Source organism: Giraffa tippelskirchi, chromosome 13 (assembly GCF_054371585.1).
Source record: "Giraffa tippelskirchi isolate mGirTip1 chromosome 13, T2T-mGirTip1v1.2.pri, whole genome shotgun sequence".
Taxonomy (NCBI): Eukaryota; Metazoa; Chordata; class Mammalia; order Artiodactyla; family Giraffidae; genus Giraffa; species Giraffa tippelskirchi.
Genome location: NC_137287.1, coordinates 96854302 through 97991254, shown reverse-complemented (window position 1 = coordinate 97991254; position 1136953 = coordinate 96854302). Strand labels below are relative to the sequence as shown.

At 51.9% G+C, this 1136953-nt stretch overlaps 17 protein-coding genes and 12 long non-coding RNA genes across 54 annotated transcripts; 13 read left to right on the top strand and 16 right to left on the bottom strand.

Moving 5' to 3' along the window:
• The first annotated feature begins 122815 nt into the window (after positions 1–122815).
• LOC145533554 (uncharacterized) lies at positions 122816–156815 on the top strand. Of its 2 annotated transcripts, XR_014074157.1 has the most exons (4): positions 122816–123056; positions 123839–124042; positions 146199–146237; positions 154949–156815. It is a non-coding gene; the product is annotated as an uncharacterized LOC145533554 (long non-coding RNA). The 2 variants fall into 2 exon arrangements; XR_014074156.1 differs by lacking the exon at positions 154949–156815 and having other exon boundaries at positions 146199–149369.
• A 7623-nt stretch (positions 156816–164438) lies between these two features.
• Positions 164439–641365, top strand: CDH4 (cadherin 4). The gene is made up of 17 exons (XM_081561133.1): positions 164439–164735; positions 166963–167074; positions 509491–509717; positions 532440–532613; positions 583487–583642; positions 588116–588260; positions 605133–605305; positions 619930–620067; positions 629036–629221; positions 633351–633604; positions 634118–634260; positions 634688–634921; positions 635782–636015; positions 636196–636335; positions 637009–637173; positions 637757–637949; positions 641182–641365. Exons 1-17 carry the CDS (start codon positions 164679–164681, stop codon positions 641226–641228), a joined length of 2778 nt encoding a protein of 925 aa, XP_081417259.1. The 5' UTR covers positions 164439–164678; the 3' UTR covers positions 641229–641365.
• On the top strand, positions 351561–358512 carry LOC145533551 (uncharacterized). The gene is made up of 2 exons (XR_014074153.1): positions 351561–351671; positions 356386–358512. It is a non-coding gene; the product is annotated as an uncharacterized LOC145533551 (long non-coding RNA).
• Positions 368267–370045, bottom strand: LOC145533553 (uncharacterized). Its single transcript, XR_014074155.1, has 2 exons — positions 369273–370045; positions 368267–368804 (listed from the first exon to the last, which is right to left on the bottom strand). It is a non-coding gene; the product is annotated as an uncharacterized LOC145533553 (long non-coding RNA).
• LOC145533552 (uncharacterized) lies at positions 455637–459200 on the bottom strand. The gene is made up of 2 exons (XR_014074154.1): positions 458963–459200; positions 455637–456532 (listed from the first exon to the last, which is right to left on the bottom strand). It is a non-coding gene; the product is annotated as an uncharacterized LOC145533552 (long non-coding RNA).
• Positions 624472–654018, bottom strand: LOC145533550 (uncharacterized). Its single transcript, XR_014074152.1, has 5 exons — positions 653964–654018; positions 653808–653862; positions 645626–645716; positions 626113–626209; positions 624472–624870 (listed from the first exon to the last, which is right to left on the bottom strand). It is a non-coding gene; the product is annotated as an uncharacterized LOC145533550 (long non-coding RNA).
• A 511-nt stretch (positions 654019–654529) lies between these two features.
• TAF4 (TATA-box binding protein associated factor 4) lies at positions 654530–714981 on the bottom strand. Of its 2 annotated transcripts, XM_081561132.1 has the most exons (16): positions 714686–714981; positions 713645–714604; positions 680419–680585; positions 679407–679526; positions 677313–677432; positions 676437–676559; positions 674694–674783; positions 673932–674174; positions 671384–671531; positions 670905–671019; positions 669708–669877; positions 669278–669408; positions 668322–668447; positions 667713–667769; positions 667148–667267; positions 654530–656015 (listed from the first exon to the last, which is right to left on the bottom strand). In XM_081561132.1, the coding sequence occupies exons 1-16, from the start codon at positions 714930–714932 to the stop codon at positions 655848–655850; spliced, it is 3105 nt and encodes a 1034-aa protein (XP_081417258.1). In that variant the 5' UTR covers positions 714933–714981; the 3' UTR covers positions 654530–655847. The 2 variants fall into 2 exon arrangements, with proteins under 2 accessions (XP_081417258.1, XP_081417256.1); XM_081561130.1 differs by having other exon boundaries at positions 713645–714981.
• A 24181-nt stretch (positions 714982–739162) lies between these two features.
• LSM14B (LSM family member 14B) lies at positions 739163–749711 on the top strand. Of its 3 annotated transcripts, none has more exons than XM_081561120.1 (10): positions 739163–739438; positions 741369–741532; positions 742650–742785; positions 743524–743640; positions 745717–745884; positions 746123–746200; positions 746397–746558; positions 746909–747059; positions 747931–748110; positions 748583–749711. In XM_081561120.1, exons 1-9 carry the CDS (start codon positions 739312–739314, stop codon positions 748094–748096), a joined length of 1269 nt encoding a protein of 422 aa, XP_081417246.1. In that variant the 5' UTR covers positions 739163–739311; the 3' UTR covers positions 748097–748110; positions 748583–749711. The 3 variants fall into 3 exon arrangements, with proteins under 3 accessions (XP_081417246.1, XP_081417245.1, XP_081417247.1); XM_081561119.1 differs by having other exon boundaries at positions 747925–748110; XM_081561121.1 differs by lacking the exon at positions 743524–743640 and having other exon boundaries at positions 747925–748110.
• Positions 749712–751439: 1728 nt separating this feature from the next.
• On the bottom strand, positions 751440–757033 carry PSMA7 (proteasome 20S subunit alpha 7). 3 transcript variants are annotated; one of them, XM_081561126.1, is made up of 7 exons: positions 756857–757033; positions 754720–754846; positions 753940–754091; positions 753194–753316; positions 752663–752782; positions 751962–752024; positions 751440–751668 (listed from the first exon to the last, which is right to left on the bottom strand). In XM_081561126.1, the coding sequence occupies exons 1-7, from the start codon at positions 756950–756952 to the stop codon at positions 751576–751578; spliced, it is 774 nt and encodes a 257-aa protein (XP_081417252.1). In that variant the 5' UTR covers positions 756953–757033; the 3' UTR covers positions 751440–751575. The 3 variants fall into 3 exon arrangements, with proteins under 3 accessions (XP_081417252.1, XP_081417253.1, XP_081417254.1); XM_081561127.1 differs by having other exon boundaries at positions 753940–754064; XM_081561128.1 differs by lacking the exon at positions 754720–754846 and having other exon boundaries at positions 753940–754089.
• Positions 757034–757392: 359 nt separating this feature from the next.
• On the top strand, positions 757393–788053 carry SS18L1 (SS18L1 subunit of BAF chromatin remodeling complex). 3 transcript variants are annotated; one of them, XM_081561123.1, is made up of 11 exons: positions 757393–757517; positions 774371–774447; positions 774950–775034; positions 775628–775772; positions 776199–776396; positions 777160–777321; positions 777506–777610; positions 778401–778493; positions 782663–782782; positions 784235–784362; positions 785444–788053. In XM_081561123.1, exons 1-11 carry the CDS (start codon positions 757449–757451, stop codon positions 785468–785470), a joined length of 1209 nt encoding a protein of 402 aa, XP_081417249.1. In that variant the 5' UTR covers positions 757393–757448; the 3' UTR covers positions 785471–788053. The 3 variants fall into 3 exon arrangements, with proteins under 3 accessions (XP_081417249.1, XP_081417250.1, XP_081417251.1); XM_081561124.1 differs by lacking the exon at positions 757393–757517 and adding an exon at positions 771566–771762; XM_081561125.1 differs by lacking the exon at positions 757393–757517 and adding an exon at positions 772363–772457.
• Positions 771721–772323, top strand: LOC145533547 (telomeric repeat-binding factor 2-interacting protein 1-like). Its single transcript, XM_081561129.1, has 2 exons — positions 771721–772059; positions 772235–772323. Exons 1-2 carry the CDS (start codon positions 771783–771785, stop codon positions 772240–772242), a joined length of 285 nt encoding a protein of 94 aa, XP_081417255.1. The 5' UTR covers positions 771721–771782; the 3' UTR covers positions 772243–772323.
• A 250-nt stretch (positions 788054–788303) lies between the features above and the next one.
• MTG2 (mitochondrial ribosome associated GTPase 2) lies at positions 788304–795703 on the top strand. 2 transcript variants are annotated; one of them, XM_081561117.1, is made up of 7 exons: positions 788304–789171; positions 789648–789872; positions 791594–791741; positions 792374–792489; positions 792938–793156; positions 793320–793458; positions 794187–795703. In XM_081561117.1, exons 2-7 carry the CDS (start codon positions 789669–789671, stop codon positions 794579–794581), a joined length of 1221 nt encoding a protein of 406 aa, XP_081417243.1. In that variant the 5' UTR covers positions 788304–789171; positions 789648–789668; the 3' UTR covers positions 794582–795703. The 2 variants fall into 2 exon arrangements, with proteins under 2 accessions (XP_081417243.1, XP_081417244.1); XM_081561118.1 differs by lacking the exon at positions 791594–791741.
• A 9528-nt stretch (positions 795704–805231) lies between these two features.
• On the bottom strand, positions 805232–808600 carry HRH3 (histamine receptor H3). The gene is made up of 3 exons (XM_081560345.1): positions 808348–808600; positions 807161–807327; positions 805232–806161 (listed from the first exon to the last, which is right to left on the bottom strand). The coding sequence occupies exons 1-3, from the start codon at positions 808598–808600 to the stop codon at positions 805232–805234; spliced, it is 1350 nt and encodes a 449-aa protein (XP_081416471.1).
• A 15852-nt stretch (positions 808601–824452) lies between these two features.
• On the top strand, positions 824453–860503 carry OSBPL2 (oxysterol binding protein like 2). Of its 6 annotated transcripts, none has more exons than XM_081561106.1 (14): positions 824453–824499; positions 842505–842675; positions 846267–846375; positions 848061–848136; positions 848291–848425; positions 849025–849122; positions 851442–851624; positions 853181–853288; positions 854048–854137; positions 855514–855637; positions 856891–857019; positions 858258–858381; positions 858945–859035; positions 859281–860503. In XM_081561106.1, the coding sequence occupies exons 2-14, from the start codon at positions 842639–842641 to the stop codon at positions 859381–859383; spliced, it is 1407 nt and encodes a 468-aa protein (XP_081417232.1). In that variant the 5' UTR covers positions 824453–824499; positions 842505–842638; the 3' UTR covers positions 859384–860503. The 6 variants fall into 6 exon arrangements, with proteins under 6 accessions (XP_081417232.1, XP_081417229.1, XP_081417233.1 ...); XM_081561103.1 differs by having other exon boundaries at positions 846231–846375; XM_081561107.1 differs by lacking the exon at positions 858945–859035.
• Positions 845188–851138, bottom strand: LOC145533542 (uncharacterized). The gene is made up of 2 exons (XR_014074151.1): positions 851020–851138; positions 845188–850321 (listed from the first exon to the last, which is right to left on the bottom strand). It is a non-coding gene; the product is annotated as an uncharacterized LOC145533542 (long non-coding RNA).
• LOC145533541 (uncharacterized) lies at positions 857699–871115 on the bottom strand. Its single transcript, XR_014074150.1, has 3 exons — positions 870875–871115; positions 870245–870383; positions 857699–858199 (listed from the first exon to the last, which is right to left on the bottom strand). It is a non-coding gene; the product is annotated as an uncharacterized LOC145533541 (long non-coding RNA).
• Positions 871116–871377: 262 nt separating this feature from the next.
• On the top strand, positions 871378–876998 carry ADRM1 (ADRM1 26S proteasome ubiquitin receptor). 4 transcript variants are annotated; one of them, XM_081561110.1, is made up of 10 exons: positions 871378–871438; positions 872135–872348; positions 872962–873078; positions 874402–874525; positions 874863–874949; positions 875471–875552; positions 875784–876016; positions 876161–876318; positions 876464–876566; positions 876767–876998. In XM_081561110.1, the coding sequence occupies exons 2-10, from the start codon at positions 872136–872138 to the stop codon at positions 876871–876873; spliced, it is 1224 nt and encodes a 407-aa protein (XP_081417236.1). In that variant the 5' UTR covers positions 871378–871438; position 872135; the 3' UTR covers positions 876874–876998. The 4 variants fall into 4 exon arrangements, with proteins under 4 accessions (XP_081417236.1, XP_081417237.1, XP_081417238.1 ...); XM_081561111.1 differs by having other exon boundaries at positions 871378–871843; XM_081561112.1 differs by lacking the exon at positions 872962–873078.
• Positions 876999–877155: 157 nt separating this feature from the next.
• On the bottom strand, positions 877156–927724 carry LAMA5 (laminin subunit alpha 5). 2 transcript variants are annotated; one of them, XM_081561098.1, is made up of 80 exons: positions 927363–927724; positions 922744–922896; positions 914072–914189; positions 913167–913285; positions 912911–913081; positions 912595–912692; positions 909089–909204; positions 908615–908733; positions 908418–908508; positions 908066–908200; positions 907822–907884; positions 901983–902123; positions 901764–901901; positions 901543–901677; positions 901325–901459; positions 901093–901230; positions 900661–900713; positions 900353–900458; positions 900158–900210; positions 899962–900067; positions 899451–899550; positions 899160–899316; positions 898897–899035; positions 898593–898735; positions 898410–898516; positions 898162–898315; positions 897478–897638; positions 897260–897368; positions 895396–895493; positions 895114–895315; positions 894907–895033; positions 894254–894393; positions 893655–893770; positions 893353–893564; positions 892832–893036; positions 892464–892608; positions 892123–892263; positions 891878–892039; positions 891569–891670; positions 891387–891470; positions 890662–890892; positions 890007–890120; positions 889676–889803; positions 889356–889436; positions 889040–889254; positions 888516–888616; positions 888115–888295; positions 887870–888019; positions 887360–887511; positions 887163–887273; positions 886826–886937; positions 886029–886199; positions 885679–885875; positions 885392–885508; positions 885126–885280; positions 884711–884852; positions 884493–884595; positions 883766–883876; positions 882830–883009; positions 882587–882735; positions 882339–882509; positions 882105–882241; positions 881868–882021; positions 881616–881749; positions 881379–881541; positions 881056–881181; positions 880815–880963; positions 880590–880722; positions 880363–880509; positions 880134–880264; positions 879858–880022; positions 879624–879762; positions 879389–879534; positions 879116–879308; positions 878865–879029; positions 878598–878760; positions 878337–878470; positions 878168–878261; positions 877819–877953; positions 877156–877693 (listed from the first exon to the last, which is right to left on the bottom strand). In XM_081561098.1, exons 1-80 carry the CDS (start codon positions 927639–927641, stop codon positions 877566–877568), a joined length of 11079 nt encoding a protein of 3692 aa, XP_081417224.1. In that variant the 5' UTR covers positions 927642–927724; the 3' UTR covers positions 877156–877565. The 2 variants fall into 2 exon arrangements, with proteins under 2 accessions (XP_081417224.1, XP_081417223.1); XM_081561097.1 differs by having other exon boundaries at positions 877834–877953.
• A 7512-nt stretch (positions 927725–935236) lies between these two features.
• Positions 935237–944984, bottom strand: LOC145533540 (uncharacterized). The gene is made up of 4 exons (XM_081561116.1): positions 944846–944984; positions 940819–940933; positions 937800–937887; positions 935237–935662 (listed from the first exon to the last, which is right to left on the bottom strand). The coding sequence occupies exons 2-4, from the start codon at positions 940823–940825 to the stop codon at positions 935389–935391; spliced, it is 369 nt and encodes a 122-aa protein (XP_081417242.1). The 5' UTR covers positions 940826–940933; positions 944846–944984; the 3' UTR covers positions 935237–935388.
• On the top strand, positions 944846–946418 carry RPS21 (ribosomal protein S21). The gene is made up of 6 exons (XM_081561115.1): positions 944846–945195; positions 945441–945503; positions 945578–945641; positions 945780–945851; positions 946220–946275; positions 946355–946418. Exons 1-6 carry the CDS (start codon positions 945008–945010, stop codon positions 946362–946364), a joined length of 453 nt encoding a protein of 150 aa, XP_081417241.1. The 5' UTR covers positions 944846–945007; the 3' UTR covers positions 946365–946418.
• A 90-nt stretch (positions 946419–946508) lies between these two features.
• CABLES2 (Cdk5 and Abl enzyme substrate 2) lies at positions 946509–957292 on the bottom strand. 4 transcript variants are annotated; one of them, XM_081561099.1, is made up of 10 exons: positions 956876–957292; positions 952409–952480; positions 952230–952322; positions 951030–951107; positions 950717–950825; positions 950165–950330; positions 949712–949815; positions 949487–949593; positions 948683–948887; positions 946509–948585 (listed from the first exon to the last, which is right to left on the bottom strand). In XM_081561099.1, the coding sequence occupies exons 1-10, from the start codon at positions 957265–957267 to the stop codon at positions 948445–948447; spliced, it is 1467 nt and encodes a 488-aa protein (XP_081417225.1). In that variant the 5' UTR covers positions 957268–957292; the 3' UTR covers positions 946509–948444. The 4 variants fall into 4 exon arrangements, with proteins under 4 accessions (XP_081417225.1, XP_081417226.1, XP_081417227.1 ...); XM_081561100.1 differs by having other exon boundaries at positions 952409–952477; XM_081561101.1 differs by lacking the exons at positions 949712–949815; positions 950165–950330.
• Positions 957293–959449: 2157 nt separating this feature from the next.
• On the bottom strand, positions 959450–967361 carry RBBP8NL (RBBP8 N-terminal like). Its single transcript, XM_081552298.1, has 13 exons — positions 967301–967361; positions 966216–966258; positions 965581–965676; positions 965162–965274; positions 964528–964594; positions 964053–964220; positions 963857–963935; positions 963426–963592; positions 962126–962861; positions 961772–961898; positions 961273–961343; positions 961053–961179; positions 959450–959469 (listed from the first exon to the last, which is right to left on the bottom strand). Exons 1-13 carry the CDS (start codon positions 967359–967361, stop codon positions 959450–959452), a joined length of 1875 nt encoding a protein of 624 aa, XP_081408424.1.
• Positions 967362–1000989: 33628 nt separating this feature from the next.
• Positions 1000990–1010883, bottom strand: GATA5 (GATA binding protein 5). Its single transcript, XM_081556239.1, has 7 exons — positions 1010724–1010883; positions 1009974–1010532; positions 1008545–1008720; positions 1003097–1003222; positions 1002529–1002616; positions 1002101–1002219; positions 1000990–1001765 (listed from the first exon to the last, which is right to left on the bottom strand). The coding sequence occupies exons 2-7, from the start codon at positions 1010509–1010511 to the stop codon at positions 1001610–1001612; spliced, it is 1203 nt and encodes a 400-aa protein (XP_081412365.1). The 5' UTR covers positions 1010512–1010532; positions 1010724–1010883; the 3' UTR covers positions 1000990–1001609.
• A 7868-nt stretch (positions 1010884–1018751) lies between these two features.
• On the bottom strand, positions 1018752–1021691 carry LOC145531577 (uncharacterized). Its single transcript, XR_014072545.1, has 2 exons — positions 1021568–1021691; positions 1018752–1020065 (listed from the first exon to the last, which is right to left on the bottom strand). It is a non-coding gene; the product is annotated as an uncharacterized LOC145531577 (long non-coding RNA).
• A 30331-nt stretch (positions 1021692–1052022) lies between these two features.
• On the bottom strand, positions 1052023–1061789 carry LOC145533533 (uncharacterized). 2 transcript variants are annotated; one of them, XR_014074146.1, is made up of 5 exons: positions 1061517–1061789; positions 1056477–1057407; positions 1055560–1055710; positions 1055313–1055407; positions 1052023–1052449 (listed from the first exon to the last, which is right to left on the bottom strand). It is a non-coding gene; the product is annotated as an uncharacterized LOC145533533 (long non-coding RNA). The 2 variants fall into 2 exon arrangements; XR_014074147.1 differs by lacking the exons at positions 1052023–1052449; positions 1055313–1055407; positions 1055560–1055710; positions 1061517–1061789 and adding an exon at positions 1060492–1061422 and having other exon boundaries at positions 1056679–1057407.
• On the top strand, positions 1061342–1076599 carry LOC145533534 (uncharacterized). 2 transcript variants are annotated; one of them, XR_014074148.1, is made up of 3 exons: positions 1061342–1062236; positions 1064211–1064414; positions 1075135–1075480. It is a non-coding gene; the product is annotated as an uncharacterized LOC145533534 (long non-coding RNA). The 2 variants fall into 2 exon arrangements; XR_014074149.1 differs by having other exon boundaries at positions 1061350–1061967; positions 1075135–1076599.
• A 23463-nt stretch (positions 1076600–1100062) lies between these two features.
• On the top strand, positions 1100063–1104548 carry LOC145531172 (uncharacterized). The gene is made up of 4 exons (XR_014072248.1): positions 1100063–1100290; positions 1101692–1102135; positions 1102914–1103138; positions 1104089–1104548. It is a non-coding gene; the product is annotated as an uncharacterized LOC145531172 (long non-coding RNA).
• Positions 1104531–1112859, bottom strand: LOC145531173 (uncharacterized). Its single transcript, XR_014072249.1, has 2 exons — positions 1108267–1112859; positions 1104531–1107423 (listed from the first exon to the last, which is right to left on the bottom strand). It is a non-coding gene; the product is annotated as an uncharacterized LOC145531173 (long non-coding RNA).
• SLCO4A1 (solute carrier organic anion transporter family member 4A1) lies at positions 1112637–1136608 on the top strand. 3 transcript variants are annotated; one of them, XM_081552938.1, is made up of 12 exons: positions 1112637–1113121; positions 1123457–1124286; positions 1125204–1125294; positions 1125902–1126023; positions 1126399–1126510; positions 1129576–1129730; positions 1131150–1131345; positions 1131891–1132056; positions 1132159–1132331; positions 1132593–1132657; positions 1133261–1133409; positions 1135389–1136608. In XM_081552938.1, the coding sequence occupies exons 1-12, from the start codon at positions 1113051–1113053 to the stop codon at positions 1135551–1135553; spliced, it is 2295 nt and encodes a 764-aa protein (XP_081409064.1). In that variant the 5' UTR covers positions 1112637–1113050; the 3' UTR covers positions 1135554–1136608. The 3 variants fall into 3 exon arrangements, with proteins under 3 accessions (XP_081409064.1, XP_081409063.1, XP_081409062.1); XM_081552937.1 differs by lacking the exon at positions 1135389–1136608 and having other exon boundaries at positions 1133261–1134082; XM_081552936.1 differs by lacking the exon at positions 1135389–1136608 and having other exon boundaries at positions 1131891–1132331; positions 1133261–1134082.
• The last annotated feature ends 345 nt before the right edge of the window (positions 1136609–1136953 follow it).

Here is a 1136953-nt window from a genome sequence, read left to right as displayed (position 1 = left end):
GAAGCTGGCTGTCAGGGGACATGACCATCTGACCGCACCCCTTGGGACAGCTAGGTTGACAGCTGAGTGCACAGGAGGCTCCAGTGTGACAGTGGCAGAGAGTGAGGGCCAGCGGTGGACAGTTTGCAGAAGCGGTCCCACTTGGTGCTGTCAGGACACTCTCTCCGGGAACTTGGCTGCCCCTACAGTGGAGATAAGGAGCCTGTATTCTCAGCCCTTGAGAGTAGACTGAAACTGTGGCTGGCTGGGCCAAGAGGGGTTACACTTGGAAGCCTCGGAAGCCTTGAGAGACTCTGCTCTATCTTCTGGAAACTGGCCTGGCCAACAGAGCAAGCCTGTTTGGTTTACCAGAGGAGAAGAGATTGCATGAAGAAGATCCCAGGTACCACAGCGGGTACCAGACACACAAGAGAAGGGGTTGCCTAGGCAACCGCAGTGGACCTCAGAGAGAAGAGAGAGCCCAGCTGAGAACACGTGAATCACCTAACTCAGCCCAGCCCCACAGCGGAGCCTCAAAATCAAGAGTTAAATATTACTTTTATGCTTTGAGGCAATTATTTTAAGTCACTAATTTCTAGAATGGTTTGTTATACAGGAGGAATTGACCAGTGCAGACCCAGTGATACCCACCTCTCTCTGCATCTCCCTCTCATCTCTCTGCCTCAGTCTCTCTTATCCCCCATCTCTCTCATCTGTATCTCTCCATCAGCATCTCCATCTCCATCTCTCTCCACAGTCTTCTAAAGCCACTGCTGTACCTCCAGGACAGAGGAGGTGTCTGATCTGGGCAAGAGATTGGAGGACACAATTTAGATCTTGTTTGTCAACCATTATAGTCTATGGAACGGTTTTTCCCCTTAGAAATGAGCAAAAATACCCAAACTCTTCAGCTTGTCTATATGTATTTACCATATAAGAAATTAAGGCTGTTTGTTGTTGTTCAGTTGCTCAGTAGTGTCTGACTTTTTGCAACCCCATGGACTGCAGCACACTAGGCTTTCCTGTCCTTTACTATCTCCTGCAGTTTGCTCAAATTCATATCCATTGAGTCAATGATACCATCCAACCGTCTCATCTTCTTCTCCCCCTGCCTTCAATCTTTCTCAGCATCAGGGTCTTTTTCAAATTAAAGCTGAGAAGATTTTTAAAACTCCAGCTCTTTTCCAAAGTAAAGCTGAGAAGATTTTAAAACTCCAGAAAAAGCAATCACCCCTTAGCCAACAGATGACATCACTCTAGTTGTTGTGTACCCCCAAACCTCACTGTTCACTTAAAAAAAAACCTAGAGTAAGGGAGACAAATAACATTTAGTGTTGTTATGAAAATAAGGCTTTCTTCACAGATTCTGGAGAACCTCTGAGCTAAACTAAAATAAAAGGATCAGCGAGACCATCCTCAAGGACATTCCCAAAATGTCACACTGCTTCCCAATTCTGTCTGCAGGATTGTGCTTGTGAAGATAATAATCAGAATATAAACATGAAAAGACTTGCTCATTAGAAAGCTCAGACATTTACTACACAATGGTAAATGCATATGGTTAATAAGCATTCATATAGGGTAAACACTCTAAAATTATTATAATCATGGCATCTCCATGGCAATATTTATTTATAATGAATTATATGCTTACAGGGGAATTTATTGAGCTAAGTGGAGAACTAATTATGGGAAGCACATTTAGATCTTAAATAAAGTAGCTCTTGCTTGTTCTAAATGACAATTGTTTGAAGATCATCTGCTATTTTTTTAAGTTAAGGTTGACACCCAGGTGTCTTCCTTGGGAAATGCCATGTAGTTCCTTTCCTGTTCATCTTGTACTTGGTACCTCCCTGTCGTCTATCATTCACACCCCCACCGTCAGCACCCTCTCAAGTCCAGGTCACATCCGCACTGCACTTCCACTATTGTAAGCACTTTTGTGTAGGTCATCACCTTGAGTTTCACTCAATTTGTGATTCAGACATTGTCCTCTCAGTTGTACAGATGAGGAAACTGGTGGTCAAGGTCATTGAACAACATTCGCAAAGTCATGCAATTAGAAAAAAAAGAGAAAGAAGACGTGTTTCATTAATTTATTCAAATATCCCTTCACTGATCAAAAATGTTTTGTTTACTTGTTCTTTCAGGCACAGTGCTAATAAGTAGGAGTATAGAGATGAATTAATTATCTGCAAAGCCTGAAACTGCTTATAGCCTGGGGCTTCCCAGGTAGCCAACCAACCTGCCAATGCAGGAGACATAAGAGACATAGGTTCAATCCCTGTGTGGAGAAGATTTTTTGGAGGAGGACATGGAAACCCACCACAGTATTCTCGACTTCCCTTGTGGCTCAGACAGTAAAGAATTTGCCTGCAGTACAGGAGACCTGGGTTCAACCCCTGGGTTGGGAAGATACCCTGGAGAAGGGAATGGCTACCCACTCCAGTGTTCTTGCCTGGAGAAGTCCATGAACAGAGGAGTCTGGAGGGTTACAGCCCCTTGGGCTGCAAAGAGTTGGACATGACTGAGTGACTAACACTTTCAGTTTCCATAGCCTGGGAGAAGGAGCAAGGCAGGGTGAGATATCAATACAGAGAGATGATTTCATTGGTATGTGGTGGATGCCATACAAAGACACGGATGGGTCTCCTGGAGCCCCAAGAAGGTGCCGTACCTGGTTGTGGGAATGAACTTCCTGGAAGAGTGAGGCAGATAGTGCCTTCCATAAATGGCTGCAGTAATAGCTCCACGCATTTTTCTCTAAGAGAATTTGGGGCAGGGGCGGGGGGGGGGGCTTTATTTGTTTAAAGGTTAATGTTTGAACAATGGTCATATGTGTAAATGAGTTAAAATTATCTTTGAAAATACATTTTAAAATTCTTGAATTTAAAATTCAAGATAATATTTGAAACCAAGCCATTTCATAAAGTTCATCATAATAGATAATCTTCATCATGAAACTATTTGTAAAGTGATTCAAACAGTAATATATTGTCTTTGTTTCTGTAAAGTGAAAGTCATTCAGTCATATCCAACTCTGTGACCCCATGGACTACACAGTCCATAGAATTCTCCAGGCCAGAACACTGGAGTGGGTAACTTTTCCCTTCTCCAGTGGATCTTCCCAACCCAGTAATCAAACTGGGGTCTCCTCCATTGCAGGCAGATTCTTTACCAACTGAGCCATCAGAGAAGCCCTTGGTTTCCATAACTCAGAGTCAATAGAACTGTAGCTTTATGCTTGGAAAATTGTTTAGCCCAGGGCTGAGATGAGTGTCTTGTACAAACTGCCCACAAACCACCCCACCCTGTAGAATTGCTTTTCTTAAAGTCTTCCTTTGCAAGATAACCTCTATTTACCATGGACAGAGGAACCTGGCAGACTACAGTCTACAGGGTCACAAAGAGTCAAACACGATTGAGCAACTAACACTTTCACTTTTTTTTCACCATTAAAAATATCTCCATTAAACTTATTACAAGATTATTCTAGATGGCATGGACCACATTTGTCTTTTAAGTTATCTGACTTCTGGCAATGATTCATGGAAGTCCTTTGTATACGTTGAGTATGTGACCCTTGTTTGTTAAATATATCGTACACATCTTTTCTGTCTCTGTCATCTCACATGCTAGTAAAGTAATGCTCAAAATTCTCCAAGCCAGGCTTCAGCAATACGTGAACCATGAACTTCCAGATGTTCAAGCTGGTTTTAGAAAAGGCAGAGGAACCAGAGATCAAATTGCCAATAACCGCTGGATCATCGAAAAAGCAAGAGAGTTCCAGAAAAACATCTATTTCTGCTTTATTGACTATGCCAAAGCCTTTGACTGTGTGGATCACAATAAACTGTGGAAAATTCTGAAAGAGATGGGAATACCAGACCACTTGACCTGCCTTTAGAGAAACCTGTATCCAGGTCAGGAAGCAACAGTTAGAACTGGACATGGAACAACAGACTGGTTCCAAATAGGAAAAGGAGTACGTCAAGGCTGTATATTGTCACCCTGCTTATTTAACTTATATGCAGAGTACATCATGAGAAACGCTGGGCTGGAAGAAACACAAGCTGGAATCAAGATTGCCGGGAGAAATATCAATAACCTCAGATATGCGGATGACACCACCCTTATGGCAGAAAGTGAAGAAGAACTAAAGAGCCTCTTGATGAAGGTGAAAGAGGAGAGTGAAAAAGTTGGCTTAAAGCTCAACGTTCAGAAAACTAAGATCATGGCATCTGGCCCCATCACTCCATGGGAAATAGATGGGGAAACAGTGGAAACAGTGTCAGACTTTACTTTTTTGGGCTCCAGAATCACTGCTGATGGTGACTGCAGCCATGAAATTAAAAGACGCTTACTCCTTGGAAGGAAGGTTATGGCCAACCTAGATAGCATGTTTAAAAGCAGAGACATTACTTTGCCCACAAAAGTCCGTCTAGTCAAGGCTATGGTTTTTCCAGTGGTCATGTATGGATGTGAGAGTTGGACGGTGAAGAAAGCTGAGCACCAAAGAATTAATGCTTTTGAACTGTGGTGTTGGAGAAGACTCTTGAGAGTCCCTTGGACTGCAAGGAGATCCAATCAATCCATCCTAAAAGAGATCAATCCTGGGTGTTCATTGGAAGGTCTGATGTTGAAGCTGAAACTCCAATACTTTGGCCACCTCATGCGAAGGGTTGACTCATTGGAAAAGACCCTAATGCTGGGTAGGATTGGGGGCGGGAGGAGAAGGGGACGACAGAGGATGAGATGGTTGGATGGCATCACCGACTCGATGAACATGGGTTTGGGTAGACTCCGGGAGTTGGTGATGGACAGAGAGGCCTGGCGTGCTGCAATTCATGGGGTCGCAGAGAGTCGGACACGACTGAGCGACTGAACTGAACTGAACTGAGCTTGCCCTTGCAGGGTTTTAGACTTGCATTTTGATGAAGATACTCTCTTAATTTTAATATTTGTTTTATCAAGCTAATGAGATTTTAAGGCTCCTCCCCACAAGTAGAAGGGTCTATGTTTCTTCCGTTTGAATCTGGGCAGACAGGTAGCAACAAAGAAGGAATGTTCTGTGAAGTCAGAACCCAGCCTCAGAGGTAGCTTCCACCCTGTCCTCTGGAGAGGCCTTCCCTGAGCCCAGCTGCCATGCTGTCAGGAAGCCCAAGTTGTCCACTGGAGGGCCCAGAGGTAAGACGCCTAGACTGGGAATTTCACTTAATAATCTTGAGCCAATTTGTGTTTAAATTACATTAATAGAATAGAGGCAAATGCTGAAATGATTAAAAACTAAGATGCATGTGTTGAATGGACTTTGTTTGCATTGTGGCATTGCCATTACCACCGAGGACCTTGAAAATTATTGAACATCACTCTGCCTCCTTATGTTCCACCATGCAGCGGTTCTGTTATTATTCAAGATTCCTTAAGGAGATTTCTAAGTGAGTAGTGAGCCTTCAATAAAGATAGACAATCATCTTCATCATTGTCATCTACATTTTACTCCTGAGAAAACATATTGTATACTTAGGATTATGTTCACCGAGAGAAAGCATTGTTTTCAAAATAATAGGAACTGAGTGACCCTTGCTCATTCTCTGTCCCCAAGACACTGCTGACATTAACGACTTCACTAAGACAACAAATTTGGGTGCTAACCGTTACTGTGAAGGGTATCTATTTTCATGGCGGTTCTATACCCAGGATGCAAGTTTCCACTGTTCATTTAATTAGAGCCCTAAATAATTTGGATGTTAGAAATCCATTTGTACCGTTAGCTTTTACGGCGGATTTTTATTTTTTTCCCCTAGTCCCCATTTCAATTAAGAAATTTCAAGTTTTACAATAGATCAATGGGTGGGTCCCACATCATTAATTTAACGGGCAAGTTTATGTGAGCTTGCAATTTCTTTGCCAATTCCCTTTCCTTTAATTTGTAAAATTATTAGGGAAAAAAATAAAACTCAAATAGAGATATAACATTGAAAATATAAAGAATAAAACTCTGGAGAATTAAACACACACACAGCGAAGTGAGTACAGGTAAAACTAGAGAAGTCAGGTGAGGTTAGTGGATTATATATATCCTTGTTGATGTCCTGGCTGTGATCTCCTGCTTGAGTTTTGCAAAATGTTACCATCAGGGAAAGTTGGTGAAGGGCATATGGGATCTCTCTGTGGTATTTCTTATAATTGCTTATGAAGATACACATATGTATATATAGGAATAAAAGTGTGTTAGCCACTCAGTCATGTCCAACTCTTCGAGACTCCATGGACTATAGCGTGCCAGGCTCCTCTGTCCATGGGATTTTCCAGGCAAGAATATTGGAGTGGATTGCCCTGCTCTCCTCCAGGGGATCTTCCCCACCCAGGGATTGAACCCCAGCCTCTTATGTATCCTGCATTGAGAGGTGGGTTCTTTAAAACCTGTGCAGGCTGGGAAGCCCTTATCCCCTCACCCTGTTCTTAAGAAGAGAATCTTCACCAAAATCCTGGATGGTCACAGGCATCTGTTCTCTCTCCAAACACTGAAACATCCCTGGATGAGACTTCAGACTTGCCCTCACCACCTCTCCGAATTAAGGTCTAGCCTTCCTTCATGTCTCAGTACAAAGGTTGTTTGTTCAGGGAACAGAGGACCAGATTCCTCTGCTACAAGCTTCCAGGGTCATAGAACTTCCCTGCAGAATCCCACATACACACCTTTATCTATGTGACTGTCGTTTTAATTGGGGTATAAATTATGGGCATTAAAATGCACAAATCTTCAGTGTCCATTCAATACATCTGACAATTATACACACCCATCAATTGTATATGCCTTCCCAGGTAGCCCTAGTGGTAAAGAATCTGCCTGCCAATGCAGCAGATGCATGCAACGCAGGTTCAATCCCTAGGTTGCGAAGATCCCTTGGAGTAGGAAAAGGCAACCCACTCCAGGATTCTTGTCTGGAAAATCTCATGAACAGAGAGCCTGGTGAGCTACAGGCCATGGGGTCACAAAGAACAGGACACTACTGAGCAACTGAGGACATAACAACACATCAACTGTGTATACCATCCCAAACCAGATGGAACACATCAGTCACTCAAAAAGTTCCTCCCTTCCTCTTTTCAGGAGGCAAGCACCACCCTTAGAAGCAATGGTTCTCCGGATTTCCATGGATGAGTCCGTGGATGAGTTTCATCTAGTCTCAAATTTCACGCAAGTGGAACCACTCAGCCTACATTCCTTTGTGTCTGGCTTTATCAATGCTGTTGCCTGTACCAGCAGATTCTTTCTCTTGAGAACAGCATTCATCTATACAATACAGCAGAATTCAGGTTTCCACCCTCCAACTGATGAACATTCAGATGCCCCTAGTTCCTGGTTTTTATAAATAAGCCTGCTATAGAAATTGTTGTAAAAGTCATTTTGTGGACATAGGTTTTCATTCCTCTTGGGTAAATATCTAAAAGTAGAATTGCTGGGTCATAAGGATGACATATATTTAACTTTACAAGAAACTGACAAACTCTTCTCCAAGGGACTGTGTTATTTTGCACGCCTGCCAGCTATGTAGAAGAATTCTGTTCACCCCACATATTCTCCAACATTTGGCACTTTTTAAAAATTTTTTTACACTTTAACCATTCTGATGAGCAGTATCTCATTGTGCCTTTCATTTGCATTTTCCTGATGGCTGATGACGTTGGGCACCCTTTTCTCTGCTTACCACCCATGTGTACAGCTTCGTCTATGAAGTGGATGTTAAATTGTCTTTCCCATTTTTATCGGGTTGATTCTCTTTTGATTGTTGATTTGTAAGAATTCTGTAGGTAGTCTGGATATGAGTCCTTTGTCAGCTGGATATGTTGCAAATGTTTGTTTTTCTATCTTTGTGAATTACCTATTTAATCTGTTAAAATTGTTTTTCTTTACTGAAGTATAGCTGACTTACAATATCCTGTTAGTTTCTGGTGTACCGGAATATATATAAGAATATATATATATTCCTTTTCAAATTCTTTTCCTTTATAGGTTATTACAAAATACTGAGTATAGTTCCCTTGGCCATATAGTAGATCTGTCTATTTATTCGCTTAAGAATGCTTTTTGATAGGCAAATGTTATCATTTTGATGACATTGTTTTAAATCAAGCTTCTCTTTAGTGGCCAGTGCTCTTCGTGTCCTGCATCCACCCGATGCCCCAGAGCTATTCTCCCATATTTTCTTCTAGAATCGTGCTGCCCAACATGACAGCCACTGGGCACATGTGGCACCAGTGCCCAAAACCTGGTGACTTAACCCAAGCATTGCACTTCATTGACGCTTTTGTAAACCACAGATTGAGGAAGGGCTTCACCCTTGCTGATCTACCAGGTGTCAGCTCAGACCCCCTTGCTCATCTGGCCCTTGAGGGCTCCTGGGCTCCCTTCCCTCCTCTATCTCTCCTTCCACAATATCTCGTCCTCCATTTAGCATCTCCATGGGCTTTTCAGAGCATGGTGGCCTCGGAGTATGTGGATATTTCACGTGGTGGCTGGACATCTCCCCTGAGAAAGGGTTCTTCTTATAACCTGGCCCCAAATTGTCATGTCCATGTCATCTTACTGGTCAACCAAATCATGAACCCCCCGCAACATTCAAGGGATGGAGAGTCCAGACTTGACCCCTCAATGGAGCCATGTCATACACATGGTGGGGGGGGGGCAGAAATGGATGGAGTCATCTCAGAATGTCCCCACCTCAACCTTGCATCCCGGGACCATGTGAAATTCACTTATTAGTTCTAGTCGTCATTATTGTAGACACTGTATTTTTTGAATGTGCACAATGACATCAACTGCTAACAGCAACAGTTGTGTTTATTTTCACTCTGTGTGTGGCAGTTTTTGTTTGTTTTTCTTCCCTTGCTTTACTGGCCAGGACTTTCAGAGCAATGTTGGATGGACGTGGTGGTGAGGGACATGCCATAGCCCAGTTCCCATCCAAGAGGGAGAATGTGTAGTGTTTCACCATTTGTGTGACTATCTGATTCAGGATCAACTCCATTAGGCTAAAAACCTCAGAACTATGAAAGAAAGTGAAAGTATTAGTTGCTCAGTCATGTCAACTCTTTGTCATCCTATAGATTGTAACCTGCCAGGCTCTTTTGTCCACGAGATTCTCCAGGAAAGAATACTGGAGTGGGCAGCCTTCTCCAGGGGATCTTCCTGACCCAGGGATTGAACTCGGGTCTCCTGCATTGCAGGCTGATTCTTTACCAACTGAGCCACCTGGGAACCTCATGACTATGAGAACCATGCCAATTCTGGCCCACCTGCACATCTCCAGAGCTTAGCCCAATGCTTGGCCACAGTAAGCCCTCAAAAAAAGAAAACCTACTAAAAAGTAATAATAAAATTAAAAAGAATCATAAATGAAAAAGAAACATGTGCTGAATAAACAGTCTTGATGTTAATCTAGTCTATTGTTGAATGCTTTTTAAGCTATTTAACTATCAATTTGAGGTTTTGGGGGCTTTTTTCTATAAACCAGGGGCTTTGATAGCCTGCATTTCTAAGGCACAAAATAACAAAGAAATACACCCATATTCCAAATGTTTTGTTTTTTTCCACTTGAAAAGAGACATCTAGGAAGATTTTGCATGCTCTGGCCTACCGCTGAGGACAGACACTGCTTCCAGTCCCTGCTATGTCTAAACACCGACCCCAGAGAAAGTATCCCCAGAGAAGGTCTCCCACTGTGAAGATAAATGTCTTTATACCTGGGCCTTGTTGAGGCAGGCGCTCGTCTTAACGGGTAGCCATTGCAGGAAATGAGATGGCTCCCAGCTCACTTGAGCCCAGTAGCCACATCAAATGAGGTTTGAAAGGATGATGGAGTATAATGCCTTTTCTCATCACTTTTTTTTTGATGTATTGAGATTTGAAAGTTATAAACCTGGTTGTAGACCCTAAGATGTCTATCAGGTGGGCACAAAACCCTCTTGCCCAGGCAGCCTTGGACATCTGGACTTCATCCTCAGGAAGCACATCAGGAGAGAGGCATGAGCTGTCTTCCTAAAGGAGAAGGAGACGGCAGAAGATGAGACGGTTGGATAGAATCACCAACTCAATGGACGAGTTTGAGCACACTCCTGGAGACAATGAAGGGCAGCCTGGCATGCTGCAGTCCATGGGGTCACAAAGAGTTGGACACAACTGAGTGACTGAACAGCAACAACAACAATCTTGTTACTTCATGCAAGTTGACAAACCTTTTTGAGCCTCCAGGTCCTTACCTTAAAATAAGGACATTTAGTCCTGCCTAGGTGGATTTTTGTAGGGATTCAATGGCATCACCTTTGTTAAAAAACAAGCAAACAAACAAAATTCCAGCAATCACATAGCACATGTAGCAGGTACTCAATTTTGCTCTCATTGTCATTATCAATATTAATTACTACTAAGTTGACCTCGAAGTCTCCTGCTAGGATTACATTTTTTTCTTCTTTCAATATCTCTTTGATGTGGAGATATTGGAAATCTGTGCTTTGAAATAGTCATGAGCCCAATTACCTTGGCTTCCCAGGTGGCTCAGTGTAAAGAACCCACCTGCCAATGCAAGAGATGTGGGTTCCACCCCTGTTTTGGCAAGATACCCTGGAGGAGGAAATGGCAACCCACCCCAGAATCCTTGCCTGAAAAATTCTATGGACAAAGGAGACTAGTGGGTTTCAGTCCACGGGGTCACAAAGAATTGGACACAACTGAGTGACTTACACACACATGTACACAGAGTATTGAGTAGAGTTCCTTGTGCTGTACAGTAAGTCCTTGTTGATAATCTATTTTATATATAGCAGTGCGTATATGTTAATCCCAATTAAATCTCCTCATTTATCCCTCCTCCTCCTCAACAGTCCTCATCTTTATGGGCCATTGTTTCTCAGTCTTTTGTCTTTTGAGGTGATAATTGACTAATTATTCCATGTAAGCTCTGGAAATGTGGCCAGCAGCTTTCAAGTCAAGTGCTGAATGTATTCCCTTGCCCCTCACCCTCTCTCAAGCACCCACTCTATTCTCGGGGAAGAATGTTCAGTCTCACAGGCCTCCTGGCTGGCATTGAAATATAAAGCAAATGCAAGTCCTCATCCAAGTCCTGGCAGCCAAGGGTGGCGGGAGAAGAGGGGGACCACCTTCCCTGCAAAATCAGGGCTCGATGCCAGACAGGCAGTTGGGGAAGTTCTGTCAATACCTCTGTGGAACATGCCCACTTTTCCCCTGCAATGCCCATTGACACCTCCACTATCTGCATCACCCGCAAGGCTGATGCCCAGCAGCAACCCCCTCACCCTGAGCACCTTTGTGAGAGAAGCAGGTGCAATTCCCAAAGAAGAGATCTCTCATGAATCCTGAATGCTGTTAACACAGGAACCTGGCACCAAGCCCGGACATGTCCCCACGTGATCACAGGCCATGAGGCTTACTGCAGCTCCAGTCACCACCCTGGAGCCCTCCGAAGTCCAACTCCATGACCCCATAGTGCCCCAAGGTGCCAGACCCCCGTGTTTCTCCCAGGTCAGCTGAGCAGGAAGCAGAGCTTCTCAAGACTGAGTCATTTCTAGGAAGGGTTACTGATTTGTGTCTTCCCTTAGCTATGTTCCTGGGCAGAGAGATCACCTGGAATCATACCTGCCTCTTAAATACTTTACGATCCTGACAGCCACCCAGTCAGACCCCCGCAGACATCCCTGCCAGCCTCTGTGCCCACAGGTCGCTGGCAGACACTGCCCTGAAAAGATTTGTCTTGAGATGTGTCTCTGTCACAGGGGGTTATTTATCAGCCACCGAGCAGCTGTCAAGACAGCCCAAATGGTCACTTGTGAGACCAATATTCTTTTGAGGTTATAACCTATTTATGCCCCAGTCTATCATCTAGAGGGTGGGCATCTCTGGCTCTGTGGGAATGTCAGGAGGTGTGGGGGACCAGGGACATCTCTTTTAAAAAGTGGCAAACACTTCTCCCCAACTGACCCCTGCTTCTCAGGTGTCAGAAGGTGAGGGTGGGACGTTCTGGGAGAATAGCATTGAAACATGTATATTATCGTATGTGAAACAGAACACCATTCCATGTTCGATGCATGAGACAAGGGCTCAGGGCCGGCGCAATGGGATGACGCAGAGGGATGGGATGGGGAGGGAGGTGGGTGGGGGGTCCAGGAAGGGGAACACATGTAAACCCATGGCTGATTCATGTCAATGTATGGCAAAAACTATTACAATATTGTAAAGTAATTAGCCCCCAACTAAAATAAATAAATTTATTAAAAAATAAATAAATTTAAAAAAAATTAAAAATAAATAAATAAATAAATAAATAATAAATAAAAAGTGGCAAACACTTCTCCCCAACTGACCCCTGCTTCTCAGAGCCCCACTCAAGGCTTGTGGAGTCAGCCTTGCCAGCAACTTAATGAACAGGACACCCAGCTCAGTCTGACTTTTCAAGTGAATAGCAGAGACTTTTTCAGTGACTGTAGGACCCAACTGCAGGACTCCTGAAGCACAGACCTACAGATCCTCCATCAAAACCTAGAGGGTCCTCGAGACCATGCCTGACACACCCCACTCCCTCCTCCTTCATTATTTCTTCTTAGTGTACAAAGGTACGTGTGACAAATAGGTACAGCTTAAATAATAATGAGCAATAATATGACCCCTGGGCTTACCTGGTAGCTCAGATAGTAAAGAATCCACCTGCAATGCAAGAGACCCCAGTTTGATTCCTGGGTTGGGAAGGTTCCCTGGAGAAAGGATAGGCTACCCACTCCAGTATTCGTGGGCTTCCCTGTGGCTCAGACAATAAAGAATCCACCTGCAATGCAGGAGACATGGGTTCAATTCCTGGGTAGGGAAGATCCACTGGAAGAGGGCATGGCAGCCCACTCCAGTATTCTTGCCTAGAGAATTTCATGGACAGAGGAGCCTGGCGGGCTACAGTCCATGGGGTTGCAAAGAGTCGGACACAACTGAGCAACTAAGCACAGCATAATATGACACCCATAGCAACTCCTCCAATCATGAGAGAGCCAGCCTGCTCACAACCACCCACAGGCCCCTCTGGTCTCGGGTCCCTCCTCCCAGAAGAATCCACCAACCTAAGATGCGATTCTCAGGAGCACCTCTCTGTTTAGGAGATGAGACGCTGCCCCATTCATGCAGCACTCAATTAAGACAACTAGATTTTCAATTTAAAAATAGCAATAAACATAACAGTTAAATAAGAAAAATAAAAATTAAATAAAGCCAATTAGATCTTCCAAGTTAAAAAATAATAATAATAAATTAAATTAGATGTGTATTTCTCATTCTCTTCTGTTTTTAGCCTTGCTATGTCTGGATGGATCCCTTGGTGTTCACATGACCTTGTATGCTGTTGAACTTTCTACTAAAAAGCACACATCATTTCTTCTGTGACTTATTGATGTCTCCCTTTGGGGGCTGCCATGTTGGGGGTCCCCTGTGGGTCACACCATTTATCTGTTCATTTTGCTGCTGATGAACATCACCCCAGTGTTCCTGTTGTCACTGATGCCCCAGAACATCTGCCAAGTTCATCAAGGTCACTGTGCCCCTCCTGTCACACGTGAGCAGGTGTTTGTTCCCTCCATCCAGGAGGGAACTGGGGACTCGGGGGGGGGGTGCCTCTACCCAGAAGCACCCAGCTGTCTGCACAGCAGTCAGTCCCTTCCTGCTCTGAGCACAGCCTGGCCAACCTCACAGTCACCATCCTCGTCAGCCACTGGGGAAGAGGATGTGAAATTAGATCTCACGGCCCCAGTCTTACTCTTCATTCCTTTTGATTTTTCAGTAATTGATATTTTTCTAGGCATTTGCCCATGATTTAAGATTCCAAGAAATATAAAAATGTTTTAAACTTTGTTCCATGAAAAGACAATGCAAGCTTGGTAAAGAACGACAAAATATAATAAAGTCATTGATAGCATTAAGAATTGAACAGGAGACAGAACTTGAACCACAATATAAGTTTAAAAGAAAAGAAGAAAATAATGCAATGATTCCCCCAACACTGCTGAGCCCAGATGGGCTTAATGACACAGCTGTGGTCCAGACGCCCAGGGTCCTCTTCCTCATGTTCCCTCCCTGCAGTTCTAGAGCCCGGATGGCAGCTCTTTATCTCCCCTTGTTGTCTCCCCAGCAAAGTCAGTCTTCTTCATTTCATCTCTGAGGATGAGGTCTTTCAGGGTCCAGCTGGAGGTTAGTCTCTAAGGTGCCATCTCCCATGTCTGTGCACCCAAATTACAAAACTCAGATACACACACACACACACACACACACACACACACACACACACACACACACACAATCTTCTCTACCATCAAACTCACTTGACCTGTGTCTTCCTTTAACTTTAACTTGACTGATATCATTTAATCCTCAAAACAATGCTCTAAGGATCTATTACATTTACAAACAGGAAGATAGGAAGAAAATAACTCAGACAAAAGATTGGTGAAAAGCAAAACAGTCACTTAGGGGAGAGTGGACAGCCTGGTTCATCCAGCTTCCTGAAGATCAGCTCTTCCAGACACACAGGTGCAGCTACAGGTGGCCTGGAATCAATCCAGCCAGTGGGAAAGAAAGGAGGAGATATAAGACAAAATCGGGAACTCTCTCAGCAAAGAGACAGAGCTCAGGTTTTAACAGAAGAGTGGCTTGAGCAGGGTTTTCTCTGTTCTCAGGTCAGACCAAATGTACAGGAGCCAGTAGCTACAGTGAAGTGAAACTGCCATACAGTGTGGATCCTGGAGACAATGGGTGGGAAGGTGGCATCTCGGGCATGGGACCCAAGGATGCAGCAAGTTTAGGACTGGGTGGCAGGCAGGCCCACAGGAGAGAGATGAAACCCAAAGCTTTGAAACCCTCCTCTTATCTGCTCTCTGTGGCCGGTGGGCATGAGCCACGTGGCCAGTAAAGATGGACTGTGAGCTCCAGGTGAGGATTGACGTTTGGCATCTCTCTCTGCTTTATCCTGTTCTCTGAGGGCATCCCTGGCTTTGCCAGGTTTTCATTGCTCTGGTACCTATGGCCCACACACCAAAGAGGGATGTTTCATGGGCAGATTCCCTGGAATTTCATATCCTAGGCCAAGTGTAAGGTCAAAACCTCCATGTTTAACCCAAATGCTCTTCCTGGTTTTGTTTAAAACCAAGCAAATGCCACAACACATGACAGCCACTTTTCTCAGAAGCAGTGGTTTTATTTACTGGTGAACCTTGCAACATCTATTTCTTTCTTTCCTGTCCTTTTCCATTTTTAACATCTAACGTTTTTTAACCTTGTTCTCTTGATGTCCTCAGAAAATCCCATAACGAAGAATTGCAGCTGTATTTCATCCTTTTATCTGCAAGTAAGTGCTTTTGATCTGTTACCTCGGAGGGGCTATTTATCCACCACGAAGCCTCCTTGCGGGAGAAACATTCCAAGGAAGTGGACTGTACCTTCTGGAAGGAGCCTGGCTCTTACCTGACTCCCTGAACAATTTGTGTGTTCTTTACCCTTCAGTTTCAGTTCAGTTCAGTCGCTCAGTCGTGTCCGACTCTTTGCGACCCCATGAATCGCAGCACGCCAGGCCTCTCTGTCCATCACCAACTCCCAGAGTCTACCCAAACCCATGTCCATCGAGTCGGTTATGCCATCCAACCATCTCATCCTCTGTTGTCCCCTTCTCCTCCCGCTCCCAATCCTACCCAGCATTAAGGTCTTTTCCAATGAGTCAACCCTTAGCATGAGGTGGCCAAAGTATTGGAGTTTCAGCTTCAACATCAGACCTTCCAATGAACACCCAGGAATGATCTCTTTTAGGATGGATTGATTGGATCTCCTTGCAGTCCAAGGGACTCTCAAGAGTCTTCTCCAACACCACAGTTCAAAAGCATTAATTCTTTGGCGCTCAGCTTTCTTCACCGTCCAACTCTCACATCCATACATGACCACTGGAAAAACCATAGCCTTGACTAGACGGACTTTTGTTGGCAAAGTAATGTCTCTGCTTTTAAATATGCTATCTAGGTTGGCCATAACCTTCCTTCCAAGGAGTAAGCATCTTTTAATTTCATGGCTGCAATCACCATCAGCAGTGATTCTGGAGCCCAAAAAAATAAAGTCTGACACTGTTTCCACTGTTTCCCCATCTATTTCCCATGAAGTGATGGGACCAGATGCCATGATCTTAGTTTTCTGAACATTGAGCTTTAAGCCAACTTTTCCACTCTCCACTTTCACCTTCATCAAGAGGCTCTTTAGTTCTTCTTCACTTTCTGCCATAAGGGTGGTGTCATCCGCATATCTGAGGTTATTGATATTTCTCCCGGCAATCTTGATTCCAGCTTGTGTTTCTTCCAGCCCAGCATTTCTCATGATGCACTCTGCATACTCTGCAGCAAAAGGCTATTTCCTTCAAATGTTAGCACGTTTTATCTCAAGAGAATATTTATCTTCAGGACTTCTGGGTACCTCTGCTCCCTGGCTTTGGTTTTAAGAATGCACAGGATGTAACTCCTTTCCTGGTGACAATAGGGATACCTACTACCTCCAGGAGATGAAGGGCACAAGGTAAAGGTCTTGTTCTTGGGCCCATCCCTGTTCTTCAAGCTACCACAGCAAGTCTACGGTGAAGCCGAAACCAGGATCAGCAGCAGCCCCCTCTCAGGGCATCTGACGGACATAGTGCCAGGGTCAGCTGGTCAATGAATCCGATTGAGAGACTCTGGCCTGAGCACCTCCCACCACCTCCACAACAGACACTTCTCTGGTCTCTTTATCTCACTAAAGGGATTCTTTTCTCCCTTGAAGTTACTAAAGTATCAATCGTAAATTGTCACGAGTGTCTTTTGGGAATCTAGCCCTGGAGAGAGTTGCATGTGTCCAAAATGTGGAAACCTCATACTCATCAACACAAATTTTGGGGGGTCATGCCTTGCTGGGTGGGGTTGGACCACAGCTCAGTGATGGCCGGTGGGGTTGGACCACAGGCAGTGGTTGGCTAAAATAGGTTGGGATCCTGAGGCCTCTGCCTGCTGGCTGTGAAATGCTTCTGGGGGGACATCATCTCCCTGTACTTCGATTTCTGCATCTGCGGAATGGGTATCATGGTGGGACCTGCCCCAGTGCTTCTATAAAGAAGATGCAATGGGATAGGGCTGGCCCCAGCACACCTCACAGCCTCGCAGCACAGTGGGGTTGGAAAGGAAGGGGGTTCAAAGTCACGGGGTCCCGAGAACTTCCTGGATGACTTACAGCAGGCTGTGGGAGTCACCCTTAGGAACAGGTAGAGAAAAGATGCGGGTACACGCTGAAAGTCTGGGAGCCCTTCACAGGCTCCAGGAAGCCCAGGGTGCTAAAGGGGTTGTGCACCCCAACAACCTCAGAGAGGGGACCATTGCTGAGTTTCCTCTGCCAGGGCTGGAAGGAGCCCACCCAGGAGAGGACACCTCCTGCCACAGCCTCAGCTGGTAGCTGCCAGATAAGGTGTGCAGTTAGGGAAACTTGAGTAGTTAGGGAACGTGCTTCCTCATTTCCATCTATCTGATCTCCTGTACCATTCACATCCTATCCCTTAGGGTAGTGCCTGATTGCTAATTAGCACTCAGGTGAGTAGCTTCTGTTCTTGTGATGGATTCCAGGGGCCCCTTGTGAACTTCCTAGCTCAGCAGAAAATCAAAGACTAAGATATCCACCCTTCCAATATAAGGACTTCCCTGGTGGCTCAGTGGTAAACAATCTGCTTGTGATACAGGAGACAAGGGTTTGATCCCTGTGTCAGGACGATCCCCTGGAGAAGGGGATGGCAACCCACTCCAGTATTCTTGCCTGGAGAAACCCATGGACAGAGGAGCCTGGCGGGCTACAGTCGATGTGGTCACAAAGAGTCAGACAGACTGAGCAACTAACCAGCAACAACACCCCAATATAAAGCTCCAAGAACGGATTATTTCACACTACAGCTTTTGTTTGTTTTTGTGGTAGCAAACTCAAATGCTTTAAAAAATTCTCTTAAAAAAAGAGTTTATTCTAGGTCATTGCTTTTACAAGAATTTAAAAGAAAAGTGACACCTTCATGTATTTATTTATTTGGTTTGACTTTTTATGAAAGACTACCCAGTACGACCCAATAACAGCACTGATGGCTGGAGTTCTGTTTCTTTCCTCAGGACAACTGGTTCCCATGAAGAAAAACATGCTTTCCCTGCTGGGTGTTCTGGGTTTGGGCGCCTGTCTGGCAGGTTAAACACACCTTGTACCTGAGTCCAGCACACCTGAGGAGTGTTGTCCTCTCAAAACCCTGGAGCAAGATGGACTGACATCCTCTTAGACTCAGAGCTGAGCATCTGGTCAACCTGATCGAATGTCAAAAGTTTCAAATAGTTTATTGCATGTAACCTGTCTGATTTCTTGCATCATTAAACACATTATAGTCAGACATTGTGCTATTTTGCTATTTTGGTTACTGCTGGAATGTCTTATACCTCGAATAGTAAAAGGCTGAGGTTTTTCACTACCTTCATCATTTGTCTCTTGATGAAAATTTCTGGACTTTATCTCCTTCTCAAAGGAACATAATTTAAATATGAATAATGAAAAGTACTTTCAGAAACATAAATCCAATAATGTTTTCTGAGGTGCAAACTGCTTAATGTGAAACTCAGATGCAACACAAAAGAACTGAATGTTAGCAAATTATGCTTTCTAACTCTTCCTGGCATGAAATTCTCCATGGGCCTGGCATCTGGTGCCAGGAGGGTAGGTGCGAACAGAGGAGGCATGTTTTCAGGCTACAGATGAGGCTAAGCACAGGCAAATTTTTCTGGCCAGACTTGGAGTTAAAAATGGCAATTCTAGGTACCTTTTAATGACAATGTACCTTTTAATATCTTTAATATTAATATTGGGCTTCCCTGGTGACTCAGATGGTAAAGAATCTGCCTGCAATGCAGGAGACCTGGGTTCGATCCCAGGGTCAGGAATATCCTTTGGAGAAGGGAATGGCAACTCACTCCAGCATCCTTGCCTGGAGAATTCCATGGAGTAGAGGAGCCTGGCAGGCTACAGTCCATGGGGTCTCAAAGAGTCGGACACAAAAGAGCAGCTAACACTTTCACTTTTCACTTTAATATTACACTTGTGGAGATTAATTTTCAGAGAGAATGAATGTGTTAAAAAGTTGAAGTGTAAATTTATTCCTTTGCCATTAAAAAAAACTTCACTTGCATATGAGTTTTTATGGAGAAATAAGGAATTCTGGGAGAAGGCAATGGCACCCCACTCCAGTACTCTTGCCTGGAAAATCCCATGGACGGAGAAGCCTGGTAGGCTGCAGTCCATGGGGTCACAAAGAGTCAGACAGGAACTGAGTGACTTCACTTTCACTTTTCCCTTTCATGCACTGGAGAAGGAAATGGCAACCCACTCCAGCATTCTTGCCTGGAGAATCCCAGGGACGACGGAGCCTGGTGGGCTGCCGTCTTTGGGGTCGCACAGAGTCAGACACGACTGAAGCGACTTAGCAGCAGCAGCAGCAAGGAATTCTGATGTAAGTAAAGCATTTGGGTCTCAGCTGGCATCTCTCTCTCTTATCCTCAAAAATAATAAACACACTTGTGCTTTTCAAGCACACTATTTAATTCTACATAGAATGGAGGAAGTGGACTCCTTTATAAGATCTTTTGCTTTTCAAGTTTCTAGTGTTATAAGACATTCCTGATAGAAAATTTTCAGGTCTTTTGCAGCTTGGCCGTGAACCCAACCACACATGGTATGTGGGACATCCCTCAGGTGCTATGACATCCCCAGATTCCTGGGTCATTTCTCCTTTTTACACTAAAGGCAGAATAAGCTTAGACTGAACCCTAGTAAGTCCACGAATCAAAATATGTGTGCCATCACCGTCTTCTGAATTCAAGAAAGAGAAGAAAATCCATGCTCCAAATATGAAACTGCCTGGCCTAAGTAGACTTAAGTGGCTGAGCAGAAGCTGTTAGGGCTTTATCTTAACAAATCTGCACCATCCTTCAGGCTCTTTGTCTGTCCCTGGTTATATTCAATCCCACTGTTTACATAACAATTACTGCTAGAGGGTTTGTTTAGTGCTAAGTGTTTCACACCTTGGGTAAAGCAGTTAATGTTCAAATTCTATTTTGGGCTTTATTCATGAATTTGCAGCTTTCAAAGGGTTTGGCTAGGAGAGTAAGCTGTGGGCCTTTTTTTAAAGAGGCAAGCCTCTTGTTGACTAGAAAGGTTTACTGGGCTCACACTGACTGTTTTCACTTCGTGTTAAGCAGCACAACTAACCACACTGCAGATGTACAATTCCTGCTCCTAGCCACTCACACATGTTTTCAGCTGGTGCAAAATGTTTGCTCAGAACATGGATTAATTGTGAGACTTAAAGACTGAGTCAAAACAGTTTCAACAAGTTGGGAAAAGAGTTCAAACTTTCCCAGCACAGAGTCAGGGTTTCTGTTCTGAAAGGTGGCAGCTACATGGATGACTGGTTCTGTCACCTATTCGAGCTGCTCCAAGAGGTGCCACTTGGAGGGGAGTCACACTTAGAAGCTGCAAACTCGGATATGTACGAAGCTCAGCTGTTTTGTGCCCTCTTGCCAATCCCCAGGATCCTTTGAAGATCACAGGGATCCTAAGTGAAGCACAGAAACTGGAGAGACCGCCTGGCTTCAGTCTTTGCTGGCTATGGCTGGCATGCTCTCTGTCCAAGCCAGGAGATGAAATCCTGGGTACCACTACTTCTGTGCATCAAAGGGGACACTGGCATTGGACCAGGATGACAGCTCACACACACACACCCCCCCCCAGAGGTCCAGCAGTCAGTACTGCCCATGAGCTACAGCCCAGGGCCCTTGGTCTGTGCTCCTCCCCGTGGTAAGGTGGCTTTGTCTCTCTCTCTCCCCCTCCAGCTTAGCTCTCTCCCCTTGTGTATCTCTCTCTAACCTCCTCCTCCCTTTCTTTCTTCTCCTCTTTGCTCATCACTGGGCCACCCTCAAGCCTGATTGAGATCCTCCGACTTTGATGCTGCAACACAAGCTGATTTGTCCTCAAATTCCCTCTGCTTTTGGCCGGGCTCATGCCCCTGGGTGAGGGGACTAATGGGCCAGCTCTCTTCCGGGTCTGGGGATGTGCTGTCCCAGTCATGTCCACAGAGGAACGTGCTGGCTTGTCACCTGCTACAGTAAGGGACATCGCACACCCAGGGGTCCATACCCCCTAAGGAAGTGGAGTCTCACTCTGGATTAGGGGCAGTCAGAAAGGGGCGGTTCTGTGATGGGGGTGGGGGAGTGGTCTCAGGTGGTTATCTCTACGGGAGGATAGTCCAGGGCAAGGATGAAGCTGTGCGTGGAGAGTGGCAGTCGCCCCTCAGCCACAAGGCCTCTGCCCTGTCACCTTCTGCAGAGTGTCCATGCCCACGCCTGTGTTTATGTCTATGGCCATGCCCATGATCACACCCGTGTTCACTTCCACCTGCTATTTCCCTTTTCCAGACTCAGGAAGAGAAAATTCCAGAAACCAACACACACATTAACATCCCACTAAGAATTCCTGCTTTTACCTCTAGTAACCACTTTGCATGTTGAAGGTGAGCAACCTTCAACAACCTTCTTAAATCTCCTTGGCTGGTTTTTATGCAGCCAGAAAAAGGCCCAGGAACTTCCAGAAAAGGCCCATGCTGATATGATTAACCTGATCCATCTTTGGTTCTCTTTTCATCATAAGGATGAACAATGATAACTATTGTAGTAACATGTAATGATTTATAGTTACTATTGTAATAATATATAGTTACTATTGTAGTAGTACGTAGTTACTATTGTAATCATTTAGGATGAGATGGTTGGATGGCATCACTGACTCAATGGACATGAGTTTGAGCAAAGGGGAGATAGTGAAGGACAGGGAAGCCTATCATACTGCAGTCCACAGGGTCACGAAGAGTCAGACACAACTTAGTGACTCAGCAACAGCGACAGCATTGTAATAATTTACTTGAATAACATGGCTTGATGTCCCCACTCACAGAGGCCACAGTGGGCACCAATGGCATTTGATGAATATTGAAGGAGTTAAAAGTTGTGGCTGATACTTATAGAAAATATTTTGGTTTCAGGATAATATATGGACACTTCCTTTGTTTCTCTGTTGCTTTATCCATGTGAAAATAGAAAGACAAATGTGCCTGAGACCCACTGTGTTAGGTTAGAGTGGATGAGTTTTGAGAATGTGCAGCTGATTTTGATTTTCGGTCTCACATCCTTAGACTATTATTTTGATGCCTCTTTAGGTCTTTATTCCCAACTTTACATGTTTTTGTTCCTGACTTAAATCTCTTCCATTCTTGTGCTTCCCAAATGTGGTTAGATATAAGTATTTTCTGTCCTGAGTGAAAGCACACATTCCCTGGCCCAGCCCAGACCCACCACAGAGCTAGGGTTTTTCCTGGGTAATGTTCTGTGTGGCTCTCACGTTCCTGGTGTTCACTCCAGGACCCTGGCCACTGCCTCCAGCATATGGACAGGCTGCCATTTTCCCAGGACCCCAGCCACCTCAGTGAGTGTGGCCCCTGCCCCAGCCGAGGCTGAAGTGTGTAGACAAGCACTGTGACCCCCACTACTCAGGGACAATCCCTACTATTCTTCGGTGGCTTTAAATCCTCCTCCCATCAGAGAAAATAGCAGATTTTTACTCAGACTCATGTCCATTGAGTCAATGATACCATCCAACCATCTCATCCTCTGTCATCCCCTTCACCTCCTGTCATCTTTCCCAGCATCAGAGTCTTTTCCAATGACTCAGTTCTTAGCATCAGATGGCCAAAGTATTGGAGCTTCAGCTTTAGCATTAGTTCTTCCAATGAATATTCAGAGTTGATTGCCTTTAGGAGTGACTGGTTGGATCTCCTTGCTGTCCAAGGGACTCTCAAGAGCCTTCTCCAGCACCACATTTCGAAGGCATCAATTCTTCAGTGCTCAGCCTTTTTTATTATCTAGCTCTCCCATCCGTACACAGCTACTGGAAAAACCATAGCTTTGACTATATGGACATTTGTCGGCAAAACGATATCCCTGAGTACATCTTTTAAAAATTTATTTGGCTGTACTGGATCTTACTTGGGGCATGCAGGATCTAGTTTCCTGACAAGGGATCAAACCTGGGCCCCCTACATTGGGAGCACAGAGCCTCAACCACAGGACCATCAGGTAAGTCCCTCCCTTTTTTATTAGACAGTGCATTTTTCACATGATAATCATTCTTTGCTTTTCTTTAAAAAGGTAGAATGAAGGGTTCCCACCCTGAGGGGCCAGGAGGACACAGGCCTGAGGCTCTGGTCTTCCCTCAGGTCCTCACCACACCCAGAATCCCCCGTTTCAGACTCTACCTCCTACCCCCATGGCTCCCAGGGTAAACCAGCCCCTTGCCTAAGAGCCCCTATCTCCACACAGACCCCGAATCCCACCAGGGAGGCACCTCCAATTCCCTGTGAGTTCTGGGACCACTGTCCTTTCCCAGCAGTGACATGAGAGGTCCAGACTCGAGTGTCATCCTCCATAGTGGTACCCTAGGCTTCTTCAGGACAGCACGGCCGACGCCCAGGGCAGCGAGCATCCACCTAGTGTCAGAGTGGAGTCATCTGTCGAAAATAGTGGGACTGAACTGTGAGGTTGTTTGTTTAAACCTGGCTGGGAAGAAGGCCAGATCAGAGTGGATTTATTCCCCGACAACCAGACACTGCGTGCAGCTGGCAAATTTGTATGTACATATTCTTCCCTGCTTGGCCAGCTCTAAGTCAATAAAGCAAACCTGGTATCTGAAAAGAACATGTATATACAGTCATGTAAGGAGGAAGAGGCTGAACCTACAGAGCTTGGCTCTGTCTGAGTTTATCCCACCAGGCTGAGCAGCTGGTCTCGCATCTCGTGTTTCAGACATCCCTACAAAGCCCATCATAGTGCCAGGTGGAGATGCAGGCTTTTCTCACCCTGGAAAGGGCCCTGTGCATCCTCACAGCCCCCAGCCAGGCTGCAGCCTCCTGTGTGGGACCCGCCAGCAGCCCAGACCCACAGTGTGGCAGAAGGTCATATGGGCTGGAGTTGGGGATGGGGCAACACATTCCAGAGTGGCAGAGCCCACCCCAGTTCAGGGGGCTGTCTCTCTTGGAGGACTGGAAGCCAAGAGGCAGAGGGAGGAGTGGGAAGGGGCCCTAATGCTGGAAACTGGATGAGCCCCCTTGACATGTATTATTATATGTCTCACACATCTGAGCCTTACAAGAGTGAGTTACAGCTTCACTCTGACACCGCTCTGTGTGTGACCAAGGACAAGGACACCCGTACATGCACACACCAGAGTCCCATCACCCGTATCTGGACCAACCTTGGAGTGTTGGTTGCAGGGCTGGATTTGTGATTCATCTGCTCCCCCCACATCCACCGGCTGAAGTCTGCCCCGCAGTAGCACTGGGGGTGACTGTGTTTGGAGCTAGGGTTTTCAGACAGGAAACTGGAGTAAAAAGAGGTCTCTAGGGTAGGTCATCACCTCTCTGACTGGTGTCCTCATAGGAAGAGGGGACAAAGACTCAGAGAGCAATGAGGGATGCTGGGGCCTGAGGACGCAGTGAGAGGACAGCTGCCTGCGAGCTGGGGAGAGAGGCCTCAGGAGGACTTGACCCTCAGACACCTTGATCTGGGATGTCCAGCCTCTGGAGTGTGAGTAGTAAACGTCTGATGTCTCAGCTGCCCAGTCTGTGGCATGTTGTTGTAGCACCTGGCAGGAATGCAGGTACTTAGAACATGCCTCAGAGCCTAATCCAGAACCTTTCTCTTAGCATACCCCAGCAGTCAGTGTTCTGCTGTGGTTATAACCATCCACCATGGACAAGGTCACACCGTCCATTCTCAAAATCATGAACTGACCCTCTGCAGTAATGGGTGCATTCCTTTCATTCATCGTTTCTGAGTACCTAGCAACTGCCCGGCAGTGTCCCAGACCGCAGGATGCCCACTGCTGAGTAGACACTGGCAAATTGAAGACAGAAGGGACAAGCTCGGCTGGACAGTCCATGCAGATGCTCTGGGCTAATTTCTGATATCGACCTGTCGGGGCCCTGGCTTTCCAGCCCCGGATGATCCTGCACAAACAGAAGAAGCCCTTCTTTCTGAGTTTGGCTCCTGGAATACTTGGTCTCCACAAAGACTTTTCTCTCATCTGAAAACAAAACTACCCTGCAGCTGCCGAGAATCTTAGCAGCGCTGCTTCTCTAAAGAGGGTGGTCTGTTTGGCTCCTGTGCCCCTGAGTCCACTCCCACGCCCACCCCCTGGGTTCTATGTGCCATCTTTTTTCACTTTGGCTCTTCTACTCTTGTGTGTCTGCCCAGCAGACCATCAGGTACAGAGGGCGTGTGCAAATGTAGTTGAGAAAAGAGCCTCTAGTGAATGACGGCCCTGGGGACACACTGCACACACAGCCCACCTCACCTGGAAGATTAGCGATGCTCGTGTTGGCTTGAGAAACATTCTGAGAAGTCCTATAGGACTTCTGCTTGTAAACCAGCAAGCAGAGCTGGTTTACACTTAGTTTATACCAAATACATTCGACCAAAAGGTTGTTATTAAGACAGAAGCCTCTCCTTCTGCCTCACAGGCTGGTGGTGATGGCAGTGTCCACTTGGAATGTGGTGTTTGCAGCGACTGAGTGTGATGCTGGAACCAGGAGGTGAGAATCAGGATGCTCTTCCTTCCCAGAGTCCAGCCACCACCCTGGGTACCAGGCCCATCTGTGGCAAAGTGCTGCCTCTCAGCCTCCTGGGGATCTGCATCCAATAACCACATCTCTTTCCTGACCAACAGTAAACCGTATGAGGTCAGCAAGCTCAGCTTACCCTCCAGCCCAAAGCTGAGTGTAAAAATAAAAGAAAATTGTTTAAGAAAGAACAGAAAAGTGGGGGGATAGGAGGCACCCTCCCTAAGAGGCTGCAATAGCATCAGTTCTCGCGATGCTGATTATTCGGAATAGGGTCCCTGGGAATTACATCAACGAGATTTCCACACAGTAGAATATGCTGGAGAAGAGGTTTCATCGGCAGAGGGGGCAGGCTCTTTCTGAATGTTTTTCAACAGAGCGCTGGTTTTCTGTCCCGGGAGACCTCGGCTATTTAAAGAGGCAATTGCTTCTCGGGCTCACCCTGCAAAATTGGAACTAATAGAGCCGCCGTCTCCATCAAAGTTGCTCTTGGGAACTGGATACAATCCAAGAAAGACTTATTCTGGACAACATCAATATTTGTCCCATTAAAAAGTGTGGTATAAAAATCAGTTACATTGTTGACAAGCTGTTCGGGTCCTCCTGGGCTAAGCCCATTATGAAAGCTGGTCCCTCACTCTGGCAAAGTGAACTGCAGGGAGGTTTTTGAAAACCCGTGCCTTGGCCTGTGGTCCTCTTCCAGGGCTTCATGTAGAAGTCCCGAAATGACAACGTCTCGGACTGACCTCATTTCAGCATTTTCTCCCCCCGCAGCATCATTAAGTCTTCCCAGCACACTCGCCAATGCAAATCATCCACTTATGTTCTCACACAAAATCCAATTGCCAATTTGTCTTTTTATTCTTACACTTAAAGTGATTTGCCTTCAAATAATCTACGATGAATTGTTCATTTTACTACCGCAGGAAGCGATTGGTTCATCCAGGGAGCCACTAAGATTGCAATCATCACCAAAGAACTTGTACTTTTCCCGCATAACTATGCAGCAGCCAAGAGACACCTGTGGGGGCTGCAGGACCAGTTACTGCTGTGGTTCCCCATTTGCTGCCCTGCATCCACCACAAGGTCCAGACCCAGCCAGATCCACCCTGGCCTCCAGGTGGGGCCGAAGACAAGAGTCTGAGCTGGCTTTGAAGGTACTGTGGAGACACCGAATGCTCTCCAGGAAGTCATTAATTAGCTCTAATTGCTTTGCGGGCACTGGCATTTGGCCATAATGGAGATGGATTTGGACTTCATAATCCCTGGTGGGACTAGACATGAATGAGACCCAGAGGGAGGGCGGTAGTTTAGGAAACACAAGCCATCAAATGCAGGTTGGAATACTCCTCCCCCATTGGGATCCAGTCCACCCATCACCAGTCCACCTCCACCCCTGCTTCTCTGGGAAACTCTCACCAACTTTTGCGTGGATCCAGGGTAGGACCTTGGGCAGACCCTCACTCCCAGGGGTCACCCTGCCAGACCTCAGGAACCAATGCTTCTCCCTTTGCAAGAGATTCCTACCTTGCTTCTTCACACCCCCACAAGCAGAGAATCTCAAAGCTTCAGAAATCAAGAGAAATCCTGGGTTCAGCCGGAGGTGGGGCTGGTGAGGCACTGGTAGGAAAGAACCCTCCTTCTCGGGGGAGCGTGTCCTCCATGGGCTCAGCCATCACTTGTCTTCCTAGAAAACTTGTGGCACTTCCAACAACCATAGCTTTCCCTCCTGGGGGGACGTCAGGCAGAGGATGAAGGTCAGAATAGTGTGAAAACTTCTGGTCAAGGCGTGGGGCTGCTCTTTCCCCGGATGACAGAGGTCCTTCAGCTGAGAAGATATTGTATAAAAAAGCAAGCGGCAGAATTTAATTGCCAATTAGAGATGGTGGTTTCCAGCTGGCCATGGCTCATCTTTCAAAAAGAGAAAATTGATCCTAACTCTGGAAGCCGGTGACTTGTGGGGGGACAGGACCTGCTGGGAACATGAAGCCGGAGATGGCTCGGACCTCATGTGGACTCAGGAAGGCTCAGAAAGCCCAATGCATTATTTATTGTCATAAAACGCAAGTCTGAAGTTTTATCATAAAACGTATGTCTGCATAAAAGAAACTGACATGGCAAATCAATAAACAAGAGGATTGCTTGCCTGGAATGGCCTTTTTTATTGTTTTTGTTTTTTAATCAGCATCAAGATAACAAAAGAAACAATGACCCCCTAGAAGGCAGGTTGGGGAAGGTGGCCAACTGTGCTAAAAAGGGAGAGAAGGTGGGCGTGACTGGCCAAAATTAAAAAATATAAACTAAGTGTTCCACTCTCCCTTTAGGGAGAGAGCAAGGGCAGGGGGACTCGCTTCCTTTCGGCCTTGGTGGGCGCTGCCAGAGGGTTTATGCAGACTGAGGATATACAGCAGACAAGTACCCACACCCACAGGAGATTTGCAAAACAGAAAACCATCAAACAGAGCAAAGCACACACACACTCTCTCTTAAGCAACCACCCTGGGCTGGTCCTTGGCTTGGTTCCTGGAATTTTCACATACTCATTGCTTCATTGACACTTCACAGAAATTCCAGGAGGCAATGGCCTGACACCCATTTGACAAATAGGAGCTGAGACCACATGACTGCAGGAAACCACCCCCCCCCCACCACTACTCCTCTGGTCTGTGGAAGCCAATTTTGCTTCCTCCCTAGAACATCATGGAACACAGCAGTTTTAATGGAGAAACCTGAACCCAACCTGGCAGTGGCCTTGAGCACGGACTTCAGAATCAGCCGCCTTGCTTCAGGACCAGGTCTTCTCTGATGGCCAGCTGAGTTTCTGCCTCCACCCTAGACTTGATTCCTGATTTAGAGAAAGGGGAGACACTGGGTCAGCAAGAGCATGAGATAAAGAGCCTCATGGTACAGGCACTTAGTAACCGCTAAATAAACCATGGGTCAAGTGTGTTCTGGAGAAGGCAATGGCACCCCACTCCAGTACTCTTGCCTGGAAAATCCCATGGACGGAGGAGCCTGGTAGGCTGCAGTCCATGAGGTTGCTAAAGAGTCGGACACGACTGAGCCACTTCATTTTCACTTTTCATTTTCATGCATTGGAGAAGGAAATGGCCAGCCACTCTAGTGTTCTTGCCTGGAGAATCCCAGGGACGGGGGAGCCTGGTGGGCTGCCATCTATGGGGTCGCACAGAGTCGGACATGACTGAAGCGACTTAGCAGCAGCAGCAGCAGCAAGTGTGTTCCCAGCATCCTTGAGCCTGGACTGGTCCACTGCTCAGACTAGGTCTTCACTAACCCCCCAGGGGCTCCTGTGACGCTTTTCACAGATATATTTGTTTTCCACTGTTCATTGTCTATCACCCCATTTGACCACAAATTTTGTGAATGGAGGAAACTGATACAGCAATAACAGATTTGTTCAATAGCATTTGTTGAATGAATGAGTGAATAAATGCATGAAGATGGGCCTTCTGTCTGACCACATGCTGCTGACACATCTGGAAGGGAAACACCTAAGCCTGTACATGTGGGGTTGCATGACAAAAAGGAACTGTAAGGTCTGATCAAGTGCATGTGGGAAGGGGCTGGAGGGAGCCGGCCTTGGGGCTCAGGACCTGGAAATGGACTTTGAGAAGCAGCAGGAAGATCGGCGAGGAAGGGTGGCCTCTGCTGTAGGGGGTGGCAACTTCACCAGGGCTGTTCTGCAGGAGTGACAGGATGGCTCTAACATCTTTACCTGAATATAAACGGGCTTCCCAGGTGGCTCAGTGGAAGAGAGTCTGCCTGCCATTGCAGGAGACACAGGAGACGTCGGTTCGATCCCTGAATCAGGAAGATCCCCTGGAGGAAGAAATGGTAACTCACTCCAGTACTCTTGCCTGGGAAATCCCATGGACAGAGGAGCCTGGTGGGCTACAGTCCCTGGAGTTGCAAAGAATTGGATATAGCTAAGCAACTGAGCATGCACAAATATTGCCATCAGATCAGTGGGGATATTTCAAGTGCCTCCCCATCACTCCAGTCTTGATCAACAAGGACCTCAGTACCTCTGAGTGAATCCAGAAACAATGCAAAGGAGCACAGGACCCCTGTGCCAGGCATTTTGACAGTCTAGCAACGTCTTCAGCCCAAAGAGGCACCAGCCAGAAGCCTCAGTGGCCTGTCACTAATGATCATTGAATATGTTTGATATCTGCTGTGTGTATACACACTCCCAGAGCAAATTGCATGTGGGTGTTTACATTGAAAGAGACTTTCTATGTTATAATTGATAGAACTTTAATTTCCGTGTGGTTTCAACAGTAGACACGCGAATGGCTCTTTTCAGTATTACCGAGCCTTAGTTATTTTTAGGGAAGCGAAATGTTTTCCTTTGACCACCCTGGTCTGAAGTGGAGGGAGAAGCAAATCAGATGGAACCAGGACTGGAGAAGCCGTGATACAGGAGCAGCTGATCGCACCTCCCTGCATCCCGCCTGCTCCCACGGCCAAGGCTGAAAGGGGGAGACCATGCTGACCCTGCCGTGTGTCTTGTGTAAGTGTGAGTGCCTGTGAACTCAGCTGCATGTCTGACACTTTGTGACCCCCTGGACTGTAGCCCTCCAGGTTCTTCTGTCCATGGGATTTCACAGGCAAGAATACTGGAGTGGGTTGCCATTTCTTTCTCCAGGGGATCTTCTCAACCCAGAGATTGAATGTGTGTTTCTTGATTGGCAGGTGGATTCTTTACCGCTGAGCCACCAGGGAAGCTGATAAGTGTGAGTGCTCTGTGCTAAATGTGGGATCACTTCCTGGGAGATGCTAAGGTTTGTGTCTATAGCGGGAATCAGGAGGAAGAGGACAGAAGAGGAGGCAGAGGTCTTCCAATCCCCTTGAACTTGCCCAGCAGTGGGGCGTGGGGTGGCATGAGACACAGCTCTGTGTGTGGGCCTGAACCCTTAGCCCTGAACTCTGGGCCACGTGATCACCCTCCTTAGACCCGGCTCTGGAAAGCAGGGGATTGGACCTCCCACAGGACTGTGGGAAGAAAATGATGTGTGGAGACCATCCAGACCAGTACTCCTCCAGGGGGCAGATGGAGGCCTGGGATCCCCACCAAAGGGCATGAAGACCGGCTTGGCAGCAGCTGGTACTGTTCACCCAAGGGCCAGTCATGACCTTAAAATTATCCAAAAGCCCCAGCTAGCTCCGGACAGGGGAGCCAGAATCTTGGACTCTAGAAATGGGGCCTGAGTCTCAGAAATGTCTGCTTCTCTCCACTGTTGGCCTCATTTCCCACCCGCCAGGAGAACGACCCCATGACCCATGTCCTCATCCTTGAATGACTACAAGAGGCACTGAATGAGCTGGCTGGGCAGCTCTAATTCACAAAGGGCCACAGAGGCCTCTGAACGAAGCTACCCGAGGCCAGACCCAAATTCTCTGCGCATGTCCACTCCCAGAACAAGACAGTGACCAAAGGGATCCTGAGAAATTCTGGGAGACATGAATCCCTGAAGATCTTACACAGACAGCTGACATGGCAGCCCTCTCTTGTCAGCTTGAAAAAGAGAGAAGAAAAAAGAAAAGATGAAGGCGATGGCTGTCACTTACCTGCAGGCAGGTAGAAGGAGGTGATCAAATTTATCCCTCTCACTCCCTGCCAAGAGCTCAGGATTCATGAGGAGTGTGTGCAAAATACAGATAAGCTGTGCTGATCAGTAAAGCTGTTTTAAACATCAATTTTTTAGAAACAAAAATAATCAGGCTTGGGGTCATGCATGCTATGTCGCTTCAAAAGAATCAGGCTTGGGGTCAGACAGGCCTAAATCCAGCCTCTTGATGACTCTAAGATCTTAGAGCTCTTTCATCTCCAAAGTCTCCACATTTTCATCTGTGCAAGGGGATTAACAACGCTGATAGAACCTGGCAGCTGCACAAAAGCTGATCCTTTCTCTTCATGGAATGGTCAACCCCTCACCTCCACCCAAAAAGCCGAGGGTTGTGGATGGTGGTGTCAGTTAAGGCAGGTGCATGCAGATGGAGTAGGGAATGACAACCCAGTCCAGTGTTCTTGCCTGGAGAATCTCATGGACAGAGGGATCTGGTGGGTTACAGTCCATGGAGTAGAAAGAGTTGGACAAGACTGAGGAACTGAGCACACACACATACAGATGGGGCTGTATGTCCTGTTTTGTTGTTTTGCAAAGCCTGTGCACAGGAGAACAGAGTGGTCCAGAAGACATGTCCAAGGGGACAGCTGAGCCTCCATCTCACTGCAAAATGGAGCATTTCCCAGACTGATGGAAGGAGGTGAGCTAGGGAAGCATGGGGGAGTTTGGTGGGACTGCAGTGCAATGAGAAACTTTTGCAGTAGCCACATCAAAACAGGTAAAAAGAAACAGGCAGTACTAATTTTAATAACGCATTTCATCTAACCCAATATATCCCAATGCTATTACTTCAAAATGTAATCAACATGAAACATCTTCATGAGACATCTTGCAGGCTTTTTTTTTTTTGCACTAAGTCTTCAAAATATGGTGTGTGCTTTGCTCTCACAGCACCTCTCATTCCAGATGAGTCACATCTCAAGGGCTCCATAGTCATCCATGGCTATTGGCCACCAGACAGGACAGCTCAGGGGTGCCCAAGCCCTGGATCTGTTGCCTGCAAGTCAGGAAGGACCTGGGCTGAGCTTGGGGGTGGGCCAGCCAAGGCCGAAGCGACTGGATCTCCTTGGAGTCTATTTCTGCCATGATGACCTCATGGACGTCCTTGGGGTCCCACCACTGCTGGACTCTGCATTTGATTTCAGTTTGAGGTGATGTTGTAGGGGTCTGATGCCCGTGTTCCACACGGCAGAAGTCACATAAAGTGGTTTAAAATTTCTGTAGCACAGTTAACATTTTTAACATATCTGTAGTGAACCTTAATGGGATTCCCATAAAAATTGAACAGACCTCCTAACTAGCTGGAATAGTCAGTGAATGACCTTTTTAATTAAATCCAAAGTGAAATTTAAGAACTTGAGAGTTTTATGTGGCCGTCTACGTGAGATGGGACCAGGGAATGAATAGACCTCTCTACCTGCCCATCTGACACTGGGTTGATTCAGATTAGCTCATTCCCAGGTGTGGAGTCAAGTGATTACTCAGTGTGTGATGCCTGATAGCTCAAAAGTTTTCCAGAATGGCAGGAAGGACTTCTCCTGGATAATCAACTCCCACTCAACCTTCTGCCTTCACCTACAAGATGTTTTCTTGTTTGTGCGGTGAAGGCGACATACATATTACTATAATAATTTGTTAAATCAGGTGCTTCCTGTGGAATGGTGAGCCTAGGTGAACTAGTGATGTATGTGTTCTGGGGTGAGAAGGAGGATGAATGATAAGCATAAGGACCAGTGGGAGCGGGTTGTCAATCAAATTTGTGAGTGGTCTATTTAAGGCAGAACACAATCTGGTTTATAAAAGGACACAACCTGATTCTTTCTTATAGTAAATCTATCTCATCATCTCCCTCCATCCCAAGAAATATCCAGAACTCTCCCACATTCATTCAACGGAGGTTAATCAGAACAACTGTGTACAAACCAAATGTGGCTCGCACCCCAACCCCTAAGAAGCCTCCCTCCACCCCCAGGCAGGGATGTGCTCTTAGTTCTTTGAAGCTACAAGTCATTGCTTCCCAATTTTTTCTAACCACTTATCACAAATATAATGCATCATGATTCTAAGTGTGCTTGTATTATCTCCCTGATGGATGAGAAGATTTTTAAACACAAGATCTGGTTCATTTTCTTCCTGTCTCCCGGAAGTGCCCAGCACAGGATTCACCCATGTACTTGACTGCCCATCACTCCTGGTGTTCCCCCACCCCCCGCCACCCACCACCAGCCCTCTATCTCTTGGGTCTAGTTCTGTCAGACTATGTCATCTTTCTCTCTCACATTCCTTTTCCTTCTTTTCCTGCTTGTCAAACAGCACCATGGAAGGCCTCAATTAACTGCTGGGCTGGGGCAAGATGTTCTCTTTAACTAAATGAATGAATGATTAAAGTTAACTGAAGAGTCATCGCCAAACATTTTCTGGTTGCCATTGAAAATGGTTGCCAATGAAAATCCTCATTGTTGAACATATTTCTAAATATGGAAGTGCCCATCTGTCTTAGGAGCAGCCGCATAAAACGTAACAGAACTTCTTGATGGTTGAAGATCATTATTTGATCATCACTTCTCATGATGAGTCCTTTCCCAGAGTGCCCTCACCACCCTCAATGCCCCCTCACCTCCTACAAATTCTTCCCCCAAAGGATCATACAGCTGTCAGATGCCTCTTATCCTGAATCTAAGGCAACAGTCACCTTCTTATTTTAATCCAACATGCTATGAAGATGTGGAGTAGTGTGTCCCAAATTAAAGGACAAAATAATTCTATGAGATTTACTTTGTAAAATTCAGAAAAGAAGTTGGCAGATACCTCTGACCCAAACCTGCCTCCTTGCTTAGAGAAAAAAACATCTGTTTTATTCCTGCATAAGATGACTATTAATTTAGAGACATTGGGGACCATGCTCCAGCCCAGTGGGGTGGGGTGGTTAAATCTTGATTAGTTAAACCATTCCTCTGTACAGTGATCAGTTTAAGAGTTCCTATAACAATTGGTCTGTGACCACAGGGATTGAGATTGAGGCATGAAGGACAGTCTGCTGAGGGACTCCTAGAGAAGCTATTCTACCTCTTAAAAGGAGGCACAGGACTTTCATCTCTTCCTGCCCTGGGGTGATGTTTTATGAGAATGAGAAGCTGGGTGATACTGCAGCCACATTGTGACCATGTGGGGCAGGTCCAGGCATGAATGCCAACACAATGGCAGAGCAGAAAGGTGAAAAATTCTTGTCCTTAAGTACACCAACAGTCACCAGATCAGCCATCCTGGAAGCTCCAGAATTTCCCATTTTGGTTTAAGATATTGAGTTAGTCTTTTGTGTCTCAGTGCTACAACTGTAACTGATGTGTACAGCTCTTACCTTCTAGTCTTCAAGCAGAGGGTGGTGGAAAATAAGAGAAAAAATGAGAAATGCACAATCTGAATAATTAAAGTATTCTAACTGGCCTGGTTCTGGTTAGTTATCATTTATTTATATTTTTAATATTTTTTATTTTTTAGGGGGGCTTGCAGCCATGGATTCTTACCTGCAAGAAGTCTCCTGTACCTCCACAGGCATCTGCTTGGCTCTGCATTTTCTTAGCCTATTTTCTTCATCCCTAGACCTCTGATCTGAAAGCTTCTTCTCAGAGGCTCACACCTGGATCCTGAACAAGCACATCTGTCTGCCCAGATCTCCACTCTCATCACAAGGTGGTAATTCCATGCTGACTGTAAACATCCGAACAATCTCAGAGCCAGAAAGACAGCCTTGCAGGACGGTTACAGCTGTGCGTGAGGAGGCTGCTCCCCAAGTGTGGACGTCTCTACCAGTCACTCTGCTTAAACAGAAGGAGTTGGAAGTCCAACCAATCATAAGAAATATTTCCTTCCCCTTTGTTCTTCAGTTTATTTTTTTTTTAATTTGCATGCAGTAAAATTCACCTTTCTGTGTCAGATTCAATGAGCTTTTCCACGTGCATTACCTGTTAGTCAGGACACAGGCAAATCCATCACCCTCAGCTCCTGTTGGTCCTTGGGACCTCCTCCTCCTAATCTATGGCACCTCTTCATTCCTACAGTTTCACCATAAGAGTGATGTTATATAGGATGAAACCTTGGCGTCTGGCCTCTTTCATTAACTACAATGCATCTGAGGTTCACCCCTGTTGTTGTGAGTATCAGTTCAATCCTTTTTGTTGCTGAGTAATATTCCACAATTTGGATGTACTACAGTGTGTTCATCCGCCCACTCCCTCAGTGAAGGCCATCTGGACTATCTCTAGTTTAGGGTAATCACTGCTATAAACATTCATGTACGAGTTTTACATGAACATTCATTCTGATTTGTCCAGAGTGACACCAAGAAATAGGAGTCCTGGATCAGTGGTCATTGGGTGTGTAACTTTTTGATGAAACCGCCAATCAGCTCTCCAGCATGGCTGTTCCATTCTGTGTTCCCACCAGCAATGAATGGTGCCCCTGTGGCCCCAGATTCTTGGCAACACATTATTTCATCAGTGGTTTTCACTGTGTCCATCTGAATAGGTATTATTAACGCTATTTCATCAAGGACTTAAAGGGTGTTTAACACAGGAGGTTGAAGGGAGGGATGGTTGTAGAGAACAGAGGGCCCTGGGCACTTCCCCATGATGATGGCACCATGATTGGTGGTGTCCCCTCAGAACCTTTGACCAGAATCTTCTGGGTCCTCTGCTTGCCCCCAGGTCCTTCTGGGAGACACACACATGCACACGCACACACTCCCAGGGCCACACCCCCAAGCCATGCTTCCCTCTGAACGCAGAGGAGACCTCATTTCTCTGCACCTTCCATGCTCTCGCAGACGGGCATGATTTATGGTGTGTGCCAGCACAGTCTCTCTGTGCATGGCTGGAGGAAACCGAATTGATGACAGAACTGTCAGAAATGATTCCACACGTGTTGTGGGGTGGATTTTAAAGGCAGATCAAATGGGAAAGAAGCATTTCTCAGAAATAAAATGTTCTCCCATTGTGATGTGTAATATTTCCCTCAGAAATAATCTCCCTAATTTTTCCAAATGAGATTTTGGAAATAAATGTTAGTTAGGTGACCAGGCAGTTCTAGGTAAGTAAGATATATCAAGAAGATGAGTTTCTAATGTCCGAGGATAAGAATGTGGTGTGAGAGCTCAAGGGAGGGCAGGTCCCCAGCAGACGGGCATTCCAGTTTTCAGAAAGCAGATGGGTTTGTAAGGGACTCCATCAGGCACTGAGGGGTTGATATGATGAAGGGACTGGGGCGGGTATACTGTGGACCCGTTGCCTGGATGTTTACCCATTCCCGGTGCCTGATGACACAGTAGAGGTCTGGTGGGTGCACAATCTGATGGTTAGAGGACGTGTCAGGTGTCTCCCTGGCCGCCTCCACCCTGGGGTCTGGTTCAGCAAAGTGGCTCCATCTCTTAGGGGACAGCAGGCAGAGCTGGCTTCCCTGGGGGGAGGGAGGGTTCACCCAGGCGAGCAGAGCCCTCTGGCTACTTCAAAGCTCCACCAAACATGCCAGCATCTACCTTCCAGAAGCCACTGGGTCCACTCGGAAACCCACCTTCCTGATGCGGTGATGGGGCTGGTGAAGCAGGATCTCTGGGTCTTGGGGAAGGACTCTTTTCACAGGCACATGGTAATGGAGTGCTTTGAGAGTGTGGCTAATCCATGAATATTAAAAATAAAAAATGTCCAATCAATAAGAACTTTGTTTGCAGCAGGAGAGTGCTGGGTTCAGCCAGACCAACTCTCACAGCTTAATTACCATCATCAGAGCTTGTTTCACGAAGGAGCAGGAGGTTTTGACATCATTGATCTGCCATCAAGGTCCGAGACTTTCAGAGACAAGTACCCTCCCATCGCCTTTCAGGGCTGTATTGGGAACACGTCAGTGCCACTTCGTATTGATACTCAGGGGAGATAAAAATGCCCGTGATGGTGCGATTGATCATCGCATATTAACCAAGGTTATTAGAAAAGGAAAATACAATGCTTCCCTCATCTCCTCGTGGTGCTCTATCTGACAGTCTATCTTCTTCCTGTCCCTGGGTCTCTGTTCTCTCTGGGCATGTTTTCTTCTCTTTTCTTTTCCTTTATTTTCATCCTCAATGAATTTCAGTCAATTAGATGATGAACAAAATGACCTTCCCAGGGTCTTACAGGACACCTCCCCTTGGGGAGAGCTGTTCCAAAGAAAACCACAGCAGATTCACTCAGAAAAATCTCAGAGAACTAGCAGAGGATCCAGAGATGCCCCGGCCCCTTCCCAGGGGGTTCAGACTCTCACCCATTCCCGTGTTTGGACAAGGGTGTCCTTCACCTCCACTTGGTTTTAGCGAAGACAGGTCTTAAAACAGATCCCATCTTCTGAATATTTCTCTTGGTTTCTGGGATGGAGTTTGCTGGGCCCTGGAGGAAGGACAGGAGAAAACTCTTCACCCGCAGGGCAGACAGAGGACAAGAAGCCTGAGTGTAATTACTAGAGTTCCTGCCTTGCTAGCCTTGCTGTGTACAGCGTGTTCAGCTTCCCTGAGACATAGCACTGTCCTGTGTCCTAGGAAGGCTCCCCTGAAACAAAATAAAACAACTCCACCGACACCTCATGTAGGACTCATTCTTTCCTGTGGTGAGCATTTAGTGAGCACCTACTGTGTGCACAGGGCTGCAGGAGGGGCTGTGGGAATCTATCCCCCACCCTCCCCCCATCAAAGCAGTGGATGCAGGCTTGGGCGCTGGAAGGAGATGTACTGCCCTGGGCCTCAGGTTCCTCCCTGTCACGTGAGGACAGGGACATCCAAGCCCCTCATGGGTGTGCACTTGATAAGAGACTCTGCACATAGAAACCCAGCAATTGCCTTGGCCCCGACAGTGATCTGGCCATTGAACTGACAAAACAGATGATCAGTAAGGTGTCAGCTTGGTTTCTGCCATCTGGACACCCTGCCACATGCCTTGGGGGCCAGGTGTTCTCAGGTGAGCATCCTTGGACCCTGCCTCTCTCTTTGTGGCCAGATCTCAGGACACCTGCAAGGCCAAAATTGTCTGGAAGCAAAGCCTACTCATGTGTGTATTCTTGGGCTGCAGTAACCAAGGGCCACAAGCTAGGGGCTTACACAGCAGAAATGAATTCCCCCATCCTTCTGGAGAATGAACATCTGAAATCAGGGTATGGGCAGAGCCGAGCTCTCAGGTTGAGGGGCTTCCTGCCTCTTGCAGCCTCTTACGGTTGCGTCTTCATGGGGCCTTACTTTCTTCTCTGTCTCTCCTCTGCAAAGGCGTAAAGACAGCTATGACTGGTGGCCCCCCAACTTGAGAGAGAGAAACACTTGTTCCAAGTTCTGGGTTTGGTGAAGGTTCGTTACTTGAGACTAGTGTAGCAGGTGCTGATGGATACACATGAGTCAAAGCCTCGGTAGACTCATTCACTCAATGGATACGAGTTTGAGCAAACTCTGGGAGATAGTGAAGGACAGTGCTGCAGTCCATGGGGTCGCCAAGAGTCAGATGCGAATGAGAGACTGAGCAACTACAAGCCTGGGTAGTTCACAGGTATGGAATATACCTCAAAAATAGCATTGATGGGGTGTTCTCTGATCTAGAAAGAGAGTGCAGAGTGAAATTGAAATTCAAGCTAGGTGACACCATGCTGACCAGAAACCAGCTCCTAAGCTGGCTCTTTATAATATGCAGGGAGATCTGAATTTGAGACAGGACAGAAGGCAGAACAGTCTTCTGATGAAGTCTTTTGAATGAAATACCAGGATGCCTATAAACACATTTACTTCTCAACTTAACTTTTGAAAGATTTTTGCTTACACCTAATGCTTAACTGACATTCTATTGTTCATATCAATTCATAATCTGATAGGGTTATTGAAGAATATTCATCTTACATGTAAATCAATTGACCAAATGGGGTCCTTCCATCCACATGTGTTTTCACCAAAAACTATCTTCCCAAATTTAGCTCAAATTCATGGATTAATTTTATGAGTGACAGCTCATCTGCTTTCTCTTTGTAATAAAATAATTAAATTACTTTTGCTCCCCTTCAGTTGTATTTTTTCAGAGTAATCCTTTCATTAAAAGCCATTTAATGTTTTTGTTCTGTTATCTGCTATATTTCAACTTTTGTATTTTCTCTGCTCTCCTGTCATGTTTCTCATTAATTTCCCCCCTTTCATTCTCTTGTTGTGATGGCTTGTAAAAGAATTTCCCCCCTAACACAAGCTTTGAGCTTAAAAACCTGAAAACCATGTTATTTGGAATAAAAGAATCTGGAGTGTCACACATTTGCTAGGTAATGTGTTACTCCTTATGTTTTGTTTTAATTTTCAGACCAATTGTTTATGAACAAGGTCTTTTGTTTCTTCGAGGTTGGTCTGGTTCTCCGGACTCATCCTTCACAGGAAATGATAATCCTCTGACAACATAATCATCACCATGGCAACTGGAGGCGATGTCTCCTACAGGATTATGACTTCAAGGGCCTGGATTTGCATTTTTACCCACTTCTGGAGCGGCAGGCATGCACCTCTGCTGGCCCCACTCCACAGCATGGTGTATGAGAGGCTCCAGAGGGCTGAAGGACAGGTTCCCACGCTGAGAACAGGCAGTCGGGAAAAATCATTGTAGATTCAGAACCTGCTGCTGCTCCATCAGCATCAGACCCACTCACCAGGCAAAACAAACAGCTTTTCAATTTTTTTAAATCTGTGTTTTGCTGTGTTATGCTGCCTTTTCCCACCACTCCCACTGAGGAGTGATATTTCAAAGCACAGATGAGCAATCCTTGGGTGATGGGCAGGTAGCAGCTCAGTTCCTAGAGCCACCAGCACCCTCTTCTAACTCATAGTTAGCCGATCAATCTACACTTAGGGGAGAACTGATAGACAAACTGATGCCATTCTAAGGTGAGAAAAGGATAGCCTTGCCCCCCCCCTCCAGCTGAGCAGTCAATGACATAGGGCTGACCATATGCATTAAGAGCCCAAACTCTTGCATTAGACCAAGTGGGTTCCAACTTCTGTTTTTGAACTGTTTAAGTTACTTAACTGAGTATTGTTCAATCACTAAGTTGTGTTCAACTCTTTGTAACCCCACGGACTGCAGCACACAAGGCTCTCCTGTCCTTCACCATCTCCCAGAGTTTGCTCAAACTCATGTCCATTGAGTCAGTGATGCCATCCAACCAACTCACTTTCTGTTGTCCCCTTCTCCTCCTGACTTCAATCTTTCTCAGCATCAGGGTCTTTTACAATGAGTCGGCTCTTCACATCAGATGACCAAAGTATTGGAGCTTTAGCTTCATCATCAGTCTTTCCAATGAATATTCAGGGTTGATTTACTATAGGACTGACTAGTTTGATCTCCTTGCTGTCCAAGGGACTCTCAGAAGTCTTCTCCAATTTCACAGTTTGAAAGCATCAATTCTTCAGCCTCAGTTTTGGCCACTGTTTAAAAAAGAAATTGAGCTATCCAGCACATTCAAGAGGCCAGCAAAGGAAGCCCAGAGCTTGCACCAGGGTCCAATAGGCATAAGTGCTCAGGAGGTCCACAGACATGGTCCACCTTCTCAGAAGCCCTGTCTTGGTTTTCCAGGTGTTGCTAGCAGGTGAGGCAACTTCCCATTTCACAGATGTTGAACCTGAGGCTTAAGGAGTTTCCATGGAGCTCCAGGTCAGAGAGCAAAAAGCAGTAGGTAATGGCTTAAACATAGATTCTTCCACTCAAGCACTGGCCATGGCCAGAGACTCAGCAGACCCTGCAGGGCCACGAAACTGCAGGGCACAGGACCTGATTATCCTGGAGAGCTGGTTGGCTGAGTGAAAGTAGGCACAAAGGAGATAATTCCCTGCTTCCCACCCCTTGGGGGCACTTAGCTCCCCCTCTGCCCCCACCTCCATCTTTATTCTTTTTTCCTGGGACCATTGTGACACCGATGGGGCTGCCAGGTGCGGGGGCCTTTGCATCACCCAGAAAGATAGCCAGGGACTAACACACTCCACTCTGCACAGAATCCAAGAACTATAATTGGTAATCCTCACATGCAAAATAAAAATAATCACTCCATCAGCATTTCATGATGCATGTGTAATTTTTTTTTATTTAAACATTTAGTGTCATAAAACAAGCCTGGCATGCAGAGGAAACTGTTGATTTCATCCAAAGAAATCATTCCCTTTTAAGTGAAAGTAAATATGAGTTAGGGCATCCCAGGAGAGGAAGTCAAGGTTTGGGAGGCTGGTCCCCAGTTGGCTAAACCCAGCGATGATGCTCTCAAAGTCAACAGTAGAGGAGAGTTCCTTCAAGGGATAAGGGAGACTGATTTGTGGGCAAAAAGTCAACACGTTGTCCCCCCAAGCCATCCACAGGTTAGTGACTTTCTGGGAAGAAAGAGGGAAGCTTGGGGTCCAGAGAAGCTCTGAGAAGGACCCCCCCTTTTCTCAGGATCCTCCTCTTTTTAGGGGTTTGTCCATCACCCACAAGAACCACTCAGCCTTTGTTCCTCAATTAGCCTTTCAGCCCTGGGAGGGGGGCTGCCCAGGAAGATGCACTCTTTAGACTCTGAAATGAAGCAATTAACATGTTGGCAGTGGGCAGCATTAATCATTTGTGACCATTTTTTTTGAACTTCTCCCCTAAACACAAGATGGAAAGACATTTATTAGTTCACACAAAAGGCATCTCTGAACAGCAAATTCTCAATTATTTCAATGTTTACTGTTGAGAAAACTGCAGAAGAAAAATGTACATTCAACAGACGCATTCTGAAAGGTCTTATATAAAGGAGGCTTTCCTGCCATTTCTAAAGCACATTCTATCATTTTGCTTGTTTTTGAGTCATTGCAGCCTTCTGGACTCCATAGTCTATTCCGGTTTCCACCTCTTCAGGTTCGCCTCATCATCATGGTCTTCTGGTTACATTCATCAACTGCATGACTTGCATCTGCACCCTTTCATCAAACTGGTTATCACAGAACCTCAGATCAGGATAAGGAGAAAGGACATGAAATTTGTAGAATATCTCCCAGTTCCAAGTTTTTCTCCCACAAACTCCATGACCATGTGGTTGCCTCCATGGCCCTAAAGTGGCTGCCTGTGCACCATCCCGTACTCTGTCCCAGGACTGTTCCTTCCTGTGAATGCTGGGCTCAGTCAGGTGACCTTTGGTCAATAGGATGTTAGCATCAGTGACTCAAGCAGAGACTGGAAAAGTTACCTGGGCATCTCCCTTCATGGTTTGACACATGCTACTCCTTAGGGAACATATTCGGGGTAACTTGTCAGAAAAAAACGTGAGTGGAGACTGGTCAACCTGCTCCCAGCCACCTGCAGCTGACTTCAGAACAAGCCAACTCCAGTGAATCCACTGAGCCTGACTCGTATCAGCAGAGCAGGCCAGTCAACCTGTACCTCGGTGGAAAAAGACTGTACGGCAGTTCCCTGGAGCTGTTACTGTTGTGATGGTTAGTTACACAGCATTGAGGCAGTAGGTAGCTGATACAAGCCCAGCATGTTTACAGTTCATTAAGCACCTCTTGTGCATCAGCTGTGGCACCTGGTACCAGGCTCAGCTCTGGTCTGACTGTGATGCCAAGATGTAGTTGTCAGAATTCTTATTGGTGCAGATTAGGGTGTGTGCCTTACATGGGAGAGTCTATAAGCAGGACAAACTGGGTTTGAACCCAGAGCCATCTGCCTCCAGTCCTTCCTCTTCCCCCAAGCCATCTGTCCCCATAGTGCCAGGTGCTCCCTCCAAGCATGAATAGGCTGGTCAGCCTCCATCCATTTGATTCCACAGGCTTTGCAATATGCCTCTAAATTGTCAGTGCATTGTGCCGTGTCCCCTGGAAATTTACTAGGAATGAAATGAATCTGAGTGTCTAAAAGAAAAAACACAGGCTGGCTTTCTATTTGCAGCTGCCCATTCAGGTCTTATCATCCTGGCTCATCTTCCCATTAGGCTGTATAATGGGATCACCAAAAACCCAACGTGTGGGAGGCTTAACCCACCATGCCTCCTTCGGAATTACCAGGTTCCCACTACAGGCAGTGACTACCATTCTCCGTTGCATGATTCCCCAGCTGAAATCTCTCACCTTGTGGCCCAAATGGAACATACCTGCCCTGAACCAAAATCATCCAGCTCTTCCCATTCTCAGTAGCCTCCTCAGCAAATGCCAGCCCCTTCTGGATGTATATGAAGGTGTCTAGATCTGCCCTGTTCCTCGATGAGCCACTGGCCTGATGGTCTTCTCTGTCACCATACGGAGCATGGTAATAAATAGGAGGAGTAAATATTTACGAATGAGTGAATAAAAAATTGTACACACAGGGAGATTTTCGAGTACAAGCTTATTTGTGTGTACCAGGGCTTCTCAACTTGGACTAAGTATTAGAATCACTCACGGTGTTCTGAAAAATACAAACTATAGGGCCCCACCCTGGACCAATTAAACAGAGGTCCTGCAAGATGCCTGGGCCAGGTTCTTGTTTTAATACTCTCTGGGTGAATTGAATGTGCACCCCAACCCCCGCCCATACACACACACATACACATTTTATTATAAACACAAAGATTCAAACAACTCTAACACTGGTGATGTCATCCCCCCAGGGGGCTCTTGCAGAGTGTCCCCAGAAGAGAGTCCAGTGAAATGTTCTGTGAGTGGACATAACAGTTCCTCCCATCCTCCATCCTGCCCAGAGTGACCTTCAGGGTCACCAGGAAGCTGGAACCACTAGATGTGAATTGAGGGACAGGATTCCTGCTCACCTCTTAGCTGGGAATATCCCCTTAGGGTTGTACACTGACTTGGCTTCTCACTGGCCTCGAAGGCCATCTCAAGATGCTGGATTGTCACCTCCAAGCTCAAGGGCTGCCACCCTTGCCTGCCATCTGTTCATCCTTCTGCTAGTCTCAGAGTGCAGCCATGGCCAGTGGAATTTATCTGCCTATGACAGCATGTTGGTGATAGATATTGTCCCTTTCAGCCTAGTTAATGAAGGATCCGAGTCACTCCAGCTTTTATCTGTCAGAGAAACACCAGCAAGCAGGATACAGAGACCAAATCAAACCCCGTTTGGAACCATGAACTTCAAGTAAATCACGAAAAAAGTATTGTTGGGTTTCTCTAGTGCAGACTCATCACAGGAAACCAGCTGACCCTCTGCCTGTGTTTCAAGGATCTTAGTTTCAGATCCAGGGCCACTGGGGGCAGAGGTCAAGGCATGGGTATTTCCTTGATCAAGGAGCCAGAGACTTCTGTGAACACTAGACATCCAGCCATACATGTGCCCAGGTAATCAGGCTGTAGAGGGGAGCGTGTCTCCTCTAACTCATTGACATGCAGTGATTTTAAAGCACTAAAACCCAGTCTTATATGTTCCAACCTAAACAGGGGAAAAGACTGTCTATTTTATTAGAAACATCTCTCCTGAAGATGATGGAAAAACGGTTGCAGGATTGGCTTTTGGACTCACCGTCACCACTAACTCACCAGCAGCAGGACCATTCAGCTACTGAAAATCTTTGAAGTCATGTTAGCCCTCTGGCCCAGTCTCCGCATCTGGGGAAAGAGGGCATCTGGCTGAAAAATAAAAATAGCTAATGTTTTCTGAGTATTTACCATGCTTTGGAAAATGTGCTAAGTGCTCAATTATTTTAAAATGTTAATAATTCTATGGTTATCAGCTCTTCACCACACTGGGAGGTACAGACCATCATAATCCCATTTATCAGATCAGGATCCTGGGGCCAGAGAGATGAGTGATGTCCAGATGGGACTCCAGGACTGGACAGAGGGGCTGAGGGTTGCTGCTGTATTATTGACTCTAATATACTGTCTTCTTCTGTGAGCAGAAGGCTCCTTCCAGCTATAGGATGTGACCTTGCTTCATTGACCTGGCTCATCTGTAGGGGCATTTGTAGACAGTAGCCTCTGAGCCACTGCTCAACCTGAAAATACCTACTAGTCACCAGACAGGCACGTAGGGAAGGCCATTTGCCAGATTAGATCCACTGAAGGTCTTCCTTGTTGTGCTGGGTGTTGTTTAATTTCCTCCTGCCTACTGATACAGTCAGTTAGAACTTGGTATCCATTCACACTTCCTTCTTGAGTGCTTCCTGTCCTGCCGATGTTGATCAGCCAAAAGCTGTATTTTCCAGAGTCCCTTCTTCAGTAAGCTGACACTCAGGTGGCCCTAACAATCCCTTGAGGGTGGCCTCCAGCCTGCAAGAAGCCAAGGCCTCAGTCCAACAGCCCTGGAGGAATGGACTTGGCCAGCAGTTAAGTGAGCTTGAAAGCAGGTCCTTCCTCAGTAAAGCTTTCAGATGAGACCCCAGTCCTGGCCAGCACGTTCTTTGCAGCCTCTAAGAAACTCCAAGGCAGAGAACCAACCCAAGCCCCCTCACCCACAGAACCTACGAGATAATTAACATGTGCTAGATTTATGATAACCTGTTAAACAGCCACAGGTGACAAGTGTTTAATTATTCCTATCAGACCTTCTCCTTGGGATATAGAACATGGAAGGGAAGCATCTTCTTGCTCCTTCTGTCTGGTTTCAACCAGTCTGTGTGAGGTCACCAGCCTGCATTCCAGGAAGTGGTGGCCAGGATGAAGCCTGAGATCTTGGTGGTTATGATCGCAGCCTAGCACCCAGATGGGGAGATCACAGTCCCACATGTCATCAATAGATCAGTGGAAGTCTCCCAATTTCCCACTTTCCCAAAGGTAGGCGAGGTGGTAGCCCCCTGGCAGGTCATTTCTGCAGGACATGTGGTCTGTGTTGGCTGGCTGGTCTGTGCATCACTAGCATTGACTTCCCTACCTGTCCAGCCAGTTCATGAATACCTGACTCCTCATATTAAGTCCCTGTCTCCTTCTATCCCCTCAAGTTGTCTTTATTTCCTGCTCTGAGCCCTAGCAGATCCACCTGGCTCCCATATTGTTTCCTGGAAAGTAAGGAGAGCCCTTAAATTTTCTCACCATGCTCCTGAGTGCTTTTTCTCTGTGCAAATTCAAGATGCTCGGAATCTTGGCCAAACATGAATTAGACAACATAATCCTACCTCAAGTACATATGGGACATAGAAGTTTAGCAAGCAGCGCTATAGAAATCATGGCCTTTGTCTCTCAGAACAGCTCTCTGAAGTGGGTGTGCATCCCCCCACCTGTTTTATAAACAAGGAAACCAAGACTAGGGAGGAGTAAACATGTGGCCAAAGTGAGCAGGGGTGGAGCCAGGACCCCACCAGGTCCCATGGCAGTTGTGGTCCCTGCCTCCCCAGGGTGGCACTTCCCATGACTTCTTGTTCTCCTGACCTCCTCATCTTTCAGGTTCTACAAACATGAACCCCAAGGTGAAAATGGCCATTAGATGCTATGTCCTCATGTGCATCCCTGTGATGCTTGCTTATCCAATAAGTGTCCATCCCTGTTGTGTGCGAACCAGCTCTTCCACTTGTTAATTTCTAGAATATGAGTTCCTGCTCTTGGCAAGATCATGGCATCATCCAAAGACCCTGACCATCAGGGTGAACAGGGGTTGAATTTCCCCATGTCCTTGGTCTCCTTCTTGCTTGGCACAGAAATGTCTTTAGCTCAGCCAGATGCCTACAGGTACCTCCCAGAGAAAGTGCCTCTGCTTAGCTCACCCACCTGGATGGATGCTTTTCCCTTGGCACAAAGCCACTGTATTGGCTGGTGAGCCCCTGTCCAAGCAGGGTACACAGGTATGAACAGAATCTTTGGAGGACCTAGGCATGTGTGACCAGCAACAGGAAGGCATCTCAAGGTCACAGATGTCCCTTCAAGCACTTGAAATGCTCCCACTCTGTAGAGTTTCTTCCCAGACTGTCTGTTGTAGAGAACAGAGTTAAGAGCAATGAACAGAAATGTCTGGGAGAGAGAGGTGAGGATGTCTGACAGTTCAGGGACTCTGAAAAGATCCTTCTTACATTAATAGGAGCCATGTCTCTGAAGGTGGTGACCTTGGTAGGAAGTGGGGTCTTAGCAAGCAATGTCATGGGAATTCCCATGGATCCCTCTTCTTTGACCCCTAAGATCACCTTTCAGTGAAGTTTGTGGCTGTTGGATGGTGAAATCTTTCTAAGAAAACCCTCCTCATCTTCACCATCTTCCCTTTTGTTAAATGCATAACCCAAGCTGCCAAAGCAGAACCCTGGGCTCCCCACTCTGTGGCTGACCTGTGATAGGATACAGGGTGGTCAGGAGATATTTTTGTCTTTTGTCTATCTGTTGTTCAGTTCCTCAGTCATGTCTGACTCTGTGACTCCATGGATTGCAGCACACCAGGTTTCCTGCCCTTCACTGTCTCCCAGAGTTTGCTCAAACTCATGTTCATTAAATCAGTGATGCCATCCAACCATCTCATCCTCTGTTGCCCCCTTCTCCTCCTGCCCTCAATGTTTCCCAGCATCAGGGTCTTTCCCAATGAGTCGGCTCTTCGCATCAGGTGGCCAAAGTGTTGGAGCGTCAGCTTTTAAGTCCTTATAAGCAGGTAAATGTTGAACAGAAAAGATAGGGAAGAGATTCATTGTTAAAGCTAATGGCAAGAAGCCTCGTTAGAACATATTCTGAGTGTTTTGGAAGCTCCTGGAATGTAATTGGGTTTTCTAAACACCATACCATTTGATTCAGGCTTAGGAGAGGTGACACAAAGTGGACTTGAAGTAAAAATCGTCGATTATGTCCTGCAGCTCAAGCCCAGTGCCGGCAAAGAAGCCTAATTACCTGCTGAAGCTAATTGCTCCCATTTGAGCCAGCTGCTAGGACTCTGCACAAAGGACTTGGAAATGAGATGGATCAGAGAGTTGCAGGCCAGAGCCAGGAGCCCAGGAAAGCAGGCCACGCTCACGGAAGCAGTACACAGGCGAGAAAGCTTTCAAAGACACTTCTCTTTGAGCTGCTCCATATGAGCCAGCCAGAGCGAGAGCACTGCTTCCTCTGAAGGTGCCCGGAACGACTCGGAAATCTCGTTGAAAGTGGCAGGGGGGAGACAGGCTTCGGGATAACAGGATGCACACACACGCTTTGATCTCCATCAAGCGCTCCGCAAGGAGAGTCCTGGTGTCAGGGCTCCGAGGAGCTGACACAAGGGAAGACAGCCCTCTTCAGAAAGGAAGCCCCTCCCCGCCCCTGCCCACCCCCTCCCCACAGATGCTGCAGAAGGCTGTTGTCAAAGGGACCATGTCTGCACTCAGGAGCCTCCAGGCGTCACGGCATGCATCCCTCAGGGATGCACTCTATGATGACAGCTCCTCTTAGAGACCAAAGCCAGCTTCCCCATGGACACACCCACCTGCTCTTCTGCTTGGTCCTGGTTGTCCTGGAGATTGTCCTCATCTGAGGAGGAGCTACACTCACCAGAGTTTGGAATCTCGGAGGCCAACATGCTCTTGACACTGGGCAAGAGGAAATGGATGTCTCCTGCAGAACAAGACCCCATGTCAGCACTGACTCTCCCCCCTTCCCACCCCACCTCCTGCGGATCATCTAATCTGGCCAGAATTATCTGAGAGACACATATAGACTCTGAACACTTCTCATTTTCACTATCACTGCTCGGGTCCAGGCCACCATCAACTTAGCCAGGCCAAGAGCAGTCAGGGACGCAGTAAAATTTCACAGGCCCTAATTGATCAGTTTTGCCTCTATGGTCCATTCTTCCATTATATCTATCTACAGAGGATGACATGGTTGGATGGCATCACTGACTCGATGGACATGAATTTGAGCAAACTCCAGGAGACAGTGAAGGACAGGGAAGCCTGGCATGCTTCAGTCCATGGGGTGGCAGAGTCTGACACAACTGAGCAACAGAACATCAACAATCCATCCATCTATCATCTATCAATCATCTATCTGTCATCTATCTAACTATGGCCTATCTATCTACAGTTGAATCTTTAATAATGTGGGTTCGAACTGTGCAGGTCCACTTATACTGAGCTTTTTTTTCAATGAATACATTTATTCCTACAGGATCTATGGCTGGTTGAATCCACAGATGCAGAGAATCCAATACAGAGGCCCCATGATGGGACATGAGCATCTATCTTGGGTCTTGTGTCTGTGGCAGGTTCTGGAACTACATCCCTAGGTTGGAGAGATCTCTAGAAAGTTCTGCCCCCTTGTCTCCCCGAAGGTAGCAAACTAGTCCCAGCCCAGAAGGGAGAATATCTGATTTTGCCAAGGGCCAAAACTAAATTATTCTATTTTAGGCAAGGGACTTTGGGTCTCCATTTTTTTTAAACTGAGGGACAACTTACCAGGAGAGAGTCCAGAGCACCTAAGAGTCGAAAGGGTCCCAAAACCTCACTGGTGTAATCACCCCCCACCCCCAGCCCCCAGGTGTAGACAGAGCATTTCCAGCACTCTTCATGTTCCTCTGTGCTCTGGGTGGTCAGCCCCCCAATCCTAACCTGTTTTTGAACTTCCCATCCACAGAATCACATAGGATGTGCGCTTTCACGTCTGGCTTCTTTTGCTCCATGTTCATCATCCAGGAGTGACCGTGTGTTGTACACTTAAAGTTCACTCTCTATTCTTGTATGGTTTGCCTTGCTTATTTTATATCTGTCTGTCTGCATTTCTAGAAAGTGAACTGCTGTGTCTTGAAGTAGAACAAGCTGTGGTAGGTGGACGTGATGGAAGCCACAAAGGCAGTGGATGAGTCATTCAAGTTGAAGGAAAAAATTGTTCTCGGGAAAGGCAGCCAGTGACCAAGAATCAGGCTAGGAAGTCCCCAAATGAGGGCAGAATCTCCAGCTGGAGGGAATTACATCTGAGAAACAATGGAGAACTTCCCTCAGATGCCCCCAAACAAGCACAACCAGTGCTGCACGGGAGCTGGGTCAGCCTCCAAGGATTTCCAAGCACAAAGACAGCCAGGTCAGAGCGGGGACTCAGAGGGGACAAGGTGATGCTGATGGGAACTGACCAATCCACTTTCCAGGTACCGTTGAGGGAGGCTCAGTGGGTCCAGGCCCCTGGTGGTCAGTTCACTGCTGTGCTTGGCCTGGGGCTTCAGGTCCACCCTGTTCTCAGGTCTACATGGAGTCCTGAGACAGGACTTCCCTTCAGCTTCCAATGGCCAAGGCTGAACTGGACACAACTGTCCCCACAAAGAGATGCACACCCACACTTTGATGCCACCATTTTGCAGCAAAAAAAAATCAGACCATACAGAGCTGCTCTGTGGTGTGTGAAAATACACTTGTTCATTTATTTATAATACTTTTAACCTCATGCCCTGTGTCCCCAACCCACAGTCCCATCCTGAACATCAGGCAGGCCCCACCCCAGCCAGAGCCTGGGTGTCACTCAGCGGCCACTGGCTGGAAGGTCTCTGTGTCCATCACTCCTGAATTCGCACCACTGCAGACCTTCTTTGTTGCTTGGTAACAATTTTCACGGGCGCATGAAAAGGAGAGTTCTGAAAAGAGGCTTGCTTAAAGTCTGACAGCAATTACAGGCAAAGCAGTCCACGTCTTTCATTTCAGAAACCAATACACAAATGGATCTTCCCACTCAGTTAGTGTTTTATTATTATTTAAACAGCCTCATCACTCCACTAGAAGCCGGCTCTATGTCAACATTGATTCCACACCCCTCACTTCTGAGCCTCTTCAGTCACTAAAGAGAGAAGGTTCTTTTTCGCAGGCGTTTGACTTCCTCTTGGCTTCAGAGTTTGTGGTGAACAATAAGGAGCATCTCACACTCAGGTCGCAGCCCCAAGAGGAGGAGAGGTCTTATGTCTCCTGCCTGGGCCCAAAACCATGCCCATAGCCACTTCTCCTTCTCCATCTCCTTACAAACAAGCCACCGCTGAACTGCTGATTAACTGGCTCATGCATGAACATAGTGGGCTAATCTGAGACTCCTAAGGGCAACAACCAAGTGTGAGCTGGTATTTTTTTTCTCCAGGAAGCCTAAGGGAATCCTAGGTAAAGAATTCTGAATAAATGCTTCCCCTCTTTCATGATCCATTGGTTCTTATACACAGAGGTGGTTGCAACCTTGGTTGATTTCAACCTGTCCAAAGGGAGGTTTTGATGACATCATCAAACTCACAGAAAGACTTGGGCAGGCTCAGTTTGATATTAAAAAGTTCCCCACCCTGTCCCCATTTTTTTATTATTCAATTAAATGAACTCAGGCTTCCCTGGTGGCTCAACTGGTAAAGAATCTGCCTGCCATGCAGGAGACCTGGGTTGGATCCCTGTGTCGGAAAAATCCCCTGGAGAAGGAAACGGCTACCCACTCCAGTATTCTGGCCTGGAGAACTCCATGGACTACCTATGGGGTTGCAAAGAGTCAGACACGACTCAACGACTTTCACTCACTTCACGAACTGAACTTATTGAGTCTAATAGAACTATGTTCAAGCCCATGTCTTACTTTTTAAAAAATATATTTATTTTATTTTTTTATTTATGGCTGTGCTGGGTCTTCATTGCCATTCTTCATGGCTTTTCTGTAGCTGAAGTACACAGACTTCTCATTGCAGTGGCTTCTCTGGTAGGGAAGCACTGGCTCTAGGGTGCACGATCTTCAGTAGCTGTGGTACATCAGCTAAGTAGTTGCAGCTCCCAGGCTCCAGGGCACAGACTCAGCAGTTGTGGCTCCCAGGCTTAGTTGCTCTGAGGCATGTGGGATCTCCCCAGACCAGGGATGGAACCTGTATCTGCTGCACTGGCAGACAGGTTCTTTACCACTGAGCCACCAGGAAAGCCCGGAATATCCATTTTTGATCAAGACCAAACTACTTTCGGCAAGTCATTCCATTTCTCTGCCCCCAAGATGGTGATCTTCACCTTCTGTGGCGACTCTCGTGACCCCTGGACCTGCCGAAATGCCCCATATCAACGGCGGTTGTTAACCTTCTCAGCATATATCAACCACTGAAAATGCACTCTTTAACTTTTCTTCCAGGGTGAAGTCATCTGGACCAGTCATCAGAAACCCCATTCCTCTGGCCAACTTCCTGAGAAGAGGGGACACAAACACATCACATCTGGGGGCCCTCCCATCTGTCCCATAACCATCTCCCCTAAGCTGAACAGGCTCCAAATGTCATCTCTGCTGCAGTCTTATCTTCCTCTCTGTCCACTATATAGCATCGTTCTTTTCTATTTCAGATAATTAATTATCAGAAATTGCCAGAAATAGCTTCAAATCTCACAGCAGTTACCCCTACCCATTAGCGAGCAAGTGGTTGCAGTCTCTCTCTCTCTCTGGGATTATTTGTGCTAAGAGGTCAAAGATGGCAAGAGAAATGAAAAGCCATTTGCTTTAGCACCATTAGTACACTTTGTAGATAATTATATAATTTTTCAAGTATTCCTGGGTATTCACTTCAGCTGCCCACTCTTCTGAGTGAACTTTGACAAGAGAAAATTGCAGGTAATTTCTGTTTGTTTGGGTACTGTTTCTATAGTAATAAGGATAATTATTAATAAAGGAAGAAAGTTGTATTCGATTTCAGTCAATAAATAATCTGAATTTTTCCCTTTTAAAAAAATGCTCACAATACAGAGCTAAAGCAGAGAGAAACAAGGACATCTCCTAGTTTTGCTCGTTTCCTCTTTTTTTTTTTTTTTTGGCTTATCTTGGAGGTGAGATATCATTCTCAATTTAATTAAAGTCAGAGGAATAATGGCTACAGGGCTGTGTTTCTAGCAGGGATCCCAAATGCCAAGGAGCTTGTGAATTTCTCTAACAAGAGAAGGGTCAAGATCACCCATGTATTTTAAAGACAAGTGTCCACCTCTCCACCCCACCTGCCCCCACCAGTTTGTAAGTTCCATGAAAAGCTTAGAACATCACCCTCAGTCATAAAGGAAGAGAAAGTATTAAATAACAGTGCCTTCAGCAACAACTGTCCATTCTTCCTCTAATAGGCAAACAATTGGGCACAAGTAGGCCCCAAACCAGGGGGCTCCACAGGCCAGCCAGCATACTTCGATTCTCTGGTTGGCTAAAGAGCAAAACAAGCACATGTGCTTCCTTCACTGGCACTGACTGAAGCTGAGCCACATGCCCAGGAAGGATGCTCTGGACCAGGGATACAGCAGCCAGCCTGGAAGGGGCTCGCCCCTGGTGAGCTCAGAGCAGGGACCACAGCAGATTGATGAGGGACCCTGCCTTCATTTAGGCTCTCCCAGAGGCAGAGCCTGAGCAAAGATTCAAGGGTCAGATGTTTATTTTGGAGGGAGACCCAGGAAGAAGGGAGTCAATCAAGGTGTGCCATTAAGGCAGCTGCCACTGTGGGGACCTGGGATAGTCTCACTGGAGACCAGCACCTTAGAGTCATCTGTCCTGAGGGTGGAGGGAGCTGGAGGATTTTCTGACAGTCTCCCAAAATAGATCGCTGGAGAGCCGCTCCCGGGCAACTCTAGTTATTTGGCACTTGGCCTGCTGGACACAGAAGTGGGGACTGTGCAGGACCAGGAGGGCCCTAGACAGAGAAGCACAGGCTGGCAGAGATGGGTCAGGATACAGACAAGGAGGAGGTGTGGCTGTGGTGCCAACACGGTCCATGTCGGTCACCAAGGTGAATGAGGGGTTGGGGCACCATGGAGACAGAGCAGCAGCTCCTTCACTGGCCATTGGGCCAGGGGAACGCTTCCTGGTAAAGGGAAGGGATGTCGGAAGTGAACCTAAAAGATAGGCGGGAGCTCCCCTGGGGAATGATGGCGGGATGCAGCATTGAACAGACCAGGAGGCGTATGAAGACGGTGATGTCAGGACCCGCCCCTGGGGCCTAGGTTGAGAGAGGAGAGAAAGAAGGTGATGCCAGGGAGAGGGGGGCTACCCAGGGCAGGCAATGAGAGATGCCTGGGACCACCAGGGGACCCCCGGAGGAGTTCAGGAAAGGAAGTGACAGTACCCAAGTTCATGCTTTGAAGGAGCCATCTGCCCATGATCTGAAGGGCAGTGTGGCATCAAGGAGGCCTGAGGAGCAGCTTGGCAGCAGCTTGGGGGTGAACAGGTAGGGATCTTGGGCTGGTAGTGGGCAGGAGGGAATTGATCAACTCCAGCTGCAGTGCTGTTGACAAGGTTGGGGACACACGGGCTTAGCCATTTCAAAGACAGGTGCCCAGCACAGTTTGGGAAATGAGGGATAAGACCAGCCCATGCAGGTAATAGGTTGGACTGTAACATCAAGAAAACCGAATGCACCTGTCTTCTCAGGCCCTACCCTGTTCCCTGAGAGGAAGACACTGCAAACATCACAAGAGGCAGGGAGGCGTCCCTAAAAATAGCCATCAGATGCTGAGGCTCAGCTGCTAACCCTTCTTCCCTGCATGTTCTTGACTCCCGAAGCCACCTGCTCAATCTCAGCCAAACGCACCTCCCAGACACTAGTTTTATGTTTAAAGAGATGGTTGGAGTCACTGGAAATCCAGCCAGTGACCCTGCTCTGAACATCACATCACCTCCTTTCTCCATGCTCTGCTGCAGAAGTTCAAACTACCCTTCATCCTCCGACACAGCCTAACTAGACTCTTCACTACCCCTCCCTATGCTCTGTTAGAGAACTATCCTGATGCATTTCCTTGAAGTGCTTTGACCAGACACACTGTATACTAGTTGTTTGCAAGCTGCATGAAATGGTCCTTTAACTGGCTTATGGGAAACAAAAGACATCCCCATTCCTACCGGTTTTACCATCTCTCAGGCAATCCCTGTGAAATGCCAGCGGCCCACTTGTCACAGCAGTCACACTGCGGTGTTCTTTTCCTACCACCGATCCTTGTGGTGTGAATACCTCTGCTATCAACATGACAAGGCAAGTGGCATCCTCTGCACTCCCTGGGGGGCGTGAGGGAGCCGGACAGCACATCTTTGGCCTCACTCTTCTGTTAGCCCGCGTCAGAAGTCGCTCTGGTAGACTTGGTGGGTTCCTCCCACCTCCCATTAGAACTACCTGTTGCCTCTGGAGACACACCTGAGCCGAGGAACCAGCTCCTTCATGAGCCAGGTGTCATGACTGGAAAAACCCAACAGAGAGAAAGCCACCTCCGTATGGGGTTCTGAGACACACGGTTCCGTCAGGGGCAGACTCCGGGCCCAGAGAGCGCTGACGACTCCCTCTGCCCCATTGTTTTGGGGACCTTATCAGCTGCTCTTCTGGGCTGCACTCTAATTCTCTTATTCTCTGCAGACTTGGAAAGAGCAAACATTAAGAAGTCATTTTCCCATCCATACTTTACACGCATGCAGCTCTGCTCAGCTGCAGCTTCTCTGTCTTTGGACATCTTGTTTCCCATCTCACCTGTTCCTAGGAGTCAAGAACATGCTAGGAAGAGAGGTTAGCAGCTCAGCCATTTTAGGTGCCAGCATCATTATGGCTGCACCCAGGTCACTGGGCATCCATCTCCAGGTGTCGTGACTCCCAGAATTTCTGGGGGGAGTGGAGCATAGTCATCTCCCTGCAGCTCATTACAAATAAGAACCAGGAGCAGGTAATGGACCCGTTGATTTTCATTTTTTTAAGGAATAATAATACCTGATAGGATATGAATTACGTTGTTCTTTTTTTCCTTCTACAATCTGCATTTGCAGCATTTTTCATCAATTCGAAGCATTCAAATAAAGATCATCTAGCATGCCTGGGATAATTACGTCTATCAAAGAACACTCATGGGTGCACAAAGCCTGGGAAATGCTACGCCAACGATTTTTTTGAAGTGCAACCCAAGGAGAGGTGTATCTATAGTAACCGCAGGCAGGTATTCAAATACCACTGAATTTCCTGATAATGGGTCCATTAATGAAATAGCAGTTTGATTTTCAATCGCACTTAATGATACCTTTTGTGTAACCAACATCCCTATGTGCTGACATGTTCAAACGGGCTGGTGCAAGTGGAGGGACAAAGTCAGGGAGGGGGAGAGGGGCTGGGGGACAATATTTTAGGCTCAATCGGAAGAGGAGCGGCGCCGTCTCAGTTGGAGCTGTAAGGAGCTGGCCGCCGACCCTCGGATCAGTCCTGGTAGTTTGGAAACCCTAGGACCGCCTGTGTCTGCACCTTCCACTCTTGCTGTAGACATTTGAGAAGAGTGGACATGGGTACTAGTCAATCAAGGTCAGCACATCTCAGGTTCCTTGAAGACTCCTGGCATCATGCCATCCAGACTTTGAGGGCATAAAAGTCCAAAGAGATTAGAGGAGCTGGAGGAGTCAGCCCTACAGTTCTGGCCAAAGGGACAGAAGCACAGATGGTCACCCAGCCCAGACAGAGCCTGTCAGTGGTCCCTGTGGGACACATCATTGAGGCAGAAAGAGAGCTGTCCAGGCCTGCCAGCAGCTCAGTGCAATGGCAGGTAGAGAAGAGAATGCTAAGGAAGCCATGTTCAGCCCCACACACTCAGAGAAGCAGAAGAAAGCAGCGGGGAACAGGAAGGAGAAGCAGAGACCCCAGGTTCCCTCAGGATCTTCTCCTGGTTACGATCCCCTGTGGGACTCTGGCATTTTCAGATTCTTAGATTCCCTAACATCTCCTTCAGTCCTGATCCTAAGTTCACCTTTATTCTGAGCCACTTGCAACGGACCCCAAACAGAGGGATGGGTCCTCATGACATCAGCCACTTCTCATCAGACCATCTGTTCCTGGGGAAGCATCATTTAAACAACCTTCCAGAAGAGACACCAGTTCTACCAAGATCCTCTGCCTGAGAGCTTTGGGGTCATGTTCTGCCAAGTATTTCCCTCATCGGACCTCAAGCGGTTCCTCCGGCAGGTGGAGCCACTGGCCTGGAGCTGGGCTTACACGGGGACCACCCTGAGAGGCTCCGTCTTCCTAGGGGACTTGGAGTGATTCTGCTGTGATTGTTCTGAAACCCCTCCAAGTCTAATCAGCCGGACACAGCACGAAACTGGAGAAGAAAACACTGATATTTGGAATGATGAGGGTTTTACTTTGGATCAATTTTTTTCCTTTCAGTTAGAAATTGACGTGCCACTCCTAACCTGTTCTCTCTCTCTCTTTTCACATCTCTGAAAAAGCTCCTATTCATCTGGAAGCCAGCACCACATCCACCCTGTTGTGATTGTCTGGAACCAAAGGCAGCGTAAGCCATTTACAACCCCCTTCTTTCTAACCAGCCTCATTTGTGGGCTCAGCATGGGCTCAACCCCCAACTGGCAGAGAGCCCCCACTTAAATGGAGGGTCAGGATCTGTCTAAGCTGGGCATAATCACGTTTCCCAGTGTCCAGTCTCTGAGACCAGAGTGACAGTCAGTATCGCTCCATTAGAAACATCACTGATTTACCAAGAGGACATAGCCAGAGCCTTAGGTACAAGGATGGGCACTGCAACAAAATTAAATAAAAATTTCATACAGCTGCAATGCCCTACAAGAAGAGACCAGTTGTAAAAAAAAAAAAAAATGATGCAACGGCCACATGATGAAATATGACACAATTCACCAATTCATCCTCAGAAAATATTTTGAGAATACGGAAAATGCTTATGCTTTTATATGAACAGAAGGGAAAAAGCAAGCAACAGATTTGTGAATAAAAGATCGGTTAAGTTTTGCGTTGTACACACACACACACACACACACACACACGCCTATAACCCAAATACTGGCAGGAGATATTGAAAGGAGGCAAACAGGAATGCTAGAATGACTGGAGACTTTAATTTTCTTCTTAATAATTTCCTATATTTTCCCAAATGTACATACAAATGTGAATTTCTTTTTTAATTAGAAAATGTCATATTTATAAAAGTGCATAAAACACTGCAAATGCAGTACCACAGACTATGCAATCCAGAGATTAGCAACAAGCTGAAGAGTGGCTGTGAAGAGCTCAGAGCAGACACCTTCTTTGGCCCCAGGGTACCAGACCACATCTTGGAAATCCATATGCATAAAGAACAGGTTTCAAACTCAAATAAAACCTTTGTTCACTGATCACTCCCCAGATGCGCTTCTCACTTTCCCACTTATGTGGTTTCCAGTCTCAGGGGCCATCTTCCCTGTCCCCCACCCTGGGGACAGGGCCGTCCATCCATCCATCCACCCAAGGGTGGGCTCCAGGTCCCCCTACTGCCCCTGGAGGAGGAACCAGGGTGGCCAGTGTCTCTCCACCCGCCCCCAGGTGGAGTCAGAGTCTAGAGAACACACTAAAATGACCCACAGAGTGAAGAGACTCATAGCACATCCTCTGCCCCGAGCCCTCAGTCCCACCCTGGGGAATGAGAGTCTCCACCCAGTGGATGGAAGGAAAGAGCAGAGGGTCAGAGATGCTCTGAGCTTCTGACAACACATAAACGTGGCTTCTGCCGTTTTCCTCCTGTCTGCGGTATTTCCTCATTATGACAAACTGACAATATAAAGGAAATCAAAAAGGGGGTGAATGTGGAGAAACATTTAGGAACATGTAATCATGGCACAATTTAAAATGTTTCTCTGACTCCAACTTAAGGGATACACCTATGGTTTTTTTCTCTTATGCATTCAGGTAACTTTCTAATGGAGCCACCGTCTCACACAAAATTGGGTTCTCCTTGGATTAATATCTCTGAAAATTAAGTTGATTTATAACCAATTTTCTCCTCATTTAAACAGCGACCTGCAAGGGCTCCTCTGGGGAGCCCGTGGGATCCGAGAAATGATGGGTTGCCAGGAAAGCTCAGTGAAGCAGAATCTCTGGAAACACGTTCATCTGGAGGTGAGTGCTCAAGGGAGCAAAATGATGCATTTCTGTGTTTTACATCCCTAAGCCAACTCTGGAGTCAGATGTGCACTTCCTGGGGACAAGGAAGCACTAACTAGATAATTATAAAACAACCTCGTCTGAATTATGACGGTCAAAACACAGTGGTCAAAAGGGACCATTGTGTTTACCTCCACTGGGTCCTCAGCCCACACCAGCCAGTTTTCACATGGGTCAGCATCTTCAGAACATTGGGGAGATGTCCCCCAACACAGGGACCCTGAGGCAGGTCAGCCCCTCCTGAAGCTTTGGAATGACACAAGGAGGTCCATCTCCTGTAGCCAAGATGGAAAGGCCAGATGTATTTAGAATGGTCCACCAGTTGTTGCTGTTCTGTTGCTAAATCACATCCAACTCTGTGACTCCATGGACTGCAGCATGCCAGACTCCTCCATCCTTCACTATCTCCCAGAGTTTGTACAAATTCATGAGCAAACTCTGGGAGACAGTGAAGGACCCACCAGATGCACCCACAAAATGAGCAGACTTGGTTGGTCAGAGGGTGTGCCCATCTCTGCTGCTGAGAAAACACCATGCTTTGTTATATTTACGATTATTCTGAGTAAAATGCATCACTTATGTGCGTGCACATGTGTCTTTGTGGCAGCGACAGAAAGTGGGTGAGATGACTGTCCCTGCAAGGGGTTAATAACCAGCTATGAGTGTGAGCACCCACTGTGTGCTGGGCATGTGTCATCCCCACCACCCTTCACTGGACTCCACCAGGCTGTCACTCCATCAGCCCTTCATCCGCGAATAAGGAAACAGGTGACCTCTGTAAGGATGTCCCAGTGGAGGGCATAGCGTAGCCACTTGGCATTCCTTTCCATAGAAGCACAGCTTCTCATGCAGCATCCAACATGCTCTGTATTTCACCATTCACTCTGCTCACTGTCCATAAGTCCTGCTAAGGCAAGTGAATTGCCTTACTGTTCTCTGAGTGTTGAAGGCCCTGGAGAGAGAAATGCTCAGTAAATATTTGCTTGATAGAAAGAGGCATGCATGCTCTTAGCCATCTTCTTCTACCTGATCTAGTTGGCTCTGGCTCCTGGAACTCTTCCCAAACCAACAAACAACTTTCCAGAAGTATTTCAATCCTGGCTGCCAATATTCCACTGTTTTCAGAGGTTGGTTATGCTGCCCTTAGATTTTCTGCCCTTTCAGGGGCTCCCCTGAGCCCACCCACATTCACGGAGCCTGAGACAGGAGCGGGCAGGTCAGGAATTCATGCTTCTCTTCCGTCTGTTTCTTCTGCTAATGTTCCTGATGACATGGATGTGGATCGCTTTTTAATGAGGGGAAAAAAGAAATCAAGAAAGTCACAGCCTTTTTTTTTTTTTTTTTTGTCTGTTTTAAAATTCTGGTCACAGTGCATGACATAGGGAATCTTAGTTCCCTGACCAGGAATTGAACCCACACCCCCTGCATTAGAAGGTGAATTCTTAACCTCTGGACCACCAGGGAAGTCCCACAACTGTCTTCTGAAAACTTAAAAGTGATGCCTCTGCACTTACAGCCCTGGGGTTCCATTGTCTCAGGTGAGGAGGGCAGGGCAGACCCCCCACCAGCCCTGCCCCAAGCCTGGGACTTTCCTTTCCTGCCAGACAGCAGAAACCCGTAAAGGCTAACAAAATCCTAGGCATGTGATATTGTAAAAAGTAGAGAAATGACTCATGATGCTAAGAGTTCTGGTCCCACTGTGCCCCTTCGTGTTATTCCCAAGGGGACTGGGCTGATTAAAGGCTAATTGTGTTGTTATGGAGGCAAAATTGGGAAGGTTATTCTGCACTCAGAAGACACTGACTAGAGCCATGGGTTATCCCTTAGTTGAATGCTTCTATGGACCTTGAACCCACTGCCTAACAGGGTGAGACTGTCTCATCTGGCAATCTCTTCTTTGTGTTAAGTTTTTGTTGTTCAGTCACTAAGTTGTGTCTGACTCTGTGATCCCGTGGACTGCAACATGGCAGCTTCCTTGTCCTCCATTATCTCCCAGAGTTTTCTCAAATTCACATCCATTGAGTCGAAGATGCTATCCAATCATCTCATCCTTTGTGGCCCCCTTCTCCTCCTGCCTTTGATCTTTCCCAACTACAGGGTCTTTTCCAATGAGTGAGCTCTTTGCATCAGGTGGCCAAAGTACTGGAGCTTCAGCTTCAGCGTCAGTCCTTCCAGTGAGTATTCAAGGTTGATTTCCTTTAGGACTAACTGGTGTTAAGTTTACATCTGCTAAGGCAAAGACATAGGTGAGGTTGGGAATCTTGATTCTAGCAACAGCCTGTGGGGGCAAACTGCAGCCAGCCACTTACTAGCTGGACTCTGGAAAAGACACTTGACCTCTCCTCACTGTAGAGTAGAGAAGCTGATGCTGCAAACACCACATCATTCAAGATACTTTAAAAGGGGTGGAACAAAAGCAAGGTCTTAGCTCAAAGCAGGTGAGTTTCAGATCTGGTCTGATCCAGGACAGACATGATGCAATGTCATCACCCCCTGGGCATGTCACCACCGTCTCCTGAAGCACAGCACGGGCCCACCAACTCACCCTGTGTGATAGCCCTGGATGATTCCAAAAGGCTGAATTCTCTCTGAGTGCCTGAAATGGTTTGAATTGTATGCAGGGCCACAGCGATTCCGCAGGAGCTCAGGTGCTAACCGTAGTAATTCACTCCGAGCAGCCTGGCACTTGCTGCCCAGGGTGATAATGCATACCTTAAAGAATGCCCTTAATGAAAATGTTTAGGATATCAGATTCAGCCAGGACTCCCACAGGAAGGCGACTCCCCCAGATGAGCAAGTCCTGCTGTCCTGGGCCGCAGGAGGAAAACACAGGGTGAGAAGGGGGCAGGTGGGAGCCTGGCTGCCCATGGTGGAGGCACACTGGCACTGCTTAAATGCATTCATTTTATTTCTTTTTGATCTGGATGCAAGCAAATTGCTGACCCGATATGGCCAAGAGTCTGGGTCTAGCAGGATGCCTTCACTCCACCAACAAATACCTACTATATGTCCGCATGTGTGCTTTGGTGGAGGTGTTGAGGGGGGATGGGTGGGTAGTGGCCTGCAAAAACAGACCAAGCGTTTGCTCTCACTGACCTTCCACACCTCTGGGAAACACACAGCCCAGCCCCAAATGTCTAGCTTGTCACCTGGATGAATGTGCGACTAAGAGAAGGAAGCCGGTGGGAATAAAGAAGAATGCTCTTGGCCATGTGTGTCAATGCCTCCTGCCCTCTGCCTTCCTGCCCTCAGCCCTTAGCTGGTCCCAACGTATTTTTGGAGGGAAGAGCAGAGAGGACTGGAGGGAAAGGTGTGTAGTACACACCGAACTCCAGCATCTATTTCCTGCGCTGCTGTAAGAAATTACAACGAACCTCATTAGAGCAACACAGACATATCCGCTCCCAGTTCTGGAGGTCAGAAGCCCAGGAACAAGGTGTGAGCAGGAAGAACAGTATCCTGCTCCAGACTCCAGGCTCCAGGCTCCAGGGGAGAATCCTTTTCTGTGCCTTTTCCAGCTTCCAGGGGCCATTCACATTCCTGGACTCATGGACTTATCATTTTCAAAGCCAGCACGTAGCATCTCCCCATCTCTCCCTCTGACTCTGACCCTCCTGCTTCCCTCTTATAAAGATCCTATGATTACATCAAGGCCAGCAGATAATCCAGGATCCACTCCCATATCCAGGTCCTTAACATGAGCACATCTACAAAGACCCTTCGCCAAGTCAGGTGACACAACCGCAGGTTCTGTGAAATTGGACATGGACACCTTTGGGGGACCATTATTTAGTGGACCACCATGACCAGAGAGAATCCTCTGTCCTGTCGCTGGTTAGCTGAGATTCCACCTCTGAAAACATTGCTGTCCCCCACATCCCATGGTAGGGAGAAACACATCATTCAGGGAATTTATCGTTTTCCTTGCTAAAAAGTTTTTTTTGTGTGTGTGTTTTTAATACAATGATTTAGTGTTGCTTTGTCTTAACAGCAAAGAGAATGAATATATTGAAGCGGTTGCACTGTTTTTTGTTTTATCAGAGGTTGGAGAATCTTTTGGGCTTTAGAATGTCCTCGAGTCTTCTCTCCAGCAAGGTTTCTGGAACAGAAACTCCTGTTACTAAGATGCTTAGGATGACCAATGGGCTGGGAAAGGATGGATGAGAGATTACTCTGTGAGTCTTGCTGCCTCACTGCTTCGTCCTGGAGCCTCACCACCCCCCAGATGTCACTGATGGGAGTGACCACTGGGAAAGTCACTTTGTTTACACCATCTCCATGGGAACGACTTGTGTGATGGCGGCTTTGAATCTCCGGAATATGAAACATTTTCATAAAGCATCACTAAGCTGCTCACAATTTGATGTGCTGCCATGAGAGGGGAAATGGGAAACGGGCAGCTGCGAGTTGAAGGGATGGGAGGAGGGAGGCAGGGAAATTTGGGGTGCGAGAGGCCACCATTTCCTCTGGATCCTGCTGGGAAGGGCCTCCAGGGCATGTCACTTGCCCAGGTGTCCCAAGTGACAAGCTTTGAAAGCCAGAGGAGGCCACAAGGACCAGAGTGGTGCCCCATCGGTCCAGTGCCCTTGTCAGAGTGGCCGTCCTTCTCTCTCCGGTGCGTGCTGGGCTGAGCTTGAGCAGGACTCTGGCTTCAAAGACCTTGGGGAACCTGCAGTGGTTGCGGCAACAGCGCTCACCTCCAGGCTGCAGAGACACTTGGCTGACCCCCCTGGCCCTGGGGACAGGGATGGCTGGCAGGACCATGGAGAAGCTGAACTCCCTGTCTCTTGCTTGTCAGCCAGGAGACTCGAGCTGAGATGCAGGCAACCCAAGAGGCTGCACCCGCTGCTCTGACCTCTGGCCCAAGGCATCAGAAAACAGTACCCAGGCCTCCCCACCCCTCTTTACTCCCACTGGCTTCCCCTCCTCCCTAGCCTTCTTGCCCTGAATCCTCAAAATCCTCTCTGAGCTGGAGGCAGTCAGGCTCTTCCTGTACTTTGGGAAGGAAGATGCCCTGAACTTTGGGAAGGAAGGCTAGACAGACAGGCATCACCAGCTAAAATAAAAATACATCCCAAGACTCGATAATCAGCCTGGCAGAGTCCAGAGGATGGGTTGAGTGAGGGCTTGGCTGTGGGTCTGTGTTTCTCTTTGATCACCAGGCGCTCAGGGAGATGGCTTCTCTCGCCCTCCCATCACCTCTGGTCCCACAGCCTCCTGGGGTGACCTATGTCTGCCTCCTGGGGTCTCTCTTCTCATTCTCTCAGCCTCTGACCCAGACTCTCCTCTGTGGGTCACATGGAAGGGTTTCAGTCCCCAGTGGGTGCAGTGCAGAGAGCGGGGTATGCAGGGACCCTCCAGAAACACACTAAGTCATGGCTCCATGTGGCTCAGGGCTTGGCTTCTCCACTGTAGCATCCTGAGACTTGCTGGATTCCTCAGAGCTTCCCCAGGAAGGAAGGAGAGACTCCCCATGGGGTTCCAGGTGGGGGGCCCTTCAGGATCAGAAGGAAGAGGGTAATGCTGGAAGACACCACTGCCAGAATGTGCAGTGACTCGAGGCGCATGCAGGATTGCCTCTTCTGAGTGCCGTGAGGGAACATGTGTGCCAGGCCTCTCCCCACTTCCCGCTGCTTTATTGGCATCTTTGCTGTTCTTCAACTTGTACCTGCATCTCCTGGGTCTCCCCTCCATGTTCGCAGAGTGTCCTCTTGCTGTGCCTGCACGTGTGCTCGACTCTTTGTGACCCCATGGGCTGGACACCCGCCAGGTTCCTCTGTCCATGGAGTTTCCCAGGCAAGAATACTGGAGTGGGTTGCTATTTCCTCCTCCAGGGGATCTTCCTGACCCAGGGATCCAACCTACATCTCTTGTGTCTCTTGCATTGGCAGGCAGATTCTTTACCACTACCTGGGAAGGCCCCCTGTGTACCTACCTCTGCCTAAACTCTCTCTCTTTTGATAAGGACACGTTGTTTTAGAATCTACCCTTGTGACCCCACTTTAACTCAGTTACCTCTATAAGGACCCTCTCTCCAAATATAGGCACATTCTCTGGTCCTGGAGGCCAGGACCCCAACATTTGGCTGGGATGGGAATGACTCAGTTCAACTGACATTAGTAGACCAGTAGACCACCTCCTTTTATCCCCAAGGCCAGAGAGTATTATTTTCCTCCATAAATAGATGCAGAATGTGAGGCTTAGAAAGGTGAGATAATGGGCGCAGTGCCGTAAGCCTTGAGGATAATGGAGCCAGGACGCAGACCTCAGCAAGTTCCAAGCCTAACTACTCTCCCGCAGTTGACTCCCCTTCACACAGGACACTCTGAGTTATCACCAACCTGCATTTCTGAAGACAGCTGGCGTCCCTTCTGCAGAGAGACAGTGATTCATGTCACCTAGGGCTCTGGAGATGAGGCCAAGGCAGGTGTACCAGGGAAGGAGAAATAGAAGGAGATTAACCAGGATTTCAGAGAACCCTGAGGGGCTGTGGCATTGAGTCCAGGATTTAAGACTCAGAATGCTTGAAAACCAGAGACTCACACATCCGTATCTCCAGGGAGAACACTGATGATGACAGTGTGTTTCTGAGCATGCTCCAATAGCAGGTGGAGATTAATTAGGTTTTTTTGGTTGCAAGAAATAGAAAACCTCTTGAGCTTGCCTAAGCCAGGAGAGGTAGAACTCAGGACAAGGATCCCCATGCCTCACGGGACCCAGGGGTGCAGGGTGCAGGCTGAGTGGAAGCAGCCCCTCCATTTGCCTCTCTGGGCTTCTGCACACCTAGGTTCGCTCCCACCCTCCACCTGATTCCCAGCCAGCAGCCGTATGCACGGTCACCCCTGACACCCAGTCCTGTCTGTTTGTGTTGGAGAGACACCCACATGACAGTCTCTCGGGTCCAGGTCCAAATTCACAGGGCACAGAATCTGACTGTCCCAACTCAGGTCAAGTGTCCACACCAGGGCCTGCAGGTCTAGTCTGGGAAGTGAGGGAAGGATGGAGTGGACCACAGTGCCCACTGAGCAAAGACCCTCCCATCCCCCAGTGCTTCCTTCCTCCGACATGAGCAGGTCCAGGCTTGGCCTTCGTTCTTTTGGGACTGAGTGTAGAAATGAGGGGACCATGCAAAGGAGTCAGAGGAAACTTCTTTGTTTAAAAAATGCTCTGGTGGTTAGAGGGATAGAGCTGTGTTCTCTACAAACCCAGCGAGTCAAACCCCATGGTGAGTGGCATTTCCATGGTCTCCTCTGAACAGGCCTGCTGCTTCTGCATCGTCTCTTAGCAACTAAATACCTGACTAATATTCAATTTTTTTCCCAAGCCTTTAAGAGCTGCAAGATATTAATTCCAAACAAGACATCTAAATTGTTACTCTGGAAACTTGCGTACATTCCCCTCCATAGATTAGATGATAAAATGCCACATTAAAAATAGCCCTGATTATTTCACCCTAGCTTCCCAGAAGCAGGATCAGAAGCCCTGTTCTCAGGCCTATATTGCTGGCTGCTGGCAGCTGTGAGCACCCCTCACCCCTACAGCAGCCCCTCCAGGAAAGCAGGCAGCTGGGCCCATAGAGCGCCTGGCTTGGACTCCAGATGACCGCTTGCTGCCCAGGTGACTCTGAGGGGCCTGTGACCTCTCTGAAGCTTACTTTGCTCCCCTGGAAGTTGGGAACCTTAGTGCACTCACAAGGTGAGGCCCACGGATGACTAAGGATGTTTCATGTGATACAAAGAGCAGAGGAAGCCTGAAGGTTGTGGGGAAGGGTCGGAGAGTGGGAATGGTCACTCTCAATGAATAGTAACGGACAGAGGGAACACGGTCTGCCAGCTGGGCCACTAGGATCTGTTCTAGTGATGCTCAGAGACAAAGGTACAGATTTACAGGCATTTATCAGGGAAAAATATTTACCAACAAAGAACTGGCCAGATTCCAGTTCTACATGGAAGGAGCTTGGGAGTCACCACTTCATACTAACAAGTGAAAAGCTGAACACACTGAAAAATCAACAATTCTTGGCTCTTAAAAAGGGAGACACAGGCAAATGCTGCCACCAAAGTTGAAGAGACGCACAAATACAGGAAGTCCCAGAATCTCCAGGGCAGCAGGCAGTGCAGGGGCAGGAGATCCTGAACTGAAATTCATAAACCGTGGGGTGGTGGGCCCAGCATGAATGACTCTGAGAGTAGAAACCCCAAGGGACCCGGTCATAGGTGCCCCACCATATTGTGAGAGGCACCTCCAAGAACTTGACCATCCTCTTGTAACAAATATCAGAGAAAAATCCCCTCAGGCTTCCCGCAAGGTGAGGGGGAAAGGAACCATTTTTGACTGCTCCAAAGAACTCTGTTCTTCTTAACAGTATTTGACCTCAAGGGAAACTAGTTAACCAGAACCTAACCTGCGGAGTTCCCAGGTGGTGCTAGTGGTAAAGAGCCCGCCTGCCAATGCAGGAGACATTAGAGACTTGGATTCTATCCCTGGGTCAGGAAGATCCCCTAGAGGGGACCATGGCAACCCACTCCAGTATTCTCGCCTGGAAAATCCCATGGACAGAGGAGCCTGAAGGTCTACAGTCCATGGGATCACAAAGAGTTGGACACGACTGAGCATATAAACACACACATGGCTGGAGAAAGGAAGTACCCACTCCAGTCTCCTCCTGTCACCCTGCCCCTTTGTCCCTAACAAGGGAGAGAAAAAAATGAGAACCCTGGAGGAGTTCACTGTCTAGAGACAGAAGCTCATGAAAGACAGAGATCTAACCACAGGCTATACGACCCTACCCCTCTCCCACTCCTCACCACCATGTGAAGAAAAGAAAGTGCTAGTTGCTCAGTCATGGCTGTCTCTTTGCAATGCTATGGATTGTAGCCCACCAGGCTCCTCTTTCCATGAGATTCTCCAGGCAAGAATACCACAGTGGGTAGCCATACTCTCATCCAGGGGATATTCCCGACCCTGGGATAGAACCCGCATCTTCTGTGTCTCCTGTATTGCAGGCAGATTCTTTACTGCTGAGCCACCTTGAAAGCCCCTATCAAGTTAGTATCAGACAGCAAATCTCAAACTCAGGAAGTTCAGAGAACACCAAGCATTATAAACACTGGGAAAAACTACATATGGAACCTCACCATCAAACTACAGAAAATCAAAAATGAAGAAAAAACCCTGAAGGAGCCAGAGGGGAGAACACCTCACCCATGGAGGATTAAAGATAAGAATTACATCCGACTTCTCCACAGAAACAATTCAATCAAGGAGAGAGTGGAATGAAATATTTAAAGTGTAGGGAGAAAAAATCCCCACCAGACTAGAATTCAACCTGTGAAATTATTCTTCAAAAGTGAAGGAGAAAGAATGACTTTCTCAGTCAAACAAAAATTGAGGGCATTTGGGCTGGTAGACCTGCCTTGTAAGAAATATTAAAGCCATTCCTCAGAGATAAGGAAAATAATATAGGTCAGAAACTCAAATCTACATAAAGAAAGAAGAACACTGAAGAGAGGATAAGTGAAGGTAAAAGAAAAATGTATTTTTCCAATTCTTCTTTGATCTAAGAGATAAGAGTTGCCCAAAATGATAATGGCAAAATGTATTTGATTTATGTTTGCTTATATATATATATATATTTGTAACTGCTAAGTCACTTCAGTCATGTCTGACTCTCTGCAACCCTGTGGATTATAACCCACCAGGCTCCTCTGTTTATGGGATTTTTCAGGCAAGAATACTGGAGTGGGGTGCCCTTTCCTCCTCCAGGGGATCTTGCTGACTCAGGGACTGAACTCATGTCTTTTATCTCTCCTGCATTGGCAGGCAGGTTCTTTACCACTAGCACCACCTGGAAAGCCTATACATATATATATATGTATATATATATATATATATATATATATACACATACATATATATGCTTATGTGTATATATATATATATATATAAGTGATGAATAGCAGCATAATATTAGGGATAAGAGAAAGGAATTAGAAATATTTTGTTATTATAAGGTGCTCACACCGTTCGTGAAGAGGTGCAGTATTCTTTGAAAGTGTACTTTGGTTAGTGGTAAGTGTATATTGAAAACTCTAGGGCAAATACACAAAAGTTTTTTTTTTTTTTAATGTATAACTGATATGCTAAGAAATGAGAGAAAATGGAATGATACTTAATGCTCGATTAACATCACGAAAGGCATAAAAAGAGTAGAAGCAAAAACAGACTAATAACCAGCACAACGAATAGGAAACAGTAGTGAATACAGAGCATGTGCGCATGCTAATTCTCTTCAGTCATGTCCGACTCTTTGCGACACTACGGGCTGTAGCTTGCCACTCTCCTCTGTCCATAGGATTCTCCAGGCAGGAATACTGACGTGGGTAGCCATTCCCTTCTCCAGGGAATCTTCCCGACCCAGGGATTGAACTCACATCTCTTGTGTCTCCTGCATTGGTGAGTGGGTTTTTTACCACTAGCACCACCTGGGATTGAAACCAGGTCTCCTGCATTGCAGGTGAATTCTTCGCCATCTGAACCACCAGGAAAGCCCTGATGAATATGGTAGCTAAATATTAATCCAGTTATGTCAATAATCACTTTGAATGTTAATGACATAAATGCATCAATTAAAGACAGAGATTGTCAGAGTACACCAGTAAACAAGATCCAACTACATGCTGTTTGTAAGAAACCCACTTTACATGTAAAGACATATACATATTAAAAGCAAATGGATGGAGAAAAACCTACCAACTCTAACACAGAAAAGCAGGAGTCACTACATAATTGCAGACAAAGCAGACTCCAGAGCAAGGAGAGTCATCAGGGATAAAGAAGGGCTTTACACGATGATAAAGGAGTCAGTTTCCTGAGAAACATAACAGTTTTTAACAAGTATGGGCCTAACGACAGAGCATCAAACTAACTGATAGAACTGTAAGGAGAAACAGACAAACCCACCATCATAATTGACAACTTCAACATCCCCCTCTTGGAAATGGACAGAGCCAACAGGCAGAAAATCAGAAAGGACACAGCTGAACTCAACTGGATGTAATTGCCATATAGAGACAACTTCATCCAACAATAAAAGGATGCACATTTTTCTCCAGCTCCCATGAACATTCACCAAGATAGACCACAGTCTGGGCTATGACACACTCCTTAACAAATCTAAAAGAATAGAAATGACACTATGTCTGCTTCCAGACCACAGCACGCTAAACTCAAAATCCATTAACAGAAAGATAACTGGGAAATGTCAGAGGGTGTGGAAATTAAACAATGCACTTTTAAACAGCACATGAGCCAAAGAAGAAAACTTAAGAGAGATTTAAAAATATTCTTAACTAAAGGAAAATGTAAATGCAACTAACCAAAATTTGTGGAAGGCAGTGAAAGCAGTGCTTATGACATTGATTGCATGTAATAGAAAAGAAGAAAGACCTAAAATCAAGAATCAAAGTTTCCACTTTAGGAAACTAGAAGCAAAGAAAAAATTAAATCCAAAGTAAGCAGCAGCAGAAGAAATAAGAATAATTAATGCAGAAACCAATGAAGTTGAAAATAAGAAATCAATAGAGGAAAATCAGTGAAAACAAAAGCTGATACTTTGAAAAGATCAAAAAAATCAATAAGCCTCTAGCCAGACTAAGAAAAAGAGAGAGGACACAGATTACTAATATCAGAAAAAAGAGAACATCCCTGAAGATACCACGGACATTGTAAGGCTAATCAAGGAATATTATCAACAACTCTGTGCCCACAAATTGGAGAACGTAGATGAAATGAACCAATACCTTGAAAGGTGCAACTGGTCAAAACTCACATAAGAAGAAATAGATTATATGAAAAGGCATATATATATATATATACATATACACACACATGTTCAATTGCTCAGTCGTGTCTGACTCTATGCGACCCCATGGACTGTAGCCTGCCAGGCTTCCTGTGCCCATGGTCTTTCCCACACAAGAATACTGGAGTGGGTTGCCATTTCCTTCTCTGGACGGGATCTTCCTGACCCAGGAATTGAACCAGCATCTCCTGTATCTCCTGCATTGGCAGGTGGAGTCTTTACTGTTGTGCCACCTGCTGCTGCTAAGTCGCTTCAGTTGTGTCCAACTCTGTGCGACCCCATAGACGGCAGCCCACCAGGCTCCCCCATCCCTGGGATTCTCCAGGTAAGAACACTGGAGTGGGTTGCCATTTCCTTCTCCAATGTGTGAAAGTGAAAAGTGAAAGTGAAGTTGCTCAGTCGTGTCTGACTCTTAGCGACCCCATGGACTGCAGCCTACCAGGCTCCTCCGTCCATGGGATTTTCCAGGCAAGAGTACTGGAGTGGGGAATGCCAATATCTAAAGAAATAAGTAATGACCTTTCAAAAAACAGAAAGGACCTAGCTGAGATGGGCTCACTGGTGAATTCTGGTGAAAACCCAAAAGATGTCACAAAATTAGTGACTGGAAAAGAAAAGAAATAATAAACTAGAAAAGCACAAGTTGGAGTTCATCGACACAATCACGACCTTTTGGGGGGGGGCGTCCATGCTCCAAACCACCCTATCCCTCCCTCCATCTACCCCTCCATCTTGGATGCTGCTCGAACTCCCAAACCCCCAGCAAATACAGCTGTTCAGGCACCTCAGACCCTTCCCCACCATCATGGATGCTTTCCTCAGCCTGTGCCCACTCAGAACTACAACTTTCTTCTAGTCTCAGTTCCTGGCGGGGGTGGGGGTCAGGGAGAGGCTCTGCCCTGGAAGAAATCCTGAAAAGAAATAATAAATGAGAAACACAAAGGATAGAATTGCTCTACAAAATCACAAGATGTTTGTCTTTAAAAAGCAAAAAAAGAAAACAAGCCTTGGGACTTCCCTGGCGGTCCAGTGGTTAAGACACTGTGCTTCCATCGAGGGAGTCGAGGGTTTGATCTCTGGCTTGTCAGGGAATTAAGATCTCTCATGCCAAAAGATGAGGCCAAAAAAAAGAGAAAGATACAAGCCTTGAAAACCAGAAGCAGGATGTATTGAAATAAAAGAACTCTATTTACAACTCAGGACCTTGGCCATTAGAACTCCAGACCAGCCAGGGTGCTCTCTCACCCCTTGGTCCTTGCTGGGGATTGGCCTGAGGAGCATCCCAGGGGTGTGGAGCTGAGAGGTCAGTCACACAGGAGGGTCCAGGACCCAAGATCAGGAAACTAGCAGTTGGAGGCTCAAGTGCTACAGACATTGGTCCACACTGGCCTCACTCACTCAGCGTTGACTTAACATAGGACACGTTTGAGTCCCAGCAGGCCTGGAGGGCAGAGCCCCCAAGAGCCAACTTGCTTCCCGCTGGAGAAACCTCACAGAGAGCCAAGGACATGGAGCCTCCCTCCCCAAGCCCATCAGAGCATTGGGAAGTGCCTGACTTCTACCTGCTGGGTCTTAAACAAGTCATCCCCACAAGGCCCTTCCTGAAGCCTCAGTCTTCTCATCTGTAAAGTGGAGTGGTATCTATACAGTGGGAACAATAATAAAATCATTCTTATATTATTATAATATATATTATTATATAGTGTGGGGAAAAATAATAAGCCATCAGAATAGCTCACTGTGTATGTTATGCAGACATTAGCAAATGTTACTACAGGATCTTTTTTTCATTGGAGTATAATTGCTTTATAATATTGTGTTAGTTTCTGCTATACAACATCAAGAATCAGCTGTATTTATACATATATTCCCTCTCTCTTGAGCCTCCCTCCCTCCTCACCCCCATCCCTCCCCTCTAGGTCGTTACAGAGCACCAAGCGATCTGTTTTACATGTTGCTATGTATACGTCAATACTATTCTCCAGTTTGTCCCACCCTCCCCTTCCCTTACAGTGTCCACAAGTCCGTTCTCTATGTCTGTGCTTCTGTTCCTGCCTTGCAAATACGTTCATCTACACCATGTTTCTAGATTTCGTATGTATGTGTTAATATATGATATTTGATAATATACGATATTTGTTTTTCTTTTTCTGACTTGCTTCACTCTGTATGCACTCACAGCAACCTTTGTTCGGTGGAGCTGTCATCATTACACTTACTCACAGGTGAAGAAGCTGAGTCCTAGGGAAGGTGGGGGTTTGCACCCAGCAAAGTCTGTGACCAGCCCTCAGCTGGACTTGTCTAAAGTTCTTGCAGAAAACAACACATAGCGTAACAGGCCTTTCCAAGTGGCCCCACATTGTGTATGATAAAGCCGTTCAATCTGGCATTCTATTAGCTGGAAATCCTTATTAACCGGCGATTCTACCATACAGTAATAATTGATATTCATAAGGAACTTAATTGAAATTAAGTTTAAAATAGCTTTAGTGTTAAGTGCGTTTTATTCTAATTCCTTGAAAATTGGTCATCTGTGTACCGTAGACAGGGCTTCTTCAGTGGCTCAGCGATAAAGAATCCACCTGCAATGCAGGAGACACAGGTTCAATCCCTGGGTGGGGAAGATCCCCTAGAGAAGGGGATGGCAACCCACTCCAGTATTCTTGCCTGGAGAATCCCATGGACAGAGGAGCCTGAAGGGCTACAGTCCATGGGGTCGCAAAGAGTCAGACACAGCTGAGTAACTGAGCATGCATACACACATGTCCAGTAGATAAGGTAACAAGAAAACATGCCTAAAAAAAGCATTCAACCTGGAGCTCCCCAGATGCTGAAGCCCCTGTGAGAGAAGAGGGGTCAGTAGGGGCGGATCAGCTTCTATGTGCAGACCCCACAGCCACTGCACATGCCCAGGAAGCTGAACCACTCACTTCCCAGACTTTCCTCTACAGCCCCTAAGACAAGAGAATGCTGACCCCTTGAGGGCACCACATCACCCCACAACCTCCAGGCCCACCCAGTTTAGGAGCCTAGTGTGGTGGTGGTGGTGGTTTAGCCACTAAGTTGTGTCCAACTCTTTGTGACCCCATGGACTCTAACCACCAGACACCTCTGTCCATAGTTTCTCCAGGCAAGAATACTGGAGTGGGTTGCCATGCCCTCCTCCAGGGGATCTGCCTCACCCAGGAATCAAACCCATGGACCCAGGTCTCCTGCATTGCCAGGCAGATTCTTTACCACTGAGCCACCAGGGAAACCCTTAGGAGCCTATGGTGAATCCCCAAATTACACCTAAGTCCTAATACCCAAAACCTGCAAATGTGACCCTCTCTGGAAATAGGGATTTTGCACATGCAATCAGGTCAAGCATCTTAAGATGCAGTTGCTCTGGACTTAGGATCGCCGTAAACCCAGTGACACATGAGGAATAGGAAGCAGTGTGGATCACAGAAAGATACTCAGAAGGGGGAAGCCCTGTGAGGACAGAGGCTCCAGGTAAGGGTGCTTCTTGCCTAAAACTCAAAATACCCAGGATGTATTTTTATCCTCCCAGACTGTTTGGAAATATCCGCAAAAGCTGTTGAAACCAGTAGCAACTGGAATCGCTACAAATTTTATTAGCAGTTCATGCAGACACATTTAGCACCTAGGTAATGCACCCAATTGATAAATTTGCAAACTGAATTCAGTGAGGTGAACTATGTAAGATTTCAGGGATTTGGTCTTGCAGCAGAGTCTTCATTTGGGGAATGGACTGACCACGAGGTAGTCCTGCCAACCAGTGTTTCGGGTGCAAAGCTTTCTCTCCCTCAGCCGCAGACCCCCTCGACCCCGTTGACCTTCTCCAAGGAGCTTGTCCTCTGCTGTCTGCAGATACATTTAGGCTCCACTCAGAGCCCTATTTCTTTGGTTCAACTTTTCCAACCTGTGGGCTGAGCATGTGAATAACTCTGCTAAGCGTTGTTTCTAACACCTCAGGGTTAGAGAAATGAGGTCAAGGAGCTGGTTCCTCCTACTGAAATGTGAAATGGGTGCTTCTTCCCCAGACCACAGTGAGATCCACCATCAGACATCATTATGCATGCAGCATTGTATAAACTCGGATCAGCGTTTGCCTGTTGACAGATGCTTTCTGCCAGAGTTCACAGCCCATCCACCCGCCATCCCCATACAGATGTGACTTAGACATCAAGAATCAATCACCACTTTTGGAATATCAGCTAGCAGATGTCCTCTTTAGAGAGTCTAATGCAGACTGTGAGCCCACAGATTTCAGTGCCTTTATTTTAAGAAGTGCCATTTGTCTGTAAAGATGCCAAATGGCCTGAATGTTATTTGGACACTGGGCTTATGGACAGATCTTCCCTGGACTAAATAAATGCATCTCGTGAGCAAACATGGGTAGGAGCAGGTGTGCCCTGGCAGAGTGCAATGCTACAGACTGCAGCTTGAACCAGGGATGTCATCCGGCAGCAAACAGACATACTGCAGAGCATCTGAAATTAATCGCTGCTGCTGGCACTTTAATAAACAGCTGCATCTGAAAGCATTTTGGAATGAACACAATCCTGACCACCAAATCTTGTTGAAAGAAGACAAGCAAGGGTTATATAAAGGGTTATAAAAACTGCTGGTTGGGGAAGTAAAGAGAGAACAAACTTGAAAGTCACTCTTAACCAGACTCCTTCAGGAATGAGTACCTGACACGTGACCCTAAGCAACCTGTCACAAGATCAGACCCTGCAAAGTGTGTAGTCATCTAACCCAGGCCTGCACTGATTCACCCTGCGGTCTGAGGGGTGTCTCACCTCCTCTTCAATAAAGTGGAGATGTGACAGCTCCCTGTCTGGGCCTCTGCAAACATCTGATGAGATGATGGGCATGACCATTCTTTGAGCAGATAAAGAAGCCCCCAGTGCAAGTTAGTGCAAGCCGTCACCACTCACATCCTCCAAAATAAAGAGAATTCTAGTAAAAGTCAAACCCATATTTCTCTGCCTGGTTTCCTAGGACAGCAGTCCACAACATTTTGGGGCACTGGGGGGATGGTTTCAGGATGATTCAAGCACATTACATTTATTGTTTACTTTTTTTCTGTTATTATTGCATCAGCTCCACCTCAGATCATCAGGCACTAGATCCTGGAGGTTGGGGACCTCTGTCCCAGGATAAGACTCTCGGCTGTCTTTGCCAAACTCTCGCAGCAATAAAATCGAAGGTTGGAAATGATTCAAAACAACAGAAAGATCAAATGGTTTGCCTTCCAAGGACATCCTCTGGTTGGGAAGGTCCAAGAATGGACAGACAAGAGCCAAGCCCTGTAGAGCAGGAACCTAACCCACCGCCCTCCAACCACTGCACCTCCTCACTCTAGAAATCTGTTTCTATTCCTCAAAGCTGACATGCCCCCCAGAGACAGGAAATAAAAAACAGTTGCTATCACTGTCAAATCTGGGCAGTAGATATTGGGAGATCTTTGTACCATTCTCTCTACTTTTGTATACGTTAGAAATGTTCAGTAATTAATGGCTCTTTAAAAAAAATCTATATAAGTACCACACTCTTAGATTTTGATGTTTCTAAAAGTTAAGTGTTAAAAACCAATTTAGAACCAACCTTGATTGTCACTGATTCTAACCATGTGGTTGACCCAGTGCTGGAGGGAGGCAGCTGGCTTTCCAAACTCACTGCCAGCACAAGCGTCCTGGAAAGACTACATCAGGCCCCCAGGAGCCCCTGGGACATTGTGGCCTCTTGCCCTTCCCCACCACCACCCTGAAAGAGGCCTAGAATCCTGCAGCCTTGCCACTTGAGTGGGGCAGGCCCCTCTCTCAAGTTTTAAGAATAGACACAATCAGTCAGCCTGAACCCATCAGACTCAGGTCATGTGTGGTCACAGTGGGTGCAGGGCTAGGGCACACATCCTGGGGACAGAGGCTGGAGGGACCCGACCACCGACGTACACAGGACAATCTCCTCGTTCCAGGCAGACTGAGCCATCTGGGGACCTCACCTGTGATTCAAGCAGCCCCAAGCAAGGAGGATCTCAGGACCTTGATACAAGCCCTTCTGGGTGTGAATAGGAGAGGGTCCAGTGCCATGGTATCCATCTGGCTTCCACGGGGACCAGACAGAGCAGGAGCCCAGAGAAGTCACCAGAGGACCATTCACATCTTGACTGAATCCCACCCACTCCATGTATCTTCTAGATATGCCGGCCAACATTCTCTTTCTTTCCAAGCATCTGTGGCTGTGTCTCAGCTCCCTGCCCCTGATATGACCCGAGGTTGGCTGCCCAAAGAGAGGCATCAGAGATCTGCCCCAGTGCTTTACCTCCTGAGCAATGCAGGTCAGCTTTCTCACGATGCTCTGGCTGGTCTGCCCCGTGAGTACCACTTTGTTCCTTAAGGGCCCAGGCTCTGAGGTCAGCTGCTGCCCTTCAGTGTGGTCTCTTTATCCTCAAGGCTTCCCAACACTGGTGAATCATTCTGCTTGCCTGCCAGCTCAAGGTAGAGCCCTGGATGGAGCCCTTGGGCCCCTGCGATGAGGTCCAGTGCCTCTCGATGTCAGGAACCAGAGCCTACTCTAAGGATTTTGTTTCCAAAGACACATAATTATAATCAGGGGACTTTGATAAGGTGTATGCATGAATGCTAAGTCGCTTTAGTTGTATCTGACTCTCTGTGACCCTATGGACCCAATCCAGGGATCAAACCCACGTCTTTTATGTCTCCTGAACTGGCAGGTGGGTTCTTTACCACTAGTGCCTCCTGGGAAGCCCTTTGATAACACATTTCTGATTAAAAACATACAGAATCTCATCAACTTGTGAATGAGAAAGGCTCTCTCATCCTCCTGGTCATGATGCTCTGGGCTACATCCTGCAGAATGTGGCGCTGGCAGCATGGCCGTGGAGACCTGTGTGTGCTTGAGGATCTCGACATGGGACACGCAAGGCTGGCCACCCATCATCACCACCCATATGGCTTCTCTTCTGGCTGCTTGATGTCAATTCTTGGATCATCCTCCCTCCCTCCCTCACTTCTTTTCTCTCTCTAACTTCACCTGGGTCTGGATGCTTTAAACCTGGTGACTCTCACAGAGGGCGTCTTTGAGTCTACAGCTACAGTGAGACCACAGCATGTGTCTGTCAAGGAGCCAGAGTGGCTAGTTCCATGGCACCCCCAGACACTCACAGCCTGCAGGGTCTCCAGGGACATAGTCATACTTAGAGGGATCATGGCTGTTTATTTCACTTCTCTCCTCTTCCAAACTGTCCCCACCAAGGGTGTTAAAAGTGAGGCCACACTCACCACCTAACTGGTATTACATAGCACTCCACAGATGGATGGCTGAGCTGGGGAGCGGGGTTACTCACCCCAAGACAGCCTCTGAGTTGCCAGAGCATTGAGCTCCATGCACATCTGCTTCTCTCCAAGATGCTCCTCTTGTCCGGGCACTTCTGCAGCTTCGCTGTCCCTATTTCAAAAGCACCAACAGCCACTTTGTTACACTCAGACATTATACCCAATAATAGAGCCAAGCTGCACAATGAACAGCGTGGGTGCCCACATGGGCCCGATTATTAACACAGCCAACAGGGCCCTCAAAGGTGTGATTAAGGCCGCCTTGGATGAAAAGAAATTTCAAAGGCAGCTTTCTCTCCCTGGCTCTTTTGAATCTGCCTGAAAAAAAAGAAAAAAAAAATCAGAACTTGATTCGAAGCTTGTTCTGGGGGATGGCAAATTAATGAACTGTCCTCTTGTCACTAAAGACTTAGCTCAGAACTTGTGTTACCTGGTGGATCAGTCTTTATTAGTCGCCTTACTCTGGGCTCTTTGCAGTTCCAGCTTTTATTTTGGCTGCAGAAGGAGTTGTATGAGGCTGATGAGTGTTTGCCATGCGGAGCTGAAGGAGAAGCAGAGATTAAGTGGCGTCTTCTCCCCACCCTACTCTCCTTTTTCCTGAGTCAAAAGAAACAGGAAGGCAGAATTCAAGTGAAAACTAATCGGTGCATAATTCTCGAAAGCGATCGTTAAATGCCCATAATAAGTACAACAGCTATTAGACCGGTGCTTTTTCACAAAGGTTCAGTTGCTTTGTCTTGCTTTTGAAAGGATCAGGTCCTTGAAATCTGACTTCAGGGGGATTCAATCCCCATGAATATCTCCAAGCTACTTTCCCCGTGAGATAGCTGTCGGCTCTTTGGAGCAAATCAAGCCGTTTACAATGTGTTTACGCAGGGGTCCACGTGGAAACAGCTTGAATGCCTTCATTGTGGGCCCTTCAAAGTGGAGTGATGAGGAATCAGAAGACATTTTATGAAAAGGGAAGAAGGCAATTTGGCTTCCTGTGACACCATTCACACTCAAAGGATCCCAACAGTGAAAAACTGACAAGGGAGAAAGTGCTTCTGCTTTGTAAGTGAGATGGCGCCATCGCAGCAACAGGGCTGGAAACGAAAAGAAAAAAAAAACCAAACTGGGCATGAGTTAACCCAGACTTTAGGTGGGTCTCTGGGTACTTGGGAGCCCAGGACAAGGTGGGTAGAATGCAAACATTTTAAGTGGCCGCAAGCAAGCCCTTCCAGAACTAATGTGGGCAGAGAGAACTCTGCTGTCGAGTGCTTATTGGGGGCACCAGGGCCAGATTTGTCATGTGTTCTATTTGCTCGTGGGGTCATCATCTCTCTCCTTTACTTATATTTTCATGAATTTTTATTGGAATACAGTTGCTTTACAAAGTTTCCTTCGTTTTTGCTGTACAGTACAGTGAATCAGTTGTTCATATACATATATCCCCTCTTTTTTGGATTTCCTTTCCATTTAGGTTACCATGGAGCACTGAGTCGGGTTCCCTGTGCTCTACAGCAGGTTCTCATTAGTTATCTATTTTATACATGCACGCTCAGTTGCACAGTCGTGTTGGATTCTTCACAATCCCACACACGGTAGCCCACCAAGCTTCTTTGTCCATGAGATTTCCCAGGGAGGAATACTGGAGTGGGTTGCCATTTTCTCCTCTGGTCAGGATCTTCCCGACCCAGGGGTCAAACCCGTGTTTCCTGCGTCTCCTGCATTGGCAGGTGGGTTCTTTACCACTGAGCCGGCTGGGAATCTCTATTTATTTTAATACATAGCATCAGTGGTATATATACATCAATCCCAATCTCCCAATTTGTCCCCCTCTTGGTATCCATAAGTTTGTTCTTTATATCTATCTCTATATATGCTTTGCAAATAGGTTTATCTGTACCATTTTCTAGGTTCCACATATAAATGATATTATACAATATTTGTTTTTCTCTTTCTTACTTACTTCATTCTATTTGGCAGTCTCTAGGTCCATCCACATCTCTGCAAATGACACTGTTTCATTCCTTTTTATGGCTGAGCAATAGTCCATTTCATATGCATACCATAACTTTTTTATCCATTCCACTGTTGATGGACATTAAAGTTGCTTCTGCATCCTGGCTATTATAGATAACCCTTTATTTATTAAAGTGAATAATTTAAACAAAATTAAGATGACATTCATCTGTTCTTTTCATTTTTGCTCACTGACATAATGTTGCTGCTTCCATCCCCTCTGAGATCCCTCTTGGTCCTGACGTATAAGGATGAACCATTACACACAGTCACATTCCTGGGTCAAACTTTGCATCACCACACCCACTACCACTATAATCTGGGGAGTATGGTAGGCTCTGAGGGGATGTGTATTGTGCTCAGGTCTTCTGGCCCCCACAGGGAGAACCCATATCAGGGGCTGGTTCCTAACTGTCATTAGTCCTACAACTTCTTCCTTGGAATAGGTTCCTGGGAGCTAAGTGTCTGGTATCTAAGCCTGCTGATATTGTTATGTTTATTTTTATCTATCATCAAGCTATTTTCCCAAGGAACTAGACCAATTTATGGTGCCATCAGAAATCTATGATTGTAGCACACGATGTCCCCAATAGTATTAAAGATGACAGGTTTTTAAATATGTTAATTTGATAGATTATTCTGCAGTTCTCATTATTATTTTGCGCTACATCAGGGAGGTTGAACACTGCTCCCTCGTTGCCAACACTAAGGCAGCACATGGACCGTCCAGCTGGGGATCCTACCGAGCCTCCCCTCAGGCCTCCCTTATCAAATGTCTGTCAACTGCATTCATGATGCAAGGACCCTGTTGTTTCTTTAATAATTTCACCTACAATGCATGTACTGTCTCTGCTTTTCCCTCCAGAGCACACCTGGGAGGGAAAGTTAAGCGTATTTTTCAACATGGCGTGTCTGGGAAGGTCAGTCTGATCTTAACAGCCCCCCTGGCTTGTACTGGAAAGTTGCCAGGGAAGCAGTTCTCCCAGGAACTGGAGGCTTGGGGCCAGGCTTGCTTCCCTGCATCATGGGCATGTCAGGTCCCTCTGCTCTCAGCAAGTCAAGGTACCTCACAGCCCCTGTCCCACCCTGCCTCAGCCGGACGGAACCTGGTTCCCTGCCCAGTCTCAAAGGACCCACAGGGCCAGAAGTGCCCAGGGGTTGAAGGTAGAGGTCATGGCAGTAAGCCCAGGAATAGGGGGCACTGTGCACTGTCTTGCCCTCACCCCACCCAATACGCCAGCTGGAAACCTGTGACTCACCCATCTTTTCCACAAGTGTGCTGTCTGCACGAGGGCCAAGTGCTCTTTCTCACAGCACAAGTACAACTTCAGCTTGCCCTTGGTTCAGTGACACAAAATCAGCATGATATAATGATTCTCAGTTAAGTTCAGTCACTCAGTCATGTCTGACTCTTTTGGACCCCATGAGCTACAGCATGCCAGCCTTCCCTGTACATCACCAACTCCCGGAGATTGCTCAATCTCTTGTCCATCAAGTCAGTGATGCCATTCAAGCATTTCTTCCCCTTTCGTCCCCTTCTCCTCCTGTCTTCAATCTTTCCCAACATCAAGGTCTTTTCTAAGGAGTCAGTTCTTCACATTAGGTGGCCAAAGTATTGGAGTTTTAGCTTTAGCATCATTCCTTCCAATGAATATTCAGGACTGATTTCCTTTAGGATTGACTGGTTTGATCTCCTTGCTGTCGAAGGGACTCTCAAGAGTCTTCTGCAACACCACAGTTCACCATCAGTTCTTCAGTGTTCAGCTTTCTTTATGGTCCAACTCTCACATCCATATATGGCTACTAGAAAAACCATAGCTTCTAGAGGACCAGATAAAAATATTTGTAAAGATCTATCTCCTTTGCTTGGGTGCAGATGTAAAACAGACTGAGATGCTGGCTCTTCCTTGTTGAATAGGTTTATGCGTGTGTGTCATTCTTAGCCTACATTTTAAAGAATCACCTTCCAATGCTAGAATAAAGTTTTATTATCCTGAACAAGGCCAACCTTCCCAGGATGCACTTTTTCAGATGGCTCTGGAAATCCTGGGCCAGGGAGTCAGCTCCTAGGAGAGAGTAGACCTAAGGGAGCCAAGAACCCTTGGATTCTACTGGTGGGAACGTGTCTCCCAGCTCCATAAATGGGCCCTCTGTGATCCCAAGGTACAGGTCTGGACACCACTGGACTTGTGCTCAGCACCTCTTTAGAGGGGAACAATCACCCTTCAGAAGACAGGAGACCCACAGGCTCCAGGACTGCTTAAGAACCCAAGAGGTTCTTAGGGCTTGACCTCCCCTGCCCCCTGGGAGCATCTCAGAGCACAGTCACCCCCAGGGATATTGACACTGTCCTGCCACGTGCCAGAACCAGGCTTGGCAAGGCAGATGCAGGGATGGTGGGCACACCACAGCCAAGGGTCCGGGACATTCCACTAAGCGCCTGGCAATCTTGCTGCATATCTAGAACCCAGGGAGCAGTGAAAATTTTCAAGGGTTCAATTTGGTCATGTGTGTCTTTGAACAGGCTACTGTGTGAGCAGATGAGGAGCAGGGTGTGGGCACAGAGCCTGTTGCAATCGTCCGGATGAGAAATGGTGGCAGAGGTGATGCTAGATGTGCATGAAGTCTGTGCACATCAGGTGTCAGTGTGCAGGGCACGACCAGAGGAACAAACCAAGATGGAGACACATCTGTCCACACATCATATGGTCTAGTCACATGGCCCCCTGTTCCCCTTGGACTCTACGCTAAAGGTGATGGGAATCCATGATCGGATCTTAAAGAAGACAGCTGACATGATCAGAGTTAAGGCTTAGAAACTTCACCCTCTGGGCCAGCAGGGGTGGAGGAACTGGGAGGGGAAGGTTTCTCGTGACTTCTGTAAAAATGAATGTGTCAAATCAGTTTCTTCATCTTTAAAATGATGTTAAAAATAACTCATCTGGGGCTTGGGGAGCATATGAAATATCCATCGTCAGATCCATCATTCAGAGTTTGCTTAGGCATCACGCCAAAGGCTTCACCTACAAAATCCCAGTTAATTTAATCTCCAAAACAATCTGCAAGATAGATGCAACGGCCTGACTTTCACAGACGAGAATACTAACTGTCCGAGAGTTTGCACATTTGCCTAAGATGGTACAGCTCTTAGGGCAGAGGGAGGTTTTGAAATCACAATGGTGGAACTGCAGACATCAGCATCTTAAACATCTCAAGTCCAGTGCTGCATGTGGACAACATCTCTGGAGTGTGAGCAGGACCTGTTCATATTTCACAGGTGAGGACAGAGGCTCGGGAAAACTCTACAATCTGGCCAGCCCCAGAAGAGCTCGTTCCAGCACCATACTTGTGTAAACCAGAAGGTAAGACACAGACGGCATGTGCGGCTTCATCACTTACTCAGATCCTGGCCTCATCACCTGCTCACATCCCAGATCCAATGAGTGTCTTCAGATTCACACTTTCACGTAAGCAAAACCTGGTGCGATTTGGAAGAGGGTGAAACATTTTTATTGTAGAACAAGAGGAAGACTCTGGTCACAGAATTCCATCAGAGAAGTCGAGTGCCAAGTCAGAGTGAGAGACTGGGCAGGTGTAGGAGAGCTGGGAACAGCGGGGCAGGAAGGATAGTGAGCAAGGTGGGGTGACCAGCTCCTGGCAAGTGACCAGATCGCCACATTCCAGGACGGCCCTGTGTGAGTCCTCCCTGGTGCTAGTGAAGCCTTTCTGTCTTCAGTGATGAGGAGTGAGTGACCCTGGAGGTGGCCACTCCTCCTGGCACAAGGACCAGACAGACCCATGGCCCTTAGAAGTGAATCTTCCCAGTTTCCCTTCTGTAAGCCTCCTTGTTCTTGGGATGAAGCTATTTTATACAATTGCTCCTAACGTCCGTATTTCTAGAGAACTCAAAGCAATTTATTTGGGAGACCAACTCAAGCCCTTGAACACATTGCACAGAAAATTGTGACCAAGACTAAAACTCAAGAAATGAAATGGCCAGTGGCATTTTCTAAGTCTGGGACTCTTTAAGAGTCCAGTTGGCCAGGTGAGTGGGTTCCAACAATTGAAATCAGACCCCCTGCATCCTAATCCCATCACCTTCTCCCCATCTTTTACAGAGTAGGGTCCTGGTCCTGCCAAAAAAATGAGATCCGGGTTACTTAACCCTCATTTCACTTGAAGGACTGGCTCTAGTCATTGCAAATGACAGCCCTACTGGTCAGAAGTCATTATAAAAGTGCTTTACAACAATTTTGTTAAAGCATTGAGGTGAAAAAAAAAACTGTTTCATTCTCCCTCTACTCCTTGACACCACGAATTGGCAACCACACACTGTAAATTCAAAACAACTTTCTGGGAGGGAGAGAGCACGATACTGACTGCACTCTTATTTTTATGACACAGCCTAACTTCTGTAAAATACAAAAAATGAAAATATCAATTTTTGAATTGAATCGTAAAGAATTTGCCTAAAAGTGCATTGCTTCTATGTTTTCCATTAACACCTTGGTGAAATCTTTAAAGAACCTCAAAGCTTTTCCTTGAATTTTACCTTAATTTAACTTCCCAAAAAATGTTTAGATGGTTGGAGACAATGAGAGTGGGACACCTCTGTTTCACATATGACTTGGAGCAGGTGAGCATCTCTCTGAAAGTTACCCACAGCCAGAGCAGAACTGGAATCCAAGGATCCAGGACCTGCGTGGGCTGCCCTTCTCTCTACTCACTCCCTATTTGCAGTTTCCTTGCATGACCACCACACCCTAAAAGATTAGGAAACCCACACCAAGGCAATGACCTCAGGTACAGGCTCAGAAAATATGAGCTATAGGTACATGGGTTTCTTATGGCTGTTATAACAAATGAGCACAAAATAAAAGTCATAAAACAATACAGATATGGGAGGTGCCCAGTAAAAGGGAACCAACACCCAACACCCCAGCAGAGGCCAACATCACCCCAACTGTCTTCTGACACAAGACATCCACCCTTCCCACAGCTGCCCCGAATAACCTCCGAGGGACCCCAAGCCTTTGTCTCTCTACCAGGCTTCCACATTCTGGGCAGAAGTATCTCACTGGTTTTGCTCCAGCTCTGAGCATGTTTCTGGCTCATTCAGCCAGGAGTGGGAGGAGACTTCCCCTCCCTCTGGCTAACCCTCTGAAGGGGTGAAAATCCTGCCTCCCACCTGTGTGGAATTACAAAAGTCCCAAGACAGTAAGAGCATCTATGTGCTTTGAAGCCAAAATGGTAGCTAGATTCCAGTTGACACTTCCTCATGGCATGAAATATTTTTCTAAAATGTAATTTTTTTATAAATTCTTAGGTACAGATTGAACATTTAGATTATTTCCCTTTTTTGTTATGTTAAACAACACTGCAATGAACATCTGTCCAGTTAGTCTTTGGGGGTATCCATGATTATTTCTTTAGGATGAAATTCTCAGAATTAAATTTCTATATCAATAGTGCTATATAACCAAAGAGCTTTTGTCCTAGTTTGCAAACCCTGTATTGTTGACCTGGAGACGGAAGCCAACTTTCTTATAACCAACATACATTCATTCATATGAGAAATGTGCATTTTCAATTGTGCTACAGTAGCAAAAGTTTAAAAACATTACTTATTAAACATCATGTTTCGCATGACTTCATCTGAGGTTCTGTGTTCCTTTTTCACTTTGGAGACATCAGTGCAGGAAATTAAAACAATTTCACACTGTGGCATTGCTATCAAGAAAGGTTATTATTTCAGTGATACATACTAAATGTTAAAACATTTCTTTTGTGTAGCAAATGTATTTGCTTGCCCTTTAACAGTGCTTAGAGTCAGTATTGAAAACATGTGGTCCAAGGATGATTTGTCACATTTCTTGTTAGCTTTCCAGTGTGGATAGTACAGTCTCAATGCTCTCCTTCACACACATACACACACACACACACACACGTATGTATGTATGAATAGTTTCAAGCCGAGCTATTTCAAATCCTAGAAGGTGATGCTGTTAAAATGTTGCACTCAATATGCCAGTAAATTTGGTAAACTCAGCAGTGACCACAGGACTGGAAAAGGCCAGCTTTCATTCCAATCCCAAAGAAAGGCAATACCAAAGAACATTCACACTACCATACAATTCAAGTTCCAACTGTCCCCATTCCCGGTTAGAAGATTTCGGATCAAGAATGAGATGTGAGACAGACAGAAGTCCTAGGCCCACCTATAGATGTTGAAAGTGGGCAAGTGTCCACATAATCACTTTACTATAAAAATATTCTTTTTCTTTGGTCCTTACATATATATTACCATTGTTTACAGACAACCCTTCTATTCTTTTCGCCTGACTTTTCAACCCTTACCCAGTGGTTTTCTAGTTAATACAAGGGTGAAGTGCAATACAGCCAATGTGCAGGGACCTTGGAGGGGAGGTTTTGTAATCGATGAAAAAACTCAAACTGAATTAGTATTAGAGTTTTCCTTATGTTTAATTAAGTCTAATTAAACAATGCCGACATCTTCCTGGCACCTGTGGTGCGATTATGTTAAATATTTAATGCTTGTGAAGGATTAGGCTGCACTTCTAATCTATAGCTAACAATCTGCTCCCTCTCTGGAGTATTTTTTATTTAGTTCTGCTTCTGTATAATGAGTTACATTTCAAAGGAAGTGGTGAAGCACTAGAGAGAGACGCATCTCACCCACGTGACTTATGAGCGTGGCCTCTGGCCTTGCTGGACCATAGCAAGAAGAGAGAAAGGAGAAAGCAAGAAGCATCAGGGAGGCCTCTGAGGGTTTTCCCAGATCCTTCCGGATGCTACCTGGCTCATTAGGTAAAGAATCTACCTGCCAATGCAGGAGACATAGGAGACCTAGTTTCGATCCCCGGGTCAGGAAGATCCCCTGGAGGAGAACATGGCCACCCACTTCAGTATTCTTGCCTGGAGAATCCCATGAACAGAGGAACCTGGTAGGCAACAGTCCATGAGGTCACAAGAGTCAGACATGACTTAGTGACTAAGCACGCAGCTCACATCGCTGCCACTGATTAAGGGCTTGGAGTGCCAGAACGCCAAGTTCACATTTCAAACGCCCTGGACGTTCTCGTCTGTTTCACAACCGCACTGCCTCCATCTCCCATTTCTCCAAGGGTGTCAGCTGTCTAGTGAGAAAATACACGTGTGCGTTTTTACCCCTCCACACTCCCCAGGACCCACACATCCTCCATCTCCTCGGAAATAAAGCTGCCCTACAAACCTGAGCTCCTCTTTCAAAGAACTCACTTCCAAGAAAAGGCCATGGTTATTTCTGGAAGCCAAACTACAAATGCTGAGTAAGGGTGTTTGTAGAATGCCATGCTTCTCCTCCAAAGGAGAACCAGTCCTCATTATTCATCTTGGCCTGAAATGCTTCTCAGAAAAGAAGTTCAGTGTTTTCTCTGCATATGTAACACTCAGCACAGAGACTCGGAACTTGCAGCTTTGTTTCATTCCTCTAACGATTCCTAATATTTTTAACATATTTGGGAAAGAAAGACAGATTTCTGTAATGAGGTTCCAATTGGCAGAGTCTATATAATCAGTTTCTCAGGGTTTTTAAAGGTTTTCCTCCTCAGCAGAGCATGGTGGCAAGTAGGTTCTCCTTACTGACAAGTCGGAGAGAAGTGCAGGAGCCCCACTTGTTAAAGCAAACGAACTTTTAAAAATTGAACGAGCAAAGCTGATGTGTGTTCTGGTAGTGGATGAACTACCTTCGGTGTTTCGGGCAGAGATGAAGATCAGCTTGGATCCTCCCTATTAAACTCCAAGGCTCCTGAAAGAGACCCAAAGTTCCACAGATTCACACCCTGAAACCTGCAGTTCCTACCACTGTTCCCACCCCCAAGAATCCCTCCTGAGGCTGAGTGAGAGGGAGGGATGGAGCAGGAAGCCAAGAGTGTACTCAGAGAGCAAGCTTTATCCTGAGATGCTCAGAGAGTGGCAGAACCACGGGAGCCTTTGCAAGCTACAGCTCAGCCTCAGCTCTGTACTTCTGGGATGCTGAGATGGCATTCTGCTCCAGAGCGGGCAGGCATGGGTGAGTTTGAAAAGTGGCGCTAGTGGTAAAGAACCCATCTGCCAGTGCAAGAGACATGAGAGACATGGGTTTGATCCCTGGGTTGAGAAGATCCCTTGGAGAAGGAAATGGCAACCCACTCGTTTTCTTGCCAGGGAAATGCCATGGACAGAGGAGCCTGGTCGGCTACAGTCCATGGAATCACAGAGTCGGACACGACTGAAGCAACTTAGCACGCATGCAATACTCCTGGGGAAGTGCCCTCCCTCTTGTAAGCATGCACGCCAAGTGAAAACAGGGTGGTGCCCTGTTCACAGGGAAAAAAATGAAGGAACAGCTGCTTGCCAACTGTTGAGAAGGCCAAGTCATGTGTATTCAGAACTGTCACTGGATTTTCAAAAGTAACTTTGCACTTATGTAAAATTAATAGGGTGTTCATTATAAAACTCGTGCAGCATCTTATTAAATGCTTCCTGTCATTGGAAGCAGAGGTAGAGGCTCCTGAAGCTGGAGTTGTGTTGCCCTCTAGTGAAAGAGGTCAGCATTATGCATGCAAAATTATTTTGATCACTGCATAATTAATACTTACGGAGGAAGGGAGAAAAGATTCAAGCCCTAGTGTGTTCAGGAGGGCTAAGTGTTTACATACACATACATACATATATATACATGTATGTGCATGTGTCCCCATCCCCCTAGACAACCCCTTACGCCTCCCATTAACTTGACTTAGCATATGGAAGCCATTTCTTCTTCCCTGTCACTTTTATGTCTTGGCATGCAAGTTTCGTTTTATATGGCTATCAACAGGCAAAGATCCAAGCATAAAGCATAAATCAGCAGCGCTGATCAGAGACACAGAGCTTTAATGCATAAGTATATATTTAATGTGTCTGCTGAAAGAATGTCTAATTACCCTGTCATTGAACAAAGCACATGTTCAACTGTGATAAATTATGCCATCCTTTACTTCTGCAAAACATATTGAGATTTAGGAAAGCTGGAGAAAACCACAAAGCCATCTACCCAGTGGAACAAGCCAGCGCCCAGACCATCTCAAGAGGCGAGGACAGACAGAGGAGGAACAAGGGCAGGTGACGCCCCAAGGGCTTCACTGCAAACCCAGGCTGCCACGTGTAGTGAGAAGCAAGTCCTCCTTGAGTGGCATCTCCCTGAACCCATACTGATCCTTTCGTAGACTTTTATTGGGTCTGTATTCTGCCCTTTTATTGGGAATTTTATTGAGTTTGTAGCCTGTCCTTATGAATTCCACATTGCCACAGGCTGGATTTCAGTACCCCAACCAGTGTACATTTCAGAAAAAGGGAAGGGGAGGGCCACAGTCTTACTTGTAGTCATGACTCTTTCTGAAGGAGGCTGCAAGATCCAGACTCGGGGTGCTGAGTCACCACGAACATAGCCCCCCACGGGTAATGGATATAAGACAGCAGCATGCTTCACTGAACCATGCTGGGGAGATTCATTTGGGGAGGGGATCAAGTGAGGTGAGTGTGGGTTATAAGAGACCAAGTACAGCTCACCGATGTACCTAGACCAGCGTGGCTGGTCTGGTAACATTGAGGGATGCTCTAGAAGCTGGGGACCCAGGGGCTGTTCCAAAAGTGGAAGCCAAGCAGGTGCCTCCTGTTAATATCTGTCCAACACAGATTCATTTCACCAAGCTCCCTCCCTTATGCACGCCTACCTCTGTCACTCCCATCCTCCTCCTTGGCTTAGTCTTGGTTCTGACCTTTCCTCCCCTAGACACAGGCCATCACAAGTCCCCAGACTCTTTGAAAGCCCTAGAGGGTGCATTGGCTGAGAGTCCCAGAACTCGGCATGTTTATTCTGCAGCATCAGAGCAGGAACCATGCTGTGCTCTGTGATTTGTGCGATGCTCAGTCCCATGGACACAGAAGCACTAGGTTTCTATTTATGTCAGCAAGAGACATAGCAAACCAGGGAGAGAAAATACAAATTCATCCTGCCTTGGTATCTATGCCTTTCCTGAGAGCCTGCCCAGAGCGGCAGTCTGTTTCCTCAATGGCGATTATATTTCTTATTTCTTTGATTACCTCTTGTAATAGTATTCTTTTATTTACCGACATATAAGAGAAGGCTTTACCATGATGTCTTCATCATGTGTAAAATACAGACCCCAGAACATCAGTCCTTTTATTTGCTTTACTGAATTGTGATCTATAGACTGAAGGGCACATGAAAAATAGAGATAAAAAATCTATTTCTGATACCATATTGGCTCTGAAATGTCAAAGTCTTCTTTATTGCTTTAGGAGATTTGTATCCTTATTTATCTTTCTCAGTTTATTTTCAAAGCCTGCTGACTCCACGCTGTTTGACGGGCTGCTGTCTCCCTGTATCACCAGGGCCCTCGCTGCTTCTCGGGATCTCATCAAGGCCACTGAAGCCCACTGAGAAAGAAAATCCAGGGGACTCAGGACAGCTGGAAACAGGTCAATGGCACAGACATGTCACATGGGCAGCCTTGGGCCACGTGCACACAGGTTAAGCTCTTTTTAGTTATTTATTGAGGACTCGAGAGGCACTCCTAGTCTTTGAGTATTGAGAAATTGATAGACACACTCACCACTGTACCTTTTCTTTAAATTAATTAATTTATTTTAATTGGAGGCTAATTACTTTACAATATTGTGGTGGTTTTTGCCATACATTGACATGAATCAGCCACAGGTGTACACGTGTCCCGAACCCCCCTTCCACCTGCCTCCCCATCCCATCCCTCTGGGTTGTCCCAGTGCATTGGCTTTGAGTGCGCTGTTTCGTGCATTGAACTTGGACTGGTCATCTATTTCACATAAGGTAATACACATATTTCAATGCTATTCTCTCAAATCATCCCACCCTCGCCTCCTCCCACAGAGTCAAAAGTCTGTTCTTTATATCTGTGTCTCTTTCGTAATCTCAAATATAGAGTCATCGTTACCATCTTTCTAAATTCCATATATATGTGTTAATATGCTGCTGTATTGGTATTTTTCTTTCTGACTTACTTCACTCTGTATAATAGGCTCCAGTTTCATCCATCTCATTAGAACTGACTCAAATACATTCTTTTTTATAGTTGAGTAATATTCCATTGTGTATATGTACCATAACTTTCTTATCCATTCGTCTGCCAGTGGACATCTAGGTTGCTTCCGTGTCCTGGCTATTATAAACAGTGCTGCGATGAACATTGGGGTACACGTGTCTCTTTCAATTCTGGTTTCCTCAGTACATATGCCCAGCAGTGGGATTGCTGTGTCATATGGCAGTTCTATTTTCAGTTTTTTAAGGAAGCTCCCCACTGCTCTCCATAGTGGTCCCATCAACAGTGTAAGAGAGTTCCCTTTTCTCCACACTGTCTAGGAGCCATTCTAACTGGCGTGAGATGGTACCTCATTGTGGCTTTGATTTGCATTTCTCTGATAATGAGTGATATTGAGCATCTTTTCATATGTTTGTTAGCCATCTGTGTATCTTCTTTGGAGAAATGTCTGTTTAGGTCTTTGGCCCATTGTTTGATTGGGTCATTTATTTTTCTAGAATTGAGCTGCAGGAGCTACTTGTATATTTTTGAGATTAATTGTTTGTCCGTTGCTTCATTTGCTATTATTTTCTCCCATTCTGAAGGCTGTCTTTTTACCTTGCTTATAGTATCCTTCATTGTGCAAAAGCTTTTAAGTTTAATTAGGCCCCATTTGTTTATTTTTGCTTTTATGTCCATTACTCTGAAAGGTGGGTCATAGAGGATCTTGCTGTGATTTATGTCAGAGAGTGTTCTGCCTATGTTTTCCTCTAGGAGTTTTACAGTTTTTGTTCTTACATTTAGATCTTTAATCCATTTTGAGTTTATGTTTGTGTATGGTGTTAGAAAGTGTTCTACTTTCATCCTTTTACAGGTGGTTGACCAGTTTTCCCAGCACCACTTGTTAAAGAGATTGTCTTGTCTCCATGTATATTTTTGCCTCCTTTGTCGAAGATAAGGTGTCCTTAAGTGTGAGGATTTATCTCTGGGCTTTCTATTTTGTTCCATTGATCTATATTTCTGTCTTTGTGCCAGTACCATACTGTCTTGATGACTGTTGCTTTGTAGTATAGTCTGAAGTCAGGCAGGTTGATTCCTCCAGTTCCATTCTTCTTTCTCAGGATTGCTTTGGCTATTTGAGCTTTTTTGTGCTTCTGTACAAATTGTGAAATTATTTGTTCTAGTTCTGTGAAAATTACCATTGGCAGCTTGATAGGGATTGCACTGAATCTATAGATTGTTTTGGGTAGTATACTTATTTTCACTATATTGATTCTTCTGATCCATGAACATGGTATATTTCTCCATCTATTTGTGTCATCCTTGATTTCTTTCTTCAGTGTTTTATAGTTTTCTATATATAGGTCTTTTGTTTCTTAAGGTAAATTTATTCCTAAGTATTATATTCTTTTTGCTGCAATGGTAAATGGGACTGTTTCCTTAATTTCTCTTTCTGTTTTCTCATTGTTAGTGTATAGGAATGCAAGGGATTTATGTATATTAATTTTATATCCTGTAACTTTACTATATTCCTTGATTAGCTCTAGTAATTTTCTGGTTCACCACTGTACTTTTAAAGGAACGTTTAGAGTCTAGGTGGCATCCCAGGTGGCGCAGTTGGCAAGGAACCTGCCTGCCAATTCAGGAGCTATGGGTTCAGTCCCTGGGTTGGGAAGATCCCCTGGAGAAGGGAATGGCAACCCACTCCATTATTATTGCCTGGAAAATTCCATGGACAGAGGAGCCTGATGAGCTGCAGTCCATGGGGTCACAAAAGAGTCAGACATGACTGAGCAGGCACTTGATTTTGAGTCTAGAGTGATTCAGCCAGAATTGAATGGCCCACACTGGGCTCCATGGTTGTTTGTAATGGAAATGCTTTGAGTTAGACAAAATTCCTCTGCTCTGGAAAACAAAATGTACCTCCAGAATGAGGCTCCAGGATAAGGGGCTAAACGGAGAATGTGATTAAGCAGTACTTGAAACAAAGCAGGGCATTTGGACCAGAGACACACACTCTCGTTCCTAACTTCTAGAGTCTGAAACCCTCAAGCAGTCTCAGCCTCACTAAGGAAGGAAAGGGAAGACCTCCCACCCTGAAGCCTGCAGGGGAACCAGAGCCCCTACCTGTCAGATGTGAAACTGTGCTCCCTTCTGGGGAACTCAGAAGTCAAACCAGGGCCTCCTGGATTGCAGGCAGATTCTTTACCAACTGAGCTACCAGGGAAGCCCCTGAGGAATTCACTTCTTTTTTTTTATTTCAATTTTGTACAGTGTTTAAAGGCTGTTGCTGTTGATGTTTAGTCGCTAAGTCAAGTCTAATTCTTTGTGATCCCATGGACTATAGCCCACCAGACTCCTCTGTCCATGGAATTTCCCAGGCAAGAATACTGGAGTGGGTTGCCATTTCCTTCTCCAGGAGATCTTTCCAACCCAGGGATCAAACCTGTGTCTCCTACATTGCCAGGCTGAGCCACCTGGGAAGCCTCTTATTTAATCTTTACTCTTGTGCAAAATGCACCAATTCTGGTCAGCTTATCTAGACAATTTCATGATAATTCCCTGACAGAGTGGATACTGCTGCTGCTGCCCAGTTTTCACATCAGACCCAGGGGCCACCAGCCCAGCGGGGAGAGTGACCCCATGTATCCAGCAGTATTAGCCTAAGGAAACGCAGGTAAACCACCATTATCACTGAGCTTGGGTGGGTGCTCAACATTTTGTTATACTCTGCACTACCTTAGCTAACATCGTCCAGCAAAACCTTTCAGCTGGGAAATCACAGCCCTCCTGTTGGCAGTCACATACAGCCCATTCTGCTCCTCTCATCTCTGCCAGGAGACAGGATAAAATGTCCAGTGTTCTTCAAGAGAAGGATGCCACCTAAATTTCCTAGCAACCGGACTATTGATAGAACAACTGGACAGAGTTTTTAGCCTAGAATAATCACAGTAAACTACCCTTGGCATTTTTCACTCACTGAGTAATATTCATAGAATCGCATTTACATTTTCTGGGTAATAAATCAAAGGCAAGATACCATTGTTTCTAATTTATCTTGTAGACTGCGCTAGTGATATCTTGCCGCTGTGAATATTTCTAATATTTCTTTAAAATCCTGAGATAAATGGATCCTGAATGTTGAATGTGGCGGATATCTTCATCCCCTAAAACTTTATTTCAGGAAAGGTTCTTTCTTTTTCTTTCAGTTTCTAAAGGGAGTATTATACAAATTATGTCAAGCAAGCATTAGCTATCAACATTAAAATATTGACGTTGCTCAAACCCTGTCTTACAAAGAGAAAACACTAACAATTGAGACCATCAGAAGACCTAGTGTACCAACCATATGAATTATAAATCAAAAGATAAAATGTGTTTTTTCCTCTTTTCTGCAACAGACATGGAACAGGATATTATAAGCCTAAGGCAAAATAAGTGTTTGTGCTCTTGACATATTTTACCTGTTTATTCAGCAAAATGAATGCACCTCCATTTGTTCTTTCTCCAAATATGTAGGACACAAAACCCAGGCAGCCAGGAGTAACTGATTGGGTCCCTGATAACAACTCTAAACGAAGGAAATTGTCGCTAATGTGGACTCTGCTACTAAAGAATTTGTGATGCAGGCAAGCTTTGGCTTAAAACATTTCTTTATAATCTTTAGGAGGAAAATTAGATTTAGTGGACAAACCTTGGTACAAATGTAATTACCAGGGACAGGCATTACCTGCTTAAGGACACACACTGATTTCAAGCGGGTAGGGGACATGCGTTTCCCTATAAATTCTTACTATGTACTAATTATGAACCGCATTAACTTGCATTCAAGTTTTATCATGAAATCATATAGCTTCTTATAGTAAAAAAATAGTTCCAAACCATAGAAATAAAACGTGAAATTCCCTTTGACCACACTTCTCTGCTGGGAGAAGATGGCTCACTGCTCTCCCTACCTGTTTTTAGTAAGTGGATCCCTGTGGGTGCTTTCCCGTGGGCTGAGTTCAAGGTGAGGTCAACTTGGGAGTAACTGTAATTCTTTTAAAAGAACAGTCACTGACTCGGAGCTTCCAGTGAAAGTAGAGGCCAGGCAGCCATCCAAACTGTGCTCTCTGTGCAAACTGTGTGATGTCACGGGCATCTCACACTCCTGTAAAAGGATGAAATTTGGAGGACTTGGTGTTTTTGTCTTCTCTCTGAGAATGCACGTGTGCCCTTGTCCCAAAGGCAGGGCCTCATGGAGAGGCTGCCTGGAGAACACAGGATTGAGGAGAGCTTAGATCCACTGAGGAGTCCCAGAGGGGATGAGGAAGAGCTTGTGCCTTTGAACAGGATGGAGACATTTGCATACAGGCAAAAGTATTGGAGTGGGTTGCCATTCCTCCTCCAGGGGATCTTCCCGACCCAGAGATTGAACCAGCATCCCCTGTGTCTCCTGTGTTGGCAGGTGGATACTTCACAGAGCCACCTGGGAATACCAGGAACAGTTGGTGCCTTTGAACATGAGGAAGCAGAGGCAACCAGAAGATGAAGATGAAGATGGAGATGAGTCCTGAGTGGTCAGGGAGCTTCATGTCCCACCCTCACATGAGATGTGGCCCCAGGGGTGCTCCTTAGGGATCTGAAGTCCAGGGAGGTTGAACTGAGCTTGCAATGGAAGCTTCATAGAGCCCCCTTCAGGGGACTATGGTCCCTGGACAAGAATGTATGTAAAATGACCAATGAGCCCCAGGTCAGAAGGTGGATCGCCAGGTTTGGAGCCCTATAACCCCCACTCTATGCCCACTTTATCATGGATCTGGTGTGGGCGTGGAGTCTCTGCAGTGCTGCCATCGGATGGCCCACCCTGGAGGCTTGTGTTCATCAGGGTTCCCCAAGAAACAGACCAACGGGGTGTTTAGAGAGAGAAAGAGATTTACTGTTGAGAATTGGCTCCCATGATTATGGAGGTTGGGAAATCCCCAGATCTGCCATCAACAAGCTGGAGAAGCTGAAGTTTCAGCTCAAGCCTGAAGTCAGGAGAGGACCAGTGTCCCAGCCCAGCAGTCAAACAAAGGAGTTCCTCTTACTCAGCCTTTTGTTTAACTCATGCCTTCAACTGACTAGACATGACCCACCTACACTGGGGAGGGCAATCTGCTGTCCTCAGTTCATTCAGTGCATCTCATCCAGAAACACCCTTGCAGATGCCTAGAATAATATTTGACCAAATATCTGGGCATCACCACTGCAAAGCCCACTAATGCATCCGCACATCTCAAATGATGGCACGTGTTTTATGTGTCTTACCAGCCCTTGTTTGCAGAGTGGGATTAGCCTTTTTAAAGCAGCAAATGGGTGTTGCATTCCTCACATGTCATTGGATGTGGAAGTTGTGTCATCCTGCCTCTTCAGCCTCCTTCTCCTCCCATCTGTCCTTTGTGGAATCAGCTCGCTGGGAACTGCTTTACTGTCTCCAGTGCAAAGTGTAGCAGAAACAGCCCTCTCTTTGCAAATCACCAAGCCAAAGATACTATGGGAGCATGTAGCCCACGGCTAGATGAAACACCAACAGTAAATCACATGCTCTTTCTAAGAGTCATAAACATAAAATGAGTCAGAATGGCCTGCCCCAAGTTCTAGATCACTGCCTATTGATGACTGTAATTGGCCGGATGCCAAGCAGCCTATGACTGTCCAGAGGCTCCTCTTTCAGTTTTGGATGCTCTCTGCTGGACACAGGACCAACCTAGGAAGGAGGAATGTGTGCCTCATGCACTGCTGCCCAGTAACTAAATCCCTCACTTGCTCAGTAACTGTTCACTCATAGACCTGCTCTTGGATGCTCCTGATGAGTTGGAGAGAAGCAAAAACGTCTTTGCCCGTGGTACCTAAATGATGGCAGACCCCAGAGTTCCCTCCTCCCATATGCCCCCCAATACAGCAGGAGCCCCTCCAAGCCCAGATGGCGGAGTCCAGTCCTGCCTCCCTGCAACATCTACCGGGGTCCCTCCCCAGCTCATCTGAGAGGCCCTAGGATCTGGCTTGTGTCCACAGGACTCATGTGGAGTTGAAGGAGCAAAGACCCTTCATGGTGCCCTCAGGGCTGACATTGCTCCCTGCAAAGGGGTGGAGTCCTGGTTCACAGTCAGAAATCCAGGCAACTGGAAGAAACAGTTGGGGTTTGTGCTTGCTTCCAGCACCAAAGGGGACTGCCATGTCACCACTTGCATGACCCCAGAGCTGCCTGGGCTTCTCAAAGCTTTGCCTACTGCATCTAGCCATGGAAAGGCGGTACTGCCCAGGCCTCCATAGCACAGATGATGTCCAAGGTACACGCCTGCAGCCAGAATGGCCTGGTAATAGCAAGTCCTGACTGTCAGGCACCCCTGCCCCCTGGTCTACCCAACTCACTTCGAGGGAGTGACCACTGGCCTTTCTGCCCTCTGAGGCTTCCATCAGAAGGGCCTCACCATCCTGGCAGGAGACTGGCCCTGGGTCAATGCACATGACCCCTTCCAGTAACCGGGCACCTCGGAGATGACTCTGGGGTCAACGTCCCAGCAGGCACACAGGACGCTTGTTTCTCAAGATAGAGGCTCCACCAAAGCTGAGGCTGTGGGCATCCTGATAACCGCTGCCCACCACTCCCTCTGCCCTGGAAGCCCCAGAGCACGCAGCGGGCAGGCCTGCATCAAGCAGCAGGCTGATCACATCCCTCAGGTGCCAAGTGCCTGGGGATGCTTTAAATGCATCCACTTATGCAAGAAACACCCACATTCAGGGCTCTTCTGCTGAAAGCCAGCTCAGCTTATCTGCAAAACTGTCAGGAATAAGGTTTTCGAGAAGGATGAGGTAAAAACAGAAGCAGGCCACCTCTAAATATTCACTTTTCCCCCAAGGTATTGCATCCATGACACAAGCTCGGACCAGGGCCCCACTTACTGCCCTGCCTGGTGACAGACACACCAGTGCTGGGGAGGAGGTGCATATGTTTTCCCAGCTGGCCAAGAGCACAGGCCAAAGACCAGAGCTCGAATGAGTCTGACCGTCAACCAGATACATGCAATCAGAGGTTACCCCCCCGGCTGTTGAGTGAACCCATGGCTTGCAGGAGGAGCCCCCATGTCTTCCTAGGATGCTCTTCCTCCCAGCTCAAAGCCCCACATCCACTGAGAGGGAAGAATGAAGTTATCTCCTTCGCAAACATTGTTTCCTCTGTCATTAAAATGAAGAAGCGTCCTGGCTGCTGTCAGAGCAGGTCTAATCACCGCGCCAAGGCGAAGCCCCTGAAGAGCTGATAAATCACCACACTGGTGATGATTACCCTGATTAACAAAGAGGGATCCTAATTAAAGCCTGCACTGTGGCTGGACCCACGTCCAAAGTGTCTTCAAATACCCTGCATCTTAGTGACAGAGAGGTTCTCATTCAGCAGGCTATAGGTGAGCGAGGCCCTGCTTCTGGGACTGAGGAAATCAGCTCTGGGGTCTCAAGTTCAAATCCTGGAGACAAGGTCCTCTGGGAGCGAGGCAGTCCTCCTGGAAGGGGAATCCCCAGAGTTGTACAGCCCTGAGGGCCATGAGGTCATTCTCCTGACCCCATCTCTATGGGGCCGGGTCTGCAGGGCCACCTGCCTCCCTCCAGCACGGTGGCACCTGGTCTTCCTTTGGGAAGCCACCCTCCCCCCCTTTCAATCCACGTGGTTCAGCTGTGCCCGCCAACCACTAGCTCCGCCCTATATGCTCGCACACAGATGTACACACTTACACATTCATGCACACACATGTTCTTCCACACAAGCCCACACACTCCACATACTTCATCACCTTGGGCTGAGCTCCACATTTGGCCTGACGGGGAAGCCTCCCAGGCAACTGCAGCAGATGGTGAGCCCTGAGTCCTGGGAGTGAGGGGGTAGGGTGCTGGAGAGAGTGGGAGAGCCAGGTCCCAGAGCCACCCTCACAGATGAGTCTGGGCATCGTGAGACCTTGACTGTGTCATCCCCACTCACCTGTGGACCTTCCTCTCTGCATGTACCTGCCTGAGCTGGGTTCTCATCAGTTCCTTCTCCAAAGGCCTGAGGATTCGCGCAGACACTCCAGAGAGGAGGGCAGGGTCCCTCGGCAGCTGTTTCCAGCAGCTGACCCACAAGCAACTTCCCTCATATTTCCGGGCTCTGTCCATTCCCTTGGGGCTCCAGCACTGCCCATCTCCATGCTCCGAGCCCCTGCAGGTGTTCCCAGCCCCCCGAGTGGGAGAGGGGCCAGAAACATCTGAGACCAGACCTAGCAGCTGCAGGCCCTGGAGGGCAAGGTCGCCTTGCTTTAAAAAGCGTTAACTCTGCAATGCACAAACAGAGGGGAGGTGCCAGGAATTACCTCTGGGCCCTCCTGAGTGTGTGCAGAAGTGACCCATGTGCGGCAAGGTCCACCCTCCTCCCTTCCCCAATCAGCCGCTTGGCTGGAAAACAAAAGGAAGCCGAGGAGAGAGATTATGATGACAATGATGATTATTACTACTTCTGCTGATACAACAAGCGCCAGCTGTTGATTCTCAAGTCTGCAGACCCTCATACACTAAAGAGGGGTGTCCCTCCCCCACGGAGCCCGGCGGCCACTGCCCGGTGGCAGTGGCCACCTCCTTCTGTAAAGAGCTGAGAGCAGTCCTCCCCAAACAGCGTCGTCGGACGCATCTCACAATGTGTGCTTAGTTGCTCAATTGTGTCTGACTCTTTGCAACTCTTTCAACTGTAGTCCACCAGGCTCCTCTGTCCATGGGATTTTCCAGGCAAGAATACTTGAGTGGGTTGCCATTTTCCTCCTCCAGGATATCTTCTTGACCCAGGGATCAAAACTGCTTCTCCGGCATCTCCTGCATTGCAGGTGGATTCTTTACCCACTGAGCCATCAGAGAAGACCAGATCTCACGATGGAGCTGGTCTAATATTTCCTCTCAAGCGCTTCACTTTCTCCCACCCCAGAAGGACCACACATTTTTTGTCCCTGGTGCTGTAGGTTTTTGGTTGTTTGTGTTTATTACAAAATAATCCAGGTCAGCTGTAATAAATGCAGAGCACAGTCATATATAAAGTGAAAGCCCCACCCAAACGCAAAGCTATCTATGGAGTGACAACAGAAGACTGATGCAGGCAGGAGTGGTCGCCCAGACACTCCGTGAGGCATGAGTGCACACATGAGCACACACCTAAACTCATGTACTCACATGCAAGCACAGAAAGATGCACTTGCACATACATCCACACATGTACACACAGACAGCGTACACTCAGACATGCACACAATGCACCTATACATGCATGTGCACACATATGTACATGTGAACACATGTACACACTTGTACATATTTGCAGGCAGAAAAAGAAATACACACTCCCACACACAGGAAACTTGGGTTTCCTACAATCTTTTTAACGAAACTAGGATTCAGCAATGCACATCAACCTACAATTTGCTTTCACACAACAACATACTAGGACCCTTCCCACATCAGTACACGGGATCGTCCCACCGTCTCATGACTCCATCGTACTCCATTATGAATGCACCACAATGCACTCACCTGTTCCCCCACTCCTGCACTGTGAGATGGTGACTCACGATCCCCCAACACAAACAGTGTCACGCTGAACATTGTTTGTAGCACAACCCCTTGCACACTCGTGCTGGTATTGCTGTGGAATAGAAGTGACCCGTGAACTTAAGGAACAGACTGCCTGGGTAAGGATGAGCTTCAGAAAATGAAGCCACAGGAGAAACAAAGCATTCTCTTTGCTCTAAATTAAATTCTTCTAAAGAAATGGGCACGGATGTCAGCGCAGCCATCTGCATGAGTCTCATTGGAATGCCAGCCCTCAGAACGTTCTCCATACCTGAAGGATTCCCGTCGGCTGTCTGCGTTAATCAGCCACCACGGATAATAGTCTGACGAGATACATGTTGTCATGATATCTTCCATACTTTGGGAGGAAGTGACATAATATTGTGACAATGTACTGATGAACACTTATGAAATCTTAATAACCAATGCACGCCAAAGGTCATGAATTCCCATCCAAGCCCAGGCCCCATGCACTGCGGCATCTCTGCCAGAGACAGATAGCCTGTGCTCTGGAGGGACTGCGGTTGTGAAGGTGACACTGAGTCATGGCACTTCTCACTGCATTTCATCTGTGAACAGGATATGACATGTCTCACTTTGGAAGTATCCAATAGAAACAGAGAAAGAGGGGGTGTTTCTCTCTCTATAGGTGGCTCAGTGGTAAAGAATATGCCTGCCGATGCAGGAGACAGAGGTTCGATCCCTGGTCTGGGAAGATCCCATATGCCACAGATCAGTTGAGCACGTGCACCACAACTACTGAGCCTGTGCTCTAGAGCCCAGGAGCCACAACTACTGAGCCCATGTGCCACAACTACAGAAGCCTTCTCACCCTAGAGCCCGTGCTTCCCAAGAGAAGCCACCACAATGATAAAGCACGCACGCCACAACTAAAGAGTAGCCCCCACTCATGCAACTACAGAAACGTCCATACAGGAACAAAGACCCAGCACAGCCAAAAACAAATAAATAAAATTAGTTTTTAAAAGAGGAGATATAGAAAGAAGGGGATTGAAGCGGGATCTCCCCAACTCTACATGTTTCTCCTCTCTTAGAAGAATAAAATATTCCAGTTAAAACTTGGTAACTAAATAGTATTGCCTAAGGAGCCACATATAAAGTCAAAATGTTCTCTTGCTCACCCCTGACAACAACAAAATGTACTTTTAACCTTAGTGATGAGAATCGTGGTGACTCTCTGACAAATACGGGGTTGCATGTTTTTTCCTTCCAGCTCACAAGACCCGGACGCATACATAGGAAACTTGATTTATTTTACAAAGTGAGTGCTATTCAGAGCCTAAAGTGTTTAACAATCAGTCATTCCATCTAATTAGATCTCTCAGCAGCTCTGAAAGTTAACTTCACACCCATCATGACACTAATGAGCTCTGTGATGCTGGGTGTGCTGGAGAGAACCCGCTGTGCAGTCACCGAGAGATCTGGGCATTTGGGTGGGTTTTGGGGGGCACATACAGCTTTGTCTCAACCTCATTTTTGTGACTTAATTCAGGATCCGGGAGCCTCTTTTAACAAGACCATATGGATCTGAGGACTCTGGTTATTTAGCGTGTTCCATTTGGGGAGGAAAAGGGAAAAAATACAGCACCATCCATGACTTAACAGAACTGACATGCCATTTATTCCACTTTTTTCAAAACCCTGTGTTTGCAGCATCGACTTCATTAAAGAGCCTCTAAGCAGGATGAGGAGCTGGGTCCTGTATATATTAATAAAATCATTGATTTTCACTGAGCCAACTCTTTGCCGGCACCTGGAAACCTAACAACACGGTGTGGAAACATTGCTCATGTCAATTTCCACTGTATACTGTTAATATCCAATTTTGAGAGCACATCTTTTATTTGTAAAAGCAAATTGCTAGGAAAAGCAATTGCCACTGGCATTCTGTTTCTAGCTCCAGCATGTATCCTCATTGAAAATTTATAGGAAAGAGTTTCTAAGTTTCTCCATATCCCCAATAAGCCTGGTGTTTATCATACTTTTGGGTACACATGTGACTTGGTAATTTTTTAAATGATGACCCATATGAATTCAAAATGAGATTACTTTCAAATACATACATTAAATAGTTTTGCCTTGAAGGATTAAAAATAAGAGGCAGAAAGAGAAGATGCTATAGACCTACTGAGAAACACAAGCTTCAAGGATCTTTAGCATTTTGTATGGGTCCTTTTCAGCCAACAGCCAAGAGCCACAAAGCTGTTAACCTCACTAGACTGGGGAGTTAATACGAATGACTCTGGGAATTAAAGCAAGGAAATTAAGGACATTTGTGGGAAAGTTCAGGGATACCAATTGTTCTCTGGAATTATTGATTGAATGGTAAGTCAAGAAATGTTAGCATCAAGCTGAGAGTGTGGACCAGAGCAGTAAATAAAAGAACGATACATTTTAAATGCAGTTGTTGTAAAGGGCACTAAGCGATCACTATGTTAAATGAATTGCTCGGTGCTGAACACATTGGAAGCCCCCAATATGTCTTTGTGCATGTATAAAATACAGCAAAACAGGGGGGAAAATTGAGTAGAATAATAATGCGAACAGAACTGAGAAAACCTGTCAAATCCAGCTGCTGATAATAATAATTTGGGTGACAACGGGTCGTGAGGCAGAGCTGTAAAGTGGGGAACTAGAAGTATTAAAAAAAACAAGGTAGGAACGTGTGAGTATAAAAGCCACAATGTCCAGGACAGACGCTCAGAATAATTAGCCTGTCGAGGATGAGATTCAGGGAGATGCTCAGATCCAACCTGACCTCAGAATGGAGCAGGAACACAGGCTGCAGGGCGCCGGCATTCGTGGCCCGCTGGTCTGCTCTGCTTGGCTTGTGCGATGCTTTGCCTTTTGCTTTTTTAATGACCTGCCAATAGCTAAGGTGATTTCACACAAAGTATCTGGATTCCTGGCTTTTCCTGGGAAATGAAGATCTGACAGCACGGTGCCCCCTTCCCATGTGACGGGAAGATGCTAGAGCTACAGTGGGGGTGGGGGAGGAGTTCCTCTCTCTCCTCTTCACACCAAGTGTGTTTTACTTATGTATATTCCCTGCCCGACCACAGCGGCATTTGATTTTGAGGACTCTTGATCAAGTGTACACGTGATATCAGCTGCATCTTCTTCCCTAAGGGCTTCCCTGGTGGCTCAGATGGTAAAGAATCTGCCTGCAATGTAGGAGACCTGAGTTCGATCCCTGGGTCCAGAAGATCCCATGAAGAAGGGAATGGGTACCCACTCCAGTATTCTTGCCTGGAGAATACCATGGACAGAGGAGCCTGGCAGGCTCCAGTCCATAGTGTTGCGAAGAGTCAGACACAACTAAGCGACTAACACCAAATCCTTCCTTAATGGACCAAGGAGAAAACTCAGTATCATTTGGTCCATGAGCTGGGAGAAACAGGTTGCCCTGGCCATCATAGGTTTATATACTGTGGCAGCCTTCTTTATAGACCACTGTAAAGATTATATCAAGATTACAAGAGCTTGTGAGCTCCATGTTGTACAGAGAGAAGATAAATGTCTCATTTTTCTAAAAAGCTCACAATGCAACTGGAATTCCACCTGAACCAAGTAAACAAAATTGTCATCTAACTTAAATGGGGGAAAGAAGTGTTAGAAAAGTCTTTATCATTCTATTTTCAACTCTCTTATTATTAAGTTTGACTGATATTTCCAGGAACAGGATTGTTACAGGGCGATTTTAAAATGAACCCAGCAGAAACCACTCTTCAGGGTTTATAATAGAAACATTTTAAAATTTAAATCACCAGTGAAAGATTGAAGCCATGCAGTTTGGAAGCTGTGATTTTTTTTTTTTTTTGGCCATTTATTTTCCATGCAAACTGCAGCCTGACACAGAGCCTGCTGCTCAGCCTGGGTCTAACTGAACGACTGGTGACAACATCGAGAAATGAGCGAGTGACCTTGAACTTGACAACGTCATGGGAACAGACTGCCTCTCTCCAGGATGTAGAACTGAGGTACCACACTGAAGATGTTGCTGAGAAGGGGGAGAATCTCTTTACATTTGAAGGTAAGGATAGTGTGCCAAGGGGCTTGGAGCCTGTCTCTGTTATGAGAGCCCCTCAGAGGGTTTGTCTACTCGGTGGGGAAAAGCGAACTTCAGAAACCATCCTCTCAGCAGTGATCTCTCCTGGATGCTGACATGACTTATTGATCAGCAACAATTCCTGAGCACCCAGGGAGCAGTGACTGCACACATAACACGCTTAACACAGTGCCTGACACTCGGAACGTGGTAGGGAAGCTGCTGTCCAAGTTAACAATTCAAGTGCAAGGTGTGCAAATCCTGGACCCCTAGTCATTTTCTGGGAAAGTTATTTTATTTCTAGGCTTCATCTCTAACATTAAAGTAATAACTCCTGCTTTTAAGAATTCCACAAGGTAACGTGAAAATGCAGCTCAGGATAGGCAAATAGACATTATGATTATTATTACTATGTATGGTCTGTTTTTCCCAGGACTTTCAGGACTTGATTGAATGTGGCACAATAAACTGGATGGCTATTGGCTCTTGCATCGAAAACTCAGGACAATTTTTCTCAAACAATGATTTAGGAAAATAGAGGTTTCCGTGATAGTTTTCATGACCTGTCCACTTTGGGAACTGATTCAAAATGTGCACATGGGCGTGCCTGCCAGAGGGACAGGAAACCCAAGTCTAGACCCAGTGGGCCCCCGCCACCTGTTAGGAGACAAAGGCTCACTGAACAGTCTGAGTTGCTGTGCTGTTTGCTCCCAGCATCTGAAGCATTTCATGATTCACAAACTATGTAAACTTTTACTTTCTTTCGTGGACTTGGTTATTATCACTATTCCCACTCTTGAGGAAGGAAATATGGATTTAACTAAGTTAATAAACCACATGGAGCTACTGCCCCCACAACCCAGAGGGGCACCAGGACTCGATTAAGGAGGTATTTATTTTCTTGGTTTCCCATCCTGACCCTCTGTTGCCGTAGCTTTGAAGAGCTCCTACCTCACGAGGTTAATGTGGGCTTGCAGGACACTTGGCCCAGCCAGTGACCTCAGTGGAACTGCTAGTAGAGCTGGTGGGATCTCCTTTGGAACAAACTACAGGGCATTCAAAGAAATAACAAGCACACTAGATAATCAGAATGTACAGGGCATCACTTTGCTGACAAAGGTCTGCACAGTCAAAGCTATGGTTTTTCCAGTAGTCATGTACAGAGGTGAGAACTGGGCCATTAAGAAGGCTGAATACTGGAGAATTGGTGCTTTCAAATTATGGTGTTGGAGAAGACTCATAAGAGTCCCTTGGACTGCAAGGAGATCAAACCAGTCAATCCTAAAGGAAATCAACCCTGAATATTCACTGGAAGGACTGAAGCTAAAGCTGAAGATGAATCTCCAATAGTTTGGCCACCTGATGTGAAGAGCCAACTCATTGAAAAGACCCTGATGCTGGGAAAGATTGAAGGTAAAAGGAGAAGGGGTCAGGAGAGAATGAGATGATTAGATAGCATCTCTTACTCAATGGACATGAATTTGAGCAAACTCCAGGAGATAGTAGAGATCAGAGGAGCCTGGCTGCTGCAGTCTGTGGGGTTACAAAGAATCAGACACAACTTAGTGACTGAACAGCAACAACAAGGGGATGCTCAGTGGGGCACCAATACCTGGAGGGGAAGCTCAACCTTGCTTGGGCAAAAGCTTGGGGCTCATGGTTGACCCTGGAGAGGAGGAGGGGTTGTGGGTTCCTGTCTGGGATTCACAGTCTTTGCCCTCCAGCAGGAATCTGAGTGCATCTCTTGTTAAATAGCACACATGTGTCTTTGAATGCCAGACTCGCCACCCACATGTCCAGGAAAGAGCCACCTACTCAAGCTCAGCATCAACCACGGATGGCATCTCTTCCTCTTGGTCTCTCACCTTCTTAGCCAGGATCAAGACTCCTCTGGTCGTTTGAGATGATGAGATTTTGTCCAGTTTTCCAGCTGGCAACCTCATTCTTCAAGAGGAAGCACCCACAGCTTGAGCTTCTCTGAATGGTGCCTGAGTGGAAAGTGAGAACCTACATGTTACAGCAACAAAAGCCCATGTCATGAGTTATCACTTCCTCAGTGTATTCCAGGGAAATAACCTTTCATCTGAACTCAGAATTTTCTCTGGATCAGCAAAGGGTTTCAGGCTTCTAGGTGGGTGGCATTCTGCTAACAGGAGCCTCTGAGACCCACTCCCCTTTGCTCTCTTCGCCTGATCCTTATTTTTACAGACACACCATCTGCTTCCTGATGCTCCAAAGGGTTCGTACATGTCTTATGGGGTATTTATCATACGTTAGCCATTTCTGTGGGTGCAGAACATTTTGAAAACTGCCAAGTCTACATGTATGAAAAATGCATTGAGGTTGCTGTTTGTCTAGGGACTGCAAGCATTTCTTACCATTTGTCTCAATTCACGCTCTGATTTCAACACCCAGCTCAGAAATCCACAGCGATGTTCTGAGCCCTGCACTCATCCCCTTTCCTCTCAAAACCGAACTGTCCACCATTTATTTTCTAAGCACAGAAAAAGATGTCACTGCATGTGATTCTCAGTCTATAGAAATAAATGGTAACTTGTAGGAGCGGAGCCTAATTTTTACCAACATATCTCACACTCTAGCTGTAATCTCAAATGGATAAAATGCAGTCTGCCATTCATGATTCTCTTCATGTCTTCAGAATCTGCATTTGGACGTGTATGCAAGTTTTAACCCTGAGTGTGAATGTTTGTCCCAATAAAGGATCTGAATATTCACATTACACTCTGATTATGCAGCAGAGGGAGAAATTGAATAGTTGCTTGAAGTATTCATTGGGTGGGGCTTTTCCTGGTGGTGCAGCATTAGAGAATCCACCTGCAATACAGATTGCAGGAGACTTGGGTTTCAATCCCTGGGTCGAGAAGATCCCCTGGAGGAGGGCATGGCAAACCACTCCAGTGTTCTTGCCTGGAGAATCCCATGGACTGAGGAGCCTGGTGGGCTACAGGCCTTAGAGTCACAAAGGGTCAGACACGACCGAAGTGACTGAAGCACAGCGCACAGCACATTCACTGGATGTAGACAGCCAAACCCCAAATCCACGTGTTTTTCCTTTTTTCTCTTTAGTAGTCTGGGGTTTTTTAAACCATGAATATTTTTCATTTGGTTTCTAATTGGCTAGAAAATTCTGCCTTCAGGTCCACAATAATTGCCTGAAATCTACCTTTTTTTGGCAGACAGCAACCAAGAATTTAGCTGCAACAAGGCAGGTGTTGAAACAGCTTCTTCCCAAATAGCTGAAAGTCTCCTTGTCACCGAAATCTCAAACTCTATCACGGTGAAAAGTAAAATAAAAAGGGAACTGGGGTATCCATTTCCATCTGTTTTATCCTTTCGTTATACCTTATTATTTAAAGGGAACATGATCAAGCCACATGACTTGTGCCTGACAGTAATACTGCATGAGTGAAGTCCCACCAGAGAAGTTGAACAAAGAAGATTATTCCTATTAACGTATCAAATTGCACCAATAAACCTGCATGGCTCTCAGGTGTCACTAACAGAATTAAATGAGAGTTTAACGGGTTAAGCGGGATCCAGTGGCCTCTGTCAACCATTGAAAGGGAACCAGGGGCGTAGGAGGGGCACTGCCCTCCCAGGTCAGGCCACCCCTGTCTGTCAGGCAAATACAATAGGAATTACTTAATTTAACACCATTTCGATTCTAATTGAATTCTATTTTCTAAATCCTGAATAAATACATTACAACTGCCGCTTCGGTCAAATGGAGAGAAAGAGCCATCTTTTAATGACTCCCCTGTGGATTTAATGCCTATTCTATCTGTGAGAATAATGATTCCAACATCCCTGGAATTCATTGATGGGATGATGGTTATTTAAACGCACTAAGTCTTTACAGAGCAGATAAGTACTTGAATTTGCATTTATGAAAATCACAAGGGGAGCTGGGGAAACAGGTGTCAGGCTGTGACTTCCCAAGCCCTGGGAACCGTGGAGTTTAGGATCAGGATGTGAGGAGTGGGGAGCTATCCTTTCCAGGACTTTCCACCGGCCTGTCTGTCCTCCCACAACATCCCTGCCAGTAGACTTTAACACAGCACCTCTGAAGGCCCACCTGCCTGGTTTACACCCTCAGTGCTCCCTGTCACCCGAAGACCTAGCCTGGGTGCCATGGCCAGCTCAGCCCTCAGGCCTCTTCACCACCACAGCCTGGTCATTCTGTCCATTCCTGCCGGGACAGGTTCACTTGCACCCCAGGACATTTGCACGTGTTCCTTTCTGTCTGTAAAGCTCACACATGCTACAATTTGCGATCACCTAATTGTTGATGTCATCATTAGATTCTTTCTTATCTTTCCCAACAGGCAGTAAACTAGGGCCGTCATCTAATCTGTTCAATTGCAGCTCCAGCACATTTTGCCCAGCACGCAGTGTACTCTCCATAAGCTTCTGATTGAATCAATGAGTCATCAATCAATCAATGCTCTACTTTACAAATTGTGTTGAGCCTAAAAATAAATAAGCCATTTCATCAAGCTCTTTCTTGATTATTCCTGTAATTCAATATTTCTCATATTCAGAATGACTACATGTTCATTAGCATCCATGATCTCCCCTCTAATCTCCCTTTATTCCACTCCTATTTTCAGAGGGGTTGTGCGTTAGTCACTCAGTCATGTCCAAGTCTTTGCAGTCCCCTGCACTGTAGCCCACCAGGATCCTCTGCCCATGGAATTTCCCGAGAATCCTGGAATGGGTTGCCATTCCTTTCTCCAGGGGATCCTCCCAACCCAGAAATTGAACCTGCACCTCTTGAATTGGCAGATAGAATCTTTACCACTGAGCCACCAGGGAAGCCCCTTCAGAAGGGATAACCCACTATGATTTACCCGCCAGGCTTTGGCGTTCTCTAAGCCCCTCCATGTTCTGCTCCTGTGTCTTCTCCCTAGGCTGCTTCCAGTGCATTGCAGCTGCTGCGTGTCCCTCCCAAGATCTAGGTGCAGCACATCCCAAAGGAGGGGCTTCCTGAGATGCAACCCACATGGGGCTCCTTCCTCCCCTGAGGCCCCCTCCTGATAGGTCTGCGACCACCTAAGCTCTTTGCAAACGTGACCCTGGGTGTTACCCCCCTGTCCAAGCTCCAAGGGATGCCCAGGGAGATGACCCAAACTGTAGAGACACACTGCTCCTTGCCAACAGTAGTCAGCTGCATGGGTCGGGGGGGGGGGCGGGGGGATGGGGCCAGGGGAGACGTTGGGGACAGAGAGAGCCCTTGGGCAGGAGTGGCCAACCGGTGTCAATACCCAGCTTTCAGGAGAGAGGTCAGGAAGCTCTGATCTTCAGGGTTCACCAATTTCCACCATGTAAACACTCTCTCTGTGGTCAGTGGTGACTCTGGGATAGGGCATCCCAAGCTTGAAGGGGGACAAGGTGAGCACAGTCAACTGTCATGGGCCCCAGGACCTCTGGGACATCCCGGGGATAGCAGGGTTCATGGGGGAGGGTCAAGGAGCTGCCAGAGCTCCGTCCTTTCTGCCCAGCTTGGTCCTGACCCCACACCCACCCCGTGTCACATCCTTCAGGGAGCTGACCCCACTCCTAGAGCTATGTCTTGGTTTCCCGGCAGGCTGGTCAGCATCCCTGGGGTGTGGTGGACACTCAGAGGAGTAGAGGTCTTGCTTGTCCTCCTCTGGGGAAGCCCCTGCCATCACCCAGCTCCAGGTTTGCTCATCATGTCTGTCTCGATTTCCTCCTGGAACAGAAGATGCATTCCCACCTCCGGCTATCAGAACCTGCAAGAAGAAGCAAGACGCAGTCTCATTTCTAAGTGCTCCTGAGCTATTTTCTTCCCCGAGGTCTTTCTGAGTGTTTGGAATTGCACCCCTAAGTACCTAATGAAATGGATTTTAAAAGCCTGCACACCTAATTCAGATATTTCATGGAAGACATCGCCACTGCTCTAAAAACTTCCCTTCAAAACATAAGCAGCATTCTATAATATCAGGATGAAAATGACTTCCTCAAAATAAGAATAATGGTAAAGTGGGCAAATGTAGACTAGGGGTCAAAACACATGAGAAACATGGAATCTCAACTTTCCTTTACCTTTGTCAGAACCCAGGAAACGCATCCCCTTAGCCTGTTGTTCAGTTGTTCAGTCGTGTCTGACTCTTTGCGACCCCATAGACTACAGCGCTCCAGGCTTCCCAGTCCTTCACCATCTCAAACTCATGTTCATTTTGTCAGTGACATCATCCAATCAGCTCATCCTCTGCCATCCCCTTCACCTCCTGCCTTCAATCTTTCCCAATGGGGTCTCTTCCAATGAGTCAGCTCTTCGCATCATATTTCAAGTTCCAACATCTTCTACTGGTCCTACCTCCTTCTGGCAGCTCAGGAGATATGTCTTTTCAAATAAAAACTCACTTACATCCTGTGAAACAGCCTTTGAAATCAGACTCCAGAGCCCGAGGCCTCAGCAAATCCTGACAGCCCTACCTGGAAGCCCCAGAGCCAGATCCTCCATCTGCCTTGAAGAGCAGACGGAAAAGATTTGTGGACAGTGGAAGGAGAGGATCCTAGGCTTGCAAAGTCCACCAGGAAGTGACTTTGTTTTGTGTTGGTGGTGAGAAGAGGAGGGGTGCATGTCAGAGAGGGAGGCAGAGAGAGAGGCTCCTAGTGAGGGAAGGGGAAGAGCCGCCCCTTTGCTGATGAGCTGTAATCCACACAGCGAGGCTGGAAACCCAGCTGCTTATGCAAATCTGCATCTCAGAAATCTGAGCCATAGGTCAAGTACAGGCAGCAGAATCACGCTGGACACAGATGCAAACAGCCCCCCTGCCAAGAGCCGACCTCTGGGCAATGGGCAGTGGAGGAAGGGCTCTTTCTGCATGGACAGCTGAGGGTCTCCATCTGCCATCGCCTCTGACACTGGGCACAGGAGCCCGGCCTGTGTAATGGTGCAGTTTGGTGGTGCCCCTGCCCGACCTCAGGAGCAATTGTCTGAAAATAGAGCTCGTCTTGACAGTGGTAATTCCTACTTGTCCCTTTACGAATTGAGCTACTTTTTAAAGGCATGATATCGCCACCTCTCCTATTCATGGGTCCCCGCGGGACCTGCCCCCATGGCAGCGTGCCCCAGCTACGCCCCTGCCCTTTCCAGCCTGGGGTCAGCCACCCTATCATCTTTAAAGGAAATAGCGGGGTTGTCAGCCGTATTATTTGAATGCCGTGCTGCTTAGGGTTGTGGGAAAGAGTAAATCTGTGCACGAGAGAGTAAATCCACAGAACATCTTTACACTGCAATTTGTTTCCTTTGGTTTCTTTTCTTTCTTTCTTTTTTTAACTTCGCAGGGCAGTTAGACCATATCTCTTAGAAATTAAAGCATGCATCTCCTTTGACCCAATTCCATTTCCAATTCTAGCTGTAGAAATAATTGCCTAAATGAACAAAGACACACACACATGAATAATCACAGAAGACTGGAAACAACCTAAACACTTATCAAAAGCAGTCTGTTTAATTTGACGGACTACTCCAGGTGATACTAGTGGTAAAGAATCTACCTGTCAATGCAAAGATGCTTGTTCGATCCTTGGGCCAGGAAGATCCCCTGGAGAAGGGAATGACAACCCGCTCCAATATTCTTGCCTGGAGAATACCATGGACAGAGGAGCCTGGTGGGCCATAGTCCATGGGGGTCGCAAAGTCGGACTTGACTGAGCAACTAAACACAGCACACTGTATTGCAGATTGCAGATTGAAATAAAATGAGGGAAAGAAGCCCACCAAGGATGTTTTAAATCGGTCTTACTGAGATATAATTGACCTTTAATATGATGCACACATTAAAAGTGTGTGATGTGTTACATTTTGACACAGGACACACTTGTGAAACCACCCCGGATCTATTTATGTATGTTGGACCACATCCCCATCTGGGGCCCCCTCCTGCCCATCTGCATGCCTTCCTCTCCGCTCCCGCTTCTCTGCCCAGGCAACCACTGACCTGCTCTCTGTCACTGTAGATTAATTTCCATTTTCCAGAATTTTATGTAAGCGCAAGCACACAGGGTATATTCAGTGCTGTCTGGCTTCTTTCACTCTCATAATTGCTTTCACCTTCATCCACATTGCTGCTGGACCCGTGGGCTCATCCCTTTTTATTGTCAGGAGTTTCCATTATATGGATGCCTGGCAGTTTATCAGTTCTTCTGTTGATGGACATTTGGGTTATTTTCATTTGGGGGCTAATACCAGTAAAATGGGGCCTTCCCAGGTGGCGCTAGTGGGTAAAGAACCCACTTGCCAACACAGGAGACCCGGGTTCGATCCCTGGGTCAGGAAGATCCCCTGGAGGAGGGCATGACTCCACTCCAGGAGTCTTGCCTGGAGAATCCCATGGACAAAGGAACCTGGCAGGCTGCAGTCCGTGGGGTCAAAAAGAGTCAGACATGACTTAGTGACTGAAAAGCAACAACAGATAAAATACCTACAACCAGTCATCTATGTGTTTTTGTACAGACATATGCTTTCTTTTCTATAAATACCTAGGAATGGAAAGTCTAGATCATATGCTAGTTGTAGGCTTAACCTTTTTTAAATGAGGTATAATTGACATATAACACTAATCAGTTTCAAGCGTACAATATAGTAATTTTAGATTTGTATAAGGTTTAGCTTTTTAAGAAACTGCCAAACTGCTTTCCAAGGTAGTTGCCATGTGTATATGCAGATATATATTTATACACTTATATATATATATTTGTTTACATGTGCATAAGTTCAGTTCAGTTCAGTCACTCAGTCATGTCCAACTCTTTGCAACCCCCTGAACCGCAGCACACCAGGCCTCCCTGTCCGTCACCAACTCCCGGAGTCCACCCAAACCCATGTCCACTGAGTTGATGATGCCATCCAACCATCTCATCCTCTGTCGTCCCCTTCTCCTCCTGCCCTCAATCTTTTCCAGCATCAGGGTCTTTCCAAATGAGTCAGCTCTTCACATCAGGTGGCTAAAGTATTGGAGTTTCAGCTTCAGCATCAGTCCTTCCAATGAACACCCAGGACTGATCTCCTTTAGGATGGACTGGTTGGATCTTCTTGCAGTCCAAGGGACTCTCAAGAGTCTTCCTCAACACCACAGTTCAAAAGCATCAATTCTTCGGCGCTCAGCTTTTTTTATAGTCCAACTCTCACATCCATGCATGACCACTGGAAAAACCATAGCCTTGACTAGACAGAACTTTGTTGACAAAGTAATGTCTCTGCTTTTTAATATCCTGTCTAGGTTGGTCATAACTTCCCTTCTAAGGAGTAAGCGTATACATGTGCATAAAACACCATGTAAATTTGTATATGAGTGTATGTCAGGGGTGTGTGTGTGTGTTTGCATCCTCATCATGTCTGAGAATTCACATCAAACTCTCAACCACAGTTACTTCCACAAGGAAAGATGTTAGGTTGCAACTGTGTTTTGGACAACAGCTTCAGAGCACCACTCGTAAACGTATCAGCTCCCTTCTCTCATGTGTGCTAAGTCACTCAGTCATGTCTGACTCTTTGTGACCCCATGGACTGTAGCTCACCAGGCTCCTCTGTCCATGGGACTTTCCAGACAAGAATACTAAGTGGGCTGCCATGTCCTCCTCCAGGGGATCTTCTCAACCCCAGGGACTGAGCCCACATTTCTTACATCTCCTACAGGTGGATTCTTTACCACTAGTGCCACCTGGGAAACCCTTTCCTTCTCTTGAACTAACCTAAAATTCTGTATTTTTGAAAGATCAAATTAAAAAAAAAAATGCCTTGGGGAAAGCTTAACAAACACCACAGGCAAAGGTTCTGAGCTGCACCTCTGCTGAGGGCCACACCCCAGCTCCCAGCATACCACGTGGCTTACTGATTGGGATGCATGGAGGCGAGGTGACACTCAAGGGGAGTAGGAGGGGTCACAGCCTTTGTGCACAGGGAAAGACAGGCCAGGGCTCCTTCCAACCCGAACAAATTCCAAGTCTGGGTACCTGTGTTGGGATTCATCACTGCTCTCAGGAAAGAAATGCCCCTCTAAGGATCAGGACCCTGATGGGGGAGAGATCAGACACTCTTGTCTCAGAAGACATTGGTTATAGTCATGGTTCTGCACACTTGGCTGGAGCATTGAAGGGTTACCAGAATGATCTTTGGGCTTTTTCACGCATTGAGTTAAATATTAATGCTTCAGCATAGAATTGAATTAAGTTAGTGTTTAATTAGTACTGTTTTCTAATTTTTAATAATTACTTGTCCCCATTTGTAATATAAAATCAAACAATCAGTTTTGTATATTTCTATAAATAGACACACAACTTACTTTACAACTTTTGTAAATTAGTAGGCATCTCTAGGTCTCAATTTTCTCATCTATAAAACAAAAATAATAGCACCTGCCTTGCAGGTTTGGCATGTGTTAAATTACTTAATTAAAGCGGTACTGAGCACATGATAAGGGCTACAGCAGTGTTGACTATAAGAGTTCCTATTATTTCTTTCTAAATTTGGATCCCTTCTTCTGCAACATAAGACTCCTGTTATTACTCATTCATTCATTCATTCATTGTTCATTTGTTCATTCATTTACATGACCAATATTTATTCAGTGCCTCCTATAAACTGGTGGTGAGGTCTCAGCTAGTTGTGGTAAACAAAACAGAACTAAAAATCAGGGTCCAGGAGCCACAGAACACATTAAGGGGAACCACCAGGAACAATGGTGGGAACTCAAAGGATGGAAATCAGCACGGGCTTGGCGTGGAACCAGGATTCCCTTTAAGAAAGAACCCTTGGCAGAGGAGCAGGGGACACTGCAGAGAAGACCATTCAGGGGAAGTTTCAGTCCTGATGGAAGGATGACAGTGGTTTTGGAACCAAGGCTAGTAAATGCAGGAGACTCAGGGAGATGAGGTTTGATGATGGATTAAATATGGATGGATTCATATGGATGAATGGAGTGAAGCTTTAGGAATGGTTCCTAGATTCTGAACTTCAGTATCAGGGTAAATGAAGGGGGTGTTCACTGGAATGGAGCACATTGTCCAAGAAGCAGTTCTGTCCATGGAGAGGGCTGCAGGGAACGAAGACACAGCTCTTCTGGAATTGAAAAGGATTGAATGCTTCACTGGCATCTACCTAAGACTCTTTCCAAAAAAACAAAAAAACTGGACTTGATGCTTCTATGGTGTTATTCAAATATGGATTATCCTACAGGAGTAACTCTACAAGACAAAACCAAATGGTTGCTGCCTCTGTTGTCACTTATGTGAAAGGAATAATGTGTAATTACACATAATCTCTCCTCCCAGGAAGACCTAGAGGGAGTAAGAAAATTGACTTTGTCATTCAAGGAAAAATGGTAGAACAGGAATTTGAACCCAGATCTGGCTGATTCCAGGCTTTTTGCCATTCTAAGGGCACCTTGAAGAATCCACAAGACTTCTTTTATGGAGGTGAAAAGAATGAAATCTTGGAAGTAATAGGTGAGATAGCATCCTGCAGATTCTAGTGTGAGATACAGTTGGTAGGTACTCAGGAGCCTTGGCAGTTACGCTGACAGTTTCTTAGAAGATGCACCAGTCAGGTAGCCAGATAAGATTAAGTTTCTGTAATGGAATTTTTGTTCACTGAGAAATAGTGAAATACAATTCAAGCAAAGTGGAGTCAAAGACTCCAGATTTTACTTCAGTGATGGAGAGACCTGGGGCAGATTATTGCTTCCATCTTTATAACAAATAAAGGACCAGGCAAACTGCAAGCCACTGACTTTTCTTGAACCCATCAAAGAACCTAGACTTCAGAGCAAACAAAAAAATCAAAACCTGGAGAGAGACAGCTTGCAGGGAAAAAGAAGTTCCACACATTTACTTATGCAGAGCAGATGTCACCTGATATCTTGTATATATTGTAATAAAATTCATATATATTGTAATAAGCATATATATTGTAATAAAATTCAGCTTTAAACTATGACCAACCTAGACAGCACATTATAAAGCAGAGACATTACTTTGCCAACAAAGGTCTGTCTAGTCAAAGCTATGGCTTTTCCAGTAGTCATGTACGGATGTGAGAGTTGGACTATAAAGAAAGCTGAGCGCCAAAGAATTGATGCTTTTGAACTGTGGTGTTGGAGAAGACTCTTGAGAGTCCCTTGGACTGCAAGAAGATCCAACCAGTCCATCCTAAAGGAAATCAGTCCTGAATATTCATTGGAAGGACTGATGCTGAAGCTGAAACTCCAATCCTTTGGTCACCTGATGCGAAGAACTGACTCATTGGAGAAGACCCTGATGATGGTAAAGATTGAGGGCAAGAGGAGAATGGGGCAATAGAGGACAAGATGGTTGGATGGCATCAGTGACTCGATGGATATGAGTTTGAGCAAGCTCTAGGAGTTGGTGATGGACAAGGAAGCCTGGCATGCTGCAGTCCATGGGGTCGCAAAGAGTCAGACACGACTGAGTGACTGAACTGAACTGAACTAAAACTGTTAACTAATTGATAAAAGGCAAGCATGGGTGAGCAGGAGCATGGAGAGCGTGTGGTGACTACAGACATGGGTGAGGGCTTGCATCGTCTTACAAACACACCAAGTATCACATGTTTGTATGTAAAGGTGAAACATATGACAGGGATGACACAAAGGATGGGAGGGAAAAATTAGGAACATATTTCTGTAAGTCTCTCACTACATATGAAGTGGGCATCATATTTCTTGAAAGTGAACTTAGATTTCTTTTAAAGTCAATTGTAACTATTAAGGCAAACATTAAAAAATTGAGATGTATAAATACACAGTAGAAAAAATAAAATGTAATCATAGAATCATTAGTTAAATCTAGAGAAGGCAGAAAGAGGGAGAAAGAGTTTTAAAAAGTGAAATAAACAGAAAACAACAAACAAAATGGTACGTTTTCATCCAGTGTTGTCAATGATCTTTTAAACACAAAAGGTCTAAATGAAAGATAGTTGAAAGACAGAGACTGTCAGGTTGGATTTAAAAAAGAGGAAGACTCAAACATATGCTGTCTAGAAGAAATTCATTTAAAATATAAAGACATTAATATTAAGTTGTTTAATACTTTCATTAAAATAAAAAAGGAGACATAAAAAAGAATGAATCACAAACTATCAATATCAAAATTGAAAGAAGGATCGTTTTTACTAATCCCCCAGATATTAAGAAAAGGAAGAAAATATTACAAATAAAGTTATGATGATAAATTCAACAACTTAAATGAGATATACCAATCTCTTGAAAGACACAAAAACAACCAAAACTTAGAAAGAAATAGATAATCTAAATAGACCTATATACTTTAAAGAAATTAAATTAGTAGTGAAAAATCTTTTAAAAAAATAGATCCAGATAGCTTCACTGGCATATTCAATCAAATATTTAAGACAGAAATATTACCAAATTGGGATATATTTCCCAAAATTTTTTTTTTTAAAAAAAGAGAGCACTACTCAAGTTATTTTATGATGCCAGGTTTACCCTAATTCCAATACCAGACAAAGATATTACCAAGAAGGAGGAGGGGGAGAGAGAAACAAATGCATATTCTAAGTTTTTAAATATATAGAAGACATAAAATATTAAAATTCTAGAAGAAAACATCTTCTAGAGATTTTCTAGGGAGAAAAATCTACCTGAACTGAGTTTGACAATGAGTTTATAGCTATGACACACCTTAAAAGGAAACAAAAGAAAGATAAATTGGACTTTTTAAAAACAAAAGGTTTTACTTTGTGAAAGACACTGTTAAGAGAATGAAAAAACATGCTACACACCTGGAAAAATATTTTCAAATTACATATCTAATAAAAGACATATGTTTTGTATATGTAAGATCTCTTAAACTCAACAACCCAATTAAAAGTGGGCAAAGATCTGAACAGACACCTCACCAGATAGTATACGAATAGCAAGCAAACAGAGATTCCTAGATCTCATAGGAATCTCAGCATCATAGATACTCAACATCATTAGTCATTAGGGAGACACACGCTAAAACTGCCCTCCTCCTTGGCAATCATAAGTCTATTCTTTATGTCTACAAGTCTATTTATAAGCTTTATTCTTAACTGCCCCAAATCAGAAACAATTCACATACACATTAACAGGTGAATGGATTATCAAACAGTGGTGTATCTGTGAAAAGGAATAATACTCCATTGGGCTTCCCTGTTAACTCAGATGGTAAAGAATCCACCTGCAATGCAAGGAGACCCTGAGTTGATTCCTGGGTCAGGAAGATCCACTGGAGAAGGGAAAGTCTACCCACTTCAGTATTCTTGGCCTTCCCTGGTGGCTCAACTGATAAAAGAATCCGCCTGCAATTCAGGAGACCTGGGTTCGATCCCTGGGTCAGGAAGATCCTCTGGAGAAGGAAAAGGCTACCCACTCCAGTATTTTGGCCTGGAGAATTCCATGGACTCTATAGTCCATGGAGTAGCAAAGAGTCAGACACGACTGAGTGACTTTCACTTACTCATATAAAGGAATGAGTGATCAATTCACACAATAGTATGGATGACTCACATACATTTTGCTAAGCGGAAATAGTCCAAGTCAAGAGGCAATATACTGTATGACTCCATTTATGCAACATTTTGTTTTTGTTTTTCTTGTTTTGTTTTTAATTTTTACTGGAGTATAGTTTGATTTAAAATTTTGTGTTAGTTGCTACTACACAGCAAATTGAATTGGTTATACATATACATATAGCCACCCTTTTTAAAAATTTTTTCCTGTATAGGTCATTACGGAGTATTGAGCAGAGTTCCCTGTGCTATACAGTAAGTTCTTATTGGTTATAGGATCATGCCATTTATGGGTTTCCCAACTGGCTTAGTGGTAAAGAATCTGCTTGCCAATGCAGGAGACACAGGAGACTTGGGTTCGATCCCTGGGTCAGGAAGATCCCCTAGAGGAGGAAATGGCAACCCACTCCAGTATTCTTGCTGAAGAATCCCATGGACAGAGGAGCCCAATGGACTACAGTTCATGGGGTTTCAAAGAGTCGAACATGACTTAGCAACTGAGCATACACACACACGCAGTGTGCTATTTATATAACACTTTGGAAAAGTAAAAGCGCAGAGTGGAAAAGAAACCAGTGATGGCTCAGATTTGGGGCTGGGGTAGGAATTAAGTCCAAGAGAATAGGGCATTAGCATAGCCTCAAGTACCTCTCCCCAAAGTGTTTATTAATTCCTGGAGTGGGTTGGACATATGTCCACACTTTCTTTAATATTCCTCCTTCCAGGAGATGGAACTTAATTCTCTCCCTTGAGGATGGGCTGGTTTCAGCAATTCACTTCTAATGAATAAAGCTTAGAAATGAAAAAACAATCACTTTTATAGCTGAGAAGTATGGGAGACCATGTTACAAGTGATCAAGGTTCCCATTACTCATAACAAGTCGTGCCAATAGCAAGTATCCCTGCGTGGTGTGAGGCAACCCACCTCTGGAACTGCCTTCTCTCAAATCCATAACCTGGATGCAAACAAGAGAAAACATCAGACAAATGCAAATCAAGGGACATTCTAGGAAGCATCTGGCTGATACTGGCCAGGATTCTTGGCCTTCCCCTATCAATAGAAATTGATTAGAGGCAAGGCAGGAAATTCAGGTAAGGCTTTATCAGAGCCCCTGCTGCAGCAGTGGGGAGTGAGAACAAGTAACAAGGCCCCTTGCTTGCTCGTTCCCCGAGCAGGGAGGGTGGTGAATTGGTTCCTTACATGGGGTGAAGGTAGGGGTGTATCCTGGGGTTAGGCTGGAGGGGAGCTTAGTGGTTTGCCCACCCTTTAGGTGGTGTTGAGTGCAGAGGGCTTGCATAGCATCCAGTTTTTCTCCTGACTCTTCAAAAGTGGCAACTGGCAGGGGGGTCAGGGGGTCTTGATCTTTGTACCTTGTCTATAATGTGTCCCAACTGTGCACACATATGATTATTTTCATTCCTTTATAACTTTTTTGCCTTTTGTTGCTCAATGAGACATTTGTCCAGATGCAAGCTCTGCAGCATAGAGTCCCAGGTCCCAGCCTGTATCATGACCACTGCTCTTCAAACATTTCTAGGTCAAGAGAGACAAAGAAAGATTGAGAGGTTGTCACAGATCAGAGGGGACATGGGGACCTGGGAGACTAAACACCATGCTTGGTTCTGGATCTGACCAGGAAGAGAGGGTACTGGGTGATGTCTGGAATTGAGTTATCCGTATGGCACTAATGGCTCTCATTTCTTTGTTTTGATAAATGCCTGTGGTTTTGTAAGAGATCTCTGTTAAGTGATGCTAGCTGACAGATGGGGTGGGAGGTGGGGGGCTCTCTGGACTCTCTTTGCAACTCTTCCACAAATCTAAATTATCCCAAAATAAATCCTTCAAAAACTTACAAAAACTGGACTCAGCACAGTAAAGCAGGCTGGGCGTTTTCCATTTACCATGTGGGATATTGAGCAGGCTGGGGCAATGGAGGAGAGGAGATCAGGCAGAAGTTTCCAGTCCTCACAAAAGTCAGCATTTGCATGAACTGGGGACTCCCACCCAAGACCTTCAGACACCATCCACTGTCAGCACACAGGCAGCCCAGATGCAGAAAGGCCATCATCTTGGGCAGTGTGGCAAGCTAGAAACTTCTGCATGAGGAGGTAGACATGTTGCTTCTCAGAGTGTGGTCCAGGGGCCAGCACCCTGAGCATCACCTGAGAGCATGTTGGAAATGCAGGGCCCCAGGCCCTGCCCTAAGCCTACTACACCAGGGTGTGAATTTCAACAAGACCCCCAGCTCCTCCTCTGCCCCTCCATGGGGGTGTCTACTCCTCCTGCCCTTCATCAGGCCCTCCCCTGGGGTTGTCCTTTGTCCTGGATCACGGTCTTCCAGCCATACTTAGTCTATTTTATTCCTTACAAGACCAAGCTTTTTCTGGCTGGGTCACTTGGACCAGAAATAGTACTCAGACACACGGTTACAAACACACACAGACTTATAGTCATGCACATGTGGATTCAGGCTACTCACACACAGACACACACACACACACACACACACACACACACACACACACACACACACATTCCCTCACTCACATCCTACATGCACCCTCAGCTTTATCTCTTGCTGGCTTGTTCGTATGTCTGCTGCCTGTGGCCGTCACTGTGGTCCCAGCTCTGGGAGGGACCTTTGGCTCCATGTCTGTCACCATCTGTTTGCCCGGCACCCAGCATAGAGTCTGGCATGATACAGAGGCTCAGTAAATGTTTGTGTCTGAAGAGGAAAGAGAGAGCGAACCCAGGTTCAAGCGAAAGGGCAGGACACAGAGGGAAGAGAAGACTGCAGATGAGAAAAGGTCGGTCTTTGCTGACCATGCAAGTCATCTCTGCATCCTGATACTCTTCTCTCACGCATGGGCCCACAGGTCCCCTGCAGCCAGCCTTATTAGATGAAACTCTGCAGCTCTGATTTAAGACACAGAACATGCACCTGCCTTCCTACAAGTTACGGACTCGGTAACCAGCCGACCCGGGTTCTGCTCACGAGTTAAGAATGTGTTTCCATGGTGACCCTCTGGTAATTAACTCCTTGGAAGGTATCCAAGGCAGACCAGCATTCTCCAGAATTGGGCACCACTGGGGGTCCATCCCACCCAGGGCTACTCGTGGTGGAAAATTAACCTGCATGTTCAGGTTCGGGGAGGGACATTTGTTCCCAGACGAATGTCATCAACACTTCCGCCTGTATTTTGCAGAAGAACCAGCTGGTCCAATGGTCCCCGGGAGCTTTATCAATGGATTCAGGTCTACTGTGAAACCCTGGAGACACACCCAGAGAAAAGGGTGGGATGAGCCATTTCTAAACTTTCATCACTGTTGGAATGATTTGATGATGACCAGCAGTTTCTTCTGCTTCCCGGGTAGCTCAGTGGTAAAGAACCTGCCTGCCAATGCAGGAGACATGTGTTTAATTCCTGGGTCGGGAAGATCCCCTGGAGAAGGAAATGACAACCCGCTCCAGTATTCTTGCCTGGAGAATTTCGTGGACAGAGGAGCCTGGCAGGCTACATACAGTCCATGGGATCACATAGAGTCAGACACGACTGAGCACCCGAGCACGCACGTACACACACACACACACACACACACACACACACACACACACACACACACAGCAACTCCTTCTAACAGGCTGTTGAAAAAAGTGGGAGAGCTGGGTAGAGGACTGAAGACCAACATTTTTGTATCATGTGTTGTTGGATGGGTGTTTCTTGCCAACATTTTGAAATTCATTGTTTAGCTTCTTTATGCTCAAGGCAAAACACAAGAGACAATGATAGCGCATCATTGAAACAATGGTGATAAATCCTAAATAGCTATAATTACCCTGTGGCTTGAAAAGAGACTTGCACACAATTAATATTGAAATTTGGCAAGTGCGAGATCTAAAGAAACATATAATTTATCAAGTAGGAAATTTTAGGGTGGGCCATCACGTAGCCTGGGCCATCAGTTAGTCTTCAGAAAGGAAGTAGAACCCCACTGCAAAGGAGATCCATGGAGCAAGGATTTTAAGCAGTGGTGCCCGCAGCTCACATTGCCTTTTCCCACCTTTCTAACCCCAGCCCCAGTGCCACGCTGAAAAGAATTCTGAAGCATCGGCTGGGAATGCGTGTGCTCGAGGAAACAGACCTGCTTGCAGCACAGACTGTCAAGCTGTTGCTGTCACATGCACCATGAGACAAGAAGATTCAGTTCTCCCCAAGATCTGGTACAGACCGTTTTGATCTGGAGGGAAATTTCGGCTGCATTCCAGCACGTTGAGCAAGGTAACAGACACAGAGGGAGCAGCGGGCAGAATCCGGGACTCTGACATCGGTATGAGCCACATTTACCTGCTCTGCACTCTTCAGGGGGCACCTGGGAGTTAGAGATGTGGCTTCGATTAGACCATCTCCTCCATCCTTCCATGCTTCCACTGATTTGCTTTGATTCTTAAGTTTTGTGAACTTTCTGAGCCCTGATCTTCTCATCCCTGTAACACCTGCCTCCTGGGGTTGAAGATAAAATGAGGTTAGCAAAGCTCCCAGCACACAGTAGGCACTCAATAAAAACTGGCTCTGATTCTCTGCAGAGCCGCTGGGCGCCTGGATCCCAGATCCCATCAGGCATTCAGGTCCTTCTGGGTGAAGCATAAATAAAAGCAACAGTTCATCCTGAACCCACATGGTAAGCATTCAACAGGACTTGAGTTTCCATCACCAAATTAGAGAATGCCCTAGCCATTCAAACCACCTGGGATCCTGTTCCTGAGATTAGCATGCAAACAGGACACAAGAGTACCCAGGTACACACACACTTGTACTTACATACCTTTAGGAAAATTAATTTCACTGAGTTTGTTATTTCATCAGAAGGATGGAGAGCGAAGTCCCAGCTGGGCATTTCTAAGGCCTTCCCCCAGGTCAGGCTGTCCAGGATTCTCCCCTGGGGCAGACTGTCTGGGGCCCTCCCTGGGTCACAGTGTCTGGAGTCCTGACTCTGTCCTCTGTGTCTGCAGCACCTGGTGACCCAGCTCATCCTGCTCCTCTCTGGTCCTCTCTCTCCTTGATACAAGTTATTCCAGTAGGAAACAACACCCTCTCCCCCCATTAAAAGCAGCTGTTTTATTTCTGATTGACTCTCTTTTGAGCAAATCCTCCAGAATCAAGTTGCTTGAAGGGTAATTGTTCCCAACAAATATCGTTTTTTCCTCTGTGCAGCTGTGGTTATTCAATCTGTTTCACCATTTATTGACGGGCGTATTTATTGCTTGACTTTTTCCCCCTCCATTTATTGTGGTTCTGTGTTGTTTTCTTAGTTTTGGGGGATTATGTTCTATAGGTTTTAGATGGGGAATTACTGTAATCCTAGTATGTGTATGTACCTGCATGCTCAGTTCTGTCTGACTCTGCGACCCCATGGACTATAGCCTGCCAGGCTCTTCTGTCCATGGGATTCTCCAGGCAAAAATACTGGAGTGGGTTGCCATCAGCCCCTCCAGGGGATCTTTCTGGCTTAGGGATCGAATCTGTGTTCCTGTGTCTCCTGCACTGCAGGCAGATCCTTTACCACTGAACCACCAGGGAAGCTGGCAGAGTATAAGAAATGTTCATTTTTTAATTAAACTACTTTAAAGTTAAGTATCTCAATACAACATTCTAAAATTTTGACATAAGTTCATTAACCAGCAACATCTATGTTTCAAGGGATAAGAGGCTTATGGAAGCTGGGATGGGAGATACTGACTGTGGGGGAAACTGGGTCTTGTTCTGATGGGCGGGGCCACGCTCAGTAATCTTTAATCCAATTTTCTGTTGATTGGGCACGACTGTGTTCCCTCCCTGTTGTTTGACCTGAGATCAAACTATGGAGATCAAACCAGTCAATCCTAAAGGAAGTCAGTCCTGAATATTCAGTGGAAGGACTGATGCTGAAGCTCCAACACTTTGGCCACCTGTTGCGAAGAACTGACTCATTGGAAAAGACCCTGATGCTGAGAAAGATTGAAGGCAGGAGGAGAAGGGGATGACAGAGGATGAGATGGTTGGATGACATCACCGACTCAATGGACACGAGTTTGAGCAAGCTCTAGGAGTTGATGATGGACAGGGAAGTCTCATGTGCTGCAGTCCATGGGGTCCCAAAGAGTGGGACACAACTGAGCAACTGAACTGAATGTTTCAGGAGAAACTAACCAGTCTCGGATATTCAAAAATCACCTTTACAAATTCTGGAAATGTGTTAATCGGTTACATGGAATCCCCCATAAGGATTAGATTTCATACACACACGCATATTTTATCCATCACAAAAATGTCCAGGAAGTAGCCATTGGCCTCCTGAAACTGTTCAGGACAGGAGTCCCATAATCTCACCTGAGTGGTAACAACTCCTGGGGTTTCCCCGGGCCCTCGACTTCTGGAGCATCCTTGTAGCAGAACAGCATCCCCTGAAGGGAAGAGTTCACCACAAGGAGCCAGGCCACGTGTCCTGGAATCAGGACTGGATTCCAGGGATAGGGTGGAAAGTGGGCCCAGATGGGAAAGCATTGACAGTCTTCCTGAGCACCTAGACTGCAGACCCCATGTCCCCAGCAGGGATGTTTTGGACGTACCAAACCATCAGCTCCCTCACTACAGTCCTGTCTAGGAGAATCCGCCACCACTCAACCCCAAAAGGCCACCCACACAACACGGAACCCTAACTCCCACCACTGGTGACAGGACCAGGAAGGAGTCAGAAGGCAGTGCTTGGTGGGTAAGGGGGTGCTGAATGGCCAGAGAGACAGGGGTCAGGATAGGGTCACAGAATCAAGCAAAGAGAAGAAGAGGAGGCAGAAGAGAAAGGAAAGATGATGTACCCTTGAGAGACAGAGGAAGTGGCCACATGTCCTGACCTCCCAAGTTCTGCCTCAAGCCTGGGCCCAGCTTCACGTCACTTACTTGGTTCTCGTGGTTCACCACAAGCACTTGTGTGTATGTCTTCCTCTGAGTCAGCAAAGCTCAAGGTCCAACACCCGTGTCTTGTGCCCAGGATACAGCTCCAGGCCTGGCACCAAGGGGCTCCCAGAATAAACAAATGATGAGCTTTGGGTCCAGAAAGAAGTGGCAGGTCAACTAGGAACCCACAGCATGATGGTCAGTGCACAGGTAAGAATTACTGCTGCAATTACAGTGGAACGTAGGTAAACATATCAGAGGCAAAAATTCCTTTCTTTAATCTTAGAATAAAAAGTGTTTGATAGTGTTAGTGCTGTGATTATTAAATTGTGAATTCATGTTTTAAACAATAAGTACCTTCCCCCTGGGATTTACGTGGGACACTGTGATCTGCCCAGGTTTTGATCCAGATACTAGTCTTCTGTAAGAGGAATAGAGCTCTTCAAAGAGCCATTGATCTGATGTCCTGCAGGAGAATAAAGTCAAGATGGTCCTTCTTGCCCAAGAGCAAGAATTCTTTCCAAAATGTTTGGGGAAAGTACTAAAATGACAAAGGAAGCTAGTCCAACAATCTCCTAATAGACACACTGTCACAATAGGACCATGCAAAAGAAGGATAATGATGAAGAACTAAGTCAATTCAGTGAAAAGCTAGGGGTCCATTTGTTGTAGTTTAGTGTTGGCTCTTTGCAGTCCCACAGACTGTAGCTTTCCAGGCTCTTCTGTCCATGGGATTTCCCAGGCAAGAATACTAGAGTGGGTTGCTATTTCCTTCTCCAGGGGATTTTACTGACCCAGGGATCGAATCGATATCTCCTGCATTGGAAGGCAGATTCTTTACCACTGAGCCACCAAGGAAGCTCCATGGGTCCATACTGACACCCAAAATGGTGCAAGTTAGTATAAAGTTTGCAAAACTGTCCAGAAAAGGTTGATGGGGGTTAGATATGTGTCAGTGCCACATTGTAACCCTACAGGTTCAGTTCAGTTTGGTTGCTCAGTCGTATCCGACTCTTTGGGACCCCATGGAATGCAGCACGCCAGACTTCCCTGTCCATCACCAACTCCCGCAGCTTGCTCAAACTCATGTCCATTGAGTCAGTGAAGCCATCCAATCATCTTATCCTCTGTTGTCCCCTTCTCATCCTGCCTTCAATCTTTCCCCACAGGTTACTTGCTGGTTAATAGAGGAAAATATAAATACAAAATGGAGGGATCTGGAAGCCCCCTCTTTATGCCAACAATGAAACTTACTGTCACTCATGATAAAGCAGCCCAAAATGTATGTGTCCCCAAGACCTAACATGAAGTACGAACAAATCTGCAGTAAGTCTGTCCCCCACTCAGACTTCTCAGTTATACGAGCCGATACTTTCCCTGAATGGTTTGCACCAGTTTGAGTTGGATTTTTAGTACAGATCAGATAAGAAGCAATAAGTAACCTAGAGCCGAAGGCACAATTTGGGGAGTCCTTGGGAAAGCTGCTCCTCCCTTCCTCCTGGTTAAGGAAGAGAACTCGGAGATCCTGAGTGTCCTGGTATTGTGCCTACAACCCGCCTGACGGAGTTAGAGCGTCCGTGCCTTTATGAATCACCGAGAAGCTTCCCTCTGCCGCCTCTGCCCCACTCAGCTTCACCCACAAAGAGTAGAAAGCCAGGTTGGAGTGCAGTGTTGTGGTCTGGCAGGACTGCACAGGAAGGCACGCTGTTCACCGCTGGGTCTTCCTTCTATTCAGACTGAGCTTCCAGATAGATTTCTCATTCTCTGAAACCTTTCTGGGTACCTCGGGGATCTCAGGGTCTAAATTCTAAAGACATTTCTTTCTAACTCCCATTAACTCAGCTTCTCAGGGTGTCCCTTCACCTCCTAGATCTTAAAACTGCTGGCAGAAAGCAATGCCTCCTTTGGAATGGAATGGTTTTGCAGGGCCAGTAATATCTATAATTATCCTGACCGCATCTGTGATGAATTTCACTGGCCTTCCATGGGAATCGTTAGTGGAAATCATAGTATCACATTTCTCAGCAATGAAAAGGTTTTCTCTCTATGAGGGACTTAGGAGGTGGCAGTCTTCTCATTATTTCATCAACCTCTCGAAATATGTCCGGGCATGTGATACTGAACTTGGTGTGACAGGTCAGGTGAGCTGGCACTGAGGCTTTGCTGCCTTGGTTTCTCCTCACACCTTTTTTTTTTGTTTTTTTATTCTGATGCTGAAGCTCCATTCTCAGTATTCCTCAAAAGCCGAGTTTTTAACAAAGACTTCTTTCCACAGTTTACACGGTATTCAAGGAATCGAGACATACATGTCAAATATTTTAAGTCATTTACAAAAGTATTGAGGTTTCCTAACGTTAAATGAGCAGAGTGAGGCCGTGGATGGCAAAATTACCAGTTGCCGGCAGTAATTCAGCGGTTGTCTATCACCCATTCAAGACACAGTGGAGAGGAGGCCTGGCTGATTTAGCGAATCAGTGGATGCATCCAAAAACACCACTTAGAACTTAGTATTTATTTTCCATAGAAAAGAATAACAGCACTGTTTCCTGCTGGGAAATTTACTACGCCTCTCTTCTGTTTAACCAATAATACCTTATGGGCGCTGGAAAATTATATTCACTTAAAGATCAAACAGTCGTTTTCACTTGTCCTGACAGAAAAGTGTAAATTGCAATTGGGTCTACAGAGCCCAGGTTCAGTCAGGGTTTTGTTAGAACAACCACAGCCACCACCAAACCCACTTTTGCTCAAACTCACCCGGCACCTGCCTGGTGCTAACGCTCTGCTCAGGCCACGCCCCTCGCTGGGAAGCCACTCCTGGCCAAACCCTCCTTTTCCCTGGAGGTCCAATTTTAGTTCTCTCTTTCCATGAATTTCTTTCCCGACATGTCTGCACTGACGTGGACCCCCATGGTAGGTGGATTAATCTCAAAAATCCATACCCTTGTTTTGTAGCTTTCTAGGTTTGCAAACTGGAGATGCTTTAAAAAATATGCTTACTCCTTGGAAGAAAAGATATGACAAATCTAGACAGCGTATTAGAAAGTAGAGACATCACTTTGCTGACAAAGGTCCATATAGTCAAAACTATGGTTTTTCCAGTATTCATGTGCAAATGTGAGAGTTGGACTATAAAGAAAGCTGAGCACTAAAGAATTGATGCTTTTAAACTGTGGTGTTGGAGAAGACTCTTGAGAGTCCCTTGGACTGCAAGGAGATCAAACTAGTCAATCCTAAAAGAAATCAACCCTGAATATTCATTGGAAGGACTGATGCTGAAGTTGAAACCAGTACTTTGGCCACCTGATGCAAAGAGCTGACTCATTAGAAAAGACCTTGATGCTGGGAAAGATTGAGGGCAAGAGGAGAATGGGGCAATAGAGGATGAGGTGGTTGGATGGCATCGTCCACTCAATGGACATGAGTTTGAGCAAACTCAGGGAGATGGTAAAGGATAGAGAAGCCTGGCATGTTTAGCTCCGCACAATCCCTTCACCCTGTGTCTGCAGCTAATTTACCCTGTGAGAAGACACTCAGAGAGGGAAAGGGCTCCTATGGTCCTTAATGTCTCCATCATCCCAAACTCTGCATCTTCCCAAGGATTCTCTTCTTGTCTGAAGGTAGGAAAGTCTGTTCGTTTTTTGTTCCCAAACCTGTCGATTATTCCCCAATTTTTTTTTTTTTTTTTTTTACCTAGGGACCTAGACTTTTGAAATATAAAAGCCAGGAACAGACTCAGTGTTTCTGTACATTCTGTACTACAGTAATAAGTGCTTGCTGATTTTGAGGCAAGATAACATTTTGGAGAGGGATGAAAGAAGAAGTATGTGTTTGTTTATTTGTTCGCAGAGCTTATTATTTGGCTCAACAACAATAACATAACAATTAAAAAGCAGCTAATTAGTTTAATTAGACAAATTTCACTGACACTAATCTCCCAATCTCAAATGGAGACTTTTATTGAGTTGTTGTGTTGTTGGTTTTTTTGCCACGGTTTTAGTAGAAGTCTCTGTAATACAATTGGTGTTTGGTTTGTTGCTTTGTTTCGCTTGTCCATCTCAAAGTCATTCAACAATGACAACAGAGCTCTTGACAGGTAAATCTTCAGTTCATTGAAAGTTAAAGAAGGGAGAAAATGCAGTGATGCAGAGCAAGGAGAAGAGCAGGCCATCTCTGCGTGACCATTTTTGATCCACTCAGCCTGGGTTATGTTATCAGCCTTGGCTTCACTTCAGAATAAACTGAGGAAATTCACAAAAAGAGGATTTTGGAGGGTTCCCAATTGGGAGTTCCCCTTGAATACTGAGTACTGTAATAACATACAGGTAAGGGACTTACCTGTGGCTAAAGAGAGAACTACCTGGAAGGATGGAGGGAACCTTCGCAGGTGTCCACCTGGGGCCAAGAAGAATACCTCTGTTCCCCAGCCAAGATGAAGAAACTCAGAATTCACTGGATGTTTAACAAAGTGTTCAGAAACCTTTGCATCAATAGAAGTAAAAAAATTAGCCCTAGACTGAGAACAGCTCTGAAGCTATCTTAGACATCATTAAAGATTCAAAAGGACTAAACTGTCTCCAAGTAACTTAATTGCACTATAAGAAAAAAATACTTAAAAATATTAATAAGAGGCTATGGAGACATTCCCAGGCTAGATCTTGCTGGTCCCGGGTCATTCTTCTGGACAGGAATTAGCCCCTTCTCTGGTCCCGACCTCCCCAGGTGGGGTTTGAAGCAATTACATCAGCTATGGCCGGGATGGCCCATTCATCAGAAATGTTCCAACCCTCCCAGGAATCTCCTTGGCACAAGCACAAGGTTCTAGCTAATTTTAAATGTAATTAAAAGATTTTTTTCCCTTAAAAATAAAATAGATTTTTTAAAAAAAATATAAAAATATGCAGCTCTCAGAAAGATAAAAACACACAAGTGTGACATGTAAACAAAGATTAACAGACTCGCAAAAAGGCAGCAAAACATTACTCATAATGAGAATAATACATTAAAACCAATTCATTAAAATCAACTGATGTTGCTGCTGCTAAATCACTTCAGTCGTGTCCGACTCTGTGCGACCTCATAGATGGCAGCTCACCAGGCTCCCCCGTCCCTGGGATTCTCCAGGCAAGAACACTGGAGTGGGTTGCCATTTCCTTCTCCAATGCACGAAAGTGGAAAGTGAAAAGTGAAAGTGAAGTCACTCAGTCATGTCCGACTCTTCAGGACCCCATGGACTGGAGCCTACTAGGCTCCTCCATCCACGAGATTTTCCAGGCAAGAGTACTGGAGTAGGGTGCCATTGCCTTCTCTGCAACTGATGTTATAATTAGCAAAAAAAAAAAAAAAAGACGGACATCAGTATGTTTATTATAACTATATTCCATAGGATCAAAACATTATAGAGAGACATGTAAAATGTAAAGAGACCTGAGAAGCTTTTGAAAATACTACCCCCACACAATTAAATCAAAATATCCAGGAATAAGTGTATGAGAGTATTTTTTTAAAGCCACTCAGGTGAGTTGAGTTGAGAAACACTGCACCGACAAAAATCTAACAGGACCAAAAGGCTACTAGCTTTGAAGAACTTCTTATTTGCCTTCAAGAAGCCACAGAACACTTCCCAGTCACTAATCACTGAGGACATTTCCTCTAAAAGAGACAGGAAGCCTCATGGCCTGTGTGTATCCTCCCCACAAAGCCCCCAGCACATCATAAGAAGAATACTTCCTACAACGACATTTTCCTACCACAGCAAAATTAAACATAAAACCAAAGAACAAATCACAGGTTCTGGGAAAATGTGTGCAATGGCTGTGACCTGTTTCTGTAATGCCCGTACGTTTAGCAATTTCTGTAACACCTGACATAATTCTTCAGGTTTCAAAACATCCATAGGGTCAGTCTCTCTTCATTTCTTGCTCACTCCAGAGCACGTAGTGGACTCAGAGCTGTGTTTCTACCAGACACTAAAGAAACACTTGCTGGGGACTTCCCTGGCAGTCCAGTGGTTAAGCATCCACCTTTCAAAGCAAGGGACGTGGGTTCAATCCCTGGTCAGGGAACTAAGATCTCACATGCAATGGGGCAACTAAGCCTGAGAGCTACAACTACTGAGCCCAAGCCCTCCTATCACAACTAGAGAAGCCTGCACACCACAACAAAAAGCCCATGGGCTGCAACTAATAACTGATGCAGCCAAATGAATAATAAATAAAAAATAAATATGTTTTAAAAAGAAAGGAACACTTGCTGAATTGATTTAAATGGGGTCCTGTAATACGTGGAGAATTTTCTTGTAAACTGAGCTATCCTCAATTACCACCATGTATACACACAAAATTACAGGCTGTGATGGGTGTTTAGACAATCTGTACTCTGTGTAGAACTCTGCCTGGGAATGGGCTCCATGTGGGTAGTTTTTAGAAACACCTCACATGGTTTCAGGAAGCCGCTGAAGTTGCGCAAGAGGGAGCATGTGGGTGAATTTTGGTACTGCAGTTATGGATGCTGAATTACACTGAATGCATTCATTCCTTTGACAACTCAGGCAGAAAGCTTCAGTTTAGTATTAGTAAGTCTTAAAGGTGAAGGTGTGAGCTGATGAGTTGTGTCCAGCTCTTTGCGACCCCATAGACTGTAGCCCGCCAGGCTCCCCTGTCCATGGGATTCTCCAGGCAAGAATACTGGAGTGGTTGTCATTCTTTCTCCAGGGGATCTTCCTGACCCAGGGATTGAACTCCCAACTCCTACAATGCAGGCAGATTCTGTGCCAATTCTTTACCATCTGAGCCTTATTGTTGTTTTAATTGAAACATATTTGACATATAATGCTGTGTACATGTAAGGTGTCCATGTTAATTTGATCACATGCATTGTATTATAATTGTCATTGTAGTGATAATTAACTCCTCTATCAAGTCTCATAATTATCATCTGTTTAGGGGTTGGAATAATTAAGGTCTAAGTTTGATGATTCTAACACAATATTGTTGTCTGTATTCACTATATTGTGCCTTGGATCTCTAGGACTGGTTTACCACTCCTTTCAAGTTTGTGCCCTGAGACAAAATCTATCCTATCACTCATCTTGTCCCTAGTAGCTACCACTTTACTCTGTTTTTATGAGTTTGGCTTTTTCAGATTCCACTTTAAGTGATGTCATACAGTATTTGTCTTTTTCTGTCTGACTTGTGTCCAAGTTTCACCCATATTACAGCATATTGCAGGATGTTCTTCTTTCTCATGACTGAGTAATATTCCTCTGTGTGTGTGTGTATTACATCTCCTTTATCCACTCATCTGTTGATGGACACAGGACATCTCTATATTTTGGCTATTGTAAATAAGGCAGCAATTAAAGAACCTGCCTGACAATGCTGGAGTCCCCAGAGATGTGGGTTCAGTCCCCGGATCAGGAAGATCCCGTGGAGTAAGACGGCAACTCACTTCAATATTCTTGCCTGGAAAATCCCATGAACAGAGGAGCCTGGTGGGGGGCAGTCCATGGGGTTGCAAAGAGTCAGACATGACTGATCACGCACACACACACACACACACAAACATCAGAGTGCATGTATCTTTTTGATATCCTATTTTCATTTTTTTTTTTGGATATATACCCTGAAGTAGGATTGATAGAATATATGGTAGTTCTATTTTTAATTTCTAAGGAAACCCCATGCTATTTTCCACAGTGGCTGAACCAATTTACTTTCCTACCCACAGTGCACAAGGGTCCCCTTTTCTCTGCTTTCTCACCAACTCTCATTATATTTTGTATTCTTAACTCTTGTTAATGTGTTCTTTTGACATACAGATCTCCAACCAGGAGCCTGGGAAGACAGTGGTATATTTTCCAATTCAATAATGGTTTTCTGGTTCACTCAGATTCCTAGTGCCTTAAAAGAGGCTGAGCTAAGATTCAAGTCTTGCCCCGTCTGGCATCAAAGATACGATTCTACACAGTTTTTAAAGATGTAAAAAGTGATACAATGACATAACTTGCGTAACTTATGGGTTATATACTGTGCAGCCTGAAGAATTAAAGGATTAATTGATTTCTTCAAAGAAGGGAAATTATAAAGGAAACATATTTGAGGTAAATCTTGATGATGGAGTCTTTCTGGGTGCAAGGGACATATATTTCAAGCAGAAAGATCAGGAAGCAAAATTTCAAGGATGTTTTAAGAAAAACTTGGTGGGAAGGAATCCAGAGTAGAGATAGATAAGTGATGGAGCTTTCAACAAATGATGACAAGCAATTGGCTTCTCCTGCAGAAAAAAATTACACCTCTAACTCATATCATATGCAAAACCAATTCAATGTGGATTAAAGGAATGCATGCAAAAGACAATTCTTTCTGTATATTGTAGGAAACTGTCAAGAAGAATTTGTATAGTCACGATTGACAAGCCAATCACTTGCCTATTAATTGTCATAAATCTATGAGCAATCTGTCTTTTCTCTCTAGTTGCTTAAAGACTGTATCTCGTCTTTCAGTTCAGTTCAGTTCAGTCGCTCAGTTGTGTCCGACCCTTTGCGACCCCATGGACTGCAGCATGCCAGGCTCCCCTGTCCATCACCAACTCCCAGAGCTTGCTCAAACTCATGTCCATTAAGTCGGTGATGCCATCCAACCATCTCATCCTCTGTCATCCCCTTCTCCTCCTGCCTTCAATCTTTCCCAGCATCAGGGTTTCTTCTAATAGGTCAGTTCTTCACACCAGGTGGCCAAAGTAATGGAGCTTCAGCTTCAACATCAGTCAGTCATTCCAATGAATATTTAGGACAGATTTCCTTTAGAATTGACTGGTTTGATCTCGTCTTTAGTTTTCAACAGTTTCCCTAAAGTGTGCTTGGAATTGTGGGGGCTTTTTAAATGTGTTTATCCTGATGATGATTAATTGCATTTACTGAATCTGTGAATTGGTGTCTTTCATCAGTTCTGGAAAATTCTATCCATTGTAATTATTGTCCCCACAATTTTACTTCTTTCCTCTGATTTGGAACTCTGAGTACATATGTATTGGTTTTGGCCATTCATGTTTCATGTCAGTTTTTCTCTCATATTTTCCATCTCTCTGTCTAGCTGGGCTAGACATTTTGGATAATGTTTTCAGATACATATTTCAACAAACTAATTATCTTTTTATCTTTGTGTAATCCACTGTTAAACCCATCTGCTGAGTTTTTGCTTTCATCCTTTCTCCTTTTTCACATTTGTAACTGGTTGCTTTCTAAATGTGTCTGGCCATTTTATATTCTCTCACTTTCCCCATATTTGCAATCCTTTCATTTATTTCCATAAACTAACTAAATGGACTCACTGGATATTCTATACCTGGTAGTGTTAATATCTAAAATTTACATAGTTATTACACTGTCTGTTGTTTTGTTGGTCCTTGTTCATGGAGCCTGGTGTCCCTGTGAAAGTACAATTTTTTAATGAGTTCGTATTTATTTAGGACTTTATTGATGGCAGTTCCTTGAGCTCAGTGTTGAAGGTGACATGACTTCCTTTTGCTTCTGTAGATTTTTGAGAACACTGTCAACCAGGACTACATTAAAGTACACTCTCTGTTTGAGATTTTACAGATTAGGTATTAATGTAAATTCAGACCGCAATGCTGAATTCTGAAGTTAGCAATTTCAAGATAGATTTTCTTTTCTCATATCTACCTTGAGGTTTGAGAGGACAGAGGCCTTGCAGCCCCCAAGGATTTGTTTCCACTGCCCCTTATATTGGATGCAGGCTTTTGGGGGCCCAGGTTCACATGGAAGGAACCCTTGGCTGGCTTAGCACCTTGGACAGAGCCCGAGCTTTGCTGTCTCTTCCTTCCCGGAGGCTCTGTGAAGCTCAAATGTGCTTGGTTGTCAGATGCCCTCCAGGTAGAACCAGCTCCCTGCTCTTATCGCCTCTCTGGGTTCCCCATAATAATCAGTCCCTGGCCTCCAAGTGTAATTTACTTTCTTGACTGCACATCATGCATTTTAAAGGGTTGCTTTTTTTTTTCCCTCTAATCCAGTACTTATGGTCGGTTTCTGTGGAATTTGTCATATCTAGCCCACCATTCTGCCAGAAGGCAGTCTTTGTAATAGCTGCATAAAATTCCATATTATAAATGTCCCACTTTTTAATCTTTGATGGATGGATAGCCAGTTTGTTTCTGGATTGTTTTGTTTGTTTTTGACCCAAAAAGAGTCCTTACGAGTTCTTATGATTGCATGCTCTCATCTCTGAAGGACTGGTTCAGAATATCAGAATGCCTGTATCCACCAGAGTGTTGTGTTTGTAGACACACAGATTCACACACATACCTGCAATATCTCACATGTGCACATTTATCTCTTCTTTTGTCCCAAATTTTCAGATTGAAAAATAAACAGTTGCAAAACTAGTACAAGGAGCATAGTGCACACACACAGACAGTGATCTGTGTTCTTACAGTGTATGTTGTTTTATTGAACCATTGGAATCATACAGCTGTCAGGACACTACTACTAAATATATCAACATGCATTTTTAAAAAACAACCACATAACTACAACTTTGTTATCACACACAGGAAATGCAATGTTAATATCATCCTAGTATCTAAAATGCTGTCCATATTCAAATTTCTCAAGTTGTCCCTTTTATAGATGTTATAACACCTTTTATAGATGTTTTATACTTTAATCCAGGATCAATTGAGGATCACAAATTGTCTTTAGTTGCAAAATTCCCTTAATCCCTTTTTAATCTGAAACAGTTCCCTTGGCTTTATTTTTATTTTTGTCTCTCAAGGCATTGATCTTTTGATAAATCCAAGATAGTTATTTTTCAGAATATCCCTCAAATGTATTTATTTGATTATTTCCTTGTGATTTGATTCAAGATCATCATTTTTGGTCAGAATCTCTCGTAGGAAATGTTTCCTTCACTGGGCATATGGGCAATTACTGTTTCTTGTGATTTACCACGTTAAGTTTGAGCATTTGGCTAGGACAGTGTCCCCCAGTTTCTCTCCTATCAATTTATCCTTTTCCCATTGTAATGAATAAGTGATTTATGACACAAAACTTTGAGCCTGTGGATACCCTGTTCACTAATGATCTTCCATCCAGTGATTTTAGCATCCATTGATGATTCTTACCCAAATCAGTAGTTATTATGGTGGCTGTGAAGTGGTAATTTCCTATTTCTTTGATTCCTCTGCATTTAGTCACTAATATTTTTCTGTAAAGAAAGCATTCCCACATACCCCAACTTTTAAAATGTTTGTTTATTCATTCATTCGTTTGTGTACATATGGACCCATGGAATCTTTCAGTTTTCTTCTTACTTGATATGTTATAACCCATTTCCCAGACCTGGCCATGGCGTTCTTTTCTGTTTTCTGTCTCTAACAACTTTTGAGCACTTGTTCAATTTGAGCACAAGAAGATGTTCCCATTTCATCATATTCTTTCTGTCCCCAGACCCATATCCATCAGGTCTCACTGGCCTTGGCTCCTTTTGGAGGGAAGACTATTTAGAAGCCTGCATCTCGCCCTTAGTTTCTGACACTCTCCCTGCCGTTGACATTTACCACTCACTTCCTCAGCCCCTGCCACTTCTGGGCCTGTTTTGTGGACTTGTCTTACATGCATCTCTCTGGCATTGGTCCTTTCCATGACACCAACACAATGTTCTTTTGGTCTCTCCTTGGATGACTTCCCCCATTCCCAGGGTTTAACAATAATTTATATGCTGCTGATTCCAAAGCTGCCATCTCCCATTCTAGCCTATCCACTATTTACAACTAAATCCTCAACTGCCACCCCAGTGCCCTGCAGACATTCCCAGCTCACTCACCTCACTTTCAATTAAAGGCATCACCACCCTCCCCATCTTCCAGTCTTAAGTATGTCACCTCCTTTCTCTGTCACCCAATCTCTCTATTTAGTAACCAGATTCTGCCAGGTCTACCCCAGAAACGTCTTATGCATTACATTTTCCTCTCCAACCTCAGTACTATGTAAATATCAACTCTCACTGGAATGACTGTCTCTCGTTCTGCAATCCTTGTGACTTGTCTGACTTCTATGTCAGAATTACCTCCTCCAGGATAAATGAGATGACATGTGTGGTATGCATTCCTCAGCCATACCCTGTTCCTTTTTAGGAAAAAACCCTGATGTTGATCGACACACATAGACACCTAAACACCTGGCCATGTTCTCTCTAATGAGACACAAGCAAGAGCATGATGTGGGACTTAATGAAGGACACCCCTTCTTCCCTCTCTTCTTTCTTCCAGCCCACAGCTCAGAAGGCTGCTACTCCAGCAGTCATCTCTGCCCATCAGCTGATCTGGAAGATGAACTCCATGTGCTGAGCTGATGGGCAGGAAGATAAAACCCCAGAACCCAGGATGACACCATGAAACTGTTTTCTACTGTATCCTGGATGCCTTCCTCCAAGCTTTTTCCTGCAAGCTATCAACTTTGATCTTTTATAAGCCATTGCTTTGGGCTGGAGGAGACTATTTCTCTTATGAGCAGCTACCCTAATTCCAGCCTACATCAAGTGGTATAGTGGTGCCACACATCAACTTGGGAATTAGACAACACTTCCCTGAGAACTGGGCTTCCCAGGTGGCTCAGTGGTAAAGAATCTGGCACTTTGTTCCTGTCTCTGACCTTTGACCCCTTACTTACTTACCTATAGCTTACAGGTCTTCCACATTGGCCAATGAAGTTCTGCATGCCCAGGACCATCCACACCAGGGTACATACACAAAGCTCTCAGCAAATATTCATAAACACACTGCTGAATTGAAATTCTTTATGCACAATGTATACCGTGTATGTGGAGCCTTTGAGAAATGACTTCCACATGCCTGATTCCAAATGCATGAAATCATGCTTCCTTTATTTAGTCTGAGACAATTTTCTTTACATTGCACAAAAATACCTCCTGAATTTGGGAATTGGGATTTGGAAAACAAACTCTCCTCCCTCCCTTCATCCTTCACAAAGAGAACACATTCCATCCACACACTCTGACCTTTCCATCTGGGGAGTGATGCATCCTCTGGGCCTGTTTTGTGGGGAAGCCAAGGTCTCTATTCCATCTCCTTGGGGATGCCTGGGGGATGCCCCGAGCCTCTCCAACCGGCACCCAGGTGGTGCCCAGCTGCAGAGACCACTACCTTCCTGAACACCTGGATGAGAAAGAAGACAAAGCCTCAGTGTGGAAAAGAGAGAAGTGTATTGAACTTATGTAATGATCTTAGTGGGCTTCCCTGATGGCTCAACGGTAAAGACTCCGCCTGCAAGGCAGGAGCCACAGAAGATGTAGGTTCAATCCCTGGGTCAGGAAGATCCCCTGGAGGGGGGCATGGCAACCCACTCCAGTATTCTTGCCTGGAGAATCCCATGGACAGAGGAGCCTGGCGGGCCACAGTATATGGAGTCACAAAAAGTCAGACACGACTGAAGTGACTGAGCACACACAGCTGCCAACCGAGGAGTAAACCATCTTGTTAAAACACATCATCGCCAGACTGAGCCCCCAGAAAGCGAGGAGTCCTACCTAGTCCCAAGATTTACCTTCCCGAGTGTGAAAGTCAATAAAAACTAATTAGATGTTTACCTCATTTCCTTGGTAATGACCCTTAAACGCCGCTGATTGTCAAACTGAATCTATGTTGAGGCACTGCCTCTCCCTGGGTCAGGGCTACTTCTGCATACACAAAGAAACATCGCCACGGTTATTTATTTATTCCTGGGCCCAAGATGTTCTGTGCAGATGCTGGTGAGCTCATTTCCATAGGAGGAGGGGCTGGAGGCAAGATTTGAGTGCACTGAACAGGGAATTAGGTATGCAGCAACCATTAACAATAATGAGAGTTATGCACCTAATTCCCCAGCATCATTTTAAAATTTGTTTTATTAAATAATGCTGTAATGTTATGTTAAGTAATGCAATGTTAAGTAACATTGACTTCAGCCTCATTAAATAATCTCCTTAACTATCATACTGGAAAACTAGTATCATTAAACAAAGGTGATTTGTCATCAGCCATGATGTAATTGTTACAGAAGGTTCCAGGCTAAGGAATTAATTAATAAAGGTACCACATGTATAATGCCATCAATGTACAGAAGGGAGAGTGGGCAGATCTGAAACATACCTTAGTAGAGAGAGAGAATTCATAACCTTCCTTGATCATTAGCTCAGAAAAAGGAGAACACCCTAACCACCCACTTCGGTCTTGCTTCTTCGTGCCTGGCAAAAGGACCAGCATCTGGGGGAGGCATTATCGTGATGTGTTTCTGAGGAAGAAAAGAAACATGACTCAGTGGGTTCATTTGTCAACCTTCCTCCCTATTAGTAAGAAACTGGAAAAACACAATGGGATACATCTCAACCTTTTTATGTCAGGATGGTCCATTTTCCAATTAAAGCTGCTGCTGCCGCTGCTGCTAAGTAGCTTCAGTCGTGTCCGACTCTGTGCAACCCCATAGACGGCAGCCCACCAGGCTCCCCCGTCCCTGGGATTCTCCAGGCAAGAACAGTGGAGTGGATTGCCATTGCCTTCTCCACCAATTAAAGCTATGACACTGTAAAGTGCAACACTTTAGAGATTTTTGCTTGTCTTTTACTGCCCCCTTAGAATAATGTCACCCCCCAAAGACATTATCAGAATAATGTAACCTCCCCCCAAGATGTACACATTCTAATCTCCCAATCCCGTGAATATGTTAGGGTGCAGGGCAGAGAAAAATTAAGGGTACAAATGAAGTTAAGATTGCTAATCTGGGGACCTTAAGAGAAGGGGAGGGTCCTGGGTTATCTGAGTGGCCTCAGTGTAATCACCACAGCCCTTAGTAGTGGGAGAGGGAGATGGGGCCAGAGAAAGAGACACGGAGAGGGAGATGGGGCCAGAGAAAGAGACATGCCAATGCCAATAACAGAAGCAGGGCCTGAGCCACACAATGGGAGGGCTCAGCCCGCACCGACAGCTTTGAAGATGGAGGAAGGGGCCCCGTGCCAAGGAATGCAGGTGGCTTCTGGAAACTGGAAAAGGCAAGAAAATCAATCTTCACCAAGAGCCTTCAGAGAGAAAGGCAGCCCTTTCCACACCCAGGTTTTAGACTCACGAGACCCAAGTCAGGCTTCTGACCTGCAGAACTACACAACGATAAATGGGCTTTTTAAGTATGAGCTTCCCAGGTCCTCAGCAGTAAAAAATCAGCTTGCCAAAGCGAGAGCTGCTGGAGATGTAAAGTTCAACCCCTGGGTCAGGAAGGTCCCCTGGAGGCGGGCATGGCAACCCACCGCAGCATTCTTGCCTAGAGAATCCCATGGACAGAGGGGCCTGGCAGGCTACAGCCCATGGGGTCACAAAGACTTGGACACGGCTGAGCACGCATGCACCCCAGTTTGGTAATGCATTAGAGCAGCAGGAGAGATCAAATGCATCCACTACCTGGAACAACTTCCTGCACTTCCCAGAGGCACTTGGGCAGATAACACACCACCAGGGAGATGCCCCCCACCCAGGAGCCAGCTCCCTCAGTGGCTGCTGAGACCCAGCTGCCTCATCATAGACATTTCAACATCAAAAGAGAAAGAGTTTCACGAGAGCCAGACAGGCTGACAGACAAATGGCCTGCATCCATCAGAGCACAGGGCACAAGGAGAGACCAATACCCCAGGGGCTGAGCCATCCCCAGGCACTCTTTCCACCCGCTGCCTCTTCTCACCCAGACTTGATTATAAGGGAGGACACGCTTGACTTCGGATCTGAGCAAATAGATATTTAGCTGGTTCAACCAAAGTTCACAGGTCTTCACAGTATGAATCTCAAGAGCATGGCTTGAATCTCTTGAGTTTCAGCTCCCGAAGCCAACCTGCCCGCTGCCCTGTGATGTCCATGGTACCGGTGATCTCCAATCAGCTCCTCTCAGAGAGAGGAGACTGCAAGGTCAGTGTTCTGTGTGGGAAACATATACTCTCAATGTTGGTCTGCTTCTTGCCTTGTCCCTGTGTAGGGACCTTACAAAAGGACCTTGAATTTACCTCAAATTCTCTGGGACAGAAGCATAAACATGAGAGCACTTTATCACCCCGCCAGGCGCACAGCTGTACGGGTTAATATGACAGAATGCTGATGGGGGTGCTTGGCTACTAAAGCAGCCTTTAACATGCAAACAGAAGTACAATTCACCAACTGCCCACCGGCCAGTAACCATTAGCTCACAGGGTGGGCAGGGGGGCTGGTCTTTGGCCAGAATTTGTGCACACATAAAAGCATCATTGGCAATTGCCCATTTTATTACAGTCATGGAAAATAAAAGTGCAGAGATTCAAAGAGACAATAAAAAGACATGATTGGGAGTGCTGACCCTTTCTGTCCAATAGAACTTGGCCATGCTTGAATGTCCTATTCATGATCCATCCAATATGGCGGCCTCTGGTGACAAGCAGCTGGTGCATTGAGACCAAGGAAGATAAAAGTTAGGTTCGTTTCAGGTAATTTAAACTTAAGTAACCGTCTCTGACTCTTGTACTGGACAGCATAGAATTGAAGAAACATGTGTGAACCTAAAGTGTGTCCATGACATTGGCCTTGGAGTTGACCACTGGCTATTGACCTTGGGGTGGTCAGCCTTATGCTCAGGCTCATCCCAGTCTCCAGGACCTAGAGGTATAATCCTTCCATGAAAACATGTGCTCGACTATCCATCATCCTGTCATCTAAAAAAAATCTTCAGTCTGTATGCCCTGTATCTATTTCTTTGGCTACCGTACCTGTCAATTTGCATTACACATTGTACCTCAGCTGAAATGCATACCCCAGGGTGGCCCACATGTGGTTCCTTTTTGTTGCACATGTGGAATTACTACAAGGGCTAATGACAGCCATCAATTAAAATGTTGCTCATAATAAGAAAGACCACTGAACTTTTTGGAGTTAACAAATCCACACGTTGACAGATGTCTGTTGAGAAGGGAGGGTCCTAGGTGCAGCTCCCCAGGTTCTTCTCCCTGGAGGAGGTGATTTTTCTCTCATCCTGGAATCCCGTGATGAGCCTCGTAGCCACTGTCACTTTGGCACGATAAAGACCATTCCAGGCTCACATTTTTCAACTCCACTCTAGCAGTCACAGACATCTCCCGATGCGTCAGAGCACCCAGACCATAATCCAGAGTGAATGACATTTTTAAACGAGGTTTATAGATTTATTTGCCAGTGTCAGCATTTTGATCCTCATAGTAAGAATCCTACATTTGACAAGTGTTATTTAGGATGCTGTCTGATTGGGCTTCCCAGGAAAAGGACCACCTGAGAGTCTCTGGCCCAGCTACTGGATGGCCAGAATTAGTTGCACTCGCCCCACGTCCCATCAAACTCAATGGAAGGATGTTGTCTTTGCTCCTTGAACACTCACATCCTAGTCCTCACACTTGCTATGAAGTTATTGAATTGATTGCAGGGGATCGGCAATCCTACTGATAAGTGATCTCTCGGAGCCAGGCATGTGCCAGCGAGGTGTGAAGCTCTTAAATATTTGCTCAGCTAAGGCTGAGGCTGCTCATAAGCCAGAGAAAGGGCAGCGGGTAAACACCGCGAGCTGGCCACATGCTCTCCCAGGCAATGAGAACATCATCTGGGGCAGCTGCACGGGGAAGGGGGATAGCGCTCTGTGAATTTCAGCAGGAAGTCAACACTCATCACTCCTAAGGGAAAATGAAGAGACAGCCAGCCTCCTACATGTAGGTAAATACCAATTCCCAATGCGTGTTCCTGGGCACACTGCTATAATCCTCAGGGTTCTTCCAAGTCAAGAGATTGATTCCAACCACCTTAAGGGGAAGAGAAGGGATTTATTTTGGGAGCAATTGTCTCAACTCTGGCTATATATTAGATCATCTGAGATGATTTTTAAACACCAATACCCAGATCACAAGAGTCAGTTGTTAAATAATACTTTTTGTGGAGGTGGGGTTGTGGGAATTAGTACTTTTTAAAAACATTACCAGGAAATTTTAAGGTGCAGTAAAATCCCTGGTGGTCTGGTGGTTAAGAATATGTCTTACAATGCAGGGAATGCAGGTTCAATCCCTGGTCCGAAAAACTAAGATCCCACGTGCCATGGAGCAACTAAGCCCACAGGCCACAACCAGAGCTAACGAAGATCCCAGGTGCTGCAACTGATACCCGATGAAGCCACATGAATAAATAAAAACTCATTAAAACAAAAAGACGTAGTCGGGTTGGACTACCAGGGACTGAGGGGTCCGGAACATTCCCAGCAGGAAGGCAGCTAGAGAAGCAGACTTGGGAAGCTCCTGAAAGTCTTGAGGAGGGTCCAACAGGCGGGGCCCTCCATCCCTGCCGTCCTCAAGCCACGGACTCAAAGGCCAGAATTCTCAGAGCAAGTGGTTGGACTCAGATGTGGCCAGGCCCTCCGATGGCCCAGGGTGGAGGGAGAAGGCAGTCGCCCTGTCCCTCTGGCCTCCTGGGTAGGAGGTGGGCACTGGATCTGCTCCTGCCAGAGCCCTACATGACGAGGGCAAGGACAACTCCCCAGAAGGAAGCTGGAGTAAGGCCAGGAGGGGAGTGGATGCTGGGCCCCCAGGTGACTCCTACAGCTTTCGTCTCTGTCATCAGTAGTTCTGTATTATGGGGCGAAAATCACACGTATTAGTCTGTAGGTTAAAAAAAATTATACAACCTCTTTAAATGCAAGAATAGTCTATTCCACATTTTTTCCAAGATATTTTTAATAACCACAGAGCCCTTCTCCCCATCGTATGTTTGAAATTTACTATTTCGATCATTTTAAAGACAGTGTAGTGGCATCAAGTGGAAAAACCCCTCTATGAAGTTCTAGAGCTGGTTCACTTGATTGTCGTTTGTAGAGTGTCTGGGGTAGGCCAAGCCCTTCACAAGACACCAGGAGCCCAAGAAGGTGGATCCCTGGGGGGTGGGGGGATGGGCAGGATGCATCTTAGAGCATCGGTTCAATTTCCAGGGCGGCAGGCAGGACAACGATTCTGCCTGACCCGGGCTCCTGTGTCTCTTGGGGTTGGCGGGTGATCCTGTCTAACTTTAGAAGTTACAGCTTCCTATGTGGGGCAAAGCTGAGGTCAGTGTAGCTTGTGGGGCATGCATGTGTGCCCTGCCCAGCAATGAGCTTGTAGGGGGCCAGGAGGGGTAAGTCTGGCTGCCTGAGTGAGTGCTATTCACTCACACACCTACTGTTTGACTGTGGCCACACCAGTCCCCCAGGCTCATGTGTCTCACGGAAGAGACGGGGGTGCTTCCCACCTCACGGGCTGCCTGGCAGGTTAATTACATTAACAGACTCGCAGGGTGTTAGCAGGTGAGCACATGTGTCCATTTTGATTACGATACATCCTTCATCCTAACATGAGGTAGGCAAGTATATGAGAGCAGTTTGTGTGCCAAGTCCATTCTGTTACTGCAAGGGATTGATTTATTCTTTGGCTTTATTTTGCAGGAGTTTAAGCTGTTAAACCAAAACAATTTATGAATGAGGGTAAGTGTTTGTGTGTCTGCGTGTGTGTGTCTGCGTGTGTCCATTCTTGTGTCTGTGTTTGTGTCTCTCTGGGTGTCTGTGTCTCTGTGCAGGGATACAGGACTCATACTGTGTGCATGCATGTCCTTGTGTATGTGTGAGCAAGAATGAAAGGGGACCCAGAGAGCATCACTCTGGGCATTTTCTTTGCATGTCTCTCGTGGCAGGATTGATCTTTCCTGAAACCTTTTCACGTTTATACCTCCAGAACCTAGTGTGCTCGTGGTAAAAATTCGTACCAGGTAGCCACAGGTGGAATTCACCATCCTCAAGTTGCAGGAGAGTGAGCGAGAATAAATACACCTAAAAGAGATGGAGCTGAAGGCTATAAAAAAGGATAAAATACTGTCATTTGCAGCAACATGCATGGACCTAGGGATTATCACACTGACTGAAGTAAGTCAGAGAAAGACAAACACCATCTAACCTCACGTATAGGTGGAATCTAACACATGCTGCAAATGAACGTATCTATGAAACAGAACGGAGAAGGCAATGGCACCCCACTCCAGTACTCTTGCCTGGAAAATCCCATGGACGGAGGAGCCTGGTAGGCTACAGACCATGGGGTCGCTAAGAGTCGGACACGACTGAGTGACTTCACTTTCACTTTTCCCTTTCATGCACTGGAGAAGGAACTGGCAACCCACTCCAGTATTCTTGCCTGGAGAATCCCAGGGACGGCGGAGCCTGGTGGGCTGCCGTCTATGGGGTCGCACAGAGTCGGACACGACTGAAGCGACTTAGCAGCAGCAGCAGCAGCATGAAACAGAAACAGACTCACAGACACATAGAACAGACTTGTGGTTGCCAGGGGCGTGGAGGGTTGAGGGAGGGATGGAGTGGGAGTTTGGGTTTAGCAGATGCAAGCTAGTATATATAGAACAGATAAACAACATGGTCCTACTGTACAGCTCAGGGAAATATAATCAATATCCTGTGATAAACCATAAAGGGAGAGAATATTAAAAAGAATGTATGAGCATAACTGAGTCACTTTGCTGTACAGCAGAAATTAATACAAACTTGTAAATTAACCATACTTCAATAAAATAAGTTTTAAAAAAAAGATAGAGCTGAAGGCTATGTAGTTTCCCCACATGTAAGAATCCCCTGGGCTTCACGTCGGCCAGAACCCACACTTCCTGCGTAGAGGCCCAGGAATCTGTGTCTGCTTCCCACTTGGGGCAATGCAGTCCTGCTCCTGAGCTCCGGCCAGGCTGCCTGCACTCGGTCCTGCCCAAGCTGTCTCTGGCCCACCGTGTCGGCTCCTTCTCTCCATGTCAGCATTTCATACAGTCTCCACCCGCCAAGGGAAACAGCAAGACTCACCTGAAGGAGGGTGCATGTTCGTTCAGATCACCATCGACCCTCTGTCCACCAGGCTTAGGCTCTCGCTGCTCACTGCTCAGAACACGCTCAGGGTCCATGCATCAATTTCAGTTTAAAGATCCATCTCACACACTTTCTGAGCAAATTACATCAGATCAGGCAGTAACTGCCTTAAAAGGAGTTAATACTCTGGCTAAAGTTCCTGCATAAAGTAACCACACTAGCCAGGCTGGCTGCACTGAACCAATTTTCTGGGTCAGACAAGTGAGCACGTCAGCAGTGGGGCGTCTTTTTCAGAACTGGTCCTGGGAAGCCCTCTCACCTTGGAGCTCTGGATTTTGATTTATGGCAGAGGTAAGCTGTCCAGTGGTGGATGGTGAGGGGCTCTGATTGGGTGTGTGTCTGTTCAGAATGTGGAAAACATTGTTTGGGGAGTATTTATCATGTAAGCAACAATTTTTACAGCTAGAAATTGGAAAATTCTCAAAAGCCAATGGGATGGGGTAGAGAGGCAGATTAAGAGAAGTGAAACAGAAGTGAACTCGCCATCAGAAATGATGGCTGTAAGGCTTGTGCAGACGACTCCAGGCAGCTGTGGGCACCTGCGTGCAGCAGAATACTGTCCCCCAAAATATGCCCACATCTGAATACTCCACACTTATATGAGTTTGCCTTCCATGGCAAAAAGCGGCTTTGCAGCTATGATTAAGACTGTGAACCTTGGGGCTTCCCTGGTGGCTCAGTAGTGAAGAATCTGCCTATTGATGCAGGCGATACAGGTTCCATCCCTGTTCCTGGAAGATCCCACATGCCGAGGAGCAGCTGAGCTTGTGCACCACAACTATGGAGCCTGTGTTCTAGAGCCTGAGCTCTGCAACAGGAGAAGCCACAGCAACGAGAAGCTTTCACACAGCAACTAGAGAGTAGCCCATGCACAGAAACGAAGACCCAGCACAGCCAAAAATAAATAAAATTATTTTTTTAAAACGATTGCAAACCTTGAGCTGGGAGATGATCCTGATTACATGGGTGAACCCAAGGTCATGGTTCTTTGAGAGCAGAGCACCAGTCTTCACTGTGGTCACAGAAAGAGAGATGTGGTTGGTGATAGAGGGAGTGACAGAGAGACAATGTAGAAAGACTTGATCCACAGCTGCTGGATGTGAAGTTGGAGAAGGGGACTAGGAACCAAGGAATGCAGGTGCCTTGAGGAGACGGAAAAGGCCAGGAAGTGGACTCTCCCCCGGAGTCTCCAGGAGGACACAGCTATGTGGACACCTTGATCTTAGCCCCATGAGAACAATTTCAGACTCTGACCTCCAGACTGTGAGATAACACATCTCACTGTCTAAAAAAGCATTAGTCGCTCATTTGTGTCCGACTCTTTGTGACCCCATGGACTGTAGCCTGCCAGGCTCCTCTGTTCATGGAATTCTCCAGGCAAGAATACTGGAATAGGTTGCCATTTCCTCCTCCAGGTGATCATTCCCACTCAGGGATAGAACCCGGATCTCCTACACTGTAGGCAGATTACCATCTGAGCCACCAGGGGAGCATTTGTGGTAATTTTCTCCAGGATCCGGAGGAAAACTACCACAGCTCTACCATTGGGCTGCCCCAGTAGTTTAGACCACCCACATTCACTCCTGCAAAGTGGAGGCCGTGGGCATGTCTACACTGCAGGACTGGAGAGCTACATGAGATATTGCATGAGAAGTGTTTGCTCCAGTGAGTACTCCCTGTGAGCTAAGCTACAATTTAGAAAGGAAGTTTAAAAAAAGGAAAAAAATTTTAAAGGACAGAAAAAACAAAGGGTCTGTATGCCTCAAAATACACAATGTAGAATTCGTGATACTAGGAAGGCCTTCAGTCCTGATCGTGGAGACAGCAGGCTTATTGCAGATTTCTGTGTAACAGTTACAGATTTGCGGGTCAGTTATTCTCTGTGAGTGGAGCCGATGAGAACTTTCTGCCTCAGCCTCTGCACCCCTGGCTTCACTGTAGGTCCTGGGCTCCACCCTGGCTGGACTCTGTGCAGACACGGCCTCACTGACCTCCATGCAGTACCCGGGGCCTCAGATGATGGAACAGACACAAAATATACAGAGCAACCAAGTGAGAAAACAGCCTCGGCCCCAATCTGAGGTCAGCCCTCTGCCATCTCTTGACAATGCTGGAAGCAGCGGCATTGTTCCCGCACGAGAAGGAAAGATGTCTCATTTCCACGCACCTGAGCTTTGAGAAATGTGAACTGTTCTGTTTTCTTCTCACTTCCTGGAGATAAAAACCAAAGGCCTTGTATTGGGGCCTCACCATTTCTACACTTTAATTGTCCTTCGCCGCTTTTTGCAAGTAAATTCCTGCCTCTGCATAGTTTCCCTGCAACCTGCGCCCTTGTGCATCTCATGCGTCTTCATTTCCTTTGAGAACTTCCTCCTGCCGCCTTCCGTCTGGCCTGACTGGGACCATCTCTGCTGGTTGATGATGATGCCCAAACCTCTAACCCCCTGCCAGGCCAGGCAGCCCCTCCAGACCCAGTCGAGCTGCACATAGCTCCACTTAGTGGCTGAGAGCCCCAGGCGCACCCTGCTGCCCAGTCTGGCGAGGTTCCAGGACTCGGGGAGGATGCTTTCATTGAGGTCCTGTGTGGCAACCCCAGGGGCTGGGATGAGCCACATCCAGGCTGAATGGACCAGGTCTGGACTGAAGTTATCCCTCTGATGCTGAGTGATTGTGATGCTGTCACTGACTGAATAGGGTCTCTGGTGAGTGAGGGGTTAGAGCTCAGATCCTGACTCACCAACAGCCTGCTTCTCACCGCATCACAGGGCAGCATGAACCGAGATTCACAGTAGTGAGCAGTGGGGTGAGTGTGTGCACGTCCCGGCTGTCCCGACAGTGAGAAACTCATCACTCATCACTTCCGAGGCAAGTGCCAGGAGGCCCCAACTGAGGTGTAGCAAGCTAGGCCCTCTAGCATTTGCCCCCCGGCATGCAGGTCCCCCGGGCTGCCTGCACTTTCAGAGCCCGGAAATGAGGGCTGCTACACATCTGCAACCTGGGCACCTCCCTGGTCTCACCTGGTCCCAGTCCCGGCTCTCAGTGTTGGACTCATGGCCCCCGGATTCATATTCATCCCAACTGCCCGGGATGAGCCCCTGGCATCTCCCACACCCAACCCAAAAGCTCTCCTGGGTGCATTCAGAGAAGGTGAAACACCCGGTCCAAGAAGCCTCAAAGGAGGGACCTCCCTCGTGCTGCGTGGCCACGACTCCATGCCCTCAATGCAGGGGGCCTGAGTTCGACCCCTAATCAGGGAAACTAGATCCCGTAACTCAGACCTGGCGTAGCCAAACAAATAAACACATTTTTTTAAAGAAGCCTCAAGGGAGGCTGGACTTGGAGGGAGTGAATGGTCAAACTCAGGCCAAATCCAGGTCAGCTCAGGTCAGTGCAGGCCACACCAGGTCAGTTCACTCTGAGTGGCCTTCGGCAACTCTGTCACCAAGTGAGTAGGTCACTGAGTTCCAAAGACAGGGGAAACTGAGGGTGCAGCCCAATTCTATCCTGTCTGAGGATCTCTGACTGCTCATAAAGAGTACATCTTCCCCAACTAAATGCTGCCTGCTGAAGGGTCCGACAGAGATGGGCGCCCAGTAAGCGCCAAAACAAAGGCCCTGCCAGGTCCTCACACTCAGCGCAGCTGTTTGACAGCATGTCTGCCGCAGCATCATTACGCTGCCAGCAACTTGACATCACTTTCAAACCACGGCTTTATTTCAATAATTATAAAGTGTTCTGGCCTTTGACAAATAAATGGGAGGCCTTCCCGCATGCCAGCAGAGCGGGGAGAGGCAGTGTTATTAGGGCTGGGCCGTGCCCTACCACCCGCTTTCTGTTCGTCCTAATTTGTGTTTGCCCAGAACCACGGGAAACCCAGAGACTGGCAGACTCGTTACTCACTTTTCACCCCCATCAATCTCGGGGAGGTTTGACATGATTGGATATGAGTTTGGGGTGAAATATTCAGATTTCATATTCTGATGAATGGGGAAAAAATTGCCCAGAGAGAATACAGAATGATGTGCATTTGCACGTTTCAGGAAAACAAACATCACCTTCGCCAATCCCTATTTCTACCTGCTGTAAGAATTTTCTGCAAATCTTCAGTGTTTGGCAAGCAAAGATCACTGGATGTGTAGGACTCCTCTCTGTCCCAAGCTCACAGGGAGAGATTTGTCCGTTTCTGAGCATCATCTGCCTCCTCAGTAGTAAAGAATACACCTGCCAACACAGGAGACGCAGGTTTGATCCATAGATCAGGAAGATTCCCTGGAGGGCATGGCAACCCACTCCAGTAATCTAGCCTGAAGATCCTACAGACAGAAGAGCCTGGCAGGAACTACAGTCCATGGGGTCACAAAAGAATCAGATACAACCAAGCATGCATGCACGCCCTGAACTGTGGGAAGGTTATTTACAACGTGTACCCTCAAGGACCCAGGCAGACAATCCGCCTGGTGGCGGGGCAGGAGCCTCCCCCAGCACTGTAAGTGTAACAAGGTCTTGATGCTGAATGAGACTGGAGAGCTCCTCAAATCTCACAAAGCTCAAATGTAGCTGTGGACAAGCGTCAGACCCCTGAGGGCTGCTAGAAGCACAGCTGTATGGTTATTCTCACGTGACAGCTCAGGATCACCAGCCCCTCAAGCTGTCACTTCTGAGAGATGGGAGCTGTGCCCATGGATGCCGTGCCTAAGTTTTTCCATCCGTAAATGAGGGGCAGCCTCATGGTTTCATGTCAGCCTCCTTGGCTGGAAGATGGGATGGAGAGATGCAATTTTGTCTGATAACTTCCCCTCCTGGAAGCATTGACTCAAACTAACCACCTGCAGAGACACCCTCTCCTCTTCCTAGCCAGGTAGCGCCAGGGCGTTGGGGTCAATTGGCGATACATCGCAGTTGTTAGAAATCTCTGTCTCCTGAAAACTAATCTCTGGTCTCCAAGCTTAGCCAGCTTCAGCTATGTGCTATACTACACCTCCTCAACCTCGCATTATTAATTTCATTTATAGCAGAACCGATAACTCACACATTCAAGGCAGTTTGTCATGCATACCTGTAAATAGATTGAAAGTCTACTGAAGCATGCTGGGTAAACACGAAGCCAGTCTGCTCGTCTCCTGGCCCCGCGCCAAGTGCTTTAGAGCCAGGCGATATTTTCTGTAATGTGTGTGAATTTATGCCACCCCCGGGCCCCCACCTCCGTCACCCCTGAAATTCCATTTAGTCTTGGCGTTACTGCTCGCGCCGCTCTGTTGGAGCCGCACCCCGTGAAGGTGAAAAGTCTCACACGTCATCTTCCTGTTGATTTAGAAGAGACACCTCCACGCCGCTCTGTTCTCTCAGCTGGTCGCTGCTCAGTGATCTAAGCTGAAAGCTCTCTGCCCTGTAGGAGGGGCGCGCATGCTGCTGGGCTGCCTGGGCAGAGGGGCTGGTGCAGCAGGAGTCGCAGAGCTCGAAGGAGGTTGGGGTGCACCCTTCCACGCTGCCCCACAGCGGCCTGGAGTCATTGTCACAAGGAGGGTCCTCGATGCAGCAGTCTGAATACTTAAACTGGTTCTGGCCAGAAATGCAAGCTGCTTGCTTAAAGCAAGTCTTTTATTTTTTCCTTTTAGGGCTGCAACTAAACAGAGCAAAATGGACCTCTAGGTATTTTACAAATATATGGACCTTTTAACCCCTTGAGCCTGTACCCCGACATTTACCCCATAGATATACTCGTATATACACTCACAGAGGACACACCTATGTGGTAAGGGCTGCCTTGGCTTGTGAGGGAAGGACTCTAGGCCCAGGCCTGAGCACTTGGGCTCAGAGCTACTGTTCTGTGGGTGTCTGAGTCCCCTGTTTCCAGCATCTACCCCTCTTCTCCTGGTAACAGACTCGCAGTGTTCACTGGAGGTAATCTTCCCATCAGTGAAGTTCAGATGCCCCTGCCTCCATGTGGTCATGTGACCCGGACCTGGCCAATCAGAGCATTGAGTCACCCTGGCACAATGACTAGTTCAGGGAGCTAAGATCACCAGCTTGGTCCAATGTAGTTCATTGTAGGATTCTTGCTGCTGTGTTACTGGAAAGGCAGGGCATACACATTGAGCTGCTAATATAAACAGTAAACATCTTGCTACTAGAAGGAGAAAACTTCTTTCAGAATGAAGTTGTATGTACAATACAGAAGGGGACAAAGCCCAATGGTCAAGTAAAGTCTATCCAGCACCTGGATCCAGCCATACCTGAAGCCATTTATGTCTTGGCTTATGGGTTACCTGAGCCAACACATATTTTTCTTAAACATAAGTCAGTAGGACTTGGGATTCACTCTCTTTTGATCAAAAAACTATACTCTGATAATACAGCTTAGAACCCAATCACCAAGCACCAGAATTTCCCCAACCCTTTGCAATTGTTTTAATTTTCTTGCAACCACGAGAGTCTGATTCAAAATTCTTACAGTTTTAGGATCTCTTTAAGTGCTATTGTTTGTAAATCCAACCTCTCAGGCAGTCAGAGTGAAAAAGGATCAGTATATATGAAAGAAATGCATTATTTTAAAATGAAAAGGGGAAGGAGGTTTTCTCCATGGTCTTTTCTTTGCAGCTGTGATCACCTATTCCTCTCTTATCCCCAACCCACTTTCTCTTGCTTTAGAGGTAACCCAACACTCCAAAAGCCTCTGAAAAGAGTGAAAGTGTTGGCTTCTCACTTGCCTCTGACTCTTTGCGACCTCATGGACTGCAGCCTGCCAGGCTCCTCTGTCCATGGGATTCCCTAGGCAAGAATATTAGAGTGGGTTGCCATTTCTTTCTCCATGGTATGGGATCAAATCTGGGTTTCCTGCATTGCAGGCAGATTCTTTACCACTTGAGTCACCAGGGAAGCCCATCCTAGCCTGTAGATTTTATTTCCAACTCTCCCAGCTCCTGACCTTGGATTCGGAGAAATGGGCAGATGACTGAACTCTCAGCCCAGCGGGCTGCCACTGGTCCCATTCTCCCAACAGAGGAAGCATGTATGAATACCATGCGTGAATACACTTGACTTAAGTTGAACTACTAATGTTACTCTTTTTTACATAGCTGGAGTCCATGACATTTTGAACACAACAGGAAAATCTATATAAATGAGCACACATAATTACACAGAAGGCCACACAAACACACCCCTAGACCTGGCAGGTTTGTCTCAAATCTTGTGACACAGGTGGCCCCAGTCCTGACTCTGTTCTAACATCAGGAAATCAGCCGGAGCTCAGAAAATATTTGGGTTTCTCATTACAGTGAAAAACGCCAGCTGGGCTGAAGGTACGTGTCTACCGATGAATGGAAGATTTCCCTGATTGAGATGAGCCTAGAAGGTAAGAGGCCCAATGTCAGATGTGTATGTGTGTGTGTGCATGTGTGTGTGTGTGTGTGCATGTGTGTGCACTCAGTTGCTCAGTCATGTCCAACTCTTTGCCACCCCACAGACTGTACCCACCAGCCTCCTCTGTCCATGGGATTTCCCAGGCAAGAATACTGGAGTGGGTTGCCATTTCCTACTTCAGGGCACCTTCTTGACCCAGGGATCAGACCTGCACCTCCTGCATCTTCTGCATTGGCAGGCGAATTCTTTACCACTGAGCCATGTGGGAAGCCACAATGTCAACTGAGTCGTTAGTAAACCTGGATTTGGACTCTTAACTTATATAAATGTGGCTTAAACTTTCTGTTTGCCTCTGCCACACTTTTAGTGAGTTTCAGTGCAGCCAGCAACATGGTTTTGCAGAGTCTATTGCTGTCGTTGTGGAAGACACAGGGCCAGTCTCTCCTGATGCAGGGATGCCCCTGGGGAGGAGGTCCCACTGAACATCCATGTGGACTAGGTCTTGTGTCCTCTAGTCTTAGCTGGATTCCCTGAAAGCAGTGCCTGAGACAGAAACTAAGGGGCAGACAGTTAATTTAAAGATGCTCTCTACTTATTTCTGCATGTTGTGTTTTTTTTAACCCTGCAAGTTTACTGAATTATTCATTCTAACATGGTTTGTGTGTGTGTGGAGTCTTCACAGTTTTCTACAGGTAAAATCATGTTATGTACAGACAGAGATAACTCTACTTATTCCTCTCCCATTTGGATGGCTTTTCTTTCTTTTTCTTGCCCAGTGGCTCTAGCCAGGACTTCCAGTGCTATGTTGAATGGAAGTGATGAGAGTGGGCATCCTTGCCTTGTTTGTGATTGTGAAGGAAAAGTTTCAGTTTTTCACCCTTGAGTATGATGTTAGCTGTGTGCTTGTCATATATGGCCTTTATTATGTTGAGGGTTTCTTTTTATTCCTAGTTCCTAGGAATTGTTATCATAAGAGGATCTTGAATTTTGTCAATCACTTTCTCCAAATCTACAGATAATAATTATGTGATTTTTTTTACCCTTACTTCTGCTAATGTGGTTTTTTGTTGTTGTTCAGTCCCTAAGTCATGTCTGACTCTTTGCAGCCCCATGGACTGCAGTGCACCAGGCTTCCCTGTCCTTCACTGTCTCCCATGAGTTTGTTCAAACTCATGTACATTGAGTTGGTGATGCCATCCAACCATCTAATCCTCTGTCACCCCCTTCTTCTCCTGCCCTCAATTTTTCCCAACATCAGGGTCTTTCCAGTAAGTTGGCTCTTTGCATCAGGTGGCCAAAGTATTGGAGCTTCAGCTTCATCATCAGTCCTTCCAATGAATATTCAGGGTTGATTTCCTTTAGGATTGAGTGGTTTGATCTCCTTGCTGTCCAAGGGACTCAAGAGTCTTCTCCAGCACCACAGTTTGAAAGCATCAGTTCTTTGGCGCTCAGCCCTCTTTATGGTCCAACTCTCACATATGTATATGACTACTTGAAAAACCCATAGTTTTGACTATAGCTTGTACAGGCAGCTCTTGGGACAAACCACCTCCACAAAGTCACATTTGGAAGGTTTCCTTCCTCAACTGTGCGACTGGACTATTGGGTAGCCCAGCCTCCCAGAGGTCACCTCTTCAATCAAAGGTCACTCCGCAGGGGCTGGGGCCAGTGTCATGGGGTCTAGCCTCTGATGTTGGGGAAGCAGGAAGTTTCAGAAGGATAGAAACACATCCCTGGCTTGGTTCCTACATAGAGACTCTTTATACCCCACTTTTCCCAACAGATTTTCCTCTCTGGAGCACATGTCTATGCACGGAGCAGTAACCAGCAACGAATGTCCCCAGTTGCCTCTGTGCTTGCTTCAGACCCCAAGGGGCCTCATCCCAGGCCACTCAGGACAGAATCCCAAGGACGGACATGTAGCCAGTATTTATTCTCTTGAAACGTGCTGTTTCACTCTTTTTATTGGTCTTTCCCCACTTCCTCCCTGTCTCCTTCTGGGGTTGGAGAAGACGTGAGCTGAGATGCACAACTCCCATTTTGCTTCCCCTGCAAACAAGAGTGTGATCACAATAACACCTTCCATATGTGAAGGGCAGGCGTGAAAGGGCTGGCATGCCGAGCTGAGGCCTCCTGGGAACGGCCACTTCCTTCCAGCTGCACAAGGAACACAGACCTCATTAGGGGCACAGTCAGACGTCCAGGGTCCAAGTCTTGTGATTACGGCTGAGTGGGTGAGAGGCCGGGCTGACTTGGCTGTCTTGGACTGGCTGTCCTCTGCGGGCATGGGAAGAACAGCCCCTTCTCCCTCCCAAACAGCATCACAGGGTGGCACAGCCTGCAAGCTCACTTGCGTCACAAACCATGGAAGTGTGAGTGTGTCTCACCCAGAGCAGCTAAGTGAGCAGTTGGGGTGGATCTGAGGCTCCCTGCCTCCGCAGCAGGTGTGTAACAGTTAGCTAAGCACCACTGAGTAACAAATCACCCATGGCTCAGTGTCTTAAATCATCCACCTCAGATTGTACCTCACAGTTTCGCGGGTCAGAAATTCAAACAGGAATTCTGCTCCATGTGACGTCAGCAAAGGTCCTTCAGCCATGCGATAGAGTGTTGCATGCTCAGTCACTCAGTTGTGTCTGACTCTTTTGTGACCCCATGGACTGTAGCCCATCAGGCTCCTCTGTCCGTGGGATTTTCCAGACAAGAACACTGGAGTGGGTTGCCATTTCTTCCTCCAGAGGATCTTCCCAACCCAGGGGTCAAACTCACATCTCCACATTGGCAGGCAGATTCTTTACCCCTGAGCCACCTGGGAAGCCCTAATTTGGTGATAAAAAGACATGGGGGAAACGTGAATGTGAATGCATGTTGCCAACTGAAAGAAGCCAGTTGGAAAGACTACATCCTATCTGATTCCAGTGCCACCTCCACCAATCCAGCCAGCACCTGCCTCTTCCATGAACAGCCGGTGAACAGTCCCAGGAGCCTTTTTCCTATGGATCAAGTCTACAGAGTTTAGCTTTAGAGCTGGGTTGCCTGCTGAGTAGACTAGTGACCATGCCAGTACTATCCCGCCCTTTCTTTTCAGGGCTCTTCCCATTGCACACACAGAGCCCAGCAGGCCTGAGACCCTCCCAGTCATTCCGAGAATCCCCTGTCACACCCCACCTGAACAGATGACCTCCCTGCCGCCTCTGGACCCTTGGCCACATTTCCCTCCCTCAAATCAGGCATTCGTTTGGCCAACCCATGGGAACCAAATGAAGTCACGGTAGGTAAATCGTTCAAGATGGAAACATTCGGAAGTGGTCTCATGCCTTACCTAGCTGGGGAAATGGCGAGAAGAGTACCTGATATTCACTAAAAGGGAATTTTCAGGGCTGGCTGGGGTCCACCCACAACCCATATTTTAAGATGCTTGTCAGGAGGTTCGGTGGCTTACCTAAAGTGTGAGAATCCAGCCTTATCCCAAAGAAGTACATCTCTAATGGAGGTCATGTTTTTTGGGGGCAGGTGGTTCGTCCATCTGCCTCTGCAGCCTCCTCTCCATCAGAGCTTCAGACACAGACCCAGAAGGAAAGGCGAATGGAGGGCTGGCTTCCTGAGGATAGGACAGCATCCCTGGTCCCCCCGCACTCAGCAGGGTATCCATGGGAGGGGGGGCTCCAAGGCACATCTCCCTGCATCTGCGCAGAGTTGACCAGGGCTGTCACCATCCCCACAAGAAATCCAGGCACCTTTTGACAGCCTTGCTCGTATTCCAGAGAAAGTGATCAGTGGTAACCCCTCAAAGTTCAATAATAAAACCAGGTTAAATATAGCTTGAAAGGATCTGACCAGTGACTGTAGGTGGAAGCCAGTCCCCCCGAGAGCCCAGACAGGCTGAAGCCAACAGGACACCCTCCAGTTCAGAGAGGCTCATAATTCCACGCAGATGTTTTAACTTGTAAAGCCATTTCCCATTTCCTTTCCATTTTCTTGGTCTCTCGTGTTTTATTGCCACTCTCAGTCTACTCATATTTCCAACATCTCCCCTGTTTTCTCCTTCCCCTTGAATCTCATACTATCTATTTTACCATTTAATTGGTTTCCTCTCCTCGGACATTTGTTTCTATCATCCTCCCTGCAGCCCCTCTCCCACCCACCCTCCAGACTCCTTGCTGCCTGCACCTTCCTGCTGGACCACCTCCTCTGGCCCCAATTATCCTTCTTCTGCCTGGAGTTTATGGAATGAAGGAAGAGAAATCACCTGTGTTCATATTACCAGGGGTGGGTTGAGGGTTCAGGCGCAGCATCACGGGAGCCTCCCCTCTCCTCCAAGGTTGCCCAGGAGATGCTCCATCCCTCCCAGATTTCCCATCATCCACTGAGACATTCGTTTGTTCAGAAATTTCCTGAAGCTGGTCCAGGGCTGGGGAGAGCCAAGGGTCAGGTAGAGGTGCCCCCACCCCATTGCAGACATGAGAGAAACTGAGAATCAGGTGCGAAAGGTCCTGGCTAAGTGGGAGGTGGTTCAAGCCCTCTGCTTGCTCCAGGCCTCAGTTTTCCTCTCCGTCTAATGGGGGCATGTAGGAAGGAGCCCAGGGGCTCAGGAGAGCGGCTGATTCAAGCCAATTGTCATCACTGCTTCATTCATCCAGGCCCTGGGGACAGGACCTTGGGTGACATGAGGAGGGGTGACTACATTGGGCCCATGCCCTCAGGGTCTCAGAGTGTCCTGTGAGCCGGGAGGCACACAGAAAACAGCTGCATGACAGTGAGACAGCGTGAGGTGTATGTGAAGTCAGAGGGAAGCCAAAGCCAGCCCCTCGCCCCTGAAGAAAGTCTGATTGAGATAGAGAGAGGAATCACCTCCCACACAAAGGCTGATGGGGTCCAGACAGAGGGCGTGGTGGGGACACAGGCCCAGGAGCTTGGAAGCATGCCTGAGCTCCTGGTGGGACCAGAGATCGGGTTGCTGGGGGGGAGGGGGCAGGCGGTATTGGGGGGAGGTGGCATGACTGAGGCCAAGGCTGGAAAAAAAAGAAGATGGGGTGAGGCTGGAAAGGGACAAAGGGACCTGTGCACCTTTCCTCCTGGGGTTCCTGCCCCGAGAGCCGCCAGGTCGCCTCACTGACTTCTGTCCACTGCCTGAAGTGGAACTGCAGCCTGGCCACCCCACCCCCACCCCGAGTGTGACCCTGGACAGGCTCGCCCACATCTTTGACAGGTGGGAAAGACCATCTTCTCCATTGGTGAGGATTACAGAAGATAAAGTTTGAAAGCCCCCATGTGGGCCACTTGGCCCACCCTGAATATCAACAAATGTTAAGGGAGAGAGATGACATCAGTGAAAACAAAAGCAGTAATAACAGGGGCTTTCTTCTTTCTTCCCAGTCAGCAGGCTCCAGGGTTAACCTCCGTGGACTTGAAGGTGGAGATTCCTTATGCTGGCCTGTCTGTCTCTTGCTTTTTCCTTTACAATTGTTCTGGCTTCCATGCAGGGAGATTTCCTCGAGCAGGTGGCAGGCTGATCGCACTGGTTTCTGTAGTGCCCAAACATCTTCAGTCCTCCGCAAAGATCCTGCTTTATTCTGGGGACCCGCCTTTTGCTAACTTCTCCCTGCTTTCTTTACAAAACAGCTTTTTGTCTAACACTGAAGTGTCTATAAGGATAAACGGAGGAAAAACAAATTAACATCGGACTACAAGGCAGGGAAACAGTCCCCACGCAAGCATTCAGTTGGCTTCCAAAGCTGACCTTTCCCCAAGCATCCTCAACAAGTGGGAGAGAGGCGTCTGCACAAACATCCACAGCCCCATCACAGTCAAGAGGGGACCATCACTCACAAGCTACTCTCCCCAGGGAATTCTCGTAATCTCTCTTAGAAACAAAAGCACGCTCTTCTCCAGGGTTCTTTACCCAGCAGTCTGAGGGCATAGCTCCTCCTCCAGGCGGGCTCAGCCAGCTGGCCATAGTGGGGCTGGCTGGAGTTCCCCCTCTGGGCGAGCTGTGTCTCCAGCCCCCCCCCGCACCCCCCTTCCCCCCGCTCTGTCCTGTGACACCCAGATTCAGTAGGTCCAGTGTGCAGTCCAGAGTGGAGCATTTATACGAGCTTCCAGGAGATGCATATGGCGCGCAGGATACATGAGGGTTTCTAAACACTAGAGCTCAAGAACAGTAATCCAAGAGGCTGTTAAAAGGCCAGGTCCCCATCCCAGTGGTCCAGTGGTTAAGAATCCAGCTGCCAATGCAGGGGACATGGGTTTAATCCCTGGTCCAGGAAGATCCCACATGGGGCAGAAACTAAGCCCATGCACCTACTACTACTACTGAAGCCCACATGCCCTAGAGCCTGTGCTCTGCAACAAGTAAGAAGCCACTGCAATGAGAAGCCCTGGCACCACAACTAGAGGGTAGCCTCTGCTCGTTGCAACTAGAGAAAACCTGTGGAACAACGAAGACCCAGCACAGTCAACAACAACAACAACAACAACAACAAAAAAGCCAGGCCCCAGACCCCATTACCCAAAGTTCCAAGTCATCAGTCTCAGGTGGAGACTGGTGGTGGTTTAGTTGCTAAGTCGTGTCCAATTCTTGCGACCCCATGGTCTGTAGCCCGCAAGGCTCCTCTGCCCTAGGATTCTCTAGGCAAGAACACTGGAGTAGCTTGCCATTTCCTTCTCTAGTGGATCTTCCCGACTCACAGGATCAAACCCAGGTCTTCTGTACTGCAGGCACATTCTTTGCTGACTGAGCCACCAGGGAAGCCCAAGGTGGAGCCTAGGAATCATCATTTTCCATGAGCCTTGCTAGGATGCTGAACCAGATCATCCGAGGACAGGACGGGTGAAAGGAGGTTTGGTTCCCCTGCAGACTCCCACTCGATCGTCTGGGGTGTGGCTCGAGGGTCTTTAATTCCCACAAGCCCCCACAGGGAGTCGATGCTGCTGGTTCAAGGATCGTCACCTGGAATTCACTGCTCTGTGCTTCAGACCATCTTTTCCTCCCTCTCAGTGGATCCTCTCTGCTTTGCTCACAGCAAGTCTGATAAACCAATGCTCTCTGCTGGACCTGCTTCAGCTACTGCAGTGTTTCTGAAACCATATTCCTAAACATGTGAGTTCCCATAAGACATCATATGTTGTGTACCAGGGCTCCTCCAGCAAATGAGTTTGGGGGAAAAATGCTGTCCAGGCCAGGTATGCAGGGCTGGGATAAGAACACTGGGTCCTGCCGCCTCCATCTGGCCTCCTCCCACCTCCCCCTGCCTGGGGGAACAACCAGCAGGGATGACAGCAGACTCCACACTGGAGTCAGGATGGCTCTGTCGAGTTAATCCACACAGAGCTCCCTGATGTGTGCCTCCCTCAAGGCTGGTTAGAGGCAGGAAGGACCTGCTGGGTCTGTGAGTCATCACACCCTTCAGCAGACTCAAGACTGAAATACTCGGCAGTAGGCGATGGGGAGGTGTTTCCTCCCGTGTTTGGGCATCAGGACCCCCCCAACCCCTGCCAACATCACTTTCTTTTTCAATTCAAGTTGGCACTCGTGTTGGCACTGAGCAGTTTCGGGAAGCACAGCAGAGCAATTGCTGGGTTCTGGACCCCTTTTCTGAGAACGATCTGCATCACACTGCGACCTTCTGAAGACAAAGGCGGGTCCTAGGGACGGACATTTCAGAACAATAGCGAGGGCTGCAGCTGGCCTCTGTGAACCACCTGTAGTGATGAAGCACCCTGAGTAAGGGGGGAATCGGAGGGGTCTTTGAGAGGTGTGAGTACAGGGCTGAGGGTGGATCTGTCCATGAAACCTCACTGGCAACAAAGGATTTGTGCAGAGTCTGAGCATAAAGATGAGTTGGACACACTCGACACACCCAGAGGTACCCTGGTCCTGTCCCAAGAGGCTGGGGACAGAGTCGGCTCAGGCCAGATGTGGCAGGCCGGTACTGATGTGGTGTCCCCTTTAACTGCCACACACGTCCTGGGTAAGAAGCCACAAGTTGACCGGTACTCTCAGATATAGAACTTGCCTGCCCCTCTCAAGTTGCCTAGAATCTGACTTCCTTTAGTTTAAAGCAGCAAGCTAACTAGCAGGCTGCCCAGCCCAGGTGCCAAGGTCCAGGAAAGGGGGAGAGCTGTGCGACCGCTCTGCTGCCCAAGTTGGCTCTGACCTTGGAGCTCAACTGTGTGCTCTTCTTAGTCGTTCAGTCGTGTACAACTCTGTGACCCCATGAATTACAGCCTGACAGGCTCCTCTGTCCATGGGGATTGTCCAGGAAAGATTACTGGAGAGGGTGGCCATGCCCTCCTCCAGGGGATCTTCCCAACCTAGGGATCAAACCCAGGTTTCCCGCATTGCAAGCAGATTCTTGACCCACTGAGCCACCATGGAAGCCCCAACAGTTCACTCCATCTTCTTCCGTCTCCTTGGCAGTGTATTTCTTAAACCAGAACTAATGTATTCTGGACACAGAGCCCTCCAAACCAAGACAAAGAACATTTCCAATATCTGAGCAAACAAAACCACTTTTCTTAAAATCTCCAAACTGAAAGGGAATGTGCAGAAACATTTACTCACTTTTCAAGCTGTACCTGTTGTTTACTTGATGAGCCCTTAAAGAAAGGTCCCCTCAGTTCCTAAATCACCCAAGCCAGTCTGGCTGATGGTCCTAACAGCTCTCTGTGTGGGAATTTCCGCCTTACCTTCTCAAGTTCTCAGTGTCTTTCTTGGCTTCTCAGGCCTATCCAGGTATTTTGATGCACACACAGGCCCCTTCCTCGGTCCTGATGGGTATATCTATCACACAGCCAGGGCCCCGGACCTGGAGCTTTTCCTCACCCTGGGGGTCTATGCAGCCTGGAGCCCCTCCCTCTGTGCTCTTCAAATCCACTTGGGTCTCAAGGCTAACTCCTGAGAGGCCAAAGGCTTTGCAAGGCCAGGAGGTGGGTCTGGGTTAGCCTTAGCGTTAGCCGGAAGACATCCGAAATGTACAAGACTGATGGGCGTTCCCAGCCCCCTGTGGGCTCAGGCCTCAAGCTGGATGAAGGCAGCAGGGGGTCCCCGTGCAGATCCAGAAAGCTTTCCCGTGGTTTGAGAGCTGGGACAACCCTGCCTTGTTCAGACCTCAGCAGCCTCCCCCGCCCCCACCTTTTTCCCTGTAGACTTTATGTCCTCGGCCCATTCGGCTAACCCGGGCTCCTAATACGCTGACCGGGGCTCCTGATGCATTGTGCGAGCTAGGTGGTACCTTGGGGCAGGCGGCTGGGGCGGGAGCATGAGGGGCGCGGGTGAGGCGCTGGGGGCGCGGCGCCTTTAAGGCCCGCGTCAGGCCGAGTGAGCGAGCGCAGGGGCCGGGCGGCGGGGCGGGGCCTCGGCGGGGCTGCCGCGCGGCTTCACCAGCAGTTCCGAGCGCGCGGAACAGAGGCGCGGGCGGCTGCGAGGCCGGCGGACGCACCGGCCCGAGGCAGCGCGCCGCCCGCCGGACTTGGCCTCGCTCCCGGAGCCGGGCGGCGGTCGCGGCGGCGCAGCCTGGCCGGAGGCGCCGGGCCCGCTCGAGCGGCGGCGGCGGCGATCAGAGCAGCGTGATCTGGAAGGCTGCGGGGAGCGGGCTCCGGGCGCCGGGCATCGGGCGGGCGCCGGGGCGCGGCGCGGCGGGGAAGATGACCGCGGGCTCGGGCGTGCTCCTCGTGCTGCTCTCGCTCTCCAGCGCGCTCCGGGTAAGTTGCCGCCTCCCGTCCCGGCCGCCCGGAAGCCCAGGCAGCGCGGGGCCGCTCCCGGAGCCGGCGGGGCTCTCACTCGCCCGGCGGGGCTCTCCCGGGCTTCCCCGGCCCGCACCGGGCTCCCCTGCCGCGCGCACCGCTGTATCCAGCCGGCTCCCGCGCTCCGCGAAGCCGCCTGCGGTCGGCAGGAGCGCAGAGCCGCCGGTGCAGCGGGGAGCGGCGGTGCGGAGCGAGGTGGGAGTATGGGTGAGCAAGGGACGCAGAGAGCTCTGTCCGAATCGGGACCCGCCGGGCATCCCTCCGCCACCCCAGGTCCGCGGCCGCTGCCCCGGAGCTCGGCTCGCCCGCGCCGGGGCAGGCTGCCCGCTGGCGGAGCCGGCGCGCCCTCCATCGCCGGCTCGCCGCGCTCCTCCGGAGTTGGCGAGCCCAGCCCCGGCCGGGGCTGCGGACGAGAGGGGGCTGGCGGCAGCCGGCCGGACATCAGGGTGCTGAGGACACCCGGTCTGGCCGCCCCTGCTGGTGGCTGGGTGCTCGAGACGCGGCGCCGTCCCCGTCCTCGTCCTCTGACCGCTGGCAGGGACCATCGATGCGGATGGGCAACGGATGTGGACCGCGGGGCACCCTCACCCCGGACTCCCGGCCGCGCCGGCCGCAACCAGTGTCCGGCGAGGCCCTCGCCGCTCGGAGCGGGGTCGAGGAGCCAGGGGCCAGGCAGGAGTAGGGTGAGGTGTACCGGGAGAGCGGTCCCCGCGCCTGCCTTCCTCCTGCGGAGCCCGCGAGCTCTGTCCCCAGCCCAGCTCCGCGTCCGCTGGGTGCAGAGCCAGGGGGGCGCCGCTCGGGGAAGGCAGCGGGGCCGCGAGAGTTGCAGGAACCCCCTCTCGTGGCCGATCGGCCTCGCTGCTCCTCCCGGGCCGCGCTGTTGTAACCTCGGAAATAAACAAGTGCCCGAGGCCGGAGGCCCGCTCTGAGGTTCGGGGCGCTCGGGTGCACTCGACCCACGCTTGCTCGGGCGGGTGGAAACTTTCCTGGGCGAGTTAGCTTCCCCTCGTCCCCCCTCCCCGCTTTAGGTCCTATTTGGACCTCGCTTGCCAGGCACGGGGCCGCAGTTTGGAGCATAACGCGAGGAGTGATCCCGCGCCCTGCTCTTCCTCCCCTCGGTGATTTTCCGTAGGGGTGCCAGGTCCAGGCCCACGTCAGAGTGCCTGGAGCTCTGAGTCGGGGCGGCCTCCGGAGCCAAGGACTGGCGGGCGGCTGCGTGCCGAGCTGGAGGAGGCGGGCGGCGGGGAGGCGCGTTCCGCTCGGCGGCACCGGGAAGGCGCGACTGTGGGGTGGGTGCGGGCTGCGCCCCTGCTCCTCGCGCTCCAGGGAGACGGCGCTGTGGTGCTCCTTCTGTCGCAGGGCTGGCTTCCCTGTTGCACACGCAGTCTCTCCCTCCATTCCCCACCCCTACAGCTGACCTCGCTGCCACTCCCCGCAGCCTGGGAGGGGCCCTTCTCCCACCCTGCCTTCCAGGCGCCCAGAGTTCTGGACCTCCCACTGGGCAGGATACCCCAGAGTGCTGGGGTGGGAGGACAGGACAAGAGGACACCCACCATTTTTCGGTCAATTACGGGAGCTCTCTAGCCTGGTTAGGCTGGAGATGGGGGCTCCAAGAGTGGACCAGCCTCCAGGAAGTGGGGGGAGAGGCCTGAATGGTAGAAACCTCCCCCACCTCCCTGCAGTCTCCCTGAGAGCCAAACTCAGAGCTGAGTCTCTGAGAATCTGCTTTCACCCCTGCCCCTCTCCCTCCTCTGCGGCACCACAGGGAAGAGACAGCCTGCTCCACCTCAGGCAAAGCCTGAGCACTGGAGTGGGAGGGGACATGGCCCTGGCAGAGGCCTGCTCCCTTGGCCTCCCCTCCTCCATGTCTTCACTGGCTAACTCCTGGCTCTCTTGCCTCCTTATGATGGACAGTCCTCAGACCTTCCCTTCTGCCACTTGCTGGTGAGGCTCCATCAGGCCCTCCACCCTGCCATCCGCCAGCCTGGCCTCCCTGTTGCATGCCCCTGTCGCCAGCTAACATGGTGACCACAGGGGCAGACCCTGGGTTATGTCTGAGTGGAGACTCTGGTGGACCAAGGCTTGTCATAATGGAGCCCTTCAACGCAGCAGGCCCTACTAAACTTGGGTTGGATGCAGTTTCTATGAACCTGTTTTTTCTAACTTCACTTATTTCCATTCTCAGGCCCACAATGGGGATCTTACAGCCAGGGAGACCTGCAAGGCTGGATTCTCTGAAGAAGATTACACAGCATTAATCTCCCAGAATATTCTGGAAGGAGAGAAGGTCCTCAAAGGTAAGGCGGGTGTGGAAATATATTTGCATACCGCACTCTGGACTAGGGAGACATTGCCACCTGCAGAACAAGAGGCAGGACTGGCTTTGAGCCAGGCTCTACGCGAAGCGAAGGTGGAGAAGTCAGTGGACGTGCAGATCAGTCGACCTAAATGGCCTTTTGCGTCACAGGTGAATGATTCAGAGTCCCTGTCATTTTTGAGTAAGGTGAATCATTTCCTGGGCAACAAATTGGAATTCGGATATAGTGTCACCCAAATAATGTGCAGAGAGAGACTTTCTTACCAAGTATTTTTGTGTATGAAATTCTGGATTCTTAAATTATCCCTGCTTTGCAATGCATGATAAAGCAGACGATGTTGTTGGGGATGCGGTAAATAAGCCCACAGACGTTCTGTTCACAGACGTGGCGTGCGTTCTCATTACTGTCCCACTGACAACACGGAAACACACATGCAGGAGGGAGCTGCCAGTTAGCTTCATTGTCACTGCAGGGTGATACCCACACTTGTGACGGGGAAGTCAGAGGCAGCTTCTGAACTCCAGTGACAATAGATCCTCCTGCATAGCGATCTGCTTCCCTCTCAAGACAAGCTAGTTAAACTTCTTATTCACATGGGAGGGGAAATAAATCAATTCTTTCTTCCTTGAGTTTTTAAAGTGACACGGCGAATACCTCAACCCTTTGCCTCCCCTCCCTGCATCAGTTTCCCAGAAGCAGATTTCAGCCAGTTTCAAAGTGATGGAGGGAACGAACTTTAGCAGAAGCATCAAAGCTGAGTTTCAGTATCCGTGGCTAAAACACGGTCGGGCTGCTGACTTTGTCCTCAGTTTTCCGTTTCAGGGAATACAGTTGCCGCCCACCCCCCAGCACTGACAGCAGACCCTTTGTTGGGAGGGACTCTCACAGAGTGGGGGAATTCTTCAGATCCTCTCTGTGGGGACAGCTCGTTGACTTACAGGGTGTGCCTGGTTATATGCATCAGGATCTTATTTTGCACTCAGTCCAGCTTTGCTAACTTATTTGTTGTCATCTGAGTTGGCTGTCAAAATAGGGGATGTGATACTATTGCTTCTTTCATTGATTATCAAACAACAAAAAACAAAACAAAACAAATAACAAAAAAACCCAGCTTCTTGGCTGTGGGCCTAGAAGCAGGATGGGTATACTGCAGGAGTGGGCGTCTATGGGAAGAGTTCTCAAGAGCTGCTCTGTTAATTGCACGGTGCGTGTCATTTTAGAAAGTGTGGACTGCCTTTCAGGATCTGTGCGTTTATGAGAATCCCTGTGTGTGTACGGAGAAGACCCAGAAGGTTCTCCCACACAGTGCATTGTACTGTAGGCAAAACAGCAGCAGTTCACTGTGGTCCTGCTGTTTGCGTGTCCGGAGGCTGGCATACTTGCCACCTCCCCCATACGGAGCTAACCTTGATAAGATTCTACAGTATCAGTTTTACTCAAGAATATAAGAAAAAGTGCCTCTGTCTCTGTAACAGCAGGTGCTACCACCTGCCATGGAAGAGAATGACACATTCTCATGCTTTTCAAAATAAAATGTGAGATTTCCAGCTAGCATCATCCCTCTCTCCTAGTGGACTGCGCAGGTCCAGGCTGACTTGCCCTCTGCCCTTGGCCCCTGTGGTAGGGAAGCCTTGGTTGCTGGCTGGATGCTGGCCTGCCCCAGAGTCTATCATGGTAGGTGAACTTGGACCAGCTCATGGGCTTCGTGGATACACAACTCATAGTCCAAGCACTTACCCCTGGGATGAGTGTCCCGACCCAACCCTGGTTGGGGTAAAATCACAGAGCATCTCCTTCACCTGCGAGTGCCACCTCCTCTCTCTGCTCAGGGACAGAGAGGTTTTATATCTTAGAAATAATTTTACACACGTGGAAGCAAAAGTTATCATTGCATGCACTCGAGATAGGGCAGATAAAAATTTGTTTACATAGAAAATTTGGTGAACAATGAGACCACATTGAAGATGCATGTGTTGAAAATAAGTGGCACAATATTTCTGTTATCCTGGTAGGAATCACGCTAAACAGATAATGACTACTTATAATTGAGTTATTCCAATGGAGAGAGCTTAACCTTGATTTGACAAGCGAAGCTTCACAGAGTCACCATTTTATTCTAAATGCACCGTAAGCCGTTAACAACTGCCTCGAGGCTCCTTCTCTCTGCCCCAGTCAGCTCACCAGCAGCCCTGAACATCCACATTCCAGAAGGAGAGATTTGTTACACGGTAATTAACTTGTTTATGATAAATGGATGGAAGAAATGTCGTGGCATTTTGTTTTATGTCTAAATGAAAAGTATTTGCATTTGAGAAATTTCATGCTAATTAGGCTTAAAATAGTTTTCCCCAATAGGGTAGCAAATACTATAGAATTGAGAACCTTTTGAATGGTGGGCTGAGCGCTCCATGTGGCACACGGGGCATTTGTTTAGCTGCTGTGTAATTCCTGGATCCACTCCACCTCATGGTTCTGGTCTGTGCCCTTTCTGGCGAGCACGCAGGTATCACTGCATACACTCTTACTCTGTAGATTCGTCTCCAGGATCGTTCACTGGTGGCTATGATCAAGGGTGCACAGTTGTATCTAAAATAGGATTGTTAAGCCCTTTCCTTTTGGCTTCAAGGAAGTGTTCTCCATGCCATAGTTTAGCATGGGGTCGAAGCTAAGTGGGTGTCTTTTTCTCAGCTTTGTTAATAATGAATGGTCAGCCGGGCTCGAGGCTGCAGCTGATGCACTGACCTGCATCGCTCTCTCATGGCGGGCAGAGTTCTGCGAAAACCCAGACCCCCTTTGAAGCAAAATCCCACAAGGATGGGAGAGTAAGGGGTGGCTTAGTGGGAACCCAGCACATGTGGGTCATATCTCTCTTTGCTCCTGGAGAAGAGGGCCACATGTGAGTGAAAACGCTGTCTGCTAGGTCAGAGGAGGGGGATCTGAAAACTATCCCATGAATTCAGATAATATAGAAAGAAGAGCTTTGTTTCTGGTGACTTCATTTAATGCGACTAGCTTAGAAAAGCCTTCCCTCTCCCATATCCAGGTCAGTTCATGACCATCTTGTGCCTTTAATCATACTCTGCTTCCTTATTAGGGAACATATATTATCTGAATTTATATTTTCTCTCTTACTTAAATTGTAAGGCTCATGAGGGCAGCAACCCTGTCACTCTGGTTTAACACTTAGAATGTTCTGAGGCAACATTAGGATAAAACCCAATTAACAGAATCTTGAATGGAGGTTAATTTTTCTCACATAACCATGAAGAGATAGGTAGTCAAAGAATGACCAGATCAATAGCACCAATCTCATGCCTAATGTTTATTCTTATCATTCTACCATCTTAGTAATAGTTTCTCAGTGTATTGCCTCATCATTGCAAACTGGCTGCTGTGGCTCAAGGCATTGCATTTGAGTTTGTAGCAAGCAAGAAAAAAGAAAGAGCAGCAGCACCATCTATATCTCTTCCCTGTATAAGGAAAGTACACACTTTCTCAGAACCCTTGCAGAAGTTCTGACTGGGGACAACTACGTCATAGGCCACTCCCCGTGGAAAGAGGTAGGGAGGCTGGGAAGCAGAGAACTGCATGGTCTGACTTAGACCTATTATGTCCATCACCTGGTAGATGAGTAAGTTGCTACCTGGAGCATAACTGGGAGTCTTAGGAAGAAAGAAAGGAGAAATGTGTGCCGAGGAGGCAAGTGTCAGTGTCTGCCACATAAGGTTTCTCTGGCCTCCCTGCACCTTCCTTGAAGCAGAGTGACAAGTAATGCATTGTCAAATGATTGACTCATTTGAGTACCAAGGCACACAGTGGGAGGGATGGTGGAGAAGGGACCAGATGCATGCAGGAGTCTGGAATGGGTATATAAGAACTCACTATGATGTAATTAATGTGGCCAGATGTACTGCTATCTTATCTTCACAAGTATGTTGTATCCTCCTCTGTGAAGACGGGTAACTCTTGCAGGGTGAAAGGCATCACAAGATGTGTGGACCAGATGCTGAGCAAATCTGACTGGGCACCCATCACCCAGTGCCATGCCTGCCTTGTGGGGTGGTGGGTGTGCAACCAGCATTGTCAAATGAAGTCATGAATGAGCCAGAAAATGCTGACACTGCAATGTTTCTGAGTCCCCTCCATCAACTCAAGACAAGCAGGAGCTGCTCTGAATGTTTAAATAAATGGCACAAATGACAAACCAACTATGTGTGCTGAGCATCACTGGACACTGCGAGTTGCCTGTCCGATACCCATTCTCTCCCTCTTCCTCACTAACAAAACCTCTTCTCTCCTTGTCCATTTGGCCCACACTGAGACCTGTTTAAAATATTCACACCTCCAGTAAACTCTTAAACCAAAGTGGCAATACGGCCTTTCTCTGGTCAGCAGAATCTACCTATATTATTCTGTTAGATGAGATAAGTGAGAAAGCTGGGTTTTTTCTTGATGAAGAGGAACAGACCTCACTGGCCATACCTTCTGCCTTTTGCCCTTACCTTTTTCTCCTTCCTGGAATATGGACATAATGTCTAGGGCAGAGCAGCCATCTTGTGACTATGAGGATGGTGGAGTAGGAACCACATCTCAGGTGGCATCCTTGAACAGTTGCAGACCTCTGGACTCATCATGTGCCCTGAGAGATGAGAAAAATGAGTGAGATGCCACAGTTGAGTTTCTTGTGGCATGCAGCCAAATGCAGTCCCTGCCTTGGGGAGAACAAAAGAGCTATGCATGCTAGCAAGGGCCTGTCTTTCACTCTGGAAGCTCAGAGCTTGTTTCATACTCTGCCTTGAGCCTCTCCTCATTCTGTGTTCCTTGGGCCTTGTCCTTACTCCTGCTCTAGTGGCCCTTTGTTCCTTTGTAAGTTAGTGTCCAGACCCAGCACAGTGGATTGCAGAGAGCATGTCTGGGCACTCGTTAAATATGTAACAGGTGAAGTCAAGAATCACAGCTTCAAACTCTCTCTTTGGCCAGGATATGACTGAATCATTAAATATATTAAGCTAGGGCTGTCTATCCAATCCGTCCATCACAGAATGTGAACTCTCTCCTGACTCTCTAGCCTCCATCTTTCATGAAGCCAGGAGATTATGCCCTGGGAATCTTGGTCTCAACAAAGATGTGGAGAGGGGAGGTGAAACAGGACTAAACCCCAGTGGCTGACCTCCCCTGGCTCTTGGCCAGGACATTCCTTGCTCTTGAAGCCAGAGGAGGCTTGTCTGAGCACCCAGCCCTCACTGCCTTCTGTCAGCGATGCCTCTGGGTTGAGAACCACCTCCAGAGCTGGTTGTGGAGATGCTCTGGCTGTCTTTGGGGCCGGCCTTGCCTTTTCAAGGGCCCAGTTGTCGGAGTTTCTCAGCAGCCTTTCCCTGCCTGGTCGCAGAGTTAAGGGATTTAGAAAGGGAAGTTTAGAAAGTGGCTTCTATCAGATAAGAGGGAAGACCAGCACAGTGATAAAGCATGGAAAGTCTGCTTTATGCACTGCCCACAGGCCAGAGCTCGTGCAGATGGAGGGCCCTGATAGCCGTGTTTAAAACCAGAAGGAGGCCAAGGTCTGTGGCCCCTGCCCTTGGCTGCCACACCGCGTGCAGACCTAGCTCTGCTTCCATTGCTCCCCCTGCAGCCAGGAGGGAGGTGTCCATGCCTGGCCTTCCACTCTAGGTCCAGAAGGCCATAGATCAAGAGCATCCCTGCCCCTTTCACCCCACCCCCTCACCCCTGACCCTCTCCTCTCACCCCCCATTAAATAAAAATCTTCATTGCAGAGGTGCCCGCACCAGTCAGACGTGAGGATGATTGCCTCAGCCACACTGCAGTTTAAAGATTAAGAGTTTTGCATTTCAGAAATATGTATTTTAATGGAGTCTTAAGATGAGGGAATGTGAACCTTGATGTAATTATAATCCTGAGTCCCAGCTGAATCTGTGACTGGGTGATTCTGCATAGTCTTGTGGAATTCTCACAAAAGCCTGTCGGAGAGATGGAGTTATTCCCATTGTGTGGATCAGAAATCGAAAATCGGAGATTGAGAGATTGCCCCAAAGGCATGCAACTTGTCTGTCTTCCCTCTTTGTCCAGACCCACGCTCTCAGCTCATTTACATCTCCCTCTGATGTGAATGGGTTGGTGTCTGGAGCATTTGATTTATAGGCAGACAAGAGAACACCCCAGATGTTCTGGGCACCGTGGTAAAATCAGCAATTATCAGGCATTCAGACGTGCTAATTGTTTCTCATCTTGGACGTTTGGAACAGAGGGCTAGTGCACCCAGAAGTGCTTGATCGCGGCTGCTGATGTGTGAGGGTCCATCTGAAGTGGGTCCAAACTCAGTGGACACCTTGGGTTTACACAGCTGGCCCTGGGATTACAAGAGCCAGGGTTCTGCAATGCCAGCAGGAGTTTTTGATTCCAGGCATGTAGCAAACAGTCCCTGAGCTGCACTGTCACTCGGCTTCCAGACTCTGCCCGTGTCCGGAACACGGCAGAGAGCCGCGAGGAACCAGGAACCAGGAGCTGAGCTGAGGCTCAGGACTGGCTGCATAAGCCACTCCTGCTGCTTGTCGGAGCCTGGGAAACATGGATGGGCCTCCTGAGAAGCACTGAGGACTCTGGTCTGAAGGAGCCATCCACCTGCACCAGCTGATCTCCTGGGGGTTGTGCCCTCCATCTGCAAGTGGTCCTTTTTGCCTAGGTCTGGGGTTCTGGGTGTTTGCAGGGGCCTCCAATTCCAGGTTCCTCCCTCCCTACCTGCTTTCTTCTTTCTTTCCGTCTCTTTTTTGGAGCATGGTTAAGTAGATGCCAGAACTAACCACAAACTGCTAGTAAGCGAGGAAACCAGCACTCATCTTTTTAGAGAATGTTTCTGTTATTCCGACTGTCTGAAGGAGCACTTCTTACTCTGAGTGAATTCCACTATACAAAATAACCATAAGCTGCGTGACTTTCTTTCCATCAAGGCTGGTAAATTTCTCCCCAGTGTGCTCTTGTAAAACCTCTTGGCACTGCCTTTTTCTTTTCATCTTCAGAGGGAGCTGTGCTATATTGTGAGATGGGCTGGTAAAGAGTGCTTTTTATTTAAAGACTGGGAATTTTGGTAACTTATTGCCCAGATTCTAGGCTGCCCTCTTCTGGTGGCTTCCAGTCCTTAGTCCATCCACCCCTGTTTTTAAACAAAACAGAACAAAACAGAACAAGATCCTACTTCTCTTTGACTAGTGTATGCTACCAAAGGCCCTTTCCCTTCCAGCCTCCATCAGGGCTGGTGTTTATTGAGGACTTACCCTATGCTGATGTGGACTCATATTTCATACCTTAGAGATACCTGTGGGCTCCGCCAGAGGCCACACCCCAGATCACCAGGTGTCTGGTTCACCTGACTTTCCACTCCCATGTTGCCTTCCGCAGGGAGAAATTTGCTTAGTTTGTGGATTGTAATAGTTTCTTAGCGTGGTGCAAAAATGTAGCAGCTTAAAAGACACAAATTTATCGGCTTGCTCTTCTGGACATGAGACTCCAACATGGGTCCCCTAGACTAACATCCAGTGTGGGCAGGCTGGATCCCCCTGGAGGCTCCAGGGAGCGGGTTGGGGAGGAATCCATTTCCTGCCTTTTCACCTTCCAGAGGCCCCCCTGCTTTCCCTGGCTCTCGGCCCCCTCCTCCTCCATACCAGCACCTGGCCAGCATGGACACCCGGACAGCTCCCCACACCTCTTCCTCCCCTATCACATCACCTTTCCTGACTACTGCATCTTCTGCTCACAAGGCCCCTGTGACAACCTTGCCCCCCACCCCCCAGATAGTCCAGCATCGCCTCCCATCTCAGGTGCTGGACTTGACCGCATCTGCAGAGGCCCTTTTGCCATGAAACTGACAAGCTCGCAGGTCCTTGTGCTGAGGACCTGCTGAGTCTCTGGCATCGTGCATCTTCTTCACTCAGCTCCTATGGACCCTCGGTTGTTCTCAGGGAGTAAACTGAGGCCCAGAGTGATTCAGTGACCCAGCAGAAGTCCTGGGTTAGGGAGGCTGTTTGCACACAAAGCTGCATCCCTGAGCCCTGGCTTGTGTGGCCCTCCTCCCATCCTGCCTCGTCCAGAAGCTCCTGCCTGCGATACCCAATACCCGTATCTGTAACTAGGACCCTGGCTGGCAGCTTCTTCCTGGGTCCTGAGATGGAGATTGGCCACTTTGAAGACTGGAAGGGGAAACGGTGACTGCAGAGCCTGCAGCAGCTTCCGATCTGGTGCTTTCACTGCGCCTCGTTCGGCTTCAGTGTGTTTTCTTGCTGACAGCGCATGGGGATTTAGGAAGGATTAAGGTAAGCCTTCAGTGACAGATAAATACACACAGGGTGGGAGATGGCCACCCCCTGCCTTGCCGATAGGAGAAGGGTCCCCTGGACGTGGGAGCTCACCTGCCCAGGGAAAGGCTTCAGGAGAAGCTGCAGGCTCTCCTGGCCTGGGACAGGTGCACTTTCTGTTTGGAACAGCTTAATTCCAGCTGCCAGGATGGGCGTGCAGACTCCATGTCTGTCCAGGAAGGAGACCTCTCTCTCTGGTCTTTGAGCCAGATGCAAAGGAAGGCTCACAGGGCAGACCATGTTCCCCTTCAGGTGTGTGCACCCAAACTTGTACGTCTGACTTGGAGAAATGAAGGAGTCTCATTGAGTTTTGCTGCCCAAATGTGAGTTTGAACTCTGTCGATCTGCCTGAATCAACAAACACAATTTGATCTGCCTGGAAAGCTGAGAGGGTCCCTTGGTGTGTACTTGTGCTAAGCCAGGGACAGGAAGGGGTAAGGAGTGCAGGCTGAGCAGAACAACAGGGTAGGGGGTGTTCCTGGGAGAGGAGTGAAATTCATAGGGGGAGCAGAGGGGAGCATCCTTCTCTGGGCCTCTTGTTTCCTGACCTGCAGTGAGGCAGGATGTCTAGGCATCATGCATATTCTTCACTCAGCTCCAAGTGTAGCATAGGAACTGCCTGCCTGGGGAACATGGTTAAACCCTGTAGGCTCCTGGTCCCCTCTCACACCTACTCCAGCTGCTTGGACAGTGGCACAGAAGATATACCAACCCAGACCTGTGACCGTGACCATGTTTGGAGAGAGGGTCTTTGCAGGTTCAATTAAATTAGGGATCTCGAGATGGGATCATCCTGGATTATCCAGGGCCCCACATCAATGACAGGTGTCTTTTTAAGAGACAGAAGAGGAGATGCAGACACTGGGGAGAAGCCATGTGATGATGGAGGCAGAGGGATGTGGCCACAAGCCAAGGATAACTGGGAGACCAGAAGAGGGAAGAGGTAGGGCAGACCCTCCCCTGGAGCCTGTGGAGGGGGTGTAGCCCTGCAACCTGGATTTCAGATGTCTGGCCTCCAGAACTTCAAGAGAATAAGTTTTTTTATTATTATTTTAAGTCTGTGGCCACTTGTTACAGCAGCCCCAGGGAACTCACACATGCTAAGTCACTTCAGTTATGTCCAACTCTTTGCGACCCAGTGGACCCCAGGTCCGACTCTTTGCAACCCCCTGGAGTGGGTTTGTCTCGCCCTCCTCCAGGGGATCTGCCTAACCCAGGGATCAAACCCATATCTCTTATGTCTCCTGCATTGGCAGGTGGGTTCTTTACCACTACTGCCACCTGGGAGGCACTAAATCAGAAATCCTGGGGCTGTGGCCTGAGATTCTGCCTGCTTAATTCATCTCCCAGGGAAGCTGATGTTCCTTAAAGCCCAAGGGCTTCCAGTCTAGAAGATTTTTAGCTTCTGAATTCCAGTGGTCAGCATCCCTCAAGGGAAAGTGTGTTTCCCATGATGGCATCTGCCAACAGGTAACCTGTGTCTTACAGTGCTGCTCAGGTCAGCAATGGGAAGGATGCTGTGGTTCCGTCTCCCCAAAATGGTAAATGGGGCACTTCGATACAGAAATGTAGGCTCTTGTATTATGAAGCCTGACACAGAACAGTTTCATTGAAATTAAATTCATTGAAATTAAAATGTATGTGAACATTTGTTCTCCTCCCATTATCTTTCCTGGTCAAATGGAATCTTAACAAGGATTATAGCTCAGATAATATCTCATAGATACACTGTAAATATTTTGTTAATCTGAAGGTCCAAGTTTGGGAGTGGATCGTTTAACTGCCGCTGCTGTGATGTGGAGGCACCTGAGAAGGAGCAGGCATGCTCCAGCAGGAAAGCATTTATAGAACATGCCTCTTCTCTCCCCAAAACTGCTTTACTCTGCAAATGCAAAAAGACATTATTTCTGGCTCCCAGCATCTCATTTCTGTGTTTCAAGCAGCCACGTTTTTGCTGCCTGGCCTCTGAGCTCTCCTGCAAGGTGGGCAGGTTTTCCCCAGGAAGCAGAGGAAGGCAGCTGCTCAGCTCAGGTTCCAGGGCGCTCCTCCCCCTGGGGGCCCTCTGCACACCACACCCCCCGCACTGGCTCCCTCCCCTGGCCCTGGACCTCTGGGGCTATGTTGCAAGTGGCCTCCTGCATGGCTGGCACTAAACTGTTGCAAACCACCCTGCCTGCTGGGTCTGTGTTGAGGGGGAGGCCCTGGCACCCCAGGGGGCTCCAGGTCTTACTGGGAGTGAGTGGCTGCGGCCATCTTGTCTTTCTGGGTTGGGATGCACAACCAACCCAAAGGCCAGTGACTAGCATGGAAATGGCCCTGGCCCTTCCAGAGCTTGACCACTGCCGCTGAGCACCAGGATTCTCAGGCCCCTGCACTGTTTCAGCTGGCCCCTTGGGCGACACAGGACATGAGAACCTCAGGACGGCCAGAGCAGAGTGGGAGGGGCCCTGAGGTTGGAGCATTCTGGATCAACTGCAGTCGCTTTCTCCTGATGCTCGGTCTGTTTGTGCTGCTATGGTTATGGAAGCTGTAAATGGGGTGAGCTGCCTCATACAACCCCTGCAGCGAGCCCCAGGCCCCCACAGGTGCCCCGTCGCATGTCTGCGTCTGGCCCCATTTGAGGAGCTGGTCAGACAGGTGTTTTGTTTTCCAGTCTGTGGGTCAAACCTTCATCTGGCACTGTACCCAGCACCTCGTTGGTGCCAACAACCACCTTCTAAGGTTGGCACATAGTTAACCCTCTTTTATGAAGCAGGGGACGCTGACAGAAGATGGAAGATGACATAGGGACACCTGTTTAATGGGGTAGTCTGCCTCCTGAGGCCCTCCCTTGCTGCATCTTGTTCATCACCTCAGCCCTGATTCCCCCCCAGGGAGACCCAGCACCCCAAGGTGCAGGGTCTGAAAGCTTCTGGAGTGCAGGGGCAAAGTCCCCATCATCAGCTCTGTGGCACTAGACATGTGCCTTGGCCAGTGTGACCTCTGAGGCTGCATCCCCAGGGGGAGAAGACAGTTCACTGCCCAGGCTGTTCTTGAGGGCCCAGTAGGATGGACATGTGGCTTTGGGGAAGCCAAGTCTGGCCGGTGGAAAGCAACCCACTGCCGGCCTGCACCCTGGTCACTGGTCTTTTTAGCGGATAACCCAGACTCTCCTCTCCCTGGGCCCTTCCCCCGAGATGTGATGAGCTGGCCTTTCCAGGAGTGATTTTTCCATTAGACAGCAACTTGATTGGATATTCTTTATGGTTTTCTTTGGGGACTTTTTCCCTTCTTGACCTTTATATTCTTATGTGTAGCCAGAGACCTTTTGGCAAAAGACATGTTTTTAGAATTGAATAAATAAATGATGGAGAGGCTTATTTAAAGCTTCATAGGCTCGTGGGGGAGGGAGGCCACCCATGGACATAATTTCACTACCATCGTTTATTAATAGGATTGGGTATGATTGGATTATGTCTTATCACATTTAATAATGTGGCATGATGAGCTGCTGGAGTCATTGGGCAGTGAGTGTCTGAAGGTAGCCTTCACCATGCTGCAAGGCTCCTTACTGTTTAAAGCTTTATGTTCATCTTATCTTATTCTTTCCCACCTTCCCTCAGATACAAAGAAGGGATTATACCACTTGTCTTATGTAGTTCTTACTAGTTTAAGATAAAAATTAGAGACCAGCAAAGGGTTGAAGGCGATAAAATTGTGATCAGAAGTCCATAAAATTATAGAACTGTGTTTTCTTAAGAACAGAGAGGCTTCACAAGCACTTTTTTTTTTTTTTAAGAAATTGGACCCCTTAAGGATTTATCCGTGGAGAAGTGTAAGATATATTTCCATGTAAGGGAAAAAATACGTTACATGCTTGAAAGGTTAATGACTGGTAAACGTCAATTTTCTACCATCGTGGCTAAAAAAATAGCTTGTAAGACATAAGATGTCACGCTGCCAAAATCACAGCGGCCTCTGAAATCCACTCTGAAGCCTGGGATCCCGTGGGAGTGCCAAGGGCAGGGGGACAGGCTGAACGCCAGGTGCCTCTCCCTCTCGCTGAGCCGCAGCACCTCTCCTGGAAGGGAGAGTGTCTCACAACTGGTGGGAGTGGTTCTCCAGGGTATTTTTGGTTTAAACACTTAACAAACGCTCTGGATTCCTAGTCCTGGAAACTGCAGATGCTCAACAGCAGATCTGTCCCCCTTGATAAACCTGTATTTGTGGGTCTGTGATATGGGCGTCCTGGGAATTTGCGTTTGAAATACTATAAACATGTTGTTGTTCAATCACTCAGTCGTGTCCGACTCTTTGTGACTCCATGGACTGCAGCACGCCAGGTTCCTCTGCCCTTCACCATCTCCCCAAGTTTGTACAAACTCATGTCCACTGAGTCGGTGCTGCCATCCATCTCATCCTCTGTCACCCACTTCTCCTCCTGCCTTCAATCTTTTCCAGCATCAGGGTCTTTTCCGATGAGTCAGTTCTTCGAATCAGGTGGCCAAAATATTGGAGCTTCAGCATCAGCATCAGTCCTTCCAATGAGTATTCAGAGGTGATCTCCTCTAGGATTGACTGGTTTGATCTCCTTGCAGTCCAAGGGACTCTCAAGAGTCTTTTCTACCACTATAGCTCAAAATCATAAATTATTAAATTCTTAGGTTCTCAGCTTTCTTTATGGTCCAACTGTCACATCTGTGACAGCCGGAAAAACCATGGTTTTGACTGTACAGACCTTTGTCAGCAAAGTGATGTAATTTTAAATATGATGACATCAATGGGACTTCCCTGTGGTCCAGTGGCTAAGACTCTGCGCTCCCGATGCAGATGGGCCCAGGTTCAATCCCTGGTCAGGGAACTAGATCCCACATGCCTCAGCTAAAGATCCCACATGCTGCAGTAAAGACCCGGCACAGACAAATGTATAAATAATTAAAAAATAAAATACTTTTCTCCTGTAACATTTTGAAAAAAAAAAAAATACAGTGTCTGTGACGGGCTTGTGTTGCAGCCCCTGGGGTTAGAATGGGGTTGTTAACACATTTTGGGATTCCAGCACTCAGAGATTCTGGAATTTTCTAGAGTTTCACAGGGACAGACTGAGGGATGGGAGGGGAAAACCCTCTGAACTGTGCCCCTCCACCTCTCTCCAGGCGTTCTGCGCTGTGTTTGGGAGGCAGGTTTGCGACAGCAGAGCAGATGCCCTGCAGTTAGAGGAAACAAGTAAGGAACCATCCCTTGTGTGCTAATTTCCCAATGTCCTCTGGGTCCAGCATCTTCTTCTGGATGAAATGCAGCCCTTGATAAGGGTTCTCCTTTGTCCTAAGTGAGGGAAGACAACCATCACGTCCAGCCTGGCTGACTCAGCACAAGGGAGGGGCCAAGGGCTGCCTTTCTGATTTCTCTTCGAGCAGGATTGAGTTCCCCATGAGCTGGCGTGAAGCCATAGGCCTGCTCCAGCATCTTGCATTCTGAGACTCCAGCCTGGAGGGTCACGTGTCTGTGTTTAAATCCTGAGAATCCCCCGTGCTCACCTGATACAGCATCGGTAGTGCTCACCTGTCAGCCTCACGCAGTGGGCGAGGTCTCCTGAACCTAAAATAGGAATTTGATTTTCCAGCACCATCAGCCTGGAGGTTGTGCCTTTCCGCAAGATGGTTCCGTCATGGCATGAGGGAGTCTTGGTTTTGCCTTTTCCCAATTGAAAGATGAAATTGAAGGGTGACAGATCTCGCCTCGATGTGCCCAGGTTTGGTTTAGAAGCAGGTTGGGGTTTGGGAGGCTGTGTTTAAATCAGGCAGCTGATTGGGGGCAGGGATGGGAAGGGGTGCCAGGCAGAGGGAGAGGGACCAGAAGAGAAGGGACATGGGAGTGGACTTGAGGACTTGGTGGCTTCCTTCTTCAGTTAAAACTGTGTCCTGAGTGGCCTTTCCTCTCCTTACAAAAGAAGTGCCAAGAAGAGAGCTCTTTTCAAGCTGGGCCTCCATCCTCCTGGCAGCCCCGGCTGGCACTGTGGACTGTAGGAGACATGCTCCATTGTTGGGTTCTAAGAGGCTTCTGGAAAGATAGTATTCTGTGCTGTGCACAGACAAAGTCCCCCAGTGGTCTGAGGTTTCAGCTTCAAGGAGACACTAATTAATCACTTCCTCCAGCCCCAAGGGAGCAGAGGGGCTGCTCCCTCGATAAGGAGCTAGCTGCTTCTAGCTGCTTCTCTGAGTGGGCAGAAAATGGCATTGTTTTCTCACTTTGAAAGGCGGTTATTCTATCAGAAAGGTATCTCTCCTGCAGTTATCTAAGCATTGTCTTGGTGCATTTCTCTCTCATCAGTTTTGAAATCTTATTTCCTTCTTGCTTAAATACCACGCATGCAAGTGGACACTTGTGTTGCTGGGAAGGAGCATTGTGGGTTAGAGTGCTGTTTTTCCTAGAAGTTCCTGGCCTCTCTCCTGGATGGCGGATCCTGACGAGGAGACCATGTATGACTCCGGACACTCACTTGCCCATGCTTTTTCTGAAGGAGCCCTGAGTTCTGAGTATTAGCCAGCAGCTGAGGAGGCAAACGCTTATCTGTTTATTTCCTACCATGTTGTGCTGTGAATCTCAACTCGCCGTCTCCCAGTGGAATGACCCCTGGTGTGACTATAGCCTCTCCCGGGAAGTTATTTGATTTTTGATGTAAGGAAAAGGATTAATGCAGTTGGGTTTTGATAAGGCTGGCCGTCTAGTGTGGCACAGACGTGCTTGTCCCGGCCATATCGCTGACAGCCGGATGGTTACGCAGGAGCACTGCAGAGCCATGATATGGGCGTGCGGAGATAATTGTAGTTTTGCTATTTAAAAAATAAGTCTAGTGCTTTACAATGTTACAGTGATAACCTGTTTAGGGAAACTCACAGTGCTGGGCTTTTGGCACAGAAAAACCTCTTCTAGCAGCTTGACTTGGATCCTATTAATCTATTTTTATTTTTATAAGCATAAAGTCTCATTGCTGACTGAACTCATAAGCTCAGTTCAATTCAGTCCAGTTGATCAGTAGTGTCCAACTCTTTGTGACCCCATGGACTGCAGCATGCCAGGCCTCCCTGTCCATCACCAACTCCCGGAGCTTACTCAAACTCATGCCCATTGAGTCGGTGATACCATCCAGCCATCTCATCCTCTGTTGTCCCCTTCTCCTCCTGCCTTCAATCTTTCCCAGCATCAGGGTCTTCTCCAGTGAGTCAGTGCTTTGCATCAGGTGGCCAAAGTATTGGAGTTTCAGCTTCAGCATCAGTCCTTCCAATGAATATTCAGGATGATTTCCTTTAGGATTGACTGGTTTGATCTCCTTGCAGTCCAAGGGACTCTCAAGAGTCTTCTCCAACACCACAGTTCAAAAGCATCAATACTTTGGTGCTCAGCTTTCTTTATGGCCCAACTCTCACATCCATACATGACTACCGGAAAAGCCATAGCTTTGACTAGCCGGACCTTTGTCAGCAAGGTAATGTCTCTGCTTTTTAATATGCTGTCTAGGTTCATAGCTTTTCTTCCAAGGAGCAAGTGTCTTTTAATTTCATGGCTGCAGTCACCATCTGCAGTGATTTTGAAGCCCCAAAAATAATATCTGTCACTGTTTCCATTATTTCCCCATCTATTTGCCATGAAGTAATGGGACCAGATGCCATGATCTTAGTTTTTTGAATGTTGAGTTTTAAGCCAGCTTTTTCATTCTCCTCTTTCACTTTCATCAAGAGGCTCTTTACTTCCTCTTCGCTTTCTGCCATAAGGGTGGTGTCATCTGCATATTTGAGGTTATTGATATTTCTCCCTGAAATCTTGATTCCAGCTTGTGTTTCATCCAGTCCAGCATTTTGCATGATGTACTCTGCATAAAAGTTAAATAAGCAAGGTGACAATATAACAGCCCTGATGTATTCCTTTCCCAGTTTGGAACGAGTCCATTGTCCCATGTCTGGTTCTAACTGTTGCTTCCTGACCTGCATACAGATTTCTCAGGAGGCTGGTAAGGTGGTCTGGTGTTCCCATCACTTTCAGAATTTTTCAGTTTTTTGTGATCCACACAGTCAAAGGCTTTAGCATAGTCAATGAAACAGAAATAGATGTTTTTCTAGAATTCTCTTGCTTTTTCTATGATCCAACGGATGTTGGCAATTTGATCTCTGGTTCCTCTGCCTTTTCTAAATGCTGCTTGAATGTCTAGAAGTTCTCAGTTCATGTACTGTTGAAGCCTAGTTTGGAGAATTTTAAGCATTACTTTGCTAGTGTGTAAGATAAGTACAATTGTGCAATGGTTTGAACATTCCTTGGCATTGCCTTTCTTTGAGTCTGGAATGAAAACTGACCTTTTCCAGTCCTGTAGCTACTGCTGAGTTTTCCAAACTTGCTAGCATATTGAGTGCAGCACTTGAACAACGTCATCTTTTAGGATCTGAAATAGCTCAGCTGGAATTCCAAGCATAAATTAAAGTCTCATTGATGATTGAACTCATAAACTAGTGTTAACTTAAAAAATAGTCACAACCTAAAAGTTGAGAGTTATGTTTTATTTCACATAAATTTTTAGGACTTAAGCCCAGGAGAGAGTATGTCAAGTGACCCTGAGAGAACACCTCTGAGGAGAGGGAAGGGTCGGGTTATATAGAAATTTTGCAACAAAGGGCAGGTAGTCTGAACATCAAAAGATTATTGTTAATTAAAGAAAACCAGACATCCCAAGTTAAGGAATTTAGTGCTTTTCTATGTATGGGAAGATATAAGAGTCTGGGCTCAATGAAATCATTCCTTTCATATGAATCTCAGCTATCTGGGGCCAGTGTCCTGTGTTTTTCACATCCTGAGTTGCTCAATGCTCACCATAGGGAGTGGCTACAGCCCAGTGGCAGCCACATCACGCAGATTTTCTTCTCCTTCCTGGGTGCCCTTAGGGCTCAAAAGTTCACATTTGGAGGCCTGGAGTCGCTGATGACTGCGACTTCCTTGTTTACTGGTAAGGCAGGAAATGCTCCATTTCTCACTAGAATGAGGACCAGGAGTATGTATCTCCAGTTTCTAACTAAATATCACTCCATAGATTTTGTATCTGTGATGTGTTTATGCTTTTGCTTTTAAATGATCCTGAAGGGTTGAGATTAGATGCGCTTGGTTAGATTGGTGAATACCTTGATCTATGGGGTGATCTTGATCCAGGTGCCAATTCGGTGTTGTACCTGGGGTTTGTGGGGAGAGAGGATTAGCAGCCACAGTGGAGCAGTGGAGCAGCATGACCCCATGTTTCTGCCATTTTCCTGTCCCTACCAGGAAAGTGACAAAGCTGTGCCCGTGCTCCCGATGCTCTTGTGCTCAGTTCAGATGTTTTGATGATGATGGGGACATCTGTCCATCCCAGGACGATGGACCTGCTAATCTATCACAGTGGCTCTAGGAAGGCCACAGGGTCAGGAGACCAGTGAGGTGCCCACTTGTCACTATGACATTGTGTTGTTCATTTTGCTATTGGTGGTAGGGATTTACTTCATACACACTGTGGGTCTCTGGATTCCTAGATTTCAAAGTGACTGTAGCCATCTTTGACCCATTATCAGTAGATCCTAGAGAGTCTTAGGCCCTCCATGCCATGCTCCCCATGGCTCTTCCCTTCTCCCCTACAGCACCCACCCTGCCAGGCACCAGCATTGTCTCACCTGCCCACATAGCACAAACCTGCCATCCCTTCCTTCCCTGCTCTGTCCCTTTGTCCTGGCTTCCTCCCTTCCCATCTTGCCCCTGCATCTGGGGGAATCTTCCAGGGCCTCCTGATCCAAATGTCATCTCTCCACTGGGCTCTCTTTGGCTGTCATCTCCCTCCCCTTCTGCCTGAGCTAAGTGAAATTAATTCCTTCCGCCTCCCTTGTCTCACAGTTTTATTAAAATGTGCAATGACATAATAATGTTTATCATCCTCTCCTCCATGGCTGCCCCAATTGTGGTCTTACTCTGAGTGTGTTTTTTGGGTAACAGAGAAGTGAGCAGAGGGTGTGTGTTGGGGGCTGGAGAAAGAAGAAGGTGGCCCAGCACACACCCAGGGAGGGATCTTTGCAGGAGGAAGGAGATGAGCTCTGCCCACCTCTTGGAGGAGGCAGAGGCTGGAGCTGACAAGCAAGGAAATATGAAAGCGAGATAATTAGAGAAGGAGGGGCATAAAATGGAAAAGCCAAAGTATTTTTCATTTTGCACCTCGGTGTTAGGGCTCACTCAGTTTATTTATTAAGCCGTTATCAAAGTAAAGTGAGACAAGTGGGTCTCAGTCTAATGAAATTGCCCCTCTGTGGGCCGTGTGAGCTTCAGGTATCCTGAGCATAATTGGATAACAATGACAATTATTGCACCGGGAGTTTTAGTGCTAGCTAGCCTCTCCCTTTGTGCTTTTCCTGCACAGCAGCTCACAGGCCTTTTGATGAAGCCGGGGCAGGGCTGACCACTCCAGCTGCAGTCCCCACTGAGAACTGCACACTGGGTGCCCATCAGGCCCACAGACCTTCACATTTCAGCTCCTGGTGCTCTTCTCCATGTTGGAACCTGGATGAAAAGCCCCTCTGCTGTCATCTGGTGAACTACTGAGTGGGCTGCTCTGCTGGTCTGGGCACCTGCAAGATTGGCAGTTCCTTGCCTGGGGGTCAGGGTGCCAAGGATGCCCACCAAAGACTTCTGCTTTGTTTTCAAAATTATTTGACCTGTGCCCCATCCCTACACCTCCATCCCTCCCAGGTAAGTCTGTATCATTGCAGTGCTGAGAAGGGGGCACCTCTGTAAAACTGTATTGAACTATGCCCCCTCCCTGCCCCTTCTACCCCTCCCAGATAGGCCTCTCTGACAGTATCTTGCACTGCTGAGAAGGGGGCATCTCTGTAAAATTGTATTGACCTGAGGGGATCAAGCTTCGAGGTGCTTGTGTGCTTAAATGTGCAGGAATCAAACTGCTCGGCTGATAACACGGCATCGATTCATCTCCTTCCCCTGCTTGCTGAGCCAGAGGCCTCCCCAGATGAGGCCGTGATGTTTGGGGTTGTAGTCATACAGGGAAGTTCTCATTCTCAGTGCCAGAATGGTGTTTCAGTGGGCTGAGGACTGGGTCTTCATCACGGCTCAGCTGGCAGAGACTCCAGCAGCAGTCCACCTGGCTGGAGGTGTCGGGAGAGGTGGAGAGGAGGGAGCTTGGAGAACCGGAGACTCTATCCTGGGGTTCAACCCCCGAAAAGCAGGTCAGGGCTTGCAGTTACTGTTCCAGGAGGAGAATGTTCAAAGTGCAAGAGAAACAGAGGCAATTCGGGAGGAAGGGAGTGTGGGAGGGGCTGCAGGGTTTCTCCAGGAGTGTTCTGTGTCCTCCATGAGCCGGGAGTCAGAACTTTGCTAGGTCACCGCTCACTGCTCTGGATGGTAGCCTGTGCAATGCCTGAGGTTCTGAGGGAGAAGGTGCACCTGGGGCCTCACCTGCATGCTCACTGATGCTGTGATCTGGAAGGTGTGAATCTGACCAGCTTCACTTCCTAAGTGGGGGCTGACTTGAGGTCCTGACAGCAAGGATCCTTCCATGTGGAGGGTGAGCACTGACCTGCGATCTCTGCTACCTATGGCAGTAGGTGCTGTGGGAGCCTCTGGAGGAGATCAAGGGGTGGTAAGCTTGCTGGGAGCTGCGGGTCCAGGGTGGCTGCCCCACCTCTCTCATCTGAGCGCCGCCCATGGTCCTATATTTCTAGGGATGAGAAGCACATGGCCATGACCACCCTTCCTCGAGCTGCCCTCCAGGTCTCCACCACAGCCGGGAAGCACGGAATGCACGTCCGGGAACACTTTCTGGGTTGGGTGGGCGGGGGGGCCCAAGCACCTGGTCTTCCCGCCCAGCTGATGGCTCAGCCCTCACCCAGACCTGGCTGTGTCTCGGTGCTTGCTTTCAAATGCACCCTTTGCCAGAATGCCAGAAGGAGCTGGGGAGGCAGAGCCACAGCCGCCCCGAGACCACGTGCCCGCCTCGTCCTGTCCCCTCCCAAGCTCCTGACTAAGCCACGTGCCTACTGCTCCTGGTCCTCCTCTTCACACTTGTCTAAGGGCCTCTGCTGGGACCCTCCACCTCTGCTCTCACTGTGCTTCCTGCCCCGGGCCCTTGGCTCTTGTCCCCTCCCTGGGGGCATCCCTGCCGGCTGTTGCCCTCCTGGCCTTCCTGCTCCATCTGCCTCAGAGGAGCAGCAGAGCTGCCCAGAGCCCCTCTCTGTTATCCTCTCACCCGTCACACCTGCCCCCGCTGCATCGCAGTTCCAGGAGCACCTGGGCCCTGGGGCCTGAGCTGGCCAGGCTCAGAGGGACACTGAGGGCCGGTCACCAAGCAGGTCATGTCCCCACTCTACTCTGATCCCCCCCACACTGATGTCACCCACAGCTCCCCCTCCCCCCAAGCAGGTTCTCATGACTGTCACCCTCCTTCTCATCCCCTAGTGCAGCTCCCACCCCTGTAGCTGGAATTCCTTGGCCCTTCCTCCCTCTCCTCTCTTTTCCCGGGAAGTTCCTATGTCTTGTCACCTCAGGCAGCGAGTCCTATTGGAGGCTCCCTGCCCTTCCCTGGGGTCTGGCCCCCTACCTCTCCCCTGACCCTTGGCAGGCACTGCTTCAGGGGCCATCATGTGACTCAGCCCAAGGAGCTCAGCCAGTGTGGATCTCCCATCCCCCCAGTGCACCTGCTGGGGCCAATCACCCACGGGTGCTGTCCTCCTGGGCAGAGAAGGATCCTGCCCCCAATGCTGGAAGCTGGGTGCTCTCAAAGCCCCCAGGGGCCGGTGCAGGGGGGGACAGTAAGGGGCATAGAAGTCTGGGCATCTCTGAGGGCAGTGCACTTGTCTGAGTCCCGGGGGACACAGACTCAGCCTTGTTTCCAGTTCAGACATGTGGCCATTTTGGACGCTGGTGAGAAAATTCCCAATGGTGTAACCTTCCAGGAGCCAAACACAGCAGAACTCTGGGCTGCATCTCAGGCCAACAGTCCATGCTACAGGTCTGACTCTGCTGTACATCACACAGCCATGCATGGAGGCTGCACTCAGGTGAGCCTGTGAAACCTCTAGAAGCTGGGTCACTGGAGAGGAGGGGACCCCTGAACCAGGGCCTGATGGCTGCAAGGAAGAAAACCTCCTTGAGAGGGTGGAGACAGCCCGGCCTGGCATCTTTGGAACAGGGATCCACGCTGACTGGAGGCCAGAGGAGGGCAGAGTGGACAGCAGTGCTCAGGGCCACCAACCCTCACCTGGCCCTGAGCCTTGGCTGCTGGGGCTGGGTGGGGAGGGATGTATGGTCTCTGAGGCCAAGCGCTCAGGGCTGGGCGCGGTCCAGGAAGGAGCAGGGTGGTGCAGGTAAGCAGTGCAAGTGAGGACAGCTTGTTTTGACCAGAAACTCCCACCAAAGTGGATTTTAACTGCACTTTGTTCAGACTCTGTGGGTCTGTCAGAGCCCACAGACCCCCAGAGCGTCAGCTCCCCAATGCCCCCCACATGCAGGTCTGTGTTGCAGCCAGAAGAACCCTCGGTTTCCTCCTCACTCACTCAGAGGGACACTGAGGGCCGGTTGCCGAGCAGGTCATGTCCCCACTCTGCTCTGATTCCACCCCCCACCCCTGACCGACATCACCTACAGGCCCCATGAGCAGGTTCTCGTGACTGTCACCCTCCTTCCCACCCTCTAGCCAGCTCCCCACCCTTCTCACCCCCTCCGTGGCTGGAATTCCTTGGCCCTTCATCTCTCTCCTCTCTTTCCCCGGGAAGGTCCTATGTCTTGTCACCTCAGGGAGAGTGAGTCCCGGAAAAGCAACCTTTGCATTCTCTTCCAGCATCAAGGTCTCAGGTGGGAGCCGGCAGGTCCTTATTCTAGAGAATCTCGCTTTTTCACTGAGGGAGCTAGCACCAGGCTTGGAGCAAGAGTTTAATGGCATTATTTTGTGTTTAGTGTGCTTATTTACAAGCGAGATACTAGCCAGCGATACAAATTTCCCTTTTAAAGGCAGGAGCTTCCATAAAATCACAGAGTCCATTAAAACAAAAGCCTTGGGGTGCCTGCAACTGGGTGACTCCATGGCATCCATATGTGCAGTGTGCCCTCACCACATTGATGAGGACTTGCGGATGGGACATCCTTGGCTGCTGTCCAGTTGTGCTGTGCCCTGTAGGAGGGCAGCTACGTCCAGGTAAGATCTCATAGCATCGCATCTTCCAAAGTTTTGACAGTTGCTTCTCTTTGTAGCAACTTTGTGGGGTTTCCCCAATGGCTCAAATGATAAAGAATCTGCCTGCAGTGTAGGAGACATGGGTTTGATTCCTGGGTCAGGAAGATCCCCTGGAGGAGGGCATGACAACCCACTCCAGCTTTCTTGCCTGGAAAATCCCATAGACAGAAGAGCTTGGCGGGCTACAGTCCGTGGAGTCACAAAGAGTCGGACATGACTGAGTGACTAACACTTACACTTTATTTTCTCTTTGTGGTAAGTGCTCCCAGTTTTCCATTTTCCCTGCCAATGAAATGTTTTCCGTGGAAGTGATGAATATTTTTAGAAAAATGGGAAGCAAGACGGTAAGATTGTCCACAGACGGGGCCAAGAGCCTGGGCTGGGCCAGCTGTGGATAGAGCTGCACTGAAGTCCAGGACAGCCAAGCAAGTGGTCGGGCCTCTCCTCCCCGCCAGCTCCAACACCAGCTCCAACACCAGTCTGAGGGCTGGCGCAGACCCCAGCAACCCCCACATATACCAGACACCCTGGTGGGAGTCCACACAGCCAGCACTGCAGCCCATCAGGGACAGAGCACAGGATGTGCCTCTGTGCTGAGGGGACCCAGTCATCTCCTTGTCCACAGGCCTGGTTACTACCATTAAACACAAATAAAACACCAGAACCTGCAGAATGAGTGAGCTCTGGCCCCATCTGGGTCTATCTGGGTGTTTCATTGAAAATTCCAACTGCTGTGGAGGTAGCCCACGCAGAGGAGAAAGACAAAACTGAGGAAGAGGCTGATCAGAAGCCGAGTTATGAGGACATGAAGCAAGACTTAACCACTGGGGGCCTTGTCTCCCTCCCAAGCAACCACCTTTAATCAATTGGTGTGTGTGTGCATGTGTGTAACCATGGTACGTTATCATATGGGAACACACTTGTATGACTTCCCTGGTGGTTCAGATGGTAAAGAATCTGCCTGCAACGCGGGAGACCTGGGTTCAATCCCTGGGTTGGGAAGATCCCCTGGAGAAGGAAATGGCAACCCACTCCAGTATTCTTGCCTGGAGAATCCCATGGACAGAGGAGCCTGGAGGGCTATAGTCCATGGGGTCACAAAGAGACACAAGTGAGCGGCTTTCACTTCACCACACCTGTGCACAAACATGCAAGTGACTAGTGTGATATGAGCAGGCTGAAGCATGTGCTCATATGTGCACGCATGTGCTGGGTGAGAGTGGTGCTTACATGCATATAAGCACGTGAGTGGTGTGTGCATATGTACAGACATGGATGTTTATGCATGTGTGTGGTGTGCACATGCGTGCATGTATGTGGCTGGTGTGCATATCCGGTAAGTGTGGTGTGCCTGTCCGGTGGAGGGACAGAAGAACGAGTCCAGTTCTTGGCTGCTGAAACAGTGGATGCCATAAAGAAAATCTGTGTAAACCTGTCTCAGGGATCATCTCACATTATTTCTTTGTGATGACTCACTAGAGGCAGAATTCAGAGTTTCCGTTTCCTTACATGGGCCTGGATCTATGCACCTGAAGGATATTTCAGGCAAGTGGTGGCGGTTTGTGTCCCAGCCAGGACTTAGGAGACCCCCTGTTCCCAGCCTCCTCACCCCAAGGCCTGTCACATGGCCAATGTTTAGAAGTGTTTTGCAGCCTGACAGGTGTAAGACGCTGTCATTTAATCTTGCATTCATTTAATTGGTGATTAGTAGAGCAGTAGGGAACTTTTTAAAAATCTACTTTTCCTTCCTCTTTCTTGCTTTTGCAAATAGTGTCCGTGTTTGTCAGATGTTCTCTCAGGGGTGATTGGAGTGTCCCCTACAAACACAGAGATTCATTTACAAGAAATCCGACATCTGTCTTCAACCTGTAAGCCTGTAAGCCACTGAGATCCCTGAGGAAAGTTCTGTAGATTCTTCCAAGTAGTTCTGGTATCTTCCTAGACTTTGTCCCCGAGTGTAACACGTGTGGATGTGCGAGCAGTGTGTCTGCAGGGTGGAGGTGCTGCTGACATGCACTTGATGGAACCCAGTCTAACCAAGGACCATTATTTACCTGAATAAGTAAGGCAAGTCCATGCAGTCTGGCGGAAACCCAGCACGGATTCTTTGCAAGGCAGAGGGGCTTTCTGAGAGCCTGGAGTCCAGGTTTGAAACCTAAGGCTGCCAGGACAAGGCTGGCAAGCTTTCTCTGTAAGGGGCCAGATATTAGTTATTTCAGGCTCTGCAGGCTGGGGCAGGCGGGATCTGCCCATCTCTGCTTCTATAGTACAGGTGCAGCTGTGGACAGTTCACTGTGAGTGGGGGCTGTGTGCAGGTGAGCTTTATTTATAGCATCTGGCACTGGACACCTGTGGCCTCCTGAGGCGCTCCTGCTGCCCGGTCTCCTACACTTCCGGTTCTGCACACTCCATCCAGGTCAGGGGTCAGGGGGTGGGTCCAGGCTGGGTCACCTGTAAGAGCACAGGGCGACATTTTAAGCTGAGGAGGCGTTCCTGTGGCTAAGTCAGAACGTCCCTGCCCGTCTCCACCAGGCGCAGAGACACTGGAAGAGACCTCAGGTGTTTGGATAGGGGGCAAGTTGACCGCAAGGCATCTTATCGCCTTCCTTCCAACGCTCCTGTCAGGCGGGAAGCTGGGACCCTGGGGTCCCCTCAGACCAGTAAGCGACCCAGCCTCACCTGTGGCCACTCGGTGCCTGCAGTGCAAGCCGGGAGGCACTGACTGGGTGCCCTGCACCACGGATCCCGAAGGTACGGCTGCTTTCTGAACGTGGCTCTGAGTGAAGCCGCCTGCCCACCATCCAGATTGAGTGACCTGTCCACCACCAGGCCGGCAGGTTCTGTTCCTCAGTCACCACAGGGCCTGGTCACTCATCCACAGGCAACGTCGGCATCGCACCTGCTGCTCGAGAGCTCACGTCCTCCCCGGGGTGAACTGGACTCTGTGAGGGATGCTCACCCAAGTTTAAAGTCAAGTGGGCGGAAGACTTAAAGCCAGAAAAGCAACCTGCGGCATTGAAATTCATCTGACGTCGGTTTTCCCCGTGGTGCCTCCTGAGCTGTTGGGTTGGCGGCTTTTCATGTTTAGGGGGGACCTGGAACCAGAAAATGAACCTGCAAGTCGGCAGGCCCCATGCCGGCGCCCTCTGCACCTCAGTCTTCTTGTCTGAGAATTGGGTAAGAGTCGCGGCTGCTCCCTAACCCACGTCCTAAAGGGTGAGGCGGGCATGCATGGCCAGTGACCTTGCAGGCAGCTGGCAGATGAGGGTTGCTCAGCCCACGGTGGCTCTTGGGGGAAATAAGCTCAGTGGAGGGCACCTGTGGGGTGCGGGAGCCCAGGTCACTTCCCACCTCAGCAAGGAGATCCTCCCAGCCCTTCCCGAGGCTCCCAAGTGGGTCGGAGCCTGAGTCGGGGGGACAGTCGGGGACGCGATACCTAGCAGCTCCAGGGCCCTCCTCATCTGCACAGCCTCCCTGCTCTCACGGGTGGTGGTGGGGAGGCTGCTGGAGGATGTGCTGGGGAACTGGCCTCCCTCTGGGTGAGCATCCTAGCATCCAGCTGGCTCCTGGGCCGTTGAGGCTGTTGGTCAAACCCCCACGCGTGGCATCCCATGTGGGGGGCACAACCGTGACATGGGCCCTGGCTTCTATGGGGAAAGACGGTCCAAGCCCAGATGTCCGATGGTCACTGTGCCACCGACCTGTGTCTCCTGGGAAGTAAGGCTTTGCTGCACCTCCAGGGAGGGCGCGAGTCCATTTGGGGGTAAAGTGTTGTCAATGATGTGGAGTTTCACACGATGAAACACAATTACACCAATAGGATTCTGAGGACACTGATCAGCCTTTAATTTTATTTATCCAAGTCCACTTGATGAGGGAAGTCACTGGGCTACTTCTATCCTCATGGTGTTATTTTTCTCGAATATTCTTCTGTGGAGTTCTAGTACATGTTTCCCTGGAAATTCTCCTTTCTTGCGATGGCCGTACTTCCTGGCTGATCCATAAAAATGGGATTTTCCTGTCTTTGGTTCAGGCCCCTAGTGCTGGACTGTGTAACCTATTTTAGCTGAAAAAATCGCATTTGTCACTCTTTTTTTTTTTTCCCTCGCATTTGTCACTCGACTGATAGCCAAACACCCTCGCTCCCAGCATTCGCAGGGTGGTTCAACCACCTGTGGGGACAGTGGGGGCCTCTCCTTGGGGCTGGGGTCTGAATGGGAGAACAGGCAGGAGCTTGCCTCTTAATCACATGATCTGCTCCTGCTGTCATGAGACCCAGGAGGGGAGTGGACCCCAAGCAGTCTCTGAGGAACGAGCCTGCATGTCCAGCAGCCCTGGGGCCCAGGCTGTGGTGAGTAGGTGGAGCTTTGGTCAGCTGCCAGGGCCCTGGCAACCACTGCTGTGGGCGAGGAGACACCACCAGTGATGGTTCCTGAGACCCCAGCTCTCCCCTAGCCCAAGTGGGCTCTGCAGGGGCTGCTGCACAGAGACAGGTGGCCCTGCAAAGAAAATATAAGCAGTTTCAGCTTTTCTCTATGCCTGAGGGTCAAGGTATTCATCGTCTTCAGCAGTAATAAAATCATCATGTTCCGAGGTGAAAGTCACAGACTCAGGCTCCTGGCAAGTAAACTGGGGCTTAAAGGAAAGTGGCTTTTAGAGATCCTATTAGGAAAGGACAAAAAACATTTAAAAAGCTGGGAATTCATTCTCTCTCTCCAGCCATTATAGTGGGAAAGTGGTTTATGCATCGCACACCTGCTTCAGAACAGAGCAGTTGCTTTTGCTCCCAGGCCAAGTGATAAATTCAGAGATACTCCCATGTGCATTTCTGGGGAGATGGGGGTCCAGGGAAGGGGTGACTCCACTGCACCCCACCCTAGTTGGTGGGCCGGCTGTTCTCAGGGCCTCGTCCCCAGCTGCCCCACCATGTGCGTACCCAGGCTCAGGGTCACAGTGACCAGCAAGGAAGGACCCTCTGGCTCTGCCCCCTGCAGCCACCTATCCTCCAGGACAGGTCAACCATGAACTCTGCCTGCTTTGGCTCCCTTGCCTTCCCATGTGGGAGCTGAGCCCCACCAGCTAGCAGCAGTTGGGAGGCGCCTCCTTGGTATGGGTTGAGGCAGGGGGTGCCTGGCGAGGACAGCCACACCAGCAGCATTCCAGCCTTTGCACGAAACAGGCTCAGTGATCTCATGTGGAACAGACAGTGACACCAGAATACCCCCAAAGCCAGCAGGGCTCCATGAATTTAAGTACCACAGAAACGCATCTCAATGGATGTAGTCACTGTGACAGGGACAGTGCTGTGCGTTGACCATGTCCTCTGGTCCTCTCATGGGCACAGGTGCAGAGGGGAGATGGCAGATAGGAACTGGGGAGGGGGGAGGCTCCTCTAGGCCAATGGAGAGGTGACAGAGTTGCAGATGGACACAGTGCGGTCCCTGCATCACAGAAGGGAGAAGACCCAGCAGCTCATGTGGGCCGGGGAGTGGGCTGAAGGAAGATGCTCTGTTTTTTGAGATGCAGTTAAATCGGTCCCCTGCTTTGTGGAAAGAGTCTTAAGTTTGCTTAGATTGGGGCATGTTTATCGATGTTTTAATACATGTTTTTCACAGAGACCAGGAGTTGTAAATCCCCCCATGGGGCTCAGGAGTCCTACAGCCTGGAGGCACACTGATTAAGTCTGTGGCCTCAGATGGGGCTCCAGGCCTGTCGTCTGCACAGGAGGGTCATGGTATTCGTCCCCATCCCCTGTAGACTGTTGCGATGATAAGATGCTGTCGTAAATGCAGATATGTTTGCAGACCCGGAAACCTTCCCTGAAGGTTACAGAGTGGCCCTAACAGCAATAGTCAGAGAGTCCCTTTGGCTTTTGGAGTCTGTGATTTTTATGCTTGAGCTCACAGGACATCAATACTAATTGTAGGAAGTTGCAGATTCTCGTGTGGCCTTGGGCACCTTCTGGGGCACTTCTGTTTACATAGATGAACAGCATGTGGCCAAGAATAAGGAGACGGTGGTCCAGAAGGCCCTTCACCCTCAATCTAGCCCCTCAGGCTGGGGTCACCATACCTGACATCTACTTGCCCACTCCTCAGAGCTGCAAGCAGTGGTCCTGTGGCCCCTCATGGGACGGGGAGGGAGGCTGACTCCTTTTATCTTTAACCTCAGTTTTTGTCCCAACCACCATGTCTGGATTCCCCACCCCTACCCCAGCTCTTGTTCTTGCTTCAAGCACAACATCTGCCTATCTTGTACACAGCCCTATGGTCACCTTTGCACTAGCATTGGGCTGGACTCAGAAAATAAAGCAATAAGCACAGTACCTGCCCTCCAAGTCCAAAGGGAGCAGACAAACCAAAGGGCAGCTGTCAAGTGAGAAAGGGCTGTGAGACTGAATGAGTAGGGGCAGTGGGAATTTGTGGGAGGGGAATTTGTCTACACCAGGACACAGGAGGTGGTGGTTGGGTGGGTTCAGGAGGATGATGGCTACACTGAGTCTAAGGAATAAACCAGAGTCTGAGAGGAGGAGAGAGGAATATGGGCAGCAGGTCTACCTGCCACAGTTCCCAGTTCTGGAGCAGTTGGAGATAACAAAGCGAAAAGGTTCCTACATTCATGAAATATACAGTTCAGATGAGGGACAGGTTCTCAAAGCTTTTTGACCATGACTTATAGAAAACAATGACTTTTAAAATGTAAGGCAGTAAACAGCTCCCCCATACACACATAAATAAAATCTCATAGAATAGTATTTGCCTTCCTAGCAGAGATACAATTGCCATATAATTACCAGAATGGATATTTTCCATTCTGTTGTATTTTGTTTTAGAAGCTTCCTCATGCTCACTAGGTTGTTGGCCACAGTTTGTAAAGCACATTTTTAAAGTATAGTCAGGCATTTATTTATTTGGCCGCACCACAAGGCTTGCGGGATCTTAGTTCCCCAGCCAGGGATTGAACTTGTGCCTCCTGACACAGAAGCATGGAGTCCTAACCACTGGACTGCCAGGGAATTCCCTGTAGAGCAAATGTCAGAGCGCAATGTCTGGGTGGGTATGTGGACAGCATTTAGGAAAGAATAGGTTTGGCTGAAGATCCCTAAACTGGATATTTCAGGCCAAATCAGATGAAAGGATAAGTGGATGGATGGATACATAGATTCATAGATGGATAGATTGCTGGATGGATGGGTGGATAGATACATTCATACATGGATGGATAGATTGATAAGTAGATGAAGGATAGGTATATTCATAGATGGAGGGATGGAGGATGGATGGGTGGGTGGGTGGGTGTGAGGATGGGTAAAGGGAAGGATGGACGGATTGAGTTTCTTCATAATGGTTATTACTCAGCAGATTTTTTTCTGGAGCTGTGGGGTGTTTTTGGCAGGACTTGGGGGCTGAGTTAAGTGAGCAGGACCTGTCTACCTACAGTATATTATGGTATTCCCAATGTGTGGCCTTGTCATGCAAAGAGCATCTGTGTTTCGTATAAAGCAGGGCCATGGGTGGAGATCTTGCTCACCATAAACATCCATAGAAGGTGACTTTTGGTGATCAGCTGGTGCCTTTGAGTTCATGCACGTCAATCCACTGACAGGCCAGCTCTGCCGGGGTCGGTCTGCCTCAGTCACTGCTCTTCCCAGGGCCAAGGACAGCACGTGGTGCACAGCAGACGCTTGCCTACTTGTCCACTGAATGGAGATTAGTGTCTTCCTGCCTCACTGCAAAGGCCGTGAGCACGTTCTCCACTCTCCAGGTCTCGTGTGTGATAGAGACATTAGCACATGTCAGACCCTTTAGCGGGTTTCCTGTTGTTTTAGTGTGTTCCTTTAATCTAATAAATATGTGCCCTTGGCTGAACTTCCCTGAGTCTGTGGAGAGACCAGAGGGAAGGCAGGATGATGGTGTGGTTTGAATGGCAATCAGGAGGCGCTTCTTGTGCCAGAGGAGGCCCCATCACTGTTGGAAACTGCTGCACTTTCTTCTGGGTTTAGGGATTCGGACTGGCTCTGGGGGAACACTGTTCTGCTTCAGGGAACCCAAGACAGCTTTGGCTCTCACGGGTGGCGATTTCAATAATCCTGCCATTCAGGGAGCTCTCTTGGTGGGGCTTGGAGAAATGGGAGAAGGTGATGCCATCGAGGTGACCTGTCCAAGAGCGGGGCTCCTGGCCGGTGTTTGACGGCTGCCTGACCTTGGACACCACAGAGTATCTCGGTCCTAGGCCACCCGCGTTCCTCTTGGCCACAGGCTCTGAACTGGCAAGAGATTAATGAAGTCGTGTGTGTTTACATTTGCTGGGATTATATTGAAGTCCATGTACTTCAGTGATCAATCATCCTAGACAATCGAGTCCCCTCTGAGCACCAAGTACCCGCAGCCTGGCGAGGCCTGGCTCAGTCTCTCCCTCACCCCTTCCTCTCGGCTTCCCCGCCTTCCTCTCTCCCGGGTTGTGTTTCTGGAACCTTCTCACCAGCCAGTCCTCTTTGGTCCTCCGAGTATTGCAGGACAATGGGCTGGCGTTCATTGCCACAGACCATCAGAGGATCCGGTCCTGGTGTTGACCTGTCAACACCACTTCTCCTTTGAGAAATAACAGTTTACTTGTGGCAGACCCTCAAAGCCTTCTGGCACCCACAGGACCCTGAAATTCTACTACAATCATCACCATCTTCTCTTGCCAAAAAAATAATAAATTTAAAAGAACATGTACTAAAGAAAATCGTTTCCAAATTGGGCTGCAGAGGAGTCTGAAATTCATAGCTGCTGAGTCCCCCTTGCTCATGGGAAAGGCAGAAATAAGAGCAGGTCTTTGTGTGTGGTGAACATGGTGCTTGTCTAAATTCAGGACCTAGAGATGCTCTAAAAAAACAGAGTTGTTGTCTGAAGACCATGAATTTGCAGCCCCAGTGGCAGCATTTTGGATATCACTGAATATTCGGGGTTGACTTGTGTGCCCTACAAATATATGTTGAGGTTCTAACTGCTTGGTACTTTGAGTATGGCTTTATTTGCGGGGGGAGGGAGAAGGTCTTATCAGATGTAATCAAGGTAAGTCGAGGTCATACTGAATTAGGGTGTCCTTCGACTGGTGTCCTTGTAGGGAGGAAGAAGACCTTTAATCCAGTTTTGGGTAAAGACCCACGAAGGTGGGATGGACAGTGCAGGCAGAGAGGGGTGATGTGTCTGCAGGCAAGGATGGCCTGGGAGGGTAGGAGCCACCCTCCCCACATGCTCCAGAGGGAGCCTGGCCCTGTCCACACCCACAGAGTGACCTCAGTCCTCCAGGCTGTGAGAGAGTCAAGTCTGTTATCTGAAGCCCCCCAGTTGGTGGTCCTTTGTTACGGGAGCCCCAGGACTGGAATACGCTGGGGATACTGCAGTTGTGCAAGGCCACGAGGAAACCACAGTGGAATGAAAATGTTGGTTCAGCTGCGTGCTGGTAACTTACCTTCTTGATGACACCCAGGAGTGACTTTTAGGGAGGAACTTGAGCTCTGGGTGAGTTTCCTTTTCCCGGCTCCGTTGATGATGCATCAGTGGCATCACTCCAGACACGCAGGGTTGGTGTCCAGAGTCCGGGTGTCATTTTCCTGTCATCCCAGTGGTGTGTGATTCTCTCCTGAAACCCCTCAGACATTCGCAGCCACCCACCCGCCCTCTCTACATCCTGCCTTGTGAGAGTTCAGTAGAACCACATTCTATATGCAGACGATGAGGCCTAAAGCCAAAGAAAGGCAGCCTATAAAAGTGCTAGGGGCTCTTTGAAATCAGCCATAAAACTCAGCCCACGTCTTCTCTTTGGGGTGGGTGCTTGCAGCAAGCATCCCAGGCTGCTGTTTTGCTGGTGTGACCATTTGAGATGAAGCTTTAGAAGGAGGATCAGGTTTGGGACCAGTTCATATAAAGGAATATTATTAAAAATAGCATTTTATGGAAGCATGTGTGTCTTAATTTGTTCAGCAAACAAGCATGGCCTGTTTTGGATTCTGAACCCCGAGCCTGCCTGTCTCTGTAGTTGTTCCCATAACTGCCTCCCTCCAGGTCACTGTTTTACAGATGTAGGGGTTGGGGAGCAGTCCGTGTGCATTTTCAAGGGCGCCTATGTCAACACACTTCAAGTACATTGACCGCCCCACTTGGGAAAACAGCCCCAGGGCCCAGAATCAAATTTGGTTTAATTGAATTGAGGTCTGCCCATGCTGGCTGCCTGGAGGGGGCGGAGGATGTCTGTCACCAATGTTGAGGGCAGACCAGGTCTGCTGAGTCCATGCTGTTCCCCCCACCCCATGCAGACCCCCTCAAGGGAGTTCTCCTTCTCTGCTAGTTTCCAGAAATGATTCTCAGGCAATAAACTTCGTCTCTAAAAATAGGGCACATCAAGGCCTTGATGTTTTTTCTAATTAATGTAAGAATTTATTGAATATACATCATACGTGTAGATCACAATATTATTAAAGTTACTATTAAGACTTTACACATCAAAATATTCCAGGCAGTTGGGGACACAGGAACCCCGATGCTCCCTGAGAACTGTATCTGCATTAGCAAGATAAAGGACAATTTAGGACGATTACAAAGGCGATGATTTAGAGTACAACATAAAACTCTGCTGAGAACTAATTCGTAATGCCAGCTGCTGCTAAGCTTCTTAATCTTTATCTAGTTCAATTAAAATCTGAATGTTTGGGATTTCATTAACAACTGGGAGTTTGGAAACTACATGCCCTCTTACACTGTGTTCCGTTGCTGACGTACAATACTGGAACTTTCCCAGAACGTCTTCAGGTAGACTTAGGTATAATTAAAACTTAAGTACTTAAAGGATAACTCAGAGGAAAGAAAAGATTAGTGTAGTTTTTCAGTCAGATCCAAGTGACAAGAGTAAGAAATCCCGTCAAAAGCTTTGCAACTTTTGTTGGGGAGAGAAGGGTATCAGAGCCTGACTGAGTTGCCATCTGAGCCCCTTGGCTGCAGGATGCTTCAGTGTAAGGACTGGGAGCTGGTCTGGGTGACTTTGACCGTGTGGGTGGGGGACCGTGCCAAGTTTCTGCTCCTGCATCTTGTACCAGGCCCACACTCTGCTGCAGATGGGTTTGCTGTCTGTCAATTCATTATGCAGTTTCCGGACCTTTACAAGCAGGTCTTTGTAAAGTCAAACGAGCCAAAGTGATGAGCCAGCCTGATGTGTAACTTCAGATTGACAACTAAAGCAGAAGGAATGTTTGATGTATGTGTTTTCTCTTGACCTCAGTGTCAAGTCTGTTGTCATGAACCTTATTCTCCTAAGATCGATAGGGTCCCTTTGCCCTCCTGCAGAGGTTCTGACTGAGGTCAGGGGATCTGCATTATTAAATGCCCCCCCCCACCATGTCATCATGAGGCAGGTGGTTCCCTCACCAGGCCCTGCACACCCCTGATGGAGAGTTTAAGGTTTGGGACACACCTGCTTTCTAGACTCAACCTGGATATCTGTGTGTAAGGGGCTGAATGATGGCCCCAAACTTGTCCAAGTCCCAATCCCCAGGACCTGCAAATATGTCACCTTACATAACAAAAAAGGACTTTGTAGGTGGGATCTGGTTAAGGACACGGAGGTGGGAGATGATCCCCGGAGGACCCCTTCTGACTGCAAGGAGAAGGACAGAGTTAGTAGTGGGTGTGACAGTGGAAGCAGAGGTTGAAGTGATAAGAGGAAGGGGCCGTGGGCCAAGGAGTGTGGGTGCCTCTAGGAAGGGGCAGACCCTCCCACCCCCACAGAGTTCTTAACTCTCCTGCCTCCTCCCCTCCTCCAGCTTCCCAGGTATCGATGGACACAAGTTTGCACTTGCTCAGGAGCCTGGCTTTTTGCTCCCTGCAGTGGAGTGGCTGCTCAGCATGTCAAGATGAGAATGAGCTGCCACGATCCGGTGCTTATCATGTCCACTTGTATAGAAGAAGCAGGTGAAGGATGCCTCCACGTCCCACATGGATTCAGCCAGTGTCTCACGTGGTGCATGAGCTCAGAGCTCAGGATAACTGGCAGGATGGTGTGTGTCTATACACCTGGATTCCAACGAGAAAATCAGAGCCTCAGATGGATCCTATGGAGCCATAAATATCTATGGCCTATACTGCTCTTGAACTTGATAAGCCTTCTGAAGGCACCCTTACTGTTTTCACTCTAGGCCCTTCAATGTTTTGATGAACAGCGGCCACACTAGCACAGCTCAGGGAGAGGCCCTGTCTACTCAGTTCCCAGCTGTCCCCCATGAAAAGCTCCCTTTGTTACGGAGGATTTTAATTTCATCTGTTGACTTTAAGGGTCTTTCCAAAGTTGTTGGGAAGAATGATGATTGAGAATCTCGACTCAGCAAGTTGCTTTAGAATATCACAGGCAAAACATCCCAGGTTCCTTCAAAACTTCCATTTACACTCCAGGACGTGGTTGATTGCCTATGTTGCTGCAGTGCCATTAGGTTTTTTAAAAACTTTTTATTGACCTAAAACCACATGCAGAAAAATCATATCAGTTGTGAGCATTCAGATGGCAAAACTTTTTAAATGAAACACATGGTGCCCCAGCACCAGACTTATTACCAAGGGACTGAGTGGAACCCACACTCTGGGGCCTTTCCTAGTTGTCACTCCTTCCAAAGGGGTTGGCTGCATGTCCTGTTTTGCCTGATTTTGGACTTCAGGTCAGTGGAATCCTGTAGCATCTTTCTTCGTGCTTCTGGCTACTTTGGTTAAGCTCTAAGTCATCGGATATTGGCTTCCCCGTGGCATTCCTTTCTACCTCCATTGCGGCAGAGCTCTTCTTCCTGTGCGTGTCCATATTTTATCTGTCCAGTCTACACTGATAAGCACTTGGGTTTTTCTAATGGTGCCACGCCAGACGGTGTCACATAGGGCCCACCACACAGCCGTGTGCTGAGCTTCTGCAGTAAACTTCTGAAGCACAGCCGTCCTTGTGTTAATATGAGGACAGGAATTCTCATTTACAATGAAAGATGGAAACGATGGAATGTGTCAGGTCTGAACTCAGCACCCAGATTGTTGTTCAGTTGCTCAGTTGTGTCTGGCACTTTGCAATTCCATGGACTGCAGCACACGAGACTTTCCTATCCTTCACTGTCTCCCAGAGTTTGCTCAAATTCATATTCATTGAGTCAGTGATGTCATCCAGTCATCTCATCCTCCCTCACCCGCTTCTCTTCCTGCCCTCAATCTTCCCCAGCCTCAGGGTCTTTTCCAGTGAGTCAGTTCTACACATTAGGTGGCCAAAGTATTGGAGCTTCAGCTTCGGCCTCAGTCCTTCCAATGAATATTCAGGACTGATTTCCTGTATGATTGACTGGTTTGATGTCCTTGCTGTCCAAGGGACTCTTGAGAGTCTTCTCCATAACCACAGTTCAAAAGCATCAGTTCTTTGGTGCTCAGTCTTCTTTATGGTCCAACTCTCACATCTGTACATGACTACTGGAAAAACCTTAGCTTTGATTATACAGAACTTTGTCAGCAAAATGATGTCTCTGCTTTTTAATACACTGTCTAGGATCATCATAGATTTCTTCCAAGGAGCAACTAACTGTCTTTTAATTTCGTGGCTGCAGTCACAATCTGCAGTGATTTTGGAACCCAAGAAAATAAAGTTTGTTACTGTTTCCATTTTTTCCCCCCATCTATTTGCCATGATGTGATGGGACCAGAAGTCATGATCTTAGTTTTTTGAATGTTGAGTTTTAAGCCAGCTTTTTCACTCTCTTCTCAGCACCTGGCGGGAAAATGCAAATATTCCTGTATCGTTTAGTCCATTCCTAGTGAGCCTAGGTTCTAAGTGTACCTAACGTGTTTTCACACAAGTTTGCACTGCCAGGGGCAACGTGATATTCCAGGACTCTGCAGATGAGTGTTTTGATATTAAACACTGTGTGCTTGCACACTTACCCAAAGCTGTCACAGAACTGCCTTGAGCCGTGGGGCTGAGTGGAACTGGTTTTGTGCAGATGGAACTGGTAGGATCCAGTGTCTTTTGTGGGGACAGGGAGGCAGGGAGCTGTGAAGTCCGGTGGCACCCTCCTTCAAGCTGCATTGTGCAAGAAAGCTTTGCAGACAATTAATCTTTGTCCACCTGCAAATCCTGGCAGAAGTCAGACACACCAGCAGCCTCTGAGATTTTTTTCTGCTGAAACGGCTGCTGCTTTTGTTCATCGAAATAATTGCCTATGCTGGGGGCTGGAGGAAGGCGGGGAGCTGGGCTTACCATTTGGCACAAGCCAGACAAAATGTGAGGTGCCTCCAGTTCTCCAGTGTGCATGGTTTCCCTCTGCTGATGGGGTCTGTTCAGGTACGCCGAGGTCTTGCCTCTGATGATTTCAGGTAAGGAGATTGGGCACCCAGATTCTGGAGCTTAGATTTTGCTGCCAGAAACCTGTCTTGGTACCTGAAATAGCCTTTTCCTGTGCATCTGAAGTTGCTCAGAACACGTTCAAAGGCTGGCCGTGGGAGCAGGGTTTGCAGCCCACAGTTGGCAGGAGGATGGATTCCTGGTGATCTGGATCCCAGCAGGTGAGCCTGTGCCCAGACTGCTCTGCTCGCACCTGGGTCGGAGCCAGGCTGACTGCAGATTTGCAAGGCCTAGTACGTGATGAAAGTGTGGGGCCCCTCGTGCAAAAATTGTGAAGAGATTCAAAGCAGTGGCAGCAGAGCACTGAGCCAAGCATGAGCCCTTCCCAACGCCGGCCGCCTTGTAACTGTGAGGGTTGCACACCCCGAGGCCAGCCCTGCTCCAGGGGCAGCTGTGCCGAAAGATCCTGTGACCTCCTTGGAGCCTATCCTGAGATCAGCTGAGTGCTGGGGTGGGAGGCCAGGGGGTTCCCCAGCCTTGGCAACTCAGGCGAGCCCCTCTCCTGAACCCCCTGCAGTAGGGGAGGGGCTCTCAGAAGGGACCACTCATGCAGAGCTGTCCTCTTCCCTTTCAGCTGCCTTGGCGTGGACACTGCCTTCTCTGCTCTGGACATTTATTTGAGGTAGTTTGTGTCAGGTTGGGTGGGTGTTGTAAGCAGACAGCAAAGTAACAAAAGGAAAAACCAACACAGATAAACAGGAAGAAAGAGAAACGGTTGAGATGTCATAAAGCTTCCAGAACCATTTCCCCAAATCGTTTTTCATGCCTCTATTGGAAGGAAGCACATGACCTTAATTATAATATTTAGTAGAAGATTTGAGCAGTGGAAGGATTGATTTGTGTACATTCAAATATTTCTTGACTGTGTACTGAGTGCCAGGGCCTGGATGTAGCAGCGAACAGAACAAAGTCCAAGAAAGATTAAGGGAATTTAGACATGGTGAATGTCTTCTATGAGGATCTTGGAGTTGAATGTGGCTTCCCTGTGTCGGAAAGATACCCTGGTGAAGGAAATAGCACCCACTCAAGTACTCTTGCCTGGAGAATGCCATGGGACAGAGGAGCCTGGTGACTACAGTCCATGGGGTCGCAAAGAGTCGAATATGACTGAGCAACTAACACTTTCACTTTCGTCCAGATCAGTTTTGAAAAGTCCTATGTCTGTGGTGGGGGTGGGGTGCCTTCCTCCTGATCACAGAGATAGCACAAACATCATCCAGGCTCGTGCCTGTGGGTTGGCTCAGGTCACCTGCCCTCCTCTGCTGACCCCCACCTTTGCCAGCACAGGGCCATCTACAGCTGTCTTGGTCTCAAATCAGCCAGGCCCAGGTGATGGACAGACCCCATGCTCCAGCCACCAGGGGCTTCTCACTCCAGTGGGCGGGTCCTCTCCCACCAGCCAGATCAGGAGTCTTCCTGTATCCATCTGCTCCGGCCATCCGGCTCATGATAACGAAGGACCACAGACCCAATGAGTTTAAACCACAGAAATGTATTTCTCTCAGTTCTGGAAGCTGAAAGTTCAAGACCAGGTGCTCAGCAGTGTTGATTCCTCCTGAGGCCTCTCTCCTGGGTGTGTAGATGGCCATCTTCCTGTATCCTCACCTGGTGGTCCCTCTGGGCCCTGTGTCCTAATCTCCTCCTCTTAACACACACCAGTCCTCTTTTATCAGGACTAATGACCTTATTTTACCTAAACTACTTCAAAGGCCCCTTCTCCAAATGCAGTCACATTCTAAGGTAATGGGGTTGGGACTTCAACAGATGAATTGGGATGGGAGGTACACTTCATCCCAAGGTGCTGCCACTGGGCTTGGAGAGAGACACATACCGCGAGCCACCCCCCCCCCGGCCCCCGCCCTCTCCCCACCCCCGCCCTGGTCAGAGCTGGGCCAGACACACAAAGGAGGAGGGGGAGGGGGAGGGCCGGCCTCCAGAGGCTTAGGGTCTGACCTGGGTGACCTGAAGAGCTAGTTGAATCCCAGATGGGTGGGCAGATACTTAAAGTTAGCCCATTAAAAGACAAAAACTAAATAAAAATGTGAAAGAGTGAGTGTTTATCTGAGCTCTGAATAGCAATGGGAACATGCTTGCTGAACACAAAAGCAGGAGGTGAAATCAGAAAGGAAAAGATGGCTGGATCTGAAAAAAAATAAAGATTAAAAAAAAAAAAAACTTTCACAATAAAAGCCAGATAGGGAAGAATCACTTTGATAAATAGGACACAGAATTTCTCACCTTTAAATATAAAGAGATAATATAGATTGGTGAGAACAATCCAAATTAGAAAAGCAGACCAAACCTTAAAGAGAAAAATTACACAACAGCAGATATTTAATAAACATAGTGAAAAGTGTTCAGTTTCACGAGTAACCAAGGAAATGATCTGAAAACAGTATTTTGCCACTGTTGTCCAACCAATTCTACAAAGTTTTCTTTTTCTTTTAAGCGATATTACTGAAAACTGGCCCAAATCTGTTGAGTTAGCATTTTTTACACTACATCCAGAAATGTTAAATTGAAATAGAAAAGAAATTGACAAAACATGCCAAGAGCCAGAGAAATGGTTTTGTGCTTTTATTCAGTGATTCCAGACCTAGTTAATACAAAAAAAAAGAGGAGAAATCCATGGGTGTAGGACCAGCTCCCTGAGCAGGGTGGGGAGCCTGCAGGCAGCCGAGCGCTCTTTGCTCCGCCCCAGCCCACAGGGTCAGGAAAAGTCACTGTCCCCCGGCTGCACAGTGACTCTTCCGACCTTGGCCTTTTCTCCCTTGTTCTCAGGGCTTCCCTGATAGCTCAGTTGGTAAAGAATCTGCCTGCAATGCAGGTTCGATTCCTGGGTTGGGAAGATCCACTGGAGAAGGGATAGGTTAACCACTCTGGTATTCTGGCCTGGAGAATTCCATGGACTGTATAGTCCATGCTGTCACAAAGAGTTGAACATGACTGAGCGACTTACACTTTCCTTGTTCTCACATCTCCCCTTCCACCTACCCTGTGATCTGGGAACCCTGGAGGCAGGGCCACGTCCCTTGGTCCTGTGCTTCCCATCGCACACAGCAGACACTTGGAGGGATGGGCCAAGGCGGGCAGCATGAGGCCGTCTTCCAGAGTGGACCTCAAACCCCTGTACTGATGGAACACATGGGGTGGCCGGCACCCCCGGCCCATCTCCTGTCCTTTCTCTCAACCCAGCAGTTCCTACCCTTATCCTCTGCCTGCTGTTGACCTCCCCAGTGCAGAGAAAGAACTTAACCCCCAGGCTACTTGGGAGCTGACCAGGCCAGCACTGCCCTCCCTCCTTCAATATTCAATTGGCCGCCCTCCCCCGACATACACACGGCCTCATTCCCCCTGGGAGTTGGGGTAAGCATGATATTCTCCTGCTGAGCCCCCACCCCTCCACACTACCCAGGCTAGTGCCCACCCCCCGGGCCTTCCAGAGATGAGATGCCAGTTCCTGCACAGTGGACACCAGGCCGACAACACAGGGAGGGAGTTCTTACTACAGGCTGGCCCTAATCCAGTGTGACTTTCATGTTGTGGCTTATCAGGGCCTAGTCGTGTCTAGAATCTGCTTATTCCTTCCTCCCTAATCCCATGTAATACACCAGCCTGGTTTAGCCAAGAGGGGGGATAACAGTCGTTGCTGCTGTTCTGTGGTGACTTTTCCCTCCACCCTCAGGCCCAGGGCACCAGCTTGTGGGGAGAGACCAGGGCCAAAGACCAGGGGCCAGCAGGGAAGTGGGTTTAAGGGGGTGCCCTGGTGAACACGGCGTGAACACGGCTGAATTTCCTAATGGAGGATGCACATTTCTCTGGATTCTCAGCTCCTACTGGGTTGCCCTTGGCACCTTTGTTTTAGTGTAGACAGGCCTGCTGGGGAGCCAGCAGTCACTTCTCACGGTGTGTGGACCATGGGTAAATATGTTTTTAGAACCAAGGGGAGGGAGCTGTTAATTTCACGTGGGAATGGAGGCCCCCTTGTCTCAGCCTGTGTGAGAGGAGTTAGGACTGTCCCCCTGCTGAGGCCTGGGCACGTCCCAGAAGTGGTTTGTCTCTGTAGATGAGCCTCTTTCCTTCCAGGTAGATCATAGCACAGAAGCTGATCACTTGTGTGAGGGAAGGGCCCTCCATAATGGGGACTCCCCAGACCTTCTTCCAAGCACAGTGGTCACCCTGTCATCTCTGCTGATCTGAAGGGCAACCTCAGAAGGAGGAATTAACAGTTACCAATGCTTGGGGTCAGGGGCCTCAGGAGGCTGTGCCCTGGGTGTGTAGTGAACTCATCCCTTGGACCTCAGGGGTGTGAAACGGCCTGGGCAGCAGAGGGATCTGGTTTGTCTATCTGTCCATCCCTCACACATTCAGGGATCTTTGGTAATAGAACCTTCATTCGTGTCTCGTGTCTGAGAAAACTCTTGTGTGCTCTGCAGAGTGTCCTCCCAGACTTAGGGTACGTGGGGGCCATGGGGACCCAGCCTCATCGGCAGCACCATTCTTACCTGGGTCCACAGTGATGATGTGGGGGTGGGCTTGGATCAGACAGGGCCAGTGAAACGTTCGTGGCTTTCTGGGTTCCTGGGCAAGAGGAACTCTTCCTGGATGCCCTGGAGGAGTCTGGTGTCTGAAAGGAGAGGTAGTGCTTCCAGGGAGCATAGAGCTCAGAGTGTAGGGAGGAAGATGTCCCTGGGGACAGTGACCCCACCAATGAGAATATGGTCAGACTCCAGCTGCAAAATCATACAAGTCCCACTTTGACTTAAGCTACTCGGAGTCAGTTTTCCATCTCCTGCTGCAGAAAGAGAAGTAACAGGAACAAGGGCTTGAAAAGGAATGATTCTAAGAACTGCCGGAGCCAGGCAGCAGGGGCAGAATGAGGGGAGAGTGCACTGGACCTGGTCCTTAGGACATCACTCTCTGTCCTCCAGGTGGGTTAGCAGGGAGCAGGTCCAGGAAAAGATGGGCTTCCTGAGGCCTGGGAAGGTGGCCTTGGCATGCAGGTCATCTCGGGGGAGGGAGAGTCTAGGCACTTCCTCACCTGCATGCCCACACCCAGGTCTTCTGGCCTCCCCACTGCTGGCTCATTTCTTTGGGTTGGATCTGCCCATTTCTGGGAAACCTGTGACATTGGAAATAGAAGCTCATTTTCCAAAGGGAAGGGTGTTTTCAGAGGGGCTTTTTTGATGGATCTGCGTTTCTCAAAATCCATTCCATCGGGAGAAGTTAAGAAAAGAAAAATCTAATTTTCTGGAACATCGGAGATGGAAGAGGCCCCACTCCTCGCAGATGGAGACCAGGCTTAACTAAGTTTATAATTTGAAGGCTCTAACAAGGTTGAAAAAGTCCCCTTTCTCCTTAAATCAGGTTCAGATGGCAAAACTGATGTGTTATTCCAGCGGAGGTAGAATAAACCTTTGGCTGGAAGGGAGAATAAAGCCGTCTACTCCCTCTTATCAGGTTTCTGCCACTTGCCTCTGCCCGTCCACCATATGCCACATTCTCTGAGCAGGATCGTTTTGCCCATTACAGGACAAGTGGTTGCTTTTCAGCACAATTAATTTAGTAGGACACAAATGCTGCTGACGGCTGGGAGTAAGGTTTGATCAAACAGATTGGCTAATTGGTAGCAAAGAAGTGTTAACCGTGTAAAAGAGGATGAAAGCGAAGTTGGACTCCACTGTGGTTAGGGTGGCCTTGCCCCACATAGTTTGCGGAGGCTGGTGTGGGTCTCTGAGTGGATGCCCAGAGCTAGAAACCGTCCATCTCTTGTTTTATAATCATTTGTTCAGGATGACAGGGCTGAGGTGCAGGCCATGTGGAGAGGTGCACCAGGTGGGCATGGCCACCTCACCTCTTCTGGCAGGGCAGTCTTCAGAGCACACATCTCATTGTGGGACTGTAAGTCTACCACACTCTCCATTATTTCTGAAACCCAATAAATGAAGGTGCCGGAACAGCCCGGCCTCCAGGCGCCTGCTCTGTAATTCTGTGGAATCAAGCTTGAATTGAAGTGTTTATTAGCAAGTCCTGGCCACACAACCTGGTGGAGGCAGGAAGGCTGCAGCTGTAGGGCATCCCACTGAGGTCCCGTGCGGAGCCAGGGCCTCCTCTGTTTTTGCTCTAGATCAGGTGCTGGGTACCCGACTTGGGCACTACTGGATGGTTCTCTGTTTTAGGGTCTGTGCCATGCACTGTCTGATGTCCAGCAGCATCCTTGGCCTCCACCCACCCATGCCAGTAGCACCCAACCAAAAGTGCCCCCAGATCATGCCAGTGTCTCCTGGGGGCAGAATCCCCCTGTTCGAGAACCACAGCTCTACACAGAGGGCTGAAGTTGATTCAAAAACTGATCCCGCACACAGAGGGCCAGGAACAACCTGAGAAGGGGGCAGCCACTCCACATGGATGAGTGACAGGTTCGACAAGCAGAGAACTTACATATGAGGCTTGGCCTGGTGCCACAAGTCAAGTAGATCTCCTTCCCACCCACCAGAATCTTAAAGTTTATGTAGCAGACTTGACTTGGTTCAGTGAGTCCACTGTTCACAGGGTCTCAACCGTGTCATCATATAGGATACAGCTTTGCCTTGGGTTTTTTTTTTAAATATGTGTGTGTTACTTGCTCAGTTGTGTCTGACTCTTGCAACCCTAAGGACTGTAGACTGCCAGGCTCCTCTGTCCGTGGTATTCTCCAGGCAAGAATACTGCAGTGGGTTGCCATTTCCTTCTTCAGGGGATCTTCCCAACCCAGGGATCAAACCCACATCTCATGTCTCCTGAGTTGGCAGGTTCTTTACCACTGGCACTGCCTGGGAAACCCTTTTTTAAAAATATAGCTGTATTTATTTTTATTTGTTTGGCCGTGCCGAATCTTAGTTGTGGCATGCAAGATCTTTAGTTTGCCTTGTGCTTGATTTCATCTAGGACCTACTGCTTTGCATGATAAAAACCTAAGAATGTAAAAATTTCTGAAAACAATGCTCTTTTTCCCTTCCCTTTTACCCATTTGTTTGCTCAACATGTTCAGTCATGTCTGACTCTTTGCAACCCACCAGGCTCCTCTGTCCATGGGATTCTCCAGGCAGGAATACTGGGGTGGGTTGCCATGCCCTCCTCCAAGGGATCTTCTTGATTCAGGGATCAAATCTGCATTTCATGTCTCCTGCATTGGTGGGCTCTTTACCATTAGCACCTCCTGGGTAGCCCACCTGTTGGTTTATCTCTTAGCATTAATATTGACTCTCTCTTAAGGAAGCCTTGTCCACTCAGCTTCATTCATAAACCATGAATCAGGACATTTAGGGGGCTGTGATGTGGGTGCATCCTCTACCAGGCACAGTGAGACAAAGGATTTGGGGTGATTCGCTCACCCCAGCTTACACGCTCAGCTCAGAGCATTGCCCCTGATGAGAAAACTGTAAGCTCCATGCGGTCAAGAAGTGTGTCCTGTTTGGCTGGCCTTTGGCATAGAGAAGGAACATTGCATAGTCATTGATTGAACCGATGAGGTAATCTGCTCCTTGCGCTGTGTTATGTTTCTTATCTGTTCATTCACTCAACAAACATGCTCGTATTCCATGTGCCTGCCACTTGCCCAGGCTCTAGGCTGCTGCTGCTGCTGCTGAGTCACTTCAGTCATGTCTGACTCTGTGCAACCCCATGGACTGCAGCCCACCAGGCTCCTCTGTCCATGGGATTTTCCAGGCAAGAGTACTGGAGTGGCGTGCCATTGCCTTCTCCTCCAGGCTCTAGGGGTGGAGAGCTAAGCAGAAGACCCCTCCCCAGCCTCCAACCAGTGTCTTTGGCCATGGCTGGTTCTGTATACAGGTGTGGCCATGGGTGCAGGGTCAACAGGATATGTTGACATTTCTGATACTTTCCAGATTGGAGAATTCAGCTGTCAAAAATTTCCTTCTTTATTGTACCAAGAGGTAGGACTAGCTTGCATTTTCACTATTGCAGATATTAAATTGCCTGTATCCATTCATCCATCCGTGGATACATGGGTTGTTTCCGCCTCTTGGCTGTTGTGAACAGGGCTACATGGACGTGGGGGTGCAGATGTCTCTTTGAGAGGCTGATTTCAGGTCTGTTGGGTACATACCCAGCAGTGGGCTAACTAGAGCATGTGGTAGGTGGTTGCCGGGCTGGGACAATGGAATGGGGATGAAGTGTCAGTTGTGCAAGGTGAGCATCTCCTAGAACTAGCTGTCTACCATACATAGACAGGTGCCGCCACAGTTTGTTCAGTGAGAAGATCTTCAGTTAAATGCTCTTATTGGTTCAGTGTCTCTGGGGCAGGGCTCATGCCTGGATTAAACGCTCTTATTGGTTCAGGGTCTCTGGGGCAGGGCTCATGGCTGGATTGCTCTGGGGCCCCTGTGTTGCTGGTATAGCAGCACCTAAGGGTGTCCAGGCAGTCCCAGAGCAAGTCTCTTCCTGAGTATCTCAGGTGCAGACTTGTGTGTGTTCTTCTGGTTCCCTATTTCCTGTTTTTGTCGTGGTCATTCTTTCATTCAGCCAACATTTGGGGGCATCTACCAGAGGCCAACTGTGTTTGGCACAGGAACTAATTTTCTGGTTCTTGACCCCAGTGGGCCAGTCGAGAACTCCAATCCGTGACCTTGGAGAAGAAGGCAAGAGCAGTGGTGGAGGCCAGGGGAGCTGGGGTGGATAGGGAAGGACCTCTGCCATGTGGGGTGGTCTCCGGCTAGGGCTCATCTGCCCCTGTGAACCTGGAAACCCTGGAGACTTTTACATTCACCACAACTAGAGGAGGGGATGCTGTTCACATCTGACGGGTAGAGGCCAGTGATACTGATAACCTCCTGCAGTTTTCAAGGTGACCCCTTCAGGACAGAGGATTATCCAGCCAGAATGTTCCTACTGCTAGGAAAACCTGGCTTTAGCTGAGATCTGAGCAGTGAGCAAGAGCCAAGAAGACAAAAGAAGGAAGAAGGTAGGGCAGGAGGAGCAAGGGTGAAGAGGAGCTGGGAGAGGCCAGGGCCACGGGGCTGGCAGGACAGGGATGGAGAGGGGTGCTGGGGTTGGACATTGGCCAGGGCCTGGCTCCCTCCATGGGGCAGGGCAGGCATTGTCTTACTGCCCAGCATGGGGAAGTGGCCTACGGTCTATCTCCAGCCCCTGAACCACCAGCTGCTCCAGGCTCTCCACACTTAGATCCTCCTTGGAGCAATGTTGACCTGGCTAGTCTGGCCTTTGGCCAGTGATCAAAAAAAAGAAACCAGCCCCACTGCACATTCCCAGGGAGGCAGGGGCTCCGTGGGTCTCATTAGTAGTCGATTGAGGTCAGAGGGCTCTGGCGGTTATCTAACTCTGCCGATTAGACCAGTTAATTGCCTGGGAAGTGAGTGCATGGTCTCATTGATCTGGGAAAGGAGGGATTCACCTTAGGAAAGTGGGGGAGGGGAGGTAGTCACCTCTTATGGATTCTGAAGGTGAGGTCACCTTTCAACCAAAACCCATGATCCACCTTGCTTTTTGTTTTTGTCTTTTTCCTATGTCTTCTAAAATGAGAGCCTTGGAATGCTAAGGCTAAGACTTTTTCTTAAAAAAAATGAGAAGTTACATATGCATGTGTATGTAGCTCAGTGTGTCCTCCTTTGTATCTCGGCATGTGTGAGTGTGTGTGCATGTATGTGTGTGCATGAGTGAGTGCATGTGGGGAGCAGGCTGTGCGGGACAGAGTTCAAGTTCCTGGAGTAAAGGTAAAGCCAAGAGCCCTGGTCTAAGTGGAAGGTTTGACAGTATGCTCTGTCCTCAGGTATGTTGTGGGTTTCTCTCTGTAAAGGGCTCCATGGCTGTGAGCTTTGGAGGGCAGCCCCCAATGACATCGGTCATTTTTTTCCCTTGGACCCTTCCAGTTGGCCTCGTCAGCACACGCACCCTGTTCCCACACCTCTCAATATCGCTTATTCCACACTCATCAGGAGATGAGAATTCACCATTCCTAATACAGATCATCTTCAACTTACATGGGATTATGTCCTGACAGATCCATTGTAAACAGAAAATATTTTAAGTGAAATATGCATTTAATGCACCTGACCTACCCACCTGCCTCACCCACCTTAAATGTGCTCAGAACGCTGACATCAGCCTGTGGTTGGACCAGATCATCTAACTCAAAACCTGTTTTATAGTTGTTGTTCAGTCACTCAGTTGTGTCTCTTTTCGATCCCATGGACTGCAGCATGCCAGGCTTCCCTGTCCTTCACTGTCTCCCAAAGTTTACTCAAACTCATGTCCACTCGGTCTTATAGTAAAATGTTGTGTATCTCATGTTGAATGAATGCTGTACTGAAAGTGAAGGACAGTGGTTGTCTGGGGTCAGAGTGAGTATAAGTGTGTTCCTTATACACCCTCCTGGTCACGGGACTGTGACATACCGCCAGCCCGGGAGGTCACAATTCAAAAGCCTCTGGTTTCTACTGAACATGCATCCCTTAGTACCATCCTAAAGTCAAAACATCATAAATTGAACCATTATTAAGTCAGGGGCCATCTGTACACAAGCCGATCCCAGAGAGATACAAAGTTGATTGGAACTATGTTTTCCCTTCTGATTTCAGACACTAACTTCAGGTGACAAATATAGTGAAGGAATGAGGTGATTTTTTTTGAGTTTCCCTCATGGAATCTTTATTTAGGCAGGTAATTCATAGTTACTCTCCACAGACTTCTCCACTTAAGTGACTTGTTTTAAGAAGAGTTTAGCCCAGAGTGGAGTTCACGGTAGGTTTCTGTGAATATATATCAAATGAACAAATGAATGAGTGACATGTTTTGAACTATATTCGCTCACGGCTGCAAAATTGCATTCATAACAGGAAGCTTGCTTAGGGGGAAGAAAAGGAGTTATTCTTATGAAATACACGATTTTCTCCCCAATGTGCAATGGGAATCTCCTGGAAATGCACAGCACATGTGATGTCTGGCCAGCACAGAGGAGTAGAATTTTGACTACTCAGATGGGGTGGGGCTCTGAGTGTGTTACTGTATACACAGTAGATGACCGGTTTTCAGAGACTGAGTATAAGACAGTATTGTAGCATTAATATTACACTACTTCATGCATTTCAGTTCCTCCTTGACCCAGAAGACTCACACGCATTGTGCAGGGGTCACTGGGACCCCATGTCCTGCATGCCAGAGGGGCTGATTGGCTGCCCAAGAGCACTGGGGGTGAGATTCTACAATCCAGAGGCTTTTCTCTTTTTTCAAACTTTTTGTTTTGTTTTAACAGTGTTGTGATAGTTTCAGGTGGACAGTAAAGGGACTCAGCCGTACATATACATGTACCCATTCTCCCCCAAACCCCCCCCCCATCAGACTGGCATGTAACATTGAGCAGAGTTTCCTGTGCTATACAGTAGGTTCTTATTGGTTATCCATTTTAAATATAGCAGTGTGTACAGGCAACCATAAGTTCGTTCTCTAAGTCTGTGAACAGAGGCTTTTATCTCTCAGGTCACATCCATCAGGAGCACAAAATGAGTTGTTTTTCATTCTCTTAGAGAAAAAATTTATTTGGTTTTCTGTGAAATGAGGGCACAGGTAAATACAAGACATGTTCCTTCTTATGACTTTTCATCTCAGTAATCCTGAAGCATCTGAAGAACCAAGATATTACAGCCGTGGAGTTAGTGAGATACATGAAATAACCACTTCTGGTGTAGCCTTCCTGAATGTCGTTTTCAAATAACTTGTTTGCCGGGTGCATTTTCACTGGCTGTGAGGTTTAAAAGCTACCCCCACGAGCAGGATTAGGGCATCCTCCTCATCCTCATTCCCAGAGCAGTCCTATAGCAGAGGAGGGGGAGGGGGAGCCCTGGGATTCTGTGAACATCACCTGAAGTGGTATATGCTGGAAGCAAATAATTGCTTTGAAGTTTCATACTTTATCTGAAAAATTCATGTGCCCAGAAGCCATATAAAAAAAGACAGCCATGTTTAACCATATAAAAATTAAAGTTCCTAACTGTTAAAGACATACCATTTAAATTTTATAGGAAAAAAATAGAGTCCTAAGGAAAATGGTTTTATGTATTTGACAGCTTTCCTTAATAAATAAAGAGCTCTTTAAAATCAATGAGACAAAGAGCTCAAATTGGTGGGGAAGGGAGGCAGGGGTGTTGAACTAAATTATGTGATTTTATAGCTATATTATGTGAACAAGCAGTTATGGGGGAGAAAGGATTTTAGATGATTGAGAAACATTTTGAAGGCACTTGCTCACTTTCATGTAAATGCAAAATAAAATTCTGACCTACGATTTCACCGCTCAGATTGGCAAAGATTAAACAACTGGTGCACAGCGCTGGGAGGCTGGGAGGACTCCGGCCACCGGTGAGGATGGGAGATGTGTATTCAGTGTTATGGGTGGTCACTTGACCACATCCATCAGACGTAAGGTGGGCACACTACTGATGCAACAATTTCACTTCCAGATACTTATTCTGTATCTATACAGCCAGGTGCACAGGTGCATTTACTGAAAGGTTGTTTTTTATAGGAAACTAGAAACAACACTATCTTTATCAGTCAAGAACTGTCTCTAGTACAGAACAGAAAATCAGCCAGCCTTTATCAAAGATGAGGTATAATTCTATGAATGGCCATGGAACTTTGGTTGATAACTGACCTTATGTGATAAACAGCAAATGTTCAAGATGATGCATTCGTTAGGACCCTGTGTGTGAAAAGTAGGGGACTCTGTTTGACATTTGTGCTTATGTTTTAGAATATCCATAGAACATTTTTGGAAGGGTTGATAGAAAGATAACATGTTCCTCTGGGAAGGCCGAGGGCAAGAGGGAGGGGCTTTTGCTTCCTGTTGTGGATTGTTCATAGTGGACTTGGTTTGGTTTTTAATAGAATTGCTAATTTAAACAACAGTTTGCTCATGGAGGAAGCTTACATTTTCTATTAGGTGTTGATAGTGATCCCATTTCCCATTATATGTTAAAGTAATACAAATATGCACAAGCACTTTGTATTCTAATTCTCAGTGCAAATTGTGACCTGAGTGTACGTACAGGAGGGTGCTGGTCTTGCTCCTGTGTTAATAGTCTTGCATGGTCTCCTGCCTTTGGATATGTGCTCACCTCCTTGAAATTATCCCCTCCCACCCCACAGACCCTGGACCATCAATTTAACTGTTTGATTGTCAGCAGAGTGGCCAGTGCTTTGGCTCAACAAGGTTCAAGCTGTTGTTGCTGGTCCTTCAAGAACACCTGGTGTCGGGAATTCCCCAGCGGTCCAGTGGTTAAGACTTCTTGCTTCCACTGCAGGGGACATGGGTTCCTTCCCTGGTCAGGGAACAAGGGCTCCACGTGCCACATGGTGTGGTCAGAAAAAAAGGTCAAGAACGCCCCATGTCTTAGCCTCAGCTGCCTGCCTTCTGGGCAGCAGCACCTGCTACCTGTGGTGGGACCCTGCAGGTGTCCTCAGCCCTGCCCACCACTGCACAATCCCCTGTATTTAGGATGCTGTACTTGTTGGCCTGAAAAGGTCTTTCCTGACAGACAGAGGTCAATCCTGGACAGAAGCACAGATGCATATGGAATCATGCCCTCCACACTGAACAGAGCAGGCGCTGCCCTCACAATTATCTCCATCACAGCAGAGCTAGTTGGGATGTAGGTTGTCTCGGTGGCTCTTTGGAGAGAACCTAGAACATGTAAATCTGTGTCAGAGTGGTGATGCGGAAAGAGCCCAGAGTTCCTGGGCATAACGGTTTCCATCATGGTTATGGGTTCAGGGCCAGCCAGGTCTGGCTTCAGCCCTGAAGAATCCAGGGCACCTCCTGGGATGCAATGCTGGTGTTCAGTTCACAGTCCTTCCTTAGAGATGTACTCCCCACCCACACCGCCCCCAACAAGTGCAGGAGCTCAGAGGCCCCAGGCCACCCACATGGGGCCAGACATTCCTGATGCCCTGGGAAGAGCGCTTTCCTGGCCCTGGGGTCTCCTTCCTGTTCTCACTGGCCCTGGGGGATGCTTGGTGTGTCCCATTGTCCTGTGTGTGTCAGAACTTCTCCAGCCCTGGCTCAGACCCTTTCCTAGGTGGAGGGAATGCTATGGGTTTCCCTCTGCCCTGGGTTGAGGGTGGTGATCCAGGGCTCTTCTGCCTGCATACAGTCCTGCTCTGGGCTAACTCAGAGACTGGCTTTCCATGGTCCCTTCCCTGGCTGCGAGCACCCTTGATTACACTCTTGGCTCTTACCTGGCATCTCAAGGTAAAAGATCCGCCTTCTTCGCAGATGCTGCCCGTCCTGCTCACAAGGCCCCGGCCCCTCCTGGGCCCCACCCTGTTCCCCACCCTGTTCCCAGCTATTTTGGGACTAGGCTGCTGCCTTAGTTCTTGTCCCATGGTGGCTTCTCCTCTGCCCCATGGGGGTCTGGGCCCCTCCCATCCCAGACGCAGGTCACCTTAGAACCTTTGCTGGAATAAAGCCTCAGCTACGCCTGCCCTGACCTGGAGTCTTTATTTTTGGACCAAGCTGGACTCTGTTTTTGTTTGTGAAGGGAGGGGCTCTTCCCCTCTGAAGAAGCTACCTGGGTGTCCACTGCCAGCTTGGCCTTTTGAGAGCAAGGAATTATTTTTAGATGCATTTCAGCAACTCTTGTAAAGAAAAGAGGCAGAAGTAGGTGTAACAGATGCTTCAATCACACACATACCTCGACCAGGCTGTGGGGTGGGGTGGTGAGGTTCTCTTTCCTGGGCATTTGGCAAATCCCAAGCTGGCCTCCTCCATTTGGATGTCGCAGGGGCATGGGCTCTAAGGAAGGCTCATGCTCTGGCTTACCGAGACCCTGCAGGTGCTGTGTACCACACAGGTCACCAGGTGGCCAGGCTCTGAGAAGTATTCAGTGCAGGGGCCACGCCAGTGACCAGCATGTGTCCAGGTGGTGGAGGGTGGAGGAGGTCCAGGGCCCCAAGGGCCGTGCTGTAGAAGGGGAGCACAAGGCTGCTCTGGGTGAAGCGGTGAGCAGAGCCGTCTTCCTTCTGTTTCCACACGCCTGTGCCCAAGTCCCAGGTTGCCATTTCAGGCCAGTAATAGAGAATTTATGGTGCCTGTGGCAGAGTGGCTCGAAATCCAGCTCTGGGCTGTCTGGGAGACCTGCTGTGAGGGCATGTTACATGTAGCTCCAGTGACACCACTCAGAACACAGAGCTTCTGAGGCCCAAAGAGGCTGGGTAATCAGGGGAGGGGGGAGGAGGCAAGTGTAGAAGACACTGGATTCCTGAGTCGTTGCATGGAAAAGCCCACACAACTCCCACTAATAAACTTTTATGCAGTGTGTGTGTATAAACTATTTTTTTGCTGTATTGGATTAAATAAAACATATTAGGGAAATCAATTTCACCTCTATTTTTACTTTTCTAACATGGCACTAGAGGTTTAAGATTGCATTCTCTTCCTACTGGATGGAGCCCCCTTCCAATTCTTTTCTCCTGAGTAGCTGGGACTTGGGGTCCCTTTTTGTGTGGCCAGTTCCATGGTGGGATAGAACTGCCCACGGGCCACTCCATTTGTGAACGTGACTGTGGATTCCTCAGGTGGGAGGGACTTGCCTCACTGGTTATGAGGGTGAAATTCCAACCTGCAGATGGGTGAACTGCCTGAGCCCCTTTCTCGGTCTCTCCCCTTGGGACGCCCACACACTTTTGCGCCCTCTCTGTCCTCCCTGCCCAGCACCCAGCACTGTATTCCCTCAGCCTGTGTCTGCAACCCTGTGTCTCAGTCTAAATGTCCTAAAAGTCTTGGGCTATTTAGGAAAAGGCTCAGCCGACTCAAGAGTCGATAGCTCCATCACCCAGCAGGTCACGGGGGCAGAGGTGGCTCCTGAGACTCGGGGACATCTCATGGCCCCAGAGCATCAGTTTCCTGTCTCCACGCAGCCCTCCCCCACTACGCTACCTGTCCTGCCCTTCCTGACCGCCCCCATCCCCCACAGTGAGTCCCCACACTCTAGCAATTCTGCAGGTCCCCGTGTGCCCAGGCTCATTCACCTCTCAGGCCTGCAGTGCCCTCTCCTGACCTCCCATGTCCCCAGTATGTACCTGTGGTCTGAAGCAGGTGGTCCTCAGCCCCTTACTCATTCCCGCTTTCTCTGTGCTGTGCTCTTCCTGCGTCTTCACAGCACTCACAGGCTCTGAACCCACTGCTCCTCTTCGTTTGTTTGTTGTCTGTTTTCCTCCATGAGACAAGATGCTCTGTGGTCAAGAGGCATCCTTTTGCTCTGTGCCCATGCCTGGCACATAGTAAGTGCTCAGACCTCCCTGGATGAGCAGGTGCTGAGTGGAAGCCTCATCGCTGGAGTTCCCTGTCTGGTCTTATCAGGGGCTCTGAAACCCCAAATGGTTATGGGATGAAGGCCACCCACTGGGGCTTACCCCATGGGATGGGAGTGAGACTCACTTTCTGGGTGAAGGACCAGACAGTGTGCAACTTCCAACAAAGAACCCTAGAAAGAGAGCGAGGACATTCCTTCTCACTTGCCAAGACTAAGCCCCCAGACCCCTCCCTGGTGGAAGCTACTGCAAATAACTGGAGGAGCTTCAGTCACCGTTCAGATTTCAGTGTCCCCTCAACAGATGTGAGAGGCATTGTGCATCTTATTAATAAGCACGATGGCAGCTCTAATGGTGCTACAGGACGCTGATGAGAGAAGACATGTGACACCTCCTGATAACGTGGTGGCTCTGTTGGGTGTCAGACAGGCAGCCCTGCAGAGGCGGGTGTGGGGGCCTGGACAAATGTCCAGTGTCTGCACTGATTCTGTCCTTCCTTGCCCAGCCCAAGAGGATGCAGGAGCTGGGTCCAGAGCAGCGGTTTCCTCTTCCATGTAATGACGTCACAGTGTTTGTGGTCCAAGGGACATCAGAGGTAATTATATTCACTTTGTTCAAATATTTAGGAATGAGCCACACATGAAGCTTTTAGAGATTCGGGACACGTGAATCTGCTATTTAAAGCATCTAATTGCACCTTTTTGTGATGCGCAAAGTGTGATTATTTCGCTGTGGATACTGCACACCTGGTGTGGACACCCGCTTTCTGGTTACTCAGCCAGGCGAGGGGGTCTGTCTGCCCAGGGGTGGTCCTGGCAGAACCCTAATTACACCAATGATTGTTCCTGATAAGACAGTGAAGCTCACTGAATATCCAGGATTCAGACACCTGTGAGAGAATCTGCATAAAATTCACACGGAGATGGGGTCCACATGTTGTATATGAGTACATGCATGCTAAGTCACTTCAGTCATGTCCAACTCTTTCCAGCCCAATGGACTGTAGCCCCCTAGGCTCCTTTGTACATGGAATTCTCCAGGCAAGAATACTGGAGTGGGTTGCCATTTCCTCCTCCAGGGGATCCTCCCGACCCAGGGATCGACCCTGTGTCTCTTGCATCTGCTGCATTGGCAGGCGGGTTCTTTACCACTAGCTCAACCTGGGCAGACTCCAAGAGCTCCCTGCATGGAGAGCATCCAAGTGGAGACCACAGCAGATCTCACGGGAGTACTGCCCTGACCCGGAGCTACAGAGCAGGGTGTCCCGGCGGCGTCTGGGGAGTGAGCTGTACAGGGCTGTTACCTTCTGCCCCAGCTGCCAGGGATGTTTAAAAAGTGACTGTGCTAAGAGCTGCTCACTCAGCCTTGGTTTTCTCATCTGTACATTGGGGTAAGAGCAGCCCTGCCTCACTCAAGGGTCATTTCAAGGATGAAGTCAGACGGTGTATGTAAACATGGCACATAGTGAGGATGTTAACTCTTCCTCCATCAGTAGCGTCTCTGCGGTTCAGAGTGTTTCAGTGATTCTCCCATCCTGTTGCCTCCTAGGACCTGGTCCCCAGCACACTGCCCAGTCTTCTCTCCATTCCTTTTTTTTCTCTTCGAGAAAGGCCTTTTGTGGGCCCCTTTCATTCTCCCTTGCACGTGTTGTGCTAAGTTGCTCCAGTTATGTCTGACTCTTTGCAACCCTATGGACTGTAGCCCGCCAGGCTCCTCTGTCCATGGGATTCTCCAGGCAAGAATACTGGAGTGGGTTGTCATGCCCTCCTCCAGGGGATCGTCTCGACCCAGGGATCGAACCTGCAACTCTTTAAGTCTCCTGAATTGGCAGGTGGGCTCTTTAGCACTGTACCTCCTGGGAAGCCCTTAGTTCTCCTTTGGTCAATGCCAATCCTGTGCCCACAGTAGGTCCTCACTACGTGTTTGTTGGAAGTAAGCCAGTACCTTCCACATCCTGCCTACTGTGTGTGTAGGGACCAGCTTCTTTTTAACTGGAATGGAGCAGGTTGTTACTTAGAATTTCCAGTCCTTGCTGCAGAGGGCAGGTGGCCCAAGTCCTTGAGAATCAGACGGGAGCCCCTGTGGGCCTGGGGCATTTCTGCCTGCCCTCCTCCCCGCACTGGACCTTCCAGGGATGGGTCTCTCTTCCTTCCCAGGCTCTCTTCATGGAAACAACACTCAGTATGGAAACACATCCCCTCACACAGAGCAGTGAGGACAGGCCCTCTGGGTGGCAGTTAGATTTCAGCCTCAGTCTGGCTGATTGGGACACACCATGGTCCCTCTTCCCACGAGGTTTGCGGCAAGAGCTCGAGGAAAACAGGCCAAGGCTGGAATCCTGACTCTGTGTTTCTTGGCCCCTTGGCCCAGACATTACTCCTTCTCTCTGAGTGACAGGGGCTTTACTATAAAGTTTATATTCTTGAATGTGGCTGGCAGAGTACATTGTCAGGTGATGATGACAATGATGCAGGTAGTGATGAGGAAGAAGAAGATGATGATGGTGGTGAAGATGATGGGGATGATAGTGTTGATGAAGAAAATGATGATGAAGATGAAGAAAATAATGGCAGTGAGATGATGAAGTTGACGATGATGATAGTAATGATGGTGGTGATAATGATGCAAAGGGTGATGAGATAAAGAAGCTGATGAAGCTGATGATGGACATAATAATAGTAGAGGTACTGATGTTAATAATGATGCTGCTGATAATAAGAAGGATAAAGATTATGATGATGATGATGATAAGGAAGAGAGGATGACAGTGATACTGGTGATGATGGCCCTGGGCAGATACACCCTGGGTCAAGTCCTAAAAGTTCTTCAATGTTCACATTCAGGAATCTAGGTGATTTGTTTTCAAAGCCTTCTCCCTGAGGATGTCCACTTGCACACTCACACCACTTGCACACTCACACTACTTGCACACTCACACCACTCACACACCCACACCCTGGCTGCCTTGTCCTCCCCGTCTGGAGGTTTGACCTCCCATTCTGTGACCTTTGTCGTCTTGGAGCCGAGGTTTTTTTCTTTACTGTGCCTGCTTTTCTTCTTCCATAATGGTGCCACACTACCGAGTCGCACTGGTATGAAGATAGAAATGGTGCTTCCTTCCTTCCTTCTCCTGGTAATTTTGAAATGTGTGAATTTCTGCCCCGGAGTTTTTAGTTTTCTCAAACAGCAGGGGGTTAATTAGTTTGGTTATTTCATGATAGCATGTACAGTCTTCTTATTAACTGGGCAGATACCCAAGGACTCTTTCTCCTCACTGGGGTCTCTGATGAGGTTCTAGTCCCAGGGCTGGGCAGCAGGGCCCTGGGCTTACAGAGAAGCCAGGGAGGGGCAGAGATTCGAAGTTTTTGAATCACCTCTAGCTGTTCCCAGAGAATCATCTCTAGCTGTTCCCATAGCATCACACCTAGCCATTCCCAAGAAAATCGTGAGGCTGGGTTTGCCTTTTTGGTCTGACCCAGGAGAGAAATGTCAGCCATTTTGCTGACCCTAGCTCAACTGTTCCTTTTCTACAGATGTCGCTTCAAAGCACTTGAAGAAGCTCGTTATCAAATACTTTAAGAAGGGAGATGGGGGAAATGCTGAGGAGAAGAAAACCAGGGGTTTAGAACCAGCAAAAAGGCTTTTCCTGCAACTAAACATTTCAAAGGAGAACATTCTGTCTTGGCAGATTGAGCAATTGTAAATAAGGCTTGGGCGAGAATGGGGGTGGGAGGATGAGGCAGGCTGGTTTTCTCACCATGAAGACGTGTTCCCTGGAGAAGCGGAATCAGAGAACCAGCAGGCAGGCAGCTGGGCTCTAGGACGGAGTTGTCACCATTTCTTTTACCCAAACCCTTGCCCCTCCTCCCTCTGTCTGGCCCTCTGACCCAGGATCAACTGCCCTGTTCTCCAGGAGTAGACCTGACCCTTTATCCTCAATGACCCCTGATCAACTTTATTCTTTAATTTCAAAAATAATGTCAAGCACTTGCCCAATGCTAAGACTTAAGATGGAATTGATAGGGACTTTGTCATTATACTAATGTCTCTCTGAAAAGTGTTTATTTTTCAATTGTTTAACAATTCTCAGGACCAAGATAGCATCATCTTAGAACATTTTAGAGAAAATCCTGTCCTTCATTTTATGTTTGTGGATGTCCTAAAGTGAATTTACTGTCTCTATATATATCCCCCAGGCACATTCTTGAACATGTCCCCAAGGAAAATGCACAAGAACATTGCTGTCAAAACATTCATAATGGCAAAAACAAAGCCAAAAAGTCCGATGATAGGAGAATAAATGTGGCGTATTCAGTGTAATTCTGTGATGAACTATTTCTCTATATATTTATCCCCATGGATAAATAACATAATGTACACAAAAATTGCAGTGATATTGAGTAAATGGTATCATTAACGTGATGTTTCAGACTGCTCTCAAATACTATATTTTCATATGGAATGAAAGCGTAAACATGAAGAAAGCTAACACACCAACAAAATTTCAAACAGTGGTAACTGATATGAAGGTGGAGACAGGATGCAAGAGGGAGGGCAGTGAGGGCTTCCATTGTAACATGTGAATGTCCCAAAGATTAAAAGCCAATGTGGTCGGGACTTCCCTAGCTGTCCAGTGGTTAGGACTCCATGTTTCCACTGCAGGAGGCAGGTTTAGATCCTTGGTTGAGGAACTAGCATCCCACATGTGGTGCAGCCAATTTTTTTTTTAAATAGCCAATGTGAGTGTTATTATTTGTTAAATTTAGGTGGGGTGTGTATGTGATTATTTTTAGTAGGCTATGAGATCTTTCATAGTTAAATAAACACTGTTGGTCATGTTGTGGACTTGAAGGGATTCTACATAATTGTTTTAGAACATCAGAACCTCAGAAGAGGTAGAATTCTTGGGTCTAGTTGAAAACTGGGGTGTGCTGAGTGCACAAAAGACATTACAGGACTTTGCAGAGGATTTCGAGACAGGTCGTGACACACATTTTCTGCCTGCTCCTTGCCTTTCCAAGACCTGTGACATGGACACTCTGGTATTCCTGCAGCTCCTTTCCCTCCCAGGCACAGCTGGACATCAGATACCTTGCATGGATTCATTATCTCTGAGAATTTGAGAAGGGACCCTCCCCAGGCTCATATCAGAGCAGTGAATTCAGAACCCCATATAGAGCAACCAATTTAGAATGTTTGAAGGGAAAAGCCCTCTGAATTAGTCACTCTCTTAAAGAGTTAGTTACTTGTACATTCTAAATGTCATCTCGTTGCTTCCGAGTTCATTTTAAGAATATAAAGAGTATTCCGAGTTTAAGAAGATGAGTTAATTAAGAAATCATAATTCCCAGAAAGCCTCTTTGACATAATTTAAAAACCCAGGTAAGTGTAATCCCATCATTTAAAACCTTAAATCAAATGAGAGAGTAGAAAATACCATTTAAGTATACAGGTAATCCCAACAAGAGGGTCCAGGGGTAGGGAAGGAATGAAGGTCGGCCATTCGGAGACTACAGGTGGGTGAGGAAGGACACTCGTTCTGATCCCGAGGTTATGAAGCCAGTGGGGCATCGAGGAGACGGTGTCCATGAACATATGAATGTGTTACCCGTGGCTGGAGCCTCCAGTAGTGGCCGCCAACCAGCATCCCTCTGCTTGCTGCATAAGGGAGGCGCCACCTTGGGTGGATAAACACAGGCGAAGCCTCCATCTGTCAGGGATCTTGCCAAAGGGAGGGTGTTTTGAATTTTCTAGATCAGATTCTACGATGACTTGTATTAGAGTTATTCCTCCTAAAGTAATCTCCAGGTCAAGAATTTAGAGCATGCTGTTAAAACAAATGGTCATTTCTCAGCCCTTTGGGTCTGCGTTTGATTTTGTTTCCCTGCAAAGCTCCAAATATCGTGGCACTGACCGTCACATGGGGCATTTGCCCAGCACAGAGCCTATTGGCTGGACACATGATCACAATTTTAGAATTCAAACTCTAAGATGCACCCTTGTGTCCCCTGTGGAGCTGAGAGTAACCCTTCCATTGAAGAGGTGGGGCCTGATTCCCTCCTACGTGAGGGTGAAACCCCAGACCTTACCTCAACAGGCACAATCCTGGGTGCCGCAGTTAGCCGCTGGCCGGCTTAGAGCGCTGGACGATGAGCACCAGGCAGGTGCATCCCAGTGTGTGCCTCTGTTGCTGTTCTGTGCACCTTCCACTATTTCCAAGGTAGAAATCACGTGGTGGAAGTATTGCCCTTGGCTGTGCTTCAAACAGAGGTGAAGTGAGTGCTCAACACAAAATTCAGTCCATGGCTTGATCTCAATAAATGTTAGTCATTGTTGTTGCTGCTATGGAACTTTTGATTCAGCTATATAAACTCAGGGGGAGAATAAAGGACTCCAGTGACAAAGAAAACTATGTGGCCAGCAGTGACCAAATCTGGGAATTGTGAAGCAGCCCATACATGGCATTCCCTTGGTTTGATCGAAATGTCTGGAAAAGATTACATAGGTTCATTCACTTGATGTGTGTACATCTTTAAAACAAGCTGGAATTGAGGAAGGAGATAGGGGTCTCGAATCTTAGCCATCTTGGAAACTAGCAGTGAGAAGATGGGTAAATAACGTGATTCCTCAGCCAGAGCTCCTTCTTCTAAGATGGTAAACACGTTTGTTGGTTAATTGCCACATGCTATGAATAGGAAGCTGCATCAATGGAAGTGACTGATGAAGGGTCTTGTAGACGCATCTGTTTGTCACATTTTTATGACCCATTTCAGTGCATAAGGATTAGTGGACGGCGGGGAGATGCTGAAGCCTGGGGGTTTAATCCAAGGTCTAGAGCTCATAAAACTCTTTAGAAATGCACAGGACACTGTCTAGAGGCCTGCTGGCTCAAGTGACACTGTGACAGGATCATGCATCTCTGTCAGTTGGTCTGAAGAATGGAGAGATTGAACTTCCTGGAAGAGCACAGGTTGTAAAGACCCAGCTGCATAATTGAGACCGTCTGTTCTGTAATGGCGGAGGAAGATGGACAGCGAAGGTGGACACCCCCTGCATGACCACTTCCCTGGTTATCTTACTGACTCAGCAGTGGCTTCCCACATATCACCGAGGCTGCAGGAGCCGGATTAGGGACACCAGATGGAGTCACAAATGGAAAGTGCTCTATTTTAAAATTCTGCATGGCAATTCTGGCCACATGTAAAGGTGGCATCTCAAATGAAATTCACCCAACTGTACCATTTAGCCTTAAAAAAAAAAAAAAAAAGTAACACAAAGAAGTTGAAGAATCCTAAATATTTGAAGTCAACCAACCATGGCCTGTCAATAGTACCTTTCCTCTGACCCTCACAAATGACCTCACCATTAGGAAAAGGCTGCTCTGCCTGACTTCTGGAGGTGTTTCCGTGATTATCCATCCACAGGACATTGAGTGCCTCTGAACTCAAAGATGTCATCTCCGAACTCCACTTGCTGGGGAAGGTGGAGGGTGCTCTTTGTGCTGTAGCCTAGGAAGCGGGCATCTGCTCTTACCTCTCGTGGAATTTGTTATGTTCCTGAAGAGTTTTTCACTCAGCCAACGTCACGTCGACCTGAGTAGATGAATATCTGTTCTGGGCCAGAAAATGAGAGGCGAAATGATTATGAATTAAGGTAAAAGGAACTTCAGGTTCATAGTTCTTGCCAAAAAATAATTTCCATTCAGATTATGTCAGAAGGTTGGCTGGGAGCCAAGAACATAAAAAGAACAATATTTAGCTAGAATTTTTGAATGTTTCTGTAGGGATATATGTGTGCAGGCGTGTGTATATATTGTGTCTCCATGTGGGAACCCAGACAGATCTCAACCCGCAGTTGGGATATGTTTAGAGGACTAGGTCTGTGTCTGTGGATAAGAGTCCAGCAAGAACTCATGTAATTGTTCCCCTGTCAGCTTGTTCCTCCCTCCCCTGTGTTCCAGCAGAAAAACCTTCCATGTTTCTGGAATCAGTCAGCATCGGTAAGTTATGACTGCAGTAACAAATGACCACAGGCTCTAAGTGACTTCTGGAAAGGTCTTGCTCAAAAAACACTATTGTGGGTTGGCTTAGTGACTTCTTTATTCTGGAATCCTGGCTGAGGATGTTCGTTGCTCTTTAGGCACCTGTGCTTTTCTTCAAGGCAGTTTTCAAAGCTCATGTTATAAATGGATGGAACTTTTGATGCATAACTGTCAGACTCTCAGGTCCAAGGCGGTGTGGTCCACTGTGTCAGCACCACAGAGCAGAGTGTGCATCACAGTGATGACATCCAGTCACGTCTGCTGGACACTATTGTTGTTCAGTCGCCAAGTCGTGTCTGACTCTTTGCGACCCTATGGACTGCAGCATGCCAGGCCTCCCTGTCTCTCACCATCTCTCGGAGTTTGCCCAAGTTCATGTCCATTGAATCAGTGATGCCATCCAACCATCTCCTCTTCTGTCACCCTCATCTTCTTCTGCCTTGAATCTTTCCCAACATCAGGGTCTTTTCCAATGAGTCAGCTGTTTGCATGAGGTGGCTAAAGTATTGGAGCTTCAGCTTTAGCATCAGTCCTTCCAGTAAGTATTCAAGGTTGATTTCCTTTAGGATTAACTGGTTTGATCTCCTTGTTTTCCAAGGGACTCTCAAGAATCTTTTCCAGCACCACAGTTCAAAAGCATCAACTCTTCAGCATTCTGCCTTCTTTATGGTCCAACTCTCAATCTGTAAGATGGACACAGTAGGGCAGAGATAAAAAGCAAATAAACAGTGAGAGACTCCCTGAGAAGTTGACTTGACTTAGACCTGAAGGACTGTATCTCAGTGAAGGATGAAGAAGGCACATTCCAGAGGAAGGAGAATTCTGGACAAACCTTAGAGACATGACAGATCTTGACACGTACCGAGGTCTTCCTGGAAGTTTCCTGGGAGTGTTCAGTGTGAGGCATAGCTGTACCCAATGGGGAGAAGGAGGCGGGTCATGCTGCCTCGTGGGGTCAGAGGACAGTGCTAGCCAGTGCTGATATGGACACCTCCCTCTTGGTATACATTTTTCTGCTTTTCTTGGAAGGGACCTGCTCTAAGACTTCTCTCCCACCAGGATCACATGAGCAAGAGTATTCATATGCCCTCAGTTCGTGTGTTTTGAAATTGCTTAGCTACTCTGTTGGGTTTTCCATATTTACTTGTTTGTCTTTATTCTGTTTATCCACATTTAAAAGGGATTTGAGGTAATGTTCAATAAAATACTGTATACACTAAGTGGTAAGATGGAAACAGCGAGAGGTAACTCATTGAAACATTTGTTCCTTTCTTATGGACACCCTCAAGTAACTTTGTTTTCTAGATTTGCCGTTTTTCCCGGTAACAAGATAGCCAGAGGTTGACCTACCTATTTCTTAAGAAGCAAGGAGTTGCTTTTCCCTGGTAATTACTAATTTACAAAATTCTATTCATTTTGACATTTCTTGCATTAATTTTTCCTTATAAATTTTAGCTCAGTCCTTATTTTTCAGTGTCTTCTATTCAGCTTTAATATTTTAATTTTTGATGAGAACTATAATGCCAGAAAAAATTCATAGACACACACTCAAAATAAGACTTTCCTAAGTTTAAAGTTGACTATATGAAACCACCCTATAAAGGAACAAAAATCAGCAGAATTATATAACAATGAATCCCTAGATTCTGAGGTACTGGGTATATCTCCTTTGAAACAAAGTAATTTCATGTTCTCACCAGTTGTCTGTAGGATTGGTGTCCAGGACCCATTATGATAGTCCATTCTGTGGTGTGATGAGTAGAATTGTAGCAAGGATCTAAGGTAAGAATCCTTATGCTCTGATAATGTTAGGGGCAAAAATGCTTTCATTTGATTCCTAGCTGTCCCTTCTGGTAAATGATTGAATTCTACCAAGAGCATTCTCCTAATGAGAAACATGAGTAGATTGGTATGAGCATTTCGTGCCAGTTCTAGTTTGTTTCCCTCATCGTTGACATATTCGTTAGATACGTTCATCTATAATAGTGCTGTTTCTCCCACAGTGAAATGGAGATGGATAGCATGTCATTTCTTCCATAATTCCTTACCTGGAGTAGCTCTGAAACTTCACGTGACACCCCCAAGCAATTATTAGCACAGTGAAATCCAAACCCTCCTGTTCTTAAAAGCAGTGTTAGTCCCTGTAATTAACTAGCCAAGTTTCATTGGGAATATAATGTTTCATTGAACAGTCAGCGTTTAATTTTTACTCAGCTTAATATAGCGTGGGCTAAAAGAAGCCCGCATTGATGAAGGAGCCGTGCCTCTGTGGGATGCCTGGGTGTCGAATCTATAATAACCACAGAAGGCAGCCTAACTGGGACACTGCTAATCACTTATTCATCTTATCCAACTGAGCAAGTGTGGAGTAAACTGTCAGGTTCACTGTCACCTTTAACTGCAGTTGGGAGAAGAGAGAGTTTGGTAGATGTCCATGTGCTCAGCACCTAAGTGGAAGCAGGAAAGAATGTTTAAGGACCATCTACTACCCAGTCCTCAGGAGGAGACCCTGTGCTTTGAGTCACAGGCTCTGTGCTGGGCAAATGGATGCCCTGCTTGCCTGAAGGACAGGAACTGTGTGCAGCGCTGTCCGGGGTGCTGTCCAAGGTACTGTTTCCATCCAGTACATTTTCAGGCACCTACTCTGGACCCATTACTTCCCTGGGCATTTCAGCTCTAAATTCTCCTTCCCTCGTGGGGATCATGCTCTCAGGGAAGAGGCAAAAAACACAACAGGAAGTATCTGAGTAAGGTGATTTCATGCAGGAGGGCATGATGAAGGAAGCAGGGCAGGTGGTGTGACTGAAACTGCCTGCTGCCTCAGATTGAGTGCTTGCTTTGGGCTCTTGGGGCGGGAGTGGGTGTGGATCCGGTCAAGCCGCGGGGCTCTTTCTGGCAGAGGGGGCAGCAAGAGCAGAGGAACTAAGACAGGGATGGTGGGAAATCCTAAATGGACAAAAAGGTCCTGTGTCTGGGGCATAGTGGGTCGGGGAAGGAGACAGTTTGTGGATGGAGAGGTTGGGACCATGGTGAGAAGCCTGGGTTCCATTCTAAGCAAGCAGGAAGGCTTTGGAGGGTCTTTACCAGGGGCTATGTGTGGACAGTGGGTTATGGGAGCAGAAGTGGAGTAGGGGTCAGGGGGAACCAGTATTGCCGCTATGCATACTGCACAGGAGAGGCTGTGGGGGGTGCCTCAGGAAAGGATGCAAGTTCTTCCGGTTCTGTATCCAGGTAGTGGTCTGTCTGTCCCCTCATCCCCAACACACACCCACAGACAGGGCAGTCCACCTGCTTTTCCTGTTCCCTACTGATTGGCACATGCACCTAATCAGCCACACGTCACATGATCCTTTACCTTGGTTTCCTCTGTCCCCTCATCAGCCTGTGGGTTCTTCCTCTCCAGGACCCTGTGTAGATTCTGACCTCACAGCACCCCCAACTCGTCTGGTTATTAGAACTTGACTTTCATGAGGTCAGCCTTGTGCTTCATCCCCTGTGTAGCCAAGACTTTACCTTTAATTTAAAAGAACCGTTTCCCACCTGTGCTTGACCTGGCAAGCACCAAGCAAGAATGCTCCGTGGACGTGTCCTGTTAGTTCCTTGTGATCTGTGTATGGTAGCTGACCTTCGTTTAGCACCAAGCCTGTGATCAGTTTAGAAGAACCTTTTGTTTTAGATTGTTCTAAATGTTCTTACTTGGATTTTGCTTAAAGGGAAAAAAAAGTCAACACATTTTGCCTACTTCATACTTTACCAAAGGGAAAAAAAAAGTAGCAGGATATGGACCTCCCACGGTTCTTCCTGTGATGACTAAATATAAATATCTATGACAAATCACAGAAGGAATCATTAATGGCAGCTGTCCATGTTATTTAAAATGAATTAGACCTTTTGGTTTCCCCTGTAATGAACGCCAAGAGATACTCTGAAGGTTGTTGCCATTCATCACACACCTGGATATACTCCATTCAGCTAAGTCAGGAATCACAGACACTTAACAAAGCAAAATACACCCAGCTTGAGTGCTTGTGAAATGTCAGCTCAATTCTCTTTGTCTTGGATAGACGGTCTTTGTCTTGAGTGGGTAGGCTTTGCTTTCTTGGTTTGCATCAAGACATCAGGCTCCCCAGATCCAGCTTACGTGGCCGACCGGAGTTTGTCTTGGGGTTGATATCTTGGGGTATGTGAAGGTGAACACTGGAATTACTGACTTTATCCTGGGACTGCCAAGTCTTTCCCATCAGAGTGAATAGCAATTTTGTAAAATTAGGGATAGCCCTTTCCATGACTGAAGAAAATTTCAGAAACCCACGATTGTGTTTATCAGAGAAAACTTTCTTCTGTGTAGTACAAGTGAGCCCGTTGTACAAGTAACATGATGATGTCCACTGGGCTGTTTTCTCATTGTAATAGTAAAAATGTCCACATTTAAAGTGGCAGAGTAAGGAGACAGGAGGACATCATTTGCCCCTCAGACCAATTGAACAATAGCCCCCTTGAACAATTCTCTTTAGCAAAAACAAGTAAGACTGATTTCTGCCCCAACTTTCTCTAACCTTAAAATTGAATTTCCAATGAGAGCATCATCTTTATTCTGTTGAATTTTCTTTTTCTTCCCTTGGTTAAGTAATCCAGAATCAGTTTACAGTTGGTGGTCTCTTCTTTTGACGATTTGGCCGAATATCTCCAAATGCCTTGGAGGTTATGGCTGCCCAGCAGGACTGACAGGTGTGAAGTGAAAATAAGACTTCTGGAAATATGATTTGTCATTTCAGAAGTTACTTTCTTCCTGGCTTTGAAATAAGCAATCCCATGACAGCTAATAACTGCTCCTCATTTCCTATAAGGAAGAGAAAACTGTTTGGATTTTTTAATATAATTAACACAGGGTTTCTAGAAACTCCTAGTTTTTGCTTTTTGTTTTCCAACTATAATTTTTATTGGAATTTAGTTGATTTACAATGTTGTATTAGTTTCAGGTGTATAGCATTTTTGTCTCTATATATTATATATTTATACATATATATTTATACATATGTATATATATAATATTCTTTTTTTGGATTCTTTTCCATTACAGGTTATTAAAAATATTGAATACAGTTCCTGTGCTATACAGTAGGTCCTTGTTGTTTATCTATTTTATATATAATAGTGTGTATGTTAATTCCAAACTCCTAATTTATCTCTCCTCCCCCCTCTTTTCCCTTTGTTAACCATAAGTTTGTTTTCTCTGTCTGTGGGTCTGTTTCTATTCTGTATATAAGTTCATTTGTATCATGTTTTTTAGATGCCACATGTAAGCAATATCATAAGTCTTTGTCTTTCTCTTTCTGACTTACTTAGTCTGATCATCTCTAGGTCCATTCATGTTGCTGCAAATGGCATTATTTCATTCTTTTTTCTGGAATGAATATGATATTCCTTTGTATATATGTACCGCATCTTCTTTATCCAGTCCTCTGTCAATGGACATTTAGGTTGCTTCCGTGTCTTAGCTATTGTAAATAGTGCTGCTATGAACGTTAGGATGGATGTATCTTTTCTAATTATGGTTTTCTCCAGGTATATGCCCAGGAGTGGGATTGCTGGATCATATGGTAGCTCTGTTTTGAGTGTTTTAAGGCAACTACATTTTTTTTTTTATAAAAAGCCCAAAGATGCCTCATAAGCCTCCACCTCTGTGAAGGATGCAGCCTGGGTCCTTTCTTGGCTGTCCAGGGCTTCTCTGTCTGATGAGAGGGGAAGGGTGACCTTGCTTTGTCTGATCACTCTGTAATGTATTGTGCTTCCTGTCTTGTTTTATGCTGTGTAGCCATGGTGTCCAGGACTTTGTGCTGGGAACTCACCTTCTGTTGTGGTTTGAGTGCTTCTCTAGGTACTCTAGAGACAGGTCATAGACCTGATCTCTGGAACCAGCCTGGGATCTAGAGGACAGGTCATCATCATCACGAGCGGCTGGTGGGGGACCTGCTGGTCTCCGAGAGCACCCTGCCCACTCTGACCAGTGGTTGCTTTGTACCAGGAGGGGTTGGTGGTTTGAGGTGGAAAGCAGAATGTAACCTGGGTTCGCCCCCATCCCCTCTGTGGGTGAGATGTGCTGTATCTGCTCTGGGAGTTACCCTCTGGAGCACCAGCTCATGTTTACTGTGAACTGAATCCTGGGGAAAAAACAGCCCCTTGAAGTGTGAGCCAGTTAATTTACAAGGTCGGTGAGGAAAAACCTTCCAAGCAACCTTGAGTGGGGACAAGCAGAGTGGTTTTCCACCATCTTCTACCTCTTCTGTCAGCTGAGCATGGTTGCTAGGCTAGGGGCAGGTGCAACCACACTCTGGTTGGGGGGCTGGTGGGGTCAGCAACTCCCAGAGCCCCTTTCCATTTCAGGAGCTCAGGGGTGAGCCCCGGTTGTTTTGAAGATTAGTGACAGTTACATCTATAAACAGCTTATAGGGAAAGTCTTACCCATCTGTCTACAATAGAGACCCTCTCGGAAATTAAGCATGAGCTGAAAAGAGGGAGACCAGGCACTTACTCCAGGAGACCAACGGCAGCCAGGTTGGGGTCATCTGCCCAGCACCCAGCCCCTCTAAGCCCAGAGCAGGCGGCACTGCGCTCCAAATGGGCAGCCTGGCAACAAGCACACCCCAGTGTTGTGAGCCAGAGAAACCCCTGGCCAGATCTCAACTCTGCCCAGTTTGGGGACAGTCATGTAGGAGAGGGAAGGGACCTGATCCCACCCACCAGTGCAGCCAGGAGCCTATGGCGGGATTAGACTTCTGACCCTGAACAGCTGTGGTCTGTTCTTCCTACTCCTCTACTCCTGAGGTTGGTGGAGACCCCGGCCGGGTGCATGAGTCGGGTGTTACGGTTGATGCATCTCTGCCCTCCACTCTGGAGCCGTCCCCTGCATGTGGCCTCAAGGGAGAGGCTCAGTTTTAGGGAAGTAAACCTTGTGGTCTCATAAGAAAGTTATGGAATTGGAAGCCCAAGCTTCCCTTGGAATTACTATTCCATGAGCATGTTGCTTTTCTTTATTTTCGAGAGATAATGTTGAAAGGAAACGTTGTACAAATCGGAGACTGAATCATGAAAGACTCAGAATCTGCCCCAGGCTGAGCAGATCTGAAGTGAGACCAGGGACCCACTGTGACCCTGAGTGCAGACCCACCGCTGTGGGAGGAGTCATGAGCCCTGCGACTGTCCCCACCTGTGTCACAACAAGGAAGCATGCTTTCCAGGAGGGGCAACGATTTCTCCCAGGTTCCAGCCCAAAGGGGCTCAGGTCCCAGAGGAAAGCAATGCTGTGTGGGCCATGGGTGGGACTTCCTGCCAGCCAACACTCACTTTGGTGTGAAATACACTGAATTCTAAATGTGGCTGAAGCAGCCTCAGTGTTGCTTGAGTGTCTCTCTGAGGCAGAGAAAGCAAATGCTGAATGAAGTCTGTGCTATTCCACAAAGTCCCTTTCCATCCACCATCTTAAATTTTTAAAATTATTGCATCATAATTTTACCCGTTCTCCACCCCACAAATCATTCGTGACATGTTGTCATTGTCACAGACAATGAGGTGAGTAACCAGCAAACCCTAAGGGCCCCTGTTCACCCCTCCTCTCTCACTCTGCTTGGCAGAGATGACCAGGGGCCACTTTCCAATGCATTTACATATATAGATGAACGTGTATACATCCTACTCTAGGATAAATGGAACTTACTATATATAGATTTCTGCAACTTGCTTTTTAAGCTTCATTTTTATTGGAATACTTACCTTTAGAACATATAGTTTTCCCAATTTAAAAAAAGAATTTCAGCACATCCCATGAGTTGGTCCCATTAATTTACCTATTATTGATGACATTTAGATTGTTGCTGTGTTGTCCCTTATTACAACCAATGTCCTTCTACATGGTGGACAACACATCTAAAGATGTGAGAAACTCTGATAATTCCTCTTTAAAAGTGACTCCCCCTGTTCACATGCCCTCTAAGAATGCAGTGTGCTCTTTCTGGATGACCCCCCAGTGCTTGTCTTCTCAGCCCTCTGAATTTCTGGCCATCTGGTAATTAATGCATTGTATTCTGTTTTAGTTTTTATTTCTCTGATAACCAGTAGGGTTGAACGTTTCATGTCTTATATTGACCATTTATGTTATTACTTGACTATATTCAGGGGAAGAGCTTTTTCTTATTGATTCACAGGAACTCTTTATATATGCTATATGCTAATTCCCTATCTGTCACACATTATCTGTTCACTTTCTGGCAGGCCATTACCTGCCTTTTTCTGCTCTTCTGAGTTCTTCTGAACAACACAGCACGTAACCTGACACCCTCTGAAGGGGTGAGACACTCAGAAGGTGAGAAATGGGGCAAATTTTCCATCCTCACCTGGCACAGAAGGTCAGAGGACTCAAGAAACCTTGAAATCTTAAAGCACAACAGGCACAATCAGTTTATTCTGCCCAAGTCCTGCTGAACTGAGGGCCTCGGCTGGACTCAGGCCTTGGGGGAAGTGACAGCTGGCTTTCCTGCTCCCCTACCACTTTGGGGACAGAAGCCTGCTTTTCCTCAGTTCCAACTTGAAATAAGGAAGAACCAAGTTCTTTGCTCCCCTGGTTTCTGACCCCTGATGGGGTGGCCTCACCTGCCTGAGTAACCCCCTACTTTTCTTGCCCCACATACCCCAGTTCCTGAGTTTGATTTGATACTGCACAGATTCTGGGCAGGTTTGATCCTTCCTCTACAAAAGTCAAGCTTGGTTAGAAGGTGGGGGGATCTCAAGGGTGGTGCAAAGGCACCAGGGCCTGGGACCTCAGGCCACTGTGCATCTCCAAGGCAGCCTGACTCCCAACTAACAGTCACCTCTTCCATTAAAATTAACGTCAGAGTCTCTGGCGAGATGCCAAGTCATGGATATTGCATAATGCCTGCAGTTCTGGCCTGTAAATTCACTTCACCACCATTATCTAACCATTTCCCTTGTAAACCATCATAATGTACTGATGATCCACGGGACACAGTCTTCACAGGAAGCCAGATTTTATTCCACAGCCTTGAGAGTGGATAGAGTTCAAATTAATCACTCCCCTTGTAGCCTGGCTTTTAATTCTGGTTAATTCTGCCTCTTTGCCTTGTTCTTTTTTTTTTTTTTCTCTTGGCCTGTGAAAGTTGATGAGAGTGCAATATTTATGATCTGTCCTAGTTCACCTTCCAACGGACGAGTCAGAGCCTGGGATGTGCCACTTTAGGAACATCTAAACATGAAAACTGCTCTTTCACTTGGCTACATTAATGAAATTTATCTTTGGGCAAAATGGAGAATGATGGATTTTCATCTTGCCTTGGGTTTAGAGGACTTATTTCCTGTGTCAGTGTTGGAAGTCTTTGTTTTCCTGTTTCGAGGTGTGGGGAGTAAGTAATTTACAGCATGGGCGGTGATTCTGAAGATTCTATGGTCCCAGTTTTCAGCTGGGGTGATTTTGCTCTCAAATGCCTGGGGATGTTGTTGGTTGTCATGACAGCAAGGATGTGAGTAGCGGCCAGGGGTGCTGCTCAACAGCCTCCAGTGCCCGGGAAACCTCAGACCACCAACGAGGACCCCAGTGTCCACAGCGCCGAGGCTGAGACTCAAGACTCCATGCCCCACAGTCTCCATGCCAGTGAGAAGAACACAGTTTTGCCAGCAGACATTCTACTGGGCTGGGGTCCCCTACTTGTTGTGTTCCAAGCCTCATCTCTTATTAGCAACTTACCTTCTCTGAACCCCAGCTTCCTGATATGTTCACTAGAGATGGCTACCCACTCTGATAGTGAGCCCTTATGAAGATCTGTCAACAGGACAGTTCATACTTAGAGCTTAGCAAAATACCTACAAATGACAGATTTCCAGATGGTACTTGCTGCTGGTTCTTTGATATAAATCACTGTCCCAAATTTGATGACTGCATTCCTGGTCAAACTATTGAGTCTGTGAAACTACCCAGGGCTACATTGGATGGGGAGGATAGCAGAGCCCAGAGCTCCTGCCTGGCTGTGTTCAGGCAGCTCCCACACCTAAGGACGCCCTGTTAATTAGGAGCTATGCATTAACATTTTATAGGCCATTTGGCCATAAAGAAAAGCAAAGCCAACTTAATTCTTGCTGGCTTTGAGGTTTCAGCTTCACACTCAGCACATCCAAGGCAGCCGCCGCAGGAATAAAATTCCTGAAATGTGGCCGTGTTCAGTGAGCAGGGAGGAAGGCACTCCATTGTGGTCCCCTTGGCAGGGACCCCAAACCCTTTAATGTCCAGACGGTACACACTGAACAGGCAGTAAATTCTCCCCTGGAGAACTGCAGACCCTGGAGAAGCAAGAAAGCAGAATGTGAGGAAGACTTGGGCAGAGGACTCTTCTCCTTTTCTGCCTTTGCCACGTAGGAAAGCGTGTAGTGAGGCACGGCCATACAAAGAGCTTCAGACATCCGCAGGGCTCTGAAGGAGGGACTTCGGCAGGGCTAAGGGGGTGGTGGGGAGGGGATGCAGGTCAATCTTCCTCTTGTGGGGACTTTCGGATATAAGAGAAACACTAAAAATGAAGCAGAGGCCACTTGCACCCAAAATGGAAACCTCAGAGTCTATCAGAGCGTGTGGGAACCTCATCTAGAGACTATTCTGCTATAGCCACATAAAGCCGTCTGGTCTCCTGGTTTCAGGCAAGAAACATAGGGCTACAGACACACACTGGGAAATAGGAGCTGATGGTTAAGATACAGGGAAACATGTAGAGATGCATACATCTATGTGTGGGTGTGTACACGATCTACATGTTATATCTGGAGAAGGGAGTGGTAAGCCACTCCAGTATTCTTGCCTGGAGAATTCCTTAGACAGAGGAACCTGGTGGTCTATAGTGCATGCAGTCACAGAGTCAAACACGACTGGGTGACTAACAAACACATGTGTGTTTTATGTATATATATACATATATAAATATACATATACATATATATGTTTGTGTATCTATTTATCTAACCTTTATCTATCAATCTGTCTGTAGAGGATGAGATAGTTAAATGGCATCACCAACTCAATGGACATGAGTTTGAGCAAACTCCAAGAGATAGTGAAGGACAGAGAAGCCTGGCATACTGCAGTCCATGCTGCAGTCCATGGAGTCGCAAAGAGTCAGACATGCCTTAGTGACTGATTAACATTTATCAGCACACACATACACATGCAAACACACAGCCATCACAAGAACTGAAAAGCATTAGGAAATTTGGAAAATCCCTCCCTTCTTCACAGCCCATAGGGTGGGAACCAGATGCTGATAGATTGTTCTGGAAATGATCAGCTTGTTGGGAGAGCATCCCAGGGTTTCAGAAGGCACGAACCTTATCATGCAATTGCTATAAGTTTGTTTCCAGCAAGGTTAAATTATTTTTCTTGCTATTTTTCATTTCAGGGATTTGACTTTGTTGATCAGGGTGTTCCACTGAGGTGGAATGAGCAGATATAGCAGTGACATTTATGGAGCATTTATGGTATGCCCAGTGGGGCATTGGGACACGCCGTCTCTCACCGGGGACTGTCATTATTCCCACCAAATAGATGGGGAGCCCATCTGTGTAGAGGGTCCAGCCTCTTGCCCAGGGTCCTGCATCTGGAAGCTGGCTCAACTGGTCTCTCACCAAGTCTGTTCCCTGATGGTGCCCACCCTCTCCCACCAGGCAGCATGGCCATTCCTGAGTTAAGAGCTACTGTTTCCTGGGAGATCCTGGGCAAATGAGGTCTTCTGTGTGAACCCCACCCGTTCCAGCCAAGAGCCCCAAGAGGCTTTATGCCCAATTGTTTATGAGTTAAGCCAAGCGGAGAAATGCCACAGCCCGGACTTGCATTAATCCCCTCACCATTAATTGTCTGATTACATTTTCTTCAAGAGGCAACAAAGAGTGAAAGCCATGCAGTTGCTTTTCTGTTTAGCTGGTTGTAAATATTCAGCCAGAATTTGATTGGCAGTGCAATATTATGCTCCCCAAAGCTTGTGCCGTATGTGAATATTTTAATTAGGATTGTAACAAGCTATTGAGAAAGTTTGAGCTAAATTGGTTCAGCTGTTTTTGCATTAGTGAAGCATGAAAAGGAATTTTTTTCCATCTATTAGAAAATATCCCTTTAAAAAATTAAGCCAAAGCAACTTAAAATCAGCCAGTTTTTGGAACACTTATGTAAAGTCAGGAAGTTGGATCGAAGCTGGGATTCACTGGACAGATTTTTAAAATGTAAAATGAAATTCAAAGAGGTTATTCCAATTCAACCTCTTCTTTGGCAGCTGCTTGGGAGGAAGAGGTGGTTCTTTCAAGGACCCAGTGTTCTAAGAAAGGAAGGGTCTGTTGGCCGGTTAGCTCAGATGGTTAGAGTGTGGTGCTAATAAAAGAAAGCCACTAGCAGGTTTGGAGTCCTCAGGGTATCATCCACAGAGGAGGTCTGCTCCCCATGGAGTCCTGCGCTGGGTGCTCGCTCAGCACACAACCCCCACCTTCACCAGATGCCCCCTCCAGGTAGCACACCTCCAGCAGTGAGGCAGGGCCAGCCCCACCACTGTGAAATCCTGTCCTGCTGGGTGGAAACCTGCCTTCTTGTTCTTGCCTCTCCTTGGACTTTGAACATCACTTTTGGCTTTGGGAGAGGTTGGGTGAGACAGGAAGAGAAGGGCATGGCTGGCCAGTATCTCATGAGAATCCCAGACATTGCCACTTACTTGTGCTATTGGGCAGCATTTCGGCTTCTCTCCCTGCCCACCCCCCAACCAGAAGCCATCCCACCCTCTCTCAGGTCTCAGGTATGAGGAGTTGTCCTCCATGCTGGTGGTGGTCACCTCTTCTCACCATCATGGTCCCATGTTCCCATTTCTGCAGTGACCAGACAGTGCCCTCGGGAGAACCACAGATATGGGGCAACCCACGACCCACCCTACGCTCACTCACAGAAGCCCTGAACATGGACCCAGCATGGATGACCTGTTCTTCACACTTTTCAGAAGACAGAAATCTGGAATTAAATGTGAAATATCTCATCAAATATTGGCAACTAATTCACCTGTTTTTGGAACACTGTGCAGTCAGTCAGTCAGTTCAGTCACTCAGTCATGTCCGACTCTTTGTGACCCGATGGAGTGCAACATGTCAGGCTCCCTTGTCCATCACGAGCTCCCAGAGGGTGCTCAAACTCATGTCCATCGAGTTGGTGATGCCGTCCAACCAGCTCATCCTCTGTCATGCAGAACACTGTGCAGGCCCCACGAAACAGACCCCCCTCCAGCAAGGACTACAGGCCAGTTCATTCTTTCCTGTCTTAATGCGACGACACCTGAGAGCAAGAACCATGGTTCTGTTTTGTTTTTTTCCTTGATGCTCCCTACAGCACCTATGTAACTGAACACTTGGTGGTAGTTAATAATTTTTTAAAAAAAGCTTTTTATGTGCAACATTTAGAACAGTTTTGCTGACACTTTGCTGACAAAGTCCATATAAGCTATGGTTTTTCCAGTAGTCATGTACAGATGTGAGAGTTGGACCATTAGAAGGCTGAGCACCAAAAAACTGGTGCTTTCAAACTATGGTGCTGGAGAAGACTCTTGAGAGTCCCTTGGACAGTAAGAGATCAAACCAGTCAATCCTAAAGGAAATCAACCCTGAACGTTCATTGGAAGGACTGATGCTGAAGCTGAAGCCCCAATTGTTTGGCCACCTGATGCAAAGAGCCAACTCACTGGAAAAGACCCTGATGCTGGGAACAAATGAAGGCAGAAGGAGAAGGGGATAACAGAGGATGAGATGGCTGGATGGCATCACTGAATCAATGGACATGAGTTTGAGCAAACTCTGGGAGATAGTGAAGGACAAGGAAGACTGGCATGCTGCAGTCCATGGGGTCTCAGAGTCGGACACGACTTAGTGACTGAACAACAAGTGTTTGTAGATACTAGCTTTGTAACCGTTAGTTCCAGTAAGATATGTTCATGCTAATAAACAAGAATCACCCCCATCATCCTCTGCTTGGATACACACATTCTGAGAGGTTCCCACGAGCTAAGCGGCAAACCTGGCTCCGGCACTCAGGCTCACACCCCTGGCCCGAATCTCTCCTTGGGCTGTTAGTTTGACAGTGGTGCTGTCTGCCTCTCCCACCACCCACCAAACTGTGAGCTCAGCGGGGTCATCATCCTGCTGCCCTCCCGGTTGCAGACTCACACAGACATTGTCTGGGGAACGCGCTCACTTATGTTCTTAAGGGCTGGGTGCAGAGGCTGAAGGCAACGGTGAGCCTGGCCTCAGGCCGAAGACAATAATTCTTACCACTGGGAACAATCCCATTAATGCAGGAGCCGAAGGAGAAGAAACCATATAAAACCTTGCGCCCCACAAGGAGCTGTCCTGCCAAATTTGCTCTGTAAATTTCAGCCAGGGGTGGGATAGAAGGCCTGCTCCTTGTGTACCCGGCCTCAGTGTACCCCCACATAGGACATGGCAGGGGATGGGCCTCTATTCAGAGGGTCCACCACAGTGACATCCTTAACCTGTCAAAGTCAGGAGGGGCAGCTGGGGTGCAGAGAGCAGGCAGAGGTGCCCAGAGAGTAGCCAGCAAAGAATCAGGCCCATATTTCTCTCCCTGGCAGCCTGAGTTCATTAATTCCAAGGGAAGTTTCTGGGTCAGTGACTTATCTTGGCTTTCTTTTCGTAAAGAAACAATGAGCTCACACACTACCACCACAGGAAAGGCCCTCTTAAACCCGATGAGTTATTTACTCTGTGTCCTGGGCTCACTTTCCTAGGCAATGAAAGAGGGCTTATTATGAGGGTCACTCTGCACATCCCCCGGAAATTATGTGTATCCCTGTGTGTCTCTTATGTCTTTCTGTGCACATGTGCATGTGTGTCTGTGTGCAGGTGTGTGCCTGTGCTTGTGTGTGTATGTGTGCCCATGTGTATCCTTGTGTGCACATGTACGTCTATGTGCCTATGCTTGTGTGTATGTGTATTCATGTGTGCACATGTGCATGTGTGTGTATGTGTGTCTGTACTTGTGTGTGTGCTCATGTGCGCGTGTGTCCATATATGTGCATGTGTCCGTGTTTGTGTCTATGTACATGTGTGTATCCATGTGTATGCATCCATGTGTGTCCATGCCTGTGCTTATATGTATGTGCCCATGTGTGCATATCCTTGTGTGTCCATGTGCATGTATATATGCCTGTGCTTATGTGTGTGTATGTGTGCCCATGTGTGTCCACGTATGTGTGCTCCCTTTCCATTTCCCTGGGAAAACCTGCAATAAAGTGCGTAGGGGTCCAAGTGCCAGGTTCACTCGAGAAACATGTGCCTTTAAAATTCCCGAGTTCCCAGCGCTCAGCTGGCCTGGGTGATGAGCCTGGCTTGTTCTCACCGCCCCCCACAGGGTGGGTTTGAAGGGCTCCGGAGGGCTGGGCCGCAGCCTTTGTTCTGCCCACAAAGTGGTAAGTGAAGCATGCGGCCCGAGGCCCTGGCACTGGCAGACCCTTGGTGCCTTTCTTTGGGGGGTGATGGATTTGGAGCCATTGTCTCCTTTCCCACATGCTTCGTTTTCAGCATTGGTGAGAAAGGCAGAGGGAAAGAGGAAACCTAACGGCTTCGTTTTGCACTAACTGCTCCCACCAGAGTCTGTGGCGGGTCCTGATGAAAGCGCTTGTGATGCAGGGAAATCAAAAGAGGAAGACAGCACTTCCACCCTGCGAGATGGCACTTTAGAGGGAAGGCCTGGGAAAGAAGTTCTTTATAGAGCAATTAGCCATAATAAGCTGCAATGAGACAACAGATCAAACACATCCTCTGGAAGGAATGTGAACAGAGACGATGATTTTCTGGAAGGAACAACAAATAACATCCAAAAGCTTAAATGTGGAACTGTTGGCAAGATTCTGGTTCTGAAGAGAAGTAAACTTGCACACACGGTTTTCTCTTCCCATCGAGCCCAAATTATAACCAGAGGCGTTCAGATTGGAGCGAGGCCACCTTGGAGACAGTGTCTGTGTGTTTAGTGTCTTGGGGGACTGAGACTCTGGATTTGTTGGGAAGAGCAGAGGACACTGACCGTGCCCCGTGGGTGCGGCATGACCAGAATTGTCAGACAGTGAAAGAATGAGCTCCTCATCCTCAAGAACCTTTCAGGGGGATGAGGGGTACAAGGAGGAGGTGAGAAGGAACCTTCAGTGGGAGAAAGCAGAAAAGATGCCATTGGGGCTGGCGTGTGCTGTGGAGGGTCTGCTGGAGGGAGCCACAGCCAGGATCTTTGGGTCTTTTCCTGGTTGAATCCCTCCTTCCATTATTCACTCATTCCTTGATGGTTCCCATTTATTTGTTTGCTGTGAGCTAGCCTCAGGGCTCTGCCCAGGGTTGCAGAGATAAGACCCTCCCTGTCCTGGAGCTCGGGGTCTAGGGCGCCATAGTCAAAGCAGACTGTGATGAACACTGTGATGAAGGTTCATTTGAGTCGTCCCAAGACCAGAAAGAGGCTACCTGGGGAAGGAGTCCAGGAAGAGGTGAGCCAGAAGAACTAAGATATTCGTTAGGGCTCAGTTCTGGACCAGATACTGAGGCTTGTGAGTCATGGGGCTTTCTGCATTTGACAGAGAATAGAAAAAAAAATCTTGACACAATCTATTTAAAAGCAGCCAGAACAATCAAAGGCATATAGATCAACTTTGGGAAGAAGGTTTTGATAAATAAGACCTGTACACCAGTGAACTGGTGATTGTAAACCTGCTGCCCAAGGAGAAGGTAACCTGGATGTTCCCACCTCCACAGAGTTTTATCAGAAGGAGGGGAGTTAAAATGCAGCAAAACGAACTTTCCTCGTGGTCCAGTGGTTAAGAATCCATCTTGCTGGTAATGATAACCCTATATGCGAGATAGAATAAGAGACACAGATGCATAGAACAGTCTTATGGACTCTGAGGGAGAAGGTGAGGGTGGGACGTTCTGAGAGAATAGCATTGAAACGTGTATATTATCATATGTGAAACAGAATGCCATTCCAGGTTTGATGCATGAGACAAATGCTCAGGGCTGGGGCAATGGGATGACCCAGAGGGATGGGATGGGGAGGGAGGTGGGAGGGGGGGTTCAGGATGGGGAACACATGTAAACCCATGGCTGATTCATATCAATGTATGGCAAAAACCACTACAATATTGTAAAGTAATTAGCCCCCAACTAAAATAAATAAATTAATTTAAAAAAAAAAGAATCCATCTTGCAGTGCAAGGGACACTGGTTCAATCCCTGGTCCCAGGAAGATTGCACATTCCATAAAGCAACTAAGCCCGTGCAGCTACCACAGCCCATGTGCCTAGAACCCATGCTCTGCAACAAGAGAAGCCGCTGCAATGAGAAGCCCTCATACTGCAACTAAAGAGTAGCCCCCACTCGCCACAACTAGAGAAAGCCCGCTTGCAGCAATTAAGACACACCACAGCCAAAATATAAATTAAATAAATAAATCATTTTTTAAAAAGGCAGCCAGAGGAATTCTGAGCAAGGTATTAGAGAATTTAGATTCCAGTAGAGTGGGCAACCTGTGAGCTCTGGTCTAGCCTCAGGAGATGAGAGGCTCAGGGAACGTGGGCAAGAGGGTGACCAGCGTCATAGAGTTTAGGGGCATCAATGTTGAGGCTGAAACTCTGCCTGGGGGTCTGGGGGTGTTTGTCAGGCTGAGATTTGGAGAGAAGAGGCTACCGAAAGCTTCCTCTCCATCGGCATGGAGCATGGGGCTCTCCTGATGCTCTGGAGCCCCTTCCAGCCCCTTCTAGACTTGTGAACATACAAGCTCATGAGTGGGTTGGGGAAGGGAAAGGAGGAGGAAAAATCACGTCTTAGCTTTCATGACTGTATGTGTCAAAAAGAGAAGAGTGAACTTGAGGAACTGGGAGATAAGACAGAGTCTTGGCGCCTTGCGTTGTGAGTATTTGTAAGTCCCTCCAGGGTGTGGTTTTCCAGGGGGAGGTGGGAACAGCACTGGTGATCAAAGCAGATGAATCCCAGACACATTGCTGGGACCTCCTCCTCCTAATCTGTGGGACATCTGTCTGACGACTTTTGGAAAAGAAACGCTCCCATCCTAACTTGGTTTCTGGTGACTGCCTGTGAAGGAGGCTGGCCCAATTCCTCCATGAGTGGATACCTGCTCAACAGCAGGTGCCAGACCCACAGGAGCACAGGGGCCGAGGCGAAAGAACCAGTGTCCAGCCAGGAAATGGTGCAGGTGCAAAGTGAGGAGAGAAGGGGCTTTGCATCCGCCCGCTCTTCTGTGTGTCCAGCTCCAAGCCCCCAGTGTTCAGGGCAGTGTCCAGGGCATCTGGAATTGGTGCTGAGGGACCAGGGGTGTCTGTCTGTGGGTGGGGACAAGGCGGCAGGATCCTCAAAGCCCCCTGCCCTCCATCTACTGATGCCTCCGAGGGCTCTCCCGCCTTCAGATCCAGCATTGCTGAAGCCCCAGGAGCCTTGTAGCCTGGGTGGGAGGGGCTCCTCCAGCTGCTTCTGCAGGGCTCAGCCTGGGCTTGTCTCTGTTCTACAGTCAGGACAGTGCTTCCAAGGGGACCATGGGGCCCAGTCAGCCAGCTCATAACTCACCATCTTCCTGGACTAAAGGCTTCTGTGGGCCTTCCCGTGGTGTACGTGCTGTCCACAAACAATGCAGGAATGTGCACACATTACTGCTGCTTTAGAATCTGAGGATGAAGACCTGACCTACGCCTTGCTTCCACCGAGTGGACTTTGAAAAAAGAGAAACTTCTCTGGTTCAAACCTGAGCGATGTTGAGGCTGTTTCCAGAGATAATGAGGAGCACAGAGGCTCATATGATTCCCAGCAGTTTTCCAAGTGTGGTCCCCAGACCAGTAGCATCAGCATCACCTGTTAGGAACTCAGGTTCTCAGCGGACCTACTGACTCTGACTCTAGGTGTGGGGACCTGTGTGGTGTTTTAACAAGACCTCCAGGGGTTCTGATGCAGGGTGAGGTTGAGGACCCACTGCCCTGGGCCCACACACAGACCTGCCCCATCACAGTCGTCAGCTAGGATGCCTGTAAATACATCTTCCAGGCTGGATCAGGGGCCAGGCTGGAGAGCTTCTCTCCTTTGATTTCATCTGTGTGGTTGTTTTTACTTTAGCTTTTTTTCCCCTGCAATGGCTCCTGAACATGATATGAAATATTTAATGCCAACAAAAGTTTATGAGTATGTTTTAAAGAATAGAAAACTAAGCTCCCAACATAAAGCCATGGTTTTTCCAGTAGTCATGTACGAATGTGAGAGTTGAACCATAAAGAAGGCTGAGTACTGAAGAACTGATGCTTTCAAATTGAGGTGCTGAAGAAGACTCTTGAGAGCCGTTTGGACTGCAAGGAGATCAAACCAGTCAGTCCTAAAGGAAATCAACTCTGAATATTCATTGGAAGGACTGATGCTGAAGCTGAGGCTCCAATACTTTGGTCACCTGATGCAAACACCCAACTCACTAGAAAAGACCCTGATGCTGGGACGGATTAGGGGCAGAGGAAGGTGGCAACAGAGGATGACATGATTGGACGGCATCACTGACTCATTGGACATGAGTTTGAGCAAACTCCAGGAGATAGTGAAGAACAGGAGAGTCTGGTGTACTGCGGTCCATGGGGTCTCAAAATGTCAGACACTGCTTAGCAACTGAACAACAACAATAAAAACAGACAGTTACCCGCCCAATAGATCCCCTGCCTGCCTATGAATGTTCTTCTGTTCATCATTTCCCATAACACTCATTGTTTTGTTTTGCTTCTTGATTGAGCTTTATAAAAATGGAAAATCGTACCAAATGCTCTCTGATTTGGCTTTTTTTCATTCAGTGCTGAGAACCAGCCTAGAAAACGATTAACCGTGTGGACTCTGGAGCTGGCCACTGAGTTCACGTCCCAGGGCAGCTTCTGTGGTCTGGAGCAAGCCCACCAGATCCTTGGACCTCCACTTTCTCATCTGGAAAACATAATTCTGATGTTTTTACAAAGGGCAGTTGTATGCATCTGGTTGTGCCTACAGTTTTTTAAACTAAAAAAATACATGTTTTATGTGACTCCCTCATGTTGTAGCTCCAAGTTATTCATTGTTATAAAAGCCACAGTTTGTATGAATTCAGTGTAACATATTCATCTGCCTGTTGATGGTCAGTTGGTTTGTTTCCAGTTTTTTTCCTCTTATGAATGATACTTCTCTGAACTTTCTTATTTCATGCTCTAGTGTCGACATGTAAGAATTCTCTAGTTAACAGACCCACGATGGAACTGCTGGCTTGTCAACTAAGACCAGCTCACTTTCAACTTTAATAGAAAACATCCCATTGTTTTCCAAAGAGATTGGGAAAAGGGATATTCACTCCCACCAGCAGTGTATTAGAATTCCTGTTGCTGCAAATACTTTTCAGAGTTTTTGGTCAGATGTTTAAAAGACATTTGTTTTTCCCATTTCCAAAATTTGTAATGAGGCTGAGCATCTTGTTCTATGTTTGTTTGACATTTTTATTTCTGATGTTAAACTTTAGCTTGGGTCTTTTACTCATTTTTCTGCTATCATTTTATTGCAGATCTATAGTTGTTTTTAATATACTCTAGATGCATGCACGCTAAGTCACTTCAGTCGTGTCCGACTGTTTGCAACACAACAGGTTGGGGCCCACCAGGCTCCTCTGTCCATGGGATTCTCTGGACAAGAATACTGGAATGGGTTGCCATGTCCTCCAGGGAATCTTCCTGACCCAGGACTCTAATCCTTGTCTCCTGTGTCTCCTGCACTGGCAGACGGGTTCTTTACCACTAGTGCCACCTGGGAAGCCCATACTGTAGATGCTAGTTCTTTATTATTAGGTTTGTTTGGGGAACTATTTTCTCCCTATCCATGCCCTGTCCTTCAACTGTCTTTACAGTGTCCTTTGGTAAACACAAGTTCTTACTTGGGTGCTGGGGACGTTATCAGTAGTCTTCTGTATATATTGATAAGTTTATGTGTGTGTATCCTACTTAGGAAATTCTTCCAAGGTCGTATAAATACTCTGCTGCATTTGCTTCTAAGGTTTCTCCAAAAGTTCATGCTTAAGTTCTTCAACCTTTGGAAACTGGTTTTGTGAGCCATGTGAGACAGAAATACAATTTTCCTTCATTCTTTGTGGAAGTTGATTGTTCCAGACTGTGGATTGGGAAACTGTTCATTTCCCTTCTAATTTTCAATACAAGTTCTTTATGTGGAAACTTTTCATACACGCATGGATGTGTTTCTGGGTTTTTTATTTGTTGAAACCCACACCAGTGCCCCCCGCCTACATTAACAAGGCCTTATTCTGAGTCTCAGAGTTCTGTGGACACACTCCCACTTCATCCCACCCAGACTGTCCTGCTTGTTCTCCATCCTTTGCTCCTCCATAGAAATCTGGAACCCCCTCTACAAACAATTCTGAAATTCTGATTAGCATTTCTTTGAAGCCAAAGGCCAATAAAATGCAAACTGACATATTTACTCTAGAGATTTACTTCTACATTATGCAAATATTCTATTTTTTTTCTGTAATACTGTATAATTTTCTCCCTAAAGTCCTTGTACATTTCTTCTTAGAGATGTTCATAGTTACTTCATGTTCTTCATGCGGTTAGAAACACCATCTCTTATTAAATTAAACGTTCTACCTGTTCTATAGTACTGAAAAGCAATGAACATTTGTAAAAGTGTATTTAGCAATCTGTTCAGTTTCTTATTTCTAAAAAATTGTAGATTAATTGGGGTTCTTCTATGTCATTAATCATATCATCTATGAATAATGCAATTTTTAATTATTTCTGTCCCATCTTTGTACCTTTGCTTGTCCTTTCGTGTCGATCCGTCAGTGTTAACTGCAGACATGAATAACTTTGTAATTTGGTCTTGCTCCTCATTTAAAGGCTCAGAGGACTCATCATTAGATGGTGTTTGCTGTTGGTTTAGAAGATATTCTTTATGAGGCTTAAGGAAGTTCTCTTTCAATCCCAGTTTGCTATAACCTTTTATTGGAATTTTTTCCTTCCGCTGAAATAATCTTGTAATTTTTCTCTTTAATCTGTTCACATAGAAAATTGCATTAATAAACACATTTGCATCACAGAGATAAACTCTGCTTGGCCACGAGAAACAATTTGCTGTATTTAATTTACTAAGCTTCACATCTTTATTGAAGAAGAAGATTAACTGAATTTTTCCTTGTACTTTTCTGGCTTGATTTGGGTATAAAGGTTATGATAGTTCTGTGAAATGAAATGGGGAATACTCCCCCTTTTTCTACTCTGTAGAAAAATTGCATAAAATTAAAATTCTCCTTTGATTGTTTGGTAAAACTTAACTGTAAACCCCCCAGGCCATGTTTGTGTGTGTGCACTCACATGTGTGAATGTGTGTGCATGAAGATGTACACATGCGTGTGTACCTGTGAGCATGAACACTGTTGGTGACCAGCTTGTTTTCCTCAGCAATTAGAGGACCAGCAGGTCCAACGTGTTACCCTGCTGACTGCTGAGCTCCTGCCTCGAGTTCATCTCCAGCAAGAGTCATGTCTGCAGCTTTGGGGGTCATCTCAAGATGAGGTTCCTGTCTTGGCTTAGAATCCCCTACAAGTAGAGCCTGCCACAAGGATGGAGTGCAGGTAGCTTATTCGGGGAGTGAGGCCAGGAAGCTTAGGGAGGGGTGACCAAGCAAGGAGGAAAACCAACAGAGGGCATATTAATGGGGATCACGGCCTTGGGCAGCTACGGTTCAGTCCCTCTGGGCACCCTCTAAGAAGCCACATAAAACTCCCTGCAAGGGGGCTTCCCTGGTGATCCAGTGGTTAAGAATCTGCCTTCCAATTTGGGGGACAGAAGTTTGATCACTGGTCCAGGAAGACCCCATGTGCTGCAGAAACTCAGCTGTGCACCACAACTACTGAAGCCCACGTGCCTAAGGCCGGTGCTCTGCAAAAAGAGAAGCCACTGCCATGAGAAGCCTGCGCAGCAACAAAGATCCAATGTGGCCAAAAAATTTATAAAAATTAATTAATAAAAAAAGAACCGCTGCAAGGAAGGAGGCCAGCTTTCACTCAACACCCCACTCTTTCGTCACTGGCTGAGGTGTCCACCCAGCAGGCCCAGTCTGCCCAGACACTGACTCACACGTGTGCAAGCATCAGACTGCCCATCACAGCACCTGTCACATGGGGAGCCAGGGTTAGTTACAGACAGGGCTCCTGAAGTTTCGCTAAGATTTCTATGAACACCTGCTCCCTCAAGCTCGCTGGATCTAAACAGATCTGATACTTGTCTCTGGTTAACTGCTCTTTCTGCTCCAGACAGTGAAACAGTCAGTAAATAAGAAGGCAGCATTCCAGCTATGTCTAAGGGAGCTGATTAAGGGGAACAATGTGTACAACAGAGGGTGTGGTAAAGAGACACAGGACCAGCCTCAAGGGGCTCCTGCTGGTCCCTTCTAGGATATTTGAGAATCTGAAATAAATGATGACAATAGTGGGTCAGAGCCTTTAGAAGAAAGTAAGAATCCTGGAGTCCAAAATGACAAACAAAAGTGGTGGGGAGGGTCAGAGCCTCCTTACAGCAGAACGGCACCTAATGAGTGAGGAGTGAGTGAAGGAACCAGAAAATCACCGTTTGACAAGCGCATAATGACAGTTGATTCAGAGAGAAAGAACCAGTAGATGCTAAATCTAGTTGATGAAAGTCAGGGAACAACAGGTTGTGTATATAATGCCTCCCTGAAGTTGCTGTTTATAAAATCAATAGTGAGTTTACATGAGAGAAACCTGGCTGACCCTGACTCGTGAAGTGATTGAAGTTAACATCAGCGGAAACGGAACAAATGGAGACCACTTGCCTCCTGAAATGGGGCACTGAGAAGGACACAGCATCATTCTGTGATGTCCTTAAACATACTGAACTTATTCCTGGGGAAGCATCACACAAGCTCAAACTGAGGAACATTCTACAGTAACTGGCCTGTGCCCTTCAAAAATGTGCAAGTCATGAAATGCAAAAACTGATTACGTGGCCAGGTTAAAGAAAATGTGAGGGAAGGCAACAGAGTTCAGTGCCTGATCTGGGATTTTTTCTTTTTTTCTCTTGTGTTTTCTTTTTGTTTTTACTAAAGGACATCCTTGGGACAGCTGATGACATTGGGTAAGATCTGTAGACTAGACTATAATATTGAGTCAACATTATCATCCATATCTTGATATCTAAACTAGGATGTGTAAGAGGATATCCTTGGTTCTAGAAAACATACATTAGAGTTGTTAGAGGTAAAGCAAATGGGGTTAAGGAAATCTATGTGAAGGGAATACAGGAATTATTTTGTCATATTCTTGTAACTTTTCTGTAAGTCAGAAATTATATTGAAATAAGAGTTTAAGAAAGTATGTGAGCAATGTCAGATTGAGAGAGATGGGCTCCAGGGAGCCCTTTAGATCAGATGGTCAGAGAGGACCCGTGCAGAGGTGCTGTTTGGGTTGAGACATAAGGAGGTGAAGGTATCAGCCACAGCCACGCATATCAGAGACAGAAGAGGTACAATTGGCCACAGCGGGAAGCTTTTCAGAGTCCTGGGGACAGCAAGGGGCTACGCTTTATCTCAGGCTGGGGGACCATGGGGAGGGGCAGGATTCAGAGCTCAGGTAGGATGTGGAGTCTGTCCTGAGTGTCAGGGAACCTGGGGGAGGGTTCCAGACAGCACAGCGCCACAGCCACCTGGATCTGGAGCATCAGTTGTCTGCTGCTGATGGGAGAACTGATCGGGGATCAGGTGGGCACTTCCAGCCGGGAAGGCCATTCTGCCATCCAGATGGGGCTGCCGTCCATGCTGCAGGCCCACACTTGGCAGAGCGAGGGGCAGGGGGGACATGAAGAGGAGTGGATGGTTCAGATATACTCTGGAGATGGAGCTGGGGGATCCAGGGAGAAAGGAAGCTCAGAGATGACCCTGTCCTTTCATCCTGAGCACCTGGGTGGAGAGCTGAGATGGACCCCGAGTCTTCAAGAAGCTCCTGGCTCCAAGATGAATGAGAGGGTGGCATCTGTGATGCCCTCAGGATGGGAGGGACTAGTGGTGGGTTCCAGGGAGCAGAGGGGCATTCCCCAAGGCCAGGCCATCCAGAGGCCTTTGCACCTCCCATAACCATGCCTTCTCCCACTGACTGGCAGGCCTCTGCCCTGACGTGGGTCACTGTTTGCACCAAGGCCGGGAATTTCATCCTCAAAGGTCAGAGACTATCCTTCATTGGTTCTAAAGTCCTGGAGAAGGAGTTAGATGATGCCAACCCAGGCTTGAGACATGACCACGTTAGGATAAGACAGGTCATTCCAGCAAGCTGTTTAAATATTGATCACATCTCTTACTTTGTAAATAGCTCAATGGTAAATTTTTACAATTTTGTTTTTACAGAAACTTAATGAGAAAGCAGTTCCCCCCACCTCCCCCGTCGCCTGAATATTAAGCCCTTTAATGAGAATACACAAAATGACCCCATAAAACTTGGGTTGGAGTGGGCTGCAGTGGGGCTCAATGCTGTGCCCAAGTCGTGAGGGGTCTGGGAACCGAAGGTGACCCTCCTGTCCGAGCCAGGGATAACAGAGTGCCCGCTGCCCCCTCTCTCTGCTCCTCGCCCCGCCTGCACCCCAAGGATGCCAGCTGTGCGGGTGGTGGTCACTTCCTGGGAAAGAGTGGAAGTGCACAGCTTGGGGGTTTAATTTGGGAGCCTGCCTGCTTTTTAATTGGCCTTGGTGTTAATGAATGGCTCCGTTCTGTGTGCAGCGTGCAGGGCTGGGCACCGGAGCGTGTAATCTGATTGCAGCCTGGTGCTCAGAGCACTGCACAAGCCTCTGGCAGCGATGGTGCAGTGTGTGTTGGGGAGGCGGGGGGTCAGAGGAGGTGCTCTCAGTACCAGCGGGCCTCTGCACTGAGTTTCGAAGTCTGGGAGCACTTTTGTCACCTTGTGCCATCTCCCAGAGACCACCTCAGGGCTTGTTGTCCTGAGAAGGTGGCAGAGAGACGGAGACTCTTCTTGGGACACCCCCCACACCAGCATCCAGGAGGCATCAATAAATTCACTGCTTCCCACTCCGGAACTGGGGCACATGGGGACATACTTCATCCTGCCAGGCCTCCGTCCGCCAGGAAATGCCGTCCAGCTAGTGTGGTGCAGACCAGCCACCTGGTTGCCCTCCAGACTCCTCTTCTCTCTTTGGGGCGTCTGAGCTTTTTGGCCCATTCTGCACTTGAACAACACCCTGGCCCCTTCAGGGCCTGGGAGGCCTTTGTTGCAGGGCCCACCCCTAGCCCCATTGGAATGTGTGTCCCTCCAGCTTGGTCATTGGAACCTGGCCCTGAGAGTGGGGGCTGTGCATTCCCAGGGGACCCAGGGCCATGCCCAGATCTGCTTTGTGGGAGCCCAGCCGAGCCTCCTTGCAGGAAACAGGCTTCACGCAGAGTTGGGCACATCTTGGAGGCAGGTTTGGAGTCTGAGCTTGTCCCCTGCCGTGACGTGGCTCAGTCTTCCACCTCTCACCTCTGCCGAGGTTCATCTGGGGACACACACGGGCCGGTCTTGTGAAGATGACTCACAGTGGGGTTTGATCCAGTGACAGGCTGGCAGCTTGTGTTTGTAAACACACTATCCAGTTCAGGTTAAAGAAATCTCTCTACATGAATGCACATCTGAATTCAGTGCTTTTGCTCCACATCTGGGTTCTTGTTTCCACCTCACACTTCTTACTGGCCAGGCATTTTGGCCCAAAAAGAAGCATGTGACCAGCTTGGCTGCCCTATCACCCCTGGGAGCCAAACGCCACATCCTCCCAGGCCCCGAGCCTCGTGTCTGGCTCAGCCCCATCCTGCAGTCACACGGCCACAGCGTGCCCCAAGTCACACTCAGCTGTGTCAGGACCCAACACCCCAGCCCTTCCTGCCCCCATGATCACATCCAAAGAAAACCAGCAAGGCCGGCACTCAGCCACAGACTCTGTCTGTCAGTCAAGGCGGCCTTGCTGGGTGCTGTGCCCTGAAGGCGCTATGCTCCACAGGCGCTGTGCTCCCTGCAGTTTCACAAAATCTACCTGCAGATGCAGTGGCTTGCCCTGGATCAGGGATGGCAGGTGCCTGTCTCAATAAAGTAAGAGCAACCAGGAGCAGCTCCCAAACTGGCTGGGCCTCTGGCATCTTGGGGAGTCCCATGGGCCTGGAGAGATCTTGGTCACCTTGGCATCACATCTGCAGGATGCCCAGGCTAGCCCTCTGCACCTCCCACCCCCACCACATTGCCTCAGATGAGGAGGAAATACCTTGTCCACCAGACCTTTACCGGGTAGAAGGAGGGCCAGCTCCTTAGCAGTAGGGTGGTCACTAGGTTAGAATATGACACTGCCCATCTGGAGTGAGGCCAGGAGTGCCCTACGTTCCTGGAAACAAGATGAAAAGTGCTAACCCTGCAGCATGAAGGAGCAGTAGGGCCAGATCTGCATTTTCTATGTGCCTTGTACTTCAGATTTTTGTTTCTTCATCAGATGTCAATACTTAATCATATTTTTCATAAAAAATCATGATTTCTGCCTTGTTCTCTAACACAGTGGAGGCTTTGGCTGTAGGGCTTGTTCCTGCTGGCAGGAGTGGCCCGGGGTGGGGCAGTGGTGGCCCTTGGTTGGGTGGGTTCCCTGTGTTGTCACTGCTCCCACCCAGTCCTGTGGCCCAAGATAAAGTCATGTGCCTTTGTGCATGTGACACTCAACATCACCCAAGTCTGGGACCCAGGACAGTCACAACTCCGAGGGGACGGCTGGCAAAGATCGATGAACAGTAAGGCCGGCTGCACTCTTGTGCACCAGACGAGTGAAGCGGGCTGTGCCCTTTAACTGCCCATTCTGAATTCCTGGAGACCCGTTCAAAAGCTCCTTTTATTGTTCTAAAAACAGCAATGATATTCTTTGTTCTTCGTAGATAATGCAGCAGAGTCTCTCCTATTACATTTCTCATAATGGATGTCGTCCTGGGCCTCTCAGGACCACTTGGACTTAATGGAGAAAAAGCAGCAGATAAAACTATAGCAATCCCATACCACCTCTGGCCTCCCTGCTAAACAGGATTAGAAACCAGACACCAGGGCCATGGGTTCTCATGCCAGGCTCACACCTGAATTGCCAAGTGACCTTGGCCAGCTGTGTAGGGGTATATCTGGGGCTGTTTTGTCAACTGTGACATCACACTCACAGTTCTCTTTTGGGTGCTATTGAAAACATGGAGGGCAACATGAGTGCTCAGTGTAAGTTAGGCAAATGCGTGGTGGCATGAAAAGGTGGAAATATGTGTGTGGCTGTGTAAACTCTCTGGACTCACATTAACCATGTGGGACACACAGGCCTCTGCAGAAACAGGTGTGGAGACTGCTACACTTGGAGCAGGGGGTTCCCTGGGTGTGCCTGCGGGCGTGTGGGGCTGGGGTGCACGGGGGGGTTTGGGAGAGCCTACAGCTATAAAGATCATGGCACCCCTGACTGTAGGGAGTCAGCCAACGTTGACAGTTCAGCCCTTCTGAGTTTTTAAACATTCATCAAACACCTGCTGTGGACCAGGAATGGAGCACGGTGCTGGTCGTCTGACAGTAGGGTGGCTGGTCCTTCCTGAGGGGCTCACGGGTTGACGGGGGAGAAAGATTTAGAAGAAGAGCACAGCCCCATGCACTACAGAGGAGAGGTGCAACCCCGCCAAGCACAGGGTCGAGGGAGGCTGCTCGGAGGAGATGATGGCCAAGGTGGGGACAGGGAGAGGATGAGCTATGGGACCACCAAACAGAGGGGCAGGTCTAGACATGGCTAGGGCGTTTCCCAGGGAGTCCTGAATGGGGTGGGGGCACTTGGGGTTGGGGTTAAGAGTGCTGACTTGAGTCAGACTGTCCTGGCTCAACCACTTACTTCCCCTGTGGCCTTGGGTGAGTGACTTAAGTTGTCTGGGCCTCTATTTTCTGAGCTGCAAAATGGAATAAAAATACCCACTTCACAGCGTTTTCATAAGGTTGGCACTGGGTTAGCCGAAAAGTTCATTTGTTTTTCTGTAAAATGCTAAGGAAAAACCCAAAGGAGTTTTTTGGCCAACCCTATGATTAAAAGCATTGGCTTCCCTGGTGGCTCAGATGGTAAAGAATCTGCCTGCAATGCAGGAGACCTGGGTTCAACCCCTGGGTCAGGAAGATCCCCTGGAGAAGGAAATGGCAACCCACTCCAGTATTTGTACCTGGAGATCCCATGGACAGAGGAGCCTGGTAGGCTACAGTCCAAGGGATCGCACAGTCAGACATGACTGAGTGACTAATGCATATGATTAAAAGCATACGCTTCATGTCTATTTAGTGCCCGGTAAAGTTAGATGTTGATGGTGGTGGTGGTGGTGGTCATTGTGATAGAGATGATGCTAGGTAATGGTGATGACCATTATGCTGGTGGTGGTCGTGCTGGTGGTGATGGAGGTGATGGAAGTCATGATGACCACAGTATTAGTTGGGATGGTGGCGGTGATTGTAGTTCATAGTGGAGGTGATGGAAGTGGTGATGACCATAATATTAGTGGTGACAGAACCGGTTTGGGGATGGTATGGTGGTCATAGTTCATAGTGGAGGTGATGGTGGTGATGGTGGTAGAGATGGGATTGGTGATGGTGGTGGCTGGGTGATGTTATTGATATTAAAGACTGTGGTCCAGGTGGTGACTATAGTTGTGTGTTGGTGGTAAATATGGTAGAGAGGCTGTTGATGCTCTGTTGTCTGCATCCCCATGGGGTTGGTGAAATGAGCATAGAATCCATGAGAAAGTGGCCACAAAGAAGAACTGCCCTGGGATTCTGTGGTGTGGGATTCCGTGGCGCGGAACATGAGTGCTATTAGAAAAGGTCTCCAAAGAGGAAAGGCCATAGCAGGGGTCAACCTCCTCTAGGGTGTGAGGCTCAGACCAGGCCTGGAGAGGGAGGCCAACTCTCCAAGTCAGAGAAGCAGCCCCAGTGCAGGGGTGGAGCCAGGACAAGACTGGGGTCCTAAGACAGAGACAGCGGGAGCAGGCGGATCAGGTGGAGGCGTGGACTTGGGCTTGATAATCCTGGAAGATACCTACCGGGGACAGAGTTCAGATCAGTCATGGGGGAGGGGCTGGTGTTGGAACAGCCACGTCCTATGTGTTCTTCCCCGTGTGGCTGGTGTGGGCCCTCCTTTCTACATGACCAGCAGAGACTTTCAAGTGAGCCCTGGGGCAAGGGTGCTGAGGCTTCCACATCAAGAATGTGACAAAACTTTTCCAAGTCTCCCATCTTCATGCTCCCAAGTCAGGGCTGCAGGCAGCATGGGACACCCCCAACACCACCTGTCCTTCCAGAAGTTTCCATGTCTTCCCAGAAGACATCCTTGCAGGGTGTCTGAGTCCCACTGGCTTCCTGGATGGTCCCCATGAACGGGCGTGCTTCCCCTCCCTGTAGGGCTGTCTCATCTCCTTCAGCCCTACCGTGAGCACCAGTCAGGCGAGCTTGGAGCAGTAGGACGCTCAAAATGCTCGTATGCACCCACCACCAGTACGTGACGGGCGGCTGCTGTCACTCACTCTGTGTTGCCAAGGCAACTGGGGATTTGGAGGGGACGCTGGTGACATATTTTGCAAGCAGCGCTCTGCAATTACTGAAGACTTTGTGGCTTGATCTAAAACTGAGGAAGAAGTGTGAGGAGCATGGTCGTCTCTCGTGGCCTGCTCTCTGCTTCTGCTTTCCCACTCCCTCTAAAAAATGCTGCTGGTGGGGGCTCCTGGGCTTCAGCACGTCCCCAGGGTCTGGCCCCGTGTGTTGCAGTCAGTGGCTGAGCTGTCAGGTGGCCTCTGCCCTTCTGTCCCCTCCTCTGCCACTTCATCCCTGGCCTCAGTGCAAACTCCTCTGGCACCAAGACTTTGTCAAGTGACACTTCAATGAGAAGTGATGGTTAAGGTGACCTTGAAGTGTCATTGACTCCAGGGGTGTTTGGGACGCTCTGGATGGTGCTGGACCTCAGTGTCCTCCCATCCCACCTGGTGGGGATCTGCTGCTTTGCCCTCCCCAGTGGGTATGGGGACAGAAACCATCCCCATATCAAAGGGTTTGAGTAAAACTGACCTCTTGCAAATTCTAACAGCCTTTGGAGCTTTTGTCTGGGAGGGAACTTGGCCTCTCTCCTCTCAGCTCAGATCTGAAACAAAACCACCTGCTGATGACTTTCTGTAGCTCACTGACCGCTGTCACTTCCAAACCTTACTCTTTAATCAGATCCCACAAGTGTGCACTGAATTCCCTGAAAGAATTCCTTGTTGAGCTCATTTCAAGTCCCTTTCAGAAGCATCCAGGCTGCTATGAATTAAGGAATGATGGTCTCAAGTTTCAGTCAGTTCAGTTCAGTCGCTCAGTCATGTCCGACTCTTTGCGACCCCATGAACCACAGCATGCCAGGCCTCCCTGTCCATCACTAACTCCCTAAGTCCACTCAAACCCATGTCCATCGAGTCGATGATGCCATCCATCCATCTCATCCTCTGTCGTCCCCTTCTCCTCCTGCCCTCAATCTTTCCCAGCTACAGGGTCTTTTCCAATGAGTCAGCTCTTCCCATCAGGTGGCCAAAGTATTGGAGTTTCAGCTTCAACATCAGTCCTTCCAATGAACACCCAGGACTGAGCTCCTTCAGGATGGACTGGTTGGATCTCCTTGCAGTCCAAGGGATTCTCAAGAGTCTTCTCCAACACCACAGTTCAAAAGCATCAATTCTTCGGCACTCAGCTTTCTTTTTAGTCCAACTCTCACATCCATACATGACCACTGGAAAAACCATAGCCTTGACTACATGGATCTTTGTTGGCAAAGTAATGTCTCTGCTTTTTAATATGCTATCTAGGTTGGTCATAACTTTCCTTCCAAGGAGTAAGCGTCTTTTAATTTCATGGCTGCAGTCACCATCTGCAGGGATTTTGGAGCCCAGAAAAATACAGTCAGCCGCTGTTTCCACTGTTTCCCCATCTATCTGCCATGAAGTGATGGGACCAGATGCCATGATCTTAGTTTTCTGAATGTTGAGCTTTAAGCCAACTTTTTCACTCTCCACTTTCACTTTCATCAAGAGGCTCTTTAGTTCTTCTTCACTTTCTGCCATAATGGTGGTGTCATCTGCATATGTGAGGTTGTTGATATTTCTCCCGGCAATCTTGATTCCAGCTTGTGCTTCATCCAGCCCAGTGTTTCTCATGATGTACTCTGCATATAAGTTAAATAAGCAGGGTGACAATATACAGCCTTGACATACTCCTTTTCCTGTTTGGAACCAGTCTGTTGTTCCATGTCCAGTTCTAACTGTTACTTCCTGACCTTCATACAGGTTTCTCAAGAGGCAGGTCAGATGGTCTGGTATTCCCATCTCTTTCAGAATTTTCCACTGAAAGACACCCTTTCAGCACCCTGTAAATGGTGCTACCTTCCCTCCTGCCTGACTTCTTCAGGTAACGCCCACAGGGGTCTAAACCTCACTGGTTCCACTCCTGTGGCTGAAGAGCAGTCAGCGCGGATCCCATAAGGAATGGGCAGGCAGGTCAAGGGTCATCCCTGTGTCCCCATGTGTAAGCAATACTGCGGCCACTGTCTTAGTTCTTAATGTTGTGTTGGTTTTGCTTGATCTGAATCTGAATGGATACATTTGGGGAAATGTTTCTACCTGTTTCAACAGGATATAGAGCTCCTTCCTTTTCAAGTTGGAGAGTACAGTGGATTGAGTTCCTACGGCTGCTGTCACAAGCAGTGGGCAGGGTCGTAGTCGTCCTCTAGAGTCACATGGGCTCTAATAAGGACACTTGTCGTTGGATTTAGGGCCCCACTAGATAACCCAGGATATTTTTTTATCTCAAGATTCTGAATTATGTCTGCAAACTTTCTTTTTCTAAACAAGATGACCTACACAGGCCCCAGGGCTTGACATGAACATATCTTTCTTTTGGAGAGGTTGCACCACTCAACCCACCATGTATAGTTTTGAATAGAGGTATAAAAAGATGGTTTAATATAATATGTACACTTTTAATTTGAGGTAAAATATAGATTTACCAGGAAGTTGCAAAGAGAGTACAGAAAGGCCCCTTTACCCAATGTCCCCTACCTATATATAACCTGTCACGTGACTCTAGTATCAGTTCAATATCACAAGCAGGAAGTGGGCAGTTGGTACAATCCTTGTATTGGAGGCGTAATTTTCTTTTTTAATTTCATTTTATTATTTTTTTTTATATGGCTGTGCTGGGTCTTTGTTGCTGCGAGGGCTTTCTACAGTTGTGGTAATCAAGGGCTACTCTCTAGTTGTGGTGTGCAGACTTCTCACTGCGGTGGCTTCTCTTGTTGTGGAACATGGGCTCTACATACATGGGCTTCAGTAGCTGTGGCTCCCCAGCTCTGTAGCACAGGCTCAGTAGTTGTGGCGCACAGGCTTAGTTGCCCTGTGGCATGTGGGATCCTCCCGGACCAGGGATTGAACCTGTGTTCCCTGCCTTGGCAGGCAGATTCTTAATCACTGGACCACCAGGGAGGGAAGTCCCAAAGGTATAATTTTCATTCAAGGCTGAATTTCAAATCAGAGAGACTATGTTTACATCTCAGGTTCCCCTTCATAGCTATGTGACGTTAAGCAAAGTTTCACCATCCTGAGCTCAGGGCTGTTTTCTTTTGTTTTATTTTCTTTACTTATGAAAGAAGAGTTTGAGAATACCGGCTAAGGTGGTTGAGAAAATTAGGAGATCATACAGATGCTGGGGCCTTCATACAGTGATGAAGAACACACCTGCCAAGGCAGGAGACACGGGTTCAATCCCTTGGTCGGGAAGATCCCCTGAAGAAGGAAATGGCAACCCACCCAATATTCTTGCGTGGAGAATCCTATGGATAAAAGAGCCTGGTGAGCTACAGACTATGGGGTCACAAAGAGTCGCACACAGCTAAACAGCTGAAGAACAACAACCATGGATACCTGGCTGCAGCATCTTGCCTGCCCATGGCATGGCGGGGTGCTTCCTTTTGACAGATTAAAGCTGGAGCTTGGAACATGTGTGTTTCAGGATCTGCTCCTTCAAAGGGTCTAGAGATCAGATGTGGAACACGCCAGTGATTTCAGAATGAGCCCGTTGCCTGGGTCTGGGGGGCTGCAGCAAGAGCTCTGCTCTCTCAGCCCCTGACAGACGAGCCTGCAGGATGGAGCTGGCTTATTGGGCAGTAAGCCAAGTGGCATATTCCTGCTCTTCTCCCAGCTTACCATGCAGGACGGAACAGGTCCATCCATGATTGTTATGGTTATCAAAGTTGGTCCAGTGTTTACATCTATGTAGGAAATTCTGGCGGTCATTAAGCAAATTCAGAACGTCATCTCCCGAGGGAAGAGGCATTGGTGGGAGCTCTTAGTGCTGGTGTTTAAATACTCTGCCCCTCCCTGGAGTTTATAGCATAACTGCTACTGCTTGAAACCTAAAATGGAGAGAGGGATGCTCTTACCTTTTAAAAAAAGAAAAAAAATGATATTCCAATGCCTCATTTAAATGCACTGATTTGACTAAGCATCCTTCTAAGTAAGGAGCAACAGAAAGATCGCGGTGGCCTTTTCTCCTGTTCTCACTGTTTAACCAACTCCGCTCACTGCCCCTGTGGTGGAACAGTCTTTGTTTAAGGCACCACTGCAAGTTTTAGAAGTGAAGTGTCAACTTTGGGAATATGAAACAAAAAGAAGAATCATTTATAGCAGATAGCATTCCTTGGAGCAGGGACAAATCACTGAAAAGGAAACCAGACTGTAATTGGCCTTTGTTTGAAGCGGAGAGTTATGCAGATAAAGATTGTGTAGATAATTTGTGGCAGACTTTTTTTTATTACACGGACTAATTTGATATTGTCCTGGGAAGCCGTCCCTTTGAATATTCAACAAAAGCAACAATGCACCCGGAGAGAAGGTATTAAGGGTATTATTTTTGCATAATTTATGTTCGGTGACAGACATCGCCTTCACTTCATCACACATTTACAGGGAGACTGGTCGATGCTTCCAGTCTCATTAAGCTATTTATTCATCGTAATGAATGATTTTAATACACTGCATTAAGGTTATGCCACACTGAACTGTTAAAAAATCCATCTTACTGTACACACTTTAATGTTTGAAGCTAAATTAATACCTTTATCACTGCCTCAGTGGTTGGACGGACACCATGCCAATTAATCATACTCCCTCCCTTGTTCTGGGCCTCATCACAGAGCTGGAATCATCTCTTAGACTCCATGTCTGTGAACAGATGCGTTGTCCATCTTCGAAAACTTCCGAGATTCAGGGGCTCCTCTTTGCAGACTCTCCTTCTCCTGTGCTGCCTCCCACCCACATAAACCCATCTTGGGTCCCTCAAGATGCTGTTAGCAAGTTGCAACGACAGGAAGATGCGGTCTTCCTGAGGATGGAAGGCAGTTCTAATAAAAAGCTGTCATTCACAAATCCAGATCCACTGTCACACGACATGCATTTTAAAAACCATATGAACTGTTAAATGGCTCAATATGGGCACGGTTTTTACAGCTTGGAGATTTTTAACAGCGAGAAAAGTGGGTGGGGGCCCACCACAGCTCTGGCCAAGGAGAAGCTTGGGGCGCTACAAGGAAAGATGGCATCTGGGCTCCGTCAGAGTTCTCGCAGCTGCACCTGCTTCGGAAGCCACCAGCACCGATCACCCGGGGGAGGAGGGGACGTGGGCAAGTGTCTGTGTAGTGACAACACTTCTTAGTCTTTTATAATCTAGCAAATATTTGAAAACTACAAACCGTGCCAAGTGATATCGCCACCATCTGAAGGCGGCAGATGGAAATTTAGAATGGTGCTCTACAAGAGGAAGGTTGGGCAGGCCTCAGCATGGAACATCTTAAGTGTGGAGGGGGAGGGAGGGCCTGTGGTCCCAGCCCCCACACCACCACCCCCACTGGATGAGGCTCCCTCTGATTTGTCCTTCCAAGGACCCTTGAAGGCAGAAAGGTCACTAGGACGTTGGTGATTGACACTGGATATGAAATCCTGTTATTTTTATATATGACATCACCAGAGCCTAATCAGAAACTTGGGTTTTGAAATTTAAGAGAGAAAAACACATTCTTTGGGAGAAAGCAAGTGCAGAAAATTGTAGACAATTACTCTGGGCTTGTTTTAGGCCGTGCAGAAATAATTAGTCCATCGCACATGAACCAGCAGATGACGATAAACAAAAACACTCACTTGGTGAGAAGATCTTTTAGAGGAGGAGAAAGGAGGGAAGACTGTGCTTCAACACTCCCTCCCAAGGTGGACTGAAGCTCAGAACAAAGTGGCATCATTACTAAGGGGCAATCCATCAGAACCAGCAGGGCCTGGACCTTGGAAAGTCCCACTTTGAAAATTTGAGCCACCCAACCACCCACTCAAAGGAATGTAAGTTATTTACTTCTTTTTTTCCCCCCAGTTTGAGTTTTACATAATCAAGTAACAGGGAAAAATCTCAATCAGAAGATGTCTTTCAGAGAACTATTTAAAAACATGGCCATTATCAGAAGAAATGTCTAATAGAAGGGATATCTGATACCTCTGGCCAAATCTTTCCTTTAATTAGAGGCGCAAATATAAAAATAAGAAATGAGAACTGGAAGCAGAGTTCACTTGTTAACTATCTAGATGCTGAATGGAATTTTCAGGCTTGGTGGCTCTAACTTACTGTGTAAAGACCAGGCTGGGGTGTGGGGTCGCTTTCACATCAGGATGATAATAAGAAAGAGAGATGGAGGCTCTGCAAGGGGTGCAGGTCAAACAGACCCTGGGGTGGAAAGAGGCAGCCCCAGACATGGATGTCCCCCTGAGCAGGTTACCAGGGTCTCCATCGCTACCCCCTAAAAAGGCAGAGGGTGTGACAGTGATGGTTTCCTGGAGTCATGACCAATTACCAAGTGAGTGGCTTTACAATAAGAGTGTATCCTCTCCCCATTCTGGAGGCCAGACGCCTGAAACCCAGGTGTTGGCTGAGCCAGGCTTCCTTTGAACGTCCAGGGGAGGGTCCTTCTGGCTTCTTCCGACTCCAGTGGCCCCAGGCATCCTTGGCCCGTGGCCACATCCCACCAAGCTCTGCCTTTGTTGTCACATGGTCTCTGTGTCCCATTTTGTCACAGGACTTAGGGCCCACCCCAGTCAGGATGATCCTCAGCTTTGTCACACCTGCAAAGATCCTTTTCTCAAATAAGGTCATGTTCACAGGGTCCAGATGTGACTTATCTTTTGAGGGGACACCATTCATCCCATGACGTGACCCCAAGTTGGGGCAGTGGGTGCCCTGGTGAAGTGGATGGGACTGACACAGGGTCGGAAACATGAGGCTAGAGTCAGGGTCACTCCACAGTGTGGGAACTGGGTCAGAACCAAGCCCCACGTGGCCCGTACTGAAGAGCTGGCCTCTCATCCAGGTAGAGGGGATAAAGGACCCCCAAGCCTGAGAGGAGACTGGGAGTCAGTGTGCTGCCCTCGATCTAGGAGCTGGCCAGTGAGCTGGGGCCCCCAGAGTGTCCTTGGGTTTGTGTCTAGAGGTCTCATGGCTTCTCCCTTCACCGCCATGCCTCCTGACCTTCTGCCTGACCCTTTGTCTCTGCAGCGTGTTCTAAATAATTCCAGCTCACTTTGTTCTCCCACCAGCCCTCCTGCAGCAGTCCTGGCATACTCAGAGCCCATGCTACACCACTCACTCCTTTGGGGGCACAAGAAAGGAGGGAGGGTCTCGAGGTCTCCAATGTGATGAGACAGGGTGGTGCTGTGGGGCCTCAGGGACCATGGTTTCCTCGGTTCTGCCCTTATGCAGAGGCTCAGATAGCTTCTTTCACTTTGGACATGTCTTACTTCCCCCTTGGGATGATGCGTGAGCCCCTGGGATCACTATCAGGGTGATCTAGCTTTGCTGAAGCACCCAGTCCAGTGTCTGGTGCATAAATAAAGAGCTCAAGTCAGGAAACTATAGTTATTGACCTTGAAATTTTGTGTATCCAGGAAACAGAGTCTAGGACTGCAGGCACCAAAGGGCTTCTTAGAAGAAATCAAACCTAGACCCTCCAGAAGACCAGGTGGCACCCGGAGGAGGGAGTGCTGGCCCTCCTGGCAGTCCATGCCCATGTGACCTGAGGGGCAGAGCCTACCCAGCCCTCCTGTGACCAATTTTACATGTTCTTGTTTGGGTTTACATTACTGGGTGGCATTCCTTTTAAATTGTACTATTTTGTTAAAAAAACAATTATAAAATGAAAATATACAGATGTGAGAGTTGGACCATGAGAGAAGGCTGAAAGCCAAAGAATTGATGCCTTCAAACTGTGGTGCTGGAGAAGACTTTTGAGAGTCCCTTGGACTGAAAGTAATGCTCAAAATTCTCCAAGCCAGACTTCAGCAATACATGAACTGTGAACTTCCAGATGTTCAAGCTGGTTTTAGAAAAGGCAGAGGAACCAGAGATCAAATTGCCAATATCCGCTGGATCATCGAAAAAGCAAGAGAGTTCCAGAAAAACATCTATTTCTGCTTTATTGACTATGCCAAAGCCTTTGACTGTGTGGATCACAATAAACTGTGGAAAATTCTGAAAGAGATGGGAATACCAGACTATCTGACCTGCCTCTTGAGAAACCTGTATGCAGGTCAGGAAGTAACAGTTAGAACTGGACATGGAACAACAGACTGGTTCCAAACAGGAAAAGGAGTACGTCAAGGCTGTATATTGTCACCCTGCTTATTTAACTTATATGCAGAGTACATCATGAGAAACGCTGGGCTGGAAGAAACACAAGCTGGAATCAAGATTGCCGGGAGAAATATCAATAACCTCACATATGCGGATGACACCACCCTTATGGCAGAAAGTGAAGAAGAACTAAAGAGCCTCTTGATGAAGGTGAAAGAGGAGAGTGAAAAAGTTGGCTTAAAGCTCAACATTCAGAAAACTAAGATCATGGCATCTGGTCCCATCACTTCATGGGAAATAGATGGGGAAACAGTGGAAACAGTGTCAGACTTTATTTTTTTGGGCTCCAAAATCACTGCTGATGGTGACTGCAGCCATGAAATTAAAAGACGCTTACTCCTTGGAAGGAAGGTTATGGCCAACCTAGATAGCATATTTAAAAGCAGAGACATTACTTTGCCAACAAAAGTCCGTCTAGTCAAGGCTATGGTTTTTCCAGTGGTCACGTATGGATGTGAGAGTTGGACGGTGAAGAAAGCTGAGCGCCAAAGAATTGATGCTTTTGAACTGTGGTGTTGGAGAAGACTCTTGAGAGTCCCTTGGACTGCAAAGAGATCCAGTCAATCCATCCTAAAAGAGGTCAATCCTGGGTGTTCATTGGAAGGACTGATGTTGAAGCTGAAACTCCAATACTTTGGCCACCTCATGCGAAGGGTTGACTCATTGGAAAAGACCCTAATGCTGGGTAGGATTGAGGGCAGGAGGAGAAGGGGACGACAGAGGATGAGATGGTTGGATGGCATAACCGACTCGATGGACATGGGTTTGGGTGGACTCCGGGAGTTGGTGATGGACAGAGAGGCCTGGCATGCTGCAATTCATGGGGTCGCAAAGAGTCGGACACGACTGAGCGACTGAACTGAACTGAACTGGACTGAAAGGAGATCAAACTAGTCAATCCTAAAGGAAGTCAACCCTGAATATTCATTGGAAGAACTGATGCTGAAGCTGGAGCTCAAATAGTTTGGCCACCTGATGTGAAGAGCCAACTCATTGGGAAAGACCCTGATACCGGGAAAGATTGAGGGCAAGGGGAGAAGGGGACGACAGAAGATGAGATGGTTGGATAACATCACCGACTTAATGGATATGAGTTTGAGCAAACTCTGGGGGATGGTGAAGGACAGGGGAATCCTGGCGTGCTACAGTCCATGAGGTCGCAAAGAGTCAGACACTACTTACCAACTGAACAATAACAAATACCCACGGTTAGAAGAAAAAGAGAAACCTTGCAGGTCAGAATGATTGAAGGTGAAAGATGCACGCCCCTCCCCATCTCCAAGGCTGCTAGTGCACCCTGCGGACAGAGCAGACAGCCCTTCTAGCTGATACATACACTAAATTAAGTATAGCATTAAATCAATGCTAGCACTTGGCTCATGGCACATTCTCATTTTTACAAATTCATTTTTAGTCATAACCCCCTAAATAACAAGATCATAAGCGTTTGTACCCACCTTCATGGCCACTCCCCCACATCCTGTCCTCACCTCCCACTGCCCCTGCCCCCAGAAGACCACTGTCCTAAGTCACGCTATCTCTGTTCCCAGTTTGCCTTCTCATACAGTTTTGTTACATCTGTATGTTTCACTGAAAAGTATATGTCCTTTGATTTTGGTTATTTTAATTTTAATAAACAGGGATCTTTGTATGTAATCTTTGATCACTGACTTTTCACTCAAAATTATTTTGGTAAGAGTCAGAAAGTGTACATTTAACCATCTAAGGCTCTGTTGTATGAGTCCGACAATTTATCCACCCCCCAGTGTGTAGACATCAGACATCTTTGCAGTTGTGAGCTGTGGTCTGCATCTCCACGGACCCACAGTGAGTTCTCTGTGAGTTCTCTCGCTTGGGTAGAGGCTGAGGAATTCGAAAGTTCCACACGTGGCAATCATGCCTGATTGCTCTCCAAAGTGGAAATAACAAAATACGTTCCCAGGAACCCCGGCTGAGAGAGCCTGACCATCTTGCCCTCTCCCAATATGGCGATGCTGGGCTGCTAGCCTTGTGCACTGAACTGGGTCAAGGTGATCCCGTGACTTCCGACGTCCGTGTTACAGACGGTGAATGTGATTTACCATCTCCTCGTGGACCTAGCACCATCCATGTTACTTATGATGCTCCTAGTCATCTCTTCTGCCCATTTTTCTATCTTCTTGTCATCTTTAGCACAAATAGAACTACTGCATACTCTGCTACAACTCAAATTTTAAATATATCACGGACAATTGACATGATGTTTAAACATCATGACAACTGATGGATGTTGTGCATTTATAAACACACACTCTCACACAGGCGAACACGTTTTACACTTTTATGGTCTGCTTTTTCTCATTTAACAGCATCTCCTGAAGCAGTTTCATAAAAACAAAGTATTCCAAAACAAAACCTTAATTATGCTATTGTGTGAGCACAACGTACTATATTTAACTAATCCTTTATATTTGGACTTGAAAGTTGTTTCAATTTTTCACAATTACAAACAGCTTTGGGATAAACAGCCTCAGAGTTAAATCTTTTTACATTTGAATTTCTCTGCCCTTGGGAGATATTTTAAGTAGTAGAAGTGCTGAGTTGAGGACAGACTCTAAAAGCTTTCTGATACCTGTGGATAAAAGAATGGAGGTTTTTTGGTGGCGGCGTTTTTGTTTGGTGGTATTTGTTCTTGTTTTCAAAGAAAGAAAATAACCAAAATTTCCCCGGAAGGGCAGAATGTCAGCCGTGGCCCCCGCCAGACTGTGACTGTGCTCTGAGTGTGGCTTTGAGCCAGGAAGACGGAAGTGGAGGCAAGCTTGGGCCTTTCTCCCCACCCCAGCTCTCTGGCTGACTCCACCCTCTTCCTCTGGCGGACTCCGCCCCTCCCTCTGGCGGACTCCACCCCTTCATCTGCTGGTCTCTGCCTCGTGGTACAGCATGGCTTTTCCACGCTCATCTGTGCCAGAGACCTCGTTATCCTGTGGTCCCATCTGTGTCCCAGGGAGCATTTCCTAGCACTTGGCACAACTTGCAAATATGTTTATTCCCTTAAAAAAGTGAGCTTGTCTTTCTCACCAAAATGTCTCTCTTACCTCACTCCAAAGCCCAGCGCATAGTAGATGCTTCACAAATGACTGTGGAATGAATACTTTTAAAATTTTGCTTATTTATGGCTGCTCTGTGTCTTGTTGCTGCACACGGGCTTTCTCTAGTTGTGGTGAGTGGGGGCTACTCTTTGTTGTGCTGTGTGGTCTTCTCATTGCGGTGGTTTCTCTTGTTGTGGAACGCAGAGTGTAGAGTGCGTGGGCTTCAGTAACTGTGGCACACAGGCCTAGTTGCCCCTCAGCATGTGGGATCTTCCTGGATCAGGGATCAAACCCATGTCCCCTGCTTTGGCAGACAGATTCTTAACCACTGGACTACCAGGGAAGTCCTGAGCATTCGATTTGTTGAATGTGTAGAGAAAGGTGGGAAGAATGCCAGCCAGCATGCAAGGGTGGTTGTATAGGTCAGGACGTCCCAGCTGAGCCAAGGGACCCTGGACCACGTCTGGAGACATTTTTGTCACAAATAGAGGGGAGAGTTGCTGCTGGCATCTAGGGAGTGGGGTCCAGGGGCGCTTCTAAACACCCTCCAAATGCACAGGACAGCCCTCCCCCGCCGACACCCCTCCACAGAGAAGGATCCATGCAGAATGTCAGCAGCACCACGTTTGAGAACCTCCATTCTAGGTCACGAGGTCGTTTCTTCCTTTTCATTGTGTCAGCTTCCCAAAGTCTCTGAAATCATTGTGTAATTAAAACTTGTGAAAGAGGTGTTATTAACTGATATGAGCTGAGAGGGAGCAGTAGGGACTCTCAGGAATCCTCTGTCCACAGCCTCCCACCCACTGGTTTTGTCCTCCAGGTGAAGTCTCTGAACATGCTCTGAGGCCCTGGAGCCTGTGCAGACTCAAAGAAAATTCTAGAAAACTCCCCTGAGATGTGCCCATTCTGGCTTGCCACTAAGTGAGCTGAGGAAATCTGTAATTTACCCAAAGGGGCAGAACCAGCATCATTTAGGGAGACGGGCTGAACTGTAGCGCTGTATCCCGTGGCCCAGAAGCAGGCGGGCTGTACGGGGCTGTGCAGGATGTGAGCAGAACATGCTCAGCCAATACCTGCAGCATCACTGGTGCCCATCAGCCAGGGCAAGGGGCCACCCCCACACTCCATGCACCCCCTGGACCCCTCTGATGGGCTGAGGACCATGGTCAGGGCTAGACACAGTTCCCAACACTCTAAGGGCTGTTCCTACAGCCTTGCGGGAAAGTCCCATCCCACGCACAGGGCCCAGGTGTGTGAGCTGAGACAACGCGATGTGGCCTACATCCATCCCCATTGTTTCCTGTGGGAACCAACCAGTTCTGGCGTATCTGTTCTGGCTGGTTCCGCTCCCCTCCTCCTCTCTCCCTTTGGGGATGTAAGCAGAAAGATCCTTAGGTTAAAAGATGGGTGCCCTGCATCACACATCAAAGTCCCACTGGCTATCTATTTTACATATGGTAATGTATATGTTTCAGTCCTAATCTCTCAAATCATCCCACCCCCTCCCCCCACTGAGTCCAAAAGATTGTACTTTACCTCTGTGTCTGCTTTGCTGCTCGGCATGTAGAATCATCCATATATACGCGTTAATATACATTATTTGTCTTTCTCTTTCTGACTTATTCACTCTGTATAATAGGCTCTAGGTTTGTCCGCCTCATTAGAACTGACTCAAATGCTTTCCTTTTTATAGCTAAGTAATGGCAAAAACCATTGTACAATATTGTAAAGTAATTATCCTTCAATTAAAATAAATAATAAAAAAAAGATAGGGAGATGATATTTTTGTGCTGGTGGACTGCCCTCCTCTGAGCCTGGGGGTCAGGCAGTCATGGTGGAGGACACAGTCTGTCCCTAATTATCCACCCTGCATCCGACTTGCTGCATCGGGCAACTCTCCTGGGCCTGCCAGTGTGAACAGAGAAGTGGAAAGGAGAGAGACACCCTGGCTGCAGGTTTGAGGGGATCATTTCTGCCGGGCACCCTCCCTCTTCCTGCATCCCGTAGAAGGTGATGAGGAGCCAGCCGAGGAAGCTGCCCTCGGCGAGTGGTAAACAGAAGTGATCCTGGTAGACAGGGAAGTGAGCAGAGTGGATGGGTCCCCAGCCTCCCCCAGACCTGGCACACAAGGAAACTGTCCTGGGAGCTCAGGATGCATTCTAGGGCCTGAATGTAAGGTGGGGGTAGTTGTCGTTCAGTCGCTAAGTCGCGTCTGACTCTTTGGGACCCCATGGGCTGCAGCACGCCAGGCCTCCCTATCCCTCACCATCTCCCAGAGTTCACCCAAGTTCATGTCCATTGAATTGATGATGCCGTCCAACCACCGGGGGCAGGGTGGGTGGCAGTGAACACGGCTTTAAGCTTCATGGTGAGCTTTCGAAAAATGCCCAGAGAGCCTTGCAGCTCAAATGACTTTGGGTGGAGGCCCCCAGGCTGCAGGACAGTCCATGGTGACGGAGCTGCTGTGTCTGCCGAGGGCCCCACCTCTGTGGAAGAAGGTGCCACATGTTCTGAGAGACTCCGAGTCACCCGGCCCACTCAGTATGCACCCTCACGGGGAGCCGCTGGCATGGAACATGCGAGACTCTTGACGCTATTTTCCAGAGAACTGAGTTTCTTGAATATGAAAATTAACCTTTTTAATAACAAAATGATATAGTCCATTGAAGTAGGGCTGGATTTATCTTGTGACAGTGCTTGTCATGGCCTTGAGTATTTATCGAGTAGTTTTAAAAGTTCATTAAACTCCAGAGATTAAGTGTTGCCCTAAGCAGTGTCCCATAAAGGGGAAATATGGTCCTATTACTTGGTAAAATGTTGTCCTCTGTTGTTAATTCAACTCCCCTGAGCTCCCATCTTCTGATTCAAAAGACATTTTCCTGTGCTGTTAAATTTGACATTTTCAGAGAACCTGGGACTGTTTCTCCCAGCACTCACCAGAAAACTCAATACTGCACATTTATTTCATGGTGGGGGGGCAGGGGTGGAGAAACATCAGCCACCCAAGATTCCTGCAGAAATGTCAAATGCATTAGCCCTCACTTTTCTCCACGGCTGTCTTCCTGTGTCACTTGACTCAGAAATAGCGTTGACCAACACAAAAGCTCCTCAGTGGGGAAGAAGGTGCAAAGGCCTGTCCATCCCTGGAGGGGCTAGGGTCCCTGGCTGGGGGTGCCTGTGTCACCCACCAAAGGACCAAGGGGACAGAGGGTGGGAGTGGTGACACATGCGCCTCCCGCTGGGCCCAGTCTGTGCTTAGTGCAATTCATTTTGCTTCTAATTTCTTTCTGAGTCAGTTCCTGCTGATTTTCCATAGGAAAGTCCCTTTTATTATCTTATTTGACCTGAGGCCTTTGTTTGCTTTCTACAGCGAGGTCTTGGTGACATTGACAATGCTGTTTAATTGGTCCTCAAATGAGGCAGCCTGGGGCGGCTGCGTCTCCCTGTCTCCTGATGGGGGACCCTGTGTCCCTCGAGAGAAAAGCCAGAGCAGCTCTTGGCCCATCAGTGTGTGGGGCTGGGGGCCTTCCTTACAGAGTATCTGATGCGGGGATGATGAACAACCCCTAGCCCCTCTGATCCGGGGGACGCCCAGCTACTGGCAGAATTAACCCTGGAAGCTCTGATTGGCAGCAGAAAGGAGCATCTTGAGAGGAGCTGCTCTCACGAAACTGAGAGTTCTGAGTTAGCAGAATCTATACCCAGCACATCCATCTCTGAGCAGGTGTTTGCTGAACAACTACTGCAGGTGAGCCCCATGTTAGGTGTCTGCTCCATGCCTGTCATGTAAGGAAGACCCTCAGCAGAGCAGAGTGCTAAGTCACTTCAGTCATGTCCAACTCTTTGCAACCCCATGGACTGCAGCCCACCAGGCTCCTCTGTCCATGGGATTCTCCAGGCAAGAATACTGGAGTGGGTTGCCATTTCCTTCTCCAGGGGATCTTCCCAACCCAGGAATCGAACTCACATTTCTAAATCACCTGCATTGGCAGGCAAGTTCTTTACCTCTGGCGCCATTTGGGATGCCCCCAGTGGCAGAGTCGAGCCAGCATGGATTTGAGGGGTCTTCCTGGCTGCCTTTTCCGACCACTCTGGGACTCCAACTCCCCCATCACATCAGGAAAATAAGAGTGCAGCTTGCTGGGCTCTTGTAAAGATTAAGTGAACTAATGCATGTATGGAGGTGGGCATCATGCCAGGCATAAATGCTCGATAATTAATAAGGATGACGACCACCACCAGCAGCAGCAGCAAAGCCAGCCTTCATTAAATCCTCACATGTGCTGGGCAGTGGTCCAAGCAACACTTTACTATTAGCACATACAGTGTGCAGAGTATTGTAGTTACTCTTAGAATATCTCTAACAGATGAATATTGGGCTCAGAGAGGTTAAGTAACCTGGCCAAGACTATACAGCTAAGAAGCAGCAGAGCCTGGATTTAAACCTAGGCTGCCTGACCTGAAGATTATGCAGTGTCAGCTGCTTCCACCCTTACTGCCAAGACAGACCTGGGCTGCAACTGCATGGAGCTCCCATCACCTGTCAAGTGGGTCTGTAACACACCTGGCAGAGTGTGCACTCAGTAAGAGTGAACGGGTCACTGTCCAATCATCATCATGACTGACACTATCTTATCATGTTCACTCAGTGTGATGATGTTAGTCTGTGTGCATGTATCACACGCTGTTATTGTTGTTTAGTCATTAAGTCTTGTCTGACTCGTTTGTGACCCCATAGACTGTAGCCCACTGGGTTCCTCTGTCCATGGGATTTCCCAGACAAGTATACTGAAGTGGGTTGCCATTTCCTTCTCCGCGGGATCTTCCCTACCCAGGGATTGAACCTGTGTCTCTTGCATTGGCAGGTGGATTCTTTACCACTGAGCCACAAAGGAAGCCCCTGCATGCATGCGTGCAAAGCCACTTCAGTTGTGTCTGACTCTGCAGCCCCGTGGACTGTAGCCTGCCAGGCTCCTCTTTCCATGGGATTCTCCAGGCAAGAATACTGGAGTGGGTTGCCATGCCCTCCTCCAGGGGATCTTCCCAAACCAGGGATTGAATCAGAGTCTCTTTAAGTCTCCTGCGTTGGCAGGTGAGTTCTTTACCACCAATGCCACCTAGGAAGCCCCAGGGAAGTCCATATCGTAATATAAAATACTTACACAAGTGATCATGTTGTTATTACCATCGTGGTTATTACTGTTATTGATCTAGCACTGTGCTGTGTGTTCTGAGATATGTGAGGAAGAGGGGGGGCTGCCTGTTCACCTGGAGGGGCTCCCAGGTGCTGTTGTTGGTTTGCATCTCAGGTGAAGCAGGCAGTTTCCGGAGAGTCTCTCTCCTCTCGAACCACTTCCCCCGGACCATACCTTCGACCTTGGGTAACCTCCATCAGGTGTGTCATCTCCCCCTAGATATCTTCTCCTTCACTTGTCAAGACTTGACTTAAGGATTCATTCCCCACCAAAGTCTGTCCCACCCCTGCCTGCCTCTCTCGGCAGGTGAGGGGAGTGGCCCTGGGGTCTGGAGGTGGCTGTATTTCCATGAGCAAAGGTTTTGCTCACTTCGACCTCGAGAGCCTTGGCCTTCCATGTTCCCACTCTGATGGGGACCCGGAGAGACAGAGTGAGACGCTGCCCCTGAGCACTGCTGGGGGGGGGCAGGCAGAGTATGGGGGAGGGGGGTGGTCTGCGGCCAAAGGCAACATGCCTCATCTGAGCAGTCAGCCCCTGCCAGCTGCAGATCCTTGAGCGAGAACCGCCACGTCAACCAACTTCTCAAAAGGAGTCAAATCCATTTTATGCAAAATCTTTCCTATTTTAAATGTTGGAAGCTTCACAGAAACCACAGCACCACTGCATGGGCCAAAACAAACACTTGTGCACTTTAGGAGCCTCAGCAGCCACTGGACTGTAAGCCCCTCAAGCCCCCTCCCTTCGCCTTCCCCATGCCCACAGTGACTGCAGCATCTCCAGGGCACTTCATGAAGATCGGCCCCTGGGCTCAGAGCATGCAGGATCTCCAGCCATGGCTCCAAGCCTGGAGGTCAGCATCTCCCAGTGAATTGGGGGTGGTCACTTCTCCATCTGAAGCTGGGCTCTGCCCCCTGCCACTGACAGAGAGGGGCAGGACATGTCAGGGCAGGGGTGGACCTTTGGAGGGCCCCTGGGGGTCTGCCTTCAGCTTCTAGGGCCTTCGCCTCTTCCTAGGCCTGAAATTTCGAGTCTTTGTAAAAAGAAGACATGCTGGGAGTTCATCACTGACCAGTGATTCTCAAACCCAGAGGTAAAGACCCAACCACTTAGCCCATATTTGTTATTTTATAAATTATATGCAGGAACTCCTGTATTACTATTATCTAGTAAAAACACACAACATAAATGGACACATTAAAGGATGAGAAAGACAGATATTTACTTAATTTGTGAACAGTAAAAGAACCTTTGCTTGTGTGTGTGTGTGTATATATATATATATATATATATATATATATATATATATATATATATATATGACAGTATTAATAATATTACTAATGTTCTAAACACAGCTTTTAAAGATCTTGCTAAGTCTACTATCTGCATGTCTCCTGGCACGGTAAACATCTAGGGTGAGCTGTCACAAATGAGGTGGGGATGAATCTGTATTAAATCCAGAGAGTCTTATTAATTTCACATGTTTGGGATGATTTCATCAAATCTGCTTTGTTCCTCCATGGAGATCTTTGGCAGCACTGTCAGCCTCTTTGGAGTCATTGTTGCAATCATTCAGACCTCCCGAGTCAAGACGGGTGATTGGATGGTCTGTGTAGGGGGAGCTGTCTCCCACTCTTATTTATCTGTAGTTTTCCCAAGATAGCTGGAGCAGTACCCCTTCAGACTTCAGGGGTCTTAGTGTTCATAATGTTGCTGACATAGGGCTAAAAGTAGGGCCACTCTATCTGGCCCTCTGCCTGAGTTTATAAATAAAGTTTTATTGGCACACAGCCTATTGTCAGGTATCATCTGTGGCTGCTTTTACACAATAGCAGAGTTGAGTAATTGCAACAGAAACCACATGGCCCTCCAAGTCTAAAATATTTACCTGATGGCCCTTTCTGGAAAAGTAATGATTCCCAAACATGAAGTGCGCCACCCCTGAACCACCAGGGGCCCTTGTTGACCATCTGGATCCTGACTCCTCCTCTGCATATCCCATAGGCGGGACCTGGGGTCTGTATTTCAATGAGCTTCTCAGGTCATTGGGAAGAATATAGAACACACTCTGGTCTCTCAGTGATATCGTGTGAGGGTCACAGCTGCCAAGGGCTGAGGGCTGTTTCTCAAGGCCACCTGACCAGGGCCTCTCCAGGTACATCTGTCCTCAGACCATCTGTGTAGAAACAGCTCACCTGGGTGCTCACAGCAGGTGCATATCCTGCCCCCACCCCTCTGCCGGGTGGGCGATCTGTTGCTTTAACCACATCTGAGCCACAGACAGGCTGTGTGGCAGGGTCCACGTCAGGCAGAGCCCCAGAATGACCCGCCCTGTGTACTGGTCTCTCCCAGCTCAGTCCTTCCAGGTTCCTCAGGCTCAGAGTTCTGAGTGTCGTGTAGAGGCACCAGAGGGATATTGGTTCCCCTTTATCCCTGTCACTGCTTCACCTGTAACCCCATCTCAACCCTGGAAACAACCCCAGGGGGCTGATGCCATAGGACTGGGGAGGGGTGATAGGGGTCTAGTGGGTTTCTTTAAACTAGTTGAAAAGAATTTTGATAAAAGTATGTATTGAAATCAGAAACATCTGGGAAGTCTCTGAAAATATGGCCTCTTCTGGGGCTTATTCCTTTGGGAGGGGGAGTCTGGGCACTTCTAGGGGCCTTCTCCCACCCAGCAGGGGTTCCCAGATGGGTTCACTTTGTGAAAATCCATCAGTCTGGATGTCCTGGCCTTGTGTCTGCATTATATGTTTTCCTGAACATGTGTGTTTTGGAATAGAGGCTTTAGAAGGTAGGCTCAAGGTGACCTAGCATCACCTTGATATACTGACAGAATTGAACTTGAAACCTGTGTCCAGTTCCTGGGTGTCCCCTGCATTGCCCTTGGAATTGGTAATTTGTACAGGTCTTGTCATTTTCTTCAGAAAGGCATAGTCTTGTTGCATTGTATATTTTTCTTGTTTAAAATGTTGATATATGAAGTATTTATATAGATAAGCATTTAAATTACAGTTTTTGTTTGGAAAAGAAATAATTTCTAGGACTTCCCTGGTGACCCAAAGGTTAAGAATCTGCCTGCCAATGCAGGGAATACAGGTTTGATCCCTGGTTGGGGAACTAGGATCTGACATGCCGCAGACCTACAACTACTAAGCATGTGCACCACAGCTAGAGAGCCCGTGTGCTGCAACAAAAGATCTCGTACGAAGCAACTAGGACCCAACACAGCAAATAAATAAATGAATAAATTTTTTTTAAAAAAGAAATAGTTTCTGCCTGAGTAGAGACCCCCATCCATTTGGCATCTGTGTGGGCAGTGCCTATGGGCCCTGCACCTGCCTTAGGAAACTGGTGTTGTGTGAATGGAGGAAGAAATGTTGAGATTCTTCCACGTGTCAAAGTTTAGCAACCGGGCTATGAAGACAATTCCGTAAGTGCCTGGCTGTGTTGAGGGCACTGTTTTTAAGCTCCCCATCCATGAAATGGATATTTTAGGGGACAGGGGCCTTACTTGTGCGACAGAGAACCAAACGCCGAGCAGCGGCAGCTCTGCACACCTTGTACCGTTGGGAGGGTGAGCTCACAGTCATCCTTTCTGCAGGATTTGCTCGCTGTTTTCATTTACAGACCCGTGTTCTCACATTAGCATTGAATAAGCATCCAAGTAGATCAGCCTGGCTTATTTATCTTGGGATTGATGATGTACCGTGAAAGATTTTCGGCTTTAAATATTTACGGAGGCTTGATTTTGCATTATGATAGATTTGCATCCTGGATTCTTGCAACTTATGTAGAGGAGAGATGATGTTCCCAAGAGTGCTATTTACAGATAAAGAAGAGGAAGAAAAGACTAGAATCATGTTGCTTGAGACTTGTAAGGGTAAAGGGAGCATGAGGGACTTTGCAATAGTAACTTCTCCAGAGAAAGAATCTGTAGGATGTATGGATGGGGAGAGAGGGATTGTAAGGCCTTGGCGTACATGATGATGGGGGAAATCTGCAAAGAGGGCCGGAGACCCAAGGAAGAGCTGATTTGATGGTGTAGCTGTATTGGAAAGCAGGAAGTCTGCTGGCAGAGTTTTCTCTTTGTTGAGGCACCGAGGGCTTTTCTCTGTCAAAGCGTCACCTGATTAGACAAGGCCCACTCGGGTTATGGAAGGCCATCTGCTCTGTTCCGAGTCTCCTGATTTCAATGTTGATCTCATCCCCAAATACCTCAGGCCACCTGCAGGCTGCTATTGAACAGAACATAAGGCCCAAGCTGACCCACAGCATTAACCATCCCAGAGCTGGTCTGTTTCATAGGCTCACTACTGGCCATGAGTGGAGGAACCACCTGCCTCTTGAGAGAAGCAGGCCATGTTCTGCATGAGCCACTGAGACTTGACTTAATAGGAAGAAATGTGCACATCGGCGGGCAGGAGGCGCACTCACTGTGCATCACTGGCAACCCTGTTGTTTCTCACAGAGAGGAAACCAGAGCAGTCAGAGACATGAGCATGGCCAGCCTCCTCTGCCTGCACCTTCTTATGAATCACACGCTTTAACCTCCCCAAAGCCTGGGGCACGGCACCCAGCCCACCCCGCATGGTGACCCCAGTGGCCTTCTCTATAAACTGGAGAGGCAGGCCCATCCAGGCTGCACGCCCCTGCCCTGGGCCAGTAGACTCCAACTGAGCGAGGATTGATTTTGACATATTTCTGGAGTATCGTACATTCTATGCTGATGTATTCAGATGCAGGATCCAGAAAAGCACTAGATTTGGACACGTTCCAGACTGTCTTTCTCATTAAGATTCTCACCAAACGACATCCTCGCTCTTGGAAAAGCTATGAAGTGTCCATTTCCTTGCTTGGTTTTCTTACCAAAACTTGTTGCACAGATGTTTGTTTAGAAGTGACCTGGAGCTGTGGCTGCACTTCTCGACTGTGACAGTTTTGGCCAGTGAAGCCAATCCCTCCAGGCCACTCTGTCAAGGTGACTGGGATGGCTTCTCACTCTCTCCCGGTGCCCCAGACCACCTCAACTCAGCCGCCGACCCTTCAAGAATCAGGATGACCCTCAGACACACAGTCCACTCTCGGAAGTTGGTCTACAATCCCTCCTTTCTTCCACCCACTGGACTTTTTCTCTAGAACAAGGAAGAGGAACCACATTTATATTTGTCATGAACAATAACTGGTGCCTTATTCAGTGCCTGCTTGCATGTGTGATGCTGAGCCTTGGAGAGACTAGGGTGAAATGAACTCTGCGCCTGCCCTTTGCCGGCTCCCAGACAAATGGTGGCCGTGACTTGTGCCCCTTAGGGTGAGGAAGCTGTGAGCACCCGGGGTCACCTCTGAGCCCAGTGGTCCCTGCTGGACACAGAATTCCAGATGCCAGACGTGGAGCGGGGGTTTGCTGGGCAGCCTCTCTGGACCCCTTCCTGTCCTCTTGAGACAGGTTATCCTGCAGGGACAGCCCTTGCCATGGTGGATCATGGCCTGACCGCAGAGGACACTGACATGGAGTATAGTTCACCCTACTCTCACAGCCCTGGTGGCAAAACAGAGCAACCCCCCATCTCCAGGGGTCTTCTCCAGGAGGGTTTCACCCCATCAACTTTAGAAACCCCTGGAGGCCAGAATGCTTTTCTATCTGTCCAGCACAACTCCCCAGGTTGAAGGCTGCTGAAACCATGCTTGCGACCAACAGTGTCTCCCAGAAGTCACAGTTGAATCCAGAAGTGCCTGTTGAAAGGAGGGAAAGGACGGAACCCATTAGTGCTAATCCAAGGTGGGTGAGGGCAGTACTGAGCTGCAGCAGCCCAGGGAGAGGGGTGCAGTCCTGAGAGCAGCCTGGACAAGCTAGGGGAGCCGGGGTCTGTGTGGGGGACAGACACCCTCCAACATCAGGATTAATATCAAAGGTTATGTCTTTTTGGAGGGCTCTGTTCCACACAGTCAGGCAGGGATCCAGGCTGTCTGCTCCATCCAGAGCCCAAGGACTCCTTGGTCACCACTGCAGGGACCCACCCACTGAGAGGAACCCATGGCCATAGCATCCATTGGCCAGAACTAGACTCACGGCCACCCAAAGAAACTGGCCTTTCCAGGGAAACTGAAGCCATGCAATATGAGGGTAGAGGCAGGGGTGGTGGGGACATGGGAGCACCTTCAGGTCTGGTGGTAGGACAGCATGGCTCCTGCGGCATTGATAGATCTCCACCTCACAGATGCATGGTGGGGGATCCAGTGGTGTCAGCTGAAGTTTGCTCTGGCTGGAAATCTCCCTTATCATGTCTGCCCTGGTTATTTAGCTCTTTGGTGCAGAATGGATTTTTTTTTTTTTTTAATAATGAGTGCTTGCAAAGAGCTTTAGCCTTAAAACACGTACTTGTCTTACCTGAATGAGTGTTAGACCAATTTACAGATGAGAAAACAGGAAGGTTAAACCATGTTCTCACTGGTCGCCATGGTGGAGTCTGTTGAAGAACATCCTTTTTCCCTTTCTTATTTGCTGCTGCTGCTGCTGCTAAGTCGCTTCAGTCGTGTCCAACTCTGTGCAACCCCATAGATGGCAGCCCACCACGCTCCTCCATCCCTGGAATTCTCCAGGCAAGAATACTGGAGTGGGTTGCCATTTCCTTCTCCATTCTTTCTTGTTTACAGATCCACAAATTTACTCAGGACAAATAATCTACCTAGCCAAAAGGCTTGTTTCCAGGCTCCCTTGTAGCTAGGTTTCACCATGCAATTAAGTTCTCACCGAAAATAATTTTGTGGGACTTGAGAAATACCTGCCCCTGCCCCTCAACTTCCATCTTTCCTCGTTTTATCCTGTATGGAACATAGAAGTGATGGCTGGAGGTCCAGCAGCCACATTGGACCATGAGGGGACTTTGAGGATGGAAACAGGTACACAGAGCAGAGAAATAGAGGAGGCTGAGTCTACATTATCCTGCTGGCCACTGTAATCTCCTGGATTGCACACCCCTGGCCTTCATTGACATGAGCAAATATATTTTACAAGTTTGAGGGAGTGTCTGTGTGTCCAGTTAAACCTAATGCAGTTTTTTCTGCTATATAACTTTTATTTTTTCTGGACATGATGAGCCAGGGGCTTGTAGTACTGGCCCCATTTGCTGTCATGCTCTGTGGCTTGTGGTCACCTCTCTAGAACTCAGGGCACTCTGGAAAGTGGCCACTTTGTGCTGTCTTCACCCCTCTGGGTACAATGACTCCAACTAAATAACCTCATGGAAAATATGTAAACCAGATCCAGACAACAAGAAGTGGTCCTTTTCTACATCGCTCACTTCTGCTCAGATCTCATGGCGTCACCTTCTGAACTGTTCTCCAGGTGCTCCACCTCACATGTTCCCACATCTGCATCTTTCTTTAAGCAGCTTCTGCCTATGCTCCAGGCTTCACATGGGACACTTGTTCTACACAGATAATAGTAGATCTTAAATTCTCTTTGTCCCCTCAATCCAAAGGGCAAATGGAAGGCACCATCTTTAACTGTGGAATTGCTTCCCCCTTCAGCTAAATACAATGAGAAAGTGGATGGCAGGAGACAGCTTATCAGGAAGAATCTAGAAGTCGCAGTGTGTGATCTTCAGCACATGGAAATATCTCCACATGTTATTCTTAATTAATTATATTTTATTGAAGCAATTAGGTGACTGACAACCTCAGTTAAGGACTAATGAGAGGACCATGTCTTTTCACGTGCTGCTGATCAGAAAGTGCAGCCAGGAGTCCCAGGGGCCAGGCACCAGACAGGGAGGGTAGGGAGGATGCCCATACACTGCCCAGAGGCCAGGCAGGCAGGGGCGTAGGACCACGACCCCCACTGTCTCTGGTCCCATGGGTGTTTCTCCTCCTCCCGGCTCCGGAAATGAGGCCCTGCAGCCCCACCTCGTTCCTCTGCTCTTTTTGCTCTTTTTCTGTTTGTTTTAATTTCTGAAAACAATGAGGACAGCTGTGAAGTCCTAAACAATGGCACTTCTGGGGAAAGTTGGGGTGATTTGTCTAATTTTCATGCCTTTCACTCTCCTCCCCGATGGTGGAATGGTTTTATGTAGAGACATCAGATAAATTTCATGCTTCCTGCCTTTTCTGAAATATCCAGTGGCACCCAGTGCACCTGGCTCAGACCCAGGGCTCCAAGACTTAATGGTGATCGTGACAGTCACGCAAGGAGATGTGATGATTCTCCACACGGCTGAGACTGAGGAAGGAAGCCGCATGGGCAGGGGTTTGGGTGGAAATGGCACCTTGTTCCCTTAAGGCCAGGTTTCCTGTTAACCTGCATCCTTTCCTAAGGGAAATGCCCAACATCCAGGGCTTTGAGGACTTTCAGTGGGGAAGGTCTTGTCATTTTTAGGAAGAACTTTGTCAAGAAAATCGTGGGCACAGTTGAGACACGGTCTAAACACCTTCTCCGGGCTGATTTTGTTTAGGGCCTGGCAACCACAGTTAAAGCTGTCTGTCTCCCATCTTTTGCACCTGCCTCCCCAGGAGATACAGGAGCTCTGATCCCACTCCCCAGAAGCCACAGCAACCGCATTCCCCTCCTCTGCCTTCCTCGGGTCTGGTGACTTACCTCCCCCTCTGTCCTGTGGACACCTCGCTGCTACCACTCCCATCCTGCAAGGAGACCCCAGGCTTTATAAAGTGCCCTGGAATCCACTGTCCCCACAGCAGTGACACTTCCCAGCACGGGCTGGGCCCCATGTCTTAGAGATGGACCTGGGGTGCCCACACAGGATCTAGGGACCATGTTCAAAAGCGAGGAATAAGAAATCAGAGTGGCTGAACCACATACATGTAGCTATGGCCCTAAGCCTCCGTGTTCATATTATTAAAGTAGTTAATATTCTCACGTCTGCAGCTAAGAGCAAGAGAAACCAAGACTGAAATAGAAGTATAATCCAAGGGCCTCGATCCCGAGTAATCGTTCAGAGAAGTCATGTTTCAGTGAAGAAGTGGTGAAATTGTGATCAGAAGTCATTGAAGGTGTGGAAGAACTGTTCTCCTCTTCGTGGCTCATGAATAGTGGTGGAGATCCGTGCAAACACTTCACACAAAGGTTGGCCGGCTTTCCCTAAAGCGAGACAGAAACTTTCTTATGAAGAATTTCTCTAGCAATTCTACTCCTGGGGATATTCACAGGAGAAATGAGTGCATATATCACAACAAAAAAGTAATTTTAAAATGTTCAGGCATGTCCCCAGAAGCTTTATTCATGTCTGATCAACACCGGGAGCTGCCCAGGTGCACACTCGGAGGAGAGTGGGTAAAAAGACTGGGGCACAGGTGTACCTCAGGATGCAGCACAGAAGTGGGGGGAAGGAGCTGATCACGTGACATGCATGAGGGTCACCAGCAAGAGAAGCAGACCCCAAAGAGCACACACCGACCATTCCAGTTGCATGACGTTGATAAACAGGCCAAACCTACTGTGCTAGCTTCCTATGGCTCTAACAAGTTAACAGACGTAGTGGCTTAAACACCTAAATTCACCCTCTTACAGTCACAGGGGTTAGACGTCTAAAGTAGGTCCTTGGGGCCCTGTTCCTCTCGAGGCTCTGGGGGAAAGTCAGCTTCTGTGCCTTCTCCAGCCTCTACAGGCACCACATCACCCCATCCTGGGCTTCCATCATCACCTGTCCTCCTCTCACTCTGACCGGGCTGCCTCCTTCTTACAAGAACCGTTGTGATTACATTGGGCCCACCCAGAATCTAGGATCATTCTCCATCTCAAGGTCCTTAACTTAGTGGCCTCTGCCAAGTCCCTATTGTCATGTAGTCACATCTTTACAGGTTCTGGGAACAAGGACGTGGACATCTTTGGGGACCATCCTTCTGGCTCCCACACTAATTGATAACAATAGAATAGTAGGCTGCCTTGGTGGGGAGGTGGTGCTTGTGAATGGACAGGAGTGCTGGCCATATTCAAGGTCTGCATCACAGATATTGTTTACACGGGCACCTGCATTTGTGAAAATGATCGGGCTGTCACCTGAAAACCAGTGCACATTACTACTGTGTATGAGTTACACATCAGTACATATTTTTGAAAAAGAAAAAAGTTAAGGTCAGTCACCTGACAGACACTGCACTGTCTGTGTGGCGCTGACACCCCCACACTCAGTGGGATAAATAAAGAGCCAGATTCTAGTGTCGGTTCGCCATGATGGAATATGAGGCCTGGAGCAGAATCCCTGCTTTATGGACCTTCTTCGGTTCTGATTCATTTTGCATACAATGCCCATGGAAGGTACATGCTTTTGGAGGGTGGAATAACTTTGATTTTTAACAGGGTGTCTGACAGTCTGTGGGCTTCCCAGGTGGTGCTAGTGGTAAAGAACCTGCCTGCTAATGCAGGAGATGTAAGAGACGTGGATTTGTCCCTTCTCCCCTGGAGAAGGAAATGGCAATGCACTCAAGTATTCTTGCCTGCAGAATCCTATGGACAGAGGAGCCTGGCGGGTTATAGTCCATGGGGTCTCAAAGAGTTGGACACAGCTGAGCACCTATGCTAAGTCTGCAGGGTGGGCCTCTTACAGACATGTATGGGATGAAGCTCTCTGGGACCATTGGTACCCTGGTCCCTTGTGTGTCCTCGGGTTGCCCAGCCAGACAACTACCAGAGGAGGGACAGGTCCACTGGGGCTACCCAGAGTGCATTCCTTTGGAGCCACCTACGTCCATCTGCTTCTTCACTCCCGAGTGTGACATTTAAGCTTCTGCATGTTGAGCAGCTTAGAAAACTGCCAGGCAGTTGTGTCAGAAGGCAGCACCGTGGACTTTTGCATGGTGTGTTTGGCTTCCAGGGCCCAGCTGGGCTGGCCCCCAACAGGGACTTCCCAATCTATCACTGACCTCAGAGAAGCCCATGCCAGCCCTGCAGCCACCACGGGGAGCATGGCCCTGACCTTGAGCTTATCCCTCATTCAATACCAGAGTCAGAACAGGCAAAGAGACATTGAAACAGCTGGGATTCAGAAAGAGGCACGCCACACTCCCATAACGCTCTTTAAATACCTTCCACGTCGAAAGGGGTTCCCTCCCTCCCCAGAAGGAACTAAAATGTGTTCTTCACAGATAAATATTTCAGACCAGACCAGCTCATCTGGATCAAATGTTACCTTTTTAAAGATGCAAATTGAAAATTAGCATCAAAACAGGAGGGTTCGCTGGGGCCCAGGAAGGGCTTCATGCTCAGCAGATCCCGAGCCTGTCAGAAATCAGGCCCCAACCACCTCCAACCTGAGGTGGAGCTCGGTGTGTGCTATCACTTCACTTCGTGTATTTTAGAGTTATTTTAAAAGAAAACAGGATAAAAACTACAAAGCATGTCCTGAGCAGGCAAGAGCTTCTGTATATGAGAGATGTGAGCCCCAGAAATTATTCTGGAAAGATTTTAGGGACTGTTCTATAACACTGCAATTTCCCCATGGCCCTGAAATGTCATTTATTTTTTAATGTTCCCAGTTTAGAAACTTTGAAAGGGGATCAATCAAAGCTACCAAAGATACGGCATTAAGTAGCTGGGAATATTCGGTGTTTTAGAACACTAATAACCGTGGTTCATGTCTGGGGACTCATAGACCACAGGCCGTCCTTGCACAGACCTTAGAGGGAATGTTATTTCACCCTCTTTTCCCTGATGAGAACTCAGAAACTCAGAGAAGTCAAGCAACCTGTTTGAGGACACACAGCTCAGAACTGAGCGGGGATCTCAGCAAGCAAGTCTGAGTTCTGGGATCAGACAGCTTCTTCTACACTGGGACAGGACAGGCTAGAGTTGTAGGGAAGCCTGGTGACCCTTCAGTGCCTTTGCCATAAGTTGTCATAAAAGAATACCTTGTGACCATAGTCCATACATCCACTCAGCTACCCACTTATTTATCCACCTACCCACCTATGCATCCATTTGTCCATGTAACTATCCATCCACCCACCCCCCATGCATCCACCACCCACCCACTCAGGCATCTATCCATCACCTATCTATCCATCCATCACCCCACCCACCCATGCATCCTTTCTTCCATCCATCTATCCATCCATTCATGCTTCCATCCATCCTGGATCGTGGGGATTCTGCAGTCAACAAGGCTGACAGAGTCCCTCCTTCACGAATCTAACGTTCTTCTATTCATTCTTCACCATCCTGTACCACCGTCAGAATAGAAGACTGTGTGGTGTCCTGACCAGGGCCCCCAGAGATCCACCTTTGGGCTTATCTAGGGCGAGTCTGATCTCAGAACTGCATTAGTCACTCCCTCATGCGAGGAAAAGCTGTCTTTTGAGATGGAAAGACCTCAGCAGAGCTTATGCCTGGATAATTGCCTTGGCACAACCTCAAGTGAGACTCTCTCATCTTCTTTATTTTAGTTTTCACACGGGCAGCTTTCCCACAGGGTCAGACGGCCCAGCTTCCACACGGAGGCTCAGCTGCCGGCTGGGCTCACCGTGTCACCGCCTCAAAGATGCCGCCAGCAGCCACCCCCCGCCCATGGCCCACCATATGCTCTGCCTCTACACCGGGCGGCTCATTTCACGGAACTCTGGTGCAGAGCGAGTTTTCAGCTAAAAAAATTAAATGAAAATAAAGTGAGCAGTGAGTGCCAGACCTAGAAGGCAAGCAGCATGTGGATGGTGGGGCATGTGTGTGGCCAGGTAACAACCACACGTGGGCAGACAGAGCAGGCGGCCAGCGGGCATGGGTGGACAGAGACCCAGGCCACACACTGGTCAGGCCCACGGGGTGTCTGACCAACAGTGCACTCCCTCCTCAGCCTGACCCAGCAGGGGGACCATGGATGAGGCCTCATCTCAGTGTGTGACCATGGGTTCATCCCTTCCCTTCTCTCAGCCACCTGCCTCATCTAGAAAGAGGTGAATGAGACCAACCCCCAACTCCACCCCCACTGCCCTTAGAGCAGAAGAGCCAGGCCCCCTCCCTGTCATTCTGCTCAGCAGAGCAGACAGAGGACTCTTTCCTTCACGGAGAAAACCGACCCTCCCCTGCAGGCACCAGACACTCTCTCTTCTGGGGTTGCCCCAGCCTGACTCATTGCTGAATCCTGGTAGGCAGGTGACTATCTGTCTTCAGTCCAGTCTGTTGTTGTTGTTATTTAGTCGCTCAGTCATGTCTGACTCTTTGCAACTCCATGGACTGTAGCCCGCCAGGCTCTTCTGTCCATGGGATTTCCCAGACAAGAATACTGGAGTGGGTTGCCTTTTCCTACTCCAGGGGATCTTCCCAACCCAGGAATTGAACCTGTGTCTCTTGCATTGGCAGGCAGGTTTTTTACCACTGAGCCACCAGGGAAGCAGTCTAGTCAATACTAAGAAAAACAAGGGAATTTCAGTGAGTGTTAACAAGAAAATTGGTGTGCAGAGCATGAACCAAGGGTGACTGGGGCTGGCTCACAGTGTAACTGAAAGTGAGGGCTGGCTGCTTGCCGCTCAAAAGTCAGTGAAGAGGCCAGGTTGGAGGTAATTTAGTTTGCTGTATTTTGGTTGTCAGCAACCTGTGGGGAGGCGCTTGTCCTCAGGCCCCATGTGAGTATCCCCTCTTGGGCACCTGGGTCTGTAGCAACCTCGTCAACTTCCTCATCTGGAAGTCTGCTTTCTCTCTCTGAGTGTGGCTTCTCTCGGGACCCCCGATAAGTGGAATCATACAGTATTTGTCTTTTGGGGACTGGCTTATTTCACGTGGCATATTGTCCTCGAGGTTTGTTCATGTTGTGGCATGTGTCAGAATTTCCTTCCTTTTAAAGGCTGAATAATATTCCATTGTGTATATACACCCTATCTTCCTTACCCATTCATTTGTTAATGGACGCTTAGGTTGTTTCTGTGTCTTGGCTGTTGTAAGTAAGTTTGCAGTGGACATGGGAGGCAGATATCCTTTCAATATCCTGTTTGCACTTTCTTTGGGTAAATACCTAGAATTGGATTTGCTGGATCATACGGTAGTTCTACTTTTGACTTTCTGAGACACCTCTGTACTGTTTTCCATGGGGGCTGCACCAGTTTACATCCCCCCAACAGTGTACAAGGAACTCCTCTTCTCCACATCCTCACCAACACTTGTTACCTCTTGTCTTTTTGATGACAGCCATCAGGTGTGAAGTGACATCTCATTGTGGTTTTTTGATCTGCATTTCCCTGGTGACTAGTGATGTTGAGCATCTTCTCATGTACCTGTTGGCCATCTCTATCTCTGTTTTTGGAGAAATGTCTACTAACAGTCATTGACTATGTTTAATGACTACATTAATATTATTTAGTCTCCTTTGACTGTTTTCCTTTGTTTCCACATTTCTCACTTTTCTAATTGAACTTATTCTTTGACTAAAGTTTTCCACAGACAAAAGGCAGGCAAAGGACCTGGAGGGAAGAAATGGACGATAGGGCCCTGATCTATTTTAGTTTTACTTCTTCCTCTCTAATTCGGAATCCTTCTATTTCTTTCTCTTGCCTACTTGCTCTGGCTAAGACTTCCAATACCATGTTGAATGAAAGTGGTGAGAGTGGGCATCTTTGTCTTATTCCTGACCCTAGAGAGAAAACTTTCATCTTCTCAACACTAAATATGATGTGAGCTGTGGGCTTGTCACGTGTGGTCTTTATTATGCTAAAGTATGGTCCCTCTATGCATACTTTCTAGAGAGTTTTTGTCATGGATGGATGTCAGACATAAAGTTCTGAATTTTATTTGGGGGTATGGGGATTATGCATTTTAATTTAAGGCAGTATTTTTAAGCTAGTAAAATCTGGACTATTTTTTCCCTACTCACTGCCCTTGGAGAGGATTGAACGTCTGCACAGACACAGGGGTACACATCTCTGGGCTGGCCCACGTGTTGAATGGAATGACTGTGGACCCAAGGAGAGGCAGAATTGAGGAGGTGTTTGGAAATTCTCATTTTGAACTCAGCAGGACCAGCCCAGCCTGGTGTTATTGCTCAGTAGAGAAATACAAGGCCCACAGAGCTGACCACAACACTGTGGGTGAGACTCCGATTCTACGGCCCAGCTCCTTCTCCTAAAAGAGAGGCCTCTCTTGGGGGCCGTATAGTCCAGGCCTCCCTCCCTCCCTCCTCTCCTTTCCACAGCAGCTCTCCCCTTCCCCCCTTCCCCCACTCCCCATACCACCAAACCTGCTGAGGTCACTGTTTCTACCTAAACCAGCTGTGGGGTATAGGATCTGCACCAAAGCACCAGCTGTTTCCTCTGCAAATATCGTGGGTACAAGCGAGTGCTTCAGGAGTGACCATCAGGCCATCTGCACATCCCCGTCTGAGCTGATTGTTACCAGCAACTGCCCCACACACCGGCCCGTCTCCAGCCGTAACACGTTTATATATTGATATCTGAGGATGCTGAGATGAGCACTGTGCACCTGGGAGGAATCTCTAGTTGCTTACTTCTCAGAATGCCAGTCGGTTTCTCCAGACTTGCACTGTTTGTTTTACTGCTGAAACAGTTCCAGGGGGCTGGAGACAGACCCCGTGCGTGTGCAGTGGGGTGGGGGTGTGAGCACACACGTGGACCTGACCCTATCCCTGAGGCCCCTCAGAGGTCATGCTCAGCAAGCCTCTGTTCTGAAGGTACCACCAGAGGCCTGACCCCTCCCCGTGTGCAGAGCACCAGCTGTCTTGGTCCAGCAGTCGGACCATAACAGCCGGCCATCCGGCCATCTTGATGCTCCTGATGTTTGGGAAAGGGAGGAACCCTCTACCCACTAGGCTTCCTGTCCGGACACTTCCTACCCTGTAGGAACCATGTGAGTCCGGCCCTTCCACCTCTGCTCCCCACTCCACAGGCCTGGCTATCTCTCTCTCTCTCTGCCCATGGCCTTTGCCCCTGCTGTTCCCCTTTGGTGAATTCTAGCTCTAGTTGTGAATTGCAACTAGAGATGATCATACTAGGTGATGCAAGTCAGACATAGACAAATATCGTATGATATCACTCATATGTAGAACCTAATTTTCTTAAAAGATACAAATGAACTTATTTACAAAACAGATTTACAGATATCAAAAACAAACTTACAGTTACCAAGGGGAAACATGGGGTGGGGGACAGATAAATTAGGAGATTGGAATTGACGTATACACACTGTGTGTGTGTGCATGCTCAGTCACTTCAGACATGTCCAACTCTGTGACCTCATGGACAGTAGCCCACCAGGCTCCGCCGTCCCTGGGATTCTCCAGGCAAGAACACTGGAGTGGGTTGCCATTTCCTTCTCCAGTGCATGAAAGGGAAAAGTGAAAGTGAAGTCGCTCAGTCGTGCCGACTCTTAGCGACCCCATGGACTGTAGCCTACCAGGCTCCTCCATCCGTGGGATTTTCCAGGCAAGAGGACTGGAGTTGGGTGCCATTGCCTTCTCCGTCCACATATGCACTACTATATATAAAATTGGGTTTCCCCAGTGGCTCAGCAGTAAAGAATCTGCCTGCAATGTAGGAGACATGAGTTGAATCCCTAGGTTGAGAAGATTTCCTTGAGAGAGAAATGAATACCCACTGCAGTATTCTTGCCTGGGAAATCCCATGGACAGAGCAGCCTGCTGGGCTACAGTCCAAGGGGTTGAAAAAGAGCTGGACATGACTTAGTGACTAAATAACAAATACATAAAATAGATAACCAACAAGGACCTACTGTAGAGCACAGGGAACTCTACTGAATACTCTGTAATGACTTTTATGGAAAAAGAATCTAAAAAAAAAAGAGAATGCTGTGCTGTGCTTAGTTGCTCTATGGTGTCCAACTCTTTGCGACCCCATGGATTGTAGCCCACCAGGCTCCTCTGTCCATGGGGATTCTCCAGGCAAGAATACTGGAGTGGGTTGCCATTCCCTTCTCCAGGGGATTTTCCTGACCCAGAGATCAAACATGGGTCCACCCCAGAGACTCTGAGTCAGCGGGCCACGGACAGGTCTTGGGATCCCAAATTCCTCACAAACTCCCAAGAGGAGCTGCTCTGCTCAGTTTTGGACCACACCGGAGATGCCACGGCGAGAGCTCTCCAGCGCCTTTGTGCCGTGGCTCTTGCAATGCTGCTTGACGATGTTCCCGTAAACCCTTTGTTAATTGGACTAAGCAGAGCTAATGAGGGAGTGATTTCTAGGGCATGTCTTAAGGGCTCTTGGACTGGGTGTGTACATGCAGAGATGGGGGTGATACGACTTTTCAGTAGCTCCCTCTCCACTGCCCCTGCCCTGAATGTGAGTCTGCACTCCGCTTTGAAGCCCGCTCATCAGTGTGCCAGGCGGCCTTCTGCCTCCAGGCCATTTATAGTGCCAAAGCCTGTGAAGCTAAAACAGTTTGATGTGTAATTGCAGCAGGAAATGGGGAGCCTGCTGAGCACGGCAGGATGTAGTGCCTTATCACCCTTTATGTGCAGCGACTGCTCGCCGCAATTGCCGGCAGATCCGCACCATCGACACGACGGTGACATTTTTCATGGGCCGCTGTGTTCTGAATCAACACTGCAGCCGTGCGATTAGAGGAGCACAGAGAAGGAAACAACTGCTGACGGATCCATCCCAAGGCCCGCCCTGCTTCTTAGTACCTGCTGTCTGGTGTGATATGCAAAACGGCTTCTCCAGAAACGTTTCACCTTCCCATCACCTGAAATTGAATTTTATTTGGTGGTCTGCATACAATTCATAACACTTCTCCAATACACTTCAGCTCTCATTTAGCTAAAAGTGTACTCTTTATTTCCTACCTTCCAAGAGACAGAGAAAGATGCCCGAGAGCTCTTGTGTGCCGACGACCCCCAGACCCCGGGTTCCCTACGGAACTGGGTTTTAAATTGTTCTGTCTGCTCAGTAACGAGAGGTGCCCACAGCCCAAAACACCCTGAGCTGAGATCCCTGCTTCCGGGGAGGTGCCACCAGGAGCACTGATGGAGGGTTGTTCTGGAGCCGTGCTTTTCTGCTCAGCTGTAACATGCCGCTGCCTCATTCAGAAGTGAAATTGGACACGTGCTGGAGATCACCCGCCAAGTACAGCACACCCTTCAGGGATGGACAGACCTCAATTTTAAAGGCTCACTGAAGTAGTTTTCTTTTAAAGTGTTAGTCAATCAGTCATGTCCAACTATTTGCGACCCCATGGACAGTAGCCCACCAGAACCCTCTGTCCATGGGATTTTCCAGGCAAGAATAGTGGGTAGCCATTTCCTCCTCCAGGGGATCTTCCCAACTCAAGGATCAAACCCAGGTCTCCTGCATTGCAGGCAGATTCTTTACCACTGAGCCACCAGGGAAACCCAGTTTTATTTTAAACAAACAAGCAAAGTCCCTCTCCCCCACAATTTCAGGTCATAACATACTGACTGGGGAAGATCTTGACAAACCTGAAGTTCCAATGTAGGAGAAAACCTTGTTTGGCCAAAATTACTCTTTAAAAACAAAAATAAGTTTACTGAGATAAAATTTACATACAATAAATTCTGATCCTTTAAGTGTACATGTCAACGATGCGTTTTGACAGATGAACACGCTCATGAAGCCACCACCATAACTAAGGTTTAGAGCATTTCATCCCGTCTGAAAAGCTCACTCTGCCACTCTGCAGTCAGCCTCCTCTCTGCCATCCCCTGGTGACACTAATCAGCTTACTGTCACTATAGATTGGCACTATAGTTGGCATTTTGTATAATTTTATAGAAATGGAATAATTTGGTGCCTGGCTTCTCTCCCCCTGTTTAATGACTTTGGGATCTGTCCGAGTTATTTGTATATCTGTCGTTTTCTGTTGCTGAGTAGTATTCCCATGTATGGAAACACACTTGGTTCATCATTCACTTGCGGGTGGGTGTTCTGCATGGTTTCTCAGTTTCTGCTGTTGTGAATAAAGCTGCTCTGGACACTTGGATCCAAGCCTGGTATGTTTTACCTGTCCTGGGTGAGCCCCTAGGAGTGGGACAGCTCCTGGGAGGGGTTATGTTTAACTTTCCTGACAGTTTTCCAGTGTGGTTGGACTATTTTATATTCTTGCCAGAAGCCTGATAGTCCCACCCTGCAGGTGGTGTGGTCAGTCCTTAAATTATAGCCTTTTGACAAATGTGTCATGGGAGACTTGGGTGTTTAATTCTCATTTCCCTGGAGACTCATGAGGGGAACTCCATAGACTGTAGCCCAGCAGACTCCTGTGTCCATGGGATTTTCCAGGCAAGACTGCTGGAGTGGGTTGCCATTTCCTACTCCAGGGGATATTTCAATCTAAACCCAGCTCATGTAGAGACCCACCAACTGTGTGTTTCAGTGGGTATTTCTTGGGTGGTGTGGCTGTTTTGTGTCAGGACCATCAGTCTCCTGACCTCTGAGAGGAGATATTCTCCCAGGGAGTCTGGTTGTACTCTCTGTAATCAGTCATTCTTCAGGGACTTGTCCCTAGGTTGTTGTTGTTTAATCATTAAGTTGTATCCCACTCTTTGCAACCCCATGGACTGCAGCATGCAAGGCTCCCCTTTCCTTCACTATCTCACAGAGTTTGCTCAAACTCATGTCCATTGAGTTGGTGATGCCATCCAACCATCTCATCCTCTGTCATCCCCTTCTCCTCCTACCTTCAATCTTTCCCAGCATCAGGGTCTTTTCTAATGAGTTGGCTCTTCACATGAGTTAGCCAAAGTATTGGAGCTTTTGCTTCAGCATCAGTCCTTCTAATGAATATTCAGAGTTGATTTCCTTTAGAATTGATTGGTTTGATCTCTGTGAAGTCCAAGGGACATTCAAGAGTCTTCTCCAGCACCACAATTCGAAAGCATCAGTTCTTCAGTGCTCATCCTTGTTTATAGTCCAACTTTCACATCCATACGTGACTACTGGAAAAACCATAGCTTTGTCCCAGGGTGGATGCTACATAACTTTACTTTGGTCACTTGTCCCTGCAAGTATCAGGTTTCTCATCAGACAGTAACTCATGGAACTCACACTTGACCCCTGGAGACCTGCCCAGTCAAGAACTGGCTTGCAGTTCATACTGCCCACGGTTCCATGCTTGTTCTGAAGGTCCTCATCAGATTATGCACGACCTGATTCAGCTCAGCTCTGAGAAGCGCTGAATGAACCTGGGCTCTCTCTCTGCATTTGAGAGAATAATAGATCCATGGGAGAATTCATTTGTAACTCTAAGCCCCGAGTTAAAGACGTCTCAGGGGATAAACGTGGGTGATTTGTGGAACATTGCGATGCATTTATGAGATAGATGGCACGTTCCGCGTGTGCAGTGAGACTAGATCAGGTTGCATTAGAGACGTTGGGCTCCTCCCCATCTAATCCACTCTCCTGGGGGAAGAGGAGGCCAGCTGTACAGAGCGCTCAGTGTGAGATATGGCAGTGGAAATCGCTCCGTGTCACCTGTCCTGGAGCAGGTACTTGCTTCTCGTGCGTTTAAGCACATTAGGGGACTCGATGAACTCTTACGCACTTCACAGGATGCTTATTTTCCAGGCCCAGCCCCACCTCCTCGCCCTCAGGAAGCACATCTTGTGAGTGTGATGGCAGGAAGGTAGCGCCAGGCCCACAGCAGCATCCAGACTGCCTGCATGATGCTGGGGGCTCCTTCCTCCATGGCTGCCCCTCGTTTTTGGCCCCAGTTTCCTTTTCCTGCTCCTTCCACACCTTCTTTCTAAGGTTTGTCTTGTTAGGGTTTCAGGTAATTTAATCCTTGGCTTTTTGGACCCCCGCCCCCCTCCCCATGACACACCATAGATGAAATGTGAGTTGTTTTCCTTCTCTTTTTCTCGGTGCAGCATTTGCCCCCACCGCTGCCCACACATACAAAGCCGGATTGACTGACTCTTTGCTCGAGACGAATTGTATAGGCAGACATGGTTTTTATTCTGAAACCATGGGGCCATAGGATTCATGGGATTGGTTTTTGAAGAAACTATGGCATCTGCGTCTGCGTGATCTGTGTGACTTTCAAGATGCCCAGGTGTGGATTTCTCTGTGAGCCCATTTCTAGCAACCAGGTCTGGCCATCAGAGGCAGAGGAAGAACGATTCAAACCTGCAACTGTGAGGCCTGGCGTGTCTCCTGCCCTGAGCATAGCCCCCAGGCATTCACTCCTGAGGCTCTTACCCAGGACTGGGGTCCCCAGGAGGGCTCTGTTGGGCCCCTCGCCCTCCAGCGATACCCAGTCCAGCCTCATCTCGTGCCCCCACCTGGTGGACAGAAGAATGAAGGGATGAAGGGCAGAAAGTGAGGCTTCAAAGACACGAGTGGGAAGGGGACATTAGACCGAGGGCCCAGGAGGAGGGAGCAAGCAAGATGCCAGGACAGGACTGAGCTGACACAGGCCCTGCCCTGTCCACTCAAGCCCTCTCCTCTCCAGGAGGCCCAGGCAGCTCTTACTCCAAATGTGATGTAGACCTGACACCCTGGCTCAGCCCACAGGACACAGTTGGGCTCCACTGTGGCCTCCCTGACTTTGCTCACTGTCTGTCCCCAGACAGGTCACCTTACTGTCCTGGTCACATGTCCTGGTCATCTCATGGCTCTTGCCCACCCCCAACCCCTGCAGAGCCTGACCTCTGAGCCAGTCCTTTGGGTGAATTTGCCACTTTGTTCCAGAGGCTTGTGCCCAAGGACAAGCTCAGAGCCTTCAACAGCTGCCATACCGAGAGGTCACAGGGTGCGTGGGGCCAGAGGACAATGCCTTCCCGTTAGTCACAAGGACCTGCCAGAAGCTGTAGGTTCTCACCATGGAGGGAAGAGGACCCGGTGCACCCATCTAGGTGTGGGGAAGAGTCCTTCTGGGCCTGTGGTGCTAGTATGGGACTCCCTGACTTCCGGGGTCACCTCCTCCCTGACTTTCAGGGCCACCCCCTCCCTGACCTTGGGAGTCACCTCCTCCCTGATCTTCGGGGTCACCTCCTCCCTGACCTTTGGGGTCACCTCCTCCCTGACCTTTGGGTCACACTGTCTCCTCTCAGTCCTGCCTCAGAGCCTGTACACAAGCTCTTCCTTCTGCCCTTCTTGGCCTGGTTGGCTCTGCTCACCCCTCAGATCCTCAGGGAAGCTGCCCTGACCTCTCCTTCCAGGTCAGGCCTCCCTAGTCTCAGGTCTGACTCACCTTGTCCCCTCTCTGCAGCCCTGTCACCAGCACTGTTTACACAGGTCAGCGTGAACCGCATTTCAGCTCAGCCCAGCCCACACCAGCCAGGGGTCCTGCAATTCCATCCTGACACTGCCTACCAGAGTTATCTCAGACCCCACAGGTCAAGGGCAGATTCCTCTTCTTCTGATGCCAGCCCCAAGTCCTGAGGTGTCTCCAGGCTGCCTGCATTTCCGGCCAATTGGGATATAATTACAGACTCCCCATTCCCCACCCCAGATTCAATATTCAGTAGAAAGACTCACAGAGCTCAGGCAGACAGCGTCTGGGGTTACAGCTTTACTGTGAAGACTGTGTGTGGGGTGAGGTCTAGGAGGCTGGGCATCCCGTCCAGCCCCACCCCCTCAGATCAGGGTGCCCCCTCCCCACACATCAGTGTGCTCAGCAACCAGTGAGCTTCTGTGTCAGCATTCCTACTGGGGCTCATGGCCGGCATGGTTGGTTGCATCATTGGCCTTGTGACTACCCACCCTGGGGGTCAGGCCGGCTCAAACCCCCAGCTCTCCAGGCCCGTGGTTCATCCTTCTGGTGACCAGCCCCCATCCTAAACTAGGGCCCACAGTGAGTCAGCTCATCAGTCTAACAAAAACACTCCATCACTCAGGAAATCCCAAGGGCTTTAGAAGCTCCCTGCCAGGGACCAGGGACAAAGGCCCAGTTCTTACTACACAACAGTGTGCTTGTTCCATTCTTGTCTGCCACCCTCAGCGGGCTCGGAACGGGCAGGGCCTTGCCTGTTTCTCCTCTCTGCTGTATCTTAGCACCCCGCACAGTGCCTAGAACTCAGGGGCACTCCCCAAATATTAATACTGGAAGGAGGCAATCAGTCTGAGTGGTAGGAGCAGAGCCAGTGGCAGACTTGGGAGCAGACAGGAGAAAAACTGTCCACCAAAACACACCTTTGAAGATCAGAGTGCAGCCCCTCACCCTACGAGCACCCCACCACCACCACTACCACTTCTGTGTCTTGCTCTTTTTAACTGTTTCTCATCCAGAGAAGACATTCTAGGCCCATGAGAGGAATCTTTTTATTTACCTTGATGTCTTTTTTTCCCCCTTTTTGGTGTGTTACTATTTTCCTCTGGCAAGATCCTTATTTTCTTTGGAATGGTGCTTAAAATGATAGCATTTAGCTGCCGTAATAGCAGCTCCGCCAGCTTCTTCCTGTGACACAGCAAAATCGCTGTGACCAGCAGAGACGCCTCCTCCTCCTCGGCAGAGCGAGCTGCCACCCGGGCACTGATTGCTAAGTAAGGTTTCAGGGCCGCTCCTTTCATCCTGAGTGCAGTTGTAATCAGAGTTTCAGCAACATGGACCATGCTGCGGGGAGAGAGAGCCCACCGGCCAGGCTGACTTTTAAAAATAGATTTTCGTGTGTTCAGGTAACAAAAAAATGAGAGGGTTTTTCTTCTGCTCCTGTGTCACTGCCTGGTGGTTTCAGTTGTGAAACTCGGGTCTGCTGCACTCCATCTAAGGGGGATTAAGTCGCTGGGGTTCCGACTCCGCTGTGGACCCTCCCAATGTGCAGACACTCCCCCGAGACTGATGGGAAATTCCGCTGGGTCTGTGCCGTCCCCTTAGAAAACTAAAGTCACACTCGGAATTCCAAAGGGACTGGCTGCTCTCAGTTAGTCCAAGTGCGCGCTCGTGCTTAGTCACTCAGTCATGTCCAACTCTCTGCGGCCCCATGGGCTGTAGCCCGCCAGGCTCCTCTATCCATGGGATTTTCCAGGCAAGAATACTGGAGTGGGTTGCCATTTCCTCCTCCAGGGGATCTTCTTGACTCAGGGATTAAAAACCATGTCTCCTGCATCGGCAGGAGGATTCTTTACCACTGAGCCACCTGGGAAGCCCCAGAAAACATCCTCCATTAAGGCTGGACAGTTCATGCCTTCTGCTTTGTGCCTTCAGTGTGCATCATGTCTACTCAGCTCTGCCTCAGGGCAAGGAGACAGCTACAGGTGGACATCTGGATTCCAGCAGCATTTCTTCCCCACAACAGTGCAGACTACTGGGCAGGAGTTTATCAATACCTGAGCCAATCTCTTCAACAGTTCTGATTCAACGTCCCAGACTAGGGACTTCCCTGGCTGTCTGGTGGTTGAGAGTCTGCCTTGCAATGCACAAGGGATTCAGGTTTGATCTCTGGTCAGGGAACTAACATCCCGCATCCCTTGAAACAGCTAAGCCCGTGCACTGCAACTACTGAGTCCGTATGCCCCAACAGAAGATTCTGCATGATGCAACTAAGACTAGACACAGCTAACTAAATAATAAAATAAATAAATAAATATTTTTTAAAATGCTCCAAACCAGACAAAATTTCCATACACTTCCCTAATTTGTGGATCACATTTTACCAATTATGGCTTACATGAAAGGGCCAGCATTTGAGAAGATTTACTGTTTATTCAGTTAATTCCTTCATGAAGATAAACCTCCCCACCAGTAGGAAAAGGCAGCCTCCGTGAAGAATTCATGTTAGAAAATATGAAACCCACCTCCCCCCCATCTTGTGAGCCTTATTCTTCTAAAAAGCCAGGAAAGCTTTCTTTACATCCCAGTTTTATAGCGTGTGTTTTGTTCTCCTACCAAAGACCTCATAAATCAATTGGACACATTTTTGCTATAAAAGAAATATTTTCTGTGTGAAGTATTTTCTTCCAGATTTTCTTTTTTATCAGGGGTTTGTAAAAGTGCAAAATGACACATGGATATAATTGGTTGGCCATAGTCCTTAACTGTGGGTATCTTAACATCTCAGCTTATGCAAAATTTGAGTGTCAGAACTTTAAGTGAATAAGGTGGGGAAGCGGACATGAAAACATTATGTATCAGGGAGAATGTTCTGTGCATCAAAAAAGCTTTTGGCAAAACTTTGCAATCCTCTTTTGATAAGACACGGAAGCAACTCACCCAGAGGGTAAACCCAGTCCTGTCCTAAAACAGATACTCAGCAAAATATAGATCCTGCATCTTATTAAATCAACATATCTGCAGTGACCTGAGAGCAGGAGTCCAGTCTGTTTCTAGTGCCCCAAACAAATAGTACAAATTGGTAAAACAAACAAACAAACAAACAAACACGTAACTCACTTAAAAACACCAAGAAAACAAAATTCCATTATTATACACACAGCGGAAATATGTCAGGTGAAGTGTTTGAACGCTTATTTTATTTTTTCCTCTCAGCATAGCGTTTGTCTTCTGTGTTGACTGTTCTGACTAAAAATATTTTTAACTTTTAAAAGACTTGTCTCTTAGCTGGAAAATAGTTTGACTTTTTGTCAAAATGGTCAAAACAATCTCAGCGCTTGAAGTCGTGTTATTGAAGATGCGGGCCTGTCTATTAAGAGCGAGCACCCAGAAGAGTGTCGATGTGCACATTTTGATTGTCTGTTCCTACAAGCAAACCTCCACAGATGCAGAGGCCCTGAGACACAGCATCCTCCTTGTCCTGTGGGACTGTGGTGGGATGCCCATCTGTGGACAGGCTTGGCTGGACGGTTCACCATGGGGGCTCCCTGGCACCTGCAGTCAGATGGTGGTTGTGGCTGGGGTCTCCCCAGGCTGTGAGTCCAGACATCCAAGATGGCGCATGCATGCATGCTCATCACCTGGGAGATTGGCTGGGGCTGTGGGTTGGAGCTTCAGGTTTCTCACAGCTTGGAGACTAGGTTCATAGTGGGTGTCTGTGTCCCCAAAAGAGAGCTTCACCAGAGGCCTAGATGGAAGTTGACTCCTAAACCAGGCCTCAGAAGAACAGAAACACCCCTCACTCTGCATTCTGTTGTTCAGAGCAGTCAGTGGCCAGTCCAGGTTCAGAGAGAGGGGCTTAGCATCCCCATTCAGTGAAAGACCCTGATGCTTGAAAAGATTGAGGGCAGGAGGAGAAGGGGGTGACAGAGGATGAGATGGTTGCATGGCATCACCAACTCAATGGATGTGAGTTTGAGCAAGCTCTGGGAGATAGTGAAGGACAGAGGAACCTGGCTTGCTGCAGTCTATGGGGTCGAAAGAGTCAGACATGACTTAGTGACTGAACAAAAACAACAGCAACTAGGAGGGAGAGCAGCTGGCAAGTACAGAGAAGGGAGGATGAGTGGTGCCATCCTTGGGGACCACCTACCACAGCCCCAGTGGGTGGGCCCTCACACCCCAACACTATTTCCCCCCACCCCCGTTACAAGGCTTTTGGGGGGAGAGAAGGTCCTCCTTGTACAGAGCACTCATGTGCTGAATTCCTCTGCTGGTTACTGCCTGACGCACCTTCTCCTTAGGTCAGTCTTAATTGCCCAGTGTTGCAAGTGGCCCATAATAAACCATAATTGCAATGTAAGTTGATCACAAAATCACAGTGCAAAATAATGCAAAAATGCTGCATTTCATGAAGATGATGAGAGTGTTTTGGGAAACTTCAGGAATTACACTCACAATTACTGACAAATGGAAAGAAGGCGAAGTTCAACCAGAAAATCCCTGAAGAGGTGACGATCAGCTTTCTGCCAATGATAAAACATGTTCATCCAGAGAACTGTTGAGACCTTAAAGGATTAAGAGAGCCCCTTCGGGGAACCAGGTGTCCCAGGTTGCCATGTGCTTTGCTGACACAGGGTAGGAAATGCGAGAGGTGTGGTCCCATGTTAGGAAACAAAGAACTGCCCCTGCAAGGACGTAGTTTTGGGGAAGAGCCAGGTGAGCGCACACCTGCAGGCACCTGTGACAGACACGCAGCCACCGGCACAGAACTGAGTATGAGACGGAAGTTTCTGTTGCGTTCACGTAGAACTACAAAGACTTTTCTTTCTCTAGCTTCAGTCTTGGAGTGAGAAGATATGGTCCTTTGCACTTCTCAAAGTAGGGAGCGCCTCCTTGGAGTGTGCAGGCCTGGGCTTGGCGACCTGAAATGCGGCGTCAGAGCAGAAACCCTGGTGTGGTCCAGGCCTTCGCATGAGCTGAAGCGTGCGTCCTCAGGCAAGGTGGACAGAGACGGGGCTCAGTCTAGAATCAGGGATTTTACAGGGAACAGGAAACAGAGGGGGCTTCCTCACCAGCTCCTTGTTTCCGAATGAGTCTGCCATCCTTGGGGACCACCCATCACAGCCCCAGTGGACAGATCCTCACATCCCAGGGCTGAGAGTGGGGCCAGGACCACATGACAAGCTGACCAGAAGTGGGCAAGGCCCTCATGGCCAGTCAGCAGCATGAATTGTACAGACCGAAAGAGAGAAAACCTCCCTCTTCCCACTGCCATTTTATCACCATTTGGTTCATAAAAGAAGAGTCAAAAAAAATTCATTTTGCAGTGTGTTGACCCAGGTTTCCTGGCTCCCCCGTCAACTAGAAAATATGTCCTCAGGAAACGCAAGTCCTGTTCAGAGACCGTCCTGTGTGTCTGGGTGTCCTTATGAGCGACGGCCCGGAGCTCACCTCCGACTCCCACCGGGGACCACCTAGGAGCAAGCACAGCCTGGCTTCCAGACACAGTTTTTACTGTTTCACTGCTACTAATTAGCAGGATGGATTTTATCAGTCTTTGCTAAATTGAGCAAGTAAACGAGGATTTATTCAAGATGCCTTTAAAGGCATGTTAATGCACTTTTTGCAAAGACCACAAGCAGGGAGAGCTGGCTGGCGCGGGGTGAAGAACCTTGTGTCACTGACTTGGATCGAACGTAGCCCAACATGAGACCCTCCCAATGCCCTACCTTCAGAACACATCGTTAAACAAACATCATCCTTGTCAGATCGATGAAGCTCTCTGTATCCTTTATGCTTATCATCCTGCTGAGAAAATGTTTGTTCTGAAGGTAATAACAGATTTTGAGAACTCCAATAACATTACTGCAGAACTAACCACCGTTCTATGTAAAAGTGGCGTTTCCGACGGCCCACTGGGGCATTTCAGGGCTTTCTCCCTCTGGGGGTGTGCATGCACCCGTGTTTAAGTGGCGGGCCTTTGGATTGGGAGTTTGCATTCCGGAGACTAAGATACAAAATGCTGGACATTAACCCACATTCACTGGAGCCTCAGCCACTGTCAGTGACTTCCAGATAGAAGTAAGGGGGTCAGGGCAGCCCCCAGGGTTGTGAAAATATAGTCCCTTATAGAAAATAAGTAGCAAAGAAGCTTTTTAACCATCATCTTGCTGATTAGAAGAAGCACACACTTGTGACAATCCATTTTCTGGGTTTCAGCCCTGTAGCGTTCCTCAGCCTGGATGCTGATGACATTGGGGGCTGGATCATCGTCTGCAGGGGGGGCGTCCTGTGCCCTGGAGAGTGTTCAGCAGTAGACCCCTCTCCCACCCACCAGATGACAGCAGCACCACCTCCCCCTCCCCAGATATGATAATCAAAAATGTCTCCAGACATTGCTTGGTGTCTCCTGGAGACCAAACAGCCCCTGATGGAGAACTACTGCCTTAGTAATATGCCTTTTTTAAATGGACTTTGTCCTGTGAACCATGGTTGGAATGGCCTAAGCCCTACTGTTATCGGAAGTGGAGTCTGGCCGCTCACCACTCAAAAGTGATTAAAAAGGCCAGGTTAGTGGAAAGGAAAGTTTGCTTTATTTAGGATGCCGGCCTCCGGAGGGGGCGAGGGTGGGGGGAGCGGATATCTGTCCAAAGGCTGACTCCTCCCACTGACAATCAGGGGATAAGAGCTTTTATAGACAAAGGGAGGGTACTCCATGAAGAAACTGCATAGTCAGCTCTAACGGTCATCTTGAAACTGGTCATCAATGGTCTGAAAAGTGTCATCTTGGTTGCTTTAGGTACAGTTAATCTTTAGTTACAGTTTGTTCCCAGTTCTCAGAATTGTGGCAGCTTCATGTCATGGCTGCAGTTTGGTCATCATGTAGTTAACTTCTTCCACCTGGTATTTAGTACCTATAAGACATCTCATAGGAAGGAGATAGCGTAGAATATTATCCATAGCCCTAGAGGAGGAACTAAAGGTCCTCGACTGTGCTTAATAACTGCATTATTATTATTTGGGCTCCTTTGCCTGTTTTCCTTTGTTTCTGCATTTTCTTACTTCTGTGATTAAACTTATTCTTTGGCTAAAGTTTTTTCACAGACGAAAGGCAGGCGGAGGACATGGGGTGGGGTGGGGCAAGGACCATCCACTTCACCACCTGTGTGCAAAGCACCTGGATTTACTGAAAGGCTCTGCACACTTAAGTCTCACTCCCCTGGACTGTGATTGCCACAAAAGTGACTGACACCCTCTAATCGGTGCAGTAAACATTCCTTGTTATGCCAGAGTCATTTGGAAATCAGCTTTGGGACACGGTTGCTATTTTCGGGATCATCACACATCATCTGATGTTTGGTGTCAAACCCGGAGCCGTGTTATTTAACACTGATTAATAAATGGCAGGTTGTCAGTAGCGGTTGTGAAGACACTTCAAGGCGCCATTGTTCTTTTAAATTAAAACATTTAAACATTTAAATCCAGGGCTGGTGCTGGTGGCTCATGGTAATTATTCCTTTTGTCTCTGCATACCTTTCTTCTCCCGATCACAGAGCTGTCACACCAACGGTACCTGGAGTCGGGGTGCATGACAGCCCTTCCCTATTAACTGCCATTATTTTTACAAGAGAAGCTGGGAGCCTCTGGAGCAGATACTAATTTTGAGAGAGGACTGCTGCCTAAGTTATTAACATGAACGTATCTGAAGGCTACAACTCGTTCCCTTTATGTTACGGGCCAGGCTTGCAGGACTGGGCTGTGTGTGGGGTGTGGGGTGCGGTGCGTGTGGTGTGCGTATGTTAAGGAAGCACTCTTCACACCCCTCTTGGTGCCCAGAATGATTCATCCCATTCTTTTCTTTCCCTCCAATCCTTCCTGCTCCTGACTATAGGAATGACAAGTGACTCTGGAGTCTCTAGCAAACAGAGTATGCAGGCCATCAGGGGCTATGGAAGCAGCAGGAGTTGGCCGGGCCTGTCTGGAGCCTCACAGCGTGCCCACAACCCTCCCACGCAGGCACCAATTAGTATTCAAGACTCCATCTCTGGAGGAAGGGTCTGGCTGGCCAAGCCCAGGCTGACTCTACCTGGTGACCCCAGGCCAGCCCCTTCCTCTTTGAGACCTCATGGACTGTAGCACACCAGTCTTCCCTGTTCTTCACTATATCCCAGAGTTCATTCAAATTCATGTCCATTGAGTCGGTGATGCCATCCAACCATCTCATCCTCTGTTGTCCCCTTCTCTCCCTGCCTTCAGTGTTTCCCAGCTACAGAGTCTTTTCCAATGAGTTGACTCTTTGTATCAGATAGCCAAAGTATTGGAGCTTCGGCTTCAGTTTCAGTCCTTCCAATAAATATTCAGGATTGATTTCCTTTCGTATTGACTGGTAGGGACTCTTGAGAGTTTTCTCCAGCACCACAATTCAAAACCATCAGTTCTCTGGCGCTCAGCATTCTTTATGGTTCAACTCTCATATCTGTACATGCCTACCTACTGGAAGACAGAAGTGCTAATGACAGAAGGGCTGGATTCTGAGAGAGAACTGTTGTGTCCCCGCCTCCTTTCATCTTTTCCTCCCCATCCCTCTTTCACCTGCCTTTTATAAGTCAGCACTAGGCTCAGGGACCATGACGATGTCAATTTTAGCTCCAAAGATGCGGTTTTCTCACTATCTTCAAATCCACCTGGTTCGTGTTATATTTAGCTTGTTCTAAATTTTTTTAAATGGGGGAAAAAAAGACACATTGCAGAAGTAAACTGCTGCAAAATGCAGGGCATTCCCCATGGATTAGGTACATGTTCCTTGAGTCTGGTGTTCAAGGCAGTGACTCCTGGCTTGACTCACACCTTTGGGATTCGATGTGGGGGCAGGTGGCTAGCCCTACCCCTTGTCTCTGACAGAGGGGGTCTGGGAAAATCCTTGGCATCTTTCTCTTCCAGAAGAACCCTTAACCCTGCATCTCATTCCCTCTGGCACCTGGAGATTCATTACAATGTATCAGACAGACAGACAAATTGAGACCAGGGGAACTTGGGCAGCTTATTTACAATTGCTTAGTCCTAAGACCAGCTGAAGAAAGACTATTAACACTTCGAAAAGTGAAAGTGTTAGTTGCTCAGTTGTGTCCGACTCTTTGCAACCCCATGGATGCAAAAAGAGCCTGCCAGGCTCCTCTGTCCATGGAATTCTCCAGGCAAGAATACTGGAGTAGATACCTATTCCCTTCTTCAGGGGATCTTCCCAACCCAGAGTTCGAACCCAGGTCTCCTGCATTGCAAGCAGATTCTTTACCATCTGATCCACCAGGGAAGCTCATTAACACTTCAAATATATAAAGCTATATTTGTCAATTATTCCTCAATAATTTTTTAAAAGATAAAAATAAAACAGTGGAATCCATATGTCTAAATAAAAGAGAGACAGTAAAATGCAAATATATTTAATAAAGTTTGTCACTGTGTACTGGACTATAAAAAGAGAGAGAAAGAAATGAAAAATGCTAAATATGAAAGATGACAAACTCTCAGACTTTTTTAGGAAAATGATATGGTTCATATTCCCCACTTAAATATGATTACAGTGTAAAGGTTTTTTAAACTGGGAAAGTAGTAATTTTCATAAGCAAAACAATTAATCAGATATTGACTTACAGAACATAGAAACTTCTGATCTTATGCACACCCAAAGAGATCAGGAAGTGTGGGTGATGTTTAGAAGGATGAGTTTTACTGAGATTACCTAGAAACACAGACTCTCATAATTGAATTAGGGAGGAGAAAGATTGCCACATATCCGGCACCACTGGCCAAGAGGATTAATTATAAAAGAGTACTTAGACCTAACAGCCAACTGCTATTTTTCTGAAAACTACTTTCATAAATTTACCTTATTTCAATTATATATTTAAAAAGACTTCAGGGAGCAAGATTTAATGCTATGCAAGTAGATATTTGACTAATTATTTTGCCTATGAAAGCTGAGATCACCCAAGTGGTGCTAGCAGTAAAGAATTGTCTGCCAGTGCAGGAGACATGTGTTCAGTCCCCGGGTTAGGAAGATCCCCTGAAGGAGGAAATGGCAACCCACTCCAGTATTCTTGCCTGGAGAATCCCAGGGACAGAGGAGCCTGGCAGGCTACAATCCATGGGGTCACAAAGAATTGGACACTACTGAGCACACGCTATGAAAGTTAGTTTTCCAACGAAAAAACTTTACACTTTAATCACACCCATAGTTTAAAACAATTTTAAACCAAATCAGGAGTTACCTTTTCAAACAAACATTTTTGTTCGGCTCATCTCAGAACATTCCAGGTCATCAAACATTCACAACTCCATAAATATTCCATCATATGGATTATTACTGTTTAAATGATTCACCTTATTCTAGAAAGTTATCTTGTATCCACTATTTATTAGGGAGAATGGCAATCTTATGCATGTTTTCCGTGAGTTTCTGATCATTTCCCTGAGGTTGAGTCATGGGGCTAAAGATTCAGAATATGTCTAAGGATTGTCACACCTGTCACTGAGGTGCCCTCAGAAAGCCCAGTAGGTGTGAACATTCACTAATTGTAGGAATCCCAGCATGTCGGAGGCACAAGTAGGGTGCATATCCATTAATAAATATAGACCCACTTCTGCCGGTTCACTAGGGGAAGACCTGTGAAGCAAGACAAAAGGTTTGTTTACATTTTTATGTGCCATCATTACTGAAGATGTATTGCCACTAATTTATTGACCATTTGTTTTTTCTTTGTAAATTAGTTATCTTTTTGGATTTGCTTGCGTATTTTTTCCCATCAAAGTACATGTGTTCTCCCATTTGATTTGTATGAATTCTTTGGTGCTGTTCATGAACCTTTCTGCCTCCTGTACCTCCTGCACATATGGCTCCTGTTTTTCTTTGGTCTTTCAGTTTTAGCCATGTTTTCTGACTTAGAGTTTCACTTATTTTGTTGTCACGTCTTTTCCCACATCTTTTCCCAAGTGCCTTTTTCTTATTTGCCCTTCATCATTCAGTGTCTTTAATGTTCCCCATTTCATTCTCTGATCTGTTTTCTTCCCTTGTTCTTTTTACTTTTCATCACTCTTTTTCCCCTGATGTTCTGCTTCCCTCATTTTCCTACTTCCCTTGTTTTGTTGTCACCAGGGCGTAAACTCCTTTTTCTGAAATCACCTGCTTTCCCGAGTTTCTGTTCTCATTTCTATGTTCATACCCCTTCCCTTCACTTAACACTGACTTCCCTGTGTAACCAATTTAGAAATGGACCGGAAGGGTCTCAAAAGTGGGTGGTCCAGTGCCCATCCCTGAGAAGCCTGGCAACTGACCCCTCAATGTGTCCAGGGTCGCCAGCACGGAGGGGCTTGCTTCACCTTCCACTGACTCTGAAGAAGGTGTTTTCATAGTTTCCATGAGAGATTTTTTATTAAACAAACCTGCGCTCTCCCAGACCAGAAAGGCATTATGTGAACCTTGTATGAGCCAAATGTAGAAATTAATGGAGGAAAAAAAGAGATGCTAGAAATGTGGTTTGTTTGTCGTTGTTTGCTTCTCACACCCAACAGAACACGGTTAATCATACATCACATCGCAGGCTCCTCTAATCTCCTCCAGAATGTGTTTTTTATTTCCATTTGTGTTGGGGGTTCCATACAATAAACACCTATTGTGTTCTCTGGGAAGATAATGGGTGCTTTAAAAGGACAAAGGCGGCTCTGAGCTGCTATAGGAGCTGGAGGGATAGTTGGTCCTGCGTTATCACTATGCTGCTGGGAGGAACTGACTCAAATAGCCGAGCCTTGGAGACCGTGATTGTGCTGAACCTCGTTACGGTGAACTTCCCCTGTGTGCACGTTCAGCTCTGCTTAATGAATGTACAAACAGGCACTCCACACACATTCGAGGGTGGGGTTTTTTGTGGGGTTTTTTTTGGTACTCTGAAAAGGCTATTCTGTCTTTTTTTTTTTAGGTTAATCTTTGAGTTTAGTGATTGAGAAATGGCAATAATAACAACAACAGCACACACATAAAAAAACAAAATGAAATCAAAAAGTCCTGAAATATTTAAATTTTCACTGAGAGACAGCCGCAGTGACTTGATTATGCAGCAGGTCATGTGAAAGGTCTGCTGGGTCGTGAATATGCAATGGTTTTCTCCACCATTTTTAAAAACCTGGGTTCTCATGAACTTCTGTCACTTCACACACGGCCTCCCGGGAAGCCAGTGGGATCAGGATGGCATCTGCCCACAATGGTGGGCTGCACGGGGGCTAGGGGACATCCAGGCTTAATCTTCGTTGCCTTGAGGGGCACCCGAGTTTTAACCTCAGCCAAGGCTGTCTGTCCTCAGAGGCCTGCAGTCGCCATACTCATCTCCCCTGGGGGAGGGACCTGGCAGCAAAGGTCAGTATGGATGGCCGGGCAGGCTGCCACCAAACCCAAGGAAGGCAGAAATTAAAGCCATTCATTTACATCCCCTTCAGTTCTCAGTTTTCTCCCAGCTCTCTGAGCAGCTAGTCTTTACACTGCCTGTCCCCCAGGTCCCTCTGCTAATAAGGATCCTCCATCCTGCCTTCTGAGTCCAAGGCTCTATCTCATGTGACCTAGCAGAGACTTCTTAATTGAACCTAAAGTCCATCTTTCTTAAATGATAATTTTTCACAGTCTCCTAATAAGAGGAAAAGGAAGGATTACAACTTTTATTGCTTTCTAAAACTTATTTAATAGTAGTATATATCGATGGTAGAAAATTTTAATAAAAATGGATAAGAATTAAGATGTAAAATCACCAATGATAGTTTGATCTACAGATATCCTTTCTATGCTTTTTCATTAAACCTACAAAAGTGAAATTATTCCACATCATTTTGGTTTGCCCCAACTTATCTACCGACTGTGGCTATTTTTCATGTTGCACACAGTTTTTGACATCTGTTTTTAAGAGCAGCATAGATTCTGTGCTACTCCATAGTAGTTTATGAAGTAATTTCTCTAATCAGTCCAGAATATGCTTTATTTCAGTGTCCTTGTCATTAAAGGGCAGGAACTGTTTAGGCTTTGTTTTGAGGGGTGAGCAATTTGCAGTAGGGCTGGTCGTTGACTGACCCACACTCCTGTTTAGACTGGGAAACCAGGGTATGTTCATTTCTACAGTGTTGACCATGACACCATTATGACTGAGAGTGTCTTAGTGGAATCTTGGACATTTTCCAAAATAGTCCTCTGTGGCCATGTTTGTTAATGTTGAACCTGAGTCTGTGAGTCTGGACTGTCTCTGTATGAACTCCATTCATGGGATCACCACCCTCCCAAGCACTGGGCTTTTGTAAGACCCCAGGCTTCGAACTCTAGACCAGTGGGGATGGGGAACTGGTGTTTCCCAGGGAGCCTGAACAAGACCCAAGGATGCACACACATAGGCCTGAGTCCAGAGCAGAGACCCACCCCCAACCCCGTCATCCCAGGCAAAGGATAGAGCATGGGGCCTGTCCCCAAACACCCCTGGTGCTCAAGTAAGTCAGTTTTCCCTGTGATGGAGTGTGGTTTGTACCAGCCCCTAACCTCTGAAACATGACTTGTATCACTGGGGGATCAGAGGGACATACATGTGTCTCCTGGCCAAGGGTCCTATCACAAGGACAATTCCTGGGAAGGATCTGGCCTGAGCTCATAATGGGAGCTCCCGCCCCAGCCCTCCCCCACACCACCACCTCTAGCCTCCAGGCTGGTCTGCTCTCCCAAGGGTCCGTCCTCAGAAGAAACTCACCCGCAAGTGACCAGGTCTCCCACTGCTGCTTGTCCCAAGACCTGACCTCCTCCTCTAGCCTCTCCCTCACTTATGGGCACTTAGATGATTTAGGCAGAAGCCATTTGAAAATTAATTACCCAGATAATTGCCCAACACTTAAGTTCACTTTAAAAAATGTAAATTCGATCATTAGCCTAAGATACACTCATTTTGCATCCTCCAGAAAATTGCCCTGGCTCGGGCCCAGTGACCAGGGACCCTTGGACATCTAATGCCATTTGTTTATTTGTTTGTCACCGGCTCAGGCCCCACTTAGAGCTCTGTGGCTGTCGCTGTTTTGTGCCCAGGTTGCAATCGAATGCACAGCTCTTCGTCCTGCCAGGCTAAGCCCACAAACCAGTGGGTGAATTTACACATCGAGCTCCAGGCGTCTTTGGAATTAATCTCATGTGTCAGAAAATTATACAAGATGATGCCTGATTCCACTGGCCTGTAATGGATCTTAGTTCCTCATTTAGAGATTCCCTTACACTGCCTGATGGAGAAGAAAAGCCAGACGTTAAGTAGCTTTATGTGTGTCGTTTGATTTCTGAAAAGATTGCTAATCCTAGTGGGAGTTTATGTAAAAGCACTCACACCCTGCAGAATAGGCAAGGTTTCCATATTTATCAACGCGGCTCTTCTCCTGTGAATAATGCATTCTGGGGTAGGCTCGGTAAGTTGCTTTGGTTAATGAATCTCAAAGGTAGAGATGGTTGTTGAAGCATCTTATCAGGTGGGCTTGCTGTGTGTGTGTTCTGATGTATTCCGTTTCCAAATTTCTGCAGTTGTGGAAGGGTTTTCCGCCTTCCCCATGAAGGAAGGCGGGGAAATCAGGAATGTTGCTTGACTCTTTCTTCACAATTAATCCTCAGCTACGTTCTTTTGATACGTGCAAAAGCTTTGCTTGTCATGCATACATGGTATGTGATTCAGGAGGTGAAACCCTGAGAAAGCAGACAAGACAGAGGAAGGATGGGGTACGATGAAAAGAGAAAAACCAGAAACTCTTGTTTCTTTCCATTCTTCCCCTCCATCTATTCACACCCCAGCTCCCAGCTGCAACTCACTTCCTTCTGTAATAATACATGGCAGCAAACACGGAGCTGGCATTTAATTTAATCCTGCAACATCTTCAAGTTTGACTCACGATGTGTCCTCTCCCAAGCTAACTGTATAGAAGAGGGTTTTATTAAGAAGCAAAGATCTAAGTTACTGGGAAGTAATTATCCCAGTTTATAACAAGCTGTAAGACTTTTGAAAGGAAGAGGGGGGAAAAAAGCAATGAAAGAGTATATTGAGGATATTAAATTAAGTAATTTTAATGTCATCATTTGATACCTAGGAACACGAACAATTTATAGTTCTCAAAATTGTCAGGTTGAAGCATTCATCTTTCAGGGGTGGGATGGTGCCGTTAGTGGGGGTTGGAGAGCCAGGTTCACAGTGAGGGAACTCAGATTTCACTTTGGAGGGGCAGGGTAGGTGGGGAAAGAGCCAGACAGGATGGCAGCCTGTGGTGTCTGTGTTTATACCCCTCCTATCCTGCTTGCCGTGAGGCCCTGGGCGAGTAGCTGGACCTACCCTTGTTCAGTATCCATCTCAATTCGAGGAGGATTCTAATAGCCCTGGCTTCATGGGGTGCCTGTGTGAAGCCAGGTCCAGGGAAGCACCTGGCACCATGGAGGAAGAGTGGGTGGACTGTAGGTTTGTTTTTATTTTTTAAAAGCCAATCAATTTATCTGTCTCCCTTAATGGGATTGTGGGATGCAGTCTGAAACATGGAAAAGTCCATCCAAGTGGCCTGCATGTGGTCCTACAAATCTCATGCGAATGACCCTGCTTGTGGTTACAGCCAGGGGCTAACCAGCCAGGCACCTGGTTTCCGTCCCCGCCAGGGACTTTGCAGGGAAGGATACATCTTCATGTGAGGGCCCCCTCTCCAGGCCTGGCCTGTGGCTAGTGTATGTTCAGGACTTCAGCTGCTCCATCTTCTTCATCTGCCCCCTGAGGACCCTGCCTTCCCCAGGGCATCACACACTCATTCAGAATTACCCACCAGATCAGCCACAACTCCCTCCGGGCCCCTCGAGTTTAGGTGTCATCCAGCCCTCATGTCGTTGTGAGAAAGAGTTTTGGGATGGACCCCAGGCATGGCACACCCTGCCCCTGCTCACTGCAAAGGATCCTTGAGCCAGAGTGGTCCTGACACCCCAAGGTGGTGGAAGCAGAAGGTGGGGCCCCAAGAGGCCAGGCAAGCATTTAGCACTGGAGGCAGTGGTCTCAGCAATGACCATATTCAGGGACATTTATTTTGTGTAATTGGAAAAGGCAGATTGGTGATGGGCTCAGAATATACACTGTAGATTTTTCATCATTTTCCCCCAAATAAGCTCTCTGCTTATGGCAAGGAGATCTTTTCCCTGAGAGAAGCTGGGCCTCACCTTTCCTTGGGCTCCCAGTACAGCCCCCACCCTTTGCCCACCAGGCGCCTGCAGGGCTTCCTTTCCTCTCCACCTGGTGGAAGCTTCCAGCCCCAGGGCTACGTGATCCTCTTTAATGTTCCATCCACTCAAACATTGTAAAGGAGTGTCCAGTCAATGACAACTCTGCATCAGACCCTCAAGAGATAGAGAAGGTGAGGTGAGGGGCCCGTGACTTGTTTGTGGAACCCCTGGGAGGGTGACAAGGGCAAATGTTTCTGGACACAGGCATGTTTGATAGTTGACACAAGGGCCTCAGCTCGACGTTGATTTTCTGATGGTGAAGAACTCTTGGAAAGTTCTGACAACCCAAAGGACAGCCTTCCTTCTGTTTCTGTGGCAATTTCACTTCTGAAAAATTCACTATAGTTTAAAACCCTGCCAAACCAGGTGATGTTTATATGTAAAATTAAGCTTTAGGCTCAAATAATTCTAGACCTGCAGGATGTGACAGTGGCCATACCACTATGCACAGACAGAGCTTCTTAGGCTTTGCAGAACACCTTGGCATCCAAGTCCTTGCCCACAAACTGCTCAGAGCAAGCAGATGTGAGATAACCAGAATGTGCCCCTATATTTCCAAAACTGTTCTTTGGGATGGTACCACACCTCAGATAGTCACTGTGCTCAACTGTGAGTTACTTCCTCAAGACCTGTATTTAGTCCTAAATTTCATCTGAAGCATGAGCCCTGGCTGGTATGAAGTAGCCAAACAGACATGGGTGGATGAAGGATGGGTAGGTGGATGAGGGATGAATGGATAGATGAACAGATGATTGATGAATGAAGGATGGATGGATGGATGGATGAAGGATAAATGAATTGATGAATGGATGGTGGGTGAATGGGTGAAGGATGGATGGATGGATGAAGGATAAATGGGTGGAAGAATGATGGATGCATGGATGGCTTGATGATTGAATGAATGGATTAAGGATGGGTGGATGGATGGAGAGATAGGGATGGATGGATGGATGGATGGATGGATGGATGGATGGATGGCTTTAATATCATTTACCTGGAAAACCCTCAGGAACCAGCTGCCCAGCATATGTGCTGACTTCACCAGCTCTGGACTTGAAGGATGGATGGACCTTCCCACTTCTAAGTAGAATGTGTTGATAACGTGTGGGTGAAAATCATCATTTGGCTGTTGTAAAATCACCAAGTTATATAAGAATCTGAGGTTTTACTGTAGGTCAGGTTCTCAAGAGCTGATTTTACACACACACCCCCTCCAACCAGTGATCGTTTAGCAATCCCTGAGAACATTCTTGGTTGTCACCTTGTGGAAGTGTGCTTCTGGCATCAGGTGGGTAGAGACCAGGGATGCTGCTAAGCTTCCTAGGAGCGCAAGGCAGCCCCCACAACAAAGAATGGTCCAGCCAGATGGTCAAGAGTGCTCAGCCGAGAAACTCTGCTGAAGGTGCTCAGCTACATTATTTTTTTAAGTCACCATAATGTAAATTAATGGATTTTGGAATACTAAAGACAGCCTCGAGCAAAATGGATGCACAAAGAGCTTGTGCATCTACAGAAGACAAGATATGGGGGAGGCATCTCCCGAGATGAGGTCTCTGAGGAACTTTCTCCAGGTGTCCTTAGCGCAGAAAGTGTGCCCTGTGTGTTGCATGTACTATTAGTGTGATTATATATACTTATGTGAAGACACAGTTGTTCTTTAAATGAAGCAACACTTCTGAGAATAATAGGAAAACTTCTCCTAAAAGTGAGCAAGTTAACACCCAGAGAGGGTGAAGCCTGGATTCACAAAAGGGTAATAAATGGAAACTCACCGCACAAAGGAAAATCGGTGTTTTAATTCGTCAGAAAATTACTGACTGGCAAGAGGCTCTTTGTACCAGAGTTCCCCTTTCAGAGTGTGAATTTTCTTTAAAAAAGGGCAAACAAATGTTTACAGTCTCTGCCGAAACAGTCATTTGAAAGCAATTGGTACCTACATGGAGTTCGTGGACCAGCCTCCCTGTTGCAGCCACCATGCAGCTCCTCTAGAAACAATTAGTCTTTACAGACTCTGCAGCCGTGGCCACTGCACTCCAGCTTCTCTGAGTACCTTGGAGACTGACATCATCTCTTTGCTCATTAGAGCTTCACGTCTGCCAGTGCCGGCTCTGGAGGGAGAGGCAGCTTGTTTATGCTCCTTCAAGGAGCTCTGTTAAAGGTAACACCAATGTGGAGAAAGCCAGAGACAGAGCCACTATGAGAAAATTTGGTGATGGCAGTGATGTGACCATGACAGCGGTGGGAATGGTGATGATGGTGACAATGATAGTAGCAGTGATGTGACAGTGGAGGTGGCAGTTATAATGGTGGTGATGAGGAGGATGGTGATGGTGGTGGTGATGGTAGTGACATGGCAGTAGCAGCAGTCAGGTGATGATGACGGTGGCAGTGATGGTGACAGTGGTGCTGATGATGGTGACAATGGTAGTAGCAGTGACGTGACAATGGAGGTGACAGTTGTGATGGTGATGTTGGTGAAGTCAATGGCAGTGATGTGATGGTGGCAGTGATGGAAGAAGCCTCATCAGGGTCATCACAATGGTCCTCTGGCCCCGTGTGCCCCTCAGTGATCTGCACTCCTCCCCTGCACACCTCTTGGCCTCAGAGCTCTGACTGCTGGTGATGATGGTGATGATGACAAGGATGGTGATGATGATGGCTACTCCAACAAGCCTGGCCTTGTTGGAATGGCCACGGTATCTGGGTCCCAGTTTTGTCTTGAAGGGGTGCAGTATGGGGCCCCAAATCCCGAGACTCACCTGCCTTGGGAGCAACCTGGTCTGTACGTAGGGACAGAGCCTGCTGGGATTCTAGAGGCCAGAGCCAGTATCCTGTGTAAACAGAGGTGTCCCCAGGCACGGGATGGGAGGTGGCCCTGTAGGAAAGGAACAGGTTGCATGGGGGCCCCAGGGACCCCTGAGAAGAAGCAGAGCTGGCTCTCCGGGAGAGAGAGGTCTGGCCATGGGCAAGGGGGCAATGGGTGCTGAACTTGGCTGCAAGGAGACAGCAGAACTCAGGGGATGGGGGAGATGGACCATTGAGGGAACCCCTTCCACTGATACCCTGATAGGAAGTGTCCTGCTCCAGTCTGTCTGCGCCTGTTTCCAGAGACGTTCCCTGTGAGAATTCACCGAGGACCCTGTCTCTAACACAGAACTGGGCTGCATTTGTAGACGCACTCATCTAAATTCAAACTTTAAAAAAATGAGTATTGTACCACCCACCCCACCCTCCTCCCAATTTTATGCAAAATGTCTTTTAAAAATATTGGCAATTTCAGAAGCAAATTGGATTAACAAATGCAAAACCCCTTGGTCTGGAATTCTGAATCAGGAAGGAAGACAGCCTAGCATAGAGACCCCCCCCACGGCCCCCGCTTTTCTTGCAATTAAAAAGGGTATGAAGAAAAGCAAAGCTTTCCAGTACTCTCTCTTAATTGTCAGTTGTGCAGGGTTAATGAACTACATTAGTTCATTGAAAAATAACATATTGACTGTCAGAACTCAACATGCCAGCACTGGGACAGAGCCTCCGTAGAATGTCTCTATAGGAAATTAGAAGTGACTTTCCTTCCTCTGAAAGGAGGAGACTGAAGGCCCAATGAGGAAGTGTCTTCCCAAACAGTCTTCTTAGGAGTCACGGGCTCCAGCCAAAGGGGACGTGACACTCCCAGGGCCGGTCCAGATGGATGCCTGGGAGAGGCAGAAGCCCCGGGTGGGGGAAGGTGATGCAGGGGCAGAGGCTTGATTACCCCCCCCGTAAACTGCTGCCCTCTGGAATTGGTGTCTTGTCCTCCTGTGTCATTTCTGCATTTGTGAGGTTGTTCACTTAACCTGTGCGCTGACCTGGAATCGTCCCCGCCGGAGATGCGTGCTGTTTGCAGAGGAATCTGACGGAATGAGCTCAGATGCTCTTTACACTTGACTAGCGAGCAAAGAGAGAGGGATCACTCAGCACTTTGCTGCCCAGAGCGCTGGAAGGCTGTGTGAACTCCCAGGGCCAAGGAGTCAAGGCGAAACCCGGTGGCAAAGTCCATGAAAAATTAAGACGCCATTAAAAATTGAGTTGACAAAAGGATTGCCACTGTTCATACTCCCGGTTCGGGCTCCAGGGTGGCACTCGCAGGTGCTTGAAATTATTGAGTGACAGTGAGGCTTTTTGATGAGAAAATTGTCAAGGAATAGGTGTTAGCCGGATTAGCGAATAAATCTGAAACTAACCTAGGAATGCTGCGGCTTTGGAAGGCCAGGTGATGAATGCTCTCCTCCATCAGCCTTCCTGAAATCTCATTACAGATTAGAACTTCTGAAATTCTGCTTTCATTTCCACCGAGGCCTCATGAAGACAGACATGCCCTGAGGGCTCAGTGATTCAGACACCTCTCTGAATCCTGCAAAGTAACACACAAAGGTCCTGCTCAGGCACATGTATGGCTAAGGTTTCCTTGGAGTCCTCCGAGGGGAAGGATTGATCTTCAAAGATGAAAGAGACACATGTATACCAAAAGTTGAGATTCTGAAAAAAAATTTATTCTTACCTGTTTGTTAAATCAGGGGACCCAACAGTCCTCATTCTAAGGATTCTCTAATCTTTTCCTGAATCTGTATTCTGAAAGTAATGAGATTACTTTAAGGAGCCATAATATTGGGCTTCCCTGTTGCCTCAGTCGGTAAAGAACCCACCTGCCAATGCAGGAAACCCAGGTTCGATCCTTGGGTCAGGAAGATCCCCTGGAGAAGGGAATGGCAACCCACTCCAGTATTCTAATCTGGGAAATCCCATGGATAGAGGAGCCTGGGGGGCTACAGTCCATGGGGTCGCAAAGAGTCGGACAGGACATAGCAACTAAACTACAGCCACTACTAGTACTACTAACCGTAGGTGTCCTGCCAGTTGCCAAGCACATCCATTCTGAGAGTCTGCCCTACCTTCTCCCTTCTCCCAGGGCTCCGGGCACCCCACTCAGTCCTCTCTTCCCATCATCTGGCAGCACATCTGGGCACATCAGGGACCCATCCATCTCTCCCTCCCTTATCCCACCAGCCCCAGAGTCCTGTGATGGTTTTCCTGCAGTGAGCGCCCCACCCAGCAGGCCCCTGGCTTCCGCTCTGTCCTCCCTCCTCACCATGGTACTGACTTCCACAAATCTGGAGTAGAACCAATCTGTCCTCTGCTGTCTCCCTGCCCTTTCTCTGTTGAAGTCAGATTAGTCTCAGCAGAACCATGCCAAAGAGGAGGGAAGTAGGCATATGGTACCATCGAAATGACGCAGAGTCTGCAGAGGAGGCTGTTAGAAGAGTGTCAGAGTCCCTGTGGGGGACAGAGGCACAGGAGTAACAGCAGTGAAGACAATCTGAGTGCTTTCTGCATGGAACAGCATCTGCTAAACCCCAGTCCATGGAGTGGCAAAGAGTTGGACATAACTTGGGGACTGAACAAAAGCAACAAAAGCACCAAGCACCAAAGTTCAGCCCAGTGAGAGCTCAGTGAGCATTTCCCATTTCTAAACCAGTGGTTCTTCTCAAACAAATACGCCCGAAACTCTAACCCACCCCAGGAGTGTGCTCAGAATCCTGAGAATCAAAACTGTCCTGCCCATGCTTCAAATGGACTGCCGTCCGAGGCACTGGACCAGGAGTCGGACTTATCAGTGGATTGTGCTCAGTCAGGAGGGAAGACAGAGGCTTCAGGGATGCAGCCCCAGGTCCTGGGTGAGAGAACTCGGGTCCAGTGATGAATCCTGTCCTGTCTGAGTCATGGCACCAGAACCAAAAGAGAAAATTGCCCCAAGCAAGTGAAACAGGCAAGGGAGACTTTATTCGAGACTCTTGTAATAGAGGAGAGAGATTTGAATTTAACTCTGCTGGAACAACAGCGGGTGCAGTGGCAGGGTCCTGGAGAGCTCTGGGGTGAGGTGGGCATTGCAAGTAGACCATCTGGGTGTGCTAATTATCTCTTGTGAGAGTTAGGTGCCTTCGGCCCACAGAGACCAAGCCGACCAGTCTCCTTCAGTGATTCATTTCAGATCCTTGGGAAAGTCATTCCTGGTCTGTCAAAGGGACAGAGGAAGAGTTTATAGTAACAAGGTTTCTAAGTAGATGCTCTAAGGAAACAGAGGTCGGGAGCCCATAGTCAGGAAGAAATTTGCCTAGAGTTTGATCCAGTTGAGGGGAACATCGCAGCAATCTTGGTCAAAGGGGAAATGACAATTCAAAAATTTGAACTTGAGCCTTTCTCACTTTAAGCCCAGGCAGTGACCCTCCCCTGAACAATTAATCTTCCACTCTAATGTCACTATGCCCAAGAGCTTATGGTTAAGGTAACAGAGTTAAGGGGCTGTTAGTTTCTGGGAAACTTGGCATGTGGGGGCCCTGATTGGTATTGGGGAGAAAGTGCCCGGAGGATGGGGGGAGCCCTGCTGCAGTCAGATGGCCGAGCAAAATGTGACGTGTTCTAAGTCCCAACAGGTTAGTTTGCAGGTATGATATTCAGGAGATGATCTTTTTACCCTCCACTTGGAGTCCAGACTAAATGTAAAGAGTGAATGCTTGGAGCATGTTTCTGGCCATTTTCAGCTCGTAGGGGAAGAGAGCTTAATGCTTCCCTATAATTCAGTTAAGAAATGACCATCCAGAGGTGGGCTGTTGACCAGAATATGCTGGGTTTTTATCACCACTAAGGGCCTGGCCAAGCCCTCATTTTACCTGTGCACACAGCATTTTGTCTCTGAGTAGGGAATAACACTCGAGAAGGTTAATTGATGTGGGCAAATGTGAACACCAATGGCTTCCTTGGATCTCGGCGTTGATGTTAGAGCCACAGGCTGGACCACGAGGTCTCGGGGATCCAGCTTTATTAACAGTCCACTAACTAACTTGATGTATACGCTGTTCCCTGGGGGAGAAGCAATTCAGTCTTCCCACTCCCTGAGCCCAGGCCCCCTCCCAAGCAGAGAGGACCCTCTTGCCAGTATCCACCGATGGTGGAAGGGTGGATCTCACCACCGGCTGTGGACTCAGAGCTGTTACCAAACTAATTTTCACTGTGAACAAAGAAGCCCAGTAAGGAGAATGGCTCTTTTATCCAGGTCATGCATTTTACATTTTCCCTGTTTAATAAGCTAAGAGTCTGAAAATGTCGAATTTGGATCCTTTATTAAGCAGGTCCTGCGTGTGTTCAGAGACCTTCAAACGTGTGTGCGAGTTTCATATGCCTACACATTTAGAGGCTGTGTTTGAACATCCCAGGTGACCACCAGCAGGGACTTTGATCAGACGGAGAGAAAGCTGGAAGGGGTAGCGAATTGTGTGCTTTTCCGTCCCTCTGGGAATGAGGAAGGGGTTTGTTGGAGAGTCTGTGTTTTGATTCCATGAGACTAGCCAACCTGTGGCTTTCCAATTTTTATCAGCGCATTCAGGAAGAATGGAATTTCTGTTGGAATTATGCATTTAAAAAGAAAACTTTCCAGGGAGGTATGAAAGTGGTAAGGGGCAAGTGGGAATCAAACCTGGTTATCTTTTTTTAAACCTCTGCTATATTCCCTCCATACAAACATGTTCAATGTATCATAGCAAAATGTACTCATTATAATGAAGTTATCCTCTTATTGTCTTAAAGATGATTATACTTGGGGAGGAAGGCTCCGTCACCACACTAGGTGACATGAGGCTTCTCTCTGTAAACAGTCCACACATTGACTTGACACAGAGACTAAGAGCATCTGAAGAAGGGCATCTCAGTGAACATTTCTCTGAGCTGTTGGCAGTGTGAAGTTCAATGGCTTTACTTTGATTTTGAATATTTATCTCCTGGTTTTTGTTTCTGTCAATCCTTGAACATTTTTAACTTGATTTTCACTTGTGAGCAGGTCATATTGTTAGAGACTATAAACCAGAATGACAGGCTCTCAAGTCTAGCATGTTCCTTTATAGGGTAGAAAATACAGCCTTTTTCCTCTCCTTTACTTTTTCAGACAAATGTTGACTTCCTCTGTTCTCCGGTTTCCAAGTGACTTTGCCTGCATGAGTTCACAGATGGAGGAAGCGTCTTGTTTGGGATGGTGAGGAAATAGGATGGAACCAACCCTTGGGACAGTCTTTAATTGTGAAATTGCATCACATTTAGCTCAGTGTGTGGATGGCATGTAACGTGCTCCTGTCCACCAAAGGAGATGCGAGTTTCCATTTATTTCTCTCTACAGCTACCCCCACACCTCCACAATATCGGGCTGAAAGTTTAAAGATTTAGTCAGAGATTTGCAAAGAAGCAAGCAGCGTTTGCATTCATGCAGGCCCAGACATCCGACGGTTTGACTCGAATGATTTTTTTAAGCTTCTCTCCAGATGTCTGACAATATGTGAACACAGCTGGATTATCTTTACCAAAATAGTTGATTTTGCTGCAGTCCTATTCAATGACATTTCCTTCCCATGATTTTTTTTTTCCTTCTAAACTATGGCTAAGTAGGAAGAGGCTACAGCACAGTTGTCTAAGAGAGCAAACACAAAGTGTATCTCATAACCAAGAGAAGAAAAGCACAGCGGATGACTCAGTACCATGTCAGAACCACCATCCAGAACCAGAAAAGGCTTTTTATAAATTACAGGTTGCAGCATCCTGCTTACAGTGACAATGTTGTTGTTTTTCAGTTGCTAAGTTGTGTCCATCTCTTTGCAGCCCCATGAACTGTAGCATGCCAGGCTTCCCTGTCCTTCACTATCTCCCCAAGTTTGCTCAACTTCGTGTCCATTGAGTCAGCAGCACCATCTAACCATCTCATCCTCTGTTGCCCGCTTCTCCTTCTGCCTTCAATCTTTCTCAGCATCAGGGTCTTTTCCAATGAGCTGGCTCTTCGCATCAGGTGGCCAAAGTACTGGAGTTTCAGCTTCAGCATCAGTCTTTCCAATGAATATTCAGGATTGATTTCCTTAAAGATTGACTGGTTTGATCTCCTTGCAGTCCACAATGAACTGAGAATTAATCTTATTCGAGAGTCAGGGCTCAGACAGCTGACCAGTCAAATTGTTGTTTCTTAATAGTTGTTGAAAACATTCATTCAGGTTTGAAATTCCTGTCTCTGTCCATGTTTTCCACCAAAACAATGATATTCTCAGTGATGTTGATAGTATTTGCCATGTGTGAGTGTTTGCTCTGTGCCAGGTTCTTCAATACACCATCACAGCGTTATTTCCTCATAAATAACCTTTGGGGAAATTGGACTCCTCTTTGGTTTGTGGATGAGGAAACCAGCCTTGGGGAAGGGGTCAACTTCTTCTTATTACAGACTCTCAAAATCACCACCAATTCACCTAAATCGAGCCTGAATCAAATAAAAACCAGCAAAGGAAGTCTTACACACTTTAACTCACTCAGCTACCATGTGTTAAATATGTAGTACCAAGTTTCCAATTCAACAAGTTCTTTTTGAAAGTTTTCTTTCTGAGCTCTTGAGTCTCAACACTTTCCATTCGTTGAGGGGCTCTGTGGTCAATTATCTGAAACATCTTGAATATGATAGAAATGGACTGAGAAAGGCTACCCCTGGCCTCAGTGTTTGACTCTCAGTGACACATCCTACACCCTGCCACCCTACTGAGAGCAGGATTGGTGGAGTCTATGGCTCTCCCCGAGCCATGCTCACCTTTTCAGTCCTGTTGGTGGTCTTTGTGAAGGTGGCCAGCTGAGAGGTTAGAGGGGACAGCTTCCCAGACCACCCTCACTTTGGACACCAAGTGCAGAGTCTGGGAGCCCCTGGGACTAACCTCGAGACACACAGAACTCACTGTCATGCTCATGGTTACAGTTTCTAACCTCAAAAGGACCGATTAAAATCAGTCCAGAGAAGAGACTCGTGGGCAGATTCTGGGAGGGTACTGAGTGCATGGTTTCTCCGGGGAGACAGAGCAGGGCTCTTCTCCTAGCGTCGCTGAGTGGTACATGGAATAGTGCCAACCTGGAAAGCTCACTTGGAGTCCAGAATCTTGGCCAGCTCCATCACATGACTGCCCAGTGGCTGACCTCATCTCCAGCACCTCAGGCAGTGACCCAAAGCCCCCACCCTACTCACATTGTTACTCTCTGGCTGGTCCAAGGCCCCCAGGCAAAGAAAGACTCCTATCAGGGAGGGTGTCCCAAGGGCTTAGAGAGTCTGAGGCCAAACCACTCCCTGTGTAAAGTTATTGCCTTCTTGAAAGTGAAAGTGTTTGTCACTTAGGCGTGTCCGACTCTTTGCGACCCCATGCACTATAGCCCACCAAGCTCTTCTGTCCATGGAATTCTCCAGGCAAGAATACTGGAATGGGTTGCCATTCCCTTCTCCAGAGGATCTTTCCAACCCAGGGATTGAACCTGGGTCTCCATGTGAGCCACCAGGGAAGCTCTTCTTACACAGCTTAACTGTTGGAATTTTTCGAATACTTTTGTAGTCATGACTTTTCCACTTCCCAGGAAGCCACCATTATCCGTGGAGCCTGTTATGGTTTGTTCTGTTAAGTCTACAACATTGACTGATGAATTTCTTTAGCAAACAATACTGTTGGCTGATATTTTCCTGGTAAGCAGAATAGAATAATGTTTGCTTTGTGTTCAAGTATGAATCATCTATTTCCCTTTTGCAAGAAAAGAGACTTGGCAAGTCCCCTACAAAATTAGATTGCATGGAAATTTTGCTTTTACTTAATTCTCTTCCAGTTAAAAAGTATGATGTAAAATTGATAAGCTGTACAACAGTGGAAACAGTGTCAGACTTTATTTTTTGGGATTCCAAATTCACTGCAGATGGTGATTGCAGTCCTGAAATTAAAAGGCGCTTACTCCTTGGAAGGAAAGTTATGACCAACCTAGATAGCATATTAAAAAGCAGAGACATTACTTTGCCAACAAAGGTCCGTCTAGTCAAAGCTATGGTTTTTCCAGTAGTCATGTATGGATGTGAGAGTTAGACTCTGAAGAAAGCTGAGTGCCAAAGAATTGATGCTTTTGAACTGTGGTGTTGGAGAAGACTCTTGAGAGTCCCTTGGACTGCAAGAAGATCCAACCAGTGCATCCTAAAGGAGATCAGTCCTGGGTGTTCATTGGAAGAACTGATGTTGAAGCTGAAACTCCAATACTTTGACCACCTGATGCGAAGAGCTGACTCATTGGAAAAGACCCTAATGCTGGGAAGGATTGGGGGCAGGAGGAGAAGGGGACGACAGAGGATGAGATGGCTGGATGGCATCACCGACTCGATGGACATGAGTTTGGGTAAGATCCGGGAATTGGTGATGGACAGGGAGGCCTGGCGTGCTGCGATTCATGGGGTCGGAAAGAGTCGGACACAACTGAGTGACTGAACTGAACTGAACCTGCTGTGTTCTGGTAAATGGTTAATGACATCCTTGTCTCTTAGGACTGGAGAGGTAAGAGTAGACAGAATTTGCTGGTTACCAGGGTGTCATTTTGTAGTCTGTTTCAAGCTACGACATGACATTGTTGAGGTATAATTGCAAAGAGATGAAAATAGCACATCATCATATGATATTTCTACCTTTAGATAAACTGAAATAACCTCAGTAGGATAGATATTAGTAGAAAATAGTGAATTTATTAAAAAGAAAATTTGAGTATTTATTATTGCTATTTTTAATATAATGTATTGTGAATTCTCTAGGCAAGGGAGTACTGGAGTGGGTTGCCTTACCCTGGAGAAGGAAGTGGCAATCCACTCCAGTACTCCCTTCCCTGAAGAATTCCATGAACAGAGAAGTTGGGCAGGTTACAATCCATGGGATCACAAAGAGTTGGACACGACTGTGTGGCTAACTTTCTTTTTCACATAGTGAGTTTATACACTTTAATACGCGGAAGGTGCTAACCTGGGTCTTCGTTGCTGCATGCAGGCTTTCTCCAGTTGCGGTGAGCAGGGGTGACTCTCTAGCTGAGGTGTGCAGACTTCTCTGCAATGCCTTCTCGTTGCAGAGCACAGGCTCTAGAGCGTGCAGGCATCAGTAGTTGTGGCACACAGGCTCAGCTGCCCCACGGCATGTGGAATCTTCCCAGCCCAGGCACTGAACCCATGTTCCCTGCATTGGCAGGCAGATTCTTAACCATTGGACCACTGGGGAAGCCCTGTACACTTAAATTTTTAACAATGGTTGTGATTCACAACTGACACATTTTCTAGATATTTACCAAAGGGCTCCATCATGTCTGTAAAAGTTCACTACACACAGCTGGCTACGCCCCACCCGCGAGGGCAGTGTCCAGAGAGCTTGTGGGCTGCTCTTATGATGAGCCATGGGTCTCCTGCCTTATCTTAGCCAGAGTGTTATTTTCTCCAACCTAAGGCTTTGTTTCTAAAAATAACCTACTTTTGGAGCTCACATTTTAACCAATAGGCACTATAACTTAATTCATAAGCAGAAAGTTGAATTTCTGGTTCATTTAGCAGATTGCTTATAGTGCTCGGTTCTGTGCCCTTGTAATATACTACATTGTGGGAGAAAAGTCCACCGAGTCTGTATGATTTTGTTAAAACAACTTTAATAAGGCAGTCAGCACGAAATAACTAACACAGGCACAGAAGGACACGCGTGCGTGCGCGCACACACGCACGCACACACACCGACCTCTTTTTACATCCACAGCAGGAAAAGACAATTGTGATTTTGGAGATCAGCTCTGAATGCATAACTATGTACTGGTGGGGTTTTTCCTCGCTTCTTTTGCTACACACCAGTTCATGTTTTTACGGCTCTTCTTCTGGACTCTGTTGTAACAAGCAGCACAGAGTATTGGACCACTCTGTTTCTCTGTAAAGATCCAGGCTCTTTTGCCAAGGGTCACACGGGATGAGTTTTAAACTTCCTCCGCTTCCTGGGTCTTCAGAAAACATCCATTCGGTGAGATGTTCTTTTGTAATGAAACAGTACGTTATTATTAGTGTCCCTTGATACAAAAGAAATGCAGTACCCTCGGGTTGTAAATAGCACTGATTCACAGAGTTTGGGAGAGATGCAGCAATATTTTTTAGATTATTAAGAGGGCTCCTCTTACCTGAGATTGGAGGAGAGATGAGCTTTATAATCACTGTGCCCTGGGTGACTTGGTGAAGCAATCAAACCCTCTCTTTAAGACATAATTATGATTGCTTTCAACATTCTCTTTTCTGGAAATATCCTTTTTTTTTTTTTTTTTTACTTTATTTTGATCCTGCCTGGGGCATTTTTATTTGTTCTATTAAGAAAATTCCTGCTGTGGCAGATGCTACCAGCAAGTACTCTAGAGCAGTCTGAGGCTTCTGCCTCAGTGAGATTTTACAGCATTATCGAGTATTTCAGAATGTTTTATCAGTAGTGCAAGCTGCAGGGTCTGGTTGTAAACTTAGGGCTTTTCGTTGTCCATTTAGAAATCTGTTTCCTAATATAATTTACTTCCAGCATCTCTGGATAGATTAAAATTCCCAAGGCAAATACAGCAGAAGCAGTGTCTTCTTATTCACTTCTGATTTGTGATGCTGTTTGGTTACAGCAACCCCCACATAATTAATGATGTGCTTTATCTGAGAAGCCTGCAGTGTATAAACCAGCCTCGGATTCTCTGCACAAAGGGGATGTGTGTGCTGTGAAGTCAGATACCGTGCGGCCACTTCTTTTTCCCCATCACTTTGAGCCCAGAACCGAAAGGCACTCGAGGACGTGTAACTGTGTCTGCTGACTTCATACCTGGAGGGAACACTCAGCTGAACCACAGAGGTGGGGTTTAGAAATGCTCGCTACCCTCACCCCCAGCCTCCTTCAGTCCCAACCTCCTTCAGACACCCAGACCTGTAATTCTGCTCCACCAAAATAACTGCCTAGAAATGTGGATGTTTTGAATTGGAGCTTCAAAGGCTTGCCCCCCACGCCACCCTCACTCTCTTTCCCTGTAGGACTTGTCTCTCCCTCACCCTACCTCCCTCCCCCACAGCTCTGGACTCTGAGAAGCTGCAACTGAGCTTCACACCGATAAACCTCCTCGCTGCTTCTATCAGGGCCTCTGAGTGCCTGTGCATTGCTGTTTCATCACAGATTACAAATGAACACTGCTTGTGAGATAAATTTGCAAGGCATAAGTGTACTGATATTACAAGAAATCTTCCTTGAGCACTGTGGCTTCTGCATCTGCCTTTGAGTATTGTGGCCAGAGATGGAATTTCAGGTGATGTCAGGATCATGAACCCGGGCTGGGCAAGGGGCAAGCATGAGCCTTAATGACCAAAGGGATCTGGGTGTTGTCACCCTGGGAACAGTAACACTAATAATTAGTGTTATTGAATGGACTATGCTGCAGCTTATAGCAGTGATATAAATACACTCAGTGCAGCTTGGTTCTGGTTAATGGTTCTTTGCTGGAATATTACTCAGACTTAAAGACCAAGCGCATAATTTCAAATTAGATATAATTTCGACTTGAGTTTTAATATTTTGTTGCTGTTTCTTTGAGTTCTTATTCAACAAGTGTTTCGTTAGATTCAGTTTTATGTTGAGCCTTGAAACAGGAAAAATTCTGCTAAGTGGGGAGGTCTGAGTCCTGGTTTCTGCCCTTGGGAAGATGGAAGTCAGAGTGAAAATTTCCTAAACATTCACTGCCTGTCCAGCTGATCTAAAAGTGTGAGTGTTTGTGTGTTTTGAATATATGCTCCAAACATAGAGGTGTGCATCTATTTTTTCTGAACAAATACACGACATGTATGTATACAAAATGTAGACACATGAAAATGGACAATGAGACATGGGCAGTAAGGGGCTCCCCACCCTGTCCACCTAGCTCCAGATCTGCAAAAATTCTTGCAGATTTTGTCGGCATAGCCGGGTGCCCCAGGGTTAAGAGTGGAGTGTGAGAGGAAGCAGGTGCTCGAAGCTGCCAGGAAGAGGAGGAACTGAGATGCTGGTCAGGACAGCTGTGCCAGTAACAGGTGTTTACAAGAACCATGCTTGAGAACCAGCGCAGTAAGGACTGGAGTGGGTGCTGGGTAGGGGAGGTTCAGGGACAGCGTCCTTGGAGATGAATGTGATGAGGCACCTGCTTCAGGGAGCAGGGAGGTCCCTCCCACCCACCTGGTTCCAGAGGCGGGGAAAGTGGAGAGAGCAGGGAGCCTGAGAGGTGAGAGAAGCAGGCCTCACACCTGGGCACAGCCTCCACCCCACCTGCTCTGATCTCAGCCAATAGACCTTCCCCTCACAGCACCAGAGCCACTAGCCACATGCAGCCACTTAAATTAACTAAAGTGCACTACAGTGAGCAGGCACTTTCTTGGTCACACAAGCCATGTGTCAAGTGCTGAGCTCCCACTTGTGGCTACTGTATTAGGGCAGATACAGAACATTCCCATCACCAGAGAAAATTCCACTGGACAGCCAGCACTGGACTGTGCTGTTTCATTGTTCAAGTGGCCTCGGAAAGAATAAATCTGCAAGGTAGGCAGTTACATCCAATGCTCTTCACCTGGGAAGCAGTTTCTTAGATAAAAGCAGAATTTCCAGCAATCATGTGCTTTCACATTTACCCAAAGGAGTTGAAATTTATGTCCACACAAAATCCTGCACGTGGACGTTCATAGCAACTTTATTCATATCCCTGACACTCGGAAGCACCACGATGTTGTTCATGAGGTGGTGCATCCAGATAGTGGAATATTACTCAGCAATAAAGACACATGAGCTGTCAGCCATGAAAAGACATGTAGGAATCTTAAAGGCACATTAGTGAGTGAAAAAGGCCAATCTGAAAAGGCTGCAGGCTGTGTGATTCCGACTCTGTGACACTCTGGAAAAGGCAGAACTATGGAGACAGTAAAAAGATCAGGGGTGGCCAGGGAGTGGGGGGAGGGAGGAATGAACACAGAGGAGTTTTAGGGCAGTGAAGCTACTCTGTATGACACTATAATGGTGTATACATGTCGTTGTACATTTATCCAAACCCACAGAATATACAGCATCAAGAGTAAACTCAAATGTAAGCACTGGCCTTTGGTTGATGAGGACATATCCACACAGGTTCATTAGTTTAACTAATACACCACCTGGTGCAGGATGTGGGTAATGGGGGTGGTTGTGAATGTGAGGGGGCAGGGCATATAAGTGGAAATGTCTACCTTCTGCTCACTTTTGCTCTAAACCTAAAACTTCTCTAAAATAATCTAGTGATTAAAAAATTAAAGCAGGATTTCATGTTCAGTACTTTTCCAAATTGACTGACCCTCACTTGGTCTTTTAAAATCCACATAAGACTTTTGGAGAGGAATGCAGGAGAGCGGGGTCTTCCCCAGTGGCTTAGCAGTAAAGAATCCACCTATAATGCAGTTCGATCCCTGGGTCAGGAAGATCCCCTGGAGGAGGGCGTGGCAACCCACTCCAGTATTCTTGCCTGGAGAATCCCATGGACAGAGGAACCCGGCTGGCTACTGTCCGTAGGGTTGCAAGGAGTCGGACACGACGGAAGTGACGAAGTACACAGGCACACAGGAAAGAGATCTGCCTGGATTGGCACATTACCCCATTTGCCTTTGTTTTAGTCATCAGTCTTTCCTGAGTGGGTCCCCCTCTTACCCTGCACTTAACACCCAGTGAATGACTCACCCAGCAACTGTGAGGGGAACTCAGTTCTGTAGCAGGAACACCCTCCCGGGAGCACCATCCCCTCCTTCCATCCCATTGCTCATAAAAAAGATTGCATGCCTCTCTCCCAGGGGAGGGCAACTCCCCTCCTGGAGCAGTTTACGACCCTGTTGCTGGGTGAAAGCTTGAGATAGTATTCTCAAGCAGAACCTTTCAATTCTGTAGGAGTTTTCATGGGCTGGGAAATAATCCCTTTCTCCCAGTCCTACCCCCAGACACAGAGCTTTAGTTGTTTAAAATAAAGCACCAACATCGTTTATGAGATGTAAATATAACTCCTGTAAGACGGGAGCTGATGCTGTCTGTAATCGTACAAGGAGTGACATTTCCTCCCGTCTGCTGGCAGGGATCGGAACTTCTTGGAGCATAAAAATATGCCTCTAAATTGAGAGCCGTAACTGACACCCCAGACAACAAAGAAGAATCTCCCCAAGTATTTGGTTCCAGACATCCAGATGCCATGCCCACTGCTTACCACGAGCCTCGTGTGCACGGGAGAACGGTCGAGTGGGAGCAGGAACGTTAGGAGCCATTGTCTGTGCCAGGGCAGGAGAATCCAGGCAGCCAGGCCAGAGCTGGGTGTTCATCCTCCGAACTAGTGCCCAAGTGGCCCTTAGCTTGGGGACAGTTGTGGACACAGTGGAGCAGTGGGGATTCTGCTCTGTCTCAAACGTGACAACAGGACATGCCATTTTATATGGATCTTAGTGTGTCCGGGCTGTAGTAACAAAATACCATAGACTGGGGGGCTCAAACTGCAGACGGTTTCACACAGGTGTGGGGGCTGAAGTCTAAGATCAAGATGCTGGTAGATTGGGCTCCTGGTGAGGACTGTCCTCCTGGCTTGCAGATGCCAGTTTGGGGGTGTGTCCTCACATGGCAGAGACAGAGACTCTGAGGTCTCTTCCTCCTCTTATGAGGATACTAATACCATCATTAGGGCACCTCTTCAAAACTTCATCTTAAACCTAATGACCTCCCAAAGTCTTGCCTCCAAATACCATCACACAAGGGTTAGGGGTCATCCCATAACAATGTGATTGGTGCATACCCAGGGCTGAACTTGGTTGCCATGCAGCAGATCATCCAGGTGTGATGTACCATGTATTACTGTTGTCCACAGGGACGTGCATGGGGCCTACACCAAGTGTATGTTAACGTTCTGTGCTGTGCTAAGCAGCTTCCAGTCATGTCTGAGTCTTTGTGACCCCATGGACTGTAGCCCACTAGTCTCCTCTGTCCATGAGATCCCCCAGGCAAGAACACTGGAGTGCATTGCCGTGCCCTCCTCCAGGGGATCTTTCCAACCCAGGGATTGAACCCAAGTCTCTTATGTCTCCTGCATTGGCAGGCAGGTTCTTCACCACTAGCGCCACCTGGGAAACCCCAAGTATATGTTAATGCATCAGACATTTTTTTTTCTAATTTCTAATAGTAAATTTTTTTCCTGTTTTTTCAAATTAGTTTATTTATTTTAATTGGAGGCTAATTACTTTACAATATTATAGTGGTTTTTGCCATACATAGACATGAATCAGCTATGGGTGTACATGTGTTCCCCATCCTGAACCCCTCTCCCACTTCCCTCCACTTTCCTCCCCATCCCATCCCTCAGGGTCATCCCAGTGCATCAGCCCTGAGCACCCTGTCTCATGCATCAAACCTGGGCTGGTAATCTGTTTCACATATGATAATATGCAAGTTTCAATGCTATTCTCTCAAATCATCCCACCCTCGCCTTCTCCCACAGAGTCCAAAAGACTGTTCTTTACATCTGTGTCTCTTTTGATGTCTCTCATACAGGGTCATCGTTACCATCTTTCTAAATTCCATATGTATGCGTTAGTATGCTGTATTGGTGTTTTTCTTTCTGACTTACTTCATTCTGTATAATAGGCTCCAGTTTCATCTACCTCATTAGAACTGATTCAAATGCATTCTTTTTAATGGCTGAGTAATATTCCATTGTGTATATGTACCACAGCTTTCTTATCCATTCATCTGCCGATGGACATCTAGGTTGCTTCCATGTTCTAGCTATTATAAACAGTGCTGCAATGAACATTGGGGTACACGTGTCTCTTTCAATTCTGGTTTCTTCAGTGTGTATGCCCAGCAGTGGGATTGCTGGGTCATATGGCAGTTCTATTTTCAGTTTTTTAAGGACTCTCCACACTGTTCAGGAGAAGGCAATGGCACCCCACTCCAGTACTCTTTCCTGGAAAATCCTATGGACGGAGGAGCCTGGTAGGCTGCAGTCCATGGGGTCGCTAAGAGTTGGACACAACTGAGCAACTTCACTTTCACTTTTCACTTTCATGCATTGGAGAAGGAAATGGCAACCCACTCCAGTGTTCTTACCTGGAGAATCCCAGGGACAGGGGAGCCTGGTGGGCTCCCATCTATGGGGTCGCACAGAGTCGGACACAACTGAAGCAACTTAGCAGCAGCCACACAGTTCTCCATAGTGGCTGTACTAGTTTGCATTCCTACCAACAGTGTAAAAGGGTTCCCTTTTCTCCACACCCTCTCCAGCATTTATTGCTTGTAGACTTTTGGATAGCGGCCATTCTGACTGACGTGAGATGGTACCTCATTGCAGTTTTGATTTGCATTTCTCTGATAATGAGTGATGTTGAGCATCTTTTCATGTTTTTGTCAGCCATCCGTATATCTTCTTTGGAGAAATGTCTGTTTAGTTCTTTGACCCATTTTTTGATTGAGTCATTTATTTTTCTTGAATTGAGCTGCAGGAGGTGCTTGTATATTTTTGAGATTAATTCTTTGTCAGTTGCTTCATTTGCTATTATTTTCTCCCATTCTGAAAGCTGTCTTTTCACCTTGCTTATAGTTTCCTTCATTGTGCAAAAGCTTGTAAGTTTAATTAGGTCCCATTTGTTTATTTTCGCTTTTATTTCCATTTCTCTGGGAGGTGGGTCATAGAGAATCCTGCTGCGATTTATGTCAGAGAGTGTTTTGCCTATGTTTTCTTCTAGGAGTTTTATAGTTTCTGATCTTGCGTTTAGATCTTTAATCCATTTTGAGTTTATTTTTGTGTATGGTGTTAGAAAGTGTTATAGTTTCATTCTTTTACAAGTGGTTGACCAGTTTTCCCAGCACCACTTGTTAAAGAGATTGTCTTTTCTCCATTGTATATTCTTGCCTCCTTTGTCAAAGATAAGGTGTCCATAGGTGCATGGATTTATCTATGGGCTTTCTATTTTGTTCCATTGATCTATATTTCTGTCTTTGTGCTGGTACCATACTGTCTTGATGGCTGTAGCTTTGTAGTATAGTCTGAAGTCAGGCAGATTCCTCCAGTTCCATTCTTCTTTCTCAAGATTGCTTTGGCTGTTCGAGGTTTTTTGTATTTCCATACAAATTGTGAAATTATTTGTTCTAGTTCTCTGAAAAATACCATTGGTAGCTTGATAGGGATTGCATTGAATCTGTAGATTGCTTTGGGTAGTATACTCATTTTCACTATATTGATTCTTCCAATCCATGAACATGGTGTATTTCTTCATTTATTTGTGTCATTGATTTCTTTCATCAGTGTTTTACCGTCTATGGGGTCGCACAGAGTCGGACACGACTGAAGTGACTTAGCAGCAGCAGCAGTAGCATATATAGGTCTTTTCTTTCTTTAGGTAGATTTATTCCTAAGTATTTTATTCTTTTCATTGCAATGGTGAATGGCATTGTTTCCTTAATTTCTCTTTCTGTTTTCTCATTGTTAGTATATAGGAATGCAAGGGATTTCTGTGTGTTAATTTTATATACTGCAACTTTACTATATTCATTGATTACCTCCAGTAATTTTCTGGTGGAGTCTTTAGGGTTTTCTATATAGAGGATCATGTCATCTGCAAACAGTGAAGTGTCTGGTGTGTGCCAGGTTCCACGTTTCTGCTAAGGATATAAAATGAATATGCATTACTTTCCTCTGTCCAGGGGTCAAAGACCAGAATCAGCAGACACAGAAGCAAGAAACCATGGTGATGTGATAAATGCATAACAGAGATAAACTATGTTTTGTTTACCATTTAAACAGAGATAAAATTGAAAGAGCTGTCTCTTCTGCTTCCCATTTTGGGGGTTTGTCATTCCTTTGTGTAAATCCAGACTTCTATCTGGTGCCATTTTCCTCTGTCATGAGGACCTCCTGTAACATTCATTATGGTGCATGTCTACTGGTGATGAATTCTTATAGCATTTGTATTCTAAGGAAGTCTATATTTTGCCATTTTTGCTGGATGTAGAATTCTAGGTTGGAAGTTTTGAACTTTTTTTGGTCTTTAAATACTTGAAAAATACTGTCCCAAGGATTTCTGCCTTGCATCATTTCTGACAAGAAGTCTTCCATCCTTCTTAACTTTGTTCTGATCTAATGACATAATGTACTAACCGCCCCACACACACACGCTTTTAAGATTTTTCTCTTTATCAGTGGTTCTAAGCAGTTTGATCATAAGCTGCCTTGGCCTAGTTTTCTTGATATTTCTTTTGTTTGAGGTTCTTTTGTTGAGCTTCTTGAATCTTTGTACTTACAGTATTTATCAAATTTTGGAACTCATAGTCATTATTTCTTCAATATTCTTGTCCCTCTGGCCTCATCTCCTTTGGAGAGTATAATTACATGCCTATCAGGCCACTCAGAGTTGTCCTATAGCTCACTGATTCTTTGTCCCATTAATTCTATTTTTCTGTGTATTTCCATTTGGATACTTTCTATTAGTATATCTTCAGGTTCAATATTTCTCCCATGGTGTCCAATCTATGCATCCCATCAAATGTATTTTTCATCTCAAATGCTGTACTTTTCATCTGTATAAGTTTGATATGGGTCATTTTTGTGTCTTATCATGGTTAAGCTTTCTTCTACCTACTTGAACATGCAGGATAGAGATGTAACTTTTTACTGTCCTTGTCCTGCAGCTCTCACTTTGACCTCTTTATTGATTGCTTTTTCTTCTTATTGGTCATATTTTCCTGCTTCCTTGTATGTTTGGTATTTTCATTGGATGCCAGATATTTTGAGCTTCGCTTTGGTGATGTGGGCATTTCTGTGTACCTATTAATTATCTCAATCTTCATTCTGGTGCACAGGTAACTTATCTGGAAACAGTTTGGTCCTTTGTAAGAGGCAAGACTAGAGCAATATTTAGCCCAGGACTAAGTTCATCCCACTCCCAAGGCAGATTTTTTCTGAGTTATCTGTCAGTTCCATAAATGGATGAACCCAAGTGCACACAGTCTGAGAAACTTGGCCGGAGGTCACTATAAGGTAGTGACCACCTTGGTCTAGAACTCAAGTCTCTCAATGCCAAATTTCTACCCCCAAACACAGAGCATCATGAGTAAACTCATGCCATTCTCAACTGGAGTTTTGCCCCCCAGGGAATGTTTGGCAAGGTCAGGAGGCAGTTTTGGTTGTTACAGCTGGGGTGGGGTGGCAGGCTGCTACTAGACTCAGGGTGGGGTGGTCAATGGAGGCAGGATGCCCCCCAGCAGAGAGTGATGTGGCCCCAGAGTGAAGGAATGGGGTTGAGGTGGAACCCTTAGTCCACACATTCCTGTGACAGTGCTCCAGAAACCATGAAGTGCCACGCATGTAAAAATCTCATGATTCCAGCCTGATCATGCAGTAGTCGTCAAGTTCCTGGCTCTGCTGCCCTCACACATCTAAAAGAGGTGCATCTCTTTAAAACCCCTCTGCTGTCCAGGCACTCACACAGGTGCATTACAATGATGTCCCGGGTGTATACAGTAGGCATGTCCTTCCAGGGTGTGCAAAGCTTGAGTAAGCAAAAACCACACCATTCTGTCAAGCAGCCTCCCTTCTGAAGCACAGCCTAGGCTAAAATGTGCTGGCTGTTGGCATCAACAACAGCTTAGAGGGCTAATTTGATGCTAAAAATGCAATAGCAAGTTAAAACCAGACATAGTTTGTTTCTCATTCTAGCTCTCTGTGCATTTCTGTGTATAAAAGAAAGCATTAAAATGTTTTTTTCCCTCCCTAGAAACCAAACTGCTTCAGCAAATGCTTTTCAAATCCAGTAAAGTGCTCATGCATTTTTAGTTATGCAGTGTTCTCAGGTGATTCTTCTGCAGGTCCATCCATATCCATGACTCTGTGTCTCCTTGCTCGTCTCTTTTCCATCTCCTCCTCGAGGTCCAGCTGGCTGGTCCCAAGCAGGGGTCTGAGGCTTTGTTTTTCAGGAAACTGAGCCCGTTGCTTCTGAGTCTCTGGAATTCAGCTTCCTTTGGCCCCATTGTGCCTGCTTATTCCAGTGGCTGGATTCTCTGTGCCACTGCCGCCTGTGCTGCAAAATGCAGATTAACAGAGGCAGGATTCTGTAGGGCCCTGAGCATGCCAGGTGTTATCAGAGATCTGGCAGCAGAATGATGCTGAAATGCACTCATACCAGCACTTCTCAAAATATTTGTGTGTGTCTGTCCCCGGTTTCCCTTTCTTTTATTCATAAGGAGATGTTCATGAAAACAACTGGTCTATTTCAACTGCACAGAGCAGTTGAGATACGTCACACTACAGGAAATGGCCAGCCAACAGCCTCCACATCTGTGCTCCTCACGACCCCACTGGGCTGGCCAGTCCAGCCTCACCTCTCCAGACAGTAGCCCCCACTGCATCCTCCCCTCGAATAAAACACTGCCACCATGTCTTCTTTCACTCTAGTATTCTTGTTTCCAAGCCGTACACTCTTGTCTTTCCTGAGGTTCTGCTGACTCTTTAGACCCACTTAGCTCTCACCTCCTCTGTACAGTCTTTGACAACCACCTCACTGGGCAGTTCTGCTCCTCTGGACCCTCAGGTCAGAGCATCCACAGTGGGGGAGTCCCACCATCACATTCCATCCTGCTCCCCTCTTCATCAGCCCTGCTCATCTTCCACTAACTTGCCACTATGGATGCTCCAGCTTATGTTCCTTTTGTCACCACCACCAGGTCGTAAGCAGCCTGAGACCCTGGACTGGCTTTGCCCGTAGTCTGTCCTCAGTAATTTTAGTTGCCTGTATTTTCTGGGCACACCTGCCCTGGCGGGCACCCTGGAATGGTATCACATCCATTCTCATGAAAACCTGAAGACCAACCCTGGGAGAGGGGTGTCCTGATGCAGCCCACTGGGAGCATAGAGAGGTGAAGTCACTTGCAGAGCAGTACAGCCAGGATCTAAGCTCTCTTCCTCACTGTATGGAGCCAGCTCCTAATCACCGCCCCCTCAAAGCCTCCTGGCACCTGTCTTATCTCTTCTCTTTTCAGAGCAGATCTGATCAGATCAGAGCACAGAGTCATCCATGCTTCCTCCTGGGGCTAAGAAAAGACTCTTGGGCAGTACCCAGAAATTAGGCATGAAAAAATAAATACGGTAGACCAGACCCTGCTAAGAAATAACTTCATCCTTTTCCAGTGGGTGGCTTCCTTTCATGAAATGAGTTGGCACACCACACTCCATTTTGATGATTTTGGCCAAGGATTTGGGTTCTTCACAATTGAAGTCAGCACCCCTGTTTCATGCAGGATGTGGTTGGCAGCCTTGAGCTTCTGAAGATCTCCCTGATGGGGACTGTGTTCAGTTTACTTCTCTAACACAATTAAAGGGCAACAGGGAACCCTGCCCATTTGCTCTCACTCTGTACCCACTCTCTCTCTCTGGCTGGGTTTTGACTAGCTCCTATGGATCACAGCCCCACAGCCTCATCCAGAATATTCCATGGCATGGAGGTTGAGGCTACCACACCAGACTCTTTGTATTTATGGATCCCACCCACAAATGTGCCTGAGCCTGTCCACTCTGCTGGGGACTGTGTTGGGTCCTGGGAAGGTACAGGCGGGGGGCTGACCTCAGGACACAGGTCTCCACTACACACTGCCCAGGTGTGAGTATGTGTACGGTCCCCACGAGAGGGCTTGCTGTCCACTGCCAGGGCCTCGGTGAAGCTGCTCTGTGCTGATATTCAAGGAAACCCCCGGCTGTAGCCAAGGGCAGGGCGGCTGTGGAATGAATTAGAATGGGCTACACACCACTGCCCATCTGGGGCCGGGCAGCTGTCCCTGCCTCAGTGCCCCGGGCTGCACCTCGTTCCTCCCACCAACTGCAAAGTGGAGGTTTCAGCGATATCCCCCCTGCCCACCAGCCACGATCACTGGGAACAGCCGCTGGATTGCTCCCCTGTCAGTCCTGGGCCCCACAGGGATGGCAACCCTGGGTTCTCCCCGATCGAAGGAATCAACACAGGAACTCAGCATGGTTTCCTCTGTCTATACCTGTACCTACAAACCTCAGATGCATCAGCTCACGTGCTTAAATAATTCTCTCTGTGGATTGAGGCACAGAAAGCCAGGGTGTGCCACTTTCCAAAGACGAATGCCAAGTATTTGCCTCCATGATGGGCAATTCTTTTCATTTGTGAAATTTTATGAACCAGAAAAATCCACAAAAACATTGAAGAAACCCAGCTGAAGGCAACACGTCTAATTCTGCTACGTTTTTCATTCTCCTTCTCCCCCATATCATGCTGTAAGTTCGTACACTGCAGATATTTCCTGGAGCTGTAAACAGGCTTGTCTGCACAGCAGCCCCTCAGCCCAGGTTTGGAATGGGTCACCAGGGTGTGATGGGTCATAGTCACTTGACGTCCGGTCCCTGCTGGGACCCCCACCCCCACCCACCCTCCGGTTCCCACAGTGGAGAAGGCACGTCAGATTGCAGCTGGTAGGTCGAATGCAGGACTCGAATGGTCACTGACCTAATGCAGACAAAGGTGGTCATGTGCCAACCCCTTGACTTCACTGAAGCTCCAGTACTTTGGCCACCTGATACAAAGAGCCAAAAAAGACCCTGATGCTGGGAAAGATTGAAGGCAGGAGGAGAAGCGGATGACAGAGGATAAGAGAAGATGATTAGATAGCATCACCGACTCAGTGGACATGAATTTAAACAAACTCCAGTAGATAGTGAAGGACAGAGAAGTCTGGTGTGCTGCAGCCTATGAGGAAACAAAGACTTGGACACACTTAGTGACTGAACAACAACAACATAAACGGGAGCAAGATTTTAGGGAGACAACCCAGAGAGCATGTCTCAACTTGCCTTTTTTTTTTCTTTTTCTTTTTTCTTGTATTTTGGAATTTAGTTGATTCATGATGTTGTGTTAGTTTCAGGTGTACGGCAAAGTGATTCAGTTATACATATACATGTATCTGTGTGTTAATGGCTCAGTCGTGTCTGAATCTTTGCAACTGTCAGGCTCCTCTGTTCATGGGATTCTCCAGACAAGATACTGGAGTGGGTTGCCATTTCCTTCTCCTTACATGTATCTATTTTTTTTCAAATTCTTTTCCCATTTAGTTTATTGCAGAATATTGAGTAGAGCTCCCTGTGCTCTACAGTAGGTCCTTGTTGTTTATCTATTTTATATATAGTAATGTGTATAAATAAGTTCATCGCAGACTCCTGATTTAGGTCCACCTGCCCTTTAAACAAGGCTTCCTAGGTGGCGCTAGTGATAAAGAATCTGCCTGAAATGCAAGAGACGCAGAAGACATGGGTTCAATCCTTGGGTCTGGAAGATCCCCTGGAGGAGAAAATGGCAACCCACTCAGGTATTTTTGCCTGGAGAATCCCATGGTCACACAGGGTCACAAAGAGTCAGACATGACCAGAGCATCTGAGCACACACACATGCCCTTTAAACAGCTGAGCCTACCGTGCTTTTCCGACCCTTCCTCTTCACTGTTCCTCCCAGGACAAGCCTCAGAGGGAAATGAGCTGCCAGCTGACACGGCAGCCCTTTGGCAGTTTTATCTGTCCTGTACCCTCGATTTTCCAGCCAGAAATCTACCTTGAAATGCTTGTCCTCCAACAGCATTCATCAAAACCCAGCATCTGGGTCTCCCAGCTGCCGGGTCCACCCGGTAAGGATTTGTCAACGCACCCGTCCGCTTTGTAATTGAAGTGCAACTCAAAATGGCTAAGCCTCGTGCACAGGAATGTCTGTGTGTTGTCAGCCCCGTGTGGACCTGAAAATGACGAGTAGAGATGAGCTTTCCCAGTAGGAGGACACGAGGATGCCCAAGTCCTCAGCCACCATCAGTGCGTCCACGTTTGCTTCTTACAGCCCAGATCAGAAGGAAGCAGTCTGGTCAGTGATGCTGGGGGTGGTGCGGGGGGGACATGGTGATTTGGCAAACTCCATGTGGTTTACTTCTCCAGTTTGCAGAAGTACCCACCACCAGTATGCACCTGGTGTTAGCAAGCTTGACGGGAGTTTTTGAAAAGTGAATTGACACCTGCTTCCTTCTCCGTAGTTCACCACCCTGATCTTCTGCAAGGAGCAGGGAGTGAGTGTAACAAGCTGCCGTCGCCAAAACTCAGAGTGTTTTAATAGAACAGACCCATTTTTAATTTCTTTAAAGAACCTTCCAAATTAACTCATGTGTTGAGTGCTTCTATAAACAAATGCTTGGAGTTCGTATGGGTTCCCCTGGAATGATCCTTCTAAGTGGATTTGGCTAAAAGACGTCCTGCAGGGGTGATTGCCCTGAGATCGCTTCCACTGGCGTGAATTATGCTGGTGGCAGAATGTGTACCGGGATAATTTATTTTAAATTGTGGGATAAATTTTAAAGAACAAGCCTCCATAAAAAGTGTCCTGGAGCCTGATTGGTAGCGGGAGGGCTGGCTGAATGAGGAGAGACCAAAAGTAAGAGAGCCGGCTCCTGGGCTCTTGATGTTTGAGGAGCTTGTCCCTCCCTTTCCCAACTTGTGAGGCTGAAAATGTCTGCACTAATTTTTAAAGAAATCAGAGAGCACCCTCCTGCCAGCTGTCTTCTGGTCCTCGAGTGTTCTCCAAGATGGTGAGAATTTAGAGGTGCACACCCACTTTTTGAGTGTGTCTTGGGACCAGTGTGACCCGAGAGGGCTTATGTCACTTAAAGATGCAAAGACAGGAAATTGGCTTGTTGTATACATCTTAAGTTTCCTTTTTATATTCATCCGTCAGTTTGGGAAAGGAAGATGTTTCATCACTTGGTACTTTGAGGTACTACCTTGAGATCCACCCTTGGTCTCCTTGCTGAAGATCTTTGTGTTGGGGCTCCAGGCATCAGTTTCTTGTCCTTTTCTGGTCCCTTGTGGGTCTCTAGTTGCTTGACAGCCATTACTCCAAGGAACTCCCCGCATCTCCTGGGAGTGCGGACAGAACCCAGGTGAGACCTGGGCACAGCAGAGTGATGACTTGGTTCATAGATAAAGTTGTGACAAAGTAACATTGAACTTGAAACTACTCTGATGTGTTCCTCCCTATTCCCCAAGCGCTGAGCACCGATGGCCAGTGTCACAGCTGGGGTTGAGCTGAACCCTTGACCAGGGCTGAGTGGACAGGTCAGTTGGTTCTGATAATGTAGCAGTGTGTTCTGGGCTTTGTGGTCAGATGCTAAGCGCTGAGCATTTATGAAGTTTTCGTGTTCCCTGCAACCCTAGGAAGTGGTCACTGCTGTGGCTCTCAATTTACAGGTTAAAGTACTTGCCAGTGAAGGGTGGTTAAGTAATTGGCTTTTGGAACCCAATCCAGCTGGTCTCAGAGTCAGAACCCAACCCAGCTGAACGGCCAGTGGTCTCCAAACATGGCCCCTCATCAGCATTATTTGGGGAAACTTCTTAAAACTACAGCTCCCTCAGGCCCCTCTCCCGGGAGCTCCTGAGTCAGTGGATGGAGGGCCAGGAATCTGTGTTAATGATGGACCCCACTTGAGAACTGCTGTTTCACCCATAAGTTCCTGATGGAAAACAGTCATGTTGTTATCAAAAAGAAAATCAAACCCACACCACCCTTTGGCTCAGTTTTTCTCTCCTAGGGGTTATCTAAGAGAACCAAAGGCTTATAACAGGGTTCACAGTAGGCCAAACCCACAGCCCAGGGGACCAACACCAGACAGGTATCTCTGTGTCATGAATTCTATTCAACAATGAAAAGGAGCAAGCTGCTAACACAGGCAGTGGATGAATCTCGAAAGCATGCAGAGTAGAAAGAAACTCACATTATAGAGGACATACTTAGTGTACAATTCCATTTATGTGACATTCCAGGAGAAGCCAAACCAATGGACGGTTTGAAAAAATTATCAGGGCGTTTGCCCGGCTGGTGATGGGAATTGGAGTGGGCAGTGAGGGGACTTCTGGGACATGTTCACTGTCTGGACAGGGGACTGCCTTACATAGGGGTCTGCCATTGTCACACCTAAGATTTTTACATTTCACTCCATATCGAAAAAGAAACATAAATGAAATATGGAACTCTCATTAATGGCATGCATGGTGAAATGTTTAGGGACAAAGCACTCTGAAGTCTGTAGCTACTTTGATTCCAGCCAAAATGAGCTGGCTTGATTGGGGAGGGGAAGGGTGGGCAGATGCATGTTAGAGCAAATATAAGCCGTGATTCGGGTGATGTTAACTATTATCCAAAGCAGCAGCAAAGGGGTCTCCCCCTGTGGAGCTGCCCCAGGTGCCCCAGGTGAGGAGTGCTCATGTACCGAGGATTCCAGCTGTTGCCAAGATGCAGGGGCCCAGTGGGAATTCAGGTTTGCAGTTCATCACCGTGAGCCTGGACAGGAAAATAGGGCTGTCTGCCCTCCCCTTAGAGTCCTGACCTTGGCCCCAGGCTGGAGGACTCACGTTCTTTCCTGCTTCCAAATAGCAGGTAGTAGAGAAGAGGCAGTCAGGTGACACTTAGAACCACAATATCTAGTTGGCCTGGGCAGCGAACGGGTGCAGCCAACACAGTCCAGCAAGGACCTCTTTTCTTCTAGGTTTGTTGTTTACTCACTAAGTCATGTCTGACTCTTTTGCAACTCTATGGACTGCAGCCCACCAGGCTCCTCTGTCCATGGGATTCTCCAGGCAAGAATCCTGGAGTGGGTTGCCATTTCCTTCTCCAGGGGATCTTCCCAACCCAGGGATCGAACCCTGGGTTCAAGTGTGAAGGGTGACAGCAAGTCAGGCAGGAGAGGGTCACCTGAACCCAGGTCACACTGAGATCAGAGCCCACTCACCTATGCAGGTGTGTGTGCTAGCTCAGCATCAACTCCCATGCAGGATGTCATCCTTCACTCCTGCAGCTCCTACATTTCAGGCAGGTTCTTTATGTGCTGGGTAAGGAATCAGGGCTTCCCTGATTCCTCCTGTTAGAGCCAAGTGCTATTGGTCTGCTAAAAGATGCTGCCATTTTCTAATTGTAGCAGTTTTGACCAATAACAAGGATTACTAGGGTTTTCCTTTAATGGGTCACCATAGCTTATTCTCCTAAGCTTATCCTGTGTTTCATTTCCTATCACATCCTGCATGGGAGTCGATGCTGAGCTAGCACACACACTTGCACAGGTGAGTGGACGCTGATCTCAGTGTGAACTGGGCTCAGGTGACCCTTCCCTGCCTGACTTGCTGTCACCCTTCACTCTCCGTGTCCTCTCAGTGTCCAAGATGCATCTGTCTGGTGTAGGTTCACTTGCCAATGACACTTCAGGAATGCCAAGAAAACAGAGACAGACGTGAGACTCTAGGTTTGTGTTGCCAAGATAGTTCACAGCTAAACTGCCTGGACGAGACACGGTGAGGGAGGAAAATGGCCACTGGATTGTAGCTGTTTACCAGTAACTTGATCCCGGAGCCGGTTGACAAGAGTGGTGTTTGGGCTGGTCCTTGCACACCATGCATGAGTCCCCATGAGTCCCAGGGGCCGCGTGCCCCTACAGTCTGATCACTTTAGAAATCACAGCTTCTGTTCATCCCGAAAGTTTAGAGAAGTTTTGTGTACAATTCTGCCTTCATCTTTGCTATTTTTTCTAAACTTGATAGCAAAATTTTCCCTCTCCGCCCTCACATTCTGTGTGCAAATCATAAAATCTATAAACCTTGAATAGACTTAGAAAATCACACACTGCTATGAAAGGAACCGTAAATGAATCTTCATATTTGAAGTTTTGTCATTTAACAAATGCATTGTTACCCATTATCCTTTCAGTACTTAACAACTTATAATGAGATACAGAAAGACACAGTTGGAAGGGCTTTTTTCCCTTCCTTTCTTTCAAAAACAGCTACTCCCTTGCAGGTAGTAATTTTGCTTTAAGAAGAGGGATGTTTAGTGCTAGGCTTTTTAATAAAATACGTGTGAGAGAATAATTCTCCTAAAACATTCTGTATCTACAAAAATCTATATGTGGGGGAACTGGAATTATTCCCTAATAGATTTTATTACATAGCAGTTAAGAATTTTTCTAAGAGACATCTAGTCAAAGCCATCAATTTGGGGGAACAAAGCATGGGAGAGACGGAATTTATTGAAAACTGGCATTATTCCCTACTTGGTGAAATTCTTTATCTGTTCTCTGGCTTCATTTTCTTTAGAAGGTGGAGCCCTCTAGGCTGTTAGGTTAGCACAATTAACCACAAATACAGGATTGACATTTATTCACTTAATCCACGTTCTCTGTCTGCAGGAGGAGTGTCTACACCAGGGAAGCTGAGGCAGGAAGGGGACTGCCCAGGGAATACACCTTGAATGGCTGAAAGAATAGGCAGAGACTTGAGTTTATAAAGTGAGGTGTGGGGGCCCAGGGTGGGGAAACCCACAGAAAGGGTATACTTGCTGTTTTAATAAATTAACACATGATCCTATACAACCCAGTATCAGTCGCGTAGAAGTGAGGTACAGAGAGAGAGGGTGATATATTCATTTGTTTTATTCAAAACTGATTGTTGCACACCTTTTATGTGTCAGACGTGGAGAAACACAGCCCCAGGCCCCTGGAGACACAAAACACCATTAATTACAAAACACAACAGGAAACGCGCAACCAAAGTGCGAGGGAGTCTGGAGCCGTGGACAGAGGGGACCTAGCCTTGTCCAGGAAGGCTACCAGTGGCCCCTGATAACACAGCACTGGAGGAGTCAAATGGTCAGGGTTCCCCCAGGTATGGAAGGAGGCTGAGGGGACCTGGGTCCAGGAGACGGACAGCCAGGTGGAGTGAAGGAAGGCTAGAGGGAAGGGCAGGGAGCCAGGGGCCGTGAGCAGGAGACAGAGAGAAGAGAATATGCCAGGCACCTGCTGCCTAGGGGAAGCAACTCCAGGGTTTCCCTCCAGTGTTTATGAAATATTTCCAATTTACAGAAAAGCTGAGTGAACTCAACAGTTGACAGAAGCGCACCCACCATGAAAATCCTGCACATAACAGCCGTGTAAACCCCACACTTCACAGGCTACCGGTTGGCTTCACTTCAGCCCCATCCCCTTTCCATCCATACACCCATCTTGCTTCTGATGGATTTCACAGTGAAATCAGTGTACGTCCCCCCTAAACTCTTCAGCAGGCAGTTCACAAAGCTCATGTTTGTTTACACGTTGAAGAAAGCTTTCACAGAAAGAAAATTGCATACCTTTTAACTTTGAAGAATGTATACACCTGAGTAACCCAAAGTCCTGTTCAAGGTCTAAACCATGGTCCCCAACCTTTTCGGCACCAGGGACCAGTTTCCTGGAAGACAGTTTTGCTACAGACCTCGGTGGGAAGGGATGGAGATAAAGTGTACATTACACTGATCATGCACTTTGTTTCTATTATTATTATTATATGAGCTCCACCTCAGATCATTAGGCATTAGAGCCTTGAGGTTGGTCTAGGGCATCATTTTCCAGAAAGTTTTCTCCTGTTCTTTGATGGGCCACCCCTCCCCCCGGGTCCAGAGGCAAGTGCTGTTTTGGTTTTTTCATCATACTTTGCCCACAGTGAGTCCACTGGTCATGCCCCCTGTTGGAGATTTGGAGTTTAGTGAGGGCTTTGCCTTTTACCAGTGGAAAGGTTGCAGCCAGTTTGGGGCAGCTGTGAAGGAAGTTGCTGTGAACACAGGTGCTTCTGCTCTTGGCATGGACAGCCCTGCTCTGCGATGCTGATGGAGCAGCCCCTGCCAGGCACACTCACCATTACCTGCGTGCGCATCTTCCTGTCTATATTTTGCACCCAGATCTGTCTGTAACAGGAAGCTCCTGTGGATAGCGTGCTTTGAAATGAACTTGATTTTTTCTCTTTTATGACAACTTCCATAGTACGTGAACCGAGAACTTCCAGATGTTCAATCTGGATTTAGAAAAGGCAGAGGAATAAGAGATCAAATTGCCAACATCTGTTGGATTATAGAAAAAACAAGAGAATTCCAGAAAAAACATCTACTTCTGCTTCATTGACTACACTAAAGCCTTTGACTGTGTGGATCACAACAAGTTGTGGAAAATTCTTCAACAGATGGAAATACCAGACCACCTGACCTGCCTCCTGAGAAATCTGTATGCAGGTCAAGAAGCAACAGTTACAACCAGACATGGAACAATGGACTGGTTCCAGATTGGGAAAGAAGTACGTCAAGGCTGTATATTGTCACCCTGCTTATTTAACTTATATGCAGAGTACATCATGTGACATGCTGGGCTGGTTGAAACACAAGCTGGAATCAAGATTGCAGGGAGAAATATCAGTAATCTCAGATATGCAGATGATACAACCCTTATGGCAGAAAGCGATGATGAAATGAAGAGCCTCTTGGTGAAAGTAAAAGAGTAGAGTGAAAAAGCTGGCTTAAAATTCATCACTCAAAAAATGAAGATCATGACATCCGGTCCCATCACTTCATGGCAAATAGATGGGGAAACAATGGAAACAGTGACAGACTTTATTTTCTTGGGCTTCCAAACCATTGCAGATGGTGAGTGCAGCCATGAAATTAAAGGACGCTTGCTCCTTGGAAGAAAAGCTATGACAAACCTAGACAGCATATAAAAATCAGAGATATTACTTTACTGACAAAGGTCCATCTAGTCAAAGCTATAGTTTTTCCAGTAGTCATGTATGGATGTGAGAGTTGGACCATAAAGAAAGCTGAGCACTGAAGAATTGATGCTTTTGAACTGTGGTGTTGGAAAAGACTCTTGAGAGTCCCTTGGACTGCAAGATCAAACCAGTGAATCCTAAAGAAAATCAGTCCTAAATATTCATTGGAAGGACTGATGCTGAAGCTCCAATACTTTGGCCACCTGATGCAAAGAACTGACTCATTAGAAAAAACCCTGTTGCTGGGAAAGATTGAAGGCAGGAGAAAGGGACAACAGAGGATGAAATGGTTGGATGGCATCAACAACTCAATGGACATGAGTTTGAGCAAGCTCTGGGAGTTGGTGATGACCAGGGAAGCCTGGTGTGCTGCAATCCATGGGATCTCAAAGAGTCAGACACGACTGAGTGACTGAACTGAACTGAACTGATGACATCTTCTGTCTTGAGCTTGGAGTGTCTGCTCCCTCTTGGTTTCATGACTGAGGGGTTTGAAATTGAGTCTATAGCTTGATGTTTGTGGCTTTAATTTCATGTCCCTTTATGATTTCTCGTCTCCTCTTTATTTACATTCATTGATTTTTCTAGAATTTAATTTGCAGTTCTTTATTGGAGTTATGGGTTTCCCCAGTTATGGCTCAGACGGTAAAGAATCTGCCTGCGATATAGGAGGGGTTGATCAAACGTACATGGGTTTGATCCCTGGGTCGGGAAGATCCCCTGGTGAAGGAAATGGCTACTCATTCCAGTATTCTTGCCTGGAGAATCCCATGGACAGAGGAGCCTGGCAGGCTATAGTCCATGGGGTTGCAAAGAGTTGGACGCGACTAAAGCAACTTACACACATCGGAATTTTAGCTCTCCCTCTGCATGATATCGCAGGAGTTGTTCCAGAAATCTCTGGGAAAGCAAAATCTGTTCCAGGGGGTGTTAAAAGGCAAAGTCAGGCAGCAGCCGTGGGAGGGACAAATGGGTGACATGAATAAGGCTGGTTAGCAGTCGACTGACGTCGGCAGGCCAGTTTCACAGTTAGCTGAAGGGGGACCTTCAGAATGTCCTGGCCTGGATGACTGAAAGTATACACTCAAACTCTCCCCACCTTGTAAATTTATCGGCATTTTAATCATTAATGGTAAGCAAACTCAGGTGACAGTATGGTTCAGGCTTCTAGTTATCTCTTTGAAAATAATTCAATCTAGGGAATTCCCTGGTGGTCCAGGGGCTAGGTCTCTGCCTTTCACTGCCAACGGCAAGAGTTCAATCCTGGTGGGGGAACTAAGATCCTGCAGGCTGTGGAGCCAAAAAAATACATAAAATTGTGATTCAATGTTATAACCACTGAATTTTTAAAACCACTCTTAATAGAATTGGACAGTTGCCAGAGGACCTCCCAAAAACTAGACTCAGTTTTTAACTAGATCCTGATTACCCCAGCTCTCTTCCATAAAGGAGACTCAGCCTGGAGTTCAGGCTCTGGGGATCGGGACTCCTGAGGACACCCCCACTGAGGTGTAGACAGAAGTGGTGGGCACTGAGCCCAGGACTGCAGACACCACACATGGGTCTGGGGGCTGTGGCATGGGCACCAAGTCTCCAGGCTTGCCCAGGATGGCTGGGGATGGCCTGGCAGTCTATACCACACATGGGAAAGGAGTTACAGGCAGTGACGTCCTATGGACACCCTGGTCCCTTGGGAAAAACCCTGGACTTGGCTCAGAAGGCCAAGATGTTGTCAATGTATTTGGGGTCCCTGAGGTCACCCAGCCAAGAGGTGGCAGAACCAGAATTCAGCCTTGGCCTGCAGCCACCAGCATCCTGGCACGGCTCCCTCCCCCTCTGTGCACAGGGCCCCGGGCCTCATGCTTGAATCCCCTCCCTCTCCTGTCCCCAGGAAAGTGGTGTTGAGAGACATCTGGAGGCAGAGATGGACCTCATGGGCAGGGGCTGCGTGAATCCATCCAGGCCCCGGGTCAGATGCCTGTGGTTGACCCTGCCCACCCCCGACCCCTGGGACCTCTGAGCCTCGTGTGTGCTCAACCCCCTGCCCCCGGTCATGGGTGACAATTCTGTCTGCTCCACAGGTGGTGGGGGCTCTCCGCAGGGAGTTCTGTACAGCTCCCTTAGGACAGAGCCAAGCCAAGCTCCAGGGTCACCGAGTTGTTGCCTGGGCCATTATAACTATTATTATTAATTTTATGAGCATTCTTGTTGCCATGACGATGGCCATCCCTGTGAGGTTGGTCACTCTCCTCTCAGGAACCTCCGGTGTGTCCTCAGAGAGGAGAGGGTTGCCCAGCTGGGCAGGGCCTCCTGTGGCTTTGTCGTGGGGAGGAGGGGTGTCAGTAATCCATTCACATCCCTGCTGTGTTTGTCAAATAGTGAGGATATTATTGGCTGTGCTCAGAAATGGAAATTAAATGTATAATAAGAGATACAGTCATAATCAGAAAGGAGGAGCACAAAGGAGGCCCCTTTCACAATGATTACAAATCATTAAGTCATTACTCACACTTGCTTCTCTGAACTAGAAGCTTGTTTGGGAGCAAAGGCTGCTCACAGTACTTGATCAGTAAAGTTTTGCCTTGTTGAGTGGGGAGAAGTGAACGCCCGGCTCCCAGTCGGCTCAGCGTCCACCTGCCTAGGCTTCATCTCAGGCCATGACAAAGCGCCTCAAAGGGACTTCGGTGACCACGTCCACTAGTGATAGCGAGAAACACCGAGAGAAGTGACCACATTCTGCATGTGGTCTTTCCCCTGGAGATGTGGAGAGGACGACCTGCGAGGCCTTGGGGGCTCAAGTGTCATAAAGCGACATTATGATGAGAAGAAGGGCTGCGTGGTGGTGTTTCTGTGGTGTCAAGCAGGGGCATTTCGATCAATGTTCATAGTTCATCCTTACAAGTCCTGTCTCCTAACACCATGGGCCCGTCGGGCATGTGACCAGCAGCCTCGTGGCCCCGAGTCCCGAACCAGCCTGGGTGCTGAGTCGGTGGGTCAAGGTCCCCGACACCGGCCATGTGGATGACCACATGGACTCTTGGCTTGGAGACGGGAAGGCAGACCCATTATTCCTAAGGTTCTGCAACGTGTACTTCTCCTTACCGCGGGCACTGAGTGTGTCTCCAGGAGGCTGTTACTCACATACCCATGGCAGTTAGGCCCTGATTGTGCTCCTGGTGGTGGGAGAGAAGGAGTCTCCCTCTCCTGGGGAAGGCTCCTGGCCTCCAGGGCAGTGTCCTCTCCCAAGCCTGGTCAGCTGGGCCTGCTTACACAGAACCAGGGTCGGGGAGGTGGGCCCACAGCCCGAGTCTTCATCCAGACTACTTCCCCACATCTGATGTTTCAGGCTTCACTGTATTGATGTCCTCGATGGTCTCCTTAGCCTGTGGCTTAAGGTCAAACAGATGACATGTTACTGTACCTGACTTCTCTGCCTTCTGTGTGCAAGAATGGGCTTCCCAGGTGATGCTAGTAGTAAAGAACATGCCTGCCAATGCAGGAGACATAAGAGACACAGGTTCAATCCCTGGATTGGGAAGATCCCTTGGAGAAGGGAATGCCAATCCACTCCATTATTCTCGCCTGGAGAATCCCATGGACAAAGGAGCCCGGCAGGCCGCAGTCCATAGGGTCACAAAGAGTTGGACACAATTGAACGGCTTACCACAAGCACACACATGCACAAGAACAGTTACAACTGATGGAAAAGAGTGCCTGGAGAGATGGAATGACAACATCCTTAGGAAATGCCACCAATTATTTATATTTACCTGGATACCTGTCCAGTCATTGAGCATCCCATTAGGAATAAATTTGTTGATGAAGGTGCTATTGGAGAGAGGACTGGATGAAAGGTCAGGAGCCCCTCTCAGCGACTGAATCTCAACACCTTTGAGCCTATGTCTCCCACCCCCACCGCCTGACAGCTGTCACAAGGCCCAAAGCACATAGAGGAGCAGTTGTGAAAGCATGCTGTGCCATGCAGATCATAGAGGCTGCTGGGGTGTAACTAGGGTCCACCTTGTACAACAGCGCCATGCGTGCTGGGGAGGCTCTGGGCTCAGCTAATGACCTGTCCTCTTCTCTCCTCCTAGGTAAGTGATCCCGCTGCTCACGCACATGCGTGTCCTCACATGCCCATCTCACCTACGAGAACATGTCTCCACTCCCCGGCTCCTCTGCAGTCTTCCTGGGAAGGTGTGAGCCGGGTGGACCCGGTGAGAGCAAGGGTGGGCTTACATTTCCTGGGCCGTGGCAGCCTGATTCCTCTTTCTTGGCCAAACGTGTGCTGATGAAGGAGGGGGTGAGGGGTGAGACAGTCACGCAGGAACCAGAAAAAGGGGACCTGATGTGGACTCTCTAACCTGAGAAGCCAGCCTGGACAGTGATTTGATTCTGCTCCAACACAAGTGAGACTGAGCCCAGCATCTCAATGTGAGCTTCCAAACCTGCTCTCGCTGTGAGGCGGCTTTCCTGTCCAAGTGCCCTGGTGGTGTGCTTTGCCTTTTTCCTCGAATCTGACCTGGAAGCACCCGTTTCTCAATCCTGAGCACTTTTTGGGGAGTGAGATTGTCCCTCTCCCAGGTTGTCCTTGGGCTGGCTTCTCGGGAGACTGAGGTTGTTCTTGTGGTTTGTGGCAAATGGTTCAAAGGTGCTTTCAGTTAAAGAAAATGTTGAAAGTAAGTAGCTGAGGATTGTCCTCTGCTCGCAGGAAGACAGCTGTGGATGCAGCATAAACTGTATGTGGTCAAGAATAACGTTAAACATTGAAAGCATGTCTGTTGGCTGAGGTGATTTGGCCCAAATGGATTTTCTTTTCATGGCGTGGTGGGCCCCAGGGGATCCTTGTGCACCTGGAGAAGTGGGGGAGACAGATCCTGGGGAGGCAGCTCCCTGCTGAGGCACGGGTGAGAATGAGCGGGTGTTGTCCTGCATGAGGCTGGGCTGCAGGGTCCTGGGGTCTGGACATGGTAGCAGGACACCCACGAGCAGGTGGGGCCCTCTGGGGAAGAGAAGACGCTCCCTGCAGGCCAGCAGAAGGGCGTCCGTCTTGAGCTCTGAGTTTGGGGAACCTGATCTCAGGTTCTTCAGCTACAGACTTAACTGCAAATGTACAGGACTTTCTTCTCAAAAAAGACAAAGAGGAACAGAAAAAAGATCATAACTATATCACTAAAAGGGAATCTAAAATCTCTTGAGAAAGTGCTGTTTTCTTGGACAAGCTCACTGATGGGAGCATGAATGTTGGATGCTTTTTGGGTGCAGCCCAGATGTTCCAGATGTCGGGGAGTCGCCCCCCTGCCCCAGCTCTCCTAGAGTCTGTTGAAGGATATAGGTCACATGTCACAGGTCATATGTGGTAAGGACATATGTCAGGCTTTACCTTGAATTTAGGCATAGCGCTTGGCCTCAGGGTAATTGAATCCAGGGTAAAAAGACCCATATTCTGAATGAACTGGGTAAATCTTATTTATTATTTGCGTCATGTTATTTAACGTGTCTCATAAGTCTGTGGATAAAATGGGCATGGTTTTTTTTTTAATTCCATGCGAGTATTGGCATTTATTCCCACAAAGAAAAGTGTTTTACCATTTGAACTCAGTGTGTCTTGGGCTCACCTCAGAGGGACAGAAAATGACTGGACAGGTGAGCCGAGAGCCCTTGTGTGTGGCCAGGGCTCTGTGGGGTGTCCCCTCCTGCTGTCTGCATGAGCCCGGGGTTTGAAACTGGGGCTGGACACACTCGCCTCCCTACTCAGGTCAGCTGCTGCCCTGGGCTGTGGTGGCCTCTCCTGTGTTCTAACCTTGGATCGGACACTGCTGTCCTGGCAATGGAGACCTCATCACTCCCCGATGCCATGTAGGGCACTCTTGCCCCCCTGGTTCACGGCCCGTTTGGATGGGGACCTCTGTGGCTAGGACTGGCAATTCTGTCCAGGGTACTTCTGCCTTTGTCTGACCTGAGACCGTCTGGGTCTGAAACTCGGTGAGTCCCCATTCGATGTCTGATTTCAGACCTGGTGTTTACCCCAACTCTCTACAGAGACACATTTGCTACTGAAGCAATGCTCTGACTTGGTCCTTAAACACCATCTTAAGAGGATTTCTACCTCTGGGTTTTCATGTGACATCTGGGCTTTCCCCTTCTTTAACTCAGTGTTTCTCCATGGGTGACTGACCCCTGGGGGTGTTTGGCAAAGTCTGGAGGCATTTGGGGTTCTCACCATTCTGCGGGGAGATGCACTGTGGTGTCAACTCGGTACAGGGAGGCACTCAACATGCTCTAGTGCACAGGACAGCCCCTCAGCACAGACTCATCCCATCCCAAGTGTCAGTAAGGCCGAGGATGCGAGATCCCGAGTTCACTGATGATAAAAAGCTTTGATATTAATGCTACATAAACAGTGATTTGAGGGTGAGGTACAAACTCTCTGTCCATCAACTCGTATAATTCCTGGTTCCATAAGTGCATGTGGTTCTCACCCTCACCTTGCAGGTGGGAAAACAAGGCCCAGAGGGGTTAAGCAGCTGCCCGAGATCACACAGCACGTCAGGGGTAGAGCCGTTCCGTCCTGGCTGCACAGTCCCTGCTGTGTCACTTGGCTGCGTTTTCTCACCCAGACAAGAGCTGGGCTGGTGGAGACCCCACAAGGCACGAGGGGTGATCCTGTTCTCCCCAATGCAAGCACTCTCCCAGCCTCCTGCCCCTCCATTTAATAACCTGCCGTGGGCATGGTCTGCTGTCACAGCCCTGGTGTCTCTGCCCATGGGAGCCTGATTAATGACCTAAATGGTACCAGAAGCATGGTTACATGGGTTATTTTGCGACAGCTGTGGGTGGTCACACTCCCCTTGATCCGGGTGCAGAGCGAGGCAGAAACACACACTCCCCCTCCCATACACACAGCGCCTTCTCATCACTTCCCTGGTTCTACCCCGAGGGCTTGATTTAGAATAAGTGTCTGATTTAATGGGGAGAAAAAGATGAAACAACAAAAACAGGCCATCGAAAGCCCTCCGAGTGTGGGGAAGGTGTTTCTCTTCCATTACACAGCTCAGCATTCTTTGTTTCTCGTTTTAACATTTTGCTTAAGATGTAGGGCTGGAGGCTGTGTTTCTCCTAGAAATTATTTTCCAATTCGCACTGCTTTTATTCACATCTTAGAAGGAAGGTCTGTGATGGGAGGCGTGTTGGGGTGTGGGGTGTCCTGGAATTCACCATGAGCTGGTGGCTAAGGAGCCAAATGGAGACTAGAACTGGGAAGGCAGGCATGCCAACCCATGTGACTTTCTGCTACTGGCCAGCTGAAGGGAGGGGGGTTGAGAATGAATCCCGGATTCCCGACCATGAACTTCTGTATGTTCCTCACCCACCAGAAGCATGCCGTCATCCCAGGAGAGCAGGCTTTGGGGTCCAATCAATAGGAATGGGATGTGAGGTCCAGGGGATATGAAGCTCCAATGCTTTGGCCACCTGATGTGAAGAGCTGACTCTTTGGAAAAGACCCTGATGCTGGGAAACATTGAGGGCAGGAAGAGAAGGGGGCAACAGAGGATGAGATGGTTGGATGACATCACCGACTCAATGGACCTAAGTTTGAGTAAACTCTGGGAGACAGTGAAGGACAAGGAAACCTGGTGTGCTATAGTCACAAAGAGTCAGACACGAATTAGCAACTGAATAACAACAGTGAGGTCGAGGGAGGGAACTTCTCCTGGGTGACAGAGTCCCATCCCGACTTTGGTCCATGCTGTTGGCCCTGTCTTGTTCATGGGGCCACATGGACCACAGATCATGAGCCTGCTCTCACCAGTCCTTTGAAACACATCAACCAGAACATGTTTACCAGTGATGGTGCCAGGCCTGGGGGAAATGATCTTGTTGGTGGCACTGGTTTTGTTCTTCTATGTGTCACCCACACTTGGCATCCTGCCTGGCATGTGATAGGCCTTTAATTAAAGTTGGCAGAAAAAAAGAAAGTAGGAGAGAATGATGGGAGAGGGTGTCTTCACTCCCAAGAGACTCAGAGTCTGGAAGTCTGGTCATCACACTGACGAACACAGTGATGAACTCCATCACTGCTTCTCCCACAGCACACGCAGGTCCACACAGAGTGCCCTTCTTTAGTTTCCATTCTTTGTTAAATCTCCCCTACTCTTAAAGGTGGGAAAACTCTATTGATAACTTGAGAAGGAAACCTATATGCATGTAAGTGGGCCAGGTCCATGAGAAGTCCAAACACGGTGTCCAAATCTAGAGTTAGAATTGGACACATGCCATTGCAGCTTCATAAATGAATCTCATACCATATAGGATCTGGTAGTCCTTTGCTCCCCGGTAAGAATTCTGAGTGCGAATAGCAGCAAAAAAAAATCAAGCGACTTTATTATTAGTGTTAAATATTTACATAGTTTATAGAGGGGTGTAAACAGAGGCTGACACATTATGATAGAAGTGAGTCTTTTCCAGAATTATGAGTTAGGAAACGTTTGGTGGAGAGTGAAGAAGCTCACGCATTTTCAGATGTGGTGCAAGCAGGAACCGGAACTCCAGACAATTCTCTGTCCTTATTAAAATCCAATTACAGTAATAGCTCAGCCTTAAACTTGGGGTATTATGGATGCAACATAAATGTTTAAACAGCTCGGCTGTGTGTGATGGTTCTCCAGTTCACATTTCTCACCACTGGTGAGCTGCTTCTCATTTGCCACTGACTTTCAGGGGTTTGTTGGATAAAAGAAATGTGAGGGAGGAAAAATTGCTGAGGCATTAAATCCTACCTACATTATTTTTCCTTTTCCCCTTTAGGATAAACCCTTCATTTTACTAAGTTGATGAGTTAGCCTAAAACATATCAAAGAAATCATTTAATGAATATTTATATGGCACCTACTAGGTGCAAAGACTTTTTCCCCCCGGGTGGAGAGAAGCCTGCCTGAGCCCACCTGCAAGATCTGGGGAAGGAAAAAGGCTTTGTGGACCCCCCATATGCAGCGCTCGCAGCAATTCAAGAAAGGCTCCCTGCCCGCCCCCCCAGGGGAGGAATATCCATCAGGCCTGCTCTTCTAACTCTGAGCGAGATGAGGGGTGAAGGGGTGGGACCACGGTGCGGGTTAGGGTTTCAGTGTTTTATAGCGGAACCACAGTCTGTGTCAGCCCGGAGTTTCTGTATACACAGAAGCCGTCAAAACCCACCGTGAGACACAAGGCTATACACGCCCCAGGCCACTGCGAGAAAAAAAAAATCACTCAACTCAGTGGCCCGTGACTCCTCCAGCTTCCTCAGGACTCAGCTTTAGTGAAAATCTGTCCCACTTGAGAGTTCGGGGGCTTTTCGGTCCTCCTAAGTACTTTGCCTCATGCTGTGTGAGTTTGTGTAGCAAAATACAGTTTCTCAAGTCAGATGCAACAACTCAAAATAAATATACACACACTAGAGACATTTACAAATACATACATTTTCTCCAAAGGTAATTTTTCTAAAAGCCAGGGTAGCTTTTGGTACCACATCTAATTAAGAGATTATAGAACAACGCACAACCATCTTGATTATAATAACCGTCTTCAGATAATGCGCTGTTAAATTAGCTCACTGAACATCTATTTTGTAAGTAGATTTGGTTTATTTTTAGTCCTTGTTTGAAGCCAGGAATCCAATTGGAGATGAAGGGTTTTCAGCAAGCGAGGAAACCAAGAGTTGGCTGGTGGCACTCGAGCCTTGGCCTTTTCAGGAGGAAGTTTGAAAAAAACCCACAGCGATGGGGGCGGTTTGCTATGTCTCAGAGAAGATCCCGCTCTAGAAAAACAAACTGGTGCACTTGGAAATGAAGGGTACATCCTGCAAAATACCTGATGGCTAATATCTGCAATCCATGTATCAGGTTAGGGGTTAATGCCAGAAATACATACGTAACTTCGACAATTAAATGGCAAACAAAAACAGCAACAGCAGAGAAACAACAAATAACCTGATTTTTAAAATAAGTTAAGGACTTGAACAAGCGTATCTCCGAAGAGAACGTGCAAATGATAAACAGGCGTGTACGAAAAAGTTCAATGTCAGTAACTTCAGGGAAACGCGGGTCAAAACTCCAGGGAGATGATACCTCACAACCATCAGGATGGCTGCGACCACAGAAAAGCACAAGTGTTGGAAAGGATGTGGAGAAATCGTCTCATTTACACAGTGCTGGTGGTGTAGCCCCTACGGAAGGAAGACAGTATGGAGATTCCTGCAGAAATTACAGACAGAACTAACACATAACCATCAACACCAATGCCAGTTGTTTATCCAAAAGAGTTGAGATCAGGACCACAAAGCCATGCCTGCATTCCCCATAGACCATCTCTCTACCTCCCAGACTGTAGCCAGGCCACACGTCCACAGACGCAAATACCTGATGGAGAAAATAAGACGGCATCCAGCAGGCTGACCATTTCTATCACATAAAACTGGCTTAGGCAGTGCCCATGTGTCTGATCAATGGAATTATTCAGTGGGTGGTAATCAACACCTAAGAAAAAATGATGCTGTTTACAGCACTAATTACTTTAGTCATCTAGTTTTTTCCATGTTAATGAACATCAATGTTTTCCATAACCCAGACTTCCATAACCTAAACTTATGAATCTCCCAATATTTCCATACATATTCACTGAAAAATTCCTAGTCATGATTGGATTTCATCAATATTTCTGATGGTTGAAGCCAGGAACTTACAACAGAATCTGGAGAATAAAAACAAAAAGGGAGTACCATGGAAAAAGCAAGCAGCAGAACTGACTGGTAATCCTCCAACTACCAAGGAAAGTCTGAGAAACTGTCACAGAGAAATGGAGCCTAGGGAGAGGGACAACTAACTGTCACATGGGCTCCTGGGCAAAAAAGGATAGTGGGAAAAAACTAAGAAAGTTTGAATAAAGAGTATGTGCTCAGTCGCTCAGTCATGTCCAACTCTTTGTGGCCCCATGAACTGTAGCCCACCAGGCTCCTCTGTCCATGGGATTTCCCAGGCAAGAATACTGGAGTGGGTTGCCATTTCCTCCTCCAGAATAAAGTGTGGTCTTTAGCTAATAATAATGACATATCTATATTGGTTTGTTAATTATGACAAAGGTACCTGGTGAAGATGAGACATTAACAGTAGGAAAGAGCGGGTGCACACTGTCGCTCTCTGTGCTGTCTTTGCAACTTTTCAGTAAATTTAAAACGATTCTGGGACTTCCCTGGTGGCCCAGTGGCTAAGACTCCAAGCTCCCAATGCAGGGGGCCCAGGTTCCAGCAACTAAAAGAAGCAATTCATTTAAAACACCTATTATTAAAAAACCAAACTATTCTAAAATAAAGGGCCTGTTTTAAAAATGTATAAACAAGACAACGTAGAACCCACCCACTCTCGCACCACTGGGAAGAAACGTCCCTGTCAGTATCTTGATGTCTTCTGCTGTTCCTGTGAACACTGCCTCACAGGGAGAAGCACACCAGTATAAGGGTCCATATCACCAGCTTTTCCCCTTAATGATGCAGGAGTGTCAGAACCATCCCTGTGTCACTAAAAGTGATTTGGTCAGTCAATATATGAATAGACTCAGTCTCGGGGAACACGACGTCATCCTGAGACTGGAAGTGAATTCAGAAATGGATTCTGTGTCACAAGACATTCGCAACCCCAGGCAGCCCGTGGGCCCCAGTGCCAGTCTTAATGCTCCAAGATGGAGGCTGAGCTCTGGAGAAGCCGCTCTCGTCTCCTGGAAGCTGGAGGCACCTCTGAAAGCTGCTGTGTGTAGGGTGGGGGGAGTGGAGATCAGCCAAGGCTTCCTGGAGGAAGTGGGCTTGAAGGAGGATGAAGATGTGAGTGATGGGTGATGGGGGCCTTCCCTCCTAGGGCTGAATGGGAAGAAGCAGCAGGTGGGGAGAGAAGGGTGTATGAGGAGCCTGGGGAGTCATTTGCAGGACTTGGAGCCAAGTGAGGTCAGAGGCTGGAGGGCGGGAATCTGGATGGGGTGGTGGAACAGGGAAGAGCTGAGATTCAGAGACTCCGCAGGCCTCTGCTAGACAGCCCCAGCCTCAGGCAGTGTCAGCCAAAGCATCAAAGGGGAAATCAGGACCACTCAGATCAGGTCTGAGGAAAGACAGCTCACGACCACTCACAGAGCCTGACAGCTCACTCATTGCTCACAGCTGGTACCATGATGCTAAGGAGAGGAGCGTCATATTTTAGGAGTAAAAAAGGAGGGAGAGAGAAAAAAAGGGGTGGGGGGATCTTTCCATATGGTGAAGGTTCTCATTAAAATCAATTGTAAACTTCGCTAATGGCTGGGTTAACATCATTTGGAAATCATTTGTAAATATCAGCTGCATCTATATTCAGCATTTGAAATTTCCTTATTGAAAGCCTGTATAGCTTTGCGTGTGTTTTTCAGTAGAATGTTATTCATTTAAAGTTGTTTGAAAATCTGATCAGAAAGATCTCCAACCCAAAAATTTAGTGATTTGAAAGACGCTACACTCATGTCTATCCTCTGAGATGCTCCTTCCAAGTGATGCTTAGAAAAAGGACAACTAAGAACTGTATCCATGGGGGACTTCCCTGGCCATCCAGTGGTTGGGACTCAGTGGTCTCACTGCCATGGGCCTAGGTTAAATCCCAGGTCAGGGAACTAAGTTCCCACAAGCCACTCAGAGCAGCCAAAAAAAAAAAAAAAAACTATATCCTTAACATGTGCCGTGTGGTGTGTGGCTGTGGACAGGCTGCAATTTGAGTTCTGTGAGTTTGGATTTGGCCTTGAGGACTGTGATTTAAGGCCCGAGGCTGGTCCCTGGGAAAGTGTGGGGCAGAAGTTTACAGTGGATGCTAGGCCTCACCTGGCCTCTCCCTTCACTCCCATCCAAGGAGTGGAGGGCTCATTTATTATCTGACCCTGATCTGCCAGATGGGGTGATGACTTCCTCTGAGATAGACAAGCATCCTGCTTAGCATTCCACCGTGGTCACTGCTAGAGCAACAGCCTTCAGGGTCCAGCGGGTGGCTAACCACCCCACCTTTCTCCCTGTGGTTGCTTTGCTGTTGGCCATCCACAGCAGGACTGTTTGAGAGATTACATGAGTGATAAAAGTGGTAGAAACGGGTGTCCTAAATTATTTTAGGATAGGTAGGTCCCAAGTGGCTGGTGGCTCCTCCCTGGTGGCTCAGACAGTAAAGAATCTGTCTGCAATGCAAGAGACCTGGGTTTGATCCCTAGGTTGGGAAGATCCCCTGGAGAAGGGAATGGCTACCCTCTCCAGGATTCTTGCATGGAGAATCCCATGGACAGAGGAGCCTGGTGGGCTGCAGTCCACGGGGTTGCAAAGAGTTGGACATGACTGAAGCAACTAACACTTTCAGGTCCTAAGTGCATGAGGTGGAATACACAAGTTGGGCAGGACATATTGTTTATTCAGCAGGAAGTGTGTCACCTTCCTACTCTGCTGCTGGTGTGTGTGTGTGTGTGTGTGTGCATCAGGTTCACCTGGGGGGCTTCAGAGCCCCAGCCCCTTCAGTTTTCACAGGTAGAGCCTAGAAGTCCACCTTGAGGACCACTGGCCTGGAAGGCATCTTCCATCCCTCCAACCTCCTTGTATTCCATGACTTGTACTGTGGTTCTCTATGGAGAATTCGTTTAAAAATCACTTCTGCTCAGTCAGATTAGCTTGGATGAGACTGTAGACTCAAAAACATGCCCCTCCTCAGCCACCAAGAAAAAGCCTAAAAGAAACATGCCTTCATTTTGACCAGCACATGTGCTCCTTTCCAACATTTACTGAAGACAATTCGTAGCTCTTTACAAATCTGCTCATGAATCATAAAACAGGTTTCTGCATTGAATCATAAAACAGATTTCTGCGTTAAGTGAGGTGCTGACCATTGTGTATATGGAGGAATTACGCTCAGGGAGTTGAGGAGCTCCGAGCTTCCTAATCAGAAACAGAGCTAATCACTCTGCAGAGATTAAGTCACTGTGGATGCTCAGCACTATTTTCTGCCCTGAAGACATCGATACGCTGAACTGTGAGACTCTTTTTTTCCGTGGCTATCCTAGAGAGTAAATATCTGGGAAATTTCTACACTGCTGATAAGATGCCTGTGGATAAAGAGCTCTCTTTATCTGCTGTCAGAAACTATGAAGCTTGCCTCCTGGGACACTGGCATTTCACAAAGAACACCCTTCATCTGCACTGATTGCAAACGTGGTAATCAAGCTCATTGGGCTTCCTGGGAGGTGAGGGAGGGTACTGACTCCAAACAGGAAATCAGAGCTAGTCTTCTGTCCTGCGGCCACCCCATGGTCCAGCCTGCAGTGTCCAATGCCCTCTCTGACTCACACCCAGGCTCCATGACCAGCTCTTCAGAGCCCCCATGGTGGTGATCTGAGTGTGCATGTGTGTCTGAGTGTGTGAGCTGCTCTAAAGACCCCTTGAGGGACTTCCCCGGTGGTCCAGTGGTTAAGACTCTGTGCTTCCACTGAAGGGGGTCACGGGCTCAATCCCTGGTTCGGAAACTAAGATCCTGCGTGCTCTGCCACCAAAAAAAAAAAACAGACCCCTTGAGTTTTTACAGAGGGATCCCAAGACATAGGGAAACATGAGCCGTGATCATTTAAAGTGACCGTTCTCTCCTCTGAGTAACCTGTTTGTAGATCGAATAATAAGCCTTGGCTTGTCTGAGGCCCAGAAGAAGGGAGATTAAATGGCTGAGTCTATGAGAATATGCATCACCAAAGCCTCCCTCCTGTCATGACCCAGTTCTCCAAGTGCTGGCTTATGAAAGACTGAAAGTAGGTCATCAGAGGGAGATGGAGTGGGTGAGAGGGAGAAATCATTCCATGACAGTCACTTAAATGTGCCCATGCTACTTCTGAAGGTTAGCTGAGGGCTGGAGCTGACTCCCAGACTCACCTCGTCCTCCCCTGGTGGTCCGGCCACCTGCACAGAAGCCCCTCAGAAGCAGGTTGCTGGTGACATGGAGCCTGTGGCCAGCAGGCTGGTCTGCCCTCGCTGCCTCCTGTAAACTCACTGGGCTCACATTCTCGAGAGAGAACTCAGTGTGCATGGGGACAGTGTCGAGTTTTTTGTAATTCAGATTTTCTTGTTAGTCTGTTTTGGCAAATTATAAATTCAGTCCATCAAAATCAGATGGGTTTTTCAAAGTAGAATCTGGATACCAGTTGAGTTCTTTTTCTTCACAATTAAAACGTTTAAGTGCCCCATCCCCCCTCCCCCGACTCCCGCCACCTCCACCAAGGGTGAAGCCCAAGAGGGGAGCCAAGCCATCCCCTCACAAGGCAGCCTTGGGCATCCCATGTGACTGGCTTCCTTCCACTTGAAGAGCAGAGGCACTTCTGTCCTCCTGGAGCCGGCCCAGGCCTGGCCTCTTCCTGCCCCTCTGGCCACGTGTTGTCTCTGCCTGGGTGAAGGTCCCCAACCTGTGATATCACAGGACATGGGAGGATGAGGAGGGAAGGGGCAAGGGTCTCAGTGGGGGCCAGCACCCAGGGCTCAGGATGGGGCTGTGGCATCCACTCCTCCGTTGGCTCCACAAGAACACAGGCCTGGGTTGGGGGGTGCACATCCTCAGACCTCCCGTGCATCCTCTCATTGCAGCCCACAGGCCATGCTGTACTTACTGCCACCCCCCCATCTTACAGGGAGGAACCCAAGGCTCAGGAAACATGATGTCCGTAACCACGATTCACACACGTGGCCACTGTCATGTCCACCTTCAACACGCCTCCCTTCCCTTCAGCCAGATCTCATCCCTGAAACGCAACCAGTTTTCTTTTCTCTTAAAAACATTGAAAAGAAAATCCGACAACCCCAGGCCATGAGTCCCCGTCTGCTCCCCTATCACTCCTCCCTGCTCTGCAGGCTGGCCTCCCCATCATGACCGTGCCTGATCTTTTCTTTGTCATGGGTCCCTGCAAGGGCCATGGTCATTAACTGAGTGACCAGGTCTTATCGGAGCAAATATCCCCTAGGCTGAAGTTGTCTGGTAATGCACTGACGTGATCCTCAACAGGGAGCTGAATGGAGAGCCATAGATTTATTTTGCCTTGGGAAAATATGCATAGATTTAGCCCAGATATTCATCATCTCTAGAGCAGCCCCAGAACTCTGGTCAAGAGGGTTTAGATGGTCGTAAATACGACGTTTTCTAGGAGTGGTGAGGAGAAGCACTCAGACGGCCCCTGGGGTGCAGGGAAAGGGCCCCTCTGTGACCTCAGCACAGTTGACCTTGGTCCTTGTGTGGCCTCAGGCCTGGACACGGGCTGGGCACCCTGCTGGGCCTGGGCGTTCACCTGCAAACAGAGGCTTCTTGTCCTTGAGGCACCATCAAAGCATCAGACACAGCACAGGCCCTTAATCATGAACGGAGTTGAAAGAAGAGGAAACGGGAGCTCTATTTTAATGTGTAATTGGTTCTCTTTTACATTTTGCAAAATGGTTGAAAAGCTTTAAAGTCTCTGCTTGGCCCAGACCCCATGGACCTGGCCGCTGCCCACCTCCATTTGAGCTCCCAGTTCTGGGACATCACCTGGTGATGTGGGTGGGCCACATCCCGAAGGCCGTGGATTAACACAAAAGGACACTGAAGTCCATGAAGGCTACAGCCCTGCTGGCTGGTCCGAAGAGCCATCTGATTAGCCAAGGTTGTGTATTTCCTGTGGACTCAGTGGAGCCCTCCTAAGACAGCTGCAGAGTGACCGACGGCTTGAGGTGCTTCCTTTCCTGTTTGAGTTGACATATTACGTATCAGGAACGGGTTCTCTGGCGCTCTCCCAGGGCCCCTCCTTGAAGACCCACATGGACTGCAGGAGTCACTCTGCATGGAAATTCTAGCAACTCCTTGGACCCCATGTTGCCAGCCCATCTGCCCACTGCATCCTTGTTACGAAGATAAGATTATATTTGTCCAAACCATGGTGAGACAATGAAGGGGATAATTAAATGTTCAGATGGCAGTGGATCTTCATCTGTGCTAGAGGCCAACAAGGAGTGGGGGACACGACTTCTGAGGGGCAAATAGAATTGAGATCATGGTGGGAATGCAGGAGGTCTTCCAGACCAGAGAAGGGCCTGCATCCTGTATTGGGGATCAACAGTGAACCCCAGCATGCTATCTGCTTTGATTTCAAGAACACTTACAAAATGGTTAGTCTCTTTCAAGCTCATCTCCATCAGAATGGACTTCTGCTCCGTCAAAGCAGGTCTCCTAGATTTCTTCATAGTTCTCCGAGCACGAGCAACTGTCTCTGGTTCCCAGGGCCACTGGGAATGCCCTGTGTCTGCACATTCAGCTGGACCCCGAGCTCCTATGGGTCCAGGACAGCCTGGTCCCTCCTGTGCTTTCAGCACCTCATGCTGCAGAGTGATGGAGACAGCCTCTGAGACCAAGAGGTACATCAACAGCACAATAACACACTATTTTCTAAAACTGCCTCAAACACTTCTCTCAGGAAACCCATTGAGGAAGGGAGAAACGAGTCCAAAGGGACAATGATGAGAAGGGGTGGGGGTCAGCTTCACTCTCATCGTTGTCTGAGGGCGTCATAAGCTAAGCTCCAGATCAACACATCACCATGTGTGCTGGTGGTGGGCACACGGCGTGCACCCGCCCCACCTCGCCAACCTTCCGAGGACCTCAAGAGGATGAGCACGTGCCCGCTTTACAGAGGGGGATCCCCAGACACAGCACAGGAAGATCAGCAAGGTCTTGGAGTGGCCAGGATGTGAACCCTGTCTGCACCAGCAGTGAGCCACATCCTGACCTGCCAGATCCGGATTTGATGATTGGACACTGTGTTCCCAGTGAGCCATGTGGGTCAGTAGACCAGAGGACTTGGAATGGGTTTCCTGTGGAAACACTGTCAGCACTCCAGGATGCCTTAGTGCTCACATGAGCTCCAGCCAAGCCCAGCCGTGATCCTGCAGGGCCTTCCTAGACCTCCCCCCTCCCACAACACGCAGAGGGTGGGCGGGCCTGGGGACTGTGCTTCCAGTCTGGGGAGGGGAGGGAGACCCAGGAGGGACAGCCAACCCACTAGCAGGCTAGCAGGGGCACAGGGCAAACACCCTCCCCAAAGGCGCCTCCTCACAGCTAAAGAGTTGGTGTCATTGGAGTTGCAGCCTGGCGCCGTGCTGATTCTGACACCAAGTGTCGCATCCATTAAAGTTTAATTTGATCTTTTTTAATATCACATTAAAACGTTTCCATCCTGGAATGGAATGGTTATAGCAAACGTAAATCTGCCATACGCATGGTGCTTCATTTATATTAGCTTTTATTTAACTTGGTAAAAGGTAATTTGTTTTTATTAATTGATTCATTTTCCCCCTCCAGTCAGGCAGGCTGAGGCCCCAGTGGTGGGGTGAGGTGGGGGGCCTGTGTGCAGAGCCGCTCCCTGCTGAGCCCCAGCTGCCCCTTCACCTTGGTGCTGGCCGCTGTCTTCCGTGGAAACTTTAATTGACCACCCAGGTGCCTGTGTGTCTTGTTATCCACTCCAGGGCCTCACCTCTCCCTTTAATTTTTTATTGTTGGGTTATCCTGTACAACTGATTAGTCAGGCACTTGCTGCTGAGGTGGGCTGCGGCTTTTCAGCATCTTCTCTAAGCAGAGTGGAAAGGAATCACACAGAACTGTCAACTCACAAACCTATCTGGGCCACCACGCTGCATTCAGAGCGTGTGTCTTGCAGTCAGGCTAGCCGGCTCCATCCACCACTGATGCCTTGAAATGAGATGCTTCATAACAAGTAACCTGGTTTGGTTTCTGTCTGAACTTTGCTGCTTTTCCCTCAGCCCAGGTTACAGGTGGGTGACTCCAGCTTTCCCAAGCTGGCTGGCTTTGTCCATGCACCTGTCTACCCTCCAGCCATCTCTCTAACCTCAGGTGCATGGGCCCAGTTTCCTCATTCACGCTGGAAACTTTCAGGCAGCTTGGGAAGCTCTGTCCAAGGTCACAGCCTGTTGAGCCCTCAGGTGAATTCCTGGTTGGATTGGAGAGTGCTCAGAGGACTATAAGGTTAACTAGGTGCGAAGATGCTAAGTCACTTCAGTCGTGTCTGACTCTTTGGGACCCCATGGACTGTAGCCCACCAGGCTCCTCTGTCTGTGGGATTCTCCAGGAAAGAATACTGGTATGGGTTGCAATGCCCTCCTCCAGGAGATCTTCCCAACCCAGGGATCCAATCTGCATCTCTTCATCTCTTATGTTTCCTGAATTGGCAGGCAGGTTCTTTATCACCAGTGCCACCTGGGAAGCCCAAGGTTAACCCAGAGCCCACAACAAGTCCACCCCTGCCCATCCTTCTCTTCCATGGCCTTATAGAGAGCACCTTTGTAAAGTATTTCTGCCTCCAGCAACCTCAGTTGAGAGCCGTAATTTTCACTAGCATTCATTTATAAACACCTCGGCTGATCACAGGTGTTCTGTGGGGAGTGCCGTAAACAGTGGTCTCAGGGCATCTCAGGACCACCCGCCTTTGGCAGGAACAGCCAGGGCAGGGTCGACACTCACGTTTCTGCACTCCATCTGGTTAGGACACACCATCCATCCGTTTCCCCTACTGTCAGCACAGACAACAAGGCTTTCATCACCTGTAAGCTCTGAGCTCTCCTCCTTACCAGAAAGATATGCACCCATTTTCCATATGGGGTCCTAGTGGCAAATGTTGCTTTTCTATAAAAGTAAAATTAACCCTGGTTAATATTTAGGGGAAATTGCTTACAATAACCCAGAGCTGCTGATGGATGTGTGCCAAGACAAACCAGTCATTTTGCTTGGATTTTCTCACATGAAGGGAGCAGATATCAACTCAGCTCAACTCTGCCCACCTATTAAAGGGAAAGAAAGTGATCTTTGGCTTGGATTTCAAGGTGGGCTGTCTCTGCAGCACTGGCTTCTGCATCTCACTCATGGTTCGCTTTCTTTTGATGCAATAGCGCACGCAAGAGGGGTTTGTAAATACCAAAGCAGCACATGCACACCACCTATCATTACTTACCCATGCAAATATCCCATGATTGTGACTGGGACAAATTGTTTCCCAGGTTTTGATGATGATATTTTATATGTGCGTAGTGCTTTAAACCCTTCTCAAAGCTTTTCTCCATACCCATTATGTCATTTAACCAACTAATTGAACTTGGAACTGGAACAAAGAAAAACACTGATAAATTAATTAAATCCAGACCTTTTATGGGGGAGGAGAAAAGGGGTGGCAAAACACAGCCGTGTCGCAGTTCGCTTGTGGACGTCTATTAAAATGTGACTTTAAGGGGGAAACAAAACAAAATCTACATCCTTTCCTGCTTCAGGTTCTTCAAATGAGAAAAAGAAAAAAGAAAACCTGATTTCTTATTTTTTTCTCATTCCTGGGGCCCAACTTGGACTCAGTGGGAATCACTGAGTGTCCAGGAATCTGCCTTTATTTATTGTCTGTTCCATGAGGCTTGTGGGATCTCAGTTCCCTGACCAGGGATCGAACCTATGTCCCTGCAGTGGATGTGCAGAGCCCTAACCGCTGGACCACCAGGAAATTCCTCAGATTCTTATTTTAATATCATGAAATACTTGTGAATTTTTCCTATTTTTTTATCTGACCCACCACCCTAAATAATTTTTGAGGATATTTTTATTCTCAAAAATACATATTTCTGAAACTTTAATGATAATACATTTTTATAAGAACTTCTGATAAGAAATATTTGCGTAAGTAAGCCAGTGTTTCTCAACCTGGACACTGTTGACCTCGGGGCTGGGACATCCCCTGCTGGAGCAGGGAGTGTCCTGCGTGAGGTGGGGTGTCCAGCAGCATCCCTTGCTTCCACCCCCCAAGTTGTGACACCAAAGATGTCTGCAGATGTCGCCCAGTGTCCCTGGGGCAGGAGTAGGATGGACCAGTTGCCCCAGTTGATCGGGCTGCAGAATATCTGATGGGCCTGCAGAGAAGGCATCCCAGGCCAAGCTCAGCTCCTGCATGTTGGTCTGGCATCAGGCACACCATCTGCCAGGACCGGCTCATCCTCGGACCAGAGCGTCAGGCCATCGCCCAGGCTGTCACATCAGCTCCTGCTCATCATGACCATCAGTGACCTCCTCTGCCTCCATGGGAAGAGCCCGCTGGGGCTTCCAGGGCAGGGAGGAGGCCGAGGTCCCACCAGGGCTTCATTTTCCAGAAGTTCACAGCATCTGGGGAAGAAAACCAGAATAATATCGCAGGAGCAACAACTGAGAAGGCATCTAGAAATCACTTCTTATATCAGATTGAGCCCTGAGGTTCATCTGCCAAGCCTTCCCACCACCACCCACCGCCCACCTCTCCTGCTTTAATGAAGATGCTATGTGGGAGCTGTGGGGGTGGCGGGGACTTCCTTCCCTGGGCTATGAGCCTTGTTGGGGGCTCCCAGGAGGAGGCTTGGCCTTATTGAATCATTTCGCTTCAATAGCATGACTCCTGAGAGCGTCTGCCCCAGGTGACACCGAGGCCAGGGCTCTCCTTTCACAGAAGGCCGAGGACGGAAAGCCCTCCCTGCAGTGGGGGCTGTAGCCCAGGTGAGGGCGGTTCCCCACACGCGTCCCAGACAGTTGTGTGGGTATTTCTCAGGGCTGCAGGAAGAGAGTGATAGGAGCATAAGTTCAGACACGGGGACACCTCACCTGTGATTCTACACCTCAAGCAGCTGCAACAGGAGACGGAGAATCTGACTTAGGACATGGCTCAGAGGAGGGATATGATGGATTCTGCTTGCACTTGACAAGCCCACGTGACAGAGCGGGTCAGCTCAGACTTCCCCAGCACCCTGGACACGCGCACCACATATGGACACACATATGCATGCGCATATACACACACATATACACACCTACATGTGCACAGGTTGCAGACACATGCACACGGATACACACACAGAGTTCTTTTCCTGTAGTAACTCTCCAGTAAATCCTTCAGAGCTGGGATTCACTTAATTGTGATGATGAAAAGTGATAAGAGGCTGAAGGGCCAGAGCAGCCCAGGGAGGGGCCCTCTGCTTTAGCTGAGCACCCAGATAGACCCTGGGGCTGCCCCCTAAGCTGCTGAGACCTGAAGGAGGAGAAAGGGAGCAGATGTAGACCCCTGGGCGCAGGGAGGCTGGTGCAGAGCCATGTTCATGTTGTAAATAGCACGATCTTGCTTGTTTTCCAGAACCAGCACCGAGGTTTTGGAGAGCTCATCTCGGAATAGAGTTATGTAATCAGAAGTCAGCTCTTTGCCTTAAAAGAGGGAAGGTCTGCAGAATCAGATGGGGAGGCTGGAGGGCTGGGTGTAGGGGGCGGCTCTGCAGGCCATTTCCTTTCTTGAGGGTTCCCGTGGCCCTGCCAGTGGGGGAGAGGGGACTCATACAGGGGGCTGTGAGGTCCACCAGGCTGCTCTGTTTCCCAAGTGACAGGGGAGGGGAAGTATGTTCTTCAGTCATGCATGTGGGGCTTCCCTGGTGCCTAGCAACAGTGTATTAGCCTGTCCCTCTGTCACTCTTAGTAATAATAGTAGTAGTTAGCAGCGGCAGTGTTAGTCACTCAGTCATGTCGGACTCTTTGCAACCCCATGTACTGCAGCTCACCAGGCTCCTCTGTCCATGATATTCTCCAGGCAAGAATACTGCAGTGGGTTGCCTTCTCCAGGGGATTGTCCCATCATTCTTAGTGCCATTTATTAAAGCTACAAAGAAACAAAGTCACTGAAACTCAGTAGCTGCTGTAATCAGTTGTGCTACTTTCTGTTTATGCTGGGGGAGCTGGAAGAATATTGCCATGAAACAGCCACATCCACTTGGAGCACCTCCCTGTTGGAGGAATATGTTTAGAATGGAGCCCATGAACTGCATCCTCTTAAAAACGAGGACACATGGAAACTGGTGAATCTGACCACCGTCTGCCCTGGGGTCCCTCATGCTGACACTGTCCTTGTTCTCCTCCAGGACAAGGACCCGCTATGTCATGTCGTCGGGGAGCTAGGGGAGGTAGACTTGGGAATTCTCTGCACTGAGTTTGCAACTTCTGTGAGTCTTACACTATTCCAGAATTAAAATGTAAAAAGCCCGCATTCACCACTTCCAGTTCTCATCAGATGATACCTCTGTAGATAGGTTTCTCGGGTTGGACAATAAACAAATTCTCCAAACTAGATTTTAATGAAAAGAAACCAGAAGCTCACACACAAAGGTGGCTTCTCTCTACCTCCTCTCGCCTCCCTGCCACTTAAAAAATAATCTTTCTTTCTAATGTGAACGCTGAAATAGGCATTAAAATTGTGAGACTGGTTCCAATGCCAGCTTTCTATTCCCAAGTCAGAAATGACTCAGAGTAGGTCATTTTCTGAATGATCGCTGTTGTTACTAAGCTCAAATGGCACCTTAGTCAGACGTCTCGTGGGCAAATTCCCTGGTTCATCCCAGTGCCCACTTGCTGGCTCATCCCCTGTGTAATTTAACATGGTTGGAAGTTTCTGGTGATGGGAGACCAAGCTAGAACAGTGGAGGAGCATGGGGAGGTGAGCTGCTGCAGCTGTGGATTTGGAAGAGCTTTCGTGGGAGTTTTACTGGGAGTAAGGACGTTCGCAGGTTCATTTCTTCTGCCTCACTCTTGGGTTTGCACTGGGCATCCTTGGATGGTTTCCATCACCTGGGGGGTGACACACCCACCTGGGAAGGGTGGCTCTGGACACTTCTTGCAGCCACCTTTGCAGGATACTAAGGGTGCTTTGTGGGTGTCTGCTGGCTTTTCAGATATAGCCGTGACCCTAGCAAGTGTGTTCTTTGTATCCAAGATACACTTCAACTGAACCCTCTCCAGAGGCAGGAACCAGCAACTTGCTTAAAGGAAGACAGAGAGAGGAAAGCGGAGATTTGTGGATCATCAGCTGTGTGCTTGGTGCCACACAACGGCCACACCCGCGCTCTCTGCAGTAGCTGCTGTGGCCTCATTGATAAGCGGCTACAACCAAGAAACCCCAGTTCCCAGGGACTCTGCACGCCCCTTTCTCACTCATGGCTCAGAGCTCTGCTGAAGTGCCCCCCCCCCAACAACATCACACAGAAACCAAGACTCCATCTGTCTTCAGTGTCCAACTTGCTCTGGGTCCCTGGAGTTCCCTCCATCTAACTGCTGGAGTTGAGAGAGTCTAAGGGTGGACAGGCGTGTGTCTGCAGGATGGAAGAAAGTCGTGTCCCCATGTGGGCACCTGCTCCCATGGAGGGCACACATGCTGGGGGTCAGCCACCTCACTTTGTACAAAATTAACACTTGCATTACTTCCATTTTACAGATGAGGAAACAGAAGGTCCAGGAACAGCCATCTTGCCCCAGAGCAGATGGCTAAGTCAGGGGAGGGGACTAGGACCCAGACCATCCATTCCCAGGGGTCCCACTGCATCCCACCACCCACTTCCTCTTGTCTGATGTGCACCGACCATCCAGGGGCTTCTGTTCTGACTCTGCAGAACAGAACAGGATAGGACACAGTCAAAGCAGGAAGAAGGCCATCTTTTCTTCTCTTTGCAGGAATGAGCATGGCCACTTAGCATTCATGTCACAGGTTACAGATGAGGGCTTAGTGAGGGTTCCCAGGTGGCACTAGTGGTAAAGAACCTGCTTGCCAATGCAGGAGACTTAAGAGATGCAGGTAGATCCCTGGGTCGGGAATATCCCCTGAAGAAGGGCATGGCAACCCAATCCAGAGATTCTTGCTTAGAGAATCCATGGCCAGAGGAGCCTGGTGGGCTACAGTCCCTGGGGTCGTAGAGTCAGACACAACTGAAGTGACAGCCCACACACACAGTGTGAGGAGGGAAGCAGGGATGTCCCTGAACCCATGTCCTGTGGTCTGAATGCCCACCACTCCTCTGCAGAGCAGGCTTGCTGCTTGGGTTCCGCACACATCACCAGAGTCACGAGCTTCATTCCCACGATGGTCTCATTTTTTTTAAAGTTTAAATAAAGACCTCAGCCTCATTTGTTTTTCTTTTCAAATATTATGGAGGAAGATGATTTATTTCATGATTCTTAGATACGAGTGATGGAGTGAGTGGTTTCCATTTCATTATTGCCGTTGTCATATTTCAGAACTTCCTAAATATAGCTTTATTATAGAAAAAAAAAGCCCACAGCCCTACATCAAGATAAAAAGGTTTCTGTCAAAATCAAATGACATGTCAATTTTAATGAGCAACTGAAAAATTAACAAATGTAATGTTCTAATCTAATTATGTTCTTCCGAAAAGCTCTTTGAAAATTGACTCAAGTTTTGATTGTCAAGTGCTCTGCCCTCAAGGCGGCAGCGACAGCATGTGGCAGACTGGAGAGAGGCCTTCCGGGTGCTCAGAGGGGCTCTCTGCCCATTGTGGTACTTCCAAAACTGGGAATGTTGGCTAACATTCTCAAACTTTTCATAAACTACAGCACATACAGAAAAACAAACAAATTGCAGGCAGTATCCCTCTGAAATGTTCACAAGAGAATGACAATCACATAAGCAGCACCCCAGATACCCCCTTCCCATGTTTTCTTTTAAATAAATAAAAGTTTCTTTTTTTAATTTTTTATTTATTTTTATTTTTTGGCTGCATGGTATGTGGGGTCTCCCCAGCCAGGGATCAAACCCCAACCCCCCTGCATTTGAAGTGGAGTCTTAGCCAATGGAGCACCAAGGAAGTCCCTAAACACATGGGATCTATGCCCCTCACCCCCACATTTATTGTATGATTGGTGTACAGGACACTGTGCATAATGAATGCATGCAGTTTAATAAGTGTTGACATATGTCTACTGTTACCATCATCAAATCCAGGTCATGAACATGTCCGTCACCACCAAAAGCTTCCATGTCCCTTTGCTGTGGTTCTTGTTTGTTTGCAGTAAAAACACATAACATGAGCCCTACCCCCTTAACAAGATTTCAAGTACCTGATTCCTGACCATTTGTTTGTTGTTTAGTCGCTAAGTCCTGTCCCACTCTTTTTCGACTCCGTGGACTGCAGCCTGTCAGGCTCCTCTGTCCATGGGATTCTCCAGGCAACAATACTGCAGTAGGTTGCCATTTCCTCCTCCAGGGGGTCTTCCCAACCCAGGGATCCAATCTGCATCTCTTATGTCTCCTGCATTGACAGGCAGGTTCTTTGTCACTAGCGCCATCTGGGAAGCCCTAGGTGTGGTCCACATACTTGCTAATGTAGGGAGCTAGACACTTTAGAAAGATTTCCATTCATGGCCCAAGTAAACAGGGTTTTCTGGTGTCATGTAAAGTCTCCTACTCCTGATAAAGGTTTAATCCTATGACTCTGGATTTCATATCCATCGGAAGGAATGGCCATTTTCTTGGCAAGACATTCATATTTGATGCCTGAAACCCAAAGCCACATTTTTAACCTTCTCTTGAGATCCTTTCTGACTGTATAAACTTCAGAATTCTGAAGATCTTGGATATCAGAAAGATAAATTTACATAGACGTATACCATAATTCTCATTCCTCATATCTTTCATATTGCATCATTTACATATGCTTTAAATATCCAATGAATGGTAATAAATGGGAACTCATAATAAAACTGGTAATAAAATGGATTATTCAGGTAATGCTGTTTTATTACAGTCTCATTATGATTATATAATCCTTATTAAAATCTGGATCAAAGATGAATTTCTCACTGGAGGCGCTTCACAAGCACTTTAATAAATTCTATTTATTGCACAATCCCTGGATGGATATTGGTTTTTATAATTTCATACAAATGTGTCGTCATATGACATGGAATCTATCTACAGGAAATCTATAGCCTGATTCCTTGAGAATTTACAGCATATTTTCCTGTTCTGACTCTATATTCTTTTATTTGAAGAGACATTTGCGGCATGGAATATGTTCACAGCATTATTTTTCATCTCTGACTGTTCTGGGTGATGCCCCAAATGGCCCTTTTCTTAGAATCTCTTTCCGACAACATCTGGGGTCCTCTGGTGTTGATGAAGCCACATAGGGTGGGTGGAGTCAGGCTGAGTGAACACTCTCCAGTGAGTGATGGAGCAATGCAAGGGTTTTCTCACTGGAGCCCAGGCCACCAGGAACACAGTGCCGCCCCTGACCTGGCACCTCTAGGTTAACTGATGAGACACAAGAGTAAGGCAGGAAGAATGGTCCCAGGAAAGAGCCAGAGCCTCATGGAAAATAGAGCCAGAAGGAAGATGCTTGGCTGGGAAGAGGCTGCATCAGGAGTCTCACATCACAAAACAGATGGACCTGCTCTACCGACCATAGATTCTTGGTCTGGGAGGCAGGCCCAGGAGCATGTATGCTTGACCAGTGAAGGGGGCCTGCCTTCCACTTGACCCAACAGTGGAGACATTACAGTCCATCTGTTGCAGTCGCGTTCATCCATTGGATCCGAGTCTCGGGCATGGCACTGTCCAGAGAGGCGGTGCTAAAAGATGGAGCTGCTCTTGCTTGTTGTCAGGACAATTAATATTCATGTCTAGAGGTCGAGGGAGAAAGTGGACTGGACAACCTTAATATCATTGGAATCACTGCCCAAGGCTGCCATCCAAGAGGAGCGACCCTGGACCCAGCTGCTGTGTCTGAGGTTCAGCTCCAGAACTCCCCACTGGGTGACCGCCTCTTGCCTCAGTTTCCCTGTCTGTAAAATGGGCATCGCAGAGGGATCTTCCTATGTGTTGTTACAGGGACTGAGTGAATGAATATGAAACCACAAGAGGGCCTGGCACATCACAACAAGTGTTGTAAAATGTTTCCTAAGTAATTTAAATGAAAAGATTTTTTCAAACGTGTGGGCTGGTGGAGGGCAGGGGTTGATCTCATCCACAAGAAGCCAAGACCCTCCTCCTCATTCTCCCAGGTGGCCCTTGGACGCTGAGGGCAGACAGTGGAGGCAGCATCACCTGAGTCCCCACTTGTGGAGACCTGGTGGGTCTGAGACAAGCCTCGGGCAGGGTGTGGAGCCCAGGGGTCACACTGTCCAGATGCAGCCTGGAAATTGGATGTCAAAACGCTTCCACCAGCATCAGACTAGGAAGCCCAATTTTAAAGGCAGGATTTAGATAAAACTGCTTATTATTAAAGTGAGGATTATCCGGGATTTTAAAGTTTGTTTTCATCTTTCTGGGCCGTTCAAGTGTGGGGACTTGAGGAGATTTGGGGCCCTGGTCCGAAGACTGCAGCTAGAAAAAGCACTAGGCAACCCTGCAGAAATGGCCCCTGCACTGGCCCTGTGGCTTCCTGCCACCCTTGGCAGAAACGCTGATGGAAACCAGTGCTGGCGAAACCAGAACCAATCGCCGGGCCCCACCTCTGTGACTGAGGAATACACCCTTTCAACCCTGTCATGATCACCCTGAAGAACGGACCCCAGGTTGTCCCACAGGGAACCCAGCTCCGCGAGCCCCCAGGTGACAGGCTCCTCTCTCCACCCCACAACCCCAGGCAGCATGGGGCCCAAACAAAATCTCTGTTCGCACCTAGTCTTAACACATAAAGGACATCCCAGATGGTGCCGTGATTAGTCCTGCGCCCTGACAAGCACGAGGGGCAGATATCAAAACGGAGACTCGTCGTCTGGGCCAAACGTTAAAATGGATCGCTAAGTCTCAGCCACACCCCCACCACTCCAGTCAAATGCAGCTTGCCTGTAGGAAGACCTGCTTCACATACAGATCAGTGCAAAAGAGACAACACAACAGAAGTAAAGTGGAGACGTGGGCAAAAGACATAAATGGGGGAACACACAAGAAAGTGGTAAACATATAGAAATGGTTTAGCCGCTTAAAAACAGACCAGAGTGTCCCACATGCGAGTCTAATTAGCAGAAATCTAGACTTTCGATGCGAGTGCTGAGAAGGCCCTGGGGAGATGGGGCCCCCCCACAGAGTTCTGTGAGGAAATATGGGGCCCAGTCTGGGGAGCGGACAGGCAGACAGGTGCACAGGTATCAGTTTTCTGCTCCAAGGTCACTGTTACTACAAACGTGGCGGCTCCAGATAAGACCCATTGATGCACCCCAACCTGTGGTCACAAGGCCGCTCCACTCTCAGCTCAGGGTCTCATGGTGCTAAGAGCAGGGGTCTGCTGGGACTGCTGTTCCGGTCTCACTAGGGCCGGGGTCCCCCAGGCTCACCAGCTGGGGTGGAACTCACTTCCTTCGTTTCCCATGTGGTTTGTTCTGCACGGAAGGCCCCTGAGTGAGGTGGGAGGGATGAGGGGAAGAGGGCTCCAGGACTAGGCCCCCGGGAGACTGTGGGGAGGCTGCGAGGAGGAGATTCAGCCAGAGAGGACAGGGACGGTTGCAAGCTTCAGTGTTGCCGAGCTCAAGGTAAAAGCACATTTTCGGGGAAGGAGGATCAACAGCAGCTGATAACATTGGGGCAGGTGATGCAGGGCAGGCCTAGGGCCAACACGTGAGGGAGGCCGCATGTGTGCAGACCCCCTGGGGCTGCGGCTCCACAGGTGCCCCGGGCTGAGTGGGTGTACCCGCTGCTTCCCTTTGTCCCCAAGAGCAGGCAGACCCCTCAGAACAGATGGGTCAGAAAGCCATGCCTGGACTAAGTGCCCCAGGTCCACCCAGGCATGGGAAGACCCAGTGCCCCGAGAGGGCAGCTCGGTGCCGGGGGCCTCAGACAACACGACCCCTGTTAGAATCTCCCTGGCCACCCTTCCCTACAATTAGAGCTGCTCCGCATGCGGAGACGTGAACAGGGCCGCCTCCTGCTGCATTATTGAGTGGGTGTCCTGGGGGCCGGAGCAGGCCTCCCAGTCTTCAAAGAGAATAAATAGGGTGAGGACGTGACCCGGGGTGTCAACAATGAGAGCCTGAGCACTGCAGACCTCACATGCCTGGGCCTAATCACCCCCCTGCACTGGGGAGGAGGCGGGAGCCTCACTCACAGGCACGGTGGGACCAAGGAAGCATCTGGAAAATTAACCCCACCTCTCCTTGAAGGAGGAGAACAAGCCGTACCCAGATTCCCCCAATCCCCCCATGAGCATCTGGCTTTGCCGTCTTTCCACCCAAAATATGTTTGGGGAGCTTTTTCCTCACCAACCTTTTGCTTTTTAAATAGTAATCCCCACCTCCTTCTGTTTAGGGAGACAAATTGACTGAATACTAACAAATTTGTTCTATTAACATATTCAGCGGTAGGCAGGCATGAGATAATATAACTCAATTTCTATCTTAAATCATTGTTTTAATCTCGCACTTGAATATCATCATTTAATTTGTACATCCAGCTGGAAATATTGATTTTCAGAAGCATTTATTCTGTGCATTATGTAAAATTCTATTTGCACTCCACTATAGAAATATTACTTTGTGGCTTAAAATATTATTGAGATTGTTCGATTTTTTTTTTCCTTCATTTCCCATGTGCTCTTGCATCTCGTGCAGCTGGGGCAGTGAGTGACTTCCCCTTGGAGGTGGGAGGCGTCCATGTGGCAATGGGTAGGGGTCCGACTGTAGACACAAAGGGAAAAAACCAGTCTCCGCATGCTTGGTTTCCAGGACTTCGTCTGTGCCTGGGCATGTGTGTTCTGTGTTTAATACAGTTGTTGAAAAGCTGGCAAACAGTGAAAAGCAGGCTTGAGACTTGTCTGGGGCCAGGCACCCACCAAGCCCCCTGAGAGACGTCCACAGGCACCTGCTCTGGGGACCCTGAGGTCATTGTCGGCTTGTTCACGGGGCCCGGAGCTGCAGAAGTAGCCTTGGTGTCTGCACTCATCAGAGTCTCTTTCTTGTGGAGTCTTTCCCCAATTTGTGCCTTGTCTGGTCTCCCAAGTCCTCTTGAGTGGGGATACCATAGAGCAAGGATGCCATCCCTTGTGACAACCTCCTGTGGTCATGGTGGGAAAGGAACCTTGGTCCAGATTCACTCGGAAGTCAACCTGCCCATCTGCTGGGGCAGTTAGATACCTGAAGCCTGCCTCAAATGGTGGTCTCAGCCTTATCCATACAGACAGAGCGCCTGCCCTTAACTGAGTCTTTCATCTGAGGGGCATGTGTGGCCTCTGTCACCCGAGTCCCCACTTTCGTTGATATAAGGACCCAGGTTGGGTGGGTATAATGATTCCCACTTCACAGATGAGGAAAGTGAGGCTCAGAAGCATGAGCTAATGATTTACTGACTTCAGTGGCAGATTAGAATCAGTTAGACAAGGAGCGGCTCCAGTGGCCTCCTCTGGATCTCCAGCAGCCCCACCGAGAGTGCAGTGAGTCACGTGGGGGCCCCTGGCCGTGGGGACAACCCCCCAAGGGCCCTTTAGGGCTTGACCTTGTATGTGCCGATCTAGTCCACAGGCCTGTTTGTTGAAAATGGCTGCTGATCCAGAGCGGACAGAACTGGATTTAAAATAATGGTCCTAACACCAGGCTTAGGAAGAAAATCAATTTGTAGTCATCCAGAAAACCTTTCAGATATAATGTTTTTAGAAAGAAATTATATGTGGGGAGAGTCAGAGCCAGAGCTGTAACTTGTGAGATCCAATGCAGAATGAATGAAAACATAGGCCCTCCTTCAAAGGAGTATTCAGACATTCAGGACGGTACAGCTGGGCAGTAAGTGCACCGGGGCCCTTGGAGTTTAGCTGCAGGAGCCAGGGGTGACTGGGGGAGGTGGGAGAGTCTCTGTACCGGCCCTCCCCCTTCCCCTCCCCCAGTGAAGCGTTTAGGAGCAATTTCAAGCCTCCCACCCCACTCCCCGCCCATTTCCCTGCAGAAGACTCTAGGCAGAGGCTCCTGGGGAGTAACCAGCTGTGCCTTTCAAAATGGAGACTGAAAAAGAGCCTCACAGAGCGGCTCTGGCTTAGATCTGGAGAAAACGGTCCACAAAGTGGCAGACATCACAGCGCCATGAGGGGGCAGCTGGGCCAGTCCAGTCCTGCCCACTCTTCCCAGTCCTTTTGCACCCCATGTGCATCCTGGTGCTACAATCGGGTTCTCCTGGTTCATACCAGCCTTGCCTCATTGCTGTGAAGCCTGACTGCCCTTTCATTGTAGAGCTGTGAGCTCCCCACCCCAACCCTGCAGTTCTCATGGGGCAGAAGGCAGTACCCGCGGCGCTCATTAGGGGCCAGGGACAAGGTCAGCACTGGTGTTGTGCAGAGAGTTCAAGTGTCAGAGAGACCCTGATACTGCAGAGCCAGGGAAGTGGCACCTCCAGTTACCCGGGCATCAGCGGATGCCCGGATTCCCTACAAGTTTCCTTAGAGTGTCTCCAGGTTCAAGGACATGGAGAAGACAAACTTGATGGTTCCCTCTGCTGCCTAAAATAGCTTACTGTACTCAGTTGCTCAGTCATGTCCAATTCTTTATGAGCCCATGGACTATAGCCCACTCTGTCCATGGAATTTTCCAGGCAAGAATATTGGAGTGGGGTGCCATTTCCTTCTCCAGGGGATCTTCCCAGATCAGGGATCGAACCTATGTCTCCTGGTTTGGCAGGTGGATTCTTTACTGCTGAGCCACTTGGGAAGCCCCTAAAATAGTGTATCCTCTGCCATTTACCAGTGTGCCCAAAAGGTGTCATAAGGGGAACTTAGTGTCTTCTCTGTGCCTTTCTAGAAAATACTCAAATACCCCAGTCAACATTCATGCCATAGGTATTTGCTCAGGTTATTAATCAAAATACAGAATTCTCCAACAGCTGCTGTCATGCAACTAGAGTCCATACCTTAAGCTCATGAGATAATGTGTAGAGAACATTAGTGAAAGTGAACACACGGGGTGGAGGGAATAAGATGCAGAGAGTTCACACCCCAGAACAGAGATGAAACTCTGTGTGGGATGCACCAGCCCTGGGTTTAACCTGGCCACCCCTGGGCTCTGCTGTGTCTTCATTTGTGTCACCACGTGGGGTGAGTTTCTCTTTTTCAGTAAGCACACTGCCTAGCTTTGTATCTGTCCAAAGGATCAATACGACACTGAAAAGTGCAAATGACAGAGCAAACAGAGGGAAGGCCACGGTCCAGAATTAATAGATGTTAATCCAAATAGGAAAAGGAGTACATCAAGGCTGTATATTGTCACCCTGCTTATTTAACTTATATGCAGAGTACATCATGAGAAACGCTGGGCTGGAAGAAGCACAAGCTGGAATCAAGATTGCCAGGAGAAATATCAATAACCTCAGATATGCAGATGACACCACCCTTATGGCAGAAAGTGAAGAAGAACTAAAGAGCCTCTTGATGAAAGTGAAAGAGGAGAGTGAAAAAGTTGGCTTAAAGCTCAACGTTCAGAAAACTAAGATCATGGCATCTGGTCCCACCCCTTCATGGGAAATAGATGGGGAAACAGTGGAAACAGTGTCAGATTTTTGGGCTCCAAAATCACTGCTGATGGTGATTGCAGCCATGAAATTAAAAGATGCTTACTCCTTGGAAGGAAGGTTATGGCCAACCTAGATAGCACATTTATTTATTTATTTATTTTTATAAATTTATTTATTTTAGTTGGGGGCTAATTACTTTACAATATTGTAATAGTTTTTGCCATACATTGACATGAATCAGCCATGGGTTTACATGTGTTCCCCTTCCTGGACCCCCCTCCCTCCTCCCTCCCCATCCCATCCCTCTGGGTCATCCCATTGCTCCGGCCCTGAGCCCTTGTCTCATGCATCGAACATGGAATGGTGTTCTGTTTCACATATGATAATATACATGTTTCAATGCTATTCTCCCAGAACGTCCCACCCTCACCTTCTCCCTCAGAGTCCATAAAATTGTTCTATGCATCTGTGTCTCTTATTCTGTCTCGCATATAGGGTTATCGTTACCATCTTTCAAATTCCATATATATGCATTAGTATCGGTTCTACTGAGATGGATGAAACTGGAGCCCATTATACAGAGTGAAGTAAGCCAGAAAGAAAAACACCAATACAGTATACTAATGCATATATATGGAATTTGATAGATAGCACATTTAAAAGCAGAGACATTACTTTGCCAACGAAAGTCCGTCTAGTCAAGGCTATGGTTTTTCCAGTGGTCATGTATGGATGTGAGAGTTGGACGGTGAAGAAAGCTGAGCACCGCAGAATTGATGCTTTTGAACTGTGGTGTTGGAGAAGACTCTTGAGAGTCCCTTGGACTGCAAGGAGATCCAATCAATCCATCCTAAAAGAGATCAATCCTAGATGTTCATTGGAAGGACTGATGTTGAAGCTGAAACTCCAATACTTTGGCCACCTCATGCAAAGAGTTGACTCATTGGAAAAGACCCTAATGCTGGGTAGGATTGCGGGCGGGAGGAGAAGGGGACGACAGAGGATGAGATGGTTGGATGGCATCACTGACTCGATGGACATGGGTTTGGGTAGACTCCGGGAGTTGGTGATGGACAGAGAGGCCTGGCGTGCTGCAATTCATGAGGTCGCAAAGAGTCGGACACGACTGAGCGACTGAACTGAACTGAACTGAACTGAATAGATACTTTTCAGTAGTCATGTACGGCAGTGAGAGCTGGACCATAAAGAAGGCTGAGCGCTGAAGAACTGATGCTTTTGAATTGTGGTGCTGGAGAAGACTCTTGAAAGTCCCTTGGACTGCAAGGAAATTGAGCCAGTCAATCCTAAAGGAAATCAGTCCTGAATATTCACTGGAAGGACTGATGCTGAAACTGAAGCTCCAGTACTTTGGCCACCTGATGGGAAGACCTGACTCATTGAAAAAGACCCTGATGCTGGGAAAGATTGAAGGCAGAAGGAGAAGAGGGCAACAGAGGATGAGATGGTTGGATAGTACTACCGACTCAATGGACATGAGTTTGAGCAAACTCCAGAAGATGGTAAAGGACAGGAAATCCTGAAACGCTGCAGTCCATGGGGTCGCAGGGTCAGACATGACTTAGTGACTGAACAACAACAAATAGACCTCTTACAGAAATAAGATCATTACAGGAAAGGTGACAACCCCTTCCGTCCCCAGAAGCAACACTTCTGAATGTGGCATCTCTCCATCCATGCTTCTGTACTTTCTCAGTATCGTATGTGTGCAGAGATTATGCTGAATTTTTATGCCGACTTACTTAGCATGTGTGTATGTGGCATAGCACCCTGTCATTCTGGAACTGGCTTGCTTTGCGTGATATAGTTTCTGAGATTCCGCAGTGTCCGCACTCTGCTCCCTCCAGAGCACTGGAGACGGTTGCTCCAAGCTTCCCCTTGGAGTCAGAAGTGGCCAGGCAGCATGCTTTGGGAGGTGAAAGGTGAGCAGGATCCTGTGTGTCACACGAGTCGCCACACCTGTGAGTGGAAATCCTCCAACTCAAAGCAGCTCAGAACGCTGAGCCAGAATCCACAGGGTGGTAGGTCTGGAGGGCTGCCTAAGCTGGAGATAAACTCCTCGTGTGGGGCTAAGCCCCTGAGACTTGGGCTGGTTGTTAGCATAGCAGAAGCCGCCCTGTTTGGACTCATCGGCTTCCAGTCCCCGCTCGTGTCATCATAAGCAGCCTGGCAGTGAGGAGCCTCGTGCATCTCCTGGTCCAAGTGCTCACCTCTCTCTAGAGTGGTTACCTCAATTTTCTGGGTCAACAGGCAGTTGCATTTTCAACTTTCCTGGCCTGGCTGACTCTCTGTCCACAAAGACTGAACCAGCTTACCCTCCCCACACACACCAGTCCTTCCCTCCGAATGACCCCAGCACATTATAGATGTTGAGTGTTTGCCAGACTGAGGAGCGTGAATTTTGTTGTTTCATTGCTTTAATTTTCCCTAGAAGCCCTCTTTACAGATAGAGTGTATGGTGTCAGGCTCTGAAATATTAGAGATCCCCGTGATCATGTAAATAACAACCCTGTCGTGCGTGCATGCATGCTTGCTCAGTCGCTTTAGTCTTGTCTGACCCTTTGCAACCCTATGGACTGTACCAGGCTTCTCTGTCTATGGGATTGTCCAGGCAAGCATACTGGAGTGGGTTGCCATGCCCACCTCCAGGAGGTCTTCCCAACCCAGAGTTCGAACCTATGTCTCTTATATCTTCTGCATTGGTAGGGGGGTTCTTTACCTCTAGTGCCACCTGGGAAGTCCAACAACCCTGTTAATAAACAATAATTCATATTTTGCACAATATTGGGAAATTTTCTATGTTGACATAAGAGAAAAGAAAGCTCTTACCAGCTCAGTGAACTTGTGGTACCACACAAGGGATATTTCATAAGCAGAGCATCTTAAAAGGGTCTTCCCGTTCTTTTTAATAAATGACTCTTGCATTGGAAAGGCTATCATTCAGCTCACATCCTGTCACTCATAATGAGGGCTACAGTGGCTTCAGCCCTTGGGAAGGTCCAACGTGACTCTGCAAGTGATGTTTCAAGTTCTTGTGGTTTGGAAGAATGACAGTTTCTTGTGTTCATAGAAGCTTGGAATGCAGGGTTGGGCTGATACTCAGAAGTGTTGCTAAATTCACGGATGTCACAGCTCGCTAATTTCACAACCGTAATAGGTTTCATTTGTCACTTGCGACACTGCCAAACCAAGCTCTGTTTTCTTTCTAACTTCGGTTATAAAAAGTTTTTTAAACCCAAAACGCTGAGGGTACATCTCAACTATGTTGGTGCTGAGACGAGGCAGAGATTGAACTAAGAAGCTGCACAGCCAGAAAACACACAGAAATCACACGCTCACATATCACAGCTTTAAAACTCCACCATCCTGAACACCGCCTGATTACTCATGATTATGAGGGTGTCAGTGGACCTTTGTTGTGCATCGCAGAATCGATACCTTCTCTGCCCTAAAGCCGCTAAGAGACAGGCAAGCTGAAGGCTATTTATCCTGGTCACATCACCACCTCCAGGGCTGCAGAAGAGGCTCAGATACTGACGTGGTCTCTCCCTATTGTCAGCAAGGATGCCCTTTCAACTGGGCTGAGAGAATATGGCAGCATGGCCACCCCTCGCTCACTACTGAGGCCCAAGGACTTCAGGAAGGGCCCGCCTCCTCCAAGACCCACAGCCAGCTTCTGGGATCAGATACCCACAGGTGTGGATCCACCTGCCGGGGGGTCTCTTCAGATGGGCGGTTCTCACTCAGGAGAACCCTCCTCCAGGGTTCTCTCTGGAGAATTCTGCCCCCTCCCCCAGGGGACATGTCACTTGGCTGAGCAGCCTTGGGTCAGCATGGCATTAACTGTTCCCACATGGGAACAAACACAGCCTTTCTAAAAGGCCAAGCCAACCAACACACTAAAAATTACCTTTAAAATGCTGAAATTGCAGCCATGTCCAACAAGTGTACATTTGGGAAATGGTGGGAAACTCATGAAAGAGCAATTAACATCCATCAAAAGGCTGTGGGAAATTTACTCAAACTGCAGAGGCCTGTCAGAGGTAAGAGTCTTTTCCCAGGGGTCATGGCTATCAGTCTGTCATGGGCACAGGTGGGATGCTGACTGCCCACGCAGGCTTCCCTGGCCTCCTGTGCCTGCACCAGAACCAGGCCCTGGTGTCAGATGTTGAGTCGTCCCTCTGGATGCCCCTACACCGACCCTATCCTCCCCTCTCTTTTAAGTCCAGCCGGTGACGTGAGTCCCACTTCACAATCGCGGTTCAGGTTCATTTCTCTGGTCCACCCTTCCATTTCTCTTGGAGCCCTCGGAGATCAGCACCACCCATGCTCCATGCTGCATGGAGTGTGTGTACTTGTGTATCACGGTGCATGTGCACACTATGTGTGATACAGTGTGTGTGTGACACACACAGAACATACGTATACTTGGCATAAACTTCAGAGGCCTGCACTTTGCATGGTCAACACACACAAGCTCACGGTATCTCTGGCATGTATGATCTCCGCTGTCTGCCACATGTTTGAACAGTCTCACCCCCAGAACTCAGTTAACTAAGGTGCTAAGTCCTGCCTGCTTCTCAGGTGAGTCATCACCTGAAAATCTGGGTAGGTCGGGGTGTGTGCTGGTGTGTGTCTCCTTGTCTGTTACAACAGAGAAGAGACTAACTGAAAACAGAGCTGGTAGGGCAATGAGCGTGCTGCCTAGAGGTCCCGTCCTGAACAGAGTCTCAGAGAGGCTGAGGCCTGGAGAGTGGTTCAGGGTGGCGGTGAAGAGGCTGCGTCCGACTCCAGGCTCGGCCACCTTGGGCAGGAGCCCTGGAACTCGCTCACCATCCCTCCCACTGCTGTGTCACCTCCCTCGTAACACAGTCCTGCGTGGGAATGTTACGGGACTGGATATGTGTGCACACACATATGTGTAAGTTTCATGTACACACAGATCTGGGTGTGTATACATGCGTGCATACATGCTTATATACATGCATGTGTGTAACACCTGTTCATATACACATAAAATGATAACCCATGGGGTTGTTTAAAGGACTAAATATGTGTGTGTACCTATATGCACATATGTGCACATGTGCATATATGTATATATATATATGTAAAATATGCATCTATGCACACAACAAGCATACACATTTACTTAAATGTATGTACCCACACCAATAACATACACATACACACATGTGTGTGCGCACATACATCAATGTGTACATGCATGTGTGAGTGTTTGTGTTTTATACATGAGTGTGTGGGCATGTGCTATACTTTCATGTGCCCGTGTGTGTGTGAACACATACACATACTTTTACCTTGCACCTGTGTGTGTTCTTGTGAAACTTGGAGCAGGTGTCTGGCTGCTGGGTGGGGGCGCTCAGCAGGGCTCTGCCATCCTCTGTGCCAGTGCTGCGAGCCAGGACCCGGCGTTGACAGACACCAAGTCTCCAGGGATGGCGGTCTAAGCCCCTCCCACCAGCCTGTTTAGTAGACTCAAGAGGAGGGCTACCCTGGGTGATGCTGGGAGACAGATGCAGGTGAGAGGCAGCGATGACAAAAGGTGATGGGCCCCAGAGCAGGGGTCCCCCCATTCAACTGGCTTCTTCAGGGGAGCCTTGCCCTCAGAGCCCAGCCATGAGCCAGGCAGAGCTTACAGGGTGACCCAGGTGCTGGTTGCCTAGGTTAATATTTGAAAAGCCTTCAAACAGTATCCTGGCATAGAGGAAGCTTTGTATAAATATTTGTAAAATAAATAAAAAATAAAACACAATGTGCCATTTGCACTCAGGGAAGGGACATCTTGCTGCCCCGATGTGTTCTGGGGAAGGGGGACGGGGGGTGTCCGCTCTGTGACACAGGGCTCCTGGTCAGTGTGGGGCCCAGTGCACCCCACCAGGGAGCAGGAAGAGGAGGGGGTGGTAAGGTGAGTGCTGGGGCCATACCGGTGATGCCGGGAGTCCAGACCCAGGGGGATTTTTCTATTCTGCCTGTTGGATGACTGTTCTGCTTCTAGTCATTTCCATGAGCAGGTGGAGCTGACCCCCCAGGTAGCCAGTGGACTGACCAGAGCCAGCAGGTAGCCAGCCACCAGCAGGGAGTGGGGAGCAAGGCCGGCCCCAAAGACAAGGCCCGGGCTTGGGGGATGTAAGGTACGCCAATCCCTTGCCAGGTACACCAGGGTCCATGGGACACAGTTCTCTGTTGCTGCAAGCAACTATAAGTGGTGAGGCTTGAGAAGGGGGTGTAGAACCGACAGGGTCTCCTTCCAGCCCCCACCCCAGCACCTGCTGCCATTTGCTCTGAAAGGGATGAACTTAGTACTGTGTTTAGCTCTGGGACCCAGCCTGGCTTGGGGATTTGTTTGAACACACATTGCAGAGGAGGTGGGTTCCTCCACGCCCTCACCCCCATAACCAACCGCATCATCATCCCACCTGAAAGGTTCTCAACCCATCCCGTGGTGCCCTGGGTGCCGTAGTCACATCCACACACCTGGGGCTCAAATGTCATCTTTAAAAATGGCTCCTTTGAGTTCGGATCCAAATGGGTCCACACTGTGTAAAGTGCTCTTTGATTGATGGCTTTCCCTGGCTTCATCTTTCTGGTCTGCGGGTGAGGAGGTGATGGTCTGCCCTGTAGAGGTCCAACTCTGGGTTTGCATCTTTGCCTCCAGTGTGGTGTAACAGGCTCCTCTCCCCGGACTGTGTGCCCGTCAGTGGGAGTCACACCCAGAGGCCTGAGCAGGTTTGCTGTGATTTGTTTTGAGGAAGGATCCAGCTCACTGAAGCAGCCAGGTCATCCATCAGGGCACATGAGGTCAAGTCCCCTATGCACTTTAGAAGCAAGAGATGATGAGAGATGCAGTGTGATGGAGATGCAGTGGGAGAAACACTCCAGGACCCATAACCAACCATGCCCAGCCTTTCAGGAGTGCAGGCCTAGGGTCGGAGAGTCCTGGGGGCTCCAGGCTCAGGCCTGGGTGGTGGCATGGGGGCAACAGAGGCAGGCACCAGGGTCAGCCTAAGAGGAGAAGGTGAAGAGAAACTCAAGATCGGGGGACAGAGGGACAGAGCTGGTGTGTTTGTGTGTGATGTTCACATTAATCCCTCCCTGTTACAACTCCTGAATAGTTTACATTTTAATTTTTGAAACTATTAAGTTCTTGGGGCAACATTTTTATTCAGATGGGTTGCGTTTTTGTGTCTTAAAATGTCTATTAAAAAATTAAAGTGTATTTACAGAAATTTAAATTCTCAGAGTGCAGTAAACAAATTGCCTCTAAAAGCACCCGTTTTAAGCAATTCTGAGAGAAAAGGCAGAGATTAGCAGCTTCTGATTGCGTGGCCCAACCCTGTAAGATTTTAAAGAACAGTTAACAGTACACCTCAATGCTTATTCTTCTAAAAAGAAACGTCACCGATTAGGAGACGGGAAAAGGGGGAGATGGAATATTACAGGAATTGGCAAGTGATTGGAATATTATCATCCAACTAATGGGTAAAGGTGGCTCATTCAGGAAATGAATTTGAAAGATTACGGAGCTGAAACCTTAGAAAAGCGCTGTGTCTCGTTTTGTGAAATTACAAATGGCTCCAGCTTTTCGGGGGCGAGGCAGGTGGAAGCCTCACAGCTGGGTGGAGATAGCGGGGGTAGATTAAGGCCCACAGGAGTCATTTAAGCAGCATTGTCAGTCACGCCAAATCTCTACTTTGTAAACACATCTCGGCCCAAGAGACAAACAACAATATCTTCCCCATTTTTTAACGTCACAATGAGAAACCATCCTCCTGTGGCCTTGAGAAACGGAGCTCCTGACCCCAAGGTTGAACCAATAGCAGTTGATGTAAAATGCACATTACGGTCACCGGTCAGAGCACCGTGAGCTCCACTCCCAGGCAGGATAACAGAGCACGCCGATGCCAGAAAAGAGCATGAGGAAGGCTCCTAGAAGCTACAGACACCATCCTGGTATCTATCCAAGAAGCAGATTCAGCTCAGTGAGGCTAACGTTGGTGTCGCTTTTAAAGGACAGTTCGGTGCTTTGAAGGAAGGGGTGGGGGCAGGGCAAGCTCTGAGGCAGAGGCTTGTCCACAGTTGCTTCTTTGTTGACAGACTCATAAATTCAGGGCTTCCCTCATGTGCTTTAAGGGTGTGCAGCCTTCTGCATTCATCCCCTCATCCTGTTCATTGCGAAGGCATCATCCACATTCGTCCTTAGCATTTTCTCTACGTTGAGAGACGAATAGCCAAGCTTCCAGGACACAGAGGGCCCACCAGCTTCATGGCTCAGCTTCCAGGAAGCAAGTGCCAAGCCGCCTCCTGCCTTGAGAGGAGCAAGGAAATTGAGGAGGGGAGTGGACTCCGTGGTCAGACAGGACATTGGAATCCAAGCTCTGCTGCCCACCCATGTGATGTGGGGTTGATGACTTCACTTCAGATCAGATTCCTCACTTACATATATACACTGTTTGTATGTATGTATGTATGCTCAGTCGCCCAGTTCTGTCCGACTCTTTGCAGCCTCATGGACTGTAGTCCACCAGGCTCTTCTGCCCATGGGATTCTCCAGCAAGAATTCTGGAGTGGATTGCCATTTCCTCCTCCAGGAGATCTTCCTGACCCAGGGATCAAACCCTCGTCTCTTGTGTCTCCTGCATTGGTAGGTGGATTCTTTACCACTGAGCCACCTGGGAAGCCCACATGTATGTGCAAAATACATAGCTAGTGGGAATCTGCTATAAAACACAGGAAGTTCAACTCAGTGCTCTGTGATGACCTAGAAGGGTGGGGTGAGGGGGGATAGGAGGGAGGTTCAAGAGGGTGGGGATATATATACACATATGGCCGATTCGCTTTGTTGTACAACAGAAACTAACACAACACTGTTAAACAATTATACTACAATAAAACAAAATAACATAATAAATTGGATCCCTCAGTTACAAATGCAGGTAATAGTAGTTCCCTCCTCCTCGTTGTTGTTGCTGTTGTTCAGTCACTAAGTCGTATCCAACCCTGCAACCCCATGGACTGCAGCATGTCAGGCTTCCCTGTATTTTACCACCTCCTGGAGTTTGCTCAAACTCATGTCCATTGAGTCAGTGATGCCATCCAACCATCTCGTCCTCTGTCCCCTTCTTCTCCTCCTGCCTTCCATCTTTCCCAGCATCAGGGTCTTTTCTAATGAGTTGGCTCTTCGCATCAGGTGGCCTTTAGGAGTGACCCTTCTAACAAGGGTTTATAAAGATGTAATGAATGGAGGTGTGTGAACATGGTGGCACTGGAGGGTTGTTAGCTGATAAACATGATAATTACTTTGTGTATTTCAGGGCACAGCATACACTAGGTGCTTAGTCAATGTGCTGAAGGAGGGAGAACTTCTCCTTGTGTTGTCAGAGCCTTCGTCACATCAACTCGGTCTTTTCCTTTATTTTATCTGGCAAATTCCATAGGGTATAGAATAGTTCAGAAAAGTGCACAGATCATGGGATTGTCACAAAGTGAGTTTGCACATATGACCAGCAAGTGGATCAAGGGACAGGCAGGACCTTTCCTGCATCCCTGAAAGTCCCTCTGGTTCAGTGAGTCCTGGCCCAGGAGGCAGCCACTGCCCTAACCTTTCTCAACACAAGTGACCCATGTTGTTGGCGAATCTCGTGTGCGGGGAGCACCCAGCGCCCTCCATGTCAAGTCTGCTTCCTTCACTCACCCCGACGTTTGTGAGGCTCACCCAGCCTGCTGAGAGGGGTAGCCTGTCCACCCTCCTTGCAGGACGGTGTCCTGTTGTGGATGCTCCAACAGCCCTGCCTGCCCCACCCAGCTCCCCCTCTGCCTGGAGCACCAGGCCCCACACTCAAGGACAAGCTGCTTTCCATCTTTCTGATTATATTCGCCTCTGGAGTCATTTGTGCAGGGACTGAAACGGATTTGATGTGATGAATCACAAAATCGCACCCTTTACTCAAAAACTCCACATAAACAGCAATTCTGTTTGGGATGAATTGGACCCATACGATGAGTTACGGGCTCATTAGATTGGCAGAGCACCTTCCTTTATCATATTAAGTTTACCTAAATCACACAGAGCATTCATTTTTAGAAACAATTCCCGCCCACCTCAAGGAATCATCAGCATTGCTCCAGGACGTACAACCAAGTCCTGTTTTTAGCGGGAGGCACATGGTTTGCAGTCGTGTGACAACTCAGTTCCATGATGCCTTCTCCGTGGGGCCAACCCATAAAGATCAATGACACATCAAAAATGGTATTAAAGAAAGAGACAGCCTGTGTCTGCTCCTGCCTGCAGCTCCAAGCAAGGCCCACACCCTTCTTGCTCGGACACCCTCCCACCTGTGGTGGGATGGCCCGCGGCACCCCTGCCTCCCAGGGAAGCGCACACACATCCCTCTGCCTGTCTCAGAAGAGCTCTCGTAACCCCAGCATGTGCTCTGGTGACGAGAGTGTGCATGAGGGCATCACCGAGTCCTCAAAGCTTGGCTCTCTTCTAGAAAATAAACCCAGGATAATGTGGGCAGACACAGGCTTGGTTCTCTCACAGTGTGAGTGCCCCCAGAATTCAGAAAGGAGTGGGTAGCCACTCAGACCTTTTTGTGATTGAGAAGAAAGAAATCGCAGAGCGAGAGGCTCTGGGGGTGGGATGGGGGCCATCTGTCCTCTGTGCAGAGACTGTGTTCTCAGAACCGCCAGGACCCCTGGGTGCTCTTCCCACTCGTGTTAAATGAAAAGAGTCCTTCAGGTGAAATGGTCAGAGTCCACATGTGAACTGGAATGTTTCTTAACTGAGCCATGGTTGAGAACAAATAGACCCAAGGACCCCTCTTATCCATCACAGGGAACTGCTGTGACTTCAGATTCTCACTTCGGGTAGCATGACCTCTGAACACATGCAGTCTGCAGCTTGCTCACCAAGCAGCTCTGTTCCCAGAGGTCACATTCGTAGATCCTTGAAATCCCGAAACCTCAGCTCAGACAACCCTGGTGTCTGCCCAGAACAAGTGTGCAGGGGCTCGGTTCTGCTCAGGGGTGTCACAGAAAAGAGGCAGGGCACAGGGAACCCTAGTCCTCCTCCTGGAGCACTGGTTCTTGCCTCGATTTGGGGCCTGATGAATAGAAATGTCACTGGAAATTGATTTTCCATTTAATCAAAAGAGAAATTTATTTCTGGGTCTTTCCAAATGTAAGGTCAGCCGTTGACGAGTTAGTGAAAATTTTATTAAGTTTTATCCTTGCTGTTGGGTGTTTCTGGGTAGTGCGTTCATGGGTGAGCAGGTACCCTATGAGCCATGAGCTGATCACTACAAAGGTCAGAACTGGCCCAGTGGGAACAGAGGACAGAGAATTGGACTGGCAAAGGCACCCTCATTTCCCTGGCTCCTCCGTCTCCAGGCAGCTCGCTCTGGTTTAGAAGTTTCTGTGGTGTAAGCAGCAGTCAAGATATGTTTTCCACAAAAGGGCCAAAATGGCAAATATTATAGGCTTTGCAGCCATGGAGTTTCTATCATGTCAACTCCACTTCGAGCCCCAAAGCAGCCACAGACAGTAAATATACGTATGGGGTGGCCACCTTCCCACAGAGCCACTTACAGAACCCGGTGGCGGATCCCATTTGACTATGGCGGCAGGCCATAATTATTGACGTTTGGTCCAAGAGACATCTCATTCCACATAACTTGACCAAGACAACACTGGTTGTGCAAAAGCAATTCAATTCCAAGGTTGCCTTCGAGTGGAAGTAAATTTTATGTACAGCAAGACCTGGATCTACTTACGATAGATTCTGCTTATATATTAATTGAGTTTCTTAATGTGATGGCTGTTATCCGATAGCTTAGAGGGAAAAAGGGAGATAAAATTCATGAGCAAAATTGCCCCTCATTTACAGTCCTAGTCTGAATTGAGCCTTTGTTCTAACGGAATCGCTGTGCTATTGGATGCACTTAAATTTCCAGGGTGGGAGCAACCACAGAGAGTGCGAGTATTGTTTGTGAACTTCTCGGATGGATGGCCCTGCTGGAATCCGAAAAGTCTTGTTAACAACATTAATGTGTAACTACCTGCGTTTTAATCATGCAAAGACAAACTCAGGCCATTTTGTTCTGGTGGAGCATCACTAATTCTAGTTATACGATAACTATGCAACACTGGATTTTAGAAATTAGGCCTCCGAGATCCATTAGCGGTGTGGTACGCCTTGCTGAATGGATGTCTATATTATTATCAAGGTAATTCAGAACAAATTTCAAGCTGTGACAATAAAATGGTTCTTGTAGTAGGTTGGGGTTTATACAGAAATTGCCAGTTAGAAGGAGAATGGTTATGTTTCCAAGTTGGAATTCTGATGGACTAGTTTTACTTTTACTCACTTTCATTAAATTCTGAACTTTTTTTTTTCAACCAATGTGATAACAGCATACCAGGGCAAACTGTGATTACTGAGTAATAATGAAATGGTATCTTTTCACCCCATTCAGCCTGTGGTGGGTTTTCGTATAAGATTACACAATTCTCTTCTGTGTCCAGGACAAAGAGGAATTCTCAGTCATTCACACCAGGAATCCTGTCCCCAGAAGGATTTGGTCCTGAACCCTAGGACCATCCTTTTGAGAACCTCACACTGGCTGTGCCTGGTTCTCAAAGCCCTCTCTCTGATCTTCTCACCCATTTTCACTGCAGACAGTACAGATGGAGAAGTTAAGTTCTGGAGCAGCAGCATGAGCAGTTAGGTTCTTGTCCAAGCCTTTCTCTTGTTTCAGTGCTGGGGTGGGGGGGTTGGAGAAGAGCATGCTGTGGTCGTCTGTGATTATGGGACCATCCTGGATCCCCCGTACTTCACTGTACCCTCGCCATCCACCTTCCCTTCCCCCCTACAGAGCCTCTCACAATGTGGTAAATGCTCAGTGAACAAATGTGAAATGAATGAGGGTCATGGTCAGATCATGTACTGGGGCCCCTGAGGATGCCTTGATGAAATCACCAGAGCCTGAAGAGTCAGGGATCAGGTACCACACACTCTCCCTTTGCCCTCTGTCAACACATCATCTTCATCATGTCATCACCATTGTTGATCTAATGTCTCCCATGATCCTACTTATCATAATTCATCAAATCCTCATCACAACCTGTGGGGCAGATACTATTACTGTCCCTTTTCACAAGTGAGTAAGCTGAGGTGCAAAGGGGGCAAACCCATAGAGAGAAAATCTGAGTTGGTATCAATCATGTAGAAGTGGAAAACATCATGCTGACCCACATGCCCATGATACAGGGAAGGTCCTCTGACAGGCACAGCAGCGTCCTTGCCTCCAGAGCCGCCGGAGAGCAATGGTCCCCATGGAGACCACTGCTGGGCCTCTGAATGGGCTGCTGGCTACTAGTTGGTGCCAGCCTCACGTTCCCCCCACTGATGAGTCACCAGCTGTTCTAAGTGGCTTTAAAGACTAATCCTCATCTCCCTGTTGGGCAGGCCTTGGGGAAGCTCAACAGGGAAAGAGCATCTTTGCTTGTTGGAACATATGGTTTGTTCAGAGAAGGGAGGATCCATGTGTCACCAGTGAGAGCCAGCATACTGGTCAGAGAGGCAAAGTGGTGTCATCACCTTCTGATCCTGCAGTTAAAGATCACCCAGAGCCTTTGTGGGGGCTTCTCCATCCTTTTTCTCTGTCCCAGGGGCTGTGAAACTGGCTTCCCAGGGTCCCCTCGCTTGCCAAGACTCATAAGCAGATTTTGACCCTCTGGGAGCACTGAGATCCTCAGCTGCACACACTTCAAACACAAAAACCACACATCTGAAACTTTAATCCATTGACATCAACTCATTTATTTTCCCAAACACCTACTCACCTCCCTCTCCTGCCATCAACTGTTAGGTGTCCTGAGTTCCCTGCAGTGCCTGCAGAGAAGAGATGAACTGAGCCATATGAGGCCATTGGCTTTGATTATCTGGATACTGGGTGAAGCAAGAGTGCGTGGCTGACAACCTTGGGAGCCCTCTTGGCATCAGCACCACGAACAGCGGCTTCTTGCCCATGGATGATGGTTACTTTTATCAAGACCAGGGTAACAGATTCTAAATCATGTGTCTTTTAAAGACATATATCTATGTAAAATGTTTCAGGAGCAGCTCAGTTGATTCAGGCTTATAAGTGCATGTAACCATCATGGTAAAAGTTGTTCCGTGGACATTTCCAGGTGTGATTATATCCAGGGAGTTAAGGGTGACAGCTCCCCTTGCCTGGGTCCAAGCTGCCAAGTACCAGTTCCTAGCAAGCTGTTTGACCCTCATGTGGAGCATGAAAATAACAGCACCTCCCACCCTTCAGGGCCTGTAAGGACTGTGCATATCCTCCCCCAGGTCCCACCCAGATAAGTCATTGGAAGTACTTGCCTTTGCTTCTGGACACAACTGCCCCTCCAGCCACCTCCACCCCTGAGCCTCTGAGTGCATGCAGACTCACAAATGAATAATTATTTCTTTTCTGACTGATAGTAAAGGTAGGAAATCAGATATCAGTTCTCTTTCCATCCTTTGGATCCGGCAACTGTACATAAACCACGCCCAATTGGCAGGAATTGAAGCTGTGGCTGTGTTAGGGGTTTCTATGGACTTAGTTCACTTTAGTCCTCTCTGCACCCCTAAGAGCAACCACACTGTTACCCTATTTTACAGATGAGAAGCTGAAACATAGGGCAGGTAAGTAATTGCTCTGGGCCACACAGCTAGTGGGACCCAAAGCCACCACAGCCTCATGCCTGCCTCAGCCTGCCCCTGCCCAGTGGAATTAGGAAAGGGATCCTATTTGTTAGGTGTGTCCCATGAAAAGTAATGGGAGTGGGACTTGCCTGGTTGTCCACTCTTCCAATGCAGGGGCTGTAATCCCTGGTCAAGGATGAACCCACATGCTGCATGGCACAGCCTAAAAGTAAAAAAATAAAATAAAAAGCAGTACTAAGGGTGGGTCACCATCTTTAATCTGATGGGCCCTGGCAGGGACTGACTGTGGCCCAGGAGCCCAGCTTGGCCTGCTTCCTCCTCTTACAGTATTGTCTTGGAAGACACAGTGTCTGGCCATTCTATTATTATTATTATTTATTATCTCTGCTCCTTTCCTGCACCCACAGCAGAGCTGAGTCATTGTGAAACAGTCCTTGGTGCCCACAGAGCAAAAACTAGTTATTTTCTGGCCCTGCACAGAAAACATCTGCAACCCCTGCTCTACTAAGCTGGGCAGAAAAAGAACCAAAAAAACACACACATTTAAGCTTTCATCCTCTGGCTTAGGATCAGCTCTCCTCCATGTCTAGCTGCTGATACTCCCTCTTTCTGGGCAAAGTCCAGGCCCATGATGGTGGCAATGCCATTCCCATTCCACTTCAGGGAATTTCAAGACTCCTTGGAATCTTGACCCACTCGGCCACTGGGACCTCAGTGTGGGGGTACCCAGTCCTTCCCTGGTTCTCAGGACTATCACCTGAGAACTGCGGGGGGGTCTGGTGGGGGCCAGCCATGTGCACCCCACCTTACAGCATCTGGCAGGACCAGAGCCTAGGGCATCCCTCACGGTCAGGCTGGCAGAGCAGCAAGAATCGCCATGAACCACGCCCACTCAGACCTCAAGCAACGTGTAAGGGAGGGATCCAGAGCCCGTCTGGCTCCTCTCACCCTCCCACAGGAACGGCTCTGATTTATTGGTTTAATTAGGGGCTTTTAAGCTTTAATTTGAAAAGTTAAATAAGCTGTCTTTCTGTGTAAACTGTGGCTGAGCAAATTATCTCAGGATAAGAGAGGAAGGGTCTCACCAACCTGAGATTGCGGCCCTGCCAGGACTTCAGGCCCTAGTGGGATCCCCCACCCCTGGGCAGCTCAGCTCCAGTGACAAAGCCAGCTCCTCTGCCTTGGTCAGGTTTGTTCCCACTGGCTGCAGGCATAGCCTGTGTCCGTGCACATGGGCACGAGCTTGTGGGAGCCTCAGCTTGGCCATGCATGACGGCAACTCTGTTTTACTCCTGCCATCCTTTTTGTGGCTCCAGGAGAGAATGTACAAATAACCATCTTCAAAGGCAAACACTCACTGTGTTACGACATGGCTCCTAATTCTGCTCTGGGAAGCGCCTGGGAAAAAGATCCCTGTGGACCCACAGAGCCAAGGCTGTGGTTCTGAGCACACCTAGTGTCCCCCTGCCTCTGCTCATTGTATCCGAGATCTCTCTGTTGGACTCAAGGAAACATTTGCTCCTGACAGTTTGCTGCCCTTTGGGTGGTCTTCACTCTCTTGCACACCAGCCTAGCTGCAGACATGGGTGGTGGGCCCTGGCAGCCCAATGCTGTCGCAGCCTTGATCTATGCTGCGTCTTCCCAGGTACAGGATCTTCTGGGACCACCCTAAGGACAGCAATGAAAAGGTCAGTGACAAGAGGTAGTCTGTTTTTGGTCTGGGTGTTGAGTCCTGTGCTTCCTGAGCATGGGTGCTATGGGGGTAGGGGGAGTGGTGTGTATGGATGACTTTGTTTGCAATGCGTTATTGGGCTATTGATCTGGAACTCCAATTCCAGGGAAGTGATGCCAAATAAAGTGAGTGCTTGACTGGGGGAGTCAGATGTGGGAGAGGAGCTTCTTGACCTCGATGTGTGATGATGCTCCTGTAATAAATGCTAATCACCTTCCTGCCATGCCCTGGGGCTGCTGGTGTTTCTCCCTCCTCCAAGAGAGTTGTCTGCATGTGTAGTGGCTGTTGAGAAGTTTGACATCTTCTCCTAAGAAAATGTGGAGCTCAGGTGCATAAGTGTGTCTGTGCTAACGCAGGAAGCAGGGAGACTGCATTGAGACTGGAAGATTCTCGTGTGTTTTGAGGCTGCAAATTGAGGGAGACTCCCCCCCACCCCACCTGCTGCCTCATGCTTCTCTGAGCAAACAGGGCTCTGCATCCCTGACCTGCAGCTGCAGGGCGGCTCAATACCCAGCCTGCAGGCTGCTTTCTGACAAGGTGTGGACTTTCACTCCAGGAGCAACAGCTCCCAAGGAGGGCGTGTTGGCTATCTTCTACCAACGAGCGTTATGTGTTGTCTGAACAGGAATTTCGACCCCAGTCTTAACAGGACCCCAGGCCTTGCTGTCCATGGCCACAGCAGGTATGCAGCCTCTGTCAGTTCAGACATTTATCCTGAGCTAAAGCCAGTGATGCTGGCATGCATCCATCTTTCATCACGGTCTCCCAGATGCCCAGGAAAGAGCAGGGCTCACCCAGGGCAGAAGGGCTGGAGGCTCCAGGGCTGCTGAAGCAGAGAGTGGGTGAGCACAGGAACAGCGGGGAGTAGGCCCCCCACCCCCGGCTTCAGCGACCTTAGGACTGGGGGTTTCCCCAGGTTCCTACAAGAGCCAGAAATGCAAGCAGACATCCCCACTCAAAAGGGAGGCCCCTTTGAGGCCCTCTGCAAGGCACTGCCTGCCCGTCTTTCTACAGGAGCCGGGCCTAGCTGACCTAGCCTGGGGTCTGGGCCAGTTCACAGGAGCACAAGAGCTGCAGCTGCAGCTGAGGCTTTAGGAGCTGAAACGAGGCAGTTTCACTGCTGCAAGGAACAGGAGGGGCTTTCCCGTCCTCCTGAGCACCCCCCACACCCTGAGGACCTTTCAGAGTGACACCTTGTACCAGGTGCCATGCTGTCGCTACTGAGGAGGAGACTGAGGCTCAGACTCACAGGGTCCCACCGCTGGAAGATGACAGAGCAAGATTCAGCCCCAGGTGTAGCTTTCCGTGGAGCCAAGCCCTAAACGAGTGAAACAACAGGCTGGAACTGGTAGCATTTCTCGTTCTAGGGCCATGGCTTCCAGGAAGCAGGCTTGATCAAAGAAGGAAATGGACATTCAGGTGGATACCTTGCCTGAGCTTGGGATCAGTCACATGAGCTCTGAGCTGGGCTGACTTTGCTTAAAAATGGGCTTTTCCTATGCCTTTGATACTTGTGTGTCCCATAGATTAATTGTGTATATATGACACATGATAATGTATATGATACACATTCATGTGTTTCATTCTCCACAATGAAGGTCAGAGGTTCCCCCAGATGTTCCTGCACAGGTGGGTTGAAGGGCAGAACACAGGTCAAGGGAGGGAGGGATGTTCACTTAGACGGGATCCAGGGCCAGCCTGGGTGCAGTTATCTGAGTTATGAGGCGAGGGGACCCGGGCGTGCTATGAGCCTGAGAGGAGAGTGGAAGGCTCAAGGGCAGCAGCAGAGCCACACAAATCCTGCCGCCATCCTCAGGCAGCCTTGCGAATCCACCCGGGAAGGGCAGCTCAGACCACGCACTGGGAGCACCCCCGGGCCCTGAGATGCCGCCCCACCTCCAGGCAGAAGGCCCTTCCCCACGTCCTCATGTGGTTACCATCATGTCTCAATTTGCACCACTCACTACAGAAGAATCATTTCTGTGCACAACACTGCAGGTGGCCTTAAGGAAGAAGACCTTAGACACATGGGAACCAGAGCTGTAGTTTTCCTTCCTCTTTCAACTGTTTTGTGTTTGACTGTGTAGTGGCTGTTGAGAAATTCCCTCTTCTTGTAAGATCCCACTTAGAATGTATACCCTATAGTGCTCCACAGACAGAAGAGTGGGTAAACAGACTGTGCACTGGCCATACAGTGGAATATTAGTCAGCCTTATAAAGGGAGGGGATCTGACATCTGCCAACTCGGATGAACCGTGAGGAGAGGACGCTGCCTGAGATGGGCAGTCACAGCGGGACAAGTGCTATAGGATCCCACTTATCTGAGATCCCCAGAAGTTAGGAGCATGGGTGCCCTGGGCTAGGGGTTGAGGGTAAGTCAGGTCATCGTTCAGTGGGAACTGTTTCTGTTTTGCAGGAGGAGGAGATTCTGCTCAGTGATGGGTATGTGGAGATAACACTGCTGTTTACTGGAACACAGTGAAGATGCACAGTTTTATGCCATGAATTTTCAACCACAATTGTTTTTTAAAGTCCCTGTTGTAGACAAATAGCTGGGGACAGGAACCTTTCCTGGCTGGGGCCATGGGGGCTCCACCTGCAGTCCCACCTGTGCATAAAATTTGCCGTTAGGGAGAGCAAGCTGACTGAGGAGGGGGTTTCAATTTCAGCTGAGCTCCAAACCTGGGAAATGAGACCCCCATCAGAGATGGACCTCATCATGGAGGGACCCTCATCAGGGAGGGACTCCCATCATGAAGGGAGGTGGAGGAAATGCCATCCTAGTAACTGCAGGGAGGGAAGGTGGAAGTCCTACTACTGGACAACCCCTGAACCCTGCCTAGTGTTTAGGACTCATTTTGGCATTTACCTTGAGATTCATTTCAGAAACAAACCAAAGAAAGTGGAGGATTTGGAGATTTCTGGGGAACTGCCCCTGGTTTGGCATCTTGGGGGATAGGCTGGATGCTGTTGAGAGTGAAACTGAGGTCCCAAGAACACATCATGACCCTGGAACCTGGCCTTGACCCTGTGAGGTCCCCCTGGTGTGTGGTCATCACCCATCACAGATTAGGAGACAAGGCTGGTGTAGGGAGTTGTGAGCATGCCTAGGGTCACATGGGCAGCCTGTGTCTTCCGGCCACACAGAGCTGCTGGCACATGCCATTCAGGGGACCCCAGGCTCTGGTGCCCACTGAGCCAGGAGTCAGCCCCACTATGTGCCCTCTCGCTAATACCACCCTTTCGTTAGGAGCAGAAGAGAAAGTGGCAACAGCCTCTGTGTTCTGGGTCCACATCTGGCATAAATTCCCTCATATCACAACTGTGATTGTGTCCGTAAACTGCACACAGACACAATCATGATACTCTCAAACCAGGACAGATGGAAGGGAAAGCTGTGTGCCGGTAACATCTCAAGCACAGCTAGGAACTCCGTGCCCCTCCCTGCGCCATCTCTTCCTGCAGCCTCACACCCTCACCCCCACCCCCACCCCACCCCCAAGGAACAGCAGGCACGAGTTTTAATTGCTACAGCTCCTGAGTTCCACTCAGCCTCGGGCTGATTGATCGGGGCACCTGTAGGGTGGTCTGCAGGTGGGCATTCCAGCCGGTTAGTCCCCCACCCTGTGCGGTGCCCCTGGAATCCACTTCTCACCAGCAGCCCCAGCTGACCTCTGTGGCCTGGGGCCCCTCCTTCACTGAGCCCTCAGGTTCCCGCTTTCCTGATTGTGGCGGGAAAATGCCCTCCCCTCCTTCTCAGCTCAGTAGCCCAGCCCATATGTCAGACTCAAAAGAGCATCTCCTCACTTGTAGCCACGCCAAGATTAATATTTTCACTGGGGATCTCACGCTATCGCCATCCGAGCGGACAGCTGCATGCGTGCTCCACCAAGCAAGGCTATGCTCGCGTGAGGAGCATGAGCTCCAACGAGGAAAATGAAATGAATACAGACGCAGGTATTTTGTGTAATGGGGACACCGTGGAGCACGCCAGGAGTGGTGCCTACTGCCTTCACATCGCTGTGGGGAGATAAATGTCACACGCAGTTGCATCCTCTGATCCTAGCCAACTACTACCCCACCCACTTTTGTCTCCAGGTGTGAATGCCACTTGTGGATCTTATTTAACTTATTAACTTATTTAACAGAGAAAATGTAATTTTCAGTTTGAGTTTTAAAAAGATAACTCGGAGCCTCGGCAAATGACCCAAATAAGAGAAACAGAGGTTTTTGGTCAGTTGAGCAGATTCTGATCTGGCAGTCACAGAGGGTGAGACACCTGCAAAGGGAGCCCCGGCTCCTCCATCGAGGGACGCGTTCGCAGCTCTGCTGTAGGAGCCGGCTGTGCACTCTAGTCTGCAGGCTCCCGTCCTCATCCATAAGGGCTTGGGGCCAAGTCCACGATTCTCACAGCTGTGCCAACTGCCATATGCCTCAACGGTGGCCAGTTAAACACCCGGGCATTGTTCCAGTGAGGGGAAAACTAATATGGCAGAGCCTCAGGATAGATCAGGAATAACCACAGCGTGGCTCAGATGCCTGTTAATGAACTCATGGAGTGTTCCACCACATTAAAAACTGAGGCACTAGAAAAGTGTCAAAATGGGGTCAGAGCTCCATATTTCCTTAATCAAATTCTTCATTTAGGACTCTTTCAACTGTAGGTGGACACACTGAACTCAAAGTAACTAATATAAAAAAGTTAAGTAGCAGAGAAATCCAGGAAATACCTTCAGTTGTGGCTTGATCCAGGGGCTGAAGATGTTATCATCTGGGCCTGGTGTCTCTTATTTCTGCCACCTCCAGTTTGGCTCCTTTCAAGCAAGGCTCTCCCCTCAGTGAGACAAGCTGGCAATGATAGAGCCAAACCTACCTGTTCTCCAGTTTAAGAAGAGGGGGAAAGAGGTTTTTCCTGTCAGTGTTAATACAACTCCCAGAATACGTGCTTATGGCTTGCACACAGCTCCAGTGCCAGGCTCAGTGCCAGGCTCAGTGCCACATTTCACAAGCATTTATCAGATGGGCTAGCATAGTGGTAAAAAAAAAAACCACACACACCAGTTTATACTCATAGAGTTTAAATCTGTTAATGAAAGACAGACAATCGAAACTTGGAATGGAAAAAAGAACAGTGAGAAGAAAGGAACATGACTCTATAGAGCAGGGGTCTGCAAGCTATGACCCCCTGCCTGTTTTTGCAGATAAAGTTTTATTGAACACAGCCATGTCCATCATTTATATATTGTCTATGGCTGCTTTCATGCTACAACATCAATACTGAACAATTGCAAAGTGCCCATATGCCCTACAAAGCCTAAAATAGTGACTCTCTCAGCCCTTTACAAAAAAATGTTTGCTGATTCCTACAGAGCATGGAATAAAGGAGCGTGGCCTGATGGATGCAAGCTTCCCTAGGGACATGTGAACTGGGATCTCGGGAATAAATAGGATTTAATTCAGCGAAGAGGTCAGAGTGGGGAGAGAAGTTATGGGAGGGGCTGGGGAGATGGTCAGGGGCTTTGACTCTAAGACAGTGCTCCTCCTGGGATCAGCTTTTATGAGTGGGATAGTTGGGGGGTGGGGACGGACACGTGGAGGAAGAGATGAAGGATGGACCTAGAGGGTGTGTGCTTCCCGTCTGAAGCAGCGGGCATGGCCGTGAGTTGAAGCTGCAGAAGGAACTGGAGCACAGCTCCTGGGAGCTCGGCTTCTCAGTGCGGGTTGCATCTTGACATTTATTACATTTGTGCGTGTGAACATAAAACAAAGCTTCTTCCTCCAGCGAGATGACACTTCAGATCCATCCTCACTGGGTTAAGCGCCAGTGGTGCTGTTAACCCCCTCCACCTCCATCCTTCTTCCAGACAGTGGTGTTTGTAGATGGCACGTCAGGGTTGTGAGAGAATAAAGAACCTCTTGGTGCTGAGAACACCAAGTTTGGATGGATTAACCTTGTTCTCTAACCCATGTTCTTGGCTTCACTGGTGCCTGTCTGACCGGCCACTTGGCTTAGCTATCTCCTCAGCACCCGGACAGCACCAAGCAAGGATGTGGGCTGGCGAAATGATGGCATCTGTGCAAACCCCCTCCTCCCTCACCTGAGGCAGACATCACTAATCAATCCCAGCTGGGTTAGATGGAGACTTGTGAACCTGCTCAGCTCAGAGCTCTTGGCAGCCACTGCTGTCACTCAGCACCCAGAGAAACCCACGTGTCACCCTCATCCTGGGTGCTCGAAATGGTGAGAAAGAAAGAGGGCTTGTCTGAAGCACATTAATTTATCTGTGCCCCTAAGCAGTTCGTCTGTAAGATTGAAAACGCAAATCCACAATTAGCCCCATTAAGCCTTGGGACTCTAGGGTCTTGGGAGATTTATTTATTTTTAATGCCAGACAAGAAAGTCATTGCAAGAGCCATAAAGTGCAGTAGAAAATTAAAAAGCAGCCTTGAAAACTCAGCTGATGGCTGCAAGAAGCTCAAGGAGATATTTACCTTTGTTGCCAGGCAAGCTTCTTGCCTGTTGATGATCTGTGTGTTGGAAGGATCCCATCACAGTCCACCACAGCTCAGCCAAGTCTCTCTTCTCCCCACACATGCTGTGGGCTGGGATCTGGGTCCCAGGGAGGACAAATGGGTGGGCTGGGCGTGTGGGCAGCATGTTGGCAAGATGTCATTGTTCTCGCCACTCTGGAAGCTGCCTTTGTGGGAGGAGGTGGCTCCACCTTGCTGATTAAATCTTCCCGGTGGTGGCCCTGGGCAGCCCCAGGAGGACGCAGGGAGAGGTGTGTGTCTTGACACAATTAACATTTCTGATCAGTGTCTTCCCTACTCCTACCATCTTAGAAGCAAACTAGCCTGAGGCAAAGCTGTGAATAGGCAAAGCTTGTCTTCATTTCTCTCCCATCTTATCCTTTAAAAAAAAAAAAAAACTGCACCCTCTTAGTTCCCCAACCAGGGATCAAACCAAGCCCTCTGCAGTGGAAGCACAGAATATTAACCACTTCCCTCCTTCCCAGCCCCTGTGCTTATGCAGCCTCCCCACCAGACTGGGCCTGACTCCCGGGGTGGCTGTGACACTTAGGATCCACTGCCTGGAGAGCAGAGGCCAGACAGAATGCTGTGCTTACGGTCCACTGGCAGCAGGCAGGTGGGCAGGGTTGGGGCTGAAACTATGTGTGAGCGCCCTGGGGGCCTCAACAGACTTGGCTCTCTTGAAACTGTGTCACTTTTTGGGTTTGTCAGAAGGTTCTATACCACTATGTTCTGTGACTTCACTGGATGTAGCTGCCGACTTTCTCTTCAAATTAATGCAAAGGAGCTGGGGATGTTCTGGTTTCCCCCCGGCTTGGGCTTGGAGCCATGAGCGACAGGTCCAGAGAGACCGTTCACAGCTCAGCAGTCAGAAACAAGGTCTACAGCTCAGCATTCACACTCCAACCTCACGGGATGGTCCTTGGAGGTGGCAGCTCGAGGTGTCCCTCTGCCAGGAGCCTGCTGCCTGTCGGGCCACCTCCTCACTAGTCATCCTCTTCCCTGCTGTGCAATGTCTGGGTTATGAGGGACTCAAAACCAAACCCAGCATTCATCTGATGAGAGCTCATGTCATCACAGCATCATTTCTTCCTCATCCTCCCATCCATTTCCAGCCCTCCCTGTGCCCGGCCCCCGGCAGGTCCCATCCTCGCACCTGCAGTGAGGTGGTGCCTGCATCCCGCCCAGTGGAAGAGAGGGCAGCATCCACCTGTTGGGTCTGTGAAGGAGAGGGGACACTTCCTCTCCCATGTCCCTTGGCAGGACTGGGTTCCACCCCAGAACCACTGTGGCCAAGGGGCAGGCAACCGGGTCATCTCTTTGGGGCCCAAATATGGCACCAGGGGAGAGGGCCTGTCCTGCTCAAACCCACCTGAGATGGAGGTGAGGGGCTTCCCAAAAGAGATGATGGGTTCCAACTGGCAAAGATGCATTGCACTTGCTCCTCCCAGGACTCCTCAGACTCGCGTCCGCAGGATCACACCCTGTCCATAAGAGCGAGTGGGAGGACCAGGAGCAGCCAGGTGACCTGGGAGGACTTCCCTCTGAATCCCTCCTGCCTTGGAGTGAGGTCCCGATTTGGATTCCATGAAAACAGAGCCTTGGTCTGGCTCACTTCCCTGTCCTCCGCCCCCACGCCCGGTGCAGAGCACAGAGGGGCCGCCTGTTGTTGCCAGCACGTCTCCACGCAAAGCCGAGTGACATTTGCCTTCACAATGAAGGTCCAGTCAAATCGAGGTGAGCAACTGTGCTGCTCACCAGGAAGGTCCCTCCCGCTCTACAGCAGTCATTCAGAAGCTCTTGGAGTCAAAATGTACCTTTTTTTTATAAAATAAAGTAGCTAATTAAATTGCACATACTTTCTGAATAAAAATAAAACTGTAGAGTAAACATCTGTGCACCTGAGGTTCATCCAGCCCCTTTTGTGCATGTTGTATCTTTATCAGCTGGAGAGCAGCCCGCTTGTGGAGCACACCCTTTCTGTTTATAACGCAACCCGGGGCAAAGGCCTTGATTTACAGACTCGTGTGTTGGTGTAAAAAGGGGAGAAATCTGCATAAAGTCAAGGCAAAGTCTATTTTTTTAAAAAAAAATTTTGAGTGTGTTTTGTTACCATTTCACGCATGTCTGGTTGGTGCCTATGCAGCTCAGACCTCTCACACCTTAATTAGCAGAGTACACAGCTCATTTCAGCTGTGTTGCCCGTACACTGAAGGCGATTCATTGATTTTGAGCTGAGGCTTAAGAAGGGAAGTCAGTCCATTGTGTGTCTTCTGCAGGCTGCAGCTGAGATGCCTTGTGTAGATGACTCTGCGTCTCTCTGCAGACCACATCTGTGAAAGTGCAGGAGCATAGAGTGAGGTCATACTGACCAATATTCAACGGGGCTTCAGTGGGGCACGACCTCCCCACCCCTCCTTTGTTCATGTCAATGGTTTAGCACTAGGACTTTGACTCCCCAAAAAGTCGAGGTGACCCTGAGCCTCACAGAGACCCCCTGAGCCCTGAGCCACAGTCAGTGACAGGAGGCAGCCTGTCTGGGACCCGAGGGCCTGGGGAAGTCACGGTCACCAAACGGAGTCTGTCCAGGGCCTAGGTCCCAGCCTCTTATCCATGAGGGCTTATCTGCAAACCAATGGCCAGTGAACACACCCCAAAGTCAACCATGACCCAGAGAGCAGCTGCTCTGCTAGAATTAGGGAAGGGGAGGCAAGTGAGTCTCCCTCCAGGGTCATCTTGCTATTTTCTGGTCTTGTTCTCAGAAGAGACAGCATGAGAGAGAAATGGGACGTGGACAAGGGAGACCCTAGGAGCTGTCTGTCTAGCCTGGCTCCAAATATCCAAGAGCAGACATGTCATGTGTATTCACTTCCTCTTGCTGCTGTAACAAATGAACAGAGAGGGTCTTAAAATAACAGATTTATGATCTCACAGTTCCGTGGGTTGGCAGTCCAGATGTCAGCTGGTGGTTCCTCCTGATGGCTTCACAATAGGATCTGGATCCTGACCTTTTCCACCCTCCGGAGGCACCCGGGCTTCTGGACCCCCGGCCCCTCCTCCGTGGTCAGGGAGCAGAAAAAGTCTTCTGTCATCACATCCCTTCTCCGACCCTCCCACCTCCCTCTTATGAGGACCTATGACAACACTGGGCCCCCAGGGAATCCGGAGCCACCTCCCATTTCAGAGTCCTTAATTAATCCTATCTGTAAAGTCCCCTTTGCCTTGGAAGGTGACATCTTCATAGCATCCAGGGGTTCGAACATGGACATTTGTGGGTGCTGTTACTCAGCCCCCACAATATGACTCTCTCTAATACCTGAAATCTCTCCTTGAGGCTAATGGCCATGAGCAGCATCAGGCCCCTTCTGTCACCCTCCCCAGTGGTGCTATCTCAGAGTCCTAAGGTCTCGCCAGCATGTGGGCTAGCCTGTCCTTGGGTTGTCTTGTCATCATCATGGGATGCCACCCTGGTGGTCCCCCCAGCGTTTGTCATTCAAATTTCAGCGCAAACATATGTACCTAAGCTCCCTCCTCAGGGAAGCCTTCCCAGCTGCCCCATGGCAAGAACCAGGCCCCCACCTTGTGTGGGGACGTCTGAGAGGAGGAGGAGCAGGTGGACCTGCAGGGGGGGTGGACAAGGTGCCCCTTCCTCTCTGGGCAGCCCGGCCTCTCTCTCTTCTCACTGAAGTCACATCAGCATCACCACTTCCCCTTCTTTCCACATTTAAGTATCTTGTCTGTGACATCACACTGTTCAGGCTTTGTGTTTGCTGCTGTATTATTCAGGCTTTAAAAGCACCTCCCCTCGTCGACTTCTCCCTGCTTACACCCAGGTTAGGACAGCACTTCACGTGTGCAGGCCTTCCAGACAATAGAGGGACCTTTAATAAGCACAAGGTCAAGATTCTTTCTGCTAAGGTCTTCCACTGGCTTCATCCCTGTTCTGGGAATAATATCCCTATACCTCTAGATAGCCTAGCCTCAACCCCCCTGCTCCTGGGCCTGGGGTGTCCTGTCCTGGTCCCTGGGTGCCCACGGCAGTGTCCACTCCTTCTCAGCAGATCTGAGAAGCCCCTTCCACCCAGAGAGACCTCTCTGACCCCCTTTCAAGTCAGAGTGCCTGCTCTGCCCACTGCCGGATCACTCAGTTTTCTCCCACGTTCTTCTCCAACTCTGTGATTGCCTGTCTTTAGTGGATCAGTTTAGTCTATTTCTCCCCCTAAAAGCCCCAATCTTGCCTGCTGCTGTCTCCAGTGGCAGCACATTGCCTGGCCACAGCGAGGTGAAGGTTTTCAGGGTGTCCTAGCAGATTTTCACTCAGTCCTGTCCAACTCTTTGCAACCTATGCGTTGTAGCTGCCAGACTCCTCTGTCCATGGAATTCTCCAGGCAAGAATACTAGAGTAGGTTGCCATGTCCTTCTCCAGGGGATCTTCCCAACCCAAGGATCGAACCTGCATCTCTTGAGTCTCCTGCATTGGCAAGCAGATTCTTTACCACTAGTGCCACCTGCATAATATGATTTTCACTCAGATAATGGTAAAATATAGTGAGTTGAGGGAAAAAGACCCCCCAGGTGACAGAAGCAGTGATCCAGAACCCACAGAGGCTGCCAGCTCCAGGGCGATCCATGCCATGGCTGCCCAAGGGAGGTGAAGAGCGCAGGGTGCCCAAGATGACCACCAGCTCTCCCACCCACAGGACACTTGCCTGCCATCAGGTCACTGTGAGACGTGAGGGGACGAGCCTGTTGGGAGGATGCAGCTTCCCCGTGAGGAGCGATAGCATTTTCCTGAGAAAGGGTGCCACTGACGGCCCTCCATCCCCTCTGAATGCCTGCGGTCAGTCACTGCTGTGTGCAGAGCCTGCCGTGCCCCACCCCCACCCCACGCCAGGCTCTCTGCTCCTCCTCCTGCACAACACAGATAAGGAAAATAGGACCTGAAGCTCAGGAATCTTGGCTCAGGGTGGCCAGCATGGTAAGTGGCAGCACTGGCACCCAGCCACAGGTCTGCTCTGAAACATTCCAGCAAAGCAACTCTGCCGGGAAATGCCATCTGCACAGCTGAGTGCTGTGTGGAGTGGCTTAGGCTCAAATCATGGGCTCCTGTTCATTTCCAGCCATCTCCCCTTTGACTGGCAGAAGCTCTCCTCACCCTGGGTCTTCCCTGCCCCATCATGCCTGGGCCATTTCCTCCTCCTGTCTTGTCAGTTCTAAACCCACCAGCAAATCACTTCTATTTATTAGGGTTGTTTAGATGCAGATCTCTTCTTTATATATTATTTATGCATCCTTTCCCCCTTAATTTTCAATCTTCATATTCAATGGAAGTTTTCTCTTTCTGATTATTTGCCCAAATTCAGCTCAATAGGATTTCATTGAAGATTTGTTGTGGGACCCTCCTGAAATTTGGTGGAGCTTTAGAGATGATGATGATAATGATGGTCATGATGATGACGGTGATGATGATAATGATGATCATGATAATGGTGATGATGGTCATCATGATGATGGTGATGGTGATAGTGATGGTAATGATGATGATAATGATGGTCATGACAGTCGTGATAAGGGTGATGATGGTCATGATGATGGTGATGATAATTGTGATGATAATGATGATCATGATAATGGTGATGATGGTCATGATGATGGTGATAATGATGGCCATGATGATGATGGTGATGATGATAATGGTCATGATGATAATGAAAATGATGGCCATGATGACGATGATAATGATGGCCATGATGATGGTGGTTATGATGATGATGGTGGTGATGATGACAATGATAGTGATAGTCATGATGATGATGGTGATGTTAATGGTGATGATGAAGATTGCAGCCAACACTCTTCAACACAGGTGGATTCTTTGGCACAGTCCTAAGACCTTCACACACATTAACTCATTTGATTCTGTCAGTAACCTTATGAAACATCTTCCTTCTGCAGACAAGGAATGTGAGGCACAGGAAACTGGCGTGACCTCCAGAGTCACTCGGGCAGTGAGTGGCAGAGGTGCAGTCTGAACCCAGGCTGATGGGACCACAGGTCCTTCTCTTAGCCTCCATCTTTGGAGAATGCACCAGTTTGTGGGAGACAAGACACACACACACACACACACACACGCACACATGCACACACGCACACACACACACGCACACCTACGTCCTCAAAGCAATCAAATAACAGTTCAAAAATTGTCCACTGTGGTTCAATCATTACTTTATTCATTGAACAAACATCTGAGTGCCTACTGTGTGCTAATAAGCCTGAGGGTAGAAGTGTGGATGAAGCAGGTGTGGTTTATGGAGCTTAAGGCGGGAGGGGGAAGCTGCCCTCCTCGCTGCTGTCCGGGGTGCCCCACGACTGAAAAAGGAGGTGTGGAGAATGATGCTGTGGGATTCAGGGTGCAGAGATGATGCAGGGACTGGAGAAGGTGGCTCAGCTTCCCGGCATCAGGGTCTTCATCTGATTGCTGTAGAGAGACTGAGAACCAGAGTGGTCACAGGGGGGGACAAAGGGGAGAGGAGGAGTGGGGAAGGGACCCTGCGGAGACCTGGCCTCCGGGTTCCTGCGCGGCAGGAGGGAGAAACCCCTGAGGAGGGTGAGGAGTGCGGCAGCTTGAAGTGGGGCAGAGAAGGTGGGGTGTGGACTCTACAATGAGGCAGCATTTCCCCCTCCAAATTGGCCCTATCTTTCTGCTAACTTCCTCATCCTCGGAGATGCCCACTGGGGGTGGGAGTACAGCGTCTCCTTTGCTGGACTTTTACATTGATTTCCAAGTCAGTTTAACCAAGAAAACACTGACTCTGAGACTGCGAATTAGGCTTCCATCTTCCTGTCGCAGTCCTGTCTCAGTTCAAAGAATCAGAAGAGAGTCCTGGGCAGGGAACAAGGGAAGTGGGGGGTGGGGGGCTGACGGGGGGCTGCTGGTGGAAGAGGCCCACATCCCCCTCCTTCCCGAACCAACCCACCAGCAGCCAGGCCACCAGCACCTTCCACAGCACTGTTTCTGGTGCACCAGCTGGCCCTGCCTGGGGGGTTGAGTGTGGAAGACCCCCACCCAGATGGGGGGAGGAGGAGGAAGCAGGTAACCTGAAGACTGACAGCCTCCTGGTAGCCCAGCCAGTTCTCAGCGTCTTTCCCAAAGGAAAACTAAGCAGCAGAAAGCAGCCACTTTCTTTGGCATCTTCTGTTTTAAATTCATTTTTAACTGCATGAGTTATCACATGAGTGATTCCCTATCGTTGGAAAGTCAAGTCGTGCCATTTGAGTAGCACCAGCCCCACACTCAATCGATCCTTCCCTGGAGTAACTGTGTTTCCTTCCTCGTGTGTTTACTTCTCTGCACAGTTAAAAACATACATAAGCGTGCACAGATTTGTCTTCCATTTTAGAGACAAAAGTGACGTTACCATGCTGCTATGAAAACTTGCTTTTCTAGCTTCAGGGATCCTTCCGAGGTGCGAGGCTCAAGAAGTACTTACCCAGATGCCAGGATCATGGCTCTTCTGGAAGCATCACCTATTACTTGCAGCAAGCCAGAGTTGGGAAAGAGACAGAACTGGGGCTTGCAAACTGGGAAAGCTCCAGATTTTTAAGTTCCTTTCCAAAGCGGTTTAACAGAGTTAACACTGAACCCCGGGCCCCAAGAGAGGACCAACTCCCTCCTGTAGCCATCAGCCTGAGATTCTGTGGTCTGAGGTGTCAGCCCATTTCCAGAAGCGGAGTCTGGGCAGGAAACCAGAGCAGGGAGGGTTCTGTTCTCTTCAACTCACACCGAGGACCAGCCCTGCTCTTGGGCAGTTCCAGGTCCTCGGCAGGATGAGATGTGCAGAGCGAGGATCCTGAATTCTACGTGGAGGGACCAGTCCCAGATGCCACTGGTCACCTGAGCAATGGCACTTCCCCCCAAGGTGAAACCGAGTCTCCATTTAGACCTGAGGCGCAGGTCCTTGGCTTTCTTACCTGGGGGCTCTGTTCCTGGGGGCCCTGCTCTTCCCACCTGCAGCCGGCCCCCACGCAGACCCCCACCCACTCTTTCTCTCTGCCACTGCAGGGCACTTGTATCTCTTATTCAACATTCCTCCTGAAACTCACTTGCCCACGGTGGTTCTCAGTAAGTTGGCCCCCCTCTTGGTTCTGACTTTCCTGGAAAAGCCAACAAACCTTGCACCTCATAAATTTTAACAGCCTTCTCAACTGATGTATTTCATGTCTGAATTGTTTTATCTGCCTCACTTTGATTGTAGGCCCCGAGGGCTGAGACCTCGTCCTGTTTCATCTTTTGTGCAGCTCCGAGCACACTCTTGGCATCCCGCTCATACAAACACACAAGAAGATAAATATATGCAAACATCTCTAATTGTTTTATTTAGAGCCGTTTGACAGTAGATCAGAGATGTGTGTGTCCCTACACATCTGAGACTGGAACGCGACTTCACCACATGTTTTAATCTGTTCCTTGGGTATTAGTAATTTATAAAGCGTGATTTATTTGCTTAGAATTTCTCTTCATAACTTTAAATGCGTGCATACTATAAAGGAAAAATTTAATCTCCAAAGTCTGATTAACTTTTGCCAAACAAGCTTTTTAGAATTATCTGTGCTACGTGGAGACTTAAGAATAAGACTCAAATCGTTTGTCTTTAAAAGCACAAGTCTTCCTCTACCTCAGCATTAAGTGATGTTAAAACAAAAAGGCTCCATTTGGATTTAAGACAGATGCAAATTAATCAGGAGTGATTTCTTCTTCATCTGAGTTTTTCAGTGTTTGCGGAAGGGAGATAATTAAGTTAGGTTTGTTTTCACCTTTCCATTTAACTTTGTTTCTAATGTATAAATTTTCAGGTTCTTTTTTTTCCACTGGAAAATTTCTGTTGGTGAATGTAATATGCCTGTAGCTTATGTAATTCAACAAGTGACATACAGAAACATGTGAGTCCACAAGAGCAGCCAAAGCTCTCCTGAGTCTTCCTTTCAAAATGCACTTGTAGAACACCTACTGTGTGCCAAGTAAAGTGCTAAATGATGAGAATTCAGGGGTGAAACAGAAAGACAAGATTCCAGCCTCAGGGACCCCCAGACTTTTAGGGAGAGGCAATTAAAAAAAGGTGAAACAACACCATAAACAGAAACTGTAATCAGCAGCACCGAGGGGTCCCCTGGTGCTGAGAGTGGTTCTCCCTGAGAAGGAGAAGCCGGGGGGCAGCTGAGGTTCCTCCTGTAAGAAGGAGGGCTGGGAGGGAGCCTTGGGCAGGGGAGTAGCAGGTGCAAGAGCCCTGGGGTGGGAGAGAACCCGGTGGCCCCACAGACAGAGGTGCTGGAGGATTTTATACCAAGAGCCCAAGTAATTGATGAAATGCTGGCTGTGTTCACTCAGCTGCTGTGGGCAGACTCGTGTGAAGGGATCAGAGGGAGAGAGATCAGCCCGTGCAAGATTTACAGACAGGGAGTGGCGAGGGAGGATGCGATGGGGCCGGTGTCCAGACTTGACAGCACAGACAGAACCAGCCGGAATGCTGCCCTGAGCTGGGCGCCCTGGAGCCAGGTTTAGGTTTGCTTTACATGGGATCCCAGGAGCCTCGGTGCCCGCTGGGCCGGAGGGGACCTTCCTAGCAGCCTGCAGGGCCTCAGCATCCCATGGGCAGGGAGATGCGGGTGTCCACCACACCCTGGGGGCAGGGTGGCACTCTCCCACCATGTCAGCAACTGCAGACTCAGGCCCACACTGACTCTCTGGCAAAAAACATTTTTCTTTATAGAAAATGAATAGTCTCTTTGCACATTTTAAGAACAGAGCATTTGGAATCAGTAGATTTCTGGAATGCTTCCACTGGAGGGGGTTCGGGCGGGACACGGAGCCTTTCCTCTGCCAGATTCTGACCATGGTGCAGCCTCCTGGCCTGAAGGGCCTCTGGCTCTATAGGCCCCAGGTCAGAGGCAGGGCGGCAGTCAACACACCGTCCACCATCCTGACATCACTCTGGGTGTTGGGTTACAATCCAGATACTTGTGGCTGACCGCTGGGGGTCCCTGAGTCTCCAGGCTCCAATCTGAGGAATAAGGCCCAGCCTCGCTCTGTCTGTGATGCTCACCGTTGGGTCTGCACGCTCCCGTGGGACACGGCAATGGTCCAACAGAGCGTCTGCCAGAGTCTCGAGGACATGGCTCCCCAGGCCTCAAGACCGTCTCCTGCCCGCACCGCCTGCCCTGTCCCACTGGCCCCTCGCTCCACCTGAGTTTTCTCTGTGCTGCCCGTCTGTCTGCCATCCACCTCCCTGCTCTGGTACATAAGCTCTGCTAGTGAGTCCACAGTGCCTTTTTGTCAGTCGTGTCCCCAGAGAGGTGCCCAGCACACAGGAGCCGCTCACTGAAGACCTGGTCAAAGTGTGAGTGGCCCCGGTGGGTCCTCTGGGATCCTGCTGGGGGTTCCCTGTGAACAGCTCTTGCGCGCTGCACACCGCCCCCCCACCAGCCTGCAGTCTGTGATGAATGTTGAGACAGCTCCACTCTGACTGCAAACTGCAAAGTTGTCAGCTCATGAGGGCTACAGAGGTGCTGACTGGCCTGGGGAGGCACCCGTGGGAAGCAGCGTTTCCTCTGCGCTCAGAAGGGAGAGGAGGCTTTATTCTATGTCAAGAAACAGCCTGCGGGGAGGATTGGGATATGGGGTGGGACAGGGCATGGCGAGGGAGAGGGCTTCACGGGGAGCTGAGCCTGAGCCAACCCTTGCCACCCAGGGAGCCAGTCACACAGGATCAGTGAGGACCCCGAGCTACCAGGACCTGGGGCTAGGACGAGAGAGTGGAGGGCGACAGTCATCTCCTCCTGTCGGGAGCACAATAATGCCATCAGGGAAATGTTCTAGCAGGACAATTCTGGCAGCTGCGAGACCAAATTCCTGAGACGAACACATTAAACCTGATCTCCCCTCACTGCTTCTCACACGTCCAGACAGCACGGCAGCTCTGACAACGTGTGTGTAGCGGTTTTCTGGAAACGAGGGATCACCCGTCTTTCAAAGCAACTGTCCCGAGGAGGCATGAAGGGTCTGCCAGCAGGCTCTGGCGGGGTTGCCTCTCTCCTGGCAGTGTTTCTAGTTGCTAGTTACAGGGTGCTCAGATTTTTATTCATTTTTTCATGAATTGGTTTTGGTAGGTCAGATGTTTCTAGGAATATATCCGTTTCTCCCAGGTTATCCAGTTTGTTAGCTCATCATTGTTCATGGTATTCTCTTGTAATCCTGCTTATTTCTGCTGGCATTGGTGGTAATGCCCTCTCTCTCCTTTCTAATTTTAGTTATTTGAATCTTTTCTCAGTCTAGCTAAAAGGATTTGTCACTGCAAAAAAAAAAAAAAAGTCTCAAAACATAAAATAAGGCAGCAGGAGAGGGAAGGAGAGACAAAGAGGGAAAAGACATACAGAAAGCAGTAAAAATGGCAATAGTAAGTCCTCCCCTATTGGTAATCACTCTAAGTGTAAATGGATTAAACCCCCCCCCAATTAGAAGACACACAGTGACCGAATGGATCAAAAAAGACAAAATAAAGAAATCCAACAATATGCTGTCTGCAAGAGATTCACTTTAGGCTCTAGGACACCCAGAGGCTGATGATAATGTATGTTGATTGCCTTCTTAGCCCCCTTTGTGTCTATTCTGTTGATGTTCTCTTTGTGATTACTGTTGAAATTACATAAAACACATTAAAGTTGTAACACTCTCACTTAAACTGATACGAACTTAGCTTCAACCACATATGGAAACTATCCTTTACATGCCTGCAGCCCATTTATCTTACTGTGACACATATTACCTCTTTTTATGCTGCATGTTCATTCACAAAGATTTATAGTTGCTTTCTATGCTTTTTAAAAAAAAAATTCTACACTGTAATTAAAAGTGATTTATACTCCAACATTATGATGCTACAAGCATTTTATTTGTCTATATAGACACCTCTACCAGAAGGTTCAATATTTCATATTATTTTGCGTTGCTGTTGAGCATCTTTTCACTTCAACTTGAAAGTCTCCGTTTAGTGTTTCTTGCAGGGCAGAACTAGTGATGAACTTACTCAGCTTTTGTCTATCTGAGAAAGTCTTAATTTACCTTTAAAAAAGTTTATTTATTTGGCTGTGCTGGATCTTAGCAGGATCTCTTACTTGCAGCGTGAGAACTCTTAGTTACAGCCAATGGGATCCAGTTCCTTGACCAGGGATCAAACCTGGGCCCCCTGCCTTGGGAGCTCAGAGTCTTAGCCACTGGACCACCAGGGAAGTCCCTTATGTTTCAGTTCTGAAGGCACTTCTGCCAGATGCCGTTTTCAGTTAGCAGTTTTTTCTTTAGCACTTGGAAGCATCACCCCCTCCCTGCTAGTCTGCAGGTTTCCACTGAGGATCCACGGAGAGTCTTACCAGAGCCTCTGTGTGAAATGTTGCTTTTCTCCTGCTGCTTCTAAGATTCTCTCTTTGTCTGTGATCTTTAACAGTTTGATTATAGCATGTCAGTATAGGTCTCTTTACATGTAACATAGTTGGAGGTCTGTGCATGTGTGTGTGTGTGTGTGTCCTCAGTCATGTCTGACTCTTTTGTGACACCATGGACTGTAGCCCACCAAGCTCCTCTGTCCATGTATTTTCCAGGCAAGAATAATGGAGTGGGTTCCCATATCCTCCTTCAGGTGATCTTCCTGACCTAGGGATCAAGCCTGTGTCTGCTGCCTTAGCAGGCTGATTCTATACCGCTGAGCCACCTTTAAGCTTTTTGAATTAATGTATTTGTTTCTCTCCTCAGATTTGGGATATATTCACTGACTGTTTCTTCAAATAGGCTCTCTGCCACTTTCTCTTCTCCTTCTTAGATTCCCATAATGTTTAAGTATTTCCACTTGATAGTGTCCTGCAAATCCCTTGGGCCCTCTTCACTTTTTCTCATTGTTTTCTTCTTGTTCCTCTGACTTGATTATTTTGAATACCCTGTCTTTAAGTTCTCCAGTCTCTCTCCTGCCTGGTCAGGTTCAAGGTTGAACTCCTCTAGTCAATTTCTCGATTCCATCATTGTGTTCTTCAGCTTCAGAATTTCTGCTTCTTTCTTCCTCACAGTTTCTCTTTGTTGATACATTATTCTGTTCATGCATCATTTCCCCAGTTTCATTTAGTTGTCTTTCTGATATCTTTTACTTCCTTGACCAAGCTTATGATGGTTATTTGGGATCCTTTATCTGGTAGATCATTTATTTCCATTTCTTTAAAGTTGATTTTTGGAGATATAATTTGTTCTTTTTCCCTTGGGGCATAGTTGCTTTACGATGTATTAGTTTCTACTGTACAACAAAGTGAATCAGCTATATGCATACATATATCCCCACTCTCTTGGTCCTCCCTCCCACCCATGCCCATCCCACCACTCTAGGTCACTGCAGAGCATCGAGCTGAGTTCCCTGTGCTGTACAGCAGCTTCCTGCTGCTGTTGCTGCTGCTGCTAAGTTGCTTCACTCATGTCCGACTCTGTGCAACCCCATAGATGGTAGCCCGCCAGGCTCTTCTGTCCCTGGGATTCTCCAGGCAAGAATACTGGAGTGGGTTACCATTTTCTCCTCCAATGCACGCATGCATGCTAAGTCGCTTCAGTCTTGTCCGACTCTCTGCGACCCTATGGACTGCAGCCCACCAGGCTCCTCTGTCCATGGGATTCTCTAGGCAAGAATACTGGAGTGGATTGCCATTTCCTTCTCCAACAGCAGCTTCCTATCTATTTTACACACACATCAATCCCAATGTCCCCATTCACCCCACCACCACCACCCCACCTCCCCTGCCATCCATTCCTTACCTCTGCATCTCTAATCCTGCCCTGCAGATAGGTTCATCTGTATTTTCGTGTTTCTTTGTTGGGACTTGCATGTTTGGGGAGGGGGGCAATGACTGTCTTTTTCAGTCTCTATAATCTGGCTTATAGAGACAGACCTTCACCAATCCACCAGTTAAAGATTCTGGAGACCTCTCAAGACTTTTTCTGGTGATGATATTCTCTCTACTGGTCCATGTAACCTCCTATCTGAGGACTGCCTGTTTCTACTCAGGACTTCTCCCTAGTTTCTGTCTGTGGCACTTCAGCCTCTCTGGTGCTGGACTGCCATGGAATTCCTTTTGTTCTCAGTGGCCCCCAACCCGGCTCCCTTCCTTGTCAATATTTAGGTTCAGCCAAGGCAGAAACTAGTCTCTTAGCCAGCCCCCTAAAAAGTCAGAGTATTGGCCCATGTTTCACGCTTTTCTTTCCCTCCCAAGGAAGCAGCCAAGAGTTGGGAGTTTTTAATCAATCACATTCTTCTGTGCTGGGGGCAGGGCTAGGGTGGGTAATTGTCACACTTTTCCCTGTCCATTTTGATGTGATTCTTCTTGGTTCATCTCAGATGCATGACTCTCTTAACTAGTTTCTGGATTCTTCTCAAAAGCAGTTGATCTATGTTTTGTTATTACATGATTGTTCTCGTGGAAGAAGGATTTGGGGCTTCCTACCCTGTCAGCTTGCTGATATCACTCTCAGTTTTGAAAACTCTGTGCTTGAGGGACAAAATCATCTTCTGATCCACACTCATCCCCACCATCAATGCCAGGGGTCTGCACACTTGTCCTCTCAGGGGGCAGAGTGTAAATACTTTTAGCTTTGCTTTCTGTACTCAGCTACTCAACACTGTAGCCTGAAAAGCACTCATAGACAATATGTAAAAGAATGGACATGGCTGCATTCCAACCAAACTATTACAAAATCAGTTGGTGGTGGGCAGGCTGTAGTTTGCTGACCCTTGATCCTTGTCCAACACAGCTGAGGGATCAAGCCAAAGCCCAGGCCAGGTCCCATCACTGGTCAGCCCCCAGGACTCCAGAGTCCACTTTTCGCTCAAAGCAGAGTAAGATCTTTGCAACAACCACCCTTCTCGCCACCCACCCTCTTCCTTTTTTTTAAAAAAAAAAAAAAATTTCTTGGCCACACAGCATGTGAGATCTTAGTTCCCTGACAGGGATTGATTGAACCTGCACCCCGTACATTGGAAGCATGGAGTCCTAATGACTGGACCCCTAGGGAAGTCCCCACCGAAGTCCCCACCCACCCTCTTTCCGCTCTTGCCATCGTTCAGTCCCAGTCGCCAGTGGAGCTGTTACTTAGGCACTTGTACTGTTGCTCCCTGTTCCCACTGCCCAGAATGCCCTTCCTCCTTATATCCACCTGCTTCACAGCTCCACAGCTTTTGTATGACTCTCCCCGTGCTTAGGCTGCCACAACAAGATACTGCCATCTGGGCAGCTTAAAGACAGAAATGTATTGTCTCATAGTTCCAGAGGTTGGATGTCCAAGATCTAGGCTTGGTCTTCCCAGGCCTCTCTCCTTGGCTGGTAGATGGCCGTCCGTCTTCTCCCTATGTTCTCACCTCCATCAGCTCTCTTCTGTATGTTTAGTTCAGTCACTCAGTCATGTCAGACTCTTTGCAACCCCATGGACTGCAGCATGCCAGGCTTCCCTGTCCATCACCAACTCCCGGAGCTTGCTCAAACTCATGTCCATCAAGTCAGTGATGCCATCCAACCATCTCATCCTCTGTCATCCCCTTCTCCTGCCTTCAATCTTTCCCAGCATCAGGGTCTTTTCCAGTGAGTCAGTTCTTCGCATCAGGTGGCCAAAGTACTGGGGCTTCAGCTTCATTATCAGTCCTTCTGTGTGTATGTCATAATCTTCTCCAAGGACAGCAGTCATATTGGATTAGGGCCAACCCATACAACTTCCTTTAACCTTAATCACTTCTCTAAAGAGCCTGTCTGCAAATGCAGTCACATCCTGTGGTACTTGGGGGATTCAGGCTTCAATGTATGCATGTGAAGGACATAGCTCACCCCACACACTCCCTCTGAGGCCTGCCCTGACCACCCTGTCTGGTCAGCAGCCTGTCTCCTTGCCTCAGTGCTCTGAATTTCCTCATCCTGCTCTCTTTCCACTTAGCACCACCCCTGCCTACATCCAGCAGGATCTACCAGCACTTCTACAGTGTTTTATTCTTTGGGCTTTTTTATATTCTGAAAAATTATTCAACACCCAAAGTGTTTTTGTGCATACAGGTGAAATCTTTCCATATTTACCACAGTAAATGTTGGAACTGAGATATTTGAAACTAGTTGTTAACGAATTCATTTAAAAATAAGAAGAATAAACCCATTACATTGATAACATAACACATTTTATGAAAAGTAACCATATTTTACAAAAACAAAACCAAATTACTGACAAGAGTGGCAGTGTTTTACATTTTTGCAAAACTCTTTTAATGTCTGAAAAAAGACTGCTATATCTGCTTCTGCATTCTCTATGTGATGTGTTGTTTGGGTTGAAAAATTTATGGAAAAATTTAGCCTCACTCAGATTTGTGGAGTGTATTTCAATCATCTTTTCAGATAATATTGGACACTGTTCTTTGATATTATATCAAAAGTTGATGTGTTAGTTTCTTAAAGGTTAGTTGCAACGTGGGAAACTGAGACCATCTCATTGAACTTCTCATACTCTATTAAATTAAAATCCATCGACCTGTCTTGTGTTTAGAATGAGTCTCTAACCGATGAATAATTTTAAAACATCATGGATTAGTGTTTTGAAATTGTTGTTTTTCTGCGTTATGTGTAGCTTCAGTCATACAATATTTTAAAAATCACATTTGTTAATATCACCACGAGTCTCATCTGAAAAGTCTTTCATTGTTGGGACACTTTCAATCTCACAATAACAGACACAAATTTTCTGAAATCTAATTTTCACTTGGAGAAAAGCTCTAATTTTATCACTGGCAACAAATGTTGTCAGTTGTTTTCCTCAAAGTGACAGACTCGCTTTGTTCATCTTCAGGCAAATGTCTGCCAAACACTGGGACATGACACACTATGGTTTGCCTGTCAGTTGTTCTTTCAAGAAGTAATAATTTTCCGTGAAAAAAAAAAGTGGCTAGTTCAGCTGGCAACTCAGTCACACGAGTGATTCACCTCAAGACAAACACTTCCTTTTGGTATTTATCTGAACTTTCCCTTTCATCACACTGGATAATAAAAAGAAACATATTAAGGTTTAATAAAATTAATTTTGCTTCTGCTTCAACAAGGACATTCTTTAATGAAATAATGTTTTTCCCACAGGGAAGACTTGGTGATGAAAAACATGATGACTTCCTGACCCTGGTTTTTGCCAAGGCACTCACAATTTTACCATTTTATTATGATAAAATTTATATACAAAAAAATTCACTCTTTCAAAATGTAAAATTCAGAATTTTTAGTATATTCAGAGTTGCACCACCATCACCATTAATATAATTTTAGAACCTTTTCATCACCCCAAAATAAACTCCACACACATTAGCATTTGCTCCCCATTCCCCTCCTAACCTCCCACTCACTGCACACACACACACACACATACACACACACACACACACACCCTAGACAACCAACCACCAATGTACATTCTATCTATGTACATTTACCTATTCTAAATGTTTTATGTAAATGGGATCATATAAGATGTGGTTTTTTGTGACTGGTTTCTTTCAACAGCACGCTGTTTTCAAGGTTCATGGATTTTGAAGTTTTATCAGTGCTTCTTTCTTTTCTATTGATGAATAGGTTTTCATAATATGATGTCGTAAGCAGAACAATGGCTCCCCAAAGAGGTCTACTCCTGACTCGGGAACCTGTGACTATATCACTGCATATGGCACAAGTCACTTTGCAGGTTGATTCAGTTAAGGACCTTGAGGGATTTCCCTGGCGGTACAGTGGTTGAGAATCCACACTTCCATTTTGAGGGGTGAGGGTTCAGTCCCTGGTCGGGGAACTGGGATCCACATGCTGTGTGGCACAGCCACAAAAAACAAACCGAAAAAGGACCTTGAGATAAGGAAATTACCCTGGATCATCCAGGTGGGTGCAGTGTTATCACAGGGCTCTTATACAAGAAGGAGCCACAGGTCAGAGTCAGAGAAAGAGATGTGGCAGTGGAAGCAGAAGTTGGGGTGATGTGGGGCCAGGAGCTGAGGAACAAAGGTGCCTCTAGACACTAGAAAAGACAGGGAAGTGGGTTCTCTCCTTGACCTCTAGAAAGAACACAGCTCTGTGATCTTTTTCAGATTCCAGCCTACAAAACTATAATGAATTTGTGTGGTCTGAAGCCATTGAGTTAGTAGTCACTTGTCAGGGCAGCTGCAGGAAAGTAATGAATGTGGATCTATCACATTCTGTTTATTCATTCTTCCTCGATAGACACTTGGATCACTGCCAACTTTGGGCTCTTAAGAATAAACTATTAGGAATATTTGTGTACTCATTTTTGTGTGGACATATGTTTTCAATTCTTTGGCATATACACCTAGGAGTGAAATTCCTGGGTCCTATGGTAACTCCATGTTGAACATTTTGAAGAACTGCCAAGTTATTATTTTGCAAAGCAACTACAGCATTTTCAGCCCATCAGCAATGTATTAGGGTTTTAATGCATCCACATATTCACCAACACTTGTCTTCTGGGTTTTATTTAAATTATTATTATATCCATCCCTATTCATAGTAGATGTGAAATAGTAGCTTATTGTAGAAAGGTTTAGATGCTTTCAAACTGTGATTCTGGAGAAGACTCTTGAGAGTCCCTTGGACTGCAAGGAGATCAATCGCAAAGGAAATCATTCTAGAATATTCTTTGGAAGGACTGATGCTGAAGCTGAAGCTCCAATAGTTTGGCCACCTGATGTGAAGAGCTGATACACTGCAAAAGACCCTGGTGTTTGGAAAGACTGAGGGCAAGAGGAGAAGGGGGTGACAGAGGATGAGATGGTTGGATGGCATCACCAACTCAATGGGCATGAATTTGAGCAGATTCTGGAAGATAGTGGAGGACAGAGGAGGCTGGCATGCTGCAGTCCATGGGGTCGCAAAGAGCTGGACATGACTTAGCGACTGAACAACAACAACAGCAGCTCATTGTGATTGTGATTTGCTTTGGTTCTGATGGGTCCACAATAATGATATTGCTCATCTTTTCATTCACTTATCTGCCATTTTGGTCTCTGGAGAAATATCTATTCAAGTCTTTTGCCCATTTTTAATTGGGTTATCCATCTTTTTGCTATTGAGCTGTAAGAGTTCTTTATGCATTCTGGGTACAAGTTCATTATTAGATATGTCATCTGCACATATTTCCTCCCCAGATGCTCAGGTCTCTGATCTATGAATGGTGCGTGGGGGAAGGGAGCCCCAGACCTCTCAGCCACGCTGGCTTGGAACAGCCATTCCACACCCAGAGCTTGGGGGAAGTTTGAGAAATGCTGGAGCCCTACTCCTCCCAGGGAGAATCCGCTGCCCTTAACGGGGAACTGGAGAGAAGGAGCCCTGTCTTCTTGGCCACACCCACATGGAGTAGGCTTTTCCTCTCGCTGAACTGGAGGGGCGGGGTTAAGGTTAAGGAGCAGGTGGGCTCAAAGACTCAGACTCACACTGTTCCTACTGTGATTTAGGACCTTTGCCTGGATGAGTGTTTCTCCACTTGTTCTATCCTCTTAGGACAATTTCCAAAGATGCTGAATGATTGTGTATTAAATACTTTTACCAGTTACATTTGTTTCTCTGGGGAAGGAGTCTGTGGGGTCCTCACACCTCCATTCCAGAACTCTCTAGATTCAACATCTTATCATTATTATAAAAATCACTGGACATAGCAGAGCCCCTGAAAGTGTTTTGAGGAAGCCGTAAAATCACAGGAAGCGGTGTGCCCTGTCAGAGCAGAAGCATTTCAACGACTTGCATTGTTTGCTGATGTCTCCCAAGTACACAGCAGACCTGCTTGCCTGCTCACTCAGTCATGTCTGACTCTGTGCGACCCCATGGACTGTAGCCTGCCAGGCTCCTCTGTCCATGGGATTCTCCAGGCAAGAATACTGGAGTGGGTTGCCATTTCCTCCTCTAGGGGATCTTCCCTACCAAGGGATGGAATCTGTGTCTGCTACATTGACAGGTGGGTTCTTTACTGCTGAGCCACCAAGGAGGCTCCCATGACAGACCTTCTGTATTTACTGAAGGAAGGAGCCAAATGTCCAGGTGCACGTGGAGGCGCAGGCTCAGAGGTGGGAAGAACGGCTGGGGTGGGGGTGGGGGTGGAGGTCACCTGCAGCCCTGGAAGGAGCCAGACCCCATGGGCACCTGAGAAGGGACTGAACACGGGGTCATCTGCTGTGAGATTTTTTTAATCTATCTCAGTAACTGCCCCGTTGCTGCTCCAGCAGGAAAGGGCCCTCCTCTGTGTATCGACTCACCTCCTCCCGCAGCAGGAATTTCCAGAACGGCCAGTTCCCTGAGGTGTAAACAGGCTCAGGGAACAGCCCACTGTAGCTCAAGGAGACCCTGAGCCCCTCCCAGCCCTGAGCACCTGCTACATTGGGGCCCTGGGCCCCAAGGACAGAACACACCCTGGACTGTGCTTGTGTTTGCTTCCTCCATTCTGCTAGGTGCCAAGGAGCCTCACAGAATGCTCTTGAATTGATAAAATGCAGCAGGAAGAGTAATGTGCTGCTTTAGGAAAGGACCTCAACGCTGATGCCAGATGTTAAACACAGCCTGTGTCAGCTGAGCCCTGGGCCCCAGGACCAGCCACACGGGCACAGTTCCTTTTCAAGACCAGTAAATAGGATAGAGTCAATAGCTAGTACCAGAGAACTTTACATCCATTATTTCACTAAATCTTCATTGTGGATCCATCCATCCATTCACCCAATATTTATTGAGTACCTGCTTTGTGTCTGCATTGGCCACTCACTGGGGACGTAAACCATGACCTGCAATTTGGGGACTGTCGTTAGGCCTGAGTTGTGTAACATGAAATGTGTAAGAGAGGTCAGCAAAGGTTTGAGTTGGCTCCCTGTAACCTCCCGGTCCTCTCCTTCACAATTAGGGAACCCAAATGCCATCGTCTTCCTAAAAGCATTAAGGGATTAATCAACCCCCCTGCCAGTGTCCACTGTGTCCCCCCGACCCGGCCTACCTGTCAGGCTCTGCACACAGGAAGGATTGGGTTCCGGACAGCCTCAGGCCCATCCCGAGTGTCCAGTCTCATCAGAACCACAGGAAGTTCTCCAGGCAGCCTCCCTTACCGAAGTGTGAAGGTAGACATCTTTCTGAAGCCCCATGAGCTGCCTGCGTGAACTCCAGAGGCCCTTCCCCACAGAGAAGCCAGAGAAGGGAGGAGGGGGCTTGTGAGGATCCTGTTGAGTCATGGGAACCCTGTTCCTCCTCACTGTCCCATAGAACAAACAAGAAGAAGCACACAGGAGTTAGCTGCTCTTTCTTTAAGGAAAATGTTTTTACCGAGTCAAGAGCATTTTATGAGGCTCCTTGGCACCATGCAGGATGGAGGAAGCAGGAGCTCATTCAGATACCAGAGCTGTCCATTCTGTCTAAGTCGCGTGGTGCATCGTACACCGTAGACCTGTGCCACGTGGATTAATTCTCTGGGCTGCTTTTCAGTAGCATGTTGGTGGAAAAGACTAAACTGTTGGGGACCAGGCTCTGCCTCTTACTCAAGGAGATGACCGTGGGCTGGGTTGATGGCAACGTTTTCCATAACAGCTTCCTATAAACCCTCCTGGTATAATGTCTGCCCATAAAAATTCAATCTCTTGGCTCAGGGCAAGGAGAGGCCACTCATTCCCCTCCAGAATGTGTGAGCCTGCAGGGGGAGGGGGTGGTCCTCTGGGATACACGGGCTCTCTGTTACAGCGACAGCTTGAAACAAACACATCGCTCAGCGAGAGGGCAAGTTTGCCTGGATTGAGCTGAGAAATCTCCAGGGACCAGAGCAGCATTAAGCACTGAGGGTAAAGTAACTCTGATCTCAACCTCTAAAATCTTCTTCCTCCCCACCAGCAACTTCCCACCACCATAAAACAAAGGAATTCAAGATGTTTATATTGACAAGCAAGAGAGCCTTCTTACAAGTGCTCGTGGTGGGTTATCTTTAAGAGTTCCCAAGGCCAACACACATTCTCGGCTTGCTGAAGGGGAGGCATCCTGATCCAGTAGCTCTGGGGACACCAGCCACACCCCAAGGTTGACAGCTCATTGCCAAAGGAAGTGGCGAGTCCCAGTGGCTTGAGGGGATATGCAGCCAGGTGCTTCCCAAGGGAAACCCAGTCTTCCCAGTCATCCCAGTGCCCCAAGTGTCCGTAGGAAACACTGGCTGGAGGAGCAGAGGCATCAAGTGTGCTGTTTGTAATAAAACCAGTAGCTACCATTTACTTAAAGTGGTTTAACATTTAATTTGAAAACATTAAGTCATAAACCCTTCTTGGGTCATAAGCGCCAGCTCTGGTCTGGGTATGAGGGCACAGTGGTGAGCTCTACAGACGACAGACTGATGTCCCAGGAACTCTCATGTTTAGAATAGTGATGACGCATGATGTTACTGACCAGGGGTGGTTAAATACCCAATTGGGCCATATGGGCTTCCCCGGCTTCCTCTGTGTTCTCCCACCCTCAGCTGCCATGTGTCTGTTTCTGAGGTATTTGTATCCTTGATCTTGTTGCCAGATGGGTGGAGCTGTGCTGTGAGCCCCCCTTTAACAGAACAATGTTTCCAAATGCATACAATGAGATTTGTTGGATCACAAAGGCAAGCAATTATATTGGAATGTGGTTGTCAAAATATGAAAAACAAATCTGTGACATAGAAGTGCACCTTTTTATTAACCTGCTAAGTAAGAGTCTCCAGCGGTGGTTCTAACACATTCTGAAATTTCCCAGTGGTGCTGACCATCCGCAGTCCCTCAGGCCACCCACAGCTGCAGCGTGAGGTTTGTCTGCAGCAAACCTGGGACAACATGCAGGGCATGCTGCTCACAGGCACGAAGGAGGGGAATGCCAGCCAGGAGTGGGGTGGGGGCTAGCTTGTGCTCCACATTCATGGATTCCCTGAGCTCCAGGCACACACACATAGGGCCAGAACCCCTGGCCTGGAAGATCCTTCCATCTGCTCTGCCCATACCTCCAGACACTCCTCTCCTTCTGCTGTCCTTGTGTGTGCATGCTCAATCACTTCAGTTGTGTCCATCTCTTTGCAACCCCATGGACTGTAGCCTACAAGGCTCCTCTGTCCATGGGATTCTCCAGGCAAGATTTCTGGAGTGGGTTTCCATTTCTTTCTCCAGGGGATCTTCCCAACCCAGGAATGGAACCCACGTCTCCTGCATTGGCAGGCAGGTTCTTTACCACTGAGCCACCAGGGAAGCCTTCTGCTATCTTTACTCCTGGCATTTTCTCAAGCCCTGGCAGCTTCTGGCCTCTCTGTATGGATCTTCTGTGGCCCCAGGCTCTGCCTCCCCCAACTAATGCCTGGATTTCTTCTCCCCTGTGTATGGCCATCTGGTCCTGGGGGGATGTCCAGGCAAGTGGAGCCAACAGTGGACTTGAGTGGGGTGAGTGTTGGGGCAGGAAGGGCTCTCATGGGACAGAGATGAGGACTGCAGAGTAAGTCTTAAGTAGACAAACTGACCTGAGGCTCAGCCCCAACCTGGCAGGGCAGGCATGCAACAACAGGTGGTGATGGGAAGGGGGGGTTGGTGCGTGGAGGCTGTGACCCTGATTTGGGGACATACTGGAAGGGACTTCCAATCACGTTTTCCCTCCAAGAGGGCAGGCTCCTGTGAAGCAAGCCCTGAGCTAATGGCAGAGACAGCGATGGATAAGCACCTGGAACCTGCTCTGTGTCCCTCCTTGATCACCTGCCGCAGCCATACCTCCTTCCCTGCATCAGCCGGACCTCCCATCCCTCTTCCTCCTCCTGACACTCTCTCCCATTTCTGCTGAAGCTGAGCCCCACATCCGTGTGCCTCTCATGGCATTGTGCTCAGGAGTCCCAGCCACAGGAAAGAGCATCAGCCTTTCCAGAGAACTGCTGTCGGTGCTAAGCTGAAGTGACAGGCATTCACTCGAGTTTAATAATGGAAGGTGTGAGGGTTTATTGTAATTTAGCAATGCTCTCTGGTCAAGCAGACGGCCTGCCTAGACCAGCTGGCTCCCAGAATTCCACTATGAATGTGGGGAAGGGGTGAGGGTCGGGGGACATGTAAGAGTGCAGCTGATGTGTAGCATATGCGGTATTGGAGGTGTGGGGCCATGGCCAGGTGAGGGGGGCAAGAGTTGCATGAAACCACAAAAGTTACATTGCACCATTTAATTTTTGGCCAAAACAACATGAAAGAGGAGGGCAGTGGGGTCAACCATCAGTTCCTGGATTCATCGCTTTCCGAATGCCAGCACATGGCACTCCCTGGCACAGGGAGGATGGGAGCTACTCTGCAGCTGTGCTTTCTTCAGGCAGCGTGCATACATGTGATGATTGAGGACACAGACTTCAGTGCCAGGCAAGGTTCCTCCACTTATCTACCACAAGGCCTTGGGCTGTGCCTCAGTTTTCCCATCTCTGTGGTAGGAACCCTGATAGTGCCCGCGTCAGCAGGCTGCTCTGAGAATCTAACACAGAGTAAGCACTCAGCCAGAGATGTCTGTGTTAGTTACTTTAACATAACCTCGAGGACAATTTTTACCCTGTTCGCCTGCTGGTGAACTCCTACTCATCCTTCAACACCCTGCTCATTTGTCCTTCCTTGAGGCAGCTCCCCTGACTTCCACTCCTCTCCTGCTACAAGTTCCTACACACTCCTGACCTGTGGCCTGACATCTGTCTTGCCCTCCTGATGCCCAGGGCACAGTAGGTACTCGCTGTGCAGACTCTGGATGACCCTCGGTGGCTGGTTCAGATGCCACTGCCTCCCTGTGCCTGCCTAGGCACCACCTCACCACCTCTGCCCACATCCAGCCACACCCTCTGGGACGGGGGTTGGAGAAGAGGTTGGACCTCTTTGGAGCCTCTCTCTGGCAGGGAATCCTGTCTCCCAGCCCCTTCCTGGCCCCTCAGGTCAGAGTTCCCAGTGTGCAACTTGCTGGGGACACTAGTGAGACTTCCCAGAAGAGGTGGCATTTGAGCTGCATCAGGAAACCTTCAGAGGAGTTCCCCAGATGGACAAGTAAAAATTCCAATTCCTGTAATCGCTTTTGAGGGTCACTAAGACAGATAAGACAAGCAAAGCCTTTGGTACAATAGTATGCTTCAGGGATGTTGGTATATGCATGTGGGTGTGCAGCATACACACTCATCCACATGTGAGCACACACGCACACATGGCGACTTCTCCGCATCCCAGCAGAGACCGAAGTGTTCACACAGTCCACACTGATGTCACTGCTCTCTTTCCAATTAACTCTTGTGTCGGGAGCCAGGAACACAGTGTCTTTAAGCCCCGGAGGGAGACTCCTGAGACGGTGACTGCCTGACAGTGAGGCCAAGAGCTTCCGCGGAGGAGGCGATGCAAACGTAATTGCGGCATCGCCCTGTGGCCCTGAGCGGCCCGGTGCCGCTAATGAGCCTTCCTGGACAGTGAGGCTGGCCCCCCATGAGGCCTGGTCCTGGGAGACAGCTCCAATAACTTCAGGCGAGCACAGGACCCGGAATGGGAGCCATCTGGCAGTGTAAGAAACGCTCCTCTGGCTTTGACCTGAACGTGCTCCTGGGCAGGAGGCCGACCTGCCGATGAGCCGGGAGGACTGCTCCTGGCACATCCAGGAGTCCAGGCACCCCGTGGTGGGGGACATGGTGGGGGGCGGGCAGGGAGCCCTCCTTCTGTTTGGCATTTGTTCTTCCTGACGCTCCCCCCGACACACACACACACACACACACACACAGACGAGAGCATGTGTGCACACATGCTCCGCCCTCCCCACACACACACATGCAGATTTTTCATTTTCATTTTTTGGACAAGGTGTTTGACAAATGGCTGCTCCCAACCCAGCAGTTCACGGTAATGGCCTAATTACGGAGCTCCCAGTGGACATTGCTGTGGGCATCACTTCAGGAGAAAGGGAACTAAGCTGGGATGCCCATGTAATTGGGGGAGATGGCAGGAGGGACTGGCCTGAAAACATAGGTCCCATGGCCCACATGGTCAGGGCTGGACTCAGGCTTCCTGTGTCTCTAGCACAATTCCAGGGTGTCTGCTATGAACACGTGGAAGGCAGGGGCGTTCCCCGTGCCTGTGTTCACTTCTGCGTGAAATGGGGAAGACCAGCCCATGAGGTCAGGCAACGGGTCTGGAAGTGACGCGTCCTAGAAAAGAAAGAAAATGAACCTCAGATCGGACTCAAGTTAAGTGGCTCTGGTGGCCTTATTTGGAGAGGCTGGTGGGGAAGGGCACAAGGCTCATATGCCACCACCTCCAGCTTGGCCTCCAGGTCCCTGCTATGATACCTTGTCGACGGCAGGGGGGGCTGGGGTGTCCAGGAGAGATTTTTGTCACTGGCCTTCAGGAAGCTGGTCCAGAAGCCTGACAGGCAGCTTGAGGCAGGACAGAGAAGGGACAGAGCAGGGGGCTGGTCATGGCCAGTGGTGGTAATTTGTCCATTTCCTGGTCTGTTAACCTTTACAATCTTGTTTTAACACCGTCGCTGTTTTAATCTGCCTTTGCCACTTGGCCCTGAGACATAGAGGCTCAGCTGAATACACAGACGTTACGGAAAGCAAACAACACTCGGCTGAGGGCCGTGGGTCTTCAGTGGACACATCCAGGAGGTGGAATTGCCCCAGGCCCAGGAGGCACTGGCCAAGATGTTTTCCTTTTTAACATTTGTCTGCTTTTTTCCTTTTGTAAAAGTGTTCAGTAATATCACAATCTTCTGGAATGCAAAAAGACTTTTTAAAAATAAGAAAAGCTTTTTGATTCCATTTAAGAATAAAGTTCTGCTTCAAAACACATTTGGTAACCCACACTCATTATTTATGATTTTCTCATGAATTATTTTCCTCACCATCTCTTTAAAAATGGACATAAAACCTAACTAACATGGTCATGCAGAAATGGAGGAGATGACATACAGTATGGTTGGCAGCCATGAAATCTGTGTTGATGTAATAAGATTCAGTAAAATGTGTGTGACTTTTTGGGCTTCACAGGTGGCTCAGCTGGTAAAGAATCTGCCTGCAATGCAGGAGACCTGGGTTAAATCGCTGGGTTGGGAAAATCCCCTGGAGAAGGGAAAGGCTACCCACTCCAGTATTCTGGCCTGGAGAATTCCATGGACTGCATAGTCTATGGGGTCTCAAAGAGTCGGACACAACTGAGCAACTTTCACATAAGTACACATGGTAGGTGGCACTGGTGATAAAGAACCCACTTTCCAATGCAGGAGATTTAGAGACACGAGTTTGATCCCTGGGTTGAGAAGATCCACTGGAGCTCAATCCCTAGGCTGGGAAGATTCCCTGGAGGAGGGCATGGCAACCCACTCCAGTATTCTTGCCTGGAGAATCCCATCAACAGAGGATCCCAGCAGGCTGTAGTCCCTAGGGTCTCAAAGAGTCAGATACGACTGAGGCAACTTAGCTCGCTCACTCATGTGACTTTTTGAAGGAGTTTTTCTGCAAGGGGACTCGTGAAAGCCTCTGTGGGAGCCAGAGTTTGGAAGGGACTGGCAGCCTGGATTCTCTCTGGGAGAGAGTCCTCCTTACCTGGGCTAGGGCCCTTGCACGCCTTCTAAATCCTGGCTGAGTTTTCATCTGGGCCACTCAAGGTGCCTCAAGGAGGCTTTCATTAGGAATAAGAAAGGGTTTTCACTGGTGGGTGCCTGGTGCTATGCATTTGTCTCATGGCCAGTTTGGAGCACTGGCCCTGGTTCAAGTCTGACCTGCTGGGCCGGCCTCCCTCCCGACAGGAGCACTCAGTCTACACCTGCTCCATCCAGCTTCCCTCCTGTTTTCCACGTTCGGAGAACTCTCCCCTTGTTAGGTTTCAAGCAGCACCAGTGTAAAAATGAGCCTTTTCCCCCCAAGTCTGTCCTTCCACACCCCTGCGTGGCTGCTGTGTCCTGGGCTGGAAGAGAGGAATCCAGCCTTCTTTGTGCAGCCCTCTGTAACAGACACCCAGTCCAGCACACACAATTTGGGGAAGAGCAGATTTATTTTTAAGCCACACCAATTGACAGGGAAATGTCTTGATCATGTCTAGAAAGTGCTAACAATAAATTTACCCAAGGGCTCCAGTCAAATGGGAAGTTGCAGCTGTCATTTTGAGGACAAAGAATATCAATGGGCCCACTAAGAGTCCTCCCTGCCAACAGGCTGGTCCACTGTTTGTCCAAATGGAACAGCCCCAAACGCCAGCGGGTAGTTGCCAGCGCCGACCACTGCACCCAGGAGTCGTCAGCACCCTGGACAGAGCCCCCCAGCCTGCAGCCAGGGGTCTGTCCCTGGGGCTCCTGGCTGGACTGTCACTGCCCCCTCAGCTGTGGAGCTGTGGCCTGACTCTGGAGCATTGTTGTTTCTCACACAGTTTTGCTCTGTGATGCAGGAATGTTCGATACGACCCATTGCAGCTTTCCTTGCCTCCTCTTATTTTATTCTGCTTCCCTGCGGGCTCAGTGGTAAAGAATCTGCCCATAATGCAGGAGACCCGGATCTCAGGAAGATCCCCTGGAGAAGGAAATGAAAACCCACACTCCAATATTCTTGCCTGGAAAATCCCATGGACAGAGGAGCCTGGCGGGCTACAGTCCATAGGGTCACAAAGAGTCAGACACGACTGAGCAACTAACACTTATTTTATTCAAGTGGTGAATCCTACAGACCTGCATGCGGGACATTTGCTCTTGAGTCACTGGATGAACCACCTGCACTGCATCAACCTCACTCTGTGATTGGCCCTCATGGCCAGCAGGACACCGGCGTCACTGCTGAGGATCCCTGGAGGCATTTCCCCATGAAGCTGTCATGCATTCATCCAGACTGGAGACAAGCAGGACCTCAGATCAGAGAATAGATGTTCATGTTCCGTGCAGGGCCAGGCCTGGCCGCCAGGGTTGGAGGCCACCGCTGCAGCATTGGTTCTGTGGCAGCTGCCTCAAGACCTGTCCAGCAGTGCCAGCTGTGCAGCCTCATGCCTAAGCCCAACACTGGACATCGAGAGCCATGCCCAGTTCCTCCAACTTTTGCTAAATCCCACACCACTTTCTCCTCTCGGGCTTCAGGGCTCCTTGGACTCTTCAAACATCAAGTGTCCAGGGCATGCAGTTATGGCTTTTGAAATTAGTCCAGTCAAGACTTTTTAGGGAGAATGTCTCTTTCCGTCTTATTACTTTGACACCAAACATGTATGAGTGTTCTAAAAGATTCTCGTTGCCTTCACTAGTACCTACTGACATGACTGCTGCAAAGACTTGGTTTCACCTGCTTTGGAATCACCTCAAGGTGATTGGAACCTTTGTCTGGTGCTTGTATGGGGCTTTGTACAGGCTCCTAACCTGGGAGGTAGAAGGCTGCCTCCACCTGGCACCTTGCTCTCTGTTTGGTTTGTTTCTTATGTACTTTTCGGCAGTGCCTTCCAAGTTGGAGTAGATGTGAAAAGAAGAGTTTGGTGATGGCCCTCCTCTGAGAAGATCTATTTTAATGCAGCAGTAGAGGTGGGGCAGGAACTGAAGGGGAAGAGATGGAGAGGAAGACCTCGAGTTCTTGTACCTGATACACAAAAGTCTTATCCTGTAGAAACCAGATGTGGAACAAGCAGGGCAGGGGCCACGCTTGGGTACCTCTTGTGTTCTTGAATCCAGTGGGCACTGGGAGCCTCTTTCTGCTTCGATGAGCATTTCTGTGATTCACGTCTTCTCACATACTTAGTTCCCATTTGATTTACACCCCGTCTGTGAATTCTCCACTTGCATCCTTTGTGATTTTAAAAATTTAGTTGGTCCTGCCTTCTCCTTGTGGTTTTGCAAAGGTTTCTTAGGTAGCATTCACATTATTGATTTTACAAGGTGGATTGTCTCCAACTGGGTGCACATAGGATGACTTTGTCAATTGTGGATGTTACTGAGGGGAAGTACTTCATTCTGTTGCCATGTTTAGACTCTCGGGTCTTATTTAAAGACTCTCTCCCCACTCCCAAGTCACAAACATCCCCCTCCATCCTTGATCATTGATGTTACGGTTTTGTGTGTTGCACAGAGCTCTGTGACCCTTGAGGACTTGGCTTTTGCACTTGGTGTGAGGAAGGGGTCACACCCAGACTTCTGTCTCCAGGCTCTCCTTTTTCTTGTCTGGTGCTTGACCATTTCTTCTTCCACCTCATTTTTTCTGCAGAGAACTCAGCATTCAGAAGCCTCTACCACTCCCTCTATGTTGTGTATGAAGCAGAAAATGATGTGGGAGCAGCCCTCCACACCTCTCAGAGGGCAAGCAAAGGTGTGATCAGAGGTCCTGCTTGCCCAGGGAGATGGGTTTTTGAGCTCATGTTTCTCAAGCACCTGTTTAGAGACAGTTCATCTGTTCTCCCCTCCAAGTGCTCCCTCTTGAAAAATGCAGGGTTTTCCTTCTCTCTCCTCACCCCTCACTTTCTGTCTCCACGTCACTGTCCCAGCCTCATTACCACAGCCCCCAGTCTTCACCCCAGTGCTTCAAAAAGCTAACACACCTTCGGAGGGGTTTAGAAATCAGAGCTGGCTTAGAGAGACCCAGCTGCCCTCCAAGCAGAGTGAGCCCAAGGCTGTAACTCGAGTATCCAGAACGGCTCCTCTTGAAGTGCAGGGACCCCCACCTGCATCACAGACCCGACCAGACAGCCAACGATCAGTGGTAGAACAAGTGCAAGGTGGTGGTGTCCCCACTCCTTGAATTCCCCCAGAGACTTGCCAGCATCATGGTGAACGTGCATCTCCTTTCATCACCTCCTCACTGGTGTTAGTAAGAGTCACTTGTAAACAGTCCACCTCTGAGCAGAATCCAGGATGCAACACTAGAAAAACCGGATAAAAGGTTTCAACAGAAAAGTGACTCTAGTGACCTGGATGCCTAAACCACTAGGGAAATAATTAATTCCAGGAGATGAAAAGGAGAGGAGCCGCCCAGCTGGGAGGTCCACCCAAGCATGGCCCCATCCCTCCTGTCAGCATCTTGGGCTTCCTCGTGGACAGGTGTGTGTGGCCAGCCTGCTCCCAGGGCCCAGGATGCACAGTCTATGGGTTCTTTGCAGCTTGTTTCCAACACCCTTGAAAGCTCAGATTGGGGACGGAGCAGTGGGAGAGGGGCGCCTATTTGTTTCCCCATGGCAGTTGCTGCTGCTTGATTTTTCAGATGCGCTGCAGCTTAAATGTGTGCATGTTTCGGGGTCCCTGTGAGCACTGAGCCCGTGCATCTCTGGTACAGCTGTCTCATCCTATAGAGGCAGGATCTGCCGGGAGGTGGGGATGGCCAAGAGGAGGTGAGCAGTAGAATAAGAAATAAATTTGAGGACTTCACAGGTGGTTCAGAGACTGACTCCACATTCCCAATGCAGGGGCCTGGGTTCAATCCCTGGTCAGGGAAGAGGATCCCACATGCTGCAATTAAAGAATTCACTGAGACCCAGCACAGCCAAATAAATAAGTAAATAAAAATAAATGTTTTTAAAAGAAAAAAGAAATACATTTGGTCTTTGTCCCCAATTCCTGGCACAGGGCCCCTGGAAGTCTTGGAACCTCCTGAGTGGTGGGAGTAACTTTAGATCCTCACAAGGACCACTCTCCATCCCCCCGAGTTTACACTAGTAAGGAGACTTAGTGCCAGTCCCTAGAGAGCCTCAAAGGGGCTGCTCACCAAAGAGAGCAAGTGCTCAGAGGGTTTGGACTTTCAGCCCTGCCCGACCACCAACCTCCAAGAGGGGAGGAGGTAGGGCTGGAGGTTGAACTCTATTAAAAACCCTGGAACGCTGAGGTCCTGGGAGCTTCCTAGCTGTGCGGGAAGGAGAGGGAGCCCAGAAACAGCGTGAAAGTTCTGCCTCCACACTTGCCCTGTGCATTTCTTCCATGTGACTGAGCCTGGATTGTGTCCTTTATAATAAGCCAGCAAATGTATTAATAGGTAATGTTCTAGCAAATTATTGAACCTGAGAAGGGGATCATGGGAACCCCCAGTTGATCAGAAGCAAAGTTGACAACCTAGGACTTATGACTGTGTCTAAAGTAGGGATGGTCTCATGGGACTGAGCTCTGAACCTGTGCAGTCCGCGTTCTCTGTAGGTAACTAGTGTCCAATGGAACTGAGTGGTTGTAAATCAGTTCTGTTGCCTGAGAACTGGTTGGTGCCAAAGAAAACACCCCAGAGGGTGTGAGCAAAAAGCTACGGAAAAATTAAACCCTCTTGTTTGCGGAGGTGAACGGAGCAAGCGCCAGGTTCTCATGTTGTGACGGGGCGCTGTTCTCACAGACCCTAGGGATGGGTCACCTGCCCAAACCCCACCCGGGGCACTGTCCCTCCCCGCCCTTTCTCAAGTGAGAACTCCTACTGCTGGGCTCTGTCTAGTGACCAATTCAGTAGGAAAACACTGACTTCTGCCTGCCCAGAGTGTGCAAGAGCCAATGGTCACCCGCCTCTTGCTGGAAGAAGCCCTTCCACAGTGTTAGAATTCCATGCTCTGGAAATGGATCCACATATTTTGCATGTTTTCATAAGTGAGCAACTTCCCACAATGAAAAAATTTATAATCAGTTAAACCTCAAAGTGCTCAAGTGCAGCTGATTTACAAACTTTTAAGTTTCCAGTATTAATATTTCATAAAGAAAAATAAGTTAATGGACGGTGGGTAGTTGGAAACTTTTCTGCTGAAGACACTGCCTGTAGGCTCCCTGAGGATCCTAGGTTTGGCGTTTCCTCTTGTCTCTTTGCAGTGTCTTAAGGAAAAAGCATGTATCTGGGCCCAGCTAGCTCTACATTTCCCAACAGACCTTGTAATTATTAATGTAGGGATTCGAGAGATGGCAGAATTAACGATCTCTTTAAAAATCAGTGTGCACGAGAATGAGGGCACTGCAGCTTGCACTTCCAGACTCAGGGTGGCGGTTGAGATGTGGTCCATCAAGTCAAGGGACAGTCTCTGTCTTGATCATGGCTCCTGTGTCATTGCCCCTCCTCCCAGCTGATTCGGGGGCCATCTCCTTTCCGAGATCCAGGAGTGCAGGACCCGAGCATCTCCATCAGGGAGGAGGGGAGGATCCCAAGTTGCCCCCATGGCCACGGCCCCACACGCGTGGCTCTGTCATCCCATGGAGACTGGTCCCTCAGAGAACTGACAAGCAGGGGCAACCAAAAGCTGAGTGCCCAACAGAGGGGTGGGCTGTGTGGCTTGGGGGCCACAGAAGTATCTGTGTGTAGGAACATCTCACATGGAACCTTCTGTAGGAAGACACAGGCTGGCAAAGTGCTGGGGCAGGACTACAGAAGAGCACAGAGCCCCTCGACTGCAGCTTCCTGGGCATTTCCTGCATACTTTTCAGGATGCCTGGTGGAAAGGTTGGCTGCAGCTTGTGATGTCTCTAGTCTAGAAGTCAGGAGGCACTGGACAGGGAACCACAGCTGCTGTCAGTGCTTGTCTTCCTGGACATCCTTGTGACTGAACAAGCTCAGAGGAGGAGGGCCTCCTCATGGGTGTGGATGTGTAAGGCTCTGTGCTGTGATAATGTTAGAGAAGATGGACAGATGGGTGAATGGATGAATGGACTGACAGAAAAGGAGGAAGGAAAAGGAATGAAGGGGCAAGGGGAAAGATGGATGGATGGGTGACGGATAGATAGGAAAAAGGGGAAAGGAAGAAAGGAAAGAGAAAGATGGATGGGTGCATGATATCTAGCAGATGATACATAAATGATAGACGTAGATACAGATAGATAGATGATAGTTGTGATGGACAGATGGATGGATGAATGGATAAATAGATAGGTAAGGGTAGATGGATAGATAGTTAGATGTGCAAATATAGTCAGAAGAATAGAGGTAGAGGTTGCTGTTTGCCAGCATGTTCCATAATTCATTAGCAAAGATATTCAAATTATTTTCATTTTAGTCCATTTAATTGAAACCAGCATCTTCCATTTCCCATTGGGCTACTTGGAAAGAATGTTGTGGCAGAGAGTGGTCTGTATGTTATGACAGGTCAGACACAAAACTGAAGCAAACCCTGGGTACCCCAGCAGCTGGGGGGCAGTGCTTCAAGCCCCTCTTCCCAGCCCTTTCCTAGTGAGGGGCCTTCTTCCAGGGAGCAAGGTTCCGCTTCCCTGTGTTTCTGGGTTGGTCCCCACTCAGTTTGGTCTCTGTCCATCACATCTGTGGATCTGTGGACTGCTCTCTGTTTCCATGTGTTCAGGAAGTCCTTGGCATCTGTTTCTGTTTTCCAGTCACACTGTTAATATTTGCTCTCATGCATTTCTTAAAATGGCACCGCCAATATTTCTTTAGTCAAAGGTCAGCACTGGAACTGGGGTTTCTTTAGGAAAAGTCAGAATGTGAGACAAGAGCCCTCAAATGGACCACGACCCCAGACTGGGTGCTGGCTCCCTGGGGCCCCCACACTGCCCTGCCTGCCCCCTGGCACAGAGCACGGCTGCTGAATGTGTTTGCCATCCTGTGACTTCCTCGGACAACTGCCCGTCTCCTCTGCTGACAAGGAACATGCCTCGAATGAAAGTTCATTAGTCTATTGAAACATTACAGTTAATTGCAAAGCTAGTCCCCAGAATTGTCAAGTTCGTATTTCCATCTGTGCCTGAGCGCAGCAATAAAGAATGTTTTTGGACAGGTTAATTTGCCTAAAATACCATGCAGTCAATCAGAGTAACAAAGTTGTTGATGCCCACATCTGTCAAACGGGGCTTTCATCACTGCCGTCCTCTGGTTGCACAAGTTGGCAGAAATACAATGAGCGAGAGTGCCAGAAATGCCGTCCAACGTGAAACATCCAGCAGCTGGGGGCTGTGCTGACGAGGAGGGTTCTACCATTCAGGGTCCTTTTTGGAAGTAGTATGTAATCATTGAGGTTAGAGATGCCTTTAATATTTAATTCAGATTGCTGGTATTATTTACATGTGTTAATTTTCTATTTTACTTAATTTGCTGCAGATGAAAACCCTCTTTCAAATGAAGTGTGTGTGCTTCTGTCTCACATAGGTGTTTACTTTAAAGATAGTTCATATGTATGTGCATCGTAAGTCATTTCAGTCATATCTGACTCCTTGTGATCCCATGAACTGTAGTTCACCAGACTCCTCTGTCCATGGGATTCTCCAGGCAAGAATACCTGAGTGGGTTGCCATGCCCTCATCCAGGGGATCTTCCCAACCCAGGGATTGAACCTGAGTCTCTTACGTCTCCTGCACTGGCAGGCAGATTCTTTACCAACTAGCACCACCTGGGAAGCCCAGATTACATGCATACACTATAATTATTAATATTAAAGTAGGGTCCCCAAGTTCTCTGCCGGCGTTACCTTGGGTTGATCGATCAGTGTGTCATCTCACAATTGGGTCCTGTCCTCTCAGGGAAGGACCAGCCCTCCAGGACTTGTAGCAGGAGAGGCAGAAAAAGAAAAGTTTGACTGTGACGCTCTGTGTCCATAGTTTCACACAGGAGAGCTGGGAGGAAGTGATGGATGGGTTTGCCTGTCTCAGGCCTGCTGATCATAACAGATTCCACAGACGGACAGGTGAACAACAGCATTGATTTCTTAGAGTCTAGTGGCTGAAATCCAAGGTCAAGGGGCCAGCAGATTGGGTTCCTGGTGAGAACTCTCTACCTGGCTTCTCACCATGTCCTCATGGGACGAGGCACAAGAAAGGCAGGAAACTTCCTCGTGTCTCTTCTAATGAAGACGCTGATCCCATCGTGGGGGCTCCATCCTCTGACCTCATCACCTCCTGAGGGGCCCTGCCTCCAAACACCATCATGCGGAGGGATCAGGGTTTCAACATATGAATTCAATGGACATATGCTCAGTCCGTAATATGCTGCATTTAACACAATACTACACTCTCTCAGCCTGTGCGTTTGTAGAGGGAACATGCTGACATCAACAACCAAGTTGTCACCTAAAGTGTCTCCAGACATTGCCACTTGTCCCCTGGGTGGGGGCAGAATCACTCCCAGTTGGGAACCTTTGTTCAAGTTAGAAGTAATGAGCAATGGGAGGGAGCTGCAGGCTAAAGAGCCAAGTACCTCGGGGGTTCAGTGAGGAGCCGGACCATGAGGATGGAGGGCCATCTGTCACTTGGAAGCCACTTGGGGCAGTGGGACGAGTCTGAGCTTTCAGTGTGGACCATGGTAAAGTATCTAATCTAATTACACCATCTAAGAGGCATGCCTTTGGGGCAGACTGACATTTAGACTAATGACACGGATATTTGGGTTGAGTGGGGACACAGGGTCGGTAGTGTCAGGTGAGAGCTTGAACTTTGGAGTGGAATGGGCCTGGCTTCACATTCTGGCCAGGCCCTGGGCCAGCTGGTGGCTGGGAGATTATGGAACATATTTCTGAGTTTCCCTATCTGTGAAATGTATCTGGGTTTATGGGAGGATTAAACAGGATCACAACTGAGGCAGAGTGTGGAGGACACTGTCACCAGCAGACCTCTTGTCCTCCTGTCCTGGGACATGGAACCTTCCTGGGAGAACCTTGGCGTTTATCTTTCTCCACACCAGCTGGAGCCCCCTTCTCAGCTCCCTTTTAGAATAAATATTGAAGGTGCTAATTCCACATGTTTCTTCCTTATGTAGATTCCGCCCTTTGTCAAAGTGTTTAGGACTCCCACTACAATAGAAGTGATTTCAAGAAAAAACCAAACACCTAAAAATGCACAATTGCCTATAATTAAACTGCAGAAAGAGAGCCCGATAGGCTAATTGAGAGTCCTATCCAATGGCTGCATTTTCTGTTCTGTACATCAGCACCATTTGTTGAAAGCGTGTCAGAGCTGATCTTTAGGGACATTCTGACCTGTCACTGTGCAGCCCTGGGGACCAGCCATCAACAGGAAAAGCTGTTTTAGCAAGTCATTGAGTGTAAAGTGTTTTGTAAACAAAATAAAATCTAATCAGGAAACACAGTTTTCCCACTGTCTTCAGGAAATCTCACCCTGGCAGGACCTACTCTAAGAGGTCATCTCCACCCTAGTATAGATCTCATTGTAAACAGCTCTGGAACCAAACAGCTTGGGTTCAAATCTGGGCCGTGTCCTTACTCTGGGTCTTGGGACAAGTATTAATAGTTTATTCTTCCTGCTATTGCAATGGGGCTTCTCAGGTGGCATTAGTGGTAAAGAACCCACCTCCCAATGCAAGAGACATGGGTTTGATTGCTGGATCTGGAAGATCCCCTGAAGGAGGGCATAGCAAACCTCTCCAGTATTCTTGCCTGAAAAATTTCATGGACAGAGGAGCCTGGAAGGTTACAGTCCATGGGGTTGCAAAGAGACACAACTAAGTGACTTAGCATGCACACACACCTGCTGGTGTGTTTCCTTATCTGTAGATTGAGGGTGATCAGAGTCTTATCTTGGAGGATACAGGAAAGATGAAACAAGAAGCCCCAAGCTCCCAGTAAATGTTCCATGAAACCATCCTTCATCATTCTGCTGTCACCTCATGAGCAGGGTCCAAACAAAGGAAAGCTATTATCTGTCTTTCCTAAAACTCATCCCTAAAGCCACATCAAGGAGTCGTGGGCCCACAGTGCCCTACCGTCCAAGTCTCAGCATCAGGCAATGCTGACTTTGGGCTTCTTGGTCTTCAAGTGCTTCCCTGGGAAGTAGATGTAGCCCACATCAGGGAACCTTGCAATCTCCCTTCCCGAGTTCCCAGGAAAGTGGTTCCAAGCAAGGTTGAGGGTGTCTGGAAAGGACTGTGTCCATCAGGTGGAATCCAAAGCCAGATGGATAGACTGTGAGGCCAGCCCCCTGTGCCCACACCCAGGGGTGTGAAGATGGGGATTCTCAATGCAAGGATAAGGAATAAGAAAGGAAAAGACAGTGTCAACTTCGAGGGACAGAAAATCTCTCGAAAAATTCCCCAGAAAATGCCAGGAAATCACCCAGAGGGAGCTGTGGGGGCTTCTCTGATGAGAAGAAAATGAAACCAAGAGCTTAGAGATGTGTTTGCAGAAGCGGGAGGAGTAGGTGAGGCCTGGGTGAGAGGGAGCAGAGTGCTGGCTTCTTCTTAGGACTGATCTTGGGAGCCCAGCACCAATCCAGGTGACCCCAATGAAGCCGTCTGCAGAAGAGCAGCAAAGGAGGCTGAAAGAGGGTCGACCAGTTGGTCAGGGTCATACAGTTATTCAGTCAAGCTCAGTTATACATAACTGTGGACTGTGAGGCTCCACCTGAGCAATGGGTGCTTTTGTTTCTAGGTCATGGGGCTGGGGTCCTCCTAGGCCGTCAAATTGCCTTTTGAGGCTCATGCATCATTGATGGGATGTGTAAGCATCTCCAGGACAAGACCCACTGGGTCTTGAGGACCAGAGAGGAGTGCCTCTGCTGCGTGGTGCCTGGAGCCCCCACAGTACTCTCCTGGTGGTGCTGAGATCCCCAGAGGCACCCACCCTGGGCACAAGAACACGGGAAGGGCCACTTTTAACAAATTTGTTTCTACTCTGGGTGTTTAATTAGTATATTCACTCAACATGCAAATATTTAATAAGAACTTTTCCCTCTTCTGTGACATCAGAAATCTCTGACATTTGCTGAACTGACTTGGCATCTTTATTAAGGATTTGAATTGGAGGCGTCCGCAGTTTTGAGCAGTCTGTGTGAGAGTTTGTTCTAAAGAGATTGTGTGGGAGTAGGAAGCAGGGAAAACACAGGGCTATATTAAGGTCAGAAATAATGATCATCTACTTATCAGGAGAACCAAATATCAGCAGATCAACCAAAACAAATCTGAAAGCAGTGAAAACAACATCATTTTAAAGAGGAAAAAAAATGGGGATTTTTGTTTGTTTTTCAGGGTCTTTTTTTAGATTCAGCTATCTAGGCAAACACTCAGATACTCAGGGCCTCCATACATAAAAAGCAGAATCGGTCACAGACTCCAGAGGGCATCACCACGTGCTCGTCCTCTAAGCGCTGTGCTCGCCCTCACAGCAGGGCAATTTTGGTCTTATTGCCCCATTTTTCAGATAAGGAAATCAGGGAATGGCTCCTGGGCCACTCAGCTTCTGCAGTCCCATCAGGGGTCCCTGTCCCACCTCCCCACACAGCACGAAGGGGGTTTTCATCTCACTTTTGGGCCTTGGTGTTTCTCTGGCCCCTGGAATGGCTGCCTTCCTTCCAGCATCTCTGAAATCCCCCACCCCCACCTGCCCCCTCACTCCCGGAGATCTGTGTGCCTCTCACACATGCTGTGTCCTCTGCCTAGGACCAAGGTCAGGTTGGAAACACTTACAGGTCCTGTGCTCACTGTAGAGAGAGGCACCACTCATGTCGCATTCTGCTCCTTGTCCCCAACGCGTATGGAACTAGACACCTTCCCCAGACAGGCCCTCTTCAGTGACAGCGTTGCAGGCTTGCTCATCAACATCCAGCTTCCCCACTGGCCTCTCAGTTCTCCGGTTCATTTTGTAGTTTATCCGTTTGTCCATGTAACTCAGGCTTCATGAATTCATATTTTATTTGTATTCATTGAAGGTCAAGCATGGGTGTGAGTGCTCCTGCCAGGAGCCTGGCTGGTCTTCCGGGTACAGGAAAGAGAATACCATCCATAGACTGGGAGGACCCCCAGCCTGTGCGTCCAGGCTGGACAAGGGAGGGGCTGTTCAGGCCCAGTGCTGGGCTTTCACACTCAAGCAGGGACACAGCAGAACTATGAGCACACTCACCACTGCATCTAGACCCTCCCAGTGTGGCCACTTGACCACATCCACAGATGGATGTGTGAGGTCAGGAGTGGACAACAGACCCCATACCCCCTCTCACCTCCCTGCAGGTTGGGATGGTGTCCTGGACATCCTTCATCCTGGTTCTGGGCAGTGCACTGCATGCAGTGGGGCTTAATAAATGCTTCATGAGTGTCAACTGGCACTTCACCGAGGCATTGCAGACATGTCTGGGCTCTCTCTGCGAGCACCTCTGCTCCTGAACCAGTGGGCAGTGTCTCAGCTGGGAGCCCGAGGCTTGTCTGCAGAGCCCAAGGTGCCCACCTTGTTTTCAACCATGTGGGAAGCAGAAGCAAGGGGCTGGATGGGTGGTCACCCGGCTTGCAGTGAGACAGCAGTGGCCACCAGACCTGAGGAGCTCCCTGGCTGCCCGAGTCCCATGGAGCAGCCGCCAGGGGCTGCAGTCAGGATGCTCTGGGCTCTCGGCGGTGCCAGAAATGAAATAAAAAAGATAATTCAGAGCAGGGTCTCGGGAGTAAATCTGCCAAGACAGACGAGTCGCAATCAAAGGCTCGGCAGGTCCTTATCTGTCCCCCACACGTGTCGCCACAGTGCTTGCAGTTGGCTTTAATTATTGATATTTCTTTTTAAGTTAAAGATGAATTTGAGACAGCTACAAACTTGGGAGGTTTATCTTCCAATTACAGGGAAACCTATTAAGAATGATCACTGGAGTCAGCCATGGACTTTTCAGCCGTTCCCAGAGGTGGCCGAGGCCATGTGGAAGATCCAGGGATGGGGCATCCAAAAAACCATGGTGCTGTCCACCCTGTGTCCTGCCCACATGGAAGTGCTGGTGCCACATGTATCCCCGAGTGCCGTTTCTCATCACAGCCAGACAGACTGAGCCCCTCCAAGCTTCTCTACTAGAATATCTCAGTCTTTACACACAGGACTCTACTTCTCCTGTTGGAGATGAATGCATTTTGTGGCAACTCCAGCATGGAAATCGGGAACACATGGAGCCCTGGGATAGGGAGCCCTGTCTCATCCCAGTGTCTGCCTTTCTCTGGGCTCCAGGGAGGGTGACAGCCTCTGACAGACTTCTTGGTGCCCATGGAGGCCTGGAAGGAGACAGGCTCAGACCAGGACATCCTGCAGAGTGAACTCTGAGGGCAAATTCACCCCAGACCCTGGAGACCCCAGCCACCATACTCAAGCTTCCTCACCAGCCCAGAACACAAGGATTCCAGATTCAGCTGCAGTCCTGCCTCATCCACCCATCCTCCCAACTGTCCTCCCATCCATCCATCCATCAATCCATCCATCCATCCATCCTCCCATCCACCATCCTTCTATCCTCCCATCCACCCATCCTCCCATCTATCCATCCACCATCCATCTATCCACCATCCACCCATCCATCTGTCAGTTCTTCCAGTTATCCTGCCATCCATCCAGTCTCCCACCTACCCTCCCATCTTCCCAACCATTCAACCATCCACACACCATCATCTACCATCTACCAACCATCTATCCATCTAACTATCTATCTATCCTCCCATCCATCCATTCTCCCACCTCCCTCCCATCTTCCCATCCATCCATCCATCCCAGGCCCAGTTGCCCAAAAGGAGGATGTTGTGGGTCTCCACTGTCATCCCTGATCAGGCTGAACCCCAAGGGAAGCAGCTTTGGAATTCCTGAGGTCAGAACACAAGGAGGAGGTTTCTCTAGGGGCTCCCCACTTTGCACACACCTGAGACCCCCTTCTGAGCACTGAAATTAAGAGTACCATCTTTCTGGCTCCTGCCTTTCTAACACCACCCCTCCATGTCCCCAAAGCTACCAGGCTATAGGCTACCTCATAGACCTCAGGGCAGGTGGCTGGACAAAGAGAGGCCTCAAGGCTGCCACAGAGGTCTACTTCTCTGCTTAGAGGTGTGGGGGCTTTGGGAGTTCTGCCAGGGGCAGGGGAGGGACTTCTCCTGAGCCCAGAAACCACATCCTATGACTGCCATGCAGAGCCAGGCCTCCCAGGCACAGACAGCCATACCCGCTGCTCAGCTCATCAGAGCTGGCCTCTGCCACTGATTGTGAACCTTGGTGTCACTCTGTTATTTTTCTCTCATCTCATTTCCAGTGTAAAAAGCAGCTGTCCCTCGTTTAGATCCTCGCACTAAGGGCTGCTGCAGAATTCTGGAGGCATTGACCCTCTGCCTGCCCACTAGGAAGGGGCTCCAGGAGACCCTGAGATGGAATGTGGGGAAATCAAAACCTTTGTAAAAAGTCAAAAAGTCTATTTCTATTCAATCTAGGAGAATTTGGCTCAAACCATTAAAAATGAGAAAGAGAAAATGTTTCTTTTTTGGAGTGAGATCTGCCAGGGCTCTTATTACATTAATAAGTCAAGTGTGGTTTTTAAACTGGGATTTTTGCTTGAATAATTAGTTTTCTCATTTACCAACTGAAATGGAATCTCCATCTCTGTTGAGTTCGTTCGTCTCCTGTGTCTCCTGTTAGACCCTGGTGGCTCCTGATCATCTGAACACATTTTTCAGTCTCTCCCCTCTGAGCCCTGTTTGCAAGTTTTCACACAGTTTTCAGCCCTTGCTGTACTCAGGCTGGAAGGCAGGGGTTGGTGGTCACCGATCCCCACCACTGCCCCCCTCCCTCTCCCTCCACCACCTCCCCCAGGGCCCGATACTCCCAACTCTGAGCCCACCCCTGACCCCTTAGACATTTGAGACCCTCAGTCACTGGACGTGTTGGGGGCCAACCGCCGGAACTCATAATGTGATGTGTCCAGCTGCCCAAGAAGCTTCATCCAGGCTTTACTGGAAGAGTCTACAGCCCGAGCCTGAGTGGAAGGGGTGTCAGCCTGGGACCAGGAACAGGATTCCAGCCGCTCCTCGGCCAGCCTGCTGACCTTCCCTGGGTGACCCCCCCGCACAACCTGGATTGACCCCACCCCCACCCCCAGATTGCAGGGAGAGATTCTGGACTCTCATCCACTGTAGACTCCCAGATCCACCCTGGAGACCAGGGTGCACTGAGTCTTCCTGTGATTTGGGGGGTTTGTCTTGATTTGTTTTGATTTTTGCTTTTGTTTGTTTTTGTTGTGATACTTTTCTAACTTTTTTATTTTGAAATGGTTGTAGATCAGTGGAAAGTTTCAGGGATAGTACTCCCCACCCCAACCCCACCTCCAGTGGCTGACACCACCCACAGCTGTGGTACACAGTCACAACCTGGACATTGGCCCAGTTCTCTGCTGTGCATCATACATGTGGATTCATGCAGCCCCCGCAGCAGACACAGAGCTGTAGCAGGGCCACAACCACCTTCCTCCTTCTGCCCTTAGAGTCATACCAGCAAAGGCCGTGGGTCACTCACTTCCCACCCAGTCTCCTCCCATAGCACGTGGGAGGCTGCATTGCACACACACCCCCACTTTCTGCCTGACCCTGAAGCTTTAGTTCTTCCTAGTAACCAGGACGTTCTTCCTCTCTCACTGCCCTGTGTCACCTTGTCTATTAATTCACCTTCTTCCTTTCCTCTCTTTCATTTTATTCTTCTCCTGTGTACTTTTCCTCATATCTTAACAAGCATCTAAACCTTACAAAATATTAGCTTTGTTCTCTTTCAGTATAGAGCATCTCTGTCATTAGAAGAAAAATGACATAAAAATAAAAAGCATGTTGACTAAATTTGAATGGTTGCAAAATAAGGTTGTCCTGAGCTGGGAGATATCGAGTCCCTTTGGGGGAGTAAATCGATGACAAATCATGGATCATAAAGCCCAGGAGATGCCTCCTGAGCTCACAGTTTACTACTTTGTTTCTCTGATGCTCTGAATTGCCCACCGTTTCCTTCACAGCCTCTGAATTCCCTGAAATGTATCCATAACAACATATAGAATCAGGTTTTCAGGCTGAATTGGTTAGGTTTGGGGTTTTGCCCTATTTGAATTGTGGATAACTCTTTTCACTTAGACTTGGTCTCTCTCAATCTGGCTGGCACACTCCCTTCCCAGCACCTGGACTCAGGATCTCACTAAGAATGAGGACAGTCACTCAGCCCTCTCCTTGTCCCTGGGTCATCTGTCATCTCTTAATCGATGTCCTTAAATGACTTTGTCTGAAATGGACCAGGTTGCTCTCCACAGCTCTGAATGCTCCGTAAGAGTCATTCTCTGATTTACCCTCGTGTAAGTTCTCAGGCCACAGGGTGGGTGAAGACTGGTAGCCCATAGGATAGATCCTTTCTTTGGTCATTGTCAGCATCGGCTGCGGGTAGAGGTGATGGGTGCTCTGGGCTTCGGGGCACACCCTCCACTCACTGTGGAGACCTGGTCCAGCCTGCCACCCAGGCCAGTGGAGCAGAAACACCTCACATTCTATTGAATTGCACTGCCTGTGCAGACTCCTGTCTCCCCTCTCTGCCCTCTTGAGTTCTGTGCTTCCAGAAAGGGTTGGTTTAGGGTGTTGCTTTGGCATTTGGAACCATGCAGCATAGAACACAGGCATACTATGGATGTGGAAGCAGAGGGGACCCTGAGAACTGAACACCCCTAGAAACTCTCAGAGATCCCAGAGAGGCTCTGAACTTCCACAAGTGTGTGATGGGGGTTGGAGCCAATTCAGGTCCCAGATGACAGGATGATAGGAATTATAAGCATCTCATGGTGTCATCATGGGAGTGATGTGAATTGTCTCATGTAGAGCACAGAAGGGGCCTGTAAGGACGTCACAGGTGTGACTGCTGGTGGAATGAATGAACGGACGTAGGAATGAATACATGAAGGAGACCATCCACCTGAATTATGCTTCTGTACAGGACATTCTACAGCATTTGGCAGCCCACCTGAAGCTCAAGCAGGGCAATGCACTGAAAATGCAAGAGGGGCATGAATTTATAATATAGGTACCTGACCCTGCTTCAGTGGCAGTAATCAGTGCAATTATGGTCTGTGCTATTAAGTGCCCACGGATCACACGGGCCTCCCAGAGTGCTCTCCACCCTATCCTCCTCCCAAGGGAGCCAGCGTGGGCCAACTGCTGGCTCCCTCTGCCAGTGCTGCAATCCAGCCCGGCAAGTACCATCGAATTAATTGATTCCTTCCCCTGATTGTGTCAGATTGCTGCTCTGTCATTTCCTTTGTGTGCTCACTAACTATCCAATGCTCACAGTTCCCAACTGAAATAAAGCCATCGATGATATTAATTTAAGCACATGGCCTCTTCAAAGACATGATAAAGATGTCAGGCGGTAGGTCATCATGATTAAAACTGGAGTTTAACATGACGATTGGGGGTCAAGGATAAATTGAGCTTGTACTTGTCCAACATGGGCCATAATCCTGCAAAATTCTAAAGGAGAAGAGTTCATTTTTCCTTAAAGATCCGTCTCGGTCTCCTCTGGCGATTTATATTCTCAGCGCGGAGCTGAAGGCATGAGCGTCTCAGGACCTCTCGGAGCTGTGAGCAGCATCTTTATTTCTTGGTGGACTGGAGGTTAGCTGGCCAATTATTTTATGTCCTTTTTTGTATTAAGAATACCACTGTGAACAGAAAACGATCTGGTTATCTGGCAATGAAAATGCCCATCTTTGTCATCTCAGAGCTGCTTTGTCAGATGCTGAACCCAAACGCAGCTCTGTTTAGTCATAATTGCCTTCTGTTCGGTTTTGAAGTAATTACTTTCTTATAGGAGTTTTTGCTGTTTTATCTTCATGGATGGTTCACTTGGGAGAGCTGATGGGAAAAAGAAAGCCATAGATCTGGCATCCCCAAGAAATGCTGCAGCTTTTGATGTTCAGTGTAGATTTTGATAGAAAATCCCAGAGAAAATAGCAAGATCTCTCTTTAGCTGGAGGAAAGCATGTGCTCAAAATCGTTTACTCTTCTCGCTCGTTGTGACATCTGAACAGGAAACCCAGGCCAGCTTTCCTGCACAGAGAGATTTAAAGCCAGTTCATCAGTGCACAAATAATGATTTCAGTTGTGTCTCTATGGCCAAGCTCACCATGACCCCTTAAATGGCCCCACTCCGTCCCTGGTTGCACCAGTCCAGCCTCCAGAGGGAAAGGCGCGCCTGCACTGGGCAAATGCAGACACAACCCAGAAGGCAGTGTGCTTCCAAGGGTGGACCAGCCACCCGGCCCCATGCTGGCTGCTAGGGCCAACGCCATGGCTGCCACTGTCCAAGGGGATTGTTGGTGAGCTTAGACAAGTGTACAAGCCGTACCACCATGAGAAAAGTGAAAGTAACCTCTCGATGTGAGTCCCCATCACAACCCAGGGGAAGATGAGGGATGCCTCGGGGGAGAGGGATCTGAACGGCTCTTTCAGACTTGGCAGGGATCTGCCGGCAGAGTCATACAAGAGCCTTGAATCCATACGTGTTTTTCCTACTGACAGAAAATTCTGCTTTCATCACCCAGCAAACTCAGCGCAGATTAATTAAACATGAGATGGTGATTAATGTTTGAAGAGGAACGGGAGTTTGGGCTACGCTGTTGGTCTGTCTCCGGGTGAGTCTTGGTTCTGCTCGTGCTAGTGACTCCTTAACCCTGCAGGTTCCAGCTCCGAGTTCAGGGATAGGGGTGAGAGTCCATGCTGGGCACCGGGCAAAGCAACCACTCAGGGGATGATCCTCGTGCATGTTCATCTCCACTAGGAGCTTGGCGGGCAGCCCTGTGTCTGCCTCCCCCGAGGCTCACAGGTCATACCAGGAGGCCCACGTAAGTGGATGTTCAGTTCTGACTTGCCTCTTGCTTGTGCTGCATGTTCAGGCCACTCTTCTTGCTTCATTCCATGTCTCCGAGACTGGTGACATGCTCTGGCAGCTGTGATAGAGGGGGTCCTGGGAGTGGGTCCTGAAGCATCAGAGGGGGAGCCTGACAAGGAGGCAGCTTGACAGAGGAAGGTGCCAAGAGCAGGGATTGCTGGGGCCTTCCGCCCATGGGTGAATCTGAGGACACTCTCAGGCTCTCCCCCATTTCATGACTGGTGATTTGGGTTGTTATTATTGGCAATAGGGGCCCTTCTCTCCTACCAAGCAGGCGGCAAACGTCTGGTTGTGAGCCCACCACTGCAGATTTTCTGACCATGTTCTCTGACTTTGAACCTGCCCTTTCCTGATCCCTCTGCGTTTTTCTCCCTCATTTATGCTGTTAGCCGACATTGTAGCACTGTCAGTATATTGAGCCCCTGCTATGTTGCAGAAGTTAAAGAGAAAACGTTATTCTGACACTCGTTAAAGAAAGCAGAGAAGACTCTGCTGGATTCAACTGCAGAAGGGGAGGCAGACCGACCTGACCTCCAAATGCAGCAGGGAGAGCTGGGGATGCACGACCAGCAGGCAGAGTAGGGGATGATCACAGAGCGGAGCTTGATGAGATGACAAGGGTGGGGGTTCTTGCTAAAAGCAGGCCAAGGAGTCAGATACCAAGGGCAAGAGGAATTGTCCATAAACCACTCAGCGGGGTTCTCTGATGAAACCTGGGTTTGGCAGGCCAAGGTCCAGGCCAGGTAGAGAAGAGGTGAGCCCTGATGAAGGTTTGGTCAGAGGGGAGCCCCGGCCTCAGGTGTGCGTTTGAGTCCTGAGAACAGATACTGTCATCGCCCCTGCAGATGTGGAGGCTCGCACAGAGCCATGGGGGAGGGGGAGCAAGGGTTCAGAGCTGGCCGTGGTGACCCCATCTCGCAAACCTGGCCACTGACCATCCTGTCCTTGAAGTGCTTGTCCCAGATCTTGATAAGGAGTCACTTACTGAGCCCAACCCCCTTCCCCAGATTGCGTGAGAGCTCTGTTGATGAAGGGGAACCGGCTGGGCTTGGCATGAGTTCCAGCAGAAGTAGAAAGGAGAGGTCTTCACCCAAGCAGCTTCAGCAGGTGGGGAGGTCCCACCCAGACCCCACTGAAAGCCATGGAAACTCTAAGCAGGGCAGAAGGAACTATGTTCCTTGCCTCTTCCTGTGGCCCAGATTACTTGCCAGTTTCTGAGATTCTCTGCACGCGAACAGGCAGCCTCCCACCTTCCAGGAGCAGCAGAGCTGACAAGCCAAGGTGAAAAACCTGCCTCCCCTGTCCTGCAAAGACTCCAGAAAACTGGCACTTGAAGCTGGATCCCAAAGACAGAGGCACTCAGGGAGGACTGCTATGGCTTGGACACTGTGGAAGGGACTCCCATCAGCCGATTCGAGACTAACGAACCCAAGGTGTGCAGTGGTCCTTCAACCTCCCTCTGGCTTAGGAACCACCCCCTCCACCCCCTGAAGGGCACCTTCAGAACAGCTAAGGATTGCTAAGTGCCATAAAAGTATGTGCAGCAGGAAGCAAATGCCTTCCAAGTCAATAGATAGCAGTTCAAGACAGCCACGGTCTTCATTAAGCCCAGAGAGAGGTGGTGTCAGACAGGAAGTGTCATGTGTCAGAGCAAAGTGGAGGCGTTAAGGGTGAATTAACCAATTGCCTTGTCATGAGGAAACCATGACTGTCCCACCAGCAATGAGAACATCCTGGAGAGGTTCTGCTTCAATGGTGCAGAAGGAAGGACAACGCTTGGTCCTCAAAGAGCCCTGAATCCCAGGAAGGGTCCCATGCACAGAATATCCACTGCCACGGCTGCTCCACCCCCTCAGCTCACATCACTGATTCATTCTCAGAGGCAGGGAGAACTCTGGGAGCTCAACAGGTGTGCTACTGCCAGGCACGTCCCTGACCTTGAGAAGCTCCATTGTATATCACAGCCACATGCCAGCTTTGATGAGCCTTTTGATGTTGTTCAATTTGCATATTATTTTTAAAATATAAATAAACCTAAATTTAAAAAAAACAATGGATACGTTGATTCAAGTATGTATGTGCATGCTCAGTTGTTCAGTTTTGTCTGACTCTTTGTGACCCTATAGACTGTAACAAACCAGACTCCTCTGTCCATTTACTTTTCCAAGCAAGAATATTGAAGTGGGTTGCCATTTTCTTCTGCATTGATTCACATACACTTGTTTGTAAGAACACTCAATACAAAAAATACATGAATTTATACAGGGGATACACGGCAGGGTTTTTTCCTATTTATTTTACAAACAGAGCTTTCACTGCATTAGTCTGCTCAGGTTGTCATGACAAAACACATGGACTGGGCAGCTTAAACACAGAAATTCATTTCTCATCATTCAGAGCCTGGAAAGTCCGAGATCAAGGTTCCAACATAGTAGGTTTCATGGTGTAGCCTCTCCTCCTGGCAGGGTAGTAGCTACCATCCTTCTGTATGCTCACATGACCTCTCTGAGTGCAGGGAGAGAGAGAGAGACAGAGATCACAAGAGCTCTGGCATCTCTTCTGATAAGGAGACTAATCCCATAGGTCCAGGGCCCCACCATTGTGACCTTATATAACCTTAACGACATCCTTAGAGGAACCATCTCCAAACACCTTGACACTCAATTTACACCCAACATTTCTGTCCCTTCAATCCAACTAGAGTCTTCGTGCCCTGGTGTTTCTCTTTTTCCATGTTTTCTACAATTTCCGTTGCCAGTCGCAAAGTGCTGTAACCATGTGATCAGGGTCCACTCTTCATTGCATTACTGTTTGCAAGGCATTTCGAGAGGGAACTCACCATAAAGGGTACTGCCTGCTTCCCTCTGAGAACAGTCCAAGTATAACTGTGGTCACCATCGTGCTGACTCACCCTGCTCACACCAGCCTGACCACTGGGATCCACCCTTCTCTGTGGCTGCCACCAGATCTGGACAAAGCCCACGGGACACAGGGACTCGCCTTTCGCATTCAACCACCATCCACTGGCTGGAGCCCAAAGTCACAGGGTGGGAGGTAAGTTCAAAGATGTGGGTCAGGCTCAGTGCTTCTGGGGCCTCGTGTGCCAAGAATGCAGCCTGGATCTTGTCCTAAATCCTTTATCTCTCTTTCTCACTTCTTTTTTTTTTTTTAAAGAAAAGCCTTCCTCTTGCTACTTCGTTGAACTGAATTTTGAGATTCTATAAGTTGTACATTCAAGTCACAGTTTATAAGTTGTCAAAAAACTCCACATGAGAAGTGAAGAATTGACATTCTTGCCTGCAATGGAGACAGGGAATCAAGGAACTCTGCATTCATTACAATACCTTGCTTCCTGCAGGGAGAGTCTTGCAGACTTGGCACCTGCCAGGAATGGCTCAGGCTTCAGCTCCTGCTGGAGCAGCTGAACAGGGGCTCCATGTCAGTGTGGGAAGACAGAGTAGCAGGAAGTGTGGGAGAGCTTGAAGGAGGCATCTGAGCTTGCAATTGCTGTTTTGTTGTTTTGTCACTAAATCGTGTCCGACTCTTTGTGACCCCATGGACTATATAGCCCACCAATCTCCTCCATCCATGGGATTTCCCAGGCAAGAATACTGCAGTGGATTGCTATTTCCTCTTCCAGGGGATCTTCCCAACCCAGGGATCAAGCCTGCATCTCCTACCTTGGCAGGCAGATTCTTTACCCCTTAGCCAACCGGGAAGCCTTATAATACAGGCCTTTAGTGCAGCTAATTCAGAGATAAGTGTCCTAGCCATGTCCTCCTGGGAGGCTTGTACCTTTCCTGGTATTATGGTCTCATGTATCACCTATGCTTGCCTCTTCACCTTCATTATCCCCACAGCTGCCAACCAATATTTTTATAATAAAAATTAGGTCAATCACTGCTTTGCTCAGAATCCATCAATTGCTTGGTATCACATTATTGAAGTGGGCCCTGGGCTCTTCAGCATGGACTCCAGGCCCTCCATGATCTGGTGGCTGCGCTCAGGCCTGTTTTCCAACATGGTCACAGTGTCTTCGATTTCCTTGAGCAGGCCAAGTGCCTCCTAACCTCAGAGTCTATGGCTCGTTGCTACCAGAATGCCATTTCTCCTGCATTTCACCTGGTAGGCTCTTCTCCCTTCGGGATGGTCACCCCCTCCAAGAAGCCTGCCCTGACCACCTCACTGTATGTTAGACCCTCCCACTGTGCACTTTTCTCTTACAGCCCTGTCTTTGCTCTGTGCATTTCCCCATTCAGTAATTATACATATTATAATTATATAGTTATCATTCACAATGAATCTCTTCACCACACCATAAGCTCCATGAGGACCAGTACTGGGTTTTATTTATAGCTGAATTCCTAATGCTCAGGATGATGCCTGAAACATTGTAGGCAGTCAGTATATTGGGAAGATCCCCTGGAGTAGGAAATGGTAGCCCACTCCAGTATTCTTCCCTGGCAAATCCCAAGGATAGAGGAGCCTGGCAGACTACCATTCGTGGGATCACCAAGAGTTGGACACAACTCTGCAGCTGAGCACAAACACTATACAGAAAAACTATATGAATCAATATATACTTGTTGAATGAACGCTGCATTTGCTATCTATGCTGTGACATGTGTGTATAGATTTGAGTGTCTATGTACTGGGTATCTGGACAATTGGACAAATGCTGACTGACATTGTCATTAACTAGTTCATTCAATATTAGCCAGGAAGCTTTATTATTAAATATGTCATCCTTTTTCCCCAAAACATATTTATTGGGCATCTACTGTATGTCAGCCACTACTCCAGGCAATGGGATGTAGTCTTGATAAGAGAGACTAGTTCTCACCTTTAAAAAAAAACACTATCCTTTTGTATCAATCTATGATCATCCACATGCTATTCTTATACAATATTTTAAGAGGTTTATTTCCATACTTAAAGGTAATAATAATTACAGGTCTTTAGTGCTGCTAATTCAGAAATAAGTAGTATTTTGTTAGTTTTTCCAAAAGCTAGCAATTAACTTAGGCTCTGTAGCTGGTGTAAAAATTATTTCATTTAAATATCAGCAAGGGTTTTGATCAACATATCCATACATAGACTGTCTACATAATTATGTTCTTAAAGGGTCCTTTTATTTATTTCCACCGAGGAGTAACATCAGACCTTTACTGAAGGAGGTGTTAAAACCAGAAACATTCCAGAGAGGACATTTGGGTTCTCTTGCAAGTCAGAATCGTGGTTGGCCAAGGCAGTGACTTCTGACTGTGTCTTCATATTTGGGGAATGACAGTTTCATTTTGGTGGGTGTTTCTCAGACTCATGGGTGTTGATCTTGCTTGGATCTCCCAGCCCTGTGTGCAGAGCCTCCCAAGAACAGGTGGATGCTCCTGTTACTGCCCTGGTTTCCTTTCTGCAGCTTCCTTACCTTGTCATTTAAGACCAGCAATTTATCTTAACAGGAGCCCTCAGTCCAGTCAGCCCCTCACCTGGTCAGTACATGGGTGTAGATAACTCAAACCTCTGGTGTTCTGGTGAAGCCAGAAGTCAGGCTTCACCTCATAAGAGCCCTGTGAACTTGAACAGGTTGCCCCACCCCACAGATGAACTAAGGGCCATCTGGTCAACCCCACTCTAGGGGCCTCCCACCAACCTCCTCTTTTCTAATTTAGAGAATCCCAAATTTTTATCTATGCTCGTTTATTTTCTGATGATTTAGTGATTTTAGTACCTCTCTCAAACTTCTCTCTGTTCCCTTAGTCTTAGACACAATTGTGAAAAAGTGTATTCCTCTTATAATTCACTTACTTTTGCAATTGTGGATGGCAGATGTTAAGGGAAGAGACCTCAGCTCTGGGGTGAGAGGCAGGTCCCAGTATTGTCCTGCTGTCCAGATGATGCTCAGAGGAGAGGAGAGTCCTACAACAAGGGGTGATGGGTGCTGGGTGGAGAATAGCGACTGACCTTCCACATATTTACTTAGAGGATGTCCTTGGTTAGGACTGCAGCCTGCAATCATAGAGAGGAGAAAAAGCGAACTGAATAATATGAGGTTTGAGTCAATGTCAACATTTTTTAATGTCACCATTTCTTTAACCTTTTTAAAGTACATAATAGATATTCATGGTAGAAAAAGTGAAAAATATAGGAAAAAAAAATCATCCATAACCCCAGGATCCATGCAAAACTACTTTTACATAGTTTCTTTTATGCAGGTTCTTATTCCCATAAATTACATATATATATGTTCATTTATTGCAGTGGGGTGATACTCTCTATGTTAAATAGTAAGGTGCTTGGTTCCTCAATAAACAATGTGCAGCTATCCATGTTATAAATTTACATCATCATTTTAAATGACTAGATACACTACTGTGGGGGAAACTATAATATGACTAGTCCTGTATGACTGATGTTTATGTTACTTTTAATTTTTCAATATTATAAATAATGTGATAATAAACATTCAGTCATTTTTGCATTTGTCTGTTATTTCCTTGGGATAAATTCTGAAAAATAGAATTATTGGGTCATAATAATGGACATTTATAGTATTTTTTAAGTTCTATCATATTGTCCTTTAGAAAAAAATTGACTGTCTGCATCACCACCATTAGTGTTTGAGAAACATTCCTTCAAATCCACAGAATCTTGAAATTTAATTTTACCTGATGATTGTTCCCAGGCTAATGCTTGGGATATTAATTCATAGGGTGATTTTTCATTTGAAAAAAATACATTTTCATTTCCTATAATTATGCCAAAGAAAGTTCAAGAATGCTATAGAAGCTTTCGTTGTTAATTAGTTGTGAATTTACATTGTGTGAAAAGCAATGTAATCTTTTTTAAAAGTCATATGCGTAATTATTTGATTTTCACCTGGCTCTTTTGTAATTTATTACACAACTGTATTTATTAGATGCGTGTTAATCCATTGCTGAGTTTCATTTGGCATCTATACAATTTACTAAAAATGTTTACCAAAAATGACATAAAGCAGTTATAGAATCATGTTGAACAATAAAATCGGGAGCTAAAGTTTTACAGGGAGTGTGATCTCACCCACAAAAACCTTGATTAGAAAGGTCTTCAGACCAGAGGACAGAACTCTAGGTGTTCTAGATGGATCCCCCAAGTGAAGCAGTGGTCACCCTGGCCGGCGGCCCGCAGCCATCTGTGGAGACAGGTGACTGGCTTGGGGAGGCAGGTGGGAACCAGGGGCACCAAGAAGGACTTTTCTTTTTATTCCATTTATTGAAGTTTTGATCCTTTTCTTAATAAGAGTAGTATGTTTGTAATTGTATAAGGCAGTGTGGATATGTGCACTATGTACTCATGTGCATCTCAGCTTAGGCAAGAGGCCGGGAGCAAACATGGAAACTCAGGCAAGGCTCCTTGCTGGTGAGAGGCTTTGGGCTGTGACCCATCTGCTTTGTAACCATGTGTGCCCTCCAGTTTTTAATAGATAGGTTGCTGTATAAGTGTGACCATTATTACGGTACACACGCACACATGCACACACATACACACACACAAAGCTCTTTCCTTTTGGCCTCTGCACCCAGCGCTAGCACTAGGGACCCAGCTCAAAGAAGCGACCTATATCCCAGGCACAGCCTGGCCTCTCTGACCACTGGCATGTCCCCCTCTCCAGAGGAGAGGCCCCTTCCCTGGGCCCAGCTTCAGCAGAAGGTCTCAGCCAAGCAGGGAATCGCATCCTTTGTCATGGGTGGCTTGTGCATCCCATGAGTGTGTCGGCTCTGGAAGTGGGCTTGTTTGTTCACCTGCTCATTCCTTCCTTCACTCGCTCAGGTGCTGACTCTGTTCTAGGTATGGGGTAGGGAGGGCACAGGGAACAGCCACAACAGGTCCCTGGCACCCCATCTCAGGGTCCCCATGAGCAGTGGGTGCCCAGCACAGCACAGATAAAGGTGGGCAGCTGGTAAGAGGAACCAGGGGCCAAGAATGCACCTGCCTGGACCAGGTGACCCTGTTCCTGTTTGAAATGACTCTGTTCCAAATGTCCAAATGTGTGGGGCCTGGAAGGTGTGGCATCAGCCCCCATAATGGTCACGGGTAATGGGACAGCCACCCATGCGAGGGCCAGGGAGGCTGCTGGGGCTGCCCTCTGAGCATGGTCCTCCCTCGGTGGAGGGATGGGCTGACTGGGAGGGGAGGACTTTGGAGAGTCAGACTCCCACAGGCCCTCTCCTGGGCAACGCACCCACGGCAGGGTTTGTAGATTTGGAGACAAGGTCCTGGCAGACAAGGTCCTGGTCCCCACCTCCAGGCAGACGGGGAGGTGGACCAGGGCTGGGGTTGCCTGTGCTGGCCAGGTTCTCCCTCTATGCTCTCCAAAGGGCCACAGCGTGAGAATGCAGTGAGTTAACTTAACCACTGATTTCCGGTGCCTCTTGTTTCTACCCCAGAAACACTCACTGGAGACCTGCCAGGCACGGCTGACAACAGCCGAGTCCCACAGTGGCTGCCACGGAGACCCCCAGCATCTAGAACATTCTTGGACCAGAGCAGGACCTGACAGATGTGTGATTGAATCCATTTACAGGGAAAGTGTCTCAGGGATGTGTGGTCAACCATAGATCCTTCCGTGGGCTGCCCTCCCTGCGGCTGGACCTGGTGGACACCCCTTTTTCTCAGTCCCACACCATGACTCATGAACATGCAAACCTAACTGCTGACACAACAAAGCCAGCTCTTCTCCATGCTCTGAGTCAGAAAGGAGGAAGTTCGTCTCCACAAACAGGCTGCTTCAGCAGGGTCTCAGATGGTAACTGGTGCACGTTTTCATGAGGGCTTTTCTGAGTGATTTGAGGGATTGGGGGTTATAAAGATAAACCCACAAGATGACTTTCAAAGCAGCTTACAAATACCTATCTGATGCTATTAGTTTTATGTCCTTTTCTCTCCCTTATCAAAACCCATTCTGAAGCACCTCTGATGAGGCAGATAAGTTGTTCTCTAGTTTCCCAGATTAGGAAAATGTAGGACAGGGATGTCTGTGACTTCTTCAAGGTCACAGTAAAGGGAAAAGCAAACCAGTGCTGTGGAGATTGTTCCAGAAGTCTCAGAAGTCTGGTCTCTGCGTGTGTGCGTCCAGGTTCTGTGTGTTGCTGGAGGGACATTGAGCAGAGGGTCTCGAGATGAAGATGTTTGCAGAATACTTAGTAATATAAACATGGCCTTCAGCTCATAGTGGAATGTAGCATGGCGTGGGATTTGTGATGGACCAAAACAAGTAGTGTTAAATCCACGCTGGTGAAGGAACCTAATCCTTTAAAAACACACTGATGTGCCCTCCTGTGATGACGGTAGGTGCCTGGCTGTGGGCAGGATGCATAGACAGGATAGGTGGGCAGCCCACCCACCAACGAGTTTCTGAGTCAGTAGGTTTGGGGGGACCAAAACTGTGCATCTGTCAATTTCCCGGGGCTGGTGGTCTTGAAGTCACTTCAAGAAGCACCATCTTAGTCCACAGTCGCTCTGTTAGTTGCTTTGCAGAATTGTGAGACAGTGCATGTGAGAGCCGGAGAAGGCAATGGCACCCCACTCCAGTACTCTTGCCTGGAAAACCCCATGGATGGAGGAGCCTGGTGGGCTGCAGTCCATGGGGTCGCTAGGAGTCGGAGACGACTGAGCGACTTCACTTTCACTTTTCACTTTCATGCATTGGAGAAGGAAATGGCAACCCACTCCAGTGTTCTTGCCTGGAGAATCCCAGGGACGGGGGAGCCTGTTGGGCTGCCGTCTATGGGGTCACACAGAGTCGGACACGACTGAAGCGACTTAGCAGCAGCATGTGAGAGCTCTGAGCACAGGACCCAGCCACAGGGAAGGACTCTCAGATCCTATTGGATGAGTCCCTGGAGGCACCTGTCTTTAAAAGCTGGCAGAGGGACTTCCCCAGTGGTCCCGTGGCTAAGATCCTGCACTCCCAATGCAGGGGGCTCAGGTTCAATCCCTGGTCAGGGAATTAGATCACACATGCTTCAGTTAAAAAGTTCGCATGCTGGACCTACAAGAGTTCACAAGTAAGAACTGACACAGCCAAATCAATAAATATTTTTTAAATAAAAAAAAATTTTTTTTAATCTTGAAGAGAAGATCATGGCCACCTGTCTTCCAAGGAGCATGTCCCCTGCAGTCAGTTGAGTGGTGGGGTTGCTCACCCCCGGGGATGTTGGTTTCCACAGGCACAGTCTTGGGAGCCCCAGGTGAGAGTCAACTCTCTACACAGAGCCCCAGGGAATGGAGTAGCTGCAGGGGATGGTATTTACCAAACCCACCATCAGGGGGACCTCCCAGGAAGGCTGGACATGAAGGAGGCTGGGGACCCAGAGAGCTGGGGCTGCAGGGGAGCTGTGAGGAAGACCCCAAAGCCAGAGAAACAGCATCTTCCCGTGGGAGGAACCAGAATGAGCTACAGTGGCTGTCTCCTTGGAAACCTCATAGCGACATGCTTAAATTGTGGAAAGGTTGACCACAGCCACATGCCTGGGCTTGCCACAGGTGGGCACACACGTTAGTTTTTAAAGCCAGATTCTCCTGGTACTTACCTCCAAGGAGTCGCTTCCATGAATGACCCCTCCCCCAGCACACTTGCGACTATAGAACCCCCTCAGGGTCTCCGCAGTCTCCCGAGGTCCCTGTCTCCCCATGCAGAGCCGTGTCCACCTGCACCTTCCCTGTCTCATAACCATGAGCCTCCAAGGAGGCCCCCAGCCACTGTCTTCCTTTATATCAAAGCCCACCCTGGGCCTCGGTGATCCAGGCTGGCAGATGGTCATTGATGGAATCTGCAGACATGTCAGTGGCCGGGCTGGGGTCAGGTGTCTGAAGGGAAGGACAGTCACCCTCGGAGCCCCATGGAGCAGAAGCCTGGCCTGAGTGAGACAGGGCAGATGGGGAGCATTTGGAGAAAAGTGCGACTCTTCCTTGGTAAAGCCCAGAAGACAGGGTGAGACTCCAGGCTGTAAACCACCCCTAGAGGGGAAGTGGGATCTTACAGGTTGGCCAACTGCCCGTGTACCTCACAGAGGCACCCAATATTGAGCACTTAACAGAAGTGTCCAGTAAAAAGTACTCAGATGTCCTGAGTACCTCATAAGGGTGTCCAGTACTGAGTACTTGGGGTCCTGAGTACTTAGCAGAGGTAGCCAGTACAAGTACCTTGGGGTCCCTGAGTACTTAGCAGGAGTGCCCAGTACTGAGTACTTAGGAGTGCCTGAGTATTTAACAGAGGGCCCCAGTCCTCAGTACTTTGGTGTCCCTGAGTACTTAGCAGAAGTGCCCAGTACTGAGTACTTAGGAGTGCCTGAGTACTTAGCAGAGGGCCCCAGTACTCAGTACTTTGGGGTCCCTGACTACTTAGCAGAGGTGCTCATCATTTACATCACCCCCCTCCCTCCCAAGCCCACCCCTCCTGTGACTGCCCTTCTGCAGGGGGCTGAAGCCAAGTCCGGACAGGGAGCCTGCGTCACTCTGGATACATGCGAAGACACCAGCAGGCTCCATGCAAGGCGTGGTGAGCGCACACACAGGGACAACCCTCATGGCCCAGGGGCCATGATGATGAATAACTCAGGCTCTCAGAATCTGTAAATAGCCTCCCACCTGGGGCTGCCTTTGATGTTTCATTCAGAAAACGCCCGCTCAGTCCAGGCCTCTTTTAATTTGTCTCGTTCCCCCTGCTCTGCTACCACTTCCCTTGAACACGGGCTGGAAAATCTGCTCATTATCGAGCTTGAAAAAAGTTAGGTCTTGCACTGTCTTTGGTGCTCTTCTTGGAAAAATCGTTTCCTGGCTGGGCAGCCTCTAGCTCCAGGCTCTGGCGAGGCTGGATCTCCTGGGTCAGGGGTGTGGGGCTCCCTCGTCAGTGAACCCGCTTCCTGGAAGCAATCAGAGGACAGCAGGTGGTAGGACTTCCTACCTGCATGACCACGGTCTCAGAAGTTTAATTACATGTGACAGCAGACAGGGGCTCCTGCATCTGGCACCCCGGCCTCTCCAGGAATTAGCATTTGGAGGCAAAACTCCCTTCTCCTTCCTCCTGGTCTTCCAGGATGGCCCTGGAATACCCGCCAAAGGCGGCAGAGAGAGGAGCTAGGGCAGATTTCTGGGCACCTGTGCCCCCAAGGCCACTGGGCACCATGTGTGGCCCTGGCCTCTTCCCACAGCCTTGCCCTCTCACGTGTTTGGAGAGCAACCCGAGAGGATGAACGGAGAGGAGTACAAGAAGAGCAGGACTTCCAGGACCCCCCACCCTGCCAGGACACACGCCGAGGTCCAGACTCCAGGGTGGCCCTTGCTCCCTGAGGTGGACAAGGACCCAGAGGAGGCACACAGAGTGCAGGAGCGCAGATGGAGGAGCCTTAAAAAGAAAGCGTCTGCTTTCTAACGCCAAGGCTCGCCCATCTGTTCTGACCACCTCAAGGAGAAAATGCCAATTCTCAACAAATGTGTCTTTGATTCTTCTAATCTCTTTCAAAGAGCAGAATAGACCTCGGGCACAGAACTTCAGCCAGGAAGCAACCATCACACCCCCACTAGTGACAGCAAGAACAGTAACAAGACCAGGAACACTGTGTCCTTTAGCAGACACTGCACTCAGCCCTTTGGGGACAAACCCTTTAATTCACAAGACCCGGTGAGACGGGTTATTTTATTACCCCCATTTCACAGATGATGAAACTGAGACAGAGAGGTTAAGTCACTTGTCCAAGGTCATACAGAAAAAAAAAATCTCCAAAGCGGGATTTCAGCCAGGCAATCCAGTCCCAGAGCTCCTGTTTGTAATCATCATGCACACTGCCTCCAAGCACTGTGTACTATCGGCCAGAACATAGTAACATTCCTTTATTTTTTACATGACCCATTCTTTATAGCAAGTGATGCTGGTTTTCTACTGAAGAGAGATTTAAGGACTCCGTGGAAAGGATGGGTGTGTGTGTGCATGTGTGCATACACATATATATGCACATACATGTATGTGCATGTGAACACACCTACATGTATACGTGTGTGTGTCTATATATGTAAATGCATGAGTGTGCATGCACGTGTGTGCATACACACATACCTGTGTGTGGGTACATGTATGTGTATGGACAGTGATAAACTGAGTCGGTGTAAAGAAAAATAACATCATGCCGATGGTGTGGACACTGTAACATAATGAGGTACCGGGGGTGATAAGAGAAAGCAGGGGCTTCTGGTGGGTAGAAACCTTTCCAGAAATTTCCACGGCCACCTCTGTTCTCTGTGCACTTGGCAGGCAGGCCATCAGGAAGTAAGTGACACATCTAGTGAGTCTCTCTCCTGCCGTGCCCCACCACTACCCCCACCGGGCCCTGACCTCTCTGCCCCTCCCTCCTCTACAAGGCCAGCTCCCATGCTACACCCCTCCTGGTCTGCATCGGCCCCCCACACCCAAAGGTCTGGACAGATGGGCCTGAGGCCCCAGGTTCTGTAGGTGACTGTCTGCTGACCCAGGAAGCCCTCCAGGCCTTTAGCTATGAACCCGTCAGAGTGCAGAACTCAGCACTAGCGTGAGCAGAAGACACAGAATGGTGGATGAGTAGTGACCTGCCTGGCAGGCACCATGCTGGTGGGCATGGTGATTGAGATCTGCAAATGCTAGACCACTGCTGCCCCTGGGTGAGTGGTCCTGGACCCCCCAGGGCCACCTCGGCCTCTGCCCAGCTGAGATGCCCTCCGCACACAGAAGCACATTAACTGCCCCCAGAACCATAACCAACCCACTGGGAGAGCAAAGCCCAGGGAGGGACCCTCATTGCTGCCCACCCCATCCCGAGCTGGGGTCACAATTGCCTCTGGACATTTTGGCAGTGGCTTCAGCCACTGAAATGAGCCTGGTCTCTTTTCCTGTCTGCTATGAGTCAAAAGCCAGACCAGAATGGCCTGGGAGGAGGCAGAGGCCACATCTCGGACTGGAGGGTGAGCTGGTGCCCCCTTCCCCCCACAACCCCCCTGCCATGCTAGCTGAGCACCACACGCCCCTGACCAGCTTGTTAAAATGCCACCACCTGCCTGAGTTGGGAGCCGGGCCCAGGCGTCCCCATAAACCCGTGTTCTGAGACAGGGAAAGGCAGGGCCCAGCCTCCTTGAGTCGGGAACCCTGGACACAGGTCTTCCATCCGAGACCCAAACGCCCCATCCCCAAGATGAACACTACTGCACAGACAGAAAAGGGTTTCCTTCTCTGGACCCTTTCCTGAAGTCCACAGAGCCTCTGCTCAGCCCACCTCACTTCCAACCCTCTGTTCCTTTACTCCCAGGAAGTCAGCAGACACCCCCAAACGGCGAAGTCATACCGATTCCACAACGATGGCTCGCCTTTTCTATGTTTGTTTGGAGGGACAAAGCAGCAGGAATCAAATGAAGTTTCTTGAAATTAACAAGTCATCAAATCAGAACAAAAACAGAAAAGAGTCTTCGTAACTGAAATTATTTCTACCAACCCATTCGACTGGGGTTGAGTAAATAAAAATCGTTAGTTACTAAGAGATGGAGATCTCCAGGCAAAGATGTCGCTGGCAGTGGTTGCTGGTGGCTGACGGTCGGGAGGTAGGACATGTAGGACAGTCCTACCTGTGTATGAAGGCCAAGGGGCACGTGCTCTGCTAAGCTGATGAAAAGTCTCAGTCGCACACCATAAGCCAGAAGGTAGTAGCGTCCCCCAAGGGCTTGTGGGGTCTTCGCTTCCAGATCCAAGTAGCTGCCGTCAGGGCGTCACTCACTGTAATCTGGACACGGTTTGTGCCGGGCACTGGCCATGCCAGACAGCTCGCTCCTGAAATGGACCCAAAACTCTGATCTTTGATCAGTTTGTCATCATCGTTCAGTCGCTCAGTTGTGTACGACTCTTTGCAACCCCATGGACTGCAGCACACCAGGCTTCCCTGTTCTTCACCATCTCGCAGAGTTGGTTCAAATTCATGTTCATTGAGCAAGTAATGCCATCCAACCATCTCATCCTCTGTCTTCCATCAGTTACATGACATTAAAAACAAATTCGTCTGGGTTTTCAACCATGGTCTTGAGAGAAAAGCCTGTTTACAAGCAAACCAGATGGGGATGACTTCACATTGGGGATTCGCTTTGATACATGGTGAGTCCCTTCCGCAGATTCTGCCTCCACCAAGGTGCGAGATCCCTGTTGGGTCTGCCAAGTGAGTGAGAAACACCTCCTGTGAAGTGTGCCAAGCAGAGCTCATGCGGTCTGGAAAGAGCACTAGAAGAGCTCTGGGATGATGGGGAAGCAAGTAGGTGCTCCCAGGCAGGCCCCTGTTTGTTCATTTTTGATGAGGTGCACGTAGCCAAGGGCAGCCAAACTGGCTTATGATACGTGAGGGTCACATAGCATCAGATTTATCTCTGACCTTTGAGTGTCTGACGAGCAGGCTGGCGGCTTGCGCATGCAAAGTTTATACAGTGCTCTGACACGGAGCGGGTGAGTTCCTCAGACTGTCTGCATCTCAGAGTGATCTTGACTGATGACAGGGAGCAGAGAAAACAGCAGCGGGAGTTAGGGGTTCCCAGCAGCTGAGTGTTAAAGTCACATGCTAGGAGGTTTGTTCAGGGCAGACGGCAGAGGCCAAGGAGGGGAGGGTCCGAGACCCACATCCAGCCCAGTTGAGGTGGACGCTGTGGCCCAGGTACCAAAGCGTGCAGACAGGAACCGGAAGCCGTGTCCCAGGCTTGGCTGGCCGGCTAGGTTGCAGGCAAGGTGACTGTCCCCTACCCTCCTAGTCAAGCTCTTGGTCCCCACCTCCGTGAAGGGAGAAGGTCTTCCCTGAGTGTGGTCAGAGAGCCACTGTGCCTCCCCAGAGGAGGCTGCACAGACGGGAACCATGGGCTGGGCCAAGAGCTGGGGGTCTGCCTCATGGACCAACCTGGAGCCAGTCTCCTCCCAGGAGTCCTGAGAGTTTGTTTCTGCCCTCGGTTGTGGACTCAATCCTATTTATAGCAACAAGCCTGGTGATGTGACCTCCCCTAGAATGGCACAGAGATTGGCCAACAAGGCGCCTGGTGTGCACAAGCCTCTTAGTGACATGGTCTGGGGTAATAAGTGAGATTTGGGGGCACCTAACTTTATGTCCCTGTACCCCCTGCTCTCAGCCCCCTGACATCAAACCACCGCCCCCTCCAGGTCCTCAGCACACTCACTGGCCAACCAGGTGCTTGAAAGAGTGAGTGATAGAGTGAGTGAGAGGTCACAGGTCACAGGAGGGAGGTCATGATGCAAACGCCGTGCTTATTCTGAGTCCCCTGGGAGCTACTGAGGGTTCTATCAGGAGGGAGGGATCTGTATTCAATTGCACTTGGGTGTCCTCTGCTCTGGCTCCTATTCTCAAGCCCAGAGGAGCTGGAGAGTGGCAAGAAAGTGAGAAAGGATGGCCCATCAGAAAGTTACCCCAAGTGAAATGTTCCCGGAGAAAAGCCCTTTCCTGAAATTCAAATCCACCACTGAGCCAAAGCAATGCTTCTCCCACTAACACTCTTCCTTTTCCACAAAAGGAGGGTCCATGCCCCCCTCCCCTCAGCCACAAAAGGCTCTAGTGAAAATAACATGTGACAACTGTGTTTACAGACGAACACCGATGTGGGATGCGGCGGCCCCTACCCAGGTCATCCAGAGAGACTAGCACCTCTCGGCTTGGGGCAGCACCCTTCCTAGGAGGAGCTGCTCTCACCACAGGAGGGACACACGGCCCCAGGAGGTGGAGCTGGCGGCAAGCGGGCATCAGCAGGCTCTTCTGTTGAGGCAACCAAAGCATGGCCCAGAGCAGCCTAGTGAACAGGGTGGCTCTCACGGCGACTCCCCGGCAGGCCTGGCTGGAGGAACTGCTGGACCCGGCACTCGGGAGTACCCAAGACACTCTGGCTGCTTCCCCTCTGTTACTCCATCCCCAGCCTCAGGCATACATTGCTAGGCCAATTCTTTACCACTGAGCTACCTGGGAAGCCCAGGAAGTCACCAATGCAGATGCATAAATCAGCCTTTTAACTAAATGGATAATCAGCTGTTTAAAGACAGAGAGAGAGGCTTCTTGCTCCCCCCGTGGTTCCAGGGAAATACTGGGAATGATGTCATCCATCAGCCTCAGCAGGGTGTCATCCCTGCCTGGGCAGTGGAGACTCAGGTCCTGGGGTCTATGGATTGTCCAGACCAGGGTCTTGTGTTCCCAGTGGGGCTGTGGGTGGAGTTTCCCTCCCAAGGAAGACAGGGAAGAGGTTCTGTCACCAGGAGAGGGGGAGCCGTCAAGAACAATGTTTATCCAGGAAAAGGTGCAAAGCGCTTGCCTGTGTGCATGGAGGCCGATGGAGCTGCTGAGGAAGAGCCACGCTGTGCCCGTGTCCCTGCTGAGCTGGGCTGTCTTCTCAGCTGGGTGGGTGGGAGGTGAGGGGCCGAGGAGTGAGTGTGCAGCCCAAGGAGGAGAGGGCTCGCTGGGGGGACGGAGGCTGCGAGGATGTGCGGGACGATGCAGCAGGCAGTGTGGTTGTCATGACAGCGGGGAGCAGAGTGGGTGCAAGTCACCCACCTTGTAAGGCAAGAAGCTTCTCAGTAGTTATTTCCCTCAAGTTGTTTCTAGTCTTCTTGGAACTAGAAATAACCCAGGTGGCACCTCGGTGTTGTGTCCAGACTCAAGTTCAAGGTGGTACCTGTGGCAGACAGAACAAGGGCCCTCCAGGAGGTCTATCTCCTGATCCCCAGAACTCGTGATGATGTCACCTGACATGGCAAAAGGGACTCTGCAGGTGGGAGTAAATTCAGGAGATGATCCTGGATTATCTGAAAGTGAAAGTGTTACTCTATAGTTGTTTCTGACTCTTTGAGACCCCATGGACTAGTCCACCAGGCTCCTCCGTCCATAGGATCCTCCAGGCAAGAATACTGGGGTGGGTTGCCATTTCCTTTTCCAGGGGATCTTCCCAACCCAGGGATCCAAACCACGTTCCCTGCATTGGCAGGCAGGTTCTTTACCACTGAGCCAACTGGGAAGCCCCAAGTAAATACTTTCAAAGTCACAAACAATGTAGATAAGCATTATATACCATATATGGTGGTGGACGTCTCAACATCTAGTAGAAAGGAAAGAACTGTTCAGTCGAGCAGTTTTGGGGTCTGTACGAGTTTTTCCTGGGCTGACACATGGAGCGTTCTCCCTCTCCTCGCCGCTCGGCCTGGTCACCCTTTTCCCGGGGGACAGCTCCTCTCATAGAGCCTCAGCGGATGCTTTTGAAGGACCATGGCCTCTGGGAGTTGGGGAGGGAGCACCCTGCCTCCCGTGCCCTCCTTCCTGCCCCACTTGTGTTGGAAAACCAGTGGGTCACATTTTAGGGGGGAAAATGTGCTTGATGTGAAGTGGCTTCTGAGACCCATTCAACCCAAGAATTTATTAACCAATCGCTTGGCCATAAGACTGAAAGGAAAGAATTCAGACCCCTAATGTGCTTTAAGGAGACGTCACAGGGGTGGGAAAACACCCACCCTCACATCCTCACTGCTTTTCCCCTCTTTGAACCACACACAGCCAAATCTGAGACATAATCGGGTGTGAATTACCTACACATTGTACACAGCACTTCACCACTAAGTAGCTTTCTGCAGGGCTCAGGATGCACTTTCCCTTTTGTCCAAATCATACAAAATACTCTTTCTGAATTGCTAAGATTTTCCGCCACGCATAAAAATGAGGCTTAAATCACCCAAAAGGCAGCCAAAATGCAATAGATAATTCTGAGAACTTTACACCTGTGCATATGATTTGAGGAATCTGTTAGTCTCCCACCCCTGAGGGGATAACGGGGTGCTGACCTGGGCGTGGAGGAAAGCCATGGTCTAAACATCCTTGCCCAGAGGTTCAGGGCTGTGGCTGCCCCTACAGAGCCCCCTAAAAGAGCCTCGCGGGCGTAAAGAAAGTCAGGGCCCTTCGCAGCCTCGAATGGGGTGCAACTGGTGTGACTACAGTAGGGAGCTCTCTGTCTGCTTCTGGAAATGATTTCTTCATTAATGTGTCTGTTTTCCTGGCCAAGGAGAAGGCAGAGAAAGATTTGAAGTTTGCATTTTGCAGGTGTGGGTGACATTGTGATGTTGAAGCCTGATCATATGAGCCTGTGTGAGCTGCCAGGGGTGACAGAACTGTACATCTGTGTCCCTGACACAGGTGAGTCCCTGTCCCCAGTTCTGCCCGGCTGGTGGGGCCGAAGACCAGACCCCCAAATCTCCATCAGCACCCACCCCCTCACACACAAGGGGTTCAAAAAATATGCAAACAAAAGACAAGAGGCCAAGTTGCGGTTTAAATTCATAGACACCACAGTTTGGGGAGCTGAAGGAACCAAGTGGACATCACCCAATGCTGGACAGCGGGGCCACCTGGAGGCTATTGACACAGACCTGCGGCTCCATCCCTGGGGTTTCTGACTCGGTAGGTCTGAGGTAAAGCGTGAGGATTCTCATTTTAAACAAGTCCCAAGGACTTCCCTGGTGGTCCTGTGATTGAGAATCCACCTGCCAATGCAGGGGACATGGGTTCAATCCCTGGTCCGGGAAGATTCCACATGCCACAGGGCTACTAAGCCAATGTGCTGCAACTCCTGTAGCCCACCCACCCACAACAAGAGAAGCCCCCAAAATTAAAAATCCATGCACCACAACTAGAGAGTAGCCCCCTTGGAAATTTCTAGTTGATTCTAATCTGTGTAACACTGTATTACTCTCAAATTTGTCGGGTTTATGGCATTTGTCATCAGAACTTCTTTTTTAATTGTGGGACAATATGTCCATAAACAAATATACTGAAAGTGGGTATTAGCTGCTCACCCAACCAGCTTCACCCTTTCTCTGAAAAAATGCGCTGTGTGAAAAGATGCATAAGAACAAATTGTGAATGGCTCTCTCTTGGCTGGTTTTCTAAAACCCCAGCATGTTTTTCTATAGCTGGAAATGACAGATGGGAGTCTATTAAAATAAATACAGAGTCACCGTGCCATTCGGGGCTGGCAGCAGGACTCACCTCCTCTGATTCTGATGCACTATTTTCTCCCTGGAATGTGTTTGTGTGAATTTATGTGCTGGGTATAAATATGCGGAATGTGAGCAAGTACACACAGCTGTATTTCCACGTCTGTGTGGTATAGGGCATATGATAAATCTTGAGATCCATATGTTAGTCTTGTAAAATCCTGATCTTTGAAAGTAGTGAGTAATAGACATTAGGATGGCAGAGGGGAACCGTAGTTACAGAGGAAATAATCTATTTCAGAGACCGTATATACAGCACAGAAGGAAGATCGGGCAAAGCCTCTCACCCCCTGCCCTGAGCAGCGTGGGTTGACTTTTGGCAAGTCCCCTGCATCCTGGCACCCTCACACTGCAGGTGCTGGACACAGAAGGCAGATGTCCTGAGAAGTATGGACTGGTGGGAGTAGGAGGGCAGATTTCTGCCCACCTATGGGCAGGGGAATATGCAACACCAAGCTTTGGGACCATCCCACAGACAGGTCAGCAGGTCAGAACCTTGCTTGTAACTCGTCAGCTGCCAACATAGTGGAACACATACTTTATATCATCATTGTTCAGTCGCTAAGTTGTGTCCAGCTCTTTGCAACCCCACGGACTGCAGCATATCAGGCTTCTCTGTCCTCCACTATCTCCCGGAGTTTGCTCAGATTCATGTCCATTAAGTTGGTGATGCTATCTGACCATCTCATCCTCTGTCACCCCCTTCTCCTCCTGCTTCAATCTTTCCCAATATCAGGGTCTTTTCCAGTGAGTAGGCTCTTCCCATCAAGTGGCCCAAGTATTGGAGCTTCAGCTTCAGCATCAGTCCTTCCAGTGAATATTCAGGGTTGATTTCCTTTAGGATTGACTGATTTGATCTCCCTGCTGTCCAAGGGATTCTCAAGAGTCTTCTCCAACACTACAATTGAAATATTTTATATAATGAAGTGTAATCTTCAAGTCAAATATTAAAATGTGTTTGCTTGCCCATAGTGTAAATCTTGGGATGGTCTGCCCGGCAGGCCATGCGGGATGTGTCCACCCCTACTCACAGATTCCTTAGCCAGGATGACTCACACCTGCTGTTTGGCAGGGATGTAGAGAGTCCTTCCGGACAAGGCCCCCACCCTCCAACACACAGTGCTCTAGAAACCACCAAACAACTCTAGAAGCCACTGACTTCGAAACAAAACCGGCAGGAGGACTGGTGTTGATGGCAGGACAGCCTTGGAGGGTCCTCAGAGGGCCCCCAGCACAGCCCCTAGGAGTTCCAGCAGCCACAGTTCATGTCTTTGAACATCCTAGTCTTAAACATGCCCGTGAAGTAAGTTTGATTTAATATGAATGTGAGCGGGGTTGTTGCTGGCAGGGCCTGTCTCAGATCATTTTACAGAATATACTTTATCACCCCAAAAAGGAAAGCCTGTGCCCACCACCCTCACTCAACAACCATGGTACCTTCGGTCTCTTTATCTCTGTAGAGTTCCCATTTCTGGAGGTTTCTCCCAAACGCAGTCATGCAACATGTGGTCCTTTGTCTCTAGCTTCTTTTCATTTAGCAAAATGTTTATAAATCTATGTTTTAGCTAACATTGTTTTCTGAGAGCCATATATAAATTCCCACTGACTTCAAAAGCTGCCTCCATCTACTGATCTCCGAAAGCATCTGCCACCCCAGGTGTGAAGTGGGGGTGATAGCCCCCCGGCACAGGATGGGAACTGAAGGAGAAGACTGCACAGCAAGCCGTTCCTTCTCTGCCTGCCTCTCCTTGAACTTGGGACGTGTCAGGCCTCCTGGGAGAGAGCACTTGCTTTCATTGCCCCTGCCTACCTAGGGGTTGTCCTCCGTCCTGCCGCCTGTGTAGACGGTGGTGCTTTCTATCACCTTACTTCCAGCCTGGACACAGCCTGTGCAGCTTGGGGTCTTGCTATGGTCATTTTCACCTTGGATGGTATGAGACCATCCTCTGGACCCCCTTCCACTGCCCTGACCTGGGTCATCAAGAAGCCAACCGTCTTAGAGCTCCAGGATCCAGCCCTCCGGGGGTAATCCCTCAACCACTTCAGAAGCCTCAAATGTGCCCAGTGTGTAACACTTCCCTTATCCTGGGCAGTGAGCTGGCCCTCTGGATCCCAGTGGGATGGCACCCTTGGGCCATTTGGCATTCCAGACGGCAGCATCCTGGGAGAAAAGTTTTTCCTTCCAAGCCCCTCTCCCTCCTTTTATCAGAGGAGATTTTGCAGTTCTTAAAGATTCTGATAAATACTGAAGGCAAAAATAAGACCCATTCTAGCACCATCAGAGGTGGTGGGATTTTTTTTCCAGTGAAAATAGACCAGTGGCGTCTGTACTGATAATTTTACATATTTTTCTGCCAAGAGAATAAGGGTCCTGCCAGCTTTTCCTAAAAGAACCAGAATTTCCGTGAAACTCCTGGAGATTTACAAACTGTTCGTGAATTTGATGACAGGTGGTCTCCCTGCTGGGCCGTCTCCCTGGCTAAGTGTTTGCCCATCCCCACGGCTGTTCGGCTCAGGAGACCTGCGAGCCTGCTAGAGACTAAATGTGTGCATCTTCCCTGCCCACCCCAGTTCATGTGTTGAATCCTCACTCCCAAGGTGATGTATTGGGAGGTGGCCTTTGGGAGGTGATGAGGAGGTGAGGGTGGAGCCTCATGAATGGGGTTAGAGCCCTGATAACAGAGGCCCCCATCCACCACATGAGGACGCAGCAGGTAAACGGCCCTCTGGGAACCAGACGCTGAGTCTTCAATTGTGGATGTCCAGTCCCCGGAGCTGTGAGGAATAAGTTCCTATTGTTCATAAGCCCCCAGCCTGTGATATTTTGTGGTGACAACTTGAAGAGACTAGGCTCAGAAGCACTGTCTGGGAGTGCACTGTATGTGCATGTGTGTATGCACGTGTGTGTTGTATGCATGTGTGTGCTGTGTGTACACCCATGTGCAAGCACCAGCTGATGGTGATGAGCTAACTACTAACCCCTCTCCAGCTCTCAAGTCAGATTAAAGCCTCCGTTTGAAGCCCACCAAGGGTTCTGCTCCCTCCCCACTGACAAGCTGCTACCTTGTCTCACTGTTTCATGACCCAACCACTCAGCACTTCCCATGACAGTGACCGTAAACGGGCATCCCTGTCCTGGTCAGCCCTGCCCAGTGTAACCGGCAGGAGTGATGCTCCCTCGTCCAGCTCTCCCCAAAGGGAAGCACCGCCTTTCCCAAGAGCCTCCACCATGACCTTCCCTCTTCCTTGGGCTTCTCTCCCCGACTGTATCTCCAACACCAGACATAATCCCCCAGACAGAACTGCACAGTGCCTTTCTTCTCCTCCTCCCCCGTGGATGTGACTTGTTAACTATAGTTTCTTCCCAAACCCGGAGTCTCCCATATGGTAACCGCCTGTACCTGAGGCAGCCTGGGACAAGGAGGGAGGAAGGTGTGATCGTCAGAGATGCAGGCGCTGGCGAGCACTCCGCCGGCCCCTCCGTCCATCCACCCGTGGCCATGGGAAGCAGAGGGCACCTGCTGACTCAAGCCACCCTCTAATCAGCAAGCCTGCTTTAATTCCACCAAACAGCCAGGGAGTTATTTTTAGGAGTAGCTTTAAGTGCAAAGAATAACTCTATTTAAAAATAGTTTTGACAATGTGAAATAGGGGAGGGCTTCCTTTCTGGGAAACAAACTCACTTAAGATTCCTTAAATTCCCAAGTAAATGATTTGGAAATTCTTTCTCCCTTAAAGCCTGATCAGAGGGACAACTTGACAGGTAGCATTTATCTCAGGGAGCATCTGCTAGTCCTCGAGCACCTGATGAGGGAGCATTTATTTGAAAAATAGAAATGCAGTCTGATAGTCTCCAAGCGTCTGGAGCGTGGAAATATTTTCCAGCAAGAAGACTTAGCCCCCTCGCCACCATGGGAGGGTGTGGGGGCGTTGTTTTGGCTTGGATTTTGTAGTATCTGGCCCTTTCTTACAGAGCTTCCCATGTGGTGCCCGCCAATACAGGAGACACAAGAGACGTGGGTTCAATCCCAGGGTCGGGAAGATCCCCTGGAGGAGAGTATGGCAACCCACTCCAGTATTCTTACCTGGAGAATCCCATGGACAGAGGAGCCTGGTGGCTACAGTTCATGGGGTCACAAAGAGTCGGACACAACTGAGGCGACTGAGCACACACCCACTTTCTTAAAAGGAAATTAACTCCGGTTAGTTAAGGGCTATCAGTTTGGCTATTATTTACTTTCGATATTGCTAGTGTTTCATTTAGGTCACATCTAAGTTCAGCAGACCAAGAACTGGACAGAACACAGGACCTGCTGGCCGAGTTGTAACTGATTCTCAGGAGCCAGATCTGCAACCCAGGGGCCTGTCCTCCAACCTGGGAGCTCAGAGACCCTCTCCTGAGCTGGACTGTTGCCTTAATTCTAGCGGTTGACACGTGGCCGGGAATATTCTTTTTTTTTTTATTGATTGATTGCCTGTGCTGGGTCTTCATTGCTGCTTTGGCCTTTCTCTAGTTGCAGCGGCAGCTACTTTCTAGTTGCAATCACTTCTCTTGTTGCAGAGCACAGGTTCTAGGGTGCACAGACTTCAGTAGTTATAGCACACGGGCTTAGTTGCTCTGTGGTATGTGGGATCTTCCTGGATCAAGGATAGAACCTGTCTCCCCTGCGTTGACCGGCAGATTCTTAACCTCTGGACCACCAGAGAAGCCCTGGAACATTCTTATCCAACACTTGTGTCTCTCCACCATCATCAAATCAATCACTGCTGTGCAAACAGTCACCAGATCAAGTTAAACTGACCTGCTCTGGTCCTTGTCTCCCTCCAACCTCTTCTGCCTCCCTCCTCCCTCCTCCTTCTCCATCTCCCTACTCCCCCCTCCACCTCCCTTCTCCCCTCTCTGCAGCCCCCTTGCTCTCTCTACCCTGTACTCTGTCCCTTCATTTGACCCCCTCTTGTACCTACCACCCACTGCTAGGATGAACTTAGTTCTAAGTGATGTTTGCTGAGCACTTGTGGAACAGCTATCATTCTAATAAAAAGCATAAGACAGTCTTACCCCATCAGCAGTACTCTGCCCTAGAGCCCCGTGGGCAGGGCCTGCATCCTCACCCCCATTCTCCTCGGGCTCAGCATCAGCACCATCACAGGGGCTTGTGTCCCAACCACTGTATGGCCCCGCCTCTTCCCAGCGTGCTCCCAGGAGCCCCCACCTGAGCCTAGAGCTCAGCAGCACTCCCAGGACCAGTTCAGTTCAGTTCAGTCACTCCGTCGTGTCCAACTCTTTGCGACCCTGTGGACTGAGCATGCCAGGCCTCCCTGTCCATCACCAACTCCCAGAGTTTACTCAAACTCATGTCCATTGAGTTGGTGATGCCATCCAACCATCTCATCCTCTGTTGCCCCCTTCTCCTCCTGCCTTCAATCTGTCCCAACATCAGGGTCTTTTCAAATGAGTCAGTTCTTTGTGTCTGGTGGCCAAAGTATTGGAGTTTCAGCTTCAGCATCAGTCCTTCCAATAAATATTCAGGACTGATTTCCTTTAGGATGGACTGGTTGGATCTCCTTGCAGTCCAAGGGACTCTCAAGAGTCTTCTCCAATACCACAGTTCAAAATCATCAATTCTTTGGTGCTCAGCTTTCTTAATAGTCCAACTTTCACATCCATACATGACTACCAGAAAAACCATAGCTTTGACTAGACAGACTTTTGTCAGCAAAGTAATGTCTCTGCTTTTTAATATGCTGTCTAGTTTGGTCATAACTTTTCTTTCAAGGAGCAAGCGTCTTTTAATTTCATGGCTGCAGTCACCATCTGCAGTGAATTTGGAGCCCAAAAAAATAAAATCTGTCACTGTTTTCATTGTTTCCCCATCTATTTGCCATGAAGTGATGGGACCAGATACCATGATCTTAGTTCTCTGAATTTTGAGTTTTAAGCCAACTTTTTCACTCTCCTCTTTCATTTTCATCAAGAGGCTCTTTAGTTCTTCTTTGCTTTCTGCCACAAGGGTGGTGTCATCTGCATATCTGAGGCTGCTGATATTTCTCCCCACAATCTTGATTCCAGCTTGTGCTTCATCCAGTCCAGCATTTCTCATGATGTACTCTGCATATAAATTAAATAAGCAGGGTGACAATATACAGCCTTGACATACTCCTTTCCCAATTTGGAACCAGTCTGTTGTTCCATGTCCAGTTCTAACTGTTGCTTCTTGACCTGCATACAGATTTCTCAGGAGGCAGGTCAAGTGCCCTGGTATTTCCATATTTTTAAGAATTTTCCACAGTTTGTTGTGATCCACACAGTCAAAGGCTTTGGCATAGTCAATAAAGCAGAAATAGATGTTTTTCTGGAACTCTCTCACTTTTTCAATGATCCATCAGATGTTGGCAATTTGATCTCTGGTTCCTCTGCCTTTTCTAAATCCAGCTTGAACATCTGGTAGTTCATGGTTCATGTACTGTTGAAGCCTGGCTTGGAGAATTTTGAGCATTACTTTGCTAACATGTGAGGTTAGTGCAATTGTGTGGTAGTTTGAGCATTCTTTGGCATTGTCTTTTTTTGGGTTTGGAATGAAAACTGACCTTTTCCAGTCCTGTGGCCACTGCTGAGTTTTCCAAATTTGCTGGCATATTGAGTGCAGCACTTTCACAGCATCACCTTTTAGGATTTGAAATAGCTCAACTAGAATTCCATCACTTCCACTACCTTTGTTCGTAGTGATGCTTCCTAAGGCCCACTTGACTTCACATTCCAGGATGTCTGGCTCTAGGTGAGTGATTACACCATCAAGTGCGTCTCTCTAACCCCTTCTTTCCTGATGACATATGTGATGCCTGTGATGCAGGGAAAGTTTAAACATGGGGACGTGTCATGTCCATGGGGACATCTCTGTCATCCCAGCTGTGTGGAGAGCAGCCATGAGTCAGGTGATAGTCCTCCAAGAGCTTGTCTTGTGCATAAAGTGAAATATGCACAGAGATTATGTGTTTTATTCTTTGAGACTGAAATCCCACTGGCCGTTCCTTTTGATTCACTCCCCAGCATGACTTGAGCCATTGCCCAGGGTCTGTGTTGGCTGAGTTTCTCCTGCCTATGTGACCCACATGTGAGTGGCCACCACTGACCCCCACAACCTAATCAGGGCACCCAGGTGTCACTTTAGCTCCCTTGACTGAGGACCAAGGCTGGGAGCTAGGTGACAAGCAGGTGACAAGGATGAGAGGCCGGGAGACTGCCAGGAGGTGGTGATGCTGGGTATGGCTGGGCTTATTGGGCAGGTCTGTGCCCTTGCAGGCTGGTTCTTGGTGTGTGGCGTCAGCCCCAGGGAAGGGCAGTGGTGGCCAAGGGCGGAGGAGAGGCCATTGCACCCTCCCGTCCTCCTGCCGAGGCTCCTCCCTGCAGGACCCAGTGGGTCTCCCTGTCGCCGCTTCAAGTCACTCCAAGCAGCAGGACTTGAGAGGCCTCTCCAGGTGCACCTGGTACAGGGAGAGAAGAGCCTTGATGACCCCGGGGACCCCTCCCGAGACCACCCCACCTCCTGTTGAGGATGGCTGGCCATACTCGTAACCCTGTGCTTTGCTGTCTACGGGTCTGGCCTGACAGAGGATACACGAGACACTGGCTGCAGGTTTCCAGGTTTTAAGGACCAAGTGGCAGTGTTGCTACAGATTCTGGGAGGGGCCACACTCCCCAGGTCTCGGCCACAGCCTCTGCAGAGCTGCTGTGGGCCGAGCATCTCTCCCAGAGAGGAACCTACTGGACGATTCTCAGACTGATGACCCTGCCCTTCTGGAGGATTCCCACTGTGACAGCTGCAGTGGGAGGAGGGACCAGGCCCCAGCCCACCTCACCCACTCGGCAGCAGATATGAGTGTGTGTGTCTGTGTGGGTATGTGTGCACGCATGCTGTCACTCAGTCGTGTCCAACTCTTTGCAACCCCAAGAACTGTTGGTAGCCCACCAGGCTCCTCTGTGCATGGGAGTCTCCAGGCAAGAGTACTGGAGTAGGTAGTCATTTCCTCCTCCAGGGGATCTTCCCAAACCAGGGATCCTTGCATTGGCAGGTGAATTCTTTATCACTGAGCCATGGAAGCCCATGTGTAGGTATAGATATAAATATATAAATATTTGACTCCTAAAAATAAATTAGCACCTATTACAGCCTTCCTTGAATTTCTAAGTATAGTGTGCATCTGCAAAGAAATAAAGTCTTTTGTTTCTGCCAAGGAAGGGAAATTCTTCACCTTGTCTCAGTGTAAGGAAATTTCTAGACATGGGGGAAAATGAGATCCATTGGGAGATAAAGATGTGTGTGTGTGTCTATAACTTTTTATATTTGCTTTCACCACCTGTGTCCTAAAGTTTAATCAAGGAATTTAAAAGGAGTATTTCTTTATTTCCAGAGGCATCAAAGGCATTTTATTTCCTGTCTAGTCAACATATTCCTAAAAGGATCTGTTTTAAACAGATAGGCTGACCTCACACGAATCTCCCTTTAGGCTTTCAAGAGGAAAATAAGATGAGAAAAAACTCGGCATCTATCTACAATCACACGCATTTGCTTACCGTGGGCGTGTGTTATGCCACGTTTCCTAATAAGCATTTATTGATCAACCAGGATATTTTCTCAGATACGCACCCTCGCCAGCAATTCCCTGAGCGTCTGAGTGTGATGGGGCAGGGGGCAAATTTATAACAACTTTACACCGTCACAAAAACCCATCTGTGCTCCCTAAGACTCAATTTGCAGCCACTTACACACATTTCTGCCGCAATTGATCAGAAAAATTGATTCAGATTCTATTTTAATGCTCTATTTTCTACCAGCAAGTGAGTGTTTTTTTCTCACTAGATAGGGCCTTGGAAATGCCCACTGGATATTGGTCAAAACTTAGCACACTTTCCTCAAAGCCCTTAAACTAAGAGCGTTGGGGGGTTTATGAAAGGAGGATTTTTTTCAGTTATCAATTAAAATGAGCCACGAGGGCAGCCAGCCCCAGGGAGGCTAGGAAGAATGGTGTTGGGGGTTCTCAATGGCTAGTTGGGGACCTGGGGGACCCTATTAACCCATCTCCAGATCTGCTGGTCACTCACTGGGCACAGCAGATAGAACAGGATGGGCCCTGTGATGTGGTGGGTCGCTCATCCAAGCATCATGTGGTCATTCTTTCCTTTCTGTGCTCCGTTGTCGCCTGCTGTGCCAGACGTTGTGTGGGAACGTCTGCCGGGAGCCCAGAGAGTGGGCAGGAGGGGCAGCCGAGGGAAGTGGGCTTGGCCCACCATCTGTGGAAGTTTGGGGTCTACTTATGATGAAAAGGCTTGGGATCCTCAGAGTAAGGGTAGCGAACAGTCACGTGCAGCTTCACCCGGGCCTCTGAGCACACAGGCATCACCGTCATTCTCGGCCTCTCAGAGCCCCTGCTCCATGTGAGCCCCTGGGTCTGTCCACCCACCCTGTGTCACTCCCTGGGATATTGACTTGGGGTTTTCAGCTTCTGCAGCTAGAATGTTGGAGAGTAATAGCCATGCCTGGCTCGTGTTCACTCCCACACATAGACAAAACCAACAGGCATAAGGTGCCCCGATAGGACTCAGACAGTGCCAGCTCCCCATAACTGCACCGGAGGGGCAGGATCCAGTGCTACTGGTGACAAATGAATACTGTCGCTAGCAGCCCCGAGTTTCCCTCCAACTGCAACTTCTTCTCAGACACTCAAGATGGCATCCTGTATGAACTTGCAGAACAGAAAGACAAGCCAGCTTCCATGGGAAGGAAACTTAATTGTTCTGCATTTTTTTAGGATGCTGTATTTTGCAATCCTACCAGCCTGTTCCCTGGTGGCTCAGCGGTAAGGAATCCACCTGGGTTCGATCCCTGGGTCAGAATGATCCCCAGGAGAAGGATATGGCAACCCACTCCAGTATTCTTGCCTGGAGAATTCCGTAGACAAAGGAGCCTGGCAGGCTACAGTCCACAGGGTCACAAAGAGTTGGACACAACTGAATGACTAACCCTTTCACTTTCACCAGCCTGTTCACCTTCCCAGTATTGATGCAGAAGACAAATTTATTTCTCACTTAGGTCAAGGTGAAAATACCAAGAGGGCAATGAGGAAGTACCAACATTTAGATCTTTTTTGCCAAACAAGATGTGAACCGGGGTTTCAATCTAGAAAGTGAACATGCTTTCCTGGAGGCCATGCATCCTTGGAGCATCAGGGACCCCCAGACTCACTTGGAGGAGGGTTAAATCAAGACCCTGGGATGTAAGAGGCAGGGCCTCCACAGAAGTGCACCAGGGCAGTGTCAGACCGCCTTGTGTCTCACAACCTCCTGCATCCTTTTGGGACCACAGTCCACCCCACCCCCACCTGCCACCATGAAGAGATTAGCGGGCGGTTTTCTCCCGCACACGGATCACCCTCAGAAGTCTCCGCAGAGCACGGCGACAACGCGCAGGGATGCTGCTGACAGAAGCTAAGTGAAATGTCATACTTGCAGATCCAAGGCCCCGTGGAAGAGCTGGAGTTGGGCTGGTTGTGCCTTCGGAGACTGACAGCTAAATCTTTCATTCTCTCAGCTCCCAACATATGGCACGAAGCAGGGTGTGAAAGATGGATTTCTTCGGAGAGGTGCGGAAAACACGTGCACCATTCCTCCTGCTCGGCTGCAAAGGAAGATCAAAACCGCCGTGTTTTCTGAGCAGAATTTGAATGCTTTGAAGCCAAGTCTGCAGATTGGGAGTGTCAGCACAGAACTAATACCCACATAGAGTAATTAGCACTTTGCATGGCGGGCGGGGTCTCCCAGCAAGGAGACACACACCTCCCTCCACCAAAGGTCAGTGGGCATCCTGGAGAGGCCTTCATGCTTGGAGGCAGTGCCATCTCAATTTTATGCCGCTCACTGTCCACACCACCCAAGGGATCAGATGCTCTTGAGTGGCCCTGCAAACTTTTGCCAGGCCCCACTCAGGGCTGCAGGAGCAGCCCTGCGGGTTCACAGTTTGGGAGAGATTGACCGCTGCTAACCGTCCAGCCCCCCATTTTGGTGCTTCTCATCTGGAGCCTGAGCACCTTGGGTGGCAGTGGTCACAGAGTAACGGAGACCCCTAGTCAGCTCCAGGCCCTGCGAGGCAGGGTATGGGGCTGCTGTGTGTTAGAGGACCAGAAAACGGGGACACTCAGGACTGCAGAGCAGCACCTACAAAAGGAATGGAAGAGGCCAGCAAAGAAGCCACAGCATCTGGGAGAGGAATCGACGTGGAAAACAGCTGACCTGACACCTCGCCAACTCGAGAGCTCTTCTCCTCTGTCTCCATGCTGACCTCGCTTCTCTAATCCCCCTCTTGACAAATGACACATGACAGCCACGGGGTTCCCACTGTCCTGGGCGTCAGCCTCGGGGTTTTCTCAGACACGCCCCGAGGGTTTCCCAGCCCTGGTGCTGCTGACTCAGGGGCAGGTGCCCCTTGGCTGAGGGGCTGCCCTGGGCATCACAGGATGAGTAGCAGTGTTCCTGGCCATTACCCATAGAGGCCACTAGACCAACCCCAGCAGTGAACCCTCAAAACACCCCAGACACGGAGCTGAGAACTACTGCCCTGGGGTTTGCTGTTGTTCAGTCTCTAAGTCATGTCAGACTATTTGCAACTCCATGAATTGCTCGCTAAGCTTCCCTGTCCTTCACTATCTGCCCTGGATAGACATTAGGAAAAGGAAAGCAGGGTCTTGTCAGGTCCCCAGGGACACTGGTCCGCACTAGAGCTAGGAGCTAAGCATCCGTAATGGTTTGTTAGCTGGGGACCAACTGAGGCTGGGTTGAGAAACTGCCCTGCCAGCACATCCTTGGGGGGTTTGAGGATCCCAGGGCCTCTGGGAGGGGGGAACACATCCCACTGAATATCCCCACTTCATGCTCTACAAGCATAGCCTCCGAGTCATGTTGGGAGATGTGTGTTTACCTGGTCTTTATCTGCAGAAAGGTGACTCTTCCCTCCTCATTACAGCCTCAACCATGGCGTGATTTATCAGAACCTCAGTTGAAAGCATGCAGGGCCTCATAGATGCTCTGACCTTCTCCGCACTCCCGAGTCTAATTGGCTGATCACTCCTTCCTCCCGAAAAGGTCATCGCGGCTGGAAAAGCACACTGGCAACGACCATTAAGGTTGGAGCAGAGAGGCCAGTCCCCGAGGTCCATGGGCCACCCCCATGGTCAACCTGAGTCCCATCAACCCCCAGGGTGGAGCAGCCCATGACCCCAGAGGGCTTCACTGGCAGGGGTTGGGGGGCCTGAGGGGTTTCATCTCAGCCTCTGGACGGAATGGCAGCCTCTTATGCTACAGGCTGCTGTCAACTCCAGGCATTATTATTATTTTCTGCAGATCAAGTGTCACTAGCGCCCTGGCAGAGTTATTTTCTCCAGCCCCACCCAATCTTTGCAGCTCCTTCCACCCTGGGGCCTTCACACTGGTCTCTCAGAAGTCACCCAGTCGTCAGGCCTTAAATTGAGATCAGAGCTGAGGATAAATCAGGAGGAAAGTGGAGACTTGGGGAAGTGGGTGGGGTGGGAAGTGAGCAGAAAGCCTGGGGCTCCCTGAGGCTTCTGTGATCCTCACGGACTCGGGTGGCCTGGGTGGGAGCTGAGCAAAGGTGAGTGGGACAGGAACAATCCCAGCAGAGCCCTCTGACCTCCAGAATATTCCAAACCCCTCAGAACCCCACTGTGACAGGAAAGCAGGGGCTGTGCTCCCAGGGAAGGGCAGCAAATGTGGCCAATTAGGGTGCCAGTCTCTGCATTTTGTGTCACTGTGAGTCCTCAGGCCCATTTCAGTGATGCTGCAATTGTTCTGCGACCTTGATTCAGAGTTAAAGCAACAAAAAACAGCCACTTGTCATTAAACACGTTCTTATTTATCTGAATGTGCATCTCAACACCACAAAGGCCGTCTGTACCTGAGCCACAGTCTCCCTAGAGCTCTGTGGACTCGGCAACAGGCAGTACGGCATGGAGAGGGCCCGGGCATGTGTGAGTGCCTGCCTCAGCCTGGTGTCTTTTTCAAAGCTCCTTGAAAAGTTTTGCAACTAACTGTTGTCGAATTTGATGGAAATTTAGAGTTCTTGATCTACATTTGTCACTTTCCTCCAAGCAAATCAGGCCTGGTTTTCCCGACAACCTGCTCATCATGCAAGGTGGTCCCCTAGGTGTGTGTGTATGCTCCATGCAGAGGGCCTCTAGGCTCTTTTCTGCAAACTGGACGTGTCGTTTTCTGTGTGTCTTGGTCAGTGCCAGACATTGGGGGCGAGCACAGATCACGGTAGATATCACCCCTCTTTGCGGAATGTCTGGCAAGCGAAGCGTACAGCTCCAGAGCTACCAGGGCCGTTGGACACTGCACAGACTGCACAAACCAGGCTGAGAATCAGACCTGAGGCCTCTGGGGCCCCATCTTCTCCTTCCTCCTGTGTACCATCCACCTCGCTTCATGCTTGGTCTGCCCTGCATGCAGGAACCATGATGTCACGGGGCTTCCTTCCTAGTTTGAGAAGACAGGTGACAAACATACATGCGGATGAAATGGAAGGTGGCTGTAATTGTTAATGGGGTAAGTGGGCCTGGCGTGGATGGAGGTGTCTGTGAAGTGGAATTTCCATTGAGTAGGAGCTGGGGGACAACATGGCTGGGAATGAGGGTGGGGCATGACCTTGCATTTGCAGAGCATTTAACCCAATCTTGAAAAGATGCCATCTGTGGGCACTCACAAATCAATGGGGAAAGAGAAGTATAGTTGAAATGGGTGGGTGTGGCCATCTGGTCTACTATGCAGGACTCGGTGGCCCCTCTGGGCACCGACTGGACTGTCCCCCCAGGCCCTGTGTCCTACTTGGCCTCCTTCCCCAATCCTGTCCTTTTTGTTTTGACTTTAAGCAGATTGGATGTGGATTTAAACAATAGTTACTCAGAGCCACTCTAACTTGTGTTTTTCATTTGGAAATATTAATTGTGACCTTTCAGAACTCCCAATTAAAGTTTTCCAATAAAATGAAAAGGTTGAACAAGCATGAGTCGGGGTGAGGCAGGGCAGATTGGTGTAGTGGGGTCACTGCCCACTGAGTCCTTGCCCCTGGAGTGGACAGGCAGGCGGCCAAGCCCCCACAAGGTCTGGGAACCCTGGTCTCTGTCCCAAGTGGGGAAAAAGGCGAGTTCTGTGAGACCTGTCCTTGCTCCTCATTACAGCCTTGCCCTGCTGAGCCTGGAGACACATACAGGCTTAAGGACTCCCTTATTGTCTGGTGTACCTGGCCAGTCACTGCCCTCCTGCCAGTCCTGTCCCCTCTGCCTGGTGACACCTCAACCCCAGAGCATCCCCCCGCCCCACCCAGCACCACTTGGGCTTCATACCTAAACCTGGCCAGCCGCGGGCAGACCCACCACGAGCTCAGGGGTGTGTCTTCACACAGAAATGCTTGTTCCCATCTTCTCCCCAGACTTCCTCCAGATCCTCAGATAGGGCTGTTATGGATTCCGTGAAATCAGCAGAATGCTGTTCAGTCACCTGGAGAGGCCATGCCCCTTCCAGTCAATGGGGGGAGGTGGCCAGTACCAGCCAGGCTAGGGGACCATGGACGGTCAGCCTTTCAGCTACGGCTTGCATTGCCGTCCCAGGCCCACCTCACTGGGCAGCAGGGGCTGCGGCGCTCAGTGGACTGTCCCCGGCAGTATCTCCATCAATCTTGGAGCCCGTGGCCGACAGCTGTCCATGGAAGCAGTAGCTGTGTCCTCTCCAGATACTTCAAAGGGACCCTCCGTCAGGAGACCCACCCGCATGGCACTGGCTCTGACCCTTGCAGGTCTGGTCAGGGCAGAAATAGCAGGCGGATTAACAGTGGTGTCGCCTGGCAGTTCACCCTTCCCAGGCTTTTGAGCCAGCATCTGGGTCGTCTCCAACAGCAGACGCTTCAGCGAAGTTTTAAATTAGGCAGAAGCCCACAGAGCCGCTGGAAGGCTCCATTTGCTAGGGGTTTGCTGGGCTCTCTTGCACACATTTATGTCAACAATGAAAAATCACATCACCAACAGCCAAATCAAATACCCTAGTTGTGTCAAGATTCCCCAGATGTGATGTGCAGAGCTCGCAGCCCCTTGTAAATTCCGCGTTGCTTCCTCCCATTAAAGATGCCTAGAGATTTCTCTGCCCAGAGCACTGGCTCCTTGGAGTCCCTCTCTTCCCCTCAGGGCAGAGAGCAAGTCCTCCCACAGCCTGTGCTCACACCTGGGGACAGTGGGAGCAGCCCATCGGGCTGCCGCTCTTGCCCAGAAAACCTTCTCAGGTGAGCTGCTCTGCAGGAGGGGCCCGGACTCTGGCTCTGTCTCAGAGCCAGACAGCATCAGTCCTGCCTTTAGATTTCCTGCTGATTGAAGGAGACTCGGGGAGAGCAAGGGGACAACACAGGCACCAGCCATGAAGCTCTGACCATTGGCAATAGCTCAGTTAGCCTGCTCTGCAGGAGACCCACGTCTCTCAACAGTAACACAAGTTTTCCTAGATAGAATGAGGGAGGGGAAGGCACGCAACAAAGGCTGGTTCCCTGGGAGCAGAGAAAGTTTAGGCCCAGCACAGGCTCTAGGGGAGGAAGGACAGATGGAGGGGCCAGTCCAACTAGGCGCTGGGTCTCCAAAGGAAAGGACACAGATTGTCGGGTCTGTGAAGGGATGTGAGCTGAGCCAGCAGAGCCCATCTTCCCTCCAAGTTCACAGAAAATACGTTGGCTCCCTGGCATTTAGCAAACACGGGGCTAACTTCTCCCCAGGGTGCAGTGCTCGCAGGTCAGATGAACAGTGAACTTCAGCGGAACAGGGTCAGGCAGGTGGTAATGATGAGGCTTAGCCCCAGAGAAGTTTCATTTGGTCGTCAGCTCTGGACTTTCCGTGAACCGGGTAACCCAGCATGGACTTGGCTTCATAAAGGGAACCCGTGCCTTTTATAAAGACAAAGGACATCTGAGCCCAGGATGGCTGGCTGCCACGAGCTGTGATGATCATGTATCCCCACCTTCCTCCTCCTACTCATGCTGGGTGAACCCGTGATGTGCAATGTGTAGAGTGATGTAAAAACAAGTCAAAGGGCAGGTTGGTGTCCTCACCTGCATATAGCGCACAGCGTCTGGTCCTGGCAGGCAGGGAGAAGGCCGCCCCACAAAAGGGGGAACGAAGCAAGCGAGGTGAGCATCCTTCCTGTGCTTGGTCAGAGGAAGCTGGTGCCCCAAGGGGTCAGGACCCTGGGCTTCAAGCAGATGGACTGGGATGGAGGTCCTGCTGCAGGGCTGGAGGCTCTGCAGAAGACAGCCCACCTCTCTGAGCCTCCGTGTCCTCACCTAGAGAAGGGACAGAGGCCCTCCTGGGAGGCTGTCAGGAGCTTTCGCTGAAGCATCTGCACTGGGACTGAGAATCCGTCTGCCCCAGCCCAGACAGGGGGTCACGTGTTCCCTGGGGAGCAGCAGACTCGGCCGCCGCAGCCCATGGACAGGAAGCTGGGTCTGTGTGCGTCTCCTCCCAAGGCAACAGAATCAGAACCCAGAATCAGCGCCCCACAGCACCATCTATGGAGCCCTTGTCTCACCCACATCCATCTGCAGCCTGGCCATGCCCAGAGTGGGTAATCAGCTTAGGGGATCACTCCCTGGGGGCCCCAGATGGCTCGGTGAGGGCAGCAGCCCAGGTTAAGCCTGCATCTTTCATGTCCAGCTCTGCTGGCCACAGGCAGTGGATGTTCCAGGGCTTCCTGCATGAATGTTCAGAGCTTCAGTTTGTCCCTGCCCCCTGGAGGCTCAGAGCAGGCACCTGAGAGGTGTTTGTTGGCTGGAATGCAGGGGGAAGTGTCCCTCAGGGACCACCTGCCTCTGGATTGAAAGGCGTGACCTGCAGAGGTGTTGGGTAGATGGCAACCCAAGCTGGCAGGAGCCCAACTCCAGCAGGTCCCGGCTGGCCTTCCAGCTCCTAGACCACGTGGCCCCCCTGGTCCCCTCTTGGCAGGAGTGGGGACACCCTCTCACAATGCCCCCTTGGCAGAGCTAGGACCTCTCCTGTGCCCATCATCCCATCTGTGAGCAAATCGCAGGAGGCCTGCTTATCTATTATTTCTTTCATAAATTATGCCTTTGGTGTTGTATCTAGAAGTCATCGCCATACCCAAGGTCACCTAGATTTTCTTCTGTGTTACCTTCTAGAAGTTTAATAGCTTGCATTTTACATTTAGTTCTGTGACCCGTTTTGAGTTAATTTTTGTGACGAGTGTGAGGTCCGTGTCAAGATTATTATTTTTTTTTGGCATGTGGGTGTTCAGTGGTGCCAGCCTCATTATTGGAAGAGATATCTTTGCTCCTGTGTGTTGCCTTTGCTATTTTGTCCAAGATGAGTTGACTGTGCTTATGGGGGTGTATTTCTGTTCCATTGATCTGTTTGGTCTTTCACCAGTACACACAGTCCACTAGCAGCTCTGCCCCTTCCACCTCCTAATCAGGCTGGAATGCCCTCCCCTCTTTTCTCTGCCTTGGCCTGCAATGAAGCCATCATTGTTACCAGGTGATGGCAACGTCCACCATCCTGCCACAGTCAAGGGGCCTGTCTCTCCCTGAAACACCCTGGGCACACACTGCCACCTGGCTCCTCGCCTGGGTACCTCTTGTCCCAGCTCCCACTCCAGCCTCACAGGCCTCCTCTGCGTGGAGCCAGCTGCTTCCCCATAGTTTGCAGCCCACCCCTTCCCTTTGTGTCTCAGTGAAATGCTGCCTCCTCCAGGAAGCCACCTGGAATCCCCAGCTGGGGTGCCCTTGTGCTTCTCCCTGGCTGCACGGCTCTGTTCGCCCCAACCTCACACAGGATGTTGTTGCCTTTTGCTGTGGGCACTGCTCAGAGTGGGGTCACAGATGGACATGGGCCCCCAGACTGTTTGTTACAGATCAGGACTAGACGAGCACAGAAATCACGAGGGAGCACTTAGGAACCTGCAGCAACACCCTGCCCACCATCTTCCCCTGGCAGTTCCATCTTTACTGTATGTTACAGAGGTATCAGTGTGTGATGGAAACCAAATTAAAAAGCAAAACACTGGGCTTTCAGCAGAATGGACTGGGCAGTGGGGAGTGGGCTTTGCCTTAGGAAGGGCACCTGAGAAGACATGGGCGAGACAGGCTTGAGTTCATGGATGACCCCGGAGTCCATCACCCCTGCACCTGGACGCCGTGGCCAGCTGTCCACATTATGAACTTGGACACACCTGCCCCTCTCCAGGAACTGTGAGTGAAATCTGCGAGGCTGTGGCCAGGCCCAGCCACTTCCCGGACAGCTGCTGTCCACAGATTCAGTTGGGGCTCTCAGGAATTCCACTTAGTACTTCCTAGTGACAAGTCATTATCTCCAGCTCCTCTCAAGGTGAAAGAGGAGCGTGGCAGAAGCGCTCCTACAGTTTCTCAAGTGAATAAGGGCACAAGGGCGCCGGAAACTGAACCGTGTTTGGTGCTGCCCCCCCCAACCCCCAGACGCTCCTGGCGTCTTCACGAGCCCAAAATAGCAGGTACGGCAGGGAGGGAGGCCTGTGTCTTTTCTTTTCCCACAGATGGCACACGCTAATTATCCTCATTTGTGTGGCACCTTACACCTCTGTAGGCTTTTTTCCAAATGTTGGGAAACAGATAATCACGTCTGTTTCCATAGATGTGTGAGAGCTTTTCCATTAACAGGATTGGGCAGGACCATCTGCGTGTTTAGTGAGAAGTTCACCACCAACAGTGAGTTTAAAACTTTGAAACGAGGGCTGAGCGGGATGTTTTCTCACCTGTGTGTGGGCTGCCAGTGAGGGGCGGGGATGCAGAGACCAGAAGGCCAGGTGGGGGGCCTCCCACAGCCTTCCTCACTTCTCAGCCGGCTCACTGGTCTGGGTGGTATGCCCAGCCCAGGCTGCTGAAAACCAAGCCAAAGAACTTTCCAGAAAAAAAAAAAAAACAGTTGCAGAAAGCCCCTCTACTGCCAGCTGGTCTTCAGACAGGTGAGCTCACTTCGGGAGCCTCAGCATCTGGGAGAAGCTACGGCCGCTGGGCTCACAGGGGTCCAGTCTTGCAGAGTGACTGTGAGGGCCTAGCGACCTGATGGAAGGTTCCGGAAGATGAGTGGCAGCATAAGAGGTCTGCAGCCACGCCAGGCTGCTCAATCCTTGAGCAGCTCCTGAGTCATCTCTCCTGTGGCAGAGAGGCCCTCTCAGCTAGCTTCTAGTGCAAATTTATACAATTTTCAATTAAAGCAAAACAAATCGATGAGCAAGGACAAGTGAAATCACAGCCTGCCCACCTCTGGGTCCTCGGGCATGAGGGCTGTGGGCTGTGGCAGCGAGGAAAGGGCCTGGGTAGAGCTGGTGTGGACAGAGCCACGCTCATCCAACACATTTCCACGGCGCTGCCGATGCAAGTTATGCTTCAGACTAACAGGGCACCAGATGCTCATTCATTCACTCAACAAATGTGTGCTGAGAACCCACTTTGTGCTGGAGATGCGGAGGCCAGGACAGCAGGCCTGCCTGCAAGGAGCATGCCAGCCAGTGGAGGGCCAGTCAGACTTCCAGGGCTGCTGCAACAAAGCACCACCAACGTGGTGGCTTAAAACCACATGAATGGGCCTTCCCTGGTTGTCCAGTGGTTAAGATTCTGCCCTGCAATGCAGGGGACATGGGTTCAAACCCTGATCTAGGAGGACTCCGCATGCGGTGGAGCCACTAAGCCCGTGTGTCACAACTACTGAGCCAGATCTGTAGAGCCTGAGAGCCGCGACTGAGCTTGCAACCAACAACTACTGAGCCCATGTGCCTAGAGCCCGAGCCCTGCTCTAAGAGAAGCCACCGCGATGAGAAGCCCTCACACCACAATTAAGAGTAATCCCCGCTCTGCAGCTAGAGAAAGCCTGCATGCAGCAGTGAAGATCCTATGCAGTCAATAAATAAATAAATTTTTTAAAAAATCCACATGAGTGTTATTACCTGGCAAGTGTGAGGTCACTTGTCCACACCAGGGCCCTGTCCCCATGCAGCAGGACTGGCTACTTCTAGAGGCTCTGGGGTGGCAAATCCTTGCACTGCATTTTCCAGCTTCTAGAAGCCAATTCTTGGCTCACAGCCCTTCATCCATTTGCAAAACCCACAGCACAGAGTCTTGCAGTCTCTGTCTGACCTGCTTCCCTCATCACGTCTCCTTCTCCAGCTCCGACCTCCTGCCTCCCTCTCATCAGGACCCTGGTCACGACACTCAGGGCCACTCGGGTGACCCAGGATCACCTCCCATCTCCAGATCCTTAACAAGAAAACATCTGGGATCCCTTTGGCCCCGAAGGTGAGGTATTTTCAGGTTCTAGGATTAGGTTCTGGGAGCCGAGGGGGTGGGCAAAGTACAGAGGGGCCAGGAGAGGTGCTGGGAAGCTCTCAGGGGCCCTGACTGGTCCCGAGCAGATCCGAGCTGGCCAGCCGCCCTGGAGGCCTGGGGAAGGGTGAGAGGGCAGAGTCAGGGAGCATGTAGGATGGGAAGACCCCCAGCTTCTCCTCCTCCCTCACCCCCCACCACCTCCTTGGCAATTTAAAGCCTGTACCAGACACACTGTTGCAGAAACAGTCCTGCCAACCCACCCCTGGCCCTGGAGGAGCATCCACTCCCAGGGACAGTCCCTAATCATAGGCAGAGTCTGAGTGGTCAGAGGGGCAGCAAGCATGGGGGAGGGGCTGGGGTAAGAGGGGAGGCCCTCCTGTCTAGTTGCGTGCTGGGCGCCACTTCCAGACGCAGACACAGTGCCTGGAGTCCCCAGACCCTGGCCGCCTGGAGAGGGAGCCTCTTAGCTTCCAGCCAGGGCTAGAGGCCAGAATTCCATGTTGAACAGGCAGGAAGTCATATTTTTTTAATGTTAATGAACTAATGGAAGCAAGCAGCAGAATTGTCCCTGACTCACCAGGGATGGCCCTGGGACTTGTGAGCGAGCAATGAAGGACAAGAGAGGTGCTAGAAAATTCCACGTCACCAGGGTCCACTGAAGAGCTGTTCTGCTCGCAAGCCTGCCCTGTTCTCTCATCCTGACATCACAGGAGAGCCTGATCTCACCTCTATCTGGGCCTATGCACAAGGAATGGCTCCAAAAAGAAGCTTTTAAAATGCACCCTGTGCAGCCTGAAGAAACAGCCTGCACCCTCGTCCCCAGACATTGCCGGGTTCAAGGTATGGTTTTAGGATGCATCTCAGAGTGCTAAGCTGAGGGGCCGCCCTGTCACAGGGAAGGAAGATTGGCTCCTGCGCTGAGCAGAGAGTCCCACTGCCCGCTTTGGGGGTCAGGAGAAAGGGCATGATGCTGCCCAGGGTCCTGGGGAGGTACCAAGTTGCCCCCTCCCCAAATCCCGTGCCCCTTTCCTCTCTCTGTTCTTCCCCAGAAGGTGGGACCATGGGGACATGGGACCCCTGGGTGCTTGAGGAAGCCACTCCGGTGTGACCAAAGGAAGGCTCCTCTCTGTGTCGACCACCAAACGCAAGAGGAGGGACTCAGCACCCTCTGCTGGGGCAATGCCTGGACATCTCACCCTGCATCCCAGGCTACACTGTGACACTCACACTTGGGGATGGAAGCAATGCTGTGTTACCTGCACGGGTGTCGCTCTATGACCCAGGACCTCAAAAGAATATTCAAGTTAATCCAAACAAGAGTGGGTACCCAGCACTGTGCGACTTGCCCCATTTAGACAGATGGTATCTGATGCTGGAGTCCACGTACCACCCACCTCCCTGCTCTCTCTGCAGCATCCGTGGAGGTCAGATTTCATTGTCCTCTAAATCACCGTCCCCTACAAGTTGGACAGAAAGTGAAGAGGAATTAAAGAGCCTCTTGTTGAGGGTGAAAGAGGAGAGTGAAAAGGCTGGCTTGAAACTCAACATTAAAAAAGCCAAGATCATGGCATCTGGTCCCATCACTTTGTGGCAAATAAAAGAGGAAAAAGTGGAAGCAGGGACAGATTTTATTTTCTTGGGCTCCAAAATCACTGCAGACTGTAGTCATGAAATTAAAAGGCACTTGCCCCTTGGAAGAAAAGCTATGACAAACCTAGATAGCATATTAAAAGCAGAAACATCACTTTGTTGACAAAGGTCTGTATAGTCAAAGCTATGGTTTTTCTAGTAGTCATATACGGATGTGAGAGCTGGGCCATAAAGAAAGCTGAGCACTGAAGAAATGATGATCTTTGAATTGTGGTGCTGGAAAAGATTCTTGAGAGTCCCTTGGACTGCAAGGAGATCAAACCAGTCAATCTTAAAGGAAATCAACCCTGAGTATTCACTGAAAGGACTGATGCTAAAACTGAACTTCCAGTACTCTGGCCACCCGATGCGACGAGCTGACTCACTGGAAAAGACCCTAATGCTGGGAAACTTGAGGGCAGTAGGACAAGAGGGAAGGAGAGGATAAGATGGTTGAATGGCATCACTGACTCAGCGGACATGAATATGACCAAACTCCGGGAGATAGTGAAGGACAGGGAAGCCTGACGTGCTACAGTCCATGGGGTCACAAAGAGTTGGACACGACCTGGGGACCGAACAACGGGAACAACAAGTTGGGCAACAACAAGTTGGGCAGCAGGTGAAGTGGTGAAGTGCTGCCCACTCCCCGGAACTCGCACGGTCCCATCTGGGCCCTGACCCACGTGAACCCCGAGTTCCGAAGATATGAGAGACAGTCCCTGGGAAGAAATTGAACGTGGAGGAGGGCCTTCTGATAGGAAGGGCCGAAATCAGGGTCAGTACCCACATCCTCAGTGTCACCTGCAGCCAAACAGGGAGCATCAGTGGGTTCTGATCAGAGACTGCTTTTGAGTGTTGGCCATTTTTGTTTAGTACTAACTGAGAGAAAGACACAGCCGGATCTTCAGTGCCTGAGTATAAAAGAACAACACCAAGCTGTAACCTCCTTGTAGAATCTTCCAAGGTACAAGTCAGCCACCAGGCCTGTTAGGTTTTTATTCCTTGCTTTCAAAAACACAAGCTGTTTCTCTCCCCAAAGAGCATGTAATGTGCGAAAACATTAGGGATATTGCAAAACGGTTGCATGAAATAACTGCGGAAATATTTCACCAAAGCATTAACCTTCGCCTGCTGCCCTCCCCTCCCACTCCAAGGAGAGATAAGTTCTCAGAGTCTTTATCTCAGGCCTCTATATAATTGCTGCTTTAAATCACAAAAGCCTTTAGAGACATGAATGCAGGATGCACAGGGCTGTATTTAGGCTGTTCTCACCTACAAAGCCACCCGATCCTGCCCGCCCCACTCCCCAAAGAGAAACAATGGGAACCAGGCAGGACGCGGGCATCTTCATCCCCCAAGTGTCTGTGAACATCCACAGGAATGTTGTACCACAAGCCGGGGCACGTGTCTTTCTGTCGGGCTCTTTGTTCTTTCTTTCTGAAGAATGGATAATTCCTGGGAGTTTGTGTTTTGCTCATAATTGTGTTTCAAATTAAGATACACTTTGCAGCCCCGACTGCTGAGATAAAGATGTGGCTCCTGGGGAAGCACCTTGCTTTTGTAAAAGGAAGCAAAGTGATAAGACCTTGCGCGCTGGTTACTTGCAGAGCCTAGAAAACAAAGTTACCCCTTCACATCTTGTTGTAAAAGCTATTGCCTCGTTCTTTCATCTTCCTTGCATTTCTCAAGCACAGAAGAGGGGCTGAGAGTGGAGAGCAGACCCTGGAGGTGTGAGAAGAGGCACGGGAGTCTTAGCCAGCTTCCTTCTGCCTCCGGGCACAATTGTGTGGGGCTTGTTCTGTGCATCACCTCACTGAATTACAGCAAAACCCTTCAAGGCAGAGGTTGTTATTTCAGCATAGCATCTCCCTTGCTGCAATGAGTCCATAAATCTGACTATGGGTACAGGCTCATGCCCCGTGCTTTGAGGGTGATTGTGCTGGCCCAGGTGTGAAGATCAGAGAGGTTTAGCAAGTGCTCCAAGGCCGCACATCTCATGCCACTGGCTCCCAGGCCTCAGCTCTAGGCAAGGCAGCTCATTGCACTCTTCCACACCTGCCACAGTTGGTGCACATAGTAGGTGCTGATCACATAGTAGGGACTCAGTGAGATGAACTGCAGCCTCCTGCACATGACTTTCTCTTTCCAGCAGCCAGACCAGAAGAGTCTAGTCCAAAGGCTGCCTTTCTCTGAGAGGTGGCTTTACAAGGGAAGTCCAGAACCTTCTTTCACAGTCCTCTAACACGCATTGGGCAGGAGTGAGGCCCACTGGGAAAAAATCGAGTTTGGGCCAGGGTGGTGGGCTGGATGGCAGGACAGCCCCCTGCAGGCAAACACTCAGCAGGTATGGATGACACCAGGAGCTCTCCCCCTGCCTCCAGCCTTCCTGGTTCTCATGGTCTAAATCATCTGAAATGAAATCATTCCTGGTTCATTGACCTTTCTGCAAATTTTAATTTACACTCAGAAGTAAAATGTCACATAATTTTTATGCATTTGGCTGAGCTTCTTTGCCACTATGTTAAAAAACAATTCTTTATCAAGATTTCATGTCAAATTTGCACCAGGGGTAATTACCCCAGGATAAACGCTGCATTTGCACAAAGCTCCATGGGCAGGGCCTGGGAGGGAGCATTGGGAGCCTGGCAAGGACTGCAGGCAGGGCCAGGATCCATCACCTCCAAATCGACTTCATTAACTGGCTGTTCTCCCTGCGGTGGTTGAAGCCCCTGCAGTGCTGCTCAGGTAGGCAGGAATCTGCAAAGATTCCTGCAAGACCCAGCCCAGCACACAGCTCTCTCCTCCACTTTGGGATTTAATGGCCAACACACTGTTTCAAATTGTGGTGCTGGAAAAGACTCTTGAGAGTCCCTTGGGCTGCAAGGAGATCAAATGAGTCAATCCTAAGGGAAATCAACCCTGAATATTCACTGGAAGGAACCGATGCTGAAGCTGGAGCTCCACCTGATGCGAAGAGCCAACTCCTTGGGAAAGACGCTGATGCTAGGAAAGATTGAGGGCAGGAGAAGAGGGCAAAAGAGGATGAGATGGTGGGATCGCATCACCGATTCAGTGGACAAGAACTTGGATGAACTCCGGGAGATGGCGAGGGACAAGGAGGCCTGGCATGCTGCAGTCCATGGGGTTGCAAAGAGTTAGACATGACTGAGCTAGGGAACAACAGCAACAATTGTCCAGTGGCCTCCATCAGAGAAAAGGGGTGCAAAAGCATGGACAAACTTCCCTGAACCTCAGTTTTCTGCTCAAGGGGAAAACTTTAGCAGCATCACAGATTCCACTGACAGGAATCTCACCACTGACAGGAGAGGAAAAGCAAACAGAAGGCAGGGAGGTCAGGACGCCCTTGCAGGGGCACCTCTGACTCATGCCCCAGGCTGAGATGAAACGGTAGCAGTTTTGGAGGCATCTATTACAACAGTTTCCTTAGATGCAGGACTTGCTTTGGACGTTTATCCTTCTAATAGGCATTATGTTTATGGTAGAAAAGAAATCACACTTGTCATGAGGGGTCCACAGAACAATGGTGTCCCCGAGCCACTGTCCTTAACTTGGGCGCTACGTACATGTTCACGTACGTCCACCCTTCTTCCCTCCGATGCAGGGCATGCTGTGGCTCCCTCACTCCTGGACAGTTACCATGTGCCCTGCTTTGGCCAGAACTGCGAGCCAGAGCAAAGTTCTCCCAGGAGGAGACCCAGGAGTCAGTGAGTCCCATTTCTCAGCAGCAGGTGCTCCTTACTCAGCAATCATGGGAGCAGAAACACCTCTCTCAGCCTTGGGTCCAACCATCTTAGGCTATATAGTCCCCTGGCCCTCGCAGACTTCCCAGGCCCCTGGGCCTCTAACGAAGATTGCAAGAGGGAGAAGCAGTGAGCATGTCAGCCACATTGTGAAGCCATGTTCCTGCCCCGCTCCTTCCTGGACCCATGGTCCTGGGCGTTCTGTGGACGGTGATGTTGTGAACGTGCTCCTGCTTTCTTAAGCTCTGCAGATGCAGGATTAGGACCAGAAACAACACAGATGTCTCGGGCCTTTGCTTCCTTGGGATGGTCCCTGGCTAAGGAATGAGGTACTCGGAAAGACGGGTGACAGGAAGAATTGTGCTCTTTCTCTCCGTGTCCGGGTAGATTTCACTCTTTACCACCCATTCCTCATTGTGAGCCTGATGAATGTGTCTCCGGGTCTCGACCATCAGAGCCCAAAGTGAGTCAGAGGGAGGCCCACCCTGGAGAATTCAGAGGGCAGCGTGTGGCCACTCTTTCCAAAGAACTGCTCTGTGTTGCAGCCCCACCTGAGAGCCTACTTGGTTCTACCCAGGGGTCTCCCCTCTTTGAAGAACAGGGGCTCCCCAAGAGGTGGGGGGTGGGCCCAGCAGAGAGCAGGGTGTGAGGGGTGAGCCAGGACAGTCAGTACGTGAATGGACAGTCGGACAGATGAATGGACGCAGACCAGGATAGACAGATGGACAGACACGGAGCATGTATATGCTCCTCTCTTCATGGTGCTGGGTGTGTGAGGAGCCCCCGCACCCCAGGGCTGGGAGGGACCATGGCCAGGAGGCTGATCCTACCTCTCTGAGCTGGAGTCTCGGGAATCACCCACCAGACTGAGGTCCCTGTGTCACCTGGAGCCGCCCTCCCGATCCTCAGCCCAGGTTCAAACAGCACATCCTCAAACAACACGTCCTCCCTAGATGGTAGGAATAGTCTCTGAGGGCTTGGAGAGGAGAAGGAAGCTGTGAGTGGATGGATCTGGGGAGTGGGAATGCTTGCAAATGCTTTTAAAATACAGAGAGCACGAAACAGTCTTACACTGCCCCTCTGTAAAATGGAGTAAAATCATAAACCAAGTCTGGGGGCCCATCCGGGGTCTCCCCTTCCTCCTGTCGGCCTCACCTGCAGAGAGGACAGTTAGGGGGAGTGAAGGAAGGGAAACAAGGGAGGTGGGGAGAGGAGAAAGGAATAGGGAGGGGAGGAGGAGAGAAGGGGAAGGGGGAGGGGAGGTGGCCCCTGGAGACAGAAAGCACCTCCTCTCTACCTGGGCCTTAATTGTGAATGATTTCATTAGCTTCATCCTGATGCACGGGAGCTAATGACAGAGGCTGACAGTTCTAAAAATAGCCGATCCTGCTCCTTGAGTTGTAAAGGGTCCCCCATGGCCTGCCCTCTGGCCTGCCCTATGCTGCCCCAAGCCTGCTGTCTGCCCCAGCACCTACCCCTTGCCCCCCACCCAGTTCAGATGTGATAGCCCTAGAGGGAATGGAGCCTGACACCAGGCCAATGAAGCCGGGCCTGCAGAAGGCGAGGCTAGAGGACGGAGGAGGCCATGGAAGGCGCTGCAAACCCACCCTGTTCTCACAGCAACAGGCTTCTCTGGGGCAACCGGGCACCGGGTGGCCCCACAAAGGAGACTAAGGCAGAAGAGCGGCCAGGAGCTCATGGGGTGACCACCAGGCAAGCAGCTGTCCCCTGAGCCCCACCAGGGGAGCAGCCTCACACCATTTTCTCTCGGGAACCCCTGCCCCAACACTCCCCAAACAGAGGCCAAGTGTGGGGGTTGCCTCCCCACCCCCACCTGTAAAACAGGTGACAGCTGTCCCACCCAAGTGGCGGGGATGCCGTGTGCTCTGGGTGTGGAGTTTGGCCCAGAGCCTGGCAGGTGCTGAGACCTCTATAAGCAACCGCAGTCCTTACTATTACAATGATCACTTTTGTTAGCTATAACCAAGGCCCCTAAGAGACATGTTAGCTTGTACTTGTGCAGCTTAGCAATAGTCATTCATTGCCAGCAACATTCCCACACCTGGGATGGACTAGGGAGCCCCTGGGCACCACCCTGGGTGTCACAGAGCCAGTTCAGAGAGAGCCCACCACCTCCTCCTTGGGGTCTAAGGATTGCCCGAGCCTTATCCTCTCTTCCTGACCATCCTCATCAGGAGAGCGGGAAAGGTCTACCCCAGGCCAGCCTTACCATAGTGCACAGAATTAACAGCCACAAGCTTGAACCACCCTTGTAGACTGTTAAGACTGTCCATACACGTGTAGCTATGTCTCTCGCAATGGCTTAAAATGTAGTCATGACCATCTGTTTGTGAATGGACACCTGGATGTGGTTTTACATGTCAAGCTCTTGGTGGCAGGAGCTGATGGAAAGAATTGGGGGAGCCTTGGAAGTAACTGAGGAGTGGTGCTTCTTAAATGACGCCTATGATTCCCTCAGCCTGGTCTGTGTCCCTGAGGAAGGGCCCCGGGGGAGGGACAACAACCGTCATGTTCACACCCCAGAAGGAAGAGGGCACTTCTGGCACAGGCTGGAAGCCAGGAGCCCCTCCCCATGAGCCCTGAGCTCTGCCACTCACTGGCTATGGGCCTCAGTTTCCTCTCATGGACAGTGTGGAGCACAGACTCCTGACAGGTTTGTGAGATTTGATACAACAATGAGCTCCAGGTGCCTCGAGGGACCCCTGAGTGATGAGCGCAGGAAAACTCACAGGATGTTCGTTAGTTCAGGAAATGTTAGTGCAGATCTCCAGTAAGGTCATAGACTTCTTTTTTTATTATGTATTTTTGTTTATTTATTTGGCTGCACTGGGTCTTAGTTGCAGAATGCAGAATCTTTGGTTGCAGCATAAGAACTCTCAGTTACAACATGTGAGATCTAGTTCCCTGACCAGGGATCAAACCCAGGACCCTAGCATTGAGAGCATGGGTTGTTAGCCAACAGACCACCAGGGAAGTCCCCACAGACTTCTCTTCTTTTGTATTACTGATTTTTCTCTATTTATTTGGCTGTGCCAGGTCATAATTGCAATATGCAGAATTTTTAGTTGTGGCATTCAAACTCATAGTTGCAGCATATGATATCTAGTTCCCTGACCAGGGATCAAACCAAGCCTCTTCCATTGACAGCATGGATTGTTAGCCAGTGGACCACCAGGGAAAGTCTCCATAGACTTCTCTTCTTAATGGTTAAAAACCACTTCAATTTTTCCAAAGAATCAAATGGACTCCAGGAATCTTGATGAGAGAGCAAAGAATCTGGGCAGGGCCATGCCCACAGGGACAACACCCAATTTCTGGAGCACCCCTCAACATCCTTGGCTATTAGCAAGGCTCCTACATTCTCGGGATCAGATATGGACCACAGGGCCCTTCCCCCTTCCAGTGACACTCAGCTCTTGGGGGAAGAACATCCCTCATGGCGCAAATCTCTAAGCGTGGGAATGACACGGGTGTGGTCAGCCATTCATCATGCTGTCCTCCGGCTGTGATCTGGGCATCTCCCACACCTGGCACTGGGCAGGCCAGTCGGCAGGTCTGCGGCCAGATTCACCAGCGTCACCCCTGCTGGCTCCCTGTGAGTACAGGCAGAAGGACCGCCAACCTCCTCTTTCATCAGGGTTGGGACTGCCTCTTTCATCAGAGAACCCCCCCAACTTAAGGGCCTCGGGCTCCATTCTGATGGGGTGTCAGTGGGATTTACTAACAAGGAGCTTGACGACCGCTGCAGAAGGAACGTCTGTGTAAATAACCTTCCTGGGATCTGGAGTCGCTGCCTTCTCTCACCTCCCCAAGCCCTCTGTCTCCTGAGACACCTGAACCTCTGTCTTCCTCAACGAAGGACTGTTAATCAGTCCCACAACCTAGAGGAGTACCCCTCCTACATGGGCTCAGAACTGTTCTGAAACTGAAGCCTTGTGATGCAGTCCCAGCTGTGGCGGGCAGTGTGTGGGGAGACAAGCTCTGCCTCTCCCACCAGCATCCCCAGATTCACAGGGTGCGTGAATCCTCACTTGGGACCCCGGGAACTCATCAAAGCAGTACTGGGGTGGAGGTCACACTGGAAAACACAGTCACCCAGACCAGGGCACACGCTTGTTGCCATTTCCACTGATGTTTCCTGGAGAGAAAAATGGGTATGAAGTAGGGGAGCTGGATCGCTGCGCTAGATTCATTATAAAAGAAACCCAGGGGAGAGGCAGGTTTCACGTTGCCGGCCATAGACGAAATAGCATCAGAGAGGTATTGGTGTTTTGTTTTAAAATGAGATTTTTAACATCTCTGAGACAGAGTGTTTCCTCTGGAGAAGATGTGTCTGATGGAGAGTGAATATCCATTTTTTAGTAGACTTGGTATTTTAGAGAAGTTTTAGATTCATGGGAAAATAGAGCAGAAAGTAGAGTTCCAGACACCCCCTCCTCCCTGCAGTTTCCCCTGCTATTAACACCTCCTGATGTTACAATTACTGCAGGACATTGTTACTACTAGGGGGTTTCCCTGGTGGCTCTGAAGGTAAAGAATCTGCCTGCAATGTGGGAGACCTGGGCTCAATCCCTGAGCCAGGAAGATCCCCTGGAGAAGGAAATGGCAACCCACTCCAGTATTGTTGCCTGGAGAATTCCATGGACAGGGCTTGGCAGGCTACAGTCCATGGGGTCACAAAGAGTCAGACACGACTGAGCAACAACACTTTCCCTTTCCCTTATTACAACTAGTGCCAGACACGATTACAGTGGATGAACCTGCACTGACACCTCCCATCACCCCAAAACCCACAGCCAACCTTAGGGTTTCTTCCTGGTGCTGTATGTTCTTTGGGTTTGGACCAATGTGTGATGACATGTATCCACCATTACAGTATCACACAGAGTATTTCCTCCACCTGAAAAATCCTCTGTGCTCTTTTCCTTTTCATCATTCTCTTCCTCCAACCACTGGCACCCCCTGATTTTTAAAAACATATTTGTTTTTATTTATGTATGTATTTGGCTGTGCCAGGTATTAGTTGTGGCGTGAGAACTCTTAGTTGTAGCATGTGGGATCTAGTTCCCTGGCCAGGGATTGAACCCACACTCTCTGTATTGGAAGGCAGAGTCTTGACCACTGGACCATCAGTAAATTCCAGCCCCTGACTGTTCACTCTCTCCACAGTCTTTCCTTTTCCAGAGTGCCGTTCCATTGGACTCACACAGTCTGCAGCCGGTTCAGATTGGCTGCTTTCACTGTAACATATGTTTACGTTTCCTCCATGTTTTGTCATAACTTAGTGTATCCCTGGATTCCCATTTTTGAAGCTAAGGGGACTGGAACTTGTGCATTTATTCCAATAGCATTTAGAGGAGCCCCGTGGCAGATGCCAGAGAAGGCACCCCACTCCAGTACTCTTGCCTGGAAAATCCCAGGGATGGAGGAGCCTGGTAGGCTGCAGTCCATGGGGTCGCTAAGAGTCGGACACGACTGAGCGACTTCACTTTCACTTTTCACTTTCATGCATTGGAGAAGGAAACGGCAACCCACTCCAGTGTTCTTGCCTGGAGAATCCCAGGGACGGGGGAGCCTGGTGGGCTGCCGTCTATGGGATCTCACAGAGTCGGACACGACCGAAGCAACTTAGCAGCAGCAGTAGCAGCAGCATGGCAGATGCTGGAATTCACAGTGAGGAAGTCAGGCCTCATGCCTGGGGGCCCAGCATACTTGACTTAAGTGGTTGGAGCCACGGGAGCAGGGCAGTGGCCTTGGGGGCACAAAGGATGGTCCCCCATGTCCTGGGGGACAGGGAGCCCTGAGGGGGGCGATCCCTGGGCAGGAGAGACCATTGCTGTACACAGAGTGGAGGGAAGCGAAGGGGGAGCAGGGTGGGATGGAACAGGCCTGGGTGGCTGAGCCTCGGACCACAAGGAGGGAGACCATGGGGCAGCTTAGGTGGCCCCTGGGGACACGCTTGCACACACAGGACGCCTCAGGGTTGGCAGCCACTTGAGCAGGTGCAGCAAGGAGGGAGAGAGGAGGGAGGCAAACATATTTACTCCTCAGCACAGGCCCAGCTACAAGCTCACCTCTGGCTCATTTGATCTTTCTCAACTCAACTAACAAGAAAAATAATAAAAGTGGAGGTTTCATAACCGAGGCTCACGTCTCCAGCACGGCAGACTCGGGGAGATGCAGCCCGCTGCCCTCATAAATGTCAGCACACTGGTGTCGGTGCCGACAAGGAAGCAGATCCGGGAGGAGGGGGGCGGGGGAGGGGGGTCGCCCGTTCCCAGCACACTAGCGCCCCCTTCCTCTCAGAGAGCGAGCAATTAAAAATGATGAGGGTAGGGAGTTTAAATGAAACCCTCCTGGTTGGGGGCGCTGCCGTGCCTCCTTTGGTGGGTGCCGTGCATCCTCAGCAGATACTGTGGATAAGCATGGCTGCGCCTGTCTGCTGTGAGCCAGCAAGATGGGCATGAGGGAGGGAAAATTCTCCTAAGAAAGGGTTTTGCATCGTCCTGGAAAAAGAAAAGAAGCGGGTCTCTGCTGTTTAGCCCAGGGCCTAATTATGGGGCTGCACACACGGAGCTGCTTGGACTCACCAGAGCCAGGGCCCCACACTGCTGAGTCCAGCTTAGGGAATGTGCAGTTTTGACCTGTGAGATGTGCACCAGCTAAAACATTACAAATGCCTTGTGTTTGGGGTGTTGGTTAGCTACATTACAAAAGTACCCGGGGCCCGGATGGGAAACGCTGGCATATGTAACGACTCAGGGCCCATGTAGCGCCGGGCTCGGGGAGGATCTGTGGAATTCCTGGAGTGAATGAGTGCATTTCACAATGCCATCTTCTCCCAGCAAGAGCAGTTTGCTTGTTGATAAAACGGGGGGGGATGGGATAGATGGCTTCTGGGGTGTGTTCCAGTCCTGACATCCTAGAGGTTTGAGACACCCCACGGAGATGCTGGCAACACGGGGAAGCCATCGCGGGTTCTCGGGGGGCATGGTACCCGGAACATGGACACGTGGCTCATGCACGCAGGTGGCTTCCAGGAGGGCAGCCTGGACGCCCCCTTCATGAAGCCTTCACCTCCCTCCAGGGCTCAAGTGTGCTTTCCCCTTCTCCCAACTTCTCCAATGAAGTCAGTATCCCCTCACCCAACCCTGCTCTCTCTCTGACCTGTGCTTGTGCCAGGAAGGGAGGGGCCCTGAGGAGGGGAGCTGGGGTCCCGAGTCACGGCTATTTACAGGGAGGCTTTGTAGAGCTCTGGGCATGCGGAGCCTAGGGGACTGGGGTCTCCTGGGGCAGGAAGCAAAGAGACCCTTCTCCCGGTCCTTCCAGCAGCCAGGAGGCCCTGGAAACTGCTTCGCAGTGAATTCATACACCATGAATTTCACCATTAATGTGAGCAACAATCCAATGGCATTCAGTACATTTGAGTGTGGAGCAGTCATCGCCTCTCCCTAGTTCCAACACTTCTCATCCCTCAAAGCAGACCCCATACATACTGGCAGACACTCCCCAGCCACCGGCCATCACTCGTCTGCATCTGTGTCCAATGGCTGCAGCGCCAGCCCTCCGAATGGACAATGGCAATGGTGACGGTCTCTCAGGGGCCCCACAGTCAGCAGGCAGCACTCTGAGGGATAATGGGAACCCCACAGGGACACAGCCACGCTTAGTGGATGACCCACGAGAGACTTCCTCGGGGGCCCCAGGACAGGGGAGCCAGGAGTCCTGAGGTTGTGCAGGCACTGCCAGTCTCCTCTCTGCCCCCTGCCCCCCACCATGGAGGGCCCCCCCGCACATCTCCCTGGTGATACATCCTTGCTGGGTGGGTGGTGAATCACCTACTTGCAGAAGCCTCTCTTGGATTCCTCACTCTTTTTCTTCCTTTTCTCCGTCTTTTCCTGGCTCTTGAGTTCCACTTCCGCAAGCAGACATGTGTGAAGTGGGTACAGGGGATACTGTGATCTACTGTAGCTAAATTTTGAGGATGTACCTCTGAAGTCACAGCAGTGGGCCTCTAACTCAGTTCACTGGGTGTCTCTATGGCTGGGAAAGGCTGTGACCCTCTCTCAACGTTGGCTCCAGGAGAGGGTGTCACGTCCACTCAGGACACCCCCTCAGCCTCAAAGGCTACTGGACCTTCCTAGAAACCCCCAGAGTCGGGGGCGGGGGAACTCTTCCTTCCTGGTGTCCTGTACGTGTGCTCAGTCACTTCAGTGGTGTCTAACTCTTTGCAACCCCGCCGACTATAACCCACCAGCCTCCTCTATCCATGGGATTCTCCAGACAAGAATACTGGAGTGGGTTGCTATGACTTCCTCCGGGGGATCTTCCTGACGTAGGGATCAAACCCGTTTCTCTTAGATCTCGTGCATTGGCAGGTGGGTTCTTTACTACTAACAGGTCACCTCACTGGCTGAGCACCTTCCTGTGTGCTTGTTCTGACCCCAGTTTACCCAGCAGCCCAGCTCCCACCACACTGGCTCTCAGTCCTTGAGATTCTGCCCTTCCCCCATCTTTGCATGTGCCACACGCCTGGAAGCCCTCCCCAGCCCAGGCCTCCTGGGGACCCTTTCATCCCTGGAGCTTGGCAGAGGCACCAGGTCCTCATCCTGGGAAAGCACTCCCCGCTGTGCGCCTGGGTCGGGCTCTCTCAGAACCAGGCTCCTTCCTTCACGCAGAGCCCCCCACCCCTCAGCCCCTGGGAGCCACACCTTGTGTGATGACCCGCCCCCACCCTGAGCTCCATCTGGCAGGGATATGCTTCTTGCTGACTGTGGCATCTGTAAATCCACACGAACGGATGGATGGATGGATGGCGCTTCCCATGGGAGCTCAGTGTGTGCAGCTGCCTTCTCCAAGGGCCAGGGACCTTCCAGGGGTGGGCAGAATGCAGGCTGCCCTGGGGCGGAGGAGGCCACAGAGATTCCAGCAATAACTCAGTGGACCCACAGTGGGCGTGTTGGCGGGGACACCACTAGGATGACAAACAGAGACTAACATGTACACAGCACGAGGAAAACACACCTCTGTGACAGATGGCTGGCCGGGAGCATCCTTGCCCTTGGTCCCAGCCTGAGGACAACAAGCCCAGGGTGCCCATCAGCCTCCACTTCATTTTCCTGGCTTCCTGGCGAGGGTCAGGGAGAGGAGGCCCCTGGAAGATGAAATCCTGCTCTTCTTGAATTTCCTGGTGTTCAGCTTTTCCCATAGTGTCCAACTGGACAGTTTCCTGGGTGTTGGGTTCTTGCATGTGCTTCTCAAATAGCCATTGACAGTGCTGCTGCTGCTGTAAACACTGGGCCTTCTCAGCATCAAGCTACATTTCAGGAGCAGAGTGGATGCTGGCAGGTGTCTGTTCTCAAAATAAACAGGGCTTGGAAATGGAACCCAGTCTAAAGGGAGAGACAGGCTCTGGGGGTCCAGGCCAGCTGGGGAAGGGGACCTAGGCTCCCAGTCATGCAAGACAGTCAGAATGTCAAGGGCTGGCTGACCCCACACCTCCCGCAGGGCACCCCACCCGGGCGTCCCCCAGCCTGGCTGGCCCTCTGTTAGGTTCCACCATCCACACTGCCATTTCCCAGTCACCTCCCACCTGGAGCCTTCACTCTAGGTGTTCCTAAGTAGATCCCCAGAGCCAGGCACCACAGGCCCATGAATATATTTGTGCAGTGAATGACCTCATGTGACTTTGGCCAGTGCCTTTGCTCCCCATCTCCTTGGATGGGTGACATGCCGGGATGTAAGACGAGCTGGGTTCATCCAGCTTCTGCCTGCGCCAGCCTTGGTTCACCCTTTGCTGCTGCTCCCAAAGGCCGGTGCTCAGAGCACCCGCTGCTGGTCAGGTCGCAGACCCAGGGTCCCAGCTGCATTCCCAGGAGGCTTGCCAAGGTGGGCATGACCGCAGAGCTCAGCCACACCCCACGCAGGCCCTCCGCACCCTGGCATCCCAGCAGGAGTACACACATTGTCCCCCATCCTCGGCCCTGTCCTCGGGCGGGTGGCCGAGTCCTCCCCCCAGGACCACCGGGCCTCCCACAGCCCACCACACCTCCGAGGGGACAGAGGCAGCAGGAGCTGTGACTGCGTGTTTCATCAACTGGACCTGATTTCTCTCAGGAATCCTTCTGCCTCTTGTCAAGTTTGTTTAAAACTAATGGAAGAAATTAGCAGGCCTCGGAGATGTGTGGCTGATCTGGGTTGTGGGGAGTGAGCACCCGGGGTGGGGGTGGGGGTCCACATCCCAGCCACGGACGGAAGGAGGTGCTGTCGCCTCTCCAGGCAGGTTGCTCCAGTGGAGCCTGGAAGAGGTCATGACCCTGGTGCCTGCAACTCTGCCCAGGTGTTTTCTTCCCACGAGGCTGGAGGACATTCTCGAACACTCGTGCTGGGGTCACAGCACCTGGCCTGGCCTGAGAGGAATCCATGGGTGTGCAACGGCCCGGCAGCCTCTGACCCCTAAAAGAGAAGGACTTTACTCACAGAGAGGAGGTAGACCCCAAAATGAAAAGGAACAAGAGGAGGGAGTTGCGCTGAAGAGGAAGCAAAGAGAGAATATTGGGCAGGATACACTGAGGGTGGTAAATGCCTCCGCTCGTCTAGCCCCTGGCTACAGCACCAACTCTGAGCTTCCCAGCCGCCAATAAAGAGGCAATCGCCTTGAGCAACTCTCCAGGAAAATACAGATGGGCTCCTGGGTGAAGCAGCAGCTCCTGCCCAAGACCCCAGGTGTGTCTCAGGGGAGTCTGCCCCCTCCCCCACCCGCCAAGAGCTCACTTCCCATTTTTATGACAAGATGTCGTGTTTGTAACCTTCTGAGCAGTGTTTGTATGTTGAGAAATCGAAACCCACATTTCTTAGGGTTTCAGATGGGGGCTCACTTATTCAGAGCTAAAGTGCCATGAACACCCCTGGTGTCACGAAGAACAAGCCTTCCTGATCTTTCCCTTTGACAGAGAGATGGTCACCCAGCAGTGCCCAGGATGGCACTGTCCTGAACCCTCCTCCTTCTGAAAAGCTGGCTCCCCGACTCTGTGTGCGCTCGGAGCAGCCCCCTACTTCCCACAGACACGTTCCAGCTCCCGCCTCCCCACTGACATGGGCTCGGAGTCTCAGACAAGGTGGTGAAATGAGCCATTGGGTGGAGCCGATCAGCCAGCCCGCCGTGACACAAGCCGGAGGCCAATTCTGTGTTGTTCCAAAGCTCCTGTGCCTCCTCAGGATTGGAGGGTCCTAGTCAGACCCAAAGGCTGAAATGGTCTTAAAGACGCCTTTGTGGAGAGGCTGGCTTTATAATTGTAGATCGCATCTGGTAGTGCCATTTTCAATGTCCTGAGGGTCTCCCATCCACGGAGGACAGCCAACCCCTGCAAGGTCCCTGCTCCTGTGGACGGTGCCCCGAACTTCCTGTTGGGGCAGCGCCTACACAGGTGATTTTTTTTCTCTGACATCTGCGTCCACACTTCCTTCAAATGCCGCCAAAGCTCTGCACTAATTAAAAAAAGAAAAAATACAGCAACACCATCACTTAATCCTGAAGAAATGCAAACTCCCCGCTGCTGTCCAGTCCCATTAGTGATGTTAGAAATTTGCTTTCAGAGAACAAAGGGCTTATTTCTGTACTTGGTGCTAATCTCCGGCAACCACAGCATTGTCATTTTATCTTTGTCAAAGACAATTGGGCGTCAGAAATGATTGATCCACTCAGTTTGTTGCTAACTTCAATTTGTATACCGTTGGGTACAATGAAAGCAGTCTAGCGTTCTCCTGTCACTTGGGAAAGAATGTGACTATTCCCTCACCGGGGGGCATTTCCCTGGAGCCTCAACCCACTCGACACCTTGGTTGCCCTCTTCCACCTGAGGACCTCGTCTGTGAACCCTGGAGTCTGTGCACACGCGGAGATGCCTTGCTCCATCACACTGAAGAGCATTTTTGTATTAAACCCACGAGTGGGAGGTGTCGGTGACTGGAGAGATGTCTGGAGTGAAGTATTTGAAACGAGGGAACGTTCATGTTATTTATTATTTCAAGGCAGCCAACAATAAAAGGTGAACCCAGGGGAAACACTTTATCAGAACTAACAGTGAGGAGCTTTTTTTAGTTTCTAGAATAAATAGTAATTAAATCATGTAAGCTGTGACAGTGAAATTGCTTAAAAAACCAATCCTCCCACCATAATTGCTGAGATATCCACATTTTTATAAATGCTAGGTAACTTTATCCGTTACTTTCATCAGCAGAATGTGACACTGGCTGTGGGTGCCTCGTAATTTACCATGGCTTCAGGTGGCAGCTACAGAAGTACGTGGATAAAAAGGCCCTGATGTGGTCCCAGTCAACAGGCAGCGCTTCCACTATGTCTTCTGCAAGGAGTGGGCAGGGGGGCACAAGTGGTCTGGCGATGGAGTCACTGGAGGTGCCTAATGGACGTTTGGTGTCAGTAGACCGTCCATCTCACACACCTGCTTCCAGGTCATGAGAAAGCTCCAGCTGCCCAAGGTCACTAGAGAATCCACTGAATCCTCCTCTCTCAACTCAGACTCCAGTTGAGCCCAGAGGTGGTAGTTAAGTGGTGGTGGGGGGGGGATGTGTTTGCGAAGATGAGAACAGCTATGCTTCAGAAAGAATGAAGCAAGTTCCTTGTGTTTTCTTATTGTTCCTTTTTCTAAGGCCTCAGCTGATTCCCAGGAGGTAAAGATAAAAACCCCTGGACTTCCCTGGAGGCTCAGTGATAAAGAATCCACCTACAATGCAAGAGAGACAGGTTCGATCCCTGGGTTGGGAGGACCCCTGGAAGAGGAAACGGCATCCCACTCCAGTATTCTTGCTCAGAGAATCCCCTGGACAGAGGAGCCTGGAGGGCTACATACAGGCCATGGGGTCGCGGAGTCAGACACAATTAAGCACACACACAGAGAGATAAAACTCGATACCTGAAGGGCAAGCAATCAGTAAAATAACCGCTTTCTCGACCATATTAGAGACCAAGGACCGCAGCTGAACATAAGCTCTGAGCAGGCACCTGCCCGCCAAGCTTTCCCCACCCACCCTGACATTATCCCCCTTCTCTTGCAGTCAAGTTCAGCAGCTGCCTGGGGACCAAGGGGACACACTATGAGACCAACAGCATGGACTTCAAGGTCAGGGCTGATGGGACAGTCTTCGCCACCCGGGAGCTGCGCATCCCCTCCGAGCAGGTGGCCTTCACCGTGACTGCGTGGGACCACCAGACGGCTGAGCGCTGGGACGCTGCAGTGCGGCTGCTAGTGGCCCAGACCTCGTCCACGCACTCCGGACACAAGGTAAGGCATGACTGCACTCGGGGAGGGGCTGGGCTCATGTCCTTCCTCTTCAAGTGGCTGAGCGGAGCCTGGTTGGCAGAGGCAAACACCTGAGTGGGTGGCACCGGCCTTGGGGGCGACCCCTGACCTCCCACCTTCCCAGGCAGGGCTGCCCACTTGGCGGCCCCCATCAGCTTGGTGCATGGTCATCACCACCCTGATGGTCAGTTCCTTTGCGCACAAGGGCCTCATGGCTCCATTGCTCACTGGGCACCTCTCCTGCCTAAGCTTGTAGCCCCCCAGCCTGGGGGCTCCCAAGGCCTAGAGGCATGAGAAGTAAGACAGAGGCCACATGGCTGGCCGTGCAAGGCAGGCAGGGTAGCTGGTGTGAGACTGTTTCAGAGAGCAGGGAGGGGGAGCAGAGGGGGTCGGGGAGGGGGAGGAACGGGAGGAGGGAGGGGAGGGAGAGCACACTTCACATAAACACACACCAGCCCACGTCCCCGGGCCCCCAGCCCTCTCTCTGACTTCCCCTCTAACTTAGCTGCATGGCTGTGTTGATAGGATAGGAGGGGTGAATTCACCTTCCCCCAACCACCCCCCCATCCTGAAAGATCTCTCAGCCCCATGTGCCGCAGGACTCCAGGTCCAGACCCCTCAGCCCCCAGAAATGCCCACATTAGGTTTCCTGAGTCTGAGGGGACCAGCTCTGCTCACCTTGGCCCGTGTTTCAGCAGCTGTGTTGGCCTCAGGCTGGGGGCTGCTAGGTCAGCAGAGAAGTTTCGGCCCAGAGGACCCGCATGGTGGGTCCAACTGCATGTCCATCTACATGAAGGTGGACCCGTGGGGAAGGAGAACCCTTGGGAGGCCTTGTGGCCGTTGGTGTTATGATATGCATGTGGTTCACTAGAAAAGAAGCCCACCAGTTAAAGCAGGACAGGCCGTCAGGGACAGCATCCATGGGTATTCCCTTGGGAAAGGCCCACAGGAAGTGGAGGGTTAGACCAGATTGACCAGATGCCTTTCTGTAGATTTGTCCAGAACCTCACAGGACTAAAGAGCTCAGGGAACCCCAGTGGGACACAGTCTGAAAGTTTCCCCAAACCTATTTGACCAAGGAACCTTCTTCACAGGAAATATTTCAAGGCAGGTGTTCCGAGGAATTCACTTTGGAAAACGGGCTGTGTTTCATTTTTGTGTTATTTTTAAGCCATATTGTTAAACCACGAGGAGGTGATTTAGGTTAGAAAATCAGTGACTCGGTGGCTAGCCTTATCCTGGGAGGTGGGCAGACCCCTTCACCAAGGACATCTTGAGTGCCCTCGGGGGTGTGCTGAACTAGGTATTGAAACACACTTCTAACAGGGGTGCCCCTCAGACCATGAGTCTCACCTTGAGGATGTTGAAAATCCTGAGATGGATGTGGTTTTCCATCCCTTCCTGAGTGATCATGACCAGCCACGCCATGGTGGGCAACATGGCCCTAGTGGGGGCCCCTCCCTGCCAGGGCCGAGCCACAGGCAGCAGTGGAAGGCTTACATCTTGATTGCGATTGCAATGCGGAAAGGGTGCCTTGTGGGCAAGGAGCAGGGCTCTCTAAAGACCATGGATGGCCTCAGATAAAAGGGACTAATTAAAAACATAATGACACCTTTTGTCAAGCATGTTAATGAAGTGATTTCTGAGGCAGTTAATCCCCTGATCTTCCAAGAAGGTGACTGCAATTAGACAATCCCCAGGATGCGTGCACCTCCAACCCCATGGCAGGCAGGGCTGAGAAGCACCTGATCTGCAGATTCCACATCCCAGGTTCAGGGCATCCGTGGGGTGACTATGGGGTCACACCCTGAACACATGACACATGACCATGTAGGCAGTAGGCACAGTCCCTGCCACCCACCTGACCCGGTCCTTCCCTGTTTATTTCCCATCACCTTCATTGCTAAGGGCTCCGTGCTTCCTATCTTCAAACCCAAAGAGCCCTGCCCTGACTTTCTAGGACCCTCCCCTAAGTGTGTCCACATCGATCCTCACAACATCTCCAGAAGTGGGCGCTGTCACTGTCCCTGCTTTACAGGAGGGGAAGCTGAGCTGTGTGATTGCAGCCTCTTGCTGTATGGGAGAACTGATGTTCTGGAAAGGAGTAAATAAGGGATTTTCTAGGCACAGCTGAGCCCAGCATCGTAACAGAGCCTGGCTTCCCTGGATTGTCTGTTTGGACCAAGCTCCTCCAGCTTACCGGCTGATGTTCTGGGACAAGCATACAGTCTCTCTGAGGGTTACTACTCTGGAAAATGGGACAACAACACTGCCTACATCCCACCCAAGGGTTGTTAAGAGGATTATGTGGGATGATGTGAGGTCAGGTAGGGAGCAGACCCTATGAGAGCATTGTCCCCAAAGAGGTGAAAACTAGTAGATCTTATTGCTGTCATTGGCATGGTCCCAGCCCTCTGAGACCTTTGCTCATCTTGGCCACTGGGTGCTCACCAGGGTGGTGCCTGAGAGGACAAGGAGGAGGGCTGGTGTGGAACACTGGCTGATGCACCCTTACAAAGACAGTGCCAACCTACCTTTGAACAACATCACTCTGTATAAATGGATTAAGGTGATCCAGATGGCTGGTGTCTTTAGTCACCTGCCAGAAGCAAATGTCAATCTTCTCCAGTGGAAGATATCATGCCAGACCTCAAATTATATCTGTCTTCTTTTGTATACAATGTCTAGCACTCAACTGAAGATGACTGGAGGAACAAAATAAGATAACTAAAAATTAAGAGGAAAAGCAGATGATAATCAAAGACCCATGGGGTAGATTTATAATTATATTATTAATTGTAATCATTAAAAATAGATTAACTCTTGTACTTGGAAAAAAACAAACTGACAATATATTTTTCAAAAACTATCCATATGCAGCTTACAGGGCTTCCCTTATAGCTCAGTCAGTAAAAAATTTTCCTGCAATGCAGGAGATCTTGGCTCAATTCCTGGGTCAGGAAGATTCCCTGGAGAAGGAAATGGCAACCCACTCCAGTATTCTTCCCTGGAGAATTCCATGGATAGAGGGATGCCCAGCAGAGGGGTGCCACAGTCCATGGGGTCTACAGTCCATGGGGTCTACAGTCCATGGAGTCACAAGAGTAGGACACACCTTAGCGACTAAACTGCCACCATGCAGCTTACAAAAGATACATCTAAAAAGTGTAAGGATACAGAAAAGCTTGAAGTAAAAGCATGGAGGCAGGGAAATACCAGGCAAATAAACAGGTACGAAATTAATGGTAAATTTTAACTAACATCTGTGAGTAAACAATAGAACATGCAGACAAATATCAGTAAGGAAATAGAAGATTAGGAGCACAGAATTAAGAAGTCTGACCTTGGTGAAATGTACATAAATCACAGAAACCAACGGCTGCTAAACACAGATTATTTACAAGTATACTCAGAATATTTACAAAAATTAGCCAAACTTCAAGCAAACTTCAAAATGCTTCAAAAGTTTAGAATCAAAATGTAGTTTCTGTTCTTCTTACCACAGAGCAATTAAACTAGGAATCAATAAAAACAGAAAATTATTGAAAAATCCCCATAGATTTGGAAGTTAGTTAAATGCCTTCTTATTAACCCTTGGGTAGAAAATAAATCACATGGAAATGGGAGAATATTTTGAACTGAGTAATAAAATTAGTTGGGGTGTATTAATCACTGAAGTCATGCCAGATGGAAATGTTTAGCCTTAAATACATAAATTAGAAGATAAAGAATGCAGAAAATCAGCAATTTTAACACTTATCTCAAGAAATTATAAAAATAGGAAATGAAATACAAAGTAGAAAGAAGGAAATAATAAAACGAAGAGGAGACTATAATGAAATAGAAAATAATAGAATCAACAAAGACAGAAGTCGGCTCAGTTTAGTAGTTTAACTACCAAACTGTAGACTAAGAAAAAACCTGAAAATAATTCCTATCTAGAATGACAAGAGAACTTCATGACCAATCACACAGACATTAGAAAGGTCACTTGAGGACATTATGTACAATTTATACCAGTATATTTGAAAACAAAGATGAAATAGATAACATTCTAGAATATAAAATTTACCAAAATGAACATGAAAGGAACATCTGAACTGTTTTATTATTGTAAATTAAGTTTTAGTTCAGATTTTTATCACACAAAAAAAATTACTCTCACCATGATGGCTCCACTGGTAAGTTTTACCCAAGCTATAAACTCATCCTACAAGAGGGATGGCTTCCCCAACCAAATGGGGACCATGTTGAAACCAACAGGAACTTTTCCCAAAGCCAGCAAGGACCTTGAAAGAACAATGAGAGAGAGGATCATTACATGCCTGTCCACTCAGAATAGATGGGAAAAAATCCTCAGCAAAATTTTAACACACATGTATCCACCCATGTTTACATGAGATAAACAATGGCCACATTTGTCTGTTCCAAGAAATCAAGATTTGGTTTAACACTTAAACATTAATCCAAGTAATACAAAATAGAATAAACATCACGTGATCATCTGAAGAGTGATTGTTAAATTTAAATTCCATTCAAGATGAAACTGTTCAGCAAATGAGGAAAAGAAACCATTCTTAATCTCACAAAGAGTATCTATAGCAAACATCTGAACTACAGTTGGACTACTCAAAGCCTTCCTTGACTTCAAAAATAGGACAAGGACACTCTTATATCACACACCAGAGCTTCAAGCCAATGAGTTCAGGCAAGAAAAAGAAATCGGAATAAATAGAAGTAGCATTATGTGTAGCTTACATAATTGTGAATGTAGAAAATCCAAAATAATCTGTGGCTAATTTATTGGAATTAATGAATGATGTTAGCAATGATGCTGGATGTAAAAGCAATTGCATCTCTACAGACTGCAGGAGATAGTGAAGGACAGGGAAGCCTGGCATGCTGCAGTACATGGGGTCGAAAGAGTTGGACACGACTGAGCGACTGAACAACAACAGACCAGGACTAGTTAGAAAATAAAATCTGAACCAGATGCCGATTACAATAGCATTAATTATACAAGACCCTTACATATTACTGAGAGCAATTTTTTCTCTTTGGCTGCACTCTGCAGCTTGTGGGATTTTGGTTCTCACACCAGGGATTGGACCTGGCTCCTTAGCAGTGAGAGCATGAAGTCTTAACCACTGGACCACCAGGGAATTCCCTACGTATTACTGAGAACACTTAAAGATCTTTGAAAATAGAGGGATACACCCTGTTCATAAGAGGCTTAATGTTATGGTGATGTCAATTCTACCCAAAGGTTTCTATAGATTTAACACAATCCCAGCAAAAATCCAACATGTTTTTTCTTTGCTTTTCTACAGAAAGGCTAAGAACTGACTTTAAATTTTTAAACAGAAATACAAAAGGCTTCTCTGGTGGCTCAATGGTAAAGAATCTGCCTGCAATGCAGGAGACACAGGAGACGTAGGTTCACTCCCTGGTTTGGGAAGATCCCCTGGAGGAGGGCTTGGCAACCCACTCCAGTATTCTTGCCTAGAGAATCCCATGGACAGAGGAGCCTGGTGGGCTACAGTCCATGGGGTCTCAAAGAGTCGGACACAACTGAATGACTGAGCACACATTCAGGAATAACCTAGAATGACACAAAAATGGGGGACCAGGTGTTTCAGACATCAAGACTCCGAATAAACCACACCAGTTTCCCAACCTCACCACTGCTGGCCTTTGGGGCCAGATCATCTCTGATGTGGGGCAGTCCTGTGCACTGTGGGATGTTTGCCAGCATCCTTTGCCCCCCTCCAGATGCTAGCAGCACCCCATCACCCCTGTTTGTAACAAAGCTGTCTCATGTCATCGCCAGATGTTCCCCAGGAGCCCCATCTGAGAGCCACTGAACCACAGTCATTAGATGGTGCTGTTTGAGATCAAACAAATGGAACAGAATAGCCCAGAAAAAATATTTAACATTTTGGAAAGTCTTATCTTGATGGAACGCTTCCCTGATAGCTCAGTTGGTAAAGAATCCATCTGCAATGCAGAAAACCCCGGTTCAATTCCTGGGTGGGGAAGATCCGCTGGAGAAGGGATAGGCTACCCACTCCAGTATTCTTGGGCTTTCTTTGTGGCTCAGCTGGTAAAGAATCCGCCTCCAGTGCAGGAGACCTGGGTTTGATCTCTGGATTGGGAGGATCCCCTGGAGAAGGGAAAGGCCACTCCAGTATTCTGGCCTGGAGAATTCCATGGACTGTATAGCTCATGGAGTCACAAAGAGTGGGACACAACTGAGCGACTCACTTTCACTTTCATCTTCATGGAGGTTTAACTTTTATACAACAAAATTCACCCACTTCACATAAATGACTTGATTTACCTTGTCAAATACACATGGTACCAACACTGGATTTTTTATGAGTGGCGCTGGATGGCAGAGGCCAGTAAACTGCAGCTCGCAGGTCACATCTGACCTGCCACCTGCCTGCTGATGCCTGCAAGCTAAGAATGGTTTCTGTAATTTCAAATGGTTGTATAAGCACTTTAATTAATATCCTTGACTTTGCTTCTTGACCTGCAATGTCTAAAATATTTAACTGTGTGACCCTTTAACAAAAAAACTTGCCAAGCCTACTTAGAATAGTGGAGGAGGACTGTCTTTTCCATAAGTGATGCTGGGCCAATGGGGAGCCCTAAAGAGGAAAAGTCAAGTGACCCCTGTGTTGTGCTTAGTCGCTCAATCATGTCCGAGTCTCTGCAACCCCATGGACTGCAGCCTGCCAGGCTCCTCTGTCCCTGGGGATTCTCCAGGCAAGAATACTGGAGTGGGTTGCCGTGCCCTCCTCCAGGGGATCTTCTCAACCCAGGTCTCCCTCATTACAGGCAGATTCTTTACCATCTGAGCCACCAGGGAAGTCCCAAGTGACCCCTACCCCACGCTACACCCCAGATCAGTTCCAGGTGGATTGTAACTCTGAGTGTGCAAGACAAAGCAGACAAATAGAAGAGAATTGGGAGTGATGTGTGGGGAAAGCTTTCTTATATGTGATGAAGCACAGAGAATACAGCAAAGGTTGATGATTTGACTTCATGAAAAATGAGAATCTACTTATCACTACTTAAGAAAGTGGAAAGACTGTAAAGCAATTATTCTTCAATTAAAAATAATTTTTTAAGTGAAAAGATAAACCGGAGATGAGAGAGGATATTTGTGACACTTAATGACTGACAAAGAGGCATGTCCTAAATATAGATGAGTGTCCAAGCTCAGTCGTGTCCGACTCTTTGTGACTCTATGGACTGTAGCCCACCACTCTGTTCATAGCGTTTTCCAGGCAAGAATACTGGAGTGGGTTCCCATTTCCTTCCCCACCTGAATATAGAGAGAGCCTCAAATCACTATGTAAAGACAGATAACCTGATAGGAGAAAAATTAAAAAACAACAAGCTGTCCATGAAAGAGGAGAGCCTGATGGTAGATCAGTGTGAAGACGTGTCAACCTCAGCAGGGCAATGCAGATAAAAGCCAAAAACCTACCAGAATGACTAGCCTTCAAAAGACTGGCAGTACCAGTTCTCACATTGGTGAGAATGTGGAGAAATGGCATTCCCGTGCACTTGGTGGTGATGCATTATGGTACAGCCTCTCCAATAACAATCGGCATTTTCCATTTAAATTTGAATATACCTTTGCCTAGTTGAGAGGAAAACTGTTCCTCTTCTCACACCTCTGACACCAAAGCTATAGGTTTTCCACCCCAGCCAATCCTCTGACTTTTCATGAACACCAACTGGGTGTTCTCTAATTTAATTCAATTCTGACCCTCGCAGCCTGGAGTCAGCACAGACCGCGAGGTTCAGGGCTCAGTCCACAAGCCCACTTCCCTTCACATGTGGGTCACAAGTGCTGAGTCTCCTCCCGGTTACTCACTCCTGTCCAACTCGGTTCTCACCACCCACACCTCTGGTCAATCATTTGCTATGAAGGTTCGCAGAATTGGGGGCAGCACACACTTACTCTTCCTGGTTTATCATGAAGGAACGTCCAAGTCAAGCACTACACAGGGGGAGGTCCGGACAGGTCTGAAATGCAGGCGCTTCTATCCCCGTGGTGATGGGTGCACCACCCTCCTGCCTCATGGATGTGTTCACCAACCCAGAAGCTCTCCACACCCCAGAGTTCAGGGATTTTTATGGAGGTTTCATCCCACAGACATGATCCATGAACTCAACCTCCCAACTCAGCCCCTCTCCCTTCCCCAGAGGATGGAGTGGGCAGGGGGCTGACAGCTCCAAGTTCCTAATCATGACTTAGACTTTCTGGTGACCAGCCCCCTCCAGGAGCCCACCCAGGGTCACTTTATTAGAACAAAAGATGCTCTATCACCCGAGAAATTCCTAGGGACTTAGGAGCCATGGGTAAGGTACCCCTGTCAATCCATCACTGCAGAGGTTGCAAGGGTTTCAAGAGCTCTGTGTCAGGAATGGAGAGCAGAGACCAAGTGTGTATTTTTCATCATGCCGCTGGTCATAGGTACAAGCCCAAAGGAAGTATGTGCCCATTCATACCAAGAGCTCTGCAACAGAATTTGATGAACCTGAAAATAACCTAAAGGCTCATCAGCTTAGGTTGGATAAGAACCTGGTGGTGGATTCATGCAGTGAAATTCTGTGTAGCAGCAAAAATGAACAGGGTAGGCAAATCCCACAGACATGCATCCAGGGATAGAGGGCTGAGAAGTGCAGACTCTGGTCCAGACGTGGACAACATGGAGTGTGTGTACAACCTTGCAGAGGAAACAGGAGGAGGCAGGCCTGGGGGGTTTGAGGGATGAGAGGGGGGACCTGGGTCAGGTGTTCATTCTGTTATCATTCCTGTGTTTGTTTACTGAAGTTGCAAGCACTTTCCCACAGGTCGTTTATACTTTACAGTTTCAAAGCATCTTTTCAGTGCAAGCAGAGGGATTCCTGGCTGAGTTTGGAAAGGTGGGGAGTTCAAAGGGAACACCGCAAGTGGGAGTTCTGCTGGTAGAAGGTTCTAGAAATGCAAAGTGAAAGTGTTAATCACTCACTCATGTGAGTTGGGCATGTCCTTCTCCAGGGGATCTTCCCCACTCAGGGATTGAACCCGGGTCTCCTGCATTGCAGGCAGATGCCCTGGTCTGATCCACCAGGGAAGTCAAAGGGCCTGCTTCAAAGGAGCCATTTGCAGCGTTAAAAGTCCCAAGAAACTCTCATGAAAGGAGACTTGAAGTGAATCCCCAGAGGAGGGCACAAAGGGACCCCCTAATTTCCCGGTTCTGTAAATCCCTGCTCTCTCGTGTCAGGTCCCATCAAGCACGGTCTCCCTCATCTGTCATTCCAGCAACTCTCAGGGAGCGGGCAAAAGCAGCTTTATGGTCAGGTGAACCATAAACTCCTGGCAACTTCTCCCTTTCCTCTCCCTTCTTAGCAACCATTTAAAGGCAGTCTTTTTGTGGGTAATACCAGCAGGGCTGGAATCTAGAAGAAGGTTTTTGTGTGCAGTCTTGCAGGAAAGCTGATAGCAATTCAATTAGAAAATGCAAATGAGGTCACGTATTTCCCACGGGAGAGCTGCATCGCCCCCGAGGAATTGGAGCAACGTTCGGCCTCATACTCGATACTGAGATCAAGTTCTCGCATCCTCATCATCTGGCTGGCTGTGCAGCACTTGGAAGTGTCAATGGGACCTGTGGGTATAGTTTGCAAAAAAGGAAACTGTTGTTTATGAAACTAATATTAGATTATAGAGTGTGTCAACATCTATGAAAGATAAACTCAGTCGCGGTTATCCTGTGCTTGGGCCCAGATGCCAAAGCACCATCTTTCCCTGGGATTTCTGCCTCCCCAGGTGATGGGCTGAACTGTGCCCCCAGAGTTCCTGTGTGGAAGTCCTAGCCCACAGTTCCTCAGAATGGGACCAGGTTGTCAGATGTAATTAGTTCTGGTAAGGTCCTCGGGGCAGAGAGACCCTAATCCTATGTGACTGGTGAACTTATTAAAGAGGAAATTTGAACACAGACACAGTCCTTGGTGCTTCCCCTGTGGTTCAGCAGTAAAGAATCTGCCTGCCAATGCAAGAGAAGCAAGTTCGATCCTTGGGTCAGGAAGATCCCCTGGAGGAAGAAATGGCAACCCACTCCAGTATTCTTGCCTGGAGAATCCCATGGACAGAGAAGCCTGGCAGGATACAGCCCATGGGGTCGCAAAGAGTCAGACGTGCCTGAGTGACTAAGCACAGCACAACAGCACAGCTCCGGGCAGAACCCGTGTGAAGATGAAGACAAGGGTGGAGGTGACCTTTCTGCAAAACAAGGACAACGCCAACCACCAGGCTCCAGGAGAGGGACCTGGGGTAGCCTCTCACTCGGCCCTGCAGAGGGACTGCCCTGCCCACACCTGGTCTTGACCTCTGGCCTCCAAAACCATGACATGAGTGTCTGCCGTGGAAGCCCCTGTCTGTGGTGGGCCCAGGACAGTCAGTCACCAGGGATGTCACCAGTGCTTTCCAGCTGAGGTGGAGACCCGACCCCAAGGGTGGAGACACACACCGTCTGTGCAGCCTCCTGAAGGTGGATGAGAGTCCGGAGCCTCCAGTCCTCTTCCCACCACTGCTTGGGTCTCCAGTCCTGGCAAGGACATCTTGCCAAGACCACAGGTGTTAAAGCCCCATCCCCACGGTCTGCCTCTGTGAGTGGAAAGAGCCTGTCTGTATCACAGACGCCCAGATCTGTGACAGGACACAGAATGGAGAGGACTTGACTGAGAAGCAGTTCCTGAGAGCCCCACCCTCCCCGGCAATGAGGCCCCTAAGGAAAGGCTGGCCCCTGAGCAGCCCTCCATGAGCGCCAGAGGACTAGCACGTGTGCCTTAACCCCTACGCTGCCCACTTGAGAGTTTTAACCAAAGGGAGCCAGTGGAGCTTGCCATGCACAGTGTCACCTTGGGAAAGCGCATGAAGGTCGTCAGGTGGAGCCCGAGAAGCAGAGTGTGCACGAACCTTCAGAAAGTAGCAAGACGGTCCTTTTATGCTTTTCCAAAAGGTGGCCTTCACGTGACAGAAACAGCGACTCCCAGCCTGGTCAATCCGTGAAAGTACAGCTGGCAAGCGAGCAGACTGCTGTCCATGCGCCTGTTCTCCTTCAGAGGATGGCAGCCATGTTAATGAGTGATGGCGACCTCGGTGCTCCTGCAGGTTTAGATGGTGCCGCCCACGCGGGCCTGCTTCAGGCACGGGCTTGACTGCCTGGGGGACTCGAGAACCGAGTGTCCATGTCACAGACCCACACAGACTGCCAGGAAGGAAATTCATGGTGACCACAGCTGGGGGGCCCCACCCGGCGATGGGTGATCAGTGTTAGACTTCAGTGGCTGCACAGTGCTCCCCAGAAATCCGCAGCTGTTAACTCCGCAACTGCGAAGGCAAGAGTGAGTTCTAACCCCTGGAAGCTGCACCTTCTGCAGTTTTGGAGGGCTGCCAGCTGCCCCGGGGTGAGCAGGAGTGACACGGTGGAAAAGGGCCAACTTGGACCACGTTTCAGTCTGCTGACATCCTTGAATGAGTGTCAGGGTCTGCGTTTTGCAAAGGAGAGGTGCGCGGGGTCCAGGCCCAGGGAGAAAGGCATGACAGTCATTGGTCACGTGCCCTGGCCTGTCGTGGGAGTGGGGAACGGCCCAGGGCTGGGCCAGTGGAGGACAGAGGCTGCTGGTCTGTCCAGGGGACCAGGAGTGCAACATCTGAGTCGAGACCGGAGATAGGAGAAGCAGGCAGAGATGGGAGCACCCTCAGGCTGGGGGAGCACCCTTAGGCAGGGCCCAGGCCAGATGGCCCTTGGATAGGCATTTGTGTCTATTCTAAGATGTTTCAGGGTTCCAGGAGGGCTAACAGCAAGAGTGGGAGGGTGAGGCTTTTTCTGCAGCAACCCTGGCTTGGCCAGCACCATGCCTGGCCTGCTTCCTACTGTGTCTCTGCTGAGAGAGAGGCAAGGAGTGGGCACTGGTCAAGGCTGGTTTACTAAGTGGGATGAAAGCCCCCATGGGCTGGCCCGGCTGCCTCTCCCACCCCATGGGGGCCATCGCGTCTCACCACTGTGCTCCAGACAGCCACTGTCAGTTCCCTGCTCCAGGAGGTCCCACCACCCAGTACCCACGACCTGGATCCTAGCACCTCCCCCTTCTCAGCTTCTCTTTTTCCTGAAAATACAAAAGCCTCAGAGGGCAGAAGCCATCCCCACCCAGCCAAGTCCACCACTCTGCCTCCTTGTTCCCATGAGGGGACACCTGTCACTTCTGCAGGACACACCCCTGCATCCTTTGTCGCCTCTCCTGCAGCTGTGCAGGCGCCAAGATGCGAGCACATACAAGAAGAGACCCTCCCTCACCACCCACAAAATGCTCACCTTCATCCTGACCAAAGCCTTCCAGAATCATCCACACTGACGAAACTAACCGTTTTTCTCACTAATTGACACCAATGTTAGTGATCCCAACCAGTCTCACCGCTTGCAACCCCAGGAAAAAGTCATACATTTTGGCTTAACTTGCTAATTTAATTTATTTATCTTCTCTTACTGTAATTGTACTTCTTTCTGTAAACTAAAGAGTAATTTCATTTACATTGTTGCTGGCAAAACATAATTGTCCTAATTCTCTAAGCAGGTCCCCAAGCGGGGCCCTCGGAGGAGAAGCCTGGAGTTGGGGTTGTCACAGCGGGTGGGGGTGCTCCCGGCATCACGTGGACCCAAGTACCCTACAAGTGCACAGGACACCCCCTCAGAGCACGCCCTGCTTCTGCATGTTGGCAGTGCAGAGAGCCTGGTTTAGAGCCAGGTGGGATCAGAGGGAACTTCTCAGGCCCTTGGAGACACATTGTATTGTGTCTTCGTTTTACAGGGGACACAAGGCTGCAGAGGGCAAGAGGTGTGCTTTGAGCGTCTGTTAAGAGAAATGTGGTTTTCAAACTACTTGAGAACACAAAGCTTCCCTGAGGATGATGGTGATGGAAACAAGTTATCTGAAGAACAAGGGCTCAGCGGTTCCCCAGGGATGCTCCCACCCACAGAGTCCCTGACCCGTCTGCTTAGGAAACAGTGGCAGTGGTGTCAGAACCACACAGCACAGGCGACATCCGCCCTCCTTGTCAGGGCTTCCCCATGTGAGTGAGGACCAGGGAGGGGCCAAGGGACACGGCCAGAGTTCAGACTCTAGCCGCCATCACAGCTGTGTGAACCTGGCCAGTCCCTGGACCTCTGCCCAGGTATGAGAGACGGACCGTGTCAGCTCGTCCCTTCCTGGGTTGTTCTGGGTACAAGTGAACGAGGCTTGGGGGTGGGGAGTCCCTCCCATCCCCCACTCCACCCCACCCCCACACCCCCCTGCACACCAGGCAGCGAGTACAGAAGTGTTAGCTTCAGACATTCCTTCCAAATATGGATACACAAGGAAATAATCATGCTGTTTCGTGCAGGAGACCTTTCTTTGCATGACTTTTATGGGAATCCTCAAAACAGTCTTCCTTTCTTAGAAGAGATGGGAGCTAAGAAATACCATGGTTGCTTTGGGGGGCAAGGATAGGGCATCGGTCTTCCCTATTGTGTTGCGGATGTAAAAAAAATTCCACTAAAGTGCCTTTTCAGAACCAAACTCATGCAAATATTTGTTTAGAATGGCTCCCATGCTCTATTTGTTAAAGAAGGGAGCTATCTTTCTGTTGTTTTATTTTGTGTTTGTTAAATACCATTTTATTCTGTCGGTCCTTAGCTGCCATGGAAACCAGCCAGAAGGCTGCAGACAGAACCCTAGTTAAATATTTTAAATATACATGCTTGCAGGCAAACAAAATGTCCCATTTTTCAAATGTATATTGAAAGGGAAGTCGGAGGTAGAGGAATGAACTATCTTATAGATTTTGGTGCCTCTCTCTTTTTCTCACGAAATCTAATTATCCTCAGTGAAAATCAGTACTAGGCCTGACATTTGGGGGAGTTGGATGGGGAGGACGCTGTTTCCTTATCTGAAGCATGTTTAACCCAAAGCTGTAAGGAAGCAATGAAAACAGGAAGGCTGGTGAATCAGAGACCAAGGAGAGAACCGTCAATAATGCTGATACTTGAGAGTGAATCTCATGCACCTGCGTTCCATCACACATAGTGTGAGTCCACACGCAGACACAGCGTGTCATCCCCTCATGTCTCATTCTGAGCACAGACCCACAAATTCTGTCAGCTGGGAGCACCAAGCCCTACATCGGTCATGTTTCTGCTGGGATGGGCCACCCCCTTCCCCAATATCGGAGCCACCGAGAGGGTCCGATGAGACTGTGAGCAATCTTGGTCACTCTGTACATAAGAAGGTGCAGGAGCAGGCAGGGCTGGATGCTGGACGCTGGTTAAAAGTGTCACGTGAGTGTATGCTCCTCGGTTCTGTCTCATCAAAACAAAGATTTGGAGTGACGGACATTAGACCCCTCGGGGGTCACAGCTCTCGGGTCTTGGACAGACCATGTTATAGCTCTTAGACGAATCAGTGTTATATATAGCTCAGTGTTACAGCTCTATTTTATTTAGATAATAGCAGGAAAATCCATCCTCGAAGCGTGAGGGCATGCCGACCCAAAGACATGAAGAGAAGAACGCCCCAGCGCACAGCAGAAAAAGAGAGAGCACCTTGGCTCCTCTTTTTATATGTTTTTTCCTCCCCCTGAGCCTGCCCTATGTAAATTTGGGTTAGTTAGGAGTGTTGTTCGTTCTACCTGAGGTCCTCACTCCGGTCCTCGGACCTTCCTTTGTTCTATTTTCGCGGGCTTTTCCCTTCCTTGTCTTTTAGCCACCGCCATTCTGGACTCCTGTTTCCTATTCTAACTACCTAACAAAGGAAAGGGGTGGATACCCAGAGATGGTGGTACAGTGAGACTCATGGGCACAGGTTGACCTCTGTGATGAAAGAGAAGCAGCCCCAGCCTAATCAGGGCTCCCGGGACCGTCCACCTGAGGACTTCCTCTCCCCGCATCTCCCAGAAAATTCAGTGCAGGTCCCGGTCCCAGACCTCTGACCCTCAGCTGTGCGTCCACCACCCAGGGAGGTGCTGGCACATGGCTCCCAGGCACATGGCCAGCCTAGGGACCAGAGAGCAGGGAAGACCAGCAAGTTAAAGAACAGGATTCCCTGTTGCCTGCATCATCCTTTCCTTATCTGCTTATGCAAATTGCAGCCACAGGCTCCAGCCTCACAGAAACCTTGTCTCTCAGCATTAAGAGTCCGGGGTTGCACTGCCCATCAAGGGCGGTGGAATGTGTGGGGCACCTTCCCCAGGAGGAGCTGCCCAGAGTGGTGAGAGCCCACTATCACCTCCGGCGGGGGGGAGCCCACCCTGTGCCCCCCTGCACCCCTTGATTAAGAAGCGTCCTCATGGACATCAGGGTTACCTCACCTGGTAGACAGGTCCCACGGGGAGCTAGCTTGAACTTTTTTGGATAAATTTAGCTTTTATTGAATCGGGTGGAGTCGTCCTTATGCTATTCTCTTGAAAGTAGGGGGAGGGCTTAGCTAATAGCCCAGTGGTAAAGAATCCGCCTGCCAATGCAAAAGACACAGTTTCTATCTCTGGTCCAGAAAGATCCACATGCCACGGAGCAACTAAGCCCATGTGCTGTAACTACTGAGCCTGTGCTCTAGAGCCAGGGAGCCACAACTACTGAGCCCATGTGCCCCAACTACTGAAGCTGGCATGCACCCTAGAGCCCGTACTCCCCAAGAAGAGAAGTCACTACAATGAGAAACTCGTGCACCACAACTGGAGAGTAACCCCCACTTGCCACATCCTGAGAAAAGCCTGCATAGCAACGAAAACCCAGCACAGCCAAAAATAAATAAATTGTTTTTTAGGGGGAAATTTAAGGCACTGAGGCAGAGCAGCCTGGGACCCAACAACTCTGTGCAATGGCTGTGGGGGCGTCAGGCTTCATTTGTGACCCCGTCTTTGAAGGGCGGGGTGACTGGGCGCTCTTAAGAAACACACTGTGGTCTGGGAGTTTTTAAGCCACTTCCAGATCCGTGTCGTCCCCTGAAGGCAGAGGCCTCTGGGGAGCCATCTTCTCTGGAGGACAGTGGAGCTCACTGCACTTTGCTGAAGGGCCGGGCACCCACGTGTGATGACCTGGGCTTGTGTCCCAGGCCCTGTTCCCCGTCCACCTGCTCCAAGCCACAGCCAAGGGCCCCAGGACCCAGACTGGCTCATGGTGGGACCCTCACCTGCACTCCTGTCACCAGGAGAGGTGAACATTCTCCACTTACCCACTGCTTACCAGTTGACACCCTCCTCAACCCAGAATGGCTAAGAAGGAGTTTCTGCATTGGAGACAGAATCTGGGTTGTTTGTATTCCCTGCTCACTTCTGAGTGTTCTATGAGTCACCGATTTGCTTACACTTGGCTCTTCATAATCCTGTGTTCCTACCAGTGAGTGGTTGGATAACAGGAAAATATAACCAATTATAAGTTTTTGCATGTAGATCGGAGGAGGAGCGTATAACGATCGTCCTCCCCTGACACTTTTCTCTCTCATTTTTTTTTCCTTTTTGAAAAAAAGGAAGAAGAAAAGAAGCGATAATTTAAAATCTGCCCCAGGATAGTTTTGCATTATTCATCTTTCACTTGTGAATGATGATGGGAGGGAAATGACCCAGCTTCTTCTTGATGTTGGCGAGTCCCTGAAGACCTCACCGGGGAGTCACTCTCAATTACGCTCATAATCAGACTCAGAGGACAACCTCGTTGAAAGGAGAGCAGGGCCGGGCAGGCGCGGGGCTGCGGGAACTTAAGAAAATGAAACGGTGTGCCTGGTGAGGAGCTGGAGAGAAAGCCACCTTGGGGAAATGGGCACAAGGGTCACTGCTGGGCTCCAGGTTTGGGCTCAGTGCAGGGAGAGGGTAGACAGTGATGACTTTGGCAGGGGGCATCGTGTAGCTTGTCTGTGGACTTGGGGCCATGGTCTTCCCTTGAGAAAGGAGGACAGTATTGTCCTCCTGCATCCCTTTCTCTCCTGAGTTCATTGAAGTGTGTTCCTGAGTGTGAGGGTGCGTCCCTTTATCCCTGGAGAGAGGATGCTACACCTGAGATTAGTCCAGAAACCCTGCCAAGAGAGAAGCACTGAGCCCAGAGGTAAGTTGACCTGGAAGGATCTTAGACCCTGTCCTGGGCACTCCAGACCCCCACGAGCCACAGGCAGAGTGGGGCACACACCCCTCCAGGGGGACCAGCCCAAGCAGCCACACAAGCACCAGATGTTTTCTTTACAGAGTGCATGTCCATTGAGGATGTCACCCTGTAGTTCACATGTATCGCTCAGGAGTGAGACCACCTAACCTCCCCGGATTGTGACCTGAGGCAGACATTCCCCACCTCTGGCCCACAGCCCAGCTGCTCCCAGAGCTCGTCTGGCCCCTGGAGAGGGAAACAGAGGCCCAGGGGAAGTAAAAGACTCATTCAGGACCCAGGCCTGGTACTAGGACCCCCGCCTGGGGAAACTCCTCTGGGCAGCTCACCATTTCAGAGCCTCGTCAGCAGAAGAATCCAGTGCTGAGCCTGATCAATTAAGGCTCAGTGGGAGAGGCCATCTCAAAGCAGAGACGCTTTGTAAATAAGAGCCGATTAAGGAGCAGCCAGACTCAGGGCTTCACAAACGAGCATCCAGTCTCTGCGTCATCTATGCCTGTGAGCCATGGTCCCCACCCTCATCTGGGAAAGGCCATACCTGCGGGCAGGACAGCCCTGGCCCCTCCAGGTGTCCCCGTAGAAGCCCACCTGCCACCCCACCCTAGGGTCAGGGCTCCAAGGGGTCCCCAGAGCCAGCAGACTCCACCCAGACTCACAGGACAGAGGTGCAGGGGGTGATGTACAGAACTCAAGGGAACCACGTCAGGATTCAAATGCCACCCTCCGCTGCACACCATCCCCGCAGCCACCGACTACAGGTGGGTGGGCTGGGTCGAGGGTCCGACCAGACCACCAGGCGATTTCTTCAGTGCTCGCCGTTCTGCAGACGTCCAGGTACTAGTGTGGCTGAATCCAAGACCAGCCCGGCAGTCAGGAACCTCCCCCCTACCAATTGCAAGGCCTCTGAATTGAGCTGAAGTGTCTGTAAGGAACCAGTGATGTGGGTTTTGTCACTGGGTCAGGGCCGGGCTGTTGGTTCTAAGAAAGTTATGACACCTTATATACAGAGAGAGACATACAGAGCACACACATATGTACACATGTACACATACACATACGTGTCCATGTCCATACATGCATGTGCCTATATAGGCCTGGACATGAACACGCACATGTGTGGTTTTTAGTAATAGGAGCACAGAGGCCACATTCGTGTCTCACCTGACATCCACCATCGTGGCTCAGAAGCACTAGTGACCTTGGCGCATGGGGAAATGCCAGCTATCATCTGCTCAGAGATGCTCTCCACAGTGGCCACAGCATTATTTCCCATCTGTGTGATTGTGCGTCGGGGCTTGCGAGCCGTGATCTGAGCGGCCCGAGGTCATTGCAGGTCCAGAAGCAAGCGCTTACCCATTGGCAATGGCTTGTCCATGTTGGCGTCAGCGTCCCTCCCCCAGAGGAGCGGGTGTGTCTTCCAGTCCCGGCAAAGCTAGCGCAGGTCTGGCATCGATCTTCTCCAGATTTTGTTATTACATTTGTCTCACAGCTTTAAAATAGTAGCAAATATGTGCAATTTATTTAAACAACACTAGGGAAATTAACGCCATAGAGGCGCAGCCTCAGCAAAAGAGGATGAGGCAGGTTTTTTAAAGGAGAACAGAACAGCTCGATGAAAACCTTTCAAATCCTGAGTCTGAGATTCAGAGGCTCAGGTAAGCCTCTGCAGGTGCCCAGGTAAACCTGCGTTCTCTGCACCGTACACAGGGAGATGTGGGGGGAGCCCGGATGTCCAGTCCCCGCCTCCCTGAGGTTGTACCTGTGGCTGGGACCCGGCCCCTGCCCACCAACCCCCACCAGCGTGCAAGGCGGGTCTGGCTGATTCCAGCTGCTGCCCTCACACAGACAAGCTCAGAACAACACTGTCTCACTCCCATCTCCTGAGGCAGTTGCTGGGACAGGTGACCCTCATTTCCTGAGGGGTGAGGTGTGGCATCTGTGGAGGGTGACAGCCTCCTGGTCCCCTGGAAGTCTCTGTAAACATACACCGCAGGCATCCCCCCCAGAGGGCGTGAGTCCAGGCAGGGATCTCACACTTTGCGTTTCTAACCTGCAAGCTGACCTGCAGGGAACTCAGAGATAAACCAATGTCTTTGGGCCTCTTAGGTGGGAATGTCCCTGTCTAACCAACCCACTGCATGCTGACATGAGGACTCCTAGAGGGGATGTGACCTCACAAAGAGACCCCAGAAGTGAGGGTGGCATGCAGCCAGATGCTCCAACCTTGAGGCCTGACCCCTAGCACTCAGATCCTGCCTCTGCCTAATGAGCTGTGTGGCCTTCAGAAGTGACTTGGCCTCTCTGGGTCCCCTGGTAGAGAAAGGATGACCTTCCTGTGGCCTTGAAGGGAGGAAGGATGCAGGCAGAGACTGTGGAGAACGTCCAGTGCCCACGAAGTGCCCCTGGCACATGGAGAGCAGTCATCTGCGTCCTGGCTGCCAGGGACTTCCCTAGTGGCTCAGACGATGGAGAACCTGCCTGCAATGCAGAAGGCCTGGGTTTAATCCCTGGCTCGGGAAGATTCCCTTGAGGAGGGCATAGCAACCCACTCCAATATTCTTGCCTGGGAATTCCTACGGACAGAGACGCCTGGTGGGCTAACAGTCCATGGGGTCAAAAAGAGTCAGACACCACTGAACCACTAACACTTTCACTTTCTGGCTGCCAGGGAAGGGGGGACGTGCTGCTAAGACTGCCCTGAATGCTGTTCTGTGATGCTCATCAAGGAGCCTAGAGACGACCCCACCCATCATCATGAGAGACACAGGGTTGGTCACAAGGCTGGGAGGATGTCAGGTTTCCATAGAAATCAAGGCCTTTGGGGATGCACACACCTCACACAGATCCGTCTGATGAACGTGGGACGCAACCTAGGGAACCTTTTGGTTTTTAACTGCTGCAGGCTCTTAAATGCAGGAATTCAACACAGAAAACAGCTGGGCCCCTGGTGGGGAAAGTCCCAGAGGGGGTCTCAGTGGAGTACGGTTAGCCTAGATAGGTTTTTTCGCTGATGTAGCATTAGGTTTTGCCTACAAAGGTCTGTACAGTCAAAGCTATGGTTTTCCAGTTGTTGTGTATGGATGTGAGAGCTGGACAATAAAAAAGGCTGAACACCGAAGAATTAATGCCTTCGAACTGTGTGCTGGAGAAGACTCTTCAGAGTCCCTTGGACAGCAAGGAGATCAAATCAGTCAATCCTGAAGGAAAATCAACCCTGAATATTCATTGGAAGGACTGATGCTGAAGCTTAAGTATGAATCCTTTGGCCACCTGATGCGAAGAGCCAACTCATTGGAAAAGATCCTGATGTTGGGAAAGATCGAAGGCAGGAGGAGAAGGGGGTGACAGAGGACGAGATAGTTGGATGGCATCACTGACTCAATGGACGTGAGTTTAAGCAAACTCCAGGAGACAGTGAAGGACAAGAAAGCCTGGTGTGCTGCAGTCCACGGGGTGGCAAAGAGTAGGACACAATTGAGTGACTAAACAACAACAAAAAATCAACATTAGGTTTGGGCATTCAGGAAGGATACAGGTTGTTTGTTTTTTTTTAAAATCATTTAGTTTTGTCTGCGTGTGTCAAACATTTCTATGCAACTTTTTTGCAAAAGGGAGTGAGGGAGGCTCTCTGTCCACAGCAGACAATACCAAAACCAGCCGGCTCTCACCGGGTCCAGAGCTCAGTTGAGGGTGGAGACCCCACCATGACTGGAGAAGGGCCATGTAGGGCCAGGTGCCTCCAGCCAGGCTTGCACTTTCCTGGTCCAAGGTCTGTCTCTGTACCATGAGTTCCCATGTGCTCCTAGCTCTGAGACTTGGAGTAAAATGAACATCAACTGTGGAAACGGTGAAGAGGCAGCCACATGGGGCACCTTGAAAATAAACCTGGAGGCCACACAGATGTAGGTGTCACATGTACACAGGAGTTCTGTGGGTTCTTTTAATTATAGAATTTCATGCACATTAAAACATCTCGAAACACAGAAAGGTAAAAGAAACACAGTAAAATAAAACTCATTGGTGACTAGAGAAGACCAGAGGTCACATTTCTGTATGTTTCCTTCCAGCCTTTTCTCTACCCTTTAAAAAATCATGGGACTCATATCGCCTGTAACTTTAGCACCATGTCTTCATTTACTATTATTGTATGGAATTTGTGTATTCAAAGAGTAACTTCTAATGACATGTAATGTCCCAAAATATGAATGCAGTGCAATGCATTTAACTACTATCAGAATTTTATTTACTACTATCAGAATTCCAGAATTTTTTCCTGATATTTTTACTATTTTATATATACACACTACTAGCATAAAGACAACTATAATGCATACCTTTATTTGTAGGGTTTTGTCCACACAGTTTCATTGGGACAGGTTTCGGCTCTGGAGTTATAGGGTCAAGAGTGAGGGCATTTTCTGAGGCCCTTGGCAGTCACTGGCTAAATGCTGGTCCCAGCAGTGAGGAGGTCCATGACTTCAGAGCAGCCAACATCCAGTCCCACTGGTTCCTATCAGGCATAGGCTCTTATTAGTCTAATTTCCACAGCAGCTCTCTGAATTCAGTACTGTTATACCATCCCTACTTTATAAAAGAAGCAGCTGAAGCTTAGAGAGATTGAGGGCCTTGCCCCACGTCCACAAATCTTTGGACGAGGGTCTGTGTGGCACCAAATCCCACACCCTCAACCATCACCCCCCGCTGACTCACAGCATACACCTCAGCACCGAGGATTCACTTTGTTTACTCCTGTCACTTTGATGGGTGAGGAAGATACACTGCTTTAGTTTGGTTTGATAACTGGAAGATGTGAACATTTTTCATGAGTTTATCAATCCTTTGTATTTATTTTGCTATAATTATCTATTCATGGCCTTTTTCCTGTTATAATACAGTTCCATTTTTATTGATTTGCAAGAACTGTTTATATAGTGAGGTTATTAACTCTGGTCATATTTGTTGTAAATTCATCCATAAATAAGGGTTTTAAATTAAAATGTATGAGTACTTTCCTTTGTCATTTTTTCCCATTGTTTTCATCTTTAAAAGCCCTGATCTACTTGTTAAATAGTCAGCTATATTTTCTTTACTCCCACTCACTCTGTAGTCCATTTCTTTGTACAGATGAGAGGCTTGCTAGATTTTTTTCCCCTAGCACATAACCACTTTTCCCAACACCGTCCAGTCTTTTCCTGGATCTAGATTCTGGGGGTTTCCCTGGTGGCTCAGATGGTAAAGAATCTACCTGTAATACAGGAGACCACATTTCAATCCCTGGGTCAGGAAGATCCCGTGGAGAAGGAAATGGCAACCCACTCCAGTATTCTTGCCTAGAGACTTCTGTGGACAGAGGAGCCTAGCAGCCTATATAGTCCATGGGTTTGCAAAGAGTCTAACATGACTTAGTGATTAACACACACACACACACACACACACACACAGATTCTAAGTGATGCTTTTTCCTCTGCAAAACCTAACCAGGCTCCTCTGCCTCTTTTCTCCCTTTCTGCAGAAAGGAAAGAAGAACGCAGTCCTGGACCCCGTCCAGCCTCCAAATGACACACTGCTGCCATGGCCGCAGCGCCAGAGCTCCAACGGGCTGAGGCGGCAGAAACGGGACTGGGTCATCCCACCCATCAACGTGCCGGAGAACTCGCGAGGGCCGTTCCCGCAGCAGCTGGTGAGGGTGAGTGGAGAGCCTCCTGCCGAGGGGGCTGCTCTCAGCTTTAGTCTAGGCTTCTGCTCCCAGGATGTCGAGAATCGAGCCTGATGAGCATATTCCTGGAGCCTGGGACAGCTCTGCACTGGGTGTCTGAGAAGATCAAGATTTTGCCTTTTCAGTAACAAGATCAGTATTGCACAGAACAGAAAAATATCAGAAGGGCGGTCACATCCTCCAGGGTGTACAGGCCTGCTTGCTTTGGGTCCTCTCTCTCCGGTCACTGTCAAGTGACAACTCTGGTGCATAGGAAGAGATGGGACAGGAACTTGGGTCGTGGCCCTTGACCTCTGACATCTTCCTTTGATCTGTTTGTTCACATTTCTTCCCCATTATGACTAAGGTGCTAAATGGAGAATGATGGCTTGTCTGTGCTGACAGTGACCTTGGTGAAGTCAGAGGGCCTGAGAATGAGCCTGGGGTGCCAAGGGGCAGTTCTGTGTCCCTTCCCTTGGGGTCACCTGCTCCTGACAGCCACCATGAGGTTGCTTTTCCTGAAGGAAGGAAAGACTCATTTCACGAATTCATGTTTCAATAATCAAGGCCATCACTAGCATTTTCTTCTTCCCTTTGAATGAAAATTACATCCAATATGAGCAATAATTTGATAAAATGATAGTGAGAATTCCAGTAGATAATGCCATCCGTAGAGAGTGCCTTGCCCCACTCCGTTATTAAGGCGTCATCTTCATTCCTTGGCCTGATTTGTCTATTTTGTTTCCTATTCTGTTTGATGCAGAAAGGGAGGGTGGTGTTTAATATGCAGAGATGAAGCCACAAACTTTGTAGGGACCCCAGGTCAGACACCCCACCACACACACATCACAGCCTCAGTGACGTATCATGAACATCATCCTGCCTTCTCCACATGTGATGCTATGACTTAAGAAATGTATGGTTTGGTGTTCATCCCGGTTATTCACCAGAAGTCCTAAAGCCTGTGCAGTTTCCTAAAAGATAAGAGTGAAAAAGATGTCTGCAGACATTCATAGCAAACCCTGTCTAGCACAACTGAGTTTATGCACAAGGGGACTTTTGGAAAGGAGGGGACCCTCGTCACGAGGGGGACCAGCCCTGAGACTGGAGGGCTAGAACCTGTACTTCCACCACCCCCACCTTCAGAATGGAAAGGGGGCTGGAGATTGAACCAATAGCCATGATTTAATCAATCATGCTGACATGATGAAGCCTCCATAAAAACCAAAAAGACAGGGTTCAGAGAGCCTTGGGGAGTGAGCAAATGGATATCTGGGGTGCCCCTTTCCCACCTCACCCCACACCCCTCTTCCATCTGAGTGTTCACAAGTCACAGCCTTTACAATAAACTGACAAGCTAGTCAGTGCACATCTCTGAATTCTGTGAACTGCTCTATCTAGCATGTTAATCCAACCCAAACCCAAAGAGGACTTGTTGGAATCTCAGATTTATAGCCAGCCAGTCAGAAGCACTGCTGGAATATTCTGCTGCCCTGGTTCCCAGTCTCCCAGGTTAACGATATTATCACCTGACACGTGGAAATTCCCTCCTCTGTCTCACAGGCTGCACACAGGCCTGTGAAAGGGGAGAAGACTTCCATGGGCCTAGCCTTGTCCTGCGAGGGTCCCCAGGATCTGCTGGGTCCATTGGTCCTGCCGCGTCTGTCCTCTGCTGGATGGTAGAGAAAAAGACACTGGTGTGCTTTCCTCCTGATCCCCTCCAGGGTCCCAGGGACAGAGAAGCTGTGGCTGGTGACGGCAAGGGGAGGGCCGGCTTCCCCCCATTTGCAGGGGCTCGCCACCCCACCGGCCTGCAGGCATGTTGATGGGGACACATCTTCTCATAAGCCACAGTGATGTCTACATGGTCCAATGGGGGGAAATGTGCCCCCTCCCAAGCTAGCACAAAGCTTGCACATCAGGCAGGCAAGTAGCAGTCAACAGAGGCTCTCAGGTCCTTGTACACGCAAGCTCCTGATGACTGGCCTTACTGGTGACCAGGCGAGGTGTCTGGCGTCAGGTGAGCAGAGCTGCACACTCCACATGCCGGAAGCCAGCAGCCACAGTTCAGAGTCACTGGGGGGCAAACTCTCCTGTTTTCTAGTCTGAAGCGTTGCTGTGGTTTGGAGAGAATGTGTCCTCAGCTCCTCAGACGTCCAATGTGTCCGCAGACCTTGGAGGAAGGCTACCTCCAAGTCGATGTCTGCTCTGATGCAGACTGCAGGAAGAGAGGGTGGCTTAGGGTGGGCTGGTGCTATGATGAGCTTTCCCACAATTTCACAAATGTAACTCAATACATGCTTATTTCTTGCTCCTGGAACAGTCACTTGGGGGTGGTCACTCAGGGCTCCAGAGTGAGGGGCACAGGATGGCTGGGCCTAGACGTGGCACACACCAATTGGGCCAGAATCCCATTGGCCAAATTGCAGGGGAACCGGGGTATGCAGCCTAGCTCTGCCCCAGGTGGAGAGCTATATGTGGGGAAGCACTGGGCGCTGACTCAGCAGGTTTCCCTGAGATGAGAATGGTGCAGGTCCTTTCCTCTCTAAGCATCCCTCTGCTCCGAGGAGAGGGTGGCAGAGGTGAGCGATCGGACCTGACTTACTGCCCTTCTCCGAGCTGGTCTGTCTTCACCCTGCTGTCCTGCTGTATGTCCTCCATAGTTAGTATGCTCCGACATCATACTCATCATTTATTCATCTAAGGACAAGCCTCCTGAAGGCCAGGCCTGCCTGCATCTCTAGTGCTGTGAACAGTAAGGCACTGCCTGTGTTGAATGAATGCATGAGTGAGCGACTGAAGCCAGCCCAGTGGTGAACACTGTCCTGAGCGCCCATGGTGGCCGAGACACCGGGCATCTGGGGGATCTTGGCACTGTTGTCCTGGCTCCTCCGGGGTCAGACTGCTTCCACTGGAGTCAGGCATCCAACTTGAGCTGATCCTTTTGGGGAGCTGAATCTTCAGCAGATGGAAAATAGAGTCTCCATTATGGTTTCTGTACAGTATTTGTGTTTTCCCAATGGATTCCAAAAGGCTCCCCTGGTGGCTCAGATGGTAAAGAATCCACCTGCAATGCAAGAGACCCAGGTTCAATCTCTGGATCGGGAAGATCCCCTCAAGAAGGAAATGGCAATCCACTCCAGTATTCTTGCCTGGGAAATCCCATAGACAGAGGAGTCTGGCAGGCTACAGTCCATGGGGTCTCAAAGAGTCAGACACGACTGAGTGACTAACACACACACAATGGATTCCAAGTCATTACGCAAGAACTCAGCCCAGAAACTTATGCATACAAATGCACACACACACACCCGTTCCCACTTCACACACAGATCCACACTCTCACATGCTCACTGTCTGCCTCTTCCTGCCCTCTCTCCCTCTCTCCTCCCCTCTTTCCTCCTTAAACTCTTAAGTAGCACAGACAAGGGTTTGGGGTGCTGTTCTGACCCATTTCTGTCTACAGGAAGTCGATGAGTTTCCTGTCAGTGTTTTTTTTGGTGGCGAGGGGTGCTCCTGAAAGAAGCCTCCAATCACAGTGAGCGTGAATACAGCTTGATGGGAGCGGGAAGCCGGGTGCGGAGCATGGAGGTACAGCTGGGATCAGCTGCAATTCTGTGCTCATTAAGGCATTTCATTCTGATAAAATATGTTAAATGAAAAAGTGGGAGGGAGAGGAGCAGGCAGAATGTTCTTCCCAAAAAACCTCCGTTAATTACAGGCTTTTTCCTTGGAAAGGATATCATGTTTCTTCTCAAGCTTTCGTTCTGCTGCTCGGGGAGAAGAGATAATAGGTAGGCAGAGGGGAGTCCTGGGCCAGGAGAGGGTCGCTGTGACTGGCGGGGCTTCCAGGAGCTGTGAAGGCCGTGGCGAGGCGTGGAATCACTCGGGTGCTGTGCCCACCCAAATTAAATGACGAGCTAAATTAAGTGGTGAGTGAGGAGACGCAGCCACTTCATGGAGATCCCACTAGGAAGATCCAGGCTATGCTTCCTCTCAGAAGGAAGGAGGAAGCAGTTCACAGCCACTAAGCCAACCCCCTAGGAAGCTGCACAGAGGCTCTTCGTTATCCAAGATCATGGAAAATGGCAGGAGTGGGCCCCCTGGCAAAGGGTTACAGGCGACCTTCCTGCCCCTGAATTCCAGCTCGAATTCCAGCTCTATCTGGGCTCTGGATGAAATGGTTTGGGGCCACCTGTGGGTGCCAGGCACCATGCAGGCTGGAGAGTCAAAGGGGAGAAAACACACAGCCCTTTCATGGCCTCAAGAAGCAGCAGGCATCCGCTTCCCACTTGTCATCCAGAGTTTGGTCCCTTCACTACCTCGGTTAGGACTCCTTCACATGTAGATTAGACGAGGGTTTTGAAAAGGCACTCGCTTTTCTAGCATGTATGTTAGGTTTGACTTCTGGCAAGATTCAGAATGAGGGTAAAATCAAACTTTTAGAAAGAGGACACGTTTCTTAGCTGAGTCTAATAAAAATTCAGAACTGGTTAACTTGAGAGATTGTCCAGGGCAACTGTAGGAGTTGGCTCAAGATGACGAAGAGGCAGGCAATGCTCTTGGGAGACAAGTCCTTTAATTTTGGAAGTTGGCATTTTAATAGACAGCGAGTCATCCAAACCCATCCTTGGAGCCCCTGCCCGAGAGCCGGCCTGGAGAGGGAGCTCTGAACAGAAGGCTCCAGAAGGAAGTCCTTACATAATTGCTGTGTGTGGAAGACAACCACGTGGAGAAGATGAGCCGGAGACTCACCTAGAGTAGGGAGAGCAAGAACTGGGCTGCAGGTGGCTTGGGAAGGGTCATAAAAACCAGCCCTTCACCATCTGATAACCCAAATGAGCTTCAACCAACTGAAGTCAAAGGTTTTCTTCATGTGTTCTTGCCAGTTTAGTCCCCATTTTGTGCATGTGGACCACACAGCCTCAGGTCCACCCACAATGTTTACAGACCTTTGTGCAAACAGAGGATGACCTGGGGTTGGGGAACAAGGGCTCAAGAGCCAGTTGTGGGATGAAACGTGCCCTGGGCTGGGGTCTGCATCATGAGATGTGTGACAGGGAAATGGAAGGTAACCCCAGATCTGCCCACGGTAGACTCTCCATAAATGTTCATCAGATGTATGAATACATGTGTTAGCCTATGCATGTATGAATTCTGTGTTATCCTACAAAGCATTTGCTGGGTGGCCTAGCAATGTAATTGTCACTGAGCCTACCTCAGAACCTGGTACTCTGAAGGCATCCCTCCATTCATGAATGATGGGTGTGGTCATTACACACCTTCTCGTGGAAGACAGGTTATCTCTCAAAGCAGAGTGTGCACATCTTGTCCCCCTCCCATCACTTCCCCGTCATCACCAGGAGAAAACCTAACCCCCAAGCACATCCTATGGGACCCCATGATCTGACTCTGCCCTTCATGCACCAATCTCCCATCATGCTGGGCCACGCGCAGCTTCCAGTTCTGATCACATCCTTGGTTGCCTGGAATCCTGTGTTTTCCCTGTGTTTTAGCCACCCCAACCTGGCTACTTCCTCTGTTCTCTGAGAATGCTCCACGTCTCAGGATTAACACAGGCCCTCCCCCATTGTCTGCCATTGTAGCAGAGTTTTTGGCACTGTTTTTTTTCAGTGATTATCAATCTGTCTCCCCAGTAAACACAGAGGTCCTTGAGAGATAGTTCACCTGTCAAACACAACAATGGGGACATAACAGATGTCATTAAGTACTTACTGAGTGAATGAATGATTCAACTATTGTGCCCAGATCTACTAGTCTGCTTTTCATGATCATTATGGAGATTGTTGGGTTAGATAAACAATACTTGAAAATAATGAAACTGGAAGTTCTGTTTCTGGCAGTGCAGGAATAGTGTATATCAGACCAATACTCCTCAAATAACAGTTGTAAACTTTGGGGAAATTTTTTTGCTAAAAACTATTTGAAGTTGCTTGAGAATGATCAATAGTAGGCAGAAACTGTTGGGGACTCCACCCTTGAAAAGAAAACAGAACTGAATGTGACCTGTGTTTGTGTGTCTTTAAGAGCACCCCCAATCTGTCCTTCCATCAAAATGTAGCTAGATCTCACCCAGAAAACCAGCCTTACTGGCCAGAGGAGTTGGAAGATGGGATTTAGAACTGACAAAGCAGCTGGAATGTGAGGGGATAAATCCTGTAAAATATGTAGCCGCAGATGGAGACTCCCAGAAATACTCGTAAGTTCTGTCCAGTCCCTCAGCTGCCCCTTGAACTTTACATGCACACAGAAGATTCCAGAGAATCCAGAGAAAAGCAACAGCTAGATGATTGAAAAAATCAAGAAGAGACTTACCAGGCAAGGTAAACAGATTTAACTTTCAGTCCAGCCAAGTTAACACCATTTAGAAAAAGACAGCAGAGCCAGCTTCTCTGCAGTGTATTATCTACAATGATTACAATGACCAGAATACAAACAAAAATTACTAGACATGCCAGTAAAGGGAAACGTGACCAATAATTAGGCAAAAACTGCTCATAGACTCTAACCCAGATATTGGAATTAGCAACAGGGCCTTTAAAATATCTCTCACAAATATACTTCAAGGACTTAAAGGAAACTATGGTCAGAATGAATGAATACATTGAGAATCACAACAGAAAAATGGAAACTCCAAAACTACAACCAAATGGAAATGGTAAAACTGGAGAGCACGATATCTCTAATGAAAAACTTACTGGATGGGCTTACAAAGTAGATTGTAGAGGGCAGAAGAAAGGTGAGTGCATCAATCAATAAAAATTATTCAATCTGAAGAATGGCAGGAGAGAGAGGATTGAAATGCACAGAGTTTCGATAGGACAAGATCAAGTGGCCAAGATCAAATGGCCTGATGCGTGTAACTGGAATCCCAAAGTAAGAGGAGAGAGATAATAAGATAAGAAAAATGCCTGAAATTTCCCCAAATTTGGTGGAGAGACAAACTTACAGATCTGATAAATTCAGTGAATCTTGAGTAGGATGAAAAAAAACAAAGCCATACCTTAATTATTGTCAAACTGCTGAAATTCTAAAACTAGAGAGAAAAATGTTGAAAGAGAGGAAAAATGAAGCACAAACAAGGACCACAATGGGAGCAAGGGCTGGATTCTCTTTAGAAGTGATGGAAGTCTCTGGGAAGTGATGTTTTCAAATTGCTAAATGAAAATAAACTGTCAATCAACAATTCTATATCCAGAAAAAAAATATCCCTCAAAATTAAAGGTTAAATAAAGGCATTTCTGGTAAACAAACTTAAGGAACTCCTGCCAGCAGGCCCACATTAAGCAGTAAATGATGTCCTTTAGGCTGAAAAGAAATGACACCAGTTGGAAATTCAGATCTACAGGAAGAAATGGAGAACATAGGAAAAAATAAATGTGTGGGTTGACATAAAAGACTATTTTTCCTCTTAATTTATTTAAAAAGGCAGTTGACTATTTAAAGCAAACATATAGCAGTATATTGTGGGTTTATAATTTCTGTAGTTATAACAAATATGACAATAACAGGACCTACTGGAAAGACAACTAATGTGGCCCGAGCTCTAGACTCAGCCTTGCTTGTCAGGGTGATTGTCTGACGCACACAGCAGTGTAACTGGAACTTCCCCCTGTGGCTGTGCAACTCCTACAGGTGCACAAGACCCCCCTCCAGGTACCCAGAGCCTCCCCCAGGTGCACAAGGCCCTCCTCCGAGTGCACAGGACCCTCTCCCAGGTGGATGTTGCCCTCCGAAAGCTCAGTGTACCTCCTTTTCAAGCAGTCACCTGGGAGCAGGTTCTGGGCAGAGGTGGCTGCTTTCTAAGAGGCAGAGCCTTCAGATGCTCCAATTCTTAACCTCTGTAGTGGGTCTTTCAGGCCTGTTCATCAAAGCCAGAAATGCATATGGGTGAGTGAAGAGGAAGTGGATTTTCTCAGCCTCTGGGAAGAAACTGAGAGCAGGGTTGCTCCAGGATTTTACTCGTGTCTGGATTTCCTTCCCAGATAGATCTGAAGAGATTGCAGAAGTGTCACCTCTGCCTCTACCACACTTTCCACTGTTTCAAGGGTCGCTGAAATGGAAGGAGCTGGAGCAGAAGGAGCTGGAATGAAAGGGGTTGAAATAATTGAAGAAGAGAATCCAATGGGCATCCGCTCGTCCCCACCAGGAGACGCACCTCCACCCTCCACAAGAACGTGTTCAAGTATTGGGAGTAACAGTTTCAGAGAAATAGCAGGACTCCTTCCCTGGTGAGGCAGGGCGGCAACAGTCCCCAGCACCTGCAATGCGGGGTCCACCGCCTGCCCAGCCCTGGCGGGGAGGGTCAGCACTGTCAGCCCCCAAGTCAATTCTGAAAGCACGGCCCCCACCCAAACGTGCCTTCAGGGCTCTTTGGCGGCAGCCTCCAGGCCTCCCTGTAATTACTTGCGGGGAGCATGCATTGCCCTCACAAAAACCAGAGGGACCTGAAGAAAGCGTCATTAAATGCCTCTGCACCGTGGGTTCTGTGATTTAATCAATTGTGCAGAAGACACGTGCAAGTCCCTTTGTGTTTATGGCTCCTTCATCTGAGTAGAGAATGTTCCCTTTCTTGAATTGCTTTAATGGCTATATTTATGCAGCTGAAAGTTCCTTAAGAAATGAAAGTAAAATCAAATTTCTGTAAATGCTCGGATAATTTATTGGAGAATATTCAATTAGAATATATTAATATTTTAGGTTTCCACCATTAATTTAATATTCAGAAATGTAATTTAGTCGTAGAATCTCTGAATCACCCTGAGTGGATGGGGTTTAGGACGTGGACTCCGAGCACCTGCTGAGAATGGTCAGCTCCCAGGGCCTCCCCACCCCAACCGTTTCCCACCACCCAGGGTTCTGCCGCGGCCCCCAGGCCTCATGTCCACAAACCAGATGTCCACAAGTGTGGACACGAACCACATGTATGGTTGGGGCTCACCGTGGACACCAGGGAAGAGCCCAGGTGGGGCTCATCAGAGTTCAGAAGATTCCAGAACTCAGGGAGCAGTGGCCAGTAACTGAGGGAAGAGGTGACTATGTGGGTGAAGCCTGCTTCCCCACACACACACACCCTCCCCCCACCAAACCTGGTAGGCAGGACTAGTTCATTGTTCTTTTACTCCTAATTCACCTTTGGGACTATGTGGATATTACCAGGGAAACTGACTTCTGACCCTCGTTCCCACACTGATGAGTGGGATCAGGGGGGCTGCTGCAGGGTGAGTGGACTGCAGATAAGCTTGAGGATGTAGAGACTTGAGGGCACCTCGGGGAAGGGCTGACAGCCGTCCTTTCCTAGGAGGGGTGCCCTTCATCCTGCAGTGTGGCCTCCTTTTATGTATGAAATGATGGCAGGTTGTGGTGAAGGTTAAGCCTGGACATGCGCACTGAGTGTCCCCTCTGCTGTTCTGGCACAGAGGACACACAAAGACACAATGAGACAGAGCCGAGCCAGCCCAGAGTCTATGTTTAGGGAGAGGGAGAAACAAACTGCTGATTATGTATTGGGGACCAGGAGATGTGGGGTGCAAGGGTGTTCCCATCAAACAAGGTGGCCCAGAGAGCCTTCCAAGGTATGAGAGCAAATACAGGGGCAGATGAACCAGAGTGATACCAAGGGCAAGAGCGTTCTGGACAGAGGGAACATCAAGTGTAAAAGCTCAGTCTTTTTTTTTTTTTTCCATTTTGTTTTTTTATATCCTTTGGTGGTAGTTTAGTCGCTAAGTCGTGTCCAACTCTTGCGACCCCATGGACTGTAGCCTGCCAGGCTCCTCTGTCCATGGGATTCTCCAGGCAAGAATACTGGAGTGGGTTGCCATTTCCTTCTCCAAAAAGCTCAGTCTTGAAGGAAGAGCCAGGAGGTCAGAGTGGCTGTATGGGGATGGGCAGAGAGAGGGTGAGGGTGATGAGGCAGGGAGTGCCGGGGCCAGGTCACAAGGGGTTTGCCCATCAGGATGATCCAATATGGTGTTTATGATCCCCGGGGAATAAGGGGCTCCCTTTGGTCACTCTGAGTCCATCCCGTGGCCAGAGGCCCTGGAGCTTCGGACCCTCAGTGTGCATGTGATGGGAGCAGCAGTTGCAGGGCGACCACCAGAAGGACACATGACCCCAGGGTGGTCACAGACGGGGGTCCCTACAGACACTGAGGAGGGAGAACGCACAGTGCAATCTTTGTTTTCTGAGATGCCTCCAAGCTCAGGAGGGAGCAGATGGCAGACGCTCCCTGGAGCCTAGGGGGAGAAGCCCACAGGCCCCTGCCATCCTGGGATGATGACAAGAAACCCCCCCAGGTACCACAGTCCTGCAGGAGACACAGATTTGTTTCTGATACTTAGTGTCTCCTGTTAATCCCTTCCAAACCACAGACATTTTATTTTGAAGACTCTTTTCCTCCAAATTGTACAGAATCAGGTGGGAGGCTCAGCGGGGATAAGGGGCGGTGCAATCTGTGTGTGTCCACAAAGCTCCCAGCTGAGGATCTGACTTCCCCTCCCTGGAACAAGAGCACAGAGATGCCAGCTCACAAGCAAAGCCAGTCAGAACACAGAGAGTCTGGGGAGGGAGTTCAGGCCGCCTCTAACCTACAGAAGACAGCAGCAGACGGTGCTGTGGTTTCAGCCACCCCCGTGATGCCAGAGAAGTCAAGCCTACATCTCCAAAGTTATTCTTAAAAATGACACCCCAGAGACAGACTGTGTTGACGGCTGGACTTGCGGCCAGACTGCTCTGAGCTTTGTTTACTTCTGGCTACAGTCCCGTCCGAGAGCGGCTGGGTCTCAGGCCACCATGGCCCTGGGCACAGGGCCCTCTCCATCTTAACTGTCAGAAACAGCCTCAGTGCTGGCCCTCGCTTAATCAAACCCAAGTCCAAAGAGGCATTTGCACCTACACTTTGGTGTTCAGCCTCCCAGTCTGCTTGGCCATTGAGTTACCAGCTTGATTTGGGCTTTGGGGCTTCTTGAGCTGTAAAGGCTTGTTTAAGTCAAGAAGCTGATTTCATTTCCCAAAGAAGGAGGCGTTAAGAACAAGAAAAGCCATGGAACCTCAGTGTCTGTTTGTTAAAAGCAAAATTAAGCAGACAACTAAGCAGTGTCTCATAGAGGCCTGGGCCCTCCTAAGCCCCCCAGGTTCAGGGGTGCCCCCCGGGACGAGGTGCCAGCAGCCTCACCCGCACCCTCACACCACTCCTCTATCCCTGAGCAGTGCATCACGAGGACAAAGCAGGTAACCTCAGTCGTGGCTTCAGGAACGGTCTACACACGTGAAACAAATTAAGGGAGAGAGCACAGTTGGTGCATCCCATGTGTCAGCAGAAACCTGCTCTCCATGCTCCACTGGTCTCTGAGGCCACCTCTGTCCCCCGCACATCATCCCCACAGCCCAGGGAGCTGGGTGCAGGTCGGAGCTGGCCAGGGGTCAGAAGCACAGCACTTTCAACTTACCTGTTGCCTCTGGGAGGCAGAACCAACAGAGAAGAGAGAGGAGAGGCTTGTTCCCCATGGCCAAACAGGGAGAGCCCAAGCCTGGGCACTTTGTCTCCAGAAATCAGCATCCAGATCAACACTTAGGCTTCCTATTAAAAAGAATAGAATCCTTGGGACTTCCCAGGTGGGGCAGTGGTTAAGAATCTGCCCTGCAATGCAGGTGACATGGGTTCAGTCTCTGGTCAGGGAACTAAGATCCCACATGCTAGGGAGCAACTAAACCTGCTCACCACAACTAAAAAGTCCATGAGCCACAACGAAAGATCCACATGAGGCATCGAAGATCCGCATGCCACAGCTAAGACCCGATGCAGCCAAACACATAAATAAAAAGAACAGAATCCAAAGGTAAACTGGGCTGCAAACTTACCCTGTAGATTTGGACAGAGTTGGTGGGAAAGGATGGAGGGGTGACAAGTACCTCCGTAACCTATTAGGCCAGTGACTGTCTATCTGTACACCTATTCATCCATCCCTCTGGATTTATCTGTCTGTCTCTCTCTCCGTCCATCCATGTCCCTATCGGTCTGCTCACGCATCCACCCATTCATCCATACATACACTCGTTTTTCTGTCCATCCATCCATCTTTCCCTCACCCGCCTACCTGCTTGTCTACCCAGCATCTGCCCATCCGTCCTTCTGGCCATCCAGGACTCTCACCCTCTCAGTACCCTCCACAGTGAAAGGCAGAATTCTGCCATGACCACAGCAACACACACTTCAGCTACTTTTTCGAAACTTTGAAGGCCTTTGAAGTAAAGGATAAATTGAAGAAGTCAAAAACCCCACATCATTAGTTGAGATCATTAAAATCCTTTCAACATTTGAAGACTCCCCGTTGAGGACAAAGGTAATATGTTTTTGACAGCGGTGGAAAATTCTTCCCCAGGTTTGGGGAAAAGCCATTCATTTGGCTTAACTATGAACATGACAAAACTATTGGACTCAATGATGACGCCAATCCCTGAGGAAAATTTTAGGACCAGAGGAGACGTCTTGAATATTTTCTCAGATCATCAACAGCCAAAAAAATGTAGGCTTATAAGAAAGAAGAGTGTTTGTTCTTCCAGATTCCTCCTTAGAGGAAATTTCAGGTTTTTTTAAGAGAGAAGTCCAGTTTAGGCTGGAAGGAAATAGTGACCTAGCTGGTCACTTCAAAGACATCTATCCAGCATTGACTCTGAGGACAGCACTGAGCCCCATAGTCGTGGTCCCACCCCATCCTGGAGAGCTTACGTGCTGGTGGTGGAGACAGACAAGAGAAGAGAGAGGTTCAGAACATGGAAGGAACCATGATAAAATCAAACACAGGGATGAGATGGGCGGAGACGGGCCAGTTGGCGACAGAACTGGTGCATCAGGTGGGGTGTGTCACCCAAGGCCCTTGAGCTCCTATAGGGCTAGAAGCCAGCTGTGCGAGGATCAGGCAGAGAGAACAGCAAGTGCAAAGGCCCTGGAGCAGGAACGAGCTTGGTGCACAGAGGGATGGAGGTCTGTGCAGTAAGGATGTGGCCAGCAGGGGGAGGAGGTGGGAATACTGACCAGGGAGGAGAGCAGGAACTAGGTCCCTCGGGGCCTCGGACCAGGTGGCAGGTCTAGGTAATCCCCCCCGGGAACGCTGTCTGATTTGTCCTCTGTGATATGCCTTCAGCTGCAGGCTGCATGTGAGAGATGGAAAGTTAAGTCAGGGAGCTGCACCTGAGCTCCAGGATAGGGGGATTCAGCCCAAGGGATGGTGACATGGGCCTGGCAGGACAGGAGGGGGGACGGAGGAGGAGTGGGACAGTGCAGCCTCCTGACTGGCTGGTGTGAATGGTGACTGCCCATGGGATGCTCCTAACCCTGCTCCAAGGTGGGAGGCCACACAGCCACAAGGCACCCTCCCTCCTGGCTGCACGGGAAGTGGGGCCCCAGTCCAAGGCCGAGGGGGGCATGCTGTGCTCTGAAGCCTGGTATCCGGGGGCCAGAAGGCCAGTCACTGAGGAAGCCACATGGGTCCCTCCCCTCCATTTAGCATTGAAGGGACACTAATGTCACCACTGATTAGAAGGGTTCACGCCATCCTTTCTTTCTGTGAACCATGGCAAAGCCCAGGGCAATAAATGACCACGAAAGAGCCTAAAGCATCATGACAGAGAGGTAAACGTTTGCCTGACGGCAGAACGTGTCTGTCCACAGCCCAGGTTTGGTTTGGCTTCAGCTGCACCGGGTCTTAGTCGCAACATGAGGGGTCTTCAGTCTTCATTGAGGCACATGGGATCTTTCTAGTTGCCGCGTTCAAACTCTTAGATGCAGCATGTGGGATTTAATTCCCTGATCAAGGATTGAACCCGGGCTCCTTGCATTGGGAGAACAGTCTTAGACACTGGACCACCAAGGAAGTCCCAGCCGAGGTTTTTTTTTATTTATTTTTTAACTTATTTATCTATTTTTTTACTTTACAATATTGTATTGGTTTTGCCATACATTGACATGAATCCACCATGAGTGTACAAGTGTTCCCCTTCCAGAACCCCCCTCCCACCTCCCTCCCCATCCCATCCCTCCGGGTCACCCCGGTGCACCAGCCCCGAGCACCCTGTATCACGCATCCTACCTGGACTGGCGATTCGTTTCACATATGATAATTTACATGCTTCAATGCCATTCTCCCATATCATCCCATCCTCGCCCTCTCCCATAGAGTCCAAAATACGGTTCTATACACCTGTGTCTCTTTTGCTGTCTCGCATACAGGGTTATCTTTACCGATTTACTAAATTCCATATATATGCGTTAGTATACTGTATTGGTGTTTTTCTTTCTGGCTTACTTCACTCTGTATAATAGGCTCCAGTTTCATTCACCTCATTAGAACTGATTCGAATGTATTCTTTTTAATGGCTGAGTAATATTCCATTGTGTATATGTACCACAGCTTCCTTATCCATTCATCTGTTGATGGACATCTAGGCTGCTTCCATGTCCTGGCTATTATAAACAGTGCTTCAGTGAACATTGGGGTACACGTGTCTCTTTAAATTCTGGTTTCCTCGGCGAGGTTTGTAAATTAAGCAAGTTCTGGCTCATGTGGAACTCTGATTGTGTTTAGAAATAGTAATATGCATAGGGCCCATAACAATGCTGGTGCCAGGCCTCTCAGAGCCTGGGGTTCGGATCAAGAAGATCCAAGTGGGATCCAGGCCAAGCCTCTGGGGTGGGGGGGGGGGGTGCTGTGGACCAGGACGCACACTTCCCATGGGGCCAGCTGTGGGCCCCGCAGACTCTCACACCAGGAGGATATTTGCTGAAGAAGACCAGGCTGTTTCCAGCCTTTTGCTTGGCTCCCAGGTTGGGGAAGCCAATAAAACTAGCCACATTGACCCGTCTCGTTTGGAGCCAGGGATCGAGGGGTGGCAGATCCTTCCTCGAAATTGGGCCCCCAGAGATTGCTCTGAGCTCTAGCCCCTCTTGATGCAAATCTTAAAAGCTTTTAATGTAATGTTAAGTACATACCAGCTACTCATCAGAGCTGTAGTTATTGAGGGTTAATTTTCTAGCCGCTACATTCCTCATCAACTGTTACTTATAATTAGCCCCTATAAATGTTTCTAAATAATCAGATAATATTTGAATAGTTTAAATAAACTAAATAACTGTCTTTTTGCTTCCATCGGGAAATCACATTTAAATTGGGAACTTTACAGGGGCAAGTCCATGCATATGGCTGCTGTAAGTGTGGAGTTGGTTGACACCCAGCTATTACACTCCAGGGAAAAAAACAGTTTAATATGTTTCAGAATGTAAGAGGATTATTTTTAAATAGCCCCATGAATATCAGGAGAATTCGAGCAAGCCATAAACAGTCCTGAGTCGAAATTCTCTTAAGGCTGGTGGGGACTTTGGAGGCTGACGCTCCTTCCTCAAACTCAGCTTTCACATTTGGCAGCTTCAGCTTGAGTCCCCAGTTTGTTCTGCACTGACTCTCATGGTTTTGGGGGGCAGAGGCTGGCACACCCCAAGAGACACCTGTGGGTACCTCCCGGGACAAGGATGCTTGGTCTGGGGGTCCTGCTGGGGGCCGACGTCGGGGTTTCTGCAAACATGTCTGGTGAGCTCAGCAAGGTGCTCCCAACACTGTCTCCTCTCCCTCCGGCCACTCGCTCCATCCAGGAGCACCCTGGAGTGGAAGGAGGCCTGTCACAGTAGCAGTGGATGCCCCCAGGCTGCCCTGCTCCCACCCCTCTGCCAGCCCTGTGAGGCAAGGTGTGCTGTGTCCCGTACCTCCCTACAAGCCCAGAACAGCCTACTGTCCATGCTCAGGTGCCCCAGACAAACAGCTGCACAGCTCGGTGGCCGAGAGCAGGGACAGAACACGACAGACCAAAGAGGCCTTTCTGGGGCATCTTGAGCTGCTGGCAGCAGAGGTGGGCATGTGGGCAGCAGAGGTGGGAGGGGTGTGTTCATTCACAGGCCTGCGGGGGAGAGCCAGCAGTAGCTCTGGGACATTTATCTACCACCTAGGAGGGGTGCCTGGAGAGACGCCTGTATGGGCATCCTGTGCTCAGAGGCCAGTGAACCCTGACTCAGGTCGGGGATTTCCCAGGTAACACAGCTTCACCCATGTGTCCTGGTTCAGAGCACTTTGTCTGTAGCTCAACCCCATGGGAATTCTCCTTCGGGAGCAGCCGGACCGGGGGCAATCGGGGGTCAGTCTTGGGGTCTGGGCCACCTCTGGCCCTTCTCAGTCGAGTCTCGGAGCCGGGAGTGTGTCCTCAATGTCCCTTGTGAAGCAGAACCCTCCAAGGGTCGGGACAATCCGTGTGAACTCTTGATGCTGCTATGGCACCTCTGAATGGGAGTAGCGCGGGGCCCCTCTTCTTCCCGCCCGTCTGCAAGCTCTGAGAGAATCCTGGCTGTTTCCAGCCTCTGGAGGCACCTGCATTCCTCGGCCAGCAGCCCCTCCTGTGTCTCCAAGGCCAGCGTCACAGTACCCAGCCCTGGCTGCTCTTTAGTCAAATCCCCTCTCCCTCTGCCGTGTAAGGACCTTAGGGCCTCCTGGCTGATCCAGGATCATCTCCCAGCCCAAGAGCCTGAATGCAATCATGCCTGCAGACTTTTATTTGTCCGATGAGGTGACCCTCATGGACTCCAGGGATCCAGACCCGGACGTCTTTGAATAGGACACATGGCCCTGCTCAGCCGGTCAATCCCAAGGCAGGATGCGGGGACCCCTGTAGGTGGGGGGAGAGGAGGTGCTGTCTGGTCTCTGCCCCCTTTCCCGTCATATTGTGTCACCTGCTCCCCCAGAAACAAGGATGTTCACAACAGCTCACCTTTACTAGCCTCCCTAGGAGCCGAATTCAGGCTACATCACCCATACTCAGTAAAACCCCTGAGCCCTGGAGGAGAAGCGGACTCTGACCCGCGTCTGTTCCCAGAAGAGGGATCAGGCTCAGAGAGGCCAAGGTTCGCACTGGAGGTCACACAGCTCAAAGCACAGAGCTAGGCTGGGAACCCACAAAGTCTGGCAAAGTGTACGGGGAGCCCAGAGCCCCCAGGTCCGGGGGTGGCCATCATCCCCGTTTCCACCATCTCTGAGTTAGCAGTAAAGGCATTATTTCTGTAGAGTATCTCTTTGAAGGAAAACTTACTCGGGGAAAGAAAAACAAGCTTCTCTGTTGGAGGGAAGGAAAAATAGGAATCTATGGCTTGTGTTTTTCACTCTCTGCTTCAAGCTAATCAGCCATACCAGCTCCAGGATGGCTGCAAACAAGACAATGACTGAAGAAAAGCAAAGCAAGATCCATGGAACCACCTTGCATGCCCCGGGGCAGCAAGGGGCTGAGAACCTACAGAGCAGAGATGCTGTCACGGGTGTGGATGTGGGTGGGGCAGGTGACCGGGGCTGCCCTCCACTGATTCCCAAGCCTCATAACTGGGGGCCGCTGGTGGGGAGAGGACACCCTTTGTGCTGCAGGCTGGGTCCTGCACTCCTCACCCCACCTACCTTTGCACAATGCTCACAGACTGAGTCTGGCTCAGGTATTTCTGCCTTGTCATCCATTTGGAGTGAGTCTGGCATCCTTGCACGTGGGCAGATGGGGAGGCAGTCGTGTCTGCGATGTCACTGTTGGAATCTGACTAGTTGTGGACCGCAAGGAGCCTCTTCTTTCACCCCACCCCCACCCCCACGCTTCACACAACAACCCGCTAATTAACCACCTATCCATGAGTCGTCCGGTCTCTTCAGTGAGGTGTCCGATGGCATCTGCCTCACCCGTGTACCTGTGAAGCGCTGCGGGTTCCCCTTTGGGTGGCCCCAGCAGATTCTGACCTCCCAGCGCTTATGGACTAGCAAGGAACTCGAGGGTACTTGGCATGCCAGTGGCGATCCGTCCAGCCAGCGATTACCAATGCCACCGAGAGAGATATGCAGGCAAAGAGTCTGTCCAAACCAATTTCCCCGGGCTGGTTATTTCAAAGTCTGAAAATCCCTAATTCCGGGATGCAGGCGGTATTTAAATTTAAGCTCGACTCCCGAATGAGATCTTTGCGTTCGCCTGTTCAACTTTATTTGGAACTGTGAAACGGTAACTTGATTACACGTTAAGGAAGCTTTGGCTGGGGGATTGCAGCCAAAGTCTCTGCTCCTCTGAGTTTATCCCCCTGCCGATGGAATCCACCCAAATGGGGGGCTCCGTGCCACTGCTGTGAGGAAGCATGGACCAGGGTCAACCCAGGTGTTCTCCAGATGGGGCATCTTGGGGCAAAGGTTTCAGGGTGTCGTCTGTGGCCCTAGGAGGGGGACACACCAGCTCCCTCCTTGGCCACAAAGGAAGAGCCATCTGTAGAAAACTTAATCTCCCTAGTCTCCCAAGCCGCTGGATTATAAAAGTGTCCAGATGAAAATTCATTATAAGAGGAGCTTAGACCCGGCCACCTCTCACCTGGGGGAAGTTCAGCTTCTGGTGTTTTGGGGTCAAGCTGGGGGGCCCAGAGTGGGGACCCAGCAGGTGAGCAGGGGCAACAGACTCAGAAACTCAGCGAGGAGGAAGGGTCTCAAGTCGAGGGGCCAGTGTGGAAGCCACCATCACCTGAATACGAAATGACGGAGGCCAAGGTCTGGAGTAGAAGAGTCAGGATTCTGTCTGCAAGTGGCACAAGTCCACTCTCAAACTCAGGGTTTATGGCTCATGTAGATGAAACATGACGAGCTGTGTCATCTTCAGGCATGGTAGGATCTAGGCGCTCAGGCGAAGTCTGTGTCATTAGGTGGCTTTCTCCTCATCTTGTGGATCTGCCATCCTTGACATTAGCCCATCTCAGCAGCACCCCTCAACGCCAGGCATGAGCAGCACAGAGCACATAACCCCCGTCCCCAGTTCTATGGAAGGAGAGAGTCTCTCTCCACCCAGCAGTTCTAGCAAATTCTCAGGAGCAACTCATGGATCTGATTAGCTCCTATACCCACCCAGGAATGAGGTGAGAAGACAAAAGACAGCCCCTAGGCAGAGGGACCAGCGGCTCCAACAAGCCACCCAAGAGCACGTGTGCTCCGTGGGGGCAGCGGGGGCAGGAATGAGGCCGAGGGGCATGGGGCTGGATTCTGGGGACCCCACAGGGTCAGGCCATTTTAAGGAGCCACAGCTGAATCCTAGAAGCGGCAGGGAGGCCGGTGGGCAGCATGGGCCTAACTGCACTGGCTTCTCAGGGAAGCCCCTGTGACTGCCCCATAGACTCTGCTCGCACTGGTCTCAGGCCAGCCGGAGCCCTGGGGATATTCAGAAGCTGCCCAGGTGACGCTGGTGCATGGCCAGGGTCTGGTATCCCCAGGCTGTCCCAGTGCCTGAAGACTGAGCCATGTCCCCGTTGTAATAAGACAAGGGTGCCAGGCAAGCTCCCCACCCCCCGACCTCCCATCATCCTAGCAGAGATCCACCCCTCTCAGAGGAGAGGGAGTCGTATGGGAACCACAGGGCTCTGATGGGACTCTGAGCCTTTGGTTTCTTACCCAAAGTGGAGAAGAAAGGCTGAAAATCCTTGGCAGTGTTTTTGTGGGAAGCAGACGTTCAGTAAATGAAGGAGCAGAATTCCGCTCACCTTCTCCTACCCCACCCCCACCACCCCTGTGCTCAGCCCTGGCCCCAGAGGTTGGGGAAAGCAGGGGCCTCCATGTCCAGTGCACCCACCCGGGGCCAGCATGGTGCAGGACCCTCTCCAGGGGGCCTGTTTGTTCTTTCACAGGCCCCAGGAAGAGGCAGGGGGTGTCCTCATTCCCTCCCCAGGGTTGAGGAGTGCACCTGAGGTCTCATGCCCAGAACAGAGAGCAGGCTCCACTTCCACCCATGGTTTAGAACAGCACAAGGTCAGTCTACACCCCTGAAGGTGGGCACCAGAACTCACCCACATGGGTCTACACCCCGGTAATTCAGAAGGCACTCTGCTGCCATGAAAAACTATAATGTGGGGTTGGGGGCAATCCACACCCATTTGAGGGTCTGAGGGTAGTTCCAGACCCTTTCCCCAGAGAGTTGCTCACATGCACGCGCACACACACACGTGCATATGCACGCACGTGTACACACACATGTGTGCATACACCTATACACATGTGTGCATGTGTCATGCATGCATATATGCACATGTATGTGTGTCCACATGCACACACACCTACATGTGTGTGCATATGTTGTGCGTGCATATATGCATGCTCGGGTACATCCACATTCACACATGTATGCACACAGATGCCTGCACACGAGCCCCAGCAGAGCTGAGGGACGCTCCTGCTAGAAGTTCACCGCCATAGCAGAGTCTAGGCACAGACCAGGCTAGAGGTAGGGCTGTTGGAGGAACACCGCCCAGCCTTTCACTCTGACAGGTGTTTAATTTCTGGAGGAGAGTGGAAACAGTGAAGGCAGGCCCCTTCATCCCCACCGCAGCCACATCCATCTCAGCCACATGCATGTGTAGCACCTCTCCACATCGCTGTTCCGTGAGGCCAAGTGGGATGATGGAGGGCCCATCTGCCACCCCTCCACCCCTGAGAGTAATGTGGGGCCAAGCTGGCCCCAAGGACACGGTTGAGGGCCATCTTCCTCCAGGTGACATGGATGCCTGGCACAGATTGGATCTGGGCTTCTCGAAACTAGAACCACACTTTTGAGAGAGACAGAGCTTATTTTAACCGCCAAGAAGCCCTCTAATAATGGGTTGCTAAGAAACGACCACAGTAGACGATTTTGAAAATGAAGGAGACGTTTGTTCTGATCTATGAGTTTCCGAGACCATGGAAACACCCCCACCACACACACGCCCACCCCAGCTGAAGCACTGCTGGGGGAGGAATGGAGGGTCCTCTGGGAGGGTTCAGGAGGTACCTGGTCGAAAGAAGCTGCCGTGGGAAGAAAGTGAGTGATGTTGGAAGAAGCAATGGATGTTGTCAAGCCCACGGTTGCTGTATTCCAAACCGCAGGGTGAGCCAGGCTGGATCTGCCTGGCTGGTGTCTTTGTGGAGGGTGGGGGCCTTAGAACAGTCAGGATGTTGAGAGAACTATCTGTTCTATGACCCCTCTCTGAGCACTTGATAACAGGGGTTCAGGATACTTACCATGTCTGAGTTTGGGGCTATTCAGGCTAAATCGATCAGGTCCAGAAACCTCCTTCCCATCCACTCCCTCTGCTCCCTTTAGGGAGCACGTGATCCTGGCCCGGCCTGGAGATCTGGCAACTCCCACCATCCAGGAGGGAGGGCAGCCTCGGGCAGGTCTTGTGCACTGTGATAAACTGTGCAGAGCAGCCACACAGTAATTTTGCTCAGGAAAATAAACAGAAGCAAGAGGACAAGACAAGCTGAGAAATTACTGACAGCTCTTCAGGCTCAAATGACATGGTGGAACAAGCAGGGAAAGTGTCTTGTATCAAGAGGGCGACCAGGTACCCTGGGATTTTGCCCATAGCACTTTATCAACCCCCAGGGTATCTGGGGTTGCTCAGCAAAGACAGAACACTCACAACCAGTGATGTCATCGCTGTTACCTTAAATAATGTCAGCCAAGGGTGGGCTAGTGGGAATGGCTAGGATGTAGACACCAGGCACTCCAGAACCATGCTGGGTAGACTGGGCTGCGTTGGGCTGGGCTGGGTTGGACAAGACCCGAGGCTGGAAAAGGCCGGTCAGCCAGAATGCCCCAATCCAGACAAAATTATGCTTGAGACTGACAAAGGCAGTGAGACGTACTCCAGCCATGTTCAAGGCACCTGGAAGTCATCTGTGGCTGCACAGACCTGGGCCGCAGTGACTCAGAAACCTCGCTCCGACAGACGAGGGCACAGGTGCCACTATGGGTGGGGACAGGGCTGCGTGAGCTCCCTCCTCACAAAGCTCTGGGTCACCCAAGAGTCTGCACTTTCAGAACCGTGACTCTGATCTCAAACCTAATGGGTACATCTGTTTTCTTGGCCTCATTTCAAATGCAGCAATGGCAGCTGCAAAAAATACAGCTAAATCTCCATGCAAAGACACATTTATAACCACCGTGCCCTGTAGTCAGAAAAAAGGCTCCATTTAGACCTCATTTCAAGACCGTGGGCACATTAAAGCCCGGCTCTAGATCTTAATGATGTGTGGGGCTTCCTCCACCCCGCTTTGCCCCTCCTAGAGCGAGCTCGTCTCGGAACATTAAGGGGTACTTGCAGGATCCTTCCTACCATGATTAGAAACAGAACAGTTGACTCTGCACCTCAGAGCAGCTTCTCAGCTTTGCCTCCTCCCTCCCAGTGTTTGCAGCCTCCCATTTGCCTTTCAAATGCACTACCTCAGCCCAGTGGTGATGGGGTGGGGTCAGGACACGATGGGGTCTGGGTCAAGCCCCTGGGGTGAGCATTTCATGACCCCACCTCCATACTTTCTGCCTTCTGTTGGAATCTGCATATGCTGTGGTTTCCCTGATGGTGCTGTTTTAATCAGCTCACTTTTCCTATGAATTGTTTATTTACTTTTTAATTAATTTGTATTGGAGTATAGTTGCTTTGCAATGTTGTATTAGTTTCTGCTGTACAACAAAGTAAAACAGCTATATGTATACATATATCCCCTGCCTTTTGGATTTCCTTCCCATTTAGGTCACTGCAGAGCACTGAGTAGCTTTCCCTGTGCTATACAGTAGGTTCTCATTAGTTCTTTGTTTTATTTTGTTGACGTTGTTGTTTAGTCACTAAGCTGTGTCTGACTCGTTGCGATCCCGTGGACCGTAGACCTCCAGGCTCCTCTGTCCATGGGATTTTCCAGGCAAGAATACTGGAGTGGGTTGCCATTTTCTTCTCCAGCATATTTTTCCCAACCCAGGGATCGAACTCACATCTCCTGCATTGCAGGTGGATTCTTTACCACTCAGCCTCCAGGCAAGCCTGTATTTATGTCAATCCCAACCTCCCACTTCATCCCATCACCACACCCCTCAAAATAAGTTTAAAGGCCACTTTATGCAATCATTGTTTAATGAAAAGCCCCCAGAACTAGGCCTAAGGAAAACAGACCCGCCCCCCAAAACGGCAGCAAAATGACGTGATTGTTTAAAAGCTGTGTTTGTCCATCCACCCCTGAAAACCAACTGCAACCCCAGCAGGAAGGCACCTGCCACCGCTTGGGAGATGCCAAGGTCATTGATGGCAGCCACGTGGAGAGTGCTCCGTGGGCTTGAGACCTTTAACTCAGAATTAATGTAGATGACCAATTCCACCAGTTGAGGCTTCTCCTTTCTCTGCGGCTGTTCAGAAGTGTTTCTAAGACCGGTGTGCTGACACACCAGCCTGTCTTTCCAGGGGTGGCTGGCCGAATGAACAACGGGTGTGACATGTCAGCACAATTCAGAAATCAAATTAATCTAGGGTCTTCAGTGTTGCGGCAAATTGTAAATGACACCCAGGAAGACACACTCACCTGTCATCTCCGCCGTTTACATAACTAAAGCCGATCCCCAGCTCTGAGGCACCCAGCAACGAGGGACCTCTCGTTAGCCATCAAGGTCAGGCGAGCCGGAGATGACTGTAATCATAGCTGTGTGTCCATGACACCAGGACTAATTAGTGTTCGCAAGGAAGAGGGGAGGCAAAGCTGGCACGTGAGGAGGTGCAACTTTATCCAGTTGGAGGTGATGGATGAGGAGACCCGAACAGGAACTTGGGTTTTAATGCATGAGGATTTGTGAAGGAAAGCAGGCCATCTCTGGCCGGAGCTGTTTTTCGTGGCTCGGTTCCTCAGGAACAAAGGCAGAATGCTGAGTGCAATCATTACAACCAACGTACAAGACAGACAGGTGACTGAGGGGCAAGGGCAGAGAGGCCAGAGAAGGGTGATGGAAAGCCTTCAACTGAACCCAGCGGCCACGGGGAGGTATATGGGCATTCCCAGGGGCGGTGGGAGTTTTATAAGGAGGGGTGACCTGAGTTTTATTTGAAAAGATCACTGTGTCTCTTGCTGCAATAGTCCTCACCACCCCAGCAACTGTTGCTCGAGCCTGGGGGCTTGGTGGGGGTGGGCTGAGCGGAAAGCCTCCATCCTCCAGCTGGAGCCAGGCTGGCTCTGCAGACAGAAGCAGAGAAGCAGAAGGCAGCCAAGGCTTGTCACTTACGGCCTGCTGGCCAAGCAAAGCGCTGGTTGACCCCAGTGAAGAAGGTAGGGTGATGGGCACGGGGAGGGCATGGGGGGAAGATTTAGACTGGGTTGAAATCCACCCATCATCACGGAGCTGCAGGAGGCTGTGCTGTAGGTGTTATTGTTATTGTCATCCTTCTGCCCTCTGTGTGTGCTTTGTGGTTTTGCTTATAGGCAGGTTCCCAGAATTCTTGCCCGGAAAAACCAGCTCCAGTCAAGCGCGGGGAGAGAAGGGGGAGTGATTGGTGTTTAGTGGGCACAGAGTTTCAGTTTTGCAAGATGGGGAAGTTCTGGGGGGTCTATGGCCCAACAGTGCAAATCTGCTTAACAGCAAATGTAGAAATGGTTAGGAGGGTAGATTTAACATAGTGTATCTTTTACCACAATAAGAGAGTATTGCTAAGCAAAGCAATAAAATAAAGTGACATCTAAAAACCCTTTATTAAAAAAAAAAAGAATTTGTCTTTTAAATAGAAATGCTGAGCCAGACTCAGAGCTCTCTCTCTAACTTGGTGAGTTTTCCTAGAGTATATTTCACCATGACTCCGACCTGTAGTGATGCTGTAGCATTATGTTCCTGTCTATGCTTTGTGCTCCACTGCTTAGCCTTATCTGACTCTTTGTGACCCCATAGACTGTTGCCTGTCAGGCGGCTTGGTCCATGGAATCTTCCAGGCAAGAATACTGAAGTGGGTTGCCATTCCCTCCTCCAAGGGTTCTTCACAACCCAAGGATCCAACCCATGCTTCCAGCGTGTTCTGCATTGGCAAGTGGATTCTTTACCACTGAGCCATCTGGGAAACCCCATTATATTCCTATTTTCACTCAAGACCCATTTTTTAAATGAAAGTAAGTTACACCCCACAATCCCACAGTCGAGATCATAATCAAATCGAAATTGAATGCAGCCTGCCCCAGGCATGTGCCCGCCTGGATTCTCAGACCCACATGACACCCAGGGTCCCTCCTCTGTTCACTCAATGTGGAGGGTTATCAGGAAACGGAAAAATGGAGCCACTCCCACTGGAGATCCAAGTCTGCCTCTGTTCCCTGGGGTTCCCTGCCCGGCCCCTACCCTATTCTCCTCCATCTCCACCAAGCCCCCTCTCCTGCCCCCTGCCAATTCAAGAGCAACCCCAAATGCCATAAACACATCAGTTCTCTGCAGAACCAATCGGAGGCCACTGTTCCTGAGAACTTCCGTACCCAAGACCCTCGGTCACCCTGTAAGTCTCAGAGCTTCTCAGCAAAGCCACTGCCCCCCACACCTCTGCTGCCCCCCACCCTCCATTGCTCCCTGGGGTGGGACCAGCAGGAGAGTGTGGCCTCTGCACTTTCTAGGCCAGGCTTGCTGGGGGCTGGGGACCCTGACATTACCTGCTCTGCAAATTATGCCACCTTTGTAATGGGATTTGTAACCTGACCTGGAAAGGAGTCAATCAAACGAGCTCACACACCTCATCCCTGCAAAAGTGCTGGTGATGCGCTGACAGCTGCTTCATCAGCAGCCGGCTCCTGCCTGTCAGGCACACTGCTCCAGAGGAACCAAGCAGAAATCACGTTTCTAAAAACCACAAACATCCCCAAACTCTTAGGGAGAAAAAAATGCACTCCATGCTGAGGATGTGATGCAGGTAGAAGTGAGAAGTTGCTGGAAGAAAGATCCACAGGACTCAGGCTTAAGAAACGAGATTTTCCTGAGACACAGGATTGGCATGCCAGCATCTCAGTTAGGCTTTAATTAAGGCTGTGCATTAAACACGTCTGCTGGGCTCACACAGAATCACCCAGAGGGGAGAGCGGTGACCATCAATGGCCTGTAATAAAGATCAAACTTTTAACGATCTGAAGCAAGGAGAAAAAAATAAATAGCTTTCATGCCTTTGCCATGAGAAAAGGATGCTCACCGTACAGGCATGAGCAAAGCAGATGAAATCAACCAGTTGAAAATGGAAAAGCAAAATGGGAAATTGTTGTTGCCTGAGCCAAGAGGTCTTGGGATTCCTAGAGCCCTGGCCTTGCCACCATCCTGGCGATAAGCCCAGTGGGGGCCCCTCCCTGGCAATCGGCAGCCCAGCCATCTGACTTTCAGCTTGCACTCTGCATCGAAGCCCAGGTGATTCTGCCATCCACCACCTGCGTGTCTTCGGCAGTATCCCTGGCCAGGGGCCTCCGGAAGCAGCTTCCCTCCTGCTCAGTTCATCTGCTCTCAAGGGTGGCTGCCTGCACTTAGCTGAGGTTTCCTGCAAGCAGAGCTGAGGCTGGGGATTAGGTGCATGTATGGGGGTTGGGGGGGTAGTGTTATCAGGAGAAGAGGCAGGGAAGTGGGGTAGACAGGGAAGAAGCCAAGCAGAGAGTTGGGTCCAAGTGGAACCCAGCCTCAGCCTGGTCGCGGGAGCCAAGGAGGAGAGTGGCCCCAAGCCCCACCCACCCTTGTGCCCACAGCCTTCATGGCCATGGCTGCCTGGGCGGGGAGCAGTAACTTCCCATGGGAGGGGGCTCACTTGGCCAAGGGCAGCTCTTCAGCCCCCTCCCAGCAGCTGGAGGAGAGGCTGCTGCCCAGGGAGATGGGTCTGGGCAGAGCCCTGGCCACGTGCACATCTGCTTCTCTTTGGTGTGCTTTCCAACATCCCAAGAGGATTTCTCCTACTCCACATGGTTTAGGTCTTAAGTCAAACCATCCCAAACATAGCATTGAAACTGGGTAAGAATGTTCCCCATCCTTGATGTATAATTCACTCACCAACCAACAGATGTGTGTGTGAGTCTCTGTCGTGTCTGAGTCTTTGCAACCCCATGGACTATAGCTCACCAGGCTCTTCTGTCCATGGGATTTTCCAGGCAAGAATACTGGAGTGGGTTGCCATTCCCTTCTCCAGGGAATCTTCTCGACCCAGGGATCAAACTCAGGTCTCCTGCACTGCAGACAGATTCTTTACCATCTGAAACAGGGAAGCAACCAACAGATAGTCTTTGTATTTCTATAGAAGGTGGTCTGTTACCGGGCCAAGCCCCCTGGGGAGATCCCAGGAGTTAGGACGCAGACATGTGAATTTCTCAGGGTTTGCCTCATGTGCAGAAGGCACGCAGCCTCCTCCACCTTCCCACCCACTGCACCCCAGATGTGTCAGAGAAGCGCTTGGTTTCGGAGCAGCTGCTCTGCACCCCAGGCTCACAGAGGAGCCTCTTCAGGCAGGTCAACTGCACTTGCAGAAACAGACCAAGAAAAACCACAGCCTCCTGCTAACAAACAGGCCTGACGTGCTGGCCAGCAGGCAGCCCAAAGCCTGAGTCAGGATCCCGCTGAGGCCGCTGAGGCCTCTGATGCCCAGTTCCAGGGGCTGCAAGCGCCACGTAGACTAGAGCCAACCCAGATTCACAGTATGTCTCCCTTCTCCAACAGAAAGAGCTTAAATTATTGCTGCCGCAGATTTCAAACAGAATTTCTAAGCATCCTCAGCAAACCCATTCAGTTTTGAGAATTAACAGAGTAAACAAGATTGCAAGGGGGATGTTTAAAATGTGCTTCCTGCTCCCTCCAGCACTTGGGAGGCCCCCACCCTCGTTCTGGCAGATCTGCTAATGAGCCCGGGTTCTTATCCATCCTCCCAAGCCTTGCACTCTTGGGAACCCACTTGGCTTCTTGATCTGGTGTCAGGTTTGCCTGGTGACAACAGCGCCCTCTTGCTGGGACACTCGGGGGCCAAGTTGATCACTCAGCGTCCAACTCTTTGCAACCCCATAGCCCACCAGGCTCTTCTGTCCATGGGATTCTCCAGGCAAGAATACTGGAGTGGTTTGTCATGCCCTTCTCCAGGGGATCTTTCTGACCCAGGGTTCAAACTCAGGTCTCCCACGTTGCAGGTGGATTCTTTACCGTCTGAGCCACCACGGAAGCCCCTTGGGGGCCAAGTGCTGCGCTTCTCACCTGATTCCTGTCTCCCAAGGTCGGATGGAGTGAGCGTGTCCACAAGGACTCGTGATCCTTCTCTTTTTGCAGATGAGGAAACCGAGGGTCAGAGAGGCTTAGTCACCTGCCCAAGCTCACACAGTGGAAGGCAGCAGCTGCAGTTCCAGGCCCGCCTGCCTCCAAGCACCCCCACCCCAGTATCTGGGCCAGAAGAGCTGCCCGCAAGAGCAGGGAAAGCGTCCAGCCTCTTCCAGCTCCAGCCAGCCTGTTTTTCATTTCCTCCACCCAGTGTGTGACTCCCGTCCCTCCCTGGCTATCTGGGGGCCCCAGAACCTGGTCCACTGTCCTCTCCAAAATGGTGACAATGGTCACCTCTGTCACTCCACCACAGCCCCTACCACTCATGGCTAGAGGCCCAGAAGAACCCCCCGGGGAGAGCCCAGCCTCTGGAACTCGAGCTCTGGGCTCACATCAGGTCCCCCCGCAGCACGTGAATGGGAGCCACTGGCCTGCCCCTCTGGATCCACTTGTGCATCTGAAATGTGACCCCCGTAGGCAAGGACTGACCCCCCACCCAGAACATCCCAGGAGTTATCTGCTCTCATCCACACTGTCACCTCAGTTTATGGACAAGCAGAGAGAGGCACAGAGACTGTAGTAAGTCACCTGAGGTCACACAGCTGGGATGTAGGGGCAGGACTGGAACCCAGGCCGGTGAAGCAATCCTTCGGACTTCCCCAGGGGTTCAAGGGAGGCAGCCCATCTGCCCTGGGAGCCACATCCTTGCTGCCGTTTGGTTTGGTTTCTGCCGCCTCCAGCCTGTGAACTGGTGTATGCTGCCCTCTCACCTGTGAGCTGGCACCTCCCAAAACAACTAGCAGAAAACTCCCTGGTGCGAGAGACCCAAGGCGGAGCCCCCATTCGGAGGGAATTTTCGCAGCAATTAAACCATGCTTTACATGATAGGAAAATGAGCTCTCCCCACCCCACCACCACGCCCATAAATACATCTCTAGGATCTTGGTGTGTCTGTAAGTGGTCCTTCATTAATTCCTGCTCCCACTCACTCCAGTGCTTGAGCATCTTCCTTGGCAGGTGATGAGCACTTTATCGCCAGCATCTCAAGTCCTCCAGGCCAGGCAGCCCCTCCCCAGTGAACTTTTTGAAGGAAGCACATTCTCACCCTGGGGCTTTGCCGTGGGTGGGGCTGGATTAACACTGACACTTCTTTGCAGGAAGCCCCGCCCCAGGGAGGTCATGCTCCTTTCTGCCCCCACTTACCCACAGGGTGCTCCCTGCCCAGCAGCCTGGGGCATCTTGGCGCAGCACAGGGCTTTGTGATGCCTGTGTGACCTCAGTTGTGGGTGTTGGGAGGCAGTTCCTGAAAAAAACTCAATTTCTTCCCATCTGTAAACCAAGGATCCCCTGCCTACTTTTGCAGCAACACAGGAGCTCTGAAAGTATTCATAGAATACTAGAAAGTTCTGCACCTGGGTGCACTTGAGTTCCAAGGATGTGTGCGCTGGACAGAGTGCATGCCCTAGGGTGCAAGGCAGAGGTCAAGGGCTAGAGAAGGATGCAGGCAGAAAGGGCATATGCCCCATAACCCGAGACGGCCTTCTGACTCGAAACCAAGGTCCCTGCCTGACACCTCCTCCCGGGAGAGTTGTGGTGTGCAGGTCAACTCTCCGGCCCTCCTCCCTCGGGCAGTGGGGCCACATGTCCTGCTCTGTGGCCCTGAGGTGTCTGTCCAGGCCCAGAAGTGGCCCCTGCAGTAATTCCAGCACCTTCTGCCCTCATGAGCTGGGAGGGTGGCCCACTGCTGCTTCCAGAGCAATCTGAGTTCCTGACCTGGTCTTCCCTGATTCCATCAGTCCAGGAAGGCTCAGAATTTAGCCTCGCTCTTGGATTTCTGGAGGGTAAACAGTCTGAAGCCAAACTCCTCGGTACTCAGGAGTCCTGAAGACCCCCGGGAAGCCCCCCCAGAATGGGATTTATCTTTGCAGTAAAGGGGTGGGGAGGGGGGCATAAAAGCTCAGAGATTATGTTCTCAGGCCTTGGAGGCCACAGCCCAGGGAATTCCAAGCTGGAATGAAAATAAACTGAAGGAACACTAGTTTTCTGTTTCTAAGTCTTTGAAACTGTTAATCCCAGCTTATCGAATGCAAAATACGCCCCGGTCAGAAATGAGACGCTCGCAACAGGAGGGTTTGGAGCCGGGAACTGGGTCGTCTCCCACTACCTGGAAAGCCTGTGCTGACTTTAAACCCCTACATCTCTCGTTTACAGAGAGCTTTCAGCAAGCACTTTCTCTTGGCCTTGGCACAGAGGAACCTAAAGTCACCTAAAACCTGGGAACCGAGTGTCTCCATTTGGGGAGCAGATGGTAGCTTCCCAGGGCGGCCCCCTGGGGATCCTCCCGAGGCTGTCACAGCTTTGCTCTGGAGCAGACATCCACCCAAGGGCAGTCGGAAGCCCAGGTATGATGGAAAAGTCTGTCCTGCAGCAGCTTTTCAAGAAAGGAAACTCAAGGACAGGAGCGTGGGGTGTGGGGGGTGCAGCATTTAGGAGGTGCAGCCACTTTCCCAACCTGAAAACCCTCATAACATGTTTGTTTGCTTTCATCGTTGTTTGCCTAGTAGCAATATCTCCCCAGTGTTCAGAGGGGTAAAAATACACAGCAGAGGGACTTCCCTGGTGGTCCAGAGGTTAGGAATCCACCTTTCAATGCAGGGAACACAGGTTCAATCCCTGGTCAGGGAACTAAGATTCCATATGCCAGACAGCATGGCCAAAAAAAAAAAAAATTTTTTTTTTAAAATACAAAGCCGAGCAAACAGGTCTCTCAGCGGCTCCCTGACTTTCTAAACACAAAAGTAGCAATCCTGATGGCCACATTAAGCTGAGATTCTCAGGGGAAGAGGATGGAAAATTCTATTTTCCACTTCCTTAAACACCAAATTTATTTTCTTTTATCCTATGAGATGTTAATTTTTATAATAACAGGCCATGTTTTGCCAACCGGAAATGTAAAATGTAGCCCCTATTATAGATGGAAACCGTGCCCTCGGCTCTTCGGGACTTATGCAAATGACCATTTAAAGCCAAATGTGACCTCTGGGTTTCCTGCAGTTGGTGAGCTGATAGTGAAACATGGAAATCTGTCCACAGGCAGATGGGAGCTGATGGAGTCTAGAATTGTGGGGACAATCCCGGTTGTCGCAGGTTAACAAAAGGCAGAAGTTCTCCTAACGGATAGCAGGTGCAGCCACTCCCGGGAGGCACGGCTGTGACCTCGCTGACTAGATGCTCACCCACAGGCTGCCCGCTGGTTCCCACACCTTCCACTCCCACCATAGGGTCTGGGCTCATTTCTGAGCCTGTCTCTGCCATCCGCACTTGCTTCCATAAGTGACTTCTGCATCATAGCAGCTTGTTCAAGACGGGCACCAGAGTCACCCCAGAGCAGGTCCTGCGGGGCCGGGGAGTGTCTCAGACCCCAGTGGCGTCTCCTGGGGACCCAGGACCAGAAGGTGCCCAGACCTGCTCTCTGCACATCTTCACCCCCCAATCATCCAAGCAGAAGCCTTGTGTGTCATCCCAACTAATGACACAAACAGCTGTGGGTTCTCTAAGCTTCTCCTTCTTGCTCACAGCCCTCACTGGTAGGTCTGCTTAGGACGAGCCAGGGAGAGCTGTCAGGGGACCTACTGGAACTCCCTGAGCCTGGCATTGCAGCAGGAGCCCCATGGCTGCCCCCAAAGGCACTCACTGCCTTCCCCTGCCTCAACGGACCTCCGGGTTCCCTCCTCTCTTCTCAGCCCTACCCCTGAGGTCCAGGGTCTTTGCACCTGCAAGGACTTCATCTCCACCTCCCAGCAGGACCTTCCCTCGAAGAACATCTTGCCCAGGCCCATTAGGGACAGAGTGAACTTGAAGGAGCATCAGGGACAACCAAGGGAATAAGGCATTAGCCTTGAAATTGTCCCCTTCTGAAAGGGGGACACAGAAGGAGTGAGAGCATGTATCAGTATTTGCACCCGCTGTTCCTCTCAGATGCATTCAAACACATCATCCATCCCCCACTGCCCGAGGAAACCTGCAGACACATTTGTATTCTGCAGAGCCCCTAACTCTTTAGTTGATCACGTCTCCTCCAAACGCACCATCAAGAGGATCTCCATGGTTTCTGACGGCAGCCAAGTGGGAGCGCAACTCTCACTTTACAATGACACCCCTGCCCCAGCCCCACACGGTTCTGCCAGGATCCCGTACTTGTGTGCATCAGTTAGGGAAAGCACCACTTTTCGTCCCCTTGTGGGGTCTCTTCCCTCTGCTGCTGATTGGTATAATTTATATGAAGCGATGAGCCCCTGCCGGGCTGGGACTGCTTGTGATACACATATAATTACCAACCTTCTCCCAGCTTTGTGCACTCTGAGGAGGAAAGATGTTTCCAAAGGAGCTATTTTAGTTGTACTGATGAAATGCATATTCATTTATGGGGCGAGGGGGCTGGGTTAATTAGCTATTATTGCAAAGCGCGCTGGGTTCTCAGGGATGGGACGCCAGGGTAGGGACACGCGTTACCAATTTGACTCTGTGACCTTGAGCTGTGGCAGACCTGCTTTGGAAGGTCTTGGGTCAAGTCCTCAGGCACCGACTCCTGGAATCTGGGGTCCCCTTCTCCCACGAGATCTGCTGGTTTCCTCTGGGGAACATCTCCAACCGACTTCCTCCTCCTTCCTCCCCTTGGCTGCACCTTGTTCCAGACTGGGGGCCCCCATCTCCTCTCAACTCCATCCTGTCTTCACACGCACCTCCCCCAAGCCTTCCCTTCCCCAGAGAACCCCAAGGTGATTTAGGGTCCCCAGGTCACTGGGCCTTAGGAATAGCTGCCATTTCTCAGGGAATCCCATGTGCCCAGTGCTGGGCTCAAATGCAAATTCTAGGATTTGTGGGGCAGTTGTTGTTGTTGTGTCATCACTAAGTCATGTCTGACGCTCTACAACCCCATGGACTGCAGCAAGTCAGGCTCCTCTGTCCACTGTTTCCTGGAATTTGCTCAAACTCATGTCCATTGAGTCAATGATGCCATCTGACCATCTCATCCTCTGTTGCCACCTTCTCCTCTTGCCTCAATCTTTCCCAGCATCAGGGTCTTTTTCAGTGAGTCAGCTCTTCACATCATGTGACCAAAGTATCAGAGCTTCAGGTTCAGTGTCAGTCCTTCCAGTGAGTATTCAGGATTGATTTCCTTCAGAATTGACTGGTTTGACCTCCTTGCTGTCCTGTTGTGAAAGAATCAGAAACCGCACACCCCCCACCTTCTCCTCCTCTGTCATTCAGCCCCACTCTGTGCTCCCTGTGATCTTTAGGATGGGTTTGAAATTTGAAACACCAAAGGAAAGAATCGTATCATTGTAATTCGGCTCAATTTTGCCAACATTTAGCAGGCCCTCTGTGACCAGGGCACAGTGAACCTGAAGACAGACCCAGAGAAGTAAACACACCTGAGCCCGAGGAAACAGGCATGGATCCAGCAGCCCCAGCAACTCAGGGCCAGAGGAGAGACGTAGGATGCTGCGAGGCCACACCCCCAGCTCAGACCGTCACTCTCCAGAGATAACATGCAAACCTCACGTAAAATTCACATTTTCTACCAGCCACATTTAGAAGAGTAAAAAAAAGAAGATGTGAAACTAATTTTTTTATTGTTGTCAAAGATACATGACATAAAATTCTCAGTCATAGCCATTTTTAAGTGCATGTTTCAGTGGCTTAAAAATGCATTTATAATGCTAGGCAGCCATCACCTCCTTTCTGCTTCAGAACTCTTCTCATCTGGCAAACCTGAAACTCAGTCCCCCTTAAACACTAACCTCCAGCCCCTGGAAACCCCCCAGTTCTGCTTTCTGTCTCTGTGAAGTTGACTCCTAGTCTAGGGACCTCATAGAAATGGAATCATACAGAGTTTCATTTTGTGACTGGTTTATTTCACTTAGCATAATCTCTTCAAGGTTTGCCCGTGATGTAGTATGGGTCAGAATTCCCCTTTTTTTCCTTTGAAAATTTTTTTCTCAATTTTTTGAGTATTTATTTTTAACTTATTTATTTCCTTGGCTGTGCTGAGTCTTATTTGTGGCATGTGAGATCTTCTGGTTGAGATATTTGAACTCTTAGTTGCAATATGCAGGATCTAGTTTTCCATGCAAGGAACAGTACCCAATCTACAGTGGCCTGGACACGGTCTTTATTTCATATTATGAGAAGCAAAGTTAGTTGGTGCCAATTCATAGGCTCATCAATGTCTTCAAGAAATCAAACCTGCTGTTTCCTTACTCCACCACCCTTAGCTATTGGTTTTGTGTCTTCATGGTTGCTAAAGGGCTGCCAGTGCTCCTACAATGTTCTCCACTTCAAGAAATGACAGTAGTAACTATCTTTTCATGCTTATTGTCAGGAAAGGAAAGCAAAAAAAAAAAAAAAAAAGAAGCCCAGGATTTCCCCTCCAGACTTTCCCTCATATCTCACCCTTCAGATACTGTCAAAGACCCTCTGAACTGCAAAGGCTGCTATGACCGCAAATGGTGGCAAACCCCAGCCTCTGCAGTAGGAGGCAGGGAGGGAGAAGGGAGCTCCCTGACTGGGATCAGCTGCCCTCCCACGCATGTTCTAGAGTAAGGAGGCACTGCCAGCAGGTCCCTTCCCAGCTCCTCCAGCTTGAAGACTTACTAGAAATTTTTTTCCTTCTTTATGGAGGAAGGTGGGGCTTTGCGATTTTATTTTTAGATTTCATCTCATTAATAATTTACTTATTTGCTGTGATTGTGCCTCCAGACTCCAAGGCCAGTGCTCTACTGTGCTGGTGAATTATGTGTTCATTACGCAAGCAAAGCAGAAAGAGTGTCTTGATGCCTAGAAGAATCACTCATGTAATAAAAACCTTTGTCATTTATTCATTTTAATACAATAACCATCTTCCCTCGTGTTGTGAGTGTTATTACGGCACCTCTGATGACAGCAGTAACATGAGGAGACAGTCGTTTTATGGAGCAGAGTTATTGCCATGTTTAGATTATCAGAATTTTTATTACGGTGCTAAAATGAAAACTGATAAAGGAAAAAAGTGGGCTGACATACCTGTAGTTCCCAGGGCCTGGGAGGCAAAGGTTTACCCCAGAGGTGTACCTCAGCCGTCACTCCCCAAGGTGGGCAGTGGTGACACCCTGTACACGGCCCGGGGGGGCAGGGCTGGGGGGTAGAAGGCTCTCTGAGGAAGCACTAGAGGGTATGTCCCCCCAAACCCCCACCTTCCCCACAGAGGATGTCACTGGGCTTCAGGGGGTTTCAAGCATGGCCGACCAAAGGTCACTGGACTTGTCAAATCGGCTAGCTGCCCAGTTTTCCCTCTCCCTGATGACGAGGGCTGACTACCCCCAGTTGGACCCTGGACATAACAGGAGGCTGCAATCCACCTGTAATTTCAGTGAGTTTGTTTTAACTTTTTTAAATTTATTTATTTATTTTGGCTGCACTGGATCTTCATTGCTGCACATGGGCTTTCTCTGATTTCAGAGAGTAGGGGCTATTCTTTATTGCCCCAACTAGTTGTGGTGGCTTCTCTTGCCAGAGTGCTTACTCTAGGTGCATAGGCTTCAGTAGTTGCGGCACTTGGGCTCATTAGTTGGATCATGGGCTTAGTCGCGCTGCAGCATCTTCCTGGACCTGGGATCAAACCGATGTCCCCTTATTGGCAGGTGGATTCTTATCCACCAGAGAAGTCCCTCCTGTGATCTCTGGACATAGAAGTGTCAGAGCAGCAGGTTGAAGATCAGCCTGCTCCCACCTGGCAGCTGGCCCCACTGTGCAACCTGCCCATCCACTGTGGGAGAGGAGGGGGTGATTTACCAAGCTTGTTCAGAGAAACAAGGCCAGTAGGATGGATTGTTGTTGCTGTTGTTGCTCAGCTGAGTCCGACTCTTTGAGACCCCATGGACTGCAGCACGCCAGGCTTCCCTATTCTTCACCATCTCCCGGAGCTTGGGTGCATTAGGGGTATGACCTAGCCAAGGTGACACACTTCAGCACAGAGCCCGCCCCAGGGTCCCCAATATCCTGGCCAGGACCCTAAAGTTGTCTCAACTATTCCAGGGTCTGGACTTCGTTTAGCAAATTGTTCAGCCTCTAAAGAGTGTACGACTCTTTGTGACCCCATGAACCACAGATCAGCAGGATTCCCTGTCCTTCACTATCTCCTGGAGTTTACTCAAACTCATGTCCATTGAGTCAATGATGCCATCCAACCACCTCAACTTCTGTCATTCCCTTCTCTCCTACCCTCAGTCTTTCCCAGCATCAGGGTCTTTTCCAATGAGTTTGCTGTTTGCATCAGGTGGCCGAAGTATTGGAGCTGCAGCATCAGTCACTCCCGTGAATATTCAGGGTTGAGTTCCTTTAGGATAGATAGATGGATAGATGTAAAGAAAGAGACTTATGATATAAGGAAGTGGCCCACGCCAAAATCAGCAGTGTAGGCCGGCAGCCTGGGGACTCATGAAAGCTGCCCATATAGAAAAGTCTGAAGCCATCTGCTGGAGAATCCCCACTTGCTTGGGGTCAGTCGGTCTCTTGTTCTGTTCAGGCCTTCACCTGTTTGAAGGAGGCCCACCTCTGTTAAAGAGGGCAATCTGCTTTCCTCAAAGTCCACTGATTTAATGATCATCTCCATCAAAAATGCCCTCAAAGAAACACCCAAAAGGAGATCAAATCTACCCACGTGGATACTAGTAAATGGAATGAGGATTTGAACCCAGAACTATTTCACCCAAAACCCATGCTTGTCATTGTCGATATAATATCTTCACCATGAATTTGCGTGTTTTGTACTCAGCTGAATTGCTAGATCCCTTGATGTTCACTTAAATTATTTATTTGGCACCATGAGAATAAATACATGTAGCACATTTATGTTGCCAGTTCATGTAAAGTCTTAAGAAAACAAGACATGCTGTTATGCATGAAGTAAATTTACATCAAACTAAGGCTCAGTCAATAAATATTCTGCAGTGGAGCCATGTCATGGGGCAGCTTTCTTAGGTGGAAATGGTGTGTTTTATTGGAAAGATTGGAGGAGACAGTGTCTTTAGGGTGGGGAAGCAGTTGCTCAGGGAAAGCAGGTCTCTAAGGACTGTTACTCTGTTTGCCACAGTTGAACACATCAGTTTGTTTTCCTTTTCATTATGATCTCCCAGCAGATGTCTGGGAGTCATAGGTCCCCTGGGGAGAAATCTCGTGATCCTCTGCAGCTTTCAGATCTGGGCTCCTCAGGGTGGTCTCATCATGTGTCCAAAGGCATCTCCACTGACTGCTGTCTTGGCAAGAGTGGGTTGCTGTTGGTAGCTGGATCCCCAGGTAACTGGTATGACTCAGGGTGAAAGATGGCTCCAGAATCTCATAGAGGTGGATAAGGATACACAAAGGATGTTCTCCTGCCTCTGTGACGTGAATTAAGTGAATTGATGATGTAAAGAGGCGGAGGAATTAAAACGGAGAGACTCCTGGAGAGTAACATTACAGGGTCCCGGGTCTCACCTAAGGAAGCAAAACTCCCCTCATTCTCTTTCCTGTGCCGAGCTGTCTGCCTCTGTGGTGAGAGTCTGTGTGTGCATGTGTTCGTATTTCTAATACTGATCTCATTAATTTATTTGGAATTAACCAGCATGAAAACTTCCAAGAAAAGAGGTCTTGATAAGAAATAGCAAGCCAGTGCCAAACAAGAGATCCAGGTCAAGTCTAATCCAATTGTAGGGATATTTAGAAGGAGAAAAAGAATCCTTTAATTCAAAGGCCTTCTTCATCTAGAGTCTCTTCTCTCTTATTCTATAAAAGAACCATTAAATTGTGCAATAACATTGGGGCCATGGGCATTGTAAGAACAGGCTTAACCCTCGTAAGATTACAAGATGAAGCTACATTTTCTGAGTGTCGGCAGCATAAACACAAGGCTTCTTCAAGAAGGATGTTTAAGCATTGGGTCTCTGCAAACCCCACACTTCTCCTGGGACCCAATGGCCATTTCTTTCATCTCAGAGTCACATTTAAAATGTTTACATTTACAGCATAAGAGTAGATTTTTCTCACTTGACTTGTGGATTCCAGAGTTGGAGGCTATTTTTTTCTTTCTTCCCTCCTTCATACCTTTGTCTCCTGACTTGAGAAATTACCTCTGTGATGACACCAAAGTAAAAGTTTTTATAAATCCAGCCTCTGGCTCTTGCTTCACCACCAGGCTCGCTCATAAGAATTCTGAGTGCTTACTATGGACAAAACCGTGTCCACATGCTTCACATACAAGATCTCATTCAAAATTCACCCTTGGGCTCCCACCTGGGCCTCTCCCCAGCCTCATCCATGGTCTGGCTGCCATAGCCTCCATCCCAGAGACTGGATCTCATCTGGGGTCATCTTGTCAGAGACCATGTGTGCAGGGCCTTCCAGAGACAGGCAGAGACACACATTATGTATTAGGGGACAAGCGTTCCTGGCAAGACTCTCTTGCTTGACTCTTTTTTTAAAATATTTATTTATTGATTAGGTTCCTCCAGGTCTTAGTTGCAGCATGCAAGCTCTTAGTGGCAGTATGTGGAATCTCATTTCCTGACCGGGGATCAAATCTGGGATTGAACCTGCATTGGGAGCGCAGAGTCTTAGCCACTGGACCACCAGGGAAGTCCCGAGACACTTGACTCTTCATATGGGGATCAGAAATGACACCAGGCAGGATGTGGGTGACAGATCTGAGAGTGCACTCCAGCCACCAGTGCCATCTGCCCCGGGCACCCCTGTCTCTCCGGCTGAGGCAGAGAGTCCCATCCATGGGCTCTGCTTCCTGACACATAGGGGTCCAGCCAGGGGGCTTAGAGGGAAAGCTGCACACACACACACCCCCAGGCTTCTGTGCAATGACAGCCCTCGATAGCAGTCAAGTTCAAGCAGCTGCAGGGAAGCCCAGACTGTGTTCAGAGCCCTCGCTCTTCCGGGAGGTGGTCCAGGTACTCTGTGTCCACTGAGCACCACTAGAGGCCGGGTGCTGTGTGAGTTAAATTACAGTTTGCTGAAAGCCACATGACCCTCTCTCTTGAGCATCTCCTGGACAGTCCAGTGAGGGAGACAGAAAGCGGGCAATCAGCAAAAACATAGACAAGAAAACACTGGCCATGTAGTGGCTGATGAGATGAGTAGGCAGGTGAAAGAGGCACACTACAACTCCCTGATGACTAGCTGGACACCTCAGGAGAGAACAGACCCCTCCTCACCTGGGCGGCCTCCAGAGGCCAGCTCTTTGCCCTGAGGCTTACCTCTCCACACTGCAGGGTCCCCCGAGGGACATGGCTGAAGCCAGACCCCAGACCAGGCTGTTCCTCCAGGCTCTTCGCAGGTGACCGCTCAGATGGGAAGCCCATCCCCATCTCTACTTGTAGGGAGCCCCACCCCAAACAGGATGGAATGGTCAGGTGGGCCTCCAAGGGGACGGGGCATAGGCGGGGGCCTTGGCACCTCAGGGATGCTGCCCTTTGCTTAGCGCTTCCTGCCCGGCCCCTCTGTCTACATCTGGGTCAGGCAGAGGTTTAACCTAATGTAACAGGGGGACCCACTCAGGTCCCTCTCCCCAAGGAACATGCCAGGAGTGCCTGGGCTACTCACGAATGGAAGGGAAGGCTAGCCAGCAGGTGGGCCAGTGCTCTGGTCTTGATAGGGAGATGGCCCTGCAGTAGGGGGCTCCAGCCACATTTCCCAGCCCCGACTCTTTCTTAACTCAGCGTCCACGCTTGAGAGACAAGCTGACCGGCCAGCTCAGCTCATGGGCCTGCCTGTTGCCCAAGGGAGGGCAGGGAGTCTTGATCAACCACCTGACTTAACTGACACCTTGACTTGACCGAGACAATAGGGAACGATGCTCCCCAAAGAAAATCAGGCCTCTGATGCCAGAAGAGCTGGGAGTGGACCCTTCCCCACTCCCATCTTCAGCAATGTCTTAGTTGTCCCATACCCAGAACTAAGAAGCTACCTGTCTTTGTTAATTTGGTACAACCTGAAGGACAATTTTGAGAAGCATCTAATTCACTCTTCCCCACCAGGCAAATTTTGTAAGAACATATTCATGGCTGTTATTAATAGTCATATGACTTTGAGGATTTTTTTCATGATTTGTAAAATTCCAAGTAATTGTGAATGGAAATATATAACAGTGTCAATGTTACACAACAAATGCCTTTCCCCATCATATTCTGGGTTTTTCTGCTCATTACAAGAACCTAATTGAAAATAATTGAAAGCTGAATTTCACATGCATGGAAAGTATTTTGTAAAATGCAAGAAACACGAACATTGTCAAGGCTCTTTTAAAGCCATGTTCATGTATCAGGGGGGAGTGGAGAGTGGGGGGAATCCGGACTTTCACTCACCTCCAGACCCAGGTCTGACCCATCACGTGCTAAGAATGGTTTTATCCTGGCCAGATCTCACTGCTCGCCCAGTGCCAAGGCAGAGGGCTTTTCAATAAAACTTTGCTGCAAGCTAACAGTGCCTCATGCAGAAGAACTCAGCTACAGTTTCATGATTGCTTTCAACAGCAACTGAAGTCAGGTTCCAGTCCTGGGCCTTAGAGCCACAGTGACTTTTTTTTTTAATTGAAGGATAATTGCTTTACAGAATTTTGTGGTTTTCTGTCATACATCAACAAGAATCAGCCACAGGTACACCCATGTCCCTCTCCCTCCCAAGCCTCCCTCCCATATCCCTCCCCAGCCCACCCTTCAGCCTGTCACAGAGCCCCTGTTTGAGTTCTCTGAGTCATACAGCAAATTCCCACTGGCTAGCTATTTTACAAATGGTATTGTAAGTTTCCATGTTACTCTCTCCATACATCTCACCCTCTCCCTCCTCCCCGCCCCCCGTGTCCACAGGTCTGTTCTCTATGTCTGTTTCTCCTTTGCTGCCCTGAAAATAAATTCATCAGTACCATCTTTCTAGATTCCATACATATGTGTCAGTATGTGATATTTATATTTCTCTTTCTGACTTACTTCACTCTGTATAATAGGCTCTAGGTTCCTCCACCTCATTAGAACAGATTCAAATGTGTTCCTTTTTATGGCTGAGTAATATTCCATTGTCTACATGTACCACAGCTTCTTTATCCATTCATCTGTCGATGGACATCTAGGTTGCTTCCATGTCCTGGCTATTGTAAACAGTGCTGCAATGAACACTGGGGTATGTGTGTCTTCTTCAGTTTTGGTTTCCTCAGGGTATATGTCTAGGAGTGGGATTGCTGGGTCATATGGTGGTTTTAATCCTAGGTTTTATTCCTAGGCTTTTAAGGAATCTCCACCGTCTTCCATAGTGGCTGTATCAGTTTACATCCCACCAGCAATGTAAGAGGGTTCCCTTTTCTCCACATCCTCTCCAGCATTTACTGTTTGTAGACTTTTTAATGATGGTCATCCTGACTGGTGTGAGGTGGTGTCTTTTTAAAACACACAGCATTTCAGCAATCCCAGCAGATTTGCAGAACTGACCAGAGTGAGCACAACACCCAGGTTTTGAGTCTGCATCAGGGGTCAAGTGACCCTAGGGAGACATGGAGACCTCCTGGGCCCCCTGTCCTGTCTGCACAAGTGGGCACAGCTTCCTCAGCCTCACTTTCTGCTCCATGAAGCTTCCCAGGAAGGCAACGTGACCAAGACTGGACCTGAAACTCTGCCCTCGAACCTCGATGGCTTGTGAAACCTTCGTCCAGTCCTCGGCCTCTCAGGCCTCCGTCTCCCTATCTGCAGAAGGGACTGGACCCGACGGTCAGGGGCCGACATCCTGGGACTTCCCTTTATTGGTCCCCAAGGAGCTACAGGGGTAAGGAGGGGAGATTCCTGGGCCCTGCTCTTCACAGGCGAGCTGGTCCCAGCTGCAGGCATTCGAGACACAGTGAGGACCCGAGATAAACACAGCGGAGGGCAGGCTGCCACCCCATCCGCTCACCCCACCCCACCCCAAACCCCCACCCCTCGCCCCATCACTACCACCTCCTCACCCCCCACCTCCCCTCACACGCACACACCTTCCTCTCCTCCCAGAGGCAGGGACCAGGTGGCACCAGGCCCCTCACCCCTCTGGTGTCTCTAGAGGAGAACCATTCTGACCCCTCCTCCAACCCCCCAGGGCCCACAGAAGTCTCTGCCAGGACGAGGGGAGGGGGACGGAGTGGGGGTGGTCCTCACCTCCTCCTTGTCGCCTGGGGAGGGGTAATCACTTCTCTCCTGACTCTCCCTCCTGCTTTTCTTCCACTCCACGATTCTCTGCTGTTTCTTCACCATCAGACAGTAGCCATGGGACTGGCTGGATCTTCTGCCTCCCACCTAGGATCTTAGAACCCTACCATGCCTGACACCCCCTCAGGCTCCCCTCCCCACCTTTCCTCCGCACTCACTGCCTCCTCCCTCCGGGCTCAGAGAAGACGTTTCTCCTCCAGGAAGAGGGCCTCCCACCCACTGCGGCCTTTGGTTTCCCAAAGCATCTGGCTGTGACCCTGGCCATAGGTTTGCATGTCTGCCCCCGCCCCCCGGGCAGCATGTCCTTGTTTCATTTGTTCGGTCGGTGATTACTGAGCACCTACTGTGTGCGTAGTGCTAGACCTGCACCTGCCATCCTTGGGGTCAGGCAGGGTGTCTGTGTTCCCAGGGCCCAGGAGGGTATGGGGCAGACTTAGTGCTCGGCAGTGGGGGACGGGGAGGAGGAGGTGGGAGACGGGGAGCCATCCCTGCAAAGCAGACAAGAGGACAGACACAGAACCTGAGAAAATCCAGATTCTCTGTCACCATGAGAATCCAGGAGTCCCAGCATCGAGAGCTGACGTGAGGACCAGTGAGGCCACAGAAGCTGAAATGCGTTTAGGTGTAATCATGTTCTTACCTCTGGACTCTCATGAGAGTCAGATTTTAAAAGAAATTGCCTCTCCTGCCTGGCTGCAGTCATGGCCGAGTTCAGATTAGCCTGCCTCAAATCCGAGGTAGGCGGGGAACAAAGCATCTGCGGTCACGATTCAGGGCTTTTCACTCTGCTGCTGGCAACTTGAAACTCCCACCAGGTAAAGAAAATGAGAGCTTGCAATCTGCTTTCCTGGGAAGATCTCTGGGTTTAAAATCACACGAAGAGAAAGAGCTAAAACACTTCACCGAAGAATTACATCCTCGTGGAAGATCCTGAACCTAAGGGTTTTGAGAGCATCTTTTAAAACACAGAGACGGAGTCAGGGAGGCCTTATTAGCGGCAAAGACATTAAGCTGCAGAATAACATCGCCTTCCAAGAGGTTTAGAGCAGAAAGGAGGGGACATCCAGTCATGTGCATGTGTGTACACGTGTGTGTCGGTGTGTGTATGTGTACTTACGCATGTGTGTTTGTGCATATGTTTGGGTGTGTTACTCAGTCTGTGTCTGCCTGTCCAGGAATCATGTACCACAATAGAAAAAACCACACAATTCTAACTGGACTTTCTCAAAGATTCCCTCTGCCCTCAAGTCCTTCCAGAGTCTCTCACAGACCCTGTTCTTTCCCCATTTCATAATTGTCACCTTATAATTCTGCACTCACTGGCTGTCACTTTTTAAATCTAATCTCTCTGGTCCATGAGGCTTCCCAGGTGGTGCTAGTGGTAAAGAATCCACCTGCCAATGCAGGAGCCTCAGGAGATGTGGGTTCGATCCCTGAGTTGGGAAGATCCCTTGGAGGAGGAAATGGCAACCCACACCAGTATCCTTGCCTGGGAAACTCCATGGACAGAAGAGCCTGGCGTGCTTCAGTCCAGGCGGCCACAAAGAACAGGACACCACTGAGCAACTCAGCTCACATGCAGTCTGGTGCTTGAACCACGTGAGGGCAGGACCATGTCCGTCCAGCACAGGGAGGCCTGGCACACAGCACAGGCCGTGTGGGCCGAGTGAAGACGTTGTTGAAACAACTGGGGTGGGGAGTACCCAGCCAACAATGAGGGTCCCAGGGATGAAAGGTCCCTTCCCCTCCTGGGGTGAGGTTTTCTCTGCATCCACAGGGCTCTCCGCTCCCTCAGTCCTTGGGATAAACCTCCAAGGCCTTTGCAATGCACAAGACCACACAGGGTGACTTTTCTCCAGTTTCAAGTTCATTTGAAATTAGGAAAATACCTCCTCCTTTGGGGAGATCCTGCCGGAATCCTGCCATCCAGGCAGCCTTTCCGGAGGATGGAGCCGGCCCTAGAACGAGGTCCCTGGGTGAGCACAATGGCCAGGCACCATACGTTATTTTAATGTAGACATCACTTTAAACTAACCTTTTACCATCTGTTCTGTCCTTTAATAACAAATGCAAAACAGCATGATTCTCGGTGGCGTCATAAAACTGGGACGGGTGATGGAAAAGCCGTCTCCACTCTTTATTCACGGCCCTGCCGGACGCCGCTGGGATGTTTTTCTCATTTTCCAGACACAAATCAAGGAGAAACTGCTCTCGCCTGATCTGGTGAATTCATTCATACAGTATTTCTTCTTAACATGGTAAACTATGGGAGAATTGAGGGCGTCCTGAGAGCCCTGGGCACATTCAGCGTGTATTTCAGGAGGCGCCACTGAACGGCACCTGGAGAATTAGGGGAATGCGGCCTGATGGTCAGGATGTAATGAGATTCCTTGGCAAAAATCAAAATCTTTAAATGTGTCACGGGTTCTTTTCAGCAGTTTCATAATTAAATTTCCCTGTGAAGGATGGGCAGTCTGGCCGGGAGGGTGCAGGCCGGCTGTGTCTCTGCAGGACCGTAGGAGCTCACACACCCCCTTTCATCCGGTTCAGCTCAACCGCTGTCGTCGTGGGCCCTCCTGTGCACCCCAAGTCCTCTTCTCTTAACCTAAACTCAAAACAAACCTCCAAATTCACCAGCCTTTCTAGAATCTTTCGGGCTCCTGGGAGGAAGAACTGGTTTGAGTTTCTGTACCAGTTACTCAGTTCCCTTCTCTCCTCAATCGATCAGGCACAGGGGGTGGGGAAGGGCTTCCTGTGTAACCCAGCCTTGCAGGTGCCACCCCCAATGCCCCCCACCTCCCTGCCCCCCAGATCTGGTGATGAGGGAGCTCGGCCAGGGAGGACCCTCTTTCTACAAACCAACCCCAGGGAATGGAGCAGGGTCGAAACTCCTCCCCACTCAGCGCCTCAGACAGGGCTGGTCAGACGTGGTTCTGCCTGAAGGACCATCCCTGGTGGACAGAGGGGGGATGTGTGATGCTGACGGGCCAGAGCCTCGTGTCCGGGACTCACAGCACTGGAAGCCAAGGAGCAGGCAGAAGGTGGGCGGCCAGGACTCCTCATCTCTCTCCAGCAGGAGGTGGGGCAGCACTGATTGAGTGAGGGAAGCCCCTTGGAGCCTGGGGGTGCAGACAGGCATCGGCCAGGACCCCTCATCTCTCTCCAGCAGGAGGTGGGGCAGCACTGATTGAGTGAGGGAAGCCCCTTGGAGCCTGGGGGTGCAGACAGGCATCGGCCAGGACCCCTCATCTCTCTCCAGCAGGAGGTGGGGCAGCACTGATTGAGTGAGGGAAGCCCCTTGGAGCCTGGGAGTGCAGACAGGCATCCAGCGGGACCACAATCAGTCCTCCTGCTTAGGGCTGACAAGGGACAGGAGAGCCTGACCTGATGAGAGGGAGGAGGACAGAGCCCAGAAAGCCGGAGCAAGGATATCCCTCACAGACTTCGAGCACCTGTGTGTGCCGGCCCAAGTGTGTTCAAGCCTGTATGTGTGTGCATGCCCGTGTGCGTGCATACTGGTATGTGTGTGCAGGCCCATGTGTGCGCGGCCCATATGTGTGTGCCCCTGTGTACACATGCCCATGTGTACATGTGCCCGTTCCTCTCCCGGAGGTCCCTATCAGCACCCAAGCAGCCCAGGTCACTGACGCCTGGGTGATCGGCATCACCTCCTTCTTGCCGTCTGTTCCTGACATTTTCTGTTCCTTGTCCTTTCATGCATCAGGTAGGAGGCCACCGTCATGGTCAGGGTGGCCAGCGTCCCTACCCCCATGCTCCTTCCCTGGTGGGGTAGCCTCCGATAGGTAAACAGTCACTGCTGGTTTAGGAAAGGGGTTCTTTATTAAGCCGAATTTTCTCAGAAGTGGAGTTTTCTGGGGGATGGCTTGTGCTAATGGTCCAAATTCAGTTGGAAAGGATGCTCATTATCAAATCTATGAGGCACCTCCATGGAGACCATCCTGTGGTGATTGTCATGCTACAGAGATCAGCTGCCCAATAAAAACCTGTCCTTAGTTTCTGAGGTAAATCCTGCTAGGCATGTAGGGGAGGAAAAGTCAACTTCCCTCCCCTTTCTGAGCTCCTGGCTGAGACCCCTGTAATAAAAGATAAACAAGAGGAGAAAAAACAGAAGTTTATTAATATATGTGCCTCGTGTACACGTGGAGGAGACCCAGGGAAAAATGAGCAGCTCCCCAAGATGCCTTAGAATTCAGGTTTAAGAGGAAGTGAAAGTGAAAGTGTTGGTCACTCAGTTGTGTCCAACTCTTTGTGACCTCATAGACAGTACTCTTGCCTGGAAAATCCCATGGACGGAGGAGCCTGGTAGGCTGCAGTCCATGGGGTCACAAAGAGTCAGACAGGAACTGAGTGACTTCACTTTGACTTTTCACTTTCATGCACTGGAGAAGGAAATGGCAACCCACTCCAGTGTTCTTGCCTGGAGAATCCCAGGGACGGCGGAGCCTGGTGGGCTTCCGTCTATGGGGTTGCACAGAGTCGGACACGACTGAAGCGACTTAGCAGCAGCAGACTATAGCCCACCAGGCTCCTCTGTCCTTAGAATTCTCCAGGCAAGAATGCTGGAGTGGATAGCCATTCCCTTCTCCAGGGGATCTTCCCAATCCAGAGAAATGGGGAGAGGAAGTGACTTGTAGGAATGATGATGACCCTCGGAGGAGAGGTGGGAGGTGCGGTCATGAGACAGGTCTGCCCTCCTCCAGGCGCCCTTCCAGGACTGGTGGCAATGATGTTCCTCAGTGGATAATCCCTCCTCCAGTGTGGGGGGGAGGGCGCTGTGACACGTGAGCCCCTCTGAGGCTCGTCTCCAGGTAGATGAGGGAATTCAGAGAGAAAGCCCCTCCTGCAGCTGGTGGTTCTCAAATGCCCGCAGCAGAAACGTCACTACACCCAGCAACACGTGGCAGGGGCCTCACACTAACCCTCATCCCTGCCTTTGACACTCCCCCAAGCAGTTTCTAGGCTTGGAAGCCAGGCTGGCAGGCTGCTCCATCTCCCTGAACCCATCTCTCAGTCCTGAGAAGAGGTCAGTTCAGTAAACAGTTGCCTCATTTCGGGAGACGGGGTTGTGGGCAGGCTCCAGGGCAGGCACACAATCAGGTTATGATAGGAGGCATCTCTATGAAAGCCAAAGAGAATCAAAGTTACTGGTTAGAGCAGACCTGTTTCCGAGCCCTGGGGTGGGAGGCAGCCAGTCGAGAAGATTTCTGGATGGTGACCTCACAGCATCTTTATGGTCTGGATGCCTCTGGTGGGATCATGTTGTGTCCAGGGAACCTTCTGAGTGGTCATTGGCACGGCAGCAGGCATGCAAGCTGTCTGTGCGTGAGATCTTTCGGGTGCTTCCCTGAAGTTCATACCCACTCATCCAGCCTTAGTTTGCAGGGCTTTGGGAAAGGGGCAGCTTCATTTTTAGTGCTTCCCAGTTGGCTCAGCGAGTCAAGACTCCCTACCAATGCAGGAGACTCGGGTTTGATCCCTGGGTTGGGAAGATCTCCTGGAGGAGGAAATAACAACCCACCCCAGTAGTCTTACCTGGGAAATCCCACAGACAGAGGAGCCTGGTGGGCTACAGTCCACGGGGTCACGAGAGTCGGAGCGACGGAGCACGGCAGCACAGTTCTTAGTGATTCCAAGTCAGAAGGGCAGGAGGATACTGGAAGCGTTGGTCTGGAACCATGTAGCCAGATACTTGAGGAAACTAGAAGTTAAATGCAGTCCAGTTACCGGTAAGAACTCTAACAGTTACAGGTAAAAAATAAAACCTCAAAGACCACAAACAGGACTAGAATCTCAAGGCACAGAGTTCTACCGAAACCTAATTTTTCTCTCTAGAATCACCCCCATTTCTAAGATAACCAGATAGCCATGGTAAAACCAGTTTGTTTGCCAAGTAGGTCTGGTCCAATTTGATGTGGCCCTTGAGAGGTTGCTGGGCAGTAGCTCCTAGCCAGGACTCTCTCTGGTCAGCCCTGGGCCCTTCTGCTCGGCTGATGAAGGCAGCTCTGGTGTGTTGAGCCCACCCACTGGTGTCTCCATGCTGACCGTCACAGCTCCATTGGCCTGGGGGAGTGGTCTGCACTTACCTTACTTTGTGGTCTCAGGAGAATGGTACCAGGGAGGATTTGTAACGCCAGGGCGGGTGTTTTTTCTATATGTCCTCTTCTATGGAAGACTTTAAACACCTCCTAGGTGAGCTCTCCTGACCCTCGAGCCCTTTGCCAAGGAATTTCCTGAAGAATTAGCAGTCTCTTCATGTTTGTTCTTCCTTCCAGCCAACTGTGAAATTTTATATTTTCTCAAAAAATAACCCGTTCATCAGGATTTTCAACTTGGCTAGTATAAAATATAAAGAATAAAATAGATTTTTTTAAGTCTTATTTTTTCCTCTTAAGCTTGCCAAAGGTACATCTATTTCTTATGAATTTTTTTTCCCCAGAGTACAGCTCTTGCATCTATTTATCAATCCTTCCAACTTTTCTGCTTTCAGATTCAGAAATTTCTGCGTTTGTCTTAATTACCCGGGTGTTCACCATATCCTGCTTTGTCATTCCTTTCCTTCTGGATATAAATGCTCAGTTCATTCACTGTAATTCTGTTTTAATGATGAAAATATTTGAAGTTAAGGGTTTGTTTTGATTCAGTCTCTGGCCACATTCCTTGGGTTTCACTGTTTCATTGTCATTACTACTTTTAAATCACCTCTAAATGCAGTTTTGATTCTTAACCTGTGGTTACTTCAGAATGTTTTCCAACATATCTCTTTAAAATCATCTTTAAATTTTAATTGTATTATTCTAATAAAAAGTCCTGGTCAATTTTGCTTTGTGGAATTTTTTTGAGGTTTTTGTTGTGGTCCATTTTTTTGTAAAATATTGCCATTGTCCCCTGGGCTTTGATTTTTAAAAGTTGTCTTTTCTAAAGGTGTATTCAGAGTTTATGCTAATCTTAATTTGGCCCCATCAGTTATTCCTTTCATGCCCCTGTGGCTTATTTACAATCTCTCACCATCAAAGAAGCTTGTTGTCTTACATGGTATCCTGCCTGTCAACTGCCCCTTACGTGACCAGGACCTCTGCTTCATCTGAATGAAAGACGTGCACCTTATGTTTAATTCTACAGGTGTCCTTGCGGTCTCCTATAGTCGTGCATTTATCTAACGATCTGGTCAAAAGTGAGGTGCTATCTGCATAGTCCGCCCCCAGCCCAAGTAAAGCACAGAATCGTGCATTTTTTTCCTCTGTTCTTTCCGTTTCTTCACTCAACTAGATTTGGGACCCAGATCACCATTATTGGGGGCTTCCCTGGTAGCTCAGACAGTAAAGAGTCTGTCCGCAATGCAGAAGGCCCAGATTTGATCCTGGGTCTGGAAGATCCCCTGGAGGAGGGAATGGCTACCCACTCCAGGATTCTTGGGCTTCCCTCATGGCTCAGCAGTAAAGAATCTGTCCGCAATGCAGGAGACCTGGGTTCAATCCCTGGGTCGACAATATCCCCTGGAGGAGGGAATGGCAACCCACTCCAGTATTCTTGGGCTTCCCTGATGGCTCAGATGGTAAAGAACCCGCCTGCAATGCAGGAAACCCAGGTTTGATCCCTGGGTCGAGAAGATCGCCTGGAGGAGGGAATAGCAACCCACTCCAGTATTCCTGCCTAGAGAATCCCATGGACAGAGGAACCTGGCAGACTACAGTCTATGTGGTCACAAAGAGTTGGACACAACTGAGCGACTATCATTTTCACTTTTCACCATTATTAAATTGTTGTTTTCCACAATATACAGTTTCTGTAAACACTGTTTGTGCCTGTACTCAGCTCTGTAACCACGTTGCCAACACCTTTCAGGGCTATTTTTCTGTCCAGATGCTGGTGGGGGGGCATTTCCGAGGCAACCCCTGTTCTTGAGGTCTTCGCTGTGACCCCCTCTCAGGGCAGGTCAGGAAGATCAGAGCAGGAACAGGGGACATTTTCTGTGTCTCTGCACATCCAAATATGTCCACTGTCTTTCTGCACAGATGACCACTCGGGGGCACAAGTGTCTTGGGCCCTGATCTTTTCCCTGAAAATCCTATGGAGTGAGCTGTGTCCCTCACCCTCATCTTTCCCGAGGTCTGATGTGAGGGGCATTTGCGCGAGTCCTCGCCCATCTCAGACCATCACTCAGGCTCTACCGTGGGCGTCTTCACCTCTCCCAGGCTCCCTGCAGAACCTTTCCTCTTGGAATACTGTGTGTGTCCCCTCCTCCCTGTCACCTGGTGGGCTCACTGGACATGTAGTGCAGGCTCTCAGTGAAGCCCTGGCCTCACCTGCCCTTCTGGTCCCCAAAGTGGACCAAGTGCTGGCTGTGGCCCCACATGCCCCTGGGAGAGACGTCATTTGAGGCCATCCAGTGGGATGAGCATAAGGTCAAGGTAAGAAGCCTGACCCTTCCCTGCCCCCATCTGCTCCCCCTTCCAGATCCGGTCTGACAAGGACAATGACATCCCCATCCGATACAGCATCACAGGCGTGGGTGCCGACCAGCCCCCCATGGAGGTCTTCAGCATCGACTCCATGTCCGGCCGGATGTACGTCACGCGGCCCATGGACCGGGAAGAGCGAGCCTCCTATCACGTGAGTGTCCCTGGACTCTGGCTTCTAAGGGTGGGGGGTTGGAAGGGAATGCAAACCCAAGTCCATATCAGAAAAGCCCACCTGCCTGCAGGGCGCCTCCCCGGGCTGTGCAATTCCCAGAGCAGATGGGCCGAGAATGTGCTCTGGTAATGTGTCCCTGGTGAAGCCGGGAGGGCCTGGGACACACTGGGGGAGCCACTGGTCAGAAGCCGTGGACCCACATGACCTGCCGGGAGTTCTGCTAGGGGAGGGGTCATGCGCTGCTGTGTCACTCCCACCTCTCCAGTTCCAGACACGCATCCCCAGCCTCCTCTGCCCCTTCCTCTGAGAGCAGAAAGGCAGCTCTGAGCGAGCGCTGCTGCTTCCGTGCAGAGCTGCCAGTGGAAAGGGAAAAACCATGAGAAAGTGAAGGTTGCGAGGCTCAATTAAAGGGACCGTCCACAACTTTCCACTTGGCCTCCTGGCCTGGTGGCACACAATTGGCCCTGGAGCTTGGTGGGCGCAGGGCTCTCACACCACCCACCCTGGCATCCGGCCCACTTTGGGCTCTGCCTCCTCATCTAAGGATGAGCATTTGCACCTGCGGGAGGCAGGGGCTGGAGCCAGACCTGGGGGGCTAGGGTGGGCAGCCCCACCCAGCAGCTGAGACCTGTGCCCTTAACGCCTCCAACCTCCATGCTATCCTGCGAAGGGAACACAGTCAGGCTGCCTCAGAGTGTGTTCTGAGGACTCAGGGTGACCATCCCTGCGGAGTTCAGGACAGAGCCCAGCACGTGGTAAGGCTGCCTCTGTGGCTACAGCCAGGGTGTAGGAACTCCCAGCTCCCAGGTTGTGTTCACAAAAACCTTCGGGTGAGGGGACGCACTCACAGCCTCCGCCCCATGTCATCTATGGATCAGCACTGACCTCACTTGGCTTCAGCCTGCAGTGCCAGATGTGAACTCTGCTCTTCGTACTCCGGGTTCACTGTTCAACTCCCGGATGAGAAGGGAAGCTCCACATGGGCAGGCTTGTCCATACCACATCCCCTGACGGAGAACAGAACCCACCACTGGGGGCGGAAAGGCCCCTCTGAGTCACAGGGTTTCCTCTCTCAACTGCTCAGCTCCTAGCCCAGGATGGCTGCAGAATTTCTGAGTCCAGCACAAGATGAAATGGGGGCCCCTCTGAGCTTACTACCAGTTTTAAGATGGTGATGGCCGAGCGTTAAACCAAACACAGACCCTTCTGAGTACAAGGCCCGAATGACTATGAGGGTCACACACTCACCCCTGTGAAGTGGGACTGACAGGAGGCTGAAGCTGGAGGACTTGTGGGCCTCATCTCGTGGCCATCTGGGCCTCCCCAGCCCCTTCTGCACCTCGGTGCAAATGGCTCAAAGCCATTTCCAGGCCGGGTGTCACCGTCCACTCTGAGGACCCCCAGCCCTGGGCACCCCAAGAGCAGCTCGATCCTGAGAGCGCCACACACCCTCTCCCTGCACCCCCAAACCAGACACTGGGAAGGCAGGAGCCACATTTGGGAAAAGGAGACCCACTTGGCAGTGGACTGAGAGACAGCTCCCCAATTCCTCGCCTGCTGTGGGCCAGAGGATCGCTCTGATTTTAGGGGCCACGATTTTAGTGGGGCTCTGATTTTAGTCACCTCTGTCCACCCAGACCGTCTCCTTGCCACTAAAGTCAACCCCCCACATGACATGACTCAATCACGGGGTGACCCTATGATCACCCCACCTGGAACCTGCGCCTCACATCCCAGAATCCTCTCTGCTCCCCCGACGGGCACCATTTAATCCTGTCCTGAGTCCCACTGTCATCATGGCTGTTGAGGGGGTGGGGCAGCGTCTCCCACCTGGGAGGGAGCTGACAGACCGTGGACACAGGTCACTGGAGATGACTGTGCGAAGCCTGTGATCGCGAGACAGATGAGCATCACTGTCTGCTCTGCAAGGCGATTCCCCAGGAAGTGCCTTCATGGCTTCCTTAGGAAGCCTTTCTGTTGGGTCACGAGCAGTCTACTTGGGCAGGATCTTCCTGAGCCTCTGTTTCCCTGCCTGTAAACAGAGATCCGACAGGCCCGTCTCACAGTTCTTGTGAACAATGAGGTGAGGCAGCGCCTGTGGCGGTCTCGGGGCACTCCCAGCCAGAGCCAGCACAGGGTTGATGGATGACAACAGGATCCTGCACACGGCAGGCACGCACAGCGCATCGCAGGAAATTTACTTTGCACAAGACACCCAGATTTGCAAGTCTCAGGACATTTCTTATCTCCAAGTCACAAAGCATTTCTTGTCTCCAACACCAAGACAGACCCCCATCCCCAAGCCTGCAGCTGTGTGTCCACCCTGAGAGACGGAGGGGGGTGGCTGGACTCGTAGAGATTTCCAACAGAATCTATCAAATGTTGTTTTAAGCTTTTGGAGGGGGATGAGGAGACCCTGCCAGCCACTTTCCATCGAGAGCTCCACTCGGCCTGCTCCTGCTGCTAAAGATTGCGGCCCAACTTCTATCTTTAGTTAGAAGATAATAACTTTAATTTTAGCTCAGAATTACTTTTTTCAAAGCCTCCTCAACCTTTGGCTCAGTGCCTTATTGCCTGGACGCGTCTGACAAGATGAAGGATGGCCCAGCTACCCGTGGGAGGATCCTCTGGAGGAGGGCACAGCAACCCACTCCAGTATTCTTGCCTGGAGAATCCCCATGGACAAAGGAGTCTGGTGGGCTACAGTACATGGGGTCACAGAGAGTCAGGCATGACTGAAGTGACTTAGCAAGCACACACTGGCCGCCCACGGGAGGACTCCCACAGCAGGGAGGTGCAAACCGGGCTCCAGGAACGGGGACCCAATGGCAGGGGGGCATCTAGGGGCAGTCGGCTGGGAGAAACAACCACACAGCATCCCCATCCTGAGATGTTTAAATGTGATACTTCAAGCTGATTTGTCTTGAAGGGGGCAGCTCCACAGCTCTGAAGGCTGCAGCTCCCAGGAAGGTGAGCTCATTTGTCTCCATGTGATGACATGGATCGTCTCCTCCATGAAGCCCGCCTTGAGCTCCCCCCAAACACATGGTTTCAAGGGGAAAATTCTACGCAGGGCTGTCGGCCAAGGCTCCAGATAGCACAAGGCCCTTCCTGCAGGCATGGATGGCACCCTCCCCTCCCCCGAGGCTAGCAGAGCAGCTGGGGGCACAGGGCACCAAGGGGACTGCCTGATCACTGGGCGGGGCCCCCAGCTCAGAGACCCCTCCTGCTGGAGGCTCTTCTGGGCACCCTTGACTTGGCATTGTCTTGGCATAAGGATCCTATAGTCCAGTGTGTTTGGTTTCGAGGGTGACATGGTTTCCACAGAGAGATGAGGGCACGGCTGTGTGACAGTCAGTGTTGGTCTGGAGAGACAGGCTGGCCCCTTCCACCTCCAAGTGTGGTTTTCCTGTCTAGTCTCAGGGCCCCAATGGACCCACTCCAGCCCCTCTGCTGCCCGTGGGGCTCAGCCACTCTGCATCCCCCACAGAGGCCTCCACACTTACTGTCCTCTAGGCTCCTTGTCCAGGGCTCAGCTCCAGCGTCACCTCCTCCAAGAGGGCTGCCTGGCCTCCTCCCCACCCCATGGGTCGCTGCGGTCACACGCCTTCTCAGGGGCCATCTCCTGCATGAGAAGCCCCAAGGCAGCCCCGGGTCTCATGGAGCCACGGACTAGGGCACAGCCAGTGCCTGCCATAGGTGGGCCCTTGATAGATATTGATTAAGCAAATGAATTAGTGAGTGAATGAATGAATAAAAGATAAAAATCCAAAATCGAAGAGGTGAATCTGAGCAGCCCCTGTGGGCCCTCCAGCCCAAGTTGGGGTACCTACCCTTCGTACCTTGAGTTGTTCCCAGATGGAGCTCCCTGGATGGAGCCCCTTCCCCATCAGAGTGGGGCCTTCCACCCCAGGGCCCCTGGACCCATTTCCTCTCTGCTGCCCCAAGAAAGATAAGCCAGGGTGTGACTGGCCAACAGGGTAGACTCGAAGTGGATGCCCAAGTTCAAGGACCTGCTGTGTCTCCTCTCTGGGTCTCCCCCAGGCCTCCTGGCAGCAAGGGGCCTAAGCCCCTACCCCGTTAGCACACATGGCCTTTCTGCAGCTGCTCTAGGTAGATGTGAGTCCTCAGCATCAGTGGTGCAGGGATGGATATCAGCGTGGACCCTCGGGTCAGCCTCCAGCTCCCATGGTCGCCCTGTTTCGCACTCCCAGCACGCCTCCCCATTTCCACAGAGGAGAGAACCCAGGCTCATGACGTGTCCCAAGCCCACCCTGCACTCCCCAGGCTGCCCCTTGTGGCGGGGGGGGGTCCCTGAACTGCTCTGTCGCCCCACCCCAGGGCTGTAGGTCACAGGAAATCTGCTCCTGGTGGTTCACAAGGCTTCGGGTCAGGTGCATCCCCGCCGGGGGCAGCTTCTGGCCCTGACAGCATACGTTGCTCTCTTTCTAGCTCCGAGCACATGCTGTGGACATGAACGGCAACAAGGTGGAGAACCCCATCGACCTGTACATCTATGTCATTGACATGAACGACAACCGCCCTGAGTTCCTCAACCAGGTGTACAACGGCTCCGTGGACGAAGGCTCCAAGCCAGGTGAGCCCTGAGCCCCGAGGGAGGGACATTCCCGAGGAGGGACATGCAGCCCCCACCGCCATGATGACACCTGGGACTCATCGCCTATGAATTTGTTTTAGCACCCACTGCATGCACTAGGGAGTGGGCATTCCTGCTCCACATACCTCACAGTCCAGGGCAGGCACAGACAGAGGGGCTGAAACAACAGAACAGAGCCCCTGCAGTGACGATTTGGCTCAGGAGACCCCTGGGCGCTGAGTCATGGGGGCAGCTGAAGATTAGGGAAGGCTCCTCTGCAGAGGTGACCTGTGGGCCAGGAGCTGACTTGTGATCAGAAGCAGCACTCAGAAGGGCAGGGAGGGAGTCTGGTGGCAGGGAGAGCATGTGCAAAGGTCCTGGGGCTGGTCAGGGAGGGGGCTGGCCATCTGAGGCCTCCTGGGCACCTTTGGGCATAGCAGGAAGCCCCTGAGAGGGCTGACTCCCTCGGCCTGAAGAAGTGAGCTGCGTGGCTGAGGCCCTTGGTCCCCCTCAGAGCTGACCCAAGAGCTTACCCGTCTTCCCAAGGACTCCTGTTCAGCATAAATGATAATGACCACTTTACAGTGTCTGGCCTCTGGATCCCATAATGACCAAGAAGTGGGTGCCTCCCTCCCACTTCAGCTCAGACAGGACTCAAGGCCTGAGGAGGTGGAGCAAGCAGTCCCAACCCCTCGGAGTGGACATGGGCACGAATCCCCAGCAGATGCTGGCATGACAGCTCAGGAACCCCCCAGCATCACCTGAGAACGTACATAGCTGCTGGCCACCCACTGATTCAGACTCTGCAGGTGGTGGGGCCCCAAGGAGGCAGCCAAGCTCCAAGTGACCCTGCACTTGCTAAGGTTTAAGAAACCCAGCCCCACACTGTCTCCTGATTTGGGGGAGGGTAGGGGGCAGTTGTCCTCAGGACAACTACTCAGTTTGGGGCAGGCAGGGGCAGGGGGCAGTGTGGAGCTGAGCCAAGCACCACTGCTGAGGCCCCTGCTAAGGGTTGCTGGAAGCTGCCACTAAAATTCAGACTCTGGTTACATTTGAACTTGAGAGAAACAAAGGGTCATTTTGAGTCATGAGTGATGCCCCGTGCAATACTGGGAACATACACACAGTAGAGGTGTTGCCTGTCATCTGAATATCATAGAGGCTGCCCCTCCCCAGTCCTCGGTGGGCGCCCATCCTGGGAAGACTTCCCGGGCCTCTGAGGAGGGGTCAGCAGGTGTCCAGCATGCAGAGGGGCATGAAAGCAAACATTTATCATCTCTTCTCCCTGGAAGCAGTTGTCACAGCTCCGTCTCCAGGGGCTGCTGCTTCCACAAGGTGAAATGCATTTACAACTGATTGTCCTCAGAATCAGGAGGCTCGGGCCAGCCCAATGTCAGCAAAGGGAAAGCAATGTGGCATTATTGCTGCGGAAACCTCGGGCGGTTGGGCCCTGCGGGCCCCTGAGGGGCAGGTGGGTGGCCAAATTAGCTACAAAGAGCCAAAGAAAGTGAATGAGGACTGCTGACAGCCAGCTCTTTAAGGAGTGGGGTGGAGAGTGGGTGTCGGGCTTGGTGGGTGGGTGGGGGGACTTTCTTGTTAACGGAAGTGGCAGGTCCTCTCTCCCAAGACCCAGGACACTCTGTGAAGGTGCCTCAAATCAAGCCTCCCACGTCTTATTTTCGAACAAATCAATGAGACAGTTTTCCCAAACGCATGGCTGCCTTTACTCATTAGGATGACAAAAACAACAGACTGCTTCATCTTCCCCTCGAAATCCTGATAAGCCTTTAAGCCAGGACATTGGAGCATCCTCGCTCGGATCGCTGGACATGCCCCGGGCAGGCTGAAAGCTGGCCCTTTATTACCTGGGCACTCAACACCTTTCCAGGACTGTTTGCACTAAATATTGGGTGACTTTCAGAGCCCCTGGGTGCCCCCAGCTCCATTTCTGGTCCCAGAACAACCATCAGAGGGGACCAGAGATGCGACCTCTTTGTGCAAAGCCAGGATGGAGCTGCATAGTGCCTTGTTGGGCCTGGCTTGATGCTCTGGTCTAGGATGAGGAGGCCATGTCCAGACAGAGTAGGGCCCACCTCCTCAACACAGGAGGCTCCCCGGGATATGGAAACAGTCTCTATAAGTCCTTCTCTCACCCCAGTAAATTACAATAATAGAAGGTTTTACACAGTGCCTTTGTGGGATAAGGAAAAACTACCGCCAGAAATTAGTCATTATTCTCTGGAATGATAGGCTAATGAAGGGTTTCAGACGCATATTCTAATGGAAAACAAGTGGAGAGATGTATTCAGTATTGACTCAGCCTGGTAGGAGTTGGCTAAGGTCTGGGAAGTTGTGGTGGGGACGTCAGCCAGCAGCTGGGGGCCAGATCCCGGGTCACCCCACATCCTCCCCGACCCCCAGGCCCCTCCATGTCATGAAGCCCTCTCTGGCTTTGCTGAGTCACAGGGGCCTCACACACAATTCTGGTTCATTAAGCTGTTCAGTTCAGCTCAGTCACTAGTCATGTCCGACTCTTTGTGACCCCATGGACTGCAGCACACCAGGCTTCCCTGTCCATCACCAACTCCCAGAGTTTACTCAAACTCATGTCCATACAGTCGGTGATGCCATCCAACCATATCATCCTCTGTCATCCCCTTCTCCTCCCACCTTCAATCTTTCCCAGCATCAGGGTCTTTTCCAATGAGTCAGTTCTTCACATCAGGCGGCCAAAGTATTGGAGTTTCAGCTTCAACATCAATCCTTCCGATGAATATTCAGGACTGCTTTCCTTTAAGATGGACTTGTTGGATCTCCTTGCAGTCCAAGGGACTCTCAAGAGTCTTCTCCAACACTGCAGTTCAAAAGCATCAATTCTTCGGCGCTCAGTTTTCTTCATAGTCCAACTCGCATATCTAGCTGAGAAGCTGAATTTCTCGTTGTATTTCATATAAATGGCCACGTGGGGGCAGTGGTTGCCGTGTTGAGTCCCCACCCAGATGGGGCCACAGTAGCAGTCCCTCCCCATGCCTGGGACCTTTGGTCCCCTCCTGATCATGGTCCCAAATCCTGGAGGGAACTGGCCAGGGGCCACCAAGACCTGAGAGACTGCATGCGAGGCTGCAGATGAGAAGGGGAGGCGTGTCCACTGGCCGCCCTATGAATGTCCCGCCACTGGAGCTTTGCTTGAGTGGGTGCCCCGCCGCTTCCAGGCACACACCCTACCTCTGCCTTTCCAAACTCTGCCCTTTCTGCAGAGCCCGCCTTGACGCCCCTCTGTTCTGTGTCCCCCAAATCTGCTGTGCCCACCCCGGCGGGGACCACCTCATGCCTCCAGGCAGAGGCTGCACCTGCAGGAGTGGCCGCATAGTGCACACAGGCGAGCAGGCTCACCCGCTCTGTGCGCTTCCGCTGTCAGGACACGTGGGCGCTGGGTGTGCATCCCTGTCCAGCAAAACCGGTCTCAAGGAAGCAGTCTTTTCCATCAAATCCTCTTTCCCTAGCTTTGAAATTGACCCGTGCTCGTGAGTTCAGATTAATAATAATTACAAAAAATTATGTCTGTAATATAGATGTTTTCCATAAAGAAATGGAGTTTCATTTATTTCAAGTGCACCAGAAAGTGGAACCAAAATTAGAGTTTCCCAGAAAAAAAGGTTCAACTGAGATGCGACGAGAAGAAACCCAAGAGGACTGTGACCTGGTGCTTACTGAGGCCTGGGATAACGGAGGCATCTCTGGTCCTGAGTGGGCAGGAAGAAAGGCCAGGCTTTGGGCAACCTTGAACCTCCTAGGCAAGCACCGCTCCAAGCAACTCTTCAACGTGCTTCCTGATAGGGTCTCACTGGAAGAAATGTGTTTTTAAGATATCTTTTTATTTTGACATGACTGTAGACACACGTGCAGTTGTAAGAAGTAATACAGAGACAGCCCACAGACCCTTCCCCTGACTTCCCCCAGTGGTAACATCTCACAGATGCAGGGTCACACCAGGGTGTGACATTGGTGCAAGCCCTGGCCCTCACTCAAACTTCAGCACACGTGTGTATGTGAGTGCATGTGTGTCCATGCAGTTTATCACATGTGCAGATTCGCATGACCTCCACGGTCAAGACAGTAACATTTAAGAAGGCTAACACCCATCTCCCCGCTCACCGATCCATCCGCCCACCATCCCTACCCTTGCAACCATTGACCTGCTCTCCATATCTGTGATTTTGTCATTTTAAGACTTTCATATAATTGTGACCATAGCAGTGTGTTACCTTTGAGTGTGCTCTCAGGCACTCAGTCGTGTCCAACTTTTGTGACCCCATGGACTCTAGACTGCCAGACGCCTCTGTCCATGGGATTCTCCAGACAAGAATACTGGAGTGAGTTGCCATGCCCTCCTCCAAGGGGTCTTCCTGCCCTGGGGATCAAACTGATGTCTCTTGCATCTCCTGCACTGGCAGGTGGATTCTTTACCTCTAGCACCACCTGGGAAGCCCATGTTACCTTTGGGGGCTGGGTTTTTCCACTCAGTATAATTCTCTGGATATTCAGGCAAACTGTGTGTCCTAAGCTCACTTCTTTTCATTGCTGAGAAGTCCGTAGTGTGGATGCCCTACCCTCATTCACCCTCTGAAGGGCATTCTGGTTGTCCCAGTTTGGGGCAGAAATGAAGCTGCCAAGAACTTTCACTCACATGTGGACTTTCATGTGAATTTTCATTTCTCTGGGACAAATGCCTGAGGACTCAATCACTGGGTGGTACGGGAACCAGGTGTTTAGCTCTGCCGGGAAGTGCCACGCACTTTTCTGGGGTGACCGTACGATCTCCTGTCCCACCGTCTGAGCGGTCCGGCTTCTCCGTGTCCTCACCAGCATTTGGTGGTGTCATCATGTCGTGTTAGCTGTTCTGATAGGTGTGCAGTGGTACCTCACTGTGGTTTTTATTTCTCTTTCCCTGATGCTAACTATGGTGGAGAGCCCTTCCTGTGCTTGCCATCTGCATCTCCTTGCTGAGACGTCTCTTCATGTCTTGTGTCCATCTTCTAATTAGTTGCTTTTTTAATCCCTGAGTTTCGAGAATTCTTTGAGATGCAAGCCCTTTGCCAGATGTGTGGTCTGCAGATAATTTCTCCTACTCTGGGACTCATGTTTTCAGTGCTCTTCAGGGGGTCTTTTGGGAGCAAGATGATGAAGTTCAATTTTTCACTGTCCTTTGATGGATTGGACTTCGGTATTGAGAACTCTTCCCAAACCCTGGGTCCTGAAGATGTTCTAGGCTTCATTCTAAAGGTTTTATAGTTTCACATTTTATATTTCATCCTTGGTCCATTCCAAGTTGATTTCTTTTTTCTTCATGTTTCAAATTTGTTCATCTATTAACCAAGAAATGAGCTTTCCCCCCTCCCATTATATTCACATTTCAGGGATGCTATAGACTGTTCAAATTCACTTTTGGACATTGACTCTTCTATTCTGAGTTAATTTCTGTGTGATTATTATAGAAGGCATGAGACTTAGTCCAGTTCATTTCTTCGCTTATGGATGCCCAGATGCTCCTGCACTGTTTGTTGGAGAGGCTTTTGGCCTTTCGTTGAGTTGCTTGTGTACTTTTGTCAAAAATCAGTTGGCTTGTTTATGGGTTTGCTCTGGGCTCTCTGCTCCCATCCACTCATCTGCAAGCCCCTCGCTCCCTGGATGCCGGTAGCTCCATAGGAAACCTTGAGTGGAGCGGAGGTAAAGGCTGTTTCAGACTCCGGCTACCCCTTGTCCTCGCGGGGTGGGACTGTGCACTTGGCAGGTGACATCACATGACACTCAGCCACTCATCTTAGACTCCCAGTGGCCAGCTGTGGCCAGCGTGTGGCATGGCGAGGCCTCAGCCGGCCACTCATTCTGTCTCACCATTAAATGGAGGTAATAGTACCACCGACCTTGGGGAATCAGCTGAAGGTGTCCACCAGAGGCACCTGACACCTGCGCTATTGTTAATGGTGTAATTACTATTAACGGGTATTAACTTATTCAATTCAGTTCAGTTCAGTCGCTCAGTTGTGTCCAACTCTTTGCAACCCCATGAACCGCAGCACGCCAGGCCTCCCTGTCCATCACCGACTCCCGGAGTTTACCCAAACCCATGTCCATCGAGTCGGTGATGCCATCCAGCCATCTCATCCTCTGTCGTCCCCTTCTCCTCCTGCCCCCAATCCTTCCCAGCATCAGGGTCTTTTCCAATGAGTCAACTGTTTGCATGAGTTGGCCAAAGTATTGGAGTTTCAGCTTCAACATCAGTCCTTCCAATGAACACCCAGGACTGATCTCCTTTAGGATGGACTGGTTGGATCTTCTTGCAGTCCAAGGGACTCTCAAGAGTCTTCTCTAACACCACAGTTCAAAAGCATCAGTTCTTCAGTACTCAGCTTTCTTCACTGTCCAACTCTCACATCCATACATGACCACTGGAAAAACCATAGCCTTGACTAAACGGACCTTTGTTGGCAAAGTAATGTCTCTGCTTTTAAATATGCTATCTAGTTTGGTCATAACCTTCCTTCCAAGGAGTAAGCGTCTTTTAATTTCATGGCTGCAATCACCATCAGCAGTGATTTTGGAGCCCCCAAAAATAAAGTCTGACACTGTTTCCACTGTTTCCCCATCTATTTGCCATGAAGTGATGGGACCAGATGCCATGATCTTAGTTTTCTAACTTATTACTATTGTTAAATGTTCTTACTCAAAATATCGGTTCATTTTCCCAACTCTGGTAGCAAGTTACATTGTCAGATGGAATCTCAGATTGAACCATAAGACTCGCTTAAAACCAGCTGTCCCCTACATTACGTTCCTGTGTCCCTCAAGTCACCTGATGGCCAAGCCAGACCTCAGACGTTCTGAATTATCACAAACTCCCCATTGGCCACCTCTGAACCATGGCCGTTTTGCAGCCTGGGCTGGGCCAGCTGGAGCCAAGCTGAGGCCTGGTCCCAGAGCTGATGTGAGGATTGGGCCCAGGTGCTCCTCCGGGCCCTGCCCCCTCCAGGAGGATGCGCAGGAGAGGGAAGGGGAGGGGCCCTTTTAGGGTGAGGCCACAGCAGGGCCTTGGCCCAGTGGGCCGCAGCGGAGGGCGTTCAGGAGGAGAAGCTGGAGGAGCCCCGGCACGCCCCAGCTTCCAGCCGAGCTGGCTTCCCCATAGGGCCCCCACTCACCCCTCCGACCCCAGTCCTGTTCCCAGAGTTGCATGGGTTTGGGGGGTGGCACTGCAGAGCGGAGGCTGAGACCCTGGGAGGCCCTTGGCCAGGCCAACTGTTTTCTTCGCCGGAAGCAAGCGCTCTCCTGCACTTTGGGGTGCAGGCGCATCTTTAAAAGGTCAAGTTCGGCTCCTTGGAACTTGGCCTCTTTGAGAAGAAGAAGGACAGATTTAAAAACTCTGGGCCCCCTGACCTGCAGCTTCTGAGCCCGACCGCTTCCCAGGCTCCTGAACCTGGCCGGGGGAGGCCCCGCGTCTCTGCTGGAGGCCTCGGGCTCCCCCGCAGTGGGCGCACCTGCCACTGATGCTCTGACTATGCAGCCGCCATGGAAACAGCACTGACAGGGCCGCTGGGGGCTGGGCACCGTGTTAGGGCCTCCAGACAGGAAACCTGATGAATAGTGGACAGCCCCGTGACAAGCTCTGCGGACAGGAGGGAACAGAGGCGAAGAGCAGGTAAGAAGAGACAGAGCGGAGCGCGTGTCACCGAACCAAACTCGGGCCGCTCCTGGCGCGGTGCTGCCAGTCCACCCACAAGGGGTGTGGTTGTGGTGAAGGAACGTGTGGTGTTTACTGAAACGGCTCCAAACCAGGACAGGCGGTTAGTGCTCAAAAGATCCAAACCCTTCTTGCGGGGGGTGGGGGTGGGGGGTGGGGGTGGGGGGAGGGGGGGCGAGCGGGGGAGCGATGATTAGCTCGTGCACAGTTTTCTGCTTGGCGGGGTCATAAGGCGGGGCGGGGTCGCAGGTGTTAATATTATCAACCCTTAGGCGCCTGTAGGTCGGGCCACGTGTGCTCAGAACTCGTGGTCATCAAGTAGTTAATGTGCTCCACGGGGTGGTGGTCTCAGCCCTTGTTAACCCACCCAGGAGACCGGCATCAGCTGCTGTTATCCGGGTACTTCAGAGAGGAGCTGGTGCAGAGGGCATGAGGGCGGGGCCATCGCGGGGCGGGGGCGGGGCGGGGCGGGGCGGGGCGGGGCGGGGCCAGCGCGGCGAAGTTGGGGCAGAGGCCCCGGAGTGTCCTGCTTCAGTTCAGGTGGAGGCGAGAGTTAAACTAAGTGACCTGGCTCATGAGCTGCGGTTCTAACCATGGAGCTAAACTGCCTCCCCTCCCCAGCCTGGGTCAGGAATGCCTATGGATGCAAGTCTCAGAAAACCCAGCTGAAACAAGTAGCGTTTTAGATGAGCGCATGAAGCCGGTAGGGTCAACATCTCTGTGCCCTTTGCCTCCCTCTCTGACTTCTCAGCACGAGGTCACAATATGGCTGCTGTACCTCCAAGCGTCACATCCACTATCAGGGGAGAACGGCAGTGTGTAGCGTGGGGACCATTCCCCTGGAAAAGCACACACAAAAGCTGTGTGTAAGGTGACCCTTCTCCAGGGTGGGCAAGCATGAACTCCACCTCCAGGAAGCCCATTGTCCAGTTGAGGAACCAAAAGACAGGTGTGCTAAGTAGGGGCCTACAGATGGTATCTGATACATGTGTGGGCAAAGACCATTAGGATGGGAGGAGTCTTTCCTGCCCCAGGGCCTCTGCACGGGCTACACCGGCAGCCTGGCCATCCTCCCCCCTACCACTAGCACACTGGCTCCTCCTCACTTCTCCAGAGCTGTCTTCCCCACCGCTCTCACCAGAAGGCCCCTCCCTGCACACAGAGGCCTCTGGTCCTGTCACTACTGCATCCTCTCAGTTTGTTGTCATCACTGCTTTTCCCCTTTGTGGGGCAGAGACCCTGTCTGTTTCATCACCACCTCCATCTCCACCATGTGCCTGAGCAAGGTTGGGATTCAGTGAAGCTCAGCCTGAGCCACCGGGCAGCTCAGGGGTGGGGACGACACCTCCGTGTGCAGGGCCCCATCTCCCTGGAGCTCCCAGGGTGCACAGCAGTTCTGTGAAGGCCTCCTGGAGGGTCCACACCTGTGCAGAGGGAGGTGGCCAGGCCTGCAGTGTGCTCCAGCGGCCAGCGGTGTCTGATGCTATGTTCAACCCCTGGTCAGGTTTATCCTGCTGACCCTCCAGTCTCACACTTCCTGCCACCCTGTCCAGCCCCCACTTTTCAGGAAACAAGCTCACAGGGCTCAGGACGGACCTCACAGCTCCATCCTCATAGCTGGACCCCCCTCTCCCCTCTGCACCAGCAGAGGGGGGTCCATGTCCTTACAACAGCCCTTCCCTCTGGAAATCAGAGTCGCTGTGTGGTTTCCTGCCTGGAGGCAGCCATACAGGTCTCATGGCGTCTCTCAAGCCTCCCAAGAAAAGATGCCTCCATATCGATTATCTTTACTAAAAAAAAAAAAAAGGCAGCTCTAATTGGAATCTCTGCTTTTCCTAACCCCTTGTAACTGCATGAGGGCCTATATTATAAATTTTGAAATTAATGTCACTTTAAAATATTAAATAGAGAAATCTACATGCTGCAAATGAAGTCAAAGAAACCTTCATCTATATAATGCAGAGTTTTTGCTTAAATAGATTATTCTATTAGTGGGCCCTGTTTATTTATTTATTTTATTTCTGTGCTGGTGGAGGTCCCCCTGAGACTAATGCCACGGACTATTGCACAGATGGTGCTAGATACTTGAAAGTCATCTGAATATTAAGAATTTAAATCTTTAGCCTCAGTGATTTGAGCAGAAAGCCAATTATGGGGCTGAATTAGTTTTCAAATTAAACTGCGATTTAAGGCTTGTGAAATTAATCCTTTAAGGCGCATGGCAGCGTTTGTACATAAACTCCTCGCAAGAACCCAACCTCTGTCTTCTCCCCCTTTTCCTGCCGGCCCGATTAATAAAGAGATGTCCAGCATCTCAGGCAGCAGACGGCATGCCCTCTTAGATGAAAATGCAGAGCGATGTTCAGTTTCGTTCGTTAAGATGAAGTCAGGCCTTTCTACTGGGGAGGGAGGGAGACCTAAGGAGAAAGCCCCAGAAGGTGATTTCCTCCTGGATCTCACAGCCCAGCTGGTGGGGAGAGGCTTAACTCCCAGGTTATGACAGAGGCTGCTGCAGTGAGCGGTCCCAGCAGAGCGCAGAGCCGGGTACCACGGCCAAATCGCTCCCTCCCGTGGGCTGCCCAGGCTGCCTTGGCATGTGCACCATGACACTGGGGCTGCTGGGCACTTACGGCTGCCTGTGGACCAGACCTGCCCCACTGGAGAAGGGTCAGGCTTAGAGGGGACCTTGATGGCCAGGTCACACTGGGGGCCAGCCCTGTTCATAACCCAAAGTGCAGTGTAGCCACTGAACACTTGCTGGAGGGTTTAGGAAGGGGCGCCCTCAAGTGTAAGGAGAGTGAGTCACGGGACACAGGCCAGGGGCAGAGGTAGGGTGCCACCCAGGTCAAGACCTGGCCCACAGGTTAACGCCTGGCCTCCAAGTCAGGAACCATGTCTGAGTGCCCACTGAGGGTGGCGCTGGGGGCTAGGATGAGTGCCCAGACCACAAGCAGAGGCCGTCTCCCCCAGGCAGCTCTCTAGGTTTCAGAAAGGAGCTCCTTCCACCCCTGCCCCACCCTCTTCTTCTAGGAAGGAGGTGAAAATAACCCTGAGCCCTAGATCAGTCCCAAGGCCCCGAACACTTATATTTCATCTAGGTTTGTTGCCATGGCAACCCTGCCCTTGGCCTTTGGGCTCAGAGCACTTGGGCATGCCTGGGTCACCTGACCACAGAGCAGTGTCCATGGACCCGCCAGGTTTTCAGAATCTGTTTTGAAGGAAACCGAATTGTGATTAAGACTGAAAAAAAGTCCCATCAGTTTTCCTTTTTTAAAATAACATTTTACCTTCTGATCATCAAGTGATAATCTATAGAGGAAACTTGGGAGATACAGAGAAAATCACAAAGAAAAAAACGCCCTCTCCCATCTCATCTGCCATGCAGATTGCCGTGAGCACGTCTGTCAAAGATCCCTCTGGTCTCCTCTCTGCACGAACACGTGTTATATTAAAGAACACGGTTTAGAAACTGAATTGTTCTCCATTTTGCAGTATATCATGAACACTCCTTCAAGTGTCATGAAATATTCTGGCTTTAAACGATTCCATTGTGGGAACGTACCACAGTGTTTTCAGCCAGTTGCCAGACTTTCAGCATCAATTACTTATTTTTTTTAATTTATTTATTTTTGGCTGTGCTGGGTCTTCACCACTTTGCACGGGCTTTCTCTAGTTGCAGCCAGCAGGGGCTACTCATCGTTGTGCTGTGCAGGTTTTTCACTGCGGGGGATTCTCTTGTTGCAGAGCACGGGCTCTAGGGCATGCGGGCTCAGTAGTTGCAGCTCGTGGGCTCTAGAACGGGCAGGCTTTAGTAGTAGAACAGCGGGCTTCAGCAACGGGCTTAGTTGCTTGGCAGCATGTGGAATCTTCCCAGCAAGGGATAGAATCCATGTCCCCTGCATTGGCAGGCAGACTCTTTACCACTGAGCCACCAGGGAAGTTCTCAATTACTTATTAATTGTGCTCCTCGTTTGCACTTCTAGGTGTGAGCTTCACGGGTCAGGGACATTTTTCTACTTTTATTTGAGACCATTGTTGATGCACACACACTTATGCAACAGAAAACACACCGAGCTGGCATCCACCTTCCCTGACAGTAACGTGGAAATAAAGACTGGCCGATGGGAACCAGCAGAGGCTGTGTGTTCAGAGCATGGGGCGGGGCGGTCACCAGCCACCATCACAGGCAGACTAGAAGGCGTGGAGAGGGGGGCTTGGGTGTGCCCCAGTGGGGGCGTGGGGACTAGCAGTAGGGGCCTAGTGTGGGGCATCCTGTGTGATTGACTAGGGGTGCATTTTGATTTTTCTGGCAGATTTGGGCTCTGTTTTTATTTGGCTGCATCGGAGCTTAATTGCAGCACACGGGCTCTAGAGCACGAGCTCAGAGGTTGTGGCACACGAGCTTAGTTGCCCTGTGGCATGTGGGATCTTGGCTCCTGTGTTCCCTGCATTCCAAGGCAGATTCTCAACCACTGGACCCCTAGAGAAGTTCCTGGCTGATTTGTTTTTAATCTGCCTCTGATGACTCAGTTATCAGAGTCTTCCCTGCTCTGGTCCTGGTCAGTTCTTTCCCTCTGTTTTCAGACAGGTTTTGTCTTCCTGTGTGCCTGGTTCATCACAGGCTGAGCCCTGCGTGTGAACAGTTGCCATGATGACTTGAGGCTGTGTGAGATGGTACCTTTCTCTGTGGAGGATGTGCTTTTTCTCCTGCCAGGGACGCTGGTAACCTAAGTCACCTTAACTAGAGCCGTGCTCCTGCAAGGCCATCTCTTTCCCGTTCACCCTCACCCCTGGAAGTGCACTGCCCTTCCAGATCAGCTCAAAGACTCGAGCGTTTCCAGGTGCTCCCCCACACACACCCACGGCAAGCCCTAAGCTCAGTGTTTTCACCCCATTCCCATCAGTCTGTTGAAAGATCCATGTAGCTCTTCCACTGTCAGAAGCTGATTTGGAATCAGCAAACATCTCAAGAGGGAAGACGGCCCCGGGCCTGGGCTCCCCTTTCCAGCCAGCCCCCCCAAGTCTGCGCCACTGGTGTGTCTCTGCCCTGAATGAGATGCTCTTACTGCATGTGAGGTCCAGCTTCTCTCGTTTTCCTCGGGAGGAAGATTGGTTTAAAATAACATTGTCCACCATTTGCTAAAAACAGGACTTTCTGGATTTCTTTTAAATACTGAATGCCTCTGGGGAAATTCTACTGATAATTAAATTCATTAAAACTGGGTTTACACACAATTCTTTGAGGATAGCCATTGCATGAAGCTAGGTGGGTGCGTTTGATGGACTTTCTTTCTATGACTTTCAAAACACAGAAGTTCTGTATATTTCCCCTAGAAGACACTTGATAAAGATGTGTGGAATGAAGGAATAAACATCCTAGTGGGTGTGCAACATCTTGGTCTGACTGCAGCCAATTCCCTCTGAAATCCAGCGAATGAGTTCATGTCCTCACTGCTACCCGCGTCCCCCACACTTCCGGCTGCCTGCAGCCTGTTCTCTGCATGTCTTTTGTTCAATGATATATTTTTTTAAGATTGATTTATTCACTTTTTTTATTTTTTGACTGTGGTGGGTCTTCGGTGCTGCATATCACCTTTCTCTCGTTGTGGCGAGCGGGAGCTACTCCTCATTGTGGTGCCCAGGGTTCTCGTTGCGGTGGCTTCTCTTGTTGCCAAGCACAGGCTCTAGGCACACAGGCTTCAGCAGTTGGGAGTGTGTGGGCTCAGTAGTTGTGGCTCTCAAGCTTAGTTGCCCTCAGGCATGTGGGATCTCCCTGGACCAGGGATTGAACCATGTCCCCACCCTCCCCCACTGCATTGCAAGGTGGATTCCTAACCACTGGACCACTAGGGGAGCCCTCCGTGTGTCTTTAAGACATATATTCGATCCACCCTCCTGATGAAAACACCTCCCTGTGATCTTAGAACAAAGTCCAAAATCCTTGCCGTGGGCCCAGCCTACCTCCAGCCCCATCACATGCCCCCACCTCTCTTTTCCTCAAACATCCAGAGCTCTTCTCTGCCCCAGGGCCTTTGTTCCCCCAGCCTAGAGTCCTGCCCCCCACCTTCCCCACCCCACTGCCCTCATCTCTCAGGCCTGCCCTGCTTCCTCTGTAGTCCCCTCCCACCTGGTTACTCTACATGTTCACGTGAGCACTCTTGCCCACTTCAAAGCCCTTACCCAGCTGGCAATGAACGGCCTCTCCTGTGTGTTCCGTCCCCTTCACAGGCCTGATAGGGGTGGGACCATGTGCATATGGTTGGTCTCTACACACTGAGCACAGAGCCTGGTGTCTGCACACAGCAAGCACTCAGTCAGTAACTGAGGGGTGAAGTGAAGTGACAGTCACTCAGTCATGTCTGACCCTTTGCGACTCCATGGGCTATAGCCTGCCAGGCTCTCTGTCCATGAAACTCTCCAGGCAAGAGTACTGGAGTAGCTAGTTGTTTTCTTCTCCAAGGGATCTTCCCGACCCAGGAATTGAACCAGGGTCTCCTGCATTGCAAGCAGATTCTTTACCAGCTGAACCACCAGGGTAGCCCAAGAATACTGGAGTGGGTAGCCATTCCCTTCTCCAGGGGATCTTTCCGACCCAGGGATTGAACCAGGGTCCCCTGCATTGCAGGCGGATTCTTTACCAACTGAGCTACCAGGAAATTGAGGGCTGAGCATCCCCATACACTGGAATATTATTCAGCCATAAAAAGGAATGAACCCTGAAATCATTAGCCTCAGAGAAAGATACCAGATGCAAAGGCCACGTAGTATATGATTTCATTTATAAGCCGTGCTCAGAAGAGCCCGATCCATAGAAACAGAAAGTGGATGCGTGTTGCCGGGGGCTGGGAAGGAGGATGTGGGGAAACTCTTAGTGGACACAGATTTCTTTGGGGGGATGACAGAATGCTCTGGAATTAGATACTTTCTATTGACAATGGCACAACACTGAATATGCCAGAATACACTGACTTGTGCACTTTAAAAGGGTGAATTTTCTGATGCGTGGATTACATGTTGATAAAAAAAAAACTATATGTAAATCTGAGGATTGCATGAGTGGTCAGCAGGGGCTGCAGGCCTGGAGTTCCTTGCCTCCCGCAGCGTCGAGCCCCACCCAGTGAGGATGTCCTGTCTTTCGGTCATGAAGAGGCAGGTCCTGAGCCCATTCATCTCTGGTTGGAGGATGAGAATAGAAAACCTGAGCCCTGTAAAACAGATTTCCGCCTTCCTCTTGCTGTTTGCCTTCTTTTCTGTTTCCATAAAATGCATCTGCCTTGAGAAACTTTTATTCAGTTAAAGCCAGCAGTAAAGCTGACTCTGTGTCAGGCCCTCCCTGCACGGGGGGTGGGAGAGGCTGGACAGGCACGTGAGAGGACTGCTGGGCACACACCTCATGCAGTGAGAGACTCTGGGAGCATGCAGGAGAGACCCCTGCCTTGACCATGGAAGTGTCTCCACCACTGTCCACCTAGCTGCTCACACAGCACTAGCCCAGAGCAAATGCCTAGCATGTGTCTGATGAATGAAGCCCCCTGCCCGTCACCACCTTGGATCCCAACAGGCCTGGAGGCCCCCCAGCCCCAAGCCAAGTTCAGCCTAGTATAAGCCAGCACCTCCAAAAAGGACCCAGTGGAGGATGGTGCCCACACTCCCTCACCCCTGTGGGCCCTCAACAGCACACTCTTCCAACCTGGGAACAAGGAGCTGAACCAAGAACATGCAGATGAGGACAAAGGCAGCAGGCCCCAGGGGCAGGTGCAGGGCTGGGAGCCCATGCCAGTCAGAACTCCAGGTTGCAAGCCACAAAGGTAGTGTAGTGTTAGTTCAGTCGTGTCTGACTCTTTGTGACCTCATGGACTGTAGCCCGCCAGGCTCCTCTGTCCATGGGATTCTCCAGGCAGGAATACTGGAGTGGGTTGCCATTCCTTCTCCAGGGGATCTTCCTGACCCGGGGATCAAACCCGGGTCTCCTGCATTGCAGGCAGATTCTTTACCATCTGAACCACCAGGAAAGCCTAAAATAGCATTAAACAAGAAGGGGAATATATTCTAATATTGGTTCAGGTGTACAAAGCATCTTTAAGGGACCTTCCCCTCAATTTTGCTGTGAACCTAAAACTGCTTTATAAAGAAAAGTCTTCATTTTTTCCCGTATATAGATAAGAGCTTCAGGTGCAGCTTGACCAAGGGGCTGCCCAGTGAGAGGTGGTCACTTGAGCCTGCCGCAGCTTTGTTTCCTCTGAGATGGCCCTGTCCTTCAGTTTCCGTCTCTGTTGCCACAAAGTAACCACAGCCCCCAACCTCACACGCCGGCCCAGCCAAGTCCAGGGGCAAGGATGGCACACTGAATTCCTAGAAACCCCAAAAAGCACATCCCCTTGCTCCCAAGCTTTGACTGGTCATCCCACTGCTGACCCGATCACTGTGGCCAGGGTTGGAGGGTATGCTGATCTAGCCAGGGCCTCCCAGTGGGGAAAGGTGGACAACAACAGGAACACCACACCCTGCTCTCAGGAGGCAGGGGACTATCCTGGGATGTCGTCTGCAGACCTTGACCCTGGCACCTGGTGGGGAACGGGCACTGAGCTGAGAGAGGTGTGGGTACTCACCACCTCTGGGCTCGCACACCCCGAATTTACTCCACCTGCCTCTGCATCCCGTGTGCACAGCATCCCCTCTGTGGGGTCCCTTCTCACTTAGCATCCTCGAGTGCCTATTAGGCACCTTAAGGATACAGCCCTGTTTCTTTACCATGTGCTGAGCCCCACCATGCCGGCCAGAGCCTTGGGCTGTGGGGCTCAGGAGGCACTGTGCTGGGTTTTGAGCCGGAATTGCGGGCTGCGCTGACCCTGGGTGGCTCCCTCTCCTGATGAAGTCAGAACAGCAACCTCAGAGCAGACTTGAGCTCGGGAAGAAGGCCCCACCCCCGTGGTTCTGCAGGGGGATATGGGGGTAGGGGTAGGGACAGACACATTCCCCAGGGCCTGGCAGCAGTCCAGCCCACGAGTGGAGAAGGACACGCACCACATCCAGCCTCCAGGAAGACATGACTGTGGGAGACATCTGCCGGGGTGTGTGTGAGAGGCAGCGGCAGGCGTAGCAAGCGAGTCCCACATGAGCTGCCATCTCTGTTGCAGGCACCTATGTGATGACAGTCACAGCCAACGACGCGGATGACGCCACCACGGCCAACGGGATGGTGCGCTACCGGATTGTGACCCAGACCCCGCAGAGCCCCTCCCAGAACATGTTCACCATCAACAGTGAGACGGGCGACATTGTGACAGTGGCTGCTGGCCTGGACCGAGAGGTGAGGTGCGCGCCGTGGGGCTGGGGCACGACCTCCCCACTGCAGTCTGTATGGGAGAGGATGACCCAGAGGGAGGTCACCATGGGCCTGGGCGGAATGGTGGTGTTCGCTGCTGCTGCCACCAGAGGAACGGAGGAGGGGGAATCGTGTATATGCAGTGGATGACATGTTTATGGTGCGGATCATGTGTTTATATGATGTGGGTTACGTTTATATAAAGTGGATCACTTGTTTGTATGAAGTGGATCACATGTTTATATGATGTGGATCGTGTGTTTATATGATGTGGGTTGCATGTTTATATAAAGTGGATCATGTTTATATGATTGGATCACATGTTTATATGACGTAGATTGTGTTTGTATTATGTGGATCATGTGTATTATGTGGATCATGTGTTTGTTTGATGTGAATTGTGTGTTTATATGATGTGGATCATGTGTTGATATGAAGTGGATCACATGTTGATATGAAGTGGATTGTGTGTATATACAGCGGACCGTGTATATACAGCGGACCGTGTGTATACATGGTGGATCACAAGTACATATAGGTAGTTGGTTTCACATGTATATATATATAGTGGATTGTTGTGAATGTGGAGAAGATCATGTGTATGTACAGTGAACCATGTGTTTATATGCAGTGGATCATGTGTATGTGTAGTGGATTGCACATGTATATAGAGTAGATCATGTGTATATGCAATGGATTGCATGTATAGGCAGTGGACCGTGTCCACAAGGTGTCGTGAATGGATGAGGTAGAGCTAACTATGAAGAAGTCGGAGGCTTCTCAGAAGAGGTGGCCTTGCTCTGAGCCTTGGAGGTTGATATAATCAGTTATATTTCCTCCCCTTTGGGACTGAAGATCCGCTTTTTCTGAACACTGCACACCACATGTCTAACTGGTTCTGAGCAATCACAGATTCCCACCCCACAGACTCCTTTTGATCAAAAATTTTCACTGAGCATCGACTTTGTGCTGGAAACCACCAAGGGTGCCAGACAGAGAGTAGTGGACAGGGCGAGTGGTGACTGCTCACATGGGGCTGACAATTGAGTCCAGGTAGTGGCGTGGCTTATAAGGAAATGGCATCATGTGCCGTCCACAAAGGATTTGATGGGGAGCGGTGTCCAGGGAGGCCCCGTCCTGGTCTCGGGAAGGGTGTGTATGAGTGTCCCAGGGCTGTCCTGACAAAGGAAGTGTGTCCTCTCTCAGTGCTGGAGACCATGAGTCCAAGATCCTGGCAACCTTGGGCCCCAGCCCGGCAGAGCAGAGGGTCCCACCCACCTCCCCCGGGGGGCAGATCCACTCCCCTGCCCAGCACAGCCTCACTGGACTCCACCACCTCTAAAGAGCCCCCGCTCATTGCTAGATGAGCCTGGACTTCAGGTGAAGGAAGCAGAGAGGCGGGAGCAGGTTGTAACAGCCCTTGGCCCCAATCGCCCAGCCCTCTGAGCCATCACCTGCCCTGTTTGAGATAATGAGCAGCCCACCGCACGGTCCTGCTGGGAATCTGGCTGCAGTTTAAAGCTTGGAGGAGAGAAGAGGTGTTTCCAGGGCCTCTGTCCTGAGGAGAGAGGGCAGCACCCAGGGGACCTTCTGCAGAGCAGGGAGACCCCAGCTGGGAAAGCTCGGAGAAGCTGCTGGTTCCGAAGGTGCAGAGTGGCTCTGAATGCCATGCCCCTGCTTTCCCCTGTGAGTGGCCTGCGGGCTGTCCCTGGTTTGCCTTTACCTACAAATAACCGCGCAGGTGTAGAGGGAGGGACAGACAGAGAACGGGTGGTCAGCCAGAAGCAGGAGGAGGTGTGGGCATGTCTGCTACTCGTGCAAATGTGTGCTGAGCTCATGCATGGCAGAGCCTGTTCCGGACAGTGGGGCACCCCGGGGACCCCAGCACGGGCCAAGCACTGTGCGCACTGTCACATCTTAGTCCTTGAAACTGCCCTGGGGGGACTCCTGGAGCAGCGTTTCTTTACAGATGAGAAAGGTGAGGCTGCAGGGCTCTTAGTTGCCCAGGGCCATGGGGTCTCAGAGCTCAGGAGGGGCTTGGCCCCCATACCACAAACTGTTTGTTGTTGTCTGAAGTTCACATTTAACTGAGCAGGCTGTTTTTGTCTGGCAACCGATCCTGAAGCAGGCACCCACTCTGGGCCCAGGTGGGGGCAGGGGTACCTCTCGGAGAGTTCAACGTGCATACCCCCTCCTCGGGCTCCGCAGCACCTGGCTGGCTGCCAGACATGCGATGGACCAGCCAGTTTTCTGGGACCAGCCTGGCTTCAAGTTCTCAGCGACCCAACTGAATGGGAAGAAATAGTCTGGAGGGTGCCCAGCCCAGTGTCCTCTGGCCTCTGATCGGCTCAGTCCCACCCCCGAGGCCGGGCATCTACTTTGGGACCGCACTGGGTCAGTCATGGGCACCTTACCAGCTCCCCCACAACCCCCAGAGCAGGCGGTTGCTGAATCTTAAGTGGGTCAAGTGAAATAATTAAGCACAAGCTGTCTGCACTAATTAGCGCGTCCATGGACCAGGAGTGCGATTATCCTGAGACAGCTGCTGGCCACTCCTCCCGCCACTTTCCCCACTGCGGGACGAGCCCTCAGGTGTGCAGGGGGCAGCCTGGGAGGGCCCAGCCCAGGAAAGGGCAGCCCCGCAGACAGAGGGAGGGGGGCGGTGGACCAGGACATGGGTAGCAGGACTAGCACCCTGAGGCCCCCAGCACCTGAGCTCCTCGGCCCTGGTATCCCACGGGCTGGCCCTACCACCACCACCACGCTGGCTTCTGTCTCCACCCCTCCTCTCTCCAGCCACCGGACTCGCTGGCCTCTCCGATCTGGCTCTTCCCGTGTTCTCACCAGATGTCACCTCCTCAGGGTAGCCCGTTCCTACAGAGCCAAGTGTAGGGCAGATACTCTGTGGACTTTTCTTCTTTGCTGGGGGTCCCATCCTGTGGGCCTGCATGGCCCATGTCACGTGCATGAGCCTCTCTCCCAGCATCCCACTGTCCCCTGTGGGACGTCTCCAGCGTCCCCACAAGGAGACATGTGACCCGAGGGACAGGGAGAGACGTGGTGAGGGGCCGAGAGAGGGTTCCATCCCCAGGGCCCAGGTCATGTGAGGCCAGGATAAGGACACAGTGTGGATGGACGGGTGAGCTGGAAGCTTGGTGGCCCAGAGGGAGGGACCACAGCCAGCCTGTCTGGGGCCACACAGACACCTGGGACCAGTGTGAGCTGGGGGCAGAAGGATGGTGGCCTGGGGCTTGGAGCCACACAGGGGGTGGGTCAGAGGATGCACACAGGGTTGGGGGGCTCGCTCTGAGCCTCCCCCAGGGAGATGGTCATTCAGGTGGGCAGTGGGGAGAGGGAGGGAGAAAGGTGGTGTTCACTGAGCACTTACTGGGTACCATGCACTCCCGATACTAACTGCACTAAAGGCAAGCCCCTTGGGGCAGCCAGTGCCCAGTTGCTGGGGACGCCATCCACTACACTGTCCGCTTTCTGTCCCGAGCTGCCCTCTGTGGGTGGGATGCCAGACTCCTCTGGCTGGCAGTGGCTCGTATGTCTCGACTTAGACATTGCAGGGCCTCAGCTGCACGTGTGGAGGGTGCACACACGCTGGGCAGGAACTCAGCCTGCCGCGCCCTTCCCATGTGCTTTCCCAACACGACCTGTGGCTTTGTCTGGACATCCATGAACTAAACGTACAAAGGACCATGGGCAGGGCCTTTCTGTTCTCTTTGAAGAATGCTGATCACTCCCACCCCCACTCCTGTGGACAGAGCTTTCCCCTTGGCGGGGAAACAAGGCAGATAACTTCTTTCAGAACTGGCTTCCTGTTTGCAGAGTAAGTCTTTAGAAAGGAGGAAAATCCACAAACATAATTGCCACTGTGTCTAATTAGGCAGAGCTATGTAAATCGAGCATTTCTACATGATTAAAATGTCAGGAGAGCCGGGGTGACACAGGAGCAGCTGAGTGTCTCTCGCATCCCCATCATCGGAGGGGCCCCTCTCGCTAATCCTGCTCATCTGCCTCCCTCCTAATTAGAATATTTATGGCCTGATAAGCCAGGCAGGTGGTGCTCTGGAGGGAGGGTAGTCACTGGGCTGTGTGATCTGCCCATCCAGCTCTATCCTTGAACCGCTGACCATGGGCGGCTCACCACCTTGAAACTTCTTCCAAAGGTGGGCCAAATTCACCATATTATGGTTCATAGGACTTTTAAGAAAGCAACTCCAACACCTTTCTATATTTTCCAAGCATCTCCACCCTATGTGGCTATCAGATGGTATTTCACAGAGAGCGATGACTGATAAAGATGGCTTATCCCAGGGCCAGTGATGATTGTGACCTCCACTAACTTTACAAATTCACTCATGGGACTCAGCTCAGGTGGAAAACATTCTTAGTGACAAGACCAGCATCGCCCCTTGCTCACAAGAAGCGTCACGACAGGCCACATGGAAAATTCCAAAAATTTGTTTTCCTGGAAAATGAGCTCTCTGTAATACCATAGCAGGCATCAGGGGGAGTGGGGTCAGCAGTGGTCTTGGACCAGGCAGAGTTCAGTGCATGTCGTTTAGTCGCTAAGTCGTGTCTGACTCTTTGCGACCCCATGGACTGCAGCATGCCAGGCTTCCCTGTCCTTCACTAATCCCAGAGTTTGCTCAAGCCCATGTTCATTGAGTCAGTGATGCCATCCAACCATCTCATCCTCTGTTGCCCCCTTCTCCTCCTGCCCTCAATCTTTCCCAGCATCAGGGTCTTTTTGATAAGTCAGCTCTTCGCATCAGGTGACCAAAGTATTGGAGCTTCAGCTTCAGCATCAGCCCATCCAATGAATATTCAGGGTTGATTTCCTTTAGGACTGACTGGTTTGATCTCCTTGCAGTCCAGGGGACTCTCAAGAGTCTTCTCCAGCACTACAATTCGAAAGCATCAATTCTTTGGCGCTCAGCCTCCTTTTTGGTTCAGCTCTCACATCTATACATAACTACTGAAAAATCCATAGCTTTGACTATACAGACCTTTGTCGGCAAAGTAATGTCTCTGCTTTATAATATGCTGTGTAGGTTTGTCACAGCTTTTCTTCCAAGGAGCAAGCATTTTTTAATTTCATGGCTGCCGTCACCATCCGCAGTGATCTTGGAGCCCAAGAAAATAAAATCTGTCACTGCTTCCACTTTCTCTCCTATTTGCCATGAAGTGATGGAACTGAATGCCATGATCTTAGATCTAATCCCTTGAATCTATTTGTCACCTCCACTGTATAATCATAAGGGATTTGATTTAGGTCATACCTGAATGACCTAGTGGTTTTCCCTGTGTGTGTGTGTGTGTGTTAGTCATACCTGAATGACCTAGTGGTTTTCCGTGTGTGTGTGTGTGTGTGTGTGTTTGTGAGTTAGTCACTCAGTCATGTCTGACTCCGTGACCCCATGGGCTGTGGTCCACCAGGCTCCTGAGCCACAGTCAACTCCAGGTCTTATTTTTGCTGACTGTATAGAAGTTCTCCATCTATAGCTGCAAAGAATATAATCAATCTGATTTCAGTATTGACCATTTGGTGATGTCCATGTGTAGAGTCACCTCTTTTGTTGGAAAAGGGTGTTTGCTATGACCAGTGTGTTCTCTTGGCAAAACTCTGTTAGCCTTTGCCCTGCTTCATTTTTTACTCCAAGGCCAAACTTGCCTGTTACTCCAGGTATCTCTTGACTTCCTACTTTTGCATTCCAGTCCACTGTGATGAAAGGATATCTTTTTTGGTGTTAGTTCTAGAAGGTCTTGTAGGTCTTCATAGAACTGGTCAACTTCAGCTTCTTCGGCATTAGTGGTTGGGGCATAGACTTGGATTACTGTGATGTTGAATGGTTTGCCTTAGAAGTGAACAGAGATCATTCTGTCATTTTTGAGACTGCTCCCAAGTAACCGCATTTTGGACTCTTTTGTTGACTATGAGGGCTACTCTATTTCTTCTAAGGGATTCTTGCCCACAGTAGTAGATATAATGGTCATCTGAATTAAATTTGCCCATTCCTGTCCGTTTTAGTTCACTGATTCCTAAGAGGTCGATGTTCACTCTTACAATCTCCTGCTTAAATCTCCAATTTACCTTGATTCATGGACGTAACATTTCAGGTTCCTATGCAATATTGTTCTTTATAGCATTGGACTTGATTTTTACCACCAGACACATCCACAGCTGAGCACTGTTTCTGCTTTGACCTAGCCACTTCATTCTTTCTGGAGCTATTAGTAATTGCCCTTCACTCTTCCCTAGTAGCATACTGGACACCTACCAGCCTGGGGGGCTTATCTTCCAATGTCATGTCTTTTTGCCTTTTCATACTGTTCATGGGGTTCTTGGGGCAAGAATACTGGAGTGGGTTGCCATTTCCCCCTCCAGTGGACCATGTTTTGTCAAAACTCTCCACTATGATCCATCCATCTTGTGTAGCCCTGCACCATTGAGTTACCATAGATTCATTCAGTTACACAAGTCCCTTTACCATGACAAGGATGTGATCCCTGAAGGAGGTTCAATATATCCCACTGGCCAATGCTCGAATCATTTTTGCCAAACACTGTTTTTAAGACACCAAATGTGGTTTTGTGGTCTCAGAGAAAAAAAAATTGCCCATTGAATCCACTAACCCCCTCACATTGGGTCCTCACCCCTGAAGTCATTGCACCCCACAAAAAAAAGAGGGAAGAAGAAAAGTGATCCTAGGAGGGTCTCAGGGCTCCAGCTTGCCTCCAAGATTGGCTTCACCCATGCCGTCCAAGGGTCTCCTGAGTCACAGGATGGTCCTGCAGACGTGGAGGTCTGGCAGTGAGCAGGGCAACCCCTCCAGGACCCATGGCCTGTGCATCCGTCTGCACGGGGACCCTTGACACCACGCTCCTGGCCACACTGGGTCCAGCTGGTTCCCAGCGTTTCCAGGGCTTTCCAGATGTCACCTCCCTGCCGGCCTCCACTTAATGTTGTCACAGTGGGAAATAAGCCCCAGGGAAAGCAGATGACAGCACTTTCTTTAGAGAAAGATGACAAATGCAAAATAAAAGCCAGAGTCTGTGCTGAGTTCCCTGATGGATTCTCTCCATGTGGGACAGAGCCATCAAGACCACAGAGCAGCTGCCCACAGAGCATGCCCGGGAGTGGCTCAGGCCCTCAGTCCCATACCTACTTTCTGGGGCTTAGCTGCCCTGAGGCATGTGGAATCTTCCCACACCAGGATTCGAACCTGTGTCTCCTACACTGGTAGGTAGATTCTTCACCACTGAGCCACCAGGGAAGCCCTGTATTCTCACTCTTGACAGTGGCTTTTAAGAGAAGCAGCAGCAGACCTAGGGCCTAGAGTCTGAAGCCACCAGGAGGATGGACTAGGGTACCACCGGGCACAGGCCAGCTTCCCATGCAGGTCAGGGTGGTGCTGCCTGGCTGAAGCTATGGGTGTGGAGTGTGTGCCCTATGAGGCTGTTCAGCCTGCTGAGGTCAGCCTGCAGGCCCAGAGTGGGATGTGGGTGCCTGGGGACCCCACAAGGCAGAAGTGGAGTGTTGGCACCTGGAAGTGTCATTTGGGTCTGTGAAGCCCACTGTGTTCACGTGGGTGGGTCGGCAGCGTTCGGCACCTCTGCAGTGCTGTGCTCCCTCCCCACCCCCCGGACCACTGTCTGTCTCAGGGCCTTTCTAGCCCTGAAGGATACCCAGGCGTCAGCAGTGACTCCCCACCCTCAGCCCCCCAGGCCCGGCCCCTCTAATCTGCCCTCCCAGTGGAGCGGCCTGCTTTGGGCATTTCCTACCATCCATGAGCCTTTGCGGGTCTGGCCATTCTCACTGAGCATCTAGTGTTCAAGGCTCATCCACGCTGTGGCTGGGGTCCGTGCCTCACCCTTTTTCATGGCTGAATCGTATTCTGCTGCAGACAGGCACATTTGCTCATCCCCTCGTCAACTGGTGGGCGTGCAGACCACTCCCCATGACAGGTGCTGCTGTGATCACAGACCAGCCCGCTTGGATGCCTGTTCTCGTCCTCTTGGGCATATGCCTAGACATAGACGTGTGGTCAAAAGGTGACCCACTGCCTATTTTCCTCAGTGGCCACACTCTCCATGCCTTTTGGGACAAGTCTCAATGCGCTTGCGTGAACCGGTCGTCAGCCTTGCGGCTCTCCCCACGCCCAGGGCCCACCTAGTGGATCCCCAGTTGTGTTCTTAGGCCCTGAGGACACCCATGGGCTGAGCACATGAGAAGACAGAAGCAGGTGGTTAGGCTGCCGTGTCTCCAGGGACAGGCTGGTCCAGTCCCAGGAGCAGCAGGATCCGAGCTGCGTGTCCTGGCATCCCCAAGTGGAGAGGGCCGAGAGTGGAGGGTGCAGGAATCTTTGATGGTTTTCTAGGGCAGGCCGGCCGGCTGCATTATTGATGGATGTTCTGCAAAATTTAAATGCTGAGCTACGAGGAGGTGAGTGAAAACCCCGGGGACACTCGCTTGCAGTTTTCTTCCCTCCTCCCAAACTTGAAAATGGTCAGATCATGTTTTAATGAATTCACTGCAGCACCACTGCTGCCCAGGTCTGGGGGCTCTGCACCTGGCAGGAGCAGGGGGACTGCTGGGCAGCTGCTCAGTACGCCTCCTAGTAGCCACAGCTATCACCAACCATCCTTCAACGGGTGGCCCAGGCCCCCACCTCCCTCCCGCTCCGCTGCGGTGGGCGTGTCACAGGGAGAGCAGAGGTGGAGGAGGAACGCTGGCCGATGACTGGTCCAGAGCTGGGCCCAGGGTCCTCTCTGAGTCCCAGGGGGGCCCAGGAAGAGGGTTGCTGGAGTCCGGGATCCAGCCGCCACATGGGTCACCAGTTCCGACCTGAGAACCCAGTTTGATCACCTGCAAAGTGGGGATGGTATTGCATCCGTTCCCCAGGGTTGGCGGAAGGACAGGTGGAGATATTGCGTGTGGCCTGTGCATCCACCAGCAAGAGGCACTAGAACCACCCTGAAAACAGCCCCACGCAGCCCACCAACTCCGGGGTCCCTCCCCGCACTCACGCAAATGGTGACAAGCACGCTAAGGCCAAGAAGCAAGACCCGAGGAAGGCTTTTTAAATAAAAACATCACATCTCTTACCCACGCTAGACCCTCCCAACAACTAAAGCTGGAACATTTGCAAGAGGGTGTCTGTCCAGGGACGTTTCCCACGGTCCACCTGGGCCCCGCCACCCACCCTGGGTGACCGTTATGAAGTCTGGAAAGTATGCTTTCTAAAGCTAAAGCCACAGCAAAGCCTGGCCCGCATTCCCCTAGTGACCCTGTGATGACCTGTCTGAGCTCAGCAAGGCTGGCTGGATCTCAGAGGCCCCACCCATGGGGGGACACTGGGCTCTGCTGGGTCCCTGCCCATATTTCCTCCTTCTCGCTGGGTTTTCTTTCTGAACCCCGCACTCCCCTCACCCCTGCACCACACAGCCTAGAAGGACCCCACCGCCACCGCCACCTGGCTCCCAAAAGTAGGACCGGCAGTGCCCTCTAGTGGTGGTTGTCTGTACAACACACAATTGCACAGGCACCAACGTGCACACAGTCCCAGGCATGCACACACAGACACACCACACATACACACATACACATATACACGTGCCTATACGCATACATGTATGTGCACGCACACTGGTACACAAACATACACATCCATGCAAACACACACATGAAGTGGCCCCATGTCTCTGAGATGGTTTGGTTCTCCAGTGTCTTCTTAGGGCCGCAGCCCATAATGGTCCCAATGTAGAGGTGGTGATTCCACAATTAGATAAGAAAGATTGGAGGGGGGACTTCTTGCTGTAGTCAGTCACATGACAGCAGTGTCAAGGGGTGAACACTTTCCTTCCTCTGCTCTGGTTAAATCCCTCCCTTTGCTGTGGGGTGCCAGGAGCAAGTTGGGATGAGGTCCCTCCTCTCAGCCTTCCAGCCTGGGTCTCGCTCCCTCCCACCCGGCAGTCACATGGGCAGAGTCCCAATGCTGAGGCCGTGGGATCTCAGGACAGCCTCTCCCAGCAGGGTCTCTCCATCTGCGTCAAGGCAGGCCAGCGTGGGGATGGGGCTGTTTTGGGGGCCTCGGTCCCGCCAGTGGCTTGGGAAGGGCAAGCTGAGGCCTTGGTTCCTGGGGTGACCACTCACTGTGTGCCGTCAAATGACAGCTGTGGGGGGCAGGTGTCCAAGACCAAGGCTGGGCTGTGCCGGTTCCTTCTGGAGGGTCGTGGAACACTGCCTGTGTATCTGCTGGCTTCCGGTCATGCTGCAGCCCCTGGCATCCTTGGCTTGTGGTCACTCCAGCCTCTGCCCCGTCTCATGTGTTCTCTGCCCTCATATTCTCTTACTGGACACCTGTTGTTGCACTGGGCTGTCCTGACCCAGGGGGCCCAGGTCCATCTCGACCTTCACTTTATCTAAAAGGCTCATGGTGGACTTAGGAGCACAGCTTAACCAGTCACCAGGTTGTCCCATCGTCTCTTTACTGTCCCCAAAGAATGACCTCTGCTGGCCACCAAGAGCAGGGTGGGAACAGAGGTGGGCGGCCGGGGCCCAGGAGCCAAGCGCCATCTGTCTCGGGCCGGCCGTGTGGCACATGTGTGACCCATGTGTGACCCGTTTAGTGAGGAGTTGCCTGCACCGGACAGCGGGCTCCTGAGCCAGGTCTTGTGTGTCATCTTCCCCAGGACGCCCACGCAGAACAGGGCCTGGGCAGGTCAGACGGGAGGCCCCACATCTCCTCCTTGCTCCTCATCCCCCTGGACCCCAGGTGGCCAGAACTTCCACGTCGGGTTGGCAGAGCCCTGGGGGTGCCCCGCAGTGGGACTCTGGACGCCTCAGCCCCTCAAGGTCGCCAGCCGTGAGGTGGTCTCCATTCAACACTGACCCCAGGAACCCCCTCCCTGACTCTGCCTGCCATGGTTTATCTTGTGGGAGGTCCAGAAACATCTCTGCAGCCAGGCCTGTGGGAGGGGGTCAGCCCAAGGGGCGTCCCCAATGCCCACTCCCCTCCTATGCCAGCTGCTCTAGGACAGGCCTGTCCGAGGTATGCTCCCGGCCTGGCCACCGTCCTCAACCCAGGCCAGTGTCTAGCACAGCTGGAATCAACTAGCAACCAACCGGTGCCTGCAGAGCCAAGGTGTGACACAGACGGTCACCACGGGTGCCAGGGAGGGTCCCCCCAGTGACAGTGTGTACACCTGCTCTAGATGCTGGAGGGAGAGCTCTGACCACAAAGTCCTGGGCTCTGGAGCCCGGCTCATGGGGCAAGAACAGGCAGAGGGCCGCTGTGCTGATGCTGAGAAGAAAAGCAGGGTCTCAGGAGAGTGTGTGTCTGTCAGGGGGAGCAGGTGCGCACTCGTATTTTATTCAAGGAGGGAAGGCCTTGCTGATGGGAGCAGGCAGTGTCAGAGCAGGCAAAGCAGCCCTGCATGACCCTGGGGGGAGGGGAATGTGCGTTTGAGGAGCAGCAAGGAGGCCTCGTGGCAAAGTGGACGAAGCAGGAGGGGAGAGAATGAGGCCGCCAAGGCCACCACCTGCTCCTGGGACCCGTGGCTCCTCCCCAGGGAGCAGAGGTGAGCCCCCAGCTCTGTGTTAGTCAGACCCGCCGGGTGAGACGGGCAGGGTCTTCTCTGCACCTGTACGTGTCTCTCGGCCTCTGTTTCTCTGCGCGATGAGAGGTGACAGGAGGCTGCTCTAGGCTCTGTCGGCCTGGGTGCCCCCCTTCCCCATACTTTGTGGGCTGGGCCTAGATATTCACAGATGGACCTTTAGAAATAAACAGTCAAGTTTAGGACTAATTTCTATTTATGGCAGGTGATGCTGGTTTGCCATTTATAGCAGTGGCAGAAACTGCTTTTATTTTTTAAAAAACTTTTTATTTTGTATGTGGGTGTAGCCAATTAACAATGTTGTGATAGTTTCAGGTGCACAGCAAAGGGACTCAGCCACACATATACATGTCAAACTCCCCTCCCATCCAGGCTGCCACGTAACATTGAGCAGAGTTCCCTGTGGTTAACCATTTTGACTATAGCAGTGTGTACATGTCCATCCCAAATTCCATAACTATCCCTTCCCCGCCACTCCTTCCCCCTGGCAACCATAAGTTCATTCTCTAAGTCTGTGAGTCTGAGAAACTGCTTTTAAATGTGTTTAGTACAAGAATGCGTTTGCTGTCAGGGACAACCTGCAGACAGAACTGGAGGGGGGCCCGGTGTTAGTCTGCACTGTGGGGGTGACCGGCATGTCCAGAAGGGGGCCCCCACAACCACCCCAAGGCCACAAGAATCGGGCCCTGAGTCTGCCCTCAGGCCAGCGGTGCCCTGGAGGGTCGAGGACAGAAGTGCTAGAGAAACATCACTTTATCACAGGGTATCAAATCCAGCCCCCTGTGCTCTGCAGCAGGGTCTTATTGTTCACCTAGTTTGTATGTAGTCCTTTGTATCTGCTAATCCCAACTCCCACTCCATCCTTCCCCCACCCCCTCCCTTCCCCTTGGGTAACCATAAGTCTGTTCTCTGTGAGTCTTTCATAAATTAAGTTCACTTGTATCATACTTTAGATTCCACAGTATAAGTGCTATCATATATGTGTCTCTGACTTGACTTCATTTAGTATGATAACCTCTAGTTGCTCCCATGTTGCTGAAAATGGCATTATTTCATTCTTTTTATGGCTGAGTAATATTCCACTGTTATGTATGACCACATCTTTATTCATCTGTTGATGGACACAATGACTTGGCTATTATAAGTAATGCAGCAGTTAACATTTTGTTATATGTGTCTTTTCAAATTAAGAGTTTTCTCTGGATATACACCTAGGAGTGGGATTGCTGGAAAATATGGTAAGTCTATTTTTAGCTTTTTAAGGAACCTCCATACTGTTCTCCATGGTGGCTGCACCAATTTACATTCCCACTAACAGTGGAAGAGGGATCCCTTTTTCCACATCCTCTCCAGCATTTATTGCTTGTAGATATTTTTGATGATGGCCATTCTGACCAGTGTGAGGTGATAATTCACTGTGGTTTTGATTTGCATTTCTCTGTTAGTAAGGGCTTCCCTGGTGATTCGGTCGGTAAAAAATCTACCAGCAATTCAGGAGACCTGGGTTCGATCCCTTGGAGGAGGAAATGGCAACCCACTCCAGTATACTTGCCTGGAGAATTCCATGGATGGAGGAGCCTGGTGGGCTACAGGGGTTGCAAAGAGTCAGATGTGACTAAGCAACTTAGCATGCACAGTTATTAGTGAGGTTGAGCAGCTTGCCATATGCTTGTTGGCCATCTGTATATCTTCTTAGGAGACATGTATATTTAGGTCTTCTGCACATTTTTTGATTGGGTTATTTGGTTTTTTGTTACTGATTTGTATGAGCTGTTTGTATATTTCAGAAATTAAGCCCTTATCGATTACATCATTTGCAAATATTTTCTCCCAATCTGTAGGTTGTCTTCTCACTTTGTTTAAAGTTTCCTTTGGTGTGCAAAACTTGTGTTTATTTTTGCTTCTATTTCTATTGCCTTAGGAGACTGACCTAAGAAACACTGCTATGTTTTATGTCAGAGAATGTTTTGCCTATGTTCTCTTCTAAGAGTTTTATGGTGTTGTGTCTTATATTTAAGTCTTTAAGCTCTTTAGAGTTTCTTTTTGTGTATGGTGTAAGCAAGTGTTCTAACTTCATTTACATGCAGCTGTCCAGCTTTCCCAACACTACTTGAAGAGACCAGATAGCAAATGTTTTAGGCTTTGCAAGCAATGTAAGCTCATCACAGCCACATAGCTCAGCTGTTGTGCAAAATCAGCCACAGACAATGTGTAAGTTAATGAACCTGGCTGTGTGCCAATAAAACTTTATTTACAAAAAAAAAAAAAAAAGGGCAGTGGCAGACAGACTTGGCCCATAGGTCAGAGTTTACTGACCCTCAAAGGCCCCTCGGTGACTCGCAACTACCCACGAAGGTCTAGACACCTTACCAGGCACTGCTCTCTCAGGGGTGCTACACTGGTGGCTCCTGGCGAGGTCTGGCTGCAGAAGGGTTAGGGAGCCCCTTCAGTGCCCAGAAATCCGCTGTCCCCATCCAGCTTTATTTGCCTCCTAAAACCCACACCTATATCCAAACACTAACAGTTCCTTCCAGGCAGCAATGCAGACACAATCTGTTGGTGTGCAGATAACAGGGTCGGGGGCTCAACTTCCCTTCTCCTGTTTGAATTTCTGACACTGAAGATGCTAAAGAAATGAGGTCCCTGCAGACACACATCTGGGGTCACCTCTCTTTGCACACTTCCACTCCGATTTTGCAAACCTCAGTGTCTTACAGTCCAAGCCCCCTTTTCGTTCCTTCTACTTCGATCCACACCTCTGAAAGCCAGGTGCTGGGATGAAGGCAAAGACCTTGCCACCCACTGTGAGTAAGGAAAATGTTCTCCTGCCAGGTCACCTGCCGAGCACCCTGTGGCCAACACCCTGGGCAGGAAGGGGACCCAGCAGCAGCTGAGTCCATCCAGGGAATATGTCTCTCTGATGAAAGTATAAACAGCTAAACCCAAACTGCTGCTCTGTTCTTCCCCCTTGTCCCTTCTAGAAGGTCCAGCAGTACATGGTCATCATTCAGGCCACAGACATGGAAGGAAACCTGAACTATGGCCTCTCTAACACGGCCACGGCCATCATCACAGTGACAGACGTGAACGACAACCCACCAGAGTTCACTGCCAGCACGGTGAGTGCGTGTCCCTTCCTGAATCTGGAGGAGCTGGCCAGTGGTGGTCAGGCTCCAGGAGAGGCTGACGTGTCGGCCACTTTGGGGTGTGCTCGGTGGGACAGGATGGGGGCTGCAGGGGGACACGCCAGGTCCCTCTGGCAGGACCCTCCACAGCCCACCATCAGCAGGAGGGCAGTGGGGGACACAGTGTGTCCTGCCCCCTGAGGCACGGCCAGTGGGCTGTGACCAGGCCACAAGCCAGGCTGCCCACAGACCAAAGTGCCCACAGGAATTGCCTAGTGGCACAGCCGTGGGATCACCAAGCCACCAGGAGTCATGGGCTCCCAATTCCTCTGGGTTCCCAAGGAGCTGTATCCTTTGGTCCACTCGCCCTGGGGTGGAGGTGCTGACGGGACAGGAACCTATACCCACCCCGCAGCTGCCTGGCTGGAAATGTGGGTGGTGGAAGGGTGGTTAGTGAGGGCTCCCAGGGCACCGAGTAGATGAGAGAGTAACAGCAACAACAGAAGACCTGGGGCACCAACCAGGTCCCCCCTCCCCAGCACCAGCCTGGGCCTCTGGTCAACCTTTGGTCCCCACCAACCCCGTGAGGCACAGGACCCACTTATGGGAGAGGAGGCTGAGGCTCAGAGAGGCTAAGTCACTTACCCAAAGCCACAGAGTCCATGAGGGGAGCAGCTGGCAGTGGGCCCCAGAAGCTGAGTTCTCAGGGGAAGGAAAGGAGAGCTCCTTGCAATGAGCTCACGTCACCATCCCCTCATCCTGCTTCCCCACACCCTTCAATCCCAATCTCGCAGCCCTCCGTCCTGCATCCTAGAGTCCCAGGCTCTAGGTCCCGTTGGACCAAGGCGGGAAGAGGGCAGTCCCAGCCATGAGGGCACAGTGCCACCTGGTGGGCAGATGGCAGATCGCCCTGTGGGGTCAGGGTGGGATAGCTTCCATTCTGTGGGCTCTCCACGGCCAGGAGGCAACGTCCAGGGAGTCTGGACGTTGAGTGAGACATCCCCCCAGCCTGCAGGAACCCAAGGCCCATCCCCAAGGCAGCCCCTACCCTTCTGGGGTTTTTCTATTCTCAGCATGGATCCCTGGAAACTTTCAGGAACAAATTTTCCTTGTGTCTCCCAACTTAATCATTCTCCTTTAACTTGAATTTTGGTCATTCACACACACAGCACAGCAGTTAAAGTTACAAAATGACTGACTTTGAGGAAGAGGCCCTGGTGTTTTAATTCTGTCCCTTGCGTCGTTTCTAGTTTTCTGTTTATGACGTGTCCTGAAGACATTTCCACATCCAGATTCCAAATGGCCTTGGAATTTTTTCAACATGTGTCTAGAGTCTAGAAATAATTTCAAGTTCACAGAAAGGTTGCAAGAATAGGAATAGAGAATAGAACAGCCTCACATAGAGGAGAAGGCAGGATGGTGGAGGAGTAGGCCTCAAGCCCATCTCCTACCACAAAACTCAAAATCACAACTGCTGAACAGTCATCAATAAAAAAAAACTGGGACTTGCCAAAAGAGATTTTCTACATCTGGGGATATAAAGAAGAAATCACAACATGATGGGAGGAGAGCATTCTCACAAGGTAATCAAATCCCATCACAGGAAAGGTCGGTTAAACTAAAAATTGGTTCTTTGAGATTACCACAGGCAAGTATATGGCAATAAATTAGACAACCTAGAAAAAAATGGACAAAGTCTTAGAAAGGTACCATCTCCCAAACTGAACCATGAAGAAATAGAAAATATGACCAGACCAGTAAGTACTGAAGTTGAATTTGCGATTTAAAAACTCCCAACAAACAAAAGTCCAAGACCAGATGGCTTCACAGGTGAATTCTATCAAACATTTAGAAAAGAGTTAACACATATCTTTTTGAAACTATTCTGAAAAATTGCCGAGGAAGGAACAACTCATTCTATGAAGCTACCATTACCTTGATACCAAAATCAGGCAGATACTTCAAAAGAGGAAAATTACAGGCCAATATCACTGATGAACATAGATGCAAAAAATCCTCAACAAAACACTGGCAAACAGAATCCAACAACACATTAAAAGTATCAATCAATTTTGAAAAAGACTGGGACCTCCCACCATGAGCAAGGAGAATTCATCCCAGGGATACAAGGATTTGTCAACATCTGCAAATCAATCAGTGTGATCCACATTAACAAATTGAAGAATAAAAACCGTATGATCATCTCAATAGATGCAGAAAAAACTTTTGATAAAATTCAACACCCATTTATGATAAAAACTGTCCAGAAAGTGGGCATAGAGGGCACCTGCCATTGGCCATGTATGACAAACCCACAGTTAACATCATAGTCAGCTGTGAGAAAGTGAAAGCATTTCTTCTAAGGTAAGAACAAGAAAGCAATGTCCACTCTTGCCGCTTTTATTCAGCACAGTTTTGGAAGTCCTAACCAAGGCAATCACAGAAGAAATAAAACTTATCCAAACTGGAAAAGAAGTAAAACTGTCATTGTTGGCAGATTACATGATCCTACACATGAAAATCCTAAAGATGCTACCAGAAAACTACCAGAACTCATCAATGAATTTGGTAAAGTTGTAGTATACAAAATTAATGTAAGAAATCTGTTGCATTTCTACAAATTTACAATGAAAGATCAGAAGGGAAATTAAGAGAACAATCCCACTTAACATCACAACAAAAAGAATAATATACCTAGGAATAAACCTACCTACGGAGACAAAAAACCTGTACTCAGAAAACTATGAGACACTGATGAAAGGAATTAAAGACAACACAAACAGAAGATTTCCAAACCAAGTGGATTGGAAGAATCAATATTGTCAAAATGACTATACTACCCAAGACAATCTATAGATCCAATGCAATCTTGATCAAATTACCAATGGCATTCTTCACAGAACTAGAACAAAAAATTTCACAATTTATATGGAAACACAAAAGACCCCAAACAGCCAAAGAAATCATGAGAAAGAAAAACAGAGCTGGAGGAATCAGGCTCCCTGACTTCACTATACTACAAAGCCACAGTCATCAAGACACTATGATACTGGCACAAAAATAAAAATATAAGACCAATGGAACAGGATAGAAAGTTTAGAAATAAACCCACACACACCTATGGTCACCTAATCTATGACAAAGGAGGCAAGAACATACAGTGGAGAAAAGACAGTCTCTTCAGTAAGTGGTGCTGGGAAAACTGGACAGTTATGCGTAAAAGAATGAAATTACAACATACTCTAACATCATACAAAAACTCAAAATGGATTAAAGACTTAAATATAAGACCAGATACTGTAAACTTCTAGAGGAAAATACAGGGAGGACACTCTTTGACATAAATCACAGCAATGTATCTTTGGATCCATCTTCCAGAGTACTGAAAATAAAAACAAATAGGGACTTTCCTGGTGGTCCAGTGGCTAAGACTCCTCACTCCCAATGCAGGGGGCCCAGGTTCAATCCCTGGTTAGGGAACTAGATCCCACATTCCTCAACTAAGACCCAGAGCAGCCAAATAAATAAATATTTAAAATAAAATTTAAAAAAACAAATGGGACCTAATAAAACTTTAGAGTTTTTACACAGCAAAGAAAACCATAAATAAAAGGACAACCTATGGAATGGGAGGAAATACTTGCAAATGAAGCAACTGATGAGGACTTAATCTCCAAAATACATAAACAGCTCATGTGGCTCGATATTAAAAACCACCCAATCAAAAAATGGGCAGAAAACCTAAAAAGATATTTTTCCAGAGACGACCTAGAAATAGCCAAAAGGCACATGAAAAGATGGTCAACAATGCTAATTAGTAGAGAACTGGAAATCAAAACTGCAAAGAGATACCACCTCCCACCAGTAAGAATGGCCATCATTTACAAGTCTACAAACAACAAATGCTGCAGAGGCTGTGGAGAAAAGGGAGCCCTCCTACACTGTTGGTGGGAATGCAAACTGGAGCAGCCACTATGGAGAACAGTATGGAGGGTCCTTAAAAACTGAATACAGATCTAGATATTATCCAGCAATCCCACTCCTGGGCATATATATCCAGAGAAAACCATAATTTGAGAAGATGCACACACCCCAGCGTTCACTGCAGCACTGTTTACAACAGACAGGACATGGAAGTAATCTAAGTGTCCACTGACGCTGGAATGGATAACGGTGCGGGACATACATATAATGGAATATTACTCAGCCATAAAAAAGAATGAAATAATACCATGTACAGCAACAGGGGTGGATGATGATCCATAGTAAGTGATCATAGAGATGATCAAAGTAAGTGAGGTCAGAGAAAGACAAATACAGTGTGATATCACTTACATGTCAAATCTAAAAAATGATACAAATGAACTTATTTACAAAACAGAAAACAGACTCAGGGACTTAGAAAACAAGCTTATGGTTATCAAAGGGGAAGTGGGGAGAGGAGTAAATTAGGAGTTTGGGATTAACATATACATACTGCTACTATATATAAAATAGATAATCCACGAGGACCTACTGTATAGCATAGGGAACTCTACTCAGTATTTTTAACCTATATGGTGAAAGAATCTGAAAAAGAATATACATATATATACATATAACTGAATCACTTTGCTGTGCACCTGAAACTGACACTGTAAATCAACTAGACTTCAGTTAAAAAGGACAGCCACTCACGTGACCCCATCAGCACCATCCTCCACACCTGCCACTCCCCGAAGATGTGCCCACAGAATTCCTCTGAACAGCTGGACGATCAGCCATACGTTGTGAAGCCTTGTGTTCAAACACCTCTTCCTAAGAGGAGGGTTTTCTGTCAGGGATATGGCTGTGACCCTTTTCCCACCAGAGACACCTGAGGCCCAGAGGGTTACTTCTGGGCTGCCCGAGGTCCTTGCTCCCCCGGCCACCTGCTCACCACACCCCTGTCCTCCGAGACCCTCCCAACCCCTGTGTCCTCTGCACCTGCCAGCCCTCCCCCACCACGGCTTCTGCAGCTCCAGAGGGGGCCTCGAGGTGGCCTCTACACCCAAGCTCCTGCAAGGCAGGTCCACGGGGGACCACTTCTGTCCACTGTCCCGAGCCCTAGTCTGGCTTTGACAGCCTGGCCTCCTGTGGCTCTTCGTGCTTCTAATCTTAATCTCGTCTGCCCTTCTGCACACCAGCCACACTGCAAACACCCTGAGCCCCCAGAAAGGCTGGATCCTGGGTGACCCACAAGGAAGCAAAGGGGAGGGGGACAGGAGGGAGAGGAGAACCATCGTGACTCCCTGTGTGCACCGGGGCATCTGCACAAGGGCAGGGGGATGACCAGCAAGATATCCCCAGGTCCATACCCACCTCTGAAGGGTAGACAGTGCAGAAATTAACACTGAGACCCTGGCCAGGGTGTGCATATGACCAAGGAGGCACCCTGGAGCATGTTCCTGGGGCCCAGTGGCAAGCAGGACCCCAGGACACGGTATGCTGGGCTCAGTGGGGGTGGCCACACCCCCACACACAGCTGGGCTATTTTTATCAAGTTTAATCAAGAACAATCAGCAGAAGCTGAAGAGATGGGAGGGTGGATTTGCATGATCCAATTCCTATTCTTAAACATTAATTAAAAGTCATTTTCCCTTTGCCTGCTGTGGGCCTGCGCTACGCTTGCTGCCCCTGCATGGCTTTCCTGCTGTCAGAAGGCCACTGACCTCAGCACTCCCTGGGAGGCAGGGCTGAGCCCCCAGAACACAGCTGCACACCAGACCCCAGTCCTGGACCAAAGCCCCAAGACCCAGCTCCCTCACCACCCACACACAAGCCCACAGGAGGGTCTCCTGGAGTCAGGAAACCCCCTCTGCCCCCAGAGACCTTCCTGTTGTGTGACCTTGGGCTGACGGCCAGACCTCTCTGAGCACAGGAATGTCTTCCCCTCTTTACACCTGAGTGTTAACACAACTCAGGGTGAAGCCGGGAGCATCCACTGAACTACAGGGAAGTTTGTTCTCTGCCCTAAAAATGCCACGGGTGGTACCTGACCTCCATCACAAGGGGCCTGACCTGGCAGTTGAGCAGACGGGGTTCCAGCTCTGCCTTCAGCGGGGGAGAGGTCAGGGTAGAGGCACCAGAATGTTCATTCCAAGTCCAGTTTCCTCATCTGTTAAAAAAAAAGGAAGATGGCAAAGGAGGCAGAGAAATTCTTATATGTTGATACAATCAAATACAACCGAACCGCTTGAAATAAACATGAAGTGATGTGTCATATTCTAATATGGAAAATCCTCCAAATAGATTAATCACTGGAAAGCCAGTGGACAGGACAGGTGAAGAGTATAATGATCCTTTCCTTGTAAATAAACTATATAAATACCAAAAAAGGAGGCCAGGAGTCCTGCAGGTACATAGTTGTAGATTGTGATAGGTTCATTTTCACTGTGTATTTGACTGGATGACCTATTCCTCATCCAAGGCAAGTGTGAATAAAATTAGGTTAAATATTTTTAAAAGGGGGACTTCCCTGGTGGTCCAGTGGCTAAGACTCCATACTCCCAGTGCAGGGGGCTTGTGTTCAACCCTTGGCCAGGGAACTAGACCCCACATGCCACAACTCAGAGTTCCCATGCCACAACTTAAAAGATCCCACATGACACAAAAGGTCCCACGTGCCACAGCTAAGACCTGGCACAACCAAAAAAAATACATATCTTTAAAATGGAGGGTGAGCTTATGGCAGTTCCCATCCCAGGGTTCCCTGAAGATGGAAGAGAGGACAAGCCCCAGTACCCCCTTTCTGGAAAGGGGGTGACCAAGCCTGCCTGTGAACCACAAAGCCAGGGAGGGGCTTCAAGGTGTCTTATGGCTGAGGGCCGGGTCCTTGCGAGCCAGTGTCACAGGGGCACGTCCCCGCGTTACTCACGAGCGCCTACCACAGCACCGCAAGGAGGGGCAAGTCTGCAGCGTCCCACCCGGTCCTGGGCCCCGGGCTTCTCCCAGGGGTGGAGGAGGATGGACGTCAGCCCCCAGGTCTCATTCAGTTATTATGAGCTGGGCTGCCACCTGGCAGCTCCCGATTCCAAACTCGGGAGCCAACAGAAATTGCCAGTTTCACTGGACAGGAAACGAAACTTCAAAGATTAAAATCACTGGGACATTGTGCCGCCCCCACATCCAACCCCTTGCACCAGCCACCCCAAGCTCCATGCCCCTCGGCCCTGAGCTGGGACTTTCCTCCCTGTGGAGCCCCCAGGGCCTCACGTGTGGAAAAATGAAGAGAGAGAGAGGAGCCCGAAGTGCAGGGTGGAGGGGAGAGAAGAAGAGGAGACTGGAAACTACAAATAACAAAGAAACTGAAAAAATATATATTAAAATTATTAGACTGTCACTTCCCAACAGAAGCCAACTCAGCCCCTCAGGCCCCAAGGTGGGTGGGGCTCGACCACATCCTGGCTGGACAGGGCTGCCAGGACAGATCTCCAGGCAGGGGCCAGGTCGGGGCACTCCCCTCACAGTTCACACCCTCGGCCATACAAGGCTCTCGGGCCCTGGGAGAAGGTGGCAGGAGGGGGCAGGTCCTCAGACCTGAGCCGAGATAGGACCAGTCATGGCTTGAATAGGGGGCACAGAGCAACATCTTGGGGGCTTGATGTCCCCCAGGGAGCGGGGGGCAGGCTCTGTCATCTCCATCTGCTCGGCCCAGCTGAGGGGGTGGTCACTGGGCCTCCCTGTTCCCCTCAACTCTTCTGCTACTGTGACCCTCCCTTGGGAGGAGTTGGGATTGTGCTGGAAGGCCCAGGCATGAACAGAAAATCCACCTGCCCCTGGAGTGGGTAGGTGTGAGTTCTGGATTACCAATCAGCAAGGCAAGAAATCCCATTCCAACGCTCCTTAAATCCTTCCTTTCCCAAATATCTGCCTTAGTATCCCATGGGGCATGGGGGAGGCTTTCCCTGTGCCTGAAAACCCCAGAAATTAAATTAAAAACTCATGATGGCTAGGGGAAGGCTGACAAGAAAATCCTAAACCAGACTTACCAGCTTAAGCCCCTTCTCTGCGAACCTTTATTAAACCTGCATGAATTAAAATACCCTTTTCCAATAAACTTCACTCGGAAGTCGGTAACCATGGTTAGGGCTGTGCTGCTGTGAACACAAGGAAGCCCTGGCTATTTGTCCAGGTTTGTGCCCAGCTTTTGTGGCTCAAAAACACACTGCACAGTCATAGGTCAGTCACGTTACTTGCAGGTCTAGTGTAAAGTGAGAATGCAGGGCCCTCATTCACAAATTAGGAAGAATTTCCAGACTGACGCAGAGCATAAACCCAGCTCAGGGCTCTTTTGAGCTGGGCCATGTCTGTGCAGCAGTGATTCTCACTGGTGAGAAGCACTCAGCTTTCTATCAGCACCTCAGCACCAGCACCAACAGCCATGCACACTCACATGCACTTTGCCTGCCCATAACCACTGCTGCCATGTGAACCACACTCGCTGACGGGGATGGCTCAAAGCCCTCACCGAGCTGCGACAGGAAAAAAAGGGCCAAGGCTCCGTGTCTGGTCACCTGCCCAGCCACAGCTGCTGACCACAGGCCCCAGGGCCCATCAGGGACCCAGAGGCGATTTGCTTCAGAAAGCCCTTTGCAGCTGCCGCCCACTCCTGTTCATTTCCCATCTCACAAGCACATTTTACTCTCTTGTAAGCCCCAGGTACTGGCATTGGTCCCCAGCTGCACGGAGCAGGGCAGCGGGAAGGGGACTTAGGGGAGCAGCCTGGCATGGGGGTGTCACAGGCAGGGCTCGGTATGCAGACAAGCCTGGGCCTCTCTGGACGCCCCTGGGTCAGCACAGACGTGGGATGGGCCGACCCCTGGGGATTACCGTGTGGAAGCAGCTGGAGGCAGATGGCAGCCCCCAGGGTGGGCAGAGGTCTCCCTGGCCTCTCCAGGCTTCCATGTGGGTTCCTCACACTGTCTTTTCGGACACCCTACAGTACGCAGGGGAAGTCCCAGAAAACCGGGTGGAGACGGTGGTGGCAAACCTCACAGTGATGGACCGAGATCAGCCGCACTCCCCGAACTGGAACGCCGTCTACCGCATCATCAGTGGGGACCCCTCGGGCCACTTCAGCATCCGCACGGACCCAGCCACCAACGAGGGCATGGTCACTGTGGTTAAGGTGGGTGCTCCCTCACTTCCTGCCCCAAGACAGACGTAACAGAAACGACATCCAGGTTCAGTGCCTGCACCCCCAAAAGCCAGGGTCAGAGGCAGCCTCACAAGGACCAGTCTCATGACCCCCAGGACGCTGCCAGCCTGACCTGCCATCCCCTGCCCCGCCAAGAGAGAATTCTCCCATCTTCTCCCCACACCCAGCCCAAAACTCCAGAAGCTCGAAAGCCGAGAATCAGCCCCTCCTGCTTCCCCTCAGGAGGCGACAAGCCTTGTCGGGGGCAATGAGCAAGCTGTGACCCAGGTGCCCGGAGGAGGGAACACCAGGGAGCAGGCCAGCTCGGGGGCCGCAGTACCCTCCAGCCCCTCCTCCCCCTGCAGCTCCCAGATCAAGGCTTCCCCTGCAGCCTCCTGACCATGGGGACAGTGCGGCTCCCAGGTTCCCCACAGGCTCCAGTGCCCCCACTCCAAGGGCCTGTGCCCACACTGGGCTACTGCCTCTCGGGGAATAGACCGGCCCCTGGGCTTTGAGCAAGGGGTTGTGGCCATGTCGGGGGGAGGCGGCCAAACAGAGACCAGGTGAGTGTGTCAGGCTCCGATTGAAGGGTTGGAGCAAATCACCTATTGATATCCCCATTACAACTGATCATTGATTCCCCATTACAAATATGCTTCCCTTTCCCTCCTGTGGACTTTACTGGCCATGACCGTCCTCTGGAAGGCGTCTTCGCTCACATGGTGACAGTTTTAACACAAACACAGCATTATCCCACGTCCTCCAGGGACACGACCTGACACACAAGGGAGAAAGATCACTTCCTCCAGTTACTTGTTCACAGACGAAACCACTATAATTCTATGAAACAGTGTATTCAAGCGGAGTGGCCCCCATTTTACTCTCAGGGGTGCCCTGGGGGAGGGGCTGGAGACCTGGCAGCCGCACAGGTCTTGAGGGGGGCAGGGGGGCCTCAACCATGAAGAGGTAAGTGCCATGGGAGGGATGGGGTGCCTCACTGGGGGCTCTGGGGGGTTTCGAGACACCCCTTCTATCGGCAGATGAGACCACGCCTGCAGAGGATAAGGGTCCCCCCAAGGTCATCGGGGGTGGTGAGGGGACAGTGGGGAGGAGATGAGGGTGTCAGCCCCAGAACCCCGATCTCTGCTGCCACCTCCAGGCCCTCCCATGGGCAGGCACCCTCAGCCCCCTTTCCAAGCCCACCCAGTTAGATTACTTCTTAAACTCCTTCCTATACTCCATAGCTTGTTTAGTAACAGAGGCTGAAAAGGCATGGGTTTGATGTAACCAGGCATTATGACTAAATGCTCACAGAAATCAAGGCTGAGCTGTGGTGGGAGTCCAGACAGGGTGGGGGCATCTCAGCTGGGCAAGCAGGCAGCCTGCCTCCAGCATCCACAGGTCTCACAGGACCACCAGCCCCACAAGACCATCAATTCCCCTCTAAGCAGAGATGTGTCGCAGTACTTATCACAGATGTTTCCAAGGGCACCTAGCTGTGAGAAAAACAGGAGTGCCCACGCCTGGCACTGCAATTCCCTGGTTACTAGTGTTGCTCTATCCATGCTTCTAGACCTCAGGATCCCCCCCTCTGCTCCCCTAACCACGTACCACTACGGCCCCTGGCATGGCCAACCACACCTCTGCAGTCTCCGGGATGTGTCCACACCTAACTTCTCTCCATTTCCCTAAAACCGTCTCTTTGCTGTGCCGTTTTTTGAGTCTGGATCCCAAAAGGGTCCCAAGGCTATGTTCGGTTGCACCATCTCTTGAATTTCACAACACCTAGAACATCCCCTCCCCCACTGCCGACCTGTCACAGACTCGGGGTCCGTGGTGCCAGCTCTGTCAATGGCTTCCTCGTGGTATATCTGGTCCCTCATTTCAGAGCACGTGCTTCTTGACCATCTCGAATCTTTCACCCATTCATTCACATGAACACTTCACCCCAACTGAATGTGGGAGGGTTTTACCTAACTTCATTGCTTTTTATACTTGATCTCATTTCTCTTACACTGAAACTCTTGGTTGGCTCCAAACAATGTTAATTGCTAATTTACTTGAACCTACGACACACAGTTGCCCCTCAGCGTCCATGGGCTGACTGGTCCCAGGACCTCCAGCTCAGGGAGACACCAAAATCCACAGATGCTCAAGTCTTTCATATAAAACGGCACAGTATTTGCACACAACCTGCACACATTCTCACATATATTTTAACTTATGATACCCGATACAATGCCAGCACTGTGTAAATAGATGCCTGTGTGTGGCAAATTCAGGGTCTGCCTTTTGGAAATTTCTGAAATTTTTTTCAAATATTTCCAGTCAGTGGTTGGTTGAGTCCACAGATGTGGAACCCATGGATATAGAGAACCGACTGTACATAAAAAGCTTAAAAAATAACAAACCCAACATCACTGCCAACACCAGGAAGACCAAATGAATTTAAGATTTTTCTGCAATAACTGTTGTCCTCAGAATAAATCCCATGAAGGACTCATGATCTAAATACTGTCCTAATCACTGGAAATCATTATTTTCTTGGGAGTTGTATTACAATTGAGCATCACCGACTCAATGGACATGAATCTGAGCAAACTCCAGGAGACAGTGGAGGACAGAGGAACCTGGCATGCTGCAGTCCAAGGGGATGCAAAGAGTCGGACACGACTTAGCCACTGAACAACAACAAGAAGACTATGTGGCTCCAAAAATCAAAGCTATATGGCAAAACATGCAGCAAACTCATGCCCCCAGACTCCCCTCCACCGGGTCCTTCCCTCTGCTCAAGGGTGACCATTTTTACGAGGTTTTTTTCCTCTTTTCAGCATTTCTTTCTACAAATACGAGCAGGTACATACACAAATCCACACTCCTCTCCCCCTTTTACACAAGAGGCAGCACACGAAGGATGTTGCCTTTTCGGCTCACCAGTCCATCCTGGAGGTCTCGCCACTTCTGTGTGTATTGCCCTGGTTCTTACAGCTGCAAATGTCCCCACTGTGTGGACGCGGCTCATCCACCCACCAGTGCCGTGGAACCGGGTTGACACAGTCTGCATCTTCCGTGAACGATACAGATGATGCTGTGGTGAACATTCTTGGGCACGTGCTACTTCGCATGCATCCAAGCAGAATTATTCAAGTGCAGTCGTAGTGTGACGTGCCACTTGTTGTCCAGTGAGGCTGCTGCGAGCTCTGCCACAAATAATTACACGTCTTGGGGCCCCAAGTAGTTCTGTGCAGCTCCCGTCCTCCTCAACACGTGAAGATGACCCCACAGGCTGGCCACACCCTGCAGACCACACCAGCACTTATCAGTCAGGGTCCTGACACCCCAACACACGTGTGAACTGGAAAGAATGTTCACACAGGGGCCCACACAGAGGTGAAGGGCCCGTAAGCCCTCAGGGGCTGGTGTCCTGTAACTCACCCCTGACTGGGTGGGTGACAACAACTGAAGGATGTCCTCTCACAGCTCTGGGAGGGTCTCCCCAGCCTCGTCCAGTTCCTGGTGCTGTCCTTGGCTGGATCCATACCACCCCACCTCCGCCTCTGCGGCTTCACCTGGCCCCTCCCTGCATCTCAAGTCTCCCTCCTCTGACTCCCAGGCACCCATGCTTGGACTAGGGGCCACCTCAATCCACGGCAACACCTCTCAAGACCTTCACCTTCATCACACCTTCAAAGACCCTATGTGCTCAAAGGGCACATTCACAGGTTCCGGGTGGACACATCCTTGGGGGCCACCCCTGCAGCCACCACAGCACGTGAGCAGCCTGGACAGACAACAGCCCCCCAGGGTGTAAGCAGGGTGGGGCTCCACACTCCCAATGCAGGATGAGAGCTGGAGGCATGGTTGGGGGGGACCTGGGGGAACGGTGGCCCCAGGGAGCCCAGCTGCTGCCACTCCATGATGTGGGGGTGGAAGGTGAGGTGTGAGGTCCTTCAATCCCCTCTCTCTCCTCCCACTGCCCTAACCCCACAGGAAGCCAGACACAGAAGCTGGGGGATGGCATTCCTGGGGAGCAGCCTCCTGGGCCCGGAGCTAGCAGGCACAGACCAAGCAGCCCCGTGGGCACTAAGCCGGCTGCCTCTCTTGGTGCCTCTCATTCCAGGCAGTCGACTACGAGCTGAACAGAGCATTCATGCTGACCGTGATGGTGTCCAACCAGGCGCCCTTGGCCAGCGGGATCCAGATGTCCTTCCAGTCCACGGCGGGGGTGACCATCTCCGTCATGGACATCAACGAGGCCCCCTACTTCCCCTCGAACCACAAGCTGATCCGCCTGGAGGAGGGCGTGCCCACCGGCACTGTGCTCACCACGTTCTCAGCAGTGGACCCTGACCGGTTCATGCAGCAGGCTGTGAGGTGGGCCCACAGAGCACCCTCAGGCCCTGGAAAGGGGGTGCCCCGTCCTCCACAGAGAAGAGTCCTAAAGTGCCCAGTGAAACCTGAGACCCAGAAAGTCCTGGGTGGGTGCTTAGGGGCGCCCTCAGGCAGGGAGGCCCAATCTGGGGACAGCTGGATCACCAGCCACCCAGCTGCCCTGACACAAGACGGTGGGAAAAGCTTGAGGGACATTCATCCACGTCTGGCGTCAGACTAGGTCTGGACCCCACCTCTCATTCCTGAGCTGTGTGACTTTGCAAATCACCAGCCCTCTCTGCTCCCCTGTCTCCCCTCTGTAAAGAGGGGTGATAGGAGAATCTGCCTCCTAGGGTTCTTGTGAGGTTAAGTAGCCCGTCCTCCTCAGGGACTTCCAGCCACTGCTGTCACTGGCCCAAGTGGGACAAGTGGGAGACCCCAGTGAGCTCAGGGAGCAAGCGGGCGAGCAGAAGGGGCTCCCCCAGCCCCTCACCTCACCCCTCCTCCTCCCTGCAGATACTCAAAGCTTTCAGACCCAGCGAACTGGCTACATATTAACGCCACCAACGGCCAGATCAGCACGGCAGCCGTGCTTGACCGCGAGTCTCTCTACATCAAGAACAACGTCTACGAGGCCACTTTCCTGGCGGCTGACAACGGTGCGCCCAGGGGCAGGGAGACGTGCTGGGTGGGGGGCTGTGAGCTGGGCCCCCTCAGCCACTGGTGCCCCAGAGCCCCTCCTTCATCCATTCGAAGCCCACCTCAGCCAAAAAACATGATTGTTACTGTCAGGTTGGAGATGCTACCAAAAGGCAGGACCATGGTCAGCAGACAGAGGGAGCAGCTCTGGCCAGCCGGCACCAGTCCACCCACACCGTGGGCCGGCACTGAGGCAGAAGCTGGGCTTGGGGGCTCCAGGATGACTACACGTCCGCAGGCGTGTGCTGCTCATACGTGATGTGCGACTGAGTTGCTGTGTATGTCACACAGCAGAGTCAGTGTAAGGGGCCATGGGGTGCATCCTGGGCAGGCCTGTGCTCGTGGAGCCCAGGAGTGACCACGTGACCGCCCATGTCCGGCCCACAGGGATCCCCCCAGCCAGTGGCACCGGGACCCTCCAGATCTATCTTATCGATATCAATGACAACGCCCCCGAGCTGCTGCCCAAGGAGGCGCAGGTCTGTGAGAAGCCCAGCCTGAATGCCATCAACATCACAGCGGCTGATGCTGACGTGGACCCCAACATCGGGCCCTACGTCTTTGAGCTGCCCTTTGTCCCAGCGAGCGTGCGCAACAACTGGACCGTCACCCGCCTCAATGGTGAGCCTGCCTTGGGCACCCGGCCACCAGGAAAGTCAGACCGAGTCCGGAGGGCAGCCCCACCCGGGCCTGTCACCCGGGAAGCAGGAGCAGTGGAGTCAGGAGCCGGTCTCACAGGGGCCACGCAGCCCTCTCCCGCAGGGCAGGGGCCCTGCCTACTCCATGGCTCAGCCACCAAGGAGGCTCCAAGGCAGTCCCCAACCTTGTCCTTTGAAGAGGGAGGTGCGGGTGGGGGCACAGGGCTCCACGTGACCATTTTGCCACTGTAACCACACATGACCGAGACCACTCCCCGAGCCAGTCATTGAACAATGGGCCCCCCACCACCACCATGTTCCCTGAGGCACTTTCCTAGCCATGGCCCTGGTGGACAGGGCTTCCAAGTTCTGGAGTTCTGATAGCATTTACTTGTTCCCCAAACCCTTGCCAGCACAGCATTATTGTTTTAAAATCATTTTTCCAATTTCTTAGCCAAAACCACTGTTTCCACTTGCCTCTTTTAACTACCAGTGGACATTGTTTCATCTCTTTGCCATTTTTTGCTTCTGTGAATTATCTGTTCAATGTCCTTCCCTATTTTTCTTTGGAATGGGTTTTTTTTTTTCCTAATTGACTTGGTAGAACTCTTTCTATATTAAGGAAATAATTCCTTCATCCTACACGTTGCAATTGCTCTATTCCTGAACTGCCAAGTCTCTTAACCTTACAGGACGACAGGTGGTGCGTGGTATGTGTGTGTGCATGTGCGTGTGTGCCTACGTGTGTCTTAGCCAGACAGGCCGAGCCTTTACCTGCGTTTGGCTCGCTCAGGAGGGAGGGCTGGCTGCCCACTGAGCAGAGCGCATCCCGCCCCCACCCAGGTGACTATGCCCAGCTCAGCCTGCGCGTCTTGCACCTGGAGGCCGGGGTGTACGATGTCCCCATCACTGTCACGGACTCGGGGAACCCACCACTGTCCCACACGTCCATCATCAAAGTCAAGGTGTGCCCGTGCGACGACAACGGTGACTGCACCACTGTGGGTGCAGTGGCGGCGGCCGGGCTGGGCACAGGTGCCATCGTGGCCATCCTTATCTGCATCGTCATGCTGCTCAGTGAGTGCGGCCGGCGGGTCCCGGGTGGGGGGCACCTTACCCACCAGAGTCTGCCACGAGCCCGATCAAGACTAGGGGCTGGTAATGGACACGGGCCCTAGTGGCCACACGTGTCCGCCTTCCACACACTCCCGAGTGTGCACACATGCACAACCTGCTCACGGCAGCCCCACCCCGCAGCCATGGTCCTGCTCTTCGTCGTGTGGATGAAGCGGCGGGAGAAGGAGCGGCACACAAAGCAGCTGCTCATTGACCCAGAGGACGATGTGCGGGACAACATCCTCAAGTACGACGAGGAAGGGGGTGGCGAGGAGGACCAGGTGAGGCTGTGGGGACCCCGGCCCTGCCGAGCACACCCACGGGAGGCCCTGTAACCTCCTCTCCTCAGCCCTGTGCCCCCACCCGCACCTCCCTCAGCCACTGACCCCAGGCCGGTGCCACCTGGCATCCCGGAGCTCGTTGAGGGGGACCTGGGAGCTGCTGGGTGGGCCTCACTGGGGATTTGGGGTGAGCCTTACTAGGCTCAGCTGATCAAGAATCCGCCTGCAATGTGGGAGACCTGGGTTCGATCCCTGGGTTGGGAAGGTTCCCTGGAGAAGGAAAAGGCTACCCACTCCAGTATTCTGGCCTGGAGAATTCCGTGGACAATATAGTCCACGGGGATCACAAAGAGTCAGACTGAGAGACTTTCACTTTACGCCATGAAAGCTTAGGGATCCCTGTGAAGTGGGGTTAACAGCGGTCCCAGGTCAGGGACGTGGTACAGAGCAGGTGAGGGGTGGACCCGGGTTGCGGGAGGGCTGGGGACACAGACCCCACGTGTGCCTTGAGGACAGACAGGATCTGATGGACAGAGGCAAGGCAAGCCTTTCAGAAAGGACAGACCAGGTGATAGAACCGGATGAGGATGCGCCCCGTGGACCTCCCTGGTGTCTCTGCCTGCTGTCCCCCACCCCACCCTGGGCCCCCTCGCTGACTACACCACCCCCACAGGACTACGACCTCAGCCAGCTACAGCAGCCAGAGGCCATGGAGCATGTGCTGAGCAAGGCCCCCGGGGTGCGGCGAGTGGACGAGAGGCCCGTGGGTGCCGAACCCCAGTACCCAGTCAGGCCTGTGGTGCCCCACCCGGGAGACATCGGCGACTTCATTAACGAGGTGGGTGGTCTGGTGGGGGGGCAGGGCAGGCACACTTGCTCACACGGACCAGAAAAGCCCACTTTTCTGTGAGGGGGGAGGCATGAGGAGGCAGATTCAGACCTGGGTTCACTGAGCCCTGCCTGGGGCCGTGGCGGGGGGCATCCCCACTGGGAATGGCCTGGGGGGGGTGGGCATTCATCTGACCACACACTTGAGGCCCCCTCCTGACATCTGGGATCTGAAGTTCCAGCCAACAGGGTCCCTGCCTTAGCTCATCCCTCCCCCCGTCTTGACACTGAGCCCAAGGTGCCCACCTGACAAGTCCATGGGCGTCAAGGGCGCGCCCCACCTCTGCTGCATCTTCCTTTGTGGTAAAGAGGCGGGACGGCGAAGCTGGTGTGTGGCTGCCTCCCCACACCCTGCCTCCCCCGCCAGGCCAGTCTGTAAACCTTGCTCTACTCTGAGCTCTGAGACACCTTTCACGGACATACAGGAGCACTTACTGAGCACCTACTGCATGCACGGCCCCATAAGCGCGCCGCCCCGCCCCACATTCCCAGCCCCCGCCCCGCACTCTAACCCCCAAACTCTGTGGCCCCAGGGACTGCGCGCAGCCGACAATGACCCCACGGCGCCCCCGTACGACTCGCTGCTGGTATTTGACTACGAGGGCAGCGGCTCCACAGCGGGCTCCGTCAGCTCCCTGGACTCCTCCAGCTCTGGAGACCAGGACTACGACTACCTGAACGACTGGGGGCCCAGATTCAAGAAGCTGGCGGACATGTACGGAGGCGGTGAGGAGGATTAACGGGTCTCCCCACCGGACGCAAGGATGGACGGACAGACGGACGGACAGGAGGAGCAGGACTGGAGGAGGCAACGGGCCTTTCCGACCCCCAAGGCCATGTCACTTACTGGTGGGGGTCCCCGCCCTGCCCCCGCCCCAGCTGTCTGGCATGAACACTTGACCCGCGGCTGACTCAGCACTGAGGAGAGCAAGAGGCACTCTGTCTTAACTTGAATTTCTTAGGACAGAAGCACTGTTTTAAAAAAAATGAAAGTGCCTTTTGGTACATGTATCAGATTCCCTCAAACTCAGGAGCGACTAAAAGCAAACAGACAGACCCCCCCCCCAACCTGGTCCTGAGCGCCCCTAGCCCTGGCTAGTCCCAGCTCTGAAGGCACCAATTAAGGAATTGGGAAGAATGTGTCCTTTTTTTTTTAATCTTTTATCAAGAAAACAAATGGGTAACTCGCTTGACAAAATTGACAAAGAAGAACGATTGGGGTCCAAATCCCATCAGCCCCTCTGAGTCCTCATGCTTTGCTGTCCACAGTGAGGGTCTCCTACCCCATGGGGTCCCCAGGTCAGCACAAAGATCCACCTTCAGCTTCTGCAGCAGCGAGTCCCCTGGGCCAAGCCACTGGCCAAGCCCGTGGACCCAAGACCCACTGTGCATTTCAACTTTTGCTCCGACTCCCAGAAGCTGGAAACAGCTGGGGCCATCCCTGATGTTCCCCATGGCTGCCCTTGGCCAATCCCAGGGGCCCCCAGTCAATCATTAGGCCTCCCCCAGGGCCAACTGTGACCCTGAAAGCCACCCAGGTCCCCACTATCTTTGGTCCAAGAGAGTACGGTGACCCAAGAAACCACAACCAAAACCAGCCAGCATCCCACCAACCCCTGGCATGAGCCCTCCACCCTCTCAATGAGACTCCCAAGGGACCCCAAGTCAAAGGCCCCCAAACACTCACCAGTCCAGCCCCCGAAGGCTCTGGATGTGTCTGGCCACCAGCAGGGCTGCACTGACCACACGGAAAGCTGCTGCTCACTTGGGGTCCAGAAACCAGCACAGCCAGCGGGAGATTCTGGGGTCTGCCCCAGCCCTGCCCCTCTGGACCAGTCTCTGGAGCCCGGGAGCTGACGAGGATGGCAGAGGTCTGCTCCAATGCCGGGACAGTCCCATCGTCTATGCCGTCCATCCCACACCACGCCCACCGGAAACAGTCTCCTTTCCTTTGGACCGCCGTCAGCACCCAGCAGCTGCTGGGCCAGTTAGCTGCTCAAGCTCTCAGACCTGGACGTGCCCTCTTGATGGGCAGTGTGACTCTCAAGCCAGACTCCAGGCTCAGTTCTGCAGGACAGCAAGAGGCGCTGCGTCCCAAGGACCCACCGGAGCTCCTGCTGTGTTTGCCGGGGTTGGGGGGGGAGGGTGGGCAGCTAGAGGGGAACAGGTGAGAAAATGCCCTGGGGCAGCTTCTCCCCCAAGCATCACCCAGGGATGGCCTGTCTGGTGTGAAGCCACCTGGGCTGGCTGGAGAGGCCCCTCCAGGGGAATCCTCACCTGCTCTCGGCTCCCCAGCAGGACTTGGTGTCAGGCCTGCCCTGGAGCCCCACCCTGGGCCTCCTCCTGGGTCAGGCCTCCAGAGGACCTAGGACAGGGGTACACATACTCCCCATGTTCTCCATGGAGGGGGTCTTTGATCCACACCCCTGCCCATGGCCTGCCCCCAATGCCATGGTCATCCTCTTTTCTAAACAGCTTCAGCCTCGAAGATGAACTTGAGTGTACACGTGTGTGTGTGTGACCCGCGTGGGTGTGTCCCCGCTGGACGTCAGGGTCTTCCCCAAACCAAACTCCTCGCTAACTCCATCCGCTCTCCCAGGGCTGAGCTGAGCTGGGGAGGCGACTCAGCTTGTGGCCTGAGGGAGGCCTGTCCATCCTGACCCCGTCCACAATGGCCCAGGGAGAGACGAAGGGACAGGTGGACGGAGGCAGCGGCCGCTTGGGTCATGTGCTGATGCCCCCAGGCAGACAGCCCGTCTCATAGACCTGGGTGGGTAGCCTGCCGAGGTTGGGGGGTACCCCCTTCCTGCTATGCAAATCGCTCGGGGTCAGGCAGCCAGTGAGGATTGTCCCAGCACCTGGGGGTGTGCCCATTTGAGGACTGCTAGTGTCCTCAGAGTTGGTGAGATGTGAGCTGGAATCTCATTTGTTTTTGCAGTCAAAGTTCTAAGTATGAATATGGGGTGGGGGACCCAGACAGCTGTGGACTCTCCCCACTGGACTCCTGAAGCCTCCTTGGGTCCCCAGGGTCCTGGGCTTACCCCAGGGATGGGGTGCCAGGCCCAGCCCACAGCTCGTTGTCCTGAATACCAGCCCCCCAGCCTCCCTGCAGCTCCTCTCCCCCTCCTCTCATCACTGCCAGGCCCCCACCCCGCAATTTGTCTATGTTACACAGGCCCCATCCCTGCTCCCAGGCAGCCGGAGAGCAGCCCGTCCTCACTTCCACCCCAGACAGCCCCTGGAGACCCCCATCCCCTCCCAGAAGCATCCGGGAACTCTGTCCCAACCAACAGTTTGCATTAGCTACACAGTCAGTGTCAAACGTGTCTCACGTAGCTTGTAGATGCGACGGGTCCAGACCAGGGGGTGCGGCCAGAGGAGGCCTGGACTTGGCGCTGGCGAGGTGCTCGGGCAAGTCCTGTGCCCGCAGAGATTTTTGTTCTTATGACCAGGACTCACCTGTAATGACACCCCAGCCTTGGGCAGCAGGCATCCACAGCCTGGGGCCCCGTGACTGTCAGGCCTCGGCAGCCCTTCCCCACGGCCCAGCCAGCCTTCCCCTTCTCGTGTTCTCAGAACACCCAGGCGCCAGGCCTCCCACCACCAGTGTCAGGGTACCAGCCAGCCATCAGGCTTCCCTACTGTGAGCACCACTGACCCACCCGGGCCTTCGAGACAACTCTGTTCTGAGGGGAAAAGTCAGGGAGGGGAGTTTTGTCAAGGCTGAAAGGAACACCAAAAAAGCAAACACAGTCTCCCCCATGAAGAGCACCCTGTGAGACAGTCCCCGGCCACGTGGTGTACATACAACAGGCCCTGCGATGCCGGGATCCCGTGGGGGGACCACCTCTGTGTATAATTGGAACGCGTTTCGCTTTTCCTTTCTCTCTCCTTTTCCCATTCTGATTTTCTTTTTTTTTTTTGCATGTTTCTTTCTGACAATGGACAACATGTGTAGCAGCCCGCATGACTGTGGTTGTTCTGGGGAAAGATACTGGAGTATGACGTATTCTCACTGCAACTCTGAGCATCGCGCAGTTAGACAAAAGTTCCAACTTTTTTTGTAATCGTCAACAGCACAACTATTTTGTATTGTTGTTTGTATCATTTTGTACCAAAAAAAAAAAAGGAAAAAAAGGCAAGAGCGTTGATGTTTTCAATGTGTTTTTAGTGCCAGGCAGTCTTGGTTCCACACTGAGCAGCGGCTCCGCAGGGTCGTCATGTGCGGGAGCGGACGCTGCTGCAGGGGAGTAAATAAAGCCCCCCTTTTACGCAGTCGGCCTCACCCTGGTTTGTTTTTCTTCGAGTGTCCCTGTGAACGGCAGATGGATGAACACAGGGGCTTTGGTGTTGAGAGTGGGACTTGCTCGCTCGGCAAACATCTCAGCACCTGCTGTGTCTCGGGCTCCATTCTGAGCTCTAAGCACAGGCCTCAACAGAACCAGGCTCCTCACACGGGTGAGGCCCAGGGGTGTGGACAAACAAGATCCAAGTGCCATGCATCTAAATATGGTAACGTTCCTAGAAGGTATAAACCAAGCTAACAAACTGCTAAACAAGGTGCGTCCTGCCTCCTGCCTTGGCAGACATATCTTCATAACAGCAGGAAAGGCCTGGGTCAGGTTTAGGATTCTCCTGCCCCTCTGCTTCTCTGTGCGCCCCCCACCTTCTCCCCACCACAGGGGCTCTTCATTCTGGCCCAAACTGCAGCCCCAGCCCCATGCCGGCCAGAAACCCCAAGGCAAGTGGGTCCAGTCCTCAGATGCTCTCACAGCACAGCCTGCCTTTGACTACTGGCCTGAGTCTGAGCTGTGCTGGCTCACACTTTACTGGTCACAGAGCCACACAGGGGACCCCCAGGGACACTGCTGGACTCACTGGGGCTCTGCCAGCCTCAGGGAAGCAGCTCGGAAAGGCTGAGGGGTGCCCAGTTCAGCCAGTACTAAGTGATGCGGTCAGACCCGCAGAGGGAACCCCAACCACCCCCACCAGGCTTTTCTGGGGCTCAAATCACAGCTAATCACAGGTGCAGCTGACAATCACAGGCACGATTAGCACTTGCCTCTAATGACATTCACAATTAGGCAACTGCTGTGGGCCTGGGATAGGCAAAGGCGGGTGGGAGGCACAAACTCCTTGTAATCAGACCCCTGGGGCAAGGCCCAGGGGGAGTCATTATGCTTAAGGTTACCTCTCCCAGCTCCCCAAGTGGCTCAGCAGATTCTTTACTTAGCAGGTAAAGAATCTGTCTGTCTGCAATGCAAGAGGCCAGAGCAGGAGAGGAGGGTTAGACATGGGTTTGATCCCTGGGTGTGGAAAATCCCCTGAAGGAGGAAATGGCAACCCACTCCAGTATTCCTGCCTGGGAAATCCCAATGCATGGGGCTGGAGGCAGAGGCCTGGCTCAAACAACCACAAAGGCCAGCCTGGGGCCTCTCGGAAGCCAGGCAGCCCCTTCTCTGACCCCAGGGCCTACCCTTGGGTCATTTTGCCAGAGAAAGGTCACTACCCTCCCCTACATGTGGACACAGGCCCAGGAGGGCAGTCAGAGCAGTCAGTTCACAGGTGAGCACTGGCAAAGCCCTTGGGGCCTCAGCTGCTCCACCAAGGAGGCCGGGTTCAGCCAGCAGTTGGGGGAAGGGGCAGACTCTGGGACCAATGTGCTGGGGGGATGCACACAGGAGGCCATGGGAGGCAGTGATACAGGCTGGCCCTCCATATGCCCCAGCCACATGGCAGCCCCCCACCACAAATCCAATGCCCATCCCCGAGAAAGCTTCCTTGACGGGAGAGGAGCCTGAGCAGAGGAGGAGCCAAGGCTCAGAGAGTGACAGAGAACAGGGCCAAGAGAAGAGTAGACAGCTGTGTGGGTTAGGGCAGGATGCGGGGGGCAGGCAGTGGACTGACCCTCATGGAGGCCCTGTTCCAGCTCGGCCCAGGCGTGGGGAGGACCTGCACTCAGCTCTGGCCACATGGCTGGATGCCCTGGGCCGGCAGCAGAATGGTCTGGAGCTCAGGGAGAGGTCAAGTGGGATGGATGGGGGGTGATCAGGGCACAGTGGAAAGTGGACACCATGAGAGGAAGCAGTCACATGTCCCAGGAGGGAGTGATAAGGGACAGAGTGGAGACTCAGGACTAAGTGAGAACCCCCAGGTTGATGCTGGAGGGCCCCACAGATGCACAGACTGTGGGAAACTGCACCCCCAGTAGCTGCTTTTGGAACCCAGCAGAACCCTGTGCCTCTCCTTCCCCACACACACACACACAAAGGCCCCTCCACACCCCCTGCCTCTCTCTGTAGAAAAGCTGAGTCTCCCAGGCCTCCCAGAGTCACAAAGGAGTGGCTCCAGCAGCTAATGAATACTACATAGTCACAGACTCAATGTTGACGCACAACTAAAATTGTCAGCAAAGAGATGCTACACACCCATGTCAACAGCTTCCACTCTGAGAATATGGTGCCCTCTGTCAACATGAGGGCTTCCCTGATAGCTCAGTTGGTAAAGAATCCACCTGCAATGCAGGAGACCCTGGTTCAGTTCCTGGGTCGGGAAGATCCACTGGAGAAAGGATAGGATACCCACTCCAGTATTCTTGGGCTTCCCTTGTGGCTCAGCTGGTAAAGAATCCACCTGCAATGCAGGAGACCTGGGTTGAAAAGATCCCCTGGAGAAGGGAAAGGCTACCCACTCCAGTATTCTGGCCTGGAGAATTTCATGGACTGTATAGTCCATGGGGTCACAAAGAGTTGGACATGACTGAGCAACTTTCACTTTGACTATGTCAACATACAGAAGTTACACAAGATGTACTTCACCCCTGATCCCATAGAAATGGAATAATTTTCTGACAAATGGGGGTTTGTAAGCAGCTCTTTGCAAGAAAGAGCTCTTTGCAGGAGGCCCTTTCACCTTGTCACTTTAGAAATCTATATTGTCACTAATCTCAAACCAGGCACCCCCATACTCTGCTCATCTCTGGCCCAAGCACAACTTTCAAATCTTTGATCACACAATCCCTGGCCTAACCTGTTGGGTCTCTCCGTGGACCAAAGACATCGAAAGGAAGACTAAGCAATTAATAGATAACCGGGGCTCTATCCCAGCTTCCCCCTTCAGGAATCTCATGAACAAAGTGCATGAACAAGAGAGCAACTAAGGAAAGATCACAAGGGGCCAACGAGCCTGCAGACAGTGGGGGCCAGCCCCCGTCTCCATGATTAACTGACCTCACTTCCTCTTTCCCCCTTAAAACCCGCATGGCCAAGCAGAATCTCAGGACTCAGTTTTGGGGGACAGCGTCCCTCCTCCCCAGATTGCTGGTTTTCTGATTAAAAGCACCATTTCCATTCCTGCTAACACATGCCACTCCAGTATTGATTTTTAAGCAGTTAGCAGCCGGTCCTGAGTTCAGTAACATTTTCACTTAAGAAAAAAATAAACTTTCACCCTGAACCCAATTTTAACTGATAAACACAGGCTGGGCGCTATCTCACAAGAGCCCAGAGCACTCAGCTCTCCTAGGCTCTCCTGGCTATCCCTTCCTGCTCTCCCATCCTCTCTCAACCCCTAAGTGCTCTCTCCCCCAACACACAGTTCTCCCTCATCTGCTCAGGGACATGCCCCTGGGAGCTGCCCCCATCCCAACAACCCAGAGCCGGGTGAGGGAGGTGAAGGAGGGCTCAGCTGCTACAGATCTGCCCCAGCAGGCCCGTCCACAAGGGCAGTGTTGCTGCCAGCTCACTGGACCTATCCCCATGACACCCAGGGCAGGCCTCTCAAGCACAGCCCTGAAGCACCTCAGTGCTTCAGGGAAGAGGGAAGTGCATGGGCACAAGCAGATTTCTCTCTCGACCCTCCACACTGCAGCTTGAAGCAGCCTCTTCAGAGATGGAAGGGCCTCTGAGCAAGGGTGGGGTAAGCAGTTCAGTCAGCCCGCTTCAGAGGTGAAGCCGAGGCCCAGAGGTTCCCAGGGGGGCCCACCCTGGAATGAGAGGGCCTGAAGACCACCCTACATTCCCTGCACCTGCTACCCTGGCCAGCAGCTCCCCAGAGGACTGGGTGGCAGTAGGCTCATCCTGACCCAGGTCCTCAGGGGATGGTTCGGAGTGGGGGACACTCTGCAGCCTGGGGGCCTCCTAAACACTGACTCACCTGGACAGCATCAGGCCTCACCAAAGAAGGGTCTTCAAGGTTGACCCCGAGGAAGCAGGAGGCCCTGGACATTCACTAAAGGGGTAGGGATGGCCGGGTGTCAGGGTCACTTGCCCACAGCCTGTCATGTCCACTCCCTCCGCCCTCCCTCCCAACCCACGTGCTCCATCACCGCCCACCCCCCAATAATGCCCACCAACCCTGTCCCCAACCCGCCCCACCACACACACACAGCTGTCCTGACTCACATGCGGCTGAAAGGCGCTGTCCATGGTGCTGACTTTCAGCGGCCTGGTCCTGCCCCATGTGGCCTCAGGAAGCACCCATGGGAACTTCTGCCTGTTTGGGAATAAATCACCTGCTTGGGAACTTACCTCAAAGGCAAGAACTGCGACAGAGAGAGAAGTCTGGCCCTGTTAAGCTCCTGCCACAGGGACAACGCTTCTCCTGGTCCTCCTCTGCTGGGCCAGGCAGTGCGGAGGGGGCCCAGCAGCTGGGGCTCCATGTGAGCAGCCTGCTGCCTTACACGCCTGGGAGGTTCTCATGGTCCTCAACCCTCGGACTCCTCTGTGCACAGAGCTCCCCCACAAAGACAGCCCTTCAGTTCTCACTGTCTGCCTCCTTATGGGATTCCTTCAACAACTTCACTGTTGAATGTTCACGGGTTTTACCTTGAGTTTTCCCCCAACCTGTCTCTACATCTTGGCAGAGCAGTGATCACCCTGGCTGTCCCCACTGTGCCCCAAGCAGCCAGCGTGGCCTGGCCCAGAGGAGCTGGCACCTCAGCTGACAAGACTCGCTAACCAGGCCCCCCGCCTCCCTGGGGCAGCAGCAAGTGTGTAGCCAGAGACTGGCCAGAGTCCAGCTTGGCTCCTCCTGGAGCTTCTGACCTTGGACAAGTTCCCTAAAGGCTTCTGGGCCAACACCACCTGCCCAGTGGGTGGCTGGGAAGATGAAGATGAACTGAGAGGCGATCAAAGCCAAGTGCCCATGAGCACTTCAAAGTGCCCAGGGGCGGGCAGGCACCCAGGGGACCCACACTGCAGGGCCAGCCCCCAGGGATGAGTGCTATGGTCAGCAAGCAAGCAGGGTGTGCACAGGGTGTGCACATGTGTTTGTTCACCGAACAGGCACCATCTCCCTCCACCAACCAACCAGGCAGCTGGTGGGCACTGCACCCTGGCCCTATTGACTGAGACCTCCACCCACCACCGAACACTGTAGCTCTGGGGGTGACTTAGGGAGGGCACAAGAAACTTCCAGAAGCATGCTGGCCCCAGTGGCCAGGCAGGGGGTGGGAGGTGAGCACACTGCACCTGGAGCCAGGAATGGGTCTATGCTGGCAGCCTGGACTTTTCCTTCCTTTTAAATTCCTGGAACAGTTGCCATGGAAACTTAGAAGCTGGCGGTCAAGAGCAGCTGAGCAGGAGGCATAGTTGGGCTCTGATCAGCTAGGCCTGCGACCAGGCGGGGCCAGTCACTCGCACCCCACCCCTCCTACTCTGCAGAAAGAAAGAAAACCTGGATTCTCAGCCTCTCTTGGGAAGCTACAGGACTTCTCTCTAGGTTGGGGACCAGGCTATAGGTATGGAGGAAGCTGGGAGAGGATGCTGGACATGAAGGGCCAGTGACTATGCCTGGAGCAATCCAGCAGGTCTTTCACACGCCCTTTGCAGGATAGTGGGCACTAGCCCCTGCCCTACCTCATCCTGTTAGCAGGAATGGGGTCCCTGGTGACCCCAGACGGCTGGTCAACCACAAGTGGTGAAGAGAGATGGGCCAGGCCATTTCAGGGCCCAAGGACACATCTCAGGGCATGTGTCTGCTTTCTGCCTGCTCAGCTTGGGCCCTAGGACTTCTCACATGGGAACCTAGGAGGCCCGTGGGAAGGACCTTTGTAAGGTTCCAGGGCTGCTTCATCATATTTTCTGTCTGGTGGTGTTGGTGATGAAATAAAAATTCATATTGTAAGGCAAGCAAGAAAAAGTTAAATTTTTTCCTCTGCCCTTTGACCTCCTCCTTCCCCTCTAGGGTGCATTATGAAATAACCAGACCTCCCCATCAGCAGAAATATCTGCTCAACCATAAAGATCAATTTTTCTTCTTCTGGCACTAGCCATGTAACTCCCTAGAAGATCACACTTTCTCAGTCCTTTCTTAGCCCTGGAAGGCACCCAGATGACCCACCACTCGTCTTACGTGTGCAGGCATCTTTGATGTGGATTATGGACAAGGCCCCTACGTCATTTTCCTTAAAGATAAGGGCTGGCAGAGAAGAGACTAACCGGATGACCTGGGGAGACACCTGGGTTGCACCTCATGGAAGTTTGCAGCTTAAATACATACTGAAAGTGGCTCAGTCGTGTACAGCTCTTTACGACCCCATGGGCTATACGTCCATGGAATTCTCTAGGCCAGAATACTGAAGTGGGTAGCCTTTCCCTTCTCCAGAGGACCTTCCCAACCCAGGGATCGAACCCAGGTATCACGCATTGCAGCTGGATTCTTTACCAGCTGAGCCACAAGGGAAGCCCAAATACTGGAGTGGGTAGCCTATCCCGTCTCCAGCAGATCTTCCTGACCCAGGAATTGAACCGGGGTCTCCTGCATTGCAGGCGGATAATTTACCAACTGAGCTATCAGGGAAGCCCTAAATACATACTGAGGACCTTGCCAATGTCACCCATACTCTGCCTGTTTGACAAGATTCCTGGCTCCTGCAGTAACAAACGTGTGACTGTTGTTGCTCAGTCGCTCAGTTGTGTCTGACTTTTTGCAACCCCACAGACCATACAGCACACCTGGCTTCTATGTCCTTCACTATCTCCCGAAATTTGCTCAAACGCATGTCCATTGAGTCGGTGATGCCATCCAACCACCTCATCCTCTGTCGCCCCCTTCTCCTGCCCTCAATCTTTCCCAGCATCAGGGTCTTTTCCAATGAGCCAGTTCTTCGCATCAGGTGGCTAAAGTATTGGAGTTTCAGCTTCAGCATCAGTCCTTCCAGTGAATATTCCGGGTTGAGTTCCTTTAAGATTGACAACAACAACGAAGGCAACTTGAAACCACTGACCGGATACACAGTGTATAAGACCAACGACTGTAATCGTGTAACTCTAGACGTGGCCTGAGGAAGCAACAAGAGGGAACTGTATTCTAGACGATGACAGACTGTGAGAAGGTGGCCCAAAGGCTGGACTACTGTTAACAGGGCCTGGTCCAGTAATAGCACATCGAGTGCCTAGCAACAAAATCCTCACCTGACCAGAGAATGAGCACAGTGGGGCAAACTGGTCATGAAATGCCTCCCAACTCTGTGTAGAAATTCAGGCCAAAAGGCAGGGGACTGTACACAAAGACCCTTGCCCACCACCCAGTCCTACAAGAATCATGTCACCAGCCACCACAGTTGCTGACCTGCAACACAGCCCAACAGGAATTCACAGCGAAGACCAGGGAAAGGCGCTTTGTGCTCTGGGGAACTGGCAGGACTGGCCTACAGGTAGTCAGATATTTTTAGGACAGAATCTTAGGAACCCAGTTTCTTGCCTCTTCCCATACTGAGAAAATCACTAAAACCATTAACTAGAGATCTACTCAAAGACAACAACTATCTCCCACCAAGCTGTGTGCTTGGCTGCCTGCACCCCACGATCAAAGTCCCATACATGGACTTCCCTGGTAGTACAGGGGATAAGACTCTGCCTGCCAATGCAGGGGACACAGGTTCGATCCCTGGTCTGGGAAGATTGCACATGCACAAAGCAACTAAGCCTGTGGGCCATAAATACTGAGTCTGTGCTCTAAAGCCATTGAGCCGCAACTACTAAAGCCTGTGCTCTGAGATGAGAAGGCATCCTAGAGAGAAGCCCAGCCCATGGGCATCAACAAAAACTCAGCGCAACCAAAAATAAATAATTTTTTAAAAAATCACTTATGCTGCCCTTCCCCTCATCTCTTTGAGACATCCTCAGAGCCCTTTCAGGAGCTGCCTCCTAGGTTATAATCCGCAGATTGGCACAAAAGCTTCCCATTTCTTTCTCAGACTTGACCAGTGTTTTCACGCACACAGCTCTGTATGCCCATGCTTTTTAATAACATTTTGGTAGCTTCACTGGGGCGTTCTGGGTGCATAGAGAGGTCCTCCACTCCCACAGACCTGGGGGGCGGGCACACAGCTGCCCCTCGGGCGATCAGCTTAGTAACGGGCCCTCTGGGCTCTAAACCCAGGGCGCCAGCCAGGTTTCCGCCCCTCCCCAGGGAAGTGAAAGGGGAAACCGCACTCTGAACAGGTGGGCTTCACACCTGCCTTGGTTAACCTCTCAGCCACTCTGGGGTTGGGGGTGGGGGTGTTACTACTGTCTCCACTTTAGAGATGAACAAACTGAGGCCCAGTGGGTGAAAAGGCTGCATCCAGAGGAGGGGAGGCGAGCCCCAACTCCATGCTGTGGGAGCAGGGGCCCTAGGCCAACCTTGCCAGGAACCCACTGAGGGCAGATGAGGCGGGGCAAGGCCTGAGGACCCCACCCCTTCTTGCAGGTGCCCAAATGAGGGGCCTGGGTCTGGCGCTGTCGCCCCCCCCACCTCCCTCCCTGCATGGCTCCCTTCTTCCCCAGGCCCATCTCTTCCAGAAATCCCTGCATGCTCTCACCCACAGTTGGCAGAGGATTCCCTCCCAAGAGGCAGTCCCTCCCCTCCTCTCGGGGGGGAGGGGTCCTTGGCCCAGCCAGACTTGGGGACTGCACCTGGCTTCCTCAGGGGTCATCTTGCATCTTTAAAAGGCCCTCCTTCAGCCTCCTGCCCCTCTTCCCATACAGTCTGTTCCCAAGGTTATATACACAGCTCGACCCCCAACCCATCCTCTCTCCACCGTCACCCCCCACTCAGCAGCATCCCACCTGCAGGGCATCCCTGGGGGCAAGGCAGCTGCTCACCGCTCTCTGGCACTCCTTGCCCCCGGCCTGATGATTAACTGGTGATGTGTTGGCCTGAACCCTCATGTGGTACTGGCAACTCTGCAGCCACATAAATTGTGCCATGCCCCTGCCCTGGGCGTCACTCCCAGACACCGTGGGCCTCCCTGGCCTTCCCTCTGCCACCAGCTCCTCACCTCAGCCCCAGCACCAGCCTCTATTCACCAGAGCTAATGCCCCAGGTTACTGACCATGTCAGTATAGTAAGTACCGTACTTACGAATAAGTCCCATTCCGAGAGCACATTCATAAACCCAATTTGTTCAAATTAGCCTAGGTACTCAACTAACACAATCAGCTACATAGTACTACACTGTAATAGGTTTACAATACCTTTCATACAAATAACACATAAAAAACAAACACAAAAAATAAAACATTTTTAATCTTACAAGACAGCACCTTGAAAGTACTACAGCTGGCATATAGGGGCTGGCATAGAGTGAGCAGGGAGGGAGAGTTACTAACTGGAAGGAAAGGAGGTAGGAGATGGTGGAGCCAAAAGATTCTCAACAATAGGAGACGGAAGCCAAGCTGTAATTTCACCCACATCTGACGTTGATGGAACGCACGTTAGCATCTTTGAAAGTTCACAACTTGAAGGTCTATATGTAGAGGACTTACTGTAGTTCATTCCTTTTACTCCTGGGTAGTACTGCATTGAGGGCTTCCCAGGGAGTGCAGCGGTCAAGAATTCACCTGCCAATGCAGGAGATATGGGTTTAATCCCTGGATTGGGAAGATCCCCTGGAGTAGGAAATGGCAACCAACTTCAGTATTTTTGCCTGGAGCAATCCATGGACCGAGGAGCCTGGCGGGCTACAGTCCATGGGGGTTACAGACTCGGACACAACTGAGCACACACACAAGCACAGTTATTTCACTGTGAATAACCTCCGGTGTGTACGCGTTCACCTTGATGGAGTATGTTTACATTAGAAAGAGTGACACGGTTCCCCAGGTGGTCCCGCCATGTCACACAATGACAGCATGTACGAAGTTCCATCTGCCCAGGGCACCCACAATGGATACCCACTGATCTTTATAGTTTGAGCCAATATGGGCACCTGGTGGCAACTTGCTGCGGTTTTCACTTGCTCTTCTCAGATGACCAGTAACGGTGAACACCTTTCCATTCATGTACTAGCTCACTGGCATGTCTTCTATGAAGCACCTATCCAGGGGTCTCACACATTTCTTACTGAGTTGTCTTCTGCCTGCTCAGTTGTGGAATTCTTCCTATTAATGAATGTTAGACATGAGTCCTCTGTCAGGAGTACACACCACAAATGTTTTCTGGAAGTCCCTGGCTTGGCCTTTCCCTGTCACAAGAGCACCTTTTGATGAGCGGATCTATAAGTTCCAATTTTCCAATCTTTTCTCTAGTTTGTGCCTTCTGTGCCCTTAGAAATCCCTGCCTACTCCCAGGTCACAATGATCTGTGACATCTTCCTCCAGAAGCTTTGTGGTGTTAGACCCATTTTCAGGCCTGTGATCCATCTCTAAGCAATGTGTGTGGTGTGAGGGTAGAGTCAAGGTGCACATGCCCCATCAGGGATCTGGTTCACACCAGCAAAAACCTAGTGACCATAGCATATGGATGCATTTCTGGACTCTATTTTGTTCATGGATCTTATCTGTCTTTACACCAATACTGTGCTGCCCTGATTATTTTATTTCTACAAAAAGTCATGAAATCCAGGGGTGGAAATTCTCCAATTTTGTTCCAAACTGTCTTGGCTCTTCTAAGTCCTCCGCAGATTCTCGTAAGCTTCTGGAATCAGATTTCAGTTTCCATGAGAACTGCTGGGTTCTGACTCGGATGGTAATGAATCGGTCTGGACAGAACCGCTGTCTTCACAATACTCCAAGGGCTCAGTGTATTTCTCTCTTCAGGTTCTCTTTCATCTAATTTCAATGTAAAGATCTTTAACTGCATATATTCCGAGCTACCCCAATGTTTTCAGTGGTGGTGGTAATGCTCTCTTTTGCACTTTCTACCTTTCTGCTGCTGGTACATGGAATTACGTTTTATTCTGGATACTGACCTTGTACTCTGATATCTTACCAAATACACAGCTCAGTTTCAATGTGCTTGTAGATACTTTGGGGGGATTTCTGTGCCTGTGATTGTGTTGCCTAAAGTCCCGCCTTCACTTTCTTCATCGCCAAACCTCATGCCTCATTTCTCTCCTCTGCCTTTCTGCCCAGTTGCCACTGTAGTTCCCTGGGGGATGCACATGGTCAGAGCAGACATCCTGGTCATGGTCCTGGCCCAGCCCAAGAGCTGACTATCCCAAGCCCACACAGGAATGTGAGTCAGACTTGAGACAACTGATAACGATTATGCTGAGAGACTGAGTAGTACCCAGTGCTCACAGGAGGCATAAACACAGACACATGTGTGCCTCTGAGCTGCTGGCCACAATTCTGTCGGGGGTCATTCCTAGGGAGTGTTAGTCTGCACCTGGGCGAGGCCCTGGGAAGGACGACCAGACACAATCAGACGTGCAGATAAGCTGGAACCAAGGCTGTACCTGCAGAAACACGAGTACTGGCGCCCTTCACTGACTGAACTAGTTTATCTCAGGGCCAAGAACTTATCACTGTTCAGTTGCTCATTCAAGTCCGACTCTTTGCAACCCATGGACTACAGCACGCCAGGCTTCCCTGTCCTTCACTATCTCCCGGAGTTTGCTCAACCTCATGTCCATTAAGTCGATGATGCCATCCAACCATCTCATCTTCTATTGCACCCTTCACCTCCTGCTCTCAATATTTCCCAGCCAAGAACTTAGTAAGAACAAAGTATTAGTCGTGGGGGAGAGTCCAAGTATGACCTCAGTAGTCAACCACCTCTGGCATTCTGGTGCAGAGGGAAGATTGGAAATCATGCCCTGGTGCTTCCTGCTAAGTGTTAGTCACTCAGTCCTGTCCAACTTTTTGTAACTCCATGGGCTTGTAGCCGGCCAGGCTCCTCTGTCCGTGGAATTCTCCAAGCAAAAATACTGGCATTCCCTTTTCCAGGGGATCTTCCCAACCCAGGGATCGAACCCGGGTCTCCTGCATTTCAGGCTGATTCTTTACCGTCTGAGCCACCAGGAAAGGCTCTAAAGATTCACATCTACCCTCTTTCATCGCCAGCATCACAGGTGTTATGGGCTGAACTGCCTCCCCCGCCCAAAAAGGATCATGTTGAGGGTCCCAACGCCCCAGGAGCTCAGAACGTGACCTCAGAACATGGCTGGGTCCTCACAGAGGCCATGAAAGCTCAAACGAATTGACTAGGGCAGGCCCTCACCCAAACGACTGGCATCTTACAAAAGGGAGAAATTTAATCACGGAGACAGATGTGCACAAAGAGAAAACGGCCCGGCAGGCAAAGAGCGACGCTTCCACAAGCCAAGGAGCGGCAGCACGCGCACAACCGCCAGGAGCAGGGGAGGCCCGCCCGCACCTGGGTCTCAACCTCAGCCTCCAGCGCGGAGACGACCAACCGCAGAGCTGCGTCACTGGGGAGACCAACACAACAGGGGTCAGAATGAGGCTGTAACTTGACAGAAACCCACGGATCTTGGGAGACCCAGCAAACCAGTCAAAATCAACATGAGACCTGGACACCAACTGCCATCACACAGACGAGGCCGGCAGCGGCTCTCGCGAGACGCGTGCTGGCGTGATCTCAGCGGCCGAACCCCTGGCGAAGGCCCCCTCAGGAACCACAGTGCGTCAAGGGCAACCTGTCACTCACCGCCAGACAGGGCGGGGCCTCCAGAGACCACACACCCCCGCCAAGGTGGGTCCGCGTCGGGGCTGGGGCCAGGGCTCCCACGTGTCCCCACCCCCGCCTTACCTTCCCTCTCCCAGGGGAGCCCCAGGCCTCTGCACGGACAGCAGCCCGGCGTCCACGCTGCACGAGTCCATCCGTGTCCGAGGAGGAGTGGCCCGGCAGGGAGCAAGGCCTGAACTCAGCTTCTGGCCCCTCGCACGCGACACCAGGGCTGACTCTGAAGACAGGTCCTGTCCTCGGAGGTGAGGCTATTTCTACTGGACTCGCTGGGTTTTAGACACTGACTCCTAAAAAGTGGCTCATAAAGACACACCTCAGCGGAGCCAGAGCTGAATCTCTGGCAGCAGAGTCTACAACTGGAAAACTGGGAAAAACAGGCAAAACAGATACAGATAAATTTGTTTTTAATAAAGGAGTTAATTTTCTTTCAATCCTATATAAAACAATAGCAATTAAAAACTTCATTTTCGAAAGTAAAATATTTACATATGAACAAGTAACTGTGCAAAATTTACATGAAAAAATGGAAAGACAGGGATTTCCTAAAAGACAAAATAAAAGGTGTAACAGTTTTCAGGTGTCGATAAAAAATACTGATCAGCATTCAGTTCACACGCGCGAATAAAGTCTAACATGAGAATTCACACGGAGAAAGCCAAAGTATTTACAGTCATAAAAGTACTATCAATAGACAATTTAATACAATAACCTCTGAAAATATAAAGAACCAATTAGTATATTTGTAATAAAAAAATAGGTACAAAGAAGGGGCTTTTGCTCTGGACGTCTGTAAAGTGGGCCCACAGCTTGCATACAGTCTCTTAGCAAAATAATTATAGTTACATAGCCATCTTCATGTTATGTGCCAAAAATTATGTACAATTACTGACAAAATACACCAACCATTTTTCAACACTTGATTCACACTGAGAAACAGTCTTTTGATGATTCTTCTCAACTTGGATTTTATTTCATCTAAGTTTTCACTTTTAGCTAAAAAACACAGTGCAAGTAAAATAGATTTATGCTGAAAAGGTTTTCATTTCTTTTAACTTTACAGCTTTACAAACAATAGCAAATAAAATGCATTTGTACAGATGCTGACCACACATTCAGAAGGAGCCGCATCGCCGGGGCCCCACGAAGCAGAGAGGGATGAGCCCCGAGGCACAGGCGGACGGTGGGCTGCCTGCTCCTCGAGGATCCTGAATGGAGGGGTAGGGGAGGGAGGGAGATAAATAGTCTAAAAAATCAGTTTGCTTTGCCAACTGACTAATACAAAAATAAAATAAGTGAAATGAGGTCACTGGCTGTAGACACACACCTACGCAGTAAGCTGGGTTGAACTAAACCAAATGCACAAACGATGTAGAAACCGCTATGAGGTGACAAGAGGACAGCTAGTTATTTGCTAAACGATTCCATCAGTTTTTATATATGGCTTGTTTGGCAAGAAGGCCACTCAATCAAAGATGAGTTAGGATTTAATTGTCCTGTAAGAGTACCCGCAGGCCTCTGTATTCTCTGTTACAGAAACATGTTTTCCTCCATACTGAAGAGTTGACTTAGAAACAGGAATATAAAACTGTTCCATTGTAAAGAGGTGGCTGTTTTTTAAACAATATCCCATTTGCTCATTACAAAAAGGCGTAATCTGCAAATATATAAAAAGTCCCCAGGCGTCTCTGCTAAGAGGCCGTGTCCGTGCTACTTAAGGAATGCTTTGTACAGCAACAGTGAATGGCTTGTCTCACGTTCATTTTCTAAACAAAATATGAGGTCCCTGAGGTTGACCCGCGTGATCCTTTGCCGCGTGAACTGTCTGGGGGTTCCGACGCCGGAACTGCCTGGGACCGCCGAGCCTGGGCCCGAGCCCTGGTGACGAGAAAGGAGAAGACAGCCGAATTAGTGGAGCACAGAGGTGGGCAGGGCCCTCGGCGCTGGAAAGAAGGGGAAAGGCCAGGTGCTACCCCAGGACCGCAGGTCTGGGGGCAGCGCACGGTTCCCTACAGGTGTCCCACGGAACCCGGCTATGGAGGAAGCCGGGCCTGGACAGGCTTAGGCCAACTGCTGGAGCCATGGTGCTCAGCCAGTCCCTAACAGAAGGGGTGAGAGCAGGGGGCACGGCCCCGCGCCCACCTCCAGGCCTGGTGCACTCAGGCACACACTGGAAGATGCTAACCCTGCGACTCCCCACAGAGCTCAGACTCTGGCCCCGGACACAGAAGGAAAACGTGGCGGCTCCTGCCCCAATGGGACGCAGAATGGCTCCAGGGCTCGTAGCTGGCACTGCTGGTGTCCAGGACTCAGGTGGGCTGGCACTGCACCTGCGGTGGCCATGTCACCCCCCACTTCGCCAACAAAGGCACATTCCCAAAGCCGCAAGGTCCAGGCTCGTGTGCTGGGCGGGCTGGCGGTCGGCGAGCTGGGCTGCAGGACTCTTCAGTCACCGTGTCGTCTGCGGCCTGGAGGGTGCTCCCCACTCCCTTGGGCTGACAGCAGCCTGCGCTGCTTGGCACCCAGTTTGGTCAGCCTGCGGGGGGATCTGGCCGAAGGTGTGAGCTCTGGTGCCTGATGGCTTGCAGAGCTGAGGTTCTGGGTGCCTTCCTGCTGCGTCGCCGCCCCCCTAGCAGCAGCATCCATGATTTCAGCACGTCTGTCACAGTCTCCATCCGACACTCGTGGGCACAAACCACACAACTCCCAACTGGACGGGTCTTGGTTTTCCGTTCAAAATGAACAGGAAGTGTCTGTATTCTGATGGTTAAAGTTGCTCATTTGTATTTCAAGTGCAAAACTTAAAAAGGTACTTTTACAGCGTTTTCTCAAAGTTTAAGAAGGTGGGAGCCATGAGTCCTGTGATGCTGGAGGAGGCCGCAGTGCAGTAAGCGGCCAGCAGGTGGCAGGCGAGGCATCCCATGTCTTCTGTTAATTTACGAGTTCCTTACACACACACCCCCCCCCCTTCAGAACCTTAATCACGGGTACCTCCTCCAGACAAGTCCTCTGATGACTACTTGTCCGTGTTTGAAACAACTACTTAGGTTTTCTTGCCAGTTTTCCCTGAGTCTCCGTAACAGTCCTATAGGAGCGTTTTGTGTACAAAACAAACTGTCTGGGGGAACTCGCACAGGGGGCCTCACTGCCACTCCCCCCAGAGCCCCTACAATAGTAGCAAGAGGTCCACACCCATGAGAGGGTGTCTGAGTGATGCCCTGTGTGCTAGGTGGTGAGTAACGTAGGTCAAGGTACCAAGAGCACAGACATCCCCTGGCTCACTCTGCTCCTCTTCACACCAGTGCAATTCTCAAGCTTGTCCACGCCCGAGCACAGGCAGCTGGAGGGCGCCAGGGAACCCCGGCACTTGGCTGAGGAGAGCCAAGGTCACCCCGGTATCTTCCATCATCTCCCCCAGGGTCATCCAGAACAGGGAGGGAACACAGCATCCACACAACATGAAAACACGGCCCAGACTCACAAAGACCGAGGAGGGCGGCTGTGCCCCTATGACACCAAGCAGCAGGCACAGCAGCGAGAGAGTCCTCCTCCGGCCAGAGTAGGCCGGAGGGTGCCTAAGTGCACACCAAGAAGTGAGTTGGGGGGATGCAGGGTCCTGCGGGCACCACCAGAGGACCTCAGCCCTCCTCATCAGGACAGACACCAGCTAAGACACTGGGCTCTGCACAACAGTCAGGAGAGGGCGCCATCGGACCACAAATCTTGTCAACAGCCATACCACAATATTAACATCAGCAAGTCCACCAAGAGCCACCACAAAAAGTCAGAAAATGAAATCCCACACGTATCAGGGCCAAACGCAATCTGGAAAAATAAGCAACTTCAAGACAACGCTTTCAACAAAAAAAAGTACTTACACATTTGAGGGTATGAAAATCACCGTGAATCAAAACTCAAAATATAAGGGGAAGATGGATTAAAAGCCAGAAAGAAACGAGAGTTGACAGACTCAAGAAAGAAATGAGAAAAAAAGACAAAATTGTCTTAGACACGAATATAAACTGTAAGGTGCTCAGGGGAGAAAAAACTTGAATAAAAATTCATAAGAGGCGAAGAAAAGCAGAACAAGAAAACAGAAAGGAGACAAAGAAAAAAAAATTAAAGGGCCAGGAAAACACAGGGTAAAGGAAGACACAAAAGGAGGACATGCACTGAGCCGTCAGAGCCCCTAGAGAGGGAGGCAAACGTGAGGGCAGGAGGAATATACTAAACCATAATCGGAGGAAACTTTCAAGAAATGGAAACCAAAAAACCAAACCTACATGGACAAGGCAAGTGGGCATCTGGGAAAATTAACCCATAAAATCAACTTTGACAAAGCCTCATAAAACTCAGTTTTCCAAGATAAATTAACCTGGAATCAGGCTTTCCCAAACCCATACAGTAAGCCAAAGTGAAAGCTGGTCGCACAGTGTCCAACCCCATGGACTATATGGACTTCAGCCTGCCCAGCTCCTCCATGCATGGAATTCTCCAGGCAAGAGTACTGGAGTGGGTTACCATTTCCTTCTCCAGGGGATCTTCCCGACCCAGGGATCGATCCCAGGTCTCCTACATTGTGGGCAGATTCTTTACTAACCGAGCCACTAGGGAAGCCCATATACAGTAAAAACATCACTGAAAGCAAGCATGAACCAACATTTTTATATCCAGCCTGACTGCCCTCCACATCAAGGCCACAGAAAAACCATTTCAACTTGCAACATGGCAGGGGACTCTGCACCTGAGCTTCGTGAGAACTCGGTCACAGGTCAGGGTCATCCCAATGAGAGAGAGCAGAGAATCCGCACAAGGGAGAAATAAGCGTGTATAATATAAACGCGTAGCTGGTGCAACAGCAAAACTGAGGAAGTGACCAGGAGATGACATCGTATGCCATGATGAAGTAGAAATGACGTGACAAAGCGTGAGATGGAAGGGGTCACAGGACCCAATAGGGAGGCCATGTGGCCGCCTGGGGCCAAGGAGAATGTGGACATGAGCTAAGAAGCCCAACAGGAAACACACGTGAAAACCTGAGGTAAAGACACCCAAACACTTACATACGAAAGTGACCACTAGAGCAGAGTCACACACCTTCCTAAACACAATTATCTTAATTAAGGAGCAAAGACTACACATGACACCAAAACACACAGCAACGGTAAAAAAAAAAAAAAAAAAAAAAAATCATAAGAATCTGTGACAGAGTCGGAACCCATATGTCAGCTGTATCAACACAGATGATGGGCTTAACTCACCCACGATGGAAAAACACTCGCCAGCAGGACTCAGAAGACAGGACCCTGCTGCACACTACACAGAGGTGCACCTACAGGAGGGGCCACAGGCCCAGGAGGAACAGAGGCTCCAGACCAATGGGAACAGGAGAGCAGGGGAAATAGGCCTGACTGAGGACAAGGGAGACACCGAGCCCTCTGGGCACAGATACTTTGTGATGCTAAAAATCGCAACTGACTGTGAAGATACAACATTTACGGATATGTACATATCAAATACCACAGCAACCTCCAGAAAAGCAAAACCTGCAGGAGATGCGAGGAGATGAAGACAGAGACACTGACAAGGGCAACTGTGGAGCTCCACATCCAGCACAAAACACACCAGGTGGATGAAGATAAGTGGAGACAGTCGGTATAATCCATGAGGTTCTGCCTCTGTACACCCTACGAGAGCTGATACCCTGCCCTGAGAACAAGCACCCACAGCGCATTCACGAACGCTGAGTATCCCTGCTGCCCAGCAGGTCTGCAAAACTCAACAGCATGGCAACACGAATAGGATCTTGGTCCTACACGTGTCCCAGCAAAAGGAACCACGGCTCCAGGGAGACACGGCCGACCCCACAGTTACAGCAGGAAAACGTGAGGTGAGCCTGGAACGTCTTGTGGTGTGGGAAGGTGAGAAACCTTCAGAAGGTGGCGGGTTGAGTACGAGGAGAGAGAAGCCAAGCACGAGGGGCCTGTGGTAACTGAGCAGAGCCAGGACAGGAGACCCCACTGCAACCCCCGCCGTGACAGAGGCAGGTAAGGAATGGAAGAAGTGGAGCTAGCAGATTCCAACAAAGGCCCAAGGAGAGCCCGAGGCCCTGAGCAGGGAGGAGTGACCGACTGGGAGGAACAGGGGTCGGGGGAGCACAGTCCCAGAATTCCCCACAAGACTCTCATTAAGAGGGGAAACAGATTTTCCAGCAGGGACACCTGCAAGCCCACCTGAACCACCACCTGCAGCGGGACACCCGGATGTCACCACCTCCTGAGATGATGCGGTGAGGACACAGCATGGCTGGGGTGACACTCCAGCCACGTTATACCACCTGGATTTCACCGAAAGGAAACTGACAATGCACCCAGAACAAGAGACTGTCTACCAAATAACTGATACACACTCTTCAAAGTGTCAGGTCAGGAAAGACAAGGAAGCACGGAGGGCTACAGAGACCAAACGCCAGGACAGGGTCCTGCAACATCAGTGGAGAGCAGGAACCATCAAATACAGAGGAAATGTGAAAAAGCCACATCTGACTTAAAAAATAAAAAATCCAAACTATACAAAGAACTCTAAAATCTCAATAACAAGAAAACAAACAACCCCATTTTAAAAATGGATCAAGGATCTTTAAAGGCACCTCACCAAGAAGATATGTTATAGCAAATAAGCACATGAAGGGATGCTCCGCATCGTATGTCATTAGGGAAACGCAAATGAAAGCAGAGACGCTACCACATAACTATGAGAAAGGCCAAAACCCAGAACACTGACAACATGTGTGCTGGTGCAGGTGTGGAGCAGCAGGAACACTCATTCAGTGCTGGTGGGGACGTGAAATGGTAGTCACTTGGGGAGATAGTATGGAGGTTTATAGCAAAAGTAAACATACCACACAAAATTGTGTCCCTTGGTATTTACCTGAATAAGTTCAAAACTCACATCCACACAGAAACCTGTACACAGATGTTTATAGCAGCTGTATTCATAATTGCCAAAACTCAGAAGCAACCAAGATGTCCTTTGGTTGGTGATGTTTAAGTAAAATGGGATGTATCTAGGCAATGAAATAGTCAGCACCAAAATGAAGTGTGTTATCAAGCCATGAAAAGATATGGAGGAACCTTAAATACATTCAACTACGTGAAAGATTCCAGTAAGAAAAGGTTACATTCTGTCTGGTTTCAACTCTATGACACTGGCAAGACAAAACTATGGAGTCAGTAAAAAGATCATGGGTTTCCAGGGAGTGGGGGGAGGAAGGGATGAACAGGAAGAGCATAGAGGATTTTTAGGGCAGTGAAAATACTCTGTGTGTGATGCTATAAAGGTGGATAGGTTATGATATACATTTGTCCAAACGCACAGAATGTACTACACAAGAGTGAGCCCTGATATACACTGTGGACTCTGAGTGGTGATGATGTGTCAAGGCAGATTCGTCAGCTGTAACAAATGCACCATCTGGTGGGGGTGTGGACAATGGGGGAGGCTGTGCACATGGGCGGAGGAGCAGAGGCATAGGGAAAACTGTACTTTACATTCGATTTGACTGTCAACTGAAAATTGCTCTAAAATATGAAGTTTACTTATTTAAAATTAATTCTGAAAGACAAAATCCAGTAATGTCTTGAGTTCACAGTATCACAGCACTACTTCACATCAGGAAGTTGAGTAAGGGGTACATGGAAACTCGACTCTTTATGTAACTTTTCTGCAAGTCCAAAATTGGCTCATAATAAAAGTTCTTAAGACACCCTAAGGATATAGTCCTAAACTAAAAAAAGAAAAAAATTAAGCCTTATCTCTGATGAAGAAAAGCACTTGAAGGACTTTAAGCTCCAGATTTTGTGTTCGTTATCACGCACAAAACTCACCTATCCCAAAAGTCCAAAATCAGGCACACCAGCAATACACGGAGCCACGCCCCCTGGGCCTTCAGTGACGGGTCTCCACTGTCCTCGAAGTGCTCTATCCCCCACCAACTCCACTCTCCTCGCCACACCCACACCCTCCCCGCCAGTCTGGAAATACTCTATTTTGTACATAGTTCAATGCCTAAGACAGAACTTGAGCAACATGCCCTTCCCCTAGGCCCTCCCCTCCCAGCACAGGGACCCCAGCGGCCAGAGTGGTGGTGGGATTGGTTACATTGAGCAAAAACAAAAGAGAACCAAATATTCTGAGAAGAATAGGAACTTGATGTCTCACTGCCTGTGAAGGGACTCCTAAGGAAGGAAGGGAAGGAGCCTGGAAGAAGCCCTGAGGTCCTAGACTAGAATTTCAGGATCCACTGGAACACGTAGGGTCATCCTAGATACAGAGAGGCGCACACACGCACACAACTGTGCACAGACACACGCTCCAGTCTCTGACTGCTGGGGCCTCCGGGGCCTGGGGCAGGGACCCCGTGGTGACCAGCATGCAGAGTGCTCAGATACTGGTCTCTAAACATCACCCTCCACTGCAGGGAAGCTCCCAGGTGCCACACGGGGGAGGGCAGGGGAGGCACAGTCACCCGGACACCTCTCACGCTTACAGGATGAGGGCAACGTTTCAAAAGGATATAGAACCAGCTTGAAGAAGCTTCCACTGATCAATCTAGAAACAACGAGAGCATTGATTACACCCCCTGAACACAGCAGGATCCATGTGTCCACACACGGTGATGAGTGGATGGATGGATGGAGGAGGATGGGAGGGAGGCTCTTCTTCACAGCAGAAGGCAACCAGTAAATGTGGGGGCATGATGGACACAGAGCGCCACATCCTGGCCCCTACCCTGGAGGTCCTGACACAGCGGGAGCCATGTGTGGGTGCTGAGCCAGGGGAGGGGTGACAGGGACAGAGCAGTGCATGACCCTGGACCCCTCCTCACACAACACTAATAAACACCAAGGGACTAGGCAACTACACAGTGGGGAAGGCTGCTTTCTTAACCAAGCATTCAGTCAGGTAATCAAGGCTAAGGTCACCAGCGGCAAGAAGTCAATACTGTTGGCCTAATGACATCGAGGATCGCCCTACAGAATAAGAAGCCTGTCCTCTCTAACACTGTCAGGAATGGAGGCATCAGGCAGAGGCTCACACCACGTGCCAGCTGGACACTGTACATGCCCTGGATAGGTGGTGAAGTGCAAGCAGGTCTGAGGACCCTGGGCCATCAGGGTGTGATGTTCTGATTGCGGGGGTGGGGGTGGGAGTGCAGTAGTAACGTAAGAGAATGTCCAACATCATCAGCATTTAGGGGTGATGGGATATCCATTGGGAAAAGATTTTATACACATCATGTATAATACACAAGTGCACAGGCACACTGCGTGTGTAAAGAGAAGAGGTGATGAAATAGAGGTGCTAAGTGTTCAGAACCGAGAATCTGGATATGGAGATTCTCATACTGTTCTTTTAACTTTTCTAAAGGTTTGAAACTATTATAAATTAAAAGAAAACATGTTGAAAAATGTTAATCAATACATTCTGGAAAGATGGTGCCAGTGGCATCAGAGGTTTTTAATCTTCCCAAAGGCCAAAGAAAACCCAGAGCAGCTAGGAAGCAAAACCAAAAGCCAGCAGGCAACACATAGAACAAAACCAGCGGAGATGAGCTGCAAGCAGCCACAAGCCTGGAGACTACCTCAAAACTATGCGCGAGAAGTTGCCGGGCACCTTTGAGGTCTCAAACCCTCGGGGTCTTCACCAAGAAGAGGGGCAGGTTCACCTGAGAGCAGCCACTAGACCGGGCTGGTACTCTGACTGTGGCCTTGCCACCAAGAGCTCTGCCAGCCAGGGGCCCACACAGAGGAGACTCTGTGAGGAGTGAAACTGAAGCTGAGCAGGACAGGACAGAGGAGACAAAAAGGTCCAGCTAAGAGTCGAGAGGGGCAGAGCCAAGAATCACAGACAGCACATCTGTCACCATGTGGAAGCTATGGAAGAGGAGCTCAGTGAAGCCAGCAAATCTTCAAACTGCCTCCTCCTGAAGGTTTAAGACCACACAGTTCACACAAAAGTGAACCACGAAAAGGCTGAACCCCAGACAAGCTGCCCTAAGGAAAAATGAGAATAAGGAGCAGAACACCACCCAGAGAGATAATGGAAAACACCAGAAACACAATCAAGAAGAGATCAAAACTATCATGTCCAAACAGAGACACTGAGAAAATGATAAAATGCATGAAAGAACATAAATCAGAATTAGCAAAACTTGGAAATAAGCTGACAAAGTCAAGGAAAAATTAGAAACAAAAGAGAATTTCAGTTGAGAAATGAAGACTACACTAAAAAAGAACACAAGAGCAAATAAAACAAATAAGACACTAAGGAAGAAAGAAGACAGTGAGAAGAATAAAAAGCATAAAACTTTTTAAAAGAGAGATTAAAAGGACCTAAGAGAAAAGGCAAATGCTGACGGCAGATATGAAAGATACAACATATGAATAACAGGAATCTCTGAAGAGGAAAACAAAAACAAAAAAAGCATTCAAGAAAATGTTCCCAAATACAAAAACGTTCAAACTGCATGTTGAACGAACACAACCTCTCCCCAAGAACCTATTCCCCAAGAACCGATTCCAAGTAAAATGCTTGGCTTTGAGGGAAAAGAATTCTGTAGGCAACTTCAGGCAGAAAAAACATACGAAACACAAGAGAAATAAAATCAGACAGTCATCAGACAGATAGCAAACCTTTTACAACAGGGGAAAATATCTAATGTAACTACTTACTCAAGGAAGAGTCTCAAACAAAGAAAATGTGAGCCAAGGATTTTTTAGCTATCAAAATTGTCGTCGACATGCACAAATTTGGGGAACTCAGCCCCCAGGAAACATCCCAAAAGAATCCAACAGAGAATAAGATTTGGAAAATCAAATGACTAAACAGACATCCACACAGACTAGTCAGTTATTAGCCATCAAGTTACTTATGGAACTAAGATTACCATGAAACAGCCGTGTGACATAACCAAAACACACGCGAGTGACAGTTCTTGCAGGAGTACAGCCCGCCCCACGTCCTCACTCCAAGGCTCCAGCCAAGATGCCACGGCCTTTCCTCAGAGTAAGGATCAAACCCTATGCAATACCCACCCTGACCTCACAGGGAAAGCAAATGTGCTGACTGGGCCCCACTGGGTGGGATTCCCACAGACCCTACTGGACACCAAAGCAAGACACAAAACACACATGTTCAAGATGAGCAGCCGGTTGCTGAACTTAAAAACAAGCATTGACACTCTTCAGAGGATGATGATATGTCATTCACAACGTCCAGCATACAAGTGACAATGACTAGACATGCAGAGAGACAAGAAGCTGTTACCACAATTGCGGAGAAGAGCAGTCAACAGACCCAGATGCTGGATTTGACAAACCATCAGAGTAGCCTTTACAAAGAGGTTCCAAGAATGATGGGAAAATCTGGCCTCAATAAGGAGCAGACAGGGAAATCTCAGCAAAGAATTAGCAATGATTTAAAAAAAAAAAAAAAAAAGACCTAGGCAGAAATCCCAGAGCTGCAAATATGTCAACAAAGGAAAACTTCACTGGACAGGCAAGATGACAGAGAATCTGAAGATAGATCAGTGGAGATTATCCAGTCTCAAAGAGAAGAAAGTGATTACAGAAGAAACAGGTACAGACTCAGAGACCCAAAGGGCAATATCAAGAGAGCTAACAGAAGTATACCTGGGAAACCCCACAGGAAAAGACTGAAACAGAGAAAGGTTTGAGGAAGTAAAGGCCAAAGTGCTGCAAATTTGAGGAGAAACAGTGACCTACAGACCCAAGAAGCTCAGAGAAGCCCCAGCAGAGGTCAAGAGAACCAAGTCTAAACAAACAAAGACAACAAACTTCTAAGAAGCAAGACAGTCATCTTGAAACTCATGACCAACAGGAAACATGGATCGAAATCACAGTGGAACCCTGAATACTATGCAACAACTTCTTTCAGGATGCAGATGGTCACACGTTCATGGCTGTGTTCAGGTCTAAGAAAGAATAAGAGCTCTGTAATTCTGCAAAGCACATTGGGACACCTCCCATGTTCTCTGTGAGCTGGAGCAAGACAATACGACTAAATGAGAATAGAAGCTCCCTCGGAAAAGAGAGCAAGACCAGCACTAAGACAGGCCTTGGGGGATAGGGAAAATGTAAAGGCAGCTAAAATTCTCAGGATCGTTTATCCCTATTCATCTGTCATTCTATTTAATTTAGTTATACGTATCTGGATTTGCTTGGCCTATTCAAGGTGAGAGAAATTAACTTTAAAAAAAACAGAGCTGAAAGAAAAAAACTGTGACTATTCAGGGAAAATTTCATTCAAAATTTTAAGGAGGAAATTCAACCACTTTAAAGTAAACAAAAGCTGAAAGATCCCATCACCAAGCAGATTGCACTACCAGCAACACCAAATGCTGTCCTTCAAGCCAAAGAGAAATACTGCCAATGGAAACCTGGAACTTGGGGAAGGAACACAAAACATCAGAAATGGCAACAGCAGGTAAATATAAAAGACAATGTTCTCTTTCTTCCTGAGATTCACAACTGGCAGTTTAAAGAAAAAATCATGATACTTTAAAGGAGGATTTGTAATTATATATAAAGATACAAGAGCAAACAAAACAGGAAACTAACAAAATGTGGACAAACAGAACCAGGCCACAGCTTTCCTTCGTGCTGGGATCTGGGCTCACCTCACATCCACACCCAATGAGGACAGTCACCTCAAGGAAGGTCACTCTGCTGATTGAATGTCTCCCATGGTCTCCAAAGTCAGCCTAAACCTCATTGTGTAAGCTACAGAGATCAAACCTCCTCCTACAAAGGGATGGCTCAAGTGACATCCACAAATAGGTTGATTTGAATATAAAGCATTGAATGTAAAACGTATTCTGAGGGCAGTGAGACAACATGTGAATGGTGCGAAAGCCCAACTCCCTGGAGGGTGAGCGGGAGGCTGACGCCCGAGGCCCTCCAGCCCACGTCCCTGCATCCAAGTGGTACCTCTGGTCCCGATCCCGGTCCCGGAGAGTCCACTTTCCTCTTTTTCCGGGGCCCAATGGCGGCTAGTGCTGTGAGGTTGGCATCTCGCTGCCTCATCTGTGCCAGTTCTTGTTGCTGCATCTTTGTTTTGAAAAGCAAACAGAGACTGTCATTTCGTGTACCTTTTTTTTTCCTACTACAAAAGTAATACACAGACACCAAAGGGTTTTCCAAATTTTTCTAAATTAAACTTTTAGTTTGACTTTTTTTTTAAACAGTAAGCATATTTTACAATCATAAAAGTAGTAAAGCAATAATAAAAAAATCTTTAAAAAGCTCAGAAAACAAGAGCAAATTTTGAGAGTATGGAGATCGGATGCCCCGAATGAGAAACTACCATGAAATGTTAAAGCAGGACACAAACGGTTTGCACAGGCAAACACCTGGAGAGGTGTTAGTCGCTACGTGGAGGCCCGCTGCAGGTATGCTATCACTTCCTCAGCCCCTCTCTCACCCATCAGCGCTCAGGCTGAATACAACACACTTTCCAGTGTGCCATGCAGGTTCTTGGACTAGAAAAGCTTACCTCCTTTGCCTTCTGTTTCAACCTTAATTGTTCTGGATCTTCTTGTCTGGATCGAGACTATTTTTTCAAACAGGTAAAAAAGAAAAACAAGTTATGACCTAAACATTTCTCATCCGACAAACATGTTACCTTATTTGTGACATAACAAAATCTAAGTCTTACAACAGAAAACATCAAGTTTTTTAAATGCTTCTAGCAAAAAGATGAAAATTTACCATCACAAAAAACAAACATTATTTTTGAGAAAATCAATACCACTTGGACAGAACCATGGTGTGGCCTGTGGCAGGTCTGCCAGCTGCAGAATCTGATGTGACATGACATGAGGATGGTGGGTGCGGGCAGCCCACAGGGCTCCGTTCAGCTAGGGGACCTGCCCACACACTGAGTGACCACTGCTGTTCGAAGGCTCCCTGCCCCATGCACTGTGTCATAAGGTCACTCTCAAACACCGCTCAGGCTCCCAGACACCCCAAGCACAGGTATGAGCGCTTGGGCTCCTGGACACCCCAAATGTGTGTGTGAGCACTCCGGCTCCCGGACACCCCGAGCGTGTGGGTGAGCACTCAGGATGAAGGTGGGAAAACTGAGTGAGCCACAAGTACTTGCCTTTGCTGCCCGCATTAAGATCTCTCTTTCCTGTTCGTCTTTTCTCTGTTTTTCAATTTGATCAAGCTGTTCAAAAAATTTGAGCTGAGCCCGGACATCACTTGCCTGTTCGTATCTGTCATCATCCTACAAAAAAGTGAAAACACTCTTTGTCATAAACTTGGGAGCCCAGCCAGACAGTCTGCGTACTGCTTCCGGCCTCCCTCGGCCCAATCCCCAGGCTGGTGTGCAGACTCCAATGCCCCACTTCACCCCCCAGCTCCACATATGATAAGTGCTCTGGACGCTCACATGCCATCGCAGGTGAGTCTCCTTGGGGCTCAAGGGGAAGTTTCCATTTTACACACTTTGGCATCACTTGTTTTTTTTGGGTTTTTTTTGGTGCCGAAATCCAGGACCGAACATCACTTGATTTTATTTTTAAGTGACTACTAAAATTTTTATAGTAACATAAAAAAAAAAATTTAAAGCAAATGGCTACATGCTTTTATTCCAAACGCTGCTCTGAAGGCAGTGCCTGGTAGGGCTCGGCAGGCACCTGGCCACTCCACGTTGGCCGGAAAGTGGCCCTCCACAGAACAAAACGGAGCACTGCTCTGAGTCACAGGTGGGCGGGACCCCTCGGGTCTGCAAGGGACAGCTCAGGCCTCAGATGCAAGAACCCCGGGTGAGTGGGGAGAATGAGTGGAAGGAAGACTCCACCCACTCCAGAGCTGAAGAGGCCCCTGCCTGGACCAGCAGATCGGCTCTCTAACCCAGAGGCCAGGCCCCCTCGGGATCCTCCTCCACAGCCAGGTGGATGGCACCCAAGGGTGCCATGGGGCTGAAAGCAGTAACCTCTTCCCCAAATCCAGTTCTGGGAAAACTCGAAACAGGCTGGACACTTGGCTGCCTACCTCTGCACCCTCCCCTGGGGAGGGACAACAGGGAGTGTCCCCCAGGGAAACGGCAGTTACCTTGTAAGAGAAGTTCTTCTGCTGGGCCGTCTCCGATATCTTCTCCACCAGGTTCTGCAGCCTCTGCTGCGTGGCATGTGACACATAACTCACCACATCTGGGTGTAACTCCGTGATGCCATGTTTCTTCCCTGGGGACAGGCAGCACTTTACCATCACTGGAGCTCTGTTCTTCCCTTCACTGTCTTCCTCTTATCCACTGGTTATGGCTTTGTGCAACCAGAGGGCACCCCAGGCAGCCCCGCAGGGGAGGGGGATTACACCTGCTTCCCTGAGACCACCACTGTCAACCCCATGGAAAGCACAGCCCTGGCAAAACAGATGACCAGGAACAAGGTGCATCCCCCCAGCCCAGGACAGCTCCACACTGAGCACGCAGTTGTGACCCACGCCAAGCCCACATGTGGGGCCCAACATCCCAGGGCTGTACCTATTTCTAATATCCTTCTCTGCAGAGGTGCCGGGAGTAGGAAGGTCTCATCTTTGCAGGACCGTGTCAGGGTGCCCACCAATTCGGAGTTTGTGGCCAATATCCTCGCGCTTTCTTCTGATAGGTTCACTCCAGCCATGGATGCTACGTCATTGATGTCATCATCGTCCCTTCAGGAAACAAGAGGCGGCGACTCTAACTCAATGAGGGTTAGAACTCTGACCCTCGAGCACTGCTTTCTAACCACTGAAAAGGCACTAACTTATCCTGCATCCTCCTGACCCCCACGTGGAACCAGCAGCCTCCCGAAGTGCCTGGTCACTGTGGAAGAACCGGTTCTAGACAAGACCCGAGGCGCTGGGCAAGCTGCTGCCATTGTGTGTCACTGGTCCCAGGCCCCCAGGGCAGGCGGACAGCCCCAGCCATGGCTTTCCCAGAGCTGTCACCTGAGTGTTCAGCTGGGACCCAACCCCACCAGGCCCGTCTGGGTGACTTGCTCTGCATATCTGGCTCCCTCACCTGCAGGAGGAAGAATGGCCTCTGGGAGCCCTCGCTCCTTTCCTCCCTGACCCGCCAGTGGACGTGTCTCCCACCTCCACAACCTCCTTCACCCTCATGAGCATCCTGTCCACCCTGCCCGGCCCACACCTCCTCTCCCTGCCTGGAGCCCGGCTCTGATGTGGGCCCTGAAGGCTCCCAGTGCTGCCAACACCAGGCCTGCTCCCTAACCATTTTGGGGCCTGAGCGTCTGGGAAGGGAAGGACCAACGGGCCCCCAACATGTGCACACTTCACTACCACTGGACTGAAACCAGAGATACTGCAGCCATTCCTAGGGCCACACTCAGACCAGCTGCCTGTCAAGAGACCAGAGCACAGCACCTCTAAAGGCTCTGAAACTGATGGGAGGACACGGGATGCGTCGTCCTCTATGAGGACCATGATGCACTCAGAAGGCTGAGCGGTCATATCTCAGAAACAAACCTCCTTCTGGCTTGCACAGTCAGCTGGCTTGCCTTCCCACCCTGTGTCTGCAGCGAACCTCCCTGAGTCACTTAGTGGGAAAACACACACACAGAGATCAGAGCTGAGCATGGAGGGGACGCAGCATCAAAAGGTGCCATGGAGCAGCTGCTCCTGGGCACGGGCAGGCACCCATGTGGCCTTCCCTCTGGCGCCTCTTGTGCACACTTCTTACCGAAACGAGCCTCCCCCGGGCTCCTTGAGTTTATTTTTCTGTGCAGCAGCAGCTTGTGCGGAGACAGTAGAAAGAGCTTTGGTTCCAGGTAACACAGCAGGTTTCACCACAGGGACTGCAAAGCAAGAGAGAAGGATGTGCCCCCTGCACAGACTCGCGCCAGGGCTGGGTGGGCCGAGGGAGGCCGTTACCCCCAACCTGCCACGAGGAAGCTTCCTAAACTGTAAGAAGCACCACATTATTAACTCTAAACTAGAGTAAAAGTGCAGGCAGCCTCTCTCAAGCACTTATCTTCCTGCACTTCATCAAACTTTCTGAGGTGTAGGAATGAGTGCTGGTAAGGAATCCAGTCCTCTAAAAACCCTGCTGCCAGGGTGGGGACTGAGACTAACGGCACTGAAGGGCACGGGTGAAGCAGCCAAGCTTGAGCTGTGAGTCCCACGACGATGAGGACCAGGCGGATAGGGTCAGGCACTCACCTGGCTGCAGCTGGTTCAGCTGGATCTGCTGGGGCGTGGTGAGCACGATGCGGTTGTGGGGCTGCCGGAGCGCGACCATAGGCGTCTGCGTCAGTGTCACCTGCGGTGGCCGGATCAGTGCTCCAGGCTTGGGTGGCGGCTGGATCACCTGGGGAGAGCCCGCGAGGCGCGTGAGCACACACCCCCATCCCCAAGGGGGCTGCCGGCACCCGTCCTCAGCCCGGGGTCCCGGCTGTCCCAAAGGACCAGGCAGGTTGGATGGTGCCCCATGCCCAGCGCCTCCAACCTCGAGCTCCTGAAGCAGACCTGCACATGGGGCCCTGAGGTCAGCGCCCGGGGGACAGGGTCCGCAGAGCTCCTGAACCAGCAGGAACAAGCAGCTTCTCCCCAGATACCAGCACGGGTACCAGGGCCACCTCAGACCCACCACAGCCTCAGGCCAGATGCTCAAAACCCAGCTTCTGAGTTTTACAACAGTCATCTGGGGGCTTGCCCTGTGCTACAGGCACTCGAGGAGGGGCCGGGGGGGTGCCCTGGCCCATGTTATCTCTGCAACAAATCCTGTGGAAATTCACGCCATCCGGGAGAACAGATGAACGATGGCCCCCAGAGGTTCAGGCCACCTTTTGGCACAAGCTCAGGGAAAAGCCTCAGGGTTTCCCATCCCCACAGGCTTCAAGGACAGCAGGTGATGATCGCGGTGCCTGACTCTGCTGAGTCTAATCTTTCTGCTGCAATGAAGCAGGATCAAGGCAGAGCTCTCCCCTCTGGGGCAGGGGCGCAGGGAGCCCTGCCCTCACACTGGCCCAAGGCACACCAGCTCCACCCGTGGCCAGCAGACACTTCTCCATCTCTGTGGAGACCGTCTTCCTCACCAGCGATGAAGGCAGAAACAAACACAGATTTCAACTTGAGCAGGTGAGAGACCAGCACTCCCCTCATGACTCTGATCACCCACCTGAGTATCACTTGGGCGTTATCATAAAATAAGACTCTACAACCTACGAAAGTAACACAAAGACCTGTGTTGTTTTATTAAATTTTTTAACTGTCTATAGGAACATTCAAAAAATCTAAGATCATGGCATCTGGTCCCATCACTTTGTGGCCAACAGATGGGAAAAAAGTGGAAACAGCGACATATTTTCTTTTCTTGGGCTCCAAAATCACTGCAGACAATGACTACAGCCATGAAATGAAAAGACGCCTGCTCCTCAGGAAAAAAGCTATAACAAACCTAAACAACGTATTAGAAAACAAAGACATCACACTTTGCCAACAAAGGTCCATATAGTCAAATCTAGTTTTTCCAGGAGTCATGTACAGATGTGAGAGTTGGACCATAAAGAAGGCCAAGCACCGAAGAATTGATGCTTTTGAACTGTGGTGTTGGAGAAGACTCTTGCGAGTTCCTTGGACTGCAAGGAGATCAAATCAGTCAATCCTAAAGGAAATCAACCCTGAATATTCATTGGAAGGACTGATGCTGAAGCTGAAGCTCCAATACTCTGGCCACCTGATGTGAAGAGACGACTTGCTGGAAAAGACCCTGATGCTGGGGAAGATTGAAGGCAGAAGGAGAAGGGGACAACAGAGGATGAGATGGTTGAATGGCATCACTGACTCAATGGATATGAATTTGAGCAAGCTCTGGGAGATGCTAAAGGACAGAGAAGCCTGGCGTGCAACAGTCCATGGAGTGGTAAAGAGTTGGATACAACTGAGCAACTGATAAACAACAGTGGGAACAAAGGACCTTCCCAGGTGACTCAGCGGTGAAGAATCTGTCTTCAGTGCAGGAGACACAGGTTCGATCCCTGGGTCAGGAAGATCCCCTAGAGGAGTAAATGGCAACCCACTGCAGTATTCTTGCTCATAAATCCCCATCGACAGGGCAGCATGGAGGGCTACAGTCCATGGGGTCACAACGAGTTGGACATGACTGAGCACACACACGCACTTAGGAACAAAACCCCTTTGAAACTGGAGTGGGGGGGGGAACCCAGCAACTGCCTTTCTATGCTTGGCGAACTCCACCTGCCTGCCGGAGCAGGTTCAAACCTCACACTTCCCAGCAGAGACGCCTTTTCCACAGCTGCACAACCAGAACCTGGATCAGAACCACACACCAATCCACTATCAGCAGCTGCACCCCTGGGAAGCTCCGGGCCCCAAACCACGGCTGCAGAGCTGGGTCCTAAGCTATGAAAACTGATGTGCCCAACACTCGGCACTTGCGTTGGTTCCATGTGTTTGGGCCGTGGCTTCTGATCAAAGACAGCGCCCGGCTGAGATGCACCACACACACGCCGTGTCCACTTAACCCAGGGACACCCTGAACCGTCGTACAGATAACGGACATGCCAGAGGGTAGAAGCCAACTGGCTTACTTTGCTTTACTGAGAAATAAACTACGAACCTGCAAGGCCCTGATCTCAACCTGACAGTTCACTACTCAGGATTTAACACCCCAAACTCCCCCTGCCAGTTTCTCTGGGCTGCCGGCAGGTGGGCGGGTGGGAAGCAGGGCAAGGATCGGCCTTCATACCAGCGGCGTGGGCTGCCCCTGCTTGCCGACGCCCACCTGTGTGGGCTGCGTGAGGCTGATGACAGGGGGCTGGAGGGCGCTGGTCACAGTGGCCGCCGTCTTCCCGGCCGTGCGCTGGACCGAACCACTGAGCACCACAGCGGTGAGCGCGGTGGTGGCCTGCGAGGCCGGCGGCTGCTGCTGGCTCTGCTGGATGAAGGCCGCGGAGTCGGGGGTCAGCTGTCTCAAGGCGGGCAAGCTCCTCTGGGCGGAAAGACAGACACGGGGTCGGCTGGCAGTACTACCCCTTCCTCTTGACCCAGAAACACACGACCTTGAGAATACGCCCCAACATCGGTGTGGGGCTTCAAGGGACCCAGTGTCAGCACCCCATACTGTCACTGCCACTGAACAGGGTCACCTCACTGAGAACTGTTTAAATACCAACCAGAAGCGGCACTTCTGACAGGCAGTTAAAGTGCATTAGGGCAGCAGAGGCATCTGAGCAACACCTGCCTCCCAGCAGTGTGGCCCCCTTCAGCCTCGGGCACACGGGCCGCCCTCTAAGGGGACAGGGCCCTTCTGGATTCCCAGGTGCAATACGACATCGTGGTCGCAGCGGTGGAGGTCTCGAAACTTACAGAAAAGCCTCCGAAGAGAAAACTTAACAGTCTGTCTCAGGGGTTTGAAAGCTGCAAATGCACCGGTGACACCCGTGCAAGTCCACCCCTCCCCAGGGGAGCCCACCCCACTCCACCCAACATGCAGCGGGCTTCGGATTACCTTCAGGAAAGGCACAAGGTAAGGTTGAGGTGAAGAATTAAGTTCTCGGTATAACCTACTAGTGAAATCTTCTGCTTCAATTTTTCCATCCTTGAAGACAAAATTCACATTAAAATTCCTCCATGAATACAAGTTTGCACACACGTATCTTTATTCAGTATTTCTCCAGGTCTCAAGTTTCACAAACAGTTATTCCTCCCTCCAGGCCGTGGGCTCACTGTGCCATTCCTCAACTTGCTTACTACCATCGCACATCAGGCATTCTGCCAGGATACAGACAAGCCTAAAAGTACCCTTGAGAACAAGTCAGAAGGTAGGGCAGGCCAGGGACACCCTTCCCTGGAAAGACCACACCTACACTGAGACCCCAGAAGAGCTGGAGTGCCAGAGAGAGAAGCCAGTGCTCAGATGAGAGGGGCCACAAGCAAGTGGGCATGAGACCAGGAGGACCAGAGGTGGGCAGGGACAGGGTAGCATGGGTGCCCTGGAGGCATGAGCACTGACACAGCTGGCTCTGCCCACATCCAGGAGTCCTATGAGACAAAGCACCCACCTGCACCCTCTCAAGCGGGGTCACCTCCCACCAGCCTCCAAGCCCAGGGCTGACTGGGCCCAAGTCAAGGAGGGAGCAGTCAGGGCTGCAAAGAGGGCAGGACGGGGGTCCCAGAACCCTGAGAAGGGCACAGCACGGGGGGATAGCGCTGGGCTCTTCTGGGAAGCGAGAGAGATGGTGAGATGAGCCTGTGTTTCCAGTCCCAGGAGGGGCTGCAGACAAGGGGCCGTGGGAAGAAAGAACAGCATGTATTTAACTACAAATGTTCATTAGAAGGTAAACTGTAATTGAAACAAACAAAAAGCTGGAAGTTCTTGTTCCTCTCAGGAGGTGAGACTGTTTTTCAATCTCTTAGTTTCCTGAAAATATTTAAGGTGCATCTGAAGCTATCATTTCTGCTGTGAGAGCGCAACTTCACTCCTTTCCAGTCCTAAACCCACGTGTCCAGCCCAGGGCCGGCTCCCCTCCAGCTCAAGCCCATGGCATGGAAGGGAGGCTGCGAGTGGAGGGTCCGTGCTGACAAACCCAGCAGCAGCAGGACAGAAATGGCCATCAGCCTGTATGCTAAACCACCAGGCTTCCTGGACACAGAAACCAAGAGCAAGGAAAGAGCGGGAAGGAGGGGACCCCAGGTTAACTGATGTGGAGGTAGCAGCCAGAAGTGGACCTGACGACTGACCAAGCCCTGCAGGTGACACTGGACTCAGCTTCCAGGAGCCTAGGGGCTGCGAGGATCCCCAGGTACCCAGGTTATGTCCAGGCATCAGGGCTAAATACCTATGAGACTGGGGAGGGGCTGTGGGTGGCAACACGGGCACAGTAGATGCAAAGCCAGATAAGAACTCAGGACCCGAGAAGCCTGCAGCTGGCCCACAAGGGCTTGTCACTCTGCCTTCCACTTCCGTGTCACTCAAAATCCTCCATGGAAGACGTGGAGGAGTGAGAGGGAAAGCCCTTAAAACATCCACCATCTCTTTGGTGAATTCACATCGCTCCTGTGTGGCCAGCACACCAAGTGACTGATGTGAAAAAGGAGATACTGGGAGAGCTGTCCAGCTGCAAGGCTCCAAAAAGCCAGGGGTGAGAGTGTCAGGGCAAGAGCAGAGGGGCCCAGACTGCAGTCACCCCACCCCCTCAACCAGTAGCCAAGTACTGTGCTCTAAGGCAGGGGCCGGCACGCGGGCTCTTACCAGCAGATTCTGTACCAGTTCTTTCACATTAGCGGCCGTCTCTGTAGACTGTTTACCAGACGAAGCCAGTTTTATTAACGTAGATAAAAAATTTTTACATTTCTTCACGTTTTCCATAGTTTCCTGGATAGAAATTAAGAAGGTATAACTGAAAAACTCTTACAAAGCAGACTGTTACCATAGCCTTTGGTTTAACTAAGATGCTGTGTATCATACAAGAAATGTATATTTCTTCTCTAAAATGTCTTTCAGGAAAATGCAGTTACTCTCATCGCCTGATGATGGGAGTATAAGCCAAGACATGTGCTCCCAAGGCACAGATCAAATTCACAGCTCACTCAGCCCAGCGATTCTACTTTCAGAAATGTAACTGATAAATGCAAAAAGACAATCTAATAGACATTCACTGTGATGTTGCTTATCATAAAGAAAAACCGATACCTAAGTGCACAATAAAAGGAACAGAATCACGACACAGCCACTAAAGAAAGATGCTGACAAACACTCAGCAAAGAAACATGAAAAGTTTTAAATCACAAATAGAGCACAATCCCACTGGTTTAAAGATTCATCTACATGTAGGAAAACTGCTGGAAATAGACTTGAAGAGGACGACGCCACCGCTCTGGCAGGCTACAACTGCTGTGAGGGCCCCATCGTCCCTGAATGCAGCTGGTCTGGGCTTCATCACACAGACATTCCCACAGCACGAAAGCCTGGTGCAGGATGCCGGACCTTCCCTGCGGCCCTGCAGAGGCCACCGCCCTCAGACCCTACCATATACGGGGCCACGGAGACCCCGAGGGCTCCCCACGTGCATGCTGGGGCAGCTGACCCCGACACACAGCCCCGTGGCTCCCGAGAGGCGGCTCTCACCGTGGCAGCTGTCGAGGTGGTGGTGGCCCCTGGGACCGTCCGCTGAGGTGTCGCCGTCTGAACAGCTGTCGCCGTCCCAAGTGAGGTTGTCTGAGCAGTGCCACCCAAAACAAGCTGAGGCTACGAGAATCCAACGCACGAGGTAAACAGACGGCCTTCATGAGACTCCCCGCAACGGGCAGGCCCCAAGGGACCAGTGACCTCAAGGGACCATGCACCAGCCCCACGGCTGACTGTGTCCCCAAGAGCTGCCATCCTGAGCACCAAGGAAGCAGCGCTTTGCACCTGCAGCAAAAACTGACAGAAGCAAAGCCAACAGCCAGAGGGAACCTGGCTGTCAGGAGTCAACCCTGAGTATCCCATGGTGGCCAGGACAAGTAACCTTTTCATAACAACCCAGATCACATCTCAGAAATTAAAAGGAAAAAAAGAAAACAGAGAAACAAACTGAAAAGCCCATCCCCTGGCTCATGCAGGGGAGCTGGTGACAAGAAATCCAGTACGTCACAAACAGGCAGGCCCCTCCCACAGGGCAGCACCAGGACTCACTGGGGTCCCAGGCTCCCCTCTGCTGCCACAACACCTTTCTCTGCTCCCCCTAAGCAAGTCACATCCAGAAACGCTCTGGAAATGGTTTTCGACCAGGCAGGGGCTCAATGTAGTTGGTGCTGGGAGGGAGGGGTGACTTTGCTAAACAAATACATTTAAACAAACGAACAGCTAGACACCAAACAACAAATGGGCTCATCAAATTCTTGAGATTTCTAATCCTATGTGAGCAATCATGCAAATGTTCAATGCTTCTCTATTTTAAATTAGCACTCTTCCAATGTAAAAATCTAGACTTCTCCAATTTTTCAAACTTTCTTATGACTTTGGAAGGTAGGGGGCAGTATAACCCTGAGCATGACTCGCGTGCGGCTGCTCTCAGCAAAGCAGGTCCTGGTGCCTGCCAGCTCAGGAGGTGCCCCAATGGTGCTGCTCGTGGGGGGCAAAGGGACAGGGAGCCCTGGGCAGGCAGCTGTCTGCAACCTCAGGCTGTAAACACTGGTTTCCCAGGAGGAATGTCAGTCAGAAGAGACGGTGGGCTTTCTTTATCATTGATGTTTTCTTTCACTTGTAACATTAAGCACTTATTACTTTTGTAATAAGAAAATCGCAAATGAAAAACTTCAGAGGAAGAAAAGGAAAAGAACCGACCAGTAGGCATAGCAGAGCTGCTTCTGGACAATCAGAAACAGCCAGGGCACATCCAGTTCTTGGAGGTTTTCATTTCCATCAAAATGCACCCCTCACACGTGCTCCCACTAGTCCCATGAAAACACCTTCCACCCAGACAATATTGAGATGGCAGACGGAACCTGTTCTGATAAGCCTGGTGCAAAAGCTCACCATGAGCTTCACTACGTTCTCAGAAAAGGCTCCTCTGTCTACAACTGAAGCTCAGACACTCCAACCAGACTGAACTCATCCAGACTACTCCCAACCCCAGGAAGCTCCATTGCCGTGCATCTCCTGTTGTGGGAAGAGACCACCAAGCTCATCTACTTGGGACCACCTGCTCCTCCAGCTGCTCTGAAAGCAGTGTCATGGCGGCAGGCGCCAAGAGACAGACGAGGGCCAGATCAGGGCAAGCGGGGAGACCAGGGCAAGTGAGGAGGCCAAGCTGGCTGCACTCAGGATCAGGGCCAGCAGCCCCTGCACCGCGCTGTTGGCACCCACCAGGGAGGGTGTTGTGAGAGCTACACACAGTAACACACACACGGTGAGGACACGCCCCCCTCAGTGCAACACACACACACTCTGGGCTGTAGATCGTTTCTGCTTCAGAGACACCGCACCATCAAATGTTAGTAGGTAACGTTTTTTAATTGCGCTTCCAGCACAGTGGGAGGCTTCCGAAAGTGCTGCTGGTGGTAAACTCTGTGTAGTTTTAGAGAAGCCTGGCCTCCCCTACACTGGTGGGCAGAGAAAAGGCACTTTATTCCAAAGCATCTCCTGCCCCAAATCCCAAACCCTGGCATGCAGCACCCAGACTCATGAGGCCCAACCCCTGACCCCGGCATCGTGGGCACCTCCCAGTGCCCACCTCACCTGAACGCCGGGCGAGCGCTGCAGTGCGGTGCTGGGTTGTACCGTGGTCTGGGCCTGAGACACCTGCTTGATTATGGTCGTTGGGGTCACCTGCCGTGCAATAAGGGGGGTCCCGGGCGCCTGAAAGACAAGGAGTTGTCACCTAAAAGGAGGGAAGTGAGAGGCAGCACACCACACAGTCCTTTCTTCAGCACAGAGAGCGCACCTGGGCCCCCAGGTTAGGCACCAGAGTCAGCGAGCCCCCTAATTGTCACCATATCACTATAACACACTCCTTAGCAGAGCCTCCCACGTGGTCTTCGAGGGATGCGTGTATCTGGGAAATCAACACTTTGATTTCCTGTAATCACACAACAGTCAAAGTGAACATCTTACAAACACCTGACAGAACGGACCTCCACAGACCCTGCGAGCTGCTCGGGGCTGTTTCAGATGCTCAGGGAGGGGCCCCTCTATCTCCAGTGCAGGGACACCAACTCCAGGGGATGCCGCTGAAGTCACAGGACGACAGAGCCGTCAGGACCCCTCTAGTCTCCATCTTAGTCTCTGACCAGTCAACCAGCTCAGAAGGGGCAGAAAAGCACCAGGAGGCAGAACCCGGGGGCGGGGCAAGTCCCAAGGACTGAACCTGTCCTCCTGTCACATGGCGGGAGGGGGGCCACAGCCTTAGGGGGCACAGCCTGGGGGTGGGGGGCGTAGCCCCCAAGGTTCACACATCTGTGGGGGGGGGCTGTTTAACACAGTTCTGCAAAGCTCCTCTGCACCCCCCTGGTCACAACAGCTAACGAGGCTCAGGGCTCACTGGCTCCCGCTCTCAAGTGTCCTAACCATCTGTCAGGGCCCTACAGGGCAGCAGGATCCGCACTTTGCAGAGGAGGAAACGGAGGCGCAGAAGGAGGGGTGTCACAGGATGGGGGGCAGCAGAGGAGTGCAGGTAGGAGACCTGAGTTCCTCCGGGGGCAGCTGAGCCGTCCCACCCCCCACAACCCCCCCAGGCTGGGTGCGTGCTCACCTGCACGGTGGAGATCTGCACGGGAGGGGCACTTGTGGGGGTGGCCGGGCGTGGCGCCATGGTGGTCTGCGGCTGTGCCTGGGCGTGGGCCTGGGCCTGCATCTGAGCCAGGGCCTGCTGAGGGATCATGAGCAGCTGCCCATTCTCGCTCCGCACGAGGACCATACCTGGGGGGCGGGGGAGGGGGCTGGTGTCAGGAATGTGCCCCAGTGCCCAGCTCCACGGGGAGCCAACAGCCCTGAGGAGGAAAGGGAGATGCTATGAACCCTGTCGCTGAGCTCTGAGCACACCTGCCAGCAGAGACGTGCACAGGATGACAAAGACACGAGAGGAGTTTTCACCAATTCAAGTAGTAGCCATCAGCCAGGCAAGCAGAGCTCCTCACACCCCATCCACCCCACAGCACCCCGCGCCGGCCTGCAGGTCAGGAGGCCAGGGAGCCAGGGCCTGGCAAGAGCCCCTGCAGCCAAGTGTGCTCCCCACACGGGCTGCCTGGAGTGGCCAAGTGCACAAGGCAGCAGGTGTCTCAGGAGAGGTCGCACCTGGAGCCTCAGACCTGAGCCCTGCCCAGGAGCAGGCCACCACCCAAGCCTGCCGCTGGCTCTGGGGGAGGCAGTCTGGCCTCTTCTCCCATCAGGTCCCTATCCCTGGGGACTAGGCTGGACCTCGAGACAGCGTTGCCCACCACCCACGTGCCTGGAGTGCCCAAAGCCCAAACACCCCTTCCAGGGACAGGACCCCTCATGTGTCCACGGTGACCTGGGCACCCCCTCGCCCACAGAGACACAAAGACACGGAGGACCACTCACCCTTCATGGGGCTCCAGCTACATCACTGGAAACCAAATCCTAGCGGGGAGTATGGCATTAATTCTAGCTTTAAAAACCAGCACCAATTACATCATAGATTCCATTAGAAACAGTAACACAACTTGCACACAATTTCCCATGACGGATTAGCAATGGAGCTGAAAGGGAGTCCTATGAACACTGCGCCCCAAAGCCAGGCTCGCAGAGGGTGGGCACGAGGCGCCCCACGGAAGAAGGACTCAGCCGAGCAGGGGTGTGGCCCAAAGAGCCCGCTGAGTGGGCAACCCCACAGGGCAGCTGAAAACCTCAAGGCCAAGAACCTCCTGCCAGCCATCACAACAGGCGTTCCCTGCTGAACCAGACGGGAGCCCCATCCAACGTACACGTCTGAGAAGTCTTTGGAGCTTCTGGTCCCAGCTCCTTCAACACCCATCATCACATCAGGAAATACAGCCTTTCCCCAGGGTCACTTCTGCAACTCTCGATCCAGAAGAACCATTTGCATGTATGCCCATTATGAGAGCGCCCTCCAAGACAACCCTTTCAAATGAGCCAAGCTGCAGCAAAGGAAACCATGAGCCAAACAAAAAGACAACCCACAGAATGGGAGAAAATATTACCTAATGATGCAACCTACAAGGGATTAATCTCTAAAATATACAAACAGCTCATGCAGCTCAATATACAAAACACAAAACAAAAAATTTAAAAATGGGCAGATCTAAACAGAGATCCTTAAACAGCTACAAACAAATTTACCTTATGATCTAGTGGGATTGCTATCCCATTCCTGAGCACATATCCAGAGAAAACTGTATTTTGAAAAGATACACACACCCCAGTGTTCATTGCAGCACTATTTACAACAGGCAAGACAAGGAAGCAACCTAAGCATCCACTGACAGATGCGTGGATAAAGACGACGTGGTACATATGTACAATGGGATATTACTCAGCCATGAAAAAGAATAAAATAATGCCATATACAGCAACATGGATGGACCTAGAGATGATCACACTAAGTGAAGTATCTCAGAGAAAGACAAATATCACATTACATCACTTGCATATGGAACTTAAAAAAATTGATACAAATGAACTTATTGACAAAACAGAAACAGAGTCAGAGACTTATTAGAAAACAAACTTAGGATTACCAAGGGGGAAGGTGGGAGTGGAGAAGGGTAATTTAGGAGATTGGGTTTAACATATACACACAGCTACATATAAAATAAATAATTGGGACTTCCCTGGTGGTCCAGTGGCTAAGACTCTCTGCTCCCAATGCAGGGGTTCAATCTCTGGTTGGGGAACTAGACCCCACATGCCACAACTGAAGAGTCTGTATGCCAAAACTACAGAATTTTAATGTGTACATACACGTGCTCAGTCGTGTCTGACTCTTTGCGACCCCAAGGACCGTAGCACGCCAGCCAGGCTCCTCTGTCCAGGGGATTCTCCAGGCAAGAATACTGCGTGGGTTGCCATTTCCTCCTCCAGGGGATCTTCCTGATCCAGGGATCAAACCTGTGTCTCCTGCATTGGCAGGCAGATTCTTTACCACTGAGCCACCGGGGAAGCCCAAAGAATCCAAATGCCACAACTAAAAGTGCCTACATGCTACAACTAAGACCTGGCGCAGCCAGATAAATGAATGACTCTTTTCAAACAGACAATATGCCAAGGATCTATGGTACAGTGCAGGGAACCCTGCTCAATATTCTGTGATAACTTAGATGAATGAATATATGCATAACTGAACCACCCTGCTGTACACCCAAAGCCAACACAATATTGTAAATCAGCTATACTCCACCATAAAACTTTAAAACTTATAATAAATTTTAAAATAAAACTAAAATACGGACAATAATGCATATTTAACTTATATGCAGAGTATATCATGCAAAATACCAGGCTGGATGAAGCACAAGCTGGAATCAAGATTGCAGGGAGAAATATCAATAACCTCAGATATGTAGATGACACCACCCTTATGGCAGAAAGCAAAGAACTAAAGAGCCTTTTGATGAAAGTGAAAGAGGAGAGTGAAAAGGTTGGCTTAAAACTCAACATTCAGAAAACTAAGCTCATGGCATCCAGTCCCATCACTTCATGGCAAACAGATGTGGAAATAATGGAAACAGTGAGAGATTTTATTTTCTTGGGCTCCCAAATCACTGCAGATGGTGACTGCAGCCATGAAATTAAAAGACATTTGCTCCTTGGAAGAAAAGCTATGACCAACCTAGACAGCATATTAAAAAGCAGAGACATTACTTTGCCAACAAAGGTCCATCTAGTCAAAGCTATGGTTTTTCCAGTAGTCATTGAGAGTTGGGCCATAAAGAAAGCTGAGAGCTGAAGAACTGATGCTTCTGAACTGTGGTGTTGGGGAAGTCTCTTGAGAGTCCCTTGGACTGCAAGGAGATCAAACCAGTCAATCCTAAAGGAAATCAGTCCTGAATATTCACTGGAAGGACTGATGATGAAGCTGAAACTCCAATACTTTGGCTACCTGATGCGAAGAACTGACTCATTGGAAAAGACTCTGATGCTGGGAAAGACAAGGCAGGAGGAGAAGGGGACGACAGAAGATGAGATGGTTGAATGGTATCACCAACTCAATGGACATGAGTTTGAGCAAGCTTCGGGAGTTGGTGATGGACAGGGAAGCCTGGCGTGCTGCAGTCCATGGGATCACAAAGAGTCGGACACGACTGAGCAACCAAACTGAACTGAAAGACAACAAGCCATATTTTCAAAACAAAACACAGCTGCTGCAAATAACTCACTGTTTTGAAATCTCTTAAAACCTGGGAGCTTGTGAAAGCACTGAGGAGAGAAAGGCCTGGCAGGCTGGCAGCCGGAACTGATGCCCACGCCCTGAGAAGTCTGCACCACGCCCAGGACAGGCTCGGGCCATGGGGCAGCTCAAGGGGGTCGCACGGTCATCAACCCTGGCCCATGCTTGTGCTGAGGGCCCCAAAAGAGGGGACTTGCTGACACTCCCAGCCACTCACTCACCAGTTCACTCAGGCACCATCCAGAGACCCTGCTCCTTCATCACAGGGACTCCAGGGAGCAGGGCAGCCCAGCAGGCCCCGCAGTTTCCACAGCTGGACACCTCAATTTCAAACTCGCTAATGGGACAGCTGATGCCTACACTTCATCAAATACTTGCTTATTTGCTTAAAAAATGATGTTTGCATAAATTCAAAGGAATATTTAAATAACATTAAAGAAAAGCAATGTGATTAACATGCCAATCAAGTGACAGTGGTCTTTTGGACACAAAAGTCTAAAAAAAAAAAAAAACAGACTAGGCCATGCAATGTGCCGATAGTGAGAGTGAAAGCTGAGGACAGAAGCAAAACTCCTGCCAAGAAGTGATGTGGGACTCTCGCAGTGACGAGACCTCTCGGCAGCACCAGCAACGTCTCCAGTGGGAACAGACCCGGGAAAGAGAGAACCAGGACAGCTGTTCTGGGCATGAGGGCCATGGGCGGCGCCAGCCAGCAGCTCTATGGGTGGCAGCTCCAGAAGGCGTGGCAGCTTCCCTGGGAACCACGTATACAGCCACTGATTACAACAGGAGTGGAGTCAGGCATGTCTGTGACACCTGGGAGAATCTGCCACACAGTCATGACATCATCACACTCTCTGGATCTCATAAACTCTGGTCATAATGCTCATTTCTAACAGATGACTCTGCAGTACCACTCAAAGGCAAGGAAACATAACTGTCTCAAAATGTATCGTAAACAAACTTTAGATAAAAGATCACAGAAAAGCAACCGTCTGTGTTCACAACAGCAGCACCTGGCCTGGGACTCCCAGAACCCCGGCCCCAGGGGGACCCAGGAGGCCGTCTGAGCCGTCATCCCTCTGCTGGCACAAGGCCAGCTCCGGGAGCGGTCAGGGAAGGGCCCCTGCAGGCGCCACTCTCCTGCCTTCCAGACACACGGCCCCCTGGGCCCCCGCACACACACCCTGGCGGTCTGGCTGCACCGTGGACCCCACCAGGCCCCTCCCTGCACCCCTCATCCCCCACTCAGGGTGCTCTGGAACCAAAACCAGCCAGTATGCACAAGCGACAAGCATGACACGGCGAGTTCCCACAGCAGAAAGCCACTCCAACTTCCATGTAAAATAATGTTAACATCTTTCTTAGTGCAGAAGACAAGCGTTCACGAGAGCAGACTTGAAAAACACGGAGACTAACCTGGAAGACGGAACTCTCAGGAGCCCGCCCCCTGGCTTGAGTTTCTTTCCACCCTCTGTTCTATGAGCACGTGTACAACATATGTGTTTTGATAACCATAAAGAAAATTGGGGTAATTCTGTTGATATTCACTTTGGTGTTTTCTTTTCAAAACCATAATATTCAGTGGCTACGTATCTCATCCAAAACATATTTATAATTTCTTTATTGATGAAGGCAGGCAACTTTCTACTTTTTGTCACTGTGAGAGCTCAGGATTTTACAGAAAAACACGCAGCATAAACCCACAGCACCCGTGTTAAGGCCACGCTGCGTGTCCTCATACCTAAGACAGACACAATGCGCCTGTTTGGGAGGCTGGGCGCCTACAGGCACAGAGTGCAGTGAGCTCTGCAGGGGTGGGGCCACGTCCCCGTCACAGCCGAGCACAACAGTCCTCAGGACTAAACGAGCCCCACCCTCCTGCAAGAACCAGAGTTCAAGATCAACTCTGGCATTCGCACCCAAGGTTACGGTTTCCCTGATCCCTTTCATACCAACATTTTTCACTGTATTTTTAACCAAAATGTAGGTCAGCCAGAGCTACACGACAAATTAAATAGGCATTTTCCACCCCACCTGGGATCCTCCACCTGGAAGTCACCACTTCCGGGGAGACATTCTCAGCATGGCCTTCAGTGCTCAGCCCCGACCTCACCCCCAGGACACACGCATGTCCTTCGACCTCGGCTGGGGGCTCCCAGGCCTGGCAAACGGCCCGGCTGCACTGGCACAAGCAGGGAACAGCAGTCGGGTTGGAGGAGCCAGACCCTTCCCTGCTCTCCCATCTACCCCCAACAAGCATTCCTAGCACCATCACTAGCCAGATGGCTCAGAGTCTGCAGAGATGGTGCGATGAACGGCAGACCCTCCATAATCAAGATGCAAAATAAAACTGCCCCTGAACCCTGACATGAACGCTGAAGAAGCCAGAATGGGCCAGGAGCAGAGGAATGCAGAGAGGCATGACACAGCCGGAGAACTCTCTCCTCAGAGTCATGCGGGGCACCTGGGAGGGGCTCCAGGACTGGCCCATCCACACCCCAGACGGAAGCAGCAGCAGAGAAGCCCAGCCTCATGGAGCATCTCTGAGACCCACGCCCAAGAGGGACCTCCTGCCACACCACCCGCAGTCCTGCCGGGGGCCCCTCCAGCATGTCCCTGTGGGACGGGGTCCCCCAACTACACTACCAGAAGCAAACTCAGCCAGACACCAGCACAGACACCAGTGACGCTGATTTAATTACGGCCTAAACATTCCTTCACTCTTAGGGCTGCTTGCCTTTTAAACACCTAGAACGAAGTGCCTAAACCCACAGAGCTGTGACTCCAGGTAGGCTGGTGGGGGAGGTCAGATGTGTGGGAGGGAAGGCTCCTGTGTCCTGGCCTCACCTCAGCCTCACAGGACCTGAGCACTGAGGGCGGAGCAAGACTGCTGCAAACGTAAAGAAGTGTTTGCCTGCCTGCACTCAGTGCTTTCAAAGCTAAAGGTGAGGAAACACACCTGAAACATTTGATCAAAACAAACAACAGGGCTTCTCTGGTGGCTCAGTGCTAAAGAATCCACCTGCCAATGCAGGAGACACAGGGCCAATCCCTGATCTGCAAGATTCTACATGCCTGGGAGCAACTAAGCCCATGTATCACAACTACTAAGCTTGTGCTACAGAGCCGGGGAACCGCAACTACTGAAGCCCCTGTGCCTTAGAGCCCGTGCTCTGCAACAAGAAAAGCCACAACGAGAAGACTGTGCACCGCAACTACAGGCAACTAGAGAAAAGCCCAAGCGGCAATGAAGACTCAGCACAGCCACAAATAAATACGTAAATAAAACAAATTTAAAAACAACAACAACAAGGAAAGCTCTGGGCAGGCAGACCCCCAACAACTTCCTCCAGCCTCTCAGTCAGGTTCCCCCAACACAAACACGGCTCAGGGTCATGGCGGAGCACGGCTAGAGATTCAGGACTCCACACCTGATTTTCACTTCACATCACACAGTGAGTTTCAAAGTCTTGATGAAACCAAGCATCGGCTCTAACTAAGGTAAGGCATCACTGGGCCTCAGACGCTGCGCCTCGGAACCTCGCTCCCAGGGTGGACATACATGTACTTATGGCTGACTCATGCTGTACAACAGAAACCAAACAACACTGTAAAGCAACTACCCTGCAATTAAAAATAAGGAAAGGAAAGAAGCTCACTGCTGTGCACACACACGGCAGCGGAGCTGTCCCCACGGGACAGGCTGGAGAATGAGAACCAGGACAAGGTGGGCGGTGGGGGGTCAGGGCTGGAGGGAGTCTTTCCCACACCAAGCACGTCCACACAGGCTGAAATCCAGAAACAGACCTGCTTAGAGTACAATTTCTGAAAACAAAATTTTGCCCTAAACTTGACTAAATAGTCAGTAACAACAACTGTCTTACCTACTTTAAAAATTGACCATAAAAATGTCCATCAAGCAATTCCCAAAAGCAACACAAAGGGCCAAACAGCAGACGCTCAACCTCACTGATGAGCCAGGAGAGGCAGGTTTCAGGCGAGGACCGTCCCCCAGATGCAGCTCAGTGTCCTTTCTACCCTCCAGCCCTGGCACGGGCGGGGGCGTGGAGCAAGCACCAACACCGTGATACATGCCCCTGGACACAGCCACTGCAGTGCAGGGTCCCTGTGTGGCGGCACTCGCCTTCAGGGCTCAGGCAGCCGCACCTCTGCTGCACGTGTCCACACTCAGTCCACCTGTGCGCTGGCAGGGACGCATGCCTTGGACGTGCGATGGGACAGGATGTGAGAAGACAATGGGACCACAACACACATGACCAGCTCATGGAAAAGTCACGTGTGCACACTCAGTTATGTACCTGAGAGATAAAAACCCAGTATAGACAGACCCCAGGGTACTATCCTCCAGGAGAAGACGCAGGTTCACCGTTGTTTAAACTAGCACTGGGACGGCCCTGTCACTTCAATGAAACCCCAGAAAGGAAGACAACACCAAGAAGTGCTAGGGTGCCGGAGCACCCCAGTCCTGAGGTGCCCTCAACCCTTGGGGCGGCCTCCACTTCCCTCCTCCCCGAGGTCCAACACCGAGGGCGCCACCCACGTGCCTCGGCGGCCAGCGCTGCCCTGCCCTATCTCAGACACTGCACTCATCTCCTGTGTCCCGGGCCGGCTCTGTGGCTCCGAGTGCCTGTCACCTCGCTCCTTTCTAGGTGACAGAGGGAACACGATGCCACAGAAGGACATGGCGTGTGCCCCCAAGGGCAGAGCATGACGGAGGGAAGGTCTTTCTCCAACCTGACACAGGCCTCACCCAACATGGTGGCACACGTCCACGCATCTGCCCAACGAGATGCCCTGGCCCACCGCCCTGGCCCCTGCATGTCCACGAACAGCAAATGGGAAACGACCGTGTGACCCAGCAGGCCTCTCCACGCACCTGTGGAGGACGTCTCTGTGGAGGACGCTGATGGCCCGGATCTCCCTCTGCCTCTCTGCTGTCCTCACCTTAGTCAGCCCAGAGCAGTTCTCAGCTCCTCAGGTTTTCAAGATCCCTGCAACCCACAGGTCTCAGAGACTTCCCCAAGCTCCTCTGGAGGGCCTGAACCACCCTCCCCATCCTGGAGCTGGTGCCCAAAGCCTTTGCCCATCGGCTGCCAGGGTGGCCATGCTGAGAGGTCAGTCAGCATCCCAAGGGCCTGGTGCCCCTGCCTGCAGCCTCCCCGAACTTCTCGAAGAAAGCCAGAACATGCTTCACTGTGATCCACGTCCCGAGTTCTGAACACTCCACGCTAGTGGACAACTTGCATCTGCGCGTGATTCAACGCAGTCCCTCTTGCCCACAGATCTCTGCTCCCTTCACTTTGATTGGCAGCAGCCAGTCTGTGCCCCCACCACCACACACAGCACCGAGAGACCCCAGGTGGGTGCTTCTCCACTCAACCCAGTCCACCCTATCTTTCCTTTATCTTCCCTTTCCTCAGACTTTCCCTTAACTTTATCTTCTGGTTTTTATTATTCACCTTCTGTTCCTTCTGGAGGTAAGAACGTGTGTAAATAAGTAAAAGAACCAACAGATGCTCCTCCCAGAACAGGGGAGGAGGTGCAGCCAGGAGGAGGTGGGGACCTGGAGCACCCCTTCCCTCCACAAAGCTGTGCGTTTCGAGAGCCGCTCCGGAGACTGGGCAGGAGGGGAACACACAGGACGCTCTGAAGGAAGCTTCCAAGCTCTTCTCAAGGTCAATAAGCAAAGAGATAAGAACCCCTCTTCCAGACAATGGGCTCAGCAGGCTCTGACCCTGAGGACGGGTCAGTACCAGCTTCTCCAGCCTAAACGCCACTGAAGTGTCCATCTCCACCCTCTCACATGTTCAAGGGCTCAGCAAGTCGGCCTTCAGCCAAAGAGGCCAGAGCAGAGGGGCTGCTCTGATCTGAGAGCCGAAGGTGGGGAGCGTGCTCCACTGCCCTGACCCCACCCCACCCTGGGCTCCAGCACCCAGGCTGAGGGCCAGTGCAGGGCCTGGGTCTACGGCAGCTGACTGAAGCCCAGGGTGGGTCTGCGTGCTGTGAGACATCTGGACAGTGCGAACTGGGCACGGTTTCCAGGGAACCAAGGTCAGGTGGCAGACAGTGCGCACAGTCCAGGATTCACGGCAAACTTTAGCCACCTGCCCTCGCTCGTCAGAAGACCCGAGAGGAAGAAGCAAAACAAGAGACTGAACCACCTTCGTTCATTCACTGCCGCCAACACTCACTGAGGACCTATTCATGCTGGACTGCATGGGGCCCTGGAGAAAAACCAGAAACACACACTGGCCAGGGGCTTCCTACACGTGGGGTGAGGCAGGCACTAGCCACAACCCACCACCTCCCATCAACACAACCATCTATCAATTAATGTGATTGATCCATCAATGCCAGGCCCATGCTACAGCAGGGAGGTGCCCAGTGCTCTGTGCAACCAGGGCACACTTCTGGTCTCAACTGAAGGGCCCCAAAACAACCCGGCAGGGAGGAGTGGGGGGACAGTGTCAGGAGGGGTAAGGCATGGCACCCCACACTGCAGCACAGCAGGCAAAAACCACCCAGGGGCACACCAAGGAGAGAGCCAAGGGGACTGAGGGCTGAGGTCCAAGATCCACGGCCAACAGTCAGGAGGGCCCTGGGCCTGCAGGAAAAGCCAGAGGACCAGGAAGGTGAGGAGCTGACCAGCACACAGCTGGGTTTTAAATAACTGAAGGGAACCCCACAGTAGCAGAAAAGGCATCTGATAAACTCAAAATCCACTGGACTAAAAAATAAATATCCTCCGCCAGGAAAAGCAAACAAACAGTCTTAGAAGACAAGGAACCTCGCTGACTCTCTGAAATGAGCCTCCAAACTCCCACCCCCAGTGGTAAATCCTCAGGAGCATTTCCTTTGGTAACAGGAACAATTCAAGGGTGCCAGCAGTACCCATCTACCCAACACCACATCAGCAATCCCAGCAAACCCCACAGACCAGAGAACAGGTCGAGAAGCGGGAACATGAGGACTGGAGTGAAATAAACCTGTCATAACTGCATACAACAGTATTCTCTACATATAACACCCCTACCCCAAAATCTGCATATGCATTTTTTGAAATATTTACTCATTTTATTTTATTTGGCTGAGTTGAGTCTTAGTTGCAGCATGCGGGACTTAGTTTCCTGACCAGGGATCAAACCTGGGCCCCCTGCATTGGGAGCGGGAGTCTTAGCCACTGGAACACCAGGAAGTCACTGCATATACATTTTTAAATGAAATGTCTCGATAACATCGCTACATTTAAAATCAATTTCCAAAACTCAACTACAATTCAACATTTCATCAATAAAGAATTAGAAAAATGCAATTTTAAAAAACTACTATTTACAATAACAGACTAAACTTTAGACTGTCCTGGAATGAATCCAACCAAACATGCACAAGACCTATAACAGAAAAAATTATAAAACTTGATTGAAAGATATAGAACTAAGTAGAGTGATACGCCATATTCATGAATACATATGTACTATTTGTGGATGGCAATCCTCCCCAAATTGACCCACAGATTAATACAATTCTGATCAAAATAACCTGGGCCTCAAAGAGTTGATTCAAAAATGTATAAGCAAGATCAAAATATCAAGACAAGCACAGACAATTCTCAGGAAGAACCTAGTGAGACACTGGCTCCACTGGACACCAAGAGTCAGCATGAAGCCACACTATTTATGGACATGATGGCACTGATGAAAAAACAAAGAGAAAATCCTGGCAGCCCAGAAACAGACCCCTACATAACATAAAAACAGAAATATTACAGAAGGGACATGCAGATCACTGAGACAAGGAAGGTCACTGCAAATAAGCAGTGCCAGGACAACTGTTTATCCAAATGGAAGAAGAGTGAAAACGGAACTCTCACGTGCCATATGCACATCAGATTCCATGAGGTTTAAAGACATAAAAGTAGAAGTAAACACTAAAGTTTTAGAAAAAAATACAGGAGACCACACCTATGACCTTGGGGTTAGAAAGAACTTCTTAAACATGACTAAAAAAGGTATTTGACATAAAGAAAAAAAAGATTCCACTACGTTAAATCAAGAACTCCTGTTCATCAGAAGATACCATGAAGAAAGTGAAAAGACCAGCCATAAACTGAAAGAACAATTGGTCACTTACATGACCTATAAAGGAATCATAAGCAGGATACAGACAGACGTCCTACAAATTAACAGAAAAATTCAAAAGAAAACTGGGCAAAAGACATAAACAGACATTTCACAGAAGGATACCCACAAACAGCAGTGTACAACATAATGTCAACTTCCTCAATACTGAAGGAAAAGGAAATGAAAAATAAAACAATAATGCAGCAACACTTCACACACACTAGGTCTGAAGAACCGAAAAGTCTGACAACACCAAGTGCCGTCAGGGATGAAGATCCACAGAAGCTCTGAGTGGAGGCAGGCAGACTGGAGTCGCCAGCATCACTCAGGTACCAGCGCCAGACAGTGATGCTGCAGGAAGACAACACCAGCAGCCTTCACAAACTCATACAAAAACCTCAGCAAATCCAACATAACAGCACACAAAATGATACTGCTTCACGGCCAAGTGGGGTTTATCCTAGGCATGCACCATGACTTAACATTCAAAACTAAATCCATGTAATACCTTATTAACAGACAAAAAAAAAAAGAAAAATACACAAGAACATCTCAATACATGAACATGGAAGGCATTTGCCAATTAAACATCCATTCAAAAATTCTCACCAAACAAGGAAGAGAAGGGAGTTCTCTCCCAGTAAAGGGCACCTATGAAAATCCTACAGCTCATATCATACATTTAAAGGGAAGAAGTCTAATACGATCCCCCCAAATCAGAAACAAGGCAAAAATGTCCCTTTCCATTGCTTCTATTCAACATTCACCGGAGGTCCCAGCTGGTGCAATATAGCAAGAAGAAAAATAAAGGTATGCAGACCAGAAAGGAAGAAAGAAGCCTCTCTCTGTCACAGACAAAACAGTTGTCTCTATAGAAAACTCTAAAGAATCCATAAAATTGCTTAAAGAACTAATATATGAGTTAGGCACAGTCACAGGATTCAGGTCAATAAACAAGCAACTTTATTTCTGAATACTAGCAACAAGTAACTGGAAATTGCAATTTTTAAGTACCATTTATGTAGCTTAAAAATATGAATGCTTAAAGATATGCTTATTTTAAAAAGTATGTTTAAGACACAAATACTGAAAACCATAATTCTGAGAGAAATGTTTAAGGACCTAAATAAATGGAGAGGTATTCTATGTTCATAGATTAGAAACCAGTGTCTTTCAGACATCTATTATCATAAATCTGGTTCACAGAGTCAATACAATCCCAGGCAAGATATCAGAAGACTTTTCTATGGAAATGGATAAGCTGATTTTAAAACTTATATGGAACTGCAAGAAACTCAAGTTGCTCCAAGGACACAGAGGAGCCTGGCATGCTGCAGTCCATGGGGTCACAAAGAGGCGGATACAACTTAGCAACTGAACAACAAGTAGCTCCAAACATTTTTGAAGAAGAGCACTCAGAGTATTGATGCTACCTGAGTTCAGGGCTTACTGTGAAGGAGCTAATCAAGAACTGTGGACAGGGATAAACAAATGGGACCAGAATACAATCCATAAATAAAGACCATATCAAATAGGTACCATTGAATATTCTGTGGGGAGAAAAATTAATCTCAACCCCCTACCTTACCAATATCCCAAAGTGAACTTGAACTGGATTGAGTAAAAGCTAAAAACATACAAATCCTATAAGAATACATGGGAGAAAATCCTTGTACCCTGGGTCAGGCAAAAACTTCTTTGATAAGACATAATGTGAATTCCCACGTGTGCTATTTCAAGTCCTAAAAGATGATGCTGTTAAAGTGCTGCACTCAATATGCCAGCAAATTTGGAAAACGCAGCAGTGGCCACAGGACTGGAAAAGGTCAGTTTCATTCCAATCCCAAAGTAAGGTAATGCCAAAGAATGTTCAAACTACGGCACAATTGCACTCATCGTACACGCTAGCAAAATAATGCTCAAAATTCTCCAACCGAGGCTTCAGCAGTATGTGAACCAAGAACTTCCAGATGTTCAAACTGGATTTAGAAAAGGCAGAGGAACCAGAGATCAAATTGTCAACATCTGTTGGATCATAGAAAAAGTGAGAGATTTCCAGAAAAACATCTACTTCTGCTTTATTGACTATGCCAAAGCCTTTCACTATGTGGATCGCAACAAACTGGAAAATTCTTAAAGAGACAGGAATACCAGACCACTTTACCTGACTCTTGAGAAATCTGTATGCAGGTCAAGAAGCAACAGTTAAAACCAGACATGGAACAACGGACTGGTACCAAATTGGGAAAGGAGTACATCAAGGCTGTATATTGTCACCCTGCTTATTTAACTTACATGCAGACTACATCATGAGAAATGCTGAGCTGGATGAAGCACAAGCTGGAATCAAGATTGCTGGGAGAAATATCAATAACCTCAGATACGCAGATAATATCACCCTCATGGCAGAAAGCGAAGAAGAACTAAAGAGCCTCTTGATGAAAGTGAAAGAGGAGAGTGAAAAAGTTGGCTTAGAACTCAACATTCAGAAAACTAAGATCATGGCATTGGGTCCCATCACTTCATGGCAAATAGATGGGGAAACAGTGAGAGACTTTATTTTCTTGGGCTCCCAAATCACTGCAGATGGTGACTGCAGCCATGAAATTAAAAGACACTTATTCCTTGGAAGAAAAGCTATGACCAACCTAGACAGCATATTAAAAAGCAGAGACATTACTTTGCCAACAAAGGTCCATCTAGTCAAAGCTATGGTTCTTCCAGCAGTCATGTATGGATGTGAGAGTTGGACCATAAAGAAGGCTGAGTACAGAATTGATGCTTTTGAACTGCACTGTTGGAGAAGACTCTTGAGAGTCCCTTGGACTGCAAGGAGATCAAACTAGTCAATCCTAAAGGAAATCATTCCTGAATATTCATTGGAACGACTGATGATGAAGTTGGAGCTCCAATACTTTGGCCACCTGATGCAAAGAACTGACTCATTGGAAAAGACCTTGATGCTGGGAATGATTGAAGGAAGGAAGAGAAGGGGACGACAGAGGATGAGATGGTTGAAGGGCATCACCGACTTGATGGATGTGAGATTGAGCAAGCTTCGGGAGTTGGTGATGGACACGGAAGTCTGGCGTGCTGCAGTCCATGCAGTCACAAAGAGTTGGACACTACTGAGCAACTGAACTGAACTGAATGTGAACACTGAAAGAAACTGATAAGATGGACTTCATTAAAACTGAAAACTTGCTCTTTGCAGTATACAGTTAGTTAAATGAAAAGGCAAACACAGATTAAGAAAAAACACTTATAAAACAATTCTATCTGATAAAAGACTAATTGTATCTGTGTTTTTAAAACTATTACAAAACCAATAATAACAAAACAAACAACCCAATAAAAAAATACAGGTGAAACATTTGAATACACACTTCAGGAAAGATAGGAAAATGAAAAATAAGCACACAAAAAGATGCTCAACGACATTAGTCATTAGGGAAATGCAAATTAAAACCATAATGAGATAGCATCACACACCCAATAAACCAGCTAAAGTTTAAAATACTGACCATAATAACAGCAAGGATTTGAAACAACCATCACACATTGCTGGTGGTAATGTAAAATAGGACAGCCACTCTGGAAAAGAGCTTGGCAGATTAAAAAGTTAATATTCACTTACCATATCCAACAGTCCCACTCCTATGCATCTTCCCAGTAGAAATTAAAACTCACATCCATACAGAGATTGACAAGAAAGTTTATAGAAGCAATATTATTTTTTTCTTATGTGTGTCCAATTGACAATACTGTGCTAGTTTCAGTTATTCAACTTCATAGAAGCACTATCCTTAATAGTCAAAAGTGGGAAACAACTCAAATACCCACCAAATGGTGACTAGACAAATAAAACTCCATATCTATCCACAGCACGGAACACTGCTTTACAACAAAAAGGCATATACCGATCTAGGCAACAGCTTGGAAATTTTCACAAGTATTCTGCTAAGTAGAAGCCAGACAGAAAAGACCGTCACTGTGTAAGTTCATTTATATAAAATTCTAGAAAAGGCAAAATCATAGAGACAAGGCAGATGACCAGCTAACCACTGAGGCAAGGGGCAAAAGGAAAAACTTTCTCAGCCTTTGGAACAATTCTCTATCTTGATTGTGGTGATGGTTACATAATTTATGTCTGCTAAAACTCACAAAACTATACCTTGAGAAGGGTAAATTTTACTGTATGAAATATATGCCTCAATAAAAGAGACTTTAAAAAATAAACACAATGAGATACCACTGCACATCCACTGGAACAGTTAAGATGAAGCAGCCTTCCCACGCCAAGCCCCGGCTTGGACACGGAGCAATAGGAACTCTCGGAAATTCACATGACCACTCAGGAAAGCAGCGAGGTGGCCTCTGATGAGACTGAACGTTGGCTTCCATACGACTCGGCAATTCCACTCCTAACATTCATGCAGGATGAGAGCATGTCCACGCACACATCCATGTGAAGCCAGGGCACTGATGTTACAGAAGTGTCGATTGTCACAGTCAAAAGCAGGAAGTGACCCACCGTGAACGGATGAACGTATGGCGTGTGTCCAAACGTGCAATGCTGCTCAGCACGATCAACGCGTCATTGGCACACAAGTCCACGTGGGTGAACCCAAACCATGCACTGAGGGAAGAGCGACCGACAGCAGAAAGCTCATGACGCATGATTTCACACACAGGAAGTTTTAGAAAGGCAAGACCAGACAGCAGCGACAGAAAAGCGAAAAGGACATCTGCGTGGGCCCAGGGTGGCCTAGGGTAAACGAGCAGCCTGCATCTTGTGATAGGGGACAGACAGGGCATCCACCTCTCAAAATTCAATCTGTGTGCTCAAAACGGATCGGCTTTGTCGCATGTAAATGCCCCTCAAAAGATTTTACGTGTGCTGATGAGTGTTTAAAGACGAGCCCTGTCAACACTAAAACATCAGAGACCAGACTTCCAAGTCACCCTGGAAGCTGAGGCCCTGCTCCCAGCTCACAGCAGACTGGACCAGAACCACCCAGGCTTTTGCCCTCCACGGGCAGAACCGCCCTCCACCTCCAGCCCAACACTCGCCCGCCGACCTATGCTGACGGATGCCTTTGATCGTTGAGGGAAAAGTAAAACGTCATTTTCAACTATCCCCCTCCAAACCCACTTTTAAGTTTTAGTGTTTGAACATGCAGGAAGATGTCACTACGAAAAGTGATTTCTTCTCAGAGTATGCTAGATATAAAAGGTAGTTTTTCAATCAAAACGTCACTAGATGATGATCTCCAGGTTACACTGCTAAAAAAAGAAAAGATTCAAGTCACTGTATATGCCACCTGTTGAAAAAAGAGGGGAAAGAATATATTTCTGTGTGCACATATTTATTTTTACAAAAAGACATACTTGAAAAGATGGCCCACAGACTAATAAAAATCAAAAAATTTTAAATTATCCCTCTGGGGAAGGGAAGAAAGCAGGACTAGAGTTGAAAGCCCTTCTAAAAAGCTCAGCATTCATACAGTGGAAATGTCTGAAAATGTTTCACACATTCAAAATACAAAATTACAACAAACAACAAAATAGGAACTAAAGTTTAAAACAAAGTGTAACAAAAAAGAAAAAAGTAAACCATGTATCAAATTGGTAGCATAGAACAAAAGAAACGATTATTTTAGTGGAGTCCTGAACATACAAAGAACTGCAAAGAAGGGCTTTCCTGGTGGCACAGTGGATAAGAATCTGCTCTGCAGTCCATGCACCACAACTGCTGAGGCCATGCCCCACAAGAGAAGCTACCACAACTAGAAGTAGCCTATGTGCATCAATGAAGACCTAGTGCAGACATAAATAAATAAAATCTTAACACTATAAATACATACACAGTTTCAAAGACTTGGGGGGGGGGAACCTGTGTTAGAAACACCGAGAGGAGCCCCTCCCCTCAGAGACCCCACAGCAGGGACAGGACATAGCAAACAGGCCCAGCCTCTAGCTTTTTCCTCTAAAGACCATTCCCTATCTCGCTGGGAAAAGTTCATCTCCAGGCCTGGGACCCCAAGAGCACAGGACACAGCGAGCACTCACAGCCCAGCAGGACAGACCGAAGGGCCATCCCCACCCCACCTGGCCCCCAGTGCAGAGACAGGGGACAACAAAGGAAGAGGCATCTCCAGAAACACTGTGTGATCCACTCACCTTGCAACACACAGACCAATCCTAGACACAGCCAAGATCATGAGGAAACACACGAGAAGACACAGGTGAGCATCTGGGTTGTTCCCACAGCACGAGCCTGCCCACACAGGCATGTGAGAAACCCACCAGGCCACCCTCCACCACTCACCCCACACACACTCCTGCCCACCAAGGAACATCTTCCCTCTCAGCAGGGTCCCATCATATACAACAGGCCTGGCACAGAGCTGGCACTAGACTAGTACTGAAAAGTGAATGACGGGTCACTTAGGTGCACACCCATTAAGATCATGTTAACCAGAGCATAGTTAAGGACCTGGGAAATCCTGGACATCAAGAAACAATGGGTCAGAGATTATTATAATGACCTCTTGGTGACAGAAATACACAGTACACATTAATAATAATCATTCCTTTCCCGCACTTTTTTTCTGTTCATCAAATTTTCTACAGTGGAAATAAATTTAGAGACCAGATGTTACCCGGTTGGTTTGTAAGCTCAGAAGAGGAAACATGTATCTTACCAAGGCCACTTCTGAAACGACCCCCACACATCCGCCCACTGGAGGTGTGCTCAGTCCTTTTCACTCTACCTGCCTCACTGGGGGTGGACAGGGTGGGAGTATCCCACAGGGGCCTTCACTAGAATTCCTCTGATGACTTTTCATGTGTTTGCCAGCCATTTTCAAGACTTGTCTTATGTCTATTCCAAACTCCTGCCTGTTCTGAACAGAGCCGGCTTCTTACTGCTGTGCTCAGCAGGAGGTGCCACCTTCTCAGAGTGAAACGAGCAGGCCCTGAGAGCAGGACTTCTCCTAAAGCTAATGAGCGATCACACTCGTTCCCAGCAGGGGTGACAGTCTAGAGATCTCTAGACGTTCACCTGACGTTCCTATCCCTAAAACAGGAACCCTAGACGTGAATGGGAAACTGTAAGCTCAGGCACAAGTAGAGAAAAGCCTAACCAAACGAAACAGGACACTGTCTTCGGTGGATCCTTGGTGAAGCTGCCCTCAGGGAGACCTCCAGAGGCACAGCCTGGTTGTAAAGAACCAGACTCACAAGTGGAGGTGGTGACATCTCACAAGACACTGAGACAACAAGCCCTTCTCTCTGCTGTAAAGGCAGCGCTCACACCGTCCAACCGCAAAGTCCTTAACCTGCACAAGCCAGGCTCTGCCATAAGAAAAGTGACCCCTGGTCTCCACACTAAGAGTGTGGAGAATACAAACATCCGCCATCAAATTCTAGTCCCGTGGAAAATGACATGTCAAGGGGACCAGCGATCTACTGTCTCAATACAGTGCCCGGACTCCCTTACCAGGACACTCAGACATGGCTGCCTGATGGACAAGCAGCACCCACGGCACTGTTTCCTGGGATCCCCCAGACCCACTCTTCCCCTACCTCACACCTCTTCACCAAGGCTGGCCCCCCCCCATCCCCCAGCCACCCAGCAGGCACCTCCCTCCTCACTACCCATGGGGTTGCGGGAACCAGGCCACCCCCAACCCAGAGCAGGACACCCTGGTTGGGGAGGGTCACTTTCTAACACAAACACCAAAATTCACCCTTGAAAGTCCCGAAAGCCCTTGGGGGCTCAGGTGGGGCCGGGTCTCCTGGGCTGCAACACTGGCCCTCGTCACCAGAACCCCAGACGAAGGAAGGGACTCGCCCTTGGGGGAGGAGGGGTTAGCATTCCAGAAATGCCCTTCTCAGAACCTGGACTCACTCAGGGACTGAGGCCTGGATGGGATGGGGGTCTCCCTCAGCCTTCCCCTGTCAAGTGTGTGCCCCTAGCCTCCCATGGAGGTTCCCCAAATACCCCCATTCATAGTAAAAAGTCTCAATACAGGAAAAAAGATAAATTACCTCAACTTGATAATCTACAAGAAGTCGACAGCTAACATCATACTGAATGGTGAGAAACTCAAAGCTTTTCCACTAAGATCTGGTGCAGCAAAAATGCCTCCCCCCCACTGCTTGCCTGGAAAATTCCATGGACGGAGGAGCCTGGTAGGCTACAGTCCATGGGGTCCTTAAGAGTCGGACACGACTGAGAGACTTCACTTTCACTTTTCCCTTTCATGCACTGGAGAAGGAAATGGCAACCCACTCCAGTATTCTTGCCTGGAGAATCCCAGGGATGGCGGAGCCTGGTGGGCTGCCGTCTATGGGGTCGCACAGAGTAGGACACGACTGACGCGACTTAGCAGCAGCAGCAGCACCACTGCTTAAAACTGGAAGTCCTGGCCAGGGCAATAAAAGGAAATAAAGAGTATACAGGTTGGAAAAGAAAAAATAAAACTACTTTCGTTCACAGATCATATGATCATCTATGCAGAAAATCCAAAAGAACTGACCAAAAAACAAACAACTCCTTGGAACTAATAAATGGTTATAGCAAGGTTTCAGGATACGGAGTTAATACATAAAGTCCAATTGCTTTCCTATAAACTAACAATGAATAAATGGAATTTGAAATTAAAAACACAATACCTTTTACATTAGCATCAAAAAAATGAAATACTTTGTTATAAATCTAACATAATGCCTACAATGATGAATTAAGTCAAAGAAGAACTAAATCAATGAAGAAATAGATATTCCACATTCATGGAGAGGAAGGCTCGATAATGTCTAGATGTTAGTTCTTCCCAACTTGATCTGTAGACTCAACATATTCCCAATCAAAATCTCAGTGTGTTATTTCATGAGTATCAACAAGCAGATTCTGAAGTTCACATGGAGAGGAGGCCAAAGACTCAGAATGGGCCACAGAACACTGAAGGAGAACAAAGCTGGAGGAGTGATAACCTGGCTTCAGGACTTACTAAAATGCTACAGTAATGAAGACAGAATGGTTCGGGGAAAGAATAGACAGATAAATCGAACAGAGAGCCCAGAAACAGACCCCCCATAAACACAGTCAACTGATCTCGGACAAAGGAGCAAAGCAACACAACAGAGCAAAGACCGTCTCTTCAACAAATGGTGCTGGAACCACTGGACACCCCTCTGCCAGCAAAAGACAAATCTAGACACAGACCTTATGCCCGTCACAGGAATGAACTGAAACGCATCACAGACCTAAATGTAAAGTGCAAACTATGAAACTCCTAGAAGATAACACAGAAAAAAACCTAGGTGACGTGGGCACAGTGATGCCTTTTCAGATACAACACCAAAGGCACAGTCCATAAAAGAGAAAACCGATAGGCTGAACTTCATCAAAACTGAAAACATCTGTTCTACAAAAGACAGTAACAAGAGAACAAGAAGACAAGTCATAGACTGGGAGAAGAAAATACTTGCAAAAGACACATCTGATAAACTGTAATCCCAAATATGCAAAGAACTCTTAAAACTCAGCAAGAAAACAAACAACCCAATTGGAAATGGGCTAAAGACCTAAACAGGTATCTCAGCAAAGTACAGAAGGCAAATAGGGACATGGAGAGATGCTCCACATAGTATGTCATCAGGGAAACACCAATTAAAGCAACGAGATGCTACCACACTCCAAATAGAAAGGCCGAAACCCAGAATACTGACAACATCAGGTGCTGGTGAGGGTATGGATCAACAGGAACACTTGTTTACTGCTGGCAGGGATGTGAGACGGTGCGGTCACTTGGGAAGACAGTTTGGCGGTTTCTTACCATACGATGCAGCAACTCTTGCTCCTATTTACCTAAAGGAGCTGAAAACTTATATCCACACAAAAACCTGCACATGGATGTTATAGCAGCCGTATACATAACTGTCCAAACTTGGAAGAAACCAAGATGTCCTTCACTAGGTGATGGGTAAACAAACAAATTGGTGCACCGGGATAGTGGAACGTTACAGAGTGATAAAAAGAAATGAACTATCAAGCCATGAAAAAGACATGGTGATCTCTTAAGTGTGTATTACCAAATGAAATAAGCCAATCAGAGAAAACGACAATAGTGTATGATTCCAAGTATATGCCATTTTGGAAAAGACAAAACTATGGAGAGAATGAAAAGATGAGTGGTTGCCAGGGGTTGAGGAACAGAGACAACTAGGTGGAGCACCAAGAACTGTGAGGGCAGTAAAACACTGTGTGACACTGTAATGATGGAAACACATCATCACACGTTGGTCCAAACCCACAGAATGCACAACACAACAGTGAGCCCAGATACAAACTGTGGACCCTGAGTGGTGATGACGTGTCAATGCAGGTTTACCAGTTGTAACAAATGCATCATCTGGTGGGGGTTGTAGATGATGAGGGAGGTTGTGTGTGTTGGGGGCAGGGGTGTATAAGAAATTGCTATATTTTCCTCTTTAACTGTTGTGAAACTAAAAATGCTTTAAAAAAAATTATTATTTTTTTTTTTAAGCTACTTTCGCTAGTACTTGGAGAGTCCAGGGGAGAGCCCCAAACCTCATCTGAGAAACAGCCTCTGAGTGACTGGCTGATAGTGGAACAATCTCCTTCCCCACCAAGACCCTCTAAACCAAGAGTAAAGGAACCTATGTGGTACTAAGCTCGCAAGAGGAGGAGAGAGTAGATGGACAGGAGGTTGTGGAAATCCCCTGGCAGTCCGGCGGCTGGAACACACGCCACCCTCTCTCCTCCACAGCATCCTTCGTGGCCTCCACCTGTTCCACCCTCCAGGTGTCACAACACCCAGAACCCGTCTCTGGCAGCTTCTCTTCTCCCGGCTATCCTACCCTCCCCCAAACCAGGTCCCCGTGGTGTGAAGAGCAATCCCCCTTTTAAGAACTCCTTTCTAGATCCCAGCTCTGAACCCACTTTCCTACTCACACTCATATGGGTAGACGACCCAAACTCAAACTTCTAGAACCAAGCACGTGGCTTTCCTAAGGGAGTCACTGGCCTGCTCATAGGATGTCCCACATGCTGGGAAGTGGCAATGCTTCCTGGATGACAATTCCTCCCACAACAGGCCTGTGCCCCCTGCTCCCCCACTGGATACCGGGGCAAGGGTCCCCACATGACTAAACACCAACCACCCTACAGGAGGAGGACCCCTGCACCATAACACCCAAGGCCCCAGAAAAGAGCCCACAGCATGGCTCTCCCTACAGTGACAACAAAGTCCAACACATGGTTCGGCTACATATAGTAAGATGCCCTGAGCAGGGAGAAGGGGGAAACAAGGGTGTGATGACCACAAGTGGGGACACAGGCTGCTGCAGCCAGGGAGGTGGAGTCCAGACAGTCACACGGGAGGCAGGCAGGGACCCAGGTCTCCTGCCAGGGGTGTCACAGGTGATTATTTAACTGGCAAACGACCAGAGACTGTGACTAATTCAACTCTACATACCTCAGATCCAAACACACATCCTGCCCTCCACTGGTCTCCATCTCAACCAATGCTTCCTGAAGTTTCGGCCGGTCTGCTGAGCGATGGACTGTCCACAAACACCCCCAGGTCTCCGGGACTCCCCACGTGAGTGCCCTGCCAATGCGGAAGTCAAGACAGAGCAAGGCCCAGGTGCCCTACTTCACTGATGAAACCACAATCAAGACCAATTTCTGGGTAATTCCCAGAAAGTCCCACCTATACAGCCTCTGAACACCTGCCCTGTTGTCGGGAGCTCCTGGAGACAAGCCTCAGAGAGAGACCCATGGTCCTGAGGAAGGGCCTGCTCTGCTGGGGGCCGTGGGTTCAGGAGCCACACCTTCAGAGGGTTCAAGCCCATCCTCTGGACAACTGCCCACAAGTGAAGGAACACACTGATCCCAGCAGTGTCCCTGCACAGCCATGAAAGTGGGCTCATGGGCCCCCCTCTCCCTGCACACGGGGTACTCCTGCTGGCCAGCTGTGCTGACCCAGGGAATGGAGCCCAGATGCTCTGTCAGCTCTGCCTGTGCCCACGCGTCCCTATATGGCCTGCCCCACCTTGCTGAGGCTAGGCCAGGACATGACACTTCTCTCTAGGGTGGCAGGTCCCCAGCAGGCCGGCGGCCCCCGAGGTCATCAAGCCAACACTACAACCAAGCGCAGCCTCAGAGACATTCACAGAGGCATGTGGTTTCCCAACTGCTCAGCATGGAAGGAAAGCAGAGTCAGCCCACGAGGGCCCAGGCCAGGCTGCCAAGGCCCACAGACGTTGGGAGCCTTGCCTGGACCCGCACGATCCCTAACGAGCTCTTGCCCATCATTCCCGTGGCCCAGCTGGAGGCTGTCTTCATCACCCGAGGACTTTCAAGGTGGACATTCTGAACTGAGTTTAACTGCAAAACACGTCACTAAGCGGCATGAAACCTGACTTGTTATCTAATCAGTCCAAAGCAACAGAGAAAACTGCGGAGCATCCAGAACTGAACAGAACAGGCAGAAAGCCTATTTTGAGAAATTACACCAAGGGAGGGAGTGAATGATGACACGGCATCTCAGAAATGACATTCCACTAGCCCCACCCCCACTGACCTGCAGAGGTTCAGCCCGGCCCCGCCCATCAGAAGGGCACTCCCTGAGGGCAGTACAGTCCTGCTTCAGCACCAGGTGGGACTTGAACTTGGTGCTCAGTTCATGCTTGCTGATCGACGAGTGGCCAAGCTCTGGAACCACCGCCCTGGCCTGCGGGGCCATGAGTAGGGCCACTGACTGTCCACCGAGACAGCTCTGTGCCTTCAGGGCCCAGCTGGAGGAGCCGCGGCCTCTGCCCCTCGAGGCCGGGGTGCCTCCTGACAGCTCACCCTCCCAGTCAGCAGGGTGGCCCCTGCAGAGCTTGCAGGGGTCGTGAGGGGCCTTTCAAAGCCAGGACTATGGAGCACAGTTCCTGCCACCCGGAGAAGCCCGCAGCCGGGCACTCCATGCCCTGTCGCACCTGCTCTCCAGACAGGAAGCAAGCATGCTCCCTGGGACAGCCTCTCCACACGTGGACTTTCCCTGTGCAAAGCCTGGTCCCTGAACACCAGCTGCTCCAGTGGGCACAGCCGGGATGGCCTACCGGAAGGAAGGAGGCTCCCTGGATGCCCATCCCCTTGGTAAGTGGCCATTAGGTCCTTGAAAAGCGACTCACCTCCAGTCTCAGCATCTTCAAAGGAGGTCATTTGCAGGGGACCATCAGCTCCAGAAACCTACAGGCCCCTAAAGACCTACAGATGCCTACCCATTGGCACCTGGCAGGAGTCGAGGACTGCACACACCTGGGCTCGTTGACTTTGAGCCCCACATCGAAAAGTACCGACGTTCATTCTAGGGGGTTTTCATAATAATGCAGAGAGGCCAGCGGACAACACTTCCCCAGCGACAACATCCAACATCACAAAATACTCTACCCAGAAGGGCTGGCAACATTCAGACTCCCCCCTTCCTTCTAACCCTCTGCCCAGCAGGGTCTGCCCCTCCCCACCTTCTCCCAGAAGGCAGCCCTCTCTCTCTGGATCTGCACTGAGGCTCCCACGGGGGTGACCCCACGACGAAAAATTCCATCAAACACCACAACTCCCAAATTCTGACCTCTTCCGACCTCTCTCTCAATCTCCTGCTTATATTCAACTCCCTCCGTTTCCTCCACAAACAGGCATCTCAAATTTAACATGTCCAAACAAGCACACTTGTGCCCACCCCCACTGCCCCCCAGGGAATGTTCCACCTTCTTTCATGTCACCCTGGTCCCCAACCTCACTCCCCCCAGGATGCCCTGTCCTTACCCCTGACCTCCAACCTATCAGTAGGTCCACCATGCTCCATGTCGACACTGGCGTCCCAGGCCCAGCTACCTGCCTACACCTGGATGCTGCCCTGGCCACCACCAACTCCTGCTGGCCAACCTGCCTCTACCTACCTCACCCCTGTATTCCACACACAAAGTGCTCTCATAACACAGCTCAGATCCAACCACCGCCCTGCTGAGAACCCTGGAATAAACTCAACCCCCAGCACTTCTGAATGCACAGCTCTGTGACCAGCCGGCCCCCACCCAGCCCCCGTGGCTCCCCCCACTTGGGCTCTCCTCCCTGACCTGCTCTCAAGTTCCTGCACTGGCCCCTTCCTCTCCTGAACCCAGATCCCCGGCAGCATGCAGCTCCCTTCTCACCACCCAGGCCTCAACTGCCTGCTCAGAATGCCTTCTAGTCCCTTGTCCACTCCTTCGTCAACCTGGGGTGAGAAACCCGCACAACCAAGCCCCCAACAGCAGGGGCTCTGTGGCTATGGGGCCCCAGCCTGGACACCAGCATCCACAGCAGCCTGGCTCACTGGCTCAGTCCACGCCTGGAAAGCAGGACACGGTCTCCACCAACACCTCCATCAACCAAGGGCTTAATTACCCTCACAAGGTTTAAGAATCCAGACACGAAACCAGATACAACTTGCTAAGGAAGTCTTTAGAACACTACCGGTTTCTAAAAAGTCACATTTTGGCCATGTTTCTAACCACGGTTTTAAAAGCATGAACAGTCAAGTCCTTCAAAAGACACACAGTATCAAAGATTTGAAAACGTTCAGCACAGCAGGTGCACAAAGAGTGGACACAAGACGGCCACGACAGACCAGTGGACATGAGCACTGCAGGGTGTCACAGCGCTGAGATGAAGTGCCGGCCCGAGGCAGGGGGCACCAAGTGGACGAAGGGAACTTCAAAGACCACTGAGGTGTGGGAGCCACACCCAAAACTCAGGCAGGAGAAGGTGGACCTTATGGGGTGACCCCAATTCTGTAAAAGTTAGAAGTACTTCTGCACCCGACATGGGCTGAGATGGCATCGCCAAAATGAGACCCGTCCGACAAAGTGAGGTTACAAGTGATCTCTTTTCCCTCCTTACACTTTTCCTTTCTTTACAAACTTCCTATAATGACTAAAACTGATTTTATGATCAGAAAAAACAGGTGGGAAAATAAATCATTTTCAAGTGATCAACAATTTGTATAACAGTTATATTTTAAAAAATCAAGAACATATTCCCTTTTAACTCTTCAAATAGTCACCATGATACTTAAGAAGCTACTATTTTACAGCATTTTTACAAGGTCAAACAGGCTCGACACAGGCCTGTCTCTTCTGTGCTGAGCTCACTAACGCCTGGCGTCCATCTGAATAAACTTAATGAAGACGAGCCTCCTGTGAGAGCTGTAGAAAGTCCTTTAAACACCTTTCCTGAGTGGCGTCCACGTACTTCAGCACAAAGAGCAGAAAAGCTGCCTTCTGCCCCCGACCCCGAGACTCAGGTTTAAGCACAGTATACATTCCCTCCCCAAAGCCCACGGCCTCCTTGCTGACCCCATGGGCCTCTTTCTGCCTGACCAGCAGGCCGGCCACACCCAGCACTGGGGAGGGGGCTGAGGCCTCCGAGTCCTGCCCTGTCCATTCAGTGTCCACTCAGGCCACTGACCCCCAAAACAAGTCACTCGCGAGGTAGAACCTTCTTACCACTTGCCCCTAAGTTCTGAAATCCGACATCCAATTTGATGCAGTCCTAAGAACTGTTTTAGGATTTCCCCATCTCTGGAGCGGGACGATACTCAGACGATACCAAGCCCTTCAGGACACAGGTTCCCCAGCATCAGCGCCGACCCCCTGCACCCTCCTCTTCACCTGGTCACGTACCTCCCAAGTATGGGGCTCAACATCAGCAGGCATGTCCCGTCCTCCCAGGCCACATGGAAAACACAGACAGGTCCCATCCAGGCTCTAACTTCAGGAGGAAAGGACAAACGTCCGACCCATCTTCACAGACCCGCAGGGCTGCAGAGGGGCTCTGCACTCACGGGCCTGCGTCACGTCCATCAGGAAGCCCACGCTGGGAGGGTTGGGGGCTCCCCTCTCCATCCACGCAAAGCCTCCACCCACCCCCGAGCAGCAGCACAGCCAGGTGGGCAGCCAGACAAGAAACAGGTGTGGCATCCATGCGCTTCTCAAACTGGGGGCTACGGAGGAATCTAAATTGTGGACAACTTTGTGTTCTGAAGGTTTTAATCTCTTGGTGTAGCTATTTGAGGATATGTAAAATTCAACACTGTTAATTTAAAGCTTGCATGGCTCCATCCTAGAAAAATAAAGTTTCCAATTTTCAAACATAATTTTATAGCACTTAATCTACTTCACTTGGCATTAAAGAGCAATTATTCTAAGACAGTCTAAAGTGCAGTGTTTGTAATTTACAGACCAGGAGCCATGATCCCCACAGGCCCAGAAGGAAACAGCGCAATGCAGTCACCTGCCAGGCACACAGCACCCAGGACAGAGGGTCCTGCTGCAGACAGCTCCCCTCTCCCTTATTTTTCTTTCTCAGTTTGTCCTGTTACTATCAGAGGCCTGATTAAATAATAGGCTGCCGATCTCCAGCCAAAGACAAATCTCAGCGGTGAGAGCCCCAAGCAGCGACGGAGTCAATCAAGACAATCTGGAAAACCTGAGTCTCCTGCTTGTTATCAACTTGAAGACAAGGAAAAGTGCTTTTGAGAACGATGCAAATTACCCCAAAGCTCAGGCAAGTTTCTCCAGAGTCCTTTCAAATCTCTGCTTCAAGATTTTCAAAAACAGTTTTAATTATGTTTTGATCAACTCACACACGACTAGTGATTTATAAAAAAGCTTTCTTCAGACGTATCATGTAAGATGAGGAAAGCTTACATTTACACGCTGCAATGGGCTCAAGAAGCATGTCAGAACCACCATCATCTCATTACGATTTCAAAGAAACAAACAGGTGCGCCCGCCCCTACTGCTCCTTCCCACTGCCACCTCTGAGCTAGGGCAGGGCAGAACCGGGCCAGTCCTGTTCTGATCCCACCCCACTGCTGGGGGCCCAGTGCCCAGCCGTCAGCAACTTTGAAGGTATCTGAGGATCCCAGGCTTCACCCCCACCGTCCAGGGAGACAGGATGGCCGCCCACCAGCCAGGAGACCATCTTCCTAACTGCTTCCTTCGAGAGCCCTAACAGATAAGGGCTCACTCCTCCTGCAGCAGGACTGACTGTTGTCTTCTCAAACTTCGGTGACTCCGGCACTAGGGCAGGGCTCACTGCCCTGGAGCGCAGTGAGAAGGGACACCCCCAAAAGGCCTGGGGGCGCGTTTCCTGGTTGCTGCTAAAATGTAAGGATCATCAGTCCCAAAGATGCCCACATGGGCATGGGACATCATCCCAGGCCATGTCACCAAGACAGCTATGTCCACCCTAAAGAGACGGGGACAGCCAGGACAAAAAGGTGGAGCAGAGAGCGAGGAAGAGGGACCGCCTGCTTGTCCACAGAGGGCCTCCCCCAAGCTGGCAGTGGGGAAGTGATCTCAGAGACATCACCTCGTCCATCGCTGAGCAGAGCTGCCCCAAAGTTATTTTTCTTCCTTCTTTTCAAATCCCACTGTTATCTAAGTACATCAACAGGAAAACCTGGTCAAGGCTTTTGGCCTAAAGTGAGCCCCTGCCCAGGTCTACTCTCTCCGCAGAGAGTTGCACCCCATGTCTCCCATGTCTGTCAGGATACATCCCCCAGATCTGCGGCCCACTTGTGAAACCTCAGCAACTTTCTCACCTACAGAACCAGGCTCCCTGGTGCTGAGAACCTATCCAATCTGGCAGCGGTTTTGATGGGAATAAAGCCATCCTGTAGACTCGGCTACATCCATAGCACATACTGCTTGAAGCTGATGACAAATCCCAGGGAACTGAGATAGCATGTGAATAAACGCTACTTGACAGTAGTGCACAGTTCATCTCAGTGCAGTTTCACGGCCTTCACAACAGGGTTGAGCCCACTTTCCACCTGGGGAAACTGAGGCCCCTGGAACCATGTATTCTGTCCAGGTGAAGAGTGCCCTCAAATGACAACATATAAACTCCTAAGACTATTCCTTGTGCCAAACACTTCTGCAGAAGTCGGCCACCAGAACATCCTGAGCCCCAAGCCCTACCATCTTGCTCGGGGTCCACCCTCCCGGAACTCAACCCAGTCTACACAGCAGTCGGCCCCCAGACTCTTCTTTCTCTTTCCCCACCATCCAACAATTTCATTCACCGAGGATGGGAACCCCACCCTAGACCCCGTCTTTCCAAGCACAGCCACCTCAAGACTGCTCATCTTAAGTCAGCCCCATGCAAATGTCCCGAAGCCAGGGTATGGAGGAAAGGCATTCTCTCCTGGAATGAGAACTGTACTTCGGCCAAACCTGAGCATCACAGGAGGACAAATTCTCCAGGAAAACAGAACAGACAAAGACATACACTACTGAAAATGCAAACTTGCCAACAGAAGATAACCTTTAGAAATGAGCATCTCTAACGTAACACCTATCTGAAAAGATCTCTTAAAACCATTTGCGCACATGCTAATTTTGGTGTCATATCACTTTTCTCTTCTTTCAACTATAATCATAATATTACTTTGATGTTATGACTACTCTAAGCTGTACAGAACTAACTAGTGCTCTTCACTGTTCTTGGGACCACCGCCTTTGCTGCAACAATCTGAAGAGTTACACATTCTCAATATTCCCCACAGCAAATTACAACTGAGACTCTGGTACCTTCAAACAAGTAAATTGATCACAATAACATCAACGTCTCTTTACAAAACCATCCTGACAAAGACATCATAACCAAATTCAACAGGAGCTCACAGTGGGCCGGGAGGATGAAACAAGCAAGGCTGGCCGGGCCCTCAGGGACTCAGTGAAGCCTCTGTCCCTCTGTTTCCATCACGATCACCCCCCACACCCCCCACGGTGGGGCAGGCCTCTCTCACCCACACTCCAATCGCTAACAGTCTGTTATTTCACTTGACATCTATGTGTAGCTTTGAAAACCCTGCCCACCCCTAACCCCTGAGTACCAACCGGAGTGAGTTACCAACCAGAATGCGTTATCAGCCAGGCGATAGCTATTTTCATAAGTTAATTCCACCTCCGCTTTATACATTTTTATGATGAGAGCTTTCAATGAACAGGAGACCTCAAGTAGAACTTAGTATCTTCTAATCGATCAATTACATGAGGTAACTAGAATATTCATAATCTGTCACTTAGATTTATAGAATTAATTTGTACTATTTAAAAGAAAGTACTTTGTTGTGGGGAACTGGTAGTAGTTTTAACTATGCTTTTTCTGCTCCTGCTTTTATTAAAATGATGGAACAGAATCAGAGCTCCAAATCAGCGGATCGACTGTGGGGGTAGGGGAAGCATGAAGAGATGGATGTGAGTTTTTTATTTTCTAGAAAGCATTTGGCCCCTTTAAAGTGCAGCTCTCCGCATTTGTCACCCAAATGTCAACATGAGCTATTCTCTGTTCACACACACACACACACACACACACACACACACACACACACACACACGGGACTACCGCAAAGACTCATGAGAACTCATGCAAAGAGTCAGCGCTTTTACAGTTTTCTTCAAGGAGTCGCCTACTTGTCACATGCAGACATCCTTAACACCGCTGGTAGAACAGGAGATGAAAGTGCGTCCAGGGTCAATCATGACAAAGCTGACAGAGGCGCCCTTTCAGAACCACAGCTTCCTCCCCCAGAAGGCGGCAGGCAGTGAAGGCTGCACCTATGCAGAAGCGAGGGGATCCAGTCAGCCCCAAATCACCACACCTACAGGCATCACACGAGTGCCCCGGGGGGGCCTCCTCCACGGGCACAGCGCCAGCCTCACCAGCTCCACTGACTCACAAACTTCACTGACAGTTTTCAGAACAAAAGCGTCGTGCAGAGAACTGTCCTGGCCAGGAGTGGGGCAGGCGCTGAGGACCACTGAGGGGGTACTTTAATGAGTAACTAAAAAGTATTTGGACGTTTTACATAACCTGCTAACACCATGACTTCTCTTTTTTAAACGTCACTAAAGATCAAACATATTTTCCACTAAAAGGTCAAAATACACATAAAGAGCAAAACAGAACCTTTAATGAAACCCTCCTACAAACTCAAAAACAAAGCGTGTTGTAAGAGGCACCCCACACCTCTCAGGTACCTATTTCACATCACCTCCTCCTGGGAGCAGGGCAGCCCTCACGACCACCCCCAAACACAGCACTCTTGGCTGGAACCTTGCCTCCTCCCTTCTGTGGTGTGAAATCAGATCCCTGCCAGGTGCCGTCACCGCTCCAAACCTCAGTTACCGCTCCAAACCTCACGGCACTGTGACAAGAAGACCTTCCTTCTAAGATGCTGAAATCCTCTCAAGGTGACCAACGGCTGCTTCAGAAAGCACGAGGGGACGCACACACAGGCGGTGCTGTTTCCACTACTCCTGCCGCCAGCACATGTTACTACACGGCAGGGGAAGAGCGCTCTGCGTCCACGCAGGCGAGGCCGGGGATGGAAGCTGAGACTGGGAGCCTCCAGTGCTGGGGTTTCTCTCTGCCCAAGAAGCCCGAAAGAAAGCAGTGGGACACACTTAATCCCTCGGGGACCCAGAAAGCCCTAAAAAACTGCCCAGAGGACAGAAAATGGAGTGTGGGCTCGGAGACGCTGCCTGTCCTCCTACATCATCTGTACCTCCAAAGGACTCACTGACCGGGGAGCCCCAACCCACCGCTGACTGCATCAGTAACAATCAAAGTAACCGGGCGTCCTCCAAGTGAGGACTCCGTGCGGAACTACACGGCCACTACGGGAAGTGCTGAAAAAAGACTGCAGGAGCCGCGTGAGGCAAGGGCTGTGACCAGGAAGGGTGTGTGCCCCTGGATCCCTACAGGCTCACCTGGGAACTCGGCCATCCTGGTGTCAGCAGGGAAGCAAAAGCTTTCCATGCAGGCTTGCCCAGCCTCACAAAGGGGGCGTCACTCCCCTGACCTCACCGGGAAAGGGGGGTCCCTAGCCCACCGGAAGGGGACACCAATCACAGACCAGCCCAGTAACAGAGCAGAAGAGTTCAATGAGGACACAGACCATATGCCTGATAGCAGAAATCAGGGAGAGAAGAGCCAAGCGTGGGAAAGTCACCGGCCCAGACTGAATAACCCAGCAAGTTGTCCCCAGAGCCCCAGCTGCTACTGCTGTCCACTGTGGGGGCACCGGGCAGGGACACACAAGGCCAGGAGGGGAGGAGAGGGCCCACTCGGCGGAAGTCCCGACAGAGAAAGTTCCCCAACGCAAAGTGTAGAGTAGAAACCAAGCCCGGCACAGCTAAGAGGCCCCCGCAACCACATCACGCAACACTCCAGCATACACACGCCCGGGACCGGCCCGGACCAGGGCAGAGACGCACCCCTGCTCGCGGCAGCCCGCGCAGAGCTCATGACCTCCGCGTCCTGCCAGCCCGACAACTTCCTGGACTCCAGGCTGAGGAGCACACACACACAGCCGCCCGGCGGCGCGGCCACTCACCTGGGGGCAGCTGGAAGTTCTGGATGTTGGTGGGGTTCTGCGGCGGCTGCGGCAGGCGTGGGGCGAGGACCGTGGGCGTCAGCGTGGCCCGGATCCCGCCGGTGGTGGCCGAGGGCGTCCTGGGCAGGCTCTGGGTCACCGCGCTGGCCGAGCCCTTGGGCAGCCCGGTGGGGGTGCCCGGGGCCGGCGGCGGGAGGCCGGCGGCGGCGGCGGCAGGCAGCGCCCCTTGCATAGTTGGCCCGAGGATCATGCCGGACCCCGCGCCGGCCGGGCAGCTGGTCGCCAGGGTCTGCGGCGGCGGGGGCGCCGGCTGCAGCGCGGTCTTGGGCGAGTCGGCCTTGGCCACCTGCGCGGGCGCGGCGGCGGGCCCGGGCTGACTGTTGGCGGCGGGCGCCGGGGCGGGAGCGGGCGCGGGGGCCGGGGCGGGCGCGGGGGCGGTCGTGGGGGTGGGCGCGGGCGCGGCGCTGCCCCCGTTCTGCGCTGCCGCCGGGGGTCCGGCCGGGGGCCCGGGCGGCCGGGCCAGGCTGGCGGCCGCGGGCGGCGGCGGCGGCGGGGCAGCGGCGGCGGGCGCGGGGGCCGCAGGGGGCGCGGCGGGCGCAGGGGCCGCGGGGGGCGAGGGGGCGCGGGGCGCGGGCGCGGCGGGGGCGCCGAGGAAGGGCGGCGTCTGGATGACAGTGGCGGCGGCGGGCTTGGGCGGCGGCGGCGCGGGCGCGGGCCCGTTGTGGAGCAGGCTGACAGCAGGTGCGGCGGCGGCGCGGAGCGAGTTCCCCAGCGCGGCGCTCCCATTCAAAGTTTGCGCGGCGCCGGGGCCGCCGGGCGGGCCGTTGCGGGCGGCGGGCTTGGCGGCGGGCTCGGGCGCGGCCGCTGCCCCCGGCGGGCAGGCCCCGGCCGCGGCGCCCGCTCCGGCTCCGGCCCCGGCACCCGCGCCGGCCTCGAGCGCACTCAGCTTCGCGGCGGGCCCTGCGGAGACAAGCGGGGCGGCGCGGTGAGGACGCGGGCCCGGCCGGCGGCCGCCCGCGCTCAGGCCGCGCCGCGCTCTACCTGCGGGGGGCGGCTCCGGCGCCGCTGCGGGCGCGCCCTCGGCCGGCACGGCTCCGGCTCCGACATGGTTCCCGAGCGCGCCGGCGGCCGCGGCCCGCGCCTCGGGCGCGCGGGGCGCGAGGTGGTGGTGGTGGGCCGCGCTGGCCGCCAGCTGCGACTCGAGCGAGCCCACCAGGTCGCTCACCACTTTCTCGTCCACCTCGCTGTTGAAGAAGACCTCGTCCAGCAGATCCGAGCCCGCCGCCATCTTTCCTCCTCGGCCCGCCGCCGCCGCCGCTCGGCCGGCGCTGGGCGGGGAGGAGGCTCCGCGCGGGCGGGCGGGCGGGCGGGCGGGCGGCCGCGGGGGCGGGCGGGGGGCGGCGCGCGCCGGGCGGGGCGGGGGCGGTGGCCGGGCGGGGGGCGCGGGCGGCCGGGCGGGGGGAGGGCGGCGGCAACGCGGTGCGCAGGCGCGGCGGCGTGCCCGCCCCCGCCCGCCGCCCGGCGCCTCGCCATTGGCCGCGGCGCCCCCCGCCCGGCTGCCCGGCGTCCCGCGATTGGCCGCGCCTCGCGCTTAAAAGGCGCGGCCAATGGCTGCGAGCGGCAGAGGCCGGGGCGCGGGCGGGCGGCCGAGGGTCGGCGGGCTATTGGGCTGCGGGCCCGGGAGTCCTTGGGCTGGCGGAGATGTCGGGGTCCAGGTTGTCGGACGGGCCAGAGGCCGACGACCCAGAGGACAAGAGGGGAGGGGACCCCGGCCGGGGCCTGGTCGGGGCGGCAGCAATGACTGGCTCTTTGTCTCCGCTTGCTCCAAAATGGCTGCGGCCGGAGCTGACGGGATCGCCGGGCGGGCGGGCGGGCGGGCGAGGGAGCGGGGACGCCTATATCCGAGCCAAGGCCGCCGCAGCCCGCGGGAACCCGGCACCCCGTGAGGGCACTGCCTGGGGGCCGGATCAGCGAGGTGGCCTGGGCGTCGTCGCCATTGCTCCCGGGCGGGCGCAGGCCCCGAAGCTCGGGGCATCGGGCGGGGCGAGAGCGGGCCTGCCCCCCGGACCGGCGCCTCGGTCCGCTCGAGATGGGGCGTCTAGCGCCGTGAAGGCCGCTGCTTGGGCGGCGGGGGCGGGGCAGGGGTCGGCGCCCGAGGCCACGCCAGGGTGACTCATCTCCGGCGGCGCGGCCCGTGGCCGCAAGTGTCTGTAAATCAGTGGGTGAGACGGCGGTGCCGGCCGGGACCAGCAGCTCGCGTAGGGAAAGGGAGCGTCCAGCTTGGAGGTCTTCTTGGGGTTCTTATTTCCCGTTCTGTCGTTTTGACGAAGTAAGTTATTTAAAATAACCTTACGAGCACCTTCTCTGTAGTAAGAATTCACGTGAAATTCTCTCCTGCGTTTTTTGTTTTTTTTCACCGAAAGATGGTATTCTGGGACATGTCTAGTGGTTTCTTCTCTTTTTTGGGGGGGAGGGGGGTAGACCTAGAGAAGCGCCTCCGGCCGAACAGGCCGCGCCGCAGTCACAGGGCTCGCAGCACAATGCGGGAAGCTGTTGACACACAGACGGTCTTTTCTACCCGCCTAACAAAAGAGCCGGCGGCCCCCGCGAGCTCAGCTCCCGGGGCGGGTTCAGACAATGAGCGCGGGGGTTGGAGCCTGCGAAGGGGCCTCCCCCGGCGACCGTGTCAGGGAAACCCTGCAAAGAGAGAATCGGAATTTTGCACCTGAAGCTGAGTACCCAAAACGCAGGAAAGGAAAGGGGTGGAACAAACCTGGGCTGGGGGTACCTTGAACTTGGGGTGCCTGGGTCCCATCCCCACTGCGCTTTGAGCCCAGCAGGGGCCGACGATCTGGTTTGCGAGCAAGAGCAAAAATGTGGAATATGTGTAAAATCTCATCTTTAATGTTGACAACTCATCAGAAAATATTAAGTGAGCCAAACAAAAGCAGGCCCCGGGTGCCGTAGTGGGAAACAGGGGTACACCGTGGTCTGCACTCAAAACACCCAGATCGGAGTCGGGGCGGAAAAGTGACAGCCGTGCTACGAGGCAAATCACTGGCTGACGAGAAACGGTGAGGCCCGGGGGGGTGGGGGTCCCCTCTCGCCCGCCCCTGTAGTTATTGGGATCTAAAGTGAAGGAGGCAGGTGGTACCGTCTCGGGCCCCTCCTGCTTCCCTACAGAGGCAGGCCCGCCCGCCAGGACTCCTCCAACCTCGGGGCCCCTCCCCCGCCCAGGCCTCCGCGCCGCAGCGGTGCTGACATCACCCCCAGCGTCCTCCGGGGCGCCCTCCGGTCCGGCAGGAAGTGTGGGAGGTGAAGCGTCGGTGCAGTCTTCCCTCCCCACCCTGCTCTGCTGCGACTCCGCTTCCAGACGGGGTCTCTGCGCCCCAAGGGAAGGTGGGGGCTACCGACGGCTTAGGCAGCTCTTGCGCCTGGAACGCCCTCCAGAGACCTGCCCCCCTGGAGAGTGGGGGAGGGGCGGTAGCCACGTGGCTCCTCCCCTCCTCCCAATGGATGGCGGGGAGATGCTGCCTGACGTTAACCTTGGCCACCCTGGGGACTCGGAGCATTTTCTTTGAATATCTCTGCGTGGTTTTGTTCCCACAAGAAGCTTCCGTATGACTTATGTGTTTGAAACAAAAATTCCACCTAGCATGAAAAGAAAAACGGGCCCGAAAACGAGTGTAAATATACAACCAGGTTTAAACATGGGAAAATGTTTGCCGTTAAGTGAGAATGGCAGAACCCCAAAACGGTATATCGTCGCCACCTACAGCGGTGCAAACGTGCAAGGCCATGAGCAAAAAGGAGACCTCCCAGGCTGGCAGCTGTGTGGGACTATCGGGTTTATTAAGCGGTATATTGTCTTTTCAATAAAATAGAGAAAACATCAGACACGCTCTCTTAAACATAAGAATAAACATAACCACAAGTCAGTAATTTCAGTGTTGTCCTGGATTTGTGAAAGATATGCAGCATTTGTTATATTACCTATGCTTTTGTTATCTTCCTGAAATACCACACAATAAAAGTTTTTTTTAGAAAAAGACATACAGCCAGGTGGCAGTTGGTGACCCAGCCCTGATCCCAACCAGCAACACAGCCTCACTGGGCTGTGCTCTGGTCAAGAATGGATCCACATCCCAGGGGCAAGCTCAGGAACACATAACTGATTGTAAGTGCAGCTCCATGAATCTCTTAGGGCCGCTGTAACATTATCACAAACTTGAGGGCCTAAAACAATAGAAACTCATTCTCACAGTTCTAGAAACCAGAAGTCCAAAATCAAGGTGTCAGCAGGGCCACACTCTGGAGAATGGAGGAAGAATCTCCTACCTCTGCCAGCTTCTGGTGGTCGCAGGCATTGTTGGCTTGCAGCAGCATCACCAAATACAGTGATACAGAACTAAGAAGGAAGAGCACAAGACCTACAGACCAAAAAATTGTAAAACATGATTGAGAGAAATGACAGAAAAAAATAAATACATGGAGGGATATACGAAGTTCAAGAATTGAAAGACTCAATATTGTAAAAATGTCATTTCTCCCCAGGATAATCTAGATTCCATACAAATGGATTTTAAGATCCCAGGCAAGATCCTTTCACAGAAATGGACAAGCTAGGCTTCCATTACCGGTATGTAAACTACTGAACTGACCTCCCATAGACAGCACTATGAACTCTGGATAAAATACAAAATAACACTTAACCTGGAGTCCCTGTCATGAGCACAGGCAGATGCTGGAGAGGAGTCAACACTCAGGAGACGAGAATGACAGGGTGAGCTGCCTGTTTTCACAGCTTCTAGTCTAACTGCAGATTGTTGTTATTCAGTCACTAGGTCACCTCCAACTCTGTGACCCCATGGAGTGCAGCATGCCAGGCTTCCCTGTCCTCTTCTATCTCCCGGAATTTGCTCAAATTCCTGTCCATTGAGTCAGTAATGCTATCTAACGATCCCATCCTCTGCCACCCCCTTCACCTTTTGTCTTCAGTCTTTCCCAGCATCAAGGTCTTTTCCAAAAAGTCAGCTCTTACCATCAGGTGGCCAAAATATTGGAGCTTCAGCTTCAACAGATAAACACCAAGGAGACACCTCCAGGCCTGCTGGCCTGAGAGCCAGGAGATAAGAGTTGGGGCAGTGACACCCTGTGGAAAGTATTTGGGGGCATCCCAGAAAGGAAGGAGTGAGAGAAGGGGGAGACCCCAATTCTACTTATAATCTGGGCCTAAATCTCCAGGTGACATTGGAACACAGGTATAAGACAGACTCTAAGCATCTTGGCTAAGAATGAAAGAATTGAGATGAGATCTGAACTGCTGTCCAAGGGAAAGTGTTTGTTTTCAGTCCCACCAAGTCATCTGCTGTGTGCTAACACAAACACAGAAATAATAAAATCAACACTCTGAGTTAGTGTAGGAGAATCCAGTGTCAACACAAAATAACACGATATCCAGGACACAATCTGAAATTACTAAATAAAGAGGAGAATGTAAGCCATCCTGAAAAAAAAAAATGGCTATTGATCCTTGATATGACCCAGATAACAGAATTAGCACAATAAAATTTTAAAGTACTATAATCACTCACGTAAAGAAAAATACACTTTAACAAGTGAAAAGACTTTTTAAAACTCGACAACAGACTTGGGACATCCCTGGTGGTCCAGTGGTTAAGACTCTGAGTTTCCACTGCAAGAGACACAGACTCAATCCCTGGTCGGGAACTAGAATCCCACATGCCACATGGTAAAGCCAAAACTAAATAAATAAAATAAAAATAAAAATCACCACAGAGGACTGGAAAATATATTTTATAAAGGAAATTCTATAACTGAAAGTGAAAATTTTCTAAACAAAGTTGGGCTTCCCTGGTGGCTCAGACGATAAAGAATCTGCCTGCAACATGGGACACCCAGGTTCCATCCCTGGGTTGGGAAGATCCCCTGGAGGAGGGCATGGCAACCCACTCCATTCTTCCCTGGAGAATTCCATGGACAGAGGAGCCTAGTGGGCTACAGTCCATGGGATCACAGAGAGCCAAACACAACTGAAGTGACTTAGCACAGACACACACAAACATATGGTTAACTGAATAAGCCAAACAGAAGAGTGGAATGACAGAGGGAAAAAAATCAGTAACCTTGAAGGTATATCAATAGAATTTATTCAATGTGAAAAAAAAGGAGTGGGGAATAAATTAAAAGAGCATAAGGGATCTCTGTAATACTGAATAGTATTGAAATATCAACATCTGTGCAATCAAAATCACAAAAACAGAGGAAAGGATAAAGCAAGAAAGAGTATTTGAAGAAATAATTTCCAGAATTTTCTATATTTGGTGAAAGGCATAAATTTATATACTTGAAGAATTCCAGAATTCCCCAACTAAGATAGAATCAAAGAAAACCATGCACAGGCACAGCACAGTCAAACAGCTAGCAGCCAGGTGTAAAGAGAAAAATCTAAGCAATAGCTGCAGGAGAGGGCTTCCCAGGAGATGAGGGTTCGATCCCTGAGTCAGGAAGAACCCCTGGAGAAGGAAATGGCAACCCACTCCAGTACTGTATTCTTGCCTGGGAAATCCCATGGATAGAGGAGTCTGGCAGACTACAGTCCATGGGGTCACAAAAGAGTCAGACACAACCGAGCTGAGCAACTAAACAACAACAACAGCTGCAGGAAAACAACACATCTCATGCAGGGAACAGTGAGATGACACTGTTGACTCCTCCCCAAAACTATGGAGACCAGAAGAAAATGGACCAACACCTTCAAGTATTGAAAGAAAGCCCATGAGCCCTTTTGTAGAACGTCAAACTTTCAAACTGTCCAGAATGAGGGTAAATAAAGATATTTTACTATACAAGAAAATTAAGAGAATTCATCACCAGCAGACCTGAACTACAAGAAATGCTGAAAGAAATTCTTCAAACTGAAGGAAAGTGATACCAGATAGACACTGGTCATCAGGAAAGAATGACAAGCATCAGAAACAGTAAATACCAGAATAAATATGAAAGAGTATTTTTCCTCTTCATTTCTCTAAAATACATATCTATTTAAAGCAAATTTATAACACTGAATTGTGGGAGGTTTTCCTGCATTTAAATATACTATAGCAAAGCTATAGCAAAAAATGGACCTATGCTAGTGAAAGGGTTCTACGTTTTATGTGATGTGGTACAATGTCAACTCAAAGAAGACTGAAAAGTTAACGATATGTATTGGCATACCTAAAGCAACCACTAAAAAGTTTAACTCAGAGTCACAGTTAAAAATCTGATCAATAAATTAGAATGTAAAAAATATTCAGATAATATAAAAGAAAACAAAAGAGCACATTTTAAAAAGAACATAAACAGACAATAGACCTAAATCTTACCAACTTCATCATCATATTAAATGGTAAGCATTAAGCACTTCAATTAAAAAGATAGAAAAGGGAGACAGCCATATGCTATTTTCGAGAGACACTTCAGAAAAATGTATCATGCTAACAGGTTAACAAGGCTAGAGAGGCTGTATTAACATCAGATAAAATGGACCTCAACACAGTACTTGTCAGAGATAAAAAGAGACACTGCCCTAATGAAAAATGGTTAGTTAACTCTTTAAGAAGACAAAAAGCATAGTTTATGTGCCTCATAGCTTCAACACATACGAAGCAAAAATTAACAGAATTAAACAAAAAATAGATAATTCAACAATCGTTGGAGTTTCTTCTTTTTGGTTGCACTGAGTCTTCGTTGCTGCAGGGACTTTTTGCTAGTTGCAATGCACCTGCAGGGCTTCTCACTGCCCTGGCTTCTCTTGGGGAACACAGGCTGTAGGTGCACAGGCTTCAGTAGTTGTGGCTCCCCAGTTCTAGAGCACAGTCTCTGTAGTTGTGGTTCATGGGCTTAGTTGCTCCCCAGCATGTGGAATCTTCCCAGACCAGGGATCGAACCCACGTCTCCTGTATTGGCAGGCAGATTCTTTTTCACTGTCCCACCAGGGAAGTCCCCATTGTTGGAGATTATAACAGCCATTGAATCAATGGGCAAAAATATCAGGATGGACACAAGTGATCTGAACAACACTGAATTGTCTTGTGAAGTGAAAGTGAACATAGCTCAGTCATGTCCGACTCTTTGCGACCCCATGGACTATGTAGTCCATGGAATTCTCCAGACCAGAATACTAGCGTGGATAGCCTTTCCCTTCTCCAGGGGATCTTCCCAACCCAGGAATCGAACTGTCTTGATGTGCTATTTACCCAACACTACATCCAACACATTCCTTTCTATTGCACATAGTATACTCAGCAAGGTAAACCAAATGCTGGGCCATAAAACAAATCCCAACAAATTTTAAGAGGATGAAATCATGCAAGAATATGTTTTCTGTTTATATTGGAATTAAAATCAATAACAGGGACTTCCCTGGCCCAGTGGTGGCCCAGTGGTTAAGACTCTGCTCTTCCAATGCAGGCGGTGTGGTTTCGATCCCTGGTCGGGATACTAAGATCCTACATGCCTCATGGCATGACCGAAAAATAAAAACAAATAAGCTAACAATAAGAATAATAAAATCAATAACAAAATGATGAAAACTCCAAATATTTGGAAATATCTAACTAACCCATGGGTCAAAAAAATTCACAAGGGAAATCTGAAAATACTTCAAACTGAATTTTACTGAAAATACAGCATATCAAAATGTGTGGGCTGCAAGATAAGCAATGCATAGGGGGAATTTAGTTTATAACACTTATTTTAGAAATGCAAATTCCAAATTTTTTTATAATTTTATTTATTTATTTGTTTTTTGGGCTGTGCTGGTCTTCGTTACTGCTTGGACTTTTCTCTAGTTGTGGCGAGCCAGGGCTACTCCCTAGTTGTGGTGTGCCGGCTTCTCATTGCAGTGGCTTCTCTTGTTGCGGAGCACGGGCTCTAGAGCACAGGCTCAGTAGTTGTGGCACACAGGCTTAGTTGCCCCGAGGCATCTGAGATATTCCTGAATCAGAAACTGAACCCATTTGTCCTGCATTGGCAGGCAGATTCTTTACCACTGTGCTACCCGGGAAGCCCTAAAATTTATATGGAAATGTAAAAAGTAAATACAGCCAAGATAATCTTGAAGAACAACTCTGGAAGGCCTTTACTACCAGATATCATGACTGTTATAGTAATTAAGACAGTGAGGGGTTGGTGCAAGAATAGATGAATAGGCCAGATGAATACAGAGGCCTTAAAACAGTTCACATGTGTTTAGTCAACCTACTTATGACGTATCGGACCATGCCTTGAAGAGGAGAAAGGATGGTCTTTTCCACCACTGGCCCTGGGACAATGTCTCCCCATAAGGGTGAAAAACAAACCTCACATCGTACGAAAAATCAATTCCAGATAAATTGAAGAGCTAAATGTGAAAGGTAAAATAATAAAACTTATAGAAGGAAACGGGCTTATAATCTCAGAACATGTAAAGTTTTTGCCTGTTTCTTGGCTGTGGTATGCAGCTTGTGGGACCTTAGTTCCCCAAACAGGGATTGAACTTGGGCCACAGCAGTAAAAGCACCAAGTACTAAACACTACTGCCAGGGCATTCATTTTTTTGAAGGTCTTTTTAAAACACAAGTACGAAAAGTGCTGAACATTATAAAGGAAAAAAGTTGATAAATTGGACTACATTAAGAACTTCTCATCAAAAGACATCATGAAGGGGCTTTCCTAGTGGCCCAGTGGTTAAGAGTCCACCTTGCAATGCAGGGAACACTGGTTCCATCCCTGGTCCCAGGAAGATCCCACATGCCTCCGAGTAAGTAAGCCTGTGTGCCACAACTGCTGAGTCAGCGTTCTGGAGCCCATGCTCTGCAATGAGAGAAGCCACCACAGTGAGAAGCCCACACACCGCAACAAAGAGTAACCCCCATTCGGCACAACTAAACAAAGCCCGCTCCCAGCAACAAAGACCCAGTGCAACCCAAAATAACTAACTAAATAAATTATAAAAAAGACACTATTAAAAGAATGGAAAGGCAGCCCACAGAGTGGGAGAAGTTACATGCAATATAGAGAAATGGGCAGAGGACTTCTGATGTATAAAAAGACTGGGTAGAATATAAAAAGTGGCCAGCCTCATTGGTCACCAGGGAAAAGCAAACGAAACCCACTGTCTGCCAAGTCACTTCAGTCGTGTCCAACTCTGTGCGACCTCATAGACAGCAGCCCACAAGGCTCCCCCACCCCTGGGGAGACCTGCCTGAAAGACCATACTCAAAAGGACCGACACCATCTAGTTGGTGAGGAGGAGGAGTATCTGCAAGTGATAGTAGGAATTGGTTCAACCACCTTGTAAATTGTTTGGCAATTTCTGCTTAAGCCATGCAGGCATTCAGCCTGGGGCCCAGCAAGTCTCCGCCTGCACCCAATAGATGAAAGTCCTGTGTGCCCCGTGGAAGAACCAGAACAGTCTGAGCAGCACTGTTCAGACTCACCCCAAACTGGAATCAACCCAAATTTCCATCACCGGTAAAATTGATAAACAAATGGTGGTCCACTCATTCAATGGCATTACATGGCATGTTTGGTTTGAGAGAATGTGTTGATGTGTTGAGTTTTTTTGTAAATGTCACACTTGAGTGAAAGTCAATGAGGAAATGTGTCAGGCTTTGCATACTCAGCTTTCTAAGCTCTAAAGACTTAAACATACCCCTCATTCTCTGAGAGACAGAAACCAGAGCCCAGCTACAGCAAGCGACTTGCCTAAGGCCACCAAGAAATGGAGACACAGAAGGAAATACAAAGTTCCTGAATCCCGGGCCAGGACTGTCCCCAACACAGCAATCTGCTCTCATCAAATCCCTTTCTTTCTGCGCATTTCTGGTGGACACTTGCATTGTTTCCACCTCCTGGCTACTGCGAATAACGCTGCTATGAAGACAGGTGTGCAAATATCTCTTCAAGCCCCTGCTTTCAGTTCTTTTGGATAAACTACCCAGAAGTGACCTCATCAACATTCTCTAGTTATTTTATACTTGTAGGTTTTACTACCCCAACTAACCTGAAGGTCCTAGAAGTCAAGGATTAATCATCCAGTTAGGTGTTGGTGAGTGTTGGCTCAGCGGTAAAGAACCCGCCTGCCAATGCAGGAGACATGGGTTCAATCCCTGGGTCGGGAAGATGCCCTGGAGAAGGGAATGGCTACTCACTCTAGTATTCTTGCCTGGAAAATGTCATGGACAGAGGAGCCTGGCGGGCTAGAGTCCATGGGGTCACAAAGAGTCAGACGTGACTGAGTGAGCACACACAAGCATGAGTGTTTAATAACCATCTTCCTAAAGGGGAACCCCTAATTTGTGGCAATTGCCCAGCAACTGTAGGGTATAGACCAAGAAGGTGCCTGGTGCTGGAACTTGGGTCCTGCTTGACAGTGTCCAGAGCAGAGGGACCCTGAGTTGCCACCCCTGCCCTCCATGGCCAGGCAGCACTCCCCTCACTCCTGAAGAATTGAAGCCAAAGACACCCCAGACTCAGGGGCAGGAGCCCAGCAAGGTGGAGGGGGTGGATTGAGTGAAATTCCTTCCACTGAAGAAGATTCCCAGGCTTGGAGGCGCTAATGATGCCCTACTCCTTAGGTTGGAAGAGGAGCCTGGCGGGCTACAGTCCATGGGGTCACAAAGAATTGGACACAACTTAGCCACTAAACGATGATGGTGCATTTATTTTGCCAGTCATATTTTTTATCAAAATGAACTGTGTCATTCAGAAACCACTTGCAAAATGAATGTCCTGCCTCAAGAACCCACATGCTATTTTTTTTTTTAAAGCTTATAAAGCAAAAGAAGATAGCCCAACTCTTGAGTGCAAAAGGTCGAATCTTTTCATTAGGAGCCTGACGCCCTGTGGGCTCTCCCTGATGAACCTGATGGCGTGAGAAAGAATCAAAGCAAGAACTTAAACCTAAAAGACACGACCTGGAGACCAGGAGAGAAGGCCTGCCCCCAGCTCTGGACACAGCTCACCAGGTCCAAGTGGGCTTGATCCATTCGCCAGAAACCACAGAGGGCTGGTTTTCACCAGTTTCCGGCTGCCGTGCTACCCGCTGCCCTGGAGCCCCAGGGCTGTCTGCAAAAAGACTGGAAAGGTGGCGGGGAGCTCAGGGTCGGTTCCCTTCTCCTCTGTGCTTTTTCTGGAGTTTCCACATTTTCTCGAATGGATGTGTTGTTCTTCTATCATTAAAAAGAGAGAGAAGCAAAACAAAAAAAAAAGAAGCAAAAGAGAAGCATTGCTTGATTTTTCATCATTTAACTTGTGCTTGAAGAAAAAGATACACTTAAAAAAATAATGCACAACTCAGTGACTTCTCGCACTGACATGCCCACATCACCAGCAGCAGATCAAGGAGCAGAACAGTGCCCACCACCTCGGAGACCCCCTCCCAGGCTCCCCTCCCCCAAGTGACCACCACCTGAGTTCCCATAGCATGCACTCCTGCAGCCAGGTTGGGGACCTGAGGCCAGTGGAATTACACAGACTTCTCTCTTTCTTTTCCCAGTGTTTTATTTTGTGTATGAAGGTGAATTTTTTTTATTGTGGTAAAATTCACATAACATAAAACTCACTATTTGAACCTTGTTACATTGTAAAATTTAGTGGCATTCCATGCATCCACAGTGTTGTACAACCACCACCCTTACCCAGTTCCAGAATATTTTCTTCACCTCAAAGGAAAACTGTGAGCAGTCAGTCCCATCTCCTATTTCCTATACCTCTGGCAACCACTAATCCAGATTCTTTCCCTATGAATTTACCTGTTCTAGACATCTCACATAAATGGGATCATACATGTCTTCCTTCATGTCTGTCTTCCTTCACTGAGCATCTTCTATTGTATTTATGAATTTTTAGGCTGTGCCATGCAGCATGCAAGATCCTAGTTCCCCAGCCAGCTATTGTACCTGTGCCCCCTGCAGTGGAAACATAGAGACTTAACCACTGGACCACCAGGGAAGTCTCTCCCCAAATTGATTTTTATTTGCATTGCCCTGATAGCATTGGTATATCTGATGCAATACAACCCTTATCAAACTCCCAGGTGACTTCTTTTCAGAAATCAACAAAGGAATCCTTAAATTCATATGGAAATTCAAGAGACCCAGAATAGCCAAAAAAATCTTGGAAAAGAACAAAGTTGGAGGACTCACACTTCCCAATTTCAAATTTATTACGGTAATCAAGACAGAGCAGAACTGGGGTATGGAGAGATAGAGACCAATGGAGCAGAAAAGAGAGCCTAGAAATAAGCCCTCACATGAACGATTGAATGATTTTTGAGAAGGGTGCCGTGACAATTCAATGAGGAAAGGACAGTCTTTTTAACAAATGTGCTGGGAAAACTGCATACCACATGCAATGCAAAGGAATAAAGCTAGACCTCTCTTTACCCTAGACACAAAAATTAACTCAAAATTGATCAAAGACCTAAAAAAATGTGAAAGTGTTAGTTGCTCGGTCATGTCCGACTCTTTGTGACCCCATGGATTGTAACCCACCAGGCTCCTCTGTCCGTGGGATTGTCCGGGCAAGAATACTGGAGTGGGTAGCCATTCCCTTTTCCAGGGGATCTGCCTGACCCAGGGATCAAACCCAAGTCTCCTGCATTGCAAGCAGATTCTTTACTATCTGAGCCACCTAAATGTGGGCAAAAACTGTAAAAATCTTACAGTTAGAGCGAAATACACATATAGACCTTGGATTAGGTGATTTTTTTTTATATCACAGCAAAAGCACAAACAACAACAGCAAAAAAAGATAAATTTGACATCATCAAAATTTAAAACTTTTGCACTTCAAAAGACATCAAGAAAATGGGGAAAAAAATGACAGAAAAAGTTTAAATCACACTTAGAGGAGAATTGTATCTAGAATACACAAAGAACTATCACAACTCAATAATAAAAAGATAAATAACCCAATTTTAAAACAGGCAAAGGATGTGGATAGACATTTCTCCAAAGGAGATATACAAAAGACTGATAAGAACATGAAAAGATGCTAAACATCTGGGTGGGGCTGCATTTCACAGAAAAGGGCCAGGACCATGCCAGTCTCCCAAAGGGAGTATGTTACTCTTGACAAGCCAGCCCAAAGTGACAATGCTGAGGGCTTTCCCGGGAAGGGATGGATTCTTGACACCCTCTTTGTGCAAGTACAGAGATGCACTGCTCACAGCCCTCTGGGAAAGGACCACAGCCCAGCTGCAAGAAGCAGGGTGAACCTAGAACCTCCAGCCATTAGCTGCAAATCCAGGTCACTTCTTCTCGGGTGATCCCAACCCCTGCCAGCTATTTCTGCTCAGTGTGGGACTCCTACAATGAGCCAGTGCTCCCAAGCCACCCCCTGGGCTGGCACATCACCATTGGTGGTCCCTCCTACCCAACCCTGCCATCTCCCTTTTCCCCTCTGCAGGTATTTCTTTCCAAGAAACCTTTGCACTCCCAACTCCACTTCAGTGTCTGCTTCCTGGAGAAGTTGGGACTGGGAGTGGAGCTGTCCAGGAAAGAAGGCAGCAGGGTGGACTTGTGGATGGGATCACTCACCGTCGGGGCAATGAGGAGAACTTTATCCCTGGCCCAGGGCCCAGCTGCGGACACTTTGCCCAGCGCAGGGGGGGCTGTGCTGGCTCATCTGGAGGAGGGAGGAGATAATGGAACCTCCCTTAACTAAGTTGCTGACTTAGAGACATTGACATTAAGGTGATAATGACAGACTGGGGGCAGTTAAATAATTGAGAACAGAGTGTGAGGGCCAGCAATCTCATTAGCAACTTCAAAGCAATCCCCATCTCAGGTCCAAGAGCAGAAAACACTCAAGTTCAAACATGGTGGCCAGAGAGGCTGTACTTCAGATGGCTGAGTGCTCAGCCAAGGCAGGACTGTTCTGCCTACATCAGGACCCTGGTTGAGACCCCGGGGACCCCCAGGGGGTGGGGACCTGAATGTGTGCATGCAGAATTTGACTCCTCAGAGGCTTTCCGCCACCTGAGCCTGCAGACACGACATGGCCTCTCCCCAGCACTGATGTGGAACTCTCCCCCACAAGACAGCGCATGCCTGTCCCACACTGTTTCCGGGCCTCCAGGCCTGTAACCAGAAGTAAGTCACAAATGTAGCTGGGACGATACCGGAGGAAAGGGACTGCAAGGCTTGGCTGACATATATTGTGAAGTCTGCGGGGTGGGGAGTGAATTCTGAGGGTGTCCCTGGCACCATGATGCTCCCCGAATGACAATTACCGGGAATGGACAGAGCAGCGCCCCCAACCTGAGAAGGAACAGAAACTGGGGCTCAGACCCTCTGGAATGAGGGTGAGGGTCACTCCCCAAGGAAGACCCCTGAGGTCTGCAGAGGTGACAACCAGGAGGGTGTGGGCTGGAGAGTGGACAGTGGAGCCTAGAGGGGCTGAGCACCAGCTGAGGTCCCGAGACCAGTGGGGGCACATCCACCTCCCTCTCTCATCTAAGTATCCCCAGGAAGAGAGGCTGGAGAACCCCTGGAGGAGTCCCCATGTGCCAGGGAGCGAACCTGTTCACCCAAGGGTGTGGACTGTGGTCACACAGATCTCCCTTCCCAAAGAGACGCCCTGCCCCATACAGGAGCAGGGCAGGCCGCCTTCTCGAAGCCATTAGAGGCTTAGGGTCCGCCTCAGATCTCACAGAGGTGGTGCTCTTCTCAGGGTGGCTGCAGTCAGCCTCCGAGCGAGGCTGTGTTCCTAGGGCCTGGTCAATTCTGCCCACATGGGACTCCTCACCTGGACTCCAGAGTTCTGTTCAGCAGGGAGACTTGGTCAGGTCCCAGCCTATGCCGACTTCCTCCACTTCTCCCCTCAGAGGCATTACTCCCCCCAGTCATACCCTTTGAACCCTCACGAATCTCAGCATCTGCTTCCTGGAGACCCTCTCACCTGGCCATTATGTGATGACAAGCAGGATGACCAGGGAGGGTTGGTTTATTCACTCAGCAAATGTTTGGGGTTTGCACCTGGCTCAGCAAGAATCCGTCTGCAATGCAGGAGACTCAGGTTCGATCCCTGGGTCAGGAAGATTCCGCTGGAGAAGGAAATGGCAACCCACTCCAGTATTCTTGCCTGGACAATCCCATGGACAGAGGAGCCTGGTGGGTTACAATCCATGGGGTCACAAAGAGTTGGACAGGACTGAGCAACTAACACATAGCTAGAATGGTAGGTACATTCCGTAACTGCCCTCATCCTCACTCTCCTGTCTATAAAATGGGATAACTGTAGAGCACTTCACCCCCCAGAGCACTGCTTCGAACATCAAACATGTAGACGGAAACTGCTTAGTACACTGGCCAGAACATACTCAGCAACTGTGAACTTCAGCTGCTGTTTGTTTTAATGAGCACTCCTTCAAAGTATTTGCTCCATGGACCTTATTTTTCTCTGCAGAAATCAGAATGCACAGTCTGCATCCTGCAAGCATACCTTGTTTAATTATGCTTCGCTTTATTGCACTTCGCAGATACTGCATTTTTCACAAACTTAAGTTTTGTGGAAACCCTGCATCTAGCAAGTCTATCAGCACATTTTTCCAACAGCATTATTTTAAAATTAAGGTATATACACTGTCCTTTAGACATTATGCTATTGTACACTTCATAGATTATAGTGTAAAGATAACTTTTAAAATATTTATTTGGCTACACCAGGTCTTAGTTGTGGCATGTGGGATCTAGTTCCCTGACCAGAGATCAAACCTAGACCCCCTGCACTGGGAGCATGGAGTCTTAGCTGCTGGACTACCAGTTGTTGTTATTCAGTCACTGAGTCATGTCCAACTCTTTGTGACCCCATGGACTGCAGCATGCCAGGCTTCCCTGTCCTTTGTTATCTCCCGGTGTTATGAGTTGCCTCTTTGCATCAGGTGGCCAAAGTATTGGAGCTTCAGCTTCAGCATTAGTCCTGAAAAGTCCCTAAACATAAGTTTTAGGAAACCAAAAAAAATTCACGACTCCCTGTATTGTGATGTCCGCTTTATTGCAGTGGCATGGCAGGGAACCCACAAGACCTCTGAGGTCTGCTTGTATCCAAGGCTGGGATGGTGACCCACAGGCCTGAAGACCTGGAGCTGTAAGGTCTGGGGACTCTGGGCCGAAGGCCTATGACTCGTGTGCTACCTGACTGACTGGGATGAAAGGCAGGCTGCATACACAGCAACCCCAGGGCAGCTCTCCCAGGAGCAGGCTGTCAGTCCCCTCCCAAGGCCTGTCCTAAAAGAAACCTCTATCTGTCCTGCCCACCTGAGCACGAATCTGCCCCTTCGGCAACTGCTGACAGAGGGGTGGACACTCAGTGCTGAGGCGCTCATCTGAGCAGGGAACTGCCTTTCATCCCCAAATGGAAGGAATAGCCCTGCTGAGACATGGACACCCTGTCCCCAGATAGCATCAGACAAGGACCGGCTGCCCTCACACGTTGCTGTGGGAACAGAAAGATGTGCAGCCACTTTGGAAAACCGTCTGGTGGTTTCTCACAATGTTAAACATAGACTCACCATATGAGCAGGCAATTCTACCGAGGTATATACCACGCGAAATGAAAACATATGTCCACCCAAAGCCCTGTACACAGTGTTTATAGCAGCATTATTCACAGTAGCTCTAAGGTGGACACAACCCAAATATCCATCAACTGATGAACATGTAAGCACTGTCCTACAACAGAATGTTATTCAGTTACAGAAAGAAATAAGTACTCATACACACTGCAACCTGGATGAGCCTTGAAAACACTTATAAACATTTGCATAGTGAAAGCAACCAGTCACAGATACCCACACAGTGTATGATTCCATGGATGGGAAATGTCCAGAACAGGCAAATCCACAGTGGTTGCCTGTACCTTGGGGGGGACAGTGCAGTGGGGAGTGAGCCCTAATGGCTACAGAGTTTGGGGGGGGCTATGTTGACCTTTTTTTTTTCCCTTTGGCTGCACCTCACAGCATGCGAGGTTCCCTGACCAGAGATCGAACCCCTGTCCCTGCAGTGGGAGCTCGGCATCCTAACCACTCAACCACCAGGGAACCCCTGGTTTGGAGGGTTGGAATGTTCTGGAATTATACAGTGGTGATGGCTGCACCACTCTGTGACTATACTGAACATCTCTGAACTGAACGCCTTAAATGGGTGAATATTATGGTGTGTAAATAATACCTCAATAATGTTGCTAAACAAAGAAATGAATAAACAGACGTGAGTTCAGTACAGCCCATTGTGGAGAGAGACCAGACTCTGGACCGCTGGCCCTGAGGTTCCAGGGAGCGTGGTGAACACTATTCGTGAAAACACTTCCCTGAACCCAGGGAGACTCCCAAGGCAAACACGGTCCTCATGCTTGCTGCTTGGGAAAGACAAATATACACTCGTGGACGTCTGCGGTGGCTTGTGTGAGCAACTCCAGCCATGGGGGTGTGTTTTTGGTGCTGCCCACCCCCGCCCACCCCATCCAGCTGCTGGGACCTCCTGGAAAACCCAGAAGCAGCTCTGGGCGGAGGCATCTTCCTGGAGGAGACCCTCCTCCTCAGCCCGGCCCACAGGCTGCCCCTCCCACCACACGCATGCCTGCCTGGCTCATGTGCATCACAGTGAGTGTCTGCCTCAGGGCCCAAGCCCTCCACAAAGGTGACTTCTTGATGCCGAGCCTTTGTGTTCAGGGAGCTTCCGGCAGCCACAGAAGGGAAGGTCTGTAGTGTTAACAAACTGGACCTTCACCAGCCAAAGCACCCATGGGCCCGGCAGGATGCTCCCCATCCACACTCCAGCCTCTCGCTGGGCTCTGAGGGTGTCAGCACGCGGCCAAGGAGCCCTTGGCTTGGCTCCCGAGCACTGCAGTGACCACAGGCTTCGGGGGCTGGACCGTCTCTGCACATGTGTTCAGTTGCTCTGTCTAGTCTGACTCTTGGCAGCCCCGTGGACTCTAGCCTGCCAGGCGCCTCTGTCCGTGGGATTCTCCAGGCAATACTGGAGTAGATTGCCATTCCCTGCTCCAGGGGATCTTCCAGCCCAGGGACCAAACCCCACCCCCATCCTCTGCATTGGCAGGTGGGTTCTTTACCACTGAGCCACCTGGGAAGCCCTCTACTGCTTATTTACACGACTTCATTCCTGGGGCTGTGGTTGTGTCAGGCCTGCGCTCATGTATCATCAGCAGGTGCAAAGACAAGCAGGCGTCCAGCCTTGGAGCTGACGTGGCGTTCACATTCTAGGACGCTCCCGGGAGGTCTCCGGGTTACTGTGGCAACGTCCTGGGATGCATCCTGCACTCTCTGCGTGGGGTCAAGAGAGGGAAGATGAAGGAATGCCCCCCTGACAAGCTTCAGCTCAGGACAGCCTGCCCTGGGCACAGGCACAGCGAGGGTTCCTTGAGTGAGGATAGGGCATCTGGTCTCCCCCCGCGGGCTGAACAGGGAACGCCAGGAGGCAGGGTGTACGGTCAGAAGCCGGAGGCTCAGATCGGAATCCCAGCCCGGCCACTCACTAGCCGTGTGACCCTGGCTGAGCATCTAGCCCAGGCTGGGTTCATCATCATTAGGCTCCCCCAGGCTGGGGGACCCCATCCTGACCTCCAACAGCCTGTGTGCATTGTGCAGGCCTGTGACTCCATACAGGGGATCAGAGCGTGGGTTCTTTGAGTCTCTTTCCCTCATGGCCCCATCTATGCGACCATGGTCTGCTTACGTGTGGTGCCCAGACTGACCCAATCTTCTGCCAGCAGTCATGGTTCATGGGGGTCTCCAGCTCTGCTGTGAGATCGCTCCAGAGCATCTCATGCATCACCATTGGGCCCTTAGAGCGACCTTCTACTGATAAATAAAAACAACCCTTGCCATGTGCTCAGGGGAACACAGGGGATCCTCCCTACAGCCCCCTGCTCCACTGCCCACATCCCTTTTCCGAGCTCCCCTTGGGAACCACCAGGAGGCCAGGGCTGGGTGGCTGGCATGGAGCACTGGCAGGCCCCCTACGAGCTGAGCCGGACAAACAGCGATGGTGCATGTGCCTCGTGCCAAACCTGCGCTGGACCCAGAGCCTGGCATGGGGGCTCTTAGGGGGTGGGGACAGGTCACCTGAACCGTGAGCCTGCCCATCACCATGGCTGGCGGCTCACTACCCCAGAAGGAGATGCCTAGGACACACAACAGAGGGTGAGGTGGGAGGCACCAGGAATAGTGCCCCGGGGCTCTGCTTCTGGGCAATTTCCTCCTCCTCTCTGAAACCTGTTTTCTTCCCACCCAGCTCTCAGGAGTCAAACGCTCACCACTGACTTCTCCGGCCTGGACACCTCTTCTTCCTTGAGGTTGTGAGGGAGCCCAGGTGTATGGAAGGGGTGGGGGAGCCTTGTGGGATGGGTAGGGTGGGCCCAGCTGCTGATGCGGGGGGCCCAGGAACCTCAACCTCCTTCCACCCTCCCTGTGTGCATGGTGGGCCCTGGTCCCTAACGACCCTTCCTATCACCCTTCTCAGGGAGGCTCTGAGCATGCGAGCAGACGGAGGTGACCCAGGATGAGGTGTTACGAGGGTTCCTCCTGCTTGCTGGCCTAGTGCTCACACTTTCCATCCTCAGAACATGAGACACAACCTGGTCCCCACTTTTCTCTAGAATGCTGGAGTCGGAGAGGTTAGGAGAACACAGCCAGCTCTGCCTGACCGGCCCAGGGTGGTGAGGGTGGCTAAGGGGTCCTGGTATGTGCCCCCTAAGTTGTTCCTGGGCTCTTTATTTTTTTCAGGTTTGCTTTTTTTTTTTTGAGATTTTGGTTGCACTGAGTTTTCATTGCTTCCTGCGTGCTTTTTTTAGATGCAGTGCGAGAGGGCTTTTCTTATGACCGAGAAGAAGCTCCAGGCATGCAGGCTTTAGCAGCTGTGCCGCACAGGCTTAGTTGCTCTGAGGCATGTTGAATCCTTTCAGACCAGGAATAGAATCCATGTCCGCTGCACTGGCAGGCGGACTCCCAACCACTGGGCCACTAGGGAAGCCCCCTGATACTCAGGGACCAAGTGTCTGGGTCTGCCAGGGTCCCTTCAACTCCACTCACTGTCCCACCCAGCTGGACCTGAAAAGTGGGCCAAGGCTGCTTAGCTAGGTCTGTTTCTTAACACATTTATTTGGCTGCACTGGGTCTTAGTTGCAGCATGAGGGATCTTCAACCTTCATTGGGTTATATGAACTCTAAGCTGCAGCTTGTGGATATAGTTCCTTGACCAGGAATTGAACCTCTGCCTCCTGCATTGGGAGCACAGCGTCTTAGCCACTGGACCACAAGGGAAGTCCCCAAATACACTCCTGTTTACTCCCCACAGCATGCCTCATCACCAGGAGGCTCAGCTGGGTAGGTGGTGGGCTGGGAGAGGAGGAGAGGAGATGGGGAAGGGGCAGGAGGGGAGGGAAGGAGAGGGAGATGGAAGAGGAAGGGATGAAGGAGAAGGGAAAGGAGGGCAGGGGGGGTTCCAAAGACCCATGAACCTCAACCCACTGGAGCTCTGGGAGCCTTCAGGGAAAACAGCCCTGCAGGCCCCAGGGCAGGGAATGCATGTCCACTGGATTCACAGAGATGAGAACTTGGGGAGGACGCCTGGCTCTGCAGGATCAACTCTGCTCCTCTTGTCTTTACTCCCAGACCACAGAGGCCCTGAGCACAGCTGTCTGGGGCCTCCCAACCCCTGGAAGACTGCCTGAAGACTCCCAGTAAGACTGGAAGACTCCCAAAGCCAGCCCCTTGACCCCAACCCAGCCCACCTAAAACTCCTCAGCCCCCTCCTGGCTCCTCACTCTCTCTGGGCAATGTCTCCCTCCCAGAGGGTGGACATCTACCCTTCCCATGCGTGTATCAGGTTCTGGAGGAGAGGAGGGGACAGGTGAGGTCCTGCCTTGCTGGCACATTCCCAGCTTCAGACCACAGACTCGCTTCCTGCTTTATCTGTGACCACCTGTCTATTACTAACAACTCACCTGCTCTGTTTTGCTGCTACTAAGCCATGTGCATGCATGCTAAGTCGCTTCAGGCCTATCTGACTCTTTGCGACCCCATGGACTGTTGCCCTCCAGGCTCCTTTGTCCGTGGGATTCTCTAAGCAAGAATACTGGAGTGGGTTGCCACGACCTCCTCAGGGGAATCATCCCAACCAGGGATTGAACTTGCGTCTCCTGTGGCTCCTATACTGCAGGCAGCTTCTTTACCGCTGAGCCACCAGGGAAGCCCCTACTAAGCCACAATACCTGTGAGGTCAGTGGCCAGGCCAGGCATTCTCTCAGCTGCATTATCAGTCACAAAGTGGCTTTCTGTGCCAAGTTGCCCCTCACCTGCTGCAGGACACGGGCAGCAATGGAACCCTGGGCAGGATTCTGTGTATCTTCACATTTGTCCTTAGTAAGGGACATGTGCGTGAGCCCACTGAGTCTCTTCAGTCGTGTCTTTTTCTTTGCAACCCTCTGGACTGTAACCTGCCAGGTTCCTCTGTCCATGGGATTCTCTAGACAAGAATACTGGAGTGGGCTGCCATGCCCTTTTCCAGGGGATCTTCCTGACCCAGGGATCAAACCTGCATCTCTTGGGCATTGGCAAGCAGGTTCTTTACTACTAGCGCCACCTGGGAAGCCCCTAATAAGGGACACTATCTTCCAAACACCAGGGCTTAGTGTGGCTCGTGGGTGCAGTGGAAACCTAGCCAGCCGCTTCTGTGGTCCTCTGCATGGCCCCCCCTCTCCCATGCAGAGCCCCAGCACCTATCAAAAGCCCTTCACAAGCATTATCTTCTGGGGTCCTCACATGCTCCCAGTGAGAGGGGCAGGACAGCTGTCATCTTCATCTGGCAAAACGAGAAACTGAGGCAGGAGTCCAACCTACCCAGGGTCTTCTGGATTATTAGCTCCTCTCTACATCTCAGGCTTCCCAGGTAGCCTGAGTGGTAAAGAACCCACCTGCCAATGCAGGAGACATAAGAGATGTGGATTTGATCCCTGGGTTGGGAAGATCCCTTGGAAGAGGAAATAGCAACCCACTCCAATATTCCTGCCCAGAGAATCCCATGGACAGAGGAGCCTGGCGGGATACAGTCCACAGGGTCGCAAAGAGTCGGACACGACTGAAGCAACTTAGCACACACTACATCCCCAGGCTTGGGAGCCTAAGGTTTGGTGATGACTGAGCAGGTGGCCACAGTGGACCGCTATTTAGGGTGGTGGGGCTGGAGGGGTGTGTCCTCACCTGGGAAACAGACCACACTAATGGACTCCTAGGATACGTGTAGGCCCCACACAACTGCTCCCCTTCTCAGTCCTTTTGCAAGTGCCCTCCACTGTGGGCAGGATGCCAAGGAATGAATGGCACAGTCAGCCTTCCTGGACCTGTGCGCCACGTGTATTTTCAGCCCCTGCCGTGCCATTTGCAGTGACTGACGTCCTCAGGGGACCAGCCGGCTGCACATCGGGAGCCCAGTGGTCTCTCTGAGGTCTGGGCACTGCCCCTGCCCTGACCCTGGAGCTCATGACCCAGTGCCCCTGTCCATGGCTGAGTCGGCTCCTGCTGGTGAAGAACGCACCCCCAGTCCCCCACCCCGCCGTGCACACAAGGCTGTGGCGAGATGTGTGAGCTACAGAACCTGTGACCTGGGGCAAGTCATGTTCTGGATCTGGATAGTGGGGCTGGGGCATCAGCTGCACAGGGGACCCCAGCCCAAATGGTCACTGAGGTGCTTAGGAGACCTGGGGGGGGGGGACACTGATAGCACACAGGCACGCCCTGGGGAAGACTGTGCTGTGCTGAGGGAGAGCCCTGAGTCATGCTCTGGGCAGATGTCCCCAGGCCTGGAGACCTTTCTTACTGGAGCTGGGCTAACCCAGGGGCCACCTCACCAGTGCACTTCCAGGAGCAGAGAAGCACAGCTAAATCTCAGCAGTTAAACTTTGAAGACTTTTTCATCTTGTCTTCCGCTTCTTCTCTGCTCTGTTTTCTCCAACCCAATACTGTTCTGTTGCAGGGCGCCTATGGGACCAGGGGGTTCACAAGGGCAGGGGTCTGTGGCATCTGCAACCTGCGGGCCGGGTGATTCTCCCATGCTGGGGCTCGGTTTCTTCTGTAAAATGAGGAGTCAGAGCCGACGCGCATGGTGTGGTAAGGGGTTCACTGCGGTGGCTCTCACGTTTTCATTGGGCACATACTGCAAGCAACGCACTTTACATCTTGGTCAAGTACCCACTTAAATACGTGTACCTGAAATAAAGGGCTCCCAGAGCCAGAGCACTCTCCCTGAGATGCTCTCCACCTCATTCTGTTTCGTTTTTATAAAATGCTGGTCACCACTCATCAAGCTTTTTCACGACCCAATACTAGCCTCTGATCTCATGTCAAGAGAGAGACAGAACAACAACAAAAAAAAGCAAGTGCAGACGTAACCACCCATGGAGCACAGGGCTGTGCAGGGAAGAGGGGTCTGGCGAACAGGAGGGGCGACCGGTTTCCCAGTTCACTGCGAGGCCTCCAGCCGGAGCCCGACAAGGCGGCAAGCAGGCCAGGTCAGGCGGCGCTCGGAGGCCCTGGTGGCGCGGCTGGGATTTATTTTAAGCGACGCGGAACGCCACCGCAGGAGAAGGAGAGGGGCGGGATTAAAGGAGAAGATGCGCTCAGCTTGTTATATTTAGCGGCCGAAGCGCCGGAAGCGCTCGTTACCCGCAGTTACTACGGCGCCCAACGCGCGAGGGGCGGCCCCCACCCTAACCTCCTGGGCAGAGACCTTGATCCCCTGTCTTCGTCCCCCCGGGGAAGAGACCCTGCCCCCCGACCCTCCGCCTCCACCCCGCAGGCAATGACTATAGCCTGGCCTCCTACCTTCTACCCTCAAGGAAGAGACCTCCCCGGCCCCCCACCTTCACCCCACGGGCAGTGACCTCGACCTCCGTGGGCAGTGACCTCGGTCCCCCCGTCACTCCCCGAGGAAGGGAGCCCCCAATCTTCGCCCCTGGGGAACGGCAGAGTTGGGGCGCACTTTGGCCTTCCCGCCCAGGGCCGGGGAAAGACGTCCGGCAAGCTGCTGTAAAGGGGAAACTGAGAGCCGTTGAACAGCGTCCACTGGCTCCCTGGCGAGAAGATTAGCACGCGCCGCAGGCAGAGCTTGGCGCCCCGCCCCTCCCGCGCACGCGCGCTCCGCCCCAGCCGATTCCCACCCCTCCCCCAGTCCTGCCCGTCGCGTCTCGTGCTACCACCCTGCGCGGGGCCAGCCGGGGGCCAGCCGGGAGCCAGCCGAGATGTGGGGCGGCACGCAGGGGAAAGCCCGTCCGGGCTGGCGGCGCTGGCTGCGCAAGCGCAGATCGCGGGCCCGCCCCCAGGCCAGCGGCACGGCCATATTTAAAGGGCGGCCGGCGAGGCGAGCCAATGGGCGACAAGCGTGTGGGGGCGGGGAGTGGCGGCGCAGGCCCCGGATGTGGCTGCTGTGGCCCCTCCTCCCCCGCGCTCCCCTCAGAGCCCCCGGCCGCGCGCCGCCGCCGCTCGCTCGCTGGTCTCCGCGCAGGCCCTCGCGCGGCGGTGAGGCGGCGCCGAGGCCGAGGAGAGGGCGACGAGGCGACCGCGCGGAGGCGAGCGGGCCAGGCCCGGCCGGGCGGCCGCCGCCATGAGCGGCTCCTCGGGCACCCCGTACCTGGGCAGCAAGATCAGCCTCATCTCCAAGGCGCAGATCCGCTACGAGGGCATCCTCTACACCATCGACACGGACAACTCCACCGTGGCGCTCGCCAAAGGTAGCGCCCCGCTGCCGCCCCAACTGTCCGGCCCCCGCCCCTGCCAACAGCCGGGCCCGCGCCCCCGCCCTACCCCCACCCCGCCAGCGCGCCCCCTCCCCAGTCCCGCCTCACTCCCCGGGGCGCCCCTCCCCCGCCCCCTGGCGCGCCCCCGCATCCGGTCCGCACCCCCCTGGGGCGCCGCCGGCCTCCGCCCCTCTCCCGTAGTAGCCCTCCGGGGCTCGACCAGCACAATGGGCTACCCCGGCCCCGGAGTCGGCGTAATTGTGAGCGGCCTCCCCGCGCTGCCCGGAGTTGGGGTGGGGAGGTGGGGGCGGGTCCAGCTCCCGCGGCGCCGCCCCCCGTTCTCCGCGGTGGCGTAGCCCACCTCTGCAGGTGGGGCTCGGCATTGCTGGGCTGTCTTCTCCCCGTCTGCCCTAGGGCCGAGGGGGCCGCGGGCGCTGAGAAAACCCGGTCCCTGGGGGGAGGGGAGAGGAAGGGAGGGGTGGGGAGGGGTGGGGAGGGGTGGGGAGGGGTGGGGTGGGGGAGCGGGCAGACCCGGGCCTCTCCAGGACGCTGGGGGGACGGGGGGTGAGAAAACGACTCCTGCAAGCCCTTCTGGAACCTATTAAGCAGCTGGGGCCTTGAGCCTGAACAAATACCACGTCTTAATGGATTCTCCTGCCAGGATAAGAGCATCGGTTGGCGGCTGGGTGCTCCGTTTGAAAGCGCCTTCCTACTCTAATTCAGACGTTCGGTCTGTGGGTTTACTCTTTGGTGACAGACCCCTCCCTGAGGCCGCTGGTAACCCCACTGAAGTCCTGGGAGACTTAGGGAAAGATGGCTGCATTGTGCTACTGCTGGAGCCCAGAGTCTTTCTGAGTGTGTTGAGGCAGGAGGTGGCTCCAAAGTTCCTTTGTCTTCATCCTCTGGGAAGGTAACTAGTGTGGTTCCCCTGCCTCTTAGGAGTGCTGGGGGCAGCCAGGTCTGCAGAAGCCCTGTGTAGATGGTTGGTCTTGTTAGGCTAGGGACATTGTGCTGGGCTTCAAGGGTCAAGGCGCAGCGCCCACGTTCCTGTGTTAGAGCCCCAGGCCTTTAGGTCGCAGTCAGTTCCCAGCTCTGGAAATAGCTCCTCTAAAGACTAGTAGTTAAGTTTTTGGATAGACATGTTGCTCCAGGAAGTGTTGATACAAGTACTATTAGTACTGTTAGTGTAAGTACTAATTTTTACTAGTACTAACTAGTATTAGTATTATAAGATTATATTGTCATTTGTACTCTTGACTTTTGACTGCATTTGGCCTGAGACCCTGGTTGGAAAACCTGAGGCCCAGAGTAGTCCCTGGTCCTCGGTGTGCTCAAATTAGAAGCAGCCTCAAGCCCATCTGTGCCTCAGAGATCCTTGAACCCTGCCGTTAGGGGTTAACTCCCTAGGAAGTTCCTCCAGGACACAGTGACACTGCTGGTGGGGGTCCATGTTCAGGGTCCCCCTCTCCCGTTGTTTCTCTGCCAGCTCCTCCCAGGCTGGTTGTGGACAGAAGGGTGGGGGTAGCACTCAACCCATGGCTTTTCTCAGTTGAATACAAACTCCCCAGGGCTGATGTGTTGTGAAGTTTCAGTCAAAAAGCAGCTTTGGGGCTGTTTAATCTGCTAAGTCAGATGTGAACGGGAGTTCTGCAAACCAGACGACTCATTTTGCAAGAGCGCTGGCTTGTGTTTGAGAATATTGAGCTTCACGAATCTTTCCTTGTCCTTTGTGACCTAGAACTTTTTGGAGCTTTGACAGCTGAGCTCTTGTCGGTTAATAATGGGGTCTTCTCCATTGATAATTGGGGGTGGGTAGTAGTTGAAACGTGGAAACTGGGTGCCGTGGATGGCTCCTAGGAGGGGACTGATTGAATGCACATGGTAAAGGACAACAAATTAACCCTTCTTTTTCTCAACCCCTAAGTGAGGTCCTTTGGTACTGAAGACCGTCCCACAGATAGGCCTGCCCCCCCTAGAGAGGAGATTTATGAGTACATCATCTTCCGGGGAAGTGATATCAAAGATATTACTGTGTGTGAACCTCCGAAAGCTCAGCACACCCTCCCTCAGGATCCTGCTATCGTTCAAGTAAGTGCCTCGCTGTGTTTCCGTTGTGGGCATTGTTTCTAAGAGGTGCTGGTTTCCAAGTGGAACTTGGTGTCTTCTGGCCAGAGTGCTCAACTCAAAGAATGACCTTTTCATGAAAAGTAGTTGAATTTTTGTGTACGCCGTTGGTATTCTGTGGGAGGTCTTAACCTGCTCTAGCACGCAGTGGGGTGTACTGAAGAGGAAGGCAGCTGTGCTGGGAGGGGTGGGGGCGAGATGCTTCTAGGGGAAATTACTGATATGCACCTGGGGGAGCTTGTCCTTAGTGTCTGGTTGGGTAAGCCTGGAGCCCCAGTGGCATGCTATGAGCAGCAGAGATGCTTGGAGGGACTTGGGTCAGAGGAACTCGCTCTCTCCACACTGTCCAGGCGTTGCATTCGGAGTTGCGGAACATTGACGTTGCAGGTCTCACACCACATGCCTACCTGCTGCACTTAGGGCATTTGCCCTGGATTACTAGGGAGCCCAGGCTGATACTTCCTTGACTTGTAAACTTCAACAGTCACAGATGCTTCTGGGGTTCACACTGCAGGAGGCTCTGGGGCTTAGCGTGCCCCCTGGGAGGTAGGAGCTTGCACTCTGGGCTGTGGAGCCCATAAAGAAGCCCCAGGCCAGACTTCAGAAAGGTTTGGAATGAGTGTTCCTAGGAAGCCGAGAAGAAGGAAGTGCCTAAGCAAGTCCTTGAGGGACAGCCGGGGCCCAGGCGCCAGTTTGCCTGATGGTAGGAAGCCAGAGAGGAGACGTGTGGAGACATTTCCCTAGTGGCACAGCTGGGCCCCTGAATGTTGGGGGAAGGGCCTCATTGATGCCCCCCGGTCCTCTGAGTTTCTGGTCATAGGCAGCGGGGGGCCATTAGAAGGGTTCATAAAGTTAGAAGATCGTGTTAGAATTTCCTAGACTGGTAGAGCTGGGGATGAAGTATGGAAAGGGCAGTTCTGAGCTCCCTGAGGCCTTCTTGGAGGCTCATGCACCTTGGTGCCGCCTCAGCCTCTGTGACACAGTCTGACAGCCTGGCTGCCTTTGCTGGTCTGCACGGTGCTCTTCAGGCAGGGTGACGGGAGGCCTTGCGCTGCTCTCACCTGTGTGTCTCGTTGCTCAGTCTTCCCTGGGCTCGGGCTCGGCCTCCTCCTTCCAGCCACACGTGCCTTACAGCCCCTTCCGAGGGATGCCGCCCTACAGCCAGCTGGCCGCCAGCTCCCTGCTTAGCCAGCAGTATGCCGCTTCCTTGGGTTTAGGTGAGTAACCTTTGCCACCTGTGAACTGCCTGTGCTGTGACATTCAGGAGATGGGCACAGACCTGGTGGTGGGGACACTGTATTCTTGTCACATCCAGATTGTGGTGCACACTGCGTAATGTACCTTTCTCAGTGCCCCTTTAGCTAGAAATTTGTGAGAAATTAGTAATTCCTCAAGTGAGTGAGAGAGGCAGCAGTATGAGTTTTGAAACAGATGAACTGCATCAGAATTCCTTTAAAATAGCCTGTGTCTGGTGGAAGTTGTGGTACGTCTGCTTCAAGGAAGAAATAACCGATAACGTGTAATTACAGATGAATTGTAACCACTTACACATTTGTCAGCCTATAAATATAAAAGTTAAATGCAACACCCACCTATTCTATCCTTTTATCATTCTCCTGTCAGTGCTTTGCTCAAAAAATGAAATTTCCCCCACAGCTCAGTAAATTCTCCTCTACACGCATAGACTGAGGGTTACCTGGCCATAGGTTTGCAGTGTATTCAGACCACAGAGTTGCAGGCATTGCCCACTTTGCTCATGAGTCATGCTTGTAAGAATCCTGCCGTCTTGACTGGTGCTCTGGCAGTGCAGGAGCTCTTCTCACGTGGCTCCCTCCTCCTAGACGAGGCTTGTGTGAACAAAGTGCCCTGTGAGAGAGCCTGCTGGGTGTGAGCGGAGTCTCCTTACTCACCTGTGTGCTTTCTTATTTGCTCTTGTCTCCTTTATCTTCTTTTAGAAAAGTTGGTAAGCCCTCCAGCCTCAGCCGCGGCTTCCAGCCCTAGTTCTTCTCCATCTCCACAACCTGTTTCAGAGCTTGACATGTCCTCAGAGCCACACCAGCTCACTTCCAAGGGTAACAGCAGTTTTGGAGAACTGCATGCCGTGTTGCGAGCTAAGAGCGAGGGGTAAACCAGTAGCCCAGAATGACAGTAGCTGTAGCAGATAACTTGCTGAGAGCCCATGGATCAATTCAAGTGCCTCTGTGTGGTTCTGCACGCAATCCTGGAGTAATGACTCCCACAGTTTTAAACGAGTGATTAGAAAGAACCGGCAGTGCACTTTGTTCGCTTGTCCTGAGTCCAGGACCTGTTTTCACCTATACTGTAATTACCTCTGCTCAGAAGGCCTTTTTCTGGGGTTTCTGGTGGGGAAGACTGCAGGGCGATTGCCTGCTACTCTGGGATCCGTTTGGTACTTTCCTCACCACCCAAGGCATGAGGAATCGGGGGCCTCGGATATCTTTGGGAAAAGAAGCACCATTAAAATTGGGTGGCCAGCCTGAGCTGTGGACCAGGTGAACAGTGGGCCTGATGCCTGGCTTGTTAACGCTGGTTTGTGCCACCTGTCTGCCGGCTGCCTGTACTTGTGGGGGTTTCTTGACCTTTCTGGGCCTTCTCCTTTCACCAGCAATCTGACACAAGAGCGCTGTGTATGCCGCCCTCACCATTGCAGGGACTCAGTCCAAGATGGTACCTGGGGCTTCCGTTACAGCCCACAACTACTGTCAGTCTGTTAACCTGCTTGTGTTGCTTTTCTGCATGGATTGCCAGAGGATCTGAGCTATGGCTGCAGTGATGGTTTTTCCCCACTTAAAGATTGCCCGAGATAGTTGGTTGTTCTTAGGGCTCTTTACGTAGAACTGCTCTAAGGGCAAGATAGTTTGACTGGTCTGTTTTTGTGAAAAGCAAACAAGCCCAAGGTTCTTGCCCAGTCTGGTTACAGTGTGAGTAGGTCGCAGCTGTGTCTTGTTGCGGGAAGGCTGTGCTCAGTGACGCTGTTGTCAGAGAAAGTGGTCTAGGTTAATTAATGCCATCACAGAGAACACTTAGAAGTACCAGTGTGGGGACTTCCCTGGTAGTCCAATGGTTAAGAATTTGCACTTCCCCTGAAGGAGGCACAGGTTCGATCCCTGGTCAGGAAACTAAGATCCTGCATGCTTTGTGGTGTGGCCAAAATAAAAAAAAGTACCTGTGTGTAGGGCCTGGCTTCTGAGTACTTCTGATCTTTACAAGGAATTTCTCAACGGTCATTGGTGTCATGTGTGGAACAGAAGGTACTGTCCTGTGTTCTCATGTGTGCTGGGCTGCTCCTCCAAACATAGTTACTCCATAGTCAGAATTCATTGTTCTCTGTTTCAGAAGTCTGTGCACCTCCACCTAGTCTTCATCTGTCTGTTGCAACAGTGCCCACAGGAACGTGGGAGGGGAGATGGCCTGACCTTCCCCTCTGGCCTCCTCTTGTGGCTGAGCCCCTCCCGTGACCTGGGAATTCTCTGCCAAGACTGGCTTCCAAGGCTTCTCTCCTACCCTCAGGCCTGGGGATGCCGCGGGGCGGGGAAAGACTCCTGCAGTGCCTGGTCCAAGGGCAGCCTGGGAACCCTGGGCTCTTCATGGGAGGAGCGCAGGCTGTCACTTCTCTGTAGTCAGCTCTCATTGTTTCTTCCTTTTTGGTTTTGGTTTTATTGTGCCTTAAGCAAAAATGACGGTGTTCGAGCATTTTTAACTTCAAAGGCTGACCACTGCATTTTGTGGAAGATGCCAGACAGAGATGGTTCTTGTCCAGCAGGGCCCAGAGTGAAACACATTCTCAGACCGTGAATTCACCAGCATCTCAGAACTGTCGAGCTCCCACAGGGTTAGAGCTTGTGTGGTTTGGGGGAAGCGTTTTCTAAGGCACTTGAGAGGTGTTCATGGTGGTAGGGGTTTCCCTCCTCGGGGTGCACTAACTAGGGGAGCCTGCTGGCTTTGTTGCTGCCTAGGCTCAATGCAGGGGATGGCATGGGTCGGGGCTGTGCTACGTTTGGTAGAATTTCTCAAGGCGGTTGCCTTCCTCTCCTGCCTCACTCACCAGCTGGGAGACAAGGATTGGGGTGCGGGGTGTGAGGCTTGCTCCTTTTCTCCATTTTAAAATCCTCTTCTCCTCAACTCAGGAGCCAGCTTTCCTTCTGTCTCAGTCGGCAAGAGCCCCATGGTAGAGCAGGCCGTCCAGACTGGATCTCTTGATAACTTGAACTCCAAGAAGCTGTTACCTGGCAAGGGCACCGTGGGCATGCAGCTCAACGGGCGCCCAGCCCCACCCAGCAGCAAGGCCACCACCGGTACTTAACTGCTCTCCCCTGGTCTTTATTCATGTTCTCAGAATGAGAACCCCCAGCGCTTCCTGGGGGGGGGGGTCTCTATTTTTTTAACTAGACCCCCTGGCCCCACACCTCACAAGCCCTATAGGCTTTGCAGGGCAGCCTCTTGCCACATGTCCCCTGGGGGTGCCGCGCGCATCCCTTGCTGGGCTCTGTTTCTGTGGGCGCTGCCTTTAAACTCTTCTCTTTTGTGCCTTAGATGTAGCTCAGCCGGTAGCTGTGCAAACTCAAGGGCAGGTGAACGACGAGAACAGAAGACCTCAGAGAAGGCGCTCAGGTAACAGCTGTTGCCATTTAGAGTTCTGGGGAGCCATGCTCTGCTTACTACTCCTGCCTGCTTCTCGTGGGTGACAGTTTCAGGGGGCCGGGTTCAGCGGTGGCTTCCATGTATTCTGTCCCTCTTGGTTACTGTCTCACACTGAGCAATGTTGGATTAGTGGCTTACCAGCCAGGGCTGCCCTTTCTTCTCACAGGGAACAGACGAACAAGGAACCGCTCCAGAGGGCAAAGCCGTCCAACTAACATCAAGGAAAACACAATCAAGTTTGAAGGTGACTTTGATTTTGAGAGTGCAAATGCCCAGTTCAACCGAGAAGAGCTGGACAAGGAGTTTAAGAAGAAACTGAATTTTAAAGGTCTGAAAATTTGCCCTCACCCCGGGAGTGTCCATAAAGGGGGTCAAGGAAAGACAGCTGGGGGTGGGGGGCAGCTGGGAATGGTGGTCAGTGGGAAAGCGTGCCTGCCATACAGGGAATTCCCAGCAAGGAGAGGAGTCTGGCGGGGGGACAAGAGCAGCCTGCAGGGCCTGGGGCAGTGCAGGGTGAACGAGACCAGCCCTGAGGAGCAGAAGAGCTTTCACTCAGTGCAGAACATTCCGGGCGTTTCCCAAAGCCTCAGTCAGCCGGTGTGGCCCAGTGGGGGCCTGTCCTGGCCTAGGGGGCTTGGTTTGCTCCCTGGCATCTCAGTACTCTGCTTCTCTGTGCAGATGACAAAGCCGAGAAGGGGGAAGAGAAGGACCTGGCTGTGGTGACCCAGAGTGACGAGGCCCCTGCTGAGGAGGACCACTTGGGGCCCAACTGCTACTATGACAAGTCCAAGTCCTTCTTTGACAACATCTCCTCTGAACTCAAGACCAGGTTGGGGGGCTGAGGGACCAGGCAAGGCCTCGGGGAGCTGGTGTGGAGATGGTGTCCCCGCCCTCTTGAGACTAGGGCATGCTCCCATGGAGACCAAACCCAGATGTCAGGTTCAGGGCAGATCTCTTGGGCCCCCACTCACAGTTTTACCATTATGCATACAGTAGCCTCAGTGGCGCCAGCGGTAGGTGGGGGCCTGGGAGCCCTGGTGGTCACTGGTGCTGGAGTGATCTGACCCAGGTCCAGGCCCCTTTGCTCGTCTGCCCTTTCCCCATCAAGGTGGGGGTGGAAAGTGCTCCCCGCTGGTACTGCTGATGTTCAGTTCTATACCACTTCACCAGGGCCTGCTTCCTGGTCTGATCTTGCTGGCCTGAGGCCCTTGCCACCTAGGCAGCTGGCAGGGGTGTCCATGGTTTTCTTAAACCTGATGGCTTGAGGCCAGGGGCTCATATGTGCTTTGTTTTTAAAGCTGCTGCCTGGGAACATGCTAGACAGTAAATGGAGTCTGCAGGATGAGCATGGTGTGGACACTCAGGTCCCGTCATTCTCAAGTGGAGTAGTGGGCGCTGGGGGTGCAGCAGAAAAGAAAGGAAGAGGCTCTTGTCTCCCCTCCCCCGAGCACACGAGGGTCTTATGCTGGGCTTAAGAGGTTGCAGGTGTTAGAGGCCCGTCCAGTGGGAAACAGGCCTGAGAACCCTTGCAGTGCAGAGGCTCAGGCTCCATGGTCCTGACTGGATTGCCCCCCGCCCAGCCCCCCCGCACCCCATGGCTCCAGTGATGAGTCACCATCTGTCCTCCTTCCTCCCCAGGCTGTGTGAGGAGCTGCCTGCTGCAGTCAGTTTCACGTTCTTTGTTTGTGGTTCAGTTCCAGGCGGACGACGTGGGCTGAGGAGAGGAAGCTCAACACGGAGACCTTTGGGGTGTCAGGGAGGTTCCTCCGAGGCCGTAGTTTCCGGGGTGGATTTCGAGGGGGCAGGGGCAACGGTGCAACCCGCCGTAACCCGACTTCCCATAGAGCTGGGACCGGCAGGGTGTAAGGAGGCGGCCAAAGGTGAGTGAGGGGGCTTCGTGATCCTTCAGCATAGTGGCTAAACTGGGCCCTGTGATTTTAATGAATCACTTGGGGGGCTCTCAGAGACGGTGGGACTCAGGGCCCAGGTTGTCAAAGTGAGGGTCCAGGCACAGAAGGGTGGGGTGTTTCCTCCTCTAGTGTGGTCAATCAGGAGAGATGATTACAAGCTGGGGCTCAACCCCAGCCTGGCCCTGCAGTACCCCCGAGTCTGCATCTTTAACTAGGTCAAGGGATGATGTGTGCCCCTTGGGGTCTGGATGGTGTGTGAGGTGCAGGTGGGACCTGGAGCTGCCTCCCAACCTCCACTGTGGACAAAAACAGTGACCTCAGGTTGTGTTGGCTGACGGGGTGGGGGAAGGTTCAATAGCCCATTCATTGGAGGCCAAGGTACTGGGCTTGGGCTGGGGAGCTGCCTGGTGAGACACTCACCAGGTATCATGTCTTCTCGAAGGGTCTTGCTGAAGCGGCACGGGTGCCAGGCCGTGTCTACGAGGACGATGGAGAACGCTGCACTTACTGGGGGAGACATGGTCACTTCGTTTACTGAGTTTGGAAAGTTCCACGCTACTACTAAAGTTTTGGACTGAACTTGGATGTGGTCTGAGAACCTCTTGTTCGGGGATGTGTACATGGGAAACCGCTTTGAGGTGTCCTAGCCTATTTTTCCTTTTTAGTTGTACACAGCCTGATGCTAAGGTTTTGGTGTTTTACAGAAAGGTTCTAGAGCAAAAGTGTGATCCTCATTTTGTGACCTTTCTTGGACAGCTGACTTTAAGGTGGAACCAAATTTCATTTGGCAAATGCAGCAGCCAAGTGCATCTCTGTAACTCAACTGGCTGCGGGTGCTGTTGGCCTGGCACCCCCACTGCCACAGGTGGGGCCTGGGAGCCGGGCACGGCCAGCATGGGGGCATGTGGGGGCGGGTGGGCCTAGGACAGGATAAGTGCGGTGTCCCACAGATCATGTTGTATAAGCAAAGCAGATGACCCTGACATCCCAGGGGGCAAGGTCAAGGTAGGGGCTCATGGGGTCGGGGTAGGGGGGCTCCTGGAGGTGAGCTGTCAGTTGGAGCGTGGCTTCCATAGGCATCGGGGTGGGGGTGAACACCCAGGACAAGCCCCTCTGTGGTGTGCCTGTCCTCACCAGCCCCTGACCCAGGCCAGTCAGTGTTGGACTCAGGCCGAACACTGTTCGCGGTGTCTCATCCACTTGGAAATGAGCCAGTCTTTTTTTTTGCGAGGTCGATTGACCGAGAGCATATTTCTTCTCAGTTGTAAATAGTTCCATGTTTTTGTTTTACTGGTAGGTGGAAGGGAGGGTGGGAATATAAATTCGTTGCATGAGACCTTTAGTAGAAGCATGTTCCCTCTTGACAGGGCATTGTGGTGAACATAAGCACCTTGGTAACTGAATCCCTTTAAGTAGGTATAAAGGTTTTAGTTCTGTATTAAGTTACTGTAAAAGCTTAGGTTTATTTTTGTAGGACTTCATGGCTAAGAATTAGAGCATAGCAATGGGGTTGCTCTGTTGGAGTAATGTAAACTTGTAATTATAAATAAACACGCAAACCTTTAAAACTCTTCTCTTGCTCTAGAAATAGTCCTGTTGACTCTGTTGCCTAAATTACATCAGGGTTAACATGCCCGTCCCACATGCATGCTGTGCATGTGCTGTTTGGCCTTGAGCTAGTCAGATCTCTGGGGACACCTGGTGCTGTGAGCAAGACCTGGTCAGTCTGGGTGTGGGCCGTCAGCCAGGCCCTTCTGGGGTGAGTGGTCCTGCTCTCTGGACACTTGGGGCACTGGTTTAAAGAACCGGCTTTGGAAGGCTTGCTACCTTAATGCAGCTTCCACACCCCTGGAACTTCATATTGATGCTTTATAACGTGTTACAGGGCTGGACCCTTGGACCACAGAAAAAAGCAGAGACCTGGCCACTTCCAGATGGAAGCACCTCACGTCACTGTTAATGTGCGTCCAGGTGGTTTCTCAAAGGCTGTCTCAGGGCAGGGCCAGGCAGCAGGTGGACCCACCCTTGTGTTCTGGCCAACGTCCTCTTCTGGGCAGTCCACCACTCCTAGCAGGTCCTCAGCCCTGGTGGTAGTTGCAGAATTTGAACAAATTCTTGGCAACTTTCCATTTTTTTCAGGCTACTGACATCTTTGACCAATGAAAAATAAATACTTTCCACAGTTGACCTGCTGGATACAACCAGCCTAAACACTAATTCTCAACTAGGTAGGTGACTCCACACTCAAGCTCAACAGGTATTTCTCTGCTAGAGATTCTAAATATAGTTATGTCACAGTTTACCACCTATGACTAACCTTGCTATTAAAAATTTAAACTGACAATCATTGTGACAATTAGACACTTCAGGCTGAGCTTACAATGTATCTAGGCCTCTTCACTGTTTGGCTGTGCTGTGTGGCTTATGGGATCTTAGTTTCCCGACCAGGGAGTGAATGAACAGGGGCCCTCAGCAGTGAAAGTGCCAAGTCCTGCCCCTGGACCACCAGGGAATTCCCTGTATTCTTTAGAAGTCTGCTGGATGGATATAATCCATTGAACTGAGAACTCAGTTCAAGAAAAGCCATAGACAAGATGGAGCAGAGCCCTGGACTACTACCAGTGCAGTCAGAAGAGACCACCAGCCCAGAGACTCAAGAAAGCCCTCTGGGTTCTCCTGTGGTACCAGAAGCCAAAAGGCAATGCCATCGCTAAAGGTGGTGGCAGAGCCCACAAGAGGCAGAGAAGCTATACAGGCAAAGGGGGTGGTTGGGGTTTTTCTACCGAGGCAAAGCTTAGGACCATCACTTACCCTGTAAGTGCGCTGGAAGCTAAAAGAAGGATAATCTTTCTGGCTAAAAAGGGAGAGGGGGTAGGGACCAGAAGTCTTAAGGATCAAAACAGGAGGAATGCTGACCTGATTTACTAGAACCAGGTATTTAAGACAGTTCCAGAGCTGTGCTGCAAAGTGAGCTCCAGGTTTAAACTGAGCGCAGTCTGTCCTTGTGTCCTGATGTCATGCATTCATCAAGGACTCCAACAAAGGTGTGAGAAGAAACGGTCATCCTGTGTCTAGAACCCTTAAACTGGAGAAACCCCGAGTTGCTGCCTCCATAGCACCTCTTGTCTACTGCCCCGTACAGCCTTTCCACAAATCTCAAGGGAGGGATCCCACTCAATCATCACCTTGTCTTAGAGGCTGGTTGAGGAGGAGTGGAAAGGAATGCTCCAGAGACCCAAAGTGAGCAAGTTCCCCAAAGAGCTATCCATACACCTAAAAGATGCATTCACCTCTGAAAGAAAGGTTAAAAAATAGGCAAATTTATTGTAGGACACTTGGACAGTATGGATAAATGGAATGGAAACGCATATGTATCCTTTTGGAAATCAGCCATGATTTGAATTTAAAAATCATTACAAGCAAAATTTCATTTCATCATGATGCTTTCTTTTGTTTCTTCTTTTCATTTTCTTCTTTTTCTTTTTCAATCTCAGCAACATATTTCTCAATCTCTTCAGGATTTAAAATCTACCAAAGGAACAGTGTATGGTTAGCCACACAAGGTGCCCCCGAACCTAAGTCCCAGATGCCCCCTCTGGCTGCTTCTACAGGAGAGCGAAACCACGTGTGGCTGACCCAGGGGACAAGCTGGAACTAAGGTGTAGATGGTCAATGTGGGAATGCTTTCTTTTCCACTCGTGTGGGGACCCTTGGAAAGAACATTTCTTGGCACTAGAGTGGTTCTGAACGTGCACTGCCCCCTGCCCTGACCACTGGGAACACACCCAAAGAGAAGGACAGCAAACCCAACTTGTGATTACCTTGAGGGGTTGATCTCGCCTCATGACAGCAAGCTCTATGTTTTTGCCACCTGACTGAACCACCTTCGAGGGAAAAAAAGAGCATTAGACACCTCACCCACCTCAACCAGACTTAGTGCCCCGTGAACCTGAACTGCCGCACAAGGGGAGGGGTGGGACACTGCGGTGTCCCAGCTGCACGCTGATGCAGTCCTTTGGGATATCTGCAGTCTTCCTATCTTGGGGCAGCTGGGCTTGGGCAGGCTTGCTGTCCCTCCTCCTGCAGGCAGATGTACTCAGGGCCCTGCCAACTGCTCGCAGCCTGCCCCACCAGCGAGGCCTGACGCCTGGGCCCCAGCCCAGCCTTAATCCCCGTCTGCCTCTTTGGCTTCACCCCCAGCACCTCCAAGGTCTTGACAGTCTAAACCTCACAGCTCCTGTCCATTATTTCCAGTTCTAATTCTGACTCTAGCAATAGCTTGAGCCTCAGAAAGTCTGAACTCTACGCCAACTTAGCCACTTGGTACCCTGACTGCACCAGATTTATAAAGAGCTGACAAAACACCAAAGTGGTGCCTGGTGGTACTATGAGTGCCTGTGCCTCTCCTTATTGCCTATACATTAGGCTGTTCCATCCCACGCTGTCCATTCCCCAGGCCAAGTACCACCACCACCATGGCATGGGTGTCTTTATCTTGCCCAGGTTTCAAACACAAACTTACTTCCAGAAGGGCCTTGATAACCAGCTTAATAGTCAGATCATCTGTTTCAATGGCTTCGTCAGTATAATTCTTCTCCAGGAATTCACGCACTGACTTGGCACCTCGGCCTATAGCATTGGCCTGAAACGGATGTGTGTTACATGGCACAGAATGCAACGATCCAGAGCCAGCCAGTGCCACCCTGCTCCTGGCGTGCTGTGGAGAGGCAGCTGGGACGGGGGAGGCCCTGCCCCATGGCTTCTTTTTGCAAAGGGCTATTTGGAGTTGGTGCTCATGCCCACCAAGACTGGGATTCTAATGAAAGACACGTGGGCATCTTGCGTACGCCACATGTCCTTACACCTCACTGTCCTTTGCTCCCAAACATTAACACTGGACAACTTCCCAGCTTCCGCATCACAGGTGTCATGAGCACACAACATGTGTATGCGTACATCTCTATAGGGTGAGGCCAGCTCAAGGTCCTAACAGCCTCCAAAACTGCTTCTACAGGCAAAACGGCCCCAAGCCCCTTTTTTGTCAGGGACTCACCTTCCAGGCATGGTATGTGCCCGAGGGATCAGTCTGATAGAGTCGGGGGGTGCCATCAAAGTCAAAACCCACAATGAGGGCAGAGATGCCAAATGGCCGGCGCCCGTTGCTCTGCGTGTAGCGCTAGTGGAGAAAGAGACACAGTGACACTGCAGCCTCCACACAGAGGCCACCCAGAACCCACCGCAAATAAAACACACACTGTTCCAAACAGATTTTAACACAAGGATGAAAATAAGCCCACGTTCAGGTTACTTGTAATTCAAGTGAAAAATGAAACAAGCCCATGGTTTTTCAGCATTATTCCTTCCTGTGCTACATTTTCATTCTTAGAAAGACCAGAACTGCATCATGGAACATGGCTGGGGTTCCTTGGAGTTACTTTGACAGCAGACACAATCTGGCTACACACCAGGTTCACAGGTGACTAACATTTCACCAAGAGTTGGGGGTGGGTTTTAGCCCTCTCACAACTGTTTGGTGACTGGTCATTCAGAACAAGACAAAAACTACATCATGTCTCTCTAGAAACACAAATCTGGACTACTCCAGGCCACTAAATAAGAACACCACAAATGCCACTGAAAAGGATAAATGATAGTAAAACTGCAGATGAGGAAGTCGAGGTTAGGACTGTGCCTGTGGAACAAGCACAGTTTCCTGATTTCCCCACAGTGATGTCCCGTGGCAGGACGCTCCAGGATACAGCTCGTCACCAGAGCTGAGCCACAGCAGGCAACACCCACCTGCTTCAGACTGGCAATATAGCGGGTGATGTACTCCACGGTGACCGGGTCCTCCACGGTCAGTCGGTGGCTCTGGCATTCCACCCGGGCCCTGTTGATGACTATTCTTGCATCAGCAGTGAGGCCTGCAAGGATCACAAAGACAATGCCCTCTAAGCCGTGCCGCCTCCGGGCAACTGTCAAGGATGGCGCAGATCACATGCACGGACAGCAGATAACCTTGGGCAGGTTCTAAAACCGGTCCTGATAGGCAGCACCAAGGTTACTGAGAGCCCGACAGTGGAACCAGCAGCCTCTGTGAAATCCTCTGAGAAAGCTGCATGGTTGAGGAGCTATGGGTGCTAGGCTACACACGCACTAGGTCTTTGACAAGTCAATCTCTAGGGGAACTGGAATATTCCGGCGAAAGGAGGAAATGAGTGAAACCACAGAAGTGCAAGAACACTGCACATCCTGAGAGCAGGGCGCTGTCCAGCTCTCCTCACTTCATAGGTACACGGGTAACTGTGCACAGCTGACCTTTCTCCTGACAGCAGCAATGGAGGAGACAGCACAGCCCCTCTCCTTGGAACTGTTTATTCATTTAGCCCCTCTGCTTCAGCCTCCTGGGGAGGATCCAACCCCTGAAACTGCGACCAGCCCTTTTCTTAAAGGCCAAATCTTTCTTTTAAATGATATCGGTTTACTCAATCACATGTCCCCCATAGCCCTTTCACTAGGTTAACCTCCAGAGGGCCGTTCTTCCAGGAGACAGGGACACAGTGCTGGCCCCAGACTCACCGGCGAATGCCATGCAGACATTATCATCCAGAGCACAGATCTTCCGCACTGTCCTTTCATCCTGCAGTTTGGCCACTGACTTCTTCTCCACACCAAGAACAACGATGTCCTTTCCTCGAACACCGACCTTCAATAAATATCAATGGAGCACTTACGAAACTGACCAGAGGTTTTGCCACCAGAGACACAGCACTAAGAGCAGATGTTAACATGGTCCTGTGAACACCCCTGGGGCAGGGCACGCACACCCTGCAAACTGTGGGTCTCGATTCACTTTTAGGAGAGCTAGCCCAGGCATCATCCTCTAGGCACCTAGCCTTGTGCCTTAAAATACTGATATGTAATTTCAGTTAAAGCACAACTAAGGAATAACTGCTATATAATCCGTGTGTTCGTGAACATGTGTCATTTCAACCCAGTGAATCAGAGTCTCTCTAAAGCTTGAGTGTGAGTCCCTAACAGTGAAGTCAGGTGTTCCAGAAGCAGTGTTGCTGTGATTGTACCCAAAATCCTTCCCTCTCGCCTGTGCACTTTTTTTCCTCTTTTTTGATTATACCACCAGGCTCGAAGGATCCTAGTTCCCTGACTAGGGACTGAACCTGAGCCACAGCAATGAAAGCACGGAGTCCTAACTACTGGACCATCAAGAAACTCCCCCTCCTGCACTATGGAAACCAATGTGCACAGCGGTGGAGAAGTGCCTGGTATGGTAACAGGTGAACAACATATCAACTATTACTGGGAGGCCCATGGCTCTCTGCTTATGGCTGACACTATAGCAGAAAAAAAGATGTTTTAAATACATGGGGGAAAAAACCACATTGGCTGCCAGTTAACCCACTCAAAGCACAGCAGACAGAAAGGAGGCAATCACTTGTACAAGCAACTTCTCTCAGTTTGGACAGGGTATCTCAGTCTTGGCCCTACAGGCACCTGGGCCAGCTAATTCTTCAATGTGGGGGGCCAGGTCCGAGCCCTGTTGGATGTTTAGAAGTCTCCAAGTACCGTGCAGAGAAGCACCGGGCGGGCAGCGTTTCAGATTTCAAGGGGCTTTCTCATAAACTGTCTGCAAAGGCCAGGCCCAGAGGCAGCAGTCAGGGCAAGCAGAGGCAGCCACCTGGCTGGCCCACGGTGGAGGGTTGTCAGTTGACACTCCCCCAGTAGTCTTCAAGGTGAGCTGAGGCAGGTCAGAAAGTGGACTTGGGGACTTAATTTCGAGATTCATGAAATAAAAAATACTTCAAAATTCACAGAACCGTGTGTTTTCTCTCTGACTACTCAGGCCTCTGAAACACTAAATGATTAGGAAAAAAAACAAAACAAAACAACCCATCATCCAGTTTGACCGAAAAACAAACTGACAGGTATCTTAAAGACAACAAGTATTACACCTGAAGCAGAGGCCTAAATGACAGACCGCTCAGGTGCGACCGGACCCAGGTCGGGGGCAGGGTCCAAGGTGGGGAGGACTCAGCAGTCGGACCCAGGAGGGAGCCTGCCCGCCGCGCTGGCTGCCCGGGAACTGCAGGGCCGATGCTGACACCGGCCGCCCTTTGTTCTCGAGATTGCCCCAGGCCTGGAGGGCAACTACTTTCTGGGGGCGGGGGACGAGAGGGAGGGGGGAGTCGGCTATCTGGGAGCTGTCCAGACTCCGTCCTCCCCAGCCCCTACTCCCTCAAGGAGCGCCCCGTAACTAGCAAGGGCCGGGCCCTGCCTCTCCAAGCCCCGCGCCCTCGCACCGCACCGCCCCCGGCCCCCCAGGACCGCGCGGGGACCCCGCCAATATGGCGTCAGCGGCAGGCACGCGCTCGGCTCCGAACACGGCGCGGGGAAGCGAAGCCCGCAGGCGGCAAAGCCCCTGTCGAGGCACCAGCAGCCCCGCTCCCCGTACGCGGAAGCCGGCAACCTGAGAGCCGCCCGGCCTGCCCTCGCGACCGCCGCCCGCGGCGCTCCTTTCTCGCCGCGGCGCCCCAGGCCCAGCTTCCGTGTGCGCCCCAGGCCACCAAGCCTCCCTGGGCTCCGAACCACCGCGCGCTCGTCAGCGTGGCTCCCGGGAAAGCGGGTCGGCGAGATTCGACCGGGCCCCACCCAGCCGCCCGGGCCTCTGCCGCCCCCCGCGCCCCGCCTCCCCGCTCACCGCGGTCGAGCCCTTCTTCACGGCCTCCTGCGCGTACTCCACTTGGAAAAGGTGGCCGTCGGGCGAGAAAACGGTGATGGCGCGGTCGTAGCTCATGCCTGCGGGACGACGCGGCCGGGCCCGGGAAAAGCGCACACTCACCGCCGCGCAGCCGGCGATTCACAACGTTGCTGCGCCGGCGCCGCGCGCGCGTGCCCGCCCCCGGCACCCCCGATTACGCTACCCGCGTAAGGCGGCGTCCCGGGGCGTCAGGCGGCGCCGGTCTGACGTGCGCGCGCAATGGGGCGGGACCCGACCGAACCACCGGCGGCCGGGCGCAGGGGGTGGCGCGGCGGCGGCGGGCCGGGCGCGGGGCGTGGAGCGGTCGCCCGGGGGCGCCGTACGGGGCTCCGCCTCGAGCTGAGGCGGCGCACGGGACAGGGGCGCGGCAGGCTTCAGGGCGAAACGGTAGCGGCGGGGCGGACGAGCCCATAACGAGGCGCCCCCCGCGCCCCCCGCCCCCCAGCGACTGCGGAGAATGAGCGCCTCCGGCACCCGATCGCAGCCGGAGAATAAACCCAGATGATCTAGGGCTGATCCCGCGCTCGCTACCATGTCGGTGGCCTTCGCGTCCGCCCGGCCGAGAGGCAAAGGCGAGGTCACGCAGCAAACCATCCAGAAGGTGGGCTAGGGGCCCCGTGTCGGGGCCCGGGAGCCGCGGGGTGCGGGCGGGCGCCCGGCCAGGTCGAGGGTAGCCCGCGGGCGCAGGGCGCGAACAAAGCCGGGGCGCAGGCGACCGCAGCGACCCCGCCGGGGCCCCGCGCGCGCTTGGCCGCCGACGTGCGCCAGCTTGGGCGGGGGCGCGCGGGGGCCGTAAGCTGGGCGCGGGACAGCCCGCGGGGTGGTGTCGGCGGATCCAAGCCGGGAAGGACCCTGGGCCACACCGGATACGGTGGGGACCCGCCACTTTCGGGACCAGGGGTCGCGGGCAGGGGCGCAGCGTGGCGGAACAGACTGCCGAAGGGGTGGTGTCCGAAAGATGCTGCTCGCGGGATGGTATCCTCCGATCCAACCCGGGATCGACTGCGGGCCGCGCGGGCACAGTGGTGACTCACCATCTTTGGGGCCACGGTTCGTGGGCAGGGGTGCAGGGCGGTGGGACCAGGCGCCCACCGAGTGGTGTCCGCCGGCCACCCGCGCGCACAGGGGATCCGCTTCGCTGGCGAAAGCGGTGGCGCTGCTTGGTAGGCGGCCCTGGCCCTTGCGCGCACCTTGACTGGTCGAAGGGCGCACGGGGCGACAGGAATAGGTCCCAGCTGCCGGCCCCTACTGCCCCCTTAAGTGCTGGCACTCCGAGGCACAAAGGGGCGCATCCAGAGGGTGGGACGCAGTTCCAGCAGCCCCGCAGCCCTTCAAGGAGCGCGCTACACCCCGGGGCCGACCTGCTGGCCAAACCTTGCTGCCCTTATTCGCGTGTCAGATTGTCTTTCAGCGTGACACCTGGCCAGCCTCTCACCTAACAGAAACTTGACACATTCGCTTTACAGCCTTGCCCACCTTCTTTAAGCTTGGCCTTGTGGTTTTCTAGAGATAACCTTCCCGTTGGTTTGGGGGCACCTTTAACAAAGCCTTAAGTTGAGAAAAGGAAGATTTCAGTTTTCCTACTGTTTTTCCTTAGAAGATAAGCTCAGAAGGAAGAGGGTGTTAGTCATTCCCACTTGAATTTTCTTGGTGTTTTTGACAGCTATGTTACTTTCTTTTCTAACTTGCGGTCCTCTGCAGTATGCCTTGGTTTCTGTGAGCCTGTTTTTCCCCTGAAGGGATTCACTTTGATGGCCGCAGCCCTTCTTCCTTGATGACGTACGGGGACCTGGTGGACTTGTCCTCAGCCTCTTGACTGTTTGAGACTTTTGTGACTGGTTTTGACAAACGAGGAGCCTCATAAATGCTAAATAGGGAAGAGAGGACTCAAGAAGCAGGAGACATACAGGTTTAAAAGTAGAGCACTCTTATTTGTTTGGTTAACCCTTATGGGGTGCTTACTGGCCTTAGTCTAAGGGCTTTGCAGGTCTCAACTCGTTTAATGTCTCGAGTTACTATCGTCCCCATTTTACAGATCAGGAGACAGGTATAGGGAGGCTGAGTGCCTGCTGGTACGCGGTGGAGCCAGGAGTAACACCTGGACAGCAACTCCAGGGTCTGCCCTGACAGTGACACTCCATGTGAGACTCTTGGTTGGGCAGAGAGTCAAGCATGTGACCCAGATGCACATGTTGGCAGCCCAAGGGGCTCTGAGGACCCTGGTTTTTGGAGCGAAATGTGACGAGTGTAGTCACTGTTCCTGAAGCTGCCTTGGCATCAGCATTCATCCAGTTGTTTGCACTTTGCAAGCCTCTAGGCAGAAGTGTGTGTTTGAGCTCTGCTCCCAAACATCAGATCAGAAAGACCGCATCGCAGGGCAGAAGGTCTGCCTGCTGACCGTTGGAGATAAGTCTTCGGCTTAGGTTATCATCTGATTTGACCTGATAGGGCTAGCAGTCTGTGTAGTCACCTTGGTATTTTGTCAATGTATATATGCAGGGCTCTCTTACTGGCATTCTGAGAGGGCGTCAGAGACGCACGTTCTGCACTCATATGAGCTGTGTCCACGATATGTGCTCATGGTCAGAGCATTGAGAAATAGCCAGGGGTTCCTTGGAAGCCTACTTGGTAGTGAAACAGCAGGAAGTACACTCTTGTCCTTAGAGTGTGTTTGGACAGGAGCTTGCCAGGCAAACTCTACACAACCTTCAAGGCCCCACTGAAATGCCCCTTCTTTGTGCACCCTTGGTAGTCATGTGGTAAGTGCAGCACTTTGACATGTCACTTGGGCTCCCAAGTTTTTGTGTTGCTGACCCGTTCTTGTTGTGTCCCCAGGCTGGCACAGTGTCCAGCACAGTCAGTGCCTAGAATGTGCTGGAGCATCTGTGACCCTGGTTCCATCAGTCAAGCGTTTGGGATGGGCAGTTGTATTCACTTCCCACGGCTGTCATAACAGATTACCACAAACGGGGTCATTTAAAACATCTGCAATTAATTTTCTTAAATTTCCAAGGGCTGGAAATCCAAAGTCATGGTGTTGGCAGTGTTGCTTCCTTTCTAGGGTTCCGAGGCAGGATCTATTCCAGGCTTCTCTCTGAGTTTCTGGCAATTGCTGGTGGTCCTTGGAGCTCCTTGGCCTGTAGATGCATAATCCTGACCTCTGCCTCCATCTTCATCTGGCCCCCTTCCTATGTGTCTATATCCAATCTCCCTCTTCTCATGAGGACACCAGGTGTGGGATTTAAGGTCCCCCCTAATCCTTCCCTGTTGGCTTAGATGGTAAAGAATCCGCCAGCAATGCAGGAGACCTGAGTTCAATCCTGGGTCGGGAAGATCCCCTGGAGAAGGGAATGGCAACCCACTCCAGTATTTTTGCCTGGAGAATCCGATGGACAGAGGAGCCTGATGGACTACAGTCCATGGGGTCACAAAGAGTCAGACGCGACTGAGCAACTAGCACATTAATCCGTGTGACCTCAAATATAAGTTGATTACTTTTCCAAGGCCCTTATTTCCAAATAAGGCCATGGTCCCAGATACTGGGAGTTAGGACTTGACCGGGTAATTTTGAGGGACACAGTTCAACTCCTAAAAGAAGACACATGGAGAAGGGGCGTATCAGACAAGGAGGACCAAAGAGTGGGGATAGGAAGGGTCTCAAAGGTTGAGAGTCACCAGTGGTCCCACCTGTGGTCTGCAGGGAGCAGAGCAGGTGTTGTTCAGTGGCTCAGTCATGTCTGACTCTTTGTGACCCCATGGACTGCAGCATGCCAGACTTCCCTGTCCTTCACCATCTCCCGGAGTCTGCTCAAACTCATGTCTGTTGAGTTGATGATGCCATCCAACCATCTCATCCTCTGTTGCTGCCTTCTCTGCCTGCCTTCAATCTTTCCCGGCATCAAGGTCTTTTCCAATGAGACAGCTGTTCACATCAGGCACCAAAACTGGCGGGGCTGGAAAGGCCAGCCTGATTAGGGGTGCCTCAGTGGTCTTGCTTGCAGTGACCAAGCGTAGTGTGAGGGCAGGTGCAACCCAGGTGAGAACCTTGAGGGACATGACTTGGCCAGAGGGTCTGAGGTGGAGGTGGGCAGTGTCCCCAGGAAAACCCAGTGGCTCTGTACCTGGCCAGCTGACCTATATGCCAGGACCCGCCCTGCACTGCTCTTTTTGGTTGGGAACCCAAGACCATGCTCCGGATGTCACTGGTGGGGTGCCGCTGTCTCTGCAGCCTGTGTGGCTGGGCCGGGGCATGTTGGAGGGACCCTTGACTGCTTTGCCTTGGCCAATGTGTAGGTGCCTCCTTGCTGCTTGGCACATAGTAGTTGCTTAATAAATGTGAGTTTTATCATCACTGTTTATATTGGTTTCCTTAGCTTGTTTCCTCAGCTGAAGAGCGAGGATAGCATCTTGTCCCTCTGCACCCAAGCACCTTGTGTGGGGGAGACAGGCTCCATGGGAGCTCATGGAGGGGTGGGCAGCTGGCATGTTTGCTGACACAGGTCAGGCACAGGAGAGAGACCAGCAGGGTGGCTGCCCGGCCCCAAGGACCTCTGTGCCCAGGGGCAAGGTGGGGGCACAGGGGTAAGGGGTGACCCATTGTGTGGGGGAGTGCCCTGTACTCTCTCAGACCTGAAACTTGCCTTAAAATGTAGGCTAATTCATGGGGGAGGTAGATTGGCCATTTTAAAATTTACAACTGAGAGGGTCTTGAGGACTCAGAGCCTCCTGTGAACTTTGCTATTGATCATCTCAGGCAGTAGTTTCTGAAAGCACTTTCTCCCCAGTGAGCAGAGGCCGGGGAAGGGTCTCCCGGGGTGGGAATGGTAGTGTCCCCTCACTGTGGTCTCTGGGACCAGCCCTGGGTGGGGAGGCAGGGTGCTGCCCCTGCGTGCACTTGTGCCTGCGCTGTGGAGGCTCTGAGTGCAGCCCCTATGGGTGTTCTCAGGGAGGAAACAGCCACCGCCTGGCCTCTGCCCTTCTGCCCTTCTGCCCAGGCACTGGCACTGCCCCAACCCAGGTGTTGTCCTGGGAGCCCCCTGGTGGAGGATGGAAGCCTCTGGATAAAGTATAGGCCCCACCCCCCACCCCTCAGCAAGCCCGCCTCCTCGGGGCTGTGTCTCTCTTCCAGACCCTGGAGGTGGAGGGAGAGGGAGGCAGCCAGGGCCCCTCTGACACTCATTCGCAGGTGTCCCCACTGTGCCCTGCTCATGGCCCCGGCCCTCTGCCCCAGCCCGCTCCCTGGGCCAGTGGGCCCTGTGCTGGGAGTTGGATGACAGCATCCATACAGTCCCTGGGCTTTGAGTAGAAGCCACCCTCCCACACCACCAGTGAGGGGACCTAGCGCTGATGTCCCCAAGTGGCAGGACCTGAGCAACATCGGGCTAGTCTGGACCACCTGATCTGTGGCGGGCACCATGACTGTGTGCCCTGCTGTGTGAACGTTACAGGAGTCAGACGGCCCCAGGGTGAAGGATGCTAGATGTTTGTGCAGCTGAGGCTCCTGAAAGGTGGCCCCAACCGCCTTGGCCAGAACAGCTCCTGAGCAGATGGGTGACTGCACTGGGACTACAGGGCTGGTGGATGGGCAGTGGGCCATGGGGTCAGCAGTGAGAGTGCAGCTATGACAGCTCACAGCCCAGCGCCCCCCGCCCGCACTTCCACCCCCAGGCCTCGGATTCCTTGTTTTAAGGAAGATGACATGGTTGGATCCTTTCAATAGCACTTGTGGTAACACGTGATCACCTGGTACAGGAAAGCGAGCCACGTTGTAAGTAAGTGATGGTCTCAGCCTTTTAATGGTATACTTGACATTGAGTGAAAGCGATGAGTAGATTCTGAAGGACAGGTGATCCCAAATCGCAGGAGTCCGGGTCCTGTGAAGAGGGAAGGGAGCCAGGCTCACAGGGGCGGAGTGGTGGTGACTGAATAATGTGGGGGCCCCACGTCCTTGAAGAGGATGGACGTATGTTTGCAGCCGCGTGCACGTTAACGTGGATCACAACAAACTGTGGAAAATTCTTAAAGAGATGGGAATACCAGACCACCTTACCTGCCTCCTGAGAAATCTGTATGCAGGACAAAAAGCAACAGTTAGAACCGGACATGGAACAACAGACTGGTTCCAAATTGGGAAAGGAATACATCAAGGCTATATATTGTCACCCTGCTTATTTAACTTATATGCAGAGTACATCATGAGAAATGCTGAGCTGGATGAAGTACAAGCTGGAATCAAGATTGCCAGGAGAAATATCAATAACCTCAGATATGCAGATGACACCACCCTTATGGCAGAAAGCGAAGAAGAACTAAAGAGCCTCTTGATGAAAGTGAAAGAGGAGAGTGAAAAAGTTGGCTTAAAGCTCAACGTTCAGAAAACTAGGATCATGGCATCTGGTCCCATCACTTCATGGCAAATAGATGGGGAAACAATGGAAACAGTGACAGACTTTATTTACTTGCACTCCAGAATCACTGTGGACAGTGAAGTCACTGCAGCCAGGAAATAAAAAGATGCTTGCTCCTTGGAAAAAAAGCTATGACAAACCTGGACAGTATATTAAAAAGCAGAGATATCACTTTGCCAATAAAGGTCAGTATAGTCAAAGCTATGGTTTTTCCAGTAGTCATGTATAGATGTGAGAGGTGGACCATAAAGAATGCTGAGCACCGAAGAATTGATGCTTTTGAATTGTAGTCTGGAGAAGACTCTTGGAAGTCCCTTGGACATCAAGGAAATCAGTGCAGTCAATCCTAAAGGATATCAACCCTGAATATTCATTGGAAGGACTGATGCTGAAGGTGAAGCTCCAGTACTTTAGGCACCTGATGTGAAGAGCTGACTCACTGGAAAAGACCCTAATGCTGGGAAAGATAGAAGGCAGGAGAAGAAGGGGATGACAGAGGATAAAATGGTTGGATGTCATAATCAACTCAATAGACATGAGTTTGAGCAAACTCTAGGAGATGGTGAAGGGCAAGAAAGCCTGGCATGCTACAGTCCATGGGGTTGCAAAGAATTTGACACAACTGAGCGACTGAACAACCACAACGATGTTAAGGTGCCTTACCATGTCCTTAGAGTCTGAACACACGTGTCAGACACAGAGGGAGGACCACAGGGCGGGGCCAGACCCTCCCAAGGACACCATAGGAGTAAGGTTTGGGGTTTTTTGAAACCCACACATCCAATTCACAGATTCTCCCATCAGGCAGATGTTTCTTGAAAGGGGTCCTGTCAGCATCCATCAGCAGGGTCTGTGGCCTGGGGGCCCTTAGTTATCCTCCGGGGTGGCGAGTGGCAGCTGCCTGTGTGCTGGCGGGAAGGAGCCTTGATGGATTAGCAAAACGTCTGCCCTGAGAACCGTGGTGGGAGGAGGGTCAGCCACCTGGGGATGCTTACCCAGCTCTCCAGTCATCCCTCCCACAGCTCAGGTGGCTCCCAGAAATTATCTCACATGGAGTTGACCCCACGTGTGGAGGCATGCACTGCGGTCTCTTTTGTAGCCACAGAAGCCCCTGAGTACCATGTGTTTGTTTTGTGGAATTCTCTGGTGCTTAGGAAACGAGGGCGGACCTTTGTGGCTGGTACGGGACAGTCTCTGAGACAGGGATGGTGGAAGACCAGTAGGACGGAAATGTTCCCCGTGTGTGGACAGCGGGGACGGGGAGATGCTTCCAGAACCAGCCGAGGTTGGCTGGAGTGGCAGCCAAGGGTGGGAGGTGGGAGGTGGGAGGTGGGAGGTGGGAGGTGGGAGGCCCACCCTCCCCCTGGACCCACCTGGACTTCAGCACGTCTGTGAATTTCTCCCCATTTCGAGGGCGCAGCGTTTGTTAATTACAAGAACCGGCACAAGGACATTGTGAAGGGTCTTTCTGCCCATTGTGGGGTGACCCAATTCCCCCTCAACAGCAAGTTTCAGGGCCTCCAGGTCCCTCTGTGGCCCCTATTCTAGGGTTCCCTGATGGCTCCAGTCCCTGTACCCCACTCTCTAGTGGGCTCTAGGACCCCTAGTCCCTTCCCTTCCCAAATTTCTGATATCCTCAATCCCTCACCCACCCAGTCAGGACCCTACGTGTGGCGTCAGTGGCCCCGAGCCCGGCCCTGCCTCGTCACCTGTGTCCTCACCACCAGGCAGGCCCATGGGCAGCAGAGTGCCAGGTCGATCATCACCTCCCTCGAAGCCAGGTCCAGTCCGTGGTAAAGCCTGTGGTGGATTGTCACAGAAACAACGGCTGAGTGGGACCACCCCAGCTCTGAGCCCGTGTTCCCGCCCCCACGGCGACCCCGAGCTCTGCTTCATGGTGCTCTGACCGCTGAAACAGCGGCTGGCACAACAGAGGCTTAACGAGACTTGTGCTGTCCAGCTACCCACTGGGGCCTGAGACCACCGGGGTGACCACGTGCCAAGGAGGCCCCACCAGTGCCAGAGCTGAGGCCAGGAGAGACCTGTGGCAGATTGCCCTGACAGCCCAGAATCATGAGAACTAAGAAGCCGCTGTTTTTACCATGGGGCATGGGGACATTTGTGACACGCAGCAGGTAATGGCTGTGCCCTGTGTCCCATGACCTTGGTCCCGTTGGCCTTTGCAATCCATCCAGGCTGCAGTTCAGCAGGTCACCCTCTGCTGGGCACAGGTCTCCCCCTCCCCCAGCTGCTCCATGGTTCTCCGTCTCCACCACATCATCTTCTCCACATTCCTGAAACTTCTGTCTCTGCTTTTGGATGTGCCCTGCTCTTTGCCTGGGCCATCCCTGCCACTCAGGCTGCCCTACCTCCATTTCCACCTGTGTGTTCCTGGTCGGTTTTCCAACCATGGCTCAGATGTCATTGCTGAGTGCTCCTGGATCCCTGCTGTCAAGATCACAGTTGACACACAGCTGCCTTGTGGCACCAAGCAGATGTGTGCCCATGGCCGACTCTCCCTGACTCCGGCCGCCTACTGCCCACTCCATTGCAAGCAAGGGTGGGGTCTGGCCGCCTCCTTGTCATGCTTGCCTGGGTCTAGGACAGGCCTTCAGAGATGGGATCGAGATGGGATCTCGCCATCACTTGGCGGTCATGGCCCTCAATGCTGAGCACCAACTTCTCCAAATGGTGTTGCCATCTTCTCTACTGTCTACCCCAGGATTCTCGCCTCCGGAGGCCCTGGGCCACGCCTGGCACTTGAGTTTCAGCTCTTATACTTCACGAGTCTCCAACTCCTTTCTCTGTGACATCACCTGCCCCATCCCCCAAACCTATGAAAAACCAGGCTTCCCAAGAGGGCAGAGAGCAAGGGGCATGCCCTCTGGTGCAGGAAGACACAGAATCTCCTGTGAGAAAGCTCAGAAGACAGCAATAAATATGTGAAATAGATTGTTAATCCCCCTGTCAGTGTAAGTGTTGTCTATTTTTCAACTTTGTATTAAGGATACACACTTTTTAGATACACACTAGGTAGAGAAAGGGGCTTCCCAGGTGTCACTAGTGGTAAAGAACGCCCCTGCCAGTGCAGGAGATGCCTGAGACAAGTGTTTGATTCCTGGGTCAGGAAAATCCCCCAAAGGAGGAAATGGCAACCCATTCCAATATTCTTGCCTGGAGAATTCCATGGACTGAGAAGCCTGGGGGGCAACAGTCCATGGGGTCACAAAGAGTCAGACACGACTAAAGCAACTTAGCATGCACACACTGGTAGGAAAAAGAATAAGTGAACCCCTGGACCCACCCAGCCCCGGCAGTCCCAGACTCTTTAAAATCACCTTTTACACAACGTTGTAAATCATTTATACCCCAGTATAAAATAAAAAAAACCTTTTTTTAAGTTAAATAAAAATTTAAAAGATCCAAAAAAAAGAAGCTTAAAGATAATAGAATCATCTTTTAAATGGTAACAGTAACAAATTCCTCTCTTAGAAATTTTAATAAACGCTTATAGGAAATAAGAAGGAACTGATTCACAGATAACCACCATGTAGTTGGCAGGATATGAACTGCGCAGGGAGACCCCAATGGATTTCCAGTCCATCAGAAAATATCAGAGCTTCCCTGATAGCTCAGTTGCTAAAGAATCCACCTGCAAGGCAGGAGACCCCAGTTCGATTCCTGGGTGGGGAAGATCTGCTGGAGAAGGGATAGGCTACCCACTCCCTTATTCTTGGGCTTCCCTTGTGGCTCAGCTGGTAAAGAATCCGCCTGCAATTTGGAGACCTGGGTTAGATCCCTGGGTTGGAAAGATTCCCCTGGAGAAGGGAAAGGCTACCCACTCCAGTATTCTGGCCTGGAGAATTCCATGGACTGTATAGTCCATGGGGTCACAAAGAGTCGGACACAACTGAGTGACTTTCACTTTCATAGGAAATAAAATCTCTGTAATCTCCAATCTGGAGTGAGCCAGGGTTTCCCTCTGGTCATTTACTTCTTGTTTTAAGGTTAGATTTTACACTCATCAAAACCACACCTGCACATAAAGAATCAAATCGTGCTGTGGGGCTTGTATAAGAAATTCGGGGTCATTCTTCCACCCCCATGCTGGTTTCCACCTCCCAGCAGCACCACTTGCCCTCACCATTGCTAAACAAGTGGCTGCTTCTTGAATGATTTTAGCTTTAAGCATTGTCTGTTGACTCAGTCCGCTCACAGCCTAGAGGCTGAAAGTCTGAGACCAAGGTGGTGGCAGATTTGGTTCCCGGCGAGGACCTGCCCCTTGGTTTGTGGGCAGCCACCTTCTTGCTGTCTTCATCCCAGAGGGAGCTCTGGTGTTGTCTTCTTCTCACCAGGACAGTGATCTCATGATGGGGGCTCTGCCCCCATGACTTTATCCAAACCTGAACACCTCCCAAAGGTACTCCCTCCAGACGCCATCACATTGGGAGTTAGGGCTTCAACACAGGAGTTTTAGGGGTACAGCAGATATTCAGTCCCTAACATTTGCTCTCACATGAAGATGATGGCAAAGGGGGTCATGGCTCGTTTTCATGCTCCCTCTTCGACCACACACAAGTGCTCCTATTGCCCCAGGATGGCCCCCTGGTTGTTGGCATTAGTTCCATCTCTGGTTGTGATGGTGTAAATATTGTTCCATGCACGATCTTGTGTGTGATCATTTTTCCTGTCCAGTCTTTTTTTTCCCCCTGGAGTTGGCAATCTCACTTTCTTTTAAATGATTTCTCACTACTTTATCCTAGATTTTCTCCCAGTCACGGAAGCCTCAGCTCAGGTAATCTGTCAGGTTCATGATCTCAGTGCTACTCTTCTTGGGCCTCTCTGGGTCTCCCTCCACCATAGTCCCCATTCTTTAGGCCTCTGTGTTGGATGAGGTCTTCCCCTCTTGCCATTCGCTCCCTTGTTTTATGAGACCACATCATTTTGCAGATTCCTGAAAAAAGGTGTGTGGGACGTGAACCTTTAAAATAATTCCCATATTCTCTTTCCCCTGATTTCCCCACGTTAACATGTTGCCTCATTTGCTCTCTCCTCCTTTCTCTGCCCCCCTGCCCTGTGTATAAATATTATTTTTGCCAGAATTGTTTGAGATTTGCAAACTGACTTTTATTCCCAAATGTCCAAGCATCACTTTCCTGAAGACAAAGACATAACCACAGAACACAAATGGGAATGTGGGAGCTGACATGGACAAAGGACTGTTACCTGGTCTGTAGACCTAATTCTAATTCCCCATTTATGTCAAAAATGTGCTTCATAGAAAAAGAAAATCCCAAGTCACGTATATTCAGTTTTCCAGTAAGGAATTCTTTTTCCATCTTCGTTTTTAAAACTTTAACATTTTGAAGATTATGGGTCAGTTGCACTCAATAGGGCTTCTCTGGTGGCTCAGATGGTAAAGAATCCACCTGCAATGCAGAATACCTGGATTTGATTCCTGGGTTGGGAAGATCCCCTGGAGGAGGGAATGGCAACCCATGTCAGTATTCTTGCCTGGAGAATCCTGTGGACAGAGGAGCCTGACGGGCTACAGTCCATGGGGTTGCAAAGAGTTGGATACAAGTAACACAGACATGTTGCACTCAGTTAGAGTGGAAGATGCCTTTTCCTTTTTGTGTTAAGAAAGTATGTTAAGTCTCCCTCGGGATCGGGTTGTTGCTCCCCAGGATATTTTGGGATTGCCTCATTTCTTCTCAGAAATGCCCCTTCAGGATCCAGTTATCTCTGCTGAGAAGACACCCCTCAGGACCAGGTCGTCACTCCTCTAGCAGTCACTGTCAGGATTAGGTCATCACCTCTATAAGTCTCCCAGGCAACTGGTTGTCTCTCTTCAGAAAGTCTCCCTAAGGATCAGGTAATCCGTCTCACAAAGTATACCTCAGGATCAGGTCATTCTTCCTCTGATAGAGTCTCTCAGGACTCATAAGCTCCCTCAGATAATATCCCTCAGGATGTCTTCAATCCTCAGGAAGTCTCCCTTCAGGTGGGCTAATCCCTCCTGAGAGTGTTTCCCTCAGGATTGAGTCACCCTTCTTTTGAAAGACTCCCCATTGGCTCATTTCTCCTCCAAAAGTCTCCCTCAGGGTCAAGTAATTCTCAGAAGGTCTCCCTCTGGATCCAGTCATCCCTCCTCACAAAGTCTCCCACAGGACCGGGTCATTCCTCTTCCAAGTCTCCCTAAGGATCAGATCATCTCTCCTCCAAAGTCTTTCCCAGGATCAGGTAGTCGCTCCACAGAAAGTATTTCAAAGATCAGGTCTTTCTTCCTCAGAATGTCTCTGTCAGAAGTGAGTCATCCTACCTCAGGAAGTCTCTCCCTGGGTCTGATTATTCTCATCAGAAAATCTCCCTCTGGATCAGATCATTCCTCCTCTGAAAGTCTCCCTGAGGATTGGGTCATCCCTCCTGAGATTGTCTCCCTCAGGGTTAGGTCATCCCTCCTCACAAAGTCTCCCTGAGGATCGGGTCATCCCTCCTCCAGAATCTCTCTCAGAGCAGGTCATTCTCTTCAGAAAGTCCCCCTGGGAGTTGGGTAATCCCTTCTCAGAAATCCTTTTCATGGATCAGGCTGCCCCTCCTTAGGGAATCTCTGTCTGATTTGGGGCATTCCCCTTCAGGAAGTCTCCCTTAGGACTGGGCCATCTCCCCTCAGAAGTGTCATCTACCTCAGGATCAGGTCATCCCTCCTCAGAACGTCTCAGTCAGAACTGGGTCATCCACCTTGGGAAGTCTCTCCCAGGGTCTGATTATTCTCCTCAGAAAGTCTCCTTCAGGGATTTCCCAGGTGGTCCAGTGGCTAAGAATCCACCTGCCAATGCAGGAAACATGGGTTTGATCCCTGATCCAGGAAGATGGAGCAGCTAAGCCTGTGAGATGCAACAACAGAAGTCAGCGTCCGTTAAGAAGCCCATTTCTTTGCAACCCCATGGACTGCAATGCATCAGGCTTTCCTGTCCTTCACTATCCCAGAGTTTGTTCAAACTCATGTCCATTGAGCTGGTGTGCCATCTAACCATCTCATCCTCTGCCTCCCTCTTCTTTTGACCTCAGTCTTTCCCAGTATCAGGGTCTTTTCCAATGAGTCAGCTCTTCACATCAAGTGACCAAAGCATTGGAGCTTCAGCTTCAGCATCAGTCTTTCCAATGAATATTCAGGGTTGATTTCCTTTCGGATTGACTGGTTTGATCTCCCTGCTGTCACAGGGACTCTCATGAGTCTTTTCTAGCACCACAGTTAGAAAACATCAGTTCCTTGGCGCTCAGCCTTCTTTATGGTCCAACTCGCACATCCATACATGACTACTGGAAAACCACAGCTTTGACCATACAGACCTTGTCGGCCAAGTGATATCTCTGCTTTTTAATACACTGTCTAGGTTTGTCATAGTTTTCCTTACAAGGAGCAAGTATCTTTTCATTTCATGGCTGCAGTCACCGTGCACAGTGATTTTGGAGCCCAAGAAAATAAAATCTGTCACTGCTGCTACTTTTTCCCCTTCTACTTGCCGTGAAGTGAGATAGTACCTTGTTATTAAAAAATCCTAACAGTGTAACATTTTCTCCTAGTTATGAGAACAAAAATGTTCGTAACAGCTGGTTAACGTCTCATCCTATGGTTTTCCTGTCGTTGCTTAAGTTACACAAACATTGAGCACTTAGCATCCCCCCTTTTCTGAGCAGATAGGAAGGATGCTGAAACGGACTTATGGTTCATGTGAAGCATGTGACCTTGGGAGAGGATTCTCGCCCGGCAACACGAGCCTAGGAGGTAGAGCCCGTGGATCCTCTTAGGGGCGGTTCTGAGAGGGAGAGGACACGGCCTTCTGTGATTGTTTTCCTTTCTTAATCTGGGAAAGGGCAGTTCCCTGTTCGTCAGGCGCTCGCAAGGGGGCAGCTTTTCCCGGTGCCCCGGGCGAGCTATGGCGGAGGCGATGGATTTGGGCAAAGACCCGAATGGACCCACTCATTCCTCGACTCTGTTCGTGAGGGAGGATGGCAGCTCCATGTCCTTTTACGTGCGTCCCAGCCCGGCAAAGCGCCGGCTCTCGACGCTCATCCTGCACGTCGGCGGCACTCTGTCGCGTTCAGGAGCCCGGGGCCGTGCTGTTGGCCCAGCCCGGGGAGGCGCCGAGGCCTCGGGCGAGTTCATCTCCACGCAGTACATTCTAGACTGCGTGGAGCGCAACGAGAAGCTCGAGCTGGAGGCCTACCGTCTGGGCCCGGCTCCGGCAACCGACCAGGCCCCAGAGTCGAAGCCCGGGGTCCAGGATGGGGGCTCCGCGACGGCGGCAGCGGCGGCAGCGGCGGAGGAGCCTGAGCTGCAGTCGCAGGCGGGGCGGATGGTCTTCACGGACGCGGACGACGTGGCCATCTTGACCTACGTGAAGGAACATGCCCGCTCGGCCAGCTCCGTCACAGGTAACGCCTTGTGGAAAGCGATGGAGAAGAGTTCGCTCACCCAGCACTCCTGGCAGTCCATGAAGGACCGCTACCTGAAGCGCCTGCGGGGCCAGGAGCACAAGTACCTGCTAGGGGAGGCCCCCGTGAGCCCCTCCTCGCAGAAACTCAAGAGGAAGGCTGAGCAAGACCCGGAGGCTGCTGATGGCGGGGAACCACAGAATAAGAGAACTCCAGGCTTGCCTGAAGAAGAATTTGAAAAAGAAGAGATCAAGGAGAATGAAGCAGCAGTCAAAAAGATGCTTGTAGAAGCTACCCGTGAGTTTGAGGCGATTGTGGTATGTTAACTAGATATGAACCATTTTTTCCCTCCGTCCGTTCTCCTTTGAAAGTGGTCATCCCATCTGTCCTTTTTATACACCTGAGGCCCAGAAAGGTAAGAGAGTTCAAGATGGAGGAGGAAAACAGAAAGTGGAACTGACCCGAGCTCCAGGTGGATGAGAGTCCTGATTTTGAAATACATATAACAATGTGTGATGATGATCCCCCCACGCCTGAGGAAGACTCAGAAACACAGCCTGATGAGGAAGAAGAAGAAGAAGAAGAAAAAGTTTCTGCACCAGAGGTGGGAGCTGCCATTAAGATCATCCGGCAATTGATGGAAAAGTTTAACTTGGATCTGTCAACAGTTACACAGGCCTTCCTAAAAAATAGTGGTGAGCTGGAGGCTACTTCCTCCTTTTTAGAGTCTGGTCAGAGGGCTGATGGGTATCCCATTTGGTCCCGACAGGATGACTTAGATTTGCAAAAAGATGATGAGGCTACTAGAGATGCATTGGTCAAAAAATTTGGTGCTCAGAATGTAGCTCGGAGGATTGAATTCTGAAAGAAATAATTGTCAAGATAATGGAAAAAAAAGTTGGGCAGATAAGACATTAACATTTTTTTGTGTGACCATTGGACTTCAGAAACTTTTACATTGGAAGTGACACTAATCCTTTGACCAATTTTGTTGTTGTACTGTGAGTCCTAGATTTTGTACCCAAGCAGCGTTGTGTTCAGTTCAGTTGCTCAGTCGTGTCCGACTCCTTGCGACCCCATAGACTGCAGCACGCCATGCAGAGTTGTGTAGGAGGATGGAAATAAAAGAAATGGGATATGTTTCGAGCTGTTCCGGGCAGTATCAGTGTGTTTATGAAAGGAAAACTGAGAACAGAGAGATGGGTTTACATGGTAGTGATCGTTTTCTGGAGCCGAATCCCTGCTATATTGGTGATAGGAGCTAGTCACGAAGTCAAGGAAGGAAAATTAGATAGGTCTTGTGAAAGCATGAATAAAGAGCCTCTTATCTTTTGGCAGAAGCTCCTCTAGATTGTGATAGATTCCAAATCAAGAATCTAGAAATATGGAAAGATTTAATTACAAGGCCTTGAACATGGACTGTCCCAAACTCTTGTATCCTTCAGTGAGCTCTGGTTCCTGGGCTGCTTTGAAAACTCCATGTTTCTTTTGCCAGCTTAATATTTGGGAACCCTGTTCCTTGCCTGTTCTTTTCTTCGAGTCTGTGTCAGTGAAGTCTCTAGCATGGGTTTCTTTACCTGTCGTCTAGTTTTGTTTCAGACACACACTATAAGAGAGTCTCAAGAAAAGTCTTACTTATTTACTAGTAATGTGTTTTCACTTATTGAGGATAGTTTTGTGCTAAGAATTGTGTTAGATTTAAAAATTAGAGGATTAATTCCTCTCTATTGTGTTGATTTCATTGTTGAAAATAAATAGAACTTTGTATTTGAGTCTCCAAAAAAAAAAAAAAAAAAAATCTGGGAAAGGCTTCCTGGGCAGATGGCCAGGATGCCCAGTCCCTGTGGGTCTAATAGCCTGCCTGCGCTGGGCTCCGCAGGCAGCCCCGGCCCACAGCGCCCCCTTGTGGCTCCCCGTCTTGGGCCTGCTCCTCTGCTGGCGTGGGAATGGCGGAATTTGGGGCATCATCTCCAGGGTGGAGAAAACACAGCCTGGCAGAGAGAAGGAGGTTGTAACTAAAAAAACCAAGACCAAAGCCTCAAGGGCTGTGGGGAGGGGGAGGCCCTCGGTGCTTGGGTCCCTCATCTCCGCCCCATGTCCTGATGGGAAGTGTCCACGTGGGGCCTCCTGGACAGACTCTGGGAGTCCCTCCCATGCTCCCACGTGGTGACCTTTTCTGCAGCCTCTGTCGCCTCCTGGTCTTCAGGGCTACCCCAGGTGCTGTCCCCAAGTGGCCATTCTGGAGAATGCCTCCCCTAGGTGTCCCCACCACATGGCCATTTCTTGCGGGTCTCATGTTCTCCAGATGCCAACCCACCCTCAAGGACCCTGGAAAACAGGTCCTGCAGGCTGTGGGTTTTCCACTGCAGAGTGAGAACCTGGGACCTGTCTGGGTGGGGCTGGGGGTGATGGACCCTGGCCCTGCAGGGCTGGGGGCTTGGCCCAGGGATGTGGAAAGTGCTGGGCCCTGCTGGCTGGGGCTGTGAGGGGGCAGCTCTGCTAATGGCACCGCTGGGCCTCATGAGCTGTGGGATGGTGCCCTCAAGCCCCCTCAAAGACCACCCGAGAACACACCATGTTCCCGCGCTCACGTTTGCTTCTCCTTCAGATGCTGGACGAGAACCACCACCTGATCCAGTGCATCCTGGACTATCAGAGCAAGGGCAAGACGGCTGAGTGCACCCAGTGAGTGGCCGTGCTGCCCACACCCCTCCCAGCCACCTCTGGGGCTCGGTGGCCTGAGCAAGTGGGGCCTTGGGGTCAGCTAAGCTGCTGAGTCGGCTCCCCCTGGGTGGCTCCCCACAGTGAGGTGGGCGGGTTTGGAGGGAAATGCGAGTGTAGGGGAAAGGGGACCGCTGTGGGGCCCAGGGCTGGGGGCGGAGTGGGCTCACGAGCTGCTGTCATAGATGTTGTTGCCTCTTCAAGGGCTAGGGTATCAAGTGAGCCCAGTGCCAGGGTCCACTGAGGAGGCTCAGCCCCTCCTGTGTCTCCCTGGCCCCCACCTCCCTCTGACCCACCCCCACCTCCATCCTCTGAACAGACTCAGCGGTATCAGGTCAGGGTATCCCTCCCCACCTCTGGCCCTTTCTGGATTTCAGAGCACTGTGCCACCTGCCTGTTCCCCCACCCCAGGGCTTGGCTGCAGGGCTGGGCAGGCTCCTCCCCTCACCTACGCCCCCGCCTGCAGGTACCAGCAGATCCTGCACCGGAACCTGGTCTACCTGGCCACGATCGCAGACTCCAACCAGAACATGCAGTCCTTGCTGCCCGCCGTGAGTGCCCACCAAGGCGGGGGAGGGCGGGGGGGAAGGTATAGACACCATTGGTCCAAAGCTGCGGGGCTGCTGTCTGGTTCAGATCTAGGAGATGAGGGTGCCCAGGTGGGTGGGGGGTCACTTGGAAGCTCCATCTTCAGTCCTGTGATCAGAGGTGGGCCTGGTGGTCGAGGAGGAGCGGGGTATCTGGCAGCCTGATACTGTAGCACAGGACAGGCTGTGCAAGGGCTCAGGGCTACCAGGGACAGAGACCCTGGCCAGCTGAGACCAAGGCCGGTGGAAAGGGGTGTGGAGAAGGTGAGGTGGACACAGCTGGAGCTGGTGAAGCAACTCCCTGAGTCCCAGGAAAGGGGGACCTAGCTTTGAACCTCCAAGTGTGTGTTCATAAGTTCAGGGAACACTTGGAGTAGCATTTCTGTCTTGGCCTGAGCTGTCCAACTGTATGAGAGCGGTGGTCTGTCTTAGAGACATTTGCCAGGCAGCAAGCAAATGTGGCTGCAGATCTCAGGGTGGCTGAGTCCCTGGATGAGACGGTCTAGAGGCCGTTCTCCATGTTAACCCTCCTCCCTGTGACCTTCCTGTTGCCACAGCCACCAACGCAGAGCATGACGCTGGGCCCGGGAGGGCTGTCTCAGGGCAGCTCGGCCCAGGGCCTGCACTCGCAGGGTAGCCTCAGCGATGCCATCGGGGCCGGCCTGCCGCCGTCCTCACTCATGCAGGCCCAGATCGGCAATGGTGAGCAGCCCCGGTGCGTCGGGCTCGGGTTGGTTCCGGGAAACAACTGGGTCACCGACTGGGCTCCCAAGTGGCTTGTGCTGTGGTAGAGACCCTCTTCCCAGAGGCCCTGCTGTGGGCACACGCATGCGGGTGACACAGGGAGGGGGAGGGCCCTTGTTCCAGCCCCAGATTGCCTGTGACCCTGCAAATCGGCGTGCATCACCTGGTCACCTGAGTGCACAGGTGTCCTGTCCTTGGGTTGAGAGTCAGTAGCAGCCATTGGGACGGTTGATTAATGTGATGGGAAGCAGGCCATTTCCTTCGCTGGTTGCGTCCTTGACCATGGTCAGCCTCCCCCCTGCACAGTCACCTGAAGGAAGCTTCGGGGGGGTTCCTTCAGAGCTGGTCTGCCGTGGGTTTCACACCCCCTCACCCCCCCCACAGGTCCAAACCATGTGTCCCTGCAGCAGACAGCACAGAGCACGCTGCCCACCACCTCCATGAGTATGTCAGGCAGCGGCCACGGCTCGGGGCCCGGCTACAGCCACTCGGGCCCTGCCTCGCAGAGTGTACCCCTGCAGAGCCAGGGCGCCATCAGCAACTACGTGTCCCGGGCCAACATCAACATGCAGTCCAACCCAGGTACCGCCCCGCTCGGCCCATGGCCCCCTCCTCTGGCAGCTCCCCAAGGGGCGAGGCTGGTGGGTACAGGCCCAGTGAGTGGGGGGCTTGGCTGTTCCCACAGCAGCTTCAGGGGAGGCTCTGAAGGGTGGTGGCATCCCGCCCCCCCTACCCCGCGCTGGGAGGACAGGGTAGGGCTCCCACAGGCAGGAGGCATGCAGGGCATGCTGAGGAGTGGCAGGAACCCCGCCGGGCAGCTTGGGGCCTTGAGCACTCAGGAAGCGTTGGGTCCAAACTGCGGTGCCCCGTTCATTTCAAAGCTTAGAGCAGAAACAGGGTGTGAAATTTCTCCTTGCTTCTTGTTATGTTAATTACATACTGAAAACAACCTATTTGGGATATACTGAGTGAAATAAAATGTTGCTGAAATAGATTTCACCTGTTTCTTTTCATTCTGTGATGTGGCTCACATACCTTGTGCTGGACAGCGCTGCCTGGAGGGTCCCAAGCAGGGGAAAAGGACAGGCAGTCAGGGCCTCCCAGGGCCCTTTGAGGCTACAGTCGGGGGAGGGCAGGTCAACAGGCTTCTCTGGGACCAGCAGGTGGGGGCTACGTTTCACATTTTATGAGTCACCCAAAGGCACTTTGGAAGGAAGGGTGACGTGGCCCCATGGGGGGCCCTTGTGGAAACCACAACCTGGGGTGAGGGTGCAGGCTAGTTTGGGGGTGGGGAAGGCACCACCCGGGAACTTCTTGGGTTACTGGGGTCTGTCGTGTCCCCCAGTGTCCATGATGCACCAGCAGGCAGCCTCGTCTCACTACAGCGCGGCGCAGGGAGGGAGCCAGCACTACCAGGGCCAGTCCATGGCCATGATGGGCCAGAGCGGGCAGGGGGGCGGCGTGATGGGGCAGCGGCCCATGGCGCCCTACCGGCCCTCCCAGCAAGGTGAGGCCGCCCTCGGTGCTGGGAACTGGTGGGTGGAGGGCCACTGTGGGAAGCCCAGCTTCTGGGGGCTGGACATGCGGCAGGGCCCTGTGTCCCCTGGGCGGGCCTAGTGGGGGGTCATCTGAGCGGGCCCATCTGGGAGGTTCTGGGGCTTGGGGAGGTGACGTCAGCACTGTCCCCCCAGGCTCGTCCCAGCAGTACCTGGGCCAGGAGGAGTACTACAGCGGTGAGCAGTATGGCCACAGCCAGGCCACCTCGGAGCCCATGAGCCAGCAGTACTACCCCGATGGTGAGGCCCACTTCCTTGGCGTCTGTCCTCACTCCCTAGTTGTTCCCAGTTCAGCCCCAGCACCCCCGCCAGCAAAGCACCCAGAGTCCCCTTTGAGGGTGGGGGCTGGTCTCTGCTGAGAGAAGCTTGCGGCATTGGGCTCCCTGGGGCTGGGAGCACAGTCCTCTGAATGGATGGACACAAATGTCCGAAGGATAGGCACGAGCTCGTGGTGAAGTGCCTTCAGAAAGGTGACAAACCTGAGCCAACTGGATGTCCTATAACACCTACCTCCCAGCTGCTCAGTTACACCTTCTGCAGGTTATTTTCCTTTTCCGTGTCACCATTCCAGCATCTTTAAAATCAGGATTTGTAGAGATGGCTTAAAGTGACTACAGAGGACATGTGGGATTTGGGGAGGACCCCATGCAAGGATGTGTGACCAGGTCAGGCAGTGGGTGGTGGGGAGGTGGCCAAGACCAGAGGGGTCACGCACTCCGATGGGAGCCGGTGGCGGGATGGTGACCACGTAGCAACATTAAGAGCTAATGGACACATGTGTGTCAGACATGGGGCACCAAGTATGCCCTGTAAACCTTGGCTTGTTGGCCCCAGGAGCAGGTAGCCATCTGCACTTTAAAGGAACCTTGGCTGCCAGACAGCAGGAAGCACCCCCACGGGCTCCTTCTAGGACACGGGACCCACATCCAGCGGCAGGGCATCCTGACCTGATGGCTGAGTCCATGTGATCTTTCCTGGGTCTGGGAAGCCAGGACCTCCGCTGGTTGCTAGGCGCCCCTTTTCCTTGCAGGACACAGCGACTATGCCTACCAGCCGGCATCCTACACAGAGCAGAGCTACGACCGGTCATTTGAGGACTCCACGCAGCACTACTACGAGGGCGGTAAGGCAGCTGGCTGTGAGCTCCAGGCCTAATGTGCACAGGGCCTGCAGAAATGGGGCGGGTGCTGATAAAGCCGCCAAGGTGATGTTACCAAACTGATTGGGTGCCAGCTGGCCCTGGAAAGGACTTCCTGCTGCCCCCAGAAAGCCCTGAGAGGAGAAGGGCCACTAGGAAGCTCATGGGTGATGCGATCCGGGGCCCCCAGTCTGCTGGTCCAGGAGTGGGGATAACATCAGGGCTGCCAGTGGCCCAGGAAAGAAAAGACAGATGATACGAATGGAACAAGTGACTAGAAAATGTGACTTTTGGGGTGACTTTTTTAATTGTAAAAACATGTCACGTTACCATTGTAGCCATTTTTAAGTGCACACTTCAGTGGCACTAAGCACGTGCACATTGGGCTGTCACAGAGTCATCTCCAGAGCCTTCCTCTTCCTGAACTGACCATCTGTCCCCAGTAAACACTACCTCCCTGTTTCCCCTCCCTCTCCGGGAAAGCTGGGCTCAGCCTCCTCCTCAGGAAGAGCCCCTGCCTGCCTCCCATGCTGCTCACCAGGGCAGGCCTATCGAAGTCTCAAGTGCAGTTTGTACCCTCGCTTTGGGTGACAAGTGCTCACCCTCCATAATTGATGAGGACTTTGCTAAAACGTTCGGTGACTTCTTTTAGGGAAGGTGTGGTAGACGTCATGGTTTCCTCCTGGATCTGGAAACGTTTTGTTCCACCTGGTTAGTGACCCCCGCACAGGACCACACACGATCCTGGCTGTGCCTCAGTGGGTGGCCTGCCTGGTCTTTTTTAGGTTGGGAGGTGGGGGTGTTTCTTTCAGAGGAGTGGTCTTGGGTGAAAGGCAGGGGTGTTGTTGGGGGCGATAAGGGGTGGCTTGAAGCCGACATAAAGGACTTTCCCATAATTAGCTTTGTCCCCCAAGGGAATGAGGAACCTCAAGAGACACGGGTGGCTGGTCCTGGCATGGTTCACAGGGGGCAGGCGCCCTGCAGGTTCCCTGGAGTGAGAGGTGCCGAGAAGTGGCCCCGGTCACAGTGAACCCAGCTAGGTGGGACAGGGTTGCTGTCGGGGCCACTGCAGAGCCCTCCATGGAAACCTTGACATCCCACTGGCATTTCCTCTCCATGACGTTTGCAGGAGCAGAGGCTGGACACAGCCAGTGTCCACTGTGACATGTCCAGGGCACTGCTGTGGCAGGTCCCCTGGGTCACACCAGGTGTGCGGCACCAGAGTGTCTGGATGCTGCCTTCTGTGTAAAACGATGACTGCTAAGAGCACACCCACCCACCATAAACAGACAAGAAATGCTGGGGACAGCAATGGAAGTGACTCGGGGATGATAAGGCCAGGCCGGGCAGGTGGTGCAGGCGGGCCCTGGACCTCTCCAAGGTGGACTGGGTTTGTTTTTAGATTTCAAATTGCATCAATGTATCTGTCCATTTAGAACTCAAACTTCGAAATATTAAACATTATTGGCTGTCGTTGAAAATCAAAGCGCTAACCCTATGGCTGTGCACATCTGCCCCCCACCCCCAGTCCTCGGGTCAATTCTCACTTTCTCCTGATGGCAATGGTGACTGCCATGGTGACACCTGGTAAGCATTCAGGACAGCAGGGCGGCTCTGCCCCAAACGGCCACCACTCAGGCCCCAAGGCTCATCTGTGCTTGACGACAAGGTTTTATAGACAAGTCACCATCACAGGTTTGTTCCTTTGTTTTGTGGCCACATTCCTGCCACATTTATTAACAGCAGCCTCTTCGTTCACCAATGAGTGTTTTCTCTTTTCATGGCCACGTCATAGACTGTCGCAATATTCTTAAAGATAGAAACAAATGAAAAGGAGCAGAAAAACAAAGGAAGTTGTCGTCTCTGCCCCAGTGGAGGGAAAGCCCCGGGTTGTTCTAGGAAGGGCAGAATCTGGGCTCCCTGGCTCTGCTGCTCCCACAAGACCCTCTTGAGAATCCCTCAGGCATATTCAAAGAGTCCTGCCTCTTGTTTCAGAGTTGTCCAAACCAGCCCGTCTTCCGCTGGGGTTTGGCCCTGGGTCAAGGAAGGTTTCTCTGGGTGCGTGAGAGCTGCGCTGTGTTCTCACTCACTGCACACCTCCTGTGTCCAGGCCTCAGCAGCTGCTGCTGTGAATTAGCCCCTTTACCTGTTACCACAGAAGGAGAACAGGGACTGTAAGACATGAGAACGTGCAGATGGGCCCCAAAACTCTGCAGCCCTAGAGAAACCTGCCAAGTCTCTGATGCACTTCTCAGGAGACACAAGGACAGTGAAACAGCATCTCCACCAATTGCTAACACCTCCTTGGCCATCAGCTGTCTCATTGACCATTATTGCTGGGACCGGCCATGGTTGTGAGGAGGGAGCAGAGGTCAAGGTGTTTCCTTAGATGGTGATCAATCAGAAAGACCCAGGAGGGATTTCCCTGGTGGTCCAGTGGCTAAGACTCCACACTCCCAGTGCAGGAGACCCGGGTTCGATCCCTAGTCAAGGGACTAGATCCCACCTGCCACAACTAAAAATCCCACATGCCGCAGCACAGCTAAGAGCTGGCTCAGCCAAATAAACAAATAATTTTTTAAAAAGACCTGGCAGGCTCCTCAGAGCCCACCTTGGAGAATAGTTTGCCCATATTACAGAGTGTGTTCCCTTTCTTTTTGTGCAGCTGGAAATGGACTTCCTAGTGGGGTTTTAAGCCTTTCCACATGAATTTGCTCTCAATAAAGCTGTTATTTTTAAATGTACATTATTACCATCCCAGTTTTTAAATACTTAGAATTTACAACTCCTGGAAGAGGAAAGTTATTTACAACTGGAAAAATAATGTAGAAAAATGAGTTATTTGGATTCCATTTTTCATAACCTGGCTTCTTGTCAACAGTGGCTCTGTCTCTTACTTCAGAATATGTTTTGATTAAAGAACAACAAAACAACAAACAGGTCTCCTTTCTAGACAGGCTGTTCACTGGCTCTCTGATGCCACAGAGGAGTAAACACTCCTGGGCCCCAGCCTCCAGCTGCTCCTGCTAGAGGGTGGGGTCTTATGCAAAGTAGGACCCAACAAACTGCAAGTTAAAGGGCAGGAACTGTGGCGTTGAAGAGCAAGGCCCTATATGAAAGAAAACAATGAAACTAGGCTTAAATTGGTCTTTGTATAAAGGCACTATGAAAACTGAAGGGAATTGAATCTTTACACCAATCTAAAACTCTTGTGACCTGCGTTAGGAAGACTTCGTAGAAATATTTTTAATTTTTATTGATTTTTAAAATTTTATTTAAATATAGTTGATTGACAGTGTTGTGTTTCAGGTGTACAGCAAAGTGATTCAATTATATATATATACATATATTTACATATGTACTTTTTTTAGGTTCTTTTCCATTGTAGGTATAGGATTTTTAAATGGTTGTTAACACTCACTCTTAACCCTTGATAACTATTTGTTCATATGCTTACCACTCTCTCAAATTTTACTATGAGCTTTCTTCCAAAAATGAGGCTTTTAGCATGGGTGCTGGCTGGCTAGTTAAGATTTTTGAAAATGAGAATTAAGGCATTTTCTTTGAGAAAAAAAGAAAAAATGAACCTAAAACATCTCTGGGACTATACCCACATATAGATGAAGAACACAGAGGCAAATTTCTGCATCTTTTCATCCATGAAGTCAGAGAAAAAACACATTACAGGTCTGAACTGGCTTGCACATTTGCCTGTAAAATGAGGGTGCACTGAAACGTGTGGGGTCCCTTTAAATGGTGGGAGTCACACAGCCTTTCCCTGTATGTGTCCAGATCTCCTTCTTATAAGGACACTGGATTAGGGCCCAGTCTAATCCAGTATGGCCTCCCCTTAACAATTATATCTGCAAAGACCCTCTTTCCAAATAAGGCCACCGATCCCCGGGATCAGGACCTCAAAGCCCTGGTATCGGGCTTTGTTTTAACTGCAATAATCTTTTTATTTTGGCTGTATTGTTGTATTTCTGTCAGATAGTAAGAGAGAAGTATAATAAAATAATTTGTATTGTTATGGAAAAGAAAAGGTACTGGAGCTGCAGAGTCTATCTGTGGAACCCAAAGCAGTCCATACCTTGGGGGACAACGGAGCTGCCATTGCTCTCTGGAAGCAAGCTCACGTCTACTTCCCTCTGCAGGAAACTCACAGTACAGCCAGCAGCAGACAGGGTACCAGCAGGGCACGGCTCAGCAGCAGACGTACTCCCAACAGCAGTACCCCAACCAGCAGAGCTATCCCGGACAACAACAAGGCTACGGTAAGGGAGGGGGGGTTGCAGGAACATGGTCATTCAGTGGGTGCCTGCACACTTCTTATTTTGGAACAGCTGTAGGTTTCCAGAAAAGCTGTGGGGAGAGCTGATGGTTCCCCATAGCTAACCTCTTCTGTTCCCGGCACCCCGTGGTCACAGCTAAGAAGCCAGGGCTGGTGCGTGGCTGTGGACTGAACCCAGTTTCTTCAGATCTCATGGGCCTACCTGCACGTCCTTTCCTGTCCTGGACTGTCCGGGGTCCCACAGCTCCTTGGGTTGCAAGTTGCTCGGACTTTCCTTGTCTTTCCTAACCTTGGCACTTTGAAGAGGGCTAGGCTGGCACTTTGTAGACCCTCCATCAGGCTGGGTTTGTCTGGATTCTGAAAAGAAGACTGTGGGGGGGAAGTGCCTTCGTATCCCCTCCCATGGGTGTGACTTGCCTCTGCTGAGGCTGACCGTGGTCATGTGGTCCATGGCGACTGCCAGGCCCTCCCACTGTCCCACTCCCTCCATCCCCTCCTCCAGACTGTGGTGTCAGTGGGTCCATCCCCACCTGAGGGGGCATCATCCACATAGATTGTCCAGGAAGTCTTCTCCAGGGAAGATAGGTGTCTTCTCCCCTGTTCACTTAGTTATTGATCATATATTTCTATTGGTAGGTGCTCACAGGTACTGATGTTATACATCGGGTTATGATCCAAACTTCTTTATTTTACGGTTCAAGCTGTCTCAGCCCTGCCTCTCGGGAGCTTGGGTTGGTGCCTATGCCCCTTGGACGTGCCCCCTGCTTTTGGCTTTGGGCATGTGCTTCTTTCTGGGACCACAGCATTTCCCCCGTCCCAGCCCTTGAAGCAGCTGGTTTTGGAAAAACCCTTCAGCCTTTGTCAATTCCGCCTACACCGTCCACTTAGGCTTCGAGGCACCATCACTGTCTTGCACGTGTTTTCTCCATTTGCTGTGCATTTAACTCATGTTTACAGTGATAACCATGACTGTGTAAACTCGTCCCAGGAAGCAGGTCTAGCACTCTGAGAGCGGCCCCCAGTCCCCATCTGGATGTGGGGGGGCATAGCTGGAGCCATGGGGGTGTAGCAGGGGTGGCCGCCAGCTGTGGTGCTTTCACTGCTCACGTTTAATGTGGAGGAAAAATGGGTGCCGATGTCTCAGGGGCTTCCCCAGTGGCTCAGCTGTAAAGAATCCACCTATAATCCAGGAGCCACAGGAGATGCAGGTTGGATCCCTGGGTCGGGGAGATTTCCTTGGAAGGGGACATGGCAACCCACTCCAATATTCTTGCCTGGAGAATCCCATGGACAGAGGAGCCTCGCGGGCTACATTCCATGGCGTTGCAAAGAGTCAGACACGACTGAATTAGCATGAACGCATGTCTCGGGCTTGGGAGGACCTGTGGGAGGGGGTGTTGGGGGGGGTGATCTCACGGATCCTGCTGTGTTCCAGGGCCTGCCCAGGGCGCCCCCTCACAGTACTCCAGCTACCAGCAGGGACAAGGCCAGCAGTACGGAAGCTACCGAGCATCTCAGACAGGCCCGTCCGCCCAGCAGCAGCGGCCTTATGGCTACGAGCAGGCAAGCCTTCTGCCCGTTTCCAGACCCGCGCCCCGCCTTGTGCATCACATGTGACAAAACCTTCCCCTGTGGCCACAAATAATAATAAAATGGGACAGGCTGGCTCCCCAGGTTCCTCCGGAACGTGAATTCTCTGAACCTGTAAGGTTTTTAAAAATTGCCACTTCAGTCAGACACAGCTGGCTCTTTGTGTCCTAAACTCACCTGGAGTCTCGTCCTTTCACACCTCGGATGTTTCCCTCATGCCTGGCAGCGTCAGTGTCTGTTGCGTGCCTGCAGGCCATGGCACCTAGGCAGATTGTAGAGCTTGCATCTTGCCTGTCACAGTCGGACCTGTCTGGGGCAGGAGCAGGGCAGTGGGCAAGAAGAGATGGGTCCTGGGCACTCTGGAGTCTCCTTGGAGCACAGTCCTGGGCAAGAGGTGACTATCCATCAGTGACTTTATGTGGTAGGTCAGAGGCACTAACGACCATTTGCATGGCTAATAAAACCTTAAGGCACTGTGTGGATTAGGGATGTTTTTCTCTTGGTACCTGAATAGGTAAGGTCCTGTATCTCATTATTTAAATACTTCTCACCCTGCTCCCTAAAAAGAGATAAACAATGAGCCAGTTATACGTAGAGAACGAGTTCTGAACAGGAAGTAAATAAGCCCAGGGCAGAATCATTAGGGGAACAAACCTTTTTGGCTTTTGGAACCTTACGGTGAGCGTGCGGAAAGCGGTGCCAAGGGGAGTATGCCTGGGGAGCCCGTCCCAAACCTGCTCACAGCAGGATCAGGTGGGGATGTGACGGGGGTACCCGGCCCAGGCCCAGCATGGTCAGCTGCTGTGTGACCATGTGAACCAACCTCTTCCACCCACTGACCTAAGTCAATCATCTCAGCCTGGATGATGGCTTCCAGAACATCAGCTACCCACCTGCCTCATGGAAACAGGCTGAGGCATTTGGTCGCTGGCCAACCATGCCCTGTCCACTTCTCATCCTGGGTGTGGGCTGGGGTGGGGTCTGTCTTATCCTCAGGTGTGGACCCTCTCACGCAGGCCTATTGGGGTATAATCTGTGTCTTGCTCTCTTGCAGGGCCAGTACGGAAATTACCAGCAGTGAAGGACCCGCGTCTGTGAGGAATCCTGAAGCGGCGTGTCCGCCCAGGATGGACAGGCCAGTGACAGTTCTGAGGGGCTGTGACCTGTAGACTGCCCCTTGCCTCACGCACGTCTGCTTGTGAAGTGCGCACATTTCATGTGGGGTAGGACACCGAGCGTGCACGCTGGTGCCAGATGGCGCTTTGATGGTGTGACATATTTGGTGCTGTGTATAGTATTGTATGTCCATACAACGGAGAGGTTGTCCCTTTTTGTCCCCCCCGCCCAGTGTTTCTAGCTAGCTTTAGGGGTCCTTTTGTCATTGGAGTGTTCTGTGCCCAGTGACGGGACAAACCTACCAGAGGCCACAGTCCGCGTGCTCTTATGAACAGACCTGAGGTCTGACTCTCCTCTCGTGCTTGTACTGGGGGTTGTAAACTTGTCTCTCACTGGCTGCATTGCTCCTGGATGGCAGCCTCTTCCTGGGCCTCAATGGCAGGGAGGTGGGGGAGGCATTTTCTGTGATTTGCATCAGTCTCTGTTACCCAATGGAAAGGATAAATAAGCTTCACTTGGAGAGGCTGTGAACCGTTTATTTCCAGAGCTCGCTCCTTACCTGTGTCTCTCACAGGTTCTGTTTATCCAAAAAGTTACACGTTTTTGTATTACACAGTACAGAGGGATCAATGTTCCAAATAAGTAGGAATCCAAGAAGGCAAGTGTGATCAGCCTCACCCAGGGAGAGCGGTATTACTGAAGGAAGGAGAGGGTAGTCCTCTGGAATTACTTTGGGTTTGACCCTTGTTTATCGGCTGGTCATTTCTGGAATTTTACTATGTAATATGCTCAATTCTAAATTCATCATTTAAAATAGTGACACCGAATTCTCCAAAGAGTTGGCAAGTTATACTACTTTTTCCAGGACCTGCTTATTCAGATCTCCAAGCGAGCATTCCTTTTCATTTAGGAATATCTGAAATTCACATCTTATTTTTAAAGAGAACACCACTGATTTTACTGTGCTCTTCCTGAAGAGAAGGAAAGTTCTTATGTAGAGAAATTTGAGTCATTTTTACATTCCTAGGACATTAAATGCCATTTAAATTCTGCACAAACGGTAAAGATAGCTCATGTGGAAAAGTCAAGTCAAAGGAAAAATTCTACATTTCACTAGTAAGTCATACAGACATTTTATCAACCTTTACTTGGATAATAATACCCATGTTTATTATGGCCCCTTTAAAAAACATCTTTGGGTAAATGCTGACATATTTCCAAGAACCAAGAAAATACAAAAAAAATCCAATTCTTGATATCTCAAGTCTACTGAAGGTGATGTTTTAGTGAAGTCTTATGTTTTAAAATTTTAAAGTAGTACTTTATCCAGAATTGGATGCTTTGCAGTCTATAAGACATTTTTAATGTGTTTCTAGCGGAATGAATTCCGCCTCCACTGGGAACATGGCGACAGTTACTGTTGCTGTTTTACAGATGAAGCACCAGGGCTCATTGAAGCGACAGCTAGGGTCCAGTACAAGTCCTGTTCTAGGACGTTCTGCCCTCTTTTGTGGAGACAGAATCACACGGACAGTGGGATAGAAGTGTTTATTTTGTAGACTTTCGGGTTTTAGAAACCCTTAACACTAGTAAGGGCTTAAAAAATACATCTCTACATTAAATTACTGAAGTGAGAGCCCTTAATTGCTAAATGACACAGACATTAGCAATTTCAATTTAGGGAGTCACTTCCCTTCATTTTGTTCTGTTCTTTCCTGACAATTTTCAGAGAAGTAATTTGCAAACTCAATCGGGGATTAAAATTTCCCGTTGAATATGTTAAAACATTTCAGAGAACTGTGAAAATAGTTTATTTTTATTCTTTGCCAATATGGGAATATGCCTTTCGTCTGTGTTTTTTTTTAAGTGCTGTATTAATACTTTTTGAAGGAAAAGGACACTTGAAAAAAACTTATCCCAAAACTTCAATCTGAAATGTCTTACATTAAGAATTTCTTGAATGTTGTGTATATATTTTAAAAAGCACTTTGTGAAATAGTTTGTACATTTATTTCCTAATTTATACATGATTGTTGGTGTTAATATATTTAATGATTAATAACAAAATGTTTATTTAACGTGCCATCCATTTTTATGTAATATGGGGAATGATGCCAGCGGCTCGTCACTCGCCTGTGTCTCTTCTGTCTGCGGAAGCTCAGGCGGAAGCGAGTCGCCCGCGCGGCGTGGTCGGTGCCGCCTGGTCTCCCGGCCGACGTGCGGGCGGCCGGCGGTGACCGCGCCCCGGCCGCGTCTGGACTCGGCACCTCCAGCCTGGCCTGGCTCGGCCAGCCGAGCATCTCTCCCGCGCCCAGCCGGAGCCCCGCCTCGGCGGTCGCTGAGCGCAGGCGGCCACTCAGCCTAGGAGCCAGAGGTGGGCGTCTGACCGTCCGGCCGTGACCCGGCAGGTCGCGCAGTCTCGTTCGCGAGCACAGGCCATCCTCGGACAACCGTCCTCATCCGCCGTTTCTCTCTTCAGTCGGACTTTGGCGTCTTAAGTTGTTTTATGCCTTTGGTGTGATTAATAAACTGGCTCTTCGAGAACCGACCTGAAGACTTGAGTTTCCGTGAGGTGAGGGTGAGCCGGAAGCCGCGGCGGGAGAGGGTTGCCCGGCCCGGATCTCGGAGTCCCGGGGTTCAAAAGAAACACCCGCCCACTTGCTGGAAACCCTCCTCGGCTCTGCCCGGACGCCCGTAATCCCTCCTCCTCCCGCACATGCGCGCTGGGGAACCCTGCGCAGGCGGGGCCAGTCCCGGAAGTGATCCCTGGAGGCGGCACCGGAAGTGGCGTGCCCCTCGGGGTGGTGAGTGTGGGTAGCGTCCGGGCACTCGCGGAAGAGGTAGGGGACGGGCGTGGGACCGAGCGCGCCCTCGAGTCCCCGGCTCGGGCTGCCTGCTTCCCTTCAGCCCGCGTGGGCGCGCTCCGGCAGCCCAGGGAGGCCCTCGGGCCGAGGTCCTCGCGGGTGTTATTCTGTACTTGCGGTGGCGCGGTCGCACAGAACTGTGTGAGCGTGAACACGCGTGGTAAACAGTTCTGCAGAAGCAGCGTCCTGCTCTGCGGGCAGCTCGGGGCAGGCTGGACCTCCCAGACTCGTCCTGGTCGGGCACCCCGTTACGTCCTGCTCGCAGGCCTGTTAGGAGGGGGCTTCCTTCTGTAGAGGACGCTTCTCGAGACACGAGCAGATAGGAGGACACGCTTTTAAATGGTAGTTCTCAGGCAGATAGGTTTTAGCGGAGGAAACGTGTCCAGAGTTAAGGAACAGGACATTGATTCTTTAAAAATGACCCTTGCCTTGGTGCACTGGACGGTGGTCGCATGTGCGTCTGGCATTTGAAGAACACTGCTGTGAATCACTGGTGCAGTGAGGACACTATGTGACGTGGGCAAGTGACAGCCTCTCTTGGGTCTCAGCGTCCACCGCTTTAAAATAGGCGTGCAAAATGTAGGGGTCTGAAATCCTGGCACGGTCTCTTGAGGACAATTTAAGGAGGGTATAAAGGCCCCCATTTGAAGGGGAACATTCAGGGAAACAGCAGAGTTGGTGGTTTTATCTGGAGCTGGTGACAGTGGAGTTGCTTCCACTCCTGGACACTCAAAAGGGTGAGGAGAAGGACCAGGACAGAGGAGCGTAGACATGGTCTCCTTGGCCGGCGGTGCAACGTTCGGTCAGTATCCAGCTCTTCTGCTACTCCATCCAGCAGCAAGGCAATCAAGGGTAGTCCTGCGGGGTATTCTCTTGAAACAGAGCAGGGTGGGAAAGGAGCCTCAAAAAGCAAATGGGAAAAATCCAGTATGCGGTGTTACCCCTCATAGGGTTGTAAGAAACAAATGGGTTTGTTTTGGGGGGTTTTTTTTGGCCTCATGACTTATGGGCTCTCAGTTTTCCGGCCACAGAATGAACCTAGGCTTCTGGCAGTGAGAGCCCAGAATTCTAACCATTAGGCCACCAGGGAACTCCTTCCAAGTGGCATATGGTCTAAGAGGGCCTGACTCAGGTGGAAAGTGGTGAGTGAGGTGAGAACTTCTTTTGTGGGCTAATTTATTTCAGAAACGTACATCAGAATTTTTTTGGCCCAGATGCCCACACTTCTTTAGTTTCAATTTAATGTTCAGGTTTAAACCAGATGTCTTGTTTTGCCAGTTTGCCTTTTGTTAAGGAGTCATGATACCTTGGAGACTTTTCTCAGCGAGACCCCAGGCGGTGTTGGAGGGTGTGGGGTGCTGGATGGTGGCAGCCCGCATGGTCCTTGGGCCCAGCTGCCTTCTTCTGCGGCGAGCTTCTCCCAGGCTGCTCTCAGTCAGCTGTGCGGACTGCACCAAGCACCAGGAACCTCCCAGGAAGCAGCTACTCTCGGAGAAAAAACTGGTGAGACTTCTAGAAACCCTGAATGGATTTGCCTCCAGTTTCCTCATCTGAAGTCACAGGGTGTTGTTTGGAGCTCGCATTACCTTGTCTTCATTTATCCTTGAAAATGAGGATGTGAGATGAAGGCCTGTGGATACCAAGTACCATGCTGGCCAAAACTGTGGCGGCCCAAGGTGGTGCCCAGTGTGCTAGAAGTGATGACCCTTCTGGGTGTTCTTTCCCTTCACCAGGAGGATGCCCAGACTCCTGTATCACTAGCCTATGTGTCTGAGATAAGTATTATATATATTCTTAAATCCGTGGAGAAGGGAACGGCTACCCACTCCAGTATTCTTGCCTGGAGAATTCCATGGACAGGAGAGCCTGGCAGGCTACAGTCCATGGGGTCACAAAGAGTCAGACACACCTGTGTGACTAACACTTTTCACTTTTCACTTTCATAGTCTTAAATATGTGTGAATAGTTCTAAATTTATAGCATTGGAGGGGGGCACATAGACGTTTAGTTTTATAGTTCTCAAAGTCTTACACTTTTTTTGTTCTTCTGTTTACCAAAACCTATTTAAAATATGAATGATCTTTAATCAAATTGAAGAATGTACATGCTTAAGATCACTTTGTTTTCTCCTAAGTAGGGGGTTCCACATGAAGCTCATTAGGGCAGAGAGTACTTCCTGTGGAAAAATTACTTTGACAGTCGGCAAGTGTACTCAGATGTATAGGTTTCCAATGGTTATGTCTCCTCCCTAGAATGTAAACATTGCCAGTGAGTTTTATCTTCTGTACAGTGCTCATCAGTTGTGCTTTTTTCCCATCAGGTTGCTTTCCATCATGTTCAAAATTATGCATTGTGTTTTTGAATAGTAATTCATGGTTTTTCCATGTGGTGGTGCCAGAGCATCTTAAAATATTTGTGTGTTTTCCTTTTTTAAAAAAGATCTGCTTATGGAAATGCAGATGCCTTGGTCCCCACAGAGGGGCTGTGTGGGTGGCCACGTCTGCCTGTGTGCTCCTGTGGGAAGCAGGCAGGCTTCTTCGGACAGGGCAGCTGGGCTGGAGTGGTACCCCCAACTTGCACCCTGGCACCTCGGGCAGCTGGACATCTTGTGCGAGTGATCATTTATTAAACATTAGCCTGGTTGGTTAGTTAGTTCTAATGCTTTAGATCAATTGTAGCTCCCTTAGGGACCTAGAGAAGAACTTGCTCACAGATTAGAGCTCTGTTTGCATCACCACATTTAAAAATGTGGACCTACTCAGTTGGCCAGAGAAGACTTCTGCTCTTAGCGGAAAGCCTGGCAACGGCCCAGGGACTGTCAGTCTCAGTGCCTCGTGCTGAGGAACAGAAACTTCATTAGAAAAGGTCTGTTATTTCAGTAGTGTGTTTCTATTTGAAAAAATCTAGGAGGACACTTTATTTAAGGAGTGTCTCCTGTGCTGTGCTGTATTTAGGTGTTAGTGTCACGTTTGTTTCTGGGATGTGTATTCCACTCTGACCACTTTTTACATCTGCATCGTGGATTTCCATTTGCCTACAAATAGCAGTGACTTCTGGGAACTCTTTCTTATATTTGCATTTTAGGAGAGATCAGCAATGTTAGTATCATTAGCATCTAATTTTAAAGCGCTTCCTAGGTAGAAAAGGTACCTTTCAAACGGCTGCTTGGTCCTTGGAAGGACTGCGGAGTTAATACCAATCAGGGCACCCTGTGCTCTCTGCAGAAACGGCATTTTGTGGATCATCGTCGAGTGCTCGTCCGAGGGGGACGCGGAGGCAATGGGGTGAGCTGCTTTCACAGCGAACCCCGGAAGGAGTTTGGAGGCCCTGACGGTGGTGATGGAGGCAACGGGGGCCATGTCATCCTGAGAGGCAGGTGCCCTCGGGCAGCTGGGGAAGTTCACTGTGTCTGCCATCTCTGGATGGGGAATTTGCACCTTCTTGCCCTAACAGAAATTTGAATTCAAAACTGATGTGTGGACATCATTTTATTAAATTATGTGGATGTTCACATTTAGATATTTCACCCCAAACCAACTTTCAAACCAACTTTGATGATTTGTTGTTTTTTTAACATTTCAGGAACATAAAGACTATCACGGAATCTAACATTCTGGTACCCTATGTCCAAGGGTTAAATCTGTTACTGTTACTATCTCAGTCAAGTGCTGAAAGGGTGTTGATGCCCGTACACACATGGAGCACAAATGCCTAGCAAGCTAGTCCACTTAGAGTTAGTAGCCATTCATAACATAGTAATAAAGTACAGCTATTTTCAAACTCACAATGATATTGTGGGTAGTTGTGAATTTTTTGGAAACTGTAGTATCTTTTAAAAGAAAATAAGAATTTAGCTTTTTCAAAAAGTCTCATTGCTGGTTTGGTAACTTTTGCCATGGCTTCATCCTGAGTGCATTCTTAATCTGAACAAGAGAAACTTGACGAAATGAGACGGGTCTGCCTTTAACACAGAGGGCGGTGATGCTTCCCGCTTTGACTTCCAGTTGACCAGCATGTCAAGTCTCTGTCCTCTGTCCTGTCGCGGTACCAGGGGTTTGACGGCGAGGACGGCGGCAAGAAGAACTGCTTTGGGCGGAATGGCTCTGTCCTCTACATTCGGGTAGGCCAGGCGTGGAGTCCCCTGTCCGCCCTGTGGGCCGTCAGGTTCCCAGGTCCAGCGAGTGGTCCAGAGGGGCCTATCTTCCACGGAGCAACCCCAGACGGGGACTCTGTGTCGATTTCATACCATATGCACCTGTGACCTGTTCACAGTCACGAGATGATTCTGTCTTCCAGCGAGAGGACCCACAGGTCCGCAGTCCCTATCTGCAGCCCCGCAAGCCTCCCCTGCCCTACCCCCCTGGGGCATCTCCATGTGAGCAGTGGGTTCATGCCCTCAGCATCGCTCTCATTCACAAATGCTCTGCTCACCCTAATGCTATAGAAGTGCTACTGGGAGAAGCCATTGTGCAGCCTGCCCCACAGAACCCTGAGGGCCCTCCTCCCCCTGGGAGCTTGGAAGTACCCCCTTCTCACAGAGCCCCTAAAAACGCTTTATTGTGTTTCAGGTCCCCGTGGGCACTTTGGTGAAGGAGGGAAATGAAGTCGTGGCTGACCTCTCACGCCCGGGAGACGAGTTCATCGCAGCAGTGGGCGGGTCAGGGGGGAAGGGTAACCGCTTCTTTCTAGCTAACGACAACCGCGCGCCCACGACTTGCACCCCCGGACAGCCAGGCCAGGAGCGCGTCCTCTTCCTGGAGCTCAAGACGGTGGCACACGCTGGACTGGTGGGTGTCTGTGCATCGTGGCGGCCGGGCAGCCCGCTTTCTCCTATCAGATCCTCTTGGCTTCATCAGGAGAGCTGCTCTTGCTTGTCCCCCATTCCCTACATGAGACTCCCTGACCCAGCCGATCACAGACTCTCTGGTGGTAGTCTTCACTGTCTTCCAGGTTGGATTCCCCAATGCAGGGAAGTCCTCGCTTCTCCGGGCCATTTCAAATGCAAGGCCCGCTGTGGCCGCCTACCCATTCACGACCCTGAACCCCCACGTGGGGATTGTTCACTACGAGGACCACCAGCAGATAGCAGGTAGGACCTCTCAGAGGATTGAGTGATGGTGGAGTTCAGAGCCATGCTTATGTAACTTACATGCAGCCTTGTTTTTCTTCATTTAAAAATTATAGTTCTTTATCAAAATCGGTTTAGATTTGCTTCCCACCCCCTCCCCCAGGCATCTGTTAGTGGCAGTTCGAGAATTTGAGTTTAAATTTCAAACCTGAGGAAATTACTCCTTTTCACCACCTCTATTCTCTTCTATCTACGGGGAATTCGGCAGCATCAGTCATATGGACAACATGTGATTTTAAAAGCCTTCCCTGTACCATTTTGAGAGAAGAAAACTTTTTCCAGAAGATAATGTACCCATTAAAAATAGTAAGCCTGCTGGCAACGTGGTTTGTATAGCACCTTATATTTGTAGAGGGCTCTATCATAATTTTTATCGGTAATCAAATTATTAATAGATTACAGGAAGCCATTTTCCCCTTTTTTGAATCACTTTTGAAGCCAGAGAGATTAGAATGTGTTAAGTAGTTCTTATTAGACTGATCTGTCATTATGCCAGTCACCCAAATATTTCAAAGCATTAGCAAGACTGGAAGCTGCAGTGCCTCAGATGGAATTGGCCTGGTGAATCAGCAAGGCAGTAAATTGAACGACTTCACTCGTGAGATATTGCTTCCTTTCCTTGGAAGGAAAGTCTCAGTGCTCAGAGGCCCCGGGCTCCCCTCTTGACTGTCTGCTTGTCTCCTCCACAGTGGCTGACATCCCCGGCATCATCCGGGGTGCCCACCAAAACCGGGGCCTGGGCCTGGCCTTCCTCAGGCACATCGAGCGCTGCCCCTTCCTCCTGTTCCTGGTGGACCTCTCGGTGCCAGAGCCCTGGACTCAGCTAGACGACCTGAAGTATGAGCTGGAGCAATATGACGAAGGCCTGTCCAAGAGGCCCTACGCCGTCGTGGCAAACAAGATTGACCTCCCTCAGGCCAGGGCCCAGCTGCCCCAGCTGCAGGCCCGCCTGGGCCAGGAGGCCATTGCCCTGTCAGCTGCCACCGGGGAAAACCTGGAAGAGTTGCTGCTGTGTCTGAAGGAACTGCACGACCACCATGTGGCCACTGAGCTGGAGCGTGGCCGCCAGCCGCTGCGGTGGTAGCAGAGGAGGCAGCTCCTGGCAGGCCAACTGCGACTGGAGATGAGGAAGAAGCCCAAAGGAATCGGGAGACCTTGGTGCAGGGGCCTTCCTGCCAACCCGGGGCTCCCAGCCAACACACCCCCTGCCCCGGGACAGGACCCCTTGGGCAGCGGACAGTCCTGCCCCTGCCAGTCTGTCCCCAGTGCTTCCATGCCTGCCTGCGTGTGAGTGATGCGCTGCAGTGGGCTCATCTGTGTTAATTGGCTCCTAATTATTAATAGCAGGGACTACATGCTGGCTGACGTCACCAGATGGGCACGTGGACAGGAGCCAGCGTCAGCAGCGCTGACTTGCAGGTGATGGCAGCTGAGGCAGAGATGGGCCTCTGATGCCACAGCTGTTGACACCGTTTCACAGGGATGCTCCGTCTGCTGCGTGAGGCAGGGGGCGGGGGAGCGTTTGCAGGTGCCCAGCTGTGAAGGAACAGGGAATCAGTGAGGGTGACGCCCGCCCTGTCGTCCCAGACAGTGCTGTGCTCTGTGGAAGTTGAGCTTCATGACTGAATGCTCCCAATATCCGACCTGGGCCTCGAGGTGGGTTATTAACTGCAGGCTGCGGTCAGAGTGTCAGCAGCCTGAGCCCCAGGGTGGTCAGGGACAGGTCTGTGTTTCTAGGTGTCACTGGAAACTGTACCCACACCTCAGGGTCCCCCAACTGCAGATGCCCTAATGAAGACAAGCCCACGCATCGAGGAAAGTGCTCTTAAACTTCTGTTTCCCGCAGCTAAAGTCTGATGCACCTGACGTGTCCCTGAGGGGTGAGGGGAGGCAGGGGAACAGGCCCTCTGGGAGTTGGCCTCACGGTCTCAAGGCATCTGAGCCTCTGGATCACTCAGACCCACGTCGTTGCTGCATGATGGGGGCTGGGCAGACCTCAAACAATAAGCCAGCGCCTCAGCTTTCAGGAGCAATTCCGTTTTGATCTGACATCAAATCTGCAACAAGAACAAGAGTTCTGTACCCGAAGCTTTATTTTAATGTCTTGTAATTTCAGAGGTCCTTGTGTTCTGGAAACCAGAGATGGGTTTTGCATCTATTTGTTCTCTCAGGCCACCACAAAGAGTAAAGCTAGGTCTGAGTAGCATTTAATTATCAATGGCCTTTCATCTTGCTCACAGGGCCCCCACCACGCTCACTCTTCAGAAGGGGAGACACTCAAGATGCCTGTGTAGCTGACCCGCTAGGGGCCCCACTGCAGGGGCAGGGGCTCGTCCAGTTCTCGCTGTGCCCCCCAAAGCCTCAGGACCTGACCCTCGGGGGCACCAGTACATTTGTGGAATGAGCAAGTGTGTGGTGGCAGATAACCAGTGCATTTAGGTTGCTTTTAAAGACATTTAAAAGACCAAGTGGACACCAAGCCAGAGCCCCTGTCCCAGCTCCCCAAGACCTGCCTCTTCTGGCCGTTTTGCTAAATGATCTGCTCCGAAATCTGAGCAGCTCTTACTACCTTGATCAGCCTGGAGCATCACCTATTGATCTCTGGCCCTGAATGGGGTCTTTGCTTTCTCATGCTCAACTCGCTGCACCCTCCCTGGGTCTGTGTCAGGCCATCGGGGCGTGGGCTGTGGGGCCCTGGGTTTTCTCATGGCTTTCTCCCTCCTCCGGGTGGTGTCTGTCCAATTCATCCCTCCCCGCTGGTTCCATCTCCCCAGAGCTCAGCCGCCAGCCTCCTCTGAGGTCTTTTCTCTGCTTCCTCGGCCTTCTGTTCACCCGTGGATGACAGTGGGCTCAGCGCCTCCCTGCTCTCTCCTCCCTCCTGCTTTACTCTTTTTTTTTTTTTTTTTTATAAATTTATTTATTTTAGTTGGGGGCTAATTACTTTACAATATTGTAATAGTTTTTGCCATACATTGACAAGAATCAGCCATGGGTTTACATGTGTTCCCCTTCCCGAACCCCCCACCCACCTCCCTCCCCCTCTCATCCTTCTGGATCATCCCATTGCCCCGGCCCTGAGCCCTTGTCACATGCATCGAACATGGAATGGTGCTCTGTTTCACATATGACAATACACATGTCTCAATGCCATTCTCCCAGAACGTCCCACTGCTTTACTCTTGATTCATCTGCAAAGACCATGTTTCCAAATCAGGTCATATTGTGAGTTTCCAACTGATGTGAATTTGGGGTCCTCTTCAGCCCCGTCAGCGCCCCATTTCGTACCGAGCTCATGCCCCCTCATCTCCTCACACAGCAGCCTAAGCAGCCCCATCCTTGTATGCACAGATCCTTGCCCCATCCCTGCTTGGTGACCCTCTTCCCCCGCCTGGCCTGACTGCCCCTGGCCCCCGGGCCCCCTGCCCCACCACTCTTCCTTGCTACACCAGGGACCCTCCAGGTCTAAGGATCCTCTGAGAAACCAGGCTTCTGCGCTGCCAATGCCCTTCCTCAGACACCCTGTGAATGCCCCCCAGCTGCTGGCCCCCCAACCATGTGATCAAAGCCAGCCTCAACTACATGGGCCCTGCCCTGGATGTACTGGCCTGACTCAGACATGTGGCTCCTTGTATGTTCATCAGCTGCCACATGGCTCTTTGAGACACAGCTCACTGGTTTGCGTTGCATCCCAGGGCCAGGACACCAGAGGCAGGAGGACAGACTTGCTGGGCCCATAATAGTTCGGGTAAAACATAGATGTGTGACGGGGTACACACCAGTGTGTTTACAGATGGAGGGGGGACATTCAAAGGTCACAGAGAAGCGGGCACCACCCCTGAGGGTTCTGTCCAGACGGGTCAGTGGTGGTCAGGCTTGGGGGTGGAGAGGTGGCTGTGGCTCTGAAAGCACGTGAGGTGCCTGGTCATGTCATCACGTGACGAAGTCGCATAGAACTTGAGGTTTGATGGGTGGGCTCAGAGTTTGGGAAGGCGAGAAAGTTCTGGAGGTGAATGTTGGAGATGGTTGCATGACTGTGTGAATGTGCCTAAGGCCACTGAGCTGTGCACTTAAAATGGTTAAAAGGGTAAGTTTTACATATATTTGACCACAGTAAAAACACAGAGCTAAGCACACACAGTTGTGTGCACACATGCAGTTACATGCACACACATGCAGGTGAGCATGCGCTAGGCACTGCTGACACCATCCGTCTCATCGCAGGGTGGCTGTAATGCTCAGGCCCACCAAGGCCGGGGTGTCTCCTCTCGTGAAAGGGCAACAGGGCAGATGGAGCAGAGGGGACACACAGGCCTTGGGTGGAGCCAGAGCTGCCTACAGGGGTGTGAGTACCCAAAGAGGGGCACCTGAGGGGTCTGTCTTGCAAACCTTTGAGTCTCTGGAGGAAAAAACATTTTCCCTGTCAGAAGTAGCCAGGCACCAGTGGGTCGGTATTTCCCCAGAGCCAGGAGATGTCTCCACTTTCTGCTATGGTCTTGGAGTGGAGGTGGGGGTGAGGGGCAGGCTTTCTGCCTCACTGTGGTCTGAGTGGGCTGCCCAGCCCATGGAACCCACTACGCTTGGCACTGGGATATTGCAGGCACTGGGATATGCCTGTCACCCACCCCTATTGCCTGGTTTTATCATCTATATGCCTGGGACGCATCTGTAAGGTCCAACAGAGTCGGGGCACCCGTGGTCTGGCCTGGGGTCTTAAACTTGCTCTTTTCAGCCCCTCCGTGGGTACACAGCCCCTTCCCCATGTAGGATCTTCTGGGACCCACGGCCAAGGACAGAGCAAGCCTTGGAGTCTAGAGGGCCATGCCCCTAAGATGCTAGCATACCGTCCCTGGCCAAGCCCAGGGGTCCGGGCCACAGGCAGCAATCGGCCACCCACCCACCCAGCCCCAGGCCCTTCCCATAGCTTCCAAAGAGCTGGATGGATCCTCAGAGCTCAGCGCCTTCCCCGCAGTGTCCACGAACACAGGGAGGGTCACCACCTCTGCGAGATTTGAATTTCAGACTCGCAATAAAGAATGCAGTACTTAGCCACCAGATTATTTGTTATAACCCTGAAATCCAGGTTGCACTGAGCTCCTGTGTTTTATCTGATGGCGGAAGTGAAGGGGTGAAGCAGGGGGAGGTTGTGCAAACACATCCCTATTGACACTGGCTCTGGAGGGAGGGCTTTGGGACTGGGCCACCTAAGGGAGAGGCTCCATCTGGGGGAGAGGCTCCACCCCACCAGGGTCCTGCCTTCTTCCCATCCCTGGAGGGGGGCCCTGAGGGGCAGAGGGCCCACCCCGATGGCCTATGCCAGGGCAGCCCCAAGTGCTTACTGTTAGCCAGCTGCCCTCTGGTGTCCTTGGGTGGCCCAGCAGTAGTGACCCCCCTCCCTCAGATGGTAGCACCGGCCCACATGGCTGCCTTCCCGTGATGAGGTTGGGCCAGCCGGCTCATCAGGACCACAGAGGGCTGTCTGCAGTCCATAGCTGATTAGGGGGCCTCCGGGGAGCGCCCAGCGCTGGTCCCAGCAATCCTCCGTGTGGCCCACAAAGCCGCTGACCCAGCATGGGGGTTCCATCCAGGGATACTGACTTCCTTTCAAAGATCTGGAATCCTCAGTGACATGGGCTTCTGACTCAGGGCCCCATGGGTGCTCAGAACAGCGTGCAGACACTGTCTATTCTTGGCCCTCCCCCACCTGGGGTGTCTCACAGTCTGAAACACTTGGGTTAGAATTTGACTCCTTTCGATTCAAAGATGGTCCTCTGTTAAAATGCACATCTCCCCTCTCTGGAGTAGTCAGCCCATCACACTTTAGTATGAATTAATAGGTTTGAGGAGCTGGGACAAGGGGCAGACAATTCCCAGGCAGAGTAGAGCCTCAGCTGACACAGAAAGCCCTGGGCCCTGAAGGGCACCAGGGAGGGTCCAGCAAGGAATGGTCCACCCACCTTCCCACCCTGGTGGCTACTCGGGAATCTGGGGTTCTGCCAAACTGGGGCCCAGGGTGGAGGCAGGCCAGTCCCTATCCTATACCTCTGCTCAGAACCAGAGCTTGCTGGACTCTTTGAGGACCGTCCAGCATTTAAAGCAGAGCATTTACAGATCACCCAGTTTGACGTGTTTGAATTTGGAAGCCGGTGACTCTGGAATGTCACAGATGCATTTTTAGCCCAGCACTACCACCCCCTCCTCCCTTTGCTCCAAACCCTCCCTCCCCTTCCCTTCTCTCCTGTCTTTCTTCTTTCTCTTTTGAAGGATATTTTTGTGCCCCTCTGAGATTTGTGCCTGACAAGCTCCACGGCAAGGCGCCTCCTCTGGACACAGAGCCTGTCACCCTGGGGGCCGGACGCTAGGTGCCGTGTGGGGTGCCCTGTTTAGTGGAGAAGGAATCTAAGCCAAAGCAGAGTGCCTGGTGACCTGTGGACGGGAAGGATGTCACAGACCAAAGGCCTGGCATCCTCCCCTTCCTCCCTTAGAGCCGATATGTTACACTTAACATACCAACAGACATTATTTCCTACCAACAATCATGACGTTTTTGAATCACTTTGTTGTACACCTGAAACTATCACAGCATTATAAATCAACTGTTGTGTGCTCAGTCATGTCCAACTCTGTGACCCTAGGGACTGTAGCCTAACAGCCTCCTCTGACCATGGAATTCTCCAGGCAGAAATACTGGAGTGGGTTGGCATTTCCTCTTCCAGGGGATCTTCCCAACCCAGGCATCGAACTCTTGTCTCTTGGGTCTCCTGTATTGGCAGACTAGTTCTTTACCAACTGCCCCACCTGGGAAGCCCACAATCATCACAAACAACTTAATTATTATTTACAAAATGATTAACTCACTTCCCCATTTTTTATTAAAGGGAGAGCCGTCTCATGAGCAGGAATTTTCCTTCCCCTCTCCCACTTCAAGACAGAGTGATGCCAAGCTGAGCCATCACATTACAAAATGTTATTTTGTGCCGGCTTTAGGAAAAGAGGGACATTTGGTGACTCATGACACCAAAAGGTACTAGCTTCAGGCCAGGCTGGATCCAGGCGCTCAGAGAACAACAGGTGGAAGCTGTCTCCTGCCAGCTCTCGGTGTGGCTTTCCTCTGCCTTGGCTGCACCAGGCGTGCTCCCTCCATGAAGCGGCCTCTAGAGAATAGTGTTGGAGGCCACCAGGCCAGCAACCCCAGCTGCCAGGGAATGTCGGCCTCCCAGAGCCCCCCAGGGTCCCAGGATGGCTGCTGTCTGGCCACACTGGGGATGTGCATTGCCCCAACTTTCCCCCGGTGGTTCTTACCAGCCAAACCTGAGACCAACAGCCATCCTGGAGCCCAGGGGTGGGGTCAACCCCCGGACCCACTGGAGTGAAGGGGGGATGGTTCCCAAAGGAAAAGCAGGAGCTGCTGCCGCCAGAAGAAGGCATTGGGCTTGAGCAGTGAGAGGCCTTGGGCTTACTCAGGAGTGTGTGTGTTTCCAGGTGCCCAGAGTAGGGCTCGGGAGAGGAAAAGAAGGTAGGAGAGGGTGGGGTGTCCCCTTAGCCTTCCGGAAGGGCAGCCCCCTGCCCTGGCCTCAGTTTTCCCTGAAGCACATTTTCCGCGTGACCTGGGTGGTTGGGTCCAGGTTCCTCCGCCCTCCTTGCTACCTCTCCTTTCTCTCTCCCACTTTCTTGGCTCCAAAGGGGCAGTTTCTCCCAGCTCCTGTGCACCGCACACAGGAGAACATACAGCAGGCGCCACTGTGTGCTTTGGGTTAAGATCAGCACAGTTGAGTTCATTCCCAAGGCTCATGGGAGCCCTTCCCAGACGCACCATCAGGCAGGTCTCCCCACTGTGCTCGTCATTCGGGGATGCAGATGGGTCCCAGGAGGACACAGTGGGGTGGGGACCCGCTCACATACCACATCCCCAGTGGTGCCCTGAGGGACCCAGCGGGCGGGAAGATGGAGTCCTGGCCCCTACTGGCTGCTGAATGTGGAATATGAGCCAGTTGCCCAGCCTCTAGGGCCCCAGCTCTGAGGATCTACTGAGTGTAAAGCTGAGCCCACCCCTCTCTGTGGGGAGTCCCTGAGGACACAACCTCCAGTAAATGTTGATGGAAAGGTTCCTGCACCCTCCAAGCCCAGCCACGAGTGTCAGGATGGGAGGTGGAGGCAGGCTAAATAGGGTGGGTCTCCCCATGGCTCAGACCTCCAGAAGCCCTGCCAGCTGATCCCAGGCTTCCCTCATCATGACCCTGATGCCCCAAAGAACTGCTGAGTAACTTGGCCTTTTGTAGAAGGATGGGAGCTGACTGCCAGGCTCCTGGGAACTTCACCCCAGGGTGGAAAGGACCCACACCCAGCAGCTGCACAGAGCCAGTTCCCAGGGGGCTCCCCCAGAGCCAGCACCAGGAGGGGTGGCCAGACAGAGGGAGCCAGTGCCAGCCCGGGGAGGGGGGAGGCCTGGAGACCTGTTGACCCTGAGCCCTGCTTCCCTGAGGGCCAGCAGCTGGCCCTGAGGGGAGCCAGGTCACCTATGGGTGCCCAGGGCAGAACCCTGCCTCAGGCCTTTGCATAGGTCCTCAGCCTTGTGCCTCTGCCAGTCTCTGCACTTGTCCTCACCAATCCCCCAGGTACCCACTATTAGGGCTGGGCTGACACAGGCGGGCCACCCAGACTGCGCTCCATCCTAGGGCCTCAGGCTCGCTCTCTGGAGGCCTCGTTGTCCTCAGAAGCAAGGCCACCCTCCTCATCTCGGGCTCCAGGCCCCAGAACATTACTGCTGCCCATCTGGGTCCCTTTCACCTACATGCCCTTCTTTCAGGCCATGGGCTCAAACCCACCACTAGGCTCAGTGGAGGTTTGTGGAATGAAGGAATGAAACAATAGCTCTGCAGACAGGCTCCCTGTCCACATGGCTGATGAGCCAGGCACCCCCTCCTCTTGGTCCCCCCAACCTCGTCTTCCACCCCCGTGGGAATGGCCCTACTTATGGGCCAGTTGTTTGTCTACCTGCCTCCCACCAGTCCGTGGCCGGCTCGGAGCCCGGCACACAGTAGGTGCTCAGTAAACAGCAGCTGCCAATGTAGGTGGTGCCTGCGAGGGTGGCAGCTCCTGCCTCTGGGCTCAGCTTTGTCTCTGCTCCCAGCAGTGGATCCGAGGAGAAAGGCCCCCTTGGCGGGTTTGTTTGTGGCAGGACACGACCCAATAGACTCTGAGTCTTTCTTCTCTCCTCCTCCACCCCTGCAAGGGAGCTCAGGGAGTGGCAGTTGCCAGAGATTGAAGGCAAAATTGCTTGAAAACCTGCACTTTTATTCTCCAATTTGTAGCCATTTAGCAGGGCCGGGCTGAGGGGCAGCGCGGGCTCTGGCTGTGCGGGCAGCACAGAGGCGCCCACCACTGCAGAGAATGGGTTCTTTGTCCTTCTCCAGACAGCTCTGGGCTGTGAGATGATGCCCACAGACCGGGGGCCAGGCAGGTCTGCAGGGCCACAGGGAAGGTCAGTGGCCAGCCTCACCCCAGAGCCCAGAGCTGCAAGAGCTTCCCCAAGCTCCGGCCACAGGCAGCAGGTGGCCTCTGCCGACCCTGCCTCACTTCCCTGCTCCCAGTGCTCAGCTCCCGACAGTGCCCAGGCCCCGAGCAGACCCAATGCTTGCCCCTCCCCTGGGCCACTAAGAAGACTGTTGCCCTGCCTGGACCAGAGGGGTCACTCTGGTGGATGGAGATCATGGAAGGGAAAGGGTATCAGCTTGGTGAGAAAATGTCTGGAAGAGGAAGATTGTGGGTTTTAAACACTGTGAATAGCTGTGCCCCCTACTGTAGTGGGAGTCAGCACTGTCTGGACCTCACTGCTGGATTCAGAAGCCACGGCACCCAGCCATAAGGCTGGCACTGAGGCCGCCGAGAGTCTCTCAGCCAGAGGAAGAGAGGATGTAGTCAGGACTGTGGACGCTATGCCAGCACAGCAGGGGGTGTCCGTGAGGTCAGGGCAGGGAGGGCCCTCGTGGCTGGAAAGGAGGGAAAGCTTCCTGGAGGTGGTGGCATCTGACCCATGCATGTTTATGTCGCCCCTAGGTTGGGCTGGTCTTGCCCTCTTTACAAGTGGACTCTGGGCAGCTGGGCCAGTATCTGCCCCTCTGTGGAGCCCAATGGGCTCAGGCTCGCCCAGCACTGTCCTCATCATCTCCTTCTCCCTGTCCCCATCCATCACAGTCCCACCTCCCGGCCGTGGTGGGGAAGCCACTCTACCAGAGATGCCTCCCCACCTTGGCCGTCATCCTCTTGAGCTCAGCTCCAGCCCCCACACCCCTGAAAGCTGCTCATGGCTGAGAACAGTGAGAACCCCTGTCCTGGGGCACCCAGGCTGCAGCAGGTGGGGGCTGTGCCATGTATTAGCGAGAGGGAGTGGTGGGCAGGGTGCTGCTGGGGCGCCGTGTCCGTTACTGGGGTTAAACCCTCGTACGACTGTCGGCTCATCTTCTCTCCCCATCACACTGCCTCCTCCCCAACTTGAAGAGACACTGAGGCCAAGGGAAGGAGCAGGCCTGCATCTCATGCCCGCCTGGGTGCTCCTGTGTCCCCGTGGGTTCCAACTGATGCTCGGCCACCCCCATGAAGTCCTCAGGAATCAGCACCAATAAAAAAATACACTTTACTGTATGGACTTTATGGTCTGCAGGGGTGCGGGGAGCAGAGCATGCAGAGCGCCAGCCAGTGCACGGGATGTGGCGAAGCGGCCCCTCTGCTGGGCTGGGCACCTGGCCCAGGGAACCCTGGGCACCTGGCCCCTGGGCTCCTCCGACTGCCCTGAGAGAACTCTCAGGGCTCGGCTGTTTCCCTCTCCCCAACCAGGAAACTCTGGTTGAGCAGATGGAGCGGGAGGGGCAGCCTTCTGGACAAGCGGGCATCCGGGGCTCCGGCCACCCTCAGAGCCTCCAGTCGGGGCCCAGTACCAAAGTTGGGGGCGGGGTGGGCAGAGCAGCTGGCTCGGCTCAGCCAGAAGCGGCACACAAGGAAGGAGGGCGTGGGAGCCCACACCTGCCAATCCAGCCCCGAGCTCCTCAGCAATTTTGTCTCTTTTGATTAAACATCTAAGGAACATCGAGTTCATGGACGTGTTTTCTTCTTCTCCGTCTTCTTGAAACACCCAGAATGGAGACGCAGAGACCTGCCATGAGCAAGGTTCCTGGGGAGCGCCCGGCACTTTGGGAGCAGATAAAGTTGGAGGGAGGAGGGAAGAAGGACCGGGTCCGGCCTCAAGCAGGGGACAGACAGCAGCAAAGCCAGCAGCCAGGGCTTGTCTGGGACAGGGCAGGTGTGCAGGCGTGTGTAGGTGTGTGTGCATGCAGGGGCTGAGTGCTGGCCCCAGAGGCCTGGAGTGCACACCAAGCCCTTGCTTTGGGAAGAACACTGAGCAGTAATTGTGAGAAGCAAGGACATGACCAACCATCACATTGTCCGTGGGGGTGGACAGAGTGGCTGGGAGCCCTGGGTTGTCCCTCTCGGGCTACAGCAGGACTTGGGTGGCATCATTCTGGCTCACGCAGCAGGGGCCCTTCCAGCCACCCACCAAGCTGCCTCCGCTGCCAGTAGATGGTCTGAGAGGCTGCCATGGCATTTAGGGTGGGCCAGAGACAAGGCAGAGCACACGACTGCAGGGCGGCCAGGTGGATGTGAAGGCCCAGCTGCCCAGGAACCCAGGGCTTTGAGGGGGTGGCAGTGGCCTCAAGCATCCCAGGTGCCGTGGAAGGCCAGCTCACTTCCAGCAGTGCTCCAGGGAGCTGTGGGGCTGGATCTTGAGCTTCTGGGGGCAGAGCAGCTTGGTGAAGGCCCGGCGGAAGCTATAGTGGCACAGTGGGTAGAGGACGGGGTTGACGGCCGAGTTGGCCCACAGCAGCCAGAAGGATGTCTCGTACCAGTAGTCAGGGATGCAGTGGCCATGGCAGGCAGCCCGAATGATCATCAGGAGCGTGTAGGGGGCCCAGCAGAGGCCGAAGATGCTCACGATGACAGCCAGCGATTTGGCCACCTTCTTGTCCCGTGAGAGCCGGAAGCGCTGGGTGATGCTCTGGGACACCATCTTCATGCGCTTCTCCAGGGACGCTGAGGACGCGGATGGCTTGGAGCCTCGCTTGAGTGAGCGAGGCCTCTCGGTGCCCCTTGAGGAGCTGCCAGAGCTGGAGGTGGGGGAGGCCGCAGCACCCCCACCGCTACCACCCCCGAGGGCCACCTCTCCGGCCTCAGGCCCCGGGGTCACCTCGCTGACCCCCACCCCGTACCTGTGCAGCAGCATGGCCTCTCCACACCCTTTCTGCCAGCATCCCCAGCAGCTGGGTGTGGTGGGCGGTGGAGAGGGCTGGGCCTCGGGTGGAAGCTCAGTGGTGGCCGCCTCGCGCACTCCATCTAGTCGGACACGGGTGCGCCTCTGGATGTTCAGGTAGATGCTGAGATTGAAGAAGGTGACGCTGAGGAAAGGGGTGAAGAACTCGAGGGTGGAGGCCGTGATGAGGAAGTACCAGTTGTAGAAGAACTCGGCGTAGCAGTGGCCCTCGGGGATGGAGCTGCCGCCAGACAGGTACTCCCAACTGAGGATGGCGGGTCCATAGAGCAGGAAGGCCAGCACCCACACCAGCACCATCTTCTGCACCGCCCGCCGCGTGTCACCCTGCTGGGCCCGGTAAGAGACCTGCGGTGGGACACACTGGGTCAGGAGGCAAGGGGACTGAGCCCAGTGCAGCAGTGCCACCCAGGGCTCCGGGCAGCCTCCAGGCCTCTGTGCAGGGCCCTCCGCAGCAAAGATGCCTTCCCTTTTTCTCCATGAACCCCTGGTAGGCTAAGGCCTGTGACTCTCCCATGGGCTCGGAACCACCCCTCAGAATCCTAATTTTGTGCCAGGCTGCCTGTTAACCATCCTCCTGCCAGCTGTGAGCTCCCCAGGAGTCACGTCACTGCCAGTCCTTTGAGGACCTGCTGTGTGCCCGGCTCTGTGCTTGGCACCTTTGATATCATCTCATTTAATCTTCACAACTGCTCCACCCTGGTCCCCAAATTCTTGATGGTTCAGATCAGGCAGGAAAGACCACAGGTGGAGGGGCTCCACATGCAGAGCTGACTCTAAACCCACGCTCTCTGCACCCTGACCCACTGCCTCCCTAGACTAGGACAGACATAGCCCCAGCAGAGGGAGACTGGCAGAGCCGTCAGAGGAGATGGCACCAGGCTGACCTCTGCTGCAGTGCTGCCGCCAGCCCAGTGCCTGCATGACTCCAACATGGGAAGCGTGGGCAGTCCAGGGTCCCTAAGTGTGGTCACTCACACCCAGGGCAGCCCATGGAGCCTGTCTTTCTGAGGCACACACACCCGTGGGGAGGTTCCACCAAGGGCCCTTGGCCCCAGATAGTCCCTTAGTTCCAGGGACTTTGGACCTGCTCCAGGGTGGAGGCTGGAGTGACCCCCTCCTTCAGGTCCAGACGGCCCCTTCTGCCCAAACCAGGACCAGTCCTACTGGCAGCAGATGGCTACTAAGCAGGCAGCTGGCTACAGAGTGCCTGAGGTGAGCAGACCCCAACCCACCCAGCACCTCCCATTCAGAAGTGGCCATACCCCCTGCCTGGTGTGTCCTTTGGCCGCCTCTGGCCACCCTGCCCCCTGGGAGCAAACATGGGGACCCACGTCCCAGACTCACGGCTCGGGTGACTGACAGGAAGCGGTCATAGCTGATGAGCACGATATTGAAGACAGAGGAGGTGCAGAGCAGGTAGTCCACCACCAACCATAGCTTGCAGAGGCCCCGGCCGAAGGGCCAGCGACCGGTCAGCACGTAGGGCACATAGAGTGGGATGCAGAACGCCCCTGTGGGAGAGGAGGGCCATGGCTGGGCAGGGGCCTGGGGTCAGACCCCCCACAGCTGGGACATAAGCAGGACCTGGGGTCACATAATGGGCCCCTTTCTGGGACCAGCGATCCCCCCTCCGCCTCCTTCCTAGGCATGCTCTGAGCCCTGCACCTGGCCTCCAACCCTTGCCCCGCCCCCAACCCCACTGTATTCCTGGACTTGGGAGCAGGAAGAAGATCCAGTAGCAGGGCCCACTGGGCACAAGGAGACCCAAAGCGTCATTTCTGGCCTTTTGCTAGTCCTCCCAGTGCCTGAAGGAAGGAAGGAGAATTTCCTTCCTCTCCGCCCCGCTGCACCCCAGCTCCTATCCATATGGCCTTTGGGCAGCTCCTCCTCATCAGCTCAGAAGCCGAGAAAACATTTCTCCGGACTCAAAGGGCACTTGACTGCTGCCACGCGGGCGGCTCCCACCGCCAAGCCCCGCTCTGAGCGGCTGGCAGACGCTCCTCTCAGCCCCAACAGGTGTCTGGCGCTCCGGCCCCCTCCTTGCGCCCCGCCCCCCACCCCAGCCGGCAGCAGCGCACGGACACGTGAGAGCGCGCGCTTCAGAGCATCTCCCCAACCCCCCTTCCCCGCGGCCTCCTCCCCCAACACGGCTCTAAAAATCTCCCTTCCACGTCCCCTCCCCCCAGCCTCCCCCCAGCGCCCTCACCACGTCCTGAGTCCGCTGCAGCCTTTGTTTGGCTACGGCGCAGGAGCCCGCGCTGCACCGTGGCCGCAGCACCTTGCGCCTTGCTGAGCACCAGCTCGCTCGGACCCCTTCCCCGGGGACGTCCTTTCCCAGCCCGAGTCCCGTGGCCGGGGAGGCAAGGAACTTCGCCTGTGCCCACCTCCCCAAAGTCTTGGACACCCCCTACCCAGACCTGGCTCTCTAGCGGGGAGTATCCCCGAGGAAAAGCACCCTATGTCCACGTTCCAGTCCCCGCTGACCCGACCCAGCTGGGCACCCCTGATCGGACGGGGTCTGGGGGCTTTACCCACGAGGAAGTCTGAGATGGCGAGGTTGAGCAGAAAGAAGTTGTTTTGCGTGCGGAGGCTCGAATCCGCCACGAAGGCGAGCATGACCAGCGCGTTGCCCAGCACCGTGGCCACGATGAGCAGCGCCATGAGCGCCGCCAGCACCGCGGTCCAGGCGGCGGAGAAGCCGCGCGCCCCGCCCGCCGCCGCCGCCGCCGCCTCGCCGGCCAGCGCCCCCGACGCGTTCAGCGGCCCGTCGGGCGAACGCTCCATGGCCCCGCCGGCTCACGCGGCGCCTGGGCGCGGGGCAGGGCGCGGACCGCCAGCCGGGCGGCCGGGAGGGACCCCGGTCCGGGAGCCTGGTCTTTGCGGGCTCTCGGCCCGGCCGGGTTCCCCGTTGGGTGCCCGGCGCATGGTCCGCGGGCGCCGAAACGGGGGTCGGGGCGGGCCGCGCCCAGTGGGCCCGGCCCGGAATCTGAGCCGAACCTGGCCAGCGGCACGACCACTGCAGCCCGAGCGGACCTGGGGCGGAGCTGGAGCCCGAGCCGCTGCCTGAGCGTCCGTGCGCCCGGAGTGCAGCGCGCAGCGGAGTGAGCCCCGCGCCCAGCCCGCGGCCCCCCGCGCCCCGCGCAGCGCCCCCGCCATTGGCTGCCGCCCTCGCCCCGCCCCCGCCCCGCCCGGCGCCGGCAGCACCACGGACAGCGCCGCGTGCCCGCCGGGCCGCCGGAGCCCCAGCCCGAGTGCGCACGCCGGCTGGCGAAGAGCCTGGCACGGCGGGCGCCTGAGCTGGGGGCTCGCCTGCGGTCAGCCGCCCGCGCACACAGGAGCCAGTCTCTGGGCCGCTTGACCTGCCCCGTGCCCTCCGTCCCAGTGACCCCTGGCTGGCTCTCATCGGGATCTGGGGCGCCTGAGGGGGTCCGGAGTGGGGGTGAGGGGAAACTCTTGCATCCGCGCTCAGGGGAACTTGCCCCCATGGGACCCCCTCCTCGTTTCACCCTTCGAGCAAGCAGGACTCGGAGAAAGGAATCTCCTGAGGAGAAAGGATGGGAGGGGTCTCCGATAGCCGGTGCCCTTGTCAGGGGTTCGCTCCACCCCCCATATGCGTGGGACTCTGGGTCTCACTCTTCCTTGGGCAGGACCCAGGGCAGGGTCCAGGGTGACCTGCAAGGCGCGGACAGATGTGGAGTTACATAAGGGAAGATGGGGAACCAGCGAAACCAGCCGGGAAGGGAGCGTGCCCACTCTGGGCTCAAAGGGCCGCAGGCTGGGGGAAAGCGACCGTCGGCCTGGCACCCAGCATCGGGGTCCCCCTGGTGGACAGTGCTGTCGGGAGGTCGCTGCTGCGGGGACAGACGAGGTCACTGCGCTCCAGGCGCAGCTAAGGTGGCCCGCTGCGTTAGCGCCTGTGGGAGGGGCTGGGGGGAGAGCGGCAGGAGGGAGCGCCCCCTCCCCCAGGCACAAGCGCTCAGATGGACTGGGTCAAGGACGAGACACACACAGCGAGACAGACAGACACGCCCGTAGGCAGACACACAGACACCCACAGACCAGGGAAACAGCCACCCAGCGTCAGGCTGGGGACCCACGAACGGCAGTTAGACACACACACATCAGACAGCAGACAGCGAGGGAACACAGCCCGAGGGAGAGGGAAGCAGCGACTCCGCTCCAGCGGCGCACATCCGCGGAATCCTCGGAACAGAAAGGCGCGACTGCGCATGGGGGTAGGGGCGGGAGGCTGGGGGAGGGGCTGCAAAGGGACCCCAGGTGCTGGCACACACGGGCACCCCCACACTTACAGCGGCTTCCTGATCAAGCTGGGACGTATCCCTCCTCTAGCCCTGAGGTGCTTTAGAAACTTTGGGGAGTGAGCGGTGCTGGGCTCCCTGTCCCCCCTCCCCAGGGCTGACTGCAGGGAGGAGATCCCAGCCCCTCGCCCCAGCCCCAGAGGATGCATGATGATCCTATGGCTTCTTGCAGCTTGCACTGGGGGAGAGAGAGCTGTGAGACTCCAGCTCACCCCCCGCATCCAAGCCTTCTCTCAGTACCTCCCCACTACCAGCAGTCTTGCTCCTCTTACAGGCTCCCTCAGCTCCCCCTGACTGCACCCTGACTTGCACGGTGGACCAGGCTGTACCAGGAGCAAGCACCAGCTGGTGGGTAGACAAGCCGAGGCAGAGAGCTCATGGAGTGGGCGTTCAGGTGCTCCCACCGTCCAAGACTTCCGTCATCACTGGTGCTGGGTGAGGGCCTTGCGTCCCTGCGCTCAGCCGTGGGCATCCCAGGGCCAGCTCTGGCCAGCCAGGCTTCGTGGGCACACCCCCACCCCCGCCCCGGGTCTCCGGAGATGGAGTTGGATGGGGGTTTGGAGAGAGGCCTGGCCCTCTCCTCTCTGGCTGGGAGCCTGTTCCCCAGCCTCCGCTGCTGTCCTGGGTGGAGGGCTGAGTCAGGGGTGTGTGAGCGGATGGCGGCCCCTTTACACTCTCAGTCAAGCTCCTTATAGCGTCAGTGTTCTGCAGCTTTCCCTGGTGGTCTCACACCACAGCAGCTGGAGCAGAGATGTGATGGGGGGAGGTGGACTCAGCTCAGACCCTGGCACTGGGGACCCAGCTGTGTGCCTTGGGGGAGTTACTCAGAGTGTGGAGACCTGGAAAGGAGGCCATCAGAAGAAGGAAGGCGGCAGCTGGCCTAGAGGGTTTGAGGGTGGCCGTGGCTGTGGGCGGTGAGCGCCCCCTATTGGCACATACACGCATGACCTCATGAGCCCCCGCATTCACCCTACAAGGTGATAGGACCAGCAGCCTGCACAGAGGCCAGGAAGCCACCAGCCCAAGTCACACAAGGACAGAGGCCCTTCTCTTGATGGCCACATTCCTGGCCCAGCCCTGAGATCAAAGCCTCTGAGGTCCGCAAAGGTACCAACTCTTGGGGCCTTGACTTTGGGTGAACGGAGACCTGGAATCCTCTATGCTGGGCCCAACTTGGCCAAGGCAGTTTGGGATGAATGAGGCAGGGCCCCACATGGCTGTCCACGGAGCCTCCTGCCTTGAGATCTCTGTCCCAAAGAAGAGTATTCAAACCCCAGGATGGCAAGGAACCCCCTCAAGACACCGGGAAAGGCTGGCTGAGGGTAAGAGACATAGGCCCCTCTTCTCAGCTCACCAGGACATCCTCGGAGATTATGGCCTGCAGCTTGAGTTTCTCTATTTATCAAAACAGCCAGCATCTGGGATTCAAAATGTGCAGTCCAACAAGGATGCAACCAGTCCACCAAGGAAGCAATGTCCTGACCACATAAGCCCTAGATTAGAGAAATCAGACCCCCTGCAAGGGTTTACTGATAGTGAAAGTGTTAGTCGCTCAGTCGTGTCCAACTCTTTGTGATCCCATGGACTGTAGCCCACCAGGCTCCTCTGTCCATGGAATTCTCCATGCAAGAATATGGGAGTGGGTTGCCATTTCCTTCTCCATGAAAGTCGTTCAGTCGTGTCTGACTCTTTGCCACTCCATGGACTATACAGTCCATGGAATTCTCCCGGCAAGAATACTGGGGTGGGTAGCCATTCCCTTCTCCAGGGGGTCTTCCCAACCCAGAAATCGAACCTGGGTCTCCTGCATTGCAGGTGGATTCTTTACCAGCTGAGCTACCAGGGAAGCCCAGGTTTTACTGAGCTCCTACTAAATATCAGGGAACTTCCCTGATGGCTCAGTGGTAAAGAATCCAGCTGCTGATGCAGGAGATGCAGGAGATGTGGGTTTGATCCCTCAGTTGGAAGATCCCCCTGGAGAAGGAAATAGCAACCCACTCCAGTATTCTTGCCTGAAAAATCCCATGGACAAAGGAGCCTGGAGGGCTACAGTCCATAGGGTTGCAAAGAGTCAGACACGACTGAGTGACTAAACAACAACAGAATATCAGAGTATCAAGCATTCTGATGCAGGGAGGCAAGCGTAACACAGGAGTTAAGTGATGAGTGTGTCAGATAGCTGTGCGCTCCAGGGAGAGAAAAGACCCCAGGCAGGGGGTGGAAGGTGCCAGGACAGGGGGCTAGGGGGCCACAGCTGCCTCCCTGGCATTTTGAGCCCCTTGGACCCAGGGAGCAATGATCAGGAGGAGTACTTTCGGTTCCGTTAGGGCTAATTGGCCCAAGTCGGCAGGGGGAGGTGGTGCTGCTGGTACACAGAGTGGCCAGGAGATATGTGGGATCAGGGCCCTCCTGGCACTGCGGTAACTCTCACAGGAAGGCCTCTGAGACCTGCAGAGGTGACAGCGAGGAGGATGTGGACTGGAGAGTGGAGGTTGGAGGGGCTGAGCACCAGCTGAGGCCCCGAGACCAGCTGCGGCACAGGGCTGTCCGCCTCCCTCCCACCACACAGAGGTGAGCTGCTCAGAGGCCCCTCCACAGGGATGTTGCTGAGAGGAGGGCAGATGATGCCCCCACTGAGACCAGCCTCTTCTCGGGCATCTCCCCAGTGGCTGTGGTGCAGACTTCTGTGTGTGCAGTCTCTGCTCTGGGGCTCACTGTGCTGGCCGCCCTGTGCTGTTCCCAGACAGCGGCTCTGCTTCCAACTGCCCCACTGGAAGACCTTTCTCCACGGGACCGCATGCCCTGGACTGGTGCCCACAGAGCCCTGCCCTGCTGCGTGGTGACACAGACCGCTAATGAGAAATAATGAGGACAGTGGAGCCACCAGCGACCCACTGAGGGCAACTGTCCTGCTCTCCGGCCAGGGCGCATTTGCCAGGGTGCTTGTCAGCACTCTGGGGCCGAGTGCTGTGACTCCTCTTCGCTTTCACTCATTCTGCAGAAGCTCATCTGAATATGGGAACGCAGATTTTTCTTTTTTTGTTTCTTGTCTTCTTTTTTTTTTTTTCTCCTGGTGACATTCTGAGCTAGCTCTGGCTGCGTCCTGATGAGCTCAGGGCCCGAGTGTGATCAGGATGGCTCCTGAGGCCACCGCTTTGAAAGAAAAGCTGAGTGTTCTGTCTTCGGGGACAAGACTGAACTGGGCCCAGGGCCCTGGTGGCAGGAAGGAAGTGAGGACAGGAGAACAAGGATATAGTTGTGGTTTGGCTGCAAATGACACAAATCAACTCAAAAAAGCCTAAGGAAAAGGCATATTTATCGTTGGCCAAGGCTGAAAAGTCTAGGACTGGGCTTCAGACAGAGCTGCATCCAGGAGCTCAAATACCAACTTCTGTCTTTCCCCGGTGTTCACCTCATTTCCAGGAGTGAGCGTTCCCCTGAGATCTCTTCCCTGCAACTCCAGGCTGCTCTCCTGTGCTTTCATCTTCTCCCCTGAAGGAAGATGGGGTGACAACAGAGCCCCAGAATTAGCCCCATTGGCTTGGCATGGACAGTATTGGTGTCCAGCTGTGGCAGCATTGTTTGTGTTTACAGCAATGTAGTCAATGTCACTGGAAGCCCACCCCAGGCGGTCATCCCCTGTGGGTTCCATGTGCCTCCGCCACTTCCCCAGACAACACCTTTGTTGGCAGTGCCCAGGGAGCCCATGCCTGGTCCTGGGGGGACAGCAGACCTGGACACTGAGAGCCCAGTGGGAGACCCTTGAGATGAAGTTCATGAATGGGGGTTAGTTGGGGTAGCTGGGCCAGGGAATGCAGCAATGGCTCTCCCTGGCCATCTGTGTCTTTTTGGGCCTGGTTGCTGTGAGTGCAGAGCCCTGGGTGAGAGTGAGGTGAGAGGGTGAGGGGAGTGAGGCAAGGGACTGAGGGAGAAGGGGCAGCTCTCTGCACAGGACTGAAGGGCCTGAGCAGGAAGGGGCTGCGGTCCTCCCCAGCAGTGACTACAGGAAGGAGGCTGACAGCCCTCCCCACCCAGTCTGTGCCCAGCCCTCCTGTAGCCAGTGCTGCCAGCTCAGAGGCAGGATCTCCTGTCAATGGCCCCAGAAAACAGAGCTCTAGGGCCTTGGTGCCCATGTGGTGTGGCGGGGAGAGGGATCAGGCTGGAGGGAGCACGGAGAGCCTGGGGAGCTGATCGGAGCGGGGACCGGATCCTGAGTCTGACTTTTCTCACCCACTGCCCTTTCCTCCTACAGGCAGTGCCCGCCCACGGAGATGTTAGCACAAGAGCAGGGACCTCAGGAAGGCTCCCTGGAGGAGGTGTGATCTATGGGCATGTGAACAGCTGCCAGGGGAGGTGCAGGGGGAGGCAGAGAAATAGTGACGCTCTTCTCCGAGGACAAGGTGCTGTGCCTCTTGAAGTCCCTCTGGGACCCAGCCTGTGGCTCTGGATGTGCCCTCTCCCCAGGGTTGGCCGTCCAGTCTTTGCTGAGGGAGTGGGTGAAACCAGTTGCATCTCTGCAGGTTCTCTCCAAGCACTAAAAATGCATAAACCAAGGAGAAAACAGGAAAGAAGGGCAAAGGGGGACCTTTCTCTGGGGTGCCGTCTCCAGAGACCCGGATGGGGCTGGGTGTGGGCTGGCGTGTGGCTTCAGGAGGCCCCCAGATCAAGCTGTGGGGGCTGGTCCCAGCCTGGGAACTTCCACTGCAGCCCCAGGAGTGTTTGGTGGGGCTGCCGGTGGCCCTGATCAGCAGCAGCATGTGTCACTGGGACTGGGGGTCTGAGCCAAGCATAGGCCGTGCATCCCGCCAAGACTCTCCAGAGCCTGCAGACCAGATCCTGATCAGACTTGGAAAGTAAGTCACTGAGCCAGGCCAGGATGGACAGGCTGCTCTGATGAGGGGCTGTGCAGTGGGTGAGTGTGGGCCCACGTGTGTAAGCAGTAGGGGATACCCAGCTCTGCCCAGCCTGAGCCCCAGGTCCTCTCCCACGCTTCAGCTGCACCCCAACCCCAAAGCTTCCTGCTGGGGTCTCAGCCCCGCAGTCTTGAGTGTGAGGCAAGGGCTGGGGGTGGGCGCTGAGCCATGGCTTTGTCTGGATGCCTGGCTGGCTGCCATCTGCCTGCCCCCGGAGGCCCTGCCCCTGCAGAGCATGTCCCCGCACTGCACCCTGTGCCCAGCAGTGCCACTGTCACAGCAGGCCAGAGCCCAAAGGCATCCTTCTACCTGACCTTACTCTGGCTTGCCTGCCCTGTTGGGTTCCTGCCCCAGCCTGGGCCTCTCCTGGGGTGACCAGATGGGATGGCCCTGGTGACAATGCTGATGAGATGACCTGGGCCAGGTGACCCCAGTCCATTCTGCAGCCCCATGCCTCGGGTTGAGGCTAGGCGGGCTGGGCTCGGGCAGCACGTCCATTCATAAGCCAGCAACGCTCTCCCCATGGACGGTCACAGTGCGGGTAGGATAGTTGGTCTGGGGCAGGGGGCTGGGTGGCCACTGGGCTGGGCATGCTGGGAGCCATTGTGGGGGTCTGACTCCCGTGCAGGCACCACCTGCCTGGCTGCTGCCCTACTCTGCTCTGGGGTTGAGGCTGAGAGGCCAACAGCTCCCTCCCCAGAGCCTGTCAGGGCCCCCCAGGCCCTGCCCTGGAAACACAGGCCACCTCCTTCTCTTCCCAGCACAGGCACCCCTGTCCGCTATGTCGCCTTCCCCTCCCAGAGCCTGCAGGGTTACTCTAGGTCTCCCCATCTGGCCCATGCTGCCGTGTACTGGGGTCCAGAAAGCATGTGTGTATGTGTGTGCATGTGTGTGTAGGTATGTCATGCATGCGTGGTGCGAGCCCCGGGCACACATACAGTGCCCTGACCCTGCGGGGGTGTGGGGGTTGGGAAGCCCTGGGTCTCTCTTCCTCACGAGGCAGCCTTCAGGGGATTCAGAAGATGAGGCCCACTTTGGGAACTGCTTCCCGCAGAAGACAAGCCCAGTCTCGGAGCGGCACCTCTGTTTACTCCCCAAGTCCCAGGTCCTCCGGCAGCCCTTTGGGGAGCCTGTGCCTGTCAGGAAAATAACTGACCAGCCGGCTCAGTGCTGGGGGGTGCAGTTAATGAAGACGTTCCCCGAGTGCTCGAGGAGGTATGTACACGTGTGTCTATATGTGTGTGTAAGTATATTTGTGTACACCTGTGTGTGTCTGTGACTATATATTTGTATGTGTCTCTGTACACATGTGTCTGGGTGCTTTTCAGTGTGTGCGCATGGGGGCCTGGCTGTGTGTCTATGAGTCAGTGTATGTGTCTGAGCGCACACGTGCATAGGTGTGTGTCTGTGGGTGTGTTTCTGACTCCAGCGGGGGTGGGGCTCCTCCATCGCACCCTGTAGGGACAGGCCAGGTCAGAGAAATGTCCCTTTCCCTCCACAGTGGTCCTGACTGTGGGACCAGGTCCTGGGCCAGGGTAGGGGTCATGGGGTCAAGAGATTGCTCCAGAATCAGCCCTGTCCCTTAGCCTGGGCACAAGTCTCAGTCGCTCACTGGCTGCACACACACAAACACAAACACACACTTCTGCACACACTCACCCACAGCTAGAGATCGCAACATAGAAACAAGTGGACAGCCTCTACCAGGCCGGGGGTGGGGGATGGGGAGTGAGCTCAGCAGACAGAGGGGCCAGTGGGGTCACAGGCTGGGGTCCTGGGAGTAGCACCTTGTGGGTCTCGCCCTGGGAGCTGGGGGCCTTTGCTCATAAGTCATTGGCTTTTCTTAGGCCCGGCTGGGCGGTGGCTGCGCTGGGAGGCTGGCCTGACTTGGGCCACGAATGGAAAGTGGCCACGTTGGGCTGTGACTCAGAACCACAAAGTCCCAGCCCCCAACCAGAGCCTTGCTGTCTGTAGGGGCACAGTGGGACCACCTGCACCCTCCCCACAGCCCTGGGTGCTGGTTATCCCAGTGGGATCCCTGCCCACTGCCCCAGTCCTTGCCCACCTTCCCACCTCTGCCCACTCCCTCACACCCCTCCCCACTCCCTCACACCCCTTCCCCTTCTTGCACGCCCCTGGCAGACCTCAGTTTGGGTCCACCTTTTCCTGGCATTGCATAATCCTCTCACATTTTCTAAATTTGTCCAGCTGATTCATGCAGAGCTGGAAATGCTCATGTAACAAGTAGTTAAGTTCACTGGAAGGCTCTTCACTGGGAGGCCCAGATAGAGGACCCAGATAGAGGAAGGGTCCAGAGGTCTCCCTGACACACATGGAGAAGTGGGCGGGGAAATCTTGGCTCAATAGGGCATGCATCTGATGGTTCTCTGGTAGTGGGCCTCCTTCAGGCCTGGCTGGATCCAGGAGCACAACAACTCTTGCAAGCCTGTGTCTCCCAGCCCAGCTCTCCCCTTGGTGTGGCCCCCCCGCTGGGCTGACATCCCATCACTCACAGCCCTGGCAGCAGATGCGGGGCCCCCTTGCCCAAGACCATGGCCTGACTACTTATCTCAAAATAAGGTAGTGAAGTCTGCAGTTCCAGTCTCCTGCCACTGATAGGGCCAGAGGTGGGGTCAGCTTGTGGGAGGTTCTGGGGCCTTTGCTACAATACAGGGTTGGGAGCACTGGATGCTCATCACAGGGGTCCACACCCATGCCCTCAGGTCCTACAAGGGCCTCACCACTGGGGAAACAGGCTGCTCGACGAGGTCTTGTGTGAGCAAGTGGCTGAGCCTGGACTTGGGGGCTGCAGGTTCCTCCCCCACCCCAGCCCACTGCTGTGCACCCAACCCACTCCCACAACCGCCTGCTGGCCTCCAGAGCATCTACAGAGCACCTGCTATATGCAGCTCAGCTAGGAGCCCAGAAGGCAGCACTGGTTCCCAAGGCCCGTGAATGGCGGAAGGTGCCAGGTTAACTCAGTCTTCAGGGGTGCCTCAGGGGGCGCCCAGTCCTGAAAGCTCAAGCTCCAGGCCGTGGGACTCTTGGATAGACCTCCTTCCAGTGGCTGGGGCAGGGCTGGACAATTGCCCAGCATGAGGCCTATTATCAGCCCCTTTGCCTCTTGCCCAGAACAAACCTGGCCTGCTTGCCCAGCCAGCCCCCTTGCCTGGAGGGCACAGAGCCACCAGGCTGGCTGCCTGCAAGTCCTGTGGCCCCGGAAGTGGAAAGGTAGCACCCCATGGGCCCCAATTCCTGCACTGAATCCTCCCCAGGATGGCTACGGAACGTGTGGGTCCCAGTGCAAGACTAAAATGTGGGCCCCTCCTTAGAAGCTAGCAGGAAACTGAGCACGGAGCCCCCACCACAGTGGCCACCTCTCCCCCTGCCTCCAGCTGTGACCCTCAAGGGCTGGCCCCCACCCTTGGTGTGACCTTCTGGCACAGACTGCTAGCTGCCCCTTCCTCTCCCCTTCCCTGCCTTCCTCTCCAGGGATAGAATGAGGGGCAGCACTCCTAAACCTCCAAAAGTCCCCAAATGCCCTTATGCAAGGTCTCCATCCCCACCCACTGCCGGCTGCCAGGAAGGGAGGCGGGGCAGCTGCCACCTGCCCCCTCACCACTGGCCTTGGCTGCTCCCAGGCAGAATGATTCACCCCCAGTCCTGCTCCCGGGCAGGTTTACACTTTGCCCCCTCCCACCTCCACGCCTGGAACTCCCCTGGCTGGGCCAGCCACTCCGACAAGTTAAATTTAACCCAGCCCAAGCTGTCTTCCTCCCTCTTCCACCTGCCCCACTGGTCTCCTGCACACAGATGCGCCTCCACCTCTCCCACTCCACATGAGCCCCTGGGAAGGGTGGGGAGAGTAGGACCCGATCAACCCTGCCTGCCTGCAGGTCCCCCATGGTCCCTGGGCCCATGCCGGCTCACGATAGCACCCAGCACCCAGCACAGGGCCAGCAGTGCAGCCGGTGCTCAGCAGTCAGGGCACAGCCAGGAAGAGAGAAACCAGGGCTCAGTCCAGGGACAACGCTGAGGCTCCTGCCTGGTACCAGGCTGGGCATGTAGCAGGCACACAGGCTGTGAGCTGAGAGTGCCTCTTTGCAGCTGGCACTGCCCCTTCTTTCCGGGCAGCTATTGTGAGCCCACACCATGCCAAGTATCTGCCTGCATTTCTGAGCCTGCAGAGGATGCTGGGGGAGACCTGCAGGCCACAGTAAGGCCTGGCCACACATGATTCTCTGGGTGTTCTCAGGGGTCTCTGTCAGGAAAGGCCAGTAGACAGGTCCTCTGACAAGTGACCACACATAATATTCTTCCCCAGGCCCTTTGTTTTATTCAGACTGGAAATGCACTTAGCTAAAATGCTACTGCTCCACCAAGTGGCATGGGATAAATTTCTAGCTAGTGAGATGTGAACAGAAGTACCTGGTGTTATCTTCAGGAATAGATTCTCAAAGGGAGCTGATTCACTTGGTGGGGCCCTAGTTCTTTCCCTCAGTTCTTCCTCCTGGTCAAATATGCATGTGATGGCTGGAGCACCAGCAGCCTCTTGTGTTGTGAGGTGACACTGAGGCTGGAAGCCAATATTAGAGGAGTGATACAATAAGGGCTTTCCCAGGTGGCGCTAGTGGTAAAGAACACACCTGCCAATTCAGGAGATGTAAGAGATGTAGGTTTGATCCCTGGGTGGGGAAAATCCCCTGGAGGAGGGCATGGCAACCCACTCCAGTATTCTTGCCTGGGAAATCTCATTGACAGAGGAGCCTGGTGGGCTACAGTCCATAGAGTCGCAGAAGAGTCAAACATGACTGATGCATCTTAACATAGCACACAGCACACAATAAGGTAGGAACTGAGTACCTGCCAAACCTGGACAGCCTAGGCTTGTGTCATGTGAGAAAGAAGTATATTTCTGTTTTGTTAACACCTCTGTTATTCTGGGTTTTCTCATATATGCAGCTCTAACTAATCTTAAAAAGCAAGAGCCAAGTGGGCCCAAATGTCCCCCCAACAAGGTAGAAGGCCACTTCAGAGTCATACAAGGCATTCCATAGGGATAAAAAGTTCAGTTCAAGTAAACTCTGGGTCTGTCGCAGGCCCTTCTGAGTCCTGGGGGATCCCACACCCAACAGAGTGGGAAGGGCCCTGAGAAGAGGGACACTTGTTGGCTTTGTTTAAATAGCATTCCCAAACCCGCTTGACGGTGGAACACTTTCCTCTCGAATCACCTAATAGCAGCCAGAATTGGGATTCCATGGCACCTCGTTTGGGAAACCCTTCAGAGGGTGAATAAGGCATTTAACTGAGACAGTGCACTCAAAGGTACTTGGCCCACAGGTGGGCACACGGTATGTGCTCAGTAAGTGCTAGGGCTCCTACTGAAGCTGGAAGTGGGGACCATGTCAACTCTCAGCACAGAAGCCACCCCAACCCCACATAGCCCCTCATTCTTGCCTGTTCCAGGCCAGCACCCCTGCCCTGCCCTTTCTCCTGTTTCTGTGGGGCAAGGTGGCCCCCTGCAGAGGCCCAGGGGCTGGGGGCAGAGCACTGCGGAATTGGGTGGGATCCACCTGGGGAAGAGTTGGTTTGCAAAGCTGCAGCAGCGAGGAAGGCATGGGGTAAAAAGTTTGTAAGAGGAATACATTTTTTTCTGTTTTGCAGAATTTAACGGGTGCAGATTGCTTAGGTCCCAAAGCCATGGGGAAAAAAAAGAAAAAGCCCTTTGCCGCTGCTATTGATAACTTGTCTCTCTCCACGTGGTGGGTTCAAAACTAAAAATACTCTTCTCCGACGGCGGGGAAGCCGAGCACTGTCACGTTGCAGAGGAGAGTTGAAAGCTGTGTGGGGAAGGTTCCGCATGGGCCACGTGAGGGCTGGGCCCGGCTGCAGTGGCCAGTTGCCCTCTGCTCACCCAGGATGCATCCAGACAGATTTCCTAGCGTTCCACAGAAGGGGAGAGGGAAACTTCCACTCCATGGAGCAGGGGGGTGGGCAGGGAAAGAAGTGACCTCAAGGGGGCCTCCCCAGGGGCAAAGGCCAGGTTGGCAATCCCAGGCACCCGGCATCCTTGGATGCCTAGCTCTGTTGCTGCTCTGGCCACAGATAGAGATAAAAAGATTCACCCAGGCTCAGAAACCTGCTGGAAAGGAAAGTATGAAGCTGGGGACAGGGCAGTGGGCTGCAGGCAGGGCTGGCTCCGTTGGCCTGCTCAGCAGTGTGACCCTGGCCAGCTCCACTGCTGTCTGAGCCTCAGTTTCACCTCTGAAGGGGGAGCGATGATCTCTGTTCTGCCTCCTGATGTGATGCAAGGAAGCGGGGTGATGCACGTGAATGTGCCTCCTGAAGGCAAAGTGAGGGCACGTGCTCCCCCACGCTGGGACCTTTGGAGCCCAGGACGCAGGGCTTCACGCCCACGAGTTCAATTGGCGACTGAGGGGAGAGGAGTTGTGGGCCACGATATCACCTGATCCTGATTCAGAAGGAGCTGGGACAAGGAGGCTCCAGTCATGCTCACTCGGGGTCAGGGGAAGGTCACAGGCTGACATGACTGCAGGGCTGTTCTGATTTTGGTCTGATCTGAGAGCAGTTGCAGTGGGACCAGACAGCCAGCACTTCTCAAACTCTAAGAGGACACACAGGATGGACCCTGGGGTCCCGAAGAGACTTTGGGGCCAAGCTAGGCCCGAGTGCTCAGGATGAAGGGGGACACTGCGATGACCCCCGCAACCATGGGACAGGAATCAGCTGATGTCCTGGCCACGAGCCATGCCCCCCAGGCTCCAGGAACACCTGGGCACCTATTTCAGATGCAGATCCTAGTCCAAGAGGTCTGGGCAAGACTCTGCCTTTCTGACAAGCGCTGGGGCTGGGCCAGGCAGGAACACACTGGGTCAGGCCACTTCCTCACTGCAGGTCCTGGCTGAGTCACTTCCCTGCTTGAGGCTCAGTTTGCTCATCTGTGAAGTGGGAATGATGACCCACAGTATCTATTGGATTGGCTGTTGCAAACATGAAACTGGCTAATGTCAGCTTTCATCATCATTGTCCGGCCCCACACCCTCTTTGTCTGCTTTCCTGCTCCTAGTTTTCAGCCCATTCCTGGAGAATTTTGCCTCTGGAATTGGCCTCCTGACCTAGTGAAGGTCATGAAAAATGTTCCTGACTGGTCCCAAGGCACTCTCCTTGCAGCTTCTAACTGGGGGAGGATTCCTGTCCAACCCACAGGCACAGGAAAGAGGAAGCAACAGCTGACACTCAGAGCCCAGTTTGCTGCTTTTGTTTGAAGGGGATGAACCGACACCCCAGCCACAGGACCCATCTGGGATTGGAGCCCACTCCTACCCCTAAGGCCAGGGCGGAGATGGCCATGCTTAGTGTGGTCCATGGGCAGACGGGAGGCTCATTCAACCCCAGCCTGTCTCCTGGCCTGAGCACTCCCTTGTGCACTCACACCTGGAGTTCATGGCTGAGGGGTGGGCTGGTTGGTCGAACCCCTCAGGAGCATGTCCTTCGCCTGGGGGTCAGAGTCTTAGAGGCTTGTCAGAGTAACAGACCCTGCGCTGGACTCAGGCCAGGCCCACGAGGGAAACTGCGGAGCATCTCCGTGGCAACCGGCCTTGTCCTTGTCCTGGCTCGGGAGCCTGCACACAGCACCCTTCCCTCTCCTGCTGGAGTCGTTTCTTCAGAGGTAACCATGGCAATGCCTTTGTTTCCGAGGCTGAGCCCCAACTCCCTCCCAGCTTTTCTCTTCAGTAGAGGCTGGGAGAGCTCCTTTTCAGTCCCTGCACGTCTCCAGCACCCACTGACAGTGGGCCCACCAGTGAGCCAGGGCCAGACCCTGGCATGGGGATGACTGGCTTTCTGGGCCCAGAAATGCAGTTCAGGCCCTGATGGTGCTGCATTTGCTTGCGCCCCACTGTTTACAGGCGGCATCTTTATACACACGAGGCTGCAGAGGCAGCCAAGGCCTGCCCTCAAGGCACCCCAGCTGGAAGTGTTCTGAGGTGGGAGTGCAAAGGCCCAGGGGGGCTGGTGCTGTGGAGGAGATGGTGAGGACCAGGAACACAGCATGTGCTCTGTGATTGGGAGGTCTCTCAGCACTCTTGTGGCTCCACAGTCCCATCTCAAAGTGGCTTAAGCAGAAAGGAAAATATGGTGACTCACATGCCTGAATTCTTGCCTAGAGATTCCCATGGACAGAGGAGCCTGGTGGGCTACAGTCCATAGCGTGGCAAAGAGTCAGACACAAATGAAGCAACTTAGCACGCACAGGCCTGAAAAGTCTAGAGAGAGATTGCCAAGGTGGCAGCTGGTTCCAGGCAAGCCAGGGGTGTTTGCTCTCACTTTCCTCTGGGTTAGTCTCGTCCCCAGGTGGCCCCTCCCCGCACCATGACAAGATGCCCGTCAGTATCCCCAGACTTACATCTTTCTCTCACCTCACCTAGTTCTGTGGAGGTCTGTGGGTAGATGGGAGAGTCATTTGACCTCAGCTTTCCCTCTGGCCTGGGCTATCTGACCCTCAGTGAAAGTCCCAGTACTGATCCTCACTGGCCAGGACAGGGTCACCTGCTCACCCCTGAACCACTCGCTGTAACTCTCAGCAGTCAGCCTGATTCATGTTACTCCACTCACCCCAAATCAGACCTAAGAGTTGGATGGGATTGGGTAGGAGAAAACTGGTTTGCAAAGGAAATCTTGGTACTCATAGGCTCAGAGACGTTAGTTTACTTGCCCACAGCCACACAGCTGGTAAGGATGCAAGCTCGGATCTGACTCCAGAGCTTCTGGGCTTAACTGCGGAGCCACTACAGTCAGTAAGAGCCCCCAAAGGTTTTAAACAAAGCGAACGGTCAGGAGGGTAAACTGGGGCCGGGTTTTGGTGAGTGGTGAAAAGTATGGCACGGAGGGTGGACGGTGAGAAGCCCTACATGCTGCTGAGGAAGGCAGTTTTTTGAAGGGTGACTCCCGGTTCCGCCCGTACCCGGGGGTTGGGAACGGCAGGCGCACAGGCCCCAGCGCGCGGAGCATCAGCGACCGGGCCACCTGACTCGCTGTTTGTAAACTCAGCTCACCCAGCCACGCCCCTTCCTTCCTCTAGCCCACCCTTTTCGCGTCTATATCTGCATAATCCCGCCTTTCCCTTCTTTGATTGGTCTTCCTCATCGTCACTCCTCCGCAAGGGCCGGACTCCTTAGGGGCGGAAGGCGGGGCCTCTCTGGCGACGTAATTAGCATAGTCCCGCCTCCCAGCGCAGCCCTCGGGTCGAGCGTTGATTGGGCAGGCGGCAGCCGACGCGACGGCGCCGGGCGCAGCGAGTGGTGAACGCCGGCTGTCAGTCGGCGGGGCGGCCGGCCGCACTTCCGCCTCGGTGTCAGTGGGTCGCGGGCCTGCGGGGCGGGGGCGGGGCGGGCAGCGGGACTCCGCGGGCGCCGGAGGGACAGCAGTCCAGGTGAGTGGCCCGGTCGGGACCCCGACCCTACGTCTCCCGGGAACCGCGCCCGGCGTCGGGCGGGCGGGCCTGGGCCTCGGGCGGCAGGGAGGCCGGGCCCGGCTAATGGGGAGCCAGAGCCTCGCGCCCCTCGCCCCCTGGCCAGGCCTCGACCCCAGCCCCGGCCCGCCCGGCCTCCCGCCGCCAGCCAGCCCGCCGGCCGCGTCCTGGGCCCGAGGAAACTTGGGAGGAAAGTTGGCGGCCGGCTGCTGGGACGGCCCGCGGGTGGGGGCGGCGGGCCTGGGTCCCGGGCGACCGCCCAGACCCCGCGTCTCCGGGCAACTACGGCCCCGGTGCTGGACAGCCGGCCGCCGCACCCGGAAGTGGACTGGAGAGCGGGCCCGGGCGCCCTCCAGCCCCTCTCAGCGGCAGGGATGAGTCTGGGGGCGCGTTGGGCAGGGGTGGCGGGACCCCCGACTTTTCCTTGTGTCTAAGGTAGCCGGTGTCCGCAGTCGACCAGTCTGGAAGGGCACGGGGTGAAGAGCCTGTGTCCCCGCTCGTGTTGCAGCCCTCTCTCTCCTGCCCTCCCCTCCCCTGCCGCGCGACCACCTGTGGGTTTGTCTCGGCCCGGCGAGGGTTTGTGCCCATGTCCACCCCCTCCCCTGCTCTTCCTTTTGTTTTTAATTTGTCAACTTAGCAGACTGTAGGTACTGCAGAGAGCTCTCCACCTAACACATATGTTAGATAAGTTAGATATGTAATCTGATTTTAAAAGCTTCCTTCTTTCTGCAGTTACATTTCAGTAATCAGCAGAATAAATCTGAGACTTAATAAGCCCAGAGCAAGACTATTGGGTAATCAGCAATCAATCTTCCCAGGTTTTTCTGGGAGAAGCAGCCGCGTGGTGTTAGGATGTCCCTGGCACTCTTGAGTGTGAGGATCACCTCCCAGGAAGCTGGGTTCCTGTCCTTGGGGTCAGTCTAGGACAAGCTCTGGACCTCCCAGCAGCAGCAGCCTGTGCCTTAGTTCCTTTGCTGGGGCAGCCTGTGCACATTTGGAGACATGGTCTCACTCAGTGCAGTTCAGCAAACGTCTCTGGGGTGCCCGCTGCATGCCTGGCTGTGAGCTGCAGGCCCTGTCCGTCCAGTGGGGCTGGGGAGTGGAGGTGTCCTGGGACCCCTGTCATTGTGGCTCCTTGTCCTGGTGGCAGAGCGAAGGCCCTTCCTGACTGTGCCCTGGGCAGTGTTTGCCCAGCACTCCTGCCCTCAGTTCCTTCCTCTGTGACACATAACCATGTTCCTGGCAGGGCTGATAAGACAGCAGATGAAACGCTTGTCTGCAGCAGTTCTGACATGTGGCAGGTGCACGGTTGTTACCTCTCTGCCCCTTAGTTGGGGACAGGAAGCCTACACACTGCACTTGCTCCTTGTCCTGCGCAGCACCTGGCAGGGTGCTGTCGTTCAGTCCGTGGACAAACGAAATCTCCTTAGAGCTTACTTTTTTGTTTGCTTCACCTGTCCTTCTGTTAATAAGCTCTTACTTAAGATGACAGTAATACCTGACAAGTGTTGTCCAGGACTGCTGTAAGCACATTATATTCACTTGATTCATATGGTTTTCACAACAGCCTCCAAGACTCTTCCTTAGTTCCATTATCCTGTGTCTAGTCATGAGAAAGCTGAGGAACAGAGAGGTTAAGTGTGTGTACTTGGTCGGCTCAGTCGTGTCTGACTCTTTGAAACCCCATGGACTGCAGCCCACCAGGCTCCTCTGTCCATGGGGATTCTCCAGGCAAGAGTACTGGAGTGGGTTGCCATGCCCTCCTCCAGGGGATCTTCCCAACCCAAAGATCGAACCCACGTCTCTCGCGTTGCAGGCGGATTCTTTACTGTCTGAGCCACCAGGGAAGCAGAGAGGTTAAGTAACTGGTTAAGTAACTTACTCTAAATCACATAGGAGTAAGCTATAGAGCAGGGATTTGAACCGAGGCAGTCTGGCTCCAGAGTCCACATCCTTAAATACCTCTCTGTACTGCCTTTTAAAACCAACTTCTTTTTTTCAAGGTCCCTTCAGCATTTTTCTTTGGAACGTTTAATTGCCTCATTACTGTGTGTCAGAACTTTGTTTCTTGCAGCACATATAACTGATAGATTTTCATTTGAGGTGAGTGTGAATGTTTATGAAACCGTTTAATTTCTTCGGAAATAAAACAGTAATTCTCCATCTGGCTATCCAGGATTTTGCTGAAATACCTTGCCTGCTGCTCAGTTCTGCAGTCAGGGGGAAGCCGCTAATGATCACCGTGTGAGAGGGCAAGTTGAGGGGGCAGGGGTTACATGGATGGATATACTATTGGGCCCAAGACTGTGGTTTTGAATTCATTTCTGTGCGAGCTTGATGTGGTGAACTTAAGGCTGTAAACCGTGCACTGAGGGCTTTCCTTTCTCCTCCTAGGTATATTCAGAGGGGTCAGGCTCTGGCTTACCATTTTCAGAAGCAGTGTCATTTCAGTGTTTAAAAAGTGCCACTTGACCTTCATCCCAATGCATCTTATCGAGGCCCTCCAGGAAATGCTGGCAAACGAGTCTTGGATAAATATTTAAAACCAGCCTGACTTTAAAGATTTTGGTACAAATCTTGGTAAAATCTTCAGCTAATTATGAAATGTTGGAAACATTTTATATATATTCTTATACTGTCTTCAAATGATTTCTTTAGTATTCCTGTGAAAAGCCAACACCCATCTTTTCCTAGGAGTTTGGCTGTGTGGATATAAGGCATGCAAGGCTTGCGTCTTTGAGCAAGGGCTGTAATGCTGGTCCTTTAGGTGGCTAAAGTGTTCTATCTGAGAGGTTAGGAATCTTCCCGAAAGTGGCCTGAGGCTCTCGGGTTCTGGCCCCCTGGCTCTCTTTGACGGGAGGTAAGTTACTCATCTCTTCTTGCCTCAAGGGTGCTGGCCTGTAAAGTGGGCTGTTGTGTAGGTTATATGTGAAAATGTAACTGAGCGGACCTGGCACTGTGGTAGATTCTCAGTAGACTTTCAGTTGCAGACCTGAGAGCACTGAAATTGACCTCTCCTGACACTGACACAGACAGACAAATGCAACTTATCAGTGAAGGGAAGCCAGGGAAATCATTGGTAGGTAGATTTGCAGTTCTGCTGAAATGAGCTACAGTAACTTTTAAGATATGACTATTCAGATTGATTTGTCTTGTAGGAAGACCCCTGGACCCAAGCAGTATCTCTCCTAGGGCTCAGGCCCACAGACAGAAACTTGATGCACTTTAAGATTGAATTGATATGGATACTGGGAGGAAGTTAGCATTTGAACATAATTGATTATTTACAAATACTTAAATCCTAAGAATCGTTAGTGTTTTAGGTCTTAGTTTGGGACTTTCAGTGCAGTTTCTGTGCACAGTGATTAATTTGTGTCTCTGTGGCAGTGTGTACTTGTCAAAGCATTTTTGCTGATAAATCCCAGGCATTGGCATTGCAGCCGTATTGCCCTCTGGCTGGAAGCGTGTGTGAAATACTGGCCCAGCCCAGCAGCTCCCCTTAACAAACATATAATGAAATGGTCACTGTAACCCATCCAGGAGCTATGTGGCTCTTATTTCCTCTTTTTTCAGAAAAGCACTTGGGGTCATTGGGCAGCATTTCAAAGCATCGCCATCTTTCAACTGGCTTTCCCAGTGATGTAAACACTGGTACCTGTGCGATGAGCCAGACAGTGGAGGTCAGCCTTCAGAAAGGACTGTGTTTAGAGAGGTGGAGGTATGGAGACCTCTCTGCCTGATGTTTGTGTGTCTCTTTGCTTTCTCATTTTATCAGTGGAGTTCTTGCAGGATTTCTTTTGAGATGCAAACTGCAAGTCAGTGCTGGCCTGGTTGGCCCTGCACCAGCCTGCCCGTAGCCTGGGGGCCTGGCGGGGGGGGCGCGGGGAGGAAGTCTGCTCACCCCTGGGCGCTGGGGTCGAGGCAGGAGGAATGGTCTGTGTGGCTCTGGGGGAGGCAGACCTGTCTGACCTCGAGCCCATACCTTTATCAAAGCGGTGGGCCCACCAGCCTTGACAGGTGCCTGGGAAGCACTGTTCCAGGCTGGCGCACAAGTTCTTGGGGGAGAGCCTGGCATGAGAAATGGTCTTGTGCGAAGTCTTCCTGAACCCAGGTTCTAGAAAAGACGACGGCAGCCATGGGGGGCATGGGTGTGTGTGTTTTACTGAACAAATGAAACGCTGGTCGTGAGAAGAGATCAGCTGGGACCTGGCACCTGTGCCACCGTGCTTGGCTGAAAGGTGAGTTCCACGGTTGCCTTAAACCAGGGAAGTGTGTGCTCTGACGGCCAAAGTGGGAAGCTTTGTGGGTGAAAAGGAGCACCTCAGAGAGAGCTCCAGCAGTGACAGGTGTGAACTGGGGCTGTGACCGGGGAGGGCCAGAGCATCTTGTCCCCAACTTGGTACCAGTTGGGCACCAGTGCCTGTGTTCTAGGGAAGCATTAACCATGTTCCGGCATGTTCTGACATGTGAAGGAGAGGGCTGGAGGGCCCGGGGCTGCCATGAAGTCCATCTTGGAGGTAGGGGGCTGTGGGTTCAATGGCAGGGCTTCTTACCAGAAGAACTTGTGCACCTCTGTAAAAAGTGGAGGTTCTAGGCCCAGACCTCACCTCCTGGGAGCGAGCTCCTAGGCGAGAGGCCCGGGTCGAGTGTGTGCCCCACTCCTGTGATTCCAGCGGGGCTGATGCTGATATGCTTGCCAGGGGTTAGGGTCTACTACAGGGTCCTAACCCGTTTTGGATCAGGATCAGGGACCACCTCCACCCCCCACCCCTGCTGTCCCTTGCTTTGAGAACTGAATGAAGAGTCTGAGTCAGGTTCCTGGGGAAAAGAATGAACTCAAACAGAACTTTGCAATTTTTCCCTTTTCATTTCTCTCTTTTTTTCCCTAGGGATGGGGTGGTTAGAAATCCGTAGAGTTCTCTGACCTTGGTTAGTGCTCAGGAAGTGCCTGGGGCAGGTGTGACTTGGATGGTGAATTTCTTAGCGGGTGAAACCGGTCAGGGGAGCAAGCAAGTGTGTCCTACTTGGGCGGGAGCTGATGGGGAAGGACCTGGAGTGGGAGAGCGAGCAGGCAAAAGGGCGAGGCTGTCAGATTGGTCCCTGCCCCATGATGGATGTGGCATCTGGAGCATTCCCCTCCAACGTGTCTAGGCTGTGGTCCTGCTCATGAGAGATGGACCCACCGCAGGAGGGGCACTTTCATGGCCTGATTTCTTCTGGCCCTCAGTGCGCTGCCTCCACGGTGGCTGTGGCTCTTGTGGTTTTGTGTGAACACAGCCCCGGAGGCTGTGAACAGGCTCCCCGTCCAGAGCTCTCTCACCCACACCCCAGGCTGCGTTCACATCACTCTGCTTTACTCTGTGTTGATTCAAACAAACGCATTTGCACAGAAGAGTATCCATTCATCCCGTGCAGCCCTTGTCTGCAGTGCTGTGTGCTGGGTCATCAAAGTATGTCCTCAAAGTGCGTACCAAGACGTACTGTTTTGGTGCTCGCCACTGCACAGGGAGCAGTTGGATCCCAGGGGTGGGGGTGGGGGGCACATGGGACTAGACTGAGTCTGTCATGGACAAGTATGTGGACAGGGGTCTCAGCTCCTGCTGAAGCCCAGCAGGAAGTGTGACTCCTGGGACCAGGCTGGTTTGCCCCATGGGGTGGAGAATGGTAAACAGTGGGTGATTAATGCAGCTGTTTACACAGCAGAGAGGTTTGCTTACCTTCCTGAGTCTGGAAACTTTCAGTTTCTTGCCTGAACCCCTAACAACCTCGGCTAGTTGTGTGCTGACTGTAAACTGCTTGCTGGCGTGGACAAGATGGGAGCCTGTGGGGCTAGTCTGCCCTGGCCCCCCGCCCTAACACCCACCCCTCAGCGAAGACATTTTGAGGTCCCTGCAGCATCTTCATCTTGTGATGAAGATCACGCCACCCTGCAGAAGGCCAAGGCTGTGGAAAGTCCACAGACAGAAAATACACACGTACTTGTTTTGCCCTAAAAGAGCACCCTGATGGAGCCTCATGCACAACTAGACTCAACCGGATTCCATTGAGTGTAAGGAACCAGTGTCCAAAAGGCCACTCTTGGTTCCTCCCCGTGGTCCCCGAGGTGCATGTGGACAGGTGCTCTGCAGATGACGGCCAGCCTTTTGAGAGGCCTTGCTGGGAGCAGAATGGGGGTGTTTACCTGATTCCACCGCTAAGCGTTTCCAGCCTCAGGAATGTGAAGACCTGATCATTCGTCAGCAGGTAGCGAAATGTGAATTTCAGTGAGTTCGAGATGTGAAAACCAGGGCAGCTTTGGAAATAAGAACAAAGGGCAGGCTTGGCCTGATGCTCTTCTCTGCGCTCCATCTGTGGCTGGTTGAGGAAGGCTGCATGGACCAGGCTAGCTCTGCTGCCACCACCTGACTTGTATGCAAAGGGCAAGTGGGGCCACTGGAGCTTCCTGGGTCCCCATGTTGTCCCAACCCAGTGAGGCCCTGCAGCGCTCTGTCTGGGATGGACACCGCCTGCCACGTGGGCCACTGGAGTAGAAGGAATTCAGCTGGGTAGTGTCACAGAGAAACAAGCATTGGCTTCCTCTCTGCATGAGCTCAGAGTCACCTGTGGCCCCGTGGCCACTGCTCTGGACAGGGCAGGTTAGAGAGAGTACTTCTAGCGCGGCACTGGAATTGGTGCAAACTCAGTGCTTGTGTCCATTAACTCTTGTTCTTTTACAGAAAAAAGAAACTGGGGACTGTGGCATGGTGGCAGGGGGAGGATAGGTAGGAGTCATTAGGCATCCAGGTGACAGGTGGGCTTCCTTAACAAAGTGGACATCTCAAAACTGAAACAGTCAGTGACCACAGAGGTCACTCTTCACCCACAGTGACACTGTCGCATGGAGGGAATATGGCCTCGGGAGGCCCTGGGACTGGTGATGTCCCTGGGCCTTGTCCCTTCCTCAGGGGGAGGCCGGATCGGGAGAACCTGTGGGCATGCCTGCCCCCCACCCCAGGATGAATTGGCATCACCCAGCACTCTCGGTTCCCCCTTTTCCAGATTTAATTTTCCCATCTCCATCCTTCAGCTCTTCAATTCCTCCAGATACTGATGGTGTCCATTACATGCTAAACTCTGGTTTTCACACTGAGACGAGACGCTGCTCCCACGTTCTTGGTGTTCATCCCAGCCTGTGCGCTCTGGTAACATGGCAGCGTCTCTGTAGCATCTCTCTGGGGTCTGACAGGACAGCCTCGGTGTGGCCAGGTTGGTCCCAGCCAGATCCTCCCGGGAAGGGGAGGCCCTGGGGCAATGCTGGGACCTCTGGTCTGTTCCATCACTGGCCCGAGACTGACTGCTGCCCTCTGCACTGTGCATGGGCTTGTCTGTCTCCGGGAAGAGTTTGACCTTGACCTTAATAGCTGTGGGACAGTGAGAGACTTACGGACGGACTGGGCTCTTGCTGGCAGCTGCTCCCTTGCTTCTGTCTCTGACTCATTCTCGACGGAAATCCTGTTTTTTTGCATCTGATGGGTTGAGCACATGTCCTATCAGGGAAGCGTGCCCCCTAGCTGAGGCCCCGGCTGGGTCTCACCGGCGATTCCTTTGGGGTCACTTGCTCCGTGACCACCCTCTGAGTGTGAGCCCTGGGGAGCAGGAGGTGGGGTGGGGGGGGTGGGACCAGGCCTCGTGGAGTCCGCTCTGCAGGCCTTCTGGTCAGTTCTTCTCGACCCTTCTTCAATTCCCAAATCCGCTCCCCCGCCCCAGCCCTGGTGCTCTAGTTCCCTGGTCTCCCTTGGCCCCTTGCGTCTCCTGGTGGGAATGGGGATGGAAGGTTTTGGCTGCATTCGTTTGAGCCGTTGCAAGGAGCAGCACACCCTGAGGTTGGAGTGTGGATGGGGTTTGGGACCCTTCTTGGCAAGAGTCTCGCATGAGGATCTGTCAGAGTTCCCAGGGGAATTCTCCCTTTCCAGGGCAGTGCTTCAGAGCCTGGCACCCAGCGCGTAGAGCTCTGTGCACAATTGTTCATTTCTTGTTTGTCCTACTTGCTAATGTATTTTTTTTTCAATTTAGAAAGTTGCAGTAAAATACACATAGCATAAAAATTACCATCCTGACCATTTTTAAGTGTGCAGTTCAGTGGTCGTATATACAGCCATCACCACCATCTACCCCAAAGCTCTTTTCATCCTGTGAAATGGTAAAGACCCATTAAGCACCAGCTCCGCATTTCCCCTCCGCCAGCCCCTGACAACCACCTTCTTCTTTCTGTCTCTATGAATTTGACTCCTCTACGGTCCTCGTGTAAGTGGAATCACACAGTAATTGTCTTTTTGTGTCTGGCTTATTTCATTGGTCATAATGTCCTCAAGGTTCATCAGTGCTGTAGCATGTGGCAGGGCTTCATGCTTCCCTTTTAAGGCTGAATAATATTCTGTCCTGTGTCTGGACCCCATTTTGCTTTTCCTTTTGTCTGTGGATGGACACTTGGGTTGCTTCCACATTTTAGCTGCTGTGAACATGAGTGCACAAAAAATTGAAGGAATTGCTTTCAATGCTTTGGGTACATACCCAGAAGTGGAATGGCTGGATCACGTGGTAATTCTATTTTTAATTTTTTGAGGAACTGCCCTACTGTTTGCCACAGCGGCTGTACCATTTTACGTTCTTAGCAACCATGCACAAGGGTTCCTGTTTCTCCACACCCTCACCAAGACTTGTCCGTTTCTGTTGTTTCTGATAGTAACCATCCTAAAGGGTGTGAGGTTGTGTCTCATTATAGCTTTGATTGCATTTCCCTGATGATTAGTGAGCTGAGCATCTTTTCATATGCTTATTGGCCATTTGTATGTGTTCTCTAGTGAGATGTCTGTTCAACTCTTTTGCCCATTTTTGAATCAGGTTGTTTGTTTTTTGTTATTGAGTTTTAGGAGTTCTCTATATAGTCATGATATTAATCTGTTATCAGATGTATGATTTGCAAATATTTTCTCCCATTCTGGGGTTGCCTCTATACTCTGATAGTATCTAATGCACAAATTTTAAAATTTTTTCAGGAAGTCCAGTTTGTCTAATTTCTCTTTGTCTCTGCCTTTGGTGCAGTTGCAGGACACCTGGGTTTGATCCCTGGGTTAGGAAGATCCCCTGGAGAAGGGAAAGGCTACCCATTCTACTATATTCTAGCCTAGAGAATTCCATGAACTGTATTGTCCATGGAATCACAAAGAGTCGGACATGACTGAGCCACTTTCACTTTGACTTTGGTGTCTTATCCAATAAATCATTGCCAGATCCAAAGTTATGAAGGTTTTGCCCTGTATCTCCCTCTTAAGAGTTTTTTAGTTTTAGATCTTACATTTATTTAGGTCCTTGATCTATTTTGAGTTAACTTTGGTATATGGTGTAAGATAGGGTCCTACTTCATTCCTTTGCCTGTGGATATCCAGTTTCCCAGCACCATTTGTTGAAAAGATAGTCCTTTACTTCTTGAATGGTCTTGGCACACTTGCTTGTCAGAAGTCAATCGACTGTAAATGTGAGGGTTTATTCCTGGACTCTCTTCTTTTCCATTGGTCTCTGGGCTAGTACCACACTGTTTTGATTACTATAGTTTTGTAGTAAGTTGTGAAATCAGGAAGTGTGGTCTGGCTTTGTTCTCCTTTCTTCAGTTTGTTTTGGCTGTTGAAGGTCACTTGACATTCCATGTGAGTTTTAGAATGGATTCTTCTGTCTCTGCAGAAAACATCATTGATGCTTAATAGGGATTGTATTGAATCTATAGATTGATTTGAATTGTATCAACATCTTAATATTCAGTCTTCCAATCCATGAACATGGAATGTGTTTCCATTTGCTTATGTTTTTCATTTCTTTTGGCAGTGTTTTATAGTTTTCATTGTATGGTCTTTAACCTCCTTGGTTAATTCCTAAGAACTTTATCCTTTTAGATGACATTGTAAAAGGGATTGTTTTGGGGATTCCCTTTTCAGACTGTTCACTGTAAGTGTGTAGAAATACAACTGATTCTTCTATGTCGAGTTTGTATCCTGCTACCTTGCTGAATTAATTTATCCTAATAGTTTTTTTGTGTGTGTTTGTGGACTCTTCAGTGTTTTCTATATGTAAGATCACATCATCTGCAAACATAATTTCACTTCTTCTTCTCCAATTTGGATGACTTTTATTTCTTTTTCTTGCCTAATTTTTCGGCCTAGAACTTTCAGTACTGTGGTGACTAGAACTGGTGAAAGTGGGCATCAGTGGTTTCCTGATCTTAGAGGAAAAGCTTTCACAACTGAGTATGATATTCACTGTTGTTTTTTCACATCTGGCCCTTATTATGTTGTCCTTCCATTGCAGTTTGTCAAGTGTTTCTATCATGAAAAGGTGTTGAATTTTGCCAAATGATTTTTCTGCATCAGTTGGGATGATCATGTGGTTTTTTTCCCCCCTTCATTCTATTAATGTGATATATTACATCAATTGAGTTTCATGTATTGAATCATCCTTTCGTTCCAGGAGTAAATCCCATCTGGTCATGACATGTAATCCTCTTTAATATGTTGCTAAATGTGTGTCAGTGTGTTCTCTCTGTTAATGTTATGTTGAGGACTTTTGCATCTGTGTTTGTAAGGGATATTGGTTTGTAGATTTTTTTGTAGGGTCTTTGCCTGATCACATAGATGGGGTTAGGAAGTGTCTATTCTTCTTAATTCTGGGGAAAGTTTGAGAAGAATTCATGTTAGTTCTTTTTTAAATGTTTTGTAGAATTCACCAGTGAAGTTGTCAGATCCAGAGTTTTTCTTTGTTGGAAGATTTTTGGTTACTGATTGGCGTGCTCAGATTTTCTGTTTGATTTAGGCTTATACGTTTTGTGTTTCTAGGAATTTGTCATTTCATCTAAGTTATCCAGTTTTGCAGGGTTCATAGCCCTTTCTTATAATCCTTTTATTTCTGTAGAATGAGTAATGTCCCCATTTCAATTTATGATTTTAGTTTTTTAAGTATTCTTTTTTATTGGTCCATCTAACTGAAGATTTTGTTGATCTTTTCAAAAAACTGACTTTTGGTTTCACTGATTTCCTCTATTTTTCTATTCTTATTATTTCCTTCCCTCTGCTAGCTTTGGCATTTGTTTGTTGTTCTTCTCCTTCCTTAAGTTGTGAGGTTAGGTTATTGATTTGATATCTTATTTTTTTAATATAAGTGTTGGTAGCTATAAATTTTCCACTTAGCTCTACTGTCACTGCGTCCCATAAACTTTGGTGTGTTGTGTTTTCATTTTCATTTGTTTATAAGCATTTCCTACTTTTCCCTTGTAGTTTTTTTCTCCAATCTGTTGGTTGTTGAAGATAGTTTTTTGTTTTGTTTTGGCAATGCTGGGCAGCTTGTGGGATCTTAGTTCCCTGACCGGAGATTGAACTCAGGCAGATTGAACTCAGGCCCCTGAGAGTGAAAGCTGAGTCCTCACCACCGGACCACCAGGGAATTCCTAAGACAATGTTACTTAATTTCCAGAACGTTGTGAATTTTCTAGTTTTCCTTCTGTTAGTGATTTCTAACTCATTCTTTTATAGTCAGAGAAGATGCTTTGTATGATACAGATCATTTAAAATCTACTGAGACGTAGTCTGTAGCCTAACATATGGTCTGTCCTGGAGAACATCCCACGTGCACTTGAGAAGGTGTGTCCTGTTGTTGGGTGGAGTGTTCTGGATACATCTGTTAGATCTAATTGGTTGACGGTGTTGTTCAAGTCGTCTGTTTCTTATCTTCCATCTGGTTGATGCTTGCTAATGTATTTTTAAATTACTAAATAAAATTTATATTATTTTGGACAATTTAAATTCAGAATTGACATTTAACTGCAAAAGTAACTTTAGAATTTTCAAATTATTGGTGAGCTTTTCTTTCTTTGTGAAGATTGCATCTAGGTTGCCTTGCTCATTTTTGAGCAGAGAAGTAACACACAGTTTGACTCTTTAGTGAGTCGACCTTGGAGATTAATCACCAGGTCCCTAAGCCAGCCACGTATTCCTCAGTGACTAGGTCTGTTTTTCTAAGAAAATGTAAAGGTGGGTTTGTAAGACTTGAGCGCGGGTATTCGTATATGTGGTGGTGGACAGTCCGCATTTGGAGCCGGGTCCTGGGAGCACGGGGCAGCACTCTGGGGGTGGGCACCTTGAAGAGTGGTGAGGGGCTCTGTGGAGGGACAGGCATCTTGTGGGGACCTGAAAGCAGTGGGGCGCCCTGGCTGCTGTCCCTTGACGGGACTTGGAGGGAGTGCTCACTGTGGGGCTTGAGGAGGGGCTGCAGAGGGGGAGACCCTGGAGGCCCACAAAGATGTCTAGCACAAGCTTACTTTTCTGCGTTTTTCTCTGGACTTAGAAAAGGAAGCAGCTGATTTGGAAAAAGAAAGTCCTTTCCTGAAACCTTGTCTTCTCGAGGCCCAGCAGACACACCGGAGAGGAGGCTTTCTGCTCCCTGCCCACCTTAGGGTCCCTCCATGGGTGTGGGCTGGGTTGGGGGCAAGGACCACCTTGGGGTCAGAGACCACTCAGCAGGGGACTGAGTATGGAGGGTCCCACAGCCATAAGGCTTCCGAGAAGAGGTCAGATGGGCGGCCAAACTGAGGTGGGACCAAGGATGCCTTGCCCTCGTGCCCCTGGGGCCCCACTCTCCCTGCCCCTGCCCCCCCCACCAAACTCAGGAGAGGCCTTCCTTGGGAGCTCTCCCTCCCAGGCATGCCCTCTGTCCTGAAGGAGGTAGATCACTGCCGTCTTATGTTGATCCCATAGTGGTGATTGATTTCTCCTGGCACAGTGAAGACCATACAAGGTGTGTGGCTTTTAGGACGATTCCCCCAGACATGGCCTGGATGCTGGGAGGGATTAACTGTGCACCTGGCAGGTGTGTGCAGGTCTGAGGCAGCTGCAAGGTTTCTGGCCTTGACTCTTGGAGCCTCCTACACGGGGCTCGGGTACCTGATGGTGGTTGGACCGCAGATCTGCATGGCAGGGTCACAGGGCTGCAGCCATGTCACGGTCCCGGCTGTTGGCTCAGCTCCTGTCTTCAGTGTTTGTCCAGCCTGACATCTTACTTTAAGCCTGACCTTCATTTTAAAGACTTGCCATGAGTTTTGACTGATTTGCTTTTAGCATTGGGACTTTTGTTATGAGCAAGGAAGCATATAAAAAGAAAGTACCATGGCTTTGAACATGCCTTCTATTATGAGAGATATTAAAGGTACAGAGAAGCAGGCAGCACAGCGCCGTGGTCCCCTGTGAGCCTGTCTCCATACCCAGCAGTTCACCAGCTCCTGGCCTGTCTCGTCCTCTTAACTACCCCGCCCTCTCCCCAAGTCATTTTGTAGAAACTCCCAGATGTGCTGTGGTTCTATCCGATGTGTTTCAGTGCATAGCTCTAAAAGATAAGAGCAGTTTAAAAGATGGAGTTATGACATCTGTGCCTTTAAGTATCTTTTAGGGGGTGTGAAGACGCTGAAGTTGAACGATTTTGTGAAGACCTAGAAGACCTTTTAGAACTGACACCCAAAAAAGATGTCCTTTTCATTATAGGGGACTGGAATGCAAAAGTAGGAAGTCAAGAACCACCTGGAGTAACAGGTGGTTACAAATTTGGCCTTGGGTTACAGAATGAAGCAGGGCAAAGGCTAATAGAGTTTTGCCAAGAGAACGCACTGGTCATAGCAAACACCCTCTTCCAACAACACAAGAGAAGACTCTACACATGGACATCACCAGATGGCCAACACCGAAATCAGATTGATTATATTCTTTGCAGCCAAAGATGGAGAAGCTCTATACAGTCAGCAAAAACAAGACCAGGAGCTGACTTTAGCTCAGATCATGAACTCCTTATTGCCAAATTCAGACTTAAATTGAAGAAAGTGGGGAAAACCACTAGACCATTCAGGTGTGACCTAAATCAAATCCCTTATGATTACAGTGGAAGTGAGAAATAGATTTAAGGGACTGGATCTGATAGACAGAGTGCCTGATGAACTATGGACAGAGGTTCGTGACATTGTACAGGAGATAGGGAGGAAGACCATCCCCAAGAAAAAGAAATGCAGAAAAGCAAAATGGCTGTCTGAGGAGACCTTACAAATAGCTGTGAAAAGAAGAGAAGCGTAAAGCAAAGGAGAAAAGGAAAGATATACCCATTTGAATGCAGAATTCCAAAGAATAGCAAGGAGAGATAAGAAAGCCTTTCTCGGTGATCAGTGCAAATAAATAGAGGGAAATAATAGAATGGGAAAAACTAGAGATCTCTTCAAGAAAATTAGAGATACTAAGGGAACATTTCATGCAAAGATGGGCTCAATGAAGGACAGAAATGGTATGGACCTAACAGAAGCAGAAGATGTTAAGAAGAGGTGGCAAGAATACACAGAAGAACTGTACAAAAAAGATCTTTACGACCCAGATAATCATGATGGTGTGATCATTCACCTAGAGCCAGACATCCTGGAATGTGAAATCAAGTGGGCCTTATGACGCATCACTACAGACAAAGCTAGTGGAGGTGATGGAATTCCAGTTGAGCTATTTCAAATCCTAAAAGATGATGCTGTGAAAGTGCTGTACTCAATATACCAGCAAATATGGAAAACTCAGCAGTGGCCACAGGACTGGAAAAGGTCAGTTTTCATTCCAATCCCATAGAAAGGCAATGCCAAAGAATGCTCGAACTACCGCACAATTGCACTCATCTCACACTCTGGTAAAGTAATGCTTAAAATTCTCCAAGCCAGGCTTCAGCAATACGTGAACTGTGAACTTCCAGATGTTCAAGCTGGTTTCAGAAAAGGCAGAGGAACCAGAGATCAAATTGCCAACATCCGCTGGATCATTGAAAAAGCAAGAGAGTTCCAGAAAAACATCTATTTCTGCTTTATTGACTGCATCAAAGCCTTTGACTGTGTGGATCACAATAAACTGTGGAAAATTCTTAAAGAGATGGGAATACTAGACCACCTGACCTGCCTCTTGAGAAACCTGTATGCAGGTCAGGAAGCAGCAGTTAGAACTGGACATGGAACAACAGACTGGTTCAAAATAGGAAGAGGAGTACATCAAGCCTGTACATTGTCACCGTGCTTATTTAACTTATATGCAGAGTACATCATGAGAAACGCCGGGCTGGAAGAAACACAAGCTGGAATCAAGATTGCCGGGAGGAATATCAATAACTTCAGATATGCAGATGACACCACCCTTATGGCAGAAAGTGAAGAAGAACTAAAGAGCCTCTTGATGAAAGTGAAAGAGGAGAGTGAAAAAGTTGGCTTAAAGCTCAACATTCAGAAAACTAAGATCATGGCATCCGGTCCCATCACTTCGTGGGCAAATAGATGGGGAAACAGTGGAGACAGTGGCTAACTTTATTTTTTTGGGCTCCAAAATCACTGCTGATGGTGACTGCAGCCATGAAATTAAAAGACGCTTACTCCTTGGAAGGAAAGTTATGACCAACCTAGACAGCATATTAAAAAGCAGAGACATTACTTTGCCAACAAAGGTCCATCTAGTCAAGGCTATTGTTTTTCCAGTAGTCATGTATGGATGTGAGAGTTGAACTGTAAAGAAAGCTGAGTGCTGAAGAATTGATGCTTTTGAACTGTGGTGTTGGAGAAGACTCTTGAGAGTCCCTTGGACTGCAAGGAGATCCAACCAGTCCATCCTCAAGGAGATCAGTCCTAGGTATTCATTGGAAGGACTGATGTTGAAGCTGAAGCTCCAATACTTTGGCCACCTGATGCGAAGGGCTAACTCATTTGAAAAGACCCTGATACTGGGAAAGATTGAGGGCAGGCAGAGAAGGGGATGACAGAGGATGAGATGGCAGGATGGCATCACCGACTCAATGGATATAAGTTTGGGTAGACTCCGAGAGTTGGTGATGGATAGGGAGGCCTGGCGTGCTGCAGTCCATGGGGTCACAAAGATTCGCACATGACTGAGCGACTAAGCTGAACTGAACTGAACTAGGGGGTATAATTAACATACAGTAAATTGCAGGTATTTATTTATTTTTATTTTTGGCCATGCTGCACAGCTTGCAGGATCTTAGTTCCCCCAGTAGGGATCAAACCCACACCCTCAGCCGTGCAAGCGTGGAGTTGTAACCGCTGGACCACTAGGAGTTCCCTAAATTGCACATATTGAAAGCGTACAATGAGTTCTGACATCTGCCTATACCCATGAAACTGTCATCTCACTCGAGATAGGGAAGTGTCCCTTTACCTGCCACTTTGTGTGTGTGTGTGATTTATTGGTTGGAGAAGCTGGGTTTCACCCTGTATACTTGCCCAGGGTCTGGATTTTGCCCACAGTGTCCCTTTGGTGGAGTTTGACATGTTCCTGTCTTCTCTGTGTTCCTTAGGTTGGTAGTTAAGGTTGGAGGAGGGTCCATTCTTTTAGCAGGACCCCCGAGGAGGAGACAGGTAGCACATGTGGGTCTGTGATGGCATGGCCGTGGGTAGCCAGCACCCAGACATTGGACTTCGTCAGGGTTGCACAGAATGGACACAGCCCGGTCCTTCATGGATCAGCAGGAACGCCTCAAAAAGTGGGACAGAGAGCCTGCACAGGAAGGCAGCTCAAAGGCTTGATGCTTTCCTGCATGTCCTGGTTTTCAGAACGTGTTGGCATCATCCATCCAGTGGTGACCAGTCGATTTCTTTTTCAGCATCTCGGTGAACCCGGGGACTTAAATGTGTGGGGTGACTACTCTGGCTGTTCTCAGGGCTCACAGGAACCTGCTGTTGCAGTGGAGCCTCTGCAGGTTTGTCTGAGCCTTTTGACCTGACTCAAGTAGTCTTGCCAGCTTCCTGCTGCCTCTAGAGGGACCCCAGTTCTGGGCTCAGCCATTTCTCCTCCAGGGAACCCTCGTTCCTCTTCATGGCTTCTGGAGCCCGAGTGTGATGTTGGATGTTGTAGATTGGGCCTGTCACATCAGAGAAGAGTCAGAAGTGAGCAATAACTTCTCTAATTTGCCGAAAGGAAAACAGAACCAGCATGGATGACTGATTGAGGCTTTGAATGGGTGTTTCCTGAAGCTGCCCGGGTGTGGTTCTGCCAGCAGGTTAGGAAGGTGGGGAAGGAAAGGAAACTCTGAAAGAGCTTCTTGGGGGGAGGAAGGATGGAAAACCCAACCCCAGTTGGTTGTATGACATAGACGTTCACCTGTGCTCAGGATGGAGCCCGAGATGAACACTTTGGAGGTGACACTAGGTGCCATGTGGCCGCTCCAAGGACTAGGGGCCACCGGTTCCTTTGGAACCGCTCTCAGAACTAGAGGGGAGTGCTCAGTCCTGTGCCCGCCTCACACAGTGAATGAACCGTGGGTCTCTGCTGATTTTCCAGAACGTCAAACCAGTGGGGACAGTCTCTTGCCATTGATGAAACACTGTGCTTCATAAGGGAGAAGTTAATATGCATGAGTTCTAAAATATTGAGCTAAAATAATTTTGAGAAAATTTAAGTTGATTACAGTTTATGCTGAGGACAGCGAACTTACACAGCAGTCTTAATTCTCCAGAATTGAAAATTGGTTTCAGGTTGACGTGGAATAAATGTTTTAACAGAACTTGGCATTATTTATAACCACTTTTTCCAGCTTCTGGTGAAGATATGCAGTGGCAAAGGTATGTTCGGGCCTTGACGTGTGGATGCCTCACTTTCACTAATTGGCCTTTTGAACTGTCCACGTGACCCCAGATTAGTCATTTCAGTGCTCCTTATACAGCTGTGGACAGTGGCTTTTAAAGTAACTTCAGATAGTGGTGTCCACTGATGGACAGAGATGTGACTGTTTCCTCTTGTGTGAGGTCATTCCTTTTACTTCTTTGCTCAGATGTAATTGAGATGAACTCAAGGATAGTGAATGGGTATTTTTAAAATGTTTCTAAACGATACAACCTCTGAAAGCTGAATACACCCAAAACTTTTTTTCCCCTGTAGGTCTCCAGTGCCTATTGGATTTTTACCTTAAAAAGTTCACAGTGTGAAATTTCTTACACTGTCGATGTAGATTCAGTACAATGATTGAGTAGAGGACCGTCTGGATCAGGCGGCGGACGCCTGGCTGCTGAAGGATGAACGGAGAGGAGGAGTTCTTCGATGCCGTCACAGGTAAGCAGAGGGGGTGCCGACAGAGGCCAGGTCGTGAGCGCGAAGCCCTCAGACCCCAGCCTCAGACATAGCCTGGGGATGTGAGGATGGCCTGGAAGAGCCATGCGGAGAGAAGGGTGACGTGTTCCCAGGAAAAGCACTTGTCCTGGACCAGATTTGGAGGAAGACATCCACTTCGGACCACAGGAGATAACATGAAAGGGCAACTGTGTGTTTCAGTCTTTGAAAGGGTTGCCCTGGGGTGTAAATATTTTTATTTGGCTCCTGAATGAGATAGTCAACATCCTTATATTGTTTATAATGATCAAAACTTTACTGTCCTGTCTTATAACTATATCTTGTTTTGCACCACTTAAAGTCTACCAAAGAATAGTAGATTATCTGCTTCCACAGCAACTCTTGCTGTGTTATAAGTTCAGTTCTAAAAAAAAAAAAAGTGCAGTTCTGTTTCGCTTTTCAAACACCATTGTGAACGCTGGTACCCAGGCTAGTGGGGCGGAGTGTATGGTGGGGTGGGTGTTTTGTGTGTGTGTGAATGACGGGTGGCAGGGGGTGGGGGGCAGGAGAGGCCAGGCTGGGTCAGGCCACATTTGCTTAGAGAAGCCCCTCCTCCTCCTGTCATCTCCTGAAGGGGCCCCAAACTCAAGTTCAAGATGCCCCCGATCCCCAGTTGTCTGCCCTCCACCCACTTGTCAGCACTTGGAGCATCACTTTGCTTTTCTTGCTGAGGGGTCTTATTGGTGGAGATGGACTTCAGGGGACTCTTCCAGTCCACGGCCTGCTCTCGGATGTGGGGACATAGAAACAGCGGCTCTGAAATGTTACTGCCGCCAGGTTCTTCACTGATAATCTCCCCAGTGCTGTCAGAGAGGCTCTACCATGGTTGGTGCTGAGAGAGCGTGGTGCCCAGCACGATAGGAGGCTCTTGCCTGGTGGTGGTCGCTGTTCCCAGACACCTGTGCTGTCCCCGCCGGGACACCTGGAGCCCTGGTGGAGCCCTGCCCCACACTGCCTGCGTTCATTGGCCATACTTCTCCCGAGGGAAGGGCTGGAGCAGTTGAGGGCCAGCAGCCCCAGGTGATCGACTTACTCTCGTCCGAAACCCCAGGAGGAGCCGGCATTCTGCTCCCCTCGCTGAACCACTGAGCATCTCCCGAGCTTTCATAGCTATTATGTTCCCTGTAGACATGTTTTCCTGGGAAGTGTGTTGTCTGTTCAACCACCCGCTCATCAGTGATTATTAGCAGCTGAATTCCACCTAGCGGCTGGTTGTCGGGGAATCACGCCCTCAGTCTACCTGGCCCTGGCAGAGGGACCACGTCTGAAACCAAAAGAGCCCGACCTCAGTGAGACCCTCTCACCCAGGAGCCTCCTGGAGGTGCCCTCTTACTGGGACCAGTGTAACTGGCTCTCCTGAAGGGCATTCCCTGGAGAGGCCCTGAGCTATGTGGGATGCCATGTGTGTATGACTCCATCCCTGCCTCTCCACATGGCGGGACCTTCCGCAAGTCCCTGAGATGGAGGCAGAGGAAACAGGTGTCTCGGTGAAAACAGTTTCTCACTTCAGTCCTTTGGTTCCCAAACAAGCAACAGGAAGATGAAAAATCTGAAGTCTCCCAGTGCAATGAAATGCCCAGTGAGTACTTCCCTCTCTTAGAGTCGGTCTTTGTGACTCTAGTTTAAAACATATTTAAACCCAGCAGTTACTAAATGGATGACTTCTGCTGCTGCTGCTGCTGCTAAGTAGCTTCAGTCGTGTCCGACTCTGTGCGACCCCACAGACGGCAGCCCACCAGGCTCCGCCGTCCCTGGGATTCTCCAGGCAAGAACACTGGAGTGGGGTGCCATTGCCTTCTCCAGTGCATGAAAGGGAAAAGTGAAAGTGAAGTCGCTCAGTCGTGTCCGACTCTTAGCGACCCCATGGACTGTGGCCTACCAGGCTCCTCCGTCCATGGGATTTTCCAGGCAAGAGTACTGGAGTGGGGTGCCATTGCCTTCTCCGAAATGGATGACTTCAATGGGCAGTTATTCCCTATAAGAATCAGTACCTTTCAATTGAAAGGTTTTAAATAAAGCACATGAGAATATTTACAGATGAAGGGCTGTAAAAAGTCAGACTGACCTGTCAAAGATGAGTATCTCTTAAGTGATCAGATTATAGATGCTTTCAGCTTGCTCCTTGGCTGTTCTGTATTTTCTCTTTGTGTAATAACAAGAAACGTTGTGTATTAAGATGATGAAGCTATTATGGAGCGTCGGCTTCACCTGAGACAAGACTTCAGGCACTTGTGAGGGAGAAGCTGCCTTGTTTTCTGGGGCCCACCCCAGGGCTGTGATCTAAATGAACTTTCTACTTAACAGTGGCCTAGATTCTCAGACCCGAGGAATACAGGGATACCTGTCCCTAAGCTGGGACCGTTTCAGGCTATGTTTAGACCCACGTTTATGCTGGGGATCAGCAGGTGTCACTTTGGGGATGGTTAGCAAAAACTAGAGGTGATAGGCTATTTCAGAAGATATTGATCATTTTTAATATATCCTTTCAAATTCATTGTGTCATCGGTTTCAGTGCTACTACATTTTGTGGATCTGTCAATAGAGAAGAATGAGAAAGAAGGTATTTTTGCATTTTCTCAAGGAAGCTTATCAGTGGCAAGGTGGTTTACGTTTTGTGTGTGGCAGCAGCCACCCAGGTCTTTCACGCTGGGCCCCACTTTCCACTCAGAAATGAGGGGCTGTTATGGGAGCCCACCCTATGCTCCCTGTGGGCTGATTGCTGGGGGTCAGCGGTCAGGAGCCCCTGCTCCAGCTGGAATGACTCGCCTGGCAGCCCCAGCTCCCTCCAGGCTTGCCCTGGAGCTGAACTCACATATTTCAGGACTGAACTGACTGAGAAAAAGGAAACACACTTCCCTTGTCCCTGGTCACTGGTCACTTCGGAAAAAGCCTTCGCAGTGGAGAAGACCCAGAGGTCTGCCCAGGGTTGTGACCTTCTTCCTTGGGGACTGGACGGGCCAGGAGACGGCTGCCTGTGTTTCACGTTAGTCCTCATGGGTCATTTTCCCCAAGTTTTCTGTGTACCGTGTACTCTCTGGGTTCACATCCATCATCCACGGTTTGGGTTATTGTTCGTAGGTTGGCTAGGTTCTGCTGGTGCGTTGGCGTGGTGCTTGGTCTTAGAAATACTACAGCAGATATGTTTCAGAACATGACACAGAGTTTGACCTCAAACATGGACAGAGGAGGAGGGTGTTGTGGCCTGAGTTAGGTGTGACCACCCCAGAGGACATGAGTCATCGATGACCTAGTGCCCTGGGGCCGCCCCACATGGAAAGGACCATGGAGCGTGCAGTGTGGGTGGCAGGGTGGGGTCCTCCTTGGAGAGACCCCAGGAGCAGTCCTCTTTCTCCACTTCCGTCTGCAGCTATTGGCAAGTGGAGTTAATTACTCTGACTGTGTCCATTAGAAACACTTAAGAGCTTCAGGTTTTCTGCTTTCAGTGAGAATCCTTAGAGGTGAAGTCCTGCCATGTCACCCTCTGCTTGTCTCACGCAGGCTTTGACTCTGATAACTCTTCCGGGGAATTTTCAGAGGCGAATCAGAGACTCACTGGCGTGATTCATGTGGACACCAGCAAAAGTAATGGGATCGGAAAAGTTGGGGACAGGCCTCCTCAGGAGAATGGGATTCAGAAGCACAGGTAGGTTGTCCCGCGGGTACATCTTAGTGTCTTCCAGCACCCCTGTCCTCACTTGCCCCAGATATGCCGTGGGTGCAGGTTGCGAGCTGAAAACGTCCTGTCCAGCATCACTGGGCAGATCCAGGGCCTGTTCAGCCAGCCTCTGGGTGGCCCCTGCAGATCAGTGATGGTGCTTCCTCAACTTGACCCCTGTCCATAAGCTGATGAGGTGGCTGTGCCTGCTCCGGGTTGAGGGACTGAGCTCCAGGGGGCCCTGGTGTTTGCACACAGCCTGCCTTCACTGTTACCAGACCATCCTGCTGGCTTCATGCAGATCTACCTGCATTCTCTTTCCACACACTGACCTCTGACCCCAAGAGTTTCTGAGGGTTGTTTGGTGCAGCGAGACCACATTCCATTCTCTCTCCACCACCACTGGGTTCTCATGTGAGCAGACTCCAGTGACAGTGACTCGAATTCACCAACAGAAGGGAAGACTCAGGTAGGACAGACAAGAAGCAGGTGGAGCCCCTGGGATGGTGGCAGTGGCCTCTGTCCACTCAGGGAGCCCACCTTCACCCCAACCTCTGCCCTGCACTGGACCCAGCGGGACCCTGAGCTGCCAGAGCACCTCCTGCCTGCTCTCATGGCCTGGGCTCAGCCGTCAGCGCCCCGTCCCCCAAACCCCAGAATCTGGCTCAAGCTGGCCCTGGTGCCGCACCCCCCTTCCTCCCAAATCCTTCCCCCAACCTGACTTGCTGGCCTCTGGAGATGTGTCTTGGATGCCTTCAGCTCTGCCAGCTCCTGTGTCCCGGCCTGTCCCTCCCACAGTGGGCCTCCTGTGGGCACCTTCTGTGCCTACTTCTCGCCCAGATTTCACCATTTCTAGACAGGTCTGATCCTCTACCTCCCCTCTTCTTAAAGCTCCCAGGCAGTGGACACATGGCCCTGAGTGAGGGTGCCAGCAGCCCTTTCTCTCTCCAGTGTGTTAGTTGGGACCGTGGACTGTAAGGGTCTCCTCTAAGGGTGACACCTGCCCCTGTGCCTCTCTCCGGGGCAACCCCGCCCATTGCCAGAGGTCCCAGCCTCATGGGGTCCTTGGTGCCCTGGCTTTTCCCTCGTTGGGGCTCTGTCTGCTCTGTGCCCCGGGCCCGGGCCCGGGCCCTCTTCTTCTCCATCTCGTCAGCTCCTGCCCTCACTCCTATCTACACGCAGGGCCATCCTTGGGCCTTGCCCACCCTCCTCGTGGCCCCTTACAGCCAGGGCCTGTCATGTCATGGCCGCGCAGGACCTCAGGAAAGACAAGCACAGGCTTCAGAGGGGTCTGAGAGCTGGTTTCTGAGGTGTTTTCTGAATGGGACTCCTTCCTGTCTGACCTCTGTCCATGGTCCTGCAGCTGCTTCTGGCTCCTGGCCCCCAGCTGCCCCGGGGTAGGGGTGCAGCGACCTGACTCCCCAGCTCCATGGGGGAAGGCCGTTCGTGTGGCTGTGATCATTTCCCAGGAGGCCCCCCAATATTTGGTGCAGAAAGCTCTCTCTGGGACTTCCGCAGCAGTCTGGTCCTTTTTTCCTCCACTAGCGAGCCAGCATAGAGAAACACTAATGCTTAGAAAAGGTGAAAGACAAGGGCCACTGAGCAGAGCCATCCATTCTAAGTGACTCTCACATTGTTGAAACACATGTGTTGCTCTGGTCGCTCCTTTGCAGGACATCTCTGCCTGCCCCGATGTTTACCAGAAGCGACTTCAGCGTGTGGAGCATATTGAAGAAGTGCATTGGCTTGGTAAGTTCAGACAGCCAGACTTCCCGTGGGGCCTCCACCATCTCGTCTGGTGCAGGCGGCTGTGACTCTTAAGAAGCAGTGCTCGGAGCAGGGGTGGGTGTGGGGAGAGCCTGCTGCTAATGGAGCGAGCGGGTCCTCTTCTGGCCTCTCCTAGGAGCTGTCCAAGATCACGATGCCCATAGCCTTCAATGAGCCCCTGAGTTTCCTGCAGCGGATCACAGAGTACATGGAACATGTGTACCTAATTCACAGAGCTTCCCGCCAGCCCCAGTCCCTGGAAAGGATGCAGGTGGGTGGCAGGCTCACTTCAGGGGGCACCTGGCACTGTGCCTGGCTGCATGCAGACCATAGCAGTTAAGAACATGACTTGATCTGATTGGCCACATGGGGGCAGGGACCCGGGCCCTCAGCAGTAGGACGTCTGGGAGCAGGGCCAGAGCGCCTCACATTGACTTTGGGGAGCTGTCCCGCCCAACAGCCAAGTCATTTGCCACAGCACATTCTCCACGGGTGTGGTCTTTGCCTCCTGTCGATTGGGCCTGTGGGGCTGCAGGGGGGTGTGGGGCTGGCAGTTGGTCCCTCTTGGGTCCTTTCAGCACCACCGTCCCATGCAAGTGTGTGCACGTGCATGCGTGTGCACATATGTGTGATAGACAGCCTGCAGGGCAGGCCCCAACTTGGGGGGGAGATGGCAGAGTTCCTCCTGTCTGTGGCTTTGAGGAAGTGGTGGGTGATAAACAGCATTTCCCCGGAAGTTCTGTGGTTTCACACACATTACCAGCGGGAGACTGAGAAGTCACCCCAAACGCGTGTCTGGGTGCCACCCCAGCCCTCGGCTCGCACATCCTCATGGTCGCCACCCCCTCACTGGCCTGTGGTTGCTTCCAGTCTGTGGCGGCCTTTGCGGTTTCGGCTGTAGCTTCCCAGTGGGAGAGGACCGGCAAGCCCTTCAACCCGCTCTTGGGGGAGACGTATGAGCTCATCAGGTAAGCGGACGGGGCCCTCGTGGTGTCTCAGGCACAGGACTCTGGTGATGGATGAGGAGGGTCCTTGTGCAGCATGGATGTCTCCAGGCAACTGAATTGAGGAGCTTCCTGCGAGTGGAAAGATGGTTCACATTGTGTTAATGGCATAACAGAACCCTTGTGAGAAACCGAGTTGAAAACTGAAGACTGCATTAGGTTCAGGAATGGAGAGGGGATGGCCAGGATGTGTGGTTTAGGTTCAGGACGTAACCTAAACGTGTGGTTTAGGTTAGGTTCAGGAACAGAGAGGGGATGGCAAGGTGTAGGGCTGCCGGGTGCTTGTGTGTGTGGGCATGTCTGCGTGGCCTAATGTAATTTGCAGCATCTTTATAAAACAGTGCTGTATTGTGTGACTAATCTTGGATTCAAAGAACCACAAACTTCTGGCTGTAGTTGCTGGGTCCTTCTGTGCATATGTGTTGTTAACGGTTGAGTCTTTCCAGCGGTGAGTAGATGATGCTGGGGTGTGGGGGTGCTTGTCGGCTGAGAATGGGCCCTTCAGATATGTCAGAGTTTACAGTGTGTGCGGAGGTGTGTGTGTGAGCGCTGCTTTCAGACCGTTCGGGGAGGAGTTGTCATCTTAGTGATGCAGGCAGCCTGCACGTACATCTCTTCCCAGGTGGGGAGGCAGCATTCATGCCAGTTTCAGATTCCACCGTTTCTGGCTCATCCTGGATGGCTCAGCAGCGGCCCCTCTGTGCACAGGGCCTGTGTGGGGGTCCTCCTAGGTTTTAGTGTGCTTTAGAGGCTGGCTGGCACTGGGTGCTGGAGGACCCCTTCTCCACATCTCATTTTCCTCGAGAAAGCCGGATGAGTTAGGAGAAAGCGTGCTGTGTGCTGCCAGGGGCCTTGTAAACGACAGGAGTGCAGCAAGTGGCCTGGGGCTGTGGCAGGTCACAGCAAGAGGGACCATAAGGCACAGCCCTCTCCTTTGAGAAACAGGGAAGCTGAAGCCCAGGCAGGGGAAGGCTGGCCTGAAGGTCAGTCTCAGGGAGACACTTGTATCTGGAATTCGTGTAGATGTTCCTTAGATATTCCTCTTGAGCAAGAGCTTCCTCCCTCTGGTCAGCATACTCTAGTCCGTTATTCGAGATTCTGCCCTTATGTAGCTGTTAGATAGTTTTTGGCATTTGTGCATATTAAGAGCATCATTGAAATATCTGAAAAGAGAAATCAAAGCACAGTACCTTAAGAGTTCCAAACAACAGAAAGTAAGCAGGGGGATTAAAAACATGCAAGCCCTCCAAGGTGCTGAATGTAGTGACAGCCCAGTGTCCATCTCTTTCAGAAGCATAGTTCAGGGCTGAACTAGCCTCACAGACTGGTAGGGAACACTGACACAATCTCTACATTCAGGCCGCAATTTCCCAGTCACGCTTCCGGTGTCTGCTGCGTGCCACGCGTGTGAGACAGCCATCTTCCTGTTTGGGCAATGTAACTAAACTGGCCACTCACCAGTATCGTTTTGTCCCTAGAGCTTGCTCATGGATAACTAAAAATAACACTTTATGTTCTTAGACAAGTATTCATTTTGTAAATTACATACCTTGGTAGGCAACCTTTTAAAATCTAATTTTTCAACTTTCCTTCCTCTGTAATGATTGGAAATTCTGATTCCAGTTAAGTTAGTAATTATGTGGTTGAGCTTTTATAATTTTTAATGACTATAGCTGTAGGTGTATTCAGAGTTCTGGAACAATTAAAAACTGACATTTTTATTGAAAAAGAGAGTGTACTAAAAATCCTGTTTCCTGGCCAGGAATATCTTGGGGCATAAGACATTTCATCACAAACATCCTGGGAGCTTTGAAAGGAGGCTGGACAGTCCTACTCTGGGTTTGCTGGGCAGTGGGTGTACCTCGAGGACTCAGGAGACAGTTTGCTGTCAGGCCTCTGAGTCGCTGGTCCTATGAGCACTGGGCTGGGCAGAGGGTCAGGGCAGGAGGCCTCTCCGCACAGTTGCTTGTTCTGTGTGTTGATGATGGCCCCGGGGGCACAGTGTGTGTGTGTGGTCACTATTAGGCCAAGTGTGACATTGGAGAGCCGTGTCAGATGTTTCTGCCACGTGTGGCAGCTTGTGTGGTCCCCTTATCCCAGCACCTCTCCCAGACATGGGGGTCAGGGGCTCTGTGGGTCCTCCACCCCACATGTGGGTGCTGAGCTGTGGGCTTCCCTGGGGAGGGGGGCGCTGGGCCGACTTTATGGGCTTTGCTGTCACTCACAAGGCCCTTTGGCTGTCTCTCCCGCCCCTTCCTTTCTTTTCCTCATTTTTGCTCCCAGGGAAGACTTAGGGTTCAGATTCATATCCGAGCAGGTCAGCCACCACCCCCCGATCAGTGCGTTCTACTCCGAGGGCCTCCACCAGGACTTCCTGTTTCATGGCTCCATCTATCCGAAGCTCAAGTTCTGGGGGAAGAGTGTGGAGGCAGAGCCCCGCGGCACCATCACACTGGAGCTGCTCAAGTGAGTGGGGAACTGTGCGGTGCAGGGGCCACAGTGTTCTGCCAGGCAGGCAGCCTTGCAGCGCAGGACCCTCCTCCAGGGAGCCTGGAAGCCTCTTTGGGGCAATGGTTCCTGGGGCAGGGGGTGTCCTCCTTACAGGATTGGGTTGGGTCCTGTGTTTTCTCCCCTGGTCTCTGCAGTTCAGTCCCTGGTCATGGTCGTCATCCCCTGCTGTGTGACAGCCCAACTCAGAGCCTGAAACAACCCTGTTCTCACGTGGTATTGGGGGTGATGTGGGGGCTCTGTTGGGGTGCTGTGCTGGTGCAGCCGGGGTGCGGGCTGGACGAACCCCTGAAGACAACCAGGCAGAACCTCTGCTCCCGCACTCCCTTCCCTGGCCACTGGCGGAGACCTGGGTTACTTGCCCCGCCCCCTGCTCTGTACGGCTGTGCAGCTGGAGACTGGCACCCCCCAGAGCTAGGGACCAAGGAGAGGTGCCCCAGGATAGAAGTGTCCTTTATCACCTGACCTCAGAAGTGACCACAGCCTACGTGCACGTGCTGTGGTCACACAGACCAGCCATGGTCAAGGGTCTGAACTCCAGGAGGGGAAGAGAATGGAGGGACCGTCTTCAAGGATGCCTGCATACCTTTAAATCGATTTAAATCCAGACATGCCCAATCTGACGTTGATCAAAGACCCTCCAGGCAGAAACTGAGTCTCTAGCAGCCCCCTGGCACTGCAAACCCATTGTGGACGGTCCAGGCTGAGGGGCACAGCCGGCTCCCTGAAGCACGAACCTTGCTGCCTGCAGCTCCGGGGGAGCTTTGGATGTCATTTGTGTTTGGATGTCATCCTGTGAGCCCCACCTGGCCGGAGGAGCGTGGTCTCCCCAGTCTCCACCCCAGACCCCTGCAGACCAGGGCAGCCCCTCCTGGTCACCTGCTCTTGGCTTTCTGGGGTGGGGCACTGGGAGCTGCAGGGTTGTAAGCCTTGTCAATGAACGTTTTGGGTTCCCAGGACATTCAAGAAGTTCCCAGTGTTCCTCGTGAAATGCTTGTGCCCTGGGCTGGTTTTTGCCCTCAACTGTGGCTCTGACACAGCCTCCCTTGAGACATGAGTCTGGCCCTCTGCTCACTGCCTGTTTGTGGGGTTTCTTTTCTCCTTGGGGAAGCCCAGCTAGGGAGCAAGAGGCCTGACTGATGGGAAAGGCATTTGCACCCCAGGACCCACCCCGCCTCATGTTGGCCCCAGAAGGCCAGGGCCCAGGGTCGCTAGGGGCCTCACGGTTCCCGCAGGGCATGGGTGGGTAATGGGGCTGTTCTGTTGACAACTTCACAGGAAACCTCTTGTCTTTGTCAGCCTTTTATTGCTGATTAACTTGTCTCCACGTTTAAATAGAAAGCTTTGTTGATACTACAAAGGACATTTCAAACGAATGCTAAAGAAGTAGCCCCTGCTCAGGAGTTCAAAGCTGTGCTGTGCCCTTCTGCAGCTTTCAGTCAATTATGTTGTGATTCCGTCTGGGACTTGGCTTCTGGGGTCACGCGGTGTCTCTGCTCTCTGGCGTATTTCAGACATAAGGAGGCATACACCTGGACCAACCCTACGTGCTGTGTCCACAATGTGATTATCGGCAAGCTCTGGATAGAGCAGTATGGGACAGTGGAGATTTTAAACCACAGGTAACGGGCCCAATGCTGAGACGCTGCGAGTCAGGGTGGCAATGGGGCGCCCAGAGCACCGGCCACTGGCGTTCAGCTGTGTATTCATGCTGCCCTCAGCTCCCCGGGGCCCTCCCTGGTCGCCAGTATGCTTGGTTCCAGACGGGCCACACTGGCTGCGAGATACCACACGTGGTGCAGTTGGATCTGATTCTGGTCGGCACTGGTCAAAGTCATCGTTAGTGCTCCATGTTGTTATTTCTGTGTTTTTAGTCACAATGGTTGGTTTAGTTTGAAGTTTTAAACTACACTCAAGAATGGTGTGATTTCCTAGTGAAAACAGTGACCACTGTCCAGTTTGTCAGGCCTTATTGTTGGAAGTTCATGGCTGGTTTGCTTTGTTTTTTAACAGCTTTGTTAAGATATAATTTACATGTCATAAAATCCACCCATTTAAAGTAGACATGTAAATGATTTTTAGTAAATCTACCGAATTGTGTAACCATCAGCACCAGGCAGTACTTGAAGCTTTCTGTCCCCTGGAAAGGTCCCTGGGATGTCCATGCGGTCCTGATGCTGCCCCGCCCTGGGGAGCCCCTTGTATGAGCTCTCACTTGCTCCCCTCTCTCCCCTGCTATCTCCCCATCTTCCCCTCACTCTCGGTCTCTCCCTCTCTATCTCCCCGTCCATCTCTCTCTCCTCTCTTTCCCTACCCCCTTGATTCGCCTTTTCTGGACATTTCCCATCCACAACAGAAGCCTGTGTTTGTCTTCCCTGCAGGACTGGAGATAAGTGTGTGCTTCACTTTAAACCGTGTGGACTGTTTGGGAAAGAACTTCACAAAGTGGAGGGGTACATTCAAGACAAAAGGTATATCCCCATGCAGGTCGGGTCACAGGTGCCCAGTTGGTGCATGTGTCTCTGCAGAAGTCACGGTTTTAGAATCTGACCTCATGTTTTGCTCTCTCTGCTGGGCTCAATATGGTTGTCAGGCAAAACCCAAACACTCGTTTACGGGCATCCTTTCCCACATGATTTTTTCATTCCTGTTGGGAAGTCTGGGACTTGTTCAAGTTTCTGTAAGCAAAGAAATGACCGGTAGTATTTTAACAAGTTTGGGGGATTCTTCCCCCCTTTGGGTTAGTTACACTATGTGTTGGGTCTCAGTTTCTCTCTCTCTCTTTTTTTTTTTCCATCAAGTGACTTGGACCACATAGCAGCCATAAGATTCCTTTCAGCTCCTAAAATATGTACATTTTCAGGCAGAAATAGTTCCTAGTGTAAAGCAGTGGGTGCTTTTGCTCTATCCCACTCTGTTGGGTGTCAGATGTTCACCTGTTCAAATCCCTTAGGTACCTTTAGATTTAGGACTCTGACCACTTCGCCCCTTGAAATCTGTTGGGACTTGGCGTGTGGCTTCACAGGACAGCAGTCCTGTTAGGGGAACTGGCATCGACCAGCCCTGCGGAGTCAGCCCAGAGAGAGACTGCGGTCAGCTGGCCCACAGACACGGGCTGCAGCAGTGGACACCCACCTGCACCAACCCAGCTCCGAGTTTCTGGTTTTTCATCCCAAATTGGAGAGGACTGGCCATGTGTCCCCGCCTGCCACCCTCCAGGCCCAGCCTCTGAGGCACAGGTGCCCTCCCAGCATGGCCCTTGGCTGCCAGCACAGCCTTCCAGGAGCACGTGGTCAACTCCGCGCTCCCCCAGGAAGATGCAGGAAAGGAGCACGAGGCACAGCGTGCATTGTTCCCTGGGAGTCAGGCAGAACACCGTCTCTAGAGGCTGTGGGCAGACAGTGATGGGGGTCTGACTCCAGGTTATGGAGCTGAAGAGGCAGCAGCAGCTGAATGTGGGGAGGGTTGTTTATAGGACATATAGAAAAGGGGCTGCAGGACACATGGTACTTAAAGATGTAGTATATTTAGAAAATGACAATCAGGCTCACAGGGTATTACGTTACACACTTGTTCTCACCCCATCTGCCTCCCTCAGCCCTTCAGGTTCTTGTACCCGTTTTCTCTTTCCTGCTTTGGCAGAGGAGTGTAAAGAGTTAGTCTAAAGGCTGTAAGTGGTGACAGTGAGATGGAACTTCCCGCCGGCATGTGTGCATCAGCAGTATCCTACGGTTTAAAAGAAGATGGACAAGGAGGATTGATTCTGGGTCAAGTTAGGGTGCTGCGTGTCTGGATGAATGGTTGATGATCACTGTTGCTTGCTTTTAAAAATTCCCTTTCCCTCCAGCAAAAAGAAGCTCTTCATGATCTATGGCAAGTGGACCGAGTGCTTGTGGGGCATAGACCCTGTCGCGTACGAGTCCTTCAGGAAGCAGGAGAGAAGAGGGGACTCCCTGCGGAAGACGAAACCGGTACGGGGCTGCCGTGGGGAGGCCCCAGCGAGGGTGAGGGGGCCTGGCCGGGCAGTGCCTTTGTGGTCCAGCTGGAGGGGATGGATTACAGAATCCGTCTCTCAGAGCGAAGGTGCTTGTCTGACTGATTCTGGATGGCTAGGTGCTGGGGTGCCTCTACCCACCCTCCTACCTGGCAGAATCAGAGGGTGCCTCCATTTCCTTCTGGATATTTCTTGATACATCTCCTGTCCCCGCACCTTGTTAGCTGAGACCCAGTAGACAAGCAAGTTGATGTCCTTTCTGCGTTTCTAGTTCTGAGTTCCAGGTGATAAAACCCAATACTGATTATTTTAAGACTAGTTCTTCTTGAGCCTAAAACTAGAGACAATAGTTCAAAAGAGGTGTCACATTTTTTAGATGATAAATTAGAATGTACCAAACCCGAGGTGTTCAATATCTGTTTAACAGAATATTCAACTTCTGCTGAGATTGTTAGTGTTTCTTGTTTTGTTTTTGGCCAAGCCACGAGGCATGTGGCGTCTGGGAACTTAGTTCCCTGACCAGGGGTCACACCTGGGCCCCTTATAGGGGAAGCTCAGAGTCGTAGCCACTGGACTTAGCCTGGGATGTCCCTGTTGGTTTTTTATATTGTAATATTTCACAGGTGCTATTAGACATCTTTTCTAAAAATACTCCTTTAAACTAAAAAAAAAAAGTAAAGTTCCATTTGAAGACCATACAGCAGATGTTAAATCTGTTTACTGATATGTTTAGTGCGTTTGCTTGGCTGTGTTGCCCCTCGGGGTGACGTCACAGGAGGGAGCATTTCATGGGGGTGCAAACTGCCGTTCTGTGTCTTCACTTAGCTTCTGGCGCCACACCGCGTACCCCGCAGGCGGGGAAGACTGCCAGGCTGTGCTCGTTGTAATTAAGTATCTCCCTCACAGCTAATTGAAAGCCACTCTTCTCCAGGTCCCACTGCTTTCGAAAAGGAAGTAGCAGTTGTACTTTTCTATTGAGATGTGACCCCCAGTTAGGGCTTAGTCTAGAGATGCTGAGACACCCTGAAGTCACCATGTGCGCAGAAGGGCAGCGTGTGGGGAGAGGACCACTTGGGGGTGCCCTCGGCTACCTGAGGAGGTGTTGCCACATCCAGTCACGCTCAGGAGGCCACACGGGCTCCCCTACCAGGAGTGTGGTGCCTGCTGCTCTCTCGGGGGCTTGGGAGGGTCTGCCAGGGCTCCGGGGGCAGTGGGTGCTGTGTCTTTCAGGACGATGGCCCCGAGAAGGCTGATGGCGATGTGGCGGACACAGTGCCCGAGTCTCAGGAGACAGTGCAGGTCATTCCAGGCAGCAAGCTACTCTGGAGAGTCAATACCCGGCCCCCCAACTCCGCTCAGGTCTGTGCCCCCGGCCCTAGCCAGTCCCCCAGCCATCCTGTCACCCCCGGGGCTCCCTGCTTTCCAAGCCCTATGACCCCCACCCGTCAGCACTCAGCTCAGGCATCCACACACACCTCAGGACCCGGTTACACTGTGAACCCTCAGTGTCTACACCGACTATGTCTGACCGAAAGGGTTTCCAAACTGGTTTCAAGAGATTATTTTTCTGACTTGTCAATTTAAGTCCTTAAATGCATTTTGATATTTGTTTTGGAAAATTGCACTTATAATTTTGTTACCTATGATAAAATTGGAAAATTGCACTTATAATTTTATAACCTATGGTAAAATTATTATATTACATGCAGTAATGTTTAATATATAAAAATAATTATATGATAAATATATAATAAATTTCATTTAAATATATTATAAATTTCATATTATTTATATATAAAATATATATACAGTGTACCATAGATTTTTTTAAAATTTTTTGTCACATCCTTTAAGCAAAGCCACAGCCTGTGCAAAATAAAGGAAACAAACATTCAGTGATAAATAGATTATCTCAGCACAGCCACTACTGCAGTTTCAGTGGAATACAAATTATAAAATAACAGAGAAAAAGCTTCTGTTTAAAAATCATAAACACACACACACACAAAAAAACAGTAAAAACTAGAAATCACACCCGTTTCTTTGGTTCAGTGAATGTTTACTGGGTTGGAGTAGGTGGGTCCAGGTCCCTGGGAGTAGAGGCTGAGGACAGATGGGCGAGGACCCCAGCCCCACACAGCAGAGTGACCGGTCTGATGGGCTGGAGGCAGGCCTCCTGGGGAAACGGGTACGTGGAGCAAGGACTAGGGAGCCGGGGCCACATTCGGGCAGGGCAGAGGCCAGGGTCCAATCTCCTCTCTTACTGTGCATGACATGGGGAACCGTGGGGTCATTTGAGGGACCAGGGCCCCCTCCAGCCACTTGTGGAGATAGGCTTCAGGGCCAGAGCAGAAGGGGCCGGAGGGAGGCAAGCCCCCAGGTCTGGGTGTCAGGAGGCGGCAGACCCCACCGCTCTGCGGGTTGAGACAGATTCCTCTTGGACCCCTGGGGCATGAGGAGACAGACGTGCAGGTCAGATGTCATGGTGAGAGTCTGGGTGCTTCCTGTGGGAGTGGAGAGGATGAGCCCCCGAGGAGACCTAGGCAAGTGCGGAAAAGAGTATCATTTATAGTAATGACTCTGTGCCTGCCCCCCAGATGTACAACTTCACCAGCTTCACGGTGAGTCTCAACGAACTGGAGACGGGCATGGAGAAGATCCTGGCCCCCACCGATTGCCGGCTACGCCCCGACATCCGAGGCATGGAGAATGGCAACATGGGTGCGTGTTCGTGTCGGGGGCTGACCGGGCGCCCAGCCCTAGCCATGCGGGTGGTGCGGGAAAGGAATGCATCCCCATTAATTGAACACACGTCACATCTCGACGTGCTTCTCAAACTGTCTGTGGGGAAGAGTTGTAAAGCTTCTAGTTTGCTGCAGGCCACTTCTTTTATAAATAAAATAAGATTAAGTTACTAGAAAAATGAAATGAAAGAGAATATATACAAAATATTATACAAGTCCCTGATTTTCTTACTAGGTTCAACAGACAGTAAGGTTACATTTCAGAAGTTGTTATTTGAAAGTCTGTGGTGTGGAGGGTCCCCCCCGTGCCTGTCCTACCCCATGGCCCCTCTTTGGGCCACTGGCCACCCTGGGGTCTGGGCCTGGCTATGGGCTTGTGTCTGGATCTGGTTTCCCGCACACTTACTGCCTATGGTTCCCTGTGTGTGACTTCCCACCTGGGGTTGGGTGGGGTGTGTGTGGGGGTGTCCCTCACCCACTTTCTCAGCCTCACCTCTGCCTATCACCCTGGTCCCTGACCTGCCCCGTGCTTGCACCTAGATCTGGCAAGCCAGGAGAAGGAGCGGCTGGAGGAGAAGCAGAGGGAGGCCCGGAGGGAGCGGGCCCGGGAGGAGGCTGAGTGGCAGACGCGGTGAGGCACCCGGCGGCCACGGGGATGGGGCGGGGAGGCACAGACCCACCCACCTGGGGGCAGTGAGGAGGGGCTGCAGACCCTCCTGGGGCTGAGCAGAAGCTACCCCATGTCCCATGAGATGGTGGCTTGCAGCCTGGGCTGCACGTGAGGTGACATGTAAGGTGACAGTGCTAACTGCAGGGGCCATGATCCCAAGTGGAGAAAAGTCCACCGGCCTCCTGACCACCCGCTCTATGTCACAGGTGGTTTCACCGAGGCAGTAACCCGTACACTGGGACCCCCGACTGGCTGTACGCGGGGGGCTACTTCGAGCGGGATTTCTCAGGCTGCCCCGACATCTACTGAAAGGCTGGACCGGCCCCCAGACCCGGAGACCCAGAGGCTGGACTCCGTCAAGCGGCTGCTCTGAGCTTCCGCCATGGCAGAAACCAGCTTTTCTCATGACTGTTCATGGAGATCGCACCGTCCCTGGTTGAGGATTTAATTCTAATTAACTTTTGATTGCCAAACATTTTACTACTGTTGCAGCCTCTTCATAAAACTTCCCTTGGGATCATCATGTTTCCATTAAGGTTTGAGAAGGAACAGTCTTTACAGTTCCCTTTATGTGACAGGACGAGCTGGGCTGGTGTAGAGTACAGCACCCTCTTCATTACAAAAAGTTATAAATAAAGGAAGTAATGGGAAGGGTCCATATTCCTCCTTGTAATGCAGCGGCAAAGGGTTTCTGAAAGTATTTTAAATCTGAACCAGTAACAGGAAAAGATGGATCTTGAGAAAAGTCCCACCAGGAGCCTCATACAGGCCAGGAATTGCTTTCTAGATCACGGTAACACAGAAGTGGAGGTTTTCAAAGCAGCCGATTGAATGAAATGAAAAGTTGTCAGAGTTTGTATTTTTATCAGTCTTCAATAATGTTAAGATTACTTTGAAAATATTTAAGTTCAAACTACTTGAAAAATACTTTGCTGAAGAGCAAGATAGGCATTAATCACCACTTTACACTGTCCAAAAAAGCATTACCATGACAATGAGGGTGGCCAGAAACTCTGACCAGTAGTTCCCAGATGGCTTCTAGTCCTCTGGTCCCTGGGGCTCCCCCTTGCTGCAGGCCATGCCCTCACACAGAGTGAGTCCCGCACGCACGACAGCCAGCCTGTCCCTGCAGCACTTGGGTTCCTGTCATGCATGTGTGACCCGCCTCGGGGGTGTCCTCACCGCTTGCGTGTCCACCTCCACACACATCTACACCCTGTGACTGTTTACTTTCTGTAGAGATGCCAACACCACCGGCCGTGGCAGAGCTCTTTGAATCGAAGACAATCTGCCGTGTGCACACATGCACAAACGCATACATGCACACACACGCAGCTGTACACAGTGTGGGTTCTCAGCAAGAGGGTGTCAGCATTGTGTGTCCTGGCTTCAAAACCACATTTGTAATTAAAACACTTTTAAAAGTGAACCCTTGTTCTGAGGGCTTGATTCTGTAGCTTTGGAAACCAGAGGCATGATGCCACGGTCGAGTTCCAGGGCATCTGCCTGGCGGGACCCAAGCCAGGTCCCTGGACCATGCAGAGGCCCCAAGTATGTGTGGTCTCAGGGTCCTGCAGAGAGGAGGTGCTGACACACCTGGTCATTAGCATCGGGAGCCCTGTACTCCTGGTGGGGGCTGGCAACTAAAAAACTGCTTCTCTGGGGAATGTCAGGTTGGGGGATCCGGGACACGTTTAGAGCAATGGTGTTTAGGGCAGTTTGACAGCTTTCACGGATTGTCCTGTTTCTCACCATTCCAGTAATTTGCTGCAAGGTTTGCATCTCTGGGGACTTCCCTGCAGGCTCAGATGGCAAAGAATCTGCCTGCAATGTAGGAAACCCAGGTTCAGTCCCTGGTCAGGAGGATCCTCCGGAGAAGAGAATGGCAACCCACTTCGGTATTCTTGCCTGGAGAATCCCATGGACAGAGGAACCTGGCAGGCTACACAGTCTGTGGGGTCGCACAGAGTTGGACATGACTGAGCGACCGACACTCTCATTTGCATCCCTGGGTCCTCCCCGAGGTCAGATCCCACAGCGTAGTCCCCACCGCCGCTTCCTTCAAGCCCGATTCGAATGGAAGGAGAAAGGGCAGGATGGCCTGGGACCCTAAAGTGTGGACGGCACGAATTTTCAACATGCACCAGAGCTTCCCGTCAGCTTGGCCACTGTGATGCACTGGGACATCAGGAATCTCTCTTTAATAAAAGAGTGTTTCTGTGGGATTTGCTTTTTAGAGACGACCCCCCATGACCGGTGTGTGGAAGGCGTGGCCTTGTCATGGGCCCCCAGTGGGTGATCGTGGCTTAGATGGCGGGCCTGGGTGGTTTTCAGAGCAACCTTGTAACTTGGAATGTCCTTGTGGGATGAAAAGTAGGACCCGCTTCACCCAAAGACCTTGAGGCTTTGATTCCGCTCCCTCTGAAGGTTCAGTTCTGTGTCTGTTGATTCAGTGAACGGTTCTGAGAGCCACTGGGGAGCCGGCCACACAGGCGACATGGTGGCCGATGGACCTGCTTCATGCACTCTCGAGCTGGCCAGACTTCACAGGCCATCCAGGGGTGGGGCCAATGCAGTGTCTGGGTCCCTGAGCCGCTGCTCTCCCTGGTGGGGTCAAGGGTCAGGGCTGCCCCAGCACTGGCAGGCTCCTCACCGGGTGTGGCCCCAAGTCACAAGAAAGCATCAGAGAAGCGGGCCCAGCCCTCATAGGCAGTGCTGTGTTTGGCCACTGCAGGCTTCCATGAAGGCCAGGCCCCTCCACCCCACAGCATGGTGGCTCTGTGAGGGGAAAACGAAGGTGCCAGGCCGACCTCTGCTCCTTCACAGGCTCACAGGTCTGCGCAGGGCATTGGCCACACGTGACCAGGTGTGTCATCACAGCCTCCCCAAGCAAACGGAGCCGGCAGGGGCACCAGCAGGGCCCCGAGGGTCAGCTCTGACCGTGCTCTCAGCAGCATCTCCCTTTGAGACGTTGTCCCCAGAGATGATGCTGGGGCTCCTGGAAGGATCCTCCTGCTCGACACTCGGGGAGAAGCACCCAGCCCAGCGCTGATGGCCTCTGGGTGTCCAGACAGCCCTTGCTGATGCTGCCGGCCACATGCTGCAGTGAGTGTGGAGGTGTCCAGCCAGAGGCGTCACCGTCTGCTGCTGGGTCCTTGTCAGGCCCTGAGGCCAGGAAGTCAGGACAGAATGAGAGAAAGGCTCAGAATCTTCCAGCCAGCCAGCCCCTAGGTTGCCCCAGCAGGTGGCTTTATTTCAAGACACCTGCTCCTGGGAGGAGAACAAGTTCACCTAGTCTTGAGCATCCACCAGGGAGACATCATTTACAATCCTAATGTTAAGTCACTTCAGTCCTGTCTGACACTTTGCAACCCTGTGGATGCAGAAGCCTGCGAAGGCTCCTCTGTCCATGGGGTTCTTCAGACAAGAATTTTGGAGTGGATTGCCATTTACAATGCTAACAAGCTTCCAAAAATCAGAAGAGAGGATAGCCCCTGCATCCTGTTGACCCTTGTGCCAGGAGGGGAGGGGCGGCTCAGTGAAGCCTTGTGCCCTGTGGGGAGCTGTCGGCCCCACAGGAGAGTCCAGTCAACTGAAAGTTCCTGTTGGACCTGGTTTCATCGTCTGAAGGACCTGCCTGTGTCCCAAGTGGGCATGAAGATCGGGTCCCTTGACAGAAGGGCCTGTAACCCCCTGCAAGACATCAGGTGGCCTTTCCCTCAATCCTCGTCATCTTTGTGCCTCACTATCCTGTGTGTTCTCAGCATGAGGGTTTCACAAAGTGAAGACACCATTTCAAAATCTCCTGGTACAAGTTTCCTGGACAGTCAGCCTTTGACTGGAGGCCCTATTCCTCTTCCTCTCTGAACTGGCTGTCCTGGACCAGAGGCTTGGCGAAGGGCTCCCTGGTCTCTGCAGAAGTCGACAACACACAGACAGGGTCTTCCCTCTGTTGCTGCAGGAACAGTTCATCCTATCTATCCATGCAGCAGGAAAAGGTCAGGCAAGAAACACGTAATGAAGTGGCTTTATTGTCATAATTTTATAATATGTAGTAACTGTCAGTGTTCGTCCATGTAAACAGAATCAGTCATTCACAGATTTGGGGGAGGACTGGACAGTTCAGTGGAAATAGATGTTAAACCCTGGTTTTGAGTAGAGATTCGTTGCAAAGGGTGGCAGCTGACATTTGTTTTGGACTGAACACTTCTTCACTGTCTGCTGCTCTGGCCTCTGGAAAGGACTGCAGATTGGCTGTGGACGTGTCCTGGAGACCAGGCGACAGACGTTTGGACTGTAGTCCTATAGGACTGGCCCAGCAAACAGATTGTTTGAGAAAACTGCTTGTTGCAGAGAAGAGGGGGCTCAGGGGCACGTATGACGGAGGAAGGGGTCTGGGTTCTCCAGAAGCTTCTGCTTCTGCCAGAAGCAATGAAATACCCAGAACACAGTGTCAGCCAGCTTGACTCGGCGGTCCCTGTGCCCGACCACTGCTCTACGTGCCCAGTGGCTGTGTGCTTTCCAGAAGGGTGAGCTATCCAGTAGCCACAAGAGCTCCGGGCAGAGGGACAGATTGTTCATACAACTTTAATGCCCTGGGAATACCCAGGTACATAGATGTGGGGCCTCCACCATGGCCACCATGTCTGACGATGGGGACCACAGAGCACCCACGCCTGCCAGAGCCTGAGCCTGGAGTCCTGGGCGCTTAATCCCCAAAGTTACCATCCAGTCCTCCCACTGGGGAGGAAGAGGGGGTGCAGGAAGATGGGCTTGCCTGAGGCTTCAGAGCAGATAAATGGAGGAAGCAGAATTCAAACCTTGACACACAGTGACACTCGCCCTTGTGTACAGTTGACAGATTCATGCCATCTTGTAACCATCAACACTATCAACATATATAGTTTAATGGCAAGTTTCAAGGGAAGAAGGACTGTCTTTTCAATAAATGGTGCTGGGAAAACTGGATAGTCATATGCAAAAGAATGGAGTTGATCCTTACCTCACACCATTTACAAAAATTAGAATGTATCAGAGGTCTAAATGTGAGACCTAAACAATAAATTCTTAGAAGAAAAGATAGAACACAAAGCTCACAACTTTGGATGTGGCAATTATTTCCTGGATGTAACACCAAAGGCACAAGCAACAAGAGAAAAAAACAAGTTGTACTTCATGAAAATTTAAACATATTTTGTGCATCAGACACTAGCATCAGTAAAAAGGCAACCCAAAGAGTGGGAGAAAATATTTGCAAATCAAACATCTGATAACAGATTAATATCTAGAATATACAGAGACCTCCTAAAACTCAATAACAACAAAGAAAGCTGATTCAAAAATAACCAAGGACTTGAATAAACATTTTTCCAAAGAAGATAAACAGATGGCCAATAAGTACATGAAAACATGCTCAACATCATTAATCACTGGAGAAATGAAAATCAAAGCTACAATGAGATATACCACACCCATTAGGATGGCCAGTATAAAAAAAAAAAAAAAAAAACACCAAAATACCCAGAAAACAACAAGTTTTGGGCAAGGATGTGGAGAAACAGGAAGCTTCGTGCACTGTTGGTAGGAATAAAATGGTACAGCCACTGTGGCAAACAGTATGGCGGTTCCTCAAAAAATTAAAAATAGAATTACCATATGACCCAGCAATTCCACTGTAAGTATTTACCCCCAAAGAACTGAAAGCAGGGCCTTGAAGTGATATTTGTTCAGTCATGTTTGTGTGTGCTTAGTCACTTTAGTCATGTCTAACACTTTGCGACCTCATGGACCGCAGCCCATCAGGCTCCTCTGTCCGTGGGATTTCCCAGGCAAGAATATGGGAATGGGTTGCCATTCCCTTCTCCAGGGGATCTTCCTGACCCAGGGATCAAACCATTGGTCTCTTGGGTCAGGAAGATGTCTCTTATGTCTCCTGCATTGGGATGCAGGTTCTTTACCACGAGCGCCACCTGGGAAGTCATGTTCACAACAGCATTATTAACAATAGCTGAGTCGTGGAAATAACCCAAGCATCCCTGCACTGATGAACGCATAAGCAAAATGTGGTGTAGACATACAGCGGAAGATTACTCAGCCTTAGGAAGGGAATTCTGACACATGCTGCAACATGGATGAAACCCAAGGACATTATGCTGAGTGAAAAAAACCAGTCACAAAAAAGACAAGTACTTTACAATTTGATAGGAGGTGCCGAGAGCAGTCAAATTCATACTGACAGAAAGTAGAATGGTGGTGGGTTGGGGGAAGAGGGCGATGGGGACTCAATGTCTAATGGAGATGGCGTTTCCGTTTTCCCAAATGAGAAGTCTGAAGATGGACGGTGGTGATAGCTGCACAACATTATGAATGTACTTAGTATCATTGAACTCTACACTTAAAGAGAGATTAGGATGGTAAACTTTCTGTTATGTGTCATTTTACCATAATAAAAAACTGGAAAAAAAGATCAGTGGTTGCTAGGGATTAAGCAAGAGGGAGGGAAGGACAGGGAGAGGACATCAGATTTTCAGGGTGGTGAGCATGCTCTGTGTGACACTGTAACGATGGACATATGTCGCTAAGCATTTGTCTGAACTCTGCATTCAAATGGGTATATCTTTCTTTTTCTCCTTTGCTTTTCACTTCCCATCTTTTCACAGCTATTTGTAAGGCCTCCTCAGACAGCCATTTTGCGTTTTTGCATTTCTTTTCCTTGGGGATGGTCTTGATTCCTGTCTCCTGTACAATGTCACGAACCTCCATCCATAGTTCATCAGGTATTCTGTCTATCAGATCTAGTCCTTTAAATCTATTTCTCACTTCTGCTGTATAGTCATAAGGGATTTGACTTAGGTCATACCTGAATGGCCTAGTGGTTTTCTCCACTTTCTTCAATTTCAGTCTGAATTTGGCAATAGGAGTTCATGATCTGATCCACAGTCAGCTCCCAGTCTTGTTTTGCTGACTGTATAGAGCTTCTCCATCTTTGGCTGCAAAGAATATAATCAATCCAGTTTTGGTGTTGGCCATCTGGTGATGTCCATGTGTAGAGTCTTCTCTTGTGTTGTTGGAATAGGGTGTTTTCTATGACCAGTGCGTTCTCTTGGCAGAACTCTGTTAGCCTTTGCCCTGCTTCATTCTGTACTCCAAGGCCAAATTTGCCTGTTATTCCAGGTGTTTCTTGACTTCCTACTTTTGCATTCCAGTCCCCTATATCTCTTTTGGGTGTTAGTTCTAGAAGGTCTTGTAGGTCTTCATAGAACTGCTCAACTTCAGCTTCTTCAGTGTTACTGGTTGTGGCATAGACTTGAATTACTGTGATATTGAATGGTTTGCCTTGGAAATGAACAGAGATCATTCTGTCATTTTTGAGATTGCATCCAAGTACTGCATTTCGGACTCTTTTGTTGACTATGATGGCTACTCTATTTCTTCTAAGGGATTCCTGCCCACAGTAGTAGATATAATGGTCATCTGAGTTAAAGTCACCCATTCCAGTCAATCTTAGTTCACTGATTCCTAGAAAGTTGATGTTCACTCTTGTCATCTCCTGTTTGGCCACTTCCAATTTGCCCTGATTCATGGACCTAACATTCCAGGTTCCTATGCAATATTGCTCTTTACAGCATCAAATCTTGCTTCTATCACCAGTCCCATCCACAACTGGGGTATTGGTTTTGCTTTGGCTCCATCCTTTCATTCTTTCTGTAGTTGTTTCTCCACTGATCTCCAGTAGCATAATGGGCACCTACCGACCTGGGGAGTTCATCTTTCAGTGTCCTATCTTTTTGCCTTTTCATACTGTTCATGGGGTTCTCAAGGCAAGAATACTGAAGTGGTTTGCCATTCCCTTCTCCAGTGGACCACATTCTGTCAGACCACTCCACCATGACCTGTCTGTCTTGGGTGGCCCCACACAGCATGGCTTAGTTTCATTGAGTTAGACAAGGCTGTAGTCAATGTGATCAGATTGGCTAGTTGTCCGTGACTGTAGTTTCAGCCTGTCTGCCCCCTGATCCCCTCTCTCAGTGCCTACCGTCTTACCTGGGTCTCTCTTCATAGCTGCTTCAGCAAAGCGCAGCTGCCACCCCTTACCTCGGCCGCCACCCCTGACCTCGGGCACAGGGTAGCTCCTCTCGGCTGAGCTCAGTGCACCGCCGCAGCCGCCATGCTCAGTTCCAAAGAATAGCAAGGAGAGATAAGAAAGCCTTCCTCAGCACAATGCAAAGAAATAGAGAAAAACAGTAGAATGGGAAAGACAAGAGATCTTTTCAAGCAAATTAGAGATACCAAGGGAACACGTCATGCAAAGATGGGCTCAATAAAGGACATAAATGGTAGGGACCTAACAGAAGCAGAAGATATTAAGAAGAGGTGGCAAGAATACGCAGAAGAATTAATTGTACAAAAAAGTTCTTCACAACCCAGAGAATCACGATGGTGTGATCACTCACCTAGAGCCAGACATCCTGGAATGTGAAGTCAAGTGGGAATTAGGAAGCATCACTACAAACAAAGCTAGTGGAGGTGATGGAATTCCAGCTGAACTATTTCAAATCCTGAAAGATGACGCTGTGAAAGTGCTGCACTCAATATGCCAGCAAATATGGAAAACTCAGCAGTGGCCACAGGACTGGAAAAGGTCAGTTTTCATTCCAATCCCAAAGAAAGGCAATGCCAAAGAATGCTCAAACTACCTCACAATGGCACTCATCTCACACGCTAGTAAAGTAATGCTTAAAATTCTCCAAGCCAGGCTTCAGCAATATGTGAACCATGAACTTCCAGATGTTCAAGCTGGTTCTAGAAAAGGCAGAGGAACCAGAAATCAAATTGCCAACATCCGCTGGATCATCGAAAAAGCAAAAGAGTTCCAGAAAAACATCTATTTCTGCTTTATTGACTATGCCAAAGCCTTTAACTGTGTGGATCACAATAAACTGTGGAAAATTCTGAAAAGAGATGGGCAGACCAGACCACCTGACCTGCCTCTTGAGAAACCTGTATGCAGGTCAGGAAGCAACAGTTAGAACTGGACATGGAACAACAGACTGGTTCCAAATAGGAAAAGGAGTACGTCAAGGCTGTATATTGTCACCCTGCTTATTTAACTTATATGCAGAGTACATCATGAGAAACGCTGGGCAGGAGGCAGCACAAGCTAGAATCAAGATTGCCGGGAGAAATATCAATCACCTCAGATATGCAGATGACACCACCCTTATGGCAGAAAGTGAGGAAGAACTAAAGAGCCTCTTGATGAAAGTGAAAGAGTTGGCTTAAAGCTCAACATTCAGAAAACTAAGATCATGGCATCTGGTCCCATCAGTTCATGGCAGATAGATGGGGAAACAGTGGAAACAGTGGCTGACTTTATTTTTCTGGGCGCCAAGATCACTGCATATGGTGATTGCAGCAGTGAAATTAAAAGACACTTATTCTTTGGGAGGAAAGTTATGACCAACCCAGACAGTATATTAAAAAGCAGAGACATTACTTTGCCAACAAAGGTCTGTCTAGTCAAGGTATGGTTTTTCCAGTGGTCATGTAAGGATGTGAGAGTTGGACTATGAAGAAAGCTGAGTGCCAAAGAATTGATGCTTTCGAACTGTGGTGTTGAAGAAGACTCTTGAGAGTCCCTTGGACTGCAAGGAGATCCAACCAGTCCATCCTAAAGGAGATCAGTCCTGGGTGTTCATTGGAAGGACTGATGTTGAAGCTGAAACTCCAATACTTTGGCCACCTGATGAGAAGAGCTGACTCATTGGAAAAGACCCTGATGCTGGGAAAGGTTGAGGGCAGGAGGAGAAGGGGACGACAGAGGATGAGATGGCCGGATGGCATCATCAACTCTATGGACATGGGTTTGGATGGACTCCAGGAGTTGGTGATGGACAGGGAGGCCTGGCATGCTGTGATTCATGGGATCGCAAAGAGTCGGACAGGACTGAGCGACTGAACTGAACTGAACTGAATCCATGTGTTTTAATTTGCATTTCTCTTATGAATAATGCTGTCCCCCATCCTTTCCTGCACATCAGGCCATCTGTACACCGTCCTTAGGAGGTGTCTGGGCACTTCTTTGCCAGCTTCCTTGTCGACCCTCCCTGTGCCCGTAGTCACTGCACCCCTTGCCTTTCGCCTGGGGGAGGTGCCAAGGCTCAGGGAGAGGGACTGGGTTTGCTTTTTCTGCTGTGGGGCCCAGTTCACAGAGTCCATACTGGGGCGGGGGGCACATGGACTAGCCTCCACTATGGCTATCTACTGGTAGCTTGTCTCCTTACTGGTTTTTCACAGAAACCAGTGAATGTGTATAAAGCTTTCTCTTTTGAGCCTCCCAGGACACAGGCTCCCTTGGTTTGGGACAAGGAAGTGCTCATTTGAGTCCCCACTGAGGTCACTGCCCAGAAGGATCTTCAGGTTCTAGAAAGTTGCTTTCCCTGTGGCCTCTGCTGGCAGCTTTTGAACTCCTGAAGACTTTGGACAGTGACCCCCATCTGCTGGTCCCTTCTCAAGGAAGCCAGGTTGTTTTCTGACTGTCTTCTTGCCTGGTTTCACAGAGCGCGCAGGATGGTCCTGCTGCGGGGGTCGTGATCCCAGTCACAGGCCACCGAATTTCTTCACAGGTCTCTGTTCCCATCACTTTGGTCTCTGGAACTCTTTAGACTCTCAAAAACTATCAAGGATCCCCATAGAGCTCTTGCATACATGGGTTTTACCATATTAGAAATTTTAAAATATATTAATTAAAAAAAAAACACATTTCTTATCAACATAAATATTTTAAAATGAAAACCGGCTCTATTTTTCCAAACCAAAAAAAAAAATAGAGAGACTCTTTAGATCACAAAGCAGTGGGTACAGAACTTGTGTTTTATCCATCAGAATGTTACACAGGAGGTAAGATAGACTAGGTTAGAGCTGCATGTGTCAACATGGATACATCTTAAAAACAATGTTGAATAAAAGAATAGTTTTCACTTTTATACCTTTAAAAAAAAAGCTTAAAAATGGATTTTATGTATTCATGGTGGTGGTGCTTTAGTTGCTAAGTGGTGGCCAGCTCTTGTGAGACCCCATGGACGACTGTAGCCTGCCAGGTTCCTCTGTGGCAGTGGTGGTAGGGGCCAGCTAAGTCATGTCCGACTCTTGCAACCCCATTGACTGTTACCTGCCAGGCTCCTGTGTCCATGGGATTCTCTAGACAAGAATACTGGACTGGGTTGCCGTTTCCTTCTCCAGCAGATCTTCAGGACCCAGGAATGAAACCCAGGTTTCCTGCTTTGCCGGCAGATTCTTTACCAACTGAGCTACAAGAGAAGCAGATTCCTCTGGGTTGGTGGTAAATCAAGCAGGCATGGAGGTGGCCACACAGTTCAGGACGGCCCTGCCTCTGGAGCGGGGAGTCACACGTCACCTGTAGCATGGGCCCCAGGTGTGTGTGCTGCTCTGCAGAAACTACAAAGTGTAAGTGAAGGGGAGTAAAGGCAATGGGAGGGCAGCGCTTCCCTTCCCCTCGACCAGTGTGTGCAGGACAGCTGATTTCATTCGGCTCTGACTGCACACATCACACACCAGACAAGGAATGAAGGAGCAGCCTTGTTGGCAGATTACAGGGGGTCTGCGGAGGATGGAGGCACAGTCACGCCATCACTGCTGTGGGGGGCTGGGGGACCCCTAGGGCACAGGGAGGATGGAAGGTAGTTCTCAAGAGGGTCTGGGGGCGCAGGGCAGCAGCGTTGTGCGTCGCACGGGCCCCCAGGAGACCACAGCTCGTCGGGAGGACGCTGGGCCCACGCACCTGAGTCCAGGGCTGCAGTCACCTTCCCCCAGGGACGCGAAGACACCGCACGGCTGCGCCGTCCTATGACATACCCTCCCCTAAGCTGGCGACTACTTCCCCAGGCCTAGGAACCTGGCGTCCCAGGGGACCGTCCCGCACGGTCAGCACACCTGAGACACCCTGCCCCGCGCCCTGCAGGTGCCCCCGCCCCGTTCGCGGTCCCAGGTCCGACGCCCGCCACTCGGCCTGCGACCTCTTCGCCGTTCCCGGCGTCGCCGCCAGGGGCCGCCGCCGCGCCCCTATGACACAGCAACAATAGGGGCCGCTCTGGCCCGCGGGCCCCTGGCCCGCGCTTCCTCCGGAAGAGAGCCGCCGGCGCGGGGGCGGGCCTGGTGGCGGGACGGGCGGCGGCCCTCGCCAATCGCCCGCAGGCTAGCGCCCGCCCCGCTCCTGACGGAGCCCAATCAGCGGCGAGAGCGGCGGGCGGGGCGGGGCGAGCGGGGCTTCCGGCGGGGCCCGGCAGGCGCTGAGGAGGAAGAGCGAACCCGGACGGCGCCTCTCAGCAGTCTCGGCGCGGGCCAGGTGCGGGGTCGTCGGGGGCGGGGACGGTTATGGGGGTGGTCGGGGGCGGGGCCTGCGACGTCGGCGGTCCCCGGGCGGGCGCCGGGTCGGCTGGGGCCGCAGAGGCCGGGGGCAAGCGCGGGCGGGGGCTCTCGGGCACCCCGGGCCCGCGGCGCCCGCAGCCGAGAGTGCCGGGCGGTGGGGCCTGCGGGTCTTCACTCGCGCAAAGTCCTCGCCGGCCGCCGGGCTCGCGTTTCCCCAGGTGCTCGCTCGGGTTTTCTCTCCGAGGGGAGCGAGCCTGCAGCGCTGCAGTTTATCGGCCGTGTGTCCGGTAGAAGCGAGGTTTAGGCCGAAGTCTGGCCTGCCATCCAGCGTGTTAGCGGCCTGTCTGCCCAGCTCGAGGTTTTAAATCTTTCGGAGCCGCAGGTTAATAGATTATTTAAAATGTACGGAACGTGGTGTTGACGAGGGTCCCCAGCTGCCATGGGGTTTAGATGCACAAGTAAATTTCGGGGTTTGAGAAACGTGAGCAGAAGCTGAGAACCTGGCCCCGTGGGCCAGCCCACCCCGGAATGAGTTCGGCCGCAGGTGTCGGGCGTCTGAGGCCTGGCCCGGCTCCGAGAGGCGCTTTCCTTCTGCTGTTTGAGCGCAGCATTCGAGGAGGACGTTAGGGTGTCCGCGGTCGTGACCGGGCCTGCGCGGTGGTGCTTCTTTTAGGATGACGACTTCAGGAGCTCTGTTTCCAAGCCTGGTTCCAGGCTCCCGTGGGTCCTCCAACAAGTATTTGGTGGAGTTTCGGGCCGGAAAAATGTCATTAAAAGGAACTACCGTCACCCCAGATAAACGGAAAGGGCTTGTGTACATTCAGCAGACGGATGACTCCCTCATTCACTTTTGCTGGAAAGACAGGACATCGGGGAACGTGGAGGATGTAAGTGTCTGGGAGTGAACCTTGTCTTGAGGACACCTCCCCCCTCACCCCAGTGGTCAGGACAGCGTGATCTTTACAGCAGGACACGGCACTCTGGGCGTGAAGCAACTGGTTGACAGCTTGGAGTGTGTTGGTGGGGTATGTGGATCTGCTTGTGGGCTTTCTAGTCTCAACGATTATGTCCATCTCCTCTGTCACCCTGTGTACGTGTAAAACTTTGAAGATCAGGTGCCTAAAATTGGAGAAATTGTGTAAAAACCCTGACCTAGATCACAGCCCTCTAGTTTTATTCAGACAGTATCGTTTTTCTGTTAAGTTCAGGAGGAGGTCAGGGCTGACTTTTTAACTCATCTTGGAATGTTGCTCCCAAAACGTCTCTATTAAAAATCCTCCAGGAGCCAGAAACCCCCCTTCCCTGTTCGGTACCGGGGCCCTCTCCTGGCCCTCACGACCTTCCTGGGGTGCCTGTGACCCTCGTTTGTCTGCCCTGCACAGACCCTGCTGGTGAGGGGCTTGGTCTCTGTGTCCTGGGGCCTCTGCCCCACCCGCCACACAACCCCAGGTCCGAGCTGTGTTCCTGGAGGTCCTGGGGCCCAGCAGTGCCTCTTTTTAGGATCTGATCATCTTCCCCGATGACTGTGAGTTCAAACGCGTGCCACAGTGCCCCAGCGGGAGGGTCTACGTGCTCAAGTTTAAGGCAGGGTCCAAACGACTCTTCTTCTGGATGCAGGTATGCAGGTTTTGTTTACTTTTTCTCTTAAAATCTTGTCATAAAATAAGGTTAGAAAGTTGCTCATGGGGCCTTTGGGTTTCTGTCGGTTTTTTTTTTCCCCCAAAACCCCTTCATATACAAGTTGTTTCCATAAAGGCAGGAATTAGGTCTGTTTTCTAATTCTATTCAGTGTATAAAATAATGGATTTGCCTGGTAGCTCAGGCGCTAAAGAATCTGCCTGCTGTGCAGGAGCCCCAGGCTCAATGCCTAGCGTATAGTAGGCACCCAGAAAATATTGTTTGATTGACCTATGTTACTTTATTTTCAAACACAGTTTTTGAAAAGTGCCAGCTTATCAGAATTAGCTGTTCTGATGGTAGAATTTGCTTTCACTTACCAGCTGGTGCTGACCCTGCTTGCCATGGAACCTAAGGATTCAAGAGTGTCACTGTGTGTGTGTGTGCGGTGAGGGAGGGGGGTGTTGCAGTGGGCTCTGCCAGAGTCCAGCGTGTGTAGCTTGGCTTTGGGGGCCCTTTCGAGGCTGGAAATCCCTGGGTCACTGACAGGAGTGATTTCTGGGCGAGGTGCCATCTCTGCCTGTGGTTTGGTGGTCTCCCAATGCCCCCTGCAGGGTCATGAGAAGCCCAGACAGGAAGCCAGGGGGACCCTGTGTGGTGACCCTGTCTTGTGTCTTCCCCTTTGGTGTGCTCTGGGGTCTCTGGGTGGCAGTGCACCAGTCATGGGTGCTCTGTCTCGAAGTTCTGGGGGTGCCCTCAGGGTGATGCTGCCTGATGACCCCCTGCATGCCCAAGTGCACATTGCTAACTCTGGAGGGCTGCAGCCCAGGGCTGGTTGGTGACAGTGATGTGATAACAGGGTTATTTTACAGCATTACATGCAATAAAGGATTTGAGGTTTTATTTTTTTTATTTTTAAAAAAACTTTGACTTGAGGTTTGACAGAAAACATCAAAATTCTGTAAAGCAATTCTTCAATAAAAAATGAATTAATTAAAAAAAAGTTTGACAACCATTTTTAAAGTCTTTATTGAATTTGTTACAATATTGCTTCTGTTTTATATTTTGCTTTTTTGGCCCTGAGGCATGTGGGCCTAGCTCCCTGACTAGGGCTTGAACCCTCACCCCCTGCATTGGAAGGTGAAGTCTTAACCACTGGACCACCAGGGAGGTCCTGGATTTGTGGTTTAAGATGGTCACATAAAGAGCCTCATCCTGGAGGATCGGGTTGCTTGTGTGCTAAGTGCTCCTAGCACGTCAGTCTCCCCACCTATAAGATGGGTGGGCTGCTCAGCTGTGTCTGTTGCTGTGTCCTCCCTACAGGAGCCCAAGACGGACCAGGATGAGGAGCACTGCCGGAAAGTCAACGAGTATCTGAACAACCCGCCGATGCCCGGAGCCCTGGGGGCGAGTGGGAGCGGAGGCCACGAGCTGTCTGCGCTGGGCGGTAATGGTCACCTTCCCGGATGTGCTGTGAGGTTGGAGTCGGTTTCCGCTGACGTGGACCCTGGGTGGTGCGGGCCGGTGGCTAAGCGGAGGTGGAGGATCCAGGTTAGGAGCCCCTTGGGGCGGTTCCAAAGTTGGTCCCTGCTCCTGTCTTCAGTTGGTGACCCGTCTGTGAGCCCTATTGAGCTGGCTCCTGGCAGGAGACACTCAGCGCACAGCTCGGGCCGCTGAGATGGGGGCTGCCCCCAGGACCCTGGTGGTGGCGGAGGGGTGGGGGCAGACCCAGCTGGAGGCCCCTGGCCGCCGCAGCCCTGATCTGAGCACCTTCTGTCCTGCAGGGGAGGGTGGCCTGCAGAGCCTGCTGGGGAACATGAGCCACAGCCAGCTCATGCAGCTCATTGGACCCGCTGGCCTCGGAGGACTGGGTAACGTGCCGAGGGCTTGGGAGCCTCTTAGTAACAGAGTCAGGCAGCTCGCGGCTTCTGATCGGCTCTGCCAGAGCCATGTCTGTGTGCTGGCTTCCCTGGGCAGGGGCCTGGTTTGCCTTAGGGTTTGACCTGGCACCAGGCAGGCACGGCCTTCCAGGGAGGACAATTCCACACTTCAGAGGAGCACAGTGGGCTGAGGAGCAGGGATCCTGCCTGGGCCCCCTGCTCTCCCAGGTTGGCCCGTTAGGGAAACGCTTGTCACTTTGTACTGAATTTGGACTCGGTCCTTGAACCCGGGTGCGTTGGTAGCGTCATGGGATGGAGAAGTGATAGACTTAGTGGGTTAAGCTGCCAGGACACGCCTGAGGAGTCCCGGCCCTGGGCCACCACAGACAGGCCCTCTCTGTTCTTCCCCTGCTTGTCCCTGGGCTGTAGTGCTGGGTGGGTCTGCTCTGTGGTGGGGGAGGGGGCCTCCGGCCAGGCATGAGTTTTGAACTACATGTCCTTGCTCCTTGCAGGTGGCCTCGGGGCCCTGACGGGGCCAGGCCTGGCCAGCTTACTGGGGAGCGGAGGGCCTCCAGCAAGCAGCTCTTCATCCAGGTGAGCCTCACCCCTGGCTCTCTGGTGTCACCAGGTATTGCCTCCTTCACAGAGGCTGGACGTAGGAGATGCTGAAGGACAGAGTAGGCACCTGGGGAGGGTCTGTCCTTTTCATGGTTCAGACTTCTCCCAGAGAGAGACCTGGCAGCACAAGGAGGTCTGGGGCAAGACAGACGTGTCATGGTGCCTTTGTGGGCATGTCCCCCTCCACTGTTCCCTCGCTCTCCCCAGCTCCCGGAGCCAGTCAGCAGCGGTCACCCCGTCCTCCACCACCTCCTCCACTCGCGCCACCCCAGCCCCTTCCGCTCCAGCAGCTGCCTCAGCGACCAGCCCGAGCCCCGCGCCCAGCTCAGGTGACGGAGCCAGCACAGCAGCCAGTCCCGCCCAGCCCATCCAGCTCAGCGACCTGCAGAGCATCCTGGCCACCATGAGTGTGCCAGCCGGGCCAGGAGGCGGCCAACAAGGTAACCCTGAGCCTCTGCCCCTGCCTCCCTTGCCTCACCTCACCACACCATGCCCGGAAGTCCCATAGCTGCGTCTGTCACTGTCCTCCCGCGTGGGCATCCTGGCTGGCCTCCAGCTGCTGACGGCCACTGCTTGTGCCCTAGTTGACCTGGCCAGCGTGCTGACACCTGAGATCATGGCCCCCATCCTTGCCAACGCGGATGTCCAGGAGCGCCTGCTGCCCTACCTGCCATCAGGGGAGTCCCTGCCGCAGACTGCGGAGGAGATCCAGAACACGCTGACCTCACCCCAGTTCCAGCAGGTAGACACATGGCCCAGGTGTCCTGCGGGAAGCTTGGTGTAGGGGACACTGCCTGCCTGCAGCACGGCCCCTGGCATCAAGCGTCTTGGTTCCTGCGGTCCCCTTCAGCTCTCTCATGGACTCAGGTGCCTGGCTCTTCCCACAGGCCCTCGGAATGTTCAGTGCGGCCTTGGCCTCAGGGCAGCTGGGCCCCCTCATGTGCCAGTTTGGGCTGCCCGCGGAGGCTGTGGAGGCCGCCAACAAGGGTGGTAAGTACCTGTGCCCCCACCCCTCAGCCACAGGTGACGCAGAGATTATCTTGTAGTTGAAAAGAAAGGCTTCCCCTGTGTGCAGAGGATGCCTAGTCCGATGACCCTGGCCTCCATCTGGCTTTCACCTCCTGTCCCCTGGTCAGCAGTGCCAGGCTCGGGGCTGGAAAGGTCACGTCATGCTTTTTAATGCGTTTTAGATGTGGAAGCATTTGCCAAAGCCATGCAGAACAGCGCCAGCCCCGAGCAGCAGGAGGGCGACGGGAAGGACAAGAAGGACGAAGAAGAGGACATGAGCCTGGATTAGGTTGCCTGCGGCCATGAGGGCTCAGCCCCCAGGTCATTTGGCCTCAGTAGTGGCGTTTGTGATCGCACCCTGTCACCTCTGCCCCAACTTGCTAATCAGTAAAAGTCTTTTCTTTTATCTGCCAACTCTGGATTGTCTGCGTGCCAGGGTGGGCTGACGGGAGTTGGGTGCAAGAAGCTCCTCTGGGCCTGGGTTCTGAATCTGAGGGACAGTCGTGCTGGGTTCAGGCCTCCAGACCCACTGGGCTGCTTCTCTTTTTCTACATTTAAAGTCGACACTCAGTTACACAAGTTACTTTTTAATTTTTGTTTCAAGAGGCAGGGGGGCCAGTGATTTACAGCTTTTCTATTAATTACTGAATATTGGTGGAAGGGAAATTTCATAATTGAAAGATAAAAAATATCCCCATTTTACAGTGTTATTTACCCTTTCCTTTAGGAAGTCAGACATAACTTAAAACCACTCCCAGAAATAAGACTTTTTATTACCCATAGAACCTGGAGTCTAGATAAATACACACAGACTTCATCTAAGAAACCGGCTGAGGGTGGTGGTGTCTGCATGTTGGGTGGAGGGGCTGGGGGTTCTGGGGAGCAAGACCCTGCCTAATGGGGCAGACCACCTGTGGGCTCCAGGAGACCCCCTCGTGCGGCTGCTAGAGCTGTCGGCTGGGGTCCCAGGGGGTGGCTGTGCTACGTGGCTGGGCAGCCGCTGGCCCCCACTGCCCCCTGCACGCTTGCAGTGCGAGGCCAGCTGACCAACACCTGGTTCAGCACCAGTTTCCGCATGCAGCCGTGGTAGGGAGGCCGTTTCCAGGGTTCTGAGGGAGGGGAGGAGAGGGCACGGTTGGAGCAGAGGCTGGTGTCTCATCAGGCCTGGGCTCACCACTCTCAACCTCAGTGCCTGGTGCCCAGGGCAGCCTTCCCCCTCCCCCTGCCCCCAGGCCGAGGCCACACTCACCCGGCAGGCCCCCGAGATGCAGCGGCACCAAGGTGTTGGCCCAGGTGGCCGGCGCAGGGCCCAGGGTATGGTTGCTCTGCTGGTCCACCTCCAGCTGGAGCACGTTCCCGCCTTTGGTCACTGCAAGCACAGCTTCCTTGTGGCCGGGCCGGGAGGACTCTCGCCAGCCACAGGGCCAGAGTCTGTTCACCCTGTTTCTTTGGCTTTAAGTCCCTGCCACCCTCCCCACTGGGGGCCTGTGGCTAACCCCTGCCGAGTCTCCCCAGGCTTGACTCTGCAGCAGGTGGGGGTCAGGAGTGTCCCTGGCCTCCTGGTAGGAGAGGCCCCGACTCACCTGCCAGTCGGTGCCAGTGCCCATCACACAGGGCTGCAGGGCGTGTCACCAGCGTGGAGAACTCACCAGCGCCGTCGTTTGCCCACAGCAGGACCTGGGGGTGTGAGAGGTCAGGAGGGCCCTGCCAGCCCAGATCCCACCCTGAGGCTTCAGCTCACACCGGTCTTACCTGCTTCCCCAGCACCTGCACCTCTAGGTATGGGGGTGTCGGGCCCCGGCCCAAGTGGAAGACCAGGCCAGTGGCTGTCTGGGGCCGCACCTCCAGCTCCAGGGCCACGTCAGGCAGTGTGGCCCCCAGGGTGTCTGCAAGGAGGGGCTGTGAGGGGGAGGGCTTTGGCCCCAGGCCCCACCCTTTCTGGGTGTCACTCTTCTGCCCCCCCCCCCCCCGGCCACCCCAAGAGGACTGGGAGGGCACCAGTCAGGGACAGACCTAGAGTGACGGCTCCCCCGCTGCCTGTGAAGAACAGGCCCTTCTCCAGGGGCCCTGAGAAGCAGGGTGTGACCCCCACCATCCGTGTGGGGGCCCCCAGGAGCCGCCCATCCAGCCTCAGCCTCTTCACACAACCCCTGAACCCAGGGCTGCTGATGGCCACCTGTGGGAACACAGAGTGGGCTGGGGTCAGGTCCCTGAGGTGCTGAGGAAGGTGGACAGCATCTGGCTGGGGAGGGGCGGGAGACTGGGCGAGGTGGTGCTCACTGGGAGCCTGGGGCTGTGGCCGCCGGCAGGAAGGCCCCCCACAAAGAGCGTGTGTGGCTGGGGGCCCTGCTGCCCCTGGTGCTGGCGGCCTGGCCCCTCCTGGCTCTGGGCCCAGACCCCGTCTGTCACCAGCTGGATTCGACTCTTCTCCCAGCGCACAGTCACCTGGGGGTGCGGAGAGGCACATCAGGGCGGGAGCTCCCAGACGCTCCCCTACCAGTCTCCCCGTGTCCCCTCTCCCAGGCCCTCACCGTATGCCACTGGCCAGTGCGTGAACGCTGGCGGCTCTGCACTCGGAGCTGGGGCCCAGGGCCTTGGCTCTGAGCTACAAAGCGTCTGTGGTTCAGGAAGAGAACGAGGGAGGAGCTGCTGGCTGTCTGGGGGACAGCAAGGAGCAGGAGCCCTCGGGGGGCGTGTGGGCGGACGAGCATGGACAGCTGTGACCTGGAAGCCAAGCAGGGCTGTCAGTCTTGTGCCCTACCTCCCCCCCACCGTGGCACCCCCCACCCCGGTCCCAGGCTTACCAGTCACTGGGGGGGGCCGGGATGTGTGCAAACTCCAGGTGACTGGTCAGGGGACCCCCAAACTGGTAGGCGTCTCGGATGGTCCTGAAGGACCCAGGTGACGAGCAGGCAGAGTCCTGGGCAGGCTGTCGGCTTCGGCGGGTGGCCTAGGGGGGTCGGATGGGGGTGCGGGGACATGAGGAGGCGGCCTTCTGCCCACTCCAGCCCCACCACCCACACTCCTCCAGGACCCCACCTTCCGAGACATGGTGGCCCGCAACCCTTGTGGGACCTGCTCCAGGAGCTGGGTGTGAGGGGCTGGGGCGCAGCCTGAGCTCACGTTGAAGCCGCCCAGGTTCTCCTGCAGGTCAAACACACGCTGAGGCCCCAGGAGCCTGTGGAGGGCAGGGGGTGCAGGTCAGTGGCTGGGGCCAAGTCAGCAGGTTCTTGCCAGCAAACACCGCCACCCACCCATGCCCACTCAGCTCACCGCAGCACGAAAACATTGCTGATGCAGCCACTGAAGTTATGAATGCCATCGGACTTGGGCGAGCCCCCCAGGAGGAGCTGAGGGAGCCCCTCGGGCTGAGGCTGGGACCGTGGCCCCCGGTAGGGCTTCATCTCCTGAAGCTGGTCGTCGACGTAGAGCCAGACCCTGGTGGGGAGAGTGGTGTTTCCCCGCCCTGCTGCCCAACCTGCGGTGCATTGTCCCCAAACCCTCAGCTCTGCACCCCCTCCCTGGAGAGGCCAGGTGAGCCGGGCTCACCCCGTGTTGTTGCTGTAGAAAGTGATGTAGTGGGGGGCCCCGTCATCAAAACGCTCTTGTGTCTTCAGCTCAGTCCTGGCCAGCCGAAGGGTCACGTGACCCTGCTGCAGGATCACCTCACATGGCCCACCCTGTGGACCATGGTTGGGTCAGCGAGCCAGGCTGGGGGCCCAGCCTCCCTCTGGCCACACGCCCCCACCCTGCTGCCCTGGAGGTGGGGCAGACGCACCGGGGACTCTCGTTGGAAGAGCAGAGCACTGTCCTGGCGGCTGCGGAAGCCGAAGCCAGAGTAGACGTCACCTGTGAGGGGCACGGCATCGCTAGGGAGTGCCAGGCGCAGGAAGCCGTGGCCGTGGAAAGTCATGGCCCGTCCCACCTGCGGGCAGGGCGACTGTGAGGGCCTGCGGTGGCAGCCGGAAAGGGCATGCACGCGGCCAGGGGTGGGAGGGGGCTCACCAGCAGGTTAGCGGTGCAGCCGGCGCTGACGCCTGTGGTGTTCAGCCTCTTGAGATCCACATACTTGCCCAGGGCCTTGATGCCTTTGATGCAGCCTCGCACGGAGCCTCCAGAGGGGAAGAGCTGCCGCAGGCTGCAGGCACCAGTGTCCACGGGATGAGCCACAGGGGTGGCCTCCCCAGGCCCTGCCCCCACCCCCACCCCTCGCCCCAGGCCAGTGCTCACCTGACAGGCAGTTGGCGGGGCGGCACACCCCCCAGGTAGTAGGCGTCGGCCAGCTCCAGCACGTTCTCCTGCTCCACGCTGAACACTGTGGTCCTCTCCACACGCACCAGCACACGCTTCCGGCCTCCCCCCAGCAGGAACACCTGGATCTGGGAGGCGCCGGCACAGGTGGGCACCTTCAGGGGAGCTGCGTCCCTCGCTGCCCCTCGCCACCCAGGGACCTCTCTGAACCCAGCCTTACGGCCTTGCTGGTTGCAGACAGCTGTGGCGGAGGTTGCTGCAGCGGGTCGGCCTCCTTCAGGCCTGCGCCAAAATCATAGAGGAGCACGAGTTTGCCTTCTTGCACTGCCAGGCACAGGAACTGGTCCTGGGGAAAGGGGAGGGTCAGCACAACCAGGTGGGCAGGGGAGAGGGCGTGGACAGCAGGCAGGCAGGGGCATGGACAGCTGGCAGGTGGGGGCATGGACAGTAGATGGGGGCATGGACAGCAGGCAGGCAGGGATACGGACAGCAGGTGAGGTGGGGGGCGTGGATAGTGGGTGGGGACGTGGACAGCGGACATGCCTGATGCTGCAGGAAGAAGATGATGCCGCTGTAGGACACGAGCCGCAGCTCCTGGTCGAAGCGTTTGGTGTTGCTGAGCTGGCTCTCCATGCTGATGCGGGCGAAACCAGAGCCGTCCAGGTAGGAGCCATCTGTGAGCCATGGGTCCCCGGTTGACTTGGAGCTGCCAGTCAGAGGTGGGAGGGTCAGCAGAGGGTGGGCGGAGTCGGAGTGAGGGTTGGCTCAGACCGCACGTACCGGGCACAAGGTTTGTCCACAGCTGTGTCCAGCTGGAAGGTTTTCTCGAAGTTGTAGAGACTGACCACCTCCTCGTTGAGCGTGTCCAGTTCAATGCAGCCCCGGTAGCCGGGGAAGCGTAGGGGTTCAGGGGGCTGTGGGCACAGTGCGCGGTCAGGGCAGACCCCACTGGGGAGCTCGGGCCAGACACTGAGCAGGACTTCCTGGGACAGGAGGGCAGGGCGGCTGCGCCCTCAGGCCGGCCAGGCTCACCGTGAAGTTGCTGGGGTAGCCCCCCACGTAGAAGACGAAATCTTCCGGCTGGACATTGAGCAGCCCCTCAGCCCCAGGGGCCACCATGTCTCCCTTGGTCTCTTGAACCATCCGATTCTCCACCGTGACAGACATGCGGCCAAACTGGAGGATCCTGAGGGCAGAGATGGGAGGTGAGGTGTGGACACGTGGCCACTCTTGGAGGTGGGGGAATGCCGTGGGGGCTGGGTGTCCTACCTGTCAATGCTGACGGCTGAGAACTGCTCCCCAATGTCCTCGTCGATGCTGAGGGTCGCAGGCCCTGCTCCTCCAAGGCGGTACACCCAGTGCACCCTCTGGCCCCGCAGAGCCACACCCATGTAGTCACCGGTGGCCTGAGTGACAGGAGACTCAGTGGGGCAGGGCCTCGGGCGCCCCACCCGCTCTAGCCCAGCGCCCAGCTCCACCCAGCCTGCCGAGCCTGCCTGCTACCTGGCGGCCGCCCATGTACAGCACAAACTGGTCCCCCGCGACCTGGCCAGCTGTGGGCTCTGGGCTCTGCAGGTAGAACTTGAGGGAGGTGTAGGAGGCGAGGTTGGTGAGGTCCCGAGGGGTGCGCAGCTGTACCCCTGAGCTCCCGTTGAACTTCATGGGCACCTTGACCTGTGGGGACACACAGCCCGTCAGCGTCCGCCTTCTGGTCTCCCAGATGCCCACCTGGCCCTGGCACTTGCACCCACCTTGCTGGCAGCACCACGGGCCTGGGCGATGAGCTCCCGCACGCGGCCGATGTTGGCCGATAGAGCCAGGCTGGCGTTATGTGCCCCACGGTCCTGCAGGAGGTTCAGCTTGGCCAGCAGCTGTGGCAGTGTCTTCTCCAGGGTGGACACTGCAGGCAGGGAACAGAGGGGAAGGCGGCCCTGAGTGCCTGGCCTGCCCACCCTGGCATGCCCACCACTGGGGCACCGTGCCCCAGGGCCCACCTGAGCGGCCGGCGTCGAGCACCACACGGCCCAGGTCCTGGCTCTGCAGGCCCGTGTACTGGCCCTGCCACTGTTCCACGTTCCTGTGCATGTCCTGAAGCTGAGACTGCACGCGGGCAGCTGTGTCCTGGGCCTCGGCGGCCACGGCCTTGGCATGGGCTATCTTCTTGCTCGTCTCGTCTGCAGTGGGCCATATGCAGGCTCAGTGTGGGGGAGGGGGGCCTCATCCCCATCTGGGGAGACCACTAAGACCCCCCTGCCAGAAGCAGCAACAGGGAATTAACCCCCGCCCCCCCGACCTCATGAGAATCTCAGGGCAGTGGAGACTCACCCACCACCCCCTCCCAGATAGACAGCCCTCCTGTGCCAGCCACATGCCTAAGTGGAGTCCCCTGAGGCCTGCCTGCATCAGCTCAGCCTCATCTCCCCCTGGTCGGTCCCCCACCCTGCCACTCCATCTCTCCTGAGGTCCTTCCCGAGTCCCCAGGCTGGTAGGTAGGGTCCACTCTCGAGTCAGCAGGGATCCCTCCTGTGCCCTGAGCCCTCCCAGCCCCCAGACCCTTGAGGTGTCTCCTGGGCATCCAGCTCCAGCCACACTGACCTCTGCTGCCACCGCCACCTCTGAGCCCACTGAACACATGTACCTTCCCCGCCCGCCCTGTGTCCTCTCTCTCCAAATGCTCCCCGCTCCTTCTGGTTTCACTTGCTACCCAGGGCTGACGTTGGGGGTGACGTTTGTTTGGTGTCTGATTCCCGACCAGAAGCAGGTCCGTAGGGCTGGGGAGAGTCCCCGGGGTTGGAACCACCCTGACCCGCCTCCTGGATGGTGACCCCACTGGAAAGGCAGGGCTGGTGGGGTGATGCCCACGTGGGCAGGTACCCCTTCAGCTCTGGGGACAAGAGGTAGGGGAAGTGCAAGGAGGAGACCCACCCTACCTGTGTCCATAGCCAGCATGTCTTGCACCTCCCGGACACGGGCCGCCAGCTGTTCCTTCCTGGCCCTGGCATCGTGGAGCTGGGTCCCAGTGTCCTGGAGGGTGGCCCGTGCTGTAGGGGAGATGGCTTCAATCCTGAGGAGCCCCCACCCCCACAGTACAGGCACAGCCACTTCAGGGCTCCTGACCAGGGAGCGCTAAGGCTCACACACACACAGTCAGAGGGAGACACCTGGACACAAGGGCCATCAGCTCGGGGGGAAGTACTGCATCCCAAGTCTCAGAGCAGCCTCCTGGGCCCACAGCAAATGCAACTATCCCCATTTTATAGGTGGAAACAATGGAGGCTCAGAAAAGCTAAGCCACTGCACCTGGCCACCAGCGCCCTGAGGTGCTCACAGCAGAGGGTGCACACACACACACACCCCGCCTGGCCCTCCTGCATGGCCTGGCACACACATGGCCCTCAGCCAGGACAACAGAACCATCAGCTGGTTCTTGTGTCCTCTCCCCAGGCCCTTCTACATCCTGGGGGCCTGTCACAAAGTCAGGGTGGGTGGGCCTCTGCAGGGCTCCAGGAGTGGACTTGCCCGGGCAGTGGGGAAAATTCACACCCATGGCAGCTGCCATACTGACTCTCATAGTGACAATCCACGAACCCCCACACAACGTGGCTGGAGGGCAAGAGTCCCACAGAGCCGGGATGCCCCTTGGGACCTGACACTCACTGAGGTCCAGTCTCCGCTGCTCCCCTAGGACTGCCTCCTCCAGGGCACTGCTGTTAGCCAGCAGTTCCCGGGCCCGGGGCGCCAGGCCCTGCTGCACCACCATCTGCAGACGCGGGGATAGGACATGGTTTTACATTGCCCGGAGGGGCTGCCAGGAACAGGGGCTGCAGCCAGGGCTGTGGGGGTGGTGGGGTGGGGTGGGAGGGTCAGGGCCTCACCGCCCACGTGTGGCTCGCCTGCTGCTGGGCCTGGTCAGCAGCGCCCTCGGCAGCCTGTACAGCTTGCAGAATGCTGCTGTAGGCGTTGACGGCCTCAATGGCCCTCTGGATGAAGCGGTCCTGGTTGACTCCTTGGATGATGCTGTGAGGGGAGGCCGGGGAAGGTCCGAGGCTGGAGTGGGGGCTCAGCCCAGCTCACTGGCCTCCCCATCACAGCTGCTGGGCCTGCCTGCCTGTTGGCCCCAGACTCCCAGCCTAGGTCATGACCCTCCACCGCCCAGTGTACCTTTCCTGTTCCTGTCTGCCAACCTGGGCCCCAACTTCTGCCCGGCCCTGCAGGAACAATGGCTGCTCCGTCTAAGAGCCCTCGCAGACCAGCTCTGCCCCGCCAAGGCACCCTGTTTGGGCCCCATACCTGGAAAGGTTGAGCGCCAGTTGGTCCAGCTGCCACGCGTGGGCCTCGGCGGCCTCTACCAGGTCCAGTTTGCTGCTCACTGGGGAGAAGGCATGCATCTTCTCGAGCAGCGGCGTCCAGGCGCCATCCAGGCTGGCAGCGAGGTGCTCATACTCCTGGGGTGAGGGGTAAGGTAGGACCCTCATCCCCATCCCTGCTCACCCAAACCTGATCTGGGCGTGCCCGCCCCCACTAAGTATGCAGCCCTCGGGGAGGGGGTTGCTAACCTCCCTGGCCTGGTCCATGCCACGCAGAAGCTCAGAAACCCGGGCCAGGGTGTCTCTGGCAGCCTGCAGAGTAGCCCCTAGAGTGGCATTGTTCCGGGACAGCTCCTGCTTCCGTTGCTGGAGATGATGGGGAGAGCATGGGAGGTAACAGAACAGAGGTGAGGTGGGAAAGTAAAGGGGTGGGGGTGACGAGTCAGGGGGCAGGGAGGAGAAGGGGTGGAGGAGGGGGCAGGGCCTGGGTGGAGGAGAGGGGGCGGGGAGGAGGAGGGGCAGGGCCAGCTTTCTACCAGGGCTTCCTCCAGGCGCTCCTGGTTGCGGCTGTTGAGCTCCTCTGCCTCCCGTGTGGTGCCCACTGCCCGGTTCAGGGCCTCCCGCAGGTCCATGAGTCCGGCCTCATGCTGGGCCAGCTGGTCTCGGGTGTGTGTGACCAGCGCCTGGTTTCTCTCCCAGCGTCTGGTCAGCTGCTCCTGCACACGGTCCAGCACTGGCAAGGCCCAGTGTAGGAACGGTCACTCGGGCAGTGCCCCCTGGTGCCTGCCAGGCCCCATCCGCCCTGCCAAGCTGATGGGACACCAGTCTAGGCTGGCCTCAGCCCCAGGGCCCTCCCCCCTTGCCCTGCTGGGCGGACCCCACTCACATCCCTGGGCCTCCCCCAGCTCGGCTTCAGCGGCTGCTCGTGGAACCCCCAGGTCACGTGCTTGCATCTCCTGAAGCATCCGTTCCACCTCGGCCAGCACCCGGCGCAGCTGCTCGCCCGATGGGACTGAGGCATTGGCTGGTGCCAGGTGGTCCGTCTGGGACTCAAGCTCTGTGGGGGTTTGGGGAATGGGCTGTCATGGCCCAGGGCTGGCCTGCTGCCAGGCAGACCTCTGCCCACTAGCTTCCATCCAGAAGCCTCTGGCCAAGCTTCTTCAGACACCCCACATATGAGCTGACAGGCCCTGGACAGAGATCCTGCTCCAGGCCACAACTCTGAGGCCTGCCTGGACTCTGGCCCATGTCCCCTCACCTCCCGTAGCCCCCATGGCAATACCTCCACCACTCCCTCTGCTCTGTCCCCTCCTTGGCCCCCTGGTTTAACTATCCTTCCTCCCAGCCCAGTGCTCAGTTGCAATTTCATCTCCTTCTAGACCTGGGCCTGGGCCTGGTCCCTTCTAATCTCTTGTGACACATGTCAGGTTGTAACTAAGGCTCACCCACCATTTTTCCCACTTTGCAGGGACCACCTGCCCTCTCATTCTGGCTATGTGGGCTGCCCCTCTCTCCTCCCTACTCGGACCTGCTGTTTCTGTGACCAGGGTGCCATCTCCCTGTCTAAACACCCCAAAGTGCCAGTTCTTCAAGGCCGAGCCTTCAGTGGCACACCCCCTGCCCTCAGCCCTGAACATCACTCTGCTCAACTCTCCCCACCCCCCCAGCTGGGTCAGCGCCTACCGCTCAGGGCAAGGTCCACAGCCCGGATGGCTGCCAGCAGCGTCTGTGCCCGGCCCAGCGTGGCCTTGGTGCTGTCGAGTAGCTGGCCGCCCTGGGCTCGGGCTCTGGTGGCCTGTGGACAAAGTACCCCATCAAGCCTCAGCCCCTGCTGGCTGGGGAAAGCCTGGGGCCCTGGGGAGGGACCTTGAGCCTGAGCCGAAGGTCAGGGGTGACTCTGGATGGTTTAGGGCCTGGGGAGAGAGACTTCTCAGGGAGGGTTCTGCTGAGAGGAAGTGGGGGCTTCTCTGGAGGAGGAGTGTTCCAAGGGGTCCTGGGGCAGGAGTCCCCAGGGACCTGCCTGGCCATCCAGATGCTGAGTGTCCTGCCCGAGGCTTGAGGTCTGTCGTTCCAGTGCCTCCAGCTGCTTTGTGGTCTCAAAATGGGGGCCCGGGGGGCTCCGGAGCTGGCTCTGGGGGAGAAGAAGGTGAGTCTGTGACCCAGGATGTGTAGGCTAGGGGCTGGGAGAGGGTGCCTAGGGATCGGGCAGGGCAGTACCTGCAGGTCGGTGATGGAGGCGTTCAGCCTGTGCAGCCTGGCCCAGGCCACAGAGCTGGCGTTGATGCCCCTCAGCTGTTCCCGGATGGCAGGGAGGAGGGCGCCGGCCCGCTCCAGGTCGTCCAGGAGCAGGACCACACAGTGGTCACACACTGCAGGCAAGGGGCAGGTGGGTGCGGGGTAAGGGGCAGGGTGGGCAGGGGCAAACAGGGAGTCACGGGGGTGTCAGCATGGTAGAGATGGTCACCGGGGCTCACTGAGATATAACAGGGGTACTGAGCTGGGCTGAGGGTAATGAGGTGAGTGGGGGTCAGAGGTTAGCATGGGGGTCTCAGGGTCAACAGGAGGACAGTTGTGGGGTCTCGGAAAACAGAGGGAGAGCTAGGGCCAGAGGGCTGCTCTGGAAGTCGAGATGAATGTCAGGGTCACCAAGTCAGCATGGGGCTGGGCCCTGCACTGTCCCAGGGCAGGGTGAGCCAGGTGTGTTCGGGGGCCAGGGCAGGGACACACCTTCACAGTGCACGCCGTGGCCCCCAGGTCCCCCCGGCACGGCCACCTGGTGCTGGTGGCTGCAGGTCTCACAGCGTTCCCCGCCGAGCCCAGGAGGGCACGTGCAGCGGCCCGTGTGCAGGTCACAGTGGCCCCCTTGGCACTGGCAGCCTTGGGTGGGAGGGGAGGGAGAGGCGGGGTGAGCAGCTGGCTGAGTACCCTGGGGGTACTCGCCATCCCAAGGTGACCCGCCTGCTCGCACTCACGCCTGCAGCCCTGCTCGGGGAACCCCCAGTGGCCGGGGGCACACTCGCGACACTGGAGTCCCCCAGTCCCTGGCAGGCAGTGGCACTGCCCGCTTTGGGGATGGCATTCGGAACTCTCGGCGGCTGGTCCACAAGCGCATGGGTGGCAGCCCTCGCAGCCCTCGAAGCCAAAGTGTCCTTCCTGGGGGCACAGACTGCAGTCACGGCTCTGCCCAGCCCTCAAAATCCACCGTTCTTCAGCCCTGGAGTCATGAAGCCCCGCCCACACAAACCCCTCCCCTCCCACCGGACCCCGCCCATAATCAGCCCCGCCCCACTGCCTGAGCCCCACCCACAAACTCCACCCCTCCTACCGAGCCCCGCCCCTACATCAAGGCCCCGCCCCTCCCAGGCATAGCTACCTGACAGCGGTCACAGCGCAGCCCAGTCACACCGGCCTTGCACAGACAGTGTCCACTGTGGGGGTCACAGGCCTCCGTCCCGCATGGGGAGCAGTCACACCCTGCAGAAAGTCACCCTGGGAAATCACCCCAACTTCTTCCCAGCCCTCGGAAGCCCTTACTAGGCTCCTACTCCACATTCACCTTCTTCCTGCCCCAAAGGAAGCCCCCAGACGCTTACTTTTCATCACCTCCCTGCTCCATCCAGGTCCATACCACACAGCTGCCCGCTGACTGTCCCACTGTGCCCAACTTCACTGCAGCCCAGTCTCAGCCCCCAGAGAAGCCCTTTGGGGAGCCCAGCCAGAGCCCTCCTGGGAACCCCGACCCTGAGAGGACAGAGTCCAAACAACCCCTGGCCCGACCATGGGGGTGCCTGACCGTGAGCTTGGGGGACCTGGTCAGGTCCAAACTATCCATGCTGGGCTCAGCCCAGGACACAGCCTGCTCAGGGGACACCCCTCGTCCCTGCTCTCCCCGCTTACGAGTACAGTTGCCAGGCAGCAGGGCGTTGCCGTAGAAGCCAGGGGCGCAGCTCTCGCAGTGGGGCCCGGTGGTGTGGCGCAGGCAGCCACGGCAGGCACCTGTCAGGGGGTCGCAGTCGCTGAAGAGCATGTTGGGGTCGCCGTTCCCGCTACAGTCACAGGGCTGGCACGAGCTGCCCAGTACCAGGGGGTTCCCGAAGAAGCCGGGTGCGCACCTGGGGGGGGCGGGGTCAGTGGGTGGCTCTGGCTCAGGCACTCAGTGCCCTGGGCCTCTCAAACAGACCCTGCCCCACTCAGGCACTGCCGCCCAGCTCACCGCTCACAAGAGGCCCCAGCATAGCCGAGTTTGCAGAGACACTGGGTACGGCCACCTCGCAGGATGCAGCCTGTCGCGAAGCTGCAAAGACAGAAGTGGTCATCACCCACTGGCATTCTCCGGGCAAGCACCTGTGTACTCAGGCCAGGCCAGGCACCAGGTGCTGGGGTCCCCACCTCATGGGCCCACCTGGCTGCACTGGCCTCCACAGAGGGCAGTGTTGATTCAACCAGGTGTGGGGGTAGTATTCCGTTCTGGGTCTATAAAGATTTTGGGCCACCAGCCAACAGTTGGGACCTGGGATGGCTGGTCCAGCTTACTTGTTGGAAGGCACGGCCAGGGGGCAGGGGCAGCTGACGCAGGGGGCTGCAGGGTCCTCGGACCCAGTGCGCACGAAGCCAGCCTGGCAGCGCTCGCAGTGGTCACCCTTGGTGTTGTGCTGGCAGCCCTGCGCAGAGAGAACAGTTCAGCACCCACAGTGGAGGCCTCGCTCCCACTAGCTCCATCCCCAGCCCTGCAGGGTCTGTGCCCGGGGCACCCGCCCCTGCCTACACTTCAGCGTACCCACAACCATGGACCCAAAGGTGCCCTGGCCTTCCCTACTCTTTGCCTTTGGTGCCTGCTTCCCACCCCCAACAGGGCCCCACTTACCACACACATGCCTGAGCCAGGGAGGCAGCGGTCTGAGTGGCCGTGGCACTGACAGGGGATGCAGCGACCCAAGAAGAGACCTTTGATGTCCCGGTAATAGCCAGGGGCACACTCCTGGAGTGGGTGGGCATTGGTGGTCAGGGAAGGAGGCAGGGCCAGCCTGACGAGGGGGAAGACCAGGGACCATGCTCACAGGTCACCCCTCAGGGGTCCTGACCCTGATGGGCTGAAGGCACAAAGTCAGAGCCCACAAAGCCACACAGAGGCCCTGGCTCAGGGCACCCCCGCCCCCCATTCTCCTCTAGACACTTCCAAATGGGTAGTGGGATGCCCCACAGGTGAGGTGGGGAGGAGGTGAAGTGGATGCTGTCTGGGTGAACTGTGAACGTAAGATGAACTAGCCAGTAAATGAGTGAAGACCAGATAGTGCACACAGGGGCCGGGCAGGGAGCAGCTGACAGTGGAGGAGCAGATGGTCGAGCAAGCAGCCGGTTCAGCCTGAGGCGGGAAGGCTGGCTGCTAGCAGGGTGATGCCCAGCAGGTATAAGAGGAGAAGTGGGGTGAGATGGAGACTGAGGCCAAGTGTGGATGCTCGGGGATGTGCGGGCCAGGCAGGGGGACCACTTGGCCCCGGTGCCCAACTCCACTGCCTCACCTGGCATGAGTCCCCACGGTAGTTGGCAGGGCACATGCATAGCTCCACGTTGCTGGCTGGAGGGCCCCCACCCATCTCGCTGGCCACCTCCAGCGCCACCCTGCGCAGGGAGACGGCCGAGGAGGCCTGTGAGAAGAGGGCACGGATATGCAGCTGCTCCAGGCCAGCCAGCACCATCATGAGCTCCTCGCGGGACACGGTACTGTGGGTCTCCATGTGTCGGAAGTTCCCCTGCATAACCACGACAGGGCTCACTGTGGTGGCCACAAGAGGGCACAGCAGGAGCCCAAGACAGACCCTCCTGTGGGGGCAGGGGCACCCAGAGCACATGGGGCGAGGGTGGGGGACACGTGGTACAGGTGAGCGACTCCTGACCTGAGAGACAAAGACTTAACTCACAAAAACACTAACTGCAAACACAAAAGCGGTCGATTTGAACATGCTGAATGTAAGACTGTCTGTGACCCCGAAGGGATCTTAGAAAAAGACACATAGGCTACAGATGGAGAGCAGACAGCACAGCTGTGAAGTCAGGACACAGGCTGAGCATCAGGAATGACACAACCCCACCAGAAAAGAAACAGGTAAAAAACAGGAGTGGGCAGTGTGCAGAGGGAACCACAAGGGCAGCGCATTGGAGGAGCTGACCCATCCTGCTCCTTGACACTGTTCTACATCACGGGGAGCAGGCCCCACAGCCCTGGGGACCAGGGATGACTGCTCACCTCCACCAGCTGCAGCTTCCCATGGTGAACGTCGCCAGGCGCTGGGTACACCGGCTCCAGGAATGTGATGCTCATCTGGTTGCCCTGGGGAGGCACGTGGGCGGATGAGGGCCAGGAAGCTGGCTGACCAGAGTCTCGGCTGTGCCTGCTGCCCACTCCACCGAGATCCCCTGGTCGGCCACCTGTAGCACCACATCCGGCCTGCTCTCCATGGGGTTGAACACGTCCCCGCGCTGCGTCTCTGAGTGCAGTTCGTAGCGGAGGGTCCCGCCATAGGATGACACCTGGAGGCCAGACAGAGAGATTCAACTTGGCCAGACTCAGTTCAGGGACCCCGGAGTCGACAGCAGTGGTTCTGGGCACCCTGGGGCTGGGGGTGCGGGCGGGGCCAGGCACCCTCACAGAGCCTCCTCCCTCCCTGTTTGCCCTCAGGATCCAGGAGGCCCTGGATCCTCTCGAGGTGCCCTCCCAGGGGACACTCCGCTGCTCACCCGGTCCCCCAGGTAGGAGGGCGGGGCCTGCCAGTACAGCTCGGGGATGGCCTCGGGCACACGCTGCAGGTCTGCACGAAGCAGCAGTGCCTCCTCCTGCCGCTCGTGGGGCACCACCTGCCGGTCACCACTCAGCAGCGTCCAGCCCTCCATGTCCACGAACTGCGGGGCACACAGGTGGGTCACACAGGCTCACGTCCTACGTCCACACAGGCTGATGTGTCCCCGCCCACCTGCCCACACACCTCGCGACGGGCGTAGGTCGAGCTCCGGCAGCGGTCAGTGGCCCCGAAGCAGAAGCAGCGGGTGCAGCCTTTGGGGTTGGCAGCATCCAGTGAGAATGTCCCCAGGCGGCACTGGTCACACCTCGGGCCCTGCACATTCTCCTGGGAGCGAGAGGGCACGGCAGGGCAGGGCAGTCAGCCATGTGTAGGGGATCCAGCCGGTGCTGCCTGTCACCCTGTAACTGGGCTGGCTGTCCCAAAGGGTTCCAGGAGGCTCCAGCCTCCCAGAGAGGATGAACTTCAGCTGAAAAAGCAAGATGAGGGATGGGGTGGGGAGCGGGCCGGGCTGGTGGACCCCTCACCTTGCAGTAGCACTGGCCTGTGAGGGGGTCGCACGTGCCGGGCGCAGAGCCTGCCTCGTGGCAGTCGCAGGGGCGGCAGCTGGGGAAGCCGTGGAACCCGGGAGCACAGGTGTCACAGCGGCGTCCAGCCACGTTGGGTCTGCACCTGCCGTGAGAGGTCACGAGCTGGCTGGGCCTCCCTCCACCTGCCCCTCATGTAGAGACAGGACCAAAGGTGTCCCCCCACCATGGTGGTCACCCCCCAAGAGCCAGAGAGGAGGGTGCTGCTGAGCCCCGGGAGACCCTGCCAGGGGGGTGGGGTCAGGGCTTGCTGACAGGGGACCCAAGACTGCTCCGAGGCCAGAGACGCCCCCAGCACAGGCACTCACTTGCACTGGCCACTGTCCACATCGCAGGTGGGGTCCATGAGCTCCTGGACACCTGGCCCCGAGCAGTTACACTCCTCACAGCCCACCAGGGGGTGGCAGCCAAAGGTCTGGGGCTGGCAGACAAGGCAGTCGGGCGGGATGGTGCGCGGGGGGCAGATGCACTGGCCTGTGAGCTCGTCACAGAGGCGGCCGCTGCAGTCACAGGCTGTGGGTGCGGGCACAGCCCCCGGTCAGCAGGCCCGATGGCGGCCCTGGGGGCACTGAACGTGGGGCGGGGAGCAAGGCCACCCTACCCCAGCCTGGATCCACCCACTCCAGGCCCCAAGTCCCAGGCAGCTCCTCTGATGTGAGGTCAGGTGCTCAAAACTGCTGTCCAGTCCCCAGGACCTTCCGGACAACAGTGCAAGGACCGGCTCTCGCAGACAGGAGGGGGCAGGGCTGGTCCACCAGCTCCAGAACATTCTCCTGACCACTCTTGCCTGGCGGGCATCCCTGGGCATTCCCGGGACTGGGGTACTCACGCCTGCAGTTGGGGAAGCCCCAGTAGCCGGTGGCACAGCGGGAGCAGTCGCGGCCGATGACATGGGCGCGGCAGGGACACTGGCCCCCGAAAGGCTCGCATGTGGGGCCCGTAGCGCCCACCTCGTGGCAGCCGCATGGCCGAGCCCCATTGTTGTAGAAGAGCGAGAGGGAGGTGGCGGCGCTGCGGCAGAAGGCGGAGGAGCTGGAGGGGCTGGGGGAGGGGTGGGGGTGAGGCCAGCTGCCAGCCAGCCACACCCCTGAACACCCCCACCCTTAGCCCCGAGCCCGGAGCCCGGCCCACCTGACGTGGTAACCGTGTGTGGCGCACTGGCTGATGAAGTCGTAGGACTTGTCCAAGGGCTCCTCCCGCAGGTAGCTAGAGCTATAGGCTTCCTCGGGGACCACCAGCACGTACTCCTAGAGCATCAAGGCCCAGTCACCTCCCGTGGGCCCAGCACTTCTCTCCCGCAGGCCAGCATTGGGCCAGATAGCGTCATACCCTATCCTGGGCCCTGGCGAGGCTGCCAGGTTATGGGTCCTTCCCTTGGTCATTCAGACAGGAGGCTGGCCTTTGCAGCCAAATGAAAGCTCAGGAACGGGTTGTGAGGTGGCAATTGGGCTCCTGCTGCCCCTATCCCTTTCTGTCAGACACCCCCGTCTCCATCCTTCCAGGCCCCCTCCTCCAGGAAGGCCACTCTGACCAGCAGGGCCCCCAGGAGCTGGTGGGTAACATCTTGGCTCACAGACCCCCAGGGCTTCTCAAGATGGGCCTGGAGGTCCCCAGACCCTGCTGCCCTGGCACCAGGCTCAGTGTCGCCTGTAGAGAGCAGGGGACATGCCCTGGCAGGGTAACCGCTAATGGTAGGATGGGTGGAGGACAGACACCAGCCTCCGACTCACCAGCCAGAGCCACCGGCCCTCAGGCACACGCACGGTCACAGTGAGCTCACTATCAGTCACGTCCAGGATAGTCCGGCCCTCGCATACCACTAGTGTGCGGCAGCCGTAGCCATGAGGGCAGAAGCTGGCGTTGGCGTGGCCTGGAGGTGAGAAACAGCAGGTCAACACCCACCACATACAGACCACCCCTGCCCCATGGCCTCGTCCCAGGGACCCCTGCAGTCACCACGGAGGAGGGGGCACCCAAGGCCAGCACGTGCCACTGTGGACTGTGCATCTGTGAACATGACACGGATGTGTGACCCGCCCAGAGGCCCACATGGCCGGGTGCACTCATGCAACATGAATTGGCCATGGTCACGCACGAGAGCCCATGAGATGCAGGTCTCTGGGCCCTGCAGAGCAGAAGGAAATAAATACATACGGACATGTGTCCCCAGGGAGCCCTCAGTCACCCTGGCATGTGGCGGGGGAGTTCTGAGTTACCGAGGGCAGGACAAGGTGTGTGGCCCTGTCTCTCACAGCCAAGGGTTGGGCCCCACTCTGTGGCCACGTGAGCTGTGGCACCAGCTGAGCCCCGTCCATGTCCTGTGTGGGCCATGTGGACGAGGCCCCTGACAGCCCTCTCACCCAGGTCCACCCCCTCTGCTCACCCTGCCAGATGCGGCCCCCATTGATGAGGACCTCCACGGTGAAGGTCGGGTGGGCGGGCTGGTAGCCGTGCAGCAGGAAGGCGTAGCGGCCCAGGGCGGGCACGTGGGTGGTGAAGACCACGGTGCCCTGAGGGGAGAGGCTCTGGTGAGCTCACACCAGGAGGGGCGGTGTGCCCACGAGGCTGCGAGTCCTGGCCGGGCCCTCACCTGGGGGTGGCGCAGCAGCGTGGGCTCTGCGTCGGGATCAGCAGCAGTGGGGGGCCGGGGCTGTGGCCCGGGTGGGGGTGCGCCTGGTGTCAGCTCCTGCGAGTGGGTCAGCGGGAGGCCAGGCGGCAGCGGCAGCACCTGGCAGTCTCTGAGGAGCACGGGCTGGGGCGGCTTCGGGAAGCGGGAGGGCAGGCAGGCGGCACTGGGGCAGGGGATACACTGGTGAGCTCCCGTGTCCCTACCACCACCCTGCCGCCCCCACCAGGCTCCCAGCCCCACTACCTGCTGGGGCTGAAGGCACCGTGACTGCTGATGCAATGGACTCGGGGCTCCACGAACTCTGAGCTGAAGGTGTCCGTGGGTACCAGGGTGACACTGTGCTGTGGGCAGCAGATGGTGTGGGTGTGAAGGCAGATGAAGCCCAGCCACACCTGCCCAGGCTGGCCCGGCTCTCAGCACTGAGCCCCTGATCCCCACTCAGCCTGCCTCTCCTCTGGCCGCACAGACCCCAGCCCTTGACTGGGGTTTCTGGGCCCTGGAGCGCCTCCCAGCCCCACCCAACCCCAGGCCACATCTCTTCCTGCGCCCTCACCACCATCTGTGGTCACAGGGCAGGACCCAGCACAGGCAGGTGCTCTGCAAGCCAGGGCTCGTGAGCAGGCATCTCCACCCTGTGCTGTCCTCAAGGTGCAGAAACAGGTGTGACAAGTATGGTAAAACATGACATCACAGTGTGTCTAGAAAAACCTAACAGCGGAGGCAGAGGACTGCGAGGCTACAGCGCTGGCTCAGTCCATCCCAACACAGCGTCGTCAGAGAAGACAGCACAGAACACCCACACGACTCCCATTACGGCAGGTTCCAGAACAGGCACACTAGACGGCACAACCAGAGTCCAGGGTGCCCACGGGGAGGGGCCTCAGGGGCATCTGGAGTGGGGCCGTCTTGCCTCTGGCCTGGGTACTGGGCGTCTGGGAGAATTGCGCTTGGGCGGTGGGTATAGCTCCATGGGAAGTTTACAGCGACCCAGCCCAGGACTGCAGGGCTGTGTGTGTGTGAGGAAGGAATTACAGGGGTTCCAGCATCAGAAACTTAGGAGGAAGCTATGTGACATGAGTCACTCAGCAACGTGGAAGAGACATACTGACTCTGGAAGGAGGAATGAGACATGGCATATGGGGTATGGGACTGTGGTTTTCGTTGCAAGTCTTTCCAATATTTGAAGCTTTTATAAAATGTGCACATATTACTCTGATAAAACTTTCAAAGGCCTAGGGAAACGTAATGATGAAACTGTGTAATACTCTGATGAGAAAAAGGTCATCTATTTCGTCACTTACTGAACAAACACGTTTGCTTGGTTCTGAGCATCAAACTAATGGTTAACATTTCATGGAGTTTAGTGATGCAGAACAGGCCTGCAAACATTTAACCTTGGGATTTAGTTTCCAACTCTGTGAGGAGGACACAGAAGCAAGTTACTTTGATGCTAGTGAGTCCCAAGGTTCAGCACCCAAGACACTCACATGGTGTGGCATTTTTGTAAATTTTACCAAAAAGCGGCCTTTCATTAAGATTGTTCTTTCTGGGCTTCCCTAGTGGCTCAGTGGTAAAGAATCCGCTTGCCAATGCAGGAGACACAGGTTTGATCCCTGATTTTCAAAGATCCCACATGCTGCGGGGCAACTAAGCCCATGTACACAACTTCTGAGATCACGCTCTGCAACTACTGAAGTGAAGCCCACACACCCTAGAGCCCATGCTCTGCAACAAGAGAAGCCACTGCAGTGAGAAGTCCAAGCACTGCAGCAAAGAGGAGCCCCTGCTCGCGGCAACTAGAGAAAGCCAGCACAGCCAAATATAAATAAAAAATTTAGAAAGGTATTTCTTTCTACCCTGGCTCGAACGCATCACAGTTCCCCCTAAGTGACCACGGGCATTCTTTATAAATACACATTTCATACCCACAGGAAAAAACCTGCAGGGGAGGAGTTCTAGAAGAACCTAGACTCAGCACAAGCTGAGGGCGGTGCGATGGGCACCCAGGCTCACCACACTCTACTTCTGTGCATGTTTAAATCTTTGGAAAGACAGAGCCCTACAGTGGGGTCCCAGGGCCCATGCAGGCGAGGGGTTGGGGCCTTACCAGGAAGAACCATGCCTGCTCGGCCGTGAGCCGGATGCTGGCCTCCGTGTCCAGGTAGAAGATGGCCAGGTGGCGCTGGGCGTCCAGGGCAGTGCCCCGGCACAGGGTACTGGGGGTGGGCAGGGGTGGTTAGTGGGTAGGGCAGCCCTGAGGTCCTGAACCCAGCCCCAGCGCCCCCCATACCCCGGGCCTGCACCCTCTCCCCACTCCCCACACACCTGTACGGGCAGGGGTGGAGGGTGAGCACCCCCTGCTGGGGGGCCCTCTGGGGGGTGTGCACTGCCACGTCCACCTCCTGGCGGGCGTCCTTGTTGGCGTACTCCACCACCAGGGCATAGGGGCCTGGCTGCAGCACTGCCACCTGAAGCTGGACGTCCACCTGGGGGGACAGGGCGATGTGAGGCCCCAGCTCAGGCCCCCTCCGAGAGGACAGGGTGCTCCTGAACACGGCCCTTCCCACCCTCTGTGCCCAGAGCCTCGTCCTCCCATCTCAGGACCTGTGTGCCCACCACTCCTGCTGCTGGAGGCACACCTCCTGCGGCCACTCGACCTTCCAACCTCTGCTCACTCTGAGCCTCCCCTGCCCATCGTGGCCTACCAGCCTCATCACTGTAGAGTGTCTGGTGCCTGAAGTGAAACAATGACCTGCCACCCCCTCATGATACGCTGGAGCGCTGGGCCACCCTCACACCATTTACAGCTGAGGTCCCAGGCACTGACTCTCAAGGTCAAAACCCTGAAGGTAGCAAGCACTGCCTGAGCCACCATCTGTCCATGCCCACATCACTTTTGCCCTGCACCCATGTCCCTTCTGCAACACGGACCCCCGCTCCTCCAGGTCAAGGGCACGCCTCCCCAGGTCTTGATCCTACTTGCCCCTGAGGGGCCCCAGGGACACGCACATCAGTGCCCCAGCAGACAACAAGCGGCGGGTGTGAGGGGCTGAGCTGCTCCATTGGGCAGGGCCGAGGTAGGCTGTTGTCATGGCGACACAGGGCCTCGGGCTGAGCGGCGGAGGGGAAGCCGTCCAGGGGTAGGTGGGTGTAGAGGAGGCAGCTGGTTGGGGACACACAGTCTGGTCAGAACAGGGCAGGAGGCCTGAGTACCGGGAGGGGAAGGTCCACCCCAGCCCCACCAGACTGGCCCTCACTTGTCTCCAGAGCGCTGGGCATCTGGCCGGAATGTGCAGGGCTCAGTCACTCTCAGCTGCAGCAGGGCTGCCTCATAGTAGGCGCTAGGCAGCAGAACCACATAGTCCTTGGGAGGAGGGGAGAGGTTAGGTGTTGTGGCCCCTGCCCTGGGCCCCGCCCCAGCCCTCTCAGCCCCGCCTCACCAGGAGCACCCCCTCGGCCTCCACGAGCAGGGCCCAGGCGCCAGGGTTCAGCACGAAGGGCTCCCCCAGTCCCCTCTGGGGCACGGTGACAAAGGCAGGCTCGGTGCTGGGTGGGAAGGCCACGGGCTGGCTCTGCTCTGTGCCTGGGGGTGGGGACAGTGGGCTTTCTGGACGCAGGGATGAGACGGCCACCCCAGGCTGTGGTCACCAACCCCCCCAGGTCAGGAGGACGGGCCTGGCTTCCCTACCCACACATGGGGATGTGGCAGGAGCCGGGTGGGGAGAGGGCAGCCCCAGTACTCACAGTTGGGACACATGGTGAACTTGCCCTGGTCTCGCACGGAAACCCACCCGCTCACACTTGTGGGCCCGCGGTTGACATAGCGGAAGACGAGCCAGAAGAGGTCAGGGGAGGTCAGGTTCAGCTTCGCCACGATCCTGGGCTGCAGTGGGGTTGGGGGTCATGGAAAATCAGGGCGGCCCCTCCTGGTCATGCTCAGCCTACACCCATGAGCTCAGGGTGCCCACCCTCTGCCAGCCATCATGCCAGGAACGCTGAGTCCGCACCTGGATGGGTGTCATCTGTGCGTAGCCCCTCCAGCTGAAGTTCTCGAACTCCAGGGGGTTGAAGCCGAAGCGCACGGTGTGGCCCTCGGGCGTGGCCGCCTCCTCTAGCTCCAGGCGCAGGTGGTGCAAGTCCGGGAGATAGTGGTCCTGAGCAGGCCTGGCCACAGCAGGGGCAGTCAGGGCGGGACAGGTACTGGCCCTGCACCGCACACTGGGGTCCCCAGGGAGAAGCCAGTGGACAAGCTGCTGCCCCAGCCCACACCCCCAGCCCAGCCAGGGCGTGGTACCCACTCGCTGCAGGTGGAGCCCCGGGTGTTGGGGCGGCACATGCAGGCGCCCGTCCTCAGCTCACAGTTCTGCCCCAGCGCTCCGCCAACATCGCACCGGCAGCCTGCAATGGGGGAGCGAGTGAGTGAGGCCCAGCCCCACAGCCTCCGTGCTCCTCCCGCAGCCCCCAGCTCAGGACTCCGCTCCGTCCACCCTCCATCAAAAGCAACCCAGGCTGAGAGGATGAGTGTTACCGCCACCAGGGGCTGCCTGGGGCTCTGGACAGCAGAGGGTCAGGGCTTAGGGCAAGGGCCCTGGGATTGGTGAGTGACGGCTGCCAGGGCACAGGACAGAAGGAGAAGGACGGGGTGAAATCTGCCCTCCCTCCACACCAGGACAGGTCTGGCCAGGCACCCAGAGTGGCTCAGCGAGTGCCATGTGACACCCAGGCCCTGGCTGGCCCTTGTCCCATGTGTCCCTCCCTGGGCCTCAGCCTCCCCAGGACGTGGTCCAAGGGCCAAGCAGTGGGCCTTACTACGGCAGCCGAAGTAGTCAGCCTGGTCCAGCCCGAAGAAGCCGTCCTTGCAGACCGTGCAGGTCTGGCCACACACGTGGGGCTTGCAGAAGCACTGGCCGTTGCCCTGAAGGCCAAGGGAGAAGCTGGGACCAGGCCTGGGAGGGTCCCTACACTCTGCTCCCCTGGCCCCCGGCACCTCTGCCCTCAAACTCACCGGCTGGCACTGGGCAGCCCCACCCAGCGTGCCCCTGGGATCACAGTTGCAGCCTGGGGGAGAGGCAGAGCAGGGCTGAGAGCAGGGCGAGGGGCAGGAGGGCTGGACTCCAAACCCACCCTGGCCACTGTGGAGCCAGCCCTCCCCTCCCCAGGGTCTTCTCCAGCACCCTAACACCACTCCAGGCAGACTCACGGGTACAGCCCTCAGGGTTACTAGGACTCAGCCCCCAGAATCCAGGTTTACAACGGTCGCAGCTTGGCCCCTCCACATGAGCCCGGCACGTACAGGGGGCCTGTGCCTGGGAGAGAATGAGACTGAGGGTCAGAGTAGGTCCCTGCACTCCTAGCACAAACCCTTAGCCTTGAAGCCTGGCCCCATCTCGGGCATGACCCAGCCAGGGGACCAAATGGGCTCTGAGGTTGCCATGGCAACCAAGCAGTGAGTGAGTGATGGTTTCTAGAAGTGAAGGCCTCAGTGTCAGAGGGCTGCCCCGGGCTCACCTCGGGAGGGACACGATCAGCTGGGGCCAGGCCAGCAGGATGGCAGGAGCCAGCTGTGGAGAGAGGCCCAGGCCACAGTCATTACTCAGCCACCGACCTTGATGGCTGAGGGCTTCCCCAGGCCTGGCCAGGACCTGAGGCCCCATGGGAGCCAGCACACGTGCCTTCCACACATATGAACAGGCAAGAAACCATGGGTGCCTTCATGCCCTAGTCCCTGTACCTGTGAGGGCATGTGCTCTCCCCCACCACACAGCTGTGAACACACAATGAGCACGCACGTGCACAAAGCACATGAACAAGCGTGAATAAATGGACAGCACGTGACCACATGCACCACACATGGACACTCATGTGAATGCACCAACAGTCTTGGGAACACACAGCATATCACACTCACACACACACACACACACACGGGGCCAGCCCCACCTTCACAATAGGGGAAGTTGTATGCACCAGGCACACACATGTCGCACTGCAGTCCTGTCACTCGTGGTCGGCAGCTGCACTGCCCACTGTGGGGATCGCAGGCTGCGTGCAGGGAACCTTCAGGGGAGCAGTGGCAGGCTAGAGGAGGGGGAGGAGGGGGTGTCAGCACATAGAAGCATGCACCCTCCCCTCCCCGCCCCCCCCAGCCCCCCCCCCCGGCCAGGGCACTCACGGGCACAGTCGGGGAAGCCGTGGAAGCCGGGGCCACACTCCTGGCAGGTGGCTCCCGTGTAGCCGGGACGGCAGCGGCACAGCCCGCCCGCCCCACACAGCTGGTCCACGGAGCCCCGGGGGTCACAGGCGCAGGCTGCAGAGGACTTGGGGTCATGCTCTGGGCACCTGCAGTGGCCCTCCCCCCGGCCCAGAGCCCCACCAAAGCCACCCGCTCACCGTGGCACTCGGGGTAGCCGTGGTAGCCCAGGCGGCAGCGGTCACAGTGGGGGCCGTTGAACTCTGGCCGGCATGGGCAGTGGCCAGTGTCGTCACAACCCTCGGGGAGGGTCCCCACGGGGCTGCAGCCACACACTGCAGGCCGAGAGCGCACGGGGCCCTGAGCCGGCAGCCCAGACCCAACCCCACTCCTGCCCGCCCGCTGGGGGTGCCGTACTCACACTGGCAGAGGGGGAAGTGGAAGTAGCCGGGGGCACAGCGGTCACACACAGCCCCCTCGAAGCCTGTCCGGCACATGCACTGGCCCGAGTCACGGTCACAGGTTCCATCCACCACGCCAGGACTGGAGCACTGGCAGGCTGCAAAGAGGAGGAGGTCATAGAGGGGCCGGGCTCCTGGGCTCCGCGAGGGGATGCTGCCAGGGCCAGGGCTGGACTCACGCTGGCAGCCTGGGCCGTAGAAGCCGGGGGCGCAGAGCTCACAGTGGGTGCCCTGGAAACTGGGTTTGCACACGCAGTGCCCCACCTGCGGGTCCTTCCGGCAGGCGTTGCCCTGGGTTCCAGCGGCGCTACAGTCACAGTCTGGAGGGGGACAGGGGTGGGATGAGGGTCTCAGAGGCCCTGCAGCTGCCCCACTCAAAACCTCCCTTCTCCACAAACTCCTTTCCTTACCTTTTAATACTGCACTCATGCACAATGAAAAAGACTTTAAAAATGCTAACAAGGGAAAGTGGATGTTTTAGGAAAACAGTGGCATGCAATGAAATCAGGAGCATTTTACATACACATAATTAATTGTTTATAATGTAGACACCAAGTCAACTGCAGGTGTTGACATAACCAGAGAAAATGCAAAACCAAAATCTTAACAAGGCGAAAAGAAAATTCTACTCTTTATAAATAATTCTGGAGATTAGGAAGAAGGAAGAAAAAGTGTGCTAGATGTCTTAATTGATGCACAAAAAGGGACTAATACTATTTTTGTTACTGACATAAATAATGGTTCATTGTACAGTCGCTAAGTTGTGTCCAACTCTGCAACCCCATGAACTGCAGCATGCCAGGTTTCCCTATCCTTCACTATTTCCTGGAGTTTGCCCAAACTCGTGTCCATTGAGTTGGTGATGCCATCCAACCATCTCATCTTCTGTTGCCCCATTCTTCTCTTGCCCTCAATCTTTCCCAGCACCAGGGTCTTTTCCAGTGAGTCAGCAATTTGTATCAGATGGCCAAAGTACTGGAGCTTCAGCTTCAGCAACAGTCCTTCCAATGAATATTCAGGGTTGATTTCCTTTAGGATTGACTGCTTTGATGTCCTTGCTGTCCAAAGGACTCCCAAGAGTCTTCTCCAGTACCACAGTTCAAAAGCATCAATTCTTCAGTGTCAGTCTTCTTTATGGTCCAACTCTCACACCCGTACATGACTACTAGAAAAATCAGAGCTTTGACTATATGGACCTTTGTCAGCAAACCCTGTCTAGGGTTGTCATAGCTTTTCTTCCAAGGAGCAACTGTCTTTTAATTGTGTGACTGCAGTACAAAATGGTTCATTATTTGTCAAAACATAAAGGTAACTTTGGCCCAGACCAGAAGATAGAAACAGAACTTACAAACCCTCAGAGAAGAAAACACAAACCAACCAAAACATGCTTTGCTGGTCAATCCAGCAAAAGTCAACAAAGGAAAAATTTAAGCAGAATGAAAGAAATGATACAGTTGGGGCATGGGCAAGCCCAAACCAATAGCAGCCACAGTCCCTCTGCCAGGCCGCATCTCCTCTCATGAGACAAACCCAAAGGCATCGGTTTGACTCTTGAAGGAGAATCTGGTCGCACCCTTTTGAAAGAATGCACCTTGAACCAAGGACTTGGACAAGAAATAAAGAGCTTTCAGAAGGGAGAGTAGGTGTTCCGGACAGAGAGGGGAGTGTGGAGTGTGGTGAGCCCAGGCACAAGCATTAACGGAGACAAGGAAGGATGTTGTGTGTGGAGGAAGTGGACTTGCCCCCCAAGATATGCTGAAAACCCAAAGCTCTAAGAGCAGGATAAACATGGACCAGAGGTACTGAAAACTAAAACGACTGAAATTGGGAGGGAAATTTGGCGAAACCATTGTCAAAGAGAGAAAGACTGAATACACTATTCCCAGAATGTGACAAAAACTAAGTACACAGTGGGTTTAAATAGCATAATTAACATGTCCTTTAATAAACGTATGTGTACAAATCTATTCCCACAGAGAACACAAGTTCCTGTCAAATGTTCTTGGACAATCTAAAAATCTCATCACATTGCAGATGAGAAAGAGAACCTTAAAATCCAAAGACAAAAAGTAGAAATTTTCAGGCTACCAAATCCGACCATGGTGCAGTAAAATAGAACAGAACCATCAAAAGAAGGGACAGAATGGAAATCTAACCACTTGGAATGACAAACACAGTTCTAAACAACTCGGGTGAAAAGGAAAATGAAAACTGAAATGATACACAATTTAAAAGGAACAGTAGTGAGAACACAGCATATCAATTCTATGGGATACACCTAGCCAAAGCTATATTTTGAAGCAAATTCATAGTTTTAACCCTGGGTTTCTCAACCTTGGCACCAGTACCATTCTGTGTTGGATGACTATTGTGGGGGTGGGTCTGTCCTGTGCTCTGCAGGATATTTAGCATCATCCCTAGCCCCTACCCACTAGATGACCATGGCATCCCCCAGTTATAATAACCAAAGATGTCTCCAGACATTTTCCTGCAGAACAGAATCAGCCTTGGTTGAGAAAAAATGCTTTAAACATTTTGTGGATAATTAAGAGAAAATAAAAGTAATAATAATTCAAGAAACTATGAAAATGGTAATAAGTCAAAAGAAAGTCGAAAAAGACAAATACTGTATGATCTCACTTATATGTAGAATCTTAAAAAATACACACACACTGAATCTTTAAAAATACTCTGAGCTTGTGGATATAAAAAAAAAAGATTGATACTTGCCAAAGATGGGGATTGGGGGTTGGGCAAAATGGGTGAAGGGAATCAAAAGATGCAAACTTCCAACACAATGTAAATAAGTCATGGGGATATGACCCACAGCATGGCAACAATAGTTAATAATAACATACTGCATAATTGAAAGTTGCTAAGAGAGTAGATATTAAAAGTTCTTGGCCAAAAAAAAAAAAGTTCTCAACCAAATTAAAAAAAATTCTCATCATGAGAAAAAAAAATTATAATTCTGTGCTGTGACAGGTGTTAACTAGACCTTCTGTGGTGATCATTTCACAATGTCTAGAAATACCAAACCTTTGTATTACATACCTGAAATTAACATACTGATTTACGATTATACCTCAACAAAAGAGAGAAGAGAGAAAGATAGATTTTAGCTCAAATTTTTCTATATTAGGAAGTAAAATCTCTCTCCCAAACCAGAGAAAAACTCCAGCAAATCTTATCAATATAAACCTTAAGCTGCACTTCAAAAACAATAAAAAACTCAGCAAACTTCTGTTATATCTCATGAAGGCAGAAAGAAAAGAAAAACAGACAAAAGGAATGGAAGGAAATTTGAAAATCATGTACAGAATACTGTGCATAACTTTATGCCAACCCCTTTTAAAATACAAATGATATAAACAAAATTTGCTAAGAAAGCATAAGTAACCAAAACTGACTTAAGGTAGAAAATGAACATGCATAATAAAAGAAATTAAAACCATCACTTTAGATGTCCATGGTCTAATCAGATTCACATGAAGAAAATAATAACAAGGGCAAATTACCCACTGGGAGAAAAGCATGCGACTCGTGAGGCATAGATACTATAGTTAATGTGGAAAGAGCTTACAGCAGCAAACGAGTGAAAAGAAAACTGAGCCACGACCTCAAATGGGAAATTCCCACATGAAAACAACAGAAAGAGTCCAGAAACATGAGAGAAGATTCAAACTCAAATGAGGCAAAGAAATACGGCTAAGACCAAGGAAACACCAAATGCCATCAGATCTAAGAACCAGTTACAGGACACACCACTATCCTGAGCTGCTGTGAAAGGAAAATGCTGGCCAATTAGACACTGATAAGCCACCAACTAAAAGGTGCATCCCAACCCCAGGAAAACTGAAGATTTCTGTAATAATGAATGTTGCCATGCAGAAACAGCAACGTTCTGACACAAGTGACGCGAATGATGCCACTCCACCCAGGCAGACAATTTTGCCAGGAGAGCAGTTTGGCAACATGCAGCCAAAAATGTTTCAAAACCTTCTTCTAGGAAACTGTCCTGCAGAAATAGTTAATAATTCATGGAAAGCTTTAGCTGCAAGGATGTTTACTATGGTGTTATTTTTAAAAACTCTGGAAAGAACCTAAATTACCAAGAATTGAGAGTTGGTCAAACAAGAACTACATCTGTGTACATAACGTAGAATGTGAAATGACGTGTTTATAGGATGGTGTGGGTGGAAAGCGCAACTACACAAAAGTGTGCACAGTGCATGTGGATGTTTATAAAAACACAGCATGCACGCAGAGGGAGTAGGGGTTGTTTGCAGGAGTTGCGATTCTGGATAACTCTCTTTAACTTTCTGCTTTCCTATATTTTTTAAAGTTTTCTAGAATGAATATGTATTATTTGCACAAAATTAAAAGAACCAAAGACAAAGTGAACAAAATGGAAATATCAGGTTGGTGAAAAAGTAACTGTGGTTTGGGACCATGAATTTTAAATCATTATAACCAGGCTCAAACACATCTTTATTAATGAAAATAAGAACCATTAGAATCAATACAAATAAGTTTGCTTATTCCTGTAGCATAAAGATGCGTGCTTCAGGATTTGATGAACACTTGAAAAGCATTTTCTGCCTCCTGCTGGTTGTTGGAAACATTTTCCCTGCAAAAAGTTGTCAAGATGCTTGAAAAAGTGGTAGTTGGTTAGCAAGAAGTCAGGTGAATACAGCACATGAGACAAAACTTCTTAGCCCAATTCATTCAATTTCTGAAGTGTTGGTTGGAGCGACATGTGGTTGGGCGTTGTCATGGAGAAGAATTGGGCCCTTTCTGTTGACCAATGCCAGCTGCAGGCATTGCCGTTTTTGGTGCATCTCATCGATTTGTTGAGAAAACTTCTCAGATGTAATGGTTCTGCTGGGATTCAAAGAAAACTGTAGTGGATCAGATTGGCAGTAGACCACCAGACAGTGACCATGACCTTTTTTGGTGCAAGTTTGGCTTTGGAGTTTCTTCTAGGTCCAACCACTGAACTAGCTGTCACTGGCTGTCTTATACAATCCACATTTGGTCACACATCACATTCCAATGAAGAGATGGTTTGCTGTTGTGGCACAGACCAAGAGAAGACGACACTTGAAGATAATGATTTTTTTTTTATTTGTGGTCAGCTCATTAGGCACTGTCTTATTGAGCTTTTTCACGTTTCCAATTTGCTTCAAATGCTGAACAATTGTAGAATGGTCAGCACTGAGTTAGTTGGCAACTTCTCATGTAGTTGTAAGAGGATCAGCTTCGATGATTCTCTTAGTTGTTGTCAACTTCCGATGGCTGGTCACTGCACTCATCTTCAAAGCTCTTGTCTCCTTTGCAAAACTTCTTGAACCACCACTGCACTGTATGTTCATTAGCAGTTCCTGGGCCAAATGCGTTGCTGATGTTGCAAATTGTCTCTGCTGCTTTACAACCCATTTTGAACTCGAATAAGAAAATTGCTGAAATTTGATTTTTGCCTAATATCATTTCCCTAATCTAAAATAAATATAAAATAAACTGGGGTTGCAAAGAGTCGGACATGACTGAGCGACTTTCACTTTCACAAACAGCAAGTAATAAGTCATTAGGGCTTCCCTGGGGGCTCAGACGGTAAAGAAACTGCCTGTAATGCAGGAGACCCAAATTCAATTCCTGGGTCAGGAAGATTCTCTGGAGAAGGAAATGGCAGCCCACTCTGGTATTCTTGCCTAGAAAAATCCCATGGACAGAGGAGCATGGTGGGCTACAGTCCATGGGGTAACCAAGAGTTGGACGTGACCGAGCGACTAACACTTTCAACTTTCAATAAGCCGTTAGCAAAAAGAACATAAAGTAAGAAATGTGCATTAAAATGACGCGTCACATAACCACATTTAAAAATGTATTCCAATATCTAACAGCAAAGGTCAACAATGCAAAACCACAATACTTTTGCACCCCCATCTCTGCGGGCTCCCTCTGCCCCACCACTCCAGTGGGGCCTAGGACAGGATGGGGATCTTGAGGGACACTTACTCACGATATGTCCGGCAGGCAACACCTGCTCCCCGGTGTCATTGTGGGAGGAGGAAGGCACCGCTGAGGGAGGGGACAGCATGTGTCAGCGAGGTGGGTAAGTACCTGGCTGCCAGGGTCCCCCGCATCACCAGAGGTACAGGCATGATGCAAGGGCTCTCCCCCCTCCCCACTGGCTCCAGCCCAGTATCGGGGGATACTCAGGTGCCTGCCCACTCCCCACCACCCCCAGCTAAGCCCTCACGGTAACAGTGTGGGAAGTCAGTGAAGCCTTCAGCACATGCGTCGCATCGCGCCCCTGTGAAGTTTGGCCAGCAGTAGCAGCGGCCAGTCAGGTCCTCACACGTCCCGTCTGTGAAGTCCAACTCACAGTTGCAGCCTAAGTGGGCGTGAGAAGTCAGGGGACCCCAAGCCCAGAGCTCTCAGGCCTCCAAGGAGGGTCAGCATCTGCCCCCGCCCCGACCTGGGATGTGGGATGAGAGCCAAGGCCTCCCAGATAGCTGCAAAAGCCTCAGGAACCCCCATCTGAGCACACCCTGCTCCTGAACACCCTGGGGACACCCCCATCCCAACCACACCCAGTCACCCCCACTTACGGCGGCAGGCGTGGGGTGAGTCGAGTGGGTGGTCTGGGGAGCGGTAGAAGCCGGGCAGACACCGCTCACAGTTGATGCCCGTGGTGTGATGCTGCGATGAGACAGGGCCCTGAGTCCAGGAACACACTGCCCCCAGCCTTGTGCGGACCCTGCCCACCTGAGACCCGCACCACAGACCTGGTGACAGCCCCACCCACCTGGCAGTCGATGCACACGCCCCCGCCCTGGTAGACCTGGTCCTGATTCTGGCTGGCATTGCGCTGATCCACCTCTGGGTCGTAGTAGCAGTCATGGGCGTGGCCATGGCAGTTGCAGGCTGGAGAGCAAGGGGCTCAGCTGTGGGCAGGCCTCCATGACCCCGCCTGACTGGGACCCCTGGGCATGTCCCATAAACCACAGGTGACCCCAGACTCAGGTGATGGAATGTGCCATGTTGCCTGAGTGTGCCAACAGCACTCCTCCGAGCATGTATAAGCATGTGTGAACATGTATGAATGCTGTGAGGACATGTGCACATGCACATGTGTGCAAACATGTGTGTGTACATGAGTATTAAGAATGTGATGTGAGTACAAGAGTACATTGTGTGGGTATGAGTACATTTGAGCACGTGTGAGCATGTGTAGTAGTGCATGTGTGAACACCGTGCAGGCATGTGGAGGGGCACTCACACTGGCATTCGTTGGCACTGTCTGTGGTTGCTGGCCTCCATGGCTGCTGGTTGAAGCCGGGGCAGCAGCGGTCACAGGAGCCCCCACACGTGTTGTGTTGGCAGGCACACTGAAGCCTGTAGGAGACACACGGGCACAGAAAGGGCTCAGACCCACCAGGGACCCAGAGGGACTGGAGAAAGGCAGTGGCTGCGTAGGGACTTCATGGAGGATGGGAGCTGGAGCAGAGTATGGCATGGTCAGTGCAGGCGGCCCCTGACCACAGGTGCGCCTGAGCCCTGGGCCCCTCAGGTTCCAGCTATACCCTCCCCATCACATCCAGGACCCAGGGCAAGTTTGCAGCTTTCCTGGGTCAACTCTGAGGTCTGGGTCTTGCTCAGCCGGCAGCCCTGGGCTCAGCCAGACGCCCCTATTACCCAGGGCTCCTCCCCAGGGGCAAGTGGCCAAGAACTGCTTCCTCTTCCAGCTGGGGGTGGACTCCAGTCAGAGGGCTGGAATCCAGCCTACTGTCCTGGAGAGCAGCTCCTGTTGGCTCAGTGGGCAGGGGGACAGCTGGCTGCAGCTGAGGACTGAGCACAGAACCACCCTTCCCCTTGGCACACACCTCCACAACTCAGTCAGGGGTGGGCAGGAAGCACAGCCCCACCCCAGGGCCGTGTGCTCCTCAGTCCTAGACCAGTACCACAGTGCTTGCAAGTCCTGAGCCGGCCCCAGGAGCCAGTACAAGAAGGAGAGACCAAGAGCTCCAAACCCACTTGAGCCCCTCCGTTCCTGCACAAGGGGCTACAGAGCCTGGAGAGGCATCACTGCTGCTCCTTGGCATCCAGGGGGGGACCAGGAATAACCTGCCACAGAGAGGCCATCATAGGAAGCCCCAAGGATCCTCAACCAAGGCCCTGTGGCTGGTGTTTGATTTTTCAAGAATCTACACTGTCAGTGTACCCCTTAACCAAGAAATTAACACAAAGATTAGGGCATCTGTCAAAAGTCTTTGGAAAATCACGCTGGAGGGATTCTTCCCAATCTAGGGCACATGGTCACGTGGTGAAGCCCTATTGAAAACCTGCACAGAAACAACCCAGTGGGGTCACTCGATGCAACCAACAGCAGGGCCGCACCCAAGGAACTTCACTTCATGGAGCAATCAGGTGGAAACCATAAAAAGAGAGTGTTTAAAGATTATAACCCAGAAGACAGTGAAATGACATTTCTCAAGTGTTGAAAGAAATAGCCATCAACCAGGAATTCTACAGCCGGCTAAACTATCGCCAAAGAAGACTTCCCTGGCGATTCAATGGTTGGCAGTCCGCCTGCCAAAGCAGGGGACACGGGTTCAATCCCTGGTCCGCAAGAACACATGCTGTGGAGCAACTAAGCCTGCACAGCAACTGCTAAGCCCATGTGCTGTAGAGCCTGTGCTCTGGAACAAGAGAAGCCACCACAATGAGAAGCCCAAGTAGCACAATTAAGAACAGACCCCACTTTCTACAACTAGAGAGAGCTCCCAAGAAGCAACAAAGACCCAGTGCAGCCAAAAATAAAATCCTTTAAAACAAAAAAGAATCTTAAAAAATAAATAAATAAATAAATAAAAAGACCCCGGAGAGCTCCCTCATCCCTCCCACACTACAAGGACACAGCTGGAAGACAGTCACCTATGAACTAGAAAGGGGGCCTCAGTTGCCTCCAGAACCGTGAGGAATAAGTCTCCAGCCTCTGGCATTCTGTCAGCCTGAATAGACTAAGACACAACAGAAACAAAACACGTGCCTTCCAAACCCAAGGGTGGGGAAGAGTGACTGGGGGCTGGGCACAGACTGGGCAGGTAGTCGGCACTCAGAACGATGGTGGTAGAGAGGACAGAGAGGATGCAGGTGGGGATGGAGGTGATGGTGGTAGAGGCTGAGGGGCAGAGAAGAGCAGCTGGTAGGGCAGAGCCCTCGTGGAAGAGGCAGAAAAGGCAGGAGACACAACACAGGGAGGACATAACAGGCTGATGCTGCAGGGCATGGGTGTGCGAGGGGTGTTGGCACTTGTGGTTCTGGGGGAGATACCCCACTCGCCCTGCGGGGTGAGCAGAGTTCTGTTTATGCCCAGGTGCAAGTGAGTCAGGGTGGATGCCGACGCCCTCCTGGCAGGCACGGGCAGGCCTGCCTCTCCTCTGGGGCTGATCTGGCCGCCCAGCTGGCGCCCTAAACAACCATCATGAGTCCCACTTGGCACTTAATTTCCCGAAGCAACCAGCTGCACCTGGGTTCAGCACTTGAAGTTGTGGGCAGGAATCCTCGCCCAGGGCCACACTGAGGCTGCATGGGCCACACGGCTCCTGGGGGCCTGCACCAGTGTGATCGCACCCCTCCCCCTGCAGACCCATCAGTCACACCTGAGGAGGTCTAGGGTTCACCTCTTGGTGTTTTTTGACTATGAGAACAGGGGTGAGCTTCTGCACTGTCTGGGCTTTATCCACCTCCCTATCAACTAGGATGTGGACATAGCAATAAACCCCAGAATTGGGGGGGCTGCACAATTTCGAGGCGAGGGAAGCAGCAGGAGGAGGTGGCCGGCAGGGTGTGGGGGCTGCAGGAGCCTGGCCTCAGACTCCTTTGGCAGGCTCTGCTGCCTCTTTCAGCACTGCCTGTCTAGCCCTGGACCTGCTTTAACACCCCAGAGCCCTCAGCCCTGCCAGGAGCTCTGCACTGGGCACAGGCCTCCCGTTCCCTGCCTGCCCAGAACAGGGGCTGCTGGGGTTGGGCGGGAAGCCCACCTGTGCCTCTGGAGCAGGAACACAGCCCAGCATGTGTTAACTCCACACACAGCTGCTGATGGATGGGAGGGAAGAGGGGAGGGAAAAAGAGGGAGAGAGGAGTGAACACATGGACGAATCCACTGCCGAGCCAGGAGGAGAGCTGGCCTAGTGCCAGGCTCCAGCTGATAATTTAGCTGAGTGCTCACTGCTGATTTCATGGCACTGGAGCCACTTAGGCACATAGCACCAGTGGCAGCTTGTTAAAGACGCAGGTTCCTGAGCCCTGCCTTACGGGCTGAGCTCAGAGCCTCCGCTGACCATGTCAGATGGAGGTCTCTGGGCTGCTCCCTGTCCTGAGCCTCAGCCCCTGCCTGTGTTGAGGATGGAGATTGGGGTGGGGAGGCAGAGAGTGTATAATCTGTGTCCTCAAGGAAGGTGGGAGAGCTCCCCCCACCTCAGAGGGCAGGAACGTGCAGCCTCAGGCAGTTACCTCCCTCAGACTCCCCTGCACCACTGGGGTTTCCGCCAGAGGGGCAGCTGGGTCACAGGTCCAGGTAAGGCTCCACCTCTGCGGGCAGCAGGGCAGAGAGGCCCAAGCCAGACACTAGGCCTTGCCCTTCCACCTCACTGTGCACATGGGGAAACTGAGGCCACAGGAAAATGAGGGGCGAGGGACCAGTGTAGGGGCGATGAAACCAGGCCTCCTCTCCCTCAGGTTGAGCACGAGATGGAGGGATGAGCAGGGAGCTGCAGGTCTCACCTGAAGGGGTCTGTGGGGTCTTGGGCGTCACAGACATCCGCATGCCCGTGGCAGACACAGCGGCCGCCGATGCTGATGTCCTTGATGCTGTAATAGTACTGTGTAGGGCCCGCAACGTAAGCGCGTGGCCTCCCACTCCTGCCGAGTCCAGGTGGCCCTGCCTCACCAACCCCTAGCCCCCGTGGCCCCACCCACAGCAGCCCCAGTCCCACGGGGCCCCGCCCACAGCAGCCCCAGCCCCCGTGGACCCGCCCACAGCAGCCCAGCCCCAGTGGACCCGCCCACACCTGCCCCGCAGCCCCGCCCGCCCGCTTACCCGGCGGGTAACCGTGGGGTCCCGCAGCGCCTTTCCCATGAGGTGGCCCAGCAGCGTGTTGGTGCGCAGGAAGCGCAGGCGGATGTTGGTGGCTTTGGTGAAGTCACGCAGCAGCGGCGAATAGGAGAAGTTCATAGCACCTGGGCGGCCGTTCACCAGGGACACCACGATCTGAGGATGGACGCGGATCAGGCGGGGGCATGATGCCAGCACTGACCGCCAGGCCGCATGCCCCGTGCCGTCCCGCCTGGCCCACCTCGCCGTTCTCCAGGGGCACGATCCGCGAGTACTCGGTGCTGCAGATGACGTCGTCGTCCTGAGTGATGCGCTCCAGCGTCCGCGGTCCGAACCGTTCCAGGCAGTCCCTCTTGGAGGCTGCAGGAATGCCGAGGGTGAGCGCGCGCGGGCGCTCCGGGGAAGCCCTCGAGGGAGGCAGTGCCCTGCTGCCGAGCGCACGCCCTGTCTTCTCGGGGCCCAGCCAGGAAGAAGCATCAACCGGAATGCAAGATCACGGCCCACCCTCGGGGTTTTGTTGAACAGAGCGTGGAGCACATCGCAGCTTCCTCCAGAGGGCGCGCCAGGACCCAGGGTGCCCCTGCCCGGAGGCTCTGAACTTGCCCACCCTTGGCGAGCTGACCGGCCAGGCCTTTGCCACTCTCTCTGCAGAGTGTCTCCTTGCGTGTCCCTCCCCAGTCCCACCCTTGGGGCACCCATCCTGACTGTCCCTCACAGGGCTGCCCTGCCCTCACTCTTGGGTTTTGGAGCTTGAGGAGGACACAAGTTCCAGGACCACCCAATTGAAGCCGCATGGACATGATTGGTCAGGGTGGCACGTGGCAGGGCCAACCAGTGAGCAGGGGCGCAGGGCTCCCATGCTCTCCTGATGGGGCAGCTAAGTTGGTGGCCTTTGCCACCTCGGGAGTTGCTGGAGCATAAGGCCAGTCCACGGCGAGCTAGGAGATGGACCCAGCAGTGCCATGTCAGGGATGCAAGGCCCTGAACCCCCACCTGCCTTCAGGAATATGCACCCCACAGCCCAGCCCACCTAGAAGCTGGGCATGAGGGCAGGCCTGGTATCCAGAGGCCTTGAGAGCACAGCACTGGCAGCTCACCCACCCAGGGTATCCCCCCCTGGCCAGCCCCTCATGCCGGGAGACTCACATGCAAAGTACTGCCAGGGCTGGTAGGTGTGGCCAAAGTCCGTGGACCGCTCCAGCACCCAGAGGTCTGGCCGAGGGGAATTGGCAAACTTGATGAGCACGTAGGCCACATGGAAAACCTGCCGGATGGTGGGTGAACACCCCTGAGACCTCTTCCATGCCACGTGGGGCCCCCAAACACCTGGAGGGCCGCCCCTACTCTGTGAGGTGAGGTTCAGGGGATATCTGTGGGCTTGCCCTTGGGGGCCAGAAACACCCAGGTAAGAGGGCCAGCTGGCTCAGGGAGCAGCCCCTCGGCTTGCGGGCCAGCCCAGGGCCACTGAGACCTGCACTGGGGACACAGAGATGACTAGCAGAACCCAGCATTTCTGGAGGGCTCCCCTCTTGGGCCTGAGGGTGCCTTAGGGCTCAGACGCACCCCCTCCCCAGCCCCACCCCAGCTGAGGCTGCACACAAGCCTGATGGAGGCTGGAGTCAGACAGGGCCCACACACAGGCAGCCTGTCTACAGGGCCCAGGCAGTGGGGCTGGGCAAAGTGATGGCAGAAGCTCATCTCACTGTCCCCAGAGCTCTGGTGGCTGGCCTGGGAAGGTGGCCAGATGATGTACCAAGCTCCCAGGAGCCTGGCCTCCTTGCACAGCAGGCAGATGAACCCCTGCCCGGGATGGGAGACCCTGTCACAGTCATCCTGGTCACCCCATCATCCTCAGAGTCAACTCAGGACCTGCCCATCTCACCTACTGACAGGCCACAGGGGCAGGCAGCAAGGACCCACCAGGGCCCAGCTTCTGCCTGCCACTGGCACGAGGCCCAGAGAGGGGAGACAAACAAACACAGGCCCTCCCAAAGCTGGGCCAGGGAGACCCTGCCAACCCAGGAGTCAGAAGTTGGAGCTCTGCTGGGCCCAGCTGTTGGGGCAGCACCTGGCTAGGGAGATGGGGAGGCTGTTCGTCCAGAGGCACCCAGAATCCCCCAAGGTCCTGCCAGGTGACCCAGGCTGATCTCTGCTGTTCCATCTCTGGGTCTCAATCTGACTTCACAGCCTTGTCTCTCTCCTCCGGGCCAGAGGTCGGCATCCCTGGATGTCCCCCTGTCCCGTGCCCCAGACCTCAGCTTAGAGGGCCAAGGACCCCTTCTCCTCCCCACCTCCTCCCCAAAGCCAAAGATGAGGCGCCATTTTCTGAGCTGCTCTCTATGTGCGAAGTCTGGGCTCCAAGGAGACCTGAGCAGGGCCGGTGGAGAACCCGGTGCCCAGTCTGTACATGGGGAGAGCTGAGGCCCTAGATGTAGGGCAGAGACACAGCTAGTGAGCACCCCACCCCTCGGGGCCCTCAGTCACACCCCATACCAGACCTGCTCACAGGTGGGCTCTGAACTGCTCACCAGCCTCAAGGGCAACGTCGCACCTCAGGCCACTCACTGTCCCCTCAGCAAGGCCCTGCCCAGCCCAGGGGAACAGGCCCCTTCCAGTGTCCACTGCTCTGGAACCAGCTGGTCTGTCAGACAGCCAGGCCCCAAGCCTAGGGACAGAGCAGGGGTCCCCTCCAGGGCTGCCCAATGCCCACAGTCACCCTCTCCCCTGGTCAGCCTGAAGCTGCTGTGGTAACCCCCCGAGGGACAGTGAGGGGACCACGGACCCCTCATGGCCCAGCCCTCAGGAGACCAGGCCGCCTAGAATCCAGGCATGGGGGGTGGGGCAGGAGGCGGGGGTTGTGAGGTCCCAGGACCCTGAGACACACCCATTCCTAACCCTGCCCTTCCGGGAAGGCCTGGCTTTTGCAGGGAAAGGCCTTTCCCGGGGCGTGTGTGTGGTGGGGGTGAGGGCCTATTCACCCATTGCCAGGCCTTGAGGTCATCATCTTCCACTTGGCCCTGCCAGTCAGGGGAAGGGCTCAAGCCTCTGGGGGTACAGACCCTACACTTGGCAGGCACCTTGGCCAACCCCTCAGGCATTCCAGGAAGCCCAGGGGACCGCAAACGGCCCCTGTGCCAGGAGGGGTCTTCGTGAGGAAGGGGGACACAGCAGGATGGGGGCCTCAGTGTGCACTGGACACGGACATAGGCTGTTTTGGGGGCGGCAGCATGGCTGCCACATAAGGCCCCCAGAGAGATTAAAGCCTCGCTCCGAGCCCCGTGGGGCCCACCCCCGCCTTTCCCTGAGCGAGGCCACCAGGCTGCACCCTCCATGGCCAGCTTGGTCCCTCCCCCAGGTCGGCGGGCCGCACACATTTTTCCCAGCTGAGAGAACTTGCACAAATATTGACTCGAAGATGCTAATCAGGCAGGACAGAGGCAGCATGAAAACTATCCCCCCCCAAAAGGCCCAGCCCTCTGAGTGCGCTCCAAGGAAGACCCCTGCCTTCTGTCCATCTGTCCACCTGGTTGTCTCACTGTCACAGCAGGCTGGAAGGATAGGAAGGCATACGTTCAGCTCTCCCATCTGTCCTCGATCTGGCTCAGGGAGCCGCACAGCCGCCCCTGGCATGACCCGGAGCGAGTGCAGACCCCTGGCCTCCCTGGACACGGCCCGCCCCCCCCACGCCGTCCCCACCCGCTCCACTCTGCTCAGCTGCCAGCTCCCCTGACCTTTCCCGCTGCTACAGAGCTCTGCGCAAAAGGAAAAAAGTCTTTTAAAGCAAAAGCCAAACAAAAGCCTCCTGAGTTATTTTTAAAAATCTGGCTATTCTGGGGCAGGCACGTCTCCAGGACAGCAGCCAGACCCGCCTCTCGGCCACGGCTCCCCCCACCCAGCCTGACCTCGGAGGGCCGGGCTCACCAGGAGGGGGTCTGCCCTGTGACCGCTGCCTGGAGCGGGTGACGGAGTCTGGAGAGCCTGGGTGCGTCCCAGGCCTCAGTGGCTAGATGGTCCAGGGAGGGCAGCGGGTAGTGGGACAAACACAGCAGAGGTCAGAGGCGAGGGATCAGAGTGCAAGACCTGAAGAAAGGGTGTGAAGGCTCGGAGAGTCTCCAAAGAGAAGAGGCCACCTGTTCCTGCAGGTGAGCAGAGGTCACCCAGAGCCACACCAGAGGCAGAGATTGGGGGGTGGGGAGGGCAAACAGGGGATGGGCTGGAGTCAGAAGACACAGGGAGAGCTAGAGAGGAAGCTGCTGCTGCAGACCACCAGGGGGTCTCCATAGCCCCAGGGACGGGTGTGCAGGAGGGGACAGCAGGCAGGAAGCCTCCTGGACTCAGGCACCCATGTACCAAGGACAGGGCTGATGCTGGAGCCTCTAGGAGCACAAGGTCATCAGGGCCAGCACACTCCACCTCTGCCCCGAGCCAGGCCATGTGCCCCTGTTCTGGGGAGGGAGGACCCTGCCCCCACCGGCTGGGCAGCCAGCATGAATCACCAGGCAGCCAGTGACTCAGCCTGATCCCGCAGGAAGCAGGGCCCCATGCTGATTCCCAGGGATGGGCCAGGGTCCCAGCCGGGCCGGGTGGGGCAGGAAGCCCCTCCTAGACCAGGCGTCCGGACCAGCTCCCCCTTTGTTCCCAGGGGCACCCAGACCTCCTGGACCACCACCCCGGACTGTTGGACTGGCCTCAGGGCCCTCGGTACTGAATCTAGTTGAGCTAGCACCCCAGGTTTGCCCTCTCCCTGGAGACCCCATCTGGAAACCTTGATAAACATAAACGCCACAGCGGGAGGTGGGGGGTGGGGTGGCCTAGTGAGCATGTCAACTCAGGCCCCCAGCTGGGTAAATAAGAATGGCCATCCACACAACGGGGAGCTGAAAACAGGCCACACATGGCTGCCACTCCAGGAGTGGAAAAGCCACTGCTGGAAAGAAAAATAAAACGTGGACACATAGAGAGGGCAGGCAGAGGCCCCAGGAACCCTGACTCTGTGGAGCCAGGTGCTCAACATACAGGTGTGTAGAGGGGAGCAAGTAGGGGGATTTTCAGCAATCGGGCGATCTGACAGCTCTATAGGAGCTCACCAACTAGAGCAAAGGGCAAACACCTGTGTGGCACAGCACCTCAATGGAGCTGGGCTTGGGGGGGAGTTCAGACACCCCCAACTACCCATATCCTATCTTGGGTCCCCTGCCTTGAAGGGGGGGTTTCAGCCCCTCCCCCCCCACCAGAGCTCCTGTTTCTGTCCCACACCCCCTGCAGCCTGGCCCAGGTCAGGCCAGATGGCCAGCCTTGGGCCATAGGAAGTGGAGTTTATCCCAAGAGGACCCCAACACCCAAACAGTTTATAGACTTCAGTGTGAGCTATGTCACTGGAAGCCAATGCCACAGCATTTGTTTAAAAACAGAAGAAAGGAGCCTGGGGGGCTCAGTATGAGGAGACTGGAGTGTTGCTGCATGCCATGATGGCAGGGGGAGAATGGCAGCAGAGGTGGAGGACAAATGGCCCCCAGTTCCAGCCCCCGGTGGCCCCCCTGGCCCTGCATCCTCCAAGCCAAAGGAGGAGCTGAGGCAGGGTCTCCCGGCTCCCACAAGGAGAGAAGGGACCCCTGCTGGCCTGAGGACTCACCCTGGGGAGGCTGTCCCAGACCCCCATGCTCTCACCTCCCCCAGGGAGCCCATCCCAAGGGGCTGTGTCCCCCCCACCTGTAACCAGAGCCTGGCCGGTGTCAGCCATACTTCCAGCCACTTCCCTTGAGCAACCCCACTGACCCTCCTGGGGCGCTGCCCACATGGCTGAGAGCCCAGCTGGTCCTGGCCAGCCAGACCAGTGACCGTGACCTCATAACCCAGCAGGCCAGCGGGCACGCCGGGACCAGGCTGCCTGCCCAGGGAGCCCTAGACTGACCAGCTCAGAAGGGGTACAGCCCGGGACCAGGGTGGGGAGTGTAGAGCTGCATGAGGGGTCCTGACCACAAAACAGCCAGCATGTCTAAGGCCCTTGTGAGCAGCAAGGCCCAGGCACGTGCTCACAGCCCACATCCAAAGGAGGGCCCGAGGCATAGAAGGCCTGGCCTCTCCTCCACTCTGGGGCTCCAACCCCCCTGTGGTGGGGGTGGGGGGTCAGCTGGTGCCCTCCCTGCCTCCCCACTGTCCCTCAGGGAGGGCAGACCCCTCACCCTGGCATTTTCAGTCCCCCAACCTACACTTTTGGCCTCCCACCCAAACCCCCAGCCTACACCCCACTGCCAGCCCAGACACCCCCTCCACTGTACCCCTCACCTGGTCTCCAGTCTCCTCCCCTCCAGGCCTGGCCTTTCAGGGCTGGGACAAAGGGCTGCCCCACTCAGGGCACAAGCAGAGAACACAGCCCACAGCTGGGAGGGGACCTCTGTTCCTCACCTGTGTCTGCATCTGAGGAGTGAGGGCTGAGCCCACAGGTGGGAGCTGCTGGGGAGAGGCCCTCCCCCACGGCTGGGCCACCAGGGGGCGTCTGGAGAGGGAGGGGACTCCCTCCAGAACCAGCCCTTACTCACCCTGCCCAGCTCCCTAAGACTCCCTGGGAACACAGAAAGTGAGGCTCAGAACAGGGAGCCTGAGGTAGGCAAGAGGCGCAGGGGAGACAGGAGACAGCAAGAACCCACTGGCCCCTGGAGGAGCCCCAGGCAGGCCACTGCTGGGACTCGGGACAGTGCCCCCTCAGTCTCCAGCCATAGAGACCCCCTTTGAGGCTGGCATCCCACAGGCTCAGCCCCATAGCCTGTTCTCTCAGGTCTGGGGTCCTGGCCAAGGTCAGCAGGGTAGGAGTGAGGGCCAGGCCCTCACTCCTGGGGCCTTGGTTTCTCCATCTGCAAAATGGGGAGAATAGAGTGCAGTGACCCCTGCCCGATCCTGGGGAAGGTCAGAGGCGATGAGGAGGAGACAAGGAGAAGGCTCCTCCAGGTCCCAGGACAGACGGATGCTACAGGCACCAGGCCCCACAAGCCGCAGCTCCACCCCTGGGGTGAGGAGGAGGAGGAGCTGCCAGCAGTCCTCCCTGGCCTCCGGGGGCAGGAAGTCCTACTGATGCCCAGGGCCAGCTGCCCCGCCCCTACCCGCTTTCCTGGGGCATCCGCTTCACATCCCAGAACAAAGGCCCCTGGCAGCCGTCACAGGCGGAGGGCCCAGCCTCACTGCCCACTCACCGCCTCCCGACAGAAGACCCAGCCCCACCCCAGGGGGACCTGCGCCCCAAAGGAAGGCCCAGCCCCCAAGCCAGGGAACCCCCAGGCCCCTCCCACTGGCCTCTTCCCCTGCACAGCCAGTGTGCTCGGAGGGTCCTTCCGGGGGACACCCTCAGTCTGGTTGTAGGCCGGCTGTTCCCATGACCAGATTGGGGGTAGATCCCAGGGTCGCTGTGAGGGTGCCTCCAAAACACCTTCCCCCAGCACTCCAGCCTGTGCCCCCTCCATCCTTCAGAGCCCCCATTTACTACTCCCTTGGGCCTCTCTGCCCATGTGGGACCTGGTCTCTGTCCCCAACCCCCATGGGCAGGGCACCCCAAAGGGACCCAGTCATCATGCAGTGACTTGGGGAGGAAGGGGCAATGAGCTCCTTTTCCTAAAGGGAAAGTGGTAAACATGGGAGTCACCTCTGGAAATCCAGTGGCTCAGAAACATGCCCAGGAAAGGGTACTCTCTTGCCACGGAGCTGGACACTGGATGCTTCCACTCCACCCAACTCCAAAGCACACAGCTGGGCACGTCCTAGGCTCCCCTGCCCCCACCCCAACCAAGGCTGGCATCCCCTTAACCAAGATAGGGGCTTTCATAAGTCATAAAGAGAAGGAAAAAGGGAGGGGTGGGGACATGAGAAGAGGAAAGGGTTGGCGGGTGGATGGATATTAGGTGGGTGGGCTAGTGGGTGCGTGGGTAGATGGATGAGTAGGAGAGTGGGTGGGTAGATGGATGGGTGGGAGGGTGGCAAAATGCGAGGATGGGGGAGAAAGAGAGGAAGAGCAGTGGGCAGGTGGGAGAGTCGATCACCCCACAAGCAGGGCTGGAAACGGTCGCTTTCCCATTTGTGTCATTTTACATTTGGGGAAACCGAGTCTTGGTGGGCAAGACGCACACAGAATGAAACCCTGGTCCCAGCGCAGGCCCAGTCTGCAGGGCAAGTGTCCCGCCTACCTCTGCATCTCTGTCTCACACAGATGGACACCAAGGCGCAGGTGGCCACAGAGGCGGGGCGGGGATGGGGTTGTGTTAGCACTGTCCGAGCTCCCCTTTGGTCCCATCCACTGCACCTCGGGAGGGCACTGTGTCCACCTGCTTCAGGAGGCCAGACCACTGTGTGCCCAGAGAGCACCCCTGCCCTGCCCCAGCCTGGCCAGGCTTGTCCACAGAGGAGGAGGGGCGAGAAGGACCCAGCGGCTCGGCACAAGCTCCCCTGCTGACCCCAGGGCAGGGGCAGAGTCCACGTCCCCCTCTCCCTCCCCGGCACCCACTCTAGGGCAGTGCCAGAGACAGGGGAACCCTGGGGCACATAGGGTCACTGAGGTCCCTCTCATGCTCCTGGCGGAAGGGAAGAGAGCACAGGCATGGTGAAGGCCCAGTGAGCTGAAGGGCAGTGGGCCTGGCGCCCCCCAGACTTGGGCCAGGCAGCGCTGGCAGCCCAGGGGCCTCCTGTAGGGCCTGGGAAGGGAGCCCCTCCCAGGGCCTAAGAGCTAACCTCACCCCCCAACCCCCCTGGAACTCCCAGGCCACTTACTGGGACTCAAACCCATTCCCCTCACTACCCCCTGCCCACCAGGCCTCCAGGTGGGGGCAGGAGGCAACCAACACTGCTCCCTAAACCCGCCTGCAGGGCCTACCGCCCACCCAGCCAGGCTCCCAAGAGATGCGTCCCCACCTCTCCTGGGATGCCCTCAAGCTGATAGCAGGATGGAGGCCCAGCGAGGAGCAGAGACCCACCAGGTCACGCACCAGGATGGTGGCTAAGCAGGCCTGGACTCAGGCCCCTGGGCTCATGGTCCAGTGCTCCTTCCCCAGTCCCTGTGACCAGGGAAGGGGTGAGCGTGGGGTCGAGCAGGATCAACCCTGAGCCCGACGCCCAGACAGGCCCAGAGCTGGCTGCTTCTGGGCTCGGCCTCATCGACCGGCCACCCCTGCCCTGCTCCACCCAAGGAGGCGATGGGACTGCTGGCCCATTTCACAGGCCAGGATTCCAAGGCCAGACACCCAACAATGTCATGTGGGGAGTGGGACACAGCCTGTGAGTCTGAATCAGCCCAGATCCACCAAAGGGGGAAACGCCTGACACTCTCCTGCCCGCCTGGCTGGGAGTAAGGGGGGCACACCTAACCCTTGGGTGGCCACGCAGCACAGGTATCCTAGGAATGTCCACTTCCGCTGGCCTGTGCATTCCTGCAGTCCCTCCCACTCCCCAGCGGGCCTGGCTCCCTGCAGAGGAATTCCTCTGAGTAAACACCAGGGCGCCTGGCCAGGGGCACAGGGCCCACAGCCTTTCAGCCCCACCTCCGTGTCAGCCCCCCAGCGCCCCTCACCCTAATTCTCCATGTGACCTCTGGGAAGCCCCCTATCTGGCCTCCCGCCTCGCTGTGAACCATGAGGATGCTGAGAAAACAATGGAAGGTGCCCCCTGCCACGCCTGTGTCCGTGCTGAGCCTGCCACCAGCAGCCCGTCCGTGCCCGGTCCAGCCCGGCCTCCCAGCCCATTCTAGGTGGAAACCCCACCTTCCAGCCCATGCCCCAACTGGAGCCCTTCGGCCAGAGACACAGGGTGGGGCTGCGGCAGAAACGGAACAGGGACTGTACCTGGCCCAGGTCCAGGGTGACGTTGACCTCGTTGTACTCCAGGCCCCGGGACAGTGGTGGGCTCTGCCACCAGCGCTCCGTGCCATCAATGGCGTTGCTCACGGGGTGAGCCCTGTTGCTGCTGGCAGCCGTGCAGATGTCGCAGTACTGGCCCTGTGGGGGAGAGGTGGTCAGATGGCTGAGGAGCGCTGGGACTTCTTGCCTCTCCGGTCACTCCCACCTCTGCCCACATGGCCCACCCCTAGCCTGCAGAACCTTGTCTGCCGTTCATTCATTCACTTGGCAAACACACACTGAGTGCCAATGCGGCTCATGTGAGAGACGATCACACCTGCCATAGAGGAACCAGGAGAGCAGGTGGGGGAGGGGCACCTAGTGCAGGAGGGGAAATCACGGTAGGCCTCCCTGAAGAGGTGGCATCTGAGGCCTACACCCTAAGAGAGGGTGTGCTCCAGGCAGAAGGGCTGGCTGTGCAAAGGCCCTGGGGCAGGAAGAGCAAACTAGGAGTAAGCAGCAAGAAGGCCAGTGTAACTGGAGCTGAATGGCAAAGGGTTGGCTAAGGGGCAAGCCGCATGTCCTTCCCCCCCCCCAAAAAAACTGGCCACTGCAGGGGGCTTCAGAAGGGCTGGCACAGGAGGGGGCCCAGTGGAGATCTCAAGAGGTAGGAAGGTGGGGCTACAGTCAGAAGGCCCAAGCCCAGTGTGTGCCCCTCCCCACCTCTACCAGCCCATCCCTCAAACTTCCCTGCCAGGCTCTCACCCACAGCCATGGAGCAGGGTCTCCAGGGAGGCGGCCTGCGGGGAGGCCCCAAAGGGCAGGCACGTGGGCAGCCGGCAGATGAGGCTAGGACCTGCTGGCTCTGCCATTTCCGAGCTCTGGGACCCAGCCAGATCCCAGCAGCGGCTGAGCCTCACTGCCCTGTCTGAAGAGTGGGCGTAATGCTGGCACCTGCTGCGGCCACTGCAGGATTAATGGATCCCATGCGGGGCCTGGCAGCTGCTTCTGTCACGGTCCAGCCACCTGCCAGGGCTCTGTCCTCTGGCGGGGGACGCAGAGGCTCCCAGCGCCATCTCAGCCTGCTGTCCCCATGGGGCAGGAGCAGGTGCTGGAAGCCCAGGCTGGGGTAGGGGGCAGCGCTGGGCCCTGGCTGCTGGCCCAGTGGAGGCCCAACCCCCCAGCCCAGAGGAAACCAGACCTGCTGTCCCTTCACACACAAAGGCGGCCCTCGGAGACTTGGCACTGATTGAGGCCCAGAGAGGCCGCGTCTGGGAAATGTGGCCGCTCCACCCCTCCCAGCCTCCCAGGGGGCCAGACCTCCTCCTAGGATTTGGGAGCGTGGGAGATGCCCTGTCCTCACTCCCAGGCTTGGCAGCCAGAGAGCCGCCAGCCTCCACCCATGCAAGGTGCACCTCTGCCTCCCCTGGACACACCTGCTCCCGGCTTCCACTGTGTGCCCAGGACAGCGAGACCAAGAGGCAGCAGCCCCGGGCGCCAAGCCACCAAGCAACAGGACCCCATGTGTTGGGTGCTCGGGGAGATCCCCCCCTACCCTCTCCCTACGGCCCCGGCACCCTGATTTCTCGTCCTCCAGCTCAGCTGTCACTCCTCAGCAGAGCCCCATTGCACAGGACCACCCAAGAAGCTGACCTGACACCCACCTCCCCCACCACTCTGCTTTATTTATTCTGTCACATGAGGCTGTTGGTGATTCTCCATTTACTGCCTCCCTGGGCAGAGGGGGCAAGGGGGGGTACACCTGCCTTGTTTTCATATCTATTTTATTTATTTATCTGGCTATGCCAGGTCTTACTTGTGGCACACTGTATCTTTTTATTGTAGCATGTGGGATCTAGTTCCCTGATCAGGGATCAAACTCAAGCTCCCTACATTGGGAGCAGAAAGTTTTAGCCTCTAGACCATGAGGGAAGTCCCCCTGCCTTGCTCTTAACTGCATCCCTGAGGCCATAACCCAGAGCTGCCACACAGAAGGGCAGGAGCAATGGAGGACACCCAGAAGAGGGGCACTATCTGTACAAGCTGTATCACCAGCTCAGATGGAGGAACCTGGGCTCCAGGTCCCAGACTGTGAGAGCCCCAGAGGGGGGACTCAGAGAGGATCATGGGAAACACTGAGCACATGTGTGCGAGCTGTCTGGGACCTGGTGGGGCTCTCAGAGGAGGTGGGTAGGGCCATCTGGCTAGGGTGGTGGGCCTTCCAAAGAAGACTGCCTTGGTCAAGGGAGACAACGGAAGTGTCTGCTCAGGTCCACCCAGAGAGTCGGGGCCACAGCAGGGCCGCCTGACGTAGGCGGACAGTGGATGGAGCCGGGGGTGGAGGGGTGGGGAAACGAGGTTCCCTCCGCCCCTCCGCTGCAGAGGGTCCTGCTGGGAACAGAGCGAGGAAGCAAGGAGCAGTGATAAGGACTTCCCCTCCCAGTGAGTCACCATGCTGGCAGCTGAGCCCCCAACTTCCCCTGCAGCGCTGAGGCCAGCTCAGAATTTCTCACGTGCCCACCTGAAGTCACAGGGCCAGATCCCCAAGTTACCCTCTGCCTGCCCCAGCTGCCCACAGGACTGCCTTGCCCCGATGTACAGCAGGGCTCATCCTGTGCCCTGGGTGGCATGCCCCCAGCCAGCTTCTGCCCATTTCCCCCAGCGGACCCCAGGAACTGCTGGACTGTAGCCGTGGACCACGCGACCCTCCTGACCCACCCATAAAATTGGGCTCTTGGGATGGAGAGGTGGGCCAGATCACTCAGCTCCAGACAGTGCTTGCAGGCAAGGCCCTTCACCAACCCAATAAGAGGGCAGGGCAGTGAGCAGACCTCGTCCTCCAAGAGGACAGGGAAGCAGGTCCAGTGACTCAACCAAGGCTGGCCATCAGTGTTTCTGGCCATGCTGGCAGCCTCCAAACAGGGGTGCCATGGTTGAGCCTCTGCACAGGGGTGCCATAGCTGAGCGCTGCAGACTTTTAAAGTGAGGCTTCAGCCCTAACCTGCTAGACTGAGAGCACAGGACTCAAGTTTTGCTCCGAGCCCTTGCCTGCAATGCCACGGCCTTGGCCACTTGCCAAGTGGTCACTGTGTAACGGACCGCCTCCCAGGCCCCTCAGGCAGGCCAAGCTCACAGCTTCAGGTGAAGTGGCTCTCGTGATGTACCCATTTTATAGATGAGGAGCCTGAGGCTGGGATGCGGGAAGCCACACAGCTAAGGAGAGGGCCTTGGGCCACAGGCCACCAGCTCCTGGGCTGCTCATTTAAACGCTGTGAGGAGGTAATAAGCAGCCCTCCCTCAATGGCCTGGGCAGGCAGCACAGGTGGGCAGGGGTGAGGTGGCCTGGAGCCTGCGCTGATTAGCTGTGGAATCCCAGCTGACCATCTGGGGGTGGGGGGTGGGGCACTTAGCCAGGCCATCTGGGTAGCTTTGGAGCCCCCCACAAGCTCCTCCTTTTGACCTGGCCCCTCTGATGTCACCCAGAGACACTAAGGGCCCAGGGTAGGGGTCCAGATGGCCCCACTCACCCTAGCCAGATCCTGGTCTGCTTTGGGGCTTTACAGGCCTCAGTTTCCCCACCTGGGCTTGGGGAAACCTGGAGTTGAGACCTCCCCCTCAGCTGGGCAGAGCTTTCAGAAGAGCATGAGTCCAGAAAGGTGTGTCCAGGAGCCCGAGGGAGGTGACACTCTGTCCCAGACAACACTGCCGCACCAGGGCCGCCTTTCACTTCTACCCACCCACACAGTGGTGGGGGGGCAAGGGGAGTGGGCAGGCAGGCCCTGTAAAGGGGCCCCAGCAGTACCTCCCTCATTCATCACCCCCATCATGGCTCCTCCCCTCCCCCGTCTCTCCTACCAGGAAGGTGGCAGCAAGTCCCTGGAGGCTGAGGCTCAGGTTACAACAGCCTTGGGGCCCCCAGACTCTCCCTAAGGTAGGGCAGGGATGGGAGGATGGGCCCAGCATGGGGTGCCAGGGAACCTCCGGAGCAGGCCCTACCCCGCCCCCAGGCAGAGAGGTGCCCCTGATTGCAGCTCCGAGCTATCATCCCCAGTTAAAAACCCCTCCGTCTGTCCCCCTCCCACCTCGAGGGTCCTACCGACTCCCTAGAAACCCCGGCGGGGACAGCTTCAACCCTCCAGCCGGAGTTAGCACTCCCTGTGTCTGGCCCTTCCGCCCCCAACCCTGGCCCATCCCGTCGCCAGCAGGTTCCAGCCTGTCCCGGAGGAAGGCGGAGCGGTCGGCCCCTTCCCCACAGGCAGCCGGCCACGGAGGCCAAGTCCCGCCCTCGCCGGGATCCCGGGACTCGGGGCCGCCGGGGACCAGGCACCAGCCCCTCCCGTCCAGCTCGTCACCGCTGCCGAACTCGACCGGTGCCGGCCGCGCCCGGGTCGGTTGCGTGCCGCCTTCCCGGCGGGAAGCGCACTTCTCTGGCTGAACCCGAAGGGCCGAGCTGGGGTCCCTTCCGTCTCCCGAAATGCAGAACTGGGGCGCCGGGACGGGCGCCGGCGGCCGCGGTGCGTACCTGGGCTCTTCGCCGAGTCGGGGTGGAATTCCGGAGTGCGAGCCCAGTGCTCGCCCCGCGCAGGCGTCCCCACACCCCCGCCCGGCCTTCGGCCCTAGCTCACCTGGATGGTCTGGTTGGGGTCCCCGCCGGCCACGGGGCCCCCCACCAACTTGCAGTAGAGGTCCTCGGTGGGGCGCGGGGCGCCGCGCGCAGGGGCCTCCTCGCCGCAGGTGGCCGAGGCGGCGATTCGGGCGCCCTCCGCCAGGTTGAAGTAGGGCGGGTGCAGGCTGAAGCCACCGCCCGCCGCCCGCGCCCGCGCCGCGCCCAGCAGCGCCAGTCCGGCCAGCAGCAGCGGCACGGGGCCCCGGGGACCGCGGGGCCGCGCGCCCGGCTTCGCCATCTTCCAGCTCGGGGACTGCGGGCGAGGCGGGAGCCCGGCGGGTCTGCGGCGCCCGGCCGGGCTCCGCTCGCTCCGCCCGCGGACGTCAGGCCCCGCCCCGGCCCGCCCGGGAGCTTCGGCCCCGCGCCCCGGGGAGGGGGAGGGGCGGGGGAGGCCGTGGGGGGGGAGGGGCGGCCGGCCGCCTTAACCCTTGGGACCCCGGCCCGGCCGGCCTCCTGGAAGGGGGACACCTGCTGGCCTCGGGCCGGGCCGTGGGAACACGACGCCGAGGCGGCCCCGGGGCGTGGCTCCCGGTCCCGGGCGGCCCCCTGCGCCCTCCAGCACCGCGGCCCCGGACGCGCCGGCCCGCTCCTCTCGGTCCAGCGGATCCGCTCTTTGTTTCCCTAACTTCGGGCACCTCTCGGCGGCCGAGGGTCCCCGGCGGTCCCGGCTCCGGCGCCGCTCGTCCCGGATCCAATCCGAGCCCAGCCCGTCCGCACCCGCGACCCCAGAACAGGCAGAGCGACCCAAGTGACCGCAGCCCGGGAGCCCAAACGCGGGGTCCCTGGGATTGAGATGTGATCTCCGGAGCGCAGCGCATCCTGGCCGCCTCTCGCCGGCGGGTTTTCGGTGCTTTGCGCATGGTACTGGCCCCCATTCTGCCTCATCCAGCAGGTGTGCGGGAATGTGCACTCTGCCGGCTGTGAATGGCGGTGGGTAGTGGCCCCGGAGGCAATCCGATCTGCAGAGGGAAAGGGAGACCCTCATTGCGGACTCCGTGCTCCCTTGCGAGGGGCCAGGTCAGATTCAACCCCACCTGACTCCTGCCTGCACAGGGTTTGGTTTAAAAATTCTCTAAAACGGGGAAATGGGGCCCTCTGCAGTGAAGGGAGGATACTCAGAGCCCGGTAGGCGCCAGAAAGACTGGCTGCAAAGGAGGGCATCTATTGAGCACCTGCTGTGTGAAGGTGTGAGCCCACCCTGGTGCCTGGGGTTCCTTGCTGTGAGGCACTGTGGACCCCACCGTCTCTGTCTGCTAGTGGAACCCTCAGGCTCAGGGCAGGCACTCAAGGACACTGGGGAAACGGGACTGGAAGAGAGGCCGAGCTCAGGTATGTGTCCCAGCTGTTTCTGCGTTTGCGTGGCTTTGGCCACTGGGTCTCCTCCCCTCCTTCAGCTCCTGACCCACATCCGCCTCAAGGGAAGCCCTGATGGGGCTGGCGCAGCTGCTGGGCTGGCAGAGCCCCCAGTCTTTGAGCCAGGCCAGCTGGGTGTCTGTCCCACGTGGGACCCCCTGGACAGTCCTGGGGAGTCGAGTAAGTGCGTGGGGTGGCAGCCAGCTGGTCCTGGCGGGTCCTGCCCCAGTAGTTGTTCCAGGAAGGTCACACCACTGGTCACATCTTTCTGGCTGTCCCTGGCCTCCTGCAAATCCTGAATCCCAGGGGCTGGACGGCAGCTTCTCTGCAGAGTTGAGAGACAGGCAGGCAGTGTGGGCTGGCTCCCCCCTCCCCTCCCTCTCCTTTCCCTTCTTCTCTCTTCTCCCTCTGCTCCCAGGCTATTCTGTAACTCCACCTGGGGGAGGGGGAGAAGAGGTGGTTCCTCGCCAGAGACCCTCTGAGTTGGAGAGGGCCTGGCCTAGATAGGGGGAAGTGCAGGTGGACAGAAAGGAATCCAGAGTCCCCGCGCCTTGACGGGCCCACTCATCAGCTAATTTATGATCCCTTGAGAGGAGAGCTGCCTCTGGGCAGTAGCAGGGTTTCCAGATGGGGGATTTGACCTGTCCCCGCCCCACCCCGCCCTCCCTACTGCCCAGAGGTGCCCCCGTCACACACATCACAGCAGTGCGCTCTGGCCCTGGTACCAACACCCCCTTAGCGCTGGTGACCTGGCACCCTGAGAGCTGGGGCTGGGAACCCTCCACCCAGGTTGCCCCCCATGTCAGCTTCTCAACACCCATGGAGGGGCCAGGGGACAGGTGGGAGGTGGGAGCCCTCTGAACCTCCCAGCGACCAGGCCAGCGCTGTCCAGAGGGCACAGAGCAGGCGGGAGGGAGGGGCCGCCGCCTGAGAATTCGCTGAGTCAGCCGGGCCAGCACGCGGAGGGTTAATTGTGGGCTAGTGGCTTCCGGGAGACAGCTGCCCTGAGCAACTGGTGGCCTGGGCCTGGGGGTGAAGGGGGAGGCGCATTGCATGGTGAAGTGGGCAGAGGGCAATGTGGTGGAAGGAGCTGGGTGAGGTGCCCCCTTGGCCCCCACCCTGTGCCCGCTTAGGTGCCCCAGCTGGAGCAGGGCAGGGGAGGGAGGCCTGTCTCTGCCCACCTTCATGCCTGATGCCTGAAGCACATTTCCAGCAAGTCATTTTCAGCTGGTCTAGCAAGGGTGTCCAGTCTTGCTCTGACTCCTAGGCCACCCAGCCACCTTTCCTACTTAGGAATTGGGAAACTGAAGGTCAGTTTCCAAGGCCCAGGGGTCAATCAGGAGCATGTGGTTAGCAAGGGAGAGAAGGAATTGGATTGGTATTCATTTTCTCCTCCCAGATGTATTGGGCACCTTTGGGTACAGGTCTGTAATGCAGTGCCCCCCACCCCCAAACAGGCTGCTCCAGCCTTCTGTCCTAAGTTCACAGGAGAGGGACACCAAGTCCTGGGAGGTGGGTGGTGGGTGGAAGCAGCTCACGAGGAGGGGTGTGGAGGCTACCTGACCCCCTCTGTCCTGCTGGGCTCTGACCATGTCCCACGGGAGGACCCCACACCCAGAGTCCCCACCCACCCAGCCCCACAGTAACTGGAGCCCCGGGACCTGTGGGAGGTCGGACACAGGTGGCAGCTCGAGTGGGGAAGAGGCGCTCCTGAACCCGGGTAGAGGGTCCAGCCGATCCCCCCCACACTGAGCTCTGGGATAAGACCCCTGCGGTGGGGCCTGGGCCAGGGGAGCCCACCCTCAAGACTGTGCCCCCCCCACCTCGATGTCATGCCCAGGAGCCCTGCTCAGCCCCATCTGCAGGGCAGCTGTGGGGACCACGGGCCAGGCCACATGGGCACACCTGCCACAGCCCGAGCTGAGCCCTAACGACAACCATAACTCCCCAGGAGCAGCTGCGAGGGGCACCCCTCATTACACTCAGCCGCATCATCGCATCACAGTTGCTAACAGATGACTGTGCCTGACCCTGACCGCCATCCTGGATCCCAGCTCTCACCCTAGGCCGCTTTGGGGGAGGAGAAACTGCAATGCCCCATGGGGAGGAGGAAGCTGAGCTCATTGCTCCTCGCTGGGAGTGTCTGTCTCCCTTTGGCAGGAAGAGGTTTCAGGAGAAGCTAGGCTGTGGTTTGGAATATTCCTGGCCCCAGGGATGCCCTGATGCCTTCCGGGGAGCCCAGCTGGCCAGAACATGTACCTCGTCCATCCAGGCTGGCTGTGGGGCAGGCGGCAAGGCTGATGCTGGAGGCTGCTGGCAGCCCTGGTCCAGCCCAGGCCTGCAGAGGAGGATGCAGACCAGCCGAGGGGAGACCTCACTAGGAGGTTGTAAAGGGTTGTAAAGCCAGAAGGTCTGGAGCTGAGAGAGCTCCCTGGCCTCTGGGCCATTGCTCAGTCCAGAGCCCTCCCCTGGCTGTGGGTTGGCACAGTCCACTGAGAGGGCAGAGGACAGGCCAGATGACCTGAATGGGCACCAGAAGAGTGCCAGGCTGGAGTCCCCTCATTCCCGGCTGAGGAGGGTCCAGGGACAGGTCCTTGGATGTGCCTGATAGACTGGTGTCTCCTGCCTGTGACCCCAGCCGGGCCACTTTGGGGCTCCCTCAGGCCTCCAGGGCATGGGCTCTGGGAAACCTCCAAGGCTACCAGGCTTTGGGTTCATCCCAACGAGCAGCAGATGGTTTTGACCCCCGTGCTGCCCAGCCAAGGGCCTTCCTCTAGGAGCCTTCTGTCCCTGGAGCTCTGGAGGGTCCACCTCTGCCTGCTCTGTGCCCAGCCTACAGGCCACAGTCTCCAGCCTGAAGGCCGGACCCTCAAGCATCCTGGTGGGCGGTTTGTACCTCAGAGAGGGTCCAGATAGGCTCACGTGTGCCCAGTGCCGTGGGCTGGGCTGGCCAGCCCCCGAGTCCGGCGGTTCCCCAAAGCTCCTTTCTCCCACTCTGCTCACCTCCTTCCAGACTGGTGTCCTAGATGGGCAGGCCTGGTTCTGTAGAAGGCACACACATCCAGGATGCTCAGAAATGTGGGGCTTCGTGACTCCCCATGGCTGGTCAGTGTGCTGTCCCTAAGCAGAGAGCCTGGATCAGGCAGGAGTCCAGAGTCCGGGGTCTGGACTGTACATCCCAGTCTCAGTGTCTCCAGCTGAGTGTGGGGGAGCCCCCACCCTGCTGACATAGGGGCGCCAGGCTTTGTGAAGGACGCCATGAGCTGGAGGAACTGGACCAGTCACCTTATGGACTGGAACATTTATGATAACAGCTATGGGTGCCGGCTGCCTCCTGGGCTGGGACCCTGGCTGGCACCCGTGCCTCATCCTGTCTCCCTCCTCCCAAGCCAAACTGGCTTTTGCTTATCTTAGGATAAAAGCCAGACCCCTCACTGCAGCTCCCAGGCCCCAGAGAGCCTCCCAGCTATGCGCTGCTTGTCTGGGCAGCCAGGCTGAGCCTCCAGCCTTCCCTCCCCTTCTATCTCATGGAACTTTGGCCTTATTCCCTCCACCCAGGACACAACAGAGCTCCTGCCCCTTTGTCTGCTCTCCTGGGCCTCTAATGGGTCAGACAGGTATGCACCTGCCCTGCTTTCTCAGATTCAGTTCAATCACACCTGTGTCTTGCCTGTCCATCTTGCCATGTCCCCAGGCCTGGTAAAGAGGAGGTGCCTGGGGAGTGCCCACCATATGAAGGACAGCCTCTTGGGTTTACCCTGTCACAGGTCCTTCCAGGCTGTGCAGGGCCCTGCAACTTGGGCCTCTGGTTCCCCAGAAAAAGTCCACTGCTGTGCTCTGGGGGCCCCTTCCCAGCCCAGGGTCTGTGAGCTGGAAGGAGAGGCAGGGCCTGCTGAGAGGAAGGAGCTGCTGTCTGAGATAGCCCCCGAGTCTGCATCCTTGCATGATATCTCTCACACCATGGCTCACCAGACTCCCCCCCGACCCAGCCCTGGGCTTGAGGAGCAACCCTCAGCCACAAATCTCCTGCCCCAGCCCCAGGGGAGCAGTGGGCTGAGTAGGGGGCCCTAGGAACCCCTGAGGAGGGGGCCCTGACCTCCTTGGAGAGCCAATCATATCCAGAGGGCAAAGGGAGGAGCTGGTTCAGAAGTGAGGTTGCTCTTCGGACCCCAGGCCCAGGTGCCTCCCTCAATGGGGCACCTCCCAGCACCTTCCTAGGGTGTAAAATTGGGGGACCAGGCCTCCTGCTCCCAGATCTGTGGGAGATCCGGAAGGCTTACATCAATCCCTGTATCCCCCACACAGGATGGCAGCATCCACATCAGACACCCGTGGGGCCAACGTGTCTGCAGTGTTATTTACCCCATTTGGTTCCTAGGACTCCCCTATCCCTATGCTCACCACCTCCCTGCTCCGTACTCTGGACTGGGCAACCCTGGGGGAAGCAGGTGAGGGGCAGGGGGTCCCCAGCACAGAAGGAGGGGGTGGCACCCAGGGATCTGGGTTGTCCCTGCCCCCTCTCCCTCTCAGGACTGACCTGCAGCAGGCCCTTCCCCCTCCCTGCAGTCCCTGGGGGCCTGGCCAAGCTCCGGTTCCCGCGGGGTGAGGGCTCTGCAGCTCCTCCAGGAGGTGCCCACAGGCGGCCTTATATGGCCAGAAGGCCTTGCTGCCCAGGAGGAATCTGATCCCACGGGAAGGGCAGGGATGTGGGGCTGAGCCCCAGGCCGGGCCAGACCAGGCCGGGGGTGGGGGCTGGGGGGGAGTGGTTTGAATGGCCCTAGTCTCCTGGCTCACTGCCCCCTAAAAGCAGCCAGATAAGCCCGACCCTCTTGGCAACTTTGGGACGTCTGGTTGGGGGCCCTGTGATGAATCCTGGGGGTCTGCCATCCTGGCAAGAGCTGCAAGATTCGAGGCCAGCCACCCCACCCCCACAGTACCATCCAAACCATACCAGGTACAGCCTGAGAGGGTCTGGGGCCTGCAGCCCAGCTCTGGCCTTGACTGGCCAGGTCACTGGCCCTCAGCAAGTTGCCTCCTTCCCTGAGCGGGCCCAGCCTGGCATCAGTGTCCTCCCCAGAGTGGCACTGGGGTCCCCATGCCACATCTGGACACCTGCTGGGATTCAACCTTTCTGTACAGCCTCCCTGCCCCTCTCCCAGCCCATCATCCCTCCCTCCATCACCCCCACCTCTCTCTCTCCTGACTCTGTCCTCTGGGTTTCGCACCCTGGCTACCCTCTCTCTCTGCCTCTGTCTCCCTGCCTCTGTCTGTCTGTCTCTCCTTTTCTCTGTGTCTCTTAGTATCCCTCTTCCTCCCACCTGCTGCCCTCCATCTGCTGAGCTCCACTACTCTGGGCAGCCCTAGCTCCTCCCCCAAAGATTGGCAGCAGCAGTGGTGACAGAGGCTCTTCCTGCCCGCTGGCCTGTCTGCCACCTGGAAGCTCTGGCTGTGGGGGCCTGGTGGCCCTTGCCGGCAGGGCTGGGGAGTGGGCCAGCCGATGAGGACGCAGCTCCCCTGGGCCCCTGAGCTGTCACGTGGCCCTGGGACACATCAAGTAGAGGTGGAGCCCACCTTTCCAGGGGCACCAGAGTCCACTGCCTGCACTTCGGGGCTGCGGCCAGGGGAGGCCCCAGACCATGGGCAAGGAGGGACAAGTGGTGACAGGGCCCACACTGTGCTCGGCGCAGCCATTCCTGGGCCAGTGGGGGAGGCAGGGACTCTTGTCACCCTGCTGACCAGGTGAGCAGAGGGGGCAGGGCTGGCCCAGACCACCCCCTGTGTCTCCCCATAGGAAAGAAAGGAGGATGGTATGGGGGCCAGCCCCTGCCATGGGCCTGCATCTTGCCTGCAGGCTCTTGGGGAAAGCTAAGTCTCTGGCAGTGCTGTGACCCAGGAAGGGGGCCCAAGACAACACGTTGAGGGGTCGACAGCTGTCTGTCCGTCCAGAATACGCTCTGGGCAAGGGCTGCCTGGCTGCCCAGGCCAGAGAAGGGGAGGAGCCCTGGGGCAGCACTTAGCCAGTCCATCCTCTGCAGTCCAAATGGGCACGTGCCCTGGGCTGGCAGAAACCCGTGACATCTCCTCCCAGGAGGGGCTGGGCGCAGCCCTTGGGAGCCCTGACTTGGATGTGGCCCAGGGGCTGCAACCCACCCACCCTGAGGCCCCCAGCTGTGCGTGTAACAAGGGGTCCTTCCTCTGCCTGTAACCTCAGGTGGCTTTTAAGAGGCAGGTTGCCCTGTCACTCCTGTCTTCAGACCCCCCACAGCCTCCAAGGTCCTTGAGCAGCCCCTCACCCCCTCAGAGCCCACAGTGTTCCAGTCTCACTGGCCTCCATACAAATGCTAAGTGCTCCCTTGCACCACAGGACCTTTGCACAAACCACACCTTCCACCAGAAATCTCCCACCCAGCTCTCGGCCCACACTACAGACTGCAGCTCCAGGGTACATTCCCCCTTTCTTCCTCCAACAACTATGTAATATTTTGATTTATTACATTTCACCTTATTATTTTGTTATTCAGTGTCCTGAGTCCTGTGCTGAGCAGGTGCTGGACAATCATGGCTGGACGTTGGGACACCTGTGCCCCATTGCCTTCACATTGGCCTGGAGGCCTGGGATAGGGGCAGGCAGGTCAGAGGGGAGAGGGCTTGGTGCCCAGGCCCTTGTTCCTCTTGTGCAGCTTGAGGGCCACAGTGCATACAGTAAAAACACCGACAGCAACAAGTGTGGGCAAGGATTTGGGGAGTCGGGGTACCCACACTGCTGGTGGGGATGCAGATGGTGTGGGTGTGGAACAGTCTCGTGCTTCCTGAAAGGTGAAACACAGTGTCCTTGTGGGTCCACACCTCCACTCCTGGGGATGGGTCCATGTGAATCCCCTCCACGAATGTTTGTGGCGGCACTTTCTGTAACAGTTGAAAGGGGGAACCAGCCCAGATGCCATCAGCGGGTGAGCAGGAGGTGGTCCAGCCACTCGGGTGCCCGGCAGGTCCACACCTGCTACAACACCGAGCCTGGGAGGCAGGCTCTTTGAAGAAGCTGCTGGAACCAGGGGCTGGCAGCTGGGGTGCACCTGGGCCACTGGCCTCTCCCAGGTGTGGATAGGGAGGCGCAGCTTAGTGGGTGCTGAAAGATGGAGATGGCGGAGGCTGAGTCACCTCTGGGTGCCGGACCACCCACAGCCACACAGCCCCCATGCTCGCCAGCTGGGCCCGTGCATCCCGTGAGCATGGGAGAGGTGAAGGTTTGTGTTTAGGGCTGCGGGGAACCAAGACACTCAACCCTAAACAGCAGACTGACTCACCCTAACTGACTCACTCTGTCTTCCTCGAGCACACACAGGCCCTTGGTCACATGCAGGTCAGCCTGTGGGCTTGCACCTCAGGGCCTGACTGCGAAACCCCCCCGAGTACTGGGGCTCCCCCAGGGCCACCAGAGCTTCAAGTGCAAGTCACACCCCAACCAAGCCCATCTCCTGTCACCCCAACTTCATAAAAGGAGGGCTTGAGACCATGGAAGGGGTGGGGGACATAGGGGAACCCGCAGTTGGACCCCCATCTGCCCGCCCAGGGCTCTGTCCTGCTGGCAGCTCAGGAGGTCCCCTCCAGGACCCCCGCGGGGCCTCTGCTGCACGGAGAGGTTGAGTAGTGGGTGGGCTCAGCTCAGGCCTCTGTTTGCCTCAAGTTTCAACATTTACAGAACATTCGTCCTGGGCTCTTCTGGGGAGGTATTTCCTACAGGAATGTAAACATTCGAGACTTGGAAGGCTCGTGCCGGGCACGGCACTGGTGGGTCTCCTGGGAGCTGGTCTTCATCTCGGTTTGGGGGGTGGTTCTGGGAGTCTGTGCCTGGCCTCCCCAGTGGGTGGGAATTGAGAGTCACCCCTCCTTGGGAGCCTGGTCTCCTGTGGCCTCCATGCTCCATCTGGGGCTTGCCGTGTGACCTGAGGTCAGAGGCACGACCTCTCTGGGCCCACCGAGCCAATGGGACTGATTCTGTTTTCCCGCCTCATCTTTGGCCCTAGCCCCTCAGCACCATGTCTCTGTGCCGCTCACCTAGTAGGGCTTTAGGGAGCAGCCCTTGCTGTGCCATGTGCTGGTAGCTTGGCAGGCACCTGGTCTGATGGTCACAAAAGTCTGTCTTACAGACAGGAAACAGGGCATCAGAGGGTTCTGTGGACTCTGCCTGTTGCTAGCACCATGATTCCGAGGCTCTGTGCAACCCGGCCTTTTGTTCAGGGGTCAGGAGGCTGCTGGGCTGGTAAGTCCTGCCCTTATCTGCAAGATGCTCAGCCCCTATCCTGTGGGCTTGCTCCTGGCTGGACCTATGTTGACATCTCTCTGGGACGCCTGATCCCAAGCGTCCTCAGTGAGGCCTGTGGCCCCAGCCCCAGGAAGCTGAGTGGGGCAGAGCCTCAAGAGGTTACCTGGGCCTCATGGGAGGCTGGTGCCAGCAGCCTTCAGGCCTCCAGCATCTCCACTGGAATGCTCGGAGCTCCCATCACCTGCCCACCCCAGGGGAGGAATGTGGCCTGGGCTACTGGGAGAGAGAAGCCCGCGAGGAGGGGTGATCAGAAGCCTCCCTCCACCTGGAATTCTCCAGGCCTGGCACCAGATCCCAACCTGCTTCTCCCCACCCCCACCACAGAGTGAGCCCCTGGCCCTCCTCTCCACAGGCTGCTGGGCATTAGGGTGACCAGTGGGAAGGGGTGGCACCTTCCATGGCTGGTCCCTGCCTTACAATGTCCCCTCCTCAGAGAGGCCTTCCCTGACCACCCTTTGGAGAGGCCCACCAGAGGCCCAACGCCCCCTTTGGAGAGGCCATTGCCCTTCAAAGCCCTAGACCAGGCCCCACTGGCGTTCTGGGCTGGACGCCTGCTTGTGGGCCATCCTGGGCGCTGTGGGGTTTCCAGCAGCATCCCTGGTCTCCACTCAATTGTGGCCACAGCGCCCTCTCCTCCCCCAGTCAGGACAGCCAGTACTGCTGTGTATCCTGGGCAGGGTGGGGAAGGAACGTCCCCAGATGAGACCCACTGCCCCCGACCTTCCTGAGATGAGATGCTTATTGTCCTCTTCTCCAGGAGAACTGATGCTTTCAAACTGTGGTGCTGGAGAAGACCCTTGAGAGTACCCTGAACAGCAAGAAGATCAAACCAGTCAATCCTAAAGGAAATCAACCCCGAATATTCACTGGAAGGACAGATGCTGAAGCTGAAGCTCCAGTACTTTGGCCACCTGATGCAACGACGTGAAGAGACGACTCATTGGAAAAGACCCTCGTGCTGGGAAAGATTGAAGGCAGGAGGAGAAGGGGACAACAGAGGATGAGATGATTGGATAGCATCACTGACTCAATGGACATGAGTTTGAGCAAGCTCTGGGAGACAGTGAACGACAGGGAAGCTGGAGTGCTGCAGTCCATGGGGTGGCAAAGGGTCAAACACAACTTAGTGACTGAACAACAACAACCGGGCCAGGAGCTCCCTGGGGACAGGGGTCACCTATCCTGAAGGCTGCAGGGCCCAAGACTCGCCTGGGGCCACAGGATAACCACCTGCTCACAGTCACCTGCATGAGGTAATAGTGGGAGGGGGGCAGAGGCACTTCCTGGCTGGGCCCTGCTGGATATCCTGGGGCCTCAGAGGACTTGCAGAGCTGGGCAGGGAGGGGAGAGCTGGGGATGGGCAGAGCGAGACAAGCCTGGGCTAAGCTCTTCACCGGGGCAGGAATTTGGGTCCCCTCACCCTCCACCTGCGCTCTCCAGGCCCAGCAAACCTCTGCCTCTGGGCATGTTCCAGCAGCTGCTGACACACTCACTGCCTGTTGCTCAGAGGCTGGGCCCTGCAAGCAGACTATCACCACCAGAGGCCCAAGGAAGGGCCTTCTTCCCTAGTCTATTCCAGATCCCCAGCTGGGTGTCCCCAGTGGGCAGATGAGGGACGCCCACATCCCTGCTTCAGAGTTAACCCTCCTGAGGGCTCAGCTTTGGGCTTGGGCGTGGGGCAGTGTTGGGGGGTTGCTCTCCTCCTGTCCAAGGCCCTGTTCTGGCTGCACTGTGTCCCACCCCCCCCACCCCCACCCCCAGAGCCCCAGGCTGGGTCAAGCCCTGCCCTGTGCCCTGGCTCTGTAACTCTGGGGGAGCCACTTGCTCTCCCTTGGCCTCAGTTTCCTGCTCTGTACAGTGAGCTCATAATTGCACTCCTCTCAGGGTGGCCATGGGGCCAGCTGGGTGGGGTCAGAGGGCAGCTTGGGGATAGAACCTGGTGTCCCCCTGGCGGGCCTGGCCCAGGAGTAAAGGTGGGCCTTGCAGGTTTCTTGCTTTGAACCTGAAACTCCACCCAGTTTGGCTGGAATGTCTTGGCCTCTGGCCAGCGTGGTGAGCCTGCGGCGTGTCCACTGGGATGAGCCAGCTGGCTGCCTTGTGCATGCCTGGGGTGGAAGTGCCTCCATTCCTGTCCCTTGGCTCAGCCCTTGTGGCTTGGCCCCGAGGGAGGGGTGGAGCCAGAAGACGAGACATTCCTGGGTGTCTCTGACTTCATAGTGCTCTCTGTTGGGTGTCAGTGGGGGTCCAAGTGCCCAGCTTAGGCCCCTACCCCACCTCCAGAATGCCTGTACATGTAACTGGGGAAGAGGTCTGTGAAGGCCTCCTGGGAGCCAGGTGGGGAGGGGAGAGGCCCATCCAGACGCTGCCCCAATGCCAGAAGAGTTGGCAACACACCCTGCCTGCGTGGGTGAACACAGATGTAAAAACCGGGGGATGGGGGGGAGGCACTTAGGGTCTGTGTTCCTTATTACTACGTGTGGGTTATATCTCAATGAAAAAGTCTAACATAGTAGAATAGTTTGAGCAAACTCTGGGCTTCCCTGGTGGCTCAGAGGATAAAGAATCCATCTCCAATGCAGGAGACCCAGGTTTGATCCCCGGGTTGGAAAGATTCCCTGGAGAAAGAAATGGCAACTCACTCCAGTATTCTTGCCTGGAGAATTTCACGGACAGAGGAGCCTGGTGGGCTACAGTTCCTGGGGTTGCAAAGAGCCGGATACCCTGAGCGGCTAACACACACACACACACACACACACACACACACACACACTCCGGACACACACACACACTCCGGACACACACACACACACACACACACACACACACACCCCGGACACACACACACACCCCGGACACACACACACACACCCCGGACACACACACACACACCCCGGACACACACACACACACACCCCGGACACATACACACACCCCGGACACACACACACACACCCCGGACACACACACACACACACCCCGGACACACACACACACACACACACACACACACACACACACACACACACACACACACACACACACACACACACACCGGAAGATAGTAAAAGACAGGGAAGCCTGGCATGCTTCCATGGACTTGCAAAGAGTCAGACAGGACTGAGCAACTGAACAACAACAAATAAAATGACAAAAATAAAATAGAGCAGAAAGGGTGACTGGCTGGATGCTCTCAGGCTTCTGGCCCTGATGGCCTGTGAGCACTGGTGCCCAAGGCCCCACACCGCAGGTCACTGAAGTCAGACCTACGTGCCGAGGCTGTACACCTGCTGGGACCTCCCTTGAACTCACAGAGACTCGGGAGACTTAGAGTCAGACGGAACCGCCTGTCTTCTTGAGACCAGAGGACGGTTTGGAGTTGTGGCTGGGGGCGGTGGCACCAGGGCCTGCTGGAGTCCCTCTGAGGCAGGTCTGTGTCCAGAGCTGGACCTTCTCCCAGGGAACCAGGGCAGGCAGGAGGGGCTGGTGGCTGCAGCTCCTGGCTAGGTCTGAACGGGGAGAATCCTGTCCCTTGGCCCTGACCTGTGGCTCACCCTAGGCCCGCACCCAAGCCCGGAAGGAGGGTTTCCTGGTTTCGGGGCTGGTTCCCCTCCACACACAATGTGTGTCAGGCTGCCCAGGCCCCACCCAGCCCAGATACAGCTGCTCAGGGAGGAGCCAAGAGGTGCCCCCAAGTCCCCTGCCCGGGAAGGCTGTGTCCCATGCATCCGAGCCCACTTACCTGCCATGAGCTGGGCCCACAGGACAGTGCAGGCGAATGGGCAGTGGATGCTGGACGTGGACACCAGCCAACACCTCTGGCCACCGGTACCCTCCTGGGCTGCCTGAATGAGGTCCTGTGTGAGATGCGGGTGGTGATAGTGTGGCTTCAAGTCAACCCAGGAGTCAGCCACGTAGACCTGGGGTCACAGCACAACAACCCGAATAAAGGTGACGGTGGCGATGAGGGTAACAGTGATGCTGGTGGTGACAGTGGGGCTGCTGAGGACCCTGACTGCAGTGTCCACTCTGAGCTCCCAGGATGTGTTAACCCTTCGGGGTGGTGCTCTTACCACTGTTCCCACTTTATGCCAGGAGGAGAGACAGCTAAGTGACTGGCCACACAGCTAAGAGGCAGGAGGAGGGTGCAAGGTCAGCCTGTCATCCTGATGTGATACTGCAAGGCAGGGTGATCTAGAGCACTTGGGGGTGCAGGGGGCAGGAAGAGGTGTTGGTTCTGCAGGCCTGGAGGTGTTCAGGGATCCTGATGGGGACCACCCTGCTCAACAGCTGCTGCTCTGAGCCCCTGGGGGCTGCCCCAGGAAGATAGTATCTTCAAGTGCCAGGTCTTCCCGCCCCCAAACCCTTCATCCCACCCAGCCTCTGGCCCTTTCCCAACCTGGACACCCCATAGGAAGCTCAGTAAACAAGTCACCCCTTGGCTGGGGGCCAGAGGCCTGAGGGAGGTGGCCAACCCCCTACAGCCAGCAGGAAAGCGACTGATGAGCCTCTGTCCTCGAGCCCCGCCCAGGGATGCTTGCAGGGGCAGGTGCAGCTCTTGGGCACCCCATAGTGGCTGCTGGGGAGAGTACAAGCAGGGACACCTCTCCTCAGTTCTGGACCTCGGGCAGCCTCCAGCCTGAGCAGCTGTCCCCCATCTCACCCCCGACTTCAGATGACAGGGTCACTGCTGATGGAAGGCCCAACTGGCTCCCTTCAGGGACCAGTTACTCCTCTGTTTGTGGGACCTGGGACAGCAGGGTTTCTTGTTTTTAAAATTTATTTAAACAGATGAAGCAGTTTCTTAAAGAGGGGCTCATACAGATTTCACTGCCAGAGGGTGGGGTCACAGAGCTTCCTGTTGAAGAAATTGGCCTGAGGAACTCCGGCCCCATCGGGAAGAGACTGTGTTGTCTTCTGTGTGTCCATGCATGTCCTATAGTATTTAAAATGTTTTTTATTGTGATAAAATACATATAAATAAAACTTACCACCTTGACCATTAAGTATGCAGTTCAGTGGTATTAAATACATTCATAATGTTGTGCAGCCATCACCACCATCCATCTCTACAACTTTCTCACCTTGTAGAATGGAGCTCTACGCCCATTAGACACTAACCCCCACCCCCAGGCCCTGGCCGCTGTTACTCGACTCTTCTAGTCACCTTGTGTTAACTGGAATTACACTGTACTTGTTTGTGACTGGCTTATTTTACTTAGCACAATTTCTCAACTTTCATCCATATACTTGTCACAATTTCCCTCCTTTTTAAAGATGAACAACATTCCACTGTGTGCATAGACCATATCCTGCTTATCCCTTCATCCACCCAGACACGTGGGTTGCTTCCATCATAGGCTATTGTGAATAATGCTGCTGTGAACATGGCTGTACAAATCTCTTCAAGACACCGCTTTCTTTTGGGTAAGTAACCTAGAAGTGGAATTGTTGGATCATATGGCAGTTCTATTTTTAAGTTTTTGAAGAACCACTGTACTGTTTTCCACAGCAGCCGTACCTTTTTACCTTCCTACCAACAATGCACGGGATTTCAATTTCTCCACAGCCTCAACACTTATTTTTTCAAATTCACTGTAGTCATTCCAATAGGCGTGAGTGAATTTTGTTACATGCGCAGGTGAAGCAAATTATGGACAAGACACAAAGAGATTAAAAAACCCACCTGCCCCTTCTAAAGAGCTGGGAGCAGAAGTAGGGTACCAGCGCATGTCCCTTGCACTCAACACCACCAAAGAGATGGGCAAACCACCTAAGCTCCCCTCCAGCCCAATCCTTAGACCCACTCCTACCCTTACCCCATATGAGGGAGCGAACAAGGGAACCTATTACTTGTTTTCACTCCTTCCTACTGCAGCAGGAGCCCTGATAAAGCCTTGCCTTAATTTCTTCTCTAGTCTTGTATCAATTTCTATTGACTAGGGAGGACAAGAAAGGCTTCCCACGTGGTGCTGCTGCTGCTGCTAAGTCACTTCAGTTGTGCCCGACTCTGTGCGACCCCACAGACGGCAGCCCATCAGGCTCCGTCAGGATTCTCCAGGCAAGAACACTGGAGTGGGTTGCCATTTCCTTCTCCAATGCATGAAAGTGAAAAGTGAAAGTGAAGTCGCTCAGTCGTGTCCAACTCTTCGCGACCCCATGGACTACAGCCTACCAGGCCTCTCCATCCATGGGAGTTTCCAGGCAAGAGTACTGGAGTGGGTTGCCATTGCCTTCTCCTGGTAAAGAATCCACCTGCCAATGCAGGAGATCCAGGTTCGATCCCTGAGTTGGGAAGATTCCCTGGAGGAGGGCATGGCAACCCACTCCAGTATTCTTGCCTGGAGGGCTACAGTCCATGAGGTTGCAAAGAGTCCGAAGCAACTTAGCACACACGCATGCAGGGAGGACAAGAACCCTGGTCGGTAACACAACCACAAACATAAACACGTGATGTCCGTGCACGTGCTGGGGGTCCCGGAAAGGGCACACATCTCTCCAGCTGGCACCAACATGGAGTGATGACCTTTCTACAGGGCGCTGGCCTCGATGACCTGAGGCCCAGCTGCCAGACCCCAGTGGAAGCAATAGCAAACACACTGCCCACTCGAACAGTGGTTTCCAGGTATGAGTAGCCTCAGTCCTGACCAGGCCCAGACATTAAATACCCCCGAAGCTGTACAGAAGTTGGCAGTGACTCAAATGGGGCACCGTGAGGCCAGGCTGATTGGGATCATTCCCAGTCGCCACAAGATGAGCAGACACAGCCCTGGGAGAGCCCTCACCTGTGCGACCTCATGGAGACTTGAGCGGGGAAAGTGAGGTGGGAGCCCAGTCTTGGAGGACCGGGAGGGCTTGCCGAGTAAGAGGCATTGGGATTTCGGAGGCTTCACTGCCCGGCTCGGCCCTGGGCAGCAGGGGCGGCGGGGTGTACAGGCTCTGGAGTCCACCCCCGAGGGGCCCTCTCTCTCATGTGAAAGATGAAGTCCCAAGGGAGGGACTGTTTCAGCTGAGACGGCGGGGCACAATCCCAGGATTGAGGGACGGGGGGCTCTGGAGTTAGCTCTGCAGCCTGGAGTTTTTCTATGTTCTTCATTAACAGACCCTCGCACCAGGCCCTGTAACCTTCCCTTTAGTGTGTTGGCGTCCTTGTTAATGTCAAGAGTTGCCACTGTGTGGTACTCAAGTGAAGCCAGTATTTAAGGCATTAAACTTCAGCCTGAACTGTCACCCCAGACACCTGTGTCCAAGGGCCTGGGGCTACTCCCTCAGCACCTGGGAGGCACCATAGACTTAAAATGTGTGCTAAGTGGCTGTCTGACCTCATTGTGAAGTGTCAAGGATCTGTTTGCAAAAAGTAATGTATTTGTGCTTTAAGTAAAAATGGCATAGACTGCTCTGGGGAGGATGGACTGGGACTGATGTGGAGGAAGGGTCCTGGGCAGGGCACGGATAGTGCTGAGCACCCGCCGTGCGGGTTTGACCTGGCTCCGCCACGAGGCGTGGCCGAGCTTTCTAGCTCAGACCCCGGTTTCTGGGGCAGTTAATTTCCACTTTCGGGAGGAGCCCGTCATCCCAGCCCTGCCACTCCTCCCTCAGGACCCCAGGGCTCGCTCTTGCTCTTATAACCAGAGGCGCCCGTTCTGTGTCCATCTTCGCGGTGCTTGGCTTGGCCCTGGGGTAAGACCCCGGAGCGGTCTGCAGCTCCCACGTGCTGACAACCCGGCTCTTGCCAGCACTCCCGCCCTCCCACCTGGGTCGGGTCTTGCCTGGGCGGCCTCTGGCACCGGCCGATCCCGGCGGCGGGAAGCGCCCACGGGGGTGAAAACCACCGCTACGAAGACGCGACCACCTACGGTCTTGCAAGTTTGCACGAGCCGCCCGCCCAGTTCCGTGGGACGCCCTGAAGGTTCTGCCCACAGAAAGCGGAAATGCGTCATAGCGGCGGACCGCTCTCTCGCTCTCTCGCTCTCTCTCTCTCCCCCCCAATCTCTGCGCAAACTCGCGGCGGGGCGCGGGACCCGGAAGTGCTCGCCGAGGCCCCGCCCCGTCCGCCAATAGCGCTGCCGAGGGAAGCGGCGCTTCCTTTCTGCGCTCGCGTTCATCGTGGTACCATCAGGTGGGCTGCGCGGCCGGCGTCCCGGCAAGGGGGACGGCGCGGGGCCCGAGGTCGGAGGGAGGATGGCACGGGGTCTGGGATTGGTGCGGGAGAACGGCTTTAGGGTCCGGAGTCGGGGGGTGGGGGTACGGCGCTGGGCCCGGGATCGGGACGGGAACATACCCAGGCGCGCGGTGGTCGGCGCTGGGCGGGAAGTGGCGCGCGGACACGGTCCGTCCTCACGAAGCCACCTTGGGGTCCCGCAGACGCTCGCTCAACATGCAGAACGACGCCGGTGAGTTCGTGGACCTGTATGTGCCGCGGAAATGGTGAGCGTCCCCCTCTCCTGCCCCTAAACCCCCCACCCCCAAGCTACATCTCGCTCACTGCGCTCCCCCCGCAGCTCCGCCAGCAATCGTATCATCGGCGCCAAGGACCACGCGTCCATCCAGATGAACGTGGCCGAGGTGAGCCGGGCGGCCCCAGGGCCTAACCACTGGATGAGGGGGCGAGGTCGGACAGACTTGCACGTTGATTCCCAAACCTCAGGTTTCGACCCGAAGGTGCTTGGGCACCTCTTTATGACTCCTTTTCTCAATTTTTAGGTTGACAAGGTGACAGGCAGGTTCAACGGCCAGTTTAAAACCTACGCTATCTGCGGGGCCATTCGCAGGATGGTGTGTGTCTCGGGGCCCCGCGCTTACCTGGTGGGCTTTTGAACCGGAATAGCGTCCCCCTAGCTGTCCCCAGGCCTGAACGGGTTTGTTGGCGAAATGGACTGGAGCTTGTTGGATCAGATTGTGCTGGTTGCCAGCCTTTTCCTGGGGGTGGAACTAGGATGCTCAGGATCCAAGAAAGGGGACCCCACCTTGGGAAACCTCTGAGCTCTCCAGTTGTCACAGGGGCCTCCTTGAGACCCTGTCCCCCACTGCAGAGTCGGCGGTCTGCCTGTTGCTAGCTCGTCTCCACTTGGTCCAACCAGTGGGCAGCTGGGCGGGATTTCTGGCCAGAAGGGCAGCTGGTCCCAACATGCTTTTTCCCCTAGGGCGAGTCAGATGACTCCATTCTCCGGCTAGCCAAGGCCGACGGCATTGTCTCAAAGTAAGAGGACTGGAGTTTGGGCATTGGGGCCCAGGATGCTTCAGAAACCAGGTTTTAATGTTGTCCTTTTTTGTTCCAGGAACTTCTGACTGAAAAGGATCCTGGACATGAGATATTGGATATAAATAAAGAGTGAAAATCTATCTGCTTCATTCTGTGTTTTCGTCGGGGGCGGGCTCTTCTGGGCTCTGGAGTGTTGTGGGTGATAGCTGAAAGACAGCCTATGACACATGTTGCAAAACCCAATTTTTACTTAAAGCACAAATACATTACTTTTTGCAAACAGATCCTTGACACTTCACAATGAGGTCAGACAGCCACTTAGCACACATTTTAAGTCTATGGTGCCTCCCAGGTGCTGAGGGAGTAGCCCCAGGCCCTTGGACACAGGTGTCTGGGGTGACAGTTCAGGCTGAAGTTTAATGCCTTAAATACTGGCTTCACTTGAGTACCACACAGTGGCAACTCTTGACATTAACAAGGACGCCAACACACTAAAGGGAAGGTTACAGGGCCTGGTGATCGACTAGTTCTCACTATATAAACAATGTACTGCCATTCTAACATCTATAGGGAAATTCCCAAGATGTATTCCTCAAAGCTAACTGTAAACCAGCAGGTACATTGTGGAAGTTGGTCCCTTTAGGTGCCTGTAACAGGAGTGTCCTTGAGACACTTGACACCTCCAGGGTTGCCTGGGGCCTAGCAGCTTCATCCTTCAAGCCCCCTTGGTGCACATCAGAGTTTGGGGGTGTTCTGGGGAGAGGACAGGAAAGAGACACTCCTCGATAAATAAGATTGGGTACAGAGTTGAGCTTCGAGCTCCATCCTGCAGTCCCCCTGAAGCCAAGCGAGTGACCATGGAAGAAGAGCAGCGAGTGGGGTGGGGCAGCCATCCTGCGCCCCTGCTGGGGTCCCTGTGCCCTCCTGGGCTGGAATCTCGCTGAGCTACTGGTGGTGGAATGCGCTGATGAGGGCTGGCATCTCTTCTGCAGAAGGACCCATCTACACGGGCAGGATGCAGCGTGGGGCTGCCCCGGTGCCCCTCCAGTGACAGGTTCTTGGGACAACAGTGGGAAGCAGCTTCATGGCCCAGCCGACACGGTCCTTTCTGAGAGCAGCTGGCTGGTGAAGAAGCTCCAGTCCTAGATCTTCAGTGTTTATGGTGGGGCAGCAAGTGGAAGAACTGGGTAACATGTAGCCTGGTGAGGCGGAGGAGCTGGACACAGGCCTGCCCTGGACAACGACCAGCCCCTGGGGTCTGCCTGGTGTGACTGCTGCTCGGGCCAAGGTGGCTTTCACTTCTTGCCTGGGAGGATCAAGTGTGGTTCAGGTCACATCCTCAGCAGACCTTGTTAAACCAGTTTTTGTTCCCTTAGAAAAAGACCCACAGAACCAAGTCCTAAATGATAATAAATACATTTCCCCCCACAATATTGCTTAGGAAGATCAAGAACCAACAATCCAGTCATTCTGAAGGTCCTGGGTGTCATGGGCAAGTGGGGTTTTTTGGTGAGACAGATCCCTGTGTGGTGCGGGCTGGTTCCATGGAGAGGCCAGCTGGGGTGTGTGCCACCCCAGCCCTCAGGACTTCACAGTGACACGATCCTTGGAAGAACAGAGGTCCGAGAGTAAAAAATGAGATCACAACTAACCAGGAGTCTGCCCTCGTTGGCTTAGGCTGACACAGAGCTCTGCTTGTGGATATGGGGAGGTGGGCAGACACCCCTAGGGGCCGGGCTGGGAGCTGGGCTGAGGAGGTGAGGGGTTCCACAGTGCGGTCTCCACCTCCGAAAACCCCAAATAGCTGAGATTAATGCTCCAATGGGTTAAGACCAGCAATCCAGCGTCTGCAGTGAGGTCTGGAAACCCAGGCCTCCACAAGACACCAGCGCGGTGGCTCCAACAGCAGCAGGAGGCTGGGTGACGCAAAGAGGAGAAGCACGGTGGATTCACCACCGGGCGCCGTAAACCAAAGTCCTGGTGCCAGAGCAGTCGTGAGCACAGGAAAATAAGAAGCACTGACAAGAGCCCCAGGTCTGTTCAGAGGAACGCAGAAGGGCTCTCAAAAGTACCGTGGCGGTGTGGTGTGCTTAGGAATGGAAGCCAGGGTGTGGAGGGGCCGTGTCCACACATCGGCCTGGAAAGGCGCCCACGGAGGCCGGCTGGCTAGAACTGCTGTGTGAGGCGTCTGTAATGAGGTAACACCTGGTTCTCAGGAAGGTAGAGAGCGAGCTCCAAGGCCACGAGCACCGTGAACTCAAAGCCGATGAGATCCCGTCGGTTGAACCGAAACCTTTCTTCTAACTTCTGCAGCCAAGAAGAAAGAGGGGTTGAGCCGGGACCCTCCTCAGGGTCTGGGCCCGGTTGGGGGCGGGCGCGGGGGCAGGGGCGGGCCCGTACTCACGTCGATGAGCTGCTTCACGTCGCTCTTGCGCAGGTCGCTGCTGATCTTGGCAGCCAGCAGCACACAGGCGCCGGCGCATAGCTTGCGGTTCTGCTTGTTGAGCTTACCCTGCAACACCAGCTTCTCGAAGTACACATAGGCCATGGACACGGTCACGGGCTCCAAGCCACACTCCTCGGACAGGTTCCGCATCTCTCGTTTCAAACTGCGGGTTTACATGGAGCTCGGGCTGTGGGGCTGGGAAGTGGCCACTCCCCGCTTGGGGGGGCGTGTCTTTGGGCCCTGGGAAAAGCGCTGTTTCCTCCCAGAGGGCAGTGTCCAGCAGGAGGGCCCATAGCTGGGGTGGTGGGGGGCAGCGGCATGCTGGTCTGGGTCTCTGCTCGGCCCACAGCACCTGCACTGTCCACAAGGGGACCCCACAGAGGACTGGGTCCCTGCGCTCCCGTGGCAGCAAGCAGACCGGTGTGGGGAGGGAAGGGCAGTGCCAAGGCATCGAGGGGGTGTGTGGGCAGCTCGTGTGGGGCCTTGACCTCCTACTGATCAGGTGGGGACAGTCAGTGGCCGGCTCAGGGGCTGTGGGCGCTGGTGTGGGGGCCCCCGCAGGTGCAGGCAGGAATAAGAAGCAGCAAGGGCGCCTGACCAAGGAGGTGGCAGGGAGCTGCCGGGGTTGGCCGGGCTGGACAGAAGGAGGGTAGGATTAGGAGGGGCGCCTTGGGTTTCTCAAGCTCAGGACTCCATGGGGGATGGGAGAGAAGGGCCAAGCTGGCCAGGCTGTGGGCATGGGGATGCCACAGGCCTCCTCACCTCCTGATCTTGCTCAGCGTCAGCCTGATATGGGGGAACTTCTCCCGGAAGGTCTCGTTCATGTCCTTCTTGAGGTCGGAGGGCTTCACGTACTCAATCACCGTGGTCTGCAGCAGAGAAGACCGTCCCCATGCAGCTTGGGGGCACCCGCCTGGCCAGGGGAGGCGGCTGCATGCCCCCTCACTGCCGACTCCTCAGCCGCCCCCCCCGGGGCAACACCCCTACCATGTAGGACGCGAAGATGAGCACACGCTTGTGCTTGCCGCAGGGCCACTGAGGGTCATCCAGCAGGTTGGGGTTATACTCCAGGGCATCCCCCGCATCAGCCCCTGCGGGCAGAGGGCAGCCCTGACCCACCACGAGCCCAGAGCTTGGGTCAGCGGTTATGCCGACCCCACCCTGGGGCAGGACCTGTCAGCGCAAGGGAGCAGTTGGGTGGAGGATGTCACCGTGGGACAAGGAGAGTGGGATTCAGGGGCTCCAGGCGTGGTCCTCTCTCCTGGGGCTGGGTGGGAGGAAGGGTGTCCTGATGACGAAGGACCCCTGGAGCCGCTGGTGGGGGCCCCACTCTCCTGAGAGGTCATGGCCAGCCTGCTCCCCAAGCCTGGACTGAGGACCATGGGCTGGGGTGTGACACCGGGGCCACCTGCCCTGCCACCGGTCAGGGCCCTTGGCTACCTAGCTCCGAGCCGGCTGGCGCTGCCCTGGGTGGGACAGGTTTGCATCGGGACCCCAGCAGAGTGCGGGGCACGCTGGGGCGGGGCTGAGGCGTTGGGCCGTGGCTGTCTGGCTTGAGCGTGACCAGGGCGTTGGTGGGGTACAGGAACTTGGCGTAAGACACAACCTGGAGAAGCAGTGCGTTGGGCTCAACCCTGCTGCCCCATCCAAGACCAGAGGTCCAGTAAACTCCCTCCCGGCCACCACAGCTCCCACTGCCTAGAACTGATGCTGCTCACTCCCTCGGAGGTTTCAGAATGCCCCATCCTTCACTGGGATCTGCAGCTGGAACTTCTTCAGGCCCAGGAGTCCTGAGCCCCTCACCCTCACCACTAGAGCCGATCTTGTCACCCAGCCCCACAAGGCCACCAGACCGTCTACACAGGCTGCGTGGCCTCCTCCCACGGGGACCTCATACTTTAGAGGATTTCAGTCGAACACATCTTTGAGTCTACTTTCCCGGAAGATATGCATAAGCGCTGTGCCCCCGCAGAGCATGGCGCCGGCTCCCACCTTTCCATCTGCCCCCAGCTCAACGCCTTCCAACTGGAAGACCATCTCGGAAGACACAGAAACGCCGCCAGACGGGTGCCTCTGCTTCTGGCTGTCCACTCTCAGGTCACTGCAACGCATAGGATGGTACACAGCTGCCACTCCCCACTGCTGACCTCGCGCAGGCTGGGAGCTGAGCCCGAGGCTGGCAGCACCCCCACCTCCGTACCCTTGAGCAGGAATGTCCCAGGTACCCATGTCTAGCAGCACCTCCCAGAGAACCAGGACCCACAGGGCCTTTGGAGCCCCTGCTGGGTGGGGGTCAGCCGCTCACCTGACTCGCAGGCCTTCTCCATAGGGCAGGACTGAGAAGGCCGCGCACAGGGACCGTCTGGCGCAGATCAGCACAATCCTGCAGGAGGGACAGGCCAGAACAGGGCAGGTGGCGTTTCCCAGGGGATCCCTTCCCACCTGGATTAGGGTTGGGCTTTGTCCCAGGGGTCAGGGAACGCCCAGCTAAGGGGGCCCAGTGGCCAGGGTTGGTCCATCTGGCTGCCTAGCTTTTACCGGTCTTTCTAGGAGTTTAAGAAGGGCGTTGTGTCTCGTCCCCTCAGTGACCACGGCCCTTCCACATGATGCACAACACTGTGCAGGCAGGGTGGAAGCCGGAGGCTAGGTCATCCAGGAGAGAACAGGCTGTGCAGGACAGAAGAGGCATGTCCCCAGGCATCCCAGGAGGGCAGGAGCCTAACAGCATCAGGAAGCCCCAAGTTCCATGTCCTGGGCCAAAGTGGCCCGAGAGGGGCCCTATGTTGGACACATGGCAGGAAGGCCGGCCTTTCCTCCCTCTGAGCACAGCTCTGCCTGGCCCAGCCCCAGGCCAGCAGGGAGGATGATGGTAGAAGACCCCTTTCCTGGCCAGGCTAGCATTCAGCCTGCCCAGGGCCTGCTCCTAAGCACCAGATGGAGCCCGTCATGGGGACAGTGTTGGGGGTCCTAGACTGTCTGAGCTATGGCCACCATGGGGAAGACTCAGCACTCCCCAAGTAGGGCTACCTGGTGGGTACCTGGGCATGGCTTTCAGCAGGAAGGAGTTGCTCAGGGTCAGGACAATGGCCTCAGGGCCAGGAGGGTGGGGTGTGAGGGACATGGGGCACCAGGAACCGGGCGTCTCCCACACAGGGCCCCCGAGGGCTGTGCGCCCGGCTCAGGGAAGCCAGATGCCCTCTGGGTTTCCCTCTCCCCTGGCCCCCCCACCACTCTGCCTTGTCCCCACTGTGTTCTCAATGTTCCAGCACTTCTACTCAAGACCAGAGTCTACTGGGCGGCCCCTTGCCCAGGACGTGCTGTGGACCTTGGTTCTCGGGGAATATGAACGGAGGCAGGTGGGAGGGAAGGAGGGTCCACTTCCAAGGAGACAAGGGACGGCTGTAGGGACGAGTCTCCTGAGCTGAAGGAAACCAGGGCTGCTGACACAGGCAGGACAAGGTCCCACCGGGCTGGAGGGAGGACGTGGTGGGCAGTGCGCCTGTACCTGCTGTTCCTGGTGTCGTACTGCCGCATGTTCTTGATGAAGTGTGTCTTCTTCAGGCCTTTGTGTCTTGGGGATCCGGATATGTGTTTGGCCCTGCAGGTGAAAAGCAGGTCACTCTGCCCCTCCCAGACCCATCCTGGCCCCAGGAGAGAGGCAGGGGACACAGGCAGGGTCCTTACCTTTGACCCGAGGGACATCCCACTGTGTCTTCCAGAAACTCGAGGGAGCAGCGCTGGGACGCCACACGCCTTCTGTGAAGACAGAAGAGCCTAAGGTGGCGGGGCCTCAGGGGGCAGACTGTAGGCTGCCTTGGTACCGGGCTCTGCTCTCGGGGAGGGGGCCCAGGCCATGGGCCAGAAGCAGGTCTGCAGGCAGACCTGAGTGCTGAGCAGGGCCACCTGAGGCCAGAAGAGCCTGAGGGGGGACGTAGTGCTGAGAGGAAAGGATGGGAGTGCCCTGGTCTGCCCACCGCCTCTCGAAGCTCAGCCTAGGGGTCCTGAGAGCTCCCTCGAGCCTAGGAATGGGGTGAGACAGGTCATGGTGCCCACAGCAGGCTACAGGCAGAAGTGCTTCTGGAAGGGACCTAGTGGAAGCCTGGGAAGGGGACATGGGGGCCTGGCAGTGGCTCTGCAGGGCTGAAGGGCAGACGAGCATACGTCCTGCCAACCCGCTCTGCCCATCTCGGTGTGTGGAGCTACCACCAGCACTGACACCGGCCAGGGACAGCCAGGAGGCTGTCCCCCTCAGCCAGGCCACCCTCACCACCCTCCACTCCTGTGCCAGCCTTCCCCTGCCTCAGGGACCTCGCCGGGTTGTTCCCTCCATCTGGACCCTCCTTCTCCAGGTCCTCCCGTGGCTACAGCCCCCTCAACTGTATGCTCAGCTCACACGTGGCCCTCATCTTCCCACGGGCAGCAGCCCTGGCATCATCCATGATCCTGGGACAGAGTCTCAGGGACTGTCCTTCCTGCCTATTGCCCAACAACCGGGAATGCCCCAGGCAGGGGCCGGGTAAGCACTGACCCACAGTCAGCAACAAGGCAGGACCTGCCTTGCCCTGAGACGGTGCCCTGCTGGAGGTGGACACGCAGGAAGGACCCAAGCCGGGCAGCAAAGCCGGCTCAGTGGAGTCCGGACCATCCCTTGGGAGGTGTGTGCGTCCAGCCCCACGGGCAGACTCAGAGGCCCCAGGAGTAGTCCCGTGTGGCTTTCTCAGTCTCTCTTCCTCAGGTAATTTCCCAGGTGAGGCCCAATGGCTCCTGCACACCTGGGACCTCACTGACAGGGCCTGAGCCTGCAGCGGTCTCCACGGAGGCACCCGGCAGATGCCATGGGCCCTTGGGGGCACAATCAGTGCCCAGACCCCAAAGCCTATAGACTGCTTAACCTCTGACCTGGCTCCTCCTGCTGGTCTCGGGTCCCTGTAGGAGATGCCTCTCCCCTCAGCAAGCTGAGCACCTGAGCCCCGCTGGTTTCGTGCACTGCTGTCTTCATGGTTGTCTCCTTTTATCTTTCCTTATTTTAAGCATCTTATACATCAAGTCAGTCCTCACAGCCCTCAGTGTATAGGGGCCAAACTGAGGCACAGAGCCGGTGGGGGAGGGCCTGGGAGCTGCATCCCACAAGCTCTATGCACCAGCCTCTGGCGCCAGATTCTGACACCTACTGCCCTCCTGACCACAGCAGGGGTGCTGGAATCAAGGCCACTGGGTGTTCTCAGGGCTCTTTCCCTGAACCTGGCCGGTGTCTGGGTGCAGAGACAGGGATAGCACTGACAATGGCACCACGAATTCTGAGCACAGAACAGGCCAGCCAAGTGAGGGGCTGCTGCTTTCCTGCCTCCCTCCAGCCTCCCACTCCAGATGAGAGGCCCATAGCCTGAGGGAGGCCAAGAGCCCTGCTGGGACGAGGTTTTCCAAGATTGCCAGAGGGAGCCCTGCTGCTGCGTGAAGCTGCCAGGCTTTCCACGGGAGAGGGGAGTGCAACGCGGCGGGGGAGGAGGAGGCTCGCACAGTGGCCTGGTGGGGCAGGCGGAACACCTGAAAGCCTGCTTCTGACCAGCTGGGGAAGCCTGGAACCTACTAAGTGTTAAGTGACCATGGTGTTGATATGAAAAGAAAATTCTAGGGAGCCTGAAGTTCGAGGGAAGAAGATAAGGGTTCTGAGGATTCACTCCCTGGCTCAGCGAAAAAGCCACACCAGACTGTGCCTGAGTGTGACACACAAACTCTCCACCATGAGCCAAGCTGTGAGCATGCCCTGGGCAACCTGGCTGTAACAAGAGTCTCCATTCCCCAGCCCTAGTCTGGCCAAGCCACCCTTGCTGAGCCTGGCCATCCATCTGATTTTGCAACAGCCCCTCTGGCAGGTAGTACTTAACACAAACCCATTTCACAGGGAAGCAAACTGAGGCTCAGAAAGGTGGTGCCACCTGCTCCAAGTCACAGAGCTCATGAACAGTGGAGTCAGAATTCCAACCAGGTGTGTTCCCAGAGCCTGACTCAGACCACTCCTTTCATGACACAGACTTTGGGAAGAGACCCTCAGAACTCTCTCCACGCCCAGAACAAGTGTCCCTTGAAGCCCACAGCCAGTAGCTGGCAGCCCACTTCGATAGGTGAGCCACCCTCCCACACTCAGCAGTGACTATCCACGGCCCTGCCTCTGGACCCCCGGAGCAGAGCGAAATGGACAGTGCTCACCCCGGGAGCCCTCCATCCATCAGACCAAAGGGCGGGGCCCTGGGCTCGGTAGCAGAAACCAAGGCGGGGCAGAGTCTGCATGGGCAGGTGCGGCCTGAAGGGCGGGAAGGACATCTGACCAGGGATGTGAAAACCAAGTGGGAGGGAGGGCCTCACACAGCGGATGGCCGTGCCGCTCTGCCCTAGAGTGGCTTGAAGGAAACCCAGTGTGACCAGGGAACTGTCCTCGAGTTGAGGGCCGCCAGGAGACAGGACCACTTTGTGGGAGAGTCTGCCAACCAAGCACAAGCAGGCTTTGGGGCTGTTTTAAAGTGGACTGAGTTCCACCAAGAAAACAGTCTTTTCTCCTCTCAGTCCCATCAGGTAAGCAGCCCTATCTCCCTGGGGACATGGTACACGTACTGCCACTTTTGGGAAAAACAGACCATTCTGTCCCAACCAGCCTCCGGCTCCCTTCAGAGCCCTGGCCAAGCTCATCTGCGGACAGGATCAGGCTTCTCAGCTTGTGCAGATGCAGCTCTTGCTAAACTCTACCCACAGAGTGTGACAGTGGCCTCAGGGCCACTCAGAAGGACTCTGAATGTAGAGTCAAGAAATCTAGCCACAAGTACCACACCCTGGCCTCCACCTCCCAACCGAAGTCCCTCGGAAGAACCCATCACCTGGAACTGCCTGAGGACCAGGGCTGTGAGGCAACGACAGCCAGTGCAGCCGTCATGACCTACAGGTAAGAAGAGCCTCTGGACACCAGGGGACTGCGGTGAGTTCAAGGTCTCGGCCCACCCACGTGCAGCACCAGCTGCAGGACTCTGCACACCTCCAGGGCCCATGAAAGGGTCTCTGGGGGAAGGAAGTGGGGTGTCCAGCAGCCAGAGCACGTGGGCAGGGGGCACAGACTAGAGGGGCAGGGCTCAGGGTGGGGGAGATTTTGAGATGGGTGAGGGGCAGGGGAAGTGCCTGCGACCTGGGATGTGATGGGCCCGGGGACACTGCGCTCAGAGAGAACAAAGGAGGAGGGGGTGATGGGGGGGCTCCAGGACCAGCAGCTTTGGGCTGGGAGTCTGGCCCATTGTGGAAAACTCTGGGGAGAGGTCACAGTGCAGGGAAGATCCCTGGCCCACAGCGGGGTTCACCCAGTTCAGACAACTAAGGGCAACGTATGGCAGACGTTTGTGAGTCTCTGTGTCCAGTGAACTGATAAAATGGGCTGGGGAGGGATGTGTGTGTCTGGAGCGGACAGGGCTCCATGTCTGGGGGCTGACAAGGGTTGAGGGAACCCTGACCCATGTTTGGGGTCTGACAAGATCGAGAAGACCCTGACCCCATACTCAGGGGTGGCAGGATTAAGGGGACTATGACCCTTAAGTCTGAGGATCAACAAGGCCCAAGGAAACCCTAACATCCGTGTCCAGGGGGTTGGCAGATACCAGAAGACCCTTGACTCTGACACCTTAGGCTGGGGAGGGTCCCAGGCAAGACTCCCTTCCGGGGCTGGCAAGACCCAGGACACCCTAAGTCTCTGTCCCTCACTGACAGGGCCCAGGACGCCCCAGCATGTGTCTGGGGCTCACAGGGGATCAGGGTCACCTCCTGATGTCCAAGTCCTATGCTGACAGGTCACTCCAGTCCTGTGTCACAGGCTGATCCTGGTTTTCCGTAGGTCACCTCAGCCCCACGTTATGAACTGAGCCAGTCCACGGCCACCTCGCCACACTGCCCACTGTGCTGATGGCCCCAGGTCACTCCGACCCTATGTCCTGGGCTGCCAGGCCCCTAGGCCACCTCAACCTCTGCGTTGACTCAGCCAGGGCCACTCCACTGACCTGGAGCCCAGTGACCTCAACCCTGAACCCTGGGACTGCCAGGTGACCCCGACCCCCGCGCTGACCCACCCTCAGGCCACTCCGCCGCCCCCAGGCTCCAGGTGACCCGGGCCGCACTCACCTTTGGCGCTGCCCGTCCAGGCCTAGGCCGAGGCCGAGGCCCAAGCCGGTGGGCGCGGGAGCGGGGCTGAGCAGGCCCTGGGGCGCTGAGGTCCTGCCTCCGGGCCCGGGCAGGGGCAGGCCGGCGGGGGGCGCGGGCGGCGGCGGAGGCGGGGGCGGCGGCGGCGCTGGAGGCTCGCGGGTCTCGGTGGGCGGTGGCGGCGGCGGCGGCGGGGGCTTCTCGCCCCCGGGGCCCAGGCTCGGGGGCCGCCCGTCCAGCGAAATGTTGTTGAGGAAGAAGAGCGCGGCCTGGCGGCGCCGCGAATCCCCGCGCCTCCGCAGCGCCTGCGGTGCTGCCTTGGCGGCGGGGCCCGGGGACGTGCCCGGGGCTCCACCCGCCGCGGCTGCGGCCATCCTCCGACTGAGCCCGCCGGCCGCCGCCCGCCCGCTCGCGCACGCGCCCGGACCCGCCGCCGATTGGCCGGGGCGCACCCGCATGCAAATATATCCCCATCGCGCCCGCCCATTGGCCAGCGCGCCGCCGCGGGGGCGTAGTGGGCGCTCCCCTGGGTCCTAGAGGCGGTGCTCACGCTGCACTGGGGAGCTGGGAGCAGCGAGACTGCCTGCGGCTGGGCCCGCGAGACCTGACTCGGGGCGAGTGGCGGCGTCGTCGCGGGTTCGAGTCCCCGGCTCGGAAGTCGCGGCCCCGGGGCTCCAGTGCCCTATTCCTTTTGCTGGCCTGAGGCGTTCGTGGTCACCCTCCGTCGAGCCTGTCTTTAGGCTCCACTTCCCCTCTTAGGGTGTGTGTGTCTTTGCGGGGGTGGGGGCACTGAGGTGCAGGACTGGAGCTGTGGCACCCGCTATCAGAGGTCTGGGCGGCCCCTCAAGGAGCTCCGGGAATGACCGTCGATGCCACCTGGTCTCCTCCAGCGACTGAAGACCGCGGGCCAGGGGGAGAAGGCACCTGGGGTGGCAGGCAGGGTGATGCTGGAGCTTCAACCCCAGGCAGAGTCCTGCACTTCCGTCCCTCAGCAGCAAAGTGACCTTGAGTCTGCGGGGTACCAGGCCTTCTGTTGCCAGCCCAGACTCCAGAGCCAGTGGCTTCATGCTCAGGAGCCCACCTGCGTCTTGCAGGGCAGGGTCGTATAGCCACCTGTATGCCACTGGCTTGCTCTGTCCAGTTTTCTGCCGGTAGGTTTACTCATCCTTCAAGTGGGGGCAGCGACTGCGACCTCAGGGTATTGTCAGGGCTGAGCTGCTCAGCCAGGGAACGTCACCACGCTGGGTCTACCTGGAGGCTGGAGACTGGGCACTCGCCATGAAATTTGCCACACAGCTCTGTGAATGCTCCCCACACAATGTGCCACACATGGCACACCAATTTCTCTCTGTTAGCGAGGAGAAGCTGAGGTCAACATTGATGGATTAGGGCTGTGCTGGCCTGCTGTTCTAGTAGGAGGGCCCTGGCAGGTGGAGGGGGCAGGACCCTCAAGCTGGTGGCTAATAGTTACACTGATGTCAGATGAGGAAGATAAAGGGGGATGGGAGGATGGAGGGCTGTCATCTGGTTGTTGGCCCTCAGCTCCAAAACCATGCTGTCTGCTGCTGGATAATGGGGCTGGGCTCTGGGATGGTCTCTATTCTGCCAGCTGGCACCATGTTAAGCTTTGAGGTTGCTGCAGAGACAGCGGGGCGGGGGGCAGAACACGGTCTTCCTAGTTCTGTGCGGGGAGGTGTCCTGGGTGAGCTGCCCTGTGGTTGTGCAGAGGGCTGACGGATCAGTGGCGGGTGTGGGGCCAGGGACACGGAGGTGTCAGTGAGGAGGGGGTCTGCGTGGAGCCTGGCGCACATTCTGTTCCTGCAGCCCTCCCCAGAGCCTCAGCACACAGGGTTGGTTTGGATCCTGCCCTTCAGACTCCCCATCCCTGGATACTCAAGAGTCACCCACTCAGGGAAGGTGGAGGCCCGGCTGAACCCCAACCCTGCCAGTTGCACACGCCATCCTTCCTTACACTTTATTCTCCCCATGCCTTGGGACCCCCTCGTTGCAGAGGCGCTGCACTGCCACCTGCCGGCCTTCTTAGCCCTCACCGGGCAGCACACTTGTGAGACCCCGGAAGGGGGCGCCCGAGACCACTGCTTGGAGCTCGACACCCCGTCTGGAATGGTAGCGAGGCATGCAGCGCGTGGGTCCAGAGTACTAGTAGAGTCTGGGTTGGTGGAAGGAGGGGTACTGCCCAGGAGGGGCTGCCCATGCACAGCAGGGCTCGGGGTGGGGCTCGGCTGGAGCTTGCGCCATCCCGGTCTCCCAGGACCCTGCTTCCCACAAGGGAGCAGATGCTGGGGTGAGAGTGATGGGTAAGATCGTTTCCAAGATGGAGGAGTTCAAAGACCAGTTGTCTTGGCCTTCACAGCCCCGTGGACGTGGCAGGACCCAATCCACTACCCCAGTCCCTGGGCCGTCTGCTTGGCTGGTGGTGGGGGCTGTCCTGGCTGCGGGCAATCAATCGGGTGGGGTGCATGGCTGGGATGCCCCCGTCTCTTCCCAGGTGCTGGTGCTGGGTGAGGGACTCCTGGCTCCCTGGTTCCTCCTTCCTCAGGTCGGCTTCTTGGAGGCTGTGGGAAGTGGACTGAGGTTAGGCCGGGAGGCACAGTAGTAACCTTGCGTGTCCTCTCTTGCGGGGACACTGGGCTTTTGCCCAGGGCCTCGTGGGCAGTTTCTGGGAACACAGGAGCCCACACTGGCAGTCGACCTGTTCCTGATGGCAGCGGACACTGGACAGGGCGGCCTGATCGGAGGGGAGCCTTGGGAATTTGGTAGAAGGTGTGTGACCCTGGAATCTGCCCAGCCCTGGGGCCTCCCCTGCCACCTTGCAGAGGGTCTGGGGCATCTGGATAAGCTGAGCTCACAGGGAAATGCTCTCAGAATACATGGGACGTTGGCAGGTGCTTCCATGGGCCTGCCTCTGGGGTCACGGGGAAGGGACATATGGTTCCTGGCACCCTTGCAGATGAGACCTGCATGATGCTGGGCTTCAGGTATGTCTCTGATGCGGAACCAGCTCTGCTTCTGGGTCAGATGGATCAGGTTGGAATCCTGACCCCACGTACCACCTCTGTGACCCTGGGCAAGTTACCCCACCCTGAGCCCCCACTTTTCCATCTGTGAGACAGTGATGGCTGATCCCTGGGCAGGCCCACGAGGCCCAAAGGCAGTAATGACTGGACGCTCCTTGAGCCTCTCTCTCTATGGGCACATGACACAAGGGCGCTATTCTCACTTATCACCCGTGAGGTGCTGAGGGTATGGGTGCCATCTGGGGAGCCCCTACCTTGGTCTGGGTGGGTGGGCAAGGGAGTGGCTTGACTCTGTGTGGAAGGTGGGGGCAGATGCGGTGCACCCCTGTGGACCGTGCCTGCCAGGACGGCTTCCGAAAATGCCCAGCCGGCTGTGCTATGAGGTCACACCAGCATGCTCGCCTCCTCTAGCGCTCGCCTGACAAACACAGGCTGCGGTCACCTTCCTGGCAACAATGGTGCATTGTGGCAGCCATGGCCCAGCCTGCGACGTGGATTTGCCTGGACAAACGCCAGGCGGCGTGCAGAATCAGCTTAGGCGTTCAAAGGCTCTCGCATGCAGGTACCTGGAGACCTGGCCTGAGCTGCCACTGTGGCCAGAGCAGGAAGTGGGAGCTGTCCTTATAGCCTCGGTCTGGGTGGAGGGGGAGCCCACAGGCACCACCCTTGGCAAATGGGAGAGCAGCCCCCAGTCCCCCATCGGGAACAAACACACCCACACCCAGGGGCAGCACCCTCTGCTGGGTCTCCTCCTTAAAAGTGAACAAGGGGGTCTAGGCGAGCTTGCCCCCTCCTAGGTGGTGCTGGGAGAGGGGAGGGGTCTGGGACCACCAGGCCTGGGGCTGCTCGTGGCCCAGGATGCCCCTTCTCCCCTGAAGATGACACGACTGTCCTTGCCTGTGTCCCACTGCTGTCTCATATCAGCCATGATATCGCCCCCCTTTCTAGAGGGAGACAGGCTTGGGGTGAAGGGGCCAGCCCAGTGAGGAGGAAATGGACTCGGGGTCTGCCCAGGCCTGACCCAGATCCTCTTACAAGACTGCTCTGGGAGCAGCTCCAAGTAGCCAGAAAGGCTGGGGGTATCGGTGCTGCAACTGCCCTGCCCCCACCCGGGGGCCTACCTTTGCTCCAGGGGTCGGAGGCCCGCTTCCTCTTCTGCAGGCCCTGTCCACACTCCTTGTCACAGATGCACCCGGGCCCCTCCCCTGGCGAGCTCTGTGTGGCCTTCGCCCCGGTGCTCAGACCCATCTGAGGGGTGGGGGTGTGGTCATGGTTAGGACCCCCTCAAGTCTGGGGCAGCCAGGGTGCCACCACCCCACCCCAGTGTGCAGCTGCACTGACCTCACTGTCCGAGGTGTCTGGCTCATCCAGCTCATCCGACTCCGGCTGTTGCCCTTGGGCTTTGCTGAGCTCTGCAGGACACAGAGTGTGGGTCAGGCCAGGTTGGTGGCCTGGGCATCTAGTAGAAGCCTAGGCCCCTAACCTGCCAGGCTAGGACTAGTGGCAACACCTCTGAAGCTGGGGAAACTGAGGCACAGAGAGCCCAAGTAACCTGCCCTGGGGTGGAGTCCAAGCACAAAATCTCCTGCACTCCTGCAATGACCCCACCCACTGGGGTGCCGCTGGCTTGGTTGCTGGGTGACAGGGAACTCATCACCTGCCCTGAAGCCCCCATTGCTAGGATGCTCTCCATTCACTTACTGTGGTCAGAAACATGCCTTCCCTGGGCCCCTCACTCCACTCTGGGTCTAGAGGTGGGGAACCAAATCTGAGACCAGAGTTTGTTGGGTCAGGCCCTCCCCACTCACTGTGGTTCCACTTCCTGTGTTCACATCCTCACCTGGGTGGCCATCTCCACCAGGCCTTGGTAGGTAGGGGGGCAGTTTAGGCCTCCTTCTGTCCTCCTCTCCTGGACTACTTGGAGAGGGCAGGCTGGGGTGGGGCCCTGAGACAGAGTAGGGGGCGTCCTGGCGGGGAGGAAGGAAGAGGCTTGAGCTCATGTAAGACAACTTCCCTCCCCCTCTCCCACCCAGCCTCGGGCACAGCCTGCAGGGGCCCTGGACAGGGCGGGGCTGGAGGGTCAGCTGTCTCCCCATGGCTTGTGACCTGGGCAGCAGGCTTTCCCTCGGAAACTGGCTAGTGGAGCAGAGAAAAGAGGGCAGCCCGGGGCCCGGGTGCTCTGGGTGGGACTCACAGAGCCCAGGAACGGGACTTGGTCCCTCACTGGAGAAGATGGATGCTCTTCCGCCTCTGGCTCTCTGGGTTCCTGGGTGCCATTGCTGAGTCTCTGGGCTCCACACTGGGCAGGTGGCCCCACTCCCCAGAGTGGCTCAGGGCTGGGCGTGGGGACCCGTGGAGGGCTGAGTGACCCCAACTTGTTGGCAGGTTTGGGGGCGCTGGCCCGGCACCGACCCCGCTCTGAGAGGTCCAGGGGCTTGTCTGGGATATAGTCCTGTGTGGCCGTGCCCTCCTTCCCCTGGGGGCTGCCTGGGCCTGCCGGCTGCAGGTGCCTCCCTCTGGGCAGGGCTGCCCCGGCCGCCTCGCCCTCGGGACCCTCAGAGTCCGAGTTGGCTGGCGGGGGGGGTGGCGTCCCTCTGGGCCCCTGAGAGCCCCTCAGCCGGGCACTGCCCACCCTGCCCTGCGCCCGCAGCTGCTGGGCCAGGAGTATGTGCAGTGCGCCTTCCAGCCGTGGGTTCTGCACGCCCACCAGGGCGCCTGGCAGGCCCAGCAGGCCCGAGGGCTCCTCCCAGGCTTCCACCTCCCCAGCCTTGAGGCCCTGGGACTGGGGGCCGCTGGGGGCTGTGGTGGCGGCTGGGGGGCTGCCAAGGTGCAGGGTTAGGTGGCGGTTCAGGAGGCAGAGGCGGTCGGCCTGGAGGGAGTGCTTCAGGGACTCGAAGGTCTTGGCAGAGGGCCGAGAGGCCTGCAGAAAGCTGTGGGCAAGAAGCCTGGTGACTGTGAGGCACAGTCAGCCCCACTTCACAGGGAGGACTGGGGGCCCTGGGGGTGAGGCAGGTGCCCACGTGACACGGTGGGCAGTGGGGAGAGGAGTGCCTGGGCCCCTGGGGATCGGGTGCCTGGTTTCAGAGTTGACCTGGGGCCTGGGGGTCAGAGGAGGGACCTGGCCACTAAGGCCTCTCCCCCTTCTGGGCGTCAGCTGCCTGCCCAGTCCCCTGGAGCACCCCGCCCACCTGGACACCCACCTCAACCCCACCCCCACTCTCCTCAGACCACGATGAGAGGGATGCCCAGTCCCCATCTCCTCTCTCCACGAACCCCCACCCCACCCTGGCTGTTCAGGAGATGTCCACATGGGAACCATGCTGCAGGCAGGGGGAAGCCAAGCCAGGGAGAGCAGGTCTCCTGAAGGGACAAAGGGAGGGGCTTGTCTGGGATATAGTCCTGTGTGGCCGTGCCTGCCTTAAAGCTGGGACCAGAGGAGGAGATGGGTGCCCAGCTGAGGCAGCTCCTGGTGATGGCAGAGGGTGGGCGCTCACCTGTCCAGAGGGAGGCTGTGCTCGCCATGTGGGCTGGGTGGGCTATTCCTGGCGGGTGGCAGTGGGGGTGTCCCATCGGTGGAGCCCTGGTCAGCAGAGCAGGCCCGGGACCCCGGCCGCACCACGGCGATGGTCCCGTGCAGCTGGTTGGAGATGCGCTGGGGGTTCTGCGCAGGGTGAGCAGGTCAGCCTGGGTGGGCTCAGCTGCTACCCTCTGCCCTTTCCTCTGTACAACCTTGGGCAGGTCACCCACCCACTCTGAGCCTCGCTTCCACCCTCATCACGTGGAGCTCAGGGCTCCCTGCTTGGCACGAGGACGGGCACATGCCATGTGCGTGGCACACAGCAGGGCTGGCAGTTCTGGCCTCCTCCTCGGGCTGCCCAGGAAGAGGGAGGAGTGGGTTCAGGGGTTAAGGGTCCCTCACCCTCACCATGTCTGGGGTCCGTGCCTCAGGCAAATTGGGACTTGGGGAGATTTTGGCCATTGGAGACGTCCCGTACACCCCTGGCCTTTCTGTGGGAGGAGGAACAGAGGGCAGGACAGTTGGGTGGGGCTGAGAGGGGTCTGCTCAGCCCCTGGCCCTAGGGCTCCCTGGTCCCGGGCTGCTCAGCCTCCCCTGCCCCCACACCCCCCTCTCCCATGGACCTGGACCTGCATGGTCATCCTCTGTCTCCTCGTGGCCTCCCAGTGGTTTCTCAGTGACGGCCTTCCGAGTGCCCAGGGAGGAGAGCAGCAGGGGTGACGGGGGGTCCGAGGTGCCCTCCCTGAGTTGGGGCTTGGGCCTGTCCCCAGTGGGAGGCAAAGATGAGGCAGGTGAGGGGGAAACATCCCAGAGACGACCAGAAAGGCCAGGGCGCCCTCCTTGGGGCCAAGCTGCCTGTGCGGGAGACCCAGGTGACCAGGAAAGACATCATCGTGAGCTCACACCCATGTCTAGGGGTGGCCCAAGCGCCAGAGCTGCCATGAGTGCTGTGGCCCAGCTCTGTTTCTGGGGTGTCTTGTGCCTGCAGAGCAGGGGAAGTCGCTGTCTGTCCCAGGGTGCTGGCCTGTGGGACCCCTTCCCCTGCACAAGTGCCTGGGGCTCCCCCCACTCACCCTGGGCCCTGAAGCCGCTTCACTTCCTCCTTCAAGGCGTCATTTTCCTCTTGCAGCCGAGTCAGCTCAGTGGCTGCAGAAGGCACTGATTAGGAAGGACTTGGGGAGGGGAAGGGCGGGGTGGGGTCTTCACAGCCCTGGGAGTCCCCCTGTCCTGGCCCAGCTGGGACTCCAGCACTTGGCTCGGGGCCTGGCATGCAGCAGGCGCCCCATAGATGCTTGCTGCCTGAGTGGATGGGTGGATGTTGAGCGAGCAGCACCAGCCTGGAGGCCATGAAAAGGGATGGCGCTCCCTAGCCCCCAGGGACCCCCAGCCAAAGGAAAAGGGCTTGTGCTCATCAGCAGGACTCATGGAACCCAGGTCTCTGAAGGACCCTTCTTCCTGATAAGGAGGGAGCTGAGGCCCTGAGAGGGCAGGGACACCCTGGCCCGGTGACTGAGCAGCAGGTGGCCTGTGGGGGCCAGTGGGGGGCTTTGCACCATCTGTCTGTGAGTTGGGGTGTGGATGTCCCTCCTGACAGTGCAGCCCTGGATCACTTCCTCCCCTTTCCCTGAGACCCCTCGTTGGACTGAGCAGGTGGGAGTTCGCTGGCCCCCGCAGGAGGACGGGGTGCAGGATGTGAGGAAGGGGGGCACTCACTGAGGAGGAAGATGTGCTGCAGGTTCTGGAGGAGGGAGCTCTCGAACTCTTGCTGCTTCTTCCTGGCCAGCTCCTGGGTGACCATGCAGCGGTCACACAGCCCAGCCCGCAGCCTGTGGGGCGAGGAGGGATGGCAAGAGGCTGCTCTGAGAGGGAGGGGCTGGGATACCCCACCCCCTGCCCCACTCCCAGGGCCTGCCCTGCCTTTCCCCACTGCATTGCCCACCCTGTGGGCTAAGCACTCCACATGCCATTGAGTTTGGGAAGGAACCTTGAAAAATGCAGTTTACCTAAGGCTCTGAGAAGTCCTGCAGTGGCTGAGTTGACTCCTGAGCATCCCAGACTCATTCTCCACAGAACGCTCTGGTCTTCCCTCTGCATCCTACCGCCATCATGAATGGGATGTGAGGTGCCCCTACCTGTTCTCCAGCGCCCGCAGATTCTCCTTCAGCACCTTCTGCTGCTCCCTGAGCTGGTGGTTCTTGGCACAGAGCTCCTCCACCCTCTGGGCATCCCTGTGGGGGACAATCTGAAGTGGGGGGTCTGCTCTACCCAGAGAGCCCTCCGCTACCCACTAGCCTCTCCCTGGCCACCAGCCTAGGACTTCCTTGAGACTTGGGGCCTCGCAAGGGCTATGCCAGCTCGCCCAAGCATGAGCGTGTACGGCCACCTTGAGGACTGTCTTGTCCACGTGTCACCTGGCTGCATTCTGTGAAGTGGGGACCTGGGGAGTCTGCTTGTGGGTCTCCAGGACTCACGAAGAGTCCCCCTGTTGATAGTTATCAGTCCCAGAGGTGCCCTGCATGGATGCTCCTTGGCCAACCCCTTGGAGGGTCCCTGTTCACTCTGGTGGGCTCGGACTTTCCAGCCCCGCTTCCTCCAGCTCCTCGAGGCATGACCTTGGACCAGACTCCCCCTACCCACTATGCTGAGCTTCAGTTTCTCCTGCATCACTGCTGGTAGCAGTGCCTTAGGGCTGCAGGGGAAGAGGGGAGATGAGCCCTAGGGAGTCATCGCCCTTCCTGTCTCCTGGGCCAGGCCTGTCCTCACTCACCGGCACCTCTCTGAGTTCAGTTCCAGAAGCTTGTTCTGCAGGCCTGAGGAGTGAGGAGAGGGGCAGAAGTCAGACCCAGCCAGGCTGCCACCTCTACATGGAGCCAGGGCGTTTCCTGTCCCTGGTTGTCTGTCAAAGCCCTTTCCAGACACCTGCCACCTGCCTGGGTCCCTGCACTGACTCTCTGAGGTCACCCCCTTGGAGGGCTCCCAGGCTGTACCTGCTGCCAGCTTCTGGTTAGTCTCCTGGCTGCCTGGGACCCCAGTCTGGGCCCAACCTCTCCCCTCCCTTGTCTCTGGCTCTGGTGTCAGCTGGGGATGGGTCCCGGATGCTGGGAGTCACCAGTTACCCAGCCAAGGCCTGGGAGGGATGCTTTTTGGGTGCTGCCAATGAGCCCCCAAGGGAGACCCCAGCAGAGCCCCTCCTCCCCTCCCCATCATGGTCTGGCTTGGGCCCTAGGCTAGCCCAAGCAGTCCCCGCCCCTCTGGGTCTCTGGGCCTTTGATGTGGGGGGAAGGTGAGGACTCTCAGAAAGGTCAGGGGAGGGTCTGGCCCAGGCACTGGGGGAGTGAATGAAGCAGGTGGCTACAGTCCTGTTGCTGGTGGGGAAATTGGACAGACATGCATGCCAGGGCAGAGTTTAGCCTGGGGTTCTGGAAGGGGCAGAGGGATTTTAGCTCAGCACCCAGAATGCTCCAGACAAGCCTCTGGAGACTTGGGCTCCATTCCTACAAGGAAAGAAGGTAACCTCCCTTCTTGGGGACATGGAGGCCCCACCTTGGGCAAGGGGCCAGTCTTGGCTATAGTGTCTCAACTCTCTGTGGCCAGGCTGGCCTTTTATTTCTGCTCTGATGTGAGCTGACCATTTGGGGACCACCCCTCCAGGGCTGCACTTGGGTGTTGATCTAAGGCTGGGGGCTGGCCACTATGCAGCTCTGGGCTCTGGGTCAAGACTTCCTTTCTGGGCCTGGAAGGCATGGTCCTGGTTTTGGCGAGAATTGGAGGCAACATGTGGGAGTCCCCTGGCCTGACCTTGGTCCTTAGACTGCTGTCCAGTTGAGAGTTTGTCCTCCCCAAGGTACTCACCCGTGACCTCATTCTCATGGACTTCCTTCAGTCTGTTTAGTGACTCTGTGAAGCTCTCCATGGCTCCCGTGGCCCTGGCCCTGGGTCCTCTGTGCTCCAGGTGTGGGGATGGCCCCTTGGCCTCTACTGCCCCTCTGTTTCCAGCCTGTGGAGCAGGAAGCCATGGGACAGTCACATCGGCTCAGGAGGGGTCTGTGGGCTGCAGGGTGCAGGAGGTAGGTGTGGGAGTCCTGTCTTTTGACCACCCACTGGGTCATGTCCACACCTGAGGGGGGCATGTATGTCCACCCTGTAGGGATGGGACATTCTCACTTCATCTCAACTCCCTAATCCAGTCTTCACAGCAAAGCAGACAGCCTGAGGGGACCAGCTCCCACTTGGTGCTGGGGCCACGAGGGTGCACGTGACCTGTGATGAGACCCCCCCAGACTGGAGATGCCCATGCCGACCAACAGCTGGCAGGTCAGTAAGCCAGGGCACATTCAGCCAATGGGAAAACTCTCTCAGTAGGGTCCAGGTGCCTGCAGTGGCGTGGATGGCCCTGTGGAGCCATGGTGGGGACTTCGGGGGTCGGCTGGCTATTTTCTCTGCAGGAGCTGATGACTGTGCACTGGCAGAAGTCCACCTAGCTGCCCCTCATGGCCTGGGCCCTTTTTCCTGCCTGTGTTTCACCTCTATGAAGTGTTTGCTAAAATTTAAAAGGTTGTGGGATTGAGAACCCAAGCTAGGAGCTGGATAACCTTGCCCGTCGTGTGACTGCTGTGAGCTCTGGCCCCTCTGAGCAGCCCTTTCTTCCCTCGGGTAGTGGCCAGGGGGCCTGTCCAGTGGGCCTGGTGAGTATGCCTTGGGGTCCCGCAGGGTCCAGCTCGGAGCTGGGAGTGAGCCCAGGGCTCAGCCCAGCGGCAGGTTCCTCACGGTGGTGCCAGTCACCACCCTCCTCTGGGTGAGAGCCCCTCGGTCCTGGTGACACACCTCTGGTGGTGGGTACCACAGGCCACCATTGCCCTGTGGCACCGTCTGTCACCCAGTGGGAGTCAGACCCACAGCTCATAGCCAGGTCAGCAGAGATGCCACCAGCCCAGACCCGTGCCATCATCACCTCCAGGCCAGGGGGAGGCAGCCCCTCTGGTCCCTCCTTGTTCTCAGCCCAAGGAGCCCTGGGGTCCCCTGGGTTTGCATCTTCACATGCCCAGAACCTCACTTTTCCTCCTTCACAGAGCCTGCCTGGGCCCAGGCCAACACCAACCGGTGTGGTGCTCCACCACCCCTAGGAGGGCCTCTGCACAAACCCTGGAAACCTCTGCCCAAAGACCCCTTTGGCCTTGCCCGAGGCCACACCCAGCCTCTGTGCACCCCCCCCACCCCGAAGGAGGGATGTGGTCTCGCTTGCATTTTAGAGACGGGACTGTTTGCATCAGTAGTCCCCAAACTGGAAACCCTCCAGTTCCTGCTGGTAGTGTCCAGCGGTGGCAGGAGAGATGATGATCCAGGGCGATTATGGTTTGGTTCCGAGACACTACAGAGTAGGGGCCAGATCCGGGAAGCCAGCGCACTGTGGGATTCATGCACAGGAGGTGTAGAAGAGGCATAGCTGCTCTGGGTTCTCTGAAGCTGGGTGGTGGACGCCCTGGCAGTGGGATCACCAACTGAGAGGGGCAGGCCATGTGACCCCAAGAGAAGCCAGGACGGGACAAGCACTGTCCTGGGGCTTTTCAAGGGGACTTGACAGGGAGGCTGGCTCTCAGCTGGGTCCTCGAACCCCAGGCCCAGCAAGAGGACAGAGAACGGTCCTGTGTCTCACGGTGGCCACCAGAGCCCACAGGCAGGGACGTGCTAGAGGGACGGAGTGACGGGAAGATGGGGCTCCCCAAACTTGTTTTAGACCTGCCTGGCCTCTGGGACACTCCCAAGAGATGGCCAGGGAAGGAGGGAGGTCCCTGCTTACTGGCTGTGTGTTGGGTGGGTGAGGGCTCTGGGAATGAGAGGAGCTTGGTAGGATCCCCTTCCTTGAGGCTGGGAGCCAGAGGGATGTCCTGGCAGGTTAGGGGACAAGATGTTGAATTGCAGAGGATGGGGGAGCCCAGGGCTGTAGTAGGGTGTACTTGGTAATACGGCCCCACTTCCTGAGCCCATCTAACCCTGACCACACTGCAAGGAGCCCACTTTCCAGATGGGGAAACTCAGGCCCAAAGAGACCAAGTCATGCTCCCTGGCTGCCCAGTGGGAAGCGGGAGTCGGGCTTGACTTCTCCCTGGGGCTAAGGATGTGTCCTTGCCTGCTGTGGACCAGGGATGCTCCAGGTGGCCCTGCTCTGCCAGCTCTCCCATCTTCATCTTGCGGTGGGAGACGAGACTGTGGGAGGAGCTCTCCTCAGCTCAGGCTCCCTGCAGGGGGAGGTGGGCCAGCTGGGGAGGGCCAAGCCACTGTGCCTGAAATTCCACCCAGACCCGCCTGACAGGCCATTCTTCCCCATCAGCGTTTGCCATGGGCCATGGGCTGGGCCAACACCGGTGAAGGAGCCACTCCAGGAGCCTGCGGTGCCCGAGGCCCAGGAGAGGCTCTGCGGATGGGCGCAGGTCCAAGTGAGAGGCTGACATTGTTCCTAATGACAGCACTGTGGTGTGGAGCCGGCCAAGTAAAGGCCCAGACACCCTCCTCTGTCCCGGTCCCCCGGGCTCCTCTCTATTCCAAACTGCCCAAAGGCCCCACCTGGCTGCCCCTCTGGGGTCTCTGATGGGCAGGGGGCAGCACGGACACAGACATGGCACCAGGCAGGGGCAGCACAGCTGGAGGGTGTGTTCTGCTGGGAGCCACATCTCCCAGGGATGCCCAGAGCTGTGACCTGGTGAGAGTGCCATGGGGGTGGTGTGGCTCCCCTGGGCTGGCAGGTGACAGAGGGTGTTTGGCCAAGGAGAAGAGGACAGTCAGTCTCCTTGGGCAGCCTTGTCCCAGCCCCCACCCTCGGAGTGCAGGGGGACAGGGCGGGTCCAAGGAAGCAGCGGGAGGATGAGGAGGTGGGTCCCCAGCTGACAGGAATTTGGTGGCTGTGGGTAGGAACAACTTTGGCTGTAAAAGTGCATGTGGGGGCTTCCCTGGTAGCTCAGTGCATAAGAATCCGCCTGCCAGTGCAGGAGACACGAGTTCGAGCCCTGGTCCGGGAAGATCCCACATGCCGTGGAGCAACTAAGCCCGTGTGCCACAACTACTGAGTCTGTGCTCTAGAGCCTGGGAGCCGCAACTACTGAAGCCCGCCTGCCTACAGCCTGTGCTCCTCAACAAGAGAAGCTTGCGCATCACAACTAGAGGGTAGCCCCATTTTCCAAAACTAGAGAAAAGCCTGTGCAGCAGCAAAGACCCAGTGCAGACAAAAACAAGTAGATAAACATAAATGAAATTATTTTTAAAAAGTGCGTGTGGTCTCCACCAGAGGGCAGTGGGCCAGGCCTCCCTGGGGGCCTCCCTGGTGTTTGCCAGGTATGCTGAGAGCCACAGAGGGGAGAAGGGCTGAGGGGCTCAGGGAACTCAAGGCAGGAGGGCTCCCCCCAGGCCTGGGGTGGGGACTACAGTGGTGTCAGGAGGAGGGAGCAGGTTATGGAGTGGGGTCTTGGCTGCTGCCTCTGGGCCTGGGGGCCCTGCGCACTGGAGAGGGTGGCCCAAGTTACCCACTACGGGGGTGGGGGCTGGGGGCAGAGGCCTGAGGGCTGCTCCTCAAGGGCCCAGGGTCACTCCTACTCCTGCTCTGGATGCCCAGGATGGATGGTCTCTGCTGGGTGGAGCCCAGAAACTGTAGGTGGCAGGGCAGGGCAGGGCAGTGGTCAGGCACACCAGTGACCCTGTGCACCTGCCACTCACCTGGGCAAGGTCAGCCTGCGCAGTGCGCCCTGTCCTGCCTGGAGCCTCTGTGGATGGGACTAGTATGTCCCCAGAGCCTGAGTCCCTTATCTGGGATAACCAAGCTGCCACCTCAGGTTGTTGTGGGTGTGTCCTACCAAGTACATGTGTCCAGACGATGCCGTCTGGGTGATGTGTGTACTCAGCCCTGGGCCCGGCAGTGCTCAGCTAACTGCAGATGGAGACCTTGCATCCACCAGATGCAGCTCCCTGCCAGCCCCTCCCCTGCAGGTGGCCCCAGGGGTCCAGCAGGGCTCCTTACAGGAGCCCAAGTTCAAGTGTCACCAAGACCCTCTATAGGAGAACAAGAACGCCCCTGAGTTCAGAAGAGTCTCAGATGCCAGCATTGATGACCCACACTCATGCCCTGCATGGACACTCAGGGTCCACTGGGTCTTGGTGGCCGTGTCTCAGGGAAATGCCCCTGCCACCATGTACAGAGAAGGCCACCAGAGCCCCAGCTGTGGCCCTGGGTCAGGTGCTGCCTGCTGAGCCGCAAAGCCTCGGTGGTGAGGTCTTTGCCTGGCTCCTGGGCTAGCCGGCAGGGCCCTGGCCACTTTCTCTTGTTGGGATCTCTTCTCCAGCAGGCCCTCAGGTCCAGGAGCCCCAGGCCCCCAGTTCTGCGCCTTCTCTGCATTGATCTATCCACCCACCTATGAGTAACACGATGACAATGGTGCAGCAATAACCATAGCGGTGGCCCTTGTTCCCCGAGCCTCCGCTCAGCCGAGTACCAGGCCAGGGCTCTATGCGCTGTGTGGCGTCTACTGCAGGTCCCCTACCACGTCCCAGAGTGATCCAGGGATGCTCCGCCTGCCCGTCACCAGGGACCTCATAAGGCTGGGCACACCGTCCAAGCCCTTTCCATATCCTCCACACAGGTCTTTATGGAGCACCTGCTGTGTGCCCCGGCTTAGCCCATGGATGTGACTGAAGCTCGTCCTGCCTTCTGGCACTCACTGTCCCATTGTACAGATTCAGGGACTGAGGTGTGAAGCAGGTCAGAGGCTCAGGTGGTGGCTCCCTGCGCCCTACGTGGTGAGGGAGAAGCCCCTTCTCCAGCCACCTTAGCTGAGTCTCTCTCCCACTGTGTCTCAGTGTCCCGGGCCACAAAACGACGGTGGTGCCCTGGCCCAGCTCCTGGAGACTGAGGAGTCTGCACCACCTTGGGCTGCCGGGTCTCCTCCACGTGGCAGACATCCAGTGCCTGTTGACTGCAGGTGGTCAGGGGCCAGCCTGCCAGCCCCCACATCCAGGCATCTGGCAGGAACGTCTCATGTAGTCAGTCCCTGGGCTCAAGTTGCCTGCGGAGTGGCCATGACAGCCCTCACTTTGCAGATGAAGCATCTATGGCTCTGAGATGGCACAACTCCATAGTCACCAGCCAGTGCAGCCTCCTACGACCTCCTGAGCCAGCTCAGATGGCAGGTCCTGAGAGGTGCCACTGCCTGGATGGTTTCTAACATCACCAGACACGTAGACCCGTGACACACATGCACACATATGTGATGCTCACATGTGCAGACACAACAGTATCCTAACAACATCCCAACAACTACTGCACAACAGAGAAACGCGTGCACATGCGTGCACTCCCCCCACCGTGCACGTGGCACTGCGCAGGACAGGGGAAAGCTGTGTGTACGTGTGCGCACATACTGGCATATCACATGTGCATGTGCACACATGTACAGAGGCACAAGGCAGGTGTGCACTCGCTCAGCAAGGCCGAGGTGTCGCTGGTGGCTCGGGTAACAGCGGGCCCTGCAACCTGATTCCTCAAGGATGGGCTGGCCCAGGGCCACTGCGACTTCTCAGCCGCCTCCCTGAGGCCTAGGGGGGGAGGCTGAGCAGGACCAAGGCCTGGGAGCCTTTTGTCACTGCTTCCCAGGGGACACTGAACGGAGGGCAGTTGATGTCCTACAGTGCCCGGCAGGGAGCCGTGGCTGGCTGCACCGCGTTCCACCCCTCATTCCCCAGCTGCAGCCTGTCTGAGGATCTGGGCAGTGAGGCCGGACCAGGATGAAGTGCCAGGCCCCCGGCCTGTTCCCAGTGTCCCCAGAAGACCCAAGGACTTCCCGGCACAGCAGTGCCAACCCTAGCCTTTCCAGCCTTGGCTCCCCCAGCCTGTCTTCCCAGTAAGCTTGCTATGGCCTGTGCTCCCACTCAGTCCCCTGGACTGTGTGCCCCAGAGCAGGGGCTGCGGCCACCACCTCACCCTGGCCCCTCTTCCAGGCCCCACGAGCAGGGGCTGGGTCTCTGCCTGGTAGCTAGCACCCCACAGTGACCCCAGATCTTGGCCCCTTCCCCTGCCCCCAACTACTGAAACTGCTAGGGCCCTGGGGCCCCCAGGTACTCACATGGCCCCGTGTCCGCATCGACCTCCGGGGACCTCCGCTCTGCTCGGGGAAGCTCCCGCCTGAGAGATGGAAACCAGCGCTGTGAACTTGCTTGGGAACAAGACATAATTTTGGCCAAACCCGCTTGACAGGTTTTCGATTCCCCCGGCCAGGAGCAGAGAGGAGGCAGAGCTGGCCCAAAGCTGCCCAACGGGTTCTGCCATCACACAGAAAGTGGCAGAACGGGTCGGGTCTGACCCTCACAGAGAAGGGATTGTTTCTCCGTGATCTCCGCATGGCCTGGGCCTCTGGCTGGAGCCAAGGAGTTAGCAAGGAGAACCCAGGGCCTGGAAGTGGACGTGAGGGGCAGGGCAGGGGCAGGTTGTGGGGGAGCTGGGGGAGGAAGGAGCAGTGTCACCTCGGGGTGGAGGATAGCAGCGAGCCTCTCCCCTGGCTTCCATGGGCTGAGCTGTCCTGCCTCAGTTTCCTTGTCTGTAAATTGGGGATGATGACCACAGGCCTGCCTCTATTGGAGCTCTGGAGATGGAATCTAAAAGTGGGGTTGGCAGTGGCCCTGCTGGGTTGGGGCCCCTGCCTTTCACTGGCCCCTCCACCCCCCAGAAGAGAACAGGCAGGTGGCCCAGGCGGGTGAGCATCTTGGGTCTCAGGGCGGCCTGGGGTGCCCTGTGGGGCTGGGCCAGGGGCCACTACTGTGGGCACAAGGGGAGCCGGGCATTGTGGTTTTCCATGTTTGTCTTCCGCTGGCGACACTGTGGCTGCACTCATGCAGAAAAGAGCTGTCCTGAGGGCCTCAGCTGCCACCCCCTTCTCTTCCCCCTCGGCTCCCCCTGCTCCCTCCACAAGCCCCCACCCTGTGCTCCCTCACCCTGACCCCACTTAAGCTACACCCAAATTCCTACCCCCAACTCTGCACAGGAGCCCTCCCTTGGGGTGCCCGAGGGAACCCCAAGGAGTGCTCAGAGCTCCATGGGGGAGGACCTGGGCTCCAGGCCAGCTGCCCTGGTGAGGTCCCAGGAGGCACTTCCTGCTCCCTGGTGAGGCCCCTGCCGGCTGCTCCTCATCCCCCACCTTGGACTCTCAGGGAGCAGTGGTCAGTTGGGCACCCCCAGGCTCTACCCTGCCGGGAGCTTTGCAGATGCCTCCTGACTGGGTCCCTGGGGGAGGTGTCTGCATGCTGTGGGGCCCTTGGCATGTGCCCTGCACAAGGGGGTGGACATGGTGAGCATGGTGCAGCCTGGCCTGTGGGGACCGTGTGCATGTGTGCGCTCACCCCTTGGGTTGTCTGTTCACGTGCTTGGTGTGCTCTTGTTGTGTAAGTGCTGTGCCATGTGCAAGATTGGGGTTGTGGATGTGGGGGTGGGCTGTGTGGCTTTGGCTTTGTGTGCCTGTGTCTGGGTATCCCCACGGGGAGGACAGAGGCAGGCGCAGGGCTGACCCTCAAATCAGCTAGGGTCAGCCTAATTGAGCCCTGCCCCCCTCCCCCCACCTCAGCCAGGTTTGAACCCCAACTCTGCCCCTTGAGAGCTGGCTCACCATGGGCAGTCACCCCACTTCTCTGAGCCATGGCCTTGTGAAAACTGGCTTCATGATGGCGGCTGGACCAGGGTCTGCCCCAGGAGATGCTCACTGTGCTTGTCAGTGGATTGGGCATGGGCTCCGACTGAACCATGTTAGTAGTTGAACAAAAGCTCTAGTTCCCCATAAAGGGAAATTCGGAGCTGTCCCACCACCCAGGGATCCGAGGTGCCTGCAGCACAGTCTCTGTGTCTCTAGCAAAGCACCGTGCATCGACACGTGTGTGGATGAACCATCCACACCTCTTTGGGAGGAAAAGACCTCTGACACCCCAGCGATGCAGTGAATGTCAGGCATCCCGCTGGGGGAGGGCAGCTCAGGAGGGGACACCAGCAGACTCCAGGACAAGAGCGTGGGGAGGGAACAGCCAGAGGCAGTGGGAGGCTGCCAGTGTCCAGGGTCGGGTGAACAAAGGGTAGCAGAAACTTCCTAGGGTGACGGCTTGTTCTATATGGCATTGTGGTGGTTGGTATTACAGAGGAGTGCCTGTTTGGCAAAACTCATCAACTTACACTTTAAAAGTGTGAATTTTGTTTTATGCAAATTATACCCTAATAAAGTTTTTTAAAAATTAATACACTAGAGTAGTTTTAGGTTCACAACAAAATGAGAAGGAAGCACAGATATTTCCCATATGCCCCCTGTGCTGCCCCCCACCCCCACTGTTATCCAAACCCCCCACCAGATGGTGCATTTGTTACAACTGATGAACTTGAATTGACACATCATCACCACTCAAGGTCCACAGTTCACATCAGGGCTGACTGATGTGTCATACATTCTGTGGGTTTGAACAAACATATTATGACATGTATCCACCATTATAGCATCATACAGAGTATTTTCACTGCTCTAAAAATCCTCTGTGCTCCGCCTATTCATCCCTCCCTCACCCTACCCCCCGGCCACCGCTGATCTTTTCACTGTCTCCATGGTTCTGCCTTTCCCAGAGTGTCACAGAGCTGGAATCACACAGTCTGCAGAGTCGAACACGACCGAAGCGACTTAGCAGCAGCAGCAGCCTTCTCAGATTGCCTTCTTTCACTTCGTAAAACTCACTTGTATTTCCTCTATGTCTTTCCATAGCTTGATAGCTCATTTCTTTTTCGTGCCATTCAACTGAATATTATTCAATACTCCACTGTCTGCATGCATCACAGTTTGTTTGTCTATCACCTGCTGAAGAACATCTTGATTGCATCCAACCTGAGGCAATTATGAATATGGCTGCTGTAAACATCCATGAGCAGGTTTTGGTGTGGACACAACTTTCAACTTCTTTGGGTAAATAGAAGGAGCATGATTGCTAGATGGTATGGATAGTCAGAGCTGCTGCTGCTGCTAAGTTGCTTCAGTCATGGCTGACTCTGTGTGACCCCATAGACGGCAGTCCACCAGGCTCCCTCGTCACTGGGATTCTCCAGGCAAGGACACTGGAGTGGGTTGCCATTTCCTTCTCCAATGCATGAAAGTGAAAAGTGAAAGTGAAATCGCTCAGTCGTGTCTGACTCTTCGCAACCCCATGGACTGCAGCCCACCAGGCTCCTCTGTCCATGGGATTTTCCAGGCAGGAGTACCGGAGCAGGGTGCCATCGCCTTCTCCGGGATAGTCAGAGCATATTTAGTTTAATAAGAATGAAGTTGATTTCGAGAAAGCGGAAATGCTCTCTAGGACACGCAGGCTTGCTGTTCTCCCAGCCCTGTACTTCCCCACCCCCATTCCCAAAGAGAATAAATCTCCACTGTCCAGCCAGGCTAGGGGCCAGATCAGCCGGCTGCTCCCAGGTGACAATGGCCGCACTTGCTGCCACACTGTGCAGGGACCAGTAATCCTGGGGCCAGGGATGACGGGGGGGCACAGCTTTATTCAGGCTCCCTCTCTTTGTCCCAGACACATGTGGACGCTGATCATAACACATTTGTTCCTGTGTTAATCGTGCCACATCGGTGGGAGCAGTGGGACGAGCCAGGTGCAGAGGAGTAGGAGACACGCAGCCTGGGACCCCACCTGGCAGGTCGCAGAGCACCACGTAGGCCGGGTAGTCCAGAGGGAGGCTGCTGTTTGCAGAGCCCCACTGTGTGCAGGCCCTGGTGACATCCCATCACCCTGGTCACATGAGCAGGTGCTGGAGCTGTGGGGAACAGGAGGTGAAGGATGGTTTGTGACAGGGTGAGGGGGCAAAGGAGAAAAGGAAAAATATATCCATTGAATGCAGAGTTCCAAAGAATAGCAAGGAAAGATAAGAAAGCCTTTCTAAGTGATCAATGCAAAGAAATAGAGGAAAACAATAGAAAGGGAAAGACTAGAGATATCTTCAAGATATCTTCAAGATCTCTTCAAGAAAATGAGAGCTACCAAGGGAACATTTCATGGAAAGATGGGCACAAGAAAGGACAGAAATTGTACGGACTTAACAGAAGCGGAAGATATTAAGAAGAGGTGACAAGAATACACCGAAGAACTATGCAAAAAAGATCTTAATGACCCAGATAACCACAATGGTGTGATCACTCACCTAGAGCCAGGCATCCTGGAATCTGAAGTCAAGTGGGCCTTATGAAGCATCACTACCAACAAAGCTAGTGGAGGCGATGGAATTCCAGCTGAGCTATTTCAAATCCTAAAACATGATGCTGTGAAAGTGCTGCACTCAATATGCCAACAAATTTGGAAAACTCAGCAGTGGCCACAGACCTGGAAAAGGTCAGTTTTCATTCCAATCCCAAATAAGGGCAATGCCAAAGAATGTTCAAACTACTGCACAATTGCAGTCATCTCACATGCTAGCAGAGTAATGCTCAAAATTCTCCAAGCTAGACTTCAACAGTATGTGAACCAAGAACTTCCAGATGTTCAAGCTGGATTTAGGAAGGGCAGAGGAACCAGAGGTCAAATTGCCAACATCCACTGGATGATAGAAAAAGCAAGAGAATTCCAGAAGAACATATACTTCTGCTTTATAGACTATGCCAAAGCCTTTGACTGTGTGGATCACAACAAGCTGTGGAAAATTCTTAAAGAGATGGGAATACCAGACCACCTTACCTGGATCTTGAGAAATCTGTATACAGGTCAGGAAGCAAGTTAGAACTGGACGTGGAACAACAGACTGGTTCCAGATTGGGAAAGGAGTACGACAAGGCTGTATATTGTCACCCTGCTTATTTAACTTCTATGCAGAGTACATCATGTGAAATGCCGGGCTGGATGAAGCACAAGCTGAAATTAAGATTGCCGAGAGAAATATCAATAACCTCAGATACGCAGATGACACCACCCTTATGGCAGAAAGTGAAGAGGAACTAAAGAGCCTCTTGATGAAAGTGGAAGAGGAGAGTGAAAAACTGCCTTAAAACTCAATGTTCAAAAAACTAAGATCATGGTCTCATCACTTCCTGGCAAATAGATGGGGAAACAATGGAAACAGTGACAGACTATTTTAGGGGGCTCCAAAATCACTGCAAATGGTGACTGCAGCCATGAAATTAAAAGATGCTTGCTCCTTGGAAGAAAAACTATGACCAACCTAGATAGCATATTAAAAAACAGAGACATTACTTTGCTGACAAAGGTCTACCTAGTCAAAGCTATGGCTTTTCCAGTAGTCATGTATGGATGTGAGAGTTAGACTGTAAAGAAAGCTGAGTGCCGTTGGGTGGGAGCAGGAAGGAGAAGCCACGTGGCTAGAGTGTGCCTGAAGTAAGCAGGGCCCATGAGGTCTGAGGAGGGCCTGGGAGCTCAGGAACAGGTCTGCTTCCCCAGCCTGGAGTCTCCCTTACTCTGTTGGGCTGATGTCAGGAGCCCTGGATCTTGAGCTCAGCTGCCTCTGATCCCCTGGCGGAACTGGTTCAAGCTGCAGTTTCCCTGTTCATCTGACTGGCCGTCACCAGCGACCTGCCTGGGAAAGCTGGACCAGCTCAGTGGATATGAAAGTATAGGAAAATGCCCTGCGAGGTCTGGGACACTCCTCTCGGTGTGTTGGGCCTGAGGGGCCATTAGGAGAGCTGCAGCTGGTCAGGGTTCAGGCGTAGGCACCATTGGGCAGGCCAGCAACTTCCAGGAGCACCATGCAAAGCTTCTCTACCTCTGGGGTCATGGGTAGAGGGCGAGGACAGGGGAAGATGCCTCCCAGCCTAAGGAAGGGGTATCCAAAGGAGGGTCTTAGGGGTGGCAGATACCCGCTGCTTCCCAGTCATCCACAGACTCATTCACTCATGTGTTCATTTGAGCGTCTACAGGGCTCAGTCCTAAGCTCTGGGTGCACACATGGTTGTGACCCTGATGCAAACAGGTGCCTCCTGCTTAGCAGACTTCTGGCTGTCAGAATCAGGTGCTCAGGAGCACTCTCTGAGCATCAGTTTACTCGACTGTACCCCAGAGATGAGGATGCCCACTTGGCAGGGTGGACGTGAGGATTAGATGAGATGGTGTCTTGGCATCACGCATGCATTCATTCAGAGTTGATGGCCCAGGGAATCAGGAGCTGGGGATGGAGTCACCTAACCAGGTGGTCACCCATCTCTCAGAGGGCATGTTGTCCAGGAGACGTGGCCTGGTATCAGAGCTCAGGGACTGCTCCAGGGCCCTCAGTCTTCCACTTCAGTTCGAGGCTGCAGGGCAGGAGAGCAGAGAGTCGGGGCAGGTCCCAGAGCCCAGCCCGGGGGTCCTCTGCACCAGGCGGCCTTCTTCTGATACCTGGGGACTGGGGCTGAAAAGCAGGGCTCCAGGCCCTCAGCCCTGCCTCCCTGGACGCTGGTGGCAAAACCCTGGCCCGGGTGAGGTGCTCTCCTGGGCTTTTATCCCTGTGCTGGGAGGGGCTGGAGATAAGGCATCAAAGGGTTTTGCAAATGTACCTTTAAAAGCTGGGCCTGTTCTGCCTGCTGTTTGTGTTACTGGATTGATGGATGGGGTGGGAGTGGGGTGGGGGGCACTGGCCCCCAGATAAATAGGTCACCTATTAATATGGCCCTGCAAAGCGGGGCTGGGGTGGTGGGGTGGGGGGGCTCCTGTGATGTCTGGGACTGCTGTTCCCACCCTCACTGCAGACAGACTCCTGATGACCTGGCTGGGGGAGGGGGCAACTGGTGGTGGGCTTGGCCTAGGCAGTTGGTAAGGTGGAGGGGGCCTGGAATTTCTTAGGGGAGGGAGAGGGTGCGCCACCCCCAACCCTCCCTCTGAGTGGCCTCAAGACCAGGCACCCTATTTTGAAGATTTCTTTTGATAACGCAAGAACTGTAAGGACAACCCACCTTGCAAAGCAGTAAAACACCACAAATAAGGCCAAAGTCTCTTTTTATTGTCACCTCTCGTCCCCTCCCCAGGGTAACCTCTGCTGAGGCTGACTGCATTTCCCCCCAGATCTTTCTGCGTGTAACCACCTACCTGTGCATTTTGATCATCTTAAAAGTGCACATTTAGTACAATCCCAGATTTGTGCAATCAACACCACTGACTCCAGAACATTTCATCATCCCCAGAGCAAGCCCTGTACCTGTTAGCCATGACTCCCTGCAGCCCCTGACAACAACTAAGCTGCTTTTTGTCTCTATGGATCTGCCTGTTCTGGACATTTCATATAATTGAATCACACTATATGGTCTTTGCTGTCTCACTTTTTCATTGAGCATAGTTATTTCCAAGGTTCACCTGTGTTGTAGCATGTGTCAGTACTCCTTTTCAGGGCTGAATGATATTCCATTGTATGGACAGATGTTTTGTTTAACCATTCACCTGTTGATGGGCTTTTGTTTTTTCCCCAACTGTTAGCTACAGGGAATAATGCTGCTATGATCATTCATGGACACATGTTTTACCGAACACCTGTTTTCAGTTCTCCTGGGTAAATGCCTAGGAGTGGAAGTGCTGGGTTGTATGATGACTTCCTCTTTAACTTTTTGGGGAGCTGCCAAAGGATTCAGAATTTTAACAAATGTGAGGTGATTTAATTGAGCAGTTGGTGAGAGCCACACACAGTCTTTAGCACAGCATGTTTTGCACATCCAAATGTTGGAGTCTTCTGGGATTCTTACTGAAAACAATTGTTTATGTGTCTATTGTAGTCATGAAATGCAGGTCAAGAGTGACAGGTGGTAATCAAACAGCCAGAGAGAGGTAGACTGACTGACAGGTACATAGGTGGATCGGTGAATAGAGAGATAGATGGATGGATGGATGATATTAATAGATGGATTAATGGATCCATGGATGGATGGATGGATAAATGGATGGATGGATAAATGGATAGATAGATGGATGGATGGATAGATCAATGGATAGATGGATGGATGATGAATGGATGGATGGTATTAATAGATGAATGGATGGGTGGATCAATCGGTGGTTGGATAGATGAATGGATCAATGGATAGAGAGATGGATGATATTAATAGATGGATGGATGGATGATGTCCAGGCTGGTATGGAGACTGGGAGTCAGCAGATTGGAGGTGAGACCAGAGACTCTTGTTTTAGCAAGCTCTTAGGTGGTTTGTAGGATCAGGCTAGTCTTCATTCCATCCTAACAGCTTCAGGGCATTCCTCCACATGAGCGACCTCACTGAATTTAGCATTTCTACTGGTAGACTTTCCTGTTGCTTCCATTTCTTTTTAAAAATTTTTTTCCTCCTCCCCATGGCAAGTGAGACCTTCATTCTCTGACCAGGGATCTAACCTGCACCCCCTGTATTGGAAGGCAGAGTCTTAACCTCTGCACCCCCAGGGAAGTCCCACCATGTCACTTCCATTTCTGGGATCTGTTTTGTTTTTTGCCTGTGACAGAGTGCTAGAGGGCAACTGATTCCTTCAGAAAGATGAGAAGTGCAGTCTCAGGGTGGGATCCACCCTGGCTTGTTCCAGGCCAGAGGGCTGTGCCAGTCTTGAGCTGAGCCGTGCCGGAGACCAGGTGAAGGATCCAGGTTGGTCTGTAGAGTCGGGACAGGGGGCTAGTGGAGAGCAAGGGGAAGAAGAGGGCTGTCCTTGTGGCCGGAGTACCTACCAGGGCCGAATCTGGGTGAGGAGAGCGTATAAAAACGTAAGGCGACACTAAAAGCTTAGCAATCAAGAGACATAATGTACATTTCTGGGTTTTGATTTTTTCAATTTTTATTTTATTTAAAAAATTTTTTTAAAGATTTTTTTTTTTTTTGACGTGGACCATTTTTAAAGTCTTCATCAAATTGCAGATCGTTATCTGCCCTGGTGTTTATGTGAAGTTCTACAGTCTCATCTCCTCTGTAGTTTCCCAGACCTGCCACCAATGCTGAGATGGCTTTCCCAGTACCTACTGTGAACTTTCTTCCCCTTGTCCTTCTATGAACACTGCCCCTGGGGCCCCTGTCCCTAAACCCCGGACCCCGGCAGCCGCTGACCTGTTCTCCATTTCTAGAATCTGTCATTCCCAAAATACTCTATGGGATCATACTGTGTGTGCCCTTTGGGGACTGGTGTTTGTATCCGTCTTTTTTTTTTTGAACTTTTAATTTTGTATTAGGGTATAGCTGCTGTCATTTTTTTTTAAAGATTTTTATTTGATGTGGACCTTTTTTTAAAAGTCTTTATTGAAATTGTTACAATATTATTCATGGGGTTTTTTGGGGGTGGTTTTTGGCCTCAAGGCACATGGGATCCTGGCTCCCCGACCAGGGACTGAACCCATACCCCCAGCATTAGAAGGCAAAATCTTAACCACGAGACCACCAGGGAAGTCCTCTCTTGATATTGTCTTTTTAAATACACGTGTATTTTAAATTTGCTATTTTATTTATTTTTGGCTGTGCTAGGTCTTTGTTGCTGTGAGGACTTTGCTCTAGTTGTGGCGAACGGGGGCTACTCTCTAGTTGCAGAGAGATGAGGCTACTCTTCATTGCAGTGGCTTCTCTTGTTGCGGAGCACAGGCTCCAGGCTCTTGGGATTCAGTAGTTACGGCTCCCAGGTTCTAGAGCACAGGCTCAGTAGTTGTGGTGCATGGGTTTAGTTGTCCCACGGCATGTGGGATCTTGGCATATCAGGGATTGAAACTGTGTCTCTTGCATTGTTAGGCAGACTCTTTACCACTGAGCCACCAGGAAAGCCCCAATATTGTCTTTTGTAGAACAGATATTTTCAGTTTTGATGAAGTTCAGCCTATCAGTTTTCTCTTTTATAGACTGTGCTTTTGGTGTTGTATCTGAAAAGGCATCACCTTGCCCAAGTCATATAGGTTTTGTCCTGCGTTATCTTCTAGGAGTTTCTTAGTTTGCACTTTACATTTAGGTCTGTGATGTGTTTGAATTCATTCCTGTGATGGGTGTAAGGTTTGTGTCTAGAGTCATCTTTTGTTGGTGGAGGGGTGTCTAGTGGTTCCAGCACCATTTGTTGAAGAGATTATCTTTGCTCTGTTGTGTTGCTTTGCTACTTTTTCCAAGATCAGTTGACTGTGTTTACGGGGGTCTGTTTCTGGGCTCTCTGTTTTGTTCCATTGATCTGTTTGTCTGTTCTTTCCCCGAACCACTCTGTCTTCATTACTGTAACATTTTAGTAAGTCCTAAAGCCGGGTAATCACTCCTCCACCTTTGTTCTTCTCTTTCAAAAAATTTTAATGTTTATTTATTTGGTTGTGTCAGGTCTCAACTGCAGCCTGCAGGACCATCCCTTATCAATGCGGTGTGCAAATCTTAGTTGCAGCATGTGGGGTCTTAGGTCCCTGACCAGGTATCCAACCCCAGCCACTGCATTGGGAGTGCTGAATCTTAAGAACTGGACTACCTGGGAAGTCCCTTCTTCTTCCATGTTGTGTGGACCATTCTGGGTCTTTCGCCTCCTCTCCATGTGAACTTTAGGATCTGTTTGTTGGTATCCATGGAGCAACTTGCTAGGATCTTAGTTGGGATTTCACTGAATCTTCCACACCCTCCTGAAACAGCCTTTGCTGGCCTTGGGGTAGGGGCTCTGAGGAGCACAGAGGGGCTTGGAGCTAACCTGGTGTGCCTTGGATTGTCACCCACCTCAGCTTCGTTTTGGGGACAACGGGGGTGTCCGAGGTATCTGTCTCCTGGTGGATTTGATGAGAGAACCCCCACGTGGGAGGCCTAGGCGGTGCCGGGCCTGCTGAGTCTTTGCAAATGTGCACTCTTTTTTTAAAACAAAATTTATACATGTGTTTATGGCTGTGTCGGGTCTTAGTTGAGGCATGTGGGATCTTTCTGTTGCAGTGCTCGACCTTCCCTCTAGTTGTGGTATGTGGGCTCAGTAGCTGAGACCCTCAGACTTAGTTGCCTGGAGGCATCTGGGATCTTAGTCCCCAGACCAGGGATCAAACCTGTGTCCCCTGCGTTGCAAGACAGATTCTTAACCACTGGACCACCAGGCAAGTCCTCTCAAACGTGCAGTCTTGAGATTTCTTTGTTAGTTGCCATTTTGGAGGTCAGCGGCTGAGGAGGGCACTGACCCCTCAACCTTGCAGCCAGATGACACGTGGGCTTAGGGAGCAGAGCTGTCAGGGAAGGTAGTTTCGCCCCTGGACATGGCATCCTGGTCACTAGGGCTGTGATGGCCGCCCGGAGCCTGGCCAGCAGTTCTCGGCCTCTTCGCCTGACTCCAGGAAGCTTAAAACTTGTTTTTCTGCTTCCTTGTCCCCAGATATAAACAGCCCAGACCACAGTGGCTGTGCTCTCGGGCATTGCATGTCTGAGCAGAGTGGCCCTGGCTTCCTGGAGCTGCGGAAATTTATGGGCACGCGTAGTGGGGACTGGAAGTCACAGCCAGTCAGGGTGGCTCGATCTGGGGTTTTAGGAGAGGAGGCAGGGGTTAGGAGGTGTCTGTGATGAGAGTGACCCCAGCCCTGAGCTGGGCTGTCCACTGGCACCTCACAGATAATAAAACTGCATCTTCCTGCTGTGCTCGGGGGGAGGGAGGTGTGGGGGGCAGGGGGGTGGGGGTGGGGCCCTGTGGACCAGGATGTTGTAATGCTGCCTTGCGGCCCGGAGTGTGATGTCAGAAAGCCACGGCCCATGCGCCACGGATCCCACACACATCATAAAAATACGTTAATGGGCCATGAGTCTTTACAGAAATACTGATATTGTTGTTTTACGAGAAATGAGAGCTGAAAATATTAAAAGTTAGAATTTTAGGACCTTAAAAAAAAAACTTAAATGATGAGGACGTGGGAACGGAGCTCACAAACTCTGTCCCTGCTGGTCGCAGCATCCTGGGGGTGAGGGGCCTGTGATGGATGTCGCCGGTCTCCAGCAGCCCCCTGTGGGCTGTGGACCCTCTAGGAGCCTCCTCCTTGGGAGGTTTGGCGGGTATGTGATAGGATTAGGGGTGCTGGGGTCGTCCAAACATTCACAGGCCAGGCCTGGGAGGGGGGGCCACTGCATGTCCAGGGCTGAAGCCTGGGAACAGCAACTGGGCCTCCCATCAGCCTGGTCCCCTGACTCTGGGAGTGGCTGGAATGCACCGAGGACTTCCTTTCACCCCAGCACTTCCCAGAAAGAGGTTTTTCTGGCTCCCCATCAGAGGACAAAATGCTCTGGGGTCAGAATTTAAGCCTTTATTTTACGGATTGAAGAGCTTGAATGACCCTCTACAAATGAGCAGATTAGGGAGACTGAAGGGACCATGATGGTGGAAGTCAGGGTGGCTGTCCCATACCCTTCAGTGGGCTCTTGTTCCCCCGGGCGCTGAGAGTTTGCGAGGACAGGTTATGGGCTGTCAGGTGAATCAATTCTCTCATCCAGTGGTGCTTCTGTCCCTGCTGTACTCCCCGGGGTTTGCCAGTCATTGGGGTATCTGAGCTCTGCCACCTGTGTGTACCCAGAACACCACACACCCAGGGTTAGACTCTTCCAAAGCTTTGATCAGGCTTTATTTTAATTTTTTAAATTAAAGTGAAATTCCCACAATCTCAAATTAGCCGTTTTAAAGCAAACAATTTGGGGGCATTTAGTACCTTCACAACGCTGTGTGACCATCACCTCTGTCTAGTTCTAAAACATTTCTATTTCCCCGAAAGGAGACCCTGTGTCCATCAAGCATTCACCCCCTGTCCTCTTCTCCCACCTCCTGGCGACCACCAACCTGCAGTCTGTCTCAATGGACATTCTGTGTAAACGGGGTCCTCCGGTACATGGTGGCCCGTGTCTGGCTGCATTCACTAAGCATCGTGTTACTGAGGCTCATCCATGAGGGAGCCGGTGTGATTCTTTGCTCTCTTTCATGACCGGCTGAGGTCCATTGCGTGGATGGACCATATCTTTGTCTTGTTGATCCATCATCCTGTGATGGACACAGGCTGTTCCCTCCTGCGGCTACTGTGAGCGGTGCTGCCATGACTGCTGGTACATGAGTATTGACGTTCCCGTCATCTGTCTTTCCCAGTCTCTAGCCCACACTCGGCACCAGAGGTGAGCGCAGTCACATGGCACATAGCCTCTGCTGGTCAAAGTCACACGTGTGAGAAGCGCCCACCAGGTCCCTTCGCAGTGGTCACTCTGCTTGCTGAGAGAGTTCCCTCGAGTTGGTGGACTACACTAGTTTATCTGCTCTCCTGTTGATGCACTTTTTTGAGTAGAGCTGCTGTTTGTGTGCCCCTTTTGTGTGAACGTTGGTTTTCCTTTCTCTGGGCAAAAATGCAGGAGTAGATGGATGGTGGTTAACATGGCATCTACTTGACTGTAGGAAGCAGCCGCTCCATCTGCATTCTGGCCAGCAGGTATGAGAGTCCAGCTGCTCCAGTCTTTTCCAACACAGAGCTGTCAGTACTTTAAATTTTAGCCATTCTCAGGGTGTGTTGATCCTGCTTTGAAGCTAGGACAAGAAGCTCAGAGAGGTGAAGTGAGCTGTCCAGGGTCCCCTACGGAGTAGTCAGAGACTCAAGCCCAGACTCCTAGTCCTAAACTAGGTGGCCTGTGCCGGCACCCATGTCCTGGAACAGACTGCAAAGGCCTCCAGAGAAAGGTCCATCCAGTGACTGATAAGTGGACACTTCAAAATCTGGGGAGACAAGCAGGACAGTGTTCTCACCCCTAGACAGACCAGGGGCCAGCCCAGTGGGAGAGATCCCTTGAAGTTTCAGTAATAGTAATACAATCATATTAGGCTTCCTTTAATAAACCCTTGGAGGTGGGGATGGTAAGACTCCTCCCTCCCTTGAACCTGAGGCTGGTGGGTGGCCAGGGGGAAGGATGGAAAGTTCCCTGACCTTGAGAGGCAGTGGGAGCCCCCAGAGCAGGGTGGGATGCTCCTGGGACCCTCCCTCACCCAGGCAGGCCCGGCCTGGGGCTGAGGCCTGTGTGGTCCCCACATCCTATGTTGCTTTCCCAAACACGCACAGTTACATAAACCGTGATAACACTTCATAAACATTTTTCTAACATGAGGAATGTTTGACATGAATTTCAGCTATTTTAGAACTAATAAACAATTGTCAATGTCACGGTCGACACGAAGCAGAAGCCGCAGGGCTTTATGGAAGATCAAAGGCGGGAGGGACGACCTCCTCTTCAGAGGAGAAGAGGACACAAAGTAACCCGTCCTGGTCCTTCAGAAGGCGGGGCCTTCCGAGCGAGCTCGGATCTGGGCAGTGGCGGCTCTGGGGCCCCTTCCCACCGGGCAGGCCCCTCGGGTTCCTGGCTTCCAGATGCTCATTAGGACTCACCGCTGCTGTCTGCGCCTGTCCAGGGAGGGCCATCGGGGTGGAGTGTGCTGGTCAGTGAGCAACAGCAAGCTGCCGGGCGCCTCGCCAGCTGCCCGGCCTCGGGGCCCACGGCTGGCGCCAGGGAGCTGGCCGGCGGAGGTCCAGCACTGCTCCGGAGATGTGCTGAGTCCGTGAGGGGCCTTGGGCATCAGGACACCCTGCTCCGGGTCTTCCTAGGGGGCACCTGGACCTCCTTCATCACTGGTACTGCAATGTGGCTGGGGGCTGGAGAGGGGGCCTGGCCAGAGCGAGGCCCCCTCAGAAGCAGCCCCATCCTGGGGTTCAGCACCCAGGAGTCTGAGGGGACCATGTGGGATGTGTGGGAGCAGGTGCATGGGGTCCCCTGGAATCACTGAGGCCCCATCCTTACAGGGCAGCATGACAGAGCCAGGTGTTCCACCTGCTTTCATGTGAGCCCTGGGGAGATGTGACGGACGCTTCTCACCCCCCAGGCCCTCGGAGCCCAGGCTGGCTGAACACATGAGTGAGGGTGGGTGGCCACTGCCCTGATTGCTTCTCAGATTTGGGGGCCCCTCTCCCCAAGGCCTAGGGACTTGTGGGTCTGGGGTCACAGCTGGGGTGTCTCATTTGCTCCCCCAAGTTGTGTGGTGGGCACCCTGCTCAGCCCTCCCACGCTTGGCATTTAGATCCTTCTTTGTCCTGGTTCTGGTGATCCTTGAGTGGGGTTCAAAGGCCACCCGATCACCTGTTCTGAGCACAGCTCACGCTTCTGTCCAGCATGGCTGCAGAGGCCCCCATAATGGAAGTTTGAGACCCTTGCCTCTCCCCGCCCCTGCAGCCCCCACCTCATTCGCAGGAGAAGCTAGAGCCCATGACTGGCCGGCCTCTGCCCTCCTTCCCTCTTTCTCCCCCAGCCGGGTGCCTGCCTCAGGGCCTTTGTGCCTGCTTCCCCCCCATGCTGTTGGTCTTGCTCCCACTGGAGTATCCGCTCCAGAAGATGAGAGGTCTAGCCTCCCCCAGGCCACCTCCCCAGAACCTGGCAGCTGTTGAGAGTGAACTGACCCCCCAGGAGGTCCTGACCTTGGAACCTGTGCGTGTGGCCTCCTTTGCAAATAGGGTCTTTGCAGGAATGATCAAGGGGAGATGAGGTCACAAGGTGGCCCTGATCCAATGACCAGTGTCCTTAAAAGAGGACATCCATGAGAGATACGGGGAGAAGCTGCACGCTGACAGAGGCGGAGAATGGAGTGACGCAGCCACAAGCCCAGGGACGCAGGGGCTGCCTGCAGCACCGGGAGCAGGGAGGGGCTGGAAGGATCCTCCCCTGGAGCCTCTGGAGGGGGTGCAGCCTGCACCCCCTTTCAGACTTGTCACCTGCAGGCTGTGAGAGAGTGGGTTCCTGTTGCTGTCAGACCCCGCAGTTTATAGTCCTTTGCTTCAGCCGCCCTGGACATTAACACCCACATGATGGCCATTTGTAAACGCATCTGGCTGGACAAGTAACTGAGGAAACATCTCCTCCACCGGCGATGATCCAGGCTGACCTCTCTGCCCGGGGGCTTCCCAGGTCCTGTCCCCTCCGGCACAGACTATGTGTCGCCTCCAGGTCTCACCCCTACTGCCTCCCTTTGACCCACTCGGGCCACCCCAACTCAGTGCAGCCAGGCCTTCCTGAGCTCATGGCCGAACACCTGGGACCTCCCCCGGGTCCCTGCTAATCCTCGTGAACCAAGGGGCAGAGGGGAGGGGGAAGGGAGGGGCCAGCAAGGCCTGTTTCCAGGGTCTAGAGGCTGACGAGTGGACAGTCACACCTGGGATTCATGATTACTCAGGACGGTGGCAAAACCTAGCCAGGCTCAGGGGTTTCAGAGAGACAGTTCTGTTGTCAGCAGCCCTTTCTCTGGTCTCCTGGTAGCTGCTACTCCTGTGACATGAGGAGGGGCCCTGTGGGTCATCACTGGCAGCACTAGTCATCACAGTCCTGCTGGCTGACTTTTGGCCCTACAGATCTGAGAGCCTGACTGGAGCTGAGACACTAGGCTGCCAGGAGGGGCCAGGCCTCCCCAGGGCCCCGCATTCCTGTCCACAGTGCCCCAGAGAGTCTGCCGCAGGTTGATCCTGCCCAGAGGCCCCCCAAAGTTGCCCACTGTGTGCATGCACTTTGCCTGGAGCCTGGTGGATGGGGAGGTGGGGGAGCCCAGGGGGGACAGGCAGAGGTGCACCCTCACTGGGGGCCCTGGCCACGTCACCAGGAGCCCTGGGCCTCTGTGCCCTCACGTATGGAATGGGGCTGCCAGGAGGGAAAATGAACAGTGTGGGTGATGTGGCTGCCACCTGGACTCACAGGCCCTCATGCCCCCTTCCCCTGCCACCTCATCCCCCCACGACGTGGCCCATGCGTCAGCCCCGGGAACGTAGACAGAGGTGTGGGGTCAGACGAACGCCTCACTTGGCAGCTTGGTGTTTTGTACCAAGTGGAGCAACCAGGAGATGTCCCCAGGTGGCCAGTCCACTGCTGTGCTCTGTCCATCCCCCCCATAGCCTGAGGGGAGGGGGCTTCTGCTATCTTCAGGAACCAGCAGGGCTGCTTGGAGGTACAGAGAGGTTAAGTGACTTGCCCAAGGCTGCGCAGCCAACAAGTACAGGCCTAAGATGGACCCATGGGGTGTGGCCAGGGTCCTCACTCCTGACCAGCCTGCACCTGCCCCTCCCTGATGCCATGGCACATGCAGAGGTGGGGTTGTGCAGCCAGGTCTTGCCCTGGATGTTTGGAGGATATGAGGGGCCAGCGCTGATGGCCTGTACTGACCACTCTCCAGTTACTGGCCCCATTGGTGAGGCATGCACCGGGCCCGGGCTGCAGGACCTGGTGACTGCGTGGGACAGAGCAGGTGCTTCCCTGGGGGCCCTGAAGGCCTCCCTCTGTTCATCCCTCCCACCGAGCAGCCTTCATCCTCATCCTCTTTGCAACCCAATTTGTTCCATCCCATGTGGGTGTAAGAACTGCGTGAGGGACCTATGGCCCATTTCTGGAGCCCTGAGCTGGCTAAGGCCCAAGGGAGGCCGCCACCCCCTCAGGGGAACACATGTGACACTGGCTCCTGGTCTGGACCTCCCTGGGCAGGCCCCGGGCCACGTCCTGTGGCTGTGACTGGCCACCATTCGCAAAGGCAGACCCAGTGGGGATGAAGGGGCCGTTTTTTCATCAGCCGGGCCTCTGGCCACCCTGCTGTCATCGGAAAATCTGAGTCTCCCCTCCCCTGGCCGCTGGCTCCCCGTCAGGTCCCTTCCTTCCCGGGGGCATCAGCAGACACCTCTGCCTGGCAACAGAGCTGGCACCACCTCCACCCCACCCAGGTGGCTGGACCCTTCTGGGGTGTCCGCCAGGAGGCTGAATGGAAAACCCACCCCATCTGTCACTGACGAGGGGACGTTGGTGGGGGGCTGTGCCTGGGGTTCCTGTCCTCGGCAAACGCTGTCTCAATCTTCCTCTTCGGGGAGGAAACTAACCGCAGAGTCCGACTGACCGGGTTTGGGATGGAGCGAGGCCACCTCAAGATTCTGCCTCACTGAGTGTCATGGAGGGGACCCAGGGGCCCTGGTTCCCTCCCCCCCCAACCTCTCCAGGAGGTGGGCAAGACCAGCTCTCCCACACCTCCAGGAGGGGAGTAGGGCCAGCTCTCCCCTCCTGCACCTGGCTTGAAGCTGGTAGAGAACTGAGCTAGGAATCCTGGTCAGGAGGAGATAGTGCTGGGGCAGCTGTCTTGAGTGCAGCCTTGGTTCCCAGACTTTGTCCCAACCCCGGGATCCGACAGATCAGGTTCCTTGGAAGCAGAGTCTGAGACAAGACCCCTGTGCAGTGATCCCCTGGGAGGGTTCTCAGGGAGAGGTGGTGGGATGCAGGGTGGGGCGGGGGACCCCGAGTAAGGAGGTGGTCTCAGTCAGGAGGTGGTCTCAGCTGGAGACCAGCTTCAGCCTGCTCCCAGCAGGGGGAGGGTGGTGGTGGTGGTGATTGAGGGCCCTCCGGAGCAGGAAATACCCAGAGTCAGTCCCCCGCCTCTGTCTGTCCAGAACCATGGCTGCCCCTGAATGGTGGGCATCTGTCCCCAGGGATCTCCTGGTCCCCCACTGCCCAGGGCCGTTCTCTGGGGTGGGGGCAGATGTGAGCTGAAGGGGGTCACCGCTCCGAGCTGCTGGGAGATGGGCGGCTCCCCGTCGTCCCTGCCCATTCACCTTCTGCACCCACGCTCCAGCCCTGCGTGGGTCAGCCCTTCATCCCATGTCCATCACTGGTTCCTGGGCCGCTGCGTGGAGGGGCCCAGAGATGAACCAGCAACTCAGGATTCATTTCCTGGGGGCAGGCCCAGGGACTCTTCCCATGAGAATGGTTTCTACTGCTTCCCTTGAACCTGAGTGGGCTTATCTGGGACACACTGCGGGAGTGACGTTGTGCACAGCCCTGCCTGCCCCTGGGCTCATCCCCTCAGAGTCATCACCCTGCCCTGATGTCCTTCCTGGCCACCACAGGGGTGCGCATCCCCCAGTCTAGTGTCCCCACCTGACGCTTCCCTGCCTGAGCCCAGTGGCCTGGGAAGGTCCCAGCACCCACAGTCTCCTCCACTGGGCACCAGCTGCTGCCTGAATGCTCCATTCATTGGAATGCTGCCCTTTGGTTTATGGCTGTTTTTCTCTTCTCTGGGACCTTTGCACTGGGATCCCCATGCACCCCGCTTGTGGCAGATGTCTCTAGGGCCATTAACCCCCGCTGCCCCGCCCAGGGCGCTAGGACGTGGGCCACCCTTCCTTGACCACCTGGCTTTTCTTAACTGACCCCTGCCTGTCCTGGTGTCGGAGGAGGCCTGGGCCTGTGTGATCTGGGCCCTGCAGCCCCTGTGTTCCCCACCCTTCCGTCCAGGGCAGGTCTGTGCCCCAGGAGCCCAACAGCCTCTGAATTTCCTTGAAGAGGCTGCAGCACTTGCCGGTGTGTCCCTGGGGGACTGACGGTGCCCAGTTTTGTGCTGGGCCCCAGGTGCAGGGATGGCCACACCAGGAGCCTACAGGACCCCAGTGGGGACAGTCTAGGGAGGGGGCAGACCAGAGCCCAGGCCGGAAGTGTGAGAGTGGGGAGGTGGGAGATGAGGCCTCCGGCAGGGGTCTGCGAGGAGGAGGCGGGCAGAAGCTGGAGGGTGGGTAAGTGTGGTGCTTGCTGGGCCCTGGGGAGCCACAGGGCTCTTAAGTGAAGGGCTGAGCTCAGGAGGCAGATGCCAGGGAGGATCAAGAAGGCAGGGGTTGGGGGAGGGAGGCTTCAGGTCACCTGTGGCCTGAGGGGCAGGGTCATCTGCAAGAAGTAGAGCCTCACTTAGGGGGCGGGCCAGGACACGCTTTGGGGAAGATCAAGGATGACTCTGGGAAAGACTGAGGGCAGGAGAAGGGGCCGACAGGGGATGAAATGGTTGGATGGCATCACCAACTCAGTGGACACGTGTTTGAGTGAGCTCTGTAAGATGGTGAAGGACAGAGAAGCCTGGTGTGCTGCAGTCCATGGGGTTGCAGAGTCAGACACAACTGAGCGACTGAACAACAGCAAAGGACAGCTCTGGGACGCCGAGGGAGCCTGAGTCAGGGCTGCTGACGGGGACAGGTGGGGGCAGTGGCAGGGGCTGTTCACAGGCCTGGGGGCCAGGACAGAGGTGGTCCAGGCACTGCCCTGGCTCTCAGTTGCTCCAGGGAAACTCTGTTTTTTCCATTTTTCCTCTTTTTGACTATAGCTGGATTTAACTGTAAAGAGCAATAAATCACTAATCTGGAAAAACATCCCTTGCCGTCACAAAGGACAAGGCTGTCCCCGGATGACTGACGACTCCGAATTAGCATTATTTGGTATTTATAACTTCCGCTGGACAGAACTTACGATGTTCCTGGGAAATCCTGCCTGCCCTCAGGGTATTTTTAGAGCCTATTGTCATTCTGACAGGGTTCTTCTCCATGTGTCTCAGTTGGGGCAGGAGGTTCAGGAGCGTGAGATAGGTATGGGTCTGGAGAGAGGAGGGGCGCCCAGCTCACTCTCCACAGGCCTGGCATGGGCCCTGGGCCCCCTCCATCCTCACCCACCCAGGACTGGCCTTTATGGAATGCCTGCTGCACGCCCGTCTCGGAGCTGGGATCTGGGGGAGGTAGGAGGGGGTGAGAGGCTGGGAGCCCCCCACCTTGTTGGGGGAGCAGCCATGTGTGTGGGGGCTTAGGGAGTGCCAGTGGAGTAGCTGAGTCTCAAGGAAGCTGGAGCTCGACTGAGGTCCAGAGGGTGGGATCCCGCAGTTGGGGCAGGGGTGGGAGTGTGTAGAGGGATGGTGAGGGGGCAATGGAGTGGGCCAGGGGTGTTTCAGAGCAGCCTCTAGAGAAGACTCTTAAGAATCCCTTGGACTGCAAGTAGATCAAAGCCATCAATCCTAAAGGAAATCAATCCTGAATATTCAATGGAAGGACTGAAGCTGAAGCTTCAATACTTTGGCTACCTGATGCAAAGAGCTGACTCATTGGAAAAGACCCTGATGCTGCGAAAGATTGAGGGCAGGAGGAGAAGGGGGCGACAGAGGATGAAATGGTTAGATAGCATCACTGATTCAATGGACATGAGTTTGAGCAAACTCTGGGAGATAGTGAAGAACAGGGATGCCTGGCGTGCTGCAGTCCATGGAGTCTCAAAGAGTCGGACACGACTAAGGGCCCCAGGGAGGGCCGGCGCTCTAAGTGTCTCTTGGCCCCAGAGTGCAGAGATGTACTTCATTTGAGTATTTAATGTCCCCTCTCATTCATAAAATAAACAAGGGAGATTTATCTGCGCGTGGCCGGGGTGCTCCGCAGAGTCTGGGGGCCGCAGTGCAGGAAACCGCTAGGGACAAGAGTGGGGGAGAGGCCACTTCTCAGTGACCAGCAGGCCGGAAGCGGACGGCCCCGTGTTTTAGTTAGGAAGGTTCACGGGGCCAGGCTGGCGGGCCTTAAATCTTTCTCCAGAAAATCCTGGCGCGGCTTGAGGAGAACCCCGATCATCAGTGGGCGGCACGTGCTGGCTCAGAGCTGTTGATTTAAGGAGGCCGCTGCTTTAAGGGTTTTCTATGTTTAGTTTAAAAGCTTCAGAGAAACCCATTATGCTCTCTCTAACCACTGGGCTGTGATTTCAGGGCTCCGGGCTCTGTACTGAGGACTCGCAGGAACTCGTGGCGGGTGACTGTCCCCACCCCACCCTTCTGGAACCCACCAGGGGCTCTCTTGGGGGAGGACCCCCAAAGCCATTCATCTCAGCTGATTTTGTTCCCATGTGTCTGGGACGGACTTCCGGACTTGGTTGAGGAAATCAGACCACCCGTTGTGACCGGAGCCAAGGGTCAGTTCCGCCCCCAGCCCTTCTGTCCCTTTTCCCCAGCCCTTGCTCCTAGGGGTGAGAGATGGGCCAGTGCGGGCTGCCTTCAAGTTGAGGACCGTTCCTGTCCTCCATGGGGATGCCACCCCCAACCCTCAAGCCCAAGACCTCTGGTTTCCTGGGTGGGCTAAGGCAGTGATCAGCCTCGGGGGGTCTGAGGGCTGGCCTCAAGCTCACCAGTGCCCTTGGGTGTCCTCTGAGTTCTGCCTGGGGGAGTCAGGAGCCCCCATCAGGGAAGCTCCCCAGTGGGAAGGTTGAAGGGCTCCTCTTGACCAACAGCCTCAGCAGTGTGGGGCCCCTCCTGACTCCTCTCGCCACCAGCCCCCCCAGGCCATTTTAGACTTGTTGGAAAGACTTCTGTGAGAGGGACACGGCTGGTCTTGGCCCATGGTCAGCAGCCTTGCCTGACATGCACGAAAAGTTTGGGGGGGTATATCCTCCAAAATCTTTGGTAGACCTCACCTGTTTCACCTGTGGCAGGGGCTCTGTCACTCCCCCTCCCCCCTGTATCTGCCTTGTCTTCCAAGAGGCAGCACAGCACAGACAAGAGGGGCTGGGGAACTCCTTGGGTCTCCTAGCCCCCAGTGTCACCCCAGGGACACAGAGCTCAGCACAGGCCATGGGGAGAGGGGGCTGTGGCTGCCTGACCCTGGGGATGGGGAGGTCAGGGGTCAACATCGCACCATGTCTGCTGGGTCCATCCTGCCCCCACATGGCCTCACTCCTCTCCTCGAACAGGTGGGCAGCCTTACTCCCTCCACGCAGCCTGCGGTGGGTATGCCTGGCCACCAGGGTCTCTGGGAGGTCAAGACAGAAGGCCCAGCCTGTGACTGTGTTCTGAGCGCCTCTGCATATTAAAAAGCAAAGAAACGCCAGAACTGAACTTGGAAATTGTGACCTCCAACCACTTGGCCCATTTTACACACGGGAGATATGACTCGGAAACGATGAAGTCCGAGGCCAGAAGTGAAGCCCTCAGAGCACAGTGGGACCTCCTGCCCTTCCCCTCCCAGAATTATTTCCAAGATTCTGGGAACCAGAATCTGGCTGACACAGCCTGGCCAACATCCATGGGTCTTCTGGGGTGAGGCCTGCCCACCAGGCGGCACTTTGAGTGGCCCCTCCCTTTCCTGGTCCCTGCACATGGCTGTCTAGGCCTGAGAACATCCAGGGACATGTCAGAGACCCTCAGCCCACCCAGCCCCTGACCCAGGATAGGCACAGGGTCTCAATTCACATCTGTATTTCTGGGGACACCCCATACCCAGGCTCCCTACGCCTTTTGTCCCTGTTGCTGGCATCCCTAGCAGGACCGAGATCCCCAAAGGGTGACAAAAGGCAGTCAGAAGTCCATCACCCCCAGGTGGATGGATGAACTTTGTGGATGTGACTAGTCAGCCCAACCCCACATGTCAGCAAGGGCCAGGCCCCTGGTCTATCCATGCATTCATTCCTCCATCACTGAGTGTTGGCCAGGCACTGGGCTCATCGCCGGACATGGGGGAATGGATTGGACAAGACCTCTGCTCACAGGGAAGCTGTGTTCTAGTGAGCGAGACCAGGCGAGCACAGGAATATTCAAATCTGTGGTTAAAGAATGGGCAGGTGTCAGGATGGCTGCAGCACTGCAGGGGAGGCACCGGGTTGGGCCCTGCCTGGGGTGGTGGGGATTAGACTTTAGGATGCTCAGACAGGAAGTGACCAGCTGGGAGGAGCCATCCTTGCCAAAGAGGGCAGCACCAGGGGCCACGGGCAGCCCATCGCCTGGGAGAGATGTCTGAGGGTTCTGAGCTGGTCCGCAGGATGACCAGGCCCCCAAGGGGCCCCAGATGGCCCCTGCCTGTGCTGGAGCCCCCCAACTCCCTTCCCCTGCAGCTTCATGTGGATCTCGCTCAGATGCATAAGGAGGTGGTGATGTTCATGAGCAGGGCTGAACATGGAGACCCCACGATGGCCCCTTGTTGTCTCCTTCTTGGTCATAAAAAAAAGAAGATTCAAGGAAAAAATTCTAGACTAAGCTGTAATTGTCAAGTGCTCTTAGGAGGCTTACCACATATGTTCCCTCGGCCATTTGACTCACCTCCTCTTGTTGTTTGGCTAGGTTGTTTCCATGACAACCCTGCCTGGTGGAGGCCTTCCTATTCTGACTGCCCGAGGAAGGCTCTGTGGAGGAGGTGGCATCAGGGGTCTTGATCCTTGAGGACCACATCCCGGTTAGGCACACAGTCAGAGGGTACAGCCCATCCAAAGGCCCAGAGGAGTGACGTGTTTGGAGGTCGGCGAGGGTCCCTGTACCCAAGTGATGCAGGTGCTGGGAGGGGGTCCCTGAGGCCACGAGGTGGTGGTAGCTGGGCCATCCATGCAGTTGCTGGGCAGTACCTAGGCCAGAGCGTTTGCAAGCAAAGGAGAAACAGGCCCAGATTTGCATCATGGAAAGTCTGAGCTTCGGGCCAAGCAGCGGGGTGGGGGATAGGCTGCAGTAGTAATTGGATGGGAGGGGGTGGATGGAGAGGAGGCCCCCCACTGGGGGTTTTCTGGGAACCAGGGGGAGCACGGGGTGGGGTGCAGTCCTCGGGAGGTGTGACACCCATTTAGGAGGTCCCCGGGGCTCTCCGTGCAGGAGCAGGGCTTCTCCTTGGCCTGTAGGCTTGTTGGCAGTGAAGGAAGGCTGTTGGCTGGAGAAGGAAAAGTCTAGATTCCTCCGTGTGTCCTGCCCCAGAGTCCAGTGTGGAGGCTTGCTCCGGCCCCCGGCCCCCACCCAGCCTCCTCCCTCTCCCAGGCCCCAGCGCGGCCAGACGCCGTCCACCCGCGGTGCCGAGAAACCTTTATCAGATAATAAATAAGGCGGCTGGAGCCGTCCGTGTCAACATCTTGGCGGGCTTCGCGGGGCTTTGCAGGGGGGGCTGCCCCCCATGGCTTCCACGTGGTCTTCGAGGGCCAACCCCTCTCCACCCTCGCTCTAGTGGGACTGTGGGACTCACCAGCCCCCTCCTCTTTGGGGCCAGTTCAGCCCCCACTGAGGTGCACGTGAGCAGAAAGGGGCACCGTGGGGCCTGCAGCCTCACAGCCTCAGGGGTGCTAGATCTCTTTGACCTCCTTTCCCCTCTGCTGAGTAGGGGTCTACGTGGGGGCTGGACACCCTGGAGGACAACCGCCCCAAGCCCTGTGAACTGCCCCCACGCTTGTGGCAGAGGGAGGGCAGGGAGGACTGCACATCTATCGCCCTGTCCCCCAAGGCTGAGGCCTGCGTGCTTGGTGACAGAATGGCTCGCCTAGCATGTTGGCGACAGCAGCAGGTCTTGTCCAAGAAAGGCCCTTATCTGGTCAAATAAAGAGTGGAACCTGCACTGCTTCCTCCAAAGGACGATTTTCACGTCTTAAGAAGCACATGACATTTTCAGATGAGAGGCTTAGAGAATTGGCACCCATTTTTAAAGAGCCACGTTTTTCAGTAACGAAGGGAAAACTAACTTTGGCTCCAGGCCCATCAGGAAGCTCAGGAGATCTGGGCACAGCTGGACACGGCGGCCTGGCTGCCCTGAAGGGTTGAGCTGTTGCAGGCAGCTTGCATGGCAGCCATGCCCCAACTAAAGGGCCCACGGGGTGAACATGCGCCTGCTGTGTACAGGGGATAAACTGCTGTGGGCAGGGGATATACTGCTGACTAATGGCATCATTTTCCCCAAGACTGGGGAAAGCAGGGCGAGGGGGAGCCACTGGGGATCACCACCCTAACATCCTCCTCGGGGATGCCCAACCAGGCTCCGGGAGGAGCTGCTGTGCTTCCAGACTGCCCTGGGATGCTGTCAGCCTCCCTGTTCTGCATCTGGAGTGAGGCAACAGGTTAAGAGCTTTAAGTAGGGAGAAGGGTGCTCTGAAAATGCTTTTTCTGGATCAAAAACCCCAGTGCTCCTGGGTTTCCCTGTTTCTATGCCATGCCCCCAGTTTTCCAGCTTCCCCGGCCAGTCTGTCCCCCACGCACCCAGGACAGAGGGCAGCGGGGCTCGGTGGACACTTCCCATGGACGGAGGGAGCTTCCCTGGCTGGAGGAGCTGTGGCCGCCTCCACCCAGGCTCCCTGGACGCTGCTCTAGTTTGAAAGACGTGGGAAATGAGGTGCGGGCAGCAAGCAGAACAGAAGAAGTGGCCTTTCTTTCCGTCCTGTTGTCTGATAAGCGGCCTGGGGCTGCCCACGCCTGCCAGCCTCCCCGGCTCATCCGGTTGTTTATGGCCGGCTGGGCAGAGTCGTGGGGCCGGCAGGCGGGAGGAAGAGCTGCAGGAAGTGGGGTGCCAGGCGGCTATATTCAGGCTCTGGTCCTGACAGCTTCCGGGCCCTGAAGAGAGGCTGGGGAGAAAGGCTTAAACTGAGACACTCTTCCCTGAAGCTCCTCACGTCCAGAGGTGGGGGCTCAGCCTCCCCCATCCCAGGCTCGTCCTTAAAAATGATGAAAATAGAGGAAGAGATGGCCTCTTCCTTCCTCTTTGCCAAACACTCCTTCTCAGGACCTCTCTTTCTGGGTGGGGTGTCCAGCCCCCTCCTCCCTATCGTGTTCTGCTCACCGAGCTGCGGTCACCTCCAGGAAGACTGCTCAGGTTGCTCAGGGCCTTGTGTCACCTCTCCGAGCCGCCTGCCACTTCTCAGGTGCTTGTTCTCTCATGGGGGAGGAAGGAGATCGGCACCTGCCCTTCGGAGGGAGGAGTCGGAGACTCGCTGGTCCACATGGGGTGGGGTGCGGTGCTCACTGTCACATGGTCATCCCCCAGCACTCCCCGCCACCTTCTCTGCCCGCATCTCTCCTTCCCTCTGCAGGGGGACCTTTGCTGCCCCTCCCCTTCCCCTAGAGCCCTAGGCCAGGATAGGGACAGGGACTCAACTGGAGTCTGCCTGACCTCGAAGTGGTGACTTCTCAAAGCGCGGTCCCTGGGCTGCTCCACCCAGTGTCCCACCCTTGTGCTGGTGGCAACCTCAAAGGCGCCCAGTGTCCAGCAGCCCCAAGTCCTTAGGAGCCCCTGGCACTATCCAGGATAGCCAGTGAGATCCCGCAGCTCGGCCCCGGGTGATGTGTTTCTAGGAGAAACGACCTGAATGGACGCCGGCAGGCAGGGGTGAGGCCTGGAACCCACTGCTGATGGGGAGAGGAGAGCAAAATCAAGTTTTTATTTTACATGTTTCCTGATGGTGTCATTTGTCTTTAAAAAAAAGAAAGAGACAAGGTCATGTGGAGATGCAGCTGGTTGAATCTCAAGGTACAGACTCAGGATGAAGGGACACGTTCAGGAAGGATGAGCGTTCTTAAATATGAAGGAGACGTTTTTATATAGGATGGTGCAACAGTGGCTGTTCTCGATGGTTCACAAAACTTCAGATTTCTGAATCAAATTGGGAGTTGGAGGCGAAAGCTTTCAATGGGAAGATTTTATATTAAAAAAGAAAGCCCGGTTTTTGGCTTCGATGGAAAAATCAGAAGGTCTTGTTGGTGAAGGGCAGCCGAAAGACGGGAGAGATGGAGTGGCCCTTCTGCGGGGGGCCACACCCTCTGCTGCCTCTGCTGTCAGGCTGTGAGCCATTGTCAGCAACTTGGGCAGAGATGCCTCTACCTTGCACAACAGCTAATTTGTCATCCAGCCCTGGGGTGGGGGATGGCTTTATAAGTGAAAGGGGGTGCTATTGGTGATGCTGGTGGGACGGACCCAGATGAGCCAGGACCTGTGGTCATCCCACCATCGGCCCTGAGAGTGCCCCTGTGGGTCAGAATGGGGGTCCCAGGTACCTTGAGGTACAAAATGGTCACAATATAGCCACAGATTCAGTCAGAACAAGGAAGGCTCTTTACTGCCCCGTCTGGGGAAAACCATACAAATAAATACTGGCCCATGATGACTACAACGTGATCGGCCCCTCGGGGTGGCGTCCTGGTACAGTGCACAACCTGCCCATCTGTCCCTGGCTGTCCCATGCTCCAAGGAGGGCAAGGTCTCCATGCCGTGTCTCTATCCATCAAACGTGGGGAGTGGGCAGCCTGACGGAGGCCGGAGAAGCCCTGTGTCTGGCGGCCCCCTTGTCCCCCGCTGCTGCCTGGCCTCAGCCGTTTCACCTGTGATCCGGGTTTTACAACAGGAAGGTGAGTTTTTTCCTGCTGCTACAACCTGTAAACATGATGATGGCAAGTGTTGACGACAGAATTCAAGTGGGGGCTGGGAGCCCTGGGTCAGCCAGAGCCTCGCACATCACTTGAAGGTCCCTTGCTGTCCAGGGAGGGGGCTTGAGCCCTCCTCTCATCTACACAGAAGGCCGTGGCCGCTGCGTTGAGGGACACCCAGCACCTCCAGGTCCAGCTGGCTCCAGTCTCTTCTGGCAGCAGGCCTGGCAGTCTCCTTTTGTGTTGGAGTAGAGAGGCAGCGAGGTGGGTCCATGGGGTGCCCAGGTACCTAGGCTAAGGCCAGTGCACACCAGGCCTCCTGGCGCAAGGCCCTGCCAAGGCCAGCCTGCTGGCCCAGGGCTGCAGAAGGCAAAGCAAAGTCCTCAGGCTCGAACTTGAACTCCAAGTGGCTGGGGGCCAGGGGGTCATCCACCTGCGCAGAGCCCTGCAGGGAGGACGGGCCATGTGTGAGCCTTGGGAACAGCTGGCGGGCCCACCTGAGGGTGGGAGCCCTTCGACAGGAAGGTTTGCCCTAAAGGGCTTCCTCAGCTCCTGGAATGGGGTGGGCACTGCTTGTAAGGAACGATGTGATAACCTTGGCAGGGCTCTCAGTCAGCGTCGGCCACAGGGCACCTCCCAGCTCCATCGGCCTGCTGTGGGTCCAGCCCCGAGTTTCTAGGAGGGGCCCGTGGGGGCTCTGACCTGGCCGAGATGCCAGAGTTCCTCCTGGAAGTGCCTGGGAACCAGCTCTGCGCACCCCACCCACCCTGTCCTCCTTACCTGGGAGGTGACACTGGGCCCAGGGCATGGAGGGGACGCCAGGCTGGGCTTGGGCTTCAAAGTGGCTGCTGAAACCTCTGGGTCAGGGACAGAGGCTGGTGGGGAAGCTGTGGTGTGCCCTGCAGACCATGGTGGGGGTGGGGGAAGATGGGGCATTTATAGACACTGCAGATCTGGTAACATGGGCTGGGGGTGGGTGTGGCTTCCTCCACCGGAGCCCCTGCCCCACGCCATGAACGCAGGCCACCCCAGGCCCTCCCCAAGACAGAACCATCCCAGGGTAGTGGCAGGGACTCGTACTTCAGGAAGATGATGCTTGCACCAAACATGTGAATTTCTAATGGTGGAATGTGAGGGAGGCACCTAGAGTGATTCCGCAGGAGAACGTGGGCCCCACGGGAGGCCTCTCCCAGCCCTGGTCCCCGCACCTGAGGAGCCCTTGGTCTTGGCGATGTTCTTTGGCTTCCGTTTCCGTGTCTGGATGCTCTCCTTCTTCATCGCCAGGGGCCGCGGTACCTGGCAGGGCGGCAGGGGTGGATGTCTAGTCACTGTCTGCTGTCACCCCCATGGCCTCTTGAACGGCCATCTGCCTGGATCTCAGCCCCGCAGAGCTGGTCACTGCTGCGGCCCTGTTTGGGGAGTTGCTACCCACCAGGCTCAGAGCTTTCCTCCAGGCAGGGCAGGGCGAAGCCTGTCCCACCCCAGCCTCCCAGGGCTGGGGGTTAGGGGGTCCAGAAGAGCCCTGGGGGTGTCTAGCCTCTGTCCGAGGTTGAATGGCTGCGGGGAAGCTGCAGTGAAGCTATGGTTTCCAAGAGCCCGTCTGTACCACCAGTCTAACAGTAACATGTGTGCATGGTACGGGCAGTGGGGCCACATGTGTACAGGCATGTACCCACTCAGCCCAGGCCCTGCCTGATTGACACCCTGCCCAGTTCCTCAGCCCCATCTCAGGGCAGGGGGGTCCACTTGCGCCGGCAGCCCTGTGGCCCTGCTCACCCCGTGCAGCTTCATGTAGAGCCCGCAGGCGTTGCACACCGGCTCGCCGTCTGCGTTGCGCCGCCAGAGAGTGGTGGTGGTGGTGTGGCAGTTGGTGCAGCAGAGGCCGGCCCGGCGGGATGAGGACTGTGGATGGGAGGCTGGGTGAGTGCAGCAGGCGCAGCCGGGTGGGAGGATGGACACTGGGCTCAGGGCTGACCAGTTATGGGGTTGGGTATGCAAGGGGCTGGGTGAGAGGCCTTTGGGTGCTAAGGTCCTGAGGCTGCCCAGGATTCCTTGTGGGCAGGAGCTTTGACCTAGCGCCCAGGAGCCCTGGGACAGGTCACTTCACCCTTCTGGGCCTTAGCTTCCCTATCAATAAAACTGGGGTGACGGCAGACCTGCCTAGGTCCATTGTGGGGTCAGGATCTTGTGAGGAGTGCAGGACACACAGGCCACTGGGTTTCTATTGTGGCTTCTTTTTAACCAATGCTGGGCCTTCACTCTGTATTTCTGTGGTGGAACAGCACCCCTAGGGGCCACAGGGTCCCCTTGGGTCAGGCCCCAGGCTGAACATTCAGAAGGCCTGCCTCCGAAGACTCTGAGCACATGCTCAGCTCAACTGCTTGCACCGGAGAGTGGGCAGCAGGTGTCCACACCTGCCCTTGCTGCTCACTGGCCCGGGAGGGAGAGTGGGGCCTGTCTGGAGACCCCCCATCAACCATTCCCAAGAAAACGCAGACCTGGAAAAGCCTCATCTCCTCCCTCCCCGGGCTGGGCAGCTGTCAGAGGCCCCAGGGAATCTGCCCTGTTTAGTCTGAGGCCCGGCCTCCGATCTCCAGGGCAGGACTCTGCCTTGGGATCTGGGGCACAAGGGCCACAAGACAGGGAAGGGACGAGACCTAGAAGGCCCCTGAGGGAGGGCAGGGCAGGAGCTCCTGGACTGGCTGGGGAGACCCCACCCTCTGGCCGGCGGCCTCCAGGCCACAGCTGTGTAGGGCCTGATGTCCAGCCTGGCAGGCATCACCAGTGGTCTCCCCGGGGGCCTAGGGGTGGACCTGTGCCCTGGTTGGAGTGCAGAGAGCTGGTGGCAGGCCCGGGCCCAGCAGAAGTGGAAGGGCAGTGGTAGCCGCAGCCCCGGGGGCAGACGGTGGGACACGGCCCTGACACAGGAGCCCCAGGCCCCCAGTCAAGTGGCCCCCAGCCTGACACCACCCTGGAGAGCTGGCAACCATGTCCTGACCTTATCTAGAGAGCAGCTGCTTTTACTGGACACTACTCGAGTCTCCTTCCTCCCTGCCCCCTTTCCTCCCTTCCATCTGCCTCTCGGCTGCAGGGAGCTATGCCCACATGGAGGCGTGCCACCCCCCGGAGCCCACTCTCCTGCATGAGGCAGCATCTCCTCCCATCCCTGCTACCCGTCCCGGTCCAGGATCTCCTGAGCCCCTAGTTCATTCATCTTCTTAAGGTGGGAGGAGGTCTTGGGACCTCCCCAAGGTTCCTGGATTGAACAAACAAACATGCAAACAGGATGCCCAGTTAGAACTGAATTTCAGATAAACAGTAAATATTTTCTGCAAGTACGCTCTATGCAATATTTGGGACACATCTAAAATGCTATTTGTTGTTTGTGTGAAATTCACACCTAACCGTGCATTTAGTAATCAATCTGGTCACCCTGACCTACATTCCTGGGCTACATCATGGTCCCTTACTCCTGCTGTGCCTTCCGACCAGGGGGACCACGGCCTGAGGCCCCTCTCCTCCAAACCAGCTGGGATCCTCAGGGGCTCTTACCAACTTTTGCCCCCTTAGAGTTCACACTGCCATCCCACATTCCAAAAAAAGAAAAGTTAGCATCACTGAAACTCAGGAGTCACAGGAGTGCTGTCTCCTGGGCTGTCTGGCCACTTCCTGCTAAAACCCTTCCTATAGGAACACTATCGCAAGGGTGTAAAGAGACCCACGTGAGGCCTTCATGCCAGCACTGTTTTCAACAGCACACCACACAGCTGCACACACGTGGGCACCACTGCAGACACACGTGCCCCAACGTGTCCCCCAACGTGTCCCCCAGAGTCACCCATGCATCTAGGAAGCAGCAGAACTACACACACCAACTCGGGTGGTGGGGGGCAGAAACTTCCTCAGGTGGACCAGGTGTACACAAGACACAACCTCAGGTGGTGTGAACCCACCACCTGGACCCTGGGGATGCAGTGAAACCTGAAAGTCATGTTTGAACATTTCTCCAGTAAGCATAGATTAAAATCCAGAAACTGGAAATCAGATTAAAATCAGGAAAATGGGTAAAAAGAATGACCTTGACAAAATTCTCGGAAGCACTTGCTGATTTATCTTTTTCACATCCCCTCAGTGCCTGCGTCTTATGGAGGGTGGGGAACTGAAGCTCAGACAACAAGGGGCCAGGGCGCGGGGGTGGTCCCGGGGTGGACCGAACCTCCTCCCTCGGCTGAACACATCCTGGGGCCACATCCCTGGGGCCATCCATGGACACTGGGAGCCTCCCTTTGTCTTTTCTCACTCACAGCCAGGCTAGGCGCCCAGGCCTGGCCACTCTCAGGGCCCCCTAATCACTGGGCCTCTCCAGGCTGCGTTTTCTTTTTCTCTTTTGGTAGGTTCTTTTCAAAAGAAGTGGAACTTCAAAGCCAGTGGCAGAGCTGGCCTGAGTGCCAGGTTCCACAAGGATCCAGGCATCCAGAGGAATGAGGGTAGGGGGCAGCTGGAGCCGAGTGGGGGGCTGGCAGGGATGGGGGGCTCTGGAGAGGGTGTTGGGGAAGTAAAGGCTGCAGGTGGCGGAGCAGCAAAGACGCTCCCATTTCAAACAGGTCCTCTGCGTGCTCTTGGCGGGGAGACCTGGGGACACTTAGCCTGATGGATGTGGGAGCCCCCTGCACTTGGGCAGCATGTACCGGGGATGCGAGACTATGCAGGAAGGCTCACCCGGGGCTGGTGAGTGTCCCAAGGATGCTGGGCTGTCCGTGGCACTAGCCACGTCCTGGAGCTGGGGCCAGAACCAGCCTCAGGCTCATGGGCCTGCCGTCCTCAGAGTTTGGCTTCCAGGCTCTGATGTTCAGGGGTCAGGCCAGGCTGAGTGGCACTCGCAGAGACCCTGGCCACAGGCACATATCAGCAGAGCCGCTGGGACAACCCCCCCTACTCATCTTCACTGACTGAAGCCTTGGGTCAAAGGTGTAAGCCCCACCCTGTGACCCAGGATACACACTGGAGGCAAAGGGTAGAACAGCCAGGGGCTCCTGCTGGGAGGGGGGGATGCACACTTGTCATCGTCACATTCCTGTATTCTTGGTGACAAGCTTCTAGGACGTTTGGAATTATTTAAAGGAGGGCGGGACCAGCTTTTCCTGGAGAGGGCCCTCCTGGGCCATCACTTCTGCTCACACTCCAGGGAGAGTGAGGCCCCAGAGTGGGGGCAAGCCTGGGGTGACCAGCCCAGCACCTCTTTGGCCAGGAGCACATGGGCGGGGCTCTGGCCTCAGGACTCTGAGACTCTTGGGGTTTTCACATGGATCCTGGCTCTGCAAGGACCAGCCACTCGGTGAGCGGTGGGGTCACCCTGAGGGACAGGCAGGCACCCTGCAGCCAGTGAGAGGAGCCCCCTAGGAGCTTGCTCAGGGAGACACGGGGAGTAGAGGGGCCAGAGGATGCCCTGAACCTCAGCATCGCTCGGCAAACACTTCCTGGGCATGTTTTACATTCAGGTCTGTGTGGATCTGGACTCAGGGCAAGCAGGCTGCCCACCCTCCAGGCCCTGCAGCCTCAGGGAGATGAGCAGACATGCAGGGATTCCCCCACCCTAGACGGCACCCCAAAGCTAATTATTTCATGTCCCCAGACTTGGAAACTGAGGCTTCACCAGGCCAAGCGCCTGTCTGTCCTCAGCTCACCCATGGCACTGGCCACAGCTGTCCAATTTCCCTTTCCAGCAGGTAGTGGGGATTTCCTGAATTCAGCTCGCAGGGGGTTAGACAAGAAGACCCAGGGCAGGGTCAGGAGGCTCAGCCTGAGTGGGGCATTGTGGGAGCTCGAGGCCACAGTCCTGGTCTGAGCCTGGGGTTGCTGTTAGCCGGCTGCAAGTCCAGGGAAGCCCCTGGTGGTCACCCGGCTGTTGTGAAGGCAGAAGCCTCAGCGTGCAGATGGTGGCCTCTGCCTGCCCACCCCCAAGTTACGAATTTTCTGCAGGGAGGTGAGCCCTCCAAGGGATGAGGTGGAGAGGATGGCCCACCTCTCCAGTATACTCGGCACCTGGTTCAGGGCTGGCCCCAGAAGAGTACAGGGAGTTAGAGGAGGGAGCTGGCCTGGGTCGCAGCCCCCTAGGACCCTCTCCCTTGGCCTCAGTTTCCCCTTCCTGGAAGCCACAACAGACATTGTCTGGGCTGTGGGCATGAATACAGGCAGAAAGAACAGTGGGGGTGCTGTGAACTCTGAGGGCTCCCCTCTCTGCGAGAAGCACTGCACAGGTGCAGAGAGAGGGTCACCCACGGAGCCTCCGAATCCAGGCCGGATCAGAGGAAGAGAAACAGCAGCTGCCCTCAAGCTGCTGACCGCCTCAGTCCTGCTCCCTGCCCACCCATTTTGGGGCTTCCGAGCATCCAGCCCTGGTGCTGCCATAGCTGGGGCTTCGCGTTTCCAGTAAAGGCCTGTGACTGACTGCCCCACAGTCATGGCAGGGTCATCCCACAGCATCTGCCATGGAAAGCCCTTCCACACTCCAGGGCCTGACACACCAGAACAAGCCACCTGTAGGGCTCCCACAAGCCTTAGCCTGGACCCGGGAAGAAGCCCCCATGGCCCCTCGACTTTGGACAGATAGAATTACTGATGGAATTTTACTTGACCATCAAAGTTTGCCTGTGAAATGGCAGAGAACAAAGCAACTTGAAACCTTTACACGGCTTCTGGGGACTCTGCCCTGCTGAGGGCAAAACTCAGGCGCCCAGTCCCCTACTCGCTACCAGCCGTACAGCAGAGAGAAGCAAAAGTGAAAACGAATCTCGCCCAGCGAACGACCGCACACCTGGTCTGGACCCATCCCCGCAGTATCAAGGGAAGCAGTCCCACTTTCCCTCCCCTGTAGAGTCACTGTCAGCCCACAAAGCCAGCATCCAGTGGCCACTTTTCCCTCCAGTCCCATCTGGGGGCCAGGTCATCTTGCCTCTCCTGCCCCACCACCTGGCAGCCCAAAGTCCCCAGACTCACACGGCTGAGCCCCCAGCCGGCGCACAGTGATCCCCGGCCCAGGAGGTTCAGTGTCAAGCTCAGGGCAGCCCAGCCCCTTGGGGGAGACCCTGCAGACCCTCTGGGGGAGCGACCCTCAGCACAGGGGCCAGGTGCTGTCATTCTGCCTGAGCCTCCCCTCCCCCTCCTGGAGCTCCACTGGCTCCCAGGCTGTGATCGAGGAAGACCGGCCCGGCCACCCGCACTCACCAAGCGCTTCTGTGGCCGCACGAGGGGCCGGTTGACACCGTTCATCTTGTGGTAGAGGCCGCAGGCGTTGCACAGGTAGTGGCCGGTGCCGTCGCGGCGCCACAGCGGCGTGGACAGGGCTCCGCAGTTGACGCACTCGCGCCCCTCGCCTGGGAACTCCTCCAGGAGCTCAGTTGCTGCAGGAGCAAGACGGGCGGCCGCTGGACGAGGCTCGGGCCCCTCCTGGGAGCCCCCGAGCCGCCGCATTCGCACCACCTTTTCCTTTCCTTCCCCTTTGTGCCTTTATTTTGCTAATTTACTTTGTCTAACTTTCTTTTTAAGTTTAAATTCACACACAGTGACGTTTATGCCAGAATTAAGTCACTCGTCAGGGCTGCTTTATAAGGTGGGGGGAGAGTTAATAAATGCAACCCTGGGTAAGGCAACAGGGAACTAACTGCCCTACTCGGAACGGGGTCCAGCATCGCTAATTCTGACCACTGGGGAGGCAGGAGTGTCTACACTGGCAGAAGACCCTCGCGAGCCGATCAGAGGGGCAGTCATGGATCGCGGGATCCTCCAGAGACCGCAGTGCCTTCACTGTCAGTTTTCGTGGTCTCGGCTGGGTCCTCCCAGTTGAGCAGCAGCGCGGCCTCCAGGCCCCTCCAGACCTGGCCGGGTGCTGGCGACACTGGGGCGGCTGGATCGGGTGGGGGCGGGGCGGGGATCAATCATCGCCTGGCCAGGGGTGGGCGCCAGGAGTGGGGCGCCTGGGCGGCCGGGTCAAGTGGATCCCGCTTCCTGCGCTGCTGCTGCTGAGGAGCTGAGGAGGAGTGTAGACTACAAGACCGGAGCAGCAAAAAAAGGAATGGCCCTCGGTTTTGGGGAAGTGGGGGTGAGAAAGTGTCGTGGCGCCCACTACTCAGAAGAGGGGTGGGGAGCAATTCTCAGCTTTACAGGTCTGGAATCCGATCACTCAAATTTAGATCCCAGAGAGGGACTGGAACTGGGTCTCAAATTAGAATATGTAAACATTTTAGAACAGAGATGAATGTGGTGGTTTACTTAAATAAACGAGAATTTTGAGCTTAAAAAAAAAAAAAGTCATTTCCCAAACTTTTCATAAAAACCGTTTGAGACATAGGCTCTAAATGGTATGATATCAGAATACTGGGTCTGGATGAACGAAAAGTGAAAACACAGATATGTGTATAAAGGAACTCAAGACCGGGTTTTCATCTTGGTGTGGGTGAAGTGCCAGCAGCCGCAGGGTTCCACCCAGGTTTACACTTCCCCGGGGATCTGGGCCTGCCCCAAGCTGGTATTCCACCTGGCTGAGAAAGCCCTGACTCTGGAGAGGGGGGTATTTCGCAGGGCGCGGGTTTGCATCCCAGTACCGCCGGCACCCAGGACCCTGGTCAGTGGAGCCAGTTCCCAGTCCCGCACTCACCGAAGGTGGCTCTGCGGCCAGGGAGGCCAGCCGGAAGGCCCTGTAAGCTGTGCAGGACACTGCCGTCCAGGGGTCCAGAAGTCCAGGACGGGGCCACTTCGGCGCTCATGTAGGCGGGGTACGCTGTGGGGTATGAGGAGCTCACGGGCCTCCCGAGCGCTGCCGGGTACTGCTCCCGAGCCAGCAACGCGCCCTGGAAGGCTCCGCTGTCCCGGGTCCCTGTGCCGCCTCCGGGCCCCGGAGAACTGTGCGCAAAGGGGAAGGCAGTGGTCCCCGGCGGCGGAGCGGCCGGTGGGTGGGGGCTGCCGGAGCCAAAAGCTGACGAGTCTGCCGCGGCCGCCTGCGCCCAGCCGGGGTGAGCGGTGATTGCGGGAGCCTGCGGGCCCGGTTCGCACGCAGGCAGGTAGGGCAGCATGGAGGGGACCCGAGCGGGCGGCACGAACACCGGGGAGCCGGCGCCCGGCGTGTGCAGAAAGGCGCCGGAGTCCGCGTAGGCGGTCTGACCGGGGCTCGGGGCCAGCGCCAGGCTCTGGTACATCTTCCCAGCCGCGGCCTTGACCTGCAGACGAGAGGGACGGGCGTCCAGGTCACGGCCACTATGCCCCATAGGTGCTGTCGCTCGGGCCGCGCTTCTGGATCCCCAACTGGGAGGTTCCTGGGGCGGGAACCCGCGGGGACAGGATGGCAGGGGGCAGAGGCGGCTCGAGCGGCCCATGGGACATCCGGGCGCAGCCACAACGCGGAGCTCACCTCTTTCACAGCCTGGGCTTCCGAGGTTCCCAGGTGGACGGAGTGGGCGCAGAGAAGGAGAAACCGGCGGGTCTGCAGGGCGCAGGCTCTGGGCTCTGGGAGAAGGAGCCCGGCTGGGTAGGGGCGAGCGGCCCGGCCCGGCTGCGGTACTCGCCCGCTGGTTGTGAGGAACCGAAGGCGCGAGGGCGCGGCGGGCGGCGGGTTGCAGACTGGAAGCCGGGGTCCTTGCGGTTTCGCGAATCCCGGCTCCTCCGCCGCCCCTCGGCACAGCTCCGCCCGGACCTGGCCCGCCCCCGCCGCGCCGCCCCTTCCCTCCCGGGGCTCTCCCCTCCCTCCCCGCGGGGTCAGAGCCAGGGCTGCGGCCTCGGTGCCACGTGACCGAAGCAGGCCGGGCGCTCGGGGCTCCGCGGGAAAGGCGACCGGACGCACACGGCATGGGGCAGACATCGCTGAGACCTTGCCAACACGGGCAACACGAACCAGCCAGGTGCTCGGCGCCTCCAACCCGGAGGAGCTCCGACGCCGAGACTTCTCTAAATGTGTTAGGGCTTTTGAAGCCCTCCCTCTTGATGGATGTTAATGGCGGGCTGCCGCTAAGGCTGGTTTAGTATCTGGGGCTGCGGTGGATGAGTCGGTGACCCTGGCTGTGCAGCCATCATGGATATGGTGGTGTGGACTCCTCATTGCGCCCTTAGCAGGGATCCGGCTCCCAAAGTGACAGCCCAGCCCAGCTCCGTTCCCCTGAACTCAGATCCTGTTCCATGGCCACTGCACCCGAGAAGTCCAGTGGGAGTCCCACAGCTTCCTCAGTGACCAAGCAGGGCCACTATTGCCTCTCATTCACTGCTGGGGACGCAGGTCTGGCGGGCAGCCTCTGTCTGGAGGCACCTCCATTCCCCAAGGTCCCTGCCTAGCTCCTTGCCTCCACCCCTTGCGGGGGGGCGGCTTTCACTGTGTGGGGAATCCTCAAAGAGTCTTCTCAAGGCACTAGAGATGTGGGAAGGGTGGGAGGCCACTCGGGTCTGGAGGTGGCCCCTGGCATTCCCTGGGTGAGCCCGAAGGTGCCAGCATCCTAGTGAAAGTGGCCTCCAAGCAGCTTCGCTGACTGATGACCCAGCCCCCCCACCAGGCCGTACTCTCCAGGCACGTTACAGCAGGCGCTGGACCACCAGCCCTTGGAGCAGGGCTCACTGAAGGGCCCTTGGCTGCTGCACTTGGGGAATGAATGTTTTTCGTTTGCAGAAATGGGCTGTCACGTCCACCATTGGTCAGGGTGCTCTCCACCTGTGGAGGGGTGGGCACTCACTCCTCTCCCTCTACTCCAGCACAAGACTAGAATTTGGGGTGGACATTGGGTCACCTACGGCCCCTGGAAGATGGCAAGCAAGGGCTCCACTCTCACCTGGGTGGGGGACCCCATGGAAGGTTCCCTACTGGCTCTAGATTCTTCAAAAGCCTAGGCATGTGCCATTGGGAGGGGGCTTAGGGGGTCTTCATTATCCCCTTTACTCTCCACTCCCAGTGCTTCCTCTACACTCACCCACAGCAGTCTCTGCCTCCTCTCCCATCCTCAGGGCCCCTTGGTCCACACCACCCCAACGGGCTCCCCTGGTACCCACTCCCCACACGCTCCGGCCTGTCCAAACCAAACCCTCCTCACCCTACCCACTGCAGACCCCGCCAGTGGATCTTGTCTTTCTCTCTTCCGCAGTGGGCAGGGCAGGAGAGGGGGAGGGGGTCCTGGAAACTCGCTGTGCCAAGGCCCCCAGGGCTCGCGGATGCGCATCTCCCTGGGGAGGTTCACCAGCAGCTGGGGCGCTGAGCCCGCAGCACTGCGAAGCCAATAGAACCCTCGCTGTCTCTGTAGCCCTCAGTGCCTGCCACTCACACTGGCTTGGGAAGGAGTTTGTGTGACTCGGTCCTTTGGTGTCTCCCTGAGACTTGCACTCTGCTGGCACCAGACAGAGGCTAAGGGGGAGCCAGGTGGAGGGAGCAGAGAGCTGGGACCCCAGGGTCTCAGCCGCAGCAGAGGAAGCTGTGGAGCTGGGTGCTGGGCCCTGAGATCAGGGCTACTGGGGTGGGTGAAAGAGACACGGAAAGGAGTTTCTACCCCGAGGTCAGTCCTGATTACCCCTCCCTGAGCCCCTTTTAGGCTTCCCACTCTGGGTACCTAACCAGAGTCAGCATGGGGTCTTGGGGAGTGGGGACCCTATCCCTATTTCCCAACCCCAGAGATAAGAGAGTTAGCTTGTTAACCCCCTGGTGACCAGGCAGAGCTGAAATCCATGATTCCAGGTCTGATGGGCTGCATGTGAGGCCTTAGGCAAAGTGAGGACCAGGGCCTGAGTGGCTGGGGGGTTGGGTCCTGGGGTGGGACAGGCCCTCCCAGCCAGCTGGGCTCTGGGGGTCATTTGCGTAGCAGCTGCTTCCTCCTAGCCCAGAGCTTGGGAACCCCTCACTCAGACACATGCATCAGAAAGGAAAACAGACCTCCTGGGGAAATAAGGAGGGGGCGCTGCCTCTGAGCCAGCCCCTAAGAGGGACCCAGGCCTCTCCCTGGGTGCCTCAGGGCCACCACTTGGGCAGTGCCCAGGAACGAGCCCCTTAGGGTGCAGCTGTCTGGGTCATCTGCCAGAGCTCTCCCCCTAATCCCAGCCTCCCAGGGTCTGCCTTTCCTACAGGTGGGGGTTCAGGGAAGGAGGCCCAGCTGGCTGAGTGGGGCCTGGGGTGGGGACAGGCTGGGAGGTCAGAGGAGTTCTGTGTCCTCCCCCAGGTATTCAGATAAGCCCCATCCCCCCTCTCCTCTGGGTGGGAAAAGCCAGTTCAAAGTCAGCCCCACCCCTGCCTTCTGTACTCTGAGGCCCCTCTTCCCTGACCTCGGGTGTCTGCTGACTCCTCCTGCCCCTTGGGGAGAATGAGGTGGAGTCCAGGTGGAGGGTTCCAGGGCCTCTCCAACCCCAACAGGAACTTCAAAACTCAACATGGTGAGGGGGTTGGGGTGGGGACCGTCCAGGGGTACAATGGGGAAGGGCTGGGGGGCCACGTGGGTGTACAAGTCACTGTGGACACATAGGAGCATGCACCTCTCCTGCAGGGAGGGCTGAGCTCCAGGGCCCAAGGCCGCCTTGGGCTGCCTGCCCTTCTGGGAGAGCTCAGAGCTGGAGCCAGGGGCAGCAACTGCAGGGGGGAAGGGTCCCCTGAGCTGTGGCTGCTTTTGACACTGTCATCGGCACCGCTGTCACTAGGTTTCCTGAGGGTCTCCCACATGCCTGGTTGGGCCCGGAGCTTCTGTGTTTTGACTCCTTTAAGGCTCATGGCTGCCCGGTGAGCGGGGGTGATTCCTGTGAGCTGTCACACCATGTCATAGATGAGAACCAGGGCCAGGCCTGGAGGAGGCCAAAGGTTGGAACACCACTCCCGGGCACTCTTGGGCCTGCCCTGCTCTGTCTGCTGCCTCTCCTCAGCCCTTGCTGTCTGCCTGCTTCTCTGGCCGCTGCCCCCAACCCTGTCCGTGACTGGCTCTTCCAGATCCTGCATTTCTAGGTCCTCAGCCCTTAGAGGGTCCGTGTGGTTGGGTGGGGGCGTCATCACTCACCCTGTCCCCAGGCTTAGTGAAAGGAGATCCCGGCCTTACACACAGCTTGCCCTGTGGATGACCCAGGTGGGCCTTGAGGTGGCTGCCGAGAAAAGGGGAGCAGAAAATGGAAACAGAGCTCACAGGCGCTGTGTCATTTTTGTAACCCAGTCTGGTCTCGCAGGCCCTCCCAGCTGGGTCACCAGACAACCGTTGTGAGAGTGAGGGGTCCTCTGGGGAGGGACTCAGGGAGCTTGTTCTGGGGGAGACATAATCACGCTTGAGTGGGTCATCTCCCCATCTGTTGTCGGGAGCAAGCCTGTGGCTGTAAAGATGGCGAATGTCCTGTCACATGGTGGGCTGTTTTCCACCAACTTCCAGGCCCCGGAGTCCCCACAGAGGGAGGGCGTGGAGCCACAGCACAGGCACATGGACAGAGAGATGGCCGGCCGGCTGACCCCTGGGAGGGGGGTGATGCAGGGATCTCTGCCCCCCACCCTGCCTGGGCTCCAGTGAGGATGGATATATGGACAGACGGCCGGTGCAGGCAGCCCCCTCCCGTCTGGTCTGTTACCTGTAAATAACTTCACCTGAGTGACATCACGCTGGGGGCTGGTAAACAGGCTGTACCTGATCATAAAACAGCCTGACATGGTGATGGATGGCTGCCCATCAGATTCACCGGCCCAACCTTAAACAAGGTCATGAGGGTCCCTGGCCGTCCGTGGCAGCGAGTCCCTGACTTGAAGAATGAAGAGCAGAGGCTGCTATGGGATTGATGCTTGGCTGTCATGTGGTGCACACGGCTCCCTGGCCATTGACGGACCCCCCAGCAGCAGGCTTCTCCCTTTTCCTTCCCAGGATCTCATTTTGCCCCCAGCAGCTCAGGATTCAGGATGGTTGTTTATCTCCCCCTTCCCCAAAGGGTTTATACCCTCTGCTGAGCAGGCCGGCCAACACCCCACTTCATGTCCTGCTGGACGGCTTCACGGACGTTGCAAATGCATAGGGAGCTGCAACCACATGTTAGAAGTTAGAAGCAGCCCAGATGGTTGGGATCTCAGGAAACTAACCTGCAATTCTGTCTCGGGGGCCACCCTGGGTGAGGAAACGGGTCCTCCACTGGGGTCCTCTGTCCCCCGTGCCCTCCTCAGAGACACTCGTTCCTGTTATGCCTTCCCAGAGATGCACTGAGCTCATACAAGAAAACATGTGTGCAGCACCTGCACACACGGGTGCACACACACACAAACATGCTGGAGTGCCCACCTGAACACACACACACACACGAGTACACACTAGTGACATGCATGTGCTTGCACATACACGCACAGACACCTGCACACGCAGGCACATGTATATACCCACCCATGCGTGCATATTTCCATCTTCACAGACACAAAACCTTTCAGGGAAACCCCAGGAGATCAAACACCCAGAAGACCTAAGGTGGCTCAGAAAGCACCTCACCTGCCTACCCCCTAACCCCCAACTCTCCCTTTTCATTTCCGAAGTGATGTTTGTGGTGGGGCTGGGAAAATGCACAAATGGGATCCACTCTTGCAGGTGATGAAGCCGATTGTCTTCATTTCCCACTGAGCCATCATTTCCCCAGTATGGAGCTGCTGCTGCTCGGCTGTTTGTGGACAAGACCTCGGCCCTGAAGAAGCTTGTGAGTGACGGTGACTGAGGGCCTGGGCACCTCCCCCTCCTGCTGCCAGCCTAGAGGGGGAAGGCCCATCTAGGGGGCTCCCTGGGAAGAGGGTGCGGGTGTGATTTCCCAGAGCCCCTGCCTCCCCTGCCCTCACCCACATCCCTGGTGCCACCTGTCTCTGAGCTCTCCCCAACTTCCCCATTCCATCCTGGCTGAAACTCTGCAAGACAGTGAGGTGCTGATGCCAGAACTTTCCTCTGGGGAAAGGGAGGTGTGTGTATCACAGCAGCATGAGGGGTGTGTGAGGGAGAGCGCAGAGCCTTCCCAGGGTCAGCCACCACCCCTCACCCCAGGCCCAGGCTTCACAGAGAGGGGGCTCAACATTACTGCTCCTCCTGCCCCTCCCTGGAGAGCAACTGGCTGCCACACTTGGGGGCTGGGGTGGCACCACCTCCAGGCCTCTGTCCCAGCTCCCTCCCTGGTTCCCATGGGCAGGGGCTCAGCCCTCGCCCCTCCTGGCCCTGCCTTCACCCTCCCCTGTGACATCAGCAAAGATTCAGGAACATCTCCTTGACAGGAAGATTGGGGTGGGTGGAGAGAAAACCAGAGGTTGGATGTTGAACCAAGGGCACAGACGCCCTTGGGGTCCCAGTAAGGGACCCTATGGAGGCTGGGGGGCCCCAGACCGGAGACAGAGTGAAGGTGGCCAGGGTTAGCAAACAGAAATATCGGCCCCCCAGTTAAACTTGAATATCAGATCAGCAACAACGTTTCGAGTCAGTGTCTTGTGCAACGTCCTGGACACACGTGTACTTAGGGAGTGCTCGCAGTTTACCTGAGGCTCACCTCTAACTGGGGGGCCTGGGGCTTGTCTGGCAACCCTAGGAAGTGGGTGACCCTTGGGCCACCCCGCTCGGCCAGCAGGGTGTAAATTACCTCCTTCCTTGCTGGTCTGGATGGGTGAGAGGCAGGGCTGGGGGTCGCCAGGGGCCCTGCTGTCCGTTTTCACCAGGGCTGGGAGATGGGTGGGTGGAGGTGGCCGTGGTTGTGCCAAGTCAGGGTCAGGCCTTCACCCCACCCCCCATAAATTATCCATCCCAAGGCAGGACCAGCTCCGCCCAACTGGTCTGTGCCACCGAGGGGGTTTTCCAGCCCCAGACACTCTTGGGAGGCCAGTTCCAGCCCTGAATTTGGATCATGGAGGGGGTGGGTCTGTGAGAACCCTGCTGTGGAGGACACTGGTCTGTCCTGTGGGGTACACTGGTCTGTCTTGTGGGGTACACTGGTCTGTCCTGTGGGGTACACTGCTCTGTCTTGTGGGGGACACTGGTCTGTCCTGTGGGGTACACTGGTCTGTCTTGTGGAGGACACTTGTCTCTCTTGTGGGGTACACTGGTCTGTCCTGTGGGGTACACTGGTCTGTCTTGTGGGGGACACTGGTCTGTCCTGTGGGGTACACTGGTCTCTCTTGTGGAGGACACTGGTCTCTCTTGTGGGGTACACTGCTCTGTCCTGTGGGGTACACTGGTCTCTCTTGTGGAGTACACTGGTCTGTCTTGTGGGGTACACTGGTCTCTCTTGTAGAGTACACTGGTCTCTCTTGTGGGGTACGCTGGTCTGTCTTGTGGGGTACACTGGTCTGTCTTATGGAGTACACTCGTCTGTCTTGTGGGGTACACTGGTCTGTTTTGTGGAGTATATTGGTCTGTTTTGCTTGTTTGCAGCTGGCAACTCTTCCTCTGAAGGCGGTTACCAGAATACCCCTTCTCGGCCCAATAGGAACAGGTTCGGGGCTGCCAGGGCCTCTCTCAGCAAGTTGCCTAATCCTCACCCCCGGCAGTCTGGTCTCGGCCCCCACTGGAGTTTCCCATATGGCTGACTCGCCTGGGCTTGTAGGTGATGACCCCAGCTGCCAGGGATTTATCGTGAAAATGGGACATATTTCTTTCTCACTTTCATATCCAGGCACTGAGGCCTGGAGAGGTTCAGCAGGCTGGCCAGTGGGTCTGGGCAGAGCTAGACCAGGGTACTGTCTACGTGACCCAGCCTGGCTGCTCCAGGTGGGAGGTGCCTAGGACACCATCTCAGGATTGGGGGCAGGTTCACTTTTGGAAGCACCTGAGGCCAGTGGTTGGGGGGTGCTCCGGGCACAGCCCAGGCAGGGGCTGGGGCCTTGGCGGATGCATGGCAGTATTGATGCCTACTTGTTTCCATTCTGTCACCTTGATTTGTACTCTTTTGCTCTCATCTTAAAAGAAATTTCCTTTCTCTTTCCCCTTTTCCTCTCTCTGTCATCCTCCCCCACCTTCCTCACCCTACTTCTGTCTGCTCCTGACCTGCCTCTGGCCCTGGCCCTCTGCCCTTTCCCCACTGTCTTTCTGAGGACATCCTCACAAGGTGTCCATCCTCGGCTGGGGGTCCCCTGGGTGCTGCAGGGAGGGGTGGGAGCCCCAGGCCACCTCTGGGCTCATTCCACCAGGGGTTGGGGGGAGGACGCCCGGGAGCCAGCCTCCATTGGCAGGATGGTGGGGTCTCCCAGCCAAGACCAGGACTTTATCGCATCCCAGCCACATCTGCTCAATGTACAGACTTCAGGGAGTGTCAGAGCCGTCAGCCCCATTCCTGCTGGCGGCTGAGGACCGGGAGGAGAATCAGGGACCTTGAAAGGGCTCCGAAAGAGTCAGACAGTCTGGATCGCAGAGGACGCTTGCCGGCTGGGACCACTGCGCCTTTCATCTTCATATTTTGCTTTTCTTGCATTTCCTGTATTTTCCACATTGAACACATAGATAAACAGAAATGCAATGGGAAATAAATCACATTTTATAGAGTTTGGCTGAAGGAGCTCCAATGAAGACAGGAAAACATGTTTGGGGAGTGAGAGCGCAAGGGTGCCTTGAGTCAGGCGCCGTCCCAGCCCCTTGGGGGTTTTCAGAAAGCTGGACACGTTTGCTTTGCTGGAGCAGAGAAGGAGCTGATGGCAGAGAAGGAGGTTCTGGGCCGGAAAAGGACTTCATGGACGGTAGGCAGGCCCCACTTCAGCAGAAACCTCCTTCCTGGCAAAGGAGGCCTTGTGTTCCCCAGTAGCCAGAAGCAAGGGCCAAGCCCACTGGCACCTCAGTGTAGAGGGGCCTTGTCCAGTGCCCTTGACCATATCCTGCTGGCCCAGGGGCTTGGTGGGCAGGAGTGTGTAGGGGATTAAACACGTTCCCTGGGTGCTCCACAGGTAACAGAAAGCCGTCACCTCTTCTCCAGGGCCCAGGTCCTTTGGGGAGGCCAGCTGGGGCCCTGGCCTGGAACTTCTGCCTATGAGCACCCCAGGACTCTCGCCTGTCTGAGGCTGTGGTTGGGGCCACTGCTGGGCTGGGCAGAGTTTTGAGCTGGGAGTGGGTGTCACCTTGGAGGCAGTCAGGTTCAGCCCTGTCCTTTGGGCTCCTTCCCTGGATGGGGAGTGGTTGTGTCTCAGGGTGAGGGTCCTGGGCCTGCGCCCCTGAAGACTGGTCAGGGGGCAGCCTGGGTCTGTGGCCTAGGGGGCTGGCTGCTCCATCCTGTGATGTGGGATCAGGTCGTGTGGTTTCTGAGCCCCACTCTCCTGATCTGTGTGGAGGGGGTGTTGTCAGGCGAGAGGACGGGCCTGCCAGGCACACTGGCTGGCACAAGGGGAGCCAGGAAGTGACACCACTGTTGGGAAGTCCCCAGCCCTGGACGGCCAGGTGGCCACCAGAGCTGGAGGGAGTTCTCCCCGTTCAGTGGTGCCCCACCGGCGTCTGAGTGAGACCCATTTCTGGGCCGGATGCCATGCAGAGCTCAGCCCGGAGGTGCTTCAGTCAGAAGGCGGGGCTGCAGGTTGGTGGACGCCCCTCCAGGCTGACCCCAGGGTGGCTGCCTGGCTCCAGCCCGACTCCGCCCCGTCCCAGGCTGCGCCTGCCTCCGAGCCCCCGCCCAGAGATCACCAGCCTCGTGCCTCACGTGTAAAGAATTTCCCGTGCAGCCACAGCGGCAGCTGGGACATTTCTGCAGCTGGACGTCCCGAGGAGAACCAGTGTGTCTGTCTCCCGATGCAGACATGGGCTGGCGTCCCTGGTCCCGGAACCCCTGCCCTGGCTTGGCTTCCCTTGGAGAGAAGATAAGGAGCTGTCAGCATCTCGTGGGCTAGAGACCCATAGCTTGCTGATGGTGGGGGTGTGCCAGAGATGGCCAAGACCCCTGGCAGCTTCTCCTAACCCTTTCTCCTCTGGGGCTACAGAAAGGAGCCCCGAGGCCCAAGGCCCACCTCTGGCCTAAGCCTGGCAGTGTCTGGGCCTGGTGGCCCACCCTGCCAGTCTAGGGCAAAGGGCTGGGAGGGGTGCCTGGCACATGGCAGCACTCATTCCTGGGGGGTCACCCTCATTCCTGGGGGGCTGCTGTCTCCAGTCAGAGCCTGCTGGAGCTGGGCTTGGCCAACAAAGAGCAAGTGTGTTCCTCTCCTGACACCTTGGCCAAGTTTGGATGGGCAAGGCCTGGGCACCTTGGTGAGCCACGCAGCGTGGGGCAGACACAGGAAACACACAGGTCACGCAGGAGGTCATGTCAGGATGGGACCATGCTGAGGGGTTCAGGGAGTTCTGACAGGGGCTCAAGAGCAGCCACCCTGTCCCTGGGACCTCCAGCTGCCCATGACTCTATCCTGTCTGAGAACAGAGACCAGAGGCTGCAAACAGGCCACCACGCATGGCCGCCCAGCTGTGTTTTAAAAATAGAAGAATTTAAATAAAAATACATATTTCTTTTCTCTTGAAAAAAAAATCACAGTGTTTCCACCAGGCCAGGGCTCCACCTTTAGAAAAGGTGAAGGCACGCCCAGTGACCACAGATGGCACCTCTTCTGACTGGTCACTGGTTCCCTGCACAGCCCCTTTGTGGCCAACTCCTGACTTGGACATCATTGCCCTGAAAGATGGTTGGCAGAAGGGTCATTTTACCTGGTCTCGGGAGACTGGACACCTGTCACTTACAAGTTGATATGTTTGAGCAGGACCCTGTCCCTCCCTGAGCCTCAGTGTATTTCTCCCCAGAAGCCCCTCATGCCTGTGTGCTCAGAAGACAGCGAAATCATAGGAGCTTGTGGCCTGGGGGTGGGCTCAGAACCAGATCCCAGCACCCACAAGTCCCTATGTGTGCACAACTTCCACAGCAGATGGGCAAGTATGTGCACTCCTGTGTCTTTGCCACTGAAGCCACACAGAAAATTCACACATCTTTGAATGACTTGACTAGTTGTAATATTTGGTTTTTATGTATTTTTTTCAATCACCTTATGCTAAACACATAGCCCTTCTCTTGGTGGGGAAGGGTCTCTATAGCTCTGCCATCAAGAGGCAGACCTGAAGTTGGAAGGTTTGGGGGTGACTTGGAGAGTGCCCAGGTGACTTGATGGAGCTACATGTAGCTCTGTCTTCATGGGGACAGGGTCACTTTCTCTGGGCCTTAAATTCTTTGAATGAGTGGAAGACATGGAACAGGTTTCTAAAAGCAAGATCGTGGGGGTTTGTAGGCAGTCCTTGTCTGGAATTAAGAATCAGAATGAAGCAAAGTGAAATTGGCCCACAAAGACTGTGTTTGGGAGGACTGGCTAACCTTTCATATAGTGATGAGCAAGGGGCTGGGGCTGAGAGACTGACATCCAGCAGTGTCCAAAGGCACTGGCCAGCGAGCCCTCTTTTGAGGAGCATTTCACAGGATTGATGTTCCCCAAGTGCCCTTCAGCAATGCTGGACTAAGCAATATGACATGTACAACACGTTTGTTATGCGTTTGTTACTTGCATGTCTGTCACACCCTCTGCTCTGCTCCCCACTGTGAGGAAGGGCTGTATCTTGCTTTTGTCAGTTTTCTCTGTGGTTTGTCAGGTAAAGGGTGCTCACTTACAGCTTACAGAGTAAGAAGCAGCCCCACAGAGGCCTTTCCTGGCCAAGGAGGTCAGGTCTCAGCATGAAGGTGGGAAGAGTGAGGTCCACCACTGCTGGTACCCTTTCTGGGGTGCAGGTAGAAGGATGCACTGGACCTCCCAAGTTTGTCCACAGAGCGATTTTCTTTGATCTCCTGGTTTCTCCTCAAAGGCTGTTCACACTTTCCCCACTTATGGGGCTGATAAGTTGTGCAGCCAACAGCTGGTGGCATTTGCTCCGTTGATTCAAGGAGGTGGATGTTTTTCATGGAGATAAACCTGCAAAGTCAGGGCTAGCCCCAGTGCTGGGACAAGGAGCAGCAAAGGCCCTGCAGAGGTCTGCGCAGAGTGGAGGGGTGGGGTGGGGTGTCTGCCCAGCCCTGCTGTGGCATTTTCCTCTGTTGGTTTTGCCCAAGTCTGATAAACGAGCCTGCTCTGGCCAGAGCTTTCTGGGGGCTTATCTGGCTGAGTAATCCTCTGGCCTTGGCTGGAGAACACCAGCACCTCCCCCCTGCCCCCATCCTGGCCCCTGTGGGCAGTTTCAGATGGAGGTGGAGGAGGTGGAAGGGAAATAAATTTCCCTGTCACCTTTCTCAACTCAACTTGGGGCCACTGGGGGGTGAGGATGCCCCTCTGGGGAGGGACATCTTGCCTGGGGACAAGGGTCCTTTCCACATTGGCCCCCAGCTCCCAGATCCCCACTCACTACAGCCTCACTGCACAGACCCCCTGTAACTGCAGAGCGTCATTTCTAGTGGTTCCCAAGCTCCAGACTTGGACCTGGATTGATTTTGCTTCTAAGAAGGGTCAGCCTGCCTGGATCCACAGAAAGATGAGCTGGTGCAGCCTCGTGTTACAGACAGGGAAACAGTCCAGAGACGTGAACTGGCCCAAATCTGCACAAGGAGGAGTAGCCCTTTCCAGCTTCCTGACCCCTAGGACTGCACTCTGCCCCCTGTCCCACTGCGGCCTGCCAGGGGCATCCCAGGGTCAGCGTGAGCCTGGCCTCCCTCCTGAGGACTGAACACTCTAAGTTGAGGCCACAGCCCTGGAAGAGGTGAAATGTGACCTTTGTCCAGCTGGCACTGCTCCACCAGGCACCTTCCTCTTGACCCTGGGTGGGGCAGGGGAGGCTCCTTCCACCATCCATTTCCCAGCTGTGGCTGAGCTGCCTGGCCCTGTAGCCACTGACCAGTTAACCAGGAGACTCCAGTGACCATTAGGAAGTGAGTTTGGGACCCTAACCAACCAGGGTTTTTTAATAATTTTATTTATTAATTTTGGCTGTGTGTGTCTTCACTGTTGCACTGGCTTTTCTCTAGTTGTGGCGAGCAGGAGCTACTCTCTAGTTGCAGTGTACAGGCTTCTCGTTGCAGTGGCTTCTCTTGTTGTGGAGCATGGACACTATGTACATGGGTTTCAGTAGCTGTGTGCTCCTCTAGAGCACAGGATCAGTAGTTGTGGCTCACGGGCTTAGTTGCTCCGTGGCATGTGGGACCTTCCTGGATCAGGGATCAAACCTGTGTCTCTAGCTTTGGCAGGCAGATTCTTTACCACTGATCCATCAGGGAAACCCAACAGTTTATGAACATGTATACTGTTTCCAATTCAATAGAGGCCACCTGGAACAAGGTCCAGCATGGCCTTCATTTTGTTTGTCTAGGGCAGGTGAGGGCAACCTGTGACTCTTGGTCTCTTCATCTGAGAAGTGGGGTGATGAGCCCAACCTCTCAGGGAGCTCAGCCTGGCCTGGCTCATTGTTCTCACACTCACCATTGTCATCATCATCATCATATCATCAAATGCTGAGAGCCTGATGGGGACAGGTCCCTCTGTGAATCCTGGAAACACTCCTGCCAGGAGGCCCTACTGCCCTGTTTAACAGCTAGAGGCCAAAGCAGGGCTCAGCAAGGAAGGGCTGAGAGGCCCCCAGGTCAGTCTGATCCCCAGCCAGGGGCTTATCCACCCAGAAAAGTGTCTGTTGGTCTTGCAGAGGAGAGGGCATTTGGATAGGGCTTTGAGGTCTGAGTAGGAGTTTGCCAAAGAAGGTGAGAGGAAAGAGCTTTCAGGGGAGAGGATTTTAAGGCACATGGGTAGTGACTGCTCTGAGCAAGTGGTTGGAACTGGGTGGCTGATGGTGGAAGACACCTGGGGAGCATAAATACACCTGGTGTATCAGGCAAAGGAATTTTTATTTTCTAAAAAATTTTTGACATCAAAGCACAGCCCTGAATAGGATTTCCTGTTGGACTTTATGAATTACAAAAGTAATTTATGTCCACAGTAACAATTTCTGAAAGAAAACCAATGCTATTTTGCCCTCCCCCTCCCCATGGGCTTCCCAGAGACCTCAGGATCTGCTCTCTGTCCTGACTCACCTGCCCCTTTATACAAACACACAGACGTCAGTCTATGGAAAGGTGCTCATTTATTTTGAACAAATCTGTGTCTCCTGCCATTAGCTTTATCTTTTTCCTGAACAGTCTATATGGATCCTTCCATGTGAGCATGTGTTCTTGAGCAGCCGCACAGAACTCTGCGGTGGGACGAGCAATGGCGGGTTCAGCCAGCCACTGAGGATGGACATTCCGGTGTGTCCAGGGTGATTTCTTGGCCATGGAAACTGCTGTGTTGAGTGGCCTGTTGGCACATCTGGGAACCTTCATAAATTCCCAGAAGTGGGCTTGCTGGGGACAGCTCTGAGGACGTGTTATTTTAGTAAATGCTGCCAGATCCCTTTGCAGAAGTGCTGAAGGACGCAGCAGCCTTGTTCGTGAGGCCCGTTTCCTCCCCTCCCAACCCAAGGTTTCAGTGGAAACTTTCATCCTTAGGGTGACTGAAGTCCTGCGTGCACCTTCACAGATTAGAAGCTGTTCACTCCTTAACCTTCCCAACTGTGAGGGAGGGAGCTGGACGCCTCAGCTGTCCTGAAGCCACCCTGGCCATTTGAGGTTCACTAGGGCTTTTCTGGATTATGAGCTCTGGGCTCTGCCAGGACTCTTGCTCCCTGCCCCTCCTGCCCTGCGGAGTGCCTCTTGGGCAGATTCCCTGGGTCCTGCAAGCAGGCAGCTCTGGACTTTGCACCTGGGCCCGTGGCGCCTGGGAGAGGGTGTTTCCCAGCACAGACCGCCCTGACCTTTGGCAGCACCCCGACTTCAGACTGGGGTGCCCTGGGGAGGCAGGCGGCACATGGCCTGGCCTGTAACCGGCAGTGACTCATGGCTCACCCACCATAAAGTTGAGGTGACGGGCTCCCTGGTGCTTTACCGCACCCCACTTCTCCCCGCAGCCTGGCCAAGCTGAATTCCGTCCCCATAGGGCAGCTCTAGGCTCATCTCAGACTTCTGCAGCCTCCCATCCCACTCTCTCCCACCCCACTGTTTCCCACCCTACCCTACCCTCGTGTGGGCAGCTTGGGGTGTATCCACCCTGCCTTACTCCCTTTCTCCCTCTCCTGAGTGTCACCCTAATCTTTGCCAGGTCTCCTCCTCTCCCCCTTTTCTCTTTGCCGGCCGTTCTGGGTGTCCCTTCCTCCAGGAAGCCCTCCTGGGCCCCTGGGAGATTGCCTCTCCCTGCTCAGAACTCCATCCCCTCTAGTTTCCTGCTTTTGGCTACATAGGAAAACAGGCCCTGGTGGGGAGCAGCGTGGCACAAAGAGTTAACATCAGCACAGGGTCCCTGGTCACCCCTCCCCCTGTTTTAGAGATTGGGGGAAAAGGGGAGCCCAGTGCGAGGTGCCTAGCTCAGGGTCAGACATCCAGCCCCCTGGGTGCTTCTGGAGGAACCTGGTTTCCTGTGGGGCTGAGGACAGAACTAAGAGTGTGGACTCAGGAGCTGCAGTGACACCTCACACTGCTCCTCCTCCCCACTGGCCTCTGGCCACCTGCTGAGCTGCTCTGTGCCTCAGTTTCCCAATCTGGAAAGAGGAGTTCAGGGTGTTGGGAGATGGGATCATTGTCTGTCCCCCTCAAAGAAGGAGATGCCTGGGGGAGCCAGTCCTGGGCTGAATAGGGGCTTCCCCAGCCCCTGCCGGCTTCTGCAGCCTCCCGCCCCACTCTCTTCCATCCCACTGTTTCCCACCCTACCCTACCCTTGTGTGGGCAGCTTGGGGTGTATCCACCCTGTCTTGCTCCCTTTCTCCCTCTCATGAGTGTCACTCTAATCTTTGAGTGTTGCCCTAATCCTTGACAGGTCTCCTCTTCTCCCCCTTTTCTCTTTGCTGGCCGTTCTGGGTGTCTCCTCCTCCGGGAAGCCCTCCTGGCCCCCCTGGCAGACTGCCTGTCCCTGCTCAGAACTCCATCTCCACTAGGCGCCTCTGCTCTGGTACCTGCCGAGGGTATTGCAGAGGTTTGGGTAGGAATTCTCTCAGTGTAACCTTGACTTTGAGGCTGGGGCTCTGAGCCAGTTCTCTCACTTGGCCCATGTGAATATGTCAGCTGGAGGGGCTTCTCAGGGCAAGAGGCCTTCTGGGCAGGGCTTTGGAGGCTGCGTAGGAGTTTTCTGGAGACAGTGGAGCAGCAGCAGGAGCCTGGAGCCTGGAAGTGGAGAGGTCACCAGCCATGCGGGGAATCACTCCTCACCTACTAAGGACCCACCGTGTGACCCTCTGTTGTCCTTTCCAAAGGACTCAGTTTCTTTCCCTAAGGACAGAGGGATTACACAGCCATGGCATCTATTTATTATCCTGACGGCAGACAGGACCACCTCTCCCCCAGGCCCCTGCTGCTGAGGGTGGGGGTCTGGTCAATAGTGCTATCCCTGGGATGGGTCATTCCTGAAGGTCCCCAGATTTGGGGGTGGGGGTGGGCTGGGAGGATAAACCATCCCTTGAGACCCTGGCAGGTATGGCCCTTGCTCTGTGCCAGGCGTGGAAACAGGAGAGAAAGAGGATAGCAGACAAGCTCCTGCCGTTGTTGGCTTAAAGGAGGGAGAGTAGTCAGAGAGGACAGAGAGACAGAACCTGGTGGTAGCGAGGGCAAGAAGGTCACAGAAGATCTGTAACAGAGGCAGGGTTATGCGAGATGGGCTGTCAGGGAGGCCCCTGGAGGAGGGGCCCTTGGTGCTGAGAACCAGGGCCAGGAGGGCAGCGCTGAGCCGACCCAGGGTGTCTTCCAGGCAGAGGGGACAGCATATTTGAAGGCCCTGGGGTGGAATGGAGCTGAAGAAGAGAAAGAGACCAAGGAGGTGAAGGGGAGGCTGGAGGATGCCCCATGGCCCTGTAGACCCCAGGAAGGAGGTGGGATCCCCCGCTGCCCAGCCTAGGAGCTCAGCCTGGTCCCGGAGCCGCACTGGGCCAGATGTATCCAAGACCCCTGTCCATTCGCAGCCTCTGCAGTGCCAGCCCAGCTCCACCTGCCTTCAGAGCCCAGGCTGAGCTGATTTACTGCAGGAACTGGAGGTGGGGGGTTCCCCAGGAGCCACTGATTATGGGGTGTAGGGGCTGGGGGATGGGCAAGCTGAGAGGGGTGCCTCCTCTCCCAACAGGGGGCCCAGCCAGTCCTGTGTCACAGCTTCCCGAGGGAGGATGAGACCTGGAGGGTCCAATGGCATTGAGAAAAGCCTGTGGAGCATGGGGGGTCCCCAAGCAACACGGGGGCACAGTGCCAAGCCCCTGCCATTCAGGTAGGACAGCTCTCAGGTACCTAACCTGGGGCTGGGGGCCCAGTGAAGAGTCTGGCTTCTTAAGAAGGGACTCCTGAAGCCCACAGCCCCCTGGCCAGGGGAGGGGGTAGAAGGTGGCCTCTCACCAGGTTCCACAGACCCTGCCCCCAGAGACCCCCACCCCACCGCCTGCTTCCTGCAGCCACATCCCTGAGTTCCTGCCCTGGCTGGGGTCTGGGGTTTCCTGTGTCTTTGCCCATGGCGGGGGGGTCAGAGGGGTGGGGAGTGGGTACTGTCCAGGTAGCAGAATTAAGATGAATTAAGATACCCCTGAGGCCACCCCAGACAGCAGTGCCCTGGTGCTGAGGACTTGCTAGGGGCAGGTGGGCTGTAGATGGGATGGGTGTGCTGCTGTCCACTTTACAGACCAAGGACACAGCAGGTCTCCAGCGGAGGGGGCCCTGCTCTGGCTTTTGAGTGTGGATGAGGGGTGAGGGCGGGGCCTGGTTCTCCTCCTGTGAGCAGCCTCGGGCGTAAAAGCCACTGGGCTAAATATAGCTGTGGAACTTCCCGGAACACATCATTCCAAGTGTCCAATAATGAACACTCCACAAAGTACCGTGTCCCTCAAGAAAGCCAGGCCCACCTGGCATGTCCCATGGGGAGAGGGGCAGGAGGGTCACTGCCCACTGCCGAGGGCTCAGCGGCACCCCCGCCCAGGAGAGGCCTGGGGGGTTGTGGGTACAGACCCCAGTGGGCTTGTCCTCAGCTTCCTAGGTGGCCCAACTGTGACTGGAGCTGGAGGGGGGTGTGTGTGCGGATGATGGCATCCCCATCCTCTGGAATTTTCTTGACCCTATGGGGAGGGCCAGGAGGACTGTCGGGGCCCCAGGGAAGCCTCCTGTGCTGCTGGGATGCAATGCATGTGTGGCCTCCTCTAGGAAGCCCTCCTTGCTGGCACTGCCCCCCATGGACCCCTCCCTAGCCCTGGCCACTGTCTGGCACAGAGTCTTTTCCACTTGTGGAGAAGAGTATGGACCACCACAGGCAGGCCCCACTCGGTCTCCTTGCTGCTGGCCCTGAGAGGCCCCAGATGTGTGCTGACGATGTGATGGATGACAGGCAGACAGGAGCCTGGGGAGCGGCCAAGCAGGGACCATCGATGTCCAACCAGTGATGCTTCCCATCCAGGGGTCACCCGGCCCTTTGGGGCCCCAGGAAGGCCATCAAGGCGCCCGGTGCTCTCCCTCCAGGCTGTCCAAGTCCATGGCAGGTGGGCGCCCTGAGACTGGCCCTGCCTCCCCTCCCCTCACCCCCTTCCCCTGCAGGGGACTTGTGGGGAGGAGGGCGACGCGGTTCAGCAGGGTCAGATCTGTACACAGAGGCTGAGCGCCTGGCGCATCTAAACGGTGGTCCTCGGCCAAAGCTTGGCACCCACTTCCGGGAACAGGCCTTCCTCTGGACAGGACGAGTCCCTTGCTACACCTGTGCTCTCTGCGCGGTCACCTAGGGCACCTTGGGGAGGGCTTGGCTGAGCGGGCCAACCCCTCAGGTTCAAGGTCAGTGAGACCCCAGCCCTGTGCCGCCTCCACAGGAGACTCCGCAGGGTCTTGGGTGGGAGGTCCTCTTCCCATGACCCAGGTCTGTCTTGGCTGGGGGGTGTCCGCCCCGGAGCCAAGGGTCTGGTGGTCGGGCCGTGGGCGCCCCCTAGTGGCTCCACGGAGCAGCAGCGTTGAGTGGCGGTCAGAACAGGCCGGAGCAGGACCTCAGGGCCTCCACCTCAGTGCACAGGATCCAGAGCCTGCTCCGCCACAAAGTTCTCCCTGGAGCTGCGGGGTCCTCACGCCCACCTGTCTCCCTGCCTTCTGGCCTGGTGGGTGCTGAGCCTTCTCCATGCCGGCAGCTTAGTCATCTCAGCCCCTCCTGGACAGCAAGTGGAGGCAGTCCCTGAGGCGTCACCCCAGCCCTGAGCCTCAAAGCAGGACCCCCTCAAACTGAGCCAGGCACCAGAGAGCTGGAGCCTGGGGACCTGGGTGGGACCCCTGCCCCAACAAGTCGAGAGAAGCCACTGAGAGGTGCTCAGGGCTGCAGGGCCTGGTGAAATGCCTGTACTCAGGTCATGGGTCCATGGGGCAGCTTGATCCAATAAAGGTGGGAGCCACTGTGGCTGCCCCGCCCCCTGGGGGCAGGAGGACATTCACGAGACAGTGACACACACATACGTCTGTTTCACACTGGGAGGAATTCTGAAGGCGGGGGATGGGGGTCTCTGGGCAGACAGAGGACAGCTGAGCAGGAGAGAGTGAGGAGAGGAGGAACAGCATCGGGGTGGAGGGAACAGCATGTGTGCACTCGGAGCAGCCTCCATGGGGCTCTGCGGAGTGGAAGGTTGAGCAGCAAAGGAGGGACTCCAGAAGCCTTCCCTCCCTGGCCTGGGGCCGGCTGCACCGTGAGTGTTCTCTCACTGGCCCTGACCCTCTGCCTGCCTGGCTTGGGCTTCCTCATGCTCCTTGTACCTTTCCTTCCAAGACACACTTGGGGACACTGAGCAAAGAATCATTTCTTCCTGCAAAACATTTTTGTGAAATAAGTAAATTCATCTGTGGTGAGAGTTGGAAAATTACAGCATGGGAATGGGGGGTGCAAGGAGGCGTGCACCCCTTCTGGAGTCTGGCGTGGGTGCCATCTCACTAATATTTAACAAGAGCCGTCACTTGAGGAGGGGGAGGCAACAGGTGGCCTTTACCAGGGCTTGGGGGCAGTGACAGGGACGTTTTTTCAGAGAGCAGCTCACCTTTGGGCCATTTGTCTGGAAGCCCTAATACTCTCTGAAATACACTTGATCTTTGTTTAAGACAAGGAGATTGTTGTAATGAATTATCAATTATTGTTGGCTCAGGCTGGTCTGGGAGACACGCTTAGTGGGGGACAAGGGAGGGGGTCCAGGTCACGGAGGTAGAGGCAGGAATGGATGTGGGACACCAGCTGACAGTCGATGGGGACCGTCCTGCCCCTGCACAGGTGCCCCCCACACCCCACCAAGGCCCAGACACTGAGAGTCTCCGGGTGGGGACAGTGTCTCACTCTACAAGGAGATTCTTGGGAGGATAAATTTAAATGCTTCCGCTAGTCACATACTAGCGCGATTTAGAACCAGACATAGAACAACAGTGGTTTCAAGTTGAGAAAGGAGTTCGTCAAGGCTGTATATTGTCACCCTGCTTATTTAACTTATATGTAGAGTACATCATGCGAAATGCCGGGCGGGATGAAGCACAAGCTGGAATCAAGATTGCAAGGAGAAATATCAATAACCTCAGATATGCAGATGACACCACCCTTATGGCAGAAAACAAAGAAATAAAGAGCTTCTTCATGAAAATTAAAGAGGAGAGTGAAAAAGTTGGCTTAAAACTCAACATTTAGAAAACTAAGATCATGGCATCTGGTCCCATTACTTCATGGCAAATAGATGGGAAACAATGGAATCAGTGACAGCCTTTATTTTCTTGGGCTCCAAAATCACTGCAGATGGTGACTGCAGCCATGAAATTAAAAGACACTTGCTCCTTGGAAGAAAAGCTATTACCAACCTAGACAGCCTATTAAAAAGCAGAGACATTAGTTTGCTGACAAAGGTCCATCTACTCAAAGCTATGGTTTTTCCAGTAGTCACATATGGATGTGAGAGTTGGACCGTAAAGAAAGCTGAGCACCGAAGAATCGATGCTTTTGAACTGGTGTTGGAGAAGACTCTTTGAGAGTCCCTTTGACTGCAAGGAGATCAAACCAGTCCATCCTAAAGGAAACCAGTCCTGAATATTCATTGGAAGGACTGATGCTGAAGCTGAAGCTCCAATACTTTGGCCACCTGATGCGAAGAGCTGACTCACTGGAAAAGACCCTGATGCTGGGAAAGATTGAAGGCAGGAGAAGAAGGGGATGACAGAGGATGAGATGGTTGGATGGCATCACCGACTCAATGGACATGAGTTTGAGCAAGCTCTGGGAGTTGGTGATGGACAGGCTAGCCTGGCGTGCTACCGTCCATGGGGTCGCAAAGAGTTAGATATGACTGAGCGACTGAATTGAATTGAACTGAACTGAACGCAATTTGAGTGTTTTATGGGAGAAAACGTTTTATTTGTGCAAATGTCATCTGAGAGTGTCAGGAACTCTGGAAGCAGGTCAAGTTCGGAGTTCAGTCAAGCGGCGCCCCCACGTCTGATCTCCATCAGGGAGGCAGGCTGTGCCCTGTGGTCTGCTTGAGAAAACGCCCTAGACGGTGGGACTTTTCTCCTCCTGGCGGTGTGCATCGCAGGACATCACCACTAGGCGGTACCCGAGGTCTTGTCTCTGATGGGGGTGCAAGTGTGCAGATGAGCCTGAGTGTGCGGTGTCTGTGTGAGTGTGATCATAGGTCTGCATGTGGATCTGTGTGTTCATGTGTGTATAGGAATGTCTTACCCTGTGTGTGTGTGTCCCTGTGTGTGAACGCATGTATATGTGAGCCAGTGTTCGTGTGCACTGCTGTGGGTTGGGAGCTGTGACTCCCATGCAAACCCAGGCGCCCTGGTTCTCCAAGTAGCCGGCTTGTCATGTGGCATCTTGGGACCCCCCTCCCCTGACCTGGGTGGAAACCAGCCTTGAGCAGTGGACACGGTGCCCATGTGCTGCCTGCTGGCCCAGGACTAGCATCTTCTCTGTGACTCTGTGTGACCCCAGCCCCCTTTGGGGTCTGTGAGCAGCGACCTGGGTGGGGTTTCAGAGGGGCACAGTCAGTGACCCTGGCCCCAGCCCTGGCTGAGAACCCCGAGGCAGAGCCTGAGGGTGGCCCCCCAGTGGCTGCTGGCTGCCCAGGGCTCTAGAACCTCTGATCCCACACAAGCCCTCCTCCTCCCGCTCAGTCTCAGGGCTGCCCCTCCCCCAACACACTAAACCTGATATAGTGGAGCCACCGGTGGGTCCCAGGACAGACCCCGGGCAAGTGAGATGACAAGACCCTGTCACTGATATGTGTCTTAAATGACCTTCTGATGGGGCTATTTTTAAACTAAAAATACTCAGACCCACCAAGCTACAAGGGTGATTGGCAGACACATCTCCTGGTGCTGTTCAAATCCTATAGGGTGCCCAGCTGAGGTTGACATGGCACCCCAGCCTCCTCCCCAACTCCCGACAACCCCAGGGGTTACCTAGCCTGGGTGGGTGACCCCGTCACCAGAGAGGGGAGCACCAAATCACCAGATGGGGGAGCACTGCATCCTGGGCTGCCATGCACAGGCTCTATAGGACCACTGCCAAGCTTGCTCCTGCCGCAGGGCCCTGGCACCTGCTCTTCCCACCATCTGGAACACTTGGTCCCCAGATGACCTGGTCCTCTCCTCAGTGTCACCGCATCAGAGACCTCCCAAGTTTCAGATGGGGCCGTGACCTCAGGGCGCTTTGGGGCAGTGTGATCCAACAGCAGGCTGCCTGGACCCTTGGCCTGGCTCCGCTGATAAAAAAAGGTGTCAGGCAAGAGATGCAGATACTGGAGCGCCAGGCGGCTTAACGGGCTGAGCATCCTCTCTGGGGGGTGGGGAAAGGGGAGCCGTGGGGGAGGGGCCTGTGGTCACCTCCCTCCCTTCTGGGTGGCCCAGGCACATCCTGGAAGCATCAAGGAGGGCATGAGTGCAGAAGCCACTGTCCCCCAGGGCATCTGGGAAAGAGGCTCCTGGTCTCCCATCAGGTTTGGGTCACACTGACCAAAGGGCCCTTCCCGGTCCTGAGGGACCTGCATAATGCATCACGTGAAGGGGAGGGGATACCTCCCTGCTCTCTGCCAGCGTGCATCTCACTGCTGGCTTTTGGAGGCCCGGGAGCTGCCCACCTGCCCATCCACCTGCCTTTGGGTGTCCTGTGGGCATGGGGTGAAGGTGGGCTCTTCCTCAGGTCAGCCTTAGAACATCGGGCCTGCAGGACCCCCAAGCAGTCCAATCCGGCTCATGCAGCAATGAGGTGGGGAGAGGCTGCAGAGAAGGGGTGTGCTCTGTTCCCTCAAGACCTTTCTGACTGTCGCTGGGCACACCCCGAAATTCCCTCTGCTGGCCCCACCCACCCCGAGACAGACCAGTTCTGGGATGGTATTTCGGGCACTTAGTCTAATTGTCCTGAGTCCTCACCCGGACCCCAGAGTGGGCCTACGTCTCCTCTGTTGGGCACTGGAGGGGGCACAGTCTCTCCCATCAGACAGGCCTCATCCTGCTGAGCCCCAGGGTGGTGACTCGTCCTCTGTCTCCAGGCCTTCACAGAGGGTCCCCAGGGCCCGTGCTGGGCTGCGCATAGGAACTGTCAGTAAAGGCATAGAGGCTATTCTTGACAGGGTCTCCCCTCCCTGAGTCTCTGAGGAGGGGTCTGAGCACCCCCCAAACCTCTCCAAAGAGGGTGTAGGGTGCTCAGAGTGCTGGGCCAGCCCATGTCCCCCTGGCACCTCAAGGGGTCATCCCACCGAGGGGTGCACTGGCAGCAGCTCTGGACACGACCCTGCCAGGCTGGAAAAGAACTTGACACAGCGATTCCATGGCCAAGCCCACATCCGAGTCCGCGGCTCCACACAGGCCGGCCACAGCTCCTGTCATCAGCAAAGCCCTGGAAGGCAGAGGTGTGGCCAGCAAGGGTCACCTCCCTAGGTGAGTGTCTTCCTTTGGCCACCGAGTATTCGATTTGCTCAGAGTGAGGGCTGGACGCCTGGCCCTGCAGAAATGGGCTTTATGTGTACCATCTGTGCAGGGGTCTCTCTGCCTCCACGTGCCCTGACCAGCCTGGAGAAGAGACTTAGACTCTTCCCAGGGCAGACAGGACAACAGGCCCAGCGGCTGGCCTGTCCCTCCTCCTGACCTGGCCTGTGGGGCCACTTGGCAGGGAGACTTCTGGTCCCTGAGCCGCTCTGACAGTTCCCTCCAGTTGGCCCGTTTCATGTGAGACACTCTGGAGGCAGTCTGTCATCAGAGAACACTGCCCAACAGCGGCTGGTTCCGAGGGTCTCAGAAGGTCCCCCAGTTGCACCCCCAGGGAGTCCAGGGCCCCAAAGTGGCCTGGAAAGTGCCTGGACTCGAGCAGACTCACCACCCATGCCTTGGCCCCAGATGCTGGTCTTCCAGCCTGAATCTGCCAACTGCTTACACCGCTCGAATGTCTGCACCCCATAACTACCTGCACTCCCGACTGCCTGCACCCCTGACTGCCTGCACCCACAAACTGCTGGCACCTCATAACTACCGGCACCCCTGACTGATTGCACCCCTAACTACCTGGACCCCATGACTACCCACATCATCTGACCACCCACTTGGGAACAAAGCTGCTGCTGCCCTCTGATCAGGGTAGGAGTTTAGCCTGGGGCAGCGGGGTCAGACTCAAGTCTATCTCTGTGGTCTTGCAGCGCACTGGCCCCGGCTGCCTGTCCCCCAGAAGACCTCATGGGCCCGCTGACCAGGAGGGGTGCTCCCCTGGGAGCCTCCAGTCCCAGGACAGCTGGGAGAGGTTGGGATTGGGTTTAGACTCTGAGGTCTCCTCTCCTTTTGGGAGGTTCCTCATGTTCCCGTTCAAACACCGTGTCCACCAGAAGTCCTGTCCCTGCTGGTGTTTTCATTCCCTTTTCCTGGAAGGGCCCTAGGGGCTCGTCTCTGACCTGTCAGGTGTGTGCTGATCCGAGGGCCTGGGTGAGGGGTGGGGCTGGGAGTGGAGCAGGTGCTCTGCGGGCAGGGGGGTTCCCACCAACCCCCGGATTCTCTGCTCACAATTCCCACCTTAGCTCACAGCCCAAGCCGCTCCCCTCCCTCTGCTAACCGCCCCCCTCAGAGTGGACATAGACCCTTCCTCACTTTTCACTTTCATGCACTGGAGAAGGAAATGGCAACCCACTCCAGTGTTCTTGCCTAGAGAATCCCAGGGACAGAGGAGCCTGTTGGGCTGCCGTCTATGGAGTCGCACAGAGTCGGACATGACTGAAGCGACTTAGCAGCAGTAGCAGCAGCAGTTTCCCAGAGCACCATGGGTTGCAGCCTATTTATACCAAGCCTCTGGGGGTGTAGGCATCCACTGACGGCTCTCGGGTGACAGGGACACTGCGTGCATCTGCTGTCTCTCCATTGTGGCTGCTCTGGCCATCTCCAGCTCCTCCCCAGCCCAGGCCCCCCCATAATGTCCCCCTGGTTCTGGATCAACTGAGCCCTCACCTCCCTCAGGGATCCCTGTTCCCGGGTGAATGAGCCACCTCCTCTGAGAGGTGATGGAGGGTCATGATGCTCACAGGGATCGGGAGGCTTCCCCTCCTCCCCATCTTCCCCCCTTGGTCACAGGTCTGGTCCCACCACCTGCCTTCCCACGTGACCTCGGAGGGCAGCAGAATGGCAGGTGCAGGGGCAGGGGAGAACCTGCAGTGGCCTCCTCTTGAGATGATGGAACCAACGGGTTCTCAGGGCTCTCCAGGCCACCCCACAAATGGCAGGGACAGGGCATTGAGGAGGTGGGAGTGCTGCCAGGATCCTTGTCCTGCCATCTCGGCCAGGGGCACCAGCGCTTTCTAGGCAGGCCATGTATGGTGAGGAGTGTGAGTGTGACTTAGTGGCCATGGTTCCAGGGGACAGGAGTGGGAGTGAGGCCACATCTCCGCGGAGCCAGCCTTCAGGTGAGATGAACCACGTGGATGCCAAGCCCCATCCCTACCTTTCACACCCGGTGCCCCGCTGGCCCCACGGCTTCCAGATCCCAGCCTGGGCTCTGCTTCCAATCAGCCCTGAAGTAGAGCCAGTGGGCAAGGGAGACAAGGCAACTTCCTCTTCACAGAAGAAGCCGACTGCAGACCCTAGTGCCTCCCCTGTCCAGCACGGAGCTGGGCAGAGATACTGCCCAGCTGGCCGGCTTGCTCTGCTGCTCTCCATCCCCTGGAGGAGCCCACGGGCCAAGGGTGCTTTCTGAGCGCCACCCCCAACCCACCCGCTGCAGGACAGAAGCCACATTAGCTGACCTTGGTGGAGCCCTGCTGTGCCCAGTCACCACTGCTAAGATCTACACTGAGCACCTGAGCGGGGGGCCTGGGGTGGGACCCTCAATCTCTTCCGTGGCCCCAGTCCAACTAGGCCAGAGTCAGGCTAGACCCACAGTGCCTGTGGCAGAGTGCCTCCCATTAGTCTCTCTGTTCTCCCTCACCAGCTACCCCAGGAGCCCTTTCCAGAGTGGAGGATTGTAGCAGTCATTTACACATTAGTGAGACTTAGGCCAACCTGCTCTGTCTTCCCAGGGGCTTTGCAGCGGCCACTATTTACAGCATGCCTGTTAGGCTCTGGCCCTGGCCCATCAACTGGGTGCACCGTGCCTCCCTGAGGCAGGCAAGAGTGCCACCATCCTCCCATTTTATTATTATTACTGTTAGGCCATGGCATGTAGCATGTGGGATCCTAGTTCCCTGACCAGGAATTGAACCCATGGCCCCTGCAGTGGAAGTGTCTGGAATCCTAACCACTGGACAGCCAAGGAATTCCCATCCTTCTATTTTAAAGATGAGGAAACTGAGGCTTAGATAAAGAAACTTCCCTGGAGTCTTAGAGTGAGTGTGGTGGGGACATGACCTTACCCAGGAGGGTCTGAGTGGACCTCTGACCATTAGGAGGAGGAGGATGCTTTGGTGGGAAGGCTTAAGTCCACTTGGGAATGACATAGGAAAATTGGTTCCTGCTTCGTGCATTCCCAGCGTTGGGAGCCAGGGTTTTCGGGCTTTTGGAGGCCTGAAAACTGCTTCTGGGTCTCCAGGCAAGCCTGGGCCAGCTGCAGGCCTGACTCAGCTTCCTGTGTGGGTGCCGACCCAGGAAGGGACAGGCTGTCCTGGTTGCTGCCCCTCCAGCCTCGTCCAGACCCGGCCTGGCGCGTCCTCATGGGTGGGCACTGTGGTTTCTCCCTTCTAGTTGCAACATGTAGTGAGACCATCCAGGCCCCAGTGGGGAGTGTGCAGGGGTGCCCAGAAGCCTCCAGGGTCCCTCCTGCCCCAGGAGTGGGGAGCCGTGCATACCAGCCCCTTCCCCACATCCAACACAACTCCCACCCTGCACCTGTCCATTCCTGGCCTTTAAATAGCTGTGACTAGGCGCCCTGTTCCTTGCTCCTCGCCAGGGCCAGTGTGCACAGCACAGACTTCCCAAAATTGCCGCTCCTTCCCACGGCCCATGGGGAGGCTGGCCAGCCCTGGGGCACAACCGGAAAGTAGCCAGAGGACACCCTCATTTGGTGGGTTAGAGAGCCAGGACACTTGGGTTCTTGCTCGCTGTGGACTTGAGGAGGAGAGCAGAGACACAGGGTGTGGGGTGGCAGCTCCCACAGCAGAGGCTAGCTGGTCTGCGATGCCTGGGAGGGGGCCTGGGTGGCCGTCGCCTACCCTCCCCGGTCTGGGACTGCCTTCTTCCAGAGGCTGAGGCCATTTAAGCCTTTTGGGCACCACCGGTGATGATGTGGCCGCAGAGCTCTGGTCAGCAGGCGTGTGTGCAGCCCGATCCCCCGCCCCAGGTCTGAGAGTGGCCAGACCGGGCCCATCCTGTCGTGGTGGGAGCTCTCTCCCCGGTTCTCCCTGAGCCTGAGCAGAGCCACCCAGAGCCGTTTCCGCCGCCACCTCAGTGCTCTGTTCCTGGCTAATTTTAACCTGAGTGTGGTGAGTGCATTTCTTCAGGAAAACCATTCTCCTGATCAATCTGTGCAGTGCCCGGTGTGGACAGCAGGCTCACGCACCCGCCGGGCTGTCGGGCTGTAACTGGAGCCCATCAGCTGACCAGGACAGGATAAATCCGGCTCCTCTGACAACTGTTCTGATGGTCTTATCTGGTTACGCACACCCCTCCCCATGCCGCTGTCAGTCCTTAATATAACTCTGACATCGTGCCTGGTGCTGGGACCAGGGCTGGGGCGGAGGGCTCGGGGACGGGTCCCCCGGCACCTGGGGAGTGATGGAGGCCTGAGAGGACCCGTTTCCTGGAGTGGGAGACCAGGACTGGCTCTCAGGGTGAGGGGCTACCCTGTCACAGGCCCGGTGGGGCTGTGGAGGGCATGCAGGCTGGAGCTGGGCTTGGCGGGGGGCCATGATCCCCTTCAGGCTTCTGAGACCATGGGTGATTTTAGGGATAGAACTAGAGCTTTCATCAGAAAACTGAAGGGTCTGATGCGACTAGTTTTGCTGGGAAAACAGACACAATCTCATTGGTTCTGAGAACACGTGCATTTTGTGACATCATTTTTTTGAACAGATCCTGAGCCACTCTATGTCCTGGGACTGTGTCCCTGGGGGAAACATTTGTTTAGAGGGACTCCCTCCTGGCCCTGCGGCCACATCCCCCAGGTGGACTAGTCTTCTAGAAGCGTCCATGTGCATGGACGTCCATGTGCTGGGAGTCTCCTCCCAGTCAGGCTGTTCATTTCAGCTCTGTTCAGAAGGGAGAGGAAGAGGGAACTGGTGTGGATGAACAAAAATCTGTAGGGCTCAGAAAACATCCCTTGCACAAGCCTGAAGGGCAGCCCTGGAGGGGACCTGGGACAGGCTGGGCTCGGGGTCATGCTGGGAGCTGGCCTGGGGGCTGTGGGTGAGGACTCTGGCCCAGTGGACCAGAGGGGACCTGCTTGGGTCCCAGGGCTCAGGGTCTCAGATCCTGTGGTATAGCCTCCCCAGACAGAGTCAGATGAGAATAAAAGGCAGTTTAGGACAATCTACTAAACAGCAAACCCTATAAATGCCAGAATTTCTTATGCTATGGGGCTGGCCACTTATTTCAGAGGTGCTATGTTAATGTCACATATGGCATAAAAGTTTTAGTGGGCATTAACTGAGCCAATGATATAATTACAGCCATAAATTGAGAACTCCTCTAATTCCCGAAGTTAGGAGTAAATCTCTAAATATTTATTTCATTGTGGCAAAGGGAAAGAAATGCTCCAAATGAGTTCATCAATAATCCTGAATTTGCCCCATTCTGTACCACGGGCCTCTGGTGTGGGAGCCTGTCAGACTGGACTTGCCTGTGGACTGGAATGGCCCACCCCGCACAGATCTGGGGACAGAGCAAGCATTTAAACAGGTTTGTTGAGTGACTGATTAAAACATAGATGAAGTGGGAGAGAGGGCCTCAACCCCTGCCAACATTTTGCTCTGAGGGGTAATTGTGTGAGCCCCCTGCCCCCTAGACTGGGGCATAGACAAGGGCGAGAAGGAGCCACCCAGGGCTGGGCCCTCAGTGACCCCCGTGAGCAATCCTCATGAAAGAGCATGGCCCTTGCATGTGGGGTGGTGCCTGGTGGTCCTGGCAAAGGTCAAGCATTCCAAAAATATTTGTGAAGCAAATGAAAGCCTGTGGGCATGAGACCCTGGGGGTGCGGTCAGAGGACCCAGAGAGACAGGCTGACCACATGGTCACCAGGTCTGTCCAGGGACACTCAGTTCTGTTTGAAGACTCTGAGGCCTCTGTAGAGCCCAAGACTCAAGTGAGGGTTGGGGCTGTGCCCAGGGATTCTCAAGTCCACCCCCAGGGAGGTGGGGAAACAGAATGAAGGGCAGCACAGGCCCTGTGCACTGAGTCCCCTCAGGAGTGGGCACACACCCCCCTTGGAATGAGATGCTGAGGGCTCACTTGAGGCCACTGGGCCATTTGCAGAGCCTCCTGGGTGTGTTGAATGCCTGCTCCAGGACAGGCCACCCCATGGGACATGAGCCACTCTGGCCACATCCCCAGGCTGAGCAGGAAGGAGACGCTGCCTGTGGACCCACCTGTCATGGCAGCTCAAATGCTTTGGGAATCAAGGTCCTAAGATAGCTGTGATGGTCAATCCTGGCACTGGGAGGCTCCCTAATCCCCTCAGGCTGTGGCTGCCCTGTGCCTGCAAGTACCCGAGAATCACCCAGCCACCCAGAGGGAGTGCCTTGGCCCTCCCCTCCCTGGCATCTGGCCAGGCCCTGGGGGCCCAGCGCATTGGCAGCTTCTTGTCTGGAGCAGCCCCCACCCTCAGGGCCTCCTGGACGTCAAGCTTGGATCTCTTCCATCCATCTGTTCACTCGACATGTGTTTCACAAGCACCTGCTATACGCCGGCCTCCTAGGTGCTAGGAGACAGTGGTGGGAAACCCGTGGCCCCTCTCTGTCCTCCTGGGACCACAGCCACGTGACCACATGGATGATATCACATGACAAGCCCCAGGATACTTGAGAGATGGGCGGTGCTGATGACCCATGAGTGAGGGAGGCATCAGAATCTGGGGTGTTGGCACCTTCCTGGGAGAGGAATCATTTCCCCTGAAGCTTGGGGGGGGGCTTCCTGAGGAACAAGAGGGGCACTCCAGGCTTGGCCTCGCCAGACACACTGCCCCCCACATTATAGGGGCTCTTTGGAGACCCCTGGAATTCCACTGGGTCTCCTGGTCCCCAGGCTCCCTCCCCTAGAGACGTCCGCACAGCCAGGTGCAACAAAGTGGCCATCACCCTCGTTCGAGAATGTCTGGGGACCCCAGCACACAGCAGCCCTGTTGGAGGGTGTCCTTCCAGGTCAGCTAAGTGCTCGGCAGGAGTCAGAGCCTCCAGCCAAGCCCAGGCGGGACACGGGGCTTCCTGGGAGGGTTGGGAGGGGTGCTGGCTGCAAGCCTGTTACTAGTTTCTTCATCACATTTAAATTTTTCATCAAAACCGTGGCTTTCTGGATTCCACACCATGTACCCATGATGATCTCAACTGTGTACAATATTTTCAATGCAGAAGATAGTATGAATGGCTATGGTAGTTTTTTTGCTTTTGTGTAAAATTAATAGACTTAATTTGGGGAGCAGTTTTAAGTTTACAGAAAAGTTGAGTGCAGGTTACAGAAATTTCCGGTATATCCCTCCCCTATTATTAAAATCTTATATTGGTGTGATATGTTTGTTATTAATGATGAGCCAATGTGGATAGATTATTATTAGCTAAAGCCTGTAGTTTACATCAGGGCTCACTCTTGTGTTGTACAGTCTGTGGGTTTGGACAAATGTGTGATGACATGTATCCACCATTATAGATCACACAGAGTAGCTTTCACTGCCCTAAAACCCCTCTGTGTTCCACCTGTTCACTGCTCCCTCCCCCCAACTCCTGCCGACCCCTGATCTTTTTTACTGTCTCCGTAGTTCTGCCTTTTCCAGAGTGTCATAGAGTTGTAATCGCAAAGTCTGTAGCTTTTTCAGATTGGCTTCTTTCCCTTAGTTTAATTTACTTAAGGTTCCTCCGTGTCTTTTCATGGCTTGACAGTGCAGTTCTTTTCAGGACTGAATAAAATTCCACTGTCTGGATGCACCACAGGTTTTTATCCACCACCCGCTGAAGGACATCTTGGGTTGCTTCTGAGTTTTGGCAACTGTGAATACAGCTGCTATAAACATCCATGTTCAGGATTTTGTGTGGACAGAGGTTTCCGACTCCTTTGGGTAAATACCAAGGAGCACAGTGGAGAGCATAGTAAAAGTATGACAAGTCTTATAAGAAATCATCAAACTGTCTTTCAAAGTGGCTGCCCCATTTCGCATCCCCACCAGCCCCGAATGAGAACTCCTGTTGCTCTACCTCCTCGCCAGCACCTGGTGTGTGAGTGTTCTGGATTTTCGCTGTTCTAAGAGGTAGGTAGTGGTGTCTCATTGTTCTGATTTTGCATTTCTCTGATGATAAACTATGGGAGCATTTCTTCATATGTTTGTTTCCATCTGCATATCTTCTTGGGTGAAGGGTCTCAAGATCATCAGCCCACTTCTAAATCTGGTTTTTTGCTTTCTTATTGAGTGTGAAGAAGTAAAAAAGCATTAGTCGCTTCAGTCATGTCCAACTCTTTGCATGTGACCCCATGAACTGTAGCCCACCAGGCTCCTCTGTCCATGGGATTCTCCAGGCAAGAATACTGGAGTAGGTTGCCATGCCCTTCTCCAGGGGATCTTCCTGACCCAGGGGTTGAACCCGGGTCTCCTGCATTGTAGGCAGATTCTTTACCATCTGAACCACCAGGGAAGCCTCTATTGGAAAGCAGATGTGTGTTTATCCTTTATCGAGTGTGTGTTTTGAAAGTATTTTCTCCTGACTCTGGCACATCTTTTCGTTCTCTTCTGTGTCTATCACAGAGCAGAATTTAAAATTTCCATGAGGCCCAATTCATCAATCTTTTCTTTCATGGACCTTGCTTTCGGTTGGTGTCGTATCTGAAGAGTCATCACCAACGTCAGAGTTCCCTTGGTTGGAGATAGTTTTCCTTTAAGAGGCAGAAGTGCTGAATGGTTTGCAGTCTTTTTCTCTGGGTTTTATTTAGATTTATTTATTTTTTTTATAAGCTGCAGTGTGCTCTGCTAAATTGCCAAGGGGAAGCCAATTACACACTGAACTGGGCGAGAAATGTTGAACAAAAATGAAGTTTCTGTCTGGCAACTTCCAGCCCAAATTGCGCTGGGACATGAGACGGAAATCTCCTTCAGCAAGATGATGCCCTTTGCTTGATGTCTTGGTGGAGGGTTCCCACTTGGGGTGCCATGCAAGGACACGAAATAAGGCAGAGTGTGTCAGCCTCTGCTGGGGTTGGGGCTGGTGGGCACGCCTATAAAGAAGGGGCCTCAGAGATGGGGGCTTAGTGAGGCACGATCCAGTGAAAGCAGAGTGGCAACTGGCCAGGCAGGACGCACATGTTGGCCCCAGAATCAAAAGGCATTTTACAGAGTCCACCAGAGCCCTGCTCCTGCCAGAACACACACTGTAAATCCAGTGACTTGAAGCACATACGTGTCATCTCACAGTCTTCAGGGTCAGAAGTCCAAGATCAATCTCCTGGGATAAAATCAAGTGGTCCCTGGGGCTGGTCTTTCTGGAGGCCCCCAGGAGGTTGGTTCTGGTGTCCAGAGCCCCTCCGTCCATCCTCACGGCCAGCGGCTGGCACCTTCAGTCCCTCCTGGCTCCACATCACGTCTCTTCCTACAGCTGTGTTAAAACGTCTGTGGTCCGGTGTTCAGATGCACTGGGGGGCCCAGGAGAGTCTCTCCATTGTAGTCCTTAGCTGCACCACACGTGCAGAGTCCCTGCTGTCCTGAGGGTCAGGACACTGTGTCTTCAAGGGCTGTGGTTCTGCCTCCCACACGGGGACGCAGTGACCTGGGACGTGCGGATGGACCAGCCCTGCCGGAGTGCTGCGCTCACCACAGCTCACTGTGCTTCTCCGAGCCTCAGCCTGGCTTCCGTCAAACCTCAACAAGGCTCTGTGTCGACCCTCTCGGAGGACAGAGTGACAGCCATGCCCCCTCGGAATGCCTTCTAATCAGATCACTTCACTGGGCCAAAGGTCACTGCGGGGCTGGATTAGGAAGCGCCACCGAGGGGAAGCGGACAGAGAGGGAGATGCTGGAGACGGCGGAGTGGGTGGGCTATCTTGGGACGTGGGGCCAAGTCTGTGTGCTCAGCACCACCCTCTCCCCCGCCCCCCACCCAGCATGTTGGGGAGAAGGTGCAGGCGAGGGGTGCTGTGAGGATGGCCGTTGCAGGCCTGATTCCCACCAACCATCTGCCCTCAGATGCCAGGCGGGCCCTCACCCTCCTCTCCCCCCTTCCAGAGTTTTCTAGCCGTGGCATGGGCCTAAGTTCCTCTCCTTGGGGCAACCGCTGACCATGCCTGTGTCTGGTGTCCCATTCTGCCTCCTGGGGGCTCTGAGCTCAGGGTCAGCTCACTGCCGGCCCTTCTAGGTCAGCCAATGTGGCTCTGGGGCAGGAAGGGGGGCGGTAAAGACAGGCACTGTCATCCTGGTTATGGATTAGAGGTACAGGGCACACCATTACGACCCTCACAGAAATCTGACCCTTTTTTCAGGGTTCCTCTGATAAATTTTTTTCTTTAAGTAACAGACTATATTTTAAACAGCAGTTTTAGTTCTACAGAAGAATCATGCAGGAAGCACAGAGATTCCCCTTATGTTCCCACCCCCCTCCATGTGCACAGGCACAGTCTCCCCCATCATCCACACCCCCCACCAGATGGTGCATTTGTTAGAACTGATGACCCTGCATTGACACGTCACCACCACTCAAGGTCCACAGTTTACATCTAGGCTGACTGTTGTACACTCTGTGGGCTTGGACAAATGTTCAATAACATGTGGGCTTCCGTGGTGGCTCAGACGGTAAAGAATCCACCTGCAATGCAGGAGATGCAAGAGATTCGGGTTCGATCCCTGGGTCGGGAAGATTCCCTGGAAAAGGGAATGGCTACTCCAGTATTCTTGCCTGGGAAATCCCATGGAGAGAGGAGCCTGGTGGGCTTCAGTCCAGGGCGTCACAAAGAGTCAGACACGACTGAGACACTAACACTTTCACTTCCCTTTCATGATAACATGTATCCACCATTATAGCATCATACAGAGTATTTTCACTGCCCTAAAAATCCTCTGTGCTCTACCTGTTCATCCCTCCCTCTCCCCACCCCCTGCCAAACCCTAATCTTTTTACTGTCTCCATAGTTCTGCCTTTTCCAGAGTGTCAGAGAGTTGGAATAACCAAGTCTGTAGCTTTTTCCGATTGGCTCCTTTTATGTAGTTAAATGCACTTAAGGTTCCTCCATGTCTTTTCATTGCTTGTTAGCGTGTTTCAATTAGTGCTGAATAATATCCCGCTGTCTGGATACACCACAGTTTATTTATCTGTCACCTGCTGAAGGACATCCTGGCTGCATCCAAGTTTGGCGACTATGAATTCAGCTGCTGTCAACCTCCACGTGCAAGTTTCTGTGTGCAGAGGCTTTTCCTTCCCTGAAGCCTCTAGTGCTGCGGGATGAACTGCATCCCCTGAAAACCTGTCTGTTGGAGTCCTCACTCTCAAGACCTTAGAAGGTGACCTTATTTGGGAATAGGGTTGTTGCAGGTGTAATTAGCTCAGACAAGGTCACTCTGGAGAAGTGTGGCCCTAATCCAAATAACCTTATGAAAAGGGGTCTTTGAGACAGACATGCTCACAGGGAGGCACCATGTGCAGATGAAGATTGAGGCCGGGGAGATGCTTCTACGGGCCCAGCAATGCCAAAGATGCCCACAGTCAGCGGAGCTGGAGAGGGGCCGGGGGCAGGGCCTCCCTGGGGAGGAACCAGTCTTAGGAACAGGACTGGTCGGTGGGGCCTTGTTACGGGGACCCCTCTAGAGTCACACGCATATGCTGGGCAGCACACACAGCCTGCACACTGTCTCACTCACCTCAGATGCCGGGCTCAAGGGGCTATCACTGGTTTGCAGGTGGAGGCAGGTGGCCCCCATCACCTGCCTCCCAGTCGGCTCCCCACAGCCCCGACTCAGGCAATGGGGAGCCAGAGAATTTTGTGTCCAAAGAGTCGGAAGCTGACAGTGAGTGCAGGGACCCTGAGCAGCCCACAGCCCCAACCAAGGTCCCTTGGGGACCCTGAGCAGCCCACAGCCCCAACCAAGGTCCCTTGGGGATTGAGTCCAAGGCGGCACTGCCAGCCCCCCACCCCCACCCCAGCCCGGCGGTTTGCAGCTGACGAGGCAGCAGTTATTCCTGCAAGAGAAGCGGCCTTAGCTTTCCTGACTCTTCGATTGTGCAGCCAGGTCTCTGAAACTCCGTTCGTCAGAGCTGCAGGCTGGGGAGGGACTGTGGACAGGGAGGCCGCAGCCAGCCCTGAAATGACCTTGGCCGCGGGAAATGCCCTTTGTGATGTCAAACTTAATTATTTCTGGGAGAAATGTCAGCCGGGCCCTGATGAGTTGGAGCTTTGTAGGCAGAGCTGCCGCTTGGCAAGCTCAGTGCTGGGGTCTGGGGTCCGGGGGACGCTGGGCACAGGGTTTGGGGGAGGTGCCAGTGTTCAGACCTGGCACCTCTGTGGGACATGTGGGTGTTTGAAGCCCCACTCCAGGTCTTGGTGGCCTTGGTGAGTGGGGATGAGCGCAGGAGGGGGAGATCACTGCCCCGGGGTCAGAGTGCAAAGGGCCCCGGGCCCAGAAGTAAGTTGTTGTGAAGGCTTCCCCACTGTGCCCACCTCCTTCCTGGTTCATCACAGCCCCCACCCTAGCCTCCTGTCCTGGACCCACCGTTCTCCCCTCTCGATATTCCCCAGGGGTCTCCTGCCCTTAGAATAAAATCAAAGTTCCCAGCCTGGCCTGAGACCCCACATGACTCCCATCTTTGCTCTCTCAGCCTCTGCTGTCTTCACGTTATATTGTTCACAGGGGTCTCGGTAGCCCCCAGGGCTGGATGCCTGAGCCCAGCCCGCCTCACCCCGGGAGCACCACGTTTGGAATCACTGAGGATGGCAGAAGGTGAGCATGCTCATCTATGAGGACTCTGATGCCCTCCGAGGTGCAGGGCCTGTATTTCAATGACCCCCGCATCAAAAGCACACCTGCTTCTCCAATAGCACCTGCCCAGGCTTCTCAACACATGTAGTCAAACATTCAGAACATCCTTAGTGACTTTCACCAGTTTTGTTAGAGGTTTACTTTCACAGTGATGACTGCCCTTAACTGAACAACCTCCCCTTCCCAAGTCAGACGCTCCTCTGGGCAGTGCCCATGTTGGCTCAGGCGGGCAAGCGTCATCCGTGGTTGGTGTTTTATTTTAGCAAAGAGGAAGTGGAGGCATGGATGGGACTTGCCCGGGAATCTGGTCCAGAAGGCAGCTGCTGTCTATGGCCATACTACCTCAAATGCACCCGATCTTAACAGAAGGCAGCTGTGCCAGGACTGACCCTAGGACTCAGAGCTGGTGCTGTTTCCTTCAGCTTTGTCTCAGCCCGGCTGCACAGACCAGTGGCCCAGGGGGCCTGGGCTCCTAGGGGGACAGACCTCCTGCTGGGCCCTGCACAGAGTGGGTGGTATGGGTCCCCATCAGGCCTGCCCTGTGGTTGTGGATAATCAAAGCCTCCATGCCCACCCCCTGCCCACCAGCTTCCTGGGAGGCAACCAGAGATTAGCTGCCTAGACAATTAAAAATCCTGTTTACTGGCAGCGGGACTATTTCAGGTTTCACCTTTCAGCCAATCGATGCCCAGTCTGCACTCGGTCAATACCCGGCTCTCTGGTCAGGACGCCAGCAGAGGGAGGGACCCTACTCAGGGGTCCAAGACGGGGTGGCAGGGGTGGTGAGCCTGGGGCCCCTCAGTTCTTGTCGGGAGTTGGCATGTGGCCCTGCCTACTGGACCTTGGCCCCCAGGCCGCCCTCTTGACCTAAAACCAGAACTGGGTGGCGGGCTTGTAAAGATGCTGAGTGGGGAATACAAAGTGCATGTATACAGCAGGTGATCAGTGAATGCTGGCTGTGCCCATCATGAGAGCCTCCGCCTTCCTCCACATGAGGGGAGTGCAGTCTGGGTGCCCTGGTGGCTCTGGGGCCTGGCCCTTCCCCAAGGCTGTATGGGGAGGGGAGAGGGCTGTCCTGCCACCCACTGGTCCCTTAGCCCGGCTCAGGGCACATAGCCTCCTCTGCCTCTTTCTCCTCCTCGTCTGGGAGATGCTCACAAGGAGCCAAGGGCAAGTGGAAAGGGTCCTGCCTGATTGAGGCCATGCCCAGGGCAGGCCACGACCTCCACACACATTGTTTCTGTCCCAGGGTCATGCTCACATGGGCTGAGCCCCTGGCAACCCTGCACGTGGGAACCTGGGCTTCGAGTAGCCACCTCCTGGGGACAGTGCCATCTGGAGAAGGTGAGGGGCACCCACTAGACTGGGACTTGGTCCCAGGTGAGGCAGTAGGGAGAAGAGGGGAGGCTCTGGACCCTCCTAGGAGGTAAAAGTTTCTTGAAATTACCCCCTCTCAAGGTAAGCATCCTCTTTGCCTACCCCACCCCCATTTACCCTGGCAGCAGGGCTGGGAGCCAAGACCCATGGTCACATTCCAAATGTGAACTTCTCCATCTTGTCTTCTCTCTGACCCCTGAGGTGCCCTGGAGCTGGTGGCCCCCGACAATGGGGGCTGGAGGAGTGCATGCAAAGCTGGTTACCAGAACCAAGGGAGTGGACGCCCTCCCCATGACCCCTGGGGCCACCGTCTTTGGAGAGAAAACCCCCCAGAACACCAGGATACCCCCTAAGACATGGGTGGAGGCCAAAGACAAAGCCTGCTGCCTGGCACAGCCCACAAGGGCTGGACTTGAGCTGCTGTGGGTGCCTCCAGCCTGCCAACTACAGCCCCCTTTTTCCCCACCATCCCTGGTGAAGTTGGGGCCCCAGAGGACGCCCCACCATGGTCAGGGACCTGGTGGGGCTGAGCGTTTAGATCCCTGGGCAGGTGAGGGGGGGTCCCCTGTTCTCAGGCAATGCCACCACGTGAGGAGCTTGAGACAACCATGCCTAGGTGTCTAAGCCCCGTTTACGTTGTCACTCAGTGTGGCCCTGGGAGAGAGACATATTTTTAAGGGGACTTCTGACATATTTATTGGTAGGGCTAATTAAAAAGCCTGACCTGACTCGGGGGCCGGGAGAGGCAGTGAGGTTGTCATATTTAATTACACCTATGGAAGGCGTGAGCTCGCCACGAGAACTTATTGGAGAAATGGTGATGCCGGAGGTGGTGGGGTCTTCAGCTGGGGCACAGGGTGAACCCCAACTCCCTCACAGCAGCCCCAGGCCCCCAGGCTCACCAGGCTGTCACTCTGAGGGAGGACCAGCCTCCTCAGTGGGCCTCCAGCCTTGAGAAGGCTCTTCCTCATCTTTGTCTCAGTCCTGAGAGGGGCCCAAGGGAAGTTGTGGGGGCTGGGCCCCAGGGAGGGAGTCTAGGGAAGAAAGTGGGGAGAGAAAAGCCCCTGCAGGGGAGCTGGGTCAGGAGATGGTGTCCGAGGCATCGTGGACTGTGCTGCCCCAACGTCTGCCGTGGGGCCTGCGAAGGTTTGTTGAGCACCTACTGTGTGCTGGTCCCATCCTCAGCAAGTCCGGAACACACCAGGAATCAGCCAGGGCTCTTGGGGCTCTGGGGGTCGACCAGAGGACAGGCTGTGATGGGGGTGGTTGAAGGCGCCCACATCACGTGCCTTTCAGACTTCGTCCTACTTGTCTGCTGGACTCTCACTGCTCATTTGTGGGGTGAGGGTGGGCTGGCCAGGCAGGCCTAAAGGGGAAAGTGACTGCAGCAGCTCCCTCAAACCCACATCCCCCAGAGCTCCGCCCCCAGTCCTCTGATCATCCAATCCAACTTGGCTTCTTAGGAGCAGCTATTCTGGGTCTACCCAACAGGTGCCGGGTGGGGCTTGACTCTGTGGTGATGTCAGCTTCCCGAAGTGTCCTGCTTGGCACCTCTGCCCTGATTGGCCAAGTGCCCCCAGCTGGCTCTGCAGGGGGGCTCCAGGCCTCACCCAGGGGCTGGAGAGTGGAACTGAGCCCCGATGTGGGTGGGTGCCACCCCTTCCAGGAAGTCCTCCCTGCCCCCTCCCCTCCTGTTACCCACATCGCTGCTGATTCTAAGCTGGGCTTTCTGGCAGGAAGGCCTGGGCTGTGTTTGAGCTGGCCATTGGGATCTGAATCTCCGTCATTCCCTGTGCCAGGCTCCCTCCCCAGGGGCGGGGTCCAGAGCCCAGACCAGCAGAGCAGGGTGTACTGTGTGGGCCCAGCAAGTGTCCTCCAAGTGAATGTGTGAATGGATGTGCCCCACCTCAGTGCATCTGTCAAAGGGGGTTTGTGCTGCTCCTCGGAGGCCCTGGTTCCTGGGGAGGGGTCCAGTATCCAGTGGGCACAGCCTTCAGCCCAATGCCACCTCTGTGCCCACACCCTTGGTTGAAAGGGCCAGACTCAGAGGCATGGGCCCACAGGCGGCTTCCTCAGCACAGAGCCGAGGAGACCACCCCCAAGCCCTCACCCTCACACCCCCCAGCCCCTTCCCTGTCCCGCCCTGCCCCTGTGCCTGGCCTCCAGAAAGGAGCCCTGGGGGCAGCTGGGCACAGTCCTGCACCTCACTAATTAAAGAAAACCCAGGGAAGGAACCAGAACCGAGGCTGGCGTGAAGGCGGAGGGGTCAGTGGTGGACAGAAGAAAATTTATATTTTTTGGCATTCGCCTGCCTCTGCAATGACATAATCAGAAGGTTTTTTACTGACTGGGCAATAAAATAGCTCATAACTGTGAATGCATGGTGCTTCAGCAAAGCTGGCTGCAGGCTTCGCAGCCTTGGCGAAGGTCACTCCTGGGGCTCAGAGACGCTGCCTCGGGGGTGGCAGCCCCGGGGGCTCCCCACACAGGAGCAGGCCCCAGAGGGAGGCTGCAGCTAGTCTTGAGTGGGATGCGCTGCAGAAACCACTCCCTGCACTGCAGTGGGTCTTTGGGTTGACCCCTTCTCAGCCCCGTGGCAGCAGGGATCCTGTCCCATTAGACAATGACCCCAGCCCAGCACCAGCTAGTTGATTGACAATCTCAAAAATCTAGGTGAGGTCAGCTCAGTGCGGAGCGGGGACTGGGGTGTCATTGTCTAGGAGGAGAAGGGGATAATGACAGATCCTGGGGGAGGAGGGGCAGTGGACCAGGGGGACCTACACCACATCATAAATGGGGGAACGGGAAGGTAATGGGGGCTCCTCACAGCACCCTGGATGGGGCCAACAGCCCTTGTGGTTCCCAGCTTGGGGCAGGACACAGAATTGACTGTGCATCACCTCAGTGACAGAGCCAGATCCAGAGACACCTGGGATCTGCTGTTCTCTTCCCATCCTGGGGTGGGGGTGAGAGGAAGCACTTGCTGGGGAAATCTCTGCAGCAGACTCCCATACAACCCCTCCAACTGTGAGCCTTCAGTCCAGCCAAGCCTGGATATAGGGTCCACGTGCCACCACCCACAGGGCATCCCTGCCCAGCCATGCCCTTTCCACGGAGCCCGGTGTACCTCGGCATCCTTCTCAACGTGGCAAGCAGCCCCAGGGAGATGGAAGGGGCTGAGGATGCAGAGACCAGCTGCGCATATTCCCCCATGGACGTGACTTGAACTGTGTCCTACGTTTTACAGTTGAAGATTCGGTTTTGTGTCCATTTTCTGCTCTGCGGGACAGATGACCATCCAGTTATCGTCTCACAGTTCCTGAGGCTCAGAAGCCCAGTGTAGTTCATCAGCTCAGGGTCTCCCTGGGCTAAAAGCAGGTGTGGCCAGGGATGAGGTCTCTTCTAGGCTCCTTGAAGTTGTGGCAGGATTCATTCCTGCCAGTTCCAGATTGTCTGTGGCTGTGGGCCAAGGGCCGCCTAAAGACTCTTGCCATGCGGCACCCCCCAAGGGCAGGTCATGACCTGGCTGTTGGTTCCTTCTCTGAGGCCAGCAGGACAGCATCTTTCTGATGTTTCTCCTTTTAAAGGGCTCACCTGATTAGGCCTGGCCCACCCTGAAGAATATTCCTTCTGATGAACTTGAAGTTGAAAGAGTAACAGCCTAATCTTGGGAATGAGTCCCCATCAGAGTGGCTGGTCCTACTCACATGCAAGGGGTAGGGGGACAATGCGGCAAGGATGCTGCCTCCCACAGGCTCGTTTTCAAAAGAAATTGGAGAAGTTCTCCAGAGAGGGCTGGCCAGTGAAATACCTGAGACCCCAGGCCGAGAGTCACAGAATCCCAAAGACCACCCTGAAGGGCTCTCAGGCTTGGCTTCCTTGTGACCTCGGGAAAGCTTCCCTGGGATTTGGGATTTCCAGCCCAAGTTACCAGAAGAGTATTTCTCGGGGAACTGTAACTCTCAGCAGGTGAGTCTCCTGGACCCTCAGGACTCAGTGTCACCCCTGCCTGCCAGGCCTGTTCCAGATCCTCAAGGACCAAGATTCAATAATTTATCAGATCACATAATAAATTCAAGGAGTATCTCCAAGGTTTTGAGAACCCAAATTCAACTTCCTCTGGAGTTTTACGAGCCGGCAAAGCCATCCATCAGGGTTGAGCAGGTTCCATTTGTTAAGTGGACGGCTTCCATCAGGGCTCTGCTTCTCACCATCAACTCACCTGCTACAGGGAAACTGCTCTGTCAAGAAAGAAAAAGCCAGGACTTCCCTGGTGGTCCAATGGTTAAGAGTTCTCATGCCAATGAAGGGGACATGGGTTCGATCCCTGGTCTGGGAAAATCCCAAATGCTGCAGAGCACCTGAGCCCGTGTGCCACAACCATAGAGTCCACACACCCTAGAGGCCCTGCTCTGCAACAACAGAATCCACCACAGTGAGAAACCCTCACACCTCAGTGAAGAGTAGCCCTCACTCGCCGTGACTAGAGAAAGCCTATGTGCAGCAATGAAGACCCAGCACAGCCAAAAATAGGTAAAAAAAACAAAGAAAGAAAGCAAAAGCCCCCTGCCCCCCACCAGGGACCCTGAGTGTGGCCGCCCCCACCCCAGCCCACAAATTTCTGTCACTACGGAGGCTTAGGGACATCTCCAGGACAGAGCTGGTGGGTCTGGTGTCTGACACTTAGGGTAAAGAAGGAGAGAGAATTCCACGAGAGAACGTCCCAGCCAACGCAGCCACGTGAGCGCACACACGGAGTGCACGTAGTACGTCCTCTTCTGGGGGTTCAGTCAGCGGGAGCCCTGACCCCGGCAGTGAAGGTAGGTCACCCCACTCCCTCTCTAGGCCAGGCTGTGGCCCTTTCCCACCCCAGGAATGTCTGCCTCCCCCAAAGCCTGGCCCGGGGCTGGTGCGAGACGAGCCTGCAGGGCCAGGAGGGGGCTGTGTTAATGAAGAGCTGGGCCGGGGTTGGAGCAGGGCAGATAGGGAAGGCCTGTCACTGTCACCAGCACCATGGGGCCAGCTGTCAGCCAGGCTGAGAAGCTCGCCATTACTGGGGTGCCCAATGTGACACAGATCTGAGTGGCTCAGGGGCCCTGGGGCTGGGCTGGAACCCCTTTTTCCCAGCAGCCCTGGTGGGTCAAGATGAGCCGTAACAACCTGGGCAAGCGGGCAGGAGCTCCCGCCTTGGGGTGTGGAGGCCAGTCTGCAGAGCCAGCTCCCAGTGGGAGCAGGAGGGCCCCCTTGAGTCTGGAGCTGCAGGGCCCACTACTGTCGTGGTGGACACGCCTCCCATACAGCACATCCCGGGCACACCATGACATTTATAAATGTTACATGCAGGGAATGAAAAAAAAATGTCCCAAGTTAAGCAAAAACCCAGAGAGTGCCTACCCACGTGGACCCTGAGAAGCCACTGGGTGGCAATTGTGTCACCCCATCAGCAGTGGGATTGGCATGGCGGCCCGCATGTGGGCAGCTGCTCAGTCCCTGACTCCACATGAGTTAGGCTTTGCTTGTCTTTTTTTAAGCACTTTCATAACAGTCGTAGAATGAACATTTAGGGGGCAGTGACAAGGGACCCGGCTAATTGTGGCTGAGATCTTGGGTCAACACTCCCGGACACCCTTTGTCTCAGGGTTCCTGGGATGGGCAGCCAGTGGCAGGAGGTAACCCCTCCCCCAGAAGCCTTAGTGAGCAGATCTGGTGCGAATGGGGTGCTAGGGGCTCTGTGGATGTTCTCAGGACCCCTGGGGAGGTCAAGCCTGCATGTGCTGAGCAATGACACCTGGACCTCTCCAGGCAGTGCCAGAGCCCTGCGGTCTACCTGGGGAGGAGAAGTTCTCTGAGCCCTGGAGGAGGGAGGGGCAGAGGACAGGTGCCCCCCAGCCATCACCCTGTTTGCCCAGAGTGGCAGGAAGGGACAGTGAGGAGGGAGTGTTCAGGCACCTAACGCAGACTGGAGCCTGTGCACAGGTAGTGACACTCGCCCACCTGATGGACATTCTATCCCCTTGTCCAACATTATCAAGGGGAAACGATTTGGGGGCTAAAACAATTTGCAAGTTAGTGGTCTAAATGCCTGTTTCTATCAATTCCCACACCTGGTACGTCTGAAGCCAGCTCCTCTGTCATGTGGAGGACGGGAAAATCTGCTTGGCTCAGAAGCAGGAGGGAAGTGTCAACTGCAGTGAGAAGGGCTTCCTCAGCAGAGAGCTGGACCAGGGCATTCCCGCCCGACCCACTCCGTGTGTCCACAGCAGCTTAGGCCCCTCGGAGGGGAGTGGCAGTGGTAGGGGTCAGGGGTTGGAAACTGAGTTGGCTCTGCTTGCAAGCACAGGGTAGATGATGGGCATGGTCATCTGGGATCCTTCCCCTCCTCCCCAGAGCCCTCCTGTGCACAGCCCACCCCCAATTTCCTGGGTCCCTTGGCCGCCAAGGCCATGTCATTCTGGAACACTCTGAGCCCTCCTGCCTGGCACCCCACAGGCCTCAGCGGTGGCTGAAGTGATCGGGACAACTGTGAGATGACCATGACGAGGCAGGAGCCCCCAGAAAGGGCAGGTGGCCTGTGAAAGGAAGGCGGCCAGCTGCCGGTTCCTCTGTGGGGTGCTGAGACCTGCCTGCAGAGCCGTGATCCCTTTGTTTCACAGCTTGTTCTGACAGCTGCATCTGAGCAAGAGCCAGGAAAGCTTTCTGCTGTGATGAGCATCCACATTTAAGGCAGGACTTCAAATGCAGCCAGAAATGGCCCCTGGACCTCTCCACCCCTGCCCCATCGTTATGATTAGGGGCTTCTTTCTCCCTGGAAGTAGGAGTCTATCCCTTGACCCAGAAAAACACCTTCCCAAGGGCCACTGGATGCAGTGGGTGAAGGGAACCAACAGCGCCCTTCCATGGCTTCCTGCCCCCCATTCCCTGCAGGACTAGCTAGGGATGGAAGCAGGAGGTCAGCTCTGCCCTCAGGGGCAATGCTGAGGGCAACCGGGTGGTGGGGACCCCTCTGTGGGTGCATCTGGAAGAAGCAATGGGGCACAGGGCCAGGACTCAGGGGTGGGACCCCGAGCCACCCAGTCTGGCCCATCTTCCGTGGTGTCTACTTACTGAGAGCCCATTTTCTTCCAGGTCGGGTCTGTGTGAGTCCTCCCCGGGGGGAGGCTTCTGTGGGTGAGAAGCCCTTGTCACCTCTGGAACACACACTGAGATGGGGGGACAGAGAGGAGAGGGAGGTGGAGTAAGAAGCCAGTCTCTGCCCTCAGGACTTGGGGTGACCTCTGAGGGCTCGGAGCTCAGCCTGGACCCCCAACACCCCTCCCCTCCAATGCCACTTGCCCTTAGGGCCCTCCTTTACCTCTCCCTGGAGCTCTGATCTAGTGGGAGCTCATGGTGGGGCAGGCCCTGCTGACCCAAAGCTGCACTGTCCCCGAAGCACCCTGCGTCTCCATGACGGTGAGGCTGTCACCATTCTTGAGGGGAGGATGTCTCTGGAAACAAACTGCTCTCTGCTGACATCACGGCAGTGAAATATCACTTTCTTTACGAGCTGTCAGGGTGGTTTTCCCACTGCCATTATGGTAATGTATGCACATTTGTTTTGCTGTGCATGTGTGCTCATGTGCATGCATGTGTGTGTGGGCCCATTGGCCTGTGCACATGTGGACATTTGAGGGTCTGGGCACTGAGGTCTGGCACCAGGTGACCTCATGGTCCTCCCCCCCACCATAGGCATTTCACACCAGGTTCTGCTTCACAGGCCTCCGTTCCATTCACCACCTCCTCCAAGCCCCCCCAGATGCCGTGTGCCTGTGTGTGCCAGGGTGGTGAGGTGTGGGTGAGCAGAGGCTGGGCTCTGGGACTCACAGCACACACTGGCCCTGGCCTCGGAAAGGCTCTGAGAAGTCCTGCAGGCAGACATGTGCTGAGCGCAGACACCCTAGTTGCTTTAGGAGCTGCTCCGTGCCTCCGGGCCTGTGGTCCCGCCACCCAGGCAGGGGGACAGCTGTGTCCACAGGTTCTGGGGATGGGATATGGGCCTCTTTGGGGAGGGGCTTTATCCTGTCTACCCCACAGGGACTATTCCAGCAGCAGACACACTGGGCAACATGACATCCCTCCAAAGTCTGCTACTGCAGCCATCCTTAGCCCAAGGGGCAACAGCTGTGCCCCTCCTCCCCTCCCCACTCCTGCCCCTTCTGTCCCTCCCCCTCCTCCCCTTGCTGCTCCCCCTCCTCCCATTCCTACTCCCCCTCCTCCCCTCCCCTTCCCCACCTCCGCTCCCCATTCCTGCACCCTGCCCAAGTGGAGGCAGGTGCCGGGGTGTTGAGAGAGGTGAAGCTGGGGATACCCTCTCCATCATTCAGGTCCCCAGGAGAGCAGGAACGTGGTCTTCACAGCCTGGGGGTTTGCCCGTGTCCAGGTGGTGGGATCAGTGGGGAGAGGAGGTGGGGCTGGACCCTGAGCTCCACTTATCTTTTTGTTGATTTTTTAATTGGGGTGAAATCCACATAACATAAAATGAGCTATTTTATAGTGAACAATTCCCTTGCATTTAGCATGGTCACCACCACCTCTCTCTGGTTCCAGAACGTTCCCCTCCCAGAGAAGAGGGCAGGGTTCCCATCAGGTGGTTGCTCTCCTGTCCCCTGGCCCCGGCAGCCTCCGTCTGCTCCCTCTCGGTGGCTCCTCCTGCCCAGGTGGCTCGTGTTGTTCAGTCAGCACTGCGTCTCCCAGGTGTGTGCGCAGTGTAGCCCGTGTGGGTTTGTCCATCCGTGGGCAGCCGGCTCTGGGTCCCCTTTGGCTGCTGTGAGAGCTCCAGTGTGAGTGTCTGCTTAGGTCCCTGTCATCGGGGTGGGGGCACGCTCTGAGGAGCGGGGTGCTGATGTGATGGTTCGATTTCTGAGGAGCTCCCTGACCATTCTCCATGGCAGCTGCACCGCGTTACCATCTCATCAGCACAACTGGAGGTTCAAATTTTGCCATATCCTCACCAAAAACAGCAACACTTGTTATTTTCCGGTTTGGGGCTCTTGTTTCCAGCCGTCCCGGCAGTGCGAAGCAGTGTCCCGCTGCGGTCATTGTTCTGGTGACCGGTGATGCTGACCATCTTCCGCATGAGGATGTCGACGGCTCAGGGGCTCTGATGGGTAAGCTGGGCTCACCTTAGTGGAGAGGCCATCGCAGAGAATGTATTTGCTGTTGTCTGAAAGTATAGTGAAATTTTAAAATAAAGTCTAGGTTTTATTTTGTTTTGTTTAAAGATTCAGGGAAGAGCGAGTGAGCAGGAGTAGGGTCTCGTCAGAGGGAACACAGTTGACTGAGGACTGATGCTCAGAATGGCTCTGGACGCCTCCTGAGGATGTGGGTTCCCAGACACAGGTGAGGGTCTTCCCCCCTCTGACTGTGGCTTCAAGGGCACTGGCTCGGCCTTGTCCCCCACTACTCTAAATAAGACCCCAGCCTCACCTCCACCCCAAAGCTGAATGCACACTGACCTATGTCCAGCCGTCTGCCCCACTCCCCCCACATGCTGCCTAGTGGTCGAGATGTCGATTGACCCCTGAATGGGTCATTCATTCATCCATCCCTCAGTTCTGTTGGTGAGGGAGACCGTGATGCTGTCTGGGGGCGGGGGGGTTGTCTCCCTGGCTGGGCCTCGGCCAGGGGCTCTGTCCACACCAGCCTCACCACCACCTAGGAGCGGCCATGGCCCCACTTCACAGACCAGGAAGCTGAGACTCAGAGGTCAGAGTGGTCTCCCTCTGCCCCATCCTGCCCAGGCACCCAAGGGTCTCTCAGTGAGGCTGGAATCAGGCTCTGGCAGCTCTGGTGGCATCTCCCGGGTTTAGCACCCCCTCTCTTTCCAGGCTGGCAGATAGAGGGACGAAATCGAGGGCTGCCTGCCCAGCCGCCGGCCCTGAGGCCCCTCACCCCGGTCTCCCAGCACACCCTGGCCCCTCACTCCACAACCCTAGCTCCAGCTCCGCCCCACACCCTTACTCCAGCCCCAGTCCCCCAGGGACAGAGCTTCAGGAAACACTCTTCAGGCAGCAGCCACTGCTCCCGGGGGCTGCTCAGGCTCCATTACTGTCCTCGTGCTTCCAGGAAATCACTGCTCTCCAGCAGCTGCTACCCACCACTCCCCTCCTCGCACAGCTCCAGGGGTGAGGGATGAGGGACCCAGAAACTGCCCCTGCCTCCAGTTACCCGGATTCCAGGAGCCCCTCACCAGAAGATGCTCCCCTAGACCAATCCCAGGGACCTCTCTGAGATGTACAACAGGCTCTGAGGAGGGAGCTCCCCCACTCTTCACGGCCACTCAGGTGCCTCCTGCATCACCGGGGGTGGGAGGAGGCAGTGGGAGGTGGGGGAGGAAGGGAGGGGGAGGTGAGAGAGTGGGATTCCAAGCAGCTGGGGTAGAGGCCCCTCCCACCAGATGGAGGCCCTGCCCACCCTTTCCTCTCCTCCCACTTTCCCAGGAGAAGCACCCTACTCCCCAGGGACTGCTCACCTCCCCTCCATCAGCAAGTCTTGTGGACAAACTCAAGGTCTGGTCAAAACCTGAGTGCCTCTCCCTGCTGGACCTCAGCCTCGCTGGGAAGCATCTGTCCTGGTGGCCTGGGTCTCCTGGCAGCTCAACCCCGACCCCTGCAGCACTCCCACGTGAGTGCCAGCCTCTGCCCAGCCCAGCCACGGGTCCCTTCACCCTCACCACTGTCCTCTGCCCTCCTGACGCCCTCTGCCTGGGTGCTCCCACCTAGACACTTCTCACATCCACGGGCTCCTGTCTATCACCCACAGAGGCCTCCCCTGACCTCTGATCTACAAGCCCATCCATTCCCCAAACTGCTTCCTCTGTGCATCCTAGAACCCCCACTTCCTTCTCCATCTTCTCTCCTACCTGCCACTCAGCACATCAGCTGCTGCTCACAGGCGGCTACTGAAATTAAGTTAATTAAATGACATCAAATCTAAGACTCAGTATGCAGCCACATCAGCCCCACTACAAGATCTTGGCAACCACATGTGGCCCCATGGGTGAGCACAGCACACCCAGCCTCGGCAGAATTTCCGCTGGACATGCACGGCCAGCCCACGTGGCCACGACGGGTGAGCTGCACATCCTTGTTGGGGAATGAATGAAGATGGGAGGTGGGCCTCTGGACTCTCTGGCCACTGTTTATCCATCCTCACATGAAAAATGCCATTGTGTCATCTGCTGCCTTTCTGAGGACCACTAGGAGGGAGGCCTTCCATGTGTCTCCCATGCTCGGCACCCGAGGCAGGCTGGGTCTGTCTTTACTGCCCCAGCAAGGGGGCTCTGGAATGCGCAGGGCTGGAGAGCAACCAGACTGCAGGACACTGCCCAGCTCTGCCCCCTGCTGTGTGTCCTCAGGCAAGTCAGCTCCCCCTCTGAGCCCTGTCCCTGACCAGCAAAGTGGGGACAACAGGATGCCTGCCTCTTAGGGGTGCTTTGAAGATTATAATCCCCAGAGAAGCTTCTGGAATAGCCATGGACGCTGGTGATGTGGTTAAGTGAACAGAGTGCTCTATCGTCTGGGGGCCCTGGGACCAGCCACCCATACTAGCCCTTCTCCTGGGAGGAGAGCCCGTGCTCCGTTCTGGTAGGGCCAGCTGCCCCGAGGAGGTGATTAGGGGTGGTTAGGTGATTAGCAGCGCCTGCTCCACACCCTCTCCCTCGCCCTCATTGCTTGAAGCATCACTGACAGGGCCGCCTTGGGGATAGGCCTGCCTCACCCCCGATCAGGCCCAGTCAGGAGTCCCTGGCTGCCTGACACTCCTGCTCAACCTCTATGATCCCCCACCCCCACCTCTGCTCAAAGCTAAAGGAGGGCCCTTAGCTGGGCACTTCCTAGGAGTGTGGTCCCACTGCCCTGCTCCTGCTCCTCCCTATCCCTGCTCTTGCTACAGGTCCCTCTGCGGCACTGCTGGGGTGTGCCGCCACGCCTTCCCCACCTGGGCTGTTCCACGGGAGACAGGCTGGATCCCCAGGTGATCCACAGAGAACATCCTCACCACACCCCAGGCCCAAGACTGGACCCTGCGCTCCGAGTCCTGGCCTGGGGTGTCGCGGGGGATGGGCACAGGGGAGCCTACTCTGAGGGGCACAGACGCCCCCCACATCCCTGGCTGGGCCAGGCCTGCAAGGTGCAAGGGACATGGCTTTCCACAGGCAGCGTCCTCCTGCTGTCCATGCCCTGGTCAGGACTCCAGGGACAGTGATGCTGACTGCCCCTCCCCCTCCCATGTGAACCCTGCACCTGACCTTTGGGGAAGTGGGTCCACTCTGTTAATGCCGTCTGCTCTCCTGGTCCTGGGGGACCCCAGGGTGCGAGGAGATCTGCCTGGCCCACAGATGGCAGGGGACAATCAGCCTCTGCATCCGGCCCTGAGAGGATGGTGCCTGCAGGCTGTGCCCGGCACACAGCCAGCTCACTGTGCCCAAGGTGGGGGTGCCTGCATGTAACAGTGCTTGGACAGACCTGGGGTGGCCCGCTCACATGCACCCCTGGCTGCAGCCTGGGATGCAGCGTGGAAGCACATCGCCAGCTCGCTGTCCAAGGTGACCTGTCGTCTCATGGGGTTGGCCTACGAGCCTCTGGAAACCCAGCGGCTCCCTTACCACCTGAGGTGGGCCCCAACTCTGGGCAACAGGGCCAAGTGGAGGGGGCACAGGTGGGCACAGCCCCCTGGAGTCCAGGATGGGAAGAGGTGGCAGGCCTGCTGCCTGCCTGTGCCCTGGGGCTGCTGGGGTCTCCCCAGGGCACCCCTTGGGGCGGGCTGTGTGGTTGCCCACTGCCGCCAGGCGCCTCTGCACTGGGCTGGGCTAAAAATAGCAGGGGGGATGGCAGGGCAGGGACCGCCGGTGGGAGGCGGAGGCCCGTGGGGAGGGGCCGGGAGGGGCGGCGGCCGGCAGCCTGGGCCCGGGACCGGCAGTCAATGGCGCTGGAGCTCCCACCCTGTTCCCGGTGGCCGGCCAGCCGCGGCCCAGCTGACAGGCTATTTTTTCCCCTGCTTGACTAAATATGGTCAGAGAGCACAGCCCGAGGGGCCACTTGGCCGGGGCGCGTGTTTGGGATGCTTGGCTGGGTATATAAGGACTGCAAAGGTGAGGCCGGCTCCTGATCCGAGGGGGGGGCCCACGCCCGCTCTGGCCCCTCGGGTCAGCCCTCCCCTCCCCTCCCCTCCCCCTGCCTGTGTGGGTCTCGCGTGCGGCCGGCAGTTTGCCGGTTTGCCTGCGTGAGCCTGCACACCCGCCAGACCGTCCCCTTTTGTTCACCTGACCTCTACCTTGCGCTGACCCCGGCCGGGGTGCGGAAGCGTCCTGCAGACACAGCCTAGGCAGGGAGGCTCAAGGTGTGCGGGCTGAGAGGTCGCTCCCTAACTCCGCAGAGCCTGCCACCCTGCGCCTCCCTTCTCTCTCCCTCCCTCTCTCTCTCAAGATCTCCCTCCCTGCTAAGTCTTCGCTGCTGCAGGAGGGCTGGGGGAAGGGCAAGGGTGCGGAGAGGGGGGTGCCTGGTGTCTTCTTTCTCTCCGCTCCCCCCACCCCCACCCCCCAAGTGCGGACGAGTCGGGAGCCGGGCCTCCCCCACCCCTGCGCTCGCGATTGGCTCGGGGAGAAGGATGGGCTGCCGCGGCTGCAGCACCATCTCTCTGGGAGCCGCACGGGGCGCACCGTACCCGGGAGCCGCGACCCTGCGCCCACGGCCGCCGTCGCCAGCCCGGCCGGAGGGGCTCCGCGGTGAGTCCCACTCAGTCCGCCCGGCCCCCCGCAAACTTGCCGGCGGCCGCAGTGGGGGTGTGCCCGCGGCGAGGGGAGCCATGGTGCCAGCGCCGCGTGGCTCCAGCCGGGGGTGCTTCGGAGTTTTCTCTTGGCTCGTGGCATCGTCCGCATTTGGAAAACTGCAGAGCCAGCAGACAGCAGGGCCGGGAGGGCGCGTCCAACCGCGATGCGAGAACTTTGACATGCGGACGTTTTGCAAGGAAGCGGTGCCTGCAGTCACTGCCGGGGTGCGCGAGGGTCGAGGTGCTGCGGTGGGGGCCGCGGGGTCTGGGGGGAAGGAGTGACTGACCTGCAACAAAGCGTGGCTCGGGTGGGAATGTGGCGAAACTTCCCTTGGAACTTGCGGACGTGGAGATGCTGGGGGCAGGGGTCCCGGAGCCGGGCCTGTGGTGAGGCTGCCCCAGGAGGGGACTCTGGACTTTGGCGGCTCCCACAGCCAGGGTCAGGGTAGGGAGGATCCCTGTGCTGGGCGTGTACATCAGGGGCACACGTGGGCAGAGACGGGGCTGGAGGGGAGCAGCCGGTGGTCTCTGTGAGAGAGAGCGACCTCCACCTGGCTGGGGGCTGGGAGCATTCACAGCTGAAGGGCTGGACTTGGCACAGGGCCGGGCCAGCGCACTGCCCCCCGTGGTCCCCTTGGAGGTGGCTGGTGGTCCTTTTCTGTTGAGATGGGAAACTTCTTGAAAAGTGGCTGTGGTTCATTTTTGAGTGGATAGAAGCTTGCCAGGGCTCTAGCTGGACCTAGGGTGACTCTCCTGCCCCTTGGGGCCCCCAGCTTTCCCCTGACCTCCAGACACCATTCATATGAATGCCTAGGAATGGGGGTCGGAGGGGTGATCCTACACCTGAGCCTTGGCCACACCTCCCAATCTCTGAAGCCTCATTTGTCAGAGGGCAGCCTAGAAACTTGGACTTCAGACTCCAGCTATCATTCGAGCTTCTCTCAAGGGCGCCCTCCACCCCCGGGGGGCTTGAGGAGAAGTGGGAGCTGGAGCAGCGGTCTCGGTTGTCCTTTTCTATCCTTGGTTCCCTGAGGATGACAAATGGCAGCAATGCACAGAAGTGGGACATTGTTCCTCCGTGTCTTTCTGCCGGGCGGCTCTCCATTTTTAGTGGGGTGCCCCTTGGAGCCCTGAGCACAGCCCCCACCCCCATGAACTCCAGCTCTGCTGTGCCCAGTGCTGCTGCAAAGCTCAGGGACTTGAGAAATTGCTCAGATTCTTCTGCACGATGCAGGCTCTGCAGACACGGCCCTGCCCCGGGTGGTGGCAGTGCTGGAACCCTCTCCACACCCATCCACATGGGGATGGCCAGGCTGCCCCATGGGTAAGGGCGGGCAGGGTAACCCTGGACCTTGTCTTGCTGATGAAAGGAGAATTAGAAGTCCACTCAGGCCCAGGGCCTTGTCCCCAGGCCGGGATCAGTTCCTAGTCACACAGGAGGACCTGGGTCCAGCGGGCAGACTCTGTGTATCTGCACCTGGTCTGGCTCCCCACCCCAAGTGAGTGTCCAGCAGACAGTGATACCCTCCTTCCAAGTTCTGCTTTTCAGCCACGAGCCTTACCTGGCCACAGCGGGGCCTCTGTCCCATGCAGCTCCTCTGTCTTCCCAATCCAAGCTTGGGCTGGGGTGGCTCCCTTTCCTACATGGGCACTGGCCCCAAGGTCCCATTACTCTGCTTCAGACTCCCGTGGTTTTCTGACTCCTGGCTTCATGGGGACCATGGAAGGTGGTGGAGAGGAGGGGCCTCTGCTCTCCATCACAGAGAAGTTTTGAAATGCTGTGGAAAACAATATCGATACAATTAAGTATTCCAAAGTGCTTAGTTGGCCGCTTGCTAAGTTTACTTAAACCTTGTTTAACGGGTTCATTAGAAGCAGTGAGCACCGGGGAAATTCATTAACAGGAAGGTGGCCCCTGTGTTTGACTGTAAATTGGTATTGATCAGGCCTGGCGGAGGCTGGGCGCAGGCCACAAAGAGCCAGGTGAGGGCCAGCCACCCTGGGCGCCCGTGGGAGCCACCCGCCGCCTGCACAAGCAGAGCTTTAGGTGGTGATGCGCCAGGAGTGTGGGGGAGGGGAGAGGACGGGTGAAGAAGAGAGTGAGGGACAAGGGAGGGTGTCGGCGGAGGCGGCGGTCAGTGCAGGGAGGCCGAGCCGGCACCAGTCCCTCACCAGGTTGGGCGTCTGCTCTGTGGCCAGACCAAGGCACCGAGGGAGCTGGCCACGGCCCAGGCCCCTTCCTAGCAGCTTCCAGCCACCCTCTGGGGACACGAGGTCCACCTGCAACTGCCTTTCTCATGCACGTCTTCAGAGACGAGGCCTGAGCCCTGCCCTCGGGCACTGGCTCTTGGGAGGCCGAATCACCAGGGACCCACATCAGGAAGCCGCCCAGATGCTGCCCAGGTAAGGCCTGCCTGCTTCTCGGTCATCTGTGCCTGTGGCCAGGGGTGCTGGCTCTCTGCTGGCTCTGATTACCCTGCTCCCTGGCCGCCCATGGCGGGGTCCTCCTGAGCGCTGTCCCTTCATGCAGTTCCCCCGCCACGTGCACTTGGCCGGGATGGTGGTACTTAGGTGGAGGGGAGGTGCCAGCAGGAGGAGGGAATGGCTTATCCTTCCTGGGCCAAGGGTGGGAGGTGGCATCCTGGGTCCTTTCTTGTGTCACTGATGCAAAACTAAACAGATCTGTGGTGATCAAGGGAGTCCTGAGACTTTAGAGATACGTTGTCTACGTCTGCCCTTCCTGACCCTGTGTGTGTGTGTGTGTGTGTGTGTGTGTGTGAGAGAGAGAGAGAGAGAGAGAGAGAGTGTGTGAGAGAGACAGCGGGGGAGAGAGGGGAGGGCCGGGTCAGGGGGGCCGCGGGGATGCAGGGCGGGGTGTGCTGGCTCCAGGGTCTGGGCAGCTTCCCGGGGGGCCCTTCTTGCGCCCACAGCCATGCCCACTGGACTACCTGCTTGGGAAACATACTTCTTTATGTGCCCATATGGACCTGCTAAGCTATGGAATGTAAAGAAGTATGTATTTCAGGTCGGGAACTCTCTCGCTGGAGGAAGGGGGCAGCGCGCCCACAGGGCCGCCTAGGGGACAGACAGATGGGCAGCTGTGGCCGGCCGGGCCTCTGTGGCAGGCTGCCTGGGCGTCGGTGGCTGGCCTGTCCCCGGCCGGTATTGTTCTGTCACTTTGCCTGTGTCAGCAGGTGGAAGCGTTCACCAGACATTAAATATTCAACGTGCTGACTGCGGCAGAGGGGAGGTGGCCTGTGGCATGGGGTCTGCCGGGGGGCATGCAGGGGCTGGGGGTGCGGGGGCACCGGTGGCTCTGGAGCATCACTTGTTGCCACCCTGGAAGGGGCCTTTGCCAGCAGAAGGGGCTGTTTGTGAGATGCAGGCAGGAAGCTTCTCAGAGGAGAAGCAGAATAATCTGTTCCAGGAAGGATGGGCCAGCTACCTAGGAGGGAAGGGGTTGGGTGGCCACGTGCGAGGGGCTTTTTGAGGGAGAGACACTCGGTCTTTGCTGTCAGGCCGTCTGCGAGGCAATGGTGAGAGCACCATGTGGCTCAGCCTCCCCAGCTCCAGACCACACTCCCTCCTCTGAGACACCCTGGCCCAGCATTTCTGGGGCACCTGTGATGCATAAGTCAGGAGACCAGGGCCTGAGCCAGGCAACTTGAGCCCCTCCTGGGGCCTGGGTCCCATTCTGCCCCCTTCCAGACCCCACGCTGCTCTCTGATTTTCAGCGACTCTGGCTGAAAGCACTTTGCTGTGTGAAGGACAGTGGGGTCATGCTGGCCAGTGTGGTAGGACCCACATGGTCCAGGACCCAACCCATCTGTCCTGCACTAGCCAGATCCCAGGCAGAACAGGGGCTGGGGTGATGTCCTCTGGGTCCCATGGCTGGACCTTGAGCACCCTGGCACTGGGGGAATGCTGTGTCCAGTTCTGAAGGCTGTCTCTGCAGCACAGAAACTTCTCTGGCGAGGCAAAGGGCAGCGGGCTCTGGAGGCAGGTGGTGGGGCTGGGCCGCTGTGGGAGGAGGGGTGTCCCTGTCAGTTTCTGGCTCTTGGAGTGGTGGCGTCTGCAGCCTGCCCAGGGCATGTCCTCCATGGCCTCGGGGCTATTTTTCCAAAGCGTGCGTCACCTCTGTCTTTCTTGCCCTCCCTGGCACTGCTGCCCAGGCCCATGGCAGGTGCCCCGGCCCCTCCTGCACCCTGACTTTTGGCAGGAATTTGGCCCTTGGGTGGGGGGTGGGGCAGGGAGGAGGAGTGAGCTGGCCTCCTTCTCCAGTTGCTGTAAAGGTCTGGGGGCAGCCAGGTTCTGTGAGCTGCTCAGGCTCCTCAAGGAGCTGGGGACAAGGAGGCATGGGCAGTTCCAAACTCACCTGTGGCCACCACCTCCCGGGGAGCTGGCTGTATTTGAGGGTCTAGGGTCCCTTCCCAGTTTTCAAGTCTCCTCACTTCTGACTCTGCTGGCACCCACCATGGGAGGTGGGACTGTCCTTGGGCACTGCCTTCCTTCTGGCCGCTGGGCCAGAAGGAAGATGACCTTGCTAGAAGGGGTCAGCGCCCCAAATCCTGGGAAGGTCATCTCTGCCTGCGGCTTCCAGCTCTGGCCGCAGGGAGGGAAGCAGCCGGGTGCGGCCCCCAAGGCTGGCCGCAGACACGCGCTCTCTTCCCCTCCATGCGTCCCGCTGCACATTAAGTCTTTATTGCAGGATGTGGTGTTTAAATAAAAGCATTAGTGTTTTGGAATTAGGTTTGACTGAGCAGTAAAACTAGAGAGTTTGCAGGCAGAGAGAGCCTTGGCCTTCTCAGCTGTAAATTGTGGCGGGTCTCTTACCTGCCGAATTAGAAAGGGGCGCCAGAAGGCCCTCCTGGCGAGAGCCCCTTGCCCAGTCCTGCTGCCCCCAGCCACACTGATGAGGCTGTATTTTCTGTATAAGCGTCATCTCTTGGTTTTCCAGGGGAGGAGCTGGGGACAGGCCCTCAAGCAAGGCTGACGTTCCTTGGGGTGGAGTCTTTGGGCGTTTCTCTGTGAAGGATAGGGGAGACCTGTGGGAGAGGTGCCTGTGCTCTGCCCAGAGGATCTTTTGCTGGACAGTGCCCCCAACCCTGACACACTGCCACAGGGGCGCTGGGGATCTAATGAGGGGAGAGGAGCCTGGAGTGAGCCAAGAGGGTGAGAGCAGGACAGCCCACACTCAGGGGCTCACCCGCCAACCTGGGGATATCGACGGCCTTGTGTGGCTGCAGAGAGAAGTCCAGGTAGGGTGGGGTGGCCAATGCCCCTTTCCCAGAGCTCAGAGACGGCAGATCCCCGGGGAGGCATCTGAGAATGCGGAATCTGGCCCACAGCAGTCCGATGGTGGTACAGGTTCTGCTGGTGGAAACAGTAGCTCCAGGGATTGTAGGGCTCATCAGTTCATGAGGAAATTAGTTGAAATTTTCTATGCTATGGCTCACTAACTCTAGCCATGCTCCAAGTGAAGCTTCCACACTGGACAGAGAGCAGCTCTGAATGAGGGTCAGGTTCTGCATGGGTGTGCTCAGGTATCCTGTCCATGGAGAGCAAGTTGTCTTTCCTTTCTGGAGCCAGGTGCCACATACCTTGAGGCACAGCTTCCAAAGAGGGGCTGTGTGGCTCTGCTTGAGAGTTCGTCAAGGGCAAGAAACTAGATTGCACGAGGCTTTCAAAGAGAGGCTGGGGTGGCCATGGTGAAAGCCTCTGTGAGCAGGTATCAGAGATCTCTCTTAAAACTGACAGCCCCACGTGAAAAATGTCGACTGAAGAACAAACTGCTCATGAGGTAATGAGACTGACCTGCAGGAAAAACACCTGAGCTGCCACAGCCCCGGGTCCATGAAAGTGAACACTGCTTGAATTGCAACCCCCACCCCTAAATGTCCCAAATAAGAAATGAGGGAATCCAAGTAATCTGGGGATGAGGGCCAGGTGGGGAAGATGGCCCTGGAGACCTTTGCCGGCAGGGGAGGCGGGGCCAGTGGGTCAGTGGGTGTGGCCAGAGGCGGGGCCAGCCCGTTGCATTAATAGCCGCCACCTTAGCATAAAGGGTAACTGTGGTCCTGTCTGTGCGGTGCTGACTCAGCCCAGCTCGGCTGGCTGCACGTCTGACTGCAGAGGGCCTCTCGCCTCACTGCAGCTCTGTTCCCTGCCTCTGAGGCCCACTGCTCCTTAGGGTCGCCAGGCTTGGAGCCCCCAGGGCTTTCTGAGGGGCCTCAGCCTTGCCCACTGTCCTCGGCCCGTCAGCAGCCCGCTTGGGGATGAGAAGAGGCAGATATGACTCTCGGGAAGGGAAGGGGCCCCCACACAGCTTCAGAAACTGGTGCTGTTCGCTCAGGCCCATGTCCAGCTCCGGCCTCTCTCAGCTGGCCCCACAAGGCCAGGTCCCAGGCTTTCACAGCTGGAGTTGCTCCGGGCTGTGTTTCTGGCTCCCCCTTTAGCGCCCAAGTACCAAGTCTCTCTGACCAGGGAGGCCTGGCCTGCCGGCAGTGAGGGCTGGTGGGGGGGGGAGCAGTGCAGCCGCTGCAGAGCTGCTCCCCAGGGCGCTGCAGTGCGGAGGCGCGGCTGCGGGCTGCATGCAGGGCCGCGCGTCTCAAGAGCAGGGACGAGAGGGCCACCGCTGCAGCCGCTGCTGCTCCTTAGGTGGAGAGACACAGGCAGCGGGTCTGGCAAGGGCACCAGCTCCCTGGGCTGACCCACCTGGGTCTTCGGGAGCCCCACTAAGTCTCAGGCCTGCTCTGCTTCCTGGGCTAAGAGGGTGGTCCGACCAGGTGCCGGTGGGGGCCAGAGAGGCTGGGCTCAGAGGCACCCCCAGGCCCCTGTATCCAGCCCAAGCAGAGATCAAAGGTGAGAAGGCTGCTATACAAAAGTTGCAGGAGGGTCACCGGCTTCTTCCCCTCCAGGGGTGACACCAAAGGAGCTGGTGGTTTAGAGTCTGGGGACTCCCAGGGGGTCAAGCCTCTAGCGTGGGGAGGGAGCCAGTGAGGACGGCCGGGGCCAGAGGCAGGTGTGAGCATGAGCCAGTGCAGGAGGACATGTGGGACGGAGGGGGAGTGACCCAGGTATTTTTAACAGCAGGGCAGTGAGAGGGCAGCTGTCCCCAGAACCTGTCACGGGTGCCCGTGGGGACTTGGGAGGCTGAAGGACACCCAGGACAGACACGCAGCTCTGGGCCCGTCCCCCTGGCAGGCCTGCGCACCGCGGGTCATGCCCACATATGGCGACCAGGCTGCGTGTCCCCCCAGCCACGCGTCCACCGTGGCCGGTATAAATAGTTAGTCCACATTCTCAGCTGTCCTGTTGGAGAGGCTGAACTTGGATGAACCCAAGGTGGCCCCCTCATGCCCCGCCCGCCACCAGAGTGCCCGGGACCGCAGCTGCAGTGGCGACGACAGGACAGGCGGTGAGGCTCTGAGCTCTGCCCCCACCCACGTTTTGTTACCCGCTCCCTGCCGCCCCCCTTGGTGGGCGTCAAATCTAGTGGCACCTGGAGACCTCTGCCAGCCACATCCAAGGGCTGAAGAGGGCCAGGACCCCAGCCTGGGCTGGAGCTTTTTGTCCGGGGGGAGGGAAGGTGGAGGCTGGGGGCTTGTCCTACAGCAGGCAGAGGCTGGTGCTGGGGTCCCCCGAGGCCCTGCACCCTGTGGTCTTTCCTCATCATCTCTAGGCATTCCCTCCTGTGCTGGACGTGGCAACATGCCCCAGAGGCCTCACAGCCAGCAGCCTGTCACTCCCTTTCCCCAGGGACCTTGCCTCCCTCTATTCTAACCAAGAAGTGAATCTCTAACACTGGAATTTCACCCCCTCTACCAAGGCCAGTGAAGCAGATGAGCTTGGGTGAGGGAGCAGGGCCTGTTGAGTCCCCCTCAAAGCGTAGGTGCCAGTCCTGTGGCCTGGAGTGCACTTCCATGTCTCCCAATCCTGAAGGCCTGGCCAAGCTGGAGGGAGGACGATATACACAGGCTTTGGTGTGGGCGGTGTCCCCGGCCTGTGGGCGGCCCTCCCACTAGTCTATCTGGGGGTGACGAGGCCAGTCCCGTGCTCTGAGCCCTGCGGTGCTGGATGCAGCTATATGGGTGGATGGGCTGCACGGATCCCAGAAGGACCCGTGGTGCCCACTGCCCTTTTCTTATCTCTAGACACATCAGCCATTAATTTGCTCCGAAGCTGCCACCCCTCCCCAGACCTCAGGGCTCGCCCATCTGGTCTCAGGATAGCAGCTCTCTCTCCTGAAATCACACCAGCTTTTACTCTGGTCCGTCTCTGAGATAATAAGACACAAAAATCTGTCTTAGCGTTTTTGCAAAGAACAGCAAAACCCTTGTGCATCCCCTTCCATCCCTGCCTTCTGTTGCCCCGTCCCCCTGCTCTTTGGGTCTGTTTGAGGCGAAATTTATCTCTAGGAGGGACCATCAATTTGCTCTGCTCTTTTTGACAAGTTTATTAAAAACCCGGGCAACTCTGTATTAAACTTTTATCAGTGTTGAGAAATAATACATTTTTTTTTTGAATAGACAGAAAAGTTATGGAGCTGGGTTGAGTGGGTCTTGGTTGGCATCTGGCTGGGTCAGTGCGCGATAATGAGAAACGGGGCTGTTTTGGAGGTGTGGTTCCCTTTTGCCTCTGAATCGTGGGTCTCCCTTGAGACTCCCCTGCATGGTGCAGCAGCCTGAACAGAACCCCAGGAAGGCTCCTTTGGCCAGGCCACTCGAACTCCCAGGACCGTCATTCTTTGCTATTGATTTTAATAATTAACCAAAATCTGGAATTAAAAATTAATTTAGTGGTGAATCCTAGTGTTAATAGGTAGTGCTGGCACTGAAGAAATATTAGGTTATTGATGTTTAGATTTTTAAAACTCCATACTGAAAAACATAAAACGGATCCAGATACAAGTGGGTGGCACCTCCTGGGTCAGGAGGGGAGGGAAGTTGGCAGGGAGGAGCTGCCCCCTGCCTGAGGGTGTGAGAATGGAGCTGGAGGGGAGGGGGCTTGGTCTTGGAGTCCCTGTCTCTGTGATGACCCGAGGAGGGTGCAACTTCAACGCCATGAAGTGGGCTCTGAGGGCAGCATCTTTGATCTCAGGTGAGTCTGGGCAGTTGGTCATCCGTGAGCAGAATTTGGTGCCACATCTTTGCTAAGGATATTGGCCATAGTGTCCACTGTGACGTCCCTGGGGGTGTTCTCTGCCCACAGTGGACGCTGTTTGCCGAGGTCCTGGGTCAGAGATTGTGGAGCAGCATGGGTGATATGCTGCCTGGCCACCCTTGAGGGGCAAGTGGCTGGGGCACCCCTGGAGCTATGACAGTGGTGACGAGGCATGAAGTGACAGTGACTAGGATCTGGTACCCCCATGTAGGGAAATGGAGGTTCAGAGGGGCCAAGGAAGCCCTGGGAGCTCCAGCTTGATATGTATGCTCCAGAGCCCAAGGTTGCTCTCTGCTCCACCAAAGGTCAGGCCTGAGGACTGCTGGGGGTGCTGGGGCGCAGGGGTGGAATTGACTTGGTGAGGCTGTGCTGAGCGTGCTTTCTCAGTCTGGGGCCTTAATCCAGTGCAGGGGGGCTTCCTGGATGAGGTGGTCACCACAGCTCTAGGCCTGAGGGTGTTCAGGAGCAACAGCAGCAGCCCCACAGCCTTCTGGCCCCAGTGTCAGCGTGTCACCGCCCCACTCGGCAAGGCTGACCGCTGTGACCCAGAGCCTGCTGCAGGCACGAGTCTCAGTGCACACACCGAGTGCTGGCCTTTGTCCACATTGCTGTTTGCTCCAATTAGAACTAATTGGACACAGATCACATTTTTCATAGCATCTAATTTTCTATTGATTTTAACGGGGCTGCTGGTGTTTTCGGCAGCGGTTCCCCGCATCTCGTATCAGTTGCTGCTTAAAAATGCTGAGTGTACTTCCCCATGTGGGGTGATTCCATCAGCAGATGTTTTAAAACCTATTTAATTGTTTGGTTCATAAAATGCACAAACTGTATTAGCTGCAGCCTTGTTCCTTCACATGCTGGTAAAAAGAGGCAGAGGGCGGGTGCAGCCCCACTTCTCTGGCAAATGGCAAATTCACCAGAACCCAGGCCATCCCCATGCCAGGCCATGCCCTGGGCCAGAGGCATTGCTCACATAAATGCAGAGTCTGTGACGTGACTGCAAGTCACCAAAGGACTTGGCAGCGGCCCCACCTGCTTACTTGGGAGGCCTCGGGGCTTTGCCCCCTTCTGCTTCCTTCTAACCTTGGGGTCAGAGGCCCTGGAGCAGCAGGGCAGCTGCATGGGGAGGGGGCTGTGGTCTGCCTGAGGTCATTTGGGGGAGGCGAGTGCAGGGCCTGAGAAAAGGAGTGGAGACCTCTGAGGTAGAAGGTGAGCTTGTGGGGTATCTGGTCTCTGAGCCATAGATGTGTTTAAGAGCTTGGGGCTTGTAGTCCCTTAGTATTTGGACTTTTCTAGATAGAAAAGAAAAAGTATTGCAAGGAAGGTGGAACCCCCGATGGTAGGTGGGACACCAGGATGCAGTGAGGGGGTGCAGGAATGTCTGCCAAAGTGAGCTGAAACAGCCAGCTGGGCACTCGGACTGCAGGGGCTCCTCACAGTGGACCCTGCTGTGGGCACCGCCCTGTGTGCCCTTCAGATGCACAATCAAGTGTGGTAATCACTTATTCAGCAAAGGCTTGCTGGAACATTCCCTGAACAAGGACATGGGGGGCATGAGGGGAGCGAGAGGCTGGACATCCATGGCCCCCAGGAGAATGGCCCTTGGGGAGGAGAGATGGGTGGGCTGTGTCTGGCAGCAGGCGACGCCACCCAAGTTCCCATGCCCTGTTCTCTGGGACCCCACAGGGTTGCAGGCGGTGGCGTCCTGGGTGCTTACACTCTGCGGGCTTCTGATCAGCTCAAGGCAAGCTCGCTTAACCAACCCAGCCACAGGGCCATCAGCCATTGTCCAAGGTCAGGCGAGGTTCTGCAGCCAACACCCTTGCTGTGGTGCCCATGGGTGAAATGCTTGCTGCGTTCCTTGGTGAAAGAGAGTCTGCCAGCTCCCTGTAGAAAAGAACCAGGGTCTGGACCAAGCCCCTGCCCTGGGTTCTCTCTTCTCCTGCTTTGGCTTCCAAATGGCCTTGAGCAGGGAGCCGGTCAGGCTGGAGGGGGACTGAAATGTGCAAGGGGCATGTCAGGAAAAGAGCGTTTGATGCAGAAGCGAAGGCCTGTCATTTTGGGAAATTCCTCCAGCCGCAGGGATGCGTGGATAGAAATGAGGAGAAGAGGTGGGCTACAGGGAGGTGCCAGTGCAGGTCACGCCTTGGGGGGTCACCCACCTGGTGCTGAGATCTGGGTTCTTGCCTGATGATGGACTGGGCATCAGTAATATGGTGCCTGGCTCTCTTCGTTGGTCCCCTCATGCCAGCCGGGGCGTGGAGCCCACAGGACAGTTCTGTTGCTTGTTAAACCTCCAGCTTCATTAGGAATATCGACATGGGTGATAAACAGAGCTGGGTTGCTTTGTCTGCATGGTGTCTTCACTGGGGAGAGGGCTACTGCTCTGAGGAGTCTCATATCTGCCCCTGTACCCTGTGCTCGTGGAGTTTAACCAAGAAAGAGGTTTGCAGAGCTGAGTTCTGTCAGCCCTGCTTCCTCCAGAGCTGAGCTCTGATAAAGGCCGACAATCTAGTCACGGGTGTGAGTCTGGGAGGTCCTGGCACCGACTCCTTGGCTCCCCCTGAACTTTGGGGAGGTGGCCTTGAGGTGAAAGGCCAGAGCCATCCACAGAGGGGTCCTGGCCAGGCTCAACTCTCAGGAGGGGGCAGTGAGACAGGAATCGGGGAAGGCAGCAGCCTGAATGGCAGAGGCTGGGGTCTTGGGGGTCCTGGAGTGGCCCTGGAAGAAGGGCGTGGTGCCCTGCAGCCCATCCCCACTGCCCGAGCATCTGTGGCCACGGCATCAGGAGACAGGGGCAGAAAGGGTCCCAGAGAAGAGCAGTGGATGGAGCGGGGCAGCAGGCATGTGTGGTTACATCTCCTGGGCAGGCTGGTCTGCGCTCAGAGGGAGAGCCACACACAGGGCGTTGCGTCCCCCGCATCCCCACCCTGCCATTGCCCCTGATGGATCGAGTGCTGGCAGGACAACTAATTTTCTAAAAAGGAATTTGCTCCCTCTGAATCACCAAGGGTGATCAGGCAGATTCGGCCTGGGCTGGCTGTGCTGGCCTCACGCTGACTGGGGGGCCCACCCTCACACCCGACAGGCTGCCGGTCCCCAGGTCGGGAGCCCAGGCCGCGGGGAAGGTCCTCATGTGGGTCTCTGTCTTGCTTTACCTCCTACAGGCACGCAGGTCTGGCTTCCCTAGAAATCTTGGGCCCTGGCCACCTGCAGCCAGGTCAGCCGGGCTCATGGTCAGCTGGGGCCCAAGGTGGGATCTGGGGGATGTCCTGCCTCGGCTGTAGCTAAGGATGTGATAGGAGCCAATACCCCTTCTGGCCGGCCCCCAGAATGTGCACCCACGAGGGCAGGTCCTGATGGTGGTTGCTGGGCCCCAGGGCCAAGGTAGTAGTGGCGCCAAGGGCCTTGGATGAAAGGTAAGATGGCTGAAGACTCAGTGAGTGACAGTGGTGGGAGGAGTGGGAGGCAGATGCTGGAGGGGTGGGTGTCAGCTGCAGGAACAGGACCTTCTGCCTCTCTCCACCCCCCATCTCCACCCCTGCCTCCTCCAGTGGACCCAGTGGGTGGGTGAGCACTGTATGTGTGTGTGTGTGGTGTGTGTGCATGTCCTTGAGTTTGTGAACTTATGTGTGTTTCTGAGTGTGAATGGATGTAAATTGTGTGTAAGATGAGTTTGTGAATGTGTATGTATATGTCTCTATATCTGGGCAAGTCTGTGTCTGAGTGTGTGTGTTTTGAGGGTGTGTGTCTGTGTCTCTGTATCTATGTATCTATGCAAATGTGTCTGGTGTGTGTGTCTGTGTCTGGTCATGTGACTGACCCTCAGACCCCCACCCTCGCTCCCCCATGCCTCTCCACCCCAGCCCAGCAGAGCTCGGGGGCCCCTCGGCCCAGGTGGTCTCAGGGAAGGGTGGGGGCATGGAGCTTGAACACCCTGTGGCCCCATCTCATCCAGACGTCACCCAGAAGCTGCCTTCATCGTCGACGCTGCTGTTTCCCACGGACCCGGGACCGAATGCTTTGCTAAAGCTGGTAAAATGGAACCAAATCAACTGTTCGATGGATTTGGTCCCCTTCAACCAGCTGTAGCTGCGCATTGATGGCGCCTCGGCCTGGCGGGAGGACACACGGCCACGTGGAGGCCACTCAGGCCAGCCCGGCCAGGGGACACAGACGCCCCTACTCGAGGTGGGTTCCTCAGAGACACCTTCCCCTCGCGAGCAACGAGGCAGCAGAATTTGGCTGCCTGCCCCCACTGCCCTCTCCAGTTAACTGTGAAAATAAATGTCTGCTTTCACACCGAAGCATCACCGAGAGTGTGTGTCCAGGAGCCGGTGCCGTGTGGGTCTGGCACCCACATCATGCCCACTCGGCCTTGCTCTGCTTTCCCCTTCAGGCCAGCCTCGGTCCAGGGGGCCATTGAGGGCTGCGTATTGGTTTCCTTGGGGGTGCTGAGGGTGGTGATTGGGGGCAGGCCCACTGAGTCCCTGCTTCCACGTGTCCTGGGCCACTCTGGGTCCTGGGATAGCTGGCTGCTGGATCACTCAGCTCCTGACAGGGGCTCTGTGCTAGTCAGCCTGTCCCAGAAACCCCCCCACACTGAGGAGCCCCATTCCCAGTCTCCTGCCTCCTTCCTGCTAAAGCAGCTATCAGTCTGGTGTGGAGTCTTGCACCCACTGAGGACTTGGGCGCCCACCCCTCGACCTCAGGAAGGGAAAACTCTGGGCTTGCAGCCTGCACCCCAGCCCCCCACAAAGCTGGCTGTTGCCCCAGAAGCTGATCTACTAGTTTTCAATGGATTGGACCCACTTCATGTCTGTCTCCCATGGGGGCCAGAGCTGCCAGAGTCCAGGAAAGGAGCACCCGCCCTTGTGAGGGAGGCTTCTGTGCAGATGCTGAGCCCAGACCAGGGGCCAGTTTGCTGGCTGGGCTGCCGTTCCGTGTGCCTGGCCAGGATGGTCCTCCACGTGAGGGCAGAGGTGCCTCTGGGGCCCTGCCCAGAAGTTGGGGATGGGCAGACCCAGCACCCCACCTTCCAGATTCCGGGAGAACCTGTGGTCCAGGAGCTTTGGAGGCTCTTGAAGAAGGAAAGTGACACATTGGAGCCTGGACGCAGCATCACTGCTGCCCCCTACAAAGGCTGAGCTGGGATGAGTGGACTTCTCTTTCAACCTGAATCTTGAGTTCATAGAAGGGACACTGCACCCCCCACCACCTCCTGACTCTGTTTCTCCCACATGGTGTCCCTCGGCTCCAGCGGATGGATGTCTGTGTTGGGTAGAGGTTTGGGTCTCATTAGCTGAGGGCCTGTAGCTTTTGGACGGAAGCCTGGTCCTCAGTTTTGTCCTGGACATTTCTTTCTTACAAGGTAGCCCTGAAATGCCCCTCATATTATAGTAAAAGGAAATTCTTGTTTGAAAGAGATTCATCTTTCTCTGTCTCCTTGACGACATGGATGCTCCTCAGTAACCGGCCCCAAATGGTGGAGGATGAGAGGGGATGATGGTGGGAAAGGTGGCCGGTCCTTCCTATGAGGACGGGTGGAGTCAGGGGGCTTCGCTGAGGGTCCACAGGCTGGAAAGCGCCTCCCTGTCTTTTTAATAGCCTCTGCAAAGGGAACCTGCTTCCAGGTTTGCCTAACAGAGGTGGGGGCTCAACCTGCGTTGTCATCTCCCTCTACCTGCCAGTTTTGGGGAAGCCCTCTCACTGTCAGACTTTCAAATAAACACGACAGTTGGGCCAAGTGTCAGCAGAGTCCCCGTGTGCGACTTCCTGTCACGTCTCTGGTCTGGTCACACCCAAGGGAGAAAGGAGGGGGGCAGAGAGTGTGGGAGAAAGAGAGAACCAACAGACATGCTGGCGGCTACTCATGAGCCAGGCCTGGGTTGCTTGACTGTTTGGGGGTGGTAGGAGGCCCCCCACCAGAATTACCCAGGCTCTCTGGAGAAAAAGCAGGGAGGTGTTAGCACCATGGGAGAAGGACATGGGCAGACAGAGCCAGGCTCCCTGCACCTGGAGCTACCCTCACTGCGCTGAGGGCTGTGGGTGCAGGAGGGCTGGCTGATGGCTGGTGATCACTTCCACAGCTCAGCTGTCTAGGTGCAGTGGTGGGGGGCTCAGCCTTCTATGTATAGTGATGGGGGGCTGTCAAGTTCTTTTCTGGGCTTTGACTTTATTTCTAAAAACAAGTAAAAGTAGAAATGTTACAATGCAGACATCAACAACAAGAAGCACATGTTTTGTAGGCTTAATATAACTGAAACCCGGATGGATACCATCCAGGCCGTTGAAGAGCTGGATTCAGTAGATATTTAGTGTTTTCCAGGACTGTTGTGTCCACAGTGAGAGACTCACAGGAGGACATAGACTGGTCCCCAGGGAATGTGCCTCCCATGAGGATGGTCAAGCATCAGGAGACACAGGGCCCTTTCTAGGAGATGGGTGGGAGTGTGGAGCCCTGACAGGCACCCAGGGTGGGAGGGGGTTCCTGGCTTGTGGGTGAAGTCCATCAGTAGGTTCACTGGGAGATGGCCAGGTCATGTGCTCCCAGTCAAGATCGGAGTGAAAAGCAAATGACACCCAAAAGACCCCAGGCAAAGCTGAACCGTAGTTCTCAGCTCTCCTGCCAGAAATGGCTTTCTCAGGGGAGCAGGGCTAGACCCTATGGAGGCCTCTTTTTGGCATCTTCTAGCACCAACCAGGGACACAATCACTGACGGGACCACTTGCATGTAGTCCCAGCTTTAAATGTAAGCCCAACATTGCTCCAGAGACGCCGATGACGAAGTGTATGAATCTGCTCATCCCTTGCTTTGGCTAAGTGCCCCAGTCCTGCATAAAAATATCAGATCAATAGCCACACATTCACTCTTTCCAAATGAGCCAAATGCAGCTTCCATGACCTGCTTCTCCCTGGGTGGGCCTTCTGCTTCTCCTGGCCTGCCCTCCTGTGGATGTTGGGGGCTGGCTCAGGTGGGGTCAGCTGCAGTAACTCCCTGGGACAGCCCCTGTCCCATCCCTCTGGTGTCTCTCTGGAGGGCCCCAGGGGTTGGGCTGAAGAGGAAGTGTTCTGTGTCCCCCAGAACTTGGAAAATCCTGGAGAGTAGCTTTGAGGGCTCTGAACTTTCTGCAGTCCTCTGGGGTTGTCCCTGCCTTTGAAGGTTTTATAGTGACTCCATTTCCAAGGTAACTCTTTCCATCTGGCATATCCCCTTCTGGCCACCTTCCTCCTGAGCTTGGCAGAGTGGCATTGGGGGTGGGCAGGAGACCACATTCTTCCAGGTGGTTTGCTCATCAGAGGAAGAGGAGTAAGGCTTGTGGGGGGGGGGGGTCACAGCTCTGCTTGAAGACCCGCTGAGGATGGGGTGGACACTGCAGTCCATCAGGAGGGGAGAGGGGCTCTGGCCAGCACAGAGGGGAAGGGGGCCCAGCAGGGACCCCAGGTCCGGCCCAGACCCTCCTGTGCCCCCACATTTCCAGATACACCAGAAACACAAAGGTGAGCTGAAGTTGTTGGCAGAGGTGGCAGGGCTGGTGGACGACTGGCTTCTGCTGAGAAAAACCAGGGCCAGGAACACCTGACCGTTGTCTTGAAACTGAAGGACATTGAGTCCTTGCTCAGGTTTGTCAGAGATGCTTCTCTGTTAGCGGGTCTGCCCGGACAGTGGAGCTCAGCATTGTCTCAGACAGTTAATTCCTGAAGCCAAGAACGAAGAAAGTTGCTGCAAGAAGCAGGTTTCCCCCATCCTCCTTACTCCATCATGACTCAGACAGATTGGAGTCCGAGAGTCAGGGTGAGCTTGTGTGGGTGGGGCTGCCACCCCCTGCCCACTTTGCCCACTCTGGCAGCTTCAAGTAGGACCCCTGTCCATGTGGCCATTGTCTCCTCAGAGAAGAGAAGCTGGGAGGGAAGCTGGGGGTCAGCAGAGCAGGGGCAGGGGCCAAGTCCACCAGGAGGCGAGGAGCTGGGGAGCCCCTGGCATGCAGGACATGCTCCCAGGAATATCCAGAGTCTCTCACTCTGGGAAGGTGCCCTAGTCTCCTCGTGAGCCCCCTTCCTGTTCTCCTTCTATGTCAGCAGAGTGCCCCCACCAAGACCTTCTCCCAACCCTCATCCATCCCCGTGGTCCCTCCTCCATCCACAGCACTGAACTTCTGGCCACTCTCAATGAAGGACATGTCGGCTCTGGATTTGGCACAATTTCCAGTCATTCCTGTTGTAATAATAACACAACAATAAAAATAGTGCCTGCACATCATGTGCATTGTCACCCCCAAACGGAAGGTCCTCCCAACTGACCAGAAGTTCCTTGCTTGGGAAGAGACTATCAGGGGACTGGACAGGGCACAGAGGAAGGCTGAGGGACAGGAAGTTCCAGGACTGGCCAGTGGTTCGTGGAGGGACTTTGGGTAGTAGTTTGCCTTCTTCACATGAGGAAAACCTGCCCAGGCAGGCCAGTGGGTCAGGCAGTGGGATTTGGGCATAGTGCTTCCTTAAACAGTAGAAAAACCAATGGAGAGCATTTTCAGGACTTGCCTGTGGACAGCTCCCTGCCACTCTCACTGCCTGCCCCCAGGCGAGCCTTAGGCTGGTCGGCAGGGGAGGTGTGGGGATGCCCGTGGGAGCACCCTGGGGAGCTGGGCCTGCAGGAGACCAGCCCCACCCCGTGCCCTCCCCTTTGTGTGTCTCTGAGCCCCAGGTACTGATGCCAGAGGAGGAACCCTTGAGCTGGAAGACAAGAGCCATTAATCTGAGTCTCAGCAACTTAATTAAAATGCTTGCTCACTAATGGTTCCAGGCGCAACTTGGAATGAGGGTGTTAACACAGAGACTCACTATATTTGGGGACTCCCTGGCCTGAAAACAGGCCTGCCAAGCGTCTACTATACCCTCCACAGACCTAGTGCCGACACGTGAATTATTCATGCATCACTGTATTAATTGTATTGATCTATCAATAATTAATAACAACATGCTAATAACCACTTCTGTGGCTAGTCTGTGCTGCTTACTCACGCCCTTCCCATGATGTTCGCCCTGGGATGAGGAGCATACAGTCCCAGGGGACCGGAGCCTAGCCAAAGGGCAGCTGAGAGCAGTGAGCACATTGCCTGACTATATCTCACCCTGCCAGAGGGCAGTGCAGAAAAAGTGGCACCAAATGGCATGGTGACACATGTCCCTCTCCGGGTGTGCCCAGGAGGGAGGCCAAGGGCATAGCCAGGTGTGTCCCTCAACTGGCCGGTTGCTTGTGCGTGTGTGCTAAGTCGCCTCATTCAGGTCTGACTCTTTTGTGACCCCATGGACTACAGCCCACCAGGCTCCTCTGTCCATAGGATTCTCCAGGCAAGAATACTGGAGTGGGTTGCCATGCCCTCCTCCAGGGGATCTTCCCCACCCAGGGATGGAACCTGCGTCTCTTAGGTCTCCGGCAGTGGCAGGTGGGGGTCTTTACCGGTTGCTCAGGTGTTCCCAACTGTCGACTGGAGCTCTGTGCTGCCAGGGTGGGCCCATGGGGGTCAAGTGTGTGGGCTCCGGGCCAGCCTGGCTCCAGTCTCAGCTGTTCTCCTCATGTCAGCAGGCCTGGGTGGGTCTCTTCACCCCTGAAGCTTCACTTGGCCTTGAGGAGGGACCTCCTGCTGGGGGAGGCTTGTTTTAAAAATAAAATAAAAACAAGCCAGCACTCTGCCCCTTGTCCCTTTTGCACGGCCAGGAAGGAACGATGTTTGGCAGCTGGTGTTTGGAGAACACCATGGAGCCTGGTGCCAGGAGTCCTCCTGCCTTTGTGTTCCCAGTCCCTCTTCACGGCAGCACTTTCACCCAGATCACTGTTATTAGCCCCATTTTAAAGATTGGAAGGGACACTCTGGCAAGTTAAGGACCTCATCCAAGGTCACAGCCCATGGAACGCCTGAACTGGGCTTCAAATACAGGCAGAAGTTTCCAGAACCACAGAGCAAAGCCACTAGGTGCCCCTCCTCCCATCCAACAGTTGAAGAGGTAGCACCCTCAGCCTTGTAGACAGCCCCCTTCCCCTGCACAGTCCTGCAGCCCCTTCCCTTCTTTCTTTTTGCTCCTTTTTTCTCTCTCTTTCTCTCTGTCTCACTCTCCCCCATGTAATAATGATGGTTCCAGGATGATTATCTGGAGGGCCCCCGAGCATAGCAAGCCTGTCCCTTATGGGGGCCTGTGGGGTCTGCCAGACACACTGGGACCCTTGGCTGCTCCACACCTACCCACTCGGGCTCTTGTCCTCTGCTTTTGGGGGGCTGGTTCCTTGGGGCGCATGACTTGGAACAGAGCTATCATAGTGAACAAAGACCGTGGATCTTGCTTTTGTGCCCTTTTGGCAACTTACCCTGGAATAGGCCTCTCCTGAGCAGAGCCGACCCTTGGAATCGCAGGGAAATCCTGGTGGGGCCCACTTCCTGGTGCTTCCTAGGGGAGGGGCAGGTCCTCAAGGACAGGGGATGATGGGAGGACGTAGGATGGGGCTCCTAGTGAACTGCGAGTTCTCCTTGGAGGCTAGCTCTCATCCTGGCCAGGAAGTGGAATTTGCCTCCGACAGGCCCATTCGGGGCGGGGCTTCTGCCCAGGGAAGGCTGCCAGGCAGAAGTCCGTCCCCCCAGGGCTGGCTGTGCTACCGTAGGGCTGCCCTGAGCCTCCAGTCATGCTGATAGCTTGGGGACACAGGCCCAGCTGGCAAGGTCCCTCTTGGGCAGCATCTCCCCACATGGCTCAGCAACCAGGCAGGGAACGGGGACTGAGCAGGCGGGGTTTGCGGTGGGGGCATTGGGGTCCTCAGTGCCCATGGGTTTGGGGGCAGGAAGCCTTCCAGGAGAAGCAAAGGTGCAGAGACGGTGTGACCTGGCTGGGAGCGGCACCCCTGCAGCCTGGCACGGGGCCTGCTGGGTGACCGCAGCCAAGTGACCACATGTCCTGATGTCACTGTCCTGGCCCAGCCGTGCACCCTCATGACTACCCAAGGGTCAAAGGGAAGACTTTGCTCGGCTCCTGATGGGGAGAGCAAGGCGAACAGGCAGGAGAGCCCGGCCCCTGGTGGACCCTGGACCCAGAGGCCTTTGGGTGCCTCTCGGGGGCAACCTCCCTTCCCAGGCCTGCCCCCCTTTTCTGTGTGTTCTTTCCTGAACTTAGCCTTGAGGGAGGACCTCCAGGCGGGGGAGGCCCTGCAGGCTTGCATGGCGATGGGGGCCTGGTGAACGAATCTGGAGTCTTGGTGCAGCCACACCAAGGCCCCAGTAGCAGCTGCATAGATTGTGGGGGTCTTCGAGCACCAAACCCCACACCCGGGAACCTGCGGTCCCTAGAGGCTGTATGGTCCCGTTGAGAGAGGTGTTTGCTTTAAAGTGAGTTTGATCAAGAAGCTGTTCTAAAGGCTTTGGAGAAACTGCTCTGCGGACAACTTGGGGGAGGGGCAAGGGGCTGGGGTGAGAGGGGCAACTGGCATTTTTCTCACCATCTGGATGTTAAACCAGCGGCAATGGCTGCTTTCACTCAAAAACGAGCATTGAAAAGCTTTGGAACACAACATTCAGAAAGGAGAGTGGTGAGGACCCCAGGTCCCAAGAAACCAGGTTTGAGCAGCCGCCCCCCACCCCCCGCACAGTATCCTTCCTTGCAAAGCCCCCGGCGGAGCAGAGGAGTCCCAGTTCAACTCACCCCCTCCACCCCCTCCGCACTGCCCCCTCCTCTGGGAGGACTTCACGAGGGCCTGTCAACCCCCACCACCCACCATCCCCTCCTCTGGGAGGACTTCACAAGGGCCTGCAGGTCTCTCACTTCACTTCTGTTTGCTCCTCCCATCAGGCTGTTTAGAAAGAAAGCATTTAGCACTCCCTGCACCCCCACCCCATCCCCCAGTCTGCAGCCCAACGTAAGTGTTATATGTGAGTTTCTGTGACTAAGACCAATAGACTCAGGCTGCTCATAATATATTCGTCCAGGAACCTGGGTATGTGTGTGCTAGGTGAGAGCAGACAATCCCTTGCTGCCCAGAGGCGCTTGTCACTGCCTCTCTGGTCTGAGGAGGGAAATGGACAAACAGCAAAACCGGTAAACTGTGCCCTCCCCCCGACCAGTGGGACCACTGCCAGGCTGGATGCCCCCGCTAGCATCTCCCACTGAAGTTCCCCACTCCATGCACACACTGATGGGGATGGCCTTGAAGGGAGATGTCAGTCTTTGTTCAGCTGCTTGGACAGGTACCACCCACATCACAGTGGGTCACCCGCTTTCCTTGAAATTGGCTGATTGAAGCACCTGAACTGGTGTTTGACCAAAGAATTGGGCACCAAGGCCCAGCCGATGGAGCTGTGAAGTCACCTCTTTCCTCCCCAGTGTGATGGGGGTCTTCCCAACCCCACTTCCAGGAGTTGGGGAGGCCTGGTATTTCTGGGATTAAGTCACATCTTCCACCCGCTCTCCCAAAGGAGGCCTGTGATGCAGCAGCAAGAGTCTCAGAAGGATTCATGGCTCCTGGTTCCAGGGAGCCTGCAGGCCTGGGTACTGTCAAGCTGCATGCTCATCTTTATCCTAACCCACTCAGGAAACACCTGAGGAGGTTCTGTGCCAGGCTCAACAGAGACCAGTAGAGGCAGGGCACATGGAGTGGGAGGGCTCAAGGCAGTCACTCCTTACCCGCTTTGGGTGAGTGATCAGGGAGGACTTCCTGGGGGAAAGGATGTGAATCATGAGACCCACATGATGGGTAGGAGTTCTGAGCAGGTGACTTCTCCCTGCTGGCCACCTGGGCCTTGGGTGCCCTCTGGGAATGGGGATAGGTGTGCACCTGTGTTCTGAGTACCAGCCACACCAACTCCAGGGCTTGTTCTGTGGTCACAGTGGATTCACCCCACTTTTCCCACACTCACTTGGACACACATGGCCGAGCTGAACATACGACATGTGAGCAGAACCCCCCTTAGACCCAACCTGCAGTGCAAGGTCCACTTGCCCCACAGTCAGGTGTGACATGGCTATACAAACACAGACCACATGCCCAAAACACACAGGTCACTCACACACATCCCCTGTAGGTGATGAGTCACCACACAGACAAGGTGGCTGGCACTCCCATCAGAGTTGGCTGTGGGCGTGTCTAGGTGCAGTGCACGTAACCAGCGGGCATCCAGAATATTCCTAGCCCAAGGTGGCAGCAGGTGGCCCTGCCCAGAGCCGTGTGTCCCTCCTGCTGGCCACAATCCTCAGCCCAGCTCAGCTGGACTTTCCACAGCTGAGTGGGTTGGAACCTAGGGACTGAGGGCCTGTGTGACCTGGGCAAGTTGCTGCCTCTGTCTGGGCCTCGGTTTCCTCATTTGTAAAGTGTGGTGACTGAGAAGCAACACATTGGAGCACATTGTGGAGGGAGAGCGCTTAGACCCAGACCCACGGGGAGAGGCGCCCGAGGCTGGAGGAGCCTCAGGGACCCCGCCCTGGGGCTGCCACTCAAGCAGGACTGGGCACCCCCCAGGGCTCATCCTGCAGCTGACACTTCCTGCGCTGCCTGGGCGCTGCCTTGAGGCTACGGAAGCACAAGTGGATGACGCATCACTGCCGCTCCAGGATTCCACAGATGTGTGAACTATGTGTTCCTGAGGGCGAGTGTGGAAACCTGATTTGGTGGCTTCACGCTGCTTAAACTCACTGAGAAAAGCCGCTCCAAGAGTGTGTCTGATGAGTCCCTCCCTGAGTGGAAAGCTGCCTGGAAGCACCAGTTTCAGGAGGGGAGGTGGACAGGTGTCTGTAGAGAGGAGGGTTTCCTGAGTGAGTTCATCCAGGAGCACATGGCACCAATGTCAAATGGCCCCTCTGGCCAGCCTGCAGCCCACATCTGTGAAACCATGAGCTGAGGCTCTGACCACACAGCTAATGTAGTGACCATGGGACCGACGGTCCTTTGGATCCATTGTAGGAAGAGCGGCTTCCAGTAAACTTCATCCCAGGCCTGGGAGACTGGTGGGCAGAAGTGGGACCCCCTCTCAAGGAACACTCAGTGGACACATTGCCCAGAGCCAGCCCATGGTTAGGCTGCCACAGTGGGGAGGACTGACATCTTAGTCTGGGTCCCTGAAGCAGACACTGGACACAGGTTTGGGATAACATAGTCTGTATGGAGGTGATGCCAGCAAAGCCTCAAGGAGCTGGGAGGAGAGACCAGGAGGAGGAGAGGCCATGAGGGCAAGCTGATGAGGGGTGACCGCCTTGGGCACTGAGGCTCAGTTCCACCAAGGACCCTGATGTTGCCCCAAGTGAAGGGCCCAAGTATGGGACACTGGGTGTCTACCACCAGCCTCCATCTCTCTTGGGGATGGTGCCTCTCTCCTGGAGGCTCTCCACCTGCCCTGCACACTGTCCACTCAGGCCACAGATGTCCTCTGTGGGTGGCAGATGCCAGAACTGTCCAAGGTGGCCTCGGGACCGTCCACGGCCCCCCACCTCCCTTTGTGAGCTTGCTTTCAGCACCAAGGAGAGCAGCCACCAGGCCATGCTGGCCCCACACAGAGGTCTGTGTTCTCTGGGACACTGACGCCCGGGGTTGGCAGCAGGCTGAGGTAGGTTTGTAAACCACACAAAGGCAGAATTTTACATGGTTTTCTGCTGAGGCAGAAAGTGCTGCAACTGTCAAGGGTTACGGCTTCTCAGGAAGCGATTTGTGTGGGGCAAGGTTTCCTCTTTCATCTGGGATATGAATTACCAACTTCCTACCATTCTGCCTAGCCTTTTACTATTAATATTATATAAGTTTCAGGTACACAATGCTAGGGTTCAACATCAGTGTACACTACAGAGTGGTCATCACCACAAGGCCAGCTGCAACCCACCCCCAAAGCCCTCCCTTCTGGTAATCTGCTCCCTGTATCTATCAGTTTGTTTTTGTTTCATTTCGTATTTTTAGGTTCCACATGTGAGTGAAATCATATGGCATTTGTCTTTCTCTGTCTGACGTATTTCACTTAGTGTAATACCTTCAAGGTCTATCTGTGTTGTCACAAATGACAGGGTTTCATTTTTTTTATGGCTGAGTAATATTCCTTTGTGCTTGTACCATATCTTCTTTATCCATTTATCCATTGATGGACCCTTACATTGCTTCCATGTCTTGGGAGTTCCCTATCCATCCACCCATCCATCCGTCTACACATCTCCTTGCCTACTGGGTTAGACAGGGCTGACACAGGTCTGCAGGTGCATGGGGCCCTTATCTCAGCAGAGCCGGTGTGAAAGTCTTACAGGGACCTGATATTGGGGGGTGATTCTAGTTAAACCGGCAAGAAATGGCAGTGCTAAGCCCTGAAACCAAATCTGGGCTGCTCAGGCTGACCAGGCCTAGGCATACAGGCCCTAAACTCCAAATCTTGCATGGCCAGGGCCTTTGCACATGTGTGCATGTGTGCAAGTATGCATGCATGTGCACAGAGGTCAGAGGGCAATGGAAGCTGTGTTGAATACAGTGTTGCACATATGACACGTATGCACAACCCAAAGCACACCCACAACTACCCTTCCTGTGCCCCTGGGAAGCAATTTCAGAGACAACAGGTGAAAATGTGCGGTCTCAGCCTTGAAAGCTGAGAGACTTGGAGCCCATTTTTGGAGCCCATTTTCAAGTCTCAGCTTGAAAGACTTGGAGCCCATTTTTGTCCTGAGTCCTTGCCTGGTTGGTGGTGAAGAGTGGGGCTCGGTGACTGGTTGGAGCCTGTGTTTGCAGCACCGGGCCTGGCGTGGTGAATGTGCCAGGCAGGCAGCCGAGCGAGGGCTCGGGCCAGCGCGGGGCCAGAGATGGGGTGTAGGAAAGGGAGGGGTGAGCCAGGCTGTAGCAGCTGCGGGGGAGGCGCCTCCTCTTCAGGTCCATTAACAGCATGGATGGAGGCTCCGGGCTGGAGCCAGAGATGACTTAAGAGAGCACCAGAGGGATGGAATGTGGTCCAGGCGAACACAGCCCCATGCCAGGTGAATAATTCAGCAGGCCGGCTGAGACAGGAGGCCAGCAAGGCTGCTCCGAGCAGCCAGTGAAGGGCAGGCAGGACAAGGGTTGGCAGTGGGTTCTGGGTCATCCCCACACCTGTGGAGAGAATGGTGGGGAAACAGAGGTATGGAGGGCTCCCCACCCGGCCCCCAATTTGTGCCTGAGCTGATGCTCGGCCTCACCAGGGAGAGGGTTGCAGGAGGGCACTGCCTGGCCACATGGAGCTCAGGACTCCTGCTGGACCTCCCACTGAAGAGCAGGAATCCAGGGTCAAGACAAGGTCAGGGGAAAGGTCTGGAATGTGGGTATCAATTTGGGGTCATCGATATCTGGGTGACCTTGAAGCTTTGGAACTGGCTGAGGTCACTGGGAGTGTGGACAGTGGGGAAAGGAAGCCTGAGTCCTACAGCCCCAGGAAGGGGAGAAAAGAGGGGAGGCCAGGATGGGGAGTGTGAGAGAGAAGTTGGGAGATACAGTGTGTGCAGTCTGGCCAAGCACACAGTAAATGTTCAATAAATACGAAGTCCTTGGTGGCTCACACAGTAAAGAATCTGCCTGCAATGCAGGAGTCCTAGTTTTGATACCTGGGTTGGGAAGATCCCCTGGAGAAGAAAATGGTTACCCACTCCAGTATTCTTGCCTGGAGAATTCCAAGCACTGAGGAGCCTGGTGGGCTACAGTCCGTGGGGTTGCGAAGAGTCGGACATGACTGAGCGACTAACACTTACACTCTTTTCAGTAAGTTATTGGCTCAAAGCTCCCTGGTCAAGAGACCGTGGGACTCACATGCCTGAGTCCAGATGGACAGATAGCAAGCTGGTCCCCAGTGTCAATGTGGTGCTGTCACTTCGGCCATGTGCCCACATTGCTGTGGTTCCCCTCCTCTGCTTCCTGGTGTGAGGCTCGGGTCACACTAGCTTCCAGGAGTTTTGGGGCTATGCCAGGACCCACGCAAGCTGTTACCCACCTCCTGCATCCTCTTCCATCAAGGGTGAGGAAGGGCCTCCCGTGGACATCCACCCGGACCCATATTCACTGTGACCAGAGGGCAGATGTTGCAGGCCCATTGTTCGGGAAAGAATACTGAGGCCCCCACAGGTGGAGTCCCAGCGCACAGCAGGACAAAGCCCTGCCCTGATGGCTCCCAGTGCCTGAATCTGATGGAGATGAGCCCCCAAAGTCACCTCCATGTGGCAAGGACAATCACCCTACAACCACCAAGAGGGGAGACGGGTCAGGACAGGTGGCTGGCCTGGGACACAGATCAGCTGCATCTAGCTGGGGACACTGTTCCCCACAAGCCCCCTGTGGCCTTGGGAAGGAAGGGTTGGCTGTGGGGGTTGCTCTGCTTACGTCAACATGCCCACAGCTTCTGGGGGCTCTGGCTATGTCAGCCTGGGTGCTGGTCAGGCCTGGGTATTGGAGGGTGTGCTGGGCCTTGCCTGGACAGCCTCAGGGGAAGCTGGGCCTCATGAACATCAAGGCTGCCTTAGCTAGCTCAGACTGCTACAGCAAAATACCACACACTGGGTAGTTTAAACTTTCTCAGGGGTCTGGAGGTTGGGAGTCCGAGATCAGGGAGAGCACAGTTTAGTTCTCAGCTCCCTCTCTGGCTGGTGGACAGCTGCCTTCCTGCCGAGTCCTCACAGGGCCTGCTCTTGGTGTGCATGCAGACAGAGTACTCACCTTATGGGGCCACTAATCCTGCCACGAGGTCCATATCCTCATGACATAATGTAACCCTGATTGTCTCCCAAAGCCCCAGCTCCAAACACCATCACATTGGAGGCAAGGCTTTAACACATGCATTTGGGGGAATTTTAGGAGAATGCACACTCAGTCCAGGACATGCAGAAATCCTAAACAGATACTGAGAAATCAAATGCAGCAAGAGTAATAAATATGTCGTAAGTAAGTGAACATCAGCTGAGGCTGAAGCTCCAGTACCTGGATCCAATACCTGATGCGAAGAGCCGACTCATTGGAAAAGACTCCGATGCTGGGAAAGATTGAGGGTAGGAGGAGAAGGGAGTGACAGAGGATGAGATGGTTGGATGGCATCACCGACTCAATGGACATGAGCTTGAGCAAACTCCGGGAGATAATGAGGGACAGGAAAGCCTGGAGTGCTTCTGTCCATGGGGTCTCAAAGAATCAGAGACAACTGAGTAACTGAACAATAGCAACAACTAACTGGACTTAGCCCTGCAGTGTGGCTGGCTCGGTGCTCAGTACAACTCAGGAAGAGGTGAGGACCAGGCCTGAGCTGCCCTGTGCCTGGTGAGTGGGGCAGAGTGCGGCCGGAAGCTGGGTGGGTCAGGTGGGCAGTGGCGTCAGCACATTGATGCAACATATTCCTTTTCTGCGTCAAAGTCCAACCAACACCATCACCAGCACCAGCTGCCCACCCTCCCCCCTCCACCATGGGGAAAGGTGGACAGGGCTGAACTCAGTCTGAGATGGGGGCCACCAGGCCACACATGGAGTTAGGAGCAGAGGGCTGGAGCCTATTCTGGCCCCTACCCCCCATTCTCGGGGCCTCTCTGGCTGCTTGGGACGGCAGAGTCCTAGTCAGACCCAAATTTCCCGCCCCACACACCAGCTCCTGGGGGTGAATAATTGATGGCAGAGCCGATGAGCTCAGAGCTGGTGGCGGGGGCGGTCTGGCCGGATGGCAGTGACTCAGCAGGAAGGAGGAGACGGGAAGCAGGCGTATCTCACGCACACCCAGCCTAGCGGTCACGGGCAGGAAGGGGGACGTGAGACATATGGGCCATGACAGCTTAATGGCCTTTGGTTAAAGCAGCCCCTGAACAAGTTAGTTTGGGGACGCTCTGTGCTGAGACCGCTCCATCAGCTGGGCTGGGAGGGGTGAGGACAGGCTGGGGTCTCTGCCCTACTGGGGTGTGAGGACAAGGCCTCTATACCCCCTCCCACTGTGCTCGCTCCCCGCTAGCTGTGGAGCTGTGCCTGCGGCAGTGGCAGCAGCGTGGCCAGGTGGGAGGGGCAGAGGCCAAGTAGGAGGGGCCCTGAGTGGGAAGGTGGGGCCACTCCGGCCAGCCCTCAGCCCCAGCCCTCCAGCAACTCCCATCGAGCTCCCATCTGGGACCTCTTTTGGGGCACGATGCCGCCCGTTCCTGCCCCTCCTGTGAGGGCTGGCTTCTCAGAGACGGCCAGCCATTCTCTGACAGAGCTGCCTGCACCAGGGACGGTGGGAGGAAGGTGCCCTGCAGCCTGCCTGTCCTCCAGGTGCCAACTGAGGGATGGCTCACAGAAATGTCAGGATCAAGCGGCAGGCTGGGGACCCAGCCTCGGTGGCCGCTGTCCAGATGAACAGGCCACCATTGGAGACACACTGGCCATTGGGAATCACGTGGCCTGTATTTGTCATAAACGCTTCTCTGAGTCACTCTGTGGCCTGATGCACAGTTGGACTGGGCAGCCTGGAACATTTAAATTTTTCACCCTCGGGAACTGCAGGGCAAGTTCCCTCTGGAAATTCTCCCTCACACCCATCTGAGCAGCTTTATAACATTTAAGTTGCCGCTCATGCCTGTTGGGCACAATTTCATTAATAAGGAATAGAGTGCTTGTGGGTGACGCCCTCCTCTACCTGTGAGGACCGAGCTGCTTGACTTTCACGCAAGTACGTGGCAGAATCTGAGATTCTGAAAGGAGAGAAAGATGCTGCTGGTCAGAGAGACAGACAGGTGTGTGTGTGGGGGGGTTCTGATGAAGAAAAACCCCTTGCTGGAGAACAAAGGGTAAAAATAGCAGCCCAGCTAAATGGACCACACTCCCAGCCAGCGATGCCGGCACTTCCTGCCCCCTGCTCTCTGAGGACCCATGCACTGACCCTGCACCGGGAAGTGCTGGGCTGGGGGCCAACGGAGCACTCTCGGAGCTGAGAGAGGCCCAGATTTAACTGGTGTTATTCATTAGCTGTTTTACTCAACTGGCTGGCCAGGCCCCAACATAGCCCTGGCTGCCTCCAGGGTTGCAGAGATGTGGGACTATGGGCGAATATCCCTCAGGGCCGGGCAGTGTGCACCTCAACACCCCCCAAAAGCATCCTTCTCCTTACACTTTGGGGACATGTCCCAGAGACCCATACTCCCAGAGCTCACCACCCCTCCCCAGACCCTATCCAAGGAAGCTGGCTGTCAGCTGTCACTTTCTGAGAATTTGGAACCCAGACAGATGGATGACAGGCAGATAAGGAATATTTGTTACAGCTTCAAATGTTAAAAATCCCTGTGCATAAATTTCAGGCCCAGGTGTGTCCCCCACTGTGGGTGACTGAAGCTTTGGTATGGGGAACCTCTCAACTACACGCCTGTCGCAAGAAGATTCTCCGAGCTGTGGGCCAGCTGGAGCCCCAGCTCATTCCAGCTCGATGGCCACACATGGAGGAGTGTGAGGGCCACTGTGTGTCCACCACGGGCATGCTAATTTTAGGTTATTTGGTTTCCTCTTTAAACAGTATCCAAGGTGACTAGCAGTGTGCATGAGTGTTTAGTTGCTTCAGTCATTCTGACTGTCGGTGATCCTATGGACTGTAGCACACCAGGCTCCTCTGTCCATGGGATTCTCCAGGCAAGAATGCTTGAGTAGGTAGCCATGCCCTCCTCCAGAGGATCTTCCCAACCCAAGGATCAAACCTACATCTCCAACCCATATCTCCTATGGCTCCTGCATTGCAGATGGGTTCTTTACCCACTGAGCCACCTGGGAAGACTGCCCTTCTCCATATTAGGAGCGTAAGCCATTTTAAAAGTCTCCTTCTCCAGGTATGTCCAGTGGTGGCACAAGCCCGCACCAAATGAAGGAAGAAATACGGGTGAGGGCAGCTGGATGGGCCAGAGGGTTGAGTGGCTTCCAGCCCAGAGGCCTCAGCTTTCCCCCCGAGGGGTCATCCAAGGACCAGGATTTTTAGGAGTGGAACACCCGCCCTCCGCATCCCCTGTCTGGCCAGGCGGCAACATTACAGTCATCGGCTGCAAGGATGCTAAACATAAAACGATTGCTTTCCGGGAAAACTGCTGACGTGCGGGACTCTCTGGCAGAGAGAGAGCTTCAGGGAGTCAGGCCTCCCGTATCCGCTTGACACGTGATGGCTTAGACTGTGATCAATTTTCAATCCCTGGAACGAAAATAGTCTTGATTTATGAAATTCCACAAGTCGGTTCTTCTCTATGTCACCCAGCATTAGAAGCAGTGGCATTCTCCCAGGGAGGCCCATCAGGCACAAGGGTGATCTTGGACAGGTCCTTCTGAGACCCTCCCAGCATCCACTGCACGCCAGTGCCTCGTACCTCCAAATACAGCAGAAGCAACTCAAATGTTCACATCTTCCAAGGAGCCCAACCATACCCACATGGGCCGTATCTGCAGGACCTGGTTTCTGTGTTTCCATGGCTTTCATAGGCTCCCCTTTCTGAGATCTTGTTTGTGCTTGCTGGGGTCAGCAGTGGTTCTGAAACTGACCTTGACCTCAGGGGTCACCACCCGGAAGATGAAAGATGATGAATTAAGGGAAGACAACGCTCTCCACCTACCAGGAAAACTTTGTATTCAGAGGGGTTGATGAAGATCTATCAACTTCGACCCATTTAAAAACCATAGAATTATATTCTGTCTGCAATTTCTGGTCACTAATGCAAGACCCTCAGCTAATTATGTAAGTGAAGTATTTGAAGCATCGTTTAGAAGCCTTGAGTCACCACATACCCCAGTCTGCCAGACAGATAAAGTAGTGGGCACACAGATGAATCATTTTATTATTCTGGGATGATGAAACAAGCACCACCGAGGAAAAGACTGATGTATTTGACCACTTGAAAATTTAAAATGCCTGTATGGTTAAAGATACCATAAACCAAAATTAAAAGCAAATGGCAAACCAAGAATAAGTGTTTCAATCCATGTTACAGATGGACAGTCAACAGCGTTCTGAAAACGCAGTACTGAAGTATTGAAGCACTGGCACATCCACAGAAAATGGGCAGAAGACTTGAAGAGGCATTTCACCAACTACACCGAGCAACTCACACACATGCCTGACTTTGCCTGAATCAAAGATCCACAGTGAAAGAGCCAATGACATTCAATTCATCTTCTGCCAAACTGGCAAATGATGATTTACATTGTAAAGCCAATTCTGGCCAAAGGACAGAGAAGAGGCATTCTTATGCTCTGCCAGGAGGAATAGAAATGGGTGTGACGTTTTCAGAGGGTGCAAAGACAGACCAAAATCCCAGTAAAACTTGTGGAAATATGTCCGTAGGAAATAAGTTTCTGCCAGGAGATTTTCATGCAAGGATAGTCATCCTACATAATCCTCAAAGCTGGAAACAGTCCATGTAAGTTAGATAAATTATGGTGGAACAGGATGTAGCCACCAAGAAAGCTGTAGAAGAATATTTACGGGCATAGAATGGTATCCATTGTACGCTGTGAAGTGGAGTGAAGGAGCTGAGAAAACCGGGTGGCAACACGTGCGCACTATCTTACAGAAAAGGAATGAGTAAATAAATAGATGGTCAAGGGCACGCTGACCCTGGTCACTGCTCTCAGGTGACCAAGTGACTGTCGGGAACTTTCTCACTACAAACCAGAAGAAATGACAAGACGATGGGTTTCCTAGCTCCACTGCTGACTAATCAGCTTTCCGTTCCCATCGATTTTGTTCTATAAATCACTTCCAATTGAATTATCTGGAATCATAATGCAAAGAGGCACGCACTTGAACGAGACCGACAAACACAGACGAGGAAGACGGGCCCCTCCTCTCAACCGATTCAGTGAGTCGATTACTGTAATAACAGAGGAGGAAGCGGCAGGGCGGCTGGGACAGGCCCGCTGTCATAATATTTTCCTTGCAATTAAAACAGAATTTTTAAAAGGTAACGTGAGTGGTGGAGAGGAAAAATCAGTGCCTGCCTTTCAGAGGTGAATAAAGGCAGACCGTGGGAAACAGGACCTGCATTCCAGCTCTCCGCTCACCAGCAGTGGCACCCGGGCAAGCTGCTTAACCTCAAGGCTTTATCTTGACCTGTAACATCGGGGGTGGGGGGGATGAGCCTGTCTGCCCTGCAGAGGGGTTGTCACGGGGTTAGAATCCTCTTCGGAAGTATCTGATAAGTGTGTGTGGCTACTGTCAGGTATGTTAAGGTATGTCAGGTATTTAAGCATGACACAACTCCTTTCCACTGGAATTTTGCTTGGATAAAACTTACAGAAATCCAGTTAAGGCTCATGCATACCCTGAACCCATCAGCTCTGCACAGACTTCCCAGGCAGTACCATGCACGACAGCCCCAGGCTGGAGACAGTCCAGTGTCTATGTGCCATTTAAAGAAGGTATTTTTATTTATTTGTTTGGCTGCTCTGGATCCTAATCGTGGCATGCAGGACCTTAGTTGTGGCATGTGGGATCTAGTTTCCCAGCCAGGGATCAAACCTGGGCTGCCTGCCCTGGGAGCTCGGAGTCCCAGCCACTGGATCACCAGGGAAGTCTCGCTATGTGCCGTTTACTGGATAAATTGTTGCGTGCTCGTACAACGGCACACAACACAGCAGCACAAAGAAAGAGGCTGCCACTGTATGCGACAACTAGGATGAGTCTTGCACATATAATTTACATGAAAGAAGCCAGCCACACGCACACGTACTGAATATTCCACTGAAGGTAAAAGACAGGAAAGCTGGAAAAGAGGACGCAGCCTCTCAAAAAAGTGAACCTAGAATTGTCTGACCCAGCATCTCCGCCTCTGGGTATTTACTGGAAGGAATAAAAGCAGGATCTTGAGGAGATGTTCACACAGAGTTCTTCATAACAGCACCACCAAAAGGTAGAAACAACCCAGGGCCAGTGGCACCTTCTGCCTGCAGTTTGGGGGGACGTCGAGCCCAGGCCTAGAGGATCCAAAGCCTTGATGATTTGAGGCAAGGCTCAGATCGGCTCACTCGGCAGCTGAGTCCAGAGGACACAGTCAAGAACACCCCCTCCCGAGAGGATCTGAGGGGACACCTGAGGCCCTTCAGGTGCCCGGAGACACAGGGATGGGAGAAGTGAGCCTGCTGGGGGATCTTGTAACTTCCTTTTCTGCTGCAGTGAAGACGGGGACTACCGGGCATGGAAGAACCACACCTGCATGGACACACAGCCAAGAGCGAGAATCTGGCTCAGAGGCAGTGCTCCCAAAGTCACCAGCAATGTCACCTTCCTCCATGAAGCTGATTCACTCCCCTCCCTCCTGGGAAAGCTGAGTCCCTCATGCACCCCAGGTTCTCATTCAGCAGGACCGGCAGCCGGCCCGACATCCCTCCCCTCCTCCCTGCAGACACCAGCAAAGATACCCATTGTCCTGTGGCTGCTGGAGTTGGGGTAGCTGGGCAGACCCGGGGCCCAGAGGCCCAGGGCTGCTGATGTGCTCTGAGCCCAGAGCACGGAGAAGCCGGCTCCTGTCCCTCATGTCCACTTGTTCCTTCTGTGTGGAGCCCCTCCTCCAAGGACAGGTTTCCTGCACAGCCACAGCTTTCTAGGAACCCGAAAAGAGGGCAGGAGAGGATACCCCTGCCAGCCTGCCTGTGTTCCTGGTGGCTCCAAGGTCCTGAAGCAGCCAGCTGACCTTCCGGGCATCATCATTTTCTCGGACATGCATCCCAGGGAGGCACTGCCCAAGGGCAGTATCAAAACACAGAGGAAGAACAGGCAGGAAACACAGGTGAGGGGTGGAGACCAGGGCGGCGTCCAGCTCTGTGTGACTGGTAAGCAGCCACCCTCCGTGCCCACAGGGTTTTCACTGCGCCTGCCGCCCAAGGGAGGTGCCGGGAGAGCGGGTGTCAAGCCGCCCTGCTTCTTGTCTGTCTTCTAGTGCTGTTGCTCACTCCAGCAATGGCTGGAGAAGGCTGCCAGCACCTCCCAGCTTTCATAAGGCGGTGACCTCAGGGACACAGGACAGCATCGCTGGGATAAAGCCACAGCCACCTCAGCAGACCCAGGGCTGGAGGACCAATGTCCCATCGTGGACCCCTCACTGTGGCCCCAGCTCTGGAGGGTTCCGTGGTCCTGCCTTGCTCACCACTGGGCTCCCTGCTTCTTGTCTCAGGCTGGCTTTGCTGGCTTTCTCAGTTCTGGCCCTGACCAGAACACCAAGAAAAACAGAACTCTGAGTTTGCAGGTTCCCTACTGGTGCCCAGTGGATCAGGCTGCCATGTACCTCCCCACACACACACATTCACCGCCAGGGCCACCAGACTCCTGCCCCTACCCGGGTCAATCTCGCCACCGGCCCCACAGCCATCCAGGAGCCCAAGAGTTTGATGGGCCAGGCTCAGGTCGGCTCCCCACTGGCCCTGCCAGGGGCCTCCAGCCCACACTGTCCCCTGGTCTGCCTGGAGAACTTGTGGCCCCTCAAAGACTGGAGAGCTTCCCAAAGAAAGAGTCACTACTTGTCAGATGTCCCCACTGCAGCTGCTGATGGCAAGTATCCTCCACGTGACCTCCACTTCCTGAGCACAGTGTGGGATGGGGGCTGAATGAGTCTGGGACATGGTACCCCAGGAAGTGACTTTGATGGAAGGGTGAGGAGGCCACTGCCCATGAGCAGTTAGTAATCAGCAGAGCAGAGACCCTCTCTGGAAATGTCCCCTGCTGGAAACACCCCAGGAGAAGTCTGCTGCCTTGCAGGGGGATCATCTGTCACCCAGATTGGCCCTCCTGCCCAAGCCCTCCAGGACCTGCCTTCTCTGACAGGCAGTGGGTGGGGGCCAGGACACCCCCCAGGCCCCAAGAGCCTCTGCATGGTCCAGCCGACGGCAAGAGGAAGAGGAAGCTCCTGGTTGGAACACCCTTCTGGGAGCCCAGGGCAGGGCCTTGTTTCTGGGTGGAGACCAGCCACTCTCCTGGGCCCCAGCTGGTAAGCTGAGTCCCCTCTGCAAAGGAGGGGTCAGTGGGGCATTCACTCTGCCCACTGTGCTGAGGACTGTGGCCCAGACTGACCCTCCTGGGGCAGAGACCATGGGCTTCACACCACTGTGTAGTCAGAACTGTGTCCAGCACCACACCCACCTCACGTAGACACACACACACAAACACAGAGACACAGACACACAAATACACACAGACACACACACACACATAGACATAGACGCACGCACAGAGACACAGACACAGATACACACATACACACAAATAGACATAGACACACCCAGAGACACAGACACACACCCACAGGGACACATAGACATAGACACACACACACACACAGAGACACAGGCACACACACCCAGAGACACACAAACACAGACACACACATAGACATAAACACACACATAGAGACACAGATGCACATACATAGAGACACATAGACATAGACACACAAACACTGAGAGACACAGACACACAGACAGACACATACACAGACACACAGAGACACACAGACATAGACACAGACACACACAGATACACAGACAAACATAAACACACACAGACACATATAGATACACACACAGAGACATGGACACACACAGATACACACATAGACACACACAGACACACATAGACACATACACAGATACACAGAGACACAGACACACACACAGATAGACACACACATAGATACACAGACACACACACAGACACACAGAGACACACATAGACATATAGACACACACAGAGACATGCATAGACACACACACACATAAAGACAAATACACACACAGACTGTACACCTTTCTGCCACTCACAGAGACACAGCCTCCAGCGTCACTCACCACTAGGTGGCACATTAAACCTTCAGGTTTGTTTGTTAAACTCGTGCATCTAGATTATCACTGTTGAATAAAAATATAATAGAGCCTTATATGTAATTTTACATGAAACAGTTAAAATTAATTTTAATAAATCTTTGATTTACCCTGAAATAGCCCCCAAATGATCATGTCAACATATAATCAACACCAGGGTTATTAATGAGGTATTTTACTTTCCTTTTTTCTGCTGAGTCTTCAAAGTTGCCAGGTGTGTTTTATGTTTACAGTGCATCTAAGTTCAGAACCTAAATCTTTGTCAGAAATCATTGCTTATACTTAAATTTCATAAGATCTATAGTCAAAAAGGATACTCATTTACCTGAGTTGTTTTAAACATACTTAAAAGCTTTCATAAACTGCACAAGTATCAGTTTAAATTTTTAAAGGTAACTTTGAATCAGATTAAAGTGCTGGAAGCCTGGGACTGGGTTTCAGAGGCCGTGTCTCCAGCTCCCATCTTCAGGTAGCCCACCTGGGTTAACAGCCATGAGATGACGTTACGGGTGTTCTAAAGGACAAGCAAGGTGGGATGGGAGCAGATGTATGCCCTGCCAGCATAGAACCAACAGCAGAAAAGTCTCTGTGACCAGACACTAGCTGGGTGACTGGGGGGCCAATCATACCCCTGCAGAGAGATGCCAGCTCAGATCCCAGGCCAAGGGATTGAAAGCCCTTGGAGCAAGCACAAAGAGGAGAAAGGACAGCAAGGGGACCTGGGGAGGGAGGGTGCCTGAGTAGCAGCTGAGATGCCGGGTTGTGGGCAGAGAGTGATCCCTAACCCTAAATCTGCGAACCTTGCTTGGCAAAGGGGTGTGAGCTGTGAGATGGGAGATGAGTCTGGTAGTCTCCGGGGTTGTGAGGAGGGAAGCTGGAGGCTCAGAGCCAGAGGAGATGTGCGATGGAAGCAGAGGCGGGAGCGATGTGGGGAAAGGGCCATGACCCATAGGGTGTGGCGCATCTGAAAGCCGGAACAGGAAAAAGCCTCCGGGAGGAGCTCCATCCTGCAGACACCAGAGGCAAGGAGGCCAAGACTCTGGCCCCAGAGCTGCAGGGTGCTCTGTGTGCTGCTCTCAGTCAGCTCAGGGATGGGTCACAGTAGCCAAGACTCGCCACCTCCCCAGGAGGAGTTGGGTGCTGCCAACACCATGAGGTTGCCGGAAGCTATGGCTGCTTTAAAAGGTTTGATCCATGCTTCTTAAATATTAGTGTGTGATGGGACAGTGACCTCAAGGCCACATCCTTCTGGGCAGCTTGTGGTCTTGTCCCCTGAGCTCTCCTACAGCCCCGCTTACTCCCCCACTGCACATGTGGACAGACTGAGGCCCATGGCACAGCCCGCGTGCCAGCCTGGTGGGCATGGACCATGGAGAAGTCCAGATGGGGCAATGTTGCAACATGCCTAGGGTTAGGGTCATGCTGGTCAGGTCTGTCCTTGGTTCCCTGGACTGTGCTGTGTAAAACTTCCCAGGGCATCCCCCCTGGAGCATTTAGGAGTTTCCGTGGGACGATGGGGTTCACCTGTGTGTGCTGGAGTGACACCCACTCACGGGGACAGATGTCCCAGTAAGAATCAGAGGGAGCTGAGACAGGAGCCACGCTTCCTCCTCGACCAGAGAAGAGGAAGAGGGTGGCATGAATATTCAGATTAGTGATGTCTGTGAACCTGAATAGCATCACTTGTGTCAGCAGGGCGGTGCAGGAGGACACTCAGAGAGCTCTGGACCTGACCCCACCGTGGGGGACTTCCAGCCTTACACAAGCTGGTTGTCAATTATTTTTTCTGCTCCAAAGATTTAATTGCTACTGAACCCACTTTCGGTGTTTACCTAACTTCCAGGTGCTTTGAAAAGGAGCTTATCCTGGGAGGTGAGGGAGGGCCTGGCTCCTGTGCACCTCTCAGTCATTCCGGGCAGTTGCGGGGGTTTGCTGTGCTCTCTGCAAAGAGTCCATGTGCCTGAACTCACAGCTTCGCCCCACACCTGTCACAAAGGGCTGAGCTGCTTCTCTGACACACTGGCTCATGTCCACAAGGACAGTCTGTGACATAGTGGTCCCACTGCCAGAGGGTCAGGAGAGGGTACTATCAGAGGTTGCCAGGAGCCAGGCAGTTGGGAAATTTCTTTCTCAAACTGCCCCAGGGCAGAAACTTGCCTCCCTTTCTGGCCTGGTAATTTTCCAGAACTGAAACTTTCCTCTCAAGGGACAGGAAGGACATGAAGCCACTGGCAGCTCAACCAGAAACATTTCCAAATGACCAGAAGTCACAACTGCCCATAGTGGAGCCAGGAAGTGACTCAGCAGAACAAGGCAGGTGGGGGCAGGGGGCAGAGGCAGCCTGGGGACCGCAGGGCATCCCCAGGTCTACGGAAGCTGGGAGGCCTGGCCACCCCCTACTTTTCAAACCATGTGCTCTCTGGCCACACTTTAGGGGCCCTGATGGGTACAGAACAGTCTGGAGAAGGTGATTCAAGTGAGCAAAGACCCAGGCCAGGGCCGAAGGCAGGAGAGGGGCTGAGGAGGTCACTACTCCTGTTCCCATCTCCTGCTCCCATGGTGGGAGCATCTGAGGACCACAGGAGGGTATGCTGGTGAAGGCTTCTCCCACTTGCCATGCAGATGGACAGCTCTGTGTGCCTGACCTCTGCCCAGCTCCCCCGAGATGACCTCTGAACCAGACCCAAGCAGAAGGGAAGTCACGTGTCAGGCTGAGCCTGTGTCCTGGAATCCTGCTGTGCCCTCAGGGCATGGGGTAGGATGGGGGTGGAGGTCCCCTGGAAAATGACGTTCAGGTGGGCACCCTCAGGACTCAGCAGGTGCAAGGTTCACCTGCCCCTCCTTCCCTGACCACCTGGGCCCCTGCACTGCCCACTCTGAGGCCACTTGGGATGGAACTCCCAGACCTTGGGCCTGCTGGTCATGGCAGCATAACTGTGTTGACTGATGTACTTTTGACCCGAGCTCGGCCCCAGAAGTGCTGGGAACAGACCCTCCCCACTTCTAGATAACTTCTGCAATTCTGTATTTGGATATCTCTACAGGAAGCTCTTTGTTATTATCTAAGTAGTCACTATCCAAAAAGGGAAATGCCCATTCAAACCGCACTTTGCCAGTTTCACCAGAAAGACCAGATAAAGCCGGAACTTGTATGAAAGGATGGAGTGAGGCTTCCCTCAAGACAGAGGAAGTGGGCATCACACCCTCCAGTGTCCAGAGGGGCCATACTGTCCCCACTCTGAAGTGTCAGCAAGGGACAAGTGGGATGACACAGACTGTGTCCCCAGGTCCCCCAGTCCCTGTGGCCACCGGGAGTTGCAGGTTGGCCTGAACAGAAGCTGATCAAGCCCACGCAGGTCAGCAGAGCCCTGGGTGTGCTCCCAGAATCCAATGTGGGGAGGCCCCCCTTTCACTTTCCTCCCCAGAAATGAGGGCAAAGAAAACGTAAATGCAAATCCCCATTTCACAAGCTCATTTATCATAATAAACCGTCTCCCTCCCTGGTGGCTCAGATAGTAAAAAATCTACCTGCAGTGCAGGAGACCCAGGTTCAATCCCTGGGTCGGGAAGATCCCCTGGAGAAGGGAATGGCAACCCACTCCAGTATTCTTGCCTGGAGAATCCCCTGGACAGAGGAGTCTGGTGGGCTACAGTCTGTGGGGTTGCAAAGAATCTGACACAACTGTGCAATTAACACTTTTTTTCCACGTCCAGGCAACTGCCTGTGAGGTAGAAGAGAAGCCGAGAAAGTGCCTTAAGAGGGGGACCCTCAGCCTGGGGTCACTGTCTGGGGTGGACACTGCGAGCTCGTGCAGGGGCAGCAGCTGGGCCCCGAGAGTGAGCACTCTCCTTGACCGTCACCCTCGCAAGAACTCTGTTCCATGGGCCCGCAGGCTGAAATTTCCACTGTTTTCCATCCTTCGGTTAATATGTTGCCCTGAACAAGACAGAACAAGTAGGACACGGAAAAGCCCTCCCCAAGGCCGCCTTCCTGCCCTGTAGGACTGCAGCTGCCGGGATCCATTTCCTGCTCGGGACAGCAGTGCCAAGGACAGGAGTGGGGCCGGCTGCCCACAGGCCAGCTCAAAGGCCACCCAGGGTCAGAAGACAGACAGGCGGGTCTCCGTGAAATGGGAGCAACCTCACCTGCAGGAGGTGGTGAGGCTTCACTGGCAGTACCTTGCTGCCCCCCAGGCCGGGTTCCCACAGCCCACACTTCATACCCCCAGGGCTTTGCACAATGAGGCAGCTCATGTGCCAGGGCGAGTGCTGGGGCCGGGGTGGCGGGGGCATGGGTACAGCTCAGAGCTGGGTCCAGGAGGTGGGATGAGGAGCCCAGGGGAGGATGGGATGGCAGGTGACTTAGTGAGCAGTAGGCGGCCCTGCTCCCTACAGCCTGGCCTTTTCTAGGTGCCCTCCTTTCCTTGCTCAAGACAGCTCGGGGCCCACTGAGGCCTCAGACCAGGGGCAGGGTTCTCTGGGTAGAAGGACACCTGGGGAGAGGTCAGAGGCCTTCACATGGGGTTCTCGATGCCCCCTCCTCCTCCGTGCCCCTCTCTTCTGTTGGCAGCTCCCTCCCGGGCCCCTCCCAGCCGGGGGGGCCCAGGGGGCCCAGGCTCCACATACGTGCCACCTAATTTCCACAGATGAGGGCCCATTTCTTGCATCCAGGCCTCACTGTCCCTGAAACCCAGAGCACCACCAACACCACCATTGACCCCACAACACACACCACAGTTTGCCAGAGCCAGGGGGAATCTCCTTAGAAGTGGGACCCAGAAGGCAAGAAAACCCCCAGACAGTGCTCCTGTCACTGTGAGCAGAGCCTGGACAGAAGGCAATTAACACCTCCCAGGCCATGTAGAGACATAATTAATGAAGGTTGTGAGGAAAATATTTATTGAACACTTGGTTTTTTCCATTTCCCTGATTTGAGGCAACCGGCTATGAGTCACTTGTCATCCGTAGTTGAGTTAATCAGACCGGGCAGCCCCCACCTCGCTCAGCCAACTGTGGAGCCTGCCCTCTGGGGCCCTGGCCGGCACAGCTGCCCCATATTGGCTCCATCCTATGGACAGGCACGGTTGTCTATGCTTCACCCACTGATGAACACTTCCGTTGCTTCCATCTCTTGGCAGTTGTGAACAGTGCTGCTGTGAATGTGAGTGTGCAAATATCTTCTCAAATCTCTGCTTTCAATTCTCTTGGGGATAATATCCCCAAGAGAATTGCAGGATCATATGGTAATTCTGTTTTAAGAGGGGTTTTTTTGCACAATTGCCAGCCTGTTTTCCACAATGACTGCACCATTTTGCATTCCCACCAGCAATGCATGCCAGCAGACTTTTTGAAAAGCCCCCAGAGGGTAGAGGGGGCGGGTGTGCTCTTGAGAAATGCTGACATGAATTCCCTGGAAATTCTGCCCTGGGGCCTCCCCCTGTGGCCCCGACCCACACGGGAGCCCCGGTCCCATATCACTTGCAAACACGCAGGGAACAGGAGCAGGAAACAGTCTGAACCAGAGTGGGCCCAGCTCTGAGGAGGTTCAAGGCTGGTGGTGGGGGTGGGGGGCTTCCAGGGGCAGAGAATGGCTTGGTCTAGTGGTGGGGGAGGAGGGCTACCTCAGAGCTGGATCCTCAGAGCAGCCCAGGCACCCTCAGCCCAGCACAGGGGAGCAGCTGGAAAAAGGGTCCTTCCCGAGCAAGGTAGGGATGAGGAGGCGGGGGAGAGGGGCTGTGGATCTGAGGACCAAGGGCTGGAAGGAGCCCAGCCCCTACCTCAGTGGGTGGTGTGTGGACTGACTGCGCCCACAGCTGGACCTCGCCTGTGACTGAAGCCTGCGTGGGAGGAGCTGGGGCCATCCAGGGAGCTGTCACTGCCTTGGGGAGACCCCCACCTTGAAAACATAGTGTCTGGGGCCTGGGCGGAGCCCTCTTGCACGGACTCCTTTCCCTCGTGGCTTCCCCTGTGCTGAGCTGGGGGTGCCTGGGCCCCCTCTGAGGACCCAGCACTCCCAGTAGATGAGGGTGGGTGTGCCTAGGAAGTCAGCACCCCTTGCCCCCACCACCCAGGGCTGACAGTGGGTGCCCTTCCCTACCTTTGCTAAAACAGGTGCCAGGCCGCAGGGGTGCAGCCACCAGGAACCTCACTCTGCGGCATCTGGGTGGCACGGACATCATCCGGTGACAAGGACCTCGTTCCCTATGTGACACTGGAAGTGGCCGTCACCAGCCAGGACTGGAGAGACCATGGATGCAGGAACATAGCCACCATGCTCAAGCCAAGGGTGAATGGTTCTTTAAAAATATCCTATAACAGGGCTTCCCTGGTGGTTCAATGGTAAAGAGTCCACCTTGCAACGCAGAGGACACCAGTTCAGTCCCTGGTCTGGGAAAATCCCATACGCGGCAGAGCAGCTAAGCCTGAGAGCTGCAACTACTGAAGCCTGTGCTCCCTAAGAACCGGTGCTCTGCAACAAGAGAAGCCATCGCTGAGAGGCCACAACTAAAGAAAAGCCCACGCAAAGCAACAAAGATCCACCACAGCCAATAAATACATGTCTTAAACAGCCTTTAATATTGTTATAATGTCGATCTTGCAATAAATAAAATCCCTGTGACAAACAGAGGAGGCAGAGGGAGCGGTAGACACTGAGACCCAGAGGACCGAGGCAAGAATAAAGCCTGGGGACGGGGGCAGAAAGTCAGTGAGGCTGGGGAGGGAGCAAAAGGAGTTGAGCCTCAGGAGGGATGTGGGACATCCTGGCCCAGGGTCTGGGGTCCCTGGGAGCCCTGACAGTTGGACACTGGGAAGGACAAGACAATGCACAGGGTATAGGCAGCGAGCAGAAGGGGCAGTGGATAATCTTGATGAAAGGCAGGGGCCCATGTGCACTGGCGCCCGGCACTGCCCCTGAACTGGCACTGCACAAAGACACACAGACCTGACTGAGAGACCCGTGGGGACAGCAGCAGAGATGATGGGCCAGGTGCAGAACAGGTAACAGGAAGAGTGAATGACTCAAGAAATGGTTCCGAGAAGTGGGTGTGGGCAGAGGGGCTCAGCTCTCTCAAGCAGATTCACTGAGTGAGATGAGGACTCGGGGAGGGAGCAGATGAGGGTCCCAGGAAGGGGTCCTGGGCCGTGACTCTGTCTGGGGAACAATGGGAGAGGCCCACGAAGACACCTCCTGGGACCACAGGGCTCGTGGGGAGAAGCTGGAGGAAGCCTGGTGGGGAAACGGGGTTGGAGCACGGGGACAGAGGGAAGAAGCCCTGCATCACAGTAGCACCAGGGCCTGAGGCAGAGAGGTATGACAGAGGATGCTCAGTGGTGAGGCCTTGGAGGGTGGGGGACGCGTTCCCCGGAGATGCTGTGGAGGGGCCTCGGTGGAACTAGGTGAGTGGTTGGGGGCTGGGGGGCTGGACAGAGCCAAGGGCAGCAGGGGCAGTGTGGGGGAGGGGTCTGCACAGGAGGAGGATGGGGTGACCCAGCCACAGTCGCCGAGGTGTTCAGATTCAGAGGTGACCTCATTAGCCAAGCCAGGAGCAGCTAGAAGGGTTTGGGGGGTTGAGAGGCGTGGCTCAGAAAGGGGTCCAGCAGGCCTGGCCCCCACTTGAGCGGAGGGGGAGGCTGCAGGGGGGAAGACAGGCAGGAGTCAGGGGTGCCTCTGTCGGCCTTGCTGAGCCAGGAGGAGACCTGTAGGGCCTGCACACATGGAAACCCCCGGAGCCCTCAGAGCCACAAGTCGCCCCACTTCCTGCTGTGGATCAGACATCTGGGATCCAGAAATTGACCAGGCTCTTCAAATCCCCTCAGGGGCTCCGTGTTCCTGGGGTTTAATAGAACATTCAGGCCTCTCAGCGAGCCAGAAAATCGTGTTTGTACCCTGGAATGAGAAAATCTTCTCCTAGGTGGGAGACAGCCAGCTCCTCTGCAGGGCACTGGCCACGGGCCATATGGCTGCGGAGGGTTTGGACAGACCTCCTCACCACTAAGGGGCTTTAGATGTCGTTCACTCTCCCTGAGAACTCACTTGAACCCGCCCACCCACTGGATGGGCCGTTCAGGTCAGAGCAAGTCGGTACGAGCTGAATAGGGTCCAAGTGGCTTCCAGGCTTCCTGGGCCCCACAGACGGCGGACACCTCCCCGGAAGGAAGCTCAGGACCAGGAGGCAGGCCCCTTTTAACCTCTGGGCACTGTTTCCTGATTTTGCACCCCCCAGTAGCCCTTTCAATGGCCTCAGCCAGGCCCCAGGAGCTTGGAGAGGGCCAGGCTGGTCACTCTACCCCCAAGTGAGGCTCCTCAGGGACCCCACACACCTCAGGCAAACCCCAGAGTCCAAGCTGGTCGCCGGGAGGGTCACCCACAGGCCCAAGGGTCTCCTCCCTGATGGCAGTCCCTGCTTTCCCAGCACAGGCCCTTCTCTCCTCCACATACAGCGGCTCTGTCTCCTCACAAACCTCGGCCCCTTCAAGGAGTCAGATCCCACCAGGGCCTGGCAGACCCGCAGTGGCGTCCACAGCACCCGCCTGGCTCTCCACCTCCACCGGCAGACTCATCTGCCCCTGCCGGCCCAGAGCCACGGTTGGCTCTCCTTTCCGGCTGCTGCAGAGCCATGTCACATCCTCTTCAAGGCCACAACCCACGGACTTGTCAGGACCCTAGAGGCAGTCCTCCCAAAGGGGGCATCTCCCACCCAGCAGCCCCCCAGCACCCTGAGAATGGCTGCAGGGCAGTGGCTACTGCACTGTCTTAGCTCCATCGCTGAGCTGAAGCCCTGGGCAATGGGCTTCTCAGGGGGGAATTTGTCTCTCATCTTCTGGTGATGGGAGGGGTGACTCTCAGGCCTTGGCACCTGTCAGTCAGATGCAGCAGGGCAGTCTAGGATGTCTGGCTGCAGCTGATCCTCTGATGGTTGGAAAGGTCCTAGATGGGGGAGAAAGATGTGTCAAGGGCTCAGGCCACTATTCGCCCTGGCTCGGCCAGTTCTGGTGACTCAGTGAGCAGTTGGCAGGAAGTGGCCATCTCTGGTCATAGTTCTGGGACTCTGATAAGACCATCCTGAGCAGAGGGGACACTGGGGGCCTCGTAACAGACCCCAGCAATAAGTCAACTTCCAGGGGTGAAGAAGAGGGAAGACAGGAGGTATGGTTCTGGAGGACTTCCTGGAGGAGGTGAGATAGAGATTTGCATAGTCAACAAAGAAGGAAATTTCAAGAACATTACAAGGAGAGAGGAACGGGGGTTGAGGAACAGCTCATGAGGCGTTTGTGGCATGAGGAGTGGACATGATGGGTAGAGCCCTGGGAGGGTGAGGCAGCGGGCAGGTGGGACTGGGAGCCAAGAGCAGGCAGGACCGTGGGGGACACAGGACAAGGCCACTGGACAAGAGAAGGATGAAAGGCGCAAGGGAATCCAGAGGCCAAGAGTAGGATGACACACCCTGATCCACTGAAAAAGCAGAGGCTCCAGCCCCTCGGTGGCCCAACTCTGTCCCTTCATTCCTGGGCCATCGCTCCTTTTTGCTGGTGGTCATGAGTGGCAGGACATTTGCTTCCAGGAGGTAGCAGCTTGGCGGTGGAGATGCCAAGGAGGGGATCTCACAGCATGGAGAGGTCCCAGCCCCTCAGTTCACTGAGATTCTCAATCAGATGCAATGGGAAGACAGGCCCAGGCACACTGCAGAGAGCGGTTGGTAACTGAATGTCTGCATTTCATGTCTTTAACACAAAACCTCCTCTGTGCAACACGCTCTTCCTAGTCACCAGGCAGTTACAGGATTGAAGACTAACACTGAGCATTACAGGTGGGCGGGCTGGCGTGCAAGCCCGGTGGGAGGCTTGGCGGGTGTCTCTCTGCGTGTTGGTGGACCCTGCGGTGCAGGCATAGCTATGGTTGAAGCTGACGGAATGACTCACCTGAAGCGAGGGCCTTCGGGAATGCAAGGTCTCCACCAAGTGGACCTTCTGACCCCCCATCCATCCCCAGACTGGCAAGTGGGCACTGGGCAGGCCCAGGCGGCTCCCATGCTCTCCGCCTGGCAAGACATGCATTTGCCTCTTTATGGAGGCAGATGCAGAAAGATCGCACACATGGGTCCACAATGAAATTCAAATGGTTTTTACAGAGAGATGCCGGGCAGCCGAGGCCCTGGGTCTGGACAACACTGGGCTCTGCTGGCGCCAGGGGCTTGGTGGAGCCTCTGCTCCACCAAGCTTGGACTGGAGCCTATGCTTTTTCAGTGGATCAGGGTGTGTCATCCTACCCTTCCTGAGCTTCCAGACACCTGTGCTCTGGAGCTGCCGGCATGGAGGTGGCTTCTCCCCATTCTGCTGCCGGCCTTCCCTAGAACAGAGGGTGCCCTGGGTTTCCTCAGATGTCAGGGCTCAGAGGGAGGGCAGGAAGTCCAGACTCCATCTTCTTCTGCCCAAAACCTAATCTCTCACCCAGGTTCTCTGAGCTATATCCAGCTGGTGGCTTCTAAAGAGAACTGGACACCACGGCATCTGCCAGCCCAGACGCCTGACTATCACCTGCGGAATAAGCCAGACCCAAGAAAATGCTTGTGAACAGGGATCTCTGTTCCCATAGCCACTGCCAGAAGGGCCAACACGCGTTCCTCTGTGTGATTCATCTGCGCATCCATAAGCGCAGGGAGAGCCTTCCTCATCCACCAGCATTTTGGGAGAATGCCCAGGACCTGTGCAGGAAATCAGATTCCCTGGCAGCTGCTTTCAAGGGCCACAGATACTCTAAAAAAGACAGAGGTGGAACTGAAACTCTGACTTGGGAGAGTCACCTTGCTGGGGACTCACAAAGAGCAAGGAAGAGCAGGGATGTTGTGGCCCCGAGTCAGCCCTTCTCAATTTGTCTGTACCAGCCAGCAGGCATCTGTGCTGAGCTGGACAGCAGCCCAGCCCAGCAGGGCCGACGTCTCAGTTCACATCAGAGGTCAGCAAAGCAGAGCGATTGGAACACAGAGATCCTGCCATGATGAAGGCAGCTCACTCGGAGGGCCTGGGCATGCCCAGCAGGCGCTGAGCCCTGTGAGGGGGACAAGAGGCTGCCAAAGGGCCCCGGGAGAGATCAGCAAGTGGTCACACAGACTCCAAAGCTGTCTGCTCTGTTCCAAAGTGCTTCTCCCTGTCTAAGCTGGAATAACAACTTTGAGGAGACAAAACGCTTTTTACCATCCATGGACTCTTGCTACCAAAGATCCTCCCAGAGACCTGTGCTCTCCCCTCACCAGAGAAACTTAATCCCCATGAAGCTCTGCCTTCCGGGATGTTTGGACGACTCTGGGTTGACTCTTTTCCCGGGACCACTCTGACCACATTATCGTCTTCTTGGGTAAGCCAGGTATCCACTGTCATCCCACACTTGGACCGCACTGAATAATACCCCTCGCCTGGACGCAACATCTAACAGATCACAACAGCTAGTGCAGGCTTGCTCTGTTACACAGCCAATGCCCTTAACCTTCAGCAAAACTCTGTTTTTCACGCAACACAGTTAAATCAGCCCACTTTGTTCCAACATGTTCTCATCATTTAAGAGACATGGTGTCAACTGTCACTAGATGGAAATGAACAACTTAGGAATCAAAAAAAGGAAGAACAAAGACAGTTTCTAATGATTCAGATAATACATATGCAAAGTTTCCCAAAACAGAAGTGACCACAAAACAACATTAATGTAGGATTTTGTGTTCTGCAAATAAAATGTGCTAGCTCCGCCAGCTTATTTTTGGGTACCACGCCCAGTGTTCCCTTTTCCAGGCCAGAACCCCAGATTGCCAAGCCTCTTGGGGTGGGAGTGGGGGTGGGGCTTCCTGTTTGGCCATGAACCTGTTCCATGACCTGGAGAAAATTTCTGTCTTTCTTTTCTGATATCAGGAGGAGACACACTTTCCCAAAGTGAGATGTCCAGCTGAAGCCAGCTGAAGTCCATAGAGAGAGGGGGGTGTCCACACCAGCACCCCAATTTCAGTTCTTTGTCGAGGGGCGGTGCTCCAAACACAATGCCGGAGGACAATGATGGACCATAAAAATGTGCAAATCTGGGCAGTTCCTAGAGCTGCCCAGATAGCAGTGGAACCTGGTTTGTGCTTTCTTTCCCATTTAATGACTTCCTCTGCGGACAAAGCCCCACCGGGACAGAACTTACCAAGTTCAGAAAGTTCCAGGGCACTCTACCAGGCTACCCTTATTCTCAAAAGTTGCTGTGCTCTGTGGGTGACCTCTTGGTCCTCCTCTGGCCCCTCCTAATTCTTCCAGGGGAAGATAGGGTCACCTGACCCCACAGAGCTGGTGGCCAGGATCTGAGCTAGATCTTGGACACCTTGACACCCTAGGCTGCTGCTGCCCTGTGGCAGGCTGCATAGCACAGTGTCCCAGGACAAGCAGGTGCTCCCCAGGGCCTTTGGGGGTGCCTGAGCTCAGGCTAACCTTGTCCTTCACCATCTCCCTGACTTCACTCAAACTCATGTCCACTGAGTCAATGAGGCCATCCAACCATCTTATCCTCTGTCATCCCCTTTTCCTTCTCCCCTCAATCTTTCCTAGCATCAGGGTCTTTTCCAAAGAGTCGGCTCTGTGGCCCAAGTATTGGAACTTCAATATCAGTCCTTCCAATGAATATTCAGGGTTGATTTCCTTAGGATAGACTGGTTTGATCTCCTTGCTGTCCAAGGAACTGTCAGGAGTCTTCTCCAGCACCACAGTTCGAAAGCATCAATTCTTCATCGCTCAGCCTTCTTCATGGTCCAAATCTTACATCCGTACATGACTCCTGGCCACGATCTAATACCACTTTCTCTCTGTATCTATTTTTTTATGGTAACCTCTTTATAGTAATGACACAGATTTATCTTTTTAAAAATAAATTCACTTTTAGTAAAATACATGTCTTGTTCAAAGGAAAAAAAATGTGTAAATGATGGTTTCAAGGAATAAAATCTACAATGAAGTTTGGAAACACTGAATCTGATCCTGCCTCTGACATCTGAAAGGCTTTCACAGCATCCCCATCAGAAGAGGGGCTAGTTCTGCTCACACACCTCCCGTAATGGGGAGCTCACTACATACAAAATGCAGGCAGCCCTATTTAGCTTTCCAGGGCAGTGCTGAGCCCAAGTCTACTTGGGCAACTCAACTGTCCATCCTCACGGGGACATCTCTGTATAGTGGGCACCCATTCACACCTGCAGCTTGCTCTGCCAGGTAAAACAGCCAACTGGCCAGCAGTTTCACTTCCTCTTGGAGGGAACCTCACCACCCAGAAACAACAGTTGGCAGTGTTTTCTCTTAAAGAGCAGCACCAGGAGTGGAGGCCAGTGTTCCAGGAGGAGCTGGATCTTTCCCTGGCTTCCAGGAGTGGAGGCTTGGAGGCAGCCACTAGCCCTGGGGATATCACCAGGGACTCCCAGGACCACAAGAGAGTGGGCAAAAGTTGGGCTCTGAAGGAAGAGTATTTCACAAATAACTGTGTGAATGAGGCCTTCCCCTACAAGACGCAGCACCTCTTTCTCTGGCTTGGACTGTCCCCCTCCACCTCCCCCACAGGAAGAGGCCAGCCTCTTATACCTCCTTTGTGGTTCCGTGGGCTTTACAACCCTAGGGTCACATTTTGGTCATTACTGTTACCCAGCTTATCTCAGGATTCAAACACAGATACACGCATGGTTCACTGTTATAAGTTTCTTTTTAAAATAGATGTTAAGGAAAATAAAAAGGAAAAATTGTGGAGTGTTATTGTGATCAGCTACTAATATGTCACTTCCTGGCAACTCTTATGAGTCCTTACAGTGGGCTAACTTCTTGCCCTGTTTTATTTCATTCAATGTTTTCAACAGCCCTTTAAGAAAGCTTCATCATCACTCTTTGATATGCTGTTTCGTTCAACTGTGGTAAAACAACATAGTAACTAAAAGTTTCCCCAGTAGCTCAGTGGTAAAAAAAAAAAAAAAATGTGCCTGCAATGGAGGAGAGGCAGGCAGGAGAAGCGGTTTAGACGAGGGTTTGACCCCTGGGTAGGGAAAATCCCTTGGAGGAGGAAATGGCAATCCACTCCAGTGTTCTTGCCTGGGAAAATCCCAATCCATGGGGTCCCAAAAGAGTTGGACATGACTGGCCAACTAAATAAATCATCACTCCCGCTTTACTGATGACGAAACTGAGGCTCTGAGAGACTAAGCACTAGCACTGTGTTCCAGGTTAGGAACATGGGAGGATCTGAAGACTCCCTCATGCTGAGGGCTAAGGGTCTAGCGCCCCGCCCGCGCCTGACATCCGTACTGACGTCAAAAAAAGGATCCTTTTACTGAAAAGGCAACATGCGGGAAAACAGTGGATTCCCCAGGGAGGTGCTGGCCTCACCTTACGGGCACGGCCTGGCCTACGTCATGGGCACGTCCCCAAACACGCAATCCCCAACTCTCAGGGGCGCCAGGCGCACCCAAAGGGCCACGCACAGGTGGACGTCCTAACCTGGACCAAGGCCAGACCGAGGCCGGCAGTGGACGCGGTACCCGGAGCCTCCGCCCCGGCCCCTACCTACCACAGGAGGCGTTTCCAAAGCGGTAGGGCGGGAAACTCCCTCCCTCCCACGTCCTGCCCCACGGTCTCCGTCTCTCCAGCCCCCATTCAGTTTGAAACTGAGTCGCCGCGTGACCTGGGCAGCAGACTTCACCGCTTGGCTCTCGGTTTCCCCGCCTGTGGCTCCGAGATGAGGGCCTCCTGGAACTGGGACGGATTAGTCAGCGAAGGCGCCCAGTCAGAGCCGGCTCCGAGGGCACGCGGGGCTCCGGTGCGGCGGCGACCTGCGGGTTGGAAAGGCGGCCAGGCCCCCGGCCCTCTGCCTGCGCGCTCCTTGCCTCCTCGGATCTCGCGCCCCCTCCTCCCTGCTCCAGACCCCGACTCCTCCCCTCGCCTCTCCAGCCCCGCCCGCTCAGCCGCTGCCAGCTGGCACCTCAGTGGGCGGGCCCGGCGAGGGGCCGGGCCCAGCCTGTTCGGCGCTGCCATTGGCCAAAGTAGGTGAGGCCTCCGCAGTGGGCGGGCCCGGAGAGGATGAATGAAGCTGGAGTGGGCGCAGAGCGGCAGCCAGAGCGTGGTGAGCAACGCGGCAGCCTGGACCTCTGGACGGTAAGTTTGCTGGGCAGCGAGGGCCGCGGAGGTTCAGGGCGCCTTCATGGGCGCGCCGCCCAGGGTCACCGGGCCGCGACCTGCTGACGTCAGGGGCGCGGCAGGTGCCCGCAGACACTGGGCAGGGGCTGGGGGATCGAGGTGGCGCCGGCGCTCGTGAGGCTGGAATGCCAGGCAGCGCGGGACGCTGGGCCTCGGCAGTGCGTCCCTCCACCCGCCTGCCCCTTGGGACCGGCTGCAAAACTGACCCCCTCTCGCTGCCAGTTCCCCGGGCAGGGCGCCTCCGCGGAGGCGCACTGAAGGGAAGGGGACTGGTGGTGGTTAGTGCTCGAGCGGGGATGGAGGGAGGGCCGGGGGTGGTGGCCAGGGCAGGTGGCCTGGCGCGCACGCAGCTCAGGCCACGCGGATCGCGCCGGTATAGACGCGTCTCTCGGAGCGGCTGGGCGCCCACATGCGGCGGATGCCGCTACTGCTGAGTCAAGGAGGACATCGTCATGAACAGAAGTTTCTCGAGGGTGGCCTCGCTTTGTTCGCACCACCGCACTCCAGACACCTCCGGGAGGGGAGCGCGGGTGGAGCCGGCTCCGCGGGCTGGGCGGTGTGGGTGCGAGGGACTGGTTCCAGCCTGTGCGATGCCGGGCGCTCCGCTGTCCCCGCCACGCCACGCGAGGTCCCGGAGCCCTGCACAGAGCCGGGGCTTGGGTACAGGGGTCTGGGAGCGGAGAGAGGATGGACGAAGGTACGGCACATGCTCTGTGCCCAGTGGGCAGCTTGTCCAGAGACCTGGAACCCGAGGCAGAGGCTGGGATTCCAAGCCCAAGGAACAAGCCTGGGCATTGCCAAACCTGGTGGGGAGAAACCGGCCAGGCATTGGGGTCTGACCTCCGGGAAAGAGGCCGTGGTCCCCCCACCCCCACCCCGGCCACGTGCCCGGCTGGGGGTTCCCTCTGCTGGGTCAGATTTGGTATGGGGCCTGTTTGTCTCAGGACCAGAGGAGTTTTCCACAGTGAAGTAACCAAGTTCCTAGTGACTGCTTTTCACGGTGCTTTTGGGAACTTGGGTTTGTTCTGTCTGATCAGAAACCGGCTCCAAGGAGGAGGTGGGGTGAACCGTGATCACGGTGGTGCTGTTTGGTTTTCTTTGTGCAGCCTGGAGCGAGTGGACTTCAGGAGAGAGAAGACATTGGGTTCAGCCAGGCCGAAGGAGCTCTAATACCAGCAGCGATCTAACGACAGCAGGCTGAGCTCTTGGGTCACCGAGCACTTAGCACAGCAGGCCTTGTGCTGCAGGCTTTGAGTATCAACTCACAGAAACCTCCCTCCACTCACGTGGGGGCTACTGTTGCTCCTACTTCCCAGATGAGTAAACCGAGGCACTGAGCTGCAAGATGACTTGCCCAAAGTCACACTGGAGAATGTGGTAGATAGGTTTGAGTCCATGTTTGTGTGATTCCAGACATTCTGCAGCTCTGTCCCTGGGGAAGAAGGAAACCCAGGAGAACCAGGCCTGACGCAGGGCAGGGTCCCCAAAGGTAGGCGGCACCTTAGGGGACAGGAGCATTTGGCTGGACAGCCCAGGCCCATGAGGACAGGGAGGAGGCTTTCCCAGGTGCTGTCAAAGGGCAGGGAGGGAGAGGCGTCCTGGCGGAACCCCTACCTGCACCCTGACCGTTCTGCATCAGGACTCATCCCTTGGTCCTGCTGGGCAGGGTTGGCAGACACTGCCTAGAAATTTTTCACAGGGCTGCTACCTACCCAATGGCTATGACCTAACCCTGGTTCCCTGGGCGTGGCCCCTGTGGCAGGTGTCCCAACCAAGTCCCTCCCCACTGCCATGGTGAGGTGGCCGGGAGATGGGAAGTCAGGCAGGACAGCCGTGTGAGGGAGGTCTTGGGGCTGGTGTCCGGTCCTGGCCTCCAGTCTGGTTTGAGTGCCCAATTCCCAATGACTCAGCTTGGAAAGCCTGACCCTTGCTGGGTCGTGATGGACCTTGGGCTGGCTGTGGCTTGGGCTCTGGGGTATGTCTGGCTTCCAAACAGTCAAATTCTCCCCCGCTCGCTGCGAAATCCAAGTTAACTCCAGGGCTCAGTGATGTCTCCTCCATGCCCTCCATCTACTCATCTCCATGAGTGTGAATCCAGCCCAGGTCAGCACTGCTGAGCCGTACAAATTCGCAGCTTCATGCACTCTTGCTCTGGAGCGAGTTTCTGCTACTTGTGGTCAATTTGAGCCTCCCTACAGGCTACGGGCAGGTGTTGACACAGACCCAGGTGCCCACCATCCTGATGGCACAGCGGGCCCAATGGGGGGCCCAGAGGACTCGCCCTGGCCCAACTCCCGCTTCCTCCATTGCTTCCTCTGACTGGAGTGTGGACAGAGACCATGAAAATATTCCCCCCCATCCTGAGCCTTCTGCCCTCAGGTGCAGCAGAGAGCCCACTTCCCGCACCTGGAGGGATATATACGATAGTCATCGGGACACTCAGCCACTTCTGTTCCTGGAGATTCAGCTGCTATGTGGCCTTGGCATGGTCATGGTGAGCGTGGGTGCCTACATCTGGGCAGGACCCCCGTCTTCACCATGGCAGGTAATTGGACAGGCCTGCCGGGACCCTGCCCCAAGACAAGGCCCGCCAGCTCGGGCCTCTGATAACCTGGGCTCTCAGAGATTCGGTGGAGCCAGGCCCTGCTGTGGGGGAGGGGGGCCGTCCTAGCTATGGACACGCTGGACCCAGGATGTGTCTCCCATGGGCTGGTCATGGGGACCCTTCCTCCGGTGGCCCAGGTCAGCCCTCAGCCTGCTGATGCCCATGGCAGTCATGGCACAGCCCCCTTCCCACCAGAATTAGCCTCTTGGACCACGTCTCTGGGGGCGGAGGACGCACTCACAAACCATGTGTCTCTTACAAAAACTGCCACTGTCACGTGTGGCCGATGAGGCTGCCTCAGGTCCAAGTTACCAGGCTGGCCTGGGTCTGCTTGTCAGTGTCCAGAGTCACAGGCTCCTGGACTGTGGGCTTCCAACATGTCCTCTCCTCCCATGTGGCCGGGGGTCGCACGAACATCCTCACCACAGGGCCGCCTTTCCCCAGCGGCTTTTTTACCCAGTAAGGCTTGGGGATACCTGAGGAATCCCCTCTCCACCCAGAAGACAGGGGTCTTGGGATGGCTGCGCTGAGGGGTGCTCTCCCTTCCCACCCAGGCTTGCTCAGGGCCCTACCTCTCGGCAGATGCATGGGGCTGGTACTTGGACCCATAGGCCTAAGAGGCTGCCTGGGAGTGGCAGTGTCCGGCCTGTGCCAGGGCAGGCCCATCATGTGGACAGAACCTGCTTCTAGCACCCACAGAGCCATGAGAGCCTCTGCAGGTCTGTGCACCCCACCCTCTCACACCCTGGGCTCGGGCTGTGGACTCAGGGTGGGAGCAGGAATGTCTATGCTGAGACAGCAGGACACTCCCTGCTGGACAGGTCCTCCCAGGTCTCCTTCAGACAGTCCTTCATTGTCGGCCTCCATGCAAAGCAGCTGGCTCCCTGCCCACTCACCTGTGTGTGGTCACCAGGTTTGCAAATTAGGGTGTGGCCGCCCCAGGTCCCACTGCCTGGGAGTCTGCTCTACAAATAGCTTTGAGACGTGAAAGCCCCCTCCTCTTCCCCACCCAGTCAGAGGAGGAGAAAGCAGGAGGAGTTTAGGAGTCGAGGGGAGATGGCTGCCTGCAGAGCCCCCGGGGGTCGTGAGGAATGGAAGGAGCAGAGTGGAGAGGCCGGGAGACAGCCAAGGGGCCCATGGTGCAGAAGCTCTGTGGGGCTGCCGTGTGGGTGCAGGGTAGTCACCGCCGTGTGGTTGTGGCTGGAGGCCTTGGAGCAGTCAGGTTGAGATGTCTACTGGCTAGAGCAAGAGGAGGAAGGAGAAATGAAACCTGCGATTGTTCCCTGGCTGCCAAGTTCTCAGTGGCATCAGGACAGAGCCTGGAAGAACCACACATGTGTGGACAGGCCCCACCTGCCCACCCTAGCCTCAGATCTCCCTGGGGCATTTGCTCCAGCTGCAGCCAGGCTATCCCATGGGGAGCCAGGCTGAGCCTCAGGGGCTCAGGCACCACCACCTGAGGCTTAACATATTACTCTGGGTAATCCTGCATCCTTCCTACCTGCTGGGCTTTGCAGACAGACTTCAACTGGGAGGAGTAAATGCCTGGGGCAGGCCTGAGGAAGAAGTGGGCAGGGCCAAGCAGGTGAATGTGAAAACCACCGAGGTCAGTCCTTTACTGACCCCAGGATCTCAGTTCTCACAGGCAGGGCCACAGTGAGCCACCCATGTGGGGCTGCGGGCGACTGTGAAGATGCAGGAGGATGGGGGAGAAGGAGCCAGGAGGGGGCCCGGAGTCCTCGGCACAGGCACCTCGGGATGCAGCCGATGTCCAGGTTTGAAAGAAACCTTATCCTGCTAAGATAGCCGTGCGTGAACACACAAGTACTCGCACATGCATGCACCTGAGTGCACTCTCTCGCTTGTCCCGCGGAAGCCCCAGGTGTGGAGCTGCTGGCCAGAGGCCCCAGGGAGCATGTTCTCCTGCTAATCCTCCTGCCTAATCCTTCAGGCTCTGACTTCCCCCAGGGAACAGGGAGAGGCTTTGGCAAGAGGGGAGACTCCCCCCACCCCAACCCCTCCTCCTGCTTCCGACCTGCTGCCACCTGGCCAGGAGAAGGCGTGGGTGGGACAAGATTCCCCTGCAAAAGCAGGCTCCCTGGGAAGAGCTGTGTGCCCTGCGTGGCCAAGGAGGACAGTTGCTGTCTTCTCTGCACACGGAGGGGATTCTCTGTGCATCTAGGGCCAGGAGTGTGGTCAAAACCTTCATCAGAGTTGTTCCTAGCCTCAGACATCTTTCCACGAGAACCAGGACAGTAGAGCAGCCGAGTGGACCTGCCTGGGTGATTAGCAGATGCTCCAGAGCCGCCAGTCCCCTGCTGCGCCCCCCCCCCCCCCCCCCGCTTTGGGGTCACGTGGCTGGAGTACTCTGGAGACTTTGTCCTGGGGCAGTGGTCCAGCACAGGGCTGGGAGGAGCCCTCCTGACTCAGGAGTGAGAGTTACATCCCTAACATGGGGGCGCCCATGGTAGGGATTTCACATGTGCAGGAAACAGCTCAGTGTGCCGGGCCCGGGGACAGACATGGATGAAGATGGTGGCAGTGTCCTGTCAGGTGCCCCTTCCCCGCAGCCGGGCTCCCGGGCCTCTGTCAACTCCAAGCTGTGAGTCTCTCGGCAGCCTGTGCTGTTTGGATCTGCAGCTGGGACAGTTTGCTACTGGTTCTTAAGCGGCGACCTGGAGTGTGGGGTACTGTGAACTCTTGTGGATGGGACGGTGTCCTGGGGATACCCACCCCCACTGCCCATCACAGACCTTGCACAGCACGTGTTGACTCAGGATTATCTGCTGCATGAGTCAGGGTTCTCCGGAGAAGCCCAGTTGATAGGAGACAGATTGCTATAAAAAGAGACTAATTAGAAGAGTTCAGCCCACGTGATTTTTTAAGATCGCAGTTGCAAGCCGAGACCCTGCAGAGATGAAGTCATGGTTCCATCCGAAAGCCACAATCTTGAGACCCAGAAAGAGCAATAAAGTGAAGTGAAGGCAGGAGAATGCCCACATCCCAGTTCAAAGGCGGCCTTGCCGGGCAGAGAGAGGAAGGGTCAGCCTTTCTGTTCTGTTCAGTCCTTCAGCTGACCAGATGAGGCCCACTGTCCTGAATCTGCTGATTCAGATGCTCACTGATTACAGAAATGCCCTCACAGCCATACCTGTAATGTTTGTCCAGTGTCTGGGGGGTGTGCCCCGGGACCCACCAGACCGGTAGGTAGAATCTGCCATCATGCTGCTCTCGGCTCTGAGATCATGGACAAGGCGCCAGGTTTAGCTGCAGGCTCAGCAGAAGATGAGGGGTGTGGGGCGAGATGCCTGGAGTTAGATGGCTGCAGGCTCTCAGGTTGAGGGTACCTTTGCCCTGGACCTGGGATGCTGGCCGGAGCAGGCCCGGCCCGCCTGTGGTTCAGTCTCCACCCATTGTCCCCTTCATGTCCCCCACTCCCATCTCCTGCTCAAGTCTTTCTCCATTGTCCAACTGCAGTCACCTGGCCCCTGAACCATCAGCCAAGCCTGAAAGCTCAGGTCCCGGCAGAGACGCCACACTGTAGGTCAGGCCTCAGTGGCAGGTGGGAAGCGGATACCCTTTTCTGCTAAAACAATTTCCAAGTAGTTGGAAAACTGGACCACATGCACAGGGCCCAGGAGAGGAATTGGAGGGGTGGCCCAACTTCCTCCCTGAGCCCTGCAGCTTTGTCCAGTCCCCAGGGGACCCAGCTGGCCTCTAAGTGGTGCTGCCACTGGACTCTTCCGCCCTGCCACCCTCCCACCCACTTTTTGGCCTGAGACAGAGAAACAAAAGACAGTGGTCTTGGGACTCGGCCTGGCTTTCAAGGGAGTTGGCCAACCATATGGAGGACAGCTGTGAAGTCGTCTTTGCCTAGCTGAGCCTCGCGGGGTCAGAGGGCAGGGGTCACCTCTGACCATTGCAGAAGCAGGTCCAGGAAGGAAATTACCCTGAGTGGCCTGGGTTGCACCCCCAGGCCCTATCAGTGTTGTCTCGAGGGAGCTGATGACCAGGAACCTGAGACAGAGCTGATGGCCATGCCCACCGCCCCTCCTCGCCCACACCTGAGTCTGCGTCCTGGACTCACTGTGGTGCCTGAAACGCCCTTGTGCCAGTGCTGGCAGCTCCTGCAGGCCTGATTCTCAGCAAACCTGTGGATGAGATCAAGTCCTTGAGCTGTGCACATAGCAAAGTGTCCTTTAAGCCCAGGGCAGGCGTCAGCATGACCGTCTGTGTTCACTTCCAGAGCCAGCTCCTAACGCCACACACACCCAGCACATACCACCCAAGATCTTGGTGCAAACTCAGGAATCTCCTCCTGAGGACCTGGGTACACAGGCCCCTCCTCAAGCCTGAGATCCCTGTGTCATGGGATCCACATGCCTGCCAACGGAGGGGACACCAGGCACCACTGGCTCCACATTATGGTTGTCTCTATCTGTCCCCCCACGCATACACACAGACACCCCAGCACCTGTGTCACACAAGGGCCCACCCACCCGATTTCTGATCCAAATGCCGCTGATGAGGGTGGATGCCTCCAACTGGCGCACAGCACGTGGAGCAGAATTGGGGCTCAGTTACAGTTTGGGTAGATGCCGTCATAGGCTGCCTCAATGGAGGGAGGTGGCGTCGAGGTCTGCACTCAGGTTGTTGTGTCCTGGCCATCACAGCCACTCCTGATGGACCTGGCCGGGAGGCACCAGGGCTGTGTACTGAGTGATGCTGTGGTCCCATTTACTTCTCATGCCATACGGGTGGTGACCACTGCCAGCCACCTGGTTAAATGTCTAAAATGGGATTTTCCGTCTGTGAACTGAGGAACAAGTGATGTGCCTGGTAGTAGACTGACTTTCTGTGTTTGTGTCAGAGATCAGAGCTCATGGCTCAGATAAACTTCATGCTGACCTGGAGCTGTTTGCACCACCCACACTGGCCTTCCAGTCTTGTTAAATGGGCTCTGTTTTCAAATAGGAAGGACTCTATTTCTTAGTGACCATTGCTAGTCATGAAAGCTTAGTGGCCTGGATGCCTCCTAAACCCTGCTGGGGCCCGATCCTTCCTATCCTGGCTCCTGCATTTCTCCTGCTGGGGGGTCAGCGGGAGAGTTAAACAGCTGGGGGAGGGGTAAACAAGTCTGCGATTTTGCAGATCCTCCTGGGAACACCCACCCACCGATGATAACTCCTTGGCCGGGTACTGCCCTCCATCCCCATGGGCCACTGGACCAGCCTCTCCGAGCAGCCAATCCCCTCGGCCTGCCTGGAGCAATTCACTTTGGGTCTATCCCAGCCGAGGTTGGGGTCCAGGGCCCTGTTGGTTGTGTGCATGCATTCACGTGTTTGAGCGTGAAAAGTGCAGACAGTGGTATGTGCTCAAGCGCACACACAGATGTGTTGTGTGTGTGTACCTGCCTGTGTAGGCACATTGAGACAAAACACTGAAGGGATGAGCCCCACAGCTCAGTGGGGACCAACCCACGGTGGCCTCTGGGCAATGATGAGCCTGTTCTGTATTTTCTCTGAATTTCTATGTTGGGAGAGTGTCAGAGCCATGGGCTGGGGGGTGTGAAGGCAGAGCCGTCCTGTCCCAGGGCTCACGCTTGTCACCAGCCATGCTCTTCCACAGCGGCCCGGGCTCCCATGTGAACAGTGGGCACAGCTGCTTCAGGAGCTGGTCTGCGGGCGCAGGTATATTGATTTCTGTCCCCTAGGAGCCTTGACGATCCTTCCCCTTCTGCAGGCACCTTCCTTGTAGCTCTCATGACCAAGCCTGGCGTGCCAGGGTGCGTAGCTCTATAAATATAGCTCTGGGCGCCGTCACGGCCCCAGGGACAACAGAGGGGGAATTTTTTCTGTCCACGCTCAGCCTCAAGATCTGGCTGCTGATTGCCTGGCAGTGCCGGTTTCCAAAATAAACAGTGGACTCCGTGAGTCGATGACACACAGTTGGTTATGGTTCTTTGAATGAAATATTGGCAAGGACACCTGTGACTCTAGCACGTGGTCTTATCCTAACCAGCCCCGGCTGGCTATGTGACCTCGAGGAAATTGCTGACCTCTCTGGGCCCACTTCCCTTTCCTGGAAGATGGGCCTTGGCCAGGTGTGCACCAACGGCAGGGACACAGCCTCGGTGTGGAGCTCAGACACCAGAAAGTGGGATGTTGCCGTTTCGTGCCCACGGCCTGGCCCCAAGGGAGGCCAGAGAGGAGGCCGGGGTGAGGCTAAAATTAGCCAACACAGAGCCTCTGAGGAGCAGGCTGAGGTCTGTAGGAAAGACGGGGCGCCCCAGCCTCAACACACCTGCAAGGGGCTCATGGGGGGCCATGTTCCTAGACCCCTCCCAACGCAGAACTGCCTCCTGGCCCAGGGTGTGGTCCCACACCAGCTGCTCCCCTCACCCTGGGCTGCTTCCCAGTTTGCAAGATTAACACAAGATAAGCCATTCTTTTGTTTAAAAACTGGCAGTCCTGGGAATTCCCTGTGGTTCAGTGGTTGGTGGTGGCGGTTTTGTTGCTAAGTCATGTCCAACTCTTCTGACCCCATGGACTGTAGCCTGCCAGGCTCTTCTGTCTGTAGGATTCTCCAGGCAAGAATACTGGAGTATTTCCATTTCCTCTGAGATTTCCACACTGCAGGGGGCCCAAGGTCACACTCTGGATGGGGGGGGGGGTTGGGGGGGAGGACATTCCTTTTCTGGGGGACCACCATTCTCCCTCCCACATCCCCGGCAGAGCGGCTCCATCACTGGGTGCCTGAAGGGCTCGGTCCACAGATCTGATCTGAGATGAGTCTGGGGCAGCCTCAGGCCTCCGGGCAGCAGCCCCTCCCCTAGCATTTTTATGGCGGCAGTGGTGTAGGTGTAAGCGAGGCAGGAAAATCAGCTTCTTTTCTCTTAGGATGCAGAGTGCTTGTTGCCTCCTGGGTTCCCAGGCAGCCTTGGGACAGACAGAGGGCCTGGTGACCTGGCATAGGGACTGCCCTCTCTCAAATTTTGAGGGTGTTGGGGTGCACAGGAGCCCTTGGGAGCCTCAAGATGCAGTGATTTCTTGGCCTTGACTGAGCTCCTTTTGGTCAGGGGCCAGGGGTCAGAGTGAGGCCGAGAGGGCAGGCTGGAAGTTTGCAGAAAGATGCAGGGTCGGCACGACCTCCCTTAACCTGCCTGCGGGGCTGCAGACCACGGTGGTTTCAGCATCTTGAGAGACTGGCCACAAGCGAGGCCCAGTACCAGCTGACCCTCCTGTCCAGTGCCACCCCAGGGATCTGGGGCACCTGCCCTTATCCCTTCCTCACTTCCCACACTCTCCACACTCTGGACTCGGATGTTTTTCCGTTTTGTGTGAGAGTGCGAAGCCAGCCGGGTGTGAGTTCAAAGTAGGGGGCAGTGAGCTGTCCCAGGCGGAACACACAGCTCAAGCTGGTGAGCCAAGGCCATGGGGAAGGTACGGGTCGGGGAAACTCAGGTGTTCACACAGCATCTGACTCGGTCCTGCTGTATCTCAGCTCTGCTCTCTGCTCTGTGGCCTTGTTCAGGCCAGGGGTGCCCTGAGTGTGTGGGTCTGGATCCCAGGAGAGGGCTGGTCAGGGAGGCCACTCCCACCAGGCTGGACACTGGGCAGGCAGAGTGCAAGGCCTGGGGGAGGGTTCTCCTGGAGCTGGAAAACGCTAACCAACAATTCTTCCTGCAGATCGAACCAGCTGCTGGAATCCCACGTGTCCGTTCCCACTGCTTTCACTGCCACACCCTCAGTGGAGATGCCCCAGCACTCGACTGTGGACAAGCCCCTTGTCTCGATGCCGCAGCTGGTCTTCCCTGGCCCACACTCGGGCACCAACAGCGAGTGTGACCGCACACCCCCTAGCAGGCGGGTGTCCTTCAGTGCACCCCTGAGCCAACCGCTGTGCCAGCCCGAGAAGCGTGGGCCCCAGGCGGCTCAGGAGGTGTGCTACGTGGCGGCCGGACAGCCGGGTGAGGCTTGCGGCTGGCGGGCCTTTGCCCCCGCGTGCCTGCAGGCCTTCAACACACCGCGGGGCTTCCTGCTGTTCCTGTGCGTGGCCTCCTTCCTGCAGGGCATGACGGTGAATGGCTTCATTAACACTGTCATCACGTCCATCGAGCGGCGCTACGACCTTCACAGCTACCAGAGCGGCCTCATTGCCAGCTCCTACGACGTGGCCGCGTGCCTCTGCCTCACCTTTGTCAGCTACTTCGGAGGCCACGGCCACAAGCCCCGCTGGTTGGGTTGGGGCGTGCTGGTCATGGGCGCCGGCTCACTGGTCTTCGCGCTGCCGCACTTCACCGCCGGCCGCTATGAGGTGCAGGTGGACGAGGTCGTGGGGACCTGCTGGGCCAACCGCAGCTCAACGTGCGGGGACAGCGCCTCCGGCCTGTCCGGCTACCGGCTGGTCTTCATGCTGGGCCAGTTCCTGCACGGCATGGGTGCAACACCGCTCTACACACTGGGCGTCACCTACCTGGACGAGAACGTCAAGTCCAGCTACTCACCCGTCTACATCGGTGAGTGGGCGGGCATGCTGGCAGTGAGGCCCACTGGACGTCTGCTTGAAGCCCAGCCCTGTCCAAGCCCTTTATGTGCATTTCCTCATTGGCCACATGTGGTCACACCTGGCCTCAGGGGCTCCTAGGCAAGGTGACAGGTGAGCACAGGCCTGAATTTCACCTGATGCCTCAGGTGATGGAGGTGGTGCCAGCCGAGCTCAGCCTGATTCCCATACATCTTGCGGGTTCCTAAGTGCATGGATTCTGGTGGTCCAGTGGTTAGTACTCTGCACCTTCACCACAGGGGACCCAGCTTTGGTCCCTGGTTGGGAAACTAAGATCCCGCAAGTTGGACTCAGCTGGTGGCCGAGCTACAGAGCTGGGCACGAAGGCCTCGAGCCTCATGCTGCCCCCAAGACCCTCTTGTTTATTTGGGTGAGATTTCCAAGCTCTCAGCCTTCATGCTGCCCACTTCTCTGAGTGTGTCCTGCATGGTCACTCTCCCAGGGCAGGACCGGGGTCAGTGGAAAGCCCCCCACTGGTGCTCCGGCCTGGCCAGGCTCGCTCGCTGTCCTGCTTCCTACATCCACCATCATGTGGCACTTGCTGTTCTGAGGTCTGGGGTGGGGGAGCATTTGGGACCCAGGTGAGCCCGCAGCCCCACGTGGGTGCCGCCCTCATCTTGCAAAATGAGGGTCTCAGGATCTTTTGAGGGAGAAAGAGTCCAGGGGGCGTCTGTGAGGTTTTGAGAGGAATGTTTTAAAATCACCTTGAAAGGTTGACGCTGGCCGATGTCAGACACAGTGGAGACTGTACAAGGAACACCTGGGTTAAAGGGGTTCCCTCCTAGGGCTGGGGTGGAGGGCAGCGATGCGGGGGCTTCTCTCAGGTGGGCAAGTGGGGCGGTGGGTCCTGATGGCTCTGCTCCTTTCCAGCCACCTTCTACACCGCGGCCATCCTCGGCCCCGCAGCTGGTTACCTGGTGGGCGGCGCCCTGCTGAACATTTACACCGATATCAGCCAACAGTGAGTGACCTGGGCCCTACGGCTGTGGTCTAGCCCACAGGGAAAGCACCACTGTTGGTGCAGGGGGATGGTGGCCCTGGGCAGGGGTCCAGGCTGGCCCTGCTCTGATGGACCAGGGAGTCTGGGGCCCACTTGGAGAGTGTGGCCTGGGGGAGGGAACAGTGTAGATGGATGGCCTCCCAGAGCCAGGAGACACCAGCCTCAACTGCTCCCGTGCTCTTTGCCAAGGCCAAGGCATCAGCCGCGCCCCCTCTGCACTGCTTTGGGAGGGGGATGTGCCTTGCCCTGCTCTTGCTGGGAGAGCCGGGCCCCCCGCCAGCCACCAGTCCCCATGGCCTTGTTGGGAGGAAGCCTGGCAGGCCCCAGAGGAAGGGATGGACCTGAGCAGGCTGCACAGCATCTGCCAGCCGGTTACCAGGGTGCATCCCCACCCCACATCTTTCCTGATGCCCTCGTCCACTGCTGGTCCCAGACCTGGTGTTGGGGGGAGCATCAGGGCAGAGCCTTTGGCCTCTGCCTCTCACTGACCAGCAGGCATAAGGGTGCCTGGTGTGTGTGCTCTGGGTGCTGTGAGCACAGCACTGATCCCAAGTGTCTCTTGCCGCAGGACAGAGCTGACCACCGAGAGCCCACTGTGGGTGGGCGCCTGGTGGGTCGGCTTTCTGGGCGCCGGGGCCGCTGCCTTCCTCGTCGCGGTCCCCATTCTCGGCTACCCGCGGCAGCTGCCAGGTGGGTGCTTCCTGCCCCAGGTGAGCGGGAGACAGGACAGCCTGTCCCCTGCTCCTCCTCCTCCCTTCATCTGCTGGGGGATGCTGCCCTTCTGCAGGGCGGCCCAACCTGTGTGCTCCCTCTACGCCTGCCACCTCTACCCGCTCAGGGACCCAAGGGAGAGGCTTGTTTCAAGGAGGAGGTGCACCCCTTTCAATTCCTTCCCTCTGGTCCCCTGTTGAGCCCACAGACTCTCTCCCACCCCACTTCCCTGCCATTCTGTCACCACAGTGCATCTAGTGTCTGTCCAGGAGCCTTGTCCACCAGCTGGTCCTATACCCAAGAGAGGCACTGGGGCCTTTGGTCTCTGCCACTTACCAACACCCATCCTTTCAGGCTCCCAGCGTTATGTGGTCATGAGAGCATCTGAAACATACCAGCTGAAGGACAGTAGCCACAAGGTGACCAGCAACCCTGACTTCGGGAAAACCATCAGAGACTTGCCTCTGTAAGGACCTTGGGGGCCTCTCGTCTGTGCCTGTGTGTCCTGAAGACCCTTTAGGGTACTCCACATGCTGGGTCTTCACCCTCAGCTAGGAGAGTCCTGTAACTCCTCCAGGGCCACGTGGGAAGCCCGCACCCCCTATACATCCCGTGACCCAGCAACATTTGGGTCTCCAAAACTTGGGCAAAGAGATTAAGAAGCAGCAGACAGAACCTCCTGGCATGGAGCCACTGAGGGCCAGTTCTGACACCCCACAGTGCCTGCCCCCCAGTACCCAGGCCTGTGGACCCAGGGACCTGCACACAGGGGCCCGTTCATACTCCTGCATGGCAGGTTCTGGGGGCTGTGCCTGGCACCTCCTCATGGTCACTAGGTGAACCCCTGATGCTAGGGTGAGTTGCCCCGCAGACAATGAGTCCACAGTCCTCAGGGAAGCTATTGACCCCCCACCCCAGGAGTCACCCCTCCACCTGTCCTCCGATCGTTTCACTGGGAGTCACCTGCATGTGACCTCAGGGCTCCATGGAAGGAACCATCCAGCCTCTACCTCCTCTTGGGCAGTGATGTCCTGTTTATGTCACATGTGACCCAGCCTCACTTTGCTGACGTCACCGCATCAGGACAAACAGCCAAGGCTGCTGGGATGTCAGAGGGACCGTGTTGGGAGGGGGCTCCCGATGGGCCAGGGCCCCTCATCGGGGCATTCTGTGAGGGGCTCTCCCAGGCAGGGGTGGAGGCCCTCAAATCACCTGCCTGAGTTTAGCCTCACTGAGCGCCCACCTGCCCCACAGCTTCCTGAGCCCATGAATGTCCCCCTGTGGGGTGGGTGCTGTCAGTGGTGGGAATGAGCCCCCGATGTCTGTCTTCAACACAGGGAGGATGATGTGGAGTCAGGGCAGCCCTGGGCTGCTTGCTGCCTAGTTAGACCCCCCAGAATAGCCACCCACTCAGGAGTTGCCCCTGAGACTGGCAGAGCCGGCCCAGGGCTGCACTGGCTGGGGACACGTTTGTCCTGTCTCCCAACACCACAGTGGAGCTGGGTGCAGGGCCACCCACTCCCTCTGAGCAGCGTTAGCACCAGGGGCGTTAACAGCCTGGTCCCCATAGCCCCAGGGACAAAGTGCAGAGATAAGGAGATTTCTGCTCAGGCTTGGCTCCCTGAACTGGCTGCTGCTGATAAAACCAATCCAGGAACATGGCCCTCTGTCAAGGTCATGACTAGTTCTCTGAGCCAAAGTTCAGGAATTTCAGCTGAGAAACCTACATACAGGAATTAAGAAATGAGGAAGTTCACATGTTTCTGGGAAGAGTCACCTGGCCTGAGCCTCACTGAGCATCCCCATAGCCTGAGCAAGTCTGGGCAGGTCCGGGAAGGGACTGGCCGCACCCGGGGCTTCCCCGCCGCCACACACACAAACACACACACGCACGCACGCACACAAACACTCACACATGCACACATAGGCACATGCACACGCACACAGGAACACATACACGTGTACACAGGCACATGCACACACACAGTCTAGTCCCAGACAGCCTCACCAAGACAGCATTTCCTCTGCATCTTATTTCCTCCATGTACGTGGGACTCGGACTGTCGACCAGAAAGAAGCCTGATCATAAGTCCTCTAGTCTGGAAGTCAGTTCTAAAAAGGAATCAGGTCCCTGTTTGCATCAGGAGGGGGACAGAGGCTGCTCTGAGGTTAATCTGAGCGGCTGCGGGGGTGGGGTGACTTCATTAGTGTCGATCCCCCCCGCCCAAGGGGTTATGACCGCATTGCGAGCTCCTACTAGGCAGGATCCATTTTATTGTTGGCCTGTGTCCTCAAAATGAAGAGCGTTTCAGTGTTAGGGTGTTAGCACTGCTTTGACTTCGGAGAAGGCAATGGCACCCCACTCCAGTACTCTTGCCTGGAGAATCCCATGGACAGAGGAGGCTGGTGGGCTGCAGTCCATGGGGTCGCTAAGAGTCGGACACGACTGAGCGACTTCACTTTCACTTTTCACTTTCACGCATTGGAGAAGGAAATGGCAACCCACTCCAGTGTTCTTGCCTGGAGAATCCCAGGGACGGGGGAGCCTGGTGGGCTGCCGTCTATGGGATCGCACAGAGTCGGACACGACTGAAGCGACTTAGCAGCAACTGCTTTGACAGATGCGCTGATGGCTGGGCCGGGCGGGGTTTCCATCCTGGGAGGGTTACACTCATGTCTGAGGGACTGGTTCTCCGGGTGGGTCTCCCTCCTAGGAGTGTGACCCACACTGTTTCAGGGTGTGGGACTTCCTTCCTGGGAGGGTAACCCGCAATGTCTGAGGGGCTGGCTCTGTGGGCAGGAGGTTCATGAGGCCTCAGCTGCAGACGCAGAGAATATGAGCAAAGGTGGCTATCCTCAGAGCCGCTGTGATAGGCTCTGTCAACACAGCCATTTGTCACCAGACTTTGCCTGCTCTTGGGCACCTGAGAAGACCCATGGCTCCAAGAGAAACTGCCCCCAGCCCACATCACTTTCTCAAGCCCCTGGTGTCACCCCACTAGCCACTGTCCCCCAAGTGCCCACCAAAAGTTGGGAACCAGTCAAGTCCACCCGGGGCTCCTTGGAGGGGTCTGTGGCTCCAAACCACAGGTCTTCCCACCACCCCCTTTCACTGGTGGTCCTTGAGTGAGCCCCCCTGCAGGCCCCGATACTCTCTCCTGGCGGCCACCCAGTCCTGGACAGTGACAGCCGCCTGCCCCCTTCCTCCGCTCCTGTCCCAGGCCCCTCTGCTTGTCCCAGGGCTGATTCAGTATCATGGTGGTCCCTCGGGGTCTCTCTCCACACTGGAGCCAGACTCTGTGACCCCTGCCTTTCCCAGCAAGCCACAGGCTCCAGATCCCAGCACCAGCGCTCACCTGCCCCACGCTTGGTTTCTCTGGAGTAAATGTGGGGTATCCCCCGCTCTCCTGCACCCCGCTCCACTCCTCTCTCAGAATCAGGGCTCTTTGTGTTGGGGTGGGAAAGGCTCTGACTCTGGTCCACTCTGACCCTCCATGTCTTCTCTCTGGTCTCCATTCCCCTCCCCCGCAGCTCCATCTGGCTCCTCCTGAAGAACCCCACGTTCATCCTTCTCTGCCTGGCTGGGGCCACCGAGGCCACACTCATCGCTGGCATGTCCACGTTCGGGCCCAAGTTCCTCGAGTCACAGTTCAGCCTCAGCGCCTCGGAAGCCGCCACCTTGTTTGGTGAGAACACTCCTTGAGTCTTAGGGGAAAGGGTCCTCTGCTTTTTCATCAATTTTCAGAGGGGCCTTTGATAATCTCTTCCAGAAAACCCCAGGCAGTGCTACCCACATGCGCCACACATCCTGGGTGCGTGGTCCTGCCCAGACAGGGGCCCAGAGCAGGCATCCAGGCTCCTACAGGAGAGCTCTGATCACACTTACAAAGCCCGCCTCCCCGATGGGGAGGAAGGTCATTACTGGGGGCTGCCCGGTCTCTCCGTGGGCCCTGGGGAGCCTGAGCCTTTGTGTCCCTGGTCGTGGTGGAAGGGGTTTGGGTGGCAGATCCCACTAGATTCCCTTGGGCCTGGCTATCCCTGGGATGAGTGTCCTGGGGTCTCCTTGAGTCTGGAGCCCTGGGCCAGCTTGGCTGAAGGCATACTGTGGCCAGAGGTGGTTGGCCTTCCCAGGAGAGTGAGGGTCCTCCTCAGGACCCTCCTCCCAGCCCTGTTCACGGCATAGCCCTGTGTTTGGGGACAACCAGGGACTCACAGAGAGCATGCCGTGCATGAGGTATGTGGGGTCCATCCTGGCCAGGCCCCACCCACAGGTCTCCCTTCCCTGCGTAGGTGAATGATGTCAGATTAGGGCCCTACCCCCCGACTAATGCCCCTAGACACCCCTCCTTGCTGGCCTCATGGCTGAGCCCGTCTGCCCGCATCCCCACCAGAGCAGCTGTCTCCCCTTCCCCACAGCAGCCAACAATCCCTTCTTAGAACAGCATGTCCCTGGGGTCCCCAGAGCTGGTCTCAATCTGGGGAGAGGGGCTCACTGAGCCCAGGGGCTTTGAGGTCTCCTCCACCCACTCCCATCTGCACTCCATCTCTGGGTGACCTGGAAGCCACATGCCAATGAAGCCATGCATGCCGTGTGCTCAGTCACCTCAGTTGTGTCCACCTCTCTGTGACCCTACAGACTGCAACCCACCAGGCTTCCAGGGCTTGAACCCAGGTTTCCCACATGGCTGGCAGATTCTTTACCATCTGAGCCACCAGGGAAGCCCTACTTCGTACCAAATGGCAGCAGCCACCAGCTTCTCCAAATACCTACTTGTGGTCAGACTCCGACTGCATGGGCCCGGTAGTTTGTCCTGTGGCCTCCCCAGCGGGTGGGGCTGGGGGCCTGTGACCTGTCCTCTTCCCTGTCCTGTTCTTCCCCTGCCTCCCTGGGCCTCTGAGTGGCTGGCCTGGTGGCCTCTCCAGGCCCCGGGGTCCCTGAGAGCACCGGTCAGGGTCCCCATGTGAGGCGCAGAGCCCAGCGCTGCATAAGAATGAGGCCCCATGATTATACACCTCCATCTCCCCATCTGTAAAGCGGAGATGAGACCCAGCTGGCCCCACCCCCAAGGCCCCCAGGATGGCCCTGAGCCCTTCCCTCTCCTCAGGGTACCTGGTGGTGCCAGCGGGAGGTGGAGGCACATTCCTGGGTGGATTCTTCGTGAACAAGTTCAAGCTCCGAGGCTCTGGCATCATCAAGTTCTGCCTGCTCTGCACCCTGGTCAGCCTGCTGGCCTTCTTCATCTTCCTCATGCACTGCCCCGGGGTGCCCATGGCGGGCGTGACCACCGGCTACAACGGGAGGTAAGGGCCAGGCAGCACCGGGGTGAGGGGAGACCCTGTGCATGTGTTGCAGGGGACCAGGGGTCCCTGGAATGGAGGTGGGGTCTGGCACTTGGGGTGCAGTCACTGGAGGTGGTTATAACAACAAGGGGGCTTCCCAGGTGGCGCTAGTGGTAAAGAATCCACCTGCCAATGCAGAAGACATAAAAGACATGGGTTTGATCCCTGGGTCAGAAAGATTCCCCTGGAGAAGGGAATGGCAACCCTCTCCAGTATTCTTGCCTGGAGAATCCCACGGACACAGGAGCCTGGCGAGCTACGGTCCATGGGGTTGCAAAGAGTTGGACATGACTGAAGTGACTTAGCACATACGCAAGCATAACAGCAGGAATGATGACCTCAGTGGAGCCCAGTGGCTGGCCCCTGAGCCTCTGTCTATAAAATGGGACAGTGGCAGGCCCAGCTGTGGAGCAAACTCAGCGAGTTCAGAAGCCCTCAGATGTGGGCTGGTGAGGACCAGACCCCAGACTGGCCTCCACCCTACCGTTGCTCTCTTCTGCCTGCAGCTTCCTGCCTGAAGGCCACCTGGAGCTGATGGCTGCCTGCAACGTTCACTGCAGCTGCCAGCTGGAGCATTATAGCCCCGTGTGCGGCTCCGATGGCCTCACGTACTACTCGCCATGCTTTGCAGGTTGCTTGGAGGTGGCCATGCCCGGCTCGGGCGGCCAGAAGGTAAGAGTGGCCACTGAGCACGTGGTCGGTGCCCAGTCGCGGGGCGGGAGTTGGGGCCCTGCCGCTTCCTCCTGTAATCAGCGCTGTTGTTGCGCTCCTCAGGTGTACCGAGACTGTAGCTGTGTCCCTCAGAATTTTTCCTCTGGTTTTGGCCATGCTACTGCAGGGAAATGCACTTCAACTTGTCAGAGAAAGCCCCTCCTTCTGGTTTTCATATTCGTTGTAATTGTCTTTACCTTCCTCAGCAGCATTCCTGCACTAACAGCGACTTTACGGTAAGCCCGGGGCGGGGTTCACTCTGGTCCAGAACCTTCCCTTTGCAGCTAAGCTGGAGCTCTGCGGATCCCTGAGGGGTGTGTGCCGGGCCCCGAAGAGCTCTGGCAGGAAAGAGCTGACTGCCTCTTGTGGCGCTTGCCACCGGGGGAGGCGGTGATGCAACATGGGTCTCGGCCAGAACCTGGAGCCGCCATGGGGGTGTTATGTGTCAGGCAACCAAGCTTCCCCAGGCATTGACTGGTGTTGGTTTTCCATTGCAGGTGCGTCTGTGATCAGCAGAGATCCTTTGCACTGGGAATCCAGTGGATCGTGGTTAGAACGCTAGGTACTGTGCTATGTAAGGAAGCCAAGCACAGTTGTGTGGTGTGTTCACTGCACAAGAGCACGCGCCAGGCTGAGGAGCCTCCCACCAGGAGGCTATGTTGCCCCAGGGAAGGATGCCATTCCTTAACAGTCCACTAGAGGGACCCCTGGCCCCTTATTTGCCCTGAGGGTGCTGTTCAGTCACTTAATCTTGTCCAACTCTTTGAGACCCCATGGACTGCAGCACGCCAGGCTTCCCCGTCCTTCACTATCCCCCAGAGTTTGCCCGAATTCATGTCCATTGAGTGAGTGATGCCATCCAACCATCTCTTCCTCCATTGCCCCCTTCTCCTCCTGCCCTTAATCTTTCCTAGCATCAGGGTCTTTTCTAAACAGCCCAGAGTGTGCCCTTTCCTCAGTAACACACAGGCTCCAACAGAGTAAAAGATCATGGGGCGTCCTGGTTGCAGAGGCAAGTCCCCAGAGAAAGGAGCACTTAAGTTCCCTTTGCACCCCCTGAGAACACCTTCCTGAGGGCCCATGCTGGCATGGGTCACTGGCACTGCACCCCCGGGGCCCCCACTCCCCGGATGAGTCCAGTCATTGAGTGCACCTCTCTTCACAGGCAGTATCCCGGGGCCCATTGCCTTTGGCTGGGTGATTGACAAGGCATGTCTGCTCTGGCAAGACCAGTGTGGCCAGCAGGGCTCCTGCTTTGTGTACCAGAATTCGACCATGAGCTGGTACCTGCTCATTGCAGGGTTGGGGTACAAGGTGAGCAGGGCAGCATCCCCCCAGGGGCACTGTGGGGGAGGAGTGGGAGCCCTAGAGTCCACTCCAAGGAGCCAAGAGTCTTCTCCCACTAGTTCGGGGGTCTGGGCAGCCCCTGGGTTCTTCCAACAGCTTCATCCCCCACTGGAAGGAGTGCCCTGGGTATCACCCTTGGTTCCCAGAAGGGGATCCTTCCCTGTTCCAAGCGGTCACTGTTGGGACGTGATGACCTGATCCCAGTGGAGGCAAAGGTGGGACAGCAAGTCCAGGGCTTATGTCCAGGCCACCTCCATCCCCCTGCCCTCTGGAGCCCTCACCATCCCCCACTCACCCACCCCACCCCCCGTGGCTTGTCCTGGGGCTCTGGTCATCTGAGGATTTGGAGAAATCAAAAACCACTCCCCTAAGCAAGAGCCAGACAGGCCTGCCCACTCTGGGCTGGTGGGCTGGGAAGGTCCACAAGCTGAGTTTCTCCCTCTGCCTCTCTGGTGGGCCTTGAGTTATGTCCCACTTCTCAGCCTGACCCTCTGCTTTCAACTCTTAAGAGAACCTTTCTACTGTATCTCTCCACACAAGCTCTGCAGGGAGAAGCTTAGTATTTTTATTTTGAATTTACCCTCATTGGAGGAAAAGATGCAAGACTTCCTAAATAAAGCAGAATCCTAGGGCCGGTCTATAAGAATGTCTTGGTTTTCTCCTTCGGGTGGAGGGTAGACTCGGGAAGTCGTACCGGCAGAACCGCCTCTTTGGGGAGGGCCGCAAAGACAGGATTCTCAGCCACCTTTGGGTTAATCTCCCCGAAGATTAGCTTAAAAATAGCCAAGTGTGAGAAGGGATTTGTGCGGCCCTGGACAAGTGGGTCAATTCAGAGTCTTGCCTACACAAGGAGCTGGCCCTCGCTTTCCTTTTCCCCTGTGTTGTGTGATCCCTCAGCCAGAGCAGCCGGCTGGTACCCGGACCACTCTCTGCCCAGATAGCACCCCCACAACTGTGGCACCGGGGTGGGATCGGCTCCCAAAGTCAGTGCTAATTTTAGTAGGGGAGGGGGGAGTGGCCAGGTGCTCCTATTGGGTCACAAGATCACTAGAGGAAATAGCCTTTTTTCACTACAGTTTCAGGTCCATCCACCCAGGCAGTGCCCCTGTGAAAACCCAGCTTTCATACCTTAAACACACACACACATAAAGAGGCCAGCATGCCTGCCCACAATGTCGTCTTCCAGATGGCCTGTGACTCCGGCATCAGCAGGGGGTGATCTGGGCAGTGGCTGCAGTGAAGTGACCGCCGACACTGACCACCTCTTTCTTAGGTTCAGGGGCAGCTATGACAAAAAACCCCATACTGGGGTTTACACAGAAATTAATTCTTTCTTGTTCTGGAAGACAAGTGTCCAAAATCAAGGTGTCTGTAGTGTCCATTCCATCTGGGGTTTCTGAAGTGCTCTGTCAGCTGCCTCCCCCTCCCTCCTTCCCCCTCCCACTGGCTCCTCCACCCTTGGGGCTCCTAGGCTTCTGGGAGCAGCACCCTGTCTCTACCTCCATCTTGGCTGCTCTCTGAGTATCTGTGTCAGCCCTCCTTCTCTATGCAGACACCAGTCACTGGACCTCATGCAAAATGACTGCAACACCCCTAACTTAAATATGCCCACAAAGATCCTATTTTCAGATCAAGTCCTGCTCATAGGTTCTGGAAGTCAGGACATATCTTTTGGGGTACACTGTTCAGCCCACAAGAAGCACCCCCCACTTCACCCAGTGCCCTTGTTTTCAAGTCAAATCCTATTTTTCATTCCCCCACTAAAAATATTGGTATCCAAGCTGGGCCTGGCTGTACAGGACAGATGGGTCCTCTGGTCAGAGCAGAGCCTGGCTGTCCAGAATGCTGTGAGGAACCCGGGGCCAGGCCAGGGGCTCAGAAGCGGGAGTACCTGGGACCTCTGGGGGGGCAGCTCACTCAAGGTCCAGTGGCTCCTTTCTCCCCAGGTCCTGGGCTCCATCTTCTTTGCCATTGCCTGCTTTCTGTACAAGAGCCCATTGGGGTCTTCTGATGGCCTGGAGGCTTCTCTGCCCAGCCAGTCCTCGGCCTCTGACAACCCCTCAGACCTTCAGGAAGCCCCCTCAGCTCTCCGGATCCAGAGTGACATCTGACAGCCCACCTGCCCACCCCGGGGCATGGACTTGCCATGCAGCACTTCCTGGAAACACTGTCTCATTGCTCCTCAGAAGTGGGGACCCCTCTCCTATTGAGCCCCAGCATTGAAGACCCTGCAAAAATCTGCTGGTGGATCTTGGGGGACTGAGCTGATGACCACATGTTGAAGCCTCAAGGGCACCGAGGAGGGAGAATGCAAGATGCATCCAAGTGGAAGCCCCTGACCCAGCCCCCCTGGACCTCACCAGACAGAGCAGGGTGACCAGCTCTCGGCTTGGAAGGAGCAGCCGGCTTCCCGGCTGGATGAAACACCATCTCCCTTTGGTCCCTCACTCTCTGCTCTTTCCCACAGACTTAGCCAGATGGCATCCCCGGGAGCCTCAGGGTCCCTTGGAAACATGAACAGCTGTGCTTGTAAAGCCACCTGTGCCCTCCTATGTGACAGCATCTGTCATTGCACAGAATGCAAAACCACCTGTGGACTCCAGGGAGCTGCTTCTGTGTCCCCTCTTCTCTCCTTCCAGTGGCAGATGCCTGGAGTGAGTGGTGCCCAGTGGAGACACTGAGCTCCCATCATGGTCTTAGATGCCCGGGGCTCCTCACAGCGCTCACGGTAATGCTGGGCTGGTTGAGGCCACTCGGAGGAAGGGACAGGGATCCCACACTGTGGACAAGCTGGTGCCTCGGAGCTCCTGGGTGGGTCCATGGCTTTTTTCAGGCAGCCTGCCTTGATGTCCCACGGTTCTCCTGATGAAGAGGAGACCCGGGGGCTGTGTCCTGTGGGAACTTCTCCTTCATGTGTTATTGTAAACTTGCTGTCACCTCCAGTCCTCAGGCTCACAACCCCACAGCGGGACGGGAGCAACCTAAGAATGTAGCTATGGACCCATATTCTGCATAAGCACTTATTTATAGAATTTCTTTTTACCTGACCATGTGCTGAGCACTTGTGAATCCTACCTGGAGGGCACTGGGACTTGTGTGGAATGTTTACTGTCCATGTCCTCTGTTAAAAGCGTATGTGTGTAAATATATTTTAATATTTAAAGCATATGTTCCTGCCCAGTGTGTTTTATTACCATAAATCTGCAAAGTTCAGCAGTTTTGCAAATTGTCCGAGTGGGCTTTTGTGAGTCCGTGTCCCTATGGGCTGCCCTGGGGTGAGCAGTCGCTTGATTGACGTCCCTCCCACCCCTCAAAGTGGTTACCCCTTCCCTATGTGACCTGAGTCCCTTCCCTTCAGGGCCCAGCACCCAAGTTGGGGGAAGGGGGCTTGGCCCTCAGCCAGGGTCCCTCTTCCCACCACTGTCATGAAGCAGTGGGATTCAGTCAGGGTCACTGGATACCACGGCCGGCACTTGTGTGTGTGGACACGCATATGCACACCTGTCTGACC

Bases quoted from the DNA above. Each gene is read 5' to 3' on its own strand.
- RPS21 (XM_081561115.1), top strand. From the start codon at position 945,008: ATGCGTCATAGCGGCGGACCGCTCTCTCGCTCTCTCGCTCTCTCTCTC. The intron at 945,504-945,577 runs GTGAGCGTCCCC...CTCCCCCCGCAG, and splicing joins CTGTATGTGCCGCGGAAATG to CTCCGCCAGCAATCGTATCA. The intron at 945,642-945,779 runs GTGAGCCGGGCG...CTCAATTTTTAG, and splicing joins TCCAGATGAACGTGGCCGAG to GTTGACAAGGTGACAGGCAG.
- CDH4 (XM_081561133.1), top strand. From the start codon at position 164,679: ATGACCGCGGGCTCGGGCGTGCTCCTCGTGCTGCTCTCGCTCTCCAGC. The intron at 532,614-583,486 runs GTGAGTGGAGAG...TCCCCCTTCCAG, and splicing joins TCCCGCAGCAGCTGGTGAGG to ATCCGGTCTGACAAGGACAA. The intron at 637,174-637,756 runs GTGGGTGGTCTG...CTGTGGCCCCAG, and splicing joins TCGGCGACTTCATTAACGAG to GGACTGCGCGCAGCCGACAA.
- LOC145533540 (XM_081561116.1), bottom strand. The intron at 935,663-937,799 runs GTCGGGGGCAGT...CAACTGTTACAG, and splicing joins AAGCATCTCATCTCAGGAAG to AAAGTGCCGCCACAAACATT.
- ADRM1 (XM_081561110.1), top strand. From the start codon at position 872,136: ATGACGACTTCAGGAGCTCTGTTTCCAAGCCTGGTTCCAGGCTCCCGT. The intron at 872,349-872,961 runs GTAAGTGTCTGG...GCCTCTTTTTAG, and splicing joins CATCGGGGAACGTGGAGGAT to GATCTGATCATCTTCCCCGA. The intron at 874,950-875,470 runs GTAACGTGCCGA...TGCTCCTTGCAG, and splicing joins CGCTGGCCTCGGAGGACTGG to GTGGCCTCGGGGCCCTGACG.
- TAF4 (XM_081561130.1), bottom strand. From the start codon at position 714,932: ATGGCGGCGGGCTCGGATCTGCTGGACGAGGTCTTCTTCAACAGCGAG. The intron at 669,878-670,904 runs GTAAGAAGTGTG...TGTTTCCTGAAG, and splicing joins CCCGGGGGAGGCTCGTTTCG to GGACGATGATGACATCAATG. The intron at 656,016-667,147 runs GTACCACTTGGA...TCTCGTCACCAG, and splicing joins GACCGGGATCGGGACCAGAG to GGCTCGGGCCCAGGCTCGGC.
- OSBPL2 (XM_081561103.1), top strand. From the start codon at position 842,639: ATGAACGGAGAGGAGGAGTTCTTCGATGCCGTCACAG. The intron at 853,289-854,047 runs GTAACGGGCCCA...TCTTCCCTGCAG, and splicing joins GTGGAGATTTTAAACCACAG to GACTGGAGATAAGTGTGTGC. The intron at 858,382-858,944 runs GTGCGTGTTCGT...GCTTGCACCTAG, and splicing joins CATGGAGAATGGCAACATGG to ATCTGGCAAGCCAGGAGAAG.
- LAMA5 (XM_081561098.1), bottom strand. From the start codon at position 927,641: ATGGCGAAGCCGGGCGCGCGGCCCCGCGGTCCCCGGGGCCCCGTGCCG. The intron at 900,211-900,352 runs GTGAGTCTGCCT...CCTCTCCCCCAG, and splicing joins TAACCCTGAGGGCTGTACCC to GCTGCAACTGTGATCCCAGG. The intron at 898,736-898,896 runs GTGAGTACTGGG...CCCCACCCCCAG, and splicing joins GTTCACCATGTGTCCCAACT to GCACAGAGCAGAGCCAGCCC.
- SLCO4A1 (XM_081552936.1), top strand. From the start codon at position 1,113,051: ATGAAGCTGGAGTGGGCGCAGAGCGGCAGCCAGAGCGTGGTGAGCAAC. The intron at 1,126,511-1,129,575 runs GTAAGGACCTTG...CCTCCCCCGCAG, and splicing joins ACCATCAGAGACTTGCCTCT to CTCCATCTGGCTCCTCCTGA. The intron at 1,132,658-1,133,260 runs GTACTGTGCTAT...CTCTCTTCACAG, and splicing joins GATCGTGGTTAGAACGCTAG to GCAGTATCCCGGGGCCCATT.
- PSMA7 (XM_081561126.1), bottom strand. From the start codon at position 756,952: ATGAGCTACGACCGCGCCATCACCGTTTTCTCGCCCGACGGCCACCTT. The intron at 752,783-753,193 runs GTGAGTCCCTGA...CATCCGTTTCAG, and splicing joins GCACATACCATGCCTGGAAG to GCCAATGCTATAGGCCGAGG. The intron at 751,669-751,961 runs GTAATCACAAGT...TTCCTTTGGTAG, and splicing joins GGCGAGATCAACCCCTCAAG to ATTTTAAATCCTGAAGAGAT.
- SS18L1 (XM_081561123.1), top strand. From the start codon at position 757,449: ATGTCGGTGGCCTTCGCGTCCGCCCGGCCGAGAGGCAAAGGCGAGGTC. The intron at 776,397-777,159 runs GTACCGCCCCGC...CGTGTCCCCCAG, and splicing joins CAACATGCAGTCCAACCCAG to TGTCCATGATGCACCAGCAG. The intron at 777,611-778,400 runs GTGAGGCCCACT...TTTTCCTTGCAG, and splicing joins CCAGCAGTACTACCCCGATG to GACACAGCGACTATGCCTAC.
- HRH3 (XM_081560345.1), bottom strand. From the start codon at position 808,600: ATGGAGCGTTCGCCCGACGGGCCGCTGAACGCGTCGGGGGCGCTGGCC. The intron at 807,328-808,347 runs GTAAAGCCCCCA...CCTCTCCCACAG, and splicing joins CATCTCAGACTTCCTCGTGG to GGGCGTTCTGCATCCCACTC. The intron at 806,162-807,160 runs GTGAGTCTGGGA...GTCCCACCGCAG, and splicing joins TCCTGTCAGTCACCCGAGCC to GTCTCTTACCGGGCCCAGCA.
- MTG2 (XM_081561117.1), top strand. From the start codon at position 789,669: ATGATACCTTGGAGACTTTTCTCAGCGAGACCCCAGGCGGTGTTGGAG. The intron at 793,157-793,319 runs GTGGGTGTCTGT...ACTGTCTTCCAG, and splicing joins CGGTGGCACACGCTGGACTG to GTTGGATTCCCCAATGCAGG. The intron at 793,459-794,186 runs GTAGGACCTCTC...TCTCCTCCACAG, and splicing joins GGACCACCAGCAGATAGCAG to TGGCTGACATCCCCGGCATC.
- RBBP8NL (XM_081552298.1), bottom strand. From the start codon at position 967,361: ATGGAGAGCTTCACAGAGTCACTAAACAGACTGAAGGAAGTCCATGAG. The intron at 961,899-962,125 runs GTGAGTCCCACC...CCTCCCCGCCAG, and splicing joins AAGTCCCGTTCCTGGGCTCT to GACGCCCCCTACTCTGTCTC. The intron at 961,344-961,771 runs GTGAGGATGTGA...TGTGTCCTGCAG, and splicing joins TGGTGGAGATGGCCACCCAG to AGCTCAGCAAAGCCCAAGGG.
- LOC145533547 (XM_081561129.1), top strand. From the start codon at position 771,783: ATGGAGAAGAGTTCGCTCACCCAGCACTCCTGGCAGTCCATGAAGGAC.
- GATA5 (XM_081556239.1), bottom strand. From the start codon at position 1,010,511: ATGTACCAGAGCCTGGCGCTGGCCCCGAGCCCCGGTCAGACCGCCTAC. The intron at 1,008,721-1,009,973 runs GTGAGTGCGGGA...TTGCTCCTGCAG, and splicing joins TGGCCGCAGAGCCACCTTCG to CAACTGAGCTCCTGGAGGAG. The intron at 1,001,766-1,002,100 runs GTAAGGAGGACA...TCCTCCCTGCAG, and splicing joins GGCCCAGTGTCACCTCCCAG to GGCTCTGCGCAGGTGGATGA.
- CABLES2 (XM_081561099.1), bottom strand. From the start codon at position 957,267: ATGGCCGCAGCCGCGGCGGGTGGAGCCCCGGGCACGTCCCCGGGCCCC. The intron at 951,108-952,229 runs GTACAGGCGCAC...TCCCTCCTGCAG, and splicing joins TACGACACCAGGAACAGCAG to GATTGTGCTGATCTGCGCCA. The intron at 950,826-951,029 runs GTGAGCGGCTGA...TATGCGTTGCAG, and splicing joins GGAGAAGGCCTGCGAGTCAG to TGACCTGAGAGTGGACAGCC.
- LSM14B (XM_081561119.1), top strand. From the start codon at position 739,312: ATGAGCGGCTCCTCGGGCACCCCGTACCTGGGCAGCAAGATCAGCCTC. The intron at 742,786-743,523 runs GTGAGTAACCTT...ATCTTCTTTTAG, and splicing joins TGCCGCTTCCTTGGGTTTAG to AAAAGTTGGTAAGCCCTCCA. The intron at 747,060-747,924 runs GTTGGGGGGCTG...TTTGTGGTTCAG, and splicing joins TCCTCTGAACTCAAGACCAG to TTCCAGGCGGACGACGTGGG.